Source organism: Canis aureus, chromosome 17 (genome assembly GCF_053574225.1).
Source record: "Canis aureus isolate CA01 chromosome 17, VMU_Caureus_v.1.0, whole genome shotgun sequence".
Lineage (NCBI taxonomy): Eukaryota > Metazoa > Chordata > Mammalia > Carnivora > Canidae > Canis > Canis aureus.
In genome coordinates this window covers 3,390,430-4,543,862 of record NC_135627.1, presented here as the reverse complement: position 1 = coordinate 4,543,862, position 1,153,433 = coordinate 3,390,430, and the positions used below count along the sequence as shown (strand labels likewise).

Sequence of the window (1,153,433 nt, the reverse complement as noted above, 5' to 3'; positions counted from 1 at the left end):
TTGCACTATGTCGTGACACATTATGTTGTCAGAGCCCAGTCTGCTTTATGGAGGCCATGGGTAGAAATGCATTTAAAGAGAAGCAGTCTATAGAATCCCATGTTTCAAAGATGTCAACAAAATGTTTGGGTTTTTTAATTACATTTTTATTTTGCATATAATTAGATGTATAATCTAGTCTTCTTTTTAAGATTTTATTTATTTATTCATGAAAAACACAGAGAGAGAGGCAGAGACATAGGCAGAGGGAGAAACAGGCTCCCTGCAGGGAGTCAGATGTGGGACTTCATCCCAGGACCCCAGGATCACAACCTGAGCCAAAGGCAGACACTCAACCACTAAGCCACCCAGGTGTCCCTAATCTAGTCTTTTTAAAAGAGAAAATGTACTTTGAGTTCAGTCTTGTCCTCATTGAGGCGAAGTAAGAATTGCTGGAATAACTACGGAGTAATCATGTACATCAGTTGTGACACTGTAAGTGGCAATACAGTAGCATAGTTCAGAGCATGAGATTTTGTTTCAGACAGTACTGAATTCAAACCTATTTCCACCTGTTAGTAAGTGATGAGTCTGAGCAGGTAAATTCACATCCTTCAGACTCAATGTTTTTCATGTCAAACAGGGATGATGACAATAATATACCCGTGAAAGAAATAATGTAGCTTAACTGCTTGGCATGGTGCCAGGAGTGCTAGCAAACTTCTGATAAATGATATTTATGGTGATATTGTTGCTTCTCTTTCTTTTCCCATTCTAGCAAGCTGAGCCTGATTATTTTCTTTCTTGAGAGAATTGTTCATGAGATGAAAAATCAAAGAACCTGAGGTCTGAAGCCTCGGAGGAAGGGGCAGTGGTCCTTTTGAGAGTATCCAGGGTAATCCTACTGTGAAGCCAGGGCTAAGAACTGCTTTCTGTCATTGTCATCAGAGTGAAAATCCTCCATAACCTTAACTCCTGGGCCTTTGCACCAGACTCAGTTCCTACGTAGGAGAAGCTTTCCACATTTCTGTGGGTGATGTCTCCATGTTGAAGTCAGGGCTCCACTGAGTGTGTGTGTGGGGGAAGTGGAGGTGGGAGAGACTTTTACCCCAGGATGCTGGACACACCACAACCCAGAAGGGTATGATGGTACCCAGCACAAATTAGAACACAGCATTTGGGGTCTTCTCAGGGACTTCATAGGGTGATAGAAATGTTTTACAACTTGATTTGAATGATGGTCTCTCAGGTAAAAAATCAACCATCTGAATGCTTAAGGTCTGTGCATTTTATTACATATAAATTTTAAATAGGTAAATACATAAATAAATAAACAAATAAACCACTTAATAGAAATACCTCAGTGGCTCAAATAAACTGTCTGCCATAGGAGGATGCAATTTATAATCGGTCTTCCCATAGCGATCCATATCACAGTTCAATAAAATAAAAAAGAAATTCAGAAGGAAGAGACAAATACAGTAGTTTCTTTTGATATTTTTTACTTCTGAGTTCAAGTTAATGGATAAAAGATGGAGAATTCTATACAAATGCACATTTATAAATCAAATCATGTGTCTGCAATATTAGGCAAGCACTCTTCCATTGTCCTCATTCATGATGAGTGGGCGCACTGCTGCTAGGTGCTCCATAAAAGGGGCTTTAACATTAATATGGTTAAAACATCACACAGATTCTCTTTTAAAACTCTAGTCTCCTAGACATCATTTAAAAAACTGTTTCTTAGATTAGCATTATCATACTCATTCCTAGTTAAGAAAACAAAGTAAGATTTTAAATGCCTTAATAAAAAAATAGATCTCAAAGGATTATGTTCTGCTATCATTTGAAGCATGAAACACATATATTTCTATAAGCACAATGGTCAGTACATCTATTCATGCCTTCGTTTCCTGTTTTGAACTAGAAAATAAAAAAAAGTTAATGGCAGAGTGCACTGAAAAATCTATATTTGCTTGTACATCATTCTGTGATTGGCTTTATGTAAAAGTCCTAATGGTGTATTTTGTGTAACCGTTAGGAATCCAAATGTGGGGCAACCCGGGTGGCCCAGTGGTTTAGCATTTGCCTTCAGCCCAGGGTGTGATCCTGGAGTCCCGGGATCGAGTCCCACGTCGGGCTCCCTGCATGGAGCCTGCTTCTCCCTCTGCCTGTGTCTCTGCCTCTCTCTCTCTCTCCTCTCTGTGTCTCTTATGAATAAATAAATAAAATCTTAAAAAAAAAAAAGAAATCCAAATGTTTCCAAGTGCAGCATTATTTTTACATGTGAACAGTCATTCACATGTACACCCACCTTGCTATACCTCTACCTATGTCCACATATTCTGTAGCCTGCAAATTGAAAATAACTATGTTACTAATCGATAATCTATTTTTCATCCAAAGATGCTTATTAAGCACCTGCTATGAGCTGCATCATGTTTGAATATGTATAGGAATGATAACCCCCCAGAAATCCTGGTCTAGACACCTTATTCTCTGTTTTGAGAAACAGGTGGAAGAAGTCTCTAAGAAAAGAATGTAGTAGTAACGGAAACTGTGAAAAAAAATGATGAAAGCAACGTTGGAAAGGTAGCACAGGAGTAACGAGAATGCTGAAAGGAGGGAAAGCAGACTGAATAATACAGAGAATTAGCCATGGGTGAAAAAAAAACAGTTGAATCTGTAGTTTGAAAGGCTTCCCCAAATACCAGGATCAGTTGGCCACCTCTCTGGTGTAATTCCTGAATTCCAAGAGAAAAGAAAATATAACGTGCACTTTGTGATGGGAAACATAAAATGAGAGAATAAAAATGAAATCAGATTCTTTAGGAACAAGCCTGGTAGCTGGATGGCAGTGGAGCAATATTATAAATTATGGAGAGACCAGGACCGGCACCAAGAATCCTGTGGCAAGCCAAGACAGCATCCATCTGCTCGTGCAAAATAAAGATAGTCTCGGGATTGCAAAGTTCAGGAAGTGTCTGCCTGAGCCGCTGTTGGCTTGCTGGCTGGAAGCCCACCCCACGCCCTGCCCTCCCCGGGGTCTGTGTCCCAGGCCCCCTCGCCAGCTGGCTTCTCTAGAGCTGCCAGGACGAAGAAGGAAGGAGACACCAGGATCTTTCTTCCTCCTCCTCTCTGCTTCAATTTCCATCCTTTCGCTGGCACTGAGTCTCCTACGGTTCCAGCTCCCACCACGGTTCTGGCAGTACCACCTCATTCCCTGATCCCTCCAGCCTTGCTGGCACGGCTGCTTCTTGTCACTGCTCGCCCAGGGCTGCCTCTGCCACCCGCGGCCTGCGACAGGTCCTGTCAGTGAGACAAGGTCTGTGGGAGGTGGTTCAGAGGGTGTGCAAGAATTATTTAGCATTGATATGTTCTCATAAAAGAGGAAAAAGCCTTGGAAAGCACACCAGAACCTCCAACGTCACAGGGGGAAGAAAAAGAAAAGAGAAGAATTCAAGCCACGAAAGATGAGAAAGAAAGAGCAGAAGAGAAAATAGTGTCAAATAATTATTAAGTATAAGTGCAACTTAGAGATTGAGAATAAGTTTATCAAAATGTCAGTGGGTTAAATAGCTGTGTCACATATAGTATCAGACTCTGTTAGAAATAAGAAAAGCTATATATTATTTATTATTATTTACAAAAACATGCACAAAGAGGTGGCAGGAAGGAAGAGCAGACAGCCAGGTGTACCACACAAAGGGCAATGAAAAGAAAGCCCCAGATGTTACTTTCACATCAAATAACATGCAACTCAAGGCTGAGGGCATTAAATAGGGCACCGAGAGGTAGCATGTGTGATCTAAACATTTTAGCCTTTGAAGAATAAATCTTTAGGCCCACAAAGAGGAGGCATTTTAAGCAGAGATTTTTTTATAATATGTTTGTTGTGTGCCTCACTTTGCCAAAGATGCTGATGGAAGGGACAGAAGGGCATCGTCAGACTCACGGACCCAGATGGCAGGTGAACCCATAAAGGAGATGCTTTCTGACCGGGAGATGAGTATAATAAAGCAGGTTTCTCTCCCTCTCTCGTCTCTGCAAACTTAGTAAGTGGACCTCGGCTTTGCACCAAGCTGCTCCTGAGAGCGGCTGCTTGGTGGGGACCAGCAGCACTCGTGCTCATGTCTGGGAGCGGGGCTTCCATCTTGCACACTTGCCTGCGTTGGTGGTGCTAACCAGCACCAATATAAGACAAGAGCTGCCCTCTGCTCACTGAGAGGTCATTCAAATGTTTTCTAGAGTTTGGGTACAAGGAATCGCTAATTCACAGCAATGTATCCCCCAAACACATTCACCTGCTTGGAATTTCAAAAATATCTTCTCCAAGGTCAAATAAAAGTGAGTCAAGTTTCCAGCCTAGGTCCCCAGATCAGAACCAACGCAAAATATGCAAAATATTCTCAGAGACAAGTGATCCTAAACAAAGTCGTTTCCAGTGGTAGGTGCCCAGATGCCCCTCAGCCCATCAGTGCTTTCTTAGGAGAAGGCTATAAACCTACTTCCATATCAGGATTGCCAAGGAAGAATCAGAAGTGTCTGGTGAATGATTGGACATAAGAAGTAAAAGTGTAAGATGATTTAAAATGCTTTTAAATTCTTAAACTGGAATGACCAAGAGAATGCCAGATCATCAATAGAAATGAGGAGAAGTCAGGGCTGTTTACCTTTCAGGAAACTTAACATACTGCTGCATGCATGCTGTGTGTTGCTAGTGGAAATGCTCACTAGTATCTGGACAAATGAGACTCATGCTTGGAAAATGGGTCCAAGGGGGAGGATTTGGACAGGGGTCATTCATAAAAGGCTGCTGGGGATGTGTTATTCTAAGAAGAATGGAGCACAGATTTGAGGATGACATGGGGAGAAGTCACAAGAGGAGGTCAGCTAAGCACTCAGGGTCCTGCGTGAGATTTCAATGTGCCCTAAAGAACAATGCAATGATCAGAAAGCTGCATTCTACCCAGAGACCCTGTGCTTCTGCACACAGCACACACATATTTAGAAAAGATCAGGGAAATGTTTTCAGATGGAAGACGGTGAGGGCGAAAGCTCATAAAATGCAAAGTGAGTAAAATTGGTTGGTAAATCACGCTCTGGGTTTGAGTGAAGATGCTGGGAAGGAGAGAAGGCAGCCCCCACATGGTTGGTGAGCACTGGCAGCCCAGTGATTTCCAGCACCTGGAAGGTATTCCTGAGCAAATATTCACCTAACTCCACCCAAACAAATAAAGTTTTCCTCAAATTTCTAAGACCTATATAAAAGAAATCCATAGCTTTTGTTATCTCATGTCCCATTCCACGTTCTCTCCTTTGATCTGTCTCTCTTTCTCCCTCTCACACACACCACACAAGTATGAGCAAACACTTCACCACCTAAGCCACATCACAGTCGGAGTTGGGGGCTGCTTTGTTTGCTCGTTTTCATAGAAATGATCTTCCCTGAGCAATACCTCCTTGAGGGCATGAGTTATATCTGTCTTCCTTCATCATGATATTTCCTATGTCTGGACTCGTGTCTTGGATGTACAAGGTTGTATACGCACATATGTCCATATAAAGCATATGTATATGTACAAATAGCACATGTACACATATACGTACACATTGGACAAAAGCATTTAATGGCTTGGTAATCCTATGTTCCTTATGACTGAAAACATTGGAGCACTAGTACATCAAATTTTAAACAATGAAGCTGTGAAAATACAGTGACAGGGCATTTCAGGGTCATCTGTGCAGACATGAAGGTTCTGGATGTGAGTGCACCAGAAACACCTCATTCCCTGGGGAAGACAAACGTGGGAGAACCATGAGATTGTCCCTTGTCCAAGTGAAAGCTCTCCCACCTTCTATCTATCGTGACTTAATTTCTCTGGACTTTAATTTCTTTCTTTCTTTTATAAACACAAAGTCATAATTTAAATTGTTGCCGAGTAGATGCCAGAGGAGAGCACAGGGAACCGAGTCCCATCCGATGCTGGAAACTCAAGATCATTGTTGGGAACGTTCAGAGCAAATGATGGGGGTTTTGCCTAAACATCTCACACAAGTCATTGCTTTAGGTAGTTTTTCCTAATCATGTACAAACATCTGATAATACCTGATTCTAAGACATCATGTAGCACTAATGACAGATGAAAATGCATCTAGCCTGGAATTCCCTATGGCAACATCCAAAATATGTTTGTGCTGTGCTCCCCACACTTACCATACTAGGTGCAATGATCAGAAAGCTGCATTCTAAGCTGCATACTAAGGAAGCACTCAAGATTATTCCATCATTTCTTTAAGTAAAATAAACTGAATCCTGAACGTATGGAGATTCACTGTCGATAACACTAATTAATCTTTATCATCTGGAAATCAAAGATTTTACCTTAAATATAATTTGAGAATCGAAACATCCAAACGTCTGCTCTAGTTAGTATTGGGTGCTATAGGGCCCATGTGGGGTTTGGGACTGTTCAGCATTCTTTTCTTGGGAAACAGTTCCCTTTGCTCTATAGTGCAGGTAGGAGTCCAGGAACCTAGGAGTGCACATGACCCATGCTGCAGTGATCAGATTCTCCCACAAGGTAGCTGAGAACTTGTGTGAAGACATTTATAAGGGGTAAAACCCACTGGAAACTTTCTATTTATTCTTTTGTTAACTTCTATGTCTTGTTCAATAGTAGTTTTTACTGTACCTTGTAATTACCTAAGGAGCTCTCCAAAAACGAGAGGAGAGAGAGAGAGAGAGAGAGAGAGAGAGAGATGTGTTTTTATATTATACCCTAATGATCATCTCTTACCCTATAGAAAACTGTTCTGTTTACTGCATTCTTGAAAAAAAATGTGTATTTTGCTTGGTGTGCATGCATTTTAAATTCTTTTAATGGTATTGAGTTAAATATATTCTATTGTTTCTTTCTTCATTAAGCAAATGCTTTTATTTTTTTAAAAAATATTTTATTTATTTGAGGGAGAGTGAGAGTGAGAGAAAGAGACAGATAGAGCATGAGTGAGGGGAGGGGCAGAGGGAGAGGGAGAAGCAGACCCCCTCTCTGAGCAGGAAGTCCTAGGTGGGGCATGATCCCAGGACCCTGAGATCATGACCTGAGCCAAAGGCAGATGCTTAACTGACTGAGCCACCTAGATCCGTCTATCTATCTATCTATCTATCTATCTATCTATCTATCTACACTTTTCACCTAATACTCCCAATTATACATTTATATTTATATAAAATCCATTGCCTCTAACTGCTGCTTTTAACTGCTGCATAATACCCGTTGGTGTATTATCTATCAATTGTAACTTTCTTTTCTCCTAGGGATGGATGGTCAACTTGAAACCAACTCACCATAACACAAATAATGCTGTGTGAGAATTTCTTCGAGGGTAGACAGCTAAGAGGAATACTGTGCTGTGTGCATAATTTGGCTAAATGACAGATGGCCAAATCGCTTACAAATGGCTGCCCTAGTCCACATTCCCAATAGCAGACATGAAGTTTTATATATGTTCACATCCTCACTAACTCTTGGCAACAACCAGTGTGTTAATTTTCTTCATTTCAAATTTCAAAGGGGATATTTTTGTTTTATGTTTCATTTCTATATTTGTCAATGATACTGAGTATGTCTTCACAAGTTGGTTAGCTTTAAGGGTTTTTTTTTTCCCTTTATAGAGATTATCCCTTCATAAACTTCATTCATTGTGATATCAGAGCTTAAATTTTAATTTTTTACTAAATTCTGATTAAATTTTTGCCTTTATTGTTCATTTCCAGGAATTCTTGGCACACCCTAGATATTAGTTGCTCAGTTTAGACTTGAAAATATTTCTTTGTGTTACTGTTAATTTCAGCCTCGGGGCCCTTAATTTGATGCCCCAAGTCTTTTTTCCTCATATTTTTAACATGAGTGCTTTTTACAAGTTCTGGGGATGAGTCTACCACTGGTAGCCAGGATTCATTCTGGGTTCAAAACCAACAAACAAGGTAGATGCTCAAGAGTTTTGTTGCTGGTTCCTGAACTGTTTTATTCTTGTCTTCTCCAAAGCCTACTTGACCAGCTCTTGTTTCAATTCTTTGAACTACTCACTATCCTTCCAATAGTGCCTTTCTTTCTTAAGTTAATTAGAATTGTTTCTCTAGATTTCAATCAAAAAAGACAACTGTGGAGTTTTGCATGACAGAGTGGACCCCAGGGTCAGACCCTAACGGATTACAATGAACCATCCTGCCCCATGCTTGCAAGAAGGAGATGGGGGATATTTGATGAAGGGTATTAGTCAACTGCAAAATGCCTTTCTCAGTGTATCCAGCCAGAAGTAGTAACTTCTCACCCAAATGCCGCAGTGACTCAGAGCCCCTTGGATGAAGCAAGTATTTTTGAAAAAAATCATGCCATAATATTACACACATGGACTTTGAACTTCCCATTTACCAGGTTCTCTACAAAATGTGGGAAAGGAAACACCCACCATTTTAAGGACTTTTGGACCCAAATCCTCAGGATTCAAGGCTATATAGGTCAAACATCAGTGGAAGTGGAGCTCAGAGAACTGATGACAAATGCAGTTTAATATTCTTATACAACATGTCACCTTGTAACTTTTTCCCAGAGACTGAGTGTAGGAATAACATGGACAATTCAATGATTTGCAAATTTTCCATATTAATTTGTCATTTGTCATCATAGCTAAAGACACCTATGGAGGGTGATGAAGCCTTGTCCTTTCATATCAAAATAATACAATGTTTCCTTCAATTAAGAAAGAGCCACAATTCATTTTGTCTGGCTAGTCTGAGGTCAGATTTTTTTAAAGAACTTATTCCCATGCTCCTCCTTCTTTATGATTAAAATTAAGTCTCAGCCCCCTCAACGAACTTCAAAATGAATTGTGTTGTTAACGGACCTAGAATCCAGAATGGAAGAGGTCCTTAGGATTTGTGGGATTTCTGCATAGACATTGGGCTTCATTTCAGCTGGTATGCAGGCTTAGAAAGATTTACAGAGAGATAGAAACAGATGAGAATTGGTCATAAAAGATGTAAGTTCCAGGTAGGGCTCTGCCACTAGCCATGTGTGCACATTTTATTTTCAGCAGCAAGGAAGTAAGTGCTCAGAAACATTATGTGATTGATTAACTTGCTATATGATCTGGATGTGAGTTCTAACTACTTGAGTCTACATTTTGCCTGAACGAGGGGAGTAGAATAGATGTAAACTAAACTCTCCCCAGTTCTGTGATCCAGTATATTAAAACATTTCAGGCAGCCCCAGTGGCTCAGTGGTTTAGTGCCACCTTCAGCTCAGGGCGTGATCCTGAAGACCCGGGATCGAGTCCCATGTCAGGTTCCCTGCATGGAGCCTGCTTCTCCCTCTGCCTGTGTCACTGCGTCTCTCTCTCTCTCTCTCTCTCTCATGAATACATAAATTAAAAAATCTTAAAAAAAAAACCAAACAATTCTACCAGGAAGCTACCACTTGTGAAGCATATCACAGTATATTCTCAGACTTTTATAACATACTGTCTCCTTTTGTTTATTTATTTTTTATTTTTTTCTCATACTGTCTCCTTTTAAATAAAAATTTCCTCATGTTTTCATCATACAGTGACTTAAATCTGCATGACCTGTATAAATCCTTATTCCTATAAGTCCGATGCACCTATAAAATCCAAAGAGATTATAAAATAAATGAAAGTAAAGCTAGAAGAATAAATTTGTTGCCAACCAATAATATTTATTCATCTAGATAATTTTGTTGAAATTAAACTATAGATGCTGGCTTTAACAATAAAGAATATGTATTTAATAATAAGGAAAAGTTTGCCCTATTTCTATTTTAAATTTTGTTCCACATTGACTTAAATATACAATATAGAACGTATCTATTTGCATTGGTATCTTCTATAAAATATTGATAACTTTGACTTGACTGCTTGAGCTAATCAAGCTTCTCACTTTAACGAAACTCTGTCACAAAAGCTTCTCTAATGATGATTTTAATTAGCATTCCTGTGTTATTTGAATACAAAGTTTGCAGAGCTGCATTACTGAATTCTACATTTCGTGAGCATATATGGTAATCGCTGCCAGATTCAGGAGCAGAAAAGTCTTCGCTGAAAATAAACTGTTGCAAATTGACAAATGTGTCTGCTCACAATCTGAAGGCGGTAATATCTGTGATCACAGAGGTCTTTTTGAACTCAACTATCATCTGCCAGTGAGAGATGTGTTAGGGCCCTAATTCCTCCATCAATTTTCTCAGATTACTACAAAGCCCTCATTTCTACAGCGTACCACAAACGTTTCCATGTGGTCTTTAGCCGAGTGAAGTTAAACGCAAAAGTAATTTATTATAGCAGAAATAAACAGCTGGGATTCAGCTACCGGCATAAATCAGATGATCCAAAATACGTTTGTAGTTAAGTGTTTAATTAAAGATAAAATCAAACACTTAATGCAAAAATATGGAAAAGTTGAAGGCCTCTGAGAAGGTCTCCTAGGCTAGGGGATTTGGGGTCACCGTTTGAGAAATGGGGATTCTGAGCATACTTGCTGTTAAAAATATTAAGGTTCTTTTTATAAGTGATTTCTTAGAATGCATTTTCTTTTATGTAAAAATGTAAAAGTAAGAAACTAGTGGGAGAAGCTAAATATATTATTGAGGCTCCAAACGATCCTATTATCCATTGATACTCTCTGGTTTTCTTATAGGACATAGAATCTGTAGGAGATGAAGGTAAATATTCAACTAGTGACTTGAAAAATTCATGTAGATGAGAAATAGCGTCCCTAGGTACTCTCAAAGATCCTTGTTTTACTTACCTTGTTTATCTACTCTGCTCCTTTGAAGCAGGCAAGAGGAAAACGTCTGTAAGTCCTGTCTTTCCTGTGTTCAGTGGGGATGCTAATGAGCATAACATTTTCAAAGATAATAGAACAAGTAGGAGACAGAGGAACACCAGGGCATGGAAGATGAACTCGCTGGATCATTGGCTCCCCTGCAAAGAGAGCTAGCTGACCCCCTAACATAATAAGAAGGCAGATTATTTTTTAAAGTTATACATTTCTGGTATTTTGGAAAAGATCAGTGTTTGTCAGCAGGATACTTCTACAATTTCAAAGAAAATCGTTGGTGTACCATCCTTTCAATTAAAAATAGGTAAAAATGTTAATAGACAAGTGAGCAGAGTTCAACTTGCAGGCCTTTCCCATTAGAGCAGTCCTCCGTTCTCTGTGACAACGAAAAGCATCTGACACGTAGGAGCTTCAAGATCAGTGTATTGTAGTTTGTGGTGGAAAGAGTAAGTGAAACTTTTAACACTGAATTCCTGGTAGCTTTAACGCAGGGTTAATGATCATTTTTGAGCTTGCAAACTTCCATAATTGTACCTGGAACTGAATCATTGATTATTTTCAGTAGAAAGGATCGGTAGATACGTGCTTATCTTATCTCTTCATTTCAGAGCTAAGTCTGACTGAGGGAGAATAGCTTACTTGTAGGGACATAGAGATGTCTGCTAGATGAAATTTGGGTTAGGGTGTTCGTTTCATGATTAACTGCAGTATGGCTGGGGCGGGGAGGGTTTTAACTTTCCTAAGCCTCACTGTTTTTACCTATAAAATAGGAAGGAGGGGATCCCTGGGTGGCTCAGTGGTTTAGCGCCTGCCTTCTGCCCAGGGTGTGATCCTGGAGTTCCGGGATCGAGTCCCACATCGGGCTCCCTACATGGAGCCTGCTTCTCCCTCTGCCTGTGTCTCTGCCTCTCTCTCTGTGTGTGTCTGTCATGAATAAATAAATAAAATCTTTAAAAAAAAAATAAAAAAATAAAATAGGAAGGAGAGTATCCATCGCATGAGGTTGTCATGAAGATTAGGCCAAATATGAGCATAAGGTACTTCATATACAAAAAATGCCTAATAAATGGCAGCTATAATTAGCAATACTTAAAATCACATGATTGATTACTACTCTATGAGGGTGTATGCCACAGAAAGCATATGTTCTGCAGGCTATTACCCCATATAACACTAATCATCACAAACTATTGCAGAAGCAACATTGGATTAACAAAATAAAGCTCTTGCCTTGACTTGCGTATCAGTGAAGTATGTGATTTGGGGTATTTCACTCTACCTTTCCTCTTTCTTTCTCCTTAGTAAAACAGAGGGTAAGCCTAAATATCTTTTAAGTGCCCTTTCAGAGATAAAATGATATCATCATCTGCATTTGTTGGAGTTCCTAGTCTATGAATAATATGCAGACTGCTCACACCTTTTAGAAACGTAGGTGAAGATACTACTCTTGAGTTGACAAAATGCTTCAGCCAACAATGGAAAAATGTCTAATTCTTGACCGTCCCATTCCCAATATACTTTTATTGCTCGGTGAGAAACCAATCAATATACAAGTTATTGTGTGGCACTTATGATGAGGTGAGGTGATACGTCCTGTGGAAAACTGAAGTTTGAAGAGGTAAACATACACATAAGAAGAAAGCTAACCTCATTCAACCCTAAGCATAGTCCATGGTAATATCAGGTGCTAAATTTAGGCTGAGTGTATGAATGAAAGAACAGGAGATTGAACGTTAACTGTTTTAAAATTGGGTAAGACTCAGAAAATAAAGAGACATCCAGTGACAAAGAAATACTCCCTATCCTTCTGTCCAGCACTGTCTTTCACTCACAGGTATGTTATTCTTTTATTTTATAGCACTAGTCACTGTACGGATTTATGCGTTCCATAACCCAGGCATAACCAAGAAAGGAAGAACTGAAAAACACAAGTAGTAGAAAATCACCTTTTCCTAAAACTTTTTGGAATCTCTAAACTTGCATTGGAACCTTCAATCACTTCATGCATTTAGACAATTTTTCTCTACCTGAAATTCTCATCTCCCTTGTCTCTGGCAATACATGCAAAAAGAAGTGTGTATTTCAAGGTCAGGCTTTGGGGATGATTCAGGGCTATCCCACATTCCTGCCTGACACAAACCTGTTAGAATCTTCCATCACTTTTACAATTCCTTATTTGACTTCTCACCAACTGCTTGCCAAGGATGTACTGTGGCTCAGTGAGACTTTTGCTTGCCTCTTTCATTCATGTTATAAATGTTATTGAATGCCTACTAGCTTCTAGGCCCTGTGATAGCTCTTTGTGATATAATAGTGAACACGTTCAAATCATACTTACTGACAACATGTCTTTGGTAGCATTAAAGAACCCAGGAAGATGTGCTGGGGTGATCTAGAGATGCCTTGTAAAATCAAGAAAATGTTCAGTCTAATTTCGCCCATGGTCTCAAAGCAAGTTTTTGTTTTTTTGTTTTTAAATTCCAGTTAGTTAACATAGAGTGCTATACTAGCTTTAGGCATACAGTAAAGTCATTCAGCACTTCCATACATCTCCAAATACTGCAATTTCCATTGCTGTCCATCAAACAACTACTCATTGCTGAACTTGGAATGTGGGTACTGACATGGGAGATACTCACATAAAGGTGGGGGGGGGGGTTAAGTGCCTTGATCACATTAACCATAGAGACTGCAATTCCCAGTACCATGTGAGTTTTGCTCGAGAACTGCTGCCATGAGTTTAGTGCTTTCCAAAAAGAGTCATTTCAAGTCACCTGTCCTATAAAAATAAAATATTAGAATTCCCCCAAACTAATAGTAAGATTTTTTTTTATTTTTTTTAAATTTTTATTTATTTATGATAGTCAGAGAGAGAGAGAGAGAGAGAGAGAGAGGCAGAGACACAGGCAGAGGGAGAAGCAGGCTCCATGCACCGGGAACCCGATGTGGGATTCGATCCCGGGTCTCCGGGATCGCGCCCTGGGCCAAAGGCAGGTGCCAAACCGCTGCGCCACCCAGGGATCCCTAATAGTAAGATTTTAAGAGAGTTTTTTCCCCTCAAGAACATAGAATTTATTGTTTCTTTATTGAAGATTCTTATGTGAGTGCTTCTTATTTCCTGATGAGATTTCTACTTTGGCGGGAAAATGCACGTTCTTCATAATCTCGCTCCTACTGTCCTTTCCTTGTTAATCACTCCTCTGCTATACATCATCTTCCAGCCATAGCAATAATGTCTTCTCTGTGTTCTGGACCCATATGCTCTTTCATATAATAGGGCTTTTATGTATGCTCCCCCATTTGTCAGAAATGCTCCATCATTTTGTTCTATTAGGCAAACTCCTACTCTGCAAAATCTCTGCTGAGGGCCCTCTTCCCTCTGTGCCCTTACATACTTGCTAAGACCTTCTAGTAGAGCCCTTACCAATTTATACCATAAGGCACAGTCTTATATTGCCCATCTAATCTAACTGGGCATGAGTCTTTAAAGGCACAGTATATCACTGATTTTGTATCACCAGCAATTTCGGCTGAGTCAAATAAATTAAAAGTCTAAACTTTGAAGAGCAAATGTAGGTATGTTCCAAAAGCAAGAGACTTTAAGAGGGAAAATGGCTCAAGAATGATAGAAGGCTCTCCTGATGAAATCGTGAGGATACACTAACATATGACCTAACTAAGGGAAAAAAAAATCTATTTGAAGAGGCTTATGTAGTTGTACAGGCTGTTCTCCAATGAGTAAGATATCAGCGGGAATGTACATAAAAAGGAAATGTAGCTAGGTGCAGAGAAAAGATAGGAGTAACTCAGGAGGAAGGTGATTCATTCCAGGGCACTAAGCCATCCTTAGAGCTCCATTCTACTATCGGAAAGCAGGGTCCTTTCACGGAGAAGCAGGATGGGGAAAAAAGATCACAGTGTCCACCAGACCACAAAAGATGTGCCTGGGGACAGTTTTCTATCCTATTTGGCTGATTGAAGTGTGAAAGTAAATCAATCAGATGGATAAAATGTCCTAGTTTCATGACTTCATGGTGATATTAACAAGGGTCCTGACAGCATCTGCAATATAGGTTATACTTTAGCTCACACAGAGAAAAAGATTGGCAAAGAATAGACCAGTTATTAGAGCCACAACCAAATAAGTTAGTAGGAGTCCATCTCTAGCGGGATAGAAGAGTGTGTATCAGTCTGGGGAGGTCAGTTATTGGGCAAGGAAATTATAGTGTGGGATATTAAGACTAGGTGGCTGTTGGGTTTTTAGATACAGGAGAGTGGAAAATAGTAGGAAAATTATCCACTACAGACAAAAGATTCCAAGCTTGAACTGTGAGATGTATTCTCTCCCAGAAGGAAGTGGTGATTCTGATATTTATTGGCTATTTCAGCTAGGTCCTCTAGCAGAGGGATGTTAGGAGAGATGAAAATATATAAGGGGATCCCTGGGTGGCGCAATGGTTTGGCGCCTGCCTTTGGCCCAGGGCGCGGTCCTGGAGACCCGGGATCGAATCCCACATCGGGCTCCCAGTGCATGGAGCCTGCTTCTCCCTCTGCCTGTGTCTCTGCCTCTCTCTCTTTCTCTCTCTGTGACTATCATAAATAAATTAAAAAAAAAAAAAGAAAAAAAAAAAAAGAAAATATATAGGGCCAACAGTGCAACATGGCTACTATAGGCTACTCAGCCCTATCTTCATGAATAAGAACAAACAAACAGGAATGTATTATCTAGAATAAGATATATAACCAATACTCTATTTTTGACCTGTCAAGTGCACACCAAAAATGTCATGTTATGGTCTTAGCATAAACTTTAAGATAGAAAAAGACACACAAACATATCAAATGGGGATCCCTGGGTGGTGCAGCGGTTTAGCGCCTGCCTTTGGCCCAGGGCGCGATCCTGGAGACCCGGGATCGAATCCCATATCGGGCTCCCGGTGCATGGAGCCTGCTTCTCCCTCTGCCTATGTCTCCACCTCTCTCTCTCTCTCTCTGTGTGACTATCATAAATAAATAAAAATTTAAAAAAAAGTTTAAAGTTTAACATATCAAATGGAGATCAATAGTCAGAATTCAAGATAATCTCAAACTATGCTGTATAAATGCAGGACTATATTTAACCAGAAAAAGAAAAACACGAATGATTATAGCACTACTTAAATGTAGATGAGGGGCTAAATTTGTGAATCTGAAGAATTTGTGGAGTTGGAACTAGTACTGATAATTTGAAGTTTGAGAATTTATACTCTGTATAAATAAAGACTTTTCCCTTTTTTCCAGTAGTAGAGACACCCAAACAAAATTAGAACGCTCTGCCTGTGTAACATGTACAGTTACAAAACATGCTTATTAGGGAAACATTTTGTACAATACATTAATAGGTAAGAAAGAGACTGGAATTTTCAAATCAGTGATACCTACAACTGTGTTATTACAAACAATAATGTTATGAACATTAGGATCCATGAGTGGGACTGTCTCAGGGGCCATACCTAGAAGATATCCTCACCATCAGGAGCAGATATGCTCAGCAGCAGTATATGAGTTTAGTTTGTTCTTTTCCAATTCTTATAAATGCTATGTCTTTTCCTTGTCTTATTCTATTCTTCATAGTGAATGGAAGCAGTAAGCATGGCCATTTTTGTATCCTTTCTTGTCTTAAGGGGAATGCCTCTAATATTTCTTCATTAAAAATCGTGCCAGTAAGAATTCCATTACAGGAAATGAAACCACTCCAACTATTTTAAACATAAAATTAGTTAATATAGAGTGTTTGATACTGATAAAATATTTTAAGATGCTGGGATAGTGGAGTCTTGACTATTCATGAAAGAAAATATATACATATCCTGACTTGGCTTTCTAAAACATCCAGGAAGGTACTTCCACCTTCTAGATCTCATATGTTTATCAAAGTGGAAGGACTTAATTCATTTTCAGAACCCTATCTGTGAAGGAGCAGCTTTGTGCTTTCAAGTTTCTGCATAGACTCACTAGAAGGTATGCTGAGAGCCAGTGCTGTGTCCTCTCCAACCACAATTCTCTTCCATGGACACTTGCTTGCACTCTCAAACATCCTTGTTTACACTGCCTCACTCCCTTGAAAGGGAGACTTTAGTGCACCAATCACTGTACGCATCTCTGGGTAACATCTTGTCCTCTTCCAGGTCAATCATAATCCCGCCTTACTGTCCTATAACCTAAGGACTTAATGTAGATGAGGGGCTAAATTATAATTAATTATAATTATATGAGTCTTTAAAGGCACAGTATATCACTGATTTTGTATCACCAGCAATTATATATAATTATAATATCTGTGCCTTTAGGTAGACTTTAATCCATAATATATAATTATATCTTCCAGGTCAATCATAATCCCGCCTTACTGTCCTATAACCTAAGGACTTAATGGCTAAGCCCCATCAACACTCCTTTTATTCATTCTGTGAAAAAGGGAGAAGGATATTGTTTCATTTTCATTTTTATAAATACATGCTTAAGAAAGCAAAGCTGAAAATAGGAGTAGTTGCTAGGGTCCTAGTTTCTGCAATTAATCAAGAGAGTGTGATTGAAGTTTAAAATGTGTTTTCCTCCCACCGATTTCATGGGAGCATCTTAGCTGGATGAGTTCTTTATTTGTGTGGAGGGTTGAGGTGGAGGAGGCAAATCTTTATTTCCACAGGGCCTGAGCCCCTCATGGACTTGTCTATACGAACTTGCTGAAGTCTTCCATGAATTTTTACCACTGGATGTGACATCGGAATGAGGTACCTCACAGGATTATATCAGATTCTAATGCATTCATCCTAACTCACATTGCCAGAAGCAGCACTAGCTTCCCACACTTGTCAGGATACACAAGCCCAGCTAACAGAATATTTTGGGGCTATTGGATCAATGGCATGAGGAAAACAAAATGGCAGTCTCAATGGAAACATTATTATATCCTGTGATGAAACATCTCTCTCTGAGGCCCTAGACTTCTGATAGAGTGGAGTCTAAATTCATGATGATGGATAACAAGTATTTTGCAAATGGGCCTTAGGTATAAGAGTGAAAGATGCTATTGCTTCTTTTACCACTGGCTCTCCAACCCAATCTTCCAGCTATGGAGGAGACAGCATTATTTCTCCATTGATCTTTCAGTGCATTCATTACACCCCACAGGACGATAGCCCACACTGTCAGGGTATTTTCTCCCAGTTGATGCTGTACCTGAATTGTCACAAGCCAACTGCATCTCATAACTGGGTACATAGCATGAGTGAATGCCATGGCATGAGTGTATTGGCTTGTGTATCTTGCCATTAAAAAAAAGGAAAGAGAGAAAACTTGATGAGAAAGAGTGTAGTATGGAATACTATAAAAGAGAACAAGGCATTTAATAAGTTTACAGTGGTGGTCCTGGAAGAGATATAGCAGGCATGGAAGTCGAATCCATATTGAAAGTAAGTATAGGGACCTCCACTGTAATGGAAACAGGCCCATGGAGTCAAGTAGCTGGCGGCCCTCAAGGCTATAATGCCTTATCTGGAGCTTGGCATCTGTCTCTGCTCTGGTACAGTGTTGGCTATCAGTTCAGCTTTGTGGAATATAAATCTGTATTATTGAGTATACGTATATTGAATATAAATTACATTCAAATTTATAAAATGATGAGATTCCTTTGGTTATCTTTTTTCCTTTTCTTCCCTTTACTTACTTCTAATAAAACTGCATTAGGTTCAGAGAATGTATGGTACCAGTTACTTTATTTGCTATCTGTTAATACCTGCTTTATGAGTCAGTCACAACTTTTATAGATGCTTTACAGTATACTTGAGAAGAGTCTATTTTAAGTAAACATGGATATATATTCTCTTAAATCAAGCTATATACACGTGTTGTTTTTAACTTTTAAAAAGTAAATACAGGGACGCTTGAGTGGCTCAGTGGTTGAGCGCTGCCTTTGGCTCAGGTCATGATCCCAGGGTCCTAGGATCGAGTCCCACATCGGGCTCCCCACAGGGAGCCTGCTTCTCCCTCTGCCTACGTCTCTGCCTCTCTCTGTGTGTCTCTCGTGAATAAATAAATAAAATCTTAAAAATAAACAAATAAAAAGTAAATACTCCATGAACATTTACCTATAAAAACTGTAACACATATTACTAAAAATAAACTTTTTAAACTTTATCCCAGAACCTGTCCACAGAAGTTGTCTAAGTCCCCAAATCCTCATGAAGACACACCTCTTAGGGACCCCTGGGTATCAGGTACCAAAAGGAGGCTTCTGTGGGCTCATGAATGTGTAAAAAGTCAGGAGGCCTTGTAACTGCCCACGTAAGTTGTGTTTCTTCCTCTACCTCATTCTCCAGGGAACCTGAAAGTACAACTTTCCCAGAGAAAGATCTTTCCTTCTCACCAAAAAGCATCAGGAAGAATTGGAAGGAGAGAGGTCCATGCTACCCCAGGTATGGAGGAGGCTCAACTGCAAGAGAGAACAAACATGAGGGGCTGGCTTTTGAAGGGGGGTGACAAGGCTGTGTTCCGGAGTCTGCTGGGCCGGGGGTGGGGGTGGGGAAGGAAGGAAAAAGACGGGGATACCGTTTACAGAATGAGAAGAACTAGAGGTTCTTTCCTCTCAGGCTCTGTCTTGTGTCTGCATGGAGCCTCTCCGAGGGAGAGAAATAGATTCCAGCTCTGCTGAGAAGTCTGCACAATTTAACAACTTGACTAACACCCCGGCTAGGAACCAAGTCACTGAATTTTGTGACATTTCACCTAGACTGCATAAAAAATAAGCCCTTGGGCTCCTGCTGCCCAGCCTTCTTCTGGGAAGAAGGCCACTGTCTGATGTGGAGGACCTTGGGGCACACCCTCATTGCCTCAGAGGCCCCTGGGTCTGACAGAGGCTGATCTTTCCAAGCTTTAACGCAGCATTTCACAGCGACTTTCTCACCTTCGTCTTTGCACCAGGCTTTCCTGACAGTGCTCTGGATTGGATGTTTGCTCAGAAGCCATTTTTTAATTTTAGCCTTGTTTGGCATCTGGAGAGCTGGGAGCCTTCCAAGCCAGCCAGTCACGATTTCGTTTCGTTGAAAGTCCTTCCTTGACGTATTCCCGTCCTCCTGCATTTTATAACGAGCAGCAGGAGCAGCCAGGTAACACTTGCCACACCTGCTGGGAAACCTCCTCTGCTGGATCACCCAGTATGGCAGGTGGACCTCCTGCCTTCCACGGGCCTGCAGGTGACAGCATTGCCCTCATATTTCCAAAATCACTGCCCACACCTCGTCATTTCCAATCAGAGCCCCATTCGTGGTATATGGGGGAAGGACTGAGTCTCCACATCCTCACAGTAAATCTCCCGTACTAGCTCTCAGTCAGCGTGTCCATTGTGTCCATCCTTAATTAAGTACCAGCATTTCTGGCTAATGGTAGTACAGGAAGAGGAAATGGGGGGTTGGGGCAGGAATCATGGTGGGTGATGGGGCAGCAGCGCAGGTAGACAGGTGATAAATGGAGAAAAAGAATAATTAAAACCCCTTATGCTTGGCATACTGTTTATGAGGGCCAGTGCAGAACCTAGAATAAAGACATGATTTTAATCATCAAGATCCTGTTTTCTGTCTCAGCTCCAGATCTGGCATTACCTAACTGCACGACTTCGAGAGCATCAGTTTGCTTCTTGGGGTCTCCATTTCTCTTCTGATGAATGGGGATCTACAATTTCCCCTTGGTTCTCAAATCCTGAGCTTGGGTTGCTTTTGCAAAGCATAAGCTCCTTACCCTCCACATCTGAGGATGAGCATCAGGCAGTGTGTCCTGGGCGAGCTGTGCCATCTCTGGGTCCCCTCCCAGCCCGATGCTTGCATGTCACAACTGTGCCCTCTGTGGTCCTCTTCAAGGAGACGTGACCTGCTGGAGCGGTCACTGTGTTTGCCCTGTGTTAGTTCTTCCCTCAGTAGAGGTGTTCAAACGGAGACGTAGTGACTTTGTTCTCTGTCACCAGGATCACATCTACCTCCTCACTGTCCTCTGCTAATTGATAACAGATTGCTTAGTATTAAGCCTTGCTTCTAACACTTAGACGACAAAAGGGAGTTGTGTCTCACACCTTGTGTCACACAGCCTGCTGGAGTCTAATATCATTGAATATGTTCTGAAGGAGTACAAAAAGACAATGGGTGTTTAAGGCCATATTATCAGTGCTATGTTTATCTATGCACAGTAAGAAACACTGAAGTTGTTCTGAACCAATGAATGCCATCCTGGAAAACCATAACGAAAGGAGTCCAGGCAGCAAATTGTATTATCTCAGAGATGGAAAGAAGAAAAATAGAGATTTTAAATAAGTTACTTTTAAAGAAAACAATCAAGTATTAAGTAAGCATGCAAGGGATCGTCTCTGAACTCCTAAAAGCACTTCTTAGTTCTAATTCAGTTGGCATTTATGTCAATTTATTTATATCATTGGCTTTCTCCTGAAGTATCATATTTATCCAAATACATTGTACACTTCTTAAGGACATAAATTTATTGTAGGCACTCAATCTATATGTATTCCTTCAATGATTAGTAGTAATTCTAGTTTGTGAAGCACCATATGATATGTAGTGTGCAGATCAAAAATAAATGTCAAGAAGCTTACAGCCAGTTGAGGGACGGTGTCATATTAACAGATGAGGTTAGGAGTTACATTAGTTCCTCTGCTGAACGGGGTTCCTGGATGGATTACTAGCTTCTTGCTCTGTGGTTTCATCACCTGTACTAAAAAAAGGCTTACAGTACCTGGCTCAGCTGGGAACAGGACACGTGGTGCCCTTTGCTTGGTGGTCAGCAAATACGGGATTCCATCTGGCCTCTCCTGAAAACACAAGAATTGCGTGTTAAACAGGCATTAACCTAACATATCTGTGCCTGATAATATTATGAAAACTATGAATGTCAACTCACTAAACCCTCACAATCAACCTCTGAAGAAAGCTGTATCACCACCCCATTTTGTAGATGAGGATGTTGAGGCCCAGAGACGTTACCAACAAACTGCAGAGCTGGGACTCTAATAGAGCCAGTCAACCTGGCTTCAGATACTGGGTTCTCACCACTCAGTTGATTTACAAAGCCAGGCATTTGAGAGAGGATGGTTTCTAGTGTTGTCTGTCTTTCAAAATGTAAGTAAAAATTGAAAACTAATGTTTTCACTTTTCAGTTCTGTTGAGATTGAACATAGTTTACTTTTACTTTTTCATTGCACTTCTTTTGAAAATCTCTCATTTCTTTTCCTGTTAATTTAATCATCCATTGTTGATTTGCTGTAATATTTATTCTTCGCTTATTAAAAATAATAAATTTTGGTTGTTATAATTTGCAAACATGTGCTTCCATTCAGTCAGTCAACAAATATTTATCAAGACTTTATCATGGGTGAAGTCATGTGCTAAGCACTCAAGACATCAGGAAGAAGCATCTTTTGCCCTCTGAGAGATTAAAGTCTACCTAAAGGCACAGATATTTAAACAAATGCAAATACACATATCAAAAAAAAAAAAACAACAAAACACACACAAAAAAACCAAATACACATGTCAAAGGAGATATCAGTTTGATCTTTCGAATCTTCATTTCTTCATTTACTAGCTGTGAGACATTGGCCAAATACTTAACATCTATGTCCTTCAAATTCCTTAATTATAAAATCAAGGTAACAATCCTATGTACCTTATGGGATCATATAGTGAACTCACTAAGTAATCCATGGAAAGTACCTAGCAAAAAGTAAGTTGTAATAAGTTCTGTCTTTGGTTCAGGTCATGATCTCAGGGTCCTGGGATCAAGGTCCCACTTTCGGCTCCCTGCTCAGCTAGGACTCTGCTTCTCTCTCTCTCCCTCTGCCTCTCCCCACACTCGTGCTACCTCTCTCTCTCTCAAATAAATAACTAAAATCTTAAAAAAGAAAAGCACAGACAACAAGGTCCATAAATGAGGTATAAATAAATATAAGAATAAAGAGTCTAGCAGACTCATTATGATCCCAGGAGTGTTAGGGTTAATGGGTTGAGGAAGACTTTTATCCATGAGAAAGTCATGTGAAGAAGGAAATTCTTTGTTGAGCAAGAAGGGCAAGGATGAGAAATAGTAATTTCAGTAAGTTACCTGGACCATGGCCCACTTAAAAAGGAAGGAGGATAGGGCAAACCAGCAAAATGCATTGTGATAATAGACTGAGAAATAGAAAGATATATACATTGCATAATTTTACTTATTCTGTATTTGAATTTATTCTGCAAACTGAAATACTCACCTCTGGGAAGCAGAGTTTTCTGTTGGTGATTCTGTAAATGTGGGTTCAAACCTGTCACATTCTTTAATAAGCTTTTATAATGCTGTCTATTTTAAGAGAGAGTGACAGAGGTATAGCTTCATAGAGGTCAACACCTGAAGTCATTAAGCAGATTATTAAACTGTGTCACTAGCTGTGAAAACAAGAAGACAGACAAACAGTGTCAATGTCACCACCTGGTATAAGTCACACCTGCTCTAATGAGGGCTGGAGAAGGAATAGACGAATGCTTCCCGTCAAGGCCATAAGCTCTCAAGGATTTGGTTCATTTCATTGTTACTTTGTTGGTAAAAGCAACACTATACTTTGAACCTCTCACAATATTGGGTGTTAGGATTTGTCTTTGATTCCATTAGGCCCTTTTTCAGGAAAGACTCAGAAATATAAGTGATTCGTCCAAGGCCACACAGCTAGTAAGTGATGGAACTGGGACTCTAGTTTCATCATCATTTCCACACACAGTGCTTGAGTGTGCACACCTGTGTGAACACACACACACACACACACATACACACAATAAGAATGGATAAACAAATACAAAAAGTAAAGCTTTGGAGGTCAGTAACTTCACAGGGCAATGCACTAGAAATGCTGTCAATTCTTATTCCAGAAATCGAGGCAGGGATTGTGCTAATTCCCATTCCCTACATTTCTTCCATGCCTCTCCATCTTCAACTGCTTACTCTATACACTGATTTTATTTTAACCCAATTGTCACCCTTAATATTGCCTGTAACAGAGTGACAAACAGGGAAGTTGCAATAGGAAAGTTGCAATTTTCTTATGAACGATAAGAATCACAACTTATTATGTACCCAACTTGGTCATTAGATTTTATTGGATGTATTGAAGTAGAATTGACCTACAGTAAAAAGGATTGATTTTGAATGTACAATCTGATGAAGTTTCCAAATGCATGGAGTTGTTTGACCCTCAGCACAGGACACCAAACATTTCCTCCATCTCCAGATCTCCTTCACTGCCCTTTGTGGCCCATCCCAGAAACCAGTTCCACTTCCTGTCGATAGAATTTCGCCTCTTCTAGAATAATGTATAAATGGAGCTATAGAGTCAGTAGTCTTTTGTGTCTGATCAAGCAGTAACATTTGAGTATTTATTAAGGTTAGAGTCCAGATAAATGTGAAATCCTGAGGGCTTACTTGACAGAACCCATAGCTTACTTTACCACCACCAGGAAGCAGTTCAATTCTGCTTTTGTTGGAGAAATTGTAGGAAAATTATATTACATAAATACCTACAAGACTCTCTCAATTCTCTTACATACTGATGTGTTATCAATTATTATTTAAGGGATGCCTGGGTGGCTCAGTGGTTGAGTGTCTGCCTTTGGCCCAGGGCATGATCCTGGGGTCCTGGGATCGAGTCCCACATTGGGCTCCCTGCAGGGAGCCTGCTTCTCCCTCTGCCTGTGTCTCTGCCTCTCTCTGTGTGTCTCTCGTGAATAAATAAATAAAATCTTTAAAAAAATGTATTATTTAAAATGTGCTTCTTTGTTTACCAGGTATTTGGTTTTATATGCTATTTGAGTTTCATTTGTGGTTCTTATTTTTTTTAAGATTTTATTTATTTATTTAAAAAAGGGAGAAAGAGAGAGCACAAGCAGGGGAAGAGGCAGAGACAGAGGAAGAAGCAGACTCCCTGCTGAGCAGAAAGCCCGATGCAAGGCTTGATCCCAGGACCCCGGGGTCATGAGCTGAGCTGAAGGCAGACCCTTCACTCACTGAGCCACCCAGGTCCCCCTTATTATTTATTCATAATTGAACCAACATCTATTTTGCCACATAGTGCCTTGGACTGTGATCATGACCATTAAGATACTCCTTCTGTCAGAGGATGTAGAAACCAGAGGAGGTCATCTGAAGAAAGAAATGGGGAGGGAACAGATTCAAAGAAAGGGTGGACTTTTTTGGTGCCTAAACCCATTCCTTTTACAACTGCTGCCCCCCCACCCCCGAAGTTGCTGTATTCATGAGTCCTCACCACAAGACCTGAATTTCTGATCCCAGATCTAAGGTACTCTCCCCTCAGACCTGGGGAAAGGAGGCTGAGTTTCAATGTACGATCCAAACAGCAGATCACCAAGAATCAATGAAATAAAACCATTCCACTGTGGCTCTAACTTCAAGGCCTCTTTCTGCTCAAGACCTTGACTTTCTCTCCTTATGTTTCTTAAGCCCTTACTCTATATATGAACCTCACTAACCCCTGGGAAGTCAAAATAACTACAAGACATCATTCCTATCCTAGCTGGCCTCATGGGAAAAGGAAACATAAGTTACTAACTCTAGGATCACATTACATTATAATGACTGTAATAGATACCTGTAGACACACACAACTCAAGTTCTCCTTGGACCTGGTCAGAATGGTCCAGACACAGAAGACCTTTGAACTGGGACTTAGAGACAAGGCAGGCAGAAGGCGCACCTGAAGGAAAGCAGAAATAAGACAGCTCACTGTGTGTTTAGGGAAACTCATGAGTCAGTCTCTTCACCCTCACAATATTCCTAGAACATTTAGAAGTTAAAAGTTCATTATATTCCCAAGCTAACAAATAAGAGATGATTATTAAATACAATTCAGTGCATGCATGTGAACCAAAAGAAAAGAAAAAAGGTAACCTATTTAATATCATTATTAATCTCTTAATTCTCCCTGGTTCGATGTTCTTGAAGTTTCTCTGACCTCCATTTCATGAAACTGGAAGGCTGTTGAATTAATCAGTACATGTGGGAGGCAGCGGAAATCAAGGCACTTTCTTTACTCCATTAGCCCTCGTCCTGCTGAGGGGTCTCGCCTGCTCACCTTTTCCTCAGTATTCCCTCTAGCTTTGCCTTCTGGAGCTTTCTCATCCTGCATCCCACAGTTTGCCAGTGACATCATTGCCTCTGCTTTTCTTCTCTAATGAGGTGGAGCCTGTATTCGTGGTTCTGTTCCATCTCCCTAATGTTAACCTCCTGTGGAAGGCAGGGCTCTGATTAAGGACTTTCATGATTAGATTAAAATGTTCCTTCTCACTTACCCCCTAACTATCTTTCTAACACATCATGCTATTAAAATACAGCTGCACTACGCCCCACTCCCCTGTAGCTCAGACCGGAAGCCAAGTCCACATGTGTCCCAGACAGTCTTAATTTTAAGGACACTTTTGTGTTTAAAATATTCCCAAACTAGGTCTAAGATGAACAGGAAAACAACCATTAGCACTTCAAATGATAAATAAAGCAAAACAAGACTCTTAGTGATACCTCATCACCACCATCATAAAGATGTATGGAGCATTATGAGCATCTTTACACTATGGCAAAGATATGGGCGTCACATGAGGCTCTTGGATTTGAGGAAGTTACAGCCAGGATTGGAAACTAGACATTAAAATATGAGTCCCAGTCATGAAGTATGGCAACAGTTGATGTTAATAGTATAGATATGATTAATTGCTTAATATATTTTAAGAATAAAAATTGTCACAGTCCTCTATAAAAAGAAAAAAAATCACTTCAGGTTGACATGTAATGCACTAAATTGCTACATCCTTCCCTAAAATCTAGCTTATCAAACATACAGTTGCTAGAGCCTTGAAGTTACTGTCATTCTACTTTGTCAGCTAATAAGTTTTCTTTTCTTCAGTCCTGCTTGGGGCAGGACAGGAGGGGAAACTAATCTTCATTGAGACCATCCTTCAAAACTGGCATTGTGTTGATAGTAACCCAGATGTCCTTTGAAATTCAAGTTAAAGCAACTTAAAACCCATCCCTATTCCCTAAGGAATTCTACCTGCCGTCACCCTGGGTAGGAGAGTGGGGTTGGTAAGGTCGGAGGAGAGTGATTTACGGCTTTATAAGCCTTCTCACTGCGACCACTTGTGATAGGCTCAGGAACTGGCCTCTCCCATGAGGATGGGACTCAGGAAATCTATTTTCCTTTCAAGATCCAATACTCTGGTGTCAATCCTTTGTACTGGAATGGCAGTGTGATGTTTTGCATTCTGGAACAATGCTGTGCTTTGTATTAGTATCTAGCAGACTACCTGATCCAAAAACCAACTTGTCGTTGGTTAAGTGACCAATATTCATAAGTTGTTATCACAATAAAGCCTTGTAAAATTCAATGACCACAGGTAAGGTAATCCTCAGCTTTCCAGCCTCATCTACAACCATTTTACCTGGCTCCTACATCAAACAATGAGGGTTCTGCGTCCATACACATGCTATATGTATCTTGCTCATGTGAACTGGTTCCCCAAAAGTCTTCCAATTTTTCATTGCTTACGCGGATATCGCACTGCTTGCTCAGCAATGGCTTCCTGAACCCTGGGTGAGTGCCATTCCTTATCACCTGAGGCAGCTCATCAATTAAAAAAAAAAACACACACAACTATACAATATTAGAACTATCTTTTGAGAATCTGTCTCCTCCACTAAGTTATAAGCTCTACATGTCATTTCACATTTTTGCAATATGTGGTTATAATATTTCAGGGGGTAATCTTTGGACTACACTATATCCAGACACATTGAAAAGCTCAAAGATTGTGACATTTTGTCTTTTACATGTAATTTGTGTCCCCAAAGCACCTCAGCCAGTTCCAATGGAAAGTAGGTGCTTAATATATATTAGTAGATCTGACTTGAATAATGAGCTATGTTATAAAAGGGCTGTATTATATCAATAATTAAAGTTTTAGTCAAGTCTTATGATAAAGAACAAGGCTTAATTCCCCCTAGAAAGGGCACAAAGCTCTTGATAATGCAAGATTAAAAGCCTATTAATATTTCAGGGAAAGTGTGATGATTAACTTTTGTCCATTATGCCCTCCTATTTTTAATGCTATGTCACTTTAGGACTTAACATATTAACCACATGAAATTCAATTTTTCCATTTACTTTATGTTTTTTCTTGTGTGGTTATGGGATATAAATAACAGCAAATATGAAGCTCTGAAAGCTCTAAAATAATATAGTTCTAGGGAGAGCATAAAAGATCAACTACAGAGCACCTATGACTCATTGGGCTCCACACTCAATATGGAGTCTGCTTGAGATTCTCTCTCCCTTTCCCCCTCCTGTTCTCTCTTTCTCTCAAATAAATAAGAAAATAAATAAAATCTTTTTTTTTAAAGAGCACAGTGATAATTAAATTTTTAACCAAGCATAGGATTGTCTTCACTACTAATATCTCCCACTCTATAATTTCTATTCATTTTCTTTCCCCAAAAGCTGCCAATTGGCAGACCCCACAATCTAATACACACTTCAAATTAGGTCTCGTATCAGTTTGTTGAGGAAAATACTGCTCAAAGGACAAATATATTATTAGGCATTTAATTTTATTTAAATGCCTCCTCAGTTTGATATTCTGTCAACAAAAGTATTTGTTAAATTGCAAGGCCCAAAAATTTGTGGTTTTTGGGTCAAGATTTGTTCATACCTTGGTTCTCAGAAATAATTTTACATTTTACTCTATGCTTTCAGTGGAATCTCTATATAATACAGAGCATTCTTGGACAGTAGCCTGTATAAGTTCATTATGCAATTAGAAATTGCATCATTACAAAATGCATTATTTGTAATTTCTAGTGTGAGAAAGCAAATGTTATCAGAAATTGATGACTCTTCAGCAGGGTGCATCTAGGTTTTACCCTTGCACATATTATGGTGGGTTCCTTTGAAATATTACCACCATCAGGAGAAAGGAGTAATGCCCAGCCTACTGGCTAAATGCAAATTCAGAGGAAGATTGTCCCATTATCTCTTGATATTTCTCTGTGTGTGGCCGAGAGCTAGGTGCTCTGCATCTATCTTCCCAACAAATTGCTTTATATGACTTCATTAATAAATAGCTCCATGTTCACGTCCCCATGCGGTTAAAGAGAATCAGCGTTAAAATAGTCAAGTTAGCAGGGCCAAGATAGAACCACTTGTAGAAGGTACAGAAATATATATATATATATATATATATGTCGTATACTCCTGTATATAGATAGGAGTAGGCATATATGTGAAAAAAATGCTTAACTCATTGAAACATTAATAAACCATTCATGTATGAACAGTGAGCTAAAGAAAATGAAAAAATAGTAGTATTTAAACTATATATTATTTCAGATGACTTCTTGCTAGTTATTTTTTTTTAAGATTTTATTTATTTGAAAGAGAGAGTGAGCACAAGCAGGGGGAGAGGGAGAAGCAGACTACCTGCTGAGCAGGGAGCCCAATACAGGTTCAATCCCAGGACCCTTCTAAAGGGCAATGCTAATCCGAATGGAACTTCTCTTGGTTCCCTAGTAACTGATGACATTTCTCTGTTCAAGTAGAATGCCTGCAATTGCATGGAGCTGTGGATCCACCCACCGCTGTGTGGATCATGGAGTATATATTCACATTCTCCGTGCCTCTCCTTCCTCATCTTAAATGGATGAACAATAGGATATATAGGGTCGTAGAAAAGATTACATGAGATTATATGTGTAAATACACATTATGACATGTAAATGTAAAATCTGTGCCCCTCCCTGGAGCAGGCCACTCTGTCCATCAGCCTCCACCCCCAGCCCTGCCCAGCCATTCTGTGCCCTTCCCCCTCACCCACTCAGCTAGAGCTCCCCTTCTGCTGAACCTGTAATGAACCTCCTGACACCACTAACTCAATACTTGCAGGTATGATCCTGAAACAGGAAAAACTGGATTAAGTCGAGAGAAAGAGTGAAAATGAAAGTTCAACAAGAGAGAGGAGATGAAAACAAGGCATTTAAGTAAAGGAATCAGGAATGGTTTGGGAAGCAGAAAATCATTTAAGGTTCAATACATATGTACTATGGGATGCTATGTGTGTATTCACACCAAGAGTAGACACACAATGTCTATTTCCCACATATAAACATAAAACTACCATAAAAATGAGAGGTACATGCATTTTTTAAATAGATGAATGATTTGTAATTTTTTAAATTTAATTTATTTATTTGAGAAAGACAGAGAACATGAAAGAGACAGAGAGCACAAGCCAGGGGGAAGGGGAGAGGGAGAAGCAGACTCCTGGCTGGGCAGGAAGCCTGACTTGGGGCTTGATCCAGGACCCCGGCATCATGACCTGAGCTGGAGGCAGACGCTTAACCCACTGAGCCACCCAGGTGCCCCAATTTATAAATTTCCTTTATCTCAGTAATTTATCAGTCTATTCAAAGATATCAACTGGCAGTTAGATTGGAGGTTTGCAAGCTTCTTTAAGATAGTTAGAAAGAACTAAATAGTATTCAAATTGTCATCCTGACAACCTTTACAGAGCAAAATGTATTATGAGGAAAGCATATTAGTTATTAAAAGACAATTCTGAACTAATATTTTTCAGAAGAACTGATTGATACCCAAAAAGGCTTATGGTTATTTTGGTTTTTTATTAGAATAATTTTTCCTCACTTATATTTTCTCAATGTCCTTTTATTCAGAAGACATTAATGTAATTTTATCTAAGTGTCCTTCAGCACCAGAGTTAGTAAAGAAATGAAAAGTAACTATCACAAGCATCATCTTGAATACTTAGGGAAGTTGCTGCTCAGAACTGTATTTGATTTTTTCCAGTGATACGATAATAAAAAGGTCCAAATAACAAAATTTGGTTAGCAAAATAATGTCTGGCCTATGTAGCCAAAACCTAAGTTAAAGTCGATTGGGCTTACATTAGTGAGTGCAGTAAGATCATTGAGCAGACTTGGAGAAGCCAGGGTGAGGAGGAGCAGGAGGAGGAAGGACATAAGAGGAACAGCCCCAGCATCACGTGGTGCAGGTGCAGCAGGAGGTGCCGAAGTCACTAATGAGGCACAAGCCTCCTCATGTGCAGGACCCCTAACAGGCCTCGGCAGGGGCCTGAGCAATGTGTCCACATGGTCCTCTGGTTTTGACAGTTTATAATCTTGATTATTTTGGGGGGTGGGGAAAACAGTTCTCTTGGTCAGTTTAGGCTACTATAACAAAATACCATGGACTAGTGGCCTAAAAAAACCAGACATTTATTTCTTGAAGTTCTGGAGGCTAGGAAGTCCCAGACCAAGGGGCAGGCAGATCTAATTCTTGGTGAAGGCCCTCTTCCCCCTTGCAACAGCGGCCTTCTCATTGTGTTCTCAAAGAAAGCAGAAAGAGGGATCCCTGGGTGGCGCAGTGGTTTAGCGCCTGCCTTTGGCCCAGGGTGCAATCCTGGCCCGGGATCGAATCCCATGTCGGGCTCCTGGTGCATGGAGCCTGCTTCTCCCTCTGCCTATGTCTCCACCTCTCTCTCTCTCTCTCTCTCTCTCTCTGTGTGACTATCATAAATAAATAAAAATTAAAAAAAAAAAAAGTTTAAGAAAGCAGAAAGAGAGCATGCTCAGGTGTCTCTCTTCCTCTTTTGATTAAGGGCATTAATTCCATCATGAGAGTCTCACCTTTCTATGCTAATCAAATCCCTGTTGCCTCCCACAGGTTCCACCTTCAGATACCATCCCACTGGGGATTATGGCCACAGCATGAATTTTGACTGATACAACATTCACTGCATGGTAAAGGGTGTCCAGATTATGTGAGCCTCAGGCCCCACAAACCTGTAATCCTCCCCACCCCCCAATCACTAGGATGGGCTAGGTGAGGGCTTTGTTGAAAAAGTCGGGGGAAAAATGGGTGTGAAAAGAGAGTTATCCAGGTATTTTAAAATACATTTGCTCATTCTGATACTCAGTTGTTCCTGGTTTGACCCATCAAGCAAACTCTGTTTTACCTTCTAGAGACTGCAGGTATTTTGTGCAGGAAAAAAGTACAGACAGTATTGCTTAAGGACTTAAGCAATTCTCCCAGCACAGCCTTTGATTTTTCACTCTGAGTTTATTTGTTCTCCAATCCCAAACCTCTGGAGGATTAGCTGTGGGAGTGGGGTTGCTTCTGGGCTTTGCCCATTTTTAGTTCCGGATTAATGTTTCCTGTTCATGCAATATTAGTTACTAGTTACATCTGCTTTCCAGCTTCCAAAATTTTACCCTCTCTGGCTTCTCTCTCTCTCTCTTTTGCAGATTTACGCTTTTGCAAATTCCCAACAAAAATGCCAACTGGATTTTCGAAGGGAGCTAAGCATTCAGATTCCAGAGCATGCAGAGAAAAGAGAACTGATAGAAGAGCTACAAGAAGGGCAGCCCCGGGGGCTCAGTGGTTTAGCGCTGCCTTCAGCCCAGGGCATGATCCTGGAGACGTGGGATCGAGTCCTGCGTTGGGCTCCCTGCCTGGAGCCTGCTTCTCCCTCTGCCTGTGTCTCTGCCTTGCGCTCTCTCTCTCTTTCTCTCTCTCTCTCTGTGTCTCTCATTAATAAATAAATAAAATATTAAAAAAAAGAGCTACAAGAATTCTGAAAAGCAAGCAGTAACAGAGAGCAAGATATTAAAATGGTATAATGCATCAATACTCAAGAGACTAACATAGAGAAGCTCAAGAAAATGGAAACAAATACTGGAAGGTATAAAGAAAAATACTAAAAAACTTGAACATGTAGTGGTTTACAAACTGTGAAAAGCCCCATAACCCAAGTTGAAAGGGAAGCATATATTAAGGAAACATGTATTTTTAAGGCATAGGCTGGACCAAGGGATAATACCTAAAATGTATAAGGGATTATTCAAAATTTGTAGGAAAAGACTAACATCTAATTTTTACATATATGTAAGAATAGATGCATTGAATGTCTCCAGAAGGAAATATAATGAATTATTAACTCTGTGGAATGAGATAATGGTACAGAAAGGGGCTTTTATTTTATATGTCCTTGATCGAAAAAATCACCATGTGGATACCTTGCATTTATATTTAAAACAAAAGCAAGTTAAAAGGAATTGATTAACAGTTAAAATAAACAAAATGTGAGTTATGGGAAGAGAATGGTCAATAAATAAACAGAAGAAAACAGATACTTGGGAAGATATACATTTAGGGAAATAGCACAACACACTGTGAAGAGCTTTTCAATAAAGGGTAATAAGAACTTAGAACAATTTGGCCAGAAAAAAAAAAAAAAAAAGCCTTGGAACCTCACATTATACCAAAACAAAATCCAGACAAATTCCAGGGCCAGTTAAACAAAACACTAAGGTATTAATTAAACCATAGATAATTTGAAGGAAATATAACTGAATCTTTAATAAACCTATTGGAGGAATTCCAATGAACTTCAAAGTAATTAAAAAGGAAATCTCAAAGAAAATTGATCCATTTGGTGAAATTGTGAATTTATATTCAACCACAAAGACAGTCTATGAGATATTACAGGGAATGTCCATTGTCTGCTTCTTAGCATAGTTACCCAGCCTTTGGGGATCTCTGTGGTTGGGGCAGGACTGCACTAATCTCAGCTATAGGCATGGGGGGCGGGGGAGAAGGGCCAACTGCCTCATATGAGTCAAAGAAGGCAATTTATTCTCTGCTCACAGTGGTTGGTTCAGGGAAAATCCAGTTGCCAAAGGAAAACACTAAGATATGAGGGGAAACTCACGAAGACCTTCTGGGACAGAGAAGTTTTCTTTTCTTTCTGCAGAAGGAACTAGGAGAGATGCTCTCTCTCCTTATGAACTATGTGATGTGAGAATGAAAGGCTGCAAGGGTTAAAGCCATTTTGCTGGCCCAGGTGGAGTGATTGGAAGGGAGAAGAATGGGGGTGCTGTGCAGCCCCTGCAGGGGGAGGCTGAGACCAACAGTGAGGCAGAGGGCACAATTAGGATGCAATGTAGTCCTGGGCAGGTAGCTTGACTTACTACATGAAGGCTCCCCAAAGGCCAGATTTCTAGCAGCAAACCCAGTTAATTAACTGTGTGTTTAGAGCAGCTTGAATTGGGTTTTGCATAACTTGCAATATAGAACATTGTGATATATATATTTAAATAGATATTTTCTCAAGGTAATGTTTTGGAGATCAGGGAGGGTTTTTGAGTCATCCACAGACAGCCCCCCAAAATATGAAAATCCACAATCATACCACAGGAAGTAATCCCTCACTTTATAAATAATTCACAGTGGGACTCCTCTGAATATAATCTACCCTAGTGCACTTAAGATGGAAACTGATTTATAAACAATTTATATTCTTCTAATGTGAAGTAATACCCTTCATCTCTTAGGATTTCACAATCTGTGAAGCTGTGTTATGTGTATTATCTCATTCAATCTAGGAAACTTAAGGAAGCTGATGATGGCCAAGATCCTAGGAGTATTTTCTAGGAAGAGTTGACATCCATCTCAATCCATCCGACAGTGATAGTGATTCACTTTGCAATTCTCCATAATCATGCAAGTGCCATAAATCCAGAATTACCACCATTCACACATGACCTCATATCTCCCTAAGCAAGCCCACAACATTTTCTGTTTGATGGTCATTGGTTTGGTAGCCCTACTGCCAAGTGGGAAACTCGCAAGCTCGTTGGGAGACAGATGGGTGTGAAATTACTCACATTTACTAAATACGTGACATTTGGAAAAGTTACTTAAACACTTTGAGCCTTGCATTTCTCATATGAAAGTGGAAACAATAAACACCCACATCACAGTTTTGAGCACTAAGCGAGAGAATTCCTTTCACATCCCCTGACCTGTCTTACCCTCTTTAATTCTTCTTTCATACACATATGCAAATTTTCATACTTGCTTAATTTGGAAGTTTGATCGTTTCATTCCCATGCTTGAAATAGTTCAGTGATTGGGAAATGAAGCCTGAGCTCCACCTTGGGACTACCACCATCATCCGTGTTCTGGCCCTGATCCACCTTCTCACGTCCCGTCACTTGGCATGCCTTCCGGCCACGTGTCCAGGATGCAGAGGCAGCCCTGAACAGCCCGCATGTTCCCTCAGCCAAAGGAACCTTTACTTAGGCTTTTCCCTACTCTTTACTTAGAGCACATACTTGGGAAAATTTATGAATCCCTTTCTGCCTCTTTGTGATGTCTGCTAATCTTTTAAAAGACCTCTTGCAAGTTTTAGAACCTAGACTTCTCTATCTCAATGACCCAGAGTCATCCCTTTGAAGTGAAAACATCCCAGGGGATGACACCGCCATCTCCCAGTTCCTGTTGGAGGGTAGGAACCTAAAGATGGCAGGATGCTTTGCCTTTAGTTGCAAAACTACATCCTGTCATGAGGACATGGGTTTACCTTTACTTTGGGTGCTGCCTCTTCGCAACCACAGATACTCTCCTCTCATCTACCGTTAAGGACCCCCTGCCCTTTGTGGTGTCTGAGTGAAGCTCAGGCTGTGCCCTGGCCTCTCTCCTGCCTTGCAGTGACCTTGCATAAAGTCTCCCTGCCTGGCCTACCTTTGTCTGGTGCAGTTTCTGCTTTGACAACCCCCAAAGGCACTGAGTGCAGGCTGTGTTCATGCCTGCCTGAGCTCAGTTCCTCTCAGCCTCAAACAATTTGTTCTCTTTACCCACAGCCTTCTACGTGTCTTATATCGAAGGATTTACTATGTAGTGAATTGCACTTGTTTCAACCCACAGATATCAATGCTTGGTACCTATCAAGCAGAATATACCACCTTGCGTCTCACCAAACAGACTTATAGCCACTCATTTTATTGAACCTTAGTAAGTTTGAGCCAGAAAGGAAGTTGGAAGTCAGAAGGAAAATCCCATAAGTAATTCAGGAACAAAATACTAATATCGATGCTCTGCAGAGTAATGAGGATACTAAGACCATGGGCTCTTTCCTTCCAGGAGGAGTGGTGGCAAAACCAAAGACAGCTACTTCTAAACCTTCAGAAGCATAGTTTCCTCCAAAGACAGTGAAAACATCTCATGGATATTTCTTTTTTCTTTTTTAATTTTATTTATTTATGTGACATGGAGCAGAAGAGAGCACAAGTGGGGGGAGGGGTGGAGGGAGAAATAGACTCCCCACTGAACAGGGAGCCCGAGGTGAGGCTCGATCCCAGGACCCTGAGATCCTAATCTGAGCTGAAGGCAAACACTTAACCCACTGAGCCACCCAGATGCCCCCCTCATGGACATTTCCATATAGCTGAAGATTGCAGTGCTTTTCCTAAGTGTATTTTAAACACTACTAAAGTAGATGTTGAAAAATAATATATTTTTATATTAATTTATATTTTATATTATTCTATATATTTATTTAAAATATATTAATTATATTTTATATAATATAAAATTATATTTTATATTATTTATATTTCATATTATAAAAACAATATGAAGAGGAAAAAAGAAAGAGAATAAAAAGGAATACTAAACATTTGGGGCTCTTACAGTTTTCAAGGAACTGTTCTAAGCAATGTACCATGGCCATGTGGCACACACGTGGACACTGAGGTCCTGTGTGACAAGAGGCTGGCTAACCATCCAGGTTTACTCAGCTCAAGAGCAGCACCACCCAGATTCAAGCCTGTCACCCCATCGCCCAAGGCTGGGATAATGCTCGCTGCATTATAATAAAGCAACATGTTCACTTATGGATAAATTCAGACGTTGCAATCCAAATGGTACTGTTGGTGTCAGACACCACTCAGCTATACATTTACATATTATAATGAGCTCTATATAAAGTAATCACTAACTTTGCTGACAACCCAACATCTTGGGGAGAGGATTGTATAAAACTCCTTTCCATCCTAGTTTGCCCACCATATCCTGCTTAAAGAGCAGAGATGCTCCAAGTAAAACAAAAGCAGAGTACACATAAGCTAAAGTTATCAGCACTTTGGTTTCATGTGCCCTAAGAATCTCTCAAAATGAATAAATATGGATGAACATTATTTTCCTATACAAACTACCTGTAATTCTTTTTAGCAGAAGTGTTCTCAGATCAGCCAAAACAATTTTCCCCTCCAATTGAGTATAAGTACCCAGAATATTAGCAGCAAAGAAACTCATATTTTCCCAAGAAAAAAGGGCGATTCCACTTGTAGAGACTTCATTCCAGTTTGAGAATGATGAAATCCTCAAGGAAATAATTGCATTCCTGTAGGGTGCTCTGGCACCTCAAATTGCTTTGCACCTTGGTCCCAATGGTCACTGCTTGTTAATGCACACTGAGACAGCAAGGGAATTGGCAATTGAAAGTATTTTCTGAGAATAATCAAAGATATTCGTTTGGAGTTTTAATCAGTATTTCCAGGAAAGCTCAACAAGAAAAGAGCTAAATTAATTTCAGTTTTAAGATTTTTTTTTTCTAGAGGTAGATAGCAAAGTAGCTTAGATGAGAAGTAAATTAATTTTGTATTATTTTTGAGACTTCACGTAGATATTAGTTGTGACCTTGAGGAGGCACATTGGTTTTATCTATTTTGGAATGAGGGTAGCCACAAGTTAAACTGAATTATATCCAAAAACTAAATTCATAAAGCAAAAAAATAAACTGAATATATCCAACCACTGAAAAATGTTGAGTTGACGCGTGTACTAGTGAGTCCAAGCTCACATAACCATGCTACCTGGTAATCACTCTTTCTGAGTGGAGAGAAGTCAATTTACTTTTCAGGAAATTATCCCCTAGATAATACACTTCTGGATAAATATATCGAACTTTCTTCATGGCGGTGTGTTACACTGCGTTTTAGAGTAATCACTGACCTCTACCTCTGAAACTAGTAATATATGTAAATTATCTGAATGTAAATAATAGTTTTTAAAAAGTAAAAATGAATGAATGAATGAATGAATAAATAAATAAATAAATAAATAAATAAATAAATAAATAAATAAATAAGAAAGAAATGCCTGACTGTGACAAGGGCCTTGTGGATCTCAGTGTACTACATTGCATTTGCTGGACTGAACCGTTAGTGTTTTATCCTTAGGCTTCCTGACTTTTCTCTGGAATCTGACGCTATCTACTGCCTTCCTTAAAAGTTATGTCTTCCAGGTCCAAATAGACAGATTATTTAAATATCTACTTAACAAATCCAAATATGTGTTTCTCAGAATCAGTTTAACTGCCTGTATGACTGAATTTTACTTCTCTTCCCAGATTGAGTGCATAGGGCTGCTACCACTGTCTGCCCCTCACATCTTTTCTCTCCTGTATCTACTCTTCCTCATATCTTGTGGATTTTGCCTTGTCCATCTCACAACTCTTCTGTCCCCTCCATTGAATGCTGCCTTGGTTCATGCTGTCCTTATATGTTGCACAAAGGCCTCCTTGACGCTATCCCTTATCATCCATCCACTCTAATACTGCTACTTAAATAAACCTAATCATGCTGCTCCCATCATGCTGCTCTTCTTTGGAAAGTATTCCGTAGCTTCCCATAACCTACATTAAAAAAATCAGAGTTTTATATTGCCCAGTTTTTAATCTCTTCTTTCTTTTCCATCTGCAACATATGCAGCAGTCATTCTGAACTACTTATAATTTTGCAAATTCACTGTTATGGACTGAATATTTGCACATCCTTAAGATCTATGTTGAAGCCATCATCCCCACCTTAATGATATTATAAGAAGTGCCATTATAAGAAGACAAAGAGGCTCCAGAGCTTTCTCCATCTCTGCACATGCACGGGGGAAAGGCCATGTGAGTACATGAACAGAAAGCAGCTATTTAATCCAGAAAGGAGGTCCTCACCTCTGGTGGTGTCAGGTTTTTGAGCATTAACCATTCTAATATGCATGCAGTGAGATCTCACTGTTCTTCATCAGGTATGATTTTTGCTCTGGATTTTTGTTAGATGTTCTTTGTCAAGTGGAGGAAGTTCCCTTTATTTCTGTCTGCTGAGAGTTGTTTTTATCATGAATGAGTTGGGGGATTCTACAAAAGCTTTTTTTTTTTTTCTGCTTCATTTGATAGGACCATAGGCTTTTTCTTCCCTAGCCTATTGATGTGGTGGATTATATTAACTAAACTATATTTTGTCATTGATCACATTAGTGTATAGCAAAAAAAAAAAAAAAAAAACAAGATTCTAGCACGAAACAACTAGAATTAGTAACTTGAGAAGGTGGTCATATACAACACAGCAATAAAAACCAATCACCTCTGTATATTTCATTAATAAGCACCAGAAACAGATTTAGCAGGAAAAAATATCATAGGTAATATTGACATAATTTTTTATTTATTTTTTTTTTTAATTTTTATTTATTTATGATAGTCACAGAGAGAGAAAGAGAGGCAGAGACACAGGCAGAGAGAAGCAGGCTCCATGCACCGGGAGCCCGACGTGGGATTCGATCCTGGGTCTCCAGGATCGCGCCCTGGGCCAAAGGCAGGCGCTAAACCGCTGCGCCACCCAGGGATCCCAATATTGACATAATTATAAAAAAAATTTTAGCAATATATTTAACAAGAAAAGTAAATATATAATAAATACTCTACTTTTGAAAACAAAGAATGTAATTTGCTTTAGCTTTTCTAAATCTCTTATTTTTTCATAAGAATTTTAGGATCATCCTATCAATTTCTGCAAAATAAAAAAAAAGGGGGGTTGGGGGATTTTCTTAGGAATTAGATTGAATATTTATGCCAATGTAGGGCATATTGCCATGTTCACAATACTAAGTCTTCTTCTTCTTTTTTTTTTTTTTTTTTAAAAGGACTTCATTTATTCAGAGACAGAGAGAGAGTACAAAAGCACGAGCAGCAGGAGGGGCAGAGGGAGAAGCAGGTTCCCTGCTCAGCGGGGATCCTGATGCAGGGCTGGATCCCAGGACCCAGGATCATGACCTGAGCTGAAGATAGATGTTTAACTGATTGAGCCACCCAGGCTCCCCTTTATTATGCTACTCTTAATGTTGTTTTATATATACCAGTAGGCCCAAGTGTCAGCACAAAATATTTTTAAGTGAAAAAAGGCACTGTCGAGACATTATACTGTACGATCAGTCCTGTAACTCACACTTAATCGTGGGCTCCCTTAGGTGATATCATTGGTGGCCTCTGTTCTGTTCATTTTGCTTAGTGTACCTTACTTTCACTCCTAATTGCATTTTTATTCAGTTTGAAAGCACATATAACTTCATCTTAGAATATTCATGTGCTGTTAGAAAACCAGCACCTGTTCTCAAAAACCTGTCATGAGTAGGGGAAGACAGAGACAGAGAAAGAGAGAGAGATAACTTCAGAGGGTGCAGTAAAAGAAATATCCAGAAGAAGTCAAAACACAGCATAATGCTTTTAAAGCAGTGGCTCCCAAAGGGATGGTCCTACCGTTGGTGAGAGCTATGGACTGAATATTTGTATCCCCCCAAACTGGTGTGTAGAGCTCCTGGCCTGGTGCGCTGGTGTGACCAGGTGGTACTAGTGAACAGTTGAGCTCCCCTGAGGCTGCTCAGCATCTCCCAGCCTTCCTCCCAGAGGCTTAACCCCCACCTGGACCTCCTGCTCCAGCCCAGGACAGAGGCTGCACCGCCTACAGACAGATCTCTCACTCCAGGGGTGCTTTATTTTTTCTTGCAATCTGCGAGTGAAAGTACAGTTCCTGGTTTTGACAGGGGCAGCAGAGCATTCCTGAGTGCATTCTCTCCTCTGTAAACTGTGACTTATACCACCTGGCTATTCTCTTCGTGGCCATAGTTTGTAGCTGTTTAATCTCTCCCCCCAGATTTGAGAAAGGCTCTCTGGTTGATTTCAGCTTGGCCAGCTCCCCATGAGCCCATGGCCGCTCAGATTCTTGGGGAAGTGGTGCTGGTGTCCAGCTGAGGTACACATGTGAGCTGGCCTCTGCACACCCCCTCTATGACCAGCCATTGCATTCCTACGAACTCAAAGTTCAAGAAAATGTGGCCTCGCCTCCCAGAGAGTTTACAGGGTGGCTGGGGAAGTCACTGTTGTTACACCAGAGAGCCGACAATGCCTAGAGAAGACCTTTGTCACATTGCTTTTAAAACATGGGGCAGGGATCCCTGGGTGGCGCAGCAGTTTGGCGCCTGCCTTTGGCCCAGGGCACGATCCTGGAAACCTGGGATCGAATCCCACGTCGGGCTCCCGGTGCATGGGGCCTGCTTCTCCCTCTGCCTATGTCTCTGCCTCTCTGTGTGTGTGTGTGTGTGTGTGTGTGACTATCATAAATAAATAAAAATTTAAAAAAATAAAAATAAAAATAATAAAATAATAAAATAAAACATGGGGCAGTCTGGGTGGCTCAGCGGTTTAGCGCTGCCTTCAGCCCAGGGTGTGATCCTGGAGTCGCGGGATCCTGTCCCACATCAGGCTCCCTGCATGGAGCCTGCTTCTCCCTCTGCCTGTGTCTCTGCCTCTCTCTGTGTCTCTCATGAATAAATAAATAAAATCTTAAAAAAAATAAATAAATAAAACACAGGCTGCTCTTTACACCAGCCCCTCTGACATCCTCCGGCCTTCCATTTCTCCCACCTATCACTCTGCTTCTCCTTGATCTCTCATGATCTTCTCCTTGATCTCTCATGAATAAATAAATAAATCTTAAAAAAAAAATGCTAGAGCCAGACAGCCTCGTTTAAAATCCTCCCTCCTCTACTCAGCAGCCTGGGTAAAGCCCTTCCTCCATTTGTTGTCTGTAAAATGCACACGATAATAACACCAACAAAAAGATGTTATAAGTATTTGACAAATGATACACAGTGAGTGATTAGAATAGTGAGAATCACTTACCCTTCCATACGTTTCAGCTATTTTTATTATTCTTGGCCTTCATAGGATATGTAATCTTCATACAGAGAAGCTTATTCATCATCAGCATATATACACATGCTACTTTCACATTTAAGGCTGGTTGGGAGGCCCACGAGGAGGATTCAGACACAGTAAAGAGAGAACAGCCTGTTGGTGCCTACGTGTTTTTAGAAGCTGTTCTGCGTTTTTTCGATATTATATGCTGCCACCTGCTGGAACTCTAGGAAATATTCCCGTTGCATGAACCGAGGAACCGGGCGGTGATGTTTGATAGAATTTCACGTTAATACCAAATAAACAAGTTAAATATATTACTCAAAGCATTCATTCAACCAATATTCATGTGAGCGGTTGCTCTCACTGGATGGCCCCATGAATAACTAAATGCAATCTTAAAATGCTCTGTAAGGTTGTGTAGTCTACAAAAAGGCCACACCGATATGATTATGAGCAAGCAGCCTCATACTTATGATAATGACTATAAAGGCTCTCTTAGTTATAAGATCCATGCTTCAGGGAATATTGTAATGAAAAGTAGAATGTGAGACAAATGTGACATTTAAAAGATTGTATTTTTAAATTAAAGGGAATTTAAATTATTGATATCATAAAACCGTTTTCCTCTTGTTATTTAGAAATGCTTTAGCATAAAATGAGGAAAATGGTTAAACAAATAGGAGACACTGAGATTAAAAAAATCAATAATCTCTTGAGAATGCTAAGGAAAATATAAAATATACTTTAAAAATCTTTCCATTATTTCCCACTAGTTATCAGATTCCCCCCCACACACACACACAAGGTCTAGTGTTCTGTGATGGGAGTCATATTTTTGTTATACACTATGGCTAAGCTTTGAGCCAAAGTGAGAGACAAATCCATATAGAAGCCTAAGAAATAATATAGTTAAATTTCATAAGTAAAGCTTAGAAAATGTAGCTCTTTCTGATTTAAAATTACTTAACCCCCAACAGACTCTGAGAACAATGGCATCTCTCATCACACGAGTACTCAAGACAATGAAGTACCCATCCCCCAAAGGTCACAAATCCCAAGTAGTGGAGTGTCGGGATACATTTCTAAGAGTTATAATTGTATTAGTGAATCAGCGCATATGCCTCAATAACCACGAAATCATTAAATATTGAATTCTCTGTCTAGAAGGAGCACAGAAGGTTAGCACCACGAACACCAGGTCAGAAAATGTGACAGCTGTCTTCTGAGCATCTAGACACACCTCTGCCCCACTCAGGACTCTGATCTATATCCCATGGTATCAGACCACATTGTGGTTAACATGCTGGGTGTCAAGAATCCGTCTGAGAGTTATATGAAGGCTGTGAGTCCAACTGAAGTCCTATGAGGGCTTCCCCTTGAAATTCTCATATTCACTACAACTCACACACACATACAACACAGTCAACCCCCTGAATTCTTTTCTTCGATCCGTTAAGGGTAAAGAATCCATGACCATATCAAATGGAAGCAACTTTTCAATAGTAAACTCCAAGTAATAAATACGGCCTAATGTGTCCCAGCCAGGAGTGGGGCATTGTGACAATTAATTTTAAGTGTCATCTTGACGGGATGCCCAGACATTTGGTCACACGTGATTCTGGGTGTGTCTGTGAGAGTGTATGGATAAGATTAACATTTGAATCAGTAGACTGAGTAAAGACCACCCGCCCTAATGTGAGTTGGCTTCATCCAATCCACTGAAGGTCTTAATGGAACAAAAAGGTTGGGTAGGAGGAAATTTCACTCTGTCTTCTAGCTTGAGAAGTTGGTCTTCAACTGCCTTTGGCTCAGGCTTGGACTGGAACTTCCACCATTGGCTCTCCTGGGTCTCCAGTATGCTCATGTCGAACTTAGAACTTCTCAGCGTCCATAATCATATATAGATTCTTTATAATAAAACAAAAAATATATATACATATTCTGGAAGACCCTGGCTAATCCTGGTATGTAAGAGAATTCACGTTCACGCCCTGGAATCAGAAAGCTGGAAGGATGACACACCTTAAAATGGTTGTGTATATTTCCTGTTTCTTTGTTCTCCAGTGTTCCTGATGCTGGTGTGCAATGCAGGCACCCACAGAGAAACACCTTTCCTTATACCATCAGGAAGCCCCCAAATGTCTACTTAAGGCATGGTAAGGGCATCTGTACCCATGCATAATGGTGGTGATTGCAATATTGAAGACACACATTGGTCCCTCCCACATACATGCCAATTTTGTCTGAATCATCAAGCAATGGTTTGTGCTTCTTACACTTCACAGCCTTATACTAAAAGAAGTGGCCCCGTTGTACTCCTAACTCCCTGTTAATGGTCTGCTATGAATCCACAATGATCTGTATATTTATGGCCCTTTTTGTCTATTTCTAGACTATGAAGTGAGAGCCTGACTCTCAAATCCTACCATATAAACGCATTTTGCTTTCCTTGTATTTGACCACTCAAGTAGGCACAGACCCGTGTTCATTCTCAGGTGACTTGGCTCATCATGAAGAAGCATGACGTGAGCATCATGGAATGACAGGATGGGCAGGGGCTGCACTTCTAGGTGGGGAGTTATTCTGAGCATTCAAGAGGCAGAGCGGACAAATGAGTGCAAAATGTGGCCAAACTTATGATTTTAATAGCTGGATCACCTTCACTTTGTCAGATACTTGTGTGAGATATATATGTGTTGCATATATTTCCATTTAAAATCTGACAACAACCGGACAATAGTGCAAGAGCAATACTGCAGATAGGGAACGGGGGCTTACAAGGTTTAATATCCTATTCAAAGGCCAGCCAGTGGTCTAGGTAGGTGTGGTGCCAACATCCCTATACTATGTCCATCCTCACTTCTGCATGGCTGAAACCTGTGCAGTTAAGATCAGGCTCTTTTTTCCTTTTTATACATTAATATTTTAACTTCACTGAGGATGAAATCTAATATCACTAGCCAACTAATTTCAAATTGTCAGAAGAAAAGTGTTATATATAAATGCCAAATGGGGTGATTTCGTTCAATAAATCTGACTGATTTGTTCTTTTGTCAGATACTGTATCCTTGAGCTTACTTCCACTTTTTGGTATGCATTTTCAGAAAAACATCTGCTAAAACACCAAATTACTTCATTTCTTTTTCTAACTTGTTCATGCTAATAATCAACGTTCTTAACAACAACAATATCATAACTAATTTTCAGGTTCATAATTCCTGAGTAATTAATGCTTTCAATGACTTTATTGGAATAAGCATTTGATAATAAGGAAGACTGTCATTTCCTGTGGTCTTCTCTACATCCATTAGCTTCCCATTACCCAGACAAAAGTGTCCACATAGGGGTCATGGTGGCCAGGTTTCTGTCTTTTGCTATTATGGCTACAAATCCAAACAGAAACCATAGGTTTCTTGCTTTAAAAAAATGTGATCCAAAAGATGACACAACATGAAAATTTAAGTTAATAAAGAAACTGTGAGATACCAAGTGTCATTGCACTAGCATGCCTGACGTTGTATTGTTATTTTTCTTATTTTTTTTGACTGAATATAGTATACACCATTGATGGTACATGACAAGGTAGGGCTCCCCAAGCCCCTCTCCTTCTTAAGGATGTCTGGGTTGGAAACTGGAGGTTGGGAGATTCTCAGTGTTTGGGGGGATGAGTTGGGGCAGCTGAGGGCCTCTCTCTTCATTTTGCTCCTGATAGGGCTGGTGATCCAGGGGGCTCTTACTCCTTGGAGGCCATGTGGGCCCTAACGTCCACCACCCAGTTGCTATAGCCTAATTCATTGTCATACCAGGAAATGAGCTTGACAATGTGGTCACTGAGACAGTGCTAGCCTCAGCATCGAAGGTGGAAGAGTGGGAGTTGCAAGAGATAGCCTGGTTCTCTGTAGCCCAGAGGCCCTTGAGGTGGCCTTCCAATACCTGCTTTACCACCTTCTTGATGTCATCATATTTGGCAGGTGGCAGGTCAGATCCATCACTGACACATTGAGGGTGGGGACATGGAAGACCATGCAGTGAGTTTCCCATCCAGCTCAGGGATGACCTTGCCTACACTACATCCTTAGTGCCAGTAGAGGTGGGGATGATATTCTGGGCATCCCCTAGGCTGTCATGCCACAGCTTTCCCAGAGGGGCCATACACAGTCTTCTAGGTAGCAGTGATGACATGGGCTATGGCCATGAGTCTCTCTATAATGCCAAAGTTGTTGTGGATGACCTTGGCCAGTGGGGACAAGCAGTTGGTGGTGCAGAAGGCCTTGCTAACAATCTCAAGGGAGTTGCCATACTTCTCATGGTTCATACCCAACACAAACATAGCAGCATCAGCAGAAGGGACAGAGATGATGACCCTCTTGGCCCCACTCTTCAATTTAGCCCCAGCTTTCTCCATGATGCTGAAGACCCAAGCAGACACCACAACATCCTCAGCACCAGCATCACCCCATTTGATGTTGGCAGGATCTTGCTCCTGGAAGATAGAGGTAGGCTTTCCATTAATGACAAGTTTCCTGTTCTCAATCTTGACCATGTCATGGAATTTGCTGTGGGTGGAATCAAACTGAAACATGTAGACCATGTAGTTGAGGACAATGAAAGGGTCATCGATGGTTACAATATCCACTTTGCCAGAGCTAAAAGCAGCCCTGGTGACCAGGCACCCAATACAGCCAAATCAATTCATTTCTACCTTCATCATCATGTCTCAGGGACAGGACTGGCACTGCACCAGAAGATTTGGCTGTCTGTTGAATGGAGAGGAGAAGAGAGTCAACTTTATATTGTTCTGAGGCCCTCTTGCCCTTAATGTTTTAATTACAAATAATAAGTATCTACTTGTGAACAAAATCTTGCTTTGAATTGGTTACATATGCATTAATTAATAGTGTCGCTCTTCCAAGAGAGAAGACCAGAAGCAGAGCACTTGATAGTTTTCTATATCAGTCCTAAGTTTGGGTTACTGTGGAGATGTTACCCTGATCTCTCAGAAGATTCAGCAGGCTTCATGCTCTCCTTTCATTGAGCCATCACTGAGAAATCACTCCTCCCTTTCTGGAGACTCACACTCCCAGGCAGTGATAGCTTAACAATGTTACCATATGTCCTACCAGAAATCAATCCCTTTGTGAGCAAAGTCTCTAGACAAGAAATGCTTTCTCTGTGACACAATGAGTTTTCTTATTTGTGGCAACATATATAATCATGAAACTAATAACAATATGGAAACAGGTCAATATATGGAATAACAGACTTCAAAGTCCACAGATTTTGAAAAGAGAAATATATGTCCCTTAACTTCTGTCATAAAATGACTCAAAAAAGAATAAAAAAGGTCCAACTTTAAGTTCTAGCCTTGATGAAAATTGCTATGTGGGCCTTGGCCAAATCACTTACCTTTTCTGGGTTTCACATTTTATTTGAAAATTTACTTTTCTTTTCTCTTCCCATCCCCTAGGTGTTAGCCTGTTTCCAGGGCTGATTCCTGAACTCTCACTTTCTTTGGAATCTCCTCCAAAGTTATCATTTTAAATACTGTCTTATGTGTATATGTTGCTGATTCCAAAATTGACATCTCCCCCTGCGGTGCCCCCCAGACTTCACATTCACATGATCACCTCTTCACTTGGCATCTTAAAAAGGTCCCCAGTAAGCATCTAAAAGTTTATATAGCCAAAGGAAAACTTTTGGTTCTCATGACTCACAGTGACTTTTCTGAATTTGAACATTGATAAATAGTTGATATTATTAGGAAATTACCATTTATTTCTTAGGGATGATAACAGAATTGTGGTTCTTTTTGAAAAAAGATTCCTTATGATATGCATAATAAATTTAATAATGAATTGATTGAAATAACTGATAAGAATACATGATGTGAGGTCTGGGATTTGCTTGTGTAGGCTAATGGTGGTGGGAGGTAGAAGGAGAAGAATCTAATTAAAGTACGGATGGAACAAGGATCTCGGTGAGCTGATGATTGCTTCAGTTGGGTGATGATGTGCTGAGAAGCCGGGGCTAAACTATTAAATTCAGAACATGCAGATCATGACCTGCTATGGGAGGAGGCACAGGCCAAATGGGATGGGCAGGTAGTTCTCTCAGCATCTGAGTTTCCACTTTGGGGAAGTAAAAACTCTGGGTCATCTTGACTGAAGGCATAGTTTCAGTACACCCACATTAAAGGAAGAAAAGTCACAAGATGCATTACTTGTAGGTCTCCCAAGTGGGGGTGGGGGGTGGGGGGGTGCATTGCAAGCCAGGGGAAGGGTGGTTCTCTGTCCCAGGTCATGAGTGAGTGTCCCAGGTCATGAGTGAGAGCAGAGTGGCAGCACTTGTTACTTACAAGGTGGTTGTGGCTAGAGGTCACTAACTCTTCAGGGGCTTAACTCTGAGTGGTTATTTTAAAAGGTGTCTCAGGAAAAACAAGGTGGGGACTTGGGGTGGGAATCCTACACTCAGATCTCTCTGTAAGTGTCCAGACTCAGATGTGAGCAGGACCACCATACTGTGAAATGCCTAGGCACCAACTTGGAAGAGTTGTCTTATCACAGAGGACTATGTGGGTTTTCATATTATTGTCCTTCTAATTTGGGTTATATTTAAAATTTTCCCTAATAAAAATCTTAAAAGAAACTGTATCTTCACCATCTGAATAAAAACCATCACCAAAAACTCAGCTGCTGTGAACAAAAGTCTTTGAATCATCTCCACTTTATCCTTTTTTTCTCCCCTTGTATCTCTTACATTTGCCAAGGACCTGGGTTTTGGAGTGTTTTTGGCACGTGTGTGAAATAGCAGAAAGGTTGAAGCATCAAGCATAAGGGATGTAAGAAGTGGAATCAGAGAGATGTCTTGGTGCTTTTTTAATATAGGACCTTAATGATCATGGTAAGAATTTGTATTTTATTGCTATTTTATGTTGCATGTGATGCAAAATCTTTGGATAATTTTGTTCAGAGGAGGAGAGTGATCGATTTTACTTTTGACAAATGTCATCATGGATGGTGTGTGAAGAATAGACATTAAGGGGTCAAGTGGAAGAGGGAAACCAATTAGATGCTATTTCAGTAAGTCAAGGAAATGATGGTGGCTCAAAATAGTGATCTCTACCGAGGTGTGTGTGTGGGGGGGGGGGGGGATGGTTAGGATATAATTTTAAGGTATTGCTGACGTGATTTTCTAATGGATGAATAAATGTAAGGTGACACTATTGGATTAAGAAATCTCTAAATTGTCCTTCAGCTTCACAGTCCTACAAAATGCAGATATTGTCGCATGTTCCATTAATTCTATGACTTCTGGGAGTCACCTCCTTGCAATGCATGCACACAGCAGAAACAGCAAGCACTTAAGGTCAGAGAACAGGGGTTTGAGTTGGAGTGGGTAGTTCCCATCTACCCTGCAGGGCAACAGAGTGAAATAAGACTCCTGAATACTGCGGACTCAGGACAAGTATTTCTTTCCTTTTGAAGTTACTTGCCTTCTGCAGGGGCATTCTTTACTCTGTCTTACCCAGCCATAGGATGTTCACCTTCCCTTCTTTTTTTTTTTTTTTTTTAAGAGTTTTACATTTATTTACTCAAGAGAGAGTGCGCACACGAGAAAGAGAGAGAGAGAGAGAGAGAGAGCAAAGAGGGAGAGGGAGAAGCAGACTCCCCACTGAGCAGGGAGCCTGATGCAGGGCTTGATCTCAGGACCCTGGGATCACGACCTGAGCTGAAGACAGACACCTAACTGACTGAGCCACCCAGGTGCCACTGGGATGTTCACCTTCCTTGTATGTTCTTGGGCTCCACACTCAAGATTTTCACCACCATGTACTTTCTCCTTGCTCTTTTTAGCTTGCATATTTGTATTTATTGGAGCTGGGCTGAAAAATCACTTTGCAGAGAGGTGATCCTTAACTGGGGGGTAAAATGAAAGTATTCTTAGTATCAGGTCTTTGTTACCTAATTCATCATACATAGATCAAATTCACGCATGAAGTGTCAGCCTTGCATTATCTTTTTAATAAAACTATTCTAAATTCAGAATTAATAGCATAGATAAAGTTTTCATTTCCACATATGTAACTACTCTATATCTCTTTGTATTTGCCTCCCCATCTTCCTTTCTTATAAGCATTAATTGGTAGTTTACATTCTCGTGTACATGTAGATAAGCAAAGAGGGACAGAAAAAATTGAGTTAAGGGGCACTGATGTGACTCAATTGGATAAGCATCTGACTCTTGATTTCAACTCAGGTCATGATCTCAGGGTCCTGAGATCAAGCCCCATGTCAGGCTCTGCACTCAGTGGAAAGTCTGCTTGTCCTTCTCACTCTGCTCTCCTTGCTCTCTTTCTCTCTCTAAAATAAATAAATAAAATCTTTTTAAAAATTTAAGTTAGGATTTTTACAAAATCCTAACTGTTCTATCAGTACCTTCATTTGATTAATATTGGATACATATAATTTGGTGGGGAGATATCCAGTTTTACATGATAGTAGCACCAAAGAATTTTAATTGTAAGTTCAATCTTTAAAAAAAAATTATCTAAAAAAAATTCTAACTAAATTTTAAAAAAATTTAGTTAGAATTTTCACTAGATAATAATTCCTTAATAAGTAAGTTGAATGTCAGAGAACTTTTAGAAATTATGCAAATTAGGTGGCTGACTTCCACTCATGCATGACACCTTGTTTGAATCTCAAAAGCTGGTGTGGAACAACATGACAAACAGATGTTTAGACAGTGTGCTAATAAAACCCATGACACTAAAGATAAAGAATTTCATTTCTGTGCATTGCTATGATCCATCTGTGGTATGTATAGTGGCAAGTAGAGGAGAGAAATCCCACAACATGGGAGGTCCTTCGGCATCCTGCTGAAGCTTAATCATTAATTCACACACAGTGGATTGTTGTCTGCTCCTGCTATATCCATTCTCTAGTTTCCAGTTATAGCGAAATATTCTAATTTTATCCACCTGTTGCAATTATTTTTAATTAAAAAATATTTTATGTATTTATTCATGAGAGACACACAGAGAGAGAGGCAGAGACATAGACAGAGAGAGAAGCAGCTCCCTGTGGGAAGCCCGATGTGGAACTTGATCCCTGGACCCCGGGATCACTACCTGAGCAGAAGGCAGACAGACGCTCAACCACTGAGACACCCAGGTGCCCCAAGTAATTTAATTTTTATTGCTTACCAAAAATGTCCTCATTCTAAAGCTAGCTGATTTATTCATCCTAAGCACTGAAAGTTGGACATTGGTGAACCATTCCCAGTGACTTTGATGTAGAACCATGGTCTTGCGAAGGCTTTCACAATACTCTGGACATATTTCCATGAAAGCATTTGTGATATTCTGTTATAATCATGTTGTACTCCATATCTCTTCCCTTCTTCAATCCCTTTGGCCTAAACATTGGTCATGAAGTCCTATGGCTTGGAGCTGGCACTCTGTTGGCATTTTGTCCATCCCTCAGAAACTACTGGTCCTGCATTTGGTCGGTACTCAGGAAATATTTTATTATTAAACAAATGGGTAAATAAGAAAATTCATTTATTATTACATTTGGATAGAAAGTTGGCATAACGTCAAAACTAAACACTACAGCACTTATAGAAAGTGAGGACCAGCCTTTGGTAAATGTGGATTGTGGGAGTCCATCTTTGCCATCCCCATGGTGCCTTCCTTCCAGGTGGTGCCATTGGCTGGCCATACTTCCATTCCTCCCCAGGCCATTCTCTCCATTTTAACAGAGAGACTGACTGTGATAATAAATAGTCGTCAAAGGATAATGGCTCAGCACCACAGCATCTTATTTCTCAATCAGAAAAATAGTGTAAGATGGGTAATCCCAGTCATCAGGCATCTTTCCTGCCTGTATTCATTCAGGATCTGGGCTCCTTCCTTCTGCGGCTCCTCGAGAGAGAGTGGAAGGGAAGTGGGAGTGAAGATGGAGTGTCTGCTTCTAGAAACCCCTGGTTCTGCAATACTACACATGACTTGTGCTCACATTCTACTGGAGAATTAGGCACATGGCCACACTTTATGCTGAGAGGCTGGGAAGCATAGAACCTCCCAGCTACGACACCCACCCGTGAATGAACAGCATGAACTGCTCCACTATGCACACTTGCCACCAAGGAAGAAGTAACCAGAAGCTCGCTGTTATTCCTAGCTAGTGGTGGTCTCATTTTTATCTGAAATCAGAACACACAGTTAAAATGGAATTAGATTTATTACTAAACAGAAGGGGCAGAGATAGAACTGTCAGAAAACCTTCTGAACTTACGGAGGCCAGGCAGCTGACGTCCAGTTGTGTACCAAATCATCTTGGTTGAAATATAACATTCTCAAAACTGTGTCTGAAGCATTTGAAACATATCCCTAGTGCAAGTTTGAGTATAAGAGACCAAACATACTAATAAAACCTAACATCATCCCCATCTCAGTAACTCCCTATGGTCGAATTGCTTTATTTTCCTACATGAATGACTAGTCTACCCACAATATGATATTAAAGCTTAGACTATTAACACAGACAGTTCAAATACCAAAGAAAATGCCTCTTTCATTAAAGTTGTGGCCTCAATTCTAATGAGCATGTGATTCTCTGAGATTCGAGCATTGCAAGCACCGGTGACCCCCAGGGAGCGCTGTAGCCCAGCTCCATGTGCAAACATTCCAGGGCCTCATGGTGAAATATTCAGCTTTGAAGCTAATAACAAACAGTACACATTTTATTTGCTTTTTGCATTTTTCACTTACTTTCACTTGTTGATGTGAAAAACCTCAAATGTGATGATTTAATAGAAATGGAAATTTTTAAAACACTGAGCTTCCACAATTTGAATTTAGTATCTGCATGTTATGAAACTCTGTGATTAAATGCATTAAAAAGTCAGGCACACTGTGAATTTGAATGGGCATCAGAGCTTTCCCTGATTTTTGTAGGAATGGCTACAAGTTCTGAAGACAAAGCCAATAGAAAGACAGATATTTATCACATAACAGAACCTATGCAACATGTTCCCCTGGAGAAATTTTAAAATACTCTTAAATACTTGCAAAATGTCCTGAACTTCATAACTGAATGACAGTTTAATTACATTCACAAATAAAATGGAATCTAATTATGCAATGTTTTTGCTCCAAATAGTCTGTGAGAAGAACAATTTTGTTGGTATGCAAATAATATAGAATCTCATGTGGATATTGGAGGTTTCCCTTGCCTTATATTAGGAGTTAAAACATATCTATGCACCAGAATTATATGGGGAATTTCTTTTTTTAAGATTTATTTATTTATTTTAAGATTTTATTTATTTATTTGCTTGACAGAGAGAGAGAGCACAAGCAGGGGGAGAGGCAGGCAGAGGAAGAGGTACAAACAGATTCCTCATGGAGCAGGGATCTCACTGTGGGGCTTGATCCCAGGACCCTAAGTTCATGACCTAAGCCAAAGGCAGACATTTTACTGACTGAGCCACCCAGGTGTCCCAAAGATTGATTGATTTATATTAGAGCAAGTGACTGAGTGGGAGGAAGGGCAGAAGGAGAGAATCTCACTCAGACTCCCTGCCGAGCATGGAGCCTGACACAGGGCTCGATCTCACAACCCTGAGATCACCACCTGAGCTAAAACCAAGAGCTCAATGACCAACCAACTGAGCTACCCAAGGGCCCCTAATATGGGGAATTTCTAAAACTGTAGAGCCTAGGTCCCATGTCCAGAGTTTCTCATTCAATGTGGTTTTTGTGGAGGTCAAGAATTTGCATTTTACTTAACCAACACATCGGGCAGTTGGGATGTTGCTAGGTCATGGGCTTGTGTTTCACTGATAAGGGTTTTGAAAGATTTAGAACAATGCTCCTCAAACTTTCTCATGGGTGCAAATCACCTGCTTTGAAGGACTGTTACAAACCCACATGAAAACGCACAGGACGTTGCACATTGCCAGCCTTACCCAACACTAGATGAGACTGCCTTCACTAAATGCTGATGAAGAGCTAGAATAAAAGGGAAACTGTTCAACTACTGGAATAAAATGGAAAGAAAACTGGGTGCTAATGTACAGGGAAGGAGGCACTGATTAAAAGTCTGTGGTGCTGTATGCCAAAGGCTTCATGCTTCTGGGGCATGCCCATCATAATTGTGAAAGACAAATGACAAACAGGTCATCCCACTCCCCGTCCTTACTCCTTTCCAGTGTGTTCTCCACAATCAGGTCAGAGTCTTCTAGCAAGCTAGTCTGCGTGTGTCACGCCTCTGGTCACGCCCCCCTCACCCTGAGGGTAAAAGTAAAATCCTCACCAGTGTTTGTTCATGCCACTGTCTGCCCGGGACTCTTTCTCCAACACACATCCCACAGCCACTAATCACCATCCCCTGAATTGGACACCACATCCTGTAGGAAGCCTTCCTTCAACCCATTTCCCCAAGCCACATTTTCATACTTTGTCCCAATTTCTCGTTTTTCCCCCTGTATTCTGCAAATCTGTAAAGACAATGAAAGCTAACATTTCATCGTCTTGATCACTGTTTAATCCCCAGCAGCCACACCACACCTGGTATACAGCTGCTGTGTAATAAATATTCCTTCTATCAATGACAGATTGATAAGCAAGATGTAGTATATGTATACAGTGGAATATTATTCAACCATAAAAAGAATTTAATGTTGTCTATTGGGACAACACGGCTGGTCTTTGAGGACATTATGCTAAATGAAATAAGTTAGAGAAAAACAAATTCTGTATGATCTCATTTACATGTGGAATCTAAAACAAAAAAAAAAAAAAAACAAGCTCACAGATAAAGAGAACATAGCACTGGTTGCCCTATAAACTTCTAGTAATAAGATAGTCAAGGGGATGTTATGTACAGCATGGTGACTATAATTAATAATAATGTATTGCCTATTTGGAAGTTGTTCAAAGAATAAACCTTAAAAGTTCACATCATGAAAAAAGAAACTCTGTAACTCTGTGTGGTGACTAGACTTCCTGTGGTGGTCCTTTTACAATGTATACAAATAACAAATCTTTATGTTGTACACATGAAACTAAAATCAGGTTTATGCCAATTATATTTCAATTTCTAAATAAATAAATATATATACATTTGTTGAGGGATATATACTGTTTACCTCTAATTAACTTTTGTGGAAAAAAAAAGACCTTTCTTTAAATTCTTTCTGTGATGTATACTAAAGCCACTTCCTTTGTGTATTTTCTGCAAATGATAATATGGCTTGATCGATACATTTATACCTCAACTTCTACAATTTATATAAGCCATACAGATTTCAGCTATCTTTCCTCTCTGAGTTCCTTTTCCTTGCAAATGAGAACTGTTTGGGGCACCTGGGTGGCTCAGTGGTTGAGCATCTGCCTTGGGCTCAGGTTGTGATCCTGGGGTCCTGGGATCGAGTTCCACGTCGGGCTCCCCACAGGGAGCCTGCATCTTCCTCTGCCTATGTCTCTGCCTCTCTTTCGGCGTCTCTCATGAATAAATAAACAAAATCTTAAAAAAAAAAAACAACCAAACACATGAGAACTGATTAATGCATGGAAATGTAATAAACAAGCAGCAAATCTACTCCTTACAGTTACTGTATATGTATCAGCTTGGAGAAAGCAAAGCGACAAAACATAAGGTGCACTGGATACAGGTACAGGTGTTATGAGAAACAATATTTTATCACATGACATGGTAGAAATAGAAGTTGAACTGTAACTTGGACTTCCCTGGGCTAGACCAATCCTGAGAGAACAACAGAAATGGGCAAAGCAAACACTGTTCCTTTGTGCCCAGAGGCCTTCCCTGCCCATAGAAAACAAGCTAAGACGGCAGGTGGATTGTTGGTCTGGAATTTCTGAGGGCCAGTCTCTGCTCAGCTGTGACCAGCCTGCAGCCTGCCAGCACTGGTCCTGGGGCTGCTGCTGCTCCCCTGCCAGCCTGACTCTCCCACCAGCCTGTGACCTCGCTCTGCGTTTCTGTGTCCTTATCACCTGGAGAGGCCTGTTGGTTTGTCAGTCACCAAATATTTGTTGAGACGCATGCCAGTCACCAGGCTGGCTGCTGGGACAGTCGGGTGAGGGAAGTAAGCCTGCAGCCTGTTCCCACAGAACCTGGAGGGTAGCAGAGAACATCCTCTTCTCACTGGGGGCCAGGAGCGCTCCTCAGGTGTACTACGCAAGTGGCCCTAGTTCTTCCCTCTCTAGTGCCTCTTCTCATAAAGAGGTTTTTAAAAAATATTATTTATTTATTTATTCATGAGAGACACAGAGGCAGAGACACAGGCAGAGGGAGAAGCAGGCTCCATGCAGGGAGACCGATGTGGGACTCAATCCCAGGACCCGGGGTCACAACCTGAGCTGAAGGAAGATGCACAACAACTGAGCCACCCAGGTGCCCCCCCACAAAAAGCTTTGATTGGGCTGGGGCTGGGTGACCTCTCAGTGTGCTGGCCAGAAGCATCCCCCCAGAGCTGCAGACCAAGCTAGACTCCAGGGTTCACTCAGCTCTCTCCTGCATCCCTTAGGTTGCTGTTACTGCCCCCCCAGGAATCTGTTTGAGACTCTCCTGTTCAAAAGATTTCACTCTGGGACCTTGCTGTTATTTCTCATGGGTCTCATCTTTTCTCACTGAGCACCAAAAACATCAAACACTCACAAAAAAGAAAATGCAGAAGTTCTTACATTAAAATGTAAGGTGCTACGTAGGTATGAACATGCAGCCATTCTTCTGAGTCAGTTTTAAAAGACTGGACATAGGACTTCAAAGAGAAAACTAACCTACGGCAGGGCTTCTAAGAATTCTCCACCTGGGGGCATCCAGGTGGCTCAGTGGGTGAAGCAGCTGCCTGGGCTCAGGGCATGATCTTAGGGTCCTGGGATAGACCCTGCTTCTCCCTCCCTCACTGCCCCTCCCCTTGCTCCTTCTCTCTTTCTTGCTCACCCCCTCTCTCTCTCAAATAAATAAAAGCTTTAAAAAAAAATAACTCCCCACCTGGCAATTCTGACCTCATCTCCAAGTCTGAAATTGAATAAGCAGAAACACTCAAAGTTGCAATACTCTTGTTTCCAAAGGGGGAAAAAAAACCCAAAACATCTGGCAAGCAGGAGTATTCATTCCTACTTCTTCTGGTATTTGGGGGAAAAATCAATAAAATAAAGAAAAGTTGCTCCTTTTGTCTAGTCGTCTCCCGACGAATGTACAATAACTCAATAAACCAGAAGGTGGGGCCTATGCAACAGACAAATGGCTAATTTAGGCAGGTTAACAAGTACCAGATAAATGGCATTCTGTGGCCAGAGTCGTGGGTGAAATGCAGTGTGGTGAGAGAATCTGAAATATTAAAAAGATGACAATCAGTCTAGAGAATGCACAAGTTGGGAACCGGCTGAATGATAAAGCTGTTTCTGAAGTGGAAGGTCTGTAACAGGCAATGCGTAGAGATCTAATTTTTCGGTGTCATTGACTCAGGACAGTATCCAGGCAATAAGTGATCCAGGAACCAGATAACATGTTGTGGAATCAGAGTAAGTTTGGAAGAAAAGAAACAGAAATATTTAGTCTGCACACAAAGGTGAGAAAAATATGGAAAAAGACAAAACAAAACAAAATCTTGTTCTCAAAAAACAAACAAACAAAAAAAAAACAAAACAAAACCCAAACCAAAAACACCACCCTGATCTAGAAGAGGAATCAGCTGGCCTGCCGGTGGTGACAGAGGCACACTAGCCAGGTGAGCTGAAGCCTCCAACCCCACTAACCTGCTTATCTCAGGAAACCGCACCTGCCCACGCATGCCTTCTCGGTATGGTGAAGCCAGTGGGCATATTTTTAAACTGCTGCTACTGTGTGCCCTGAGACTGGGAAGAATATGATTGAACAAGGCTAACATTTCATATTCTTGGTCACTTACTCCTGACTGGGCACATTTCTCAGCTCTTTATTTGTCCTTTCTTTCTTCTTTCCCAGCAGCTCTCTGAGGCCAATTCCAGGATAAGAAAGTTGAGACAGACAGAGGCTAAGTCTTTTCCCCAGAGTAACAAGGGGGACTTCCATCCTACATGTCCTGAATCCAGAACCACAAATTAGAACCATTTCTTTGTACTTCTTTTTCAAAATCCTTCCCTGACCTCCAAGACTGGATTTGATGTCTTTCCCATGGGCTCCCTTTCATCCTGGGTCACTCCATACTCCTTGGATGTCATGGCCTGGTCCTGACATTTGATTGAACCAAACTAAAGCAAGCACACTGTCTTATTGCTGTATCACCAGAGCCCACCCTCGAAGAGGCCTTAATTTATATCTCCTGAATTAATAAAAAACAAACATATAAACCAATTAATATTAAAACAGAAAGGCCAGGGGCACATGGGTGGCTCAGTTGGTGGAGCATCTGCCTTGGACTCAGATCATGATCTCAGGGTCCTGGGATGGAGCCTGGCATCCGGCTCCCTGCTCAGTGGGGAGTCAGCTTCTCCCTCTCCCTCTGCTCCTCCTCCTACTCATCTCTCTTTTTCTCTTTCTCTCTTTTTCTCTCTCCCCCAAATAAATAAATAAAATCAAGAAAGAAAGAAGAAAGAAAGAAAAGAAAGAAAGAAAGAAGGAAAGAAAAAGAAAGAAAGAAAGAAAGAAAGAAAGAAAGAAAGAAAGAAAGAAAGAAAGAAAGAAACCAAAACAAAAAACAAACAAGGCCAACAGAGGAAAATTCACTCCTGACCAGTAGGTGGCAGCAGTGGACCAATGTCAAGAAAGTGCCCTGGGCGACCTGACCAGGTCCTCTTGAGCTGGGTATGCAGAAGGGTTACCAGTTTTGCCAGAAGTCACCTTATCGTATTAATAAATTGAGTTACTCTTCTCTAGATGCCTTCCAGATTTGCTGCATCTTCTCCCAGAACCATAAAATCAGAACTTTTTTTTTTCAGAACCGTTTTAATTACTCCATTTGTAATACTATTTCTGTTGGATCTGTTTCTTCACTAGCCTATCCTATAAAATATTTATTTTCAAAGAACTGATAAGAGGGTTTATATGTTTTATTCATATAATTAAGGCATAGCTTAAGTATATATATGATACATGGCCCAATTTTAAAGTATACTTTCCTATTCTTGAATATTTGTGGTTTGAAGAAATTCTGCCTTTAAAAATAGCAACGAGATGTGAGAAGAAAAGAGTAACCCAGACCTAGCATCCATTGCCATTGAGGAAGAGCAGAGATGTGAACAATTTTGCCTTTAGATTTAACCATCATGCAAACATTCCAGAGAAAGGGGTGCTCTGCAATAAAATTAAGAATGTTCCTCCCACATTTATTTGCAGAAATTCCCATTCCTTCTGGGGCACCTGGGTGGCTCAATGGTTGAGCATCTGCCTTCAGCTCAGGTGATGATCCCAGGATCCTGGGATCGAGTCCCACATCGGGCTCCCCGCAGGAAGCCTGCTTCTCCCTCTGCCTATGTCTCTGCCTCTCTCTCTCTCATGAATAAATAAACAAAATCTTTAAAATATATAAAAATAAATTCCCATTCCTTCTAATAAAACTATTTAGACTAGTGCTTCTCAGTGTTTAGTTTAAGAGATTTACATGCAAATCACCCAGGTAATGGCTGTTAAAGCTCCCTGTTTAACAGCTAAAGCTGTTAAAATGCAGCTTCTGATGCTGGGGCATGTCCAGAAACCCCACATTTCCAGAAAGCTCCCAGGTGAGGCTGGTGGCTCTATACTCTGGACCACAATTTTGGCAGGATCTGGAGTACAGTTATTTCCGCAATTTTAAAAGCAAGAATGACCTGTGCCTGTACTCATTAATAGGTACACGATGGCCTCTAATCAAATTTTCCAGGCATGAGTATTTCTTAATTATGTTTCAACTTATCTTAATATACTTAGCTAAGTTATTATATTATGTATTAAAATATAATCATTTCCTGAAATTAATGTTGTAGCAGTTCCTAAATTTAAATCAAAGTGTAATATAGCTATCTCTCAGACAAACTCTCTCAGAACTTGGTGCCTTTAGATAGCAGTAATATCACTCTATTCCATGGTTTCATGGGCTGGGAGCTCAGACTAGTACTGCCTGAGGTCAGCAGGGGTCTGCACTCATGTGTCTGTAGGACTGAGCTCAGCTGGGTAGCTCTCCCATTCCTGGGTTTCAGGGTCCCTCTAGGTGGTCTCTTCAACAGGGCAACTGCACATCTTACAGGCTGGTTCAGGACTCAGGAATCAGGGTAGAAGCTGCCAGCCTGCCTAAAAGAGAGCCATGGAACTAGTGTGGCATCACTTCCACCGTATTCTCTTAGTCCAGACTATGAAGGGCCAGCCCAGGTTCCAAGGAAGGAGAAAGAGCCCCTTCTTTGCCACAGGAAGAATGTCAAGGAATATGCATCCATCTTGAGTCTCCCATAGAGAGTTAATATCGGTGAGTAGGGGCGCCTGGGTGGCTCAGTCAAGCGTCCAACTCTTGATTTCAGCTCAGATCATGATGTCAGTGTCTTGGGATCCAGCCAGCATCCAGCTTCCTGCTCATCATGAGTCTGCTTGACCCTTTCTCTCTGCTCCTCCCCCTGCTAGTGTGCTCTCTCTCTCAAATAAATAAATAAATAAATAAACAAACAAACAAACAAACAAATAAATAAATAAAATCTTTAAAAATTTTTCAGCAAGCAAAACAACATCATGGAATCAGGGCATGTCTGTGTATTTGCATGGAGGGGTAGGAAGGACTGGAATATTTACATCGACTTCTTTCCTCTGTAAAATTGGTCACATTTCAACTTGACTTTCTTTGCATCTCTCTTCATTTCACTTTGAAACCCACTATAGAGATGTAAAGGTGGGTGGAAATTGAGATGGACACGTTCATGCTTCAGCAAGGCTTCACTGTGAACACATTTTTCTCTTCCTCATTCTTGACACCTCCCTCTCTCCTTCGCTTGTTTTTCTGTACAATCATTTGTTGTACAAACCCAGTATCCATACTTAGGAGCAAGACTCGGATGCTGGCAGCAGCCATGGTCATGAGACCATCTTGAAGAGGTGGGGGACGCGGCTGGCAGCACTATTGAAACTGCCCAGGTCCTGCATTTTCCTATAAAACCTTCAGCCTCTTACCCCAGGTGGGCAGTTTGGAAGGCATCAGCCCGCCGCAGCCTCCTCTGCCTTGCAAGGTCATAAAACTGTCCTTCCTGTTCCTCTTTATCCCCAAGTTCTGGCTCTGTGTTATGTTTTGGGTTGGGATCACAAAGGTCAGTTTTCGACAACAACTGTTCTAATTCATGAGATGGAACGCCTTTAGGTTTTGTTTTTTTTTTTTTAAGATTTTGTTTATTTATTCATAGAGACACACATAGAAAGAGAGGCAGAGACACAGGCAGAGGGAGAAGCAGGCTCCATGCAGGGACCCCGATGTGGGACTCGATCCCGGGACTCCAGGATCACGCCCTGGGCTGCAGGCGGCGCTAAACCGCTGTGCCATGAGGGCTGCCTCACCTTTAGGTTTGTACATATGTTTGTTAGTATCAAGAAAAGTATACCTTCTCTCTAGGTCTCAATATTCCTATTGTTAAATTAAGAGTAAGAACTTAAATAATTGCTAAGCCTCCTTAGAACCCTATGATTATAACATATTAATATATTTAGTCACCTCATGTGTAATATATTTATAGTATTAAAAATATTTAGTATAGTCAGTGTTTCAGAAGCACATCAATCCAAAACCAAAAAACATATATACATACATATATATAAATAATTGTACGTATATATATTTACCTATTTACACCCTAACTCTGCCTCGTCTTTACTTCCCGTAAATGCTTCAAGAGCTTCTGCATAATTTACTGCTTATTTAAAGATTTACTACTTTAATTATAGACATCCTCTCTCTTTGAAAATTCTTTAGATGTTTAGGGAAATCTTACAGCTCATTCGAACCCATATAATTTATTTATATAACATAATTTAAAAGCTTAATCAAAACATTCCTGAGTCCAAATTATTATTGGCTACTTTAAGTCTTTTGACCTTTTTATACTTCCTATAAAACACTTTCAAGCAGCTATAATTTTCAAAGAGTTAGAGCAGGAAAAAAATCCACCCATTTATTACCTCTAGATAGCTTTAAAGATGAGAGATTGTGAATCTTGAGATTGGCACTCAGACCTAGAAGAAGGAGGGAAAAGGTTATCATAAAAATGTCATGGGACTTTCTAGATATTTCTTTAAAAGTGCTGGTACATGTTGGTTTTTTCAGGGAGTTAATTGTTTTTTTTTGTTTTTTGTTTTTTGTTTTTTTTTTGTAACACAAGCCTCCAAGAGAAGAGGGCTCCGTCAGGAGACAAGTACATCCTCAAGTATGTTAGGGTCGGGTGAGGAGAGATGCCAGGTGAGAATAAAATACAAAGCAAGACAAAACAGGCAGGCAGAATGAAGGGAGAAAAAATTGGGGTTTGTAGATTTGGGACAAATGCTCACAAAAAGCAGGTATTTGCAGCTCCAACCTAGATTTTCACACAGTACATCTGCCCAGAGTAAATGCCCTAAATCTAAAATGGAAACATACATAAAATAGTTCTTAAATAGACATGGTTTTATCCCCCTAAATGAATAGTACCTGTATGGGCTGAATTGTGACTCACCTTCAAAATTCCTATTTTGAAGTCCTAACCTCCAGGACCTGAGAATGTGACTATATTTGAGACAGGATCTTTAAAAAGGTGATTTAGGTAAAATGAGGCTGTCAGAGCAGGCCCGAATCCAATATGACTTATGTCCTTATAGGAAGAGGAACTTTGCACACAGAGGACGCCAGGGATGGTGTACTGAGGAAAGACCATGTGAGGACATCGCATCCGCCAGCCATGGAGAGAGGCTTCAGGAGAAACCAAACTCGTCCACACCTTGATGTTGGGCTCCTAGGCTCTAGAACTGTGATAGAATAACTTTCTGTTGCTTAAGTCATCAAGTTTGGGGGATTTTGTGATGGCAGCCCTGGAAAGCCAAATAGAGTGCCTTCGTATGATGCAAAGAGCACGAGTCTGAATCTCAGTTTCTCCATCAACTAACAATGTTCTCTAAGGCATTTTTTTAAATAAACATTTTTATTTTAGGATAGTTTTAGATTTATGAAACGGTGCAAAGATAGCTCAGAGGGTTTCTCCAAAGCCCACAACCCAGTTTCCCATACTGTTAACATCTTACGTAAGTATAGCACATTTGTCACAATTAATGAATGAGTCAATGCTGATGCATTATTATCAACTAAAGTCTACAGTTTATTTGAATTTACCAAATATGCTTTCTCTGCTCCAGGGTCCCATCCAGGGCATATGACATTTAGTTACCACATCCCTTTAGGCTCCTCTGACTCTGAGTTTCTCAGACTTCTTTGTTTTTGTTGACCTGGACAGCTTTTGGGACTACCAGCTGTTATTTTGCTGAACATTTTGGAGATGTTCCTTATGTTTTTCTTGGATTAGATTTGGGTCATGGGATTTGGGGAGCAAGAGCATAGAAGTAAAGTGCTATTCTCATCACATCGTATCCAGGGCACCTGCTATCAACACAGCTTCTCACTGATGATCGTGCTCTTCCTCACCTGACTGAGGCATTGTCTGCCAGGTTTCTCTACCATAACATTACTCTTTTCCTCTGCTCACACAGTAAGGCAAGATTTCACCCTGACCCTCCATTTCTTCCTGTGGTAGAACATAAACAAAACTACTTCAAATCTATGAAATGATGTTTTCATTCTACTTGAGGACCTGGGCTGCACCTATTCACATTAAGTCACCCATGAGCAGGACAGGGAAAGTTGCTACTCACACATATACCCCTTCCCAACTCCAAAGCTGACATGCATCCTCCAAAATTCTCTCTTCCAGCCCATTCTCCAAGAGCCTCCAGCCTTCAATTTCAGGTTCCATTGCCTTCAATATTTCTCTTCACTTTCTTAGTCAAAGAAACGTTGAGTCATGACACCAATTACTTAACACAGTCTTTAAGGGTACAAAGTCTACTTTGGCTTTGACAAGTTTTGCCAGTATTCTTGTTGCTTTATGGAAGAGAGGACTTTTGAAGCACGTTACTCTGCCTTTCCTAATGATATCATTTGATGTCATGTCTAATTCTGTATTAAGTTCTTAAGGGGGGCATGGCTGGCTTAGTTGAAAAAGCATGTGACTCTATCTTGGGGTTGTGAATTTAAGCCACACATTGGGTGTAGAGATTGCTTGGATAAATAAACTTTAAAAAAATCTTCTTATAGAAGAGATGGAAAATTCTATAAGCTTTAGGCCCCCACAAAAATGTATCTGTCCCTGGTGCCAAGCAGCTGTTTTAAGTCCTTTACAGTTATTAATCTAATCTTCACCACAATCCCTTGAGAGAAGCCTGTCATCATCACGATTGTACCTAGAAGTGGAGTTCAGCTCAAAGCTAGCCGAATTAGCAGCCCAGAGTCATCCTGCCAGCAATACTAGACTCAGAGTCCAGCATGCAACCACTGCACTGACACAACTTAAAACTGGTAGCAGGTGCTTCCTGCCATCAACAATTCTCAGGCCCTACTCCAATCATAAACCATCTATTTTCTGTGATTAGTTTTTGAATATGTTCTAAAGTTAACTTCAGTACCTCCCTATGCCAATTCCTTGTTAGCCCAGATATATCTGTATTATATAGATAGATAAATATAGATATATCTGCCTTTGAAATTAGACATCATTGCTCCACCAGGGGGTTAGTTTTTATTTTTCTACATCTGTACTAAAAAGTGTCAATTCCATAAACTACTCATCAGCAATCCTACAAAATATTGTTTATTTATTTGCCAAGTCTGCAGCACTATAATGGTCTATTTCTTGTTTTATTTATTTTTATTTTCTATTTATTTTACATGACTTGGATAAAGTATAAGTATAAAAGTAAAATAGTACAATAATATCTGATCAGCTAACCAGTAGGTATTTGCTATGGATCTCTATGAATTATAACTGAAGTGGGAAAAATCCCCTGAAAATGTTGGTAAGATTTTGCAATTCCCTGAATGACCTACTAAACACTACTATAACTATAGTAAAACAGAGAGAAGTATGAGTTTGTTTGGTTTGGGCTAAAAACACAGTAGGATTTCAGAGAGGGAGGGGTTAGAGGAGGCTGCAGGACAGGTATAGGTGGGAATGGCCCACGCAAATAAGGTGAACATTCAGAGACAGAGAGGGGGCCAGTGGTGCTCCAAGATCTCTGTGAACCCAGGTGAGGCTATAAATAACAATAAGGCATATATCTTTCCTGTCTTCTTTGTAGAAATCATTTATTAAAGACTGATGGGCCAGTGGGAAGCCTGTTGACTAGAACAAAGGTTTAAAAAAAAAAAAAAAGAACAAAGGTTTCATGTTGAGAAATGCAAGCATAATGAGTGATGAAGCAGTGGCGGTGGTGAAAGCTGATGGACATACTGATGAGCCCAGAGACATCTGTGACCAGGAAGTAACGTCCTATGGTTTCTCAGGACCAGACAGTTATGTTTTCTACTTGCTCTTTCTCTCCTTTTATTCGTGGTCCTTCTATATGCACTACTTGTGAGTTGATGTTTTATTCACATAGAAGTGCTAAACCATATCCAGTCCTTAAGCTCATCCTAAAAGTTCCCAAGACAGGCCTGAAGAAATCTAGAGTCCTGTGATTCTCTTATACTATGCTTCTTTTAAAATTTTTATTTATTTACTTAGAGAGAGGGAGAGAGAGCATATGAGTAGGGGGAGGAGCAGAGGAAGAGAGAGAGAGTGTCAAGCAGACCCCATGCTAAGCATGAAGCCCATTGTGGGGCTCGAACTCATCACCCTGAGATCATGACCTGAGCGGAAACCAAGCGTCAGTCGCCTAACCGACTGTGCCACCCAGGTGTCTAAATGGCCTATGATACACATTCCTAGCTTCCTGATTTATGGTTTCTGTCATTGACAGGAGCCTGGTGAATTTCTATTTCTTATCTTTTCTCTGGTATTATTGTACTACAAAATCAGTTCATGGGGATCCCTGGGTGGCTCAGTGGTTTAGTGCCTGCCTTCTGCTCAGGGCATGATCCTGGAGTTCCGGGATCGAGTCCCACATTGGGCTCCCTGCATGGAGCCTGCTTCTCCCTCTGCCTGTGTCTCTGCCTCTCTCTCTCTCTCTCTCTCTCTGTGTCTCTCATGAATAAATAAATAAAATCTTTTAAGAAACCCCACAAAATCAGTTATTTGTCTAAAGAAAGTGGGAAAAAATGTGTCTGCAAGGTGCATTCTCACATGGCTGCATCTGGTGACCGGGACTCAGAGCTGTGAGGCTGCCTGGAGGTAGGACCAGCACACCAGCTTGAGATCCTGTGGTCCCTGTGTGGTGTCAGCAACACAGCCAAGTCCATCAGAGCTGGATTGGCCCTACCAGTTTAGGATTCAAATCAAACATAACTCCTGTCTTCCCACTAAGTAAAAACTTGTGAACTACATGCAGGAGTAGATACCTGAAAAGCTAAATTAGCCAAGAGGAAAAAAATGAACATGTCTTATGAATTCCAGTCAGAGAGAAAAATAAGATCTCTGATTTCAATGTTCAATTTCAGTTCTCAGTGTTTCATTTTTAATTTCATACTAATTTCATTTCACTAGAATTCTCCCCTCAGTACAAAAGTAATAGAAAACTAAGAAAAATACAAAGAAAAAAAAGATAGTCACAACAACTACATTACATATATTTGAGGGTCCTATTTTGATACAAGATCTATGAGGTTATATCTTTTCTATGCATTTAAAATATACTTTAAAAATGTATACTGTATGTATATTTCAAACATTGCATGCCATTAAATTTCCTGCCTCAGTAATTTAATGGCTGCCTACCATAATCGCATATGAAACATTCTATTTATATAACCACTCAGATTGTTTCTAATTTTTTTCTGTTGCAAACAATATCATGATGACCATCCTTGCACATCCATCCAGCCATATATATGGGATTTCACTTTAAAGAGCAACACTGAGAACTGGATTACTCTCACTATGTTCAAGTAAATGAATATGATTAAAATTATGCATATCGTCTCCACCTCTCCCATCAGGTATTTGATGGTAACTGATAATTAGCAACTGCTCCTACAGTGATCTCATTTACACTAATTAACCAAATCAAATAGGTTGAAATTTATTGTCCTGCTCAGTGAATCATGAGGCTGGCAGCTGCTACTACCGAGGCAAGCATTATGTCTGGCTGTTAACAGATTGTATAAAAAGTATTTTGCTGATTATCTTCTAATGAACTTATCCTTAGGAGATGATATTGTAAGAAATACATGACCAAGTTTTTCTACTGAGAAAAGTTTAAATTGATTTTGCATTGGGATTTCCGATACAAAAGTTGAAGCTCCTTCAATTAATAAATTTACATTACAGCTTGAGATGCATGGAGAACAGCCATTCTGAGATACATTGTGAAGGAGAAAACTGCATCTTCTCCAAGCCTGTCCTCCAGTTTTGTGGGGTAGAGAAAAGTAGCACTGCTGAGTGGAGCCCAGTATACTTGGCAATGACTGTGCGGTTTAATTTTCCATTTAATCTAGAGTATCCGTTTTGGATTAGCCATATCTTATCTTTCAATCTATATTTACAATAAAAGGACCAATATCCAAATGTGGTCACTGTCATTGCAATAATAACAAGGAAATAAAATGGTGGCTTGCTGTTGTGGTTAGACAGGTTTTCCTTCTTTTAAGTTTTTATTTAAATTCCAGTTAGTTAACATACAGTGTAATATTAGTTTCAGGTGCACAATATAGTGATTCATCACTTTCAGATATCACCCAGTGCTCATAATAACAAGGGCCCTCCTTAATTCCCACCTCCCCTCTGATAACCATCGGTTTGCTCTCTACAGTTGAGAGTATCTTTCTTGTTTTTTTTTCTCTCTCTTTTTTCCTTATGTTTGTTTATTAAATTCCACATATGAGTGAAATCAACTGCCTTATTTCGCCTAGGATAATACTCTCTGGTTCCATCCATGTCATTGCAAATGGCAAGATTTCATTCTTTTTTGTGACCAATATTCCATTGTATATATACCACATCTTCTTTATCCATTCATCAGTGGATGGACGTTTGGGCTGGTTCCATTATTCGGCTTTTGTAGGTAATACTGCAACAAACACAGGAGTGCACGTATCCCTTTGACGTTTGGGCTGGTTCCATTATTCGGCTTTTGTAGGTAATACTGCAACAAACATAGGAGTGCACGTATCCCTTTGAATAGTATTTGTGTATTCTTTGGGTCAATATCCAGTAATGCAATTGCTGGATTGTAGGGTTGTTCTATTTTTAACTTTTGAGAGAACTACAAACCAATATCCCTGATGAACGTGGATGCAAAACTTCCCCATAAAATACTGGCAAACTGAATCCAACAATGTATTAAAAAAATCATTCACCATGATCAAGTGGGATTTATTCCTGGGTTGCAAAGATGGTTCAATATTTGCAAATCAATCAATGTGATATATTGCATTAATAAAAGAAAGGACAAGAACCAATAATCATTTCAATAGATGCAAAAAAAGCATTTGTCCAAGTGTAAGAGCCAATTATAATAAAAACCTCAAGAAAGCAGCTTTAGATGGAACATACTTCAACATAATCAAGACCATATATGAAAAACCCATAGCTAGGGATCCCTGGGTGGCGCAGCGGTTTAGCGCCTGCCTTTGGCCCAGGGCACGATCCTGGAGACCCGGGATCGAATCCCACGTCAGGCTCCCGGTGCATGGAGCCTGCTTCTCCCTCTGCCTGTGTCTCTGCCTCTCCTTCTGCCTGTGTCTCTGCGCCTCTCTCTCTCTCTCTCTCTGTGACTATCATAAATAAATAAAAAAAAAAAATTAAAAAAAAAAAAAAGAAAAACCCATAGCTAATAACACTCTCAAAGAGGAAAAATTGAGAGCTTTCCCTCTAAGGTCAGGAGCAAGACAGGGGTGTCCACTTTCATCACTGTTACTTAACATAGTACTAGAAGTCCTAGCTACAGTAATCAAACAATGACAAGAAATAAAAGGCATCTAAATTGGCAAGGAAGAAGTTCAACTTTCAGTATTTGCAGATAACATGGTACTCTGTAGAAAACCTGAAAAACACCACCAAAAAAACTTCTAGAACCGATACATGAATTCAGTAAAGTCACAGGATACAAAATCAATGTACACAAATCTGTTGCATTTCTATATACCAATAGTGAAGCAGCAGAATGAGAAATTGAATGATTAAACAAGGTTTTTAGAATTAGCGATTATTCTTGAAAAACAAACACAAAACATAGTTTGAATATAGCTTGGTTTTCAATGCCAAACATGAATGCCAGGTAAATTTAATCAGTGTAAACTATATCAGGAAAATAGTCAAGTCTTCTTAATCTAGCCTGTGACAATTAAATGGCATCTCTTGACTGCAACAAAATTTCTATATGATTAAATTGGCATTTATTTTCATGTTTTTTTTCAATAAACAAAACATTTTAAGATATTTTATTTCTATATATCGAATAACCAAATATGCTATAGTTTTTCAATACCAAAATAAACATAAAAAATGGTGTTAGTTTTCCTATCAGCAAGATGGTTATTGCACAGTCACATAGGTAAGGCAACAATATTATTTGGAATATTGGAAAATGCTAAGGGCTGTGGTGATAATAGTTATTGTTGTGAACAGGTAGTTCACTTGTTGGCCCTTCCTTCAATAGATCAGACATAATTTTTAATAGATAATACATCAACACAGCCAACATTTGGAAGGCACAAATGAGTATAAAGAAAAGAGAAAATCTCTATCTCACTTCTGTCTATGTAGACTCTCATTTGCCTTCTGTAGGGAAGACAGTTCCTGTGTGATCTCCAAGAGATGAGATAGCTTGTACAGTTATCTCCAACCTTCCAAAAGTTTGCATTATGCCACTTTGCTTTTATGAAAAACCTGTTTTTGCCAACCATAAGAAATTCGAAGAGGATTTTCACTCTAACAAGAAAAGGTGAAAAGCAGAAAAAGCAGTCAGCACTGGTTTTACAGGGTGCTATGGAGGCAGCATGTACCTGGAGCAGCTAGGGCAGCCCTGCCCACTCCTTGCCTTGCAAACATACTCAGCATCTCCTCATCCAGCCACCAGAGCTCTGAAATGTTATCTGTGAGCATCTGGGCCTTATCTTGATTTATTCTGTGCTTGTGTTAGCAAGATGTGTCCTAAGGTCTCAGAAAAGCCTAAGAAAGGTGAGCTTTTGGGGCCTGGGAATGCTCAAAAATGTTTCTGTATTAATTAATGGTAATTGTTTCTTCACTTCATGTGGAGCTTAAAGACGTTTTCATGGGAACACTCTATTTTTGGATATTGGGGGGAAACCTGTATGAGCACCCTAGTCTATATCTCCCTTAAAAAAATATGAATGGTGGGACACCTGGGTGGCTCAGTGGTTGAGCATCTGCCTTTGGCTCAGGTCATGACCCTAGGGCCCTGGAATCGAGTCCCACATCAGGCTTCCCACAGGGCATCTGCTTCTCCCTCTACCTGTGTCTCTGCCTGTCTCTATGTGTCTCTCATGAATACAAAAATCAAATATTTAAAAAAATATATAAATGGTAAAAGAATTCCCTCCGTGCCCTGCAACTTCCTGAGATATAGTCAGTAGAAAAACAGAGAAACTCTTAGAAAAGTAAAGGCATTTTTTTAGTAGGCGCCACACTGGTTGTGGAGCCCAACATGGGGATTGAACTCATGATCCTGAGATAAAGACCTGAGCTGAGATGAAAGTTGGATGCTTAACTGACTGAGCCACCCAGGTGACTGGAAAAGGTATTTCTATGCATATCAGAGTTTCATGTTCTCATGGGCTGATGTACCATCATTTATGAAATCAAACATATCTTAACATTTATTTCCTCTCCATCATAGTGTGACTTTACAGTAACTATCCTTGTAAATATGTCTTCTGTGTATGTGTAACAACACCTGTAAAGTAAATCCCTGGAAACTGAATAACTTGGGCAGAACATACATGAATTTTTAATTTTGACAGGTATTGCCACTTGCCCCAATAGAAGATTAATATGTACATGATATAAATATTTGAATTAAAAAACCATAAGAATATGTTTTCTCACATTCTTATTGAAACAAAATATCAACATTTTGGTTTGTAAATTTTATAGCAAAAAGAAAAATATACTTTAGTATGTCTTTGTTAGCCATGAACAATCTATCTTTTTATGGGCTTAACATCTGTTTTGTTTAAGCTATATTTTTGTGGTTTTTAACATTTCAAAATAAAGTCATATTTGTTATTTTGTTAGATGATAGTCTTTTTTATAGAAGCTCTTTATATCATAAAGAAAAAAGTCATTTTTCTACTATTTCATTACAAATATTTCCCCTTCTTGGTCACCTCCTTCTACTGACTCATAGTACTTACTGCAAATTATTTTTATAAATTTTGTAAATTAAATTTAGCAATCTTTTCTTTTCTCTCTGGCTTCTATTTTGTTTTTATTTTCAATATGTAAAATACTCTTCCCCTAAATTTGTATTATTTATATGGCTTTGTTTTCTTACTTTTAATTTTTATTTTTTAAATGCTTGAGGGAGAGAGACAGTTTAGTAAGCGGGGGGGATGGGGGAGAGGGAAAGACTCTCAAGCCGACTCCCCACTGAGGGTGGAGCCTGACTTGGGTCTCCATCATGACCTGAGCCAAATCAAGAAACACCACGTATCCCCCTTTTTTTTTTAACTTTTAAATATCTGGTTTGTATGAAATATATTTGATTTAAGCAGTGAGGGTTACAAACAATTTTTTTCTAGATGACTACATAGTATCTCCAAACTACTTATTAAATAATCCATGTTCCCAGGAACCTCAGTGGTTTAGTTAGTTGAGCCTCTGACTCTTGATTTTGGCTCAGATTATGATCTCAGATTCCTGGGATGGAGTGCTGCATCTGGCTTCACACTCAGAAGGGAGTCTATTGGAGATTCTCTCTCTTCCTTGGTCCTTCTATCTCTTCCTCTCCCCCCTCCAAAAATAAATAAATCTTAAAAAAAATGACATTGATATGCAATGTCTCCTTTACTTTACACTTAAGTTCACACATGGTATTCCATGGAATTTGACAAAGCTAAATCCCACAGCTCAGGTTTATGCATTAACAAGGCTGGCCACCCCAGATTTACCCCAGTATGTCATAGACAAATATGTGATCCAGACTGATGCTGAGTTAAATATAATACTGTTATGTAAGTCTACAGGTTAGACTGCTGTAACAGGAAAACATCATATTAGGTGAGATTAAGAGCTATTTTGAAATTTAAAGACATTCATACAGTGGAAGTATAAAAGTATTTATGTCATAATTTAAACTTCATATCTAGAGAAAAAAGCATATTGTATTATACCTGGTTTCCTGAGGTTTTTGCAAACCATTTTATTGCCTTCATTTTACTGGACAGTCTAAATTACACAGTGACTCGTGGGCCAGAGAAAAGCAGCTTATGAATAAAAATAATGTAATTTTTCCTATGCATTATTTCTGTTTCTTCATAATCATTAAAGTTATATCATGGATTCCACCCTCTCTTGCTATATACAGTTTTGCAAAGTTGGAAGAAATTTACTCCAATTTAGGAAACAGACCCCAATGCAAAACCTATAGTTTTCTTGATTTTAATGAGCTAATTTATATAGATTCATATCCCAGCCATCCAAAAATGGGCTTAGGTCCCAGATGCCTATCTTTCTCATTACAAATGTTCCAACTTATCAAAACTCATTCAGTATCACTCAGGTCTTTGAGGTTTGGCTTGGCTAGTAAACAAGTAGGGTCACAGCACAGGTCTTCCAGAATGGTAATTAATAATAAATAGCACTTATGTAGGACTTTACATCTTCAAAGATCTTTGCAAACACTAATTAACCCACATACTAACCCCTTTGAACGAAATAATCAGGAATGAGCATTTGTTTTATGAATGAAAAACTGACTCGCAATAAAGCTGTGGTTATGGCTGGTCTGAAGGCATCACTAACAAATAAAATAGTGTCTTCTCCCATTACATTTTACATGATTCTAGAACAGCTTTCTCCACTTCAACACTGTGAAGCTCCTTGTCTGGTTAATTGTGGGGGACTTTCCTGTTCATCATGGGATATTCAATGGCATCCTTGGCCCCATCTACCATATGGCAGTTGCACTTCCCCAGTCTTGACAATCAAATAGTCTCTAGGTGCTGTCCAGCTCCGGGGGGAGGGGGGGGTGGTGGTGAGAAGAGGGTTGTGTAAAAATCCTCCCCAGCTGTGAATCATTATGTAGAAGAAAGGGCAAAAAATGATTGACCTCCTGTTGGAAGGTTTTCCCTTACAAATAACAGTTCTTTTCTCCAATTCACATTCTGTTATTACCATGTGTCACAGAACCCCTGCACCTGGTATTCCCCTTCAACATTATATACTAAATAATACCTGATATGATGCAGTGTTCCAGGCATTATGCATGTACACGTATGCACACACACACACACACACACACACACAACTAGTCCTCAAAACAACGTGATAAAGTAGGTGCTGTTATTACCCTATTTTATACAAGAGGAAATCAAGACACAGAAAAGTTGCATTGCTTGCCCAGATATGCCCACTCTGAATTCAGACTCAGGCACCTTGTTTCTGGGGTCTGTGCTCTCCACTACTGAGTTATAACTGTATGTATGTTTATTCCAGCAGAGAATTTTTAAGCAGTGAATACTGGTGATGTCATTAGTGTCAGTATAAAGTCTCTTAAAAATAACAGTGACACTACGGACAAGGAAAGAACTCTCAAGAAAAAGTAGTGAAGCAATACTGTGTAGTTGTATTCTAATGTATTTATGAACTTCAATAAACACAAGACACACTGAAGCATAAGAGACTCATACAGCATTATTCGTATCCTCAAAGCGCTAACTCAAAAGATAACATCAGATCAATAGATTTTGAGGCAGAAAGTTATAAGAAGCACAAAACTGATAGGTTCCTGGGTTGTAGGGAGGAGATGCATCATGACTAAGAAACTGGGGCAGATTACATGATAAAAATGGCATATCGGCTCTTCAAAGATGAATAGGATCTAAACTTGGGGGATTGTCATAGCAGGTACTCAAAGAGGACATTTCAGAAGAAGAAACAGGATGTTCATGGAGGTATAAAGGGTGAAGTATAGTCAGTCAGTTTGGCTGGAATTGGCTAAGCAGAGAAAAGACAAAATTGAGGGCAGGTTAAACGTGTTATACTCAATTTATAAATTTATTATTATTATTATTTATAAAAACTGAAGGTTTTCAGGAAAAGGAGAGCGTTATGAGACATGAACTAGTTACCTATTCCTGCATTTCTAACTGAAGGCTCAATTTGGAAAGCATTTGCTTCCCTGCTCTTGTGGCTGTGGCAGCACCTGGTTTCTCACAGATGTAAGATATTTGACAGCTTACTTCTGTGAAAGTCAGCAGAAAGGGAAAAGTGATAGAAGGAGGGAGAGAGGGAAGCGGAAGAGGGAGGGAAGAAGGGAAACAGAGAGGCTAGGGAGAGTCAGCTAGTAAGACAGACGTATACAACATAATGTAATCATGCAGTGCCATCTTTCATTGTCATAGTCTACTGATAAGAAGTTAGTCACAGGTCACATCTATGATCAAGTGGAGAGGATTGTACAAGAATGTGAGCACCATTATGCAGGGATCATGGGGATGACCTTACACTATGCCCACCGCAGTCCATCCTCTGACAGATATTTCATACATTTCTAAAGAAGTTTCTTTGCATGACTTTTAACAGTATTGTAGTTATTAGTGAATTCTAAAGAATATCATAAGAAATAAAAGCCTCCAGGATGCAAGCCATCTGTCCTTACATGACATTCATACATGTTTTTATATCCTTTTGCCCAATTCAAAAATTTTAATATTGTTGGCATTCAGGTAATAGTCTAAAGAAATACAAGAAAGCATGTAACTTTTATAGATATGTAAAAATAGTCTTTAGTTAGGCGGCTGAGTGGCTCAGTTGGTTAAGTGTCTGTCTTCAGCTCAGGTCATGATCATCAGGCTCCCTGTTCAGAGCTTCTCCCTCTCCCTCTCCCCACCCCCACCACTCTCTCTCAAATAAAATCTTTTTAAAAAATAGTTTTTTAGTTAACATTATTGAGGTCTAGTAAATGTGATCTTTTAATATATATAATTCTAAATGTATAAAAGAGTAATATTAAGAATTAATATCTCCTTAATAGAATAAATATTTGGCTAGTTTTCATTAATTATTTAAACAATAGGTTCCAAATAAAGAGATACCCCTAACACATTTGGGATCATTAATTTAATCTAAAAAGTTAAATTTTAAGAACATTTAAAGTTATATATAATATTCTAAAACATTTCATGTTTCATGGTGTTTATTTTTGTTACTTTTTAATTCTCACATTTGCTACAATGTTTAAGACTTAGTATGTATTGAAAACCATTTATTGGGGATCCCTGGGTGGTGCAGGGGTTTGGCGCCTGCCTTTGGCCCAGGGTGGGATCCTGGAGACCCGGGATCGAGTCCCACGTCGGGCTCTGCCTGTGTCTCTGCCTCTCTCTCTCTCTCTCTCTCTCTCTCTCTCTATATATATATATATATATATATATATCATGAATAAATAAATAAAATCTTTTTTAAAAAAAGAATGAAAACTATTTATTGATTTTACATAGATCAGGTTATTATCCTACTGTCACTACAACTTCCCAAAGATATAAAATGGCTTTTAATTAATTCAACTAGTACATGATAACCCTAAACGAAAGGTTACAAATGCATAATAATTTTGGAGCTGTGAGGGACCTAAGGCCATGTTGTCCTTTACAACACTCAACAAATGCCAATACCGAGATCCAGTGAGGATAAGTGCTACATTTGGGGAATACACATCATTTACTTGAGATCACACATGACATGATACCCTAAATAACAGTAAAATGACTATTTAATGTCATTACTATAGATCAGGGGAAAAAAATCAGTTTTGACCAAGGACCAATTTGGATTGTCTCTGGAACATTTCTACCAGAGAAAAAGCAGAGATGAAGAGAAATGGGCAATTGCTTTTGTTTAGAGACTATTATAGCTCAGGTACTCTATCAAGTCTTTTAAAATATATTTGCTCTTTACAACAATATATAGGAAGAGTGTGCGGCCAGTTATAGAAGCTCAAGAATATGGAGCTTCAGGCCCCCAGATAGAAAGACAAATTTACATCTAAATAAAACTTTCTTATTCTACAAAATGATTGAATGTTTGTGTGTCCTCCAAATCTGTATGTTGAAATCCTAACCCCTAACAGTGATGGTATTTGGAGGTAGGAGCTTTGGAAGGTGTTTAAGTCATGAGGGGAGCCTTCATGAATGAGATTAGTGCCTTCCGCCAGGTATGATACAATAAGAAGTCTACAGAAGACACCCCTCAACCAACCATGCTGGGACCTTGATCTTGGACTTCCAGCCTCCAGCCTCCAGAACTGTGAGAAATAGATGTTTGCTGTTTAAGCCCTTCAGTTGACGGTATTTTTGCTACATGAGCTTGAACTAATATGGGGGGAATCAAGAAATAAGCTTTAGACAGGAACCTGAAATACCTTGCTTAAAATTCTTCAACGTATTTTTCATATTCTACAGCATGGCATTTAGAATCTTTCAAAAATCTATCCAAATTTACCTATATCTTTCCCTCCCACCTAAATTTGAATATTTTACACATACTCACCCCTGAATTTTTGTACTCCCCACGCCTGATTACCTTCCCTCTGCCAGGAAACACCCTCCATACCACTATGCCTGATGGAATTCTACTTATGGTTCCAGAATCCACTCACTTATTAACCCCCATTGGTATAATTAACCTCCTCTGGAGAGGCCCAGGTAAGAGCAGCAGATAAAAGCTGAAGGGGCCTTTCTGCATGCTGGGTGCTATAATTCTGTCCTCAAACATTCTGGGTGAGATAGATACAGTTTCCATTTGAAAGTTTAGAAACTAAGGTTCAAAGAGGCTGTGATTTGCTCAGATAACACAGACAATTGGTGCAAAAACTGGAACAGAGCCCAGGATAACTAGATCCTAAAGCTTGTATTCATTACAGCATATGGCTTTTCAGGGAATCCATCATTCCTTTATCTAGGAAAGCACTTATCTTTTGTATTTCAATTACCTATCTTTTGGTATTCTGTGAGTTCCTTGAAAGCAAAGGCTGTCATACTCATTTTTTTTTTAAACTTATATGACTATCAAAGAGAGTACAAATGTATGTTGGCTGAAACTGAATGGTAATGGTTTATAGAATAGCTCTAGTGCTCAGGGAATTCCATATTAGATGTTTTAAAGCTGTATTCAACCTATTTTCCCGAGTGAGAATTCCAAGCTTCCAAATCAGCCCTTTTCACTTCAATGTCAAAGTGCATGACTGTGACGTAGCTAGGGTAGCTACCTGATTTTCAAAGAAGATGCCATCCGCCTAAAGATAGGAACTCTTTCAGAACGGTGCTAACCATCAGGGATGCAGAAAAAGGTGTTCCTGAACAGTAAATATCTCATCCTGCTTTCTGGCAGGAACCCATGGCTTTGAAGAAGAGCAAAGTAGGCTTTCCCATCTGATTCAGAGGATACATTCCATGAATATTTATTGAATGACCAATTACAACAGTGAACAAACTATATCAAGTGCCTTTATTCATGGAATTTGTATTCTATTGGTAAGAAATAAAGGTAAAGCAAAGTGAAGGGATAGTGAGTATTGGGGATGTGAGTGGAGGAAACTATAGACCTGAAGGAAGTTGTAATCAATAGCACACAGACCAGTAAGGCTACAGTGTGGTGAGCAAGGGGGTACCTGGTAGGAAATCAAGTCAGAGAGCTAACAAAAGACAGGTAATTGGGGCCAAGTCCAACTGGTCATTTATTTACAAGACTTTGGAAGTTATGAGTGATGGGAATTCAGTAATTCTGACCAGTGGAATAAAAATGAATTGACTGCATCTTTAAAAGTAAAAATGTTGTTCTGGAGAGCAGACAACGATAAAAGTGCAAAGAAAAGCCAGTGAGAAGGTGATTGTAGTCTAGTGAAAAATAGGGGCAGAATATGGTTACTGGGAAGAGTAGTGAGAGGTCATATCCTGGATTATTTGGAAACTCTAGCCAGGAAGACTTGCTGTGTATTGGAAATATGAGAACAGATGGAGCCAATGATTGCTCCAAGGTTTTCATCTTGAGCAGCAGGGTGAACAGATACACCATTTAGTGAGGAGGGGAATGCTAGGAAGGAGTGTAAGTGTATTTGAGAAATCCAGAGAAATCCAGAACACTTGTAAATTAAATTAGGTAATCTAAATGTTAAAAAACAATCCAGGTCTATAAATATGAAAAAGACTGATCATTGACAATTGTTCACACTGAGCAATGTGCACATGTAGGTTAATTATACTACTTTTTCATTTTAAAATTTTGATATGATAGTTACACACATTAAGTATGAGAGTTTCATTAGACTTCATGTGATGATGTTACGTGGATAGATACATGAACTGGAGTTCAGCAAAGAAATCAGAGCTAAAAATACATGAGAGGTATTAGCAAAGTTAAAGCCAAGGGATGAGATGAGAATACCTACAGAGCGAATAAAGAAAGAGAATAGGTCCAATGCTAAGAAACTAAACTCTACAACATTTAGGGATGAGAAAGATGAGAAGAAACTAGAAAGGCACTTTGCATAAATGCACATCAATTTACTAAAAAGTACATTAATTTTGAATCAGCGACTCCATTCTAAGAATGTATAAGAAACAAACAAAACTAGAATACACAGACTATGATTCAGATTTATTGTTTAGTAGGAAAACAAAAAAGTGGGGGGGGCAGCAGTGGGTGCAAGGTCAAATAACCTCTTAGGTGACAATAAGGGCTAGCTGAATGCATTACACTACATTCAGTAGGACAGTGTACAACAATTTAAAGTGATGTTGGTATATTTTAGTGACCTGTTGGTATATTTCAGTGACATGTAAATCCACCCATTGAGAAAAGCTGATCATATACAGCATTATAGTTTTATATTTATCTGCTACACTGTAAATAAAGTATTTTGTGCTTTCCTTACTATCAGTAACATAAAATAGGGAATGTTAATAGCTTTGGTGGTAAAATTATGTACTTTCCTCCCTTATTATTCTTACTGGTGTCTATTTTGTAGTTTTTCTCAATAGGTATTCTAAAACTTTGAAAGTTTAAAGTTTTTAATAAAGTTCATTCTAATATGAAATAGAAAGGACCTCAAATAGGAACCTGATTTGAATCTGTAAAAATTATATTGATACCATATTTATGATTGAAAGAACTATTATGAAGTGTTCTAAAATAAATACATCATACATTTTAATAGCATATTAAATATTTTATTTAAATTAAGAAATATAACAATAACATTTGCTCCACTGTTTCGATAAAATTTCACATTACTTACAAATAAATAATAACATTTCCTCAAGTACCATATTTCAAGTATTGCAAAGGTGTCATGAAAACATATTTTTCAAAATGAATAGACTATATTCCAAAATTTGGTATATAAATCCAAATGTAATACATATTATACATACTAAATTTAAATAACCTAAAGATAAAAATCATTTTAAATAGTCAAAGCAGTTTACCCCTATGTAATGGAAGTCACGAGACATATGCCATTTTGACATGTACTCAATGGATTACATCTAGGAAAACCACTCTCTGTGAATACTGTTTATCCTGGTGTACAGTTCACCTAAAAACATTCTCTTTAAAACATAGTCTAGTTTTGAAAAAAAAATAAATGTGGGTCAAGTATTTTTAAAACTGCAAGTTTCTTTTAATTAAATTCATCTACTTTTATTTCTCCTAATTTACCTAATGATGCCATTAACAAGTTTTTTTTTATGAGGTTTTATTCCCGAGGTTGTCCTTAACTTTAAAAATTTGTTTACATTTCACATTTTATATTTTCACCTTCAGTTTAAAAGACATAATATATGTCCGATTGTAACAATTCTTTTTTCTTGCAATGCTTTTATTAGATAAAAACTTAAAATTTTACTTCAGAAAATCCACTTAGATCAATGCTTTTTAATGACTCTAAAAGCTTCTGAATGTATTTTATTAATATTTGAGTCAGAATTCTAGATTTCAGTAGGGATATTATATAAATGCCTCTTTTTTAAACTGTTTATTTCATCTTGGTTTTATTTAAAAAAACTTTTTTTTTTTTAAAGATTTTATTTATTTATTCATGAGAGACACAGAGAGAGAGGCAGAAACATAGGCAGAGAGACAAGCAGGCTCCCTGTGGGGAGCGCGATGTGGAACTCGATCCCAGGACCCTGGGATAGGATCTGAGCCAAAGGCAGATGATCAACCACTAAGCCATCCAGGTGTCCCTCATCTTGGTTTTAAAAGTCATTAAATACTACTCTGTTAAAATGAATTTTTTTTCTTGACTTTGGTCCAGTGTCTTATCTCAAAAGTTAAAATTACTGTTTTTCTATATCTAATATATTTAAGCATAAATTTTAAGGGATAAAAATATAGTTTGATATTTTATTATGACCACATGTTACAATGTGGCCACAAGATCACAGGCTTTCCTCACTAGAAAAGCTAGCTTTAAACCAAATATTGATTTTCCTCCTGCAACTCACACTTGTCTATGGACTCAGTTACCCAATCTTGTTGCAGGATTTTAAACTTTCTCTTAAGAGTTCTTCGAAAAGATTTTAAAACTGCAACACGACTATGATCCTCCCCAATGATTACATGAGACACTCCCTGAGCTAAGCAAGAAACTACTTTTGCTCCATGAAATCGAAGCTCCAAAGCTGTAATTGCTAATCTCGTTCCCTCGATTTTGGTACTCAAGTCATTAATAACAGCATACAAGTCCAGATAAACAATACAATGTCGGAACAGACAGAGTGGGGAGCGGTCCCAGGAATACCGATATTCTAAATCAGCAATCAGAGAAGCCATTTCTCTTGGAGTTTGTTTGCTAGAATTTTTAATTCCTGAGAACACTTCCTTCAGTTGGTTCAAATCTAGATCAACAAAATAACTGTCACCATAACAATCATATTCACGGGCAAAATGTTCTTTTGTCGATGGGCACATGTGAATCATAAAGCGAGGCTGCCACGGCACACAGCTTTTGGTCTTAAAACACTCTAACAGCCACTCAGGCTTGACAACATCATGTTTATTTGAAGAAATGATGTTTTTCACTCTGATGTTCTCCGATCCTGCAATCACGCAGTACGTGTCTGGGCCTGGGTTTTGTACTATATAACCACCAAATTCTGCAATTCTGTTCTCCAGGTCAGGCTTTGGATGGCTGTCTGTTCCACTCATAACACAAAACTCCACATCTTCAAATATATTAGAAACCTTATTTATATTAGAAAGGTTGGGTGCTTTCAAGTGCTCGATAATTCCAATAATTTTCTTAATCTTTGGGGCAGCTTTCCGCTTCTTTTCTTGTGGTTCATCATCACCACCTATGTCAAGGTGTTTAGATGCAAGCTTTCCAGACGCTTTCCCTCGAAGTTGCTCTAAGTCATCCACGGTAGTACATTCATGCCACTCCTTGTCTTCCCTTATCTTTTCAATCCGTGGAAAACGCAATGTGCAGCCAGTTTTATACATATCACTGGAGACAATCTCTGTTGCCTTAACTTGAACAATGACAGAATTACAAGGCTCAATGTATACCTCTGGCTTCTCTGTTCCACATAAAATGCTGCTTGGTAGAGCTTTTTTATGGAAAGGCTTCCAATGTTTGGCCAATTTTAAACCCAGATCATACAGTTCTTTCATAGTATAACCTGAACCAACACGGCACAGAGTATGAAACACTGACGGTTTTTCACCAGGAGGAGGCTTCTCTGCTACAGCACACAAAAAATGAGACATCATTCCACCTCGTGAACCTTTGCCCCAATAGCCCCCAACAATTAAGATGTCCAGTTCATCCATCAGCCCATCTACGTACTCAGGCTTAATTTTTAACCATCCTTCACCTCTTTTGTCTGGCTTGTAAATAGATAGAGGATGTTTTATCATGATTCCCTCTTCTCTTTTATCTATTGCTTCATTCAAAGCATCGATTACTTCTTTCTTAGTATGAGCTTGTGTTTTTTGCACTATTTCTATTCTACCTGGTATTGGTGTAAAAACACTAGTAAGAATTTCATACCTCTTTTTCAGCGTTTCACGTCCCAGCTTTTTATTATTAACCATCAGTACATCAAAAACACAATAACAGGTTTGCAGATCAGAATCCTCCACCATTCTTTTGATATCAAACTTATTCCCCTTTTGCATAAAAGTTTGTGTATTAGGGTTGAAGGCCATCATCTCGCCATCCAGGATACAGATCTGTACATCTGTTTTGAATGCACTGTGAATGAACGGTGTAAGAGAACCTTCCCGTGGAGAATCGCCGAACTGATCCGTATAGTTATATCCATTTCGGGAGAAATACTGATACACATCCCCGTCTTTGTGCATTTGCATACGCTCACCATCTAGCTTGGTTTCAATGTAGAAACTCTGGTGTTTCATGTCCTTCTCTATTCGCTCAATATCTGCTATAGCAGCCAGCATAGGTTTAAAGGCAGAGAATAAAGTGATAGAAATATCACTGAGTCCTATGGAAGGATCATGCAGTTGCCTACAGACTTTTTCCAGATCTGTAGTGACATTATGCAACTCGGCAGCATCATTATGGAAAGCAGAGAATACAGATTGCTCACTAAAACCAAGTTTTAAGTCTTTTACAATCATCCGTATAAGCCACTTTTGTTCCAGTGCCGAACTCTGAGTTATTAGCTGAAGAAGACTTTTCTTTATTAGGTCCTTTTTTCTGGCAGAATTATTGCTGGCAATTGAGTCTAAAATGTCATTTACTTGCTGTATGGTTAAACTTCCTTTCTGCAAACATCTTGGTTTCAACACAAAATATGCAATTGTTGCAAAGTCCCCAGCATCTCCACGAGTTCCAGTGGGTGTTCTGTAATTTAAAAGTTTAAGGGCGTCTTTTCCTTCTTTAGGTAAATTAAGCAATTCGATATAAAGTTTAGCAAGCATAGTTTCTTTGATTCCATAGGCCATTCTCTCTCTTTCTAGCTGAGGAAGAATAAGTCTCATTGCTGGATAAAAAGAGTCTCTGACGTCTTTTTGGTTCTTATGAAGGGCATCATGAAATCTTCTCCAAGAATCTAAAAATTCTCTGAAGTGTCTGATTTTTTCTTCACGTCCTTTACTTCTCTGTATTCGTTCTAAAGTTGAACACAAATCTGCAAAAGGAACGTGAGATGCAACAGTTTGTGAAGTCTGTGTGGCAGCCATAGAAGCGATGGTGAATCCTCTGGTTTAACTAATAAGGCAAAAAGAGAATAGCTTTAAATAAAATATAAAATTCAACTAAATATTTAATGTGAAGACCTTACAGAGAGTGCCTCGTTTGTAATAAATGTTTATCAATGTTTGCTACATGAAAATGAATTAATTCTATAAATTATATCTCTTCTCAATCTCTACATTTAGTGAAAAATCAACTATATTACTTCAATCTTATTTAGTATTTATTATTGAAAGTATCACCAGCCCCTTTCCCTACATTTATGATACTGAGATGGACCACTTTGTTTTTCTCCCTAAATCCAACTTTCAGTGAATTAATGATTCCATTCCTTACTTAGCACATAATGCAAAAGAATAACAATAACAGAAAAACAAGGCTCAATTCATTTCGTTTCTGGGTTTCTGAGGGAAGGCCTTTCCTTACATTTCTCCTCTTCTCCTGTCAGACTACCACACAACATCAGAAATAGATGTTTTTAACAAATCACTAAAAAAAAAAAAAAAAAAACAAAAAAAAAAAACAAATCACTGATTTGAAACTTGGCGTTGCAGGAAGAAAAAAAAAAAAAAAAGGTATCTTCTTTTAGCCAAACAAAGCCTATGTCTGTGTTTACTTTCATTTCACTACTAGCTATGCCAAATCACTCCAGTATTCAAAACACAACTCAAAAAACCTTCCCCATGAAATCCTTACTTAATGTACTTCTTTTAGCTCTATTTTATCATAGTAATTTAAATAGCTTTATAAATTTAAATTAGTACAGTTTTTTGTTCATATTCACATGCCATTTACTCTCCAACAATTCACCAGCTACATATGCACCAGGGAAACATACTATAGACAAATAGTATGCTTCTGCCTTAATACAGCATACATTCTGTTAAAGAAAAAGGGGATATAGTGGGAAGTAATTATAAAATGCTAAATGTTTTAACAAAAGTAAAATGTCACGAGACAGTTTTTCACTGAAGCATTGTCTAAAGTCAGAGAGGAAATAACAGGTACCTTGCTGGGTTAGGGTCTAGACTATTTCCTAAAGTGGTCACCACAAGTGCGAAATTTCTTTGAAATTTTAAATATTCATGCAAATTCTTTTTTTTTTTTTTTTAAGAGGTGGGGAGGGGCAGAGGGAGCGAGAGAGAGAGAGAGAGAGAGAGAGAGAGAGAATCTTAAGGTTCCATGCCCAGTGCAGAGAATGACACGGGGCTCAACCTCACACCCTGAGATCATGATCTGAGCTGAAATCAGGAGTCTGATGCTTAACTGAGCCACCCAGGCATCCCAGCAAATTCTATTAGAATCTATATGATATCAGAGCTATTATATTATTTAAACTAGGTAACATTAAAATCCATTCACTCTCCCAATAAGGACTTCAAGTAAAAATGTGCATCCTAAGAATATAAACTACATTCTGTCTTGTGGTTTCAGATACCTTCTGGCACATCCCCATGTTGCCTAGAGAGCAGGGAGTCAGAGCAGCCTTACAGGGAGGAAGGAGGTCTACTGTCATCTCTGGAGACCACTAGAGTCCCTGCAGCAGCAGACAAGACAGCACACACACTGCCGGCACACCGCTGCATTGTCTGATATCTGGCACAAGAGATCCAATGGCTGGATACGGGAACACTTTTACTACAGTCTCCAGAAACTCAGGAGGGGTGATCTGCGTCCGTAGCGCCTGGCACTTGGTAGGTCTGTTTGTGGAATGGATTACTGAGCCCCTAGAGTTGGGTCCCTGGAAGATCACATTAGGAAAGCCCAGCAGCTGGTCACACCCCCGCAAACCCCCCACATATGCCGGTTAGGATTCAGTTTGGTCAAAAACATTTAGCAGCTGTGACTGCACTGGGCAAGTTTCTCAACACCCATTTGGTGGCCTTTTGTCAGAAAGGCCACACTTCTAGGTCTAATGCCTGACAAAGGAAATTCAACTTCTATGGAGTCAGTTAGACCAAGAGGTAAACCCATGAGACACCATTTTCCTGAGACTTTTATCTTTGTTTTTTTTTTTTTTTTTTTTAGACTTTTATCTTTGAATCAGTAACTGCTCCCTCTGTCTCATCTGCATAACTGACTGAACCACCTGGTTATGTTCACTGTCTACCTCTCAAAACAGGCTCCCTCAAGCCAGTATATAATCTTGTATTTATAATTCATATATTATATATAGATAAAATATGAAGAATGTTAAGAAATACTTTTCTGAGCATTCAAGATGGGTATATAGTTTCTGAATATCTGAGTATTCTACTTGGTCTTGGTTTCTTTCAACAATCTCCAGGCAAAGACTCAAATTACTTTATAACCACATTGAAATCTAGGTTCAACATGTATCCCAAAATTGCTCTAACTATAACAAGGGTTCCAAAATTAGTATAGGATGAATTGGCTTAAATATTTTTACTCATTAAAATTGTACCAAAAAAATAAAAAAAAAAAGAAAATTGTACAAAAAAGTCAAACATTAGAATTTCCACTGCTTTTAAACATTCTCATTTTATCTTCTGGATTCTGAGGTTGCTAGCTGATGTTTTTGATTTGTGAAAAAAAAAAAAAAAAAAAGTTTGTGGTTAGGGTTCAGGCTCTAGAGACCACTAAATGTGAGTTCAACTGTGAACTCAACAACTTAACAGCTGCATGACATGGGGCAGCCACATAATGTCTTTGTCAGTTTCTGTAGTGTAAAATGGGGGTAATGACTGTAGAAGGTGAGATGAGGATGACATCCGGTATGTACACAAGGTGCTTAACACAGTACTCGGCAGTCAGCAAATCCTTAATTTTAGTTCCATAATGCTTGTTGATGCAAGTGACATTTAAAATGTAAATGTCACAAAATATTAAGGAAAAAAGGGAGGGACACGCTTACCTTTTAATAAAAATCCTTAATTTTAGTTCCATAATGCTTGTTGATGCAAGTGACGTTTAAAATGTAAATGTCACCAAATATTAAGGAAAAAAGGGACGGACACGCTTACCTTTTAATAAAAATCCTTAATTTTAGTTCCATAATGCTTGTTGATGCAAGTGACGTTTAAAATGTAAATGTCACAAAATATTAAGGAAAAAAGGGAGGGGCACGCTTACCTTTTAACAAACATAAGCAAAACATTCAAGAGAATGAGTACAATTCGTATACAATAATGACTCATCGTCTACTCAGCGGCTGCCTGTCTTGTCCTAAAGTGACACGACAAAACATACTAGCAAAGGTTGTATTCGGTGACGATGATGACTCAGAGCGATTTTACAGGAGAGAAAGCGGCTGGTGCAAGTTAAGTGTCCTTCATGCAGCCCCCGAGCAGGCGATGCTCTTCCCTGGGGGACAAAGGTCTACAGCAACCTCCCTTCCAAGCACCTGTGACATTCGGGGGGAGTCTCCGCAGAAAGGAATCTGGGGCAGGAAAAGGCCAGACGGCGGTGGCAGCCGAAAGGACGACAAAAGACGAGATGCGAGAAGAGCAGCAAGGCTCCAGCCTCTCGGTCCGGCTCTAGGCAGGGGCGCCCGCCTGCGGAACCACGGGGGGGGGGGGGCCGGGGGGACACACCCCTCCTCCGCCCCTCCCCCCCCCCCAAGGAAGCCCGCCACGGACCCCGGGCGCGCATCCAGTTACCTTTCTGAGCCCGAGGGTCCCCACCGGCTTGGGGAAGGGGGGTCCCCGGACTGCAACACCGCAGCCAGCACGGTCCCGGGAGGCGACGCGGGCGAGCTCCCGTCCCTGCCCCCGCGTCCCGGGGATGGGGGTCCAGATCAAGGACCCCGAGCGCAAGGCCCGCTTCTAACGCAGCGCGGTCGCCGCGGTGGCCCGGGCCCTGCACCTGTGACGCCCGGAGGGGCGGAGGGGCTGCCACACTTTTTGTCCCGAAACAAGAAAAGCGAACTTTCAAGCCCACACGCCTGTGCCGGGCTGAGAAGACTCGGGGCGGCCCCCCCCTCCGCTCGTCAGCCAGTCCCGGCGCCCGCCCGCCCAGACGTGCCCGGGGCACTCCGAGCCGCCCCCGCCCCCGCCCCGAGCCGCGCCGCCGCCCACACGTCCTACCGGCAGCCGAGCCGCAGGTGAGGTCACCAGACCGGAAGCCGCAACACCGGGAGCCGGTTCCGCCGGCTGCTCCCGGCGCAGACGCATTCGCCGCTGAGGCCCGGAGACGCCGCGACGTCAGGAAGCGGACACGCGTCGGCGCAGTCGCAGCGCGGGGCCGTGACGTCACGGGGATGCTGTGCGCACGCGCGCGGAGGCTCGGGCGGCTTCCCTCCCAAAACAGCTGCGGCTTCCTTCAAATGGAAAAACAGGCATTTGCAAAATTGCCTAAGGCTGTCCTTTCCTACTTGTTTCTCACGATGTTGCAACTTTGATGTGAGTTCTTGTCTCTTCATGCAGAAATAATACATAATTCATAAAAATACCTGATACCTAATTTTCAATACAGACAATAAAGAGTTGCATGCCCAGAAATCAACTATGGACTCTTTGAGCGTCCGTTCCAGGATCAAAAATAAAATTATTTGGCAAACCTTTCTTCAGCACCAATACAGTAATTGTGCTAAGTATTCAAGATTGAGATGAAAACAAACTCAGTCCTTATGTCCCCGGAGCTGTTGATTTCTACCAATGTTTTGTTATGGCCTGTCCTCTTTCATGGAGAATTGAGAAATTATCCATGACAATGGGGGAAACAACTTGCGGAATTATTTCCTCTGAGCATAAGATATTGTTGCTCTAAGATGTGGTATTATAAGAAAGTGATATTTTGCTGCAATGGATTCTGAGAACATTTTGAAGCTGTTAAGTGCCCTTAGGGGTCCTTAGTGTACAAAAATCGCATTTTACAAAACTGACACTTATTTAATTCACAGTATTAGTTTGTAGTAGAGCTAGACTTAGGGCTCCTTCGAGTCCAACAACAATTTCCTAGTATGTCTAATTCACCTAAGTTATCCAAAAATGTCTCTAAAATCAGCTATGAAGTTTCAAAGTCACAGGATACTCTCGTGATGGCAATTTCTCTACCCACTATTTAGTTTATTTTGGAGCAGCACCCAACAGTTTTGGTAGAGGACATCCCATAGTTGCCCATCTTATGAAAGGACATTTGTCTGTGCACATTTGCACCTTGTTCAGCATCTACTGAGCTCCTACAGTATCAGAGTTTGCACTTTATGTTGCTGATCTAAGAACCACGGATTATGAAACCAAACTCCAAATTGATTCAAATTTTAGTCTCCAATTTACCATGATATTTTAGCTTTTCTAACGGCTGGTTCAAAGATAATCAAGGGTTTCTCATTACGTATTTTCTAGAGTTGCTGTGATTATTACTTTATATAGGTAGTCTACCCTAGTGCCTGGCATTTATTAGGTGACACATCAAGAGCCTGGATTTGACCTGGAGCGCTCTGACTGATGGCAAGATACATGTCTATTTGTCGTTGTTTGTTTGTTTGTTTTTAATATGAAATATTCTCTCTATATATAAAATAAGGTACAGAGAATAGAGAATGGCTGAGGGAGGGGGACAAACATCTGCAGAAAAACAATTTAGTACAACTTGATGCCCAGGTGGGTTGACAGTGAAGCTAATGAGAGGCACCTGATGTCTCAGTAGGTTAAGCCTCCTCCGACTCTTGATTTCAGCTCAGGTCATGATCTCAGGGTGGTGAGATGGAGGCCCCTGTCCGGCTCCACCTTCTGCAGGGAGTCTGCCTGAGATTCTCTCTCTTTCTCTCTGCCCCTCTCCCAACTTGTGTTCTCTCTCAAAATCAATAAAATCTCTTAAAAAAAATTTTTTTTAAAAAAAGACAGTGAATCTAATGAAATATTAGCTTCAAGGGCTCATTTGTGTGGCCACTTCCCACGCCCTGGGCTCTAGCAGTGTTCCCCTGGGCCCGTGCTTTTGTAAAATTTGCAAAAATACGATTATTTTGCATTCTTTTCCTTTGAAAGCCCGTCTAAATCTCCCCAGGTTCAGGCGTCTGAGAGAGGTCGGAGAGGGCTGGGTTGGGAGAAAATAGAAACAAAATGAGTTATGCATGCATTGTAAGTAGGTAAGGGAATACACTTTAGTGCGCTCATAACTCTATTAGGCAGACACGCTTTCTTATGTAATTAATATTTATTCGTGTGCACACTTAGAACTGTGTCCCGAAGGGAAATCTGGAGCATTACAAACACTCACCCTGGGGGCCCCCCGCCCCGAGGAGTGTCGGAAGGCCTCCAGAGGCCGCCCGGCGCAGAAGCCGCGCGGGGAGCGCGCTGCGAGCTCCGCTGGGCCGGGGTCCAGGCTCCGAGGTATCTTGTCCTCGCGGGCCACCGTCGCGGGGACTCCCCGCGACCGTCGCTAGTGCGCACGCGCGGGAGGGCGGGCCCGGCTCGCGCCTAGGGGAGGAAGGCTGAGGGGAGAGCAGGTGATGCGGGTGCCGGCGGGGGTATTTGCCGGCGACACCGAGCGTCGGCCGGAAGTGGAGGAGCCGAGAGCGGCGCCGCAAGAGCTCCGGGCTAGACCGTGGCGACGACGGCGGCGGCCCCTCGGCTGGCGGAGGACGATGAGGAGCGACGGAAGCGGCGCGGGGGGACGCTGCTGCGCGGCGCCGGCTTCCGTGTCCGCGGCCGACTGCGCAGCCTGCGAGCGGGTCTAAGTAAGTGCGGTGCGCGGCGGCGGCGGCGGCGGGGGCGGCGGGGGCGGCCGGCGGGGTCTGCCGCGGGGTGGCTGCGGGGCCCGGCGGGGGCGGCTGCCGTGCGGGGGTCGGGACCTGGTGCGCCGCGTTCCCGGGAGCGCGCTCGGACCTGTACGCGGAGGCCCCCGCGCCCCCCCCCCCGCGCCCCCCCGCGCCCCGAGGGACAGCGAGCCGGGACGTCCCTGGCTCGGGCGCGGGGACCTGCCGCCGACAGCCTTCGACCTGCGGGTTCCCGGGCGGGAAGTTTGGGGTGTCCAGGGAACAGCGCGACCGCACCCCGCATGGCCGCGGCCGGTCCCGCCGGGGTGTCTGTCTGTCCGCTGAATTCATTTCCTGCAAAAATGCATCATGAGCCTTACTGCCTGGGGGGTCATGACCAAAACCCCATATTTTTTTTTTTGTTGTTGTTTGTTTATTCCAGAGCCGTTTCCCATGGGTCTGCTAGGCGGTAGCTGAGTAGGTACAGGGGCTTCGCGTGCCGATGTCTGATGTCGGGTGATCCCCTCCCGGTCTCCCCGGCACGGGTCAGTACTTCTCTGTGTGCAGGCTTAGATTAGCCACGTCTTCTGCCGAAAAGTTCAATGTTATCTCAGTAAGTAGCCGTTGGCCGTTACCCGTGTAATGTCATCTCACCGCCCCACCCCACTCCAAAGCAGACTGCTCCATTCAGCCCCTGCGCGTGGACTCACTAAGTGCCAGGCGCTGTGCACTGAACCTACAGAACCGAAGAGACGAAGTCCTCGTCGTCAAGGAAGTCCCAGTCTATGGGAAGCAGATAAACTCGTTATCCTGTGGCAGTAGGCGGCACCCCGTAAATGTGTACTGACTGCAGAATGTGGAACGGTTGCTAGTAGGGGGCAGAGGTCCCTCGAAGGCTTCCTGGGGGAGCTGGGTTTTCACAGAAACATAAGGCATTGCCCAGTTTGTTTCCTGCGTGCACATACTCAGGTATCCTCCAGCGAGTCTTGTCGTATTGAACCCAAGTCTAGCAGAAGTTCTCGTTGTACTTATTTTCCCTTACCCCGCTGTGGGTGGATAATAAACGCTTTGAATGGGGTCTTAGGGAAGCAGCTGCACCAACACACTATGTATCACGCTGGATCCCAGCAGTTTTCCAGTTATGTGTTTCACCTCCCATTTACCTCGGAGGAAACCTATAGTTAGAGAGGCTAAGTGAGTTGGCAGAAGTCACCCAGGTAATTACAGACCAAGCCGGAAAACAGGTCTCTTTCCGCTGCATCACACTGCCTCCCTTTGGTAGGTGATTTGAAATGACGCGTATAAGCCAGCTCAGGACCATCTGTGCGTCCAGACCCGGGAGCCCCACCTGCCTTCTCGGGCACACCTGGCCCTTGCCCTCTGAGTGACAGGCTACACCAGCTAAGTGAGAACTTGGTGATAGGTTCAGGAGGCTGCCAGGCCTCACGTTTTCCTGTGATCTCCCCTCTCTTGCTGCTCATTTCAGGGGAATCTATTTCTGTTTTTCACTGATTTAGAACTCAGTTATAACTCAGATTCTAAAATCTTTCTAATTCTTGCTTAATCTCATTCAGGAATGCCTGAGACCCTTAGGTAACCCTTCTTAGGTTTGGACCGAAGAAAAGGGATCCGGTTTTTCTTTTTTTTTTTTTTAATTTTTTTTTTTATTTATTTATGATAGTCACAGAGAGAGAGAGAGAGAGGCAGAGACACAGGCAGAGGGAGAAGCAGGCTCCATGCACCGGGAACCCGATGTGGGATTCGATCTCAGGTCTCCAGGATCGCGCCCTGGGCCAAAGGCAGGCGCCAAACCACTGTGCCACCCAGGGATTCCCTGGTTTTTCTAATTTTTCTAGTTGAGATGTTTTTCCCCTCAAAGGATACACTTCATAATGAGTTATCACAAATTTTGTTACTCTTTCTTATAGGTCCTGACTCCTACAGCAGTACCTTCTGAAGTTGCAAAGCTGTAGTATTTTCCCAAAGTGAACTATATACATTAATGAGTTAGCCTGAGAATTTTATTTCTGTAACGTTGGTTTTATAAGAAAAATGATTTTTAAGTTTCCTCCATCTAGTTTTGAGTAAAGTATCTAGAACAGTACCCCTCCATAAGTTGGAAACTTTGTCTGAATTTCATTATCAGTTTTAATTCTAACATCGCTTATTTGCATTTTTAGCTTTTGTGAATCTTTTTAAATAATTTTCTTTCTTACAGATATTTATAATCTCAGGACAAATTGTGATTGGCTTCCATAGTGACAGTGATCTGTCATCTTTGTTCTCTCAGAGTTGGCTGTATTTGCCAAGTTTTCCATGCTTCAAGTAAAGGGGGGCAGCAGGAAAATGCTATTTGTGTGGCTGTCTGGTGTGTTTGAGATATCTGCTCAAGCAGGTTTAAATCCCAATGTAAAAAGCTATCTCAACTATTCAGTTACTCTCCAACATTTTCATAGGCCATTGTTGTTCATTTGTCCCAAAGGACTATTAATACACCCTTTTTCATTATTGATGACATGTGGATACCCATTAGGGAAGTAGATAATTCATTCTGTGGTGTCTCCAGCACAGAGATAGCTACTTGTGTTTCCACGTCAGCTGTGCAGCTGGCATGATTTCTTAACTTCCCTGTGCAGAAAAGGAGATCTGTTGATGTAGGAAGGTTGAGTCTGAGTTCTGTATTACTGGGAATGGGATTGGAAACTGAATTCCTTCAGAGTGCTTGAGGAGCAGCATGGGATACTCATTGTTTGTCTGTGATCTGGCTGTTAGCGATGACACATGAATTTGCTTTCTAAGTTTTACAGCCTTTGCTTGAACGTGCACTGTTCTGTCACTTGTAGGTATGTTGTTTTGTTTTGTTTTGTTTGTAGGTACGTTTTTTAATAAATGATCAGTTTTTATTTTTAAACAAGCTATTCCCAAAATTATCAATTTGAGATGGACTTAAGGGCCTTGAAAAATAATAGTATATTCATGAGTGAGGACTTTTTCCATTGTGTGTATATAGTTGGGGAACCTTCACTCACATTCATAGAGGGAATTTGTCTTTCACGTGCAGGTAAACATCTGTGGTTTTTTAAAGATCTTGTACTGTTGGCAGAATCAGTAAATCACCATATACTGTGTAATACAGTGTAAACATTTGCAATGAAAAAATAGTAAGGATAATAAGCATTTACTTTTTTGTGTGAGAATTCTGACCTTTATTAAAATATAATTTTAAGTGTGATTGAAAGAATAACATATTTGTCTGATTTACTCTCCCTAGTTATTGAGGCAATAATTAAAATGTATTCATTCCCATAATTTGGGTTTTTAGTCTTGATATATTTAAGTTGTTTTTAATTTGTAGATAAAATATTGCTGGATAAAGAACTGATCTGAATAGATTACCAACTTCAAAGGGGGGTGATAATATTTTTTGGCAAGGAAGAAGTTGATGGTGGTTGTTACTCTAGACTTGAAAGTAATGTTTAGTGTTTGCCATCATGTACATTACTTTTCTACTGGAAACATTAACCTGAGTTCTGTTAAAGCAGAAACAAGACATTGCAGAGTTCACAGAAACTCATGATCATTCCTTGTATATTCCTAGTTTTCTTTTCTCCTCTCCTAGTAATTACACACTCCTAAAACATGCTATGTCTGTAGTTTTATGTAAAGGTTGTGCAGCCAGTTATTTTCTACAACTTTAACTACGTGTGCTTTAAAAATGTGTTATTTGACAGTGGTCTGGGAAGGAGACTGGAAAGCTTATGATGAATAAAATACTTCACAAACTTCAACTGAAATATGAAATCACTGGATCTGTGCACATCCGAGATTGCTGGAGAATCATTTTTAATCTTGGTGAATACTTACCTATCCCTAACTTTTCAGTTACTTGTTAAAGTCATATAACTGGGCCCGCCAACCTTCTGTGGTAGTTAGCAAAGACTGTTTATAATCTGCTGCTTATTTTCCAACTCTGCCTTTGATTTTTCTCTATCACCTATAAAATAGAATTTGTGAGACCTGAACATCCCTGGCGGCTCAGCAGTTTAGCGCTGCCTTCAGCCGGGGGCCTGATCCTGAAGACCTGGAATCGAGTCCCGTCGGGCTCCCTGCATGGAGCCTGTTTCTCCCTCTTCCTGTGTCTTTGCCCCTTTCTCTCTTTCTGTCTTTCATGAATAAATAAATAAAATCTTAAAAAAAAAAAAAAAAGGAATTTGTGAGATCTTAGGGATTCTTTCTGCAAATGTGGAAACTGAAACCCAAGCTAAAAAAATGATATGCGGGAATACCCATTCAAAATAGGTTGCCACATTTAAATATCGACTTGGCTAGTGATTTGAGAATGTGGGAAGCAACATTCACTGGGTACCAGCCTCACCCAGAGTGACACAGAACCTTTGCCTAGGCAGAAAATTTCCTCTCCACAGCTTGTCATCTGTCTTACATTTAGGATCCTTGGGAACCTGAAGAATATTAGGTCTTTTTATTAAAGATACTTCTCTTCCAAAATCTAGCAAGCTTTAGCAACCTGCATATGTTGTAATGCACAAAATACTTAATGTAGTACTTCTTTCTTTGGGAGTGGGGGTGGGGATTTTTCTTTTTTCTTTTATTTTTTATTTTAATTCCAGTATAGTTTGCATACGTTATTATACTAGTTTCAGGGACTTATTCTGGGGATCCAGTAGTGGCTCAATATTCTCAGTCAGCATGATGCCACACATTAACAAATTGAAGGATAAAAATCATAAGATCATTTTAATGTTCAGAATAAACTATTGAAAAAATCAAACATCTGATTTTATGATAAAAACTCTCAACAGAGTGGGTATGAGAGGATATACTTCAACAAATGAAGGCCATGTAAATATAAAATACTCAAAAGTAACATCATACTCAGTGGTGGAAGATTTAATGCTTTAGCCCTAACAAAGATCAGGAACAACACAAGGAAGTCCACTCGCCCTGCTTTGATTCCACCTAGTACTGCAAGTCTCAGCTGTAAGAATCTTCTTAGACGTGGCCTCTTTTCTCCTTTTAGTTGTGGAATCTGTTCTGTCAGTCTTCAGGACAATTTGTGGGGTATTTAGGATGATTTGATAGTTACCTAGTTCTCTCCATAGTATATCATTCTTAATTTGAAGGAGACAAGTTTCTGGAGGAGAAAGATGGTAAGGTTATATAGTTAGGCACTATAGAACAGTGTTTTTCAAACTTTCTGGTCTCAGAACCCTTTACATTTTAAAGAATTACCAGGGATGCCAAAGTGTTCTTGTATATGTATACTATAGAGAGAGGTATTTATTGTTAGAAACTAAAGCTGAGAGTTTATGAAATATGTAAATTATCATTTTAAAGTGGCAGCAAAATATTTATTGCACATTAATATATTTTTTATCCAGAACAGCTGTCTTTGCAAAAAAATAATAATGAGGAGTATGGCATTGTTTTACATCTCTGTAAATATCTTTAATGTCTGCTTGATAGAATACAGGCTGATCATCATGTTTCTACATTCATTCTCAGAAGGTAGGCTGTTTTAGGTGAACTTTATGAGGCAGTATCAGGCTTGCACAGACCCATACTTGATAAGGGAGTAGTATTATGGTTATTATGGATACTATTCCAATACTAGACAGATGGCATCTTAAGGGTTAGTTACGTTGTGGAATCTGAAACTTGTATCAAAGAACTTTTTTAGGGACGTCTGGGTGGCTCAGTGGTTGAGCATCAGCCTTTGGCCCAGGTCATGATCCTGGGATCGAATCCTGCAGTCAGGCTCCCTGCAGGGAGCCTGCTTCTCCCTCTGCCTATGTCTCTGCCTCTGTGTGTGGTGTCTCTCATGAATAAATAAAGAAAATCTTTTTTAAAAAAATCCATCAGTTTATCTCACAGTAAACTTTTTCATGCTTTGTTTATGTGATATCATTCATTGGTTGTTTGGAAAATATTTGTTTGCTGTGTTGGGCAGGTAGTTCCAAATGCCGATACGTTTGAAAGGTTATCAAAAATCACATTTGCTAATAATATCATTACCACAATGCTATCAGAAAAGTCTCTGAAGTCATGGGAAGCTATTGGCAACTTCACATTCATTTTCTGTGGAAGGTGCCAGACACCTAAGCCTGAGGAACCATAGTTTTGTTAATGGTCTTTTTTTTTTTTTTAAGATTTTATTTATTTATGAGAGACACACACAGAGAGAGGCAGAGACATAGAGGGAGAAGCAGGCTCCATGCAGGGAGCCTGATGTGGGACTTGATCCCGGGTCTCCAGGATCACACTGTGGGCCGAAGGTAACACTAAACTGCTGAGCCACTGGGACTGCCCAGCTAATTGTCTTTTTAAGTAAAAATATTGTCACCTAAACAAAGCACATAGTTCAGCTCACAACTCAGACTGTTAGTACACAGCACTAGTGATCTGGTGTCCTCCTCATTGTGTCACACACTTGTCACTCAGAACATGGAAGATGTGTACTCATTGGTTGAGATATAATTAATACTTTTTTTATGAGTTTTTCAGTGACATTCTTGAGTAAAACTGACGTTCCCCCCCTTTCCTGGAATTCATGGGGATAAAGAATAGGACTCCTGGTTGCTCTGTCTTGTTTGTTGCCAGGCAGCTGCAGTTGTATGCAGCACTGGTTTTGTACCATTAGTGCAAATAGTGTCTTAATATAATTATTTTTTTTATTTTTATTTATTTATGATAGTCACACAGAGAGAGAGAGAAGCAGAGACATAGGCAGAGGGAGAAGCAGGCTCCATGCACCGGGAGCCCGACGTGGGATTCGATCCCGGGTCTCCAGGATCACGCCCTGGGCCAAAGGCAGGCGCTAAACCGCTGCGCCACTCAGGGATCCCTTAATATAATTATAATGCAGATCTCAGAGACACATCAGAGGGTCTTGGTGTCCCTAGGCGTCTGCAGTGCAACCACCTTTTGAAAACCACCGGCAAAGGAAGGTCTCAGGTTTAATGGGAACGTTAAGCTCATCCAGTTCGGCTGCTCTGATTTCCTTGACACCGTGATGGCCAAGTATTTACTTAGATTATGCCTGAATACTTCCACTTCCTGTGAATAATTATGCTAAATGGATAAAAATATGTGGCATAGACAGCTATTTGATGGCAAGTAAGAGAAATCCTTAATCATGGAGTTGTGCTTTGTCCTGTTTTTTAAAAGTTTGCATAGATTTCCACATGGTTTCTCTAAGTAAACAAGCATGATAAAATGTAAAGATGACTAAATCATGTTGTAAAGGACACATCATTATGGTTTTATTTTTCTTTTGCTGTGTTTAAAGACAATTGTGATCTTTGATTTTGTCTTCTCTATAATTAAGTCAACTTATATTACACGTGCATTGTTATATATGCCCCGTGTGTTTCCTGAGTAGATCACGAGCTACATGAGGACAAGGGCTATACATTTATGAAATTTAAATAGTCTGTAGTCCCTAGGCACTATCATGCACATAATGGGATCTGTACATATTTATGGCATGACCTTTAACCTTTAAATAGTAGGGAGGGATGCATTGGAATCTGACAGGGCTGGGAAACTGAGGGACCGCTTCACTGGCCTAGGATGGGTTTGAGAACTCCCGTGGGCATTTGTGGTTGTGTTCTGAGGACTTGTCATTGAGGAGGGGCATGACTTTGCTACTGCTCTCTTTTTGTTGAGCATGAGGTTAGACAGTATTTAAATATTTTCCCTTAGGCATGGAACCATTCGCATTTCTCCAGGTACGTATATATGAGGGAGCACATGAGGTGACGGAGATCAGGTGAGCATGCCTATCACTCACTTGGTTGACTTATCACTCTACTGACACTGTAGCCAACCTGATGGTTCTGACAGTACAAGATGTTGCTAATATTTCAAAACAATTTTTTTAAAAGGAAAACTTTCATATCTACTTTGCCTATACATTATAATAAAAATTAGTCATGCTTCCAATAGATTATTTCTTTTTGGGGGGGATTTTCATTTATTTATTTGAGAGGGGGAGAGAGAACATGAGCAGTGGGAAGGGGGGGAGAGAGAGAGAGAGAGAGAGAAGCAGACTCCCCATTGAGCAGGGAGCCCCATATGGGGGCTCTATCCCAGGACTATGAGATCATGACCTGAGCCAAAGGAAGATGCTGAGCCACCTGGGTGCCCCTTCTTCTTTTTTAAAGATTCATTTATTTATCTTAGAGTGAGTGTGAGCACGGGAGCAGGAGGAGGGTCAGGGAGCCCAACTACCTGGGGCTCAATCTCAAGACCCTGAGATCATGACCTGAGTCAAAATCAAGAGTTGGTGTCTTACCCGACTGAGCCACCCAGGCACCCCTCAATAGATTATTTCTTGAGAAGTGCTTACTAGTATCAATTTGAGGCCTCTAATCACTTCATCTAAATAAAAAGCACAAAATTATTTTTAATGTTGATTTTTCATTGAATCACGACCTGTGTGTGTTATAATAATGTGCTTAAGCTTTAGTTTACTTGTTATTATATATTGAGCTCCAGAATTTCACCTGTTTTTTTTAAGTGTTTATACATCATGCTTTTTTTTTTTTTTCATAATTAACATAAAGCATTCAAAATGCATGATGAGAAGGGTATGGTTAGTTATAGATAAGTTTGAGGTGTCACTGAAAATCAGGTACTCAGGAAACAGGTAAATTGAGATTGTAGATGGAGTAGACACAGAATCAGAATAATTTATACAACAAGTATGATAATTGGAGCCATGAGAGAGAATGAGATGGCTGGGGGAAAGGAGGTAAATGGACAAGACCTTGGAAAATACCTGCATTAGGGGTTGGGTCAGAGGGAGGACTGCTGGAATTTGAGTATACTGGAAGCTGAGGAAGTCAGTGTTTGGTGCTGCTTGGGGGTTGTGATGTTGCAGTGTTTATTGAGAAAGAGCCATTGGATTTATTAGCAAATGAGGTTTACTTTTTATGAGAGATCATGATGAGAGCTCATGCATCAGATTCTCCTATATTAAGTAAAAATTAAGTGAGGTGGTTAAAGCCACAGCTGGCTGGGTTTTAGAGACTTCAGACTGTAGGATCTGGTGTGATAGAACATAGTAAGGTAGAAGCATGGAAGATGAGAAGATACTGGTTGACTGAGTTTCTGTTGTCTGTAGATCTAATGTTCTTTCCCTTTATGCAACCCTTCTAGTTAGTATAAAGTTGATTGTTTAGGATACTAAGAGGCCTCAGCAAATGCATTTGATCATACAAAAGAACCTGGCAGATAATCCATCTTATTTGGCATCACATTTCATAAATGTTTTGCCCCATAAAATGTACTCTAAGGTATAACATCTTGCCTTGTTTATTGTCCACGGCCAGCAATGGTCTTGGGTTCAGCTGGATATTCACACTCTCAAGACCCAATAGACCATACTTGGCACTGTCTCTCTCACCTTTGTTGAAATATACGGGATAGAAAAGCCAGCGTGTCAGCGTCAGGTGTGTTGTTCCCAAATAATAACTCAGGCTAGTGGAAAGATGATGTGGGTGGGAGCAGGTGCCACTCTGACTTAGCTGCTTCCTGCTTACTGGGAAATAGTATCTTTTGTAATAGCTCATGGGCATTGCATCCAGGACTTAGCAGAGGACACGCCAGTTACAAGCCATATCCCCATTGAGAAAAGGCCACCTTTATACTTCCTACTGGACATGGGTAGCCCTCCTCAGTATCTAAATCTAGATTTAGGGACACCTGGGTGGCTCAGTGGTTGAGCATCTGCCTTTGGCTCAGCTCATGATCCCTGAGTCCTGGGATCGAGTGCCACATCAGGCTCCCCATGGAAAGCCTGCTTCTCCCCCTACCTGTGTCTCTGCCTCTCTCTGTGTCTCTCTCATGAATAAATAAATAAAATCTTAAAAAATCAATCAATCAGTCAATCAATCTAGATTTTGCTCACCACTAGGGGTCAAGTTTACCACAAAAAACTGCCTAGAAACAGCTAGTATCCCACCTTTATGGGTTTCCAGGGAAACTACTAGAAGGTTAACCAGAGGTCATTTTTTTTCATGCCTGAGAAAAGGTTTTACTTTCTTTACTTACACTAAATTATTGACAAAATATATGGAAAACTTGCATACCGCTAGCTATGGGATCTATACGGTGGACTGTATTAGAGGTGGATTCATTCTTACTGACTTTCCTAACATCTGAGTCTGTACAAGTTTTACATGTGAGAAAATGCCTCCAGTAATTGTATTTTGCTGATCGTTTCAACAAATTTAGTAAATAAAAAAATCCTTCCTATATTAGGTTTGCTTGCTCCATTCCTTTAAGAGCATAGAGGTGTGACACACTAGGGATCAGAAATTATTAGCATAATTGGGTTAAGTAAAAATGACAGTCTGTGAATAGAGGTCTCTTTCTAAACCACCAATATGCCAAAGCATAGTAAATAGAAGACAGCATACACACTTCAGAGCAGTTTTTATTCACCTGTCCCCCTTAAAATTGATTTCTATTTGATATTCTTCCATATGGATTGACTTTGATTCTGTCTTCTACAGTTTAAGATTATAAGATTACATTTGTTTATCACAAAGTCATTTAGCTACATTTATCACAAAAGTCACAAAGACTGTTCAGGAATGCTCTGTTGAAAACTGCAAATTTAATTCCTCTATTTCTAACCAGAACTGGACTCAAATATGCCATTTTTCTGATGTCCAGTCATATATATATATATGCTCAGAATACAGCTATGTTTTCTAAGAAGTCTAATAATTTAGATACATTACTGGGTTGTTCATTTAAAAAGCATCTTAGTCTTGAATGTATGTCAAGTGGTGTACTACCCAGTAGGGATATGGTAGTGAAAAAGGAAGACAGTTGTTGGCCTTATAGATTTAAATTCAAAATTGTATGTTGAAATTAGAAATTAAAGAGGCTACTTTTAAAAAGATAATTTTTCAGAGCTTGAGTAATTGAAGATTATAACTATTTCCCATATATTATATGTATACACATACGTATGTATGTATGTGTATATATATTACATATATGTATGTATGTAATGTTGTAGTAGATTTTGTTTGATTTGAAAACTGAGTCAGCTCTTGATTATGCAAGATAATAGGGAGCCTTATCAAATTTTTAGATTTGCTTGGTACATTCTGATGTTGATGTTAATTTGAGCAGAACATGGTTAGAAACATGGTAGTACAGCTAGAAATACTAGTCACAAAAGCAGATGAAATTACCATATCTTCATAGTATTTGTAAATGCTTTTAGTTTCATTTGGTAATACTGACCATCCTTATATATAGACATTTTAAAGATTCTTATTGTACTAAAAAGGAAATTCAAAATGGAAATAAGTGACAAACACAAAATTATTCAGCAAATGTATGATAGAGCAGAATTTAGGGTGATGAAATTTTAGTGTTTTTTTCTACTAAATCACCAAATAAATGGTGTTTAAGTTACTCATCTCTCTGAAAACTGTCATAAATGATTGGCTTTAACTATGAAAAAGACCATGAAATTGTTCACTAAAGAAATATCTTAAATGGTATATATTTTCCAAATAGTGCAATGCTCTAGTATACTTGTATTTTATCCCAAACTCTGCTAATCCTAATCATTACATAAATTTAAAAAAAATTATGTATAAAGTTAACACTGTTGTATTTTCACATTTCTCAAGTACACCTTTTTGGTACAAATGAAAATCATTGATACCACTTATAATTAAAAAAGATAAAAATAAAATTAAACATTAGATGAAAAGTTTAAGTGGGCCGGATGTGTTGTTAAGACTTATCCACTATGTTGAAGGAATATAGAGTAGCCCTATCTGATTCTAAGCTCTGTTGATACATAGCTGTCATAGGTTGTAAAAGATATTAACTGATTATTGATCTGGAACAGTTTTCAGTATTGAATGTAATTGGCTGATTTGGCTGCTAGAGTGCAGACTCTTTCAATCCGGTCTTTAACCAGTTCTTGATACCTACTGCTCAGGTATTGCCTCTATGGTTTTTAAGCTTGAATTTTTGTTTCACCTCACACATCTGCTTTTCTCTGGCTTACCATAGTACTCATTGTAATAAAACTTGCTACAACTGGGTGGCAGTATTGATTTCAGAGAAACTTTAGAAAAATGCTATGCTGTTTATGTTCAAAGAGAGTCATTTGAACAAGAGCTCAAATTTGAAAGTCTGTGTTTAGTGAAATAGTAAGATGTGTTTGGTGAGATAATAGTGAAAGACCATATCTGTTAAGTCATCTAGCTCCTCTTTATAGCCGTCTAATTTAACTTGGTTTTATGATTTTTTTCAGTGTTTAATTCAGTGAATGAAAATTTCACATTTATTAGCTTATAGAATACAGTAAAATTTTTAAAAATTAGTCATTAACTGTTATTTATTAAATTTAAGAATAACTTCTTTATGGTAGTTTTATTAGTGAGTAAAAGAGAATTTAATATTTTTTAAATTAAGCAAATGTATAAATAGATGACTGCTACATAAGAAAACTTGTATCTCACCTTTTTTGCCTTTTTAAGATAACATACATAGACTTTTTTATTTGATAACCAGAAAGCTTTGGCTTGAATCACTTTTCTTCTGTATTTTCTTTTATCAATTATAATTTTCAGAAATCTTTAAAGAAGTTTTTCTCTAGTAAGTCATTTTCTTCATTTATCTCTGGTTCTCAAATAGAATTGCTCTATTGTTTCACACTTATTCCCCAGGTGTTTGTGGCTTTATCAATAGCAATCATAGCAACCTGTTTTGACTCAGTGATATGAAATTGCAATAAGAGCTATATGAACAATTGTGCATTATTTCATGATGCTGACAATCTGAAATTTTAATGTGTACAATGAATTATTCAACTTTTTCTAAAAAATAATACAATATTAGAAACCAGTGGTTAATTTAAATAAATTATTGTTCTAAGTTTAACGGAAAACCTCCAGGTAGAGAAGAAAATATTTTATTCTGACTTTAGTTTGTTTACTTATAATTTATAACGTGAAAAAGAAAGTTGACAATAAATTATATCAGAGTGGCCTTGGTTGGTTAGAATATGTTAACTATCTCTTTAGTAAAATTTGCCTTCAACCTACCTAGCTCAGTAAAGTTGTAGGATACAAAATCAATATACAAAAATCTGTTGTGTTTCTATGCACTAATAATTATCAGAAAGAAATTAAGAAAACGGTTTTATTTACATTTTCATAAAATACATAGGAATAAATTTAATCAAGGAGGTGGGAGACCTGTACACTGAAAACTATTAAGACATTAATGAAAGAAATTGAAAAAGACAGAAATTGATGGAAAGATACTGCCTGTTCATGGATTAGAAGAATTGTTATGTCCATACTACCCAGAATAATATACGGATACCATGCAATCACCATCAAAATTGCAGTGGCATTTTTGCAGAAAGAGAGAGAACAGTAATCCTACATTTTTGTGGAACTACAAAAGATCTCAAAGAACCAAAGCAACCTTGAAAAAGAAAAAGCCGGACGCATCACACTCCCTGATTCAAACTATATCACAAAGGTCTATCAAAACAATGTGGTATTGGCATAAAAATAGATACATAGATCAGTAGAACAGAATAGACTGACCAGAAATAAACCTACACACTAATGGTCAGTTGATTTATAGCAGAGGAGCTAAGAATATGCAGCGGGGGAAGGTCAGTTTTTTCAACAAATAGCACTGGGAAAACAGGATTTCCACATGCAGAAGAATAAAACTGGCCCAGTCTTAACACCATAAACAAAAATTTAACTCAAAATGGATTAAAAACTTTAAGACCCAAAACCCTAAAACTCCTAGAGGAACACTTGGCAGTAGACCCCTGGACATCTGTCTTGGCAGTGATTTTTGGATCTATGACACCCAAGCAGGGGCAACAAAAGCAAAATAAGTAAGTGGGACTATACCCGACTATGAAGCTTCTGCACAGCAAGGGAAACCGTCAACAAGTGAGTCAATAGCCTACTGAATGGCAGACTGTCTATGCAGATCATATATTTGATTGGGGGTTAGTATCCAAAGTATATAAAGAAGTCACACAACTGAATAGCAGCAAAACACAATGTGATTGTGAAGTGAAATAGACATTTTTCCAGAGAAGACATATAGAGGGCCAGCAGGTACATGAAAAGATGTTCAGCATCACAAATTGTCAGGGAAATGCAAGTCAAAAACCACAGTGAGATATACCCCTCCTACCTGTCAGGATGGCTCTTATCAACAAGACAAGAAGTGTTGGCAAAGATGTGGAGAAAAGGATATCCTCATGCACTGTTGGTAGGAGTGTAAACTGTGCAGCCACTGTGGAAAAGAGTATGGAGGTTCCTCAAGAAATTAAAACCACAACCAGCAGATGATCCAGCAATTCTGCTTCTGGCTCTTTATCCAAAGAAAACAAAACCACTGACTCAGAAAGATACCCCCCCCCATGTTCATTGCAACATTATTTACAACAGCCAGGATATAAAACAACTTAAGTGTCCATGGATGGATGAATGGGTAAAGAAAATGTGATATATACACACGGCAAACTATTACCACACCATAAAAAAGAATGAAACCTTGCTGTTTGCGACAAAATTTGGTGGACCTGAGAGCATTATGCTAACAAAGAAGTCAGAGAAAGACAAGAAAAATTTTTTTAAAAAAAACTCCAAAAACCAAACCCAAACCCCAAGTTTTTAGATATAGAGAACAGATTGTTGGTTGCCAGAGGCAGGGATGGATGAGATGGGTGAATGTACAAACTTGCAGTTGTAAAATAAATAGCCATGGGGATATGGTCTACTGCTTGGCAACTGTCATTAATACGTCTTGCATATTTGGAAGTTGCTAAGAGAGCGCATCTTAGAAGTTCTCATCACAGGAAAACAATTCTGCAACTATGAATGGTGACAGATGTTAACTAGACTTACTGTGGTGATTGTTTCCCAACATATATCAATATCTTTATGTCGTATACCTGAAAATAATATGTTATATGTCAATTAAACTTCAGTACAGTTTTTTTCCCCCCTCAACCTACCTAGCTCACTGGTAAGCACACCAAGAGCTTTGGGATTATCCTAGTTGGCCCCTGGGCTCTTCTGCCTGAGGAGCTTCTAGCACAGCAATTTACTTATGCCCTTGAGCCTCCATATCCCTTATATAAAAATTTGGGAACATGACATCAACTGATTGTCCTATCAAATCAAGGAGAAAGCAGTAATGAAAGTACCTGGTTGTAATTAAGCACTTAAAAAAAAAGTGAATATAATTTGATGAATATTTATGTTTCTTAAACACAGCAGTGGAAGGAGAAAGGAGACTGTTGAGAACTGAAGGAACAAGGGAAATTAGAGCAACGGTGGATGGATTGATGTAGCCTTTCAAAGATTCTTGTAGGACCATGATTTCTTATATCATGGAACTAACTTTTAAAAAAATGTATGTTGAATTACTGATTCTCTCTCTCTCTTTCTCTTTAGGATACTTTCGGAGAGCTACAATGGAAAAGTCCTGGATGCTGTGGAACTTTGTTGAAAGATGGCTAATAGCCTTGGCTTCATGGTCTTGGGCTCTTTGCCGTATTTCTCTTTTACCTTTAATAGTGACTTTTCATCTGTATGGAGGCATTATCTTACTTTTGTTAATATTCGTATCAATAGCAGGTATTCTATATAAATTCCAGGATGTATTGCTTTATTTTCCAGAACAGCCATCTTCGTCACGCCTTTATGTTCCCATGCCCACTGGTATTCCACATGAAAACATTTTCATCAGAACCAAAGATGGAGTGCGTCTAAATCTTATATTGATCAGATACACTGGAGACAATTCACCTTATTCCCCAACTATAATTTATTTTCATGGAAATGCAGGCAACATAGGTCACAGGTTACCAAATGCATTGCTTATGTTGGTTAACCTCAAAGTTAATCTTTTGCTTGTTGATTATCGAGGATATGGGAAAAGCGAAGGAGAAGCAAGTGAAGAAGGACTCTACCTAGATTCTGAAGCTGTGTTAGACTATGTGATGACTAGACCTGACCTTGACAAAACAAAAATCTTCCTTTTTGGCCGTTCCTTGGGAGGAGCAGTGGCTATTCATTTGGCTTCTGAAAATTCACATAGGATTTCAGCCATTATGGTGGAGAACACATTTTTAAGCATACCGCACATGGCCAGCACTTTATTTTCATTCTTTCCGATGCGTTACCTTCCTTTATGGTGCTACAAAAATAAATTCTTGTCCTACAGAAAAATCTCTCAGTGCAGAATGCCTTCTCTTTTCATCTCTGGACTCTCTGACCAGTTGATCCCACCAGTAATGATGAAGCAACTCTATGAACTATCCCCATCTCGGACTAAGAGATTAGCTATTTTTCCTGATGGAACTCATAATGATACATGGCAGTGCCAGGGTTACTTCACTGCCCTTGAACAGTTCATCAAAGAAGTAATAAAAAGTCATTCTCCTGAAGAAATGGCAAAAACTTCATCTAATGTAACAATTATATGATGTTTTTCTTTTTGATTAATGCACTGTATTTTAATTTGTGCAGAATGATAAAGAATGTTCCTTTCTAGAAGTGTGTTATGTCTGTACTTGTCTGAAGAGTGACATTAAACTTTGAAAGGACTTCAGTGCTCCTTTGAGATGATCCAAATAGTTTTTTACATTTGAAGAACTGTAATTCTTGGGATTATTTCATACATTTTCATCGAACCTTTCAATGTGGTTATGTATCCATACCTTTAGTTTAATATGCCAGTATAATAGCATATTGTATTCAAAAGTTTCTTGTTGCCTAAGTGGTGTGCCCTCTGTGACACATGGATTAATGGCTGGGTGTGGAAGGAGATTTGTAAACGAGAAACCTTTGAGTATTCTGCCTTTAGTAAATACCAGGACAATCATGGTAAGCAAACGTAGTCTGTAACTGCATTCTTCCCCTTAACAGTTAAAATGAAATGCATGATGGTATTTTATTCCTTGAATTATGCAATGCAATGTTTTTAATGTAAATAGTACTGGTCATATACCTATGTATATGGTAACCTGGGTCATATCTATTTTTATGTAAACTCTATTTTGTTCTTGGCAAGAAGTGAAATTGAGGCCTGTGTGCAGGTTGCCGTTGACTTTTGCTCCGGTGAATGCTGAGATCCAGCTTTTTCTTACAAATAAATGGGACCCCATTTTCCAATATACATGTACCGTGTTTTGTTAGGTACAGTCTGGATCATAGCATGTAAAAATAGAAATTTAGGATTTTACTGCAGCTTTGATGTGCATATTTGAACTTTTTAACATTTGTAATTTTGGTGGCAAAGAGACTTTTAGCTTCTGTCGGTTTTGTACGTCTACAGCTGAACCACTACTAGCAGTCATAATGATAATTAGAACTTGTTTAAGAATTAAATTAGCAAGTCTTACTACCATCATTACATGATTGTACATACGATTTTATAGAAACTCCCACATTTAATTTTTAAGTCCAGTATCTAGGTATATCTAGCCCACTAAAGTCAAGATCTCATTTATTGGACTTTCTGAAAATAAAAGTTACAAAAACAAAAGCAAAAAAGCTGTTCTTTGGTTTAATGTTTCAGTTGTTATGATAGCACTGAAAGACAGTTTCAGGAAGTCTTCTTTATTTTTCTCCAATGTAGGAATGTGGGAGTGAAGGAACTCTAGAGCTTTTTCATACAGAACCTATTTCCACATTTAACAATTAAATGGCTGTAAGTGAGAAGTAGCACTTAGGCACATAGAAGAGTAAGAAAAATCTTGCTTTAAAAAAAAGCCTCTTAAAACTTGCAGGATTTACTTTAAAAAAAATAAGCTATGAGGTATAATTGTGCTAGGTTGTTTCGAATCGTCTTCAAAAATTAGATGTAATTGAGCTCTGTACATTACATTACGTCAGCTTTAACATATTTTGAATATTTTAGCTATATTTATTGGCTTTGTGCAAGCAGCTAGAGTAGAGGAATAATGGGTCAATATTCTTGACTTTAATTTTAAAATCTTTCCAAGGAGATTGGGCTAGAAATACTTTTGCTGCATAACATTCTAAATCACTCTATGTCAGTATTTAGAAAATAAATTCTAGCAAGTATGATTTTTAAGGACACTTTTTCTAAAAATTATTGTTAGTCATGCTTTAAAAAAAGTTGGTAATGCATATCACAGAAGGTGTATTTTTTTTAGAAGGTGTATTTTTATGTATAAATTCACCATGATTAAAGGATACTTTTCATCTTGTCAATCCTTGATATGTAGAATGACTAAATAGTAATATATTAAAAAGAAAAGAGTTAATACAACAAATGCAGTGTCCTTAGGCATGAGCTTACTTGGCACACCCTAGACTTGTATCATTCTTTTAAGTTTACAGAGTACCTTTGTGTGTTTCCATGTGATTATTTGGTTTACTACTCATGGAGGGATTTATCAACTTTAGTTGTAAATATGCTGATGAAGTATAAAAGCTTTCAACCTTTTCTTCATCAGTGTTTTGTTCTTATGCTGCTTTTTTTTAAGGGTTTATAAACAGGTTTTTGTTTTGTTTTGTTTTGTTTTTTTCCCTAAGGCAGGATTTCAAAAATTGTAAAGTACTTGTTTCCATCCTCACCTTCATTCTCTTCGGATTAAGGAACTGTCTTCCTGCAGCAGAAGGGGCTGTGTTTAGGGTTGTTAATACATCTTTCTTTCCTCGCTTCTGTATTTGAAATTTCTTAGATGGGTAGAGAGTAGAAAACAAACTCTTGTTATTAGAGGTCCATGAAGCTCATGGGGTCATTTTTTCAAAACATCTAATTTGTGGCCAAAGCAGTCGGTCTTAATAAAATGTGAATGCTTCATAGGTCACACCTTCATTTGGACCCATGTCCTAGTGGGAATAGAACTATGTCTGCCTTGTGTATTAATTTCTGGCTCATTCTGCAAGAGCAGCTCTAAGAGATTATGAATGAATTTTAAGTTATTAAGTTAATGCAAATTTGGAAATCATATAACGATTTTAAATACAGGAAGATACAATTCATTTAGATCAAAACCATTATTTTGAAAGGGATTATTGGAAGGGAAATGACAAAAAGGATACTGAGAAGGATATTGCAAACTATGGGGAGAAAGAATTTGTGACAGATGAAAGGTAAAAAATATTAAATGAATAGAAGTAGCTGGAAAGGGAATATGACCTGGTTCTTGGATGTAGATCCAGGAAATGATTAACTGAGGAGATTGGCAAAAAGGATACCTAACAGAGCAAAACAATACATTTGTATGCAAGGCGTCTCTAACGGAGAAAGTGACTAGAGCACCTGAATTGCAAATACTTTGACTGTAGAATTGATACTTTTATTAAAATAGTGTTTTCCTTTTTGTTATTGGGCAGCTTTCCTGATGAGCTGTAGACACTTGGTAATCACCCAAGTTCCAGCTTTGGTAATGTGTCAATTATAGTCTCTTGTTGAGAATTCATACCACCTGATGCTTTTATATTCATTTCTTATTTTTGTAAGATTTGGTTTGAGGTCTGAATAGGTTTGTTTCGTCAAATTACAGAATGAAGGCCATGTTCAATTTTATATAAATTTTCTCTCAATGTCAGTTTAAGGGCAGTTTTTTATTATTGAGTCCCTTTCTTCCTTAAGGTTGGGGAAAAAATAAGGTACTTTTAAACAGGATGTCACAGAAATCACTTAAAATTAGGTCATGATTGAGATATACTGAACTCTTCCACTGACCTCGCCCCTCTCCATTTTTCCTATTATGTTTGACAACAATTATGAAGAGAAAAAAAAAACTGTGAAAAATATTCGTTATAATGCTTTCAGATTATCCACTTAGATTTATGTATTTTCATATCACTCAGGTAAAGTTAGAAATGACAGAGCACAGACATCTATTTTTTAAATCAGTAGGGTAGAAAATGAAAAGCACTTCTGTTTATTTATATTACCATATATGCACATCATCTTAGCTAATCAGAAATAATACATTCATTTGTATAGCAGAATAAATACATTCATCCTACTTATAGTCGACATGTTTTTGCCAAATGGCACAAATATACCTCCATTTATATTTTGTATCTTAAAAATGTAGTTTAAAAATAGGACTACATATAAGAGACACTTTTTACAAAAAGTGCCATATACTCATAATGTAACAGGGATGAGTGTGTGTTGTTTAACATAATTTATAACAGTTTCTGTCAGTACAGTGAATACTGAAAAGTCAAGTTGTTTTTGGCATATTCAAGTACATTCAGGATAAAATACGTTAACCCAGTTTCATGATGTAAATCATATTTTGTTATTTGCCATATTTTATTTGAAGTAGTAATAAAATTTTATAACTCAAATTTGAATGTTACCGTAAACGATGTGCTAGCCATGGCAAGCAAGCATTTACATTTGTTTTTTTTTTTACAATAAATTTCTTTTAGAATATACTTTCTATTTTTCTGTACTGACATATGCAATAAATTGATAACATTAAAAGTTTGATTAATGTCTTAAGATAGTTTGTATTCAGTCTTTTTTTCCCCCAATTTTCTATTGAATTTATATGGTAGGACATTAAGGTTTCCTTAAGGGTTAAATAAAATTTCTGAATTTATGGAAATTAATGAATTTTTATTGTTGTAATGGTAAGGTTGATAAGTGGAAGTTAGATTTATATTCTTTTCCTTCATATTATATCCCTCCACAGACATATAATTTAGGCTAATTGTAAGTATTTTCTGTAATATGAACCATTGGTGAATGACTAGGCCCCAAAGCATTTAATTAGCTAAATTAATCTAGGAATGAATAAATTTTAACTGTTCATCGTCCTTTTGCCTTCAGATTCATAAAATGCCTTCTCACAAAATTGGTCTTTTTTTACTCCCATTACTATGGAGTTGATGGTTTTGTATGATTAAAAATGGCCTGATATTCATTTAGTCTTTAAGAGTCTGTAGCTTGCTTTCCCTGATAAGAAACTCACATGTTTCAAGAGTGTCCGAACCAGTCTGATGATAGGAACTGGATGACAAACCTCAATGGCCCCCTTACAAGTGGAGGTGAAGAGTTCACTTATTGGAGACCACCATTCCGTTGATAGATGTGATGGGAGGTGAGATCTCCTGTGTGCTTTACTGAAAGGTTGCCAACCTGAATCTCAAGAAAAAGTTTTTTAAACTACTAGTTCTTATTTAAAAAAAAATTTTTTTTTCACATTCCTATTTCACTCTCCCAACTCTTGCTTTACATTCTTTTACATGCTAAAAGCCATCAACAGTTGGATCAGGTTAGAGAATATAAGGAAAAGGGAGGGAAAGACATTTTCTGAATACCTGCGAGTATGAGACCTGATGGTAGAATGTGTTAATGATCACTGGCCCCCCACAACAAACCTTTGAGTACTTTGCTCATGAGCAATTTACTTGTTAGGAATGTTACCCAATAAACCACATTTTCCACAAAGCATTTAAATGCTTTTCTGTGGAAGATCTAGAAGTTAACCTTATAAGACTGCTCATTCTCTTTTTTCAGCCCTTGATAGAAAAGTAAGACCCAAAAAAATATGAGTGTCCATCTTTCTCATGTTGTGAAACAGGTACTTTTGAAATAGATCTTACTGTTTGTTTTCCCAGCCTTACCATGCTGGTCCCTGAAATTATTTTATAATAGCGAGCACTTTTATTGAATGCTTGTGACATACCAAGTATTGTTCTGACTCCTTTTTGTTGTTTTTTCTTGATTACAAAGTAGTGAATTGGTCTCTGACTTTGCTGATCTCACTCCTTGATCTTTGTCCTGTTCTAACTTGCCAAAACCACTCCACACCTTTCCCTACCAAAGGGTACTAAGTGAGTGCATTTCTCATCAGATCAAAGTCAGACTTCTTGGTCCGTAGGGTCCTTCACAAAGTAAACTTAACCATATTCTCCTAAACGGTGGCTACTCCTCTTCCATGAATCAGACTCCTTTCTCATCTCTGCATTTACTTAAGCCTGGTGCTTTGACCTCTAAATCTAATGTCCTCTCACCTTGCTGAGCTCCCACACCCATAACCCAAATTCATGGTAGTTCTAGGAATAGTTGCTCCCCTTTCTGAAGATTATGGTACTCACTACCTTTTGTAGTTTGGTACTTGATTATATTCAATTTAGTTCTTCATTATACACACTGTTATTTCCCTTTTGTATGTCTTGGCTTCTATAATAAACCAAGATACTGCAGGCTGCCATTTGGTTTCTTTCTGATTGATACAGCACCTAGCACAGTGCTAAGCACCTTGTAGGTTTTCTGTGTGGAATGTGCTCACTGAAGTTAGTCCACACTTTCCTTCTCTAAGAACGAAGAAGATGCACAGAGGCAATTAATAAAATACTTTTCATATTTCTTAAAGGTTTAGATCTAGAATAGCAACACCTATAAGGGAAGGTAAACACACACACACACCCCAGCCTGTGATGAAAGTAGAAACATCGAAGGTATCCATGTGATTAAGTCACATCGCTAAGATGTGACCACTAAGCTTGGCATTAACTGGTAGAAGTACAGGGTAAGACAACAAGGGCCACAAAGTTAGCAGGCACACCAGTGGAAGGCCAAAGAACCCCTTGTCATGGGGTTTCTTATCTGGTTGATAGTGATTATGTCCCAGTTTTGTTATCTTCCATTACATTTTTAACCATGTACCTGTAATTCCCCTTTTAAAATTTTATCATAATCCCTATTATCATTTTTTAAACCAGTAAGATATGCACTTAATGAGGCATATTGGGTTTTTTTGTGTGGCCTTTATTCCCAGGGCATATACCTTGAGGTAAACACGAGTTCAAGGCTCCTCTATTGTAATCATGTAGACCTGTAAATATGGGATGGACTGGGTTAAGGGAGAGCCCAGGGGGAAGCTCAGAATCTTGGGAGATAGTTGGTAAACAATTGTAATTCTCAAATAAAAGCAGACCTGAAGATGAATGATAAGTGATGCAGTATTGCTAAAGCCTCTCCCAGTCTTTTACTATATTTCACCATTATCTGTTATTTGGACTTCTGCATTTTCATCAGTAACATTGTAAATTACAGACACACAGGCATCAGGCACACAGTGTCATCCAGTAGACTAAACTTTGTAAGGATGGACACAGTTCTCATTTCTCCTCATTGCCTTGGACACATAGCTGGGATTTAGAAAATAGTAGCTGGATGAAAAATGTTCTTTAGATATAGCAAATACTCCATTATATGATGATATCGATGGAAAATATATGTAAATACCTTTGCACTCCAGAGACATTATCTGAAGAGCAGAAAACCCTGGAACTTTGAGTAGTTTGTTCGTATCCCTGTGTCATCTCAGAAGTTCGTAAAGGCTGAAGTATTCACTGAAGTTAATCTAGGTATTGATGTTAAGATGATTATAAAGGCTATAGCCCAGCATAAGTGATGTTATTATAATTGAAACAAGAATGGTTAGTTTACATGACATACTTCTTTACTAAGAATACCAGATAGTTAGGGTATATAGCTAATAATGTTTTATACAAAATAGAAGCTTTCCTTGAGCGATTTAAACATTTTTATATAGTATTGGAGAATTGTAGGTTCTGGACACTGTTACTATAGTTCTGAATAGAACTGTCCTGTGAAGACCAGTTTTTCTCAGTTTGACATCATATTTGGTATATGTGTTTTGCACACCTTAATTATTTGTCTTACATTTTCTATGGGGGAGCTAATCTAAAATATAAACCATTTGTGTTCTAATAGTATAACTTGTTTCCCTTATTTAATAAGAATAATTGTTGCTTAGAGCCTAAAATTTAAGAAAATATATTAATGAGTAACTCATTGCCCTTTAATTCTTATTTATTATGAGTAGAACTGGAAGAAAAGCTGAGGGCAAATCTGCCTGAGGAGTAGTTCATAAGAAGGACTTTTAGCAAAGTGTTCTTATCTCCTACTGAGCTTTTGGAAAATGCAGAGGAGGAATGATCCTGGCATGTGAGAATAGTACACACCCAGATTATAACGTGGCTCAGAAAATAGCCTTATTTTTTTTTTTCCTTTCCTCAAGATTAGAGAGCCCTATGGCATCTTGTTGAATTTCCCCTTCCTACTTAAATCTCTCATGTCTTCCTCTGGAGTTATTAGTCTTTCAATTCTGCATCCCCCTTTCTTTATTTTCCATCCATCCTTTCATTATATTGTTGTTAACAATCACAGACTTACAGAAAAGATGAATTTATAGTAAAAGAATCTTTAATGAAGCATTTAAAAGTAAATTCCCAAGCTAATGGCCCATCATGTATGAATATTTTAATGGGTTTAGCTAAACACATTCTCCTGCATACATACTCATAATGCAACCATTAACACAAGTAGATTATTATACCTAATTCTCAGATCCCATTCATATTTTGCCAGTTATACCAATATCCTTTATGGAAGAAGGATCTCCCTCAGTAAAATGCTAGCAAATTGAATCCAGCAAAATATAAAAGGACTATGGGCCAAGACCAAGTGATCTTTATCACAGGAATGCAAGTTTAGTTTACAATCTGAATTAATGCAATACACTATGCATATTAATCTGCTTGGGCCACTATAACAGAACCCAGACTTGTGGTTTAAACAACAAGATTTACTTTGTCACCGTTTTGGAGGCTAGGAATTCATGATCAAGAAGCCAGCAAATTTGGTTTCTGGTAAGAGCTCTCCTCCTGGCTTACAGATGGCCTCCTTGTTGATGTATCCTCACAAGGCCTTTCTTCTGTGAGTAGATGGAGAAAGATCTCTTCCTCTTCTTGTGAGGACACCAGTTATCAAGGTCATGATTATGATCTTGGTTTACTTTATCCCATTAAGGTGTTTTTTTGTTTGTTTGTTTGTTTGTTTGTTTTTTTAAGGGAGGTGGAGGAGCAGAGGGAGAGGGAGAGCGAGAATGCTAAGCAGGCTCCATGCCCAGCACAGAGCCTGACATGGGGCTTGATCCCAGGACCCTGAGATCATGACGTGAGCTGAAATCAAGCATCAGACACTCAAATGACTGAGCTACCAGGTACCCCATTAACTTTATCCCTTAATGCAGTCTCACCTGGGGTAGGGCTCCAACATAGAAATATTTGGAGGACATAATTCAGTTTATAACACTGTGTGAAAAGAAGAAAGCATTTGACAGTATACAACACACCTTCTTGATGGAAAACACTCGATAAACTAGAAGTAGCAGGAAACTTAGGCCCATAATGAGTATTTACAAAATACTTGCAGCTAGCATCATGTTTGAAGGTGAAAGACTGGAAACCTTCCTCCGGATCAGGAACAAGACAAGGGTGTATACTCTTGCCACTTCTATTTAACATTATTCTGGAGGTTTTATGCAGACCAATTAGGCAAGAAAATAAAAAGTAGCCAGATCAGAAAAGAAGAAGTAACTATACCTATTTATAGATGAAATGATTTGTATATAGAAAATCCTAAAATCAGAACTAATCCCAATAAAATCAGAACTAATAAATGAGTTCAGCATGGTTTCAGGATTCAAGATCAAGGTACAAAAATCAATTTTATAACTATGCACTATTAATAAATAACCCAAACATGATAATATAGTGGGCTGGATTGTGTATCCCCTGCCAAAATTGATTTTTGACAAAAGTGCCAAGATAATTTGGTATTGAAAGTACAATCTCTTCAACAGATGTGTCACTGGGTCACTGGATACCCACATGCAAATGAATAATTTGGATTCCTACATGACACCATATAAAAAGTAAGTCAAAATGTAACAAACACTTAGAAGAAAACATAGCCCTAATCTTTTTGAGCTTGGATTAGGTAGGCAATGGTTTCTTAGCTATGACACTGAAACACAAGTGGCAAAAGAAAAAACTAGATAAATTGAGCTTGATAAAAAAAAAAAAAATTAAAGTCTGCCTGAACATTATAAAGAACATGAAAAAAACAACTTACACAATGATAGAAAATATGTAGATATCACATGACTGATAAGGGAATTCTTTCTAGAATATGCAAACATCTACAACTCAACAATATAAAGACAACTCCATTTAAAAATGGACAAAGGGGGATCCCTGGGTGGTGCAGTGGTTTAGCGCCTGCCTTTGGCCTGGGGCGCGATCCTGGAGACCCGGGATCGAGTCCCACGTTGGGCTCCCGGTGCATGGAGCCTGCTTCTCCCTCTGCCTCTGTCTCTGCCTCTCTCTCTCTCTCTCTCTCTCTGTGTGACTATCATAAATAAATAAATAAATAAATAAATAAATAAATAAATAAATAAAAATACCTTTAAAAATGGACAAAGGATTTGAATACATTCTCCAAAGAAGAATACAGGTGGCTAATAAGCACATAAAAAGATGCTCAATGTCATTAGTGATAAGGGAAATATGAATCACAACTACAATAAGATAGTACGTCACACCCACTAGGATGGACATAATCAAAGATGACAGCAAGCATCAGCAAGAATGTGGAGAAATTTTGAATGCTTACATTACTTGTGGGAATGTAAAATGGAGAAGACACTTTGGAAAATAGTCTAGCAGTTTCACAGAAGGTTAAGAATGGAGTTAGCATATGATCCAGGGTTTCTACTCCTGGGTATATAGCCAAGAGAACTGAAAATATATATTCACAGAAAAACTTTGTACACGATTGCTCATAGAAGCATTCATTGTTCATAATAACAAAAAAGTGGAACCAATCCAAATATGTGTTAAGTGATAATTTAATAAATAAAATGTGATGTATCCATACAGTGAATATACTGTTATTTTGCAATAAAAGGAAATGAAATACTGTTAGATGCTATAACATGAAGGAACCTTAAAAACATTATGTAAAATAAAAGAAGCTAGTCACAAAAGACTATATACAGTTGACTCCTGAATAATGCAGGTTTGAACTACAGTGACAAAGTTCCACTTTTACACAAAATTTCAAAATGTAAATACAGTATAATGCTGTATATGTATTTTCTCTTATGATTTTCTTTTTTTTTCTTATGATTTTCTTAACACCTTTCTTCTCTAGCTTTACTGTAAGAAAGAATACAGTATATAATACATATAAAGTACAAAATCTGTGTTAACTGCCATCTGTAAGGTTTTTGGTCAGCTATAGGCTATTAGTAATTAAGTTTTTGGGGAGTCCAAAGTCATACATGAATTTTTTTTTAGACTTTATTTATTTGTTCATGAAAGATACACACACAGAGAGAGAGGCAGAGACGCAGGCAGAGGGAGAAGCAGGCTCCACACAGGGAGCCTGACATGGGACTTGATCCCGGGTCTCCAGGATCACATCCTGGGCCGAAGGCAACGCTAAACCGCTGAGCCACCCCGGCTGCCCCATACATGAATTTTCAGCTGCATAGTGAGTCAGTATGCCTAACCCCCATTGTTGAAGGTTTAAGTGGACTATATGATTGCATTCATTTACAGTGTCCAAAGTAGGCAGCTCTGTTGAGACAAGAAGTAGATTAATGACCGAAGGGATATGAGGAGTGACTGCTGATGGACGGAGTTTCTTTTTGGGGTGGTGAAAATGTTCTAAAATAGATTATTATCTATCTCTACCTCAACTATGTGAAAATGCTGCAAATCATTGAATTGCCCCTCTTAATGGGTGAGTAGTGTTGCATGTAAATTATATCTCAATAAGGCTGTTATAATGGGTGAGACCATTTAGGGATATTTTAAGAAAAAAGCTTGGATTCAAATGATAATGTTGGATCTGGAGAGGAGTGGATGGATTCAAGATATACTTGGGATGTGGCTGATGGGAAGGAGTACAGAAGAATACAGAATTATTAGTTCTGTGTCTCTGCCTTTAATGCCTGGATGATGGGGAGAGCACAAGAAGGTTTTGACAGAAATGCTAGTTTAGGTTAATTTTATGATGAGTTTGAAGTGCTATAGAACAAAATAATGAACATTTCTCATTCTTTTAACTCCCCAGCACCCTTCCTTGCTTTGGCAGTTCTAGCTGAACTGGGCTCCCAATGTGGGGTACTCCTCTCACAGCAAAGATACAGGTTTCTGTGTGGGATCCAGACTTTGGGTCCAGACTTCGAGGTGGTGGGTAGTGACGTGGAAAAGAAAGGCTGTGGAAAACCCACACCAATGTAGGCAGTGGCAGAGAGCAGCAGCCAGATGTGGATTTCAGAGCCTCTGGCACCTTTGGTTCTAGAAGTAGTTTCCCAGAGATGGGAGTGTAAATGGTGGTGCAAGCTGAAAGATCTGTACTAGTGGCAATAGCAGTGGTAGTTTCATGGGCCCAATTCTGCATCATGATTAGGAGAGATATATAGATCTAGAGCCTCCAAGCATGATTCCCTGGTTCTTTACAAAGATTCTAGAAGTTACCCCAAATCTGTTCAGTGAAATCTTTTTCTATTTAATTAGCTAGAGATGATTTTTATCACTTGTACCTACGAGAAACCTGAAGGATATGATATCCAAGACACCATTAGATTTTGGGAAAGAGATCTAAAGATAGGCACTGAGGTAGCCATTAGTGATACCATAAAGATGGATAGTGTGCAACAATGGGAATGTACTTCATGCACTGAACCATATATTGAAAAAACAGATAAAGTGGTAAATTTCATGTATGTTTTACAGAAGTAACAAAAAGGGAGAAAGTTGAGGAAAAGAGTCTGAAAGGAAAGGCGGAACCTAGGACCTGGTGTGAGGAGCTTGAACATTTAAAGGCTAGGAGGAGAGAAGATATCCCTGGAAGAGAAAGAGAAAGATGTTTTCCTCACCTCTTGGCAGAGTAGCTGGCACTTGCTAGTTTTAGAACAAGGTTTGTTCAAAATGCGAATGAATGAATGAGCTTAATGCTCAGCTAGAGAGCTCTGGAGGTTGCTGAGTATTGATTGCTTATGCAAATACACATGGGTTATAAAAGTTGGTGTATCGTACCATGGTGAAAAAGATTAGCAAATTGGTGTCACAGCCCAGAACGGCCTCTTTTATTACAGTGCAGAGTTCGCAGGAACTGAAGACAGACAGGGGTACGCTCAGCCCAGCACCACTGACCCTGTATGTTGTGAGAGGCAGCACAGCACCTCTGAGACACTTTACTTAACAGTCATGACCCGTCACACATGCTTGCATTCAAAGCATTGTCAGTCTATTAAGATGTATTCATGAATTTAGGTTGTTATTAACAACCTTCATTACTGTTGGATCACCACAGCTTTATTTAATTAATAATGCCAGCTCCTTTCCGTTGACAATAAAAATGTCAGAGTTAATTTTTATGTTTCTTTTTCTCCTTTGCTGGATACTTAGGGGTGGCAGAAATGAACATATTCAGATAAAGTGTAAGAAAGAGAGACATGGTGGCATTTACATTTAGACGTTCTGTTACCTTGAAACTGTTTTATTTTGAAGTATAACCAATCCTTGAGAAAGAGCAGATCAAGGCAGTACTGGCTCTGCTGCCATCGTAGTAGGAGAGCGGGGAAGGCGGGGAGGCTGATTGGTCCAGAAAAACTATGTCCGGCCTTGTATCTGGATCCATTCACTTCTCTATGTGTATTTCAGTACTACTCTTGTTGGATCTTTGTAAGACAGTTTGGAAATCGTTTAGTGCAAATCTTTGATTTCTTTTTTAAGATTTTTTGACTGTTCTAAATCATTTGCATTTCTCTACACATTGAAATCAGCATGTTACTTTATAAAAAGAAAAAGTCTGCAAATTGACGAGCTATTTATTAATTTGGGTCAAATTAATATCCTAAAAATATGCATCTTTAGGCCTTAAGTTCTCTCAGCATCTTTTTTAAATTTATAATTTATCTTCAAGTAACACTTTGGTTTTTCCATCTCTTGCCCTTGTGCTTTTTTTGTCAAATATTTTGTCTCTATATAGCTTACATATTTATTATTATTTTGTCATAAGTTAGTTGCCTTTCTTTGTAGTAAAAATCATATAACAAAATTTACTATCTTAATAATTTTTAAGTGAACAGTACAGTAGTGATAGCTGTATGCACCTTGTGCGTCAGATCTCTAGAACATTTTTATCTTACAGAACTGGAACTCTGTACTCACTGAATAACTCTCTTTTTCCCCCTTCCCTAGCCCCTGACAAATGTCATTCTACTTTTTGTTCCTATGAACTTAACTACTTCAAATACCTCATGTAAGTGGAAGCAGGCAATATTGATCTTTTTGGGATTGACCTGTTTCACTTAGCACTATGTCCTCAAGGTTCATCCATGCTGCAACTCATGACCGGCTCTCCTTTTATTTTAAAGCTGTATTCCATTGTATGTATATATCACATTTTCTTTATCCAGTCACCAGTCAGTGGACATTTAGTTTCCACATCTTGGCTATTATGAATAATGTTTCAGTGAACATAAGTGTGCAAATATCTTTTTGAGATCCCATTTTCAATCATACTGGATATGTAGTAGGAAGTGAGATTTGCTGGATCATATAGTACCTCTATTTTTAATTTTTTGAGGAACCTTTATACTGTTTTCCAATAGCAGCTACAGTATTTTACATTCCTACCAACAGAGTACAAGGGTACCACTTTTTCCATATCCTTGCCAACACTTTATTTTCTGCTTTTTTTTTTTTGTCATTATAAGTGACCATCATATTAGTTGTGAAGTGGTATCTCATTGTGGTTTTGATTTGCATCTCCCTGATGATTAGTGATGTTGAGCATCTTTTTCTTGTGCTTGCTGACCTTGTGTATATCTTCTTTGGAGAAATGTCTATTCAAGTCTTTTGCCCATTTTTAAGTCAGTTTTTTTTTGGGGGGGGGGTTGCTGCTGTTGTTGCTAGTTGTAGTTCTTTATATATCCTGAATATTACTGCCTTATTCGATATATTATTTGCAGTATTTTTTCATTCTTTAGGTTGCTTCTACATTTTGCTGTTTCCTTGGCTATGCAAAAGTTTTTAAGGTTGGTATATTCCCAATTGTCTATTTCTGCTTTTTTATACTTATTCCTTTGGTGCCATGTCTAAGAAATCACTGTGAAATCCAACATCACGAGATTTTTTCCTGTATGCTTTTTGTTCTACAGGTTTATAGTTTCAGGTATTAAGTTTAAGTCTTTAATCTATTTCAAGCTAGTTTTTGTATATGGTATTAATGGAAAGGTCCCACTTTATTCTTTTGAAGGTGGATATCCAGTTTTCCCAGCACCATTTGTTGAAGAGAGAGTATCCTTTCCCCGTTGTGTAGCTCTGGCAACCTGGTCAAAGATCATTTAATCATCTACATGGCTATGCATTTTTTTTTCTGTCTATTCTATTCCCTTGGTCTGTGTATCTAGTTTTGTTTTGTTTTTAAGATTTTATTTATTTATTCATGAGAGACAGAGAGAGAGAAAGGCAGAGGCACAGGCAGAGGGAGAAGCAAGCTCCATGCAGGGAGCCTGACCTGGGACTCGATTCCAGGTCTCCAGGATCACGCCCTGGGCTGAAGGCAGTGCTAAACCGGTGAGCCACCCGGGCTGCCCTGTGTATCTAGTTTTGTATCAGAAACATGCTGTTTTAATTATCATAACATTATACTATGTTTTGAAATCAAGAAGTGTGAAGATGTTAGTTTTGTTTCGTTTTGTTTTTCTGTTAGGATTGTTTTGGCTATTTGGAGTCCTTTGAAATTCTATATGAATTTTACTATGATTATTTCTATTTTTGCAAAAAAAATGCCATCGACACTTTGACAGGGATTGCATTAAATCTGTAGTTCACTTAGAGCATGTTATAGACATTTTAACAATACTAAATCTTCCAATCCATGAACACAGTGTATTTTTATTTATTTCTGTCTTGTTTGATTACTTTCAGCAATGTTTTGTAGTTTTCAGCATACAAGTCTTTTGCCTACTTGGTTAAGTTTATTCCTGATTATTTTATTCTTTTTAAATGCTATCGTAGATGGGATTGTATCTAAAATTTCCTTCAAGTTGTTCATTGTTATTAGACAGAAGACCAACTGATTTTTGTGTTGATTTATATTGTACAACTTTGCTGAATTTATTAGTTCTAATAGTTTTTTTTTAATTGAATCCTGTCTTCTACATATAAGATCATGTCATCTGTAAACAGAGATGGTTTTATTACTTCCTCTCCAATTTTGGTTGCCTTTTATTTCTTGCCTAATTGCTCTGGCTGGGACTTCCTATATAGTTTTAAATAAAAGTGTCAAAAAAAAAAAAAAGTGTCAAGAATGGGCATTCTGCCCTTATTGCTAACCTTAGAAGGAAAGCTGTCAGTTTTTCACCATTGAGTATGATGTCAGATGTGGGCTTTTAATATATGGCTTTTATTATGTTGAGTTAATATTCTTCTAGTTTAGTTTGTTAAGTGTTATACCATGAAAGAGTGCGCGGTTTTGTTAAATGCCAACAAAAGCAGACCCTAGCATGACCATTTTGATCAAAGAATCAATGGATGAAGCTTCTTTCTGGCCTGCTCTGGGGTCAGATGGACTCACATCTATGCTCTCACTTAGCAGATTGACTTCTGCTGTGCTTGGATTTAGTCCATAATTGGTGCCATCAGAGATGCCTTCAGCTCCACTACTCAGTTCTCGAGCTGTCCATGGGGCAGGTTATCTGAGAGGGGAATGTAGGAAAAGGAAGGAGGACATGATGAGTATCTTTAGTACAAGTATATTTCTTTTAGAATGTATGAATTCTAGGAAGATTTGTTGGCAATTATATTTTAAAACCATAAGAATTTAATTTTCAGTAAAATTCGTGAAGAATAAGGACATTTTAGTATAGAGATAGCTAGAATAGCAGTTTTATTTGGTGTCAGTGTATGAACAATGCACTGTTTCATTTTTCAAGGTTAATAGGAATGAAATTTAAGTGGTTGTTAAGATCCTGTGCTGACAAGGGTAGGAGAAAGTGTAGCTGCAGGATTAAGAATTGTTACATTTTTGGAGACCAAATTGCATCTATGTATTGAAATTGAAGATTCATTTCATTACTTTTAACCCAGTGTTTTCACTTTGGGGAGCCTATCCCTAAAATATAAGTAGATGAAGGCATGTGTAAAAGTATAATGTAGCATTTTTGGAGTAGCCAGAATAAACAAGCAAGCAAGCAAATAAAAAACCTACAGAACAGCTTGAAACTCCATCAGTGGGAAATAATAAATTATAGAAGGAACTAACTCTTTTTTTTTGATCTGCAGAAATACTCATGATATATTACTGAAACAAATAAGTTGCAGTGTAATGTGAATAGTAATAGTCTCTTAGGAGGCCTATACATATGTAAGAAGGTTCCGATAACCTTTTTTTTTTTTTTTTTAGATTTATTTATTTATTTGAGAGAGAGAGAGAGAAAATATATGTGAACAGGGGGGTAGGGGCAGAAGGAAAGAATCTCAAGCAGATGCCCCACTGAACATGATGCCTGACTTGGGACTTGATCTCAGAACCCTGAGATCATGACCTGAGCCAGATTCAAGAGTCAACTGCTTAACTGACTGAGGCACGCAGGCACCCCCTTTTCCAACAGTTTTTATGTTTCTTATAAAACCTAAATTGTTATACAGACAAGGTCATTCTACATAATAATTAACCAACCTTAATTCATTAAATCTGATTAATTGGCATGCATCACATTTGCCATACAGAAGTATAATAAATTACCAGAAATCTAATGTATTGTTAATCTAAGTTGTGCTGATAAGATTCCGATATAAAAATTTCCATAAGTAGACAAGTGCACATTTAGATATACACTAGCCTAAATTCTTGATTATATAGATGTGGCCAAATTAAAGACATGTAGCCTACACAATGGGTACTATTTACTGCATTCTTTCCATGTATGGAGCGTCTATGATACATCTGTCATTGTACTATTTTGGTTCTATAAAGGCAAGCAAAATAGACTCACCTTCTGCCTTCATGGAGTTTGGGGAGATAAACAATTAACAGGCAAATAAAGAAATATATGCACATGCAATACAAATACACAGTAAGTGTTATAATCGGAAAGAATAGAATTCCCTGAAAAAGAATTGACTCCCTTCTACTTGGAAACAGGAAACATCATATGTTGTTTTATTTCTTTTTTGTTGTTGTTCTTTTAAGACTTTAAGTAATCTCTACACCCAATGTGGCCCTCAAACCCACCATCCCGAGGTCAAGAGTCACACACTCTGTGGACTCAGCTGCCAGGTGCAGCCTCTGTTTCTCTAAATCAAACTAACCTGCCTCAGCCTCCCTGACCTGTCTGGCTATATCATCAGTCTAGGTGATTGAATGGAGAATGGTTCTGGTGGAATCTGGGAATGGTTGCTGGTCGAAGAGCCATCAGACCGACCTGGAGCAGTGCTTCTGATTTTCAGTATATTATGACAACTGCTGAAGTGCTTGCTGTCTAAGCCTGTGTTGGGTGATTCTAATCCTGAGTTCACTGTAAAGCAGTGTCACTCTTTCCATACCAGGCTCAGTCAGGAGATCATGTTCCATGGCTTCTAAGGACACAATTTGTCTCTGGTGCCCACACCCACACAGGCACCTGTTAGAGGCCCTACATGATGGCAGACATGGGTGTCCCTCCTTGATGGAAGCTACCCCCTTGTCTTTCCAGTCTCTATTCTGAATGTGTATCTATCAGAAACTGACATAAATGCTATGTAGTTTGAAAATCCACATCAAAAGAGCATGTGGTGGGCACAGACCCTGAAGGATTAGAGTGGAAAACAGCTGATCTGCCTTTTGGAAGGAAGGATAGAAGCAAGAGACACATCATTAAAGCTGGCACAGTTGTTTAGCTGGATTGTTTTCATACCAGAAACTCCACTGCAAATTCAATGCTATATACAAGAAATAATGGCTAAATGAAAAATCTGCTTTTTATATGATGATCAGCTTTGTGTCATCATTTTACTTTTGAGAAAAAGGATAATTACGCACATAGACAAAGACTGAGGTGACATCTTCAACATTTGCTTTCCCTAGAACTTGTAAATAGAAAAAAGTGCTTGATCTTTTGTTTCATTTTGGGGAGGTTACAAAATGTTCATGCCTACTGAGATGTTGAAATAACAGTAAAATGAGTAAGCATTCACTTGTCACTTAGAGTCAGAATTTGGGCATATTTTTTTTAGAATTTTTTTTTTAAAAGATTTTATTTATGTATACATGAGAGACACAGAAAGAGAGGCAGAGACACAGGCAGAGGGAGAAGCAGGCTCCATGCAGGGAGCCTGATTTGGGATTCGATCCTGGGACTCCGGGATGACGCCCTGAGTCAAAGGCAGACGCTCAACCGCTGAGCCACCCGGCATCCCAATTTGGGCATATTTTGCTTCACCCATGTCAATCTGCTACATCCATCAAGTATCTATTCTTTTATGTTGAACTATTGTAAAGTAAGTAGTGTGATGACACTTTACCCATTAATACTTCAGTGTGCATCACCTAAGAATGAGGATGTCCCCCTGCATAAGCACATTATCAATATTACACCTATAATGATGAACAATAAAGTAGCCAATTCATATTCATCTCCCCTCATTCTCTCCCTATATGTCTTTGAAGCTTTTGTTTTTTAACTGAGATCTTCATCTGCTTGTACATTGCATTTGGGGTTTATGTTTTGTATTAGAAAAGAAACTATAATAGATTAAAAATATGCAAGTTCACCTTTTAAAAGTAGGATGGTCCACTGGACAAGAATAACAAATCCAAAGGAAAATAGTTCTTCAGAGGAGTGGTCAAGCACCAGGGCTGAGACAGTAGAGTTCAGATTGACAGTACATGTCCTGATTTGTCCTGACCAAGGACACAGTGACCTACAGAGTGTGGGTATTTAGAGCAGATGTGTCCTTATAGAGGATGTGGATTTCTTTTGCTAACATGGGTAGATAACAATTACTATGAAATAATCCAACTAATGTGTTTCTAATTTTGCTTCACTAGTGTGTTTGCAAATGAATCAGCATATTTGAGGAAGTTGCAGCTCACTGAACACCGTGTATAGTTTCATTTCACATTGTAAATAAATTAGCATTCATTTAAAAAAAATAATTTAGAAAAAAATATATATGTGTGTGTTTGACCCTGGTTCGTAAATCCCTTGAGATATCCTAGATGATAGCAGTGTCTTCTGTTCTAATTAGGTGACTCTTGGTAGGCTCCTGCATGGAGCTGATCACCAAGAAAACCAATCCATGATTAGAAGCTTGGGATTTTCAGCACCCTATCATCTCCCTTCTCCAGAGAGGAGAGAGGGTCTGGAAATGGAGTTAATGATCCATAGTACCCAAGGAAGCTTTCATAAAAATCCTAGGAGCATTGGATTTGGAGAGCTTCTGGGTTGGTGAGAGCATAGCGGTGCTGGGAGAGTGGTGTTCTTGAGGAGGGCATGGATACGCCACACCCCCTCCCACTTACCTTGCTATGTGCACCCCCCTCCATCTGGATATTTCTGTATCCTTTATCATATTCTTCTATAACAAACTGCTAAGTAGTAAGTAGACTCTTGTCCTGAATTCTGTGAGCTGCTCTAACAAATTAGTCAAACCAGAGGCGGGATGGTAAGGACCTCTGATTTAGAGTGTCTCCATCTGAAGCACATGTGACACCCTGAACTTATCATTGGCGTCCGAAGTGAGGTGGAGGCAATCTGAAGTGACTGAGCCCTTAACCTGTGGGATCTGATCCTGTCTCCAGGTAGATGGTGTCAGAACTGGGGTAAATTGTAGGACACCTGTCTGGTTTTGTGGAGAATCACTGATGGGGGAGAACACCCATACATCTGATGTTAGAAGTGTTGTGAGTATGGTAACTACGTGACAGTAAAAGAGATGCATAGGAGGATGACAGAGGTTTTCTTTACGAGCATATTTGAGAAAATTTGCCAATCAGCAAGCAAGAACTATGTGTCTATCTGTAGCTTTATTTCATAGTGCAAACAAGTTAACGTGTGCTTTTTTCTAAGGTAATTTTTTAAAGAGCTTTAACGTTGTCCATGGCTCTTCACTAATCAGGGAAATGGAAATCAAAACGACAATGACATATCAGTTCACATCCATTAGGATGGCGACTATCAAGAAATAGGAAGTAGCACTTGTTGGCAGGGATGTGGGGGAATTGGAACCACTTTGCACTGTTGGTGGGAATGAAAACTGGTGCAGCCACTGTGGAAAACAGTATGGAGGTTCTTCAAAAGATTAAAAATAGAGATACCATCTGATTCAGCAATTCTACTTCTGTGTATATATATCCAAAGGAATTGAAAATGGGACCTCCAAGAACTATTTACACAAGAACATTCTAGCAGTATTCAATAGTTCAAATGTGGAAGCAATCCAAGTTGATCATCCCTCACTGATGGATGAGTGGATAAACAAAATGTATTGCATTAGACAGAGTTCTTCCCAGAAACAACAGAGTAAGTGTATATATGCACATGTTATAATACTAATGCATATATTCTAATGCAAATCCAAAGGCCTAAGAACCCGGAGAGCTGATGCTGACAGTTCCAGTCTGAAAGTTAGCAGACTCCAGACCCCAGAAGAGCCCATTTCAGTTCAAGTCTGAAGACAGGAAAAGACCTATATCCCAGCCCTGCAGTCAAGCAGGTGCAATTCCCTCTTATTTGGAATAAGTAGCTTTGTTCGGGCCATCAACAGAGTGAACAGGGACACACACATTAATCATAGACATACATACCCACAATTAAATATTATCTGGCCTTGAAAAGGAAGGAGATTCTGATATAAGCCATAACATGGGTGAACCATGAGGATACTATGCTCAGTGAAATAAGCTAGTCACAAAAAGACAAATACTATATGGTTCCACTTATCTGAGTATCTAGAATAGTCAACATCATAGAGACCAAATGAAGAATGATGGTTATCAGGTATGGGGCAGAGTAGTTGTTAGTTTAACGAGAATAGAGGTTCAGTTTTGCAAGATGAAAAAGTTTTGGAGATGGTTGGTGGCAGTGGTTGCACAACAGTGAGAGATGGTAAGTTTTATTTTGTAGGTTTTTTAACACCATAAAAAACAATCTAGGGCCAGAGAGGCGTTATAGGCAAAGGACAGTTGTGGGAACCAAAATACCTTTCTCTATACCGAATGGGGTGTTGCACACACTTTGCCACCTTCTGGAGCCTGAGATGATGTGTAAGTTTTCTTTGTGATGCAAAACCCAAGACGTGCAGAAGTTTCCCAAAGTGAAATAGGTTTCCTTGTCTGAGTTGGGGTGAAAATGATAAATTTAAAAATCAACTATGTTAAAGAGAAATCAAAGAGTGCCTTTATAAAGGGTCAGGTGGTAAATTTTATGTTATTTGTATTTTAATGCAATTTTATAAAAAGTGAAAAACCATCTATAGTTAATGATTTAAGGTTAGTGTTCTGAAATGGTAAAGGATTTTTTAAAAACTTATTAAGTAATCTCTACCCTCAACAGGGGGCTCCAACTTACCACCCCATGATCAAGAGTCCACACTCTACCAGCTGATCCAGCCAGGCATCCTGAAATGATGGAGGATTTTAATTTTTTTTAATTTTATTTATTTATTCATGAGAGATACAGAGGGGGAGAGAGAGAGAGAGAGAGAGAGAGAGAGAGTCAGAGACACAGGCAGAGGGAGAAGCAGGCTCCACACAGGGAGCCCGATGTGGGACTCGATCCCGGGTCTCCAGGATCACACCCTGGGCTGAAGGCGGCGCTAAACCGCTGAGCCACCCAGGCCGCCTGGTGGAAGATTTTAATAGTCACTAGCAGATTTACTTGTCATTCTTGGTTAAGTATCACGAGAACTGCTGGTTGATAAGTGACAATGAGAATTTTGCAGGAATTTTAGGCTGCATCATGATTGCTTCTCCTAAGTGTGGAAATACCAACATGAGTCTGGATTGTGTTTAATTTTTGAAGCTATTAGAAGCCCATTATTCAGTTTAAAATATGTAAACAGCTGAAGCCGTGAGATAACAGATTATGCTTTTGGTTAAAATTCTGGAAATCACCCTCTTTTTTTACACTAGTGGTGGAACAAAGAAACCTGTTTTTAAGATAAATAGACAAAAGTCAGTTCATTTTAAATGCAGAAAATTCAGAAGTAATCAACAATAAGGTTGATGAATTTTTACTAACATATAAGTTTTATGACTCCACACAATTATCTAACACAACTTTTACAAATTATCATATAAATTAGTTGGACCATCATTTTGGTAATGAAACAGTTTGAGAACAAGAGGGTCTTTTATTTAGCCTTATGTTTTGAGTAGTGGGAAAACACACCAAAGAAGTTGCCTGTTGCCAATAGAGGACTAAACATAACAAGATTTAATTCTCTTTGAGATAATGTCTATATGTCCTTTTCTATTGTTTCCGCCTCCCATGGATAAGTTCTTAGTGGCAGGACCGTTGCATCCAACCAAGTTCGTTTGTGTTTTCAGTGTTACTAGGTATTGCCAGAGTCGTTTCCAAAACAACTTTTTTATTTTGCACTTTTGAAAGAGTTCTGACATTCCAACTAGAAATACACAATTAAAAACTAACCATCAATGCTGATTACCTTTATTAATTTTCTTTATAATTATTAACTTCGTGGATTGTTTTGGCTTATTTTATTCCTCTTATGATTTCTTCAGAATATTCTTGGGTTTTGACGATAGCTTTGTTTTTAGAGCTCTGATCTCGTTAGCATTGCCATTTTAATATACATTGTTCCCTTTTTTCATCATTTTCCAATTCTGACTTCAGTTTTGCAAACATCTTTGATTCAGATTTTATCTGTGATTGCAGTTTTACATTTTCAAGTAACTCTTTGGTGAGCTTTTTAAATGATTTTTATTAAACTATAATCAGCGAATGTGATATTTCAGTTTTCTATTGCTAAGTGACAAACCACCCTGATTTTGTGGATTCTAACAGTGATGATTGATCATTTTTGTGATTCTGTGGCTTTCTGGTTGATGCATCTCCTGGTCCCACCTACCTCATTATCTTAGTTGCCTGTCCCTGGCAGCCACGAGATCTGCAAAGCTCAAGATGGCCTCCCTCACATGTTGGCCACTAGATGCTGGCTCTTGGCTGGGAACACTCCCGTGTCTTCCTATCCCACAGTGGATAGACTGGCTTTCTTACCCTGGGACCCTGGGGTGCTTCTCAGTAACTTTCTTACATGGTGGTCTCAGGAAAACAGCCCAAGAGAGTATAAATTGGAACTCGGTTGCATCTCCCATACTCTGCTGGTCAGAGCAACTCACAAGCTCATTTCAGACTCAGGGGGCAAGGAAATAGAGAACTTTTTTGATAGGAAAAGGCTCAGAGTTTCATGGCACCTTTGGACTTCCCACCAAATGGTTTATTCTCACAGTCTTCCAAAACTACCCACCGTCCAGCTGCCTCTGGCCCCCCCTGCAGTTAGGCTCCCCCTGGGAGCTGGTAGGAATCACAGAAGGACAGATCCACACTGCTTCCCCAGGAACACCCCGGGATCCCCTTGGGTTGTGCGAGGTGATTCCCTTCCCATGCAGACACCCACAGTGCTGGTTTCCTGTCCTCCCTGTCGAGGGAGGTGACCGAGTGGGGTCTGGTTCCTTCCAGAGAAGACCCATCCATTATGCCCGTCTGCACATGGCAGCACTGGTCATCATGTTACCTTTTGAAGATCCCTACACAACGAAATAACTGACGTTATAAAAAAAAAAAAAAAAAAAGTAAAACTGGAAAGAAGACTCTTAGTGAATGCATCTAGCTTTCCCAGCTGTGGCTACCGACCTTTTCTCTTTATATTGTGGTTTTTAAAATGTGGACGTGTGGAAAAAATCTGAACGAACATTCAAACCCATTCAGCACAAAGAGTCTGTAATTGCAGACCTATAAATATCCTCAAGCGAACAGAATTTGTTAAGGATGCCCCAGGAGCCTCCGCATTTAATCATGTAGCAAACCGGCTGAAAGAATAAGGAAAATCTATGACTTAATATAGAAAATCCCTGAATAGGGAACAGGAAGATTGATTACTTCAGCAGCTCAGCAGTGTGGTGAGAGACCCAGGTCTCTTCCTGACTCTGTGCTCCTACCCGCAGCCTGGCAGTCAGGCCAGCTAACACACTTCCAGGTTGTCCTGTGACGACGTGTGCCAGAGCAGGAGTTCCTTCTGTTTCTCCTGAAAGATGATGAACTCTCTCTCATGAGCCCCCCGCACACCTGGTTGTGAGGAACCTCGCCACTTGGTCCATGCTGAGCAACCAAAGACAATGTGTATGGAATCACCAGGCTTGCAGTTCAGTAATTAGGATTTAAAGTGCAACTGGTCAGCATCCCACAAAGACAGACACCTAAACAAAATCAGTTTCTACCCTACAACCCAGCAATTGTACTATTAGGTGTTTTTCCAAAGGATATAAGGATGCTGATTCCACCCAAAAAATGCTGATTCAAGGGGGCACATGCACCCCAATGTTGGTAGCAGCACTGTCCACAGTAACCAGATTATGGGCGACACCCAAATGTCCATCGACTGATGAATGGATAAAGAAGATGCAGGGGGTGGAATCCCTGGGTGGCTCGGCGGTTAGCGCCTGCCTTTGGCCCAGGGCGCGATCCTGGAGTCCTGGGATTGAGTCCCACGTCGGGCTCCCGGCATGGAGCCTGCTTCTCCCTCCTTCCGTGTCTCTGCCTCTCTCTCTCTCTCTCTGTCTATCATAAATAAATTAATTAATTTAAAAAAAGCAGATGCAGGGGATACACACACACACACACACACACATATATATACACATACATATATACATACATAAATGGATTACTCAGCCATGAAAAAGAATGAACTATTGCCATTTGCAATGATGTGGAAGGAACTAGAGGGTATTATGCTGAGCAAAATAAATCAGTCAGAGAAAGACAAATACCATATGATTTCACTCATATGTGCAATTTAAGAAATAAATATGTGCAGTTTAAGAAATAAAACAGATGAACATAGGGGAAGGGGAAGAAAAATAAAATAAGATAAAAACAGAGAGGGAAGCAAACCATAAGAGAGTCTTAACAATAGGAGACAAACTGAGGGTTGCTAGAGGGGAGGTGGGCAGGGAGATGGGGTAACTGGGTGATGGGCATTAAGGAGGGCACTTGGGATGTGCACTGGGTGTTATATGTAAGTGATAAGTCACTGAAATCTACTCCTGAAACCAGTACATTATATGTGAACTAACTTGCATTAGTTTATGAGAGAGAGAGAGAGAGAAAGAGTGCACATATAGGCAGGGGCTGGGGGAGGGGCAGAGGTAGAGAGAGAGAAAGAGACTTTTAAGCAGGCTCCATGCCCAGAGAGAAGTCTGATATGTGGTTTGATCTCACAACCCTGAGATCATGACCTGAGCCGAAATCAAGAGTTGGACACGTAACCAATTGTGCCACCAAGTGCCCCTTGAATTTAAGTTAAAAAAAAATAATAAAGTGGTGCTGAAGGTAGGAAAAAAAATCAGTTTCTAGATTTTGGGCAGAAAAGAGTCTGTTTAGATGGTGAAGCAACCTTAGGCATGCAGACATACATGTCTGACCTGGGCACTCCACCTCCATCACTTTACTTCTGACTTTTATTGAACAAAATTTCAAATAAATTATTTTAAATGTTTGCAAGTTCTGCCTTAATAATTTTTAGAGGCAGAGGGTAAGACTTCTTGCATGAAATCTTACAGAGATTCATTACTCTACTTCTACTCGATTGAAACAATTACTCTATCGTTTCTCTAAGTGTTTTCGAGATGGGTTGAATATGACCAGTTTTTATTCAAGTGTCCCTAGGTGTGAGTGTGTATTCTGTGGTCTTATATGTGGCATGGACAGATTCATTCATGTATATGGAATAGGTAGATGATGGCATTGACTGACACATACCCACCTTAATACTAATTAAAATTTTATTCATGTTGGTGTTACAAGGGGAAAGAAGAGCAAACTAAACTGCACTATCATTGAAAATAGTATTGAGGTCGACAGAAATTTATTGAAAGCACACATTTAAACACTGTTGTTCAACAGCATTACGTCTGAAAGCAGCGCCCCAACAAACTAAAGACATATTTGCAAATGAAACTAAATCATTAACAAAAGTGGATGTTTTTCCCAAGAGTGACACAAATTAAGCTCCAGTAAATGCACATGCTCCTCTTTTTAGTGTAACTATTGAGAAATAGGAATCAGCATTGCCCAGATTATTTTTTTGTACACAAAATGACCAGAAAAATACATCATTACTTCACAGTTACCAGGTGATTAGCATTTAGCCTTACAAATCAGTTTCACTGACTGCATATATATTTCCAAAAGAAAACAACATGATTGTTTCTCAAATGTAATAATTATTTGTATCCAGATGTTTACCACGTTTTGAGCTCTTTAGGAAGCCAGTTTTACCGAGATCCATTGTAGCTACATCCACATATCTAGAAGAGCTCTTGTTCACGTAGTTGAGAGGTCCACATCCTCAATAAAGATAATTTATCCTCAAAGAAGAGGTCTAAGAGAGGTTTCCTAAAGGCGCTAAATGTTCATAATACTATTAAGCCAGAAGTTCCTAATTACGTTTTTTTTTTAATATTTTATTCTCTGGTTCACACCCTTGGATAAACTCATAACTTAAATTCTTTTCACCTATACTCTTACATGTTCCTATCTGCCCAGTCCTGAGTGGATGGGACAAGCAATACGGATTCATTTATTACAAGTGGTGTAGCTGTGATACACGGGAATATTTTCTATTTCAGGTGAGGAAAAAAAAGTAGGTAAGAAGTAGCTGCATCCTGGCAGAGAGCACTCTGCGGCTCAGGTATGGTAGCTTCCTTCCCTGAATAAACTTGTGGTGTGGGGTGTTATTCAATGAGTGGCAAGCTATTTGTTTAACAGAATTTCAGTTAAATTATTGTCAAGACATTTCCTCAGCAGGAAACAGATCCTTGATTTATGGAGTAGTAACTTCCTTTTGTTCCTCTAATAAGAAATTCAGGAGCACATGAATGCTGCTTGGTTTCCACTTGTCTTCAGAGAAATTTGGTCGTGTGATCACTGTGAAGGATGTGCACATGGCAGTAGCCGTGAGCCTCACATCTGGGTCAGGGGAAGCCACCGGCCTGCCGCCTTCTGTGGAAGAAGCACCAGCCCTCTCTATGCTTAGGGCTGCCCACCACTTGATCCAAGATGAGACACTTGTTTTAAACTGACCTACACATAGGCTGGTCAGTGGTACTCTCTGAAGACAGTCGGCCATGAAGGTGTCTATCCAAAAGAGCAATGAAGGCAGAACTAATTCTCTAACGCAATCGAACTATTCCCCCTCTCTGCAATTTTTACAGCAGCATATGGACAAGAGTGTCCCACCAAAAGTGGAAGAAAGTCAACTCACAGAAAGAAGCGGTGGCTACAAGTGTCCTGAGTAAAAGCACAGAGCGATGAATTTCTAGCACTGCCTCAAATTCTTTTATTCCATATGTCTTTGGGTAATATTAACACACACACATAAACCTGAGTGAGCTTCCCTTACTTTCAGTCAGAAGGGTTTAGTATAATCCCCAAACTGATTCTTTCTTTTCTTTCCTTTTCTTTCTTTCTTTCTTTCTTTCTTTCTTTCTTTCTTTCTTTCTTTCTTTCTTTCTTTCTTTCTTTCTCTTTCTTTCTTTCTTTCTTTCTTTCTTTCTTTCTTTCTTTCCTTTCTTTCTTTCTTTCTTTCTTTCTCTTTCTTTTTTTCTTTCTTTCTCTTTTCTTTTCTTTTCCTTTCCTTTTCTTTTCTTTTCTTTTCTTTTCTTTTCTTTTCTTTTCTTTTCTTTTCTTTTCTTTTCTTTTCTTTTTTTCTTTTTCTCTAGTGTATGTCCCCCTGATTGGCCTGGAAGCAAGAACTATGACAGAAGACGTGTGTTACGTGACATCTGACACAAAGGAGTCTGCTCACGCACTCACCTGAGAGATCGGAGAACAGCTGCTTTGGGCGGCCAAGGTAATCTTCAAAAGAACTTTTTAGAGGTGTTATCTTTTTTTTCAAGTTCTGTAAAAGTCATTTAACAAGGTCTTAGAACTCACAGACATAAAGGAACCTAGTAGGTAAAAATTAGTGTCTGGTGACGTCACCCCTCGTGAGCCGGGGAGGAAGCAGGAACTCCTCAGGGAGGCTGCTCTGTGACTCCTGACAGAGGTGAAGATGTGCTGACACCCTAGCAGGTGTCTCCCGGGGAAATCCCTGCAGACATTCCAAGGAGACCCGCACGAAGACGTCTGTGATGGTGCCATTTGTAATAAAGAAAAATAGTTCATGTCATGAGTGAAAATGGATGAGAAATGGAAGCATATTAAATCTAGTTTGTCCTGGTTCCTATAAGCCCTGTTACAGTTCCCAAGGACCCTTACCATCCCATTTCACAGACAGAAAACCGAATCCCAGACACACCATGTGTTTTGACCAAGGAGAGTGAGGATTCACACCCTGGCTCTGGAGCTCCTACCCTCACTTACGTTATTTCTGTGACTTTCCTTTTGAAGCTGGCATAGGGACATCATGTGAGACAGAGCTAGCGCTCCAGTCGTGGCACATGGAGGACTCAGGCCCAGCCAGGCCTTGGCAATTGCTCAGTAGCATTTGTTGAAGTGTGAGCTCCTGACACAACATGCAGGTCCTAGGAGCCGAGCAGCCAGACCCCAGGAAGTACTCAGGAGCTAGCCATCAAGACGTGTCTTGGCGGCAAGACCACATCCAGCAGCCATGATTTGGAACTACCATGACTCTGGGCTGAATCAGGTTGTTCACAGACACAGTAGATTGGGGCAGGGTCAACCTAATAAGGACCAGTAGATTAGCTGCTTTAGGGAAAGAGCACTTAGTTCATGGTGGGCTGGACTGAGGCACTTGGAGCTGGAGATAAGGCCAGTTTTCCCAGATGCTGTCGGCCTGAGCGGACACTTGGAGCTTAGTGGGAGTGCTTCCCAGCTTGGCCGTCCTGTGGGTGGCTGCCTGCCGGGCAGTGAGTCCCAGAAGGAACGCAGTACACATGTTTCCCTTCAAAATGCATCCCCTGCATATAAAGAAGCCCTCATGTGTAATCTAACTACATCCCCCAAATTTAGTCACATTCTTTTTATCTCATTGCTAAGATAATAATAAAAAGAATATTCCCCAGTGGATGTCTGTGCCTCCCCTGAGGAAATCTCGTTTTATTTCCTACTCTGAAACTGTTCATAAATCATTCTCCAGCTGAGTACAGTTCAGTGCTAGTACTTAGCTTATCTGACCTTCGCATTAATTATTTTTATTACAGCAGCAGGAACGTCAGTGTGTTTTCCCCTGCCCTCCGAAGCCATGTGGCCCCGAGCAGAGTGGCTCCCGTCCTGCCACCGGCGGCTCCTCCGGTACCTGTCCAGCTGTCCCAAGTGTACCAGCCCAAACCCCATGTCCTGTCATACCAATGGATGCACGAGGCCCGTTTGTGTGTGTGTGTGTGTGTGTGTGTCTTAGATGCGATTAAAATTCTTACAAAAACTGAAAGTGAAATGAGGAAATGATTGGGCAATCGAATAGAAGGGCCAGTGCCAGGAAGACCTATCATACCGGGGGGGCCCCGCGATGCGGCCAGGCAGACGGAGGGAAGCTCAGGAGAGCTCTCCTGAGGGCGACCACGGGGCCAGGCCATGTAGTCCGTGTAGGACATGAGCAAGCACAGCTCACAGGAAATGATCCGGTCCCTGCGCTCACTTACTCGAAAGGTCCAAACCTTCAAAGTTGCGGGAGTGCCATGGATGGCTGCACAGAAGGCCAGCAGTCACGCCTTTCTCCTTGCCTTGAGAGGGGAGAAGAAATGAAACTGAAGGAGTGTGTCTCCATCCTCCCCCTGAAGGAAAGCCCCTCTGTCCCATGCTCCAAAGATGGAACGCTGCTGGCCGTGACCCTGCTACTGGCCCTGACGGCCTGCTGCCTCTCCGTGGTGTCTTTCCACAGGGCGGCTGCCTTGCAAGCGGAGCTGGGGAGCCTCCGGGCGGAGCTGCGGGAACAGCACGCTGAGCCTGAGCGGCTGCCAGGCCCTCCGCAGGCCAGAGCCAGGGCCCCCAGGGCAGCCATGCGGGAGACCCCAGCTGTCACCTCAGCTCTGAACGTGAGTTTGCAGCAGCTGCGGCCCCAGGTTTGCCCCGCACCACTGCCCCCCACACCTCAGATATCTTTGCAATAACTTGGGGTTTTTCTCTCCTTAGGGAATCTTGGCACCATCCGCTGCAGGAGAAGGCAACTCCAGCCAAAGCAGCAGAAACAAGCGTGCCATTCAGGGGCCGGAAGAAACAGGTAAGTTTTGGGTGCAGAAGCATTTGGGAGCCAGGGAGCCTGGCATCCACAGGTGTGGAGGCTGGCCTCTGCTTTGAGGTCCCGAGAGTTGATTGATCAGTACTCAAAGACTGTGAGAGGTGCATTTACACCAGATGTGGCTTTAGGGCACAGCCTGTGCATTGGCACATTGATGAGCCTGCACGCCACGTTTTGTCCTCCAATGAGCATAGTGAGGGCCCTGCTGTCCTGGCAGCATAAAGGATGAGAAAGAGCCCAGAGTCTTCCTCCAATAGATCGTGCCTGTGTTGGAAACAGTGTCCATCACTCCAGCAGGAAAGCGCTTCAGGTCAGTATAGGTTCTGTCTACCTGAGTCATGGACAGTCAGGTAAAGGTAAACACTTCCTGAGGGCACCTTGTGTGCCATGCAGCCCAGTGAAGCTCCTGTTGGGAGCAGGTGTGTGTTTGTGATTTGTTTATTGCTGTAGTTCTAAAAAAGTTCATTTTACACACACACACATGCACACACGCACGCATGCATGCGTATACACACAGATTTTAAAGCTTTTCTTTAATGCTTTTCCAGGAACTTTTCCAGGAAGAGTTCTTTCATGATTGCTGCCTTTCTTTCTGTCCCACTTATTCCACAGTCTTAGAGATTCCAGAAACCTTGGATTGGGCAGAGCTTCCCCAAATGTTTGATTCTAGTTCCTGCATTTCAACGATGAAAAAGAGCATTACATTCATTCAATAATATCACAACTTAAACAATCCCTGGTATCATTCCTTTTCTTTTCTTTTCTTTTCTTTTCTTTTCTTTTCTTTTCTTTTCTTTTTCTTCTTTTCTTTTCTTTTCTTTTCTTTTCTTCTTTCTCTTTCCTTTTTTTGAAAGAACACGTTTTGAGCAAACAGCATGGGCCTGCTTGGCGCATGCTGGGATAGTTATTGTCACGGCTACCATTTCCTTAAGTCCTCACGTTGGCCTTGAGGTGAGCAGAACAGGTGTAGTTCTGTACATATGTATTTGTACTTGTGGAGGGAAGCACATGACTTAGAGACTAGGTGTTCTTCCGTCAGACCACACACACACACTCACACACATTAGGTGCTTTGGCTGGAAATGTATTCACTAACTGCCTTATTCATGGAAAGAAAATTCTTACCTCTTCCTTAAAACCATAATTTTCTACATATGCTTTGTGTCAAGTATCAGAAACAGTTGGGTTTAAATATATATAAACTAGGAAATGTGAGTACTTTTACTATACTTTAACACATGAATTATTTTCATACTTTGCAATTTTATCATATGTATTTCCTACCTAACTGAAAAAATACAGCATATATACTATGGATTTATTTTTGTGTTCACTTATCATTATGCAATAAGCATTTTCCCTACTACTAAGTTATTCTCACACATCCATGTTAGTTTCCTGTCACACAGTTATTTAACATGACCATTTCCAAAACTTTTGTGCAGATTTCTTTTTTCTTTTTTCTTTTTTTTTTTTTTTTAAGATTTTACTTATTTATTCATGAGAGACACACACACAGAGAGAGAGAGAGAGGCAGAGACACAGTCAGAGGGAGAAGCAGGCTCCACGTGGGACTCGATCCTGGAACTCCAGGATCACATCCTGGGCCGAAGGCGGCGCTAAACCGCTGCACCACCTGGGCCACCCTCTTATTTCTGATGAATTACATGTTCCAAAGAAAGAATATCAGAAATAAAGAGGATAAACATCTTTATCACCCTTACTCCCTTTTGCCATGTTGCTTCCAAAATGAATTATAAATGTATTGTAGTCAGAAATGCACTGTACAAGTTCTCCACATTCTTAGTGTTTTATCTTTTAAAATTTATGTTGGCTAGCTTGGTAGTTGTAAACAGTATCTCAAATGTAATTTGTTATTTGCTTACAAATAAGAATTTCTGCGTATTTACATAACTTCTAATTTTATCTTCTGCTAATTTTTATTTATAACTTCCCTCATTTGTCCTAATTCTTTGTGATTTGAATGAACTATATTAAACATTCTGTTTATCAAAATTTTGCTGTAAATATCTTCCCAATATCTTGCTTATTTAAAATGTGTACAGAGATTTTACATCTGTGTATGTAATATGATAAACTTTTCCTTCTGATCTCTGTCATACGTTAAAGCTAAAAATGTATTTCTTCATAATTTCTTACATAGCCTATTCTATTCTCTACCACTTTGACTTGTTTACAACTTTGTGTTTTAGTTTGCTGTTATTTAACTCCTTAATCCTCCTGGCATTCATTTGGTAGATCATGTCTACTAGCTTTAACTTACCCTTTCTTCTTTAATTTTTTTCCTTCTAAATTATTCCTAATATCTCAACTAAATTTATTAGATGATTCTTTTTAACTTGTTTGCATTGGAAAGCTTACTGTGTTGTATTAAGTTTCTCACATATAGTTGAATCTATTTTGAGACATTTTCATTGATTTATTATTCTTTTTATCTGTATTAAATAAAATATGTTAAGTATTTTGTAATATAATGAGCTTTAATATCTCATAGAGTCAGAATGTTTCAATCTTCTTCAACCTCCGTGCTAGTATCCTCCAGTCTCTGCACATTAGGTTTATGAATAATCCTTAACTTTACCATTGCAAAAGAGCTGCAAAGGGCTCATTATAGCAGGTTTAAGAAGAAACGACATTGAATAAGAAATTAATTAACTCCCAGAGTCCCACTTCCATAAATACCCTCTATTATATTTAAATTTTCCTCCTATGTGCAAAATTTTACAAATTTGTGATTCTATGGCATCCAAAAATCATATACTGATTAAAAATTTTCTCTAAATAAATTTGTAATTTTTAGAAAGTTTGGAAAGTAACAAAAAATTGTATCAAGTGAATAAAAATTTACCCAGTTTCCACAGCCCAGATATAACTGCTATTTTCATAATCATAATTTGCCTGAGATTTTCATAGACCTTTTATATAGTATATATATAGTATATATATAGACCTTTTATATAGTATATATGTATGTATATATACATTATATATATATATTAGTATAGGTATATATAGTATGTATATAAATATATCAAATATGTATAGATAACATATATATGCAATAAATAGTACCCCCCATATATATACACACTAACACTCATAACGTCCATAGATCTGAGAGGAGATCTCCTCTCCTTGAAGAGGAGGACCTCAGTTACAGGTCATATCTGCTATTCCTCATTGGTGAAACTGGCTTGAATGTCATTTTAGATGCCATCCTTCTGTGCAGGGAAAATGTAATTTGCTTAGTACTACAAGAGTAATGTGTATGTAACCAAGAGGGTTGTCTGGAACTCCTTGACTCCTTTCTTTCTTTCTTTCTTTCTTTCTTTCTTTCTTTCTTTCTTTCTTTCTTTCTTTCTTCTTTCTTTCTTTCTTTCTCTGTTTGGTAATGTCCTTTCTTTGGAGTTGAGAAAATTCTGTATAATTTGAATCTATGCAACTTTCTTTGTTTTTGTTTGTTTCTATTCTAGTTCTGATTTTTTTTTTAAGATATTTGTTTATTTATTTGAGAGAGAGAGAGACTATGAGCTGAAGGCAGTGGCAGAGGCAGAGGGAAAGGCAGATACCCCACTGAGCAGGAAGCCAGATGTGGAGCTCAATCCCAGGACCCCGAGGTCATGACCTGAGTCAAAACCACAAGTTGGACACTTAACCGACTGAGCCACCCAGGCACCCCTTGTCCTGATTTTATTAAGTAAGCCTCAAAAACTTTAGGTTGTCCCTGTTACTTTCAAACTGTCCATTCTTGTTCTTATTTATTCATTTTCTATATGCATTATAGAACCATTGACAGTTTCTGTTGGAATTTTATGCAAATTGTAACTCTGAAGATGAAAATGAATTTGTTCACTGTTTAATTTATATAACCAATAATGCTTAATATCTTTTTATTAAATAACAAATCTTAAATTTCCCAATTAGATAGAATTTTCTTAGGTTTTACTGTTCTTTCATAGTTAATTATTAAAAAGGTTTTGTTGTGATTTTGGAGTTCTGGGATTTTTAAATAGCTTATTAAACTGTTTTAAAATATACAGAATTTTCAACAAATATTGTAGCATTCAATCTCATGGATAGTTTTGAGCCACATCAACACCCTTACTGGACTTGTACTTAACAGAATTATAATATTGTTTCAGATTTTTTTAAAGAGTAGTCTGCTTTCTACATATACTCCTCAATATCAGTGTGCCATCATTTTATAACTATGTCAAATAGGTTCAGAACTAACTATTGCTAAATAACACCCCAGGACGTTGCCCATTTTTATTTCTCTGTAAATCCAATCTAAATTTCAGCAGCACTTCAGTTTTATTGTGTGCTTGTTCAGTTTGTAAATAAACTCCAGGGTGTTGGGGTAGAACATACCACATCCTCAGTATGTAGCACACCTGGGATTACATAGCACCCAGGGGAGGTTTGTATGTGTCCTGTCTGTACAACCTAAGAGTAGAGGCTTCTGTGGTCCAGGTCCTCTTTCTTTGGCACATTCATTGTGATACTTCCACACAGTAGGTGTTCTATGAATATTTGCTGATTGATTTGGGGCTTACTATGAGGTAAGATGCAATGACTTGGCATCATTTGAAGAGGGAGTGATTTTCCCATATTTCTTCATTTCTCAGGTTTAGATCAGAGGCCATCTTATGCAATTTTTTAACTTGACATTGAAAGCAGCTAATTTGCCAAAGGATGAGGTTGCTTGCAAGGCTAGAGTTGCAGGGAGAGTTCAGGGGCCCCTTGTCCCAGACCTTCTTGGTTCACCAGGTAGAGGCACAATCTGGGTTCGCTGAAGAGTCAGAGATAAACTCACATATTCAGCAATCTAACTCTAATTTCATGGATTTCGGGTTTTCTTTAATGTTTTGGTTTTAATTGAAGTATTATTTACGTGCGGAAAAGGGCACGTATCTTAAGGAGACAGCTTGGTGAGTATTCACAAAACGAATAGCAGTAGATGAAGGGACGACATCAGCCTCAGCCCACGTGCCCACTTGACATTCTTCCAGTCCTCTCAAGGGTAAATGCTGCCCTTGCTTAGTTATACACTTTGGGTATTTGGCTCCGGTTTTGTTTGTCTTAATTGTGTTGTGTTTCAAATGGAAGTCTTATTAAGTTTCTGTGTTTCATAAGATAATTTCTGATTGTAATCTAACAAACAGAAATGTGGGGAAATCCAGGATCAAAGAATTGCCAAATGGCATGCATTAGCCAAAAGTTCACTTTTCAGCCCATAAGTGTATTTGGAGATATTCCCAAATAAAATTAATAACTAAAGTGATCTGGCTTTGAAACATTACATGTTAAAATTTCTTCACAAATGGAATCATCATGATCCCTGTAGTTCAGTTCTCATCTAACTATTCCATCCACTTAAAAAATGTAGAGATAACCATACCAAGAGCCATCAAGAGAATGGGTTCTTTCAAATGGATTTCCACTGAGCTCAGTTTATTAATAAAATCAGGTAACCTTTATATTTTAACTCTTGTTATTCAGTAGGGAATTTAAAAGTTATTAGAAATGTATGTGTTTTAGATTATAGAAATACAAAAGTTATTTTTGTTGATAATGTGTATTATACTTGTCTCAATTATAATAGTAAAACAGTGTTGAAAGCATGAACAAAATATACAAACAAGAGGGGGGGAATTACTCATATTTCATCTTCTAAGTATTTGTTGTAAGATTTTGAACAATCTACTTTATTTTTCTCCATTTTTAAATAAACTTTCTTGGTTTGTAATTATTTTAGAATTATAGGAAAGTTGCAAAGGTAGTGCAGAGAGTTGCTATCTAGCCCCCATCCAGTGTCTCCTGTTGTCTTACATTACAATACTTTGTCACAATTAAGATACCAGCATTAGTACTTAACAAATAACTGAACTCCATTTTTGAGTATTCTTTCTTAAAATCCATAATCCATCTCCTTTGCAAGGAAAGATGGGAGGTCCGATGGGTCTGTAACATCCAGTCTTTGTTTCATTGACATTTCTGGCTTGGCGGTATCTTACAAGACTGTAAAATGAGTGTTGAAAGCATACAATGTAGAGCATATACAATGTCATCCAATTTGTACCAAAGTTAGGCTGATGGAGGCTTTTACCCAGTAAGGGCGTGTTCCTTCCTAGAACAGAAACAGCTGGCTGCTGTCATGGTGATCTTTGACCAGAAGCTTCCCCGAGTGCTATTTTTTCCCCCTTGCTTCAATAATTACTTCTTTTTTTCAGTGTTGCAAGAGCTGGCTTCTGTTCAGTTTCCAAAAAAGTAATAAAATAAATTAGTGACCTCACAACCAAATCTCTGAACCCTGTTTTTGTCAAGTTTAAAGTTTTGGGAAACAGAAGAGCCAGGAAATGAGTCAATCAAAGCAGCCAGAAGTGATGTTGCATCTCTTCCATGTATGCCACAGGCCTGCCAGGTCTTAAGGACTGTTCTAGGTGTTGGGTTCTGATCAGAAAACACAACAGATAAAAGTATCCTGCCCACAGGAGATTAAATTACTGCGAAGGGGAAAGATACAGAAAGTAATCAATAAACACAATTAATGAGTAAGTTACAATACAAAATGGCAAAGAGCATGAAAAAGTGAAATATCTTGGGCAGGGGTTCACAAGATGGGCGATGTGAAGGGTGGGAGGAGGGGAGGGGCAGCGTATGTAAGGAAGGCCAGGGTAGGTCTTTCTTTTTCTCCTCAAAGGTTCAATAATTCTTTATACTTTCAACTTTAAAAAAAATTGCAGAAATGGAGGGATATTTAAATTTTTTAAATGTATTTATTTGAGAGAGAGAGTGAGTATGAGAGAGAGTGAGCACAAGTGGGGCCGAGGGGCAGAGGGTAGAGGGAGAAACAGAATCCCCACTAAGCCTGATGTGGGACTCCATCTCAGGACCCAATCTCAGGACCTGGGATCATAACCTGAGCTGAAGGCAGATGCTTCACCAATTGAACCATCCAGGTGCCCTGGGTTGATATTTTCAAAATAAATTCATAATATTGAAGAATGTGTTGTTCTCGTTAATAATCCTGTAGGAATGGATGATATTCATTTTAATGTTTAATTATTATTTTTATAAGTCAAGTCCTATTTAAAAGAACTGTATTGGGCAACTGCACTTTTCTTGTGGTTAGATTTTCTTTTAAAGAGTATTCTAGGGCAGCCCAGGTGGTTCAGCGGTTTAGCGCCGCCTTTCAGCCCAGGGAGTGATCCTGGAGACCCGGGATCAAGTCCCATATTGGGCTTCTTGCATGGAGCCTGCTTCTCCCTCTGCCTGTGTCTCTGCCTCTCTCTCTCTCTCTCTCTCTCTCTCTCTCTCTGTCTGTCTCTCATGAATAAATAGGTAAAATCTTTAAAAAAAAAAAAGAGTATTCTAATGGCTCTTGGGTTGGGGGGGGCTCTGTGAGTTCAGTTAATTTTTGGATTTGGCTCAGGTCATAATTTCAAGGTCCTGAGATCGACCCCATGTCGGGCTCTGCGCTCCATGAGGGCTCTGCTTGAGATTCTCTCCCTGTCACCCCGCTTGCACAAATCTGCTCTTGCTCTCTCTCAAATAAATACAGTGTTTTAAAAAATAAAAGATGTTCTCATTTCTTAAGAGTTAGAGAAGAAAGAGATATTGCTCAAAAACAGAGGAAACATCCACTGTGCAGAGGTCTGAGGTGAGCACTCCAGAATATACAGAAACGAGGAGAGTGGAAAAGTTATTGGGTATGTTACATGCACAAGCTCTGGGTTGAGCTCTGTGCATCTGTGATACCATTTACCTTCTCGGTAACCCCTATTAGGTTGGTGTTATTGGCTTTTGCTCTCTGGAGCACAATACATGACCCCAATTTAGCGTTCAGGAAAGTTATCAAATGAGATGAATGACTACAAATTCTGAGGTTTTTTTTTTTTTTTTTTTTTTTTCCGTTATGCAAGCTGTACATGCTTGATGGTCAAGTAATGCACCAGATTTGACACAATCTGTTGGGTCCCCCAGAGGCCTAGATTGTTATCTACATGAGTACCAATAAGAGGACATTTAGCTGTGGTATCACAGGATATTGGCTCAGATCACAGGCTGAACGATGGTCGACACCATGATGGTTAAGAGCTGAGCTGAATTTTGAAGACTGAGCAGATTTGGGGAAGAAGTGACAATGTTCCAGGATATGGGAACAGTGATGCATCATGAAGTTACAACAGGCAAGAAGTGGCATTACTGTGACAGAATGCCTGCCACCGCCTTGGCATTCTTCCTTTGCTTGGATTTTTGCAAAGGAAAATCTCCTGAAGTGTTCTTACAAGTTCAGGCTTTCTCTTCCTCCTCCTATGGTTGGGCCGTTTGGGGTAGATGGGGAGATGACTGCAAATAACTACCCTGTGACAGCTTCTGACACTGACTGTGAGGTCACACTTCACAGTTTGTTCTGTTTCTCTCCCATCTGCTACACTAGAACTTCTTCTGGGAAATAGCACAAAATTTTAGAGAAATACTGCACAACCATTTGCTTCAAAAAATAGTATAGTGTGCTACAGGTCTACAAATGAAAACTCAAAATCCTTATTGTTGAGGATTATTTGCAATGTAAAGTCTTTTCCAAATAACCCTGGGCCCAAGGACTTATTGTTAGAGAGTCCAGATATCAGTGGTGGTGGTGGTTTTTATAGAACCTATTTGCCCTCAAGCATTTTAGTTTTAAGAACCATTTGGAAAAAGTTGGATATTGTTATGATGTCTATTTTTGTTTCTAAATGATTGCACAAATTTTCTTTCTTTTCTTTTTTTTATTCTGATGTAAACCAGACACTGCAAATTTGTAAGTGATGGTCCTTAATATCAAGTGGCTCAACCTAGGGAGTGAGACAATAATAGAAATGATTAGGATGGATCATGAAATGCTATTTCAGTAGATGTGTGCACAAAGTATAATAGGATCAAATATTTAGCTAGAAGGATGAGGGAAAGGGTTGATATTTGGTCTGAGCCCTGAGGGATGGATGGATTTCACCAGATGTCAAGGTGAGGAATATGTAGCCAGAGGGAATGGTGGATACACAGTCACGGAGGCATGAGGCTGAGCTCCCATTCTGTGTGCGGTGGGAGGATGGAGGTGTAAAGGTAGACTTGGGTTTTGTGTGCAGGGAAAACCCACTGAAGGACTTATAAATGTTACAAGGACAAGATAAAATTTGGTTTAGGAAAGGAAGTCTGGAGGGAATGCAAGCAATGGAATCGAAATTGCAGAAAAGAGAAGAGGCACAATTCAGTGGATGAGTACAATTGTCCAGAGTGTAGAAATCTGAACATGGCTGCCATGCTTGTCTTGTCCTTGTGTGTTGTCCTCTCCCTGTCTCTCTTTGTCTGTCTGTCTTTCTCCCCTTTGGCCATACTTATGTCTTTCCAACCTCAGCCTTTGTATATACTCATGATTGTTAATTTTGTCTGGAATGTTCATGCCCCCCTTCTTTCTTCTGACTTCAGTTTAAGCATCCGTTTCAGAGAAGCCTTCCTGATTGGGCCAAAGTCTGGGCACTGTGTTTCTCTTGCAACTTCAATTCTGTATTTGTGATGTTGATTCATACCTGTTCCTTCCACTAGATCAGAAGCTCCATAGGGGTAGGGATTGTGTATTCTCTGTTTCTTTTCTTTTTTTGCTATCCAGAGCACAACCCATGACCTAAATTTACTGTTCAGTGAAATTATTGAATGAGATAAGTGACTGAGCAAAACTTGAAAATTCAAACCATTAGAACTGAATTATTTGCTGGGTTTCAAGATTGCAGAGGAAGCAATCTGGCATTTTTACAAAGTTTCTAGATTGGGCAGCTCAGAGGATGGTTATAGCCACTAAGAGAAAATGAGCAGGAGGTGAGTGCATGTGAGGAAGGTAAAGAGATCGATTTGGGTCATGTTGAGTTTGAATTATCAGTGTGACATCTAGACAGAAATATCCAAGGAGGAGTTGAAGGTGTAAGAGTTCGTTGTGCAGCTCTCTGGTAGCTTTCTCCAAGCATTCAGTTGTGTATTTCTCTCTTTGTTTTTACCTTCCTTAACTTCAAGTATGTTTGCATGTTGTGCAATTTGCATGAAGCTAATTTTCTTCACTGGTAAGTTACTGATATCCAGGGCTTTATGAATATACATCATTAATAATGAGAAATATTCTAAAGTGATGCAAAGAAGTCATGGCAAAATAAAAATAAAAACATATCCTGTGGAGATGATGACTCGATTATAAAATTAGTAATTTTAAATTAAAATAGTTCATCAGTTGTAAAATGAAATAACTTATGAAGATGGCATCTTGTTTTCCAGGGTTTGTTTAATTTTTTTTGTCTGCTTTTTTACTCTTGATGTTTATGAGGCAAGGCAAAGGGCTGCCATTTTGTATATCCTGCAGTGCTTTAGGCATAGAAGATACACTCACATTATGAAGGGTATGTAACAATGCCCAGTTAGTGCTTAGGACTCAGCACACACACACACACACACACACACACACACACACACACAAATCTTACATTGAGATATCTTTCTTTACTCCTGTTGACACTTGTAATTTCTATTTTATTTTATCAACCTCTTTCCAAAACCTCCAAAGAACCAGCTCCCCTTTTGTACTGCCTCAGGATTGTAGTACAACCATCTTCTGAATTATCCAGAATTGAAATCGTGTTTTCATTATTAGTTTTTAATTCTCCTTCAGACACATACTCATTAGTTACAAACTTTTAATTTTTTTTCTCACAATGTACCTCGGATGCTCTATTTATATAATTGCTTCTGAGATCAAATCCTCATGTTATATTTACTACCAGTCAACAGTTGACCCTTTGCTTTCATACTCTCTACATTTTATTCTACACAAGGATGCATTATGATCTTTCTAAAGCACAACATGTATCAGGCAGGCCCCTCTCAAGATTAAAAATTCTGAATTTTTAAAAGCTTTTCTGGTAAGTCAAATATATACAATTTAGATCTCTAGAAAGACTTTTAAAACCCTGTTAACTCGTTTTCGCAAACTGTTTATCAATGGTCAAATAAAACTCTAAAATCCATTTTTTTACCCCTAAATTCTTGTATTCCCATTCCTTAAAGAATGTTTATCCCAAAGTCATGTTTTCTTCAATTTCTTCTTAAATCCATGTCCATCATTAGGTCAATATTTAGATCTTTATGGGATTTCTCCTAGTTAGACTTTTCCACTGATTATTTATTCAAAACTAGTTCCAGGGACAGCTGGGTGGCTTGGTGGTTGAGCATCTGCCCTTGGCTCAGATTGTGACCCCAGGGTTCTGGGATCAGTCCCATGTTGGGCTCCCCACAGGGAGCCTGCTTCTCCCTCTGCCTATGTCTCTGCCTCTCTCTCATGAATAAATAAATAAAATTTAAAAAATTAGTTCCATAAAAATCAAACTACATGACTTCCATATACTGATAGGTAAAGTATGCAGCAATAGGAGAGAGGCATCACCTTCAGAAACTATGGTGCAGTAAGTAAGAGGACGGAAGGAAGAAGAGATACAGGGAAATGCAGGAAGGGCCTCTCATCCAGACTGAGGAGCTTGGAAGCAGCTTGAATGAGCTGAGTAAGAAGGATGATCAGGAACAAGTAGGTGAGGTTCATATGAATGGGGCAGATGTAATGGGGGAAGCTCTGTGCTTTCTACTGGAATTACGCATAATCTGCAATAACTGCATTATTTATGGTAGTTTATATTAGGTTGAACTTTCTTGAAATAATGTACAGTAAACCCAATTCTAGTTTGAAAACGTCTAGTTCCAATACAGAAAATAATACAGCAGATACTAGCAATCCCATAAACTGTCAAATCCCTTCTCCTAATTAAATGGTGTTTGAATGTAGCATAGGTCTCATACTTATTTTTTTTAAGATTTTATTTATTTGAGAGAGAGAGCATGGGGGGGTGGGGAGAAGAGGGAGAGGCAGACTCCCCACTGAGCAAGGAGCCCAATGTGGGGCTGGGATCATGACCTGAGCCGAAGGCAGATGCTTAACAGACTGAGCCACACAGGCTCTGCAATAATGTCATACACATGGCTTTCAAACTCAAAATGTTTTCCATATGGAAAATATTTAAATGTATTCTCACTGTGAGGTTGGTTGGATTTTATTATATCAAATATTGAGCAATAGCAAATTATTTTTGTTCTAAAAACTCTTATTTTAGGAATTCTCTTTTGTAAACTATTTTTGCCATCAATACAATATTTTTGTTTTAGAAACATTTTACACAAAATACAATGTTATGAATCAATATTATGCTGTAAATTTGTACTTATCAATTATCCTTTTTTTCACACATTATTATAATATAAAATATATATATTTAGAAATATGTATATCCCCATCATACAGAAAGGTTTTAATGTATGCTGTCACCCTGTTTAGTTAAAAAGATAGATTATTCTCACACTCTTCAAGTTTCCTTCAGTTGTAGTAGAGAGAAGGATGTATGCAAGACTTGAAAACCAAACACATTGATGACCATTATAGTTGTTACCAGCATTGTGTTTCTTACCTTCGACTGTGCATTCTCAAAACTCTTGTGGTTGGCTATCTGTGCTACTGGGAGATGTGAAAAAGCAGTATTGCTATTTTGACCCACTTTTTGTGAGCAATAATACATACTTTAAGGCCAGATCTGTTGAATTGGAGAGTCTTAAAGGATTGTACTAGAGAGAAGATGATAATGGACATTAGATTTCCTAAAATGGAAGAGCTGAAAGCAAAGAGGTAAACAGCACTGATGAGGTTGACGACACATAAGCAGCAACTCATGAGGCCAAAGTGGGATGTCCTTGGCTTATTTCCGACAGCCCTCGTTCAAAAGTCCATTGACTTTGTCTGGAACAAGAAAAGTCAATGAATGACACTGGTCTCAGTGAGTGTAATTCAAACATATTACTGAACTTTTATTGTAATATTCCACTTTCCTTTCTGAAGAGTATTTTCTTGGAATACACTTTTCTTACCACAGTGTATTTTCTATTAAAATTATATTTCTGCTACTACGTGATGGAATAGATCATTGTTTTTTAACATGTAAGTTGTAGCCAACTCTTGTTGGGCTGCAGAGATTAAAATTCAGATGTTTTCTAGGTAGACTCTTTCTCTGAATAAAACATGTAAGTATTCTATGGGATGTTGGGTAAATGGTCAAGAAGGATTAATTGGAATCGGAATAACATATTACAATTTTTCTTGTCTCTCTGTATTGGGGTCATTTGGTTTTAATGGCCTCCTGGTGCTCTTCCTTTATGTGTCCAGTTTATTGAGTGCAATAGTGTGAAGAGCAATAATGCTAGCACTGTTCCCACTATAATAGCCAAGATTGACCTTGTAAGTATCGTGGACCAGGAATGGTACTAAATGGGCCACATACACTATCTCACTTAATAATCTCTGTATGCATATGCACATACAGCAAAGGAAAGATGGAACATTTGGAAATTTGACCTTGACCTTTGTCAGTATCCTCTTCTCCCAAGCTCTGATTGACCCTTGCATCCCTCACAGAACTTACCATGGTGCCCTATGAATGGTAGTTCCTTAAGAAGTGTTTGCTAGAAAGATAGGAACACGTTAAAGGCAGGGTTAGTAGGGCCACTCTAGCTAGATACTGTGCCCGCTCTTCAGTCTTTCACTGCTGTGGGTGTTTTGTTTCTTCTTTCTTTCATGCCATCCTTATTCACAACAGTTCTTCCTCTTGCGATGCTTTTACTTATTTGTGGTGGCAGAAGGTCTACCATAGTAACAGCACTAATGAGTCACATTTTCCCTGTGGCACAGACATGGCCACCATTGCTTTGCAGATCAACAAAAGAATCACAAGTAGTCCAGAATGTTCTGCTCCTATTGAAATGATCAGATAAACATAGAAATATGTTAGGAAAGCTTCAGGGTGATAAAGGAATTGCAACATCGTATTTCCACCCAAACACCGAGGGAGACTTCTTAACAGATTCTCTTCTGTGATCATTCCCTGCAGCGGTGATCTTTGTAGAGCCGTATGTTTGTGCAGCTTGGGAATAGCTTGTAACTATTACATCTGTTATTAGGTGTTGTGTTGCAAATATTAGAACTTAGAACATTTTAAAATCATCAAATGAAGCAGGAATTCACTGTGCCAAGCTCTTAAAATGTGGGAAGAATGTTTTTAAAGTAATACTTCAATTCTGAATAAGATACTTGCTGGGTAATAAAAAAACTCTAAATTAATGTCTTCTTGACTTAAAATAGGCAAACTTAAATTTCTGTGTCCTATTTTTCATGATATCTACACAGTGTTCTCAATATGCTTTTACCTGGAGGCATCTGTCTTTATTTAACAGAATAGTCCTCTGTTTCCTTGAATGCTGTCTGGGATATTGGACACGTGATATGCGATGCAAATTGATGCTTCCCAGAAACTTTACTGATTATGCAGTTTCAGGGAAATCTCCCATTTTATTTTGAAAGATGCTGTCTCTTCTCTCTTCTTGGTCCAAAATATTTTACCCAAAGCTTGACTTTGGCTCCAGAGTGAAACAGGCACGGGTTAAGCTCTGGCTAACTTTTCACCATGGGCCCCAAATGAGCTGTTTACACTTTTCAGGATTTAGTTTCCCGTACATAATTTTTAGGATTTTTGTGAGGTTGCCTGTATTTGTATCTACTCAATAAATATTTTTATTCTCAGTAATGGTAATTGTATTAGCAGTAACAGTGAGTTGCTATTTAACATTGGCTTTTTTTGTTTGTTTTTGTTTTTGTTTTGAAAGAGAGAGAGAGTGGGGGGGGGGGAGAGGGAGAGAGAGAATCTCAAGCAGGTCCATGCCCAGCGCAGAGCTGGATGCAGGGCTTAATCTCATGACTCTGAGATCATGACCTGAGCTAAAATCAAGAGTCGGACACTTAACTGACTGAGCCATCCAGGCACTCCTTAATGTTAGGATTTTTCTAAAACAAAAACATTACATTAGAGTATTCTGATCATTTGGCTCATATGTACGGTGGGCTTGAAAGGCACATGATAATCATCACTAAACTCACTTTCTGTCCAGGCATCATACCTCACAGCAAGTTAGGTTGGACTCTAAGGATGGTACACTTACTGTGTTTCAAACAGCCCATACAGCTTTTCTAAACCATGAATTTCATGTATGTACTATATTTTAAGTAAAATTTGTAACAAAAATCTATGTGCAGATTTCATAAAGCAGTTTTAAAACAAAGTGCAGGCTCTGTAGGAAGCATAATTGTTTCCGTGTTTCTGGAAGAACAGCTGTGTAGCCTTATGCGCTCAGACATCTTACTTCCCTTATCATTCTTATTCAAGTAGCTAAAAGGATGTATTTTTGTTTTTCAGTCACTCAGGACTGCTTGCAACTGATTGCAGACAGTGACACACCTACTATACGAAAAGGTAATAAGATCATCTCCTATAACTTTTCTTATTACGGTTCCACCCAATCTAATCACTTGTAAGACTATATTCAGACTTCATCTCACATCAGCTGTCTGCCTCCAAGCTTCTCAGAATCAGATGTAAAATAAGAAGCTGAAATATATTCAAAATGATTGGGGAGTAAATATTTAGGCTAATATAATAATCTAACAAACAGAATTAGTTTAGTAGAGGTGCTAATACTTAGAAATTTTTTAAAATTAGCATATGATAAAACAAAATCAATACTAAGCCAAATTCAGTTTTTGGTTTTTTTATTTTTTAGAAATCAATTTGGCTTCTCTAATGACTTGAGATCATCTGCACAAATATCAGTTCACCTATTTTACTAGGATTGAGAAATCATAATAGGATGAAGATGAAACTGAACATATCGCAAACATTTAATATTAATTATTAATAAATATATACTGTGTGCAAATAAATATAACACTTTTATGATAATCTAATGTGAAATGACTGCTTTATGTTTTACACATATTAGTTAAAGACATACAATGTTCCAATTTCTGTGTGAGCCATAGAGCTTAGCAATGAAGAAAATATGTATAGTTCCTCACTTTCATGAAATTTACCTTTTGATGAGGGGAAAACAGGAAAAAAATAACAAAGAAAGCAAATGAATCAGTAAAATGTAGAATGATAAAATTAAGTGCTATGGAGAAAAATAAAGCAGGCCAGGGGCTAGGGAATGTCTGGGCTGCGACCCAGAACAGGGAGGTCACAAGTATCAGAGAGTCAAGCTGGAGGCCAGGATGGAAATGAGAAGGAGCCCAGAGAATATTTTTGGATTTGCCTTTGAGTGCCAGGAGTGCTGTATTTTTTTTTTTTTTTTTGAGTGCTGTCTTGCATCTGTATCTTTCTGAGTGACTTTAGTGATCCCAAATGTAACATGTAACACAGAGGGAACTATTTGAGATTCTGTTATTATTTATCTCTCTGCATTTTCCAAAGTCCTATCCTTGCCACTTTAATAGGCATCAGACTGTTTACTAAGAATTAAAATGAAGTCAGAAGAAGAACTTAAAGACCAAAGAAAACGTTTTAAAAATATTAACTTTGTTTTACACATTTGGACAAAACGAAAATGTTATGTCACACAAGAAGATGAAGTTGCTCCTTGATCGTGAACATGAATTCCACGGAATATTATGTAGTGACTGCTCTTCACTGACCAAGGGGTACTGAACTGGGTGCCTTGCCCTTTGGAACCATTGGTTAGCCTTGTGATACCAGCACCTGTTGGTGCACATGGGCATGTTGTAGCATCACTGCTTGCCTGTGTCCCATAAAGTTTGATAGATTGTGTTTCCATTTTCATTTGTCTCGGGATATTTTTAAATTTACCTTTTGGTTTCATTTGACCTGTTAGTGTTCAGGAGTGTTTTGTTTAATTTCCACATATTTTGAATATCCCTATTTTTCTCCTACTACTGATTCTAGTTTCATATCATTGTGGCTGGAAAAGATACTTGGTGTGACTTCAGTCTTCCTAAATCTGTTCATATTTATTTTGTGCCCCAATATTTTATTTATCTTGGAGAATTTTCTTTGTGTCCTTAGGAAGAATGCATATTCTATGACTATAGGGCAGAATATTCTGTGCATATCTGCTAAGTCCATCTGGTCTATAGTATTGTTCAGGAACACTTTTTCCTTACTGATTCTCTTTTGGGTGATCTATCCATTACTGGAAGTAGGATATTGAAGTCTCCTACTGTTACTGAAATGCTGTCTATTTCTCCCTTCAAATCTTTTAGTATTTGCCTATTACATTTAGGGGCTCCAGTGTTGAGTGTATATGTGTGTGTGTGTGTGTGTGTGTGTGTGTATACACACACATACATACTTGTTATATTCTCTTGATGAATCAATCTACTTGTCATCATATAATGACCTTCTTTGTCTTTTGTGACATTTTTTTTTACTTGAAGCCTATTTTGTCTAATACAAGAATAGCCACTTCTTGTCTCTTTTATCTAACAGTTGGATGAAATATTGCTTTCCAGCCCTTCACTATATATTTCCTTAAAGCTGAAGGGAGTTTCTTATAGGCGGAATATGTTTGGATTTTGTTTTTCTTTCAATTCACTCAGCCAGTCTTTGCCTTTTGATTGGATAATATAATCCATTTTCATTTAAGGTAATTACTGATAGTGAGGACTTACTATTTTCCTTTGTTAATTGTTTTCTAGCTGTTTTGTAGTTCCTTTGTTCCTCTCTTCCTCTCTTGATGTCTTCCTTTGTGGCTTGACTATTTTGTGAATTTATATGTTTTGATTCCTTTTTCTTTGTATTTTGGATATCTGCTATAGGTTTTTAAATTTGTGTTTACCATGACACTTATATCAAACAACGTAGTTACAGTAGTCTATTTTAAGCTGATAACAACTTTGATTTACAACTTTTTATATTGTGTCTATTAACAAATTACTGTAGTTATAATTCCTTTTTTTTTTAATTTTTATTTATTTATGATAGTCACACAGAGAGAAAGAGAGAGAGGCAGAGACACAGGCAGAGGGAGAAGCAGGTTCCATGCACCAGGAGCCCGATGTGGGATTCGATCCCGGGTCTCCAGGATCGCGCCCTGGGCCAAAGGCAGGCGCCAAACCGCTGCGCCACCCAGGGATCCCTATAATTCCTTTTAATGCTTTTGTCTTTTAACTTTTATACTAGAGTTCAGAGTAATCTACAACTCTTTATAGCTATTTCTTTCAGATTTACTAGAGATTTGTTTTATCCCTTTGATTGTGTTGGATTTTCTTGATTCTTCACATTCCTTGCAGAGTTGCTTTGTTGCTTATGCAGCTACCTCTCATGGACTGATTTTGACTGGGAGACACTTTTACTGATCAGCAGTGCCTAATATTATCTACTGTAAGGCCAGGGGCAAGGTCTCCTTTGCTTCCTCCCTTCCCTACTGGAGGAAAATAATCTGTTCTTTGCTTTTCCTCAATCATGCAAAACAAAACAAAGAAAACAAACTGGAGCTATAGAAGAATGTCTTCCCTTTTTTTGTTTCTAACTGTAGCAGGGACCAAGCTCTTTTGGATATTCAGCACAAAGTATGGGTCAAGATGGAACCCAGCTCCATGGAAGGCACTCTGAGAGACCATGGGGCCTGGAGCACAGTCAGATCTCACCATCCCTCCACAGGGGAATCACAGGCTGAGGCCATCTTGTGGTGCTGACCTAGGCATGTTTGGGGGAGGGGCTAATGTAAATAAGTTGAAATTGCTCTTCTTACCTATAAAAATGTGACTTCTTCTCAGTCTGTGCTCTACTACTTAGTTTCTACTTCTTAGCTGGATTCTGAATTTCTGGTGTTTTGGCACCAATATTATTGTTTCTGTGGAGGGATGATGTGTAAGACTCCTATGCTGCCACCTTGATGATGTAATCCTTCATTTGGAACTTTAAATGTGTCATCCCACTGTTTTCGGCCTACATGGTTTCAAGAAAGAAATCAACTGTTAATATTATTGAGCATCCCCCTTGTTTGTATTGGAAAAATTGCTTCTGTCCTGCTGCTTTCAAGATTTTCTCCTGGTTCTTTCTTTCAACCTCTTAATTATAACTCACTTTGGTATGGATCTCTTTGAGTTTATCCTTTTTAGAATTCATGCAGTTTCTTGGATGTGTAGATTCATTCTTTCTTCAAAATTAAGAAGAATTTGGCCCTTATTCTTCAAATACTCTTTTTTTTTAAGATTTTTTTTTTGAGAGAAAGAGAAAGCAAGCATGAGAGAGAGAGAGAGAGCATGAGCAGGGGGGAGGGGTCTTTACCTTAGGCTTAGTGGCTGCCTGTGCAGCTGGTGGGGAGGGCCATGCTATGATTGTGGAAGCTTATCCAAAATAATGATAAAGAAGAGGTGACCTGGAGTTTTTGTGCAACACTCGCACTAGGCAATGCCATTCCAATGCATTACTAAATGACATCCATAGTTCCTAGCTCCTCTTAGGAAAACACAATTTGTGGCCTTCTGTTAAATACTTTGCAATTAAGCCTTGCTAGTGTTCTGAGCTTTCCAGTAATCATGGCTTACTGCTCTTTCAGGGATTTCTTAGTCACCACAATCATACAGTGATAATGTGTAAGCAATTATTTGGGGGCTCTGTTTTCTTTAAATACTAACAATGGTTGCAATTTGGGAAAGAGGTTAGCTGAGATTTGGTATCATCTTTGTAACATTTGCAAATTATATTCTTTCCTGTTTGTGACCTAAAGATAAGTGTTTTCTGTAAAATACAAACCAATGTGCCTAAAGAAACTTAATTATGGGAAGGTAATTCAGAATTTAAATGTCACTGAATAAATACCTAGAGTAAATGTTTAGATGTATAAGTATCCTGTTAACCTTAATAAAGTGAGGAAGTATCAAAGAAAAAAAAAAAAAAAGGAGCAGGGAGCCCCACGTGGGACATGATCCCAGGACCCTGAGATCATGGCCTGAGCCAAAGGCAAGGTGCTCAACTGATTGAGCCACCCAGACTGCCCTGTAGTTTTTATATTTTAAAGAAAGGTGGCTGGATGCAAAATCCCCATTTTATCTTTTCTTTACTTGAGTTGTAGGAATTTCTCTACTCTCTTTTGGCATTAAATGCACTTGAAGAAAACCAAGGTAAGAGAAATTTTTCTTCTCATAAGTGGCTTGACTTTCTTGCCTGATTATACAAAGAATTATTTACCTTAAAAAGTCAATGCTTGTTTTACTGTATATTTCAGAGTTGACTATTATGGTAGGTAGAATAACAGCTCCCAAAGATGTCTGCAGCCTAATCCCTGAAATTTGTGAGTATTGTAGGTCATGTGGAAAAGGGGACTTTTGCAGATGTAAGATAATAACTTTGGGGGAACTACCCTGGCTGATCCGGGAGCTCAGGGTAATCACAAGCATCCTTACTGAGGGAGTTGGTAGGATCAGAGTCAGAGAGGCGATGTGGTGATGCAAGTGGAGATAGGCATGATGTGATGGGTGCCTGGGAAGATGGAGGTGGCCATGAGCCAAGGAAAGCAGGCCAACTGCAGGAGCCAGAAAAGGGATAGGTTTTGCAGCTTCCAGAAAGAACCCAGACTTGCCAACACCTTGATTTCTGCCCAGTGAGACTTTTGATGTTTAGAACCATGAGCTAGTAAATGTGTGTTGTTTCAAGCCACTAAGTCTGTGGTGATTTGTTACAGCAGCACAAAACTAGTGAAGCTATTTGGAATCAACTTCCTGGCCTGGGGTGTGTCCTCTCTGTCTGTAGCAGCCCTCTGTGGTTGCTCTGCTTGACTTTTTGTTGCTGGTTTTGCCTACCAGGGGTCTGTTCACAGGTATGTGGGTAAGACTGTTTTATGGGTCCTATATATTCTATAGTCCTTTTTTTTTTTTTTCAAATTTTAAACTCTTTATTTCCATCTTTCTTTTGTACAAAACCTATTTTCCACTCTGAAATTTTTATTTTCATTTAAATGATTTTTTCCCCTCCTCATCTTCCAAGTTCTTTTAGGTGACACAGAAACTTCTTGGACTGTATACTCGTCAGAGACGTCTGCATGCATACGAGGGCTTCTTCACCTTTAGGGGGGGTGATTTTTGCTGGCTCTTTGTGGACTCGGCCACTTCCAGAACCTGTCACTGCTCTCCTTGCTTCGTCCCTCCCCTTCCACACCCAGTACCAGGGGGACCCCAGTGACTTTGAAGCCCTTACGACTACTCTGGAACATGAATCTGTCTGCTTCTTTCACATGAAGGAACAGGACGGACATTATTTCCACACTCATGTTGGTGGCAGAAGGCTCTTGTTTATTTCTGCCTTTGCCATGTGAGTATTTTCTACAGGAAATGATGAGATTTACTTGTAGTATCCCAATAGAATTTGACATTTGATGAAACACACACTGCCCTTGTTTGTTTCTCTACCCATTTTCTGACCCTTTAGGCCACTCCTTTGTAAATTTCCTTGCAAGTTACTCTTAAATGTACCTTCTTACTATAGATGCTCTTCAGTCCTCTGATACAGTCTCATTCTCTTTTCATTCTTCTCTCTGCTTTGGCGTTCTTAAATACTCCTATGTTGTCACTTAGCATCTATGTGCGGATGGTTTAAATGTAGCACTTTGGCCCAAACCACTCAGCTTCAATCCTGTATACACCTCTGTCTCTTTAACATTTCTTCCTTTGCAACTCAGTGGCATCTCAGCCTGGGCTGTACAATTTGCCCCCAAATTCCTTCCACCAGCATTCCCATTTCAGTGAGTGTGATGACTGTGTCCTCGGTTGCCTCCTGTAGAATTTTGGGTGTCATTCTTGACTGTTCCCTCTGACTCAGTACATTAATCTCAAAACCCTATCATTTATTCCCCATGAATATAACCTGAATTAATCTATTCCCCTTCATTCCCATCTCACCATCCTGCTAGACCGCCCTCATGTGTCCCCATGGCTGGTTTCCTTGGCCCCAATTTTGTACCTTTCCTTGACTGGTAGCCACATAGTGGTTTCTCTAAAATAGAGTAATCATCTCTGTCTGCTGCTCACAGCCCTTTGAAGAGCTCAGCCCCCATGACTGGCCTAGCTGCTCTGCCTCAACTATAAAACCAAACCTGCCATAACTGTGGGTTTCTATGCCAAACAGTACTTGTTTTATACAAGAAATTACTATTTCTTGAATTAATTGACATAATCTGCCTTTTAAAAAAGTATTATCAGTATCTTATCCCCTAAAACTATTTCCAGCAGCTGTATGATAATAGGATTACAAAATCAAGAGTTGTAACCCAATAGGATAGGTGTGATTGACAGCTGCTCTCTGCAACATTTATTTTCAGTTTCTGAGGGAGGTAACACCGGAAGTATGAATGCTTTCAAGGAAATCTCCTATTCATAAAGTAAAATAAAAAGCAGGTATTAATGAAATATATCAGATTTTTCTATGAAATGTTGTCAACCTAAAATTTATATATTTTGTATAAGTCTGATCAGGAAAGAGCTCCTTTAAGAGCGGACACTTTCAAGTATATGTATAAATTATTTTCACATATTAATACTGGCATTCTGTTAATTTAAGTTCACATATTATTGTACATATTAAGTTTTCAAAAACCTTTAAATACATCAAGTATTTACAGCTAAGTGGACCTGGGAAGTTCAGCCTTTACATGCCGCAGCACATCTGTATTTTAGCTGTGGACTAACAGAGAGAGAGAGAAGCAGTAATACTCTTGGACTTTATTTACAAATTCTCAAATATCAATTGGTAGTGATACATTCTGGCTTAGAAAAGCATCTTACAGAATAGGCACTTCATGCATATTTTCTTGTTAGCATTTATCCATAGTCTAATTTAACATGCTAAATATCTAAATTAAGTTTTAAGATGTAGAAACATGTTTATAATATTTATGCTTAGGTTTATAATTACTTTAGCTTTTTTAAAAAATATTTTATTTATTTATTCATGAGAGACACAGAGAGAGAGAAAGGCAGAGACACAGGCAGAGGGAGAAGCAGGCTCCATGCAGGGAGACTGATGTGGGACTCGATCCCGGGTCTTCAAGATCAGGCCCTGGGCTGAAGGCAGCACTAAACCGCTGAGCCACCTGGGCTGCCCTACGTTAGCTTTTAATGTATTGTTTCGTCTGTTTTCTTAAAGGATTTAAGATTCACTCAGTAACACATATTCATTGAACGCAGATGTGTGCAGAGCTGTGTCCTTGGCATTTGGCCTCATGCAGTGTAATTTGTGGGTATGCATGTGTGTGCAACATGTATGTGCTGGAAGGAGAAATATAGACAGTGCATAAAAACCAGCAACCATGTACTGTCTCTTGTAAGAATATTTCCAGCAAGATAGGATGAAATGCCAAAAGAAAATGTCAAGAAAACATAAAAATTTATACCTAATAACTACTTGTTTTTCTTTCTATTCTGACAATGCAGCAGTAAAACTGGGTAAAAACCAGCTTACTGATTTTATAGGTAGATGTATGGTGTAAAAAAGTAGGAAACCAACTTAAGGTGTTGAAAAAGAAATTTAGTAAATAAATATCTCTAGACAGAATATGAGCAAGAGGTTTTGGAAATGTGTGTCTTTCTTTCAGCTCACAAGTGCATCTTGCCTTCGTGGTGACGCTCCATCTCATACAACTAGCTAGTTCCAGCAACTAGCTCGTAAAATGCTTTTAAAAATAGATTTTTTAAAAAATGCTTTTTTTTTTTTGTTTAAAGATTTTATTTATTTATTCATGAGAGACGCAGAGAGAGAAAGAGAGGCAGAGACACAGGCAGAGGGAGAAGCAGGCTCCATGCAGGGAGCCTGACATGGGACTCTATCCCAGGACTCCAGGATCATGCCCTGAGCTGACGGCGGCGCTAAACCGCTGAGCCCCCCAGGATACCCTAAAAAAATGTTAAAAAACAACAGGATGCTGGTGGGCAACTGCATCGTACCCCACCAATTTGAATTATTTTATGTTTAAAATTGAAGTAGTTAATTCAGTGACTAGGCCCGGGGGAGGAGCCAGAAACCGGACAGCAGTGATGCCTGAACCCAGAGAGGTCAGAACCTAAGACGTGTATGGTTTTGAATGGAGGAAGGCCCTCCTTGGTCAGAGCATCGGGCAGGTGTCCTCATGACCACGAGAGCAGTCCCCTTCCATCATCAGTTATTTTATAGTAAGAACAGCCATGATCATTAGTTCCTCCTCCTCTTTTGGACACACTGCATTTAGAAGTGCCTTGGGCACATGATCTCACTTAAACAAATGTAAAACTATGCTACCATAATCCTCTCCACTGAAAGGATGCTGATGCTGTGTAAACAGCAGGGGATGGTGAGTTTGCCTCTGCGACTTGTAACTGAGGAGGCTTTCTCCAGGGACTGTCCCCTTTCAGCACAGCACCAGAGGGCTTTCACCCAAGCCAAATTTCCTCACAGACCTTCTTGGGAACAGCAGAGCCTACTTGTGGGAGACAGAGGTGCATCCTAGGAGTGCAGAAGAGGAGGCACGAGAGCACCTGCGTCCACAGGCACCTGCCAGGCTCCTTCCTTGCCCTCCAGTCTGGCATGCCCACTTACAGGGCTGCCTGAGGGAACTGAACTCAGATTCACCTTGTCATTTGCTTTGTGTGAGCACCTCAGGTTCTTTACTTCTCAGAAGTGTTCAGAGAATGTGTGGTTCTTGTTTTATACTATTCCCTCAAAGATCTATTTAGAAAAAGTTCAGATATGATGGGTTTGCCTTGGTGGAATGGCTGACCCAGGCACATTCACCTAGCAGTTGTATCTATGAACGTGAAAGCATCTCCAACACCACATCCTTGGGTGGTGCCACCTTCTTACAAAAATTCACAGGGAAACATTTTCTTTAAGCTCCTGCTAGGACAAATTGTTCTTGCTGAGCTTCTGGCTTATTGTCCAGTGGGCTCTGAGTTTTATTATTTCCCTTTATGCAATGAGCAAGGTGAAGCTCGGGGACGCTTGTGGTTCTACAGTACTAACTACATGGGAACATTTTTTAGACTATTTTATACTACCACAGTTTCATTTCACTATTCTCTCCTTATATTACCACTTCCCTAATCTTCTTTTCACTTATTTCACGCCATCTTATTTATAACCCCCCCCCCATTTATTAAGCCAGCCTCAAAGTTCACCATTTATTCCAGTATTTTTACACAGTGGTGAGAGATGTAGTGAATTTGTGGTGTGAATTCATAGGAGAGGAGTGTTTGCACCTCCCACACGGGTGTTCATCCCAGAGCAGGGTGCTCTGGCGTGGGGACCGGGTCCCCTCCTGCCTACCTGCTTCTGGAGCTGCTGGCTGCTCTGAGCTCTGGCTCCCCCATCACTCCCCAGAGAGATCTCAGGTCATGAAGGAGAATTAGTGTGCTGACCACTAACCACTTCAACTTGAGTATCACCGACAAATATCTCCGAGTTCCTTGACTGTGTCCTATTATAGGTTTTGTCTTGGTCACTTCCCTGCTGTCCGTAAGTGCTGTTCTGGTGCTGTACTGGGGAGAGGACTTCTTCCCCATACTAACTCCCTTGTCTGTGGAAACCAAAGCAAAACCAGAAAATCCCTATTATTAGTGTGTCATCCAGAGACTCTCCCATCCAGACCAGGCTGTCTGGTGAGCGCTGCTAAATACATGAGAATAAAAGCAAAGTGCTTGCCCTTGGGTTCCTGTGTCTGAGGGGTGTGGTAGTAATGTGCAGACCACTGCTGAGACAGCACGGAGCATCCTGATTTGTCTCCTTCTCCTCTTTTACCAAAAGATAAAATTCGTCTCTTAAGTTTCAGACTCGGTTTTACCGTTAAGTGGAGGTGAAAAACTGCTGCTCTCACAAGTTTTCTGTCTTCATCACAGGAGCTTACACATTTGTTCCATGGCTGCTCAGCTTTAAAAGGGGAAGAGCTCTGGAGGAGAAAGAAAATAAAATACTTGTAAAAGAAGCCGGTTACTTTTTCATATACAGTCAGGTAGGTTCCCCGCGCACCTGCTGCCAACCGCCCAGCCTCCGTCCCATGCTCACTTCTGACCAGCTTCTTTGGTTTGTTTCTCAGGTTTTATACACCGATAACACCTTTGCCATGGGACACCTAATACAGAGGAAAAAAGTCCATGTCTTTGGGGATGAACTGAGCCTGGTGACTTTGTTCCGATGTATTCAAAATATGCCTGAAACACTACCCAATAATTCCTGTTATTCAGCTGGTAAATAACGGTTCTGTATCAATAGACAGGAAGATGTTCCTTGATATACTGCATGGTTTTTATTCTCTGGAATGATAAGCTAGTTCAAATGCATTGAAATGGATAAAATTGTGACCGATAGTTTTATCACTCTTCTGTAATTGAGAAAGGGCAGGCAACATGGATAGCCATTCTAAACTGCATTTGCTTCAGTATATAATATTGCATAAGAACAGCGATGAGGATAACAGGATGAATGATTACCATGTGCCAGGCATCCTTGTCTTGCACCTTACCTGGGCTCCTTCACATGATCCTCCCTTTTTAAGGAAGGTGGAATCTGAGGCACTCTGGTAGTACACATTGTCCTAGGTGGCACAGCTTCTAATTTCCAGAACTTGGATTAAACCAAGTGGTCTGACCCCAGAGAATGAGCCTCTAGGGTTTGCTTTTTTTTTTTTTTTTTTTTTTTCCACGTGTTGCTGAAGAAATGCCCTTGACTGAACTGAGGGTCTGGTCAAGTTGCTCAGTGGCTTTCTCTCACTCTCCTACAGGTGACGTCTGGTGCACGTGGACACTAGACAGCTGATTTGGGATGGGGACATGGAGGAGCAAGGCTTCTTCAGATCAGGGGCAGTGAAAATGTAGAGAGGAAAAGAGAAAGGCAGCGCTTTGTTCAGCCAGGTCTTTGGGGCTATAATTGCCAACATACTCTTCATTTTATTTTGGGGGTAAATTTATCAAAGCTGGTATGGGGGAGGAATATTTGCCTTTTATACATTTGTTCCTTTCTGGTCATTTGATAAATCCCTTGAGAACCCGAGGAATGTCTTCAGTTCAGACAGTTACTGTCACACAGGCTGGGAGCCTGGCCGCCGATTCTGAAACCCTGAGATGTGAAGGTGCCTGCTAACAAGTACATAGTAACTCAATCAGGAAGGAAGGAAAATAGTTCAAAAAGTGGACACAGTTGGCACTATGGACCCATAGCCATAAACAGCTGTAAGGGGATGATGAGGAAGTGTGTTGAACTAAAACTCCCTAATTTTCATAAAGAGATGTTCCCCTGCAGCCAGTGATGATGACCAGTATCCTGGCGTTGCAGATCCAAACCAGTACCTCAGGGGCTCCCTGGGGCCATGCCTGGTACCGTGTTCAGATGCAGCAGCCCTCAGAGCTTCCCCAGGAGCTCTTCGGGTGGTGTCTGGCTGTTGGCCCCTCCCTGCTCACACTCTAAGCCACATTCCCTAGGTGCCTTGCCTTTTAAGAATAATTAACCAAATCTTAAAGTTGTGTCTCAGTGCCAGCAGCTTCGCGTTATGTATGAGAACTATTCTCCAGAGCATTTCAGGTGTGCAATTTTAATCTGTTCTAGGGCAACTCTGTTCAAAACCATTAAAAACTATATATTAATATATAAGAGAATGCAGTACTTCCACATATAATAACATGGAAAAATGTAAATGGTCCATTTGAGGAGCCCGGTGTAACATCAAGGCCCGCTTTTACACAAAGCTGAGTCTTAACTATTTCATTAACAAAGCGAGTATGTGGTGAAGTTACTAATCAAAGTTATACCTGATTTCTATAACCTGGAAGAATTGAAATAGCCAATAGCCCTGTGTTGCAATTTTAAACCGAACCTACTTTTTTTTTTAATAAATTAATTTTTATATTGGTGTTCAATTTACCAGCATACAGAATAACACCCAGTGCTCATCCCGTCAAGTGCCCCCTCAGAGCCCGTCACCCATTCACCCCCGCCCCCGCCCTCCTCCCCTTCCACCACCCCTAGTTCGTTTCCCAGAGTTAGCAGTCTTTACGTTCTGTCTCCCTTTCTGATATTTCCCACACATTTCTTCTCCCTTCCCTTATATTCCCTTTAACTATTATTTATATTCCCCAAATGAATGAGAACATACACTGTTTGTCCTTCTCCGATTGACTTACTTCACTCAACATAATACCCTCCAGTTCCATCCACGTTGAAGCAAATGGTGGGTATTTGTCATTTCTAATGGCTGAGGAATATTCCATCGAACCTACCTTAAAATCGTTGGTTCACTCCGACTTTGTTTTGAGAGTTAGTATTACCTAATGCTGTGTGATCAATAGCCTTTGTCAAAATATTACATTATATTCAGTCTTTATAACAACTGACTTATTCAACAAATAAATTCCAGTCTGTTTCTTTTTTACTATTTCATGTAGTCATCAAATGCTTTGCTAATCCTGAAAAGTGTACACGTCACCCTCCACAATACCTGAAACTGTTCTTTTGTTTATTGTCTCAAACCATTACAAAAAAAACCCAAGATCCTTGGAGACAGAATTTTTGTCATTCTGATCACAGCCCTGTGCGTGTCTAGAAAGGTGTTTGGTACATCATAAGTTTCGATAAGTAAACACTGACTGGCTGTTGCCTAAGGAGGCCTAGGTGCTTTCAACTTGATGATGGATGTTAATATACACAACATAATTCGCGTAAATACGTTTTCATGGCAGATTTATGAAAATGCAACTACTTTTTAAATACTTGATTGAAAGTATTAACAGCTTTGGTATTCTTAGTTTCTTTCTTTGTTAGTTTCTTTGTGTCTTCTCCTCCCTTGATTCTCCTTTCTTTTCCCTCATATTTGTCTGTTAAAGTGGGGTCCCCACTGATGTACTGAGTGTACTCCCTGTGTACACATATGCAGAACACATCATTGTAAATTAGGCACATACAGGTTTTTCAGTCAGTTTAAGTACTTTATTGCTTTTGGTTATGAGGACAAATATGGTCATTTAGGGAAACATGGAAATATAGAACATTGTAAAAAATAATCCACATGACTCCTAACCCCGGTTGTCTGGACTCCAGAAAAAAACTGTTAACAGATGGGCTTTGTGAATAGGTGGTGTTTTGTTTTTTATTTTTTATTTATTTTATTATTTTTTTAAGAATATATTTTTTAAGAATATTTTTTATTTATTCATCAGAGACACAGAGAGAGAGAGAAAGAGAGAGAGAGAGAGGCAGAGACACAGGCAGAGGGAGAAGCAGGCTCCATGCAGGGAGCCCGACGTGGGACTTGATCCCCAGTCTCCAGGATCACACCCTGGGCTGAAGGTGCCGCTAAACTGCTGAGCCACCCGGGCTGCCCTTGTTTTTTATTTTTAATTATACACACATATTATATCCACATTTAAGTGTATTTATGAGTGTCTATGCAGTATATACATACTACATGGTGTGAGTACTTTTTGTATTTCTGTTTTATATTTTTATTTAGCACCATTATTTTTTTGTATTTCTGTTTGTGTTCATATTTAACATAATTTTTTTAAATTATTATAAACAGTTTTCTTTGTCAATAAAATGAAGCAAAACCACTTTTAACCATACAATACCCCATCGAGGAATGTGCATGACATACTTAACTTTTTTTCTTCAACTAAGACATGGCTTTCTGTTCAGAGTCTCCATTTTACAGATAGCAGGTGATAAATACACTTATACCCGTTGTAATTCTTTGTGCTCATTTGCTTTAGCTCTTTTTTGTCTTTAGGCTGATAGAGTAGTAACTGGTTTAGAAGTCTGCTGGTGTCATTTGAAGTGTGAATGCCCATGTTCACATTTTTCCAAAATAACATTGTTTTACTTAATGCCCCCGCCCCTGGCCTCCCGCGTTGTACAATCACTTAAAGTCCCTGTAAATCACTGTTTTCCAGGCATCGCAAAGCTGGAAGAAGGAGATGAGCTCCAGCTTGCAATACCGCGTGAGGACGCTAAAATATCACGAGATGGGGACGGCACGTTTTTTGGTGCATTGAAGCTTCTGTGACCTACTTACACCTCGTTTGTGGCTGTATCCCTTCTTTTCTCTGTACCTCTAAGGAGAAGGCTCTTAACTGGAAACACCAAAAGGAAGAAAAACAGTAGTTACCGTAGCCTTCTCTGTGAGCTCTTTGTTTTGATTCGCTAAAACTAGACCAAAACAGGAAATTTAACAGACAACCACAGCCAAAGGGTGTCATGTGAATTATGAGAAATAGGGCCCATTTAAGGAAAGATAGAAGTAGCCTTCTCCCTATAATGCCATGTTAAACAATTTAGTCATAGTTTCTTGACCTGGAGGAAGCACAGGCTGCAAAAGAGCAAGAATCATTTCTTCCAAAACGGCATTCCATCACTGCTGCACACCAACTGCCGGCGTCCACAGGACTGTAGGACATGTGGGAACTCTCAGGTCCATCCTCTCTCTTCGTGTGCAATCTGCCAGTCTCTTTCAGTTAATATTGTAGTAAGTAAGAAAAACAAACAAATCTTGCACTTAACACATGAAAAAAGGAATTAAAAGCTTACATTTAAATATATTAAGCAGTTGGACTTCAAATTCAGGTACTATTTAAATTCGTCTGGTTTACTTCAAGTGTGCAGTTTTTACCTGTAATATTTTGTATCACCTGATGGAGCACCAGATATTTTTCACAGGAGGGAGGTAATTCTCTCGTGTATCTGCACCTGATGTATTTTTTCGTAGCTAATTTCATTCACTTCAGAAATTTTACTGTGGGGTAATTCCAGTTATTACGCATACGAGCATTAGGTGGAAAAAAAAAAAAAAGCCCAGCTCTAATTGTTCTTATGTAAAAATAAAATCTCCCAAGAGAAGTTAATGAATACATTTATAACAATGGAATATATTTGCCCTTTATTTCCTATTCTTCTGTTTTGAACTGCTGCTATTATCACAGCCTTTACAACATACTCCTGTGATTAGCTTTACAGAAGTGGAGGTTTCATTAAAGTTCTTGGCTTCCTTAAGGGTGAGCTGAGCTGTGTGCTCAGGATGCGCCAGGGACATCACCCTCATTTCAGTCTAATAGACAATCATATTTGCAAATGCTGTCATAACCGTCCTTAGAACATCAGTTTCCCTATTCTGCTTGTCTTTTTTTTGTTGTTGTTGTTAAATGTCATCGGTTTAAGGAGTTTACTCCATTAAACAATTTCCTTCTCTAGTTTAAACAGTAGATGGAAAACAATAGACCCGGGTCTACACTCATTTTCTCCAGTCTACATTAAAATGTTTTTAAGGATATGCTTTTCACAACAGAACAAAAAACGATTTGTACTTTGTGTCTAAGATTAAACTTTGTTTAAAACTCTGATTACTACAATTTTGGCTTTTTTGGTTAAAATCAAATATATTTTGCAACTTACTTTGTTTTACAATATTATAATCTGAATGCATAGGTGGAGCAGGAGTCTTGATCTGGGGGGTGAGTCATTTTCCTAGTGTTGCTGCTAAGTTGAATCGCCAAATAAAAAACTTCAATTTCTTCTGCTTGGCTTTTTGATTGGAGTTTGGTTAACACCAACTCATCTTTTGGCTTCTCTTCACGTAACTAAATGCCATTTTAAAAATTCAGGGCAGAGGCACCCAGCTGGCACAGCTGGTTGAGTGTCCGACTCTTGGTTTCTGCTCAGGTCATGATCTTGGGGGCATGAGATGGAGCCCCGGGACAGGCTTCGTGCTCAGCATGGAGCCTGCTTGAGATTCTCTATCTCTCTCCCTCTGCCCCATCTCCCCCATACTCTCTTTCTCTCCTCTTCCCTCTCTCTCTCTAAAATAAGTAAATCTTTTTTTAAAAATAATAAAAATAAAAATTCAGTGCATACCTGTAAAAGTATTAAAAAGTAATATATGTTAGGGTATGAAACAAAGCATTTGAAATTATAAATATTTTACATATTTCAGAAAGAATTTGTTCACATTGCTTTTACGGATAGATAGATAGATAGATAGATAGATAGATAGATAGATAGATAGAAAGAAAATAAGTAATTCTTGGAGCACATGGGTAAAGAAGGTAGTGCTACAGATGAACAGGCTTGCATACCAGCCACCGTAGTCTACAGCTACCCTGTGCTTCAATGGCTTAGCCCAGTTATCAGCAGATGCTGCATTCCGTTGCATGAAATATTCTTAACTCTTACTTTGTTTTCAGCTTAAACCAGCATTAAACATGTGAATCCCGTCCTCTTCGAGTGTAAGCTGTGAGTGGAGTCAGACCCGTTCAATAGGAGTTTAGCAATGAGGAAACGGGACGAAGATGAGGTAGTGCAGGGGTGGAGGGTGCAGGGTCCCCATGGCAGCACTGGTGGTCCAGCTTCCCTCTTCCCTATCTTTCCCCCAATTTAAGAAAAATGATGCTGTACTGGGATTTTCTGGAACAGAGCATTTCTAAGGTTGGGTGTATGAGCCCAGACCTGAGGCTCTGGTCTTACATGTGAACGCAGGAACGGGGCTGACAACTGACAGCTTGAGGGTGTGGGCTTGCTCGCCCGTGTGGGACAGACGAGCCAGAGAGGGGATCTTCCTGGCCTGGGTGATTATGGGTGCAGCAGTGTATTGATAGGGGAACTTAATGAATCCTGTTGTAATTTGAGTTACAAATCAGGCTTGCCTGTCCCGGGAGAGAGGTGGTGACCCGTGAAGGGGGCATCAAGGCCGACAGCTTAATGTGTTTGCTTTGGCTTCCGTGTCACTTTATGGTTTTTGACTTGGTTGCTAATATAAAAAACCTAGATTTGTGACATGAAAACAGGACATTTAAACTTTCTATGAATATTCTCCGAAAATATTTGAGGAAACCTATGGACACCTTTCTGCTGGATTTATACCTAGAAGCCGAACTATTGTGACATTGAATGTTCATACATTCAGCTTCAGTAAATACTGCCAGAAAGATATCTGAGGGGTAAAGAGTTAACAGAAAGTGGCACAGAAGCAGGCTGTAGAGGCAGCAGTGCCGTAGGCTAGTTTTATCCAGGCAGGTGCTGAGCTGCAGACCCCATGCGACTCTCTGCCCACCTGTCACCTGCTGGCCCTGCATGAGGAGGCCAGCGATTATCTTTTTTTTTTTTTAAGATTTTATTTTTTTATTCATGAGAGACATAGACAGAGAGAGAGGCAGAGACACAGGCAGAGGGAGAAGCAGGCTCCATGCAGGGAGCCCGATGTGGGACTTGATCCTGGGTCTCCAGGATCCCGCCCTGGGCCGAAGGCGGTGCTAAACCGCTAAGCCACCGGGGCTGCCCAAGACTAGTGATTATCAAATGCACTTTGCTCCCGATGATCTGTGGGCACATTCCCTTTCATACATCAGTTCTGTAACTTTGTATACATTGGATTAACTTTTACAAACAAATCACCGTTAAAAGGCAGTGGCCCAAGATCCCTGGTCATGCTGATACCAGGGCAGCTTCTCCTTTGGGGTTCCTCATCTTTTGTGAGGTAATGCATAGGAGTGAGGGGCCCATGCAGGGTCAGTGATACCATACTCTGGGGACATCCCTGTCCAGCCGTGGCCTGACCAGCTTTCAGGCTTGCTTTGAGGTCCTCACATTCACCACTGTCCTTATTTAAGTCAACTAAGTCTCGCGTTGTTTAACAATGAATGCAATGAAATTATGTTCGCCATCACTTAAAAATAAAGGTAATAAGATAAAATTATAGAAGAATATTAATGCAGCATGAGTATGGAATTCAAAAGAAGTAAAGAGACATGCAGTGTTTGGTTTTATTTTAGCAAAAGATCTGAAAGAACCTGGTTTTGTTTGGTCTTAAGAGATCTTGAATATACCAAAAATTTAAAAAGAAGAAAGAATGCAGCCCCTCAGGGTTGGGAACACCACTCTTGCCTGTCTTCAGGTCCCAAAAGGACAACTGCCTCTGCCTGATGGTGCCAATGGAAACAGAAATCCTGCCCGAGGCTAAGCATTTCCAAGATGTAGGGACAAGAGTGTCAGTGTGGGAGCCAAGGCTGCCCTAAATTTAACCTGATAAGTGTGAAAGGACCTGGATCCAGGGGATCAGGTGGGAGTGGCAAGAAAACAGGAAGGGGGTGGGTAGTGGTGATGAGAAAGAAAACGTCCACAGGGAAGAGCCTCCTGGGCCCTGGGGGCGCCCTACATGCCCAGCCTGCAGCCAGCCTCAGCAGACTCAGGAGGTAGATGAGGGGGACCTGCCCACAGCCCTCAGCATCGCCCCCCACATGGCTCCCTCCAAACCTTGGGAAACAGCTGATCTTTGTAAGGGGCCTCGCCAGGGAGTGAGCATCCTGAGGGGTGCACAGTGACCCCCTGGAGTAGGAGCCACACTCGGGGATGAGCAGGACGCTGTGGGTGAAGAGTCACGTGAGAATGAAAACAGCCACACATTGGTTTGCATTTCAGAGAAGTCCACTGCATCATACAGGGCCATCTGGCTGCCTTGGAAGTTAAGGCAAGTGATTGTTTTTTAAAGTGTAAACCTCAGAGTTGACTGGACTGCTCAGTTAGGGTCCCAAACTCACAGCAAAAATGAACAAGATGTTTCTAAACAGCATCACCTGCTGAGGACTGCTCTCCGCCACGTCGCAGGCCGTCCTCCAGCCTCGGAGCAAACTCCCCAAGAGAAGACAGCCTGCTTCGCTGGGGCCGTCCCGGCTGTGTCCGTGTGTCCCACGCTCCCTGGGGACCTGTCTCACCATGGGTCCCAGAGAGGAGGCTGGCAAGCCTGGCACACCGTCTCATGCTCCCACATGAGCTCAGGTGCAGCCGCTGGGCGAGTCTGGGAAGTTGCAGAGATTCCCTTTGTGCAACTTAACACTAACGGGAATCCTGGCTGCCGGCCTGTTTGTCCTGGGGAGTGGATCCCACAGCTTCTCAGGAAAGTAGAGCCCTCACCTCCGCATATGTGCCTTTCCCAACATGACACCTGACTGTGAAAAATATAGAAACTCCCAAGTAATGAAGCATAAAGATAGTAGAAATTTCTATACGAGAGGGAAAAATTAAAAAAGAAAGACACCGCCCCTCCTGCCAAAATCTAAATAAATAAATAAATAAATAAATAGGAGAGGAAGAGGAAGGAAGAAACATTTTCATTACTTAAAGAGCTAGAGGATAACATTGGAATCAATGGATAGAACTTACAGAATTTTCTTCTTTTCAAAAAAATGTTTTAAGGTACACATTACATACTGTAAAATTTACTCATATAAAGTGCAAAATGCAATGTTTTTGTAAAAAATGAATTTGAAGAGCTGTGCAGAAAGTTACAGAATTTAGTTGAAAACATTAGGAACTTGAGGGGCGCCTGGGTGGCTCAGTGGTTGAGCATCTGCCTTTGGTTCAGGGTGTGATCCCAGGGTCCCGAGATCGAGTCCCACATCGGGCTACCTGCAGGGAGCCTGCTTCTCCCTCTTCCTGTGTCTTTGCCTCTCTCTGTGTGTCTCATGAATAAATAGAATCTTTTAAAAAACAAAAACAAAAATAATAGGAACTCGAGATTATATTGCCAGGAAGGAAAAGAAGGGTCTCCCAGCAACAACCACCATTACCACCTTTTAAGGAAAATATGCGAAGCACGTTTTTAAAATTTTAAAGTAGATTTAGATTTACAAAAGGCTACAAATGCCTCACCCAGGCTCCCCTACATGTTTCTTGTGTTTCTTACATCGTCTACGTTTCTCACATCATCACACCTGGGAAAGGACACCCGTACATTATGATTAGCTGAACTCCATGCTTGACCAGAATCTCACTGGCATTCCCACCGCTATCTTTTTTCTTCCTTGAATCCTATCCAGGGCATGTCCAGCCCCTTTACCTCCCCTGCTCTGAGCTTCTGACTTTCCTTGGTTTCGTGGCCTCTGCAGTTTTGAGGAGTATTGGGCAGCTGTTCTGCAGGATGTCGCTCAGTCTGGGTTTGCCTGATACTCTCACGGTTGGAACGGAGTTGATGTGCCTTTTGAGGGAAGAACACCATAGAGTTGGAGAACCCTTCACATCCACCCTATCAAATCAGAGATCCACGATCACCTGGCCAGGTAGTGTTTTCCAGGTTCCCAAAGGACAAGTTTTAAATTCACAATTTCTCTAGTCATGAAACTGTCAACTATAGATGCTACAGTTATTTGGAAGCCCGCAAAATGCTGTTTTGGGGCAGTCCTGCCTTTGCCTGGCTGAGATGTTATGCCCAAGTGTCACCACTAGAGGGAAGCACGAGAACAAGGAACCGAAACCACCTGTGCTCTACTCCAGGGCATTAAAGAAATCCTAGGATTGATAGAACCGGGACTGGAAGATGGTTCACAGACAAACCAGACCCTGTTTCCTCAAATCACATGCAACTTTTAATGAAAAGTTGCGGTATCACTATTTCTACTCCGTTCCTGCGTGATGGACATTGATTCCTGTCCAACTGTATGAAATGGTTGGCAAACCTGGGAAATAGGTTTCTGCTCGTCCACAGAAAGCTGTGATACAATCCTGGAAAAGATACAATCCTGGAAAGTCAGAGCAGGGGGAAAGAATAAGGGCAGGGAGAGACAGGGGATGGAGGCTGAGGGACAGGCTCTCTTGGCTAAGTAGGCTCAGGCTTTGTAGAAATCTCTTCCCATCTCTGACCCCTTACTGGGAGATGGTTAGTGATATATTCTGATGCTTACACATAGCAGACTACTTCCGTTAAATTTTTAAACTACTTATATATTCACTGCACTAGACCAATCTGCACACATTATCTAATTTTTTTTGAGGATTTTATTTATTAATCGGAGAGCAAGTAAGAGAGAGAGAGAGAGCATGAGCTGGATGAGGGGCAGACTCCCTGCTGAGCAGGGAGCCAGATGGACAGACCTGGGGCTCGACCTCAGCTGAAGGCAGACACTTAACCAACTAAGCCATCCAGGTGCCCCACATTATCTAATTATTTTTTAAGATTTTATTTATTTATTCATGATAGTCACAGAGAGAGAGAGAGAGAGAGGCAGAGACACAGGCAGAGGGAGAAGCAGGCTCCATGCAGGGAGCCCGACGTGGGATTCGATCCCGAGTCTCCAGGATCGCGCCCTGGGCCAAAGGCAGGCGCCAAACCGCTGCGCCACCCAGGGATCCCTTATCTAATTTTAATTAAAAAATCAATATACTACTTTTAGAGCAGCTTTAGGTTTTCAGAAAATTCCACATAAAGCACAGAGTTCCCGTACACCCAATCACCACCACCCTAATTTCCCCTGTGATTAATTGATTGTATCAGTGTGATGAACTTGCTATGATTAATGAGCAGACACCGATACAGGATTATTAAAGTGCACAGTTTCCATTAGGGTTCTTTCTTGGTGTTGTACAATCCACGGGTTTCCACAAGTGCATGATGTCATGTAGCCACCACTGCAGTTTCGTAGGGAATCTTTCCCTGCCTTGTAAGTGCTCTGTGCTCCACCTATTCACCCCTTCACACCCCAAGCCACCGGCAAACCACTCATCCTTGTATTGTCTGCCTAGTTTTGCTTTTTCCAGAATTCCATAGAGTTTGGACCATATCATGTGCAGCCTCTTGAGACCAGCCTCTTTCACTTAGCAATATGCATTTAAGGTTCCCCTGGCCTTCTTGGTGTTTGATGACTTATTTCTTTTTACTGCTGAATAATATCCCCTGAGTGGAATCAAGGAGTGCTGCTGGAACATATGGGTAAGGTGTGTCTAGCTTTGTAAATAATTGCCAAACTGTCTTCCAAAGTGGTGGCACCATCTTGCATTCCCAACAGCCATGAATGAGCGGTTGTGTTGCTCCACAACCTCACCAGGATTTGCTGTCAGGTTTTCACCATTTAATGGGTGAGTAGAGTTATCTCATTTATACTCAATTTGCAGTTCCCTCATGACGCAGGATGTGGAGCATCTATCCTATGGTTATTTGCCATCTGGGTATCTTCTTTGGTGAGGTGCCTGTTGAGATCTTTTGCCCACCATCCAACTGGTAAGTTCCTTTTCTTATAGTTGAGTTCTAAAATCTCTGTGTATATTTCAGATACAAGTCCTTTATCAGATGTGTGTTTTGCTAAGATTTTCTCCTAGGTTGCAAAAATCATCAACTCTGTGATGCCAGGTATGGTAATTACCTGAGGAAATCAGGTCCTGGGGAAGTTATGTATCCCATCCAAGCTCACAAATGCTAAAGTACAGTGGATCTGGAACGTGAACCCAGATGGAGCAGAGTCTGCTGAGCTGACCGCATCTTCACCCCATATTCAGTGCCCATTAGCTTTGCACACAGGCCATCGGTACTTGACTGAGGTCGGTTATGATGTTGAGACCCTGATACTTGTCCGTTTGCCATTCACATTTCACCAGATACTAATGCTTATTTAGAAATGCAGTGAGTGGGCAGCCCCGGTGGCTCAGCGGTTTAGCGCCGCCTTCAGCCCAGGGCGTGATCCTGGAGACCCGGGATCGAGTCCCACGTCGGGCTCCCTGCATGGAGCCTGCTTCTCCCTCTGCCTGTGTCTCTGCCTCTCTCTCTCTCTCTCTATATATATATATATATATACATATATATATATATATGTATATATATATAGACACATATGTCTATATATATGTCTATCATGAATAAATAAATAAATCTTTAAAAAAAATAGAAACGCAGTGAGTTAGCAATAATAGGTGCTTTAAAAGAGACTTTTAAATACTGTAAAATCATATCCAGCCTCCAAAGAGTTGCATTCAGACCAACAGTGGGGATTTTTCAATGTCAGAGAATAGAATGGTTTCTGGAAAGATCACATAAAATTCCACTGAAACTTAAACAAGGGGAGTTTAGTGGTTTTCTTAGAGGAAATGAAAGTGGATCTGCAAGGAGTGGAGGCAGGGGGTTAACTGGCCTTATTTCAAATCACCCTGGCCTGGAAATTTCCAGGGAGAGAGCTATGAAATTCACTTAATCAAACACAGAAGAAAATGTGGACGAGCAGTACTGTGAATGCATTATCAACTCTACCAATTTTCCTAAAAACAAAACAAAGAGAGAGAGAGAGAGAGAGAGAGCAGAGGACCTGGAAAGTGAGGTGGGGGTGGAGGGGGATGGTGCCACTCTCAAATATTTGAAATGCTTTCTTGAGGAAGCAGCATTAGTTCCTCTGTCCCACATAACTCGGAAGAGCACAACTAGACTCAACATGAGCCAATTTTTTCTTTCAACACAAGGACATTTTGTTTTCTGGAAATCCGGCTGCCCGTGCGTGGCATCGGCTACCTTACGGTCAGAATGTGGCTCGATGACACTCCCTGTGGAGCAGCACTAACCATCTAATCTGTGGGCCTCAGGGCTGGGCCAGGAGCAGAGGGGAGAGGCCCGGGATGGGGGGAGGCCGGGCTGCCCCCGGGTGCCCACAGGAGGAGCTAGTGCCTGCGAGAGGGCCGGCATCTGTGAGTGCCCAGTCCCAAGTCACCAGGCAGCCAACAGAGTCGTGGGTGGGAGTCGGGGAGGACAGAGGGGAGGCATATCACTGCAAGCAGTCCCGATGGCGAAAGAGAATGTTCTCCCAGTGATCCGCTGCTGAGAGGGAACAGGGAGGGAGCATCCTGCAAGCGCCAGGCCCCAGTCCTGGATCCGGGGTCCAGAGGGCAGCAGGCTGCAGGCCAGAGGGCGGGATCCAGCGTCATAGCAAGGAGAAAGCTTCGTGTCCCTTCACCTGAGGCAGCCGAGAGTAGCCTAAGGACAGGGCAGGTGGTAGGTACACCTAGAGAGCTCGCCCGCTGGCAGGTAAGGGGCGGCAGTGCTGGCTGCACACAGCGCGGCCTCTCCTGGCGTCCCAGCAGGGAGAGCTCGGGGTCCCTCGGGGACCAGCGGCCGCCCACCTACAGGTGGCCACCTGTGGGGGTGGGGGGGGAGTGGAGGGCTCTCCCCGCCACCCCCGCCTCACCCAGCGGCACAGCCCGGAGGGTCTGGATTCCTTTGCCTTCCCTGTCCATCACATCGACCCGAACTGTCCACCTCGAGCTGTAGGAACTGGGGGGTCCCCGGCCCTGGCCCCGCCGACACCCCCTGCCTGCAGCCGCCAAGCAGCCCCTGGGATGCCCAGGCCACCTGGCCTCCTGACCCCGCCACCCCGCTCCACTCCTGCTCCTGCTCCTGCTCCTGCTCCTGGAAGACGGTGCACCTACGCGCCCACCCCCGTCACTTCTAATTAGCTTTTCAGTTTAATAATGAACTCTGGGCCTGGACGCAGCCTCAATGCGCTTCGCTCGCTTGCGTTTGACCTGGACTGGCCATGCATCACTGGGCCCGAATGGATCGAGCCCTATTGTGAACTAGACGAACAACGCACCATCCAATAAGAGAATCTCCACGGTCGTGTTATTCACATCTTGAAATATTGTGATTTTCGTGATTGTGTTATTCATATTGATCTCGGAGTCCCGGATCATCGGTTTTCTTTTAAACGAATGCACCAGACCCAAGCAATGAGACAATGCAGGGCGTAGCTGATATTTCAAGGGCCCTCCCTATTTTACTCTTTAACTACAGGAAGCCCTTCCATGAGTCTTCACCCACATGCTTTTCTTGGAACTTACCAGCTACGAATCGATAATCATGGAATGGCCTGTGTACGTATCGGAAATGGCGTTGGGGCGGAACGCTTCTATTCGGCGGCATTCCGTTCACAGTGGAGAACCAGTGTGTCCATTCGACTAGGAATTCACTTTCTTTGCCACAAAGATGCCGAGTCTGTTTCGGATTTCGGATTGCTTAGGCCTTCCTCTGAAATCACACAGAACTTCATTTCTGCATTTTTCATGGATCTCATTACATGAACTCAAAAAGCGACGTGGAACCGCGACAGGAACCTGGGACCTCCAGCCCTGAGGAACCGGTCTGATTTCCAACCCCAGAGGGCAGCCCTAAGGACGTGCCGAAGTTCTGTGAGCCTCGGTTTCTTGATCCGTGGAACAGGGAGAGCGATCTGTGCGGAGCCCGTGTGGGAATCAGACAGGCCTTTACAGGCCCCGCAGCGCCATCCTGCCCGGGTGGCCGTGGCATCACCCACGCCCATGTGTCCTCGGTCACCAGGCATCTGATGTCATCCAGGGAGGGCAGGGGAATAGCTATCTTACCTTCTACCACCATCACTTAGCTCAGCATTTTGCTTCTAAAAGCTGCCAGTTTATGTTTCTCGATTGAGGAAATTCGGTGTTAAAAGAATGAAGTGTCTTAGAAACTCTAACGTAGGAAAACCCAGAAAGCCACTTTCTTGCCCTGTGTCAGTTTCTGTATGTTATGTCAGTTTGTAAAGACATCTGGCACTTTCGTTGTGCATCACCTAAGGTCTTATTGGGACGAATACAACATTGTTTACATTTCAAGTTAATAGAATTAAGGGGTGCCTTGGTGGCTGAGTGGTTGAGCGTCTGCCTTTGGCTCACGTCGTGATCCTGGGCTCCCTGCTTCTCCCTCCACCTATATCTCTGCCTCTGTGTCTCTCATGAATGAATAAATACAATCTTAAAAAATATAGAGGGAATTGAGACGCCCACAGAGAATGTGTGCTAAGTGCATGGTTGTCTCCTGTGTCCACACATCTCCTGGGGTCAACACAGTGGTTCAACAGCACTTGGCAAGAAGCTGCTAATAAAAATGACTCCAGACGAGTCACCACTCAGATAAGAAAGATTGAATGATCCTGTTTTTGTTCCTGATGGATAAGCTTTATGAGAGATTGTGACAATTATTTCCCTGATCTCTCTATTCTTGGACTTACATGTCCTAGAAAAGGCTAACTAGTAAAGTACTTTTAACTCTATACCTGGTTGAATTAGGAAGCTTAGGGTTTAAACACTTGGCTTTCCTCTCTTTACTCTGTATACCCTGTCCTTCTGTGGTTTCTGGTAAGGATGGAAATGAAGTCAGTAGTTGTAGTCAGAGGGCCTTCTGCTACAGGATCTCTCTAATGTCTCCATTAAAGACTAAATCTCCGGGCACCTGGGTGGCTCAACGGTTGAGCATCTGCCTTTGGCTCAGGTTGTGATCCTGGGATCCTAGGATCGAGTCCCACATCAGACTCTCCACAGGGAGCCTGCTTCTCCCTTTGCCTATGTCTCTCCTCTCTCTCTGTGTCTCTCGTGAATAAATGAATAAAGTCTTAAAAAATAAAAAATAAAATAATAAAGACTAAATCTCCACTAGACAAAGCCCCAGAAAAAACAACTATGGAACCTGGATGTGCATGAAGCAGTGACCTGATGCTGTGACAGGTGAGGAGAAGCAGACAGACCCCCACAGGGGGTGCTCATTTCCTTGGAGAGGGGGAGGTGGAACTCTATCGGGAACTTTCTCTGGGTGGTGTGGGACACGTGGAAAGAGCCAGGCTTGTTCTCTAAGGGAAGTCAGAAAAGAGCTGGGAGGACATACCTGTTTGGGAGAGCCGGGGATGTTGAAAGGAAATGGTCTGAGAATGGCAGACCAAAGCCGACCTCCCCATGTCTCTGTCTGACCCCTGACACACGAGTGCAAAGGACAGACTGAAAGCACAGAGCTAAAAGGAAAATATCTGAACTGAGACCAGACCTCTGTCCAGGACATAGTTTGCGGTTCCAACTCAGCAAACATCATTTTGTGCAATTCCCGAAATTCACCAACCCATGTACCTAAAACTTTGAATGCTGTTGCATGCGAGTATTTTCTGATACAAAAGAAACGTGGGAGTAAATGAAAATCAGAGAAGCCTGATTTGACAATAACTGAGACTTTTGTCTCTTTTCTGGCTTATCTATTTTCATTCAACTAGCTTGATTTTTTTTTTTTAATAAGCTGTTTCAAAAGAAAAGTGCCCTACCAAATTTTCTTTTAAGATTTTCATTATAGGTTGTTGGTGGATTCGAAATTTGTAGAATCACTCTTATTCCCTTTACATAATTATTTTTTCATTTATTTATTTATTTATTTTTTTAGAGAGAGAGAGAGAAAGGAGAGAGAGAGGGGAAGAGGAGAGAATCTTAAGCAGACTCCACACCTAGTACAGAACCCAGAACCCCACGTGTGCTTTCATCCCACAACCCTGACATCATGACCTTAGCCAAAATCAAGAGTCAATTAACCGATGGAGCCACCTAGGCACCCCTCATTTATTTATTACTAGCATGGTTTTCTTTTTGTTTTTGTTTGCCGGAAAACACTTAAACTTTACTTGTTCTCTTAGATTTGGGTTTCATTGCAGGGTCTTGTATTGGCACATCCAGTCACTTCTCTCATTGCTTCATGAGTCAAGCTTTTCCTGAGACAGATATCCATCTGCTAAAATCTCACACAAATCTCTTTGGTGGTCGTAATCTCCATATCTTTTTTGGCAGGCATTAGTAGTTTCTAACAATTGGAGATATCCCCCCACCACACCCTCACACCCTCCAACTAACTGTCCATGAGGAAGTATGCTGTAGAGGGAAAGAGAGTATTGAATTTGGCTGTGCAGTCAGACAACTAGTTCTGTGTCCTATCAGATACTTCAGTAAGTTGTTTGCATGAAAGTTTTACTCAGTTGCGTAATCAACCATGTTCTGAAGGTAGATACACCGAAGTTTTGAAGCTGCCTGTCACAGGATCCACCAGAGGTTTAGACCTTTGGCACCATCTGGAAGGTTAAGCTATTCACTCACCAGGTTTTTATACATGATCTCGTAAGGGCTGAGATGCCTAAACTACTGTCAGTAAACATACAGTGTGACCATCACATATTTCTCCAATGGACTATTACACTAATGAATAATCCTCCAGTGCAGGTGGTATTACTCGTAGAGCTGGACATTCTAGCCTCTGGCGTCTGGAATCCCGATGAGGGTCTTCAGCTCCCACCCTAGGTTTTGTTTCATGCTTCATCCATTGTTGCCTCTCATCCCTCCAGCATGAATTAGAGGCACCTTGCCACACAGACCCATCACACGTCTATGCTGAAGTCTATAAAGGAAACTACAGATCACATAGCAGCATTATCACGTGAAATGATGTGACAACAGCTATTTTAAAGCACTTAAAAATGTTGTAGAGTGCAGGAAGCTCGGTCCCAGAGCAGCTGAGGTAGAGGCAGTGAGATGGCTGCAGGAACCACAGAAGGAGGGGTGACATTGGAAAGCAGCTTCCTGGGGGCGAAGGTGGTGGCCCAGAGCTGACCAGCTGGCAAGGCAGATGGGGGACAGCAGAGGTAGTGGTGCCGCCGTGAAAATGAGTGGGAGTGGACTGTGTAGAATAAACAAAAAGTATACCAAGAGTGTCATTGTGCCCGTTAAAGCTAAGGAAAGAGACATCTCCCCTCTTTTTCCTTCAAAAACTCGTAGGTTCTTTCTCTGTCCCTTTGAATGTATGTCAATCTTTTAAAAGCTGATCTTGGCAGTCTTCCAACTCTAGTAAATCCTTCTTGAGGACTAGGGAGGCTTCCTATGAGATGAAGCATCATGGAAGAGAGCCACCCCAAGTCCTGGTGCACCCAAAGTCTTGACTTTGTATAAAGCCATTTAACTAACACAGATGGTCACTCCAGTTACCAAGTGGGTGTAGGATGGACCATGTGAGACAAGTGGTGCTGTCAAGCCTTGTCCCTTGAGGACTAGTTACTGTGCATCCTGAGAACACGGACATGGGGGTACACCAGCTCAGCCGCACAAGGGTGACATTTCGTTCTCTCTTTGCAATCTCTTAGCAGATTACCCATTATGTGAACCACATTTGGATTTAACACGTATTCAGTGACAAAACTGTTTTCTTTCTGTACTGACTTCATGGAGGAGATTTCTGAGTTGGCAGATTTTAAGTTATATTCCCCCCTAAAGGCTAAAGCATAGGGCAATTAGAGTCTTTGATTTCTTTGTTTTTACTGCAGCAGGATGGTGACAAGTCATGCCTTTCAAACATTTTCTCTTTGTTTATAGAAATATGGCTTCTGTTCCAGGAGGTGAGGCTCTCACCAACCACTGTGACTTCGTTGCCCTTGAAGTAACTGCTGACACCTCTGATCAATCTAACTCTTCTCCCTGGCTGAGCCCTGAGGCTTTCCATCCGTTCCTATGTATCCATTACTGATGTGATCAATATTGTTTAGCCAAGTGTAAACCCGCCCCCGGGATAATCTAGTCAGAATAATAATATTAGGCATAATAACGAACACACAAATTCTTTGAAAACCGGTATCTCTAGTACAATTGCCAGAGTTTTGCCACTCTTCCTGTCTTTGGATATTTTCATCAAATTCTCAGATCTTTATCAGTATCTTCACTTTCTTTTTTCATAATTTTCCAAATGATTTCACTCAGTTTTTTCATAGTATGTGAGGAAAAAATAAAATCATTCCCCCCCCCCCCCAGAGAACACATCCCAACATTAATGATCCAGAGATAATCAGTATAAAGACGTCACAGTTCTCAGCGAATGGGTATCTGGGGTTCTCCACACTTCTGCTATTGCAAAGGGAGCAAAGGAAAGAATATAGGTTTTTAAAAAGTAAGTTAGGAAATAATAAAGTAGAAATCCCTTCCCCCCAAATTCGTCATGGCACCTAGATATTTTGAGAAGCACCATACTTAAAAGACAAACACATCACCAGAAGAATATTCCTTTTCAATTAGGCTTTTATGTTGAACATCATACTTTCCGTTCTATCACGGTAACCCAAATTGCTTTGGCTAAATTGCTCTCAGCCTCATCACATGCCATTTCTCAATGCAGTACAGTGTGTGGCTGCTACCAATTAATCGAAGTGATCTTACAGGATTCTTTTTCATTAGAGTGATTGTCTTTAGGGATAAATCGATCACTGGCTTGGAGTTTGTAGGGAAAAAATTTCAGGATTGAAAAGCAGTTTCCAAATTGCAAGTAACTCCCGTTATCTGTTGCTTGTTTAATAAAGTGTAAACCTTGGACAGCACCCACGCAAACGTGGGCCGCTCTGTAGGGACACTAACAGTGCAAGGTTGCTCAGAAATCTAACTTCCTGTATGTGTATCGAAAATTGCATCCAATATGCCTTCTTCTGAGAAGAGAGAAGAGGCACAACAAAAGTCATGGTGATTTCTTGAAGTTCATCGTGGGGGTATCGCGACCTTTGAAAGTTATCTCATTTAATCCAAGAATGTGAAGAATACTTTTTTTCATTAAGCACCGGTCTCGAGTTCGCTGGCCAATACTGTCATGGCTTTAAAAAATGAATCTGGGACACCTGAGTGGCTCAGTGGTTGAGAGTCTGCCTTCTGCTCAGGGCGTGATCCTGGAGTCCCAGGATCGAGTCCCACATCAGGCTCCCTGCATGGAGCCTGCGTCTCCCTCTGCCTGTGTCTCTGCCTCTCTCTATCTCTGTGTGTGTCTCTCACGAATAAATAAATAAAATCTTTAAAAAAATAAAAAACGAGTCTACTTTTCCAGGTGGTTTAATTTGTAACAGGGAGGGCAGCCTGGGTGGCTCAGCAGTTTAGCGCCTACCTTCAGCCCAGCATGATCCTGGAGTCCCAGGATCGAGTCCCGCGTCAGGCTCCCTGCATGGAGCCTGCTTCTCCCTCTGCCTGTGTCTCTGCCTCTCTCTCTCCCTCTCTCTCTCTCTGTCTCTCATGAATAAATAAATAAGATCTTAAAAAAAAAAATTTGTAAAAGGGAGCCCTTTGGCTTCGTCCTAGCCTGGTCCCCACCTGGGAGGACAAAAGGCCGCTTCCGTGTCTGGTGGCGGCCACTAGATGGGGCGCGATGACAGTTCTTCAGTGCCTCATCCCAGAATGCTTTCCTTCTTGGGAGCTGCAAAAATTGTAAACTCAAACATCCCTCTAATTTATGAATTGTATTTTTAAAATGAGGACTCGATCCCTTAATTGCTGTTGGGCCGACCTGGTGCCTTACCAGTTCTGTGTTTCTAGCTACGTCTTTGCTCTGTGCCTGCCTTTCTCGCTCCTTGCTGGAGCCATGCCTTCCAGCTCCTTCCCAGGAACGGCGGGAAATGCCCTCAGCACTGAGGGAACCCATGGGGACAGAGCAGCAGTGACTTGTGCGTATTGGCAATTTAGGGAATCAGGACCAGGAGGACGTGTAATAATAATATCCTAATATTTTCCCTAAAGGCCCAAGAAGGAAGAACTGAACCTTAAATCTTTAAAGCAATGATCCACTGTGATGTCTTGTCTTTGCTGTTGGAAATGCCAGCACATAAAGGAGCTTACATCGTTGGCTGCCATTGTGGAAGCGAGAAGTAGACACTTGGCTGTCACGTGTAAGAACACCCAGTGCCACACTGTCAGACCAACCAAACCCAAACAAAACTATGCACCTTGGGAAAAACAGAAAGTAACAGGTCATCCATCCTGAGGAGTTCCAGTCCCCAAAATGATGAAACCATGGCCATCTTACAAAGATCTAAACTTCTATGCCTGAGAAAGTGAGTCTGAAGGATGGTGGCTTTCATCCCCAACAGGTCACGTGTGGTGACCTCGGCTACTGGCAGGGCCTGGGTGATGTGCCAGGACATCCTCAGAGGCTGGAGCTACCCTCAGCTGCTGAAGCTCTGCTACTGGCAGAGCCCTAAATGCTCCTGCTGAGCTCCTGCCTCTAGTCCTCCGGGAACACCTCTCAGCGGTAGCATCTAAATTACAATCCTTCAGGTAAGCCTGGGAAGGTAGCTGTCAGACTTCCAGCCCCTGTAGGACGAGGGGCCATATGGATGTGGGCAGCAATATTCTTGTGATGGACACAGAATCTCCAGCACAGCCTGTATTACGAGGATACCCAAACTCAGTCCACATACTACACCCACTCAACGTTGGGTGATCTGTCCTCACCATGAGTCCCTCGAACATTATTTGTGAAGTGCAGCTATAGAGTCCATTTCAAAAGTATGCTGTAGGGATCCCTGGGTGGTGCAGCGGTTTGGCGCCTGCCTTTGGCCCAGGGCGCGATCCTGGAGACCCGGGATCGAATCCCACATCGGGCTCCCGGTGCATGGAGCCTGCTTCTCCCTCTGCCTGTGTCTCTGCCTCTCTCTCTCTCTCTCTCTCTCTCTCTGTGACTATCATAAATAAAATAATAATAATAACAAAAGTATGCTGTATATTTTCCTCCTTGGAGGCCAGGCTTTGGAAGCAAGCACATTTGAGAATGCCTCCTAGGTGCTCCATTTCCCAGCTGCACGACATGGGATCGCCACCTGGGCTTCCTAATGGGGCCAATCACATCCTGCACCTTCAACCATCTTGAAAATTCACTGAAATAAAATATGTGAAAATGCCCTTCTGCCTGACCCACTAAAGTGTTCAGTAAATGTTAGATATATATATATATATATTTTTTTTTTATTGTGCTTACATATTTCCATTGGAAATTAGTTACTCACATGCAAGCAGGACTGTTGAGACCTAATGGTCAAGGGTCTTATGTTTTCTGTCTTGTACCAACGAGCAGCATAGAATCTAACATTTAGGGCTTGTTAAATATTGTCATCATTCTTCTCAAACGACAGCTCCAATTCTAAAGGTTTTCGAGAGGTCTTGAATTAATTCAATCAACATTTCATGGATAATTTTGAGGTTAAGCCTGTAGATCTTCTAACATTCATTGGAACACCTAAATTCTGGTATTTTTATAGTCCTATAGGCAAAGAGATTGACAGTACAAAGTGGTGGGACCTCTCAAAGGGCATAAGTATTGGAGTGGAGGGGAAGTATCACGTAATAGGAGTGCTTGACTCTGCCCAGTAAGAGCGAGGACACTGTTAGAGAGTAGGTCTTCAGAGGATGTGTTAAAGAATGTAACACTCATGTTGGGTACTTACAAGTGACATTATCATTTGTAAGATGATGTTGGCAGCTCTGCAGTAGTGATTTGTCACAGTGAGAAAGGAAACAAGAAAATCAGTGAAGAGGGTCTGCACCCTGGCAGTCACGCAGAGGACATGATGGAGCAGGTGGGCAGTGGGGATACTTGGGAGGTAGAGCCATCCTGATGATGGCCCTGCAGCCTCCTGGCTCAGAAAGAAATAACCAGGGAAGGCGTGTGACCCACACAGGGAGAAGATCCTTGGTATAGTCTTGGCGGCATCCCCAGTCTCTAGTGGGAAAAGGGTGAGTCTGTAGTTCTGGGCCTCCATGGCCTGCATGGTCTGCACTGACCACGAAGTCCCACAAGTTTTGAAGAGTCCTGTGGGGTGAGAGGACCCTGTGTCCCCCATGAAGCCTTGATCCTGTTTCTATGGTTTCATGGCTTACTCACTGGTTGGGGAGGGGGGTGTTCAGCATCCATCCTGCCCTGAGCCCCAGCTAGTCTTGTGGAGGCCTCACAACAAGATGGGCCAAGATAAGACCAAACATTTCCAACGCATCTCCTAAGGAGATCTCTGCTGCCCTTGGTGAGAGCAGTTTTAATCCTGCAAGAGCATCAGGGGATAGAGAAATTTATATAGATAAGGATGTGGGGACATAGAGTGCATTTCATTTCATTCAATAGGCTTGTCTGTGAAAGGAAGGAAAGAGATAGGAGAAGCAGCCTGAAAACGTGTCTCTTCATTTGGTCAATTGAAGCGTCCTTTATATTCGGTCAGATAGATGGCACTTCATTTTAATGTTTTGCTATAAAATAAGCCTTTGATTATGTGAATAAGTATGAGAGGCCAATAAAAATGGCCTTCAATTCTGTTATTTTTCAAGTCACTGAAGTCCTCCCTGGTGGCCAATAATCATATATTCTGTACTCACCAATAACAAAACATTTATTTAAGACATGCCCTCACATGAGGCCAGCCTTTTCAAAGAAAGCACATACTTACATACTGTGCTCTGGGGGACCTGTTTCAAAATATGCCTCCTCCCTCATCTGCCATAGACCAAAAGAATGCCCCCCACCCTGGAAACACAAAACACCTGAACATTCATTGCTAGCAGCAAATCCTGAAAAAAAAAAAAAAAATACATCCTTGGAGACAGGGAAACACTACATGGGACTCTAAATCTAACTCTTTAGTAGTTCAAATTTACTGCATTTTTTTTTTCTTTCTGGTAAACTTTTTTTTTTTTTTTCTTTCTGGTAGACTTTTTGAGAATAGTTCTAGATTTATAGAAAAAAATGAAAAGTTAGTACAGAGTTCTCACATATTCTGTACCATGTGTCACAGTTAATGAACCATTACTGATACAGGATTAATGACTATGTTCCACAATTTGTTTCTACTTTCTTAGTTTTTACCTGATGACCATTTCCTGTTTCTTACCTGATGGTCCCACCCAGGGTAGCAGATCACATCCAGCTGCCGGGTCTCCTTTGGCTTCTCTTGTCAGTGACCACTTTGCACATTTCCCTTGTAGAGGAGGACTCTAATAGTCCTGGGGAGTGATCCTCGGCCACTGCTTTTCTATTAGGATTTTCCTAATGTTTTTTTCATGATGAGACTGGGGTTATGGATTCTTGGAAGGAAGATCACAGACATAAGGTGCCACTGCTGTCCTGTCTTGTTGAGTGTACATGTTTGTTTTTTAAGATTTTATTTATTTATTTGAGAGAGATAAAGTGAGAGAGCAGTGGGAGGGGCAAAGGGAAAGGGAGAAGCAGATCCCCTGCTGAGCAGGGAGCCTGACACAGCTCAATCCCAGGACCCTGAGACCATGACCTTAGCCAAAGGCAGACACTCAATCTACTCAGCCCTCAGGTGCCTCACTATTGAGTGTACATGTTATCAACATGATTTATGACTTGATGCTGGCCTTGAGCGCCCTTCCAAGGTAGTGTGTCAGATTTCTCCACTGTATACTTTGGAAGGAAATCATATTCAGCCCACACCTAAAGGAGAATTTGCCTTCGTTTGAGGGTAGACTAGTTAAATTATTTGAAATTCTTCTGCATGGCAAATCTGTGTCTTCTCCCATATCTATTAATTTATTCAATCATTTACTTATATCATATGGATTTATGGGTGTTTCTTTGATGCTTTGGGTTATAATCCAAGACTACTTTTTTGTTGTTGTTGCTTCAACTATTCCAGCTTTGGCAATTGGGGACTCTTTCAGTTGGTTCCTGTATTCCTTTGAAATCCTCCCATCACTGTGGGATTTCCTTACCTCCTGCTCATTGTGGGTGTTTGTTTTTTAATAGGTGGAAAATGCATCTAGTTATAGAAATACTTCTCTAAATTGCACTTTGGGTCTTTCATATTCTTTTTTGTTTTTTGTCCACTGGATATCTCCTGCACCAAGAATGTGTTTCTGGTTCTCCCTCACCTCCCATAGTTTTTGCCTTATGGAGGAGTAGATGTGTTATTTGGTGCATAAGTATTCATACTTTCTATATCTTAACATAAAATATTTAAAATGATGAGATGGTATTGAATTGGTTTCATGGAAGGTTTTTGATTCAAATTCTACTTTGTCTCTATCAGGATCGACATTCCAACACTCTTGTGTCTCCCCTGCTGAATCACTGCTCTGAGTGTATCTCTAGTGTGTGGCATGTAGAAATCTCTTGCTATGGATGGGACCGGGATGATTGGTCTCAGTTCTTTCCTGTTATTTTTGTTGAACAAAAATGTGTTTTCCATTACATAATTTTGCTAAGCGCTTAATATTTTGGGGGTCTATTTGTTTTCTGTGGTGATGTATAGAGTTTTGGAGGATATACAAAGTGATTCAGGTGTAAGTGACTGTTATTACCTATGTTACGAAAAGTTCCCCACCAATATTTCCTTTTAACATTTATCATTCCTTGCTTGCTTTCAAGAATGCTGTAAAAAAACAAAATACCTTTGGGATGCCCAAAGCTGTTACTTTGATTTGTCATGTCCTTTTTTTGTAAAATCATTAATAAAGCCCTTTATAAAGAAATTAAAAGGTATCTGACATTTTCAAAAAGCGAGTCATAATAAAGAACATAACTTATACCACAAAGTCAATTGTCAATATCAATATGTAAATTTAATTAAATATGCAATTAAAGTTACAAGACTTCATCCAATTTGAAATTGGATGACATGATCTGAAAATTCATATGAAAATGCAAATGTTTGAGAATAGCCAAGAAAACTTTTTTAAAAGCCTATTTGTCAGACGTCAGTAAATACCACAAAGACAGTAGAATCTTTTAAAAGCCTATTTGTCAGATGTCAGTAGATACTACAAAGACAGTCGAATCAACTCAATATGGTGTTGGCATAGGGATAGATAAATAGATTAGTTTAACCAAATAGCAAACCATATAATTTTGGCCATATAAAATCCAGGAATTCCACCCACTATACATGAGATAAAATATCAGACAGAAATGGCATCTTAGTTCAGTGGCACAAGGGTGGCTTATTTGACAAGATTGGCCTGACTGCCCATCCATATGAGAGAATGTCAGGCCACAGAACCGTGAGTCCCAGCAGTGGCGCACACATCCATATGCACCTGGCCAGAGGGAAGGGCGATGGCAAAGCTAGCAAGTGAAGTGGCTTTTAGACTGTGGAGGTCTTCACAAGTCACAGAAGGAGCGAAATTCAACCTTGTAGGAAAACAGGGACCATTTTTTCCATGAAGTAGAAGGGAGAAAATCATAGGTATGTTTTAGGACAGAGCTGGTGGACATGTGAAGGGTCTGTGGGAGGGCAGAGACTTAATGTGGTAGGTAGCTGGACAAGACGGCTTGGGGGAGGCAAGATGTGGGAATGTGGGGTTTCAGGGCTCCGGCGATGATCTCAGATGGCTGGGGAGCAAACCAGGATGCAAACTTGCCTGCATTATCATTTTGCCAAGAGAATCATTCCTTCCTCTGCTTTCAAGTATTTCAAGCACACTCCCCGGTCTCAAGATCTTTTCTCTCCTGTACAATAGCTGTAGGGACCCGAAGAGTGCAGAGTGTGTGCTTGGCCACCAACAGTTTCTCTCACACTATATACAGTTCTGTCCTTTCCCAGCTTCTGGAACCAGCTTCCATTACACTGACATGCCCCACCCTCCATCCTATTTGCTGTAACTGGATTGTAGCCATTAGCTCTCTGGTAAAGAACTCCCTCATGGGAAACCAAAGATTTTATGGTTCAAAACCTGACCTGGAATGTTCCCAATTATAAGAGAAGGTGCAAGGCCCAAATGCTGTCTTATGTCGATGAGTGGTGGCACCAACTGGCAGGGCTACATTTCTTTCTGCGACTTGTATTCGGCTGCTGGTTGTCCAAAGCAGCAGGTGGGACCCAGCTGGACACAACAGACCTACAGCTGTTCTACTAGGATGGCTGAGGTGTAAATCTTTTCCAAAACAAATCCTAGATGAGGTTTGAAGTCCATTCAGACTTCATCATGCAAAAGGTCTTCGTAAAAGCACGGAACATAAACAAAGCTGAAAAAGATCTTGAAAATAAACGTCTTCATGTCTTCATGTTATTCTGAGGATTTCTGTTTTCTGTTTTGCAAATCAAACAAAGGCAGATGCTCAACCACTGAGCCACCCAGGTGCCCCTATTCTCATTTTATTCTTCACTCTCAAATCATTTTGCTCTGAGAACCATAATCATTTATCAGCAAGATTAGTCATTTCTCTATAGTCACACAGCAAAAAGGGAAAATGTTGCCATTTAACTCAAGTGTATGCGACCCCCAGGGAACACACTCTCTCCACATTATATTTTCTCCTGGTTAGGCCAAAGCAACTGGTATGAATAGAGAAAAGCCAGAGTAATTTTGGTAATGCATTTGGCCTTTAATGCAAATTGCTTTTGTGCCTTTAATCTTAATTTAACTGGAGGAACCATTTAATCATGTTGATGTGAGCACTGGGTCTGAAGAGAGTGACACTGTTTTCAGGATTTTTCCTAGTACCCATACTTACTGGCCAGGTTTAGAATGTAGAAGTCACGACACGATTGTTTAGGACAAGCTACTTAAATTTTTTAAACTCCGTTTACTCATCTATACAATGGTTTCTCTAGACATTAAGTAAGAATAGATATAAACAAATCTAGAGAATAAGATTACCTAAAAAAAGCAACACTCTCCTTCCCCTCTGTTATACTTTCCCCCTCAGATCTGGAGTGTTCCTCAACCCCTAAGAGATTGTACTTTACATTTTAGATAATGCTTTTGTGGTGAGGATGGTATTCCACCCCCAAAATAAACATCTCATAGTGGAATTTCAGGACTATGGTAAACAGAGGGGGGAAGGGTAGGTTGGAAGATGCTCCTGTAACATTTTCAAATCTCAGTCACCGGGCATCTGTTTCTTTAAAAAGCATTGCGGGGCAGGGTCTGGGGGGCTCAGTCGGTTGAATGTCTGGCTCTTGGTTTGGCTCAGGCCATGATCTCAAGCTCATGAGTTGGGGCTCCAGATCAGGCTCTGTGCTAGGCACAGAGTCTCCCTGGGACTCTACCCCCTTTCTGTTCCCCCAGCCTCTCACGTGTGCACTCTCTCTAAAACAAGTAAGTAAGATCTTTGAAAAAATGTGTTGTAGAAATGTAAGTTTGAGCTAGTGTTCATGATACAGTCTGGCATGGTAGAGAAGGGAAGAAGTCTTTGGAAGGGAAAGAGCAGAACAAGCATACAGAGAAGTGAAGATGAAAATTTTCTAAATGAAAACATACAAAAATCGATGAGAAAATGGTGAAGAAAGAAACTATTTTGATGGACAGCTTTTCATGTTGTTAGTGTGTAATGTCATTTTATCTCTTGAGGTCATAGTGTTCATAATCATTTTTACATCCTGTTCGTTTGGATATGAATTGAAGAATCACTACGGATTGCATCAACCAGGGAGGCAGAGGCTGGAGTGAAAATAAAGGATCCCTCAATGCTGAGGTGCAGGAGCTGCCACTTCCACTGCCACAGGACACAGAGCAAGGAGGGATCCAGACAACACAGCATTCAGGTTCTATTTTTCTGGAAAGTGACAGTTGTGCATTACAATTGTCTGCAGTTGGAAATCGTAACATTGTTCCTCCAGAGATTTTGGTATGGTTCCTCCAGAAGACAAAGCACTGTCCCCTACCACAGTTTGTCCTCCTGCCCTTTGGGGATACAGCACCTTATTTCAGGAGACCAAGTTTCATTGGGCTGTGTTTCAAAGATTCTGGAATTCTATGAGGACCACAGGAGAAAGAATGTCCTTGTGCCTTGGCAATTTGTAAGTAGAACTTGAAATCTCTGTCAAGTGCACCTCTTTCTTGGGTAATCCTCTCTGAGAGCCATTATACTTAAAGTCAAAACAGAGCCAGGGATGCATTTAACCTCTTCCTGGTGACTCGAAGAGGTCTCTCTGCTGAGTAAGGCACTTATGTACAAAGTATATACACAAATATTCAGAACTACTGAATGTCAAAGAAGACAGATTGTTGGAAGCATCTGACATATTTTGAACTTTGATGTCCAGGAAATAGGCTAGTCAAAAGCATCCTGTTGTCAAGCCTAGGAAATTGGAGAATCACTGAGTTGAAGCCTGAACAGAAAAAAAGACAGGAAGATGAATTTAGCTTTCCTCTTCATCAATGTACTATTGACATGATGACTAACAATACAGCCCTTGGATGAGAAATTGTAAGTAAGGCTGCCAGATACACCGGTGAGGTCTGCTCACCTGCTTTGTCCTCATGAGCTGACCTCGGGCACATCAGCTTTTATTTAATGAATAAAGAGTTGGTATATGATCATTTATTCTGAAACCTTCCCATGTCTCCTTCCATTAACAATCATTTTTAGTACGTGCAAAATGTATGTCAGACTCACAGCATTCCATATGGAAAAGACCTGGACCCTCTTTCCAATGAGTGCTCAGTCATTGGGGCACTAGATTCCCTCCCTACAGAATGGAAATTGGTAGGCATTTGTGACATTGTAATCTAGCTCTTCCCTTGTGAGTGATCGGTAACTAGGGAGGATTCCTGGGGGTTATTTGGTGACTTCCTGACATTTCTACATTAGACTTTGTTCTTCTGCTAAAGATGAAGCCAGAGAAGAATCGTGTAGAAGGGAATATTCATCCAATGAGGGTGTCATGACCTCAAGTGCAGGCGGTCAACTACTCATTGTTCGCATTTACACATCTCCCGAGCAACAGGAGGTAAGATGCTCGTGGAGTCACCAAGCCCTGTCTTCAGCCATTTGAGGAGTGATTGTAGCTTAGAGCTCTTGGCAGTGATGAACTCTGCTGTGCCTTTTTATTTTGTAAGGATGCTGTGCGAGGCATAACGGCTGTTGTGACATGTTCATGAGCCTGGCCAGTCTCTATCTGAGGGAAGGTGCTGTTTTTGCTTCTCTGACCAACCAAATACTTTTTAAGAAACTCTCATAAGTGAGAAGGTGCTACCATAATCGCAGGAGCAAAATCCATGAAATCCTTTGCTCCAGATACATTTCATGTTTATTGTGGTAAGAACAGAGAACATGAGATTTACCCTCTTAATGAATCTCTCTGTATAATACAGTGGTGTTAACTATAAACAGTTTTTTTTTTAATTTTATTTATTTATGATAGGCACACAGTGAGAGAGAGAGAGAGAGAGAGGCAGAGACATAGGCAGAGGGAGAAGCAGGCTCCATGCACCGGGAGCCCGATGTGGGATTCGATCCCGGGTCTCCAGGATCGCGCCCTGGGCCAAAGGCGGGCGCCAAACCGCTGCGCCACCCAGGGATCCCTGGTATTAACTATAAACCCAGTGTTGTAACCCAGATTTCTGGCTCTCATTTGTCATCTTGTGTAACTGGAACTCTCTGTCCCATGAACAATTACTCCTCATTTCCCCTTCCCCTCATACTCCTCATTCCCCACCCCCTGGAAAGCACCATCCCACTCTCTACTTATTAGAGGTATCTAAAATAGTCAAACTCTGGAAACTCGGAATTTTTTGAAACACGGCCAGTCATGACTCAGACCTGAAAAGGTACATCCAGTCTATGTCTCCATAGGCTATTGAGTTAACTGATCACAAGAGTGGATTCAAATATGAGTTAACTTTGTTGCTTTGTTCATTTATTTAACTGAATAAACTCCTCCAATCTGCTGTTCTTCTGCTGCCTGTACAAAACCTCAGTCCTGTGCTTTCCTCTCTGGACACAGCTCTTGAAGGCTCATCTTTAAAGCCACTTGTGGGATAGTGAAATACATTTTAATCAGCAGCCTGTTACGGGTCACTGTGTTTTAGTTTGGGGAGATGTAGTGACAAACAAGACAAAACTCTTTGCTCAGGGAGCTTATATTCCAGTGAGGGAGACAGACAATAAGCATGTTGAACACACAGAGCACACAGCATAGGTAAAAGTACTATGTGCTTAGGAGAAAATACAAAAGAGGGAGGAGGCATACAGAATGTTTGAGTTCAAGGCAGGTATGAGTCGTGACAGTTTAGTGATACAGAAGTGGCAAGCCTCACAGATGGTGGGACTTCTGAGTGCATACTGAATGTGAATATGGGCTGGGGCCCGTCTTGTGGTGATGGGGGCATGGTGAGCAGCAATCGAGCAGGAGCTGGCCAGGTGCTGAAAGAGGGCCTGGCACATTTGGGGAACCGAGCACGGGAGTGGAGGCAATGGTGGGAGAGGCTGGGAGGAGAGGTCAGAAAGGCCAAGGGGAACCTGTTGGGAGAAGCGCTGTGGGGCTGGAAAGGAACTTAGTTTTTTCTCTGAGATGGGACTCTCTTGTAAAGTTGTGCACAGAGCAATGCCAGGAGACGCTGTGACAGGTTTACACTGATGGTTGTGTGGAGAATATACTCTAGAGAAGCCACAGCAGAAGCAGGCAGGAGGTTAGATGTCAGGGCAATAATTAAACTGGGGGTTAGTGCTGGTTTTCCTAGGGTGTTGGCTGTGAGGATGGCAGGAAGACAACAGGACTCACAGCTGGAAGGAGAGTGGGCAGGAGGGCAAGAGATTCGAGAGCCAGGACTTGCTGGACTAGTGGCCTTTGCCTGAGTCTGGGAAAACTCCTAGGGCAAGATCCTATCCGTGGGAATAGAGAAGTCTGCTTTGGGGCAGAAGTTTTTGGTATTAGTGTGATTCTAAATGGAGGGACCAATAGACAAGTGGACAAATGGTTTCAGGAATTGGGTGGAAGAACGTCTGGAGTGTAGACAGACATTTGGGACTCATCAGCAAACAGGGAGCATCTAACACTGTCCAACTGGATGATCCCAGCTAGGGCATGAGGAAAAGTTTTTAAGCTTCCTCAGAAGACACAAAGAGGCAGAGATTGCAGCAGAGGCTTGGCCCCCTTGGAATGTTCAGAACAGGCCTGGGGCGGCTACCGGAATGTGGGAGGAATTCCAGGCACCGCCTTGGGAGCATTTTCCGTGCCAGCCTCTCACGATGGATCCCCTGGCTCCGTTAAAGCTGCATCTTGGGTCTGAATATGACTTACCTGCAGAATCCGAGTCTTCACTGTGTGCTGAGAGGGGTGGTTGAGGTAGCAGAAGTGAAGTGTTCACTCATTAGTAGCTCTGCTGATGCAATTATGCTGTCACAAATGTAACGAACTGTATACTCACCTGTGAAAATACAGCCCCACAAAATTGAACACCTTATTTTGGTCTGAATTCTTTTATTCATACCACTTGGTTACAACTAGACAATAAAGTGTTGTTTTTTGGTTTTGTTTTTACAAACAAAGGATTTTTTTTTTTTGCATAATTCACAGGAATGTTAGACACCTGATAAGCAAAAATACTCCTTGTTAAGAGATAGTAATTTTATAGTCATGCTTTTTTTTTCTTTCACCAGAACTTATCAAGGTCCTGATTTGAACTAGGGTTACACCGAGAGTACTGAAGGTATCTGCACAAACTTCATTTGCACAAGTGTATCTTGGTAGTAACTTACTGAAATAAAGTACTTTTTTCAACTGTATTAGGGTTACTTATTTGCATAAAACCAAAGTAAAAAAAAAAAAGAAAAAGCCTAATTCCCTTCCTAGCACCTCCTAAATAATATTATCTTTTAACTATATTTTGACTTGTGCCTCCTGCATTTAGAGAGTGTCCTGCTAAAAATACCATCTGAGACAGCTGGGTAGTGGATTACAGAAACTACAGCTGTTCTGGGGTAAACTTTTGATCCTTGTCACCAGAGGACCAGTTGCTAATTACTACCATAGCAAAGGTTTTCTTTTTCTAAAAAAAAAAAAAAAAAAAAAAAAAAAACTGAAATAAAAGTGACAGAATTAGGCTTCTCATGCAGCGTGGAATACTTTAAAGAACCCTCATGGTACTATGCCACCATATAATGAAGTATAGAAATAGCATGTCTGAATAGAGAACTGCTAGAGGCATCAACAGTTAAAAGCTAAATATATGCAGCATAACCGCATAAACTGCTGGTGAGAGACACATAATCAGGGAGCCAGGACACATACCTTACATAGATTTATAAATTCATTTACAATAAGCTAAAATACATATGGCAAGCACAAATGCTGATCATCCTAAATCAGCCTTACTGAATTGATCTGGCCCCTAATTGAGTGCTTTCAAATAACATTTGTTGAGCACCTATGGCAGCCCAGGCATTTTGCTGGGAACTTTAATATCCATGACCTCTGTGTGATAACTTTTGGACTATATATTATTTTCCACTTTTTATAGATATGGGAACTTATGCTCACATAGAATGGAGTACTGAGCCTAAATCACTCTCTAGTTCTTATAGATTCACAATATAGAATTAAGAGTTACAACTTGAGTATACAAAATTAATATACAGAAATTTGTTGCATTTCTATGCACTATAATGAAGTAGCAGAAAGAGAAGTTAAGAAAGCAATTTCATTAAAAATTGTACCAAAAAGAATAAAATATCTAGGAATAAACTAACCAAGAAGGTGAAAGACCTGTACTCTGCAAACTATAAAACATTGATGGAGGAAATTAAAAATGAAACAAGCAAATGGAAAGACATTCCATACTCATGGATTAGAAGAATCAATATTGTTAAAATTCTCATACCACCCAAAGCAATCTACAGTTTTAGTGCTACTACTATAAAAATACCAAGAAAATTTTTCAGAGAACCAGAACAAATAATCCAAAAAATTGGAATGGAGTCAAAAAAAGACCCCAAATAGTCAAAGCAAACTTGAAACAGAACAAAGCTGGAGGTTTCAGAATCTCAGATATCAAAGCTGTAATAATTGAAACAGTACGGTACTGGCACAGAAACAGACACATAGATCAATGGAACAGAATAGAAAATTCATGCATATATGGTCCATTAATTCATGACAAAAAAGATAATAATATACAATGGGAAGTGGACAACCTCTTCAACAAATGGTGTTAGGAAAACCAGGCAGCTACATGCAAAAGAATGACTCTGGATCACTTTCTTACACCATGCACAAAAATAAACTCAAAATGGATTAAAGACCTAAAAGTGAGACCATAGGACCGTAGCAACCATAAAACTCCTGGAAGGAAACACAGGCAGTAATTTTTTTGACATTGGCTATAGAAACATTTTTCTAAACACGTTTTCTCAGACAAGAGAAACAAAAGCAAAAATAAATATTGGGACTACAACAAAATAAAAACCAGCAAAGGAAAAACCATCAACAAAAGGACAAGGCAAGCCAGTGAATGGGAAAAGATATTTGCAAATGATATATCTAATAAAGGATTAGTATCCAAAATATATTAAAAAAAACTTCTACAACTCAACACCAAAACAAAAACAAATAATCTGACTGAAAATGGGCAGAAGACTTGAATAGACATTTTTCCAAAGAAAATTCACAATATAGAATTATTGGCCATCCAGATGGCCAACAGATAAATAAAAAGATGCTCAACATCACTCATCATCAGGGAAATGCAAATCAAAATCATAATGAGATAGCACCTCACATCTGTCCGAACAGTTGAATGATAAGTGTTGATGAGGATGTAGAGAAAGGAGAACCCCCATGCACTGTTGGTGAGGTTGCAAACTGGTGCAGCCACTGTGGAAAACAGTATGGAGGCTCTTCAAGAAATTAAAAATTGGGATAACATATGATCCATTAATTATTTACCCAAAGGAAATGAAAACACTAATGCAAAAAGATATATGCATTTCTGTGTTTATTTGAGCCTTATTTACAATAGCCTAATTATGGAAGGAGCCCCAGTGTTCAATCGATAAATGAATGGAAAAAGAAGATGTGTCACACACGCACACACAATGGAGTATTAGTCATAAAAAAGAATGAGACCTTGCCATTTGTAACAACATGGATGGACTTAGAAGGTATAATGCTAAGTGAAACAAGTCATAGAAAGTCAAATACCATATGATTTCATTGATATGTAGAATTTTTAAAAATGGAGTTCCTGGGGGTTCAGTGGGTTAAACATCTGACTCTGGTTTTTGCTCAGATTATGATCTCAGGGTCATGAGATTGTGCCCCAGGTCAGGCTCTGTCCTGGGCATGGAGCCTGCTAAAGGTTCTCTCTCTTCCTAGGGCACCTGGGTGGTTCAGTCAATTAAGTGTTTGCCTTCTGCTCAGGTCATGATCTCGGGGTCTTGAGATCAGGCCCACATCAGGCTTCCCCCGGCTCAGTGGGAAGTCTGCTTCTCCCTCTCTTCCTTCCCCTATTTATGCTCACTCTATCTCTCTCCTCCCCCCTCAAATAAATAGTCTTCCAAAAAAAAGAGATTCTCTCCCTCTCCCTCTGCCCTTCCCCTCCCCCACTTGCACTCTCTGTGTCTTAAAAAAAACAAACAAACGAACAAAAAAAGAGACAAGCAAAATAGTATCTTAAATACAGAAAACCAACTAGTGGTCCCCAGAGAGGAGGCAAGTGGGGAGACGGGTGAAATAGATACAGGCGATGAGGAGTACACTCATCATGATGAACACTGAGTGATGTATAGAATTGTTGAATCACTATATTGTACACCTGAAACTAACATAATCCTGTACGCTAATTATACTTCAATTTTTAAAAAAAGTTTCAATTTGAAAACAGAATTATAAGTAGTACAAAGTAAGGACAAAAGAAGCAGAAATTCACATGGTGTGTTCAGCAAACCCATGCACCCTACAGAGGAGGCTCCCAGGACAAACCCTCCAACAACAGGTCAGAAATGTCACCTGTATACCAGAGAGAGGACATATTGAAATGAACAGGTTGTGATTTTTGAATCACAAATGGGCTGGTACTACTATTTTTACCTCTAAAAGGAGGCGACAATGACATTCTGTGTGGCACATTATCAGGTAACTGTCTTATAACAATAAAAGTATATACTTAAAAGGCATTTCAACAACAGCAAAATATCAAGAATGATGACACTCTTTGTAGAGTGCCCATATATTTGCTCTGAATTAATTTCTGCTACTGCTATTTTGCTGGAATGCTAATGTATTCGGCTAGGGCAGAGGTGTAGCAATGCATAACACCACAGCAAAGGATTTTCTCTGAGAGCTCCTCACTTCCTTTGCATTGTCCCTAACTTTAATGGACCTGGTGTTAATGATGACAAACGTGTAGAAAAATAAAAACAGAATCACAAAAATGGGCCTTACAGGGAAAAAGGAATCTCATCCTACTGTGTAGTAGATGGTAGACCTGTGCCTCTGTCTAGAGAGTGATCAGGGCTGAAGATGACACCTTCTACGTTGTCAACACTCACGTCTGTGATGACCTTGAGTCCTACTCCTTGACCTCTAACCTCCACTTTGTGCCTACCCTCTGCAAAACCCAGAGTTTCAATGGCCAAGTTTCCCCACCATGTTGCAATGAAGAAAACGTGGTTTGTCTTGACTCCTTCTCAGGGATCCTATGAGAATAGAACAAGGAGGAAGTGTTGGGGGGTAGAACCACATCTCCCAGGGTGGGGTGACAAGCAGGGACGGTCTTCCCCATGCCAGTTGCACATTTGAAACATCTATGGGGGCTTTAATATTCCTGAAGCCCAGGCCACACAGCAGACCAGTACAGTCAGAAACTTTAGGAGTGGGGCCCTGGCATTAATGCATTAATACTTAATTAAAGTAGCTCTGGGGATTCTCCTGTGTAGGGAAGGGATTGAGACCCATGGGGTTGGAGGATGTTCAGAGAACCTCTATCGCACAATGTGCTACTTCTTTTATTTTTAAATATTTTAATTTTTATTTATTCATGAGAGACACACAGAGAGAGGCAGACATAGGCAGAGGGAGAAGCAGGCTCCCTGTAGGGAGCCTGATGTGATGCGGGACTCAATCCCAGGACCCCAGGATCACGACCTGAGCCAAAGGCAGACATTCAACCACTGAGACACCCAGGCATTCCACAATGTGCTGTCTTCTGACATGCCTCCATGGTCACTGAGGGCAGGCTACTCACCCCAGAGACCTCGGCTTAAGACATATCCTTACTCGCATCCAGAGCTGTAGCTGTGGTTTGACACAGATTACAAGATAACAGGGACCAGCTGACAACTTGAGGCCTGACGAAATGACATGCAAAGGAGGGATCACATCATGTCTTGGAGACAAACACATGTTAAACATTTTTTCCCCAAGAGTCAGTTCAAAATACAGACTGTCTAAATAATGAAATATTTCTGACCCAGGGTAGGAATAGCCACCTCTTCAATATATGTGCCTATCTCAAAATTCAATTTTTAAAGATTTTTATTTCTTTATTAAGCTGTACTTGACATATGCATTATATTAATTTCAGGTGGACAATGTTATTAATGATTTGCTGTTTGTATATATTGTAAAATGGTCACCACAATAAATCCAGTTAACATCAACACACATGGAAGATGTTTATAAGAATTCATCCCAAATTTAGAGAGTGGAGACAGTTAAAGACATCAGTATAAAACTTAGAATCAAATGTGAACTTCCTGATTGTAACTGTGCTCTTACTAAAGTGAGTCAATTATTCTTTGGGATGATTATGGTAAGCTGTCTGTATGGCATTTGGAGTTTTAAATCTTTATTCCTGAAAAAAAAAAAAAGTTTACCCACTCAATCCTGGAGAGTCCACAGAATCCAAGGAGGCTTTAAAAAGCACTCGAAAGAGAGCAATTCGTTTTTGTGAAGTCAGCCAGCAGCTACCTATTCATCAATGGAGCAATTAGCGGTTAGCAGTCCCATTTACAGGACGGGAGTTTTAACGATACTATCTCAGAGTCGGTCTGAAGCACTAAGAAAAGCAATTTCAGCGTGGACTTGCCTTGTCCCTGTCATGGTTCATCACGTACAGCAATAATATTCATGGAAAGTATACATACCGCATAAATATGACCAAAGAGGGTTGTCAATTTTAGGATACCAATCTGGCAGGGGTCTATCATTAACCTTTGGATTTTATTCTTGGGAAGGGCAAACAGCACAGTATTCAGAGTAGGAAATGCTGGGTACCTAAGACTTAATGCTGTTTGCACAGGTCGAATAAGAAAGGCAATGCGGGTTTATGAGCTATAATAAATCTGTCTTATATCCTATGCCTACTTGTCTTCCAAAAACCTGAAAAATCCTCTTTGCCCTGAATGGATGAGACAAGCATATACCTGAAAATTATTTAGATAATCCAGGTTCCCACAATTGAGGAAAACTCTGTGATTCCTGAGTTTTATTACCTATCATCATCACTTTGAATCCTATCTTTCATAGCATCGATCTGATAACTGTTGAGCAAGCACAGGAAATGAATATATTGGAAGTCCCAGCTTTTAGGCATCCTCTGAGGGCCTGGAGGGAACGACAGAGGGCATTGGGATTTTCTGTTGGAGGAAGGGTACTGAGTATTCTGTGTTTCTATTCTGAAAGTACACATCAAGTTCACTCAATGTGTGTTCAATACCAATGTGGTCAGCCACCTTCTCAGGCAGAAAATAAGGCTGGGGAAATATGAGATGGGGTGAAGCGGATTCCAGGCAGGAGCAAAGCCAGTGATGATGCAGAGTAAGCGGGTGGGAAGACCAGCTGAGGACACAAGAGGGACAAGTGTTGAAGTGGCTGCATGTTGCACCTGCCAGGCTCAGCGTAGGGCGATCACACCAGTTGCTTACATTACGGGTGGGAAAGAGCGGTCAGTGAGAGAGAACACATGCAGGACTCTCATGACAGGACCATGACAAATGGGCGACCTGTCATTTCAGTTGCCATGGGACCTTTGAGTGTGAAATGCAGACCACAGTGAGGAACGATTTTACCCTGATTTACTTCTGCATCCCCTACACTAATATGTTTGCAGAGAATAGGTGGGTGTGTACCCATCAATGAATATTTTAGTCTACACAGTGAGTGATTCAAAACTTCATTCCCACAGAAATTCAGCAAACGTTTAACCGCGTGGCTGAGCATGCCTGAATTTAGCCCGTGGGTGTGAATCCTGGTGATACTGCCACTGCCCAAATGTGTGACAATTAACATAACCTTTCTGTGTCTCCATTTCTGCACGTGGGTGACTGGAATTATGATAGTAACCATCCATAGGGCTGTTGTAAAGATTAAATACATGCATCCTGAAGAAAAACACCAAACCAGAAAATAATAGCAGCTACTACTTTCTCAAAAGCCATTTAACCAAGTAGACTAATAGATACCATTATCAAGCCACTGGCTCGTTGCTGTTTTCCCATCTTGGCCACTTCATCAAGTGAATTAGCTCAGGGGCAGAGCTACGGCTCTCAGAGCATGCTTCGATTCATGGATTGCATTCGTCTCATTATCAGGACTGCAGCAAAAACATGGAAAGCTTCTTTAAAATATATAATTAAGAGAATACCCAACAAGTGATCCGTACATTTAGGAAAGCAAGTAGCACAGAAGGACTTAAAATAAAAAGAAATTGCTGATCCAGGTAAAAATATATTTCTTACTTTCAGCCCTTACTCCAAAGCAATAAATTCTTTTTTAATTTGAAGAATAACATAGACGTACAGAAAAAGCCACAAATTTTCAGCGTCCAGGTGGATTTTTGCCGAGTGGACACACCCACGTAACTAGCAGCCAGGCTGGGCTGGAGAACGGCTATGTCCCATGCAATGCCTCCAGCACACCAAGTGGCCCCTGGGCCTTTACACTGGCCCTGCTCACAAAACCTGGTAATTGCAACAACCTGAGTGTGTGAATCTACAAAATGGAAGTATAGGTCAAGAATTACTGTTGAAAAATTAGCATCTGAATTGAGGAGAGCTGTTAACATAAAAATGACTGATTGCAAAGATTTTGTAACAAAAAAATCTAAACTATCTCAATAATGGTGATGCTGTTTTCATAGTAGGTTAAATACAGTGTATAAAAATGGTTTTATCTGTTTCTTTTTACTTATTACCAAATGGCTAACAGGCATTTTCAATCAGACCTAGCTCACAGTCTTGGTTACACTGGTCAGGGCTAACTGACGATGGAGTAGTACCCTAGTCCACCTCATGCCCATGGCTGGCTAGTCTTTACTGTTCTCGAAAACCCCCTGTTTTACAACCCCACGTTTTCTTTATTTATTCATTGTACTGTGAATGGTCCTCTGCATTCCTGCCTCCTCCGTTTTTTCTATTTTCCTGATAACTGTGTTCTAGAAACTAGACTTCTATAGCCCTTGAAAGATCCAGGTTTTATGAAATTTCCCTATTACAATTTTTGTATGCCTGTGCTTCTCCTGTTCTTTCTGGAGCTCATTTATCAAATATACTCCACCTTTTACTTGGATCCACGGTATCACAGGCTGGGGCTATAGTCTTACCAAATGTTTTTCCTTGGCCCAGCATGCATTTTCTGCAATCCACCTGCAAAATCGTCTCCCGACTACCACACTCTGTTGCAATGCCCATGCCATGTATTTTATAGCCCTGACTCAAGTCAACATACCAATTTTTATTTTAGTCAGAGTGTTTGAACTGCTGAAAAAGCCCCCAAATCTCAGCTTAACATAACAACAGTTTGTTTCTCGCTGCCTCACAGAGTTGGCTCAGCAGTGGGTGGCTGCCTGAAGCCTGCCTCTGAGCTCAGTGGTATGTCCCAGGAGAAGAGGAATAACATGAGTAGTAATGACCCGGACATTCTCTGCTGCAAAGTCCTATTAAATCCCCTATGGTGTCTTCCTAGTGAATTCCTCTACCCTTCAACTTTGGAAATGATCACGTTTCACTCTTTGGTCATTTATTCCCCTCTTTTTTGGGAAATTGCTATCAATTGTAGATGGTACCTCCTGTAACAATAGCCTATGGTGCTTATCTCTTGCTTTCATTTTCTTTTTCCTCTTGCATTGCTTGAATTTGAATGCACCTCTCCATTAAAGTTTTCTTTCCTCTTCTTTGTATTTTCCGTTCCTTGAAGTGTCTTCCTGGGTGTTTTGTCTTTTGTCTTAGATTTTCCCCTTCCTAGTAGAGGGGCTCTTAAAATAACTGGTTCCTCTACTGTTTGCCTCAAAGAAGATGGTGATACAACTGCTGAATGAGAAGTGTTATTCGTTGGTGGGCTTGTTAGCTAGACAGACCTCCCTCTCTAGTGATCGGAGAAGTGCCAGGACCCTTAAGTATGGAAAATGGATGGCCTTTACCTGGGGATTCTAAAATCATCTCCATTTCCTTGTTTTCCCCTCACAATTATCTTCAAAGAATAACTGACAGTTACCTGCTTTGTCTTTATGCTTTAGGTGTTATCCCAATACATATGTTCTGTGTGTCGTTTCCAGAGATAGCCTGTTGATTGCATCCCCCTTCTCTGCCTCTCCCCACATCTGAAACCTCTTGTGGGCTTTGCCCCTTCTGGCCCTGAGACCGCTTCACGGGCCACTTCATCATTTGGATCTCCTTTGTCTACTTTCTGCCTTTGGTTACTGGATCAAAAGACTTGTCCTCTGATGGCTCATCCTGTATCTCTCCGTTTTAATGCACTCATGGACTTTTGCTCTCCCTTATTTTCACCTTTGTCAGGTTTGCGAAAAGAGAGAATACTCTTGTCACTTGAACAGAAGTTCCAGGTAGTTACACTTAAATTGATCCAACAGAGGATACATCTTTCCCTAGAGGCCAATTGAGCAGTAAGAAGGAGCGAAGAGTCAGACATTGTAGAACATTAGGCAGAATATTGATTTCACTGGGCTGTTCAACTAGTCAGATGTGCCCACGGTTCCCTACTCTATTTTGGTGTGTAGAGGGTCCATTACTGTCTATTTGAACTGAAAGCCAGGAAATGACCTTGTATTCACGGAGCTCAGGTATTAGTGTAATTTTGAAACTGTGTTTTGAACTAAATTTTATTTGGAAGCTAGTGATAAATGTGGTCTCTCTGTGTGTTCTCAAAAGATTACTAGCCATTTATTCTGGCATATTGATTATATGGGAAATTTCTCAACTTCTCCCAAAGCTCAGGACTTAAAATACGATCCACAGTTTCAACTGATGGTGATTTAGTAGGAATTGTTGCCAAATAGCTAATAGATAGGGGTGCTTGCTTAACAAGAGATCAAATCTTGTCTTGTGTACTCTACACTAGAGAGTACATTTTGTGGTTAGCTCTGCTGGCCAGCACTTATTAGATGCCAGGAATCTGACCAAGAATTTCACATAAAAGGTCTTGTTTGGTCCTCTCAACAGTCTTATAAGGTAAAAAGCATGATTAACTCCAATTTAGAGATGGCATAGTAGAGTACTGAGGATTTATTTGCCTAGGATTCCAGGATTGGTAAGTATGAAACACAGGATTTAAGAAGAGGGAATCTGGGCCAGGGTCCAGACACTGAATGATCATGTGAGCATTTCTCCGACATCAGTTGCTGTGAACGATCATTGTGATGTCTGCTATGCCCATTCCTTCAAGCACCATCTTCATGCTCTTTGGCTATATTTGCATACTATCAGAGCTGGTGTGTACTTAACACTTATTTTTTAAAGCATTCACTTTTCTATTTGACTTAAATTTGTTATTTTACAAATAAACCTTCTACCTCCAACTCAAGAGGATAGCAGTCATTGTTTGCTGTGTTGTTACTAGGGTGACTGTGGTATGATTGAAAGAAAGATACAGATGATCAAAGGACTAGAATTTTATTTGGCAATGATGGGAAATCAGAGCATGGCACAAAACAAAAGTCAATTCAACACATTTACACATGGAGATATATGGCTTTGCTGGGTCTCATGAAACTTCCTGGTGCTTATGAGAATTCTCCTAGGTGTCCAAAGATTAGCTTTTCCATCCTGAAGGTGTGGGGTTTTTTTGGTTTGTTTTTTAATGCCATCCTGGTTAGAACTACTGACAGCCCTGACTGCTCTGGAGACCCCAATGATATAAGTCTCTACAAATAACGTGCCAAAAACCCCCAGTGTGTTCTCAAGTTTCACTGCAGGGGAATGGCTCTCACAGCAAATGTCAGTTAATAGACTGAATCCAACGTCAGTCCCTGGGAGCAAACCCGAGCTTCATCTCATGGCAAACCCGAGCTTCAGGCCCGCCTGAGGTCCCTCCCTGCACACATGATAAACAAAAGTGTTATGTAAAACACTTTTAGCTAGATGTTATCATCATTCAATGCTAGAAGCCTAAATCTGCTCTCTCTTTTCTGGAAAGGAATTTTAGACTCCTCAGACACCCTAACATTCAATGTAGATTTATTCCTCTACATTATATTGTGAATTTAAAGAGAAGTGAGAGTGGTAAAAAAAAAAAATTTCCATTTTGTGATGATATTGAACGACCTTGCACATATTGTCTCAATTAGCGGGGGCACCCTCTGTCTTTCTTGTCTTGTGCTTTGGGAAACGCCACTCAGCTCTGGCTGTCCCCAAATCAACCAAACCGTTAGTGGACACAGTGAGACATGCTAGCAAGCAAACTGTCCCATGAACCAGTTGGTTACCAAACATTTTCATTTCTTAAAAAAAAGTTGCATAAAGTAAAATGACTTTTTTGGGTATGTATATCCTATGAGTCTTAACACACACACACACACACATATATATATATATATTTTTTTTAAGATTTATTTATTTATTTATTTATTTATTTATTTATTTATTTATTCATAGAGACACACAGAGAGAGAGAGAGGCAGAGACACAGGCAGAGGGAGAAGCAGGCTCCATGCAGGGAGCCCTACGTGGGACTCCATCCCGGAACTCCAGGATCACACCCCAGGCTGCAGGCGGCGCTAAACCGCTGCACCACGAGGGCTGCACAACACACATATATTTTTGTGTAACCATCACAATCAGGATCCAGGACAGTTCCATTGCCCCAAAACTCACTTCTCTGGCTTCTTTGTAGACAGACTTTCTTCCCAGCCCAATGCCAGCCAACCACCAATCTGTTCTTTGTCCCTAGAGTTTTTTCCTTTACCAAAATGTTGTATAAACAAAATCATATCATATGTAACCTTTTGAGATGGACTTCTTTCACTACATGTATGCTTTCGAAGTTCATCTACCATTTTGAATGTATTAACAGTTCTCTTCATGTTATAAAAGTGCACAGATATACCATGTTCTGTCCATTCATGCACTGACTAGAGAACATGTTTTTGTTTTTTCACCCCTACAAATAGAAATGCTATAGACACTCAAGTACAGGTTTTGTGTGAACATAATTTTATTCCTAGGAGCGGTATTGCTGGCCATAGGGTAGGTGTGTGTTTGATTTTATAAGAGATTGCCAAACTGTTTTCCAGAATGGTCGCTCTGTTCTGCATCCTCAGGGCTGTGAAAATTCTGGCACTGCACATCCTCACCAGAGTTTGTTGGTTATCACTCATTCCTTCACTTGCCCATTTGTGCATTTGTTTAAAATTGTAGCAATTCTAACGCGTAGTGCTATCTCATTATGATTTTAATTGGCATTTACCTAATAGCTTGATATGTTGAACATCTGTGCACGTGTTTACATATTCATTGGTCAAGTGTCTATTCAAATTTTTTGCCACTTCTTTTATTGGATTGTTTGTTTTCTTACCGTGGAGTTTAGAGAGTTCTTTAAATATTTGGAATACAACCTTTGTCACCTGTGTAATTTGCAAATATTTTCTCTTAATCTGTCTTTTCATTTCTTTAACTGTGTCCCTCGCTGAGCAAACATTTTAAATTTTGATAAACTCCAATGTATTTTTCTTTTATCAATTTTGCTTTTGGTTTTATACTGAAGCATCCCTTGCCTAGGACAATGTCACAAATTTTTGTTTTCTTATAAAAAATGACAGTGTTAGCTTTTGTATTAATTCTATCATCCATTTTGAATTACTTTTTACATGTGAGGTTTACTTTGTGGTTCATTTTTTTTAAAAAACAACCTTTATTTTATGTACTTATTTAGAGAGTGTGTGTGTGTGTGTGCACACGTGCAGAGGAGAGGGTGGAGGGAGGGAGAGAGAGACAGAGAGAGAGAATCTCAAGCAGACTCCATGCTCAACATAGAACCTGCTGCTAGGCTTGATCTCACATCCCTGAGATCATGACCTGAGCCAAAATCAAGAGTCCCACATTCAACTGAGCGAACCACCCAGGCACCCCATGGTTAGTTTTTGTTACTTTGTTGGCATAGATACCCAAGTGTTCCATCTCACCATTTGTTGAAGAGGTTATCCTCCATTGTTTGCTTGGTCTGTTCTGTGTCTTTTCTTCACCAGTACTATATCCTCTTGATTAAAGTAGCTTTATGATAAAAGTTAAAATTGAGTACTTTTGGGGAACCTGGGTGGCTCAGTCAGTTAGTTAAGTGTTCAACTCTTGATCTCAGCTCAGGTCTTGATCTCAGGGTCTTAAGTTCAAGTGCCATATTGGGCTCCACATTGGTAATGGAGCCTATTTAAAATTTTTTTCTTTTTAGTACTTTTGTCTATTCCAGTTCTTTTACCTTTTGGAATAAATTTTAAAATCAGTTTGTCTGTATCTACAACCAGGCCCAAGAACTCAGATCTTCATTTTCTCTTTGATCTGTGGTGACCTTTCCTCAACACCAACTACCTCATTATCCTAAGACTCTAACTGGAGAGTCTAGCTCCAGTTACTGCTCTGCTTTGAATGGGGCTATAGGTTGTATTGAAAGGTATCTAATATTTTTCTAGAAACATCTCAATGACTATTATCTAATAAGTTCTTTCTGAGAAGGGAGACACTCTCCAATAGTTACTCAGTGTTTGACACTCAGATGCATGAGTGTAGCTCTTGATCTTTAAATTGGCCTTTGTTCTAAAAGGTTTGGAAAGGTGGGGAGTTAAAATGATGCATATATATCATGTGTGAAATTTACTCTGAGTTTTAGTTATCCCAGATATGAATATTGGTTTTAGCCATTGTTAAAGAGCAAGTGCTTAATTTAACAATTTATTAAATGAGAAAGATCAGTATTGAGTGTTTTGTCTTCTTTTTGAGGTTCTGTTTTTGTCTTTGTTATTTTTTAAAAGTACCTATTAAAGGTACACATCACAATAGGCAAATGGATATTTTGACCATAAATTCTATGTTTTTGGGTGTAACAGATAGTAAGTCAATGAGCAATCCAGCTTTCTTTAAAGAAATGAAACATGTTTCTCAAACTTAGTTTCAATTTTCTGGTTTATGTTTTTATGGAGATTGGCTGGTCGTGATTCATTATCAATGAGTTAAGTCCTACTCTGTTTCAATTTTAGTACCCTCTCTACATATTCAGAACACACGCATTAAGAAAAAAAAAGTATTAATAGCAAAAATTGTTAAATACCTAATATTCACACACTCTAAAGTTGGCTTGGGAATTGTCTGACCACTAATTTCCCTAAACAGATTGATGTGATGAAAGCTCTATGATATTATGCTCCAGCCCCAGGTATTTTTGAGATGCTCTACCTTCTAGAACATCCACATTACAGTTGTTCTACTATTTAAGTTTGGGTACACTGCTGTGTTTGCTTGGGAAGAAGAAAAGCCAGCACAGGAATCATCTATGAAGCACATGGGCTGTAAGACTCATGGATTTCCTCTGAAGCCAATGGGGCTGTGGGGCGTGACACCTCCTGGGTGGAGTTGCTAAGGCTAAGAACAAAAGTGTCCTTTCATATGGCTTGCCTGGATTGTGTCCACAGTCATTAATGGGACAACAATTTCACTTTCTGTGAATGCAGTGGCTAGATAATACCAGTCAAGAAATTGGATATAAAATGCATACAATTTTATTTCCCCAATTATTGCATCCTCTTCTAAAATTTTCTCCCTTAAGAAGTTTATTGTCTAATTGGCAAAGTGTATTTAGAGCGTCTCTTATGTACATTGTAGACTTTTAACTGATTAAAGAATGAGTTAATAGTTGAAGAATTTAAAAGATTTTACATACTTCCATTCAGATTTGTTAACTACTTAAATCAGGTTTTCTCATCTGTGGCACAGTTGACATTTGGGGTTGGGCTGCTCTGTGCATCATAGGATGCTCTCTACCCACTAGATGCCAGGGCACTCCAGCTCCCTCCCCCACCAATTATGACCATTTACAAATTTCCCCAGATGTCCCTAGTTGTCCCTAAAGGGCAGGCAGTGGAACTGTCCCCAGCTGAGACCAAGGTAGAGCACAGAGCTGTAATGTATATTTTCACAGAGTTTGTGACTTCAGTTTGGAAACAAGGTTTGTTAAACAAAAGACAAAAAATCATGTTTCAGAAAAATCATGTTAAAATCGGCACATTTACGATAAACGATGTATTGAAATATCTCAATGCTATATCATTTTCCAAATGTCCCAATCTCTCTTTATAAGCATGAATTACATAAAAATCACGTGTTGCTTATAAGTGCCAACTTTATTTATTTATGTGATTTATTTTTGCTATAAAATGTTTACTTTTCTGCACAAACAAGCGTATTTTTCTGGCTGCTGGATATTTCTATTTTATGCTGAACTCAATGGGCCATTATAGAGCAGCTGTTTGTGGAATCGTATGAAAACACTTGAGTCATTTTATTTTAGAATCTCACATCTTCACATTCAGCGGTGCAATTTTAAGCAGTTCACTTATGAAATGATGCTATTCTGGTTATTTGGAACTCATTTACATCCCTCTAAGTACCCAGCAGGAAGTCTTTAATAATTGTGGTATGCTATCGTTCTGTTTTACTTTGTTCATCATCCTACAAGAGACTAGTGACTACTAATCTAATTCTATCTTGTTCCTTCTCTATCATGTACTGGGTGAAGTTATGCTGATTTTTGTTAGGCTTTAAATGGAGAACAGAATTGTTTGCTTGAGATAGTAACAGAAAAGCCTTTTATTCATATTAGAACTATTTACGTTCCAAGGGCATGATCAACAAACAAACAGCAAGGAAAAACAGAAACAGAATGAAAAATAGAGGGAACAAACTGCAGGTTGCCAAGGGTGGGGGGAGGGAGGATGGGCCAAAGGGGTGAAGGGGATTAAGAAATAAAAGCTCCCAGTTACAAAATAAATAAGTCATGGAGATGGAAAGCACAGCATAAGGAATACAGTCAATATTGTAATAACGTCGTATGGTGACAGATGGTGACTGCACGTATCATGGTGAGAACTGGGTAATGTACAGAACTGTGGAATCATGGTTGCACACCTGAAACCAATATAACATTGTATGTTAACTATACTTAAATAACAAAAAGAAATAAATACATAAAAGTGAAAAAAAAAGATTCAAGGGTAGGATTGAAATGCAATGGCATTCTTTGTCTCATGATAATTTTTTTATTAGAAAGTACTTTTTTTTTTTTTAATTTTAGAGAGAGAGCATGCTCACAAGTCAGGAAGAAAAGCAGAAGGAGAGGGGGAGAGAGAATCCCAAACAGACTCCCTGCCGACTGCGGAGTCTGAGGCAGGGCTCGATCCCACGACCCTGAGATCATGGCCTGAGCCATGTCCAATCAAGAGTTGGACACTTAACCACCAGGCACCCCTAGATAGTAGAACATTTTAAGAAATGCCCCATAAATGATATATCTTAACATGTTTACTCTTAGAAAGCCTCAGGTAATTTAGCAATAATAAGAAATGGTTTCATAATTTTAAAATGTATTCACCATTGTAGTACAATTTAATGATATTAAAAATATAAAATTTTAAATCCTTTTTAAAAATTCCTTATTAGAATGATATGGGATAACTGGTGTTAAAACAGTCCATTTCATGTACTGAAATTCTAGGTAAAGAGGGTCACTTCTTTCTTTGGAAATCAGTAAAAGAGTTGTAAATGATATGTTGACTGCACACCAGCTTATGTCATAGAAGTATGGTTCATCTTTCCCCATCTCAGTGAAGATGACTTTCACCACGGCCTTCAGACACAGTAACTTGACAGCGACTGCAAGCAATTGTACTTAAGAGCTCCAGATTTCTAAAACAAAAACAAACACAAAGCACAGGCCCAAGATAAGAATGTAATTTTAAATTCCTCATTTACTTAATAGTCTAGCACCAATTTCACTGTTTCTTTTTGAAACTCTGTAGAGCCCAGCAAAGGAATCTGTTGGTGGTTGAGAATGGGGTACACTCTGAAGAGATTGCCAGTGGCCCCAGGAAGGTATGAAACCACAGGTTGGTTATGGGGAGAAGGGTTTTGAGTAAGTGCTACAGGACAGGGGAAGCAGCTTACGCCGGAAATAGGAGGCTTGTGGGTGTGTGGGGTCCACTTCCAAATCCTACAATTTTTAGTGGAACATCCAAAAACATGAGCAGACCTGAACAAAACTGAACTAGCTCTCAGGGATGAAATCAAACACATTAACATTATACAATTTATTAGGGTATCAAGAAAAGCACCTACAGATGGATCAATCTCTTGCTGGAAGTTTGGAGAACTGTGTACTGCCCTCGCATTGCTCTCTCATACCTGCCCACAGCACAATGCACAAATATCCCAGGAAATAGGTGATCTGTCTTGGCAGTTACTTGGCCCTGAGCAGTGCTTCTTGCCCTCTGAGCTCAAAGCTAGTCGTACCAGCTCTACACTGCCTCACAGGATTTACTCAGTGAGATGCCCTGGTTGAAGTGGGTCTCCAATCAGTGGAACAAATGGTGATTACATTTTCATGGTGTTTGGCAGCATGCTTGTGCAAGAGGTATGGGATATGGGCTAGTGAACAGGGACAGGCATCCTTCCTGCGCCCCTCGCACCTGCAGATGCTACCAATCCATCACTGCACTAACCTCAGTGAGGCCTGGGTTTCTTCATACAACAGTGCCCAGGGGACCCAATTCTTTGCAAATTTATTGAGTTGGGACTAGAGTTGAAACCTCTGCATCATCTCTATTTTAATTCTCTCTAGGCCACTGACGAGCTTACCATGCCTCTTGGTCTTGACTTTTTTATCTGTAAAATAAAAGGAGGCACATTTTTCAAATCCATCATCATTAGTCTGACTGGAAGAAGGAAGGTGGAATATATAAATTCAGGCTTCGTCCAACTCATAGTTTAATCATAAAAACATATAATATTAGACTGCTTGGGAGAATTCAAGTATTTCGCTTGCTTACTATGGCTTATCTATGGGAAGATTACACTATTCCAGAGTATTATTAGAGATTTGAAAAACAAGTATAATAATTCTATTTATAAGGCAAAATTAGGTTATTACCCAGAAATTATTTCTTAGTACTGAGCAGGAATTCTGAAAGTTAAGACCAACTAACAGTAAGGCAATGTCTTTTTTAAAATAACTCATTTTTTCCAGCATTCCTTTCTAAAAATTTTCAAGTCTTAGTAATTAACTCTAGCTTCCGATTGTGCTGTTTTTAGCACTCAGTGTTCACATGAGAGCAATCTGACCAAAATTCACTTAACATATGGAGCTGCAGCTGTTCTAGAAAAATGAGCCGAAGAAGACTCTGATGTTGGCCCCCTAAGTCCCAGGTATGGTGACTAAAATGTGAAATTAAGAGTTGCAATCAGGTTCCAGTTGCGCAGCACTGAAAGAACTACCATTGTTAGCAATTTGATTACATAAGAAGCATTCCCCTTAGAAATGGCTAGACCTTTGCAGAGGGGCCAGAGATGTATTTTTGAGGGATGAGGTCATGGTGCCCAAAACTAGCCTCTGGAGACAGCTGTTTTGGCACAGGCACTTCTGTAAGCATGTGTGACCTTGGAAAGCTTTGAAATATCTTTGTGTCTTGTTTCACACGTAAAAAAGAAAGAGAGCACCTACAAGTGAGTGTTCTTGTGTGGTTCACTTGGGTAATCTATGCACAGTTCTTTGAATGCGGTCACCTGACAATGGTCCAACAAATTTTAGTTATTAATATGGGAAAACATGAAAACTATATGTTCCTTTGTGTTTCCTTTTTTTTAAAAATATTTTATTTATTTATTTATTTATTTATTTATTTATTTATTTATTTATATGTCTTAGAGATAGAGAGAAAGAGCACAACCAGGAGGAGAAGCAGAGGGAGCACAGAGCCTGATGTGGGGCTCACTCTCATGACCCTGAGATTATGACTTGAGCCAAAATCAACAGTCGGATGCTTAATCAACTGAGTCATCCAGGCACCTCTGAGTTTCCTTTTTTTTTAACTTGAAGATTGTCTTATAGAATGAGATACAAAGCAACATATTTGTAAGCTGTACAAGAATGGGTGGCAAAAATACTGCAAATTAAATACAAAAATAAATAATACCTCAAGAAAGTCTACACAAATAACTTGAAATAGTATTTAAGGCATTTGAAAGTATTGAGGTATTCAAGTATTCAAGCTGTTCACTGTGGATGAGAAAAGATATGGCTCATGAGCATGAATATCTGGTTAATGACATAGGTGTAACACCAGAGTCGATGATGAGGTCCATAGTCATAGCATGGTGGCCAAAGCCGTTCCTCATTAACCAACTGCTCTTGCTGCAATTTGGATTCCATGATATCCCATTTATGGAGCAAGAGTGGTAATTGGGGAGTATAATATCCCATCCACTTGGTAGATATTTTTTATGTAAGTTTGAGTTTCAGTGATTTCTGAATCCTGGAAGGTGATAACCTCTGGATACACTAATAATCAAATGTCAACACTTGCAGAAATGAGCACCAGATGTAATTGGGTCACTGTACTCGATTGGAAGCTCTCTAAGGATGCTCCCTATCTGGGTGGCCAGAAAAATTGTCACTAATGAAGCTTGATTTCTCCCCATAAAACTTTTCTTTCAAGCAGAAATAGTTTGGTGGGCAGATAACTATTGCAAAGTTTTTATTGGGCAATCAAAATAATGAAAGTGAACTTGAGCAACACAAATCAAAATTTCCCCATCTCCTTAATTCATTACCATATATCCACATACCAGGATATTAGATTATAGTTGTTTCCTTCTTCTTTTTTTTAACTTTGATATTAAGAATAAATTATATCCTGCATTAAATAGGTATTTTACAATGAGTACTTTGGCTTTTAGAAAAGGCAATTTGATTCAAATTAGTTTATACAACATAAGGGCCTTTTTGTAATTAATGAAATCTTTATATATGTTTTTAATATAATTTAAAACCAAATATAATAAACTTAATGTGCCAGGATATTATAATCAATCATTGAAAATGAATATACATGTAACATGTACTCTTTAAAAACATGATAAATAATTCTTTATAGAGTGTATTTCAGTGAAAAACAATTTTGATGCATTTTGTATTTATTTAAGAGTAATTTCCTATAGACTTAAAATTATTGGTGTTATTTGCAAAAATGGATCAATTTCTTTTGAGGAAAGTGACATACATTTATCACGGAAAGATGTCTGGTTGACAAGACTCCGTGATATTCTTTGTAATGGATGTATTTACTTATTAAACATACACACTATCTCTGTCTGTCTGTCTGTCTCTCTCACACACACACCCCACATTATATTCAACCAATAAAGGGTACTGAATAGATGGTGGTAAGTTTTGGAAAATTAAAATAGCCAGCGAACTGAAAAATTAGAATAGATCATTGTTAGCTGAGCTACATGTTTTCACTTGCATGCTAGAGAAAATAAAAGCTAGTCAAATTGACTCTGAAACCAGCCTGACAGTGGTTGGAAGCTTCGTATTCTGAAATAGATGAGAGACTTATTAAATAGGAAAAGTTTTAAAATTGCTATTCAGATTGTAAAAATAAAAAAGTAACACTTGACTACATGTAGGGTAAGTATAAAATATAAGATATATCCCTTCATATCTCTGTGGTCTTTGACTGATCTTTATCTCCCCAGAACCAGTTTCTTCACCCCTGAAGTGGAATCACCTAACTTTATCTCAAGACAAGTTTCTCTCTGAGGGAAGCCCCTTGGCCACTACAGACAGAGAAGACCCCTTCAGCCCATGCTCCATGTCCGCAGAGTTCTGTGATTGCACTTAAAACGATGAAAGGATCTTTACGTGATCTGATACCCATTCAACACTCATGGACACACACACACACACCACACACACATGTACACACACACACACTCATGGAATTTTAGATGTTTTGGAGGAAAGAAAATGTTCATACTGTATTTCCTGCATTAAACAAGGTGACTCCATATGTTTTTGATATTATTTGGAATTAATTGAAAAGTATTAGTTTCCTAGAGAAGTTAAATAAAATCCCTAATGTGAATGCAGTGAATAATGCTTCATACAATTTAGTGTTCAGGGAAATATGGTGTTTCTTTTTTTTTTTTAAGATTTTATTTATTTATTCATGAGAGACAGAGAGAGAGAGAGAGAGGCAGAGACATATAGGCAGTGGGAGAAGTAGGCCCCATGCAGGGAGCCCAATGTGGGACTCGATCCCGGGACTCCAGGATCACGCCTTTGACTGAAGGCAGGCGCTCAACTGCTGAGCCTCCCAGGCATCCCAAGTATGGTATTTCTATTTTAGTTTCCAAGTGGTACAAAATAACCATATCCCAACTGAACAAGATTTTATGGTAAGCAACATTCAGTGAATGAATTAAAGTAGAGGCACGAAATTGCCTTCTGTGTGTTGGACTTGGGAATTAGAGTGAGGTGCTTACATACCGATCTGCTTTTCAGCAGTAGTTTTGAGAAGATTCAACCATGAGTGGTCAAAATATCAGGGCCTCATACTCATTTTTTCTTTCAGCAAGTGTCAAACATTCCTCATTCAAGGCCACTCATAGAAATCAGTACACACAGACACAGAGATAAAATAGAATGTATAAAGAAGTACTACAAAATATGTAAGAACAGACAAAATGGAAGAGTAAATTTACAATGAACATAAAAAAGTTCTGACCTTTACTCCAGAGATTACAAACTCAGATCCATCCAGGAATATATCAGCAATGACTGAGTGACACCAGCAGATGATGGTGGCAATCTGGAGTCCACATGCCCTCTCCCAAAGGGAGACTAGAAACCAGCCCCTGCTGGTTGTTGCTGATAGGAGCTCAGGTAACCCAGTGAGGGTTTTCAAATAAAATTAAATTTCCAAATTTTTTATGGGAGGTCTCTCAATGTTTTTAATATTGTGTGTGCCAAACAAAACATGTCTGTGGGCCATATGTGGCCCAGAAAAGCCAAGATATAACCCTATTCATGTAAATAAGAGTATATTAAATATTTATATCTAAAAATGTTAGAAACACTAGTTTTAATAATCATAAAGGTAATATTTTACCTTTGGACTTCGACAGAACAGGAAAGTAAAATCAAACAATGCAAACAAACAAAAGCAGATATGCATTATGTATATATAAAATTTAGGCCACAATCAGTTAGGTTCATCTTAGAACTGTAAGTTCAGTTCCACATTAGGACATCTTAAGTGATATAAAATAAACCTCTGAGGGCAAAAGAGGAGGTAGCAAAATTCAACATCCATTCCAGTTACAAAATAGTACTGTGTGAGACTTAAGGATAAATGAGAGGATTGGTTATTGGAAAGTCTGGTTTCAGGTCAGTTAGCACTGTGCCTCCAACACTCCCCAGTACCTAGATGTCTACCACTAGACAAAACATTGCAAAGGTCTGTTTATAGAAATTTGCCCCCAAATACTCATATTATGGTCTTTAGAGTTATTCTCCTGCCTCTTTACCTAAGATGAAGCTGCTAATTGACAAGACTTGCCCATACAAAGAGAGCTCCCAATTAGCTTTTATTGTTTCCATCTCAAATAGAAGTAAAACTTTGGATTACTTAGTGAAACCCTTGTAATAAGAAAGTCTCCATAAGGATTACCTAGGTGACTCAGTTTGTTGGGCATCTGCCTTCAGCTTAGGTCATGATCCCGAGGTCCTAGGATCAAGCCCCACATTGGGTTCCCTACTCAGTGGAGAGCCTGCTTCTACCTCTCCCTCTGCCTGCAGCTCCCCCTGCTTGTGCTCTCTCTCTCTGTCAAATGAATAAATAAAATCCTTTTTTTTTTTTTAAAGAAAGCCTCCAAGATTAACTTAATATCAAGAGCAGATGATACTGCACAAAATAGATGAGACTCAAAGAGAAAAAAAATAATGTCTATAGAATGATTCAAGAAGACAAGTTTCAAAAAGAAAGTTCATCCATAAAGTAAGAAAAAGGTGCTATACAAAACTGAAAACAAAACAGCACCAGGAAATTAAACAATGATTTAAGAGATTTTTAGATTATATGATAACAGTGGTGGGAGTTTGAAATAAAGGAGCTATCCTAGAAAGTGGAGTAATAATCAAAAGCATGGAAAATATGAGTGAAAAGATAAACAATACGAAAAATCATTCCAAGAAATTGCACCCAATTCCAACAATTCCACTCAAGAAAAGAACAGAAATAAATAGATGGGGAAATGATAAAAAATCACAAAATAACTTCCGAGAACCAATGATCAGGAGTGACAGGTAAAAGAAGACCAACAAATGTCCAACCAAATGAATAAGAAAATAATCTCATTGAGTGTATCACCACAATAATTAAGAACAGCAAGTTTAAAGAGAAGTTCCTAAAATTGCTAGAATAAAAATCACCACAAAGAGATGGGAAGAAGAAAACTATCAGATTTTCCCATTACTATGAACAGAACTTCAAGTCAAAGGATTTATGCTTCAGAACTGTACATAAGAAAAACTTCTAACTTAGAATTTTGTTGCAGCATGACTTTCAGTGAAGTAAATTTTAAGAACAGATACATTTTCCAATTCTAAGGGTTCAAAGTCTATTCCTACTCATCTTCACTTTTGAATGTGCTTTTTGGGAATAAGCGATGGCTCCCCAAATGGAATCAATGACTGGATACAAGTAGCAGTACTCCCACTTAGAGTAGTGATGAAGGAAGATAAAACAATAGTATACAGATAGTAGACACAGAGAATCTAGAAAGCCAAGCAAGACTGAGGACTCCAAGACATAGTTACATTGAAAAGAGGGTGTATGAGATGTTTGGCATCCATTTTAGAATGTGTAACATCTAATAAAACAATAAAGTCAGATGATATAAAGAAGAAAACGTAATCATAAATGATGTAATATTTACAGTAATTAGAGGCAGTTCTGGAGAAACAAACAAGGGCACACACACCAACAGAAGATGAAAACTATCTCCCTAGTTAATAGATGATAGATAGATTGATGACTAGATAGATAGATGACTAGTTAGATGATGGATGGACAGATGATGGATGGATAGATAAAGACAGATAAAGTGATATACATCAGATTAAGAGAAGCTATTGGTTTATTTATTGCAGCATGATTGACAATAGCCAAGATATGGAAACTGGCCAAGTGTCCATCAACTGAAGAGTGGACAAAAAAGATTATATATATATATATGTAATATATATAATTTTATTATATATCATATTCTATTTATACATGTTATATATAATTATTATTATTCTAACTACTATTCTATAAAATATATAGTATATATAGTGTATATATATACTACTATATAGTGTGTGTATATATATATATAGAACAGAATATTACTCAGCCATAAAAAAGATTGCAATCTTTCCATTTGCAACAATATGGGTAGAGCTAGAGAGGATTAGGCTTCGGGAAATAAGTTAGTCAGAGAAAGATAAATACCAAATTATCTCACTTGTATTGGAATTTAAGAAACAAAACAAACGAGAGGAGGGAAAAAAGAGAAAGAGACAAATCAACAAAGAGATTCTTGATGACAGAGAACACACTGATGGTCACCAGAAGGGAGTAGATGGGTCATATAGGGGATGGAGATTATGGAGTGCACTTGTCATGATGAATACCGAGTGATGTATGGAATTGTTGATGAATCACTATCTTGTATGCCTGAAACTAATACAACATCGTATGTCAACTGAGATTAAAATAAAAAAAAACTTTTGAAAAAAGAGAAGCTATCAAAAAAGAATAAATGTAACAATTGTTCAACCATAGGAATAAGACTGTATACCTGTGAGAATTTTGGTTTTGCATCAGAAAAAAAAAAACTATTTATAAACTCTTGTAGAGCAATAAAGTCATAAAAGTAAGGGTAGTTTCATGGAGGGTCATAGAAAGAAATAGAAATATGTTAATTTCACCATCTTTCTACTAGAAAATCAATCAGTAGTGTCTGATATTGAAATCCATCTTTAAAAAGCCAAGAGTAGGACCCCGAACTTTTAAATATTTTTGTAATATCTTTTTGCTTATCCTCAAGAGCATATACTACAAATTCACACCTCTTGTGGTAAAGGAACATTTATCTGAATTTCAAAAATGTCTTTAGCTTCACTTTTTCCTTCTTCTGTTAAATTCAACTTATATTAAATTGTATACCATTAATTGAAAAGCTGCATGTTTGTTAGTGAATTTATTGGTAAAAATTCCTGACTTAATAGCTACTACATTTGCAATTCCACAACTGAGAGATTTTTCTGCAGGGACTTCATTTCCAACTTTCCAATGTCATCAAGACATTGAAACTTTTCATTTCACACAGGGCATTATTAAAGTAAATTCAATCTGAGACTTTAGTCAAAGATAGAGAATCAAACTGCAGACTGTCAGTGATAAAGTATTTTTGAGTGAAGAGGTTGTAGTTACAGTAAATGATTTGTCTTTAGAAGTCTTGTGCTCCTTGAGTGTTACTTTACTTATCTTTCAAGATGATGAAAGCTTTGGTCCATCACATTCTTGATAGATCTCCATGACATCACCTTATTTTTTCTATATATGCTTTCCTAAGAAGACGTATTTTTTATTTATGCAATTTTACAGTTAATGGATATAGCCATGTAAAAACCCAATGTTTGATTTTAAGGTATTCTTAAAGCTTCAGTTATATCCTGAAGGGTCTTGGTTTAAAATGTTGATTACTACCAGTTTGGTCAGTTCAATAGATCAATTGGAAGATCTGACCTTAAAAATGTTGTATAGTTAGACTCCTTGGCACTATGACCAGTAACCCACTTGTAAACCAATCAACATCATGTTTTCTCATACAGAATTTTAGATCAATTTGGCCTTACATGAAGGCTGTGCCAAAACATTTGTGTATACATCTTCTATGATGAAGAGTTATAATACATCAGAGATTTCCAGCACAAGTTTAGATAGATGAGGAATTGGGTTTTCAGTAATCAAAAATGCCCAGGATGAAATTTGTTTAATTGGTAGACATTCGTTTATACTTACCAAAAACTTGGAGATACAGATTCACATGCATCAAAGCCAGTAAAATATTATAGCCAAGCGTATATTGATGCCATTTTAATAAAGTTATTTTTACAGTTTCCCACAATTCCCTCAAACTAGAAAGTTACACACACACACACTTGGGTGTTTAGGTGTTTTCTGAGATTAAGCCAGGCACATGATTCTATAATTTTAGGTAAATGCAGAAGTCCAAAAATCCCAAAGTCATAAAGACAAAGAAGAGTTCCATATTTTCTAATTCTAGACTATAGAATTGGCCAATAGAAATGTCACCAGTTGTAACCATTACTATCAAATGGAAGATTGACAAATCTGACTGCATAAAAGTGTATAACTTGAGTACAGAGAGTGACATCAGATACAAAGTAAAAAGACAAGTCTTCCAGATACAACATGGCCAGTCATGAAAGCTAAATGACATTCCTACTACAAAATACTGAAAAAAAGCAGGCTGATACTTTCAGACTTCTTAATGCATGACTAAGTCCTGTAAATACAAAAAAGTTTTCAATTTTTGGAATTTCCAAAACCAGCACCTTGTCCCTCCCATTGCTGTGGGGCTTAAATTCACTCCACCTGTGTGCTTTTCTTTTTCTTTTGCAGTAGTATAAACTAAGCTAACTTTATGGAAGTTGATCGGGCAAAAGGAATAAAAATTAAAGTGTATATATGTTTTGAGCCAAGAATCCTACTTTTAGATTTATCTACTCATACAGATGCACACAAAAATACCTACAAGGATTTTTTTTTTAAATAAAATACACAAATAGAAAACAAATACATGCCCATCAATAAGGGTATGAAACTATAAGTTAAAGAATAGCCATTTTACACAATAATAAATACTGGGCAGCTAATAAAAGGTGGGTCTGGGGTGCTGTCATGAAACATGGCCAGTGAGCATGAAATAAAATATAGTGTGAGTTCATTAAGAAGTGTGTACATGTTCTCATGCAAATAAATTTACAATATACATATCATTGTGAAGAGTGGTTACCTCTTAGAAAGAGTAGATGTCATTTTGTAATATGATTGCAAAGATCTTTTAAACAAGTTTAAGAAAATCTAATTTTTTATTTGATTTTTTTTGGTGAGAATTTAATCAGGGTCAGTGTTGAAAAACCTGTGCCCCTTTATTTGTTGTTTTCTGCTATCTGAGATGGTGACAGACAGAAGCACTGACTATTAGGGCACCTGGGTAGCTCAGTGGTTGAGCGTCTGCCTTTGGCTCAGGCCCTGATCCCAGGGTCATTAGATCAGAGTCCCAGATCAGGCTCCTCGCAGGGAGCCTGCTTCTCCCTCTGCCTATGTCTCTGCATCTCTCTCTGGGTCTCTCATGAATAAATAAATAAAATCTTTTTTTTTTTTTTAAAAGCACTGAATATTAAACCCCATTCAAGAAAAAAAATCTGGGGGAAACATCTCTGTAGCTGAAAAAAGTGGAAGTTTGGAGTAAAATAGTATTAATATAATAAAATGTTGAACACAGATATCAACAAAATTCTAAGCTTTATATAAGTGTAGCTGGTATGCCTCTCAATCCATATACTCAGGTCAGCAAGGTATATATAGGATTCTAAGCAGAAAATAGAAAATTCGAGTTCATTTATTTTCACGCTCTGAAGCAGGGTGCCTATCCAATGTTTTATTAAGCATCAAGCCTACTCATTGGCCTGGCTGACTCATGCCAACCACACATCTCCCTGGCCCCTATGAAGCCAGCGGGCTTGACAGGGGATGCTGTGGACCTACACACCCACCTTTCAAGGTACACAGACATGATTTCCACCTGAGTCTTGCTACCTGTAGGGGCTCCTATATGCCTAGCAAGGAGGCACTGAGGCAGCAAAGCCCCTGGCCAGGATACTCTGCTCTCAGGACCCATAGACTCCCTCCCCTTCCAGGTGTTCTGGAACTCCCATGTCCTGTTCTCTGTCTTTCAGGGCTTTCCTCCTGACCAGGACCCTCTGGAAATGCCATGGTAACATCTCCAATGGGTTTAGTTTTTATACTAGTTGGAGAGAGACAGATTGCCTTTGCTTTCATCCCAGCCAAAATCCCCAGAGGAGGGACATATATAAAAGAATCACAAAGCCTGGCTACTTGCTCAAAATGAGGAGAAAGAAGAAATTATAGGAAGTACCAAAACAATGTTTTATTTCAATAACTTATTTTGGACACATAAAGAAAGCAGATTTAAGCAAGGCAAATTTGAACCACAGTGAAAATGCTAATGGCAAGAAAGCATCAGAAGAAATAAAGATTTGTTTTCTAATTTAAAATCAAATTTTAAATAAAACCATAGCATCCAGTTAAAGGAGAAAGGCAAATGAGCTTTTGAAGCCAACAAAAAGCTAAGATAGATGATCTGCTGGACCTGCCTTCCAGCAGAGCTATTTCCCTGTATGTCAATGTGCTTGGCATGCGGTTCCTGTCCTGGAGGGTCAAGGAGCAGCTGGAATGGAGCTCCAGGTCCCTCTCTCTACCTGGTCCACCATGCCTGAAGCTGCCCGGAGGCAGCTAGAAAACATCCTGACTCCCAGAGAGAGCCTCCAGCCCAAACAGATCAAGTCCCCCGAGCTGCCCCTGAGGTCTGCTACACAGCGGGCAGGTGTTCCCTGTTCCCACCTTCTGGGTCAAGGCAACGTCCAAGAAAAGGAATCGTGTTTATCTTTGCATTTCCTGCACACTAGATAATGTCGACTGGAAAACATAACTTGCACTCACATTTCACCACCCTGACGAAAAAATCTAAATAAACAAATAAAGGCAATTCACTAATATGCTGCAGGACAAGGGGAGGAGAAAGGTCTCTGTTTTTGCAGTGATGAGAAACCTACCGAAAACCAGGTGGGGCAGTGAGAGGTGCAAAGGCAAGGGGCTTGGGGCTTGGTTTTGTCTCTCTGCCCCATCAAGAGAATTAAAAGCTGAAGTGATGCTGGTGATGAAGCAGAAAGAGGCAAGAGCTACTAGCATGGAGCCCTTCAGCAGATGGAGGGAATGATGCCTGCCTGCTGGTGGGGAGCAGGCCTGGAGACAGGGGACCTGGAGCCTGAGCACCTGTGTGGGGCGCCCTGGGGAGGTGGCTCCGGGAGGGTCTCTTCCAGGTGTTCTCACTCCCTGCCAAATGGGGCATAAGAGCATCAGCTGCAGGTGAGGAAGTCGTGGAGAGAAACCCACCAGCGATTTGACAGATGCTAAGGCCTTCTGGGGATCCTCCACCTCCTGCTCTCTGCTGACCCCTTTCCTGTAGGACATGTTGGAGCAGGTCCCACTTTATTTTTTTTTTAAGATTTCATTTATTTTAGAGAGAGAGAGAGAGAGCACAGGCAGGAGGAGGGGGAGAGGGAGAAGCAGGCTCCCTGATGAGCAGGGAGCCCCATGCAAGACTCCATCCCAGGACCCTGAGATCATGACCTGAGCTGAGGGTAGACACTTCACCCACTGAGCCACCCAGGTGCCCTGCAGGCTCCACTTCAAACCACAAAAACAATTCTCCAGATTTTAACAACTCTGGCTACTGGTAACCTCCACACTAATAATTTGAAAATTGGACAAAATGGTGATTATCTAGGAAAAATGAAACATTTAAAATCGACTGCAGAAAATATGTGAAATCTATAGAAGAAATTACCAAAGACAAAATTTAAGAAGACAGGCAACTATCTTCCTCTTTTGAATAAAGTAATATATTATAAAAGCAACATATGATCAAGGCTGAACATCTAACTGATAAAATCCTACATGATCCCTGATAAAATGACTTCTGCAAGTGAAGTCAGGCTATACTGCCCTTTTCTCTGTAAATTAATCCAATGGATCTCTTTTGTCCTGTAGATAATCTACAAACTCCTTTTATAAGCATACACATAAAGACCCCTTAATGAACTAACCCTTCTCTGCCATTTTACTTCCTTCCCTGTTCATTTTATTACACTTCAAGCAGGCTGAGTAATTTGTGTTTCTCTGACCTTGACATTATCTGTCCATTACATCGTAAGCAATTTCTCCTCTAGAATGTCCTTTACTTTCTCATCTTGTTAAATGCTAACTCATTCTTCAAGACACAGGTCTAGTGTCCATATGCCCATGAGCTTAAATCCATCCTCTTACTATTTTGTATTCACCTCTATTTTAAATTTTATGCTATCCTTGGGGATAATTATCACCATTCAGTAGATTAACTTCTTTAAAACAGTGATTTTGTTTTAATCATCCCTGTAATGCCCAGAGCAAAGCGCGATCCTTGGTTCTTGAAAGCTGTGTCTGAAACAAAGTCAATTAGTCCTCATGCCTGGCTATATCCACTCTCAGAGCTCTCCTTTTATCCAGGGCTTTCATATGGCACTTAGCAAGAAAACATCCCATTTAAGTCTGTCTTGGCTAATTTATTTGCCTCTTAGAGACACAACATTAATATAATAATAATAATAAACCCCTCATGATTAAAATTACATTATAGCACGACATTGAAATGACATTTTGTGGTTGACAGAATCAAGCACATGACTCAAGCCACTAACTTACGTCTGCTAGGCCCGCCTTGCCCATGAGAGAATGTGCAGAGTTGGAGAAGGCAAAGAGAAAAGGGTGACTTGGGACAAGAAGAAGGGCTTGTTTGTTTCTGCTGCTTATTTTTATTTCTTAATATTTCTGATGGAGGCATTGACTTTGTATTCTCTCTGCTCACATCAGTAAGTCTCAAGTTGATGAGCCAGCTTTCCTGATGGGGTGAACAAAGTTTCTAATGAGGAGGCCCCTCCATAGAGGAGGTATTTTCCCCCTCCCCCCACCCTCCATGGTTAGTGAGAGTCACTGTTGTGGGGGATTGCTTTTTACCAGCCACCTATTAAAGCCTACTGCACTTACTTTGATCACATCTGTTTCGTTCTCAGGATAAGTAGAGTAACTATACCATTTTGTAGTAACTATTCTGCTATAATCATTGCCCTCCCCGTGTACTGAGGGACATGCATACTTCCCATATATAGTTTCCCCTCTGTCTCAGGCAGAAGAAATTGCTTTCTTGTAATAGTTAGTCCCAGTAAAGACAGAGTAAACATATTCTTTAATCAGAATATGTTACAACCTAATATTTATTAGTAATTTGTTTTTGCTAATTTTGATTACCTATGCAAACCCTTAAACAACCAGGCAAATGGATCAATTTGACAGGAAAAATCAGTTAACCTAATTGTTTGTCCTTGATTCACTGGCATTACCATCGGATGGCTTTGAGATATTTGGTTTTAAAAGAAGGAAATGGAATAAGGTGAATCAATATCTTTTAGTTATATGAAATTGTAAAGGATTGTCATCATTACAATGTTTGCTTCTAGATGGTAGATGCAAGGATCTCCTACTTGTGCACTAACTTATAATGCAACTTTTTAAAAAGAAAATAATATGACAGTGAACTAAGGTGAAGTGATATGTTTCTATTCAGGAGTAAGTCCATTCTCATTTGAGAGTATAAAGCTTGTGCCCCCATATTTCATTATTTCATTCATGTAAAATGTTCTGACTGCAAAGCTACAGGGGGAGAAAGGAGATTCGTGTTTGTCTGAGAGAGAAGGACATTGGGGGTTAGTGCTAACTGAGATAGTGTTTCTTTTGAGGGTGTGAGATTGTTCTCGAATTCGATGGTGGTAATGATCACACAACTCTGAATATACTAGAACCACCACATTGTATACTTTAAAAGGGTAAATACTATGACATGCAAATTATATCTCAATAAAATGTGGTATGGAGAGATTATATCTATGTTGTATTTCAATTGGCCTCCATTGTAAAAGCACAGTAATTCTTTTCTTGAACTATGTTCATTGTTTTAAGACCAGAAATATCATTTTAAGGCTGATATTATTCTTATACCATATTAATTATATAACTTATTCAAAAATTCTTTTTTTTAAGATTTTATTTATTTATTCATGAGAAACACAGAGAGGAGAGAGAGAGAGAGAGAGAGAGAGGCAGAGACACAGACAGAGGGAGAAGCAGGCTCCATGCAGGGAGCCTAATGTGGGACTTGATCCCAGGTCTCCAGGATCATGCCCTGGGCCAAAGGTGGCACTAAACCACTGAGCCACCCGGGCTGCCCTAACTTATTCAAATATTCTTATAACTTTTGACTACCTTCACCTATTTTGCCCAATGGTCACCACCACCACCCCCCCGGCAACCACCAATCTGCTGTCTGTGTCTATGAATTTGAGTGTTTTAGATTCCACAGACCAGTGAGATAATACAGGATTTATCTTTCTCTGATTTATTTCACTTAGCATAATATCCCATTGGTTTTCATGGCTGGATAATATTCCATTGTATACGTATCACAATCTCTTTATCCATTCATCTGTTGACAGACACAGGGTTGTTTCCATCACTTGGCATTATAAATAATGCTACAACGAACATGCAGTTACAAATATCTCTTTGAGAGAGTGATTTTGTTTCCTTTAGCTATGGACTCAGAAGTGGGATTGTTGGATCATATGGTAGTTTCAATATTAATATTTTTAAGGAACCTCCATACTATCTTCCAGGGTGGCAGCACAAGTTTGCACTTCCACCAATAGTGCACAAGGGCTCCTTTTCTCTCCATCTTTGCCAACACCTGTTATTTCTCATTTTTAATGACAGTCATTCTAACAGATGTGAGGTGATATCTCATTGTGATTTTTACTTGCATTTTCCTGATTGTTAGTTATGTTGAGCACCTTTCACGTATGTGCTGGCCATTTTTTAATCTTCTTTAAAACTTGTCTAATTAAGTCCTTATGTCCATTGTTTAATTGAATTGTTTGAGTTTTTGTTATTGAATTGTATAATTTCTTTATATATTTTGGATATTAACTCCTTATCAGATACATTATTTGCAATATTTTCTATCATCCTATCGGTTGCCTTTTCATTGTGTTGCTGGTTTCCTTTGCTGCGTGATTAAAGCTTTAAAGTAATTTGTCCTTTAATAAATTTGCTCAGACTCTAACCAACAGCTTATATGTTCTTCCTGCAGTTATCCTTTCAGCCCTGGCTGGGTCCCAGGCAGAGGAGCAGAAGTTTGAAAAGATAGCCTGCATAGGACCCCTTCCACCACTATACCACCTCACCTCTCAAATCCTTGCAAAGTACATCTGATTCACTGTTCAACTCCACATTTCCTGGAAGGGTTGCTCTCTGAATCTTCCCCCCAAAAATACCTACTTTGCATCTCTGGGGGGCACTCATTAGGAAACACTGCTGCACGAGCCCATGCTCTGCTGGCATCGTCTTTCTGAGGATGAGCCCCTTTACTCTATTAGGAGAAATGGACTCATGTTTAGCCTTAATAAATAAAGAGCAAGAAGTGATGATTGTGATTCTGTCGAATATTTTTCCTTTTAATTCAGAGAAAACTGTACGGAAAGCAGAGAGTAAATCCATATAAAAATGAAGAGTATTCAAATATTGACCAAGACCATCATTTGGTATTAACACACAAGCCAGTCTAATCTATCCTTGATTAAAGAGGGAAGATGTATATTGTAGGATTTTTATTAATGCAAGAAGCTATGCCTGGGCCTTTTCTTTGAGAATTTAGCTAAAATTAGTTTCTTCTCCATGCAGAATTTGAATACATTAAAAAAATAAAAGAATAATTGTCTTTCATACAATAAATTGTATTTATATTTCTTTTCTGTTCTTTTTTTTTTCACCAGAGGATAAAATAGATGCTGGATCCAGGTTTACAAAATACTAACAGCCAAAGCCAGTATAGATTATGATAAAAATCCATTTTTTTCTGCAGCTTATAGAAGGGGCTGAAGAAAAATATATTTTACACAAGACAGCAAGTACAGCCAATCTAGCAAAGCTTTATCAGCCTGTGTATAAAAAGAGGCTGATTATTTTGCAGTAGCTGGACTTTGATGTGTGAATGTTTTATATATACTTTAAAATCATGGTTTAAGTTCAAGTGAACAGGAAGCCAGAAGCATCTTATCTAGTAGTAGGAACTTACTAATGTTTAAAGCATTTCTTTTTTATCTTTTCCTTTTTATCTTTTTAAAAATCATTTTGTAATTAATATTTCAAATGCCTGGCTTGTTTAAAGTCTTAAATGTGAGAATTTAACAATTTTGAGTTCAAAACATTCTAAACAATTTATAATCAAAATACCTATCAATAAAATACACAACAAGCTTGTCGAATCTTTTATCTTGTCATCTTGGTCTCCAAAGAGAGCCAAGGTAAATATGTCATTCTTGGTCTTTTGCATGTACAAACTTGCACATCTCTGGTCAGGAGTTACATGATATCCACCACACCTTTTAACAAACTGGTTCAAAAATAGTTTATAGGTGTAGAAAAATCCCTGCTACAGAATACTTTAAAGAAAATGTCTAAGAGATAGTTCAACAGATTATTGATTTGAAAAATGCTAAAAATAAGTAAGCGGTATAATTCATTTGGATATGAAAGTCTTTTTGTTGTGTAAAAATAATCATTGTTTCCAGTATATACACAGTATAAGAAGACTTGATTTAAACTAGAGGCACCTGCTTACAAAATGTGAGCAGACATAATGCTCATATAATTTACCTGGTGATAAATAATGAAAAACCAGCTTAATAGAGAGGGTCCTGGGGAGATTTGTTGTTTGCCGAGTTTGCATAATATTTATTTATCTTTGTGAAGGCTGAGGACACGTCATTCAAGAGCTGAGGTGCAGATGGAGTGGAGTTGCTTCTCTGGGAGAAAGCTCAGCATAAGCAGTGAATGGAACAGTGGGGACACCCACCCCTCTGTTTCAGCACACAAGCCTCAGATCCTCTTTTAAGATGATGAAAGATTTTGGGGGAAAGAATTTGTCTGTCTTATTCACCACAACATCCACAGAGTCTAGAAAAGTGTCAGGAGCACATTAGATGCTCAGCAAATATTTGTGAAATTAATATATATTTTGAGCAAGTTAAATTAAAAAAAATTACTTTTGTTTTTCTGGTATATGAATACATCATAGAAGCTTTGATAGAGAATTTCTATACTCTTTCCCTCTGCTGGAAACGTTGGCCAAAGATTGACTTTCCTCTGAGCTCTCATTTCTTACTCATCTACTAGCTCTTGGTGTGGTTTAGGGATTGTTGGGTCTCATGTGAAACAACAGCTGACTGGTTTACTCCCATTTTTCTGGAGTTTGGAGCTAACATTACTAAAAATTATGTTGTTTTGAGATGTTTTCAACTTATTCTTTTAAAAGATGTTTTTCTTTTCTTTCTTTCTTTCAAGGTTTTATTCATTTGAGAGAGAGAGCATGGGTGTGCACAAGCAGAGGGAGGGGCAGACAGAGAGGGAGGAGCCTCCCCAAGCAGCCTCCCCACTGAGTGTGGAGCCCAACAAGGGACCCCATCTCACGACCCTGAGATCAGGACCTGAGCTGAAACCAAGAGTCAGATACTTAACCAACAGAGCCACCCAGGTGCCCCATCTTTCTACTTTCTTTCTTTCTTAGCACAATAGTATTTGCTCTATTTATGTCTGTGGCAAATGACTAAAGAATCAAAATTCCTTTTTTGGGGATCCCTGGGTGGCGCAGCGGTTTAGCGCCTGCCTTTGCCCCAGGGCGCGATCCTGGAGACCCGGGATCGAATCCCACATCGGGCTCCCGGTACATGGAGCCTGCTTCTCCCTCTGCCTATGTCTCTGCCTCTCTCTCTCTCTCTGTGTGTGTGACTATCATAAATAAATAATAAAAAAAAAAAATTAAAAACTCCTTTTTTGACCATTGTATCTTTTCTCCTTGCAGAAATATTAAATAAAATAGTCTTCAATTCATTTAAACATACATGGATAGTTAATCCTTATAAAGATAATTCTGGTTGCAGAAGTGTTAGAGCTGTGTATAGTTTCCTAAGATTCAGTGCCAGTTGCATTTGAGGGGCCATCTCACTTTTGGATATATGTGTTTATGGGTTTTGTTTCTAATGATGCTAACTTTTAGTATTTCCTAACTCAAAGTTGCTGCAGTCACTTAGATACATCTAGTTGGTGGCTGGAAACTTTCCCATTGGATTTAGCTGCAAGGGATTCTGTAAAACATGGTTTCAGCTTTCCTATCCTTTCTGAACAGAAGAAATCTGAAATGGCTTTGTGGGGAGCCAATCCAGGCACCAAACGCATTTACTGACTGTTGACCAAAGGATGGCTGCCTCCTCCTTCAGGTATCACCTCTGTGGTCAAGGCAAGATGAAAAGGGCAAGGCCAGGCAAGCCCTGTCTGTCCTTTAACCATAGAAACAAAATATTTCCTAATACTGGACACCCCTTCCCAGGTGTACTACTTACATCTCCTTGCTCAGAAAGGCTCCCAGGCCACATCGAGCTGCAAAGGCAAGCAGGGAGATTTCTGAAATACTTTGGTTAGTCCATGTATACTGTTTACCACATAAGTGTCGTTCAGGAATAAAAGTAATAAATGATACTTTCAAATAGTCATGCTTCTAGAGATGAGGCACTCTTCCTGAAAGGAAATCATTTGATAACAAATCAGTCCTGGTAACAAAATTCATCCAAGAGATGAATGACAGTGTTGGATTAAAGGATCAACAGTGAGCACTGAATCCATTTCAGTCCCAAAGGGAAGACACAGAACAGGAAATACAGGGTATAAATATGACACCACATCAGTCCAACCTAGAGTTGGAAGGGGAGACCCCGGAGCAGGACAGCTGAGCTCCAGTATTATTTTTCATTATGGGGAGTCAAAAGAATTACCTAAATCTCATAACTTAATTAATAGAAGCTTAAGAGCATAAATAAATAGAAGCATAAGAAACTTAGAAACACAAATTATAGTAATGTAGTCAATTCTATTAATGACTTTAATTACTTTAATTTTCTCATCTGGTAATTACAGGAAAGCAGAGGTGAATATATCATTATTTCTTATTATTGTTCACCAGGATCCAGTGCCCAAGATTCCTTTAAAAAATTGCACACACATTATTAAAATTTAAAAAGGAATTTTCAGGATAAAAGAAACTCAGACTTAAATCTTGCTAAACATGCAAAAGGGAGATACCCACATTCAAACACAGTAAATTGATGACACAGACCTTGGGGAACTTGGGTGGTTCAGTTGGTTAAGTGGCCAACTGCTCAGATCATGATTTCTGCTCAGATCATGACCTCAGCATCCTGAGGTCGAGTCCATGTTGGGTTCTGTGCACAGCAGGGAGGCTGCTTGAATTCTCTCTCCCTTTTCTTCTGCTTGGAACTGCTTTCTCTCTCTCTCTCTCTCTCTCTCTCTCTGTTTCTCTCTCTCTCTCTCTCTCTCTCTCAAATAAATAAATAAATAAATAAATAAATAAATCTTTAAAAAACAAAAACAGAAACAAACAAATAAAACCTCCACAGAGACCATGAAGCAAAAATGAAAAAAAAAGAATAGAAGAATCTTTCAAAAGGAAATGGGAAAGAAAATGTGAGAGAAATGATGAAACAGAGATCAGACTTTTCTGTCATATCAGTGAATGTAAATGAAAACTACACCAAGTCATTAAATGGAAATGTTTCTGTTTTGATAAAAAACAGAAGCCCAACCTATATGCGCAAAGCAATTCAGTCTAGAGTATCTTTACAAAAAAATTGTCAGACATAAAGAAAAAGAGAAACATTAACTGATAAATGTATACAAAAAGAACTCCAGAGTCATGAGATTGTGTTTGAAGGCAAGGCAACAATATTGGAAGACAGAAAGAGCCACTTTATGATGATCACCATTCACTGTGGAATAAAGGTCTGGATCCACCAGGAATCCAATGACACCAGTAAACTGTATTCCGAGCAGAGGCCTCTCCCAAGCATTGTGCCCTGGACTCTGATATATATGAGACTTATTGCAAAGGCTGCAGAGGGTGAAGGAGATCAAAGCCAGGAGATGGAGCATAGGGTCATCCAGGGTCAGAAGTCTACTGGGAATCCCTGCATAGAGCCAACCCTAAAGGATTGCCACACATTCTGTTAAGGAAAACAAATAAATCTGCCACACCAAAGAAGGCAGGAAGGAAACCTGACATGCATAACTTCAGCCTTGAGTGACCATATAATAGATCTCCCACAGAGGGACACTTTTGAGGGGAAAAGACACTCTAATTATGTTCTAACAGGTTGGAATGTCTACCACTTTAGGTGGAAGGGAAAGGAAACTAACAATTTGTAACCACAACCTCATTCTTCAGCCAGTTTTCAACATGTGTTCACACTACCTAAAAGTCTGTAAAAAACCTAGGCAAATAACCTAATCTCACATCATCCTAGATGGTAGTGACCCCATGAGAAGGCTGAAATAAGTCATCCCTCTTTGGAGGAACACAGTCTCAGTCTTAAAATAGGCCCCAAAGAACTTTCACAGATGAAGTGAAATATGAATTTAGGGGCAGATGTCAGAAAACACACAGGAATAAAATAAATTTTGAATGAAAATACAATGAAAAATTCAACTGTAGAAAGAGATCCTTACCCAAATAATGAAAATGCTTCTATAGAAGGAGAGACAGGGGTACCTGAGTGGCTCAGTTGGTTGAGCATCTGCCTTCAGGTCAGGTCATGATCTCAGGGTCCTGGGATTGAGCCCCACATCAGGCTCTCTGCCAAGTGAGGAGTCTGCTTCTTCCTCTCCCTCTGTCCCTCCCCCACTCATGTTCACTCTCTCTTTCTCTCTCTTTCAAATAAATAAACAAAATGTTTAAAAGAGAAAGAGAGAAAGAGATATGCATAAATGCTACAATTAATTACTAATTCAGAAGTTCTATAACCAATGCACAAATTCAAGAATTGGTCATTTACAGACCAGCCGTAAAGTAATTAGTTTAATCAAGATTTAAAACTACAAAAGAAAATAAAACAACAATAAAGAGATACGAAACAGAATCATGTGATTTCATGGCATTGGAACATAGCCACATTGGAGCACACTTTGATGGTTTCTTACAAAACTGATCATACTGTTAACATATGATGCAGCAATCATGCTCCTTGATATTTACTCAAAGGAGTTGGAAACTTCTATCCACAAAAATACCTCCGCACAGAAGTTTATAGCAGTTAGTTTGTAATTTTATTCATAATCCCCAAAACTTGGAAGCAAGCAAGATGTCCTTCAATAGGTAAATGGATGGGATGCCCGGGTGGCTCAGCGGTTGAACATCTGCCTTCCGGCTTGGGGGTGTGATCCCGGGGTCCTGGGATCAAGTCCCACATTGGGCTCCCTGCATGGAGCCTGCTTCTCCCTCTGTTTGTGTCTCTGCCTCCCTCTCTGTCTCTCATTAATAAATAAATAAAATCTTAAAAAAATAGGTAAATGGACATATAAATTGTGGTATATCGTGACAATGGAATATTATTCAGGGCCAAAGAGAAATAAAGTATCAAGCCATGAAAAAATATGGAGGAATCCTAAAGGCATATTACTAAGTGAAAGAAGTCAATCTGAAAAGACTAGATACTATATGATTGCAACCATATGACGGTTTTGGGAAGTATATGGAGACAACAAAAAGATGAGTGGTTGCCAGAAAATAGCAGGGAAGGAAGGATTAACAGAAGGAGCACAGAGGGTTTTTAGGGCAGTGAAACTACTCGGTCTGATACTATGATGGTGGATACATGCCATTAGAAGGGGAAGGTGATTCAGATCTGGGGGAGGGGGTCTGTGGAAAACCTCTGTACCCTCCACTCAGTTTTGCTGTGAATCTAAAAGTGCTCTTAATTAATTAATTAATTTTTTAAAAGTTTATGACCTTAAAGCAAGAAATTGCTCAAAACAAACAAATGCCATACAGACATGTCTGAAGAGCACAAGGAAGCAGCTGGAAGGGTTGCTGCTGGCCAAATCAAGGAGTGGACTCTGCTAAAGGACAAAGAAATCAACACAAAACAAAAAAGATTCTTCAGAGAATATTATTGGGACATTTGACAAATTTGGAATATACATGTGGAATTAAAGTATTTTAACAAGATTAAATCTTCTGAATCTGATAACTATACTGCGGTTACATAAGAGGAGAAGACAATGTTCTGTTCTTAGGAAATACACTTTGAAATAGCAAAGGATCAGGAGCACGATGTTTCCAACCTTGCTTCAAGGAGCTCTGAAAAACAACAAATTGTGGCATTTGTCAAACAATTGGTGGATCTGGTTTAAGACTACTTGTAGGTTCTTTCCATGGTCTCCAACTTTTCTGAAAGTATAAGCCTATTTCAAAATAAAACCGAAATAAAAGTAGGAGAAGATCCCCTTGTCTTCATTCCCTGTGTTATGGAAAGCACAGAGCAGAACCCTCTCAGGTGGAGCAGAGCTCACAATTTGCTGTGTCAACGTGTGAGTTTCACCGACACAACATGGCAGCTCCAGCTCCCAACGGGGTTCTGGGAAGCCAGCGGTTGCTGCAGGTGTGGGCGCCAGGCATTTTGTGCTTCCTGTGCCACAGGGATGCTCTTCTTCTGACGGACTCCACCTGTCTTTAGCCCTTGAGTGTCAAGTGGAATGGATCGGTGTTTAGATGAAGGGAAGGAAATAACATAGTATAGAGCCCAGCGTACAAAGTGCTTCTGAGCAAGTGTGTCTGTTTAAGGCTTTTCTTTTAAAGTAGGCTCCACACCCAGTATAGAGCCCGATGCAGGGCTTGAACTCACAACCCTGAGATCAAGACCTAAGCTGAGATCAAGAGTCAGATGCTTAACCAACTGAGCTGCCCGGGGGCCCCTGGATTTAATGCTTTCTCTATCTTTCTTGACTTACGTGTGCTGGTTAGACATCACCTTAACCTAGTTAACAACCTGCGATTACCTGATGGCAGCTAACCAGAGATGAAGACGGAATAATAAAAAGAATGTAGTCTTTCTGTGTCTCCCAGACAAATAACCCTTCAGCTGTCACAGACACATCACAGTGATTTTTCAGAGTCTCGCATTTTCCTGGAGTCATTAGCGGATTTGAGACAGGATTTGGCCGAGGCCCTAAACTCTGAGCATGATAAAAGAACAACAGTTACCAGGAACATGCATGTGCTAACAGGAACGCTTATAGATTGTACAGTGTTCCTGCCAGCCCACCGTCCACCTTATGGATAAAAGGGGCACAAAGTTGAAGATACCAGAAAGTGAGAAAATTATTGCCTTCCTGTGGCCTTTCTCTCTTTACCTGTGTGAGATGGGAGGGGGACTTCCCCTCACCCAACACCAAATGAGAGGGGGTTCCCAGAGCATCTTGGGGGGTTTGACCGGTGACCCTGGGATGTTGAGAGACATGGCCTCACATCTAAAGATATGACATTTTTGGGTGACATCCATCTAAAAGGCCTAATTGCTTCCTAGCCTTTTGGCTAAGACCAAGTGTGACACCTAAAAGGCCTAAAGGCAAGAGGCTAGAAGTGGAGCTGCCAACTGAATGCTTGAAAGGCAAAGCCAAGTGGCTGTGCGGACACACTAGCTAAGACCTCCACAGTGCCAGGAAATGTCTGCGCTCCCAGGGCCAGCCACGAACCCTGCAGATGGGGGCTGGCTTGCAGTTAACCCAAAAGGGATCCCACCCAAGAAAGGATGCCTCGGGGGGAGGGAAAAGACCCGCCAGAGGGATGGGCCTCAGGAAATCCAGGGTGAAGCTACATTTTAAGCCATTAGGGAAAGAGGCTTGTGCCAAGGAAATTGGGTCTGGGGTCCCCAGCTGGAGATACTCACGAAAGCCGGGAAAGCAAGCTTTGCACACATCCAGCACACCTGCAGGGCACCAGTGCCAGGGCAGAACTGGGGAATACATACAATAGTGTCATTCCCCGGATCAGCTCCACATCGTGGGCCACATCCTGGAGAAGCCAAGTACGGGAACCAGGAGATAAGGGAAGAGAGACTGAAGAAAGAGCAGATCTCTTTTCTGCTTTGCAGACTTCGTAGCCAGAAGCAGGCCAGGTCTGGGACAGGGAGAAATTCAAATGGGACGAGAGCTTGGGATTCTGATTGTATCTTGAGTAAGGACACTATGAAGCCAAAATGAAACGGCACCCGTGACCCAGAGAGTGGGGAAGGCCCCCCTGGGTTCTTTCCAGGCTGGATCTATGGGCAGAAGTCTGTCTGCGGCCTTTGGAATCCAGCATGTTCAATAAAGTGGCTAACTGCTTAATATCTTCACCTGGAGATCCCACACAAATTTCCATTTCAGGATCCGCAGGCCTGACTTCTTCATTATCCAAGTCTTATCTCCTCTTATCCATATGGCAGTGAACAGACCAGTATCAACAGACCAGTATCCCAGGCTTGAGGCTACACACCAGCACCCGTGTTTCTACCTCCAAGCTGGCAGAGCTGAAGGAAGTTATCTTGCAACCCCAGCAAGACCTTATTTTACTAAAAAATCCATTCACACTAATTCTTGTTATGAAATCACCTGTTTTAGTCTAGAACCAGGTACCTTCCTGTGAAGGTCCTATATATCTATCTTACCTACACACTTCTCCTGACCCCTCCCAGAGGCACCAATCACTCCAGGACCACTGTACTTTTTGGAGTCTCCAATTATATCGTGTTTCATGACTCTGTGCCATCATACATCTTGTTGACTCTTTCTTCGATTATATCTTCAATCTATAACTCAATCTATGATTTGAGTTTGTTTAACCTTTTCATAATGCTACATTGTGGTTTCGAGGCTCCACCTTGGTTCCCCCATTATGTCCTGCAATTTATTTCATTGTAACTCATATCACACATCTTGCCAGGAGTGAGGATTTACTTCTTTTCCCTCACCACACTTCATGCTTGTGTATGCCTTGTTTGACACGGCATTTCCTCACCCAGGAAGATGCTTGACACCAATTATACATTCGCCAATTGTTGAATAGATGAATGAAGGAAAGATGGTTGAGGGATTTTGTTAACACAGCATATTGTCATTACTGTGATGATGATGATGTATAGTAGTAACATATCAGCAATCATTGTAGTTTGCAATGTTTTCATAAGCATTATTCTATTTTTTTTCCTTGTAAAAAAGAGAAGGGAGATTAAAGAATGTACACAGTATAAAAAAGTATTTCTTTTTTTTTCTTTAAAACAATCATAGCTTTATAGAAAAGTTGGATTACTGTGCAGAAAAAAAAATTTTTTTTTCCAGAGCCACTGGAGAGTAAGGAGCCAACCCATCATTCCATCAACCCTGAATACTCTAGTGTTCCAACAAGGAAAACACAAAGTAAAAGGCAACATTAAACTCAGGAAATTAATACTGTGTTAAAAACCCTCAGGCATGTCTTACAGGTTCTCCTAACTATACCCACAATGTCTTTTGTTTCAAAGATCAGAAGAAAGCACTGCAGTTGTCACATCTTCTCCATCTTCTCCAGCCTGGAAAAGTCCTCTCTCTTCCTTCAAAGTCATGCTCTTGATGCTTTTGGAGATCACATAACAGTTATTTAGTGGGACAGTCCTCCAGGTGAACCTGATACTTAGCCATGATTTAATTTAGGGCCTGGGTCTCTGGCTGGAGAATTGCAGAAGCAACACTGTGTTCTTCACAGTCCATCCTTCAAGTGGCACAAGATGTTGATCTGTCTACACTGGTGACGTAGGAACTTTGATCATGAATTAAGGTGGTGTCTTCCAGGTTTTCCACTGATAAGCTAATCTTTTCTCCCTTATAATCAACACATACTTTGTGAGCACATCCTTTGGAAATACAAAAATAGTTTGTGCTTCATCATACTTTCAAGTTATTAACTTGCTTTTGGCTCTATGTCTCCAGGTCATATAGGGTAAGAGAACTCATTTTTATCCAATGGATTGCAATCTATTACTCTCAATATGTGTTTTCATGCTTCACTTGTCCTTGAGCTGACCAGTGCTGTCCCTTCAAACTGGCTTCTGTGTCCTTTAGATATTCCCAGCCATACTTGGAGTACTTCTTTTTCTTCTGGCAAAACAAGATTTTGTGGGGTCATTAGGTAATGCTTTTGGTCCAGCCCTGAAGCCAACCATTTCCCCAAAGAGTCTTGGTTCTTCATATTGGAAAATGGGCACTGGGTCTGCTCATTCTCATGGGGGTGACACTGCTCTCAGTTTTCCTTAGTGGACAGAGTTGGGGGAACATACACATGTGCACATTTATATTTCTTTCTGTATCTAGATACAGGTATTGAAAACAGTGAGTTCACCTCAGCACATCCAACACAATCAGCACTGAGAGTTTCATTCTAGTCACCTTCTTTACTGTTTTTTGTAACTCTTCCTTTGACAATAAAAACTCTAGTTCTAGGACGCCTGGGTGACTCAGCAGTTGAGCCTCTGCCTTTGGCTCAAGGCATGATCCTAGAGTCCCAGGGTCAAGTCCCACATTGAGCTTCCTGCATGGAGCCTGTTTCTCCCTCCTCTGCATATGTCTCTGCCTCTCTCAATGTGTCTCTCATGAATAAAAATATAAATCTTTTTTTAAAGAAACCTAATTCTAATCACCTTAAGATATTTACTTTTTGAGTCACTCATCCTATGGATGACCAGTTTCCTGTCTCCCTTGCTGCTCTCTTCTCTCCTCAACCTGCTTGGGCTTCAACCTCCTGGCCTGACCACCCTTCAGGGGAGACAACTTCTTCCCACTGCTGAGACCCTGACATTCCATGGCAGACATATCTCTTCCTGAGGAGCACCACCACTATACTCCAGTGGGAGCCCCACTCTGGGCCACCATGGCTGTCTATCTTCTGCTATCCAAGCAAGAAATGACCTTGCATTCAGTCCACACAGTGGCACCAGGCTTGACCCGTTCAGCACAGAAAGGGAAGGGAGGAGGAAGAGGAAGGTCTAGTGAGTGGTTTTAGTAGCAAAGAAATAAGGAATAAGAAGTACAGGGCTTTCAATTTTAATTTTCTTGCCCTTCAAACAACTCCCTGGCATTTCTATACTTATAGAGGCTAAAGGGCCTCAGTTGGCTCAATCTAGTGAAGCATGAAATAGCCATATGCCTTAACGGTATTAACGGCTAATTTCAGGAACAAAATACTATTTGGATTCTCCATAAAGGGCTGATCAAATTGAAGAGGCTCACTGAAAGTGTTAGTTACTGATTTACATTTTTTTTCTTGATGAGTAATGCTTCAACAAATACTCTTGCAAGAAAAATCTGATAATTTCCCTAGGATGAATTCCTGGAACTGAAATAAATTATTGGTTCAAAGAATGAATATTTTTGAAGATATACATGTATATATTCATACTTTGAGGTATATAATTATATATACACATATATATATACATATAGTATATATATATAATTGCCCTAAAATATACCAGTTTTACTATAAAATATGTACAAAAGCAAAACAAGTAAAGAACCGGCTTATAACACAGAGACAATTATGTATCTCTTTATATATCACACAAATTATTTAGAACACCTAGAACTGTTCCCCATGCAGAGTAGATGCCAAACAAATCTACTGAACAAATAATGTTTTCACAAATGCCACATGGCATATGAGTGTATGTGTAGGTACCTACATACATACACATATACACATGGAATTTTGCATATACCACTATGAAATATATGTGAATATACACAAAATATATATTTGAATATACCTAAGAAACATATATTATGTTTCACAGACTCTCAATGTTTGGCCATTTACATTTGGTTGAAACATATAGGCAAGTTCTAGACATTCTTCTGACTTTAATGACTATTGGAACTTGAACAAATTACTGATACTGTCTGAGAAGACTCCAGATACCCCAGGCAAAAGAAATATCATAAAAGCCAACAAAGGAGCTATAGAGAGTCTGAACTTCTACTCGGGAAAACAAAAGGGCATTTAATGAGATGAGATGCATGTCAAGTCTAACAATGCAATGCTGGATCAGTTGCAATGTGTTTTTCACCTCTAGATGGAGTCTTGAGAGACTTGAGGTGAAAAGAAATTTGATTACTGGGGCACCTGGGCGGCTCAGTCATTTGAGCATCTGACTCTTGATTTCGGCTCAGGTCATGATCTCAGGGTTCTGAGAAAGTTCCAAAAAAAAAGAAAATTTGATTATGATGAAATAAGCCTTAAGAACTAGATATGTTCAATAATGGAAATGGTTGCTGTCTGAACCCAAAACACCCTAAACCTTGAGCTGAGCACAGCTAAAGCCAAAGCGTCAGAGGGAATGCCACACCATGGTCACTTCCATGAAGGAAGAAATTGAATGTGCTTCAGCCAGGAGTTAGGGCCCTGCTTCTTAAAATGTTACTACATAAAGTTCAAAACATCATTTTGTTAATTTTATAAATGACAAAATGCAACCATTGTGTATATAAGAACATAAAACACTCATCTTCAACCAATGTAACTGCCACACAGGAGGGAAACTTTGGTCCAGATGTAGACCAATATGATACTCAGTGCGCCAATGAACCAACCAAAGGGCCTACAACTGAAATGTACGTTTACAATTTCACTGTTCTCTCCTCCACCACAGCATTGTGTAGCTTCTCAAAATAAGGAAACCTCCACATTCGATTTATTGGTAAAACACTTGTTTCTATTTTGTTTTCATTTTTTTTAAAGATTTTATTTATTTATTCATGAAAGACAGAGAGAGACAGAGACAAAGACAGAGATAGATATACAGGCCAAGGGAGAAGCAGGCTCCATGCAGGGAGCCTGAGGTGGGACTCTGTCCCAGGTCTCCAGAATCACACCCTGGGCTGAAGGTGGCGCTAAACTGCTGAGCCACCTGGGCTGCCCTCTATTTCATTTTAATTTAAAGTAGGACAGATCTATGAAATTCAAAATATAATAGGAGGAAGAGAGTAAATAACAGTGCCAACAGATACTAGCAAGAATTTAGAGAAACTAAGAGTGGGGGTAAAAAAAAAAAAAAAAAACCTAACCTAATAAGCATTTATCTCAACCAGGCTGTTTTGAGATTGGAAATGGGCTATCACTCAACTTGAACTTCTGCCATTGGTAGAGAAGACTGGAATCTTTTGAGATAGAATTATGTTGGCTTGGGTCTAAATTGCCACTGAATAAATTGTGAGTGACTTCAGTTCTCATCTCCATCCTGAAGCTTCAACGGACGGCATAATTTGCCATTGATGCACTGCTGGTTCTACTTGACTTTCAAGTATATAACACATTTCTTTACATAGCTCAGAATGCTAGCAACTCTGTATTTTTTGCCAAGTTTCTGCAATTTTTTTTTCTACCTAGGACATTTTATTTTGTAAACACCACAGTACTGTTGCAGATGTCATTAGTTATTAATTTTCTGTCTGTTATTTGAATCGGAGATAGAAGTAGAAGCCATGGTTCTAGAAAAAGATGTCTTTCAGCATAGACCAGCTCCTGGCTGAAATTCCCATTATTACTGAATGAAATTAAGCCTACATTGAATTTTATTTAGATAACCTTGTCACTTTCCATTACCTACTTGTAAACAGTTATGAATAAGTGAAAGCCCCGAATGTCCTTCTCAGATTATGCCAATGTCAGGGAAATAAACACAGTATCGACACTATATTACCGGCCTGCCTTCAGCAGTTAACAGATTCTATTGAAACAAGATTGACAAACTATTATTAGATATTTTGTGGGATCAAACATTATTCTCATATAGGTAGAGTCCACTTAATTTGGACTTGGTAAATTTAACATTTCCATTCTCCCAAACGGAACAATGCTTTTCTTACTGCAGAGCACAGGGGATTGTGCTTAACATTGAAGTCTCCAGGAGCCAGGGCAGTTGTGTAACAGACATGAAGGCTGAAAGAGAGAGGCTAAAGTTTATAGTGCGCTCCCAGACCTGACTACTGAACAGCAATTTCAGTAACCCATCACGGCACTGCTCAACATGCTCTGTGGGTAGGCTTTGAAACATCCCCTTTCCAGGAGCACACACTATAGATATCCTAATCACTACAATTATCTCTGGATATTGACAATGACCAGATCATATCCAAAAACCATTTTAAAGTAAGGCAGTAGGTTTTTTTTTAATTGTTGTTTGTTTGTTTCTTAACATACTAGATCAGGGGTCAGCATATTTTAGCCTACAAACCAAATCCCAGTTTCTTTTGTATAGTCCCTCAGCTATGAGTGGTTGATATATTTGTAAATGACTGGAAATTATCAAAAAAAGAGGAAGATTTCATAAAACATATTATTTATATAAAATTCAAATTTTGATGTCCATAACTAAAGTTTTGTTGGCACATAGCCACGCTCTTTGGCTTGTATAGTCTGTGGCTGCTTTCAGGCTGCAAATACCAAGGGTTCTGGCCAGTAACTTAATCAGTCTAGATACAAACAAAGTCTCTGAGATGGTCCTCATCGGAGCTTTGCCAACAGGCATGTCTGATCATCATTGTTTGTGTCTTCATGATGAGTTGAACTACAGGCTCATGCCAGCTGGGTGGCTAATTAATTACAGGGACATGACCCACATGTCCCTCCCTCAGAGCGAACTACACCAATGGCGTTACTAGTGATTGTTGTCATCAGAAATTATGTATAAGCTTCTTTTCTTATAATCAAACCACTTCTTTTTTTTTAAGATTTATTTATTTATTCATGAGTGACACACACAGAGAGAGGCAGAGACATAGGCAAAGAGAGAAGCAGGCTCCCTGTTGGGAGTCCAATGCAGAACTTGATCCCAGTACCTCAGGATCACATCCTGAGCTGAAGGCAGACACTCAACCACTGAGCCACTCAGGTGCCCCACGCCACTTCTTTATGATTGGATGGGTAGTACATAAGGTCAAAGCACATATTTGTATCTTTGCTTTAGAAAGTATTACTTCTAACTCAATGACTTTGCTTCAGAGGTGCAGATACATCAGAAGCACAGATCTCTCTGTGGTGTGCAATATGCAAGGATGATGTACATCCTGGTGATGTGTTCATCCCACCAATGCATTCAGTTAGTTTGGGGGACATTCTCCAATTCACCTAAAACCATGGGCTGGTTTAAGATTAGGCAGAGACAAGCATAGGTCTGGGCTATGACACAATATAATATTGTGAGTTATAAGAAATATATATTTGGTCTTCATCCCCATGTCTGGCACAGAGCTCCTAAAACTCTTGGAATTTCTTAGGCCAAGAAGCAATCAAGTGTCTTTTGTTATGTTAATGAGGTGACTTTTGGAAAACACCTAAGGATGAGGTCTGGTTGCCAAGAGAATGGACCATGAATAGAGAACTTTCAGGTTGAATCCATCACTAATAGCCAATGCTTTAGTCAACCATGCCTCTGTAATGAAGCTTCCATACAGGATGGGATTTGAAGAGCTTCCTTGCTGGTGAACACCTGGAGGCTTGGGAAGAATGTTGCTCTCTGAGAGAACATCAGAAGCTTTGTGCCCTTTTCCCATACCCAGCCATAAGCATCTCTTCTATCTGGCTGTTCCTGAGCTATATATTTTCATAATGAACCAATGATCTAGTCAGTAAAATGTTTGAGTCCTGTGAGCCATTCTAGTAAATGTAATGAACCCAAGGAAGGGGTCATTGGAACCTCCAATCTATAGCCAGTCTGTCAGAGCATGGATGACAGCCTGGCTAGTGATGGGCGCCTGAGGGGGAGGGCAATGTTGTGGTACTGAACCCTCAACCTGCAGAATCTGATTCTATCTCTAGGAGATGGTGTCAGGACTGCATTGAATTGTTAACACCCTGAGCTGCTATCACTGAGAATCGCTTGGTGGTTTGGTAAACACCCCCACCCCCGCCACTCTCCCACGCCCTCACCCTCCCACCCCCCACCCCCCACCTGGTGCCAGACCCACACTGGAATTTGATGATCAGAACCACCAATAGGCACTAATCCCAGAGAAAGGGGCTCTGGGGTCTCCCCACTTGAGGTGTGGATACCAAGAATGCAACTCATAGGATTCATGGGAAATTCACGGGAAAAACTCAAGATAGAGCATTCCAATCCCAACAGGAAATTCTATTGATTATCAATTTCTTATCACTGTCAGTCTTCCTATTTTGATGGATTCCATGTGTATTTATAACTTCCTAAACTTCAGATAAGAGACAAAATAATAGAGAATCATCCCAGAGATTCCCCCCCACACACACACATACACACCCATCTTACCAACCTAGTGCAAACACAAGCTGGGTAGCATCTGCACAGCCTCTGCTCATATCTCTAGTTATTAGATCTCCTCCCCACTCTTTTTGCACCTTTATGAGTGTCCTCTTATGTGCCCCAAAATAACACTGTTAAACATAATCCATTTTCCCCAGCCTGGCCTTTGAATGCATACCAGGTGATTTGCTACTACACAAAAGCACGAGGCAAAGTAGTGTTCAAGGTAAAAACAAATCTCTTCAAGCTACTTCCATATGTTGTATGGAAGTAAGAAAATAGATTGAAGAACTGAAATTAACTCACAATTACTTAGCATTGAAGAGCCAAACCCTGACAAACTCAACTGAATTACGATGCGCTGATTTCAAGACAAGTTACTATCAAAAGATTAACACTACACCAAATTTATTAGACATCTTTATTTTTGGCTGGGAAAATGAGGACAAACAGCAATTGCTTTGTTCTTTCTAAACTGGTCTCAATTTTGGAGAGTGTTGTAAACACCATCAAAGAAAGGAAACTAATATTTAACATGTAACAAGAAAAGTTCAGAATTCTCATGGGAAATAACAAGATAATGGTTAGCCTGGGTAATTTGAGTTAATAGATCCAGGGACCAGCAATCCGGATCCCCATTGATCAGCAGGGGATATACTTAGAAAGTCATGAGCAACAGTGCTGAAAAAGACATGTTTATGTAAAATAGTTTGCAATTGAAGAGTAAGCAAATCCAGTGTGACTTCAGCTCTAACCAAGAAATCATCATACCCTGAGGTGTATGTAATCCTGCCGTCTGCTATACCAATGAAGCTAGAGGTTTCTAAGACAGAATTAACCCTATGACATTTGGTGTATCTCAGTGGCATAAAGATGTGACAAAATTTGAGGTATATGAGTATTAAAGGAAGAAAACAATTGGCTTAGAAAATACTTTGAAAGAATGGAGTCTGCTTGAATACACTAGCCTATTACTTTATGTGTGGTGGGAAAAAATAATGAAGATACTTTTCAGGGGATGCTTTTCTAAGAACACAGTAGTTTGTGAATCATTTAATTTCATGCAAATGATAGATTCAAGCTCAGAGCATAAGTCATTTGCATTCCCATCACTAGATGTGAGACTTCCACTTGAAAATATTAGAAAGACAGAAACAGGAAGGAGAAAATTCTGGATACAGGGAGAATCAGTGTTTCAAACACAGAAATGGCACATACTGAGAATGCATGTGTTTCAAGATAAATGGTTTAACCATCCTGCCTTATTTCAAATATATTGTAGCTCATTCCTGTTTCCTCTAATACCACTAGGCGCACAGCGCAAGACAGATGGCCTTAATGCCCCACTATGCCAATATTCGAAATTCCCTGCCCAACTGTAACAATAACGTCCTTTCAAATTTTAATAACACCTGTCACCCAGGGGACTCATGACCCTCTCGAGTTTCATTACATGCAACATTTCCATTAGGTTGGTTGTCTGTTTTGTTATCCTCTGCCAGGGAGGAAGCACATTGGAGTATGCAAATTGGCTGATATTATGACTCGAATTAGTTAATTTAAAAAGAAGTCTATAATAATTGGGCCCACAATCCCCTACACATTGGTTCATCATATATCTAATTACTATACTAATTTTTACGGCACTGCACCTTGACGATTAATGTATTTAAAATTGAACTCTAAATGTGCTTTCCCTTCAAACATAAGCAAAATCAATATCTTCCTATGTATTCACTCTGGTTATGAGACTTTTCTTGTCAGCTCTGTGTGTATTTATGGAGGACTGTGGACAGACTTTGAACTTACTCTTTCACTATTTCACAGAAACATTGTCCTTCCCCTCCATGGAATGTAATCTCCTTGGGTTTGAAAGCCAAAAGAAATGGAGCCACTTAGATGACTCATGTGGGGACAAGTTAATGGGATAGTGGATCCGTGGGTTCACAGAACACAAATATTAGTGCTGAAGGACACAGAGGACGATCTCATGTCCATGCCCACACTCCTTTTATCAGGTGTGCCCTTCCTGTCCCCGTCGCCACCTGCTGCCTATCTCCTCCAAAAACCCCAGGACTCACTCTTTCTTATGCTCAAGACGGTCCCCACCTGGATAATGAGAATATTACTCATGGTTAGTATCTGTTTTGAGCAGAACAAACACCTATCTATATTCCACTGATGGGGCTAATTTTAAGTCCTCACAGCCTTAAATATTAATGTATGAGTCTGATTTATCTCAAAGGTATATAACCAACCAGTCACATCAATTATTTCATTGAAAATGTAAAAAGTGACCTTGAGTCTTTGATTTATGGATTTTACACATGCAACTCGGTGAGTCGAGTACTGAATGGGTAGGGTTGTTGGCAGTCTGGACTGGATTTTTTTCCTTAATAGTTTCACACTAATGGCAACAAAACAATAAAAACAATGAAAGGGGCAGGTAACATGTGCACTACCCATGCCAGGCATAGTGATGAGAACTTTCTATGGTAATCGAGGGGATCCTATGAAGTGGGTCCTATTCCATCCCCATTTTAGAGGTGAGCAGCCAGAGGCCAGAGAACTTAAGGATCTGACCCAAGGCATGTAGGCACCAGGTGGAGCCAGTGGCAACTCTTAACACCTTAAGAGTTGGCTACACCAACCATGGAAAAGACAGCAACCCAGGTGCCTGGGAGGACGGTATAGTTTGCAGAGCCAGTGGGAAATGAAATAAGGGTGGATTTGGATGTCCAAATCCATGAACAATTCCACAGCAGTGACAATCACAGCTGTCCTCCTAAGGTGTGGCCCCTGTGCAACTGCATAGGTCTCAGCCCCAAGAGCCAGCTCTGCTCAAAAGCCTCAGCTTCCTTGGCTAGCAAAGGAAGTGCTGACTACAAATCCCCTTTCTGTTCAGTTATTCCATGATGTCTGCTTTCTTCACTCAGTCTCCATTTCTGTCAGTAGGAGAAAAGAAAGGTGTCTGTGTTTCCTGAATTAACTAGTTTCATTGACTAGTTATATATTCAGGTAAAATCTGGTTTCATGGTTGTATTATATCATGTATCCATCCCTGTGCAACCCCGAAGTTGACTTGGTTGACCTCTTCACTGCACACACATGCACACAGTCATGCACACATTTTTCCTCATATATACTGCCTGTGTCCAAATGAACCTGATGCTTCTCACCTCCCCTAAGTACAGAGAGTTTTGCACCTTTCTACAGATGATGAGACTCATGAGTCACCTATGGTGGATCATCTACAGGAGCTAACAAATCATTTATTCAGGAGCTTCCAATGTTTTACCTTTTTCAGAAACACTAGTGATGGAGAACTGATAGTTTTATGTTCACATTTATTTTTTAATCTTTGCCGATCAAGGAACTTCAGATTTATTCCTTTCTCATTTTGTATATTTTAAGACATGCAATCTATAATTTTTCTCATAAAAAACATTTAGTTTATTTATATTGGATGGCAGTGTTTGTGCCTGACATCCAATTCAGAGCTCACATCCAAGAACTTAAAAGTGACAATCGCTCCAGATTCTTCACTTTCCACTTCATTTCACGGAATCATGAATTCTCCATCTGTCCCCTGAACTAACATCATAGGACGCATCCTACCAGTACAATCCAAACACTTATTATCCAGCTTGATTGCTCTATAACATAATAAACATCACTTGCATTACAAAGACTATGATTTTGTGCTTAAATTTTTTAGATATCTTAATTTGTGTGCTAAATAGTCCTTAAAAATGCTTTATATCTTATTTTGCTAAAGTAAAAAAAAAAATCATTGAATATTTTACCAACCATTTCTTCGTGAACTGGTAAGAGTAAGCTCTTCCCCATACACTTTTAATCCTCACACCTATGTGAATCTATTCCTCACATTCATTCTATACCCCAAATTTTACTTATGGAATGACAAAAGCAGTTAACTTTGGCTGATACACTTCAAGATAATCCAAACGCTCAACTTAGAATTAATTCCACAAAAGAAGGTATATGAACAGCAAACAAAACTCCTAAATGATTTGAACCTTTAGTTATTTTCATAATGAAAAGAAACAGGTGAAAGCTTATTTCATCTTGATAACATAAAGAACAAATTTTTGTGTAATATTGACAAAAGCTAATATATTTTGGAGCAACAGCACAGTTTCCAAGATGGCCTCCAATTGGTCTGCATAATGCCCTCTTCTCTTTTTCTGTCTGTCTCTCCCACTCACACACTCTCTCACACACTCTCTCACATACACTCTCACATACATACAACCTCTTCCCTCATACACTCTCACACACATTCTCATACATTCTCTTTCTCACATACTCTCGCACTCTCACTCTCACACACACTCTCTTTCATACACTCTCTCATACATACGCACATTCTCTCATACATGCACACACGCTTTTCATTTAGTATGTGTTAATTATGATTCTCTTTAATATGATGAACTTTTAAAACATGAGGATTCTACATTCAGCTAGCTCAACACAGAATATAGTTGAATCCCATAATTAAATTCTGGTGGATTAAAAAATGCATATGACCAAATGATAAACACATTCTATATAGTGCTTTACAGCTTATAGTAACTTTTGTGAACGTTATCTTATTCACCTTTGTGACAACTCATTCAACTGGGACACTGTTATGGGTTAACTTGTGTTGTGTCCCCCCCGAAAAAAATTCATATGTTGAAGCCTAGTACCTCAGAATGTGACTGCATTTGAAGAGAGGGCCTTCAAAGAGGTCATTAAGGTAAAATGAGGTCATGTGGATGGGCCCAGTGCAATCTGACTGGTCTCCTTTGAAGAAAAAATGATAGGGATCCAGGCACACAGAGGGAAAACCCTGTGAACACACAGGGAGAAGATGGCCGTCTGCATGTCAAGGAGAGAGGCCTCAAAGGGATATCCTGATTTCAGACTTCTGTCCTACAGTACACTAGAAAATTAATGTCTGTGGTTGAGGCCACCCCATCTGGGGCAGTCTGTTCCAGCAGCTTATACAAACACAGACTCCACTGAGGTGAAGTAATGAGGTCCATGTCTCCTTACCCAGCAGGCCTAGGACCTGAGCCCCAAACTTCTGACTCTGTACACAGGCCTTGGGGCACGTAAGCACCTTGATATCTAGAGATAGAAGCTTATGGAATATGTTTTATCTTTATTTTATGGTCCTGATTTTATGCTAAAAGATTCACCTTATAGGTCTTTCCAAATACAGTTTACCAAATCTGTTAGAGCCAAGCATAAAACCGTACTAACTTCTTTCTTCATAATGAAATGAATAAAGATTTAAAATAAGGAAATGCAGCTGGTGCTTCAGTTATTTTGACTGTAGAGGTAGAAAAAATAATCCACTGTATTCATGTTTGAGGTTTTTGGAAAAAATACGGGTAACATGAATGTAACATCTTCCACTCTGCTCCTTACTTCTAGTCATCACTCCAATGCTGAGTTATAAAAAACAATCTATTTGGAACATTAAGAAGGTGGCAAGGTTATCAGATTGTGTGGCATGATGTCTGATACTTGCTTTTAATGTAGTGAGGGAGATGAAACAAGATTGGGAAAATGTTAGTAATAGTTCAAATTAGGTGATAAGAACATGGAATTCATTCTACTATTGTGAATTATTTTATGTAAGTTTGACTTTTTTTTCTAATAGAAAAATAAAGGACAAACTCTCCAGAACTTGTCCATGGACTGCTGACTTTAACATTTGGCAAGTGTAATTATCGATTTCCTGATAGACACAAACACAGAGAAAGGGTTCAGGTCTTACTGTGTTGCTGAGGCAAAAGGAGAAACTTGGGACTTTTACCCAGAGCTCAGTACTACTCTGAGTACTGAGGTAGTACTATAGTACTCAGTCGGTCAGTACTCACCTACTGAGTACTAATCAGTACTCACCTATTACTCAGTCTGTTTCATAGACTTTTCCCTCAACAATATAATTTTTTTTCTTGGAAGAATTGACAGAGAATTTACCTCTTAGCTATAGCTCAGAGTCAGACTGTGAAGTGTGCTGAGTTGACTAGAAGCAAGACAGGCCAATGAGAAAACAAACTGTGTGGTGAAAGGATTTAAGAGCCAGGGTAGCTGAGCTGGCCAGAGAACAGGGCTCTGGGTAGAAGACACAGGGAAGCTGGGCAGCAGCATCTGGCCAAGGGCAGTTGTCTTTGACCTGACCCTAGGTCCAAGTATTGCTACAGGCGTGACACAGTGGAGAGAAAACCATTCAGCTGTGGTTGTACAGCCAGGTGGCATGGGAATTGATGTGAAATCCATCTCCAGATGACAAAACCCAAGGCTGGAGTTTAAGGGAACAAGTCAGCTTCTAAAATGGAGAGTAGACTGGAGACACAAAGATGACAGTGCCATGACTTATGCTGTGCTGTCCCTATGCCATGGTTTGCAAATCTGGTCACTCTCCTCTGTAAGCCCGCCCCCTTGCCTTTTGGACTCCATATTCTTCTTGTCTGTAGCCACATTCCTGCCCTGGACATATTCCAATTTTTGCTGTCCATCCCCTCTTCTATCATGTTGCCTTGGGTAATCACCTTGTCTGATGCTTCTTGCTTCCACAGAAGGTTTACTAATGTCACTAAAACAGATAGAAGTATCTTCTATATGGAGGACAGGACTAGTAAAATCAGGGTAAAAGAAGAGTGAAACTGAGGTCAGTTGGTCAGAGACAATATCCACATAGACTGCCAAAATAAAAGGGAGATATGGAGAGACACAGAGAGAGATGAACAGCAAAAACAGACATAGGGGATTCAACAGAAGCACAGGTTTTGACAGTCAAGAGTTCATTGTTAACTGGGAAAGTAGTCTTGGGACTTGAGGCAGAGACAACCTCTAACATTCATTTTGAGGTCGCTATGGAGTCTCAAGGCATAAGAAGGAAGCATCCCCTCTGCTTAGGAGGCCAGGAATGGGACAGACAGCTCCATCTTACTTGACCTACAATTGAAGGAGAATGATGCCATTATTCTTCTAGCTCGGGGAAAGACAGTTCTCTTCCTATTGCCAGCTTGCCAAGAACATCTTGTCTCTCTCTCCTTCATTCGTGAGTTTGTTTACCTATCACAAATATCTTACACAGCTAGTGTGTGCCAAGCACTACGGCTGCGACTGGGAATTGGATGCACTCTGCATCTTTGAGGAGTTTCCCATGGCGTGAGATGTACAAGAAAATACAATTTCTATGCAAAATAATTTATGGAGAAAGGACTGTATGCCGACTTGAGATAAACTGATAAGAAATCTGTGCACCAAAGTCATTCTCAGTTAAATTAGTGATCTATGCTATAATGGTGCTGAGTAATCAATGATACTGAAATGAAGTGAGTTCAATAATTAGCACACATTTACCTCACAAGTTTGCAGTTTGGTGATTTAGGCTAGTCCTGGCTGGGTGTTTCTTCTGGCCTCAAGTTGCCTTGCTCACATCAGGAGTCAAATGTCTGTGGCTGATGGAGGATGGCTTCGGCTGGATTGACTCCTTTCTGCTCTGCATGTTCCTTGTCTTCCAGTGGGCAGTGGGCTGGCCTGGGCACATGCTCATGGTGGTGGTGGAAGTTAGAGAGACTCAACACACTGGTGGCTAAATGCCATCAGCCAAAGCAAGTCACATGGCCAGTGGGAGAAGAAAGTGAAGGCACAGTACAGAGGGTGGGAAATCAAGCCACTGAGATGATGAAGCTAACACACTGCATTGGGGTGCAGCAAACTGTCATCTTGGTTCTGTCACCAGCATCCAGCATGAAGAAAAGTACCCAATCATGTTATCAATGAATATTTTAGGTATTTAAGATTTAGAATATTCTTGGGGCACCTGAGTGGCTCAGACAGTTTAGCATCTGCCTTCAGCTCAAGTAATGATCTCAAGGTCCTGCGATTGAGCCCTACATCAGGCTCCCTGCTCAGCGGGGAGTCTACTTTTCCCTCTTGCTCCCCTCCACCACCACCACTCATGTTCACGCACTTTTTCTCTCAAATAAGTAAATAATTTTTTTAAAGTTAAAAAGAAGAATTAGAATATCCTTATTCTATTCTACGTCAAAGAATTCTTATTCTTTTTCTTCCTTAATGAATATTTAAGGTATTTAAGAAACATTAATGGTATTTAAGAATATTCCTAAGTAGATACAGACTTGGGGAGCTGGGTGTTCATACTTTACTCAGAACAGCCTAGGATGTGTCATTTAAGCCACAATATCTCTGTGAGAGGTTCTGATAATCTGTTTTTTTGTTGTTGTTTCTGTATGAGAGACAGACAGAGGGCTCATGCATGCACATGCATGTGCATGATGTGAGGGGGTGGGCCCTCAGAAGAGGGAGAGAGAATCTTCAGCAGGCTTCAAGGCCGACCCAAGGCTCCATCTCATGACCCTGAGATCATTTCCTGAGCTGATATCCAGAATTGGATGCTTAACCGACTGCACCACCCAGGTGCCCCAATAATCTGTTGTTTTGTGCTGGCTTCCCCTTTGTCACACAGCCCTCCCCAACACTGGGCTCAGCCACACATTGGATCATGGGGAACAAAGGGTTTCACTGTGTAGGGGCACATGGTAGTGGGCATAAAGGGCCATGCCACAGCTTTCAAGACTCCAGCCTCTTCTTGTAGTGTCTTCAGATCACACAGGGGCAGCGCTAAGACACAGGTCCCTGCCAACCTGAGAGGGTTATACAAAACAACCACCACTTCTCTGTGATCCAGAAAAGAACACTGCCATGACAGCACCAACAAATGGGTGTTCTAGAATGCAAGGGGCCCTTTATTGTCTGTAGATCTCATAATTAGCTCAAAGGAGACAGAACAAGAAGGTCTTGCTAAGGGTTCTTCAAAGCACCAGGTGAGTCCTTGGCTACTTAGGGAGAGGCTAATCCAATTCATCATCTGTGAAGAGAGAGCAAAGGTAATGGCCTGATCACCCCTAGAATCAAAACCACATCAGTGAAGGGAACAAACATTTCAGAGAGTTACAACTACTCAGTAGGTGTAATTACGTGTCTAAGCATCCTGACATATTTTGGATCCTTGAAATAAATTTGGTTTATTTCAGACTTAATTATGCATTATAGATTTTGTGTGTGTATATGTGTATATAAACCTTAAAGTGTCTTACATAATGTATATTTATATCTTATACATAAATTTCACATACATGTACATATACACATGTATATTTACATACACACAAGATATTTCATATACACAAAAATTCAATCAAATTAACTAAGATTCTCAAAAAATATCTTCTTTGAAAATATTTTATTTATTTATTCATGAGTAACACAGAGAGAGAGGCAGAGACATAGGCAGAGGGAGAAGCAGGCTCCCCATGGGGATCCTGGTGCAGGACTTGATCCCAGGACCCTGGGATCACCACCTGAGCCGAAGACAGATGCTCAACCACTGAGCTACCTAGGTCCCCCCCAAAATATCTTTTAATATTTGGATAAAATAAACTGAATTACCTAAAGGGAAACATACTCCCCCTCCATCTTTTTAACAGAGAAAAATCCTCCCATTGCCATTATGTCACTTCCTGAGTATATAGCATAGTGGTTAGCATCATACCATTTATCAGTGATGCACACTTTGGAGAATTATTCTATCTCTGTAATTTACAAAAGGGCAATATCAATTATAATTACACACAAGTTTGTTGTGGGAATTAAGAATGTATAAAAAGCTTAGCACGGTTCCTGAAACACTGCACTGGACCACACTGGTGTAGTCCTCTATCCCTAACTTGGTGATTCTGATGTTGAAATCCCCAACATTTAATTTAAATAAAATTCATAAAGGACCTATAGTGCACAGAATCCTAGCAGACTCTGTATGGATATAACAAGGAAAGCACTATGTGGAGGTTGCCTTACTACATAGAGGAAAACAATATGTTATAATGAAATGACACACACAAAAAAACAAAAGTCAAGGGCACTAGAAAGATCTTTGAGCAGTGATGGCTGGAGAATGAGGTGGGCATCCAAGGGGGGTTGAACTTTGGGGTTCCTTGCAGGGAAAGGAGGGATTTTGAGTAGCGACAAAGGCAGAGAATGCAAACACTATTCATTTATTAAATCAATTGACATTTATGTTGTGCTACTGGGTGCCCAGCACAACAGGAGGAACTCAGAACACAATGGAAGATACACAGTTTGCTCTGGAGATGTGCTCAGTAGTAGATGGAGGGAGAGAGACATGGCAACAGGCTATTACGAGTTTGTGGGATGGTCCTAGGAAGGCAAGGTAGCTCAGATGACAGGAGGGTAGTAAGGAGGACAGAGGGGTTTCTGGAAGAGGTGACCCATGGGCTCCACCAGGCAGGATAAAGTAGAATCAGAAAGGCAGGGGAAAGGGGGCATTTGCAGCAGAGACTAGAATATGCACACGGCTGGAGGCCTGAGGATAAAAATTAGAGGTATTCCAAGCTGTTGAGGACTGCTCACATGTAGAATGAAAAAGGGAGCTGATGGGACTTAAGGCTGACAAGATAAGCAAGGGACACACAATTAAGGGCCGTCTATGCTAAGGATTTAGACTTGTATCCTGTAGGAACAGGAACTGAAGAAAGGATTTCAGATAAGAGAGAAAACATTTGCACTTAGAAAGGCCACTTTGGCTGCAGTGTGGAAGCTGATTGGTAGGGTCAATTCTGAAGGTGGCGACAGCAGGGGTTCAGACCATGGGAAATGATGGCTTGACCTGGAAGCCTGCTCTGAGGATGAATGGTAGTAGAGGACCCCGCAATAATTGAATCTCACTGTCACGGGATCCCTGGGTGGCTCAGCGGTTTAGCGCCTGCCTTCGGCCCAGGGCGTGATCCTGGAGTCCCAGGATCAAGTCCCACATCGGGCTCCCTGCATGGAGCCTGCTTCTCCCTCTGCCTGTGTCTCTGCCTCTCTCTCTCTCTGTGTGTGTCTCATAAATAAATAAATAAATAAATAAATAAATAAATAAATAAATAAATAAATAAAATCTTAAAAAAAAAAAAGAATCTCACTGTCAGGGGAGAAGTTACAGATGTCTCTTGGGTTTTTCACATGCTGTTTGTATTAGTCAGGAGAATGAACCAAAGCTTTGGTAACAACACGTCTAACACTGCAGGGGCTCAACACAACGAAGTTTTACTTTATTTGGCACTCAGTGTGCAGTCTGAGGCCAGCAGAGTGACGCTCCACCAAACCGTGTCTTTTGTCCTGCAGCATGTCCTGGGACAATTCTTCCTCTGGGCCCCAGAAGAAGTATGTGAGTGATGAGGGAAACCTCAGGACTAGGAATCTAAGGAGCCACAAAGCTGCTGTCCATGGTTCTCTGCCAGAACACGGTCACACCATCCCCTCGTAGGTGCAGGGAGGCCTGGGCAACATGGTGTTTCTTTGCATCAGGCTGGAAAAGAAACCAGTGTAGCACAGCATTGTCTGTGCCAACGTATCCTATTTTGAGATAGGAAACACTGGAAGAAAAACAAGTTTGAGGAATAAAGCAGAGTTCAGTGTAGAACCTACTGAGTTTGAGTGACCCATAGAACATTTGGGGTCTACAGATGGAGACATGGAACATTAATTCTAAGTGTCAGAGCTCAAAAGATGATTATGCATTGATGTTAGCCATTCCAGGAACAATCAGCTTTTGCTTGGTAGACAAAGCAGGTGCATGTGTGGGAGCGCACAGGGAGAGCACCCATGGGGAGGACCTCGGGGGAAATTAACTTCTAAGGGAAGCGTAGAAACACAGGAGGCCACAAAAGGGAACGAGAAAGAGGCACCCAAGACCTATCCTATCGTCCCAGAAGCAGAACCATGGATTAGATGGCTGAAGGGGTAGCAGAATGTACTGTTCTTTAGTATTGCAGAGAAGTCAAGAAGTTAAAACAGAAAAGTCCACTGGCTACAGCAAGAGTGTCCATCAACATCCCTAGAGAGAACAGTGTTGGTTGCCTGTTGAGGCAATTGCTAGATTTCAGTCAATGGGAGACAGGAAAATAGAGAGAGGGATAGAGCCGGTGAAAGTAGGTGTATCTTTCCAGTGCACCTGCTGTGTAGCTTGGGAAACGGGGAGGTTAAAGAGAACATTCTGTCATTTTTTTCTGCATTTTTTTTTAAGGGAGAGACCTTAGTAATTTTAAATATTGGTGGGCAAAGGGGACTTGTAGAGAGAAAGTGCAAAGCAGGGTGTATAGGATAACTGACGGACCTAGCACTGTGAAGGGCTCAAGAACAGATTCTGAAGGTGAAAGGATCAGTTTGGAGAAAAGCGAGGCCCTCTCCCCCTTGCACAGGGAGGTGCTCGCTGGAGGCCATGGCAGGTGCAGAGGCACACACTTCTGGGGGGGGGCATCGTGGCCGAGCCCTCTGGAGTCAGATACTTTTGCACAGATTGATAATCAGCTTCTCCAAGGGTTGATACCCGTTCTGTGTGGTTTTGCACAAGGGGAGTGCAGGATTTAAGGAGGAACAATCAGAGTCCAGACCACTCTTATCAATGACTTTCCCAAGGGCAGAAATAGGCTGTGTACCCGGCGGGAGAGGTCCACTGCTGGCTGACTCACCCAAGCAAGCTGGTTGTGAGATGTTCCTGGTGAGCACCTTGCTTATCAGGCAAGTTTGACATTGTTATAAAATATTTTATTTGTGAGTAATCTCTATACCCAACGTGGGGCTCAAAATCACAACCCCAAGATATCATGCATGTTGGGTATTTTTAAGGTGAAGATTGGGTCAAAGGTTGTAAGTATGTTGTAATGTATATACTTTCAAAATTTGGGAGAATTTTCTCTTTTCAAGTTCTCTAAATGTTTTGCCGACTTTGGTATGGGTATAACAATGCCAGGAACAGTGGCAATGTGAGTTCTTGTGTCTCCATATTGTCGATCTGGGATGTGATTTTATATTAAACTTTTGTGGATTGTGACATCTCCTGTCTCATTGTTACTTTTATTTTGATTTTTTTGTACTATTAGTAAAGGTAAGCATCTTTCCATATGTTATTCGGCACTTTAATTTCTTTTTTTATGTATTATTTGGACATGTCCTGCTTATGTATAGGGTAGTTTATAATCTTTTTGTCAATTCTTAAGTTCTTTTAAATAAAAAAAAATTGCTATTTCCTCTCCTATGAGTGGCCTACAATTTTTAAGTATACTTTTAAAATTCTCCCCAACACATACTGCATATTTCTTGCTAAATTTAACCTCCCTTCTGGGAGGACATTATTGTAAATTATATTTTCATTTCAATGAAAGATAAAAATATTAAACAGTGTTTTTGTCTGGGTATATTAATGAAGCCAACCACTTTCTGACCTGTGTTTAATAGTTTTTATTGTATTTATCATATTTGTATATAATAGCTGGTGTTTTTTCATTTAATTCCGTGGTGTTTAAGTATAGGGTTATATATAACACCTGTAAATGATCACTTCACCCCCTCCTTACTAGTTTCATATATTTTTAAAAGATTTTATTTATTTATTCAGAGAGAGAGAGGTGAGACATAGGGAAAAGCAGGCTCCCTGCAGGAAGCCCAATGTGGGACTCGATCCCAAGACCCAAGGGTCACTCCCTGGGCCAAAGGCAGATGTTCAACCACTGAGCCACCCTGGTGTCCCTAGTTTCACATTTTTTTCCACTCTTTTGTCTGTCTAGTTTGACTAGTAACTCCTGAGACGAGGAAGTGATGCCAGCAGATGCTTTCCTGCCCTGCCCTGATCGGCCAGGATTGCTCTCAGCTCTTCTCCATTAAGCAGGAGGCAGGTTTTGACTTCATGTGTGTTCTCACCCAGTAAGGAGTGTTTACTTCTTCCTATTTGATAAAAATGGTTTTCTTTAATCAGGTATGGTGTTGGAATTTTTCTTATGTCACTTTTGCATCAACAGAAATGACAAACCAGTGTTTTCATTGTGATGTATATTAATTTCTTACCAAGGACTTCACTACAATTGCATTCCTGAATAAATCTCTTTGTGTGGGGTCATTCTTTTCATGTGTGTTGGAGTCTATTTACTCTGCGAGGTATTCACACGTTGCTGTGTTTTCTTCTCTATGAGCTGAAGCTTCCTTCTGACTCACTCATCCCTTCCGATGCCAGCAACTTCCTGGAGGGAATCATAATGGCCTCTCTCTGTGTTTTTCCCTGGCCTTTCAAATCTACAATGAGACACTCTTACTGGTGGGCTCAAAACTCTGAACTCTTACGGGAAAGGGTGTACTGAGAACTGTGTCTCCCTGATTCTCCTGGACAATGGAGATAAGACGAGAATGTATGGGTGGTTTGGCTGGAGTAGTTAAGAGACATCATCACAGTTGTTGCCAAAGAATCGACTTTCAGGTCTTCTCTGTTTTACTTCTTTTTTAATTTTAAATTCCCAACTCATCGCTTTTTTTGAAAAATATATCATTAGTTCTTTTCTTCTCCTTTGCTTTGATATGCAAATCCCAGGAAATGCCTTATTTGTTTTAATCCATTCTTTTATTTTTTTACATTTCTTTTATTGTTGTGTTCATTTAATTACTTAATTAATTTTTTAGAAAGTAGACTCCACACCCAACGTGGGGCTTTAACTCAGGGCCCTGAGATCAAGAGTGTCTGTGCTCTACCAACAGGTGCCCCTTTAATCCATTCCCATTGATTTTTTTTTCATTCCTATTGATTTAATCCATTATTTAATGACATCAATGAATTTTATCTGAGTCAGTGAATTTTATCTGAGGACTGCTATATCTACATCTTAAATTTCTGTTACTTAGTGAAATACATATGTCTTCTCCTGAAAAGACCATGCGTCCTTCAAATTTCAGTGAAGTCAAGCCAGAGCCTTTAAAAGGGATGAACGTAAACATTTCCAGCCTGTGCCAGGAGTGTGTGTTGACACTTTTTTTTTTTTTTTTAATTTGGGCACACATACAAAATACAGTGTAAACTTTATGTCTTTTCATTTGATAATGACACTCCTAATTTATCCTAAGGAGACATTTAGAAATACACAGACAGCTTTATATAAGAAGTATGTTGGAGTCTCTGGGTGACTCAGTTGGTTAAACATCGACTCTTCGTTTTGACTCAGGTCATGAGCTCAAGATCAAGCCCTGTGTTAGGCTCCATGCACAGTGTGGAATCTGCTTGAGATTCTCTCTCTCTCTCTCTCTCTCTTTTTCTTTTTCTCCCTCTGCCCCTCTCTCCCTCAATAGATGAATAAGTAAAATTTATTCATTTAAAAAAATAAATATATTTTTAAAATAAGAAGACTATCAATCTCAGTTCTATTTACAAAATTTAAAAGCAGCAAAAAAATGTCAAACATTGGAACCATGCTTAGATATAAGCTGTGATACATCCATATAATGGAACATTCTGCAGATGGTTTTTTTTTTTTTAATTTAAAAAAATTCTAAGGCATTAAAAGTTATCTTCTTGAAAATAAAGATTCAGGAAAATTATTAGATTTTAAAGTGGAAAAAGAGTTTACATCTCTTAAGAATAGTATGTCTCCAATTTTGTAAGACAACTATTTCACAAATACATGTCAACATGTTTATAACAATCATTTATGGATGTCAGAGATATAAATACATTATATTTTAAATATTTTTCTCAATTTCTTCATGTTATTCATTCACTGTTTTTATAGTAGTAGAAAAAAATAAACATTTTTCAAAACAGGTAGGAAATAAGTCCAGTTTAGTAAGCAGCCTGGACATATAACTCACCAAATAAAAATGTTTGGAAAGCAGCCTGGTGCTGCTTTTTTTCTAGAACATGCTATCTGTAAATCTTCTGGGTCTCCTGCAGTGATCAAATCTTTCACTTTCAAAATTATTCCTCAGCATGTACATTTAATAGTTAGTTGAAGTGATATACCAAGTAAAGAGATTTTAACTGAAGTACTCCCAACTAAACAGGAGATATCTGGTCTTGTGTTTTATAAGATGGAAAGCAGATGTGTATGTTTGGGAGCAGGAGAGAAGAATCTCCCATTTCTTCCTTTTATTAATGGGACGAGTCTCTAAAATAGTTTTGGATATTATTCCTGGACCTGAATGACTGATAGGCAAGGTTAGAACCGTGGGCCACATTTCATAGGAAGTATTCATCAGATAGAAAACCGTGAGACAACTGCATGGTAGCATTCTTGATTTTTCCAGGCTCAGTCTTAAGTTTTTAAACATTTTATTGTGGAAATTAAAAAAAAACAACAACAACAACAATAGAAAAGGAGTTAATGTTGTATAAAACTGTTCTCATGAATACTATTCACAACTTACATGGAAGAATTCAGAGTTCCTATAGGACATGAGTCAGAGAGTGGATGAGCTTTCTTAGATCTATTGTAGCAAGTCATTCTAAGTAGAAAGAGCAAGACAAAAAAAAAAAAAAAAAAAAAAAAGGTGTGTGTGTGTTTGAATTCCCCTGGAAATTATTGACATTTGAAAACTATTTCTGTAAATTAAAACTAGACTACATGAGGCAAGATGGTGGAGGAGTAGGGTCCCCAAGTCACCTGTCCCCATCAACTTCCCTAAATAACTTTCAAATCATCCTGAAAACCTACGAATTTGGCCTGAGATTTAAAGAGAAAACAGCTGGAACGCTACAGAGAGGAGTTTGTGCTTCTAACAAGGTAAGAAGACGGAAAAATAAATAAATAAAATAAATAAATAAATAAACTAATTAATTAATTAATTAATCCAGTGCGGGAGGGGCCCCACGAGGAGCCAGGCTAAGGTCGGGGGGCAAGAGCCCCCAGGACAGGAAAGCTCAGTCCTAGAGAAGCAGGACTTTAACAATCTTCCCAATGGAAAGGCCCTCGCAGGGAACTCGGGCAAAACCGTTGGAGGGGCAGTGGAGCCTCCAGGTTCTCCGTGTCACTAACAGAGGAGGGGCCTCCAGGGGAGAGCCCACCACACACCGCAGGCCCAGTGCGTTTAAGGGCTGGAGCGCCACCGGCAGGGCCTCGGGAGCAGCTCAGGCGGAGGCTCCAGGCAGAGGGGGCTGCGCAGCCCCGGGAGTGCAATTCCAGTGGTGCAGGCCCGGGATCCCAGGGCACCGGGGGACACAGCCCAGGATCCTGTGCTCCCCCCAGGACAGGTGGAGGTGGGGAGGGCACAGGACAGTGAGGATGCTCCTGCCGCCAGGCTCCCCAGAGCTGTGCATATCAATGCCCCCAGCCCCTGGAGCATCCAGGCCAGTGCGGACTGGGAGCTGTGGTAGTTACTGCAGGAGCTGACTCCAAAACTGGGGACCTGGCCACTGCCACTGCTGCTGTTCCTCCTGATGTCACCTTGTGCCTGGGAGGATCAGGGCTGCCAGGGAACAGGGGCTTCACAGGATAAACAGCTCCCACTGAGCCGTGCACCTGGCAGGGGATGGGGCAGCTCCCCCAGGTGCACACACCTGAGAATCAGCACAGCAGGCCCCTCCCCTAGAAGACCAGCTGGAAGAACAGGGGAAGAGCAAGTTCTTGACCAAGCAGTGCTGGAAAGCTCCAGGGGAAGTCGAGGGATTTATAGTATATAGAACCAGAGGATACCCCTCCTTGTTTTTGTTGTTGTTGTTGTTCTTTGTGTTTTTGTTTGTTTTTCCTTTTTTTTCCTTCCTTTTTCCAATACAACTTGTTTTTAGCCACTCTGCACTGAGCAAAATAACTAGAAAGAAGAACTCACCACAAAAGAAAGAATCAGAACCAGTACTCTCTCCCACAGAGTTACAGAATTTCAATGTCAGAAAGCCAATTCAGAAGCACAATTATAAAGCTACTGGTGGCTCTGGGAAAAAAGCATAAAGGATTCAAGAGACTTCATGACTGCAGAATTTAGATCTAATCAGGCCAAAATTAAAAATCAATTAAATGAGATGCAATCCAAACTGGAGGTCCTAACGACGAGGGTTAATGAGGTAGAAGAACAAGTGAGTGACATAGAAGACAAGTTGACAGCAAGGAAGGAAGCTGAGGAAAAAAGAGAAAAACAATTAAAAGACCATGAGGATAGGTTAAGGGAAATAAATGACAGCCTCAGAAGGAAAAATTTACATTTAAGTGGGATTCTAGAATGCGCTGAAAGGGACAGAGGACCAGAAAGTGTATTTGAACAAATCATAGCTGAGAACTTCCCTAACTTGGGGAGGGAAACAGACATTCAGATCCAGGAGATAGAGAGATCCCCCCCTAAAATCAATAAAAACTGTTCAACACCTCAACATTTAATAGTGAAACTTGCAAATTCCAAAGATAAAGACAAAATCCTTAAAGCAGCAAGAGACAAGAGATCCCTAACTTATATGGGGAGAAGTATTAGATTAACAGCAGACCTCTCCACAGAGACCTGGCAGGCCAGAAAGGGCCGGCAGGATATATTCAGGGTCCTAAATGAGAAGAGAATGCAGCCAAGGATACTGTATCCAGCAAGGCTCTCATTCAGATTAGAAGGAGAGATAAAGAGCTTCCAAGATAGGCAGAAACTGAAAGAATATGTGGCCACCAAACCAGATCTGCAAGAAATATTAAGGGGGACTCTGTAAGTCCAAAGAAATGATCCACAAAAACAGGGACTGAATAGGTATTATGATAACACTAAATTCATATCTTTCAATAGTAACTCTGAATGTGAAGGGGCTTAATGATCCCATCATTAGATGCAGGGTTTCAGACTGGATAAAAAAGCCAGACCCAACTATTTGCTGTCTACAAGAGACTCACTTACCATCCAAATGGTCCTCAAAAGAAAGCAAGGGTAGCAGTCCTCATATCAGATAAATTAAAGTTTACCCCAAAGACTGTAGTAAGAGATGAAGATGGGCACTATATCATACTTAAAGGATCTATCCAACAAGAGGACCTGAAAATCATCAATATTTATGCCCCTAATGTGGGAGCTGCCAAGTACATCAATCAATTAATAACCAAGGTTAAGACATACTTAGATAATAATACACTTATACTGGGAGACTTCAACACGGTGCTTTCTGTAAATGACAGATCTTCTAAGCACAACATCTCCAAAGAAACAAGAGCTTTAAATGATACACTGGACCAGATGGATTTCACAGATATTTACAGAACTTTACATCCAAATGCAACTGAATACATATTCTTCTCAAGTGCACATGGAACTTTTCCCAAAATAGACCACATACTGGGTCATAAATTAGGTCTTAACCGATACCAAAAGACTGGGATTGTCGCCTGCATATTTTCAGACCATAATGCTTTGAAACTAGAACTCGATCACAGGAAGAAATTTGGAAGAAATTCAAACACGTGGAGGTTAAAGACCATCCTGCTAAAAGATGAAAGGGTCAACCAGGAAATTAGAGAAGAATTAAAAAGATTCATGGAAACAAATGAGAATGAAGATACAACCATTCAAAATCATTGGGGCACAGCAAAATCAGTCCTGAGAGGGAAATACATCACAATACAAGCATCCCTCAAAAAAACTGGAAAAAAAATAAAATACAAAAGCTAACCTTACACCTAAAGGACCTGGAGAAAGAACAGCAAATAAAACCTACACCCAGTAGAAGAAGAGAGTTAATAAAGTTTTGAGCAGAACTCAATGAAATCGAGACCAGAAGAACTGTGGAACAGATCAACAAAACCAGGAGTTGGTTCTCTGAAAGAATTAATAACATAGATAAACCATTAGCCAGCCTTATTAAAAAGAAAAGAGAAAAGACTCAAATTAATAAAATCATGAATGCAAAAGGAGAGATCACCACCAATACCAAGGAAATACAAACGATTTTAAAAACATATTATGAACAGGTATATGCCAATAAATTAGGCAATCTTAGAAGAAATGGTCGCATTTCTGGAAAACCACAAACTACCAAAACTGGAACAGGAAGAAATAGAAAACTTGAACAGGCCAATAACCAGAGAGGAAATTGAAGCAGTCCTTAAACACCTAAGACACAAAAGTCTGGGCCAGATGGCTTCCCAGGGGAATTCTATCAAACGTTTAAAGAAGAAACAATACCTATTCTACTAAAGCTATTCTGTAAGAAAGAAAGGGATGGAATACTTCCACACTCGTTCTATGAGGCCAGCATCACCTTAATTCCAAAACCAGACAAAGACCCCACCAAAAAGGATAATTATAGACCAATATCCCTGATAAACACAGATGCAAAAATTCTCAAAAAGATACTAGCCAATAAGATCCAACAGTACATTAAGAAGATTATTCACCATGACCAAGTGGGATTTATCCCCGGGATGCAAGGCTGGTTCAACATTCATAAAGCAATCAACGTGATAGGTCATATCAACAAGAGAAAAACAAGAACCATATGATCCTCTCAATAGATGCAGAGAAAGCATTTGACAAAATCCAGCATCCATTCCTGATCAAAACTCTTCAGAGTGTAGGGATAAAGGGAACATTCCTCAGCATCTTAAAAGCCATCTATGAAAAGCCCACAGCAAATATTCTCAATGGGGAAAACACTGCGAGCCTTTCTCCTAAGATCAGGAACACGACAGGGATGTCCATTCTCACCACTGCTATTCAACATAGTACTAGAAGTCCTAGCCTCAGCAATCAGGCATCAAAAAAGGGAAAAAAAGCATTCAAATTGTCAAAGAAGAAGTCAAAATCTCCCTCTTTGCAGATAACATAATACTGTACATAGAAAACCCAAAAGACTCCACCCTAAGATTGCTAGAACTCATACAGCAATTCGGCAGTGTGGCAGGATACAAAATCAATGCCCAGAAGTCAGTGGCATTTCTATACACTAACAATGAGACTGAAGAAAGAGAAATTAAGGAGTCAATCCCATTTACAATTGCACCCAAAAGCATTAGATACCTAGGAATAAACCTAACCAAAGAGGTAAAGGATCTATGCCTTAAAAACCACAGAACACTTCTGAAAGAAATTGAGGAAGACACAAAGAGATGGAAAAATAGTCCATGCTCATGGATTGGAAGAATTAACATTGTGAAAATGTCAATGTTACCCAGGACAATGTACATATTTAATGCAATCCCTATCAAAATTCCATGGACTTTCTTCAGAGAGTTGGAACAAATAATCTTAAGGTTTGTGTGGAATCAGAAAAGACCCTGAATAGCCAGGGGAATATTAAAAAAGAAAACCATATCTGGAGGCATCACAATGCCAGATTTCAGGCTGTACTACAAAGTTGTGATAATCAAGACAGTGTGGTACTGGCACAAAAACAGACACATAGATCAATGGAACAGAATAGAGAATCCAGAAATGGGCCCTCAACTCTATGTCAATATTTAACAAAGCAGGAAAGACTATCCACTGGAAAAAGGACAGTCTCTTCAATAAATGGTGCTGGGAAAATTGGACATCCACATGCAGAAGAATGAAACTAGACCACTCTCTTACACCATACACAAAGATAAACTCAACATGGATGAAAGATCTAAATGTGAGACAAGATTCCATCAAAATCCTAGAGGAGAACACAGGCAACACCCTTTTTGAACTTGGCCACAGCAACTTCTTGCAAGATACATCTATGAAGGCAGGAGAAACAAAAGCAAAAATGAATTATTGGGACTTAATCAAGATAAAAAGCTTCTGCACAGCAAAGGATACAGTCAACAAAACTAAAAGACAACCTACAGGATGGGAGAAGATATTTGCAAATGACGTATCAGATAAAGGGCTAGTTTCCAAGATCTATAAAGAACTTATTAAACTCAACAGCAAAGAAACAAACAATCCAATCATGAAATGGGCAGAAGACATGAAGAGAACTCTCACAGAGGAAGACATAGACATGGCCAACAAGCACATGAGAAAATGCTCCGCATCACTGGCCATCAGGGAAATACAAATCAAAACCACGATGAGATGCCACCTCATGCTAGTAAGTATGGTGAAAATTAACAAGACAGGAAACCACAAATGTTGGAGAGGATGCAGAGAAAAGGGAACCCTCTTGCACTGTTGGTGGGAATGTGAACTGGTGCAGCCACTCTGGAAAAGTGTGTGGAGGTTCCTCAAAGAGTTAAAAATAGACCTGCCCTACGACCCAGCAATTGCACTTCTGGGGATTTACCCCAAAGATACAGATGCAGTGAAACGCCGGGACACCTGCACCCCGATGTTTCTAGCAGTAATGTCCACAATAGCCAACCTGGAAGGAGCCTCGGTGTCCATCGAAAGATGAATGGATAAAGAAGATGTGGTCTATGTATACAATGGAATATTCCTCAGCCATCAGAAACGACGAATACCCACCATTTGCTTCAACGTGGATGGAACTGGAGGGTATTATGCTGAGTGAAGTAAGTCAATCGGAGAAGGACAAACATTATATGGTCTCATTCATTTGGGGAATATAAAAAATAGTGAAAGGGAATAAAGGGGAAAAGAGAGAAAATGAGTGGGAAATATCAGTGAGGGAGACAGGACATAAGAGACACCTAACTCTGGGAAACAAACAAGGGGTAATGGAAGGGGAGGTGGGCAGGGGGTTGAGATGACTGGGTGATGGGCACTGAGGGGGGCACTTGATGGGATGAGCACTGGATGATATGCTAGATGTTGGCAAATTGAACTCCAATAAAAAAAAAAACTAGAAAACATGAAAGAAATTTATCTTTCTCATCACTGGGAAAAGTAGGTGTGTGCCTATGAGAATGGGTGCCTTCTTTTTGTCCTGGTTATAACACAAATTTTAACATTCTTCTTTCTGTCTTTATTATTCCTTTCCTCCACTGAAATGTTCATTCCATGAAGGCAGCTGGTCTGCTTCTTATGAGAACTTGTGTACTCATTACATATCTTACATTTCTATTTGATGAAAGAAGAAATGAATGATCATGCCTCAGAGTCAGTGACATTTAAAATCTGTTCAGATGATCACATGTATAACTAGGTTATTTTAATCTTTTCAATGGAAAAGTAATTTCAATAACAAGGAAAAGAAAACTGGGTTTCAAGTATATGATCGGGACAAAATAAACTTCGTTTCTGCCACAACAAAAACAGCCAATGTAAGGCAAAAGACCTTGTATCTATCTGTAAGCGGAATTATAAAGTCCTAGGGGAGAAAGACTTCTGATCCAGAAACAGCTTATTAGACCTCTGTGAATTTTCCGAATGTGTTTTAAGAGCGATGATGATGGAGACAGAGGAAATGGGCCATTATATTTATTATTCCTATTTTGAAACATAGAGTCTAAACTTCTCTAATAGTGACTTTTGTTTCTTTTTTATGAAAGAAGCCCTAGAGCATAATAGTGAAATCATTGCTTCTAAATAAGTCTAAAGGCATTTTCAAAACTACCTGGTTAGAAGGCTAAGCCGCACATCCTCAGAAGCACCGCATCTTGAGATTTGTTTCATCAATGACTCTTGGATTTCTAATAAAATTCCTGCAGTGTCTTTCAATTTCAAGTAATTATTGGGAGTCAGTTTGGAGCGTTATTTAAGAATGCAGTCTTGGTGCTGGACAACCCAGTCAGAAGCTGTGTGACTTGGGGCAAGTTACCATCATCAGGTTCTATTTTAAAGTGCGAATTAATAACAGTGGCACCAATGTGAGGATTAAATGTTGGAAATTCGTAGGTACAAGTGGAACAGTCTACATAACAAGGTTGCTGTTTCTTCACTGCTCTTATGATATTACCATGATTATTATCTGATTCTCTAGGGAGCCGCCACTCACCTTGAGAGCTGCCTGGATGATCAAGGAGCACATGCGCTGAGTGACATCCATGGCCTTTCTTTTGCATTTATTTTCAGTTTCCCTTGTCATTTCTGGTTCCCTCTCTTTCACCCCAGGAAGTTCCCAGACGGGCACCTGCTCACTGGCCTTGCCTGTTCCACCAGGAAGGATCATGGCAGCAGGACACACAGTGAGGGAATTCAGTAAGTCCTCTCCACCCAACATGTATTTCAAAAAGGAAGAGCTAAGAAAAGCAGAGCTATTACAGTGAAAATCAGAGTTTTCAATAGTGGGTAGATAGATGGCAATGTAATCCAACCTGAGTTCATCTAGGTTAAAGATCATTTTGTAGAATCCTGCATTAATCAGAATACTAGTTTACATAGTTGCACCAGGCATGGTCTAATTATTGCATCTATTAATTTATTTGTTCTCTTCACAAACTTACAAGGCAGTTGCTATCATTGTGCCTATTTTATGGATAAGCACACTGAGGCTCAGTGTAAGCTCCTTGCATCAGAACACTCTGATTTTAAGTGGCAGAGCTGTGGAACCATAGCACATGCCTGTGGTCAATGCACTGCAGCTCAAGCCATGCATTCACACACATGTGCATTACACATGTTAACCCAGGAGACTCATCTGCTTGAGGGATCTCAGATGTATCATGACACTTACTGGACCCTTGTGCTACCTTCCTTTTCTTCTGAAAGTAGGAAATCTTGTGCAGTGGCTTTCCTATATACCCTATGGTTTATTCTGAATAGTGTCCGTTGTTTGATATATCCTGACAGCTTCATGACTAGTAGTTTAACCTATTTCCCAGTTTAAACATTAATAGTGGTCTGAAGTATTTCTCAGCGTGTCATGCTTAGGGCAGGCTGCGTCCAGACCTTTTCTCTGACAAGGAGAGCAGGCCTGAGGATGCAGTAGGAACTGAAATATGGAAGTATCTGGGTTGTAGAAATGCATCAGGGAATATCCATGGAGTGCTGCTGGGCCTTCTGTCACCTTGCCCCATAACTTCAGCTGTGGCTGTTGAAAAGGCATCAAATCTTGCAAATCTCAGGTCACCCTGGCATTTTAGGTTATAAAGAATAAGGGGACTCCCCCTATCTGTGGCCTCCAGGTGCTACCTTGCATCAGGTAAGAATTCATGAGGGGAGAAGGTGAGACAGGATGCTCACGCACAGCCCCATGTGTCCAGGTTTGCACCATGTGGTAACCAGTCTGATAATCACTAAGTGCAAGTAACCAGAGCCACGTTAGATGTTTTTACTGTTCTTGGAATCAGAGGCAGTTTGATGGTCATTTCTACTTATTTTTGCTCTGAATAGAATATAATTAAGTGTTCTGAAACCAAAAACACACATGATTATACATTATTGGTGATCTCTTTAAAATATTACTCTACATTTGTTTTCATCTTCAAGTGAAACAAATTGCAAATTCCTAGAATGCTTTTTATATATTAAGGTACAATAAGGGGCTCTATCATTGTGAAATGAATATCAGAGTGATTGGGTCACCAAAGGTTTCTACATTATTCCACATTAAACATGAAATGATCAGTAAAAGTAAGACTAAGGTGACTATGAGTGCATTTATCAGAGAGAAGAAGCCCGGCTACTCCAGCAAGTTAATTATTTCTCTGAAGAGTCGTTACATTTTGGGGAAAAAAAAATGGGTAAGTCCAAGCACGTAACTGTATGAATTATTTTTTGAAACTTATTTTTCGTTGCTGATGACTAAGGCCTATGGCCCTTCCTTGTTCCTCACAAAACTGTTTCAATTGCTTGATTCCACACTTAGCAAATTCCTAAAGAAAAAAGTCACCGAAGGTCCCCTCTCTATAGCAATCTCCATCTCCACAGGCGTCGGTCCAAGGCTGCTCAGAAACATTCATTGCTGATTTTCTGGGTCCATTTCTTTCACTAAACCATTAGGTAGTGCGTGGCAGAGAAACAAGACTCGGCAGTCTCCTGGTTTTGAATAATCACAAGTCCAGAGCAGAGGAATGATCTGTCAATAGAGTGACTCCCAGCAGATGCAGCTCTGCTGTGCAGACCTGCCCATCGGATGCCACCGGTACTTGTCACCAGGTATTATGGTCGGCATTGATGGAATTATCAACTTTCTGATCCTCTTCCTGAAGACCCAGTATGTGGCCTGCACTCTGCAAAATTTGGCTTCAACCTGCTGCATATGTCACAGAGCTGGACATTCCTACCAGAACTGGGATTTGGGAAGTTTTATGCATGGAAATGATACGAGAGCTTGTTGGCTTGTTGAATGTGCTGCTAACACCACAACACTCGACAAAGTTCTGGTGTGCACTGTCAGTATAATAACGTTGTCGAGAGAAGAAATAGATTAGTTTGGCAGACTTCAGTTTTAGAAAACTAGAGAGAATGGCAATGTGATAAAACGTTGTGCTGGAAAAGACCATTATAATTAATGACAAGAGAAGTAATTTCTAAAGGACTAGAAGGGGAAGAAACTGCTTATTTTACAGGGACAGTGGAGTCCAGTCCTAGAAGAGGATTTTCATTTTGGTGTTTGGTTTCCAAACCCTGTGAACCTGTCGAAAATATGGGTTCCAAGAAATAAAGACAGAAAAAAAAACAAAACAAAACCCCAAAAACTGGGCTCTGAAAATGAGGGCTAACACTTTTGTAAATCTGCCAAGATTCTCAATACAACTGCCAAAGTTTTGATGTTCAGAAAAACACAGAGGAACTGCTAACATGCATGCCGCATAAATGACCATTCAGCGAATGAATGCTGTAGCTTATATGTGCCTGCTTTCCCTGGCTGACTAATATATCAAGCATGGTACTTGTTTTGTGCTCTGAAAAACTTTCCCCATTACCATAGTAACCTCTACATGTTGGCGGAAGCTGATGTCATTCAAGGTATTATTCATTCTTAGTGAATTGATACTCAGCGTGCTAATAAGTCTCAGGAAGATAAAAAGCTCTGAGTATACATACTGGTTAAACATTACTTAACCCTTTTACCTCACACAGTCCTCAAATGCCCGCTGAGGGGATTACTGAGGGAAATTAAAATGCAGCCTGGACTTGGGATGATTTTATAGCAAGGGTCACTGTCAAATAACAGCTTACTCTGCTCAGTGGGTTATATTATTGTGTTAGTCTGCTCAGGTTGCCACCAGTAAATGCCACACATTGGGTGGTTTAAACACTAGAAATCTATTTTTGCACAGTCCTGGTGCTGGAAATTTTTATTTCTGGGATACCCTTAACAGTTAGCTGCCTTCTGGCTGTGTTCTTACGTGATGAGGAGAGAGGTTCTTGTGTCTCTTCTTATAAGGACACCAGTCCTATTGGATTAGATTCCCACCCTTATAACCTCATTTATCCTTAATTACCTCCCTGAAAGCCCTATTTCCAAATACCATCACATTGGGTATTAGGGTTAGAATATATGAATTGGGGGGTGGGGAGGACACAACTTAACAATCATCCTACCTCTCTTGTATTCAAGAACAAAAACCTAGTTAGTACATTTTTAGTGTTCTAATTTTATTTGAATAGGAAGCCAAGACCGAGTTAATGGATAATAAAGACCAAGATAAAAAAATAAAAATAAAAAAAAAATAAAGACCAAGATAATCTTGACCTGAACCTAAGCACCAGGCTGGTATCACTGTAAACATACCCCTGCGTCTGTATGTTGCAATTGTATGTATACATAAGCGTACATTAAAAATACTAAAAGTTCATTGGCATTTAAGAACAAAAGGAAAGAATTGTGACGTTATATTTTTTTACCATTAATATAAATTCAAACATTCTCCTGCATGTCTCAACTTAGTTTAGTTTTTTTTTTTTTTTTTTTTGGTTTTATTTACTTATTCATGAGAGGCACAGAGAGAGAGAGGCAGAGACACAGGCAGAGGGAGAAGCAGGCTCCATGCAGGGAGCCCGATGTAAGACTGGATCCCGGGTCTCCAGGATCTGGCCCTGGGCTGCAGGCGGCGCTAAACCGCTGAGCCACCCGGGCTGCCCTTAGTTTAGTTTTATACTTGGATTTGTCTTCTGTTGGAAATATTTATTGTAGTGTTGACAGGAACTCTAGGAGTCAAAAGCTGGATTAACTTTCTACTGAGAATGTGCATAGAATCAATCACCAGGGCCTCCTGGGTGGCTCAGTGGCTGAGCGTCTGCCTTGGTCTCAGGGCATGATTCCAGGGTCCTGGATCGAGTCTCACATTGGGCTCCTTGCAAGGAGCCTGCTTCTCCTTCTGCCTATATCTCTGCCCCTCTCTCTCTGTGCCTTTCATGAAAAAATAAATAAAATCTTAAAAAAAAAAAAAAGACCCATCACCAGTATATTCCAGGTAATGAAGACCCGATTTAAAGTATGCTGTGGGCAGAGCACAGAAAAACTGGTAATACACAATAGTAGTGACTTCCACTTCACTGAGTCATTCAGTAAGTGTGTATACATTTGGTAGGTAGGCAATAACCTTCTAGAAAGCCTTAATTTCAGGAACAGCAAGCAATGCCTAGGTCTGAAACAGAGAAGAAGCATTAGTAACTGCTATGGTCTGAGTGTGTGTGTGTCCCCCACCCCCCACCAAGTTCACCCGTTGAAAACCAATTGACCAACCTGATGGTATTAGGAGGTAGGGTCTTTGAGAGATGATTATGTGAGGGCAGAGCTTTCAGGGATGAGATTAATGTCCTTATAAAAGGAATCCCACAGAGCTATGTGAGGACACAGTGAGAAATATGGCCTCCTTACCCTTATCCTTGCATCCTGATCTCTGACTTCCAGCCTCAGGAAATATGAGAAATACATTTCTATTGTCTGCAAGCTCCTCAGCCTGTGGTGTTTTGTTCTAGCAGCAGGAACTAAGATTGGAACTAATGAGGCCAGAGAGGCTAAAGGAGCCATGTCTCTAGGGCCTATGCTCAAATCAGAGGTTGACTTGGACTCTACCAGAGGCCAAACAAGGAAGAGGTTTGTTTTGAGGGATGTGGCATGCCAAAATTTCATTTGGGAAAAATAACTCTGATGAGATGTTAAAGGTCCCTGGCCTTCCCTTGTCCATTCTTCATGACTGGGCCCTTCCTGCCATTTAGATCTTATCTTAGATACCATCTCCTTAGAGAGGCTTTCCCTCTCCATATAATCTAAATTCTTTGAATAGAACTTGCCTCCAACTGATATTTGACTCATGGGTTGTTAGTTTCTTTGTTTTGTTTGTTTATTTGGTTGTTTGTCTCTCCCATCTAAAACAAAAGCTTGACAAGAGATGATCCATGTCTGCATGACCATTGTTGGAAAGGAGGTGGTCACATAGGGGTGGTCAATAAGTACCTATTGAATGAAGGAATGAATAAATCTGGGCAGGGCTGGTGACAGGAAAGCCAGTAAAAACCTTATGGCAGTAATCTAAGCAAAGAGTAAGAAAACCCTAATTAAGTTAGTAGTATGGAGGATGATTCGGAATATAGATATTTGAGAAACATTTAAGATGCAGACTCGACTGTATTTATTGCCTAATTGAATATAAACAATGGCTATGAATACTGACACGGAGATCGTGCCCTAATGGGCATAAAGGACCACTTGGGGTCAATGGGACAGGAATGGCAGAAGTTGATGATCTGATTTCTGATTGGGGCAATCTGCTTTTTTAGAGGGACAGTATTTAAGTGAGAATGACTTATCAGAATTGAATATACTGATCTGACTTTAGAAGAAGTGCGATAACACAAGGAATAGATGCAACAGAAGACTAGGAGTGAAATCTGCCAACTTTGGCATGAAAGGATGAACAGGAAGAGAGGAGTCCATAAATAGGAGAGCGGGCAGGGAAATAGAAGGGAAACAAAGTGTGGGATGATTATCAAGGCCCGGAAAGAAGAGACTTCCAGAAAGGTGGAAGGGATTACCATCATAGGGGCAATAGGGAGTCACATAAAATAAATGGAAAAGTGCCTCTGGGATTTGACAATATACAGTTTATTGCTGATTATGGAAACTATGGTTTTAATGAAGTGATGGAGACAAGCACCGTATTTTGATGGCTTGAGGAGTGAAGAGAAAATGAGTCAGGAGATCCACAGAATTAAGTTATAAAGAGTGAAAATGGCAGAGAGATAACTCAGTAGTGATTGCCAGTGACTGGAGCACAATTTCCTGGGACATATTTGAGTGTATTTATAACCAATAGAGAAAAGAAGTAAAAGCTGGAGGAGACAGACTGTCATGAAGTTAGTTCCCAAAGAAGAGAGGAAGTCTTAGTGGAGAAGCAGGTACTAGTCTTGGAAGGACCCTGGAGGAAATACAGGAGCACACATGAGAGGCATCTGTGCGATCTCATCCCCTGGACTCCTGCTTCATTGCAGATGGGCCAAAATTAGTTGTAGAGGCTCAAATTCTGGTTTGGTTAAGAAAGAGTGACAAGGATGGGATCTACCTGCTTACATGAAGCAACTAAAAAATGGAACCGAATATATGAAACAATAGTTGTCAAGAAATGGAGCATCAGACAATGAAGGAGAGCAATTCCTAAGAGATGAGAAGAAGGAGAGCCCCAGGGGTGCTGTGGTGCAGGAGATGATGAGGCATGAGGTGGAACCTGGGACTCCTCGGCTTGACAAGATGGAGTAGAGAGTCAGGGTTGACAAGAAGGGCTAGGTTCCTATGGGAGACTTCTAGAGAAGCATCAGACAATGAAGGAGAGCAATTCCTAAGAGATGAGAAGAAGGAGAGCCCCAGGGGTGCTGTGGTGCAGGGGATGATGAAGGGGATGATGAAGGGCTAGGTTCCTATGGGAGACTTCTAGAGAAGACAATGCATGAAAAGATCTCCAAACATGCAGAGGGTCCCCACTAGTGTCCTGAAGAGCACTGAAGGGCCACATTGTCACTGAGAGGGAATTATCAGGTGGGAGAAAGCACCAACTACAGGAATTAGAGTGAACACTTCTCGAAGTTTATGTGTCTGTGTCTACAGGTCAGACTGGAAAGCCTCACTCTAGCCATCCTGGGTTGGGTAGAATTCTCAGAAGCATTGGGTCTCATTAGTGGAAGATAGTTAGCTCTAGACTACATGCTGCTCTGCCCTCCCCTACCAAATCTTAAAAGCAAGACCTAAGAAAATCCAATTGGTTTTAAGTAACAAAAGTGCATATCAGAACAAATATCAAAAATATTTATAGGAATGCAGCAACATCTAACATGCAGAAGGCAAAATGCACAATATCTGGCATTCAATAAAAAAAGTTATCAGGCTTGGGGTACCTGGGTGGCTCAGTTGGTTAAGCAACTGCCTTTGGCTTGGTCATGGGTCACGATCCCGGCCCCACATTGGGCTGCCTGCTCAGCAGGTAGTTTGCTTCTCCCTCTCCCTCTACTGCTCCCCCCACCAACTGCCCCACTTGTGTGCTCTCTCTCTCTACTTTCTCTCTCAAATAAATAAATAAATAAATAAATAAATAAATAAATAAATAAAATCTTTTAAAAAAATTATCAGGCTTGCAAAGAAGCAGGGCAATTCTATCCATAATGAGGAGAAAAGTCAATCACTTGAAACCAGAACTGACAGGGATGTCAAAATCAGAAAGCAGGGCCACTAAACTGGTATTCTAGCTGCATTCCATGCATTCCAGAGCTAGAGGGAAGACAGGGTGAGTGAAGTAGAGACAGGGACTATATTAAAACATTTGAATTTAACTCCCAGGAATAAAACTGACAGTGTCTGATGTGGAAAATATATTGGGTGGCTTTATTAACAAATTAAAAAACACAGAAGAAGAGATCATTGAACTTGTAGACATAACAATGGAAATAGCTCAAAACAAAATGTGGGGATAGAATCTAGAAGGCCCCAGATACTGTGGGCATCAGTGAACTGTGAGGAGTTGTAACACGGCCTGATAATATGCAAGTTACTAGGATCGTCACAAGGAGTATCCTCCTGTAACTTCTACTCAGTATCTTCTTGGAGGTTCCAGCCAGTTCAATAAGGCAAAAAAGAGAAACGTACAGTATCCAGGCTCAAAAGAAGTAAAACTGTGTAATCTGCAGATGAGATGTTCATCTACACAAAATCATATAGGAGTACCCAATAAACATTTACATATTTGCGGATCGCCATAATCAATTATACTGCAATAAGGCCGTTAAACATGTCAATTGTTGGAATATTTTCCCCTCCAATAAGGCTTAGGTTTTGATCTTTACTTCTATTCCTTCGAAAAAACTGACTAAGCAAAGAAAATAGGTCTTTCTGGTGTTTCCAGGGACCAGTGAGGCAGTCCTAGCACTGTAGTGAATGTTGCTGAAGTTTTAGGCAAGAAGGAGAGGAGTCATTCATTTTCAAGGCCAGGAGTTGCTTCAGGAAAGTGGAATAAATGGGAACGAATGTCTGTGGGTTATTAACACATTTGCTCTTTTGAAAAATAACTGACTCACAACAATGAGTACTAGACACAGAGGGTACAGAAACGAACAAGAGACCACGTTCCCACTTCTAGGGAGTTCACTTCCTGTTCTAGGGGACAGAAATCCAGCAAGCAAGTGAGGAAACACATCTTAAGAAAATAAAGCAAAGAAGAGAAGACAAGTTTGAGTATGGAGGACAGGAAGGCCTCTCTAGCGAGGTGGCATTTGGGAAGAGACCCATAGAAGTGAACAGATGCACCACTTGCCTGCACCTACAGTGGGAGATGGAAGAGCTCCAGGGACTGTGAGCCCAGAGAAGGCAGGGAAGGGGTGGGAGGTGATGACAAGCACAAAGGCCATTAAGACTTTGAAATGGATGGGAAGCCCTGAAAGGGTTTTGGTAAAGGGGAAATGAGACCCCATTTGGATTTTAGAAGGATTGCTCTAGCTACTATGTGAACATGGACTGTAATGCAGGTAAGAGTCACTCAGATTGTGATCTAGAGGCCATTCAACAACCCACATCATGGACAACAACGGCTTGGACCAGGTGATGATACAACAGGGCGTGATGAGAAGCTGGGAGACTCTGCCAGGGATCTGAAGGGGAAGCCAACAGAATTTGCCCCTGGACTACATGTGCAAGACAGAGAAGGCTCCAGGCTGACTCCCAGGGGTTTGGCCTAAGCACATAGAAAAATAGCATTGCTCTGTCCTTTGAGGGGTAAGAGTGGAGGATGCTATGGAACAGCCTTGAACAAATGGGTAATGAGGAGTAGTTCTGTGACACAACCAAACAAAATTGTTTTCATCTTTATGGGGGAAAATATTAGTCTGATTAAACCCAATATCTGATTACTAAGGCCCTTGCTCCACAGTGGTAGAAAACAGGCCACATTGAACAGACCAAAGTCTTGAAGGAACAGCACTCTACATATGAATTTGAATTACCATTCACAGAAAAAAAAAAAAAAGAAAAAAAAAACCTCCCAAAAAGGCGATTTTGAGACCAAACATGAGCATGTATTCATTCTGTAAATTAAATCCTCTAGGTTTGGGGTTTACCGGCCATGTTAAGAATTCGTTTTAAAGGGAGAATGGGATTCTGGTTGCATGCCTGAGATCCCTAAACCCTCTTGCTTAGTTTTCTCACCTTCCCTCCTAAGAGCTGTGAGTCACTTAGACAAGGATCCCTCGTTCAGGCTCTGCTTCTTGGGAGCTTGGCCTGAGACATGTAAACACACAGACAGCCTTACCAGGGATTTAGAGATCTGATCACCTGAGAAAGCAAGGACTGCTTTTCATGGTATGACACAGAGATGAACAAGGAAGATAAAAATCACTTGAGCCCCACCATCCACAGACAGGTGCTCCAAGCATGTTTTACACATCCTATGTCTTTTGCATGTGTAGTAGTTGGCATAGGATTAATCGACAACACCAGCTAGGCTATTTATTCCACACTTGCTTCTTCACTAAACAAGAAAGCTTAGACCCCCCTCATCTGCCATCAACTTTCCTCTAAGGCTTCATTTATAAGGGCTGCATAGAATTCTATGATTTGGGAGATTGAAATAGCAATTGGGGTCACCCGACTTTCTCAGCTGTAGATAAGATTGGCTCAAAATCCCCATATAATAGACAGTAGAAAGTTCACTGCCCTCAGCAGGATTTCTGTAAATTACTAGGGGTGTTATTTTCTTACCATCAATCCTGACTCTATGTTCAGGCTTCTATTCAATTATTTCTATCTTACCGTCTTCTCACTGTCTCATACAAGGTCTCCTTGTCTGCACCACATTGACCTATATATGAATTCTAGATATTTTCCTTAATAGAAATATCACAGAAGGCATTTGTTTGCACAACTGAAGATTTGGGGAGACGAGGGGCTCCTCTTGCTGCATGCAGACCTCCTAATGCTAACATTAGACATCACTGTTTCTAAGATATTTCTCGGTGGAGGAAATTTCAGCTGATCCGTTATTTCTCAGCATTGATTGCTCTTCCTTCCACTCTCTTCCATTTCTGCTCCTTTTCTCTCCAGAGCAAAATGGAGATTTTTTTTCCTTCTATTTCCAGACACATTTTCAACATTTGGCAGTGCCCTGCCCTCCTAGCTGGGCTGGGCCACTTTCCTTGAACATTCTCAGACTTAGAAGAGAATCCTTCCTATTTTCCCTCTCATTAGGTGAGGGGTTGATTTTTTCATGTACATAATTGCTATAATGTCGAATATTTAAAATGCTTCCACATTTTTGCCAATACAAGTAACTATGATAAATATGTTTGTGGCTAACTCTACATCTACATTTCATATCTTCTTATTCTAGACACCTGGTATAAGAATTTCTATATAAAATGTATGAATGCTGTCATATTTGTTGGAAACCTGCTTTGTAGAAAAGCTATACCACATTGTACCACCACTGGTATTGTAGGTAAAGACCCCTGTCTTCTCTGGATGTTCTCATCCTATTTAATTTTTACCTCTCTAGTAGAGCATAATCTCACTTTTTAATTGGTGTTTCTTTAGTTGCTACTATGCTTGAATATTTTTTCCCATATTTGGTGGAAATATGAGCTTCTTTTCTGAACTGCCATTCAATCTCCTGGGAGCTCTACTGTTGAGTTTAATTATTTTCTTATTAATTTTTAAGAGTTCTTTGCATATTTAGGCCACTAGCAAGCTCTTTGTCAACTGTTTTATTTTTCAGCCTGGTACATGTCCTGTGGTTTTCAAGCCTGCAGATGTGGAACGATTTTAGGTGGTACTGTGAGGAGTCATCTTTTCCTTCATGCTTTCTGACTGTGGTGTGATCTGCGGTCTCTGAGGTTGCCGATGATCCCTGCTCCCCACCCCCCATGTAGAGTCTTCCTTTTGAGTGTGGGCTGAACATACTGACTTGCCTCTGATAAACAGAGCACACAAGAGTGATGCAATGTCATCTCTGACATTCCATGACAAAACAACTACAACTGTGGCTTCTCTCCTGAACTCAATCTCTCTTCTTCTCCCTCTCTCAGGAGAACCCAGGAGAAAGCTCTGGGGAGAGGTCCACATGAATGAATTGGAAGTGATCCTCTCCAAAGGACCCTGGAGATGCTCAGAAGTGTGCCTGACATGCTGATGGCAGCCTCTAAAATGAACTTGAGTCAAAACCACCAGACTAAGCCGCTCCAGCCCCCCACCACAGAAACTGAGACAATCCATGTTTATTGTTTCAAGCTGCTAAATTTTGGGAGGAATTTTTTACCTATCAAAAGATAACTAAAATAATGGTTACCTTGCAAATCTGTAAGCTCGACATTTTTTGAAACCCACTTATCATTCATCCTAGTTCTTTTATACCACAGAGCACATGGGCATTATTCACACCAGCCATTCTTATTGGTGTAATAATCCACAGGCATTATTCACACCTGCCTATTCTGCTCCTTTCTGAAGAAACCACAAAACACGCTCTTGCCCGTGTTTTCCCCTCACTCCCTCTGCCTTCTAATGGACCCCAGTGCTTTCCCATGGGGTCCTATGTGCATGGCATGGCATGCTCCCTCTTCCTGGGGTCTGTGAATATAATAAGCCATCTTTTCAATGAGGCCTCTCTTGATCTATTGGCCAAACAATGCCTGAATAATAACAACACTTGTATTTCACTTTATTTTTATTTTTTTTTAAAAAGATTTTATTTATTTATTCATAAGAGACACACAGAGGGAGGCAGAGATACAGGCAGAGGAAGAAGCAGGTTCCCTGCAGAGGAGCCTGATGTGGGACCAGATCCCAGGACCCCGAGATCACAACCTGAGCTGAAGGCAGACGCACAACTGCTGAGCCACCCAGGTGCCCCAACAATACCTATATTTTAAAACATACTTATATGTGTGTAACTATGTATGTATATAGTTACTCTATTACATATATGTGCCCATACACACATGTGTATATATGTATACATGTATGCATATATATGTATATGCAGTCACATACATATAATACATATATAAAATATGTGTAGTTGCCCTTGCTTTTTTTTTTTAATTTTTATTTATTTATGATAGTCACAGAGAGAGAGAGAGGCAGAGACACAGGCAGAGGGAGAAGCAGGCTCCATGCACCGGGAGCCCGATGTGGGATTCGATCCCGGGTCTCCAGGATCGCGCCCTGGGCCAAAGGCAGGCGCCAAACCGCTGCACCACCCAGGGATCCCCTGCCCTTGCTTTTAATATAATTACTCTATTAAGGTTATTTTGGACAAGGAATTATACTATCTTTTTTTGTATCCCAATGCCTGTTATGCTAACTGGGTGAACTGAGAAAAAGAAGACAGTTTTGTAGTATGCAGTAAAACTTTCTAAATCTTCTTTGGTGATGACAGACCTCGTTTGCAAGCTGCATTTCTGTAATTACATTACTTACGGACATCACGAGACACCCACCGGATTCATCATGTGGGTGTCCGAGAAGAGCCTCGCCGCTCTGGACTGGGATGTCACCTTGCTATTCCATATATCACTGCAGGTTTTTTTCATGGGAATTTATAGTGTTTCTCTTATGGGCAGTAGCCAGTCACATCTTTTGAGCTTACCATGAAATTATACTGCAAGCATCATTACCATCATTCAACATTTATGGACCATGCAGTGTGAGGATGGGACCCTGAGGTACAGCACTCGGCTGAGATCAATCAACCCAATGCAATATATCCTTCTGACCGTGATGAAGACAATCTTCTAAGAAAATCAGATAGGCGGTAAAACTTAATAGAGATTAAAAAGCAAAAGCACTAAAAAAAAAATAAATAACCCCGACATACTGCACTTCTCTCCCAAGAAAAAATAAATACCTAAAAATGTATTTTTGACCACGTCGCTAATCATATGGGAAGCTCTCCTCTTTGTAGAGCTTTAATAGAGACAAAGGAGGCAAAACCAAAAAACTCCTTATCATTATGGAGCAGGGAGGAAGTGACAGGGTTGAGTAAAGCTAGAGGAAGGGTCAGAGAAAGCAGAGGCCTGGGTTGAAACTATCTTGGCTCAGAAGATGAAATGGATGGACTCAGAACAGGTTGAGAGGGTCTCAGAATCCTAGCGAGGAGCATCACCAGAAAGCCACACCTGCCACAGGGGGCTTAGGCAGGGCTGTCTCCAAAGAGGCTGAGCAGGAGTTTGTGCAGAGAGGCACTGGGTAGTCCCTGCCAGCCTGGCTCAGCCCCACCGCACTGCCTGCTGCACCTGCTGACCCACAGCTGACAGCCGAAGGTCCCAGCACTCTCTGTGGCAGTGGCAACAGGTTATAGAGAGCTTTGGAATCAGAAAACCGGACCTTTATAACTGCCTCGCCAGCCAGCTGAATGGTTTTGAGCTCCCCTGGACCTTCTTGAAAGATTCATTTTATTAGAAAAATAAAATCAATGATAGGAATTCAAAGCTTACACCTGAAAGAAGGTGGCTGTGAAATTCTCGAAGGAGATACTCTAACCTAAAATTTATGAATGGGAAAGAGCTCCAGAGGGCCATGGGGCATGCTGAAAACGTCACAATGTCAGCCAGGCCCCGCTGTGTCTCCCAAATAGGAATCTCTGGATTTTACCAAGACTTCCAGATGATTCACATGCACACTGGAAATTGAGAAACAGTCTTTTAAATCACCTCAGTAGACAGGAGACACTCACCTTACTTCCCAGGCTCCGCAACTCCTGGAGCTCCTGTGCTTATGAAACTCTTCTCAATGCATTGAGATACATTTACCTCTGGCCAATATTCAGAAGAAAAACTTCTTCATGTAAACAAAAAATATAAGTGGTAAAGTTAGAATAGGAGTATACCTTTGTGCCTCCAGTTCAGGAGGGGTAAATGTAAAGAGCATACACTGTGGAATCGTGGGATGGGAGTCAGAGTCCTGGATCTTTCCGTCATCCAATCAGGCCACTGGTTCAAGGGCTGCAAGTCCAGGGAACTCACACATCAAATGGGATGGATAATAATCTTAGTTTTCTAAGAAGGATGACATTAAAAGATCTGTCATATATAAAAGTGATTTGTAAGCTATCAGCCATGGGCACACATTGTTAGTTTTGTTTTTCCTATCTTGAAATGCTCAACATTTTCTATACCTGTGTATTGTTACAGGTAAAATTGGCTACTATCATTCTTGAAACACTGCCTCCTAGATGACTAAGTTATGTATGTCTCTAAATAAAATGCCCGTGGAAGATTTTTTCCTAGACCAAAATGACAAGAAAGGAAAGAGTGCCTTCTCCACAGCAAATAGTACACATTTATCTTCTGAAAAGTGCAAATGTTGAAATAGATTATATTTACATTTATTTTTATTGCTTAGATTGAATCAACTGTGAGGTCCGTTTCTAGCCACTCATGCTCACAATATTCCTAATCTCTTATTTATGATAGATGTCATTCTGTGTGACTTTATAACACACAAGATTGTGCACCAATTATTTCTCTCATTTTATGGCTTTGCCTCTGTTCTGCTTTTGCCTTTAAGTCTATTCATCTCTTTCTATTTTATAATACTTCTGCTTATAAGCTTCCTTATGCCTTTTCAGAAAGAGAAGAATAAAAAAACAACTGTATAAAGATATCAGATAAGCAAGTTATGTTCGAGATAAGTGTACATTATATATCTACATTACATCCATATATATATATATATATATATATATATATACACATACTATAGAGATTTTTAAAGGCATTTTATGATGGAAGCCAACTGAGAATCTTGAGTCACATAATAATCACATATCACAATTGTACTTGGTATTGTTAATAACACAATATGTAATTGTTAAAAGTAAAGTTTTTGAATATTGCGCTTTCAGAGATCAATAGTGTTTTTCTTTTTATTGTTAGCAATTTTCTAATAAAATGGGAATAAAGAACAACCACAGGAAATTCTAGTGGCTAAAACAAACGCCTTGGGTCTCTAGAGATTTATTTGAAACGATGCCTCATTTTCTCTGGCAAATGTAGTCTACTACAAAGAAATTTCTAAAATGCCCAGAGGTAATGGCATGTACACAATAGATCTGAAACAAAGCAAAATGATTGATTACAGGGATTTCGACATGAGAACAAATGGGGTCTCAGCTGCAAACTGGCATCCGCAGTTCAGGTTTAAGCACAGTTAAGAGAGGCCTGACCTTGGTTCAGAATCCAGCCAGCCCCCAGGCAGGACATGGTTTTCCGAGAGTCATGTGGATGTGAAATGCTTTAAGAAGAACTTCTATCTGCCCTTGCCTCCTGATGATGAGTGAACAGAACTATAGAATCAGAAAAAGTGACTTTAGGAGTTTCCAGTCTTTGCTCAGCTGCCTCCCATTCTTCAGTGGTACCTTTTTCTCCCCACTTTCCCTAAAAGTATCCCAGGACTTTGTAACCAATGGAAAAGACATCGTATCTTCATTCACACTGATTAGGAGGGAATTCTCTCTGGTATGTTAGCTCTGATTCTCTCAAACGTTTCTGTTGTTAAATGTGTTCTTTTTATTTTTGGAAGTAAAGAATTTGTTGCTAAGAAATTCAGCTAACATGAAAGTAAGAGTTTGTTTTTTTAGTAGGAGGATGATATTCTTCCTTAAGATAGTATCCTACTTACAAGCAGCCTGACACTGAACCAGCTTACTTTCTTTTTTCTTTTTTTAATGATTTTATTTATTTATTCATGAGAGACACAGAAAGAGGCAGAGACTTAGGCAGGGGGAGAAGCAGGCCCCATGCAGGGAAGCCAAGTGTGGGACTCGATCCCAGATCCCAGGACCCCAGGATTATACCCTGAGCCAAAAGCTCAATCACTGAACCATCCAAGTGCCGTGAACCTGCTTTATTACTTATTTTCATGGCTGCATAAGAAAGAGGAAGCAGAATCCAGAAGGTGAGCAGATCGCTGAGACAGCTCTGTGGTGTCCCTTTACTTTCCTTTCTGTGGCACCTTCCTAAAATGGCCCCCCCAAGCTGCTCCTCTGATCCAAGAACCACTGCTTAGGATGGCCTCTCTTCTGCCCAGCACTTTTGCTTCCTATTAGTGCTCCTGAGCAAGCATGCGGTCACTTGTGGAATTCCAATCCTACCATCTCCATTTTGGCACTTTCTTGGATTTCTGACCCAACCAGAGAGGACAGAAAGAGTAATTTTAAGTGCCTGTCTGATATGTGTTTGCAGGATCTGGAAAAAGATTTGATAGACCCTCATGGATGAGCCTAAGGTTGTCTAAGGTTCTAAGATCATGGGGGAGGCAGATTAGGGAAAGGAGAACTCAAGATATTTAAGAATAAATATTTTAAAATGCTTGCCTTTTAAATTCTAGAAAGGAAATAGTTTTTAAAATATTTTATTTATTTATTTGACAGAAAGCAAAAGCACAAGCAGGGGGAACAGCAGAGGGAGAGGCAGAAGCAGGCTCCTCGCTGAGCTGGTTGCCCCACGTGGGGCTTACTCCAAGGACTCTGGGATCATAACCTGAGCCAAAGGCAGATGCTCAACTGACTGAGCCAGCCAGGCGCCCCTAGAAGAGAAATTTTATTTTATTTTATTTTATTTTATTTTATTTTATTTTATTTTATTTTTATTTATTTATTTATTTTTAAGATTTATTTATGTATGATAGACATAGAGAGAGAGAGGCAGAGACACAGGAGGAGGGAGAAGCAGGCTCCATGCCGGGAGCCCGAGGCGGGACTCGATCCCGGGACTCCAAGATCGTGCCCTGGGCCAAAGGCAGGCGCTAAACCGCTGCGCCACCCAGGGATCCCCGAAGAGAAATTTTAAATATAAGATGGTAATGATCATAAACAGTATATCTTCTTGAGCTCAGTATAAATGTTATATATAAGCCTTTAAAAAAAAAACTTTATTTATTTATCAGAGAGAGAGAGGGGCAGAGACATGAGCAGAGGAGAAGCAGGCCCCATTCAGGGAGCCCAACGAGGGACTCCATCTCGAGTCTCCAGGATCACACCCTTGGCTGAAGGTGATGCTAAACTGCTGACCCACCCGGGCTGCCCAGGTCTTTTAAGAAACCTATAAGGAGAAACTAAAAGCTGTTTTGGCTACGAGAAAATACTGTTGATCACAACAGTTTAAATGAATATCTTACCTTGTCTAATTAGCTTCAAGTACCATAATAGTTACATAACTCTCCAGGTCTGTCAGAGTCAATTGGTTGAAAGTGTTTACTGCAATAATAAAGTCTATATAAATGTATTTACGTATTTCTGTATTTATATATATATATGTATACTTAAGGACTATATATATATATACACACATACTATTTAAGGACTGTTGGAATTGTAATAAGGTTTCATGATCACTTATCCCTGTCACTTAATCATACCTTTAAAAATATGTAGATAACACTCATAAGAAATGACAAAGAACATGGTGCCCTGTGTAGATTAGTAATATAATAACGAGTAAAATACCCACCTCAGAGCAGAAGGAGCTACTCCCGATTTCATGACTTTGGAGACAGAATCAGTTTCAGCATGATGGTGCTGATGTGGGAAGGAAGTTTTACTAGAAATGAAAACAAGGCTCAGAGTCTTGGTTCAGGAAATGCATTTCATTTTAGGTCAGCATATAAAAAGTCTATATGAAAAGAGAGGGGTAACTGAGGGAGTAATTAAACTGGCATCAGAGTCTGTGTGGCCACAGGACTAGGCCAAGGGCAGTAGACCCGTGAGACCAGTGTGTAGGGCAGAGTGAGGACCCCGGGGAGGAACAGAGCTGGCGTAACGTTATGAGTCATATCTGGATTGCAGAGCTCATGCCATAAACACGTCCATAGGGTCACAGCTCAAAGAGCGGGATACTCACACTAGGAAAGCAATCTGTCCTTTGTTTGATTAAGTGAACACATTTTAGCCTTAGACCCTTTGATGTAACTGAAATAGTTTTAATGTGAACTGCACTCTATGCAGCAGTGCTAAACATGCTTTTAGTAAGAGAATGGAGCAGAAACATGTTGTTAGCTTCTTTGCCTCTGGGTGTTTCAGCAGCACCGATCCTTGTCCTGTCCAGACAGCTCGAATCCAAAAGCAGTGAAAAGAAAACATAATGGGTAATTATGAGTTATAATGGTGAAATATATTTAAATTTTTAAAATCACGCTCTAAAGTAAGAATATTTTCAAATTAAAAATGTTTCCAGACAGATGGTAGCTATACTTGTGGTGAATTGTAGCATATCAACTTGTCAAATCACTCAGTGGTTCACCTGAACTAATGTAATATGGTGTGTCAATTACACTCGAATTAAAAAAAAAAAAAAAGAAAGTTTCCAGATCATTCTTATATTTAGAAGATTGTAAATACTTTCATGAACTCCTAGATTTATGTTTTATTATTTTTTAAAGATTTTATTTATTTTAGCGAGAGAGAGAGAGAGAGAGAGAGAGAGCAGGGGGAGGGGCAGAGGGAGAAGGAGAAGCAGACTCCTGGCTGAGCAGGGAGTCTGATGCGAGGCTCGATCCCCAGGACCCTGAGATCATGACCTGAGCCAAAGGCAGATGCTCAACCCACTGAGCCATCCAGGGTCCCAACTCATAGATTTATAAATAGATTTCACACCACATATGTGGGTCTCAATGGCCACTACATCTTGTATGAAGGTTTCTAAACCTCATCGCATTGTCAAAAGCTGTACATATACAAATGACAGTAGTGTTTCCATGGTAACCCATGTAGGTTAATATTGGCTTGCAACCTCAGGAGTTGGGGGTGGGGGACAAAACTGGCAACTGGCCTCCCATCCACAGAAGGCAACGGGGACCAAAGAAAGAAGGAGACCACTGCAGATTGGTGGGTGGTGGGTATAATAAGCAAGGGAACTTACAAAGGGGGGGCTTGTCTTGGGTTGCTGCAAGGCAAGCAGATCTCTGCATCAGCCTGCCAGAACCTTAGAAGTTTATGTAGAGGCCTTAACAATGTGGTTCAGTCACGTAGTCTCCAAGTGATCTCAGGAACACATTACTCTCTCAAGGCTTAGTCCTGGAAAACAGCTCCTGATGTGGGAATGGTGGGTGGAATGTGCATTCAAAGGACAGGAGAGGGAGTTGGAACTTCCAGCTGCCCAGCACCAGCTCACAGGGCCACTTGTGCTCACCTCCTCTGGATGACCACCCTCAGCAGAGAACAGGCACATTTAAGAGGCAAATAGCTTAAAATGAGAGTGAAACTGACATGGCAAAAAAAAAAAAAAAAAAATGTGTACTTGGCTGTAAAGCCTGAGAAGTAGTGCCCAGTATTATTTGGAGAAACCAAATTCTTGCAATCTAGAAGAAAATAGGAACTTCACAAATGATATAGCTCAGGTAACGTATAGTTCAGGGAATCCAAATGTGTTACTTACTCACGTATGGCACAGTATCATCTTTGCAAAGACTTCTGAAAGATCATCTACTCTTAAGAAGAAATATTAATTATTAGATGAATTTGAATTAAAATCTGGGAGGCTTCAACTGATTATGTTTATAAGATAATTGCTGGAAATCTTATCATTTGCTCCTGGTATTTTGCTATGCACTACACTTGAGGTAATTTATTTTTAAACTGATTCATTCAAAATGGATGATACACAGACAAGTGCGGTTTTGGGGCGTCATTCTGCAATTTAGAAATTTTGACATTTCAATTGATTTTCCTCATTTCCTTTCATCACAGCCAGTGATTATTCAAGGAAATTCTTACAAGTGGCCTGATGGCAGCCTTAAAGACACGTAAGTAAAGATTTCTACTCCTGACCAAGAAGGAGTTGTAAAAACCAAATGTACCCTCCTGCCCAAAACAACTAAAAAGTGATACAAAATGCACAGAAGAATATTTTTCAAGGTGCTGTACACTAGTAGTGAAGGGCAATGGTCCCTGAGCCTAGTGCCCGGAGCAGATGGTCAGATGCTGAGCAGGGAGAGTAACCCAGGTGGAGACACAGGCTGAGAACCTGAGGACACCACGAGGACACCAGGCTGACCAGAGTCTGCAGACAGGGTACCAGAGGTGAGAGAGCTGAACTATGAGAAAACCCCAGAAATCTGCAGGCAATCTTCCTCAATTCTTCACGTGAGTATTGATCTGTTCACACATGAAGAAAACACCCAAGGCTGGGAAGTAACTACTCAAAGAATCATAGAGAGCAATCGATGGGGTTCACACTGAGCTGTTCTACTTCCAACAGTCATGATGTAAAACCTCATAATTTGGGGAGCATTAGATAGAGAACTTCACATGGATACTTATGTAGCTCAAATGCAGGGGACAATCAGACCTAGATGGAGCATGGCTTTTGTCTACCCATCAGTTTCAAAGTAACATCCAAAAGGATCGGACAATTTCTAAGTAACTTAACTGTGTCACAGAACAAAGCTTAATAATATTTATAAGAATGCAAAATATCTAGCAACCGGAAAGGAAAATTGCAGTGTTTATGCAATCGAAAATAACCAGTCATGCAAAGAAATACAAAAATGTGTCTCATAACAAGAAAAAATAATCAGTGGAAACCAAACCAGATGACAGAAGTAGTAGATAAGGACGTTAAGATGGTGAACTAGAGGCCAGTCCTCCATGCTTGGCGTGAACACAGGGCTGTGGTACCCTGGGAGCTGATAATCATCTTTAGAATGGTGGAATGGGCGTCGTGGAAGAGCTTGGATTGTCTGCAACACTGTTATAAATCAAGGATTTCCACCAGTTATTGGAGGAAACGTCACCCAGGTTGTGCTCCATATGGATTTGTGTGTGTGTGTGTGTGTGTGTGTGTGATTTTACCAGAATATTTTTTTTTTTACCAGAATATTTGTATTTGACAGAAGAGTTAACAATGGATGATACAGCATTGAGTTATGTTAGTTACAACCAAGTTGTTGGTTATGGAAGAAAAGGGAACTCAGCCCCATCTTCTTGTTTATTGTCTTGTCCTTAGCTTGGACATAGCTTTTCTTTAAAAGATTACAAGGGCTATTTGTTTCACATCCTGGCAAGTTAAAGTGAAGATTTGAACAATATGGTTCTCAAATATTTAAATAATTTCTATGAATGGAGCCATAGGATGGTTTTGTGGTTGTGGATTACATTATTCCCATGGTCCAAGGGAGTGTGCCTTCTCTGAAAGCCATGCAGCCATCAAATATTACAAGAAAGAGGGACGCCTTGTGGCTTGGTGGTTGAGCATCTGCCTTCGGCTCAGGGTGTAATCCCGGGATTCCAGGATCGAGTCCCATATTGGGCTCCCCGAAGGGAACCTGCTTCTCCGTCTGCCTATGTCTCTGCCTCTCTCTGTGAGTCTCTCATGAATAAATAAATAAAATCTTAAAAAATATATTACAAGAAAGATTCTGGAAGTTCTGAAACATATGCTTTTGGGGAAATATATGGTGCTCTCCTGGATGACCTCTGGTGGTTTGACATTAAAACTATGTCATGGTCAAAAGCAGAAGTGAAGAAACAGCAGTCGGTGCCACTGAAGTTTTTATTTAGCCTCGTTATAAGAAGAGAATATATACATCTTTGGTTGGATGCGTTCTGCACACAGAGGACAATATTAAGACCTTGCCTCATGATTGTGGATGGCAACGTACCAGTTCATCTTCTCATCTGGATATAGAAAGGTGGACTATACTCTAGTGCCAGATTCTTGGGAAGATTGAAAAATCCCATTAAGTCTAAGAACAAAAGCTAAACACATGCTGTTTTAATCAGTGGCCAGTTGTATTTGGGGGATGGAAGAACTGGCCATGAAAAAGCACAGAGCAGTCAGGTACGCAGCAAAGATCTTTGCTGTCTTGATGCTGAGGAACCACTAGCACTATGCCGAGTTCAGCAGCTTACAGCTACCGCTATCGTGTGCCGAGCAGGTGGCATGAGTGCCTGCAGGTGAGGACGGCTTTCGCGGGGCGATGCCAGCACGCTGCAGAGACGTGCATAGCTAGATCCCCGGGCAGCACCAGACACGAGAGGATTCAGAGTGGGTGCTCACAGACAAGGCACTAGTAATGCTGTTCCCAATCGTACTCACGTTTTCCTGTCTAAATAACTGCTTACAGCCTTTGATAGAGTACACAGTGGAAAATCTGGACATATACACGGAAAGGGACTCCAGGGGAAAGAAAAGAAAGCAGATTCCCACGTACCGACTGCCGCAGTGCCACTTCATGGTTATTTTGGCAGCTAACGTTTCTGGGGTGGATATGCTAAAAGAAAAATGAAAATCCTCACACTTCAACCAAGGTGGATGGACTGAGGAGTTGCCTGGGCTTGAGAAACTTCTGCATGTGGCAAAGTTGGGAGCACACTGGCTGTAGTGCACTCTTGCGTCTGACATGGTTAGTAACCATCCTCCTTGGAGGTACTTCTTCCAGCCTTTCTTTGTAAAAGCACTGGGCTCTGTCAACTTTTATGGGTTCATCTGTGATGCCAACATTACTAAATATGTGATTTGATTCCTCTTAACTGCTTATAAGTAGCATAGGGCTTAAGGAATTACTACAGAGATGCAAATTCAGAAATTGTGCCTTTGGTGTTTTATGATTTTTCTGAAGATCATGGTTAAGATTCAAACTGAGTAAGGGATTTTCTGGATTCTTTTCAGATCGATATATTTGACTATATTTGGGGCTGATTCACTTCCCTAATTGTAGCCTTCAGTTCCTTCATCAATGAAATAATTGACCTTTAAGATCTTTTTTCAAACCATCATTCCATCTTTTCATGAAATATCAAAATTTTCTTGAGGCATAGAACTGAAACTGTCATTTTTTAAAATTCCAAATTAAAGTACTTGTCCCTCTATTGCAGAAAGGATGAAGAATCTTCAGAAGCTTCAGTTGCACCTTAAAGATGTGGGGAAGCATCAGGAAACTGCTGTGGCAGGTAACTTTTAAATCCTTTAGGAATGGCCATGGGGTGTCTGGGTGGCTCAGTTGGTGAAGCGTCTGCCTTTGGCTCAGGTCATGATCTCATGTCCTGGGATTGAGCACAAGGTCAGGCTCCCTGCTTAGTGGGGAGTCTGCTTCTCCTTCTCCCTCTGCCCGTTCCTCTTTATTAAAAGATTAATACATTTTTTTAAAGATTTATTTATTTATTCATGAGACACACACACACACACACACACACACACACACACACAGAGGCAGAGACATAGGCAGAGGGAGAAGCAAGCTCCATGCAGGGAGCCCGATGCGGGACTTGATCCTGGGCCTTCAGGATCACACCCTGGGCTGAAGGCAGGCACTAAACCACTGAGCCACCCAGGCATCCCAAAAGATAAATAAAATCTTAAAAAAAAAATCCTTTAGGAGTGTCCTGGGCCTCCTGCTTGTTCAAATCTGGACTATAATTGCAGCATAGACATTTCAAGCCACCAGCTGCAAACATTGCAGAAGCCTGTGTTTTTTTCACACCTCTGTCTATTTAGTTTGACTGAGTAGCCCTGTACCCCAAATTCACATACAAAACTGAGGCAAAGGTGGGTTCATTTTTCAGGATTGATTTGTATGGGTGCTGTTGCTATTAATTTATAATATATGGAATATTTAACATAGAGTTTTTGTAAAGAACTGGGATTTGGGGATCCCTGGGTGGCGCAGCGGTTTGGCGCCTGCCTTTGGCCCAGGGCACGATCCTGGAGACCCAGGATCGAATCCCACATCGGGCTCCTGGTGCATGGAGCCTGCTTCTCCCTCTGCCTGTGTCTCTGCCTCTCTCTCCCTCTCTCTGTGTGACTATCATAAATAAATAAAAATTTAAAAAAAAAAAAAAAAAAAAAAGAACTGGGATTTGCTGTACTTCAGTATGTACATACGTATGTATGTATTTTTAAAGGTGTATTTATTTATTTTAGATAGAAAGAGAGTGAGTTAGAGGAGGGGCAGTGGGAAAGAATCTCAAGCAGATTCCTTGCCAAGTGGGGAGCCTGACGTGGGGCTCAGTCTCATGACCCATGAGATAATGACCTGGGCAGGAAAACAGGGAGTTTGACACTTAACCAACTGAGCCACCCAGGCATCCCTCTTATACTACAGTATTTATAATTAATGTGTCTCATTCTTTTGCAAAAATTATGCAAGCTGTTAGATGCATAATGAGAGCTTTCTGAACTTTAAAGATAAAATAAATGTACTGCCCTAATTCAGTTAGACTTTCTTTTTGTGGCTGCACGAATCTTTGATCACATAACACGTGCTGACAGAAGCACCACTGGCTTCTTACGCTACGCCCTCCTCCGTGAAAGCTTTGCCTTAGATTTATTGAACTCATATGCTTTGCCTTTAGCTCATGTCTGCTTTTTTAACTAGTAAAACTACCTTGCCTCATTATTGTGTTTTTAATCATTTGGGCACATTTAATCAATTGTGTCTGAAACAGGCTAAAACAAATACTTAACCAAAGTTATATTTTAAATAAATAGCAAATAATTGTGTACACATTGAATGTTGGTAATTGTTGAATGTCTACATGTGTTTAGATAAAAAAATATATATATATATATGAGTGAGGGCAGCCCTGGTGGCCCAGCAGTTTGGTGCCACCTTCCGCCCAGGACATGATCCTGGAGACCCGGGATCAAGTCCCGGGGGGCTCCCTGCGTGGAACCTGCTTCTCCCTCTGCCTGTGTCTCTGCCTTTCTCTCTCTCTCTCATGAATAAATAAATAAGATCTTTTAAAAAATATATGAATGAAAAGTCATAGTAAGTGTATGTTTCAAGGAAAATTATTTAACAAACTATTTTCATTGTAAAGAAAAACTGGATTTTTAACCTCTTTTTTCCGAACAGTAATTAGTGATTTGTATCTTGAAGAACTTCTCTCAGTGGCAAGGCATTACTGATTTTAAGCAAAGCAAAGAATATTTGAGTAGGCGGTGGATATGAACCTGTGGCTTTAACAAATGAATTCACTTGTCCGAGAGGAAGGTGGCATTTCTATACCAACAGATTTACTAAACTAAATAAATTAACCAACTGCTGTTATTCTCTGGCATTTTTGCATTAATCACTAAATACATTCATCTCTCAAAGAAGTGACTGGTAACCTAGAGATATCACTGAGATATCTCTGTGGCTTTAATATTATTTGATAGAAGGTCGGAAGTAAAGAAGAAATTGATGTCAATTTGTCTCTTACAATTTGCATATTTTTCTAAATCAAGATCATTTTGTACAGCAATAGGCATGGTATACAGATAGACTTTTCCATAAGAGATTTACACTGAGTGAAATTACTTTCTTTACTCCTAATAATTGGATGCGCAAATTAGACGTAGTCAACTTCTAAGCCATAGCCCTATTCCTATGTTCTGTGACTTTGGTCCATATATGGAATATATGAAAGAATATTGCTTTAAAATTCTTTTCTTTTGATGTAAAATTTTTATACTTTATGTAGACTTGAGATAAATGTAAATTGTACAAATACTCCAAATAAAATGCAGAGATTGTAACATTGGATAAAAAAAAAAAGACCTGATTATATGGTTTTCATAAGAATCTGTTGGTTTGCAAACTTGGAAGCTTCCTTGGTAAAATCTGGAACCTGCTCCCTCCCATACCCAGAAGGCAAAGAGAGACAGAAGAGAAGCCTGCCAGCCACTCCAGATGGGTCGGTGGAAGTTTAATAAGTGAAGCTTTACACATGAGGCTTGTCTTGGGCTGTGGCAAAAGAGGTAGATCTCTGCATCTGTCCACCAGAATCTTCTAGTTTATAACGAGACTTACCTGCATGCAGTCATGAGGACCCTTCCGATGATCTTTTTTTTAATATTTATTTATTCATAAGAGACACAGAGAGAGGCAGAGGGAGAAGTAGGCTCCTTGCTGGGAGCCCAATGTGGGATTCGATCCCAGATCCCGGGATCAGGACCTGAGCCAAAGGCAGACGTTCAACCGCTGAGCCACCCAGGCATCCCTGCCCTTCTGATGATCTTAACAGCACCTTGCTCGCTCAGGGCTGTGCCCCTGAAAATGGCTCCCACTGTGGAAAGAGTGGGCAGAAGGTAAATTCCAAGACCAGGGGAGAGTGAGGTGAGGAGCCTCTGATCGCCCTGGGCCAGCTCACTAGTCAACTGGTGGTCATGTCCTCTTGATGCCCATCTCCAACAGAATCACACTTTAAATATAAAGATACAAAGAATTTTTAAAAGTGAAAAGATGAAAAGAGATACTACGGTAACAACAAAAAGAAGATTGCAAGTGATAAAGGAATCATTTCCTTAGGAGTACATAACAGTTGTAAGCATTATGTGCCCAAACCAGAAATTCTAAATATGTGAAATGAAAACTGAGCGAATTGTAAGAAGAAATATAAAAGGTCACGGTTAGAGTTGGGGATCTCCCCCACCCCCGAGTCTCTTCTCATAAGGGCACCAGTCCCCTTGGTGAGAGCTCTACCCTCGTGACTGAATCACCTCCCAAATGTCCTTCCTTCTGTCACCATCACACTGGGGGTTAGGATTTCAACATTCTGATTTTGGGGGTATAACAAACATTCAGTTCATAGCAAAGAGATAAACTGGACTTTTATACAAATTGTCAACCATGGGTTAAAACTGTGTGGTGATTTAGAAAACTATACTGTGTTTCTCAGTAATACACATGAAATACTCCATTTGCTGGCTCCTAAGGACACTTGTAGACACATGACCAAACTGGATGTGTTGCTTTATGGGGAATGAGTGTCTCCATTCCCCAAACTAATAAGAATTAGCAAATTACTTTATTTCTGTGTTTAAATTGCTGGTTCATCTGAGAACGATATATTAGCGGGACAGTAGATTATGAGTGTAGCAAAGCACAAAGAATTCACTGCACACACTTTTCCATAAGATCATTTATGCTCTGAAAAGTGACAAAAACTTTAATTTAGGGTGTGTACATAGCCAGGTTCAGTGGGGTTTCTATTTAAGACATTCTTTTACTAGCATGTACCTCATAGGGTTACTGAGCTGGGTAATGACTGCCTCTGTGCAAGCAAAATAATTACTATTCCAGCATCAGATGTCTCCATGTAAACAGAGCACTCGCCAACAGCAGACCAGCATTTATATCTGACTTTAAAGAGAAAAGTTATCTTCAGGAACTGAACCAATATTGACATTCTTAATAATATATTGCCTATATGCTTAGATAGCAGAATTATTTTTTAAAATCTTATCGAAGTCAGTTGTGTATTTGAAGCCGCTGTGGTGACTGATGAAGCAGACTGTAATGGGAATTGCTAGAATGCAAACATGATGCTTTTCATGATTTATGGGTTTTTCTTTACATATTTCTCTCTTACTTTCTTCTTCTAAGGTACTAATGTAGACCTTAGATATATAATAGATACATATATCAAATACATAATCTATATTTCAGAAATATAAGCACTTTAGGGACACCAAACATAAACTCTCCCTCTGAATCCATATTAGTATTTTAACTGACACCTCTTGTTTGATGTCTATCAGTTTTAAGTGCTGGTTACCACTGGCATGATCGTGGTTTGGCTCAGGTTGTGATCTCATGGTGCTGGGATTGAGCCCTGCATCTGGCTCCAGGCTCAGTGTGGAGTCTGCTTGAGATTCTCTCTCTCTCTCTCTCAAATAAATAAGTACAATCTTTTTTTTTTAAAGTGTTGTTTACTGGAGCTAACTTTTGGTAGAGTAAATTTGTGCAAGTTTCTTCTGTTATAGAAATCATATAATATAGAGAGAAATGGGATGGTTTCATGTAAATTGCAACACAGTAAATATAGAAATGGGCAACAGTCCTCACAGCACATTGCTATTTCTTGGTGCCAGTGTATAAAACGTCAAGGTAACAATTAGGTGTTGAAATATTTATTTTACTCTTAATTCAGAATCATTCTTACTAGTCACTACTTAGTACTATTGTTGAATTGCTTCGATAAAGTCAATGATCCTGTAAATTAATTTAGTAAGAATTGAATCTGACTTGGGACCACATTCTTGTCACATTATGAATGGAAACATCTCCATATCATCTCATAGTATATAAGGTAAGTTAATTCACTTAACCGATCCCATCTTAGCATTCACAAAGTGTATCTCAAGTCACAGGAAAACATGAAATCTAAATGAAAATTAATATGGTATCTCAAAATCTCAAAATCACCATTGAGTCCACTCATGAACATGCAGTGTATGAGGTTATTTAAGTATGAAATTTTGTGTTCCATCAGGGAACTCCAAATTCTATATTTTTATATGCTCATGTATTATGCTTTATTTAGATGAGAACAATCTGAATAATTAATATGATTATGAAGTCTTTTGAATAAAGTTATTGCATATGTGTTTTACATAAGGCCCTTTGCTATTATATACTATAAAGTGTGTGTGTGTGCATGCATCATACGAACCCTAGGATTAATACAGCCTATAGCTCTCATGGCAAAATGTGGACTGTGAAACATGTCTCCAGGGCCACGCACAAACACAATTTTGGGAGGTGGGTGTGGAAATCATCTCTTCTGCCGTGAAAACTGCTACCGAAAGCGGATCCCTAGAGAAAGGCTTGACCTTGCCCATGCTCCTCTTCTGGTCCCACGCGGAAATTCATGTTTTGGAGAGTCCAGGAGCGTCCCGGAGGCTCTCAAGGACCGGAGCGGGAAGGACGGTAGGGCCTCTGCGTCTCTAAAAGGGTCCCTCGTGTCGCCCGGTGACAACTGCCCCGTCCCCGCGACGGCCTTTGTTCTGGTCCTGGTCGGACAGTCCGGGAAGGAAGCGGGGTGGCAGCGCCAGGTCACGACTCCCGCGGCCCCGCGCTCCCCGCTCCCCTCCAGCTCCCGCGCTTCCTGCACGAGTCAGGAAGGGAAAGTTGGACGAGGGAGCCCCATTCCGGGACTGTCAGCAAGGCGGGGGCGGGGGCCCGCGGGGGAGGATCGGAGGCGCGGGGAGCCGAGCCAGAGGCGCGGTCTCCGGAGGCGCGTGAAAGCGTGGGAAGGAGGGAGGCCGGGCCCGGCGCGGAGCGAGCGCGAGCCGCGGGGGCGGGGGCGGGGGCGGGCGGGGGCGGGCGGCGCCCCCGACACCCGGAGCCGAGCCGGCGGCCGGCGGGGCGCGCGGGGAGGGGCGAGCGCGGCCGCGGGTCCGGGGGGGCGGGCCGAGCCAGCGCAGCCCCGCGGGCTCCGAGCGGCCCCGCAGCGCGCCCCGAGCCCCGCGCCCCGCGCCCCGCGCCCCGCGCCCCGCGCCCTTCCCGCACCCCGGGAGCCGTCGCCCCCGCGCACCTTCGCGGCGCTCCCCGAGCCGACCCCCGCGTGGGCGCCGCCGGCTGCGCGCGTCTCCCGTGGACCCTCCTGCGGCAGGTAGGGCGGCGGCGGGGCGCGGGGCGCGGGGCGCGGGGCGCGGGTCTGGGGGAGGGCGGGGTGCGGGCTGCTCCACCTGGGTCGCGGGGCTCCCCGCCCGGGTCCAGCGCGGAGGGGGCGCGTGGGGAGGACGCCCGCGGTCCTTCCCCGGGAGGGGGCGGCGAGGAGGGGCGTGCACCGGCGGGAGCAGCAAACCTCCCGAGCCCGGACCTCGCCGGGGACCGAGGCGGCACCGGCCGGAGGGGGGCCCGGGAAGCCCGAGGCGCTGCGGGAGACGGGGGGGGGGCGCGCACACCCACGGGGCCGTCCTCCTCCTCTTTTCTTTGGGCACGAAACAGAGCGACTACTTGGGAGAACAAAGATGCAGAAGGAGGCTGAAGGAGGGCTCCCGGCCGTGGCCTCCGCCGCTGACCGCGCCGACCCCGGACCGCGACCCGCCGCCCGAGGTCCCCATTGTCTCGGCGGCCGGGCCGCCCCCGTGGGCCGGGTCGGGGTCGCGGGGCGGCGAGGGACCCATCCGGGGCTCGGGGCTCGGGGCTCGGGGCTCCCGCTCCCCTCGGCCCCCGCCCACCGTCCCTGGCTGGGCGAGACCCACCGGCTGGGGATGGGGGGGTGGGGGGCGGGGGGGGCTGGGCTCGGCGGCACCTTGCACGCCCCCAGGGTAACGGGGCCGGTTTCGGTCAAGTTCTACCCGTGCATCTGCGTGCACCCGGGAGCTGCAGCTCCTCGCTCGCGCCTCGGATCTCTTGTCTTGGGGCGTGAGCCAATACGTTTAAATTGTGTGTTCATCCTTTGCCACCTGGTAATTATTTTGCCACTGGAAGAGAACGGATCGTGTTTGGCCGAGCGGGGCCCGGTAACACTTAGCTGTTCCGAATGGGCCAAGGGGGTGTGCTGAGGGGCTGTGTCCTGCCGGACGGACGCAGCAGAGCCCCGGGAGCGCGGGTCCTGCGCGGCCTTCTTGCAGGACCGCAGGAGATGTGTGCAGTGTCTGTTGGGGGGAAGGTTGCAATGCCCCGCACACGTTTGCCGTGGGTTCTTGGGGTACTTATGAAGCCCCCGCAGTCTGTCTGTGTGTCTCCCAGTGATCTTCACTTACAATGAGGAGTAAGAACAGGAGACCCCAAGATCAGCCCTGAGCTCCTGAAGTCAGAGCCACGCATGACTGAGAGAGCGGGGCAGCCACAGACCTACCTGGACCACCAAGTTTCCTCTTGATGGGATAAATTAAATTTTGCTCTCGATGCTTTAAGAGGCTTGGAAGATGATTTGTCAACCATGAGTTAAGAGTCCCTTCAAAGCACGTCAGATTGTGTGTTTGAAGTTTAGTTTATTAATATTATGCAAGCATATGTAACGTGAACTTAACATTAACCGGCTATGGTCCCTCCCAACATGTAACCAACCTGTGTGAGCCGCCGAGGTGTACATTTGAAGGACTTTCTGGAAACCAGAATATATGGCCATTGTTTTAGAGATAATGCCCCAGGGATATAGTCCTTGCTACAACAATCATCCAGAGTGTGATAGTTACTCACTAACGGAAAAAGAAGTTAAATCAGTAAAATTTCACCTAGAGGGCAAAATGTTAGGGTTCAGTTTATCCCTGTCCTTTGAGAATTGGGGGAGTGGAATTTGTTCAGCACATGCTAAAATAGCCAAAGTATTTTATTTTGCGTGTGAAATAATACTGTAAAGATTTTCCCTCCCTCTGATCTGAGAAGGCTCCTGTAACTGCTGTGGCAGGCCATGAATGTGGTCTGTGGGTAAGTCAGTACTCCTACAGATAAAGAATGTCCAGCCAATGTGAGCCCACTGCAGAACATGAATGTTCTTTAGGAATAGAAGCATTTCCTTCTCCTTAAGAAATCAGAAGATAAAACGTGGTGAATGAAAACACAATACATAAAATGCACACAGGATCCTAATATATATGCCTACGTGTAGGTGTGTGTGTAACTTGTGGATCATTTAATGTGTTAAAACATTTGCATAAATGAGAAAATATATTTCACTGGAACTGGGATATTTAAAAACGGCAGTTTTTTTTATATTTGACCTGTGGCAAGCTGAGCACCTCAAAATATGTATCTGCCTTTTTGGGATCTTCTCACCATGGCAGAGGACCCAGAAGACCTACGTCTTGTTTTCAAGGTCAGAGAGTTAGATCTTGGCAAGGTCCCTGGGCCTTGGTCTTTCTACCAAACAGGAGCGTCAGACCGGCGGGAAGGTTTGACCGTTAGCCCCTAAGAGGGAGACACGTGGGGTGGACCTTGCAGAGATGGTATGTTTTTAACAGCAGTGATCAAACTCCTCATATCTCTTCACCCCTTTCTCCTATGGTTCTCCTTCCCCCAACTCTTGTGGCCACTCCTCTGTCCTGGGTCCTTCTCTGTTCTCAGATTAAAACGTCATTTTATACAAGTTTCAGAGAGCAAAGGGTGAGCATGTCAAGAGAGCAGAAAACCTTTAATTGAAAATTACTTATTTAGTTTCAAAATGCGTATAACATACCTATATGGATGAAAGAAAAAAAGGCCAGGCAGTTTAAAAAAAAAAAAAAAAAGATGATTTTCATCCCAGGTGCATTGAGATGAGGAAGCAGTCCTAGGAAGTGAAGTGTCTTCATCCTCAGAAATTGAGAAGCTCACAAAAGCAACACTGGATCACTTGGAAGCTGTTTTCTCGAACCTGAGTTCTCTCCCCAGATCCTCTCAACTGCCCCTGGAAGGTGAGTGTAGGCAGGGCCACTCACTCCACATTCTCAATTTCCCTTCACTGCATTCTGTTCCAGCTACATGTGTAGATGGCCCCAGACAAAATTCAGCGACCTTCCAGAGCTCCCCTGCTGGGGGGTGATTATCACACTGTGTTCTGTTTTCATGTGCTCTTGCAATCTCCTGCCTGGGGTGAGACCCTCTGTGTGGACTCAGTCTATATGCCTTTTGAATATTGAACTGGTTCATTAGATGAAATCAAGCCCTTCCACTCACTGGCCTCTTAAGCAGGGACATTTTTCAGAGACGTGCTAAAGATTTTTGACCATGAAAAGTGATAAAAATGGATTAACAATTCTGTCGTGAATTTCCTGAGAAAGAGCAGTCATACAAGTGCATAGAGATTTGACTTTTGGAAAGAAGGTCACCCTCCTTCAAAGACTAGGCTTGTGCTCCCTGGTCTGATGAACTAGATGCCCCCAGAGGAGTCTGGTCAGAGTGGATTTCCTGAGCCCTCCAGAGACGGGTAGAATCAGAGCCTGGGATGGGGCAGGCACAGGCAGTCCCTCTGGCTAGCCCTGAGCGGTTTCCACGAGCACTTCATTTCAGAGCCACTGTGACAAGGCCACTCAAGAGTTCATATTTTGCCTCCTCCAGCCACCTACAAGTGCCTGTCGTCTTTCCCAACACAGAGAGAGATTTTCCAACTTGGTTATTTTCATATTTGATTACAGTAACTCAGAAGACCCACAGCACATCAGGCCACTGGTTCTAAGGAAGGGTAGGTTCCCAGTATCTAACTGTAACAACAAAGATACATAGACAGAGTGTTGATATTTTCTAATAGGTGGTAATTTTCTAATAGATGGTAAATTTCAAGTGACAGGATCCTATCAACTGGTCTATTTTATATTCCATGCTGGATTACAATACCTTCTATATAATTGTGTTAAAAAGGACACAGTTTTCAGAATTGGAGTGTGCTTGCTTCTATGGAAATGGAGAAGCTGGGCTCCAGTTGTCTGGATCACTCCCGTTCATTAGAGTTAGCCCAATGCTGTCCAGCTTCTATTCAGACGGAGCCACGGAAGCCCACCGCCACTCATATCCCCTGCCAGAGTGGTGTATGACAACAGACCCTCACCCCTTAGCGGCTCCTGATTCCTCAGTTTCCTGCTCTGTGTTTCTTCCCTCCAGTGGCCCTAGTGTGGCTCTTTGTGCAATCCCTTTGGGCCCTGCTTCTCCCCCATCCTTGTTCCACGAGGGGTCCTCTCCCCCTGCATGCAGCTTCGCACCTGCATCTCCAGCACTGCCCCTCTGGGTACTTTCAGGCCTGCATCTGCCTGTGGGACCATTTACCTGGACGACCCGGGCTGGCCTTCAGTGCCCCAGGTGGACTTTAGAATATCTGTTCCTGTCTCCAGGTCTCCTGCATGTGTCCCCTGACCCAGGGGTGGAATGCCACAGCAGCCTTCCCTCCCCACGACCGTCTCATCTGCCACTGTCCCTTTCCCTGGCTCCCCAGGTCAACCTGGTCTATCTGGGAGACACTGCTGAGAGTAGTCTTCTTCATTCTGACCCTTTATGGCTGTGCTTGGGCATGTCTTCATCTCCTGCCACGGCTGAGGGATCCGTTTGTCATTGCTGTTCCAGGCTGTCCCCTCAGATCCTGTCACAGAAGCCAGAGTGATTCGTCTTAAATGCCGGTTTGGCCATGAGGCCTTTTGCTGATAAGACTTCAGTGATTTCCTGTTAGCCACAGTATCCAGTACCTGGTCCTCTGCACAACCTGTGCTGTCCTTCTTGAGCCCCTCCTGCCGACCCTCCGGCCTCCTTGCATCAGTCCTTATATCTGCTACCTTGGGACAACACCGAGTTGAATGCAGTTCCCTACTCAGAATTTAGCCTGCCTTCCTTCCTTCCTTCCTTCCTTCCTTCCTTCCTTCCTTCCTTCCTTTTGTTCTATTTATTTAAAGATTTTATTTATTTGAGAGAGAGAGAGAGTGGATGCAAGCACAAGCAGGGGGAACAGCAGAGCAGTGGGAGAGGCAGGCCCCCTGCTTAGCAAAGAGCCCAATGTGGGGCTTAATCCCAGAACCCTAGGATCATGACCTGAGCAGAAGGCAGGCGCTTAACAGACTGAGCCACCCAGGCGCCCTTCTTTCTTTAATTTTAAAGATTGATTGATTGATTTGACAAAGAGAGAAAGAAAGAGAGAGCGCACAAGTAGGCAGAGTGGCAGGCAGCGCAAGAGGGAGAAGCAGACTCCCCAGTGAGCAGGGAGCCCGACATGGGGCTTGATCCCAGGACCCCAGGACCATGACCTGAGCTGAAGGCAGACACTTAACCCACTGAGCCACCTAGGATCCCCGTGTTTCGCATTTCTTAATGTGGAGACTTTATTCATTATCGTGTGTGCCAGGAATGTGCTTCTCACTCTGCTTAGCCGGAGTCAGATCCACATCTTTCTCCAATCGCCCACAGTCCGGGGATGTCCCTCTTCTGACATCTCCTTACTGCATGTACATCTTGTGCTTGTCCTTAGCGCTACTTGCTCTGCTTGAACATCTGACTTCCTGCTACGTGTCCTTGTGCACCTGTGTGTATGCACGTATGCATGTGTGCATAGCTTGGTAGATGTTGTATGAATGGTGTCAGCCCTGCAAAAGCAAAGCTGCTTGGTGCCCTGCGAATGCCCTTTCAGATTCCAGAACTGACTGCTCCCTGTGCTCCGACCACGTGGAGTCCTGTCTCACATTTTACTGGGGCTTGCCTCTCTGCCACCACCCCAGACCCTGCCCCACGGATCCCTCTGACTGTGTCCTTCTCCCTCCCATGGAAATCATCCGCTCATTTTACTGATAAGGAAAAGAAACCTAGAGAGACGGAGTAATTTATTCAGAGTTACACTGCTAGCTCAGGATGGATCGGGACTTGCATAAAGGTCTGGTTATTAATACTGTGCTCTTATCACTAAGCAAAAATCCAGGTTCCTTCTTTTTAAGAGAGAAACATTTTTCTTTTTGTAATGCTTCTTTAACAAGTACCATATAAAAACCATCTACGGCCAGGGGCTGCAAATTGTAGCCAAATATAACCTGTGGCTTGCATGCATTGTAGCCTGTAAAGCTACGCCTTGCCTTTCATTTGTAAAGGAGAGCAGAAACAGACAATAGGACACAGACAACAAAGAAGGTGTGACCAGGTGAGACCCTCCTAACCTAAAGCACTTGCTGTCTTGCCCTTTGCGGAAGATGACTGCTGAGCTTGATCCAGACCAACACTGGGGCCCGAAGGTCATGTTCAGTGTAGTTAATACGGAAGTTGACTTTGGTGAATCATCATCATCCCTCCAATAACTGGACTTATAAAAAATAAGTTGTAGATTTGCTGCATTTTAAGGAGACAAAAATGAAAGAAGAACCCACATTTCATTCTTTGAATGAATTGTATCCATTGCTTGTTTGGTATTCTTCTCCTTACCTCCCCCCCCCCCCCCCGCGATTGTCATGTAGATATTATCACTATTAAGTAATGTGAGTAAAATAAGTCCGTTATGTCCCGCCAAAAAATCGCTGAGAGCACTTTTTGGTTAAAAAATATGATTAAAAGTATGGATGAAGGTGAGTTTGATATTCATATTCTCAGAAACTAAATTGAATTATGCGTAAAAATAGGCATTTGAACATACTCTTTTTCTAGAACTGAAATGTTGAATGCCTTCTATTTCACTTCTATCACTAGAATTAGTGTTTTAAAAATAAACTTGGTAGGTTAACGCCTTTAGCATGTGGCACTGTATGCCTTTAATGAACACATTTGAAATATTAAATAATTCCTTTAAGAATGATAAAGTCTTATTCAGGCATGCTCATTTTCTTTCTAATTTAGATTATTGGTTATAAGCAGCTCAGTTATATGTGGTTGAGAGTCCCTGGGTAGAAATAATTCTGTGAGCTCTCAAATCTTCTTTTAAAAAGTCTATTAATATGCCTTTTATCTTTATGATTTGGGACAGCGAGTCATTAACTTTACATTTATTTCCAGTGATTTAAAACTAAATGCAAGAGCAAGACAAAGGAACTTTGGCGTAAGAAATAAAGGAATTTAGCAGAAGAGAATACCAAGGAGGGTATTTCATATGGACCGGAGCTTGCTGTTTTATTTTATAGCTTATAGAAAGAAACAAGTAACAGTTTTCTGGAGTGAAACAAAGACATTTCTCAGGAAGGGGTTCGCTGAAGCTACGCAGACATGAGAATTCAAAGGCGGATGATAAATAGAGTTTTCCTAATATAGGTGATAAAAGAGGCACTGAGGCAGGAAATTGCAGTCTGGATAAGACACAGTATGAATGTATAGTATAGTGTAAGTGGCCAAAAGGAGGTGAGCTTGAAACAGACAAGGATATGTTGGAATTCTGGCCCCATGAATACGAGGAAAAACCTTCCTAGACCTCATCTGTGAAATGGGGTGAACAGAGTGGCTGCCTTGTAGGGTAAAATGCGGGATTAAATGAGATTCGGCTTTCTGTACCTGCTTAGCTCAGGGCTTATCCTGGGCAGGAGCTCTGTAAATTCATGTCGTGGTGTCCTGCCTGGAGAAGATGGCAGTGTGCTAGGACTTTGGCTGGAGTTTCATTCTTGGAAAGTCTAGGTTACTTAAACAAGTTGGAGCGCTTTCTAAAAGCTTATTATTCAGAAGCAACGAGAGCGAGTTCTTTGATGGACTTGAATCTACTTACGAAATAACAACTTGGTGGCAGAAATGTGGTGAAACCTTGGGAGAAAAGGATCCCACTAGCTAGTTTTGTACAAAGTTGAAATGGTCTTATGCCTCGCAGATCACAGTGGATTTTGAAATGCCTAGAGGAAGGAGCCCAGGGGACAGAGGCTATACAATCAGACAGAGCAACATCATGGCTCTGCAGTCACATTTTGTCCTCATGAGGAAGCAAAGGAAGTCACATAGGAAGGCCACATCACTCCCTAGGGTCTGTGAGGTGACAAGTAGTGGGGGTGGAGCAGGAGCAGGTGTCCAAGTAAAGTGAAAAAGAGTAACATGAAACCCATAAGAAGAATGTCAGGACTGCATCTCATCATGAGGGCAGGTTTGGAAATGCAAAGACAATAAACAGGCTATTTTTGCAGTGTTTAGAATAAGAAGAGCAAGGCCATGATGAGCCTCTGCTTGGGTCTAATGATGTAAAAAGCAAAGATCACATAAAGATAGATCTCATCCCTCCTCTAAACTAGAGAATGAGCTTAAACAAGGAAAACAAATCAGAATCTTGTATTAAAGCCCAAGATAGATGAGGAAATTAAAACAACAATTCACTTATTTCTTTTAAGTGAATTCAGGTGAGACCCAGGTGAACTACAAATGTGATTGGGGGTGTCCTCAGCAATTGTGGGACATGATGTGGAATGATGAAACCTTAGAGAACTGGGCAGGTCAGATGTCCTGAGCTTCATAGGACTTCCTAGTGGCTATAGATTGGTGTGTAGATTCCTATAAAAAATAATACATTATATACATTACATATACATTATATAATATATATGTGTGTGTATGTATATATATATATACACACACACACACACACACACTCATCACAAATAATTTTTAAGCCATTACAAAAACAAGGAACCAGGATAGTTCACAAAAGTCAGTCATTACAAACTCACCTGACAACATATTTGAAAATCCAGTTACAATTAATCCTTCACTCTGCTCATCTACAAAATTAGGTGAATTAATTTCTAAGGTTCTTATTTATAAGAATTTACATTGGAGTTTAGTTTTATTTATTTATTTATTTTTGCTTTATGTGGTGTCAGTTTTTTTTTTAATTGTGGCAAAACACACAGAACAGAAAGTTTACCACCATAACCATTTTTTTAAAAAGACCTTATTTGTTTCATGAGAGACACAGAGAAAGAGAGGCAGAGACATAGGCAGAGGGAGAAGGACCCAGGGATCACGACCTGAGCTGAAGGCAGACTCCCAATCACTGAGCCACCCAGATGCCCCCATTTTTAAGTATACAGTAATGTTAATTGTGCAACAGATCTCTAGAAATTTCCCGTCACACAACTGAAGTCCTGTACGCGCTGAATAACAGCTTCTAATCTCCCTACCTGCCTGCAACCCTTGCACTCACATCCCACTTCCTGCCTGCAAGTCTGACTATTTTGGGTGCCTCGTCTAAAGAGAAATCATGCCCTATTTATCTTTTTGCGACTGGTTTATTTCACTTAGCATAGTGTCCTCAAGGTTCATCTGTTTTGTAGCATTTGACAAAGTTTCCTTTTTTTCTTAAGGCAGAATAATATTCTGTTGTTTGTATGCACCACATTTTGCTTATCCATTCATGTGTCAGTGGGCAGTTAGGTTTCTTCCGCTTTTTTGGCAACTGTGAATAAATAATGCTGCAGTGAATATGGGTGTGCAGATTTCTTTTTGAGATCTTGTTTTCGATATATATCTTGAAGTGGGATTACTGAGTCATATGCTAATGCTATTTTAAATTTTTTCCAGTTTTATTGAGATATAATTGACATATACTGTGTAAATTTAAGGTACACAGAGAAATGATTTTATATGTGTACATATTGCAAAACGATCACTGCAATATAGTTAACACATCCATCACCTTACATAGTTACGATTTTACATGTGTGTGAGCACTTTAAAAATCTACCTCTTACATACAAATTATAGTACATACTTATTACTTATGTATAATATAGTATTGTTAACTATGGTCACCATGGTGTACATTACATCCATAGAACTCATTCATTTTATAATTGGAAGTTGACCTTTGACCATCATCACTCATATCTCCCACCTTCCACTGCCTGCCCCTAACAACCACTAAATTATCATCTCTTTTTATGAGGTTTTTGATTTGTTTTAGATTTTGACCTGTAAATGAGATCATATAGTATTTATCTTTCTCTGTCTGACTCATCTCATTTGGCATAATGACCTCAAGGTTCATCCATTTGTCGCAAGTGTTAGGATTTCTTTTTATGGCCGAATAGTATTCCATTTTAGTGGCTGAATGGTATCCGTCTATCTATCTATCTATCTATCTATCTATCTATCTATCTATCATCTATCCACACATACTGGAGAACTCTGGTGCAGAACTGAGCAGGACTGGACAGAGCACATGTCTGCGGTGGCAATACCCCACTGGAGGAAGGTGCAAAAACATGGCATATATATATGCTTTTTTTTCAAAAGATTTTATTTATTTATTCATGAAGACACACAGAGAGAGGCAGAGATATAGGCAGAGGGAGAAGCAGGCTCCCTGTGGGGAGCTCAGTGCAGGACTCCATCCCAGGACCCCAGGATCACTCCATGAGCTGAAGGTAGATGCTCAACCACTGAGCCACCCAGGTGTCACTATATATGGCTTTTGAGAATCTCCACACAGTTGTCCATAGTGGCTGCACCAGTTTACATTCCCACCAACAGTTCACTAGGGCACCAATTTTTCCACATCCTTGCCAAAGCTTGTTATTTTTTGTTTTCTCGATAGTGGCCATCATAACAGATGGGAGGTGATATCTTGTGGTTTTGATTTGCATTAGTGATGTTGAGCATCTTTCCATACGCATGTTGGTCATTTGCATATCATCTTTTTGTGCGTGCGCGTGGTTTTTTTTTGTGTGTGCACGTGGTTTTTTTTTGTGTTTTTTTTTTTTTGTGTGTGTGTATCATCTTTGGAGAAATGTGCATTTAAGTCCTATGTTCATCTTAAATAGGGTTATTTTATTTCTTATTGAGTGGTAGGACTTATTTAAATATTTTGGGTATTGGGCAGCCCTGGTGGCCCAGAGATTTAGTATCGCCTTCAGCCCAGGGTGTGATCCTGGAGACCCGGGATCGAGTCCCGCGTCGGGCTCCCTGCATGGAGACCGCTTCTCCCTCTGCCTGTGTCTCTGCCTCTCTCTCTCTCTGTGTCCGTCATGAATAAGTAAATAAAATCTTAAAAAAAATATTTTGGGTATTAACACCTTCCTGTATATATGGTTTGCAAATATTTTGTCCTATTCTATAGATTGCCTTTTCACTCTGATGACTGGTTCCTTTGCTGTGCAGAAATCTTTAAGCTTACTTTAGTCTCATTTGTGTATGTTTGCTTTTTGTTGTCTGTGCTTTTTGTGTTATATCCACGATATCACTGCCGAATCTAATGTCATGAAGTTTATTTCTTGTTTTCTTCTAGGAGCTTTATAGTTCCAAAGGCTGTGTTTGATCTTTAATCTATTTTGAGTTGGTTTTTGTGTATGGTGTAAAGTAAGGATTCAACTTTATTCTTTTGCATGTAGACATTTGGTTTTTCTAGACATTTGGATTTTCCTTCCCCTGTATGTGGCCTTGGCACCCTCACTGAAGATCATTTGACCACGTACAGAAGGATTTATTCCTGAGCTCTGTATTCTGCTCTCCTGGCCTCCACATCTGCCTTAATGCCAATACTATTCTGTTTTGATTGTTATAGCTATGTAATGTGTTCTGAAATCAGAAGAATGAGATTTCCAGTTTCTTTTTTTTCAGGATTGTTTTTGCTATATAGTTCCTTTTGGGATTCTAGGAATTTTAGGATAGTCTTTTTATTTGTGCAAAAAATGCCATTGAGATTTTAATAGAGATTGCATTCAATCTATATAGATCACCTTGGGTAACATGGGTATTTTATAATATTAAGTCTTGCAATCCATCAACATGCATTGTCTTTCCATTTATTTATATCTTCTTTAATTTTTCAACAATATTTTATAGTTTTCAGAGTATAGGTCTTTCATTCCCTTAGTTAAGTTTATTCCTAAATATTTCATTCTTTTTGGTGCTATTGTAAATGGGAATGTTTCCTTACTTTTCTTTTAAAATTCTTCATTCCTAATGTATAGAAAACACAACTGATTTTTGTTGTTGATTTTGTATTCTGAAAATTTGCTGAATTTGTTTATTCTAATAGTTTTTGGTGGAATCTTTAGGGTTTTCTACATATGAGAACATGTTGTCTGTGAACAGAGATAATTTAACTTCTTCTTTTCCAATTTGGATGTTTTTGATTTTTTTATCTTGTCTAGTTGCTCTAGCTAGGACTTCCAGTACCATGTTGAATTGCAATGGTAAGAATGGGCATCCTGACCTTTTTCCTGGTCTTAGAGGAAAAGCTTTCAGCACATGATGTTAGCTGTAGGCTTTTTGTGTATGGCTTTTAAAAACATATTGTGGTAATTTCCTCTTAGTCCTAGTTTGTTGAGCATTTCTGTGGTTAAAGGGGGTGGAATGTTGTCAGATGCTTTTTCTTTGTCCTTGAGATGATCATGTAAATTGTGTCTTTTGTTCTCTTAATGGGGTGTATTATATTAATAGATTTTCAAATACTGAAATGTTCTTGCATCCCCGGAGCAAATCCCACTTGGTCATTTTGTATATTGATTTTAATGTGCTGCTGAATTTGGTTTGCTAGTATTTACTTGAGGATTTTTCATCAATATTTACCATGGATATTGGTATGTCATTTTCCTTTCATGTGGCATCTTTGGCTTGGTATCAGGGTGATACTAGCTTCATAAAATTAGATTGGAAATGTTTCTTCCTCTTCTACTTTTTGGAAGAATTTGAGAAGGATTGGCATTGATTCATCGTTAAATGCTGGATGGAATTCTCCAGTGAAGCCATCTGGTCCTGGGCTTTTCTTTGTTGGGAGGTTATGATTACTAATTTGATCTCCTAACTCGGTATAGTTCAGCTCAGATTTTTTTATTTCTTCTAGATTTAGCATTGGGGTATTTTATATTTTAGGAATTTATCCATTTCTACTAGGTTATCCACTGTTGGCTTGCAATTGTCTCTTAGAATCCTTTTTATTCGTATGGCATTAGTTGTCCTATCTCCTCTTCATTTCTGACTTATTTGAGTCTTCTCATTTTTCCCTTATTCTAGTGAAAGATATCTCCATTTTGTTGATCTTTTCAAAGCCCAACTCTTAATTTTATTCATTTTGTTTTTTCTATTCTCCATTTCATTTATTTGTTTTAATCTTTATTATTTCCTTCCTTCTGCTAATTTTTGGCTCAGTTTCTCTTCTGGTTCTTTGATGTGTAAAGTTAGGTTATTGATTCCTGATCTTTCTTCTTTTTGAGTGTAGGTGTGTACTGCTATTAACTTCTATCTTGATACTGATTTACTATATCCTGTAGGCTTGCTGCATTGTGTTTTTATTTTTATTTGTCTCAAGATATTTTCTAATTTCCTTTGTGAAGTTTTCTTAGGCTCATTATTTTTCAGGAGTGTACTGCTTAATTTACACATATTTATGAATCCTCTAGTTATTCTTTTGTTATTGATATTGTTTAAAAATTCTGTTGTGGTCAGAAAAGATACTTGGTATGATTACATATCTATCTTCTTAATTTTTTCAATATTCTTAAAATTTTAAGACTTGTTTGTGGCCTAATATGTCCTAATATATGACCTGTCCTGGAGAATGTTTCATGTATACTTGAGAATAGTGTGTATTCTCCCTTTGTTGGGTGGAATGTTCTGCATATGTTGGCTAGGATAAATTGGTCTATAGTGTTCAAGTCCTTGCTTTTCTTATTGGTATTCTGTCTGGTTGCTCTAGTCATTATTGAAAGTAGGGTGTGTTAGTCTGGGTTAAAGAAAGAAAAGGAAATTTTTTGTCAAGAATTGGATCATGTGATTATAGAGGCAGAGAAGTCCCATGATATGATCTCTGCATATTAAAGGCCTAGGAAAGCTGGTAATGTAATTCATCCTGAGTCCTATAGCCTGAGAACCAGGGGAGCAGGTTCCTACTTGAAGGGCAGAAGATGAAATGAGATGTTCCATTTAAGTGAGACAGGACAAAAAAAGGGACAGATTCCTCTTACTTTTGCCTTTTGTTTTCTTCAGGACTTTAATGGGCTGGATAATGCCCAACCTATACTGGAGAGGGCAATAATCTACTGTCTGAGTACACCAATTAAAATTTTTTTTTTTTTTTTTTTTACCAATTAAAATTTTAATCTTATCTGGAAACACTTTCATAGACATAACCAGAAACAATGTTTCATCTGAGAACCTTATGGTTCACTCACATTAACACATAAAATGAACCATCACATGAGGTATTGAAATCTGCTGCTGCTATTATGTTATACTCAATTTTTGCCACAAATTATGTCAATTTTTTCTAGTATTTGTGTACTCTGATATTAGGTGTACTTATATTTATAATTGCTATATATTCCTGGTAAATTGACCCTTTGTCATTATATCATGTCTTGTCTTTGTTTGAGAGCTTAAACCATTTACTTATAAAGTAATTATTGACAAGTGAGGACTTACTATTGACATTTTGTTGTTTCCTGTATATATTAGTTACTTTGTTCTTTTCTTCCTTTCTTGCTGGCTTTCTTTATGTTTTTTCAGTCTTTTGTAGTGACATACTTAGTTTCCTTTCTTAGTGTATCTTCTATTGTTTTTTCCTTTGTGGTTTCCATGGGGATTACATAAATTATAGTTATATAAAAAAGAACCAATCTGAGATGAAGAACACAATAAATGAAATTAAAAACACACTTGATGGGGCAGCCCCGGTGGCTTAGCAGTTTAGTGCCATCTTCAGTCCAGGGTGTGATCCTGGAGACCCAGGATCAAGTTCCACATCAGGCTCCCTGCATGGAGCCTGCTTCTCCTTCTGCCTGTGTCTCTGCATCTCTCTCTCTCTCTCTCTCTCTCTCTGTGTCTCTCATGAATAAATAAATAAAATCTTTAAAAAAAACCAGACACACTTGATGGAATAAATAAGCTGGAAGAGGCAGAGGAACAAATTAATGAACTAGAAGACAGTAATGAAAAGTGGGCAGGCTGAACAAATGAGAGAAAAAAGAATTATGCAAAGTGAGAATAGACTTAGGGAACTCAGTGAATGATCCCATCAAGTGTAATAACATTTGTTTAATAAGAGTCCCAGAAGGAGAAGAGAGAGAAAATGGGGCAGAAAATGTATTTGAAGACATAATAACTGAAAAATTCTCTAATTTAAGAAAGAAAACATACTCAGATCCAGAAGGCACAGAGATCCCCCCAAAATCAACCCAAGGAGGTTCACATCAAGTAATCAAAATAGCAAAAAAGTAGTGGTAAAAAAAAAAAAATAAAAGCAGCAAGAAAAAAGAAGTCAGTTACATACAAGGGAATCCCCATAAAGCTATCAGTGGATTTTTCAGCAGAAACTTTGTATGATAGAAGAGAGATACATTCAGGGTGCTAAAAGGGAAAAAATGTACAGCCAAGAGTAATCTATTTAGCAAAGCTGTCATTCAGAATAGAAGGAGAGATAAGGGGCACGTGTCTGGTTCAGTCAGTAGAGCACACCACTCTTGATCTCAGGGTTGTAAGTTTGAGCCCCACACTGGATGTAGCAACTATTTAAAAATAAAATCTAAAACAAATGAAGGAGAGATAAGGAGGTTCTCAGGCAAACACAAACTAAAGGAGTTCATGACCACTAAACTAGCCCCATAAGAAATATTAAAGAGGATTCTTTGAGTGGAAAGGAAAAACTGTGAGAGTATGAAAAAGTAGAAAACTCAAAAGCAGTAAAAACAAGTATTTCTATAAAACATCAGTCAAGAGATTCATAAAATAAAAAGATGTAAAGTATAACACTATACACCTAAAATGTTGGGGGAAGAGGAGTAAGAATGGTTTCAAACTTAACCAACTATCAACTTAATATAGACTGCTATATGCACAATATGTCACTTATAAACTTAATGGTAACCGCAAATCAAAAACCACTGACATTCAATGAATAAAGAGAAAGAAATCCAGGTATACCACTTAAGAAAACCAGCAAACCATGAAAGAGAACAAGAAAAGAAAGGATCAGAGAAAAACTACAAAATAACCACAGCACAAGTAACAAAATGGCAATTCCTATCTATATCTATGAATAGTTACTTTTAATGTAAATGGACTAGGCACTCCAGTCAAAAGACATGGGGTGACAGAGTGGAAAAACAAAAACAAAACAAAACAGCAACAACAACAAAAACAAGACCCATCCATATGCTGCCTACAAGAGACTAATTTCAGACCTAAACACATCTTCAGATTGAAAGTGGTGGGATGAGAAACATTTATCAACTGGATATCAAAAGAAAGCAGAATTAGCAATACTTCCCTCAGACAAAAGAGACTTTAAAACAAACACTGTAACAAGAGACAAGGAAGGACAGAATTACTCTGATACCAAAACCAGATAAAGATATCACAAAAAAAGAGAACCACAGGCCAGTATCCCTAATGAACACAGATACAGAAATCCTCTACAGAATACTAGCAACTCATATCAAACAATACATTAAAAACAACATTCACCACAATCAAGTGAGATTTATGCCTGGTTCAATATTTGCAAATCAGCTAATGTGATCTATCACATCAGTAACAGAAAGGATAAAAACAATATTATTATTGCACCAGACAGAAAAAGCACTTGACAAAGTGCAACATTAATTCATGAAAAAATCCCTCAACAAAGTAGGTTTAGAGGGAACATACCTCAAGATAACAAAGGCCATATATGGAAAACCCATAGCTAACATCACCCTCAATGGGGGAAAAACTGAAAGCTTTCTCCCTAAGGTCAGGAACAAGAAGATAAGGATGCCCACTCTCACCACTTTTATTTAATAAAAGAGTACTGGAAGTATTGGAAGTCCTACCCATAGCAATCAGACAACAAAAATAAAAGGCATTAAAATTGGTAAGGAAGAAGTAATATTTTCACTATTTTCAGATGATGTGATACTATATATAGAAAACCTGAAAGATTTCACCAAAAAACCTACTAAAGCTGATAATTCAATAAAGCTCAGGATACAAAAATCAATGTGCAGAAATCTGTTGTGTTTCTATACACTAATAATGAAGCAGCAGAAAGAAGAAATAAGAAAACAATCCCATCTAAAATTGCACCCAAAATAATAAGATATCACGGAATAAATTTAAGCAATGAGATGAAACACATGTACTCTGAAAACTGTAAAACATTGGACAAACAAGTTGAAGATGACACAAAGAAATGGAAGGACATTCCATGCTCATGGATTGGAAGAAAAGATTTGTTAAAATGTGTATACTACTTAGGGCAATCTACAGATTTAATGCCATCCTTATCAAAAATACCAGTAGCATTATTTACAGAAATAGAACAAAACATCCTAAAATTTATATGGAACAACAGAAGACCCAAATAGCCAAAGCAATCTTGAAAAAAAAAAAAAAAAAAAGCAAAGCTAGAGGTATCACAATTCCAGATTTCAAGTCATATTATAAAGCTGTACTAATCAAAGCAGTATAGTAATAGCATAGAAATAGACAGCATTATTTACAATAGCTAAATTATGAAAGCAGCCAGAGTGTCCACTGGTAGATGAATGGGATAAAGAAAAGGTTATATAAATGATAGAATAAAATATATAAAATGGAATATTGTTCAGCCATAAAACAATAAAATCTTGACCTTTGCAATGACCTGAATGGAACTAGAGAGTATAATACTAAGTGAAATATCATATGATTTCACTCATATGTGAAATTTAAGAAACAAAACAGCAGATGCCTGAGTGGTTCAGTTGGTTAAGTGTCTGCCTTTGGCTCATGTCATGATCCCAGGGTCCTGGGACTGAGCCCTGTGTAAGGGCTCCTTGCCCAGTGGGAGTCTGCTTCTCCCTCTCCCTCTGCCCCTCCCCCCTGCTTGTGTTTTCTTGCTGACTCTCCCTCTCTCTCTCTCAAATAAATAAATAAAATCTTAAAAAAAGAAAACACATGAACAAAGGAAGAGAGTTCCTGTTTTAAGATGATAATAACTTTATAAGAAAACCTCTACTCCTTTATATCTCCCCCCTCATTTTATATTTTTGATGTCACAAATTACATTTTTATGCTGTGAGTCCATTAACAAAATTTTATAGTTCTTTTTATGCTATGGTCTTTTGGGTTTTATATTATAATTAAGAGTAATTTATGCACCAATACAGTGTTTATAGGATTCTGTGTTTGAGTACATCCTTCTTATCAGAGAGTTTTATGTTTTCATATGCTTTCTTTTTTATGTCAGCATTTTTCATTTTAATTTGAAGGAGTCCCGTTATCATTTCTTGTAGTGAAGTTCTAGTTGTAGTGTATCTCTCATCTTTTGTTTATGTGGGAAAGTCTACTTCTCTGTCTATTTCTGTTTCATATTTGTAGGATAGTTTGGCTGGGTATATTCTTAATTGTCAAGTTTTTTTCCCCCTTTTACTACTTTGAATATATTATCCTATTTCTTCCAGACCTTTAAGATTTATTCTAGGAAATCTGCTGATAATGTGAGAACTCCTTAGTGCATGATGAGTCATTTTTCTCTTGCTATTTTGAGGATTCTCTTTTCATCTTTGACTTTTGACAGTTTATTGCATGTTTCAGTGTGTGTCTTTTGGGTTCATCCTAATAGGGAACTATTGAGCTTTGTGGATTTGGTGTCCCTTTTCTTCCTTAGCTGTGGGAAATTTTTAGCCAGTATTTCTTCTGATAGGCTTTCTCTCTCTTTCTTTGTCTTTCTTCTAGGAAACCCATATGGATATATTGCCTTCCTTATAATGTCCCATATATCCCTTAGGCTTTTTCATTTTTCTTCATTTTTTTTCCCTCTCAGATACCAAATTATCAGTTTCTGAGTTTTCTGGTTCTTTCTTCTGCTTACCCAAGTCATATGTTGAACCTTTTTAGTGAATTTTCAGTTATATTCTTCAGCTTCAGGATTTCTGTTTTGTTTGTTTGTTTGTTTCTGTCTTTCGATGATATTCTCATTCCTCATTTTCCGGGTTTTGTTTAGTTTTCTCTTTTTGTTCTCATCAAGCTCATTGAACTTCTTTTTTTGTTTTGTTTTGTTTTTTTTTTTCATTGAACTTCTTTAATGGGGTTATTTTGAATTTGATATCAGATATTTCATTGATTTTCATTTCTTTAAGATCAATTTCTGGAGATTTATTTTTTTTTCCTTTCTGTCATCTTTTTTTTTCTTTCTCTTTTCCTGAGGCTTGGGATTATGAAAAAACAGCCACCTCTCCCAGTCTTCTTAGTCTGGCTATGTACAGGGAGATTCCTTCACCAGTCAACCTAGTTGAAGACTCTGGGACACATCTTCTCTGTGTGATCTTCCAGTTAGATTTACCTTTTTTTTCAGGAACTTGTAACCTCTTCCTTCATCTGGTGTCTGTTTGTGGTGCTGCAGGCTCTCTGGTGCTGCACATGTTACTCAGCTCTCCACCATTCTCAGTGGCTCCCAGGCATCCAGAGTATGCTGATTCTGTTTGCACCCCACATCAGGCTAGACAGAAATCAATCCTCCAGTATCCTCCAAAAGCTGGAACACTGCATTCATGTTCCTTTCTTTTTTTTTTTTTAACTCCTGAGATAGAAGTTCGGTACTTTCTGTCAGTCATAAGAGGCTGTGCCAACTTGGGGGCAGAGCAGCTGTGGGTAGAGAGCAAAGGCTTTCCTTACTCATTTCAATGCAGCTCCTCTCAACGTTGTGCTTGCCTGGCCTACTGTAACTACTTTGAGGTATTTTGATCTCTTTATTATTTTTATAAAGTCAGTATATCTGTGGGAGAACAAGAGATGAGCTTCTTATTCAACCCTCTTGCTGATGTCACTCCATAGGCTTGAGTTCAGTTTGATTTTAACAAGGCATTATGCACATTTTTTTGGGATTTGACAGAAGGCATCATTACCTTGATCAGCTGTGACCCATATCTGTGTGAAGAAGACCCTGGGTAAGGTGAGAGAGTTTAATTGAGCCCAATTGCCTTTAGGGCAAAGTGTTTAATTGACTAGTGTCAGTCTTGAACAATCAAAGATCAACTTTAATGAGACATAATTGAAAGAACAGACAGAGAGGTGTGACTATTATAGGACGAAATATAAGTAGAAGATTGATCAAGGTCAAATCATTGGGGAACAAAATCTCATAGAAGTAGGATCCCAGGTAACCATCAAGACCAGTAAGATATGTATACAACATGAAAGCACTTTGTGAGTAGAAGTTGAACTCATGCACAAACTAGATACAGTGTATTGATTGGTATAGAAACATTACAAAATACATGCAAACTGAAAGAAAAAGTGTACCGATTCATGTTGCCCCTACTCTGTGGAAATGTACTCTTTACACCTTGGTGTATATTCCTCCGTAACAGTGTCTCTATGTATGTGTGTGTATGATTATGTATACATGTATGTGTGTGTATGAATGTATATCGATCACCATTCATTTTACTCTTTTCCCCATTGCTTAGTATTCAAGTGGTTTGGGTGAAATTGAACCAAATCAAACTTTAGATGTGGACCGTGATTTGGCTGAGGTTTATCAGCACAATAGTATTCTGCTTACTCTGGTGATTTTTCAGGGGTAAGAATGTGATCCTGGTGAATGTGGTAAGAATTTTCTTCTATTGTTGAGTCAATATCCATCCATCCATCCATCCATCCATCCATCCCATCCCTTCTCCCTCTTTACATTGTCCTACTACAGCCATATTTCTGTCATGACAGGAACTGGCCTCTGAAGACCACCAGGAGATACAGTGGACGTTGGATGAGAAGAGAAAGGGGCTAACACTGTCATCAGACAACACCTGACACACTCCCCTGGCACAAACTACCTCTGATTTAGGATTTCTGTGGGTTGTAGAAGGATAGTCAATCTAATTAATTCTTTTAATTTAATCTTAGTCTTTTTAAAATTTTTTATTTATTTATGATAGTTACACACACACACACACACACACACACAGAGAGGCAGAGACATAGGCAGAGGGAGAAGCAGGCTTCATGCACCGAGAGCCCGACATGGGATTCGATCCCGGGTCTCCAGGATCACGCCCTGGGCCAAAGGCAGGCACCAAACCGCTGCGCCACCCAGGGATCCCTAATCTTAGTCTTTTTTTATTGACAACTATAACACTCACAAGAGAAAAAATGCATGTAACATAGTCAAAGAAATTATTATAAGGTAAGCACATGTATCCAGAAATAAACTATTGTAAGCAACTCCACCACTCACTGTCTTTACTTTTACAATATATCTTTGCCTTCCTGAACACTGGTTTTGTCCAGACTGTGAATTTTGTGTGAATGTAATCATTGACTATTTGTTGCATGAGTTGTAGGTTAGTCAGTTTCACTGATGGATGTATCTCTTCTTCTGAGTATACCAGAATGTATTTATCCATTCTACCATTTCTGGGCTTGGAGGTTTGGGTTTGCAGTTTGGGTGTATTGCAAATAATGCTACTCTGTCAAGTCTTGGCATGCTTCTAGATGCATACATACACATGTGTATGTATGGTGTATACCTGGAAGAGAAGGGCTGGGATAATGAAAATGAATATTTTAGATGATTTAGATCAACATTTTAAAGACCTTGGTAGGCTGATATCTGGGTTTAAGAATAAAAGAATTTATAGGGAGAATTTTAAATCTTATTGGCTGATTCAAAATATTAATGGCACAAGTTCAGACTGTCAAAGACATACCTTGACAACAGAACATTTGGAATAAATTGGTGGGTGTTAGTTGACTGATGCTTAGCATAATGAGCCCAGTGTTACTCTCATAAATGCACATGTGCTATCAATATTGAAATCTAGTGCCTAATATCCTAAATAAGTGAGTTCACATGTAGAGTAGTGTATTCCTTTTGGGGAATCATATGTAATGAAGGATTTGACAAACTGGAGTATGTATAGAGAAAATAAACTACGATAGTTAAAGCCTGGAAAGAGCAATGTGAAAAGCTTCTCCCAAAAAGGTTTATCCTGGAAGAGGGTAGAGAGAATGTTGTACCTTTCATGTAGAAAAGTGGTTACACCAATTTTGTTATCTCTCTATGGTTGACCTTGGACCAATGGGTGGGGTGGGAGAAGATTGTATGAAAGAATGCTTTACTTGCCTCATATTTTAATATAAATGTGAGCTTTGATAATTCCAAGGAAAGGAGAGGATGATTTTAAAATGTAGAGAGCTCAATACCAAAGAAGTTTCAAATAGAAATGGGAAAAATATATTCCTGAGATGTCTAGATGTCCTGGGTCTAGGGGGTGACTTTTTCGTCTTCTCAGTATGTCTTTCTTGCAGATGAGGCAGAAAAAATTCACAGCCTCAACCAGGGAAATCCTGGATAACCTTAAATATCCTTTGTAGAGCATTTCTCTACATTTTGAACAGAGAAACATTTCTTAGTTCTAAATTATAGCTTCCACTCACCATGTATAACATGACAACTGCACCTGTTTTCCATATGAATAATTACCACTTGAGAAAGGAATGAAGTCAAAACACAGGGACAACTAACCCCTAAGGGTAGGTATGTGTCAAAATGCACAAAATCACATTCCATAGTGATTAACCTTACATGCGGTCTTCTTTAAAGTTCTGGCTTACTTATTACAGAGCAATCTTGATTTATAGAAGCGAGAATTTTGATGGAGGGATTTCTCATTGAGAAAAGAACAATGTCAGAATTGAAGATGTTTTACAAAATCAATGATTATTTTAATTTTCTAAAATGATTTAATAAAATTAAAACTATCAGGCCAAAGGATAGACATAGAGTCAGTGATGTGACCTCAAATTGATACACTTAAAAAAGAAACCATATTCCTGAGCATCTTGGAATAGATGCTGTTTTTAAAGTATTGAAAAAAATAGAAAAAAAAGAAATCCTAGTGCTTAGATGACTTTGTACTCTCAAGAGATCAGTAGCATAATAAGTTTCTTAAATCTGCATCAAGATCATCTTACCAGAGGCAAGAAGTCCAGATTTCACACAGGTGAGCACAGAATAGTTTAATCTTGCCTAGCAGATGGCTCCAGGTCAGTGGCCAATAACAATTTGTAACACACCAATGATAATATAACGCAGCCAGCTCTCTCCTTGGAGTGCAACCTGCTTTATAAAAATAAAACAGGCTGGTGACTTTCTCTTTTTCTGTAGCGTAGAAATCTATCCTCTCCCTCTTTCCCTCTTTTTCTTTCTCTCTTTCTTCCAAACTATGGATTTAACTGTACTTAGTTGTTCCTTTATTTGCATAAAAATACTACATATATAAGCCAATTAGATACTTAAATATATATCATATACGGATTCAAACTATGTAAATAAAAATAAGATTCACATGACCAAAATCAGCCATAGGAACAATATCACACACACACACATACACACACACACACGCACACACACACACTAGGAAAAATTTCCAACTTTGATCCAAAATCCAGATGTTTTCTTAAGAGTTTACAAAAGCTATCTCATAAACAGGCATCATGTAAAAATAAAGTGGGAAGACCATTTGTGGGATTCAAAGTAAATTTTCTAGGGAATGAATGGCTCTCCTGCCACATCTTGCCCTGAAAAGAAGGAACTGAAGTGACTGGCATTATATAAATAAACTGAAGATATGAGTTTTGAAAAGTTAAGCATGTGTGCATTTTGTATTGTATCTGTTTTTTAAAATCTTTTATTTATTTATTTATTTATTTCACAGAGAGAGGGAGGGAGAGGGAGAAGCAGGCTCCCCACTGAGCAGGGAGCCAAATGTGGAACTCAGTCCCAGGACCCTGAGATCATGACTGAGCTGAAGGCAGATGCTTAACCGACTGAGCCACCCAGGTTCTCCTGTATCTGTTTTAATAAGGGATTTGACTTAATACAGTCCCATTGAAAGGAAGCCTACCTTCCATCCTTGACACTGTGACTCTGGAATCATCAGTTTACAGGGTAGCAGCTTACTAAAACTTGAAGTATATTATCATTGAGGAAATTAGAATGATGATGATCTCTTCATTTTCTCTGGCTTCCCATGGCTCTCTCTTTCCCTCTCTTCTTTCTCTCCTGTCCTGCCTTAAGTCATGAAAGACCATCGTGTGACAGTGTCTGAAGTATTATAGCATGTGTCATGAGGTCTTTCAGGTCTGCTCCAGTTTTAGTGAGAATCAAACGAAGTGATGCACATGAGAGTCCTTTTCAAAACTGTAATATGCAGTCTGCACACACTATCATCTATCTATCAATCGATCAGCCAATCTGTGCTACATCTGTAGGCAAAAATAGGAAATTACAACCATAATGAAACCACAGGTCATTTTACATGGAAAACCCCCTCAGTATGTACGTGTGAATAGATATTGCCAGACTGTATCTGTTACTTGGATATTAGAAATTAGTTCTTATGTCAGCATTGTGGGTTTGAGTTTCTCATTTTTAAGAAAAACTTTGCAAATAAGTGCTTATTTGAAGGAGTTACCGATCTAAATACCTTGGGTCAGAAAAATTTGACACATTGAATAAAATTGGTGCCTGTCAAGAGGAAAATTGGCTGGTAAAGATCTATTGACAATTGGATCTATTTTTAGCATTGTACTAAATTATAATATATGTTGAAATTCCCCTTACTCTCGGATGCATGTAAGGCCAGAAGCTTTTCCCATTCTCTGTAGTGTGAATACAGACACCTTAAAAGCTTTCAAAACTCTTTCAGGGCCCTAAGCCCCCAGCCCCCCAGCAATGTCTCCAGCAGGTGCCTTGACACCCCTTTTCTGGAAGCAGAGGACCGCCATTCATGAGGGTCAAGGACCTAGGTTACTCCACATCATGGGCACATCCCATCTTGTGTGTGTCTTCTCCCTTGTACCTCCTCTTCCTCCTCTCTTCTCTCCCATCCTCTCTCCCCTCTCTCCTCTCCATTCCTTTCTTCCAGTTTCTCTCTTCCCTTCTCTTTCTCCTCCAGCATGGCACCTGTAGCTCTCTTGTGCTACATGCGAGTCAGAAACAGCACAAGACCTATCCTCTGAGCTTGCACGTTCTGCTGTCCAGGGAGAGAGAGGCAAGTGAGCACAAGAACTGGGAGGGCAGAGGAAGAGCCAGTGTCTGTCCTTGCAAGAGGGGAGCAGACCAACAGGAAGAGGGTGGGTTAGTGAAAGCTGAATGCATAGGGAGACTTCGTGGACACGTCATGGAGCTTGTGGGGTGCCTACAGGACACACACTATGATGGTCTGTGGACAATTAGTAAGGGTTATATGATAAGATTCTGTCATTTATTAATGCTATTTTGTCATTCAGTGTTAGTTGATGAGTAGGGCAAACAATAATATTTTAGAATGCAATCCAACTTAGTTTAATTATCAGCAAAGCCTGTGTTTAACACAGATGTCTGTTAGAGGAGGAGAGTCTTGCTTTTTGGCTCTTTTTTTCTCAAACATAATTGGTTGTAATGTAAATGTAGTAGGGGCGGCATGCTGCTTACCCCACTCACCTCTGTGCAGCTGCGTGGTAAATAGCACTGTTCAAACTGATAACTGTTCTCTTTATGTCTGATAATCTGCCTCTGAGCCTGGCATTTGGGACCACAAGTAGTTTTGTTTGTAAATGTAATTATATTTCATGATCTGTTTTGTAAATACAATGGTTTTTCCTTTTCTGTGGTCAGTCAAGTGAATCTGAATGTAGAAAAAAGAAAGAAATGCAAGCTTTCTACATTTCAGAAAATACAACCATTACTGTGTATATTTGATACTTTGTTCTAAATTTACATTAAGCACAATTTCATTACCATTAATCTCAACGTAAATATCACGCAGATTTATACAAATGTTGCTTTGCAATTTTCACCAGAGTTCTTCTCCATATGATATATCTGAAGGGTGCTAAATAGTTACCAGTTATTTTCCAAATGTAAAAGCAAAATCAAAGTCATGAAGAGAAGGAGAAAAGAAACCCAAGAACAGGGACTATTTTGCTTAGGTACTGATGATATGCTAGGAAAGATCATCTGTTTAACGTGCTCTGGTACAGCCCAGAACTGGGCCAGAAGTTTGGAAATACACAAATTCTTCCCTGTTTGGAACGTAAGGGCTTCTATGAATTATGTGATCTAAATAACATGCTGGAAAGCAAATCTCTGGCAAGTGTATTCCTGTTTGACTAACGAATGAATAAACAAATGAACATATACATAAATCACATTTAGTATCTGTTACTTGTCTTCCTCATGGATTTAAAATTGTATTTCAGGAGAATCTAGTTATTGAATCCCATAATTCCTATTTACATACCAGTATCTAATTTTACATGAGTGTATTGGTTTGCTAGGGCTAACATAACAGAGTACTGCAGACTAGCTGGCTGCAACAGCAGGCATTCATTGTCTCACAGTTCTGGAGCTGGGAGTTCAAGGTCAAGGTACTGAGAGGGTGGTGAGAGCCACACTTCTCCCCTACCTGCTGGTGGTTAGCCTGAGGTCTTTGGCATGCTAACTAATTATGTCTGCAATGACCTGATTCCTAAATAAGGTCAAATTCAGAGATGCTGGGAGTTAGGACTTCAACATATGTATTTGTGGGGTGGGGTGAAGTGGTACAGAATTCAGCCTATTACAGGATATCAAAGAAAGGCCCTAATCCTTTCTACATAGGAGTTATCTGGATGGAGAATAAGATTAAATACAGATTGGGGGATGGAACAGACTCTGTAAGAGGAATACCAGAGTGAGAAGAGCTCTCAGGTACAGCAGTGGGAGCGATGACACAGCCACCAAGTCTGGTTGCACTAAGTCAGGGAAGTCTTCACAGAGGAGATGGAGTTTGAGAGTTGAAGGATGTGTAGACATTTGTCTAGTGAACATGAACCCCAAATTTAGTTTGCCTTAAAACAAACTCAATTTTCTAACTAAACTTGTTCCATCTCTTGAATTGGTTGAACTGGATTAGTTCTATTAGTGGAGCCAGTGGAATCTGAGTCTTCTCTTTCCTCCATCACACCTGTTTAGATCATGGAGTCATCTCTTTTCTCCTCACAAAATCACTGTGTTCTTTCCCTCTCTTACCTTTTGACTGCCACTGCCCAGCATCAGAGCTTCCTTCCAGAATGCCAAGATGTGGCTGATAGTTTTCAGTGATATCCCTGAATTTTCATCTTTTCTTCATCATTCATCTTGGACATCACCACCCAGTTGACCTCCTTAGTACCAATTTGGTCATTACTCTGCAGGCCCCAGACCTTTAATATCTTCTGCCTGCCTGCCAATCTTAATCAGGCTATCCCAGGTCTTCTTACAGCCTACATTTTCAACCTGAATTTTTTTTTTAAAGATTTTATTGATTTATTCATGAGAGACACACAGAGAGAGTCAGAGACACAGGCGAGGGAGAAGTAGGCTCCTTGCTGGGAGCCCAATGTGGGACTCGATCCCAGGACCCTGGAGTCATGTGCTGAGCCAAAGGCAGATGCTCAAGCACTGAGCCATCCAGGTGTCCCTCAACCTGAATTTCTCAGGTCAACATTAAGTAGAGTTAAAGAATCCCATCTCGAGAATGAAATTTAAAAGTCATGTGGTTGATGTGTCTGCCATATGCATGAATCCCTCAGCACATCCTAGCTAAATGGTCACATCTTATGTCTGTCTGCCCCCAGTTCCAGGAACCTTGCCTATCACCCTGCTTACTTGTGGTCATAACCATTTTGAGCTCGTTGGTATGCTTCTCATTTCTGCATCTTTGTTTGTGCTGCTGTTATATCATCTTCTTCTTAGACATCTTTGTCCTTGCCTATTTCCTGCCCCCCATCATTCAAGACCTGGCTCTCAAGCTATCTCTGCTATGAAAAATGACTGTGGCATGCATATTATAACACCTGAACCAAGGATTGTGTTGTGATGACAGGGGATAAATGACAAATAGGATGAAGTGATGAAATAAAGATTGAAGTGGGGGATCCCTGGGTGGCTCAGCAGTTTAGTGCCTGCCTTCGGCCCAGGGCATGATCCTGGAGTCCTGGGATCAAGTCCCACATCAGTTTCCCTGCATAGAGCTTGCTTCTCCCTCTGCCTGTGTCTCTGCCTCTGTGTGTGTGTGTGTGTGTGTGTGTGTGTGTCTCATGAATAAATAAATACATTTAAAAAAAATTAAAAAAAATAAAGATCGAAGTGGTAGTAGAGCATAGGAGAGAAAGAGATGTAAGTGGAATTTGTGTGTAAAGGTTTTTGTAAAAGGTTTCGATGAAGATAGATACTTCATATAAAATTCGCTTTTGAAAATACGAAGATGACTTTTAACATCAACTTGCCTAGTTAACATTATTTCTGATTTTGAGGTAAAATGATTGCCCAGTGGTTTATATTTTTAAAACTTAAGGAAAGGGGATTCCCGGGTGGCTCAGTGGTTTAGCACCTGCCTTCGACCCAGGGTGTGATCCTGGAGTCCTGGAATCAAGTCCCACATCAGGCTCCCTGCATGGCGCCTGCTTCTCCCTCTGCCTCTCTCTCTATCTCTCATGAATAAATAAATAAGATAAAAAAAAAAACTTAAAACAAATAAGATTCCAGTGATGTGGCTAGCCCATGTCCCAGAGTATGATGACCAAGGGTCCACACGTAACAGGCATGGAGATTACCTCTGGGTCCCAGTGAGAGCAGTAGTCAAAATCACCTTAGCACATCACTAGACAAGATGTGACTGAACACAGATGGTGCAAGGGAAGCTGCCTCATTTCACCTGTTTCTCTCATGGGCATGTTTTACAGAGGAGCTCTACTGCCGCAGAAAGAACATCTTAATATATGTATTAGGAAGCAAAACGTAACTAAATTATTTGGATCTGCCAACTTTGAAAAATGGTGTTAGGCACTTTTAATTTATAATGGAAATAATTACATTAATGAAATAACAGATACTATTTACCAATACTTGTGAAAGTTATGCTCTGTTCACAGTCCTGGGACCATGGGGGGATATTGCCTCATTTTATAATTTTATTTAAATCTGTGTGTGGATGTCCTTGTATTGCAGTAGCCTTTTATGGTCCGTACTTTCCATCTAAAGAGGTTGGCACAATATGAGAAATGAGTCCTGGCTCCCCAGCCTCTGATACTGGCCATCAACTGGCTGGCTATGTAACATTTACACACATCTTGATCTAACTGGTGTGTTCTGATTCTTCAGAAGCATCACTAGGGGATTTAAAGTGGTAGCTTCATTTGCACATAGATATCTACATCAGGGAAGATACCTACTATTGACATTTTGGATCAGATCATTCTTTGTTTTGGGGACTGTCCTGCGCATCGTGGGATGTTTAGCAGCATCCCAGGACTCAATCCTCTGTGCCAGAAGCACACCCCTCCCACACACAGTTTTGACAACTAAAAACATCTCCAGACATTGCCAAAGTGTTTAGAGAGCAGAATCACCTCCAGTTGAAAACCACAGAACTAGATATTAGCACCAGTGCCATAATTTTATTTTTCATTACATTGAGGGGCCATATATTTAGTGGAGAACACCTACTCCCTGAGTCACTACTTGATTGCTTAGCATGACAGGTAGGCTTATTATCTTATTAAAGGGGCTTTAACGAAAATCCCAGAAACTGAAACCTGTACATTTATGATTCCTTCCATGGGTAGATTGCATGTAACTGAAATGATATGAAATTACTTACTTTTTACTCATTTTACACATTTTTCATGTGTATTGCTTAAGCAAATGATGCCAGTTTTTAATTTTCTTCTTTCAAGTCTGGCAACAGACGCTGCTCTTCATCTCCCTATGTCTGTTTTTTTTTTTTTTTTTAGTGGGGGGAGAGGGAGCAGGAGTGATACCAGCTGGTGAATACAGAGCTAATTACAGATTGTTTCCCTCAAAAAAGACACACGTGGGTGACTAACCTCTAATGATTTTGGCAGCTGTTTTGGTCCTATTAAGATAACTAGTAACTGGACAGATACTTCTTTTCTTGGAAGTGTGTGTTGCAATTTTGGGGGATTTGGACATTAGGAGCTTTGTTACAGATGCCACATCTGATGAGAATTTAAGACTATACAAGCCATTGCCTCAGAAATCCATTATGTAGCTTATTAATTCACAAGCTTTTTGGTAATAATTGACTTTCTGTTAAATACAAATGTACAAATAAATACATTTCAGAAAACTACAGACTCAGAATTAAAGCATATATGTCTTTTTTTATTGATTTATTTTTAATTTTTTAATTTTTTAAAAACATATATGTCTTAAAAGTGGAAAATTTTCAGATAAGTGAAGAACGATCTCTCTTCTTATACTGGATTGGAAAAAGAATTATTTCAGCATTTAAGTGGTTCTTAAAATGTGTCACATTCATGGTAGCAGTTTGTGCGGAGTCGTTTCCCTGTTCCAAACCCTGATAAGTTAATGGTTTAATTGTATTGAAATAGGCCCTTTAAAAAAATTTAGGGTCGTTACCAAACTAGTATTTCTGTATTAATAAATATTATAATTGAAATCACTTTAATTTAAATTATATAGTTGAAAGGAAGGCTCTTAGTCTCAACAATAGTCTATACACTGTTTCCAATATCTTGCTTCCCATTTACTCCTCAATCCACTAAGTTTGAATTTAGGTCAAAGTGTTTCCTTAACTGGTCTGTTGGATATTCTATCTCCTTTCTGCCTTTCTTCCCTAGACATCAGATGCACCTGATGGCAATGGTAGTATTTGTCTCCATCATTTCCTTTTGTGGAGAAGCAGTATAATGTCAAGGTTAAAAGCACAAACTTGTTTTCCACCTGCCTGGGTTCAAATCTTTGTTCTGCTATCGGCTGACTCAGACAAAGCCATTACAAGGTGCCATCTTGTTATTTCTCTGTCAATTAAGGTCAAGTTATTAAATTTGATGAAGTTAAAAAATACTGAGATCACAGATGGTGGGTTAATTATCATGAGGTTGGTGGATAAAATCAACCTTCTATGACAAAATGGCTTGTACCATCAGGTGAGTGAGCACAGTTTCCAAAGACAAATTTTTAACATTGCGGCTTCTTAAAACATGTGATCATAAATATTGCCCTTGGAACATTTAAATTATTTAAATATACCTTTGAGTATTCATAGAAATTTTTTTTCACAATACAAAGACACTGAATTTCTGTAGGAATTATGGTTTACCATAAGTTACAGATTAAGTATACAGCTCACTTGAATTTGATGGTAGCTGGTAAGTGAATTTTGACATACATTTTTTTGTTTGGAAATAAAATATGATAGGTAAATGCATGCTTTCATTCATCAAATTCCTTATATTAATAGTCTCTTAAATTGTTTCATGCTTCCTTATTAGACTGTTAATTAAAGCTTATAGCCTGTGGCTTCAGTTACAGTTTTGAGTAAAGACTGAATCAAAGAATATGGGGCATATAATTTACATTTCTATACACTCTCATTAAAGAAATCATTTAGCGCAGATTCCTGTAGGTGCTCAAAATTGTGTGGCAATGTGAATTGTATCTGAGCTGTCTTTCTGTGTAGAGTGGCTGCTCTTGCATCTCTGAGGTAACAATGTACGCCGGTAAAAGATTCTTTAATGTGAGAGGGTGGTTTCACAACTTGCTCCTTTCTTTTTCTATTCTTTTCTTTTCTTCTTTCTTTCTTTCTTTCTTTCTTTCTTTCTTTCTTTCTTTCTTTCTTTCTTTCTTTCTTTCTTTCTTCTTTCTTTCTGATTTAATTTATTTATTTCAGAGAGAGAGAGAGAGACTGTGAGGGTTGGGGGAGTGAGCAGAGAGAGAGAGGAAAAGAAGCAGATTCCTTGCTGAGCTCAGAGCCCCATAGGGGGCTCCATCCCATGACCCTGAGATCACCACCTGACCTGAAATCAGAGATGGGCTCTTAACTGACTGAGCCCCCCAGGCACCCCACAAGTCACTTATTTCTTCTGTAAGTATTATTAACATAAGACTATTAACTCAGTAATAATCCTGTTTGTTTTGCCTACTTAGTTTTTTTTTAAAGTTCTTTTTAAATTGGCCTTTCTAACATCTCTGTGTTAACAGGTATGCTAATGAGGGAATTCTTTGAAACTGAGGGTGTTAGAATCCACCCTACATGAATTTTCCTTTGATATTCCTGTAGTAGTTTCTTGCAGTAGTTATTCCTGGACTTCCCAAATATGCTCCTTGTTTTAGGCTTCCCCCATATTTCCTCTGTCGGGGGAGTAAACGCTTCATCACAGTGTCAGTTCACTGCCTGGAACCTGATTCCATTAAGTTGAACACTTGGGAAATTGGGAACTGTAGGATCCCAGAGCATCCACGGAGACTCGAGGAAGTAAGATTACAGTCAACAAGACAAGTGAAAAAAAGTGATGAGCATACAGATGTAAAGCTTTAAACATTCATGGGGAACTAATGCTGCGTAGAACCAAGCTAGTGTGTTTACCACATTGGACAGCTTTTTTCCTTACATGTTATTTTATTTTAAGTGAAAGTATTGTGAATGAGATGAAGGGTGGAATCCCATAAAGAGACAGATCGTACAAATAGTTAACCTCTTGGCCAGATGGCACAACTTGAGGCAATTTATCAAGATCTGAGGGTAGAATCTGGGACAAGAAACATTAGGTCCAATGCCAAGAAGTCAGGAAACTAACAGTGAGGAGACATGGCTTTATCCTGCTTGAATAAATACAGCAATGTTTAAAGTGCAGCTCCTTGTATTAACTAGGAAATCAACCTCGTTCCATAAATTATATTCCAGGTCAGGAGGAGGTGGGATTTAGGATGAGAATTGGGTGAGAGAGAAGATACATTTTGGAGACAGTGTGGGGTCTTTTTCATTTAGTTTCTTTTCCTCCTATTTCCTCTTCTTTCCCTCCCTTTTCTTCCCTCCCTCCCTCCCTCCCTTCCTTCCTTCTCTTCTAGACTTTTTTCTAAAAAAGATGTGCTATGGAAAGAAATGATGGTACCTTAACCAACGGGCAAGTTGGGAAGAGGACAGGTCATGGATTTAAACTAGTTTAGGGTGCCAGGTCAGGAGAGAGAGTTCAATAGCCATGTCTCAAGTCCCAGAAAACTCTGAGACCAAAGAGAAAATTAGCAAAGCAAAAGCAGAGAATTGCACTTTAGGCATTGGCTGGGCCAGCTCTTCCTCTGGAGCATGGTGGTAGAAAGGATAAAGCCTTGGTCTAGGCTTGAATTCCAGGTGTGTACAAATGAGCTATGCAAGGAATGCACTTAACTAGTCTCAGTCTGCATTTCTTTAATTTAAAACACAAAGGATTGGATTTGCTTCACAGAAATTGTTGTTTCTTTGTCCCTAAGGAAGCCACCATAGTTTTAAAAATCTCTTTATATTTTTCTCCTTACCTTTTCATATCCTTAAAAATTTAAATACATCAATCCTTCGTAACTTAAATACTGTTCCCTCAGAAAGCCTTTCTTACTAATGCACCCCAATTTAAAACGATCCCTTCACTTCCAAACCCCATTATCAACCACCAATGATACCTACAGTTTAAGTGTCAAATAATTAAGTATTGCATTATTTTTATTTCATGGTTATATTTTCTTATATATTTTGTTTTCTAGTCTTTGATTCTAAGTCACTAAGACTACTAGTATATTTTGGACAGGGAGAGTTTCGTGCACTTTTTTTTTTTTTTTTTTTAAATCAGCACTACCATGATCCTTGGAGAGAGTATGTTCTTCATTAAATACCTTACTTTTTCATGGGTTGAGCTGTCAATCTGGACATCTTACATATTTCCACATTAAACTCATTTTCATAACTTAATAAAGTGCACTCTTTTGGAAGCTCCCAGATATTCTACTGGAGAATAAAAATCATCTCTATTTTTAGTTTGGATTTGTCTTTTTCCTCTATTAAAACCCCATCAGGGTTAGCCCCTTGCCCTACTAGAGCGAGCGATGTTTCCTATGCACATGGACCCCAAATGTTGAGGAAAATACCAAATGGATCATTGAGGACAGACTATATACCACAGTAAAGTCATCTGCAAGGCACTTTTTTGTTCTTAAGTTGTGGAGTGCATTACCGAATTGGCAGGGTAAGTTAAAACTGATGTTGAAAAAAGAGGGGGATCTCTGGGTGGCTCAGGGGTTTAGCATCTGACTTCGGCCCAGGGCATGATCCTGGAGTCCTGGGATTGATTCTCACATCGGGCTCCCTGAATGGAGCCTGCTTCTCCCTCTGCCTGTGTCTCTGCCTCTCTCTCCCTCCCTTTCTCTCTCATGAATAAATAAATAGAATCCTTAAAAAAAAAAAAAAAAAAGAAAAAAAGAAAGAAAAAGGAAATTCAACTCCATCCTAAGTCATGTTTATTTAATCAGTGCTGATTTAATTAACCACCAGGGTTCTCACTTATAAGTCCGTGGGAATACCAAACACCTCTTTTGATGATCCTTAATTCACCAGAACCTGTCTTCTGATGGTTTTAGCTAGGCAGAGGTGCTCACAGCCTACCTGTGGTGCCGTGTGAGAGAGAGCAATGACTTCATACAAGACTGTTCCTTTGCTTTCTCTCTCACTAGGATTTTCTGAATCTCCAAATCTCCCTCAACACTTTTCTGCTGTCCTACAGTGAACTCCCATGTTCCCAGGAACTAGTTCCCAGTGCAAGTTTGGTGCTACACAGATCTCCTGCTGCAAACTCTGCCTCTGCTGATTCCAAGTCACTTCCAAGATTTATGGAGGGATATATATGAGAGAAAGACTAGCAGGGATGTGAGAACCCACTCTCCAGCGATAATCACATATAGGGAGTCAGTAGGAGGAGAGATGTCCCGGGGGGAAAAGAAAAATAGATGTGCTGGAAAAACAGAGAGATTAAAAGGGAAGGTGGGTAGTTTAAAAAATGCAGAGCAAAACGGGAGAATGATTATTTAATTGTACGGTGTGATGGGATTATATGGCCAGTTCTTTTGCTGTAGCATTGTTTCTGTTGGAGAAATGAGATTTACGTAGGTCAGATAGCCAGCTGTTACTTAATTTAATCGCGGGACCCTGATTTTCAAAAATAGAGTTTTAGTTTCAGTATGTCACAAGTACATTAATTATATATGATTATTGGCTTAATAAATCTTTATAAATTAAATAAATTTAATCTAAGATTAAATAAATCTTAATAAATCTTAATAGATAAACCTTAAAAGCTAACTTTGTGCCTTCAGCTAGGCACCTAGCTCATATTAAGGACATGGTGGTAGTCAAATATATTCTCTGCTGCCAGAGAGAAGGTTTATCTTCAAATTGCAATAGAAAATTGTATCACCTGCGTTCTGCTGCACTTCCAATTACTAGGAAGCTTTGACATTTTTAATGCTTCCTTTTTGGAAAATTGTCTTTACCTGGCTATCATTTGGGTCTTAAACTTTATTTATTTATTTATTTATTTATTTATTTATTTATTTATTTATGCTATTGACTTTTTCTGCAAGTGTTGTCAGTATTTTCTAGATTTTTCTTCCACTTTTGTGTATGATGTCTTTTTGAAATGGAGATATTTTAATTTGGTGACCTTCATAGGTATGGATTTTCTTTAGTGGCCTCTTCCATGGCTTTAGGCGTAGAGAGTGCTCAGCCACACAAACACCCACGTTGCTGGCAGAGGGCAGAGCATGTGTGCAGAGTCTGAGGTGGTTTCAGGGAAGTAAAAAATAAAAGCCAGTGAGCCTGTAATTCTGAGCTAGAGAGGATGTGTGACGAGGTCAGAGGATGTATGACCTTGAGGCTGGATTAAGGACTGTATCTTCGTTTTGAGGGATCTATGTAGCCATTGAAGGGCCAAAAACAGGGCAAGAATATGACCAGATGAAAGGCCAGTCTGGTGGTGATGTGGCCAGCAGTGGGAGGGGCCAGGAAGCAGGTAGCCTGTGACCAGGGGCACCCTTACTGTCCATACAGAAGTGGGGGTCTGGTGTGGCGCCATGGGAAGTGGAGGCAAGGGAGTTTGTTTTAAAGAAACACTTTAGAGCTAGAACACACAGGGTGTGGGGACAGACCCAAGGGGGGGCAGTTGGAGAAGAGGTAAGGAAACTGACCAGATACTGGTGTGATGGCTGGAGGGCAGAGGTGCATCGTTGGGATGGGTAGCAGGAAGGAAGCAGAAGCTCACTGTGGTGCATGTCTGTGCTTCACGAAGTTCACCTAAGTGTGGCCTGGGACTCATATATTCTCATATGGCTGAGAATTAGTAAGGGTTGGGACAAGCTGACAGGGTCAGAGAAGAGAAGAAAGGCTGGTTCTGTACTTGGAAGAGCTCTTACCATTAGGGAGCAGACTGAGAGGAATTTGGGGATGGAAAGGAAAGAGGAAAGTTTGAAAGAATATGCTTCTGTGAAAATCAGAAGAAGCATTTATTTCAAGAAGTGGAATAATGACCTGTGTAAAATCTCACTAAGTATACTGGTCAGGTGAGAACCAGCACCCTGGAATCTTACTGGTGATCTTAAAAGAGCTGTTGGTCAGGATGCCAGGGTGGTATAGTCCATTAAGTCTCCAACTCTTGGTTTTGGCTCAGGTTGTGATCTCAGAGTTGTGAGATCGAGCCCCTGTAGGCTCTGTACTCAGTGTAGAATCTGTTTGAGATTCTCTCACCCCTCTACTCCTCCTGCTTGTGCTTACTCTCTCTCAAATAAATAAATAAATCTAAGAAAGAAAGAAAGGAAAGAAAGAAAGAAAGAAAAGAAAGAAAGAAAAGAAGAAAGGAAGGAAGGAAGGAAGAAAGGAAGGAAGGAAGGGCACCTGGATGGCTCAGTGGCTGAGCATCTGCCTTTGGCTCAGGGCATGATCCCAGGGTCCAGAGATTGAGTCCCTCATCGGGCTCCCTGCAGGGAAGCCTTTGTCTCTGCCTCTCTCTCTGTGACTTTCATGAATAAATAAATAAAATATTTAAAAAAGAGCTGTTGACCAGAGTGGTGCTATCAGGACAAAAGCTAGCATGGATTGCAGAGGGTGCTAGCCAAGGCAGTAGGCACCTCCTCGTGTTCATGAGGAGAGCAGGGGTGTCTTCAAAGAGATGACGGAAAACATTCTAATGAGTGTTTGGATGTGAAAGGATGGGTCCAATGAGAGGGAATAGATTGAAGATGCAAGAGGAAGACAATCTGATCCAGACAGTGAGATTTTCCCTGGAAAAGTGGAAACAAGGAGGATCCAGAGCAGCACAGTGGAACAGCTGGCTTTTGCTGTGAGAAAAGATACTTGCTTCACTATAAATGGAGGGAGAAAGAAGAAAAAGAAGAAGGTATAGAGGCAGGCTGGTTTGCAGATTTGTTGGTGGAAGGATGAGGGGATTCTAGGAGATTCTATCTAATGGCTTCAGTTTTTCTTTTAAATGATGCAGCATAGTTAGCTGGTGACCTCCATTGGGAGTGATGGTGAGGGGTAATCAGGCTGTAGATGGGAGAGGGCCCTTCAAATCGGGTTAAGGGGGCTTACGTAGAATTAGCAGCTTGGATAGTAAGAAATTTGGCCTCAGCCAAAGAAAGATCTGGGCTTTTCCCTGGATACTGGGAGGTAACTATTAAAGTATTAGAATTTCCCAGGTGACATCTGGGGTACCATTGTCTTTGGTGGGCTTCTAGAAACACACCTGATAGGTTAGGCTAATGAATGAACCAGGACGGGGCTTGCCACACCAGGTGGATTTAGGGTAGGGGCTGCCCATGCCAGAAAAACCACCATATAGTTTGTGGTGGTAGCTTTGCTTACCGGTACACCTAGAAACTGACTTTGATCATATGGGCAATAAATCGTCAATCATGCCTTAAATAACAAAGCCTCTGTGAAACTCTAAATACCAAAGCGTGGGTGAAGTTCTGGGGCTGGCTCTGTGCTGTGTTTGCTCCACATTGATTCTGGGAGTATAAGGTGTTCATGAGCACAATGCAAGTTTGCATTAGAACCCTCCCAGACTCTGCTCTGTGCATCTCTTCCTGTGGTTGGTTCTGATTTGTATGTTTTCCTAAAAATAAATATAACCATGATTTTTTTTAAATTTTTATTTATTTATGATAGTCACACGGAGAGAGAGAGAGAGAGGCAGAGACACAGGCAGAGGGAGAAGCAGGCTCCATGCACCGGGAGCCCGACGTGGGACTCGATCCCGGGTCTCCAGGATCGCGCCCTGGGCCAAAGGCAGGCGCCAAACCGCTGCGCCACCCAGGGATCCCATAACCATGATTATAAAACATTTCAGTGAGTTCTGTGAGTTCTTTTAGTGAATTTTCTTTTTTTTTTCTTTTAGTGAATATTCTAAGGTGAGAGCAGTTTTGGGAAAACCCCGTGGACTTGCACTCAGCGTCACAAGTGAGGATGGTCTCGTGTGCACCCTTTGCTCAGACTTTGTAGTTGGTACTTGCCTCCTTAGAGTATGAGTCAGAAGCCTTGGGCAGACTTAGATGTCTCTAGGAAATGTGCTCCTAGCCTCAGAGTTTGGCTACTTCTGTGTACAACCCATTTAATATTTGGGGGAAATTAGTTTTGACGTGACCAGAACTATTCCTTGAGAAGTTGTGACTCAGTCATGTGTCAGGTGAGTGGTAGGATCTAGACTGTTGGAGTCAAAGGACAATGACTATTAAAGCTGTCCCCCATTGTGCCATTGGGGTGGTTCAAGTGGCAGAAAAGAAGAGGGGTCCAGATACAGAGAGATTTCAGAGACAGAGCTGACAAGAGCTGTTTTTTCTCCCGCACCACATTTGGAGGCCTTGGTTCTTTTCTCTCTTAAGCACACCTGAGGCAAAAAGCAAGCCCTATTTGTAACAGCAGCTCATCTCTGAAACGATCATAGTACATCAGTCACTGTCATGAGTGGGTTGGAAGTGGTGGTGGGGCTCGAGTCATCATAGAGTGGATCAGAATATCTGGGTGGGGAGTACCCTTAGAAAATGTCTAGCAGGTGTTTCTGTTTTATCAATCTAGGGAAATGTGCCCTTTTCTCAAGATTGAAAATAAGTGGTTTAAGAAACAATTTGAATAAACAGTTTTTAAAAAATATTTTATTTATTCATGAAAGACACAGAAAGAGGCAGAGACATAGACAGGGAAGAAGCAGGCTCCATGTGGGGAGCCCGATGTGGGACTCGATCCCAGGACTCCAGGATCATGCCCTGAGCCAAAGGCAGACGCTCAACCACTGAGCCACCCAGCTGTCCTGAATAAACGGAATTTATGTAAAAGAAAAACTTTCTGGAGCGGAGGACATGACAAGTGAAGCGGCCATATAATCAGATTCTCTTGGGCAGGCACAGAGCCCCTGGAATACGATCCCGGGCAAACCCTCTTACCCTTGGGGTTTTTGCCATGGTTGATAGCTGTGCAGATTTGCATACATAGTCTGTGTCCAGAACATTTTCTGGTGAATAACAATTAATCAGAGAAAACAAAGGTTTCCATTTGGGGTGGCATCCTGTTTCCCATAGAAATGAATCCATATTTCCTTGAATTAAAATTTGCCTCAGATAAAAAGATGCAAGAATTTTGGGGTGGTGGGCTCAACTGCATGTATTCAGTTGAATATACATATCCATTGCAAAATGATTCTCTGATTTTAGTACTGGGACTTTTATTTTACTGGAGATTTCACCTGGCTTTCTTCCATCTCCTTATTTTTGTATGGCAATAAAAGCATGTTTTATTTATGTTTCCTCAGATAGGCTGGATATTACTGAAAGTGTTGGAACACAGGCTAATTACCATAATCATTGTGCAATAACTGAAATATTGCCTCTTCTGAATTTAAGGGGTTCTTTTTTTTTTTTTTTTTTGCATTTCTGCTCTGGCTTTACATTTCATACATCTGTGCATTGTGCATGTGTTCATTCATGGTAGTTACTGCTTCAGCTGTACTACTGGGGAATTTGGGAGAGGACCCCCAAACTAGGATGCTGTTTTAGTGATATCTTGTTGAGATGTAATTGGATACCATTTCTCTCCCATGGGTCACCCTTTGTACATATTGCTGCAAGCGGGCAGTTTCATCCTGACTGTCCTATGGCTTCTGGAGAAAGAGTCTATAGCACTGGTGTAATATTCATCATTTCCAAAAGTGCAGTGCTCAGAACATCCCATACTCACTTGATTGTTCTTGGAGCTGTTTGGTGTCTGGTGATGATTTGTAATGGTGGCAGAACACAGCAAGGATGATGGGTCATGTGGCTGGCCAAGTAGCTGATATCTGGTACCTCCCTTGATTGTCCACATGTGAGGTTCTTAGCCCTTTGTGTAGAAAATGCTCAGTTTTCCAGTTTTACTCAGGGAGAGTGAGGGTGGAAAAGTGGAATCTCGACTTGCTCTGCTTCTGGGTGAGGACTTTTGGAAGGAGAAGCCTCTACTCTCCACTGGCTCATGAATGGCAGCCAACAAATCTCTGCAGTTGACATAAGCAACAATACACTTGGCTGTTCTGAACTTTTTCTTATTTCTTTAGCAAAGAGGGGAAAGGAAGGGAGTAAAAGCCACCCCCTCCCAAGTGTCAGCAGATCTCAGTTACCATCACTGGTATAGACTTAAATGAAGTAGTGACAACAGCCAAAGTCACAATGGCCTAAATAATAGAGACATTTATTTTTCTCTCTAATCTGTTACCATGTACAATGTGGGTCTGGCATGGTGGCCCCAAAGATATCAGGGATTGGGTGAAAAGCCAATGTTAAAATTGACAAGTCATCCTTGGTGAGAAGTGAGCAGGATCCTTTATTTTGGCCATAAGTGGGTTACTGGTGACTTTGATATGACAACTTTCACCAGTGGCATGTATCTGTGGGCTGGGGTGGTGGAAGCTCAGAAGCACTGGCTGGAGGAGTGAATGTCTGTGATGAAGTGGAGACAGCAGACAGAGATCATGGCTCATGGAAGCTCCACTCTGAATGGAAGAAGCTGGAGAGCTTAAGCTGGTGTTTTCCAGGGAAGCCTATCACTGTGGATCTAAGGATGGGAGAGGTCCTGCTAAGGCTGATCCTTATGGGCATATTTGGCTCTGCCCAACCCCAGTCTAAAGGTGTTAAGGGAGAGGTTCTTTCTTTTATTTATCTCTTTGTATCTAGTGGTTGGCACTATAACTAGAACGCTCAGAATCTCTTTGTGGAATGAATAAAGAAGTCTCACAGGGCACCCCACCATCAAGCTGGTTTCCATACAGGCCCCAGTACTATTCCCAAGCTTGGATCTGCTCTCTGCTTTCTGTAAGAATATCCCATCTAGATTCTAAATAGGATGGACATAAGTTTTTATGTTTTTCTCATTTTCTCAACCAAAAAGGGAATGCCATTAAGTCATATCTCCTCACCCCTGGTTGCCTTTTGTGCCGTCAGTCCTCCCCCCACCCCCCGGCCTCTTTCCAGCCTAGATGCATCATCGCCAGCTTTCTTGCTATAGTACCTGATTTAAAAACACACTACACTTAGTTGTTATTTATCAGAATGATTGTTTGCCAGTGTTTCACGTTCTGTGCTGAGTTAAGAGAAATGGATTTGATTAATGTTTGCCAAAGAATTTTTCTAAAAAAAGTCTTTTTTTAAAAATTATTTATTTATTTATTTATTTATTTATTTATTTATTTATTTATGATAGATGGAGAGACAGGCAGAGACAGAGAGGGAGAAGCAGGCTCCATGCAGAAGCCTGATGTGGGACTGGATCCCGGGTCTCCAGGATGACTGAACTCTGGGGTAAAGGTGGCGCTAAACTGCTGAGCCACCTGGGCTGCCCAGAAAACATCTTTCTTAACATCAGTAATTTATATGATGCACAAATAATGTTCAGTATCTATTTTTTAGATGCGTAAGATGTTTTATGAGTCTATGACCTTGTGAGTGTATGCGGCAAAGCAGAACAGGCCTGTGTTTCTGGGATTGGTCCGATAGCACTCTGCATGGACCCCTCCTCTTTCAGTTTTCAGTTTTAAGAGAGCTGGCATTTTATCATTTGAGCAAATGAATGATGAATGACCTAAAACATGTATTAAACTTCATGGTTTGTCCAGGAAACCAGGGCAAGGAACTATAAATTGATGATCTGCCTCCCCGTGGGTCAAATAACTTATGATCTGTCATGCAGTGAATGAAATGCTGTGGTTAGGAGGAATATTATGGTGGTTATGTGCAGATGTTTCTTACATTGAAAAATGGGTTTATTAATGGCATACTTATGAAGAAAGTTCTAATCAGGAATTCTGTTACCGTATTTAATTAACTAGTCAGCTGTTGAAGATCCATGAAACTCAGATCCAGAAGTGAATGACAATCAATTATTGGTTTTGCTTTGCCCATAGCTAAGAAGAGGATGGTGGCAGACCTCAAAAAGCTCAATCAAAAGAGTAGATAAATATTTTATTTTGTTTTTGGTCATTGGTAATCTAATGAGAGGAAACACACGTCTGCCTTGATTTCTGTTTGGCTCTACAACTTGTTTGAGTTTCAAGAGGGTGCAGACAATGTGTGAGATGGAAAAAGAGTATTAGATCATTTGCAAGATAATAGTCACATGTCAAGACAATGCAACCAGTGTTTACCGCTAAATTTCATATTAATAGCTCTGCAATGGGACATATGCATCATCAACAGAACCTTCAGAAAAAGATTTGAAGCTTTAAGGACAATGATCAACTTATTTCTGTAATTATGGGACTAACTTCATCCCTTTTCTGATACAATTTTTGAATTAGATTCTGCATACACTGGACTGTAATGAAGGATACAGATGGGAAAATATTTGAAATCATTAACATATGCATGAATATGCAGTGGTTAGCATATGCTAGGAATACCAAAGGGTATGTAGTATGAATTTTAGATGCCTTATTTTTAAGGATTTTACTTTGTGGCAAAGCCAGTATTTTTTTTTTTTTTTTGTTAGTTTGGAAAAAGCCTTTATTTTTATTAATGATGGCTTTTGAAGATGTCATCCAAAAGAAATGAGCCTGGCATGACCAGGGAACACCTTTAAGGACCCTGGATGTTATAAGGGACAGTTGCTTTCTACAGGGAATTATTTAGAACTTGTGTGATTCTAACCTGTTATGTACTCATTTCTTTTAGAAGCTGGAAAATTGAGGATTTTTTTGCTACTCACAGAAAAGAGACCTACATTAACTTTGATGCTGCAGGATAAATTCTTAGGAGTACACCATCCCTGTTTCTGCACCCATTTCCATATTCAGGGTCAGCTTCCAAAGAGCTACTCTTAGAAATCAAAGTAGAATGACTTAGTTAGATCACATGTATAAATCTTTGTATTTTTCCAGAAGCAGAACTATTGTAAGACCATGGTCTCAAAGTCAATTAGCCAAGAAAGAGAACTGTACTCACAAAGTTATAGCAGAATTTTAGTTTAACACATGTTAAAAATGAGAACATTGTATTACTCAGAACACACATAAAAAGTGGACATTTGAAGATTAGGAACAGTTTTAGGTGAGATAAGTGTTGAGATTGAATGGGTATTGTTTTCACTTGACATGGCCTGAGGTCAGACTTGCTAAGAAGATTCCAAAGGACAGTTGGCATGATTGAATGCTCTTCACTTGTGATTGGGTGATCCCTTACTCTCGGCTGTTTGCCATGGTATTATTCAAACCAAAGTAAAGGAACTAAAATAAAAATTTATATGTTTCTTACCAGTGACTTTAAAGACCTGTGCTATGTGTATCCATTCATTACACATCTTTACATATACCTGTATGAATACTAGAATGAAGATAGGTGGATGTACACTATTCCATAAAGAATGCATCTTTTGATGCACTGTAATGTTCAGTAGACAGTTGATTTAACCACAAGGCTGTTGTATTCCATACTTTTTATTTTGTGCTTTCAAGGTCAAGGGTTCAACATGTTTTTTCCTCTTCCTTTTGAACATGTCACCTGAAACATTTCCAGCATCCTTCAAAATAGAGATCATAGCATAGTAAGCCTTCAGATACTCTATGTTCAACAATTAACGTCTATTTCTTAACCAGAGTTCTTGGGGTTTTTGGTCCTGTGCCTTTCTTCAGTGTCTCGAATCCTGTTGTATTTCTTGAAATGGGTTAAATATGCACATTTAGCTGTGGATGTCTTTATTTTGATATCTTATCTACAAATTCCTAGAATGTAGCAACATACTGGAGTTGATATAAATATTACTATTGGTAGTTTGGCTAGTTATTGGCACATTTTTCCTAATAAGATTAAAGAGAATATTGATTATTCCTATATTTTAAAATAATATTCTTGAGAAACAATTTTCTATAACTGGAGCAAAGGTGTGAATCAGGGAAAATTATGATGAAGTTTATCTGCATTTTATGCCATTATTCATTTTTAAATATGCAATTAATTGTTACATTAAGATTGTATTGTCATATAACAGATGTCATGTTTATAAGTACCTCAACATCAGCCTGGGGATGGAGAACAGATAAAACATCGTTTTGTATTCTGCAGAAGCAGATGTTTGATTTCATCCTAAATGATCATGCTTGCTTGTTTTAAGACAAAGCATTCTTCAGTATCAAATATCACAAGCTGCTCTTTGTGGAAAGTATCAAATGAATATTTGGAAAGGATAAGAAAATTTATTATAGAGTGAATAAAGATGATTCCTCTCGAAGCTGACTTGAAGAAAGAAATTTTAGTGTTTAATTAAAGTTTAATTGCAATCATCTATGTTTATTGTGATTGTAAAATGCACAATAGTAATTCCACCATATTTTAAAGTTTAATTTGCATTAATGAACCAAGAGCAAAATTGAATCCCTAATTTTCTTACTTGACCAAAGTAAATGTACCAGGTAAACTGATGGCTTTTATTTAAAACTTTTGATCATACACTTTGTTAAAGAAGAGTAATACTTTCCTTAGTTGATTTTTTCCCATACTATACGCAGTGGTAGATTTTAATGGTTTTCAAGCACTATGTATTCATATGTTTAACATTCTAATTCATGATCTAACTTATTATGGGTAGAATGTGGAGATTAGTCCTCCATGTGGGGGACAAATCTCCACAGCCTTCCCAATCATGAAACCTTAAATATTAGACAAGAAATAAAAGGACACATTAAGTCACATTTTAAAGGTAAAAAGAGCAGTGGAAGAAGGCAGAATTTGGTTTACACTCTGGGGTAATGCGTGGTGATGACCAAGACCTGGACCCTGCCACCTTGTGGGTGTTTGGATTATCTTCCTAGCTTCCATGAAATGGAGATATTTACCTCCAAGTTCCTATGAGGACCAAACATAAAAACGTGGGGGTAATGTATGCATTTAATAAACTCATAATATACACTAGTAGTTGGTGGTAAAGGTTGCCATGATGCTGAGATTGTGACCCTTGGCCATGATGGTCCAACTTCTTTCTGTCCACGCTATGCTGTTGTTTTTCTACGTGAATGCAGACTCTCAGGGTTATAAACTACCAGGGTCTGAATGTGTTCTGACTATGTGTGAAAATGGGGCTACAGACAGCAGTGAGGCCAGGGGCTGCCTGCATGTGGCCTGGAGTAATGACGTTGGATGACAGTTCTGGAGGCAGCAGTGGTCATTTCTGGCCAGAAGCCCAGAAGGCTCCATCCTGAGCACGCTCAGGTTTCTTGTTATAAATAAGAAAACTGAAACTGCCCTCTTTGGGGGACTCTTCTGAAAATAGACTTTCTAGGGCAGTTAGTTTTAGGGCCTTGAAATGTATCAAGAGGACCTTGAAGGTGCTTCTTAGAACTTTCAAGTTTAGGATGTGTCTGGGGGACAGATTTATCTCGAAGAAATCTCTCTCCCTCTCTCTCTTTTCCTCTCTCTCTCTGTCACACACACACACACACACACACACACACACAGCCCCAAATGTAGCTTATTATAAAACTTGGCTGGCACTTTACCAGTGCTAAATGTTTATTTTCCTCATTTGCTTTCCGAAAGTTTAGCTGAGAAAATATTCACTGTGATAGCATTGGACTGATAACTAAGCCCCAGAAAGCATAATTGTACAAAATGTCATGGTTTCTGTTCCTCCCATTTACAACATTGATGCAGCAGAGATTCCCTAATGGAGGTGGGGCTGATGTTTCCACTTCTCACCTCATATTTGTTTCTCAGTATAATCAAAATAATGGGATTTTGTATTTGTAGAACACACTTCAGAACTGACTTTCAAATCACTCAAGGAAGAACATCACATAGGCTGGTAAGTGGTAACTGTTATCCCTCCTCCAGGATAAAGTTAGGGAAGTGAAATCAGAGCTGGCTCAGAATCACTTAGGAAGCTCATATCAGGGCTCAGAACAAAATGCAGGACTGATGAATACTGAGCCATTGTCAACTCACCTGTGTCTGCCAGTAGTAGTATGCATGATGCTTAACAGTTGGCTCTTTTCAGGGGAAAGGGAACTCTGGTAGTAGCATTTCCTGGTTTCTAAAGTGTGAATACTTCCACCATGACTAGTTTCAAGCTCTTGATGTGATGTTCCTGAACACAAAGTTGGGGAGAGGTGGGTATCACTGATTGTCGAGGCTGTTGCAAGGTGGCTGCCGCATACTACTCCTTACACCCAAGAGTAAACCTTTCTGGTTTACAGGATCCCTTACAGGATCTCTATTAGGTCAATTCTAAGAGCAACATGATGTACTGCCACGGTTATAAAGAAGTAGGATATACAATGTCTGTCATCCCAGAGCTTGATGATAAGATCAGTAAGTGGTGTGTGCGTAGGAGTGCACCATACTGTAGGTAGGCTTTGGTTGTCTAGCAGTGGCTGTACAAATGCCAGGTGGCTCAGATCTCTTAAGGCTGGACGAGTAGGGCTGGAACTAATAGATAAAATTTAAATAAGTGGAAATCTGCAGGGTGCAGAACGAGCCATGAGGGCACTTCCTATCCTCCTTTTCTAGTTTGGATAATTCTTTTGACCTTGTCACCACCTAATTCAGATACTACTGTATTTATGCTTTACAAGGGACCGTGTGGTTTTGAGGGAAGACCACTGAGTCATCAGAAGGTCTAGGTTAAACAGCTGATTTTGCTACCTTCAAATAGGAGGTGTTGGGCAAATCCCTAAATGTTATCACTTATCTGAGTCTAAGCTTTCTTCATATATGGAATATATGTAGCCCTTTAGAAAAATGGTGATCTACTTTACAAGCTTGTTTTGAGGACACACCATGTACTCCAATGATAAAAATCAGTGTGCTGGATGCCTGGGTGGCTCAGGCGTTGGGCATCTGCCTTCGGCTCAGGGTGTGCTCCCGGAATTCTGGGATTGGGTCCCACATCGGGCTCCCTGCAAGGAGCCTACTTCTCCTTCTGCCTATGTCCCTGCCTCTCTCTACGTCTGTCATGAGTAAATAAATAAGATCTTTAAAAAAAAATCAGTTTGCAAGCATACCATGCTGTAATGATGCTGATGATATAGTGATGTTTGTGGGGGTAATGGTGTGGATGATGGTGATGGTGGTGGAGATGATGATTATGTGGATGGTGATATTATGGTGGTGTTGATGATACAGACAGTGGTGTTGATGGTAGTGGTGGTGATGATGACAATCATCATTAAGTTACTCTCACTTTTCCTGCCCACTGCTATCTTTCAGGTTCAACATAAGCAAACAGAGTTTCTTGGAAGTTCATTAATTATTATAACTAGTTGCACTAATATGAGTTAATAAAACAACATGGGCAAAAGATCCTAACACGTGTGTCCCTCCTTGCACAAAGTTTCCAAGGTCCTGCTCCCACCATGAGGAGGAGGCTCTGACGGCAGTGGGCCAACTGCAGTGGCATTTCATACAGAAATCAGAGATTTACTAACACAATCTACCAGTCTGTCTTCCCCTTGGCTATCTTTTGTGTGTTATAACACTTTCACAAGGTGAAAAAAAGAGAAAGGGAACTTATCAGAGAAGAGATTCTGTTCCATACAGAAAAATGCGGCTTTGCAGGAAAGAAAAGTTACCTAATATCAACATATATCTCACTTCCACCATCTCTAATGTGGTTCCATACCTGACATAAGGAATATTAAATAAACAGAACCTGGGTGAGAGTCTAAGGTGTGGAAGGATGGAATTTAACATCTGCAGCCTGGCCTTTCTTACCACATAGAACTTTGTTTACACTTGTTGATACTATAACTGACTTTATTTTCATACCCTGTCATGGTCTCACTTAAAAATGGGAAAAATTAAGCAAACCTATCTTTTCTCATTAAACATTTTATAAATACTAAATTGTATAGTTGTTATTTCCACCAGTTACAACCGGGTTTGTTGGAGATGTGTGAATATGGTGTTTGTGTGTATGTGTGCACACGCGCTCACACACACACACTTTATCAACAATGACTCATTTCATTTAGGGAGAAAATGGTAAAGAGGGTAATCAATCAGAATAACTGTTACACCATGACAGTATGTACCAATGCTGGGTACAGACTATAATAGAAATCAGGGTGTTAAATGGTTGTTTTGTTGGCTAGGAACAGTCTGGAATATCTGTCTTTTTTCTCACAAAGATTAAATGATAAGGTATGATGATTACTTATTGGCTCCAATTTGTTTGCTGTCACTGGTTTTTGTTTGGTCAGATTTTACATTCCCCTCACATGGATTTCCAGTTTTGCTGGTGGAGTCAGAGCTCCTTTTCAGAGATTAATATTGCCTAACATATAGCTTGAAAATTTTCTTTATTTATCTTTTAAAGCATAAGATAACTCATGGTGAATTATATTTCAGAAAATATTTTAATATAATAATACTTTATCTTTTCATTTGATATAATTTATGGTATGTAAGCCTATACTTTTATGCTTTTTAAAAAAATGTTATTTTAATGCTAGAGAGTATTTATAATACTAAAATTCTTGAAACATGGCGTGTATCCCCATCTGCTCAGGGTCACTATTATGGCTCCTGGGAGTGTGTGACGATTTTCCTCATACAGGTTTTGAAAATTTGTTAGATAGATAGACAGATACACATTCACACCTTTGTGAAACACGTTTTTCTTCATAATATGGAAACAATACATTTCTTTGTTTATTATATGTTTCTCTCCATAAAAATTATATTCTGAGGAGAGAATTTGTTTTGTTCAGTGTTGGATCCTCATAGCACGTGGCACATAATAAATACTGAAAATGTACTTGTTGAGAAAATAAGATACACGTCAGCTTCTTTCTTCTCTACCCTTCCCTTCCCTTCCTTTCCAAGCACATCTCTGTGACCTTCAGGCAAGGTCTTGGGTCTCTTCATGATTGGTTTTTACTTATATTTAAGTGAAGTTTATTATAGGTAACATTGAGTAAGTAAGTTCTAGAGCAGAAATCACAAACTGGTAATTTGTGGCAAATTTTGGCAGGCATCATTGTTCCTTCCCTGAACAAAATTTATAATAAACTTCTTCTCTAGTTGGGCGGCACCTGTGAGAACTCTGTGATTTTGCTGGCTTTACTGGGTAGACTGGCAGACTGGTGGTCTCAAGCCTCTGCTGGCCTGGGTGCAGCAGGTGCTCCCTGCAGATTACCCAGGTATATCACAGCCACAAAGTCTTCTCCCATTTGACCCTTCCCCTGGATTCTTGTACTAATCATTCATCTTCCTGGCCTCAGAAACCATCTGCATTTTCTGTCTGAATCCAGTGAGTTTGGTGTTGGCACCAAACAAAGGGAAACTGCCTTAAATAGAGAGCTTACTGGGCGTCAGATGATTTTCTTAATGTTACCTCTTTTGATTCTCCCAGTGTGATCCAAGAGGGCAGGTGCCTTGTCTGTGTTTCTGATAAAACAACAACAGGACAGAACACAATACAACAAAACCTAGATGCTTCCAGGGCATATTTCCATAAAACCTCTTTATGCTTAGTAGTAACTTTAATAATGTAAGGGAGGGCAACTAATTTTATTACTTATTACATATTAGTGGGTGTTTTGGCTTCTGAAAATCTTATAAATTAATTCTCGAATATCATTCATCAACTCAAAAACATTAATTTCTCATGCCTCTTTGTTCTCATATTCCCTCTACACTGTACGTACCCAATACAATAAAGTCTTGTTGGTGCTTATTCTGTGTTAAAAGATATGTGAAGTATTTTAATTCTGAAAAGGCAATAAGTTATGATAAATATATGGGTCACATCATGGGTTATTTTGTCCATCAGATGGACGTTTCAGACAAGAGTTGTCTGGATGAATTGAAGATGCACCGCCGAGGTGAGAGGGCATGGAGAGAGCCAGGTTTGAGTTTAACCTCAAACAAACGGGCCTTGCAAGCTTTCTATGGGACTATAGACTTACCTGGGCATCGGGGGAGAGGGATCATAGTTTGTGTGCATGACCCCACATGGGACCCAGCGAAGGGGCCAGTGTGGCCTGTGTGCTTAGCCCTCCTGAACGGAAGGCAGGGAACCTCCACGAAATGTCCTGTAAATCAGTGATCAGTGTCTTTCTTAATTTTTTTTTAATTTTTATTTATTTATGATAGTCACAGAGAGAGAGAGAGGCGCAGAGACACAGGCAGAGGGAGAAGCAGGCTCCATGCACCGGGAGCCCGATGTGGGATTCAATCCCGGGTCTCCAGGATCGCGCCCTGGGCCAAAGGCAGGCGCCAAACCGCTGCGCCACCCAGGGATCCCCGATCAGTGTGTTTCATCTCTGTTGCCACCTCTGTCCTCATCGTCCTGGACTTCAGACTGACGCGGGTCATGCAGCAGTCCACAAGCAGTCCAAAGTCCTCTCAGCAGCCTCTGCCCGGGGCTATTTCTCTTCTTGGATGTGCTTGCTCAGTGCTGGCAACTCCACAGCACATGTGTGCTCACATGTGTCTCTTGACTCGGGTACCACTGCCGGCCCCTAGGTCGGGCCTCTCTCTTGTACCTAGACACAGCCATGGCTGCCACCTCATTCTTCTGTCTTGGTTTCCTAGTCACCTGCCCCTTAGCTGTTTCATTAACCTATTCTTGAAGTAGAGGAGCCTTGAGCCTGTGGTTGCCCTTTACCTTCTTCACTTCCTCCTCTCTTAATCTGCAACCCAGCAGTCAGCCATGGTCCAGTCTTCTGACTGGCTTCTCTGTCCTCACACTTTCCCTGTCATCACTCTTCCACTCATTCTTTATCCCAATTCTTTATGCAGTTGATTTTTGTTCATCCACTGACAATAAGTTTGTTTACTCCATTATCCAGAAAAATTTAACTACCCTCCATGCTTCTTTCCAACTTAAATTGTGTACTGCACTCTCATGATTCTGAAAAAAATCCTATACACACACACACACACACACACACACACACATATATATCACAGTAGTATCTTCTAACTGGACTGCCATATTCTTGAAGTTGAGTAGTGCCTTATTGATAGCTAGATTCCCATATATGGTGAGCAGAAAAATGCTGCCTTAGAGATATCCATGTCTTAACCCCAGATCCTGTGAATATGTCATATGGCCAAAGAAACTTTGCAGATGTGATTAAATTAAGGGTCTTGAGCTAGAAGATTATCTTGGATTATCTGGATGGTTCCAGTATGATCCAAAGGTCCTTATAAAAGGAAACAGAAGTGTCAGAGTGAGGGACGGCTAAGAAGATGCTGCCCTGCTGGCTTTGAAAATGGGAAAGAGGCCAGAAATCAAGAAATGCAGAGAGCCTCTAGAAGCTGGGAAAGCAGATTTTCCTCTGGGCCCTATAAAATGAACACAGTACTACTGACAGTTGGATTTTTTCCCTTAGTAAAACCCATTTTGGACTTCTCAATACCCAAACTATAAGATAAGAAATTTTTATCTGTAATAATTTGTTATAGTAGTAATAAGAAACCAACACACAAGCTCTGTCGGGAGAGAGTAAATATTTGAGGTATAAGAGTGGCTGATAGAATGGAGCATATGATGGGGCACATTAAATTTTATATCAACTCTCTGAGGGGACATCAGTCTTAAGAAGAGACAGAACATTATATTGGCACATGGCGGGTTTGGGGAGAGCAGTGACACGTGTTGGTATGTATCTGGGATCAAGAACTTTCAGAATATTGAATTAATGGATATAATGTTAAAAATGTGGGAAAAAACCTAATACAGCTCCCAGTATGCTAGCAGACATTGGAAAGTGATTAAAGGGGGCGCCTGGGTGGCTCAGCTGGTTAAACATCTGTCTTTGGCTCAGGTCATGATCCCAGGGTCTTGGGATCGAGTCTTGTGCTGGGCTCAGTGGGGAGTCTGCTTCTCTCTCTCCCTCTGCTGCTCCCCCTACCTGTGTGCACTATCTCTCTGTCAAATAAATAAATAATATCTTTTTTTAAAATAAATAATATCTTTAACAAAAAGTGATAAAAGGTTAACAAATACCTTAGCAACAGGAATTCTCAGTTACTGTGGGTGGGTGAGAATTCAAAATGGTGCAGCTTCCTCAGAAGACAGTTTAGTGGTTTGTTACAAAACCAAACATTCTCTTGCCTTATGATCCAGCTGATGTGCTCCTTGCTATTTACTGAAAGGTGTTAAAATTTTATGTCCACACAAAATCCTGCACATAGATGTGTATAGCAGCTCTATTCATAATTGCCAAAACTTGGAAACATCCAAGATGTCCTTCAGTAGGAAAGTGAAGAAAGAAACTGTGGTCCATCCAGACAATAGACAATTATTCAGCACTAAAAAGAAATGAGCTATGAATTCATGAAAAGATGTAGGGGAATCTTAAGTGCTTAGTCATAGGACCAAGTGAAAGAAGCCAATCAGAAAAGGCCACATACTGTATGGTTCCAACTATATGACATTCTGGAAAAGGTAAAACTATGGGGACAGTGAAAAGCTAGGTGGTTGCTAAGGGCTGGGGGGTGAGGTGGGGAGGGACGAATAGGTGGATCATGGAAGATTTTTAGGACAAATGACAATGTGTGATACCATAATTGTGGATATTGGTCATTATACCTTTGTCCAAACCCACAGGATGTGCAACACCGATAGTGAACCTTAATGTACACTGTGAACTCTGGGTGATGATGGTGTGTCAGCGCAGAGTCATCAGCTGCAAGGATGTACCACTCTATTGGGGAACGTCGATAATGGGGGAGCCTATGCATTGTGGGGGAAATCTCTGTGCCTTCCCCTCAATTTTACTATGAACCTAAAACTGCTGCAAAAAATGTCTTCATTTAAAAAAAAAAAAAAAAACACTTAGGGGTACCCGGGTGGCTCAGGGCTTGAGCATCTCCCTTTGGCTCAGGTCCTGATCAGGTCCGGGGTCCTGGGATCGAGTCCCGCATCGGGCTCCCTGCAGGAAGCCTGCTTCTCCCTCTGCCTACGTCTCGTGCCTCTGTCTCTCTGTGTCTCTCATGAATAAATACATGAAAAATTAAAAAAAGAAAAGTTAACAAATTTGAATAGAAGCTAATTTTGGTAATACTGCAAAGGAGAAGGAATAACCATGAGCCCAAATTCCCTGCAGTGAACTTTGGTGCAGGCTCTCCGGCCCCTCCCGGGGCAGGATACTCCGGGTCTCTGCCTTCAGTGATCTGCCTGCACTTGGAACTGAACCCAGCTCTGTTCCATGTCCATGGTGTCGATGGGCCAGTTGGCTGGCAGACCATCTCCCTGTCTTTATATCCCCACAGCCGAGATGGCTGATGGGCCAGGAGAAGTGGAGCCTGTGAGCCATGAGCAGTGACAGCAGGCCCTGGGGGCAGTTAGCCACTGGTGGCGCCAGCCCTCCCCCATCTGCTGTGTGACAGAGCTGCTGGGCTGCTCCTTCCAGTGGCGTCAGCCCTTTGGCAGCTGTGCACAGGGTTCTTGGAAAGAACAAAGTCTTTGCAGTTGCCTGGGTAGTCCGGCCCCGCTGAACTCTTGGGCTTTTAACTCAAATATCCCTTGTGGGTAAAGACACACAGCATGTATGCTCAGTGTCAGAACATTATCCTTCAGGTGATGTTGACACTTAGACTTACCACTTGGGACCCAAATATGGGCTCTTTTGTTCCTTAAAGAAAGTATAAAAATGGTCTTCCACTCACCTGCTAGAGTACAAATGGAGTTTAAAATAGAAAAAGCAAGCTGGCAATGTTAGATTTTGCTGTTTGTGTTTTGTCCTGACTTTTAACTAAGGCAAATGATATTGAATCCTTGATAGCGCTTGGAGATTATGCAAGTTAAAATGTCTGTGGATCCGTAATAGAAATGGACTAAATTGAAAGAGGAAAGCAGCGATTCTTGTTTGTCTCTATTTTATTATACTTACCAGAGCTATCCCTCTCTTCTAACTTTGGTTTTTCAATTAAAACACATTCACCGAGTCCCTGCTGATGCTTTGGAAATGAACCATTATTTTTCTCTTTTCCTCTTTGTCAGCAATGTTCACTTGCTCTTTGAGAAGGCAGCTCTGAGAGAAATACTACGTCCACAGGAACAATGCATGACTGAGAATGCACCAAATATCTTTATGCACTGGATAAAAACTAATTATGCTTCATACTACTGGGCATTGTGCCCATGTCTTTTTATGGAAGCTTCTTCCTTGCCTTTTGTAATTCCAAAATGGCAACGTCGCCATGATGAGCAGTTTTTCCCTTCGTTCCTTCACACACTCATTTTTATCCATTCTTTTCTAGAATATCAGGGTTCCAAAGAACCCATCTCTTCCACCTTTATCTGTTTTCACACTGCAGGATCCCCTGGAGTAATTTTATCTTTTCCCTGGTTTCAATGTGCAGTTATACCTGGAATCTTCCTTCCCTAGGTCTTTAGCCAGATTGGCCTCATCTTCTAGACCCTGCTCCCCAACCGTGTAGTAGATAGACCCCTTTCTGTGGCTGGCTCCCTAGGTCTGAGATTGCACTCATTGCCTGCCCCTTCTCCTCTGTCCCACACGGGTGAGCGGCTGGCCTCACCTGCCTATGACTCCGATGCCTCACTCTCAATTGTCTTATCTCGTGGCCTTGCCCAATTGGCCATCTCTTGCCTATGGTTCCCCCTCTCAGTCCTACAATTAAGACTCTCCTTGTGGTTCATTCAGTTAAGCATCTGCCTGTACAGCTCAGGTTGTGATCCCAGGGTCCTGGGCTCAAGTCCCACCTCAAGCTCTCTTCTTAGCAGGGAGTCTGCTTCTCCCTTTCCCTCTATGCTTGCTTTCTCTCAAATAAATAGCACCTTAAAAAAAAAAAAAAGAAGAAGAAGAAGAAGAATCTCCTTAATTAATGTTCCTTATTTCCCACTGCAGTTGTGCAGTACCATCTAACCTCCAGTCTGGTCCCCATCCTCCCATGCTTTCTCCACATTAGTCTAGAATTTTCCCACATGTCATCCAGTTTTTGCTCCGTAAAATCTTTCCAAGGTTCTGCATGGCCTAAGGGATGAATTCTTCACCCTTAAACTTTGTTGGGAAGGCCTTTTATGATTTCATCCCTGACAATTTTTCTCGGGTTCTCTCTCATCACTCCACAGCTGAAGTCTGTCATTCTTTAATAAGCTCACTGCATTTCCCGGGCTTTCCTTATGGTTACTGTTATGTGGGGCATAAACCTGGTGCAAGGGTTGCTTCTGAAGGTACTCCCAGCAAGCTGTCCCAGAGGTTGTGGAACGGAAAAGTTCATGCACCAAATTAAAATGCCTCAATCATTCTGTGTGCTGACTTAATTTGAAGCACACGGGAAGAGCTAGGGAGGAGATGGGAGAGTTGATGTCTCTAGGATAGAGTGCAAGCAGGTAGAGAAGCCCCTACTGAGTCCCAGGACACTGATGCTGATGGGGTTATGACGATCCACACTGAGGCTGCCTCCAGGGGCCCATGGAGAGACGGTGCCCTGGGCCAGTGCAACGTGCTTCCCGTACTGGAGAGCAGGTTCACTTGGCCACAGCTGTCATGTGTTCATGGGCCTGCTGTCACGCATGGGCTCTTTCTGCTTTCCTTAGGCCGAGCACATGTGGGGCAAGTACTGTGTGTCATCAGCGGGTGACCGACTGTCATTCCAGAAGTGACAGGTTAATGGCTTGGTCCTGCCATGGTTACCGTCTGTACACACACTCTTGTTTGTGGAAGCATATTTTACTTTTATTTATTCCATCTGCTTCGGCCTGTCTCACAGCTCCCCCACTGGCTTCCCAGTTCTTCCTGGGTTCATCTTAACCCAGGCCCTGTGCTTACATCTGGAGCATGTGGCTTCTGTGTCACCAACTGCCAGCATACGTACAGTTTACATTGAACACTCAGCTGGTGTCCAGCCAGCCTGTTTGTGAGCCTCGTCCTTCTAGCAAATGAAATGCCATGAAGCATGCCGTCACGTGTGTATCATCTACTGCACGCGCATGTGGCAGCCGTGTGCTACGTGTGCCCCACAGCCCCTCCCTCTTGCCAAGCTGCTTTCCATTCCCCCTTCAGGGACTAGCTTTGCATCTCCTCCCCAGGAGGCTTCCGTGAGCCCAGCAGGCTGGACCCGAAGCCCTGGAGGGATGCTGCCTCTGTCTACACTGCTCACAGCACTTAATCATCGTGTACCATAAGCTCCCACTTACTGTTCCATTGGCCCTCGTTACACCGGGAACCACTTGGGGCAGGAGTTGTGTGTTGTTTCTGTGGGCTCCCTGAGTTACCCCCGGCTGTGTTATTCCCACAGTGGGACTATCAGGTGATGGTGTTGACAACAAGTGGCACTGCTGTAGTTTTGCTTCCACCCCCCGTTACAGATATTCGGGTTTAATCCAAGGCCAGCCTCCCCCTCGGTGTTGAAGGGATCCCCGGTAGGGCTTGAGGGTGCTCATCACGAGGTCCTCTCAGCTGCCCCCTGGGGCATCCCTTGGCCTTTCTTTTTTTTTTTTTTTTTAAGATTTTATTTATTTATTTATTCATGAGAGTCACAGAGAGAGAGAGAGGCAGAGACACAGGCAGAGGGAGACGCAGGCTCCATGCAGGGAGCCCGATGTGGGACTCGATCCCAGGACCCCAGGATCACTCCCTGGGCTGAAGGCAGCCCTAAACCGCTGAGCCACCCGGGCTGCCCTCCCTTGGCCTTTCCATCCTCCCCTCCTTCCTCGCATCTCTGCTGCTGGCGATGCTAGTGCTGGGGGATGAGAAGGAGATGTGCATTCACAGTGTCCCTGGGCTGAAGGCCGCCTCTCCGATGCTGGTTCTGTTGCATCCCCCCCGATACCTGCTGTGTCCCAGAGCTGCTGTGTGCCACCCCAAGTCACTGCTGTTCCTCAGTGGCCCGTCTGGAGCCCCTCAGGGGTCTCTGCATTTGGGTGCCAATTATCTCCCTTGATTTTTATACTCTGTTCATGGACCCAACATGTCAGTGGTGTGTTGACTTGCCAAAAAATGACAAATTGTACATTACGGCGATATTTGTCCTTTTTGCAATTTGTCTAGTCTGACACTGTGATATTGCCTTGTCATGTAACTCTGACCATCTTTACTTTTATTGGCTTCTTTTCCTGAGTCTTTTCTTTTGCCTTCTTCAACTAAAGGCAGAAATCTGAGGGCGGCGCTCACTTCACAAACTTTTCTATAAATAGCTGTCTCAGAGTGTTCATCCTTTTGAGTTGCTACCTTCATAGTGTTGGTTCACAGTTCTCAGCTACTCTTCCTGCCATCTTAACTGAGTACTTGTTGTGTTCTTATTGTTGTCTACTTGGTGCTGGTTGTGGGCTGGGGCATTAATGTTTTCCAGATTGTACTAGCTTCTCAAATCAAATCTATATTTACCATCTTTCATTCCAAACCTAGGTGCTTCCACTCTTTGGGTGATGGTCTCTCATAAATGTAGAACAGAGCTGGATATTATCTAATAAGTGCAAACTTCTCAGATCATACAGAACTCTAACTTGTGTATTTATTTTTATCGGCTAGCATTTGAACACCTAACAGGTATTTAATAGTAGTTGTTAGTTAATTAGCTCTTCTCAAAAGAGGGTCATTAAATGTTTGGACCTGTGTGTGTTCTTTAAGCCATCATTTTACCAATTCTTCAGGTTTTCATCAAGTACTCGTGAACTATAACTCTGTAAGAAGACAAACTGAATCATGGGCACACGCATGAATTGAACTTAGATGATGTCTGCCATTGTATAAGCAGAACAGGAGAGATCCCTGAAGGGAAGTAGCTTTCAGAATTTTTATCATGATGCACATTAACTATTACATTTAATACTGTGCCAAACATATTTTTATGCCATACACACATACATAGACACTTACAACTGAAATGTAAGTATAAATTATAACTGAGGCAAAAGTTTCACAAATAATGTTTGTTACTATATGTGATAGAGTCTGATTTTCAAGTCTAGAAATAATGCTGGTTGCTACCCACCCAATTGGTTTCAAAACCACAGTTTGAACAAAAACACTATGGTTCATTTGAAGTTGGGGACAATTTCCATGGATTTCTAGCTTAAAGTGGGAAATGGTATGTGTACTCTAAAAGATTAGAAGAGAAGAAAATTTTCAATTGTATGAATAGAATGGATGAAAATAAGTAAATACATTATTGAAAGGAAAGCATTGAAATGCTTACTCAGCACTTATTTTTTAAAAAAGATTATTTATTTATTTATTCATGAAAGAGAGAGAGAGAGAGAGGCAGAGACACAGGCAGAGGGAGAAGCAGGCTCCATGCAGGGAGCCCGACGTGGGACTCGATCCCAGGTCTCCAGGATCAGACCCCAGGCCAAAGGCAGCACTAAACTTCTGAGCCACCCAGGCTACCCCTTACTTGGCACTTATAAAGGCAAAGGGGATTATGCAGAGAGAAACTGAAGGACTGCACATGGATTTCCTCTCTTGAATTTTATTGCTATGTAGTAATAAAAAGCATTTACACAATATATAGGAATTGGTACAGCAGTAGATGGATAGATGATAGATGTACATGCATATACACACATTATCGTACAGTGGGGCTACACGTTAAATTGGATTAAGGAACCAATGGTAAGCATCCTCTGAGAGTAATTCAAGTGATCTTTTATTCAAATCTCATTTTCAATTTTATTAAAGAAGGATTCCAAATATGGGAGCTTAGCAGTGGAAAAAAAATACTGTGATTTCAGTTTTCCATAAAAAGCTTGAATTGTCTCCTGCTCTTCTGGCCTCTCCCATTTGGAAGAAGCCTTAGCATGAGTGGAGGCTTCCTTTGTGATGTCTCCTTAGGCCTCACTTTGAATCAAGGGTAAAGCTGCTGTGGGCTGCCTGAGTACCCTGAGGGGATGCCCCTCCATGGGGTCTTCTCACACCAGATTTGGGGCTGTGGAGAGGAACACACAGTGGGGGCTCTTGTAAGGTGTTTGCAGATGTCTGGGTAGAATGATGAGCAGCCTGAGGTTGTGAGGAGGCTAGGGAGGCATTCATTGTTATGCAGACAAAACTACTCCACTCACCCAGTTTCCTCTAAGGCCCCCCCTTGCAGGTATGGGGGTGGGGTTTCTTAGCACCCTGGCAGAGCGGGCTCCTCCCCCTTGCTACTGCTGCCCCCCCAACAGTGATGGGGGACCTACTGGAGGCCCATGAGGTACCCTGGAGTGCAGAGAATCTCCCCTACAGCCTGACCCTTAGCACATGCCAAGCACCCCTCTTTTGAGCACACTACCACTACCTGTGGTAGTCTGTCCTCACAAATGAAGGAAGCAGTGCACTCATGAGGCCTTTCATTTTTCTTCATTTTGTATAAACGTTCCCTCAATAGCACTGGTGTGAATTGAATTGTGCCCCCCCCCAAATCTGTGTTGAAGTCCTAACCCCCATCAACCTCTGAAACTGACCTTATTTAGAAATAGGGCCTTTGCAGAGATAATTAGTTAAGATCAGTTCTTAGAGCAGCCAGACTGCGGTGGGACCAGTGTCCTCATGGGAACACAGACAAGGACACGGACACAGAGAGAAGATAACTTTGTGAAGGCAGAGATAGAGTTGGAGGAAGTGCATCTACAAAACAAACGATCACCAGTGATTGGTGGCAGCCCCCAGAAGCTGAGAGATTCTCCCCTAGAACGGGGCCCTGCCCACACCTTGATTCTGGCCTCTTGGCCTCCAGAACTGGGACAGAATAGTTTTGTATTGTTTTAGACCACTCGTTTGTGGTACTTTGTTCTGGCAACCCTAAGAACCTAATGCAGAGGCATGTAACTCTACCAGGAAGATTCTGTAAGAAAAACCAAGTGGAGTCCCACCAGACTTTTCATGATTAACAGTCAAAAATAAATGTTAGGTTTGCTTCGTGGTGTTGAATGATCATGAATTGGAATTAAAATATCAATGTTAAAATATCAGGGTAAGAATGAGTGGAAAGGCCCATCTGTAAAGGGGTGGTGTTCTATTTGCATGAGGCCGTTCAGCATATACTGAGACTTCAAGGCAGTGGTTGGCTGGCATGTTACCATGTTGCACGGTTGCTATGGCAATATCAAACCAATGAATGGACCACCTCCCAGAGATGGGGAGGTGAGTAAGTGTGAAATGGATTCAGTTGTACACAGGAATACGCTCAAGCCCAATTTGTCAGGATAAAATTTCTGGTAGGAAACTGCATTTTTAATTACATAGACACGATGAATATGATATTAAATATTTACTCTGGGTATTTCAGTAAAACGGTATTTGAAAACTAAGTGTGCTGCAACAATTTTATGCTTTTTATGTATGCTTTGCACTTAATTTCAGGATAACACTGATTTTTGCTTCCATTCATTGAAATTGGAGTATCTAAAGCATAATTTTACATTGACATGGATATTTTACTTTATGTGCTCCTGATGTGAAACTGCTTTTATTTGCTCATTTTACATGAACATATTTAGCACATGACTTTTTAGGAACTACAAATGAAATACAAATGAAAGTTGTTATGTATATGTTTTTATTTTTAGATAACATTTGTAAATTGCTTTTTGCATTGAATAGTGCAAAATATCATAAGGAGTCCAAATCAGTCAAATGTAATACGTTTTAATACTTTAATACTTAAGCAGCCTATGGTCAAGCCTTATAAAAAAAAATTTATTCACATGACATACTATTTAACTGTGTTCAGAGCTCATTCTTAGCATGCAGTTATTACACAGTGTTACCGTAGGTATGAAATCTTAATTGATGTAATGCTTTATGATAAATGGTTTATTTAGAGTAATCTGATAAAATGGATAGATTTGCTTCCTTTCTTGTCTTACTTGTAATGCGTACAGTAGGCTTTGTCTATCTCATGAGGTTGCAGAAAACACCATAGAGAGAAAGATCTTTCTGTGAGGTGGTAATTACTGCACTGTGCCTCTGTCTGATATGAAATGCAGTTACTCTTAACAAAATCTGTTAATCAGGCATCATGAGTTTGAAGTGAGACAATGTCTCATATCGGGGACCCGCACATGCTAAGAGCTGTCTACCTTCCCATTAGTTCAACTTGTAGCATAGAAGAGCATGACTTGTTTACATAACAGAAACCAATATTTGCTCTCTCTTATTCTCTTGGCATAGACTTCCAAGGGCAACGTTCGCCAAATCCTGGCAAAATGCTTGCTGACGATGCATTTCTCCTTGGGAAATGAATTGGAGCTCTCTAAACCAGAGCAATGCCTGCCTGAATGCTTTTATGACTTTGATAGTTGCATGTGGATCCATTGATGTTTCTTATGAAAAGGTACACCCATTTTGAACTGAAACTGGGCTTAGTTATTATAAAATGTGTTTCCTTTTGTTTCGTGACCTGAAACGGTGATCGTACCCTGATAGTTATTTGGAGGCACTAGCTCACCAACATGATGCTGGCCATCAGATGGTCCTTTGAACAGGTGCATCCATTCCAATGCAGGACTTGTCACTGTTATGTGTAAACCATGTAGAGCTGTGGACACTCACACTTAGGGAAAATTGTGTATTTGAAATATTAAATAAGACAAGCTACTGCAGCAAGTAAGTCAAGCTGATCTTCTGGCACAGAGTCACTTCTGGAATAATGGTACATTGTCTGGTATGAGGGAAGTAAGCCTATTCAAAATGGGATCTTGGGAGACAAGGGAAATATTTCTAAATAAAACCTGACTCCTTTTGCGTGTTCCTAGCTCTTCCGATTCTGGACTCTGTCATCATCTAGACCTTCAAGTTTTACCTACCCGAGGAAACTCTTCTACAGAAGGCACTCAGTTGTCAAAGGACATTTAAAAAAGGCAGGAAGAGGAGAAAAAGAGCTTATTCATTTTGAAATGACTGCCACAGTGCACGCTAAGGCATCCTTTGATGTTGATTTTAAGGGTGTGACAATTTATCGATGAATTCCAGTTCTAGGAAACTTACTACATAAGGTGCTAATGGTACTTGTGCTTAAAATTGGCTTCATAGACAATTGTGATGTGATTTTGACATACTTGTATGGGCCAGTGCTGGTCTATGAATTTTTGTGTGTGACTGGTCTACAATAAGCAGAGGCATTGACAACGTACTTAGACATATTTAGACCTACGTGGCATTGCTGCAGCATCCGCTTGCCTGATTAGGGGATTCGTGTAATTAGCAGAGAGCAGGTGGGGTATGATTGAACCTATGTGGTGTGTTGCTGGTAGTGTATCCTTCATACCTGAGCAGAACCACACTTTTTTTTTTTTTACCACGTTTTTAAAATGACATGTAAAAAGCTGTAGATATTTAATATATATAACTTAGTAAGTTTGGGGAGAACTGTACCCCTGTGAAATTATCACCAAATTGAAGGCCACAGATATATGCATCTCTCCCCAAAGTTTCCTCCTGCCCCCCTTATTATTATTATTGTTATTATTCGTGTGTGTGTGTGTGTAGTAAAAACACTTAATATAAGATTTCTCTGAGCAATATTTAAATACGCAATACAATATTGTCAACTATACGTGCTGTGCAGTAGATCTCCAGAACTTATTTTGTGGAACTGAAACTTTGTACCTTTTGACCTTCCGCTCCCTGCCCCTCCTTCACCCCAGCTCCTGGCAGCCACTATTCTGCTCTCTATTCTATGAGTTTGAAGATTTTAGATTCTACACATAAGTGAAATCAGTATTTCTCTTTCTGTGTCTGGCTTATTTCATTTAGCGTAATGTCCTCTAGATCCATCCTTCCATATTCTTGCAAATGGCAGGACTTCCTTCTTTTTTAACATTGAATAATAATGCATTGTGTTTTCCTTATTCATTCATCTATTGATGGACATTTAAGCTGTCTCCATACTTGGCTGCAACCCACATGGGAGTGCACCTATCTCTTCAAGATCCTGATTTCAATTGCAGTACCACATATTTGTCTATAATTAATTTTTAAAAAAAAATTTATTTACACAGAGAATGTAAGAAACATTGGTGTAGGTCAATGGTTTATTTATTTCAAAAGACCCTATGCCATAATTTGGTAAAAGTGAACTGTAAGATATTTATTCCAGAATTAATATATATATATATATATATATATATATATATATATATATATATGTAAAATCTTATATATTTCTTTTTTTAAGATTTTTTTCCTTTATTTGAGAGAGGGGGAGAGAGAGAGAGAGTGCACAAGCAGGGAGAGGAGCAGAGGGAAGGAGAGAAGCAGGCTCCCCACTGAGCAAGGAGCTTCACGTGGGGCTCGATCTCAGGACTTTAGGATTATGACTTAATCAAAGACAGACGCTGAAGCAGACTCCTAAGCCAAGCATAAAGCCTGACATGGGGCTCAATCTTACAACCCTGAGATCATGAACTGAACTGATATCAAGAGTCAGACATTCAATCAACTGAGCCACCCAGGCACCCCTAGAATATTTTTATGTAGAAGAGAAAGTAATTCTGACTCTGATCATGAACAATAAGAATAATTACAACAAAAAACTGCCAGTTTCTGAGTACTGAACATATTTTGGTCTTCATGCAGGGATTTTCTTCTCTATTATATTGCTCAATTCTTAGGCCCTAAAGTAGGTGACGTTATTTTCATTTCAGAGATGAGAAAATAAGAATACAGAGTGCTTTTGTTGCTTGTCTGAACCTTATCACCTGTGGTAGATCTGGGATTCAAGCCTTTTTCTAAATCTTGGGTTGTCCTCACCACAATGATGAGAAAGAAATTTTTTTTCTAAAGGTTTTATTTATTTATTTATTCATGAGAGACACACACACACACAGAGAGAGAGGCAGAGACATAGGTAGAGAGAGAAGCAGGCTCCATGCAGGGAGCCTGATGCAGGACTTGATCTCCGGGACTCCAGGATCACACCCTGAGCCGAAGGCAGACGTTAAACTGCTGAGCCACCCAGGCGTCCTGAGAAAGAAATATTTAACTGAATGGACATTTAACTCGATATAAAATAGGTGAGTGGGGACGGGGAAGGAGAAATGTCAAAGTAGAAACAAAATGTTATCTACAGATATGGGGATTGAATGCTGTCGGGTTTGTTTCAGGGTGGTAAATAGAGCAACTTGACTGGGGTAGAAGACTAGTTAATGCAGAATACTAGAAATAACATAGGGAAATGGGTTGTGGGCAGTATACAGAGGCATTTTAATGCTGAAAGATTGCCTTTAACCTCATAGGAAATGAGGAAATATTTGAAGCAAATAAATTCCACAGAGAAAGATATTTTAGTAATTCATTTTAATATGAGTTAGGTAAGGAGAAACAATAGTCAGGAAAAAGGGTAAGGAGAGGATATGGAATAGTCTGGCTTTGAGATTATAAGGCAGAGTCAGGATGGAGCAGCAGTAGAAGGGGAAGGACATTTAGGAGAGGGATCAGGAGAACTGACCTAATGTGATGAGTGAGTGTGAAGGGAGAGGGAAACTGTAGATACCAACTCCAGTGCTTGGAGCCAGGACCCCTGGAGAAAAGACTCCTTGACTGCTTATGGGCAGTTGATAAAGGAGAGTGGCTTAATAAGCCCAGGTAATAAAATCGATTTGCTACCTGCATTGAGATACAGCAAAACCTGCAAAATAAAAATGGCCAATAGACATTTCAAAAGGTGAAGACAGAACCTTGGCATGGAAAAGAGGTCTTATAATTACCTGAAAACTACTAAAATAACTGCAAAGGAGGATAGTTATGGTGCCTACAAGCCTTACCTAAAAACATGAAAAGCTCTGGGTGAATGAAACAAGGTTTATAAATTGATGGTTCTTTTTTTTTTTTTTTTGAAAGAAAGAGGAAGAGGGAGGGAGACGGGCAGAAAGAGAGGGAGAGGGAGAGAAAGAATCTTAAGCAGACTCCAACCCCAGCATGGAACCTGACTCAGGGCTGTGGATCTTAAGACCCTGATATCCGTGACCTGAACTGAAATAGAGTTGGTGGCATTACCAACCGAGCTACCCACATGACCCATGAATTTTGGGTGACAGTAAAGCATGAACATGACCAAATCAACTCTTAACATCTTCATTAAGATATATAATTCACAAACCATAAGACTCACCCCTTCAGGGTGTACAATTCAACACTTTTCAGTATAGTCACAGCTCTGCAATCATCATCACAATTAGTTTTAGAGAAGTTTCATCAGCTCCTCACCAAATATTCCCATACCCATTAGTAATCATTTCTCATTCCAACCCACCTAACTCAGTGAACCAGTGATACACTTTTCTGTCCTTATAAATTTCTTGTTTATGCTGGACATTTCATATAAGTAAATTGTGTATGTGTGGCCTTCTGTGACTGGCTTCATTCACTTAGCATAATGTTACAATGCAGCACTACTATAATGTAGCCTGTATCAAAACTTCATTTTCCACACTGGCTAGTATTCCTTTGTGTGGATATGCCACATTTGATTTTCCCATTTATCAGTTAATAGGCATTTCTGTTGTTTCCACTTCTTGCCTATTATGAATAATGTTGCTGTAAGCAATCACAGAAAAGTTTTTTGAGGATGCAGATTTTCATTTCCTTTGGGTGTACATCTAGGGGTGTAAATGCTATGTCATAATGGCTATCTCCTATTTTAATATTGGAGGAGCTGCCAAATGGTTTTCCAAAGTGACAGCAGCATTTTAATATGAGTGTATAATAATTCCAATATTTAATATGAGTGTATAATAATTCCAATATTTTCATACCTTGCCAACACCCACTGTCTTCTGACTTTTGGTTATAGCCATCCAAGTGGGTATGATGTTGTATCTCATGGCAGTTGTAATTTGAATTTCCCTAATGATTAATTATGTTCAGCATATTTTTCATGTGCTATTGGCTATTTGTATATCTTCTTTGGAGACATGTTTACTCACATCCTTTGCCCATTATGTACTTGGATTTTTTTTTTTTTTATTGAGTTGTAAATGTTCTTCATATTCTGAATACCAGTCCCTTAAAGCATATGTGTTTCAAATACTTCCCTCTTTATATACTATAGTCTTTTACTTTGGTGATGGTACCAATTGTATGACAAAAGTTTAAAAGTTTGCTGTAGACTAAATAATCAATCTTTTTTTTCCCCACTTGTGCTTTTGGTTTCATATCTAAAAATACATTGTCTAATCCACAGCTACAAAGTATATTCTTGCATTTACTCCTAAGACTTTTATAGTTTTGTATCTTACACTAGAATGATTTTTGTGTTTGGTATAAAGAAGGGTCCAGTTTTTTTGCTCTGTATACCAGGTTCCAGCATCCTTTGTTCAAAAGCTGTTCCCTTCCTCATTTGCACCTTTGTCAAAATCCAATTGACCATAAACATAAGGGTTTATTTATGGACTCTGGATTCTACTCCATTGATCCGTGTGTGTATCTGTGTGCCTGTACTGCATTGTCTAGATTACTGTAGCTGTTTTGTATTGAAATTGGCAAATGTGAGTCCTCCAGTATTGTTCTTGTTTTCAGAATTGTTTTGGCTACTCTGGGTCCCTTGTCTTTTCATGTAAATTTTATGGTCAGCTTCCAGTTTCTTCACAATTCCAGTTAGAATGTTGATAGAGTTTGTATTGAATTTGTATATAATTCTAGAGAATATTCCCATCTTAACAATATGATGGGTTCTTACCCATGAATGTGAAATGTCCTTCCATTTATTTCAACCTTTAATTTTTTAACAATGTTTTGTAGGTTTCAGTGTACAAGTATTGGACTTTTATTAATTTATTCCTAAATATTTTCATTAGTTTTGTTTCTATTATAAATGGAATTTTATTATTTTTAAATTTATTTATTTATTTATTTATTTATTTATTTATTTATTTATTTGAGAGAGTGTGTGCATGGGCACACTTGCCAGCAAGTGGCAGGGAGGGGCAGATGGGGAGGGAGAGGAAGAGGGAAAGAATCTCAAGTAGACTCCATGCTCAGTTGGTTGCCTGGCATGGTCCATGATCCTAGGACCCTGAGATCATGATCTGAGTTGAAATCAAGAGCTGGATGCTTAACAGACCAAGCCACCCAGGCACCCTGGTAAATAGAATTTTAAAATTTTATTTTGTTTTTTTTTTTTTTCATAACTAGTACAGAGATATAATTGATTTTTACATGTTGACCTTGGATTCTGCAAATTTGTCAAACTCATTTGCTAGTTCTAATAGACTTTTGTGTATGAATTCTGTAGGCTTTCTACATGCAAGATCATGTCTTGTCGATAGAGATAATTTTGCTTCTTCCTTTCTAATATGGATGGCTTTTGTTTCTGTTCACTGTTTCATTGTCCACGCCAGAACCTCCACTGCAGCATTGAGTCGAAGTGGTGAGAGCAAGCATCCTTTTCTTGTACGGATCTTTGAGGGAAAACTCTCTGGTGTCACCATTAAGCGTGATGCTAGCTGAGGGGTTTTGTAGATGCACTGAATCAGGTTGAGGAAGTTCCCTTGTCTTCCTATGTTGCTGAGTGTTTCTGGCAAAAATAATGCTGTTGGATTTTATCAGATGTTTTCCTGTGTCTGTTGAAGTGATCATGTGGTTTGTTGTCCCTTCTGCTATTACTATGGTGTGTTGCATGGATTGCTTCTCATATGTTAAACCAGTTTGCATTTCTGATATAACTTCTGCTTAGTCATGGCATATAATCCCTTTTGTAAGTTTCTGGATTTCATTTGCTTATATTTTGTTGGGGATTTTTTGCATCTATATTCATACAATACCTGTGTGTGTGTGTCTACCCGGTTTTGGTAATGCTAGTTTCATATAATGAGGTGGGAAGTGTTTGTGAAGAATTGATATTAATTCCATCTAAAATGTTTTCTGTAACTTCCAGTAAAGCCAAGTGGGCCTGGGAAGTTAACGTTGAAAACTGATTTTTCTACTTGTTGTCTACTCTGGGACAAAAGTCTGAAATACTTTGTAGGTTCTACCAAGTCCATGTGTCTAGCTGAGGTAATCCTAAAGGGACAGTTTATTTAATTCAAGACTTCATGAAAATTAAAAATAATATATTGAGAATGACTAAATCTGCTCATGATTAAAATGGCACAGTTGTGACTAAGAGCCTTGCCTCTTTGCTGCTCTAGATTTCTATTATTCTGTTTTCCAGTACACTCTTCAGTAATTCTCTACTGAGGTTAGGGCTTTCATTTGATATGGTCATTATTTTGGATTAAAACGTCTCTTGGGTCTGTTATCCACTTGCTTAACATTAGCTTTATGGGCAAAACACTTACCAAAAACATTCTAGGGAGGGCCAAGGTGACATCGACAAGCTATTGTAATTTTGGGTTTGGGTATAATTAAGTATGAGTAAGCCCAGATCTGATTATGCTATTTTTTTTTTTTTTTGTATTACTAAGGCAAAAGGGAAGAAAAGATCCCCAAAGGCAAATGGTTTGTGGTGCATTTCCCATTCTTTCTTTCCTCAGGCTCGAAGAAAATACTTCATTGATGACTGAATCTCTCTGAACTGTGTAAGTCTAGGAGCTGGCTCACCGATTAAGGATAAGAGAATCCAGTGAGGATGAAAGCAGGGGATCAGAGGATGGCTCGGAGCTGAGAATTAGCCCCTGGAGGAAGAAAAGACAAAACTGTCAATGTTGGGGAACTGTTGAGAGTGCTGAAGCTAGAAGGAGTGCAGATGTTTGCATCAGGACAATGAAACTGATTTGAGAAATTACTAAAATAACGAGAGGCTAATCATAGCTCTTGTAGGGAATTAGAATGTTCAGTTTGCATTAGTTGTATCATGAGAGTAAGAAATTTCAAGAAAAATTTCAAGTGTGCAAGAGATGGAAGAAGTGAGAAGGCACATGGTGGTCAGTTTGTGGTCTTGCTTCTGGGTGTGCTTGGGTGGGGTATACTTCACAACAAAGCCAAGCAGTGAATCTAGTGGTTTTACATTTCTGAAAACAAAGTTGGCTACTTGCAAATTCCTGGATATTTATTTTTAAGTATTTTCATTATGTTTGTTGCTACTATAAATATAATTTTTTTCTTAATCTTATTTTGATTTGCTCATTATGAGTGTATAAAAATACAGATGATTTTTGTATATCGATCTTGAATTCTGCAAACTTGCCAAACTTGGTTGCTAGTTCTAGTAGATTTTTGTGTGTGAATTCTTTAAGTTTTCTTTTTTTCTTTAAAGATTTTATTTATTTACTCATGAGAGACACAGAGAGAGAGGCAGAGACACAGGCAGAGGGAGAAGCAGGCTCCCTGCAGGGAGCCTGACGTGGAACTCGATCCCGGGTCTCCAGGATCATGCTGGGCTGAAGGTAGGCGCTAAACTGCTGAGCCACCCAGGCTGCCCGAATTCTTTAAGTTTTCTACATGCAAGATCATGTCTTTGTCTATAGAGATAGTTTTATTTCTTCCTTTCCAATATGGATGGCTTTTGTTTCTGTTCACTGTCTCATTGTCCAAGCCAGAACTTCCACTCCAGCATTGAGTCGAAGTGGTGAAAGCAAGCATCCTTGTCTTGTACCGATCTTTGAGGGAAAACTTTCTAGTGTCACTATTAAGTGTGATGCTAGCTGATGGGTTTTGTAGATGCTCTGAATCAGGTTGAGGAAGTTCCCTTGTCTTCCTATGTTGCTGAGTGTTTCTGGCAAAAAATGCTGTTGGATTTTATCAGATGTTTTCCTGTGTCTGTTGAAGTGATCATGTGGTTTGTTGTCCCTTCTGCTATTACTATGGTGTGTTGCATGGATTGCTTTTCACATGTAAAACCGTTTGCATTCCTGGGATAAATCCTACTTGGTCATGGTGTGTAAACCCTTTATATGTTTCTGGATGTTATCTGCTCCTGGTTCTTCCCTCCAGCAAGCTAGAGAAGGTTGTCGCTGCAAGTACCAAGTACCCCTTTGGTACCAGTATTCCACTGAACATGCACATTCCTTAATGGGGAATCATGAAATAAAGTTTAAGATAAACTTTACCTTCCATGAGCCATCAAACCTGCTCAGTGATGACTGTTTCTTCAGCTACTGGATGAAAATTCAGACAGGTCTGATGACTCCTCTACTAAACTCTTAGGTAACAAAAAGGCCCATAGCATAAAGTTTTAGTTCAAGAACTTAAAATGTCCAGTGCCAGAGATGCAGCACAATTTTCAAGCTGACCTGAAGTTAAATTTTTCTCTCTTTCTGTGGTTGGGGCCTTGATAAGTATTACTGAGAGAAAAAGAAAGACAGAAGGTGAGATTAGTTCTCTCCTGAGAAATCCTTTCTCCCCAACTTGTTCATTGCAGTCTTTAATCCCAACAGTTGCTATGTCTATGACAAGAAAAGTTTAATTCAAGAATGAAAAAACAAAAAATGCCACCTGTAACTGTCAGTTGACGAGTGAAAACTAGATCCTGAGAAACTTGTTTATATAACAGACTTTCTAATTGCAATCCATCCCATGTCCTACACTTCAAATAGGAATTATTACACAAAGTAAAGTAGCAAGGTAGCTGCCAGGACTGGACATGCACTTGACAACTTTAAAACTAGAAATGGCCACATGGAAAAGAGATGTTATCAAAGAAGCACACAGCACATGATTCCATGTCTCTCTTTCTTGGGTCAGTTCTGTGTGCTTGTAAAGCATCTTTCTTCTGAAAGAGCTGCCGGTGTTCCCACTAGGGATCATGCCCACCCATCTGTGCTCCCACCAAGATGTCTGGTTGTAATGAAACCTCTGGCATCTTGCTGCCCACTCTGTTCTTCACCTCTAGCCCCCAAATATGGATAGTGCTGGTCGAGATATACATCACCGAGAGCACCGTAACCTTTTTTATGTAGTGTTTTCATGTCCTGGCTCCTTTGCTTTCTTTCTCGGTCCTGTGTCGTGATCAGAATTACGACTGTATGGTGTGCTGAGTATACCTGTCTAAGTTACGTGTATATCTTGTTACTCCAACATCAGAATATTGGAAACATAGTTGCTGAGGAATCATCTTTAAAGTCTTATTGAGTGTTGCAGACTGGCTTCTCTTCCAGGCGCCAATCGATGGCCCTTTGGGATTATCCTTCTAGATATTAAATGTCTAATGGCTTCTAATTTTAGTTACTGAGTTTGTCCCAAAGGCAATGGTGATTTGATAAAAAGGCTCCAAGAGACCTAGGTAAAAGATACAAGCTAAAAACACATCCATAAAGATATGCAATCCTAAGTATGAATGAAAAACTTTGTGGGGTGTGGGCCATCTCTGGGATCTCAGGTCTCCACAATATGCCCAGAAGCCAGTGATGATCCCATAGCCTCTTCTCCTTTACCTCACTAATGGGTGGTGGTATATTCACCCGTGCTTTTTCCCTGGCTCTTCAACTCCCATTACTAACTATTCTGTGTATCATGAGTCTGTACTCAGTGCTTCCTAAATACAAGTTCCTGGGGGGAAGAACAACCTTCAGCAAGTTCCTGAATATTTCCTAATATTTGAGAACATCAATCCTCAATTTCCTAGCTATTGCAGCTCTTGACACATGGCAGCACAGGGCTTGCTTTCCTTTTTTTTTTTTTTTTTTTAAGATTTTATTTATTTTAGAGACAGGGAAAGTGAGAGAGAGAGAGAGAGAGAGAACATAAGCAGGAGGAGCAGCAGAGGGAGAAGGAGGAGCAGACTCCTGGGATCATGACCTGAGTTGATGGCAGACGCTTGACTGAGACACCCAGGTGCCCCAGCACAGAGTTTTCTGAGATGCATCCCAACCCTTGACATTGTTTGACTCAAGCCTTGGTTTTGATGACTTTCTTGTATGTGATTCCCTTTACTCATTAGCACATCTCTTCTGATATAATCCTGGTATTAATCTTCCCGGTTTTTATTAACTCAGCTCCTGTTGAAACATCCTGACCTTTCCCTTCTGCCCCAGCCCAGAGATAAGGGCAGGAGAATTTGTCATCAAGCACCCCTCCAACCTCATGATATAAATAGAGGAGACTGGAGGGAAGGGTGTGTCAGAGCCTGCCAGGAGACAGAGTTATACCACTTGGTATATCAAAAGATATTAAGAAGTGATAATTAGATGTTTAAGTAATGAAAAGATGCAAAGGAAATACTAAGGTATAAAAGAGAAGTAGCAAATGCAAGATGCAGCTGTGACTCCTAGATTTTGGGTAGAAACTTGGTAAAGCTTGAATTTCTACCGGTGGGAATGGAACTCTCCAGACTAACTGGAGACCAGGCTTGTGGACAGTGCATGCCCAGGGGGTCACCAACATTGATTAGGATGTAGAACATCCAGAGAAGGAAAATCAATTAAAAGCTTCTAGAGGAGCCACTTGTTTTGAACAATTTAGCAATCCAGAAAATAGCATATAAATGTATTTAATACTTAGACTGCACAGATAATCTAAGAATATTGAGGAAAATAAATGTATATGAATGGCCTTCTAAGACTTTAACACACAAGTTTCTTTCTAAAATAAAATATTAGGTTCCTTTTTTCTTATGGTAAATGTGAGTGATATTTTAATTAAATTAACTATATTGAATGAACCTACAATGCCATATGGATGCATGTAATTAATACAATAAATATAAACATTTTAGGGCATCATTTTTTCAGTATATAAGATAAGTGAAAAGAGATACAGGAACTTACTATGATTCACTAAAAACATATAGCAAAAGGGTGAAGTGTATGTGTTATACAAATTTCTAAATGTAGAATCACATCCTAGTAATGTGAATATCATTAGAGATTCTAGCTTGAAACTCTCTTTGTCAGAATCCTAAATCTTATACATATGATACATACAATATGTTAGCTAAACTGAACAAAATCTTCAAACTCTGTTACTATCAAATTCTTGTTTGGAGATGATTTCAGTAATTAAGGTGCCTTTTTTTCCTACCTATAAACCTCCACTCTTCTTCTGGCCTATTTAGATACACTACCCGTGTTTCTTGTCATCATGGTCCCATTGGGGTTTACTGCCTGCTGTTTCCCAAAGGGCAGCTCTAGGCAGTGTTATCAGGTAGGCAAAGTATGTCAACAGTGTTATAATTGAGTGAAGCTGTTTAGATTCTTCCAGCATTTCCAGTGAGTTTATTGAACTAATGCATGTTCATTGTTTGCATTTGAGAGAGTACAGATTATTTCAATTCATTCAATAATGAATTTTCTACATACCACTAAAGCCTTTATTTAAAGAATTATAAAGAAAAGATTTTGTGTACATATTCATGAGAGACCCAGAGAGAGAGGCAGAGACCATAGGTAGAGGGAGAAGCAGGCTCTCTGTAGGGAGCCCGATATGGGACTTGATCCCAGGACCCCTTGATAACGACCTGAGCCAAAGGCAGACGCTCAACCACCGAGCCACCCAGATGCCCCCATTAAAGCCATTTTAGGGTAAGGTATAAGACCTAAATGTTTTTCTGAACTTGGAAACATTTCTTATGTAAATTCGTTCAGATTCCCCAGTACTTTTCATCAGGATAAGCTGATTTTCAAGACCTTCTCTTAGTGGTGACTATTTTTGATTCCAAGAGATGATAGGATGCAGAGAAACTTTATTAAACTCAGTGATAAAGCACCACAGAGTATTTACTCCTTACCCTTGACCTCACATCTCAGTCTACACTGTCCAGTTCTACATGTCTATATTCAGTCTGTGTCATGGATACTGGAAGCACAAAATGGAATAGACATATTTCTAAACTTGTGGATCTTTGAGGAGGAGGAAGATGTTCTGGCCAGGGGAGACAGGTGACATCCTCCTACCCAGCATTCAGCACACCCTAACCCAGGCAGGGGAAACCAGGAAGATATACAGCAGAACTTTTCAATTCGTAGTTGTAAATATTAGAAAATAGTGTTATGGGAACAGATAGCAGGGACGATTGGCAAGCCGATTTGGAGATGGTTTCTATGTCATGTGAAGACTGAGCTGAATCTTGAAGGGATAAATAAATATTGGCCAAATAAAGGATGTGAATGTGTAGGGGGAGGTTGGGGCTAAGGGTTTAGAGTGGAGATGAAGACCCTTCCATACAAAAGGAAAATAAGCTTGCATTAAGCAATATTATGGTACATGGAGTCATTGCCTAAAAGTTTATGATGATTTTGGCATGTGAGGAGTGATCTCCTGGGATTATACCCACTTCAGATAGGATCATGTATGTTAAAGCATTAAAAAAATACAAATTGCAAGAAGTTTTATAATGCTAAACTTTAACATTGGTATTTTATATTCAGAACATGTTGCACAGCAAATTTATGAGTAAATATTGTAATATTGATGAAAACATTCAAAGAGCAATAATATTTGGGGATTTGTGAAATTGCATATTGTATGTTTTGGCTGTTGCATTCCAAACAAAATGATAGGAGCACCAGTGTTTTCTTGTTTTCATATCTGCTTTTTAAAAAAATATATGTAGGATTTGTCTTTTGTACACATTTATTATCTTCATATTTTCAATCAGAGAAGTTACACAGGATGTAATATAAGAACTACTTTTAGGACTGCATCTGTAAATCATCCTGGGATGTAGAAAGGACCCATACATCAAGCTGACAGGGTTGATGGCATTATTCACTTGCAACTCCTATATTCAGATTCAAAGGATCCTAGAAGAGTGTTTACTTAGAAAAGCTTTCCTGATACATGAATCTAATATTCTTTTGGGTTACCAAAATTTAAATGTTAGTGCCCTATAGATTTCAACCTCAGATTTCAGTGTGAACACCACAGGTAAACATAGTGGACTTGAAATATTACATTAGGATGACTTCCCATAGCACCTGACTCGATTTCTAAAACACCAGTTTATTATAACCATACATCCAAACAATGTTCTAAAAATAATTTGAAGCCATAACATGCCTGTAAGCAGAGATTAATATCTGGGCCATAAATCAACCTTCTCAGAGAACGACAAATATATCTGAACACAACCAGGACCTGAAGCACGCAAAATTTATTTTTTCTAAAACAACAATTTAAATAAATGCAAGGGTATTGCAGAGTATTTAGTAAACAAAAAAACCATCTAAAGAAGGAAATATTTTTTTTAATGGCCTGCAATACCATTACCAAGGAATAGCAACCTTTAAAATCCCTTTTCAGAGCTACTGTTTTATATACACATATTAGGTTTACATGGTAGCGATCATCATGTATATGGGATTTTGTGTGTATTCTCTCCTTCTCGGAGCACTAAATGCAATCTACTCAAATTTCCATGTCTTGAAAGGAACACTACCTGTGTGTTTTAATTACTGCTTTGCCTATTTGGGAAAGGAGGTTTGCCTAATTTGTGCTTTGATAAATGTGACTATTTTCCAGAATGTACCAGTCATAGAGATTGTGCAAAGACATGCATCACTGCTTGGTAAGTCTTAAGGAGAGGAGTTAGTACAGAAAGCAGCATATGTCAAATGTGGCATTGTTGTAGCAGGAGCAGCCATTACACTTTCTAGAAAGTTATCAAAACAAGACAGAAATCAGACAGAGGGATGCTGGGGTAGCTCAGCAGTTGAGCGTCTGCTGGGTCATGCTCAGGGTGTGATCCCGAGTCCGAGGATCGAGTCTCACATCTGGCTCCCTGCAGGGAGCCTGCTTCTCCCTCTGACTGTATCTCTGCCTCTCTCTTTGTGTCTCTCATGAATAAATAAATAAAATCTTAAGGAAAAAAAAAGACAAATCAGACAGAAAAGCAGACTGAAGAAACAAGAGTAACAATAGGCCACCTCCCTTCCAAAACCACAACATGCCCAAGGGAACTAGAAAGGTCCTTATGACAAGAGCAAGCAAGGGTTGAGAAGATACTGAGTTATGAAGGTATTTTTCAGGCAGTTATATTTGCAAACTGTTCTACTTCACCTCTTTCAGATACAAGGTAGGATTGCACGTTCGAGGCCTGTTGTGGTTGGATTGCACCATAGGATGAGTTTCGCCAAATGAGGTGTGAAAAGGTGCTCTGTATCCTTTCCACACACGCCACTCACTTGTCTGTGTGAGGCCTCAGACCTCTTCCTCCTGCAGAGTGACTGACAGTGTTCAAGCTTATGCTCAATAGACACCCCCTGTGCCCCTCTGATGACCATGTAACATGAAAGACAAAGAAACTTTCCTGTTTCACAGAGATTTGGGGTTGATTTCACCACTGCCTAACTTAACTCGTTCTTACTCATAAAATGGTTTGGCCTTTGTGGATTTTATGTACAATGTTTTGGAGTAGCTGTTGAGTAAACGTGCACTTTTCATATTTGATCGTGGAAAAGACATCAAAAGATATTTTATAGGCTAAAGCAGTCGCAGGTGAAGGAAGCCAAGAACGAACTGCAGTTACTGCAGGTCTGAGGCTTTGGGGATGGTCCCTAATTACACCAGTCATCCTTGTATAACTATTGATAATAATTTCTTTCCCTCCCCTAAGGTCCTTTGGATGACAAGTTATATTGTAGCTCTACAAAAACAACATGTTGACCTCTTTATTCTTACCTCTTCCCACTGAATAGGTTGTATGACTTGTATGTTATTATTAATCTGATTAATATATTTGGTCTACTTCCATATCAGTATTTTACTTCTCATGTATCATAGTATTGGAGTTCTTGATAGACTAGCTCCTGGTGTTTTCATTAGTGTACTATGTATTTTCCTCTGCTTTATAATATACCAGTATTTCTTTAGCTCTTTCCTTTTCACTGTCTTTTAATAAACACAAGAAAGGTTATTATTTCATAAACATGTAACTATTTAGCCAATAATCACTGTAACAGCAAAACAAATGCCAATATAGAATTTCTGTCAACCCAAAAGGAAAGTGACACCCAGTGTGACTCATTTAAGATTTTTCAAATTATTTTCTAGGGCTCCAGGCTGACTATATGTATTGAACACCCATTCTTTTCTTTTCTTTTTTCTTTTTGACCCAGAAATTGCATCTGTCTATTTAAAATATTTAGAAGCCATTCGAAGTGTTTTCAGAAATCTTGACTCTGAAATATTTGGCAAGAATAGTCCAAATATAGTCCTGTAGTGTGGTCCTTTGGAGCAAAATTAGATGACACAGCGAGAAAGACTAGAAAATAGTGTTGAAATCATGAACTTGTTCAAATTAACTTCCCAAGTTCAAGTTTCTTGGGTTTAATTCTCTCACATGCACTTTCTTTCTTGACCTTGACATTGTTTCTAAACATCTGTAATGGTTATATATAAGAGTAACTATTCCATGATCCATGTTATACCCACCTTGAAGAAACAATCAAACATCTATGGTCAGACTGATAAGAAACCTTTGGGTTCTTGACAAGTATTGTCAAAAAGCCTCTGTTTCTAAACAGCATATTTTTAGCATAGACTAAATTACTGGTATATTTTTCTCCAATTCATGCTAGGGAAAAAAAAAAAAGACCCTGCAAGCATTCCATTTTAAAATATTACACATTTTTTACAAAGAGCTGTAAAATCTGAGTCTTTACAGTGGTTCCCAACCCTTGCAGTACACTATAACTCTGTGTGTTAAAGAAGAGTAATGCCTAGCTTCACCTCTGTGGGGTCCCATTTAATTGGTTGGAACCTAGCATTGCTGTGATTTTTTTTTTTTTTTCATTGCTGTGATTTTGAAAGTTCTGCAAGAATTCTAGTGAATAATCAATGTGGAGAAACACAGTTTTAGTGGATCCTAAACTTTGGCGGGCAAACATTTTGGGTTGAATTGTGTCTCCAAGAAGATATGTGGAAGTCATAACCCCAGGAGCTGTGAATGTGAACCTTATTTGGAAATAGGATATTTGCATATGTGATTGGTTAAAATGAGGTCATGCTGCAGTAGGACCCTAATCCAATGATTGGAGTCCTTATGAGAAGAGGGAAATTTGGACACAGGATACAGGGAAAGGGAAATGCCCTGTGATAACTTGAAGACAGAGCAGATGCAAAAGAGAGAAGGCCATGTGGGGATGGAGGTGGAGATGAAGTAGTGCATCTACCATCCAGGACCACAAGGACTGTCGGCCATACAAAAAGCAGAAGAGGTGAGGGAACATTGTTCTCTGGAGCTTTCAGAGGCAGCATAACCCTGGCAACACCAGGGTTGGATTTCTAGCCTCCAGCACTGGGAGAATGTCTTTCTGTGGTTGTAGAACACCTACCTATGGTCCCTAATTATGGCAACCCTAGGATATTGACAGAGTGTGTTAGGGTCATTTGTTGAATTCATTAAAAATAAAGAGTTTCAGCTCTGCTATGTAACGACTTAAACCAAATCTCTTGATATGGGTCACAGGTTGCTGAATTTTTACTTCGTTCTCTAGGCCCTTGTGGTCTAGGTGGGTCAGCCCTGTAGACATCGTCTGGAGCTTGTTGGAAGAGCAGTCACAGGTCCTGAACCAGATTTCCTGAATCCAGCCTGCATTTGAAACAGACCCCGTGTGATGCATGTGCATGGTTCAGTTTGAGAAGCCTTGCCTCCAGGGGAAAATGAGGCATCCCAAGGCATGAGCTTGGTTGCTGTAGCTAAGAAATAGTTTTTCAGATGAAGAAGAGTTGCAGTCTTTAATGAAATTTGGTTAGTTGTGAAGAACAGAAGCTATTTCCTAAACACAAAGGAACAACACCCAGTATTTGAAAATGTAGCTGAAGATTGAACTCAACAGAAAATATTGATTCTTTTGTTTTTTAAAAGAAAAAAAAAACTGGCTCTCAAGTTCATAAATGGTTAATGTCTGCAACCTTTCATTTTGAGGCTGAGCTGCTTTTTTTCCTTTTTCATTTTTAGCTTACAGTTAGTGGCCTTTCATAATGATTGGAAGGAAATATTATGACAAAAGCCAATTTCCTGGCTTATTTTTCCTGACAATACTAGATGATGTGCTTTAGAAGAAAAAGTATTTGGATTTGAGTTTTAGTGTTGGTGAGCCTTCGGTTGTTTGTTAAATGCTTTCTCTTTCTTCTTCTTTGTCCTTTCCACTGTGTAATGACCTACTTTGAAGTTTCAAATAAAGAGAAGTTAAATAGGCTTTTATTTGGCTCTTGATTCTGTCTTTTTCTAGCAAATTTGGAAAAGGTCCTGACTTTGAGTATAACATGGCTGAGTGTAGAGAGAAAAGAAAGAGCTTATCCTGTCTTCTCTCTTTCTGCTGGTTCCCTTACAGGACGTTTCCAGCTCTGCGGGAGAGCAGACTCACCAATATTTGTAGTCCATGGGTAGAAACATTTGGGTTAAAAAAAAAAAAAAGTAAGATGTAAAAGATGTTCACCCACTTTTTGAGACATAACAGCTTTGTAAGGGAGCACATTGTGTGTGTGTGTGTGGGGGGGGTGTTGTAGTTAGCTACTGTAGGGATGAAAAATAATTTTCATTCTACCCTTCTGAATTGTTAGGTGAGACTTCTGTAACAGGCAAATTAACAAGAGAAAAGCAGGAAGTTTATGAACATGTATACCTTGTGCATACACAGAGGAAAATGAGTAACTCCAGGAGGTGGCTTAGAATTCAGGATTAAAGGACATCTTAATAGGGAAATGGGAGGAGGATGGGGGAGGGAGAGGAAATGATCTTTGGGAAATATGAATGGGCCTTTAGAAGAACAAATGGAAGGTATGACAACTTGTGGCAGAGTTTCTCTGGGTATAGGGTCAACTTCTAGTGTCCTGACCTGTGATGAGTCCATCTGACCTGGTTGATAAAACTCTTGGTGATGGGATTTATCACCACTGAGTTCTTTTGTCTTTGAGCAGGAAGAGATGCTCAAGGAAGGGCTCTCTCTGCAGCTGTCTACAGCTCAAAACAACATATTTTGGGCTGGCACATTCTGCTGCCCTTCATTACATTGGATTCATTCTATCTTAAACACTTTGGTACCATCATGGGGCTATTCTTAATAGGATTTGATAGCAAAACTTTTTTTTTTTTAATTTAAAAAAACCAAAGTGTGCTGCTGTTGAAATGGAAGACTTTTATAATTTTTAATTTATTTGAATTCGTAAGCCATTGTACTCTTTCTAAGGAGAATAGTAATATAGGGGCACCTGAGTGGGTCAGCCAGTAAGATGTCCAATTTTTGTTTTGGCTCAGGTCATGATCTTGGGGTTATGAGATCGAGCCCTGTGCCAGGCTCCATGCTTAGCATGGAGCCTGCTTAAAAATCCCTCCTTCTCCCTCTGCCCCTACTCACCCAGTCTCTCTCTTTCTCTTTCAAAGAAAAATAAAAGTAAAAAAAAAAAATAGTATCTATATTCTCTCAAAATAAAATAGCCCTCTGACTATAGAGTTATACTTAAACTGAGCTCTCTTCATGGCACCTCTGTTGTTAGTTCTGGTGAACATGGATGAAACGCAACATCTTCTACCTTGTAGCCTAAGGAGGTTCATATATTATCATTTCAATGTCACCTAGGAGGATAATATTTTGTCTCTTGAAATGTATGAATACATGAAGAATTGTTAAGTGGGGTGAATAAAATGCTTAAAAAATGGAATGACAGCTTTTTCAGGATGGGGGGAAATTTGCTAGCCATTCTTAGTATCAACACAACTCATAAGGGGATTGACATAAACTAAAATGTTCAAGGACATGTTCCAGAGTAGTTGAAGAGGAAAACAGAAGATTCAATGCTGGTATGATTTCAGCTGTGTAAAAGGAATGCTAGAAGTGGATTAATCCAGAAGAATGGAGAATTCCAGTAATGGATTTGGGGAATAAGTTGCCTGGGGGCAGAACCGCAGGGACAGGTGTGAGCTACCAAGAATGTGGAGCTTCCTTGATCTGGACCCACCTGAGATACCATTAGTGACAGAATGGTGCTGTCTACTTTATAATTTGCAGCCTTATGGATAAAAAGCTTCCTTGTATATTTTAACACTGAGGAATACAGACTGTGGTTTTCATATGACCTTTGGCACGGAGCAGAGATCAACTGGAAAACTGGACAAGGGCGTGCTGGACTAGCTAGTGAGGGTGCTGGCAGCTCTAGCCCTAGCCCCTGCCTTCCTCAGAGCCTGCTGTGAATCCTCGAAACCCCCTTCCCCTTAAGACAGGTGTCACCACCCCCTCAAACAGCCATGACGATGTGGCACTTAGAATTTTACCGCATGGGGATTTTGCTATGCTCCCACATGGTTACCAAGTACTGCACAGCAACCCATGCCTCCTGTCTGGTAGAAGAATCCCTTCCACTTACCCTCTGAGGAGACTACAGTGGCCCTTCCATGCAGGAGCTGCTCCATACACAGTGGGGTCATGGTGTGTTTCTGCTGAACACAGACAATTTCATCAAACACTGTGTCTGTGAAAGCTCAAGCTAATAGGAGATCCCTCAGTTACCCTGTCTGAACACAGACAAAAACATGAACCTTATTCAACCCTGCTAAGAGATAAAATTTACTGAACCCCACCCTTAGAAGTGACCTAATGTCCTAATGTCATCTGCTCCAGAGAAAAGCCCTGGGTCCTTGAACCCTCTCTCAAATCACCTCACACCACCTCAATCCTGTTAAGTTTCTCTGTGATGCCGCACAATCCCTAGGAGTGTGTGCTCCCTCACTGCAGTGAGCATTCACCCAAACTCGCCCCACTTCAAGAGTGCTCTTGGGGGTCTCTGTGGAGGGAATGGATGCACTCTCCCCACCTTCATGCATGCTTATATGTCTTCCTACTCTGACAAATTAAGCCACTTCTTGAATCCCAACTGATTTATTCTCCTCTTGCCACACTCCTCCCTAGCCAGGTGATTAGCACCCTGCCATCTTTTAACAAATCTGTTGGAATCCGTCATGGGATGATTGGCTCTAAATTTACCTGTGCTAGAATTCCCCATTGCCTGTCTCCCTACGGGATACTTGGATGCTGAAAACACCCAAGTATCTCATAGAGTCCTCTGGAACTTAACATGCAGACACATGCTTTGACACAATCTCCACTGCTGGGGTAGTTTTCTTAGGCACCCCCAGCCCAGTTGCTGAGCAAATGATAGGTTTTGTACCAACACCTCCCTGATGTATATGACACTTGTGAGCTCCCTAGAAATACTCACACACAGGCTGCACAGGATCCTTGTATGGGAGGGAGGTTGAACGAGTAATTAGTGAGCACCCTTCTAAATCAAAATTTCTGTGATGTTATGATGCTCGGAAGTTAGGGAAGAGGAAGAGTATTTTCTTGCTTCTTTATGATCATTTATGGATTGCTTTTGCTGAAAGATAAGTCACAGTGACTTCTGGTTCATATATATCAAAATGTAATTTATTCCTTTCCAGACTTTGAACTCTTTAAAACATATTCAATCTATATATTTCATGGGTATTTTGGCTGCCTGAATAATTCTGAAATATAAATGCCCAAATCTTGACTTCTCTTGAGAATTTGTCCTTCCTGCACATTTCATCTCTCCCTTTTATAATTAACTTTGTTTTATGCATAGATCTTTTATTTCTTCAAATGACCAGTTGCAGGACCTGGACTGTCATATCAGAAAACCACCATTCACATTTCCTGTATTAGTTTTCCATAGGAGTATTAGGCTTGTTTAATTCATTCCACAAAATTGAACAGAGTAATGAAATCAGGTCAAATCTACCCACCCCAATTTAACTAGAAGAAAGTCTGGATCTGATACGTGGTATAAGGGGCCTGACTCAGAGCTCATACTTGAGCTGTTCTCCCTCCCTCCCTTCCTTCCTTCCTTCCTTCCTTCCTTCCTTCCTTCCTTCCTTCCTTCCTTCCTTCCTTTTCTTCCTCTTCTTCTTCTTCTTCTTCTTCTTCTTCTTTCTTCGTCTTCTTCTTCTTCTTCTTCTTCTTCTTCTTCTTCTTCTTCTTCTTCTTTTCCTTTCCTTTCCTTTCCTTTCCTTTCCTTTCCTTTCCTTTCCTTTCCTTTCCTTTCCTTTCCTTTCCTTTCCTTTCCTTTCCTTTCCTTTCTCTTTCCTTTCTCTTTCCTTTCCTTTCCTTTCCTTTCCTTTCCTTTCCTTTCCTTTCCTTTCCTTTCCTTTCTCTTTCCTTTCCCTTTCCCTTTCCCTTTCCCTTTCCCTTTCCCTTTCCCTTTCCCTTTCCCTTTCCCTTTCCCTTTCCCTTTCCCTTTCCCTTTCCCTTTCCCTTTCCCTTTCCCTTTCCCTTTCCCTTTCCCTTTCCCTTTCCCTTTCCCTTTCCCTTTCCCTTTCCCTTTCCTTTCCTTTCCTTTCCTTTCCTTTCCTTTCCTTCTTTCCATCTTTTTTGAGTTCCCTCAAACACAGGTTTCAATATCCCACAAGATTATGTTCCCAAGTGATTCAACAAGCCTGCAGTTAAGGCGGTGACGTGCTTGTAGTGGAAGGCTAATCTGCCTCTGTTTATCCCAGCCACTGCTCACTGGACTCTCTTGCCGGGCTCTGGTCTCTCTAATCACTATGCGATCAAAGCCATGCTCCACCTGCTGGGGTGTTTTGACACAAAATGAGGACTTGGCCTTACACAGCCTCCCATCCCTCCAATAAATAAAACTGCCAATTGTCACACCTCCTCTTTCCTCCCCCGACTCCCTCCACTTCATTCTGGCTGGTACATCATACTGGTAAACCTTAACTTTATTAATTGTATTGACTTTGGTGTCATCTGGCTGGCTTCTTGGAGTGTTTCTAGAGACAAAAAGTAGTGCACAAGTCAGAGTTTGTTACAAATTCAAGTTTTTAGAGAGTTTTTTTTTTCCCCCTTACCTTGAGCAGACTTAAGACTTCCCTTCTTGTTAATTAAAGATCTGTGCTGGAGTCACCAAAGAATAGTTGCCAAATGCTGTGGGGCTGAATGTGGGGCTGCCCTTAGGTCAACCTGAGTTTTTTTGTTTTCTAGGATGACTTTAAAAAGTCAGGTTTTGACTTACTGGAATCTGCATCATTTGCCTGGAGGGTAGTGGGGGCAGAGGAGGGATGTGTGGACCAGAGCTGCAGGCAGAGACTAGAAATGCAGGGAAGGGATTTCCAAAGGTTGTATTTTTCCTTCTGGTTGGAGCCTCTCATCCACTCTGTGGTAAGTGGGTCAGCTCCAGTTCACTCTTCCTTTTGGGAGGAGGGAATACCCCATGCAGAATTAACCCTGCATTTCCCACCAGCTAATTTTAATTTTCTTATTTTAACCTTAGAATATGTATGTTTCACTACGAGACTTTTTTCTTTGTTTTTGTTTTTGTTTTTTGGTTTTTTTTTTTTTTTTGGTTCTGTTTCTGCTTTTGCTCTTTGAGAGATTCAACTCAGTTTAATGTAGTCATTCTCTTTCAATTCATAGTTCTAATTAAATCTAAAAATAAAATAAATCTAAATTCTGAAAGTCTTCCTGAGGAAATCATAAATTAAACAAAGGAAATATTGGCAAAGTTCTGAAATATAAAAAAGGAAAGAAGGTGATATTCTCAGTTCTATATGCATTAGCAAATTCTTATGTGTACCTTAAAATTGAAGCTTGTAGTAGAAGAAAGATACTTTTCTTTGAGAGCACATAAACATTTTAAATGCCTCTATAAAGTATATAATACATTTAAACTGCACACATTTTCCTTTGTTTTCACAAAACAGGATGTATTTTTTGTAGGATCATAGTATTTGATTATCTGAATTTCTCAACCTTGACAATGGCTTTTAAAAGACGTAATAGCCACCATTTATTAATACTTCTTGTATGCCAGGCACTATTAGTCCTTTGTGTGCATTATCTCATTATATACTTACAGCAACTTATCAGTTAGACATTTTGTTACTCCCTTAAAATGTATTTAGATCAAAGTGGAACCTACCATAGTTAAAATAAACTAAATGATACTGAGGGCTTATGAGAAAAACGTGTCATCTCTCACCCATAATGGGTTCACCTACTATTGCACAACAGAAGTGCATTTATTTCTGTTATTAGTTCTTTGGGGAGATACGTCCAGATTCCTAACAATATGCCAGTTTAGACATAGTCTCCTGATGTCCTTCTCTAATGGGTGAGGAGTTAGCTCATCCTGCACCTTCATTTTTGTCATCCTCCATCAATCTGCTTCCTACCCACTCAGCTAAAAATACATGTCCCATTATTTTTAGTTTCCTTCCTGGTCAGTCACCTTTGTAACCTCAAACAACGTACTTAAACCAGTGTTTATTAGTCTATCCATACATATGCTATCTCTTAACTCCCCATTTTGCAAGAGGCAGTTGTTGCTCTTGCATCTCTTCCTGCACTTCTTTCTTTCCTGTGTTTTCCAGTCTCTATCAGCTGTGCCTAGATTTCGATCAGCTTGAAGTATATAAAGTGGCCGATATGCAATTGCTTTTAATCTACAAGAATGGCAGCTCCATATGTCATGTCCAAGGCGGATAAAATTACAGAACATTGCATTTCATAACCATTGTTAAGTCCTCCATGTCTCTGGGATGGTTTTAAAATGGAAAATGGTTTAAAATGGAAAACTGTTAGAAACAGGAGTAGACAATGAGGAAGATGAACTCTTCCTTCTTAATTGGCTGTTTCTGTGCTTTGCTTTAGTGTTGATTTTCCTTTTGAACAGCCTACCATTTCCTTATTCAGAGACCCAGGTGCTCTACCTCGGAAAATACTGGACATGTATTTGTACTGGCAAGGTTACTCATTAACATTTTGAATATAGCTGCATTAGGGAGATAAATGAGAAAAGTGGGCATTGATCAGTATCAATGTTACTTTCATTTATTGATTCTGCAGATATTTTTTGAGCACCCACTGTGTGCCAGACACTGTGTGATAGGGTGAAGAGTATATGAGACACTGGGGCCTGACTTAAAGGAGATGATAGTCTAGTGTTAGTATTTTATGGCACTCTACACAATAAATTGGAGTGTCTGGAAATGTGTGTGTGTGTGTGTGTGCGCGCGCGCGCGCGCCGAGCGTTTTAAATCTAGGCTAGGATTCTTCCCAAATTCACTGAGGTTTTAGAGCATTTTAGATTTTCCTGTGAGTTATGACAGCTTTGTCTTTTTTTTTTTTTTTTTACCGAATGCTGATAAAGTGCAGTCATTTTTTTACTCCAATTTACACATAACTAGTTTTCTCATCTCTAACAGGGGTAGTAAAATTCTCATTTGTATCAATTGGTCTGAAAAGATTCTGTTTCTATAATTTTTAAAATCAAATTCCAAATTTACATAACAAGTGGATTGTCTTTCTGTGGCTGAAAAAATAATTCTTGAAGGGGTGCAATTAAAGTGATAGTTTGAGGCTTTTTACATTTTATTAGTTTTTTTCTTTAAGTGTTCTGTCTTAGAAAGCATCAACTGTCTTTTGAAAGTATCCATTTCTTGTTGCTGTTTCATTAAATGGTTTTGATGGCAAAATAGAGAGGAATGGACCAGTAAATATTGATTTCTTAGGTGATTACTCCCTGGAATCTAGAGCAGTATTGCTGGCCTGATATGGCCTCTGCCTTGAGAACAAAATCAGTGTGTATGAACAATGGGAATATTGAACGGTTACCTAAGGTTTAACTGCTCCTCATGTAGGCATTTCCTTTTTATGGATATCATGGGAAAAAAGCAAAGGTTGTGCTCACTGAGGCAGTGAATTTGTAACCCCGATGCCATCCTAGGCCACAAGGCACTTCTGTCTACAACAGAGATTCTTCACATGTACGGTCAGTACCCCATAATCATGTTTGGAATCAATGAGTGAAGTTAACTGACACCCCACTCAATGAGCTAAAGACTCAAAGGCCTTCCTTGAGATTTCTGTGAATTCCAGGGCCGGGGGCGGGGAGGGGGGTTTCCAATGTTATGGCTTCTTTTGGCTTGTGACTGCACTTTATGCCAGTTAGGAGAATGTTTGGATTGTCTCACAAAACTGTCTGTGCTCTCCCGGCTTTGTGCTGAGTGAGTTCAGAAATGAAATGAGGGGGATCCCTGGGTGGCTCAGCGGCTTAGCGCCTGCCTTTGACCTGGGGCACGGTCCTGGAGTCCCGGGATCAAGTCCCACGTTGGGCTCCTGGCATGGAGCCTGTTTCTCCCTCCTCCTGTGTCTCTGCCTCTCTCTCTCTCTCTGTGTCTATCATAAATAAATAAATAAATAAATAAATAAATAAATAAATCTTTAAAAAAAAAAAGAAATGAAATGAGGCTCTATCTTTGATTTTTCTCCCTCACAATTGATGGAAGGACGAGTCAACAGAACATCCATTTGTGATCATATCAGACTTTATTCAACATTTGGGAAATGTTCTCAGTCTTTATGTGCGGTGACTTGGCCATCCATCTGCAGAGTCTCCTCTATCTAGATGTACCCCCAAGACCTATTTCCAGAAACAAAATTATTCAGCCGAGCAAAGCCAGCACTTCTCTAATGACTGCTGTTCACCCTAAGTCTTGACTTTTTAAAGCTATGTTTTCTAGTTCTTTGATTCTAATGTAAAACATTTGGCAGCATTGCCCAGAGAGTGTGGAGAGTGTGAGGTGGGCGGGGGGGGGGTTGATGATGTCAGACAGAACTGTCTGTATTTCAGCTCTGACACCTACCGATCTCGGTTATCAGCTTATTTGCCAAACTACTTTAAGCTTCGATCTCCTCCCCTGCAGTGTGCGTGAGCGTAACATTTTACTGCTTCAGAGAGTTATAAGCATGATATGAGCAAGGTGCATAGAGCAGTACCCAGCATCTGGTAGGCAGCCAGGGGCGCTCTTGTGTCACTACTGTGTGGGTAACACGTCTACTGTGGACCCTTCCACACCCAAAGGGCTTCATGTTGGTGGAAGCTCTGCCAATCATCTTTAGAAATTTTTGCTACTATACAACTTAGTACATTTAGGGGCTCTGAGGTGGCTCAGTTAGTTAAACATCTGCATTTGGCCCAGGTCATGATCCCAGGGTCCTGGGATCAAGCCCTGTGCATTGGCTCCTTGCTCAGTAGGGTGTCTGCTTTCCCTCTCCCTCTGCCCCTAACCCATGCTCTCTCTCTCTTTCAAATAAATAAATAAAACATTAAAAAAAAAACCACCTTAGTACATTTAAAAATAGTTTGCTACAAGGGAATCAAGCAGGAAAACTGCAAAACCACAAGAGAAGGTGGGGGAAAAATGGGACATTAGACTTGCTGTCATGACGGGATCATTTGACTTTCTGTTAGAAAATTCTAGTACTTTGAAGTGAAAATACTTTGAAACTTAGCAACCACTATATCAACTGCAGCACCTTTCCTTCTTTCATTTTACTGTTGCTTTGGGGCATTTAGTACAGGCTGCCCATGACAGGTCTCTTGATGGTGAAATAAGTTCTGCTTCAGCTCGTGTCACTGTGGTTTTTATAAATAAATTAGTTTTCTCAACTTTATATTTTCCAGCAGCTCTTATTAAAAAGCAGGTATTTTTGACTACTGGGGAAATATCAGAGACACATTTTTCACCATGAGGATTTTTTTTTTTTTTTGCTTTAGATAAAGAAATATGGAGAGGGGAAAAAATGTAATTCGAGGTCCCTTTTACTTGAGCGGTTCTTAGATGACTTTGAACTCAGTGTGTAGAGTGTTTTGACCCATATAAAAACCTTACAAAAAAAAAAAAAAGGACCGCTTTTCTGAGAGGTAGGTCAGAGATGATTGTGACTGTGTGCCTCCATTCAGCACACCTGTGTCCTTGGAGATGTGCATCCCGCGGAGCACTGAAATACAGCCTTTGAAACTAGTATTTGATGGACTTTGGTCTGTGTGGTGGACAAGTGGAAAATTAGAAAGCCTCCTAAAACCCACGTTAGAGAATTTTCTACTATTTATTGTAGCTACACCCCATAATAAGAGTAAATCATTGAAACTTTCAATAGGTTCCATCCCAATAAACTGTTGTTGTTTGTTTTTTAAATGAGAAGGAACACATTTTTGGTCACATATATAGGAGACAAAAGGGGAAAAAGTAATTCTTCCCTGTTTAGAGAACTGTGTACATACAGCCACCTAAAACTCCATTTGCAAACTAGTTGTATTGGTTTGTTAATAATGATAATAGAAGTAATTATTTCAAGTTTCTTTTTTTTTAAAGATTTTATTTATTTGACAGAGAGAGAGAGCAGAGGGAGAGAGCACAAACAGGAGGTGGGGGCAGAGGCAGAGGCAGACTGCCTGCTGAGCAGGGAGCCCTACATGGGGCTCAATCCCAGTACCCTAGGATCATGACCTGAGCCGAAGACAGACACCTATCCAACTGAGCGACCCAGGTGCCCTTTTTCAAGTTTCAAGATGATTCTAAGCTCTCTTGTATAGTGTATAATTGGAGATTGTGTATGGGGGAAATTATGAGATTATCCCAAAGATCCCCCAGGCCTAGAGCACACCCTCCTGTACTGTGGACTGGGCTTCCCTGGGTTTCCAGAATTTACCCTCTGTATTTCACACAACATTTAGAATAACCCAGTAAGGGGGCACCTGGGTGGCTCAGTCCATTGAGTATCTTGACTCTTGATTTCAGCTCAGGTCATGATCTCAGGGTCAGACTCTGCACTAGGCACAAAGTCTGCTGGAGATTCTCTGTCTCCTTCTGCCTGCCCTTCTGCCTTCACACATTCTCTCTTTCTCTCAAATAAATAAATAAATCTTAAAAAAAAGAAAAAGGAAGAAAGGAAGAAAAGAAAGAAAGAAAGAAAGAAAGACAGAAAGAAAGAAGAAAGAAAGAAAGAAAGAAAGAAAGAAAGAAAGAAAGAAAAAGAAAGAAGAAAGAAAGAAAGAAAGAAAGAAAGAAAGAAAGAAAGAAAGAAAGAAAGAAAGAAAGAAAGAAACCCAAGCAGGAACTAGGTTTACAGTGCTAAGTATTTGGTTACTTGACCTATAAGTAATTTTGAGAAAGTGTGATCTTTTCATTCGCGGTCTTGACTTTTCCTAACCACACGGGCACACAACACTTTATTCGTGACTTTCTACTTGTTTGCACTTTTTGATCTTTCCAGTCTATATGTATGTGTTTAGACTCTCATCTCTTGGATATACTTTTTGGTAGTCATTTTATATATAATTGCAATCCTGAAACACCACATTTAGATTTTAAGGTATTGGTAGGAGTTTCTGTGAATATCATGAAACATATTGCCTAAAAACTAGCTGAGGCATTTAGATGTGGTGTGTGTCATGACTCTGTGGAGAATAAGGGGATCAGTGAAATAGCAAGTTTTACTAATTGCAGAAAACCTTGGACATGTTTACATCATCCAAAAATGTTGTAATCAATCTCTGAAGCTTTAAATGGGCAACTTTTCCTAATAGGGATAGTGCATGTGTTCTGAATTGCTAATCAGCACTGAGATTAGTTATATCTTGCTCCTAAACTGAGCCAAAGGTGGCAAAAATTTATGGACTTAATCTAAAAATATCATTCTTTTATTCAATATAAAACTTTGTGGTTATTTGGTGATTTGAGATGTTGGATCTTTGATATGGATTATTTGAATTATTGACAGTAACTTCTGTTTAAATTGGTCAGTGTTTTTAAATTTAAATTTAAGTTAAAATTGTTTATTCTTTGCTTTTAAATTATGCTATTAATGTCTTCAGATTAATTTGTTAATTTTCTGCTACTAAATTCATTTTAATGGCTTATTTTTCACAGCACTGAACTATATTTAGCTATATTTCTCTGTTCTGTGGCTATGATTGTACCAGATGAAAGGGACAAAAGCAATTAATCAACTAAATTCAGCATATGTTCTTATGCTATTTTCTTGATTTTTTTTAGGAGAAAGAGAGCATGAGGGTGGTGAGGGGCAGAGGAAGATGGAGAGAGAGAATTTTAAACAGGCTCCAGGGAGCCGACGCAGGGCTGGATCTCACGACCCTGAGATCATGACCTGAGCCAAAATCAAGAGTTGGGCACTCAACCAACGGAGCCATCCAGAAGCTGCTGTTAACTTCATTTTTGAAGGACTGACTCATTGGCACAGTCTAGACTCCTGTGAAAGAATTATACCTGGAGCTAAATATGGCCATGAGTGCCAAGAATGGATGTTTCTAAGGAACTTGTCTTAGCAATGTGTCTAGGAATGTTTCCTTTTGTTTATCTAAGAGGAATACCCTTCATCTGGCTTACTCTATATGAAGAAAAAAAATCCTTTCAAATGTTCTGATACCCCACAGTTTTCTAACACCTCACAATGTTCTAGTTTTCTATGATATCCTAATGCCCCACAGAATTCTAATACCCACACAGTGTTCCCATGCCCCATGGTGTTCCCATGCCCCATCTGCTCTCAGGCCCCACCATGCTCTAATGCCTCACTATGTTCGCATGCTCCACCATGTTCTCCTGTTTTACCCTGTTTCCATGCCCCACCTGCTCTCATGCCCCACCCTGTTCTCATGCTTCATCTGCTCCCATGTTCTAAATTTTTTTTTTAATTTTTATTTATTTATGATAGTCACAGAGAGAGGGAAAGAGAGGCAAAGACATAGGCAGAGGGAGAAGCAGGCTCCATGCACCGGGAGCCCGACGTGGGTTTCGATCCCAGGTCTCCAGGATCGCGCCCTGGGCCCAAGGCAGGCGCCAAACCGCTGCGCCACCCAGGGATCCCTCTTACCATGTTCTAATGCCCACCATGTTCTAATGCCCCACCATGCTCTAATGCCTCATGTTCTCATGCCCCACCATGTCCCAACATCTCTCTGATGAAAGACTTGTCCCAAACTCCCAGATGGATGGTGTTGGTATGCAAAGAAGGAATCTGCTTGTCCTTACTGTCCTTAGTGTGAGACCCTTTGGGACTGAAGCCAGCACGCTGGAGTATCTCCAGCCCTGGTCAGTAATGCCGTGCTATTGTACACCTTGCTATGAGCTTGTCCCCATAGCTTGACAAACTTGAAGTCCTGGCCCTTTGCATGTGGATTTCACCTCTTCTCTCCACCGTTTCCCACAGTTCCTGATCCTACAGTGCTCTTCACTCAGCTCAACTGCAGCTTGTCTAAAAATGGCCCATTTTAAATAGGCCATGTAAACATCATTAAGCTTTCCTAGATTTTTTGTAGTTAGTCAGGACTGCTTTCCCACAGCACTTTGTGAATCTAACGATCAATAATTACCACTTTCAGCTGTGCAGATTTCTGGAAATTCTGATGTTAGCTTCCATTCCTGTTTTGGAAAGTTCACATTAATGTTTCCATCCTACAGAGCAGCCCAAGGCAGTGTTTAACTGTGACCTGTGTTTACTGAGATGCGTTAGATGCCCCTCATCACGTATTTACTGTTCCTCTTGTAACTCTCACACCCTCTCCCACTGCAGCCACGGTGCTTTTCTGGCTCATCGATTAATAATTTGCCGTTATGTTTCTTGCACCAAGGACGTGAGCAGCCTGGGCCTCACACACTGGCCAGGAACTCCTCACAAACACCTGTTCATCATGTATGAACCACCTTAAATCCACCTGTCATCTGAACCCCCTAACGATGTCACACTTCTGTTTTTTTTTTCTTTCATGCTACCCTATTCCTGACCTTCATCATATTCTTCACAAATTTTATCTACTTACATATGTATCTGTGCATAACCTGAATAAATTTTGAACCCATTTGTCCACTCTGTGCAAGGACTGACATTTAGAAACTTACATCCTCATACCCAAAATCAATGTGAGGAATGTGATCAGTGTAAGAAAGTCTTTATCTTCCTTTACTGAAGGACAGTGAAAGGGACCCGGGGCGTGATTCACAGTGACACTCCTTACCAGCTCTTTTCTTCATTGCTTGCTTTTTTCTGATTTTTGCATAAAGCAGGTTTAGGCCTTCTCACCTGCCAGGTAGCTTGGCCCTGGCCCTGAGCTCGACCTGTCCTTTTGCACATCTGCACCATTCAGGTGGACTCTGCTTCTCAGATTCTTAACTGTTTCTTCTTTGCAGAGTGCTGTGGAGCCACTCGGAAGATTCTTCCTCCCTGCCTATGTGTCCTCCAGGTGCTCTGTCCTCCCAGGGGCTGGCCATTTTTCTGATTCTATGGCATAGACACAGAGGCCCTAGGGGTTTCACGGGTGGGGGAGTGGGGGGGTGGGCGGGTGGCAGGGGGAATGCTGGAGGTGATGCGAAGTCAGAGGGAGCTGCAGAGTTAGGAAAGAGGGTGAGAATGCTCTTGGGCCATGGGGTGACCCTCATGCCTGTCATGGTGTGAGAGCGCGTCCCCAGGGCACCGGACCCTTCTGTGTGGCTGGCATCCCGGATTGTGGCGCTGAGCCCACAGGAGGTGCTACAGTGGCAGTGCCCACTGAACACAGAAGCAAAGGAGCAATCCAGAAGAGTGTCATTGAGCTGCCCAAAATGTGCAGTAATAAGCCAGGGACACTAGAGGGAGAAGGACTGTAACACAACCGGTAGAACAGAAGTCGGTTCAGCTGTGTTTGCTAGGTTGGAAACTTCACTTCTCCCTCCTTGTCTTAAATTAAAAAAAAAAAAAAAATGGTGTGAAATCCTAAATGAATCGGATACAAATGCTTTCTCTTTTTAGTACAGGCCATGATGGCCCCTGCCATCTGTAGAAAAAAAATGTAGGGATGCTGATAGACATTCAGAGATACTCATCTGAGTAGAAGGCTCTTGAGATCACACTGTATCATTAAACAGATGGGCTAGAATTAACACCGCTAAGAGAAATCTGAAACAATACATACTGGACACAAGAAGGAGTGCTGCGGGGGCAAAATGTGCTTGAGCAGAAACTGCAGCTCCCCAGAAAGTTGTGTATGTTACGTGGAAGGATTCACTTGCATTCTCACAAACATTAGTAATGTAATTCGTCAAATATATGGATAAGCAGGAAATGACTTCTTCTGAGCATGGTCATGTGACCTTCTAAGGCAGACCTCCCTGCCCTAGAACCAAGGAACCCAAGGCTTCCTCTCTGTTTGACCTTGAACAATAACCCCTGCAAGCATCATCTCTTCATCTATAAAATGGAGGTAACGATAGTCTGGGATTCGCAGGGATTTGGTGATGTTTAAAGGAAAGAATGCACATAAGGCGACAGGGAGAATGTGATGCACATGCTAACTCTTGAGTGGTACCCCATAGAGACCTTTATGTTCATGTGCCAAATTTCCTAACATTTGCCGCTTCATTTATCCTCTCCTTGGACTCTTTTTTATTTATTTATTTTTAAGATTTTATTTATTTATTTGAGAGAGAAAGTGCACAAGCAGAGTGGAGGAGCAGAGGCAGAGGAAGAAGCGGACTCCCCATTGAGCAGGGAGCCCAATACAGGGTTCAATTCCAGGACTCTGGGATTATGACCTGAGCGGAAGGCAGACGCTTCACTGACTGAGCCACCAGATGCCACTTGTTGGACTCCCTTTTATTGATTTCGCTGTGCTAGAATTTTTTTCTTCGACCGCACCTCAAAACGTTTAGGACCGTGAGTGTTTTGTGGAGAGGAGCACTCTTCTGTGATGTTTGAGATCCCTTTGCAAGTTGGTGCATCCAGTGCGGTAGACAGATGAGGCCCTGGCAGTGGCTTAGGAGCAGTGGTGCTCTAAGCAAGATGTCTGACATGCTTGGGGAGATGCTGATGGAAGTGCTCTATGATGAAATTGTGTGAGTGTTTCCCCTTCTGCTGCATTCACACTGCAGTTCTAGTAAATCCTCCTCTTTGTATTTGCTTCCCTCTTGGCTTCTATATAGTTGGCTCTGGCTGAAGCTTTGATAAGCAAATGGCTGAGCAGGGGACAGGTGACCTTGAGGATGAGGAGGGAGGAAAGCTGATGTAGTAGGCAGACCTGGTGAAGGTTAACAAAGGAGCATTTGCCTTTTCTTTCACCTTGGGTATGTGAGAGTATTTTTTCCCTCTGGATAAATAAAAATCTGCTAGAAGTTCATTTCTAGATGCTTAGTAAAAAAAATTAAGTTTAATAAAAGTATGATAGGAAAGCCCTCAGTGGCACAAAAGCCATATGTTGGAGTGATGAATTCTTTTTTTTTTTTTTTTGGAGTGATGAATTCTTACATGAACTTTAAAAATTAAAGATACCATTAGGTAGCACATATATCATTTTGAAAATAATGTCATATCTTCTGTCTAAATGGGAAAGAAGTATCACTTCAATGATCTAAAAGTCCATATCATTTAGCCATCCATAAAAGGAAGAGAAAGTCAGCATAAAATGGAAGGAGATGCTGCCCTAGGAATATCTTAGAGTCTTTTAGTTTCAAAGACTGGCTGTTGAACCATGTCTTTTGTCTTTACCTGCGTTAAATCACAGAAAAGAGAGCAAAAAAGAAAAAAAAAAAGACCTTGAAAAAGCATCTATTCAATGAATCAAATTAATCATTTAAAAATTCCAAGTTGGAAGTCACATGGAAACAAATGAGAGAGGAATTAATTTGGAACCACCAGAAAAATGACATGGAGCCAGTATTGGATTCTGTTCAATTTAAAAGCAGAACAACTTTTATGTTTTACCATCTGCCTCACCAAAAGCCTGATAAAATTTGAATACTACAAACTTTAGAGATTCCCATATGAGGACAGCTTTTTTATGGCCTTTTAAAGAACACAAAATCAGAATAAATAATGTTGGTGTTTGTCCAGGGATCAAGTTAGTAATTAGTGATTACGAAAAAGATAAATTGCATCTGTGATTTAGGGATTCAGATATTGCATTAGAATGTCTGTCCTCTACAAAACCTCTCAGAAGCCCATCAAAAGGTCTTTTGTTCCATGTAACAAGTGAGTAAATGGAGTCCCAGGGAAGGCAAGCCCTTAGGTCATACTCACTTCACCTGCAAATGGCGCAGAGCTGGAATGGAGACCCTTGACTCTAAACTTTTGGTTTTAGGCATAACAATTACTAAACAAAATAGGCAAGAGGCATGACAGAGAAATTATGTCTGCCTGCGAAATTTTCATGTTCCAGTTGTATGTTAAAGTGAGCTAGATAGAAAGAAAGCAGGTAATACAATATGCTTTACATACACACATGCATGTGTGTGCATCTTTGTAGAGATTTTGATCAATTGTAAGCTTTAGTTTATGGATAAGATATGAACATTATAATGTTTAAATTGCCCATGTAGTTGATTCTGGTGAAGCTACCTGTAGACACGGACTGCAGCCTACTTATCTTACAGTCCCATGTCTTAGACATTGCTTGTTAATGAGTAAATGAGCCCAGGGAGAGAGGAATCTTTAATCTGATAAAAGAAAACAGAGCTAAGATGCTGATGCCAGAAGTGGTGATATGCTTGAATCAAGGTTTTACTGAGTATTATGAGAAAAGATTCTACACGAGTTGGCATATTTGGGCAGTAGACATGAATGAGAAAGATCTGGTTAATATCTGCACACTCTTGACAGATGAATACCTTCACTTTTAAGAAGTCAGATTCACTATTTACTATTTTAACATTTAACATATGCCATGTGACTGAGTTAGAATGTCAAATAAGACATGGTCCTTGCTCATAAGGAGTGCACAGAAGACATCTGAGCAAATGGATAAGTGTGATACCAAGTAATAGATGCTAAGATCACACCTACATCATATACAGGGAGCTCAGAGGAAGGAGCACTGTTGGGTGTGAGGCAGTGAGCATGAGTGAGGAGAACAGAGGTGGTGGGAACTGAGCAGAGATAGCTCTTTGTCTAATTGCACACTCACCTCCTCCTTTCAGACTCTGGGCAATATAATGCAGGTTATCAGAACTGATACCAGTTTTCTGTTCTTGCTTCTCTGTTTATAGACCATGCCTCTCCTGGCAAATGAGAATAGAAATGAAGAAAGGTTAACTCTTAAGTGAACTAGGACTTGAAATTAAACCAGGATGTAATGTGTGGAGAAGTAGCCCGGATGAGGATGGGGGATTATCCCAAGACAGATTTTGAAGCAAGAAATAGCACTGCCTATCTGAAGGTGAGAAAGAATATAGGGGGGGAGCCCCAGATGAGACACACAAGGAGTGACCTTGCCTGAAGTTCTAAAGTCATAGCTCCAGCTTGGGAAGGTGGGGTTGATTGTGGTCAGCTGTAAAGGTAAGAAAGCAATTTGGACACATTGTCTGAGGATGGCTAAATTCAATTAAATATGATGAAAATATGAAAATACTTCTTTTCAGATTTTTCTAGGTATAGCAGGACGCATTTCAATGTCTGGGAAAATCTGTGATCTTTCTGGATTTGACATTCTCTCTGTAAAAACATTGAGAATGTGTGAATGAGGGATTGAATCCAAATGTGCACTCATTTCTGATGTGCTTGAGACATTCTAAAATTCATCTTCACTCCTTCTCTCTCTTTAATTCCTGACACCCAATTAGCACCCCTATTGATTATGCTCATGTAAGTTAGCTTGACTGTGTAACTAAACATGCTCAAAACTTAGTGTCATGACAGAAGAGGAAGGAACATTTCCCAAATCATTCTATGCAGCCAGTGTTTTCCTGATAATAAAATTAGACAAAAGCATTCCAAGAAAAGATAAGCATGTGTCATTTGTGAATATGAAAAGAAAAGGATTCAATAAAATACTAACAAACCAAACCCAAGTCCTTATAAAAGGACTATATAATATGACCAAGTGTAATTTATCTCAGGAATGCAAGGTTGGTTTAACATATGAAAATCAATTGATGTAACAGATTGTATTAATAGAACAGAAGACAAAAACTGAATGATCCTCTCAATAGGTCCAGAAAAAACATCTGACAAATTCCAAAAACCTCTCAGGATAAGAGACATAATAAGCTAGGAATAGAAGGAATGTTCCTCAACCTGATAAACCTCATCTATGAAAAACTCACACCTAAAATGATGTATAATATTGAAAGAATGAAAGATTTATCCTAGGTCAGGAACAAGGCAAGGATGGCTGCTTTTATTGGTTCAATTCAGTAACATACTGGAGATTCTAGCCAGGGCAATCAGGCAAGAAAATGAAAGAAAAAGGATTGAGATTGCAAAGGAAGAAATAATATGATCAGTTTGCAGATAATGTGATCTTGCATATGGAAAGTCTTAAGGAAACCCCTCCCTCACCACACAAATGTAAATAATAAAAGAGTTCTTCAGTTTACAATATACAAGATCAGTAAAAAAAGAAAATTGTATTTCTATTAACTAGTAATGAGCAATGTAATACTTTAAGAAAGCAGTTCCATTTACAGATAGCATCAAAACCAGTAAAATACGTAGGAATAAATTTAACAAAAGAAGTAAGATTCATACATTTAAAACTACAAAGTACTGTTAAGAGAAGTGAAGGAAGTCCAAGGTAAATTGAAATACATCATGTTTTTATGGATTGAAGACTTTCTTGGAAATATGACAGTGTTCCCCAACCTGGTATACAGGTTAAATGTAATTCTTATTAAAATTACAACTGGTCTTTTTGAATAAATTGACAATCCGAGCTTAAAATCAATGTATAAGTGTAAAGAACCCATACTAGCTTACACAGTCTTGATGAAGAACCAAATTATAGGATTGGTGTTTCACAATTTCAAAATTATTACAAAACTACAGCAGTCAAGACAGTGCGATACTGGCATAAGGCTAGATATATAGACTAATGTAAGAGAATTACGAGTCTAGATAAACTCTTATATTTGTGATCAATCAGTTTTTGACAAAGTTGTCAAGACCACCCAAGTGAGAATTAGTAGTCTTTTCAGCAAATGGTGCTAGGACAACTGACTATCTGAATATTCATTCAAAAGAATCAAGTAGGGCTCATACTTCATACCATATACAAAAATGAACTTGAACTGGATTATAGACCTAAATGGAAGTGCTAAAACTGTGACATTTTTAGCAGGAAACACAGGGGTAAATTTTTTTTTAAGGTACAGGAAAAGGAAAGTTTAATTTCTTAAACTTTATGCTTTCCCCTTCAAGCTTTATTGAGGTCTAATTAACTGATAAAATTGTGTATATTTAAGGTGTACAGTGGGATGACTTGACATATGCATGTTATAGTGAAATGACTAACACAGTAAGCTCATTGTGATATCCATCACCTCACTTAGGTACCTTATTATTTATTTATTTATTTTGGTGAGAATGGTGAGGACTTACTCTTAGGAAACTTCAGGTATACAATATAGTATTATTAACTACTGTAGTTGCTACACTGTGTATTAGATTCCCAGATCTTATTCATCTTACAATTTTAAGTGTGTACCCATTGACCAATATCTCCTCATTTCCTCCTCCCGCCTGGCAACCACCAATGTACTGTTTGCTTCTGTGAGTTGTACTTTTTAGATTCACATAGGAATGAGATTGTACAGTACTTAAATTTCTGTGCCTGGCTTTTATAGGAGTAAATATTTATGACCTTGGATTAGGCAATGAGTTCTTAGATAGGACACCAACATCGCTAGTGAACACAAAGGGTAAACTACATCAAAATTAATATTTATATGGTAGAAGGGATACCATCAAGACAATGAAAATACAACCCATGGAATTCAAGACAGTATTTGGAAATTATATATCTAACGAAAGCTTTTTTTCCCCAGAGTATATAAAGTAATTAATTGACAACTCAATTAGATCTACAGATGAAAAGATATTTGGCATCATTAATAATTAAGGCAATACAAATCAAAATGATGAGCTACACCTCATATCCACTAGGATAGTTAAAATAAAAATGTCAGACAGTCAAATGATATCCTGTTGTGCGAATGTGAAGAATTAGAACTCTAATATGCTGCTGATAGGATTATAAAATGGTGCACTCACTCTGGAAAACAGTTTGGTGGCTATGCAAAATTGTAAATATAGAGTTCTTCTATGGTCCAGCAGTTCTACTTCTAGGTACATAACAAGAGAATTTAAAACATTTCCACACAAAAACCTATACATAAATATTCTTAGCAGCATAGTTTATAATAGCAAAAAAAATGACAACAACCCAAATATCCATCAATTGAAATAGGAAACAAAAGGTGTTATATCCATTCAATGTAATGTTATCCTACCATAAAAAAGAATGAAGTGTTGACCTGTGCTACAAAATGCATGAACCTTGAAAACATTATGCTAAGGGACAGAAGCCAGACACAAAAGACCACATATGGTTTGATTTAATTTATGAAATGTCTAGAATTGGAAAATCCAGAGACAGGAAGTAGATGAGTGGTTGCCAGAGGCATTCTTATTATTGTAGGTTTAGTTTTCAAACAACCTAACTTATGATGATCTATCTTCATACTGAACAGTCTATTCTTATACAATAGAGCATGCACTTGCCCTTTCCTGAGCCGACTATACCGTTCTGCAATCTGAACTTCCTTATCCATCTTCCTTGTTCAGCTCAAATGCAGTTCCTTATATCCCAAGCTAGAATGGGTCACTCTCTTTTCAGGGACCCCATAGCACTGCGTAAAGCCCCTGATTTGGCATAAAAAATTTGGCCAAATTTAGCTAATGACTTTCATGTGCATCCTCCCTTCCCCACCAAACCGATGTCCCTCGAGGGCAGGACCCATGCATTTTTGTCAGTCATCTTGTCCACATTAGCCTTTAGATAAAGGGTTTTGCACATAGTAATCTTTCAATTACTTATTAAATTGAACATTTGAAGAGGTTCAAATGAAAATTGAACATGTAATAGACATTAAGGAGAAAATCTGTTCCCTTGCTCTGTATTTTATGCCCAAGTAAATAGAACCAGTTAGCAGGCATCCAGAACAAAAGGAAATCTTTTCAACTAACTGCAATCTCAGTTTGTTCTGGGGATTCTTATATATATCTTCCCTGTTACAGTACGTGCTTCTGATATTTGAGAAAATAGTGGATAGCACCTCTGCCACTTTCTCCTGTAGTTCAGTCTTAGCCATTTGGTGATGAGTCACAGGATGGTAATGACTCGAATCTGTCCATGGGCAGCTGGTTTGTTTTGCCTTCGTGTGTAAACCAATCTCTGAGTGAGTTAAAGGAGGATCTTCTGTCTGCCCCCAAAGCCATGTTCAATCCTAGGAACTAGGAAGGTCTTTGTGCACCATCCGGATTCCTTACTTACTGCTCTATGTAGATTGCACGCCATATATTACTTTAGGAACTTTTTTTGGAGAAATGTGTCAGAATCTATCAGTAACTAGGTGCAAGAGACCAGATGCAGAGGAGAAAGTGCTATTAGAACCTGATCAGGTCTCTTCCTACAGTTGAATGTGGAAACCCAGGAAAGCATCAGAGCAAAGATAAAGAATTGCTTAAATAAACTTTTATTATTAATAAAAGCACCGCTATTATTGTATCCCAACTGTATACCATGTGGAGGCTTTTCTTATTAATGTATTGATTGAACAACTGTGTCCTGGGCATTGGGGATTCAGAGACAGATAAGGCTAGGTTTGTGTTCATTGTTTAGTGGAGGAAAAATAAGGAATATAAATCTTACAAGGCACAAAAGGTACTATCTAATAATATAAGTAAGCCAAACTAATCAAGCACAAGGGAGATATTTCTTTCTCTCTACATCTTTCTTGCTTGTATGTTATTTTCCTCCTGTTCATGTACATGTGGTATCTCCAATTCTGGGATCAATGCTAGAAGATTTTTTTTCTCAGATTTTTCTCTCCCTGGCGATCTTCCCACACCCAGGGCTTCCATTTCTGTGATTTATAAGAAATACAGTTGACCCTTGTATGACCTGGGGGTGAGGGGAACCAATCCCCTACCCCTACAGGATTGAAATTCTGCATATAACTTTTGACTCCTCCAAACTTAATTACTAAGCCTACTGTTGACTGGAAGCCTTAATGATAATATAGTCGATTAACACATATTTTGTATGTTTTATGTATTATATTCTGTATTTTTGCAATAAAGTAAGCGAGAGAAAAGAAAATGGTATTAAGAAAATAGTAAAGAAGAGAAAATATACTTTTAGAGCTGAGTTCTAAAAGTTTCACATAGACCAGCAGAGAGCAAGTCCACATTGTTCAGGGTCAACTGTATGTATTTGGTTTCTTTCCCTGTTTCTGGGACAGAGCTCCTAAAACCCTTGGAATTTCCTAAGCAGTGAGAGCTTTTAGAGGATGGGGGCAGGTTGCCAGGAGAACCAACCACAGGATTGGAAGGTTGTAACTCTGAGTCTCACCCCTGACCTTAGGGAAAGGGAGAGGGCCTGGAGGTTGAATTAGTCACCAATGGCCAGTGATTTAATTAATCATGCATAAAGAATGAAGCCTCCATAAAACCCCAAAAGGATAGATTCATAGAGTTTTTGAGTTGGTGAACATGTGAAGATTCGGGGACAGTGGTGTGCTCCATGGGAAAGGGCTTGGAAGCTCCTCTCCCCTTTCTTATGCCTTGTCCTACACATCTCTTCCATCCAGCTGCTTCTGAGTTCTATCCTTTCATGGATGAATTGGTGATCTAGTACATACAGTGTTTCTCTGAGCTCTCTGAGCCGCTCTAGCAAACTAAGGAGGGAGTCACTGGAAGCTCTGATTCTGTGTCAGTGGCTCAGAAGTACAGGCAACAGCCTGGACTTGGGACTGGCATCTGAAGTGGGGCAGGGGTGGGAGGGTGGGAGGAAGCAGTCCTGTGGGACTGAGCCTTTAACCGTGGATTCTACACTGTCTCCCAGTGGAGAATTTCAGAATTGAGCTGGCCTGAGTCAAATGGTAGGACATCAGCTGGTGTCCAGAGAGTTGCTCGGTGTTGTATGAGATGCATGCTCCCCACCATGTTGGAATGGTTCCAGGAACCTAAAGAAGAATATCTATTTAACTATGGATTTCAAATCTCATTGACAACCCAATCCCTTCCTAAGAGCTGTGTAGATCCCAATAATTCATTCTCTGTTGGAACATCTCCCTAAAGTTCAAGAAGCAACCCTGACTCACTGTGTCTGAAACTGAGCTCATCTGGATCCCTAGTGTCCCCACATTACTCCTTAGTGTGGTCGGCAGGCATGATGATCTTGTCCTCTGCGGTCTCTCAAGCCCTGTCAATGAATTTACCCCCAAATTACTTAAAATCTACCTCATCAATAGATTTGAGACTGATTTCCTCCTTTTTATTTTATTTTTTGCAAATGAATTTCAGAAATCCAGAAAAGCATGTAGTTTAGTTTTCTCTGTCTGAGAGCTAGTCACAGGCAGGGGCTTTATCTGTGCCATAGTTTTACTTCAGGATCTGGTACCCAGCCTTGTAGTATAGATCCCATAAATACGGTTACGAAGGGATAAATAAAAGGAGAGATCAAAAGAGACTAGAGCCCATGTTTACTGCACCCTGTGTTCTCTCCAGCACCAGCTCAGGGCCTGTGTGCAGCAGAAGCACTGTAAATATTTGGTGAATTGACAAATGATGGTTTTATAGGGATTGAAGGTTGAGACATTTTGAACAGGTCCTACATGTACTTTTTATCCTATTGTGGATATTACTTTGGCTTTTCATCTGCAAAAAATCTTGCCTTTCCCCAAACCACCTCTTCCTCCTCCTCCACCCCACCAAGGACCTCAGCAAACCCGCAAGCACTGAGCATTTGCTGAGGGCCCAGTCTTCTTTCCCTCCCACCTCTAGCACTGCATTTCACTTCCCATCCTGGCAGACTTAGAGTCCTTACTTCCTGAGAATTTATCCAGTCTTCTCTGTCCCCACCACCATGGCTCTGTTTCAAGGCCTCATTATGTCTGGTTTGGACCTCTAACTGACAATTCCTGCTGCCCATCTTACCTTCCTGTGATCTTTCCTTCCCAGAGTCTCACAATTTAACTCCTGTGCTTACAATCTGCCAACCACTCTCCCTCAACTTCAAGAAAGGTCTTAATTGAGTCAGGGATCCCTTTGAAAAGCTGCGGATGCTCTCACAAGAGTCTATGGAAGTCTGTGGAATCCAGATTAAATAAAGCTGGCTGAGATGATGAAGCTCTTTGTGCCACACGCAATGTTCTTAGTGATTTGGTCCTGTCTTTCTCTTTAGGTTCAACTGCAACCACCTCTTAAAAAAAATTACTAAAAAAAAAAAAATTACTTATTTATTTGAAAGAGAGAGAGCAAGAGAGCACAAGTAGGGGGAGGGTCAAGGAGAGGGAGAGGCAGACTCCCCACTGAGCAGGGAGGCCACACAGGACTCCATCCCTATGAGATCATGACCTGAGCCCAAGGCAGATGCTTAACTGACTGAGCCACCCAGGCCCCCTGCACCCACTCCTTAATCCTCTCCGTGCCTGTGTCCCTGAAATCCAGCTGGCCTATAGCAGTTGTAACACACTGTGCCTTTGCTTGGTGCCCTTTCCTGGACAGTCTTTTCTTACTTCTCATGAGCACCCTTCCTCCTGAAGGACACAGAGCGCTGTGCTTGCATGATGCCCTGTTTATAGTTGATCTCTGCATTGACCGTATTATATTATATTGCCAGTTCACCGTGCTAGGAAATCATTCTAAGGGCAGTGACTCTTCAGTGTTGATAACTCTGCATCTGCATCATCTATGTAGCCTGTCAGCTAGTGGTTGTTGAAACAATAAATGTAAAATGAACTACCTTTGTTTTATATCCCTTGGAAATCTTTCTTTTGCTAGACCTCCTGCTACTGTGTTTGGAACTGTGTTACTTTTTGTGACACTTAAAAATTGTTTTAGATATAATGTGGGTACAATAAAATGAAGGAATCTTACAGCTCAATAAAGCAGTGTATGCCTTTATATCTGTATATATTTATATTTCTGTCAAAATATGCCCCAAATATGAAACATTTCTGTCATTCTAGGATGTTTGCTATTGTTCCTTTCCCGTCGATAGTCCACTTTTAAAACTTCTGTCATCATAAATTAGTTATTCCTGCTCTTGAACTTCATGTAAATGAAGAGTTATATATTCGACACCCTCAAAATATCCCATCAGGTTCATGTGAGACTTTTATTTTGGTGAAACTTCTTCGCACCCATCACATTACATCCTACCTTAAACCACTTAATTAACACCTCCATATTGGGGTCTAGAGATGTATATCAACATCCTCTGTGCTCTGAAAATAATCCTATAATATTAACAGCCTACTTATGATTGCTAGCAGCTATAATATGTTAAATTGAAAGAAGAGTCTATTAAAGTGGTTACAGCTTAGCTACCACATAAGAATCTAAAATTCCATTCCTCTCTACCTCTTAAATCCTGTGTATATAAAAATGCATCTTCCTTCTCTCAAGTAAGTCCTACTTCTTATCTGTAGATCTTTTCTTAATACTTCCCTTCTCTTTGCATTTATGGTTGAGTGACCCTGTACATTGCAGTGCTGCCATGATGGATTTTCTAGGGTGTAAGAGTAAACATCATTGCATTAGCATCATATTAGCATTTTGAGAGAAAGCCCACATAGGACATAAATAATCCATAATAGGATGCAGAATCAGAAGGCATGGCAGCAATAAATAACTGTAGCTCACCTCATGAAAGAACAATGGGCTGGGGGACAGGGAAAAGAAGCGACTCCCCAACTTTGGATCCTCCATTGCTCATTTTCTACCTTAATTTACCCACCTTCTTACCTTTCATCTTTTCCTCTCTGTAGATCTATTCCGTGTGCCACTTCCCCTTCTCTCTCCTCTCCGTCTATATATACATAGTATGTAGGGTTGAGTTAATCAGACAGAAGTTGGGGTTAAGAAAGGCAGTAAGGAATGTTCCAGATGGAAGGAGAAGTATGTGCTTAGGGTTGAGAGTCCTTGGCATGTTCTAGAATCTAAAAGAAAGGCTTGATCCCCAGTCAAGGAAATGGTATGCAATGAATCAGGATGTGGTGAATGCTGTGGCCTGATCGTCTTGGTGAGCCAGTATGTGCTTCATTGTCATGGGATTTTCAACATCTTCCTTAGGCTTTGTGACTCAGTTTCCTCTTCTGTTAAAAATAAAGATGATAGCTCCTACTCTGGAGGTCTGTTATGAGAATTAGATGAGTCAGGACACATATAGTGATTAGAATAGTGTCTGATAAATGATAAGCACTTGTCAGTTGTTTGCTATACAAAATCAAGCCTTAAGAAGAATTTGAAGTCACTTCCTAAAACTGTTCCCTGAAAAGCTTATTCATGATTTACTTGTTCTGTACAACTGGTTTGGATATTTATTCTGGGAATGTCAAAGGGAATGATACTACATGTATTTATTTATTTTTTGATTACCTGAGTTTCAGGATGGTTCTGATATTCGAGACCTGAGCCACCCTGAAGATGAAGAAGGAGGGATCAAACACAGGGGGAGGATTAATACAAATGGCTTTTGCCAGCATCCCAGACTCTCTTCTGAAGCCAGTTCTGTGAGCGGAACTTGCAGAGTTTGGGTTTCTAGAGAGGAGATGTTTGCAGGATTGGTGACACGACATGAGTGAAAAGAGCATAGAAGATCAAATTAAGTCTGTCCTTCTGAGGTTAGGGAGAAGGGCTGGATGGCAGGTCAGGAAAGAGGCACTTATAGAGAAGAAAGCGGACACAGGGAGGAGATTTTGATGTAGGTGGCGGAGGGTCTTACAGTTTGGTTGGAGAAGGATGCACGCTCTGCTTTTTCCACTCACACGTCTACCTCCACTCTGGCTTCCAGCATTTCTGCCTCGCTTTCCCAGCATGGCTGCCTATGGAGACAACCCTCCTGTGCTCCCCTGTGCATTCCCTCCCTGTAGTCGGAGTGATGGTCATGAATCCCACCTCTACTCATGCCCTTTCAGCATTCAAATCTCCTGCCTCTTTATGTTTCACGAAAAGGAATAGAATCACCTCACCACTTGTCTCCACCTTGGCCTCTGATGATTTCTCTGGGCTCTCCTCTCACCTGGCCATTCCACAAACTTCTCCTTTAGTCATACCTAAATGTTTGTTTTTTCACATATTTTATTTATTTATTCATGAGAGACACAGAGAGAGAGGCAGAGACACAGGCAGGGGGAGAAACAGGCTTCCTGTGGGGAGCCTGAGGCAGGACTCAATCCCACTATCCGAGCCAAAGGTGGTTGCTTAACTGCTGAGCCACCTAGGTGACCCTCCCTTTTTAAATCTGAGCAGGTGTTGAACATCCCCCATGTCAACCCCTCTGCTCACTTCTTTTACCAGATATTTTTCCTCTTATACTCAGGTGTTTACTCAAGTAGACAGGTTTCTTCAAGAATATCTCCAGACCCTCAAGCTTTGGTGAGCTGCTTCATAATGCATTCAAGGTATTGTGCAGAGTCTTTCAATAATTCCTACTTCCTGGGCTATAATTTTTGTAAAGCTTCAAAGGGCAGCAGCTAGGTCTGATCTCTAACTGTCATGTGCACCATGCACACAGGTATTTCCAGGACTGACGGAATTCTATGAAGTTGTGGAGTATGTGTTTAATGCCTGGCTCATAACAAGCACGGAGTAAATGTTTACTGAGATTTGGTGTTACTAGTCGCGGATGTCTGCAAGTCTGTCCCAAAGGGTATTGATGTGTTCAGGACAAATCACATCAATAGTTTCACTAATATAAAGATAGAACTAGGTCAGTGGAACATCAGGGGTGTACAAATTATTTTGACAATAATTATTGGGAATGCACTTGCCAAGTGCCTAACTTACCCGTGAGAATTCTGTGTAGTATGTATCATTACTTCCATTTTTCATCTGAGGAACTGAAATCTCAAAAAAGTGGTCCGATCTTTAAGGAGTGGCAGAAACAGGGTCCATATGTAAGCATGATCACTGATGTGGAAGGACAGGTCACCCACCAGAGGAGCCATGGTGATGGAAAGGATGTGCCATCCTCCTGGGGCTTCATTAGCTTTATCCGGTGCCTATAGAGCTTACTTGTATTTATAGCTTCACTCTGAGGAGTTCCTCCACTTATCCCTGTGGTACCCCCTTAGGCATATTAATCCTTAAACCAAGGTTTCTGGTGCTCTTTGCCCTGACAGCCCAGACTATAGGCATGTGAAGATCATTATGGAGAGCTGCCCCAACAATGAATGCTATTTCAACTTTTCCAAAAAGCTTTAGCTTTTGAGTTTGTGAAAGAATTTGATGCCATTTATGAATTTGGGCATTTCACTGTACAATTTTTTTCCAAATCACTTTAATATGCTGTTAAATTGTGTCAAATACAGAGGCCACACTTTAGCTTTTGTAGTCCAAAGGGGAATCTGCAATCAGGGAGTTCATTTATTTTTTTAAATTTGGGGGGAATTCGTTTAGAGAAAGGAAGTCATCAGTGTTTAAACTTGACCCCTTATCTTCCTATGTTCCATTTTAAATTCACAGGGAATATTGAAAAGGCAAATAAATGAAAGGCAAAGTTGACTTGTGCTTATATGCTGACTTATAGTAGGGCGTGTCTTCCACCTCTCTGCTGTGCTCCTCTCTCAGGTCTAGTAAATTATGCTTTCCTGAGTGCTCAGTGATCCTGAATTTAATAAAATATTGCCCCAGACATTACGTGTCATGATCCAGAAGATGCTTTGTAGCAATTCTAATTCTCGGGTTCTTCGTTTGGTGACCCTCGAATGTTCATTGATGTTTTGGACTTTGTAGGAAGCAAGCAAAAGTAGAAGGTCTTAACCTCAAATAACTAATTATAAAAGTAATTAAAGAAAAATACAGAGCATTGTATTACCACGTGCCGGATTGACTGGCACATAGAAAAGTGAATAGAGGGTCAGTTAAGGCTAGGACTAACTTAGGCCAAGATACATCAAGAAGAGTTTGTAGGTTAAATGGGCTCAAAGTGAATTTCAGTGGATGCTGAGAAATTGACCAAGTAACTTAGTGTGTGTGTGGGGGGGGGGGGGGGCAGGGAGAAGATTTAATTTAAGAGTCTTTTGTTTTTTAAAAGATTTCGTTTGTTAATTTGACAGAGAGAGAGACAGAGATTGAGAGATCTCATGAATGAGTAGGGGAAAGGGCAGAGGCAGAGAGAGAATCCCAAACAGACTCCCCACTGAGTATGGAGCCCCAATGTTGGGCTCAATCTCACGACCCTGAGATCATGACCTGAGCTGAAACCAAGAGTCAGACCCTTAACCAACTGAGCCACCCAGGCACTCTGAGACTATTTTTTTTTTTCTTTTAAAAGGAATACATATCAATTGGGGAACTAGGAGGGAGAGTTCCAGTTTTAATTACCTCCAAATTCTTTCTTTTTCAGGAAAATTAAGATGATCTTTTACATCATCAAAATACTTCAACGAACTATCTCCTTAGTGACAGTTGTTTAGAGATATGCCCACCTAGTTGAGCTTTGTTAGCCAGGCCATCACTAATCTCTACAGTTACCTTTGTCATTGAAAATCCATTTGAAAATCCACCTGGGTGGCTCAGTTGGTTAGGTGTCTGCCTTCAGCTCAGGTCATGATCTCAGGGTCCTGGGATGGAGCCCCATATAGGGCTCCCTGCTCAGCAGGATGTCTGTTTCTCCTTCTCCATCTGTCCCTCCCCCTGCCTGTGCTCTCTCTTTTTCCCTCTCTCTCTCAAATAAATAAATAATCTTTAAAAAAGAAAAAAGTCCATTTGTTTGCCCCCCACTTACAGAAAGCCATGCACTCCCGCAAATGGATTGAAGAACAAGGCAGAGAATACTTACTCTTTTGTTTACACGTACCTATGTATACACACATTCACACAAACCTAGGTGCAGCCGTACAGACACTAGCACTGTCCATGTCTCATTTACAGTTAAGATATGCAAACTTGTGTTCATTGTCAAATTTTGGTGAATTGGAGCAATATCTGAAAGTGGGGAGGTCATCTTGAATAGCTGTAACACGTATGCTAGAGAGATTTCAAAGTGGTGTTAACATTCAAGTAAATACATTTGCAAAAGTTTACAGATTTCCTTTCCTAGATAGCTACTTTAATTGATACTCATTAGAATTCAAAGCATTTCATTTTGATTAGGGAGAAAAAAAATTGCAAAGGGAATATGGGTAACCAGATGCCTTTGTGGGACAGCTAGAGCCTCACATATAGCCTGTGTGTATGTGCATATATAAATAGATATATATATATATCCATATCAATGCATGTATATGTATATGTATATGTTATATTGCTCTATATTGCATTACATAAAGAGCATCTTCAGCCTTCCATGGAGCAACTTTAAAATTGTATTCTTTTTTACTTTACATTGCTATTCTATGAAAATGTTAGTGCTGATGCTAATGAGTATTTTCAAGCCCATACATCACATGTTTCTATTTAGGCACTAAATGGTGCTCAGCTGGGTCAGCCTCCTCACTGGTCTGCTGCCACAGAAAGGTTGGTCCACGTTAACTTCTCCTTTCCTTCCAGCCATACAGATCTATGGTGTAAATTTCTTCCTCTGTTTGCCCCATAATTACCTACATCTATGTTAAATGGCCATTTATTCTGGAAGGAGATCTGTGTGGCTGCTTGAGGGTGAGGAAGCCTGAATCTGATGTGACAGACTGACTGGAATTCAGATCAGTCCCAACAGGTGGCAGACTGTGGAAGGGGAGCTGGTTAGAGATGCAGGGGCTCTGATGAGTCATGCAAGGCAGACTTGATCCTGGTCCTGAGGCAGCTGTGGGATGACCAGTGAGACTGATTTTCTAGCAAGTACTGACTTCAGTGATGCCAATTTCTTTTGGACGACTGACATCTTTCCTTCTCTGCAGTCAAGAAAAGGGCCCCTGAAGTCTTATAGGGTGCCACAAACTAGAGTATTATTCCCAGGAGAGAAAATGGTAGCTCCATCTATGCAGAAGCATCCGTATTTGTGACAGGTGGTACTGTAAATTTAATTCACAGCCATTTTGTGTGGATTATGTGTGGATCGAAAACCTGTGTGTGATTTGTTTCATCAAAGTCTTCTATAAGCCTCAGTCCATTCCCAGAGCAGAGGCAAAGGTGCCTATGTCATAGAGCTTGAATTTGAATTACAAACACTTTGTGCATGTGATTTATAGCTCACTTGGAATTTTTATAGTAACCTCCTCTATATGAACCCTACCTAAACTGACAGTGTTGGTACACTTGAATTCTAATCTCATGATTTAGTAAAGTGTGAAAAAATGCAGAATTATTAGATTTAGAAATTATATCTGAAAAGGCTGGCATAATATATCAGTCCAAAACGAAGTATAAGGGAAGTAGTATCTCACCTGTGAGCTTTCACTGGAAAACCTATTTTGAAGCTATATATCACACATATCCCATTTAAAAAGATATTTAATAATAAACAAGAGCATAATTTTAAAATGTTCATCTGTCACTAGAATCATTCCAGTTTCTTTTTCTTTCTTTCTTTCTTTCTTTTTTTTTTTTTTTTGGGGGGGGCCAGGAAATCATTTGAAAAAAAATCTAGTGTATAATGATACTAACATTTGAAAGGAAGAAATTATGTGTTTTTTTTAATCAGAAATAGTGTGAATAGTGAGCAGCTGTTTGGCGTATAAAAGAGAGGAAGGAATTTCTTTATTGTTCCAAATTGCTTTTGAAATGCTATGTGTGACATTCAAAGATAGCAGTTGGTCATTGTAATAATTATGAAAGGTAATAAAATAATAAGATACTTGTGCTTTACGAGTAAGTTTTGTTATAGTGAAAAACAACTTCTTTTAAAGCATGATTGCATTTTAAAAAGATTTATTTATTGAGAGAGAGAGAGAGGAGATGAGCAGAAGGGACAGAGGGAGCGGGAGAGAGAATCCCAAGCTGACTCCACACTGAGCGCAGAGCCTGACTTGGGACTTGATCTCACAACTCTTGAGATCACGACTGGGGTCGAAACCAAGAGTCTGATGCCCAACCGACTGCGCCACCTGGGCAACCCTGAATGATTACATTTTGTACTTAATGATTACAGTCTGCAAAACAGATAGGTTACTAAGAATGTAGCTAATATAATCTAAATCTTCGCTACCTACTCCCGTAGCCAACTCTGATGTTATATTTACTATATCAGATTCACAGAATTCTGAAATGATCGATCTGATATCCTGGCACTGAGCTTAGTTTCTTAGGGGTGGGTAGAGATCAAGAAATTTTAACCATTTGTAAATTACCATTGTTTTTCTACTTTATAAAGGGAGTGGAGTTATAAAGCCAAAATTATTTTCCCTCTGTAATAATGCCTGCATAAATTTTTGGTTTGATAATGAAGAAAAATGTAAAGCTGTATTTCTTTGTAGTTAAACATAGTCCTATTAGTGTTTTGAGCACAAGTATGTGGTTTCCAGAGGGAAAAAAAGGATGAGAGAACTTTTTAATCTGGAAGAATTCTATGTATATACAGCTCATGCATAAAGGCAGACCCTGCCTTTATGCATCATAATAAAGGTAGAATACATCTCTTCAGATAGCCTCCTTCAACTCTAAAGTGGGTTGGAGATTGCTCCTTTAGGTTGCTTCAGAAATCCACAGTTCCCATCCTATAATGTCTCCCACACTCCCCTGTGTGACTATCAGTATTTCACCAAACAGTAAGCACTTTGAGGGCAGGGACGACACCAGCCTTCCTTCCCATGTGTCTTAGGGTTTGCCAAATATCTATGGAATAAGTGAACCAGAGAATAATAAATGCATTTGTAATGAGCCCCCCAAAAATGGGAGAGGTGTTACAGTTTATGGGGGACATTGTTCAGAATGCTTATATAGGGGAGTTTTGAGTTAATAACAGATTGTTTTGAGCCCAACTCAATCTTATTTTCAATAATGCATTTTGTTTGCCAAGAGGATACCATGCTTTATCTGAATATCATACTTTAATTTTTTTCCCTTCAAAGAGTAAATAGTGTCGTAGAGCTCAATTGTCTTAGATGTTTGTTGAGTATTATGTGGCAGCATGCAATTTTCAGAAAACTAAGAAATTTTCATATTTAAGGAAGGTATGGAGACGACACACCTTTGTGTTAAGAGGAGGGCAAGGGATATCCAGATGGGTAGTACTTTCTCCAAAGAGACACTGGACAACATTCTCATAAACTCATGATATTGTATGTGCCTACAAAGACTTGTCATGCAGTGAGAAAGAGCCTTGCTCTCTGTCAGATAACAGACATACAGAGTTGTGTCTCACAGTTTTATTAGGAGACATTTGACACACACATAAGGAAATCTTTAAATGGTGGATTGTATATTCCTTGTATATAAAGGCAATTTTTTATTCCTGAAAAGCTCTTAAATGGTGATTGCATACCACAGGCGCCGAATAATTAATTGAGGAATGAATGAATTAATGAAGAATATTACTGATAACAGCTAACAATCCTCATTCTGGTTCTTGGGAAAACAAGTGAAAGTGTGCATTGCAGTTATTCAGCTTATAGCTAACTATTGTTTCCACACGAAGCTGATGACAACCTTTAGTGCATCCCAACAGTATAAACTAGAATGTGGGTGGGTGTTTTTCTATCCTTCTAAACTAGTCCAAGTTGATACTCTGATAAGTGGTAGAATCTGGATTTGAACTCAGGCCATCCCGATCAAACCTTGAACTTGTTCTTCTACATCATACTACTAAAATGGTAGAATGATTTCTCATTGAAAACTTAAGCCATGAGTCTTTGATGCACAGGTTTGAATTCCATAATCTTTGTGCTTAATAAAGGGGCTGCTTTTTAAGTTTGGCTCAGTAGGAGAACCTAGATGTGGGTTTCTACTGTAGAATGATGTACCTGTTCAATGTACTGTGCGTATTTGTCTTTCCGAGGCCCCAGAATCTAAAACACAAATTCTAGACTGTGCCAACTCACTTGCAGAGATCATGATAAAAAAAAGTATCAGTTTGCAAAAGCAATTGGCTTGCATTTGTGAGAGACTTAAATGTGACCCTTTTCTTTGGCTAACATGGCTATTGCCTTATAAGCATGATATTTTTGATTGCAATAATCCTTGAAGACCATATATTTCTTTCTTTCCATTCAGACTTATTTCATTTGGTTGTACAGTGAAATCCATTTCAGTCTGCAGAGGTAGCAGAATCCTAAATTTGTAAAGCTATGCAAATCAGAAGCTTTTTGTGGATAATTTAAGTTTTTCATTTTGCATAGAAAACCAAAAAGATGTGTCGTGAAATGTAATTTCTTCATGACTAGAGGCAGATCAAACGACCTCTCGTCCTAAGAGCTGGTATTTTGAGGTCCTGCTCTGCATTTCCTCTTCACACACAGCAACTGGTGGCCGCTAAAAATAATCAGCTCCGCCACCGGCTAAGAATCTGGTCACATTTGGCTCCTGGACAACGTGAACAAATAAGATTTAGGATCCCTCCTTCAGTTTCTTCCCTCCAGCCCACTCATCAGCTAGTTTGCTGCCATTTGAAAGCTATTGAAAAGCCATTAACAGGCAGGACCGGGAGAGCCGCACTGCAGCACACCTCTATGTGGGCAGAATGTGGCTGCATGTGAGCACCAATTAGAGGACGATTCCCCGGCCTGTGGTACTAGGAGCTCTGTCAATCAACCGTGCTACGCTAGCACGTGCAGCGTGGTGACTCCAGATCCACCAAGAGGCTTAGCTGAACTCCAGCTGCTGAATGAGAATGAGTTTGAAGCTTTTTGCGTGATCATGGAACAGAGCCTCGGTTTAATAATGCGTCCTGAGGCAAACTGTTACCTGAGTCAGGGCTCTAAATAATGCATTTCCTGGGAACGACAGTTGTAGCAGAAGAGGATGCTGGAGCCCATAGCAAGATTGCTGTCTGAGATGGAAAGATGTCTCACTATCATTTCATCAAGTGCTGTAAGTAAGCTGGATATTTTGCTCATACAGTTGTCTTCTTGAAATATTATTGTATGCAGATGCCACCAGTCAGGTGGGTCTTCTGGCCACCTCCAGATGAGTGACAGAGGATGGTGACTTTGAAAGACGTTTTACATGCTGAAATGTATTTCCTCTTCATTTCAGGTTCTGAAATTATTCCAGGGCAGTCCAAATGCAGATAGTGTTAGAAATCTTTAAAATTTGACCTTTTCAAGAAAAAGATACATACACGCAGTAATTAAAAAAAAAATAGTAATGTGTAGAAAGGAATGTGAGAAGGGTATTTCTGGGTATCAGCATATATTAATTAATACAGGGCTTGCATAAAAACTTAGCTTATGATTGTATGGCTGAGACTATTTAGTTACTGTTTTACTCTCAAGTTTGCCTGCTTCTCCTTGCATCCAGTCGTCAACTTAGAAGCTTGAGCTCTCTGATTATCCTTGACTATAAACTTTTGTCCTTGCATCATTTCACCTTGAAGTGCTCAGGGACTCGAGTGACATCTGTACCAAATGCTCTGCACTGATGCTCATAAGGTGAAAAATAGTTTGTCACTGGCTTTTCTCATGAGTCCATAAAGGCTTTCTTCAATGCCTGATTTTTTAAACAATTTTCTAAGCTAGATAAAAGCTGCCTCTGAACCTTCTCTGGATGCTAATCATGAGGAAGGAGACATTTATAGCAAAAATGGCTTGCTAGATATACATGTGGCACTTCTGAAAACTTCTGTACATGTATGTCATGGTCTTAAAGTGACAGATGACATTAGTAGCAAATGCTTGTAATGCAAAGGACATTACAATGTTCCATTTAAAGGAACATTATTAAGGAACATGTTTGAATAGATTTTGAGTTTTGCACTAAAGGGGAGTGAAAAATAATGATAAACGAGAAGGAGAAAATCTTTACCTTTCTTTTGTCTTTTGTGGAGGATGTATATAGGAATGAAAAATCTATGATGAATGAAAGTAAAAATGCCTTACTTACTCTTCACCATACCCGCGAGAGGCATGCATGGGGCTTGCAGGACAATTTTAATTCCAAAGGAAATTCACTGATCAGTTTGTAAGTTGGAAAATTAACTCTTTAATTAACAAAAATTGGGAATGTGCAGTATATTTAGGAATTATGAGAATGATTTTTTTTGTTTTGTTTGTTTTAATCCTTGAAATCTTGGGATTATGATCTTGGTGAAATGTGTAGGAGAGCACTATTGGCAGGCTTTCATGCTGCCCCTCCTGTTTGACTGCACTAGCAGAATGTCATTATTTCTCCTTCTCGTGCCTCTGCAGAGGAGATTCCCAAAGTCCTCTGCACCATTTCTGCAAGGAACCTGGGTGCTCATTAGGTGGAGTGAACACACCTGCTGGAAGGAAGCCATGGAGCCTGAGTACACACACAGAGGGACAGAGTGACATGAACCAGGCGCTCAGGGGACAAGTTGGTCACCAAAGAGAACACGAGGCTGCCCTTTCCTGCCTCATATTACTTTTGTTCCAGCTGAATGATTTCAGTTTAGAATTTCAGAAAATTAGAAGAAGTAAGATGTCTGGTCAGTGGAAGCATTTGAGTTAATTCATGCAATCTGGCTGAAATATAAAATTAATGAATAGTGAAATATTTCAAATGCCTGGAAACAATGTTCCTGTTGAATTTATCCAAGTAATTGTATACTGCTTATGAAAGATCCAACTATGTTCTTGGCTTTGTGTTTGATAGTATCTATAAAATGGAAAAAAGCATGGAAAGGTCAAAAACCATCTTCCATGGCAGAATGGTACAATGTGCTAAAGGAGTTCAGAAATTATATTTTTTGTGTGCCACCAGTCAAGGAATGTTTCATAGTCCAGCTGGATCCTGGAGGATCCTTCTGTATTGTTGCAAATAGGAAACTTTGGAAGAGTGGGGGCATTTACAGAACCAGAGGGTTTGTTGAGAAGGATCATAATCCACAGCCTACTCATTCTTCATGCATCAGGTGTTTCCATATTGTGTTCCCTTGCCCCTCCTATTGGGGTGATCTATTGGCAAGGCTAGTTGGCTCATCTTCTTCACACTATTTCTTCCTCACTTGAGCTTCTACATGCCTGTCTTCTCATTCTAGCCCTGCTCTATCCCCACACCATGTCCACTTCTGAGCAAAAGCAGCAAAGCAGGAAGTGTTTGGATTCTAGGGTAGGGGCAAGAGCTCCTGAAAATCTGCAACAACAGAATCCTATAGCATCCTAAGGGAGCCTGATGACTGGATTTGGGGACACCAATAAAGAATGCTTACAAGGAACTTTAAATATCACCTAGGGAAATTCTCATTGTTGACTCTGACTCTGGTTTGTGGAATAATTTGTTTTTGTGGTTCTATGTAGCATATATAATTCTGTTAGTTATAATTGTGATTAATTATTCATATACAAATATAAAATCTAAGTATTCATGTATTAAATTTGACTAAATTCAGAATATAATGATATAATTAATTTTAACTATGGGATTATCTGTTACTTTCATAAATTAGCCTATAGTTTCAAATTTGCCTACAGTGGGCATGTTTTTCCTTTTACAGTCAGAAAAACAAAACTTTAAGACCATGTAAGAGAGAATATAAGGAGGAAGAAAATGCCTGAGACCCACATCTCCACCCACATTCCTTTCCAACTCCATGGGCTCTGGCCTAATTCTTATGTTCCATATATCTTATATAGAAAAGTTAAAAACCAGAATCTAAAAATGTATCGTGGAAGCAAGATGTATTAGGAAAGCTTAGAAACATCACAGAAAAAAATGCTGACGTTTCCTGGACCTCTGTGGCCAAGAAGTGTCTTTGGTTGGATCTGTGATGGGGTTCTGTCTAAGCTGCATGTGGCAGGTGGCAATGGGTGAAGCCGGCCAATGCCTGTGCTGAGGTGTGAGCAGGATCAGGAGGGAGGAGGGGCTCACAGAGCTTTAGGGCCATGTGAAACCATGGAACAATACATCTGGCTTCCTGCTAACAAGGGGCAGAAGCGTGAGGCCTGGCCTGCATTACATCCTCTTAGGTGCTTCAGGAATGGACCTCTGCCTGGCCCATATCTCTCTCTCCCAGTTTCCTTCTCTGAGTTGATGGGGTCGGACAGTACTGTTTGCAGTAGGAAGTGAGTTAGAGTTATTTAAAATAAATATACTCCAGGCCTGTTAGTTCATCCAGGGCAACCAGGGATGAATCATACCATAAAGACTGCTATTTTGCATGCTAAAAAAAATCTCCCAGTGCCAAGGTAACCTTATTTTTCCTCTTATCACAGGTTTTCATAAATGCTACTTGCACTAACATGCCCTCCCTGGTCTTTCACTGATTGTACATGCTGTTCACTTGTTTAGAGCCTCGTGATGCTGTGAGCTCATGGAAACGCCAGCAGGCTGGTCCCAGGATCCCCTCCCAGCCCAGCATCACCCCAGGTCAGGCCTGTGGTCTTTCACTGAGGCCATCCCACCTCCTCGTCCTGATCTCTGTCTTGAGTTCAATAAGAGGTGCCTAACCCAGCTTGAGCCTGACTTTGCAACCCGTCTGTCCTTACTACACCAGGGCAGCTAGACGGTCATTGACGGCAAAGTTGGAGCAAAAGTGGACTAGTTCCATTTCCGTTTCAGACAGCAACCCTCTCCCTCACTCCTGCCTTGCTTCCCCAGGAGGCGTGGCTGCTCATCCTTAGAGAATCCTTTTACGTTCCCTGCCCAGAGAGGATAGATGCCATCAGATGTAAATGGTGCATCTTCCTGCTTCCTACCGTTAAATGTGCGGAGGCGCTGGCATGTGATTTTCTCTTTGCCCACTCTGTTCTGTGATGATGAATTGTTCCTCCTTGTTTCCAGAGCCAGTGTGCTCTAGACTCTGTCTCCTCTTGCCTCCCTTCTTCATGACCCCTGCCTTGCAGCACCCACAAACTCTTCTCCCCTGAACCGTGTCTGCTAGCATACATACTTGGTCCAACATGGTCATCTTTAGATGATCAAACAAGGCCCCCTTGACTTTCTGTTCCTTTCTGGCCACCAACCTAATGTCTTTGTTTTCATGGCCACTCTTGGAAAAATTGCCTATAAACACGGTCCCTGACCCTCGTCCCTTGTTCTCCTCTGCAGATGATGCCACTGACCACTGCACGGAATCCACCTTAGACCACCATTATGGGGCAAAATCCAATGGGCATTCATCCTTCTGCTTTTAGTTCAGTTTTCACGTGATTTCCACCTCTTCTTTTACAATTTTTGGATTTTTCTCCTATGTTACTGGCAGCTCTTCCTTTGTGTCCTTGCTGGCTTTTCTGATTAGAGGTTGGCCATGAAACTTGGCAGCATCCCTGCTTGACCTCATCCCTTGTGGCTTTAAACCTCATCTATATTTTCCCAAATATGTACCTTTAACTCCAGTGTATCCTTTTCTCTCGTAACAATGTGGGCATCTTTTCTGGCTAATAAACATATATCTTCTGAGTATTCTTGTTTTGACTGCCAAGTAATATTTCATAGCATTTGTTAAATCATTTATTTATTAATAAACTTCCCTTTTTGGTAGGCATTAAAGCATTCTATTCTGGCATTTTGTCTTCTATTCCTAAAGTATTGATTCACAAAGTCAGTGTTGTTGAACCAAATGGCATGTGTAATTTTATGTGTGGTAGAAACTGCCAGATTTCTTTCTGCAAGGCTATATCACTTTGGTTCCCACCATCAGCAGAGCATGCCCATGCTTGCATTTCTGCCAGCCTGGGATGCTGTCCTTCAGATGTTGTCAGTGCCTTGGTTGAAATAAAGTTTCTCACAGAGGTCTAATTTTATTCTACTAATAATTAAGGAGATTCTCTCATTTCTTATTAGCCCCATCTCTTCATACCAGTTCTCATTTTTATATTGGACGGTTTATTTTTTTTATCAAATTTATGTAACCTTTTATATTAAGAAATATCCATATTTCCCTAAATATGTGCTGAAGATAGCTCTCCTGTTTTGCTCTTTTGTTTTTGTTTTGAGTATTTGTTGGCATTTAAGTTTCTAATAATTTATAAAAAAAATGTCTTATGGACTTTGGTTTTATTAATTGCTTTGGGCTGTCTATTTTAGAATTGTTAGCTTTTACCTTATGTAAGCTTTTATTATTATATTTTGTTTTATTTTATTTTTATTATTATATTTTAAATTCTGATCCTTATAAAATTAAGTGTATGTGTGTGATGTGAAATGAAGGTCACCCCCATGTCTATTTCTACATGCACTGAATTATAATTCCATGTTTTTCACATTTTAATTTCAAAATGTACTTGTATTTATTGCTGGCTTCTCTTCAGTTACATGGATTGATTTGCCTTGTTCACAGCCATATTGTTTTAGTTACTGTGGTTTTATAGTACCTTTAATAAATTATAAGGCAAGTCTCTTCTGATTTCCAAAATATTTTTATTAGATAGTCTCAAATATTCATGTTTCCATTTAATACTAAGTTTTTCAATTAGTCTTAAAAGAAAAAATTCTCAACCAGGTTTAGAATAAATTTACCTTGCAATTTAAATTTAATAATATTGGAATAAGATCTATGGATCAATAGTACCTATAATTCTACTAAAAATTAGTTTCAATACATCACAAACTATTCCAAACTGCTACTTATCTTTATAACAGCACATTGGTAATTATATTAATATTTTATCTGTTTATAAGAATTTTAAGAAAAAAAGAATGTAAGAATAACTTAATGTCTTATGAGCACTGTTTTATTGAATATTATTAAAACAAAAGAAAAAATAATAAAACTCTCATACTGGTGATGAATCTAGGACTCATAAACCTCACCCAATTATGAAAAAGAAATCATTAAATGTACTGCTGAAGAAAAATAAATCTTTAATGTCAGACTCCAAATCTAATCTGTATCTCTCCATATAAAATTGCATGTTGTGCTCGCTTCGGCAGCACATATACTAAAATTGCATGTTATGTATATTTATATACGTATATTTTTATATATATGTTTTCTGTGGCCTCAGCTCTGAAGTGAAGAAACAGTTGAAGAATATATATAAAATGATAGAATTATTATAGTATAGTCTGTTAACATTTGACTGCATTGTTCGTACATTTCACTTTTATACAGACTCTTAGGAAAGTCATGGCATGGAATGTGACCCAGTGGTCCATCCAATGATAGTATCTTTGTGTATCTCGACAGTGTCGACATTGCATTATTAAAGGTTTGTCATTATATATCCTGCATCCATGGCCTCACTTGACACCTGTTACTCTAATGTGATACGCTCTCTTTCTATAAGTTGTTTGGTGAATGAAATGGGGCTCTTTATGTTTCTAGTGATTGGCTCACACTTAGTGTCACTTTAGAGATGGATACATGCCATGGTAACTCAACTGAGCTGGCTATCCCATTCATTCATTTATTCATTCATATATTCATTAATTCAGCAAATATTATTGAGTTCCTATTCTTTCCAAGTACTGGTCTAAGGGCTAAGAGTACAAGGATAGTCAGGCCAGCTCACATCACTCCCATCTTGAAATTCTGATGACCGTGGTGAGACAAGTAAACTAGTAAACAAACAGATGTAGATTAAAGTTTTTGGTAGCAGCAACTGATGTGAAGAAAATAAAGAAATTTAAAGGTTTAATAAATGACCTGGCAGCAGAATGCAGTGAAGGTCAATGCTGAAAAGGTTGTGAAGAGATAACCTCGAAGTGATTGAATGAAGTGAGAGAACCAGGAGGTGGTTATCTGTCGGAGGGGTAGGCTTGGCAAAGTGGAGAGCAAGTGCAAAGACTGTGAGGCAGGGATGGGCATGTTTCATATGGTTAATTCAGAAAATCTAGACTGTCAGAAGTTGACTTCTTTTAAATACTTAATACTTCTTGAACTCATAAATAAATACCACTTTTTATTTCAGTGCTCTTAGCTGCTCAAGCTAATAGCCTTTACCTTTACTTCCAAACTTCTTGAAAGAGTTACTTATATATGCCCCTCAAATGCCTTGCTACCCAGTGACTACATTTTAGCCCTTGCTTCAGTATTGCCCTGAAACATCACATTCTCTTTTTGTTCCTCATTTACTTCAGTATATTTACCTGCTTTATCTTAGTGATCATCTCTAATTTCTTAACCTTTTGCTTTCCTGAAAAAGTCTATGTGTAACTCGTTGACTTACTCTGCTCTCCCAGGTCCCTTGGTCTCTCCACTTATATCCACTCTTCTCAGATGTTTCCATCATTCTCTCATGACCAACATTATACAGTGCACTCAGCTTCTATGTATGGATAGGCTTCTTTTCTGTAAGAAATTCAGTCTACAGAGGAGCCTGGGAAGTGAACAGTGTCAACACATTTCTGTAAATGGGTGTTAGGGGAGAAGCTGAGCAGGGCACCTGGTTCTGCTACGGGGAAGATGTAAGCGAGCAGGCATTGAAAGGTGAGTAGGCATTTCCTGTTGATGGATGGGTGAGGGACCTTGGTGGATGGGAAACCCTGTATGAAAGCCAGTGTTGTGAGCCATGGCATATTCAAAGAACAAACAAAAGGAGTTCCACATGGTGGAGGAAGAAGAACAAATGTGCAATGTTTGGACAAGTATGATGCATTTTCATGGTATTCATTGTGTAAGAGAGTTCGTGGGATAGTTTTGAGAGGAAGGGATATGGTAGGATTTGTCTTTAGAAATGTCATTCTGACCACAATATAGTGGATGAATTAAAGGACATGGGAAAGAGGAACAGACAAGAAAATAGGACAGATGGCAGCTTACATCAGAGTGGGGGCAACAACAGTGATGAGGCATGGTCTGATTTGAGAGGTATTTATAGTAAAGATTTAACAATTTACTGCTTGATTAGTGAAAATTTCTGTGCTTTGCTCTGCTCTTTCTTTTTCTTTATGTGTGTCCTGTTTAGGTCATAAGATCTCCAGCATTTCCATGGATAGCTTCCAGGGAAGTCTCTTTGGCTGTGCTTTTGTCAGGCTATCTAGGCCCATGTGGTCAGAACTCAAGCATACCACTCTATTCTATCAGCTCTCCAAACATGAAATGTCCAAATTGAATCCATGCTCTTCCTTCCTGAACCTGAATGTCAAGATGGCAAAGGCCCTGTGTGCTGTGTAACCATATTCAGACTTTTCATAAGAGTAATTGGAATCTATTAAAATTTCTACCCATTAGAGTGAAGGACAACATTTGTGTTAGAGGGATCAAATATGGAGATCCATTGAAGGGAGCAGCAGTGGAGTCAGGTAGGCCAGTTGGGAGGCTTTTGTGGCAATCCGCACCTGGGTGGAGGGAAGTCCATCTTTGTGGGTGACTTGAGAATGGAAAAGAGTGGATGAATTTGAAAGACACTTGAGTACTAGGGAGTCTTAGGCTATTGGACTGATTTAGGAGTTGCAGAGGTTGAAAGAAAGGGAATATTCAACACTGGCACTTGAATGTATTTGCTTGAATTACTGTGTGTGTATGGTGTTTCTATTAAGCTTCAGATGTACACCAGGGAGAGAGAGACAGGCCAGAGCACATTGGGTCCCATGATGTGCAAAGGAGAACGCCCAGTAGGCGGTGCATATACAAATCTGACATCAGGCAAGAGATGTCTACTTAGAGACACGGGGTCATTACCATACTGGTTCCATTCAAGCCATGGTACAGGGGGAAGTAGCCAATGGAGAAATAGATGGCCTGGGTCAAACACTTCTGAGAAGCAGATAGAAGAAAAGACGTTCACAAAGAAGGGAGGAAGTCTTCTGTCAAGAACACAAGCGTCACATTTCCAGGAGGCAGGGTCTGTGAAACAACCTGGAATGATGAGACAGACTTAGGGCACATGTTTGAGGAGGATCTGCTGGGACAACAGACAAGGAGCAGTGTCAGTGGAGAAGAGTGAGTGGAATTCAAACTGTAATATCTTGGAGAGAAGTTGAAGAGCACTGTGTACTTTGGCCTTCTAAAATGAAGAGATAAAGGCCAGTTGGTGGGCAGAAATGTGGTTCTCAAAACAGTTTTTCTATTTTTAAGATAGAAAATACTTGAATTAAAAAAAAAAGATTTAATTTATTTATTCATGAGAGACACAGAGAGAGAGGCAGAGACACAGGCAGAGGGAGAAGCAGGCTCCCTGCGAGGAGCCCGATGCAGGACTTGATCCCAGGACCCTGGGATCATGACCTGAGTCAAAGGCAGATGCTCAACCACTGAGCCACTAAGGTGCCCCAATACTTGAGTTTTTAATTCACTGTGTCTACTTCCTCATCTTTGAAAGCTCCAGCCCACCTATGCCTCCACACCTGCTGCCATGAAAGGCTAGGTGTTGGGACTTAAAAAAAAAATCTTTGAGCCTTGTCCAATCACTTGAGAAATTAAAATAATGATAAGACAAGGACAACAACAGTGATGCCATTGGAGATTCAGGAGAGCCTAGACATAAAGGAAACTTTGGTTTTCACCGGTTGTCACAAATAAATTCATGCTAGTGTCATGTTTTAAGAGTTATCGTTATATGGGAATGACCCTTTTGTGCCATGCGTTGAAAGCTTCTGTTCCACCCACAGCAGAATTATCTTTTCCTTTCCAAGGAGAAAGTATCCTACACCTGCAAAGTCTGTTTGGATAATTCTTTCACTGTTTGGTTTTAAATTAGAATGTAATCTTCAGAAAACTATGTAGAGGTCATTGTGGACAGTTCAGTAAACATGTCATCTCCACGGATAGTTGTCCCTAAAAAAGCTGGGAGCCCTTCTCCACTTATCGACAGAATGATGTGATGCAGGATGAAAACTGCGACATTGCACGAGTCAGTAGTGCATTCTAAATACCGCTTCCAGTTTTGTTTGGCTCAGCATAACTAGGTTTTCAGTTCATGGGAAGCAGTCAAGGGAGGAGTAACTGAAAGGCAAAACTCTTCAGGGTCCTGTGAGGAAGGAAAGAGAGAAGAGGCTTGAATTATTTATTATCTGGAGAGGAGGAGGAACAGCAGAGACACACATAGATGAATGGATGGTTTTGTGGAAATCAATTGGCCATTCTTTTTTCATTCTGGCTTTTAGCAGAGAAAGAGGAAGACACTTGTCTCTGTGGCTGAAAACATGTATGAGGTAGATGAGGGCTATGCCTCTCGCTGCCTCCTATTTAATCACAGAAAAGCCAATTCTGTGGAGTGTCATTGAGAGAAGAAAACCATTTGAAGGTTGAATTGTTTCCTCAATTTCTGGTTCATTATGCTTTTCTCAGAGCAACGTTACCTATGAGGTTCAGCTCTAAGGACTGACCCAAACCCTTTATGCTGAGCCTTCAGTGCAGGGCCACATGTTGCTTCACATTTTCTATTCTTGTGGGATCCTGGATACGTCTTTTTTTCTAATATTAAAAAAATCTCCAGTATAATGATCATAGAGTGTTATACTGATCCTAGTCAAGTGTTGATCCATAGAGTATAGCACCTATGGTGGGCCCAGTATGGTGTGTCGTGACATTTGTTCTCTGTCAGGTGAACTGTCATCACAGGTGGGGCCGACATGGGTGATGGAGGCAGCACATGTCATCCACAACCACTTGCTACATATGGGAAGGCTTGGGCTAGTCCTAGGCTGTTTCAACTACTGTCTAATTTTTTCACTTAATTTTTAGTATTTCACTTAATTTCTTTAGGGCTTGGTTCTCGATGTCATCATTTGAAAAGTGTAGCTGGTAATATCATCCTTATTCACTTCATAGGCATCTGTGAAAGTCAACCAGTTCATTACTCATCCCTTCCCTCTTTCCCTCCCTTGACCTACCAGGCATTCATCCAACTCTGCAGTCAGCCCTGGGTCTTCCATGAATCCCCTGCTTATGGTGGGGCTCACCTGTGCCAGATCTGGGCAGGTTCTGCAGGCCCTCAGGGAAAGAAAGCTCATGCAATGAAGCTGGTTTGGTGTAAAACCAAACTTAATGTTAATAATATCGGACACGTGTTAACAATATTGGATAATATTTGATAAATGAAAATGAGCCAACAACAGTAATTAGTTCACGTAATGACGGTCATTAATATTCTTTAATGAAGCCATCTTTTAATGGTGTTTCTATTTCCGTGGTCTCTACAACAATTTCTGGGTTGAAAATGACCTCTAAATCTTACAGGGCTTAGTACGACACTGTTTTTCTTTGTATCTTTATAAAGCCCCAGCATGTTTCTGTACATCCAGAGACATCACTCTTGTCTGGACCCCCTCACCTCACCATCCTCATCAGACATCCCACAGAGTAAGCAGCACTGTATCACTTGCTTACACGGACTCTGGGGTCAAAGTCCCTGGAGCAGTTCTTACCAGTGGTAAGAACTATGGCACACACACACTCAGCTGTAAAAGACAAGACAGGCCTGCATGGATGAGCTACATGGGGACCAGATCGGGAGGCTAGGGTTAAATGGCTGTGGGGGCCACCACCTCATCTCACCCTTTATCCTCCGAGCTTCCTTGCATGTTCCCACATGGACCTATGCCAAGGACATGCAGCTTGGGCCATGGGAAGAGTAGAACTAGTGACTCCAGGTCGCTTTGCTCAGACTGATCAAGAAACCCTTGACAGGGCAGGGAGGTGAGGATTCAAGAATAGGGCAGGAAGCCCTTTTCCAGAGTGTTCTCAAGGTCAAGCACTTACTTTCAGCCATGCCTCAGCTCTGCCCGAGATTCAAGCCGACTGTATGTGACATGTCTACCAGGGCTCCTGCATGAGGAGCCAGTGGTGGTTCTGTGAAAGGAAAGAACAAAGTCAGAAAGAAGAGGGACTTCTTCCATTTGTTTTTGGTAGCACATGATTCCTTAATGTATGTGCGCTATATCATCTATGCTTAGCAGAACGTTTAGTACTCTTGTCTTTCTGTGTGATGCAGTTAATTTCACACACGTGTCCAAAGCCTTCAGAGGCATGTGGACAAGTCATATAACTAACTCCATTTCACATTTACAAGAGATTTTTTTCATTATGATTCAAAACCAGCCGTGAAAGTGTTGTATTAAAGGATGACATTAGAGGCACCTGGGTAGCTCAGTGGTTGAGCATCTGCCTTTGGCTCAGGTCATGATCCCGGGGTCCTGGGATCAAGTCCCGAATCAGACTCCTCACAGGGAGCCTGCTTCTCCCTCTGCCTATGTCTCTGTCATTCTTTCTGTGTCTCTCATGAATAAATAAATTTTAAAAATCTTAAAAAAGCATTAAAAGTAATGGAAATAAAATCTACTGTACATTAGGACAAGTCCTTATTCTTCCCCTTAATTATAGCATTGATAAACTTGCATGAAGATGTGATGGGCCATTGTCTTGTTAAAAAGTTCTGAGGTTGAGGGATCCCTGGGTGGCGCAGCGGTTTGGCGCCTGCCTTTGGCCCAGGGCGTGATCCTGGAGACCCAGGATCGAATCCCATGTCGGGCTCCCGGTGCATGGGGCCTGCTTCTCCCTCTGCCTGTGTCTCTGCCTCTCTCTCTCTCTGTGACTATCATAAATAAATAAAAAAAAAAAAAAAAAAAAGTTCTGAGGTTGATATAATCTGTGAAAGAGACAATATTGGTAATTTTGATATTTAGAAATAACCAAATGTGTGCCTTTCAAAATCATTTACATTTTTACTCTTTTTTATAAAGCTTAAAAATATATAGTAATTAAAGTGTGACTAGGGCAGCCCAGGTGGCTCAGCGGTTTAGTGCCTGCCTTTGGCCCAGGATGTGATCCTGAGGACCGGGGATCGAGTCCCGCGTTGGGCTCCCAGCATATAGCCTGCTCCTCCCTCTGCCTGTGTCTCTGCCTCCCTCTCTCTCTCTCTCTCTCTCTCTCTGTCACTCAAGAATAAATAAATAAAATCTTAAAAAATAAAAAATAAAAAAACATAAAGTGTGACTTGATGCTTAATCAGCATCTCAAGTCTTGTATATTCTATGAGTCATTTGGTTGCCATTGACAGAGAATAAACTCATAAGGGTTTAAGCACAGAATGGAATTTATTGGCTTTCATGTGTGCAAAATGGCCCTTATACTGTGGAAGTCCAATTCAGTTGGCTTCAGATAATGCTGAATTTGGGATCTGGGGATTTAACTGATATTATTTTTTTCTGCCTGTTTCTCTTTTTCCTCTCTCTCTGCTCCTCTATTTCTCTCTTTCTCTGAGTCAGGAGATATAAGCCATGATAGTATATACCTACATCCTACTGGATTGATAATAAAAAAATAAGACAGGGTTTTTGTTTTTGTGGTTGTTGTTGTTTAGCTCCTCATGTCCACCTATCAAATCTCATGGAAGGGTCTTGAATTGTCCCCACTAGGATCATATCTCTACACTAGGATGAGTCATTGATCTTCAATGTGATGGGCTAACCTAAGTCATGTTTCCAGCTCTGCAAGAAGTTGAGTTGAGAAGCCTTTGTAATAACCACATTAGGACCACATGAAGGTCAGAGGAGTGGTGATTCCCAGAAGGACAGTGCTCCTAGAAGAAACAATGGAGCTCACTAAGTAGGTAATGATAGTTTCAGATTCCAAATGATGGAGTAGCAAGAAGATAGGAATGAAGATAGAATGTATGTAAAAGGCTGGATGGTTTGTATGGTGTGCTAGTTAGTAATAATCTTCAGTGGCCCAGGTGGAGCCATGGATGATGGACTTGAAGGCTTTGACTATTTTCTTTCTTATACCATTATTTTAGGTTAGTATTAAGGCAAACTTTCTCTCTTTTTGAAAAGTCTTCCCAGCAGAGCAGAGTAGTAAGAGACTGAAGCCAAAGGTGTTCAATGCAATTAATAAAACGTGAGTGGTGCCTGCATGGCACAGTCAGTTGAACATTCAACTCTTGGTTTCAGCTCGGGACATGAGACCAAGCCCCGAGTCGGGCTTTGTGCTGAGCATGGAGTCTTCTTGAGATTCTCTCTCCCTCTCCCCTTGCCCCTCCTGCTTGTACTCTCTCTTTAAAATAAATAAATAAATTTTAAAAACAGACTCGAGAGAAAGAGGGTCCTATTGTTGGATATGGGGATGTTTGTTTGTGAATCATACTCTATGTTTTGACATTGCATTTTAAATTGACCTTGAAGAATTTATTTTATCTGAATGTATTTTATAAATTGATGCAAAGGACAATGGAAATCATTTAAAAAGACAAACTGAGCTTTACGCAGTGGCAGTATTGTAGCCAATGAGGTTTATCTGAGGCGCGATTATAGCTAATTAAAAAGACAAACTGTAACCTAGAAATTATCTTAACTTAGAAGAGAAAATAGAAATTTTAGCATATGATTTTTCCCTAATTTTTTCCTCTTTCAAAGAAAGAGGGGAAAAAACAGACTGTATAAAGCCAAAATTAAATATTAAATGTGAAATTCAGTTTTGCTTCAGCTCATTACAGGACTGAAAATATTTTATATCAAAAAACTGTCAAATATCAAATATTTTATATCAAAGTAACTGTTAAATTAAAAAAAATCTTTGCAAGACTTAGGGAAATGATGGAATATAAAGCATTATTTATAGCCATGAAATTACAGTTGTATCGACACATACAAGCTTTCAAATAGAAAAAAGATATTTAGAGAGGAGCTGTTAATGTACAGCACGTGCTCATTGGTCTTGTACTTGCCATTTGCAGTGTTCATTTTATAATGTTGCTTCAGGACTCAGACTAAAGGCATGCAGGATGCTGTGATTGACTGGTGGGGTCATGGAGGGAGTCAGGGCTCTGTTTCCTAAAAAGGAACCAGTGTGTTGAAACTGGCAGGTATCCCATTCTGAGACAGCCTGGAACACCAGGGAATTTGTCTATTAAAAACACTGTCTGGCAGGAACAGAGTGAGCTGAGTCTCTCCTGCCCTGAATCGAAGATGTCGGCTACAGGTGAATTGTACAGATGTGGATTACGAACAGAAGATTGCTTAACATTTGGGAGGCCCAAACGTGTGTATTTAGGGTAGAGGTTCTAAATCTGTTTTATTCTGAATGACCCAAAAGAGAGCTTCCCTTTTGAGCTACCTGAGAATTAGAGTTTGTCTGAGACTGTTGAATTCCAGAGCATTGCCCTCTGTTGGAGTGGACTGGACAGCAATTACAGCAATCTTGGAGACAGCCCCTAGTGGGACCATGGTGTTTAGAAAGGCAGGAAATTGGGGAAAAGTCTGGATTTGATTTTAGCGAGATGGCATGCCTGAGGAAGTGTCTGAGAACAGCCATTAGTAGGCAGTTCTGATCTTAAGGGTCTGGACTTCCCCAGACAATCCCTCATTAAGTGTTTATCTTATAAGATAATAGCTAGTTGATATTTAGGGGTGCGGCTCCAAATAACCAGACTCTGTGGATCCTAAATGAAGTGGATTGTCTTCTGAAAAGGAGCCTGGTCATTCAGTACTCTACATATCACGGTAAATCTTTGTGCTGGGCATTAGCACACAGGCGTGATTCGTGTCATAACCCAGGGCAGAGCATTGATAGCGTGGTACCCTCCATCAACAATGGATTTGGTAAAAGATGTGGGTTCACTTGAATAATGAGCCGGGGACATTACCTCAGGGTGACAATCTTCAGTTTTATTGTTACCCTGAAACAAATTCCACAAAGAATTATGACTATAAATCTATATCCAGTGAAAAACAATTTATCATAATCAAAACACTTGTTTTTAAGGAAATATGAAGGAAATATTAAATGTAGAAAACTGTAGGTTGGTGTGTAAAAACATAAATATGCTCCAGAATATGCCATAATTTTTATGTCCTGTGTGTTTTGCTTTATTTGTTTTATTTTTTTTTAAAGATTTTATATATTTATTCCTGAGAGACAGAGAAAGAGAGGCAGAGACACAGGCAGAGAGAGAAGCAGGCCCCATGCAGGGAGCCCGATGTGGGACTCGATCCCAGGTCTCCAGGATAACTCCCTGAGCCAAAGGCAGACATGATTAACCACTGAGCCACCCGTTTTATTAAAACGGCATCCCCATTTTATTCCTATTTTAGCTTAGAGAGAGAACATTCTTCACATTCTCTCATTAGACAAGCATGCCATAATAATTAGATAGAAAACGAAGAAATGATCACTTGATATATACATTTACAAATTTAAAGACAGTAAGTAGTGAGATGAAAAATATTGTTGACTTTCTTGAGCAGAATTAAAATTATTCAGGTTTATCCCCCCATCATTAAGAGAAGTGTTTCAGGGCAAGATTTCATCAAACAGGCATGGTGGACCTACATCCTGAGATACTTTAGGGCATAACATCTGTATCTTCTTCCCCAGTGCAGTTTCTTTTTGCTGTTCTTGTAAAGAGGGATATGAACCTGCAGGTTGATTACAAAGATTTAAAAAATCTAGCACTTTTAAAAGACTGCAATGCTTCAGAAGAGGTTTTTTTTTTTTTTTTTTTTTTTTTTTCTTCTTTAAGGCTCTGGGGGAGTATGTTGAAATTGATTATACTCTTGTCTTTGAAAATCCTCACTGTTCTTTTGTTTCATTGTCATTGTATATGCAGTAAAAATAACCCTGGAAGCATGTTATAACAATAGATTCTGAGAATAAAGCTTCTGCTAGGGCAGTTGTTGGGTGCGTAGATACGAGCGCGTGTGCGCGTGCACACACATGGACGTGCTCAACACCTGTGTGTGAGTGAGCATGTTAATTACCTTCCTGGACAACTGCCTTCTGCCTCTCAGACTTTGTAGCAAACATTTTTATAAAGTGGGATAAGCAATAAAGTTTGAAAATGCATTTTTATGAAGTCCTTCAACTGTGTATATATTTTAAAAACTCTTGTGATCTAGCCCCTTGTGTCTTACTCTCTTTTTTTCCTCACTTTTTTTTTATGGTGGTAAAACACGTAAAATAACATTTAGCAGCTTAGCCATTTTTAAGTGTATAGTTCAGAGGTTAAATATATTCACCTTGTTGGGACACAGCGCTCTACAAGTTTTTCATCTTTAAAATCTGATACTCATTAAATAGCAACTCTTGCTTTCTCTCTCTTTCCATCCTTGGTACCCAACATTCTAATTTGTTTCTATTGAGTGGGATCATATAGTATTTGTCGTTTTGTGACTGGCTTATTTCATTCAGCCTGTCCTCAAGGTTCATCCATTGCATAGCATATGATAGGATTCCCTTCCTTTTTAAGGCTGAATAACATGCCGTTGTATGGATAGACCACATTTTGTTTATCCACTCATCATTGATGACATTAGCCTGCCTTTACCTCTTGGCCACTGTGAACTATGCTGCAGTGAATATAGGTGTGCAAATATCTTTTGAGATCCTTTTTTCAGGCTTTTGCATGTATACCCAGAAGTGGGATTGCTGAATCCTAGGACAATTCTATTTTTAATTTACTATGGAAACTCCATACTATTTTCCAGAGTGGAAGCCATTTTTCAGTCCCACCCACAATGTACAGGGATTTCAATTTCTCCACATCCTTGCCAATTCTTCTTATTTTCTGGAGTTTTTTGGGGAGTGAGTAAAAGCCACCCCCTAATGGGTATGAGATGATGGCTTATTGTGGTTTAATTTGCATTTCACTGAGAATTTTGAGCTTTTTAAAATGTGCCTATTGGGCATTTATATATCACCTTTGGAGAAATGTCAGATTCCTTTGCCTGTTTTTAAATTTGGTTATTTTTTTAATTGTTGAGTTGCAAGAATTTTTTTAATATTTAAATATTAATCATATATATATATATATTTGCAGATACTTCCTTCTGTTTCTTAGGTTGCCTTTTTACTGTGTTGATTGTGTCCTTTGATGCACAGAAGTCTGTAGGTTAGTACAAATTGTCAGTGTTTGCTTCTATTGCCTGTGCTTGTGGTGTCTGATCCAAAAAATCATTGTTAGGTCCAGTGTCCTGAAACTTTTGTGTCCTTCTATGAGTTTTATACTTTCAGGTCTTATGTTGAAGGCTTTAATAAGTTTTCATTAATTTTTGTATGTGGTAGAAGATAAGGCCCCAGCTTCCTTCTTTTGCATGTGTGCCTTATTATTTCTTGTGATGTTATTACTTTGTTTTTGAAAACCTATATCATTAGGTATGTGCGATCTGTGTAAATTTTGCATCTACAAAAAAAAAAAATCTTCCCTTTGGTGCAAATCATGAAAATTAACAGAAAATTAAGGTAAATATACATAATCTTACATGAATTTGACTGTGCTTCCTAGAAGCAGAGTCTTGAGAGAGGGCTTGCGAAGCATGTGACGATATATAGATCTATAGAGGAAATGTTCATCAGGGAAATGCTGTTGGTGAGGGAAGCAAGGCTTTGAACAGAAAGAAGTGAAACAAAGTAGTCTTGGGTAAAGTCTAAACTTTCCAATTCACTTTGCTCTGCAGTGTAAATCACGCCAGAGAGTCGTCTCTTCTTAAGGGTACATGCTTTTGTACTTCTGTGGGTAGAGTCTTCCACTCCCTGGGGTACTGAGTCTGGCAGGGAATTTTTCAGGGGAGAGAACAGCTCTGAATCCTTACCAGCCAATACTCAGAGCAGCTGGAAGGGCGTGGCAGCCAGTAGGGGGATCTGAATAGGGGATTAAGATCACCTACCCGAATACAAAGACTATTTGAGGTCTTTGACAGGAAGCATCCCCAAAATTGCAAATATAAGCTGATGAATTTTTTTTTAAGATTTTATTTATTTATTCATGAGAGACACACACACAGAGATAGAGAGAGAGAGAGAGAGAGAGAGAGACAGGCAGAGACACAGGCAGAGGGAGAAGCAGGCTCCATGCAGGGAGCCTGATGTGGGACTCAATCCCAGGACTTCAGGATCGCGCCCTGGACCGAAGGCAGGTGCTAAACTGCTGAGCCACCCAGGGATCCCCAAGCTGATGGAATTGAAATATAATTCTTAGTTGTAAATTCAGTTAAATACACATTATTGCTTATAAATGATAAAATATGCTTTCTTTTCACAGGGAAAACTATGGCACTATTTTTAAAAGATTTTATTCATTAGAGAGAGTGTGTGTGTGCACATGAGTGGGGGGAGGAGTAGAGGGAAATAGAGAAGCAGATGCCTCACTGAGCAGGGAGCCCGACACAGGCCTCGATCTCATGACCCTGAGATCATGACCTGAGTCAAAACCAAGAGTTTGGGATCCCTGGGTGGTGCAGCGGTTTGGCTCCTGCCTTTGGCCCAGGGCGCGATCCTGGAGACCCGGGATCGAATCCCATGTCGGGCTCCCGGTGCATGGAGCCTGCTTCTCCCTCTGCCTGTGTCTCTGCCTCTCTCTCTCTCTCTCTGTGACTATCATAAATAAATTAAAAAAAAAAAAAAAAAAAACAAGAGTTTGAGGCTTAACTGACTATGCCACACACCCCACTAATGTTATTTTTATTTTAGCTCTTCTGATATGTGTGTAGTGATAAGCCATAGTGCTTTTAATGAGCATTTCCCTAATGGCTGGTGCTGTTTGTCATCCATCTGTGTCAGTGAAAAAAGTCTTTCACGTCTTCTCCCATTTTCCAGTTGGAACATTTGCCTTTTTGCTGTTGGATGTTAAGTTTTTTACATGTTCTTGATGTGATTCTGTGTCAGACAGGTGGTTATCAGTACTTTCCCCCATTCTGTAACATTTTTCTTTACCCTTTCAACATGGCTTTCACATAGCAATGTTTTCAGTTTTGGTGAAATCCAGTTCATCGGTTTGTTTTTCAATTATGGACTGTGTTTTGGTGTCAAGACTAGGAAAGCAAGGTCTCAGTGATTTCCTCCTACGATCTTCCAAATGTGTTATAGTCTTATGTATTACATTCAGCTGTTTGATTCCTTTTGGATTCATTTTTGTAGAAGGTGTGAGGTTTGGATAGAGGCTCGTTTATTCCCTACTAATTCCCACCCTCGCTTGTTGGGAAGACTCCCCACTAACTTGATTTGCATTTTGTCCCAAGTGGTGGGCCTCCTGTATGTGGTAATCCTCCCAGGTTCTCTCTCTCCTTTTTAAAAGATTTTATTTATTTATTCATGAGAGACACAGAGACGGAGGCAGAGACATGGGCAGAGGGAGAAGCAGGGAGCCTGCTACAGGACTCCATCCCAGGACCCTGGGATCACATCCTGAGCCAAAGGCCAATGCTCAACCACTGAGCCACCCAGGCATCCTTCCAGGTTTTCTTTTTCAGGTTGTGTTGATCTAGCTGTCTTTTCAACCAGTATCAATAACAGAAAATATTGAAAGGTACAGGTGGCAAAATAGAGTTCTTTCCTCCAAAACTCAGGGAGGGGATTGTTTAAAAGTTGACTTTTGTTACTCCTAATCTTGTTCATTGCATACTAGATTATTTTGTGTTTATTTTTATCTGCAATGTATTTCAAAGGTTTCTAGAGTACTTATCATGGTTCTGGGAGAGATACCTGTTCAGTTAGAGACATAACATCAGCTTTCTCTTTAATAGCAAGGGGACCACCTTGTCAATCACACGAGTGTGAAATGACATGTTTTAAAATGTTTCTAGACATTAGTAAGGCTGCACATCTCTTATTAGGTTTGAAAATGTAACTTTCTTCTTGTGTGTGTATATTGACTTGTACAAAATTCTGGCTAATGGCTGAGTCATAGAATGTGTTTGGCTCCCTATGAGGATAACAGTGTTTATAACAATAATTGGTTTTTCCTCCTTTTACTCATGTTAGGGTCCTTGTTTCTTTTCCTTTTATTTTCTATGCTGATGGAAACCTTCATTTTGAGATGTAATATAAGCAATGATAGAGGGCCTTCCTTTTCTACATTTGCAACAGAATGGAAAGTTTGAATAGCACATTTATAGATATTCTAAAGTTAGCCGTCTTTTTATTCCACTGACAAACATATGCACTGAGACTGTTTACACGTGTATGTGTACATAAAATTAATCTGTAACTCCTTTTTTTGTGATGTTTTCATTTGGTTTTGGTATCAAGCTTATACTAGTCTCAGAAAATGAGTTGAGGCAATTTTCATTTTTTCCTAATCTCTAGGAAAATTTTAGGAAAACAGGTTATCCATTTCTTCAAAGCCTGTGAAGTCACTTGGGCATTGCTTTTGACTGTTTTATTTTTTTTGTAATTAGATTTTTAACAATTAATTAATGTAATGATTGTAAGTCCATTCAAGTTTTCTCTTTCTTCTTGCATCATTTTTGGTAAGATATATTTTTTCTGGATATTGTCCATTTACCATGTCTTTCTTCATCTTTACGCATCCTTTACTTCCTTTCTACCCATTCAGACCCTCACTTTGTTAATTATCTTCTTCCCTTTTTGTTGGACTTTGCTTTATTCTTTCCTATGAGGATGCTGTGGTCACTGATTCTAAGACGAGATTCTTTTCTAACATGTATATTTAAAACTGTAGATTTATTTCTATGCACTGTTTTAATTTCATCCACAAAATTTTTATGTAGACTTTCCTCAGCGATTGGCTATAAAAGAGTATGGTTTCCATTATGTTTTCTTCCCTAGACCTGCTGTATTTAGGATCAGTGTTGTGAGTTTCTGAACATACTGGGAGATAAGGCTATGCCTCTAGAGTTGATGTCCTGTTCTCAAGTGTGTTAAGAAAGTTCCTGTATAATTTCAGTTCTTCAGCATTTTTTGAAATTTGTTTTGTGGCCTAAGACATAGTCAGCTTCATAAATCATCCATGAATGTCTGTTCCCCTGAAAACTGGGTGCAGGTGTCTGTAAATGTCCTTAGGATCAAATTACCTGTACTTTTACCATTTTTTATTTCCCCTTTGATCTGGCAGTCATGGAGACATATGCAAAAAACTACCCACAGTGAGTGTGCCACGGCCTCCATGAAGAGTTTGGATCTCATTGAGGTGAAGGTATTTCTGATAGTTGTACAGCAGAATAATTTCAGGATTCATTTTCCCAGTTCCCTTTTCCTTAACTTTATTCTTTATATTTCTGCTTTGCTACTACACAACATCCTGAGATCTTGGTATGGTGTATAGGACCATAAGAGGAAAGCATGGGGCTCCTAAATTTTACCTAGATGTTCTATAATTACTTCTGAATATAGATCTTTGCTTTTTCTTTGATGTATTTTATTTCCTGGCTCTCACATTTTGTTATATGGAGATGCATATTTGTTGAGCAAGGATTTCTGGCTATGATAAATGTCTCTAATTTTTTATCTAGAATTGCAGCATAGACATATATATAGCCTCCCCCCACCAAGAAAAGTGAATGATAACGGTAGATCAAGAAATCCAATACTATCATAAACTTAGCTACACTGTGTCAGTCCAGATAATTTTGTGAGGAAGAGCGATTAGGTTCAACTATGGCACTATTACGCATTTCTATAAGAGCAGAAGTAATAAGCATGTGTTATCTACTATATGTTGAGTGCTGGGTCAAGTGGTAGTAATATATATGATATGTCTGCCAGCAATTTAATTAAATAATTTCATTAACAACAAGAAGAAAAATATTTAACATCTACTATCCCAGATACTGAGAATACTCAGTGGGTAAATTAGTCCCAAGTTCCTGCTTTTAGGAGGCTTCTAGATAGATAAGAAAATATATAGTGTAAGTATTTTAGTAAACAGCATTAGCATGAGTATAATATACATTCTAAGTATAATGCTTGATATTGTAGAAATATAATTCTGGGTGATAAATACTAAGGATAAAAATAAAGCAAGAAATAAGAATTGGAAGTATTGTCAGGAAACATTTGTAAATAGAGATAAAGAGGCCCATGAAAGCCTCATGAAGAAGGACATTTTGACAGAAGATCCTGAAGAATGGAGGATGCTAGCCGTATAGTCTCCTGCCATCAGAGAGATGAGTGTTCCAGGCAGTGGAAACAGCAGGTGCAAACACATTGTGCCTGGGGCATCTGTGGTGCATGGTAGAACCAGAAAGAACATGAAAGGGAGATCTCTGGTTCTCTTAACATATCCCATCCATACAATAGTTGGGATGCACAGATCCTCATAATATATTCCTAATAAAAAGAATTACCAAAAAAAAAAAAAAAAAAGAATTACCATTCATTGAGTACTTAGTGTCAGACATGTTTTGCAAACTCTGTCCTATTTTTTAAATATCCCAGCAAATTTGAAATATCGGCTCCTTTTGACAGATTTCAAAAATCTTAGAAGTGTTGAATATTTCACCCCAGGTCATAAATAGAAAATATGATATCTAAGATTGGAACTCAATTTTAATTTTTCTATTTTTTCTGTTAGTTAGCATTGCTTTCTGCAAGTGAATGATTTTGATGATTAAGAATTTTTTTATGATTAAGAAATTTAAAGTGAATGGTCTCTTGTCTTCCTGTGATGACTCAGACTACAAATTGGTTAAATTTGTAGTCTGAGTCCAGTTAAACCTTCTGGACAAAGACTGTGACATATACATATATATTTATATATATATTTATATATATGTATATGTATATGTATATGTATATGTATGGGGATACATATATATCATATATGGATAAATGGATATATTAGATATATATATATAGTTATGGTTATAGTTATTTTCTCTTGAGAAGTGGGTAATTCTTGATGCTATCTGCTTCACTCACACATTGGAGATCTTACTGGAATATCTTTTCCTGTATATTTGTTGTTTCTGATGCAAATAAAGCCATGATTCTCCATGGTAGACTTGATGTAGTGATCGCTTTGAAGCCATCCTGTACTGTCTTTGGGAGAGTTCCTCTTCCTATCTCTTTGTTCAGTGACGTGACATTGGTAGTTTGAAACTGACTGTGAAATTTGCACTGTGGAAGTTCGCAGGCCTGACAAATCAAAGATTCCATTCCCACTGTATCAGGGCTGAGTGTTAAATATTTGCTAGAGCCTCACGTGGTAGATAGTAATGATGTAGTCTTATCATCCAAATTTCTACAAAAATTTGAATGTTCCCTTGGTCACCGTTCAACACTGGGGAAAAAAAATTCTGAACAACAGCATACCTCTAGTTAGATGACGCTAATTATTTTTTAAGAATTAAAACCCAAAACATCAGTGCCTAAACACAATAGAAGTTCATTTCTTCCTCAGATACAAAATTAAGGGAAGGGCTGATTGGTGGGGGGTGCTCCAAACGGCAGTGGGGAGACTGAGGCTCTCTGACAAGTGGCCATCTTTGCTGTATGGCTTCATGGCCACCATGGTCAGAGGCAGCAAGCTGTAGGGGGGACAGAGTATGATAAAATGCATGTGAGCATTTTTTTTTTTTTGTGAGCCAACCCTGGGAAGCTCAAAAATGACATCTACTCAGGTGTCAAAGGAGAAAAGAAAGCTGGTCTTCCCTAGTCAGTCTCTGCCACAATAATGCAAATATGTTCATTTACTATAAATGCATCCTGTATACTAATGAACTCATATATTATCGTGAGAATGAGGTTCATATAATGTTGAAGTTGTGTTAGTTAATGTATGGCTTTTTCTAGGCAAAGACAGCCAAAGCAGCAGGAAAGAATTACAGTTGTTACCAGGGAAGAGCCCTCAGTTCAGGAGCTGGGCAGGCAGGACCCTGTCAGCTCTACTATAGGACAGTTGAAAATGAGTGCCTGCCCAGGACTCCTGTCCCAGGAGTACAAACCAGCTGTGCCCAGCCCAGACTCATGTACTTCTTCTTCAGCCTTATCCACCTGCCTGCCTGGCCCATCCATATTGTTACCTGAGGTTATTAGTACACTGGTGACAAAGTTCCATAGGTTTTGGGTAGACTGCCTCAAAACTACGTTTCCCAGAACTACATTATTTTTAGTGTGGTATCTTACAGATTGACAGCAGCACATATACATGACATAGCTGGTCGACCTCTAATTACACAAAAAGAAATTCACAATGCCCATTGCATTTTTAGAATATAAACTAAATGAAAGTTTAAAGCATTTAAAATCAAAGCACGGGGAATTATTTAACAAGGAAATATGTTAAAAATTAATATTTTATACATGTGTAGATTGAATTTCAACAGCCTTGGCATCTGATTTTCCAAATCATAAAGGAATTAATTTATGAACATCCCTCAGTGCTCCTTTTTGACAAACCGAGAGGATTGCTTGATGAATCATGAGCTGTCACTGCAGACTCCTTAAAAGTTAATTGAAAATTTCACAATAAGGGAGCGCCTGGGTGGCTCAGTGGTTGAGCGTCTGCTTTGGTTCAGGTCGTGATCTTGGGTTCTGCTATGGAGTCCTACATTAGGCTCCCTGCAGGGAGCCTGCTTCTCCCTCTGCCTATGTCTCTGCCTCTCTCTGTGTGTCTTTCATGAACAAATAAATAAAATCTTTAGAAAAATAAAGATTTCACAATAAGGCTTTGCTTACGAGCTCAACACTAGAGGACTGTTGTGTTTTTCAGGTTATCCTCCACCCTTGACCGCACGCTGCTCATCAGCATGTGACACCCTGTGATGTCATTGGTTTTACCTGCTCAGGTTTTCCAACAGTTCTGCTGATTCCCTGGGCACCTGCTGATAAGCTAGGAAACTCATGAAAGTCACAGTGTCTTGGGAATGGGAACCCAAGTGCAGTTTTCTGAACAGATTGGAAAGCAGAGGATATGGCCTGCCATTACTTTTTTTTTTTTTTTTGTTTTATGGCCTGCCATTATTAATGAGTTCTCACAGATGATCTGCTTGTGATCATGGCTTTTATCACACAGACAGACTTCAGAGTGATTTGTTTATTTCACAACTGCTGCTGTGTCTTTGTGTTTAGGCCACTGGAGAGCAAATGTGTTATTAGTAGTTATTCGATGCTTCTCACATCACTCTTAGAAAGATTTTTATGAACATATATGATTCTAAAATATTGTCAAATGCTAACAAACAATAAGAAAAAAATTTCCCAGCTCTGCTTCCCTTCCTGCCACGCCCCCCCCTTATATAGAAATATTAAATATCTGGCTGTAGAAAGTCACTGTCTCTTATTCTGAGTTTCTTTTGAGCCTCTATGGAACATTCATGATTGTCATATAATCATCTCTTTGGTCTTAGACAAGTCATAGCCTCTCTCAACTTCACTTTTTTTATTTGCAAAAGAGAAATGGTCTTGCCTGGTGATTGTGAGAATAGCACTTTGCAGAGCATCAAGTGATACAGAAATGGAAACTGCCTTGTCACAACTTGGTGTCCTTTCAAAGGAGTTGGGCAGGGCACCTCTCCAGAGATGAAGCAGTGAGCCCTTTCTGAGTGATCTTTCCAGATATGACATACGATCAACCACATTTTGGAGCTTGTATAGTTACTTTTACTTGCTTGAGACTTACATCATAAATATATGAAGAGAAGAATCTATAAACACTTCTCTGAATCTGTGAGTTAGATTCTAGAATTTTCAGTGTTTTAATGTTAATTTTCTGCTAATAGTAAAATTTTAATCCAGTGGTAAATATATGAATTTGTATAATTCCATTATGGTGTTTTGGGTAGTGTTTATAAGGAATATTATCTTGAAAGAAAGTGAAGATTTTCACCTTCAGGAGAGAGAACTCAGTTTGTTAATCACTATGTTAATAAGACAGAGACCACAAGAGCAGTACTATTATTCTATCCATGATTTTGAATTGCCAAAAGAAAAATCTGTTTCGTTGTTCAACCATTATGGTCTCTTAGAAATGGATATTACCAATCCCTAGGGAAAGTATTTAGCAATATATTGGTGGAAATAATCACTGTGTCACACAAACAGTTGATAGCCTACATAGCTTCTATTAACATTAAATAAGCAGAGTCATTGGGATACACAAAACCCATTTTATTTGGGTGTGCCAAAAGACTCGGAATGGCTTTCTGCCAAAATTTAACACACTAAGTTTAGTTGGCATTATTCAATGAAGAAACTTTAATGCATTGGTAGAACTTTTAGGCTTTTGCTACAGATCTAAAAAAAAATAAGAAAGGATGATTCGCTAATAATTAAGTTGCGTAAAACCACACATCTAGCTCTAATTTTATTAGTTTATTATCATGCGATCTTGAGTAAGACATCAGCTAACTTTGCTTCTGTGAGCTGGGCTCTGCCATTTGCATGTCAAGCAACGAAGACTAGTGAGTGAGTCTCTCACTTCTTCTGTGCTGGGCAATAGGCAATCAACTACACTCTGTAATGCTACTGTATTGATGTAATAGGTCTAGTGACATTCTCACTGTGTCTTTCGCAGGTTGCTTTCAGCTATGTAATGTTTTTCGAACCCATGAGATGGAAATTGACCAGTGTTTGCTGGAGTCCCTTCCCCTGGGCCAGAGGCAGCGGCTGGTGAAGCGCATGCGCTGTGAGCAGATCAAAGCCTACTATGAAAGAGAGAAGGCTTTTCAGAAGCAGGAAGGATTCCTGAAAAAGCTGAAGCATGGGAAGAATCAGAAAGTTCACTTTAACCTTGCTGACATGATACAGGATGCAATTATCCACCACGATGACAAAGAAGGTACATGACACAAAAGTTTTCTGATGTGGATTTTCATGGTTTTTGTTTGTTGTTTCCTGGTGGGGAGATGAAGGATAGTATTTATTTTATTTTATTTTTATTTTTTTATATATTTACTTTTTATTGGTGTTCAATTTGCCAACATATAGAATAACACCCAGTGCTCATCCCATCAAGTGCCCCCCTCAGTGCCTGTCACCCAGTCACCCCCATCCCCTGCCCACCTCCCTTTCTACCACCCCTAGTTTGTTTCCTAGAGTTAGGAGTCTCTCAAAGGCAAAAGGAGAAAAAAATGAGTGGGAAATATCAGAAAGGGAGACGGAACATGAGGATAGTATTTCTTTTAAATGTTAGGGGCTTTTTAATAAAAAGATCTGAAATTGTCAGGGAAAAATCTTCTTTCTAATGAACGTAGTTAAAACTTCCAAGTCTCCTTGTAAAGATAAACGAAATGCAAAATTTTGGTAAAGTTGTTATATATTTTTGAAAGAATCACCTACCTGGAAAGCATGTGATTTCCTTGTGAATTGCTCATTTAAATTTTTAATGAAACTTTTTCTCCTAATGAAATTGTTTCCTTTGATGATGAGATTGTGTTGAAAAATTCATTATCTCATTCATGGATAGGAATACCATAGGAATAGGAATTAGTTCTCATTTTATTATTCTTGTCCTACTTGGAGCTATTCTTTTAATGGTCATCCCCTCTGTGGAGCTGTAAGCACCTCCAGGCACTCTCAGCCAGGTTCACTGCACCCTCCTGCTCGTCCCAGGACATCCCAGTGGTGTTGAGTGAAAGAGGGAAGCAATTTGTCCAAGTTCACCAGGGAGTAGTTGTAAGAGCAAGTCTAAATTAGAATGCAGGCAGATATATGCCCTATACTGATTTAAAAGTCATGCAACAACAAAGAGATTAATTTGCAAAGTTATAAAATCTCTTAGTAAAATATCTGCAGGACAAATAAGGCCCAAGTTAGTGTTAAGAAAAATTAATAGTAGTAAAATAACAAACCCAGAGACCAAGAGGAACTATTTAAAATATGTAACGTATAATATATTTAATAATATATATTCTCTATTATAATATTTTGGGAAAACATTGAAGTCATAAAACCTGAATTAATACTGAGGTAGCCATGTCACTTGGGTGATAGACAGGAAGAGATAGGAGTCCTGTTTTCAAAAAACCTCTAAATTAAGTAAAGAAGAAAAAATCCTCATAATAAAGTAGAAAATAATTAGTAAAAATGAAGTCTGGTAGAATGGGAAGGGTTGGGCAGTAGAAGGTGATCTTTGAGGGACTCCGAAGGAAGGAAAGAAGAAACCACATGCAGGCTGTGTGGTGAATAGCCAACCAGCCTCGATGCCCAACATGGAGATCTGTCTGAAAGGAGCAGGGGTGAGGAGGGTGGCTACTAAGGTGATTTGAGGGAGATAGGATGATTGTGGATACTTCAAGGCCTGCTCTTGAAGCAGAACACAATGGGAGCCATTGCATGTTCCTAAGAAGAAACTTTTACATGCTGCAAATAGTGTTTAGCAAAGATTAATCATGGATGTAGATCTGTAGGATACAAGAACTGACCCAGCAGCTGTACTCCATTGGAAAATTGACTTAATTTATCAAATATTTAGTTAGTTTTTATTATGAGCTAGGCAGCTGTGAATGGGAAGGAGACAAAAATATCTATTTCTGTGATGCCCCATTGTCTGGTCTGTGACAATAAACAATAAGATAAAGTTAGATGCATAGTAATGATAAATAGGGAGGAAGACCTCTGGAGGGGGTGAGGAGGGAAGCATACAGGTATCTGAGGAGAAGCATTTCAGGTGAGTGCAGAGCAACCAGGGAGAGCATCCCAGCCTGTGGGAGGAGCCAGTGTGAATAAATGGGGAGCACAGAAGGCAAGACGGCAACATGGCAGGCTAAAAAGGTCATGGGAAGGATTCCGGCTTTTGTGCTCCATGAGTTCTGAAGCTCTTGCAGGGTCTTGAGCAGAAGAGAGACCTGGTATCACTTACGGGTTAACAGGACCAGCTTGGCTGATGCATTCTGAATTGAATGAAGAATTTTGAGGGCAGAAGCAGGGAAACCTTTGGGGAGGCTCTGTCAGTAAGCTGGGCATGAAATGATGGTAACTTGGACCAAAGCAGAGTGACAGCACAGTGAAAAACCATCAGTTTGGGCATATACTTCCAAGTTAGAGCTGACGGGAAATGCTGGTGAATGGGTGATGGGGAGTATTTCAGTTTATACTGCTGCTGTAATGAATTACTACTCCTTTAGTGTGTAATTGTAAAGGGCATGAATGTGTCCTCTTATAGTTCTGCTCAGAATTCCAGGGTGGGTCTCACTGGGCTGAAATCCAGGTATCATCAGGCTGTGATGCTTTTTGGAGGTTCCAGAGGAGGATTGCTTTCCTTGACTTGTCCAGTTTTGGCCATCACATTCCCTCAATCCTAGCATCTCCTCCATCTTCAGAGTCAGCAAGGGCAGATGGAGTGTCCCTCTCATGCTTCCAGTTCCTCCAGATTCTTTTTCTGTCTTTGCATCTCTCTGACCAAATTTTTTGCCTTCTTCCGTCTCAAAGGCTCACGTGGATCATGTTGGGTAATCTCTCTATTTTAAGGTCAGGTCATCAATTAGCCACCTTAATTCTTTTTCCCAGACACTGTGACATATTCACTGGCATGACACTAAGGGGAAAATTATGGAACCCAGATCCTACCTGCCACAGGGAGTAACAGACTTAAAGATAGCACCAACTTTGTTTTGGCCCAAACAACTAGGAGGATGAGATGTTATTAACAGAGTTAGGAATGCAGCTAGGAGGTCAGAATAAGAGGGGGTGTCATGCTGGCTAGAGATGCAAATTGGAGAGAGATGAGCATATGGCATATGGACATCAAAAGCCCAACTTGAAAAAAAAAAAAAGCCCAACTTGATTTTGGCTCAGGTCATGATCTCGGTGTAGTGAGATTGAGCCTCATATTGGGCTCCACACTCAGTGAGGTGTCTGCTTGAGATTCTTTCTCTCTCCACACCCCCAACTTGTGCAGTGCTCTCTCTCTTTCTCTCTCTCTCTCAAATAAATAAATAAAGTCTTAAAAAAAAAGCCCAAAGACTATATTTCACTTAGGAAATGAGTATAGATAAAAGTGTAAGCAGCTCAAGAATTCCCAAAGAATTCCCAAATGAGTTAGAACCACCAGGAGCAACAAAAAAAGGAAGGAGGAACATGAGGTGAGGGAGCTGTCCTGGGAGCTAAGCGATGAGAAATTTTCAAAGAAAGTGATTAGCTGCCAAAGATTGCTGCTCAGTGTTGGAGGGTGGGGACAGAATCGACCATTGCATTTAGAAATACAGAGTTTATCAGTTTTGGTGAATTGTTGGTAGCAAAAATTGAGTGGACAGCAATGGAGACAGAGTGGGCAAACAAAAATGGATGCAAAGAATAAGGAGACCTATTGATTGGAGTTTTATGTAGAGGGGAGAAATGATAGAAATGTAGAAGGAAAAGCAATGAAGAGAGCTTTTTAATGATGAGAGAAACAATAGCATGTGTATATGTGGAAACAAATCATGTTTTTGGGAGGGAAAAACTGGTGACATGGAAGTAAGGGAAGAACATCTCTGGAGCAAGGGCTTTGTGCATGCATGCGCTGATGAGCTCCGGTCCTCTACTAGAGGGTTTGGTCTCGCTGATTTTATTTTTAATTCTAGTATGTCAGCTCTGACCATAGAGATTCTGATTCAACCAGGGTACTATTCCAGTGTGCCTCCAGTGCTGTACAGTGCAGAGAGGGTCAAGGACTTCCCAACAAAGGCAATGGGAGAAGGGATGGAGCCAAATAGTGGATGTGGTCCACTTAGGGTTTTAGCTCGAGTAGCCTTAACAAAAACGACAGACATTGGGATGCCTGGGTGGCTTAGTGGTTGAGCATCTGCCTTCAGGTCAGGGCATGATCCTGGAGTCCCGGGTCGAGTCCCACATTGGACCCCCTGCATGGAGCCTACTTCTCCCTCTGCCTGTGTCTCTGTCTCTCTCTCTCTCTCTTTCTGTCTGTCTCTGTCTCTTATGAATAAATAAATAAAATCTTTAAAATAAATAAAATCTTAAAAAAAATAGACATTTATTTCTCAGGGTTCTGGAATTGTTATCCAAGGTCAAGATGTCACCAGATTTGGTTCTTAGTGAGAGCACTTTTCCCGGCCACCTCCTGGTAGATGACCACTTTCTCCTTGTATCCTCACATAGTAGAGAGAGGAAGTACTGGTCTCTTCCTTTTCTTTTAAAGGTACTAATCCCATAATGGAGGCTACACTTTTTGTGATTTCATCTAGCTTTCATTTCCTCCCAAAGCCCCCAACTCCTAATATCATCACCCTGAGGTTTAGAGCTTCAATATATGGATTTGGGAGGGGCACAAAAATTCAGTCCATAGTAGATGACATACTACTTCTATATTTGGAGCTGACCTAAGTATGAATAAATGAAATGTGACTTTTTGAGTTTTTCATCTTCTTTGGGAACTCCCACATGAGTACCAATAGACCTCACTATTTCCGAGGAAATGTTTTAATCTCTTGCAAATTTAAAGCATTTAATTGCGTTGAAAAGGTAAACATTATCCCCTCTTTAGCATATGTTTTACTTCTGGAAAAGTATCCAGAAAAAAGTGTTTATTTCATTATGCTAATCCTATTTTCATTTGTCTTTAAACTATTCAAATAGTGAAATGTACATGTTTGTAAAATTGAGACACTGAGGGGGGCACTTGACAGGATGAGCACTGGGTGATATGCTTTACGCTGGCAAATTGAACTCCAATAAAGAAAAATAATAAAAAAAATTTAGACAGTAAAACATATTGCCATAGAACAACCTTTTTTCCATTTAAATTATTATTTCAAACTTTGTAGATTCTATCTTTGTGTAAATAATTTCATTTTCTCTCTTATTTCCAAGTGCCTTCTTTGGCTGAGTATAAAGAATCAAATATACTTTTTCAAAGGACAGTATATTATTCATGCTAAGGTTTGGATTATATCATTGAGGAGCCATTCAGAATTTTTGTTTAATTTTATGAATGTTGTATTTTTGTAATTGCAAATTTAGTGTTTTTGGTGCTTTGTTGTTCTCTTATGGGAGTTGGTGATATTTTAGTGTTAATGTGCCTTTCGAATATACTACATCTATCAAAAATGTGCTCAACGTTTTTTTTCACCTAAAAAAAACTTGTTCTAAATTTTATTTTAGGGTTCTTCATTCACTTATTTAGCACCTCCCCAGATTTCTTCCACTCCTTTAATTAAAATAATAATAATAATAATAATAATAATAATAATAATAATAATAATAATTTTTTTTTTCATTTGTGGTAAAAGCATTTAACACATCCCCTCCCAGTTTGGCCTTTGATGGTAAATGAGCTACACAACCAACCCCACAAGCTGTTTTGCCTCCCCTGCCATTTGTAATCCTTTCTTCCTCTTGTCTGGGTGAGTTCTGCTCACCAGGGGGTGGCTAGAGGTGGGGACAGATATTCTTTATGCTCTGAAGTTTGCCCAGTCTCTCTGCTCAGTGTCTCCCTCCCCTTTTTTGGTTACAGTTTAAGAGGACTTATTTGTTAACCTATAGGCCTAATATTTTCTAGGAGTTTGTTTTATTCCAGCCACACAAAGAACATCTATCTAAGTGCAGTCACAAGACCTTGCAATGTCCAACTTCACTTATATCAGAAGTTAATGCTAAGAAAAAAAAAGAAAAAAAAATCAGGGGATAGCAGTGGGAGACTTGATTTCCTTCTCTTGCCTCTTGGACTGCTGGCCCCAGTTTCCTGGGCTAGCAGGTTGGAGGGCTAAGGTTGAGGGCCAAGGCCTAAGTCTCTGACCTTAACCCTTTCCCTTTCCACTTGTCCTCCCCAGAAGGCTTACCTTTTCCTCTTGCATTCCCTGTACCCCTGCTCTGGTGATTCCCAAATCTGTGTTCAGACAGATCTCCTGAGCTCCAGACCCTACCTTTCTCCTTTCTGATGGCCTTACATTCCTAACTTGACATTCACAGTTGAATGCCCATCCACCTTTCCTTCCAAACCAAAATTTCTCCTTCTATACTCTACTTCTGAAAGGGTCCTTCCCGTTGACTTGGCATTTGGGGGTACTTGGCCAAGCCTTTTCCTTGCCTTTACTGAACTGGCATAGAGGTTAAAATGGTGAAGTAGGTGGTTACAACATAAATACATTTATTTTTTTAATTTATTGTTTTATGTTCTAGTATCTAGAGTGTAGATGTAAAAAAGGAGCCAATTATGATATTTTCCTGCTCCAGTCTTACCTTTATGAAGATGACGTCTGTGCCATGGCACTGTTTCCTAGGGGTGGCTATGGATTTCTACTGAGTGCAGCTTCATCCTGTCTCCCTAGCCTCCCCGTAACCAGGTGCATAAGTAAGCAGTTTGAAGACTTGACAGCCAATAAACAGATTTAATTTGACCCCTAGAGAAATTGAACCAAGACTCTGACACCTTTAGAATGGTGGTCAGACCCACCAAGCAATTACCACCCAGTCCTGGTTCCCTACACACATTTATTATGAATGTAATGGAGTGTGACGTGTGTTAACTACTCTACAAGGATACATATTTCTAGGACTCAAAATTAGGCATACATACTTGACATAGAATGTAGATAGACCCTTTCCAAAAGAGTTGGATTCAACCAATATGAATGTCTTATATTGTATACTTGGGGTTGGAAAGGAAATATAAAGCATCATCCTGTCGTTAAGAAAGAAATTAGAGAAAAGAACATTCCCAGTGAAAAAACAAGCATATATGTATATTACTGTCTCCATGTTCCATGTTCTAGAATGGTACCAGACCTGGGCAGAGTGAGGGAAATGACCGCTTTATTAGAACTATTCCTATCTTGTTAGGTTTTCAATGACATGGAAACAGAAACTGAGTGAATCTGTTCTTCTTGTTTGGCAGAGGGCGGTGAGGATTTGGAAAGCAGTAGCTCAGGTGAAATGTTATCTGGGGCAGACACAGATGAAAAGATTTTTCTAGATTTTTTAGAGAAAAAGATGCACTTTTTGGTGCCAGGCACATGTTCATATCAGAAATCTGGAAGGCACAGCGCCTGGGTGGCTCAGTCTGTTGAGCGTCTGCCTTTGGCTCAGGTCATGATCACGGAGTCCTGGGATTGAGCCCCGCATAGGGTTCCCTGCTCCGTGGGGAGTCTGCTTCTCCCTCTCCCTGCCTCCCCACTTGTGCTGTCTCTCACTATCTCTTTCTCTTTCTCAAATGTATAAATAAAATCTTAAAAAAAAAAGAAATCTGGAAGGTTAAGTGAATATTGCTTATAAACATGCTGAATCCAGCAGCCCAGGGGATTTTTGAATTTCACAGAGAATTTTACAGAGCTATCTTCACTGGACTATGGTGCTTTCAATTAACAGGTAACAGTTGCTAGGTAATTAAAGGTGCCCATTTCAAAACCAGTTATAGAATCATAAAGAATTGGAAATTAAGTGCATTTAAGTTCTGAGGGATTCTGTATGAATTTAATGAGTAGCTTAGTATTTCACCAACACCAAATTCATATTTCTGACAAGTTGTAATTATTTTAACTGCCTGCTATGTAGTCATGACTTTACTAGGTACTGTGAAAATAATAATAATAAAAAAAGACAGAGAAAAGTATACTTTGTAAGGCATTAATAATCTCAAAGAAACACTGTTCTTTAACAAAAGCAAACAGAGTAGAAATTGATCCATTTAAAAGGAATCACACACACAAAAATAAGATAAAATAAGAAAAATAAAAGGAATCACAGTGGGCATTGACTGGGGTGAGGTTGGGATGAGATGAATCTGAAACTGTGCTCTGTGGGAAATTTTCCCTGCAGTAGGAGGGGAGAGAGGGACTTTTTGGCTGTGAAAAACAGTTTGAATGCAGGGAGAGAGGCAGAGACAAGCAAGTTTCTGATGGGACAGCAGTGTTGCTGGGAGTCAGCAGCAGTGGTCCTAATCCTGCAGTTGGGAGGACAGGTCAGTCCTTTCCCTGATACATCTGAGCTGTGCCAGCCTGGCCAGGATGCCTTCTGTGCCTTACCTTCCTCTCCTGCAGATAAGACTGGGAGGCAGAGAGAACCTCTCTCAGAAGTGGCTGCGAGGATTAGGTAGGTAACACATGCAGAGAACTTCAGATGACATCTGTCATGTCTTACTCAGCATCGTCAGTACTCAGAAGGGAATCAGGAGATGGTGTTGGAACAGCCAAGAGTGGCTAGTAATGACCCTGACTGGTGTGGGGTCCACAGACAATGGCAGTGGGTGAGAATGTATAGGAATGAAAGTGAAGTGTTAGGAATGTTGTGGGCAATTATATTATGAACTATGATGAAATAGAAAAAAAGACAAGATAGACAGGTAAGCTCAAAGCATGGACATGAACATGAGATCCTGAGAAATAGCAGTTGGATCATACCTTTGGAAATGGATTAAAAGGGGAAAATTTACATTATTAAGCAGAGTGAACATTTTTTCACTCATTCTTCTCTGCTAAGGCAAAGCATGTTTTATATATATTAAATATGTATACATATTAAATATGCATAATATATGTATATATTAAATATGTATAATTAAATATGTATATATGTATATATGAACACACACATTATATATATATATATACACACACACACACACACACACACACATATATGTATATGTATATAGTTTGGTATACTTACCATAATATGTGACCATCAGCTCCCTAAACACTTCATATTCACTGTTTCAATTGACCCCCAAAATACCCCTGTGAGGTACTGTGCAGAGTGAAATAGTGTCCTCTATAATTCCTAGCCACCTGGAACCTGCAAATGTGACCTCATCTGAAAATAGTCTTTACAGATGCACTCAAGTGAAGATGGTGTCCTTCTTGATGAGGGTGGGTCTTTTTTTTTTTTTTTTTTTTTTAAGATTTTGTTTATTTATTCATGAGAGACACACAGAGAGAAGCAGAGACATAGGCAGTTGGAGAAGCAGGCTCTCCTCAGGGAACCTGATGTGGGACTTGATCCCAGGACTCAGGGATCATGCCCTGAGCTGAAGGCAGATGCTGAACCAAGGAGCCACCCAGGTGTCCTAAGGGTGGGTCTTAACCAAAGACTGGAGCCCCTAGAGAAGGAGGGAGTTTGGACACAGAGCATACACAGGGAAGGTGGCCACGAGAACATGAAGACAGATCAGACTCCAGAGATTGCTTTCAGCCTTGAGAAGCTGGGAGATGAGACAAGTGTGGAGGGCTTTCCTCCCAGGGTCTCAGAGGAAGGTGGGCTTTCCTGAGCCCTGGACTTCAGACTTCAGCGTCCAGGGCTGCAAGAGAGTAAAACCCTGTTTTCTGGGACGTTGTATGGTGGTGTTTGCGAACTAATGCAGGTACATACAAATACTGCCCAATTTTATGGATTAGATATTAGGGTTTAAGGACGTTGAACAAAGTGCTCAGGAGGAGAGCTGCTCATCAGGGACAAAGTGAGTTGCAGACCCAGCTCCATGGGAGCCAAGATCCATGCTGCCCACCACTGCCTTCTGCTGCCTTTGGTGTCACCAGCCCCCAGGGGGACTCTGGGCTCATTCTGCGTCCCCGTGATAAGCCCTTCCACACTCGAGGTCCTGTGTCTCTGACCTGTTGGACCAGGTGCTCTAACCCGACTGTCAGCGGCGTGGGGAGGAGGCCATTCCTGGAGCAGCGTGAGAATCTAGGCACTCAGGCCAGCAGAGAACTTGCGGTGGGCCACAGAAAGTTCAGGGTGACCGGATAGCCTTTCCCTGCATCCATCTGACCCCCATTCTTGTGGGTGGGACTCTTGACACCCTGTTTCCTCTGGGACACACATTGCCACTCAGCAATGGTTTCTGAGGCCATTGGCATTCTGCTCATGCTGCCAGGCTGCCCAGGGCGCACCACTGAGACCCCTGGCGCCTTGCGCTGCCCGTCCCCAGGCCCCCAGACCACAGCACGCCTCCTGCCACTCCCCCCACAACTCCCTTGACCTCTTCTGCAGCCCTAGGGTCCTCTATCCAGGCCTCAGGAGAAGGAGAGGACTGGATCATGTTGTGAGAAGACATCGGGTAAGCAACTCGCCCCACATCTGGAGTTTGGAACCTCTCTTTCAGAATTTTTTAAGTGTTTTAAGAAGAATCAATTTCTTCTTTACCTATGCAGAGACTGTGTTCCTTCTCCAGTGACTGGGAGGAAAGTTGACTCATTAATTCTGCCTTCCTGCTCCCTTTCCACCTCAGGCCATCTGCTTTCCATTGATCCCAGGAGGTGCTCAGAGGAGGCAAAGAATTGATAGAAATGCATCTGGACTCTGCCTGGTTCGTGCTCTGCAATTCTAAGGATGGGAAACACTCTTACTGCTGCCTCCTTGGAGTCTTTGTTTAAGCTTTGTCCTCTGCCTAGACTGTTGTCCACCCTTTCTCTTTCAAATGAACCTCTCTTCTCCCCTGTAGAACTTCCTCTGACATCCTGAGGCAACACCAATCCCTTCCTCCTTTGTGCTGCCAGGCCTGATTCCTTGAGGTTATAGTCACTTGTTTCCATGTTGGTATCTCCCAGTGGAACAGGTATCTTGCAAGAAAAGGATCATTCCTTGTTCACCATCCATTCCGTTTTTGGTAGACATTCATTGAACCCCTGCCATCTGCCTTGCACCGCTCTAGGCGCCGGAAAGATACAGCAAGGGGAGAGGGGGTTCTGGGCAGAAGAGATGGAGCAAAGGCATGATAAGAAAGCATGTTTTCTTTTCCTGTCCTAATAAACATCATGATATTTCTATCCCTGATCCTAGCACAGACACTGTGTGTTAGTCAAGGTTCTTGAGAGAAATAGGACCAATAGGACATCACACATGCACACACACACACACACACACACACACACACACAGAGGGTTGGGGAGATTTATTTTAAAGAATTGGCCCTCCTGCATGTGGTGGCTGGCAAGTCTGAGATCTGTGGGCTGGTAGGCTGAAAATGCAAATAGGAGTCAGGGTTGCAGTCTCATGTCTGAAATCTGCAGGCTGGAGACTCATGCAGGGCTTCTGTGCTGCAGTCTGGAGTCAGAATTCCTTTTTCTCTTGGAAGCCTTGGACTTTGTTCTTAAGGTCTTCAAGTGATGGGGTGAGGCCCACCCATGTTGTGGAGAGCAATCTGCTTTCATCAGACTCAACCGAAGAATTAGTCATATCTTTAAAATACGTTCATAGAAACATACAGACTGGTGTTTGACCAAATAGCTGGGCACTGTAGCTTAGCTACATTAAGACATAAAATTAAGCAGTGCAGAGTTTCACGGGGCTAATAAAAGGTAGATAGATTATTTATGAAGGTCCAGGCACTGTGCTCAATGCTTCAAATGTCTTGGCTCTTTGACTCCTCATTTTGGCCCTGGGATCTCAGAATAGGCCTAAACCAGGCTTCGACTCATAAAGCAACTCATCACAGCCTGCACAGCTAGTTATGGGAGACTCGGAGACTCAGACTGAAGCCCAGGTGGTGTCCTCCAAAGCCTCCTGGCAAATAAAAGCAAATCTGGATTTAAATAAGGAGTCTTTATTTGAAAAGGCTGTTGTGATAGGGGGAACACAGACCTTAGGATCTGCAGACATCTCAGAGTCAAGTAGAAGGATCTGCAGACATCTCAGAGTCAAGTAGAAAGAAGCTTTGCTTTTCTAGGGAGGATTGGCAGAGCCAGCAGGAGCTTTGGAGAGAAGGGCTGGGAGGTGGGGGAGCCCACAGCATGATTGGGTGAGTTACCAGGGCATTTTTCTCTCTGCGGGTGGCTTATTTTTGGAGTGAGCTCTTAAAGGAAGATCTTCATCCCCTTAGCTTGTGCTTCAACATGAAGCTGGCCAAGTCTTGGGGCCTGCGGGCCAGAGCTTGGTCAAGCCAAGTCAGCACCCAGCAGCTACCTGCCGGGCCGCTGTGAGTTCTCAGTCACAATGGTGCTCCTAAAATCTAAACTATCTGGGAGGTCGGTACAGTGTTGGGAATTAATTAGCAGAAGAGCAAAATATTCTTCGTGATGATATTGTATGATAGTATATGTGAAAAGCCAGGATATTTTTCATATTGCTGAAACTAGTATTTGTTTACTTCAGCCTCTTCATCTTCAGTGAATGCCATTCTACTTCTCTTAGTGTTTACAAATAGCTTCTGATAGTGAGTGGCAATGTCAGCAGACCAATGTTGAAAGCATTCATTCATTCATTCATTCACTCTTTCAGAATTAAGGGCTCATGTTTTCACATGTGCCCAACAGTGGGCTAGATATTGAGAATACCAAGAGAAAGAAAGCTTGCTCTCTGGAATTTGGCAGAAGGAGAGACAACTACAACAAACAAAAGCCAGCAGTATTTAACTTCTGTAGAAGAAGGTAGATGGGCACTGGGGACAGTGAGTCAGAGCAGACTGGGAGGTGATGGTGACTACAAATGGTGTCTCTCAGCTCTTCTGAGTTAGGAAACTAAGCCAAAGCTAACACTGGTTAAAGGCCCAAGGCCCCTGAAGGATGTAATGTTCCAGAACTGCACAGGTTCTGGGATGTGATTGGGATTCGGGGGAGGTTGGCATCAGTCTCTGGAGACCTTGTGTGCTATGCCAGGAGCTTGGGGGTTGGAACATAGGAGAGAAGGATGTTGGTTTTGCCCAAATGTATTCACTTGCAGGTGAGCATTCTAGACGGTTATGAATCTTCGCTTTCTCAACGTGGATGTTCCCACCCCTGACCTACCCAGGAGAGAGAATTAAGGCTTTTCTGGTTTTCTAAAGGCGTGGTAACATGACAGCAAGAACTCAAAGGCAGAAACTCGTTCCTTACTTGCTCTCCGTTGTCTTACATGAATGTAAGAAGTGTGGGAGGGAACGATTGGGTTTAACAAGTACTTTAAAAACTTGTAACCTACTAGTTTCCATATTTTAGGGAGGAGGAGGGCAGATGGTGGATTCTGGCACGTACAATAACATATTGTCTCATGGTTTCGTAGTCACACTCTGCTGTGTCGATTTCTTGCTCCAGATGATGTTACTTCTTAGACCTGCTCTCTTCAAATATAAATGTCGAACGAGAATTCATGGCAGAACATGAAATCTATACGTTCTAACTCTCTCCACTCAGGTTTTAACTAAGTTGAAACTGAAAAAAACCCAAGCATTTTAGTTCATTGAAATAATACCACAACGAAGGTCTCTGATCAAATTTTAGACAGTGTTGCTGCGGGTGTAAACCAAGAATTTTCTGATTCATTGTGCTCAGAACAGCCTCTGAGGAAAAAAAAAAAAAAAGGACTCGTAATTTTCAAATGAAAGAGGCACAATCTGTCCGAGACCCAGACTGCTGCTTGGTCCACCAGTGCAGCCACACGTCGATCTGCAGATTGTGTTTGCCTTTGGCAATATGACTGCAGTACACTCCAACGGAACGTGTTCTACAGGTAGAGTGTAGATTTGCCACTTATAAAATCAAACAAGTCATTTGGTACATGCAAGAATGGACAGAGCGGGATATATCATCAGAGTTTTTCTGAGGTTTTTCAACACATACACACACACACACACACACACACACACAATTTCTAGGAAATGGAAATTTATAAGGGCTGTTTTGTAAAGGAGCCTACTGGTACCAAGGTCAGACTCACCCACTGGACCCCCTCCCCTCTGGCCTCCCCAAGACCACCACCCTTCCAGTTGCCCCATCATCATGCACCACGCAGGATCATTCCGAGGAAGAAAAATACCTAATGTTGTCCAACATTTGTCCAGGAAAAAATGCTAAACCAAATGAAATCACTGCCCCTTCATTTTACCGATCCCTTTATGACAAGAAACCCTCAGAAGAGGTTGTACCCACGGTCCCCCATCTTGTTGTCTCCTGCTTGGTGGCTTCTGGACCTGTCCTCTCTCCTTGGTCCCCTGTCTACCCCGTCTTCTAGCCAAGGTACTTCTCAGCCTTCCAACTTTGAACACCATAGTATATCAAAATTTTAGAGCTCTTCCCTGTCTACCCTCCATCCTTTAGGAAATCACATTCCATGCCATGTGGATGCCATGGATCCCAGTTTTTACTCCCAGCCAAGACCTTTCCCTGGATGTCAGGCTCCCCTGCAGCATCACATGCAGACCTGCCCACTGTGTACTCTGGGCTTTCTCTGAGGAGCCCTGGCTCTTCCTCCATCTTTCCCACTCGGTGAACTCCTCCCTGCTACTAGTTGTTCATGCCAAATATCTTGGAGGCCTTCTGGACTCCCCAGTCTCTCTCCCACTGCTCTGATCTAGGAGCCCATTCTGTTCACTCTGTCTCTAAAGGGCATTCATAATCTGACCACCTCCAACCACTTTTGTGACCACTGCCTTGTACGCCATCTTGCTTGTACCATGTCTTGCTTGGATTATTTCAGCAGCCTCCTATAGTACCACCCTGCTTCACTTCTCATGCCCCTCTCTGCTTACACATTTTCAGCAGCTTCTAGGCTCTCCAAGAGTGGCATCTGAGTCCTTGCCAGGGGCAAGAAGATTCCACAATGTCTGTCCTCTGTCCTGCCCATTCCAGCCAATTTACTGATCTCATGTTCTCCTTTTTTCCCTCACACACACTCTTCTTCAGCTACTCTGGCCTTATTACCTCTCCTCAAATATGCCACAGCTTCTCCTGCCTCAGGGCCTTTGCACTTTTGGATCCAGATGCCGCAGGGGTATTCATTCACCAACTTGAGCTCTCTGCTGGAATGTCACCTGATCAGAGAGGCTTTCTCTGACTCTTAGGTGAGCCAGCTTCTCCTCAGCCCTATCCCCTCTCTACGCACCTTGCTTTCTTATTTTCATTGCACTTCTCACCATGCAGCCGGTTCCTTGTTCCTGTGGGCATATGCCGCGTGATTTCCCAGGAGAATGCAGGTCTACAAGACCAAGAACTTTCTTTGTTTCATTCACTGCTCTTCCCTCAGCTTCTACAACAATGGCTTGCAGGACGTAGGTAATGTAACGTAGGTAATGTTTGCTTACTGAATACGTGAGTGAGTGGAAGCAAGTGAGTGGATGTCTTCCTAAACATCTTTGGAATGCACCGCTCTTGTCAGTCCTCACTTGCCATTGCCTGCTTGTGGCCACCTTCACCCGCAGTCTGGGTTAGCTCCCATGTCCCTGAAGTGATCACCTACCTTCTGTTTTGTCCTCCCCCAGCTCATTCTTTACATGCTAAACATTACAATCTATCCAAAGCACAAATAGAAACTTTTTCTCCTTTACTCAGAACTCCTACTCATAATGATACTAGTTTCCAAACTCCTTTTCCAGTTACTCACCATGTTGATCAGTCCAGAGTGATTCTTTGACACCCCCCACACAGCCTGTCTCCTCCTCCTGTGCCCCCAGCATCTTGTACCATCTTGTCCCTAGAACCTCATCCACATAGTCCTGCACCCCCAGCCCTTTTTGCCTGGATGGTCCCCTTCACTGTTACATCTCCATCTAGCTCAACACTGCCTGGGACACCTGTACAGAGAATCCAGTCCTGTATCCCCAGGTTGGCTCCCAGAGTGCCATGAGTTGTCCCTGTTACCATATGTGTCACCATATGGATAATGGCATGGCCCGTTTGCTTCTCTGCATCTGGAACTAACAGAGGGCTCCATGGAAGCAGGGCTTGCTCTCATTTCTTGCCACTGGATCCCAGCACCTAACACAGTGTAGGTGCTCAGACATTGCCTATTATGTTTTGCATGTTTATCTTGCAAATTAACATAAAATATCTCCACGCAGCTATAAGTTGTTTCCACAATGCAAAGAGGTCAACAGCTCTTCACTTAATTGAATATTACCTTGCCCTACGTCTAGTATTTATCCAAGTATCCAAGGTTAATGTATGGTGTCTGGGTTAATCTCTCCAATGCTCTGGAATGCAGGCTTTGCATAAACTTGCTCCTTTTTTTTTTTTTTTAAGATTTTATTTATTTATTCATGAGAGACACAGAGAGAGGCAGAGACATAGGCAGAGGGAGAAGCAGGCTCCATGCAGGGAGCCCGATGCAGGACTTGATCCTGGGACTCCAGGATCACGCTGTGGGCCGAAAGCAGGCGCCAAACCACTGAGACACCCAGGGATCCCAACTTGCTCTTTTTTTGCTGGTTTCTTCATGCAAGTAGAGAGAGCATAATTACTACTGTGAGTACAGTCAAAATATTTTTTTTTTTATGCCTAGAAGTTCTTCTTAAGCCAACTCTTAGGTTTCTAGTTATTACATACATATTTGGAATTGGACTTACTATGAGGACATGGGAGGGGAAGGCATAGTTTTGGGAAACCCTAAATCCTTTCATTATGTACACCTCCCACCATTGTGGACTGGATTTCACACTGTGCAGTGGGTTTGCCCAGCACATGGTAACCTGATTGATTGCTTGGGAGAAATTCATGTCTTCATTAAGGTCCTAGATTATGTATGAATGATGGTGTTGTTGTTTATATTATACATTTGTCAGTGATTTTTTTTAAGTTCTTCATTTGTTTTGAACTTCTGTTTGTTTTTTTTATTAAATATTTTATTTATTTATTAATGAGAGACATACAGAGAGAGGCAGAGACACAGGCAGAGGGAGAAGCAGGCTCCATGCAGGGAGCCCGATGTGGGTCTCCATCCCGGGACTCGAGGGTCATACCCTAAGCCAAGGGCAGGTGCTAAACCACTGAGCCACCCAGGGATCCCTTGTCAGTGATTTCTTATATATTCCATAATAACAGTGATTTTATTAAAATCTCCATGGTCTTATAGGAAGACTATTTGTCAATGTGAGTTTTGAGTCAAAAATGTTCAGTGTCTTTTTCATGTCCTTGGTCTCATTCATAGGGTCATTTCCAAATTTGACTTTCCAAAGTCCAAGCACTACCCTCATTTTTCCCCTTGTACTTTTAGTCAGAAATCACACAGGCATCTGGAACTATGCCCGAAGCTACTCTGTTTTTCTATACCCCTACTCACCTTTCTTCACAGGAATGTCCTTTCCCACTACATGCTCATTTGTCAATATATGGCGATTTCTTTTCCCTCAGAAACTCTAGTTTGAAACTTAAGAGTTACTTTTGGTATTTTCTGTCTAAACTGAACATGGGCCTTTATCTTCTATATCACAGATCCCACTGGTGAGTCTCGGAAACAGGTCTGACTTCCACCCTGAATTATGCTCATTTTTGTTGCTGGGAAGGCTGTTTGATCCTTCTACATGGCTTGTCCCTTGTCTGTTGCATCCTTTTCTTCTTTTTCTTCTTCTTCTTCTTCTTAAGATTTATTCATTTGAGAGAGAATGAGAGAAAGAGATGAGTGGGAGGGGCAGAGGGAGAGGGAAAAATTCAAACAAACTCTGCGCTGAGTTCAGAGCCAGTTGTGAGGCATCATCTCATGACCCTGAGATCAAGATCTGAGACAAGACCAAGAGTCGTCTCCTCTCCTGATGTTGTCCCAGCCCTCCAGGCTTTCCCTCCAGAACTCCCCAAATGTAGTTTCCAGGGCATATTTGTGTTATGTTCTAGGGAGGTAAATAGGGAGCAGAAGCAACTGCAGCCCCCGGCTGACACACCTTACTGCCCAGAATGAGGAGCCACCCCCTTGGTCGGGTTTGCTTGCTCCTCCTCAGCTCTCTCCTCTCTCGTCAGGGATGAGCTTCCTGGGGTGGCTCGGCTGGCACATGGAATGCTGCTCCAGAGGGATAAGAGATACACACATGTTTTGTTTTCTCATAAGACAGTCTCTAAAACCATCCAGCTGCTTCCTCTCTCTCTCTAGGTTCTGAATGGAATAGTAAGAATGTGATTATGCATTTGTCTTCAGAGACTCTTTCTTCCTGTAACGTAGTTGCCATTCATAGCCCTCCATACTTTTATCCCAGTATTACTTCCTGGGTCTCTGTTCTGTGCACCAGAGACTTACCACCTTAAGGAGCAGCATCACCCTCACCTGGGAACTTCTTATAAATGTAGAGAGTGGGCTCCATCTGGGACCTGCTGAGTTGGAAACCGGGAATGTAGCAGGGATCTGTGTTTCAACAAGCCCTCCAGATGATTCGGAAGCTTCAGCTCGATTTTAGAGGTTCTCAAATAACCGTGTTTACCATACTTACTCTTGGGATCTATTGAAATTCTCTGTCCAGGGGACAGAGATGCTGAATGTTGCATAACCTATGGGACAATGACAGACAAAAATAGCTGTCCTGTCTTGAATGGTCCAGTCATCTTTATGGGCAACATGACAAATCTGGTCTCGCAGAGTTGTTGCCTTGCTTTGCATGTAGGAGCTAATTTCCTGCCCTTGTGTGTTTCCTTATTCTGTTTCTTCCACTGATTTCTGTCTCAAAGTGTCTGTGTTCCCTTCATTTGTCAAGGCCTGAACTAAATAATACCTCCTTCAGGAATCTTTCCTGACTTTCTTAGCTGAAAGAATAAAACTTCTCTGTGCACCCACAGGCATTTTATCCCTGGATCTAGAATTTGCTTATTGGTATCTGCCTTCTAATAGGTTCTTGATAGAAATGTCTTCTCCTCCCTACTTTGCACAGCTCAGGACAGGACTGTAGCTTCTTTTTGATGTCAGCAGAGCTGCTGGTTTATGAGAAACTCATAGCAGGAACCACTTTTTCCTTCTGTCCTCCTGGCTCTGTAGTGGTTCCGAGGGCCGGAAACATAGAACACTACTGATAGACTTTGTGATGTGCAGAAATATGGAAAAAAAGGAACTACTCGCCCGTTACAGTCCATGACCACACACTCACAGGAAGCTCTACACGCAAGAATCTGTGTCTGATAAATGAGCTGCTTCCTGCAGAATTGGTGTATGATATAAGAAGCTATAATTCCAGCTCACTCCAGCTGTGTGATTCTAGAAGCCATTTTTTAATACCCTGGGGCAACGTAGAATTGACAGTTGCCTCCATTTCCTTCCCAATTGAAAATGATTCTGTAACAAAACAAGATTACTTTCTTGTTCTAATAAAATGAAGATCACAAACAGTTTCCTGTCTAATTTGAATTCTAGGAAGATAAGGCTTGAGATAAAACCTGACAACACAGAGCCTCAGTGTTCTTCGTCTGAATTCCCTTTCCATGGGACACATGTTAGGGAGTAGCATGCTCATGTCTGGAACTCCAGAGGAAGTCAGCTTGGACTGTGTTCTTGAGAAACACAGGTGTATGAACTGGAAGGGCTACTGGGCATGACTTGCAGGGTACCCTGCTCTTTGTCTGCCTGTGGGATTACCTCAGGTAGGAAAGGTGTTGTATTTGGCCATTTGGACTGCCATAAAATAGCACCCCAGGCTAGGTGGCTTGGACACCAGAAATTAATGTTCTCATTGTTCTCAGGGCCAGAAGGCTCCCATCAAGGTATGGCAAGGAACTCTCTTGCTGGCTTGTCGGGGTCTGACTTCTCATGGCTTCTCATGGCTTTTCCTCAGTAGGAGCAGAAAAAGTGAATTCTCTGGAGACTCTTCTTATAAGAACATCAGTCCTGTTGTATCAGGACACCCTTAGTATGGCCTCACTTAACCTTAATTACAGCCTTAGAGGCCTCATCTCCAAGTATAGGCACTGGGATGTTCAGGTTTCAACACGAATCTTACATGGACACAATTCAGTATTTAACAGGTGTGTCTTGGTTGATTTTTTGATTTCAAGAAGACTGTGTTAGTTTGATCCATTGAAAAGCAGACACCAAGATGGGATTAGATGTGCAGGAGATTTGGGGGAGAATGCTAGCAAAGGGGAGCAAAGGGAAGAGACTTCAGAACTCAATGCAGGTGTGACCCTGGTTGTGTTAGTTTGCTAGGGCTGCCGTCACAAAGCACCACAGGCTTGGTGGCCTAAACAACACACATTTACTTTCTCACAGTTGTGGCAGCTAGGAGACCAGGATCAAGGTGTTAGCAGGTTGGGTTGGGTTTCTTCTGACACCTCTCTCCTTGGCCTGCAGATGGCCACCTCACTGTGTCTTCACATGGTCATCCCTTGGCCCATGTGTGCCTGTGACCTAATCTCCTCTTCTCTTAAGGACACCAGTAAGATTGGATCAGGGCCCCCCATAAGGACCCCATTTAATCTTAATTACATCTTTCAAGACCCTTTATTCAAATACAGTGATAATCTGTGGTGCTGGGGGGTCAGGACTTCAACATATGAACTTTGGGAGACACCATACAGCCCATAATATCAGTGAATAGAGAAGGAAGCAGAGGAGTGGGGAGGAGAAGTTTCAGTAGGCAGCACAGTTCTGAGAAGTTCTCTACTAGGCTGACAAGCAGTTCTCCAGAGTTGTCTCTTTCTCTGGAGATCCCACATCTCTCAGGAATGGACCTGTCATTAGTGCCCTTGCTGTGCCATCATTTTTATTGGGAACAGCTTGTAAAAAGCAAGGCCATGGCAGGATTTGGGTACAGCATGTGGGGCCACCAGCCTGTCCTGCTTTTTGCTACAGGCAGGAGTTCTGAGTAGGCATCTTCATGGACACTGGATAGCCTTTTTGTCACATGGTTAAGAAAACAGAGATTTTACAGATAAAAGCCTGTAAAACTGGTATTGAGAATAGACATTCAGGTCGGACTATACAGATAGAAACTATAATCAATATATAATGCGAAGTAAAGTGAGATAGTATACACTGTCCCAAATATATGTCCCAACATGTAGACAGGGTCTGAATCAGAAGGTCCTAGATTCTGAATATTATAATTTAGATTCAGAAAGAAAGGATGGAAGTCATCATCAAAACTAGTGGGAGGTCTAAATCAAACAGAACCAAGGTGAAGATACTATGAGATCTCCAAATCAAAATAATTCCCTTTTTTTTCACTTATGTAAAATTCTAACTTCCTGAAATAATATGAAATCAATCTAGAAGTTATTAAGAAAACAATGGACAATTTGCCTTGGATGATTTGGATATTCATATGTCTGGCAACAGTGGTGTTAAGAGGTACAGTCATAACTGGGACCTGGAATTGCTTCCAAGACTGGAGTTGATCTGCTCAGAAGGAAATGGAGCCATATGTAGTGGGTGGTAGAATGGATGGGGCATCCAAGGCCACATGCTGTCCTGTCAAAGTGGCTCCTTCCCCCATCTGCCCATCCCACCCCAGTTTTCATGATCTTCCTTATGGATCTCATGGCTGGCCACTGCTCTAGGTTGACCCTGTGACAGTCCAATACTCAGCCATTTTTGACCAAGAATAGTCACCAAGTTTATATGGTCCAATTTTGGTTTAGTTGTTTATTCTCAAATTTTCATTGTATTTTTCTAATATTGTATTTAAATACAATATTATTGTATATTGGCATACATTATTATATTAGTTTCATGCATACATCATGGTGATTCAGCATTTGTATGCTATGCTCACCACCGTGTGACTTCCATTTGTTACCATATATCACTATTACAGTATCATTGACTATATTCCCTATGCTGTGCATTTTATTCCCTTCATTTATTAATTCCATAACTGGAAGCCCATATCTCCTACCCCACTTTACCCATCTTGTTAATCCCTCCATTGGGCTCTTCCCTCTGGCAACCATCAGTTTGTTCTCTGTATTTATAGGTTGATTCTGCTTTTTTGTCTGTTTTTTCTTTTTTTTTTTTTAAGGACTTTATTTATTTATTTTTTATTTTTATTTTTTTTAATATATTTTTTATTTATTTATGATAGTCATACAGAGAGAGAGAGAGGCAGAGACACAGGCAGAGGGAGAAGCAGGCTCCATGCACCGGGAGCCCGACGTGGGATTCGATCCCGGGTCTCCAGGATCGCGCCCTGGGCCAAAGGCAGGCGCCAAACCGCTGCGCCACCCAGGGATCCCAAGGACTTTATTTATTTATTCATGAGAGACACACAGAGAGAGGCAGAGACGTAGGCAACGGGAGAAGCAGGCTCCATATGGGGAGCCCGATGTGGGACTCGATCCCTGGGATCACGCCCTGAGCCAAAGGCACAACCACTAAGCCACCTAGGTGTCCCTTTGAATGTTTTTTTTTCATTTTTTTTTTTATTACACATATGAGCAAAATATATGGTCTTTATCTTTCTCAGTCCAACCTACTTCACTTAGCATAATACCCTCTAGGTCCATCCATGTTGTTGCAAATGGCAAGATCTCATCCTTTATTATGGCTGAGTAATCTTCCATTATATACATATCTATCACATCTTTATCTGTTCATCTGTTAATGGATATGAGTTGCTTCCACATCTTGGTTATTGTAGGTAACACTGCAATAAACACAGGGGTGCATATATCTTTTCAAATTAGTATTTTCATTTCTTTGAATATCCAGTAGTGGAATTACTGGATTATATGATATTTCTATCTTTAATTTTTTGAGGAACCTCCATCCTGTTGTCCACAGTGGCTGCACCAGTTTGCATCCCACCAACAGTGCATGAGGATTCCTTTTTCTTCACATCCTCTCCAACAGTTGTTGTTTCTTGTGTTGTTGATTTTAGCCATTCTGACAGATTTGAGGTGATAAGTCATTGTGGTTTTGATTTGCATTTCCCTGATGGTTAGTGAGATTGAGCGTCTTTGCCTGTGTCTTTTGGCTATCTGTATGTCTTCTTTGGAGAAATGTTTTTTAGATCCTCTGCCCATTTTATAATTGGATTGGTTAATTAATCAATCAATTAATTATTTTTAATGTTGAGTTGTGTAAGTTCTTTATATATTTTGGATATTAGCCTTTTATTGTCTATATCATTTGCAAGTATCTTCTCCCAATCTTGGAGTTGCCTTGTAATTTTGTTGATAGTTTCTTCACTGTGCAAAAGCTTTTTATTTTGGGGTAGTGCCAGTCGTTTATTTTTTACTTTTATTTCCCTTGTCCGAGGAGACATATCTAGGAGAATGTTTCTGTGGCCAGTGTCAAAGAAATTACTGTTTCTGTTTACTTCTAAGAGTTTTATGGTTTCAGGTCTCATCTTTAGAACTTTAATCCATTTGAGTTTATTTCTGTTGTGACATGAAAGTGGTCCAGTTTCATTCTTTTGCATGTGGCTGCCCAGTTTTCCCAAAGTTGTTTGTTGAAGAAGAAATGATCTTTTCCCCCATTGTATATTCTTGCCCTATTTGTCATAAATTGACCATGTAGGCATGGGCTTTTTTTTCTGGGTTTTCTGTTCTGTTCCATTGATCTGTGTCTCTGTTTTCATGCCAGTACCATACTGTTTTAATTACTGCAACTTGGAACTATATCTTGAAACCTAAGACTGTGGTACCTCCAAGCTTTGTTCTTTCTCAGTTCCTTTGGCCATTTAGGGTCTTCTGTGGTTCCATATGAATTTTTGGATTATTTTTCCTAGTTCTGTGAAAATTGCTGTTGGGGCTTGGATAGGAATTGCATTAAATTTGTAGATTGCTTTGGGTGATATGGGAATTTTAGCAATTTAACAATATTTGTTCTTCTAGTCCATGAGCATGGAACGTCTTTCCAATCTTTTGTGTCATTTTACATTTCTTCATAAATATTTTATATTTTTCAGACTACAGGTCCTTTACTTCCTTGGTTAAGTTTATTCCTAGGTATTTTATTCTTTTTTTGGTGCAATTGTAAATGGAATTGTAAAAGGAGATATATTTGGACTTTACCCCGTAATACAGATTCAATTTATAATGACCGATTCTACACTATGGCAGAACCCTAAGTAGTTAACTAAGGAGTTACCTTGAGTGTAGATATATATACACAGCAAAGAGGAAGTAGAACATAAACCCACCTCCTCTGTGGATTAGTAGACTATCTGCAGTGTCCTATTACTAGGAGTTTGGTAACAGTTATGGCAAAAGTAGTTATGGGCCTGGCTGCAGCACCAAGTGTTTGGTGCCCTGAATAATTATAATCACACAGATTCTTCTGCGTGTTCCATGCTAACGTTTTTTTCACATTGAACCACACTAGATTGGCCCCTTCCCCCACAGCTGATCTCCCAAATGCAGAAACCAGCAGTCCTTAGGTTCAGAATTCCTGTAGCCTTTGGGATTTTGCTTTTCATCTATTTGAAAAATCAATTATGTGTGGGTGCACGTATTTCCTTAACTTGTAGCTTGGGGTGAGTTGAAAATACATTGAATGTGGAAAGAGAATCTAAAAAGAACATTATGGATTCACATAGTGGGAGTAATCCACTGATAGAAAAATGAATAGGGGAAATGTAAGTTCCAAAATATCAGTGACTTACTTTGGGAGATGTGGTTTGTTGTGGTGTTAGTGCTCTTTCTTCCCCAGTTAATTAAATCAAAGATTGCATTAATAGAAGCACAGCTTCTAAACCAAGAAAGGCAGAAGTCCGGAGGTAATATAAATTAATTTCGGGATCCCTGGGTGGCGCAGCGGTTTAGCGCCTGCCTTTGGCCCAGGGCGCGATCCTGGAGACCCAGGATCAAATCCCACGTCGGGCTCCTGGTGCATGGAGCCTGCTTCTCCCTCTGCCTGTGTCTCTGCCTCTCTCTCTCTCTCTCTCTCTGTGACTATCATAAATAAATAAAAATTAAAAAAAATTAATTTGGGGACCTTGGTGCATTTAAATGTAGAGACTCTCATCAGGATCCTGAGAACAGTGAGAAGTCAAAAACCGTTTTATGGAGGAAGAGGCAAAGGACCAAGGGTGTTTGGCTCCGAGAAGAGAAAACTGAAATGGGGCAGAACAGCTCTGAGCATGTTGTGTAGAACTTATTCCTGTAGATTGTTAATTTTTTTTCTTGGGACTTAAACTTGTTCTCGATGAGATCTAGTGGATTAGAGAAAGCCAGGGCTTTGAAGTTGTAGGAAAACAGAAGGTAACTTTGTGTAAGGAAGCCATTTCATGTATTCAGAACAGTTGGCTTTGGGAAGTGGTGAAGAAGTTAGGCAGGTTAATAATGAAACTTTCAGTGCCCGGTTTACTCATCTAAAATAATAGTGTCTACTCCATAAATATATGAATATGAATTTGCAGTGTTGCCAGTATATGTTACGATTCCCACTATTATTATTTTCTTATTATTTTGTACAGACTTGGATTGCTTGATTTTTATAATTTCTCTCCATGTTATCATAGTTCTTGATACTAAAATAATTGCATGCTCAAAACACAACTGTAGGCTGCCATAGAATTGCTCTAGAATTCTTGAAAATCTCAGGATCAGATTTCTCATGAGATTTAACCTCTAGTATAAATTATTTTCAATGCAGAAGTAGAAATTGATGTAGGCAGAGAACAGCCTCCTAACAAATTCTTCTCCTGTCTCCCAAATGTTCTGCACGGATTGGCACTTGAAGGGCCTGGGGGCAGGGGATATAAAATTGTATAACTTTATTCCAGCACTTCATGAAAATATATTTTAGCAAAGATGGTAAGATTTGGAATCAGCGGCATGTGAGTTGGTAGTTTGATTTTTAAAATTTTATGTTATACCACAATTTTTTCACAAAGTACCTTTAAAATATATTGTGGATAATTGTAAATTTAGTTATCTTAATATATATATATATATATATATATATATATATATATATATATGTCACAATCAGACACTTAAAAAAAGTCACAGTAGCTAATTCAATTGATAATTTCAAAGAGCTAAAAATTTTATCACGAGATAGTATAGTGGTCAAAATGACTTGTTTTACTTGAATGACCCATGAAGATCTCTCCATGAGCAGCAGACATTACAATTATCCTTGTAATGATCATATTTGGTAGGAATTGACTACACTTTCATTGTCAAAACTTATCTAACTTAAATCCAGACAGATAACTTATTTTTTTGCCCATTTTGTTTATTACCTATTTCTTACAGTGAATGAATGCACAAGTATAGGGAGCCATTTTTTAAAATTTAAATTCAATTTGCCAGCATATAGTACATCATTCTTTTCCGATGTAGTTTTCAATAATTTGTCAGTTTCATACAACACCCAGGGCTCATCCCATCATGTGCCCTCCTTAATGCCCATCACCCAGTTACCCCCCCCACCTCCCCTTCTGGGACCCTCAGAGAGTCTTTCAGATGCAAAAGATAAAGCCATAATAGCAGCAAAGGAGCCAAAGCAGAATAGCTCATCCAGTACCAAACTGGACTTTGAAACCACCGCAGCCAACATACTTCTAGTTACTTCATTTCTAGTGGAAAAGAACCAATTAACTGAGGAGCAGAGAGAATAGTATAGTAAAGGAACAATCTTCAAATTGAGATTCTGTGTCTAACACCCTGCAGTGGGATCTGAGGATGGCCTCTGTTCTGGGAGAATATAGTGAATTATGTATCCCCTTCCGTCGTTTACCTGCTCTGTATATGAACCAGCTCTCAGCTTACCACCCACTTCTCTCTGCACGAATTGTTTACAACACTCACTTTTCAGCCTAGTAAGTCCAGTGCATTCAATAAGATACACTCAAATCCTTTTATTTTTTATTTTTAAAATATTTTATTTATTTATTCATGAGAGACACAGAGAGAAGGTAGAGACATAGGCAGAGGGAGAAGCAGGCTCCCTGTGGGGATCCTGATGCAGGACTCCATCCCAGGACCCTGGGATCACGCCCTGAGCCAAAGGCAGATGCTCAACCCCTGAGCCACCCAGGCATCCCCACTCAAATCCTTTTAATGTAAAGGTAAATCTTGGCACCACCTAAAGTGGAGACAAAGCAAAACAAAAGGAAAATACCCTTGGGGAGCCTCTGTGAGTACTTTGGGCTCCTGGGAAGACTTGGGAGATGGAGAGTGTCCGTTACCTCGCCCTCACTTCTTTTCTCTTCTTTCTGCTCTATTGCACAATGATTAAAATAAAAGCCCTGCTATTTCATTTTACAATGGAGTTATAAAAGAACATGAACACCAGAAAGTGAAGATTATGGGGGTCACCCTAGAGTCTGCCCACCGCCCATTCTGCTGTGCCTTTTTCATGATTAGGACCTGGTAATAAATCCTTATGCTCAGATTTCTCTCTCCATTTCTGGAATGTGCACGCACACACCCTTAGGCACACTGACCACTGTTCATCATTTGGATTCCATATCCTTAGGGAGATGAATTAATTCAGAATTTTTTTTGTTGATCTCAACTTTCTATTTAACATACAGTTTTAAAAATTTGTTGTGTAATAAATGGTCTTAACCATGAAATACTTGTCAAGGACTTTGCAGAAGTAAGTGAATGAGATAAGATTCAGAGCACTTAAACTCTTTTTATAAAATGTTTACAGTGTCAACCTTGAAGGAGAGTTCTCCTGCCTATATACCACCCCCAAAGTGCAAAATCATGCTCTTCACTGCATAATTTTTTTCTTATTTTAGTAGTGTATGTAATTTGAAAAATTAAAATTAGACAACTTAGCTCATCACAAAGGATTTACAAATATGCTTTTTTATTCATGCTTTGAGTTATATTCTTATTTCACAAATATAGTTTAGGTAAATAATTCTTTTAGTGTGGGTTCTCAATCACCTTTTTACTTTTTTAGATCTTTATTACAAAACCAGAGGAAAAAGGCCTATTGAAAGTCACAAGAAGAAGATTCTGTTTGTATAACCTAGATTAAACAAAAGCTCCTTTGGGAAAAAAAAAGAAAACTCAAAAAAAATATTTTAAAGGTTAAGCAAGTTAGACAAGACTAGAATATTACACATGTATGCCAAGTATCACCATAACATGAACAATACTGAGCCAATTAGTAGATCTCTATAATGGAAGATAGTCACCTTTTGTTGTACTGATCTTTTTCTACATATGTTCTATAAACTTTGTTCTACATAATTGCACTGATTTTTTAATTAAACTGCTTGAACTGGGATCCCTGGGTGGTGCAGCGGTTTGGCGCCTGCCTTTGGCCCAGGGGGCGATCCTGGAGACCTGGGATCGAATCCCACATCGGGCTTCCGGTGCATGGAGCCTGCTTCTCCCTCTGCCTATGTCTCTGCCTCTCTCTCTTTCTCTCTCTGTGACTATCATAAATAAATAAAAAAAATAAAAAAATAAAATAAAAAAATAAACTGCTTGAACTGATTGCTCTGATAATCAGTAGTGATTGTAATCAGTGAAATTAAGATAATCACATTAGCACAAAATACTGGATTTTTTGCACATGCACACTCACACTCACTCTATTTCCAGAGTGTTCCTTCATTTCTGCCTATGGCCACCTGTGTTTAGACTTGCTGATGGGATGTCCAAGTCTTCAACTTCCCCGCACTGTCATCAGGTGGTTCTCTGCCTGGCTCAACTACTGTAACATTTTATATCCCTTCTATCTCTGTATCTCATTGCTTCCTTGATGTTGTCTGAGTCATTTATTTCTGTAGGGATGTCACTTGTTTGTTCTCTTTCAACTGCCTCTCTCATCCCTTAATCTTCTGGCTGGCTGCCTATCTTCGCTGTCAGCCGTACCTTGGACTATGGCTTCCAGTGCATTAACGACTTCAAAGGGGCTAAGTCTTTTTGATCCAATGAAAATAAAAATCTGTCTTTTTCTTAGTTTGGGGCTTCAGTGTTTTTTATTATTATACATAGCAGAATCTTACAGAAATGTTTATTGTAAATCCTTTTTTTCATAACCTTGAGTATATGATAGTCATCTAAATTTTTTTTTTGATGATTAGAAAAATACAAGATTCTAGTCTAGTACACAAATGAAACTTGTCAAAACTTCAGCAGCTAACGTCTGAATGCAGCAGATAAACTTGGACGCCGTGATGAGCATTATGTGGGCCAGGCTGAAAGTATGAACGTTGTTTGAATAATTATTATAAAATGGTGTTTGTTACAACTGACCATATGATAACTTACAATCTGACAAAAATGAGATAGGATTATCTAACAGATGGGCTAGATAATGTGTTAATTTGGAATCAATAAATCAATCTGTAGCATTATTTTTTGGATAACTTGAGGTAGGGAAGGGGGGACAGGTTTTATCAGACTTTCTCACAGGTCTTTTTCAAAGTGTGCGTTTCCTCCAGCTGTGGGTTTTTGTGTGTGGTGTTATGCAAGGCATGGCACCAGTAGTACTAGTCCTCTGTAGTAGGAAGAGCAGGAGGCCACAGAGCTTTTCTTTTCATGCCGTGGGCTCAATCAAGTGCCTGCCAGTTTTCTAAGCTTAATGTAAAAACATGCATTTGAATATAGTTAGGTGTTCAACTGATTTCCAGAAGGCCAAAATCTTCCAAAGATAGATGAAGTACTTATGGTACGTAAGTTCCTATCTTAAAGTTGGCCGTGACCAGCCCTATGTTGGTGGACACAACAACATCACAGTGACCAGAGGTGAACTCACTGTACTTTTGTGTTAATAACGAATTAATGTTTGCAATATATAGCATTTCTGAAAAGATTGAAAATATCTCTTGGAATTCTGCTGTTGTTGTTGTTGTTGTTAAAGGAAATGCTATATAAGCAATAACCTAGCCCCCAAAGACACATTCTTAGAAAGGTGTGACGGTGGCACGGGGCGGGGGAGGGGGAGCATGGGAGGAGTTTCTGTTCCAGTATCTGCTCTTCACATTGCTAAGGATCAAAGCCCTGGTCACTGCTCATCTCTAACATAAATAAACATTTTTCCTTTTTCTTTTTTTAAAGATTTTATTTATTTATTCATAGGAGACATAGAGAGAGAGGCAGAGACATAGGCAGGGGGAGAAGCAGGCTCCCTGAAAGGAGCCTGGTGGAGGACTTGATCCCAGGACCCCAGGATCACGACCTGAGATGAGGGCAGGTACTCAACTACTGAGCCACCCAGGTGCCCCTATAATTAAACATTTTTCTCAGTCCTCAGTCCCCGTTCTTTTGTTTGTAAAATTATGATCCTTACTGTAATTGCAGGTTTTTACTAGTTTTAACGTGCCAAGGCATTTACAAATTACTATTTACATAAGCTTTTCAATGTGTTTTTTTTTTTATGTGTCCAAATCAGAGTCAAGCTCTAATGTCGACAACATCTAACTTGCAAAGTGTTGGTATAATTTTGTTTCCCACATGTTTTCAGGTAACTGATGAGCAGTGTAGGTTTTTGTCACCTAAATGACTGTGTGGCATGGGGAAGTGTTTGACTCTACTTCATTTATTCCTTTCAGAAAGGGTCCATTTTGGATGTGGTCTGCCAAATTTTTGCCTCTTGGGGTATGGTGTGAATAACAGAAGGAAAACCAGATAACAAGCATGATCTGGTTGGGTAGTGCAGAAAAGTACGGGGAGACAGAGAGAAACAGAGGGAGAGAGAGAGAGAGAGGGAGAGAGAGAGAGAGGGAGAGAGAGAAGAAGAGAGATCATTTGGATTTTGCGGTTTGTTTTTTATAAGCATCATTTTTCATCTTGAGTCCGGAGTGATGGAGGATGTCTTTTTTGGTAATCCCTGTCATTTACATCATCATCATCCCAATTTCTAGATAAACCGAAGTTTTGTTTTTATTTTGGGAAGGTTTGGATTGAAGACAGGTGACTTTTGTGGTCTACCCTAATAGTCGGTTTTATATTTGATAAATATCAACTGGCTGGAAAAAGACCCAAGCCTAGCACCCCTGTAACATATGTGAACTTTCAGGAAAGCATGGCACAAGACCTCAGTTTAGAGGCTGACCAGGTGACACCTCAGGAAGTGCCCCTTTCAGGACAGAAACAGATTTATTTTTAGTGTCCCTCAGCTGATTGAAAGGCACCGCTTCCCATGACAACATTTTGAAATATCCCTGAAGCTTAACTCATTTTATCCTTGATTCTGACTTTTTGGGGCTTCTCTTCACATTTAATAATGACTTTTTAAAATGATTGATTGATTGATTTGGGAGAGAGAGAGGTCGATATTAAGGGCGGGGAGGAGGACAGAGAGAGAGGAAGAAACAGACTCCTCGCTGAGTGTGAAACCCAACTCTGGGCTTGATTTCATGACCCTGAGCTCAGGACCTGAGCCAAAATCAAGAGTTGGATGCTCAACCGGCCTGAGCCACCTAGTCACCCTGACATGTAATCATGAATTTTTAAACAAAGAACATCATGAATCAGGTGTAAATTTTCAATGCAGGATTAAGCTGAGTCAGACATGGACACCAGGAAAAGTTTGCTCTTTAGTGCCTGCTCTTTGAGGAATGATTTCCGTCATGCATGCCTTCTATTTCCTTGCTTTTTCATGAGACAGAAATTTCCTCGGCACCTCTGAGACTAACTGAGGTACTTGCTATTCATCAATGTAACTTAGCCAGTGGGCATAATATTGGATTTCTAAAAATGTTTAAGACACAAACTGAAAATTGGTTAATCAAAAATAAAGTATTCCCCACACAGGAACATTAAATACTGATTTAGTGCGGGTAGGGCAATTCTTCCATGTGAAGACCTAGCACCAACAGATAGATTTGTCTGGCGGCTTTTGTGGTCATGAGCATTCTGGAAAGGGGTGGGCTTGCTCGATTTTGCTGAATGCTGAAGCGTCTGGCAAGTACCGAAATTGGAATTGATAATTTCCTAAGGGGCAGCATTAATCTCTCTTCCTTAATGTGTCACACGGTACATATTTTTCTACATGAGCTCCTCTGGGGACAACAGTTATAAATGCTTAATGGGGCATATGTCTGAGTATAAAAAAGAAAAAAAAATGTACTGATTAATGAGACTCAAAAGGAAAGTAAGTGGTTGAAGTAGGACCAGGAAATTGTAGGGTTGGTCTAGGCACAAAAGGCTGTGGTGTATTTGAGGCCCCTTGAAAACAATGAGAACTGGTGTCCATGGTGCTGACCGGACTTGGACTAGCTCTATGGGACCAGAAACTAAATCTATGAATTCAAAACTATTCTCCAGATTGTTATTGGTGCCAAATGTGCATAAGTTTAGTGCATTGGTGAAAAAAAAAAATCTAAATAAACATTATGCAGGTAAGAAGGCTTAACTAATCCCCTAAGGTTGTTCCCTTTCTATCTCAGAATTATTGAACAGCACAAACAGGATTTAGATAAATAAAATTCCTTGACATTAGATTCTCTGTAAATACAGTTTTATAAAACATAATTATAAGAAAATGTGTGGGGTGGTCTCCCAGGTGGCTCAATAGGTTATGTGTGAGGCTCCGGACATTGTTTCAGTTCATATTGTGATCTCAGGGTTGTGAGATCGAGCTCCGTTGGGGGCTCCATGCTCAGCACAGAGTCTGCTTGGGATTCTCTGCCTCTGCCCCTCAGCTCTGCTCATGTACACTCCCTTAGTCTTTTGCTGTTTCTTACTCAAACAAATAAATTAAATCTTTAAAAAAATGTATGTGGCTTAAGTTTATAACACTCAAGACACCACAATAGGGGGGTTATGGCTTTTTAATTATAGTAAAATACATCCAAAATAAAACTTACCATTTTAATTATTTTAAAGTATATAATTCAGTGGCAGTTAACACATTCACAACACTGTGCATCCATTACCACCATCTAGTTCAGGATATTTTCTTTCTTTTCTTTTCTTTTCTTTTTTTCTTTTTGTTTAAGGTTTCATTTATTTATGAGAGAGAGGGAGAGAGAAAGAGAGCAAGTGCACAAGCAAGGGGAAGGGCAGAGGGAGAAGGAGAAGCAGAGTCCCTGCTAAGCGGAGAGCACCATGGGGGAGCCCGACACAAGGCTCAGTCCCACAACCCTGGGATCATAACATGAGCCGGAGTCAGATGCTTAACCAACTGAACCACCCAGGCACCCCTCGTTCCAGGACGTTTTCATCCCCCAAATGGAAACCATACCCATTAACAGCCACTCACCCGTAACCCCTTCTCCACTCTGACAACCACTGTCTGCTCTCTGTCTCCGTTTCTACCCCTGATATTTCAATTAAGTGAAATCACACAATATGCAGGCTGTTATCTGGTTTCTTTCACTTAACATAATGTTTTTAATGTTCATTCATGCTGTAGCATATAGTACTTCATTCCTTTTAATGACTGAATAATATTCCACCGTATAAATATAACATGCGTGGTTTATCTGTCAGTCCATTTAGGAACACTTGAGTTGTTTTCATCTTTTGGCTGTTGTGAATAACTCTGCTATGAACCTCATGAACAAGTATTTGTTTGAGTACCTCCTTTCAATTCTTTTGGATTTATACTAGGAGCAGGATTGTTAGCGTGGTAGACTGTGTGTCACATTTTAAAGAACCATTAAACTGTTTCCAGAGTCACTGAACCATTTTACTTTTCCACTTGCAATGTAAGTGGGTTCCAATTTCTCTACCTCCTTGCCAGTACTTATTTTGATTTGTAAAATTTATTGTAGTCATATTAGTGAGCATGAAATAGTACCATTGTGGTTTTATTTGATTTGTATTTCCCTAATGATTATGATGGGATTTTTCATGTGCTTGGTGGTCATTTTTCATGTGCTTGGTGGTCATTTGTATATCTTCTTTGGAGAAATGTCTATTCCAGTCTTTTAAAGTTTGTCCTCTGTATTTATGGGTCTGTTGGATTAATTTTTTTTATGTGTTATGAAGTTCAACTGTATTCTTTCGCATGTGGATAACCAGTTGTCCCAGTGAACATATTTGCTGAAGAGACTATTCCTTCCCCCATTGAATGATCAGGAACTCTCACTGAAAATCTGTTGAGCAGGGGTGACTTGGTGGTTCAGTCAGCTAAGCATCTGCCTTTGGCTCAGGTCATGATCCTGGGGTCCTGGGATTGAGCCCCACATCAGGCTTCCTGCTCAGTAGGGTGTCTGCTTCTCTCTTCTCTGTCTCCCGAAGAAGCCCTACTTGTATGCTCTCTCTCTCAAATAAAAAAAATAAAAAAAAATAGATAAAGAAAATCTGTTGAACATAGATGTGGGGGTTACAGGTTCTGGATTCTCAATTCCATTCCACTGGTCCGTACATTTATGCCAGGACCGCACCTTTTTTTTTTTTTTTTTTTAATCTATTTATTTGAGAGAGAGAAAAAGAGCACAAGCACAGGAGCTGGGGCAGAGACAGAGAGAGAAGCATACTCCCTGCTGAGCAGGAGCCAGACACAGGCCTCTGTCCCAGGACCCTGAGATCATGACCTGAACCAAAGTCAGAGGTTTATCTGACTGAGCCACCCGGATGCCCCTGTTTTGATTACTATAGCTTTGCAATAAGAAAAACAAAAAACAAACAAACAAACAAAAAAAAACAAGAAAGAAAAACAAACAAACAACTTTGCAATAAGATTTTAAATCAGAAAGTGTGAGGCATCCAACTTTCTTTTTTTCAGTTTCAGTTTGTTTTGGCTACTCAGAATCTCCTGTAATTCCATGCAAATTTTAGGATCAGCTTTTCCATTTTTACAGAAAAGGGCATTGAGGTTCTGATAGGGATATATCACAGCTTTTTGATATACAAAATGTCCTGTCTCTTGTCTCCTTTGCTCCCTTGGACAGGCATTTTTATTCTTTCTGCCAAAGAGTCATTATTACTTAATAACCAGCATTTCAAAATGTTAGTACTCATTATTTTTTACAATAATATAGCACATTTTTTATTTTATAATATTTTAGAATGAAATAAAACACATAATAAAATTGGCAATAAATGTGCAACTATGATTTATTAAAAGTGAACTTCATATAATCACCACTTAACAAAGTAGACCATTGCCTGTACCCCAAGAAAGCATGGTTGTTTTATCATTTGAAAAGTACTGTGGGGGATCCCTGGGTGGCGCAGCGGTTTGGCGCCTGCCTTTGGCCCAGGGCGCGATCCTGGAGACCCGGGATCGAGTCCCGCATCGGGCTCCCAGTGCATGGAGCCTGCTTCTCCCTCTGCCTGTGTCTCTGCCTCTCTCTCTCTCTCCGTGTGACTATCATAAATAAATAAAAAAAATTAAAAAAAAAAAGAAAAGTACTGTGATTTTCTGCATTGACCAAACAAAGGGGCAGTAACCATATCCAATAGATATAGAACTTCTATAGACCAATAAGAACAAAATACTGAAATATACCATAAAATATTGGGTAAAAGAGTGAGATTAGGACCCACAGAAGAGAATATCCCAATGACTAATAAATTTACCTAAAAATTCTCAAAATTGTAACTCATCAGCATGCTGCAAATTAAAACCTGTTGCCCATAAGTATGGCTCCATTAAATAGCCAATATTGATGAGAATGTGGAATAATGTGAAGACTAGTTATATTGCTGGTGGGAGTATAAAATGGTACAACTGCTTTTGAAAACTCTGACAATTTCTAAGAAATTCACATTTATACATACTCTGTGTCCCAGCAATTCCATGTCTAGGTATGTGCCTTATAAAAATGAATGCATTATTTTACAAAAAGACTTGTGCAAGAATTTTGTTAATAGCTGTATTCATGATTGACAATAACTGGAAACAAATCCCATGGTAGATATTTTGTTCTTACATCTATTATCTATTCTTGGATCAATGCTCAAGAGTTTTAATTGTGATAGATTTAATGTATGTGATACCTCTCCGTGTAATAATTCACTCTATTTTTAGCTCACTGAAGAATTAAAGCATTAAAAAAAATTGTTCAACCTTTCTGGTTGTCTCCAGGGAGTCAGTTGCTCCAAAATGTCTAGTCTGGCACAGAAAACTTTACTTCTATGAAATTTCACTCCCCCGCCCCAGTTTTTTAAAATAGGGCATGGAGCCCAACATGGGGCTTGAACTTACAACCCTGAGATCCAAGACCTGAGCTCAGATCAAGAGTTTGATGCTTAACTGACTGAAGCCATCCAGGTGCCTCTGAAATTTCACTTTTAAAATGAGTTAAAAATAATGAATATCTGTGATACAGTTGGAATTCACAAAATATCCTGCACTCAGTGTTTTGTCTGTCAGTTTACCTGGCAAAGAAGGCTGGAGGGGAAATAATGAAAGAATAAAAGACTACATCTACACAACCACCAATACATCAATGGATATTCTATGATGCTCTCTACATCTGTCTTCTGAGTTTATCTTTAGGTAGTGGTCAATGACAGATATACTCAGCTAGTTGTCTCCCCTTTGCTTTACATTTTTTTTTTAAAGATGAAATTGAAAAAAACTGGCTTGTGATGATTTTTTTTATTATTATGCAAGTAAAATTAAAGTAACAATTCTATTCATTGCTCATTGCTCATCGTGGTAAGGGAATGTTGATCCCCTTCACCTGTTTCTCTCATGTCTCCATCTCCCTTTGTCTTACTTTTAAAAGAGGGTAAATATTTGTTTTACCTTTTATTTCAAGTACACTACATTTTATTAACTTTGAGGAATGTTTGTATTATTCAGTTTCTGTTTTTACCATCCTCACACATAAACAGTATTCTAGATTAGCAGTAATATCAATGCTGTACCTCATTTTATTTATTTATTTATTTATTTATTTATTTATTTATTTTTTATTTTTTATTTATTTATGATAGTCACAGAGAGAGAGAGAGAGAGAGAGGCAGAGACATAGGCAGAGGGAGAAGTAGGCTCCATGCACCAGGAGCCTGACGTGGGATTCGATCCCGGGTCTCCAGGATCGCGCCCTGGGCCAAAGGCAGGCGCTGAGCCGCTGCGCCACCCAGGGATCCCTGTACCTTATTTTATTTATCACTTTTTGAAAATGAATCAAAATTTTTTTTGAAAATGAATCAATTTTTTGAAGCTAAGGCTACATCTAAAATTTGAAATATAAGAAAAAAACATTTTAAAGTTATGTAAGATAAATTGACGGTGGATTAGAGAGAGAGAGTAACAAGTGAAGCATGTGTTTATATTGTGTGCATTCTAGATTTACTTTTCCTACATCTAGGTGTGAAGAAATACGATGCAGTTAAATATGTGTTGTTTAAAACTGTCACTTTGGGTCTGTTGTGGACTATTTAGAGAGTTAATGATTTAGGATTGGTTTAGGAACACTGGCCACACCTGATCCCTCTGGGGCATATACATCCCAATAATACATGTTAGAAATTCTGTAGAACAGGTGAGTTTGTAGAAGCACTTTTTTGAATATCTTTTCAGCTCTGGGCCAGTGAAGGCCTTGAAGTGGGGAGGGAGGGAATGAGTTACAAGCAACATTTAAAGAGAGAAACAGCAAATAATTTTCTGAGAGATTCAGGATATCCAGGCAGTGATTCAAGAAGAACTACAGATCCCTCTACTGTGTAATACCTTCTTGTCTGTGTTCTGTCTTCACCTATGGGTACCTGTGAGATTGTAAACTGTACGAAGGCAGGATTTTTTTCTATTTTTTTCTCTGCTGCAGCTCCAACTCCTAAAGCAGTGCGTAGCACAGAAAAGGCACTCACTGGATATTTGTTGCATTTGCAGCTGCTCCAGTGGACTGGGTGGGGATCCGCATCAACTTGGCCACGGGAGTCCTGGAGCTCAGTCTCACAACTTTCAGATTTTAGGTAGATCCAGTTTTAACCAAGTTGAGTAGAAAGCCGAACTCTTCAGCTAATTGCAAACTAAAAAAGGCAAAAAACAAAAAACTCATTGCAAAGTGATATAAAATTGGCCTTCGCTCCCTGAAGCCTGGTAGGTCAGCGGGACTTGGGTGGGTCTCAGCACACATGATGACATGGTACCCCTAGCTGATGGGTCTGTAGTTCTCTTACGAAGTATGGAACCCTGATGGGGCCTTGACCCTGGGGCTCTCCTGTTCTAGGAGGGTGGCTGATAGCATCCCTGAATGGCCTGTTGATGCATATGGACCTGATCCAAATCTGAAAGCATCCATTTAAAGTGTTGACTGAGCAGCCCCCCTGAATACAGATCCCAGGCAGATCCTCACTGCAAGCTCCAACGCCAACAGGGATGGAAACAAGCTAACCAGCTCTTTGGATATTGATGTCCACTGCTTCTCACCCTTCCCAGTATTATAATCATCAAGGTGCTTTGACCTTAGAAACATATGGTCAGTTGGGCGTGTTCTTGACTGACTTATTTTAAGACCAGTGACAGAACAGGGTACGTATATATTTCTAAGTTATAGTAGCTGTTCTAAGCATCCTGAACCAAAATTCACCTTGGGTGGGCTTGACTAAATATGTATTTTTTGAGAATAAGTTGTGTGCTCCGAGCGATACAGCATTAGAGGCCAAATTCTCAATGCCAAATTAATGGGAAAGGATCTGACATGAGTTCTTAACTTTGCCACTAATTCTCTTGCTCAAAGCGAGATGTTTGAAGGTAATTTTCTGAGATGGTAAAATCCTAGCAGCTTTTCTCAAAATGAATTTTGGTGGCCATCTGCACCAGAGTTTCCTTTAGTGTTTGTTTCAAATGCATGGTTTCTGATCCCATTCCAGAACACTTGCATTGGAGTATCCGGAGGTGGCTGGGGCTTGATTCTTAAGGGAGGAGAAATAGCCCTTAAGGGTGCAAAGTTTTTCTTGGGGAAGACAAACATTAGCTTTACCATGGTTTGTTGCCCTTCATAGGACCACTGCATCTGAGGAGATGGACGGAATGTCTGTGGTATTACAGGTTTATGGTGGAGGTTGATGGGGAAGGGGTGATAATGAAAAGAAGTTTGAGAATCACTGAACTAGAAAAACCGATTTTAGGGGCACCTGGGTGGCTCAGCACCCAGCGTCTGCCTTTGGCTCAGGTCATGGTCTCAGAGTCCTGGGACTGAATTCTGTGTCGGGTTCCCTGCCCAGCTGGGAGTCTGCTTTTCTCTCTGCCGCTCCCTCTGCTTGTACTCACACTCTCTCACATAAATAAATATTATCTTTAGAAAAAAAAAAAGGAAAATCCGTTTTTAAAAAATCTTCATGTTCTTCTTAGACATCCTAAAATTTGGGTGCTACTTAGGGCAGGAAATTTGTATGGTAAGTGGGACTGTAGTGCAGATAGACATTTCTGTGGTGTTAATAATATAATCTGTCTGTTCCTTCTTGCTGCTTCCCTTCTTTATTGCCATAATGATAAGATAAGCCTTTTAAAGCATCTCTTAGAAGATCATCAATTGTTATGGAAATTCTCCCATCTACATTTTTGGAAGTCTTTGCATTGAGGTTTCAGTTATCGTTTCAGGGAGAAAGGAGCCCGCCTTGGGTTTTTTGTTGTTATTTGTTGTAACTTTTTTTTTTTTTTTTTGAAATTAAATCAAATTTACAGGAAAGGTGAGCAAACAAAACAAAGTACTCCCGTACACCCTTCAACGAGGTGTACCACTTGCTGACATTTTGCCACCCATCCGTTATCCTTTCCTCTCTCTGGAAAATGCCTTTGCAGGGCTTAAAACAGGGCTTAAATCTTAGAACAGATTTAGAACCCCTGGTTATGCTGTGTTTCGCTTGTCCTTCCCTGTATTGATCTTAACTGTGAAATCTTTGTGAATATAGACCCACAATCATCATGAGAAACACATGAGCATCATCAAGGGCTGTGTAGCCAGATATCCATGTGGGTTCCTAGGGTCCCCAAAGCAGTTACTGTCACCAAGTTGCTCAGTGTGCTGTGTGATATCATCACAGACAAATCATGGTTATGTCCAGAGACTCCATATGAGGACCAATTACCTGCTGGACTCTTGGGGTTGGTTATTGTTGGTGATGGTCGGGACTTTCAGTGGGGGCAGCTGCATATTCTATGAAAGCTCCTTAGCAAGTTTTCTGGCGTATTTTCATCCATTTTCTAACCCCAATAGCTGAAGATTTAGAGACTGTTTCTTTTTAAATATCAAATCATGCCCCCTACACAGACTTCTCAGTGGAGCTCTGTGGCAGCTTGATGATGAAGCCACAAATATACAAGAAATGCTGAATCAGTTCCAAGCAGTGACACTATAAAAGGAAACCTCAGCTTCATTACTCTGGTTCCCAGATGGCTGTTTTTCTTTTCCTGCGGATTTTATTGTCACTGAAAGACTTGGAGTAGCACTGACATTTTACTCGACTGGCAATTCACATCTTGTTATTCCAAGGTTGCTACAAACCTGGAACTTTTAGGGGAAAGTATTTTAACCTACATTTGGGCAGTTTTAATCAGAAGGCATTAAAATGGATTTTCATTCCTCTTGTGATTTTTTTTTCCTTTTGTGATCTTAAAGTTTCTCTACCCCAATGCTTATCTTGAGAATCCTTGGAGTCTTGCTGACCACACTGAGTTCTACATCTACCAGCTTACCGTGGCTTGGGGGCAACACAAAATCTATCAGTCTCAGTATCTTTCTCTTGGAAACAATGATAAGATCTGCATCATGGAGTTGGGAGAATTAAAGTAATTCTTATAAATCTAATTTACAGCCCAAGCACTTAGCAAAGTGCTCAGTGTGTGTTAGTTAGCGTTGGAAAAATGTGCCTGATATAGGAAATGTTGAGATATGGAGCCAATGGCCAAGAATTTTTGAGATGTCTTAGGTGCAAAGAGCTGGTTTTATTACAGCAGGGGGACAGTAGCCGTGGGCAAAAGAGCTGCCTTGGAGTCATGAGGGGTGACTGATTGTATACTTTCAAGTTGGGAGGGGGTTAGGGGGAGCATAAGACTCTAAGGGATTTTGGAAGCAAGGTTTCCAGGACCCTGAGGGGACTAGCTGTTGTTAGGAAAAAGCCATTTATTACTGTCTAATAAAACCTTAGTCATGAGATCCTTCAGATGTTTATCAGTAGACCGTATGCTTGGGGGATCATCGCTGACATATATCTTAGAAGGGGGGTGTAGAGATAAAAGAAATTTCCAAAGGATTTTTACATGTTAGAGTAGATTTACAGAATCCTGGAGGTTGGGATAATGTTAAGCTAAGGTTGCTGTTTGCCCTGAGCAAAGTGTCAACATGAGGCAGCCGAGCTCCTAGAGGAAGGTCACTGCCTGTAGCAAGGACCTGTCAGTGGTCTGGAAGTAGTAAGGAAGTTTAATGTTTCTTTTGCCTTTGCTTCCCACATCATACTGTCTTCTTTTTTCAAAATTCTCTGTTATGAATGAATTATTATGCAAATGGCATTTTCATTATGTCTTTACATCTAGCTACTTCACAATGTCCAGTTTTAACCCTCAGTAGAGACATAGAATTTAATTTAGCTCACTCTACAGCTTGTGTGTGTGTTTATATGAAAAACATTCCTTGATTTTGTCAAGAGCTGATTTTGTCTGCTTCTTGAGTGCCCACCATGGTGTCCAGCGGCAACCCCTTTAGCATGTAGTCTGTGGTTCTGACTTAGTTCTATCTGATAATGTAAACAGCCCTTGGGGAAAACAGCCCTTTTATCTAGGGAAAAAAAAAATATGCTCAAATTGTCACCACTTCTTTCTTCCTTGGGTTGATGGGTGGCCCAATTAAGAGGAGTGGGACTTACTTACTGTGGTAAGTTCTGGAGTTCTTGGGGGTAGTGTCCTTCTCAGTCCTAAACATTCTTGGACATGTTCCTTATCGACCTCAGGCTACTCTCTGTAGAGTGTTGACCTTGCCCTTCCAGCCCCTGAGAGCCAATTGTTAAAATTTCAGGAATTTGTCAGTTGGTTGTGAAACAGTTAAATAAATTCTATGGTAAAAATTAAAGTACAATTAGGTAGATTGTAATAAAGAGTAATACTCACAGTGCACTTGGTGGCTTAGTCAGTAAAGCGTCTGCCTTGAGCTTGGGTCATGATCTCAGGGCTCTGGGACCAAGCCCCACATCAGGTTCCCTGCTCTATGGGGAGTCTGCTTCTCCCTCTCCCCTATCCCACCACTTATTCTCTGTCTTGCATGCTCTCTCTCTCTCTCTCTCTCTCTCTCTCTCAAATAAATCAAATAAAGCATTTAAAAAAAGAATAATACTCAAGATTTATCACTTCCTAATTAGTTTACTGCATTTTTCTCTCATGCCCTTGAAGGTCACATGCATGTCTTCTTTTCTCAACCCTGGGTTCAGTGACATCACATTGGTAGCTTGAGATAGGAGAATCACACCATGAAAGTTGGCTTGATTTATTGTCTTATGCCTTGTCTAGAGTTAAGTTTTGGAGGACACGTTCATTCAGGCCTAAACTTAACAAATGTGTTATATTGGAACCAAAAATGTGATACAAATGTAATATGATACATTGTTCAAAAACCATTATCTTACTTCCACAGATGTCCCTCCGGTCCTTGATAAATGGGCAATATCTGACATGCTTCATTGTTTCATTTTCATCTTACTCAGGAGCCAGCAAACTTTCTGTAAAGGGCCAGATGATAGCTATGTTAAGCTTCTTGGGCCACATAAAGTCCATGTTGCTCATTCTTCTTAGATTTTTGGTTGTTCTTTATTGCTTCTTTTTCTTACACACCCTTTATAAGTGTAAAAATCATTATTAGTTCAGACGCTGTATAAATTCCACAGCTTGATTTGGCCTGCCAGTCAGAGTTTGCTCACCTCTGGCTCTACTCATTAATGTGTGAAAATATCTACCAAAATGTCAAGGTCACATGCACTAATTGTAACCACAGATTGGCTGTGGATATAAGAGTTTAACAAAAATCATCAATAGTATTCTGTGAGAATCAGTTGGCTCTATGGCACTTACAAGACTGAGTATTATATATTTATTTGTAAATTGTGGGCTCTACAGCCTTTATATCAATAAAATGTGTAATAAACTCATCAGGGCATATCTATTTATCCATCTATCCATCCCTCTGTCCATCCATCTAAGACATCTAGATCTCCATCATCCTGGAGCATTCACCAGCATACCACTGTGGCTCCCCCTCCTCCTGTAATCACCCATCCATGTTTTGCATCTTACAAACTGGTGGTTTCCCTAGACATGGGGCTGGTGCTCCATAGACCCCTCTCTTTGCCGTGTGGCACCCACTCTGCCCCAGCCTGCTTAGTCTGTCCCGTGCCCTCAACAACAAAGCTCTGCACCTGCACTGCAGTGGTTCCTACACCCCACTGCCTGATCCTGAGTCTGTATTCAGAATTTAAACAGATGGTGGGAGCAAGAGACTCCTTCTAGGCTTTGTGTTGCCCCCTCCCTTGTCTTAGCTCAGCTGCTATAACAAAGATGCTACAGATGGGGGTTTAAGCAACAGACACCTATTTTCTCACTGTTTTGGAGGCTAGAAGTCTAAGATCAAGGTGCTGGTGGATTTGGTCTCTGAGGACGGTCTGCTTCCTGGTTTACAGATGGCCTCCTTCCCATGTCCTCATGGGACAGACAGAGTGAGCTGTGGTCTCTTCATCCCCATACAAGGCAGCCAATCCCACCAGAAGGTCTCTATTCACATTACATACCTCATTCTATCTAATTATCCCTCCAAGGGTCCCACTCCTGATACCATCTCCTTGGGGATTAGGCTTCAACACAGGAATTTGGGAAGGACACAAATATTCAGTCCATAACAGTAAGGTAATGAGTCTTTTCCTCCTTTGTTGGAAACCCTGTGATCCACTTTGTTGCCCCCAACACGGTGTCCGCGTCCTGTAGTGTGATGTACCGTCCCCTCCATGACCCAGTCCTCTGAACCATAATCAGTGTTCCCATCCTCGCACTCATCATTCTTCATTGCCTTCTGCATTGAAGGCAATGCCTTCTCCACCCCTTTTGTGTTTGATTTATTACACACTCCTCCTCCAAGTGAATTCTGCTAAATCTGTGTTGTTTATATCCTACACTTATATTCAGCTTTTAAAAATCAGAGGGTTGGAAAAAAAAAAAAATCAGAGGGTTGGGATGCCTGCCTGGCTCAGTACTTGAGCATCTGCCTTTGGTTCAGGGTGTGATCCTGGGGTCCTGGGACTGATTCCTGCATCAGGCTCCTCACAGGGAGCCTGCTTCTCCTTCTGCCTATATCTCTGCCTCTCTGTGTGTCTCTCATGAATAAATAAATAAAATCTTAAAAAATCAGGATCAGTAGTTGAGCATCTGCCTTTGGCTCACATTGTGATCCTGGGGTCCTGGGATCGAGTCCCACATTGGGATCCTTGCCGGGAGCCTGCTTTTCCCTCCAGTTATGTCTCTGTCTCCCTCTGTGTGTCTCTCATGAGTAAATGGGTAAAATCTTTAAAAAATTAAAAATCAGAGTTTTGAGAAAATTTAGAATAAACCTTAAGTTACAGATTCTAGGATATATTATTACAGGGTTTTGTGACAGAGTAATTATACTAGTAGAAATTGTTTGGAGCACCAGGAAGCATGACCAACATCTGCACTGTTGGCTCATTCACTCCTGTGAAGCCCCCATGACAGGAGTCCAACGATTGTCTGTTATTCCACTGGCAGGAAACTGAGATGCAGAGAAATCAATAGCTCTTCCAGTGTAGCCAGGCCTTGTGGCCAAATCTGTGGAAGCCCAAGACAAGTGTATCATGACTCCTATTATGTATAATTCACTACACATGTGCATGGTGTATTGTACAAAAATCTGACAGCAGGGGCACCTGGTTGGTGCATTTGGTTGAATGTCTTAACTCCTTATTTCCGTTTAGGTCATGATCTCAGGGTCGTGAGATTGTGCCCCACCTTGGGCTCTGCCCTTCCCACTGCTCTCTCTCTTTTTCAAATAAATGAATACATCTTTTTAAAAAATCTGAGCATTTTATGAATTTGTGCTAATAAAATCTGCTTCATATTCTATTTGTAGTGCAGGTGTTTTTCTATTAAAAAAAAAAAAAACTCCAAAGCCCTGTATTGATATTAGTTAATTCAAGATGAATAATTTCACTTGCTAATAAAATAAACATTTGGGTCAAAGTGCTATTTATCTTCTGAGGAAACCATCGGTAAATATATTTAATTAACTTTCTGTTGTTGACAATGGACTTTTCAAGATTAAGGGCGAAAAGTATATGAGGGAGCAGAAGTGGGTCCGTTTATTATACGTGTGCACGGAGAGAACCAGGAATGGGAGGGAGAAGGGGCATCTGCAAACCACACAGCAGGACAGCTCCTAGAAATACAGCAAGGTCAAGAAAGACAAAGAAGGACTTACCTTCCTGGAAGTTCTCCTGATGGCCAAGGGGCGAGACGCCCAAGTAAGCAAATGGAGGCACCACAACATACCAGGTTACCCTCGATTCTGTAAGATTACTGTCTTTGAGGGGATCCCTGGGTGGCTCAGTGGTTTGGCTCCTGCCTTTGGCCCAGGGTGCGATCCTGGAGTACCGGGATCGAGTCCCACGTCGGGCTCCCGGCATGGAGCCTGCTTCTCCCTCTGCCTGTGTGTCTCTGCCTTTCTCTCTCTATGTCTATCATAAATCAATCAATCAATCAATCAATCTTAAAAAAAAGATTACTGTCTTTGAGAATTTTTTTTTTAAGATTTCATTTATTTATTCATAGAGACAAATTAGACTCCTTCAGTGAGGCAGGAGTTTGAGCCATTCCATTCAGGTCTGTGTTTTAATGGAAAAAAGAGTCACTGTTGCTTTAATTATAGTTTTTGTGGAAAATGCATGAATGGCTTTTTATTGAGACTCTGATACTGCTATTAACTGCAGAAACTACGATGGTGCTCTGGGGAATTGATGAGCATTTTTTTTGAGGCCTGTCCTGGAACTAGTGGTGAGGAGCATAGAATATAACAATCTCTTCCTGCTGGTGGCATTCCTTGTTATAATGGATTCACCTTTGCTGTCCAAATGGAAACACAGGTCATCTTCCAACTGTGCATTTATTCTGATAATTGGCATGTATTTTGACCTATTGGGCCTTATTAATTTAGAGTGAAATGGCTTTGTCCCACTGTCTTTCTTGAGAATGGTGGACACATTGCCTAGAGGCCATTGTATGATGGGATGTTTAATGTCCAAAGAATAAACTTTAAGTTGGTGGGTCTTAGTGAGATTTAAAAAAATGAAAGATAAGTGAACCAATGCTTCCATGAACCTCTGAAGTATTTTTTTTTTTTTTTTACTATTTTGCCCTACAAAGGATAGACAAACTAGACACTTTGAAACAATAAACGGTAAGAATGTGCTCCCCTTTCTGAATGCTTTGTGCAGCTGTAATAGGAAATTACATGGACAGACTGAGTTACAAGTGTGGGTATGAAGACAAACGCCACTGATCACATATACAGCAAGAAAGGTCAGAGGGTGGTTAATGTGTCTGCATTGGCTTTGACGGCAGTTTGCATTTGAGATATATTAATGAAAGGCTCGGGTTTGGGTTCCCGGGGTGGGCGAAGCACATACTCTAATTGCCTTCCGTTTTGATCTTTCAGCACTCCGGCTCCTGAAGGAGGGCGCGGATCCGCACACCCCTGTCTCCTCAGGAGGGTCCCTGCTGCATCTGGTGAGAACCCTTGACTGGGGCCGGCCAGAGAGGAGAATCAGTTCTGGGCTCAAAACTCAAGAGCTAAATGATCATCAAAACATGATGCTTTCAAATGATCAGGCTTGGATAACGAGCTGCAGTATTTACTAGTTGCTATGCTGGAGTTTGTAATTAATCTTTAACAAATGGAGTTAGAACTTCTGCCCTAAAGAAGAATCTTTTGAAAATGAAGCAAGTGAATTAAAAAATAAATAATTGCATAAGCGAGAAAACACTGTATTAGGCTCATGTGCCAGAAATTTTTACTGATAAAAGCCTTCTATTAAATTTTTAACTGAACCAGTAAAAGATGATCAGGAGAGAATTAGATCACATGACAGCTGCTTTTGGTCTTTTCTTTTCACATGTAACGTCATGCACATTTACTACTTTTGTGAAGTTTGAGGAGATGCTTAAGCTCACTGGGGTTCATTTTTCCCATCTGTGAAATGGGAATATGATCCTGGCTATTGTACTCAGAGTATTTATTGTGATGTATATACCTCACAGCATGCATTGTGATGATCAGATAGATATGAAAATAACTTCTAAGCTGTAAAGTGTCTTTGGTATGTTAGATATTGATCAATATATATGTTATAGTGTATGATTTATGATGCATTTGATATAAATTAATTTTTTATTCACCATAGCTCTGTGTGGTTGGGAATATGCCTGTGTGACTTTCCTAGTTAGAAACTGAGAAACAGAAGTATTGAAACAATTTGGCCAGGTTCACATAGTAACAGACAGTATATAGAGAGCTTTAGCTCTGGCCTCCGAGGACACATGCAGTGTTCTTGCCACATATATTCCCCAGTGATACCTGCAAGGTGCTCATTGAAGTTTTCAGAGAACACACTGTCATTCTAATTTGACTAACTAGAAGACCGACCTTTTCTGTAAAAAAAAAAAAAAAAAAAAAAATCATGTGAATTTATTGTTAATATTGCCAAAAATGTGTTATTATTGAGCATGTGTGTGTTTGAGAGAGAGACACACACATCCCCACTGCTTTATATATAAAATGCGTTTGCCTGTAATGAGCACATAAAAGTGCATCTTAGCAGTCGACAAGTCAGTGCTTGCTTTCTGGACCTCTGATGTAAATGCCACTGTGTCCCTTCATCTAGACCACTGCCATCCGCTCCTAAAGCATCATCCGTTTCCCAGGATAAGCAGCATCCTCTCTCATCTCCTCGTCCCATCCTTGCCTCCCCTGCAGGCTGTTCCCACACAGAAACCAGATCAACATCTCTTCTCCATCAGAATACCCTACAAGCTTTCCTTCCACTCAAAGAAAAGCCCAAAGTCCTACATAGAGCCATGCCATGACCTGCCCCCACCATGGCCCCTGCCTCGGTTCCTTTGCTTTTGTTCTCACGCCTCCTTATGGTCCCACCATATTCCCACCATGTATACTCTCCCCATCTTTTCCACTTGGAAAATTGCTCTGCAGGTCTCTGCTCAAGTCATTCAGCAAAACAGCCTTTCCTGGCTTGCCTTATAGCATATAGCAGCCTATCACCACTACTCTACAATCAACTTGATTTTCATCTGGCTTCATTATAGTGTGCGGGTGCCACCAGATTACAGACCCATGTGATTATGTTCTGCTTATTAGACTATCTGCTCCCTGATAGCGAGAACTGGGCATATTCTCAGCAGCCTGTTGTATCTACAATGCCTGGGGAAGTGCCCAGGACTTGGTAGATGCTCAGTAGATTGATTGAGTAGGGAAGTTAATGCATCAACTTAATTAATTAATTAATGTCTGATGCTATGATTGCCCTTAGGGGTGCAGAGGTTCAGAATGCATTCTGTGACCATATGGAGTTTAGTTTTCTAAGGGAGAAAAAAAAAATAAACCACTGATTACAGCAGACCTAGAAGAGGAGTAAACTGGAGGTAGTGGCAGAGGACCATACTGAGGCCACTCCTGACTTGAGAAAACAGTTCTGACATCGTCTCCAGCCCTCTTGATCAGACATAATTACTCTTTTTTCCAAGATTTCCTAGTACATGACCCTTGCTTCTGCTACAGATTGTGTCATGATGGGTCATAATTAATGGATAATGTGCCTTTTCTTTCTGATAGATTGAATTTTCAAAAACTGTGACTGTCTTAGATACTCTTATATCTTTAGTGTGTGATGGTGTGATGTGTAGGAAATACTCGATATGTCATCCATGAATGAACGGATGAATGAATGGGATCCAAGAACATAAGGAACCCTTTGGCTAATGAGAAGTCCGTTATTTGAGGCCCAGGTCATAGAGTATAAAGACTCAGAAATGGTGGAAGCAGAAGGAAAATGAAATGAGAGGATTAAAATGATAAGGCAGAGGGAAACACTTATTAACTCTCTGTTCACTGCAGATATGTTGCATTTTCATACTGTTAGGCATGGGCTGCGAGCCTCAGATAGAGGGATGGTGGAGCTCGAGTGCACGTGAGAAAGCCCAGGGATGGCCAAGAGACCCCAGGCTCAGCGCCGAGTCTCCTCCTTCCTGGGGTGCCTGAGTAAATAAAAGCAAATGAAAAATTGTGAGTAGCCAGAGAAACAAAATTACAGGGTTTCAACATGCCTTAGGTACTGAAAAAGGCAATTTCGCCATCTGAAATGTCAAGTGTGAGCATCTCTACTATTGGCCCCACTTATGGGGCACCCAGTGTTATGAAGCCTGATGTGTTATCAGCATTGAAGCTCTAATTATAGATGCTTAGATCAACGCCTTTGGGAAAAAGGCAGCGCATGTTTGTGTGGGCCATCGAGAAAAAGCTGTGGAATTTGGTGAGCTTTCCAGACTTTTGTTTATTTAACTCAATTATCCTTCATTGGGTTCCTGATTTGAAGTGTAGATTTTGGTACATTTCTCTTAGAAGTGCCAGGAGAACTTTGATATTGGAGATTAGCAATTCCCATCCTGTGCAGGTAGATATCTGAGAAGCAGGTTTTAGTATATTTTGTCATATAAAATCTTTAATTTTATCTTCTTTTAAAATTTTCAACAAATACCCCTGGATTGGCTTGTTTACCTACCCTTCAGCAAATAATTTATGTATCAGACAGATAGCAGGTGCTAAGCCCTATGATGGATGGAAGGGAAGTAATGACAGCAGGTGACAGTATCTGCACCCCAGGAGGGCAATATAGATGAACACTCAGATTGAAATCTGTGGAAGAAGTATGATATTTGTGGATTTGGAAACAGAATCACATAGGTTTTGCTAAACCACTGCCTAGGGTTTTATATTATGATATCTAATAAATGAGCTCTCGAGAAGGAGCTCCTGAGGGTGGCCAAACCCTCTCGAATGAAACATGAAATGCAAATTCTTTTAGTCTTGTCCTGTGACAGCAGCAGACCACAATGAAGCTTTTTTTTTTTTTTTTTTTTTTTTTTTTTCACAATGAAGCTTAAGTGGAATATGTTAGAAGTAGGAACTGCTCTTTCTTTGACCTGGTAAATTCTCGTTTAACATAAAGACAGGCCTTTTCCCAGTGGAGACCCATGTAGGTGTCAGAAGTATTGAGCTACAGCAGATATGCAAATACGTTCATGACATAGTGGTAAATATCACATGCAGGTTAGAGAATGATATATAAAGTACAGACAGGTAGATGAGATGAGAGAGAAGGGGGAGCATCTTTTTCAAAAGTGGAGAAAATCTTGGAAGCCTAGACAAATTTTTAACAATGACTCAGGTTGGGGAAAGGAGACAAAGTCCTTGATTTTACATGTCTGCTTCTTTTTTTAAAGTTTTATTTATTTATTTATTCATGAGAAGACACAGAGAGAGATTGAGGTAGAGACACAGGCAGAGGGAGAAGGAGGCTCCATGCAGGAAGCCTAATGTGGGACTCGATCTTGGACCCCAGGATCACTCCCTGAGCCAAAGGCAGACACTGAGCCACCCAGGGGTCCCTACATGTATGTTTCATATAATAAAAGAAATTAATAAAAAGTAGTGATGAGTGCATTTTTATTAGAGGCTTAAATTCTGTTTTGATCACTTCCTGCTCTTACAAGAAAGTCTGGTGTCTGAATTGGCTGCTCATTGGGCTTCACTGTACACATCTTTCAAGTTTCAGGCACTGGAGGAAGCGGAGAAAATTAGCAAATTAATGCAGTTGCAGCAGTTCCACATCTTAGTATCTTTCAGAGGGAAGATTAAAATATTATATTTTGAAAAGAGTCAGAATATTAGGACTGTGGAGGAAATGTTTAAAGAAAGATTTTATTTATTTATTTATTTATTTATTTATTTATTTATTTATTTATTTATGTATTTATTAGAAAGATTTTATTTTAAAACTGGTCTAGAGGTTAAAGAGCAAAAATGGGGCAGCCCGGGTGGCTCAGCGGTTTAGCACCACTTTCAGTCCAGGTCGAGATCCTAGAGACCTGGGATCGAGTCCCATGTCGGGCTCCCTGCATGAAGCCTGCTTCTCCCTCTGCCTTGTCTCTGCCTCTCTCTCTCTCTCTGTCTCTCATGAATAAATAAATAAAATCTCTAAAAAAATAAAAATAAAAAAATAAAGAGCAAAAATGTTCAATAGATGTGTGGTGGGTGACCATGTAACTCTACCCTCCTTTGCTCTTGAAAGCAAAGGGAAAAAGCTATGAGTGTAAGTGTTGGTGAGAAAATGAATCATAACAGAAGAAAATATGCCCTTTCCAAGGGGCCTTTCCTGGAAGTTTCTTGGGTGATGAGGAATGGGGGACATCCATACAGGATGGTGCAACAGGAAGCAGAGAGATAATTGAAGGAACAAGATGGACACAAAAGGATAATGTCAATGAATAGGAGATCCCAACCATTGTTATATCTGAGCATGATGCTGGAAAGTGTTGGAAAACCAGAAGCAGAGTTTCCATGGATTGGAAATAGTGACTCCTTTAGATTTTTCCAAGGATGTTATTAAGACTCAAATTTCTGACTGGACTTTACTTTTTAAAATCCAACATCTCTTTGGTCTTTGGAAATCATGGCATCCATAACTGGAAGGCCCAAATCCAGAATTTTTGATCATGAATACAGTACCCATCTGAATCTTGAATGAAAGTGATACCCTTGTTCTACATGATGGTTATATTTTTATTTGGACTGCCAGTGCTCATGACTTGGGGGGGTGAGAAGGCAACAAAAGTGTAATTTCTGGCATTTCTCAGAATGCCACCAGGAACTGAGGGGAGTGAATTTTCAACTTTTGAGTAAATATATAACACAAGACTAGTCATTCAGCAGCAAATTCTAAAAAATTCCCTAGCAAAGGTACCAGTTTACCAGTGAGATTTGTGTTTTGTGTTGTTTTATCTCTGCGACAGTAGAACACTATTGAAATCAGAATCCTTCACGACAGGGTAAAGGCAGAAAGGTGAAAATTTTTTTACAGATGTCTTTGAACTGGGAGCCCTTCTGAGAAAAATCCTAGTCGACCAGCATTTAGAGCACTGGTACAGAGCCTTTCCTATGGGAACCTGGAAGTTGCACCCAGAAAGGTTTTCCCTGAGGTCGCAGTCTGAAATTCACCCTCTCAGAAAGGCTTTGCATGCCAAATGACAAATAATTCCCCAAAGAGCTATTTTCATTCTTCCTCCAGATTGTTCATGCTGTTTCCCACTTTGGGGTGCTCCTCAGAGATCGCCCCATAGTTCAATGGACTTCCCTATCATACCTCTTTTGACTGCGTTGCCTTCTTGAATTTGGCTATTAACTGGGGACAATATATAGACCATATTACCAACTCTCTGGCTTGGCACAGTCTTGGGTACGTGGTAGATCTTCAATGTATAGTTAATGGATTATGAATGTCTCAGCCCCTGTGTCCCCCACCAAATCCTTCAAGACTTGTGCTGAGAGTGTCCCATACTGTAGTGTCCAATTCTCTTTAGTCTATTGGGTACCCTCCACTGTGAATCTAGAATGCTCTGAACACCCCCAATTTCATTCAACTGGGTTGTCAGTTTCCCCAGAGCAGTTACTATGTCATTGAACATTACATGTACATTGCCAAGCACTGTGCCTGGAATAGACTGTTGCCTAATAAAATCTTGGTGATTCAAAGTGAGGCAAACCAATGTTGTAGCTGAAGAAGCAGAGCCTATATTCACTTAAAAGGATAAAAGATTTTTTTTTTTTAGGATAAAAGTTTTATTAGGATTTTATTTATTTATTTATTTATTTATTTATTTATTTATTTATTTATTTATATTAGGATTTTAAAATTCCTGGATGTGCATTAGTGGTACATCTGAATCACTTTAGTAATAGCCTGTTTTATAATTAGGTTTTGGTTGAATTGGCTGGAAGGTATGTATGTTTGGAATGCAGGTGGAAAACAGTAACTATGATCCAGCTCAGAGGGTTCTGGTGAGGTAATCTGGAGAGGTAATCGGTATGGCAAGGTAATCTGTAGTACAATGATTTGCCAGCGAGAAGAAACGCCATCTTCTCTGGTTTATAATGGGATTATGTCTGGATGAGCCACGTAAGTTGAATTAAAAATGCATTTGCTACTGCGCACTGTAGCATAGCCTAGCCTACCTTAAATATGCTCAGAATACTGACATTAGCCTACAGTTGGGCAAAATCATTGACCACAAACCCAATTTTCTAATCAAGTGTTGAATATCTCATGTAATTTTATTGAATTCTCTACTGAAAGTGACACCACAGAAGGGTTGCATGGATGCAGAATGATTGTCAGTGTATGAGTTGTCTTCGCTCATGACGACGTGGCTGCCTGGGAGCTGCGGCTGCTGCCCAGCATCGTGAAAGGGGCTTGAACTGCATGTCACCAGCCCCAGACATGATCCAAATTCAGAATGCTTTCACACCTTCGTAACGTCAAAAACTCATAAGTTGAGCCATTGTAAGTCTGAGACCATCTGTACATGAAAAGCGAAAATGAGAAGTATGTTCAAGATGACTTTATAATGAGTACGAGCCTTCAGTGTGAGATGATGGCAGAGAAGTAGAAGTGATTTTGTACAGATCTAGGCACTGGCTGAGAGGAGTGGCCAGTGGGATTGATGTTCAGCACAAGGGGCCATATGGAAGTTCTAGAGAGATTTCAAAAATTTTAAAAATTGAAACAAATTCAAATTCATGTTCCTACTGATACAGATCTCTCTGTGTGTGTGTCTCTGTCTCTGTCTTCTCTGTCTCTGGTTGTAAAAAAGTTTTTGAACTACTGAGAACCCATAAATACAGGTCAAGGAAAATGGACAATATTAATACAAATTGATTGTATAAGGCATATTGCTTCCCTTTTCCCCACAGCTTCCAGAGAGTTCAGAGATAATTTCTGTTTGTTTGTTTAATAGTAGAACTGTGCTTAGCATCTGATATCCACCCAATAACTGATATCTAGATCAAATTAGATGTCCTGGTAACACTTTGCTAGTCTCTTCTACCCTAGTGGTTTTGAAATCAACATAGAGGAATAAAAAGGGAAGTGTGCCCTGAAGATGTATAGACATTGGGAAATGTGAAGAGGTCTGACCCATGTTTCAAAAAGAAAACCAAAAACTTGCAAAAGATAAAGTTCATGTATGAACCAGGGAATTTACTGTGTGAATTCAGTGTTCATATAAAGCTTTTAGTTTTCTGAGTGATAAATTTCAAAATTGTTCAGGACATGCTCATTAGACAACCAGAACTAAAATACAGGAGCACCTGGGTGACTGAGTAGGTTAAAAGTGTCTGCCTTTGGCTCAGGTCATGATCCCAGGGTCCTGGAATTGAGCCCTGCATTGGGCTTCCTGCTCAGTGGGAAGTCGGCTTCTCCCTCTCCGTCTGCCCCTCCCCTTACTCCTGCTCTCTCTTGCTATCATTCTTTCTTTCTCAAATAAATAAATAAAAATCTAAGAAAAAAGGAACTAAAATACATAAAATATCCTTTATGACAAGATGTAAGGAAAAGACAGAACATTTTAAATTTAAGATTGTCTGTATTTGTTATTTGGTTTCTATGTTTTTTAGGGTCTTTTCAGCTCAATCAGTAACACATACTGTATTGGGGTTTGTGCACTGAGGCACGTTACCTTTGTTTTTGTTTTTTGTTTGTTTTTTTCAAGAATGTTTTTTTTTTAATAATAAATTTATTTTTTATTGGTGTTAAATTTGCCAACATATAGAATAACACCCAGTGCTCATCCTGTCAAGTGCCCCCCTTAGTGCCCATCACCCATTCACCTTGACCCCCCGCCCTCCTCCCCTTCCACCACCCCTAGTTCGTTTCCCAGAGTTAGGAGTCTTCATGTTCTGTCTCCCTTTCTGATATTTCCTACCCATTTCTTCTCCCTTCCCTTCTATGCCCTTTCACTATTATTGTGAAAATGTCAATGCTACCCAGGGCAATTTACACGTTTAATGCAATCCCTATCAAAATACCATGGACTTTCTTCAAAGAGTTAGAACAAATTATTTTAAGATTTGTGTGGAATGAGAAAAGACCCCGAATAGCCAGGGGAATTTTAAAAAAGAAAACCATAGCTGGGGATCCCTGGGTGGCGCAGCGGTTTGGCGCCTGCCTTTGGCCCAGGGCGCGATCCTGGAGACCCGGGATCGAATCCCACGTCGGGCTCCCGGTGCATGGAGCCTGCTTCTCCCTCTGCCTGTGTCTCTGCGCCTCTCTCTCTCTCTCTGTGACAATCATAAATAAATAAAAATAAAAAATAAAAAAAAAGAATTTGAAAACCATAGCTGGGGGCATCACAATGCCAGATTTCAGGTTGTACTACAAAGCTGTGGTCATCAAGACAGTGTGATCCTGACACAAAAACAGACACATAGATCAATGGAACAGAATAGACAATCCAGAAGTGGACCCTCAACTTTATGGTCAACTAATATTCGATAAAGGAGGAAAGACTATCCACTGGAAGAAAGACAGTCTCTTCAATAAATGGTGCTGGGAAAATTGGACATCCACATGCAGAAGAATGAAACTAGACCACTCTCTTGCACCATACACAAAGGTAAACTAAAAATGGATGAAAGATCTAAATGTGGGACAAGATTCCATCAAAATCCTAGAGGAGAACACAGGCAACACCCTTTTTGAACTCGGCCACAGTAACTTCTTGCAAGATACATCCACGAAGGCAAAAGAAACAAGAGCAAAAATGAACTATTGGGGCTTCATCAAGATAAGAAGCTTTTGCACAGCAAAGGATACAGTCAACAAAACGAAAAGACAACCTACAGGATGGGAGAAGATACTTGCAAATGACGTATCAGATAAAGGGCTAGTTTCCAAGATCTATAAAGAACTTATTAAACTCAACAGCAAAGAAACAAACAATCCAATCATGAAATGGGCAAAAGATATGAACAGAAGTCTCACAGATGAGGCACGTTACCTTTGTTTAGAAACAATTCCAGTGAAAGAATGCACTCCCTGAGAAGGTGTGGACGGCTGAGTTAGTGTGAAGAGTGTCCTTGTCACTAATCCTTGGCAACTCAATAAACAGTCTTGGAGGAAGGCGCTATCTGTGGTGTTGCTCTCTAAGCATGCTTTAGGAGGCAGAATGCAATGTTTTGATAATGGACTGGGATATTGGGATTTAGTACTTTAGCGTGGATCCAGTCTTGGTGGCAGCAAGCCCCAGGGGGGCGGTCATTAAAGTAAAATGTAGTGGAGGTTTCTGGAGTCCTGGAGGGAAGACACTTTACACTTTCAGAGATAGTGAGTAACCACTGTTGCTGATGCACTTGGACTATGGGGATGACTGTGATTGTAGTCTCTAACTTTGATAAAAGAGGAGAGTGACCCTTTTGGGGGAGAGAAGAAGGGTAGTATGCAAGGATAGAATGATTCTTAGAAAGAAGCAGAGTAAGGTGAGTGGGTAAGAATCAGTAAGAATCAGTAAGCTCAGAGGAGCCTGGCTGGCTCAGTTGATGGAGCACGGGACACTTGATCTTGCAGTCATGAGTTCAAGCCCTACATTGACTGTAAAGCTTACTTTAAAAAAATAATAATAATTTCAGAAAATGGCCAAGCTTTTTCAGGGTCCAATGGGAGAAGAATTGTGTCTAGCATGGAGAAGGCTGCAGGAGAGATAGATTAAGTTCTGTGGACATTTCTAGGTGAGGAGAATTTCTTCGAAATGGACTAGGTTCCAGAGGTTCACTAGAAGGAAATGCAGTGTGTGGACTTGAGGGCCCTGGGAGAGGGGCAGATTGATTAAGAGTCTCAACAATTCATGGTGGGCTTCACGGGCACGTGGTCCACATGGTCACTCTGGCTTTGTGCTCTGCAGAGCCCGTGCTTGGTTTCGTGCTCTGCTGTCACCATCTTAAAATTCTTAGTCATTTTTTAAAAAAATGTATTTATTTATCAGAGAGAGAGAAAGAGACCATAGAGAAAGGACAGAGGGAGAATCTTAAGCATACTGTGCACTCAGCACAGAGCCTGACATGGGGATTGATCTCATGACCCCAAGATCATGGCTTGAGCTAAAATCAGGAGTCAGATGCTTAACCAACTGAGCCAGATGTCCCAACATTCTTAGTCATTTAAAAAATTTTTTATATTTTTAAATTTTTTAAAAAAATATTTAATTTATTTATTTATGAGAGACAGAGAGAGAGGCAGAGACACAGGCAGAGGGAGAAGCAGGCTCCCTGCAGGGAGCCTAATGTGGGACTCGGTCCCAGAAGCACAAGACCATGACCCAAGCCAAAGGCTGACACTCAACCGCTGAGCCACCCAGGTGTCCCCCTAGTCATTTTTAAAAAAGATTTTATTTATTTATTCATGAGAAACAAGAGTGAGAGAGAGAGAGAGAGAGAGAGAGAGAGAGAGAGAGAGACATAGGTAGAGGGAGTAGGAGGCTTCCCCATGGCGGGAACCTGATGCAGGACTCGATCCCAAGACCCTGGGATCATGCCCTGAGCTGAAGGCAGACGCTCAACTGCTGAGTTACCCAGGGCCCCTCTTTGTCATTTTTGAATAAGAGGCTCCACTTTTTCATTTTGCACTGGGCCTCACAGATTATGTAGCTTGTCCTGACTGGACCAAAGAGGCAGAGGAAGGTGATGGGGGGAGCCAGGAGCCTTGGCTCCAGGAGGCCAGGGGAGACAACTGGTAGAGTCAGAGCTTTCTGAAGGGGACTTAGTGGTGGTTCAACCACCTTCTTGGTGCTCTGAACTGTTGCCAGAAGTCGGTTGAAATGATGAAGAACAACCTGAATCAGGAGGAAGATTTGCTAGCTGGAAGAAAATTCTTTCTAGTGAGAATGAGGTTTACTATCTAACAATAATGTTGTAAGAACATTGTAACAGGAATGTTCAACCATCATAATCTTTTCAGACAAGTGTGATTAGAAGGTATTTATTGCTGTCAAATTATTATTCATGATCCTCTGAAATGTGAATCTCAAAATTACATTACTTGAGAGAAGCTCATATCATTTTCCACACTGTATCTAATTAACTCTTTTGGTAAAAGACACCAAAAAGCCAAACTGTAGGTATCTTTGAATTGTAAATGTGGATTCCTGAGGTGCAGGTTGAGGGTATCTTGACAGGTCACATCACTGTTGATTTTGCAGTGAGTTATCAAAAAGATAAAGAGAGCAGAATAGGAATTGCCTGCACATGAATTGCCTGAAAGAAATTGGATCCAGGCCCCAATTCTAAAACCTATTTATTGATCCTTTATACTCTGATCCTCATCTTATTAGTCATTTTACCCAAACCTGCAGCTACTGTGGATGGGGCCATGGGTCATAGTGTCCTCATTACTGTTACACATGATGCAATATATCACATATGCAAAGATCTTAGTTCAAAACTGAAACTAATCCTTCAGAGTTCATGTGTGCCATTGCCCTGGTGCTTCGTGTATCCCAAACCTGATGCCTGTGTATATCTTCCTTCATGTCGAACCTGCACGGTGATTTTGCACTGCACTGACTGTACGTGCTTGAGACTGCCAGGTACTGGAGGAAGATAGGAATGTTCTTTCATGACTGTATTATGATTGTGAACCACAACTCATAGGTCTGTTTTTTTTTTTTTCTTTCTTTTTTTCGTGAAATGTCAGTTCAAATATACTTTTTAAAGATTTTATTTATTTATTCATGAGAGACACACAGAGAGAAGCAGAGATATAGGCAGAGGAAGAAGCAGGCTCCTCACAGGGAGCGCAATGTGGGACTCAATCCCAGGACCCCGGGATCACGCCCTGAGCCACAAGCAGACCCTCAACTGCTGAGCCACCCAGGCGTCCCTATCAGTTCAAATCTTGTCCCTGATTTTAAAAATTGGACTCTCTTCTAGTTACTAATTTTAGTGCAAATTGAAGAATAAGAAAAATATAAATCAATCCATGTAGTCCCCATTTCCAGTGCTATCAGTCTGTTGGGTTATTATCTGGAGATTGCCCATGGCTCATCAATGCTCTGGTCACTTAAACTCATTTTGTGCTCTGTCTCACTTTGTGTAATCCACATTACTGTCTTCAGGTTCACCAGTCTTGTCTTCTGTGACATCCAGTCCATTGTTGATCCCATCCGTTGGGTATGTTTTTTATCTCAGCCATGGTAGATCTCATCTCCAGGCATTAAATTTGAGTCTTTTGGCTGTCTTCCATGTCTCTGCTTACCATGTTCAACAGTTTCCCAGTTTTTTGAACATGTGGAATGTGGTTACCATAACAGTTTTAACACACAGATTCTAACACCTCATTCTAACAGGTGTGTCGCTTCTAGGTTGGTTCCTATTGATCACTCTTTCTCCTCCTTGTGGGTCCTAATTGTTTGGTTTCTTGTATATCTGGTCATTTTTTCTTGAATGCTAAATGTAGTGGATTTTGCCTTGTTGGGTACTGAATATTTTTAGACTTTTTTTTTGACAATTTTATTTATTTACTTGAGAGAGAGAGAGAGAGAGAGAGAGAGAGAGAGAGAACACAGAGGGAGAGGGAGAAGCAGGCTCCCCGTTGAGCAGGGAGCCTGACGAGGGGCTGGACCCTAGGACCCTGAGATCATGACCTGAGTCAAAGTCAGATGCTTAACTGACTGAACCACCCAGGTGCCCCTGAATATTTTTATATTTCTGTAAATAATCTTGAGCTCTGTTTGGGGGGCATTGAAGTTATTAGGAAGCAGTTTGATTTTGAGTTTAATGTTTCTAGGTGGGAGTAAAGCAACATTCAGCTCAGGGCTCATATCCCCCTCTGGGCCCCTGCACAGTACCGCATTGATTAGGCGAAGGGAACTTATTTTATGCATCTAAATCCTATAAAAAGCATATATGTTTCAACCCAGAAATTTTACTAATAAATATTTAGCTTATTTAGCTTAGATCCTTTAAAAAACCTAGTTTAGCGGGATCCCTGGGTGGCGCAGCGGTTTGGCGCCTGCCTTTGGCCCAGGGCGCGATCCTGGAGACCCAGAATCGAATCCCACGTCGGGCTCCCGGTGCATGGAGCCTGCTTCTCCCTCTGCCTGTGTCTCTGCCTCTCTCTCTCTCTCTCTCTCTCTCTATCTCTGTGTGACTATCATAAATAAATTAAAAAAAAAAAAACTAGTTTAGCAAATATGCATTTGACACTAATGTATGCCTATAGATATAAATATTTGAAAATTAGACTTACACTGGGACTGGATAATTAATAAGATCCAAGGCAAAATGAATATGTGGGATTCTTCAATAATTATTAAAAATTTATGATGGTGACAGTAGAGCATTCAGCCACATGCACGATCCATTTAAGCATGACTACAGAGATCATGCACCCTCGGAATCAGCTCTGAGTTATAATATTTGTATGAGTTTTACCTAGAAATAGTAAATCAAAAAATAAAAGTAAAACAATTTCCTGGAGAGTTTGATTTAGTAGACCATGAAATTTCTATAAAATATATTGATTCAAATTTATGTTAGAAGATTTTAGAATTACAGTAGGTAACTGTTAAAAGCTAGCACTGTGGAGTTTTTAGTTGTCTTATGCAACCAGGCTGAAGGTAGCATTTATAGGATGGGAGATGAGTTTGGTAGGACCATGAAGGCTCTTCTCTATCTTGGATGCAATAAAGTGATAAAAGTTTATTCTTTGACAAAATTAAATGACAAATTATGTCTGTTGTAAAGCAGAAGTATCATGTGATCAAATCTGTATTTCAGAGAGATAATTGTGGTGAATGATTGAAGATTTTCTAGTAATCCTGTCTACAAATGAGGAAGACCCAAATAGTGAAATTTTTCCCTGTTCTTAATGTCTGTCCTTAGTTTTATTTCCACTGTCTGTGGACACCACTTCCCTTGAGTCATCCATCCTCTATATGTTCCTTACTTATAGGTTAGTTGGAGAACATTTAGCCCCATTTAGCCTCACTTCTCAGCCTCTAAATTGGCATTGAAGTTTTTATCCATGGACATTTGCAGTAAACCTTATCATAGTTCAAAATATTTTCTTTTTTTTCCCCCTTTCTTTCAGTGTGCTCGGTATGATAATGCCTTCATCGCAGAGATCCTGATTGACAGAGGGGTCAATGTCAACCACCAGGATGAAGACTTTTGGACACCAATGCACATTGCCTGTGCTTGTGACAACCCTGATATTGTCCTGCTGCTTGTATTAGTAAGTAAAGCAACTCAGTTTATTACCATCTGAATGTTTGATGGTGTATAAAATGCTTTATACTTTATTAATATTTCACAGTATGTAATACTTTGGTTGATAATATATATATATATATATATATATATATATATATATATATGTCATCCTTAATTTTATTGGAGTTACAAGATAATTAGATACTAATGTTGTGGGTCAGAGTTCATCAAACAGATTGTGTGGATGTCATATGAAGCTCTACTCCTCTGACTTTTTTTCTGGGAAATTATATGCCTTAATACTTTGCAAGTGAGTCCTAACTAAAATGGTTTCATAAGTGTTATTTCTTTCAATCCATTCTCTTAATTTTGAGCCAGTTAGGCATACAGTAATGAGATATGACATCTTTTGAATCTTATTCTCTTGCTTACATCTAGTAAGTCCCTGTCTACAACATTTCTTTACAAGAAAGTGAAAACATGGGGCACCTGGGTGGCTCAGTGGTTGAGTGTGTGCCTTTGGCTCAGGTCGTGATCCTGGGGTCCTGGAATCGAGTCCTGTATTGGGCTCCCCCTCTGCCTGTGTCTCTGCCTCTCTGTGTGTCTCTCATGAATAAATAAATAAAAGCTTAAAAAAAAAAGAAAATGAAAACACTAGAGTTATTTGATGCTATTGCTTTCAATTATAGCTTAGACCTTGACATTGATCCTCACAACATATCTTAATTATTTTGGAACTGAGATTTGGGATTTTTTTTCCAGAGGGTTTAACTCTAACAAAGATTTTGAGAAATTATTTTTAAAAACATGCGCATCTCAGTGTCTGGTGATGGGGCTTTTCTTTGCCAGACAGGGTTGAGAAATAGAAACTGGTTTTATTTGAATGATCATGGAGTTAAATCTTTAGTTTTCAAATTAGCATGTTCATGATTCTGCAGTGCCTCTTTTCTCACATCATGTACAAAGTTGTATTTCTGATAGTTATGTTCTGTAATTACCTTCATTTACTAATCATTTAATTTATATTTATTGATTACTGTTTTTTTTTATTACTATTTTTGACATAATTCCTGCCCTTGAGGAAATTACAACTTATTCATTCATTCAAGTATTTGTTGAATAACCACTCTGTTCTAGGTGCTATGCAGTGCAAAAAGACATTTACATTATAGAATATGGCAAAACCAAACAGGAGCAAGCCAAGTAAGGATACCACTGAGGCATTTGATTAGTGGATTAAGCAAGTCTGACTAGTCTCCTTGCCAATGTGTAATAGCCAGTCCAGCCATCTATCCACGGAATATCTTACTTTTAAATAAATATAGATGAAACACATTGTTATAAAAATTGTAATTCCTATAGGAATGTGTTCCTGTCAACAATATCAAAAGAAATACCTGTCTTCTTTCCAGAATTAAATACCATTGTATTTGATTCAGTGCTGCATGCCCAATATTCTTTCCATTTTCCAAAGATTATTGATGAATGAGAAACTGGGTAGGTACTTGAGTGCCTTCTTTCCTCTACTAAGAGAATCTGAGTGAACAGAAATAGCAAAAATCCCTGCCTCCTGGAGCTTACATTCTACTGGGGAGAAGCAGGAGAAAACAAATATGTAAATGAGTGAAATATACAGTATGTCAACTAGAGAGAACTATTAGAAGGACAGGAAGAGAGGAGTAGAGACTATTAAGGGGTGGCCACAAGTAGAAGGGGACACGTGAATCATAAACCACATGAAAATGTGGTCAAAACTGGAACAGGGCAGAGGGAAGAGCAGGGGCAAGCTCTGTGGAGGCGGCTTGTGTTTGTGGGACAGCAAGGAGATCAGAGCAGCTGGAGGGTGACGAGAGGCAGGCAGTGGTGCTGAGCTAATCCCACCCTGGGGCAGGGTGTCGGAATCTTCTTTCACCCCAGGTGAATCAGGGATCCTTTGGAGGGTTTCAGGTGGAGAAGTGACATGATCTGACTTGTGTTTGAGAAGATCACTCTGGCTGCTCTGTTGAGACCAGACAAAAGGAGGGAGGGGCGGCATGAGGGAGCATGTAGCAGTCTGTTTTCACCCCTCAGGTTAGACGTGGTGGAGGTGTGGGAGGTGACTGGCATTTGGATACTTTGAAGGTCAAGTTGTCCGTATTTGGCGTAGAATTGGATTTAGGGCTTGGGAGAAAGGACATGAATCACAGATAACTTCCACTTTTTGGTCTGAGGACCAGAGGGTTGGAATTTGTGTTAAAAGCATTTGAATCATCTTTTTCAAGTTTCTCAGGAAATCATTTTCTATAAGAACAGTTTTCAGTGAGTTGAGAGATAATGATGTGTTTTAGCTTTCGTTAAGTAGAGATGTGTGTGCATGTGTGAGTTGCCATCATAGAATGCACAGCGTTAGAACATTGCTATTTTAATTGTATCACAAATGGTTTGTGTTTATGGAGTAGGCTTAGGCACTGTGAATGTTGTCAATACTCTTTCCAAATGATCTCCAAACTCTAGGAGATACTAATAATTGACTTTTGTACAGCTTTTTCTATGTGTCTGATATCTTTCTACATGCTTTATAGAGATAAATTTACTTAGTCTTTATGAAACCCTATTACATATATGCTGGCTTTCTCTGCCTTGTGTAGGTGAGGGACAGATGCTCAGAGATGCCCGCCTATGTGCTGAGGACCAGAGAGTATTAGCAGAGACAGATTTGGTGTCATAACCTGAACTGCCAGCCCGTCTGATCTGCTGTCATATTACTAATGATAGAATTTATATAAGCTAGAAGTCTCTAGAGCAGACTAGTAAAATCATGATTCCCATGCAATATCTTACATTCCCCTTTAAAAGCACAGCTTGCAAACTGATTATTTAGAATTTGCGAGGAAAGTCAAGAAATATTACATATGCACTTGATTCTTGCTATTCGCAGTAGGTAGGTTCTGTTAAGTCACCACAAACACTGATTTAGTGAATGTTGGACCACGGCTCCTGGGGAAGTTCAGCATTCACTTCCTGCAAGGCCTCTGGTCACAACATATTTGTCAACAGATCTGTACGAACCTTGTTTTATATGTCTTTCTCTTTAAAGAGACCTTTAGAAACATATGCTGTTGATTCATAAACATTGACCTTGTGGCCAATAACCCTGTAACTCATGCCTGCGGAAAGCCTCACCACACACGGATTTTTCTCCATAAAGTGCATCAATAGCCTTCTTGTACTTAGAAGCGGTAGGAAGCACTTCAGCATCATGCTTGGGGCTCATTTTAAACAACCAAATCGCCATCAAAAGGACAAAAATGTGAAAAATGTGACACTAAATAGACCACGATGAAGACTTTATTTTCACTATGAAGGTGAAATAAGAAGGCATGGCATTGTCTTGTGGGACCTCCCTTGCAAACGTGTGCGCTGGATGGCCAGAATTTTCACCACCCTGTGCACGTGCATGAATGATCCTGGAAGTGTAGCCCTAGTATTCATTTTGGTATTACAAAAAAATTCAGCAAACAGACAAATTTGCAAGTGTGGAATCTGTGAATAATGAGAATCCATTGTTTTTATTACTAAGGATCCATTGCATTTACTACTAAGCAAAACAATTGATACTTTTTAGAATTTTAAGTGCGAAATAGAAATCATCTAAATCCAGTATATTTTAGGAGTTGAGTGGATCAAAAAATGATGAATTTCTGTGATAAATTTTCAAAATTTATGGAAAAAAAAGTCTCATTATTTTTAGTTTCCAGCACATAGTTGGATAGGGTTTTAGTGTTTCCTAGAAGTTTTATAGATATCTCACTGGACATGTAGAGCATTTTTATGATGTGAGCAATACACTTAGTATATAATACTTATTTTTATATAAAGAAATCTGTTATCAGAGAAGTTACATAAAAGAATAATATCTCAAATCTAAATGTTTGGGTTCCCCCCAAAATAAAATTTCAAGATGATATTTTTTATATTTATATATAATTATGCATGTATTTAATTATATATAATATACAGTATAATTCTACACTTGTCCCCTGAGAATTTTCTTCTACTTACTTTATTGTTGAGCATCTCACATATATACATTTTTAGTTTTCATTCTACTTTATCTAGTCTTTAAAATAATTTCTAATTTGCTCCACATTCAAACACTGATGTTCTATAACTCAAAATTATATCTAGTTTTTAAAAAATAATTTCAAGGTAATTTGCATTTCTCAGATTTTAAGAAACTTTTCTATTAATAATAAATCAGAAAGGCTGATAAATGATTAACTCAAATCATGTCAGGTTTTATTCTCTCTAAAATCTTGATCTCATATTTATCCTGACATGTTTATGTATGTATATTTCTAGCCTGTTGTATCAGTGCATATATACCATGACTAAGTGCTTGCAAGATGTGCTCCAACTCTGCTCAATGCCTTGCTTGTGGAGGAAGGGAGTGTAGGCTTGTCTTTGCTATCTCTGCCATGGGACTGCTTAGAGAACAGTCTCTGAGTACACTTGCTCAGTTCTCCCATCTTTTCTTATTAGACTTTGGATAAAAGATTTGCATTTATTTCAGTTTTCTGATTTTCCACATCTGATTTTGCAATGTGGCCACAGTTGCTACATTACTCTGCCCTGTGAGTGATTTCAAACCCGGGGCACATCTGCATGTTTTAACAGTCCATTGCATTTGGAACCATAGGAAACACATCCCTTTAATTTGATATTAATTATTTTGAAAGGAAAATAATCTGATTGAATAAAACACTGTAGGATGCTTCTACTTGAGAAAATAATTTACCTGTCTTAGTGATAAATCAATCCTCTTAGACAGAATTTCTCTTTCTTACTGAAAAACTTTGGGAGGATATAATTTGATATTCCACATGTCCTGGAATTATTTAATAAGCCTTACTCCATAAAGAGTATCTATTCAATGTGGTTACAAGAGATGAGTAATGGACAACAGAAGGATAAAATGTCATTTTAATTAGTTTTATTTTTCAAATGGTGAATTAATTCTGTTCCATAGTACCAGGAGACCTTTCACGGTATTTTTACTCCTTGAAATCAGAAGGTGTAGGGAAAATTTTAGCAGATGGATAGTCATTTACCAAGTGAGGCTCAGCAATATCTTTATCATTGTTTCACTCCAGTAACAGTGGAATGATTACTGGAAATTGCTCTGAATGTTTTCTCAATCCTTGGCCTTTTGCGAATGAACATCTGATGTTCATAATTTTTGTGCCTATTGGATGAAGTGCGTCATGGACTGTGTCTAATGGGTAGCATGGAACCAGATCATTTTAATGGGTGCTGCAGGTAACTGCCAGAAGTGAATAATTCTGTCATAACCGAGATAGTAAATGATATTTCAAAAACATACTGCTTACTTTGCGTTAGGTGGCTTAGATTGATAGATCAAAACGAACTCCTTGCCAAACATTACTCATTAGTTGCTTAGACTATTCTTGGGTTAAACACTATATAAAAATTTCATATTGTTCAGTTATAATTTATCCTTTTTATCGCTTTGATTTGTTAAATACTAGGACATGAGATATGCCCTGCTATACACAACTGATGAATTTTTGAACCCTACATCTGAAACTAATGATGTACTATATGTTTACTAACTGAATTTAAATAAAAAAATAATAAATAAAAGTTAAATGATAAACCACAAAGAAAAGAAAAGGTGATATCCCTCCCTAGAAAATGAGCTATAAATCCAGATGGTTTAAGCCAAGTCTGATTTTCTAATAGGAGCTGTGGCAGAGGACGTGGCATCATTATCAACATTTTATGTAAATGACCCCACGTGCAGAATTTAATCTCTTTCTTAGCAGATTCTCTTGCCTTCAGCTTCACTAACAAAGTAAGTTTTCAGGCTTGAATGCCTTCAGCTTCTACCTAATAAACTAACTGTTGATTTTTTTTTCCCTATTTATTCACAGCCTTTGTTCCATTCTGAAAACTCATTTGTTTGCGTGCCTAAGCTGAATTCCCCTTCATTCCCTCCAGACTCTACTAACTTCCACCTGTTGAAGGATTTCTCCATCACTTTTCCATTTCCATTTCCATGGTTTTTCTATTGGACTTCTATAAATTCATAGTTATGTCGCAGGATCTTCCATCAATTAAAGAGCTAGGGAAAAACCCAATTAAATGTCTTTCCTGTAATTGCCAGGATATGTAAGTGCCCACCCCATCATTTTTATAGTCAAGCTTCTCTGAAGAGCAGTATGCTTTTGCAGGCCTACTTACCACCCCCCGGGCCACACTTCACTGTGGTCAGGCTGCCTGCTGCCCATGCAAGGATCCCAGTGTGGTCCTTGCCAAGAACATTTTTGACATTGCTGTGATAGATATCATTGTTTATTCTACTTAAACTGTCTCACTAGATCTAAAGGCAAATGGGTCAAAGAAGAAAATTGGGCAAATATCTGTTTTTTTACTCAAGGTTATATTTTGGGGGCTGATCAAAGTAAGAAGTTCAAAGCAGCTACTCTGGCTTCTAAGCTCTGTTCATGGCCATTAAACTTAAGAGCCTCTTTGCTTTATTGAGGTGTACTTGAAAAATTAGATTGCATATATCTTAAGTGTACAACATGATGCTTTGATAGAAGCATATTTTATGAAATGATGACAACAGTCAGGCTATTTACACATCCAGCACTTCACGTGGTGACTGGTAAATTTTTTTCTATTGTGATAAGAATGCTGAAGATCTACTGTCTTAGTGAAACTCAAGTGTACAGAACAATAGTATTGCTTACAGTCACCATGCTGTCCCTGGGCTCCTCAGAGCCTATCTATCTGTGACTGGAGGCTGGTACTCTGACCAGCAGCTCCCATCTCTGCCACCCCAGACCTGGGTAACCACCTTTCTCCTGTTTCTATGAGTTTGACTTTTGTTGTTGTTCTTATATTGTGTTTTTGTAAACCTATCATTTCCTAAACCTTCCCATCACTAAAATCTATGGTAAAAATTCATCCTCACCTATGGTGGAAATTCTCACTCAATAGTCACAGTGATTAAGACCATAAAAGTATTTCAGAAAAGAGGCAATAATGGGTGCTTCATGATAAGTCTATAACTTGGCATAAAATTTGAAGAGTGGAGAACTAAATTACATACCTTTCATAGACATCTGGCAGAAATGAACCTTGAGTTTTCTCTCAGGCTTGGTAAGTTTGAGAAACACAAATTTCCACATCCAACATCTAAGGAAAACTTCCCTAAGCCTCCCTATTCATTTGTTTAAGCTCCCATTTTTAGTAAATTATATTGGCTCTTCAAAAGTTCTTTTCATGATAAATAACATTTTTATCTATATTTAAGACAATTGAAAAGATTTAACAATTTGCATTAATATTGTAAAGCATTTAGATTTACTTACTTTCTGAATATCCTTTTAGTAAGATGTTTTATTTTTCTAGTTACAGAAGCAATTCACACTTATTTTAGAAGCATTGGAAAATACGGAAAAACCAAAAGAATGTAAAAGTCATCCACAATCCTGCTGGTTAGATAAAGTCAATGTTTCTGTTCTAGTACATGTCCTCCTATGTGGGTGAGCGTAGCACACATGTAATACTTGGATTTGTGTTATATGTATATATTGTCTCTCTCTTTTTTTTTTTTTACTTTTAAAGATATTTATTTATTTGAGAGAGAGAGTGTGAGCAGGGGCAGGGACAGAGGGAGAGAGAGTCCCTATTTAGCCAGGATCCAGCCATGGGGCTCAATCCCAGGACCCTGAGATCATGACCTTAGCAGAAATCAAGAATCAGGCACCTAACTGACTGAGCCACCCAGGCATCCCACATACTGTCTCTTTTAAATGTCACAAAATTATTCCATGCTTTTAAATATTTTGTCCAAACATATATTTAGCAGCTGCATAGTGTTCCAGAGTTCAGATGCTGTAATACTTCTGGATAACTTTAGCTGTTTCCAGTTTCTCACACTAAGAAACGATGAGTAGTTCGTAACTTAAGAGAGCTGTTATTTTCAGTGGAACGTAGTTATCAGTTTTATTTCCTCCAGGAGTAAAGTGGAATGTGTTGAACTAAGAGACCTCTGAGGATGTGTATGGATGTCTGTATGTCTGGCTCTTTCTAAACTAGGTGCACTCAGCTGAAGGATTTTTCTAGCTGCTACCAGCTGGAGTTCAGCAAATGAATTACACCGTGATGCTCTGCTCTAGGACGCTCCTCTATGAGATAATGGGCCAATGCTTCTGGAATGTTCCTAATAATGCATCAGTTGGAAGAGTGACAAAACAGTTACATCCAGAGCCCTAGCTGAGAAAGGTTGTGCCATCATGGCCCTACTGTGATCTCACATGGGGCCTGGGCTACTGCTGTCTGGTCAGAGACACCTGGTAGGGTTTACTTAGTGAGAAGCACCACATAGCATTTCTGCTATGCTCCGTTTCTCCCTCTGACCTTATGTTCACTGCCACAGCTCAAGAGAGGCTTTGCCATGATGCAGTAGTGCCCCTTTGTGTACTGTAGCATGGAGTCATTATACAACATGATTGACTTTCAATTTGAAATGCACCTGCCATGTAGATGGAAAAGGAAAAGAAAGGAAAAACCAGAAGAAGGGCCTCTGTGTTAGTGGGTGCAGATGGAGGTGAAGGACATGTAAGAGAGATACATGGGGCTGGATGAAAAAGATGTAATGATAAAATAGTAAAAGATGGACTGAGTCTCATTTTCAGGTAGGTAGAGTTAACAATTTTAATGCAAAAATAAGTCAGTCTATCAAATGTTGTGGAATTCAGAGGAAGAGGATTCTGATTGGAACCTGGCACAGTCCATTTTGGACGAGGAGGCAGGTAGAAAGTCAACTTCACGATATTGATGAGGGGACCCATATATTCTTTATTTGGTGACAACATGAATAAGGCTCAGAGTTCAGGATGGTGAGTTGTTGACAGTTTTGGGTTTTTCTTGGCTAAATGACTGTGATACATGGAGTCCCAACAAAAGAGCTATCAGTCTCTAAATCAGTAGTATCTTGAGTGGCGGGAAATACCATTAAAATTGCTATCTGTGAAATTGTCTCTTTCAAATATACGCTAAAGTGGAAGAAGAGTTACAAGCTTTAGCCAGCCCTTGGCGTGGAGAAACAAGGGCATGTGTTAGGAGGCTTAAAACGACTTCCCCCAGGAGCTGATCACCAAGGTGAGACCTGAAGGAGGAGCCAGGTGTGTTAATCAGATGGAAGGGGAGAACAGAACATCCCAGACTGTTGAATAGCCTGTGTACAGACTCCTTGATGAGATGAGAAAGGGCAGGTCTAGAGGAGGCGAGGGCTCAACTGGAGAGAGTAGAAGGAGCATGACAAGGAGGAAGAGGTAGTTGGGACCCAGTCAGACACAAGGGGAACCTGGACTGGAACCAGCGATGAGCTATACATGAGGATGGGTAGATATGTGATCAGATTGTCATGTGGAAATTATCTCCCTTAGCATAGGGATGTTAGCATTGCAGCTTTAGTGAGGGGAGATGAACGTTTGGACCAGGGTGGTAAAGGGCATGAGCAAGTATGGCAGATGGTTATAGAACAGTACAGATAATATGGTTCTGTTTTATAAGACATAACAATATATTCATATGATCATATATATATATATATGCATTTGTAGTTGTATATAAGTACAATGTAGATATTTTTGTAAAACTGATCTCATGGGACACCTGGATGGCTCAGTAGTTGAGCGTCTGCCTTTGGCTCATATTGTGATCCCAGGGTCCTGGGATCTAGTCCCATATTGGGCTCCCCACAGGGAACCTACTTCTTCTGCTTATGTCTCTGCCTCTCTGTGTGTGTGTCTCATGAATAAATAAATAAAATCTTTAAAAAAACTGATCTCATAGTATCCATTCCACTTTACAACCCATAATATTTATGTATTAACATGACATAAATATTAAAATTTATCTACTAGATGTTTGCTAATTTATCCTTTATATTACAATGAGAATATTGAATACGGTGCCATAACAATTGCCTTAGAGATTTTTGTAAAATTTCTAAAATATTGGTTCCCATGAATATAATAAATTTAACCTTTAAAAGAAACTTCAAATGTTTTTAGAAACTTGTAATTTAAAATGGAAATTCTACCTATTGGAAAAAATAGCACATTTTAGCATGGCCCAGAATATAAAAGCATTTTAATGGGCTATTTATTACACTACAAGAAAATTCTGGAGGAAATATAGTGCATTAAACCAATATCAATTAAGTATTTACCCACTTTAAGCACATTACATCTGTGATAAATTTAGTATGAGAGCAGTGTTTTGAAATTTTTATCTTTGTCTTTAGAATATTCCATTTCTAGGGGATCCCTGGGTGGCGCAGCGGTTTAGCACCTGCCTTTGGCCCAGGGCGCGATCCTGGAGACCCGGGATCGAGTCCCGCATCGGGCTCCTGGTGCATGGAGCCTGCTTCTCCTTCTGCCTCTCTGCCTCTCTCTCTCTCTCTCTCTCTCTCTCTCTGTGTGACTATCATAAATAAATAAAATTTTAAAAAAAGATTAAAAAAAGAATATTCCATTTCTAATGCTGGAAAATAGTTTATAATAGAAGTTTCCAACACTTTATTTATTTATTTATTTATTTATTTATTTATTTATTTATTTATTATTATTTTCCAACACATCTTTTATGATTGGAAGATATGGATAGATCAGAAATATCTGTCATCCAAGTTCCTACAGTCACACTTAGAGATGATTTCATGATAACGTTGGTGTTAGAGTATGATTGTTTCAATAGTAACTTAGTGCTGCTACATCTAGGCACTGCCCCATCAGACCACATACAGCCACTTACTGAAAGGGAGATACCTTGATTTTTGGTTCAAATTGTATTGTTCTCAGTTTTTATTCCCTGTAGATTGATGACTGGTGTCCGATGCAGATTTGTCCCATCTATGTGTCCTCTAGGTAGAGCTTGCTTAGGAGTTTATATTTTACTAGTGATGACTTGCGTTGAACTCCTTCTGTAAAAGATCACTGTTATGACGACCTCTTAGTTCTGAGGCGCTTAGATTTCCCTACAGTCTTTTCAGCTAAAGAGAAGAGAAAATGTTGAAGTCATTTCCATGAGCATGAGCAGATGGAGAAATGTGGTCTTTTGAATGTAGTCATTAGGGCACCCTGGAAGAACAGACCTGGCTGTCACACTAGCTACTAGATGTGGGTGACAGAGTATTTTTTTTACTTAATTCAGAACCCATCCCAGGGACTTGGGTGCAGTGTTTATTAATAAATCAAGCTCCACAAAGTCAGAAATTCCTTCACAGTCAAATATAAAGAAACATTCAATCTTTAAACCATGTTTGAAAAGCACGTTATTGTACCAGGATGGTGCAAACTACTCATTTATTTTGAGGAGGTTCATAAACATCAGACCGTGAACAGTGCATATCTCTGACCAACGCTTTTATGTAATATCTTTGCTGTCATTCATGATTCTTGACACCCCTATTTCTTTTTCAACGTTATCTCTTTTTACAGCAACCAGATCTGGGTATTTTAATATTACTAAATATATGATGTCAGGTAATTTATACTTTGGATTTTTTCATATTCAATAAAGATATTATGAGATCTACACTTTTATGTATATATGTAATTTAATTCAGAAAGCATGAGTGAGGACATGCCAAATGAAAATCACTCTGACAGATTTTGTAGGCTATGTTCTCTTCAGGATGAGTCCATTAAAAAAAAATCTAAACTTTCTGAAGATTTTTACTTTAAGAACTGTATAACTTACAGATAATATAACAGCATTTAAAGCTTCTCTGTTGAAGTGTGAATAGCCATCAGTTGTTTTTGTGCAGATGGGGCAGGAAGGACTGTTTCATAAAACGCACACATTATTCCCCTGTATCTATGATCATTCATATATTTATGACATTTTGTCTGGTGGGCACATGTTCTGTTCTGCTGTTTATTAAGTCACTGGCCTGTTGAGACTCAGGAGAATTTCAGCGACTTGTACTACTAGAGAAACTGAGGAGAGAAGATGAGGGAGTATCATACAGAAGATGTGATGTAGGAAAAGTACAGTCAAACTAAGATGCATGTGAATTTAGCTCCATCTGACCCGCGCCCCCCCTCCCCCCACCCCGGCCCCAGCGCATGTAGCATGGGAACCAGGTGGCAGACAAAAGTGGTTCTACTCTTTTCTGTAGTAATTGAAGACTTTTAGTAAAATCATTGGGTTAAAAGTTTGAAAACTAGAAATCGGGTAGGAGTGTACATAGGAGTCAAGAATATATCTAGTAAAAGATGGCATGACTTTTTTGGCTTGAAAAAGTAAATTAAAAAAAACAAAACAAAACAAAAAAAAACAAAAAACGGCCACACCAAAATGATGCCATAGGAAACCTAGTTACCATTCAGTATTTTCTATTGGCCTGGAAGTAAAAGTAGGATAAATCTGAAAGTTAATTTCTATATTAATAGAAGCAAGAGAGTCATTTGATGGTGGCATCTGCATGACTGTAAGGCTGGGGATAGAACGATAACTCTGCCAGGAAGCATAAGACTGCACAGCTGTGACAGCTGGGAGGTTGTGCAGCCGAGCCTCCTCTTAGGGGCTGTGAGAAGAGGTCCAGCTTAAAATGCTGCTTATCACACCAACTGATTTTCATATTCAGCAAGTATCGATTCTAGAATCACATTATTGGATCTAACTCTTGCTTGTCCCACTGCCCTCAGCCATGGGGACACAGTTACCTACCACCTGCCTCCATTCTCAAATAAATGAAAGTGATAAATAAAAGAAGGACCATAGAAAAGGGTCTGTGCATCCCCCATCCAGGCACATCCTGATGAGGTCTTTACAGACCATGCCTGGAATGCAGGTGTCTAGCTCAGCATTGCCCAGAGCCCTTGGACCAGGGGGGCCCCCAGCCCACTCTGGCCAATCCAGCATATGGAGGCTTTACAGTGCTCTGAGACAGGGTGGGATTCTAGGAGAGATAGTCTACAGGGACCCCAAACACCTTAGAAAAACGGTCTTACAACCATGCTTGCCTTGAAATGCAGGTAAAAGTTGAGGAAACTTTTCAGTGGAGTTGGAGAGAAGAAAGGACACCCTGCCACATGGGCATTTGGCTCTACCACAATCCAGTGTCCCCATCTCTGTTACTCCTCTGTGTAGAGGTTAGTTGGCAGTGTAAATCCTTGAGAGCAGAATGTTTGAGATTGGGGAGAGTTCATTGGAAGGTCACTGATAATGAGAAAATCTCAACAATGGAATATTTAAGGGAACTCACTTCTGTTTCATCTCCAAGAGAGATGACACCTGATCTTAATGATGATGTTGCCCAGGTTTATACAGTCAGTGACATAGCCAGGTGGGGATTCACCTGGGGTTGGTTTGTTTCTAGAGTTCACGTCCATCCCCATCTCTGCCACCCTTCTGTACCTACTGTCTTTCTTGTGCTTTAATGCCAATGGAGATTATTTTGTAAATTTAATTGGACTCTTTAAATAAACTGTAAACATCTTGAAGGTAGCTTCTTTGTCTCATGGTTTTTATACCACTTCTGTATCCTCATCTGAGAACTGCAGATACTAAAATGCAAAAGGAGACCTCAAAACCTGGAATAGAATTATGGGATTTCAGAGTTTGGCAGGGACCATGTCCCATCACCTTATTGAAAGAGGTACTTGAATGGTCCCAGGTGTAAGGATGGTCCGGGGCTGAGTTTGGAGAGGAAGCCACCTCTCCACCCTGCAGAACATCATTGATAGATCTGCTTAGCAGTCCTTGAATCCTGATGGATGTAACCTTTCCCTGTTGCAGTCAGATTTACCTGCTTCTCACAAGTACTATTCCCTGAATTAGTATAAGTTCTAATGACTATTTTAGAATAAGAAAGCCATCCTCAGTAAGCTATAAGCTGTCAATCTTCCTTTCAAACTCAGAATAAAAATAGAAATACTATTTTCAAAAATATCTCTGGTTAACTTATGATGTGAATTAATTAATTCATTCATTCATTCATCAAGTCCATTTTTTATTGAGAATCTGCTGTGTGCCTGGTGCTATACTTGTTCCCAAGAATATATGAGTAACAAGAAAAACAGGGTCTTTAGCCTTAAACAGTGATACTCTTGTGTAGTACAGAAAGTAAAAAGTGAATATAAACACTAATTTGTTTATCAGTATATGATCATTAATATATTTATATCAATGATTTTATGTATGCTGTGTATCAAATCTCAGCTTTGGGTGAGGGCTGTGATAGGGGTTAGTATGTGGACCAGGTCCTTGAGGCCCTGGGCACACATGAACTAAGATAGAAGGGGCTCCTCATAAGAGGCAGTGCCTTTGAAGAATATCACCTGAAATACTCATAAGTCACTGTGGATTTAGGGTGTAGTGGTAAGAGTGAAGGAAATATTGTTGACACATTATGAAAGTGAAGTCAATAGTAATGCAGGTTTTTCTTTTCTTTTAATGTTAAAGAAGGAGAGGGAATTTAAAAATGACTCCAAGCCTTCCATGTTTTGGAAATTGTAAGCGATGGTGCAAACAAACACCAGTGGAGGAATGCTCTTCAGTGGGAGGGCCATGTGGTCCTTGTTGAATGTGTCAAGTTCAGGATCCATGAAAAATGCACCTGGAGAAGTCCAGGAGGCAGGTGATCCGGGACAAGAGAGAGATTGAGAGAGATTGGAAATCTTTGCACACACATCAAAACAGAGACCCTGGAGTAAGTCAGGTCAACCTGTCAAATATCAAGTCCAAAAAAAGAAGCATTTAAAAGAGGGTCTGAAGCAAACCAGTTAAAGGACTGTTAGAGAAACACGAATTGCAGAGAAGACTGGAAATGAGAAGCCAGATTTGGAAGGCCAACCAGAAGCAGGGACTGTTGTGAAATCCAGGGAAAGCATGCCTTGAGAATTTCTTTGTGGATGGGGGAGCTAAAATTAACAGGAGAAGATAGCCATTCAAACATAGTAAAGCAAACGCTAAGGAAGTTGCAAACTGCATCCACAGCTGAAATGTAAGGACGTATAAACTCTGCATGGTTATGGATATTGCAGCGTGGAGCATTAAAACTGTAATAGAATATGCTAGACTAAAGGAAAAAAGAGAAAGAGAGAGAGAGAGAGAGATTTAGGGATGGAACTGTTAACTGCCCATATTCACAATTTGCTGGTAAACAGATCTGAAAAAGGCCGTATTTTCTCAGAGTAAAGAACGGAGTTTTCAGATTACCAAAATATGATTTTGTTGAAGATGTATTTATTTATTTGAGAGCAAGCGAGAGCCTGTGCACAAGTGGGGGAAGAGATGGAAGGAAAAAATTTTCAAGCCCATGCCCTGCTGACCTTGGAGCCCACCTCAGCTCAGGGCTGGGTCCCAAGACCCTGAGATTGTGACCTGACCTGAAACCAAGAGCTCGACACTTAACAGGGTGAGCCACTCGGGCGCCCTCAAAATATGCTTTTGAGAAAGTAGAGTACACTGGCTGGTATTGGAGAATAATTACATGAATAATCAATGAAGTGGGAAGACACTGGCTCATTTCATGCAAGGTCTTAGTAAATGAATATTGTGTGGTTCACACAAAACCATGATATGAAGGGAAATGAGTGGCTTAGTAGGTCACGTAATATAAGCGACTTGCACAAAACCTTAAAATTATGTTCAATTTACCCTAACCATAGAGGACTCTACTAACGTGGAACCCATGATTTCTTTCTTAGCTTTTTCTCAGAAACACTTACTCAATATACTTGCTTACAAAATTGTATCTTTTAATTGGATGGTTGGCCTTTAATTATATCGTGGCCATTCATTGATTCAAATGTTACTCAGGCTCGCTCACCAGATAATCTTCGACTTGTCTAAAAGTTTTACTCCTCACTTTGACTTTAGTAGATTTGAAACTTGCCATGGACCCAAGGGAATGGTCATATGTTTTCATCTCCTTTCATAGTTTTGTTCATTGCTTATTCTGAAGAATATGATTCTCAATATAAATATCACATTTATTGTAGAAAAAAGAAATCCATAAATGTAAAGAAGAAAATTAAGTCACTAATAATTCTATCACATAAAGATAGTCACCGAACATGTTTTGATGTGTTCTGTAACCCGTCTTTCCTCTTCCCCACATGTTAGAATTTATACATTTATCTGATACTGTGTGTACATATTGGTAGCCTGTCTTCTTATACACACTTTCTGGACATCTCCAGGTCTTAGAGTTTTCTTCGACAACGTGGTTTAGCGATATGCCATTGGATCATACAAATGTCCTTAGTTAAATATTCTGCTATGTTAGGCATCTTATACAAATTGTCATTACTTTTCTTTATTTTTATGACACTGTTATTACATAATTTCATGATTATGGCAATAAATGTTTCATGACATAAATAATTTTATGTGCGCCATTGCTTTCACTTTAGGTTTCTATTTGTCATATAAACTGATGTTTTAGAAAGCCAGAGAGTTCTACAGGAAACTTGTCAGATTAGCCAGGTCTTTCCCATCAGCTCTTCCCTTCACATTTTCCTTTCCGGATACAATCACTTTGAACTCCTTTAGATGGTTCCTCTGGTTTTTATATCTATTTCATATTAAATAACTATGTTTCTCGCTGGACTTTGACTTTCATCTTTAGTCTGGGAGATGGGGATTAAACTCTTAGGTCCCCTAATCCCAGGCCCCATCAGGTCCGTCTACTGCTATGTGCCCATCTTCTCCTTGTGTCCCAACAAACTTCTGTTATATGAAGAAATATGTACCAGCCTTGTCAGTAGGGCTGTAAATGCTATCCACAGCAATTCACCTGGAATTCATTAATTACCCTTTCTTTCTTACATATTTTGTAAACACACGTGGAATCATTCTGCAGTCGTCCTTTCTCTCCTACCACATGGCCATCAGGAAATCCCAGTGGATCTTCTTTTCATGCAGACAGAAGTTAGCCACTTCCCACCTTCCCAAAGAACTGCAGCAGTGCTACCCATAAATATTTACATGCTCCCAAAGTAATAATTATTGACATCAGGATGTTTATAGAGGGAGCTATAAAAATGTTTTCCAATATAATTTAGACTCATAAAATTTTAAATGGTTGTAATACAGATTTAAAAATTGTTATTACCATCAGAATTTACAATCATTAAAATCTCAAAGTACATTTTAATTATAATGGCTTAATACATAGTTCTTAATGAATGAACAGATTCCCCAATAGTATCGCCTACTACATTATCTGCCAACATTCTAGAATCAGGAGGAAAGTTGTGTGCTTTTAGTTTTCTGTGCTTAAACAATGGAAACCCATGGGGAAGTCTCTGCCTGAGACCAGAGATGAATGAACTTTCTGCCTCAGTTTCTTAAGTTTTCGTGATAGTGGACAGGTAGAAGGCCATCGGTCTTCTGGTTGGTCTGACTCGAGTCCGAGAGAGACAGCCTGCTGAGAAAATGGGTTCTTCCTTCTCAGCCCCATTCACTGGTGGTCATCAGGGGTAGTTCACTCTGTTTCTGTGGGCGCACACCCTACCTGACCCCCTTTCTCCCTAACTGCTTCTGGGCTTTCAACTGAGATGTTCAGCTGAGCCTTGGGGAAAGAGGTGGCGATTCAGTGTCTTGGGGTTTTGAGGTCTAACAGTTTGTTTCTTCACCTGTTCCTTTGGGTGGCATGATATTTCAGAATGAGAGGGTTGGCTTTCTGAATGTACCTTATAAAGTAGCATTTCTGCCAATTGCCTAATTCAACAGTCATAACAAGTGTAAAACGATGCAGGGAACAGAGAATACTTACTTTCTAAGAACACGAGCCCCTGTTTTTCCTGATTGCATTTGGTGGCCCTTTGGGTCTTTTGTTCAGTGATTTTAGGTTGCATTTTTGGGAGAGTCTTATGGTTTTGCTTGTCTTTTTATAAAAACGATTTGCTGTCTTTGTTCTGAATTGTTTGAAGCTTTGGCAGTTCTTTGGAGTTTGTTCTTGAAGATGAGCAGAATTGTGAGAAAGTTTTCTTTTCGTTCTCAAATAATTGGTTGTAAGCAATAGTGAAGGGTCTGTAGTGTTTTCTTTGGTCAATGGCTGGAAGACAGACTTTCAAAAAACTAAGTAATAAGTTACCTACAAATAAATGAATTGGACAATTTTTTTGAGATCTCTTTCAGAAAGACTTGTAAATTTCTACTTCATCTTTCATTAAAGTGTTTTGTTAGGGACACCTGGGTGGCTCAGTGGTTGAACATCTGCCTTTGGCTCAGGTCATGATCTCAGGGTCTTGGGATCAAATCCCGCATCAGGTTCCCCACAGGGAGCCTGTTTCTCCCTCTGCCTATGTCTCTGCATCTGTCTGTAACCTCTCATGAATAAATAAATAAAATCTTTTTTTTAAATAAATAAAATCTTAAAAAAATAAAGTATGTTATTACACTTGGATTCTTTTTAAGGAACAGATCTACAAAGAGTTCCCTTATACATCTCAGAGCACATTGCACTTTTTTCAATAACAGTTATAATAGAAGACATTCTGGTATTTTTTCTGGTTTGCATTAGATGCTGCCCTTGGAGCTTTTAACCTTGTTGGACCTGCATATTCTGGGCATGACATTTTATAAGTATTCCTTGCCATTGACTGAAATTATTTTTACTTCCTCACTGCTGGTTTTTTTAAATATATGGTATAGTAAGAGTGAGGGGACGAAGGGAAGTAATCAAACCAAATCTACCATCCTCAGCGTTTTGAGGAGCTGGGGCTGAACTTCCCTCCCTCTCTCTTCCCAGCTGTTTCATTCTGCCCATGCTATTTGGCACTTGAATTCAGGACCCAGCCAAAAACTGTGTGCAGAGAAGGATGGTTGATTTAATAGAGTATAGCTTATGGTTATCTTTACAAATAACATATTTAACAAGCTACTCTTTTTCCAATTAATTTTATTAGTAGAGCTATAATTTCTTGAAAGCCTACTTACTACATGTCAACACTGTGCTGTGTAGGCTTACACTGAGGTGAACTGGCATCTTCATCAACTGGTAATAATTGGCTCCACTTTGCAAACTGAGGGGCAGAATTGGGTGTATTGCCCTTGGTCATGAACACCCCAGCACTCAGAGCATGCTCTGATGCCAAGCCTCATTTTGTTGTACCAAGAAAAATTCTCTCCTCTTTTCAAACACTCCTTAACTATCATGTGCCTGTTTTTCAGCTCCTTGAGTTCTTTCTTTTTTTTTTTTTTTTAAGACTTTTAAAATTTCTTTGACAAAGAGAGAGAGCACATAGGCAGGGGGTAGGCAGAGGGAGAGAGAAGCAGGCTTCCCACTGAGCAAGGAGCCTGATGTGGGGCTTGATCCCAGGACCCTCGGATCATGACCTGAGCCAAAGGCAGGTGCTTAACTGACTGAGCCACCCAGGCGTCCTGCTCTTTAAGTTTTTATGTTCTGTCTTCCATTTCTGAATAGTGTCACCAAACTTACCACCTCAGTGAATGCAAGATACTGGAAATACACCATTAAACTTTTATGGACTTCAGAAACCCCATTTAGACTTCTTGTTCTTATCTCAATACGTGTTTCTTTCTTTTGAATGTGCATTTCTTGTAGGATCGCAAATTGTATTGTTTATTTAATACGAGACTCCATGAATAGTGAGTGTTGTTGCACTTCCCAAAACAGTATTTTTGGTCAAATGAATTAAAAAAAAATTGGAGACAATCTTTAACTGATGGGAGTCTGGATGACACAGGCACTTGTCAGGTGATCCCTCTAATCTCATGGTACAATTCTTGGTATCTTAAAACAAAAAGCTTGCAGAATGCTATTAGAATGGGCTCTGACCTAAAATAATTGCTCGTGCATTATACATTCGTTTGGGACAACCTTCATTTTTTTCCTGCTAGCACATAATGCAAAATTTTCTACAGAAAGAAGTGAAACCATCTGCAATTCAAAAGCACAAAACATCCGCTTCCAGAATTTTCTATTTTTCCTATCATGTTGGATGCCAACATTTTTATACTTAAATAGAATATTTTGTGGCAGGATATTTGAGGACTGTGTAAATATTCTATTCCTCATCAAAGTTTCGCTCAAACTTCCGCCTTTCCAGCAGCACCCAGGAAACAGAGCGTTAGCATCCCATGACTGTCCTCTGAATCAGTTATTATGAGAGCGAATGCCAGGTTCTAACCTTGCCATGCCTCCTGCATGCATTTGTCAGTATTCTGTTGTAAGGAAGAGCTTTTTCTTCTCCCCTGTATTCAGGTAGTTCTGTGTTGCTTAGTATCACCGTGGACTGCTGGCTTCCTAGCTATAGTTCCATCCTGCAAAAACCTGGCAAACCTCACCTCTGCCAGTGATCAAGGTTAACTTCATCAGTGATTGGGACCAAGAGACATCGTGTGCCATCTGATAGGGTACGATGTGACGCACGTGCCATCCCCTCTGTGATTTGTCTGCTGAAAACATTCCTGTAAGGACAGATGAGAGAAGATCTTGAAAAGACAGAGGGATGGTTCCACATTGGAGGGAATTAAAGAGAAAGCATGACTACACACATTGGGGTGGTGGATTGCTCCCTGAGTCAAGAAAAATAGCTATCAACAACACAAATGGAAAAATTAATGAAATTTGAGTATGCATGGTGGCTAATAGTATTTAATAATGCTGAATTTTCTGTGTGAGAATTACCCTTATTCTTATGAAATACATACTAAAATATTAGAGATAAAGGGACATGGTACCAGTACCTGGGTGGCTCAGTCAGTTAAACATCTAACTCTTGATTTCAGTTCAGGTTATGATCTCAGGGTGGTGGGATCGAGCCCCATGTTGGGCTCTATGCTCAGCACCGAGTCTACTTGGGGTTCTCTTTCTCCCTCTCTCTCTGCCCCTCCCCCTGCTCTTGCATGTGCATGTGCATGTGCATGTGCATGCTCTCTCTCAAATAAATAAATCTTTTTTAAAAAAGAGAGATTCAGGAAAAATAAAGAGAGAGTGCAAAAATAGAGGGCAAGTATAAATTGGCAAATTTGGATAAAGGGCAGAGTATAAGTTTCTTAGAGTAGCTATAATAAAGTACCACAAGCTAAGTGGCTTAAGGCAACAGAAATTTATTGTCTCATAGTTCTGGCAGCCAGGAGTCTGAACAAGAAGTCAGCAGTACTGCACCCTACTGCGACCTCTGGGAGAGGCTCTTTCTTTGTCTCATCCAGCTCCTAGCGGCACCTGGTGTTTCTGGCTGGTGGTGGCAAGGCCCCCAACTCTGCCTCTTTGTTCATGTGGCCACCTTCACTGTGTGTGTGTTTGTGTGTGTGTGCGCCCGTCCCTGGGGCCCCTCATCTGGACCCGCCTAATTGCATCTGCACCCACCCTGTTTCCCAAGATGTCCATATTCACAGCTACTAGAGATTAGGACTTCATTGTTTCCTTTTGGAAGAGGAGATGCAATTCAAGTCATAACAGGTTACACAGGAGCTCTTTGGGCTACCCTTGAGACATTAACTGAACTTGCACTTATATCAAAATAGAGTTATCAGTAAATGTTAGCATGTGGAAAGTGGTAAAATTCCAGTATTAATGTGTTAAGAGAATTATTACTAAATGACAGGATTGGCAAGGATATTCACTGACATTAAATTGTTACAGAAAGCAACCAGTAAAATGTTTATTTATAAGATTGTGAGTTCATATGTCATCTGATAGGCAGTAGATACGAATCCTATCTGGGGGCTGGGAGGTGATATTTGAGTTCCATTTCCAACACCAAGGGACATAAGTTAGGACAAGCTGGTGTTTGGGTGGTGTGCCTTAGGGAAAATGTGTGCAGGGTTCCCCATAGGAACCATCCAACCCTCAACTGAAGAAAATATTTGAGGAGTGGGATTTTGCATGGATAACAATGATTATTTTCATTTCCCTGATGAAAACCAGTCACAATGTGATTGATTGTCTTGAAGCCAACCTGAAGAATTTGCCTCACAGGCTATATGGTACAAAGATAACATTTTGGTTGAGCTGTTCTCACTAATGCAAGTTTGTCCTAATTAGAAATTTCTTCTTTCAATAAGACCAAGGATAATGAGTGTTGTCAGTGTAAGAAATTTGACATCTGGTGATTGTGTGTGGGATATAGATGTAGGAAGATGTTTTGCACAAACACATGCATGTGTGCACGTGCACACACACCTCCCAGGGCTTAGAGTACTCACAGGCACCAAATATAAATGAAAAAGTATGTGTGTCCACACTCTATTTTCACTCTCGCTATCCTTTTCACACAGCCAGTTCCTAAGCCATCTGTTTTTATAAAGTACAGCGTTCAGCTATTTTAAAATAATATATGAGCTTTAGAAAATGTATAGTGATTGCTTAGACAGTTTTTCTTGTACCATAGAGTAAGTGCAACCTTGGACATGCTTTGTCCTGTGTTTGAAAATCTCATCAAAGCCCTCACCTCATCCACCTTCTCATACTCTGAAACAGCAAAGGGGAGTGGACACCCGAGCTGGCCAGGCACAGTGAAATGTACCCACCAGCACATGGGGGAAATGAAAGTTCATGGTTACTATTGGCACCTACATTCTGCACTGAAAATAGGGAGTCCTGTATCCACAAAAACACTGTAATTAATATGTGTACCAGCTCAGGAGCACTTTTTGCCAGCTTTTATACTCCGTGCTTTAGAAAACCATTTAGTTGATTCAGCATTAGTGGAATGAAATTTGAAATGTAAAAAGAATGTTGGTTTTTTTTTTTTTTTTTTTAAGTATTTAAGAATATCATGTCTGGAAGAGAAAAAATATTTTTGAATACATATTCTTTTTCAAATTTCCATATTAAAAATGGAAAATGTCAAGGTGAGATTTTTATTGAATGATTTATTGGCTCTCACTTTGCAAAATTTAGAAAATCATTTTGTACTACTGAGTAGCTCAAAGTATTAAAAAAAAAAGTAAGTACCAGCACAATGCATTATGAATGTTACTAATTCCCAACCCCACGGGCCATTTCCTTTCCCTATGCTAGAAATTAGACTCTCCTGATGATATTAAGGCAGGTCTCTGACATTTTGAAGAGAAATCTTACTTTCCACATCCTCAGCCCCTCAGTTCCGGTGGGATCCATTAACAACCAAAATCGCACATTAATACTTGAGCTAGTCACGTGGAGAATGGTAATCAGTCGTGATTTTATCAATGGTGGTTTTCCCCATTTTTGTTTTCTTAATAGATGTACAATTTCAGAAGTGTATACAGCTTCTCAGGGGATCTTTGAGGACGAATGTTCTTACTGCACGTGGCTCCGTCTGTCTAGGGACCTTTCCCAAGACCAAATGGTCAGGCACCGGGACCACTGTAGGTGGGTACTCCTAGCCTGTCCAGTGGTGGAAGAAAGAAGAGATGGAGAAGGAGGAGAGGGTGAGAGGAGAAAGGAGAGAGAGGGAAGAAAGGAAGGAAGGAAGGAAGGAAGGAAGGAAGGAAGGAAGGAAGGAAGGAAGATGGAAGGAAGGAAAGGTGAGTCACAGATGTCTACTTGAAAAAACAAAGGCAGGAAACATAAGTATGCATATAGTGATTTTGTAATTTTATTCATGCACCTTTGAAAATAAAGGTCAGGCAATTTAGTTAAAAGTTATGAAACTTATAGTTCTCTGCCTTAATTTTTAATAATTAGCCTAAGTTTAGTTTTTGGCTCCTATTTTTTTTTTTTTTCGGTAAATCTTTTTTAGTGCCTAACATGTGCCAGGCACTATAACAGGGGGTGGGGGAGAGTGTCACAGGGAGTAGGAATAAGCTGTGTCTTTGATGAGGGAAGTTTCAACCCCCAGGGAAGGCTGGCTTCTGTACAGGGGAGAATGCCTGGTAATTGAGTAGCACAGACTGGTGAGTGATGTCATTGGAATTATAATGAATGAGCCCAGCTAAAATACTGAGCATCAAGTATCAGCTTCAGACTTACTTTGAAAGAGCCTCATTGCTTCTTATACAATAGAAAGTGTTCTCTCCAAGTATCCCATCTCCATCAGCACCAAGTTGTTCTCCTATTTATTTTTGTTGTTATTGACAAAACAGGTTTCTCGGTGATTTTCACTGTTGTCTTATCTCCAGATGTTTGGCATAGATGAGCTGAAGCATTTATGCACTGGGGAGAAGGAGAACACCTTGATTTACTTCTACCTATTGGTATTGAAATCAGTAATGACACCCTGTGGTTCTCTCTCTTAATTGGTCCTTTAACAATTGATACATAAATAGGTATGCAAAATCTTACCTTCCTGGTTGGACCCCAAAGGATAGGACTCCTTAGTCAAGTCTACTTAACAATATTGCCTGGAGTGCTTTCTTTTCAAACTTGGAATAAGTGTAAAAAAAAAAAAATTAAATGTACTAAGAAGACGGTTTAAAGTCTTAAGGACCTTAAATTTACATGCTTCCATAGCTAAGTGAAAAATCTGAAATATAAAAACCTAATTTGTTCAAATACGGGAGTATCTCGATATTATTATAGAAAATAAAATGTGGTGCACTCTGAGTGGTGAGGTGAGCAATATAGTTCTCTGCAGGGCACAGAGTAAGATATGGACTAGTTTGCCACCTTGATGTACCTTTAGTTTTGTCTTCATAGAATACTCAGAGCAGTCCTTTGGAAACCTTGTGTGGAATCGGTAAGGTATAGGAAAGCTGCTTAATACAGATATAGAATAACAGAAGCAAAACCCCATATATCAGTATGTCAGATTATGAATGTTACACACTGTTTTATGTAACGATAGGAATTCAGCAAGGATATGAACTTCAGTAACGTTGGAGCCCAGAATTGTATTCAGTAAAAGGAATGGTGTAAGACTTGCATTTCTCTGGCCTGAGATCAGTGACTTGTCATTGGGAGGTGAACCCTGAAGAATCTCGGTCAGTGGGGAGATGTTCACACCATGCCCTTGGAGAAAAGATGCAAACCATGCCTGATAAATTTTACAGAGCTCATTGAAGATTTATGTGATCAAATTTTTCTCAAAAGGAAAGGATATCTGTCATTGTATTTAAGCTGGGATGAGTGGTGGCGGGTGGGGGGGGGACATGCATCATCAAAGGTGCTTGATGAAGGGTGCTTTGAAGCTAAAAGATGTGTAATGGCCATACTTAATATACTTCATCTACTAATATCTACAGATTGTGCTTTTTTCAGAAAATCATTACTGGAAAGAGGAAAACACACACACACACACACACACACACAACTGGAAGCCGTTAGCCCAAGCCTTTATTAGAACATGGTAGTGTGAAAATAACTTTCAGATGACCTTCTGAAGAGAGCAGGATGCTTGAAGAGCTTATAAGGTAGTTTGGGGAAGATCGGTCAAAGTTCATAGAAAAGTTCTCCGCAGAGACTCTCCAAAGATGTGGAGAACTTCTGCTGCATTGGAAACAAAGCAACCAACACAGAGATGTAGTTGTCTCTGCAGCCATGGATTGGATGTTTGGGGTTTAGCAAGAGGGATGGGGAGAAAGATTTGGGGACGAGGCCTAGCAAAGGTCAGTTGAACGTTTTCTGGGACCCCTGAGTGGCTCAGTGGTTGAGCGTCTGCCTTTGCTCAGGGCGTGATCCTGGGATCCTGGGATCGAATCCCACATCGGGCTCCCTGTAGGGAACCTGCTTCTCCCTCTGCCTGGTCTCTGCCTCTGTCTCTGTGTCTCTCATAAATAGATGAATAAATAAAATTCTTTAAATAACCCATTGGAGTTTCTCAGAAATTATTGACTGCACTGTATTTGTCTTTAAAAAAAGCAATTAGTTTCCTGCATGATTCTACAGGGTTGTATCTAATACAGACTTTTCCAGACCTGTTTTCTGACCAACATAGAATGGAGAGTTTTGATCTGCTTTCTCTGTTAATAGTATCCATGTTATAACTGCTCTTTTTTTCTTACAGGCTGGAGCCAACGTCCTCCTGCAGGATGTTAATGGAAATATCCCATTGGATTATGCCTTAGAAGGGACAGAATCCAGCTCTATCCTGTTGACCTATCTCGACGAAAATGGTAGGCGGATGCTCTGAAAACGGTAGCGAGAGAGATTTAAAGACAGCACGGTAGTTACAGGATCTCAGGTTGATGTGCTTGACCAGATTACGTAACAGGAAGTATTTTTTCCTGTGTAGCCTTTCATTGTTCCCACCACGATGCATTGTTGGTTTAGCCCATGCAGTTTTGCAAGGCAGCAGAAATCTCGAGGCCAGCAGGGAAAGAACATTTCAACAAGCATGTGAAGTCCATAATTAGTGGCCCTGAGTTTGTGATTATAATCTGCTCTCCACTGGGAGGGCATGGGAAGTGAACCAGGACAACTGAATTTTGAGTTAATGAGAGCAAGGTCATCTGAAGTGTGTTCTCCTGGGAACGGGTGGTCCTTGCAAGAATGACACGCCAGTAAGTGAGGGTTTCAGCCAAGGGCAGCGTGCACGGCATCCCAGCACCCACCGTTGGTGATGCTTGGAAACCCAAATGTTGGGAGAAAGCGCCTTGGTCACGGTGCTGGCCTGAAAGGACGAGCCTGAGCTCCCAGATATATTCCCTGACAAAGAATGTTTAATTGCACAGACTAAACGTATAATTTCATGAGTAAGTTCAGCATTGGCAAAGTGGGAGGTATTTGAGATCCTGAGCCCAACAGAGTATTAAGCCGAAGAAGTCTGCCACTGTTTTTCCCTCTTTCTGTTTAGGTATAAATAACAACGAAGAAATTCTAATCCCTTCAAGCATGTTCTTTTGTCAGAGAAAAGGTTTAAAAATTTTAAGAGCCACACAGTGCTTCTGACTCTGTCTTTGCTTCTAAGAAAAGCCCTCACATCTGCCTCTTTGTTCTCTCTGCTCTTTGCCTCCTCCAGATTGCTTGTATCCAAAGGTTTATTCTGAGGATGGTGTAGAATAATAATAATAATAGTACTTAGCAGCCACAAGTTCTTTAAAAAATTACCTCATTAATTCTAAAAGCGGGGTAAGTACCATTGTCTTCGTTAGGGACCGTGGGAGCCAGGCTGTCCCGCTGAAGGTCACAGAGTCTCCCGACTGGGTGGCAGAGATGGCGCGGGGTGCGCGGTGTGGCTCCCTCCCCTCCCCGCTCATGTCTCGGGCCTGCTCCTTACATGAGGGTCACACTCAGATCTCTTAACTTCTTGTCAGCGGTGACTTGTTGGGGACAGATTTGATCACTTCTAAAGGGAGCGAAGCTTGAAGTGATGCACATCCCACTGCTGTGAAGTGAATTATTTGGACCTTTGCAAAATGTGGACATGCAGGGCCCAGTTCTGAATTCGCATGAAGAACTCAGTCGTGTATTATTAGATGAGCCAGTTCTATTTTACAGTTTGCTGCTCTTCTTATTGTGGGTTTCTGATAGCCACCATGGTGAATATTTCTTTTGGAAAATTGAAATTAAGTATCTTGGTTTGCAAAAGACCTAACTTGACTTATAAGCCTTTCCAATTCATCCAAGGATTTTGTTTGATAAGAAATTTTAGTATTTGCAAAAGCAGTACTATCTATTCTCTATAAAGAAAAATAAGTGTATTCCTTTGACATCGATCCCTGGGTGGCGCAGCGGTTTGGCGCCTGCCTTTGGCCCAGGGCGCGATCCTGGAGACCCGGGATCGAGTCCCACGTCGGGCTTCCTGCATGGAGCCTGCTTCTCCCTCTGCCTGTGTCTCTGCCTCTCTCTCTCTCTCTCTCTCTCTCTCTGTGACTATCATAAATAAATAAAAATTAAAAAAAAAAGAAATCTCTAAGATTTCATTAAAAAAATAAATAAAAAATGTATTCCTTTGAGAGGTTGTTTTTATTGTTTATTTTTCCTTTTCTTGGAGTGTGAGAGAGGGCATGAGCAGGGGTTAGGGGAGAAGAGGGAGAGGGAGAGAGAGAGTCTCAAGCAGGCTCTACACCCAGCGCAGAGCCTGATTCAAGGCTCGATCCCACAGCCCCGAGATCATGACCTGAGCTGAAACCAAGAGCCAGATGCCCAACAGACTGAGTCACTCAGGCTCCCCAAGACGTTGATTTTAACAACGATTAAGGGGAAAAAAAGAGGAGGAGGCATTGACTCTGAATGGTTAGAAGAAAATCTGTCACGATGGTGGCTGTCACAATGAGTTTGTAAAATACATGTTTGCTGAAACAAGTTCAATTTAATGTCTCCTCATTTTTTAATTCTGTTTTCGTTTGTCACTGCTGTTGCCCTGGCCTGTGCCTCCCACCCATCTGCCCCTCCCTCATGTCATTCATTCTTCTCCCCTTCCTGCCAGGGTCCCTCCTTGCCTATCTGTATCAGCTGCCGTGCTTGCAGGGAATACTGTCTCATTCAATTTATTTTCTGGCCTCTTTGTTGATGCACATTTTAGAGTTATCTGCAATGACAGCGTGGGCTGATAACCTCAGAAATTTCTAATACTCCATGACAAGATTTTCATTATTATTTGGCACTCGGTGTTTTTGAACTGCATTCTTAATAACTCGGTGGTTGCAAATCCTCGAATTTCACGGTGCGGCCCACAGGTTCCAGGCAGAGTAGTTATCATGCCCTCACATCAGGACGCATGTGGCAGGAGGCAGGGCGAGGTCGCGTGCAAGTTGATTACATGGAAAATCGCTGGTCACAGGTTCTAATTGTACTGTCACCACCGACATACACAGTACACCCAGGCACAACAATTAACCTCGGCTCAACGCCTGAGCTTCCCGGGCTGGAAAACGAGACAGCCGCAGAGGGCTGATGGAGTGCTTGATGCATATTGGATCTGCAGTACGGGGCAAACCAACTGGCTCCTGCAGAAGACAATTGATTATAAAATTATCCAGAGGGCAGCCTGGGTGGCGCAGTGGTTGAGCGCCACCTTCGGCCCCCGGGGTGTGATCCTGGAGACCCGGGATCGAGTCCCGCGTCGGGCTCTCTGCATGGAGCCTGCTTCTCTCTCTGCCTCTCTCTCTCTCTCTCTCTCTGAATAAATAAATAAATAAATAAATAATCTTAAAAAAATTATGCAGCAAGGAAAGGAAACACCGTGGGGGTAGCCCAGGGTGGTCCAAGACACATGCATGGCTTGGGGAAGGAAATTTCCTTTTCACTCCACTCCACATGGGTCATCAACCTCCCCCCTCCTGGGAAAGCCATCCTTTTAGAAAACGTAGCCCCCATTTGTTCCCTGGAGCTCCTGATCTCCCCTGGTTAGCCCACTGATGTTCAGCTTCTGCCTCTGCTGGAAATGTCCCTACAAAGAGTGCCACTGCATCATTGGCCCTCTGTTGGCTGGTCACCTGTTCTCCTGCTCTTGCATCTCACTGTGACATTCAGTGACCTCCATCACACTGTTCAGTGAGACGTTGCTCCCCTGCCATTGCTCCCATGCCATGTCCATACCCTTCTCCATTCTCTCTCTCTCTCTCTTTTTTTTTTTTTTTTGGATGTGCCCTTTGCACATGCAGACACCAAAATGTTTGTGGTTGCCAGAGCTTTGTCTTTGTCTCTTCTTCCGTCACTCCATATGCTGTTTCTGGCTTATCTCACCCCCCATTCCTTGTGTTGTGACCACCTGCCTGCTCCCAGGAATACTCCTGCAGCTCGGATATCTTTGAGGACCTTCTGCTGGGCAATGAGCAATTTTATCAAGTATCAGACAATTGGAAGTAACGTGCCCAAAATAGAAGTTACTGGTCTCCAAGCATGGCTTATCAATATTCCATTTTACCCTTATAGGCAGGAATCCAGGTATCCTAGTGTCACTTTTCTTTTCCTAAATCTCTCACATCGAATTGTAACCAAATTTTATCGATTCTACTTCCCTGACATCCCTCTAATACGTCTGCATCCCTCACCAATCGTGCTGTTGCTGCTTTAGTTAAAAAAACCCTGGGCTTTCTATTTTGGAACAGCCTCAGAAACTGGTTTAGCTCTCCCTGATTATTCTTCAGAAGACTCCCAGATTAATCAGTTCACAGTGACCTTGTATGTTTTTTCTGCCTAATAAGCTTCATTCCAAATGCTGTCCCTGCACCACCCTCTTGAGAATCACCCAGTGTTAGGGTGGCAGTGCGTTCCAGTTTGCCGGGGACAGTCTCTCATTAATGCCTCTGGTTAGAATTGAGGGGTAGGGATCTGGGTGGAGGGTTATAACACCCTTTGGGCTTGAACATGTTTATTTTTCTTTGCTAGAAGCATCTGCCTTTACCTGCCTGTTCAGAGTGTCCTTAGCTTTTGGATTTCTTAGGAAGCTTAATATGGAGACAAAACTTAGAGTGAAGAATTCTAGGAGGTGAGAGAAGGCCATGCTACCATCACAGGGTGGCGGATCGTATCTTAGCACAGTGGTACAGTTAGCGATATACCCCTGGCACAGAAGGGATAAGAGAGAAAAGGAAAGTGGAACTGTTACAAAGACAGTGTCATCTTAGGAGGGACAGTTAAGGAGAGTTAAGGTAGGGTTTGGGCTGACTTGAGGTGTTGGTATGATTTCAGCACAAGCACTCCTCAATGGTATCAAATGGAATCAGGCAATAGTAATTAGTGTCACATGTAACAACTTGCAGATTTCAGGCAGATTATTTTGTTTCTTATCTCCTAGAAGAAAATATTTCTTAATTCCTGTCAAAGTAATAAATCTAACCAGGACTTATATTAAGGTGTTTCAGAAAACAGGATGGAAATAAAGCTTAATGTTTTTTTAAAAACACACATTTGGCTGGTTGCCCATTACAAAATAGACTTACGATGTCCAAAGTAAGCGTTGGTTGTTTATTTCCTGGAGCCACTTAAGAACCTTGCTTGGCTAAGAAAAGAAGGCATTTCTGTTCTTTTGTCTAACTGAAAACAGACTTCTGCTTTTTGCCTGAACATAAAACGAACATCTGAAATCACAGTTTACTTGACATCATATTTGATTTGAAATTAAGTTTCAAAATAATAAGACAGAATATCATACTATTCCCCTTCTGATATCTTCACTATGGCTGAAGTAGATCCCTTTCTCATGACAGGTCATAAGTGAGCTGAAATGAGTGATCTCTAATCTGTTTTTAATTTGTCTTTTATCTTTGAGCCCTATTCTTCTATCAGTCGTTCAGCTTTAACGATGTGTTTAAATAATTCTCTAAAAGATACATACCACTCCAGAAAACCTGGCCACATTATAAAGTTAGAATAATGTAACCATCAGATTCTTCTGCTACTTCCAACTGTGCAAAATTGAACACTGACATTTGAGAAATAATATTTTCCAAAATTAACTCACATGTCACATTGCATCATCCTAAAAAGAACAGAGTGATAGTTTCATTAGTTGGTTCTCAGCAAACCTCAAAGCAACTCTTAAGAATAATCTGTTAGATCTTCCAAAATGACATATGGAGATTCCAGAGCAGGTCATCAGTGCCCCCTTCGTGTCTCTACTAACATACGTTTGCTTTGGACAGAGTACTTGAAACAAACTACATTAGCCAAATAGTGTATTTTGCTTTATTTTGTTTGATTCTTGCCTCCTTTTTATTTTTATTATTATTATTTTTTAGTAATGTATTCTTTATTTTTTTAAAGAATTTATTTATTTTTATTTATTTTTTCAAATTAGTGTTTTCATTTTCTTTTTTTTAATAATAAATTTATTTTTTATTGGTGTTCAATTTACCAACATACAGAATAACACCCAGTGCTCATCCCGTCAAGTGCCCCCCTCAGTGCCCGTCACCCATTCACCCCCACCCCCTACCCTCCTCCCCTTCCATCACCCCTAGTTCGTTTCCCAGAGTTAGGAGTCTTTACGTTCTGTCTCCCTTTCTGATATTTCCCACATATTTCTTCTCCCTTCTCTTATATTCCCTTTCACTATTATTTATATTCCCCAAATGAATGAGAGCATACACTGTTTGTCCTTCTCCGATTGACTTACTTCACTCAGCATAATATCCTCCAGGTCCATCCACGTTGAAGCAAATGGTGGGTATTTGTCGTTTCTAATGGCTGAGGAATATTCCATTGTATATATAAACCACATCTTCTTTATCCATTCATCTTTCGATGGACACCGAGGCTCCTTCCAGTTTGGCTATTGTGGACATTGCTGCTAGAAACATCGGGGTGCAGGTGTCCCGGGGTTTCATTGCATCTGAATCTTTGGGGTAAATCCCCAACAGTGCAATTGCTGGGCCGTAGGGCAGGTCTATTTTTAACTCTTTGAGGAACCTCCACACAGTTTTCCAGAGTGGCTGCACCAGTTCACATTCCCACCAACAGTGCAAGAGGGTTCCCCTTTCTCCACATCCTCTCCAACATTTGTGGTTTCCTGCCTTGTTAATGTTCCCCATTCTCACTGGTGTGAGGTGGGATCTCATTGTGGTTTTGATTTGTATTTCCCTGATTTGCCTCCTTTTCATTACAAAGAAAAACACTCCTAAATGAATGGCATGGAATCCAGGTAGCAGGAAGCTGAGTAAAAATGACAGCTCATGTCCATTGAGCTGGCCGCAAGCTGGATACTGTGCTCGGTGCTTTCTGTGTTGTAACTCATCCTCATAATAATTAGTGAAACAAAAATTATCAGCTCCATTTTGGAGATGGAGAAACTGAGGCAGGGGATACGTTACCTTCTCCCATTGGCCCTAGAAGTGAGTACAAGACACAGCACTAAAACCCAGGCAACCTGACCCCTGAGGCCTGTGCTCTGATGTTTATCTGGCTCTAAGAGAGAGAAATGTGCCACGAGGCAGAGGTGCTGGGCTCTGAGGGGAAGATGGCAGCAGATGTAAACAGACTGAGTGCCCTCTGGCTATTGGTCAGATCCTATAAGTAGTGCCTGTAGCTTCACTCCTTTGGGATATATATTATTATCTGAGTGACTGTGTATGCAGAAGACTAGACAGGTTAAGTTCCTTTCCTAGAGTTGCCCCAGGGAGGTCAGCCACAGACCTGCATGGCCAGGGGATCCACCCCCATGTTGGAGCTCTGGTCCCCTGCACCCTGCCCTCCTCCTCGTTTGTGGCACAGACACAGTCAGATGAGACACGGAGAGAGAGTATGTGCTCAGAAGAGCAGCTGGTTCATAGCAGCCACTGGCTGAGAGACAGATGTTGATCATCATCACCATCATCATCGTGATTACTTTAGCTGAGAATAAGGTGGATTGTTTCCCCTTAGTCAACACCTGTGATGTTTAGGAACCAATACGGGGAACGGGATGTATAAATGTGAAGATATGAGCTACCGTGGAGATTCATGATCACGAAAGCTCAGGTTAAAATAAATTCTGAACAGGGGTGAGCAGACCTGAGCTTCCCGTGGCCACACCTTCCTCGGTCAAGTCAGATGGCCAGTTCTTCACTCTGCTTTAGTTTATTTCTCTTTATTGACATGAATAGTCATGAAATGCTTGATTGGAGTATCTCTTTAAATGTATTTTGAAAGCTTTTGAGGTCTATGGGAGAGTTGTGAGAATAACATACCCTTCATCCAGTTCCCCCACATCAACAATTTACACGGCTGTGCTATGTTTGTCCAAACTACGGAGTCAGCGTGGCTACAATACTATTCACTAAACTATAGGTTTATTTGGATCTTTCCAATTTTCTCACCATAGGTAGTTTTCTGCTCCAGGATACTACATTGCTTTTAGAAGCAACTATTTTGGCCAGGAAATTAAAGAGAACAAAAACTGTATTTTATCACTCAATTCAGTTCAATTCAAATACTTCGAGCAGTGCACCTTGATGATTTCTACCGAACCAGATAAGCAGTGAGAGTCTGCCAGGTATAAGGCATCACATCACATCTTTGGGATATAATAAGAGGAAAATTATTCAAGACTATATTCTAGCTGAAAATAGAATGCATGCCGAGAAAAACAATTAAACAGACTTTGAGAATTCAAAATAGAAGAGGGACTTCAAAGAAGAACGTGTTGAAAGAACAGTAAGATAAAACTAAGGGTTGCCCCCCAGCAGCTGAGAAGCATCTCTGCCTTCTGTTTGAAAGGCTGTTTTTCCCCTAGGAGTGGATCTGACCTCACTACGCCAGATGAAGCTTCAGAGACCAATGAGCATGCTAACGGATGTCAAACACTTCTTATCAGGTGGCGGAAATGTTGATGAGAAAAATGATGAAGGAGTAACGCTGGTAAGTCTATGTAACTGACTCTGAAATATTGCTTACGTAGAGAATTTCAGTTGATTTCTACTACATAGAATTAGATACCATTAACTTGTAAAACTATCTTTTTTTCTGATTTAAAAGTACTACATATTTATTGTAAAAATCTTGAAAACACATGAGTACCCAAAGAGCAAAACAGAAATCATGTGTGTCACTGCTCAGAGAAATCCAGGGTTTCCAGGTTGGTGTATTTTCTTCAAGACTTCCTTCAATGTATGTTTAAAATTTTAGAATAATTTTTGTGCATTACTTAATGTGATTTTTGAAATAGAGCTTATAGGAGAATGTTTTCATTTTAATTTTAAAAGAAAAAATTATGGGTTACTCCAGTGAATGAATTTCTGAATCCAAGCAAAATCATGTCATTACTTTTTTTAAATATATAGCTGAAAGGCACAGTTGTGGTAATGTAAAAGAGAGTACAATTAAATTTGGATTAATTCTAATATAAGCATAATGTCTAATCATGAAAATTAAAAAAAATCATTTGGACTATAAACCCATAAAATGTACTTGAGCTGGGCATGCTGGTGTTAAAGTTAATTGTGGTGTATATAAATGTATTGTGGCTCAGGGAAAAGATTGAGAAAAATTAAGCTAGCAGATGGGAGTATGACCCTTGAAGCATGAGATGTGTAGAAGTGTCTGGAACCAGAGATACTATTTTTACCATGGAAAAAATAAGATGTGAGGTTGAACACAGTGATGAGAGAAGTGACTAGTCTAAATGGGTAAAAGTGGTGTGAGACCTAGTACAATTTTAGATTTGTTAAATGCAAATCAATCACCTTGAGACATCCAATAGAATAATCTTCCTAGATATTGATTTTGGACTTTGAAATATAAATTTCAAAAGTCTATAAAAAACATAATGCCAAGTTATAAGCAAAGAAAACAAAGCATGTTTAGAATTTATTGAAAAATCACACATTCAAATGGAAAAATATTGTAATCAACCTTTTAAAGAGACATTTATTAATCACATCCTGTGAACAAAATAATAATGAACAAAACCACAAAAGTCCTGTTGTGGGCTCACATTTCGCTGTGGAGATACATAATATACAATATAAATGAGCAAAATATATAGCAAAGGAGAAATAGTAAAGACGAAGACAATGACATGCTGGGTGTATTGTTGACATTTTAGAGACATACAGTTAAGATGTCACTGACAAAGAAATTCAAGTAATGACCTGAGAGAGGTCTGCACACATTGCAGGTGTGCATGGGAGCATCCTAGGCTGAACATTGGTAGGTGCAAAGGCCCTGAGGCAGGTGTGTTGTGACTTGGAAATAGTACAGAGCTAAGCAGAATAAAGGAAAGGAGGGAGGTAGCTGGCCCAGATTGCACAGGGTCTGTATACCTGTGTGAGGACTCTGTAGTTACTCTGTGATGGGAACACATCAGAGGGCTCTCAAGAGAGCCAGGTATGGTCCTACTTCAGTTCTAAAAGCATCACTTGCTCTGACTGCTTTGTTAAGGATGGACTATCAAGGGGCAGGGCTGAAGCCGAGAGTTCAGTTAAGAGACTTTTCCGGTAATCCAGTGGTTGGTGGTGTGGACCAGACAAAGCTGCAGGAAGCTGAGAAGGTGAAAAGTGGCTAACTTCTGTCTGCATGAAAAGAAGATCCATTGGGATTTCCTGATGGCCATGTGGTAGGAGAGAAAGGACGACTGCAGAATGATTCCACGTGTGTTTAAGCTTGAACAACTGGAGTGATAGAGTTGACATTCAATGACGAGAAGGCAGAGGACAAGGACAAAACGAGGTTAGAGCAGGAACAGCTTTGGAAACATAGAGCTACAGGTGCCCCTGAACCATCTTCTTGGAGATGTTGAGTTTGTGGTTGGATCCTGGAGTCTGGAATTCAGGAGCAGTCTGGACGGCAGAATCAATTTCGCAAACACTGACATCTATGTGACATTGAAAGCCTTGACCCTGGATGAAATCACAGATTTGATACAGAAGGAAGAAGAATTTTGGACCAAGCCATAGAGCTTAGGAAGAAGAGAAAGATCCAGAAATGAGACTGGAGGGAGGAACTCCCAAGATGGGAGGAAAAGCAGAAGAATGAGATGTTTCAGGAGCCAAGGAAAGCAAGTATGATGATGAGGAAGATGAGGATAAGGAGGAAGTGGTTGACTATCAGATACCACTGAGGGGTCAAGTGATTGGAGATGGCGAATTGGCCGTTGGATTTCATATTGTGGAGGTCACTGGTCTTCTCAGCAAGGGCAGCTTCAGTGGGGTGGGAGCCTCAAAATCTAGACTAGAGTGGGTAATGGTTCTTTTAACACTAATGTCTAACACAGAGCAGAAACCCAGTAGAACTTTGTTTCTCTGTTTGCCATCAAATATTACATCTTCATATTTCTTTTAAAAAATACACTGCCAAATAAAAATAGTATGAGTTTCAAATACCACTAAACAAAAGGATCCACCTACTTCATTTGTGAAACTGTTGAAAGAATCAATAGAGAGCAATAAATTGCTATTGTGTTCAACCATCTTCAATTTTGACATTCTTTGTGACCTTTTTTTATTGAGCAGAGAGCATAAACGTTGCAAATAATTGTTTTGTAATAACTAAATGATCATCTTTGAGCTTTTTATAAGGAAAGTAACAGTGATTGGAAGGCAAGGAAGCTGTCCCTGGAAGATCACAGCATGTAGCAAGTGGCAGTTTAGATCAATTCTTGTGTCTGAATTGGTTAGACTATCGTGTTAAGGACTGCCAACCCAGAGGTGTCCTCTGGATTGTGTGTTTCTGTCTCTTCTTGGTGGGAACAGTTGAGAAGACATTTGTCCACAAATTTCTAATCCTCAGCTGGAATATGATTGTGGTTCAAATTTAGGCATAATTTCCCACACATTTAAGTTGTACAAAAAAGATAAAGCTACAATTAAAAAAAAAAAAAAAAAAGGCCTGTTACAGAGCATATGAAAATGGGTTCCTGAGTTCCAGCCCATATATGCTCTTCGAAAATTCTGCTGTAATGACTTTCAGATACATTATTAAGGTGCTAGTTCTTTACTCTTTTGTCACAGAATTTGATAGATAACATCTGGCCTTGGGACACACTTACCTGGTTTGTTAGAAAAGAATTATTCATGATGTGCAAACATTAAGCAATTTTATTTTGTCTCCATTTGTTATTTCGGTGGTGCCAATTCATTCCTTACTTCTGGATGAAGGCTTAGCCAATGCCTTTCTAGCTTTCTAGCCATTTTTAGGGAATAGACCCTTTATGGTTACTTTATGTCACAACACATAGCCTCAATTTAGAGATCAGAGTGCCTGGTCCTATATAACCATGAAAGTCCCAGCTTGTATGAAGTCAGGGTTCACTGATCTTTTTTTATGCCTTATTACCTTCTAAACCTCTGGTGTAGCCATGGATTCCATGTCAGAATTGTGTTTTTTTGTATTTTTTTTTAATTTTTATTTATTTATGATAGTCACAGAGAGAGAGAGAGGCGCAGAGACACAGGCAGAGGGAGAAGCAGGCTCCATGCACTGGGAGCCCAATGTGGGATTCTATCCCGGGCCCCCAGGATCGCGCCCTGGGCCAAAGGCAGGCGCCAAACCGCTGCGCCACCCAGGGATCCCCAGAATTGTGTTTTTAATGTAACAAAGACGGTGCCTCGAATTACAAAGAAAGCCAGTTATATGGAAACGTCATAATCCTAATATTAAAATTAAATTTGTGATATGTAATGCATGTGCTTCTTTATTAAGGCACTAAGTAACAGATATAACATTACCATGATTTTAAGAGTAGATTTGAAGATGGGTGATATTTGGAGGTGTATGCTATGACAGCAATGTTATAGGAGCATATTTCTTTTGATGATAGCAACATAGGTATGTAGCCTAGGTTCACTATTGAAGAATTTGCTAAATTTCAGTTGGAGCTAGAAAAAAAAAACTAATCATTTTTTACTTAAAACCCAACCAAATTTGCAAATCCCCTGAATCTCTCCATAGATCCTGCAGGGGCTGGTGGGCTCAGGTGTCGAGGATCCTGATTTCAGCGAAATCTTGAACCTGCTGTGGCAGAGTGTTGCATCAGACTAGGGAATCCATGGAAGGGAGGGCGGCCATGGACATCTGTTCCCCTCCCGCCACTGCCTCTTCAGTGTCACCGAAGTTGAGAGAGAGGAGGGGAGGAGACAGACAGGCAGAGACACAATGAGAGCTGGAAGGTTTTGACTTGACCTTCCTTGGGAGAGTCTCCTGCTCTCTGGGCAAGAAGCTGACCCCTTCGCTTGTGAGGATGTGGATGTTCTTCATATGTCACCTCTCCACCCCCCATCGCTGGAAACCTCCAGATGGTCCTTGACACCTGCCTCAGCTCTGGGGAATCAGGGGCACCCCAGCCTGTCTCTGCTGAGCCAAGCTTGCTCTTCAGGCATCCACCTGAAATAGAACTGAAAATGAACATGGCTTGTCCCTGGAAAAAAACCTCCCTGTGTTTGCTTTTTGCCCCTGCAAACTCATGAGTGCAGACGGATGCCAGTGTACCAGTGGCTCCCCATCCCTGCACACTGAAGCAGAGAACCAGGCTACCTCTTGCCCTATGCTCTTTCTAATCAGGAATCAAAACCAGTAACAGTGTCTCTGCCAAACTCCCAGGGACATGTGACTTCTGTCAGTGGTCACCAAAGCCAAGATCTCTTGACTTGAATTAGGGAGGAATCCAGCCCCCGCCCCAACACACACAAATTTCTCACATGTTCAGTCAGTCAGTCTTATCTCTCATTTTGACCTATTATGCCCTCAGTTTAGAGGTAGAGCTCGCAAGAAATCTAGGCAGGGGTGCCTGGCTGGCTCAGTAGGTAGAGCATGCAACTCTTGATTCCAGGGTTGTAAGTTCCAGCCCCATGTTGGGCATGGGTGTAGACTCCTTAAAAAAATAAAACATTTTTAAAAAGTAATTAAGTCAGCTTTTGGGCAGCTGTTTTCAAATGTCCATATGTGGTCTCGCTTTTAGATATGTACTATCTTCATAGTGAAAACTGTGGTGAGAAAAATCCTCTGTTAATCTAAGACTAGAATTGGAAAAAATTTGAAGTTATTGGTTCAAAATTGGGACTAATTCCTATAGGCATTTGAAGAGCTATTCCTCAAGATTGATTCTCATTTACTCCTCACATAATTTTCATCAGTATTTGACATGAACCTCAGAGTGACCTTCCAGCGGTAGAGTGGCAGGGGTCACACATCGTAAATAAGACCACATTCAATGGAAATATATTTTAAATTTTACACATAGATTCTTTGTAGAAATTAGATTCACAAGAATAAGACTGAGTGAGTGACTTAACAATGAAGACCCAGGTTCCATGTTACACAGTCAAAAGGAGTTAAATCTGGGTGGTGAAAGCTCTTCCAACATACAAATGGGGGAAAAAACAGAAAGGGAAATACTGAGATCATTGACTACAACAAAAATTAAAATGAACATTTATGCATCAAATAATGAGCCCATTGAAGAGGCAGATAATAAACCAGGAATAATACTTGCAACAGGTCTTTCAAAGTGTTAATAGTTTTAAAATATTGCGTAGATTCATATGAACGAAAAAGATCATCTGTCAATAGAAAACTAATAGAATCAATTCACCAAAGAAAATACAACTACCCTATAAATATATCAAGGAGACCCACTGGTAGGACTTAAGCACATTGAAATTATTTGCAGTCATTTTAAAAATAAGCAGTGCTGAAGACCAGAAAGCTTAGTGTCTGTGAGGGAGAGTCCCTCCACACACTGCTGGATGGGGTGTGAATTGGCACCAACATCATGGAACTCGGTGAGGCAGGGTGTGTAAATATGTTGAAAGAATGTTCATTATTTTAGAATAACTGTTCTATTTCTGGGAATTTATTAGAAGGAAAATACCAGAGAAGCAGATATAGGGATTATCCACACAAAAATACAGCAAATACATAAAAGCCCAATAATTAGGAACTGGTCAGGTAGGATGATCCTCAGTCTGAGCTCCATCACTTCACAGGTGTGACTTCTGCTGGTTGATCATTCTCTCTGTCTTGACCCCAGCCTCTCCCACCACCTATATGAGGAAAAGGCTGTTTCCACGAGGATCGCACTACCGCAGACTTCTAACTGGGGTCTGGGACTCTTGTGTATTTTCACATCTGAAAGGTTCTGGGACCTGAGGATGGTTTTGATGAGTAGAAGGAGGCTACACGCCATGCTTAATACACACCACTGTGCCTTCACGGCTGGTGTGCCCGGGGAACGCTGAAGCAAGTGTGTAAATGGTGTCCATCTTCCAGAGTCGAATGTTCTAATACAAGATAAGGAAACTGTTGGGGAGGAGGTGGTTTACGGGAAGAAGAAAGATGCTGTATTTAAACCAATAAATTATGGGACAAACCAAGGTTTGTTAGAAGCACTAGTATTGTGCTCTTACCCTGGTGGCCTGGCCAGCTCGGGTGTCCACTGCCCTTTGCTGTTTCAGAGTATCAGTGCTGGAGAATGCAGAAGAACGTGGCTTCAGCCCATGGGGCCAGGCTCCCCTGGGCCAGTTGCCTACATTAACTCATCCCAGCTTTTGCAGCTGCAAAACCAGGACAGTGATAACTGATCACAGGCTGTACAGGCTAGGGGGAATAATGATAGCTTTTAGGGGCAGTGTTTGTGAAGCTGCTCTGAAACCTTGTCCTGTCTTGTAACTAGATAGGTGATTTCCAACTTGCCGTAATTTTCCAGAACTGTCCTTTTGCAGTTGTCCTTCCAAGAAGCTGCTAATTGTCTACAGAAACAACAGCTGCTTCTGTGTTTCTCATAAGACCCCATAAAATAGCAGGAGAGGAGTAATCTAAGACACCACAGTGATAAGCACTTTCACGCTTTGGTGCCTGACATCTTCCAGTAAATGTCAGGACAGGGCAGGGATATAACTTAATTTCAGAAAACAGACATTTTTTAAGCTCTAACTTAGTGATGAGAAATGTCCACTGGGGTGTCTGGAGGCTTGTTTATGGATTCAGAAGTTGAATGCCTGTAGAATCAAGGTAAAGGCTCTAAGCTCTTAATATTTTACTCTGATGAATTTTTAAAATTCTGTTATCTCTTGTAAAGAAGTAGAAAGACTCAAAGTCAGGGGTTTTTGCTGTCCTTTTGAGATTGCCTAGGATTGAATTTGCCTCCAGAGATGTCACTGGGAGCTCATGCTTTGGATTGCTTTTCTACCCAGTGAGCCAAGACTTTCCTTCTAGTCTTTTCCTTGAAAACAGTGCCTGAGATGGCGGGACCCGGAGTTAGGCTGAATTTGAAATGGTCGAACCCAATTTTTGCCCCGTGGAAAGCAAGTCTTCTCATTGAGGAGTTTATCCTTAATGACAAGTGAACTTGCCTTTGTGACTATCAGGTGCTAAGCAACAAATGGACAGCTCTTGGTGCAGTTTTGTATTAAAAGTGGAAACCTTCCCAGATACAGATGTTACTGCACACAGATCAGAGTAACCTTTGAATCATTATCTGATCATTCAAGTAATGTAGACTAAATTTAGGAGCAAGTGAAAGATTGGTTTTCTAGGAGAACAAATGTATAAAGTTATATTTTTCTAAGAAACTTGTGGGCATTTTATTCTTGGGACTGTTGGCTAGACTATTAACAAGGTAAATTCTTTGTTTAACTAGGCATGAGAAGATTGATATGAAACAATCTCTTAAAAAAAAAAGAAACAATCTCTTAATGTTTATGCCTTAAATTAGACAAATATATTTGTTCTTTCTGTGCAATGAAGTATCAGAAATAAGCATGGAAGTACACGCTATATATTTAAAGAGCATGATTAAGTCCAAAGGTGGAAAAGCAAATGTTTTTGCTGAATCTTATTAATATATATGTACACGTATTTAATAAGTCCTTTGACTTTATTGTAATTTTATCTTTGTAATAAAAACAGACAGAAAGCTACAAAAATCCAATGCTACAAAACCAAGAAGAAATCATTGGTTTTACTACTTTTTTATTATTTTTCTTTTTCCTTCTTTATAGCTTCATATTAAGATGTTCATGAAATCAATTAAGTAGTTACTAAATAACATAATTAAATTGGGTATGATGATCGTTTACTTACAAATCAAGGCTGCTGTGTTAGAAACAGGAATTATCTCATCTGAAAGTCTAAATCATTCTCCAAACCCAGATCTCCTCATTACAATGAGCATGCTCCTAGGGCTTCATGCTTAAACCTCAGGTTGCATTTGCAAACTAAACTGGGAGCGTGTTCAAGTGAGAGCTGCATGATCATTTTAGGTCCAGCAGGATTAGCTTATCCGGTGTGCCTGCCCCTATTACCTGTTCCAGAGCATCAAAATGTTTACATTTCCTGTTGTCATTTATGTCCTCGAATCTCCTCCAGTCACATCAAATACAGGGCTAGAATTTCAGAGCCACTCACTACTTGTTTGACTTTTGGGCAAGAAATGGTAAAGCGATCAATTATTATATTTTGTATTTAAAAGTATTCAGATTATAGTAGAAAGGATGCCACAGAGGGAAATTGAAATTATATGAAAAAGTGTTCAGAGTCAGAAGGAAAATAATAATGAAGCCATAAACTTTTGTTTAAAGAACAATGATGTCCACTTATATTAAAAAAACAAAAATGCAAAGAACAATGATGTCTACTTATATTAAAAAATAAAAATGCATGTATGTTCTTTTTTAAAAGGTATTTTTAGATTTAATATTTTATTAGCTCTCTTTAAACCACTGAATAAATTGTTTCGATGTTCCTGATTTTTTAAAGTTACATAAGAAAATATTTCTTTACTGCAGTTACATATGGCATGTGCAAGTGGCTACAAGGAGGTGGTGTCTCTTCTCCTCGAACATGGCGGAGACCTCAATATAGCAGATAATCAATACTGGACACCACTCCATTTGGCAGCAAAGTATGGCCAGGTAAAGTGATCTCCTAAATTATTTTTAAAAAATAATTATACAATTAATGCATCATTTCATATTTAATTTTTTTTATTTTAAATTTATGTACTGGTATGAAATTTAACTTTTAATGGCATTCTATTAGTCAACAAATATTTTTTATGGTTGTAAGAAAACATGTTTTAGAAGAATACATAAAACATACATTCCTTGGGAATCTGCATATTATAGTCAAAATTGTTGGAGAAATAATACAAATTCATAAATATTTTTCATATAATGGACTTATTATTTCTTAACGTTCTATAGTACTCATTATAGTTTATAATTTAATGAATTGTTAATAATTCTATTTGTTCTCTATAGTTAGTAGAAGTAAAGCAAAATTACATTTTATGTTTTAGGTTTTCACACTAAATTATATTTCATCTTAATGAATAAGGAATTAATAGCAGATTTTTTTTCCTCTGAATTGATTTTTGGCTAATACAACTTGAGTTAGTATCGTGCAAATTACTCTCTCACCAGGTACCATTATATCATAAGGAGGAAGCAAACTGACTTTTAAACAATTTTATGTGGCTGAATGTGACAGCAGTGTTTATAATAACTGATATTGAAATATTGAAATCTATTTATGCAACACACAGTATTCTGTGCTGGAGAAAGCCTGAGTAATTCTATTTTAGAAGAGAATTCATTGTTACATAAATATGGATTCTTGGGTTAAACTTGTTGATTCTCAAACCTTGACCTGGGGATAACAATCACACCCGTTAAGTTCATAGTAAGTTAAGTCTCTTAAGTACTAACTGGTATGCAAAATACCGATCATAAAATCTGAGCACTGTAGTTGAAATAATTGAAACCGTTTGCATTTCACACTACTTTTTAAGACTTTTAATATTTATTTATTTGGGAGAGAGAGAGAGAGAGAGAGAGTGTGAGCATGAGCAGGGAGGGAGGGCCAGAGGAAGAGAGAGAAGCAGGCTTTCTGCTAAGTAGGGACCCCGATTCCAGGGCTTGATCCCACAACCCTAGGATCATGACCTGAGCTTAAGGCAGCTGCTTAACAGATTGAGCCACCTAAGTGCCCTGCATTTCATGCATTTTAGAAAAAAAACATTGTTTAGGAAAAGTCTTTCAAAATAATAAAAGCATTATTTGCTTTGATAACATTTGCTGCGTGAAAAGGTTCATTCCTTCAATCAGTGTTTCTAACAAGCTCTTTATTAAGTTATTAAAACTGTGTTTTAATCAAGTGAATGTGTGAGTAAATGGATAGGGTAAGGGCATGAGGCTGCAGGTGGCTGAAGTTGTTGGTCTCAGGAGTCCAGGAGCCCCAGGTCCTCCCAGTAGATCATAGGAGTATTGGGGAATCAGTAACCTTGGTACACACATTGGTGCTGTATTTCTAGCCCCCTACTGCACTGGAGGATGCTGGGTGTGAGGTTTTGTCTTTAGTAAAAAGTAGAGAAGCACACATAGAAGCAAGTATGGTTTTCTAGAACACGACCTGTTGGTCTGTGCTGAAGAAATGGTAATCAGTGAATTATCAGAACGTGCTCATCATAGTCAGGGCTCCCTCTGGAAGGAGCTAAATCTGCAAGGGAGCAAGAGCTTGGTAAATGCAACAGAATGCTACTTATTACAACTCAATTAAGGGTTTCATTTTACCCAATTTTTCTGACTGGACTTTTAGATTTTGGATCAAGAATCCTTTCAAAGAATACAAATTGGTTCCATTAACCACTTTCATAAGATAATGTTCTCTGGGGGAATTGGGCTAAATTTTTTTTAATATATTAATATTTTTTTATTGGTGTTCAATTTACCGACATACAGAATAACCCCCAGTGCCTGTCACCCATTCAATCCCACCCCCCCGCCCTCCTCCCCTTCTACCACCCCTAGTTCATTTCCCAGAGTTAGCAGTCTTTACGTTCTGTCTCCCTTTCCGATAATTGGGCTAGATTTAACAGGTTTTATTTAAAGACATGCTTTGGACAAAATCTATCACTATTTCTGTTATTAGACATTTAAATAATTTTTATCAGAAGCTGGTGTGTGGTTTTTGTTTTATTTGATTGCACGACAAATGAAATATTTGGTATGAGGTGGTGTATTTTATTTGTTGCTGTATTTTTTGGTTCTGTGATTTCCATTTTTTTTAATTGAAACTTCTGTGTCTTTGATGGAATTTCCTATTTTTTTCATTTGTTTTGGAAGGATTTGTAGTTGTTTGTTGAAGCATTCTTATGAGAGCTGCTTTACCATCATCATCAGATGATTCTGGCATGATTCATCTTGTTGTTGTCATCATCCTTTCTCAATCAAGCTGTGACTTCCTGATCTTGGTGTGACAAGTGATTTTTTTAATTGCATTTTGGAAACTTCAGCTATTGTGTTATGAGAATCTTGGTCTTCTATAAATCTATTTTAGTCAGCCTGTGTAAGTTTGGCAAGCAGGACCTGGTCTACTCCAATGGGTTGTGGTTCCAATGAGAGGTTAATTTTCAGACCCTGTAAGGTGCCATTTTGGTCCACTTGGCTTATCTGGTGTCTCTGGGGTTCTCACTGTTTTCTTCTAGTGCCCCCAAAGGGGTGGAAGAGGTTTTCCCATGCGAGACTACTTCTTGTCTCGGGGTGAGGTGAGGGATTTCCACAGGGGCAAAAGAGTTTTATGGCTGGGGGCCTGTTGTGGTCGTATGCTCCCTCTTGCACCTGCCTCCTCCCAGCTACTTTTGCCTCTCATCGGGGAGAGGAGTCTCAGCTCCATGGAAGAAGAGTGCTTGCCATGGCACTTCATATTAGCAGATTCTGGTGCTGGACTCACCTGAAGTTGTCCGAGGGACACAGTTGGAACGTGGGAGGGATGCATCAACCAGGCCCTCTTCTGCCACTAAGTTGGGCTGGGAAATACCAGTCTGGGCCAAACTTTGATTGGGTGAGGTTCCTGTCTGTGGTTCCTCCCTTTTGCAGGTCCTGAGCCAGTTTACCTTACTCCTTCCCTCTTCAGAGTCCTTGGGTTTACTGTAATTAGCAGGGAAGATCAAGAAAGAGCCACTCTAAGTTGGAATGTTTTAAAACAGCTGCTCTGTTCCAAAAGAACTCCTTACTTCTGAAAGCATCCTGAAGCTTAATAAAGAGTGACAAAAGAAAGTTAATTTATGATTATTTTCACATGAAACCCATCTGTGGGCAGAAGAGAAATGGAGATGCATTTATGCAACTTCTATTCTAAAATGTCTACTGGGATTTTTGATTCTGTGTGTTGAACATGTCTCAATGTGACTGAATATTACTGACTCATATTTTGAAAGAATATCTAGATGTTTCTGTTCCACTTCCTGGAAGCTATATTGCTAAGGCAGCAAGAATTAGCACTGTCAGAAATTACATCCATTAGGCAATAGGATGGAGCTCCAGATCCTTTTTCCAGTAGTGTGCCTGTGACGTTGGAGGACAGGAATTCTGTGTGAAAATAAGGAATTGACTTTTCAGGGGTACACAGGAAACTCTACAGAAATGGGAAGTTTTACCCAAGAACCTACATTTTTAAAATAAGATTTTATTGATTTATTCATGAGAGACACACAGAGAGAGGCAGAGACAGAGGCAGAGGGAGAAGCTGACTCCTCGTAGGGAGCCTGATGTGGGACTCGATCCTAGGACCCCGGGATGACGTTCTGAGCCGAAGGCACATGCTCAACCACTGAGCCACCCAAGTACCCCAAGAAACTACATTTTTAAAGTGCCTACCATTGAGCTTTATTATGGGATCCTGTTAAAAAACAGGATCAGAGTCTGATAAAATTTGTATCATGGAAAGAGACATTTTATATAACCATGACACAAGACTAATGAATATATTAAACTAATAAGATGGGTTGGCTATATGGTTTAAAAATATGGCATTTGGTTTTAGTAATGAAAGTAGATTTTTTAAAAGGATTTTATTTATTTATTTGAGAGAGAGAGACAACAAGAGAGCACAAGTGGAGGGAGGGACACAGGGAGAAGGCTAAGCAGACTCCCCGCTGAGTGGGGAACCTGACGTGGAGCTTGATCCCAGGCAGACTCTTAACCAACTGAGCCACCCAGGCACCACATGAAAGTAGATTTTTAACGTGTTTCATTTACACAGTTATATTTAACAACAACAAAAAAAAATGTTTCGATATATACCAAGCATGATACCCGCCATGCCTTGATAATGTATGACTATATGGACTATAAGCCCAATATAATGGCCACTCCGTTCCTAAGGCTTCCTGGAGATTCCCATCTCACACAAGTTGTAAGATAGAGGAACGATTAACGAATAAAGCAGGGAGAATTCATGGATAGCAGTGCTCTCACCCCATTACTTGCCATTTTTGAACAATTTTTCAAACTTTGGGTTTTCTAAATCTATGTGTTCAGTCTAGAGAAAGAGTTACAAACTTATATGGGAAATGTGACCCAAAGCTATGTTTACTTTGCAAGATGCAGACTGATCAAGATTGATGTTTTTATTACCATTCTTCAGTGCACCAGTTATATTTCTAACGCTGATCATTTATTAATGATAAGTGAAGTAAGAAACACTTTCCAATTGCTCCATTTATTCTTTCAAAACCAGCTGAAAACCATTTGACCCCAACTTTTTAAAAAGTGACTTTTTAAAAAATTATTTCTTGTATTTCCCAGACACTTCCCTACACAAACACTGTATTTCATTCTGCCTATCCAAGTGATTAAGCCAGCTTTGTTCTGAGGAACATGGCCTTCTCGCTGCCTCTGAGCATGGCTCTACCACTGGCTGGCTGTGTGAACCTAACAAGCCTCACTGATTCTTCTTCCATACAGTCTGGCCCCAGGGTCTTCAATCAATGAGAACTATCAACCTCTGGTAAAGAGGGGATTTTTACACAGCTCAGGAGATTCTGGGGAATGATGAAGGCAGATGCATTAGACGTGTGTTAACATCAGTTGGTGTGTGTCCTGGTTAATTGATCCAGTTGTTACATTTGTACAGACAAATGTCTGACACAAAGGTTTCCAGAAATGGCCATTTATCATGTTCAAATGAGGCAGATTTAAAAACTAATGTCACCTTTATCCTCTGCTTCTCTAGAAAATGACTAGCCATTAGTTCCCTATTTTCTAAATCCTTATACATTTTAGTACCAAGAATAGATCTGAAGATCACATGTGTCTATTCCATTTTGCTCCATTAGGCCTGTTCAGGTGGAGTCTCCATCAAAATGTAAGCTTTGAGCAGTGAGGGCTGTTTGCTTGCCCTCTGTGCTCAGTGTCCAGCCAAGTAACCAAAGGAATTGAAAGAATCAACCAAAGTATCAGAGGCAGAGGGTTTTTTTTTTTTTTCTGTTAGAATATATGATACCAAACCCAAAATAGTATTCTTCAATTCAGACTAAAAAGACAACTAGGAGATCTATATTAATAGATTTTGAGTAAATTGTATCTCAATTATTTTGTCAGGAAAATCCCATCTGATATATAGAATTATATTTAAAAACTATTAACTGTGAAGATGCCATTTAATATTTGGTTTGGAAATAACTAAGAAATAGGTTTCATCTGAATACAAGTTATATGGATGGAAGATTTATAACTCTCTAAAGAAATTTACTGTAAATAAAGATATCTCAGTTTAGAAAAAAAGCTTTAGAAATGCTAACATTTTAAAAAATTAATGGCATTTTTAGAGACATTCATAGCAATTTCACTTTCTTACAAATACCTTACAATTATAAACACCTTTATGGAGAAGGTAGTTCGTAATTTATAGCAGTTTTTCTTACTGACATTTATACTGGGATGGCATATATATTTTAACACGTCCTTTTATAAATATGTTAACTTTCCAGTGAGAAAAAGGAGATTCTTGTTCTTGTCTAAAACTGGGACCTGAATAATTTATGTGACCAGTGTCTTTTGGTTCCACAGTTCTTTCATGAGTCGTATGTACAATAAAATTTGATTCTAGCCTTGGACATATATTTGGTGTTTCTAATAGGATTGGTCAACAGTACAACAAAAGACAAGAAAGTAACTTCACTGATGCTAAAACCAAAGTATCCTTCCCTTCAAAAGTATTTTGTATTACACAACCTGCATCTCCTGATGTTCAAAAGAATCTTTTGTATTCTCAAAAAATATTTTTACCCAAGTTCATAAGCATTGAGAGATACTCAGAGGGTTTATTAATTATTATTATTATTATTATTATTATTATTATTATTATTATTATTTCTTTGCTTTGGGCAAACATAAAGTCACTCCCTGGTTTTCCTCCCACTGCTCTGAGCACTCAGCATTGACAGCTCTGTGCTCTGTGCAGGGTCCCTCTCTCAGTGTTTACACATCTTTAGGGAATCTCCAACCCTGCAGCTTCGAGCCTTCCATGCCCATGGCTCCCAGAGCTGCCTCTGTTTCCCTCTCACTTTGCAGACCCCTGAGGACCACTGCCCAGTGGGTGATCTCTACCAGCCTTCCCAACTGGACTCCTGTACAAAGGGAATGATCAGTTCCTTTCTCGACCCCAAGTGTTGTCCTTTCTAGGTGTCATTTGCTCACCACAAAACTGGGTATCATCCTTCCTCCTACCTCTCCATCTTCCAGTATCTAATAACCGCCCCCTACCTAGGAATGGCTTGGGGCTAGGTGAGGTGTAATTACAGCTCCTACCCTATCCAGGGCAGCACCATCCCTACCTGGGGATTGACCCACCACCAGCCTGTTGCATCACAACTCCTTCTGCACATGTAAGCTTTGTCAACACAGGTGTCCTCACAGTGTCTCCCCACAACATCTTCTGCACTGCTGGGGACAGGAAACACACACTCCATAACACAGTTTGGGAGTCTGTGTGCCCGGGCTTCATTCCCTAACCTCTCCCCTACCAGGTTGGAGCATGTAGCCACACTCGACCACTTCCAATTTCTGGACTGTGCCATTGTGTGCCTCCTTTCATGTTCTTGGCTCTTCCTGAAATTGTCAAGTGGCTCAATCTTACATGGGGGACCACACGAAGATGCCACTTCAGTGACTGCCTCTCTCAGTTACCCGAATTCCAGTGAGGAGGCTCCCGCATATATCCAATGTGGCCCCTGTGTCTCTGGAACACATCAGTCATCACAGAGCCTGCAATTGCCCCTTCATTTGTCCCCACTGCCCTCCAGTCTTGTGACAACCGAGTGTGTGGACAGAGCCCTTTCTTATCAGCACAGGGACCGACCTAGGACTGGCAGTTCTGTTCACGAATGAGGGAGCCCGAATCTACCCTGGAGTGGCAGGTGCCTGTCTGTCCAGCCGACAGTGACTGCATCTACGCCGTGGGGTCTCGAGCCCATGAGCCTACATGCATGCTGGCTGGCCAATGGGAGGGATGGTCCCCAGATGCACGTGTCTGTCACCAGTGCCCCAGAAGAATGGCATGCAGGCAGAGAGAGTCCAGCCAAGGGTGGGCAGCATGGACAACATCTGTTGGGTAGCATAAGAGGTCATCAAGGAGTCTGACCGGGAGGAGATACAGGAGAAGGAGGCTGCCACGTAGGAGGGAAGAGGGATCATCCCTGGAAGGATAATCAGATACAGGCAGGATTGGAGAGCCTGTGTTCTCAGGGATGGAGGCAGAACTCGTGTGTCTAATGTGAAATCACAGTTGGATCACAAACTGGGGTAATATTAACAATTTATTAAATGGTTTTGTATTTTATGCCTGAAATCCTTCAGGGGTTTCTGAGTTGGAAGCATTTACCCACTATAATGTAGAGCTTGCACCAGTGGGGTAAGAGATGCACGCTGGGAGTTCTGGGACCTTTAACACTCCAGTTTCTTATTATTTCATTAAGTGAAATAGCGTCTCAACTGGAAACCAGCTATGTCCAAACACTCATTGCTATTGTTCAACTTTTTAAAGAGGTCATTTAAATGACCATCATGGAATTAATTTTGCTAAATTCATCCAAGCTGAAGGACAGCTCTCTGAAGAATGAAGTCCATATGCAGCGAAACTTGCATGGATTTAAATTTCAGCTTAAGTACATTTTCTATTAGCCACACAGGGTCTCCTTTTACACACTCATCACCCCCCTACACACACACACGTACACACACACACAGTCACCATATCCTCTGGAGCCTTCGGTGATTATAAACATTCTTGTCCTACTGGTGACAGATTCTTACTGGATTACACACTCGACTTAGTCACATTTGAAGCAGTTTACCTGAAGGTGTTTTGCGAGGGTAAAGCAAATGTTCCAGAGGAGAGAAATTGCAATTAGCACAGGCCTGTTTAATTTAGTTCTATGCCATGCCTCCCTGATTTCTGATGGGAGGCACATGGGAAATACTGACTCTAAAAAGAGAAAGGAATTCCCCAAATGAGAGAAGTTTCCTTCTTCCACACATGAGTGCTTTATTTTTATGGGCCTGAAATAATATGAAGTGGCTTTTATTGCTAAAGATTCTTCTGTAGGAAACATTTTGCTTTTATTCCTTCGGTGCTGTCTGTCTGCACTTCTGGTTGAGAGAAGTGGTTCGCTAAGAGATTGCACAGGTTTCTCTTTGGAGTCTGGACGCACTGAATTGAATTTGGAAACGCAAAGCAATTGTTAGACACTGATAGCTGACATTTTTTGCAGAGATATGAAAGCGTTTAGGTTTATGACTAGTCTTTCAAATCAATGAAAACTGAAGGCAATCTTAGCTAATTTGGGGCGTTTTTCCCTTTTCTTCTTCCTTTACTTCCTTTGTCCTTCTCTCTCTCCTGCTCTTCATCTCTCTTCTTCTCTTTCGTGTGGTTTCAATGCAAGCACATCACTCTCATCTTTAATATAAAATGAAACTCCTTCCTATGCCAATTTTAATGTCCTAGGAATATGCCCTCTATATTTTATCTTTCATACTTCAAGAGTATCTCTTTCTTTAGTAAACTATTTGGAAATAAACTACATATAAGCACTCTGCTGTAACATAATTTAAATGTTATTGATATAATTTGTGTTCTATGAAACCAACACTCTGGGAAAGCTAACAATGAGCAGACTATTTAAAATCTAATTAAATTTTTAATGAGAATACTAATAAGAACAGTCATTGGTGGGTGGGGAGATGCCTCTGTGTGCAGGATGCAAAGCTTCGTGTGTGGGGAGAATACCATAGCACATGTTACAAGAGCAAAACCCAAGATTGGAAAAACCAGTCTCGTTCTCATTACTATAATAAAGCAAAAAATGGAAACAAAGACAAAATTGAGAAAGGAGACAGAAGGTTAAGAATAACAAAGGAGGGCAGCCTGGGTGGCTCAGCAGTTTAGTGCCGCCTTCAGCTCAGGGTGTGATCCTAGAGACCCGGGATCAAGTCCCATGTCAGGCTCCCTGCATAGGAACAATTCCAATTAAAAGCCTAAACACTTTCTTTTAGAAATTGAAAAGTTCATTCTAAAACTTTTTTAAAGATTTTATTTATTTGTTGATGAAAGACAGAGAGGCAGAGACACAGCTGGTGTCTATCCAACTCGGTTTAAGAATTTGAATGAGAATATTTAGTTTCCTTACTCAGCAGAACATTAGTAGAGTGCTACTCAGGTTCTGTAGAAAAATAAACAGTAATTAAATAATAAGATGTTATTTTAATGTCCTTCTTGCAATAGTATTGGCTTTTTCTTTAAAAAAAAAAAGATTTTATTTATTCATCATGAGAGACACAGAGGAGAGGCAAAGACATAGGCAAAGGGAGAAGCAGGCTCCCTGTGGGAGCCCAATGCAGGCCTCAATCCTGGACCCCGAGATCATGCACTGAGCCTAAGTAAGGGAGACACTCAACCACTGAGCCACCCAGGTGCCCCCACTCTAAAATTTGTATGGAGATACAAACTACCTATATAGACAAAATTATCTTAAAAAATAAGAAAATTACAGGCTTTTTTCAAGACTTACTATAGGTGTTTTACTTAAAAGATTTCAATATTGGCTATAAAGCTACACTAATCAAGATAGTTGGGGAATGCAATAAGGATAGACAAATACATCAATGAAACATAGAATAGAGTCTAGAAACAGGCAGGGACATATAAAGTCAATTAATATTCTACAAAAGTACCAAAGCAATTCAGTAAGAGAAAAAAGTCTTCAAGAAATATTGATAAAAAATGGATGGGTACCGGACCAAAATAAATTTGAGCCTTTTTATGCCATTTGCAAAAACTCGCTTGAGAGAGACTGCAAGTATAAAAGTTAAAATTATAAAGCATTTAGGAGAAAATATAGTATAATATTGTCATGACCTTTGAGCTGACAAAGAGTTATTTGAACATAAAGAGGCTAACTGCTAGTAGAAAAAAAAATACAGATGTTGTACTTTAACAAAAGCAAAAGTTAAAGTATCCTTCTGTTCTTAGAAAAACATTTTCAAGAATATGAGTAGGCAAGCCATAGAACAGGAGGAAATATTTGTAATACACATATCTATCTGACAAATATCTCTGGAGCACATAAAGAGCACAGATCACTTATACAAAGATAAACACTCCAGTGATAAATGGGTGAAGAATTCTCGAATAGACAGTTCACCAAAGAAAATCTAGGAGGGGCCGCTAAACAGAGGGAAAGGTGTTCAGTATCCTTTGTCATCTCAGAAATAAGTTAAACTAGACTGAGCTATTACTTCATGTCCAGTTGGATAGCTAAATTTTTAAAAATGTCAATATCAAATGTTGGAGAGAATGTGAATCTAGGCATATGTAAATGCACATTAACAATTTTTTAAAAGATTTTATTTATTTATTCATGACAGACAGAGAGAGAGAGCGGCAGAGACACAGGCAGAGGGAGAGGTAGAGAAGCAGGTTCCATGCAGGGAGCCCAATGCGGGACTCGATCCTGGGTCTCCAGGATCACACCCCAGGCCGAAGTCGGCGCCACCCCCCCCGGGCCACCGGGGCTGCCCACAAAATTATTCAATAGGATGTGGAGAAACAGGAACTCTTGTTGGGAATAGGAGTGTAGATCTGAGCTTTCTGTAAAAACAATTGGAGCTATCTAAGCCATTTTGATGATATCCTAATCTTTATCCTGGCGATTTCAGTCCTATATGCATGTGTCCTGAAGAGACCCTTGCACATGTGCACCAAGAAAGCCAGATGAGAGAGAATATCTGTAGCAATGTTATTTGTAAAAATAAGTGCCTGAAAATGGCTTGAATGTCCACTGAAGAGGGCAGGTAAATTGTGATATATTTGTACGGTACAGTTATGTGCAGCCAGGAAAATGAATAAATCTTATTTATATCCATCACCTCTGATGATTCTGGAAAATGCAGTGTCAAGTCATGAAAGCAAGGCATCAACGAATATATACCCTGGGATTTCACTTCTGTAAATGTTATAAACAGATAAAACTGAGCAATATGTTGTTTGGGAAGTACTTCTGTACAGAAGGCTTAAACAGATCAGGAAATCATAGCAATAGCCCCAAATTCATGAGAGTGGTCAACTCTGGGAAATTTGGGGAAAGGAATAATGTTGGGAAGAAACATAGAAAGATACCATGAATGGCCTATTTTTTTTTTTTTTTTAAGTTGGGTGGCTGAGTCCATTGAGTGTCCGACTCTTGATTTCTGCTCAGGTCATGATCTCAGGGTCCTGGAATCGAGCCTCAGGTTGAGCTCTGCGCTCAGCAGGGAATCTGCTTGGGTCTCTCCCTCTCCTGCTCCTCCCCTCCATGCTCTCCATCTCTAAAATAAATAAATCTTTAAAAAACTAGGTTGGACACACTGGAGATTATTTCATTATTGTTCTTTCAGCGGTTCATGTACATTATATGTACTCTTTGAGTTTATATTTTATAATAAGGTTTAAGGATTATATCAACCTCTCATCGAGTGGCTTTCTTCTTATAGCTCAAGATTTAAGTTTTTCTGACTTCCACGTGACTTTAGTTCATATTGCCTGTGGGGCTGTGGAGACTGTGGACGGTACCAGTGAGACTTGAATGAGTGGCTAAATTAAAACAAAAAACATATAGCATGTAATTCCTCCCACAAGGTGCCCTAAAATAAAGCTGAAAAGTGTTAAGTGAGCCTTTTCAAATCCTCAGCAATTTATTCCTCATCTGATAAGTAATTTTTGGTTTGAATGTCTGTCTATTTTGTTAAAAGGAACTGGAAAGAGTGGAAGCAGAGAGAGTAAGAAACATTTAGGGTGGGATATACTAATGCTCACTGCAGCAGGGCTCTAAGTGCCCTGGAGACCACCCCTGTGTGCTACTCGCTGATGAATCTTCAGTCTCCAGTGCACTGGTTCTTATTTCAGCAAATGTTTGTTTCAGACAAACCTGGTGAAGCTGCTTCTGATGCATCAGGCAAATCCAAACCTTCTGAACTGCAATGAAGAGAAGCCTTCAGGTAGGTTATGAGCATCCTGGGAGGCTGTGCACTCACTGATTCCTTCCTGTCCTTCCAAACTTGTTCATCCATCATAGACATAGCTACAGAACAGTCAGCCTCCCCTGAGAAACTCTGTGCAGATGCTCCAGTTCAAGCACTGTTCTTGAGCTCACCTGGTGTACAAGAGGGTATTACACAGTGGTTCCTTCCATTCATTGGATGCCCTTGTATTTCACTGCAATTTGCTTTTGGGACTTTAAACTTCCCGGGCCGTGATTCTTCCAATGTCCATTACTTTAAAATATATTTTTGCTGTTACTTATCTAGTTTCTTCTCATATCAAATACATACTTGTTCATCAGGGTAATTTTAGATAATGATAATTTTTTTTCTGCACCAGTAGGTATACTGCAAGAAATCGAGACTGATATTCTCAAGCTAATTTAAAGCTTTCAAAATCTAAATTTAATGAGACTTTTTAATAAGTATCTTTTGAAAATTTCTAGAGTTCTTTTTCCCACTGTTCTTTCATATATTCATATTCTAACTTTAAAAAAAGAGTGCTTTATCCATTTTCTAGCTTTTAAAATTTGAAAACAAATTTATTGTAAGTTTTTATTAAAAATAAAAATTATAAATAACAAAGAGAAAGGTGTAGTCTAAGTAATAAAATGATATAAAATCCTGAAGGTAATGATTGAGCTAAATAACTTAATTCTACTTATTCTTGTTAATATACCTCTAATAACCTAAAAGCACTTTATGCCTAAGATTTCTCATAGGAGTATGATTACATGATAAACCTCTAACTTAAGACAGGATGAGTGATTTGCTCTCTTATTTTATTGGAGTTAAATGTTGTTTCATGTTTATTCATCTTATCTGTGAAAATAAACTGAATATTTATTAACAAATGAAACTCTGTGATGGCATTATAGTTTCAAACTTTAGAATCAGGCTAATGTTAATGATAGTGTAGTAATCTCGGCATTAATGACAAAAGTATGTCTAATGGTAAATATTAAAAGAGCAAATAGAAATGTGTGGGTTTTAAAATATTTTTAATGTATTTATCGTGGAATATGTCACATCCTCTGCTTGTTGTAGTTCTAACAGATCACATTTGTCAAGTTCATATCCCCAGCTTCCTTTCCAGAGAAGAGAATATATGATCAACTCTTGGCTGCATGGACTCCCATGTGTCACACTTCTACCTTTTAGGTCTAGTGTGCTAGACTTAAATGTGCCAAAATGGACACCCTAGGTGGCCCACAGTCCTAGAGCCCCGGGTATGACTAAATGTCTAGTCTAGCCTCAGCCCTGGCCACCTCAGGATAGGATGGCTGTTTTAGACAGTTTGCCCATGTTGGTCATGCCAACTCTACCATCAATGTAATCCATTTTCCATGCCTTGTTGGTCAAGAGAGACACAGTGATGGGCTGGTAGAGGACTCTCAATAATCATTTGTTGATTGATGGAAAATACTTTCACACACAAGAGACAAAGACCAATAATGTGGTGAGAGTTTTGAGTAAATGCAGGATGTAAAAACATCTAATCCAACAGCAAGAAGAATGAACCAGATAAAATAATAACACAGGGAACAGGAAAGTACACACCCATATTATGACTGAGTAAATGAAAATCATCATCAGTATTATATTATGTTCTTGCTATTTTATGTTCCTTGAATTTGGAGTGTATACATAATATTATCTTCAGGACAAGAGCAGTTTGAGGTGAGGTGAGGTTATTAGGTGGGATAGAAATAATCACCCAAGGGGAGGAAGTTGAGCTGCTCCTACTCCTTACATAGGTATGATTTAACCTAGACCAAATGCTGATAAATTCTTGGCATAAACATCTTATCGTGGTGGCTGAATTAACTCATCCAGCCCATCAAGCAACACAATTTAAATTTGTAGACACAGGAGGTCATGAGCTTTAGTCATGAAGATTGAAAAGGATCAGTTGTGTCCATTAGGTTCCTAGTTGTTATTAATGTGAATTTTTCTTCAGGGTTTTTGACTTCCAGTTTCAGTTGTTAGTAAGTGTTAATTTGATTAATACACATCTAAATTGTGCTCAAATATATTCAGATGTCAATGTTAACATATAATTCATAAGGAAATATAATTATATTTTAGATAGAAAAAACAGATCAGGGCAGCCCCCCTGGCGCAGCGGTTTGGCGCCGCCTGCAACCCTGGGTGTGATCCTGGAGACCGGGATCGAGTCCCACGTAGGGCTCCCTGCATGGAGCCTGCTTCTCCCTCTGCCTGTGTCTCTGCCTCTCTCTCGCTCTCTCTGAATGAATAAATAAATAAATCTTAAAAAAGAAAAAAAAGAAAAAACAGATCACAGAGGCTGCACTCACCATTTTCATAATGCAACTATTTATTTGTAAATCTGCCCTTTTAGTAGAATATTTGTAGAATGCCTACAACAAGTTTTACAGTAACCCAGTCTTTGGGAATGTGCAACTATTTTCATCATTTTGACTCTTATTCATCAAGATGAAGGAAGAGTTACACTGAAAATAAAATGACATCAAGTTCAAGCTTAGCTTCTCTGTGATTTTACATTTTACACATCACCACTCAATGAATTTTTTTATATTTTTTCATTTGTAATTAAATATGCATAGATAGAAAACAAGATTGTCTTTTAAAATGGCAGTACTGTGATTTTATTCCTACTATAAACTTTTAATGCTTTTGGTTTTGCTCTAGGTGTTGATCAATTTTAGCATTTTAAGCACATCAGAATTATTGAAAATGAACAGTTTTCTGTGGACTCATCACCCACTTTTGCTGATTTTTGCATTGTTTCTTATAGATATTGCTGCATCTGAGTTTATTGAAGAAATGCTGCTGAAAGCCGAAGTTGCCTGGGAAGAAAGGGTAAAAGAGCATTTATCTGTCCCTGCCTTGGCCTCCGAGGAGCCATATGAAGAGATCCTCCATGACCTTCCAACTGTCTCCAGCAAGCTGTGAGTGCTCACATCATAGATCATGCTCACTGAGCAGTTGATTATTTTATTTACCATCCCTGCTAACCACCATTTTACAGTCAGTATTAAGACAGACTTGAAACTAAATTGAAGCTGGATGTCAACATACTTACCAAAAAATACTTGTTGACAATGATGAGTTTAGCATAATTTTATGAAAATCCTCTTATTCTTTAAAACATTATTATTTTAGTTATTAGATCAGGTTTGTCACCAGGAGACCAAACATGATATTTTAAACATACTTTACGTTTTTGGCTAAACAGAATGGTAAGATTTCCAGTGATGATGATGGTGACTACATTCCTAAAGTAGAAAATACAAATATTCACTTTTTTTTCTCTGTGAAGTACAAATCTCAATGATTTCTGGTTGTCTAAAATACCTCTTAAATACTGATACATACTGCAACAAAGATGAATGTCAAAACGTCATGCTAAGTGAGTGAAGGCAGATACCAGAGGCCACATATCGTATGACCCCATTTGCATGAGATCTCCAGAATTGGCAAATCCATAGAAATAGAAAGTATATTAGTGGTTGCTAGGAGTGGAGACAGAGGGCAATGGAAATGACTCTTATTCAGTAAGAGTCTTTTGGGGATAATGGAAATGTTCTAGAAGTAAATGTGCTGCTTACACAAATTTGTGAATATGCAGAAAAAAAGCACTGAATTGTACACTTTAAAAGTGTGAATTTTGTGCTGTGTGAATCCTATCTCAACAAAAGAAGGAAACACATAAGCAAAAAATATTTCGGGTTGAAAACAAAATCTGCTCTATACAAGCAGTGGAAGCTTGGTGAAGTTACTTTCTATGAAGAGGTTTCTTTTCTGGCAATGGAGAGTCCTTCTAATACTGAAACATTTGAGGGTCCCCTGAATAAATAACAGCATCTAGGTTCAGACAATTTGAAAAATAATCAAACAGTAGTGATAGAGGTTATATTGGAGGGACATAACTCAATATGGTGGCTGGAGGGGTTTATGATGTACCCCATTAGCAGGCAACTTTAACCAACAAGGTCCAAGGCACCTGAGAACCAGATCAGGTCTCCCAGTGAGGAACCCAGACAAAGCTCACAACAGGAGGAGCAAGCAGGCTCACTCCAGGAATGAGGAGCGAGGAGCTAAGGAGATGCTCTTGGGATTCATCCATCAGAGAATCAGTTCCACTGGCCGGATTTAGTGTGACCTGATTTCCTTTCCCAGGAAGTAGAAAAGATGCTTCCAATGGACACCTCAGAAGGCGGTCGTGCGGAGTACAGGAGCTCAGAGGGAAATTTGTTTCAGTGCTGGTGCCATCACTCACATTCAAACATACTTTTATTTATTTATTTTTTTTTTAAAGATTTTATTTATTTATTTATTCATGAAAGACTGAGAGACAGAGAGAGCCAGAAACAAAGGCAGAGGGAGAAGCAGGCTCCATGCACCGGGAGCCCGATGTGGGATTCGATCCTGGGTCTCCAGGATCGCGCCCTGGGCCAAAGGCAGGCGCCAAACCGCTGCGCCACCCAGGGATCCCTCAAACATACTTTTAATTACAAATTACTCTTGATAATTCAAGAGGCTGAAGCTGTGTGTAAATGCATACATTTACTCTACTTATTACTGACACACATTCATTATTGGATTGGACTTTTCAGCTGTGTTGGAAAGAAGCTTGGTTTTTAACATGTAAGACATTCTGCTAAGAATTTCATGGATTATCATCTGCTATCCTCAAAGCCTTATTAAGCTTCTTTTATTTTCTCAAGATCACAGAGCAGGGTAATGACAGATCAAGATTCATAGCCCAGCAATCTTACCCAGATCGCCTGCTCCTGCAACACATTCGCTCTCCTGTTTTCACAGGTGGAAGAAAAATACTATCGCATTGATGTGGGAGATAAAGGAAAAAGGCCATAGAAATAAAAGTTAGAGTCCAGGGATCCCTGGGTGGCGCAGCGGTTTGGCGCCTGCCTTTGGCCCAGGGCGCGATCCTGGAGACCCGGGATCGAATCCCACGTCGGGCTCCCGGTGCATGGAGCCTGCTTCTCCCTCTGCCTATGTCTCTGCCTCTCTCTCTCTCTCTCTGTGACTATCATAAAAAAAAAAAATTAAAAAAAAAATTTAGAGTCCAGTCAGGAATGGTTAACAAAATAAATACCAAGTGACCCCAAACCAATGGTTAAAATAGGTTGATATTCTGTTTATATTATTATATTGACTGAACTGATACCCCCAGAATGAAAGGAGTAATACACACATTTGCTGTGGAAAAGTTTTATTTTTCAAGTGTTGATATTAAAGTCAATACCCAGTATTTTCCATTTTAGTTTCCAAATTACCTGTGGGCTTTCCAGGTAAAGAGTTGTTAAAATATAGACAGATTTCAAGTTTGAGTTAAAGCCAAATTCTTTCCTAATAAGTTATTTTGGATAAATACTAACTTATCCATGTATCTATAGTTTTGTCTATGTCTTCTGCTTTTAAAAATGTAAAAAAAAAAAAAAAAACTACCAATTTTCTCAAAAAAGTATTTTTATGTATATTTTTTATATTGTTGATTCAACAATATGTTTTGAACAGATTAATCAGTGGCCTATTTGTTCTACATGATTAAATATAATTGGTTTGATTACACTCTCTTTTATTGACTTTGAGCAAAGCTTAGAAACTTTGCAGTGAGTTTTTGTTGAATTTCAACCTGCTTTTTCATTGTAGTCCACTTTTATCTTTCTTCAGAGATAGAACTGCAAATTAAATCAGGGCACCTGTGGCTCAGTCAGTTAAGCATCTGCCTTTGGCTCAGGTCATGATCCCAGGGTCCTGGGATCGAGTCCCACATCAAGCTCCCTGCTCTGTGGGGAGTTGGCTTCTCCCTCTGTTCCTTCCATCCACTTGTGCTCTCTCTCTCTCTAATAAGTAAATAAAATCTTTTTTAAAAAAGGAAATTTAGGGATCCCTGGGTGGCGCAGCGGTTTGGCGCCTGCCTTTGGCCTGGGGCGCGATCCTGGAGACCCGGGATCGAATCCCACGTCGGGCTGCCTGCATGGAGCCTGCTTCTCCCTCTGCCTGTGTCTCTGCCTCTCTCTCTCTCTGTGTGACTATCATGAATAAATAAATAAAATCTTTAAAAAAAAAAAAATAAAAAAAAATAAAAATAAAAAAGGAAATTTAATCAAAGAACAACCGAATCATATTTTTAACTATTTTTTAACTCTGAAAAAAATTGCACGTAGACGGGGCTAGTTCAAAGTTAACAACTAAGTACATTTGTCAAATGTGTTTTATAATTTATAATTTTGATAGACTTTCTGTTTTTCATTGTCCTTAGAGTGTTATAAAGTAAATATGAAGGAGGACACAAGATAAAATAACAAGGAGGTACAGTGCAGAAATTATACTCTGTATAATTGCTCTTCTGAACTGTGCTTTTGTAGCAGGAGGACAAATATGGACACTCAATTTTCTTCATAAACAAACTCATAAACATTGTAACGGTCAAAATTTTTTTCTAAAGCTGGTAAATGTGTGTATTGTTAAGAAAAAAAAAAGAGCACTTCTTCCTTTAGTGTATCTGATACTACAATGGTGATTGGTTTGGACAACAAACTTATGGAAACATGTAGGAGATTTTTCACATGCTGCTCTTTAAAAAAAAAATATTTATTTATCTGTTTGAGAGAAGGTGGAGAGAGCACAAGAGAGCAGGGAGGGGGTGGGGGAGGGAGAGGGGGATCATCTCAAGCAGATTCCTTGATGAGCAGAGAGCCTGAGGCAGGACTCGATCTCAGGACCCTGAGATCAGGACTTGAACTAAAACCAAGAATCAAATGATAAATAAATAAACAGACGCTCAGCTGACTGAGACACCCCGGCACCCCTAACACGCTATTCTTTTGATAGAGAACATAGATGAAATGAATCTGAGCACTGGCTTGACTAACAGAAAACACAAATGTATTTCTTCCTCAGATCTCTTGTGCATGATTTACAAACAGGATTTCTTCACACACCAGTTGTTGCAGCTAGTGGTTCAGCCCTGGTGTTCCAGAGGGTTTGGTCCTGTCTCTCTCGTCACCTCAGTAGGGCTGAGTTTCCCCCAAACTGTTTCTATTTGTTCCCTCCATTAAAATAAATGCTATTCTGTGAAAATCCAGGTTGCCCTCATTTAAACCCAGTGCCTTCTTGAATGCTTTGATAATCTGAATTTTTCAATGTGAAGCCCGCTCTTCAGCTGTTTCTAGAAGTTCCTCAGCTTTAGGGGGGGTGAAGAAGGAATTAGAACAAAATAAAACTCCAGGGAGAAGGGGAAAGAGCAAGCAGGAGTTGCCACATTGGTTGGTTTTTCTTCAGGTGGGAGAAGCGTAACAAGAAGCGCACTGCTCCTTTCAGCTCATTACTTTGCCCAAGAAAGAATAGTGCAAACTATTATAAGAGATGTGAGATTGGAAAAAACTTAATGGCCTTCCCTTCTTCTCCATATAGTCTGATGTTTTTCTTCAGAAAGGCTCTTTGCCCACCGTCAATAGGCAGCCCTCATCCTGAGGACTTAACTCGCATTACCACATCGGAATTATCATTGCCAATTTCAGTGTTAAATCCAACTTCCTCTTTCTTGCTAGAATAACTCACTCCTTTCACATTATCCTAAGATATATTTTACTAAAATTTTAAGAAATAATTGAATAGTTTCTGATACCTCAGCATACAAGTCAAATTCCCTTTCCAATATCAACTCCTACGACTTGTCCTGTAAGGATTTGTGTGCTAGATTACACACGAGTTAGTTAGAATAAGCACGTCACTCATGCTATGGCCCACTGTGAGCAGCAACCCTTTCTTTAATCAAGAGGAAATTCCTATATTATTGAATTGTTCCATATTCCATGTTTCTTAAAAAAATATTTTATTTATGTATTTGACAGAGAGAGAGAGAGCCCAAGTGGGAAGGGGTGGGGGAGAGGAGAGAGAAAATCCAAAGCAGACCAAGGGCTGAGTGCAAAGCTGGACACGGGTCTCGATCCCAAAACCTCAATATCACAACCTCAGCTGAAACCAATAGTCAAATGCTTAATGGACTGAGCCACCCAGGCACCCCATATTCCATGTTCCTAAGATATCTTCTATTACATGAGCATTATTAAGGTGTCTGTTGCCTCACTTTCAAGTTTGTGTCTCAAAATGAGCAGATTAGATTTAACCAGAGTCCTCTCAGCTACTACCTTCCCTGTCTGTGAAGCTTTGAGGCTTCCCCTCTCTGCTTCAAATTTTCAGCAACTCTTGTCATACTTGACCGCAGTCCCCCCATCTGTTCTTTCTTGCCTTCTTGCTTCCTCTCTGTGCAGTTTTTCGTGTCCTGACGTAGACCTCAGGGTCGAGTGTACGGTGACTACCATTGATGAGACAGCTTTGACAGAATGTGCCCTGTGGTGTTTCAACATGGACATGCACTCCTAGGGTCTGTCATCACTGAAAAGTCTGATATGTCCCAACGTTTTGTTCGAATACTCTTTTTCACGGGGTCCTGGAGTTGAATCTGCAGCAATTCTGCATAGTACCTGGTGGGGAGGAGTTGCTCACTGAACAGTTGTGGGGGTTCACTGATTCATGGGTCTTGTGTCGTGACCGGACATCAGGACTTGTGCAGAGTGTTTACATGGATCATCGCATTTAATCTGCAGAACAACACAAGTACGCTCTTTCTTTCATTTTGTGGTTGTTGTTGTGAATTTTTAAAATTTGGGTATCATTGACATACAATGTTACATTAGTTCCTGGTGTACAACACAGTGATTCAACATCCTATATGCTGTGCTCACCGCAAGTGTAGTTTCCATGCGTCACCTTACAACACCATTATGGTATCATCCACCATATTCTGTGTGCTGAATCTTTTATTCTCATGACATTTTTTATCTTTATAAGTTTTTAAGTTTAAACATATTGACACATACAACACAAATGCTTTTTAAAAAATATTTATTTAAATCTAATTTAGTTAACATACAGTATGAGTTCCAGAGGTAACACAAATACTTTGGGTTCTATCCCTATGTTATACATCCTTGTCTGAGAGTCAGAACTTAAGTAACTTGACTCATGTCACACGTACCCACTCTCATATTGTTTCAGTGAGGTGGTCATTTTTATTTGCAATTTGAAAACTTCTAATTTGGCTTGAAAGAGGAGATTGCTGACTTGAGTTTCCCTGTTATAGCCAGTCAGCTTTAGGTGCAGAATAGTGTCAGTTTAGCATAAGTGTATCACAACCTAAGAAGACAGTCTGTTATTAGGAAAACATTTCCTTTCTACAGAAATGAGAACCATGAAGGCTCCTTGCAATCTAGTTGACCGCTGTTCCACTTTTAAGCTAAAAGCTCAAGTCAAATGGAACAACATGGAGCCATTATTTCCCATCTTTCCATCCTATTATTCATCAAACCCTTGGTCTTGTTCTGAATGTCTACATGACTCCCAGAAGCGACCTGTGAGGCCACATACTGTAGTCACTATGGACAGAGACCCCAGAGCCACACATCCTGGTTTGGGTGCTGGCTTTGCACCTGCTGGCTCTGTGACTTAGGCAATTTAGCAAAGTCTTTGCCACATGTCCCCTCAAGTGTAAAATGTGGGTGCTGTAAAGCATTTATTCGGTCCTTTCTCCTTGCTTCCTGGGAAGGGAGATGCTCAATCCTTGCCATAGGACTGCCTCTGTTGTGGGGGATCCCAAGATCCCTGGGATCTCACTTGAATTTATGTTAACAAGGTGCCCCAGGGTGGGGGCTGGTCATGGCAGAAAATCCAATGTTGTGATTAAATGACTGAGCTGTGAGCAGCCCGGCCTCTAGGAGGGGAGGAGGACAGGAAGCCGAGTTCAGTGATGGAGTCCATCATGCTTAGAAACCAAACCTCAAGGAAGACTGTGCCAACAGAGGTTGGTGAACACCTCTGCATACCTGGAGGGTGATGTGCCCTGATTCCCACACCTCACCTTGAGTGTCTGTGTGTATGTTTGACCCCGATTCGGACCCTCCCTAAGAAAGCTGTCATAATAAGTATAGTGCATTCCTGAGCTCTGTGAGTTGTTCTAGAGAATTATCAAATCTGAGGGAGATGTGGGAGCCCCAGAACTGATAGCTAGTTGGTCAGAAGTGTGAGTGAGCATGGAGACTCCCAAACTTGTGGCTGTGTCTGAAGTGGGTGGGGGGTGGCAACCCTGCCCTGAACTTGCGGGGTCCGTGCTATAGGTAGTCAGGGTCAGAACTGTGCTGTGGTACACCACAGGGTGACAATGATGGTGGTAAGATGTGGTTATTCTTGATGACTCAGTGACTTAATATTTCTGAAACACTTAGAGCACTATCTGGCTCACTGTGATACTACATAAGTGCTTGAGAAATGACAAAAAGAAAAGCAGATGTTTTTCATTAATCTGTGAACTGTCAGCATAATCATCTAAAGAATAAAAACCTTCTAGCTATAAGCTAAGACAATAGAATTAAGCTTTCATTTGGTGTTTTCAAACTGACCATACAGAGACAACCTTATTTTCTAAGCAACTGGAAAGAAAAATCCAATCCCAGAGAAGACCAGTTTTGAGGGGGAGCATCCTTTGATTAGGTTGCCTGGGGCTGGCTCTCCAGGGCTTGAGTCATGTGGCATTGGGGATGGAGACAAGATGTGACTGGGAAAAGTCTGGAATGAGGCAGAACTGAGCAGGGCTGGGGATACAAGGACAGGTGCTGGACGTAGGTGGGTCCCAAGGCGCATAGGCCAAGTGGCCATCAATAAGGAGAAATAACCTGTGGGGCTTTGTAAGAGGCAGAGTATGAGTATGCAATGTGTTCTTGATCTCAGTAAAACCTGAGACTCACGACAGTCTGGGAATAGACGATATGGAAAGCCTTACATTTTTTGAAACAAGCCCCATGTGCATTTATTTAGAAGCAAGGCAGCTGTGGCTACACAAGGATTTCTACTATGGCCTTTGTTGCTCAATGAGAATAAACACGATTTGCATATCAGTGAAATTTCAGTAATCATTTCCATTGATCTTCATTTAAATTCCATGACTTAGGGTGAAATGACGTAATTATCTAGCTTCGTTTTATGGAAAAACAGAAACTGGGAGGTGTGACAGACTTATGGGGATAGTGGGTTAGCAGCTGCGATTAGAACCACAGTCTTTGCATTCTTTGTTCATGCTCCCCAACCTAAGGTGGGAACAGGCTCCGGAAGATTGTCTTGAGTGTCTTCCTAGACTCATGGTGTGCACTGTCTTGGCATACAAATCTATATAAAAAAAATGGAGTTGCAAATGAGGGACATAGCCTTTGACCCATGCCTCAACATCGTACCTGGGGGCTTTCTTTATAGAAATGCCTCCTAGTAATTTCTGCCAGGACGCTTGGATAAGCAATACTGAAAAGTGCATTTTTACTCTTAGACCTGTAGGGACAATTGTGCTATAGGCATTAATTTCCTTGCTCCTGATGGTTGAACACCACATCTCTGGTTATTCCTGTGAGGCAATTGTTCTTCTACATTTACTACTGACCTTGAATGACCTGAACATTTTCAAAATCAGCACAAGCTTCAGTGACCATTTTCAGTAAAATAACATCACCCAAGATAAAGTCAGACCAGACTCCAAGCCCTTGATTCTTCAGAGTCTTTGGAAGCTTTGTATTACAAAGTCTTGATAAAGCCGTCAATCACTTCCATGTGAATTTGCAGGTAAAAATGGATTCTGTGGTCCAGAGAAGGACAGAGAGAAATGTCACACAATACAGGGACATAATGAGACCTTGAGAATTATTTAATCTGATTTCCAATTTTAAACCATTTATGCTATCCCTCAAACATGGTTGGATAACTAGTTGGTCTTCCCAAGTTGGTTGAAAATTAAACTTGGGTTAAGGTGAAGGTAGAGGGAGGGTGAAGGTAGAGGGAGATGTTTCCATTTCTATTCATTTTCTTTTCCTACAGTTGAAGCTGCTCCAGAGATGGGAACTCACTACCTTTCAAAGCAGCATATTCCACTTACCACCATTTTCTTCTCTTTTTATATTATATGCTGAGAGTGTACACATTCACTTTGCACACACTGTGTGCACACATGTGCATATGTTCTGCTGCTTGCTCCGATAAGTAAGTTTTACCAAATCCTATCAAATTGACTTACTAAAAATGTCTGAAATGCAGATTATTATTTACTCAAATGAATGATGGTAATGTTTCACATAAATTCATCAGATACCTATTCAGAAAAATAAATTATGCTAGACAGTCACTTTTCACAGTATAACATGACATATTCACAGAGTTGCTACATTCAACTCATTTTAAGTTAGATTTTTAAGATTTCTTTGCAAATACCTGTTGAGAACTACTAGATAAATATAGAATGTCTTAAAATAGTGTCATTTCCCGCTTAACCATAAGAGAGACACATTGACTTTTTTTTTTTTTTTGACTTTTTTTTTTTAAAGTAGGCTTTGTGCCTAAGATGGAGCCCAGTGTGGGGCTTGAACTCATGACCCTGAGATCAAGACCTGAGTAGAGATCAAGAGTCAGAGGCTTAACCTACTGAGCTACCCAGGCACCTGACATTTCTGTTTTTTAAACACAAGTAATATTTTACCAAAGTTTTTTTTAATGTTTTTTTTTTTTTTTTTTTTTTTTTACTTTAAAAACTAAAGTCATTTTTTGAGGGGGGGGGAAGATATTAATTAACTCAAAGCTCTCCAAGAACTATTTCTTTCAAAATTAAACTTTGGATCATTATTTTTTAGATTCAGAAAAGCCCAAATTCCCTATAGTAAATAATTTATGTAGCTGTGTTCTTAGGGTTAAAATTGAGAACTATCTATTCAGTACATTACTTTACCACCAAAATAACTGGGTCACATATGCCATTCTTCCCATTTGAATCAATGAGAGTTTTTTCTTTGTTGGCTTAATATATCCCAATATAGTCAATTTTGCTTGTTTTCTATAGTTTTCTAAAATTGCCATAGTCATACTGGGCAATAATTGTCACTTTTGATAGTTATATTTTATTACATTCCTGTTTCCATTTTCAGAAATAAAATCTCAGTTCCTACAGGAATATTTTCTCTGCATGAAATGCCTTTTATGTTTATAGAAAAAGTACATCTTGAATAAATCCAGTAGAGTTCACAAATTGATTGCCTGCTGGTATAGTCCCATGCGGTTTTATCCACGGTCAAGTTAAAGCAGTCTATCCCCAGTTTTACCTAAACTGTCCTTGGATGGTTGCTTTTCATTTTCTTTATGATTGTGGAATTTGCTTTACCAAAGCCTTTTTTTTTTTTTTTTTTTTTTTTTAGAAAATATACTTTTTCAATCCTATTTTTATTCTTTTTCATTGATGAATTTGTATTCCTAATACTTTTTTATATAATCAAAATAAAATTTTCTCATGGAGGAAAATTTGGAAAATGCAGAAAAACATATAGAAGCATGAAAAAACTCACTCATGTCCAAGAAAAGTTATACCAGAGAAATTAAAGATGAAACGAAGACTTTATTCAAGACTATTGCAATGGGGGAGAAAGAGCAAACTTAACTCTGGATACAAAAGGCCAGGGAGCTTTTAAATGCTGGGATGAGCTTGTGGAAAAGCCTGGGGAGATGTTAGCAGGAAGGCTGATCCTAGTGAGGAGGCCATCCATAGTTTGCTAGCTGGTGCTTAAGGAAATGAGGCTCCTTTCTTCCCACAGAGACCAGGAGACTGGGGCTCCTTCTGTCAATCCTGATGGTTACATTCCAACAGAATGGCTCTCAGGTCCTTGAGAAGGACATTGCAGGATTGTAGAATATTGGGCAGCCCAGATGGCTTAGCAGTTTAGCGCCGCCTTCAGCCCAGAGCCTGATCCTGGAGACCCGGGATCAAGTCCCACATCAGGCTCCCTGCTTGGAGCCTGCTTCTCCCTCTGCCTATGTCTCTGCCTCTCTCTCTCTGTCTCTGTGTGTGTGTGTGTGTGTGTGTGTGTATGTGTCTCATGAATAAATAAAATCTTTAAAAAAAAGGATTGTAGAATATTTACATCTCAGAAGGATAAAGAAAGAATTTACAATGGAAAGTTCTCTAAAATAAGCACTCTAGCGCTAACAATCTAGAGTTAGGGAGGAGCCTGTCCAAAGTTGAGCTAAGGTGAGGGGTCTGTGAAATCCATCGTCATCAGTAGTCCATGTTTTTTATGAAACTACTCTTAATTTGGTTTATTTCTTCTTATCCTTTATATGTTTCTTTTTCTTTATCGAATTCTCTCTTTTTTTATTCATGAGAGACACAAAGAGAGAGGCAGAGACATAGGCAGAGGGAGAAGCAGGCTCCCTGAGGGGAGCCCAATGTGGGAATCCATCCAAGGACTCCGGAATCACGCCCTGAGAGGAATGAAGGCAGACGCTCAACCACTGAGCCACCCAGTCATCCCTCTTTATTGAGTTCTTATTCTCTTTATATAACTGCATCTTATTTTTTAAAAAATCTCATATAATAAATATTTTGTTATGGTTGATAAACACTTAAGGAGTACTGAAAAAAAGAGCAATGGTTACTTAAAAAGTATTGCCTTTTGTAGAAAAAATAGCATTTTAATACATATTCATAGGATACAAGTGGATAATTGGTGAAAATTTACATAGAAGTTATCTTATATGAATGCTGTTAACCGCAGTGATTATGAATGCAATGTATTTCATTTCAAAAGTGGGAAAGAAATCTAAAGAACAGTTGTCCCATAGACCTTTAAAACATTTTCACATGCCATCAGCCAAGGTATCTGTTTTGTATTTTCTTATAAAAAGTATGTGTAGGACAAATATGTTGCCATTTGATTCAGTTACATTACTTAAAATCATTTTTCTTATATGAATAAGAGTATTTTTAACTAGTTACAATTATTGTTAGTAATAGATTTATGATATTATATATTATCTTACTGAGTGTGTAAGTGATTTTTAAAGATGTAGGTGAGAAAGTGTGTGAACTTCTTCTATGTAGTAGCATCATCGACCTGTAGGGCTTGGCATACGCTTAGATACTGTCTCACCTAACCCCTGCATTTCCAAAGGTGAAATGTGGCCCAGAGACGTCGAAGGCTTATAAGGTCGAGTGGTTGCCAACTTGAGGTAAAAACTGACTTAGGGGTGCCTGAGTGGCTCTGTCAGTTAAGTATCTGACTCTTGATTTTGGCTTAGGTCATGGTCTCAGAGTCTTGAGATCAAGCCCCACATTGGGCTTCCTGATGGGTGTGTAGCCTGCCTAAGATTCTCGCTCCCTCTCCCTCTGCCCCTCCTCACCCTCTCTGTCTCCCCACTCTTAAAATAAAACAAAACCTGATTTAGGATGAGGTCGCTGTTTTCCTGGATCAATCTTCTTTCCAAGTGCACCTCTGGGTTGGAAATAAAATAGAACCTGCTATTAACCCTGTGATTAGATTTGAGATAGGAAAGGAGTATTTTAGCTATTTTAGTAAACTCACTGTTTTTTTCCTTTTAGAAACCCTTTATAATTGGTGATTTTATGTAATTTCTACCTGACTAGTCACGTCACTGCTTTCTTCATTGCTTTACACTCAAAACACCTGATATAGTATATGCAGAATCTCTCTTTAATTTTTCTTTAAGACTTCCTGACAAAGCAGAAAAAAAACTGGTGATTGATATACAAGGATAGATAAGTAAAGAAATATTTCAGTAGGCGTGAGGGTGGATTCTGGAGGCAGGCAGTGTGACCCATGGTTAAGAACACAAGCTCTGCATCTCAAGGGGCACCTCCACTCCTGCCTCACTGTGTCCACAGCCAGTTCTTCTAGTCTTTGTCTCCCCAGTGTGCTCATCTATAAAACAGGCAAAAAAGTACATATTCCTTATAGTGCTGGTAATATAAGTTAATATGTATAGAATTAATATATAGAGAGTACTTAGAATGGAGATTATCATGCCTTAAATTCTATATAATAATTACAATGTTTTATAGGTGGTCCACTCAGATTATAGAAAATATAGGGCAACTGCAATGGTATTCAAATATTTGAAGGGTTCTCATGTCAGAGAAGCATAGGACACACCTTGGGAGCTCCAAGGAATGGTGAATACAAGTTGGAGCAGCAGGCATTATTTCACAGTTGCTCATAGAAGAAATAAGGCCTCTTTGAAGTTATGAATGCCTTATCACTCAATGGTGTTCAAGCCCTGGATATGAAATTTTTATAAGCATTAAGGCATTCTCATTTTATAGTGAATTTTTAAAATTAATAACTATGTTATTGGGAAAGACAGTCTGCCATGGGCCTTGGGCGCCCTCTGGATTGTTGCTCAGTGTGTTAGACCACAAGGCATATGTAGTTAGTCACACAGGCCATCAGATAGCTCAAGGAGACCACTGAACAAACTCCAGGAGAGGAGCACTGGCTTATCTGCTGCTAGCTCCCCAAAATAATTGACTCCTGACCAGGTCTCTCTCCTCCAACACAATACAACTGCATGTGTAGATGTCCATGTAGGTCTGCCCGTGTTGGCCCCTCCTACCCACCATGGAACACAGTCAAACATGAACCCTTGGATACTATGTGTGGCATGAGTAATGAGGTGCTCCATCTCAGATCCAGGAATCCCTTGTCTTCTGCACCTATCCATGAAATAGTAACAGGCTAACTTGTTAGTTTGTAAATAGAGCAAAATTCTTGATGCTTCGCAGTGTGGGGCACAAACATAACAACTACTTAAATTGCCTGCTTATTACTGTGGTCACTGTGCTATGCCTTTTATGCACATCATGGTAGAAATCCCTCCCTGTGGGCCTTTTTTACAGATTGGTTTTAGAGAGTGCTTCTCTCACTTGGCCAAGGTGGCAAAGCTGGAAGCTCTTTATCTCTCCTTCTATTCTGAATGAGAGCCTTACTGGATAAAGTATTCTTGGCTGCATGTTCTTCTCATTTAGGATCCTGAATATATCCTGCCAGCCCTTTCTGGCCTGCCAGGTCTCTGTGGAGAGGTCTGCTGTTAATCTAATATTTCTCCCCATAAAAGAGATTTTTTGTCTCTTGCTGCTTTAAGGATCTTCTCTTTATCTTTGGAATTTGCAAGTTTCACTATTAAATGTCAAGGTGTTGAGCGGTTTTTATTGATTTTAGGGGGGGATCTCTCTATTTCCTGGACCTGAATGCCTGTTTCCCTTCCCAGGTTAGGAAAGTTTTCAGCTATGATTTGTTCAAATACATATTCTGGACCTCTGTCCTTTTCGGCATCCTTGGGAACCCCAATTAAACGTAGATTTTTCCTTCTGAGGCTGTCATTTATTTCCCTTATCCTATCCTCATGATCTTTTAATTGTTTTTCTCTTTTTTCCTCAGTTTCCCTCTTTGCCATCAACTTGTCTTCTACATCATTCACTCGTTCTTCTACCTCGTTAACCCTCGTCATTAGGACCTCTAGTTTGGATTGCATCTCATTTAATTGATTTTTAATTTCGGCCTCATTAGATCTAAATTCTGCAGTCATGAAGTCTCTTGAGTCCTTTATGGTTTTTTCTAGAGCCACCAGTAGCTTTATAATTGTGCTTCTGAATTGGCTCTCTGACATCGAATTGTCATCCAAATTTTGTAACTCTGTGGGAGAAAGGACTGTTTCTGATTCTTTCTTTTGAGGTGAGCTTTTCCTTCTAGTCATTTTGCTCAGTGCAGAGTGGCCAAAAACAAGTTGTACTGGAAAAAGGAGAAAAAGAAGAGAAAAAAGAAAAAAAGAAAAAAGAAAAAAAAAGAAAAAAGGGTGGGGGAAAGCAAACAGAAAACAAAAAACAAGGGGTATATCCTCTGATTCTATATACTGTAAATACCTCGACTTCCCCTGGAACTTTCCAGTGCTGTTTAGTCAATGACTTGCTCTTCCCCCGTCCTTCCAGCTGGTCTTCTGGGGGAGGGGCCTGCTGTGCTGATTCTCAGGTGTGTGCACCTGGGGGAGCTGCCCAGCCCCCGGCCTGGTGCACTGCTCTGTGAAAGTTGTTTATCCTGAGATCCCTGGGTGGCGCAGCGGTTTAGCGCCTGCCTTTGGCCCAGGGCGTGATCCTGGAGACCCAGGATCGAATCCCACGTCGGGCTCCCGGTGCATGGAGCCTGCTTCTCCCTCTGCCTGTGTCTCTGCCTCTCTCTCTCTCTCTCTGTGACTATCATAAATAAATAAATAAATAATTTTTTAAAAAAGTTGTTTATCCTGTTTATCCAGTGAGGCCACTGTGAGGCTCAGTGGGGGTGGTTTATCCTGTGAGGCCCCAGGAGGAACAACCACAGGGGCGGCGGCCAGCTCCCCAGCCCTGGAGTCAGCTCCGCAGTAACTCCCGCAGCTCCCAGTCCGCAGGGGCCTGGATGCTCCGGGGCCGGGGCCGCGATCTGCACAGCTCGGGGCGCCGGGAGGCAGGAGCGTCCTCGCTGTCCTGTGCGCTCCCGGCCTCCGCCTGGCCCTGGCCTGGGGGGAGGCCGGATCCTGGGCTGTGTCCCCGGGCCCTGGGCTCCGGGGCCTGAGCTGCTGGAATCGCTCTCCTGGCTGCGCAGCCCCCTCCGCGGAGCCGCCGCCCGAGCCCTTCCGAGCTGCTCCCGGGCCTCGCGGGGCGCGCGCTGCAGCCCTTAGGGAGCTCGGCCGCGGGGTGTGGCTGCTCTCCCCGGGGCGCAGGTGTCTGTTAGTGTCCCAGGGAGCCCGAGGGCATCCCTGCCCTCCTGGGGTCCTGCTCTAACTCCCTGCGAGCCCCTTTCTGCCCGGGAAGATCGGTGCAGCTCCTGCTTCTCCCCACGAGGCTTCCCTGTCCTGGGGACACTCCCCCCGGCCTTAGCCCGGCTCCTCGCGGGGCCCCTCCCCCTTGGATGATGCTTTTTGTTTCTTTATTCCGACCACCCCCCCCCCCCCCCGTCTTCCTCCCTTGATAGAAGCGTGAACTCTTCCCACTGTAGCATTCCAGCTGTTCTCTCTTTAAATCTCAGGCCGAATTCATAGGTTTTCAGGATGATTTGAAAGTTATCCAGGTAAATTTGGTGGGGACAGGTGTCTTGGGGACCCTACTCCTCCGCCATCTTGCCCCCTCCCTTCCCAAGGTGGCAAAGCTGGCATCAAAGTGTGGTTTTCTGACGGACGTGTATGCTCATTGCAGTCTCCTTCACCATGCTGCCTCTTGACACCCTGTACCCCTGTACCCCTGCCTCTTCACGTACTTCAGTGTCTCCTCATTGAGTAAAACATCATCATCCAGAGCTCAAGGGAAGTAAAACTGACCTCACATTTCTATAAATATGTTCTTTAGCTATTCCTCAGGCCTTTCCTGGCACCAGTGTAGCCCATTCACTAGTTTTATTTTATCCACACTTTCCTAGACTCTGTGGTACAGTGGGAAGCATAAGACCCAGAGACAGGCTGTAAAGCAGTGAAACCTTGTGGTTACTGAAGGAAGTCCTTCAGATTACTCCCTTCCTCCCCTATCAATGTTAGTCTACCAAATCATTCTATATACAGCGGCGGGAGGTTGAAATAAAAAATTCATTTATAATGGCATACAACATCAGAATAAATCTAACACATTATTTGCAAGATCTTAATGCCAAAAGTTACAAAAATATGGACAGAAATAAATGATCAAAATAAATGGGGAGATATATTGTGCATACAGATGACAACATTCAACATTGTAAATATGTAAATTCTCCCCAAATTGATTTATCAGTTGAGCAGAAAGCTAATCAAAGTCCCAACAGGCATGTTTATAAAAATTCACAAATAGATTTTACAAACTATTTGAAAGTGCCAATGATCTCGAGTAGCTAAAGCAAAAAACAAAAAAACAAAAACAAAGCTGGATGAGTCAAAGTATTTGATTTCAATTCTTACTGTGCAGGTACATTAATCAGACAATGTAATATTGGTATAAGACTAGACTGTTGTATCAATGGAATACAAAGGAACATCCGAACGCTGACACACACATATTTGGTCAATTGAGTCTTAACAGACGTATCAGATAAAGGGCTAGTTTCCAAGATCTACAAAGAACTTATTAAACTCAACACCAAAGAAACAAACAATCCAATCATGAAATGGGCAAAAGACATGAACAGAAATCTCACAGAGGAAGACATAGACATGGCCAACAAGCACATGAGAAAATGCTCTGCATCACTTGCCATCAGGGAAATACAAATCAAAACCACAATGAGATACCACCTCACACCAGTGAGAATGGGGAAAATTAACAAGGCAGGAAACCACAAATGTTGGAGAGGATGTGGAGAAAGGGAACCCTCTTACACTGTTGGTGGGAATGTGAACTGGTGCAGCCACTCTGGAAAACCGTGTGGAGGTTCCTCAAAGAGTTAAAAATAGATCTACCCTACGACCCAGCAATTGCACTGCTGGGGATTGACCCCAAAGATACAGATGCAGTGAAACGCCGGGACACCTGCACCCCGATGTTTCTAGCAGCAATGTCCACAATAGCCAAACTGGAAGGAGCCTCGGTGTCCATCGAAAGATGAATGGATAAAGAAGCTGTGGTCTATGTATACAATGGAATATTCCTCAGCCATTAGAAACGACAAATACCCACCATTTGCTTCAAGGTGGATGGAACTGGAGGGTATTATGCTGAGTGAAGTAAGTCAATCGGGGAAGGACAAACAGTTTATGTTCTCATTCATTTGGGGAATATAAATAATAGTGAAAGGGAATATAAGAGAAGGGAGAAGAAATATGTGGGAAATATCAGAAAGGGAGACAGAACATAAAGACTGCTAACTCTGGGAAACTAACTAGGGGTGGTGGAAGGGGAGGAGGGCGGGGGGTGGGGGTGAATAGGTGACAGGCACTGAGGGGGACACTTGACGGGATGAGTACTGGGTGTTATTCTGTATGTTGGTAAATTGAACACCAATAAAAAATTAATTTATTAAAAAAAAAAGGTATCCTAGATAATTGGCTGGAGAAAGATGTTCCTTTCAAAAATGATGCTGGAACATTTGGACAGCCATATGAAAACAATATACCCCGACTTGTAGAGAGCACCATACACAAAAACCACTCACAACTCATCATAGACCCAAATATAAAATATTAAACTATAAAATTTCTGGAATGAAACCTAGGAGAAAACATTTCTGACCTTGGGTTAGGAAATGAATTCTTAGATAAGATACAAGAAGCCCAAGGCATAGGAGTAAAAAAAAAAAATATTCTTTGAAATGCACTGTAAAGAAAGTGAAAAAATAAGACACAGACTGGGACAAAATATTTGCCACATATATACCTGACGACTTGAAACCAGAATATATAAAGACAATATTCTGGCAACAAGGATGTGAACTCACATTTTACCAGAGTAGAGATTTTCATGTTGAATAAGCACATTAAAATGCAAATAGAAACCACAGTGAGAAGCCACTAACATACCTACTGAGAATGGATTTAAGAAGAGAGAGAGAGGTATTGGCAAGAACACAAAGCAAGTGAAATGCCCACACGATGCTGATGGGAACACCGCTTTGGCAACAGTTTGAAGTTTCCTCTAGGTTTTTAACCAAGATAAATGAAAGCATGTGTCTGCCCAAACACCTGCACACAAATGTGTACAGAAGCTTTATTCACACTTGACAACAACCCAAACCCAAATGTTCGGTGAATGGAGAGCCCAAGAATAGTACATTCTACAGTAAGCTACCACTCAGCAGTAAAAAAATCAAACCATTGGTGTAGATAGCAGCATGAATGAACTAAAAAACATTATACTAATTAAATGAAGTCAGACACAAACAGCTCCATGCTCTGTGATCCCTTTTTTTTTTTTTTTTTTTTTTTTTTTTTGTGATCCCTTTCATATGACGTTTAAGAACAGGCAAAACTGTACTGAAAGCAATAGTTATCAGTGGTTGCAAAGGGCAGGAGGCTAGTGGAGGGAGACAACGGGTTCCACAGAGCAGGCGCAAGGATATGGTTGGGAGTGATAAAAATCCTGTATATCACTGGTGACGTGGGTTACACACACACATATATCTATTCAACCATTTATAACTAAATATATATATTCGACGTATACAAGTACATGAACACCTCCAGAAAGTGAATCTTACAGCATGTAAATAGTACCTCAAGAAACCTGAATTTTTTTAAAACCAAGAAGTTCATTTAAGCATTAGTTAGAATCACAAGTTCTGTTGTAGAATACATGAATTGGTTATGTTTCTATGTATTGCCCTTGATTAAATATGTATTCCTGCTCATCTGGTAACATGTAGGGAAATGCATTTTTAAATCTTACTAATAAAGTGTTAAAGTGCAAATTAAACATTTAGACTGTGCTTATTTTTTATGGACATTACGCATTAATGGTTTTCTTTTGGCGATGATGTCTATGGAACAACAAAAAAATGAAGTAGCTTTTATTTTTTTGCCTAGTTTGAGCTATAATGAAGTGTAATGAGTTATTGTTTGCAATCTTGCAATCCTTGAGCACATCATTCCTCTCTAATTCACTATTATTATTTAATTAGAAACTCTATCGCCCATGATCCTATAACATTTTAAGTTGTATATGAACGATATTTTAATTAATTGTATAATTTGTGCCTTCACTTGTTTGCAATTCACTTTCACATGTAAATATCTTGCTTAATTCGGTCATGGTTCTGCCTTAGCTTGTAAATCACATATTGACTTGTCTATTATAGTCATATATACATTTCTAAATATTTTCTTCTCGGATTGGAGTATGTTTTTCTTTTAACATTGAAACTGAATGAAATGTAAAACTAATAGAAAAGTCCACAGATTCCCCATTGATTGTTTTTTTTTTTTTCCCCTACTGTGTCAAGAAATGGTTTCTTATCTGAATAAAACAGCTTTCTATAACTGAGCCGTCCTGTTGTGGTCATGTGTGATTAATACGGCGATGTTAGCAGAAGACTAATTATAGTATTGATTATTTTCTGTAGCAGTCCCCTGGTGTTGCCAATTGCCAAGCAAGACAGTATGTTGGAAAAAGACATTATGTTCAAAGATGCCACAAAAGGTCTATGCAAGCGACAGTCTCAAGACAGCATCCTTGAAAATGCTACTGTGAATGGCTCCACCAAACCTGAGCAGGTGAGGACACCTTTACTGCATGTTTACTTATTCTGTCATGCTTTAAAATCCAACATTTCAAAACCGAACACTCACAAATGTCCTTTCAAAGAAAAATTAATGAATGCAAAGGTTAATATTTTTTTTAAATTCCCATACTATAAACTGTTATGATCTTACACTGACCATTAACAAACATAGCTGCTCTGGTGTTGTACAAGGATTTGAATTCTATTTATGTCTTGACTCCTACATCAGGAATGTAAACTTACCCAGAATGCTAATTTTTGAGTATTTCCAGTCATGTCTTTAGTCATCATTTTGATTATTATGTAGAGTATGCTTTGTGTTTCCTTCAAAGATCCAAACATTCTACATAACCAGAGGAGAGGAAAATCGATCACTAGGAGTCATTTATGAAAAGTATCTGTGGTGGTGCACTGTGTGTGTGTTCCTGTATATCTGTACGTGCCCCAGTGCCTAGGTTATGGGAGATCACTTTGATGAGCTTGGGCTTATAGAATTAGTGTATTCCCCTAGAGAAATAAATGATTTTTATATGCTTCGTGTTTTATCAATGGCAGACTAATTTTATAAAAGTCAGAGTAATTCTTGAAAATGTTTGGTTTCACTGTAACTAATTTTGAATATTTTAAAGACATTTTACCTAGATTTTCTAAGACCATCTTTTCAGGATTTAATGTTAGTTTCATTGATTTTTGTTATTTCAAAATAACTATTTTGTTACTTAAAAAACTATAATTTTTTGTCATCTTGAGATACTTTTAAATTTAAGTAGATGTATTTGCCAGCTTATGCTGCCATAACAAAATACTACAAGCTGAGTGGCTTAGGCAACAGAAGTTTCTTTTTCACAGTTCTGGAGATTTGAAATATGAGATCAAGATGCCAGCTGGTCATATTTCTGATGAAGGTCCTCTTCCTGGCTGCTTTCTCCCCATGTCCTTGCATGGGGGGTGGAGTGTAGGTAAACAGGGAGAGAGACAGAGAGAAGAACGGACTTTCTGGTGTTTCCTTTTTTTTTTTTTTTCCTGGTGTTTTTTATAAGCACGTCAATCCTATGGGATCATGGCCCCACCCCTATGACCTCCTTTAACCTTTATTACCTCCTTAAGGCCCCATCTCCAGAGTCACACTGAGAGCCTCCACATAAGAATTTGGAGGAATGCAGTTCTGTTTGCAGTAGGCAAATTGAATGTTAGGTAGGATTTAAGGCAGTTCTTTCTTAATTTTCTTAAGAGTCTCATGAGTTTCCTCTAACTTTAAATGCATAGTACTGAGTGGAAGATGCCAATCTGAAAAGGATATATGCAGTATGATTCTAGTATTTGACATTCTGGTAAAGGCAAAACTACGGAGACAGTAAAAAGGTCACTGGTTGCCTGTAGCTGTTGGGGGGAGGGATGAATAGGTGAAGCACAGAGGATTTTTAGGGCATTGAACAGGCTTCGTCTGATTTTATAGTGATGCATACATGTCATTACACATGTGTCTAAACCCACAGAATGTACCAGAGTGAGCCCTCATGTAGACCATGGACTTGAGGTGACGGCAATATGTCCATGTAGGCTCAACTGTAATGAATGTCATCCTTCTGGTGGGGAGTATGAGTAGTGGGGAAGGCTGTGCATGAGTGGGGACAGGGGTGTGTGGGAAATCCCTGCACCTTCCTCTCAATTTTGCTGTGAGTCTGAAACTGCTCTAAAAAAATTAAGATCTTAGGGGCACCTGGGTGGATCAGTTGGTTAAGCATCCAACTCTTGGTTTTGGCTTAGGTCATGATCTCCGAGTCCTGAGATAAAGCTCATCATCTGGCTCTGTGCTCAGCAGGGCATCTGCTACCCTTCTTCCTTTGCTCCTCTCCCCGTTCATACATATATACTCTCTCTCTAAAATGAATAAAATCTTAAAAAAATAAAAATTGAAGAGAGGACACTCACAACATGATGTCAAGTACAGCCCTTACAGAATAGCCTTTCTGATGTTAATGTAAGCTCTTTATAATTATATAATTTATAATTATATCCTAGTCGTTCAAAGCAATTGGAATCGCGTTCTGTTTGGTCCTGAAGAGGGAGTGGCTATTTCAGGATTGTGTTCTGATATTATGGATGGAACATTCGCTCGCATCACCCACTGTGGGCACTGTTCTTGGTGGTGAGGTGGGTAGGTGATTCTCTCTAGAGGAAGATTGGCATTATCCACTGACTGGATTATACTTTCACGTTTCATAGGAGAGGTTTAGAAAAGGCTTGTCAAAGCAAGAACATTTTGATTAACATCTTAAAGAGAAATATGTCATGTAGAATTTTTTTAAAAATTGAAACAAAAACCACAGTATCGCTCCTTCCAGATTTTTATAAAATGTGGATTTTATCAAATGCTAACTGTGTGAATGAATATTCAAGACTTAAGCATTTTTGATTTTGATAATCCCTAAAATGAACACATAATATCCCCAAGAAGGTACAGTTTTTCTTCAGTTGCTTAAAAGTTTGCAAGACATTCTTCCTCTAATTTCCTTTCCATTTGGCCTTGCCCTCCCTTCTGCCTACCCTCTTCTTTCATTCTCTAACTGCCTGACTTCTTTTTCTCCTTTCCCTTCCTCCATTTCCTTCCTTTGTAAATGTATTTATTTAAATTTAGTTCACACTTGAAATTGAGGTCCAGTTTTTATTGCACTGAATGCAAGCATGTTAGTATGGGTGTGCAGAAAAAGGCTGATGCTCTGGTTCAGGTTTACTGCTGAAAGCCTGACTCAGAGGTTCCTTGACCTCAGAAGCCTCATCTATGAAATGGGTACATGATATAGGTCTCACAGGGTTGCTATGAAGCTGACAGAAATGAGGGCTATAAAGTTATAACACATTTACCAAGAATAGAGTAAAAATGCAGTAAGATGCATTTAATGTTTTTATTGTAATTATTTAAATGGACAATACATTAGGTTTTGCCGGAATGGCTGAATTTATCTGCTCTTGATGTAATTCTGGTCAACACATCCACTGTGCTTTATTTTTATCAATGGAAATGTAGATGACTTTAGACAATAATGATGCAAACTTATGCTTTATATTAACATTTCAGCACTTCAACATGCATCCGCCTGCATTGTCTTAATCCTCAACATACCACTATGGGCAAATTATTATGCCTTTTCATTACTTAAGCTCGATTTACAAATTAAGTTTTTTTTAAGGTTTATTTATTCATTTGAGAGAGAACACGTGCATGTGTGTGAGTGGGGGAGGGGCCTGGGGAAGGGGTGAACCGACTCCCCACTGAGCGTAGAGCCCAGTGCAGGTCTCCATCTCCAGACTCTGAGATCATGACCTGAGCTGAAACCAAGAGTCAGACACCCAACCGCCTGAGCCACCCAGGCAACACAGATTAAGTTTTAAAATGACTGAGCTCCAGAACTGTCAGTGCATTGCTGAGAATCACAGGTGTATCTTTTACTCTGGATCAAGCTCTGTGTCCGGGGTACTGCAAGGAGCATCCTTCCAGAGTCCTGCTGACCTGTGGTGGTCCTATAGATGGGAGGCAGGTTGGCATCTCCTGGCTGCATGTGCGGTCGTGGACTCTTGAAGACTGGCAAGAATTCTCTTTCTGTGGTCCACAGACACGCCCAGACCCATGTACCCAAAAGTGTAACTCCTCAGCCAAGCAAAGCAATAGTCAGTGAAAGGACCTGACAGGTGTTACCATCTGTTGTAGAAACTTCTAACAGAATTAAAAAAGCAGGGGAAAATAATTAAAATGCTGTATGGGCATGATGATGAGTTTAAGCTTTAGAAAATTTAGTATTTCTCAGAATATCACACTTTTCCCTGATAGGACCATCCCGGTCACCTCACTTATTTTTTCCTGACTTCCACTTTCTTCTTTATTCATGAATATTTGGTTCTTTCCTCAAGATACTGTCATTTTTCTCCCACTTGTGAGACCATCTCTTGTGTCCACTGGACTTTTTTTTTTAAAGATTTTATTTATTTATTCATGAGAGACAGAGAGAGGCAGAGACATAGGCAGAGGGAGGCGAGCCTGATGCAGGACTCGACCCCAGGACCCTGGGATCATGACCTGAGCCAAAGGCAGATGCTCAGCCACCGAGCCACCCAGTGGATGTACAGTTTCTGCACATATACTGCTAATCTTCCAGAGGAAAAAGTCACAAACAAAATGGTAAAGGTTATGGTACTCCAAGTGGTGTTGAGAAGTGGAGACCAGGAATCCAGGAAGTCAGAATATTTCCAAAACTTTAGTTCCCTTTGGGTCTCGAAATGTTTCTCCAAGTGTTTCTCTGAAGTTCTTCCTGACTTTCTATCCTAAACTATATCTAGTTTATATTCTAGATATTTCCTTTAACCTAGATATATAGGAATATATAACTTCATAGAAATCATAGTGGTCAGTCTTAGAGAGGATGTTAATCTTTTTTGTGTACTTGTCTGTCTCTGTTTTGCCTTGTGGTATAATCACTTGGTGGACTTTGGCTGTAGACATTATCGAACCTACAGCTAGAACATAAAATATTCAGAGGTGTATTTTTCTTTTTCTTTCCATTTGCTAGCAGGTGACCCAGTGCTTTTGAAATCTTTATAAAGAATGTGTCTGTTTTGGGGGTGCCTGGATGGCTCAGTCAAGTAAGCATTCACCTTTGGCTCAGGTCATGAGCTATCTCAGGGTCCTGGAATTGAGTCCCATGTCGGGCTCCCTGCTCAGTGGGGAGCCTGCTTCTCCCTCTCCTCCTTCCTCATTCTCTCTTTCACTATCTCTCTCTCTCTCTCTCTCTCTCTCATATAAATAAAACCTTAAAAAAAAAAAGTGAGAGTGTGTGCCTTAGGTAGCCTTGCTTAAGATTATGAAAGCTTCCTTCCTGATCATTTTGGGATCCTGATGTGATAAATGCCAGGAATGCCTCCCCTGACTGGCTCCCACACTGTATTTGTCACATTGCATTACTGCAGACAGGCTAGGGCGTCTTCACATTTTTACTGTCAGCCTAGTATTTTCCCTAACCCAAGAAACAGCTGTGCCACTGTAGATGGAAATCCTCAAGAATACCAATGACATGTCTGCAATAACTCTTTCGGGCTTGTCGGAACAAATGTGGGACTTCTGTTAGTACTCTTCATGCTTTTCTAAACTTACACCCAGAAATTTGCATGGCGCTTGTTAGAGCTGTGGTTATAAGAGGAAGTTTATTATCTTAGAAAAGTAAACCATTTCTTCCAAAGAAAAAAATCGTATTTTTGATTTGTCTCCTTTTTTTGATGCTTTGGGAGTTAAATATGTATGCTAACTCGATGGAGACTTTTGTCTTATTTTTGCATTGTTCAAAGTTATTGCTATCCATTATTGGCTTGTAGCATCTCATGTAAATGCATGAGTATGTAGATATGCGTGTATTAATGTGTGCGTGTATAATGTGTATAGATATAGATACACAACCATATCAGCTTTCCGGGGTGCATATCTGCATGTATGTCTCCGTGTACATTTTTGTACTTTCAGGAAGTGCTTGCAGAGACTCTGGAAAGAAAAGATATTTACATCCGTCCCTAAATTGATCATGAAAGTTTCCTTTTATGTCTGTCTCTATATAAAGACTTTTTGCCAGTAGGGTTTTATTTCTTGGAAATACATGCTTACCATTTGTACTTATTTTCTAAACTACTTTTTCGTATCTAAGGGCAAACACTTGCGTCTGTAATCCTGGGATACAGAGCAGTTGTCTGTATGTAAACCTTCTATCTCATCTCTGCTGATCGCAAGCAGTAAATCTGGTGCAGTTGCAGGCACAGTGGGCTGCAGTACTTCCTTCCTCTTGCCCCAGTGCCCTGACGGGGCATATCCCATCCCTTTTCCCCTCTGCTGCCAACCACGCCCTGCTTCTTCCTGCTGTGCTGCTCACCAGCGACTTTCTGGCTCTTTGTGACTTCAGGGCCCCCTCCCTGACCCTCTTCTCCCACACAGGGAGGCTGTGTGACCGCAGGGAAACCATGTGGCCTCTTTGGGCATTAAGCTTTGCACCTGCTAATTAAAGATGTTGGATGGTATCAGTGAATTTCAAACTTTTTATTTTTTTATTTTTTAAAGACTTTTATTTATTTATTCATGAGAGACACAGAGACAGAAAGGCAGAGATATAGGCAGAGAGAGACAGGCTCCATGCAGGGAGCCCCATGTGGGACTAGATCCCAGAACTCCAGGATCACGCCCTGGGCCAAAGGTAGGCACTTAACTGCTGAGCCACCCAGGTGTCCCAATTTCAAACGTTTTAAAATGATTATTTCACAGCAGATCCTTTCTTTAAAAAGGGATGTGTGAAAGAAAGCTCCAGTTTTTAAAGCAGAGGAGAGCTGATGGCTTCTGCTGAGAGCCACAGAGATTGGCCCAGAACCCTCCACAAATGCCTGCCTCACCCCTTCCTCCAAAGACAGTCCTCATGGAAGTTGGCAGGAAGTTTACCTTTGGTGCTTGCAATCCTCTCCAGATGTTTCCCGAGGTAACGCTGCACCCCATTACTGCACACTTGTCTGCAGAGCAAGTGCCTTGCTGGGCCTCCGTGGAAACTAAACCTCACAGCCTCTGTGCGGGACTCCCAGTTGTCTTTCATATTCTAAGAGACAATTGAAAGTGTCTTAGTAATGTGAGGAAGAAAAAGATGCAACGTCCCCCAGCCGGGAAGATACAGCACTGAGATTTAACACACTGACCCCCATGAATGTAAAAATAATCAATGCCTTACAGGTGCTTCAGTTTCCCTGCATTTTTAGGGTAGGGAAGCTCAAGTCGGCATGTAAGATTTTTACCAAATTAGTGCAACTGATGAAAAATGCAGAGGGAAACCCTGCATGGGTCATACAGACTGCTGGTCGCTTCCCTGGCAGCATTTTGGGCCTATGAGACTCTTTAATGTAGAACTAAGGGTATAATGTTAAAAAAATAAAAATAAAAAATAAAACAAAAAACAGATATCACACAATCCCAAAACTGGGTTGTCAAAACCAGTTGAAGACTATCAGGAGAGGCAGAGCATTATGACTTTTATTTTTATCCACAAGTACCGACTCTTGGATTCCACTGCTGATGATTTAAGTAAATATTTCTGACAGAGTGTTCAAGCTATGCCTCTAATTAAAATTAACTAATTAACTAATTTTAATGAGACTATGTGATATGCTCTTTACAGGTTAATTCTGGAAGATATTTTCAGGCATATTTCTTTTAAATGCTGCAAAAACAGAGAGAAATGAACTCAGGTGTTGGTTGAATATGTGCATGTGCAGTGAGGAAAGGCTTGTTCTTGACCTTTATGAGGTCTGGAGTATTTTACAAATCAATTTTTTATGCATAAACAACTTCCTTTTGGAAGATGGTGTTTGCCGCTTACACAAGTGGTGGTATGTCTAATACCAGAGAGCCCACTGCAGGACACCCTTCTGAGAGGAAGAAAGAAAACCACTCTTCTGACCATTTGAGATTCCCAGTAAAGAATTTGAGTTTCCATTGTGAATACTGAAGGATTAGAAGCTGTCTGGGCAAGCACTGACTTGAATTTGTGAACTCTTACGAAAGAGTGCATTTTGCGAACTAGTCACTCATATCAGAGAAATAATCCTACATTTAGATTTCTTTAATGTGCAATATTTGTCAATGCCATAAACATTCAGCTGATAAATAGTAATATTTAAGTTCAAATTATTTAACAGTGATACATATAATAGTAAGATGTATAATGCCAATGTAAATACAAAGGCAAATGCAAATATAGAATACAAACACGAATAAAAATAAAGCAAATAAGCTTACTGTTATTAAAAATTCACTATGTGCACCAATAAACTCACTGAGGCATTGATAAGAATATTCTTGGTCTTTGGCTCCTCTCTGTTTATCAAATGTCTGCTTTGCACAGCATATCTTGTATGTAAAATTAGACATTGCCCCTTCTGAACTTGTAAGTAAGGAATTTTTCATCCAACTAAATCACCCAAATCTATCTTTTTTACTTGAAATATTTCCCAGTTTTTTAAGTCTTGTCACTTTCTATTACATTGAATAGGGAAGCATGTTTTCCTTTATGATAGAATTATCTTAATCTCATAGCTACTTTCATTGTAAGAGTCACATAGAAAAGAATAAGAATCCCAACCCAGAATTCTAGTCTTCCTTTAAAAATCTGGCCTCCTCCTACATGTACGCGGAAACTAAATTCCAGGCTTCCTGGGTCCTTCACCATGCCAACAACAGTAATAGGAGAAGTTTTGCTTTAGCTTTGGGAACACTGTAGATACATGAGCTTTTCAGCTGCTGGTCTTCAAGGACTCAGAACACTCAGAGCTGCCTATATTTTAAGCGAGGACTGGGAAAGTCAATGTGCTGAAATGATTTTGGGCATCAAATGCCTTTGCAGAACAGCAGGTAACGCTGGGAGTGCTTGTGTCAGCGAGTGTGGGTGCATGCATGCACGCTCGTGGGCATAGAACAGAAATTCTCATCTGAATACATGTCTCTGTGGCTATTGAATTTTTTTTGTCCCTTATGAGTGAACCATTTCATCGTTTAATAACAGTTTCAAACTCACATGGTCTTTAAACTTTTGACATGTAATTGAAAATGGACCATCCAGCTGTGAAGAAAGTTGATTGGAAAGCAATTAGAATAGCTCTTATTTATTTTTTTCCCCCCCGAGGTCAAGCTGATGCCTCCTGCTCCCAGTGATGACCTGGCTACGCTCAGCGAGCTGAACGATGGCACCCTGCTTTATGAAATTCAGAAGCGCTTTGGGAACAATCAGATATACGTAAGTGCCTTTGAGATTGCCTTGTGCACTGCTTTGTCTCGCTGCCAGTTTTCACAAGGAAAGGGCTTGTTGTTTCTGGTCATCGGCATACCTTAAGGTCAATTTCTTGGAGTTTGGGTTCATTCTGATTTAGTTCTAAGGCAAGTTCAGCAAAGATCTAAATTGCAGAGTTGTTAAGTGAAAGTTAATACCCTGTGGGCAGGGGCTCCTGGGGGGCTCCGTCAGGTAAGCATTCACCTTTGGCTCCGGTTATGATCTCAGGCTCCTGGAATCTAGTCCCATGTCAGGCTCCCTGCTCAGTGGGAGTCTGCTTCTCCCTCTCTCTCTCTCTCTACCTGCTCCCCCTGCTTGTGCTTTCTTTCTATCTCCTTCTCTCTCAAATAAATGAAATCTTAAAAAAAAAAAAAAAAAGCCTGGAGAAAGACAACAGTCTTGTTGTTGAGTTTGGTATGGAAGAAGATCTTGCTAGAAACAGCAGGATCTGCAGGTCCCTTCTAAAGATGCTGTTTGCTTCTTGTACTTCGCGTGCTAGACCTGGAAATGGAAGCTAAAGGGGATAAGTTCACTGTGCTTGAAGGGTGTCCTCTCTATTTGCATGAAAACAGAAACTACTGTCTCTTTAAGTTATTAGGAAATGCTTTATCTGTAAAGTAAATAATTTATACACCAATCTCTGATAACAAGATACAAATATATGCCTCAGATGACAGCATGGAGAATTAATTTGCTGTGGTTCGGCCCTGGTTATATGTGTTATGTCTTCCAATATGCAGAACAATTCAGACACTGTGTCATCTCAGTCCCTGACTGTCTAGTCCGTCTGTCTGTCTCTGTCTCCTTGATTTTGTTATATTCCACTCAGAGCAATTCAATCAGAATGTCTATAGAGAAATCTGATTATGCCCCTAGGTGCTGTCCCTTTTTGATAACACCCTTTCCCCCCTACTCTACTAAGAAATTGATTAAGTAATTTTCATGTAAATGTGAAGTCTGCGATTTCCTTTGGAGTAACAAATCATCAGGTGCTGATTAGCCTACGAAATTCAGTGCAGCATGAATTTAATGTTTGGATGTATTGCTTGACACTGTAAATAGACTAAAAGTTACATCCTTCTATCAAAATGAATGGGATTGAGTCCTTGACATAAAGTGGTGAAAGGTGATAACTTTGCTCTCTGGGACTGCCCTGTTAACTTGCATATTAGTATTCCATTTTCTCACCTTTCCAACACTGTGCTGATTCTTCTTCCTAACTTTGTAATTATATTACCAGAAGACCACTGCTTAAATGGTTTTGGATTTCTTCATGTCCTTCATGCTTCTCAAGTGCCTCTGTCTCCCAAACATCCACTTGGTCTACCTTCCACCTTAGTGGTCACCATCCTCATCAAAGTCACTGCCATCTCTTCTCCAACAACCTTCTAACTGTCCCAAGGAAACCTTGTTCCCTTTCAATCCCATCTCACCAGGAGCTAGAGTCATTCTTTTTTTTTTATGATTTTATTTATTTATTCATGAGAGACACAGAGAGAGGCAGAGACATAGGCAGAGGGAGAAGCAGGCTCCCTGTGGGGAGCCCGATGTGAGACTTGATCCTAGGACCCCGGCATCACGACCTGAGCCAAAGCAGATGCTCAACCACTGAGCCACCCAAGTGCCCCTGGAGTCATTCTTATAATGAACAAATGTAACCTTGACACTCCCAGTCTTAAAGCTTCTCTGTGGCTTATCACTTTTCATGAGAGGATAGCCACAATCTTCATTCATGATCCGGCTCCCGGTGGGACTTGATGCCCTTAGCCACCAGTGATTGCCCTCTTGCCTGTGTCAGGATTTTCCTTAGGCTAGTTTCTTCCCTCTAAGTTTTTCTTTCTAGCCAATGAAATAAACACTTAGCTCTATAAACTCCCACTTGGAAGTTCTTCAGTCTTTCAGTAAACCTCACCGGACCTTTCTGATTAAGTCACAACGGATCTTTTTTCTCACTGCTTGGGGTTAGATATCTCAGTGGTGATTTGGTGAGTGCCTAGCTGCTGTGCTAGATTCTGGCCCTGTGACAATAGGATCCATGCTGGGTTTGCTCACTGCAAGGCCTGGTCAAGCACTTTCCAATCTCAAGTGACGAGGACATCCTATCTGTTTATCAGAGTCAGGACTCCAACTGCTCCACACATTGGACCATCTTCTTAGATACTCTCTGCCCACTGGGTTTCTCTTTCTATCTGGATTATGCAGAATTAATATTCCCTGCTTTACTAAAGCTCACATAAAATATAAATTTGCCACTGCGTGAGACATGAGTTTTCTTTTTTCCATGCCTGAAATATTGAAGGGCTAAATCATTTGGGATCAATTTTGTGATGAGCGCTCCAAGTTATGTTATTTGAACTCGCCTTTAATAGATAGACAAACCATTTAAACATTATTGATTGAATATAACAAGTGCTTCTCAGAGTTTATCCTGTGGACCATTGGATGTGCAAACTTTTTATTCCCATTCTGTAGTGAGGTAGGCATTTAGAACCTCTTATGACAATTTGATAGTTTAATTTCTGTCTGTTGAATCTAATAAGAATCCAGGCTTGTATTTTATGTCTTTGTCTGTTTTCAATGCCATGTTTACAGGAATTCATTTTTATTACATTTTAAGGAAGTATCCATCCATGATGAATTGGAAACAGAAGTGTTCCTTCCCACAAATACAAAAGCTCTGGTTTCAGATGTTGTGTTCAGAGTTGGTCATTTGACCTCCACACCCACTCTGTCTACACGTTCCTCCCTGCCCCAGTTTACTCTTCTCCCAGTTTCAGACCTAAGTGCCTAGGTAGAGTATTGATACTGGTCTTTCTTCTATGTCCCACATTTGATGTTCCTGCAAATCTCAGCATCCCTCCTTTCAAAATATGCACAGAATGGACTTCCACTACTGCCGCAGGCCCATCAGAGCCAACATAACACATGCTGGCTGAATTAATTGTCTAACCAGGATTTTCATTACTTTTTGCTGTGATCTGACTGGTTATATAAGATGATATTTCAAAACAGTCTGTAAGTTACTCTTTGTTTTTCTTTCTTTTTTTCTTTCCCTCTCTCTTTTTTCCTTTTGGTGCCAAAATTCAGGAGCAAACATAACTTGCCCTTTTAATTAAGTGTATATCATTTCAGTTGGATATCAGATTGGGAAAGTTCCAAACATCCCATAGCAGTAAGACACGTTCAAATCATCAAACAAAATGAATTGTAAGAGATGAAGTGTTGGCTTGCTAAATAATGCAAAGAATAAAGGCATTTCTTTCTCTGAATCATTACTGTCAACTGGAACAGCAAAAATTGAGTATGTAATCAAATTTATTAGTGGATGGCAGATAAATACGGAGGATGAGAGGCTCATAAAGAAAGAAACCCCCAAATAAACACAAGCTCCTGTTGCACCTGGTTAAGCCAGGTAGTCAGCCTGGCTCACTTGACCACTTACTAATTGAACATTCCCCTCCAGGTGACCCCATGGGATGTAGTGGGTCTTCTCTGTAAGAAGAGTTCAAGAGGCTAAAGTTGGCAAGCTTGTATCAGAAGTTGAAGTTTCCATCACTTCAAGGATATGTGAAATTATGTAGACAGATGCATTTCCCCCAGCTGCCACTGCCCCCCAGCCTGGAATCTAAAGCCTCACCTACCATTTTCGATACCTGGCATGTCATTCCCCTGTCATTCCACTCCACCTCATAGACCCTCGTGAGCCATCTAAAAACAAAACAAAACAAAACAAAAGATGAGGTAAAGGAAATCTGTAGGTGTCTAAATTAAAAAAAGAAAATTCTTTCTCTGCAAAACATTTACAAGTTACCTTTCTTCAAAAAGACTTCCTGAGAATGTGGCAAAAGCCTATATAAACACATCCCTTAGGAGTCTCTTGTTAACATTCAGATAGCATTTTTCTAGACTGTTTTTTCATTTATCACAAAATTCACTTGCAAAGACAGTCTCAAGCTCCTTCAATAATTAGATCGACGTGGAAGTGATATCTCAGTATGAAAGTGCAGTTTAGAAGTATTTTTATTTTATTTGAAAGTTCCTCAGTTTTCCTTCCTGAGCAGAGCTCTCCTTTCTCTCTCAGTCTACCTTTTTTCTTCATTTTTCTGAGTAATCTTTGGATGCTTTGCTACAAAAGCCTTCATTTGATTCAGTCATTTTACTTCTTTTTTCTCCTCTCCTTGGCTGTAGAGTCCTTCTTTTAAGTCAATGTTGTCTTGAATCACAACATCTAAAGAAAGTCGTACACCACTCATGGGTGTATATTTCATTTTCATTTGGGGAACATGCCCAGGTGAACAGCAGCTTCATAAAGAAGGGGAATATAAGAAACCCCTTCTCTGCTTTACCTTAAGCATTACAGAATAGTTTGGCAAACATAGCTATGGATTCATTTTGTATTTTTTTCTGTACTTTATATAAAAGAACTCACCCTGGTGTGTTCTCTTCTGCATGTGCCAACTTTCATTCATTGTAGTTTTTCTGATAACTATCTAATCTCTTGCTTTTGGCAGCAGCTATCCATTTTTACTTCTGTAAAATTAGCAAAAAAAAAAAATTAGCAGCTGTGTGAATATATCCTCTTTATTTGCTCTACAGTGGGGGAGCACTTGAGTTGTCTCCATTGTTTGGTTATTGAATTATGCTGTTACAATTATGTAAATTATATGGATAATACTGTTATAAACCATCTTGTGCCTTTTTTGGTGACGTGTACCCAAGGATTTCCTTGGGGGCAGTGTAGAGCTGTCTTCTGGGGGCATGCACCGAGCCCTGGAATGCCACAGCATCACAGGTACCTTCAGCCTGAGTGGATACAGTCGAACACTTTTTCAGAGGGGTTACACTCCTGCCAGGACTTTGGGTTTCCTCAACCTCACCAACACTCAGTATAATCAGTGTTGGCTGTGGTATTAGTGGTCTTAACAGATGCTAGCCATTCTGGTGGTTGTGGTATCCTATTGTGATTTTGGTGACTACAGTGGTAATGGTGACCAGTACATATGTGTCACTCACTTGGCCATCTCATCTCATGAGGTGCCCATTCAGTTATATTGACATTTAAAAATAACTGGATTGTTTTACTTTTCTTCTTGATATGTGGGGATTTTTATACATTCAGGATATTCTTTGTCAGATATACATATGTCCAAGCATTTTTTCCCAGTTTGTGGCTTGCATTTTCATCTTCTAGGAGGTCTGTAGATGGATAGAAGCTTGCAGTTTTTGCAAAATTCTTTATGTTTAGCTTTTTTTTGTGTCCCACGTAAGAAAATTTGGCCTAGGCCATTTTCCTATATTTTCTTCTTTCAGTTTGGTTGTTTTAACTTTAACATTTAAGGTGTATTACCAGTGTGAAAGTGATTTCACTATGGTACAAGAGGAGGATCCAGAATAATGTTTCCCCAGATATATTCCCCCGCTGAGTTGCGCTGGCACCTTTGTGGTGACCAGATGACCATGGGGAGTAAGTCTGTCTCTAGAACCCATCTTCTGTTGTATGGATCCATTTTTGCCTAAACTGGTACTGAGATATCTTAATCACTATAGCAGTATAATAAATTTTGATTTATAGAAGTTGTCAGTGTATCATGGAAGATTAATATCTTTCCTTTGTCCATGTTTAACTTCCCTGGAACATTTAAATTTTTTTAAACATAACAGATTTTTTTTATTTTATTTTTATATATTTTATTTATTAATTCATGAGAAACTCAGAGAGAGGGGCAGAGACATAGGCAGAGGGAGAAGCAGGCTCCCTGATGCGGGACTTGATCCCAGGACCCCGGGATCACACCCTGAGCCGAAGGTAGACGCTCAATCACTGAGCCACCCAGGTGCCGCACATTTTTAAATTTTTGATGTAGGAGTCTTGACCATTTGTATTATATCTGTTTCTAGGCATTTTTCAACTTTTGATGCTATAACAAAATGGTATTTTCTTATTGAAAATTACAAGCAAATTTCATTTTTGTATTGTGTATTAGAAATATAGAAATACAATTTGATTGTGAAATTCATATTTCATCTGCCAGACTTGCTAATAAATTCATTTGTAAATATTGATTTATATGGAGATTCTTTTGGATTTTCTCCATATACTACTGTATAGTATGTAATGACTTTTATTTTTATTTTCTAAATCTTGATAGTTTCCTTACTTTCTTTTCATGTTTTTTTTTTCCCCCCATGGGATGGGATTGCACTCTTAATAAAAATATGATGAGAGGTGACAATCCCTATTTCATTTTGGATCTCAGGAAAAAAATCATTAAGCAAGTTGTTTGCAGTAGCACTGTCATAGGTATGGCTAAATTTTATTAGATTAAGGAAGTTCTTTATATTAATTTTTAAAGTCATTTTAAATCAAAAGTGGGCATTGAATGCTCTTAAATGCTTTTTGGCGTTTATTGAGATCATCATATGGCTTTTAGTCTTTACTCTTTAGTTTTAAAAATTATGAGAGTTGATTTACTAATATGAAGTCAAACTTATATTACTACAATAAAGCCAACTTAGTTGAAACAGATTATCTGTTGAATGTATTACTGGATTTAATTTGTCAATACTTTGCTCAGGATTTTTGCAAATACTTAATGAAGGAGAACAATCTGTAATCTTCCTTTCTTTCTATATACTACTTAGATTTATAATACGAAGTTTATGCAGGCATCTTAAAATGAAGTGGTGTTCCAATTCCCCAGTGAAGCTTAAATTTCTTTGTGGAAATGTTTTTAGACATAGATTCAAATTTCTTTTACAGAAAAACACTGTCAGATGTTCTAAATCTTAACTATGTTCGTTTTGGTAAGATGGTGGGTTATTGTCTACATTTTCTAAATATCCAAACTTAGTAACTAAAAAATGATTCCGAATGTCTGTTTATCTGTTTTCATGTCATACTGTCTTTAGTTAATGTAATACTTAGGATACTGGTAGTTTGTGCATTTTCTCTCGTTTTCTCAGTTGTGTTAGAGTACTCACCTTTTTATTACATTGTTCAAAACACCACCTTTTGGCTTTTGTTTACTATTACATTAATTTCTGCTGTTATGCTGATTATATTTCTATATAATTTGATGTAATTTAATGAGCTCCTTGAAAAGTATACTTAGATAATAATTACCAGCCCTTCTTCTTTTTAACTTTATAAATAGCACCTCATGCAATAATTTCCATACTAAGTATATCTTTAGTTGTGTCTCACAAATATGTTATAATCAAAATATTTTCTCATTTGCATCATGGCTCCTTTTTTGACTTATAGATTATTTGCAGATGCATTATATGATTCCCAAACAGTGGGTGGTTTTCTAGATATACAGTATTAATTTGTCTTAATTCTACATGACCAGACTATATGCTCTGTGATTCAAGTCCTTTAAATGTAATGAAACTAGTCTGTGTTCAATTTCGATGAATTGTTAGGTAACAGTGTTGTATATAAGTCAATTAATCACTTGGTAATTCTCTATTTCAAAATTTTGTCTCCTTATTCCATGAGTTACTGAGAAAAAGATTGTTTAAAATATTGACTATTATTGTGAATTTATTCTTCTCCTTACAGTTGTTTTTGCTTTGTATATTTTGTGCTAGATTTTAGTTTCATAGATATCTTAAATGCTGTATCTTTCCAACTGGTTTAACATTTTATCATTATGAAATGTTCCTTTTCATCACTTTTATTTTTGTGTATGTGTGAATTGAGTGTTACTAAACCACATTTTTGTTGTTATTATTGTTTTCAGGTATATCTTTCTTTATCTTTTTACTTCTAAATTGTCTTAATCTATATATTTAGTACTTTAATCTGGTCTATAATCTTTATCTTTCGATTAGAGTATTTAGTATCTTTATATTTGATGTAATTCCTGATTTGGGGGGGTTAAATCTGTCATTTTATTATTTGACTTCTATTTATTCTTTCTCTTCTTTGTGCCTTTATATCTCATTACTTGTCCCTTTTTTATTACAAAAATATTTTTATTTGCTTTTTGTGCTTTATTCATTTTTCAGTTGTGCATTTTATTATTATTATTATTATTATTATTATTATTATTATTATTATTATTTAGCAGCATAGGACTCATTACCACATTTATTTCCTTCAGTGCATTTTGTCATGTGTTTTAATTTTATATTTTTTATCCAGTCGGATTCTCACAAAACCCCTTTAAGAAAAGAAATTTTTAGAATGCGGTCATTTCATGTGTTATGTGTTTGCTGAAACAAGCCTGTTGGTTTTATCTTATTTGAATTTGACTTTTCTATTTCTTTATTTACAAACTTATAAAACAGTTCACAAAATATTAAAGTATGGATTTTATTTATTTTCTGTATTTTGTGCAATGATTTTAAAATTATGCCATTTTTAATTTTAAATGTTCTATTTATAAAGTCCACCAACTATTTATATCTTTTTCTTTTAACAGACTTTTATTGGAGACATCCTCTTGCTTGTTAACCCATTCAAGGAGCTTCCAATATATTCCACCATGGTATGTATAACATTTCAAATTTCATTTAAAAATGTAGGGGTAGCACCAGAGACATACTTATTCACATCAAGAATGATGTGATAGATTAAGGAGATACTCCAAAACAGTAAGTAAAGTAAAACTTCTCAGAAAATTCTAAATTGAATATTTGCATAATAGCGACTTTAATTTGTTCTGAGATAAAAATGGAAAAGAATGTCATCTTATCAAAAGATTCCTTTACACTTATAATGTGTAATTTTCTTATAATTGTAGTCACTAGACAGACTTCTAAAATTAAATAGTATATTCCTCTACTTTCCATACCTTCTTGACTAATTCAAGATCATTGGTTTATAGTCCTTATTTTCAACATCATAACCTCTTTCAGAAAAGTTCTATGATGTTAAAACAATGAGAATAAGAAAGGATAATATTGAATCTTACACATTTTTCCAAATGACTTTCCATTTTTAATTATGAGACTCTCAAAATTCAAAGAGAAATTGCTTTTGGAAAATTATTCCAGGCAACTGAAAACACAGGATGATTTTCAAGTGGTAAAGAGTAAAAATATCATCATCATGCAAGTGCTCTATTTTTTTGTAAGCACAAGGCTGGTTCCAGTTGAAGCAGAATCCCTCCAAGGGAGCAGGAGCATGACAAACAGGACACGTATTCCTGAAGCAGAGATTTGCTCATAGATATTGGGTGGGGGTGGTAGTAAGAGGGAGACTGGAGGAGAAAAGGGAGGAAGAGAGAACATCTTCTTTGAGCTTCCAAGGAATCAATGAAGAATTCTTACAGAAATACTGCCTGAGATAAAGAGTGCCCCTTCACTACCCCAACCCCCACCCTTCTTACCAAAGTCCCTTCTACTCTTGCTTTAAAACTGCTGCACCTTGCCCACTGTCCTCATTGCACTCAGGCTGATCCCAGCCTTAGCTTTGGGCAACCTGAGTGTGTGGGCATGTGACAGACCAGAGCAGGAGCAATCACCTGCAGTGATCTCTGGAGTTCTATTGGAGGAGGAAGTTAACCTCATCTGTGATGATTAAACAGACATATGGACCGTTCGTATTTTTATTTCTTTTTATGTCAGTTCTTAATAATTTTGCTTTTCAAGGATTTTGTTCATTATATTTTATGTCCCAAAGTTTTGGGCATTTAATTATTCATGAGTCCTATTTATTTTTTAAATGTTTGTAGACTTTTGAATGATTTATTTTCCTTCCCAGTGTTTGTCATGCATGCCTTCTGTGGCTTTTTAAAATCAATTTGCTAGGAATTTCTTGATTGTATTAATCTTTTCTAAGAAAAACATTTCCTGACTTAAAATTTTTTCTACTGTATATTTATTCTTTATACAATTGATTTCTACTTTTTATTTTTATGGTCTCCTTCTTTCTAAGTTCTTGGAGTTTCACTTGATAGTCATTGAAATTATATAGTTATGAGGTTACTTTTCTGCCTTTCATAAATAAGTATTTAGGGCTTTTTATTTTGCTTTAAACACAACTTTCTGAATCTTTGGTACTTCACAAGTTCTTTATTATTTAATTTAAGAGAGAGAGAGAGAAACCCTGCCATTTAAAGCTGACTATTAATGTGCTATTCTGGTATTATATTGGATTATAGGATCGATAAGAAGCTTATGGTGAGAGAAAAGGTAGTTTTAAATAATTGCATAAAATATATACATACATAGATATTATGTAAATGCTTCTATAGATCTAGAGGTCAAATACTAAGTATTAGGAGAAATATAATATAATAAATTGTTTTAGTATGGCATTACTTGTCATGTTATATTGTATCTCAAATGGAACAGACTTATGATTTTGTGGCTTGTTTGTTTTTAGGGTGTTAACAGGGTGGTAGTTTTATGGCTTCAAATAACATGTTGCATTTGCAGGTCTTTCAGAAATACATGTTAATAGAGAAAAGGAGAGACATTTAGAGACATACTTCTTTATTAATGTAGGAATAAAACATGATACATTGAGATTTTTGCATGAACAGTTCATTAAAACTTAAAATGGTGAGTGCAGCATGTAACTTCTATGTATCATCCTTTATATCCATCATTTACAATGGACCCTGGTATAGAATGTAAGGGGAAAATAAATATATTTAGGTGAAATATGCACTGATAAAAAGCTTACAATAAAATTGCCCACATTTTATAGGCCATAGTGAGATTTTACTGTGTCTGGTACTTTTGAAATTCACTTCCACTATGTAGAATCAAATAGTGTGTACTTTCCTGGTCTATAAGTAATAACTCATAATATAGTTATAGATATTAGGTAGATATAAGGACTTAATTTTTAGGTTGAATTAGTGGACATCCTCTGTAGCAATATTAGTACCTTGCAATTTTAAATCAGTTACTTGTGTACTGAACCACATCAAGTTATCTCATTGTCTTATGGACATGCAAGAGAAAGTTTCATTTATTTTTATGTCTATTGATTATGTAATTATATGTATGCTTATTATCTTTATTTTTTATTTTTTAATATGCTTATTATCTTTAATAAATTTTGTTCAGATAGTTTAGTTTCTTCCCTCATTAGTTTAATAAAAGAAGAAACTAAGACACTGAATATGATTATATCTGTAAAGATTATGTAGGCCAAGAGGGTAACACTGTGTTTCATATTGAAAAGAACTCCACATGCATCATCTGCAGCTCACTTTAATTTTGTTACCATTAACTATGTTATATTAGGCTTTGTATAACATTCATTTGTTATTTCTAGGAGGCCATTAATCACGGATGTAGAGCACTCAGTGTTGAACTGCATTGTGAGACTAATATAAAACAAGGCAGCAGGCAGCCCTGTCCATGAGGTGGCTTCTGGCCATAAGCAATGTTGATGTGATGTGAACAGTCACTAGGGAGGAGTGGCGCTTAGTGGGCCAGTAGGCAGACAGTTGTAAATGAAGTATCACCAACAGAAAGGGCCTCATTATTGTGCTGCTTATTTATGCTGAAGGCAAGTGACATTTTAAACCTGTAAGAGGTAGGGGAGGAGTAAATGGAAAAGTGGCCAGATCTTTCTGAACAGACTTTGCAAAAAGAAGCATGTATTGAGTCGATTAAACACAATATGCTATACTAGATATTTGGGGATGCTAAGAGTCTCCTCATCCTTAAGAACTGCATTGACATTCTAAAGATACTTCATAAATAATGATAAAAAATAATCACAGATTTCTCTTGTGGCTGAGGACAGTAAGATAGCTGTATTGAGACTGCATACTGTTAACTGATAAGTCAGGAGGCTGGAGGGAAATAAATCTTATCAAGTTAAAAAAGGAATGTGGAAAAGCAATGTGATTGGTACAAATCTTAGGGAATTATTAAGAATAAGATTCTGGTAAGGAGAGGTATACTTGGGAGAATTATCTAGAATTACATTATGGGGACAAAAAAAAATAGGATCATTGAGAAGAAGGCACAGACCAATCTTATAAGAGCAAAAAGTTCAAAAAGCTACAGAATTGAAAAATCTGGTTTAGATCTAGAGTATAAAACTGAGTTAGAGAGTTTGGGTTTTAATTTTGAAAAATAAAGACCCATAGAAAACAAACAAGTCTGATACAAATAATGTTTACAAGTCTGTCGTCATCAGTTTGAGAAAAAAAAACAAAACAAAACATTTGAGCAAGAAGACTAATTAGTAGCTACTGAAATAATCCAAGAGCAAGCCTATTTGGGCCTGTGTGGGGGCTCTAGTGGTAATGGGCAGAAGTTGAGCGAATCTGTGAAAAGACAATAAGAATCTGCAGAGAATTTCACCTGAGGAACAAACAAGAAAAAAACATCCCTTGAAGATATAGGTTTTGAATTTGGGGGTTGAGGAGAATCTGTAATGAAAAAAAAATGGAAGAAAAGAGAAATTGATGAGGAAAACCAGGGTCAGGTGAATATATGAAGTTTTTGGTGATTACATTGGAATAATGTTGAGGTTCTACATTGGATGCAAGATTAGGAATAATTCACATAGATATTTCATTTTGTAAGATTTCTAGGATTCACACCAAGCTTAAGAATGAGGTAGAAAAATAATAGAAAGCAATGAAGGAGGAGGAGGATAGGGAAAGGGAGTAGGGAGAGAAGGGAGGAGGGTTGGGGAGACCACAATGACAGGGCAGTTGGCGGCTACTACAGAACCAGGTCTAGAGGCTCCTGGGTGGCTCAACTGGTTAAGCATCTGCTTTTGGCTCAGGTCATGATCTCAGTGTCCTGGGATAAGCTCTGTTTCAGGCTCCCTGTTCAGTAGGGAGTCTGCTTCTCTCCCTGCCTCTACCCCTTCCCTATTGTGCACTCTCCCTCCACCCTCTCAAATAAATAAATATTTATATTTTTTAAAAAGAAAAGAACCAGGTCTAATGCATTGTTGAGGTAGTAATCAGAAAGGATGAGCATCTTGGTGTTTGTATCATTGTGGAAACCAGTGAACATGTGAATGTCATGAGAGTGGACCCTTCAGCAGTAGATACTCATTGGCCCCTCAAACATTGACATCAGACTTGTCTCAGGTATTTCTCACTGTTTCTTTTACTATGAACTTCACAAACCAAAGCTATATCACCTTGAAATCTCAATGTGCAAAATGAGATACCATTCCAGATAAAATACCTGGAGATAATTTCTCAAGGTTGTATTTTCAAGTACACAAGGGTATAGAAATGATCAACACCCATATTCTTTTTGTCCGTTACTGGCAGTGAGATTAAGGTCTCCCACTGTGTAAAATAGCATCTGGTATGGGATGCCAGTCTTAGGGATTAATTAATTAATTAATTTATTTATTTATTTTAAGATTTTACTTATTTATTCATGAGAGAGGAGAGAGAGAGAGAGAGAGGCAGAGGGAGAAGCAGACTCCATGCAGGGAGCCTGATGTGGGACTCGATCCTGGGTCCCCAGGATCATGCCCTGGGCTGAAGGCCACGCTAAACTGCTGAGCCACCCGGGCTGCCCCTTAGGGCTTAATTTAATTTCAGATTCCACTTGGTGCTGGTCTAATATCTCCATTGCCATGTTTGAGTTTGGTGAGTTGCTGATTTGAACAGAGTTTATCACTTCTGGACGAGTGGGGCTGGAAAGAGGATGCAGCATTGTCTAGGGCTTGTCATGTGGCAGGTCTACTGCAAAGGGCTCTACATATATCATCATCACAGCTAATCACAAAAGGCAATGCAATAAATATAAGAATTATTATTTCCACTCTGGAATTTAAAAACCCAAGCCTATAGTAGATTTGAGAAATTTTCTAAAGTCTTCCATGAATGAGAGGAAGAGAATTTAAATCCAGGTCGTGTAACCACAGAGCAAATGCATGACAGACGGTTTTCGGTGGCACAAATGCTGAGTCCAGAGGCAATTTTGTTCGTTATTATGTGTGAATCTTTGTAAAAAAACAAGATATTTTTTTCCCAGAATATGTCATCTAGATAAGGCTATATAGATAATGGGTAGGTAATCCAATCAGGCAAGTAGAGTGACATATTCCTACCATAGTGTGAAGCCAAGAGCCTATGCACATCAAGCTGTTGACATGAGGGAGGTTCCACCAGGTTAGGGGTCCTGGACAGCTGGGGAGCCTCTGGATGGCCTTGTGGAACTGCATGATTGGTTTCAGAAATCAGAACAAGGCAGGACTCTTCAATCTCTCCCCAGTTTATTGGGAAGTGTCATGCACAGTGGAAAGTAGGAGGGGGGTGATCCATTAAAAAAAAAAAAAAGACCTTATTCATTAGAAATAGAGTCCAACAAAGGAAGTTACCCATGACTGAGGCTGATATGATGCCCTCTCACCCATGAGCTCCAATAGTGCACTAAAAATTTTCCCTACCCAGAATCCTTGTGTTCCCAGATGATGCAGATGTGGACAGAATAAGGTGGAGAGAGAAGGCATATGGGAAGGGAGTGGCTGTTGCTGGTGGTAGTGGCTGGACCTGATGAGAACATGCAATAATATTGATAATAGGGATCCATGGGTGGCGCAGTGGTTTGGTGCCTGCCTTTGGCCCAGGGCGCGATCCTGGAGACCTGGGATCGAATCCCACGTCGGGCTCCCAGTGCATGGAGCCTGCTTCTCCCTCTGCCTGTGTCTCTGCCTCTCTCTCTCTCTCTCTGTGACTATCATAAATAAATTAAAAAAATTAAAAAAAAATATTGATAATAAAAACGGTAGTGGCAATGATAACCAGCCTAAAGTTTACATGGCTTGTCAGAAAACTGAAACATAAGTGAAAATCTTCAAGCTTCAATAGAAATAATTAAGTAGAATTGATTATTATCTTAATTAAATGCACTATTCTATTAGCATTATTATTTTGTATTTACATTACTTATAAAGCATAGAATCAGCATTGAGCTAAGTATTACCAGGTGGTAGCAATGGAATATTCTACAATATAAAGTCTAACACTGTATGGAAAGGAGAGGATTTTTAAGAGAAGGGATCTGAGAAACATTATTAGTTTGGTTATCATGAAAAAACTTAGATACCCAAGATCCCTTACATGTCTAATGTCTAGTGAAACTTGGCCTTAAGAGAAGATGTGAGATTTGAAGCAATGGAGTAGGAGTCGTATATACTCCTGAATCTCTTCTGTCTTGCCATGTTTGTAATGTCTAAGGAAATTCTCAATAAGATTTTACAAATGGAGTTTAAAAACATTCTGAAAAAAAAAATAAATAAAAACATTCTGTTGAAATTTGATTAGGCCCATGTTAGACTTGGGACATGAAATGGTGTTAGTACAAGTTTGCAAAAGGAACAGAAATTTATCCTGCAAAGAAATAGAGCTGGACTAGAACAGCCCGGTTGGTTTATGAGTTATAATGTATACATCACTATCAACAATTATTTTGTTATCCATTTTATTTTTTTTTATTTTTTAATTTTTTTATGGCCATAGACTTGTTACCCATTTTAAAGGAATAATTCAAGTACAAAAATCTGAGAACTATTTCAAATAAAGAGGTGCTTGGTCACATACACTCCTGAGCTTGGGATACAGCTATAGAGATGTGCTAAGAACACACAGTGCCCTACTTCAACTGTGACATTTGTTTTCTGTCTAGAACAGAAAATAAAGCTATGTTAATTATATGATGTCTTAGATTAGATGGTTTTGTGTGCTATCAACACAGGCAAATGCCTTTTCATAAGCAATGACAACCACTCTCCCAAAACTATTATCCTTTCATGCAGTCTTTTTTAAAAGATTATTTATTTATTTATTTATTTATTTATTTATTTATTTATTTATTTATTTATTTATTTGAGAGAGAGAGCAGAGCAGGGAGCCTGATATAGGGCTCAATCCCAGGACCCCGGGATTATGGCCTGAGACAAAGGCACAGACGCTTCACTGACTGAGCCACCCAGTTGCCCCTCATCCAGTCTTGTATATGTTCACATATATGGTTGTCCCACTTACCTGTGGTTTCACTTTCCATGGTCTCAGTTACCCATGGTCAAGGTCAACTGGGGACCTCCTTCTTCTATGTAGCATCTGAAGGTCAATAGTAGCCTGACCCCAAGTCACATGCCTGTGTCACTCACTGCACTTCATCTCATCATGTAGACAGCTGATCATCTTTCATCATCACCACTGACCTGACTTCTAACAGCGTAGATTAGCTTTACCTGGTTTTATACTTTATCTTATAGAATGTTCTCTCATATGTCTGATAGATTCCACTTCAATGTTATGTTTGTGAGATTCATTCAATTATTTCTTATAAATGTAGATCATTTATTCAGTTTTATTTTTTTTAAAGGTTTTATTTATTTAGTGAGAGAGTGTGTGTGAAAGCGGGGAAATGGGCAGAAGGAGAGGGAGAGAGAGAATCTCAGGCAGACCCTGCACTGTCCACGGAGCTCAATGACTCTGAGATCATGACCTGATCCAAAATCGAGAGTCAGATGCTTAACTGACTGAGTCACCTAGGCATCCCAATCCATGTATCCTATTTTTTAAAAAAAGTATTTTCCCTATGACTTTAAATAACTTCAGACATATTATAAATTTGCAGATAAATAGCACAAACAATATTTTTCTCCAGCCATTTTCAAATGATTTACTGGTCAACCTTGAATACATGCATTGTGCGTTTCCTACAAACAAAGGTATTCATTCACCTGTGTAACCTCCATTCCACCCCTAGAATCAGGGAAGTGCTCCTGATGCGCTGTGACCATCCAGTCAAAATGCCTCATCCAGGTCTTTCCCATCAGCCCCCTAATGCCCATAGAGCCAAAGACCCAGGCCGCCATGACAGGATGGATGCACTTTGATCTTGTCTGAACACATCCCTCCATCTTCTGATGAACTTCCCAACCCTGACATCGTAAGGCTACTTGCCAGTTATTTTGTAAAAGAAAAATTAATTTTGTCTGATATTTCTTCATGACTCAGACATCTCCCCATCATCCAGTGTGTATTCTAATGTAACAGAATTTACTAGAAACTCAAAAGAACTACCGAGGCTGGCCCCATGGCAATCCTCATAAATCACTATGTCACTGTAACTAAGTTAATTTTTGTTTCTCTGAGAAGTTTGTAAATTCTTCTGTGTTTCAGCTGCAGTTGGTTTCTACTTGGATTAAAAATCCTTTCTGTCTCATGTTACTGAAATGGAATGTTTCCGAGAGTTGTTGCATGTGATGCAATTACCGCAGGTGCCCCTTACTTTGTGGCTTTCTATCAAACTGGATTTGTGTGAATTGCTCTGCTTAAGGACAGCAGAATAATTTCAAGCTTGTGAACCAAGTAATGAAGGATCAAATATCTGCCTCTGTTTTATCATTGTGAACATTTAAAACATGCTGAAAAGGGCATAATTTCCTGAACGTTTCATAATTATAAATGAGTCTCAGAAATAGAGCTTCCTTGGCAGTTTGAACATTGGAAATAAGTCAACTGTGTCCTGACGAGGAAGAGCCTGAACCTTCTCATGGTTGTCTCTTTCCTGCACTGCTTGGCAGGTGTCTCAGCTGTATCTCAGCAGCACCGGGCAGCCCTGCTCGTCCCTGCCACCGCACATCTTCTCCTGCGCTGAGAGAGCCTTTCACCAGCTTTTCCAGGAGCAGCGCCCACAGTGCTTCATCCTTAGGTGAGCCGCCCCTTGCCTCCCCCTCGCCCCTCAATGCTCAGTGCTGCACTGGGAGCTTGGACGTGAGGCAGTCCCATGTCTTTGCAATAAATACATTTGACTCATTACAAGGAGGAGCATCTCTCTTAGAAATAGCCCCAAGTGTGGCTAAATCAATATCCATGCACTTAACCTGAAGCTCAATTCATTTTGAAGATTTATTGCTTAGAACCAGTGTTTTTGCTTTCAAACCTCAGAAATCATGGGGAAAGAAAGGTACCCACTATTAGCACCCACTATGTGGTACTGTCCAAAATACAGGGTACACATTATTACCTTGCGATTGTGGGTTTTCCCACCTGCTTCTAGGTATATACCTTTGTTTGTATTTTACCAAAGTATTGCCCAAAAGTATTTTATACTGAAATATAATGGCAACATTAGCTAATAAATAGCCAGATGCTCAGGGCAATCACTGAAACAAAGCTTCACACTTACCACGCACACACACACAGACACACAGGAACTGAAGAAGTAGAGGTGAAATGTGATTATGTATTGATAAAGAATTAAAGAATTATTTAGATACTCAAATAAGATCTGCATGAGAATTATGTTTCATATTAGGAGCAACGTCTACCAGAGGGGACTTCTATAAATCCTCAAGGCTTTGCCCGAGGTATAATCAGTTAAAGTTTTGCATAACTCATCAAAGTGCAATGAAAGAGAGTAAACAGGAACACCTGGCCAGAACCCAGAAGACATTTAAGTACTTAAATAAGCATTTATTTATGCACTTTTACATTATCAATTTGATCAGAAGTCCCATAGTGGGTCAGATGGATGGCTTGCAAACTTCAGTGTTCTGATTTTCAAAATAGCATGCAAAGAGTTGCTTTTACGCTTGTTCTAAAGTGTTCCCAGGGTAAGAGAGGCGTAGGGGCAGTGGTGGCCATAGCTATTCTTCAGTCAGGTGACTGTGTTCTTACCTGCTTTACCTGGTGGATTCTCTAGTCTAACTTTGACCAAAAAGGGGAGCATTTCTAAAATAATGAGATGGTGGGGCATATACACTAGTATGGGCAGTAATAACAACTGATGTTTATTGAGAACTTAATAAGTGCCAGACCCTCCAGAAGGTGCTTTCCATGTATTCCCTTATCCATTGCTTAACAATCTTATAAGATGGGTATTATTATCAGCATCATGATTTTATGTGTCAGATAACTGTTTATTCGGAGGAGTAACCCCTTGTCTTGGGTCTCCAACTAGTAAATAGTGAATCTGGGATTGTGAGCCCAAGAGTACGAATTAGCAAATGGTGATGCATTAGTCTAGGGTCCAGTGGATGCTGTATGTGGGATATGAGCCCACAGTCTGGCTTCTGGGCCTGAATGAGGCTCCCCCACTCTCACACCCAGATACCAGTACATGGCTGGCTCCTCAGGTACATGGCTGGCTCCTGGGGTTTCCAGCAGCCCATCCCAGGCTTCCCAAAATGATGGCCATGAATCCATGGGTTTTCCTAAATTTTTATTGAATCCACTGAATTCTTTTGAAAGACATTGGTCCATAGCAAAGTTCTGAGTTGCCAATGAATTGTCCTTTGGGAATCTGCCTGTTACAGATTTCACAGTATCTAGCAAGTTCTTTTAGTAAATAAACCTGTTTATCTTTAACTCAATGCTTTTTCACATGGATTTGCTCATGGAATTGTTTTTCCAGTAGGACTTGTTAATATCCTGCAGAAGCAGTATTTCTTTGGGACATTTTTTAAAGGCTAATAATGCCATGTATATATCAATTTTTCTAAAAAAAGAAAAAAGGATTTCCCCATTCAGGTTTCAATAAATGAAGAAAAAATCTATTATTATTATTATTATAATAATATTATTATAGGACTTATTATTTCTATCATTCTCTTCTTTCATAATTTATGTTTTTATGTGGCTTCTCTGTCTCCTTGATTGTCTTGACTAAGATAAAGGCTTTCTGCACGTATTATACTAATTTATTAAAATTTGTAAATTTAGAATTTAGCTAAATACATTGTTTAAAGGTCATTTTTGAGGGTCTAGTTTGTCTTTATATTTTTATTTTTATTTATTTATGATAGTCACAGAGAGAGAGAGAGAGAGGCAGAGACACAGGCAGAGAGAGAAGCAGGCTCCATGCACCAGGAGCCCGACGTGGGATTCGATCCCGGGTCTCCAGGATCGCGCCCTGGGCCAAAGGCAGGCGCCAAACCGCTGCGCCACCCAGGGATCCCTCTAGTTTGTCTTTAAAGGATTTATTTATTTGAGAAAGAGAGAGATCAGGAGGGAAGGGCATGGGGAGAGGGAAAGAGTCTTTCCCCATGTAGGGCTCTGCTAAGACTATCTGGAGAGTGTAGAGCCCTACACGGGGCTCACCTTAAAGACCCTGACTGAGATCATGACCTGAGCCCAAACCAAGAGTTGGATGCTTAACTGACTGAGCCACCCAGACACCCCAAGAAAGTCTATAGTGTTTTATAAGCAGCATTTATGAAGGATAATTTAAAATTTGGAGATCAACATACAAATATTTCTGGAATAGATGTACTATATAACTTAGGATGAGAGCAGGAATTTTAAAATTTTATTTAAAATTTTTAATTTTATTTTTCACTTTGTTGATAATTATAGGCCCCACCAGCACACTAGGCTTCATCTTGAGGAATAGTTTTTTAATAATTTTCAGATTTTTAAAAAAAGATTTTATTTAATTATTCACGAGAGAGACAGAGAAAGACAGAGAGAGAGGCAGAGACACAGGCAGAGGGAGAAGCAGGCTCCGTGCAGGGAACCCGATGTGGGACTCGATCCCGGGTCTCCAGGATCACGCCCTGGGTTGAAGGCGGCGCTAAACCGCTGAGCCACCCAGGCTGCCCTAATTTTCAGATTTTTGTCCTGGGTTGTAACTGAGAATTTGGTGTTCACCATAATCTATCTTATCTTTAATTTTCAGAAGTCCTTGATGGATGGTTTTAATTAATTGTTAGAGCACAAGTGACAAAAATCCATTATCCTAACAGTGTGGGAAGCAAATCTAAATTAATGTTATATGCTGAACATACAAGTAACTTGTGAAATAGGCAGTATAGGGTCTGTCTCTATCATGTGCAGATTTAGCAGACAAGGCTGTTCAGATAAGCTTTACAATTCTTATGGGTCCATGTTTGGCACCACCCAAAAACTTTGGTCAATTTCTAGTTGAATCATTGATGGTTTTTCAGATCAAGGAATGTTTCTTGAATACACTGAACTAGGATTTTTAGTTTTAATATGATATCCTAAAGAGTCAACTCTTTCATAAAATATCCCATATCATTTTTTAGTTTTATTCCCTTGCCTTTTACTCAGAGTTTGCATGGAATATGGATGGCCATTCTGAGATGTTATGGGATGGTTAAAATGCATGTGATCTTAGCTAGCTAAGAGAACTGGTGATCATCTTCTCTACACCTACATGTCGTGATGGAGTGCACACAGTAGTGGGGTGGAAGGGGGTCATTCTCACAACCTCCAGTGCAGCCTCACACCTTCGCAGGTGCCTGGGTCTTCATGTGGACCTCTAGCCTCATCTACCGTGATAGACTCACCACCTGGTTCAGCTTGCACAGTACATGCTCAGGAAGTACTGATTGAGATTTTTTTGTTAAATGAATGCTGCCTCCCATGCTACCCCTTCTCCAAGAATCAGCTCACCTCTCCTCTCATGTCAGAAATGTTATTCTGTTATTCTGTTATTCTGACTCTTGGTTTCGGCTGAGCTCATGATCTCAGGATCATGAAATCAAACCCTGTGGCAGGTTCTGCACTCAGCATGGAGTCTGCTTGCAATTCTCTCCCTCTCCCTCTGCCCCCCCACAACTTGTGCTCTTTCTTTCTCTAAAATAAATAAATAAATCTTTAAATAATGAATTGGATGAGTTATGAAGTATGCCTGAGAAATAGCAAAGGTATTGTCACTATGAATAACAAGTTTGGTTAGTGCTTATTCCTAGATTGAAGGAAAACAGAACACATGGAAGGTTAGACCAACAGCTGCCTCACGAGGCAACTTGGCCGTTTTAGGACCCGCTGCATGCCAGGGACCTTACTCACGTGGTCACATCTGACCATTTTATAACTTAGTTTTAGGAGATGTTTTCTCTGTGTTCATTTTGAAGAAAAGACAAGGAAAGCTTAGAAAATTTTCATGAATCTCCCGAGGAAGATGTAATGTCTTTCCTGGAAGGCTCAGAAAGATTTAACAAGGTCATGTGGTGGGGCTCTAGGACACATGCGTCTCACTGTAGAGGCTGCCTCTTGGGGTCCACCTCACTTACCTTTATTGATGAAGCTGAGGACAAGTGGACGGTGACTTTCTTTTCAGCCTGACACCTGTCTGCTGTAATACACCTATATGTGTGGCTCTACCCTGTGAAACATTGGATGGCAGGCTTGCATCACATTGATATGATGTCCCAGCATCTAGGGACATTGCATGAAATCTGTATGTTGCCTCAGCATCTAGTACACCATACTGTGTGTGACACAATGCATATGTACTAAATATTTCAGATGAACAAATCAAAGGAAAGAGTTAGATGATACCGTGCACTCATTAGAGGTTGTGCTGTCATTCCCTCACCATCTTCATATCTAAGAATGATCTCTGCTAGTTGAATTGTTTACTACATTCTCCAAAATGGTAAACTTAGGTTTTCTCTTTCTGTTTTCTTTTAGTGGAGAAAGAGGATCAGGCAAGTCTGAAGCCAGCAAACAAATAATGAGACACCTAACCTGCAGATCTGGCTACAGCAGACCTATGTTTGAGTCCAAATTTAAGCATGTAAGTTTCTTGTTTGGGTTGGAGAATCTGTTAGGCCAAGAAACCTGTAGTTTATGAATAAAAGGAGACATCATAATAGGACCATAGTTTGACCATAAATTCGTCAAAATTTGTGGAAATAAAAAAAGATTGGTGAAAATCAATGCTGTTAGAGAGAAGGTTTATTTTCTTGTACATATTTTAAAATATTTTGAACATAGTCTCTTTTTATATTTGCTCAGAACACTTGAATTGAAAATATGTAATATACATAGAGATTGTTGTTCACATAGAAAGTTCCACTTTGGTGTGTAGATACCTTTGGGGGATGGGCCCGATAAGCACCTATAATGGTGAATCATTGAGAGCTGATAATAAAGTTTCAATGTGTATCAAAGAATTGGTAACAGGAAATATTAATGACATTGATGAGCAGGTAATACACCTTCATCCCCAATATTGAATTTTTTTTTTATGGACAACATTGTGCTTGTTAGTTTGGGGTATGCAACATAGTGATCTGATATATGTATGGATTGCAAAATGATCACCACAGTAAGTTTAATGAACATACGTCACTACACGTAGTTAATTTTTTTTTCCTGTGATGAGCACTTTTAAGTTTTACTCGCTTAGCATCTTTTAAATACACAGAGCAGTTTTGCTAAATGTGTTCACCATGCTGTGCATTGTATCTACAGGATTTACTTCTCTTATAACTGGGAATTTGTACCTTTTGACTCCCTTCACCCAATGTAGAACTGATTTTCAGTTATAGTCAGTAACACTTGCCATTATTTGAAGACACCTAATTGGGATCCTTCATCCACCTAAAATATTCAAGGAAGAGCCAGAGAGGCCTATGAGCAACTAAGATAAAGGTCAGAAATACAGGCCACACAATAAAACACAGAAATTTTACCCAAAGACACACCTTGCATGTGCTTGTTCATTGGCTGGGTCTCATTTTTACACAGTTCTGGTAAGTTTTGTTAGCAGGTTTTACTGGCCACAGTAGACTGGAAGAACCCACTCTGGAACTGCCAGAAGGATCCTGCAATGAGTACGCATGCGAGCAGGAGCTCTAGAGGGTGGGAAAAGACAACTGAACAATAACGCACCAAGAAAAGGTTCAGAACTCGAAGTGTGCTGCTCTGGGAGTCTCCACCTACAGGGCTAACCTTCCAACTTCATCATTTCGTAGGAAATAACTTTAGAATAATCCAAGTTCATGAGAATTGAGACAAAATGAAACTCTCATGTGTGTCCTCATTCTTTTTGAAGCCTCGGGTTCCTACACTCTGTGCTTGCTCCTGCTCATTGGTCCTAGGACTCAGACCCTGCCGTGTGCTGTCACACCCCATCCAAACCCTACTTGCTCCCCTTTTTACTGTGTAGATCCTGGCCCAACAGCTTTCCTGGACATTCCACAGTATGCCCCTAAGACATGGCCGGAGCTGAATGCAGGGCTCCCACATTTCCCCACCTTCTCCCCGGGTCACCCATCAAATAAACGTAACGATCACTTTCTCATTTCTTGGTGGGAAACCTGGCTTTCACTTTGATACCAGCCTCTTCCTGCTTTCCCTACGATCATAGTATCTCATCAGTCATACCTAGTGCTGTTTTCTTCTCCAGCTCATAAAGGATCCCTGTTCTCTTATCTTTGCTGAAGCCACCTTTGTTTTTTAGGGTTTTTGTTGTTGTTGTTGTTTATAAAGATTTTATTTATTCATGAGAGACACACAGAGAGAGGCAGAGACATAGGCAGAGGGAGAAGCAGGCTCCCTGTGGGGAACCTGATGCGGGGCTCGATCCCAGGACCCCAGAATCACGACCTGAGCCAAAGGCAGACACTCAACCACTGAGCCACCCTAGGCATTCCCTGAAGGCACCTTCAAACACATGTCCTCCCACACTGGGCCATGGTGCCTCTGTCATTTATTTATTTACTCAACAGTATCTTTTTATTTTAAAGATTTTATTTGAGAGAGAGAGAGCACATGAGCAGGAGAAATGGAGAGAGGGAGAAGCAGACTTCCCACTGAGCAGGGAGCCCAACATGGGGCTTGATACCAGGACCCTGAGATCAAGACCTGAGCTGAAGGCAGACACTTAACCCACTGAGCCCCCCAGGTGCCCCTGGACAGTATCTTAAGTGGCTGTCATGTTCATGTCCCTTGAATTCAGAGACACCATCTTAGAGCCTGCCACATGGTAGGAACTCAATTTCTATGTGGCAAATGAATGAACACACGAGTAAGATATCTGTAAGTATTTTTGGCACACCTAAGATACGGTTAATTATCTCAAGCTACCTAAATTAATTTCTTTTAATAATACCAAATAAATTTAATGTGAATAAACCATCTGTATGTCATGAGAACCCTGTGCATTTTGCTGCGAGTGTGTGAGGACATACATCATTGGCGTGTCACACCCGTACCCTCTCTCTCGGTGTGTGTTTCACAGTGAGGTCTGGCAGGTACACACCCTGCCCCTCTAGAATCTCTCTTTGGGATACCTGCATGTCATTCAGCAATTTGATATTTAAAAGTGTCTGAAGACATTGGAATACAAACCGCTGCTGTTATCTTAGATTATTCCCTAGAATGGTGACCTCAGAAAGCTCAAACGTTTAAGATCTAGAAACCCATTGCCCCGAGAGAATCGTGCTATTTGTGTATGGTTTTCTGTCACTGCCCTCATGATCTGTAGCTGCAAACCAGTTATTTCTGCCATGTCAGTGTTCATGTGGGAAAATTCTGGACATTTTAGTATGTGATTCTTCATTTAGAGATGAGAGGGAGTTATATTTAATCAATAGATCAATGTAATTTCCTCATATTTTCTACTTTTGAAAAAGAAGTCCTTAAAAAGTCAAATCTGTTCTTCTGGATTCCCAAACATATGCTGATTCTGGAGATTTTTCTCTTTGTGGCAAATGTACAATAAGTCAGTCCTGCGGCGTATCTGTGGTGACATATATATTCATTAATGACTCCAATTCATGACCATTTATTAAGCTCAAACTATATACTGAGAACCTACATAATTCTACCACACAACTCAAAATAATTTAACATTTTGGGTTGACTTGGGCAGAAGCCATAAATTATCTCTGTTCAGATATTATAAGATACTGACTACTGACATGAAAGAATTAGAGAATTTATAGAACAACATAGTTACAAAATAGACTTAGGATAACTAATAGAATGATGGGATCCTTTGGCTTAATCATACTGACAAGGAACAATAGCCTCCACTGTAAATTATAGACTAAAGCAGTTATTTATTAAAATGATCCCTTGTGAAAGCACGGGCTGTGTAATTTCTAAACTGCATTCTAGATTACTTTATGTAAATTGGCTTTGCATTTTAGCTTAAGTGAACACATTCATTGTAATGTAATGTAAGTTGCATTTCTTTAGATAGACGAAGCTCTTCCATATCAGCATCTGGGAATCCATACTATGATATCCATAGAAATTTCAAGTAAAACTATTTCTAATTCACGTTTGTTTCATCCATAAATCATAAAATAAATGATTTCCAGCCTCATGAAATAATATCACGCAGGGTTGAGAATGGCTTAAACTTCATGTCAATTATGCTTTTTTTCTTTCCCCCTAAATTATGATCCTCATGAAGATCATTTAGTGTCCAAAGTGTTCTTGAAAATTACCCAGCCTGTTTTTGCACAGCATCCAAGTGTACGTGGGGGAATTAAATGCAAGTATTGGGTAAACTTCTGAATTGACTGTAAGTCTTTGTAACATCATAGGGGTTCAGTGAAACTTTGTAGATTCCAGAGACAGGCGAGTACTTCCTGCGTGAAAGAAAAGGCTGATTTAAAGAGATGAGTGCATAGAGCATCCTTCATTATGGAGCCTTCAGTAGAAGGCTTGAAGTTCACTGTCAGGTAGGGCAAAAGGAAGCTTCCTTAGGTGGCTCCAAAAGGAGAGAAGTGGGTGAGCTGAATAGGAAAGCCTGTCAGCCAGACTCGATGGTGCAGTATGGCTCGGAGGCCCCAGGCCAGCAGCCATGGTGCGCAATGCTGCCATACGGGGCCACGTGCACAACAGACACACACAGGGCATCTCCACTAGGGATGCGACCTGAGTCTAGCCCACACGGTTTTGCCCTGGATCATAGGTTACTGGGCGAGAAAAGCAGTCCTTGGAGGTTATTCTGGTCAGCAGTTTCTGAAGAATAGTGAAGGAAAGGCAGGAGCATAGGAGGAAGGGCAGATGTGATGGGGTGTCCATCAGCAGAGAACCGTGTAAAGCCAAGGAGTCGAGAGCGTTTTCCTTGTGGTTTCCATCGATGGCATAATGACAGATTATTACCTGGAGTGTAAGGAGCAAAAGAACAAAGTGAAGGGGTTTGGGGGAAGCTGGCTGTTGACAGTCCCTGCTGACCCGTAAGCAGCGCTCTCCATGAGGGCACAGAGGGTGGTGCCTGGAAGGCTAGGGAGAGCCTGCACCAAGCTCCAGAGTGACTTCGGGTACCTTCCTGCAGGCTACACACTTATTTTTAAGGTTCACTCAGCTGTCACGTTTCTGAATTTTAACTTTACACTTCAGTTGTCCTGCCTTAAAAGTCCACATAGGTCTGCATTCTGCCCTTGCAATGGGCTTCGGAGTGTATTTTACACAATGGGTTTGAACTCCTTCACTGTGGAGATTGCTTTTGCTCCTCTGTACAATTTCCAGGCAGCTAAGATCAGTTAAGAAGGCTGTTGTTTTTAATCCCTGTATTTGAATTCTAGGCTATAGAAGCAGGGGATTTTCCACAACAATAGGTTTATTGGAACATAAAAATCATGTTTTTAGGGAAAAACCAACTGCCTGGGACTCCTCACTAACTCTGGCCCACATGGCTTTCAACTTTAAGAAACATTCGATTCCATTTAAATTGCTTAAATAAACATTTATTCAGTAACTGCTTTTACGGAGGGGAGTGATGGGATCCACTCGATGATCAAGCGATTGTTTTTTATTGAGGAAGCCACAGATTTTTACTCTTAGAAAATACATAGTTGACCTATGGTAGATTAACTACAACCGTAATAAGAGTGCATAACTTTTAATGGCACAGCTATTGAAATTTTAGAGGGAAAAAAAAAAAAACAAAAAAACATACAACTGAAAATAAAAAAAAAATCTTACCAATAAAATTTGAATCAGGAACTACTGAGGAAATATTTAATTACTTCCCTTTGCTATGTTTTTATTTAAAGTTTTGTTATTGTACAACATTCTCATTATTAATTTCTTCCAAAGTTAAAGTGAGTAGTGGAACAATATCCATTTTGCAATATATAGATGTATATTTCTCTTAACGTATTTGTTTAGCGCCACCTATTGGCCAAGTGGATAATTAAAGATAAAAAAAGGTTACTTTGGTGTAACTCAAATTTCAAGTTTGAATTATGGACCAACAGAGCACAATGAAAGATTGTCATATGAGCACTTTTATTTTGTTCAATGATTTTAGCTTTCTATAGTTTCATGTCTTCTATGTTATTATTGCAGTTGTAGCAGTCATGGCCGGTGACACGGTGATTAAGCACACCCAAAAAAAAAAAAAAAAAAAAAAAGCACACCCTCTTTGGCAGAGAGATCACTTGGGTTCAAATCCCAGCTCCACTATTACAAGCTCTGAACCCTGAGGAAGTTCCTTAATCTCTCAGTTTCCTTTTCTACAAAATGGAAACATAGTTGTGAGCATTAAAATAAATATATGTATAAATATACATACACATGTATACATACATGTGTAGGTCATATACATAATTTTATATATACCTTAATTTATATTATATATGTTATATATTTTTTAAAATCTTTAGAATAGTGCTTGGCACAAAAATAAATGTTTACTACTGTTATTAACAAAAATAAAATTAATCATTGATATTTGTTGGGTGCTTACCAGGTGCTCAAGCTGATAGCTTTGTACACCTGACATAATAAGCACTGAAGGAGTTATTCTTGTGTTAAAATAAATAATGTGGTTCAGGGAATTCATGAATTTGTTATTAGCAGAGCCGGAATGTGGGGCCAGCAACTTCTTACTCCAAATCACATGTATTGAACCATTACCCTATATTTCCTGTTTGGGCATATGCTATCAATTATCTTTTATGTCTCTTTTCAATAATAATAACAAGCTGGTTTATTTTTAGATATAGCACCAAAATAACTAGAAGCCAGAATACATTAAAAATTTCATTCTAATTCTTGTTATGAATTTTTAAATGACTTAAACATAATATACATGATGAAAATGTCATTTACTTATGCTATTAATTCCATGACACATTTATTTAATATTGAATTACTAGAAAAGAAGCAAAAGCAGGACCTTTAAGAGTACTATTTCAAATTATTTTTCTGAATGTATTTTTGCCATCAGTGTTATCAATTCACTGTTACTATCTTTAAAATGAGATTATTACAGAGACCTAAATCCTGGGCTTCCTATAAAGATTCAACATGTTTCCTCTAAAAGTTCAAAAGTTTGGGGCACCTGAGTGGCTCATTGGGCTCAAGTCATGATCTCAGGTTGTGGGATCGAGCCCCACATCAGGCTCACTGCTCAGCAGAGAGCCTGCTTCTCCTTCTACTTCTGCCTCTTTTCTTGCTTCTGTGTTCACTCTCTCAGTCACTCTATCTCTCAAATAAATATATAAATAAAATCTTAAAAAATAAAAGCTGAGAAATTCAAAAACAAATCTTTTGATGTATTTTACGATTACCACAACTTTTAGCACTTTGGATTTGCGATTAGAATCAAAGTATTGCTTTGTAATCTTTCAAAATATAAAATACTTCCAGGTGAACTGAATGCCTTAGTAGATCAGTATCTAGAAAGTTAAAAAGTAGCAGCAAAGTTTTGTGTTTTTTTAAATTAGAATAAAATTCTCTAAAACTATCACCAGGATTCTAAAGAGCTCTCTGTACCAATAAGGTAAAATGTATTAGTGCGCTCCTTCTGGTGGCTGATGCAGAAATTGCATTTAACATCCATGACTTGAAAGACACGGAAAAATACCTTTGAACCTTCCAGAGTTTCATACTTTCTGGAGAATTGCTTGGTCATCATCGTTATCACAAACACAATCAATTGTGAGAAGAAATGGTGATTTTTCTATGGTCAGGGTTTAAGGAAACATGCCAAGAAGTTCAGATGCTGCGGTTGATCTGAAGGTCTGTAAATACCATCTTCTAGCCCCAAATCCCCACCTCTGAAAGAAAGAGAACACTGGAAATGAGACACACCAAGTAAAACGGCTTCCTCCATAACTCTTATTCCTGTCTCTGTGGGAGAGAACGAGAGAGAACATAATGTAGGGGCTCAGGTTTGAAAAGAGTATGTGTGTCAATACCTGTTCAAAAGAAGGTTATAAGCAAATGTTTAAGTTCATTCGTTCGTTTCAAAAGAAATTCTCACTATTGCTCCTATTAAATCTAACTCCTTTCTTCCAAAACAACAAAAGCATTTCTACTGTTCTATTAAGTTTAAAAGTTCAAATAACATGTGTTGAGATGTTTATATTTGGGTGAAGAGCAAGCAAAGCCAAGTGAAACCCTCTGTGCATCATTATCTTATTAAGTTTGAGGCAGAGGATGTACATAGCTTACCGTTGAAGAAAGCGTAACTGTAAGATCCCAATACAGTATCGTAAAAGCAACAGAGAACCTCTTAGATAATGGGATAGCTCTGTATCCGGGGTATTATCCCCCAGTTTTATTTTTTAAATGAGTAATTCAACAAATGTTTCCATTTTGCTACAGGTCATGTGCATCTTGGAAGCCTTTGGACATGCCAAGACGACACTTAATGATCTGTCCAGTTGCTTCATAAAGTATTTTGAACTACAGTTCTGCGAGAGGAAAAAACACTTAACTGGAGGTAGGTGTAAAATTAACAAAGGCAGGAGCTACCACGAGAGGGCAGCAGAACATCAAGCATGGGACCAACGAAGACCCTGGGAAATCAGTGGTGTGGTGTGTGTGTGTGCGTGTGTGTCTGAAGGTGCACACCTGAGATGTCAGGTTATGACTTCTACAATTACCGTGAACTGAAAAATATTCAGAAATGTGAGGTGAACCTTTAAAAAATGATTATTGAATAAACTACATACTATGGAACCAACCAAAAATAGCTGAAATGAATGATGATGGTTGAACATAGAGATGACTCACATGCTCGGTTACGATAAATTATAACTTGAGTATATATTTCCTTCATACAACACACATCGATCTATTTTAAATAAAACAATCTATGTTTTTGAAACAATTGCATTAAAACAAATCAAAACATCAAAATAACCACCCAGCTAAAGCTAAACAGAACTATTTCTTTTCTGGTTTAAATTTTTAATGTGTATTTTATGAAAAGCCGTTATTTAAAATTCAGCTAATTTAGGGGCGTCTGGATGTTTGGTTGAGAGTCTGACTCAGGTCATGATCTCAGGGTCCTGAGATTGAGCTGTGAGGTGGGCTCTGTGTTTAGCAGGGAATCTCCTGGAGACCCTCTCGCCTTCTCCCTCTGTGCCTCCCCTCACTCATGCTCATTCCATCTTTCTCATTCTAAAATAAGTTTTTTTTAAAAAAATTAGTTTTTAAAAAAAAACTAATTTAAAATTCACCTGGGATTTTACATCTTTCTCATCAAAGCAGATTATCCATGCAAATTAATAGTCTGAATAGAATTGTAGATGGGGTGCCTAATGCACTTGGAGGAATCAAGTATCCTAGAAACTGTAATGACAGCTGTTAGGACACAATCACTAAGTGTAATGATTTTAGAAAGAGATCAATCTCATTTGATGCTTTCCAGTACCCTTCAGGAAACAAAAGTTACATTTGACCATGATTTAGGAAGAAAAAGCTTGTATTTTGCAGTAAATGTTTGTCAAAATCCATTATTACTAAATGAAATTGGGCAAGAAAAATGGATAGGAGGAGTCAGAGAAGATAATTTTAGATGTTGAAGTTAGCAGCTTAAATTCTGCAAAAGGAAAGTTATGTTTTTAAAATCCATGACTAAGAGCTTTATTTGAGGGTCCACTGTGTTAGGAAGACTTCAGAAGGAGGGACGTCTGGGTGGGTCAGGGTTTGAGTGTCTGCCTTCAGCTCAGGTCATGATCCTGGGGTCCTGGGATCGAGTCCCACATTGGGCTCCCTGCATGGAGCCTGCTTCTCCCTCTGCCTGTGTCTCTGCCTCTCTCTGTGCGTCTCTCATGAATAAATAAATAAAATCTTAAAAGAAAAAAAAAGGAAGACATCAGAGGAGAATGGTCTTGAGCCTCCAAGTCTGGTTTCCAGGTCTTGGTCAGTGAGAATGTCCCTCCAAGTGAAGGACATAGCCTGACCTCTTCAACTCAGAGCACTTGACGAGGGGTGGCTGACCATGGAGGCTGGAGGTGGAGGAGGTCCTCAGTGCGGGGTACTGTGGCCCCTGCCCCTCCAGGGTGGGGGTCCCAGACAAGCCCTCTCAGCCCATTGGGTGACCTGTTAAAAACATAGGCCTGCTGAATGGGACTCTGTGTTGACTAAGATACCCAGTGACTCATGTGATTGCCAAAGTTGGAGAAGCCCTGTTCCAGGTTGAGTAGAGCCGGCCGCTGTTTCCTGCATGCGTGGCTTAGAGGACAAACTGCTTGTCCAGACATCACTTGCATGACTGTTTCCTGGATTCGATGTTCCCGTTTCCAAGACGAAGACACAACAACGGGCTTCTGCAGGTCTTATCCAGGACTGATTTTGTTCCCTTTTCTGCTGGGTGGAATTTAGCACGTCCTCTTCAAGAATGTTCGTTTAGAAAGTCATCGTGTACGTGTCTGCGGCAGAACGGGGTCACACTGCTGTTAAGGGGACATCCCAGGTAGCGAGCGCACAGCCCCGGGAGGCCCCAGCAGCATCACATCCAGGGCCGCTGCCGGAGTACCGTCCCCCACCCCCTGCCACGGTCCGGTGTAGATCCTCAGGGGGACCCCGGGACCCTCCCCAACCCAAAGGACCCCTGGCCAGCGCAGGAGCCTTGTGTGGAAACGCCCCTGGGTGCAGTGGTGACTGGGTGTGCTCTCCCCTGGCAAAGCAGCAGGCTGGGAGTCCGGGGAGGCGGGTGCCCCGCTTCTCTCCACCCCCTCCCCACTTTGTTTTTCCACTCATCCTCTCCTCCTCATTAGCATCCTGGATTCCTTTCCTATCACTCAATCTTATTGGTTTGCTCTGTTCTTATTTATTTATTTATTTATTTATTTATTTATTTATTTATGATAGTCACAGAGAGAGAGAGAGGCAGAGACACAGGCAGAGGGAGAAGCAGGCTCCATGCACCGGGAGCCTGACGTGGGATTCGATCCCGGGTCCCCAGGATCACGCCCTGGGCCAAAGGCAGGCGCTAAACCGCTGCGCCACCCAGGGATCCCGGTTTGCTCTGTTCTTTTAAAAATCTGGCAAAGTGATTTTGTGGTGGTTCTATATTCTTTTTCTAATTTTAAGAGCAAAACACACATTACTACACACACAGGACCAGTTGAGGCTACACTCCTAGGGACTGGGAAGCCTGAAGGGTCCGCCGGGAGTTCAGCTCTCTTTCCTGTGGGGAAGGGGAGAGGTGAGCGGTGTGTGCAGAGAATGTGGATCAGGAGACAGAACATTCTAGCGCCATGCCTTTGGGAGTGCTTGTGGAAGACACGCAAGACCCAGAAAAGCAGAAATGTCAAGGGAAACATGGCAAGTGCCTTCAGATATTCGCTACCACGTGGAAAGGGGCCCGAGAACAAAGCTCTGAGTGCCAGCTCTGCAGTTGGTAGATGTTCCAGAGAGGAAGTATGTTCCTGACACAAGGCCTTCCCACTGACCTACTGGTGAGGCCCTGTGCCCCTCTCCCCAGGCCGGGTGCGCTCCTGCAGGGGGAAGGCGCAGACCCCTCGGACACTGCAGACAGCCTCCACAGGGCCTTTTGCAAGGTTGATGTAGAGAAGCTACTTAATGCTCCGCATTCTCCAGCTCCGCACATGAAGCACCTGCTGCCTGATGACCAGTATTTCGATGCCCAGTGGAGTAATGGGTGGCACGTATTGTCCCCTGGTGCCTGCCAGCCTAGAGGGAAGATTCCATATGGGAAATCTATAGAGTGTATAAGCATGCAAGACCCCCTCTAAGAAAACAGTACAAACTCGGTGGCTTGGAACAGAAGTCTGGGGTCAGCAGGACGGGGCTGTCTTGGTTGTCTCTGGGAGAGAGTCCTCCCTGGCCCCTTCCAGCCTCTAGCAGGTGCTGCCTGTCCTTGGTGGTTGTTGGCTCGCAGCTTTAGCATTTGGGTCTCTGTCTCCTTATCACAGGTGCTCTCCCTGTGACCCCCTCCTCTTCTTATAAACACCAGTCACATTGGAGTAGGACCTATCCTGCTCCAGTATGACTTCATCTTTTCTAAAAAAACAAAACAAAACTATGCTATGTTTTATCTGACACTTGCATGTTCATACTGTTGTGTTAAGAGTTAGCTCAAAAGTACATTGGACCAGGTCCTGCCCTGTAAGGCTTGCAAGATAGTCAAGGAGCTACGACTTGTCCGGTTCTCTTCCCCGACTAGAGTGTGAATCACAGTCTGGCATAACGTCTGGCAGAGTCGACATTCAGTAAACAGCAAGTGAATAAATGAACAAAGGGCCAGTTGAGCCTATGGAAGTCACTCTAACCGAGGGTAAGAAATAGTGAGAACCGTAAAGGAAGAGCGGAATCCAGAGCCCATGCAACTGGTGTCACCACACTGAGCTTAGGCTCAGCTCTGACCTTGATCAAACCACGTGGACTCTCAAAAGTGTATTTGTAGAATACAAAGCTTAGACCACAGAGAGCAGGGAGGATGGGTAAATGAATGAAGAAGGATGTGCAGGTAGTGGGGGGACTAAGCCAATCTAGAAGCATTCGCCCTATGGCATGACCACATCTTAACGTGAGGACATCTGCAGGTACCTTGCTTTCAAGCACAGTCACATCCCCAGGTCCTGGGATCAGGACTCGGGCATACCGTTCGTGGGACACAGTAGAATAAGGGGGGTCTGTTGTATTGTCTTAACTTCTCAAACTAATTTTTAGTATTAGGACCTCATCGTGACCCCCCAAACAAAACGCGCCAAGCACTTGAAGAGGCTACAAGCCGGTATGACACCTTTGAATAATCTCATCTGTTATCCAGGTTCCTTTTCTGAAAGAAAAACAGAAGAGATATATTCATTTAAACTACTTCACACAAATTTTAAAGAGAGCTGAGTTATTCAAATGGGTCCCCTGGAAAAAGGCTTCTGAATTTTAAATGTTCACTAAAATAGTAAACCAAACTTGAGAAAGATTATTGCACCTCAAACTAGGTCAAATAAATGTAGGTTACAGGTTGATTTTGTACTTCGTGGTAATCTAGTTTCCCTTAAATCATCAACATTTCTAAAATAGTGGTGATGGGTTTTCTTGGACAGGGAGTATTCTCTTACTCATTTTAAGGTTGATAGATGTTACATGTTTCCTTTTTGGATACTATTGCTCAAACTTTTATAACTTAATGGCAGCTCTCTAATCTCGGATGTGGCCACAAATTATAAGAGAAAATGTGAGGCCCAGTTTTACAAAACACCGGCTGTAAAAAAGTAGAGAGCGTTTGTTATTTTGAAGAAAATGTAATTAGTAAGTCATATTCTAGTCTAACTTTCAGCCCAATATTTCCCCCCAATTACTTATTTAATAATATAATTATTTTGGATTCCCTGGTATATATGCCAGCACTCTCAGGACACAGTGACGTCTAAGACATCTTAGCATCGCCCCATAGGTAAGTTTATAGTGTAAAAATAGGAAAACTGTGCCAGTGATGATGTTTTCACTTGTCCAGTACCTTTCCCTTGGGACTTCGGGGTAATTTGCAGGTATCAGTAGCTGAATCCCTAATGATTCATATTTTCATCTAAGAGTGTAGAGAGGTTTTCAGGGTATGAAGTTCAAGTGCACTAATGGAATTAATGGCTGGGAGTCATACTGAATGTCATATTCCCAGTTCTTTTCCCCAGATCACATCTGGTCTTTTTAAGGTTCTTTAAAGTATAAAGTTGCCCTTCATTTTAGAGTATGTGCAACGTTTTGACATACAATTGAGTGTCCTTTTGGTCTTTTCCCCAGTGGACCATTTTATTGTTTCTAAATCTTCAAAAATATGCGATACAGACCTCCGCAGTCCTTGGAACTACAGATCACCATATCACAAAGCATTCTTCAGCAAGCCTGCTTGGTGCAGCGCAAAGGGACTCCCAGGCTGGACCTCCGTGTGGCCACTGGGCCAATGTCCCTTACCTGCTTTTCCCAACTAGAAAATTAGACACCAGACCATGCTCCCTTGTATGTGCCTTTCAGCATTGTTGTTGGAGAGAAGCTACTTTTGTGGTTGAACATGTCTCCAGTTTACAGTGGAGGCTATGAATGGTTTGCTGTAGCTGCCCCTCGCCCTGGAAAGGGCAGGGCAGAGCTGAGAGGGTGGTTGGGAGCCAGTGGTATGCGCACCGCCACCCACCCCTGCCCTCAGCTCAGCCAGTGGGCTGGGCACATACTCCCACTGCAGGCGTCCCAGCGAAGCGCAGGTCGCAGTCCCAGACCTCACTGGGCAAGTAGACATTCACAACTGAGCGTTCCACCTACCCAGCGTCAACCTACCTGCCTACCAGATACTTTGTCAGGTGATGATATTGTCTCCTCTTCTGGGATGCTGACGATTGAAGAGGATGCTGATCAGTAAACAGTGATTGAAAGACTTTTAGAAGTTCACCACATCCCAGGAAACACATCCCAAGGTTTTAATGCTTTTCCTGCTTGATTGTGGGATTGTTCCACTCATAATAATAACAAAATGAGCTGTGGTTTTGGAAAGTATCAGACTGTCTAATATGAGGACTATTAATTAGCTTAATTTTAGCTTTTTTTTTAAAAAAGAGGCTGCTCTCTTGAAGTCTTCGCAAACTAAAGGCTACTTCTCTTTTCAGAAATTTTTGACATATATTCAAAGGAAGTCAAAATCTTTTTCTGTTATGATTCATTTGACATAAGCTTTAACATATTTCTAATGCTTACTTGTGCAAGGCTCACATAAATTAACATTTTCTTTACAATATATTGTTCGGTTTCACTTTGATGTACTTTAGCTCCCCTTGAAGTCTATTTCTTCCCATTTTTGCCAATCGTTCCAACCCATGTCCCCTGTCCTGTCCTTGATAATTTATATCTCAGCGTAAACCAATATGACTCTTTGCATATTGTGATGCATCCCGTCTCTCCCAGGACTCACCAGTCTGTGGGCTCACATGAGTCACTGCAAGAGAAGCCAGATATGCTGCCTCATTCCTTCCTCACCCCATTTCTGACACCTGCCTCAGTATTCCTGGACATCTCTCTGGACCTGATGCTCCCTCCCAGTGGTCTTACTTCCTAGAGTCCTTGGGTGGTTCAACAGTCAGAACTTCCTCTGGTTCAATGAGCTGTGGAAAGCCCTTGTGCTCTGGCATCCAGGGCACTGGAGGCCCCCTTTGAGGTTCTGTGTTCTCATGTTCTCTGAATTTCGCCTTGTTTGGAACACCCTTCCCTCCAAAAGACATAAACTGAGCCCACTTTGTGGTCTTCAGACTAGTTTTTCTTTTCTAAGTCATTGCCTCATTTATATGCATAAATGTTAATTAAGAAGAGAGCACACCTTGTAGCTCAGTAGAAGTGGAAATCAGCCATTGCTGTCAGGCTATGATTATACCTCAATTATTCCCCTCTCAATCCACATAGTCCTTCACCGGCCACATCAAACTGTCAAGCCCAGGACCAGCTCCCTGTTCCTTCAGACTGTAGCCCACAAAGCCACTGTACCCATATCCTCCCCAACCTCCATTTCACCCCATCCGACCTGGTCCATGTTCCCCAGCCTCATTGGACATTTTAAGTTCCTTGGTTGCCTGAGGCCACAGCTTAGTTTTTCCTCTTGGCTGCCTGAGGGAGGCTTGTCTTTTCTCCTGGAATGGACAGGCTGCTCTCACTCTACTGGTTTCATTTCAAGTCACTTCTTCAGAGAAACCCCCTTTTCTTCCCCAACCCGCTCTTTCTAATGTGATCCCTGGATCCCAGCTCTGTTCACTCCAGATCTGTCTCCTTCCTTATTTTTTTTTCCACAGCACTTATCAAAATCTGAAAGTGTCCTTTTCATGATTTGTCTGGTCAGTTGCTGTTTGTGTCTTCTATTAGGATATAAAACTGTTGGTAGTGCAGATCCGGTCTGCCCGGTGTAGAGTGGGCACTCATTAAGTATTCGTTGGACTGAGTCATCTCAGGAGTGGATGTAAAGCATTAATAAAATGAGGCAGCATTCTTCATTTCAGGGAGGAAATTATGACATGAATTCATGCATATCAACAGAGTACATATTAGTGGGAGTTTAAATAGATAAGGAAAGCTATCAACATTTAACTCTGGATATATATATATATATATATATATATTTTTTAACTAGAGCCAATTCCTCTTCATAATGACAATTTCTGTGTGGTAAGAATAGACCAGTTTGATACCTCCTTAGTGGCTACTCTGTCCCGTGGGACTTGGTAGAATGGCAATGTGTGGAAGTGTCTGGAGAGGGAGTTGGGCGCAGAACCCACATGTGGGAGGTGAAGAATACTTGGCTCCTGCATTACCTGTGCCCTGAAGACACTCACATATATTTTAAGCAGAAACTGAAATCTACTCACAATCAGAAATGTCTCCCAAGGCTTCATTATCTACTTGGGCAACTTATCCTCACAGTTAAAGCAAATGGGGTGAAAAATCTGTGAGGGCCTTTGCTTGTGACTTCTTAAAGACAAACCAGAAGACCGTCTTCATCTTCATTGTTAACATCATCAATTATCCTTGGTATTGTACTCTCAATTGGCCATTCTTTTAGAAGTTTCAGAGTGCTATAATTGATCTTATTTCCTTTAAGGAGCAGCATCTTTTATTGCCCAAAAGCCAGTTGAATTTCAACATGAAAAGGCCTACAGTAGAATTTAAATGAGGCAAACATCTGAAAAGCTCCAGCACAGAGCCTGGTACACTGCAGGTGCCTTCAAGGCAGTCCCTTCCCCTTGGAGGCCACAGGAAACCTGGGACCTTTGTATCTCTTCATCCTCACGTTAGTATGGGGACAGCGAAGTTAGGAGGAATGTGGAAATTGACAGTGTCAGATTCAGGACCAGGAGCCACACGTAGGCTCCTAGTTGAGGCACCCATCCTCATACCATCCCTTGAGTTAATTCGGAATAATGAAGTCAAAAGAAATGCATAAGGGTGAAAGAGAGAATATCTGGATATATAAATTAATTTGGCAATGTGTGCTTTTGGTGACTGCTAATTGAAGACATGATGGGGCTCTTTGGGAAGAGATCCTAACTGGTCATGATTTATAACTAGAAGGGGGGTGGGGCATGGTGATAGTGAGCGCTAGAAAGTTTCTGGAAATCAGTGGGAAGGGCAGTGAGGGCAGGTATTTGTCTATCTTGAAGATAAAGAAATTCATTTCCCCCATTTTTTATAACTGAATAAAAATTAATATAGCTCTATAAAATACTTACATGCAAATTATGTCATATATAAACTGCAAGCTTGTATGTTTTTACGGTGCCAAAACTTTCTGAGAAACATATTTGTATGTAGATTTCTGGAAAGATAGAGGATCACGGGTATATTTCTAGTCAGCAATATTGCTGAAATAAAACATCTTTTAAAACATATAGGTCTTGAGAAGTCAAAAAATCAGTTAGCAAGAAGTTTCTTTCTCCATGTGGACATTTACATGAATGAGTCAAAACTCCTTAACTCCATACCTATCATTTTCTTTCCTTTATTTCAATGTCATTTCAGATGCAACAAAATGGCTGGCATTTTCTCTATTTGGAAGAATATTAGAGTCTCACAGAAATTTGAGCTTTTGGTTGTTTTGTGTTTACTTCTAGCTAAAAGCTCCTTTAAGATTTTTTTTTTTTCAAAATCCTACTGATCAGAATCCTGCTAACCCACAGCAATTTTATTCACTGCGGGAGATGAGCTAACTGGGATGATTACTAATTACACTGTTTTTGAATTTAGATTAAAGGTATTGAAGTCACTCTATGATGTGGAATTTGATTAGTTTTGAATGCTGCTCTAAATGAAGCTAGTATATTGGCTGGGACAAATAGGTCTCGGGTCAGCCTTTACTCTGAGTACAGAAGCATGATGGTCAGGAGACAGTTGTTCAGCTCTCCGTTCCCTCTCAGTATTTCTGTAGTTGATGACTAAAAAATAATGGGAAGGAACAACTATGGCAGTTTATTTCTTATGCAATTTTAGAAACATCCTCTTGAGCATGGGTAATATTATTAATACTACATGGAAAATGTTTTCAGCAAATAATTTGCTTAAGAAAAAAATAAGAGAGGAAAGAAAGTGTAGCAATTAAGACTTCTCCTTGAAATTATCACCTGATTTAATACTCAAGGAGAGATGGGGAAAAAACTACACTACCCCATTCTAATTTTAGCATCACCTTTGGGCAACTAATTAAAGGGATATTTTGAAAGAACCTATCTTTATGCACTTAGAACAACTTTTCTAAAAAGTTTCTAATAAGACAACTTTCCTTAATAGGGAGTATTAATTTGAGGGTTTTGGTTTTTTTGTTTTTTGTTTTTCACTGATAATCATTATGACAGGCTGAATTGACCACTTAATGAATTTTGCCAGAGGGAAAGCATGTATTAGTGGTTCCATTTGTTCAAGTAGATTTGCTATATAAAACCAAAACTAGGGGACCTCACATTTTTGCTTTTGGAGGCAGGACTCTAGAATAATTATCAGCAGACTCATTACACAAGATGATGTTCCTAGTTCAGATATAGGATATAATTACATCCATTTGACTTCTTAAGAACTGCTGCCTTTTAATTAAAAAAGAAATCACTGACCATAGATCCTTACTTTAGAGTGGGAAACTACAGTAATTCACAGTTACATTTGAAATTAAATTCCTTAATTGTTGACTGGCTATTCATAATGATAAGAATAAACTCAAGGACATGTTTTGTGTCAGATTATATTTGTGCACAAAAGATCCATGTTGGGTCATGAACAAGGTAAGAATGTCCCCTCTCACCACTTATTTTCAATATTGTACTGGAAGTCCTAGCTAATGCAGTAGGCAAGAAAAAAAATATATGTATATATACAGATTGAGATGAAAGAAATAAAACTATCTTTGTTCATAGATGACATGATTATCTCTGTAGAAATTTGGAAAGAATCAAGAACAAAAATCTCCTGAACTAGTAAGCCAACAAGGTTGCAGGATATATGGTTAATATACAAAAGTCAATTGCCTTCCTATATGTCAACAATGAACTATTGGGATTTGACATTAAAAACACAATATTATTTCTACTACCACCAAAAAATTAAGTACTTAGGTATAAATCTAACAAAATATTTACAGTATCTTTATGAGGAAAACTACAAAACCCTGATTAAAAATCAAAGAAGGTCTGGGACGCCTGGGTAGCTCAGCAGTTGAACTTCTGCCTTCAGTTCAGGGCATTATCCTGGTCCAGGGATCGAGTCCCACATCAGGCTCCCTGTGAGGAGCCTGCTTCTTCCTCCTCTGTCTATGTCTCTGCCTCTCTTTGTGTATCTCATGAATAAATAAATAAACAAATCTTTTAAAAAATCAAAGAAGATATAAATAGATGGAGAGATATTCAATGTTCATGGATAGGAAGGCTTAATATCATTAAGATACCAGTTTTTCCCAATTTGATCTATAAATTCAACACAATTGTAATAGAAATCCCAGCAGGCTATTTTGCATATTGACATAAAATTTATATAGAGAGTTTAAAAAGATCCAGAATAGCCAATGCAACATTTAAAATGAAAAACAAAGTTGGAAGACTGGTGCTACCCAACTTCAAGAAGTACTCTAAAGCTTCAGTAATCAAGACAGTGTGGTATTGGTGAAAGAAGAGACAAATAGATCAAAGGAACAGAATGGAGAGCCCAGAAATAGATCCACAAAAATGTACTTAATGGGATCTTTAACAAAGGAATAAGGCAATTTAGTAGAGAAATTGATAGTCATTTCAACAAATTATGCTAAAACAGCAGGGCATCCACATACAAAAAAAAAAAAAACTAAAAATGGACTGTAAATGTAAAAACAAAACTATAAAACTCTTTAAAAGATACTATAAGATAAATTGTTACATGACCTTGTATTTGGCAATGACTTCTTGATATAACACTAAAAACACAATTCATGAAAAAAATAATTGATAAGCTGAACTTCATTAAAGTTAAAAAATGACCATTCTGTGAAAGGCACTGTTGAGAGAATGAAATGATGAGCCACAGATAAGCAAAAAATATTGGCTAAAAACACATCTAATAAAGGACTGATGCAACGAACTCTTAGTACTCAGCAATAGGAAAACAATCTAATTTTAAAAATGGTCAAAATATCCAGACACCTCACCAAGGAAGATACATGAATGGAAAATAAGCATATGAAAAGACGCTCCACATTATAGGTCATCTCGGATACATGAACTAAAACAAAAATGAAATACCCCTGCAAACTTATTAGAATGTCTAAAATTCAAAACACTGACAATACTAACTACTGGCAAGGATGTGGACCAACAGGAACTCTGATTAATTGCTTTGTGGGGATGCAAAATGGTATAGCCACTTCGGAAGACAGTTTGGTGGTATTTCACAAAGCTAAACATAGTCTTACCATACGATCCAGGAATCACAGTCCGTGATATTTACCCAACTGAGTTGAAAACTTATGTCCACACATAATGTGGATACAAATGTTTATAGCAGCTTTATTCATAATTGCAGAAACTGTAAGCAACCACAATGTCCTTGAATAGGTGAAGGGTAAATAAGCTGTAGTCCACTCATATGATGGATTATTATTCACTCATATAGGAAATGAGCTATCAAGCCATGAAAAGAAAAAGAAGTACCTTAAATATGTATTCTTGAATTAAACTGAAATATTACAATCTGAACAGTTTAAATGCTGTATGATTCTAACTATACAACATCTAGGAAAGGTAAATCTATAGAGACAGTAAAAAGAACAGTAGGTGTCAGGGGTTAGGGAAGGAGGAAGGTATGGAGTGTGGGTTTTTTAGGGCAGTGAAACAATTCTGTATGTCACTACACTGGCAGATACATGGTATTATGAATTTCTTAAAATCCAAAAAGTATACAACACAAAGAGCAAATACCAACATAAATTTGTAGACTTTGGTTAATAATGAAGTATCTATATTGGCTCATCAATTTTAGCAAATTTATGACACTAATGCAGGATGTTAATGAAGGGGAAGCCATGTGTTGGGAGGAGGGAGGGTATGGTGAAACTCTCAGGATTTTCTGCTTAGTTTTTCTGGAAAGCTAAAAACTGCTCTCAAAAAAAAAAATCTACGGATGTTTTTCAAAAGCTCTGTATTTATTTGAAAATAGCTTCATTATCATCTCTTGCAATTAATGAGTTTGTGTAAATTTATGGGAACAAAATTAGTAATGCTATTTAACAAGATCACTTTTTTTTTCTTAACCAGCCAGAATTTATACATATATGCTCGAGAAATCCAGACTTATTTCACAACCTCTTGGCCAGAGCAATTTTCTCATTTTCTACTTGCTGATGGATGGGTTATCTGCTGAAGAAAAATATGGACTTCACCTTAGTAATTTATATGCCCACCGGTAAGTGACTGCATATTTTCTATATAGTAATTCTGTCTTCGAGTTGTGATGACATTTAAGCAGTCTTAAATTTTCTTATTTTTCAGAGAAGTGGTAAGTCAAGGAGAGTAATTGGGTGCTGTTAGGTTACAGCCTTCTGTGTAACAGGATTGTAACAGTTTATTGAATGTGTATGGATCTGTGTGTCTGTATTAACATGTTTCTATTTTCCTACTTTTCAGATCAGATTTTAAAAATTAGTGTGCATATAAACTTTTATATTCCTTTGGGTGTTTTGGATATAACATTAGTTATGCATTCCTAATCTGTGGTAGTCTTTTGAAATAATGGGAGATGTTATTTGGCAATCATTATTCATTAGTAACAGATGAAATTGCATAATGGCTGAAGAAGACAAACAATACACATAAACCAAAGAGCTGGTTTTCTGCACGGGGGCCAGAAAGCATCTGTTAAAATGCAGGTGCATTGGTCATAGGATGGGATGGAGGTGAGAGAGTTATAAAGGCAACAAGCTGAGGAATGTCTTCACGTTGTGTGCATTTCCAACAACTATCTGATGTCTCCCCATCCCCATGAAGACTGGTCCAGATTTGGGTCAGGGTGAGAAGGAAACAGTGAGGAGAGGAAGCCCCATTCAGGAGAGAAGAAGATGAAAGGAGGGAGCAAGAGGTTGCTGGGCATGCTGAGCCAAGCTCACTAGTAAATCCCTGGCAGGGCAGAGGCGCTGGTCTCAGGAAGATGCGGATTTATTTCAGATACCTGTTAACACCTGATTTGTAGTTTATTGGGTGTTTGTTGTTGGATCCAAGAAGAAAGGTGTGTGTTTTCATAATTTTTGAGAAATCTTGTGAGAAGAGTTAAACAGCACTTGGAGAGGAAGGGTGCGTCCTGAAGACCAGTCTTGCTGGTTGAGGCAAGTCTATGGGTAGAGGAGTCTATGGGGCATCTCTCTTCATTGAGATGCCAATGTGAGAGATGAGGGGTTTTGGGGGAGGGGCGATGGGGTCTCAAGGACGCAGAGCTCCTGAAATGGGTTGAAAAGGCATTGGGACAACCTCCATGGTGGCCATTGCTGAGAAGTGTTACTGACAGTGGGACATGGGGCCAGATGAAGAGAATGAAATGATCAAATCCTGATTTACCTGGACATTATTAACCCCTCATTCAATTTATCTGAAGATACCCGGAAGTACAGGGGCAATGTGTCTCATTGAGTGGGAGGAAACTAGTCAAGCAGTTAAGAAAGGCCTTCTCAAAATTGTGTTTTATTTGAAGTGAAAGGCTTTGGGGTTTACTGTGCTCCCAAACAACAGGGATTCCAAAAAGAAAGAAAACACTAGTCCTGGAGCATGGGAGCTCAGGTAAAAGAGATAAAAAACTAGGGCACTAGAAAAGTTTTTTAAACCAAATTCCCTCGTTTCATAAAGGAGGAACTCAAACCCAGAACCATAAAGAGGCTGAAGTCATTTAACAGCAGTGCCAAAAACCCATTCCCAGGTTTTAGCCTTTGTTTTGCCACGTTGAACATGTCCAGTGGGAAACATTGTCCCTGGGAAGAAAAGCATCACATTGGAAAGCAGGGGTCAGGTGTTCAGGAGTAGGTGGGAGAGAGGAAAGTCTTTTTTTTTTTTTTTTTTTGGAAAGTCTTAACAGGCTTCTGTGTTTAGAATCTTGCTTACAAATAAAAACTCAACATTTATAGCAGATAATTGGTTCGGGGAGGTGGGGGTTGCCTGTGTATATTTGCATGCGTGCACTTGGCATTTCAGACATACAGCCACTGATGAGTAAAGGACCATAATCTCATCTACTGTTCAAAGAAACAATTTAACTTCTGGGTCTGAGGTTTGGACTGTCTCTCCAAATGTGTGAGCGTGGGAGCAGAAAACAAGCTTTTCTTTATTGAGGTCCAGTTCCAGCATTCATCCCTCTTTGCTAAAGAGAGTTTGGAATCACTCAGGCTATTTAGAAAGTCACAGTCAGGGGTTGCTTTGTGAGAAGCTCCAACAGGAAAGAACTCAGCAAAATCATGAATCATTCAATTCCCTTGAACAAAGAGGTTATTTTATTAAAATGTATTATAAATATCTAATGGGAACAAAACAACATTCCTCAATAAAAATACACACCACAACCCCAGATTCATAAAAATATCAGTTGGAACATTTGTACAATGAGAATTCTGCAGACATAATGTTCTTTAATAATAAAATAAGCTGTTTTGCAAGTTACAGTGCATGATATATCACACTATTTTTGTGGTTTGTTCTGTGTGGGTCTTCTCACTTTTGCAGCGCTGGCAGGACTTGAGGAGTTCATATTTGTCTGATGTATGATTTGGGGTTAGGGTGTAATCTTTATTTGTCTTAACGACCATAATTTTTGAAATTGGCTTGTTTGCAGTCGGCAGTGTAAATCTTAACTTGCTAACTTTCTGACTTTCACAACTCCGTGTCCCTTCCAAAGTTCCTCCTGAAAATCAGCACTTGATTCACGTGGGAAAAGTCACTGTAGCATGTGAAGAGTACTGTTACTACCCTCACATCTACTCATCTGATCTTCTTTAAAAAGGTGTCAAAGTACCTATTAAATAGACAATCTGAATATGCCTTTGCTTTTGCAGTCAATGCTCATTCCACAGTGCAGCTCCTATTGAAATGTTGATGAAGTATGTTGAATCTTAAGGTAAATACTATAAAGAATTGCAAGTCTGCTTCCTCCAAGTGCACCTTGTCTCCTCTTCATTAATAACAACTCATTACCTGCATGAAACAGGAAATACGCCTGTAACAGTAACTGGGAGCTGGAGACATATTCAGATTTAATATCTGTTCTTATATAATTGAACTCCAAAGAGAAGGAAACATTGTCGGAGCTGATACTTTATAATTAAAGCTACAAAAGTGGTTTTTTTTTTTAAACTTTGACTCTGTTTTTGGAACTCAAAGTTTTCAAAGCCTCACATAAAAATTTATGGAGGTTTATTTCAGTGTTAAATGCACCTAAAAATACTTTCCTGCTTACAAAATTGGAAGGATACCTAGAACAAGCAGATAGCACTCTTGCTTAACTATGGAATATAAATGGTACAGATGTGAGTTCCTATAGCTGAACTGCATGGAAACAATATTTGTAACACTTTGCATAAGGGTCTTTCTATACAGACTGTTAAAACAACAACTATGATGACAAGGAAAAGTCTAATATTTTAAGCAATGGAAATAGAGATTGCATTTATCAAGAATTCCCACTAGATGGCGAACTCTCCACAGAGTCAGGACAAAAACACCTCAAGGTTTCTTTTTTATTTATGGTTCTTCCCATGATTTATTTCTTCTTTTTCCTGGCTGTTTGTTTTTCAAGTTCTATTTCAGATTCCTTTGTACGGAATAAATATAGGTCTGTGTTCGTGAGAATTGAGCTTTAATGAAAGTTAGAAATAGTCATTAATTGCTGATCTTCAACCCCTTTTTATGGGTTTAATCCCAAAACAGATGGGCTCTGAAATGCAAAGAAGTTATTCCTAATCTTCCTCCCTACTGATGAGCCAGGGAAATGATTGTGATGCTGCATAGTAACATTTTCAGAAAAGGTCAGATTTTGAATTATAAGCTGAAAGCAAGCAATCGTTTTCTCAGAGCGCGTGACCTGCTTCTAACCTTGTGTGTTAGTGGAAGGAAACTCTGACTCATCAAGTATTTGAACTTGTGATTGCTGCCTGGGAGTACACCTGTCACAGTAGACGCTGTGGCAATTAACTCTCAGTACAAGTCCATTTTTTTTTTTTTTTTTGCTAAGGATTTATTATGCACATTTACCTTCATTTGAGAAAGTCTCTCATAATTAAAAAATAGCTGAGGGTAAATGTAAATATTATTTGAGGATGACTCTTGTTGGTTTTGTGATATAATAAAAGATTTATGTGGCCACATAGTTTAGGAAGCAAATTTTGAAAGTGCTTCCCAGACAAAGTTTCAAGATAAGAGGAACCAAAATTGATTTCTACTGGAATCTATTATTAGTTATCTAAATAATCATCACAATAAAATGTGTACACCGTAAGGAGCAGCACCCGTCATATTCTAGACCTTGTCCTACTGTCATCCCCCGTCTCTGAATCCTCAGCTATAAGTGAGCAGAGGGTACATGACCACATCTACGCTGAATGGAACAGGGCCTGAAGACAGAGAGGTTGACCAGGAGCCAGATAGTAACCCAAGTCTTACTCACTCTTGGCCTTAATTCTGTACTGTGTCCTCAGCAAAGCTACCTATAAACTGGCAACCACTGCCTTCGCAACTTTGTGTCAAGGACATTTTTAAGGAAAATGAAAGTGAAAGCACAGTGTTTGTGTACATTTTTAAAATTTGAAATTAGTTAAGCAAAACTAACTTAGGATATTGTGGAGGTTGTCACCTCTGCCATAAAAAGCAATTCTGGGTTACTTCTTTATCAAGTAGCATAATTAAAATTTTAAGCCACAAGAGATTGTATTATCCTAGCTGAAGGTTATAATATTGAAAATATAGAAAGGGTGGGGTCACTTCTGTAAATGGGCAGGTAAGTTTCACTTGTGGAAGCCAACAGCAAGGAGTCAACATCAGGGCTTTCTTACTTCTTTTTGCTCTTGAGTGATGTGTCCCCAGAAGAGGGAGAGGGAGAAAAAAACCCACTCGGACACCAGGCACTTTAGTTAGTCTGCAGAACCCTGTAGGAGAATTAAGAGTATTCTAAATTGTGTTTATAATAAGTCTGAAGCACAGATATGTAGCTTAATCAATGATATTTAGCGAGTAAGTCTAGTAAATGAAAAAGCAAATTCCAAACCCAAGTATGTGTGGCCTCAAATTTTCTGTTCATTAGAACTCTTTGATTGCAAATGTCAGATACCTAACACTAACACATTTAAGAAAGAAAAGAAAGAAGGAAGGAAAGAAAGGAAAGAAAGGAAAGAAAGAAAGAAAGAAAGAAAGAAAGAAAGAAAGAAAGAAAAAGGTAAGAATAGAGAAAAAAGAAAAATAAAGAGGTTTGTGGGGACCATATAACTAACTGGAAAAGAAAGAAGTGGTGCTGGCTACAGGCATCACTAGATCCTAGAGCTCACATCTGCCTCTGTCACTCTGCCTCTCTCATTCTCTCTCTTTCTCTCTCTCATCTGTCTAACTTCACATGTTTTTGAACATGTTGAGGAATGTGACACACACAGCCCTAATCTTCCACATTTTAGGAGCCCTGGAGTGGAAGTAGAAGTTCTCTTTCCTCTCTCCAAGAGGCCACCTTGGCAGGCCGACCCAGGTCCCTGAGTCCAGGGGAAGAGTGGAGGATAGGAGATGTTTAGCCACAGAAGCAGACAGGGGAGTTGGGCATGAATAACACATAGCCACATGGAGCCTGTTCCTTCCACTCCATCACGCTCTGGCTGCCAGGCTGATCCCCCACCACCCACAAGAGGGTCAGCCCCCGTGTCAGGACACAGCTGTCAGGAATCCTGGGCAGCAGGTGCAGCTCTGCTCCTGCTGAGTGACTGTGGTGCAGCTTACTCTGTGGACTTTCTAACTGGCTGGGCCAAATAGCTACCCATCTACAGGACCATTAATAATGTAGACATATCTCAGGAAGCCTACAAATAAAAGTTGTAAGGGCTTTCCAGATAATTTCCGTTTGATGTATGTTTACCCCCAAAATATTTTTGGGGATTAAAGGTTAAAACAACACTATGATGGGCGCCTTGATGGCTCAGGTGATTGAACATCTTACTCTTGGTTTCCACTCAGGTCATGATCTCAGGGTCTTGGGATCAAGCCTCATGTTGGGCTCTGGGCTCAGTGTGAAGTCTGCTTGAGATTCTCTCTCTCCCTCCCGCTCTGCCCCTCCCCTCTCTCATGCGTGCACACACACTCTCTCAAATAAAATAAATAATTAAAATATTTAAAAATACATTATGATCCATCCAATCTGCAATATTATTAGCTTGTATGTAAGAATTTTGACCTCTGAATATACCTCAAAAATTCAGACTTCTACTTTAAGTCATTGATGTTTGTTATATGGTGACATCTATTGTTTTTGTTGGTGGTAGTCTTTTGATACTTCCAAAACTAACCAAAGCCATCATGATTGAACACTCTTCATGGATTTTCCTATTTGTCTATTCATGGTGATAATTATGGAAAGTTGTTTTTGATTTTTCCATGTTGCAGAAAGGGTACCTGAGAGCTGTGGTTACTTGGTTAACCAGCATGGAGTAGATGTGATATTTGGACTCTAATCTCAATTCTCAATTACTCGTATAAATAGTTTTGAAATTACTCCATAGTGTGAATCGGTTTGCATCACAGATAACTTTTAGTGCCTCAACTACTACTTCAGAAAATCATTTGCTGAATTCAACTTTGTAATTCTTTTTAATTCTTCAAAAATTTTTTTAAAGATTTTACTTATTCATGAGAGACAGAGAAAGACAGGCAGAGAGACATAGACAGAGGGGGAAGCAGGCCCCTTGCAGGCAGCCTGATGTGGGACTCAATCCCTGGACCTGGGAATCACTCTCTGAGCCAAAGGTAGATGCTCAACTGCTGAACCACCCAGGCATCCCTTTATCAACTTTTTGACAATAATAGCATTGTCAAAATTTTGAGGGTGCATTAACACATACAAATAAACATGCGTACATATATGTACAGGCACATAAAGATCAACAGGAAACTACCTTTAAGACTATATTAAATGTTCCACTGACAATGAGTGCCAGGCACTGTGCTCAGTAATTACTTTTATTATTTAATTCTTTTAGCAATTCTGTGGTATAGATACTAATATTGCTCCTGTTTAATAGATGAGCACCCTGAGATCTACAGGATATGTAACCTCCCAGGGTTGTGCAGGAAGGAAATAAACGAACAGTGATTTCAAATCCGGCAGGCTGTCTCCAGAACCCAAGTGCTCAGCCACTTTCCACTGATTTTTGTCCTTTAGGGAAGAGTGATTTAGCCAACCTTAGAGCTTAGAAACTGACATGCTGTTCTGAGACATAACATTAATACCATTGTCTGTACCCTCACTATTTGAAGAAGACAGATGAAAATATTTTACACTCTTCAGAGTTTTGTTTTTGTTCCTTGAAATTCCAGTTTGATTGTGTTCACTTTCCCAGTTGCCAATGCAAAAAGAAGATATCCTGATCCCCAGATATTCTCACAGTTTTGTTCTTTATTTGATTTTATTTATTTAATTTTGAGACAGATAGAGATAGATAGATAGATAGATAGATAGATAGATAGATAGATAGAGGGAGCACCTGGGAGTGGGGAGAAGGCAGAGAGAGAGAATCTCAAGCAGGCACTATGCCCAGTGCAGAGCCTGATGCAGGACTCAATCTCATGATCCTTGAGATCATGACCTGAGCTGAAATCAAGAGTTGGGGGCTTAACTGAATGAGCCACCCAGGCGCCCAACATCCTTGTTCTTTAAATGCAACACCCAGTGCTGACCATTTTGGTGTCCTCTCTCTCTCTCTCCTCTCTCTCTCTCTCTCTCTCTCTCTTCCCTGGCCAGGTCTGGCCTACTCCCATCCTTTCTGCACAGATTCTTATTTGCCTGCCTCTTCAATCTCCCTCTTTACATTCATGTCAGATTAATACTTGGTAAATTCCAATTTAACTATGAAACCTCCTAGCTCAGAAATATTTCATAAATATTGCTTTTCTGTCATATCAAATAAAGTCTTTTTGATGATACAAGGAAACAGAGCTGGTGAGGCCGTAGGGAATTTGAAGGAAGAACATTGTTAACATGTTCTTTGAGATTCTCTCTATTCTTGTCTCAGACTGCCGCAGAGTGGAGTTGAGTATCAGTCAAGGGAAAATGTAGTTTTATGCTGAGTGAAGAAATAAGCTCAGTTGACATTAGATGATTAGTCACCATGTTTATCTTTCAGTTATGAAAAAGGAAATCCACTCTTGTATTATGAGAGTTAAACGCTCTGAGTCTTACTTTCCTAGTCAGTAAAATAGATGTAAAAATTTGTAGTATAGACCTTCAATTGATTCTTCACAGTTCTCAAATACAAACTGTTCTGAAAACCAAAAATCTATTTATGACTCATGTGCTGATGAAGAGACTAACATGACCTGAACTCATCTGAAGCAAAATCTAAATGTGAATTGATAGGAATGTATTTATGAGCCTTATATATTTCTCACTTATTGAGAAGGTTCGTATTGTTTTTCCCAGAATTAAAATAGTTGATGAAAACATATTGTCAACCTCACTGGGAATATAAACAATCTATTGACTTACAAAAGAACAAATATTCTGGATAACAGAACGTGTTTGTCTCCAAAAGTTCAGGATAGTGTTTGGGCTTGTGTCCATCGAGTTTGTGTAGGTTTGAAACCATGGCGGTAATTATGTTTCTCACCAAGGTGAAGACTCAAACTTACCTCAGGACTGCAAGGCAAGAGCTCACTGAAGATCACATCCACATCTGTCTCTGTGTCTGACAGCAGGGTCCCTTCCACTTTCAAGAGCTGCCTTCCTTCTCCATCTCTCTCATCTCTGTCTCTCCATTTACGATTATTTCCCCCTCATACATAAAAATTATTTTGTTGCATTCTAAGTTATGAAGAACTCTATCAAGATGGTAGATGGGCACGGCTTTAGAGGACCATCCCTCCACCAGTGGTGGCAATGTCATCTGTCAATGGAGGTGTGACTCTGCACACTCAAGGAGCTTGTGGAGAAAGAGCCACAGGGCATGCTCAAGGGTTGGCTTGGTGACTCCTCATTATTTTGGAGGGACTCATTCACAGTTTCATGTGAGGGAGAGTTTATCTCCTTCTTTTCAAAACCTGCTCATGTGACAGTAGCAAACAGCATCCCGTGCTCAGGTGTGACCTGAATCCCATCCACCCTATATGTCAGGCTAATGTAATAGGGGTCATTTCTTTTGCCCCCGGCCCTACTTGTCAGTCTCATCCACTGTTGACACCTGGCAGTGCCATATTGGCCTTCCTCTGGGTCAGAGAGAGGTGGAGTGACCATCTCCTGTGACAAGTGAGCCATCCCTACCATCCCAGCCCATGCTTGCTCCAGCCTGGCTTTATCCCCTTCCTGAGTCAGTGACCACACTACATGAAAATATCTCTTGTCCATGCTTTCCATGTGCTGTCTCTCCCATGGGCTTCCAATTTCCTTTGGTAGTTTGCAGGAAGCACTGGGCAGTCACAGCACGGTGGAAGACGCGATGCTGTTTCTCGTCTGGTGCGGAGAACCACGCTGCCGCAATCAGTGCACACGAACAGCTGTTGGCAGAATCACATGCCTCTGAGGTCCAGTCCTGTTCTTGCTGACATTTAGGGCGATTGTGGCCTCGGAGTGGGGTGACTGAGTTTTGTACTTTGTAATTATTCAGTGGTAAAGGCGTGTGAGCTGCTGAAAGCCGGACACTTCTCAGCTGAAAGCACCCAGTTTCTTTTTTTTTTTTTTTAATTTTTATTTATTTATGATAGTCACACAGAGAGAGAGAGAGGCAGAGACACAGGCAGAGGGAGAAGCAGGCTCCATGCACCCGGAGCCTGACATGGGATTCGATCCTGGGTCTCCAGGATCGCGCCCTGGGCCAAAGGCAGGCGCCAAACCGCTGCGCCACCCAGGGGTCCCAAGCACCCAGTTTCTATCGGACCCACTTCTCCCTGCTTAGGTGCTTTGGGAAAATCGTACAACCTGCCCGTGCTTCCCCTCGCTCTTCTGTGCAGCAAGGCCAGCATCCAGCTGTCATGCGTGTGGTCCATAGAGGCTGCCACTGGACCCATAGAGAAGGGCCAGCCCTCCCAAATGGGGTGCAAGGATCAGCTGCATTGTTACTGTTACGATTGAAGGTTCTTTTCCACTGAAGCCGGGTATGAATAACTGCTGTGATCATTGTGATGCAAGAGATTATGAGTTTGCCTTAGAGCTTTAGCTCACGTGGAAGAACTGGACTCTTGGGGAGTCTTCTCCCCGTGTGTGTGTGTGTGTGTGTGTGTGTGTGTGTGTGTGTGTTACCCGATGCAGCTTCACCCAAGGATGTTCCTGAATTTCTGTCATGTGACAAGTCTGGACTTTGATTGTCATATAGCTAAGAGTTCATTTGGGGAAATTTAGTGGGATCTTTTGATGACAATCAGCACAGTCTTTTGAAGAAGCGAAGGTGACAGAGAGCAGGTGTGGAGAGGAGGGGGGCTGGTGTTCCAGCCAGCGACAAGCGGCGTGGAGTGGGGGTTGGCTGCAGTGGCTGGCGGCTCCGCTGTCCTCCCCCCCTTAGAGCAGGGGAACAGTGTGTCATGTTACAACCTAAGGCAGAACCTGAACACTTCTGGAAAACTTCCTGTTTCACATTTTCCCTGGGGCAAAAAATCCATTTGAGTGCTTCAAATGCTTTGTCATTCTGCATCAGCTAGAGTAGAAAAAAAGATTTTCTTTAAATCTAAAAACCTGCCTTTATTTAATCACCAGAGATGGTGACCTCGGTAAGATTTTGGGACGCTTTGTTACCGAACTCCTGGGGCAGTTTGCATGAGGGTCAGAGCAGACATGCACCTTGTCTGTTATGGGGTAGGTTTGGAACTCATAGCATGATGTAGGTATTTATGTGCGCCCCTAGGATAGAGCTTGTGTTTAGGTGTGTGCACACAGACCTAAAATTACAATCCATGCAGTGACAGCTATTGCTGTTTGTTCCTGCAAATCCACAGCCCAATCAGGAGGCACATGGGCAGCATAGTTAAAGCCGTACTGACCAATGTTTGGGTGTGCGAAGTACCCAACAGATTTCATCTCACGCATCCCACGGCTTGGTCTGACCCAAGGCTGGGTGAACGGAATCACCCAATGTCCCGGGCTGTGCTGGAACCTGGGGAGCCATGGCTTTGTCCGGGCCTCTCTTAAATATATCACATTTCTGCCTTTCAAACCCTGATCTCCAAGTAACAGGTGAAAGATTTCTGGCAAGTGTTTGAAAAAGAGCCCCAGAATGATGGCAGCCCCAGAAGAATGTCCCCTGACTCATAAGGAGAGGCCGGAGCCCCCAGCGGCACGGATTATAGCTGCTCACCTCAAGTCCTGGGCCAAGGGAGGGTCGGGGAGGATGGACAGGAGACAGGAGCCTCACCTCTGGCCTCCTCGGAGGGCAAAGGCCCGTCTCCTTCCCACTCGTCCCCCTCCACTCATTGCCTCCACCCCCTCTGTAGCTCCCCCACGTGACCCCAAGCCCCCTCACTTTCACTTCCCCTTCTTGCCCGGAGCCCTGTGCTCCCACACTTTCCTTACTCACACACTTTCCTTCACCCGCTGCCCTCTTCATCCCTGCTTTCTTGCAGAGTCAGAGCTTTCGGAATTCAGGCCAAGCACCTCGGGCTTCGTGCTGTTTTGCTGGTTTGGGATTTTGCCACCTTATCAGGAAAGGACGTGCAGAGGCCTGATATTTGACAGGGTGGCCCCCGAGCCAGACCTTGCCCAGCCTGCATTCGTACCCTGATTTTGGACCCTCGGTGTGGGCATCGATGGGCGAGGTGCTACGTGGCGTTTTGTCAGCTGTGTTCCGACGGGGGAACGGGGCTGTGCTTTCTGAGTGAGCTCTCGGCCCCCAGAGGCTTCCCCGCAGACCTCCAGGAAGGCGCCGCGGCTCCCCCTGCTCCTGCCAGCAGCGCAGGCCTCGGTTCCTTACGCGGAATCAGGCTGCGGGGACACGCGCGTGCTGGCACTCGGAGCACATGCTTATAAGAAGGTACAGCCGAGTGGCGCCCTAAGCACCCCGACACCTACCAGACACCTCTAACTCCTGGGAAGCCCACCCTACCCAAACCTGCGGTCTCGCGCCCGGCAACCCCAGCCTCCCGCTCGCCCTGACCAAAGCTCCCGGAGCCTCCTGGATGCCTTAGTTCCCCACCCTCGGGTGAACCATCGGGCTGGCTCTGCTCCTCTTGCTCTGCCCTGCTGCCACCCCAGGCCATCACCCATTTGTCCTGCTGAGGTGAGGACACACACATCCTCCCAGACCTCCCTCTGTCCACATAAGTGACCAATCCTCAGTGCAATCGTCAGAGTGATCCTTTGAGGCTCTCTTCTGCCGACCCTAAAGATTTTCCTCACTTCTCTAAGGGTAGCAACCCCCTGACAGGTGCCATGGCTCTGTATGGTCTGGTCCCTGGGGGTGCTGACCTCCCCCGGTACCCCCTGTGGCTCCCAGCTCAGCTCCAAGCCGCTCCTTGAGCCTTCAGCAGACTCCCATCCTCTCTCTGCTCTAGCTGTTCCCTCTTGCCAGAACATTCTTCCTCTGATTCCTTGGCTAACTTCCTTACCTTGTCATGAGTTGGCTCACATCTGCCCTTCTAGTGGGCTCCCACTAGAACTTCCACTTGATCCCAAACCCTACGTTCCCAGTCCCCCTTTGCACACTCTGCTTGCTGCTTTCCACAGCACTTAGCACTTTGGCGTGCTCTAGAATTTGCTCGATCGTGCACCGCTGCCTTGTGTGTCGCTGCTGTGGGATGTAAGCTCCATGAGGGTGCAGATGCTCTTCTGAATCACTGGTAAATTGAAAATGACTGGAATAGCTCTTGACCCAGAATAAGTTCTGAGGAAATACATGTGCACTATGGCCTATATGTGTTCTTATCCCCAAAAACATTGCTTGTGCTTAACATAAAAAAGATTTTCAGAATGACGTCATGACTTTCCTTGTTTGGGTTATTTACCACAACCTGGGGCTTTCCAGCACTGGTCTTGGGGTGTTTATTTTCAGACTTGGCTGGATTTCTCTGTTCTGACACTGAGGTCTCTTTGTTACTGAACTCAGCTAGAAACTTCTTACAGAATCCTGGAGGAAGCCAGGTTTCTGCTGCCTGCCACTGTTGCCATCGAGTCAAAACATATGTTAGAATACATCCTGTGACCTCTGTGTTTATATACTTTAAAACTTGGTCTGGCTGGGATGTTGGCTGTATCCATCTCCCCAGCTGGATACCACAGATCAGACTGTGAAGTGTCATGGGAATTTATGGTCAGGTGCATCGGACCTGAGACATTGTGAACTCCTGGAATTGTCTCCCTTGTCATGAAGCTCTTTCCAGCAACACGGGTCTGAACAGAGCTCCAGAAGCACAGCAGACCCCTCCTGTGCATTCCTGAGTCCTGGGGAAGGTGGTTCATCGGGCTCTCACCCCCACCCCACAAATGTCTTCTTTGCAAATTCAAACCACTGAGTGAAGCTTACCACGACCTCCTTCACAGACTTGTTCATCCTCTTGTCTGAGGGCTGCTGGTGCTGAGCCTCAGAGGAGGAAATTCTCATTGTTCAAGTCGGCTGTGTCTTATCAGAATCTCTTAGAATCCCATTTTGGGGAGTGATGTTCCAAACTATCTGCACTTACTGGCTTGTAACTGCTGCATCTCTCCCATGTAGAGCTCTGCCTTGCAGAACTAGGGGGGTTTGTCACACAAAAGAAGCCAGTGGGCGCTGCCTCAGTGTGTGTCAGGAGGCTGTCTTCAGCAACGCGGCTGGGTGTGCGGGCGCACCTCTGATTTCACACCTTCTGCCGAGCCTGCAGGTTGATGGGCTTTGTTCAGCTCCTCCAGTCTATTTTAATCCATTTGTCACACCCTGACGTGTTGGGCTGAACTTTTTCCTGTTCCCTCCTATTAGCAAATAAATGATTTCTGGATTCTGTTGCTCTAAATGTGACATCTCTTTTTCCTGACTCTTGGCGTCGGAGAAAGCGTGTGTTTCCAGCAAGGGGGGTTTGGGGCCCTGGGATCTCCAGACATCACATTGTACAGAATTAAGTGCACAGTGTCCTTTGGAAGGGTTAGCTGAGCCTCAGCAAGAGGTTCCCCCATGTGCAAGGGAGTTTAACGTGTGACACATGGGGTGCAGGGCTTCATTCTGGAACGGCAGTGCTCCCACTAGTCTCAGCTTTTCTGTGTTACCTTCTAAGGGGTTTGACTCATCTTTGGAACAATGAAGTTCTGGGTGCCTGGGTGGCTGATTCGGTCACGCGTCTGCCTTCGGCTCAGGTCATGATCCCAGGGTCCTGGGATGGAGCCCCGCATTGGGATCCCTGCTCAGTGGGGAGCCTGTTTCTCCCTCTCCTCCCCTCACTCATGCTCTTTCAAATAAATAAATAAAACCTTAAGCAAACAAACAAACAAACAATGAAGTTCTTATGGGCATCTATTTTCAGGAATAACAATGCAGCAAAGGAAGAGAGGGTGGAGAGATCACGGGGAGGGGGTTGAGGGTGGGGTGGGGTAAGCCATTCACCAGCCAAGGGGGATAGGCACTCCACAGGTGGTAGGGCCTTTCTCCCAAGCCTGCTTTTTGCTCACTTGCAGAGGTGGTGTTAATCTTCTTCAGTGGTGGCTGGTGGGAACAGGCATTGGGTGTATATAAGGTGACTTACAAACCGGAAAAATAAAAATAGTAGTATAATCGTAATTGTGAGTTTCTAATAGTTTTGGGGTGATCATTTTGCTCCCCTCCCTGACACATCTAGCTCCCCTTCAAGCCTCCCCTGAGTCTGTAAGCAGCTTCCCACTCGTACCACAACCTGAGATGTTGTCCTTAACTCTCCTCCCTCCCACACCCGTCTGTGGGCAAGTCCTGGCTGTGCCTCCTACCTACACAGCATCTTCCTACCACAGTCCTGGGCTGGGAGCCCATCCTCGCCTACCTGACTTCCCCGAACCTTCCTTTTGAGCTTCCTAACACTGATTGGCCCCATGACCAGCCGCACTCTGCTCTGTAGTCAGGTGCTCTTTCTAAAGTAGGAGTCAGACCCTCATTGGCCATCCTCCTTAACCACCACTACCCCGCCCCCAACAAACAGATCAGACATCTTTCTCTTGGCTTTGCCCATGGGGCCTCTGGTCCAGTCTCTGCTGCCTTGGCTCGAAAGCCCCCACACAGCCGCCCGCTCAGAGGGTTCATCCCCAGGTGCTCCTTGTCACCTAGGCCTCCACCCTGGCCATGCATGGACTAGCTCTTGCACACCGAAATGCACTGAAGGGTCCCAAGGGCATTCTGCACAGAGGAGGGGGAGCCCAGAAGAACCATCACACAAAGACGATGGGCAGCTGGTCCCAGGAGACTCCAGTCTCCCTTTGTCTTTCTCTCCCTCATCCAAAAGGAAACATTACCTTCTGGGCCCCAGGCACAGTGCTCTTTGTGAGGATGCAGAAAGGGCATGGTCACTATTCAGAAGCTGCTCACAGTGCTAAAACCTGCACGATCAGCAGGTAGCCTTCTCAGTTATAGGTGAGAAGTATCCCGAACATCTGACAGAGGGCTCCAGAGGCAAGTGAGGAGGAGGCTTTGGGCTGGCTGCCGGGGAGGGGAAAGAGGGGCAAGAGAGGCGGGGAGCCCACAGGTGAAGGCGATGAACCCGTGAAGGAAAGGCATCGGGAGCAGAGAAGCAGAATACTGGCTGAGTGTAAAGGCCCGTGGGGACATGCAGGTACCTGTGGCACAAGTCTCTGGAGACCCAGACCATGTAGAAGAGAAATAGGAGTTGTATTCGCTAATGTACTTCCTGGAGACAGATAGACAAATAGGAGCAATTCCATATGAATGCTGATGGCAGGCTCATTCAGTCAGACTCCTTCCTTCCCTGAACATTGCATGCTGTACAGGGACCAGCGCTAACGGGCTGTGTCGGACTCGTACTCAGTACACCTTCTGCGCTGCTTGTGCTAAGCAAGATCTGCACATAGCATACTACAGAAATCACTCCTTCACACTGTCGTGCTGTTCAGATGAGAGACTCTGTGTTGGGAACAAGGAATATGAACATGTAAAACAACCCAGGGGTTATTTGAGTTTCCAGAGGCCTGGTGTGAGAAATATCCCCAATAGGTGAGAACTGAGAGGGTGGTAAGGCAGATGAGATGGACCCCCAAAACTGCAGGAGAAGGTATTCACCAAGGATAGAGAATGTCCCTGATGGAGAGTAAACACAGCAGCCGAACACTTGGTGAAAATGAGTGCCGTGTCCAAATACCAGTGGTGTTCTTAGGGGAGGATGGAGCTGTCATGAGTTATATTTGCATTTTAGGGTCTTTTCCCTCTTGTGCCTCCCTCCAGAGAGGAGCAAGAGAACTCTCTTTGAGTGATTTCTCACATCTCTTGGGGACTGCTAAGCCCATAGGTGCCTCCCACTTCCCAAATGTTCTGGGATAATGGGACCAGGGCACAACCTGGGCACTGGGACTCAGTGCCGTGGGATTCTGACATGCTCTAATGAGAACCACTGTCTCCAGCAGATCAGCTGCTGCGCCAACCTTCAGAAGTTCCCTGAGAATCCTAAAGAAAACTCCAGCTTGTTGAATTGATTCTCAGATAAGACCTTCTGACCTGAAAATGTATTTACATTTTACAAGATTTTTGGGAGTTTGCAAATTTTCCTCCAGAACAAGGTAAAGTCAGGCAGGGCACATATTTTGCTGTGTGGAAACAACCCTAGAGGATGGATGTAACATTTCTCTAGGGCCATGGTCAAAAGTGTTTGGCACATCACAGAAATTCAAACCAACCTGAGTCCTCAGAGCTACCACACAAGGTTGCCTTTCCTGTCATTTCTATCAAGAAGGAAATGAACAGAATGCAGAGACTGCTAAATTCTGGAATGTCCTAACACGAGACATCAGGGAGGCTCAGACCCAGCGAGCTCTCAATGCTATACCATCTTTCTCCATCAAGTTGCTTTCCACTGGGCACATTTTCAGTGCAGTGGCCAGGATTTGCTCAGGAGGGGCTCTGTCTGAAACATCTCTGTGAGATTTCTAGAACTTTCAATCCTCCCACATCTGTCGTTTTACAAATCCCACTGTAGTGTCCAGAAGCTCTTCCAGAGAGGCATCTTGAGCTTGCCTTCCAGGCTTTCTCCTCTCCGTAGTCTTGGAGGAAAGGAATTCCAAAGAGAAGGGGACAGAGAAGCTGGTGAAAGAGGAAATGAAGACATATTCCTGAGGCTTTTGGGAAAAGAAGTGAGGACACCATGGGACCAACTTGGAGGGGATGAAAGACTCTTGAGGGCAAAGGACCGAAGGGCCCATGCAAGTGCCAGATACTTTCTCATATGTCACATCAATAAGTGTAGTGATGTTGGGACGCCTGGGTGGCTCAGGGGTTGAGCATCTGCCTTTGGCTCAGGGCGTGATCCCGGGGTCTGGGGATTGAGTCCCACATTGGGCTCCCTGTGAGGAGTCTGCTTCACCCTTTGCCTATGTCTCTGCCTCTCTCTCTGTGTCTCTCATGAATAAATAAATAAAATCTTTAAAAAATATATTTAAAAATAAGTGTAGTTATTAATAGCAACCTAGATCATTATATGACTATATCATATACTATATTATATGTGATTTTCTATATAAATGTTATGTAAAGTGCTATATATTATTTCATATGCTATATAATTAAATTACCTAATCCTACATCTTTTATATCTGAGTGGCCATGTTGGCACTCATCTAGAAACAGGGTAAGTCTTATGTTTAGATAGGTCACCTTGAGTGTATATTAACATTTAAGTTTTTCGTATAAAAGAAAAGTTTTTATTATAAAAAACTTACAAGTTTTCCATATAAAGACCTGAACATATGAATAATTGAAAGAAAATGAAGTAGTTTGTCAGGTAAAAGGAGTATATGTGGGCAGATGCGTAGATTTAAGTTAATGTGAAGAACCACATGCCATAAAATAAAATTCATAGAAAGTGAATGGCCCTAAAGCTGTATTTGCTTTTGAGCTTAAATTGCCAAAAAGTAAAATACAGAGCAAAGATATATCAGGCAAGCAAATGATAGCTTTTCTTATCAACACTGTATTTGAGACACTTAGTAAAAAATTGATCATATCTAAAAATATACTCAAAATGGATTAAAAGACCTAAATGTGAGACCTGAAACCATAAAAATCCTAGAGGAGAGCACAGCCAGTATCTTCTCTGACATCCACTATAGTAACATTTTTCTAGACATGTCTCTTGAGGCAAGGGAGATAAAAGCAAAAATAAACGATCGGTACTTCATCAAAATAAAAAGTTTCTGCACAGCTAAGGAAACAATCAACAACACTAAAAAGGCTATCTAGTGAATGGGAGAAGATATTTGCAAATGATATATCCAGTAAAGGCCTGTATCCCAAATACATGAAGAATGATACAACTCAACACCAAAAACCAGATAGCCCATTTAAAAATGGGCAGAAGACATGAACTTACACCATTATTTATCAAAGAAGACATCCAGATGGCCAACAGATGCATGAAAAGATGCTCACCATCACTCATGATTGGGGAAATGAACATGAAAAGTACATGAGGTATCACCTCAGACCTGTCAGAATGGCTAAAATAAAAAAAACACAAGAAACAACAAGTGTTGGCGAGGATGTGGAGAAAAAGGAACCCTCTTGCATTGTTGGGAGGTATGCAAATTTGTGCAGCCACTGTGAAAGATAGTATGGAAGTTGCTTAAAAAGTTAAAAATAGAATTACCCTATAACCCAAGAAATGCACTACTGGGTATTTACCCTACAAATACAAAACACTAATTCAAAGGAATGCATGTACCTCTTTTTATTGCAGCATTATTTACGATTGCTAAACTATGGAAGCAGCCCTGCTGTTCATCGATAAATGAATGGATAAAGAAGTGAAGAAGTGAAAAAAATAAAAAATAAAAATAAAAAATAAAAAAAAAGAAGTGAAGAAGTGGTAGGTAAATAGATGATAGATAGATAGATAGATAGATAGATAGATAATTACCCAGCCATAAAAAAAAAAAGAACTAAATCTTGCCATTTGCAACAACATGGATAGAGCTAGAGAATGTAATGCTAAGTGAAATAAATCAGTCAAATACTGTATAACTTTATTCAGATGTGGAATTTAAGAAATATAACAAATGAGCGAGGGGAAAAAAAGAGAGACAAATCAAGAAATAGACTCTTAACTATAGAGAACACACTGATGGTCATCAGAAGGGAGGTGGGTGGTTCGTGTGTGTGGGGGGGGGGTGAAATAGGGGATGGGGATTAAGGAGTGCACTTATCATGATGAAATAAATAAATAACATGATAAAAAATTTGATCATATCTTAGGCCATAAGGTTGAATAAGTTTCAAAATTAAGAAAATGTACAGGGTATATCCTTTAACACAATGTAATAAAATTAGAAACTAAATCCAGAAGTGAAGGCAAACAGAAACATCACTAAAAAACTATGTATTGATCCTGGATGATAGAAACCCAGAGGTATATATAACCAGAAAGGTAGTAACACCAAATGAATAAGAATCCATCGTACAAATATGAAATTGACTGTAGAAGAAATGAAAAATCAAATGAGATGAGTAACCATAGAAGAACCAAGGCAGTTTCTAAACATGAAAGGGACCACACCCAGGAAATTCCTAAGCATGTACTTTCAAGCCTCAAAGAACAGAAAATTGTTTAAATCATTGCAAAAATTAAAGAATGAAGAAAACCCTCTGTTCCTTTTACAGAAGGCAGCAAATACAGAAAAGAAACTCCAGATTTCCAGGAAACATATGAAAAGATACATAGCCTCACAAGTAATTAAAGAAATGGAAATGAATAGATACCATTTCAAAATTAAAACATTTGCAACAATAAGAAAAATCAGATAATGCAAAGAGCTAGCTAGCCATTCACACACTCCTGATGAGAGGGGTTTTAAAAAAATTATTTATTTATTTATTTATTTATTTATTTATTTATTTATTTATGAAAGACACACAGAGAGAGGCATAGGCAGAAGGAGAAGCAGGCTCCTCACAGGGAGCCTGATGTGGGACTCGAACTCTGGACCCGAGATCACGCCCTGAGCCAAAGGCAGATGCTCAACTGCTGAGCCACCCAGGCAACCCCCAATGAATGTTTAAACTTGTAAAAACCAATTTAATGAACAATTTGGTAATAGATGGTAAAGTTTGACATGTATATAACATATCGTCACAGGTTGATGCAACTCTACAGAAGATTTTGGCAATATCTGGACACACTTCTGGTTTTCACATCTTGGGGAGCTATACAAGCATCTCCTGAGCAGTGTCACAGGGTTCAACAAAACACCCTGTGTTCCACAGGATGATCTCAAACAAAGAATTATCAGACCTGACCCAAAATGTCAGCAGTCCCAAGGTCAAGAAACTGTGGCATAGGGAAACCTACATATATGTGCATTAAAAACAAACAAACAAACAAAAAACATGTGCGTGGTCTTCACTGACACATTTTCAAAACTGTCAAGTGATTAAAAAAATTAATTACTGCATTTAAGGAAATGAATTAATAAGTCAGGTATGGTCATGGTGGAGTATTTTAAGACAATTTAGAAAAGTGAACCTAAACTACATGTAAGAATAGATCTTATAAATCTACACTTGAGGGAACAGAACAATTTGGTAAATGATACAATGTAAGTAATATTTATATAATTTTAAATACTAGCATTACCTATTTTATAGATGTATACATTTATAATTTTTTAAAATTAAAATAGACTGAAAAGATAGATACAAAATGATTGTGCTTTATTTCATCTAATAAGGAAGTAAAATAATGTATAGATGTGGGATTTTTACTTTATCTTTGAAATTTGTTAAAAACAGTGATCAGAAGTAAATATGTTGCTTTTTCACATTGTTGGAGAATGATGCATTGGCTGTCTTTATGTTCTTCTATAAAACTTTTCTCATTGTCAAAAATTTATAGAAAAATTAGTAACACATCATAAGATATGCCAACACAAGAAAAGTGTAGACAGTTACCTGATTTGTCAATATAGAGGCATAAATAAAACAGTAGCAAATAGGATCTAGCAGTCCATTAAAAGATACTCACTGATCAATATTAGGAACTTTAATTATTAGTATACATCACATCAATAAGAAAAAAGCAAAAAATCAATTGGCCATTTTAGAAAGTACCAAAATACAAGAATAATTAACTCCTAAATCTGTTTTTTGTTTGTTTTTGTTTTTATTAAAGATTTCATTTATGTATTTGAGAGAGCGAGTGCATGAGCGGGAAGGAGGGGCAGAGGGAGACGGATAAGCAGGGTCCCCACTGAGCATGGAGCCCGATGTGGGGCTCAATCCTAGGACCCCAAGATCGTGATCTGAGCATGGAAGACACTTAACCGAATGAGCCACCAGGCACCCCTTGTTTGCTTTTAAAGGAATTACTGGGATAAACACCTTGTTGGTATTAACTTGTGCAATATGAGGCTTTTGTTTTTGTTTTTGTTTTAAGATTTTACTTGTTTATTCCAGAAAGAGGGAGAAAAAGTGGGAGTTGGAGTAGAGGGAGAGGGACAAACAGACTCCAAGCTGAGCGCAAGGCCCAACTCAGGGCTCCATCTCACAACCCCAAGATCATGGCCTGAGCCAAAACTAAGAGCCAGGTGCTTAACTGACTGAGCCACCCAGGCATCCCCCAAATCTATTTTTTTTCAAGTAGGATGAAAGGAGTCTTCCACATGAACATGAATACAAACTTATCTTAAGTCTTAAGTGAACATCATGTTTAGTTGTGAGATAAATTCAGACATTTTTTAGCATTGATCCTAAAGTTGGAATCATTGTGATATAGGAAGAAAATAGAAAGGAATAAACGTTATCAAGAAGGATTAGACAAAATCACCATTATTTATAAAGCAGATGATTGTCCACCTAGAAAATCCAGTAAATCAATGGCAAAGCATTTTTTTATAATGGTATATTTCAGTAAAGTTTTGAATTACAAAACAAATTATGTGACAGTAGAAAGATGGCATGTATACGAGCCATCACCACTGAGCCTAGACAAGCGGAGACACTGCAGGTCTTTGAACAGTGCTGCTGAGGTATGAAATACCTGTGCATGCGATGGACCTAACGAAGATATTCACAAACAGAAAGCAGTCATGAGAGCGGGGATTTCTGACTCCCAGGGCTCCAGCCATAGCCGACTCACACTGACACACACATACACATCTCCTCTTTCATCTGAGCATCTCTGTTTTAGCTGTTTTATGTACTAAAATTACTGAAGATTCGAAGTTTTCATGGTGGAAGCAATTTTAAAACCATTGCTCTCAGGCATTCCAGCCTGCCTAAAAAATTATTTATCCATATGTCTGGCTTCTCCTGTCCACACTAACCTCCTACTGGTTCCCACCTAGTCCACTATCCTCCAGGGAGATCACGCATCATGAATCTGGTCCGACACGTTCAATAAGTAGAATGAATTAATACCTCTCCACACCCTTCCTTTTGCGTGGATTCCTCTCCACCTAGAAAACATTTTCATTCTAGAGGTTCATCTTGGAGTACCTCTGTCCTTTAAAGCTTTACCTGACTCCCTCCTCTGTCCTTTGTAGTCACAGGTGGCCTGTCCATCTTCCTGTGTCCAGCGTGCTCTGGGCACAGCTCTAATGTGGAACCCACCATGGTCTATATGTGGTGTTTCTATGCATTGCTGTCTTCATTCAGAAAGCCAGTATCCTAGGATTTGAGGCCATGACTTAATCAACTTAATGCCCTAGACCCTGGCACCATCATTAGCACATAGGAGTTGTGGGATAACATGGATAAATACATAAGCCTTGTTATATGTATGAGCCCACATGTGCGTGTGTAAAAATTTCTAGTTTTGCTTCGATGAGTCTACAGGTGAATTTCATTTTATTTATTCTGTTTGAGACTTTGTCAAGCATCAGATGCCTTTATTTTACCGAACTTGAAAAACTGTTCGAAATTTGAAGTTATTGGCCTTACCCCTGCAAATGTTCTCTTTTCCTCCTTTTTTCCCTCTTCTTTTTTTTTCTAGAACTCATTGAGGTACCTGCTATTCCTTCTTTGTTTCCACCCCAACTTCTTTTATATATTTTCCATCTCCATCTCTCTGTGGTTCATTCTGGATGATTTCTCTACCCCTTTCTTAGAGTTTACTAACCCGTTTTGAGCAGTGATTAATGTAATATTTAACGCATGCATTGCATTTTAATTTCAATGACCTTTTTTCCATTTCTAAGAGTTCTTTGTTCTTTTTCACATCTGCTTTTTCTTAAATATTATTTCTTGTTCTCATATTATATTTCCAGTTCTTTTAGTTGTTTTAATCATGCTCATTATACCATACATAACCAATCATTACATTATCTGCAGATCTCAAGATTCTACTAGTGCTATTTATTATGTCTGCCCAGAGAGGATTATTTCTCTGTGTCTTTGTCCTTTGGGGTGTGATTTGATGTCCTGCCGTGGCCAAGCTGGGAGAATCTTGAGTAGCCTGAATGGAGGGTGAGCCCAGTAGGGACATTTGATGTCCTTTTGCTTTGGTGAAATGCTCCAGGAGGGGTTCCAGCCTGGGACCATTTTTATGTTAATTCTTTAGTTAAAATATACTAAGGGCACATGGAATCTAAATTTAAACCTCTAAAACCAAGGGAAGGCTGGCTGTAATTATGATTTCTCTGAGGGGAGACATTTGCCCACCCAGAATCTACCCAGATAAATTTCCCTGGGGCCTATCTGTAGGCAGATATTTTATGGTGTCCTTCCCACCGAGGTAGGAGCCTTGTGATTGTCTGGCTTTATATAATTTCTAAGGCCAACAAAGTGTTCTCCTTCCCCATGTGGACCTTAGCTCCCTGGTTGATAGAATAAGTCAGAGTTGCCCCTAACCCAGAGATTAAGATCACAGTCTCCTTTGGATGGCCCAGGGATGGTTCCTTACTCAGTGGGATTCAGCTCTCCCTTCAAGAGACAAGGTCCACACGGTCCCAGAAGTTTACTAAGCAAGCTTTGCTAATGATATATTTCCTGCTTAAAGAAGTGAAGAGATTATGTTTATCTTCACTATAAATCCAGTGTAAATTGTGGTCTTAGGCTATTTTAAGGTAGATCAGCTACCTGTATTTGTAGATTAGGTCACATTGGTAAGTGTGTGTCCATGTGCGTGCATGTGTGGGTAATTAAGCATCTTTACATCCACACACAGGACATGGATGTCACTATATTTGATTACAGCTAGATATTTTGACAAGTTCTAAACACTTCTGTGCTTATTTGGGGAATATTATTTTTAAAAGAGCTAATCCAGAGCCTTAGCTTTTAGATAGGTTAGATTAATCTAACCTTTTATCTGAAATAATATGTGTGTGTGTGTGTGTGTGTGTGTGAGAGAGAGAGAGAGAGAGAGAGAGAGAGGAGAGATATCCAGGCACAAAATCGTTTGTCCTAGGCATGCTTGCAATATCTCACCTGTTTAAATATTTCATGGTAAACAGAACATCATGCAATGATGACTGATTTTATTTCTCAATTGTCTCTTACACCACATGCATTAGCTTGTTAAAATAGTCTACATGCTGTACCCATAAACCCTCACCATGAAATTGCTGCTGACTAATAACCTCTGTAAAATACATTAATAATCAAAAGACACCCTAAACACAGTGAGCAGGGGACACCTGCAAGTGATTGAGGAGTTAGGGTAACAAAGTTCTGATACCACACTGAGTAGCTCTTCACAGAGAACCCCTTAAGAATAAAACAAACCTGAGTGTTTTGGCTGGTGTTGCACAGTAGACCACTCCGACTTATATTTCAGAGGAAGGATTACTTGCAATATGTTTTGCTAAACTTGGGCCACCTTCCTGGCATGTTTCTGTAATAGGGACAGTGGGCTGGGAAGCACTGAGCTTCCCCGGAGATCAGGTCCTGGACAAGCCTGCTGATGGTGCCTGGTGAATGGTTCTGGTGGGATTTACAGGAGGGAGCCCATTTCAAGAAGCAGCCAGGAAGATAAGTCTTTGGGAGTCAGTGCAGGAAATCAGACCCAGGGAGGGATTGAAATCCTGCCCTCCACTTGAGTCCCTGCTTCCTGTCTCTCCCTGTTCAGAAAGAGTCCTGGAGAGGAGTCTTACGAGATGTCATAAAATCACCTTGAAAAGATGAGCTATGAAAATGCATAAAGGAGCCAAAAAATAGATATTCACCACCATTTGTTCTTTTGTTTTCTTAAAGAATGTTCCCCCAACATTGCTTAATGGTGAGAAATGTCCTTTTTTTTTTTTTTTTTTTTTTGTTATCAATAGGAAAAACTCACCTCAGCAATGGAAGTTGAAATTAATTCAGAATTAACATTGTCATGTTTACTGCGTTGGGTACTACAAACACGTTCTCCTCCTTGTTGCAAAGAAAATTAATTTTGTTTAATTACTTTGACTATTTGGAAATATCTATAAGCCAGTTTTATTGTGCATACTTATAACAATCTATTTTGTGGCTTAATTGGCACAAATACACCATGTTTTGAGTCTGCGGCATACCCAGTTCTGCACTTCTTCAGAATACCAGAGAGGCCAACAGGTCTGCATTTCATGGAAGATTCTTTGGTTTACTTCTTCTTTGATTAGCAATTGGGTTTCTATATTCTAATTTGTTGTTTAAATAGTAACTCTGTTATTTGATTATTGTTTCTCTGTCTTGTACCCTGTAATTATTATTGCAGGCACATTTCCTCTAAGTATCTGCATTACTTCTAAGTTCACCTCCCTTAGACAGGGATTTGTGTGATGTTTGAAGAATCCCCAAGATCATAAAGCCTTTTAGACAATATGCTGATGAGAGTGAGTGCATTTACAGAATTGTTAACATTTTATTCTGTTACTCATTGAAATGCATATCTAGAGTTTCTGATCAAGCCAGTTGATTGAAGCAGGCACCGGCATTTTAGTATTTTTAAAAAATTGACCTTTTTAAATATCAGTGTGCTTTCTCAGAATTAATGATTAGATATTCATTGCTATAAGATATATTGCTATTCTATGTAATATATAACACATTATCATATTGTCATAATTTTGTCTTAACATGTCTGTCTCCCCTGCTGACTTGTGTGATGTCTCTGGCTAAATACTGCATCTCGTTCATCTTTCAACTCTCAAGAATCACAATTCCTGGCACATGTAGAAACTCAGTATTTCATTTATTTGACTGAAGCCTTACTATCTTATATTAGCAATTTATAATAACAAAGAAATGACATGTTGCCTATCACGAGCATATAGTTTGTTGTTCAAACTGTCTATAAAGCTCCTCTGATTCACTCAAGCAGCATGGACCTCATGTGACATGATCACCTCTATTAGAATAATTTTCATAGTCTATATTTTTGTTTAAAATCTTCCCTATTAGTGAGGTATGAGAAGGTGGGAACCTTGTTTAATGAGGCCTGGGGCCAGTGTGGGGAAGCATGGTTGGCATTAAATTAAACATTTTGAGATACAGTGAATGAAATGATCAATGAAGGACACTTGGCTTATTTGCTGTGAGAATAAGAATGTCCATCCAAGAAAGAAATGAATATTCTGGCCCCAAAGAGGAAAACATGCAAACATGTTTATGAATACCCATGGTTCAGACATAAACTCCATATTCTTAGCACCCTACACCAAGGCAAATCCAATGCTGGTTGGTACAATGTTCCCTTTCAAAATCTGCTTTACCGACAAGAATATTATTTAGTAGGACCACATCATAATATGCAGTGGTCGCTGAAGTGCAAAATAACTAACCTATGAAACCCCATGGCAATTTCCTGATCTAGGTCATTATACAGATGAGGTACAGTTGTTTAAATGTAATATCATGAACCTTTTAAATGCCGTGCATAATCTGACTTTTTTTTTAATTTTTTAATTTATTTATGATAGTCACACAGAGAGAGAGAGAGAGAGGCGGAGACATAGGCAGAGAGAGAAGCAGGCTCCATGCACCAGGAGCCCGATATGGGATTCGATCCCGGGTCTCCAGGATCGCGCCCTGGGCCAAAGGCAGGCACTAAACCGCTGCGCCACCCAGGGATCCCATAATCTGACATTTTGAAGTGGATCTTATAAAAAAAATTACTAAAATGGATCCTGTGTTTTTCTTTGGCTAAAACATGTGATTGGTTTTGTTTAGTAAATATTTTCAATTTCAGAAGGAAGAGATTTCCTATTGAAAATGGAAATCAGAGGAAATTGAAAAGGATGTTTGGAATAGTTGGTGTCAGAAAATCAGCTGCGTCAAGTTCTGAGCCTGGGCAACAGACATAAAACACAACCAATGATGCAGTGTGATTCTTTGTGCTCTGCCTGCTATGGATTTCTGTTTGCTACCCTGTGACCACACAGAGAGCTCCTGCATGCACTGGTGCTCCTGGTAAAAGCACCATTGCCACAGAAGACGTGGAGAAAGAGAATACAAGGGTCAACACCCCTCTCTCTATTCTGAAACAAAACTTTCCTGAGATCATCATTTGTTTAAGCTGGAAAGGAAAAAGAAATAGGGCATGAGCAGTCATTTTTTTTTTTATAATGACAACTGTGGTTTTTAACTTTACCAGTCTATTTGTATAATTTAGTCTAAGCTTCAGATTCCCTAACAAATCAGAATATCTCCTGGTTTTAACCTTTGTAATTTGAGGAGCTATTATTTTCATCAAAATTGAGATTCAGGGTTAATTCTTTGAAGTGTTTCATACCTCATATGGGCTGAAGAAAGCTGCCAGAGGGATTTCTATAAAGTTTAAAGAATCCACGGCACTGAAGAAAAATTTTTTTTAGATTTAAATTTATTTATTATTTATTTATTTGAGCATCTGCCTTTGGCTCATGGCATGATCCCAGGGTTCTGGGATCAAGTCCTGCATCGGGCTTCCCACAGGGAGCCTGCTTCTTACTCTGCCTATGTCTCTGCCTCTCTCTCTGTATCTCTCATGAACAAATAAATAAAACCTTTTAAAAAATTAAAAAAAATAAAATCTTCTTAAAAATCTTTAGAAAAGGCCATCAAACTAATTTAGTGAACTCTGTATATTTCTTTTTTAAAGCTGTTGTATTCTTTCCTCACTCCCATCTCCCTTCCATAGTCATACTTCTTTCCTATTACTTCTATAAGGACTTAGGGCAGTTTTTTACCTCTGATACTTTACTACATTTTGTTGCTTATACTATTTCTTTACTGAAACATCTCCCAAATAAACTCTTCACTTTCATATTTATGGATCATCATTTACTTTGGCAAAAGAATGATTGATTTTTATGACATTGATTTTTCATTGACTTTTGCCGTTTTTGGCCAAAAGGAAACATGTAGAGCTATGCTCACTACTTATGTATCAGCCAGCTACATATAACACCTTCTAGTTACATTGAGAACCTACCAGGTATACATGGAACTGACCAGGTATATATGGAAACCTTGAGATACATGTGGAAGCTTTCAGGTGTTTCTAAAACCTACTGTATAATCAGGAATGACCTAGGGATGCCTGGGTGGCTCAGTGGTTGAGTGTCTGCTCAGGGCATGATCCTGGAGTTCTGGGATTGAGTCCCACATCAGGCTCCCTGCATGGAGACTGCTTCTCTCTCTGCCTGTGTTTCTTTCTCTCTTGCTTTGTGTGTCTCTCATGAATAAATAAATAAAATATTTTTTAAAAATCAGAAAAAAATTAAAATAAATTTTAAAAAATCAGGGATGACCTAGAATTTATGAGAATCCATGAAAAGCCTTAAGACATGCTCTTTATCCAGGAAGAATCACATGGGTGACATTTAATTTCTATTTATTAAATAAGAACTATTAAATATTTAAATATGTGAATAATTCTTGGGGAAGAATATGGGACTTCTTGGGGAAGTCCCAAGATTTGCAGTCCACAAGCTCGAGACCCAGGAAAGCTTGTTCTGGCCTGGTGCCTGGGTCTAGCTGGTCAGAAAGAGAATCCTGGTGAGAAACTGGCAAAAGGGCAGAGTAGGTCAATATTAAGTCACATGGTGGCCAGCTACAGAGGGGGGGGATAATGTGTGCAAACTATAACAAAATAAGAATAGTCTGATGGGGAAGAGCCACGTTGTGAGGAGTCTTGGAATACACGTGGGAGAGTTTATTATTTACATGAAGTGTTTATGAATTGAACATTGACATGATAGCAGTACAACTTGGGAAAATTAATCTGATAGAGGCTTGGGCACACACTCCTTTCCTTAATCCAGAATGACAACTACTTGTTAAGGATGGCCTTGCTTTTTCATGGGGATGCGTGTCCAAGCAATTTTCATAGAGTCTGATAAAGCACGACTGTGCGGGATATACACCATTTTGGGAAGTTCATCCAAACCTACAAGACTTCCCAGAGAAAGTGGGCCACCAAGAGTGATGGAAATTATCCAGAATGTTCTGTGGGGCTTGGGTATGTGTGGATTATGTTCCCAGCGGAGAAAGCAGGGTGAGTTGGGGGCCCAGAGGTGGACGGAGTGAGGTCTGTATGAGGGACCAAAGGACATTCCGTGTAGCACAAGCTCAGAGGACATGAAGAGGCTCAAAGAACAGAAGGTCTGGCACCTGGTCCTGTGACCTTTGGTGAGCCACATCGGGGAGTTAGGATTTAAGGGTTTGGGCTCAAGAAGTGAGTTCACTAAATTTATGTTTCAAAAAGAGAACTTTGCCTTTAGTGCAGAAACTAGATTGGAGGTGAGCAGGAATGGTGAGGGGGGGTGGATTTGAACCGCTGGAGACCAGATACCACAGTTCCCTGGGTGTCTGCTGGGGTGCTGCAGGCTGCAGGGAACATGGAGGAAGGGCCACCTCTTGGATACATAGTGCTCGAAGCATCTACCCAACCAAGGGAAGCTCTGCACAGTTGTAGGAGGAGGAAGAAGTTTGGGTGTAAGGAATGTTCAAATCGGTCAGAGGGAAAGAATGAAGTAGAATGGGTAATAGAAATAATTTGTTTGAGATGAAAGTAGGATTCTCTTTGGAGGCTACCAAGTTGAAAGGAGTTGTGGAGGGTGTTTGTGGGTTAGTCAGCATGGTGCTTTTTGCAGAATTAGCACTGCAGAAATGCTTGGTGTGAGGACCTGAGCAGGTCTCAGCAGAGAGCAGGACACCATGTGCTCACCAGCAGTGGACATTGGTAGAGGGTCATGTGTCTGCATTGCATTTTCTGTCATATTTTCATGTGGCAAGAGTTTTGGGGCAGGTGCCTACCTCGGTATGTAAAACACAGGATTGTGATGAAGTTCCTCCTTCGCAGCAGTGTTCTGAGCATGACCTTGCACAATGCTTTTCCATAACCATCTTCCCCGAGGAGGATTTCAGCACCTGTTCAACCTAGCATATTTATATATTTATATATTTATATATTTATGCATCTATATATCTATGTCCTGCCTCTCCCCATGCAGAGCACCGGGGCCAGCCTGTGGGGGACTTGGTGTGAACTACAGAGAGCTCCTTCTCCACCTCTGCAGGTGCGACCCCTCTGGCCTTGGCTCCTTAAGCAGGTTCAGGAAGGCCAGACCAAGCCACACTTTCTGAGCAAAAATTTCTCTCTCTCCCCATTTCACTCATTTAAATATTGATAGTTCTCTGTAAGTGCCTCTGTGAACCGGAAAGGAAAAGTGCCCTTTCCCCTGGGCACCAGGCTCGGGGACTGGTTCCAGACTGGGATTCGAGCCCCCCGACAACTTCCCTCGGTCTCTGTGCAAGATATGGCCACTCCATCCTTTTTTTTTTTTTTTTTGGCCACTGCATCCTTGGACTTCCACCCCCTTCTCTTCAAATTAGACATCAACAATCAAGTTAGTGGGCTGTAAGCATTCACTATTTGAAAGATGGTGAGAGTTTAGTTGTTTCACCAGATGTTTTGAAGAAGTATTTTGGCTGATTAGAAAAATATGGACAAACTATTCTGGGAATGTCACAAGACCCAAAGTCTTTCTGAATGCATAAATTATTAAATGGATTCTGTTTTGTTCTGTTTTTCCTGAAGACCACTGGCAGGGTCTCCTTTTTCCAAACAAAATAGTTTGCGGTTAATATATTAATATTTTCATTGGTGGAGATTTATGTATCCGAACCTGTGGTTAATAAAAACCTTATTCATATCCCGTTGGGGAGGGGGATTTAAAATCCGTTAATACTTTCCAGATAGTTGAAAAACAATAGAGAAAAGAATTTCCTTTTCAGGAGCAAGGTGGGGGTGGGTGGACAAGAAGGGGCAGTGTACCGCCTTCACCAGTGAACCAGTAAACAGCGCTGTCTGTGTTGATGCCAGCTGTTTGCTTTTGCCTTATCTGGTTTCTGTTTACATATTAAACATCCCCAAGTAGAAGGCAGCTCTGCCTACAATAGAGAAGACATTGTTCTTTTGTACTTATAAGGGGCAGATAAACCCCTGAGCGAATCATCGTGTTTACAGTCTGTGAGCTCTGACTTGGTGAATGGGCCATGCAAGAGGCTTTAAGTAGTAGTATCTTTTATTTGTGTTCAAATCTTCATTCCCAGTGCGTCCTGGGCATGGGCAGGGGCATGGGCAGTGAGCTGGTTTGTGTCTGGTGAATGGTGATGCCCAGCAAGCACAAGCAGGGAAGCTGTGGGGTTTTTTGTTTGTTCATTAATTAATTTTATGTTGAGATATAATTGACATAGGACATTGTGTTAAGTTTAAGGTATACAACGTGTTGGCTTTATATATATATACATATATATGTATATATATATGTATTATACACACACATACACACACATACACACACCTCTATCCTGTCGCATAATTATTATTTCTTTTTTATGGTGAGAACAATTAAAATCTAGTATCTTAGCAATTGTGAAGTTTTTAAGTTATGGAGACTGTAATCCCTGTGCTGTGCCTTGCATCTCCCAGAATGTATTCATTTACTAGTTGCACTTTTGCTATTTTAATGTCCCTGACACCCAGAAGGAGGACACAGGACCTTGAAATTCCACTGTGGAGTTTTTCCGCAAACAAGTCATTGTTTGTATTTGCTATTCAGATCCTATCACCACTACCTTGAATTCCTGGTCCTCATATCAGAGTGATGCCATTGACAGTTTTTTATATAAATCTAAAGACAAAACTGCCATATGCCTGAACTCTTGCACTCCTTGGCATTTATCCTAGAAAAACAAAGACTTAACATTTATCCAAAAACCTGCATGTGAATGCTTGTAGTAGCTTTACTCTTAATAGTCCCAAACTAGAACCAACCTAGAAGTTCCTCAGATGACTAAACGGTTTGACAAACTGGTACATACGTTTATGCTATGGCATTCTACTCAGAGATAAAATGAAGCAAATCAGCGATACACACAACACACTGGATAAATTTCTGGAGAATTATGCTCTTATTTTTTGAAATTCATTTTTTTAAAGATTTTAAAAATTCATTTATTCATGATAAACAGAGAGAGGCAGAGACATAGACAGAGGGAGAAGCAGGCCCCCCGCGGGAGCCCCAGGACCGTGGGATTATGACCTGAGCCAAAGGCAGACACTCAACCACTGAGCCACCCAGGTGCCCCAAAACTCATAATTTTATAGAGATTTTTTTTCTAGTTATACATATTGTCATTGATTCTTGGAAAATAGGAGAATATGGGACAAAAAAGAAAAAAGAAGAAATACACCTTCAGTCTGCCATCTATCCCTCCGTCTTTCTACTTTGTTTTCCTGAGACTTTTTAAACTCACTCATGGAGAGAGAAAAAAAAATAGCACAGCTTCATGATTTAAAGTTATCCAAGGGAAAGTAAAATCACACATCAATCGTGGAAGTTACAGAGCATGTGACGATGCTGGGGTCTGGACACTGAGCTTTGTGAAGACTGAAGACTGGTGGTTGGTTGATTCTCTATCCTGAGTCTGTGTCTTTGCCCCTGCTTTTAAATACCAGTTTAAAGGGAAAATGTTTAAGTAACACATTTCACATCTATTATTTTTTTTAAAAATTTTTTAATTTTTTTTTTAAATTTATTTATGATAGAGAGAGAGAGAGAGAGGCAGAGACATAGGCAGAGGGAGAAGCAGACTCCATGCACCAGGAGCCCGATGTGGGATTCGATCCTGGGTCTCCAGGATCGCACCCTGGGCCAAAGGCAGGCGCCAAACTGCTGCGCCACCCAGGGATCCCTCACATCTATTATTTTGCTCTGATTTTGCTGTGATTCATCAATTTGGGAACCTAGAAGTTACTTTTCCTAGACTTTGCCTCAAGAAGGATTGACCATGCTTAATTAATTGCTAATATTTGGGGAGAAGAAGTGAACAGGAACACTGGTAGAGACAAGGTCTGCTGAGAAGCAATTTTTAATAAGTCTCCTTGAGGTTACCAATTCAGCCAACACTTCCAATCAACAATGTTTACTCTTTAAAAATATAACTATATAGTTGATAGCAGTGTTAGTGAAATTTCTAGAGAATTGGACTCCCTAATTTCTACAATGTGTTTGTCCTTTCTTTGTTAATGAAACCTAAGAGCATTTAGTCAAGACTGACTTTTCTTAGCAGAAGAATACCACACTCTTCACTGAGTCTTCCAAAACACATGGGGTCTTAGATCTGTTCCTTGGTAGAGTATTTCCACTATTTTTAGCAATCAGGGTGGATGTAACTTGCCTGTCATAGAACTTATTTTTCTGCTTTTTTGATATAATTTACCTATTAAATCAGCTTGTCCTTACCTGTTTCACAGACAATGGAGTTATATAACAAATAATCCACCTTTAAATACATGATAAAAATAAAGGTAGACTCACTTTCCTCATTGAATATCTCATTTCACGTTTTTCCTCCACCACTGAACAGAGAAACCATCATACAGTTTTATTCAGTCGAGATTTGTGATGAAATAAATCTCTGACTTTGCATCATTTAATTTACTTCAGTGCAAATTATTTGCTTCTTGATAGAACTGTAAATAGAATTACCCGAAGTCCTATTGAGAGCTAAATGTGTTGTTATGACTACAGAGTTTTCATATGTACTAATGACGTTTCATAAGTTAAGGTTAAATATCGCTTAGGCACATGCACATGTGTGTCAAATATATGTGTGCGTCTGTATGTCATGCCTGGAGTATAAGCATAAAAGAGTTGAATCATACACTTCGAAATTTCTTGGTGTGAAGTGACACGATATTTCACTACAGTGTTGTAGCTCAGCGCCTGAATATTACCATCCAGCAGCAATAAGGGTCATCTAATACAACCTAATTTCTGACCCTTGAATCTCTTTTTCAGCAAACCTGTTTAAATGGCTATGTAGCCTCAACTTATCTACTAATGACAGGGAGCTTACTATCTTAAAAGCAGTGCATGGCTATCTAGAAAGTTCGTTTGTTAGAAAATGTTTTCTTGTGCTGCCTTGAAACCTACCCCCTTCTAGGTTTTTATAGCATATTTGGACATATGTAAAAACCGTATTATATAGCAAATTCTCAATAAAAAGTAATATTGATGATGATGATGATGATGATGGGACGATGATAATGACAGTATCTACAGATTTACCATTAATGTAGCCTAAATTTACGTATTGCCTCTGGTCAGAGTAATGTTTGCAACAGTTAATTAAATGCTTAGATTTTACTCACTTACGCTAAGCATGTCTTAGTAGTGTGGTGTGAATTTTGGGTTAAGATGTAGGTTTGTGTCTCTTTGACCTAGACTGTGGAATTCTTTACCTTGCCTCACCACCCAAGGCAGTGGCTTTCCCTTTAATCTTCACCACCACTGATTTCCATTATAATGTCAAATATGCTTCAACCCTGTGTCTGGGAGTTCCCTGGAGGCCCCCACCACAGTGGCAGAGACCCCTGCACAGAGACAGCATTCACTCTGCAGCATTTCCCAGATGCTTCGCTGAGTTGGGAACTACTGTGCTTCTAGCCCACCATGCAAGCCTAGGACTGATCTTCCTCCTGGAAGCTTGTAACTGAGCTAGAGGAGCCCCGGACGCACTGGACTGAGTGTGCACTGGTTGCCACTTATAGCTGGGAAGCATTCCAGAAGCTTCGGCTCCCTTATGCCTTAAATGGGTGCAATGATAGGTCCTCTCTTCAAGGTCAATGTGAAAATTAACTGAAGCAGTCCTTCTAAAACATCCAGTCAAGAATGATTAGCTCCCACTGCCTTTCTCTTTGAGTAGAATTAGCCAGTGTTCCCCAATATACAGTTTTTAACATTATACAACCAACGTGTTCCTCTTCTGCTCCAAGGTAGAAGCTCCGTTTGGAGCATTCCCTCAATTTGTCAAGCTTGTCAGAACAAAATAGCAAAGATTTTTGGTTCAACAAGTGACCATATCTGATGTTTCTGACACTGGACTCTGAGTATCTCAGAGTCATCTATATGTTGCCAAACATTACTGTTCCAAGTTAAGTAGGAGTTAGAAGGAGATGAGTAAAAAAAGATTATTTGAGTAGTAAGTGTATTATTTTGAGTCATAAAAGAGATGATATAAAACACATTGAGTTCTAAGATTTCAGTACTGGGAATTCCAGGACCATTAATTATTAGGTGACAAGTTGGAAATGGATTCATCTAGGGTGGTTTTCAACCACTGTGTTGAGATTATGAGAAACCAGAGGAGTATCACTTCCACAGGGGAGTCTATAACCCATAACCTGCAATCATTGTTAGCTATTTCCAAGTGTTAGAAACATCTGGAAATGCTTGTCATGCTGCAGATATGGTCGTTAACCTTGCATTCTATTTAATTTATCATGAAAACATAGTCAAGAAGTGAGAACCAAAATCTATTCCTTTCATCTATTTATTTTAGCTGGAGAAGAACGGAAAAACGTATTTTATTCTGTGTTGTTAATAGCATTTGTTACAATTTCTCAAAATGTTCCTTTATTTGAATTAGTTATTTATTTGATGAAATGTTTTATTAATGTTAGAACACACTGGCTAAAATCTGCCCAGATGAGCAAGATGTACTATTTCCAGGAAAACAATGCACTCATATTCTACATGTACATTGAAGTCTGAGTGCAGAAACCATACCACACATAATATCTTATTGGATTCTCATAAAATCATCGTGAACTGGAAATGGAGAATTTTTAAGTCAATTTTTAATCTATTTGTACTCCATTTTACAAATGAGAAAATAAAGGTTTAAGATGTTGTCAGAAAAGGTCAAATCAGACTTGATTCTAAGTCTTCAGATGTTTGGTTATAATATTTTCTGGGCATATTTTTCAAGTATTTCTCTGTCCTTGTGTGCTATTTCATTAACAAATGGCGTCAAAGGGAAAGTGAATTATTTTAACCTCCAAAAAAATAAACTTTTAATTTTTTTTTCTGATACTAACCTTTCCATTTTAAGATGCAATTTTGCAGATAGCAAAGAATTATACATCTAGTGATCATTCCAGACATTACTGAATAGTGGGAGAAATTTTAAATTTATATAGAAGACATTGAGTTCTATTTTGTGGGGCACAGAGTGTCATTTTCATGCCAACAAGTTTTCTGGCCACAGAGCAAAATACAACCAATCTTCAAGCATCATTCCTCCGTCCGGCAAACTGCCTTCTAAAATCCTCGATTTTGATTGGGTTTCTCTTGGCCCATTTCATATGTAACAGCCCAGTCTGCAACCACCAAGATTAATTTCACATGGCTTTGTCCATCCAGAATTTAACAGTAGTGTAAATGCCAGTTCTCACTGCTCCATCCAGCAGGCCATAGCTGCTGGAAATTCTCTACCACAAGGACACATAGATGGGGGATGGGGAAACTTAAATATTGGAAGTGGCCATAGATAGTGCTTCTCTATTGATGACTTCTTAAGAATTTTAAAAGAAACCATGGCATTTTGCCTATCTGACTCTCTGATGTTAACAAGAGCCACTTGTTCTTTGCAAAAGGTTCAGTGGCCTCTCTTGATGGAATACTTAACGCTATGCAACGATCAACAAATGCTTGGGGAAGAAAAGATGGCATCGAGGATATGAGAATCAGAAGAATTGAGAATGGTTGTGATTTGCTATCTTTAAGACTTTTTAGTCACTAAAATTTTGTAAATTTTAGGCAAAATGCCTCTGACCATCATAGCCCAGTTCCTCACTGAAATTGTTGCCCTAGACTTACTTCTTCCTTTTGTTCTGCTGCCCCAACCCCCAACTCAGCCATCCTAGTCAGACAGTGGAGGACATCTGGAGAAAGAGCGAGAGCCATGGGAGCTGGGCTGCAGCTCCACCCGGACCCTCCACAGTGATTACTAGTCTTCCGACACCCCCCCTTCTTGGCAGTCCTCAGATATCTCAGATTCTTACAGCCTCTGCAAGCCAACATTGCCTGGACATCTCATCCAGCTTCTGTCTCCCCTAGAAACACTGAAGCCAGAAGAGGGGCTGCTCTGAGAGGCTACAGCCTTGAGACCAGATATGTCACCTTGCCTGGCAGATGGGAGAGGCTGGGTCCCTTCTGCAGTGCGAGGCACACGCTCCACTGTACCCAGTCCCAAACTCTCTCCTCTTGTATGGACACTGCTCTTTACTTGTGTGCTTCCAACTCAGCAAGGGACTATTTCAAAGGCTCTGCCGGCCCCTACCCCGGAAGCTGGACTGTCTCAGTTCTTCACTCCAGAGCTGGGGCAGAAGCCAGAGAGGGCTCACAGCAACCCCCACCATGCACATCCCCAGTTGCCCACTGTGCTCTTCTGGCACCACCACCCATTTCCTTGTCGCTGGCCTTTCTTTATGTCACCATCAATCCATCTTAAATATGGTACCCTTTTGTTGACTCGGGCTTGTTGCAGTTTTCCTATTCCCTTCCAGAACATTCAATTCTTTTGTCATCCCTAGAACATTAGTATCTTCTTTGGGGTGAGCTCACCCGGTCACATGGTTGAACTCATATGCATGTTGATGACTTCCAGATCTTCTTTTCTCATATTTTCTGAATTTCAGGTCCTTAGAGCCAATTACTTTTTTTTGGAATCCTACTCGAACGTCAACAAGGAGTTCAAAGTCAACATGACTAATAGAAAATAGAAGACTTTCTCTCTCAAAAACATAAACCCCCTTTTGAAAACGTTCTGGTTGAATGGGCCCATTCTCCACCCTGTTTCCCCGGACATCATCTTGAAAAGCATCATTAATGCCTCTGTCTCTCTTTCCTCTCTATCTGATCTGTCCCCTCATCCAGCCAGGTCTGCCCCCAGGACACGTCTGTCCTCTTCCCTTTCCCTCACCACTGCTGGTCTCACTGGATCACCCAGCACCCTTAGTTGCCCTGTCTGTTCCAGGTAATCGTCCACTTGGGGAGAATACTCTTTTTCAAACACCAATCTGATCATGCCCTTTGTTTCAAGACCTTTGGGACTGCCCATCATTTCTAAGATGTAATGGAAACTCTTGCAAGAGAGACAAAACTCTAGCTACATATCCAGTCTCATCAGAAGGCTCCAATTTTGCCAATATACCTGAGTTTCTGTGTACATCATGCACGGTAAAGGCTGTGTGCCTTTGTATGTGTGGCTAAGTATTCCAGGGGCACCCTTACATCCTGGATGTGCTTGGAAAATTCTTATTCAAGTGTCAGCCCTTGGAAGGAAAGCCTCTTTCTCTCCCACAGACTTTTCTTATCATCCTCTCTGGGTTTGGTCGCCTTCCTGAATACTTACAAACACCTCTTGTCCATCTCTATTTTTCTGCCTCCATACTATACTATACTATACATTGTATATTATATTCTCTCCTTCCTGAGCTCAACAGTATACTTTTTTTTGTTGTTGAGCTTCCAAGGATGAGCTCTTTATCGTTATATCCTCAGCTGCTGGTAAGGTATACTTGGGAAGTGATTGCTGTGTGATTGTTGCATAAAAGGAATAAATCAACAAATTAATCAGCCACCACATAATTACAGGATATTAACAAGAAGAAATTATAAATGACTCTAAATTAAAAATCTTTAATAAAAATGTTAATTACAAAGCCTAGGCTAGGACCCACTAAATTTCTAAATGAAATTCATAAAACTCTTGTGACCTTCCTTAGCTAGGAAGGGTACAGCTCAGGTGAGAACCAAGTAAAACACTGTAAATAGGTTCTGGTACAACAAGAACTTTTTTTTTTCTTCCTGAAACATCATGTGCTATTATGTATCAAAGCCTTGTAAACACAGGGTACTCAATGTTCAGGTGACTTCTATTATTCTGGAGACCAAATATGGCGGAAGTGACTTTTAACCACTGGAGTTTGACCACAAGCCAAGCCATAAGGCTGTGTGTTTTCTATCCTAACAGGTATTTGAACCAGACCCTACCAGAAGATATATCAACAGCAGAGCATTCTCTGAACAGGGAGAAATTCGCTATTTTGAAACAAGCCCTGAATGTAGTTGGCTTCAGTAACTTGGTGAGTCATATCATAAATATTTCACTGAGAAAACCAACATTCTACTAATTTACAAAAGTTATTCATTCAAAAACATTGACTGAGTCCCTATTATATTCCGGATATTGTTGGGAGTACTCACAATTTAGCAGAGAATAAGCCTCAATCTATGCCTCCTAGAGTTCATATTCTCATGGGGGAGATAGACATCAGTGCTGTTCCCTGGGGTCATAGATCCTATGAAGACAAATAGAGAGTGACAAGAGGAAGGGCATCGACTTTCAAGAGGGTGGTCAAGGAGACCTTCTCCCACATGAACTCACAGAGCAAACAGATCAAAGGACTGTGCACGGACCAACTCCAGAGAAAACTGGCAAATCTGAAGGAACTAATTGCTGCTAAGAATCACTTTGAAAAGTGACCTTATGACTTATGACAGTGTGTTTCTGTGCCATAGAAAGTTTTTTTTTTTATTCTTAAAATACCCACAAAGCATTATGAAGTGGGGAAATACAATTTAAAATGTTCAGATCAGTACTCTATGATATAAATTTCTGTGATCATGGAAATGTTCTGGATCTGTGCTTCACGACACGGTAGGTCCATGGGTGGCTAGCAGGCACATGAAATGTGGCTAATGCGAATAAGGAAATGAATTTTTAGTTTTGCTTAGTTTTAATTAATTTAAATTTAAGCAGCCTCATGTGGTCAGTGGTTACTGAATCAGACAGCATAGGTCTAGTGGACAGGAGATCTGAAATGAGCTAAGTCTGGAAACCCTTCACACTCCCGTCAAATTCCCCTTTCCCTTACACATTAGCTGTTCCCTCCTCATTCAGTTTGATGTAATTTTCAGTTATGGCCAATTCCTCATTAGCGGTTAGCACAAGATCTCACGGGTAACTTTGGAATGCCAATAGGTTAGCAACCCAGATTTAGCCATAGATTTATATATCTTCTTCTTATAGTAAGTTGATGGTAGTAAGTTCATTTTGTTTTTACCCCTAACCCACATAGACAGGGCTCAAAGGGCAGGGAGCTGTGGGAAGGGGTGGGGAGATGGGGATTCGCCCTAAATGAAACAGCTCTGGGCACTTCACCCCCGTCCCATTCAGAACTTGGGAATCTAGGAACATACAATCATATGGTATCTGCGTTTTTCTTTTTCTCTCTCTCCAGTTATCCAATCTCTGTATTTCTGTCTTTTAGTAACTCCTACCCATTTGCACTTTTCTGCCCTGGCATTCACTACTGTTGTACTTTTTTTAAAAAAAATTTTCCCTTCTTCTGTGCCTAAAATTTCTGCTTCCTTATAGGAAACTGGGATATAGAAGTGGGTACGGAACCATTCTACCAAAGTACTCGTTGCTTGGAAACAGGGTTTTAAAAATCCATGATTGATTCTCAGAAGCAAGGGCAACCAGAATATACTTTTTCGCCTAAGGTACCCAGTAGAGAATCTGACAACCTTTTTGGTAAAAGACATATGTGCATTTTAACAAAAGACATGAAGGACACCATTTCACTGTGATCCTTTAGGGTGATCAGAATGGTGACATTTTAGTGCACTTCGGAGGGATAGATCATGTCCGGTAGGACCAGAAGGGAGATATTTCTGGGCTGGCAAGAAAATTGAACAAGACTTGTTCATAAAGATGCCTTCACCTGCGTCCTCCATCAGCACCATGTCGTGGGCCAGCAGGACGGCAGGGAAATGCCACCCACTGTCTGTGGACACAGGACGTCAGCCCTGTCCTCTGCTCACAGTGCTTCCTAGTGTGGCTAGTTGTCATGCTCTGTCTCCACTGCTAAACTCCGAGACCCTTGAGGTCAGAACAAAGCCTTCCTGACCATGTATCTCTAGAGTGCCTACTTCACAGGGAACCATGAAAATATACTGAGGAGTTACTGGATTTATTAAAAATATTAAACAGGGGGAAAGCAGTTGTCAGGTAGTGTGAGGAGTGAAATGTTATTCAAGCCAGCATGATTGAATGAAGTTTGAAACCATAGCCTGTGATTTGCAAGTCACCGAAACCACTTTTAAGTAATGCCACAGTCCTAGGGTATTATACCTGAAAATTACTTACAGACCATCCTTGTCAGTATTCTCATCTTAAAGATGATAGAGTTATATTCTGTGGTGAAAACTAGAAGTTCTGGAAGAAATTCATGGAGGTCCTAAGGGCTACATTATTCTACTTGTATACTTGTAAAGCAAATGCGAGTTGTTCTTAGTAAATTTTCACAGACGACAGCTTTTAATTTTAAAACTGCATATTAGGAAAATGAGAATTTAAAAGATATGTCCCTTGCCCAACATGGAACTTAACCAGTATACTATTGATATCATTATACTAAGTATTTGTTCCAGAGAGGTTTATTTTTCAGCCTACAGCTTTTCCTTGATTTTTCACTGTCACCACAAAATGACTGCCCATAAACCAAATTTAAGGTCTAGTTTCTTTCTTTATGCAGAGCTCCAGATTCTCAGATCTTTTCTTTCAGCAGACACTCTTACTTCCTTCTCCCTTCTGCTCAAAGATAGCTCTTGCCAACATCCATTTCTTTCTCTTTTCCTTAAAATACCTTAAAAAAACAATTAGCATTTTTTTAATTCAGGCATAGACGTTTGTATCATGCCTTTCTGAATTTCCCAGCAGAAGTGAAAAGTCCTATAATCTTAACATCAGTTTATCTCAGAGGGGACATAACGAGAAGATGGCCCACACAGAGTATGTCCTCTCAGGAAGCAGCCTCCACCTGCCGCCCTGTGTCAGCCCCACGAGCATGCACCATGGCCCACCAGTCCAACCATCAGGACACAGTGGTTCATGTTTCAGTATGAGATTTATCTAGAAACTGTCAATTTATATCAGAACATCACTTCCTTACCCTCTTTTAAGGAGCAGAGACACTGACTTAAGGGAAATGTACGTTGAAGCGATTGTGGTTTCAAGCTGGAGATGGGTGGTTTCTCTTACCAGACACTTGGGATCTGAAAAATTCCAACCCCACCAACAGGGTCCTCATCAGTTTTTGTTTTGTTTTGTTTTGTTTTTAAGCTATTAGGTTTTTAAAGGATTTGTCTTTTAATCTTTCTCCTAAGCCATTCTGTTTTCTGTCTTTGTAAAACGTGTAGGAGGTAGAGAATCTGTTTGTGATCCTGGCAGCAATATTACACATTGGAGACATTCGATTCACTGCTCTGACCGAGGCCAACTCCGCATTTGTCTCTGACCTCCAGCTTCTAGAACAAGGTCAGTGGAACAGAGCTCTCCTTAACCTCGTGGGTGCGTAGCTTTGCAGACGTGCCAGTAGAGGGAGACACAGTACGGAAAACTCTGGCAGAAGAACCACCCTCCCCCTTTTCTGCGGGAGTAGAATGCAGAGTGGGAAAATATATACATTAATAATAATTAAAAAATAATTAAAAAGCGGTATCCACTTCTTATAAATGGTTTGGGGAATGAAGAACAACATGTACATAATGTTCTCCTGCTTCCCACATTTACAGAGTTGATTCTTAGGCACATACTTGGGTTTATTTATGTTGTTCTCAATATTCTCTCCCCCCCACCCACCCACCTTTGCTGCCCAGTGTATTTTGGGGGCATGTTATTAGCTGAACATTTTAAGCAATACATTACTTCCCTTCAAAGGTCTTGCCAAAAACCTCTCTCTCCCCTTTGAAGTTGCTTTGTTAGTCACTCCCAGATTTTTTTCAAGATACCTTCAAACCACAGATTGTCAGTGAGCATCATGTCTTCACCTTGTATCAAAGTAATTGAACCAGGGACTGGGAGAAACATTCAGGGCCACCTGTGAGGGCAAGGAGGGAAGAGACCTGTAATGATTTTCTACAGGAGCCCGACCAGCTCATTAGCATTATGATTACTAGAAGATATTTCTGTAGTGTACTTTGATACTTCAAGCACTTGTTCAGTGTTTGTAATCCACAAAGTTCCTAATGGGGCTATATAATAAACTCATAAATAGTAACTGTAAAGTATCAGGTTCGCCCTCAAAAAACATATACTAACTTTATGCTTCCAATGCTGCTTTAATTTTAGTGGCTGGATTGTTACAAGTATCAACTGAGGAGCTGGTATCTGCTTTAACATCCGATATCCAGTATTTTAAAGGTAAGTTCTGCCAGACTCTGATGTTTACCTTTGTGCAATCTGTGGTCTTCTCCCAGATACAGAAAGCCAATACAACCTTCCTCTCCCCACCTCGTGTACCTCTTTCCATGCACTGAATGCCGAAAGGGAAATGCATGATGAACCCATTTGGTCACCTGATATGGCTCTGTGTTGTGAACCTTGTTAAGCTCTCGAGAGACCATTTCGGTGAATTAGTCACCTTTTCTAGCTAATCGGTCCTTTTAGACAAATTGAGTCATCAGTCCAACAGGACATATTCAGGTAAACGATTGGAACTGTTTGTGTATGCCGTGTCGCCACCCTGGTCAATGAAGACTTCTTCCTTCCTCTGCACTGTAAGCTGTAAGAAAAGCTGCGGTGTATTGGGCACTTGTGAACCGACAGGAGAGGTGCCAAGTGCTATAAATGTTGGTATTTTAACATTTCCACACGTTGCTCTGAAGGAGGCATAACTTTTTCTTTAGAACAGATGAGAAAACTAAGGTTCAAAGAGACTCAATAACTCTGCACATCAGATCACTAGTAAAGGCATGTTTGGAATTCGAATCTAATGCTGCCGGAGTGCTGCAATGACTCTCCTTACGCCACACACATCTCTCTCTATTCAGTGGTTTCCCACGTGCACTTCAGGTGTTCCCAGGAGATATTGCCTTACCAGCCTTCCTCTTACTGAGAGTTTGAGGACTCTCTTTCTTTCTCGAAATCACCCCTGTCCTTACCTGGTGCTCCTCTTGAACATACTTGCAGATATTTAGTATGTGACTTACCACTCCTGCCTCATAGCTCCATAGGGTTCCTATCCAGCTCTGGAACTTAATGCATCATCTCCCCATTATCCAGGCGGTTGTGCAAAAGTCATTTTGGTGCCTCTTCCTCCTACACCTCGACTGATGCCTGTCAGCTCTACTTCACACATCTCCCTTGGTCTCACTACCTTTCCTTCATTTCTGACACCACTACCTTAATATGTCATTCCTTTCCTAGATCACGGAACAATATCCTCTTTAATTTTTTATCTGGCCTTATCTCATACTGTCTACCTTCCCCAATGGCTCAGGAATGGTCTTTCTGAATCCTATTCTGCAAGTATGATTTTCCTTTTTTTTTTTTTTTTTTTGCAAGTATGATTTTCATCCATGGACAAGAGCCCTTCAGAGATGCTCTCAGATCATCCATTTGGGATAGCCCAGCACGCCCTTTATAATTCAGGTTTACCTCACATTGATGCTTTATTCTGACCCATCTTCCCACCAGCCCTGGCATCTAATTGTATCATTTCTTGAACTTCTCCAAAATCATCATGTCTCATGATGTTTTGAGAAAATTTGAACTCACCATTAATACCTAGAATTTACTGTTTGTGAGTTTTTCTGCTTACACCATCCTCGCTTCCTTACTCAGCTACCATGTTGGTGACCCATCAACACCCTCAATCATGTTTAGTCTAGAGACCATAATTCTATAATGTCATAAATGCCACACCTGCTTTCACAGCCACCTTATTTGTTGATCTCGATGGCCTTGATCTGACAGGTCTCTGAATCTTCCTCACCTGCTGGGTTTTTTTTTTTTTTCTTTTATCTCTGCCTATCTGGTTCTCCTGCATCTCTACCTCCATTGACCAACAGCTCTTTCAGCCATTATTTCACACAGTAATCATCTTATTACTTAACCCCCTGCTCAGCCAAGTAGCACCGGTTAGCCAGGCTAGCCACAGCCACACAGTATGAGTGCTAGATGCTTCTCTGCTCTCTAGCATCAAAACTATCACAGGCTCAGCTCCAAATCATCCTCACCTGTTCCCTGCCCCCCTTGGTTTCTTCTGAAAACCTTATCACTCAAGATTTCAATTACCGTCTCTTAGAGAATGACTTGAACAGTTCTATCTGAAAGCTCTAACTTCTTCCCAAACTCCACACACACATTTTAGTTAGCTGGATTGTGTCTCCGAAAATATTTAAAATATGACAAATTTTCCAGATGGCCAGGTTTCCAAAGGCCTTGAGGATGATTCATATTCAAACCAGAGAGCTGTTTTCAGAAATCCTGTTAAGGGGGGCCCACCAACAGTTGGTTCCCTAATAGAAAGGAAATTACAGAGCCTGCATCGAGATCCAAAGCTATGCTCAGGGTCAGTAGCAAATAATACTGCAGTGTACATGGGCCTCACTTTGGGAAACATTTTCAGTGGCGGACACCTCATTTGTTTAGAGCTGTCACATGTTTTTAACATCTTTTGGCATATGAGATTGTGTAAGGAATAAAATAGGTGTGCATGGCCTTGTTTGCCTTGAAATGAGTGAAGCCTCGTTCTACCTCTTAGCCTTTCTGCCCTTCCAGGAGATACCATCATACGGCGACACACTGTGGAGATGGCGGAATTTTACCGGGATCTCTTGGCCAAGTCCATGTTCAGTCGTTTGTTTAGCTTTTTGGTGAATACCATGAATTGTTGCCTCCACAGTCAAGATGAGCACAGCAGGTAGGATTGGCAGACACGGGTCTGCTCTGTTATTCTTGTTGTAGCCGACTTAAAAGCACCTCTTACAGGTGCTCTATAATCCAACGCGACACTATAATGAAAACATTTCATTTTAACAAGTGATTTTACCTAAAGGGTTTCATTGACTCTTTCTTAGAGATTTAAACCCCCTCCTCCCACCCACACACATTGACGAATTAATCAAATCATATCTCATGCATGGGGATGCACATGCATTCTCTCTGGTACCAAGAAATTTTAAGAATTAATAGATCTGGGAAGAAGACTAAGAATATCTAAAGCACTTACCTTTTTTGAGGAGCCCATTTCTCTCTTAGGACCAATTGAATGTTATGTTTCCGATTAGTAAGTCTTCCTATTTTGTTCACTTATTTGCAGATTATTTGACAGGAGGTCTCTATGGTAATCATTTTGAGTCATAGCCTTAACCACCTTTAAAACAGGAGCTTTTCAGGACTATTTGATGATCTAAAAATCATAGACCTACAAGTCATCTCGTTAACGGAAAACTTTGTTAGTATTCTTGTCAGTAACACTGACTTTGAGCAGGCCGTTGAGAGCAGAATTGCATCCAGAAGTCTTCACACGTATGCCTATCTTTGAATGAAGCCTTTTGAGAATTTCATTGTTGTCCACATAGAGTTCTTAACCAGATTCCTAAAAGTTGCTGCCTTTGGAGGTTTCAAGGAAAACACAAGAAGTAACATGTAGTAATGGGACAGTTCTTAAGGAAAAGTAGACATCTCAGAAGACTTTAAGGACAAAGGGATATGGAAGTCCTCATTAACATGTGTATATATAAATCCCACAGCTTGCGGATCAGCATATTGCAATACAGTCTGGGATTTGCGATACTCGGTATAGTATTATCAGTATTTTAGCAGTTGTACCTTAGAGTTTGGTATGGTGAGGATTCTTGGATTTATAATTACTTATTGTCAGTTAATTTATAATTTTCCTTTAAATATGAAGATGATTCACAGAATGATACTAATATGCTGTCTTGCAAATTAATCTGGTGTAAAATTATTGGCTGTTCTACTGAAATTGACATTGAAAAAATTAATATCATAAATCCAGCTACACATGGAAACTTTTAGAAAATTTCCATTTGACATTCACTTTCTTAAAAGATTTATTTATTTATTCTAGAGACAGTGAGAAAGAGAGCATGCAAGAGGGGTAGAGGACTGAGTGAGAGAGCAAATCGTAAGAAGACTCCATGCTAAGCATGGAGGAGCCCAATGCAGGGTTTGATCTCACAACCCTGAGATCATGACTGGAGCCAAAATCAAGAGTCAGATGCTCAACTGGCTGAGTCACCAGGTGCCTCTCCATTTGGTATTTAAATCTTACAGAGCCATAAATTTATGTAATTGGGAAAATTTAGACATAGTCTCAATATTTGACTACATACACAGGAAAATATACAAACATAAACCTTGGAAAGCATATTATTTCTCTTTCAGTGGGAATATTGCCACTGTGTCAATATGCAAATTTATGGTGTTAGTGCTGTCTTTTAAAATTCTTGACTAAGCAAATGAATGAGGACAGGGATTAGTAGGAAATTAGTAATGATTTAATGTTTTAGAAGTTTAACTTAAGAAGACACACTATTCTCAGATGAGTCATAATTCCCATGTTTTTCTCTCATTTCTCCCTGGGGTCACCCAAACCTAAATTTAAATCTCAAAATACTCCAAAGAAAGGTTATGTTTGCAGTATTTCTAACTCATTGAAATTCATGGAAAGCTGAAGGATTTGTAGATTTACAGACTTATTTCCTAAGTCTCCGAGAGGTCTCAAAATTTGGATAAACTTAGGCTTTGACTGTTTATGAATCTCTCAATTTTTTGAAATGTGTAATCATGTCAAAAACATTATATAAAATATGTGTATCCCCATGGTTCAAGTTGGCGAGGACTCTTGATGTTGATGGGGAGTATTTTTCACACTACATTTTTTTGGTAAATTTTGCAAGAAAAGAACAACTATAAATAAGATGTACTGTAACAAGTTATTAAAAGAAAACAAGTGAAATTGAATCCGATGAAATGTTCTTGGAATGCTGGACTCATTTCCTGGATTACAGCAAAATAGGTACAATATTAATAGTATTATACACTTCAAAAGATTTTACTCTCTCTACCTAGATTCTTTTTTTTCTTTTTAAGATTTTATTTATTTATTTATGAGAGACACACACAGAGAGGCAGAGACACAGGCAGAGGGAGAAGCAGGCTCCCTGTGGGGAGCCTGATGCGGGATTCCATAAATGACCCCTGGATCATGACCTAAGTCAAAGGCAGATGCTCAATCACTGACCCACCCAAGGGCCCCTCTCTACCTAGATTCTAAATACGGTTGCTTCTAATAAAATCCTGAGGTATAAGGTGGGAGATGCTGATGATTAGTTAATTATGATGAACCAAAGCATTGGCCGTATTTACTTGGCCAGAATCAAGCCAGTAAGATTGCAGTGTGGATATCTGTCAGTCTGTGGCATGTCATGGTCTTGATGTCTGTGCAGGCCGCTGGCACTGGCCACAACAGGCTGGGGACTGACCAGGCTGGAATAGCTCTCATTCAGGCAGGCACACTTTGTGGTCAGGACACCCCAGAAATTGAAACACACTAAACTTTATTTATTAGGCTCAGTTGACAATAATTTGGTCTAAGTAGGCAAAAAGGAATAATGATAAAAGAGCAATAAAACCAATATATATATTGTGTTGTATTATGCACATTATTATATGTAATGTATGTTTAATGTATATTATTATATCACATATCATATACATTATATATGCACTATACAATATAATAACATACTATTATATATTACACATTATATAATATACTGCATATAGTGTACTATGTATTATATATGTTATAATAATATACTACATTTATTTGTTTAAAACTTTAGTTTTAAATGCATGCATATAAACCACCCTCAGAAGAAATCCCATTAGACAGCCAAGAACAGCACAGTTACTGTGTGAGCAGTGGCAGCTCAAGGAAATTGTGAAGTGTGGATGTCCTGCTTCTTCATTACCCCTCCCAATGCACCTCTCTTCAAGAATTCCTACATGAATCAGAGTTGTGGCATTTTAACCATTTTCTGAGGTGTTTCTTTCTCCAAACTGTAACTTTGACCTCTAAAGTAAAGGGTACATAGGGTTAATACAGCCTTACATGAAGCCAGCATGCTCCTGCTCCATGGTCTTGGCCCTGTGGCTGCTCCTCCTTGTGTCTGCCCAGCCCCCACTGGGCTTGCTGTTGCGTCCCATCCTGTGTCCAAGGGCACGCAGTGCTTTTGTGGTCTTTGGGGGGCATTAAACTACTGGTGCTCACCTTCCTGTCTGATTCTTTTTTTTTTTTTTTAAGACGTCACTTATTTATTCATAAGAGACACAGAGAGAGGCAGAGACATAGGCAGAGGGAGAAGCAGGCTCCCTGCAGGGATCCCGATGCAGGACTTAATTCAATGACTCCGGGATCAGGACCTGAGCCAAAGGCAGATGCTCAACCACTGAGCCACCCAGGCATCCTCCCCCTTCCCCTTTTTAAAGCTTCCTGTCTGATTCTTAATCAATTGATAAATAAGACAATGGAGTCCCGTATTAGGAGCCAAGACACAGATTCTGTGGATTCTGTGAGGGAGGCAGCGGACCCCAGAGCTGCTGCCTGAGTGCAAGCAAGCTGTTTCTGACCTCTGCTGTCAGGCAGGCTGGCTTGCCAGTGGGCCCGTCAGCTCCAAGCCTCCCACCAGGGCCTCCTCCTGCACGCTCCAGTGGAGGAAGGCCCTCCGTGAAGAGGCCAGGAGAGTTAATACAGCCAGTGGAGCTTCTCTCCATGAAAGAAAATCCCAGGACCAGGGACAGCATCTCCACTTAACGAGATGTGAGTGTTAAGAGTTGATTGGCTCGAAAGACCAAAGGCCCATCTGATGCAAGAAAGTGTGTAGGCTCTGAGACTCCTGTGTGGAGTGGTTTGGGTCTTTTTTTCTTTTTTTTTCAAAAGGATAAATTGAACCCATCTGCCTTATGTGTGACAGTCCTCCCCTCCCTGCAGCCAAGATGTGGCCACTAGATAGGTAGGAGGCCCTTGTAACTTACATGTTACTTGTTCACATTTGGTAGATACTATTCAACAATGAAAACATAATTTTAAATGGTATGGAATAATTTCTTTAAAAAACCCTGATAAGAAGGTAGTTACATTTTATCAGACTTTTCTAGTAGTATTTGGTTTCAGCACCCAATGACCCGTGTAGGCATAAACAAAGTCCATGTTTAAACAACATGGAGGCCTATATGTAGAGTTTTATAACCTCATATGGAGAAAATTGGCAACCACTGAGAACTCTGGAAACGCCACCTTCTATTCCACTCTTCACTGGCCAGTTTTCTTCCCTGTGAATCCAAAGCCGTGTTATTAGGTCCCTTCCTGGGGATGCAGCTCTTCTCCCCGAGGAGAAGTCTTTCCTTGGATTCTTCATTAATTGCAGTCAGACCAACATGGTGGTCTGCTTCTCAGGAGTCCTTAAGATGATTCCCAGGGTCCCTTTTTCCCAGGGAGTCAACTTTCCTGATCAGGAAACCACAGTGTCCTTCAGCTTTACACTTCTCCTACCTCCTGAGTGGGCACAGTCACCGGTCTGCTCCGTGATTGCAGACATGATGTGCAAACACTGGAGGACTGTCACCCCTATACTTCTGACAGTGAGTCTTCCTGCAGCGCTAAGCAGGTTCTTTTCCAGGGTCTACTGGCTGTGTTCCAGAACATCATCTCAAGCACAAACTTTGTGGCATAGAGAGGATTCTGGATAAATTTCCTTACTACTTCCCTACTCCCGTGAATTATTCTTGCCTCATCATTGTAGAAATCTTTCTCCATTTTGTGATATTGGTTGGACATTTTTAGCAGAGCATTCAAAATGGAAAGGCTTACCTGTAAATACCTGTTGTTCCTTTACTTAATAACATTACAAGCCTTTTGAAAAAGATAGTAGGGAGACACATTAAATGTACCTTTCATCTGAAAAAGCAACATTGTGGACAATATTACATTTGCCCACAAGAAAGCATTTCTTTTATTGTGTCAACATAAGTAAAATTGTCCAACTTTTCAGATCTGTGGTGTTATTACTTATATTGGTGTAACCACCATATTAAAAAGTGATTTGTGATGTACTGAAAACACATGTTTTTCTCATGCCTCACCTTTCCTTAGAGAGTGTCATATGAGGAGAATATGTTTATGGCCCTGGGAAAAAACAGGTAGGTCCCAAGCCTGTTCTGCTCACAAATTACAGTGCTGTGAATCCTTTAAGTCACCAAATATCCTGTTGGAACAGAAATTAGAAATGTCTCAAGGGGCAGCTGGGTGGCTCAGTGGTTGGGTGTCTGCCTTCGGCTCAGGTTGTAATCCCGGGGTCCTGAGATTGAGTCCCATGTCGGGCTCCCCGCAGGAAGCCTGCTTCTCCCTCTGCCTATGCCTCTGTCTCTCTCTCCCTGTGTCTCTCATGAATAAATAAGTAAAATCTTTAGAAAAAAATCTTAAAAAAAAAAAAGTGTCTCGGGATCCCTGGGTGGCACAGCGGTTTGGCGCCTGCCTTTGGCCCAGGGCGCGATCCTGGAGACCCGGGATCGAATCCCACGTCGGGCTCCCGGTGCATGGAGCCTGCTTCTCCCTCTGCCTGTGTCTCTGCCTCTCTCTCTCTCTCTCTCTGTATCACAAATAAATAAAAATTAAAAAATAAATAAATAAAGTAAAAAAAAAAAAGTGTCTCAAAATCAGAGTCCTCTCTCCTGCTACTGGGCTCATGGTGGTGGCTCAGTACCTTCCAGGAAGGGAGCAAAGTGGGCTTCGGTGCCTATAGCTACTGTGGGAGATGAGGGGAGGGACAAGGAAGTGAGGGATGTCTTGATAGCCGGAGGATGGTCATCCCTGACCCTTTCGGGCTCCTCACAGATTCCCACACTATACCTCTCCTTCTGCAGTCCTCAAGGTGTGAGAAGGACGATCATTCATCCGTTACCCATGTGTCGCCTCTGCCTGGGGCAGTCCATTCAGCAGAGGCTCATACCACAGCGGGCTGGTCCCCACACCTTCCCAGGATTCTAAAACAAGATGATACTGGTGATTCTAACTAAAGCAGAATGAGTAATAAATACCTTGATTTAAAAAAATGATAAAATAATTTTGGCAGCTCAGAAACTTGGACCTGTTTCATACTAACGTCCCCACGATTGAAATGGCAATGTTAGATTTAAAATCACTACTTTCTTCTAAAGTGAAACCTCCATCAGAGTTTTGGTGCAGACTTGGCTGCTCACAGAGGTGACTACAAGCTAGGAGGTTCTCGAGCAGCAGAGGGGTTGTAGGGACCTTGGGACAGTTGCGCAAGTGTCTCAGACACCAACACCTATAGTTTATTTCACTCGTTTTTAGCACATGTTCTGAATACAGTGGTTTACGTTCATGTGGCCAGCTGAGAAGCAAAGCCTGTGAAGCGTATTCCTTTTTAGCAATGGACACACCCTAAGAATAAATAGATGGAGTGTTATAGATGGTTAGCGGATGGAGATGAGGAGGCCAGACAGTGGAGTGGTATTGATGGTACATTTTACTTACTTACCTACTTGTGTGTTTGGTCATTCCCTCATTTATGTCTGTTTGTTCTGAAATCCACATTTTTGGGCAGCACAACTTAGCATGCAAATATATGCGATAAATTGAGTTTCAAGCATGCATATGGAGATTTGGGGGTTTGCACTGAGCCTTCAGTTTCTTAAATATGCTTATACTGTATTACGCTCTTACAATATTTTAGTTGAGCTAAACATAAATATTTAGAAACTTTATGATTAATTACACTCCGCTTCAGTGACTTATAGAAACTTCGGAAGAGTTCCCCAGAAATGTCTTCAGACACCAAAACCGATGGTTCATTTTATTCATCTTCATCCTGAGTCCTCATGTAAGTAAGCTGGTGCCTCCTGGCTCCTCCGAGAACTTTGGTTGGTGTCCAGGGTTATCTGAGGATGAGAAGAGGAAACCAAGTTGTCAGCACTGCACCTGACACAGTGGGAATGGCTGCTTCGGTAAAATCCTCGTGGGTATGGCTGCAAAGGCTTCTGGTTTATGGAGATTTGTCTGTGGAGATGGAGGATTCTGAAGAGATGCCAGTGGACATTGTGTTGGAAAGCCGGGCTATGGTCTAGTGTCTTTCATTGACTTTTGGTTCAGTGACCTTCTTTTGGAGAGTGGCAACTAGAGGAAATCTGTCGTTCTTTAGAAATAGCAATGTCGCCGTTCACATACACTCTGAACTCTGAGAGATGTTTTACGTTTGCTTAGTCTCTTTACAAAAAGCAGAGACAGTGGATTTGCATCGATCAGTTTCTATCCTCTATGCCTTTCCGTGCTGACACATCCATGACTTGCTTGCCGAGAGCCTGGCTAATGCAAAGAGCGGTGTGTGCTCCTCTATTATTACAGAAACGAGGTCCATGTGGATTAGAAATCATATTTCCTAGACAGTAGGAGTTCCTTGAGGAAAAACTCACATGACAGGACACCAGCTCCTACTTGTGGATAGGTGAGTGTGTAGTGCCTGGACTAGGTTCCAGCTGTGGGGCAGAGGAAGCATTGTGGAACAGAGAGCTGATGCTCTGGGCACCTGGGGACAGGTGGGGGAATAAGGTCCAATTGGGAGGAAGGCTCCAAGTATGAAGATAATCCTGTCTTTTCCTGGGAGGTAGGGGGTCACCACCCCAGGAAATGTCCAGAGTCTTTGTCCTTCCATCCTTAGATTGATTATGGAGAGAGAGAGAAAAAAAAGGAGGCTATTGAAAAGAAATCACTTGTGAGATTTCTCACACTATTAAATACCCCCACTGCTGCCCAGGATAAGTGTAGTGTGGGTTTGAATAACAACCAAAGTGTTGCACAGATATACCAGTGAGAAAGAAAGCCAGACTGTTTTAGAGAGAAGTTGAAGTTTTCTTCAGTTCTTTTCTTTTTTTCTTTGAATTCACATATCAATTCAACGATTTGATTCCTGAAATCATCAGTAGGATGTTTTCTGCATCTTATCCTGCTTCTCAATTCTCATATTTTAATAGTAAGGAAAAATCATTTTGTAAGTTAGCATGGAACCACCAGCCCAAGCGCCAAATGGCCCATGTGCTCCTCAGCAGTCGGGTTGGGGTCATTGCAGAGGACGGTGGTGACAGCAGTGGGGGCAGCTCCCCTGAGGGTCACAGATGATGACACACTCTCTGAAATAAGAAAAGAAGAGCACATCCAGTGGGACGTAAATTTTAAGTGCTGTCGTGATGCCAGGTGAGTCCATTCCTCTCCAGTATTGACAACACTGGAGAGGATGTGAGCATCTAAATGAACATAGAGAAACTGCACTAAGATTGTAACGAGCAAGTTAATGTTCATCTTCAGAAAAATTGCACTCCTTCAAGAGATGAAACGTGCTATTCTTTCTTAATTAGAGAGAACAAATATTTCATGTAGGGAAAATGTAATTATAGCTTTGGAGAGTTCTGCGGGCTGGTTTAAAAAAGAAACCCATGTCAGCATTTTGGATAATCTGTATTTGGTCTGAAGACTGTCTAACTGAGTGGCAGAGAGCCAGTCTCTACCTTGGTGCTCTGAAATGAAAATACAGTGGATTTAAAAAAAAGGAAAAAAATACAGTGGATTAACTGGGTCAACTAGATATATGGCTTAAGTTTATTTGGGAATTATCTTTTGTTTTGTTCTGCTAAGAATTTGGTTAATAGTATAAACTATTAATTTTGAATATTTATTGGTGCATATGCACACGTTTGTTGGATTTCCAAGGATTTTAAGTGGAAAGTAATATTTTTCCTGTTTATTAGAATTTGTAGGCAAATTTGTTGTGATTACCCATTTATCTCTCTTCGATGTAATCAGGTAGCACTTAATGTACTTATGAAATGTTACAGTGTCTTTCCTTGAGTCAGAATCTAATTCGAGAATCTGGTGAATGGCATAAACACACACACAGGCACCGAGTCCCTCACATAATTTCTGGGGATTAATAGACCTCACCCACCAAAACAAAATCCATGTGCCCAGACTGTAATAATTTCTTAATTTGTTGATCAAAGAAATTTAAAAATTCTGAATTAATACCTTAAGTGCAGTTCCTAGTCTCCTGTTAGCTCTTGAGGATGTTTAATTCAAATTCCTTTGGTAATGATTTTGTTGTTGAGATTTATTTTAATTAAAAATTATCTCTTAAAATCTTAGATAAAATCTGTGTTTAAAAAAAATACCTTGAAATACTTTCTAATAGAGTGACAATTTTTAAAACACTAATATAACAGTAAGCAGGTTCATGTATTCTGTAAGATTATATTGCATAGATTAGACTTTTAGTTGTAATCAAGTCTTTATCAAGGATTTCGTCCATCAGTGACAGAAAGTCAGTTTGCAATGTGGTAGGAGGCCTGAATGCAGCTAAGGCAGAGCATCTTTCTGCTGTGCTGCAGGCAAGCCATTAAAAATATCTTTTGGATTACGATTCATACCTGCCCTGTTTGCACAGATCATCTATACTTTACCTACTGTCTTATGAAAGTTTCAAATCCTGTCTCTAGGTTGTTTATTTGCTTGCCATGAGGGGGATTTGTCATTACTTCTGCACCTGCTCCTTGTGTTTCACTGGATGCATAAACATAGATTCCAATCAAGGGTGTGTGTGTGTGTGTGTGTGTGTGTGTGTGTGTGTGTGAGTTTATATTATTCTGTATCGTTCTTAAATTATTTAGCCAGAAGACTTTTTTTTTCTTTTAAATGTCAGGTGCAACCTATGGCTTCTTAAAAGGACTTTTAAAAGGCTATGTAGAATGTAGCCATAATGTTTACAAATGGTTCTTAGGAAGGTATAATTTGTTTTATCTTTTGCAAGGAAACAAGGTCATACTGGGCAGGGTAACTCTTTGTGCTACAAGTTTGGAGATAAATCTTCTCCAGAGTGGCAGCCATTGTGAGCATCCTGGGTGATGAGAATTGTCCATCACTCGAACTCAAGATTCTCAAAAGGGCACAACAGTGTCATTACCCTGCCATGCTACCCACAGATAGGTCGCCTCTGCTTTAGCTGAGGGCTTGCCATCATTCCCTCCAACTGGAGGCTTTATTTTATTTTATTTTTTATCTGTTGTTTTATTTTTTATTTTTTTTAATTTTTTAAAAAAAGATTTTATTTATTTATTCATAGAGACACAGAGAGAGAGAGAGAGGCAGAGACACAGGCAGAGGGAGAAGCAGGCTCCATGCAGAGAGCCTGATGTGGGACTCGATACAGGGTCTCCAGGATCACGCCCTGGGCTGCAGGCGGCGCTAAACCGCAGCACCACCGGGGCTGCCCTTTAATTTATTTTTTATTGGTGTTCAATTTGCCAACATATAGAATAACACCCAGTGCTCATCCCATCAAGTGCCCCCCTCAGTGCCCGTCAGCAGTCACCCCCACCCCCTGCCCACCTCCCTTTCCACCACCCCTAGTTCGCTTCCCAGAGTTAGGAGTCTCTCATGTTCTGTCTCCCTTTCTGATATTTCCCACTCATTTTTTTCTCCTTTCCCCTTTATTCCCTGTCACTATTTTTTATATTCTCCAAATGAATGAGACCATATAATGGTCTTCTCTGATTGACTTACTTCACTCAGCATAATACCCTCCAGTTCCATCCACGTCGAAGCAAATGGTGGGTATTTGTTGTTTCTAATGGCTGAGGAATATTCCATTGTATACATAGACCACAGCTTCTTTATCCATTCATCTTTCGAAGGACACCGAGGCTCCTACCACAGTTTGGCTATTGTGGACATTGCTGCTAGAAACATCGGGGTGCAGGTGTCCCGGCGTTTCACTGCATCTGTATCTTTGGGGTAAATCCCCAGCAGTGCAATTGCTGGGTCGTAGGGCAGGTCTATTTTTAACTCTTTGAGGAACCTCCACACAGTTTCCCAGAGTGGCTGCACCAGTTCACATTCCCACCAACAGTGCAGGAGGGTTCCCTTTTCTCCGCATCCTCTCCAACATTTGTGGCTTCCTGCCTTGTCAATTTTCCCCATTCTCACTGGTGGGAGTTGGGATCTCATTGTGGTTTTGGTTTGTATTTCCCTGATGGCCAGTGATGCGGAGCATTTTCTCATGTGCTTGTTGGCCATGTCTATGTCTTCCTCTGTGAGATTTCTGTTCATGTCTTTTGCCCATTTCATGATGGGATTGTTTGTTTCTTTGGTGTTGAGTTGAAGTTCTTTATAGGTCTTGGAAACTAGCCCTTTCTCTGATACGTCATTTGCAAATATCTTCTCCCATTCTGTAGGTTGTCTTTTAGTTTTGTTGACTGTTTCTTTTGCTGTGCAGAAGCTTTTTATCTTGATGAAGTCCCAATAATTCATTTTTGCTTTTGTTTCTTTTGCCTTCGTGGATGTATCTTGCAAGAAGTTACTGTGGCCAAGTTCAAAAAGGGTGTTGCCTATGTTCCCCTCTAGGATTTTGATGGAATCTTGTCTCACATTTAGATCTTTCATCCATTTTGAGTTTATCTCTGTGTATGGTGCAAGAGAGTGGTCTAGTTTCATTCTTCTGCATGTGGATGTCCAATTTTCCCAGCACCATTTATTGAAGAGACTGTCTTTCTTCCAGTGGATAGTCTTTCCTCCTTTATCAAATATTAGTTGACCATAAAGTTCAGGGTCCACTTCTGGATTCTCTATTCCGTTCCATTGATCTGTGTGTTTGTTTTTGTGCCAGTACCACACTGTCTTGATGACCACAGCTTTGTAGTACAACCTGAAATCTGGCACTATGACGCCCCCAGCTCTGGTTTTCTTTTTTAAAATTCCCCTGGCTATTCGGGGTCTTTTCTGATTCCACACAAATCTTAAAATAATTTGTTCCAACTCTCTGAAGAAAGTCCATGGTATTTTGATAGGGATTGCATTGAACATGTAAATTGCCCTGGGTAACATTGACATTTTCACAATATTAATTCTTCCAATCCATGAGCATGGAATATTTTTCCATCTCTTTGTGTCTTCCTCAATTTCTTTCAGAAGTGTTCTGTAGTTTTTAGGGTATAGATCCTTTACCTCTTTGGTTAGGTTTATTCCTAGGTATCTTATGCTTTTGGGTGCAATTGTAAATGGGATTGACTCCTTAATTTCTCTTTCTTCAGTCTCATTGTTAGTGTATAGAAATGCCACTGATTTCTGGGCATTGATTTTGTATCCTGCCACGCTACCAAATTGCTGTATGAGTTCTAGCAATCTTGGGGTGGAGGCTTTTGGGTTTTCTATGTAGAGTATCATGTCATCGGCGAAGAGGGAGAATTTGACTTCTTCTTTGCCAATTTGAATGCCTTTTATTTCTATTTGTTGTCTGATCAACTGGAGACTTTAAATAGGATGTGCTTTCCTCCTTCCTGAGTTAGATGAAAGGGAAGGATTTTACTGAAAACAAGGGACATGATTTTTCAGAATATCCACACTCCTCCATCACTTCAAGTATGGAAGAGAACTTGTACAGTTAACACCTGACTATGGATTTAAGTGTTTTCTGCTCTTTGGGACTACCACATCACCAAACAGGTAATCTGTAGTGACTCTCAATGGTGTGGGGTGGTGCAGGGCTCAGTGACCATTGCAAAGTAAAGGAATATTAAAAATAATTTAAATCTCTTTGCCAAACCACACACATCTTCCCTGTAACACTCAAGGAAGCGTAGGGAGAATTTGAAATGCCCCTCCATTTTTTTTTTTTGAGTATTAAATAAGTGAAGAAACAATCTACATGGTGATAGAAAAATAGGCTAAGAAGAAATTATCTAGAAAGTAAATTTTTTCACTGTTATTTTGATAAATTGGTAATTAATTTTTCCAAGAAAACATCTGACCAGATAATATATTGAAACTCACTTAATAATCCTAAGTAAAATCTCATTCTTTCTCTCACTCTCATTTGTTAGGTATTTTATAAAATCCTCTTAAAAGTTCAGAAAAGGGGGTCGCCTGGGTGGTTCAGTTGGTTAAGTGTCTGCCTTCTGCTCAGGTCACAATCTCAGGATCCTAGGATTGAGTTCCACATCTGGCTTTCTGCTCAGCGGGCAGTCTGCTTCTCCCACTCCTTCTGCCTCTGTGCTCTCTCTCTCAAATAAATAAATAAAGTCTTTAAAAAACAAAAAGTTCAGAAAAGATCATAGAGATTATCTGTCCTCCTTTATAGATACAAACCTGGGACAAAATGAAACTTGCTTCTGAAGTTAGGATTGAAGGTGTAAATGAATCTGATTAAAAGCCAGATGTTTATTTATTAGTTTCACTTTACTCCCTTAAAAATTTAGTTAAATGACCATGAAGATTTAGGCTCTTTGATGGATATTACAAGTCAACAAGATTTGCAAGAAAGATAATCTAAACGTCTAGACTATCAGTTCACAAGTAATTAGAAGTTGGTCCTTGATATTTTGTACGTTATCTTATCAATTATAATGTAAAGTACTTCTGTCTTAAAAATTATTGTTTTGAACTTGTGTTATTAATTCCCAAACGTCTCAGAGAAATACTCAAACACCTGCTGTGCATTTGTGGGAAAAAGAAAATAGACTTATCCAGGGTTCCCCCCACTATTTAACATATGATATCTTTCTTCATTAACAGTCTCTTTTTGGAGGCGGGGGGAGATGTACTGATCAAGAAGAGTACAGAGAAGTATAGCCAAGTCTCTCATTTACCTACTTCTAGAATTAACACTGCTAGCATCTGCCCCTTCTGCTTTAGATTTTTATTAACATAGAAGAAAGAGGAAATTGCAGCTAAAACCTCAATGTCCTTTTGTTTACCAACACAGATTCATTCCTCCCCTTCCACCCCAGAGACAACAATGTTATCAATTCCGTGTAAATTTCCAACATTTTTTTTTAATTTGTTTAGATGCTGGTTTTTTTTTATTACAAATCTATAATATTGTGAGCCATTAAGTATTGCAGAAATGCTATCCACAGTACATTTATGCTGCACTTCCCTTTTTAAATCCACACGGCTTTTGTGAGTTATCTGTATTGATACATAAAAAGCTAATTCAGTCTTTTTAACTGCTGCATTAATTCACTCTGATGAAAATAACACAATATTTTCATCTATCTCCCTTTCAAGGGACACTTAAGTATCTTTTCTTTTTTTATCAATTATAAACAGCGTTGCATCCTTGCACATGTCTCCTGAAATATATGTTTAGAATTTTCCCTGGGGTATATATTTAGTGGCAGGATTGTAGGGAGAGCATTAGTTTGCATTTCCCTAATTATGAGTGAGGCTGAACCTGGCACTGTGGGTTCTCCGCCGTCCCATGGTGATGGTGCTGGTAGAGATGCACAGCGAGATTTGCTAAATGATGCTCAGTAGTCTGACGTTAGAGGCCTGTCATAAATGTCCTTCTCCTATGCTCAAGGTCATCTTACATTTTTTCCTAAAACCCTTATAGACTTTCAATACATCAGGAACTTCTGTTCATATGAAGCATTGATATAATTTTATATTTTTGTAGTCACATAGTCCATTATCCCTACCCCAGCTATCCCCAATTATTAGAAATGTTTTTTTCACTCCTCCTCATTCTTAATCTATTTTACTAAAACTGTATCAATAATATATTGTTTTAATAAGTAAGTTCTCATAATAACTTTTTATTTTCATGTTGGATTCGGTTATCTCTGGGTCTCTATTTTTGCACATGGATTTTATAATCACTTTGACTCAGTTCATAAAAAAGTTCTTTGGGGATTTTGACTAAAAATGTACTTATAGATTAATATGAGAATTGGCGTCTTTAGATTATTGATTCTTCCATAAATATGATCTATAGTTCTATTTATTCAAATACTTTTTCCTTAAATAACGTTTGTACTTTTTATCAGTTTCTTGAACATTTTTATTTGATTTTTTTCTATGTACTTCATACTTTTTGTTATTTTTCAATTACATTTAAATTTGTTTATTGGAACTCTCAATCTTGCATTTCATATGTTGCTCTTCTATCTAGAAACCCTGCTGACTTTTCTTATTAGTTCTAATAATTTTCCCATGGAATATCTATTTTCTAGTGTAAATGATCATAATTACTTTTTTTCCCTTGTCTCTTATTTCTTCTTGTATTGCATTGGCTACCACTGTCAGTACAATGTTGATAAATTGTGGTGAAGTGAATATTCTTTTCTTTCCAAATTAATGTAGTATCCTTAAATATTTGCCATTGGGTAAGCTGTTTACTTAGGGTTCCAGTAGGTAGTTTTTCCTGAGTGTTTTCAATCAAGGATGATCAGTTTTGTATAATGTTTTTCCTCTTTGTATTAAGATTACTATAACTCTCTCCTTTTTTTTTTTTTTTTGCTCATATGGCAAATTATATTGATGTGTATTTTTTATGTTGAATAATTCAGTTATAATGTGAACTCTATTTGGGCATGGTGTCCTAGATTCAGTTTTCTAGTCTTTATTAAGGATGTTTACATTTATTTTCATTGGTGGTAGGAGATTCCATTTTTTTTTCCTTCTTATACAACCCTTTGCTATCAGGTTTATGTGAAAGAGTAAATTGGGTAGCTTTCTCAGTTTCTCTCCTCTCTAAAATAGTTTGTGCTAAATGAGGATGATATGTGCCTTGAATGTCTGGTGCAAGTCTTTCTAAAATCTTTTAGGGGGACTCCTGGGTGGCTCAGGAGTTGAGCATCTGCCTTTGGCTCAGGGCGTGATCTCGGGATTCTGGGATCAAATTCCATATGAGGCTCCTGCCTATGTCTTTGCCTCTCTCTGTGTGTCTCTCATGAACAAATAAATAAAATATTTTTGAAAAAAATATTTTAGGGAGGAGGAGGGTGGATTGCCTTTTGAATACTAATTATTTTAAAGTCTATAGGTCTAATCAGATTGTTTTGTTTCTTTTGTTGGGTCATTTAAATTTTCTAGAAAATTTTCCACTTTAATATTTTAAATGTATTCATCAACTAAATCACAGCTTTGTTTTATAATCCTTCAACCTCTCCTGTAGCTGTAGTTTGACAACTTTGACATTCCTGGTATTTATATCTTTGCCCCAATATCACTGATGAATCCTGCTTGGAACTTGCCTATAAGAATTATTTATCTTTAAAAAATCACTTTTTTCACTTCTTACATTAATGTTATTTGTTTTACTAGGTCCTGAAGTTTCATTATATCTCTGTTTCAACTTTCTTTGAATTTTGCTCCCTTTTTTTCCGACTCCCTGAGTGAAATGTTTATCTCCTATTTTTCAATGATTTTGCTGAGCCTAAGTCTATAAAGCACCTCCCAAGGACCTAACACCTTCCAGACGCTTCTCATGTAATGCTCCCTTTGTTGTTTAGTTCTAAATATTTTGTCTTTATGCTGTTTCATGGATAAAATAACAAAACAGTTTGTCAGAAAAATAAATTTGACACACCATGTTGTTCCCTCCTTTATCCAAACTGGGAAGTTTTTTTCCCATTAAATAATGAGATTTCTTTGATTCTTATGAATATAGTATGAGTGACTTCTATTTCTGTATAGACTTATTTAAATCATGGTGCTATTGCCATGACAACGAAAACTACACAATTTAGCAAAATATCTGAGACAAACCTGCTTTCTAAATAATTCTCCTTCTGCTCCATTTCCTTACCAAAACACCCATATGTATAATGATTTCCTGAAGAGCTAAGAACCTTTTCTCTGTAATTGTACATTTGTTTTTCATTATTTTGTGAGATCCATTTTTTTCAAATAGAAGGATCAAGAGGCATGAAAGATATTAGAGTTTTGCCAAAGCATCATGTATGTTAAAATGCTCAGAAATAATTTTAAATTACCATATAATAAATACAAAATAATCGTTAAAATTTTACCACCCTTGTTATAAAAATTACCATATACTGTGGATGCAATAATGGTTAAATTTAAATATTAATCATGATAATGTGATAAATTGTTTCAAGAACAGCACAGCTTATTGAACCAATAAATAATTATGTACTTTCTCCTTAAGTACATGTTTTCAAGAGATGGAAGAAAAAGATTTGTCATAACTATGAGAATATGACATTTTTAGTATCAAACAGGCGTTGTTTTTCCTTTTTGATAATGACTATCATATGATTTGCAAATATTATTGGAGACCCAAATAGATTCAACAAAATGTGAAGAAATCCAGTGATTTATAAGGCTAATAAAAAACCTTCTAGCGTTCTACTTCTCTAGCTCTTTCTCGAGCCAAGATTGCAGAGGCTAAGGCTTGTATATTTTATACAAAGGATAAAATTCATTGCATCGCTAGCCATGCCCGCTCTCTTGCTTCATTTCTAACTGGGGAAATGCATTTGGCCTCTTTTCAACCCTCTGATAACCTGTCCTGCTCAATAGAGTTCACCAAATCTGTATTTATTATGCTCCCCTGTGCCTGTCATTTGAGCACAGTGGCAGTTCTGCCAGAATAAATAATGCTGCAGTGCCACACAGAAACGAGAGCAGAATGTCCCATTCTGGCGCTTGGTGACCCTGCCTCTCCCCACGGAAAACATCGGGGAGGAAGTGGCAGGACCACTATTTAAATATCATTTGCCTTTTTCCATTGCAATTTTCTAAATGAGGAAGATGTGCTTTTCGACATTTTTAGTTTTTGTCGGCTCCGTGCTTTTAACTTTCCTCACTTCACATATATACCATCTTATTAAAAATACATTTCCAAGCCTGACTTCCGTGTGGATGTGATATGTTATAAAGTGGTGCTTATAGGGGATCCCTGGGTGGCTCAGCGGTTTAGCACCTGCCTTTGGCCCAGGGCGTGATCCTGGAGTCCCAGGATTGAGTCCCACATCGGGCTCCCTGCATGGAGCCTGCTTCTCCCTCTGCCTGTGTCTCTGCCTCTCTCTCTCCCTGTGTCTCTCATGAATAAATAAATAAAATTTTAAAAAGGCGGGGTGCTTATAAAAAAATGGGCACAATTATGGTTACCATGTATTGGATATTGCCTATAAATGAGCTGAGCTTTGAACTGAGGATTATTGCAGTTAATATTGACATTAGCCATAAGGTAAGTATTGCGGTCTCCCTGTTTTGGGTACAGAAATTGGAATTCAGAGAGGTTTAGTAAGTGACTTTAGTCACACAGCCTGGAAATGATGGACTTGATGTATAAACTCCAAAATGTTGGGATCAAACCCTGAGTATTCCCCAAAATGCTTTCCACATTCATGACAGAAGAGTGGTAAGGAAGCATAATTTTAAAACTAAAGTTTTAAATTCCCTTTTGAAATATAGGTGATTTATTTTTTTCCAGTAAAATTATTTAAAGTTTAAAATATTTGTGTATGGACATGTACCCAAGAGTAAGGTTGTTCTCTGCTTTTTTTGTATCTGGGCTTTCAGCAGCCTGCACGGTGCTTTGCAAAAGCAAGTGTTCTGCATATATTCATTGAAAAGGTGAATGAACTAATAAATTTGTTAGTCAGAAGCCACTCTCAGGAGAAGCGGCTTTGGTAGATTGCAAAAACGGTCCCAGTTGTTTATTCTCTGGCCATGACTTTCAGCACTTTTCTTATCAAGACTTAAGTCTACTTCCCCTCGCTTTGAATTTGAGCTACCTTTGTGACTTGCTGTAGCCAAGAGAATACAGAAAAATGTTGATATACCAATTCTGAGCCCTTATGTGAGTCTATGTTTTTAGATCCCCGTTCACTCCCATGTGCTTAAGTCTGGGCTCGCTTTCAGTGAGAGACACTCTGTAAACCAGCCAGTAGCCAGCCAACCCCAGGCACTTGGGTGAGGTCATCCCACACCTGCCAGAGGACTCAGGGATCATAATAAATATGTATTGTTTATAGTCACTGAGTTTTGGGATGGTCAGTTATCCAGCAGCATCCGCTTGCCACAAATCACAGTCTAATTAATTTAATTTTTATAGCTCCTACTTTGAACCACAAACTGTGAGTATGCAAATTGGAGAAAAGCCAGCTCTCCAGCTCTGGGGTCATTTGAGAGATGCTGAGATTCCCCCCGCACACACACTTCCCAAATTCTCGGTTGCCTCATCTTCTTGGCCCGCAAATCCCTAACCTTTGGGTAAGGAAGACTTAGGTTTCTCAAAACTTCCTATTAAATTGCAAACACATCCTGAAGTACTCTTCAAAACCCTACATAGCTAGAACCTCATAAGAGGGAGGGTATGGGTACAAAGAGAATCACTAGAATGGAGAAAAGGAACTCTATTAGAGAAGCAGGATCCTTTTGCACACATGTATCAACTCAGCATGTGGGACACATGGTACACACAGTACTGTGTGTCTGTTACATCTCGTGAGACCCAGGAAAACAGAAGAGCATGTAAGAAGATGGAGCAGCACTGTATCCTGTGGTCTCTAGCTAGTGGGTTGAAATGCTATGTTGATTATAATCATTTTATCATTTATCTGAGTTTTACCTTTTTAAAAGTGTAATAGGAAGCGAGAGATCTGGATTCCTATTTTGAGCCTGACACTTAACACTGAAGAAATCTTCAGCAAAACTGTGATGTCTTGTGAAACTTAATTGTACCAATCCCTAATATTGTAATGACCTCATTTCATGTGCCTGCAAATGGAAGCTTGACCTTCATGGGTCTCCGGCTTGTTTTTGGTTTCAAGACCTAGGAGTCTGTGATTCCCAGTCGGGGTAAGTTGGAAAATAACAGTTATACTTAAATATTTGGTAGCTCTTAAAATATATTTTGCTGGATAAATTGGGCCTATTCATAAGTTGCAGGACCCCAGGATACAGTTTTCTGATTGGGGTGGCTAACATTGGATTGGCTTTATGTCACATGGTATTTGATTTTTGTTTTGACAATTTAAAAAAAGACACCTTTTTTACTGATACTCCCAGTAGAGAGTTGCATTTTAAAATAAAAAGTAGTTGCATTTTTAAATCAAATAGTTGCAAATAGTTGCATTTTTAAATCAAAACTGCGTGTATCTCAGGGCCAAAGACTAAATCAGAACAATTATAATTACCTAAATTATCATGACCTAAACTGGTTTGAAGTAGAGAAGCAAACACCAAATATACAACTGACTTTTTTTTCTCCATTCTTCCCTTTCTCCTCCTCCTTTTCACTTCATCTTCTGTCCCCACCTGAGCCTTAGATCAGAACCACAAAAAGAATTGGGAAATTCACACTAGGATGGTATTTTCTAGAGAATGAGTTCTATGGAATATTAGTCCAAGAAGCTCATCAAACAAAACGTTTTCAAGAAAGGGTTTATATACGGCCAAGAAAGAGTTGTGCATTCTCTTGGAGACACATAGAGCACAATGTGCTGAGGAGCTTTGAACCGGAGCGAAGAGCATCAGGTTTAGTTGACCAGAGGACAGAAGACATATTTGAGAAACTCGTTGATAGCCAATTTAAAAAAACTGAAGGATCCCTGGAACCCAAAGCTACTTGCCTTCCAAGACTCAGGTCTTCTACAAGTGTTAGTAGTATGCAAAGAACTCACTGTTAGGAGAGTAGCGGCTGACCTCTCCCAGCTCACCACTCCCCAGATCCACTGCAAGCTGCTTGGGAATAGGCACCAAGTCCTAGGTTCCTAACTGTTGGCAGGCTGAAGCACATGGTGAGGCTTCACCACACTATTCAGTTATAAGATGAAATAGAGAGGAGCTAGCCACAAACTTCTCCTTCGACTCACCAAGCGATTGTTGTGAGTCCTTCATCACCTCTCATTGCCAAGAGTTAACACAACTTTCTAGAGCATTCTTATTGCACTGATCTAACATCAAGGGAAAGGAAAATAGTATTAGTTAGCCAGAAGGTCTAGTTGTTCTAGGAATTTTCCTAAATACGTATGGAGTTGAATGGCCTGCTCTTGAGGCTTCATTGGCAGCTCCATAGTGTCTCCTGTGACATGTTATCGAAGAAACCATCCCTCTGCATTTGTGCTCTAACTACTTTGCACCATGATGGGCCACCTCTGAATTGGCCCTCCCCTTCACAAATTAGGCTGACATGCATCAAACTCAGTGGATCCCTGAGTCTTACTAGAACTGGTAGTACCATCATTGACAGATAAATTTTAAAAGCTGCAGATCAGCTGGCACCTATAAATACTCATACTCGTGACCTTCGTTGACTCACCTCTTCTGGTGGCTCTACCCCAACAAATCCAAGCTCCACAGAAGGGTTAGTTCCCCACTGAGAGTCTAGACTCTGCCTGTGTTGGGATCACCACCACAAGCATTGCTTCTGTTCACATACAGGGGGCCCCTTTCCCAAAGTTAGTCATCATCCCTCTTCTTTGAAGATCACAGAACATCGCAGATGAAGGCGTTTGATGGTGTCCAGGGAATGACTCCCACCCAAAGTGCCTGGATTACCCACCCCTGCTGGGAATCCTGGCTTTACTCTGCTTTCCAGACCAGTCTCACCTGGTGGGGTCTGACATCTTTTGAGTTTCCCTACATTTTGTCCTGAGCACTCTCTGACTGACCTTGGGCATGTATCTGACCCACCATCGCCCCTGTGAACTCAGGCTCGGCAAGAGCCAAAACATATGTTGCAAATGTGCATTCAGAGCTCGCTCTCCTTTTAAGCCTGCCCTCTCTTTGCTGTGCAGGGATCTGTTTGTGATGTGCATTTCCTGGGTCTCACAGCCTCCTACCAACCAACACAGACTATAAGCAAAGGAGAGGAATCTGTCTTCTTGATGTAAGGTTGGAAGAAACATTTCCTTGGAAAGACAAATGAGCTACAGAATTTCTGTATCACCAAGGAAGTTTTTATTTTGACAGATGCCAATTTACAAAAGATAGTCCAAATGCAAAGATACAGGAGCCCAGTTTAGAGGCCTATAGCTACAACACTTCTCACTGCATGCCATATATAATGATCCAGTTGCTCGCTGACTTTGAGAGAGCAGGGATACACCCAAGTAACCTACAGCTGTGTTGATTTCATTTCAGTGTTTTGTTTTGCTTTTTCAAAAAGCTTTCAGGCATGGTGGGCTCCCTTGGCTGATGTGTGCTCTGAAGGAAATCCATCACCCCTCCTTATACCAACATAAGTCAACCATGAGGAGCTTTCCTGGAGATGCTCTCTGACTTAGTTATTCAGATAATCGGTATTTTTGTTGGAGGGGCTAAAGTCCCTGGTCTGAGAGCATCCCCCAGAAGTGCAATTCTACTTTCAAAGAGCAGTAGATAGTGGCCAAGAGTCAGCAGACATGGGAAGAGGGTAGATATAAATCTCAAAAGTAAATGAGAATAATCATGGGATAAATGCCATTAATTACATTCACCTGCTTGAGGAATATATTTCCGTCTCTTCCTTAACCTCTGGGCCACTCAAGCCTCTTGTTTGTAATTGTCTTCCCTACAGATGTCTTTATACGAATGTTTAAACTTGGGGCTTGAGCCTCCCGTAGCGGCCGGAGTCTACCAGGAGAAGGGGCGCTGTACTAACGTCTAACATTAGACTTGGCAGCATCAAAGAAAACCTACATTTGTACGCAGCTCATTTGACAAACATTCACCTGGCAGTCTCTCCATCCTCACCATAACTATGATCCTAGTGTACACATTTTTTCCCCTGTTCTACTGAGATGTAACATGGCCAAAGTGTGTTTAGTTCAGTAGATTTTACACAAGCAACGTGCCTGTGTGACCTTCACAAAGACTGGAAGGTAGAATGTCTGCAGTGCTTTGGTAGGCATCCTTCATGCACTTTTTCTGTCCATTTTCCCCCCCTCAATGTTAGGTAGGGGAGGGGCATCCACAATGTTGAATATAGCAGTAGTTCCTTCTTATTCTGTCCCTAGGGAATATTCCGTTGTAAACTCATGTCTGGACACACACCCCTAGTGAGTTATTTATTCTCCTGTTTGTGGGCACTTGGAGTGACCCCAGTTTTTGACTAGATGAATAAAGCATTCATGAATACTCTTGTGCGTATCTTTAAGTGGACGCATGCCTTCATTGCCCCTGATACGTGCCCATGAGGTGAACTTCTGGGTCATTCCATGGGCTTGTGTTTAGCTTTAATAGAGGAAGCCAAACCACATTCCAGATTTCAAATCTAAGTCACCCACAGCAATGTCTGAGGGTTCTAGGTGCTCCACATCCAGTAAATATAGCTTTTATTTGGCTCTTCATTATGATGACTATTTATCTGTATTTCTATTTTCCTAACCATCTCTTTTAATACGTGTTGAGTACTTGGAAAAGCGATGCCATAATTTGCTTAAATTGCTGTTGTTCTGATGCGAGGGTTGTTTGAGACCAGAAGTATAAAAGTTCATATAAGCTGAATATTATTTAAGATTTAAAAGAAGTAAATTATAGGTAGGTTGATTTTTTTTCCTAATGATGCTTCTGGTAACAAAACATAGGTCTATGTCACTGTTACAAAGGTAGCTTATAAGGAAGAGGGACATATGTTCATTAACAGTAGTTGAGTGTTGATGGTTTTCAGCTGTGAGTGGCAGCTTTCGTTGATAAAGGGGATTTAAGTAATCTTTTATTATTTCCACTCTTATTGCACTTGAGGAGGGTTCCTTTCCTGGATCCCATAGGCTGGAATTAGATTTGGTTCCGCAGCTGGCAGTGGATTTAGGCTGTGATTCATAGGGTTTGCAGATGCAGGGCTAGTGTTTGACCACGGGCGTTTGAGTCCTGGGTCCATCTAATGTTGGTGAGCGCTCGTGAGTGACTTAACCTTCACTGTCCTGGCTCAGTATTCTCCTCTCTAAGATGCGGTGATCATTGTACTTACCTCATCAGGTATTTGTTAAGGCTAAATGAAATAAAGCCTTGTATTTATTTAAGTTCTTTTTTTTTTTTTAAGTTCTAATGGTGCTTGGCACACACTACTCCCTAAGACGGTAGATCTGAGTTCGACCCTCACCCCAAGAGTTTCTTGTATATCCAGGCTAATTAAATGCAACGTTCACTTCAAGAGGTTTCAGCTTTTTACTTCCTATATTCTCTTTCCAGTGGGAAGGAGCACAAAGGACTGCGTTTCAGAGGCACGTTGACGTGTGTGGGGTTTCACTAGGGCTAGAAGGAGGCAGACAGCTGCTTTGGTGACACCGTCCCCACCTGTCCCCCAGCTTCTAGTTCTGCTTGTTGGCAGCTGCAAACTCTTTCCCTAATTTCAGACGCGTTTGCAGAAAATGATAAGCCTCATGTACTTCCCTTCAGTCAGACATGAAAAGGGAGGAACTTCCCAAAGTCTGCCCCCAGCAGCCCCACCTCTGCATCGTCTCACAGACTCAAGAAGGCCCCACAGGATTCAGATAAGCTGTGGCATTGGCAGGATTCGCCTCTGCGATGAGGCACCTTGCCAGTTATTCTTCAGCGTGATGGTGGCAGACTCGGTGAAGGCCATCGCATGGCCAACATCCCCAGGAACTTTGTGCCAAAAACCTCCACGAAAGTGCATCTGACCTGGGCAGGGTGTCTGGATAGCCAGATTGTTCCAATCTGATGTGCTTTTGTATTTCAGTCTTATCCCGTCCGGGGTCCTCCAGGTCAGGATCAACCAGAGAAGCTGATTCACCTCTGGCTCACTTGAAGCGTTTTATACCGGGCAGGGTTCAGTTACTTCCCAAACTGACTAAATCTTTGGGTAACTCTCTAGTTCATCTCCTTGCCGAGGGATGAGCGAGGATAAAAGCTGACCTGCGCATTCCCACCAGACCTCTTGGCCCCAATACAATTAGCACATCCATGTTTCAACCTACACGTTCTCTTTAAATTGGACTTTCCTCCCTTCCCTTTCTAATCTTTTTTTTTTTAATTTTTTTTTATGATAGTCACAGAGAGAGAGAGGCAGAGACACAGGCAGAGGGAGAAGCAGGCCTCCCTTCCCTTTCTAACATACATCAAAACAAAACCAATTCCGATGGCATTTCATATTTTGTCTGATATAAAAGGTGTTGCATTTTACTAATAAGTAAATGCAAGTGACACAGTTGTGTTGTTAACCATCAGGAAAGCCTTCAGTAGAATTTTAAGGCAGAACCATCTCATTAATATGTTAATTTTGCCTGTGGGATTGACTCTCAGTGGATCCGATGACCTCGGTCTGCTGCCCCTCCTTGCTAGAAATTGGATGTTGGGTTAAATGCCTGTGTAATGCAAGTCAAGATATCAATAAGAGAAATGACAGCAATGCTGATTGCCGCACAGCATGGGCATTCTGCTGGCTACAAGTCCTTGTGACCTTTCTGCCAAGATTGCTGTCGTAATAACAGACACATACTTCTTCAATCGTAGATGATGAAAGAGATTTTGTAAAGAGATGAACACATTAGGTCTGTCAGTAGTTGCAAAATTAATCCTAAAAATGCATTCGTTTTCCCTCTGACATTGGTTTTTCCTTCCTCCTTCGCTTTTTCTTTCATAGTATTTTTATTTTGTGACCGAATATAGTTTGGTACCAGTATCTATGAAATATGGGGAAAAGTCAGTTAAACGGAGTGCTCATTCAACCACATTTATGCTCCTCTAAATTGCCAGCTAATAATCTACCTGGCCTGATCTGAGCTGGAATCTTTAACATGTGCTGCTCACCCAAACACACCCGGGTGGCTTCAGCATCTTTCTCCACTTGTCTATGTGATGTCACCATCCTCGTGAGAAGGGGAAGGACACAGGTAGTGTGATATCTTGCCCTTTCTCTTCCTAACTTCCTTCAACATTATGGGCAGTAAGTACGAGGCTGCTGTTGCCAAGGCCACCTGGGAATTGAACAAGGAGTCAAGGTCTGAGTGGGAGGTTCTGGTGTAAGTGGGCAGAAAGCATCCATACTTGCAACCGACCCCAGGGCCCACGTTGTTCCTCCTGTTCCTGGAAAACCAGACATCCTTCTCTGCCCTCCCTCTGCTGGGCTTCACTTCCTTTCTCTGCCCTGAGGTTATTGCTATCTCTTTCCGCACCAACTCAGAAAAATCCCCAAAAGTGGTGTATATATATATTATATATTGGTATATAATTATATATTATATATATATTATATATAATTATATATTATATTATAATTTATTAATATTATATAAGTGGTATATATATAAATATATATATATTAAATTAAGGTTAAGGATAAAGAGTATTATAAGATCCATACAGAACATTAGAAAATTAAGAGATCGCCTCTAGGATGACCATTCAAGACATCTCCTGCTAACATGTGCTTTACTTTCTCTGTGCCATGGATTTACTTTTTAACATGGGTGAAATTACATGATGCTCCTATAAGTGTACAAATGGTATACATTTTTGTTTCCAGCTTAGCGTTTTAGCTTTTGTTGTTCAAGAACATTTCCCGTGCTTTCATAGTGTCATTATAAGCATCAATTAAATACTTACTGGTTATAAAAATATAGATACCTTGGAAAATGCAGAATAGAAAAAGTAAACAAAATCGATTTCTATTTCTTCTTCTTGGGCTGACTATACTTCTTTCAAGGTCTTCTGAATACATAATTCGGGCTATTCTTTATATGGAACTTATATATTGGTTTCTATTAACTTGATAGATTCACTAAGTTAATCCATCATAGGATGCATGCTGTTTAATTAATCGTGTCTTTAGTGTGGGTTATTTGCTATTTCTTTTGTTGTTGTTACTATAATTAAGGTAATGATGAACATCTTTGTTTGTAAGTGTTTGATTGCATTTCTGATCATCGTTTTAGTATAGGTTCCCGTATATGGAAATATCATTCAAATGATATGAACATTTCAAAGCTTTATGCCTCATAACCAAATTGTTTTTTAAGAAGACTCTACCAATTTTATTTATTTATTATTTTTTTAATTAAGTACACTCTACCTCCCAACATGGAGCTCAAACTCATGACCTGAGATTAAAAGTCATGTGATCTATTGGGCAACCCGGGTGGCTCAGTGGTTTAGCGCCACCTTCAGCCCAGGGCATGATCCTGGGACCAGTCCCATGTCAGGCTCCCCGCGTGGAGCCTACTTCTCCCTCTGCCTGTGTCTCTGCTTCTCTCTCTCTGTGTCTCTCATGAATACATAAATAAATAAAATCTTTTAAAAAAAAAGTCATATGATCTACTGACAGAGCCAGCCAGGCACCCCAAGACTCTACCAATCTCAACTCCCAACAAAAGTGTATAGAGTGTTTCTCATCTTAATTTTTTAAATTTTATTTCTTTAGTAATTATAATTAGATTGACATTTGTAATCTGCCCATAGCCATTTATATTTCTTCTAGTAGCTTCATTTCTATAGCAAGTTGAAACAACAATTTTTTTTTATAGCAACTTGCAGGGTCACCTGAGTGGCTCAGTCTGTTGAGCTTCTGACTCTTCATTTCAACTCAGGTCATGATCTCAGGGTGGTGGGATCGAGCCCCATGTCAGGCTCTGCTCTGTGAGGAGTCAGCTGGAGATTATCTCTCTCCCTCCCTCTGCTTCTCTCCCCTGAAAATAAATAAATACAATCTTAAGAAAAAAAAAAAAAAACTGGCAGTGAGTAGAGACACACTGTCTACCAGCAATTGGTCTAGCACTGTATTTACATTGCTTCTGATTGTAATAGCCATTCATGTGCATAAATATTACTTGCTGTCTCGGTTTTATAGATGAGGAACCTGCAACACAGTAAACAGAAGCAACTTGCCAAAAGTTGTCCAACTAAAAAGTGTCTGAACCAGGATACCTGCCCAAGACTGAACAAGTCTAAAACCTGACTAGCTTTGTCACCAAGCTCCTACAAGGGAAACAAAGCAGCTTATTACATGGAAAACGCACACACACGCACACACCCTAAACAAAACAATGACTCACCTTACACCCTCAATGCTGTTACCACTGAGTGAGCATCATCCCGGCATCTCCTGGTGTGCATAAGTCACCAGGGAGGATGGAGGCACACATGGGTCAACAGATTGGAAAAAAATCTATGAAAATGAATAAGCAAACATGTTTTAAAATAATACCCACATCTAATGGTTTTTAATTTTATTTATGCAATTTATCCTGAAGAGAATTTGGTGTTTGTGTAATCATATTTTTAAAATTTGCCTTTGATTTTTCTCAGAACTGAAAGCAGAACAAATGATCACATTTGTTTTCTTGTGCATTTTTATAGCTTCTTGCTCTAACAGTCTCTCTCTCTAATCCATGTAGAGTTTATTTGGGTACACAGGGTGAGGTACAAAGCTGTTTTTTCCTTCTAAAAAATTAAATTAATTACCTAGGGGCATCCATTCGATGACTCTGCTTTTCCCTCACTGCTTTGTATTCCCTGCCATGTGAAATTTATATTAAGGGCTTCTAAAATGCTCTCCTTTCTGTTTAGGAAGCTCATATTCGTACCATCTACAAGAACTAATCTTAGAGACAGAATATCATAGAATCATTATGCTATCTTTTTTAAAAAGAAACTGGTCATTTAAATGACTTATTACATATCACCCTAAAGTATTATGATTCTGCACTGATAGTGAACACAACATGCAGGCACAGAGAGTTGGTTGTCATTTGTGCCGTTTGGACCAATCGAGCAGAGAACAAAAGTGTCTGCAATCACCAGGACAGTGAAATAGAAAACAATCCATGATGACGATGGACCATCACACCCATGAGCAGAAAATTCGGACAGCAGTCGTCCTGCTGAGGCTCTAGAGCTGCCATGTAGGAGCACTGGGTGTGTGCCCTCCAGGTGACCAGTGTTCCAGAATCATCCAGGTCTTTCTTTGTGAGAAGCTTCCTCGTGCCCTCTCCCCGTGCTGCCCCCATTCCCAGCAAAATCCAGGCTGTCGGGGCTCCTGCCACCCTCTCCTCTGCCCCATGTCCTCACTCCCCATGAGGTCCCACGTCTATGCTTGCCCTCCCAGTGGACCACAGGAGAGAGAGTTTGCATCCAAAGCAAAAGGGTCACGAGGTACTCCCATTACTACATCCAAGTATTATGTTCTTCATTCTTCTCTATAAGAATTTCTTTAGGAAGGTCATAATATAGTTTTTGTGAGGGCATGATTGGGTCTATCAAAACACATATCTGCAGCTTCATTGTGACTTGCCTCATACTATTCTTACGTATGATGAAGTTGATGAAGAAGTCGTGTGAGACCACGTCAGCTTGTGTATTAACTGGCAAGAGCCACTTGACAGGTAGGCACAGACCTCCTCTCCTTTGGTGGAAGGAGAGACAGAGGACTGTTTCAGAGAAACAAATATTCAATCACCCATGTACTGTGACACTGTAAACTTCAAAATCAGTGTGTTTTAATAATGTATCTGTGTTTGAATGAAGCATTAAATAACATTTCTTTTCCCCTGATTTTCAGAGCCTTTGTATTAGACTTTAAGATAACTATTTGCCTCTTTTCAGTCCAAATTGGCAGTGACATGCTGAGTGGCCAGATTTCTGTGACCTGAAGTAGCAATGGGGGGTTTCATGTAAGAGACCTAAGTATGCTTGCTCACTGATCGTTTCCTTTCAGCACACAGACTTTGGATATTGGAATACTGGACATCTTCGGTTTTGAAGAATTTCAAAAGAATGAATTTGAACAAGTAAGTGGGTTTCTTTTGAAACTTTATAAGCTTTGATGTGTTTTTTTTATTAATAAGTTAACTCTTTAATTCAATAGGGACTGCAAAATTACTTGCAAATACAAAATTAAAATAAGTATTTTACTATCCTATTTTAAAATTTATATCCTGGGTTTATGGATATATTCATCCTTTTTGTGTGATCTGTAAACAACTGGCGTAATCTTTTTTTTTTTTTTAAAAAAAAAACAGAAGCACTCATTTTAAAAGATAGGATGACCTGCTATTTCAACCAGGTCACAGAGACAGAGGGCATTGCTATGTGAAATTAGGGCAAAGGTCTTCAGAAACTGTGGCCAAAAATCAGAATGGAAACAGTCCATTATGCCAAGTACTGTTATTCGTAGGATCATCTCTATGTGACACTCATTCATATGACTATCGGAAACTCATAAAAATAGATTCAAGAGGCACTGATTATTTTTAATCCATTTACAGTTTAGGGTACTTTGAAAAGCACTCGTTCTTTTTTTAAGGATCTCCATAGTAATGTATGAATCATTTAATCAAAGTAAGTGTATCTAAAGATTAAGTGTTAAAGAAGAGAGTAGAAATAGAACCGGCCCCAGCCAGCAGAGAAAGGGAGGTGAACCTATGAAGAGGTGTAGGTGGGAAGAGAGAAAACCAGGCTGTACCACAGCATGGGAAGAGTTACATCAGTGCCGTGGTTTGGGAACGCTTTGAATAGTTACATCACTTGTTCAGCTTTATTTATTTTATTTTTTAAGGTAGATCATGTAGCGGTGAATGACACTAGATGGGACTTTGAAACCCAATTCTATGACTTTTACAAGAAGTGTCCTGATCAAGAGGAAAAACCTGTAAAGAACCTGGATTTCCTTATCTGTAAAATCAGGACAGTAAGAGACTTCCAGAGCTGTGGGGTTGAACAAGATGACTGTTCTAGAGGTTCTGGTGTCATTTTCTAGCTCATGTCCCTGTGTAAGAAATAATGGAGAGCCACCGCTACTGTTATAAATGAGGACACTTGAAAAATCTTTTAAAATTCAGCCTTTTTTTTTTTTGTCATAAAAAGTGGTGCAGCATCTTGTGAGTAGATCCTAAATCATGTTGACTCACCTAATCCAGGGTGAGTCATCATGAATCATATTCTTTACAAAACTTTTAGAAAGTCTGGTATGAAATACGACTAGGAAGACCACAGATTTCTTCTCCTTTCAGACTTCTGTATCCGGGGGTGAGTGGGAGGAGGAGGAGGACTGTGGTTTTGTTTATTCATCCCTTACTATAAGAAACTAGCAGTGCACAGAGGAAGAAGGTAGTTAAAAGACTGATCAGTAAAATGGCACAACAGATGTGAGTCTGCCAGCCTTGACCTTGATGCAGCTCTCAACACAGGTATTTGAAGGTCATCTGGCCAGCAGTATTGATTCCGGACATTTTTTCCTTAGGAAACATACAGGCTCTCAAGTCTCTAATGAGACTCCCTGGTTTCTCCATCTCCTGGTATGCAACATGCAGAAGCCACAGGTGGAGTCCATGCGTGCCCAACACCCTGCCTCACAAGCCACACAGTGATCTGTCCAGCCTGTGCTGATGACTGGGATGTACAAAACATGAGTGTTGTTTTCTTATGAAAACTTACTACTTTTACTACAATTTTACATACATCCCTTGTTCTTTCTTTCTGCTAAATATTGTAATTATATACTTTAGAATATATTCACAAGCTGCGATTTTCATATAACAAGGAATGGCATGTTTTCAAATCTAAAGAGTGGGTCTCTATTAAATACCAAAAGGTATGGGGCACCTGAGTGGTTCAGTCGGTTAAGTGACTGCCTTTGGTTCAGGTCACAATCCCCTGCATTGGGCTCCTTGCTCAGCTGGGAGCCTGCTTCACCTCCCTGCCATTCCCCCCTGCTTGTGCTCTCTCTCTCCTCTTGTCAAATAAATAAAATCTTTAAAATAAATAAAAAGATAGGCAGATAAATAAATAAAAAATACATACATACATACATACCATAAGGTAGTTTTAGACACTTCTGGGTAAATCTCAAGATAAATTCTTTGGTTTAAATTATGAAAAAATATCAAAAAAAAAAAAAAAGAACTGTACCCTTTTCCTAGATTTGCTTGGCTCTTGTATACAATAGTAACTAGGAGCCATTTAGAAGAATAAAATTATTTTCTTTGTGATGAATCCAAATCTCAACTTACAGTGGATTTAGCACATTTCTAAATTTGCATGTGAACTTATCACAAAGGCTTTGGTTTGAATGCTCCATTCTAGATTCTTGAGTTGCTGATAGTATGTGAACTTCTTCATTTTATAGTCTGCTTTTTTTTTTTTCATTTTATATTCTATTGCAAACTTTCAACAAAATGTTTAACAAATCAATACTGTGTTCTGAATCAAACCCAGAATAATATTAGTACCTTTCTAAGTATTTATTTTATTCTTTTTTGAGCTTTTGTGACCCATCTATTGGCTCTTTGCTAGAACGTCAATTCCTATGGTGTTGAATTGTGTATTCAGGTACAGCATTTTGTATATAATAGAAGCTTAACAAATACAGTTGCAATTGAAATCTTAAGAATGAATTCATAAGAAAATATCTTCATAATGGATCTCCTAGTGGTTTCCTTGCTCAGGAATAAATGTATATATTTCAACTGTTCTTCCATAAGAAGGCTGACAAAGGTTTAGAACAGGGACAGTTTGAGGAGATAGCTAAGAAGCACTTCAAAACCTCAGCATCCCCAAGTACCTCTAAAAGATTTGACAGGCCTTTGCAGTTCTTTAGATGAGAATTTATTTCAGCTAATAGGAAATGCTAATCCTGTTTTCTTTGACTTTTAATGATTTGTTTCTATTTAGAGCTATTTTACATATTATAAGATCATATTTAGAATAAAATATATAACATTATATATATATATTGAATCTACCGTCCTCATTATTTAAATAATTACCTAATTACCAGCTCACTCTCTGTTATGTAATACTTGATTTTTTGAACCCTACTTCCTTTATCACATAAAGTTTATCTCTAGCTCTGGAAAAGTATCTCCTAAGGCATTGAGGGAGAAGCCCCTCCAGCTGACCCTCTGGCATCACCCAGTCAATGATTTCCAAGATTGTAATGCCCAAGAGACAGAAAGATAGTGAACGAGACAAGAGTATCCCTTACACAGTGATGCTAGAAAGGAGAAAGCACTTCTCACTTTCTTCTTCCTTTCGAGGCATTAGAAAGTGAGAGAGAGAAGTAAAAACATTTCTACTTCCAGATGTGACTATGTATTTGGAAAAGGGAGAAGACTGAAGGAGACATCACTGTAAACAACACAAGGACTTGATACTTGATAGAGAAGCTAGTTTCGGCATGAGCATGCAAAACCAGAAATTCTTTTTTTTTTTTTTTAGATTTTGTTTATTTATTCATGAGAGACACACAGAGAGAGGCAGAGACACAGGCAGAGGGAGAAGCAGGGTCCCTGCAGGGAACCTAATGCAGGACTCCATCCCAGGACCCCGGGGTCATGACCTGAGCCGAAGGCAGACACTCAACCACTGAGCCACCCAGGCACCCCTAAAAAAATAGCAATTCTTATGTAGCTTAAAAATAGCATGTTAGAGGCACAATGGAAAGTGAAGACAGACTGACCTTGTCAACATGAAGTAAGTAGCCTAAGTGAGGGGCTGTGTAGAAGGCTCCTGAAAGTCTCCACTTGCACACAAACAAGTGGAGAGATGAACTGATTTCTCAGATGGAAGGACCTGCTGTCTAGAGATGCCAGTCCTCCCCAACCCATGGCACATGTAGCCCAGGGCAGTCCCACAACAGATAACTGAAGAATGGATGGCATAATCAGACCAGCTCAGTCCTGCCACTCCCAATAAATATGGAATCAGGTAGTGAGTATCAGTGACTGCTACCCTTGGAACAACAGACGCACCCAAAATGCCTATCAGGTGTTCTTGCTGAGAAAGAAGGCAGAGAAAACCTGAATATAATGAAGTTTCCTGAGCTAATTGCTAGTCACCAGGAACTGGGAACAGAGGAACATAATAAAATAAACCATGAGGATACACTCACAAATCCAGCATATGGGAAGCCATACAGGACAAATGATTAATTCAACAACATATAAATTGCAAGGGTAAAAATATAGAAGAAGGTGGGTAGCCTATAGATTCAAAGAGATTTAAGAGATATAGAGGTCAGTTAAATTTATGGACATTATGTCGATCCTTGTTTACATATAAAACTAATGTAATGTAAAATCTGGATATTTGATGAAATGAAAGAATTATAGTTGATAGAAAGTATGTGTGTTAAAGGTACTGTGGATGTGTTCTCTAAGTCCTAGTGTCTTAGAGAATTATACTAAGATACTTAACAATTAAAGAGAATTCCTTGAGATGAGTCTAGTATTGAGGGTAATAGAAAAATAGGTAAAGCAGAATTGGCCACGAGTTGATAATTCTTTAGGTTTGCTGCTGGCAGATGGGGGTTCATTACGTTGTTCACCATTGAATATGCTTAAAACTGTCCATAATATACAATTTTAAGTAAATGATAATATTTTGAGATTACATGAATATTATTTTAATAAATGATAGAATAGTTATGCACCCAATAAGTGGGATTGCAAAGCCCTACATGCTACAAATCTTTACCAAAGACACAAAGAACAAAGTCATGAAAAGTAACGATTTAACATTCAATAATTTTCCTAAATTTCTCACTACATACTTAAAATGCAGCTATGTATAATGAAATACTTAGAGCTACAGAGTTTAGTAAAATTGCATATCAGCAACCTACTGTAAGAATATAGAGAATTTGGGCAGCCCGGGTGGCTCAGTGGTTTAGTGCTGCCTTCAGCCCAGGGCCTGATCCTGGAGACCCGGGATTGAGTCCCATGTCGGGCTCCCTGCATGGAGCCTGCTTCTCCCTCTGCCTGTGTCTCTGCCTCTCTCTCTCTCTCTCTCTCTCAATCTCTTTCTCTCTCTCTGTATCTCTGTCTCTCATGAATAAATAAATAAAATCTTTAAAAAAAGAATATAGAGAATTTAAAGAGAGAATACATTTGTTCAAACTTAAAGGTTCCATTGCAGAAGATAAAATTGTGATATATGAACTATCTTTATGCCAGGCTTCATCTAAGCTGATTTCAGAAGAGTTGTCAAGGATTTGAAACATTTCCTTGCTTACAAACCCGTTTCTAAAAAGTAAGATTTACTGGAAAGTCCAGATGAACAGTAATTCAATCAGGCTTATGATAAGTGTTCAAACACTAATAAAGCCAGATACCTTGACTTCTAAAATTTTATGAAATGATATTATATATTTTGGCAACCTCAACCTCAAAAAAAAAACCATAAAATTTTCAGTTGTGAAATTACTATCCTAGAAATGATGCGAAGGTAAATCACACCTTTAACAGGGAGTATCCCATTTTACAGATGGTAAAACTGTAAGTGCTGCAGTCTCTACTGTGTGATAGAGTATTAGCAGCAGCAGAAAGGATCTGTTTTCCTGGCTGATTGGCATCAGGACAGTGTACGGTTAATTCATTCAACAAACATTTGTATAAGTAAGAAATTCCAGACCCTGTTCCAGGTACTAAGAAATGTGCAGGCCGGGGCACCTGGGTGGCTCAGTGATTGAGTGTCTGCCCTTGGCTTAGGGTGTGATCCGGGGGTCCTGGGATTGAGTCCCACATCAGGGTCCCTGCAGGGAGCCTGCTTCTCTCTCTGCCTCTGTTTCTGCCCCTCTCTCTGAGTCTCATGAATAATAAGAATGAGAAGAAGAAGAAGAAGAAAGAAGAAGAAGAAAGAAGAAGAAGAAGGAAGAAGAAGAAGAAGAAGAAGAAATGCACAGGCATTGCGGTGTGGTCTGTAAGATGCAAATGGAAGAAGGACCAGTTCTAATCTAATACCATGGGAGAAGGACTAAGAAGCCTTCATGAGGAAAATGTTGATATTTTAGCACCAAATATGGCAGAAATCCAGTACAGTTGTCATCATAATTAATGTCCTGACAACTATTAGGTTTCAGTATAGATCCGGGGCACCTGGATGGCTCAGTTGGTGAATCGTCCAACTTTTGATCTCAGGGTTATAAGTTTAAGCCTGCATTGGGCTCCACACCAGGTGTAGAGCCTACTTAAAAAGAAAAAAAAAATAGCTTTCAATATTGATCCACTTACCACTCGATTGATCTATGAAAACAAAAAAATATTTTATTGTTAAGTCTCATCACATTTAGATCTCAAAATTATACATACATTAAATATCCAACTCAGTTTAAGAAGAATTTGAATGAGAATATTTAGTTTCTTTACTTAGCAGAACTAGTAGAGTACTATTCAGGTTCTATAGAAAAACAGTAGTTAAATAATGAGATGCTATTTTAATGTACTTCTTACAATAATATTGGTTTTTTACAGATTTTATTTATTCATGAGACACACACAGAGGCAGAGACATAGGCAGAGGGACATAGGCAGAGGGAGAAGCAGGCTCCCTGGGGGAACCCTGATGTAGGGACTCAATCCGAGGATCTGGGCATCACTACCCAAGCCAAAGGCAGACACTCAACCACTGAGCCACCCAGGAACCCCTAATATTAGATTCTATTTCTTAAAGACAGAATGGCTAGAAGTCTTGAGTGAGGGTGCCTGGTATGACCAGTAGAGCGTACAACTTGGTTTCAAGACCATGAGTTCAAGCCTCATGTTGGGTGTGGAGCCTACTGAAAAAATACATACATACCTACATATATACATAAATATAAGATAAAACTAAGAAAAGGAAACAAAATAAATGAGACAGGGAATAACAATTTTAAGTATGTAAACTACATTTAATGACATTTTCCCCTCCAGACACTACAACATTAAAAAATATCACCATTTTGGTGTTAAGGAAAGCAAAGCTCAGATAATTTAAGTAACTCACAGAAGGACACAGCATGAAGCTCTGAATTCAGAACTGTCCCCAGAGCCACAGGTTCTCTGAAGCTAGACTTGATTGTGTATTTTCATCCTACATCTTCTAAACTGCTGCCCATCCATGAGTATATTTGCTTGCATTTCTCTTAGGGCGCAACATTATTTATTCTGTTAAATATAGAAATAAAAAACTTAATAAATTTATTTGGCATCATTTTTTCCTATAGTGGAATATTTCACCAAGTCCTTTTACTATGTATAAATAAATTAGAGAATGCAAGTGTATCTTCTGTATTGCAGAGCGATTAAGAGGAAATGTTTCAGGATGTCGGAAGAAGAATGAATGGGTTTGAAAATATCCATCAGGTCACCTTAGACAAGAGTGAACTGAGTTCTTTCAGGGATGACCAACCAAGGAAAAGCTTACATTTACAGTGACAGCTGTTTGGATAGAAAGCCCAAATGTGCTGATCAGGAGTATAGATTCATTTAGTTTTCTGCTAATAAATAATCAATAATGGCTACAAGTTCTCTAGCCCCCACTATGAGTTGGGTCCTCTTTCTGGATGATCTCTGACTCTCACAGCAACCACCTGGGGAAGGCTTTGCTGGCCAAGTGGGCAGTGTGGATGTGCATCCATCTGGCCCCAAGGCCAGTGCTCCTTGTACTAGCTTATCCCTCTGCCACCTTGTGACCACTATCCTGAAGAGCTCGTTATTTATGGAGTACCTCTTAGCTTTGCATTTAATCCTGAGTAATGACAACTACTTTAAAAAGAATGAATATTTTAGTAGAAATTATGTATTGATTATTGTTTTCAGGCCTACATTAACAAGTTAATATGAAACGAGAAGGCATATTGATTAAGATGAGATTTGTTGCTAAATACACACACACACACACACACACACACACTTATCTTTTGTTGAAAAGTGATGAAGAGTATAGTGCCCGACACTTTAAAATATGAGAATTTTGACCAGAAGTTACATTCCCAACAACTGGGTATGGCTTTTATGTAAATAGAGGGATATATTTTATGGATAAGGTAGCATACAAAATATATAAAAATCTAGTTTTTCTTTTCATTTGTAGTTTCCAATTCTGACGTTAGTAGATTATGATGTAGAATATAGCAGTCCATTTAGCCAATGGGTTTATTGTTGGCCACCCCTCCTGTCAACCCCTCAAATCCCAGAGTAGTAATTACTCCTATTAAAGGAGAATACAAGTATGAATTAAGCCCATTAGAATTTGAATTTATTTTGTGAGCCTGTGTGGCTCTAAGTAAGAGAATCACTAAAAGAAACGTTGAGACAGAGTTTGCCTGGATAAAAACAATACATTTTTTAAAGATTATTTATTTATTGAGAGCGTGAGCATGGGGAGGGGCAGAGGGAGACAGAGTGTCTCAAACAGACTCTGTGCTAAGTGTGGAGCCCCACGTGGGACTCGATCCCACGACCGTGGGATCATGAGCTGAGCTGAAACCAGGAGTTGACCGCTTGGCTGATGGAGCCACCCAGGCACGCCTGAATAGAAACGATGTTTTTACGCCTGTGACGTAACTTCCACCTAGCTTTGCTTAAAACCTGTTCTGCAGTTTGATTTTGAAGTTTCAAAGGGCAACCAAAAGGGCCAAGGACATTTGGTTTGTTTAGAAAAGAGTAATCCACCAAAAAGAAGTGGAGGGGCAGGGAGACTGGAAAGGATGAAACCCAAGCCCATCCAGGGAAGACACCACAGCAGCAGTAGGGCCTGGCATGGGTGGGCACTCAGCTCCTTCCTGCTGACTAGGCTCCTGGAGGGAAGGGGCCCAGCATGCGGCGTCTACACAGCTCCCTGGGCCTCTGGTACATGACATCAGTAGAGGCACTGTTGTCTATCAGTTTGAGACAGATGGTGCTAAGGGAAAGTAAACAGGCCCTCCCAAACAAGGACAGAGAGAAGAAAGGCCTCTACCATCATAGGATATTCAAAGAAGGCAAAATAAATTACAGATTTTAAAAGCTGAAACAAATCAGAGAGGTACCATTCCCTCACCAGCCTCTGCACCTGCTGTTTTATAGACAATGTGTCAAAATCAGGAATGATTGGTTTGTTGGGTAAAGAACATAGAGCAATCTAACAAACCCTGAGGCATGCTTTGAAAAAGTAAGATAGAGATTCACAGTATAGGTGGCATAAGGAAAGGCCCTGAGAAGTCCTGCAGAGAAGACCATTACCTTAGGTTGGCTCAGTGTTTCTCCAGTGGGGTTCTGATATAGTGTTTTTTAGACAGTGTCAATTGACATTTCATTCAATTAGTGTTCTGCTGAACACGTGCTGAAAACACAGAATATCTAAAATCTGACATCATTCCTGCACAATCTGACATCCCATTACTGTAGTCTACAGACATATCTGTATTAATTGAGAAACAAATCAGTGAATGGGTTGTGTGTGTTCTGTGCTATAATCTCTTCCAGTATGTTCACCATATCTACATATTAAAATCCCCTGGAAAGCTTTTGAAATATATCAATGTCTAGGCCTCACTCTGACTAGATTGGTTTGGGGTCAGGCTGAGACATCAGCTTTTTCGAAGAGCTCCAGGGCATTTCCAGTGTGCAGTAAGAATGTGAATTGCTGTCTAATGTCTAGGGCTCTGCCTTCAACTGGAGTCAGCTTTAATTAACCTCCTGCTTTAATTTTGTGATGTAAATGTCATGCTCTATTATATTTTTGCTTCAGAGATATTTCACTGAGTAATAAAAGTAAAGGGAGAACAGTTGGCGAAAATTTACTCAAGAAATTAAGTTTGTCATTAATACAAATGATAGGCCATCTGGATAAGCAATAATGTTCTGTTACTAAAGAGTGTTTCCAAGGGGTGCATAATTTTTATTATTAAACCAGTTAGCAACGGCACTTAATGTACAAAGCATGTATTTTAATCAGAGAAGGGTGCACGCTAATTAAACAGTCCTTAACAATTGCTCATTTTCATCTATGAATACTTACCTTCGCTCACATTCAGGCTGCTCGGAGGAATACCCAGAAATTTAGTGGAACCCAATTATGATTCTGATGGATGACGTCAAAAAGTAAAAATGATTGCTTTGCACTGAAGTCGATCATATTCTCAGTTATCAATGCATTGATGCTTCTAGATATGAAAACTAATTTTCCTGTAAACATATTTCACTGTATCTTTCTCTGGTTGTGTCTAATACACACCCACATAGGCACACACCACACAGCAGTTCAGTGAAGCTGAAGGAGGGGTAGGCAGGCTCTGGCCATGAGTGGGGCCACCTATTTTGTGGATGGGATACATTTTTTTTCCATTTTCAACTAGATATCTGACATAGGCTGTTATATTCATATTAGCACCCTTAGCTACATTTCCTGGCAGTGTTGACATTCATGCTACACTGCTTCTTTTACATTTTTTTTCTGGTTTTTTTTTTTCCTTCTTTCTCTTCTTTTTCTTTCTCTCTTTTTTTTTTTTTTTCTTTTACATTTTAACTTGGGTTCAAGCAGTGGGTGCTTTGAACAGTATAGGATTAGGGAAAGGCAAACTGTTTTGGTAGAAAAGTGTAATGTACGCATTACTGCAAAATGTTTGAAAACTATTCCACTTTGAACTGTGCATACTCCTCGTGATTTCCTTTACTGCTCAGCATTGCTCTTCTCTTAGAAACACGAAAACATTTCCGTTGCAGAGAGCATCATTGTAATGAAAGCTGCAAGTCAAAAATCCCTCCACAGCCTACTCAGCTTTATACATCCAGCTGGCATTTTCCCTATGGGATTTTAATAAATTACTTCTTCTTTTCCCCTCCAAATACAAAGAACATGATGTACAATAGAAGATTCAGGTGTATTTTTTGATTGCTCCATGTCACAAAATACTGTCTGATGCCTCAGCTTAAAAAATTGAGGCTCGGTAGAGAAGCTGGATGTTTTATGAGTCATCATGACCAGGAGAGTAAGAAATTGAGTTATTGTATCCAAAACCACAGGCCAAATCCTTTTTATGTTAGCCAAAGTTTGGCAGATTACTTTAGGCCTTCCTGGGGGAGGGGGGGGGGGAAGAAGGGAAGAAAAAAGATGTACTCTGACCCCCTCCAGCTCCTTCTAATTTTTCTGTGACTTTCACTACGCTCCCACTTGGTATCACCATTTTCACTGAAACAGCGGATCAATTCGGCAAAGCCAAGACTCAACTCAACTAATATTAGTATTAATATTTTATTAATATTAGTTAAATAATAGCAATTGAAAGCTCTGTTTGTATAATTTTACAAAAAGCCTGAGTCAGTCAGAACAGCCAGGTATATCGGGAGATGCGCAGCTATGAAGCAGTCAAGGGTGAGAGGATTCAGGCAAGTTGTCATGGAAAGTAGTTTCTGCAACTACAGGCCTGCCGTCTATTGTGAATGCAGAGTGATAAGAGAATCCTGTTCAACGTGTTTGAGACATCCACATCTAAGTATTTTCAGTTACTGAAAATAGAGATACATGTCCTGTAATTTGGGTGTTTCTTATACAATAGAGAATCATCCAGGGATGTTCTTGTTTTGGAATACTTCATCAGACAGTAATCTATCAGACAACACACAGTAACAGGCATCTCCTTATTTTTCATGGCTTCGACCTTTATCTCCTGAGCAATTCATTTCTTAAAATATATCACATGTGGGCATATTCTCCAGAACCACTTATAAACCACTTCTTTGGTAGAAGATCGGACTGCTGAGATACAGAATCGACTTATGTCTTCTTAAATGATTTCATATATTTTTTAATATCAAAAAGTTGGAAAAATGACAATTGTATTTATCATATAATTAAGGAGAGTATTTTCCGGCGGTTTCATTCCATAATGGAGTCATTTATTTTCTGTTCATTTACTGAAAATATTTCATCCCTAGTTTTTAACAGCCTTTGATAGCTTTCCTTCATCTTTAGTAACAACATTTCTTCATTATTAGAGGAGTATAACATCTGATTAGATTGGGGAAACATCTCAAAGTATTATTTTTTAAACAAAGTGAAATAAGCTCTTAAAGTCTCCATTTTTCTTGTCTACCAACAGTTTTCAGAAATTTCTGTTTTTCATTTATGACAAAATGAGAGTAATGAGTAAATGTATTACTTTCCTGGTGGGGCTGCTACAGTGAACAGATGCTACACAAGTTTTATGGAAGGGGCTTGTCTTTCCAGAATCACTGCTGGAGATTTATACTCTGGCGAGTAAGCACAGATCTGGGTCGGCTGGTCTCACTCTAGTTTCAGTGGAACAAAGCAAGGGGATGAATGTGCGAGGCTGTATCAGTTACAAGGAAGGAAGGATTTTCCATATGATATTTAAATAATGAGTTCCGTCTCTCTCTTTGCCAGCTGTAATGTGCAGACTTATTGGTCTGTGTCCATATTCAAACTGTTTTTGCCTTAACAACCACACATGTCAAGTTCAATGTCTTATGTGACATGTTGTCACCAGAGGTGGTTGTAATATTTTTATATCCCGAGAATTGATGGGTGAAAGTGAGGGTTTGTCAAAGAAAGCTTTAACATAAATATGAAGCACTTCCAATTTTACCAGTATCTCAGGGACTCTAGTTGTCAAGGGACAGAGAGCAGTTCTAACAACCACTGGCCAAATCAGACAGAAGGAAGAAACCCAACTTTTATCCTCAATTGTTGACGAGAGCCCAGATATAATTTCCTTTTGGAAAATTTTAAAATACTCAGCTGTATTTTAAACCCCAACTTTGTAAGTTAGTGTTAAAATTATATTTCTTGTCTTTAAATTGAATAATGAGACCGTAAGAAGTCAACAATATCAGGTGAAACTCTTTTCTTTGACTTCTCAAGCGGCACTGTAACAATTAATCTGAATAGACTAATGAATGGGTGTGGAACATTCTTGAGTCAATATGTCACTGACCTGAAATCGTCCCAGAACGAGTGGATTTGCATGGCCATAATTGTTTTCTTTCTCCCCTCCAATAGCTTTGTGTCAACATGACCAATGAGAAGATGCACCACTACATCAATGAAGTACTTTTTCTACACGAGCAAACAGAATGTGTACAAGAGGGAGTTGCCATGGAAACAGCTTATTCTCCTGGTAACCAGGCTGGAGTTTTGGATTTTTTTTTCCAGGTATTCATATAATATAATTAGATACTTTGCAGGATTTAAATATATTGGAGACAAAGAATTTTCTTTCAAGGGGCCTTTATTTGGAGATATCTTTATATATGAGACTTTGCTTTTTTTTTTTTTTCAGAAATTTATTTTTTTCAGAGCTGATTTAGGAGGACAAGTTACCCTTTTCTGAAGGGACATTTGAGGGATTATCAGTTCATTGAAAGGACTAGAAATACCAGATAATTTTGTTATAAAAATATTCAGCATTGTTTTTGTCAATAAAACTCTCCTTTGGCACAGTTCCAAATCCCCAGTGTACAAAATTAATATTTTATAAGACAATAGTAAGACTAACAAGATCATAGAACAGATTCAGTGAATCTTTTAAATTTTTCTTCAATTTATAATTTGAAATATGGAAAACCATTGATAGATCTGTATATGGACATACAATCTTAGGACATCTGCCAGTGTTGACTCTTAACCTTTATTATCTCTACCGTATAATGCAAGAATCTTTGCCTCGATATCTTTATCATAAAAACAAAAATCTCCTACACAAACAGCAATCCCTCTGTACTAATGTAGAAAGACATGATATACACCTATCAATAATATCTCTGCAATGCTTGAACATTGCTTAAGCCTGCTACCTTTCAGCCACTGGAGAGCATAGGATGCAATTTCCTACCCTTTATTTCTATAAATGTAGATTTATATGTTTATTTTACACATTTGCCTAATATGTAAAATATTCTTCTCCTGTTGTCTGCTCGTCAACATTCTTTATTTTAATGACAGAAGAAGCCCTCTTCCTCCAGGAAGCCCTCCTTCATCACGACACACATGGTATATAACTTCTCTATGTAGGGTTTAAAAATGTCTTCACAGTGACGGCAGTATATAGTGAGCTGTGTATGGAAAGTCTCAGACACCTGCCGCCCTCATTCTCGCTTGTGGCTGTATCCTTGAATGCTAACCAGTGGCCAGCAGCATGACCTTCTTTCTATCTCTTCAATGGCTATCCTTGAGATCTTGCCATGGAGTGATTATTTCCATAGGAGGACACTCGTCAGTTGGAAATGAGAGTGGGCATTTTTGTGACTACACTTTGATACCCATAAGAATGAAGAGCTATACCAAGTATAGGGTGAAGCTTGGATGTACCTGCAAATATGCATACCAGGCAGGTGTACCCCACAATATAAAGGAAGCTTCTTGTTTCCTTCTTGATTACAGTACCTGCAATCCTCTCCTGCTCACAGACATCTGGATTTTTGCTTAAGCCACATTCATGTTTCAACAAACATGCATTTGTCTTATGTCCATGGAGGAAGGGATCAGATTCTCACCTGACTCTCCACATGTATAGTGCATTTTGGAACTGTTGATCTTCATTGATTTCTGTTGTTGAGGTGAAATGGCATATACTTTGCACAACAACTCCATCTCGCTTAAGCCTTTACTTCTGAAGGAATTGAGAGCCATTTTTTATGACTTCTTTTCCATGTTCTGTTTTCTTCTTCAGACACATCAGCAAGTTTCCAAGTCATAGTTTGACTATCACCATTCTTTCATGGCTTGGTATCAGACATCCAGAAAACATAATACATATGAATTGTAACACTTTTGGAGACAATACAAATTGTAATCCTTTAAAAAATATCTCATTGGTATCCGACTACTCTATCCTTGGAAAATATCCTCTTGCTTTTGGAGTAGAGCAGTTTGGCTATATTGGAAGCAATCACTTCCCTTGTACTATGTGGGGCCTTGACTTTGAGTTACTGAAACACGCACTAAATCTCTAAATTCTAGCCTCCAAAGAGAAGGTCTGTCACTGCCCCTGAAACATGAATGCCCATGCAACACCTTTAACTAGTCCATTTACCCCTCCATGCACAGAGCGTGTCTGTGCATACTCGAGTGTGTGTGAGAGGAGTGTAAGCGTAATAGCACATGAAGGAGCATTGTGGCACGATACTCAAATGCACAGGTGAAGAAGCAACTTATGCTCTTAAGTATCACCATCTTACTCTTCAGCAAATAGGTTTTACAAATTGAAATGAAGAACCTGATCTTTCGAAACATCCCAAGCATGACCGGTCCTTGCCAACTCCTCATTGACTTTTCTTTTCGGGCTTCTCTCCATCCATTTTGTGTACCTATACTTTTATTTTTGCACCTCTGGGCTCTTTATAGGGTCCCAGGTTATCTGAGTATGTGCCATACAGTGGACTTCCTTCTCCACACCCCCTGACCAATCCACCTCTGTGTTGGTACCACAAGTCTCTGGAGGTGTTAGTGACCTAGGTCTTTTGCTGAGGTGTGTCAGCTTGCTTTTTGTAGCCCTATCCAATTCCTTCCTGGTGCTCCTTTCACCCTTTGCCAGTCCTTCTTCTCCTTCCTTCCCAGGGAGGCTGTCTGTCTGCTCACTCCAGAGATAACCTTCAGTTGCCAAATGTCCTGCAAAGGGCACCCCTTGGTAGGTGAGTGCCCACCGGGTATAGAGCCTTCCCATAGCTGCCACTTTCAACCTTTCTTCTCTATGGGTGGCACTAGAAGTATTCCAACTTTTGCATACCTGAGACAACTGTCTCTGCATTTTCCTTACCATGAGGAAACTCTAAAGGGCTTGAAACAACTAAAATAGTTCAGCCACAAGGAAACAACTTTCTATTGGCCAAATAAATAACATCATGAAAGGCCTGTGATGTCATGGTTTGGTGACCTCGGGTCAGTATAGATCCCTTCACTTCCTGAGAAGAATTATTTTATAGATTCACATCTCCATAAGCATGCTGACTTGATGTGAAGAATTAAGCTATATGACAGAATAAGGTAAAAATAAATAATATAAATTACCTTATTTTCAAAGGTCGATTTGACATGTCAACAGAAGAACTTTCCTAGGGAAGGAAAGATAAACAGCACGACAGTGGGTAAAAGTTATTCATCCGATGTGTAAACCGCGTGGGCACAATGGTGTCCTCTGTGTGCGGGAAGCGAACTGTCAGTGGTTGAGAAGTTCTTTCAAGCAGCGTTTTCCTTCACGTGAGATTAATTTTAAGTGGTTGCTTATGTATGACTTTAGCTTCCGTGTTTGACAGCTATAAACTGTCAGACTTCTAATTTGAATTTTTACAAGTTATGGCTTCCAACTTTATATGTTCCCGGTCTTAATACTGAAATATTATAGTCACTTCTACTTCCTGCTGAATAGGATTTTTCTAGAATTTTTATGACTCAACAGGATTGTAGCTTTGGTTTTTGGATAAGTGACTTGCCCACTGTTAACTATGAAGAAGTCGATACAGGCTAGAGGTCAAGAAAAATTATACTTCTCCTTTTTTTGGCAATTTTATTTTTCTTACTGAAATAAGAATATACTTTTTAATATCTCCAGTGTTTTAATGACCTTAAAACACACTCGTTAATCCGTGTATTCATTATCAACCAATTATTAATCAACCAATACTGTTACAGCCTACATTATCTCAGAGTTTGGCCAGGTATTAGGGATATGATAGTGAGCAAACATAGATGTGTATTAAAAGTAGATGAATTCATTTTTTTCAGTGCTTATAGGAACATAATGAAAATACAAATGAGCATACCTGCATGATAACAGAACCATCCATTTGAGTGATGGAAGAAACATATTCTCTCTTCTTGATTTTCAGAAGCCATCTGGATTTCTCTCTTTATTGGATGAAGAAAGTCAGATGATTTGGTCAATGGAACCGAATCTTCCCAAAAAGCTACAAAGTCTCCTAGAATCTTCAAACACAAATGCCGTGTATTCCCCCATGAAGGATGGGAACGGGAATGTTGCACTCAGAGATCAGGGTGCGGCGTTCACCACCATGCACTATGCAGGAAGGGTGAGTTGAAAGAGTGGCATGATGTCGCATGCGTCACGATGTTGTCAGGATGAACTTGCAAGTTTTAGATATTTTAGAGTTTCTTATTTTCATGAGTTAAAGTTGACTGAACAACCAGCACAGTTTTACTTTCCTCAGCTCTTTTATTTTAACCTGAGAAGGACTTCGCATCTTCAGAATGTGGGTGATGAAGCAGGTGGTCAGGGCCTTCCATCATGTTCCCCAGATTCTAATATAACATGAGCAGGAGGGCCGTGGCTTTAATACACACAGCTCTGCTCTGAACTCTGGGATCCCTTCATTATCTAAACAAATATTGGTCTTTTGAGTTTGCTTGCCCTCAATGCAGTTTTTAGTATTAAATTATTTTTCTTAAAGCATATCAACCTGAGTAAAGAAAGCTACTCTCAATCTTCTCTCAGCTCCTTAACCAGTTTAGTAAAATATGTTTTCTTTCTTAGGTACCTTCAAGTAGCTCCTCTTACCTGCTTAAAAAATCCTCACACTCTGTAGGCCAGGCTGATATCCCAGGCTCTGAGGTGATGCTGGTCTTTTTAGCCATGGCTTACATGTCACAATCCCCCTACCCCCGCTCCCCCCCACCACCACCACCACCATCAGGTGACACCTCTGTTCAGGGGACTTTTTCTAATCCACTCACTGTTTCTGCATTCCATGCTTCTCTGGGCATCCACTCCTCCTGGTCAAGCTTGAAATACCCTCCTTGCCTTCTTCCCAAGGTCACACTGTATACATCTTTAGATACTCCAATCCAAGTCCCACTTACCCTCAATCCAGGCCCATCTACGTTAACTGTCTTCCACTTTTGAATTCGTGGCCCCTGGTTTTCTCCCATTTGGCACTTAGCGGAAGTCACATACCGGAAGGTGAAACCTCCAATCAGCGTGTTTCAGATCATTCCAGCCAGTGTCCACTGAGACTCTACTAGGTGCCAAACCCAGAGTATTAGAGAAACAGATGAATAAACTGCATTGTTTGCCCTCACATATCTCACTGTCAGCAAATCAGGAAAAGGCAAATTAACATAGTTATGATAGAATTTGCTTATAATAACATTGGTAATATTAACGAAGCTCTATATTACCCTGAAGAAGGAAGCAATCATTTGGCTCCCAACCTAAGTGTGGAAATATATTCTAGTGGAGGTCAAATGTGGGGATGAGATAGAGTTCAGTGAGGATAAAAGGAAGGAGCATTCTGGGGTAGATGTGGAATTTTGAATAGCATGTGCATCCCCCAGGATGCAGTTGCATCGAGCAGAATCCACTATAGCTATTCAAGTGGAAAATAATTTGGTATGGGAAAATAATCCTCACGAGACTCCAAGCTGAACATTCAGAAATAACTCAAAACCACACCACAGGATGGAGTTTCCAACCTAACCATGGCCTCATCTTTGATCCGGAAGCTTCCAGACAAATCGAGAAGCTGCTGCTCTAGGTTCTGACTCTCCGTGGCCACCACCCACTGCTGATATCTTTAAAGGGCCTATACTCTGACACTCAGCATGGAGGAGTCAGGGACACAGTGACTGGGCCTGGGGTTCTCCACTGTGAGAGAAGACGAAGCATCTTCATGATGTGCTTATGAGCCAAAACAGGAGAAGCAGCAGAAGCATGGCCTCCATCACGCCTACCTTTGAATCGTGTGCAATAGTCCCAGATTGGTGGAAGCTAAAGAACAATCAGATGCTAGCTGCAAAGAAGTCTGAGAATCCTCCTGCCTTCGGACGTGTGCAGTGCAGGAAGGCGGCTCTTCCTGAGAGTGCTGTAGTGTCCACCCACTCTAGATATGGGAAATGGTACAAGAAGTACAGTTAAGTCTACAGAGATTGGCTGGAAATAAATCTCAAGAAAGGCTCTTTGGGGCCAAATCATGAATAAATATATATGGACTACTGAGGACCTACTCCTCTTGATTGTGTTAACTCCTTAAATATTTTCAGACAGTGAGGCACAGAGGACACGACATGAAGTGAGACACAGAGGACACAACATAGGGTGGACTCGGGGAGAGGCACAAAGGACACGACATAGGATAGACTCGGGGAGAGAGGAAGGAGGTTCTGGAAACACTCAAGCAAGCACTGAGTTTGGACCGAAGGAGAAGATCGCAGAGCTGGTGTCCTCAAGAGGAGGCTGCAATGCCAATGACGCAATGCCAATGACACAATCTCCAAAGCCAGTGGGAACAGTAGCCTGAAATGACAGGCATATCTCTCCGATGGTCAGATGGTTCTAGTGCCAACCACAAGAGGAAATCCTGGAAAAGAGGCAGTCTGGGAAGAAAGATATTCAGTATAGATATTTTGAATTTGAGGTTTTTAATAGAAACTTCAATAGGATGTGACAAATAAAAGAGGTTGGTTGTTTTTAGAAACATAGGCATATTTGTGGAAATGTGTATCTTGATGATTTCACTTAGGAAGAGCATGGAGAAGATGAAGAAAAGGAATAGGAAAGAGAATCATGAAAACCAAGGGAAAAGAAGGAGGAATGTGGTCAGCAGGAGATACACCTGAGTGGAACAGGTAGGCGAGGAGAAGTTATGGTAGCATGGAGCAGTAGGATGAACCGAGCAGTGAATGGCCATGGAGAGGGACTCGGTGCAAGATTTAACACAAATACACACACACACACACACACACACACACTCCTAGAGTGTTGTTAACCCATTAACTGCCTTTACGTATGAGAGATTTAGCCTTTAAAATTTTTTCTAACAGTACCTAATCTTCTAGTCCTGTATTCGAATTTTTAATATTTTCTTCATACTGAGCATTTATTAATTCGTAGGATTTAGTTGAAGTATTGCAATGAGACATAAGTAGTGATTCTAAGTTTTAAGCAAGTTATCTTAAGTCCGTCTCTACCTGACCCGCCTCCTAAGTCTGTTTGTATTGAATCTTGGAGATTTGTTAGATTGTTCAATAAATGCTAATTGCATGAAACTGAATGGGACCAAGCTTTGGGATAATACTTTGTTAATTATTTTATGTTTGCTTCTAAAAATTGTTCTGTAACCACTTAATAGAATTTCAGTTTTTTTTTTAAAGAAAAAACTTGGGGAAACAAAAACAATCAGTTTGAATAAATACAGTTATTTTATTGAGCTCTGATAGCGATAAAGCAAAGCAGAGCCAGTCAATTGATTAGCTGCCTCAGAGCCAAACCCCATGGAATTATGAATTTTTCTGTAAAAGTGCCTTTATGTTTTAAGCAGGATTTTCCATAATTGGAGTCAATTTTGTGGTTTTATAAAAATCTTTCATTTAACTGAGATCTACTAATGAGTCTTACCCCAACGACTCCCTAAGGACTCATTCACATGTTACAGTATAGATTATATGTAATTTGTGGCAATATGTCAAGCCATATGCCTTTCTAATCATCAGATGTAGCTACATATATTTAATTTTGAGCTTTTACATTTTCAAGAAAAGCAGCATATTCTGCATTTTATAAATCCAGAGACAGAGCAACGAGCTAATTGGTTTAGAAACAGCATGCACGATCTATTTTGGACAGTAGTGTGAGCATTCCTGAAGGGCCCTTTGGTGATAAAGCTGATCCCAGGGAAGAGCTCAGTGGCTCTAGGGTTCTTGGGTTTCTTTGTGACCTCTTTTTTGGCCAGATGGATGGGCTAGAGTGTCGCTCGGATCACCATTTGCTCTTCTGTGACTGGTTTACCTGGTTTGGCGAGTGAAAACTTACCTCACACGGGCAGGATGATCATTGTGGCTGGTAACAATATTGACATCCAGCCTACCAGGAAAGACTTGCCCCTCTAACAGTTCTACTCTGGCTATGAGACCCCGCTATGCTTCTGAATCTTGTTTGGAGCAGAGGCTCCTAGGTCCTTTTAGAGATGTTTAAGTAACACTATTTGAATTATAGCTGAAGATCTTTCCTAAACACATTTGAATTTTTCATTACTCATAGGAGCCTGGGTGTATTTTCCAATCTCCATTACAGAAATATTCTAAAGTAAATGGGAAGAGGCTGTGCATGAAATATTAACAGAGTCTCATTAATGAGCATGGATCTGAATTAAAGAAGGCTGAGGGTTTTTTGTTGTTGTTGTTATTTGTTTTAGCAAATTTTAAATCATATATGGATTAGCTGTTTTAGGAATTGCTCTTGAACCTCTAGTGGTGATTTAAATGATGGATAAGCATTAAATCCAGAAGAGTGTCTAGTTTTATTGGCTTTTAAAATTAAGAATCTTGAAAGAAAGAAGAATTATTATTTGGAAAAAGACATTGGCTCTGAGGAAATTTGAATTTCCATTAAGGTGATTCTGAACTAACTCTAATAGGAAATAGTATTTTGAAGGTCCTAAATTTTAATGTGAGAAAAGTGAATGGATTAGGAGATACTAAAGCAATCTGAAGTAATAAAAATTAAATCAATGAAAATACAGGTCAAAGTAATAGTTATAAAATATATGATACTTGCCTATCTGACCTTTGTAGTCTGCTCATAAGGTCATTGAAAGTTGTTTAGTGCAATAATTTGCTTAAACACAAAGTGATTCTCTTTAGAGCCCAGATGAGTGTCCTGTATGAGTGGCCTGGTTTATACAAATCAAGTTGGTGACATTGTTCTTGCCTGAGATGATGTGTCTGTGTTTCTCTCTCCAAACCCTTAAATATTGCAGTGGGCTGAATGGTAGCCCCCCAGAAAGATATGGCCATGTGCTCACCCCTAGGTCCTGGGAATGGAATCTTATTTGGAAAAAGTGTCTTTGCTTATATAGTTAAATTCAGGATCTCGAGGTTAGGAGATTACCCTGGATTATCTGGGGGACTCTAAATCCAAGGTTATGGGAAGGAAGCAGAGAGAGATTTGGGAGAGAAAAGGAGGCCATGCAAGCATGGAGGCAGGGACGGGAGAGATGCAGCCATGGGCAAGGAGCTTTAGGGCCCCCAGAGGCTAGAAAAGGCAGGAATGCATGTCCCTTCAAGCCTCCAGGAGGGTAAAGATGCTTGATGTCAGAGTTCTGGCCTCCAGAAGAGAATGGAGTGGTTTTAACTCATAAGATTATGTAATTTCTTTACATTTGATTCATTTGAAAGAGCCCCCTACATTTCTCCACCTCTGTTTTTGCTCATGTGGTTCTCTTCACCTGGAATACCCCTTTCCTGTCCTTCCAAACTTTACCCATTTAGGAGCAAGGTCTTGGCCTGATCCAAATTTCATTGATCTCTTCCTTCCCTAATCAATAGCGATGTCTGATGCTGGCATGGCATTTTTTTGATTTACAAAGTTCTTCTGAGACCTTTTGTATGAATGTTGCTATGTCAGTTTTTCAGTTAAGTAAGCCTTGGTGAAGTTCAATGACTCGCCAAAGATTGAACAGCTATGCGTGAGTCTCCTGGGGGTGCCTTAACAAAGTTCTACAAGCTGTGTAATTGAAACAGAAGAAATTTACCCCCACATTTCCAGAGACTAGAATCCAAAATCCAGTGTCAGTAGGTTTGGTCCCTTCAGCAGAGTCTGAGGGAACTCTGTTCCAAGCTTCTCTCTGGCTTCTGGTGGGTGCCAGTGTCAACATTGCTTGACTTGTAGATACAGCTCCCAGTCTCTGCCTCTGTCTTCCCGTGGCCTCCCCTCGTCTTCTTTAAAGGCATCAGGCATTGGATTTAGAGCCCACCCTATCCACTGTGACCTTGTCTTATATAATTACATCTTTGAAAGATCTTATTTCCAAATAAGGTCACATTCTGTGGTTCTGGGTGGACATGAATTTTGAGGGTACACTATTCAACCCACCACAGGGTGGTAGGTCACACTACCCTATTTCGCTTCTCATTTCCAGTACCATGTAGGCCCCCATCTCCATTACAGTGTGTGTGAAATTCTTAAAGTGTTTTTTTGTCTATAGTCCTCAAATCCGTGTGATACTGTAGAGGAGGTCTGCAGGACACATGGGGATTTCATCACCGGGGCTTTGAGCAGGACACTGACCCACAGTTGCTACATCCATAGAGTTTGTAATTCAGGAGAATATAATTGTCAACCTCATAAACTTGTTCTGAGGTCACATATTAGGCAAGAAATCAATGCCCCGAAGATTATTTTGAGGTGTTACATCAAATATGAGTCATAGTTCCCCAATAATAGCTGAAGGTCTTTCCATGTAGGTGCACCACTCTATTTAGCAATATTTTGAACTCATCAATAACAAGTATTGAAGACTAGAAAATATTTCAGGGATCGTCTAATCCACTGGCTATATTTTCAGATGAGAATATTAGGGCCCAGTTGACTTGTGTAAATTAAGTTAGTAATAAAATGTCCTTCATTAGTCAAAAAATACACTTGTTAATTTTTGTATCTTATTAGTTGCTTGGTGCCTGAAGCAGTACTTTGTAAGTCACATTAGAATATTTATTTTTGTTTATCCTAGTGTAATTAATATCATCACTTCAACAGGTGATAGGGAAAAATGTAACCACCAAAGTTATAGTACGGTATTTTTTCTCTCTTCCTATCATGCTTGAAAAACTTCAGGGGAAAGTCTAGAAATGGAGATATTTTTCTGTGAAAATTATAATACTAGAAGAGAAAATATTTAGATAATGTTTTAACTGATGATAACGTGACATCCTGTTTTCCACTGAATAAACAGGTTGTTTTCATGTTAAGTAGCTCTTCCTAGATCTTAGAGAATTTGTGTAAAAAATTATGTTCTTTATCATTTAGCTTCATGACTAATATTTTAATGGGGCAAAGAGGCATGTGAAATTTTATTGCAGATTTTAGAAGATCCTTTCCATTGTTGTTTGCCTGAAGGAAATGAAAGCATTCTCTGCGATTTATATATTACATTTTCTGAGATGTAATTTTACAACAGATTAAGAATGTATAGCCCTTTTATATAATGTGCTTGTAGATGTGTCTTTCCGTGGGTGGACTTTGATTATTTTCATCAGGATTCCTTTTTCTGTCCCCTAAACTGCATCCCCGCAGATCACGTGGTAATCCCAAACACATAGGCCTTGATCATTAGTGTTCACGTCACTGATTTCCACAGGCCTTTATGAGAACCATATGACTAAAACATCACTGATCAAAGTCATGTGGAGGAAGAATGATATTACTGATTTGTGGCCAGTCTGGAACACATCTGATTTTTTTTTTCTTCTCCTTGAATAAGATCTACCCCTATCATGGGATAAACTAAGTCTGAAATTTTTTGGTTGAGATTGATGCTGTAACTCAGACCTGAGAGGTAAAGCTACTGCAGGAGATTCTAGGTCAGTACCGATGACAGCACACCTCTTGCCTCTTGTCCCTTCAGACATATTTACACGTATGCAGAGGAAATAGTGGCCTGTTCAATTTCCCAATTCTTTCTGTCACTTGTCAACCGATCTTCACCCCAGAGATCTGTGAGGGACACGATGAGCCCAAGAAGACTTGGAGAGTGAACCTTTAAATCAAAAGAAAAAAGGAGATGAACTAATCAATAGGGAGCCTTCCATTTATTTGTCTCTCTTTTCTCCAGGCAGGATCCCAGACTTAACAATGAAAGCTGTCTGGTCTAAGCCAAACAGATACTATTAAAGGGTATTTGACCAAGATAACTTTTTTCTTTTTTTTTTTTTTCTTTTTTTTTTTTTTTTTTTTTCTGACCAAGATATCTTGACCCACACAGAATGAGCTTCATTTACATCTGTATGTGCTCACCTCTTGGGCAGACTTCTGGAAAAATAAAAATGAACTCAGCAAGGCCCCTGGTCCTCTGTTGCTCATATCAGTTTTGCCTCTGGCGTAAATTTCTGTAGGAGACCTGATAAATGTTTCCTTATCCAGGGGTTTGTCTGGAATAGAAAATGCAGGCTCTCATTCAGGGCATCTCACTGTTTCTTCGGGGATTTAATAGGTTCTGTTATCTTCATGGATCCACAGAAAATTGTAAATAAGGAACTGTAGGTTTCTTGAAATATTGATATCTTATTGTTAGTTGATTGGGTTGTTGGTTTTTTTTTTCCCCCCTTAAAAGGAACCAATGAGGCATATTCATAAGTTTCAGGTATGGCAATTTCAAGGCAATGTCTATATTCAGATGCTAGATAAGAATCCTTAACAATAATGCTGTGTGCTCCTAACTTTCTTTGTTTATTAGTATTTATTACATAAAGCGAATCAGAATGAAAGCAAGCAGTACTGTTAGACAGAATCACTTAATGGAAAAGTAAAAAAGTAGAAGTCTCTACTTATAAATATGGATGGCTATAGAGAGATCAATTCACCACTACACACAAAATTGAGACTCTTGTCAGCAAACCTCAGATAGAAAGTTGAAACCACTTGTGAAAAGTTATCAGACCCATTTATATTTGCTTGAAGATGATCTTTCATTTCTTTTCCTATAATCCATTCTTTATGTACATTCTGATGTGATGTATTATATTCAAGAATATATTCCAAAGTTTGGAGTTTTTATCACCCGGTAATCCCAACCATCTCTTTTCGAGAAATTATATTTTGCATCACATGAATAACATGGTAGAGAAAGGGATTATAAATTTGGCTGATAAGTGAATTTACTTCCATTCCATAAATATCGATGCTTCCCAGGAGAGTATTTTATATCTCCTGCGAGGACTTTATATACCCTCAAAATTCAGTTTCCAACATGACATGACTCCTGAAACTCCAGTCTATTTGTTCTGTGGGCTTCACGCCTGCATATATGCTTGTTAAGATCTCTCCTTGGCTGGCATCTTCAGCTCAGCAGATCCAGAAGCCAACTGCACTCAATTCCCAAACCACCTCCCACGCTCTCCTCTCCCTCTCAACCCACTTCAAAAAAGTAAAGCAGTAAAACTGATTTCCCGTATTTGTCCCACTTTTCAATTCATGGTAAAATCAGAAACCCAGTTAATTGCCAAAATCAGAACCCTAGTTAATAGCCAAATACCAGTCGATTGCCAGATACCAAACAGCCATCCAAACTTCTTAATCCAAGTGCTTCCTTCTTGTTCACGGCCCGTCGCTCACGCAGGAGCCGCTGGATGGCACCTGGCAGGAGAGGCTCTGGTTACCAATAAAGGGATGAATGGATGGTTTTACTTAAAAGTGTATGAACTTCCTCTGCTCCATTTATCTTTTTGTTTCTCCAGCAACACAGTTCAAAGGTAGAGGTAGTTATTCTTATTCTACTTGGTAATAACAGACGCGCTCGTGGCCGTGACGGCTGCTTTCCTCATCGGCTGTTCACAAACCCACTCTTTGAAGCAGGGTTGCCACTAACTCTAGGTCTCCCTGGTGGAAGAATGCACTTCCCTTTCCCTTTTAAAGACCGGATCTTCCAGACCATTTTAACACGCTTGTTCTTCGTGGACCTGGTAGTTGAACAAGCACAACTCGGGGGATGTAATCAGATTCAGTTTTATTTTTGGCTCACACCGCTTTTTCAAATATGTTCAGCAGAGACAGTCCTTTCCTTGGAACCAAATAAAAACCCAGGCAACTCCAGTGATATTTCTGGTCTCCGTCCAGTAATAGGACGTCCTTCACTTGCTTTCATTGGCACGCAGGGACTCGGTTCAGTGGTGAAGAACTAGTCCTTTTAAATAATCATAATTACAAATGTACCTGGAAGGTGAGCTCCCTCCTGCCTCCACTGCAGAGGAGGCCCTCTTCAGTGACCTTAGGAGTCCTGTTTTCTCTCTTTTCTTGAGCTGTGTGGTCTTATGCCCTCGCAGCGGTTGCCCAAGAAGGATGCCTTTTGGCGTTCAGGGCTCACCCTGCCTGGGTGCTTCCGTGCATCCCTGTGATGCCCCACCCGCTCCTGCCGGGGGGGTGGTGCTGATGCTTTGGGCTGGCTGCTCCCCCACAGCCCTGGTCTCTGGACTTCATCCACACAGAGTCTCCACACTGGGCTCTGTGACCACCAGCCCCAGCTCACATCCTCTTGGCCAGGATGTAGCATCACTCGGGTTTGTGGAGCACATCAGGGAAACTTTGCCATGTCCTTTGTAGTTCATCACAAACATTGTGTTCTGTGCTCTCCACTTTGAAGAGCAGACAAGGAGAGTTCATCCCACTACAGCAGGGACTGTTCCTCCCCACTTCCCCCCATCACCTGCCCACTTATGTTTTTGTGCTGCTTGGTGGAGTCAAACACCAGCTTGCAATGTATTCCTAAGTGATGGAGCAATGTCAATGTTGGATCCTAAGAGGGGTCCCATGAAACCCCCCCCCCACTTGACCTAGGGGACGAGAGGGAGAAGCTGTGTAAAAGCATTTATGGCCATATTTTCATGCTCTATAAAGCAACTGCTATTGTGTACTCACACTAGGTATGAGAGCAATAGATCCATAGAGGTAGACATTGAAATATAAATCAATTACAATAGATAGATGGATAGACAGATGATAGGTAGATAACAGATAGATGATAGATAGATGATAGATAGATAGATAGATAGATAGATAGATAGATAGATAGATAGAGATAATAGATAAGTAGATAGATAGATAGATGATAAATAGAGTAAACACACAGAGAGATAAACACACAGAGACAAATCAAATACCCACGCTGCCAGAAACCCATGAAAGCTATCTCCACCGTGATCTGGGGTATCCTAAAATGCCTGAACTGTCATTGAACATGGCTCCTTTACAGAAACGTTAGCTTGGAGCACTTCAACTGTGTGGAAATATGGATTCCCATATCAGAAACACATTGTTTATGTGATAATATAACCAACAGTTTGGTTTGTCCTTAACTTACTGATGGGTGAGGTAGCATGAGGGCGTTGCTGAAACCCCCCTCATCCTACTGGGGTATTTTATATGTAGACATGGATAGTCTCTAGATAAGCTGGATGAGCATGAGAGCAAAGGGTGATTAAGGTATTTGCAGTGTGAGCCATGAATCTCTGAGTGAGGCCATAAAAGGCGCCCCGGGGAATATTGCACTGGGGTTTGGCACTTGGGTGTTTCTCTGTTCCCTTCCTGATTCAGCCCCAAATAAGGATGGAGGGTCGTCAATCATATTCATGTTTCCAGCCTTCAGTGCAGTGCTCTGCTGGCTGTCATCTCTTCCCCTTCTAGCTTGTGAGGCTGCGCATCCAGGCCCGAGTGATGAGACCCATTCTGCTCGCTCCACAGGAATCATTTTCTGGGCACAGATGAGATCTCCGATCACACTCACTCTTTCTAGAATGACTGGTTCCTGTTGCTTTGTCTGCCGTCCCCATTAGCTCCTTCTGGCCCTGCATCGTTGTGTTTGTTTTCCTCTTTACCTTCAAGAGCTTCCTTTTCTGGCTTCAGGTGTATTGAACAGTGGTGAGTGTGGTCTCTCTCCCTGCCCTTTACTGAGACTGGAATAGATAAAGCAAGCAACTGGGAATGGTTGAGGTCAGGCAGGGTGCAGTCTGCAAAGGAGGCTGTGCCAAATTTTCGGGAGGAGGAAAGGAGTACAGAGAATAGGTTCCACAGGGAAAGTTGAGACAGACAAGAGACATTGAGGTGACCCAGAGATGTGGCCCCGTGGAACACCCACCTCTTCTGAGGCTGGAGAAAGGAAGGGAAGTGGAGGTGGCCCTGGACCCTGTGGCCAAGGGCAGTGCCCCACCCCACCAGGGCTCTGGGGTGAGGATGGAACCCATGTGTGGGGAGAGAAGAGTCTCCAAGGGTCCTACCCTATGGTCTTCTGCCTGTGGCCCCCGCTGCAGCCCCGCTGGACAGCTGGGACTGAGCACCGCCAGGCAGACAAGGGCAGGGACCCTCCACGAGTAGATGGTGCATGTAAACAGGACAAGGCATCGCTAAGCACGATGTGTGGCCAGCCCTTTTTTTTTTTCTTAAGATGTGCATAGACAAGGATAGATTTGATAGATGATACATAGATGAATATTGGCTGTCTCTGAGAAAAGGAATTACAAGTAATTTTTACTTCATTATTTTTATGGTTTTCCCAATTTTATGAATATACATGTATTATATTTTATAAGGTGACTATAAAAAGACTTACCCTAGCTATTTTACCTGATTATTTTTTTCTAGATGTAGTCTTTGAACCCTGTCAATGTCCTCAATCTGATGAAGATTCTATGTAGTAACCTTGGCTATTAGCCACATCAGAGGCAATTTGAAAGTCTAAGTAGGTGATACCCACTTGTGCCCGTTTACTGTGTTCATATGTATCCTGTTCCTGTTACCTTAAAATAATTGTCTGTGTTGTGGGCTATGCTGGCAAAATCACCAAACTTGAGTATGAACTGGCCCTGGTGAACTTGACATGAAATGAATAAGAAACCGACTTTCAGAGAAACCAATGACGTCATGCCTGTAGCTGATGATCACAGTCTACATCCCATAACTGTGTTTTCAGTTGATGGGTGGAAATGAGAATAAGAACTCTTCCTTATAACCCTGAGTCCATTTCCCCTTCTACTGCAGCACATTTTTACTTGTTTTTTATTTCCCCAAACTGCCAGCACTGTTTATGGCTTACCTAGGGTACCATGGCAATCAGGGTTGCTTGAAAAATACTGGGTTCTATTGCTACTGTCTCAGACAAAAATATTTGAAAATCCTTTCTGAACAGCTTTTTAGAAATACTATCCTAAGGAAAAAAGGCTGGCCATAAGTATGATTATAGTGTTGTCTCATTTTTAACTTCTCAGCCACTTTTAGATATGCCAATATCTACTCTAGTCACTGTGCTATATCTAAAATGCCCGGGACACAGTTCTCTGCAAACTTATTCCCTGGGTTTCCTTATGCTCGCTGCCTGCGCCCCATGGGAGGACAGAGTTCGAAGAGCAGCTTACGCCACTGGTCCCTGGAGCCAGGATTCTCATCCTTGCATAAACACCAGGATCAACTGGGGAGAAGGTTAAAAATGCAGATTCTTTGGTTCTGCTCCCATCAGTGATGATTCAAGAGGGCTGGGGGAGTCTAAAGTGTGTGCATGTTTATTAAGCCCCAGAGAATGCTCTCCTGTGGGTAACTTATGACACCTGTTTCTAGAAACACTGGAGGTATTAGTACACAATAGGTGCTCAGTTGAGCACAACCATGCATTGCCTCCTGCAATGTGCCAGGCTCCCGCGGGGAGAACACAAAACAGGTGCTAGAGCACACAGAGCCCAGCTCCAGCCGATCTTCCTTGCCAAGGGGCAGTGAGCCAACTGCTCTTGCCTTCCACTCAGAGACTGGAAAGCCAGTGACGACCAGGGAGTGCTCCCACCTCTGGCTTCCGTTTCCTTAGTGATCAGCCAAGCCTGAGCTCAAGGAGGAGAATACCTGAGGTTGGCATTTCGTAGCTTTTCTTTGTGGACCCCAGAAACGAGGCAGCTTGATAAAGTATGATTCATAGTCCCGGTGAGAGCTTAACTCTCCCTTTTACATATAGAGCCAACATAATTTATCTTTTGATCATGTGTATGACGGTCCCAGAGTGTTCCAGCAAGGACTTTCCGGAAAGCAGCACACGGCACCTGCTCCCTGGTTCACACCACACTCCTCCACGGGCCCCCAATGCCTGAGCATTGCTAACTGCTCAAACACAAGCTAAATGCTAAGTTTCCTTTGGAGTCCTTTCATGGAACAGTCTCATTCCGAAGGAATCTTTGAATGTGGAGACAGCTTCCTTAAACATTGGTATTGGGCTGGATGCATATAAATGTCTCCATTACATGCATGAGGGACGCTGCCACTTAACACATGAATCCTGTCTTCTAGGCCTTAAGAGGAAAAGAAAATAAAGTCTGAGGTCCAGTTATGTAAAGACAGAGGGGAGAAAGTAAAGAAGTATTTAAAAGCCCAGACTGGCCTCTATCTTTTGCTGCTTTCATGTTTTTCTCCTTTCATCCCTGAATAATAAACCAGCAAGGACAGGCAAGGCAGGGCAGCAAGAGAGCCGACCCAAGTGACCTAGAAAGGCCTCTGCCTCCCACCTTCTCTTTGCAGCTTTCACAATGCCTATCCACCGGTCTGTGGGTTGGTCCCTCCTACTCAGGGGCACAGCTGAGAGGACAGACCTTGCTCTGTCGTGACAGCACAGACTCTCAAAGTCATGTGGAGATCCTTAGAGATGTCCTATCAAGAGGGCGCTCTAGTAGAAATCATGCGTGATTTCTAGGGTAGATGGAGTCTGTCCTTGGGTGTTTGCCTTGCATAGAAATTTCTCTGTCCATTCCACCATGATTTGAGGCTCACCTCCCTTCGGATGCATGGGAACCAGGGCCATTTGTCACACGGTTTTGTGACTTCTTTGGTTTCTTTTCTCTGCTGTTGTTGCCTCTTTGGCCTCCTAGAGGCAGTTGCTATCGGCAAGGTCCCGAGCCACGGTGGAGATGGTGGCGACCTTCATGTGCTGACTCCCCCCAGAAGACTTGCTTTGTTTGGAAGCAATTCCTTTGTAGAGTGACACATAACTTCTGACTGGTGATACTACAGGATGGGCAGCCCTATTGGCAGCCTCAAAACAGAGGACATAGAAGACTCCATGAATCCTTCTCAGGTCAGTGGTGTAAACAAGTTCTGGAGCAGGTCAGAGAAGAGGGTAGAGGTGAGCCTGAGAAGTAGGTATAGGGGCGTTAACTAGAAAACCAGGTGCTGGGCAGAGCTAAGTGTTAACCATCTTGTTTTTGACCTTCAAAATCACCTTGAGAGAAGCAGACAGACAGAGGTAGAGAGAGAAAGCAAGGTTGGCGCTGCCTTCTATGTTCTGTAGACAAGACGGCACAGCATGTTGACCTGGTTGACCAGCCGGTGCCATGCCTAGTGGGAGCTGGAACTCAGAAGGCATGCTGCCCTGCCAGGCTGGTGCTTTCTCCACCAGCAGCTGGAGACCTTCCCCCACCCCCTACACTACCCCATGCTGGGTCTGAAAACCAGATTGGGCCTTGGCAGCTGGAGCCATGAGATTTGCCAAAAGGAAAGGCAGGATGGATGTCAAGGGAGGGATTTGTCTGCCGAGTGGACAAATAAAGTGAGGAGGAAGGTTGAGTGGAAAGGTGCCCCATGTGTGACAATCCTGTTGGGCGAAGTGGATGTCTTTGTATAGGTGGTGAAGGTTTATGGGGGGATCTGATGGGGTTGCTCATTGACTTTAGTGCTTTTCTCTTCCATCTTTTTCTCGTAATTAACTTTGTGCTCTTGCATTCTTTTAGGATAAAAAAGCACACGTGTGCTACTGTAGTCTCCATTATGTTTTGTTTTGTTTTGTTTTGTTTTGTTTTTTGCTGTAGCCACCTCATTTTCTGTAATTTTTTTAAAGCAAAAACAAAACAACCCTTTAGTTACATGTATTAAAATATAGTTTTTCTTTTAGGGCATGCAATTTTGAAATAGATAGGCATACTTCATATTTTTGTGCTGAGTTTCTGAATTTGTATTACACCCCTAGCTCTCTGCTGTAGCAGGAGGTGTCAGAGGAAGCTGAGTAGGGGGCCAGGACTTTCACCATCACCCAGAGGTAACCAGGCCACAGCTTCCTTCTCCCCAAACTCCCTCAGTGGGGGCCACGTAGGAAGCAGTGAAGAAGCATGCCAGCCCCTTCCACCTGTTCACCCCACAGCCAGGGAGATAGGACGAGGGATGCAGGAGACCAGAACACTTCTCTGCCCAGCAGTGACTAGAGCACCTTCCTGATAGGACATCTCTAAGGATCTCCGCAAGGATATAGAAAAACTCCACAGCACTGCTGACCAACAGGACCCACTCATTTACAGAACACTTAAACCAATGAAAGCAGAGTATGTATGCTTCTTAAGTACCAACAGAACATGTATTAAAAAAGGCCATGTGCTGTGCTGTAAATCAAAACAAAAGAAGTGAAGGAGCACCTGGGTGGCTCAGTGGTTGAGCATCTACCTTTGGCTCAAGGCATGATCCTGGGGTCCTGGGATGGAGTGCTACATCAAGATCCCCACGGGGAGCCTATTCTCCCTCTGCCTATGTCTCTGCCTCTCTCTGTGTGTCTCTCATGAATGAATAATTAAATCTTAAAAAAAAAAACTGAGAAAGTTCAGAAAGTTTAGAATTCTATAGAGTGGGCTTACCGCCCCCCAATGCAACCAAACTTAAAAATCAATACTAGAAAAATAGCAGGAGGATTTCCACAAATATTTTGGAACTAAATAATGCCCTTCTATATAATTCATGGATCAAAAAGGAAGTCTCAAGGTAATTAAAAAGATAGGTTGAACTGAATGAAAATGAAAATGCAACATACTGAATTTGTCAGACATAGCTAAAACAGTGCAGAGAGGAAAATTTATATCACTAAATGCATGTGATAGAAAAGAGAAAAGTCTCAGCTGATGATCTGAGCTCCTATCTGAAGAACCTAGAAAAATGAGAGCAAAATAAAGCCAAAGCAAGCAAACAGAAGGCAGTAACAAAACAGGAATCAGTGAAGTTGAAAGAAGTAGAGAAAATCAATGAAACAAGGAACTAGTTGTTTGAAGATAACAAAGAAATGACAAACACGTAGAAAAAATGACGAAGAAAAAAGAGAAAAGACACAAACTGCAATATATTTGGAATAAAACAGTATCATCACAACCCCTGGGGACATTGGAGGCAATACTATACTCAACTATAACAGACAACAGCTTCAATGAAATGGACCAATTCCTCAAAAAACACAAACAGCCTCAATTCACCCAGTGAAATATATCACTGAATATCTCTATAACCATCAAGGAAATGAATTTAGAGTTTAAATGTCCCCAACAAGAATGTCCTAGTCCCCAATGGTTTCACTGGAGAATTCTATCAAATGTCTAAAGGAAAATTAACATTAAATTTACAAAGTCTTATCTAGAAAATAGAAAAGAGAACACTTCTCAATTCATTTCATGAAGCTAGTATTACCCGGTACGAAAACCACAGTGCACACATAACACACACACACACACACACACACACACACACACACAGCTGAACATCACTATCCTTCCTGAATGAAGATGCAAAAAGACTTTTACAATAAGCAACTATAATTTCACAATATGTAAAAGGAATTATTCACCATGAATAATTTTTCTGGAGATGCAAAGCTGGTACGAAGTTTTAAAATCAGTCAAGATAATCAACCATGTTAACAGACTAAACAGAAAAGTCACATGATGCAGAAAAAGCATTTGATAATTCAACATTCATTCATGATAAAAACACTGAGAGAAATAAGGTTAGAGGTACATTCTCAATTTGATAAAGAACATCTACAAGAATCCTACCATTAATATAAAATTTAATAGTGAGGGGAGCCCGGGTGGCTCAGCGGTTTAGCGCTGCCTTCAGCCCGGGGCGTGATCCTGGAGACCCAGGATCAAGTCCCACATCGGGCTCCCCGCGAGGAGCCTTCTTTTCCCTCTGCCTGTGTCTCTGCCTCTCCCTCTCTCCTTGTGTCTCTCATGAATAAATAAATAAAATCTATTTAAAAAATTTAATAGTGAAACACTGAGTTTTTCCTCATAAGATCAGAAAGAAGGCGAGGATGTCTTTCCTCACCATTGTTATTAAACATAATTCTAGAAGTTCTAGGAAATGCAATAAGGTAAGAAATGAAATTAAAGGCAGAAATATTGGAAAGGAAGGAATAAATCGATCCTTTTGTAGATGATGTGATTGTCTATGTGTAAAATCCTGAGGAATCTACTAAAAAAATGTAAAGGGAAAAAGCCTCATAGGACTAATAAGTGAGTTCAGCAAGGTCACAGGATACAACAAATGTAAAATAATCAACTGTATTTCTATATACTAGTAAGGGGCACCAAAATTAAAAATACGATAACATTTACAATCACTCATAAGAAATGCAAGTAGGTATAAATCTAAGAAAACATGTTAAGGATCTATATGCTGAAACCCGCAAAACCATGATGAAAGAAACCAGAGAGCTGCATAGGAGACATGTGATGTTCATGGGTTAGAACACAGCATGGTCAATAGTCTTACTGGCAATCAGCGTAGTAATACTTCTCTGCAATTGCTACCCAGGTTTAATCCAATTCCTATCAAAATCATAGCAAAAAAATTTGTTTAGATAGAGATCTATAGATAGATAACATTGCTCTAAAATTTAGATGCGTTGTGAATAAATTGGAATAGTTAAAACAATGTTTTAAAGATTTAGTGAGAGAGAGCAGGGGAAGGGCAGAAGGAGAGAGAGAATCTTAAGCAGACCTCCAGCTGAGTGCGGGGCCCAAAGTAAGGCTCAGTCTCACGACTCCGAGAGCATGACCTGAGCCAAAACCAAGAGTCAGATGCTGACCTGACTGAGCCTCCCAGGCACCCCAAAATAATTTTTATAAAGAAGAATAATGTGGGAAGAATTCACCAATTTAATTTAATGCCTTATTATAAAGCTTCAGTAATCAAGACATAGGGAAGGGGTAGACATCTAGATCCATGGAACAGAGTAAAGAGCCCAGAAGCAGACTCATGCCAATATGTTCAGCTGATCTCGGGGAGGTGAGTGTGTCCAGAAACTAGCAGCATGTGGGATCTGTGCACTCAGGTGAATGTCCTGCATCTCCACTGCATTGATGTTAATTCTCTGGTTGTGGTTGTTCTGCAGGATGTTACCATTGGAGGGACCTGGGTAAAGGGTCCACAGGATCTATTGGTATTATTTCTTACAACTGCAACTGAATCCGCAATGATCTCAAAATCAAAAGCTTAATTCGGAAATAGTTTAAGGTGATGGTGGCAGGTTATATGTAGACATAATAAATGGGCATGAGTGGATATCATTTACGTAGATTTTGAAATTGCCTTTGACAAGGCCAATATTAAACTTCATTGGCTTGAAGAAATTGTCATGGTTAAAAGACAAAATTTGGAATCAGATTTATTTTATCTAAAAAATGAAAGAAAATTAAAAATCCACACCTATGTGTTTGGCATATGTGTGTATTTCTTGGCTCCATCTACTGAAAACTATAAACATTGATAAGCCCATCTATAATGTGCCATTGTGCACCTTTTAGGGTCCAGGAGGGGAGTGTCACTCATTTTGATTTTCCCCTCAAGTATGCAAGGACGTCTTGAGGAAATACTTCATTCCAGATTTGGGACCAGGAAAAAATATTCTTTAGAACCGTGTGTTAATGGGATCCCTGGGTGGCGCAGCAGTTTGGCGCCTGCCTTTGGCCCAGGGCGCAATCCTGGAGACCCGGGATCGAATCCCACATTGGGCTCCCAGTGCATGGAGCCTGCTTCTCCCTCTGCCTGTGTCTCTGCCTCTCTCTCTGTTTCTCTCTCTCTCTCTCTGTGACTATCATAAATTAAAAAAAAAAAAAGAACCGTGTTAAGACTCCACTTATGCCAATTTTCTATAACATGTTCTCAGTCATTTGCATTATTATACCATGATGATACAATACCTAACTATTATGAGCAGTGTCTGAAACTTGGGTTAAGCTGTGAACTCAAATCCTGTCTTATCTTACGAGTAGGGCCAGAGGCTCTCAGACCTGGAGCACCATTCAGAATATTATTTAACATATGACATAGAGCTCTAGCAGTTTTCCCATTTTGACAAAAATAATTAAGCTCGCATGCTTCAAGATTTGTTAATTTTATACAAAATAGAAACTTGTGCTAAACTCTATGCTTCCTACAAGCATCAAACTGCCCGAGTTGAGCACTTGCACTTGTATGTGTGTGCTAGATATTGTTTTCTAGGTCACCTGACCAACTAGAGGCTCCCACTGGGAAGTTCTGGACTTCTGTTGTAATGGGAAACTTTTAGCTCTTTCTCCGTATAGCCTGATGCAGGTGCCATTCATGAGACCTTTCCAAAGCAGGATATAAAAAGCACAATATCCAAAGCATGATTTTGTGATAATGAAAGACTCATCAGCTCAGTCTTCAATGACATGATAGCACAACATTTTGCTGTATTTGGTCATAATGTAACAAAACGTTTTTGTTCATTTCATCAAATTTATTAAATGGGCCTAATGGACAGGCTTTCTGCTAGTTGCTGAGGGGAGATGGAGCTGAATGGTTTGTAGTTGCTGCACTCAAGGTGTGGCAGGAATTTTACTGCAGGATTTAGCAATGACCGGTACAAAATGAGGCTGTAACAGGAGCAAAGACGGACATGGAATGTTTTTAGAGAAAATCAGAGTCCAATTTGAGTGTGTGTGTTTAATTCAGAACCATGTTTTCATGTTTTCTTCATTGTTTTTAAAGATATATTTTTAAGTAGTCTCTGCACACAATAAGGGGCTCGAATTCAACAGCCGCAACATCGAGTGTCATGCCCTGCCGACTGAGCAAACCCTGTGTTTTCATTTTAAAGACTTCAGGTTACTGTTTAAATGATCCAGAAGGACTCTTTTAATAGAAAGACCACTGAATTTCTCAAATTGAAATCATGCCTTCCTCCCCAGACCTGGCGGAGTCCTCCTGCCTGGTTTAGTGAGTCTTCTGTGTGGGCTAGGGTCCTTGAGAATAAAAGGAAGCTGCATGAGTGTGAGTCACCACCATTTTCTCTTAAACTCACAGTCAGAGGTGGACTTGGAAAATTAGAACAAGAGAGGTGTCCCTGTTTGATGTGCAGAAAGGGAGCACCCAGATGGGAGCTTCGAACTCTTGGGTGACGTGAACTCTGAAACGCCTCCCTAGTGAATCATTGAAAATGTCCTCTGAGTCAAATTATTATTTAAAGGAAATTATTTTTGTGGCCATGTTTAAACATTGGTAACCGTGCTGTTTTCCCTCATTATAGGTAATGTACGAAATTGTTGGAGCAATTGAGAAAAATAAAGACTCCCTCTCACAAAATCTTCTATTTGTCATGAAAAGTAAGTTTTTCCCCCTATCCTTAAAATGCCACGCATTCCTTTTTTTCTCCATCTCTGAACATTGTCCTCTGTAATAATGCCACTAGCTACAGGGTAATTGAAATATCTTTTACATTCTAAAGCCCAGAATAATAAAGAATGGATCTTTCCACACTGTACATTGGCTACAATTTAATTTGAAGTCTAGTAGAAACCATAATTTAACTAAGCTTTTAGCAGATAGAAATATAAAATACCTTTACCACTCTAGTGGTATGAATATAAAAGAGCTCTTTTGTGAAAACTAATGAAGATTAATACAGCTTCCAAAATTATTTAGGCCAGAGCAGAGTGAATTTCATTACTGAAGATCAAGTCTGGAGCACACCTAAGGGTGGTATTTTATTCTTATGTACTTTCAGTTATAAAGAATTAATGCCCACGAAGTAGAGGGAGTACACAAATTTAATATGTACAGGCACACATGCATATATGTATCAATACAAATTTATAGGCTCCATCTACTTAGTGAATCTTAGCCCTTTATATACCTGCATCTGTTTCTATGCAAGGCTTATATATGGTGCATTTATATGTATCAATATGTATACTTTTTATCTACTCTAGTCATTATTTTCTTGATAGCTTTCCGCAGCCCTTGGTTCTAATTTTCCTGACAACCTTTTTAATGAATTAAAATGTATCTTTTGTGCTTTAAGTTGCTCTACTTGAGCTGAGTCATCTCTCTTTCCTGGAGGAAAAAAAGCCTATGCTAGTCTTTCATGAGATAGTTGGACTCCTCTGAGCTAGGAATAAGACATACATATCACTGCTGGCTTGAGGACTGTACTTTTTACCTTTAATCAAGCAGCACAGATGAAATAGATTGTTTTTCACAGGGAATTACTCAGCTTGTTTCCCAGAACTTCCAGTGATTGAGTTCTGTTAAAACTGAGACAAAAAAAAAAAAAAAAACTGAGACTAGTGGGAGGAGCATGGGATGGGGAATAATATCGTGTAGAAGAAAAGAACTGAAATAATTGACACTGTTCATTATCATTGGAAATATATTCCTTCTCCTTTTCAATTATTTGACCTTCCAATTATAATGTACTGCCATCTAAGTCATATCTTTTTTGAAGATCTAATATATAGCATATTTTTGAAGTTGGTGCAATGCCTTTTTCTTTATTTTTGTATTTCAGGTGATAGAATATATATTCAGAAAGAGAATGTGATGGCGAGTGATATTGTGATTCTCCATTATCTTAACTGAGTCCTTATATTTTAAAGTCATTCTTTTGTGTACACTTGTTATTAAGTTCCAAGAGAACACAAATTAGTTCCCTGTTTTATTCTAAATAGTTTTGGCATCTGGGATGCCTGGGTGACTCAGCGATTGAGCATCTGCCTTTGGCTCAGGGGATGATCCCGGGGTTCCAGAATCCTGCCCCACATCAGGCTCCCTGCAGGGATCCTGCTTCTCCCTCTGCCTGTGTCTCCGCCTCTCTGTCTCTTGTGAATAAATAAATAAAAATCTTTAAAAAATAAATAAATACTTTTGGCATCTGAACAAGTGGACAAAATTTACAATGCATTTGTATATGTTTATACAGGAAGTGGCAGGTGTTTTCCATAAAGGACCAGGGAATAAACACTTCAGGCTTTGCAAGCCATAAGGTCTCTGTTGCAACTTCCCTAGTCTGCTGTTATAATGAGAGAGCAGCTGTAGACAGTACAAATGGACATGGCTGTATTCCAATAAAATTTTATTTACAGAAACAAGCAGTAGGCTGGATTTGATCCACGGGCCATAGTCGCTCACCCATTCTATCGTATTGGAAAAAGATGAGTGGTTGCGGTAGTATTTTATGAATCTGTGAAATGTTTTGATGCTGTAAACAGTTGTTAAAAATGAGTATGATTTATAGATAATAATAAATTTTTATTTTTGAGTACCTTGCTAGGTACTTTGTTTATAGTATCCAATTCAATCTTCACATTATCAAAAAGCTCCCAGTTGAGGAAGGTGGTAGGGTCTATTGTGGGATCTGAACAGATATCCCTTTGTCTGTGGGACACCAGGCCAAGTGGAGGCAGGTAGCATGGAGACACAGCTCATGCAGAAATGCAGTGAGTGCTCTCATCTATGCCTGAAACGGGAAATAAAGTCTACTTGACTCAGAAAGGCAAAAGAGTAAAATCCAGAGTATTAAGTCTTTTTATAAAAATAAGCATATTTAAGATTTACTGTCAAAAAAAAAAAAAAAAAGATTTACTGTCAATAATGTTAACAGCTCTTGAGTCTTGTCTCCGAGTACCTCTACATATCTGCTCGTAAACTGTGCACCTAAGTTACTCTCCCAATTTACTGGCAGGGAGATACTTGATGCAATGTTTATAGAACCCCCCGCAGGGGATGCTTTCCATTTCCACATAAACATAACTGTTTATGTTGAAATGATTTCAGGTTTAAAGTTATGAAATTAGTAGCAAGAACTCCCATATGCCCTTTCCCAGATTGATTCCTTCCTTTTTCTTACTCAGTCTTCTCCCTCCCATCCTGTCTTCCACTCCCCACCATCCTTCCCTCTGTGTGCATGTGTGCACATGCATGAGTTCGTGCATATATGCATGTGCACCGTGCATATATGCATGAGTGTGCATGTGCACATACATGCACGTGTGTATATATGTGCGCATCTTCATGTGTGCAGGCATGTGCATATATGAGTATATGCATGCATGCACATGTGTGTTCATGCGCATATATGCACGTGCACTCTTGTGCATGCATGTGTGTTCATGAACATATATTTTCTGAACACTTTGAGAACAAGTTACAGGCATCATTGTGCCAAAACACTTTGGTATACATCCTGAGGTGAAGGACATTATCTTACAAAACATGAGTCAACTGTTAGAGCATTGAACATTGACTCGGCACGCACATCTAGACCTGCGTTCTGTCCCTTTGTCACTCACCCCAGCCATGTCTTTCATCATGATTTCCCCCCAATTCAGGGCCAGTCAGTGCATTTAGTTGTCATTTCTCTTCAGTCTTCTTTAATCTGGGACATTTTCTCTGCTTATCTTTTCCTTTCATGACTGACATTTTAAAGCCTAAAGGCCAGTTATTTTCAAGGCTGTCCCTCAATCTGGGTTTATTTGTTCTTTTCTCACAATGGCATCAGCATGCCGCTTCTTGGCGGGAATCTCGAAGAGGAACTGCAGGGTCCTCACCCATTATTATGTTCGGGGGCACAGTGACCATTGGAAACACCATTGGTGACAGCCTCATTAAGGTGACAGCCTTCAGGTTTCTGTAATCGAGAGCTGCTATTTTACTCTGCAGTTGACAAGTAGTCTGTAAGGAAGTTTCTTCCACATCAGATTTCACCCACTGGCCCGTGTCCATGAATGGTTCTTGCCTGAATCAATGATTTCTCTGGTGGTGCCCAAATCATGATTTTCTACCCTGTCTTTCCATCAACTGTGATGTGCAATTGTAAAAACTCCCCTTCCTTATTAATCAACTAATTAAATTGTTATCAGTAAGGACTCCTAGATTCTTACTTTATCCGATGAATCACAATCTATTACTATCATTATTTAGGTGCTAACGTTGCTCATGGCCAGTGAGAACCCCTTCAAGCCAGCTCCTACATTCTTTTTCATGTTCTCCTGATCTTGTTTAGCACTTCCTTATATTTCATCCTTCCAAAATGTTCTGGGATATTATCTGCTATGCTTCCAAATTGGCCATGTGCCCAAGAAGCCTAGTTTTATTTTAGAGAAGAAGGGTATTTAGAAACAGTGAGGTCTGAAAGCTTGGCGAGCCCATTTCCACTAGGTTGTCCTTGCTTTGAAGCCCCTTCAGAACTAGACAGTTAAAATCATATAGATAATATAGAGGTATGTAGCATATATTAAAAATCATGAATTTATTCTGATAGCTCTACATTGAATCCAACACCACAGGGTTCCTTCTTGCCTTCCTGAATTCTGTAAGTGTTCTTCCCTTCTCTGACACTTATTCTCAGTTTGTTTATTATGTAGTGACTTTCTTCTGCATTCATTGCTCCTAAATATATTAGTCTAAGCAAGCAAAATAATCTGGGTGTGCAAAAGGTAGAAAAACTGCTTTGCTGCTCAGCAGTGCTAACTAGCTGATGGGTCAGCATGATCCTAAATGATAGGTACATTGCTTCACATTTTAATCCTATATAATCACAGTAGAGAGGTCACGGTCATTTTGCAAAAAAGGAAACTGAAGTGTGACAATGGTATACATACGAATGTAGGTAACATGAGAAAGTTGCCTTAGAGATCTCTAAGAGCCGTATACAGTTTTCACTACACTAATCCAATTTGTAACCAAATTTAATAGAATTTGTATAGCCTAACATCTAAAATATATTGGCTTTTTACCTTTGTAGCTTAAGTGTTTCCCCTAACAACTGGTACAAACAAGTGAGATAGAGTCTCCCATAGGTTTATATAATTTATATACCTCCCAGAGATGGGTTAGATCCTGGGAAATGTTTCTAGGGTGATCCTGGGAAATGTTTCTAGGGTTGCTGGCAGAAACCACAAGTCTTCATGACTTGGCCAAAGCATTGGAGACTCATAGATCCAAGCAGGTGAGACTCGGTTCCCACCCTAGAAGAGTGGAGGTGCCACTCAGAGAGCCAAGGGCCAGTTCTCAGGTGGTAGATAGGGGACATGGGATTAGGACCCCTGGCCAAGGTCAGGGAAGGTCAGAATTCATCAAGTGGTGTGATTAATGGTGGGGAAAACAAAATAGGGGTAAAGGGAAGGATCAACCTCTCCCTTACATCTTACACTAGAAATGTTGTAGTGTAGTGGCCCTGGAAGGAAGAGTGTGTTTAATGTTCATGTACATAACATTTTGAACACCACTCACAATATTGCTTTTATTTCTTTCCTAGCTAGTGAAAATGTCGTGATCCATCATTTGTTCCAGTCGAAACTGTCCCAGACAGGATCCCTCGTGTCTTCCTATCCTTCTTTTAAGTTCAGAGGACACAAATCTGCCCTGCTCAGTAAGAAAACGGGAGCTTCTTCAATTATTGGAGAAAACAGGAATTATCTAGAACTCAGTAAGGTAGGAGTTTCTATGATCCTTGTTTGGTTATTCTTAAGTCCGCATAGTACATTTACTTCTTTTTTAAAAAGTGCAATTCTGAAACTGTTGGAAATAAATTGATATTTTAATTTAAGAAGTTAAGGGAAAGGGCACTGCCTGGAGTATAACCATCAGAGAGAGGAAACAGTATAGGAGAATCCCGTAGTATGAAATTTGATAGCAGGTAGGGCATTAGTAATTTCATTAGTTGTCTCTGCAGCATCCTATCTGTGACTCGTCTCTGTGACTGTCCTTTTGATGAATGGGAAGTAACTGCAGAGACAGTAGCCTTCCAGGGAATACACTTAGCTACCTTATTCTGTTGACATTAATCACTTCAGAGGTTTTTGGTCTCTAAACAATAAATTGTAGTTTCTCTTACACATTATGTATTTTGTTTCTGGTGCTGGAATTGTTTTTTACTGTATAGTTTGTATATTTTAAACTTACTTTTGTATAATACTAGTGTTCAATGTGTACTTGTCCTACAGAAGTGAGGTTATACTTATAAAAGTTCTATTTGTAAAAATAGAATTGAAAATTCAGAGCGGTTGTCTCAAACTGATAGGAAATAGGTATGAAATGTGTTAACTTGGAGGATTCAGTGCCTGACTGTAGCCTGGTTTGCTGTGCTTGCCTCTACTGAAACTATAGAGATGAGAAATATGTTTGGGAAGGTGTCCAGAACAATCAATTTTAGAAATTCAGTTGTTGTAGCTTGTTGGAATGCATTTTAGCTTACCAATTAAAATAAAAGCATAATTAAAATCAGCTCTATTTTGGAAGAATGGCAAGACGTATATAACATATTAGAAATGAGTGAGCACACGTGTGTGTGTGTGTGTGTGTGTGTGTGTGTGTGTTTAGCCAGTGGACTGTACAGCTAGGGATCCTTCGATACAGTCATTCCTGTACCATATGAGCACAGGTATTCAATCTCACTGCCTACAAAATGCTATTTTTTACATTAAAAAGACAAAAGGTCACCCTTTGTAAAGAAGATCTCTACTCCTGAGGGTTTCACTGAACCCTGTGGCCCTTCCTTTCTCAATCATCCTGGAAATCAAGAGCAAGAAATCACCACACACCTCTAACTGTAATTTTTAGCCTTAATTATTAAACATTACCAGGCATAGATGCCATTAGTCTTTTCCCTAAAGGACTGCAAAAGGAAGATAATTCATAGTGGTTCCTCCTCCCAGAAAGGGAAATTGAGTGTTCAATTTCAAGGGTTGGAGATTTATTTATTACGATTATTCCTTAAGTGTTTCATTCCTCACTTTCCTTTGAACTGCCCACATCCCTGCGTGTGACCAGCAGGATGGGACTCTACCCACTCTAACTGAGCATCACACTTGACTTTGTGTTTGTAGAAAACCAGTTGATCTTGGACCAAGTGCTTCATTTTACATTCCCTTGTCAGTTACAATTGATCATTCAGCTTGACAGTTCATGTTAATGGAAGGAAATGAGCTACTGCCACAGTAGCAATAGCACCACATTGACAAGAATGTTTCATCAGGTTTTTTTTTTTCCTATCAAGACCTCTTTATTGTAACATAAATGATTTGGGATCAATAGATTTGTTGGTCTAAGTCTGGGTGATTTTGTGAAATGCAATCGTACATTAGTGGCTGGGGTTCCTTTTAACCCCTGGTAGAATTTAATTAATTACCTTCTGCCCTTTATTTCTTTCCCCATTGGCTTCATTTCCACTGACTTCCTTTACCTCCATTATCATTTAATCTTTGCTACATATGATTTTTTAAAGAGCTGTATATCATTACTTATCGAAGAAAACACGGACTGTTGCCATTTTTCAGACAGATAATTTACTAACTCCTTTTAGTAGTCAAAAAAAGAAGAAGAAGAAGAAGAGGAAGGGAAAGAAAAAAAATGGTAAGAAATTGATTGAGGTTAAAACTTAAGGGAATAAACCAGTGAATGTTAGAGCATCAGCTTTTTTTTTTTTTTTTAAACATAAGATAGTATCCTTTTCCCTGGCAGTAAGCTACAACTTCCTGACAAACATGCACTGTGGCTATGCAGCCGGGGCACCTGCGTCAGCTTCTTGTTCCGCAAGCAAGTCAGGTCTGTGTTTATTCTCAAAATTATAATAGATACAGGATGGCAACTTCTGTGTACTTGAAAGGTTGGCAAGTAATGGTGTTAATTTACATGTAGTTGTCCATTTCCCTAAGTTATAGTACCAGCGCAGAAAAATCATTTGGTACGGATTTTTTATAGTCTGCTCTGAATCTGTGTCATCCTCTGAGTGAATTTACATGGATGGGAGGGTAATTTTTTTTTCTTCTAAATGGAATTTAGTCAAATACTGCTAAAATCACTATGCTGCACACCTAAAACTAATATCAATGATACTTCAATTAAAAATAAATGAATGCATACGGACAGAAGTAAATCTGCTCACCCTTTATTTTCATTTTTATTACAGCTATTAAAAAAGAAAGGAACTTCTACATTTCTTCAGAGACTAGAACGGGGAGGTCCAGTCACCATTGCATCGCAACTCAGGGTTAGTAGATTTTTTTGGTTTTCTAAAACTTAGATTTTGATTTTTTCAACTGTAGAGGGCTTATGTGTCATTTTTTCCCCATTTTGACCACTCGAGTATCTTCAGAAAAAGTAAGCACTCGCATGCACACAAACACACACAGAGACACGGCACAGAGAATTCATAATAAATAAAAGAGTTACAGATTAAAGATAAACATTTCTATTGAAAAACTCTTTATATTTTTGATCGGTGTCTTCTTAGGAGAATAAACTGTGTTTTGCTTTTCTCCTTAGAAATCTCTAACGGATATTATTGGCAAACTCCAGAAGCGCACTCCGCACTTCGTCCACTGCATCAAGCCCAATAACTCAAGGCTGCCAGATACTTTCGATAATTTTTATGTGTCTGCTCAGCTACAATATATTGGGGTCCTGGACATGGTGAAGATCATCCGATACGGATACCCTGTTCGCCTTTCCTTCTCAGATTTCCTGTTAAGGTAAATTCTGCTCTTGAAACATCACGTGCGCTGCTTAGTGTGGCATTCTGACGATGCGGTAGCAAGGATCTTCTGTTTTGTTCTTTTCTTCAGGTTTTATTCTGTATACGCTTGACTCTTTGAACAATGCGGGGAGGGGAGAGGCCATGGAAATCCACATTTAACTTTTGATTCCTTCACAACTTAACTACTACTAGCCTACTGTGGACCAGAAGCCTTACTGATAACAAAAAAGGTGGATTAAGACGTATCTTGTATGTTATACATATCATATACCGTATCCTTACAATAAAGTAAACCAGAGAAAATAAAATGTTTTTGAGAAAATCATAAGGGAGAGAAAATACATTCACATTACTCTACTGTATTTATCTAAAATAATCAGCATGTAAGTGGACCTGCACAGTTCAAACCTGTCTTGTTGAGTAAACAAAATACTCTCAGAAGCAGTGAAATGCACTGACCAAGCTTTTTGTAAAAGTTACTAAACTTTGATACCTTGGACACCATTTTCATGTTACTTTATATGGGTAGGTTTCCTTGGATTTAATTGCTAAAATTGTTGCATATAACATTTACATGAATTTTTTTATTTAAAAGAACATGGGGGTGCCTGGCTGACTCTGGTGGTAGAGCATCCGACTTTTGATTTCATCTCTGGTCATGATCTCAGGGTTGTGAGATCAAGCACCACACTGGGCTCCAGCTAGGCATGGAGCCTGCTTAAGATTCTGCCTCACTCCCACTCCCCAAAAACAAGATTCTCTCTCCCTCTCCCTCTGCCCCTTCCCCCTCAAAAAAAATAAATCAAAAAAGAACATATATATGTGATTATTTTCTCCCTTATGTCTATGAACAAAATATTTTTTTTAGATCAGGGTAAAACTACACTCATTTTCCAAATCCAGCCTACTACTTATTTTTGTAAATAAAGTTTTATTGCAGTATAAGACCTGGTGAAAATAATGACAATATTTGTTCTTAGGCAATTAAAAAATAATAGGGAAATAAGCAAAAAAATGAAAGGAAGAATTTAGTATTCCTGTATAAAAGAAGATAAAGTTCTGAAATAATATTAATATAAAATATTATCAATATTACAAGAATAAAGCCTAGCATTTATGGTTAAAATTAATTGTACAAATAGTATAGAAAATCTGTTTGACAAACCATTCATTTAAGAAAAGAGATTTAACACTTTGTTGACCAGATGTTCAACACTCGTGGCTCAACTAGTGCTGCTGAAGGCTGAGCACTAAACCACTGAGCCACCGGGGCTGCCCGAGATGAATGTCTTTTAAAATTAAGTACAACATTTCATCTATAAAAAAGGTGGGGGGTCGCCCAGGTGGCTCAGCAGTTTAGCGTTGCCTTTAGCTAGGGCCTGGTCCTGGAGTATAAAATTAAAATAAATAAATAAATAAAATTAAGTACAAGATTTCATCTATAAAAAAGATAGGGGGGTCGCCTGGGTGGCTCAGTCGGTTAAGTGTCTGCCATCAGCTCAGGTCATGATCTCTGGGTCCTGGGATGGAGCCCCACATTAGGCTTTCTGCTCAGTCTGCTTTTCTCTCTCTCTCTCTCCTTCTGCCCTTCCCCACTGCTTGTTCTCTCTCTCTCTCTAATAAATAAATAAAATATTTTTAAAACTAAAATTTAGTATAGCATTTCACATATATGTATCCCTTGCTCTACCATGACCTTTAGGCAGGGACCATGTCTTCCTCACTAATGGTGTTTAATCAGTGCTTTCAGGATGAACTTGGTATTGCAGATTAATCGTTCAATTTAAAGCAATATTTCTAAATAACAGAGACCATAGCCATGGTTTGTTTAAAAGAGTAGCAGGAAAAAAAATAAAAAAATAAAAAAATAAAAATAAAAGAGTAGCAGGGATGGGAAATGATACTTTTTGGTAAATCTTTGTATTTCTTTCACCAGCCCCTTACTTAAAAAAATTGAGTTGTGATTTCTACTTATCCTTACTTGCACTGGCATATCAATAGAAATTGAATTATTAATTTATTTCAGTGGAAATTTGCCACTATCTTTTTTTTTTTAAGTAGGATCCATGCCCAGCGTGGAATCCCATGTGGGGCTTGAACTCACCACCCTGAGGTGAAGACCTGAGCTGAAATCAAGAGCTGAACGCTTCACCGACTAAGCCACTCAGGCATCTTGCCACCGTCTTTTTTAAATGAAAGACACTGCCACTCTGGGTTCTTGTCACAAAAAGACCATTGACCCATAGGGAAATGATCAGTTTCTGTAGAACTTGAATAAAATATAGTTCGCCTACTGTCACATCAGGAAATAACATAATTTTTGTATTTAAGTATAGTTAACACACAGTATTACCTTAGCTTCAGGTGTGTAACATAGTGATGCCACTATAATTTAATATTTATTTAGAAAGCTCGTTGGAACTTTGGCATTCCCTCAGGCAATCAAGCATCATTATATAAATAAAGATCAGAGGTGCAATTTAATAGAAAGTTTTGTTTGCTAGAATCAGATAACAGAATGTATTGTTCCTCTGTAAAATATTGATTTTTCTCTTCACATCACCTTGTCTTAATTGCTAGAAATAAAACAAATTACTTTGTTTAGTATACAAAAAGGCATATGATTGCCACAAGAATATTGGACAGAGAAGAAAAGGATGCCCTGTTTTGAAGCAAGCACCTACTTAATTAGAACAGTGTTTATTGTTCTTAAAATCCAACATGACATTAAATGTGGATAATGGACATTTCCTGTGGAATCTGTTGGTGGATGCGATGATATTGCAAATTGGCTTTGGGGTATTTTGGCTTTAATAACTGTCAGTCATTCTGAATTTTCCTAACTGAAACTGGAGAATTGCATGAGTCTAGAGGATCCAATTTTGATTAAATTTAGAGGTGTGCTTGCTGAGTGTTTGCCGAATAACATCCATAGCATTCAAGTGGGATGACAAAGATGTAAGGTCCTGTTTCTCATGATGAGAGACTCCCCAAGTTTGGAGAGAGGAGGAAAAGAAAAGGAGCATTGTGATATGTAACTGGAATTCCTATTGCTATGAACTAAATGTGTGTGTGTGTCCCCCAAAACTCATAAATGCCCACAGTGACTGTACTTGGTGATGGAGTCTACAGGAGGTATTCAGCGTGGAATGAGCTCATTAGGATGGAGCCTGATCTGATAGGATTAGTGTCCTTCTAAGAAGAATCAACAGAGAGCATCCTCTCTCTGTGTGTGCTCTACGAGGATACAGTAAGAAGGCGACTGTCCGCAAGGCAGGAGGAAACCTGCGTAGAAATTAAATTGGCGGGTGCTTTGATCTTGAAACCCCCAGACTCCAGAACTGTGAGAAAAAAAGAAACTTCTGTTGTTAAGCTGCCCAGTGTGTGGTATTTTGTGATGGCAGTCGAGGCTGTCTAGGATACCTGTGTCTGCAGGGTGTGTTTCTGTGGTGTCAGTGGGTAGCAAAGCAGCACAAGTTATGTTGGGAAGTTTTGGGTGCTTGTTCTTGTCCGAAATGCTCTTGTAATGGAAGGAAATAGAGTTTAGGTGCACATATCCCGTGCTTTCCAAACCTCTCTAATCCTATCTTTTTATCCATTTACTTGGTAGTATTTACTTGACGTTGTAAGTTCACAGTAAAATATTGATTTCTCTCTACATCACTCAGGCATCTTGCCACCATCTTTTTTAAATGAAAGACATTTAAATTCTTCAGAATTTAAATTCACTCAGGCATTCTTCCCTTCAGAAACTTTTTCATAAAATCCCAAATTGATCTGTGTCTTTTCTCTAAACTTCAGAAGGGCTTGTGTAAGACACTTGTTATTTGTTCCCTGGAAACAGCCCTTTAAGCTGTGCCAATCTCCACCACTGGACCAGAGGTTAGGAGACTATAGCCCATGGGCCAGATCTGGCTGTCACATGCTTTCATATGGCCAGAGAGCTAAAAATGTCTTTTGCATTTTTAGATTGTTATATTTTAAATGGTTACGTACATACCAGCATCATGGTCTCAATCTTATCCCTTGGCATACAAAAGCCTAGAGCATTTACTCTCTGACCCCTTCTGAGGGTCAGGCATTACCACAGGCATGCCTGGACTGTAGCAGAATGCCAATCACTCTTCATGCTTTTCAAGCCAACTCAGTGAAACTGAACGGAAAAGATCTCATATGCTCTTCTGTCTCAATAACTTTCCCTAATGTTGGTCTGGTTCTTCAGTTTGTGAGGCTTTTCAGATGCCATTGCAAATGACAACTCTCAGCAATAGATTCTCTGGAAGATAAAACCCCACATCAGTGGCTTGCAACAGCAAAGCTTTATTTCTCTCTTGCTGACCATGATTTAGAAGTAGTACACCTAGGCTCAAGCCACCTCTGACCTGAGCCTCCTTTTCATGACGAGCCCCAGAAAGAGCCAACATGCCCTTTCTGCGTCAAAGGGAGAAGAAATGACCGAAATGCCTGTGACGACTTCTGCCCAGCTGTGGCCTTTGTCACTTGCTTATATTACATTGGTTAAAGACAGTCCCTTGGCCAAGGCCAACAGGAATAGGGTAGAGAAGTCTCCTACTCATAGGAGATACTATACAACACATAACAACCAATGGGAATGTGTGCACCTCTGGCTCCATTTACCTGTCGCTGTGTATCAGACCACCCCAAAATTTCATGGCATAAAACAACAGGGTATTATTTCTCCTAGTTCTGTGGGTTAACTGGGCTCAGCTGGGCAATTCTTGCTTGGAGTCTTTCCAAAACTTACAGCCACGGAGAGAAGATGTTGGTGTTAGCTTGGCTGGATGTACCAGATTGCTTCTTCGCTGATGCATCCAATGTCACAGTGTTCATCCAGCGGAACAGTCTGGACCTCTTACCTGGCAGCTCCCAGCTCTGAGGGCAAGAAAGGAAACTTGCAGTCCTCCTAGAAGCTGGGCCTGGAACTAGTGCAGCATCACTGCTCTTGTATTTTTTTTGTCAAACAGTTGGAGACCAAATCAGATCTTTCCTCTGGAAGAAGCAGTGGGTAGTAGCCAATGCCACAACCAGCTACCATATCCTCTTAAAGAAAGAACATCCAAGTAATTGGGAACAATAAGAAAAATCTTCCATAGTCATGCCTGTGCAGAAGAATTGCTATTAATTCATTGCCCCACAGTAGGTACATGTGAATTCAATGTGTTGAATAATGTAATACCATCATGTTTTTTTTTTCCAATTCTAGAATTAAAGGAAGAATAATATGAGGAAATGCTAGGGAAATTGTTCATTGTTTTTTTTTTTTTTTTAAGATTTTATTTGAGAGAGAGAGAGAATGAGCAAGGGGGAGGGGCAGAGGGAGAGAGAGAAGCAGATCTCTGCTGAGCAGGAAGCCTGATATGGGGCTGGATCCGAGGACTTGGTCCCAAGACCTGAGGATCATGATCTCCTGAGCTGAAGGCAGACTCTTAACCAACTGAGCCACCCGGGCGCTCCCTAGGGAAATTGTTTTGAGGAGTCCTTCGTGGTATGTACCATGCCTTTTACCTTGTAAGGTGCAGTACCGTCATTCTCCAGAGCCCTGTGTGCTTGTGACATTGTGACGAACACCACTACTCAGTGATAAGCCAGAGGTTGCTGGCTCTCACTCCTTCTGCTCTCCTCAGAGCACGAGCCTCTGAACTTTTATCTTCTTCCAGATATGGCATGGAAATCTTTTGGAAACTACCTCTGGATGCTGGGTGGCAAGCTTTTGGGTGTCATGCCCACCGTGCATCTATGGATTTATTGATGGTTGGTGGGGGAGAATAGGACAGCATCACTCCAGGATTGGCCCTTTGGGGAGGTGACCTTATTTGGAAAAGACAGACGGACTTGTCTGAGAAAAGCACCCCTGGCACTGGTATTATGCTTGGCGTGGTGAGGGAGCATGATCTGTCCTCCAAGATTGTCACTGGATGAGATCCCTCTTAGAAATAGTCTGAATCGTTTAGCTTGTTTAAATGACACAGTTGTTGCTGAAAGGTCAGGCTGTGAAAGAACACAGCCGAGATATTAAATCGGGTGCGGGGAGACAGATGAAAAAAGCCACACTTTGGTTTCTTGGACTCAGTTCACGGATAGCGGCTGCCCGGTGAAGCAGCATCGCCAGAGCCACAGGTCTGAGCTGGAATCTTCTAAAAGTTTTCCTTATTACATGGACAGGCTCCCAGTAGCTGTCAATGTGTCTTTAATAGAAACACGAATTAATAAGTTCAGGAGCTATTAAATGCTCTAAAGCTTCAATTGGCGAAAAAGTATATTTTCTTCAGGGTGAGTTTGCCAAGGTTGACTGTGTTCTTCCTGCTAAAACTGATCTGCAGGTTGGCTTAATGAAGTTTGAGAGGAGAGGACCTGTTAGTTTCCAGTGAAATGTGACATAGGAGAGACAAGCATAAGGCATAGGTTCTAGGAGTCATCTCAATCTAAACATAATTCTGTATTTCTTTATCGGGGATCTGATGTGTTCAGTGGATCGTGAGTCGTAATTTCCCCCATAATGTACTTGGGGCATGTGCAAACTTTTTCTATAAAGGGCTAAATAACCACTGTCGCAGGTTTGCATGTTTAGAGGTCACTGCTGCAGGTGCTCAGCTCTAAGTGGGGTCCAGCACAGCCAGAGACTGTAGGTGGAGGAACAGGTGAGCGACTGGACCAGAGAACCATACCGGGGGGAACAGAGGGCCAGAGGCCAGGTGCTTTGGGCCCCAGAGCCCCTAACCCTTTATCCAGTCCCATCCCCTTGTTTCTGGTGGAATTGGGGGAAAGTGTCTACAGAAAGGGGGCAGAGGGACACCTGGGTGGCTCAGTGGTTGAGCATCTGCCTTCAGCTCAGGTCGTGATCTGGGGTCCTGGGATCAAGTCCTGCATCAGGTTCCCCACAGGGAGCCTGCTTCTCCCTCTGCCTGTGTCTCTGTCTCTCTTGAATAAATAAATAAAATATTTTTTTTTTAAAGAAAGGGGGTAGATAAGGAAAGGTCCCTGATGTAGCTTTTGTGCTTTCATAATCTGGCTCAGATCCTAAATTGTGCCCCAACCGGTGGTATGTGCTCCGAGGACAGCATTCGTCGTCCATTTCTGCCTGTGTTCTCACCAACTCTTATTTAGTCAAGCATTTTACCAAATCAGATGTCATTATGATGGAAAGGCACCTATAGCCGCAGCTGATGAGTATCCCCCACTGTGTCACAGATGCCCATGGTGGGTCATGCTCCAGAACTGCGCTTTAGGCTCATTATTCTGTTCCTCATCATAACCTTTGCAGACAGCTACTCTCATCGTACAGATATGAGTTATTATATTGTGATGATTGCCAGCTTTGATTTAAATGTGCCTTGAGGGACACCTGGGTGACTCGTGGTTGAACGTCTGCTTTTGGCCCAGGGCATGATCCCCAGGTCCTGGGATTGAGTCTCCCATCAGGCTCCTTGCATGAAGTATGCTTCTTTCTCTGCCTGTGTCTCTGCCTCTCTCTCTGTGTCTCTCATGAATAAATATATATATAAAATAAAATAAAAAATAAATGTGCTTTGAGTGCACTCATCAGCACCGAGTGGGCCCGGGCGCTGTGCTGAACGTTCCACGACTCATTCATTCATTCGATCCTCAGCACACCTCCGGGACTTGAGTTCTTAGTAACATTCCTGTTTGGTAGCTGAGGAAACTCCAGTCCCGAGGACTTAGGTATGGGTGCACACTTCTGGTCTCTGAGGGTGTCTTTAACCACCCCACGATAGTGATGGTGTACTGACATTGGCCATGTTTCCACCGCCGTGCACTTTGCACTTCCTCTTTCGGCCTGATTGTTGCTAGCAGCCACGGGCAGACAAGCACGAACGCCAGAACAGCACCATGACCTCACCATAAATCCCTGGGGATTTCTCAAATTCTGGACTTCCTTTGCTCTGTTTCCTGAAAAACAATCCAGTTAGTTCCATTCACTTTCAGGCCAGCAGTGTCACCATCCTCACCAGCAACCTTGCATGGTCATGCAGTGGCAACAGGGCAGCTGGCTGATGGAGTATGGACGGATCAATCATGACTTCTGAAAAATGACCTTCAAGAGACTAAGGAAAGGGATCCTTGCAGACGGAGAACCATGCAATTTCATTTAAAATAGCAAAAAAGTAAAAACAAAAGTGTTACAGCTTTCTAACGATACCATGGAAACAATACACCAAACTGACCAGTCTAAAATAATGTACTAAATAATTCTACTTGAGTAAGCATCCATATGAAACAAATAAAAGCAGGGTGATTATTGAAATTCTGGGAAAATAGACAAGAAGCTACATGTGTTAAATATTTTGAAAATTCTATTGTATTTCCAATACAATTTGGGAAGCACATTAAAAAATGCAGTCCCAGAATGCTGAATCTTATTATTTATTACTTGAGTTATCTGGGCTTCCCCACTTCTCTCCGCTGATATATCTTAATGTTTTTAATTATACGTTATATCTGGCAAACCATAATCACAAAACGATCTTGCTTTCCGGGGCAAAACCAGCTTTAAATAATCACCCATAAGTTTCTTCTTTCATTACTTAAGAACTATTTAATTTTGTTTATAGAACAATAGTGGTTTTTAATGTGACCATCAGTATGTGATAGTTTTCATTGATTATATCTGAATGATCTCAGTAACTCAGGAGTCTATAAAGACCTGGGTCATCGTTGGGATCTTTGAAGGGACCTAATCAATAGCATTGTTTTTCCTTATTCAATTTTTGACCAAAGTGAGGAGACAAATGATCACAATGTCACCTTTCAAAGATATTGCTTGGCGTAAGAGCCTCAGTGCCTGCCAATAGAGCCAAACCTAGGGTAGTCAGACTGACTCCTCAGTTACAGATAGCAAGGACCCAGGTAGACTTACTTGGGTCTATGGGAATGAGGGAGGCTGTTCAGGGAAGGCTTGGAGCCCGGGCTAGCTGAGGAAAACAGCTGTGAACACCTAGCAGGTTCATTAGAAGCTGAGAATGTTCTGTTTTTCCTACCAAAATTGCCAGTTAGATTAGTCTACCACTGCCCTTCCCTTTGGAAGTGTGCAGGACTAGAGTGGCCAGAATGTCGTCCCACCTTTATCTGTAAGGAAACAGCTGCAAACAAGAAGCTGCCTCGGTGAATCGCTGTGGTGTTGTGTGTTCTGGGACATTGGACTCCTCCAATAAGCCTGTCAACAACCTTGGGGGATGGCTGGTCCCCTGAGGGGACGCCCTGTCCTTCAGCATGTCCTCTCTCCCATCCTCATGAGCACCTCACTGCTTCCTTTTGTGCCCTTCTGGGACCACTCACGAGGAATATAGATTTTACACCCAAAGATTCTGAAGTGGGCCAACAGAGCATTTCTGTAATTGATTTCAAGGCCACTCTGTATTCATGGCTGAAAGTGCATTTTATTTCCAATTGCAAACGCTGTCTAGACATAGTGTCCAACTGAGCCTATCATAGATTCTGCAATGAGAATAAATGAAAATATTAAAACAAAAGAGAAGCTCCAATAATAAAATACCAGTAGCCTAGATATTCCCCAAATCTGACTATAAATTTTCTTCCATTATTAAGTTCCCTGTGAGAAATGAAAGTTCAAAAATTAATATGTCTTGTAAATGGAAGTCCAGAGATACTCAATTCCAATGGAATTGAAATCCCAAATCTGATTAACTTGCCTTGCTGAGTTAAATGTCTAGAATTCCATATGCATAAGTTAAATTTCTATTTCTGAATCATTCTTTCCAGTTTCTTACTCGGCTCGGATGAGCTAAAGAGGTTCCAGATATCCTGGCCGAGCTGGGCCCCTTCAACAGGATGGGGTGAGAGATCAGCCACGGTATTGATTGGTTTGAGCTGCCATCTCAAAACACCAGACTGTGGCTTACACAACAAATACTTATTTTCTCACAGTTCTGGAGATTGGAAGCCCGAGAGCAAGATGCCAACAGGGTTGGTGTCTGGTGAGGGCTCTGCCCTTAGACTGCAGACAGCTGCCTTCTTGCTGTGAGCTCCTGTCGCCTTTCCAGGAAGAGTGCACACAAAGGGAATGAGAGGGTGAGAATCAGAGACAGAGAAACAGGCAGAGAGAAAGAGGAAGAATGCTTGCTGGTGATGAGGACACGAATCTTATTGAATTGGGACTCCACCCTTATGACCTCTTGTAACCTTAATTATCTCCCAAAGGAAGACCCTATTGACAAATACAGTCACCAAATCCTGGGCAACAGGGCTTCAGAATAGGAATTTTGGGGGATGGAACAATAAAATTCAGTCCATAGGAGTCCTCCTTCTGGGCATGACTAATTCACTCTTGCTTGTTGTGTTGTTGACTCACAGCTGCACCTCTGATCACCTTCACATTGAGAGTGAGTAAAGAGTAGATGTGAGGTTATTCAGGCACTAATTTCATCCTACATACTAAAGGTAGAAATCTGTCCCTTGTCTCTAGAGCAGGATACCACAGGGAAAATTATTCTAGAATATAATATTTTTTGTTGCCCATGACAAAGGTGACTGTATAGTATATTGACCAAACCAGGAATGTTTTATAGGGAAATGGGGAACCAATAGTATTTTTTATAGGAATCCAGGTTAAACTGGGACTGTCCCTGGCAAACCAGGACAGTGGCCACCCTAACTACCCCGCACCCACCTTCTCATGAGTTTTGGTGCATTGTTAGGAGTCTTTTATCTCTGCCATCCCCAGTAGATACAAGCTCTCTTAAGGAAAACCTTCTGCTGTGTGCACATAATAGGTGGCCAGCCAGTATTTGTTGAATGAACTAAAACATGAATTAGTAATATTTTCTCTTTTGTATAGTTGACCTCTAAATTTGGTGTCCAAGATGTCGTGTTCATTGATATCCTGAATAAGATTCATTAGTAAACCAAAAGAGTTTTAAGTATCTAACTAGCCTAAAAGGTTTGCCTTAATTATGCCAAGATATTTCCATTTTAGGGCAGCCCTTTAGACTTTAGTATGAGTCAATGATCCCAGGCTTGCCTTTGCCATGGTTTAATAATATTCTCACTCTCCCCCAAACTACTGTGAGTCATTCTCTGAAATTTCTAGTCATATGATAACTGTACAACAATGCCTAGATGCATACTCCCATATTGGTTTAAGAAATAGCTTCATTTTATGTTTTTTTTTTTTCCTGTTCTTTGAAATGCTTTGTTAACTAAAGGCAGTTTCTATGATACCACAGGGATGGGGAACTAATTTTTGCAGTAGAAATGTATTTAGGAATAAAAACATCGAATCACAGTAGACTCTACTGATGATCTATGTTTAGAGGAGACGCTATTTTTAACTAAGTAATTTACAGTTAGAGCTGACCCACTTTGTGGTCTTCCTACAATATACTCACTTGAACCCTCTAGTATAACTATATTAAGACCCTATTACAAAACTTGAAAACTTACTTTTTGTGGCAGTTCAATAAGTTAAAACTTATATTGCATGAAATAAATACTTCTACATTTAGCAGAATATATTCATTTCAGAATAAAAAATTTGTCCTATTGTTAGGAAACTCATATTTGTAAAAAAATCATAGCTTTAAAAACATGGTGATGATAAAATATTTTTAAACTTCAATAGTCTTACAAATCTCTTCATTTATGACAAAAAAAATCCCAACATATTTCTGTATAGGACCTCAGCTACTTTCTCCACAGCTGGAGAAATGGGATAACTGATATTAAGAAGGAACTTATAATATGTTCAAAACAATGAAATCTGCAGAACAAATGAGTCCTGCAGAATAACCTGAAAATTATCAATGTATATAGTGAGGGACTCCAGAGTAAAATACTTTAAAAGGAATAATTTGAACTATCTCAATTGACAGATGACTAGAGATAGGGGCAATGTGACCTTTTTTGAGTTCTGATCATCATGACACAAAAAACCAGAGTCCCATTCAGGAAGTAGAATACCAAGTGTGGCATTCATCATATTGGTGCCCTCCCTTTTGTAAAGAAACTTCTTTTAGGGCTCTACAAAGCTAAGAAATGGAAGTCATCGTTTATGCATTAGATTCAGTAAAGCAGTAATTATTTAACAACACAGGAAAACAAAAAATTGTATCTATACATTCTTCATTAGATGTCCTACACATCATTTCAAGATTGACCTTTAGAGAATTATCACATAAAAAAAAACTTTTTACTTGTTTTTTTAGAGAGAGAGCAGGCATGAACAGTGGGGGACAGGCACACAGGGTGGGAGATAGAGAGAGATTCTCAAGCAGATTTCATGCTGAGCAGGGATCCCCACACAGGACTTGATCTGAAGACCCTGTGGTCATGACCTGAGCTGAAACCAAGAGTCAGACGCTTAACAGCCTGAGCAACCCAGGCTCCCGGGGGGGAGGGGGGGACTTTTAAAAAGGAGTCATTACAGGGACTATTACAAATCTACTGGTCATGTCCCAGTGAAAGGTATATTTGGAGCCAGTATCCATGAGGATAATCTGTTTTCTGTGCCCAGCACACCCCAACGTGAAAACCAACGTTGACACCATAATCATCTTCCCACACCAGAATTAAGCAGTTTGGCACTCCTTAATTAGATACTTTTATATGTTGACTTCCAATTCATTATTATGCTTTGATCATTACTTCAAATGCACATTCTGATACAAAACATGCATCCTCCCCCAGCCCCAATCCAGTGCCCTTATATGGCAGTTGATTGAAGGTCTATGTTCCATTCAGGTTGCCTGCTTCACAGGCACCCTAGCTTCATAGTACAGGTTGGATCCTCTTAGTGAATACTCTCTTGCTGCACATCCACTGACAATGATTAATTTCAGCATGCTATGATGTACCTTAGAAATACAAAAAAATAAAAATAAATAAAAAAAAAGAAATACAATGTTAAAGGCATTTTTTTTTTCCCATTCTAGCTCTTTATTATTAGAATAGAAAGATTTGGAATAAAGTTTTCTCTTCCCATTATACCATAATATCTTCTTAAAGTCTTATCTAGATACAACCTTAGTGATACATACAAGTCTCCTATTTTATTTTTTTTAAGATTTTATTTATTTATTCATGAGAGATAGAGAGAGAGAGAAAGGGACACAGGCAGAGGGAGAAGCAGGCTTCATGCAGGGAGCCCGATGTGGGGACTCAATCCTGGGTCTCCAGGATCACGCCCTGAGCTGAAGGCAGCGCTAAACCGCTGAGCCACCCGGGCTGCCCCTGGTCTCCTATTTTAGTTGGTGTTCCTGGCACCTAACACAGGGCCTGTTACAAGGTTGTTGCCTAAAAATTGTGTTGCTATTCTTAAAATGATTAACAAAATATTCAGGCTAACCCTGGCAATTTTCTAGGAAATGCTTAGTCCTTCCACCTCTGCTAATGTTTTTAAAACCTGTTATTAAATACTCAGCGCATGCATGTGCACATGTGCACGCACATACACACACACACAAGAGCACACACACACATAAGCACACACCCCAAGCATTCTTTAGAGCAAATTCTTTAAATCAATGACTCTCAACCATGCTGGCTCAGTAGACTCACTAAGTTTTTTCTGAAAATCATGGATAGCTGGGTTGGGGCCAGGGCAGCAGGGAAGGTTGCCAGGTAGGGTACAGGATACCGAGTAAAATTAAAGTTTCAGATAAACAACAAATATTGAAAATGGACAAAAATGATGACCTCTGAAGGGCACTATGACATTGCTGGGATCACAGGTTTAAACACTGCCCTCTCTCTCCCCTCCCCTCTCCTTCTCTCTCTCTGCTCTGACACGCTTTCCTTCCAGATAGTTCCAGATCATCTCCTATGTGTCAAGGATTCTGTAGCTCTAGCTAATTGAGGGTTTTTGCCATTCTTATAGAGTAGGATATTCAAACCCATTATTTGTATAAGATAGCTTTCCACTTTCTATTTGTTTTACGTTAATGATTGCTAAATATTGAGTAAGAATATTGGGTAAAAGAATGGAGCATCTTTATATCATACTATGGTGTCTAAATTTGGTGATCTCTACTGAAATTATTCAAAAATACTAAGAAAAAATTAAATTATTTCATTCAGTGTATCTTTTGACCTATGTCCTAGCTTGCCAAGATAAGGACTATCTACTTTAGCCTAAAGAAAAATACAGAGATAAGTATTTTCTTAAACAGATGTATATTTCCATATACTGTTAACAAAACTACAGGCATATATAGAAATGTGGCCATGTAGGATGTGAATAGGTCTTGAAGACTCTCACTAGCTGCCTAAACTGTTATGACCAAATTACACTGGAAAAGCTACACACACATGAAAAAATAACACGTTTTTTCTACCCTTCAGTATATCCTATTGAAAATAATCTTTGTCTGTTTATACACTTATGACATCAAAAATGCAAAACACCAGTGACTAACATTTGATAGTTTTGCTGTTGACCATACACTGTCAGAACATGTGTTATGTGAGCTACATATACTTTTCATCAACATTTCAGATTCCTTACTGTGAATCCATTTTCCTTGCTGTTCTCCTTTGGTGTTTACTGAGCATACAAGCTGGACATCAGAAGGAACGAGTACTTTGGTTTCCAAAACAGATTTTTTTTTAAGTTTCTCTGAATTCTTTTCATGAATGTTCGTTTGATTTACTTCTAAAATTTTTACCAGTTTTAATAAAACATAATTGACATGCAATAAACTGCATCTGTTTTTTTGGTTTTAAAAAATGACAAGTTTTGATGGAAACCTACATCCTAGGAACCATTCCACAAATCATGATGGTGAACATACCTGTCATCCCACTAAAGATTCCTCGTACTCCCTTGGTATTCCCACCTTCTCACCCACCCCTGTTTCTCCATCCCCAAACAAGCATTGGTTTGCTTTTGTTCATGATAAATTAGTTTCATTTTTTGAAATATCAGACAAATTAAATCATTAAATATGTACTTTTTTGGTCTGTTTTTTTTTTTTTTTTTTTTCACTCAGCACGGTAATGTTGACATTCAGACATGTAGTTGTGTGTATCAGGAATTCACTAAGAAGTGTCTTTTTGTATGTCACTCATGTGTTGACAGATCATTAGGTTGTCCCCAGGTTTGGTGAGTACAAGTAGGACCACCATGACCACTCATAGACAAGTCTTCATATGAACATGGTTCCATTTTGGGGATGGAGTTAAGCATAAAAATATGGGAGTGAAATGGCTGAGACTGATGGTTAGTATAAATTTAACTTTTCAAAACTACTGCTAAACTGCCTTCCAAAATGGGCATACTACTCTGTATTCCCACCAGTAGGGCATGAGAAGTCAGTTATTCACAAAATCTTCAACATTTGGTTTGATCAGTCATCTTGTTCTAATGGATGTGTGCTAGTATTTCATTGTGATTTTACTTTGCTTTTTCTAATGGCTGATGATGTTAAGCATCTTTCCATGGACTCATCCATGTCTTCGTTGGTGAATTTCCTGTTCACATACCTTGGCTAACTTTTCATTGGGTTATTATTTTTTAGAGTTCTTTGCAGATTCTGAAGACACGTATGAATTAAACATTTAACTGGCAAACATTTTTCCCCAAGAGTGTGGCCTATCCTCTAGGTTTTTAAAAGATTTTGTAGAATTAGTGTTAATTTTTCTTTCAATATTTGGTAGAATTTACTTAGTGACACCATTTAGGTGTGGAGATTTCTTATTTGGAGGGATTTTAAGTATGAATCCAATTTCTTTAATAGTTCTAGGGATATTCATGTTATCTATTTTATCTCAGTTGGGTTTTAGTAATTTTTAGTTTTTGAAAATTGGTCTATTTCATCCAAACTGACAAATTTGTCTATGTGAGGTTGTTTATATCATTCCTTTATTATACTTTTAATATCTACAGGGTCGGTGACAACATCCTTTCTTTGCTTCTGATACCAATAGTTGTGTCTTCTGGGTTTTTTGTTTTGTTTTCTTTACCAGTCTAGGGTTTTATCAATTTTATGAGAGTTTTTTAAATTTTGTTTATTTATTCAAAGAACCAGCTTCTGATTTTGATTATCTCTCTTGTTTTATGTTCAAATAATTTCGTTGATTTCAGTTCTTATATTTATTATGTCTGTCCTTCCACTTGCTTTAGATTTACTTCATTCTTCTTTTTCAAGTCCTAATGTGGAAGTTTAGGTTAATAATAGGAAGCCTTTCTTTCCTTTTTTTAGATTATTTATTTATTTATTTATTTATTTATTCATTTATTCATTTATTTATTTGACAGAGGGAAAGCAGGAGAGCATTAGCAGGGGGAGCAGCAGGGGGAGAGTGACAAGCTGACTCCTCACTGAGCAGGCAGCTTGACATGGGACTCAATCCCAGGACCCTGAGATTGTGACCTGAGCCGAAGGCAGACACTTAACTGAATGAGCCATTCAGGCACCCCAGGAAACCTTTAGTTCTTTTCTAATATGGGCAATTAATATAAAATCACCTTTATTTATTTAAACAGCACCTTTGGGCTGATGGTGAGTTTACCTTTTTTTCCCCAGGACCTCCTGGTCTGGAATCCAGGCATCTGTAAATCCAGAAGTCAGTACTGGTGCAAACAAAAACAGCTCCCAAAGAAGTCCTTCTTCAGGCTCAAGGGACAGGATAGGAAACTCCTAAAACTCCAAGTGTGTGCAAATACACTGTTTTTCATTTCTTCCCTCCTCTCACGGCCCACTCAGAGCAGTCCTGTGGCAGATGGCACTGACTCCTCTGAGGAAGGGGAACCATCCAACCCAGTCAGAGGAATAGTGGTCGCAAGAGGGTAGCTTGAACCTCTAGTGATCTCTTTCTTGGCAGCCTACCGCTCAGCCCCAGATGGATAGGCACTCCCAGGAGTGCACAGAGAAGAGGGGTAAAAAGGCCCCAGACTTCAGGCCAGAGGACAGGAAAGAGAGATCCAGGCAACATGAAAGTTCACACATTGTCCATAGTTTACAGTACAGTTCATTGCTGCTGTTATTTGTTCAGACTTTCATTTCTGAAAGATATTTATATGAGGTAAAATACGGTAGGTTGGCATTGTTTTTTCTGCTAGTATTTTAAAGGTACTACTTCTCTGGGTTGTACTCTTTCCAAGAAGAAGTTGGCTATCATTCTTTGCTCTTCCGTGCAAGATTTGTCTTTTTTCTTCTTGTGTGCTTTTACAATTTTCTCTTTTTCACTGCTTTTGAGTAATTTGAGTATACACTTTGATGTGGTTTTCTTCTTGTTTCTCGTGCTTAGGGCTCATTGAGGTGCTTTGCTCTATGGGTTTCTTGGATCTGTGAGTTTATAGTTTTCATAAAATCTGGAAATTTTTGCCCATAATTTCATTGTTTTTTTCTACCTCCCCGATTAGCTACTCTAATTTAGATGCTACAATTCCATGGGTATTCAGTATATGAGGTTGTCCCACAGACTCTCATCACTGATTAGTGCAAATCACAGATGCTCATCATTTTTTGGTGGTGTTTCTCTGTTTCATTTTGGATAGTTTCTATTGCTATGTCTTTGGATGCACTAATCTTTTCCTCTGTGATGTCTTTTTTTTTTTTCCCCTCTGTGATGTCTAATCCACACTTAATCCAATCCAGTGAATCTTTTGCTTCAGATATTGTAGTTTTTATCTCTAGTTCAGTTTGGATTATTCAAAAATCTTTCACGTCTTTCACATTTTATCTTTCTTCAGTATCTGTTTGTCTCCTAATTCCATTATTTGCCATTTCTGGGTTATTAATTTTTCTCTTTCTCATAGGTCAGATTGTTCTGCTTCTTCACATGCTTAGTAATTTTTCATTGACTACCAGACATTACAAATTTTACTTTTTCAGGTGGTACATGTTTTTTATATTTCTGTAAATAGTTTTGAATTTTGTCTAGAAAACAAGCCACTTGGAAACACTTTGTTGTTTTGAGATTTTGTTCTCATGTTTTTCTAGATGAAATCAGACTAGCATGTAGTCTAGGGCTCATTATGTCATACTAATTCTGCAAAATAATTGACTTCTTTATCCAGTGCCCCATAAATTGTGGGATTTTTCACTCTGGCTGGTGGGAACAGCCTTACTTGTTTCTTAACTTTGCCTGGGATCTTATTCTCTCCTCCACTTGGGCAATTCTTTTCCAGGCTTATTAAATAATGCAGGTTTATTCACATGCATGTGCTGACAGTATTCTGCTAGAGACTTGAGTGGGCTCTGGAGGTCTCTGGAATCTTCTCTTGGTGTAGCTTTCTCTTCTCAGACTGTCTGCTCTGTGAACTGAAGCTGCCTTGGCATCCTTCATCTTCCAGAGCCACCTCCTCAATTTAGGGAAATCTTTGGGCTTTATTTGGGAAGTCTGGAATCTCCCCTCATGAAGGAGCTGGGAGGTCTTAGGGCTTATCTCATTGTGTCCTATCTCTCAGGGATCATTACCTTCCCTGTCTGATGTTCAGTGAATGCCCTGAGAATCATTGCCTTACATATGTTGATTGGTTTTAAGTTGTTTGAGGATGGAGGGTAAGACCCGACCGGTCACTCTTCCCCCATCTTGACTTGAAAGCAGGAATTTATGAATTTATTTTTTTATGTTGGTTTCCTACTAGATGGGTACTTTATCTAATAGATTGTTTCTGGGCTATCTTGTGAACACTTATAATCTGTTCTTAAAACAGAGAACTTTCTAAAATGATGATGTTATTTGAAAATGTGTATTTTTTTTGAAGATTTTATTTATGAGAGACAGAGAGAGAGAGAGGCAGAGACACCGGCAGAGGGAGAAGCAGGCTCAATGCAGAGAGCCTGACGTGCAACTCAATCCCAGGTCTCCAGGATCATGCCCTGGGCCTAAGGCGGCGCTAAACCGCTAAGCCCCCGGGCTGCCCGCAAATGTGTATATTTTAAAGATAACTCTGATAGTTCAGATAATGGTACACTTTTCTCCTTTGATTATTCAGATTATGTATACTAATTTTTCCTAAACAGACTTGTATCTCTGTATAAAAATTAACAGAGAGCAGCTGGTATTTTATAAAATGATGATGCTAGACAAGAGTTTTGGATAGGAAGTGGAGGCGAATACTATATTTGTTTGAATGTGCATGGGATTTTAATTAAGCTAAAATTAAGCACGTTAGAAATTGTCCAGGAAGCTGATGACTTTCATTCTTATTCTTAGGGAATACATGGGTTGGATGTCTCTATGACCAAAATGGTCAGAAATGCATATTTATGTACAGAATTCTGAACAGGCTTATGAACATTCTGCCCCCTATCCCATGCCAAAAAATACTTTGGCTCAAGAAAAAAGTGCCACCTGCTTTGCCCACAGTAGAATTTCAAGACTTAGCAGGAAATCTCCTAATCTCTTATTGATTATCAACCAGTACTTTAACACAAGTAAACCCTGAAACATCAACAAATTCTTAAGACATTCCAAAAATTAATAAATAATGAGAATAGGAGGATATGCTTTTTAAAAAGTACCTTTATCCCAGAAATCTTTATAGCAGCCATTTCTTGCAAATACTGCTATAACTATTTATCAGACATGTATAGGAATAAGGCTCAAAAAAATTAAGATTTAAGCACATACTTCTGGCCTTTACTATATTTTATTGCCATTCCATTTCAGTGGTCAGGGAAATTATAGATATGGCTATAGATGTAGCTATATAGGTATGTTTCAATAATTTGTCTGTTTCAAAAAGCAAAAGTTCTGATGAAGACAGGCCTTGAAAGATATGAACTTTATATATGATTCTTATACATTCTCTCCTCAGAATTCTCACACATTATTTATTTATTGGAGTATTTAAAATTAAGAAAAGTAGCAATCATAAATAAGATCTAACAAAGTAAAATGTTATATTATGTGTGTACTTTATTTCCCTCAAAATGTTATTTTACTTCTTGCCCTAAATCTTACCAAAGTGTTTTCTAAAGACCTAGAAGCTTGAAAGCTCAAAGACATGGCTATAAAAGTTATTCATTAGATTTAATCCTAAAATCCTGCAGACTACCTGCGGCCATTCTGAGTGTTGGAGATACAAAGATGAGAAAGCCTTGCCCAAGTCCAGGGCATCTCCCAGTGGAGTTGGGGGCATAGACTCATTGGAGTACTGCAAGTCATCGAATCCTGGAAACAAAGCCTGTTTTCTCACCAGATGGAAGTGATCAGAAGGAATTCCTAGAGGAGTCTTGAATAATGCTAAGAAATAAACTTATTGAAAGACATGATAGGAGAAGCCTCAGTCTTAGAAAGAGACCTAATGATGAGGTTGGGTAAGATTAATATCAAGAAAGGGAAGAGATGAGAAGCATCATAAGGTATACAGGGAAAGACATTCATACTACAGTAACATGAGGACAAGCAAAGAAGGAAAAAAGAAGCAAAAAAGTGGTAGCAGAGAGAAAGGCAAGGCCTATGTATTTTAGGATACAAAACACAGAATTTATCATGTAGCTAATAAGCATTAAGTGTTTAAAAGCAGGAAAATAATGTAGTTTTATTTTCCTTTAAGCAAGATCAGGGGACAGCAAGCTATGACTCATGGACCAAACCCAGTTAGCAGCCTGTTTATTAAATATAGTTCCTCTGGCACCGAGCACATCTATTTGTTTGCACATTGTCCTTGGCCACTTTCATGTTACAAAGGCAGGGCTGAGTAGTTGTAATGCAGAATTGATGGCTCACAAAGCCTAAACATTTGCAGTCTGACTCTTTATAGAGAAAAGCTGCTAACCTCTGGGCTGGATCTCCCTAGCATAGACTTTCTTAACCTTGACACTTGACATTTTGGGCCAGATCATTTCTTGTTGTGGAGGGCTGACCTGTGCATTATAGAATATGTGGCAGCATACGTGGGCTCTACCCACTAGAGCCCAGGAGCACTCTCCTCGACCCCACCCCGATCATGACATCCAAAAATGTCTCCAGGTCCTGACAAATGTTCCCCAGGAGGGAAAACTCACTTCTGGTTGAGAACTACTTCTAGCAGCTAAGTAGAGTTTGGTTTTAAGTGAACATGACCACAGCTAAAGTTAAAACACTGGAAAATCAAGTGGAGCGAAAACACCGATGTGAAAACCAAGGTGTTTTGAACATGAAGGTAATATCACTTGGTGACTGTGAACACAGGACTTCAGACAGATGAGGATTGAGGATGGCTTCCCGAGGGCATGCCCGCATTATAGCCTGGGTAATGGTGCCCCTAACTGAGATAAGTAATAGCAGAGAGGAAGCAGGTGTCGAGGGAAGAGAATGAAGTGGGTTTGGATGCGGGTATCAATGGCTAATGGCTATTGAATATGTATATTTGAAGTCAGTAGATTATAGCTAGGGTTGTTGATGAAAACCAAAGAGCATCGTGTCAGAAAAGCCACAGGAATATGAAGCCTATGGGAACTGTGACCAGAAGAGTTTGTGCAGTAGAGAGAACCAGACATAAGGCGTACAGATTGTCCATTGCATCTCTAAATTAGGGAATGATTCACCAAGGGTGCTGGGAAGAAGAAAAACTGTGTACATCGAGGCATGCGTGATAGTGAAGAAGTTTCAAAAGATATAATGAGACGAGGGAAAAGGGAAGAGAAGAGATTGCGGTCAAGCACTCCGTGCCCTCTAAGAAATGCTGTAAGGAGAGTCACCATTTCATACTGACCACAACCATTTCCAAGAAGAGCATAGGTGAGAAAGACCCTCAGCTTAAATGTTTCACAAGGGTGGGTTTCTTATAAACCTTGCACGCGTATGTACGCCGCACTTGGTAGGTGGTGATTATGGCAGCAGGAGAATGGGTTTCCAAGACCACCAGCATCACAGCAAATAGTTGCATGGATCTGTGGGCGAAGTGGAGGGTCTGGGATTGAGTCCATGGAGCTGTAGCCCGCATTTTTTCCTCCCCTAATAGAGATCTGTGCTCACACGCAGGATATACCGTTCTGAGCAGCACACATTTTGTGCATCACATATCAACGTAGGCTTGAAGTTGGTCTGTTCTGTCAGTTTCACTGAAGTTCATCTACTCAGCAGTCCTGTTTTTAGACAGTTTAAAATGGTTTTAAATAAATTGGCCACAGACTTCTTTTAATATCATTCAATCTGAACGTGTAGAAGAAGCATCTGAGGAAAAAGGAGTACTTGAAAAACTTTTAAGCAGTGAGAACGAGGAAAAGGAGGACTGTTAGGGAAAAGCTGGCAGGGCAAAGCAGCCCCAGGAAGGACAGTCTGCAGAGCAGATTCCTCCTCCTGACCACATCTGCTGCTCCCCCGAACTGCTGGTACCAACCCAGCCACACCTCCTCACCACCTCCAGGAGGGAAGGTGAGAAACCCAACAGTCACCCCCAGCTGAAGAGGGGGTGACCAGGTACCAGGTAGACAAAATGGTCTAATCCCTTAATCTGTTAGAAATAAAAATAGAGAAATGATTGGCTCTGGAACTGTGTACTTCAACTTGGTCAGTAATAAAATATGCTCTGTTATAGTATAGTCGCTAGTTTTTATATATTGGCATAAGGGGATGGTCACCAGGAAAACAATATCCTTTAGTTATTATCAAAATAATATTAAATACTTTTAACATTATTCTATATTTGCCTTATAAGTAAATATACTTATTTATATATGGATATTATAGATTTAATTATACTTCTATGTAAAATAATATTTAAAAAATCATTAAAATTTTATCTTCTCCCACTTCCTCATTTTTCTTTTCTTCTCCTCCTTCCTTTGCCTACTCACTCAACAATAGCTTGTTGGGTGTTTTCAACATGCCAGCTATTGCGGGGTACTTTAGGGATGAAAATATGGAATGCATAGAACATTCTGTCTCAGAAGCCAGGGAAATAAAAAAGGACAATGTGGAGTGATGTGGTCAAAAGGATGGCAGTCAGCATATAGACCAGGCAGTGTAGCTGTCCAGGGAAGGGATTCCTAAGATTTCCTGGAGTAGATGACATTGAGGTGAGATTTGAAGACCACTTAGAATTATCCATAAGAAATAAAAGAATGGTTGTCTGTACAAGCATGTAGGGGATGAATGGTAAGTTCACAATGAGGAAGAATGGTGAGTTTAGTACATTTTAGTGTGGGAGGAGTGTGGGGCCCTAATGGCTGGGAGGTGTTTAACCAGGAAAAGACAAAGTAAGGACTGCATCCTGAAGGACCCATAGTGCATATGCTGATGATGGGGAGTCCTGAAGGATGTTGAGCAAAAACAGTGTGAAAAATTGAGTAGACAGGGCAAGGCAGGTGTATCCTGGGCACTGTTGATTACAGTCATTGAAAAAGAAGTAGTTGAGGCTTTCTGGAGATAATTGAAGTGAGATGAAAGAGAGGTCACACATATCAGATCCAGACGTTGATGAACAGGTGTCAGCAGACTCCAAGTTGCAGATGGGGAGGTGGACACATGGTGGATCCAGTGAAGCAGGACCAATGGGGAGTATTAAAGTGGGGTGTGGAACTTCCGGTGTGCTTGGGAGAGCCACATTGTGCCATCTGGTAGGCAACTCAATATACTGAGGTGCGCTTCAGGAAGATGATGATTATGTTCAACAGACACACACAGTTAAAATCATTAGCTCATAAAGGCTAGCTACAGCCTTGGGTGTGTCTGAGGTTACTCAGGGAAGATTGTCTGTTCTCAGGAGAGCGGGAAGCAAGTGCAGAAAAGCACACACACTTATTAGCAGGAATGAAGGGGTTGGCTGTGAAGGGAGACTGGGGTGTAGTGGGTTCAGGATGGCAGGGCTACTGGGGAAGCCATTTCAAGGAGGGAGATGTGGGTGGCAACAAATGCTACAGAGCAATCAGGTTGTATGGAAACAGAAAAGTGTACTGGGAGGGAAAAGCCCTGAAATACAGTTACTAGATTTGACGCATAAAATGTTAACTATCTTGACACATGATGTCCCCATAAAATGATGTGTATGGAAGCAGAGTCATAGTTGCAAAGGTCAGAGATTATCCTGGGAGGAAGACTTAAGTCTGACTGTTCTTGGAACGCAAACCCATCCCTGCCCTTTCTTAAGCTCCACACCATATGGTGCATAAGTATCATTTTATAAAAAGGTAAAATCAGGGGATCCCTGGGTGGCGCAGCGGTTTGGCGCCTGCCTTTGGCCCAGGGTGTGATCCTGGAGACCCGGGATCGAATCCCACGTCGGGCTCCCGGTGCATGGAGCCTGCTTCTCCCTCTGCCTGTGTCTCTGTCTCTGTCTCTCTCTCTCTCTGTGACTATCATAAATAAATTAAAAAAAAAAAAAAAAAGGTAAAATCATGACTCTCATACAAGGTAAAGCATCTCAAAGATTTTATTCAGCTCCTTATGAAAAGAGGAAACTAATAAGATGTTAAAACCAGTTCAAATGAAATTCTGACTCACAGAAATTTACCTTCTCTACTGACAAAATTTATTTGCACTGCCGAGGCAAACTTCATTTGCATCACTTTGGACAGGAATTATCTACATTGTTATCAGTTTCCCATAGCTTATGTTCTAGTCCTGCAGAGCTATAAAATTGCTTAGTCAAAAGCAATGAATTATCACACCTCCATAAAATTAAGTAATTTCCAGAGGTCCGGTTGACAATGTTCTGCATTCTATAGAGGGGGTACCCAAAGGCAAGACAATCTTGTTCACCACTGCTGCCACTACCAAACAAAATGCCATACAATGTGTTAATTTATAATGCTCATAGGAAGTAATATGTGGTAAAAACTGTATAAAACAGCACTTTTAAGTGTGTGCTATGTCAAAGGTGTATGATATTTTAAGGGACATGAAGAGACAGCCCATTAGTTAATGCCAATGATTTTAAGCATGTCTTTTTCTGAAGATTTTATGTATTTAATTTGAGAGAGGAGAGAGCGAGTGTGCGTGTGCATGTGTGCAAGCAGGGGAGAGGCAGATGGAGAGAGAGAACCCTAAGCAGGCTCCACACCCAGCGCAGAGCCAGGTGTGGGGCTCACAACTCTGAGATCATGACCTGAGCCAAAATCAAGAGTCTAACGCTCAACTGACTGAGCCACCCAAGCACCCCAACCATGTCTTTTTTTAAATTAAAACTTTAATTAGAGATATTATTACTTATCGGTGATAGATAAATTAAGATTTCCAAGCAGTATTTACACACAATGGAATATTATTCAGCCTTAAAAGCGAAGGAAATTCTGCCATTTGCAACAACACGGATGAAGCTGGAGGTTCACATAAAACACAAAAAGACAAGCACAGAAAGATAAATACCATATGAGCTCACTTACATGTGGAATCCAAAATAGTCCAACTCATAGAAGCAGGCAGTGGCCTGGTAGCTGCTGGGGAAGGGGTACTGGGGGAGAGGCCACGGGGGAGGCCACGAGGAGGGGAAGTTCAAAGGGCACAAAGTTCAGTTCTGCAAAATGAATAGTTCCTGGAGATCTACTGCACATCATCGTGCCTACACTGACGAAACTATGTCATATCATTAAATAACTTTCTAAGAGGGTAGATCTTATATTACATACTCCATTCACAGATAAATAAGCAAACAGATAGGGCACTTGGGTGGCCCAGTGGTTGAGCATCTGCCTTTGGCTCAGGTCATGATCCCAGGACCCTGGGATCCAGTCCTGCACTGGATCTGAAGGGAGCCTACTTCTCCCTCTGCATAAGTCTCTGCCTCTCTCTCATAAATAAGTAACTAAAACCTTTAAAAAAAAATAAGCAAACAAATAAAACTAATGAGAGTCGGAGGAACTTTCAGAGGGGACGGGTATGTTTATGGCATAGATTGTGGTGATGAGTTCACAGATTTATCATAATTTCCAAACTCATCCAGTTAAACACAGTAAATATGTACAGCTTTTGTCAACCATACCTCAGCAAAGTGGCTCTAAAAAATATAAGTAGAGTTGACCCTAGAACGTGTTCAATGTGGGGGTTAGGGTTGCTGAACCTCCATGCAGTTAAAAACCGGAGTATGATTTTTTTTTTACTCCCCCAAACTTAACTACTAATATCCTACTGTTGACTGGAAGCCTTATCTGTACCATGAACAGTCAATTAACACATATTTTGTGTATGTATTATATACTGTATTCGAATGAAGCAAACTAGAGAAAAAAATGTTAAGAAAATCAGAAAGGAGAGAGAACATGGTTATAGTGGCGTTCTATAAAAAACCCACTTGTCAGTGGACCCACTCAATTCAAACTCGTGTTGTTCAGAGGTCACTGTGATACTTTCCCAAATTAACAAACATAATTAGGTTCAGATACTGATCTCCAAGTCATCGTTGAAGCCTGTCTCACACTCTCAAAGTAAATGTCCAGAAGACAGTTTCATTGCTATTGAAATAGTGCGATCTAGGTGTGGGCCAGACTATCCCTGTGAAGATCATAGTCCTTCTTCTTTGTGATCCGCTAACCAGTCATAATGACAATGGCATTCTGAAGAATAGGTTCATATGGTAGTAAGCAACTCAGTTCAATGTGTGAGATAAATTTACTGAAATAATAAAACTGCCATTAGCTACCAATCTCCATAAGATGTTTTAGCCATTCCCAAGGAAAAGAGTTGCCCTCTGATCGGGAGAGAAAGCACTGGAATAAAAAATATTCCCAATAAATAAATTGACCTGCCTTGGCTTCCCATTCCTACTCGAAAGATAGGTGGTCAAACCGACCCTGGTGGCTCTTTGCTTCGGGAGCAAATTGCTTTAGAAATGGGATAATTTTACTTAAACTGCTTAGCTGAAAGAGGTCTCTTGTTTAAAGGCTTGAACAACCAATGAACATCTGTTCCTTTCAGTTGAACTAAACAAGCTGTTCTTGTACCTGATAAATACAAGCTATGGCTCAGCCAGTAAATTCTGCAAAGCACAGAGGAGGAAGGACGCAGGCCCATCAGTTTCAATGTAGGCACTGGCGGTGCTCAGCATCCTCCTGGGCTGTGTCATCAGGCCAAGAGCAGCAGGACTGCAGTTGCAGGAGCAGCCTGCAACCATTATTTCAGCCCGATTACAACTTCCGTACACCAGAAGGGCACGGTCTCCAATGTCCCCTCTGGTAGATGGCTCTGGGGTGTCGCACAGGCACGGGTGGGGTTTCTGTGGAGGGAAATACTCCAGGGCTGATCAGAAGCCAGTCCAAACCTGGCTGAGATAAATGGTAGGGCTGCCACGGCTGCTCCGGTATGGGACTCAGTGTACATTTCACACACCCGGACATTTCTCATTCAGTGTTTCTCTTTCATCCATTTATTGACCACATAGAACGTTGTTACATTGCGCAATTAAAATGAAATGGAGGGACTGGCTTAAAGGGAGAGAACTTGGGGGCATTGTCATGTAAATCCTTAGCAGATGTTCGGAATTCATTTGTTATCTGCAGAGCTGTCCTGGCTAATCCCAGGAGCTGAGGTCTAGTCTAGCATTCTTTTTTATTATTCACCCCCCCTATTGTCTGGGGGCAGGAACCCCCTGGCTTGACTGCGTGGAGTGCGTGATTGAGTGTTCTGGGGAAGGCTGCATCCCAGGCGGGGGGTCCACTTCACCACAGGCTGAGGCTCCAGATGCTTTGGGGAAGAGGCTGCAGTGGAAGCAGACGAATCTCGAATCTTGGCCCTAGTTGTTCACACCCACCACCCCCACCCTGTGCGTCCCACTAGCTGGCCCAGCAGCAGCTGAAGCGAAAGCAAACAGCGCACCTTCCCGGAGAGCTTGCAGCCCGAGAGCCATAGTCAGCCTGGGGACTTTGGGCGACTGGGGAGCCTCCCCGCCTCCCCAGGAAACACTCGGGAACTCCAGGATTCCCTTGCCCCTCCGTGCCACCTCCTGCCTCTTCCCGGGTCCCTCCCAGCAGTGGTGTACAAGCCTGACTTGGAGTGTGAACTTTGGATGCTGTGTTTTAGTGTCTTGACAGATAAATGCCTAACCATTATGGCTGTGATGACATTAAAGTCAAACCATGATAGTGTTCTTACAATAATAGTAACAGAAGCAACACCCACCACCACAGTGAGATTGAGCAAGAAAGAGGGTTAGAGAGAGGGAGAAGGATGGACGGACGGAGGCAGGGAGAGGGAGAGGGACAGAGGCGACAGAGGGAGAAGATCTGGAATATAAGGGACTACCAAAGAGTCTGGCTTTTCCATGTTTTATCTTCGTAATATTCCTCATTTATATATTATTCTGCATCATGGTCACCTTTATCCTTTCAAACCCAGTAACAAAAGGGGCAAGTGTCTGGTTTTATCTCATCTCCCCCATGACTTAGAGAAGCCAGATTAACCCCTAGCTCAGCTATAAACACTCTGAAGGTGTCACACAGCTTCGGCAAATGTTGTCCTGGGGTTGTGAGAATTCCATGTTGGTGTGCGATAACCTATCGTCGCACCTGGAATTTATAGGCACTTTGTGAGTTTCCCTCGCTCCCTCCATCTCTCCCACTCCCCTGCTCCATTTCCAACCCCGGAGACCCGCACACAGGCCGGTGACACTAACCCTGCCAGGAGACGGCCTGGCTGCACCAGGGGCAGCTCCTCCCAGCCCCTCCCGGCTCTTCTGAAGGACTGTCCTCCTTGGGGCTCTTGAACCAGGAGGCACATGGAGACGTGAAATACCACCGTGCCTTTGAATTGTGTGTCCATGCTTCTAAAGATGACAGTAGCCGCTTTGCCATAATTTGGAAAGAGATGGGACTCAGTCTTGATCAGTGGCATAGGCAGGAGGCATGGGACTGTCACGGTGTCTTTTTCCCTTAATCAAGTCATATGCAAATCCTATGAGCAATGATAAGCTTAATGTTGATCTCAATAGATGCGAAAATAAACTCAAGTCCAAATTCGAGGAGACCCAAAAGCTGTGGCAACATACAGCTAATGTCCCTTCCCATCCTTCCAGTAACTATACAGGAGGAGTCGTGGGTGTGTGGACACAGGTGAGGTGCCGGAGCATGGATCACACTGACAAGCCCCAGGCAGAGGGCACAGCAGTTGCAAAGAAACCTGGGAAGGCCAGAAGTGGTTTGATTAGCCTTGAGGCGAAGGAGCCATGTGAAGCTGGGAGCAGACCAAGCAGAGCGATGGGCAGGTGCACATGATAAGGGCTCCGGACGGGAGGCTGAGCCGTGTACCTGTACAGCTGTGGGGGGACAGAGCCGGCCCCCTACAGGTTGGAGAGTTCAGGCGACGAGCCCTGGACACACCTGCGGGGTCTTTGAACCCTAAGTCATGAGGAGAAGAGAAAGAATGTGCCCACTTTGGGAACACGATACGTGTGTGTGAATGACGATTTTTAACAACTTTATCTCTTTGCTTTCAGGTCTTTTTCTTTAAAAGAAAAAAAAAGTGCTCCTCTTTAGTTGAAAAGCACTTCTGCAAATCCTGTCTGTCTCTGCCTCATCTCTCTTTCTTCTCCACTCCCCCCTAAGGTTGAAATAGATTTTATTTCTCCCCCAAGCCCTCTATGCTCCTTTTTCTTCCTACTTCTCCCTATTTTCATGATGTATGTCAGTCCCGTTGCTAGGCAGCTGTTACACTCAACCCACCACTCAGCATTCTGAATGCTGGAAATTAGCCCCAAATAGCTAGAAAATCACCCCTCCGCACCTGCACTGTGTTTGCTGTGAGAGCATGCATATGAGGAGCAAAATGAGCAGTCCCGGCAAGTTCGTAGAGCAAGTGAAATGCGTCCCTATTTAACTACAGATAGAGAGCTACGTTTCTGGCGAACATGCGAGGTAGAGAAGCCCTGTAGTGAGTCCCCTGCGGGAAAGTAGCAAGGAAATGGTTATAGAACAAACCACATCCTTGTCCTATCAGAGCTAGAAATGAAAGAACAAAATAATCTGGAGCAAAATAGCAGTACCCCCAAAATAAGCATGAATAGGACGTAGGCTGTGTATATTTCTATAAATGCTGCCGACAAGCTCTGTTTTTCTTCCTTGACCCTGAAAAACAAAACGCTTTGCTTGGTTCTATTTCCCCTTCGGGCTGTGGACCTTTTCATTTATTTATGCAGAGAGCCAGCAGCGCCCAGTGCTTGTGCCCCACCCCCCCACCTGCTGCTGTCTTGCTGGCATCCCGGTCCGGCTCTTCTGTTCCCTGGCAGGGCTCGGCATCCCCCCGTCACCCCCGCCATCCTCCCTTTCTCAGTGTTGGTGTTGACGTGCTCTCACATGTAGACTCTGGCCACATTCAAATCTGCCTTCCTTCAGCTGCTCTGCCGTTGCTCAGCCCGGTCCTGCCGTCCAGCCTTCCCCTCTCTCCTCTGCACACCCCCCCGCTGCCCCTCCCTCCGGCCTCCACTCTAGAGCTCCAAGGACATCCCCATCCCCACATCCTGTTTCTCTTCCTGTGGATGCTCCAGTCCAATTCCTGATGGATGAGCTCCATGGTGCTTCGCCAACATTGTTTTGTTGTTCCTGACAAGTCAAGTATGTCCGTGATAAGAAAATTTCATGAGGTCTTGAAAGGTGAAAACCACATCTTTTCTGAGATATCGTTCTGGTCAGAAACATCACACGTGAGCATATGCAGTCAAATGAGAGTGTAGCTTGGCCTGTTTTGGTGACCTATGCATTTCCTGGCAGGGTATCTTGCTCGCGATAGGTACTCAATAAACATTTGCTGAAGAGAATTAAATTTTAAGGGGTCTGGAGACCAGAATTTTCACAACAGAATTGTGCTTGAGCATGAAGAGATGAAATCCATATTCAGCAAACAAACCATTCCAGAAAAATTGCATCTGAAGTTGTTGTTGTTGTTTTGTGAGCATTAACTTGTATTTTTCTAGGGAAGTGACTCTACAGTTTCATGGTAGGCTTCTCAAAGGAGTTAATGAAGAGACACTACTTTGTTTCACCTGACTCTGTGGCCACTCCATAAGCACTATCTTATCTCCAGATTCACAAGAAATAGGACCTCAGTGTTCTTAAGATTAGAAGGAACGATCACTTTGGAAAAGACAAATATGCATCTCATCACATTCCTTAGATTCTCCTGGACACTTCTCAGTTGTTTGTCCTTCTCTGTCTCTTCACCTTCATTCTGTCCCTCTTCAAATATAGAGATTCCCGAACGAACACAGCCTACGATCTACGATATGGTCCTTCTCTCTACTGTGATACCTGTTAGGAGCTCAGTCATCCTGTGCCTGGTGGTGTGTGTTGTACTCCAACCTTTGATGTAGAGAAAGAACTTAATGACTAGCATGCAAGTTAGAGAACTTTTTGGTAACTGTGCTAGAACTTGCCATGAAACCCCACGCTTCAATATTGGCCGTTTGGGCTGTGGGCTAGCTAGAAGAAGGGAAGTTGAAAGTCGGCAGACACAGTCCCGAGAGAAGCAAGACAGAGCTTTTGGTTTCAGTCTCAGGGACCCATGAGGACCCTGGACAAGGATGTCTCCTGGGTGGTCCGCCTCATCCCACCCATCAGGCAGAGGGTCGGTGACAGGTGAAATTGACCACAGCTGGGCAGCTGGCAGCCAGCGGGCAGTGACTCTGTTTCGGGGTGCTGGCCAACGCCTGGTCCGCACATCCTTCTGGGGCTCCATCGGAGTCTTCCTGTGGTCCTTCCTGATCCTTCTGTCTGTGCAGCATTAGTCCAGGAAGCAGTTCCTCCCCCCAGTGCACTCCATCTCCAGGGATGGATGTCAGCTTTGTCCTCCAGTCTCTTGGGTGGTGCTGGACTCCCTCAGCATCCACATCTGTCCATCTGGAAGCCCTTCTGTGTTGTCTGCCAACATTGCACGGGACTCCTCCAGCCCCTCCCACTTCAGTGCCTCCATCCTGGGCTGTAGGAAGGGCCTCTGGATACTCTCTCCCTGGCTCTCCACCTCACGATGCCCACTCCCAGGAGACAGCTTCAGTGAGACTCTCCCAGGGTCAGATAGTAAGACCCATCTGTACACACTGGGGCTCCCCAGGGCTCCTGGAGTCAAAGCCCGAGTGCTTAGAGTCTCCTGCCTAGTCACATCCTTACCTGTGACTCTGGGTCCCTCACCTTTCCTCTGCATGCTCTGTTCCAGCCACATTCACTGCCTGGCCCTGCTCAGGGCTTCTGGATTTGCTGCTCCCTCAGCTTGGACTCCTGTTCCCTGGAAGGCACCGCAACATCCTTCCCCACCGTCACATACTTGCTCCCAGTAAAACCTTGCCTGCCCCATTTTTTCCCACCTCTTTCCTTGTATCCGACATCCTTCCTCATGTGTGTTGCTATCCTTTCTGTCTCTATCATATTTAATGTAAGAATTTTCATTTGATTTGCCCCTGCTGCATTCCATGCACCTGTTTTGTGCTCAGTCAATAATGCTATTGGTATTGGCCAATTGACTGAATGAGCCCAAATGAATGAGCCCTGGCACTCGGATTCTGGACGTAGAATTAGATCCCAATCATGTCCTTCAACCCAGACCAGGACAAGACAAGAACGGGTTGTTGAGGGGACTTGACATTGACATAGTCAGTTGACGTGTCTCAGACACAGCCAGGTGCCAGTCTAAATACAGGGATCTTCCTCATCTCGGACTAGAGAAGCTGAGCAAGTGTAGGGAATGGAAGCTGTGAAGTCCTATGTCCGATGACACCTGTGCTCACCCCCATGTGCTGCTCCAGGCTCATTATTACCCCTCGCACCTGGGTTGGAGTTTCTGTGAGATCATGTTTTAGCTCCGTGATCGACCTGGGACGCCACCCATAGATGACACTCGCATTCCAAAAGGCAAGATGTTTTTAATGACACTAAAATAGCATACCTCATGCTGTCTGAGATGATGTGTTTGTCTTTTCAGCTGAAATGTCAGAATTATACCACTTTTAGGTGTCACAAGTACAATACGAAATGAGAAAAAAAGCACCAAGTGTAAGATCTTTGTTCTGACTTGTTAATACTGTATTCAGATACTTGAATTATGTCAATTCTGTTCTCAGTGATAATTAGCAAAGCTCCAGAATGAGACAATTGTAAGAGAATAGAAAGATAATTTGAGTGATTTCATTTCATTGTGTAGCTCTGGCTAAATTGTGGGAATGTGCTGGCTTTCCTGAGTGCTTGAATGAGTCTGGGTTTCATTCTGAGCTCTGGCTTATTGTTGGGGTCCCAGTCACCCCAAGGTCAAAGGACCTAGAATTCTTACCTGTGCACATCCCGTGTGCTGCTGAGGATGCTGAGTGTTAGCCTTTTCTGTCTCTCATGCTCTGGCCCTCCCATTTCTGCTCTCAAGCTATCTGGGGCTGGGAGCCTGTTTCTTCCTGCCTAAACTGTGTCAACGATGGCCGAGAGACTGTCTCTGCCATCGCACTGCCCTGGTTTCAAATCCCCGCTCAGCCACTATCTCTTTCAACGTCCTAACAGAGTGCCACAAACCGAGTGGCTTAAAAAAACAGAAATTTACTCTCTGGCAGTTCTTGAGATCCCTCCAACCCGTGCCTTCCTCATCACATGGCTTCCCTTGTGCATCCTTGTCTGGTCGAGGCATTCTTCTCTTCCTAGAGGGACACCACCCTATTGGACCAGGGCCCACCTTAATGCGCTCATCTTAACTGCATGACATCTGCAAAGACTCTATTTCCAAAGAAAGTCACATCCACTTATCTTTTGGAGGGGCGCAGTGCAACCCATAAAATCATCTGTGTGAACTTGGGCAAGTGCCTTGATGTCTGTAACCGTCAGCTTTTTCACTGTCAAAGGAAGATTACCATGCAGGCCTCCTGCAACTCTGAGGAGTATGAAATGCACCCCCTCCATCCCCCAGCCCGGTTTCTTGGCCTCTCATCCCTTATTCATTCTTACTGCGTGCAAAGGCAATCCAGCAGACCACAGAATGCACAAAGACGGCCCATCCCCTGGGAAGCTCACACACTTTGAGGATGACTAGTGCTTTTAATACCATACAGAATTCGTGTCTCATCCTGAAAAACGCACGCAGACAGACTTGTGAGGTGGCCGGCCACGGGCCCCGAACCAATGCTCTGCAATGTTAGAACCTGAGGCTGTCTTTACTTCCCTACCCAGTTTCTTCCCTGTTCAGACACACTGGGCAAGTACATCATCTGTCTCCTTTGAACCATTCAGATGTCATAAAACCTAATCTGTGTTTGCTCACTGGTGTGTGTATGTCATACACCAGCATTTCTGTAGATGCCCATACGTTTTAGAGGTCAGCCCCACTGCCCTCTGCACACGTTATTCCCAGTCCCGGCCCTGCACACACACATTCCTATTCTAGCCACTTTCTCTGTTCTGCTCTACTCTGGAGACACCCTTGTCTCTTCTGCAGCAACAACACACTACGACCAGTAAAAAAGATAAATACCAACTCCAGGGTTTCCTGGGTAGGAGATCTCATTCTTGCCTCTTATAAAAAACACATCACTGAATACTTCCGTGTGCCACAGATCCTTGCAGTCCATTGGGTGAAATCAAACTGATGAGCGAGATTTTTCATACCCTTGCCTCTGGCGCTTCAGTTTTCATGTGCAGGCTCTGCTACCTGCTATTTTTACATCCTCCTGTACCCTGAGTTTGATTCATGAGCAAAAATCTGTGTATGAGAAGGAAGGGTTGTGGCTGACATTGATGGAATGAGTTTGTCTGACACATGGCTACCAAGATTAGGATCACTCTCAACCCAGGACAACTCATATACCATATACTGAGTGCTCAGGGGTAATGCTAAGGATATAAAGAAGGAAATAAATGCCTGCTCCTGAAAAGTTCAAAATGTGTTTTTCTCAGCATGCATCCTACAGCCCCACAGTTCCCACAGCATTACCCCACGGTGCCATACCTCACTTCCCTGTGACACTCACAGAAACAAAGAGGGGTGGCTTGGTCTGCTGTGGCTGGCGGGGGTGGGGGGGCATGCCCATCCTCTCCCAGCTGCTCAGAGGGACCCCAGAAGATAAATACCTATGGGCAATGCACTTCCTTCCTCCCTGCTATACGAAAACAAAGAACTCTTTAGAAGTTGCCAGATTTGCTGCAACAAACTTGAGATGGAAAGCTATTTTACAGAAAGTCACAGAGCACTTAGGTGATTGACCTTTTTAGCATTAAATCCCCTGAGCAGCCCTGCAACCCCCTGCAACATAGGAATCATAAAGTCAGTGCTGCCCAATGCAGTTACTAAATCCTTGCCTGTTTCTTCTGTCTCTGTGCTGCCTCTTGCTCTTGCTCTTCCCCTTCCTCCTCCTGCTCCTCCTCTTCTTCCTTCTCCTTCTTCTAATGCAGTTTTACTTATATGTCACGTTAAATACCATGCATGCAAGAGAAATTTTATATAGATCTTTTAAGTGGCTGATAGAATTTTGAAAGACATTTTTTTAAACCCATAGAAAACCATTATACTGCCATGGATTTCAGCTAGGGAATGACAGTCAATTATTCCGAAAAACTTTCAAAAAATAAATTAATTAAATGTCCTTCTAGAAGATTTAAAATACTCAATATGTAACATAATGGGAAGAAGCTACTCTACCTCTCACTTAAATAAAACTTCTGGATATTTTGATACTCATTTATTATAGATTCTAACTATATATAGGTCCACTTTCACATGTCAATAAAGAATTGTAAGATTTCTTAAATATATATATATATATATATATATATATATATATATATTTTAAAAGATTTTATTTATTTATTCATGAGAGACACAGAGACAGAGAGAGGCAGAGAGAGAAGCAAGCTCTATGCAGGGAGCCCCATGTGGGTCTTGATCCCAGGTCTCCGGGATCACGCCCTGGGCCGAAGGTGGTGCTAAACCACTGAGCTACCCAGGCTGCCCAAAAGATATATTTTTAAGAGCATTCTAAATATTTACATTAAAGCTATGAGTTTTCTTTCTCTTCAGTTTTCTTTCATTAAATGGTTTCCATTATTCCGTGGTAATAGTGTCAAACATACATGAAAGGATTGAAATGTATATTGGGCTCATTTTAAAACTCATTTTCCACCTAACAGAAGAGGGTATTTCCTGGGTGGACAATGTGAAGTGTACAACTGATGGAGATGTGGAGGTTTGTAGGATCATGTAGGGATTGGGGAGGATTTATTTATTTATTTTAATTAATTTTTTTTTTTACTGGCAATACTATTCTTTATTTTTTTTTTTGAAGGAGAAGCATGCTTTTTTACAGCACCTGTAAACAAGTCAGTGAAGTATACTATTTTGAGTTTCCCCACATATATATTATTATTTTTTTGGAATGTTAGAATACCAAAACACCAACTGCATTACATAATAGTTACTGAAGGCAAGTCAGGCTAAAACAAGGGTAAAGTTTTATGGCTAAAAATATTCATAGCAGCAACTTTTAAAAGATGATTTTATTAAATCAAGTCATTGCACTTGGTCATTTTATTGCTACAGCAAAACAAGGCCATTACATTTTTAATGTTTTCATTTCTGATTTTAACTGATTGTCTTATTCTCTTCATACATTTCAAGTTTAAATGCAAGCATAAAATGTTTACCAACAAATCAAGAGAGCACTTGTTTGTTTGTTTGTTTTTTTCCTGTGATCACAGTAAGAAGCATAAAAAAGAGAACCCCCATTCTCTTCCTATCTTCAGGCTTAAATTTTGTAAAGAGGTAACAGCTTTATAGTAAGACCAAACCACTAAATCTCAGTGGTCACACACAAGCACACACACAAATACTCCCAATATTGAAATACAAGTAGGAAAACTAGTAATATTATGTGTTTCAAAAAATAGCAAACCTGAAAAATACATTCACTAATAATTTTGCAATGACAGATTCCATGCTGTTCATCTCTAGTCTGTCATTTATACTCACTTATAGAAAAAAAGAAAAAAAACAATGATTTATCTCCCAGTAAAGGCTATTATCATTATGTACCATTTTGTGATATGAACTTTATGAATAAAAACAAAATTTCCATATCAAGAGCAAATACCAGTAAATTGCTAGATTGAAGTAATCATTTTTTCCCTTTGAGTTTGGCTTTAAGAACTTTACTTTTTGGTCAAGGACAGAAAATAGAGCCACAAAACTTTACTTTTCCATTCTGACTGAGGAACATACAACGCAGATACTTTAAATGTATGTCGGCATTCATGACCACCTTCGTTTTATGCACTGGTGAGAAAAATGACCAAGAAAAACTTTAAGAACACCCTGAAATCTGCTGGAAACTTCCCTCACCCCATTAACAGGGTGAGGAGGGGTCACTCCAGCCAGAAAGCTAGAGAATGATTTCTAGGATACAATGTTTTTATTTCTAAGGACTTTCATTAAAAGAAAGTAAAACCTAACTTTTTTAGCAAGAAGGAAATCATTCAACAAGTCATTTAAAAATATTAAAACAGGAATTAACAATTTTGTTGAGTAGTGACCTCATCAGAAAAGCCCAGACTTTAAAGAGTTAAAATGTACACGCTCAATGCACAATCAGGTTTCGGGATTGGGGAGGATTTAAAAAGCAGGGTGACAAAGACAGCTCTGCTGAACTGAAGCATTTGCTGGACAAACTCAGTCATGGCTTTCATGTTCCTGCTGCTTTTCACAGGTACAAGCCATTGGCCGATACACTCCTGGGCGAGAAGAAGCAGCTGTCTGCCGAGGAGAAGTGTCGCCTTGTTCTCCAACAGTGCAAACTGCAAGGCTGGCAGGTTAGTGACCAGCAAGTTGCTCACATAGTGGCTCAGGGTTGAAATAAGTGAGCTGAGTCACTGGGGGAGCCACCAGGCTCCCCGGCAAGAACTTTGATGTTTGGCAAGAGGAGACAGTCAGCGTATTCCCTGGAAACGCGTGTCTCTCTGACTTACCGGTTGTGGCAGCGTGGTGGCAAACACGTGAGGGAAACCAGCAAGCTCCCTTTGGGGCGTGGATGAGGACTTCGTGAAGCCGCCTTGTTTGCCCAGCTGTCAGAGTCACCTGTCACTCAGGCTTTCCGAGGGATCCGAAAGAGAGCAGAGATCAGAGAAGGCTGCATGAACACCTTGGTTTCTTGGCTCCTAGCTGGTAGGTGGTCAGCGTGCTTCAGACCCACTTCCCCATTCCTCAAGGGCCATATCTCCCCTGTTTGTGGTTTCTCTTTGCTGCCTCTCAGCCGCCCCACACTGACAATGTCCCTGTCCCTTCAACCTCACTCTGTGGCATAATTTTCCTAACTGGAAACATTTCGTTCTCTTCTGCGACGCCCCCCTTGGTTGGCAGCGTCCAGGGGCCCACTGGAGAGATAGATCCTCCTTCCAGAAGGAAGAACTAATGTGACGCAGAATAGCATGGGGGGCCCCAGAAACAGTGGGGTTCGGTTCTGATTTTATTCAGTACCTGAAACAACATCGGAATGCCATCAGTGACTAGTGTGCAGAACAGAAGGTTTGAAACCTCAGAGAACTGAGGTCATAGTGATGTGAGAATGGGAAACAGAATAAAGCCCCAGACACCCCTGGACGTTTCTCCCTATAAAACAACAGAACGTGCTTAGGTGATGGCAAAGAGCGTGGCAGCTAATGACCTTGGCAAAATATAACCATTACCAAAAAGCTGACATAAATGTCACATTAAAGAGCAGTAGGCATCTCCAAGGGACAGTGTAAGATAACGGATGAGGCTAAAGATGAGGGCTTTCCTTCAGATGGTTCAGAAGTGCCGGACGTGCGTGGCGGCGCCCACTCCAGGCGACACAGGCAGAGACTGCTGGCTGACATTGCCACACTCATCTGCCTGCAACGAAGGACAAGGAACCTAGAATGTCAGCACTGATGACTGATGGCTTAATTGTCTGTGCCACCCAATCTCTCTTTCTATTATCTTCTTTACCTCGCCTTTGTTTTAAACTAATAATGGAGCTGAGCTTTAAATAGTCTGAGGGAGGAAGCGCACACATCTGTAGTCGTCATGGATGCACATCCTTGCCGGGAGGTTGCAGTGGGAAGAGAGCACGGGGGAGTCACTAACACACAATGGTGTCCGCTCACCACTCTGGAGCCGGGGACAGGAGATGTGGGTGGGTTCACATAGGAACTGTTCCTCAGACTCGTAGGTAGCTGAAGTCATTTTGACTGAATCTTTGCCAGAGTTTTTAAGTATTTGAGTAGTAGTGGTTCATGAATACGTAAGTCTCAGATTCTTGTGTTGTATTTTTTCCCTTTAAAGAATACTCTCCGAGGGTCACCTGGGTGGCTCAGTTGGTTAAGTGTCTGCCTCTTGGTTTTGGCTCAGGTTGTGATCTCAGGGTCCTGAGATCGATCCCCATGTCAGGCTCCACTCAGTTCAGAGTCTGCTTGAGATTCTTTCTCCTTCTCCCTCTGCCCCTCCCACTCATACTCTTGGTCTCGCTCTATCTCTCCAATTAAAAAACAAATAATACAAAACAAAAAACAAAAACAAAAAAATAAAAAACAAATAATACAGATAAGGATAATATGTTTTACTAATACTGAAAAGAAACTCAAGTTGTAGGAAAAGGTGAGGGAACTTGGAACAGTTTTTCCAAAAGCAGGGAGTAACCAGGGTGCGTGAGGAGCGTCAATCCTCTGATACCTGTGTGTAGAGCATGCGTCACACATGGTGACTACTGATAGGCAGTTGGTACACCCTGCAGTACTTGAAATTGCAGCTGGGGATGGTATTAAATTGGAACATGCATTGGGACTTTGAACAAGGTCATCAAAATAAAAAACAGAAATGGGTCCCCGTTTCATTACACTAGTCTACTTTCCTCACTCCTTAGTGCCCCACGGGAGACTAAAAATATGGGACAAAAAAACAATAAATAAATCCATCTATTCACTGCACGTTTGCTTGTGTGTTCCATATTCAATAGTTAAGAAAGACTGATTTCTTCTCCAAAATGTAATTTTTCATATACTTTATAAAGAAAAATCATTGACTTCATAGAAATAAAGCCTATCTCTATTATACTTTTACACTTTTATGCTAGAATTTTTAATTGATTAATTAATTAATTTAGAAAGAGGGAAGGGCAGAGAAGAAAATCTTTTTTTTTTTTAATTTTTTTTTTTATTTATTTATGATAGTCACAGAGAGAGAGAGAGAGAGGCAGAGACACAGGCAGAGGGAGAAGCAGGCTCCATGCACTGGGAGCCTGATGTGGGATTCGATCCCGGGTCTCCAGGATCACGCCCTGGGTCAAAGGCAGGCGCCAAACCGCTGCGCCACCCAGGGATCCCAGAAGAAAATCTTAAGGAGACTCCGTGGCCAACCCAGACCCCCCAGCTGGGCTCAATCTCACAACCCTGAGATCATGACCTGAGCCCAAATCCAGAGTCAGGTGTTCAACCTACTGAAGCCAGCCAGGTGCCCCAGCAAAAGAGCTTTTAACACATCATTTATTCCTGACCTGGAAAGTCAGACTCCTCAGTTTCAAAAGCAAAGCATTTGTTTGAAATGTGTTGGTCATTGTGGGAAGAATTGTTATTATTTTCCTCTGGGTGGTCAATCAGGGCAAATTGAATGAGGAGCTGTTGAAGCAATGTAAGGTCCTAAGGGGTGGCTGTTGTTTCTGTAGCATGATTCCCAAATTGCTAAGAGTCACACTGTATGTTTCCATTAAGCAGTCTGTGTTCATCCTTTGGCTCTGAATGGTTACCAGGAATTGATAGTCATTCTTTTCCATATTTTTAAAAGCAGCACCAGAAGACAGCAGGCATCAGAGCCATCCTTTGCTGTGTGAAACTGCATAGAGTGTTAGCTAGAAATTCTATTCTCTTAACTAAAAATATGATGATCCGCTCACTGTCGCTCTGATAGATCTTGGAGGTGTTGTGAGATTGCTTCCGCTCCCCTTTTCATTAATCAGGCTCTGTGCAGGGAAGCCTTTGAGGCGTCAGTAGGGGGTTCTAGCTCCATGTTCTCCCACTTCGGTGCATTGCAGTGACTCCATGGCATCTCCTGTTTCAGCTGCGAATAGAGACATCTTCCCCTCAGTGCCATGGGGTTTGTTTACCAATCCATGCGTGCTGTTTATTCTCTGTGTGGTTGTGGGTCTGGCGTCTCCGTGTGTGAGACTCTGGAAATTTTAATATTTTATACATGATGATTCCTCTCATCTACAGAATGTGTTACAACCATTCAGAGCTTTGGTTTTATTTGATTTAAACCTAATAACAACTGTACGCTGAAAAAGGAAAGTCTGCAGGGTGAGTGGTAATGACCTCATTTGAGATATGAGGAAATGGAGTCTTGCAGATCAGCATACTGATCAAGGTATTAGGTGCGGTTAATGTTTAGTTTCAGTGGAAAGGCCCCTTTGCTGAGACCGCATCTATGTCTTGCTATGCTGTGTTCTTTCCACCGCATTTAACTCGATCTATATCTTTTAATGTAACCATCCGAAGCCCTTTTATTCAGATTACAGAACTTGAAAGGCATAGATTATGTATCATAGTGTGAGCTTTGATCAAAGGCATTTATAGATTCCTTTATTATTCTGAGCAGATTGCTTCTTGAAGTTAGTATCTTTTTATGTTGATAATTCACCTGGTAGACAAGGAGAGTCACGCTGACTCCATCCCGTTGCAGGCCGATTCTGATCCCAATCTTTCTTACCCAAACCATCAGCCAGTGACCCTTACGTGGCTCAGTGCTTTTGGACTCTCCTTCCTTACTGCATCTTGGAACAAAAAGGAGGAGAAGGAGAAAGCGGAGAGAAAGAATAGAAAGATAAGATGGACACCAAGACCTGGAATCAAACGAGGATTCTCAGGAAGGGTTTGATCTCAGTTTTAGACCAAGCTGCTACTCTGGTCGTCCCCAGGCAGCCCCAGGAATGGGAGACAATGACGCTCCTGGAAATGGAGTCAGGGTCCCACTCGCTTCCAGCTCACAACTTGAGTGAAGTTGGTCTGAGAATGGTTGTAGTGAGCCGTTTGAGTAAATCCCCAGTTTGCAGTGTGTCAGGCTTCACTCCCTGCCATATTCTAACTTTCCAGCATTCTGCACCTCTCCGACATTTGTTCTCTCCTCTCTGCTTTCTTCTTACCCCTCACATTGTCCATCTTCTGTAAGATTACGGGCAGTCTCTCCATCACCGGGGATTTGTGTGTGTCGAGTTTGCTCTGTGTCCCCAGCACAGGGGGCAGAGGAGGAGGCATGGGATACAGTAGCAGATGAGTCTTGGTCTCTAAGAAGCTGCCAAACCATACTCTATATTTTATGTGGATACGTGGACCTTTAAGAATGCACATTAGGATCTGGAATAATTCACAACCCAAACCTGAGAGTTGTAATATCTAGGGAGTTGTTTTGAGATGATAGTCAAGTAGAAGTTTAGCCCGTATCTATGATTAGAAGGTAAATGGGTTAATAAATTACCTATGGAATTAAGAATTGTTTTTAAAATTTGTTACCGCCCCATAAATACAATTTAAAGAGAATATTGTATAGGGCCAAATTAATTCTTTTAAACATTTATGAAAAACCTGTTAATCACACTGCTTGGGTTTTGCTCTAAAGCATTTTCGCCTTCAGATAATAAGTAACCTGTTGTGTATTTTACACCAGGAGCCTTCACTTCTAGAAGGAGCCTTCAGCCTTCTGTCCCATGATTCCAAATGGTCACCACAAGTTTTAGTGAACTTGCTCATGATGCTGTTCTCTTAACATTCTCAACATCGCAGATTTCACATCAGATGCTTTTATTTTGAACAAAAGTGAAAAATGATCAGGAGGTAGTGGTGGCTGCCAAGGAGCCCTACTTGCCGGTGGTTTCTTGTTCATGTTTACAAGTAAATGATAGGTCTTTAAAAATATGGTGGCCTAGTCGGAGCCTCATCCTTATTTCATGTGGAATTTAAGCTAGTTGTTGCAGGAGGGATGGAAGGTTCTGGAGGTAATCTGAGTAGACTGACTCAATATGATTGACTTGCAGAACTTTGGTGAGAGCCCCTTGTGATTTCTTCCAGGATCTCAGTTTTCTGTATCTCACTGGATATAGTTTTCTTTATGAAACAGATTCTTCAGATTACTTCATATGTGGAAAAGATACAAAGAGTTTGAATTAAGTCACAGTCTGAAAACAAGTTGCATGGAGCCGCTTGTTATTCACCTTCTGTTGTTGGTTTTTAAAAGTTGTTCAGGTATTTGCTCCATCTAAACAGACATTTTCAGTTCAGTCCTCCTTTAAGGGTGTTTTGAAAATAATCCCTCCAAATCCAGGCACATTTAATCAACCACTTTCTGCCCTGATTTCCCCATGCCACAGAAAAGTGACTGGCAGGCATTTAGGCCCATGTGGAACATGCTTGTTTTGCTATGTTATGTCATTTATGTAAAGTGAAAACTTTTGAAACTACTAATTCTAAGTGGAAAAATAAATGGTATAATCTGATTTTCACACATTTTATATGAATCAACTGGTTATAGGATGATTTTTTTCTGTGTAGTTATTTGAATGCTATATTCATTTGAAAGCCATCTGGTGGGATGACGAAGGGAGAAACAAATCTGTCAGAGTCAGCCCCTGCGCTGCCAGGGGCGCTGCTTCCCAACACAGGCACTCGGAGCACAGGGAAAGTCAGTGCAGGGAACGGTGGCCCTCGCTTGGGGAAGCTTTCACTGGTGAAATGTCACTGTCCTTTCAAACAGATTGTGACAGCTTTGGGGCGGAGGAGGCTTTGTGGAAAGGCAGAGGAGAGAGTCCTGTGAGGTGAGGCTCCTTTGAAGCAGGGAAGATTACTGGAAGCTGGAAGAAGAAATGGAGAGCCTGTGACATGGTCTCAGGGTGAGAAGGCAGATCCAGCAAGACTTCCGGTGACTTTCCTCAAGATTATACAAGCAGAAAGTGAGAGACAGAGCTAGAACTTCAGCTTTGTCCCAACAACCCATGTGACATGATAGCTACTCACTCACATGTGAGCACATGCTTGTGTGTGTGTGTGTGACACAGAGCAGGATCGCGATCATGTCAGACCTAATAACAAGGGGCTCTCACAAAAGACAAACCCTGAATCTGAATGAAATACACTTTTCCTATTTTGTTCACTAACAAAAAAATTACAAGACTTATTTTCTTTACCACCAACTTCTAGTGTGAGTATCAGGGGATGGCCTAGATTTCATGGTGTGTCTCCATAAAATATATGATCTTTGAAGGAGCCACTCTTACAGTGCTGAGAATCATGAGATTAACATTTTACCATAACATTAAATAAAATCCGTTGGATGAAGGATTTATTATTTCATTAATCTAAAATAGTACAGTAGAGAAAAGATAATAAAAGTAAGAGCAAGAAACTGTTAAAGTTTTAAGCACCTTCCACTCTTTTTACATCTTCTAAGACAAGACAATGGTATTAGAGCCCTTGGCTCTTATTAGCACAATAAATTAATGGTTTATAACCTTTGTTTTATTACTCAAGGAGCACTTCATAAATCAGCTGTAAGTACAAGCTAGAAAATAGCCTATAAAATTATTCTTTCTCTCACATTCCTTCCCTTTCTCTAGAATTATTAATGTTGAAAGTAATAAACGTTAGTGATCTTAGCATATCTCTTGCTACTGTGTGCATTATAAACTGAGAATTACTATATAGATGCGTGTATAAGGGCTTTCCTTTTTTCTCTTACATTAGACAGACATGTGCATATATATGAGCACATTTTTGTATGAAAGTATTTATTCTTGATAAGAAATTTGAAAAATAGAGAAAATTAAAGAAGAAAATATAAATCACCCATAAATGAACTACCCAGAGATAGGTACTCCAAATGTTGGGTGTGTATCCACTGACCAAGCTTTTAAAAATGATGTTTACAATGTCTGATTCCTGGTCTGTGTGTCTCTCTCCTCTTTCACTCTGAACTTCATTGAGTAAAAACAGTATGTTTTCATATACATATATATATATATATATATATATATATATATATATATGTGTGTGTATGTGTGTGTGTGTCTCATCATTACATTCCCTTACATCCCTGTAGAGTCTGGCACATAATAGATACTGAACCAGTATTTGTTGAATGAATGAATGAACCTACTTATTACCAGATTTTCTCCTTGGAAGTGAAGGTATCCACCATCAAGCCTTACGGACATTTATGATACCTTCTCCTTTAAAGTAATTTCACATCGTTCCTCTCAGCTTCCTTGCACAAAAGGCTTAGTATAATATCTGTCACATAATAGTAAGTGAAATCTAGCTGTGCCTGGTCCTAATCCAGCTCTTATCTCTTAGAATGCTACTTCATTTCCCCCTGCTCCAGGCTTATGTTTGATTAAGGCAACAAGCATTTATTGAGCACCATTGATGTTCCTGAAGTCACACAGGAGCGATATGGTACAATGAGAAGGCATAATGCTATGTCCCTCGTACATGGCATATAGGCTCACAGGGTTGGGACCGGGAGGGAGATCAACAATAATAAAGAAGCACAGAGTGGTTGGGATCCACTTCAGGAGGGAGCCCACAAGGACCCTGGTTTAGAGAGGGCAGGTGTCAGGAAGGACATCTCTCCAATGAACACGTGTGGGCTGAGATCTGAAGATTGAAGAGCAGGAGGTGCGGTCTGGGGCAGGAGCAGAGTGTGCCAGCCCTGAGATGAAGTCAGCTGAGGGCTGGTGGTGGCCGGAGCGCTGGGAGAGAATGGTCCATAGGGCAATGTTTCTCAACGTGGTGTTTTCTTTATTGCCATACTAGGGAGGAAAATTAGCGAGAGAATTACTCCTGAATTCATTCCTGGGAAGGGTGAAACAGTCTTTGCTATGGCACTGGCTTGCGGCGCTCCAAAGCTCAGTTCTCCTGGACAGTAGCTAACAACAGCTCAACAGCTCCTAAAAAGTGGTGGAGCTGTCCATGTGTCATCCAGTGTTCCATCTTGTATACATCCATCTCATTGTCCCCAGTTCCAGGTTTATTTAGTCCTAAAGCAAGCCTTTATTAAGTACCTATTGTATACTACAAACTTGTAATAGCAAAGGAGTTTTTTGCGGATCAGGAACCAGTTTCACTCCTTGGGGACATCAAGTCACCACCTTTAGTACTGGGCTTAGTGGTAAGCAGGGGTCAAGTCTGTGGGATCTTGGTTGCATCAGAACACCATGTTATGCTTTAAGTTCATTTTGAAGCCATCGATAAGCTTCAGAGAGGATGGTGACATGACCTGATTTATGCTTTAAACGTGAAAAAATGCACTGCTGGACAGCAAGAACAGAGCTGGGAGGCCGGTTAACAGGTGAATGTAGATGGAACAAAGGACAGCCAAGGCAGTAAAGGGACAGAATACAACTCACAGTGACCTTCTATAGATAGGCCTATTCCATCACTTGAAGAGCTAAGCCTCTTTTCAAACCGACATTATTAACAAGGGCAAATTTGCTGCACAAAATATGTATGGATCTCCAAATGATGGAAGCACCTGGCCCTCTAGGAGTTCAAAGCAGAAGATGGTTCACAAAAATAAATATAGATGAATCTTAGGGAAAATGTGAACACACCACAGAACAAATATTTGGGAAATTACAATAGCTCTGTAAGTATTTTTTTAATACCTAAAAATGCTCTTCAGGATGAACAATATAAGAGCCGGTGCCCAAGATGAAGCGCCAGTAGTATTCCTTGTTTTAGAAGTAGAGCGAACCTCAGAAGGCACAGATGGCAATGACTTGGCAGATGATGGTGCTGGAGAGCCCTCTGTGTTTCTCTGTGTGCAGGCCGCGGGCAGGATGACGGGCTGTGATCGTGTGGCCACTGCTGTTAATCATTTATAGCATACACATTCCATGAGACAGGTAAATCTTTTTTTTTTTTTTTTTTTTTTGAGACAGGTAATTCTTATTCATATTCTCAAGGCCATTTTGTTGAAAACAGTGACCAGACGGTGTCCCTTCGATGACTACATCAACTTCTCCAAGGCACTGTCTCCTCTCCAATTCTGAAGCTGATCAGCATTGTTTGGGTTTGGCTTTGGTTCACTTTGCCCACTGTGTGACTGAGCTGAAGAGGTTTACTTTCCCAAGTGCTCTTGACCACAGCAATGTGATTTCTGTAATGACGTACTATGTAGGCTCAAACAGGGAGTTATTCACACTAGTCAGCTCAAAGTAGGAGTTTTTGTTCATCTCTGCTTGCTGTACAGGTCATACTGTTCTAGGTGAGAGTAATTAATTTTCTTAACCTGTAATTATATGTAATTTGAGCCGAACCACCTTCCTCAAATACCGGAAGATGTGGTACTCCATTCGATGTGTGTGGCTGTAATTATCTTCTCTGTGTTGAACTGAAACTTCAAGAATAGTCTATTTATAACAAAGAGAACTTGTATTTTAGCATAAATGTATCCTCTGAGGATGTTTAAAAATATATCTAGAGCCAGGCTGAACATTAGAATATTTCCAGTTGGTAGTTTCTCAAAGCTACCATGAAAATGTACAGTATTGAAATATCAATAATCAAACATACACACATAGAATAATGCCCATCCTTAGAAATGTAATGAATCAAAGAAGCAAATAGGGGAAATATGAGAATTCAGCCTGAAGAAGATGAATTTTGGTTAAAGGGTTGTCTAACTGAGCTTCTTGGAAGGATAGACCATGTTCTATTCTTCCTTGTGGTTCTAGAGCCTAGCAAGATGCCTGGTATCAGGAAAGCCCCTGGTCATTGTTGGGATGGATGGATAGATAGATAGATAGATAGATGAGTGGATGAATAGAGGGATGGGTGGGCAGGTGGGTGATTGGATACAGGGAAGGATGGATGTGTGCATGGACGGATAGAGGGATGGATAGACGAGTGGATGAGTGGATGAAACGCTGGATGAATGATTAAAGAGATGGAGAGGACAGACACTTGGTAGGATAGATGGGTGAATAAATATGAGAAAAGAAAATCAGGAAAGCTATAATGATACAATGTGCCCATAGTATGTGAAAATGACACACAATAAGGCATAAGTGTAGGGCTTTTCTTGGGTGCATGTGGAAGTGTTGGGGTTTGGAGCTGTTTCTGTCTGGAAGAGATTACCTTGTAGGTACAGAAAGTGCTTTGCATGGTGAAAGTAGAAAGAAGAGTGCTTTAAAGGAACACAATGATATCCTCAGATCAGCAGGAAGGAAAACAAGGCTGATGGGAGACTGATGCAGACATCAAAACACGTAAAAGAAAGACTGGTGCTCAGAATGTTGTCAAGAAAGCTGTTTTAAAACTGGGAAAAGACCTTCTTTGGTAGGGAATTTTTGGGAGTGCTAGTATGATGGTGAATAATGACCACTTTTGATGCAACTATAACATGATATATCTTGTCTTTTAAATGAGAAGTGCTTATAAGAATAATGCTACTGTTTTTAAAGTAAGGAATATTAAAATTTTCAAGGATTAATTCTTTGTCAGTAATAATGAAAAGAAAGCATTTTTGCAGCAAAAAATAAGCATTCACCATAAACTATTATTAAATGTATGGTAATTATTAATAAAGATATGTCAATAATTATAGACATAGTATCTAACATAACACTTAGAGCAGTAGTGACATTATTATTATTTTTTTCAGTAGTGACATTATTCAATACAAACTCCATGCATGAGAATGCTGCAGGCCCTTGATGGTATCTTAAGTCTCTAAGAGAGAGTTTTCTGCTCTCACAGAGTGTGTGGGAAGCTAAAGTAACAGTAAATAACACTCATTTTAAAAGAGTAAGAAGTGTGAGCTCTTCAGAGATTAACAAAAAAGATATTATGGAGGGATCCCTGGGTGGCTCAGCGGTTTAGAGCGGTTTAGAGCCTGCCTTCGGCCCAGGGCGTGATCCTGGAGTCCCGGAGTCAAGTCCCACATCGGGCTCCCTGCACAGAGCCTGCTTCTCTCTCTGCTTGTGTCTCTGCCTCTCTCTCTCTCTGTGCCTCTTGTGAATAAATAAATAAAATCTCTTTTTTTTAAAAAAAGAAAAAAAAGGATATTATGGAGGGCTTTGAATGCTGAACCCAAAGGTTTACATTTTAGCTTCTAGGCAATATGGAATCATTGAATATTTCTGGATTATTAGTAATTTGGAGGCAATGTGCAAGATGAGTCAAAAGCAGGTAAAGAATTAGAGGGCCAGATAAATTCTAGATTTCAGTTTGCGATAATCTTATAGGAGAAATTTGTTGGCACCAGAAATATGCAAGGTTAACATTTTTGTTTCTCACTCTTTTCATTGGATGCATTTTTACAAAATGAATGAGTTCAAATAGTTTAAGCAATTTTTTAAAAATGTATTTAAAATGAACTGCCTTTTAAGATCTGAGTTCTTGTTATCGCTAGTGTCCATTATAATCACCCTTGAAATTCTGCTGTCTTCCTTTTAGCATTCCATTTACTTTTATATCCTTCACCTTAACAGATGTAACTTTCGATCTTTATTTTCCAACATCAGCCTAGCCCACATGATCTCACAGTCAAGTTAACTATTTGGACAGGTACACAAATAATGACAAAAACAGGAACTCAGTGGTATTACAGAGGTACAGACTAGGTGCATTAGGGATGTGGATGTGCTATTATAATGAAATCATTATTTTAAGGTACACGCTAAACTCAGAGTTCACCAAGCTGTCTATGTTGTAAAGGGTAAATAGGAGCTTATCCAGTAGAGGATTGAAAGAAAGGCATATAGTGTATGTTAGCCAGAAGAGAAAACTAAGCTCCCATTTTGGAATAGTGAGCAATAGATATGGCTTGAGAATAGATAAACCTCAATGCATTGAATAAAGCCATACTATAAAAAGACAAACAAACATTTCAGAAGAGTTTGAATATTTTCCTGAAAATCGTGACCTGCTATTAGATCACTTCAGGCATGAAAGTAACATGAGCTCGATGTTTAGAAAGACCGCTCTGAACATAGTTTTGCCCCAGTCTCCCAGTCTGTGAATGGGGGACATTCCTAAAAGGGCGAGGCCAGTATTAGGCTCCTCCTGCTGGAATCCCAGGATTGCCATGGAAACCGTGAGTGTCAGTACCCCTCACAGGAGGGCCACCTTTACCAGCAAGCTTGCTCCACCTTCTGTTTGTCTGCACCTCTGTGATTGGAGGCAGCCTTCAGTGATGATGGGGAGAAAAGGGAGAACATATTCATAGGTCCCTTTGATCTCTCTCCAGTGTGTCATCCAGGCCACCTACATGCCATCCAGCAGCTGTCTATGATCCCCCAGCCTCCACCTCTAAAAAATCCCTGAGAACTGTAGCAGTAATTGAAGCTTTCGAAGTCATCAATGACAATTTTGTTTAATCTCTTAAAATCTGCCACTTCAAAAAAAAAAAAAAAAAAAACCTAATGGTTTTCTAATAAAAATAGCGATGACTATAATTCACAGATGGTTTACTTTTACAGGAGTGAAAATGACATTAACATTTTAATCTCAGATCAGAACACTCTGCATCTAGGGAGTACACAAGGAGAGGCTCAGTAGGAGAATGTTTTAACCTCTCCTTCTCTTTGATTATGAGAAACATCTTCTTCTAAGAGAATGCAACCAAAATAAAAACTGTAGGTGATCGGAACATTTGGTTGCATTTGAATGAATCCTAATGCATCAGATTTGGTATAGCACACTAAGGCACAGATTACAGAGTAACTTTACAGGAATTCATTCCCATAGAAAAAATTAAAGTGGCCAAGATTTTTCTCCTGATCAACATCATTAGTAGACAATGGAAATACAGAATCTGGGTTTTTTTGGCTAAAAAAGATTCCTAGATTTATGTCCCAGTAATACTTAGCCCGAGTGATAGCAGAGGACTTAAGACTACAATGTGTTACTCAAAACAGTTTCTGACAAAGAAATCCAAAATACTACTAAATGATGAATTTCATTCTTTAAGGGAAGAAGAAGCATTTATTATAAACATGACATCTCTAAAAGACCAGCAAAGTCAAACAAATCTTAAAATTTCCAGTGAGTCTCTCCAAATATTGCCAAACCACAAATAAATTATGTGGTAAAAACATAAGTAGAAAGAAAGAAAGAAAGAAAGAAAGAAAGAAAGAAAGAAAGAAAGAAAGAAAGAAAGAAAGAAAGTGTCTGCCCATTGGATAAGTATGAAGTATACTCAAATAGCTGAATAGAATTTTTTAACCCATCTGAATGTGATGGTAGAACAAAACCCCCGCCACGCAAGCAAAGTCTCTGGCTACCTTAGGGGGACACTTGTAATGTAAATTCAGGCTTCTGTCCCTTCCCCCTCCCAATGAACCAAAAGCCCAGAAGCCTCCTTCATTTGCAAAGTCTTTGGATTTACCTCTGGAGAATTTTCAAGGGCACAACTATACCAAACCTCGCCAGGAGCTTTGGAAGCTGCCCTATCCTCTGGCTCCCAGAGGAGCGTCTGCCTGTCTAGCGCCACACCTTCTCACATGCCCTGTGCCTCACATTCCTGCCCAACTCCTCCCTTGCCAGGGATCCCAATCCATGGATCTCAGGAAGGAGTCCTTTTTTTTCCTGCCTGCAAGACATTCAGGTCTGCCTTGTGAAGCACTCAGACCACTCACTCCTTAACTACCCACCTTCCACCTTCAGGTCCTGTGATGTCTCTAATACACTGTGAGAAAAACCTACTGCTTCCATATTTACCCCTCTTCTAATTTAGCTCCCATATGTGAACTGAAAACTGGACATTCCTGAAAATACTGTTATGAGGTTTCACTTTTTCTCACTTCCTGTGTCTCAGTGGAGGAGCAAGGCCAGCTGACTCATTGCTCCCCAGCCTTCTGTGTTACATCTATACCATATGTAGAACACTTTCACCCCACTTTTCTTTTATCGCCCCCGTCATTTGTTCTATCACCTACTGGCTTCCATGACTTATCTTCAGTTTGCTGAATGACTTAGGGTCTGGCTTATGTTTTCATTGTCCATCATATCTTATTTTCATCCTTGAAGACATTATCATCCACCGCTATGACTCATCTTATACCAGGATTTCACAATTCCTTATGCTCTGTTTCTAATCTGAATCCACCCTCCCCACATCCCTACCACTTGTGAAGTTCAAGAATATATCTTCATATTCTTAAGGAGATGTAAATATATGTGCATAATGGCAAATATACAATGCAATATAATAAGAGAAATAAAGAATCATTCATAGGGTGTTCTGGGAACACAAATGAAAGTCATCAAAGCCCTACTAGGTGTAGATAAATGAGTACCAGAAATCTAGTAATGGAGGTAGGGTTTGATTTCAGTCATGAAGGATAAATAAGAGTTGGCCAACAGACAAGCAACAGTGGGTTTTCCAAATCTGAAATGTCAATGACATTATATTGTCCCACTTCACCAAGTGCCTCCCAGAGCCAAGCCCAACAACCCATTCTTCCAGACGGTTTTAAGAAGGAACTTTATAAATTTCATATAAAACTTCAAAAAGTATTTTTATGAAGTTTAGCCAAGATCCTCTTTAAATCTTTCAGTGCATCTACATTGTTCATAGAAAAATGTCTAGGTTTTCCTGGAATACTTTTCAAAACGTGGCCACCAATTATGTGTGTCGCTTCTTCCCTCATCACTGTTCATGCAGCTATGCCTGAGGATAGATTCCCTGCCCCTTGGTGTTCACAGGCTGGTTTTTCTATCCCATATTCATCTTCTCCCTCTATCCCTAGACACCGTGGAGAATTCCTACCCATCCTTCAAGACTACATGGCTTAGATAACTTGCTTCTCAGTGAATCCTGCCTGACCCGTCTTAATCACCTCTTCTCTTTGGTGTCCCTTAGACATGACTCTCATTTTTGCTCACTGTTGGTCATCCCCAGAAGCTTCTCTTTGAGGACAGTATCCTCCTTTGTATCCCCAGGATCTAGCACAGTTCTCAAGATAAACCTTCTTCGGTGTTTTAAATGGCTGTTAGATATATCACTGTAAAAGATCTTTGTCATCCAATCCAACACCCTTCAGCGTCTCCATTTAATTAAGAGAGTGGAACTAGAATCCAGTTGTCTTAATTCCATCACGTAGGTCTTTTCCCATGTCGAGCTCCTGCCATAAATTAGTTCCCCTAGGTATCATTACTGACTCCCACCCATTGTGTAGAATTGCTAGCTCTCACTCTTCTAGACTTGCAGGTTGGGACACAGGTTTGCATGAATTTTGCCTCTGGGATTAAGCTTCCCACCATGAGTTGCATGCACACCACAGTCAACGATGAATAGAAAGATGCCATGCTCCCTCCTTCCCAGTGCCTGTCTCACAGATTTGTTCCGCAGTGCTCACAGACAGTACCAACTGTTCTTCCTGTTGACTGCCAAAATAAGTCAGCAGTTGGGAAGGGGGAAAAAAAGAGACTATGAATTATGGAAAATAACTAGGGAGAGGGAGTGGCAATACAATGGGAAAAAGTAGCAACTCTCTGTACTTTCCCACCCAGGTGACTGTCTCAAATTTCAACAAACTAAAAGAAAACTAAATGAAGACCAGGATCCAAGCCACTGAAACAGGACAGTATTTGAGAACTTTCCCCATTAATCGGACTCACCAGCCTGGCCACCATAATGCAAGACTCAGGCCCCAATCGCTTGCACAACCGTGTGTTTCATTAAGACAGCAGATCATGGCGAAGGGGGCAGTTAGGTGGAAGGATGAGGAGTGAAGTGACAACATATGTTTGGAATAAACCCAGTTTCCATATGAAAAGGTTCGTAAACCACCACTGGCCAAGCCTTCTGGAGACAAGTCTGACCTATAAACCCTTCCAGTGCCTAATGGTGTGTGCTACGTGCAAGCTTTGGGTGTCATTGTGATGTATGCCAGGGCTGTGGGGTGTTAGCATCTTAACATCCCCAGCTCATGCTTGGGATCACACGTGTTAGTCTTCTCATTTTGGTGGCGTTTATCTCAAGTGCTAAGAATATTATCACAAGGTTTGCCTGAGCAGTTTTTTTCTTAATCTCACAGAGTATCACCTCGGAGCTCCCACAGCACCTCATGTTAGTATTTACCAGGCCCTTCTGTAATTATTTATGTTTGCTTCTCCTCAGAGCCTGCATGAGTTTACATCGTGAGGGGCATTCCTCACACCTACCACACTTCTGTGAATTCTTAGAAGATATGCACAACACACAAGGAAATTATTTTGAAGATGCATGGATGTGGTTTATTGTTTTGTGGCTTTAAGACTTTCCTTTGGCAGCTGTCATCCTCAGTAGCAGCACGTCTGGACTAGCTCGCATACCACTATAGCTTTTGTAGAAGCTGATTTGGTGACTCGCTTTTTAAAAATTCCGGAGAGAAATGCTCATTGTATTACTGTTTACACAATCATCTAGAAGATTATTGCTCATAGATGACTTTGTTAAGACCTTTTACTTTTGTGCTGTAGCTCTATAATTGTGGTTGTATAAACATTCAATTTATCATAATACACAGTGTAGGGGGGAAAAATAATTGAAACAATTTTGTGTGTCAGCTTTATGGGTTTTTTTTTTTTTTATGTTTCTGTTTTATTGCTTTCCTTTTCAGAGACTCAACCCCCCTGCTTTGAGTTGAGGAAAGAAAAGAATCACAAAGGGTGGATGAGGGTCTAGAATGTGAGCGTTGTTGATGGGGATGGTCTTACCTTCTGATGGAGTCATGGCCACTGTTCCTCATTGGCCCTACAGGGTGCAACCACCACAAGTCTAGTATGAGGGCATTTGCAAATATTAATGACCATATGTGCACACAGCAAGCACACTTATTCGAATAGAACCTTTGGGATTGTGAGTAAATGTAATAGTGTTGTTAAGAATTAAAGAAGATGTACCGGAATTAATTTTGTTAGCTTTGTTTCTTCTAATCCTCTTCTGGAAAAACCTCTTGCCTGACTGTTTTCCCATCATCATTTTTGGCATCTTCATGCTGTTTAATGTCTCCCTGCTGTTTGTGTTTTAGATGGGAGTCCGAAAAGTGTTTCTAAAATACTGGCACGCCAACCAGCTCAATGATATGTGCCTGCAGCTGCAGAGAAAAATTATAACCTGCCAAAAAGGTAACAATTACACCCTAATCTTTCTGAACCTCTTTGAGCTGAAATACAAAATCATTTAATGCACCCCTGAGTTGAAACATTAGTGGGATCTATGCTGTAGGGGGTCCCCTCTGTCCTTATGATGACACTGTATGTGGGCAGCTTTCAGGCACTGAGCCAGCACGGTGGCTCTGTTTGCTCTTTACCTGTCTCTCAACCAGCCTATGCACATGCTGCTCTCATAGTTTATCTGGTACACATTCCATCTGAAATTTTATATCAAATTTTCACCTAAATCACAATTTGGAAGAGGGAATATTCATATCTTATGTACTCAGCCATCACCTCGCAAATATTCATGCTTGTTGATTTGCTCAGAAGCACAGGCCAAAGATGTACCTTTGAATCCTCAGTGGGAACCCCTCCACATGGCATGTAGGTACAGATATGAGCCAGATAGAGGCCACTTCAGTCAGCGCCACTGGTGTGCTGGGATTTGGAGGACTGGCATAGGCAGGTTAGCCAGGATATGTTTTATGTAATTCGACATGTGCCTTGGGAAAACCCTTGACTTTTGTTTTTCTTTTATGAAGTGACAGTAATATTGGAGTATAATCTTCAATAGCAGACAGCTTCACTTTAGTGTTGGGGGAGATTTCCATGTAGAATTTTTTTCCCTATTAAAAACCCAAATGACCACTGAAAATGGGTACATTCAAAAAATTCTTAACTCACATAAAATATGCATATAATGAATAGACACTAATTTTCTAATTTTCTTAAAGATTTAATTATATTATATATCATAAATAAAATATTTAAAGCTTTCCTAAAGAAGGAGAAGTTATAGGCTAGTTTTGGGGAACCTGCTGTAATGGGCTTAGCTCTCTGATATCTCTAACAAGGTTAAGCGCAAGCATGACTCGCAGGATGCAGAAATCAGTTTTATTCTGTTCAAGCCTCTGTCCATGGAGCCCCTGCTCCTCCAAGGGAGTCCCATCGTTTTCTAGGGATAAAAAGCCCTGCTACATGCTGGTGACTCAGCCTATCTCCAACAGAATTTTACATTTCCGGTCCAAGTAATGCTCAAATTTCAGAATTACCTTGCAAGTTAAACCATCTTTCTTGGCCACCTCAGGCCCCGCAGGTGGGGCATGGGCGCGGCTCTCACCCTGTCTGTGCAGGTGCGTGTAGACCCTTGGGGCTGACAACACAGGGAATGGTAGGGGCCCGGGCAGTGCTTCTGTGTAATCTGGCATTGGGTTTCTCTGATGGGGCTGCAGGTGTTCAGAGGCTCTTGGCATCCTCGGGAGCACAGAAGCAGCCCTCTGCACTGCCCACCGCAGAAGTGGCACAACCCCTCCTCAGGACAGTCGCTTTTAATTCTCCCTCGGCCTCTAGGCATCCACAGACAGTCTGGGCCTGAGTGCTCTCATAAAGCCTCTTTATTTTTTTTTATTTTGTTTTTAAAGATTTTATTTATTTATTCATGAGAGACACGGGGCGGAGTGGGGAGAGAGATAGGCAGAGAGAAGCAGGCTCCATGCAGAAGCCCAACGCGGGACTCGATCCTGGGACTCCAGGATCACGCCCTGGACCGAAGGCAGGGGCTAAACCGCTGAGCCATCCAGGGATCTCCCCCATAAAGCCTCTTTAAAGGACTCCAAGCAGGCAGCTCTTGACAAGTACATCTAGTGTCCGAGAAACACAGCGTGGGACCCTGACAGGTATAGTGCCTTCCAGCAGAGCTGCCAGGCAGTCAGCACTTGCCAGCACCTGCTTCAGGTCCCATGGCCCACCTTGTCCTCTGAACTCCATGGTCCCGTGGCTGTTTTTCTGCATGGTCTCCTGAAGCCGGTGTCACCAGGCTGGAGGTCAGCGTGGTATGGGGAGCCCCGGCGATGGAGGTAGTCCACCGTGGCTCTGGGCAACTCTTGCTTCCCTCTGGGTTATGACAATCTGGCCTCCTTCACTTCATCCTTCCTCTCTGTAGGAAGAGGGTCCCAGGTCAGTCCGCACCACCGCCTTTGCAGTTTCTTCTGTGGGATCGGCCGCATCAACGGCTGTGCCATGTGGGCACCTGTGGCAGCAGCATTACCTGGGAGCTGGCTGGAAATGCAGAATCTCCGGCCCCCACCACCTCCAAAATCAGAATCTGCACTTGCAGCCTCAGCTGATGCATATGGGGAACCCCCTCGCCAAGACCAGCGCCTAACCCCTGAGCTAGGGAGCCAACGGAGAATCCCATTTACTGTCATGTTATCTGTACATAGAACAGGATCTCAAATTCTCCTGGAAGTCTTCCTTCAATACAATTAGAAGAATCTGCACCCCTTCTTCCATCGGGGATGCTCCACTAGAGACGTCTCCTCTCTTTAACGACAAAGATTAAGCTGGCCCTACTGACCTGAAATGGAAGGAACAACCAGAATTCTAGTTATTCCTTCACCTTCAAAGATAAAAATTGAGATAGGCCTTAAAACAAATGGCATCACGATAAAAACCCAAATTTCAGATTGCATGAATGAAATAATGGATATAAAAGCATCTTTAAAATTACAGGCTCTTCAATGCAAAGCACTAATTATTGATCTTTATTTTTACATGTCTTGGAATGGTCCCTTCCGTACTTTTTGCTACTGGGAAATTTACTCAAAATTTATACAAGCTGGAGTGACTTCCAATTTTAAAAGGGTTCTCATTTTTCCTTCGTATGTGTTGGGGGGAAACAAGCTATAACTTTAAGCATTTCAATATTAAATGGAATTACTCCTAACAGAAGTCTCTTCCTGATCCTAGCTGTTCGTTTTGTCCTGGTGGAAAACTGTCTTTAAAATCTCAGTGCTGCCAGTGTCACAAAAGCCATCTTTAACTTGTCTGAAAAGAGAGCATGTTATCGATTATGGCAGATTTGTTTTTACTGCTTGCCTCTTATTTAAAGATACTGACTTTTAAGAGCTGGGATATCATTTTTAAAGAATTTTTAAAGGCTGCCACAGGAAGTGTGAGAAAATGGGAGTCCCCCGGATGCAGGACAATAGGTGCCCGGTGAATAGGCTTGTGGTGAATAGCTCTGCTGTGGCGGGGTCAAAAGAAGTCTGGCAGAGCCACATTAATCTTCCCTTAATTCCAAAAGATTAAACATCTTGAATATACCCTCACCTTCACCCTTCCAAAAGTCAATGTCTCAATTTTTTTAATGTAACAGGAATGAGCAAGCAAACAGATCTGTTGGAGGTTTTCTGTTTCTCTCTCTCTTTCTCCCCCCCCCCGCCCCGCCCTGTCCATCTCATGGCTAACACGTCTGCATTTTAATGCCACATTTTATATTCTGGGTAGTCTGATTGTACCTTTCACTATTTAATTGTTTTCCCCTTTAGATTAGTTCAGCATGACTGTTTTACAGTTAACTTGATACAACCGCATTCCAAAGTAATCAAACATTTAGTATTGCCATTTGAAGAAAGAAAAAAAAAAAAGCCTTAATCATTTTAGATGTCTGTATATTATTTGCCTCTGGAGCCGTGATGGTGGAAAGTTTGTGTTCAGCTTTCTATCTTCTAATCAAGTAAAATCATCAAAATAAATATCCTAGATAACCGGCACATTTATTCTTCTAGAGCCAGGGAATATTTGAAAGCACTTAATGTTTTACAGGCCTTCCCCCTCCCACCACCACTACAAAGTATCTTTGAGACGTACATTGGTTTTTCCCTGAAATTCTAGATCTTCTTATAATTCCAGCAACTCCTTCTGACCTTAGACACTTAGACTTGGAAAGAGCAGCGTCCTAAGGTTGAAAGGTCCACATAGGAACTCCTTCACCTACACCTGTTCGCAGCATCCAGCAGAAGGGGCCCTTTACTGACTCCCTCTCTCAGGAGACGGTCTGAGCTGTTCACATCTTGGCTCATTGCTAGAAAGCTCTTCCCCACATTGATCGAAAATATGCTTCCCTCTGACTTCTCTGCCGGTGCCTTGCTCTCTGGAAAGCTTCTCTGGTGGTCCGAGGTGAGGAAATGAGCTTGGCACATTCACGCACAGAGATTTGAAACTTGGCTCTACCACTCATCGCTCATCGCTTGTGCTTACCTGGAGAAGTTTTCTCAGCCTCACTCAGCTGCTCCACCGTTGGGTACAAAGTGGAGATAATGGTTTATTAATTATCCCTGGGTTTCGGTATGAAATGATAGAGTGCCTAACACATGGAAGAGACTCTCAATGATGGGCATTGTTATTTCTATTTTCAGGTCTTACCATTTGCTACTGACATGTTAGCGATTTCAGAGTTTGTTCACTCCCTTATTTCTCCCTATTCTTACACATCTTTCTAGCTAGTGCCACTTCGCTGGAGAGCAGAAGGCATGTCCTAAATTCACACACACATTCTCTTTGCAGAGTCTTAAATGCAGTGTTCATTTTTCTAGGAGTTAACTCATAGGCTTATTAACAATATGTGCATGATTTTTTTGAAGACTACTTCCCCAAACCTCAGACATTTCTGTTGTACTCTGTTATAATGAGAGATGAGCCGTGTATCCCAAAATGGTCCAGTTGGAGCCACCCTGCAGAATTCCCTGGGGTTTGGACCTGAGTCCTTCGCCCTGATTTTCATCCAGTCCATCACGTCCAGCCTGTGTTATGAAAAGAAGTGGGGATATCTCATTCCTTAGTTTAAGGATTTTGCCTCTCAGTGTTATCATTGCTGAATTTAGATACCTTTTCAGATATGGGATGAGAAGATTTTGTAAATTCTTATTCTGGGTTAAATGTGTCTTATGTTATAGCTGCTAAGATATAAATGTGTTGTGACCTGTTTGTGGGTGTCTGGGGTTTTGCTTTTACTCCTCTAACTGACCCATGATTGTGTTCTTTTATGGAAGTTGTAAGAGGATTCCTGGCACGCCAGCACTTGCTTCAGAAAAGGAGCATCAGACAGCAAGAGGTCACGTCCATCAACAGCTTCCTGCAGATTACAGAGGACATGGGGTTGAAGACCTATGATGCCCTGGTCATTCAGAACGCTTCAGACATTGCACGTGAAAATGATCGGCTGCGCAACGAAATGAATGCTATTTACCATAAAGAGAAAGTGGAGACCAGAAACAAGCCAGAGGAAGGAATCAAAAGGTAAAGGCAGATAGTATGCAACTTTAATTACCTTTGTCATTGATCCAGTGGAGTCAGGAAAATACTGATAGCCCTTAATGCAGAGTTCAGTCAAATATGACAGTGGTTACGGGAACAGGCATGGATGCGTGCATGGCTTGCTATTTGAAACCTCTGAGCAATCTAAAAGGGTCCCTATTCGTGCTTTCTTTTCATGCAATAGGTACAATGTGATCGTTTCGCCATATGAAACAGTTATCGGTTCCCCTACGATGCCGCATCACTTACCATCTCAAGGCCAAAGTTTTAAGGCAGCTCATATTTCTGTCTTAGCAAAAATACATAGCCGGGTTCTTGACATCTGTATACAAGTATTATATATGTAAAGGTGACTCAGAGAAACTTCTGGAAATTTGACCCAAACAATGGAGAAGCCACTCTGAAACAGAGAAGTAGTGAAATCAATGCTTTGCATGAATTATATTTCCCTTAGTAATTTGTCACAGTTCTTCACCAATTGGGAAAGTTTTAGGGGAAAGCTTTTTATTTTAAAGTCCGCTTAGGATGCTGAGCTTGAGATAGAAATGTGGGGGCGACCTGGTGCATCTCCTTCTTCACTCCTACCTCTCCATGAGGGATGGGGATACCCTTGATCCTCAGCACTCCTCCTGGGAGGACGGGGACCTGGGCCAGGCAGGTGTTTGGTTTGCCATAGGAACTTGGCATTCGCTGGTGGTTTCTCACTGAAAATGACTCCCCTTCGCCTCAACTGCCTGTGTCAAATGATTTTTTATTAAAGATGAAATGGTGATGTGTCTCTCACTAATTAGCTTCAAATATCTCCATGATTAAATACTGAAAAAATTCCCTTTGTACGGAAAACTGTAATTAAACATTACAGGGAAAACAAATTATTCACTGAATGCCATACTTTCATCTCCGGCTAGTTCATTTTCTACATGGGTGTCTGGCTGTGCCTCGTGGTAGATCCCAGCCCGGCTGGTACTCTGCCACACAAAGATATAATTACAAAAACAAATGCTCAGAGACTCCTTGTAAAACGAACGCATTGGCATCTCACTAGTACATGATTACATTGACATGTGAAGCCAGAAGGGATTTTTTTTTAAACCAGATAACTATTAATTTTATCTGACTTCCAGAATAATATTTATTATTTTCGCTGCTGGAACTAAACAGCCACCCCAATTTCCCAATTTGATTATGTATTCATTTGCCTGATAGGAAATTAAGTGAAGAAGTATCTTTCTATTTATTTATTGAATACCAGCAGTTCGCTTGGCATTGCACGACCAGATGGAATAACAGAACAAAAATAATAATTCTGCACATCACTAAATAATTGCTTGTGGAGTTTAAATGGTAAGGAAAAAAGGAAAGAGAAAAAGAGAGAGAGAGAAATGTAAACCTTTGATAGTTTTAAGTCAAGTACATACTCTTTGGCAATGGGAGACGGTGATGAACTCCCAGCATTTGATGCATCAATAACTCTCTATTAAGATGGATTTTCAGAAATTATCATTCAGATTGAAATTCTGGTTTTTTGATTTGCTTAATAATCAGACTGTGAAAAATTCATTCAATGAATGCCTGATAGAAAACGTGGTACTCCTTAAGAAATGTTGCGTTTGTGTGAGATTCTTCAAAGGTCACCGTGATGAATCCCCACCGTGCTCGTTTATCAGAATGCAGGGGTCGGAAGGATGGGCAGCTCGCTCTGGGTGCCTGGGTTTCCAGAGCGCTCCGCATGCATCCTCCAGCAGCGGCGGGGAAGGCTGTTTACCCCAAAGCCGCGATTATGTCTGCTTGAGCGGGTTCATTGTTGCCATCTGAATAATGCATCTGGGCCCCTCTCTCGTGGGGTGCTGTTTGTGTTTTGTTCCCCCAAGAGCCGAAGATAAGGGCGGACCCAAGCATTTCCACTACGGCTCCATCCCGGTTCCCATGGCGGTGGATGGCCTGATCCAGTCCCTGGCTGGCCCATCCACCCGGTCTCCTTCTCTACACTCGGTGTCCAGCCTGGATGACAGCAGCGGCCTCCCGTCACCACGGAAACAGCCTCCACCCAAGCCAAAGAGGGACCCCACCACGCGGCTGAGCGCCTCCTACGAGGCTGTGAGCGCCTGCCTGTGGGCGGCGGCCAGGGAGTCTGCAGGTGAAGGTCAGCGGAGGGAAGGTGGGGAGCACCTGGTCGAGGCCCTGATGCTCTGCCTTCCGGTCTCAGTTCCCACAGCAGTATTGTTGCCCTAATCTATTTTTAATAGAAATAAGTCCACTTGTTGGCTTGCCAGCAGCTCTTTAATCATTAAATATAAATAATATGTATTCAGTTCTCCAAGCATCTTAGGGAAAAGCTACTTATATATCATCTCCTTACTGCCCATCCTGACATCAGCATTGTCAGTGCTGGTGAGGGGCTGCAGACCAGAGCCCTTCAGAGTGTCTGTCCTCGACCCGGTAAATGTTCACTGATGAAAAAGCAAAAAAATTCATCAGGCTTCCCAATGATCACAATCTAATTAAAAATCAACACTGCTTTATCACGTGGGAAGTGAAACGTTCAGGCAGAGAGGAATCACGCCACAGCAAAACTCTGTCCGTGGAACTTTGGGGTCTAGCTAAGGGAAGTTTTCTGCGTTGGTGGCCTAGAAATATATATGCAAAAAAAGAGGGAAACTACAGTCTTCTCTCCATGAAATCTCTCACTGATTAGTTCATGTGACTGTTATTGCTTAATTATTAATTTTTCAAAGAGTGAGCAACAAAGGCAGGACATCTTGGTGGAACAGGTACTGATTCCACAGAGGTTAGGTGTCCCCTACCAACAGTTAGGCCACATTGTAGGCCCATGGGGATACATAATAAATAAAACCAACAGGATCATCTTTCCTGGTGATGTATCAGTTCTAGTGTGGGAAGTCAGACGCTCCACACAGTGAACAGGTAAATACATAAAGTATTTTAGCAGATCACAGCTGCAGAGAAAAGTGAACAGGGTAAGAGGTGGTAGTGGGGGAGGGGGGACGAAACATGGTGGAATGGTGTGTAGATTTCACCAGAAAGTACCAGCTGAACATGGATCACAATTCCTTCTGTAAGCAGATGAGCCAAGAATACAAACGTGAGGCAAAGCCATGCACTTGCTTATCTGCGGGAGAAGATGGGTGACCCCATGGGGACACTGCAAAGACCGTGGCTCAGAGACCACGAGCAATGAGAAGGACCCAGCTGCCTTCAAAGATGCTTTTGATTGGTCACTTTAAGAAAGTGGATCTTTAAGAGAGTATTTAGTAGGAAAAAAGAAAAGCCTATTACTATTATAATGTAGGAGTCATGTCATGACAATATGGAGATGTGGGAGAAATTCCTAAGTTTGGGGAGAGGAATGCAGTGTGTTTCTCATGTCATGGCAATAAGAACAGCCATGAAATGTGAAAATGGAGTTAGGGCAAGTTCAGAAAGACAGGCTTCAGTGGACATAGATGTAAGCACAGATATGGTGTTAGGGCAGGATCTCCAGAGACAAGGGGCCTCCTCTGATGCACCCCCACAAACTATAAGAGGCTGTCATCTAAATAAATCATAAATGGAAGCGCATCCCATTTCCAGCCCTACTTTTGGACCTCTGCCCATGATATACGGTGTGGAGCTCAGAAAGGTGTGTTGAAATCAGAAGGAAGACCCCTTTTGCTTATTGGAAGAGGATAAATGACATCCAACAGGCTAACCCTGATGAGACAAGGAGAATGTGGACTAGACCCAGGGTAGCACGAGGAGGTGAAAAACCAGGAAACAAGATTGAACATTACAGTGTGTGTAAGATGGCTCGTGTCTGGATTCGAACACTGCACACATGCCCTATAGATGAGAGTCAGTTGGCCCCAGAATATCTAAACATCTAAAAACTCCTTCTGTCTGTGCCCTTTCCAAAATCATCTGCCCTGGACTTGAGATTCTGGAGTAGTCAGGTGGTACCAACTAGTCATGTCATTGGGAAGGGAGTGAAAGTATTGGGGATCACGTCAAAACATGTCAGTGAAGACAAAGTGACTTAAGAACAATAGGAGTAGAAGGATGGTGGCCCTGGAAATTGGAATCTGCTAAGGAGTGTGCAACAACTCACCTGCCAAATCAACTAGCCCTAAAAATGGATGGCGCTAGAGCGTCAGGCCCATATCTGTCCATTGCAGGCAGTTGGTGACCTGCACGAGAGGGACAGGAGCGGGATGGGGTGGGGGGGGTGGTTTCCCTTCCTGGGGGGCCGCCGGGGATCCCCCCCAAATGCCACCCCACAGATGCTGTGCTGCGTGCAGTAGGAGGGCCGCTGCGGTGAGCCTTGAAGCCTAGGGCGCGGGCCGGGTGGAGCCGCGGCAGGTGCAGATCTTGGCGGTAGCAGCAAATATTCAAGAAAGAACTTTGAAGGCCGAAGTGGAGAAGGGTTCCATGTGAACAGCAGTTGAACATGGGTCAGTCGGTCCTGAGAGGTGGGCGAGCGCTGTTCTGAAGGGACGGGCGATGGCCTCCGTTGCCCTCAGCTGATGGAAAGGGAGTCGGGTTCAGATCTCTGAATCCGGAGTGGCGGAGATGGGCCCCGCGAGGTGTCCAGTGCGGTAGCGCAACTGATCCCCGAGAAGCCGGCGGGAGCCCCGGGGAGAGTTCTCTTTTTTTTGTGAAGAGCAGGGCACCCTGGAATGGGTTCACCCCGAGAGAGGGGCCCGTGAAGAAAAAAAAAAAACCCATAGGAGATAAAACATGTATATAGAAGTAGATGTCAGGAAACGGCCACTCCTGCAGGGAATCACCAGGCTCTTAAGTCTCACTGTTTAAAATACACGATGTGATACCATTAGAGTTGCAAGACTTTTATGAAAAACCTAAGTTCTTAGAACCTAATTTCAGCCAGCATGTGACTGAGGTGCTTGTCGGGGTCTCCCACTGACCGCACCCCCATGAACTCAGATTTGGAGGCTAGCCCTGAAGGCAGAGTTTTGATTGCTGTCTACATTATCTGTTCCTTCCTACAAGATCCCTCATGTGGACTTTAGGACTGCCACTGAACTTCCTGCCGTTAGAGATGAACTCTTCCATTGAACCTGCTGATCCGATGGAGCAGGTGTGCTAAGCCAGTTTTTTTTTTAAACATTTATTTCTTTATTCATGAGAGATAGAGAGAGAGGCAGAGACACAGGCAGAGGGAGAAGCAGGCTCCATGCAGGGAGCCCGATGTGGGACTCGATCCTGGGTCTCCAGAATCACACCCTGGGCCAAAGGCAGGTTGCTACACGGCTGAGCCACCGGGACTGCCCTAAGCCAGTTTTTGTAGCATCACGAGTCAAGGGCCAGCGTGGCGCCTGGTCACCTGTATTTCCAATCCATAACTGCAAGGTGGCTATGCCCTCCTGAGATAAACCCGCCATGCACAGGTGTGCTGGCCTCGTTTATGCTTTTGTGGCAGGGGCTGAGGTGTCCAGTACAGAGGCCACCAGCCCTGTGTGACTATTTACATTTAAATTCAAATTAAGTAAAATTTACGATTCAGTTCCTGAGTCATTAGTCACAAGGCAAGGGTATGGAATCTCCCAACATTGCAGAAAATTCTGTCAGACAGCCTTTATTCTACATGCCTCATGTTTGTACCCCGAGGACAACGCTAGATATTTTGCACCTCTCATTATTTCACAAAACTCTCTTCCTTCTATGGAAAGTAGGAAGAAACTTGGATTGCTATTTAAAATGCTCTGAAAAAAAAATAAATAAAAAAAAAATAAAATGCTCTGGTTTCATAAGAACCAGGACCATAACCCAGTCCACTTCTTACCTGAGCCATTCCTCTTGGCATCTTAAAAAATCAAGTTCAAACTCTCTTTTACAGGGAAAGCTGCTGAGTCAACTCCAAAGGTTATGTAGTGGAAGAAGGTCGGATTAGAGAATGAGAGCCAAGGATCTTAGAGAAACCAGTGATTAGGTCACATTGAACCTTGTGCCCAGGTCTGTTCATATCAACACATGCCTTTCCTATAGGTTTTTATCCAGTAAACACGATCATAATAAAGACAGGCAACGGAGAGAGCTCATTTTTTTCCATTGCCTTCATGCCTGAAAAGCATGAAGCAATTTTATGAGCCAGTAAATTTTGATACTTGTGTGCAAACTATTAGCAAGCTGGGGCCAACTATTTGAAAGTACTGTTGACCCTTGAACAACACAGGCTGGAAATGAGTGGGTCCATTTATATGTGGATTGTTTTCTGATGCATACGATACAAGACTGTAAAAATATCTTCTCTTTCCTCCTGATTTTCTTTATCTTTTTTTAAATTTATTTATGATAGTCACACAGAGAGAGAGAGAGAGAGAGAGAGAGAGAGGCAGAGACACAGGCAGAGGGAGAAGCAGGCTCCATGACTGGAAGCCCGATGTGGGATTCGATCCCGGGTCTCCAGGATCGCGCCCTGGGCCAAAGGCAGGCGCTAAACTGCTGCGCCACCCAGGGATCCCTCCTCCTGATTTTCTTAATATTTTCTTTTCCCTAGCTTCCTTTATTGTAAAAATACAGTATATAATACATGTGCAAAATATGTGTTAATGGACTGTTTTTGCTATCTGTTGAGTTAAGGCTTCTACAGCAGTAAGCTGTAGGAAGCAACGTTTGTGGAGAGGCAAAAGTTATGGGCAGATTTTCAACTGCAAGAGGAGCTGGCACCCTTCACCCCTGCACTATTTAAGGGTCAACTGTGCTCTTTGCAAACAGTGACCAGAACAGAAAGAACAAGGCTTCCCCTTTTCTTCGTTGGGGGGTTTCCAGCTCATGCACACTCTGGAGACTTGATTCTCTCAGCCCACGGTGCAGACTTGCTCCCAAACATGGTGTAACTAGATGGGGAGATTGCAAGAGACAGGTTTTCCTCCAGGAGCTCTAGCCTCCACCATTTACCTTCTGTCATGTGACCTCCACACCCACCACCCCTTCAGACTCCAGCATCCCATTCCTTAGAAATAATACCGTGAGGAATCCATAGTTTTTAAGAGTGAGTTGCTAGATAACTCCATTCTCAACAAGACCATTTATATGCATGGATAAAAGAACAGTTCATCTCTGTGGCTCAATTTGGAAATAACATTCCATTTCATTTCTTTTTTCACTGTCTGGTTTATATCTTTACTCTAGAATTGCCCTTGGCACACAGTAGGCACTCAATAAATATTTATTGAACAAATGCATGTTATAGAGATATATTTCTTTATACTACTTCCATTAAAGCAGAATTCAATTCTTATCAATAAATCAAAATGAGCACAATTTGGCTGGGTTCAAAATGTACCTTTAAGATTTGCTGGATTTGGCCTGTCAGTGTATTTGTAACAGAAGCCCCTGATTATATTTTTATACTAGCTGAAATTTGATAGAAATTAGGTGTTCTGTGAACACCATCCCGAGAATATGTTACTGGATATAGGAGAACAGGATTGCATGTTTCACAACTTATGACACGTGACTCCATTCAACATATAGTAATGAAGTGTATTCCATGAGGCTGGCTCCCCTCAGAGGGCCCTGGAGACCAGTGGGGGAGATAAATGGGCAAACAAATTATGAGATAAGCAGAGTACCAGCAAAGAGAACAGATGGTGTGGAACACAGAGCAAGGGGGATGACCCTTTTTGGAAACTGGGGATAGGTCAGGAAGGACATTTCAGTGACATTATGCATGTTGGGTGAAGTCCTATGGGTAAAGATGGGATAACAGCAAGCGTTATGGACTCTTCTCACCAAAAAAAAAAAAAAAAAAAAAAAGTTTTAAGGACACAAAATATCGCTGCCCAGCAGTGGAAGCTCTTTTTTTTTTTTTTTCCAATTTGTAGCTGGTTGTAAGTCGATTCTACATTCACTCATGTATGCAGCTAGCCCACTGGCCAGCTACTCAACATTTATTTCGGCATCCTTTATGTCCATGCCCCCATGCTAAGCATTAAGTTTGCTCTGAAACTAAGCAAAACCACACTGTAAGGATTGGAATACAGTGGATACATATACACACACAGATACAAATATTTTCTTGATAAACAAGCTTCTCCTTCATTTTTTCTCATAAACATGTAGGTACCTGGTTTTCAGTGATAATTAGGCCAAATAACTGTGTCTTGCTCAAAATGGTGACTTAAAAGCCACCTGGCATGCCTTAGCAAACCTTCACAGGGCAAGTATTCTGTACAAGAACATTTTTATTTCCTAACACAACCTCAAAATGACTTAAGTCCCTAGATCATTGCTTGGTAGCTCAGAGAAGAGTCAAGTTTGAGAATGTGAGGTTTAACACTTAAGCTACTGTTATAACACAGGCCTTGCCCATGAAATGTCTACATGACTCCATCTGGATGGAGTCACAGATGTTTTACCCATAAATCTTAGAACTCAAAAAATTGTTAAGAAAATTCTTTTTTTAGAGAAAATTCTTAATAAAAGTTCATTTTTTCATAGCCTTTACATCCATATTTGCAAATGAACTATTGGTATTTGTGTGAACACACACACACAGAAACAGCCATAAAACCAAATGAGACTTTAATACTCTGTGGTTTTCTAGTTGTATTTTATGAAGACTGGAGCTTTCTAGTTCTCACCCTCAAAGATTCAAATTCAGTAGTTATGGGGTAGGGCAGGAAACTGTACCGTCTGCAGCCTCAGTAAAGCACTCTCGATGATCTGATATTGCCACACTCCACACCGCACTCACTCCACAGAAGCCACCCCATCACTCATGATTAATTTCTGGTTGTGTAATAATAACAAGACACTGATGATGGCAGCGGGCACTAACTCCATGTTTATCAGGTGCCAGGCATTATTCTAAGTATCTTTAATCTTCAGAACCACCCACTGGAGTGGCACCATCGTCATGACCCTTCTGTGGATGAGGACACTGAGTCAGGGAGCAGTGGCATAATCTGTCTTATGTCACACATCCAAACTTCCGACCCAGGCAGTAGGATGTTAGAGGCCAGTCTCTTGTCTGCCTCCAAAGAAGCCATGCTACTTCTATATATAATAGTTTAACACAAAATTTTTTTTATCTGCATCAAAAGCAAACTTTGAGGGAATATATCCATTATCTCTTGTTGCTTAACAGCCCATCCAAAACTTAGTCATGTAACTACAACAGTCATTTTATTATCAGTGATCAGGTTCTGGGTATCGGCTGCACTTCTCTGGGTGGTTCTCAGTCAAGGTCCTTCATGAAGCTGCAAGTGGTGGCTGGAATCATCTAAAGGCTGGGCACTTGCACTTCTGCTGCCTTGGCCATGTAGGGAATGGAACTACATGGGCGTCTCTATCTCGAGATGTTTTCTCCTCGTGGTTTGTGCAGTGGGACAGCTTCAGGGGAGCTGGACTTCCTACATAGAGAATCAGTGTGGCAAAGGCACATGCTCCAGGAAAGAGGATGCTGGGCAGCCTTGGAAGTCACGCAGCCTCATATTCATGACCTCCCATCTGTCAGGCAGTCCCAAGGGCACATCCAGGGTTAAGGAGAAACACTCTACCTCTTAATAGGACTAGAAACACTATTGTGGCCAATTTTTGGAGAATACAATTCCAATCCACCCACTAGAAAAAAACAATTCCCACCCTTCCCACATATGAAATACAGTCACTCCTCTTCCAAACTGCCCACAGCCTTCTCTTCTCACCCCACCAGGCCCAGACCAAAAGTCCCCATCTCTCATGGTCTTGGTCAGACCCAGGCTTCCTGGACAGCTCTTCCAAGATGCCCCACTCTGTCTGAGGACAGGCTCTCTACTCCTTGCAGTGAGCGTACCCAGGAGGGATGGGTGTGGATGCTCTTGACCGGAGAGCAGGAGTTTAGGAGGCACACAGAGTTCTGAACGACACCTGGGCATGGTGTGTGGCCTGGTGCCTGGAAATGATTTTCCATGACTCTTAGGGCCATGCCCTGCAATCTTGGCTCTCCTTTGAATTATAATTCCTAATCCACCAGAGCACCTTGTTTGGGGCAGATAGTTCTCTTGGCCTCCTTTCTGCTCATGAAATCTTGAGGTGCCAGATCCCTCTCCATTTCGTAATGACTCTGCCCCTTTCTGTGCATGCTGATACAATTCCTTTATAAGCTTTGTGGGTTTCTTGTGAGTCAATCTGTAATCCACTCCAGTGGTGAAAAGCCACAGACACTAGCTTTTTTGAGACAACCTCTTCTCTACTCCAGGGTCTCTACAGGAGCTCTGTGGAGCAATACTCTTGATATTCCTAGAAGTCCTGTGGTTTTGCTGCTTTGGAAGTGTGCACGAGACACTACTTCAGATCTTTTTGAGGTCTTAATAAAGGCTTTCAAAGTCATGATCTTGGCTTCATCTTTAGATATGTTTTCCTGGAAATGACCCAGATTTTATCTCTGCCTGGAAGTCACATCTTCACTTCAAAATTATTTGCCATCTGGACAGCCTGGCAGTGAGGAGCCATGTTATTTTCAAACCCAGAAAGTCCTGGCTCTTTATAGTTACTAGCTCTTTCTTTAGCTTATGTCTTTACTCTCACATTTTACTAGAGGCAGCTAGAATGATCCAGAAGGCAGCTTTCACACTCTGCCTGTAGCCCTCCTTCGCTAGATCCTCCAGCTCCTTGAACATGGGATTCTATTTTCCACATCACTGCAGGTGACAGTACTCCTAACCCTTCTGTGGCGGCAGAAAAAGGTCCGTGTTTCCTCCAGCTTCCAGCATCTTCCTCACTTTCCTTGAAGCCTCCCCAATAGCATTTCTTGAGTATCACCATACCTTCACTAACATTGTCTTCAAGGCTCCTCCAATTTTCCAAAACCACTGCCATCTTTTTCAGGTTATTTCATAGTAGCACTCCACAGGTACCAATATCTGCATTAGTCCTCTTTTTCTGTGTAACAAACCTTTCCAAAATTTAGTGGCTTAAAAGAACAGGGATGATAATCCCCTCTCTCTCTCACAGTTCCAGCAGCTGGCCAGGGTCAGCTAAACCATTCTACTGGCTCTGCCACAGCTGTGGTCAGACTGTGGCTGGTGCTGGAATCATTGAAGACTCAGTTGACTATATATTTCTGGCATCTGGTCTGGGGAAGCCCAGACAGCTGAGAGCTGGAGCAGATGGAGTCCCCTGGCATCTTTTACTTCTGTGGCCTTTCTACATGTTCTCCACAGCAGGGCTGCTTCAGGATAGAGAGACTTCATGCGTAGAGATCAGGGCCCCCAAGACGTGTCCCAGAAGAGCAAGAGCCAGACAGAAGCTTTACTGCGTATGGTCCAGCCTGAGAAGGCAGGTGGCTTCCCCTTTGTCCTAGTTTATTCATCAGGGGCAGCCACATAGGCCCTGCCAGTTTTAAGGTTCTGGGAGAGCATGTGGGATTGAAAATATTGTTGAAGCCAGTTTTGGAAAATACAATCTGCCACAAATCCTTTAAGTTATTCAAATCTTCAGAACAATTCTGTAATACTAATGTTAAAAATTTGTTTGGTTCATTAAGTTTCGAGAAGCTTATGAGCTGCTTGTGTTTTTAGCACATTGAAAGCCTTTGGAATAATGCTTATGAACTGCAGAATTGTGCATTTTTTTTTTGGTATTTTCTGCTTTTAAAAGTTGGCTGCTTTGGGGAACCCTGTATAATACTGGCTTACAAAGATGTCCAGTGGGTTAGAAAATTAGCTTTGTTCTTTTCTTTTCTCTTTTGGATATCTCCCATTTGATTCCTGTTCACAGTGTGCCAGAGTAGGAGCAGAGCACTTTACATACTGTATCTCCTCCTCCTTTTATTCCTCTGAGATGATTACTGATATCACTATACTGGAGCTTAGGGAGATTTCCCCAAGACCTCTTGTAAGTTATAGGTTGGACTCTGCCACCCCCACCAAACACACAAACGCAGCTCTATGACCCCTTATTGTGGCCTGTTGTTCCTGGTCCTCACAGCAGGTGTTCCATTCCAACCTGTGAGAGAATTGACTTGTCTGTTTTATTTACTTGTTTTTATCATCTGACACCTCCCATGAGGGCAGAAGAAGGTAGGGAACATTCTGTCTGTGTTCACGAATGCGTCTCAGTTAAATGCTGCTTGAATGCACAACTAAGTGAATAACTGCATGAGTGAATGGCCACTTTGAGATTTGAATCCAGATCTATCTGACTCCAAAGACTTACTTTTAGCCATGACACCTCACTGATGCCCCACAACTGGAGACAGAGACAGCTCCCATACATGCATAGTGACTGGCTGTCTCAAAACGACTCAGGACCTCAGCAAAATTAGCTGCACTTCTATTACAAATTCCTACAGATTAATAAAATACTAAATTAATAAAATAGTTCAGGATTCTTTGAGAAGTTTTGCTACTTCAGCGGAGCTTTATGCAGTTTTCTGAAATGAACAGCTCAGTTTCTGGAGAAATTATAGTTAATAAGAACACGATTACAATTTATAGTAAGAATATTTTAGGAAAAGGAGTCTTTTGGAATTTGTTTTTTTTTTTTGGAATTTTTTGACCTAACCTTTAGAGTCAGATTTAACTAATTCTCCCTTTTTCATTATTTTTTAAATATCTCCCCTGTTTCCACTTAATACGTTTCCACCTTAGAAGATTTTTTTTTTTTTTTTGATGAGCACTGGGTGTTATTCTGTATGTTGGCAAATTGAACACCAATAAGAAATAAATTTATTATTTAAAAAAAAAAGATTTTTTTAAAGTAATCTCTATGCCCAAGGTGGGGCCCAAATTCTCCACCCTGAGATCCAGAGTCACATGCCCTGTGCATCGCGCCAGCAGGGCACCCCTCCACCTCTGAAATTCTTAGTGAAAAATGTGGCACTCTTGATTTACCTATGTTTCTGTGTGATGTGTTTCTGATAAGGAGTCGCATATATTGTAAAACTCACCCCGGGCTCGTTTTTCATGAAGTTCTTTTCTAAGACAATAATCTCTCCCTGCACATTGGAGTTTTTGTTTTGTACAGTCTACCGTTTACAATGAGCTGAGGCATTTCCTACCAGAGGTATCCATAGGCCACTAACTGGCGACCGTGCGTGTGGGCCCTAGGCTTTGTCTTCTGGTCCCTGAAATCGGGAGGATCCGCTCAGCCAACACTTACTCGCGGCTGGGTCAGGCCCGCAGCCTGCAGGTGTAGTAGGTTCCAGCAGCAGATCTGGCGGGCCCTTCCTTCCCAGGCCTTCGCCAGGCACTTCCCTTGGCAGGTGCTGGCAATCCTGGGCCCCCTTGCTGCTCCTCCACGGTAGCTTGGGCCTCCAACTCCAGGAGCTCGGTCGGTTTTCTCGTAGGCGGGCGGTCTGGGGCCTCGAAAGTGGAGGGAGGCAGGCGGGTGCTGGCGGTGGGGCCCGGGGGGGGGGTGTGGGGGGGGCTGGGGGGTCGGGCTAAGACCTGCTATGCCTCTCCTGTTCCCTCCGCAGTTCTCACCAGGCCCCGACCGCACAGCGACGACTACAGCACCATGAAGAAGATCCCTCCCCGCAAGCCCAAGCGCAGCCCCCACACGAAGCTCAGCGGCTCCTCCGAGGAGATCGCGGGCGCCCGGCGCAGAGGCGGCCCGCAGCGCGCAGCCGGGGTGGGGGTCCCCGCGCCCCCCGCGCCCCCCGCGCCCCGCGCGCCCCGCGCGCCCCCCGCGCGCGCCCTGCAGGAGCCCGAGCCCCAGCCCCAGCCCCAGCCCCAGCCCCAGCCCCAGCCCCAGCCCGAGCCCGAGCCCGTCTACATCGAGATGCTGGGCCGGGCCGGCAGCCCCGAGCAGGCGGAGGCGGTGTACGAGGAGATGAAGTACTCGGCGCCCCCCGAGGCGGCCGCGTCGCCCCCTCCGCTGGGTGGCTGCCGGACCCCGGGCGCCTGGGCGGACGCGTGCGACATCCCGGCCCCCTTCCCCAACCTGCTCCCTCACCGGCCCCCGCTCCTGGTGTTCCCCCCGACGCCCGTCACCTGCTCCCCGGCGTCCGACGAGTCGCCCCTGACGCCCCTGGAGGTGAAGAAGCTGCCGGTGCTGGAGACCAACCTCAAGTACCCCGTGCCCGCCGAAGGCCCCAGCCCGCCGTCGCCGCAGCACCCCAGAAACCACAACGGCGACGGGGACCCGCCCGCGGCCCCCGGCTCGCCCCCCACGCCGCCCCCCGCGCCCCCCGCGCCCCCCGCGCCCCTCGCCGCGCGGCCGCCCGCGCCCTTCGCCGCCCCCCCGGAGCCCGCGGGGGGCGCGGCCGGCAGAGCAACGGGGGTGGCCGGCCCCGACGTGCCCAAGGCGCCGCAGCCGGGCTCCGCGCCCGCGGGAGGCCCGGGCGGCCCCCTCCCCAAGGCCCCCTACTCCCCCGGGAGGGTGGCCAGGGCCGAGCCCTGGAAGGCCAGCGCCGGGCCCCCCTCCCCGGTGCCCTACAGCCCCCCGAACTGCAGGGCGCTCGGCAGCCCCCTGGACGAGCTCACCAGCCTGTTCAGCTCGGGAAGGAGCGTGCTCCGCAAGTCGGCGGCGGGGAGGAGGATCCGGGACCCCGAAGGTAGGGGACGGCGGACCCCCCACCCCCACCCCCGCACCCTGCGCTGGATGCACATCACCGCCTCGGGGTGCATGCGTGCGCGGGCCTACACCTGTCTACTCCCCCCCCCCCCCCATACTGTTGGACCCGCGGGGGCCCCTCAGGCAGGTGATAGCCTAAGGCGTCCCATGCAGTCGCTGTGGACAAGTAGGGAAGCGTTGCCATTTCCGTCCTGCAGGGAAAGGCTCGAGATAGAAGTACACGTGGTACTAAAACCGGGCTCAGTCAAGGTTTATGACTTGTGAGTATTAGGGCGAGATTAGATTGGAGCCGTTGCCCTCTTCAATAATGCTTCCTTCCAGCACCGAAGTGGTGTTTCGGTCGCATTGTGCTGCCGATTCCCATGTGTTCCAGGGTCCACTCATTCATGCCCGAGAGAGAGTCCTTCTGTTGGGCTGTCTGTCCATCTCACTTCCACGCCCGGTGTCTGGGGTGAAGACCTGTCCATCACTACCTTCACTTAATACTGCTCACCTTTTTATTGCTTTGAATGAATGTTTTTCTTCTGTTCATGTACCACCCAAAAAGCATTTTAACTTGGTTCTGTGAATTCTTGTATCTTCTCATTGAGCAGCTCAGCCTCAGGTGTGGTTTACACTGGCATTCCACTCACATGAGTGAACATGACACCCAGCTGCTGTGGCCAGAGGCTGTTGCCTGTGTAAAAAAAAAAAAAAAAAAAAAGTCTGTATTTTGTGTCCCTATAGAGGCAGGATGCAACTAGCAAAAAGATCCTCATAAAGAATTCTTGTTAGCCACACACTACTACATCCAGATAAGGTGTTGTTCGGCAAAGCTTCTTTTAATCATCACAATAATGTAAATTATCTTCCAAAAAAGCATTCTAAGGTTTTTATACAAACCCAAATATTCCCTGGTCTGTGTTTTGAGGAAGAATCACATTAACATAAAGCATCCTCTCTTTAAGGAAGTTGGAACAGGTCCCCATCGTCATGATGCCATTAGTATCCACCCCTCCAGGTAAATGGCAACGATTAACAGCCTCGCTTTACAGAGATGGGGAACTTCAAGGGGAATAGGTTAAATGCCTTCCTAAGGTCAAGTGGTAGGTTGGAAATAAAAGGTTGGCTGATGATGTAACTTTTTCTGTGCATGTTAACCTGCTGTCTCCCCTGCAAAGAAAATATAGAAACACGTTCACCTTCGTCATTTGATTAGGAACATTACTCTTCTAATAGTTAGGAAAATTATAAAAACTCTAGGAAATCCAGACAGCAATCTGAATAAGTGAAAAGTAGATCAAGGCAAGAACGCTTCACAAATGAATGAATAACCTACTCCCTATTTATTCAGACAAATACGCTGTCTGTTTTGCTGACAATTTCTTAAGTACAGGTCCATTAATAAATGAGATTGTCCTTACAAGTAGAAGAATGAATTTCACAAGTCATATATTATATTTGAAGGAGCAAAATGGAATCTACGAGAAAAGCGTTAAATGAACAAATTAATATTTGCTTTTATAAATAAGAGTAAATTAAAACCTCATAAAGCTCATTTTACTGTGGCTAGGAATCAGGTGAATTCTTCTTGACTCTGTTCAAGGAAAGTGAAGTGAATGGATTTCTAGACACACCTTGTCATCTGGAAATCTCTGAGCTGAGGACTCGGTGTAGTGGGAAGTATCACGGGGCCTCCAGATATAGTGTAGTGCATGAATTTGCTAATTATATTTCCCTGAGGTGGTATTAACCAGTATTTGAGAATATGCCTCAAAACCTCAAGATGACACTGTGAGTTCAAATCTAAAATGATAAAATATTTGGTATTTTTTACCATGGGCTTTTAACAAAACAGTCCTCGTTTGAAAAAAAAAAAATTGGCTTGAGCCACTTATGACGTTCTCATAAATACATGAATTGGCAACTTCTGCCCCAGCAGAGTCATTGTAATAAATGAAAATTTAACAATATGAGACCAGGTCAACCCACACACCAGACTGCAGGAGTTCCAACTCTACCTTTGAGAAGTAGGTAATTCTTGATAGTCTGTGGTGTGGGAATTAAGTTTGCACGTTTGCATGGTACGTTCTCATGGAATCTTGCAGGTTATTCTTTTAAAATAAAGGGGCTATAGATAAGATGTGAAATAAAAAAAAAATAATTTCACACTGGAGCTAATCATGGGAGTTGCTATGTGATGATTAAGGTTTACCTAGTTTGATCCTGCAGTCAGTAATCCATTTTATTCTGAATGAATTGAATGACTCCTATTAATGATTTACTATAGTCTTGGGACTTCTTCACTCTAAGGATTTATATCTTCTACTTTACCCTCTTTATATTTAAAGATATTCTTATTGTCACCTGAAATGGCTTTCTCACCAAATAATCCAGTGGGTGGCTAATTCACCCTCAAGGCACCTAAATTAATTACAGCTCATTTCTCGCATTTGTGGTCTGGGGAAATTGTACGGCAAATTTTGCAGAAGCGTTCAAGATATTCCCATCGCTTCTCTGGAAAGTGACCTTGAGGAGGAGATTACACTGCTTACTATTACCCTGCCATGGGCATTAAAATATGAAGTTAACATCTGAAGGACAATGAGTTGTGTGTAGTGATGTAGTAGTGAAGTCCTTTGGTATGTAATTCTGCTCCATCACTACTCTGCAGACTTCAATATAGGATTTCACAAATATTATCTTCCCTCAAACAGTTCATTTTCTTTTGACTTGTGGGCATGCGATCTGAGGCATACGGAGTCACTCAGATTCAAAGAGTCCAGGATGCATGTCATACAGATGGAAGGTTGCGGGTGGCGATGTGCCTGCAGCCCGAGAGGAATCGTGTTGGTGGCCAGTGGCCATAGTGCTTATTGGGCAGTTACTGTTTTAATGACCTTTTTAATTCTCTCAAGACAAAAAGTTACCTGTTACTACTAACCCCATTTCACAGATGGGAAAAATAAGGCACAGAAAGAACCCACCCCCCTTCTCTTAGCACCCTCCAGCTGTGAGAGACAGCCCGTGACTTGAGTGCAGTGATTCTGCCACCAGAGGCAGTTTTTCTGACCTGAGTGATGGTGCCTAGGACAGCAGGAAACAGAAGATAAGGGTTTAAAGTTTGCATTTGTTTACATGATGTGCAACAGGTCAGAGTGCAACAGTTGGGGTGGAGGAAACTGTTTCATAAATTTGAAAATGCCAAACATGTGCTTGACAGCTTGGAAGTATATATATATATATATAGTTTAGGGCTACCCTTTGTGCGCCCCCAGCCCTTTCCATTAAGAATGACTAAATGTTTAATTATCTATGCCTTTCTAGATGCAATGATTCATTAATTCGCAGAATGTTTTTCTTCTGATACTATAATATGACTCATATTATTATGCCAATTATTTCTAGTTGCTTAGCTTCAAAAATTATAAGACCTAATTCGAATGCAAGGAGAGAATCATTGGCTTGTGTAGGCCACTAGGGTGCTCCATTGCTCCAAATGGCATCCCAGAGTCCGGTTGAGTTTGTCTAGAACATGCAATAAAATGAGCATGTTATTTCTCCACTCATTGAAAAGACCAGGATGAAAGGACTTAGAAATGCAGCACACCTCAGAAATCTGAATAGAGAAGGCAGGAGGAGAGCCAGGCTGGATTAAGAGTAAGTCTGATTTGCAGAGTATTTTCACAAAAATTGTCTTATTACTTTTGATGTTATGCATCCATAGTTTGTAAGATATAAATAGGTAGTTAAAAATGATGTAAAGAACAACAAAAAATGTACAGCATTTCTTTACATATAGTAGGTGTTTTTAAAGTTGACCTTATGGAAGATTTCAAACATACACAAAAGTAGAGGGAATAGATTAATGAACTCTCTCCATGGCCAATCCTGCTTCATCACCAGTCTTGCTCAGTCACCTCCTTCCCCACTGGATTATTTTGAAGTACATTCCAATATCAAATCAACCTGTTAATAAGTATTTATAGAAACATTTTTATACGAGTCCTTTAGAAAAAAATAAAAGATTTATTCCTAAATCACTTTAATTAGTGTAGACCAGTGAATCCATTTCAGCCTTCACTGACATGAGCCTGATGCTTCTAAGAGAACCTGCTTCTGGAAACCAGGGCATCATTTTTCATGATGGAAACAAAACGATTCTCAGGGGGTTAGCTTTCCAGTGAAGGAACACTGGCCTGGGAGATCTTCCACATGGGCTTCCAGGGCAGCCCCTGAGGTGGGCAGCTAGTTCAGGCGGCCCCTTCTACTACCATGAAAGATAAAATACAATTTAGAAAGCTGGATCTCTAAATATTCCACCCAAACAGAACCAAGAGTAAAAGACCAGCATTCCAAAAGGCATACGTTTGCTTCTGAAATCAATATTTTATGAGGTTTAGATGCTTCTATGCCAAATTAAGCAGTTACTTATTCATTGTTTAGCAACAAGAAGAATGCTCTAAAATCACTGAAATGTCATGAAATTACTGGCAGAAGTCTGACTTGCTCAAGGGCTATGCCTGTAAACTGCCATTCTCTTCCTGTGCTTGAAGCACAAGTTTGGACACCATCTTCATTCAATCCCTGACGCATTCTAATGAGATCACAGCATAAGAAACAGCCCTGCCTCGTGCAAATCTCAGCCTCCCAGAATGGGATGCCATGCTCTGCATCCCATAGGCTTCAAGCCTCTACGCTGGCTCTCCTAGCACTTTGTCCTGTGCAGGGCTGCTCGTCTTCCTCCCTCCAAGCACGGTTTCTCTCCGTGGTAATTTATTTGGAGAGGGGTGGGGGGTGGCCTGAGGCATTTTGAAAATCATGAAGGGTGTGGATGGACAAGCACATAGTTTACTGATGTGTTACTGTCTGCGTTTCTGTCTCACATAAGAGTCTGCCTCCCATGAAAGCAAGGCATTCCTCTGCATTCTGGAGTGATTTTGAGTCAACACTAAATGTTCCTGATTTTCCAAATGAGTAAGTCCTTTGGAAAGATGAGCTTGACATCCCAGAGAAGCAAGTTCTCCATTTCTCACTAAGTGGCTAGGAGGTGAGGGTGAGCTGCAGAGGACTTCCCCATGCCAGTGAGCCCAACCTTTGACAGGAGGAGACAATACCTCTTGGTGAGAATAGGATTTTTTTCACCACGTTCTTGGCCACACTGCAGTAACAGGGAGCCTCTCTGCTTGGGACATGTTTACCATGTTTCTAATTTCCCAAATCATACTTGGCTCATCTCCCTTTACAAATAAGCTTTCAGAGGCGCCTGAGTGGCTCAGTCAGTTGGGAATCTGCCTTCAGCTCAGGTCATGATCCTGGGGTCCTGGGATCAAGCTCCATGTCGGTCTTTCATCGAAGAGCCTGCTTCTCCCTCTCCCACTGCCCCTCTTCCTGCTTATGCAGTCTCTCTCTCTCTCTCTCTCTCTCTCAAATAAATAAATAATCTTTAAAAAATAAGCTTTCAATTTTAATAAATTCATCAGTAGCCAGACTTTCCTCTGTTAGAGCACAAAGCTCTTTGTCTTCTATAGGAATTGGACACTTTTTAAAAATGTCTTAATATTTGTTGTGAATGTTTGTGACATTCTTCTCCCAATTTAAAGCGCCTTACCTTTATAAATGCCCAAGAATTTGCATGGGGCAGTTGTGCAACTGCCCATAATGGACTTGCATTAACTTGTAGAGCTCATTCCCTAACCCATTTACTTAGTGTGAGCACAGGGCTTGCTACTGGGAATCAAGAAATGTAGAAATCCCAGGTTGCTCCTGCCCTCTCATAGACTGTAGGAAGCAGATGGGTCCATCAGATTCCAATGAGTGAAATTCTAGTGGAGGAGAGAGGCTTTAGCCTGAGGGTCATAAACCATTGATGGACCCGTGATTGAGCTCCAAGTGGCCCATGCTCCGGGTATTATGCTTGTTTCCTGTTTGGTGGGGGAGACATCATGGACTTCACTAGCTGTCGCAAAGTGTCAGTGGCCAGGGAGAAGCAAAGGTCCACTGCGGTGGCTGTGCCCATCACACCACTTGGTGAGTACCTGCCAGGGAGAGTTGGGAGAGCCTCATGCCAGGGCTGTCCGGTGAGCAGGGAGAGTGGTAGCCAATGAGGCGAGGATGGCATTCTCCAAGTGTGGAAGCAGGACAGTAGGCTTGGCTGCCAGAGGAATCAGGGCGCATGGAGACATGTGAGCTCAGGGTACCTGGTCCCGTTAGAGCACAGCTGTAAAGACTGTAGAACAGGCAGAGAGGGAACAGAGGGTACTACCTGTCTTGCTTGGAATCAGGGCAGGATGAACTTTCTACCTGGAAGTTCCATGACTCGGCTCTGAATGCTCACCATTGTTTCTCTTCATCACGTGGGAATGCAGCAGGAACTCTTAGGATCTTCCCTACAAAGAGTGAAAAGAGCCGGAGGAGGGACATGAACCAGAGGGATAATAGCAGTTCTAGGTATGCACATGTGATCTCCTGTAATGGTAAATACTCAGAAATGCTATGGAACGTTTGTTAATGCTATTCTGCTAATAATATTAATAGCCGATGTTTGTGAATGGTTCTTTCCTGTTGGCCAAGAACACAGATGTCTCCTTGGCCCTGCATGAGGTGAGTGAAGCAGGTGTTAGCATCCCTATTTGCTAACAAGCAATCTGAGAATTGAGGGGTTAAGTGATTCTCCCATAATCACAGGAATTAACCAGTCCCAGAGTCAGGAATCAAACACGGCTCCTTTCTCCAAAACTTAGGAGAAATTTCTATTTCTATTATACTAGGCCATTCTCAAAAACATTTAAAAATCTCCAAAAACATTTAAAAATCTTAAGTGATATAGAGTCCCTATCTGAGAGAATAATCCCTTTCTGAAGTTAAATGTAAACTCATGACAAGGAAAAGATAAGGGAAGAGGGCATACTTTTTCTTCATTAACTTTCAATGGCCCCCAAAATTGGGATAGGAGAAAGACATTGGAAAAAGCCTCCATCTTCACCACTGGGTGACGTTCTAGACAAAACAAAATAAAAACAAAAACAAACCATAGCAGTTCATTAGTTTCTGAATTATGTCAATCTGGAAGCAGAGATGCAGGTAATGGTGAAGTTAGAAACATGTCTGGACAATAAAAAAAAAAAAAAACGAGTGTCGGGCGTCCAGTCAATCAGTATTTGTTGGGAAAATATTAAGTGCACGGGTCTGATGACCATGGATGTCTACTAGACCTTGCAGCTCCCTTATCCTTTGAAACCTAGGCAAAAACCAAGCAGAGGGTGGTGACAATTGATGACGTAGATCAACCTGATCAAACATATTGACTGTATATCTATAGCCACTAGCATGCCAGTCTTACTAGAGATATATATCTTGCATAAATAGCTCATCATTTCCGAAATGAGCCAAATGTAGCCCAGAAGCCATCATGACTGGGATGTTCTGTGATGCACTGTCAACCGGAGAAGAATCTATTGTACCTGGAATTCCGAAGGAAAAAAAAAAAAGAGTCTGTCTTTTCAGAAGTGGATTATCTTTCATAACCCGTAAATATTTTTCATGCTATCAACCCGATAAAGCAAGCAGCTATTGTGTATTGTGGGTCTCTATACGGGATTGTGAATTAAACTCCCACGGGGGGCTCCAAAGAGAAGCCCGGTGCTTTATCTTGTGAGGCACTCAGCAGCTCTTCTTAAGCAAGTTAATAAAGACCTTCCTGACAATCTGCATCTCATTATTGCCACATAATACAACATCCTGGGGTTTTCTTCCTTTTGTGAAGAAATGCTTAAAAGCGACATGGTGCGTGGAATGTTTTCCTAAAGACGGGCTGGATTGGTGCCATGTTCTCTTTCTCCTTAAGAGTATTGGCAGAGGAAAACCTATTTCTTAATTACCTACCAGTGTTCAGGTCCTTTATGCTGACTTGAATCATTTTTATGATTAATCCTCAGATTAGCCTAGAAAATCTCACATTACCTGTGAGTTAGCTCTATCCAGTATCACTTTTTATCCAGAGCTCCATTCCGTGAGTCCACAGCAGTCACGTAGCATCCACTGTGTGCAATGCTTCACATACTTTTTTTCTACTCTGGCTTTTACTTCCATCTTTTTCTAGTTTCTCCTTGAAATCTGCAATGTTCATATCCACGTACTGTATGTTTGCAATGACTGGCCTGTTGCAATCATACTTGCTACTTGTAGTAAGACAGTAAACAACAACCTCGTTCCTTTTGCTCCTCACTTGGGTGACCAGGTCCTAAAATGTGCAGGGTCCAGACAATGGCAGGCATGAGCTAGATCTGACATTACACAGGTTTACATTGGAACACTCACTGTACCGCGATGCCCGAGAATTTGTGCATTACCTAAATTGCTGGAAAACCTACAGAAGAGCTTTTCCACACCCAAAGCTCTGGCCCATAATCAAATCTAATTTTTCAAAGGAAAATTTCCTTTTAAAGAATGAAAGAACTGATATATGCACACTGAGTTGTACATATATCAGTTTATCAGTACGTGGGGATATTTCCCAGGCAGACGTGCATGTTTGGGATTTGGGTTTAATTATTCTTTGATGTGGAAAGATGGACAATTCATGAAAAAGTAAGTTTGAGAAAGAAGACTCGGCCAAAGCAGTGGGGAAAGCTGTGATCCCTACAGAGGCATTTCCGTGTTACTGAAAAGTGAACCAATCTCCCAGCTATTAAATTATCTTCTGACATCACCTCCGTTTGCTGGAACTACATTTGCTTAACCTGTTCTCAGCTCATGGGGCCAGGCTGGTTTTCACAGCAGGGTGGAGGGGATTTATCAAAGTACAAACAACTAATTTAAAGTGGGAGCCCCCAGGTACTTCTAACAGCTCATATGTCCTTTCCTTGGTATATGGCCAGTGCCCAGATCCTATAGAGTGAAGAGTATTTATTTATGTATTTTCATGAGAATTGTGTTGACTCTATTTCACTTCCCAGTATTTAACTACCTTTATATGTAGCTAGTAATAGAGTCCTTCTCGGAGTCTTAATAGATAAATTGCTTTAAAAATAACTCCTGAAAAACACAATCTACATTGCTCCAGTTCGAGGACGTTAGCTTTCATTCCACTCTTACCATGTTGTTCTAATGCCTCCTGGCCACCCCTGATCTCCACACAGACCTTAGCACAACTAGAGGTTTCACTTATGTGTCATACAAGACAGGCAAACTCTAATTGTGTACATTAATTTCACTGGTGGAGTTGCTGTGTGTAGGATGTCTCCTTCGTCCACTTATGGAGTCTTGAAATCGTGTCTAATTTACAGAGGCTGAGGAGCAACAGAGGACAGAGCCACTGAACTCATGTATGGTGACGAGGGATCATAAAAACGTCTTTCTAATCTGATGATTATTAGAAAACCCAGCAATATGGTTCAGCTGCTAATCAGAGAGCATACTTATTGCTGTGAGGATTGAATCCATCCTAGGAACACTTTGTGATGATTTTAGGAGGAATGTTCCATTTTTTTTTCAGATAATAAAATCATTCTATGACATGGTCCCAAAACATGCAGTTCTTCTCAGGACTTAAGAATAATTAGGGGGGGGGGGCAGCCCCCGTGGCGCAGCGGTTTAGCGCCGCCTGCAGCCTGGGGTGTGATCCTGGAGACCCAGGATTGAGTCCCACATCAGGCTTCCTGCATGGAGCCTGCTTCTCCCTCTGCCTGTGTCTCTGCCTCTCTCTCTCTCTGTGTGTGTCTCTATGAATAAATAAGCAAAATCTTAAAAAAAAAAAAAAAGAATAATCAGAAGGTTAACTCCAGGCAAGATAGTTCAGCTAGTAACTGTATTTTCTATTGCTGTTTGCCTGAAGTTTTCAAAGAGGTTTGGAAAAGTCATCAAGTAAGAAGGACACACTTCACTCATTTTTTGTTTATTCGAAAAACCCACCAAGGATCTATTTTGTACCAGGCATTGTACTGGATTTTCAAAATAAAATGTGGGGTCTGTTCAGAAGCAGCTCATAGCAGGGAAACATAAAAAATCCAATGTATCCATGCGGTAAGAGATGATTTGCGTGAAGACACTCTTTGGGCATCACAAAACACTACTTACCCTCAAAGCTTGTGAAATGCTGCTTTTTCAAAAATTCAATTGGTTCTATTCTCCTTCATCTTTAAATGCTTGTCATGACCCACTAAACTGATTTCTCAGACTGTAAATATGTCTTTTACAACACTGATCTAGAAGGTAGGATTTTTATGGAGGCACAGGACAGATTTGAGACCAAACACAAGGACAGAAGGTGCCAGGACAGGAGGCCCCCGACCCTCATGCTACAGACCAGTTTGTGCTTTGTGCTCTATCCTGCACTGATTATAGGCTTTTTATTTTAAGATTTTATTTATTCACAAGAGACACAGAGAGTGGCAGAGAGAGAAGCAGGCTCTCTCCATGGGGAGCTCAATTCAGATTCGACCCCAGGACCCCAGGACCACAACCTGGGCCAAAGGCAGATGCTCAACCACTGAGCCACCAAGGCGTCCCAGATTATAGGATTTTGTACAAGGACAAGGTGACATAATCAAGTTGTACTTTGGAGTAACTATATTAGGGTATGTGGAAAGGATAGGTGTCTCTCTTTGATTTTTCTATATTAATTTAAATGTAAACATATACACTTTAATAATGATTAATGAGAGATGCTTAGTGGTGGGACATATGGGAAAGAGAATCCCACCTTCTAATTGGCCATTTGGTAGTTTCTTCCTTCCAACCAGGAAGGGGAACCCCACCTTCCTTCCTGGATGAAATGAGAGTCCATTGGAGACACAGGTTCAGCCTTGCCCTACAGGGTCCCAATTGCTCCTCCCTTCTGAGTATCTGACATCAACACTATGATATGTCACTGCAGCGGCTGAAGGGAAATTTGCTCACATGCACATGTGATTTGGAGACAAGGAATTAGTAACGCCAACCAGCCTATCTTTGGTAAAAGATGCTATTGCAGAAGCTACCAAAAACACAGTGCCCGTGGCTCATCAAGAATTTCAACAAAAATTTAAATCTATCTAGATATTTTTTATTTTATGTTTTAAAGATTTTATTTATTTATTTTTGAAAGGAGAGAGAGAGTTTGAGTTGGGGGAGGAGCAGAGGGAGAGGGAGAAGCAGACTCCACCCTGAGCAGGGAGCCCGACGAGGGGCTCAATCCCAGAACCCCGGGATCGTGACCTGAGCCAAACCAAGAGTTAGATGCTCAACCAACTGAACCACCCAGGCATCCCATACAGATATTTTTAGTTCATAACTGAAGGCCTCAGAGCTACTGGCTTATTGTCAGCCAATGTGGGCAGATGGGGTTGCTCCCTAAGAGATGAGCAGGGTACCATTCTATTGTTGTTAAAATATTGAAGCAGTTGGATATGACTGCCGTCCAAGGGCCTGCAGGGCTCCCAAGTGCACCCCCACACCCTGGGTGTCCTGGCCCCAGGCTTGTCCAGTTCCTTCTTGGTTAGATGTTGACACGACAGGCTTAAGGTATGTATATGGTTTGTGCCTATTCTGTGGGCCCCGGCCTGTGCCCTTTTGGTTATTAAATATCTGAAGTGGGTAAATTTTGTGATTACTCCTGAACAAGGATTTTGAAAAGACTCAGCATACACCACTGCTATTTTTTTTTTTACGTTTGCTGATTTTACTGATTCTTCCTCACCTGCCACACCATACCAGTGAAATTAGTGTTCGCAGCTAGAGTTTTCCTATCCTGTGTGACACGTGTGTGAATCAGCCAACTCTAGTTGTGCTAAGGTGTATGTATACAGAGAGGATCAGGGGTGGCCATCAGGCACTAGAACATCGTGGTTAAGGCTGAATGCAAGCTAATATCCCTGAAATGGAGCAACATAGAGTATATTTTTTTAAGGACCAAAGTAGTTCTTCTTAAAGCAAATTGTCTATTAAAACAAAATCCAAGAGGTACTCAATTACTAGCTATATATAAAAGTGAACAAATACCAATAAACAAAATAGACTCAACATAGTTCTCGTGAGAAATAAATAAATAAATGCTCTTTTGGGCTCTCTAAGATCTGAGGGAGAGGGCACTGGTCATTTACAGAAGAAAGGACGCACAAGCTGGTGGAGGTGCATGGGGACTCCTCTGTGTTGCTTTTTAATGATGCTGAGCATCATTAGCTCACCATCTGTGACGCCATGCAGGTGTCACAGATACTGCATGTTTCCAATAAAAGAGCAGAAGATTATCCTCCTCACCTTTGCTTTCTGGAGAAAGCGAGGAGGACCCATTCACCTAACTAAAGCTGCCCAGGCTGACAGAGCTGCTTTGCAGGCACTGCGTTCCACGACTCCTGGATTTACATTACCACCTGGCACTTAGGAAATGTAAAAATAACAGCAATATAAATAACCACATGACCTATGAAATTATACGTGAGGAATGGGTCTCCGGGCCAGGCCAGCGTGGTGTTTAGATGTTGCATGTTCAGCTAATTATAGGAGAGGCGAGCTACCCTACCCAAGTACACGGAGAGGGAAGGAATTGGCGTGATTTGTTTCCCATTATGGCAGGGACAGAATAGATGGGCACAAAGGGATCCAGTTAGTTAAATTTAAAAGAAAATTGGCACAACATAATTTTCTGTGCATTTTTGGGTTCTAAAAACCTTATTTATACTGACAGTCATTTTTTAGCTTTACTATCAATACATTCTTCCCCTGCTCAGCACATATGTTGTTGAAGATATCACTCTATTTCCTGATTCAGTTGGCGTTTCTAGCACAAACCCTCTCCTTGCACTTGGCAGGGGAGTGGGTGGCAGGAGTGAGGAGTAGGGGACACAGAAGCATTTCCATTCTACCCCACTTAACCCAGAAGATAGCGTTTGTGGCACTTTCTGCCACAGGAGAATGCCTAAAACACAAGTCCAAGAGGAATTTTGATCTACTTGAGGGTGGCGATTTCTTAAGGATTGTTAAAAAGTAGGAAGGAGTGCTGGGGGGACTGGTGCTAGCCTTTTAAGGTTGGTAACCCTGGGCAATTACTTTTTCTCACCCCATCCATCCTTTGTGATTGCTATGGTGCTCTATTTTTTCTGTTTCTTAAGTAATCATTTCTATAGAAATACAACCGAATTGTGGGACGTGGGACGTGGCTGTGTCATAAGGATAATCATATAGAAGTCCCAGGGTACTGTCTCCAGGTCCCCCTTCCTGTTAGATTCTAAAGGCCACTCTTGATACCTTTCTGCAACTATTAGCAGATGGAAGATAAAGTCAGATTCACATGGCTTAGGGTCGGTCAGTTGGATGTGCACTGTACAAAACATACGCAGACTCAGCCTGCACCCCTCTTTGTCAGCAGCCACACTTCACATAGTAAGACCCACCCTGTCACACCTCCTGCCTTGTGACACAAACCCATGTGGGAAGTCTGTCTGCTTATTTGAGGTTGGGATCAGACATGGTCTGCGTGTGGCCTTATAGTTGACATTTGTCTTTCTCTGAGGCAATATGCCATATGTTTGGGCTATGCACTCATGTATTTTTTTAAAAGTTTAATTCCCTTCCTAGAGACCCTTGTTATAGCAGAATGCAGGGGAGTTTGGGATGCTGAATCCTAATTTGTATTTCTTCCTTACATGCAATAATATCAGATTTTTAGAAAAATCAGAGATGTAAAAGACAGTGTTCCTTGTAACACACACTGGATGCCGATTCGGGATCTAAGCGATCCCATCCAAATTTCATTACGCACCATCTATGTGTATCTGTAAGCACAGTCTAGCTGTAACTCCTAAATTTTAGGAACAAGAACTTGAGAAGTAGCAGGACTATGCCAGCCACGTCTCTCAGTGTTTGTACCTTTCCTTAATGCCAAAGAGGAAAAAACAAGCACATTCCCTCCACGCGGTAGCCTTTCCGAAGAGAAATTTTCCTATAGAGTTGCAGAAGGAATTAGAGCCAGCATGAGTAATGAGTTTAAAATGTATTTTCACATTTTTTCTGCCTTGCATAGCACTCTCAGTATTTAATCAGTCAAAGAGCAATAGTTTGTTTTTCTCCTGCGTTACTGAAACCTGGATCCTGTCTCCTGTGTTTCCAAAATACACTCTAAAATTATCTCAAGTTAAGGTAACCAAGAAAGAAGTGATGTGTTTAAGTGTTATTAAAGAAACATTCCGTTGCTCATTCCTTACTCATTCTCTGCGACCTTTCTGCAGCATGCCTCGAGGTCGGCCTCCCTCTGCCCTGCGCTCCCCTCCGCCCCGCCTCCCAGCCCACACCTGCCTGTCGGTGTCTGTTCCTGTCCACTATCCCTGTGCCTCGCCTGCCTTCTGTGGCCGGGCTCCCGGGAACACTGCTTCCTTGCCGAGAGATCCTCCCTACTAAGAGACGCTTGAGTCTCCCCTACACACATTCTTTTCAGTCCTAATGAATGCTCTGGTTCATTCAAATAATTGCCACTCCATTTAACCCTTGGGCATAGGGCTGTCACTTGAAGAGCAGCACGCACAGCCCCAGACTTGTCCTATGTCCTGGCACCTCGCTGGCGCTGACTTGGTCCAGTCCCCCAGCTCCAAGGGACCTGTAACTTGGACCCCCCGACCCCTAGTTCTCCCCTCTGCCCGAGTCTAAATGCTCCCTGCTCTTGTCTCTGATCTCTCCTCCAGCCTCATCTAGCTGGACCCCTTTTTTGTTAGACTAATCCCATTTTAAAAATGCAGTCTTTATGTTATGCCCTTACCTGAGCACTTCCTGGACCCACTCTGGTGATGTTGCATAAGCTGCAAACCTGCCCGCTTCCAAGGCAGAGTGTTAAGAACCAGATCCCCTCTCCCGTCTTCTCCCCTCCTATCCTATCACCTCCTCTCCTCCTTTCTCCAAGCAAAAAGGCTTTCCAGACCATCCTTTTTTGCAAACATTGGAGCTTATACCATGAGGAGCAGGTGTGGGGTGTCTTTAAGAAAAAGAATAAAAATGACAAAAATTTAGGGAGTGAATGGAGCATTTATTGAAAATGAAGAAATAAAGCAAAGCACACATTTATCAAAGCTGTCTTATGCAAGTGTTAATAGTGCATGCACTGATTGGCTCTTGGACCTTGGATGTGAGCTTTGCAAGTGAGGGTGGGGTCTGCAGCCATCACTCCTAGTCAACCCACCTCTGCCCATCTCTAGGCACCAAGATTCCAGAGCCAATACCTGCCAAACTGATTGCAATTTTCTGACATTAGAGATCGCAAAGCAAGGTAAAGTAAGATTTTTTTTTAAACTGAGCAATATGCATGAACTTGGCATATTGGTGAGACAAGGATGGAATATTTATCAGTGATAATTGGTAGCACAACAGCAAAAACCTAAATACACACTGTGGGTCAGGAAGATATTTCAAATATCCCAAAGTCCTTTCTTCCCCTCACATTAATACGGCAGGTGGAAAGCAAACAGCTCTGGCCCTTTGAATACATAGAAAATTTTCACCTCGCACAATGTGAAATCTTCCTTAGGTTGTAACTTTAAATAAATAGAGATTAGAACTCGAAGGTGTGTTAACAGTGGAAGTCCTTTCATGTTTCCAGGAATCTTGTGTGAACAAGGAGAAATGGTGATTGAGATTTGTCCATAATCATTTACATGGAGTCTTCAGTAAATTTGTCAACTATTTTAATTGCGAAACATGTACTTTCCTTCTAGAAAATTTTCTACAGCAATTTTGTTGTGACAATTGGCTTATTATTTATTCTGTTGTTTCTTTCTTTCAACAAATGTTTTATTGAGCACCTACTCTGTGCAGGCACTGTTCCAGGCTCCCATGGGGCACTTGTGTTCATGCTGCCAGCACTCTGGAAGGGGTCAAGCAGAAAACAAATGCTTGGGACGTATATGTCCTCGGTGAGAAGGATGACATAGGAAATTAGAGCAAGGAGTAGGGACAGAAAATGACCTGCACCAGAGAGAGGAGTTATCCTCTGGAAGGTGGTCTGGAAAGCCTGTCTGCTCAGGACAGATTTGAGCAGAGCCTGAGCAACATGCAGGGCTCCCAGCTCTCTCTGGGGAGTGATTCTTCTACTAGAAGAATATCAGGCACACCTGGCAAGGGGGTAGCTGGAAATGAGGTCCAGGGTGCGCAGAGTATCAGGTGGTGGACGGTCTCTGCCACGGGAAGCCTTTGGGTCTCAATCTCAATGAAATAAGAAACCAGAGGAGAGACTTGAGTGAGCTAATGGCATGAACTGACCTAGGTTTTAAGGCAAAGTTTCTCAGCCTCAGCCCTACGGGCATCCTGGGTAGAAATTCCTCATCCTGGGGGCTGGCTGTGCATTGCTGGTGCTTCATAGCACCTCTGACCTCCACCCACGAGATACCAGTAGCAGCCCCCTCCTCCTGGGTGAGGACTAGGAACATTTCCAGACATGGCCAAATGTCCCCTGGTGGGCAATATCACCTTTTATTGAAAACCAGTTTTCAAAGGATCACGCCCCTCTCCCCAGTGTGATATTTTAGTTATATAAAAAGCGAACACAGCAAAGCTGAATTTTTCCCGTATTCACATTTAGAGATTTGCTAGAACTCTCCCATGAGATTGAGATTCAACTTAACTGTGTCCACATTGTATCTAGTGTCAAGGCCAAGGCTTTCTCTTTGAGTCAGATCCCAGGGTGATTCATTTCTCCCGGACCTGTACAAACAGCACCAGGCAGGGGTCACAGAGAAATCCTGTTTACAGGCTGGGAAAAACAGCACAGGTATTCAGATCACCTCGTGTTGTGGAGCACCCAACCAAAGGATGCCACTGAGCTACACAAACCACTGATCAGACGAGATGCTGAGATACCAAAGTGACTCAGACATACCTTCTTTATACGGGATTTTACAGCACACACTCCTGTGCTTGTTTGCTTAGATTTACTGAGAGTCTCAAATATTTTCTTTTGCTGTGACTGTGACCGATTTTTCTTCACCCTCAAAATCCCAATGGCCCCTGCTTGGAGGCATGAACAGGCTTTGCCACTTTGTGTGCTCTGGATCATTCCTTTTAGGACTCTCCATAAAGTGTGCATTTTGTATATGTGCTATTATAGCTAGACTTCCTCAGACTCGGTGTCCTCTTGCTTTTTCACTGCTGTTAATTCCTTTACTGTGTGAGTCTGAGTCAGGGTCACGCACACACACACACACACACACACACACAAGGAATGTGGCAAATGCTCCTATGCTAAACTGACCCTTTATGGCAAGATCAAACTGGAGGGTTTCTGCATTTGCCCCTTTGAATCCAGGCATTAACATGTTGGGGCACAGATGCTTTTGCATGTTTGGATTTAGTTTGGAGCAAGGGTGTTTATGAGCAGAGGCTGACACAGAATTTAGTAAGCCGAGAACCATCCCCACAATTAATATTGATGAATAAGGATAACCCAAAAGTGGAGACTTCTATATTGATGTTGCAACTCCAGGTCAGTGGCCAGAGTACAACGCTCAATCTATGGTTCCCAGTTCATTACCGCTGAGGCATGGCGATCCAGGAGAGCCACAGAAAAGCAGCTGCCTTATCCTTTAGATCAGCAAATGAAATGAAGGAAGACTTTAAACAGAGGGCCAAGCGTAGGAATGAGTGTGAGTGGGTGGTGGAGGCTGCGTGCCTCAGTCTGAACCCAGCTGCAACCAACGGCTGGTTATGAAATGTTTGCATGTAGCTTAACCTCCTCAAGCCTCAGTGACCTCATCTCGAAAATGGGTGTGAAAGTGACAGCTCTTCAGAAGTAGGAAAAGCAGAACAAACTTTGATGCTGCATCTAGCGGAGGGTTGGTGCATCATAGACGCTCAGGAGATACTATAATTATCATCAGAACAAGGTGAACTATTGTCATCAGATTGGCCATCAATTCTTACGTTTTACTTGAAGAAGGACTTCTTTTCTTATGCCAACCCACAGCCATCCTGAGTAGACCTATGCTTTTAAGATAAAAGTATAAAGAGACCACATTAAATGCATTTTGATCTCAAAAAAATATATATGTAAAGACATTTTTAGTAGATAATGTAAGAATCACAGCCTAACTTGTATGACAGGTTTAAAAACAGTCCTTGGCTACGGTATACCCTGCTGATTGGAAATATTTTTAAGGCTTTAATAGCAACATTGGAGGTTTTGACTGTAAATATGTGAATGAATTGTTTATGGGCTGGCCATTGGTTAGGAGGGAAGCTAGCATCTTGTTTGTACTGGGAGCCTGCACAGTGTCTCAGAGGGTAGAGTTTTGTACCACTAGAGGTGAGGGGACTGTCCCCATTGACCCAGTGAGGGACTCCCTGGCTCATAGCCTTCAGTACGCCCCCTTTGCTCTGAGAACAGAACCTCTGTTCATTCCTGCCATGGCCTCCCATGGCCCTGGGCCATGTGCCTGGGCCCCCGCCCCACCTGCCCTCTGCTTCTGCATGCTTAACTCATTAGGATCCTACTTCCAAGTTCCCTCAAAAAGATGAGCTTTCCTGCTTCTTCAAGGCTTCACACATGTGGGTGATTATCTTTCTAGGCAGCCAGTCTTCTCCCTCCTTCTCTGAGCCTCAAGGCAGCCCTTAGAGGGATGCTTCCCTAGCCACACTGCCAGGCGGGGCGACCACTCACCCCTGCTGCCCGCTGCCCGCGGTTAGGTTTTCTGCCCCGCCTGCAGGTCTCTGCCTGTTTGTTTACTGGCTTGGCTGTGGTCAAACCGAGAGGTGAGCTCCAAGCCCCGTCTGTGTCGTGGTCATTACTGCATGACCATGTGGAGCCCCTGAAGGGTGTCGAACACATAGTAGGCATTCAAGAAACAACTCACTTAGCTTGAAGAGAGGCGGATGAGTCTGTGTCCTGGGACAGCTTTACTGCCAAACCTGTTTTACTAACTCTCAGGATTTCGTGAAAGGGCAAACTAGAGTGGACCCAATGAAAGAGGGAGTCTCCCAGCGCCAGCCTACGCAGTGACTGCTCGTTGGCGAGAACTCAGATGGCTCCTTCCATCACCTGCTCTTACGCGCACTGGCTGGGCCAGGCCTTTCCACTTCTGTTTAAATGCAGGGAGCCAGGGGCTACAGTGGATCCCTGGTCACTGAAATCTCCACGCCCCCAGCTGGTTTTCAAAGACCCTGTTGCCTTCATCCTATCTATCCAGCATTTCCTGCTCTAGACAGCAACAGCCCTTCCCCCGGAGCAGACCTGGCTCCTCTCTAGGCTGCACGCTCCGCTTGTAAATGACAGGCCCGGTGGCTCATCCGACCAAGGGCCCCACTGGTGAGGACAGGGGCACCCTGGGTTGGGGGAGTATGTCTAGAGAAGCAGGGAAACACGGGTCAGTATGGAGCCTCTAAATAAATGCTTGTCACCTGCTTGTAGCGCTGTTGGAATGTAAAGCTCGGGGCACCGGGAAATCATGTCTAGAGGCAAGAGTTAGGATCATGTTAAGACAAGCCTACAGAGATAAGCTCTGGGGGGCTGGCCTTTTCCCTATTTTCCTTCCCTTCCTCCCTTCCTCCGTCCTCCTCCTCCCTCCTCCCTCCCTCCATCCTCCCTCCATTCATCCTGCCTTCCTCCCTCCCTCTATCCATCCATCTTTCTTTCCTCCCTCCTCTTCCATCCATCCATCCATCCATCCATCCCTCCCCCTACTTCCTCCCCCTCCCTCCTCCCTCCTCCTTCCATCTATCCTTCCTTCCTTTCCTCCCTCCATCCTTCCTCTCTTCCTCCTTCTTTCTATCCCTCCCTCCATCCATCCATCCTCCCTCCTTCCATCCATCCATCCTTCCCCCTCCTTCCTCCCTCCCTTTCTCATTTCAGATCATTGAAGATAAACAGTTTTGCTACACATAAAGTATAATAAAACAAATTATACTTTTTATCCCTTTCAAATAATCTGGTAGCCTAAAACTTTAGAAAAGCCTAACCTAAAGGCAGTCAGTATCTACTGTGTACCAACAAAGAGCAGAAGCAGTGTGCACATCCTCAATACTGAGCAAAACCCTCCAGAATGTTGGAGATTTTTGAGGTCCCTGGGGAAGCAAGAGCCAATCCCAGGCACACCTGGTCAGCCTGAGAGAGAGACCATGACACCAAAAGAGGAGAGGGGAGGGGTGGCGAGGGCCACACCTGATGCCATGGTGCACAATTGTGCTTGATTTGCACACTCTGTTCATGCGTAGGCCCTGCCTGAGGATAGTGCAGTAGATTTTGCTCCATTGCTCCAACTCCTGGCATTTATTATATTTTACTTTACTATTACTACATAGTATTTTTACAAAAAAGTCTTCATTGGCTCTTCAGCATAATTTGGACAAAGGCTTCTGTGTTTATTGATCTCTGAACACTCAACATGGGACATTCAGTGAACAATTGGGTGATGTTAGTGTATAGAATGCAGAAGTAGGATTTTGAAGTTAATACTCTTAAATGGATACTAACAAATTTTGTAATGATACTGAAAGTCTATTTCTTATTTTTTAAGTCTATAGGATTGTCTCAGCTCTACTTAGTTTAATAATTGAGAAAACTACTGAAACATGAATTTATTGCCATGCTTGTTTTAGGTAATAGTGTTTTCAAGACAGACAGTGCTCTAGTGACAAGTTGTTAGACTCTGACATCAAAACCTCTGTATAGATATGCTTGAAAATAATACATGATGAAACACATTATCACCACTTAATAATTCCCATTATGTTTAATAGTGTTGTGGCAAAATTTGGTGAGTATTTTGTAGACCGTAAATTTAATTAAGGATGATTATTAATTTACTATTTCAAATGTAATTAATATTTCTTTTGATGAGTTCTATTAGTTTCATCTACTATTTTATTAAACTAATCGGTACATTTTACTCAAAAAGAATAATCCTTTCTAAAATTTATTTTAGGTTTTGAAACTAACATGAACTTAAGTGGCCGAGATGATCCTGGTAGATCAGAAATTGCATCTGAAACTCAAGATAGAAATGCAAATAACCATGGAATTCAATTACCTAATTCACTATCGAGTGCTATCACTGCTGAAAATGGGAATTCCATCTCAAATGGTAAGTGCTTTTTAAACTCAGAATTAAATAGATGAAAGTATTAAGTTCTGTCAACTTTCTAGGGAGAATGGATTTGAAAGATAAAAATGAAGTAAGCTTAAAAACTGTAACATAGATCATAAATGTCACTGTGGGGTATATTGTAGCATTATATTGGTTAGGTTAAAGAATTACAGTTGTATTCCTTGTTAGTTGACTTTTCAGAGATTGCTGTGGAGTATATGATATCTGGGAACCAATATAAAATGAGATTATACAGAATGGAAGGAGGAGATGGAGTTGCTCTAATGATATTTTTAATTTGAAAAATACCTTTTTCTTCTCATACCTGAGTAGTATGAGGGAAAATAATATTGAAGGCATGATAACCACCAGCTTGGCCATAAGCATTTAATTGGAATGTATCAATGAATGTGTCATCTAGAAATTGGTTAGACTACATGTCTACTAGTGTCTAAACAACTTATTTCTCTCAAATGTAAAAGTAACCCATGGCTTCTAGAAACAGCTATTGGGAAGAGTCAGACCAATGTTTTCTTGAGAACATCCAGAGAAGCTGGTCAAAACTATTGTTTTTTAATCTGATTTTTCTTCTGATTAAGAATCTTTAATTCTTAAACTATTATGACAATGAGATCCAGGGAGGAGGCTGAGGAGGAGGTATGGAATGCCATGGGGACCAAGCAAGTAAGCCCACTTTCTAGGCTTTTCTCCAAGGACCATTCAGAGCACTGTCCTAATCCCCAGAAGGCAGCTCAGGATTCCAACTTGATTCCTGATGGCCTCCTGGATTGTGGGGACAGACTAAGTCCAGGATCTGCCAAGGCCATGGGTCGGAGTCTTGACACATCCCTCCTAAGGGCTGTGTGTACTTGACCTAGAAACCACAACTCAGTTATGAATCATCTCAACCCCTGAGGTTAATGGTGGGCCTTCAGGATTGACAGGGACCACAGGTGTCTGGGAGGAAATGTGTGTGTGTGTGTGTGTGTGTGTGTGTGTGTGTCCCAAAGGACAGTTACAACATCAGAGGCTTCAAAATGATCGAAACCATGTTTCAAATACAATATTCAACATGCAGTCAAAAAACCAGGCACATGACAACACAAAACAAGATAAAAAATTAACAAGCAGGAGCAGCAATCCCAATGCATCCGTGGGAGCCTAAGATATTGGAATTCAGAAGCATGTCCTTTAAGATGAGTATGTTTACTATACCCAAGGAGATAAAAGAATGAGAATCAGCAAAAATGGGGAACTATAAAAACATGCCAAATGGAAATTCTGAAATTGAGAAATAGTCATAAAATTAAATACAATAGAAGATGAGTTTAAAGTTAATTAGACACAGTCATTTGAAAAGGGAAAGAAAAAAAAAGAAACCTGAGGAAGTGGAAGATAAATGAGAAACTGTGAGAAATGAAACACAGAAGAAGCAAGAGAAGATTGGGGATTCCAGAACACGGTTTAGAGACATGAACGGTGTGGTGAGAGAGGCACTGGAATTCTGGAGAAAGGAGAGAGATGACACAGGCAGTGGGGAAGACTGTGCCAATGCCAATACTTGTGTGCAAATGCTAATTGTGTCCTCATTCATAATCATCCAAAATGGACACCCATCGACAGGTGATTGGATCCTGTGGCTCTGTAAATTTACCACCACCTGCCCTCTGCCTCCAGAACTTAGAGGCTTAATTCAGCAGAATGCTATTATTTCATACATTCTGTGGGTCAGGAATCTGGCCGTGGCTGAGTTAAGTGCCTTTGTTTCAAGGTCCTTCGTGAAGCAACTATCAACTAACAGTTGGCCAAAATTCTAGTCATCTTGAAGCTTGATAGAGAGATGGTCCATCTCCAAGATCATTTACATGGCTACAGGCAGGTTTCATCTGCTTTAGCTCACTCATACAGGCTTCTCCATAAGGGTGGCCTCACACCAGGGCAGCTGGCTCCTGCCAGGGCACGCAGTCCATGAGAGAGTGAGAAAGAGCATCTGAATGGAAGCCATGGTCCTTACATAGCCCATCCTGGAGGGAACATCCAGCACCTCTGCCACATTCCGTTCACTGCAAGCAGGTCACACATCCAGATCCCTTGGTGGGAGGGGGTTATATGAGGTGTGAGTGCCTAATCGTGGGCTCACTGGGGGCCATTTTACAGGCTGACTAGCACATGGATAAACTATGCAAAAAAAAGCAGAGGGGGATGGTACACTACTCTCACATGCAACAAAATGGGTGACTCTCAAGCACATTGCACTAAATGAGAAAAGAATCAAAGACTATGAGTATGATTCCATTCACATGGTGTTTTGCAAAATGCAAAACTATAGGCAAAAAAAAAAAAAAAAAAAAAAAAAAAAACAGATGGTTGGTTGCCTGAGGCTGGGTGTGTGGCAGGAGATGGACTGCTGTCTTGCTCCATTCGTGCTGCTGTAACAAAATACCTAGACTGGTGGCTTATAAATGGCCGAAACATAGCTCCAAGTCCGGCTCTCCTCCAGCTGGCAGATTGCCAGTCTCCCACTGTGTCCTTACTTGGTTGGAAGAAAGGAGCCAGTTCTCTGGGGTCTCTCTCATAAGGACACTAATGCCAATCATGAGGGTGCCACTCTTGTGCCCTAATGTCCTTCCTGAGGCACCACTTCCTACAACCATCACCTTAGGGGTTAGGATTCCAACATATGAACAGGAGTGGGAGGCTACAAACATTCAGACTATAGCATACTGTGGAAGGGTATGAATTGCTATCCACAAACAGGAACGCATGTGTTCCTAGAAATTTATACGTGTGGACATCTGTCTGTCTGTAAATGTGACTTTTGTTAAAATGAAACAAGCCTAATTAGAATAAATAAAAAGAAAACTGCCCCTAGGCATCTCATAGTGAAACACTGGTAACTGAGAGTGAATATTAAAAGCAGCCAGAAGTAAAAAAAAAAAAAAGAAAAGACAAACTCTAAGGAGCAGCAATTCAAAAGACAATTCAAAAACAATAAAGTAACATATTTAACGTGCTCAAATAACTGCCAATCTAGGTTTTCATAAATAGTAAAAAACTTCTGTATGAATGCACAGGACTTAGGGCAGTTTTAGAAAAAAAATAAAAACTAGAAGAACTAAATACCAGCAAACCCAGAAGGCTCAGAGATACAAGCAGGAAAAACAAATAGTAAATAAAACCGGTGTAATCAGGAGAGTGTAAAGCAGAGTTTACTATCACACTTGGATAACTCAAACTCGCAGGCTATAATTTCGAAGGCAACCACTGAAGGAATAATAGTGGAGTATATAATTTCCAAACTAATAAACAGTAAAATAGAATAATAAAAGTCAGTCCACCCAAAAGATGGCAAAAAAGGGTAAACAGGAGCTCTCTGACAAACAAGACAAATAGAAAGGTCATAGATGGTAGGCATAAAAACACCTCTGAAAATAACTAAGCTTGAATGCCATGAAACCATACTCATTTGGTGTGAATTTGCATTAAAGATAAATTCATTAATAAAATATTTTAAAGCCTAAGATCTCTGAAAAGCGTATAAAATATGAGAATGCTACAAATTTAAATGTGAAGGAACAGGACAGGGAATGGTATGCTATGCACATATTAACAACAACCATTCTCATTTGTTTGGGAGTTCTAAATTACAACTCTAAGGAATCAGTAGATTTCGGAAGAAATCACAAAAATCCAGAACTTTGTAACTAGTGTCAATGAAAACATAACAGAACTTGTGGGACACTGCTAATGTCTTCATCAGTGGAAATGTATGTCTTTATTTTTTTTTTAATGTATGTCTTTAAACATATGTATTACAAAAGAAGAAAGGGCAAAAATCGATTTTTCAAATACAAGTTAGAAACAGAGCAACCATTAAACACCAAGGAAGTAGAAGGAAAGATATAATAAAGGTAAGAGCTAAGTTATTGAAATTTGTAACAAATAACAAAACCAGAAGTCAGTTTTTTGAAAAAAAAAAATCCTTTTGAAACATGAATAAAACGGACAACTCTCTTGTAAGGAAAGTAGACAAATAAAGAAGGTGGCACAGATGGCTACTCTAGAGATGAAGAGGAGACCTGCCACTGACCTTCCAGAGCTTGAGTATGTTATGAACACTTTATGCCAAAATAAATTTGTGAATTTAGATGAACACATTTCTAAAAATAAATAAATAAATAAACTACAACAATCAAAATGGACCAAAAAAATAGGAAAGCTAAATAACAATGCAAATATTAAATCAATTGAAGTTGTAATTGAATACTTTTCTGTGGGGAAAACCCAAATGACTTTCCTGGTAAATTGTCTCCAAATCTTAAGGATGAAAGAATGCCAGTGTTACATAAACTCTTCCAGAGACTAGGAATACAGAAAAAGAGGAAAGACAGAAAACCTTCCCAGCTTGCATAAATAACGACCTAATTTATAACAAACTTGGCATTGCAGGGCACTGGGGGAAGGATATTCATTTGCTATCTATGTGAGGGAAAAAATGAACTTCATCCCTACTTTGTGCTATACACACAAAAGATTTCTAGCAGATTATAGACCTAAGTGTCAAATGGAAAATAATAAAATTTGTAGAAGAAAATATAGGCTTATTTTTTAACCTCAGAAGAAAAAAAATGACTTCTTAAACAGGCCACAAAAGAGTGGTAACCACAAAGGAAAAATAAAATTATATATATAGAGAGAGTGGGGGCGAGGAAGTATTTTCTTTTTTTAAAAGATTTTATTTATTTATTCATGAGAGACACAGAAAGAGACAGAGACGTAGGCAGAGGGAGAAGTAGGCTCCCTATGCGGGACTTGATCCCGGGATCCTGGGATCACAACATGAGCCAAAGGCAGGTGCTCAACCATTCAGCCACCCAGGTGCCCCAAGAGGAAGTATTTTCAAAAACTTAACCAACCAAGGGTCATATTCAGTGTTTACTTAGAAACAAAAGACTATCAAATAGGAAATTGGATGGAGGACATGTATAGGCACTTAAGCATTCTTTAGAATCCACCTTCACTGGTAATTAGAGAAATGCCCATGAAAAGCACAGGAGATACTACTGCACACCTTGCAGAACGGCAGCACTGACCAACAAAGAGGGGAGGGGCTCTGGCAAAAAAAAAAAAAAAAAAAAAAAATTCTTGCTGCCCAAGGGAGGACAGGGATTTTGCTGGAGAAGAAGCAGCCCATGATGATTGGGTGAGAGTGTGATGGGGGCTTCTGAGTCCCTGACACAGTCCTGTTTCTTGACTCATGTGCCAATTACAGTTCCACAATTTAAAAAGGTAAAACAGAAGAGAGAGGAGGGAGACAGGGTGAGAAGGGAACAGAGAGGGAAACAGAGAGTCCATGTTATGCATCCAGGACAGTGGGTGGTCCCCATCCCATTTCAGGTTTCTTCTAGGCCCCAGGGAACATAGGGAAGCTGAGGATCATTGCTTCTCAGCTGAGCATATTGCTCATCCACAGACGCTCACTGCTGAGATCAGAAGCAGGAGGAGGGGAGAGGGAATAGGATGAAAACCAAGCCGGGCCATTCCTATCAGAAGTCACACATTATTTCGGGGCTGGTGGATGGGAGTAGTCTGGGGATAGGTAATTGGTCGAGGCAGGGTTTATTCGAGTTTAGCATGAAGGTCTCCAGGGCAACGTGGAAATTCCCTGTTGGCACTCAGAAAATAAGATTGTTTGAATCACACACACACAGAAAAATTCAAATGGTTTTACAAACCGTACCCCACCATATTAAGCAAGGATGATGAATATTGATCAGAAATATGCAGGTCATAGGGAGCCTGGGTAGTTCAGTCAGTCAAGCATCAGACTCTCGATTTTGGTTCAGGTCATGATCTCAGGGTCCTAAGATTGAGCCCTGAGAGAGTCTCCATGCTCAGCGGGGAGTCTGCTTAGGATTCTCTCTCTCTCTGCCTCTACCCCTCCACAACATGTGTGTGCACACACGCACCTTCTCTCTCTCGCAAATAAATAAATCTTAAAGAAAAAAATAAGTACAGGGGTCATGAGACAGAGGCTTTTTGGTGCAATGGGGGTGGGAGAGTGACATCAGTTAGATACAGGAGGATTTTTCTACCAGCAGCAAAGACTTGTAGAAAAAAAAAAGTGCCCTTACCAAATTGTATTACCACCAAAAACGGACAAAAGTTCAGGCAAGAATGATACAGGCTCCCAGAACCCCCAAGTATCAGCTTTCCTTAACATTTTTCTCTTGGCCGAATTTCGCAGCTTTTAAAATTAAGATATTATTATTCATATGGCATTTATCATTTCATGCATGTTATACAAATTATACATGTTTTGGAAAATAGAGGGAAGAGTAAAGAAAGAATAAAAACTATCAATTTTTTACCTAGAAATACTCTAAACGTGTCTAATATTCCACTGTGTCGAGCTTTGTTTTCATACGATTATTTTGTGTATAGTTACATCATATATTTGGCTTTATTTTCATAAAGTTTGAATTATACATACGTGTAGTTTTACTATTCTGCTCTACTCCCTTAGAAGTATCATGTGGTTTATCTCCATGTCAGCAAGTACAGCTCTGCTTAGCTTACAGCTAGCCCTTAAGTGTGCTCAGTGATGGCACCTCATCGTATGAGACTGCCATGGTTTACAATAACCAAACCCTATCGGTTGGAAAGCAAAATTATCTCCTGATTTCCCACCCTTAAAATAACACTGTAATGTATTATTCCAACTTGATTAAAATAGGCATTTTGTAAAGCTTTTCAGGTTAATGTTTGATATTCAGATTTATGCATATCTGTTTAGCTAGAAATATAGAGATCTTTTAAGATGGTTTCTTTTAATATGGTTACTTTCTGAAATCTCTGATGCTAACTCTTAGGGAGTAGGTAAAGATAACAAAAAAATTATGTGCCCTTATATTGAAATTAAGTATTTCTAGAATAATAAAAAATGGAATTTGAGTGACAGCAATAGCAAACAAGTATGTGATAGAAGTATATTTCACAAGGGCTACATATATCTAGTAAGAAAATAATTAATTCCTGTTTTACTTGCAATTTTGGAGTATTTAAAGATCAACACCATGAAAAAAAAAGGAATTTAAAATATGTTCGAATGATGATAACTGAATACACAAATAAATATTTAAGAAAGATGGCCATAGATTCATTCACTTGTGCTAAAGTTTCAGCCCATGCTTCTCCCTAGCTCACCATGGATGGCTTTTATCCTATCATAAAGAAAAAGAAAAGAGAAACTTCTTGTCACCAAATTATTAAATTTTTCTTTGTCTTGAGTCAAAAGCCAAAAGCTTTGGCTTGAGCGACAGTCCTGAAAAACCTAACAACAAAAAACTCGGAGTTTTACTCTAAAAGTCAAAGTAAAACCAAAAACCAATGGAGCAAACAAACAAAAAAATCCTCCATACCAAAATGGAAATATTTGTGGAATACATTGCCTGAAATTAACAATATCAAATTAAATATTTAGGACTCTCAGGCTTCTAAACTTCAGCATGTAATAAATTTTCGAGCCCTAGAACACAGGTATATACATTGCCCCTTAAATCTTCTAGGGACCAGGTTTTACAATAAAGCTAGTTCTGCGTTGTCATTAATTGATGATCACTTGGAAACCTCAGGAGGTAACATGCACAGAAGACAAATTATTGCAATTGGGGTTTCAGTCTTTAAAAGCTACCTGCGACTTCCCCATAATGACGACAGTACTGAGCACAATGCCCTGGATACTTAGCACTGGGTAGGCAGACACTGATTGGAACGATGTTGCAGGTTACGTGGGAGCCACTGAGTTCTGGGCAGGGTGCAGAGTCAGAAAATTTCTTCTTGTCCGTATGATACAAACTGAACAAATATTACACATGTGCAGTACATGATATATATGTGATCATTATAATTCTGAAAGCGGTTACTGCTCATGATTCCTAATTCACAACGTAGAGTCAGTGTGCTTTCTAAATAAAGGCACGAGATGGAAATAAATGTTTAAAATAACTTGAAATTCTAATTGAATCAGAAATAGTGTTATTTTCTAGGAAATTATTTCTCTTGAATGCCAGTATCTGCATGCTACCTCTGCTTCCCAGAAATAATTATCTGTTTGTTCATTTGCTGAAATATAGTTATGTGTGGGTAATTATAGCTATCACTTACTTTAATTGCCATCCTTTTACTAATGTGAACACAGACTTAGATCTTTTTTGGTATACTTAATTATTCCCCGGACTTGTGGTTATTTATCATTAGATTAAAGAACAGTTTTTAGCGTTAGGACATTTTAGTTGTATCACACAAAATATTGTGAGCATAAAGATGTTTATTTTGCGGAGAAATAAAGATATAAAAAATCCCAGCTAGGCCGTTTTATGTTCAGTATGACTTTCTTCCTTGCTGCTCAATGAATATACATTTTATTGCTGGGCATCAGGAAACAAATGGCAATTAAAGAATACAGTCATTACATTTGGTTTTCCATTTATCATTCTGTGAAGATTGTTTCTTTTTTTTTTTTTACTCGAATTATGTTTATCCTCGCTGCACAGTAAGGATTATCTGTGGTGTAAAGGGCTTTCCACAGGGAAGGACTTGGGGCGGGGGAACCATCTGCAGGACCAGGAGCTCTGCATTCTTTGCATCGGCTCCAGCACCATATTGAAACTAGCACCACCAGAGCACCAAACCACAGTGATTCTGGAAACATCTAAAAATGCCTTTTGTCAGCCCTGCTCGAGATAGATCCAGAATGCTGGCAAAGGATCCTTTCTTTGAGCCCATGAAAAACATTCAAATATACATTTTTCAACATCACTTTGTTTATGGGAATTGTATAGATTCTTTGGAACTCATATTGTTGTCTGATTCAAAGGCCAACTGCCAGGGGAAGCAAGCCTTCACATGACAATCTGGAATATTGTGCAAATATCTATTTTCAGCAGCAGAAGGTAGCTTTGCAAAGAAAGCTAGCTCCTCGGGCATTGAGAAGGCCCTGCCCCACTGCATCTGGCTAAAAATATTTTGAAGTCATATAAAATGATGGCTAATTTGGATTTCATTTAATTAACTTTTCCCCACTGTAGTTGAAAAGTCAGGATTCAAAATGGCTGGGTTGAAATACCCACTCAACTCTTTCCTGGCACTGTTGCATGGTCCCTGTGTGCCTCCGTTCAGACCCCAGCTCTCATGCTTACGAACTCCATGCCTGGGAGCAAATTACTTAATCTGTCTGGGTCTCAGTTTTCTCATCTTAAAAATGGGGATAATTAAAGGGCCTGCCTTATGAGATTGTTATGAGGGTTTAGTACAATGATGTTAGGACAAATTGGTGTTCAATAAACGTTACCTATAGATAGGTATCATAAAAGCTTAGATACTATAGAGCTAGAAAATCACTGAAAATGTGTCTAATAAAAACAAAAATGCATGATGTAGTTGAAGTATAAGGCAGTGAGTTAATTTGCCCAAGACCATACAGATTATAATGCTAGAATCGATGACTAATGACTTACTTACACATAGACCCCAGTGCCCCGTGTGTGTAGTCAAACATGCTTATCATTTTGGTGGCCTACACTGGTATTCAGTGTGATGACAGACATTACAAATTTGGAGCCTCAGAAATGAATGGAAATTGAGATATATGTATGGCTGGAGTTCCAAGGAAGGCTCTGTTTTTTCCCTTAGAGGGTTAGAAGATTCAAAATATTATAAAGGACAGGTTGGCATGAAGAAGCCTAGTGAAAGGCAAATGCACATCAGTCAACCAAAGCATTTATGAGGCACCAGTTGCATGCAGCCCTTATGCAAAGCATGCAGAACCATAGGAAATCTAACCAACTCAGGAGGTGCTCTGTTTGGAAAGGGGATCATATGTAGTGTTAACAATACATTTCAAGAGAAATCACAAAACAGAACAGCCAGTAACAAGTGTCAGATCAATGACATAAATAATGAGTGCTCTGTTGCCACCAGATGAAAGAGATTCCTGTGGGCTGAGATTTTTTTTTTTGAAATATTTTATTTATTTATTCGTGAGAGACACAGAAAGAGAGAGAGAGGAAGAGACACAGGCAGAGAGAGAAGCAGGCTCCTTGCGGGGATCCCGATGCAGGACCCGATCCTAGGACCCTGGGATCATGGCCTGAGCCCAAGGCAGATACTCAACCACTGAGCCATCCAGGTGTCCCGAGGATTGGGATTTTCAGAATGGATCAGATTCAGAGTAGAAGGGCACACTTTCCAGTGAAGAAATGATGTTGAGCTTCTGGACAAGAGAACAGGGCACTCTAACAGAAGTTAGAAACAGTTTGAAGAGGAGGTTTATTCTGTGGGTTGGATTTGAAGTTAAAGAGTTAACAGGGACTCATGGCTGTCCACGGTGATTGCATAAATGATGCTTATAGCTTGGGAGTTTCAGAGGAGTTCCAGGATGGAAAGATAGAAAAGGCAGAGTTTTCAAGGAAGCTGGAGAAATGGGATCATTTTTAGCCTCAGAGGAAAACATTTAAGGAGAAATGAGGGAAAATCTGACCACAGAACCATGTAGAGTGCCAAGATTTTAGAAATCTCCCTTGAGAAGGGCAGACCTGGAGATACAGAATAAATGATCAGAGATAGAGGAGCACAGATGTCCAATTTCACAAAAACTGAGAGAGGCATGACTTAAAGATAAGGGGGTACTGGATAGGCTGGGAGGACACGAAAGGAGGCTCAAACCTCATTGCTATTAACTCAACAAACTTAATTTCAGGGATTGTGACTAGCAGGTACTAACTGGTTCATTACACAAGATTCAGAGACACACCACCTCCTACAGCCCGCCCCATGCTTCTGTTCTTAGAAGACTTTCCATAAACCCGTGGGGTTTTACATGGAAGCTTTACCACCACAGAGGCTATTCCTTTTCAACATCCCCCTTACAAATCTCAAGGGAGTCCTGGATCAGGATCCACACCACACATGATGGGGAGAATGTCCTGAACCCCACTGCCCCTGAGCATCCTGGGGAAAGATTCCTTGCAAAGCTCTGAGCAGGACCCCACTCACAAGGAGAGGATGTACGGAGTCTCCTCCCTCTACCTGGACCCTTGATCAAAACTCAAGGCCGATGACTTCCTGACTCCCCATCTGCCAACCCCCAGTGCAGACCGGCATGTTCTATAGTGTTACTATTACATGGCCCCCATCAGCGGGTGGGGAATGCCTCCCCCAAGCCTCTGCCTGCTTTCTTTGAACAGAAGAGTGGGGAATCTGGGGGGCAGGATGCGGATGGCTGCAGAAGACCTGAAGACCTGAGCCCTTGCTATAATTTGGAAAAACATGGCTCCTGAAAATGATGGCTTCATATCAAGTGGGCTTGTTTAGCATTTTGAGGCCCACCGTTGGGGCCGTGGAAAGGACATGTTGAGGGCAGAGAACTGTATCCATCGGGAATGTCACTTCAGAATGTGGTCTGAGGAGAAGGCTGTGGCCACAAATAACGTAGAACATGTTTGTGAATGTGCAGACAATCTTCTGGGATGCAAGCCTTCAATGGGACTCAACAAATAAATGTTCAGATCAACCTGAACAGGATGGGACATCCCCTCCACACACATCACAAAACTTCAGCTCTGTAGGAACACAGTAGAATTCTCTACCCCAAGACTTGGGGGCTTTTCTGGGGCCTTTGCATAGCACACGGTAGCTGCAGAGGAAACCCCTGGCCTGCAGGAGAGATACATGTTCAAGAACTGACAGGTGAGATGACATGATTTCTAGGTCTTTTTTTTTTTTTTTAAAGATCTCGAGAAGTAAGTGAAACAAGATTAAAATAATGACTATCCCAAATCTTGGTGATGCGCAACTAGAGTTTCACTACATCTTCTCTTTACTTTTATATGTGTGTGAGGTTTCTGTAATAGAATGTTTTCAACACTTGTTATCTTAATAAGTAAAGTGGGTATGTTAATGTACTTCTACGTGCATTTTTTGAACATTTATTGCTTATTTTTATTATTTAGTGCTTACTTACTTTCTTTCCTCTCACTACATATTCTTTGCCATGTTTTAAAATCTGACAGCAGGTTCTTTATTTTGATCTGTAGGGTGCTTTAAGAATAGGAAAGCCTTTTATTTAGTATATTTAAATGTTCTGTATTGTTCTTTTTTAGTTGGCGTTTTATTTTTATGATATTTTAGCATATATTTATTTTTAAATGTTCAAATAGAGATACTAATCCATTTTTTCCTTCATGGGTTTTCTTTTTTTTTTTTTTCTTTTGGTGTCATTTTTAGATTATTTGCCTTTAAAATGTGCTGCTTCTCATATGGCAACAAGATAAAATATCGTATTGTTCAAAAACAAAACAAAATTAAACTCTGCCTTCTAACGTCCTCAGTGCTTCCCAGTTATAACTCTATCTTCTGGCTCCCACTCCCTTTGGCACATTGGCCTGAGTGAGCTTCTCCCACCTGTTTGCTTCAACCATCAAAGGTTTTCTGCACCCCAGGCTAGTTGGTCTCCTTTACTCCCTCCACCTGCACTTTCATGATGGGGAGGAGACACCACACACACCAAGGCTCACAGCACCCCTCCTCCCTCAACCGCCCCTCTGCACCCGGCTCTCCATCCCCATGCCTTCACCTGCCCTACCCTGACACCATCTGTCCCTCCCTTGTTGACCCTGCCACAGGCTCTAGGATCCGTGATTCCTTTATTCAACAGGTAAGAAAGGCCTCTTAACTCACCACTCAGGTAAAATGGCATCATATCCCTTCCCCATCTCAGAAACCCATGGTGCTGTCCATTGCCTACAAAATATTATCAAATGTCCGTGGAATGGCATGTCAAGTGCTTCCCCTTGACCTTCCCTACCTTCCAGTACATCTTGCAGGGTCCTGCCCCCTCCCCCAGCCACACCCTCTCAGGGGCCCTTCCACTGGGTGTGGAGCCATCTGGAAATTTGATGTCTTTACCTAGAGTTCTCCCAAGCACATGCACCTTGACTTCTTCACCTTTCAGCGCATTCTCCTCCCAGAAGACTCAGATCCTTTGATGTCTCCACCACCACGTGCCTCCAGTCCCTTCATCAGAATCCATCCCTGCTCTCTCTAGGACCCTGCTCAATGTCATCTGTCCCCACTGCCTGACCCGTATCTCACTCCACTGTATGTTCTGGCTAAGGGTCACTCCTTTCTGTTTCATTGCATTTCCCAGTGCCTTATTCAGAGGGTGACCATAAATCTTAACTTTATTTAATTGACACTATATAAAGCACCTCACACTACTGATTTGGCTCTGAGTGTGTATCCTCCACGAGCTGACTTTGTTTTTATTCAGGGAGTAAACTTCTAATTTATAATTCAGTTTTGAAAAATGGACCCCAACGTTCTTCCCCTTCCTCAGATTCCTGGTCTTAGTAAGATGTCCCTGAAGTAGATTTTCTAGATGTGGATGTTTGTCTTGCTTGTTGGTCATCACTCTGTTCCCCCCACGGATAACCACACTTTTGGCACTCCTCTTTCACGTGAAGCCCAGACTCTTTGCTGTGCTGGGCTGTGTGGACACACATTTTATTGCTGACTATCTGCTTATCTGGTTACCTGGAATTCCACCTTGTAACTGATCTCAGATTTCCATCGTCCCATAGGTTTACCTGAAGAAGATGGATTCTCCAGGTTGTCTGTGAGCAGCTCTACACCCTCATCATTTCAGAGACAGAGAGAGAGCCACACCACCACCTGGTTTACACACCAGACCACTCTACCCGTGTTTGATTGGCCCCTTCCCCACATCTGTTACACCAGTCTTGAATACAGTATTCCCCCAGCCAACCTCAGACATTACTGTTGCTTCTGGCCAGGACCCATCTTTCCCCATGACCCCCATTTGCAGGCCTGTCGTTTTCCAAGTGCCGGCCCCAGTCTGCCCAGTCTGGACAAAGCTAACCTTTCCATGCCAAGGCATTTGTATATATAACAGGAAGATGGACTGGGGGCCTTGTTATGCGTTGGTGGGGTCTTGTGGACTTCCCTGAGAAACTCGCTGACTCCTGTAATTGCAGAAGTGCGCCATCATTTGCTAATGATCTTTAATTTAGGAAGTCTGTATATGTATAATCAATTACACCATCCTGGTTAATGATGATTTTAGGTAAGAGTAGCAATCACTTCATAATTTTTTTTTTTTTACTTCATAATTTTAAGTCTCTGGATTGAGCTCATTCCATCAAGTGGCTTTTCTTTTTTTTTTTTTTATGTATTTATTTTTCTTAGCGAGTCACCTGTGATGATATTCGATCCCTCTCTCCCAGGGATGATCTTGCCTCCCAGCGGGCATCTTTGGCTATCACACTGGTGAGGTGCTACTCCCACCTGGGGTAGAGACCAGGAATGCTGCCAAACCTCATACAGTGCACGGGGCAGCCCCACGGCAGAGATACGTAGCCCAAAGTGTCAACTGTGCTGAGGTTGAGAAACCCTGCTTCTATCCTAAGGAATCGTTATTTAACCCTCTGGTGCTCCAGAGGTCCTTTTGTATTATTTTGGTGGAGGACATACATTTTCTCACAGCTGCTCTTTATCCTACATGGTTGGTTAGGAATTGATCGCCGTGAAAGGACAGCTACCCTGACCTCTTCTGCCTAAAACTCTACCCAGTCTCTTCCTTGCCTTTGCATATGAAGGACCACGAGTCAACAGAGTTCATGTGACGTGTAGATTTGATAATGTCTTGTCTGTCTTGAATCCCCGCTTTGCCTCCCTGCAACTCCGCAGATGAAACACCAACTCCCCTCTGTAGCCAGTCAAGGAAACCACTCACTCTGTGTTCTACACGTGCTCTTCCTTCTGCCATCGCTACCTCACCAGGCAGCCCTCAGTCTCCAGGAGAGTTTCCCTCCTCCCTTCCAGTACCTCTTTACTCAACTTGTGCCTCTATGGAACATTTCTTGATTCCCACCGCACTGCTTTTTTCCAGCATATTTCCTCTTCTCTTAAATGGATCTGCAGCAGTACTTGTGTCCCCATGTTCCCTTGGGAAATTTATTATTCAGGGAGTATTTACTGACCATTTCAATCCATGAACTTGAACAATTTGAGTTTATTGCAGTAAGTACACGGCTTGTCTTATTTGGGGGAAGGATACACAACTTAACGACTTCTTGGCATTAACCTCCATAGGTTTACCTGAAGAAGATGGATTCTCCAGGTTGTCTGTGAGCAGCTCCACGCCCTCATCATTTCAGAGACAGAGAGAGAGCCATACCACTCAGGTAATGACCCCGACATAGTCACGGTTGTCGTAATAGCTGGAATTAAGTGACGAGCAGACTCCCATGAAAGTGTGACCAAGAATGTATGTCCTTCCCACACTAGAGAACACAGTTGTCCTCACTTAGGCCCTAAGTGTCTTCAGCGCAATGTCCTTCTTTCTCCTCTTCTATCTCAGAGGCTCCAGCTTCTGTCTCTAGCTCCAGCTAGAAAGAGAAGAAGAAGAATGTCCAAAACAAACAAAAATTAACAAATGCTTTTAAGTTGAATATTGTAGACATAATTTATGTTGTGGTATTTAAAAATCACTGTCAGGTGAAGATGACATTACATCCCTGCAGTGATGCTAATACGTTCTCTGCATTTGACCTCAGCCAAAGTAGGAGGACTTCAGGTGCCAGCGGTGTGGAAATAAAATGCTTGAGGCACCTGTGGGTTTATGCCATTATTTCTCAGTTTCCTGAGAATAAATTCCACATAACACAGATTCATTTATAATGTGGTAGTATATGGGGCACCTGGTAGAAGATATAACACTTGATCTTGGGGGGCTGAGTTCAAGCCCCACTGTTGGGTGAAGAGCTTACTTTAAAACAATAAGTAAATAAAGGAAAAGAAAATAGAGCATATGGTCAGAACACTATAAAATCAACATGAGATTACAGTCCACAAAGCTCTTTGATGCGTTTCAGGGATTTTGTGTGTATGCTTGATGTGTTCAGCCTTAAAAAGTTCACCAAAATAAATATTATCACTTCAAGAAAAAAACATCACAAGGGTTTTTAGAAAGAAAAAGGATTTATATCATATGATCTAGTGTTCTTTTTATGCTGAATTTTAAAATATAGTTTTAGTCATTATCTTCAGGAAGATGAGTTTGCATTCAAGATGACACAACCAACAATGTATAAAGAGCCTGTTACCAATATTGTCAACATTATTGCTTTAATAACAGGATTATTTCACATGAACTACAGTACAACTTTTATGATGTCAAATATCTACATAAAAATCTTTAAAAGGGGCCCCTGGGTGGTTCAGTTGGTTAAGCATCTGCCTTCTGCTCAGATCATGATCTCAGGGTCCTGGGGTTGAGCCCTGTGTTGGGCTCCCAGCTCAGTGGGGAGCCTGCTTCTCCCTCTGCATCTGCCACTCCCCCTGCTTGTGCTCTCTCACTCTCTGTCAAATAAACAAATAAATTCCTTAAGGAAAAATCTGTAAAAATAAGTCAGTCAAGTATCCCGATGTTACCATAAAATCAACAAGCCAGCCCATGATGCACTTTCATCTGAATATTTGGCGTTATATAGACAGGTCCATCGTCATCAGCTGAGATTTTTCTAAATAACACTGATGAGGGAGTGAGAAAAATCAATAACTGTAATCTTAAAAATAAATCTTACAGTAGGCAGTCTGCTGAAATCACTTACACCTTTATATAGGTACTGAAATAGAAAGAAAATATGGAATGGTTACAGTAACAGATCGTCCTAATCTCCCCCTCCGTTCCTTGGAGATGCATTCACTTTACTTTGTAAGCCTTACAGATGCTTTATCTAAGGTAATTCCCGGGGGGGATCCTACTTACAATGAACTTGTAAGACTGATTCCGGTACCTTAGAGCCCAGAGGCAGGCCAGGTGACACCCTTTCCAGGGCACCCACTACAATATAGTTCATAGAAAAAGGGCAGCCCGGGTGGCTCAGTGGTTTAGCGCTGCCTTCAGCCCAGGGCCTGATCCTGGAGACCCGGGATCGAGTCCCACGTCGGGCTCCCTGCATGGAGCCTGCTTCTTCCTCTTCCTGTGTCTCTGCCCCTCTCTCTGTGTCTCTCATGAATAAATAAATAAAATCTTAAAAAGAGAGAGAGAGAGAGAGAGAAAGGGTTGATTTTGAAAGAAGGCACATAAGGTAGGCAGCTTTGTAGCTCTTCCCCTGATTTTTCTTAGATTTGGCTAAGAAGCAAAGAGAGATGGGAAATATCACCAGGAATAAGTTTCTATCCCTAGTTTTCAATACAGGTGTTCTGTTCAGGTGCAAAGGCTCTACCTCACGGTGTCTCTTTTCCAGGAAGCAGGAAACTGGGCTCATTTTCTTCCTGTCATGGTAGGACACATTTCTCACTGTTGACAAGCTTTAAGACTTACGTGAAATTGCACATGAAATGGCCACATGCCTTTCAGCATAAATGTCTCTTGTGTGACATTTATACATGAAATGTGGACACCTACAGACATACTGCCTTTTAGATTTTCTACTGATGCAATTAGATAAGAATTCTATAAAATCAGTCCTGGGCTGATTAGATATATAGCAGTAAAATTAAATGTTGACTACAGATTGAATTTCTTGTTACAGAGATCTATAGTCTAATTAGCATCATCCGTGATTTTAGTGAAATCTCTAAGATAAAATGTCTGTGCATTACTGTATATAGAGAAAACAGGAAATAGATTCAGTAATTTCCCAAAGATCATAGGGAAAATTCAGGGTGCCTGGTTTGAATGGATGCCAAGATCATAAGTCCTGTTTCTGAGAATGAACTTACCAAAAACCCTTTAAAAAGAATGGGGGAGGGCACCTGGGTGGCCGAGCCAGTGAAGCATCTGCCTTTGGCTCTCGTCATGATCTCAGGGTCCTGGGATTGAGCCCCACATCGGGCTCCCTGCTCAGTGGGGAATCTCTTTCTCCCTCTCTCTCTGCCTTTCTGCCCTCCCATGCCCGCTCATGCTTGCTTGCTCACTCTCTGCCTCAAATTAATTAATTCTTAAAAAAAAAAAAAAAAGAATGGAGGAGTCATCCAACTTTTCATAAAATTTGAAGAATTGTTAGTTAAGACAAAATTCACAGTGGCCATGGTGGACATTTGTAATTTGGCTTCTTAGTTGCCAGTCACATGTTAAGGTTTCTCATGATGAAACTGTAAGGGGAGAGACCCCCCCTTTCCCTCCGTCCTTTGAGAGCTAGACAAACACACAGTCAGTCTATCAACCGTGGATAATGGAGTGAGAGACATATAATGGAAGGATGAGAAAAGCAGATGTCACCAAGGGGGTGACAGGTGACTTGATGGCTCCTTTCCATGGCAACTGTTAGGCAGCATGTGACCACTGCCAGCCACTGAACCCACCTTGATTTCTGTCCCCTTGCCACATGCCTTTGTCTCACCTTCCAGTAAGGGCTCCACCTGCTCAGATGTGTAGAGTTTTTGTTGCTTGCAAATAAGAACTTGGATACCGATAGAGATGTAGAACATTTTCTTATGAAGGTGGCGCCACAATGAGTAGTCGTGGTTTCTTTCCTCCAGGTGCAAGCATAGAGACAATGCAGCTTACGTCCTCTTCCATCTCACATTGTTTACAAATTTGCAGCACATAGTGACTTTTCATAAAAGTAGTAAAAATAAATTTCACTTGAAACATTTGTAAATTGTGAAAGCCGGGACATTCGCGCATCTAGACTGTGGCTGGGTTCGTGTGTGCTCCTCCTAGGGAAGGCTCGGTAGGTCCTTGCCGTGGGGCACGCCTTGCACGGCCCTCAGCACAGGTACAACTGGCAGTGAGTGTGATACCATGAAGTCTCACACGCTGGCCCCGATGGGGTGGGCGGCTCTGTGGCACTTCGCACTGCTGAGCCCTGGAATCTCAGAGGTCGTAGAAGCCACTTTAGGTTGGTTTTGAAATTAGATAGCACTTATAAAAATCATATGCCATTTATCTACTTTAAAAAGTAGCTTTTTAAAAGAAAAGTGCGTGCTATTCAGCATGATGAGATCCCTTCAAAGTAACCCCATGCATGGTAGGAGACTCAGCGGGGAGTGAAATTCTGAGAACACCTTCCAACTCAGAGTGACTTAGCGTTTTTTGGCTGTGCTTGCCATCCTCTGCTGACTCAGAAGGCCGGGTAACCTGACACAGGATCCCCACGGATTATAAATAGAGCAAAATTGTGAACCGTGTGGCAGGTGGGGGCCCAAAGGCAGGAAGGTACAAGGACAGGGTGAATAAAATAAAATGTTTAGTTCTTGCCCTTGGCCTGAAATTGCTAGTTACATATCTGCTCAGGGCTCTCTGCTTGATATTACAGAATGAGCTGTTTCCTTTTTTCGCTTGAGCATACCTTGTTTGTATTTACATCTTCCTTTTTATTTTTCCAACTTCCACTTCACGCTCTCTTATTCCTCTCAGATGTCTGTTCTCCACAGCGATATTGTGTGGCCTACGAGCTTTGATTTTCACTGTGGCCATTTATCGTTATTACTTACCTTTTTGTTATGACTTTTTAAAAGAAGTTAAGAAGTTATTATTAATATCTGTCATTTTCAAATATTCATTGTCAGAAATCATCGATGGTCACTGATAAAATAGTGTCAATCCAGCACCCAAGAGCTTAATAAATATCCAACCTACTCCCGACACAGCCACCAAAGATTAGGTGCCCTAATCAATGTATGATTGATCCACAATCAAGAGACAAATTGTTATGTGGTTTGTTTTACTGAACCATCAAAGAAACCTTTCTGTAATGTCACATATCAACAAAATGAAGTATTGCTGGGCTCTAAATAAAGCCAGTGCCTTCCTAGAGTATTCATTGTTTTGTCACGTGGACTGCCTGAAATATATCCTGGCAGGAAAAAGAAACAGTGTGCTAGATAAAATAACAAAACGTAGACACATTTAGTTCAACCATTAAGGGATCATTCTAAAGCACATGGGAGGAAATAGAAATTAGATAACCACTTCAAAAGGACACATATGTGTGACTCATTGATAAGGTACAAACAGAAGCAGATCTAGCATAGAAAGATCTTTCACGCAGCTGAGGTTTCAGGGAATCAGTATGCACCCCTCGTGATTTCCATATTATGTGCAAGAAATGAAGGCAGTAAATTAATTTGATGGTATGAGTTGAATGGCAGCGTTTTCAACAGAAAAGAGACCAATCCCGTATACATATATTTCCAGAAACTTGGAAAATAAGAAAACAAAATAAAATCTTATATTTTGTAATTTTCCTTCATAAAATTGTACCATATGTATATCCAAAATATATTGAAATGCATGGTGTTTTTCTGGTGAGCACATTGACTATTATCAATGAAGAGATAATGCAATGTTAAGAACTATTAGAAGAATAAGAAGTAAAAAGGTTTTGTGCTGTCTCTACATGCTTACCTTCTGCAGTGAGCCAATACCATTGCACAGGGGAGTGAGTGACATCGCAGCAGAGATAATGTGGCTGACTACAAATTCTAGCTAACTTCAGAATTTCAATATTCATTTAATTAACTAAATTTAATTTTTAAAATTAAAGAAAGGAAAAAACCAGAAGAACTGGCTATGAATACAGTAATTGTTATTTAACATGGGGGTAGAGAAAGTAGCAATTAGTTTTCAGATAGAATAAAGAAAATATATATAACATGACAAGTCTGCCCCACAATATAATAAGTGTTTACAAACAGTGCTTGCTGTATTATCTTGTTTTGTTTTGTTTTGTTTTGTTTCAGGGTCAGTATTCTGACCATCAATTTGGATTCTAACATAGTAGATGCTATCTAAAATATGCAGGTTAGACAGATTCGGGAGGACCCAGCACTTACCAGGGATTTGGATAAAATGTGGCATATATATAATTTTGAAACATATTTTGTTGTGCTATATAAATGTAGGGGAAAGAAGCACAGTGAGCAGTAAAACACTCGACTCAATCTTCACACTTTTGCATATTTGCTCTGACACCATATATATATATATTTTAGAGAAATCTATACTCCAGGTCCTGATCCCATCCCTGCCTGCCACGCTGGGGTGTGTCCTATTCTGAAATGACTGCAGAACCCTTGTGCATATTTACACTTTCACTGGTACGGATGTAGACATAAACTAAATCACATCCACAGGTCATAATGGATGCTTGGCATGCTTTTAAAATCATGTATCAAAATAAATAAAATATAAAATAAAAAAATAGTAAAATAAAATAAAATAATCAAGTATCACTCTGAGCAGATTATTCTGCAGATTGTTTTGCTGTTATACTTGTTGAGGTGATGTTCCCCCATTTTGATACATGTTGCTCTCATTTGCTGTTTTATTCTGCGTATTAGCTCAAGGTTAAAGGTAAAGGCCTGCAGGTGGAGCTGTCCAGGGGAGGCAGCAGGAAGGGAGATTACAGTGGACACACTCAGAGGCATGGAGCACAATGCTGCATTCAAGTTCCCTCAAAAAACGCAGCAGGGAACAAGTCCATGGGAAGAGAAAAGCTGAGGGAACACCAGCCCATCTGGAAGGGTTGGTCTCACCCTGCTGCCATCTTGGGCCCCAGTGGATACCAGTGACTCTGGCAGCCACATTGTCTTCCTCCAGATTTTCACAAAGTGGTTGGAGGTGCCTCTTGGGTCCTGAGAACCCTAATCCAGTGAGCTCCTTGAAAGATGCAGAGAAATGATGCTGAACACCCAGTGACAATATGGTAGCATGGACTTTTATGCCCAAACATTTATCAGAGGGCTATAAGCAGGGACAGCATTAGCACAGATTCTTACTGGTGCCTCTAGAAGCTCTCTTTCAACACCTTAAAAAAAAAAAAATATATATATATATATATATATGTATGTATGTATAAATATTTTATATTTTATATATATTATGTTTTAGGTGTAAACATGCCTCTTCCACTTTGAACTTTTCTCAGAAACAAGTTTTACATAAATATATTCATGACATTTCTTAAGAACAAAGGTTTACAATTGGACAAAGTGGAGTGGAAAACGTTATCAAAAACAAGTTTCCAAATTATTACTGCTACAAATAATGCCACAGTGAAAATGATAGAATATGCCCCTAACTCATAATTAGAGAAAAAAAATATCCAAAGGTTTCCCCTAGAAATGAAAGTGCTGCATTTCTGGGTATGCACATTTTCAACATAGGAGTTATTGCTAATTATTCCCCAACATAGTGGAACCAATTTTATACACCTCTAAAAGGGAATGCTTTGCATTTCTGTTCTGGTAATCACTTGGTTTCATGAGTAATTTTTTTAAACCATTGTGATTAAGTGCAAAACAGATCTTATTATGGATTCATTTTACATTTCCCTGGTTGCTATAATGTGTTTTTTCATATGTTCTCAGACCTAGTATTCCAAAGGCATCCTTTTCCTATTTCTGAACAAGTTTGCATGAGTTTCTTGATGATTTTCAGGAATTCTTTACATATTCTGGGTCATATTCCTTGCTAGTTGCATGCATGACAAACATGTGGCTTATAGTATTTTCTTAGTCTAACTAGAAGCTTGTCAACTTTGGGGCATCTGGGTGGCTCAGTAGGTTAAGAATCTGCCTTCAACTCAGGTCATGATCCCAGGACCCATGTCGGGTTCCCTCTTAGCAGGGAAGCTGCTTCTCCTTCTCCCTCTGCCCCATCTCCTGCTCTTCTCTCTCATGTTCTCTCCCTCAAATAAAATCTAAAAAAAAAAAAAAAAAAAAAAAGTGTATCAAATTTATTGATCTTTTAAAAATAGCTTTTGATTACATTGATATACTCTATTTTTTTTCATTGATTTCTGTGCTCTTTATTCCTTCCTTCTGGTTGCTTTGAGTTTAATTTGTTCTATTTCTAGTTACTTAAATAGCAAGCATAGACAATTGATTTGATGCCTTTTTTCCTAATAGTATTTAATGCAATAAATTTCCAACTCTAGTTATGTTAGCTGCATTCTGAATATTCTGATACATTTTGCTTTTATTTTCATTCAATTAAAAATGTTTTCTATTTTCCCATAGGATTTCCTCTTTGACTAATGTTTACCTTCCAAATATTTAGGGACATTTCAGATATATTTCTCTTTTTTATCTCTAGTTTAATTGCTTTATGATCTGGGAACATGCTTTGTATAATTTTATTTCTCTTCAATTTATCAGGAATTCTTTATGGCCCAAGATATGGTCTATCTTGTGAAATTTCCATGCGCATTTGAAAAGAAGGAGTATTCTGCTATTGTCAGGTAGTGATCTGGAAATGTCTATTGGGTCAGTTGGCTGACAGCGTTGTTGAGTGCTTCTGTATCTTGGCTGGTTTTCTGTCCACTTATTTTATTTAATACTGGGAGAAGAGCATCCAAGTCTCCAACTATAATTGAGATTTTTGCCTACTCTTTCTTTCAGTTTAATTAGTTTTTGCCTCATATATTTGGAAGTTCTGTTATTAGATGCATAGACCTTTAAGATTATTACATCTTCTTGATGAATAGATTTACTTATCCTTATGCATCTTTTCTTTTTTATTTCTAATCATACTCCTTCTTCTATGGTCTGCTTTGTCTGAAATTAATATACCCACTTCATCATTCTTTAGATCATGGTCAGCAAGGTGTTTTTTTTTTCCATCCACTTAATTATTTTTAATCAGCTGTATTAAGATATAATTCACATACCATACAATTATACCTTTAAACTATACAATTCAGGGTTCTTTAGTAATTCCTTAGGGCTGTGCAACTATTACCACAATCTAATTTTAGAGCATTTTCATCCCCTCCCCATCCCACCAAAGAAAATCCATCTCTTTACTTTGAACCTAATTATGTCTCTGTAGTTAACTCGAGATTTTTATAGACAATACATAGATGAGTCATGTTTATTTTTATCCAATCTGATAACCTTTGTATTTTAACTAGTGTGTTCAGACCATTTACATTTAATGTAAATATTGATGTGATTGACTATAGGTCTGTCCATTTTATTTTATTCTGTTTCTCACTACCATTTTTTGTTCATCTATTTCCCAATGATGCTTTATTTGGATCATTTGAACATTTCTCAGTATTCTATTTTAATTTATCTGTTGGTATTTCACTCTATGTCTTTGTATTTTTTTTCATAGCTGATTTAGCAATTGGAATATATACACACCCAACTTTCAGTCTGTTTGCATCAACCGTATTGTTCCTTTTAGCCTTTACTTTCTAGTCACCACATACATCTACATACATCTACAGTGACAAATATATTACATCTACATTCTTTACAGTTGTCCCATATTTTACATCTATTTTATAGTTGTTACATACTTTACATCTACATACATTGAATGTATTCTCCTAGGCAATGTTATAACTTTTGCCTTCAAATGTCATGCATGCTTTAAACAACTTCTGTGGAGAAAACTCTTTATATTGTCCCAGTACTTATCACTTCTGCAACTTTCCTTCACTCCTAAGTTCTGAGTTTTCTTCTACTACCATTCCCTTTAGCAGGCCATTCAGAGCAGATCGAAGAATGGTCCTAATTGCCTAAATCTGGGTGTGTCTTTCTTCTCTTATTCTCCAAGTTTTGAATTCCTCCCACAATTCACTTGTTTTGGTTTATTTTTCTGGTCCTCATATAGATGTGTATTTTGTTCAAGATATAGTTATAATTACTGAGATAAATAGGCTTCAGTGGACTTACTTCATGGTGGCCCAGCTAGTGTATTTATCACACATAAAGTGAAGAAAGTTAATATAGTGAAATTGATTAACCCTCATCTTTATAAGTTATGCTTTTGTTGTACTGTTCAAAAAATCTTTTTTATCAAAAAATCCAAAAACAAATCTCTTAACTTGCTGCCATGAATATCTCTCTCTCTCTCCTCTCTCATATATATAAGTTTAGGGTTTGGGGGTTTTTGGTTGGTTGTTGTTGTTTTGTTTTGTTTTGTTTTACATTTAGGAGTTTAAGCTACCTGGACTTTATTTTTGAGAATAGTGTACATTGACAATGTAGTTTGACATTTTCTTGTACCAATAACAATTGTCCTGTGCCTTTTGCAATATAGGACCAAGCTTCTGACTTCCTCTCAATGCTGTGCATTGCCTGAAATGGACTGTTTTCTGCATTTATCTCTGACCTTTTAGACCCTTGAATATGACTTTCCTCTTGATGGCCTTCCTTGAGCATTGCTTCTAAGCAAAGTAGTTAGTTGCCTCCGTAAGTTTGTTCCTGTAATTCTATAATGTACATCTCCTTTATATAATCTATTTTCTGTATTTTAATTATATATGTGTGTGTAGACCCTACATATTTTTGAGCATATAGATAATGCATTGGATGCATCTTAAACATTTTTGTACTCCAAACACCAAGCACTCAAAAAATTGCCGACTCAGTGTAATTGTCATCTGGTAGCAGCTTCAGATGCATTAAGAGAAGCAAACTGCTAGGATATTTCCTAATTTTCTTCAAATATTTAAAATCAAACTCATGTTAAAAATGTACCAATAAACTCAGTAATGGAATCACAGGCAGTTACATTACTGGTTAGAGGATATAAAAGTCACATTTTATATAGTGATTAGTTTCTAAAGTTGGCATGTTATGTGAAACTCACCTACAACAAAAAAGACTCTGGAATATCCCTTATTTTGCCTATAAAAAAACCAATATGTTTTATATAAGTAAACAGTATGTTTTCAATGTATACCACTTTGTACAATTATATGCATATATTTTTACACAATGTGTAAAACAACTTAAAGCATTAAGAACATAATATTTTTAATCTAAGGAAGTGAATTGCACAGAATTGAATTTTCAGAGGTTTGTTCGTTCATTCATTCATTCATTCATTCAACAAATATTTCCCGAGGACCAAGTTGTGCAAGACACAGATCTAGGCACCTTTGGTCTACAAAACAAATATCCTTCCCTTCATGGGAGTTAAAATCTTGCATTGGGAAGCAACCAATAAGTAATATATACATACGTGTATAATATACTAAAAGGAAATAAAACATATTAAGAAAAGTAATCAGGATAAGCAAACCTGAGAGTGACAAGAGTGGGTATGGAGGGAGGTTGGGTTGAGTAGTGAGTTTAAGAAAGTAGATCAACAAAAGCTTCATTGAGCAAAGGCAGAGGAAGAAGTCAGAGAACCAGTGATGCTGATGTCAGGAGAGTGCATTCCAGTTGGGGGAACAGCAAAATCCCTCAGACAGGAGCACACCTGAGTTGCAGGGTGGCCAAGGGGGCCATTGTGGCCAGTGGGACATTAACTCCATGTGTTAGTAGATGTTTAAATGAGAGAAGTTGGAATTAGCATTAGCTGTGTTAATTCTAGAAATGGGAGACTTTTACATTATCAACTATAGCAAGAGGCTAACTGTGAAATACCAATTATGCCTGTATGATTTTGTTTTCCTTCAAAACCCTTGGCCAGGTTTGGAAACTCTGGTTTGCTCAGAATATAAGTGAAGGACAATTGTTTGCCTTTTCTGTAAATGGAAAATATAGACAAATATGGCTTTATTCTTGCTCAAGATACAAAGAACGGGAGAAGAGGTGCCAGGGAGCCAGGCTGCATATTCCCTGACTTGTTAGGTGTGGTGCTCTGGGCATGGATGCGGCCTGACATTTTTGAATACAAAATTCTAGCTGAAGAAAAACGTAATTTTCTTTTGCACTGAAATTGTAATCATTTAGTTATGGTGAGAAGATTTATTTTATGAAAAATAAAAGAAGAATTTATTTTACAACCTTAGTACACTTGGAAGACAGGATTCTTCTCTAATTTCTCTGATTACATTATTATTTGAAACTGTCACTTTGTATTTCTGACTCTGTCAGAAATAGGTTCCAGAACAGCTGAACTGTGATATTGGGAAGAAATGTCATGAAGTCAATGATATAAAAAGCCTAGATTTTGAAGCCCAAGTGGATTTAAATTAATTTTATATGCTTCCAGGTGATTTTTATTATCTATTTCTGGAGAGAAGTCTTGATTAAAAAAGATTTGCTCCCCTCTCTTGCCTCCTTTGGCAAAATCTTATCTCTTCTCCTTCTAATCCTTCCTGGTATCTGTTTTCCCTTTCTCTATTTGTTCTAGCATCTGTACCTGCATGATTTTCCATGACTATGTCTTAAAGACACTGTAATGGGCCTCAGTGTCACAGTGACTGCCACCGTGCCCATCAAGTCCATTTCTTCTTAGACACACAACTGACTAGGTCTTCCCAGCTTCCCTCACCATGCAGAGTGATCCTGTAATTGACATCCACTCAGTGGAATCAGAGCCATAGTGAGAGGAGCCACTTCCAAGTTTGATCTGTGCAAACCTTTGCCTGGTGTGCCATGTCCCTTCCCACTTAAAAGTTGGATATAAGGGGCACCTGGATGACTCAGTCAGGCATCTGCCTTTGGCTCAGGTCACAATCCCAGGGTCCTGGGATAGAGCCCTGCATAAGGCTCCTTGCTCAGCGGGGTGTCTGCTTCTCCCTCTCCCTCTGCCTGCTGCTCCCCCTGCTTGTGTGTTTGCGCTCTCTCTCTCTCTCTAATAAATAAAATCTTTTAAAGAATAAAATAAAATAAACAAATAAATAAATAAAAGCTGGATAAAGATGCCAGAAGGTGCAGAGAACACTCATGACAACACAAACGGCCATTCACTGATCAGAAACACCCATTTGGGTGTCAATAAGAACAATGTACTTCTTTTGTACTGAACCGGTGGTGTTTGTGTCTTGTCTGTTATCTAACATCTAACTAATACCACTTCATCATTTATTTAATGTTGTATGTGTAATGCTAAGCATTATTATTTATGGTACTTAGTTATCTAAGTTTAGCTTCCATTTTGTAGGAAAAAAATTTTAAGATATCAAAAATCGTATCTTCTAATGACAGGATCATTAGAATGTTGCTTATTAGACATTTGAATACCAAATAATGATCAGTGGTACTCCTACCAAACCATTTATAAAAATCCAAAGCTTAGAACTCTTAACAAATGGTTTCTCAGAAATTCCTCAAAACCAACAGACTTAATTTTTCTCAGGGACAAAGTTGATCCTCTCTAACAAGCTGAAAATCCTGAGAAAATTTCATACTTTTAGGACCTTTTTGATGCATTTAATGATTGTGAAGGAGTGCCTTGTTTCCTTCCAGTTTTGAAGTGGATGTCTCTAACTGGTAACTACATTTTGGAGGGAAAAAATCAAGGTTGATAACAGTGAATATGTTGTCCCCAGCACAGTAAATTCCACGGCCAATGGAGTTGTTAAACTATGTCCCTCTCCTAATTATAGCTGATTGTTTAAAAAATATACTCGGATTACATTATTTTATTAACATCTACTTTCCTAAAGTATTTTTTCTCACTCTAATTATATTTAATGCCACAATACATACATTATGGTTGTTTCCAGGAAAAAGTATTATGAGATATTAATAAATTAACAGATAAACTGTGCCTTACATAGCAATGCAAATCCTGGCTAATTGAACGAGTGAAGGAAAGGATCCTTCTACATGGCTCCTCCATCCTCCAAAGGCTGCTTACTACCATGGTTTGACTCTTGCTTCCCTCACTTCACACCCACGACTTACCTTCTTTCTGAGTTATGCATAATACTATTGCTCCTTCAAAGCCAACTCTCATGCCCGGTACCACATCACGTGGTGCTTTTCTCTCTCATGGTTGTTTTTTTGTTTTTGTTTTTGCTTGTTTTTGTTTTTGTTTTGTCATTGTGAGTGTGAAAGTGAAAAAATATGAATACAATCCCACTCAACCCAAATGTCCTTCTTTCCTTTTTGTATCCTCTGCATCCTTTTACTCCAAAACCACAGCCCAATATGAATTTCTTGGCCAATATATCACCTTGAAATTAGTTTTGTCTCTGTCTCTGCTGTATTCCAACAACAATAATTATGCATACTATGCTTTAGTCAGTTAATGCTGTGTTCCCTCATGATATGTTTGTGGTTGTGTGATGTTTAAGCATCTTTCTTCACCTAACTCTTGATGCTTTTATGTCTTGTTGCTCAATTTGCACGGAAACCCTTTGAGGGAGTAGGTCATACGGTGTGGTTCTGAGTCCTGTAGAAGGCATCACACTACCTTCTACTTCACTGAAAGAACACGTATTCACGACCTGCACCCAAGGAAGACTTCCGGAAGGTCAAGTGATTTATTAGCACTCTGAAGGTCAGCTGAACTCAGCAAACTTGAATTTGTGTTCTGACTCTACCGCTTACTAGCCAAATGAATTTGGGCTTTAAAGATGAATTTCAGCACCTTTGAAATGAGACTAAGACAGAGCCTGCTTATTTCACATATTATGAGAAACTACTGTGATAGAAACATGCCAAAAGCTTTAAGAATATAAGACGCCTGGGTGGCTCAGTGGTTGAGTGTCTGCCTTGAGATTAGGTCATGATCCTGGGGTTCTAGGATGGAGACCAGCATTGGGCTCCCCACAGGGAGTCTGCTTCTCCCTCTGCCTATGCCTCTGACTCTCATGAATAAATAAATATTTTTTTAAAAAAGAGAATATAAGACAATATCATGAAGATGATATTAAAATATGCCTTCAGAAACCTCAGAGGATTCTATATTTGGGCATACAAACTGGGGCTGCTATAGAAAGAAATAAAATTCTATGTGTGGTTACATCTGATTGGACTGACAGAGTCTGTGTGAGAACGGATGGTAACAAAGCAGGAATAATAAATGTGGCTGAAAAATACAGGACTTTCTGTAACCTGCTAAAGTGTGTAGACTTGATTATTCGGACCAAGGCAAATTGGTAGCATTGAAGATTTTTGAACACACAAATTATATGAATAGATCTTTTCTTTGGAGTGATAAAATCTAGTAGATTAATTGTCCTCAAAAGAACCTCCTGGTGTTTGCAGTAAGTATCCTATAAAATCCCAAGAAACATGTTTTAAAAGAAATTGTAAAGCTATTACTTTCTGTATTTCCAATATAAGAGATTTATGTTTTTCTATATATTCCATGGATTTGAACCCCATTACTATAATATCTCATTACTATAAACATACCCTAAATATATGTTATCAATTTTTGTTACAGTCTAGTCACTTATACTGATACTGCCATGTTTTCTTAAATGAATTAAGGTAAAAGAACAGAGCTCATACAAAATCCATATCCCGAAGTGTCACAAATTAATTACATTGAGTGATGTATAGTACAAGCATAAATTTCTATTTTATAACTTTCCATTAATAGGAAGAAATATACATTCACTCATCAGAGTCCATTTTTATTCATAGCTATTACCTAAAAGCAAATCCAAATAAATGTCCACTTAAATGATATTAAATGTGTTGTAATATAATATTACTTATGAAAGTTAAGAACAATACTAAATTTTTTTAAGAAATCAAAATGTACAGATAAGGTACAACCCTAAAAAAGCTAAACCTTCCCTGCCCTCTTCATTGCCTCTGTCTAGATATAGCTACTCTTGTTTACAATAGAATTTGTAAAGTGCCTTTAAAGAGATATTTTTCCTTTTATTTAACCTTTTGTCAATAAAGGAAACAGAACAGCAACAAGAGAAACAAAATAGTAAGAATGAACTTAATTGAGTCACTACATAAATAACTATTTCCAAATTAGAAAGAATCAACTCTTTTTTTTTGCATAAGCCAGAAATGCTGTTAGCACATTCGGATCATTTTCTTAAAAATTTTAGAAGTATAAAGATATATAACCCTTTAATCAAATTTTTTTTTCTTTTGAATCACATATTACTTTATGCCACATCTTTACGACCTATTTAGGTAGACTTTGGCTTTACCAACTGTGCTTTTTTAATTTTACTTTTTAATGTTTTTTTTCCTCCAATGTCTTGTTAGCATCAAGTAGAAATGGGATTTGCATTTGAAACACTAATGTTCACTCTTCAGTCAGCCAAGATGCTTCTTTCTTTTAATTTCCAAATGTCAGTAAATACGTCTTTTCACCTTTGGGTGAATAGTCAATAGAAAAATCAACTCTGACAAATGAACAGCAACATGATTTTACATATGAATTATTTAACAAAGTCTATTTTTATCCTGAAAGGGAAATACTTAAGGTAAAAATCAGCAGCAAATTATTAATTTACATTTATTAATATTATTCACAGAAATGCATATCCACAGGAAGTAAAAAAATTTATATCTCATTTTTTAATTAGTTCATCTCATAGAACTCTATTAATGACACCATAGAAAACTACTGAAAATTAATAAAAAGATAGCTAAGTAATAAACCTCATGAAGCCTTACATCGCATTTTGTTTCCCTTTGGATTGTGAGAGATTCAGTGGATTTTGACCCTGGAAAGTGAGCAAACTAATGATAAGTGTCCCACTGAGATGAAGAACTTTCATGAACTTTACAACCCTTTATCAAATTCTGTCTTCAAGTCTGCCTGATACCTCTAGACATTAGAAGGCACAAAATACTTTACAATTCTGGGTGGGGAAATGGAAACTAGAGTCATGTCTCAAACATGACTAAATATCTAAATATCAAAGCAGCAAGATCTCTCAAATACAGAATAACCCCCCTTTTTAAAGATTTTATTTATTTGTTTATTTATTTATTTATTTATTTATTTATTTATTTATTTAAGAGAGATAGCACAGAGGGAGAGGGAGAAGCAGCCCCCACCCCCACCCCCTCAGAGCAGGGAGTGCAATTCGGTACTTGATCCAAGGACCCGGTATTATGACCTGAGCTGAAGGCAGACGCTTCACTCAGTGAGCCCCCTGGGTGCCCCTAAAACCCATTTTTTAAAAATCCCCAAAGTGATTTGCTGAAGTATTAATAGCCAGTGTTATAAGTGGCACTATTTTCCCAGAATTACTGTATCGATGAAGTAATTGAAAGGAGAGGATTTTAACTGCGGATGAGCATTCCAGCCCAGAGGGAAATGCCTGGACCATGGTCATTCAAGTATCTGCTCACGCCTGCTGGGAGCTTGAAACAGGGCATTCAGAGGCACCTGCTTATTGAGTGTGGATAGCATTGCTTCCCCTTCCATCATCTTTCTTTGAGAGCAGAAAGGAGTTGAGGCCATAGATTTGGGGTGTAGCTTACACACACCCCCTGCCCCCATCCCATGCAGCTCACGTGCAGGTGACTCCCATGATGCTGCCTGGGCTCCGGGGGCTGAGCAGTGGCTCCATCTGTCAGTGCCTTTGAGGGGCCGATTGTTCCAGCTCCCAGTGAAACTGTGACTTTCTGCTATCTCAAACCAAATCACCAGTGGCTCCTAAGCTTTGAAGCTTTCATATTTCTTTCAAATGTCAAATTTAAAAATAAAAATCACAATAATTTCCAGCTATATTACTAGATTTCCACTGATTTTGCTTTCAAAGGCATTTAAGCTGACAGATGGTCTGCATCCTTTCCTAGAAGCTTGAGGTTTGTACCTGTTATACAATAGTATCATTTCCCCCCCATGACACCCAAAAGTAGTAATTCTGGGCATGGGATGCCTTAGTCTGTTTGGGCTGCTATAATAAAGTGCTGTGGACTGGGTGGCTTGTCAACAAGAGAAATGTATTTCTCATGGTTCTAGAAGCTAGAAGTCCAAGATCCAGGTGCCAGTGTGGTCAGCATAGGGGTTTCTTCCAGGTTGTAGGCTTCTCTCTGGGTCCTCACAGGCAGAAGAGGTGAGAGAGCTCTAATCCCATTCTTGGGGACTCCACCCTCATGACCTCATCACTTCCCAAAGGCCCCAACCACAAATACCACCACATTGCGGTGTAGGATTCCAACATGTGAATTTTGGGGGTACACAAACATTCAGACCACTGTATAGGATAAGCTTGTTGGATCATCTGAGGTGTTGCAGTCTTTGGCCACCCCAAAGACTGGGGTGACTGTCCCACTGTCTTTCAATGGCTCCACTCACGAGCCATTCAAAGCCATCTAGGTATGTCTGAATTCAGAGTAACTAATGGGTCTGGGACCACCCATACCTGATGTGATTTCAGGGCAACAGAGCATTTTTAATAAGTTCCCAGGGTTTTATGGTGTTTGAAGGAGCCGTATCTGAATCCGTGACATGTGAACTACCTCTCAAGTGCAAGAATTTGCTAGGGATCAGTCTGGCATTACTTGAAGGCAGTCTCTTATTTCCTTTTCCTGTCTTTGACAGGAGTGAGGTGCCCAATGCCCCCAAGTTGATGCAAAAAAATGAAAACATAAATCTAATATACTGTGTAAGAAAAGATTTCAATACAGAGCAAGCAAAACCAATGAAAAGAGTCTCCTTTAAAATAGAGTCAGGAGACCCTCTGGGAGGACAAATTTATGCACGTCCTCCTGAGAGGCAAAGTGCACTTTCTGCCCCTGTAAGACCTCTGCCTGGACTTGAGTCCTTCCTCGCCAGGACACCTGAGTCCTTGGCCTTCTTCACTTGGAAAGGAACCAACTTTCAAACGTTTTGATCCCTGATCTACATGTTAACCTTATCAACCCCAGTTCAGCTAGCCTCAATCCTGCCCTGTCTTCCTCTGAATGCGAGTCAGGTTTCTACCTGAATCCATCTCCCAAGTGGCAATTCGGATTGCCCAAATCAATGTCTGTTTGCTTAAATTTTCAGCCAATTCTTTCTAGGTTGATGATTGTGATCAACTTTCTCCCTTCTCTCAAGCATCATCCCCGCCCTCTCCCCCCCACACACATTAGGGTTCCATAATAGGAACTCTATTTAAGCTCTCCACATACACTGGGTGCGTTGTGCTGAGTAGAGATTAATTTACTCACTTTGGACTTGAAAGGACACCCCTGGTCTGAGCAAGCAACACATTCTACTTCCAAGGATTTCTACCCACTTAGATCAACATTTTCCCACTTACACATCTTATGTGACCCTTTTTAAATGGAAACAAAATTCCTCTTAACCTTTAACATTTCTTAAGTTAATTTATTATAATGGTAATTAAATGTAGACACACATTGTTACATAAGGTCTCTTGTATCCTTTTGCCTCTCCTTACAGCTATAAAACCAAAGCAAATTTAGAAATGCAGTGTGACAAAAGCCAGAAGAGCAAAAAATTAAAGTTTATAACATTTGTGCTAGGTGTGATTTTGTTTAGCTGGAAGGAAATTACTGATGACAAAGTGAATTTGGTCCTGACTCAGATTCCATGAACTTGGTCCATTTCTACCATCCTTGGCTGTTGATGAACCTAAGCCCCTACCACTTCTCTCAGCTTGAACTGCTAGGCAATTCTTCATCTCATCCATGCTGTCATATCGCTTAGCTCTTTCTCAGGGGAGAGGCCTGATTTGCATATTAAACCCATTTACTCTTTTCTCATCGGTCTGCGATGATATCAGTAATATTATGTGTGTCATCTTGCTTGTAAATTACATACGAAGTGACAGAATAAAGCCTTGCTGAGCACTAACTTAAAAAGTTAGCATCCAAAGCATGCTTGTAGTACTTTTGAAAAAATATCATGAGAAGAAAAATGCAAAAAACATTAGATTCTCCAAAGAACTTGAGGACCCCTGAAAATACATATACAAATCCCTATTTCAGAAACATTACATTTAACAGTTGTTTAAATTATTCGCTAAAATCTGTTTATCTTATTCCTGAAATTCAAAGATTCTCTGGACCTTTCATTTCTTCCTGTGTAACTTTCTTTAGTATACACACATATAAATATATACATATTTAAACACATATATACATACATATATAAATATGTATAAATGTATATAATAGGTATGTTATAAATCCAGTGTGTTGCCAAGTATTTTGAGAGCTTCTTGTTGATAAGGAAGAGACTATGTTATATTTCTGTAGGGCCCTAAATTGTGAGCAGTGCTTTCATTTTATGTTATCTGTTTGACTCATCAGGATAATCATAAGTCAGCAGTGTTTAGGGATTTTCTCAAATCCAAGAGTTCACAATGACAAAAGCGTAGTACCCCACATTTGCAGGGCACCAGCTAGTGTTTTAAGGCCATCTTTTAAGAGCCCACATATGTAACTCAACTAACTCCTCATCTGTTTTGTTGAGCTAGATTGTAACTGTGATCCCACTTTACAGATGAGGAAGCTGGTGGGCTTGGTCACCGGACTGTCATTAAGTGACAGATGTAGGATTCCAGCCCAGAATTCCACTTCTAAGGTCTGGGCTGTCAGCCATGCTGCCTCTGCTCAAATGAGGACCAAAGTGTTCATAGACTGGTGACTTTCTGTGAAAGAATTAAGTCCAATGTCACTGCTGGCATTTGTCTACATCAAAGCCTATGAAAACACCTCTTCTAACTTATTCTTTCCCCCCTTTCCAAGTGGTGGCAACTTCATTTTTTTTTTTTTTTGCAAACTCATTTTTAATCATTCAGACCAAATGATATCTTCTCTGTGAAGTTTCTCCAGACCTTCCTCCATAAGCAACATGTCCCAGGTAAATGGGGAAAATGTTTTAAAAATCTCTTTCTTTTTGAGCTACTCCATCTCTATGCCATGTGCAACAAAGTTAAGATGGCTGTGTGTTTTGCATCCTTCAAAGTTCCTCTAAAGGCAGGGTATTTGTGATATTTGTGGAGCACAGGGATGGGACAGTGTGGACACCCAAGGGTTCATGGATATGGGACCATCTTTATGTTCCCAGTCATAACACTTGCTTTTTTGTTCTGAAAGATAATGATTTTGTGTCCAACAACTATAACATAAAACATGCCCCAAAAGAAAATAAATAAGTGAGTAGCTGTCTGAAGTGACGTGGGGTGAAGATAAATCTTTGAAGCAGTGGTAAACGAGCTTCAAGGTAGGAGACACCAATATGGCACCCTCTAGTCAACAAAGAAATCAGGATAAATGAGACGGGGTAGGGGGTGAAGTCAGCAGACTCTAGGCACTCATTTCCAGCTGCATCCCTGATCCCCAGTGTCAGTTCCTCTCTTTCTGAAAAGAAATGGTTCCCTTTCACCACTACAACTAAATTTTTAAAAATTATTTTTTCATCACAAGTACCCTCCTTAGCCTCTATCTCCTATATCATCCCTCTGGTGACTGACAGTGTGTTCTCTGTAGTTACAAGTTTCCAAAACCAAAATTTTTGTTTAAAAAGCATTATTGCCTTTTTAGTAATAATGTATCATGAAACAGGAAATAATGGTAGAGGGAGCTGTGAGAGTTTTTGTTATTACCAATAGGACACGAAATTTAAAGAATGGCAAAACACTGATTCAGACGTTTTTTACAGCACTAACACTGTGAATACTTTGTAGTGTTTATGTATTACTTGATCGTCATCTAAATAATATCCATACTTGCATCCATTTGCTATTTTAAACTATTAAAGCTCTTTTAGTATCTGTGATAAGTGTTATTTTTGTGCCTCAGAATCTAATAAGTTCAATAAATCTAAATAATGCAGATTAAGCATCATTAGTCGGGGCACACTGTTCTTATCTCCCGATTTTCTGTTTATCATCTCACAAATCATAGTTTTTAAAAGCCCTCTGAACTTCATTCATTATGTTGCAAGTAGTGAGCTACCATGTATCCTTACACAGAATTTTAACTTTCATTTAAGGAATAACCTGTGAAAATTCTTTGTTTTTCTTTTTTAAAGGAAGATCAATAATGCTAGTATGTTACCATCTTATATATACCATTCTGGCAACTATCTTTGTTCCTATTAGATTTTACTCAATACCTATTAATCTCCATAACAGACAATAAAGTTCCATGGGATCTCTCAATGAAGGGGTTTATTCTGAGCATTAGTTGATTATTGCAAACATCAGTCAAATTTTTGCTTATCAAGGAAGCATAGAAAGTTCCTGGATGTTGATGCAAAAATGGTGTTCTTCTTTACTTACTTACTACATTATTCAAGACATCAATATCCTCATTATGAAAATGCTTTCTAATGGTTTGGGTATATAAGTTTCACCTTTCATAATGTACTTGGGAATTAAGATATTTTTAGTAAACACTGAGAAGCTTGGAAAGGGTAGAGGGCCCCCCCTTTTTACCCACACAGCAAAGCAATAACTCAGGGAATTTGGGACATTTTGTGTCAAAATCCCTCCCCACCAGCCTCCATCAGATTAGGAGCCATAGGAAGTCACTTGTCAGCAGACAGATGCTGCCATGTGCAGTGGCCCCAACTGAAAATATGGTCCTATTATGAAGGCCTCCATTTTTATATCATTTTTGTGCCTTTCTTGCTTTCTTTTATATTAATGGAGTATTTATGATTTCACATTTTCTTTATATAACTTCCAATTACACATTCTCTCCCTGTGTTTTCTGTAGTTGTACTAGAGAAGAAAGCATGCATTTTTTGATTTACTGAATCTTAGGGAATTTTGTTACTTTGGTCATTTTACCAATACTTTTAGAACCTTGGAACATCTAAACTCCACATAACCACTCCTGGCTTTTGCAGATTGTCACTACCATGCATTCTTGTTCTACAGCTAATGTATAGTCTGTAAGACATCCCAAGCATATAACTTTGGTTGACCCATGGATTTAATTCTGGTGTCCTTAATTCTCTCTTAAATTTCCATTTTTCTATCTGGGATCATTTTCCTTCACCCTCACAAGTACCTTCACCTGAAAAAAAAATGGGAGACTTCTGATGGAAAATTTCCTCTTTTTTGTTGTCTAAAAATATCTTTAGGGCAGCCCGGGTGGCTCAGCGGTTTAGCACCTGCCTTTAGCCTAGGGCCTGATCCTGGAGACCCGGAATTGAGCCCCACATCGGGCTCCCTGCATGGAGCCTGCTTCTCCCTCTGCCTGTGTCTCTGCCTCTTCCTCTCTCTGTCTCTCATGAATAAATAAATAAAATATTTTAAAAATAATTAATTAATTAATTAAATATCTTTATTTCACTTTTGGGGGAATACTTTTACTGAGAATAGTTTTAGGTTGAATTGCTTCCAGTACTTGAATCTTCTATTCACTGTGTCCTGGCTTCTGCTTAGAAGTCCACTTTCAAAAGATGAATGGATAAAGAAGATGTGGTCTATGTATACAATGGAATATTACTCAGCCCTTAGAAATGACAAATACCCACCATTTGCTTCAACATGGATGGACCTGGAGGGTATTATGCTGAGTAAAGTAAGTCAATTGGAGAAGGACAAACATTATATGGTCTCATTCATTTGGGGAATATAAAAAATAGTGAAAGGGAATAAAGGGGAAAGGAGAGAAAATGAGTGGGAAATATCAATGAGGGTGACAGAGCATGAAAGACTCCTAACTCTGGGAAATGAACAAAGGGTAGTGGAAGGGAGGTGGGTGAGGGAATGGGGTGAGTGGGTGACGGGCACTGAGGGGGGCACTTGCCGGGATGAGCACTGGGTGATATGCTATATGTTGGCAAATTGAACTCCAATAAAAAAATTATTAAATAAATAAATAAATAAATAAATAAATAAATAAATAAATAAACCAAAAGCAGAGGGTTCATAGAGCTTCCAGGTTGGAAGACACAGGGAGATTTGGGGAGAGTGGTGCTTTCAGAAAGGATGTGGAAGTTCCTTGTCCTTTCTCCATCCCTATGCATTTCTTCCATCTGGCTGTTCCTGAGTTACATCCTTTAATAATAAACCAGTGATCTAGTAAAAAAAAAAAAAAAAAAAAAAAAAAAAAAGTCAACTTTCCCTCTCATTGTTGTTCCACTGAATGGAATGTGTCTTTTCTGTTTGGATTTTAAAGTTTTTTCCTCTGTCTTTGTTTTACTATGATCCGCCTTATATCTTCTTGCTGTTGGCAGTGGCCTGTGTGTGTGTGTGTGTGTGTGTGTGTGTGTGTCTTTTGTGCTGTTTGCTGAGCTTCTTAACTGTGTGTGTACTGATGCCCTTTGCGGGCTCTGGAGACTTATCTCCTTGAGTATTGCCTTGTCACATTCTTTGTCTATCTTTTCTTTCTGGAATTCCTTTCATGTGTGTCTGTTGGGCTATCTCTTCTGTTTGTCCATCATTTCCTCTCTCCCAAGCATTTCATCATAGGTATTTTAAAGTCTTTATCAACTCACCCTAAATCTGGATCATCTGCAAATCTGTTCTGTCCTTCGATTTTTGGAATTTCGAATTTTGGAATTTCCTGGTCTCTCCGCGTGTAATTTCTGATCACACAGTCAGCGTTGTGGGTAAACAAACTGTAGATGCTGCAGACAATGTACTCTATCTGAGACATTCTACCAATCCCGTTAGGGGTCAGAGGCAAGAGAGGACGTCCTCAGTCCAGTCAGGGGCTGAGCTGTGGTGCAGAACCAGCCTGCCTCTCCTCTGCCTCTGATTCCCAGGCAGCACCTGCTGTGCTCTGGCCCAGAGAACTTGTCAGGTCTCTTTGTTCTTCAGCTCTGGGAGAGCAGAGACCAGATGCACAGATGCGCTCCAGCTGTGCATTTCAGAGTCCCCGGGCTGCTCTCCAATGTGTGTCCCACTCCGGGCAAAATCTGCAAGTCTTGAAGATGAGACTAGTCAGGTGCTTGAGGGTTTTACCTCCCCCCCGCCTCGCTCCCCTCAACCCCAGATTCTTGCCTCTGTAGCACCTTGGACATTGTAGCAGATTTCACTCTGCTTTTTATAAGCTTTTGGCCTAAGGCAGCACTCCTGCATACATCTGAACAACTTAACAAATGTCTCTTGGGGAAAATGCTCATCATTTGAGGGTCCTCCAATTCCTGATTTGTGTCTCTAATCTCCTACAACTGCAAGATATTGTATGGTCTCTCTTTCTTCTAGAAAGGGCTCTCTAGACCCACAGAAGAACTCAGGATTGGCAAAGTCCCAGGAAGGGGTGGGGGGTGGGGGGAGCAGCTGGTAATTATCTGTTGAGAAAGATTCTCCCTGTCCATAATTTTAGTTTCGCTGGTTCTCCATTTGCCAGAGCTATCTGATGCTCTAAATATACGATTTTGGTAATTTATCTCTTTCTTTGTGCATCTTTACAATGGGAACAATAACCTGCCATGACCTGCAAAATCCTATGCAGATGCGAAGGTTTCTTGTTTTGTTTCTAATTAGATCAATGTGAAGTTATGTTACTTAACACAAATGATACCTCAAGGAAGTTGGGAGGAAAAAATCAGCTGAGATGGTAGAAATATTCTTCCATCAACTACATACTTTCTCATAAGAACGAATCCCATGGCAGTATCTTTTGCAGATCACTACTATGGGCTGACCATGTGCCAAGGAACATATATACAGGTGCTCAGTATCCATACAGTGACTGAGATTGCAGCTAAATGTAATCGCCAAGCGTACACAAGTGGAGAGTAGAGGAGCTAACATACAGAAGTGAAGGAAGCGTACAGATTCCACTGGATCCGAAGTCAGGAAGGGAGAAAGAGAGCATGGCCTTTAGCGTAGATAGGGTCCTGGAAAACAGTTGTTCAATCAGTGATAAGCAGTGCAGAGTAAGACTTCAGAAGACGCTCTGGAGCTGACCGGCTGGTTCCACCATTTTCCATGTGACTTTGGGCAAATTCCCTCACCTCTTTGTGTCCCAATATCCTCATCTATGAAAGGCTGGGTGCTGTACAGGAGCAATCCTCTCAGGAGGATTGCTGAGTTAATGCTTCTAAGGTGCTTAGAAAAGTACTTGATACATATTTAGCACTCTAAAGTGTTTATTAAAAAAATATTTTTACACTCTCCCTTTCTTGGCTCACTTCTCTGAGCATACAGTCAGTCTGGCTTCCTCGGGAGCCTTCCCAGCAGGAGGATCTCATTTCCAGGTCCTTCTGGTGCAGTCCTGGACACTGGAGAAAAAGACCCTTTCCAGAGGGCATGCTGCTTCAGCATGGAATCCTGGAGGTCCCTTCAGGGTCAGGACAGTCACAGTCGTATCTTTCACACTTACACGATTTTTCTCTGGTTTTCTGCACAATTTGGGGGACCTCCTTTTGCTAGTAACCGGCTCTAGAAATCTCGTTATGCACTGCAGATTTGGGTTTGACTGCCCAGCTTCTGTGGTTTATCACCTTGTCTTGACCTTCTGCCCATCTCCTTGATTCTAGCTTTAAATTCTTCTTCCGTGACAGGTAGACAGTAGGCTCGGGAGTCCAGGTGTAGGTGTTGGTTCTAGAATAGAGCACCGATTGCCCTTATTGCCAAGTGATTGCTTTCACATAGGAGCCAACCGCTAGGTCCTGCTTTCATTTACTCTTTGGTTTTGATGGAGAGGCTGAGAAGGGCACCAGCACAAAATGAGTTACTTTGGCAGTGGGTTGAGATGTCCTGTTTCTCCAGAATTCTCCCCAGTATTCCCATAGTGATGTGTAGCACACAGAAGCGAGAGGAAGAAGCCCATACAACTGCAGTCATGATGCTCTCCTGCAACGGCTCCTAAAGATCTGTCTCTGTGGACACAGAGGGCTCACAGCTGCTAGTTGAGATCACTGCTTTGATTTGTGGTCACAAACTGGAGCACTCTGACCACAGTGAGGTTGCAGTGTTTTCAAGTGCAGATAACCCTGCCTGCCCTGAGCTCCTCTGATATGGCAGTGGGCTGTCCTTGGCCACACCCACCCCCTTGGAAACCATTTCTGTATTCGTGTGATTCTCTGTAGACGCTGACGGTGAATGGGCCCTCCTGAGTAGCCCCATCCCTGGGTTAAGCCATCGTAGCCAGCAGTAGGGTCATGCTCGCTTCAAGGCCGTTGAGCGGTACTGCACAGATGGGAGGACCCTGGAATCCTGGCGAACCTTCAGAGACCCAGAAACTTCTATTACAAGTAGCCTCGCAGCTGTGATGAATGAGGAAAAAGCATGAGATGGCCTAAGAATGTATATGCTAATAGAGGGCAAAGGGCAAACAGACCAGACTGCCTCTGGAATCACCTGGAGGGTTATGTCCTTAGCCAGTGTCCCTGTCCCTACAGGTTTTGTTGTTTGCCATCATGGGGGGTGGGGGGTGGGGAGGGCTTCCCGATGCAGCAGGGCCGGGAGGGAGGCTTCGTGGCCAGTGCCCTGGAGAGTGCTCTGCCCCCGCCGGCCCGAGGCACCCCGCGTGGCTCACCTCCCCTGTTGCTCACAGCTGCTCCCTGTCCCCTTACCTCCCGCAGGTAATCCACCAGCTGAGGCTCTCCGAGAATGAAAGCGTGGCCCTGCAGGAGCTCCTGGACTGGAGGCGGAAGCTGTGCGAGGGGAGAGAAGACTGGCAGCATCTCCTGCACCCCTCGGAGCCCAGGGCGCCTCCCCCGCCGCCCTGCAAGAAGCCGAGCCTGGTGAAGAAGCCCGAGGGGGCCTCGTGCGGCCGGCTGCCCTCGGAGCTGTGGGACTCCAGCCTGTGAGTGCCGCGCTGCAGGCGCCAGAGCAGAGCCGCGCCGGGCTCCAGGCCGCCGGCCGGGGCTGCGCCACCCGGACCGGTGCTTCCTGCGCGCAGTGATCCCGGGCGGAGGCCCGCAGAGTCCGCGTGCGTGCACCTGCGCGTGTGCTTGCTCGCCGGCTGGGGGGCGTGCACTCTGGTTCTTAGGCTCCGTGGCCCTCGGGCGCTTGCTACCCCCACGGAGCAAGAGAAGGGCCTGGAGAACCTGGGGGGCAGCGCCAGGGGGAGGAGGCAGAGAGGAGGGGCGCGCACGCGGAGCCGGAGCCGGGGCCGGGGCCCTGTTGAGCCCAACAGCGCGCCTCTTGTTCGCCCGCCGCTCTCCTGGAATACACTCTACAGGACATACGTTTGATTTCTTTGCAGTTGTGTTTTATTGGAATTACAAACCTGATCATTATTTACATGTTTAGGACCCTGTTTTATAACCTGATACAATTGGTGGTGCTCCCTTCAACACACACATTTTTTTAAAAAAATTCATTTCTAGAATTTTCTTTCCTCCACACGCCTTTTTTTTTTATTATTATTATTTTTTAATTAAGCCTGAAGGACCTGAAATCCTCGAGACTATGTCACTGCTTTAGCTTGGCCAGAGTGGATCCCGCGCGCGCGCGCGCGCGCGCACAGACCGAGCCCCGGGTTCTCTGCTCTCCTGGCCTCAGGGCACAGCCTTTCTGTGCAATGTCTCTGCTCAAGTGCACTGCGAGCTCTTTACCCACGTGTCACCTCCTGGCGTCACCCTAGGTTCCGGGAGCTCAGTTGCACACGTGTGGCTTCACATTCATAGCCAGTGGTGTGACCGGGTCGGTTCCACTTGCAGTCTGCACATACAGAGGAGCCCGCGGAGATGTGCTGCTGGTGCCCCACATCCCAAGGTTTCTGTCCCCTCCGAGCTGCGCTGCATGGCTCACCTGCTGTATCTCCTCCACCCTCCCAGTAACACAACCGCCCTGTTTACCCGTGTGCTTCTGTGGCTGTCCGGAAGTCCTCGGCAGTGCCATCAGGCAGTGCTACTTGGAACTTTGTATTCATACCAGCCTTTGGAAAGTCACCGTACCAATAAAAGGTGCAGCTGTGTTCTTGGATGGTTTTATTTATTTGTGGTTGCTACTGTCTCCCTGGAGGGATGAGCAGGGGTTGTGAAGCCATCCTGTCCCTGCGGCCTTCCTTCTGTTCTTACAGCATTCTGCAAGCTTCAGGCGCTCGGGGTTTATTGTAAAAGAAAGGTTTTATGATCGTTCAGGTGTAACTGCTATGCAGGCAGATGTCAGTTTTAAGAGTAATATGGGGATCCCTGGGTGGCGCAGCGGTTTGGCGCCTGCCTTTGGCCCAGGGCGCGATCCTGGAGACCCAGGATCGAATCCCACATCGGGCTCCCGGAGCATGGGGCCTGCTTCTCCCTCTGCCTATGTCTCTGCCTCTCTCTCTCTGTGACTATCATAAATTAAAAAAAAAAAAAAAAAAAGAGTAATATGTTTGTCATTTAGGAATAGTAATAGGCCCGCCAGATCCAGAGATGATTTCCATGAAAAAGACAGTTTCTTCCCATGCCAGGGGAGAAGGCCTGGGTCAGTCAGGGGGCAGAGAGGCCAGGGAACCTGAAGACCAAAGCCTACATTGTGAAGCCCCCTCGGAAGGACTAGGTGAGGCAGGGTTATCGGTGTAGAATCGGCAAGTTTGAAGGATTTCAGATGCTCCAGGTCAGAGGCTGTCCCTGGTTGTCTGGTACCTGGCCCTGGGCAGGGGGCAGGGGACAGTGGCTGGAGAGGGAGCCACCAACAAAGGAGATGGCTGGGTGTGAGCTCCAGAGTGGTTGGAGTGGTTTACTATCTGTAGGACTTGACTAGCTCAGGAGGGACAACTCCTCCAGGATCATCAGGGACCCGGGGGTTAAAGCATCAGAATACGGAAATTGAAAAGGCACCATTAATACATGGTTAACTTCCTGATGCTAATAGGGAGGCATCTTGCTTAACAACCTCAGAGCCCCACACGCTGCCTCACTCCACCTTCTCCCTGACTCCCTAACCTCAGCCACCAAGCAATGGAAGAAACCCAACACACACAGTATATTTATTTGGACCAGGGTGTAAGGTAAACCATTCAGGCGTTGCACCTTTTGAGAACTTGTTTCAAATGTGCACTGAGCACTTGCTATGACAATTCTGGGTGCTTTGCACACGTTATTTCTAACATAGTCGTAGACCTCCATGGTAATTACCATCTACATACTCATCCTGGAATTAAAACTTTAAGTAGGCTATCAGAACGTAAAACCTCATCCTAACAGTTCCAAAGTCCGTGCCATTTTCAACTTGATATGCAGAAATTTTCTGCGTATCAGAAAATTTATATATATCAGATATATATCAAAATATATCTTTAAAAATTTCAAACTAAATGACTTGTTAGAGATACGGTGGTATGTGAAACTGTGAGATAAGACTTACAGGGAAAGGATCCCTGGGTGGCGCAGCGGTTTGGCTCCTGCCTTTGGCCCAGGGCGCGATCCTGGAGACCCGGGATCGAATCCCACATCGGGCTCCCGGTGCATGGAGCCTGCTTCTCCCTCTGCCTGTGTCTCTGCCTCTCTCTCTCTCTCTCTGTAACTATCATAAATAAATAAAAAAAAAAAAATTAAAAAAAAAAAAAAAAAAGACTTACAGGGAAAGCTTACATGAAGTAGGCTGTCCCCAGCACGTGTGGGTCCAACCGACACCACCCTCTGTTCTATTAACCTAGTCACAGTTTAGGGCTCATGTAGGTGTAAGCTGACCTGTTGCCTGCTAGAGGTACCTAGGGCATCCGGGGTAGTTTATGTGTACTGGGTCTCGGAATTCCTTTGTCTCATTTAAGGTTTGTTGTCCTTCTAGAGACAGAGACCAAGCCCTTTGAAGACTTTCTAGAACACCTTCAGGTGCATATTAACCTTACTTCAGAACATGTCCGTGTACCTGTTCTGACATGATGGGATAGTCAGCAGACTCAAAAGATAACCGTGATAGTAGAAACGGTATGAAGAGTTATAATAATAGGAGATAAAGTCCGAGTCTGTGTGTGTACTTAAAGTACTCTCGGAATGGTTCTTTGATGATCACAACATTATCAACAAAATAAACAGAGGTACTATTCTGGTTGATAAAGCGCTGAATGTTATTCCACATAAGGAGGATTTAAAAAATATGTATGCTTGCAGTATACTTAATGATGGCATTTTAATTGCTATCAGACCATAAGGTATGAATTATGATATATTATTGGGCCTGAGACCTTATGTTTAGCAATATAATTGGTATGAATTATTACCCTGTGTTCAAACACTGCCCAGTCTTACTGCTTTTTTAAAAAATGCTTTATGAGTGGTCTCTAAAAACTAGTATCAAAATGTTTATAGTGGGTTAAAATGATTTAAAAAGTATTTTCTAAAGTGGAAAAATATATCATTACTATTCTTAAATTGTGGTTCCTAATTTAGCAGAATTATGCTTACATAAATCAACCCAATAAAAGCAACAACCAATTAAAATCGTAGATTTGTAAATGAACATCACATATGAACATTACATAAGTTGAACAAAAAGTGTGTTATGAATTCCACAGTCCAGGAGGACAGACAAGTTTCTGCCAAAATTCTATTGCTATCAATTTCCAGCAAGATGTCTAACTCAGCTCCTATCACAATTAAGGGCATGAGGTTATTATATAATAACAACCTGGGGATGCCTGGGTGGCTCAGCAGTTGAGCGTCTGCCTTCGACTCAGGGCGTGATCCTAGTCCAGGGATCGAGTCCCACATCAGGCTCCCTGGGAAGAACCTGCTTCTCCCTCTGTCTATATCTCTGCCTCTCTCTGTGTCTCTCATGAATAAATAAATAAAATCTTTTAAAAATAATAATAATAACATTCTGCAGTGGGACACATTTCACCCCTGGCTATGACTCTGCACTGCTAATTTTTTTCCAACTTTTAAATGTATATCTTTAGCTAAAAGTTAATAGGACTTATTTTTATGTTTATTCTCATCAGGAAATTTTCAACAAAAAACCATTAAATTAGCTGAAAGAAAAACAACTGTGTTCTGAGTAAAAGTTCAGCATAATTTCATTACATTTTTCAAATTGTTTTTAGCTGCACATAAAAATCCATGTAATGCAGATGAAAGCAATTATATTTCTATTTATGGTGCAATGGTAAATTCTCTGCAATGCTCATGGTTTCCCAAAACAGTAGCACTGCTTTCAAAAAACTAAAAATACATTCTCTCTCCCCATTCTACTTCCTTTACATCTTATTCATAAGCAATGACTTTATCAAACAGATTCTACTACAATGTTCTACCCATGCGAGTTACAAAGATACCCATATAGCACAGCGTTGTAGCATGCTGAGTGACAGACTGGAAAGAAGTACCTTTGTAGTCTGTTCACTTTCTCTGAGTACTGCAGACCCCCGGGCAGCCCCATTATTGTGGTTCCAGTAAGTTTCTCTAAAATCCGGCATGCTTTGTAAAACTTTAAAGATGACTTTTTCAAAGGCAAAGTCTTATTAGGTGCCTAGAATGCATCTCTATTACCTGTTCTAATTTCTCAGATCGGTTTCAGATTTTGAAAAAAAAAAAAAAAAAAAAAGCTATTTATGCCTAAAATTTTTTTTGTGTGCTTTGACATTGGCACAATGCAATCCGTGTTTTATGTAGTTTACCTGATTGCTACAATGGCAGAAGACGACCTTGGTGTCTTCTCATAGGAAATATTAAAGGTGAATAAATCTATGCATTCATTTCCATTGTTGCTGCACAAAAGGAATGCATCGAGTGTGTCTTTGCTTTGCTTTGAATTAGTCATGGGCAGACAGCCGGGGGATCTGCTAGCTCGCCTTTCCCGATAGCCCCGGGGAACGCGTGCGGCTTCAAAGAATGGTGCGTGAGCTTGCCCACATGACATTTTCCTGATGTCACCACTTAGTTTCTAAAGTCTAAAGAGAATGAAAGAGGATGAAACTATTGATAAATCCCAAGAGGGGGATCAAAGCTCTATAGAAAAATGAAATAAAACCAAATTCAATTTGAGGTTTTGATCTTTTAAGATTTCAGCAAACAAAAGGGCCAGAGATCCATGATCTCAAACAATTGGTTGAAAAGTGTATGAATTCTGTTACATTCCGAAGAAAGATTTTCTTTACTGAACCTGTTTTTGGGAATCTGTTGAACTGAATTTAATCAAATTGGGTCTTGAGTGATAACAAGAGGAGCAGATTTGCCCAACTGAGTCCCTATTAGGGTCCATCAGCATTACTATTGAATAAAATAACCAACCTTAATATTACAAAAGTCACTTTTTGGATCCCTTTCTATATAAGTCACCTGTACATACACGTGGTTGTGGGAGAAATAGGTCTCCAGAAAACTTTGCAATTGGTGAACTGTTGTTATTCCCTTGGGCATAGAGGCTGTTATAAAAAGATAACATTCTCTATTTTAAAAAGCAAGAAAAGTTCCCCGGCAGAAGAGAAGAGAAGCCACAGGAAATCCACATAGTAATGGCCTCAGCTCCTGAAGACCGTGAAGGGTCAGGGTAGGGGGAATTTGAGGCGACATTCTCTTGTTACTGATCACCAGGAACTTACCTCTCAGCCCCGTATGGAAAAACAAACCCTACAAAGACAGAGAGTTGGTGCCAGGAGCATTCACAACCCAAAAGTTTGCCCACAGTGACTAAGAAAAAATTCATTAAAGATACAAGTTACTATGTCTCCCAGTTTTACTCCTAGTAGTTGGTGTTAGACCCTAGTGAGTATCCAACCCTGTGTTTCTTCTCAGGTAGGCTAACTAGTTGAACCAACAACCACAGAAGCTAGTGCCTCTACACAATAAAACTGTGTCCCTATTCTAGTTTACTCCCTGAAGTCACTGTCCTACACGTTGACCCCAAGCAGCCATCCAGACACCAAGGGTCCTTCTTGCCTCCCATGTCTACAACCTCCTAGAGGCCTGTGGAGGACTCCTTGTTCAGCCAGCAGGTGGATTGGAGCACAGAAGGCTGGACATGGAGGAGTCAGCCTGTTTTCTGCTCATATTCCATTGGCAAGAAGTCATCTGCATGGTGACTCAACTGGAAAGCAAGATGGGAAATGGCCCTGACCTATGACCCAGAGGAAGGGGAAATCATTTGGTGAACAATTAGCCAACATCTGTCACACCACGTGAGGTAGGACACTCCTACCACAAATATCTAAAATCTATTTTCTATTTCCTTTTGTGTTCAGAAGTTGCCTAGGGCAATTTCCCTTCCACCAATCCCGAGTGCAGGAACTCCCTACATCCAGCCACCCACCTTTCCCAATGTCCCACGATAAACTGTCCTTGGCCACCCTGGAAATTCATGTGATGAGGATGGGTAGGAGATGAGAGGAGAGATGCGAGCATTCTCCTTTGCCTACTGGCTCCCACTCTGGGTCTGGCAGTAGAACAAAACTGCCTTTCTCTTGTGGGAGATTCCCTACATGTCTTCTCTCTCACCAAGCCCTGGGCATATCAATGTAGTTCTGTATCCAGGGGTGCCAGCAACATCTGAGCCCATGGTCATGGGGAGAAATGCCTCTCTTCCCTGAGGTCTTCCTACTCTCCATAGGAGACTTCATCAGATGGTGCTCTTGGCCTCTCAAAGTGTTTGTCTAAGGACCAGCAGCAATGACATCATCGGGAGCCCTGCCCCCAGACCTGCTGAATCAGAGTCTGCATTTTAACAAGACCCGCAGGTGATTTGTGTGCTCCAGAAAGACTGAGCAACATGCCCCGGACTCGTTCGTGCTGGCTCCCTCTGTGGGACCATCTCCATCTTTATCATTCTGAAGCTAAGGAAATCATGACTCACGCATGTCAAACCATCTTCTATACTCATTGGCAGAGTGATGTCACCAAAGGTTTCCTCCAGGTAAAACCAAGTGCTGAGAATTATAATTTTCCCAGATGAGGAACCCCATCACTCCCTCCCTCTGCTGTCCTGGGAAGCCTGCCATTTTTAACTCGATGCCTTCGGAAGTAAAAGTCCCCACCAAAACTCTCTATGAATGTGCTCGCTCAGTCTGGCTTCAGAGAGTGTCAATGATGAGAAGACAGGTTCTAAATTGCTTGTTTGTTGCGTTTCTAACAGTCCTTGTCTTCTGTCTCTTGTGCTTGTACTTTCACTCTGCTCTGAACTGCTGTGACACCCTCACAAGTGATTCTTAATATGTCACTAGTCTTTGGTTTTCAGCACAACTTCAATATTTAAAGAGTACAGCTGATGCTTGAACAATGAGAGGTGCTCACCCCCTGTACATAGATAGCTGAAAACCCATGTATAATTTTGACTCCCCCAAAAACCTACTGATAGCCTACTAATGACAAGAAACCTTACTGATAAGAGTCAAGTAACATATTTTGTATGTTACATGTATTGTATACTGTATTCTGACAATAAAGTAAGTAGAGAAGATGTTATTAAGAACATGGTAAGAGAAAATGCATTTATAATACTGCACTTTGTTTATCAGAAAACACCTGGGGGCACCTGGGTGGCTCAGGCAATTAAACGTCTGACTCTTGATCTCAGGTCAGGTCTTGATCTCAAGGTCTTGAGTTCAAGCACCGAGTTGGGCTCCATGTTGGGTGTGGATTCTGCTTATAACAAGCAAAGAAAAAACATCTGCAGGCAAGGGGACCTGCACCATTCAAACCTGTGTTGTTCAAGGGTCACCTAGAGTTTGCTTTATACTTTAAGTCACAGTGATATTTTCATTTATAGCTATTCCTGGTTCAAAGTTTCCATCTTCAATTTGTTTACAGGCTTTACATTATACTTAACACTGAATTGGTTTGGATTTCCGTCTCTTAAATCAAGAATAAGCCTTCCCATTGCTCATGCCAACCCATTAATGCCGGGTGAAATGAAGCGAAAACCAATTTGCTCTCAATGAATTCAATTGACATGTGGTCTGTGCTTTCAGTATCATCTCCAAATAAGAAAACATAATGGGATCTTTTATCCTGAGAAGCACACCACTGGAAAATAAGTCAATGTGAGAAATGCTCCAAAATTTAAAACTGCCTTTCCAAAAAGCAGACTCTTCCAAATTTTACTTCTTGCTTGCTTTCTCATAGCCTATGTTTCCTAGTTTACCTCCATCTATGACCCCTTTTGCAGCCTCTTCACTTTGCTGTCTTTATGAGAGTACAGGTCACATGTTCAAACTGTGGAGTGGGTAATTCATCTGACAGCAGTGGTGGTGGCATGTGGCAGCAGCGCCCCCATCCCCTACCACTGGGCTGTGCCTAACCTGACTAGGACCTGCTTGGGTGGTGGGGATGAGCAAGAGCCAGGGTTCCTTGTTCCCCTCTTCAGCAGGTGAGGTGAGGGAGAGGGAGCCATGAAAAGGAGTGTCATTACACTCTTGTCTTGGATTAGTCTTGAGCATGAGAAAGACACAGGATATATAATGTGCCCTACCAACATTTTCGACTGAGAAGCAGGACTTATATTTTGAGGGACACCAGGGAGGCTCAGTGGTTGAGCATCTGCCTTTGGCTCGGGGCATGGTCCCGGGATCTTGGGATCGAGTCCCACATTGGGCTCCCTGCGGGGAGCCTCCTTCTCCCTCTGCCTGTGTCTCTGCCTCTCTCTGTGTGTCTCTCATGAATAAATAAATAAAATCTTCAAAAAAAAAAAGGAACTTATATTTTGGTACCAAATTCATAGAGAAGCCCACTGAAATTTTCTCCATAAACATGCTTTATTTTGATGTATGGTACACCTGAAGCAAGTACATTTATTGAAAATTAAACATTTTTCTAAAGCTTCTCCACTCCATATTTGGCCTTGAATGTGTGATCCTGTTCAAACAGACACAATTCCTGCTCCTAGGAGGTTAGAGTTTGGGGGAGAAAAGCAGTTAGACAAATAACTCCATGTTTGACTATTTAAAATCATGTCATCAAGTGCTGTGAAGGCAAACTACAGAGTATTACAAAAATCTGAAGGAAAATCTAATTTACTAGAGGAGTGATGGAAGCATTTTCTAAAATAGTATTTAGATTGGAACATACATCTATGTTTCTATAGGATGAGAAGAAGAATCTATCACTCAGAGGCCCTGTGGAGAGTAGAAAGCCTTAGGAGTGGGAGAGAAAGCAGATGCAGGCATTCTTTTAAATGACTCCTCCTGTCCTCCACATACACCTCCACTACAGCACTTGTCAGTTGGTATCATAATTTCCAACCTTCCCACTAAATCATGAGGACTTAAAAGACCTTGGTATTCCTCAGACTCCAGCCTTTGGCACAGCAGATGAAGCAACCCACAACTCATGGATGAATAAATGCAATGATGCATAAATGAATGGACGCCGGTGAAACTGTTTTCACGCTATCAGACTGTACCTCCTAACATCCTTCTGCTCCTTTTCAAATCCCGAAAAATAATATAAAAACATTTTAATACTTAAATCATGATATAAGACTTTTGGTGGGCCAGGAAATGGGAGAAAGTCTTGAGTGACAGCAGAATTTGGAAATGGCTGAAATAGGATTTGGTGTCAGAATATATTGCCTTCCTATGTATAAGTGTTTAAACATGAAAAATTCTTTCGCCTGTCATGAGCCTAATATGCTTAACAGTAAACGATGTGTAATGTTTATATCCACCACATACAGTCAGTATTAAATGAAATGGTACATATGGAGGAAGTTTGAAAACTGCAAGCGTTGGTTATCTGGAGTTACTGCCTTGTTACGTAACTTGCCGTGGATCTTTAAATAGCAAAGGAATACTTAGATGATCTCAGACAGCCCTGAGGTAAGAAAGAAAAAGAAGAAATATGTCTCCTATTTGTTATTCTATTTTATCTCAGGAAAGCTAGAACTAATGGCCAGTCCCTCTGATGTGCAGAGCATAGGAATCCAGTATCCACTCATTCACAATGAGCCCTGGACAGGGCTATAGAAATCTAGGTTCTGTCCTGGCTGCCTTTTTTTTTTTTTTTTTTTTTGTAATGTGGGGTGTGTGTGTGTGTGTGTGTGTGTGTGTGTGTGTTGGGGACAGAGAAGGGAGAGGATGTCTAGGTGATTATTCTAAAATGCTGTGATTCTTAACCATAAGATAATTGACATTTTTTTGGAAAAAAGAGAAGAGCTTCGAGATTGTTTTCCCAAGCAGGAAGTATAAAAGTAATGGTAGACCCCAAAGGAGGAGAAGGCATGTCTCTAGTCAAACAGAAGAATAAAGCTCATTCAAGGCAACAAAGTTAATTTTAAGAATATATATATATATAAGTTAAAAAAAAAACAAAACAGGAAAATGTCTTCAAGGATTAACTGTGCTAGAAGCAGGAGCCCACCGTCTTCAAAGTGGCCGCCAACACTTATCCCCCAGGCGTGGAGTTTCTTTCTGAGTGATGAAAATAAAAATGATTTAGAATTGGAAATCAAGCCCCTCCCTGCTGGTGTGCCAGTGTTAGACCTTGCTTCAGGCAAGCCCAAGGAAAAAGACAAAGAAACACAAGGAATTCATGGTGCCAAAGCTTATCAAAGTCAAAATGATATCTTTTTAAAATGGCAAGTAAGGTTGAAAAGATGATTTAATGGGAAGGAACACCTAACCTGACCAAATGGGGGACTTAGGAGAAAGGGGGAGACTCCAAAGCGCACACTTCTTTCACATTTCTGATGGTGGGTACTTGGAAACCTAAAATTGTGGCAAGAACTGAAAGTGGAAATTTAAAGAATTCCTCTGTGAGTGAGTGTACATAAAATGTAGGAGGATCCCAAACCTGAAGCAGTTGAGGAGGCCCAAGGCCACTGTCCCATTGCATGTGTTATATAATGGAATATTATTAAAACTGACACTGAACCAGACAGCCCTTAAAAAAAACGTTTTTTTCATTTATTATGTGTTTGTTTTGTCCATAGTAATCTTTCCACCCTGATTATCCTGAGGAGGTAAAAAACCAGAATGAATGAGTTCCTAAGTGAGATTTCCAAAGGGAATAGATGAGCTCATTGATACAACCAATCAATATTGTTAAGCACTTATGGTCCCAGGGCTTACAGAAAAAATACAAGAAGTTGGAGATCCAGGTCTTGAGTGTATAAAGATCAGGACCATTGAGTAGAATAAGAGTAGCAGTAATTCTTAAAACAAAATCCAGCTGTATGAGAACAGGTTGATTGGAGAGGATAGTTAATTATCAAACATGGAGGAGGGTGCCTCCCCAATTCACCAAATGCCACCACCAAAACTGGGAAAGAGCAAGGAATAAATGAAGACTGATGAGATTGGTCCCTGTAAAGAGCCTTGTAGAATACCCACAAAAATTCTTCAATCTTGTACAACAGACGTAAAATGTCCCTGTGCATAAACAACCGAAGACATGCATCAACAAGAACAGAGGAGCATATGATTTGATGTCATCTCAGGGTTTTTGTGTTTTGCTGTGACCTTTGGTAATTCCCATTCACTCCTTCATTCTGCCCCACCATGGCACCAACCATGTCTCTCTTTGCTCCCTCATAGCAATGAAACTACTCCTTCTGACCAGATGGGAGTCTGAGGCCAAGGTAAGACAGGACAAGCATCTCAACCCATTGGCCCCGAATACAGAGGTGCAGCTTTGTTCTCCACAGTGGATCAGACCACATGAGGGAAACCCAGTTGCCCCTTGTCCTGCTGTGTACATCGGAGGGTGGGCCCAGTGCATGCACCTTACTTTGAATCACTTGTGGGTCACCGCCAGACTGTTTCCATGATGTCATTTCTTGTTCATCATCCACGAAGATGTTTGCCCACAAGCAGTGGTAAAAGCACAAAGGACAGAAAGGCCTCAAAAGGAGAAAATAAAACACAACAGAGCCAGCCCACATACTTTCCATGTCACAATCCCCACAGCCTGACATTCCGTTCTCGTCGATGAGGAAACAATATAATGTACAATCCTGTCACCATAGCTATGAATAACTTGGATGACTTCCAGAACCACACGGGTACAAGGGAATATTCTGTCCTTAGTAATCACATCAGTGTTTGGATGTTTTCTTTCTGAGACCATGCCTCTCTGTCTCCTGCCTGCCACGTGTGAAAGTTCTAATTTTCCAGTCACACGTAAGCCCTGATTAGTGGTGATAAGGCAGTAAGTGGGACCAAATTTTTTTTAAGCGACTTAGAAAACCACAAATAACTCTGAGTTCCAAAACACTCTATTAGCACTTTCCAGTCCTAGTTTAGAAAACCAATGGGAAAAAATGTAAAATGAGGTGGGTTGGGAAGGTTTTTCATCAAAATGTAGCTGTAATTTTGAGTAGGAGTTTTGTATTTAAACCTCCTAATGGCAAGCATGATTAAGAGAAGCTTGGCTTTACTGTTTACAGCAAACCTTGATTAAATACAAACAAGCTAATGGAACAAAGGAGAGAGAAAGAGAAATCTCTTCTAGAAAGTCCTGGGGTCCTTCCCCAGAAGAGTGATCCTGGAGGAAAAGCAGACAGGAAGTGCAGAGTTGACCATCTGGTGTCTGTCCCTTTCCCTCCTATTTTCTTCCATCCTTTGTCCATCTGTAGAATTTGCCTACTCTAACCTATCTTTTGAGTTTCAGCTTTTCAAAAAGCAGATATTACACCAACCTGTTTTATATTCAGCATCCATCACTGTAGGCTTTATTAATGTTAAGGAATAAGACCTATTATTGTGCTGTGACTTCCTGAGATGCTTTTCTGAGGTGAGAAAAGCTGAGACATCTGTGTGTGCATTTTCCTTTGGACCTTAGATACCAGAAGCTGGGAGCATGAAGATGGGGCAGCGTGGAGCAGGGACAGGTGATCATATGCTCTTGGGGGCCTCTTTCCTCCCACTGTGTCCCCATTCCCTTCTGTTCCTGCTTCTATAAAAGGAGTGAACACATAGCAAGCATCACATAAACCAGTATCAGGAAAACAAAAAGAATTCATCTGTCGAGGGGAAAGAAAAAATCCGTTATGGTGACAGAACAGTTACAGCCAAGCGCGTAAGGAGTAGAATGTTGGCAGTAAATGGAAACTTGTTTCAGAGGGTCCGATTTTGAGCTCAGGGAAGATGTGCAGAGTCTTTGAGAGGCAGAGCAAGATGAGGAGAATAAATAACGCTCCTGACGGCAACCCAGGTGGAATGTGAGGATAAGCCAGCAGGTAGTTGAGGCTAAGGGAAACAAACTGTGTCTTTTCACAACTCGGAGAAGACTTGTGGAAAAGCTAGTTCTTACAGAAAACAACTCCTATATTTAAGAAGGAGGTTCATAAGTGTGCTCTAGATTAGGCAGCAGTTTTATCTCCTCTCTTCCTTGTCCTTCTGCATCATTTTCCTCCTACTCCCCTCCTTTTCCTTCTTCTTCATACTGCATGAGATAAGAGTTAAGTGTCATCACCTGCTACATAACATTAATTCAAAATGAACCTTCTGAGGCATCTGTATAGCTCAGTTGGTTCAACATCCACCTCCTGGTTTCAGCTCAAGTCATGATCTCAGGGTCGTAGAACCAAGCTCCACATTGAGCCCCACACTGGGCTCCACACTCAGCACAGAGTCTGCTTGGGATTCTTTCCCTCTCCATCTGCCCCTGCTCCCATTCTCTCTCTCTCTCCCCCCAATAAATACATAAAATATTTTTAAAAAGAACTTTCTAATTTCAAGAATTTGAATTAAATGAATGAATTACATACATAATAAGTAATAACATATACTACAGTGAGATACTAATAGTTTGACTAGTATAATTAACATGCTGTGTATAATATATAATAATAAAATAATTATTAATTACTTGAATTAATTCATATCAATTTAAAGTTAACAGTCTCCTCTATCCTTCCTTTTTACCTGACAAAGATGCCGACCCATACGTGACTGTTTATTTGGAAGTGCAACATTGTGAGATCCTGTAGTATTGTGAGGTGACATAACACCATGGACATTTTGCTCTAAGTTTCAAATGTATGCTGTACACCCTAAAGAAACCACTGAAATAACAAATTAGATATAAATGTTATATCCTGTAAGCCAATATAAGAGATGAAGTAGAATTATAAAAAATACTCAATTCACAAGAAGGCAGGGGAAAAGGAGTAATGGGGGAAAAAAAGAATAGATGAGATAAACAAAACAAATCAAGGGATGGTTAGCTTAAACCTTACCATGCCAATAATCATACTACATGTAAATGCTCTAAACACCTCAATTAAAAGATAGAGGTTGTCACAGTAGACAAGAAAACCTGAGAACCAACCCTATACTGCATTTTAAAAATGTACTTTAAAAATAGACACACAGGGGTGTCTGGTTGGGCAAATCAATTGAGCACCCAACTCTTGATTTCAGTTCAGGTATTGATCTCAGGGTTGTGAGTTCAGGCCTCATGTTGGTCTCTGTGCTGGGTATGGAGCCTACTTAAAAAAAAAAAAAAAAGATACACAAAGAAGTTAAAAGTAAAACTATGGAAGTACATTATGCTAAAACTGATAGACATAAAACTAGAGTAACTGCATTAATATCACACAAAATAGATTTCAGAGCAAAGATTACCAAAGATAAAGTCATTTCATGAAAGACTCAATTCATTAAGAATATAAGTAATTCTTGGAGTGCCCAGTTGTCTCAGTCAGTAGGACATTTGACTCTTGATCTTGGGATTGTAAATTCAAGCCCCATGTTGGGTATAGAAATTATTAAAAATAAAATCTTTAAAAAATAATATATGATATTTCTAAACATTTATGCACATTACAATAGAGATTATAAATATGTAAGAGTTACAAATCACATATTGATAAAGGATAAGTGTCCCAAATATCTAAGAAATTTTATGCTCAGTAATCAGAAACAAAAAAACTCAATACAAAAAAAAAAAAAAAAAAACATGCAAAACTATTTAAACAGACACCATACCAAAGAAAGCATATGAATGACCAATAAACACATGAAAAGATGCTCACATCATTAGCCATTTGGAAAAGTAAAACCACATTATGATGCCACTACATACCAATTTCAATAGCTAAAATGATGAAGATTGATACTATGAAGTGTTGGTGAGGATGTGAAGGGACTTGAACTTTCATACACTGCTGTTGGTGATATAAAACAATATAACCAGTTTGGAAAACAATTTGGAAGTTTCTGAAAAATGTAGATTTCTTATGGGATCCAACCATTCCACTTCTCTATATTTACCGAAGAGAAATGAAAATGGATGTCCATACAGAGACTTACAGATGAATATTCATGGAAGCTTTATTTGTAATAGACCAAAACTGGAAACCATCCAAATGTCCATCGGCAGGAGAAGAGATAAACAGCAGTGCATCAGTACAAAGACATACTGCCCAGCAACCAGAAAGGGTGAACCAGGCACACACTACCACATGGGTGACTCTCAAAGTAATTATGCTGGGAAGGAAGATGGACAAAAATAGTACAAAATGTATGATCCTTTTTATATACGTTTTCAGAAAGTCCAGACTAATATATAGTGACAAAGTCATACAATGGAACATGAAGAAACATTGAGCGTTGATGGATGTGCTCATTATTATGATGGTTTTAATCATTTCACAGGCATCTACACACATCAGAACTTATCAGATTATATAATGAATAGATGCAGTTTAGTACGTGTCAGTTATACCCAAGGAAAACTGTTTCAAAAAGAAATTTTTAAATTTTTAAAGAAATGTTAATTATGGGGCTTTGGAAGAGATTCTTTTAAATGAAGACTCACACGCTCCATCTTTAGTGGTTTCACAGCAAATATTCCTCTTCATATCTGTCTCTCTCACTGTAGCTCCTTAAAGATTCAAGCTTGTGTCTCTACCTAGCAGAGCGACTGTCACATGACAGTTGCTCAGTTAATTCTTTTAACTAACTGGGCAAACAAATCAAAGCTTAGTCTCCAAGGTCATGAGACAATGCCAGGTGGAGGACAAATGCAAGGTTGTGAACAGACTGATGAATTCAATGAGTCTACCTTTGGTCAAGGAAGCAGTCACTAGGATGTGATCAACCATCATATGTAACAAAGGATTTGTTTTAGATATTTAACTTCAGGCAACTCTAGGAGCTGGGGAACCACTCGATGGGAAGCTGTTTCCCTGAGTTCTGGTGCTATAGCTTGAAGTCAGCAGAGCAAACAGGAAAGGAAATGAAGTGAGGATGACAGGACCTACTGAACCAGCCGGGGGGGACCCCATAAGGATAGACAGAAATCTTTCCTTTTCTCAAGACCTCCAATCCTCCACCTTTAATGATGGAGATGTCCTTCAGGAGAAACTCACCCCTTTGTCATAGAAGAAAAAAGAAAATGGGGCACGAGAGTGGCTCAGTCGGTTAAGTGTCCAACTTGGTTTCAGTTCAGGTCATCATCTCAGGGTTGTAAGATCAAACCTCACATTGGGCTCCATGCTCAATGCAGAGTCTGAGATTCTCTTCCTCTCTCCCTCTGCTCATGCTTTCTTTCTCTATAAATAAATAAATAAATAAATAAATAAATAAATAAATAAATAAATCCTTTTAAAAAAAGGTGATAAAGATAATCTTAATCACACATTCACCTTGGTTTAACTTGCAAAGTCGTAAAAAAATGCTCTCATCAATCAAAATGTCTATCTCATTACTGCCCACCATGTGTCTTATACCCCACTCCTTTTCTCCTCATGGATTCTTCTCAAGTCTTCCAAAGGAAAATCCTAATGCTCCCTGAGCATGCAAGGAGCCAAGCACAGTGCAACGATTTTGCAACTTTTTATGTGCTACATAGTGATGTTTATAGTCCTGTGGGGCCAGAACTCCTTGTTTTTATTTCCAGTCTTTATTTAGAAGATGAAAGCTCAGTAGATAATTTCTGTCTGACTGATTGGCTAAAGGTTCTGAAGTCTAGTTTGGTTTATAGAGCAACCTTCTTTCCTATTGTCATTTGAGCAAATGCCAAATTTAGTTTGACTTCCCTATCTACAGAGCCAATGGGATTTATTTAAAGTAATGTAGGGAGTTTTCTAGATCAATATTGCTAAGCGTTCATTATCAAGAATCCCCTGAACACCACCTGCAAGTCTGAATTGTTGATTTGAGGAAGCTAATTGGTTTCTTCTAAGTTCCTTGAATTAATGCTGACATTTTCCAAGTGATACTCCAACCTTAATAGTTCACAAAGGCATTTTATGAGCTCATTATACAACATCAAATAGGTGTACCACATAGAGGTCATTTAAATGTAAGGGTGTGACAAGGAAAGCCAGGATGTTCAGAATGACAGGATCATGGGGGCTTTTCTTTCTCTAACAAGTTTGTTTTCTTTTTTTAAATTACATGGAAGATATCATGGAAAACGAATTGGAGAGGAATGAAGAATACTGAAAGACATATTCTCTATACAGAAGTGTCATCAAAACAGTTTTCATCATATTAAAAGTATAATTTGCAGTTCAGTTAAAGGGCCTGAAATATGATACAATGGTTAGGTGCTCTCTCTCAGGAGCCTGATTTAAGAGGAATCCACTTCCTCAGCTTGGAAAGGAAGATCGTGGCATTTGGTCTGATTTAAACTATGAACTGTAGCTTTATAAATATTTTTCCTCATTCACTCCAAGTACTACAAATAAAGCTTTATCCCTTTGATAAAGCATGCTGATGACAAAAGAGGAAAGAAAGAAAGAAAAAGAAGGAAGGAAAAAGGAAAAGAAAAGAAAGAAAGAAAGAAGGAAGGAAGGAAGGAAGGAAGGAAGGAAGGAAGGAAGGAAGGAAGGAAGGAAGAAAGAAGAAAGAAAGAAAGAAGAAAGAAAGAAAGAAAGAAAGAAAGAAAGAAAGAAAGAAAGAAAGAAAGAAAGAAAAGCAGGAAGAGAAACCAAGCAAGCGATGTCGTTTCTGTAGAAAGTCGATAGTTGGCTTTAACTGTAACCACAGAGCTTACTCTAGAGATCCCTGGATTCTGCACTGAGAATGTTCCAAGTAATAGTAGCTAAATCTCAAGAGCTTTGGGACTAGAAGCAAGACCCAAAATACCTGGAGAAGAATATTTCTCATGATGACTGAACTAGCACAATTTGTTAGGTTAGGAATAAAAGGGGTTTTTTTTCATTTGTTTATTTTTTGATGCAGAGGTTCTGTCAAATTTGCTAAGGTAAAAAATTTAGTCCTCTTTCCAGAAAATGATCCTTTCTTCTTAAGGGACTTCATCTTTTTCAAGAAATCGTGAAAATTCAAGGGAGATGCTCAGGAAGTGATGAAAGATAATCTCACCAGCCACTTGTATGAATATATCATATCAGAGCCATCGATGCACACACCACTTTCATGCCCCAAGGCACCCAGGACAGCATCCACTCCATCCCGGGGACATTCTGCTGCATGCACCTGCATCTTCATTCTCTACCCAGATTATTCAAGATGACTCTCATAGAACCATAATCAATGTGAAATGAGTGAACTTTTTTTTCCCCAAAAAGTAAACAGGAAGAGAAATCCAAATATTTAAAAAAAAAAAAAAAGAGGCGAATCAAGAGTAAAAAAATTAATCCCTTAAATAAAATATTCTGTAATGGGGGGTTGTTTTAAAATTTTTATTGTGGGAAATAATATACATGAACAAAATAGAATGATAAAACAAATCTTCATAATGTACCCAGACCTTAGCTTCAAAAATCACCAACCCAAGGTTAGTTTGCTTTTATTCCTAACCCACTCACCCCCTTCCCTTATTATTTGAAAAAAGCCCTAGATATCACCTTATTTAAGTTTTAAATATTTTAGTATGTATCACTACAATATATGAAAGCTTATTTTAATGACACAATTGCGATTTTATTCTTATACCTAAAAATTAATAATTTCTAATGTGATCAAATATCTAGTTAGTATACAAACTTCTAATTTTCTCATAAATGTCCCATTTTTTAATGGTTTTTTTGAATCAGAATCCAGATAAGGTTCACAGCTGCAATTGATATGTGTCATAAGTATTTTATGACATTTCAGTTCCATTCCTTCTGTTAGGTTTTCCTTATAAACTCTATTTTGAAGAAACTAAGTCATGTACCTTATAAAGTCTTCCCTAGTCTGAAGCACAACCTTTTTTTAAAAAGTGGTAACCCGAAGAAGGATCAATGTCAGTGTCCTCTGTGGAACTCTAGGAGCTGGATCTGCTTATTCGAGTTCACAAACAGTATATATTTAAGAACAATGTTCATTGTGATTGAGCAAATATTTTTTGGAGCATTCTTGCCATCCTCTTAGTTTCTTCTGTTTTGCTTTAGTTTTGAGGTGTGTGGTGAAGAAGATGTATTTGCCTCTTTCCTCAAGAGAAGAAAGTATCATGCTAAATTCAGATGAGGAATTGTGGCGGACATAATGCTGTGTTTTCACCAAAGCCCATTTCTGACCACAGAAACCTCTGTACGTGCTACTTGTGCTCTCTTTTACCACATGTTTAAAATGGCAGGATGCTGGGTCCCTCATACAGACTTGGAAGACAACTGCTGGACCCACGTGAGGCTTAGACATAAGTGAGACAAAGAACTTTGTGTCACACCAACTGAGCTTTGGGGGGTCTGTCACCACAGAATAGTCTAGCTCCGTCTATCTTAACCAAAGTTTGGGGACCCAAATTTAATGCAGGCATACCTTGTTTTATTGCACTTTGCTTTTGCTTTATCGTACTTCACAGATACTGTGTTTTTTTTTGTTGTTGTTGTTTGTTTTGTTTTGTTTTGTTTTTACAAATGGAAGGTTTGTGGCAACCTTGAGTCAAACAAGTTTACCGATCCTATTTTTCCTAAAATTTTTGCTCATTTTGTGTCTCTGTCACACTTAAGTAATTCCCACAATATTTCAAAATTTTTCATCCTTGTATTTGTTGTAGTGATCTTTGATCTGTGATTATGACTCTCTGAAAGCTCGAGTGATGGTTAGTATTTTTTAGCAATAAAGTATTTTTCAGTTAAGGTAGGTACATTGCCTTTGTTGACATAATGCTATTGCACACTTAATAAACTACAGTATAGTGTAAATGTAACTTTTATATGCCCTGGGAACCCAAAAAAATAATTTGACTTGCTTTATTGTGATATTCACTTTACTGCAGTGGTCTGGAAGGAAACCCACAATGTCTCTAAGGTGTGCCTGTACAGCGTTTGCAGTCTAGGTGAGAAGATTACAAAACCCCTATTGAAGTAAGATTCCTGCTTTCATAATAAATTTACTTATTTATCAATATATATATATATATCAAATAAATTACACAAAACAGATTTTGAAATTGAACAATAAACTCTAGGATTACATAGTTTTTAAAGAGAAGAGTAAAATGCTTAAACATTTTGAATCATATTTACTTTAAATTCTACATATTTCTTAGACATCACTATATTGAAAGCAAATAAAATGGGTACTGGAAAGAGGGGCCAGCACTCCTTTCATTGATAGCAAATCAGCATAGAAGAAAACAGCTTAGGTAAATGCCTGATTTGAATGCAATTATTTTTCAGCATTGAGAATTTTCAGCCAAATAATCTATTCTAATCTGACACGCTAAAACTAACTTTCCATTATACAAGTTCTTCCTCAAATCAGAGAGAACTTATATAATCCATGTTGGTGAAGCTTTAGAGGTGACAGGGCGACACCCATGTGACCCGGGGCCATCTGAAGGGGTGCTCCTAGACACGTGGCAGTCTCTCTGGGGACTCTGTTGAAGGCCAGTCCTCATGTTTGCCAGGGGCCAATCCCCACAGGCCATACTATATCATTTAATCAAAACCTGTTTCTATTTAATCTTGCTGATTATGAAGTAGACAAGCCATAGAGATTGAAGGACAGAAACTGAGCAATAAGAGAGCATAAAGATTATTAAAGAGTATAAAGATTATTAGCTAAGTCCTTTATTGCACAGATGAAGGAAATTATGTCACAAAAAAATCCAAGAGGCTTATAGAAACCTAGCACATAGGCAGCGATGGACACTACAGCTCTATACCCAATTTTCTGACTCCTGGTTCTGCTCCCTTTTTATCTGCCTTTGAACGGAACATCATCTTAACATAACTTGCGAATTCTAAAGAAACTGACTTAGTACAAATCTGATTTAAATATTTATGGGACTGAGAATAAGCATTCTTGTCACTAACGAACATGGGAAACCGTCTTTTTTTTTTTAAATATAGAATAACCTAATAAAAGGCAGATTATCAAAATATAGAATGGGTTTTAAAGGTTTTGTTCAAATCTCATCTCTCCGGCTATCTATCTTTCTGACTTTGGATAAATTACTGACATGATATGAACCTCAGTTTCCTTGCTTATCAGGTGGGATAATAAGAAACCCTTGCAGAGTTCCTAGGGCAGCTCTACTCACTGGTACCAACGGTATGGCCCTTAATGTGTGACAGAATCAAGTTTCCATGCATGCTGGTGCTGCTGAAGGTCTTGCAAAATCCCAATTTTAGATTTTAGATTTGGGGGCTCGCATAGTGTATTTTGATCACCAGTTTCAATTTCAGATTTTGTGTATCCTGGCAAACAGTCTCACAGTACTCTTTTATTAAACCACTGATGTAAATATTTTCCAGTGAAATCAACACTGTATATTTTCTAGAAACACAAGTCAACAAAACCCTATCTTGCTTTCATGCCAATTTAATCGCCACAGCCAGCAATATGATTCCATTTTAAAACTAATTACTTCAAGGTGGCAAGAAACATATAGAACTGTATTTGTTTAGGTTATTTGCAAGAGGAAATATAGCCTGTCACCAAGCACATTCTACTGATGTGGTATGTGGTTACACATTAGGAAAATAGAAACACTAAAAATTGTGTAGCAGTAAGCATTGCCCTGGTATGATGAAGTGTGAGACAAATATAACACAGAACTCGAAAACCAGTAGAGACCCACACTTCCGCTGCAGTGAGGTGTTTGTGCAACACAGGCACACTGGGCCGAAGGGATTCAGAGATGACACTCTCAACTCTGTCTCCCACCCTTACTCACTTCATCCTCACTTTCACTTTCCAGCAGCAAGCATGCATCTTTCATCTTGAAAGAAAAACAGAGAGTTACAAAATACTATTTCATCCCCCATAAAAATAAACACTATATGCACAGGGCACTAGTGTGTAAACTGTATAGCATTTAAAAATGCTAATTCCTATAAATATGAAATTTGTTTCTCCTTTGAAAACAACACAAGTTTAACTGTTTAACAGAGTTTAGCTGTACAATCAGGTGTGCAGCACAGAGGGACATAAAAGATATGTGTTGGAGTCAGACCTGTGACAGAGGCACTAATTTACAATACTGCTCTTAGGTTACTTTAGAATAAGTGTTGCTTTAATACTTTTACATTTTGAATTGTACAATTGAAAAGGATTTCAGTGAAAATTTAGTTTTGTCAGAGTTTTTTTTGTTTATTTGTGTGCTTGTGTTTCAGTGTTTGTTGTTCTTGGTGGTGGTGTGTTCGTGTGTGCACATGCATGTGTGTGTGTGTGTGTGTGTGTGTGTGTGTGTAACATGAGGAAAGGGACAGTTCTTTTCTGAAGACCTCTGAGTCTGACCCAGACATGAATGTGCTAAAGCAAACAGAAAAGTCAAAATGAGTCCAACCACTTGACTTCCCAGGTCAGCTATCAAACCAGACACTATGGGATTACATCAAAGAGCATATTAGAGATGCCTGGGTTAAGGGAGGAAAATGCGTGTAGCATTCCTGACTGCCATGATAGGGCATGAACTGCATAAGGAAGCTGTCATCACCATAGACAGATGCTTGTTATGTAAGTCACTGGACTCCCTATAAAGAAAGTGAATACTGATTTAAATAAAAATGTAAGCAACTCAAGCAAGGCCTGATATTGGAGTTACCCTGGACTTTCCTGCCTGTTTCCACACAGATAAGAATCCTAGTCTCTAATGAAACCGACAACTGCATTGGCACATAATTCCATGACAGGACATGTGAGCACAAATAGTTGAAATTGCTCAGAGGGAGAAAGTCAAAAGTGCATTGTGCAATCCGACTCTTTGGAATGTCAATGTGATTCATGAATCACCTGAGAGGCTTTGCCTCAGTCCATTTAAAGACATTATTCAAAGGAACTCTGTACACATCGCTGCCCAAAAAGGAGACTTTTCTTTTTCAAAATGAAATGAAATCTTCAGCTAATTTCTCAGCAGCAGGTGTCATGACTACTGAATATGAGATAATCTACTATGTATTTAGCCTTTGTGGGATCCGAAACTTATACTCTAGGAAACTCGGATTTGTAAAGAGCATGGTACAAAGAGCAGAAATCCTAGATTCTAGATTGCGCCAAACCACTTCCCAGACAGGTGACCTTGAGCAAGTACCTTAATCTCACTGAGCTTTCGTTTCCTTCTATATTAAGGAGTGCCCAAACCTTTCATCACGCTGGAGTTATGTGACCACACAGGACAAGAGTGTAACATTCGATGAAGTCTAATGCAGACGGACATTATAATAATTACTATAACATTTTATTGTAATATAAACAGAAGCTTCTGAAATTTATTCTGAATAAATTTTTAGTTGAAGATAAAGGAGTAAATGAAACTATCCAAGAAAACTCATTGTGACAGTCAGAAAGAGGCAAAAGAAATAAAGCCATGAGGAAGACTAATACTTAGGAAGAAGGCCTGCCCAAGAACAGGTGAAGAGCCAAGTAGGGATGCTGGAAGTGGTGCTAACCGGCATATCTCATGAATAGAAGATACTGATCTGGTGGGAGAAATGGTCACAGGCATCATGCAACACAAGGGCAAGTAGGAAGATCACAACTAAACTGAAATCTTTAGGTTTGAGGGGCACCTGGGTCACTCAGTGGTTGAGCATCTGCCTTTGACTCAGGTTGTGATCTCGGGGTCCTGGGATCCTGTCTTGCATCTGGTTCCCCGCAGGGAACCTGTTTCTCCCTCTGCCTGTGTCTCTGTGTCTCTGTGTCTCTCATGAACAAAGAAAGAAAATCTTTAAAAAAAATTAGGTTTGATAATTAGGAAGACACAGCTAGCTCTGTTTCTATTAACTGACTTTTCTTCTGGTTATGGGCCACATGTCCTGCTTTGACATCATGCATATTGTTCAGTGTCTGAATACCTGCCTTCCCTCCAGAGCAGTGGGCTTTGTTTTGGAAGCCCGTTAATATCTTTGAGCATCAGCTTGACCCTTATGAGTCTTTGATGGGTTGTTTTTATGCTTTGTTAGAATGGATTTATGGGAAGGCTAGTTTAGCCTTACTCCTGTGGTATGACCTTTCTAGAGGCTCTGCTGCATGTCCTGGTGTTCAACGAGGTCTTTCCACTCAAGTTAGATGGAAGGCAAATATCTCCCAGCAATATGTGAACCTCAGTAGTTTTTTTTAGCTCAGAGTCCCCTGATAGTTATCTTTCCATATTAGTTGTTCTGTACTCTACCATTAGTTCAGAAGAATGTTCTAACAGAGACCCAAGGGAAACTCACAGTAGACTGGAGTTCATTCTCTGAGTGGTCCCTGGTTGTCAGGGAATTTGTGTTTGCCCCACAAATTCCAGGTATGCATTCTCTGTGAAGTTACCTTTGAACCAGCAGTCTCAGCGTCCCTGATTTCTGATCTCTATCACCTCACCTCCGTGAGGCCCTGTGCTCTGCTTGGGCTCCCCCTTCCCGGGCCATAATGTAGAAGAATCATTCAGGCAGAAAGCCAAGACATCAAGGGACCACCTCATTCGTGTCTTTCCTGTCATGGATTATGTTCCCATACTTTCTTTTGTCTGATATCTGCAAAACACATATTTTATACCACTTTTCTAGCTGTTTGTGGCTTGAGGGCTAGTCTAGTACCAACCACTACATTTTGGCCTGAGTCAGAAGTCCCATGAGGGCTCTTAGAAGAAGTATGTTCAGTAATATTAGAGGAAGCAGAAATGAGTTTTCAGAGGATTGGGGCATAAATGGAAGAAAGAAATGAGTTGGTACATCTAAGAGACTAACAAAGAAGAGGGAAATGGGAGCATGACTTGAAAAGATGTATTAATCTTCCTTACTGCTTGTTTGGTTATCTATAATTTAATTCAGACAATACTGCTTACAGTTAATGCTTGTAAGTACTTAGAGTAGTGCTGGACTCATCTGCTAATATAGGTTTCTGAGTACAGAGCACTAGAAGATTCAAGGTCAGCAATACTTATCACAATTGTAAAAAAATTATTGTGTATTTTCTCTTTAATGACTCTCTCCCCACACAGATCATAAGCTCTCTGTGGGCTACATGGGTAGGACCTGTGTCCACTTTGTTAACTCCTGTCTCTCTACCAATTACCACAATGCCCAGAACTCTGGTCGGTAACAGGGACTCAAAACTCACTGGTTGGATAAATGAATGAGTTAATGAACCTTGTAGGATTGAGTCCCTTACCTGTGGGATCTGAGTCTGTCTCCTGGTAGCATCAGAATTGAGCTGATAGAGCTGATAGAATGCCCTGTCAATGCCTGCTGTGGAGCTGGAAAACTGATGGGGAAAAGCTGATTCACATATGCTCACAGAAGTGGTCGGTATGAGCACTCGAGAAGAAAACACAGGAGTGTTTTCCACACAATGACCTTCAAAAATAGTGTGTGTCGAGGGGTGGAGGGAATATGAAGGAGAGATGACCTCAATGAAAGCCAGTCTTCCCTGTCTGAAGCTAGTGTTTCCATTTGTACATTTGACAAAAAGCCCACGGAAATACCTGATGTAATCTTAAATAAAATTAATATAAGTTGGCAATTTTTTAAAAAGCAAAAGCCAAATCAAAACAATGAACCTAACTTTTAACAGGTTAGTGGCATATCCATATAGAGGGGAAAACTTGCAAGTAACTTTAGGGAATATTAATGAACTGAACTTCCATAGTGGTTTGGATGCTAAAACGGAACTGGAGAACAATATTATCCTCTTTTCAATAATCGTACTGTTGGTGATAATATTGAGGTAGTCATCCTGAGACACTATCACACCATGTGTAAAATGAGTAATTGGTGTGAGATAAATCAAATGAGCAATCATGTTGTCATTGAAAATGGGAATTTACAACATGGAAAAGGATACACATGTAAAGTGGTTGAAGTGAATAAGACTCTGTAGCCCTGAATTTAATTTGCAATTATCAATCAATATGAACTCACATTGTATCTCATCTTTGTGGATATGTGTGTGCATGTGTGTGTGTGTGTGTGTGTAGCTCTGTCCTCTGAAAATGTCTAGAAACAGTGACTAATCCAGGAACGATTAGCACTCCTACCACCAAAACAGTGGTCTCTAATACTGTTTCCCACTAAAAGGAATCATGACTCCTTGGTGAAGTGACTGCTTCCAGCTTGAGGAAGAAAACGTTCAAGATAAGTCTGTAATATCTAGTCATTTCAGAAAGCAAGAAGCTACCAAAGATTCCTGGACTTATGACCAAAGAATTCAGGAGCCACTTTCAAGAGACTTTCACTAGCCAACAATGGATAAATTTAAGATAAATAAGTGGAAGTACCTCAAAGATGTTAATTTATGTGTTTATAATAATACTCTAATTTCATACGTCGTATTTATAGTGTACTAGGAAACAACGCATTGTTTTGAAAACTAGTAAATAAGAAGACATAACCAAGCATATATAATGGTTTCTGTAGATTTTCTAGTAGAATTTACCTCAGGGTAATTGGATAGTATGTGAGGGAAAGATATTCTTTATAGACGCATTTTAGACAGTAAATTAAAAAGGAATGATCACATTAATATATCACCATTTTACAACTCCTAAATTATTTTTAATCTACTCTAGGCAGATTATTAATGAAAGCTATCTTTACAAAAGGAGGGATGGCCAGACATCACACACTTCCTGATCGAAACCCTTATACTGCCTATAAGGAATTCTTGCATAAAAAGTAAAATAAAATAAAATCATAACTCAAATCTCATTGAATCTCTAGGTCTAAGTACCAATTTGCAGAAAATACAGGACACAAAGGAATTACACAGAGACATGGCAAAATGTGGACAAACAACCAGGTTCCTTCAACTAATAAACTGCAATGGGATATACAGTGGGTTTAGTCAGAAGCGCGTGTGACCTTTGATCTCGGAGTTACAAGTTCGAGCCCCACATCGGGGGTAGAGATTCCTTAAAAAATAAGATCTTAAAAAAATAATAAACTACAAGGAAGACAGCAGAAGCCACATTGTTATTTATTAAAAGCGATTTGAGAGACAAGTCAAGCAATTGCTGTGTTTGGACCTTTACCAAATTCCTGAATCAAGCAAACCATAAGAAAGGAAGAGAAGATCAGGAAAATGTGACACTGAGTGGATATTTAGAAATAGTAAGGAATTATTGATAATTTTTTAGTGTGATAATGGTGTTGAGATCACATTTCCAAAGAATCCTTACCTTGCAGAAATGCATTAAAATATTCATGGAAGAAATGATGTTGTTGTGGAAAACTGACCTACCTCCATGCTTCAGACCCAAAATGTACCAGGAGGACAGAGTTGAGATAAAGAGGAACAATTGGCTTTATTGCTTTACAGGGCAGGCTGTGGCCTTCCAACACCTGCAGGCCCACCCACAGGAAGGGGCTGCGGGGATTTACAGGGAAATACAGGATCTAGCTGGTTTGGACAGGAATTGTGTCTGTGCTGCCAGCCTGCTTCCTCAGGTTTCCTAGGTGGTATCTGGGTCCTGAGAAGGGAGGAGGGCAGGTTACTTTCAAATTGAACTTCACTGAAGCCATTTTGATCCTTTTTTAAAAAGATTTTATTTATTTATTTATTTACAAGAGACACAGAGAGCTAACTTTTGAAGCTAGGTGGTCAGCACATGAACTTACTATGTTATCCTCTCTAAATACTTCCTATAGGTTTGAAATTTCCACAGTAAGAAATTTAAAATAATGTCTTTTAAAGTGCCATGCCATGGATAGTAGTTTAAAAGGAGTTTTGACATCTGTAGAAATATAATAGATCTTGTGATAGTAAAAAGATAGTCAAAGTTAACATTCTCCAAATTCCAGAGGGAAGGATGGAAGGAAGGATGGAAAGAAGGAAGGAAGGAAGGAAGGAAGGAAGGAAGGAAGGAAGGAAGGAAGGAAGGAAGGAAAAACCATGGCCAATACGCAAACTTTTTCAATATTTATATAAAGTTTTAAAAAGTGATGTAATAAGTCTCTGTCACCGCCCAATTACTACAAGGTAAGGTCAATTTTAAGGCATTTTTACTTTTAAGCTCTGGTAGCATACCTTGAGAGGCATAACCAAGAACTCCTATGTGGAAGAGCATATAACCCACTGAGCAACCTGTAGCAAGCTCTAGCACTGCGCAGCCGCAGCCGCAGCTAGCAAGGGCAGGCCGGGGTCCTAGGGACGTGTGTGGCCTCAGGGGTGGGCCGCTCCTGCCCTGACAGCTTTCCTTTGGGAGCAAGCTCAGGGCTGAGGTCCGCAGGGGTGAGTGCTGATACCCACCCCCGCCCCGGGGGGCCACATCCCTCCAGACAATACTCCAATCTCTATCTTCCCAGGATAGGGGAGTAGTCTTATTTTCTATCAAAATCCTTCAGCATGGTCCTATTCTAACAAAATCGAGCCCCCCTGCGATGATGCAGTGGGGCTGGGGGTGACCACCTCTCCCAGCAGAGCATCCCCAGCACCACCCAGCAGCACCAGAACTCTCTTAGATGCCTTTTTCACTCTTTAAACTTGTCAAATTGTGGCACCTCTGGGCTTGGCTTTGCTAGTATGTAAAACGGTGGGTTGTCTGGAATCTCTCAAAATTCTCCACCTTTGAGTCTCTTCACTGAAAATATCTGACTTTTTCTCCCTCTCTTCTTACTTTTCCTGTTTTCCTTTTAAATGTCAAAAAGCACCCTCCCCTGTAACATTTAAACCTTGAGGCTCAGTCTTGGGTTTGACACACTAAACAAATTAACTGTTTTCAACCGATTAATCATCTTTCAGTTCCCGTGAAAATACAGGTTAGTTGTGCATGAGGAAGTCTGCCCATTTTGACTCGAGGACGTCTTTCAGGTAGGTGAGCCAGCGGTGATGAAAGGATCCACTGCAAGAAGCCTCTTCTCATTGCAGAAATACAGGCCTGAAGCCTCTGTGCGAGCTGTCACATGCAGACCCTCTGAAGGCAACTCGGAAGAAGTGACATGCTGCCATCACTCATGTTAATGCCTATTTGTGCAACGATATTATTTGAAATAATCGACCAATTCATCAAAGGGAACGGCAGACTTGGGTTGTGGGGGGGAGGAGAACGTGCTTTTTCAGTACTAATGACAAAATGACATTTCTGTTTACCATTTGTCAGCTCTAAATAGTCAATAAATGTTTGCAATGATTTCCAAAGTTTGGGATGTGGTTCACTTATAAGGATATGCAATTTTTCAAGATTTATGGAGAGGGTGTTTCTTCCATAAACAGTCAGCTTTGATAATTATCAGAAGAACGATTCATTATGTCTCAGAAGCTAAATGCATGATAAATGGGATGCCTCTTATGGGTTGCAATTTTCTAAATGTAAGGAATGCCTATTTCTTTGATAATCGCCGCAAATACATTAATAATAATTGTAAAGCTTTTCAGTGCAGCAGGTGGGTAATAACATGTGAGTATAGAATAGTACGGTCTTTATATTAATTTTTTCTTTTCATTCTTGAAGAAGACGTAACAAAGCCCAGAATAATCTTAATGTTTGCAGCGAGCCTACCCAGAGAGTCCTGAGTGGTTAACAGCTCACAGGGTCAGCTCCTCCGTCCCTCTCCAAAGCCAGCTCCTCCCTCCGCCACCCAGAAACCCAGCTGGAACTTGGAATCCGAAGAATGTGTTTGCATTATCAAAGAACTCTGGCTTTTCCAAAAGGTCCACGCTGGGATTCCATTCTAGTGACTTTACTGAAGGCATCTAATTACTCATTAGTTAGTTCCCACAATCTGTTTGAGAACTTGTTTATGTTAACTGAGAGGGTCGGGAGCCTAGTTAGGAGTCTGGGACAATCGCACATCAGAAATAAGATAAACACGTCCGGAGTGATCACAGCGTCCGGAACCCTAGAGCTGGAGGGAATCAAGAGATCACCAAGGCCTCTCTGATTTTCCAAAGGAGCACATGGGAAAGGTCACTCCAAAGTCACTCCGGGAAATGTGCCTGCCTGGGATCCCATTCACAGCTCCTGGCGCAGGCTCTTCCTCAGACAGTACTTAATGAATGCTTGTGGAATTGAAAGAATACGACTCGGATGTGCATCCTTCCCTGTCAGACGTCTCATTCTAGAAACACAGAGGCCCATACTGCAGCCAGGCAATGCTATTAGGATGGCTCCTCCCTGGCGCGGAGGGAGGTGGCTCTGGCCACAGCACAAACCATTACCCACAAGGAGAGAGAGAGAGCAAAGCACCCCCACCCCACCTGTCCCGGGGCCAGGAGACACCCGGGAGCACCTGTTCTCTGGGAGCCGCTGGCTCCAGGGAGTGGCTCTGCTTTCGCAAAGACAGAATCGTGCCTCTTCGGTAAGATATCTCCCCGCAAACAACCATGTTCTGGTACCTGTTCCCACTGTGTGTTGGCCACCAGGCCACATGGATGGGACAGTCATTCGTTCTGATGCAGAGAGGCCTGGCTGTGGTTACTAATTTTATATAGCAAGAGGATGAAACCGTGTTGTCTAGGGAACCGGATAAGAGTAGAGGGGTTTGGGAACTGGGAATTTTATTCTGGCTCAGATGCTAATTCTCCTGTGACCCCAGCCAAGCCCTATAAATTGTTACTATCTGCAAAGTGAAGATAATGGACAGGCCCTTTTCCTCCCCCAGGAGAGTCCTGGGGATTAATTAGGCAGCTCATTTGAGATTCAAAGTGCTGTGAGCCTACAGGAAAAGTGACTGGAGAACAAAGAGGCTCACACTTCATCCTAGCAGGCCGGAGACCACACCAAAGACAGTCGCAGGAATCCATTGGGTGGCACACCAGTATTTGTTAATTAACTGGTATTAGGAAGTCATTATGGCTACCAGGGGTTAATGGAAAGATTGAACTTACTCAAATCGGCCTATAGAGGTATAAATCGAGGGCTCCTTTGTTCTGAAGGAGAGGTGGGCCCTTCCTTCAGCTGCCAACCTAACTAGAGTGTGCTTCCTGGCCTTTCCAGCACCTTTTTGAAACCCCAAGTGGGTAGTTTGGACCTTGAACAGTTTTTTTTTTTTTTCAATGAAAGATGCAATCTTCTAACTCTTAGTCTGTCAGAAACAAAAATTCTTCTCAAAAAAAATAAAGAGAAGAAGTTAATTAATACTCCTTCTATAACCCTTTCACAGAAAGGTTCCATCTGGTGCTCAAGCAGCGGGACCATGTGAGCCCTGGCTGGCTGCACAAGCTCACACTCACGCACAGTCGCTCACACACACCCAAATACGGAGGCGAGCAAGAAAGCAGAAGAACACACCAGGAGGATCCCAGAGGAGTCCTCTGCCTGGCACAGGGGGGACGAATGTGAAGGTGCAGGACAGAACAAGACAGAGCTAGGATTTTCGAAGCCTGGTCAGCTTTGCAAGAGAAGCCCAGAGGAATACAGACCAGCAGGGAAAGTTACGGCTGGAAATGAGACATCGGTACCTTTGCAGGGCCAAGGGCAAGGGAGAGGCATCCATACAGATCCCCAGGCCAGCATTCCTGGGCTGCTTCCCACCTCCCTCCCCATGGAGCCCAAACACTAGGTTGGTCAGATGCATGGAAATGCAGACTCCTTTGACCAGTTGCCACCAAGCAGCTGCTCAGATGGCACTCAGTATAGACAGCCAGGGTGCAACTCCTATTCCTGGGACCGTTCACCCTGACAGCCCTCATTCTAGCTGTCCCCTTCCTCCAAAGGCAGGAAAGCAAGGACAAGCCAACCCTGAAGCAGGACGAGAAGAATTGGGAAGAATCACCTTTTCTATCTGTTCCCCTGGCTTCTCTGGTCCCAGAAGGCAGCACCTGTGTACACTGAGCCTTATCCCAACATCCTCACAAGGAAGAGGCACCACGGTCTGATGATGGAGAGATCTCTGGGAACACAGACCATGGTCCTGACACGGCTCTCACCCAGGGGACATCGTCCGTCTACATCGCAGAGCTCTCCTGAAACTCCGTTTTCACCACTACTACCACTGGCAGCAAGAACACAGAGCCGGGGGTGGTTTGGCCCTCTCTCTGATCTTGGAATTCTTGAGCCCTGGGCAGCCAGAGCTTGTCAGCTGTTGGGGGGCACCTTCCTGTTTAGGATAAAGGAGGCATCGCCAGACCAGCTTTCCTGTCTCCACCAGGGAAGCCCCCTGGGCAGAGATTCCGGAGGGAGGGCTGACTTCCTAAGAGAGGATCTGAAACCACAGTGGAGTGTTCCCTCCTGCCTTCCAGCTCAGCAAGACCGGAGAATACAGATTTAAAGACTTAAAAAACACATCTCTAGAGAACAGAGTACCCAGGGACACAGCACCCAGGGTGCAAACGTAAACACAGAAGTCATCTAAGTTCAGAAGATGGCCAGGCCCTTCCCCGGGGCTCTGGATCCTGAGCCCGCAGCCTCCCCCTCCCGCTTACTCACCTTGCACCTCTCCTCCTTTGTTCTTGGCCCCGCTGGGGATCGGCAGGCACTGGGAAGGCAAGCAGGGTCCTCCCACATCCAGGTAACAAGGCCACCCCGGTTAGGGCCCGGTTAGGGCCCGAGGTGCAGGGAAGGGCTTGTGGCAAGGGCAGCAGGTGGCCGCCGCTCTGACCTGCCCCCGCTGGAGACAGGTGTGCGCCCTTCCGACAGGGGGGCCCTCACTGTTCTCGGAGGAGAGGAGAGGCGCGTCCTTACCTCCCAAGCGGGGGCTCCAGAAGAATCAGAGCAAGTGGGCTGCGCTGTTTGCTCGTGCCCCTCCTGTTCTGGACCTGTCCTGATCCTCCGTGATCACCCAGGTCCCCCTTACCTCTGCTTTCTCGCCTCATCCCTTCCTGGTAAGGCCCGTTTACTTAATACAGAACTCCTTAAAAAAAAAAAAAAAGCGTATATATATACATATATATATATATGCTGTTTGATTCGCCAACATATAGTATAACACCCAGTGCTCATCCCATCAGGTGCCTCCCTCAGTGCCCATCACCCAGTCACCTCATTTCCCCGCCCACCTCCCCTTCCACTACCCCTTGTTCATTTCCCAGAGTTAGGAGTCTCTCATATTTTGTCTCCCTCTAACTTTTCCCCCACTTAGTTTCCCTCCTTTCTTCTATAATCCCTTTCATTATTTTTTATATTCCCCATATAAGTGAAACCATATAATGATTGTCTTTTAAATAAAGGTGTGTGCTTCCCCCTGGGGGTCTGTCTTTGTCAGCCAGGGCCTCAGGACAGTGTGGGCAGCTCCCTCTCTGATCTCCTAGGCTCCAGATTTCCCACACCAGGCCCTGGCCTTCCCCACCCCGGCAGGGCCGTTACAGAGCAGCACCAGGCACCCTGGAGAGTCCTGGGGGGCTTGCTATGTCTGCCTTGGCCCCACTGGGACCCTGGAGCATGCAAGGTGCCTTGGCTACCCAATTATGCAGACGCTATGCTGGATGGTGCTCTCCTCCACCTGCATGCATGCACCCAGTGGAACTCCTCACCAGCTCTCCATGCTCCCTTCTGGAAACCAAGGAAGGCATGAGAGCCACTTTCTCAGGAAGAACTTTAAAAACAAAAATGTTGTCCATTAATAAAGATTTCTTACAACCGAAAGTGTTCAGGTAATTTGGAGCCCAAATGGCCTGGGCCTGGTGCCCAAAACTTGCTAAGTGGACCCCAAAACGCTCTGAATGTTCCATGCAGGCCAGTTGGTTCATCTGTAAGCCTGCAGTGGCATCAGTATCTCCTTATTAACATTGCTGCACCTCAAACACAGTAAGTACCAACGGCCTTAACCACCATCATTGATGATCCCTGGCTCACGACAACCCAGAAAACGGGACAATGAAAGGGCAAACATTAGACAAGCAGTTAGAAACAATGTTCTAGGACTTTTATCTCTAAGATTTTTAGGATTATTTTTACCAATGGTATTAAGTATACCATCAGTTATTCAGTCTGCAAACATTTACTGAGTGCTGAGGAGGAGAGTGGGTGACAAAGTTCTGGATCTTAGTCCTATTTCCTCTTGTATTACTATTTTGGTACCAAGAAAACCCCACAGACGTTGCTGGAGGCAGAAAGGGCCCCGTGAGGCAGGAATGAGGCAGATAGTCAGATAGAGAGGGCACAGTGACACAGCAGAGGGCTGTGTCCCCTGAAGGTAGGAATACAGGGGCAGCCTGTCTGCAACCATGTCAAAAGGAATGTTGTCCTGATCTTGCAAAAGATGGAATTTGTGAACTGCCAGAGGAAAGCCTTTTAGGGCTTTGTTCCCTTGTAGTGGCTAGAGCAGACAGGATGGGCATTGAGGGGTGACAAGGAACGGGTGGCTTCGCAAGCCAGGGATGAAGTTGTGAGCAAGGGCCCAGGGAGTGGAGGAGAGAGCAGGGCTTAGATAACCTGAGGAAGGAACAAACCGGCTCCTCCACTGAAGGCTGCCAGAAGAAATACAGGGTGGCCGCTCCAGTGTGTCAGATACACAACCAGGAAGTGTGTAGTGTAAGTGTGTCCCAGGTATCACATGTGGTGTACTTACACCATCCTGCAGGTTCTATTTCTCCAGAGAATCAGCAACCCTGAGAGCCTGTGAGATGGGGGGCCGGCACGCCCAACACCTGCAGGTGGGCCAGTCGGCTGGAGACCCATGGAGCTGCTCATGTTGCCATCTGAGTCCAAATGCTGTCTGCTGCCAGAATTCCCTCCTCCTCTGGAGAGGTTAAGGTTTTTTCTATTAGAGCCTTCAACTGATTAGACGAGGCCCACCCACCTGATGGAGGACCCACAAGCTGTTTTATTCAAAGTCACTTGATTAAAATTCTAATCTCATCTTAAAAATACCTTCACAGAGACATCTAGTAAAAAGTTTGACCGGAGATCTGGGCACTATAGCACAGCTAAGTTGACACATGAAACTAATGATCACGTTAGGCAAGATAGCTGGCTGAGCACAGTTTTGAAAAACTAGTGAATCTGAAGCAATTCACAACACATGCACGGGAATCTAATCCCAGAGGTGTTGAGTCATACAGCAAAACGGCAAACATACAGTCCAACTATCAGAAGGGCTCCGGGCATATGTCTCGCTAATGAGGAAATCCTTTTTTTGAGAATCAGTCACCTAGAGATGCCTTGTTTTGCTTTGCTTTTTCCTTCTTTCTTTGAAAGGGCAGAGCTTTCTGGAGCCAATTGAAATGTGAAGTGTCTCCGGATGGCTACAGACAAAACAAGTCTTTATAGCCAGCTCTTACTCATTGGGCCTCAGAGGCACTTGGTGGGCCTCTCATTCCAAGGCCAAGTTTAGCTCAGCCCTCTCTCCTCTGTGCGGGTGAGAACGTTGGTCCAGGTGGACCTTTAACGACTGTTTCGCTACAAGAGATGCCCTGGGGAAGGCATCTAGTGTTATTTTGTAGATTTGGAACCTGAAGAAGCTCTCTGTGTGCTGACAGGAAGCTTTCTGCAGTCAAATGTCCCCCCAGGCCGGAGCTTGCCGAGGGCGGGGTTGGGCCTCAGAGCCCCTGCCCTCCTCTCGGCAGCCTCCCCTCCAGCCTTCGGCCTGTGCCTGCGTGGCTCGCAGCCCCTGTCTGGTGTCCTTGGGATCCCTCTATCGTACAGGAAACCCATCCTGGAGAATAGAGGCCAAACCCCAAAGCAAGGCCCTTCCCCTAAATTTAGTCCTCGAAGAGAGACGAGGAGTTTGAATACTTAGCATGGAGAACACCTGCCACACCCCAGGCTTTATTTTGTTTTCCTTCTTTGGAGACTCAGAAAAAGTTTGTCCTTGGCTCCCAGAGGGCCAGATGATGGGGCCTTATGTCCCTGAGCCGCGAGGGGGTCATGGGGGCGTTTGAACTCCAACTAGAGCCAGTTCTAACAGAACTTGCCTTGGACGAGGTCTACTCCTTCCCAGAGAACTTATTTGAGGAAATCTCCCCGGACCCATCTCAATTCTTGTCTTATGTTCCCAGAAAGGCTGTGTTCAAATGACCCCCCGCTGGGTTCTCACCCTATTCCCATTGCACATACAATTCACCGTGAACCTGAGAGCAAGCGCTTTATTCCCACTTCTCAAGTGTTCACCCTGGGCCGGAGACTGCTTGAGAAATTTCACATCCTAACTTCTTTAACCAACAACCCCCTGGGGTAGGTACTCCAGATAGTACCTGGCCTCAGAGCTTGCTCTTCTTCCCCTGCAAAACCATTGTTTGGAGACATTTCATAAAGACCACAACTGACACACCAAACAAACCGTCCTAGGACCCTCTAAAAAGTGTTTTCACAGAACTCCTCTCATTTCCCTTCCATCACTGCCTGTGAAATAAGGCATTCTTTTCCCTCCCACCCACACTGTCTGCAGTGGGACCATGAGGGAGAGCAGCCTGGGAGAGGTGGAGGCTCAGCCTGGCCTCCCCAGGGCTTGCAGGGAAGTGTCCAGCTGCTTGCGGGTGGGTGCTCAGCCTGCCCGGACACAGGGCAGCTGACTGCGTCATCCCACACGGCGTCAGAGATCCGGTCCCCTGCTTAGCGTCAAGGTCTTCCCAAACTCAAGCAAGTCAAAAAAGAGATTCATTATCCTTCCTCCACAAACCATCCCTCCCAACTCTCTCCCCAACTTCGCAGTGATGACCGTCTGTCTTCTGGTCTCCCAGTCTCAAAACCTAACAGTCAGCCTTGGGAAGTGCTGTCCTTCTCCCTCTCACATCCAAACCAGGCTCTCTGCATGTCCTTGGGAAGGCCCGTGTACAGCACAGACACCGTGCCCACCTGGCAGGATCACGCCTGGGGGCACAGTGATGGGAAAATCAAGATGGTCCAAAGGTAATGGTTTTATCAGCTCCTGGAGGAGAGGAAACTGGGACACAGATCATGATGATGCAGGGTAAGAAATGACAGGGACACAAGAGAGGGATGAGATCCTCATTGATGTGCTGAGGGATCTCGGAGCAGGACACGCTCACCTCCACGCTGCTGAGACAGAGAAGCAGCCTGGGAGCTGAAACTGCCACCATAACCCTTCCAGGTGCTCCCAGGGTTGGCCGGCATTAGGGAAGGAGGGTGAGTGGCTGTCAGTGTGCCCTCTGCAGTTTCAGGGCCTGCCTGGCGCAGGGGAAGGCCTGAGGTGCCACCTGTGCTCAGATGATGGGGTTTCTCTCAGATGATGGCTCTGTGCACCTGCTCACTCTTGCAGTTCATGAGCAAAAGATGCATATTTTTCCCCCTGGTCGTGTGTCTAAAATCAGTCTTTCAATCCATTTTACACTGGCATTTTATTCAATGGCATCTTATATTGTTACTAGACCAAACTTTGTTTACGGTACAGAAAATCATGGTCTACCTTGCGTGCGATGCTGTCTCCGATGTGATGCACTGTGTCGTGGGAGCTTGGGCAAAGCGCCTAACCCCGCACTGCCCGAACTCTGTCATCTGTCTGGCCTGCCGATAGCCCGAGCTTTGGTGGTTGTGAAAAGCCCAGAAAGAAGACCGCACAGGAGCACATGAACAGTGGTTTGGGGCATAGTCCATTTAATAATGTCAGCCATCCAGCAAGAATGAGCTCTATTCGCTCCCTTTGTCCCTGTTGGTAGCATGACAGCTGGGCCACCCTGGTGCCTGTCCTGTGCTTGTTCCATGTGGGCGTGGAATAGACCGGAGGAGAAACAAGCACAGCAGGCTCATCCCGACCCGGCTGATTTTAACTTCACTCCTGATCTTTTCAACAAGGGATTTTTCTGGTCTGTGGTCCTGTTCTTCCCAACACAATGTTTCCCTGTGGTGGATCTAGAGAACCCCCAGCATCTGAAATGCTACCTATTGAAGCAGCAAATACTTAATGTGTAAAACTCATAAAATTTGAAGTAAATGTTAAGATACTTGTAATAATACTTCTAAAAGTATAAAATATGAAAAATTTTACCCTTGCCCCTCCAATGCCACCCTCCAGAAGGAAATCGTTACGTTCAGTTGTCGATCTTTCCAGACTCTTCCAATGCAAATAATATAAAATAGTGATTGCTTGAGAAATGATGGTGATTGTTGCTTGAAGTGAAATGAGCAACTTCACGCACAAAAATAGGACTGAATCCCCTCTGGCCGGTGGTAACGTTGCTTGGATTCTCACCCCTGAGTCCCCATCCTGACTTCTCCCCTCCTGGCTTCCCTCCTGTGACTCTCTCCCTGCTCACACGTGCACACTGGGAAGCCCCGTCTACCTCTCCTACACCTCTGTATCTCTCGGTATTCTCTTCCCAATAATTATGAAATGTGGGACATTTGGGGGGATTAGAGTGGATTTCTTTCAATGGTGAGAAGCTGGTCTTGAAGGGAAATTTGTTCTAGATGTTTTTCAGAGCCAGAAGAAGGGCCACTGAGTCAGAAGAGCACTCCCTTGGGGCGGTTTAGTTGATTAAGCATCTGCCTTCAGCTTTGGTCATGATCTCAGGGTCCTGAGATCGAGCCCCATGGTGGGCTTCCTTCCCTGCCCCTGTTCATTCTCTCTTTCTTTCTCTCCCTCAAATAAATAAAAAAATTTAAAAAAAGAAGAGCACTCCCTGCTCTTACTTTTCTTTCTTTCTTTCCTTCTTTCTTTCTTTCCTTCTTTCTTTCTTTCTTTCTTTCTTTCTTTCTTTCTTTCTTTCTTCTTTCTTTCTTTCTTTTTTCTTTCTTTCTTTCTTTCTTTCTTTCTTTCTTTCTTTCTTCTTTCTTTCTTTCTTCTTTCTTTCTTTCTTTCTTTCTTTCTTTCTTTCTTTCTTTCTTTCTTTCTTTCTTTCTTTCTTTCTTTCTTTCTTTCTTTCTTTCTTTCTTTCTTTTTTAAAGATTTTATTTATTCATGAGAGACACAGAGAGAGAGGCAGAAGCACGGAGGGAGAAGCAGGGAGCCTGATGCAGGACTCAATCCCAGGACCCCAGTATCACAACTGGAACCAAAGGCAGGTGCTCAACCACCGAGTCACCTGCCTCCCGGTGCTGATAGATGAGCCCCTCCTGCTCATCTTTCAACTGAAGTCTATGCCCACTCCTCCCAACTGCCTGAGGGCACCACAGAGGGGACTCTCCTTGTGAGGCTGGATGTTGTCAACCTCTCTGATGGCCTTAAGGGCGTAGGAATCAACATTCAAATGCCAGCAGGTTTTGACCCAGCACCCTTATTGGCAGAAATTCATCTAAGGGAATAAAGAGACAGATGCACAGATAATATGTGAGAGCTGACATAATATGTCACAGCATTGCTCCCAATAAGATATATAAGAAATCTAACGACCACTAATAGGTGCATTGTTAAATACATTACTGCACACACAGACAGATGTGTCCGTTAAGAAGGGTGAAGCCTTATAATGTGGCCTTTAAAAAATCATATGTACAAATATGCAAACACGGAGACAATTCTGGGAATAATATAAAAACATTAGCAGGAAAAAAAAAAAAAAAACATTAGCAGGAGTTTTCCCTAAAGAATTACTAGCGATTTTTCCTTCCTTGTCATTTATAGTATTACATGTTTCTTTCCCCACCATTGTCATGTTATCATTTATATAATGAAATCAGCTCTCTTCATCTTGGAAAACTCATGGTCTATCTTTCACTGTGCCTTCCCTGTCCTGAAGTTATCACCCAGTTTTGTGAGGTCCAGAGAGATCATGTTAGACCTGGGTCCCAGAGCCGATGTCCTACTATTGATTTATCCCAAAGGGAGGCAACAGTGTCATCACTCAAAAAAGAAGGAGGGGGGGACACCTGGGTGGCTCAGTGGCTGAGCATCCGCCTTCAGCTCAGGGCATGATCCTGGGGTCCTGGGATCCAGTCCTACATCGGGCTCCCTGCATGGAGCCTGCTTCTCCCTCTGCCTGTGTCTCTGCCTCCCTCTGTGTCTCTGATGAGTAAATACATAAAATCTTATTAAAAAAAAAAAAAGGAAAGAAAAGAAAAAATAAAAAAGAAGGAGGGGAGACTAGAGGAAGAGAAAGTAGGTGAGCAAAGGAGGGACCTCATGTGCCGGTGAGGTTCAGCATGGTTTATCTCTTAAATCGAATTCGAATTGTTACCATATATATCACCAGTAGCACCGATGGTCTAAACTCACATTGAAGCATATGATGAAACAACCTATTCCCAAACTCTGTGAAGCAAGTGCCACAGATGGCTGTGGTTTTCCTGTGAGTCGGGGTGATAGATGAATGGCTCCCTGGACCCCTGCCCCTAATACTGGGCTCATTCCGAATACAACTTTGGCTCACATTTGACATTGTCATTTCAATAAGCACAATCGTGTGTGTCACTCTTTCCTATGTAAGTGGAAGTGGGAGATTGATTTCGGGTTAGCTTTTTCATATTATTGCAAAATCTACTCTGGATGGGTTTTGGGATGTGCGTGCTTTCTGAGGTTATTGCTCAGAGAAAAAAACAAATAAAAAAGCCTCACAGGGCCTAATGCACAGGAGCCTTTCTCAGGTTCTGCCTCCCGCTGCTGATAGGACCCGGAGCCCTCCCACTGCCCCCGCTGCATCCCAGAGAAAAGTTGTTCACCCCAGAGCTCTGACGGCCAAAAGAACCCACTCCCTCACTGTACTCCAGCTGTAGCAATGCTGGCCCCACTCTGAGGGGGGAGGCTGTGTTTCTAATAAAAGCCAGAAAGCCTAATATCTTGAGCTATTTTCAACCCTGCCTCTCGGACACATTTGGCTGTCTGTTTATTTTTGTTAGAAAGACAGACTTGTTTTTCTGCCAGGGGACTCTCTAACACCCTCTGCCTCCAACATCTGCACAGAATAGAATGCTTTGGAGGGTCACATGAGAAAAACACTCCCTCTGAAGGGGGCGAGGAAGATAGTAGTGTTTCTGTGTGAAGCAACAGAGTGTGTAAGAGAAAATGCCAACCAGGCCACACCAAGGAGCCATTGTGATGGCCGTGCTTCAGCAGAAGAGGGATCTGAGGCCAGCGAACAAAGGTGAAGGGGACACTGCAGGACTCTCAGCTCCTGCGCAGTCAACATCTGCCGTACAGAACACAGCACCATTCTGCGGCGTTCAATATTCTCCTTGTGTGCCAGAGCCTAAAAGGGTACTTTACAATGCTGTTTGCTTATTTATCATTTGTCTCTTTTCTCATTTTGCAAACTCTATGAAACAGAGCGTATGTCTAATATACCCACCAATATATACTGGGTTTGCTGCCCACAGCAGATACTAAACCAATAGCTGAAGGAAGGAGGAGAGAGAGAAGGAGGAGGGAAGGAGGGAGGGAGGGAGCACGGATCTGCGCCCTCATCCAAAGACACTTCCTGCACCACCCACACCAGGTCACCTGCTGCATGAAGGATTGGGACACTCTCTGCAGCACCTTGCTGCTTGCTTGGCAGAAAGCAGAGTCATCAATAAACATCCACTGAATTGGGTATGTTCCTCCGTGCTTGTTGGACTAACAATAGATTTGCAGGGCTGGTTCCTGGGGCTTAGCAGAAATGATCCTACTACTCAGATGCTTTGCAAGGTGAAGATGGGTGTGTGGCCAGAAATGCAGTGGTGGTTCCCATAACACCCTCCCAGGGTGACAAGCATGGGTTATAATACTTGGAAAAAAGGAAGATAGGAAATCAATATACGATCCTACCTTTTCCCCAATGCTGCATTCGACTATTCAGTTCTACTCTAGGCTGTTTACCATCAAATACACTATGGGTTTGAACTCAGTTTTGGCCAATGGGTGATCTGGATGTGCCAAGAGGCGTTTCTCAGTTTTCTAATCTGTAGAATGGGAATTATTTTTTCTGTCTTGGCAGTAGTTATCCCCATGATTGAATAAAGGCAGTCTTCAACATGATTTTGTAAAGCATAAATTACTACACAACGTATTGCTCCTGTTAAAAATATCTGGCAGATATTTAGCCCTCATGGTGTGTAAGTATCTTGCTGAGCACTTCAGTGCTAACAACATTTATAACTCAAAGCACCCCCATAAGGAAGTTATAGCAGTGATGGTCCAATGATCATTTATCAACATGGAAACGGACACAGATAATGAAGGAGGCAAGTCCATTCCCGCTATTGTGATAAGGAGGACCTTCACCAATCAGTAACACCTCAGAGCAAAGAGACAGGCTTGGGGTTCCATGGAGGCAGGTGGACAAGGACAAGTGGGGCACAGGGTTGCCCGTGGGTCAGTGAGAGGCAGACGAAGGTTTTATCTGGTCATTGAGGAAGTGTGAAGGTGAGTCTTATCCTGGAAGAGTAAGAGGGGGTGGTCTCTCCCGGTTAGCGGTTTTCTGGAAGGAACAAAAGAGGATGGTGGAGGGAAAGGGTGGCTCACCATCGCTCTTTAGCAGGAACACAGGGCTGAAGCAAAATTCCACACTATCACAGGTTTAAAACCATGCCCAAGAATACACAGTGAGTAGTTCCGGTAGTGGTAGTACTAGCAGCCCTAGTGGCAGGACTGGTAAACATTTAGTGATGGTTTACTAAGTGTCTCATCACACACACACACACACACACACACACACACACTCAGATCTTTATATGCATTCCAGTCCAATAATTTTATAAGGAAATTCTCTTCTTCTTTTCTACTTTACAGATCAGAATGCCTACAATGCTCATCCCTCAGAGATGTAAGCACCCATCCAGGGTCAGAATGGTGCTGGTGGAAGGAAACATGACTTTACACCTGAGCTCCGGCTCCCCAGTCATGGTCCCCCCACCGTGGCATGGAAGACTTTGTGACACCAAACACCCTAGTCTGGCGATGATGATAGAAAATTAGTCTGTGGTTGAAAGCCCGTCTTCCTTTCCTATATGGCTTTTAAATTCAAATATCACATTAGATTCCTAACTCTTACAAGATTTCTGGTAAGGGATAACATATCAGATGCTGGTGGTTTTTAAGTTTAAGATCATTGTGATATTAATTTTAAAAGGAGGCTAGAAAACAAGAGGTGGGAAATGCAGCACGAAGGACATCTTTACATTAAGTTACCGATGCTAGCCTACCATTGTGTGCTCTGACTAGTGCCCACAGGATGCACAAACGCTTGCTTTCAGGCATCATCCCCCAGAAGTGAACCAAATGAACGAGGGTAAGATCGTCTATGGAGAGTGAAATTATAAACCAACTGAATGGTTCAGGACAGAATGAATGTAGGTTACTCTAAGAAAATGGAAGGGCTTACTAGTTACCTTTATACTCAACTGACTTCATGGAAAGAATTAGATTTTCTGGGGCACATGGGTGGCTCAGTCCATTGAGTGCCTGACTCTTGATTTCAGCTCAGGTTATGATCTCAGGGTTGTGAGATCAAGTTCCACAGTGGGCTCTGCACTGGGCGTGGAGCCTACTTAAAATTCTGTCTTTCCTTCTCCCTCTAGAGCTCTCCACTCGAAAAAGAAGAAGAAAAGAAGAAGAAGAAGAAGAAGAAGAAGAAGAAGAAGAAGAAGAAGAAGAATTATTAGATTAGCTGAAGAAATGATGCCTCTTAAAAAAAAAAAAAGAACTAAGAAGTGGTTGAAAAAAACTAAGAAGGTAGAGCTGACCTGTGCACCTGGCCCGGCCCCATCTGGGGAATGCAGGCGGTCCCTGTGAGGGAAGCCGATACCCTTCAACATCTGAATTGTTCTTGAAGGCTTCTTTTTCTAATTACGTGCTCACTAGGCAAGTTTAAGACTACTCAACAGAAATCCTACTAACTTCTTCGATTGGGGCTATGGTTGGTTAATAGAAAAAAGAAAAGATTAATGCACAGAATTATACACACAAATCCTACATACCTTAAATATTTTGGTTGAATGTCATAAAACCATATAAATACTGATTCACTCATGTGGATGCTTTTGCTAATGGTCCCACCAATTGGACTTGTCATGGTATTTCTTTTTTTTTTTTAAGATTTTATTTATTTATTCATGAGAGAGAGAGAGAGAGAGAGGCAGAGACACAGGCCCAGGGAGAAGCAGGTTCCACGCAGGGAACCCGATGTGGGATTTGATCCTGGGACTCCAGGATCATGCCCTGGGCTAAAGGCAGGTGCCAAACCACTGAGCCAGGGATCAGGGATCCCCCTGTCATGGTATTTCTTGCATTAACAGATAATAAATAATAGAGTGTCTATGAATTCCTGTTTCTATTTATTGATGGCAGAGCAAGAACTTATTAACTCCCATGAAAAAATTTAATTCAGATGACTTAGCTCTAGAGTTTTCTCCTTGGCATCTATAGCTGCCTATCTACACTAATTTGAAAAAGTTATCTAAATATAAACCAAAACAAAATTAAGGTTGCTTTCATCAAATTCTTCCAGATAAGTTCACTTCAATTTTCATAGAAACTGTCTCGGTATAATCCTATTTCACTGTATTCAATCTTACAGTAGCCTGTTAAAGTACATGGTTATCATGAAAGCACACTGTCTCTAGGTACAAACCTGATTCCTGGCAGGGGACACCCAGAAGCACTCACGTGTGCATTGGCGAGCCGACCACCAGTGCACAATGGATTGGAGAGTGGCGCTGCATAGAGTGTCTAAGAGGGAGGAGAATCCATGAGTGGCAGGTGCTATAGAGGTGTCCCCCTGTCACTTGGTCTTCCATGTAGCTGCCACTCCAGGGAGGCGGGCAGGGTGCCAGCAGTGCCTACCACTGCTTTTCCTGCTAAGACATCAACTAGGCTTTTCGCTGTACCTTGGTCTCTGCTGGGTCTGCTTTCATTTATTCACTTAGTTGTCCCATTAGTCATCTATAATTTGGTAATTAACTCACAAGGTGAGCGATTTTCATCCCTCCCCCACCCACTTTTCCAGCCAACAAGTGCCCCCTCCCCCGACAAAGCAAGGCTACCAGCTTTCTGAGTTTTTGTGCACTGCCAGATTCCCTTTTCAGGGGCCTCTGGAAAATAGCAGCTGTCCCCAAACCAGAATGAATCCACTGAGGTAAATGTTTCATGTGACCCCACGGTGGGGGGGCCATGGCACCCACTTAAGGACACCCCAAAATTGTACCACTCCCTCTGTGTCTCCCACTCATACTTATTTTATCCTTGGCAGGTGTAGTAAGTAGGAAGTATTGCATGACACATCACATTAAACTATTTTGTGTGAGACTCATTAATGACAGTATTTAGAATTCTGTTGTAAAACCAACATCAACTGGTCGGTTTTAATGATTTGAAGGAGTTTGTTAGGATAGCATTCCACCCCTGAAACAACCTGGGTTGATGTTGCCCATGAAGGTACCAGAATAGGCCACTTGAAATGTGCCTCTTTGGCTTATGGATTACTTTCAGCTAAAGGCAGACACAGGACAAGCTCTTTACCTCCCGCTAACTGCCTGAAACATAGAATAAATTTCTCCTTTTGTAAAGGAAATTTCATTGGTAAAAGTGTCTCTGTAGGAGGAAGAAAGTTACTCTAAGAAAGGAGTCTTATGACCTGAGAGGCTCTTGGCTCCAGAACAAGATGATGTTTATTTGCCATCCCTCTCCTCCTAGAAGCTCGAAACTCCCTTTGTGGGGCCTCCTGCATATACAGGCCGCCGTCACCCGGCTGCTGTGCTGAATCTTGTCTTTGTAAAAACTCTCATGTGTGTAGTCCATTGAATTGTTTTTTTTTTCTACAGTTAATCTTTTTACCAGTTTGATTCATGGACTCCAGCCACTGCACAAAGGTGGCTCCTCCCTTCCTGGTCAGGTCACATGTATAGGAAAATAACTATCCTCTGTTTCCTAGGGTTCACGTAGGATAAGCTTACTACTATAAGCCAAGAAAAGAGGCAGGATGATGGGTTCAGGTTTCTTAACACTCCTAGGACAAACGAGCTCTGAGTCAGGAAAAGCTCTAAGAATCCCGGGCAGCAGTTCCCCTGTTGGATTCAAGCAAGCAGAGTTCTGCTTTGGGGCCTACACTTCAGAGCATCTCACGCATCTTTCTCCCACATACATGCATGCACACAAACACACAGGAAATTATTTAAGAGCACATGGGTCCCTTGGTCACTCACGACCCAACACCCTGTGCTGGGGTATATTTTCTATTACTTTAAGCTTTGCTCTCAGGATTAAGGCCCACAGACCCAAAGCAACACCTTACCACATCTCTTTCCCAAACATCTCTAAAACAAGAAGCTACCATGTCCAAATGCAAAGATTTGGGGTGGAGCCATTGTGATGTAAGTGAAAGGCTCTGCCAAATGGCAGAACAATTTAAATGGCCCCCAGGTAAGAGAAAAGGCAAGTTAGCACTCCATCTGGCCATCTTCTGGAGCTAGGATGGCTTGAATGTATCCAAGGACCCTTTCTCAGGAGTGCAGGCCCTCTGTTCTCTGGCTCCCTTCCCGGGCCTTTTGTGAGTCTACAACATTTCTACTCAATTGTTGTTATGTGTCATATGTCACTACTCACCTAAATATTGCCCTCCATGAAAAGAACACTCCATTCACAATATTAATGAAATCACCTCCTCTTTCATAACTTGCTGACATTCTATCCTTAAACCAAAAAATTTGCATAGGTTGGTCATTTTGCCATTATGTACGGTTATGAGAGAAGCAAGGATAGAACGTTTTTTATTTGATGCAATTGGTGGCATAACTTGATGATATAGAGACATGGGACATGTGGGTCAGCAAGGCCCACCTGTGAGGACGGTGATGTGCATGAATGGGCCTTTCCCACCTCTGCCTCCACTGCTTGCTGCTGGAAGCTCTCAACTTGCTCTCACCATGAAGACAGCGGTTGATAATGACCTTATCACACCTCCAAATTATTTTCTTTGTTACCGAGGGAAGATCCTTTCCTCAAAGGAAGAACCAGTCCTCAAAGTGCTAAAACAGAGGTTAAAAGTAGATGACCATCTGACCAAATGCAGTTGACCCTTTCCTCATGGAGAGAAAACCAAGAAGTTGCTGATATTTACAAATTTGGAATTTGCACACCAGCTCCCCCAAATTAGATCTAAAACCGCAGGGCCTGCATTTCTTCAAGGCACTATTGGTAGGGGCTGCATTCTAGCAGTTTCCATCAGACACTGGGTCTGCCATTCCTCAAGGACCCCGCTGTTCCTTCTCCCAGAGACCAATGTGGCCTTGGTCTTCATGGCCTTTCTTCCTCCATTGTTCTTCCAAGGCCAGGTTATTCACACCTGCTTGAGCAGGGCATGCACGGTTGCACACGTAGGCTGTAGACACGGAACAAACTCTCTGGAGAGTGACCTCTGGGCAGCCTGGCCTTGGAGCCTGGGGTCCTTCAGCTGGGGTTCTGTGATTGCTGGGTGGTGACAATCCGCCTGTGTAGATAACATGTGCACAGGTACTCAGGCGTGTGGACAGATCTCGGCAGAGTTCGTCAGGCTGAAACAGAAGCAAGCTAACCACTGAATTTATTTTCCAAACCTGAACTTCATTCCCATTGGCACAGGGTCCACTCCAAACACACAAATAAAATAATGCAGGAACGGATTGCCTGCTCTGGAGTGTTATTATAAGAACTGGTTGATATGATCTCAACATTGAACCAAACCACCCTTAGAAATGGGCCCCTTGTTGTCTCCTGTATCCAGCGTAGACTTTGAGGTTTTATTCATTCTCCAATTAACCTTCAAGTCATCCTTGGATTCTGTACTTCTAAAGACCGGATATCATGTATTCCTCTCACTGGCAAAATACATTCCCACTATGGAGAGTGCATGCATCTGAGATCTGGAGCAGGCAGGAATTCTGTTTGTGTGCCTGCATCTGGAAAATGAATCAGAGCTTCTATTAGGCATGATTACCCTTATTAGTGGATATGACTTTCAGCCCGGCCTCTGGGATATTTATCACCAACGGGACTGCAAAGGGATTATGAAGAATAAAAGATCCTTATTCTAGCATTCAAAATAAAGAAGAAATAATACAGGGTACTTTACTGACATTTTGATGACAAATGGGGAAGAAGTTCGAGCTGAAGCTGCCATGCAAGGTTATTGGATGTGATTTTGCAACGCATGCGATCAGCTTTGTGTTAATTAAACAGTAAAAACTTACCACTTGCTGGTGGCCCACAGGAGTCCACGAACTTTAGTTTGTGGGTCAAATCCAGCCACTGTCTGCTTTTGCCAGTAAAGTCTTGTGGCAGCCAGCTCTCCCCACTCACTGACCTACTGGGCATGCCTGCTCGGGCACACAGCAGCAGAGCTGCAAGGCTGACGCAGAGACCTTGCCCACTGCAAAGGTGACAGTGTCTGGCCCTTTACAGAAAAGTTTTGCTGACCCTGCCCTTTGAGACTTAAAATCCCAATGATTTGAAATAAATAATTGATGGGCTGTATAGCTGTGCTCCCGAACACATGTGTACATCAGAGGTAGACAGGCCCAAATTAAAAACCTGACTCATATATTCATTCAACAAACATCCTTGGAGTGTCACTCTGTCAGGTTCTACCCTAGGGATAAGGATGACAGAGCAGACAAGGCAGCCCCTCCTCTCTCTAGGACCTTACATTCCAATGGGCCCATCAATTAAAGGTAGAAAATAGAGGAATGTTTTCTGAGGAAGGTCAGTTTCCTTAGCAGTAAGAGAGTTCAGGAGTACAAAATTTGTAGTTAGTATGAGGATTACAACAGAAAATAGAGCGAAATACTTACCACAGTGCCCGGCACAAAGAGATAGATAGCTCCATAAATGTTCATTATTGCAATATTAGTCTCAATAAATAGATTAATGAAACATTATTTTTACTATCTCAGTGTCAATTCACTCCAAAAATAATTTACTTTGGGGTCCTGTTGTGCTTTAGCCAATGGTGTTGTGTAGATGAATCTTGTGAAGGGGGTGGGCTAGACACAGGACAACTGCCCTATCACAGGAGGTTCTACTGAACAGTGATGATTGTATTTTGGAAAACATACAATTTAATAATACCCTATATTTGGGGTCAAAGTGTATTGCTCACTGGTTCTAAATGTTTGACAATTTCTAAGGAGGAAATAAGGGAAGCTGTTGGATGGAACAGATGGATAGAAATCCATCATCTCCATGAGACCTAAGCCTTTGGGCCAGACTACCACATGGCACAACTGGGAGTGGATCCAGCCACGGGATCTTTTCACTGACCTGTGCACTCAGATAGGACAGGGATCAGGGGTGGGGGAGGGGGGAGGGGAATGAGTGCTAACTCTAGCTCCATGCCGGGGCTGCAAGCACTAGCTGGTACCTCTCAAGGCAGCTATGTGAACTGGGCATCATCAAGAATGTTGGGATCCAGGACAAGGGTGGAGACTCCCTCCTGGCCTTGGTGGAGCCCATCTGAGTTATGAATGAATTCATGCAAGCAACATGGCAATGCACATTTGTCCCCTGCAGTGGTGGGAGACACTGGTTGAGGTCCTGAGACCAGTTCCTGGCCTTGAAGGCAGGCCTAGCAGAGCAGCAGTCCCAGAGTCATCAATCCTTGAGGCAGCCACAGGAGAAGCTGGAGACAAAAGGAGAAGCTGGAGGGGAAGACCATGGGGAGTATTTCTGGCCGGTGAGCTCTCAAAACCTTGTAAAGATAGCCGGGAAATGCTTTGAAGAGAGCTAATGTCTACCAAGTGGACGGGTGACATTGCATGGCCCAAAAGCTGGAATATAAACATCTATGCACACTCTATAGCCGAAGGCTGGTGAAGTCTGGCCTATGTAAGTTGTCATTTATTGTTTTCCAACAAAAATAGTCCATTTGAAGGCCTTTTTACATTATTAAAGTCAAGAATTCATAATTCTCTTTAGAATATAATAGAAGTCGCTCAGTTGGAATGGATGACTCTTGGCAGAGCAACCTTAAATGACCCAATAGTCATTTGTAGCTCTGTCTCTGTCTCTCTGCCTGTCTCTCTGTCTCTGTCTCTATGTGTCCATCTCTCCCTCTTTCTTTTTCCTTCTCTTTCTTCCTTTCTGTTCCTTTCTTACTTACTTACTTATTTATTTATTTATTTTGATTTCTTGAATCAGGAAAAGAAACTTGGTTATTCTGCTCACTTCTTTCTCATCATTTCTCTGATGGACAATTACAGGTTTTAAAAAGTTTTTTTGATTAGCGAGTGGGACTTCCTGAGTACATCATGGGGCTTCATGTTGGACAGAATAAGTCTGTCCTGCTCAAAGCCTGGTTTCTAGGGTCCTGTCACCACCTTGTTTGGCTTTTGTGGAGCTTTTCTCTTTAGGGTGGACACATCTACTTCCTTCTACTAAGACAAGGCCCAGCCGCCAGAAATTGTGTTCTGCGGAGGAACTTCTTCCCACTTAAAGGCAGAGCACATATGCTATTTTCAGAAAATGGGATCCCTCAGAGCTGTGTGCTCTGCAACCCCCAGCACCTCCCCAGCACACCCCTCCAGCCAGCCCTCATCCAGACAAGGAAGGATGCCAACACTCACTAAGACCCACTCCATTCCCACCTGGGCTGAGCCCAGCAAGTTCCAGCTTCTGGGACAACCTGCAGCGCCTGTCTTCCACCACTGATGGTGTGCCCTGCCCCAGGATTTATGTAGTCTCCAGTGATTCTGGCTCAGGCTAGAGGAATCTGTCTGCTTCTGCTCTTTCCTCCACACTCCCCAGAGGATAAACCTCCAAAAGTTCATCTGAGAAGCAACCTGAGCACTTCAACCCATCCCCATGCTACTCACGGCGATTCCCAGCCCCGGCTGCACCCACGTCATCTGGCAAACCTCTACCAACCGCAATGACAGGGAGTCATGAAAGGCATGTTTGTGATCTGAGCCTCATATCAGGAGATGACAGTACCATCAGGTGCTAGAGTGGGAAATGATCACCTGTGCCACTGTCTTGCAGCCATCTGGGGCTGAAAGCAATAATTGTGACCACACGTGAGATCCAGACTTCTAGCTGGCTATTTGGTTTTGACCAAGTGAATCCTCCTACAACCAACAGGAGGTCAGCTGACCATGTGTGTTCCACACGTGACCACTTCGAACCATAGATGGCACAGGTGTGCTCTGGGACTTTAGCCAAATGCCTGTGTCCCCAGGCCCCAAGAAGAGATGTGCCCGAAACCCTCCAGAGAGCCCCAGGCCTCCACGCCTGCATGGGTGTATTTTCTGTGCACATTTGCTTTGGCTTGGATCTGACAACACTCACGTCCGGCTGTGCCATGGGGAGTGTAAAGTGAGTTGGAGTTCCTGGGAGGGAGATACGGTGGTACAGAAATTCCCCTATAGAAAGACATCCCCACATTTGACAACTTACATTTATTTCTACATTAACACTTCTCTGTTCACAAAAAAATGGAGACCCATACGTTCTCTTTATGAACAACCTCCTTGGTCTAATAAAGACCCGCAGAAATCCAAATTATCTTCTGCACTGTGCCCTCTTTCTTTCTATTGCCATTCTTCCCAAAACTATACACACACCCAAATATGCATTTTATTATCTTGATACAGACCATTAGACTTTCATGATATATTGAACTGTCACTGAATCATAAGATTTTTTATATGGAATTTTTTCAGCTAAGATAAAAGCAAGGTTAGATGCACCAGTGGGATTAATATTTATGCAATATAGTTTTTATAATAAAGTTTTAAAAATATCTCGTATATATCTTCCCTTTCCTTTTGGTCTAGTTAGATGGGAAAAATTACTGTCCTTAGCATCTTAATTAAAATAACATTATAATGTTAGCAAAAAGAAAAAATGATTTGACATATTCATGTGGTAATTACATTAAAAAAAGATTACTCTCCATTAGTCTTCCTGATTGTACTAAGCCATCTGTGCTTGTAAAAATAATAATAAACAATGAATTTCATATGCCATATGTACTTTGCTGCTTAATAGTAATTAAGCAGTAATCCCAAAGCAATCACTTGTTAACTGTGATAATTGCTCAAAGGTAATTATTTTGTAATAAATGATAATCAATTATTTATAATATTAACAATAGTTTTCTAATTTTTTTACCTTTAGAAATTGCTGGTGGCCATATCCTATCTTGGAAGCTGAGCTGGAAAATCACTAATTCTGTTGTGTTAAGAACAGATTTTCCACAAGTCAAAATTCTAGTTATGGTCTATTAGATTTGTAATATGTGTTTATAGTATTTTAAAAAATGAAATAGCTATAAATATCTCATTTACCTTTTTATTACAAATAAATGGCTTTAATAAAACTTCTAATACAATATAAAATACGGAGTGATCAATATTACAAAGAATAGCATGAACACGAAAGTAACAGAACATATGACCTAGGTAAGAATAGGTGGATAGAAAACAAACTTTGATTTGAGGGGGAGGGGAAAAACATAAAGTATAACCATTTATTCACAATTGCATACTTTTCTCAATGTATCACTCTTGATTTTAGCTTTAAGCAACCTACTGTCACTTCGAGAAATGATGTATAATACTTAAGTATGGCATTTCTTATAACAGAGAGGGAACTAAATCATACATATTTAAGCAATAAACCAGTTTAGAATATTTATGATTCACAGGAGGTGTTTAGTCTTATTTTTAATATAGCGATGAAGAATGCATTGGGCTGGAACCATTCTTTCTGAATTTCACATCCAAGGAACAACACCCGTGGTTCGGTCTGTCCTCTGGATTCCTAATAGGACAAGGAAAGAATATGTCCAGCTGCCTCTGGATCAGTGGTTCTCTTGCCCCAGGGGGATATTGGACATGCCGGGGGCATTCTGCTCTCTTAGATGGGGTTGGGGTGCTGCTGGCCACCCGTGGGTAGAAAACAGGGATGCTGCAGGTAGGCTGCCCAGCACCAGACAGCGCCCAGCAGAGAATGACCCAGCCCGACATGTCCATGGTGCCAAGGATAAGAAACCCTGGCCCAGATGACTTTTTGCAGTTAGATCATTTACGAAGGACATCAAGCATTTCAGCTTTAAATGTTTCAAATCGGAATTGAAAGACCAAACTACCGGGAACTTTACTCCCTGCCTCCTTCCAGCAGAGCAAACAGGGAGTATCACAGAAACAAAAATTTCTCCCTCCAGATCTGGTTCTAACCTGCAAAAACCAAATCCCACTCTGGCTATTTTAAGCCCCCCAAGAAAAGAATATTAAAAAAAATTAGGCAGCTCAAGAAATCGTTAGGAGGACAGCACTGAGCTTTCTATACTCGCTGCAGCCCACGTCACAGGAGCCCCTGGTACAGAAAGCCCACCTGTGTATGCTGCAGGCCATGGTGTCCAGGGCTAGGGACATGGCCTCTGTCATCCCCCAGGGAAAGGAGGCCCCCTCAGGCCCTTTGCTCCTTTTGCAGGCTTCATGAGCAGGTTCTGACAGGTATATCTCAGGGGCGACATGGCACCCACAGGCACTCTGCGTCAAGGGTGCCTGCAGAAGGGACAGGTGTCCTTTTTGGGGATATGGGATTCCACTAAGTCTGGGGACTGGGAATATGGGGTTCCTCCAAGACCCAGAGGGTTGTGTAGACATGACTTGTGGTCATAGATGGCACTTGTGCTTCATGCCTGATCTTGGGATTAAAACTGCTCCTTGTTCTTGGAAATAATAGGGCTTGAATCATAGAAGCCCCATGTTTGAGGGCTGGAGGAGACATGAGGACTCGTGTACTATGACTACTCCCCTTTTGCCCCAACCCCACCTCCATCTGTGTTCAGTTGGTCTCTTACTTTGTGTCTTCCTTTCTTCTTTCCCTCCATGAGCCAACAAGTACCTATCTCATGTCTGTTCTGTGTCAGACACTGTGCTAGAAGACGCTGCATTGAGCAGAACAGGCAAATTCCATGCATTTATGTTCAGATTGGGGAGAGAAATCAACAAAATAAATAAGTAACCTTAATAAGTATCTCTGGCTACACAAACTCAGAGCTACACATACAGAGGTAAATATTTGGACAAATCTCTTGTTATCCAAATTCTCGTTACTTGCTATCTGAAATTCAGGCGTCAAATAAATTCAGATAATGCATTATCTCTTGCTATTAAAACTCAGCACCAACTCGGGAATCAAATAGCACCAAGGAGTGAAGGCAAATTTACACAATTGCCAGACTGTGATAAAGGCTAGGGAGAAAAACAAGGCAAGGAGAGTGACAGTGGCAGCCCCGAGGGGGGAGGGATTGCAACAGACTGGTGTAGAGAGCCTCCCTGGGAAGGTGCTAATTGGGAGAAGTTCCAAGCAGTGAGAGACCAGTGCAGAAGCTTCGGGAGGGAGCCTCCTGCTAGGTTTGAGAAGCTACAAGAACCCTGGAGAGGTTTGACACACTCCAGGGAGACACAGAAGATCAGAGACCTTCCAGAGGCCAGACCAGGCAAGACTGGGACAACTGTTGTAGGGACTTTGGTGGCAGGGAGTAATAGAGAGCACCGGAGCGCTGTGAGCAGAGGAGTGGCCTGTGCACTGAGCACTGGGTAGGGATGAATGGCTGGGGGTAAAGAAGGGCCACAGAAGCCGGATCACTAATCCTGCATGATGGGCAGGTGGCTCTGGCCAGGGCACTCCCCGGGGAGACCAGGAGGTCAGATACTGGATATATATATATATTTTGAAGGTAGAGTCAAATCAATTTCTTGATGGATTAGATGAAAAAAAGGAAAGGTCAAAGGTGACCAAGTAGAAGGAAGGTGGCCTGAGATGGGAGAGGCCACAGGAAGGTGTATGTGTGCAGTGGGGCGTGTGAGGGAGGCAGAGGCTCTATGTGGGGTGTTAGGGCTCAAGGGCTCCTGGGCATCTGAGTGGAATGTGACCCGGGCTTTGGGAGAGTGTGGACTGCACAGACATCTAGAAATCCTAGGGGTGTGGGCGGTGTTCAGCAGGATGCACCTGGTTGAAGTCACTGAGGATGCACCTGGTTGAAGTCACTGAAGTCACTGATGCACTGGTTGAAGGGGACCATGCACGAGATCCTGGAACACTCGCATGGGAGGAAGGTGGCGTGATGCAGGATACCCAGCAAAGGAGACTGAGAAGTAGGAGAAAGACCAGAATGTCCTCCTCCAGCATGGAGTAAAGGAGTGTGGTGGGCACTGCTGGAAGCTGAAGCACAGTGTCAGTGGTTGAGCAGCAGCAGAGCACCCTGCAAGAGCGGCGGGTTCAGTGGGGTGGTGGACCAGGGCCCACTGGGGAGACTCAATGGGGAGCAGAGGTCCCATGAGACACAGCAGCGTGGAGTGTGCAGGAAGCAGAGGGAGTGGGGAAGCTGGAGGGAAGACTTGCGGGTCTGGATGGTGGTGAGGCTGATCCCACGCAGGACATGAAATTATGACATAGGAACACAAGCTTCTTTTTTTTTTTTTTTCATTTATTTATGATAGTCACACACACAGAGAGAGAGAGAGGCAGAGACATAGGCAGAGGGAGAAGCAGGCTCCATGCTCCGGGAGCCCCACGTGGGATTCGATCCCGGGTCTCCAGGATCGCGCCCTGGGCCAAAGGCAAGCGCTAAACCACTGCGCCAACCAGGGATCTTCTAATGAGTTAGGGAAAGGTCTGAGGGAGCAGGCCCACATCTGCTCCTAATGGGTAACTTCACACCTTTGACTAAGGCCTGGGGCATCTTGGAAAGTCCCAAAGTCCCTGCCCTGCAATACGAGCATCTTTCCAGCTCTGGCCCTGACCTTCTGTGCTGAGCTTACAAGCTCTGACGTGGAAGCTCTGGTTTATTCTCTGGAGTCTCGAGCTGCAATTCTGCTCTACATCTACTGCCAAAAACATGACCGAACCACTTATTACACTGATTCAGGATTGTCTTAAAATTAATTCATAAAATTTCTTCACCCAACATCTGCTCTCACAGCTTCTACTCACATTATTTCTCCAAATCCTTCCCTCTCTCTGTGCCATTGACAGTCCATCATCATAAAGAGCTTTCTGGAAGCTCTGTAGAAAAAGGTGCAGGGGAGTGGGAAGGTGTTGGGAAGTTTTATCAGAAGACATGTATATCATCGCTCCTGTTCCATCTTGCAGATGGCTGAGGTTGTTAACCCTTTGATTTTCTGAATACACCTGACTTCCAGACAAAGTCAGACAGTTTCCTCCACTTTCTGTTACATTCAGCCCACTGTGACCTTATACTCGGTAGGAGCACAAGAACCTTTCGTGGGGCTCCAGTACTTAGATACATAGCCAGTCTAAGAAGGAGCTGACTCTCCCCAGGGCATGGGTCGGGGTAGTGCTGGTTGAAATCGTGTGGTAGGAGGGAGGCAAGCAGTGCCCTACATGAGACTTCTTTCTCCTTATCCAGCTCTACAGGATCCTATGGCAAGGTCTGAAACATGGCTCAAGGTGCCAGGGACTACCTGCCTTCCTCTGCGTGTTCTCAGAAGGTAACTGAGTTCTAGATGTACTGGATGCTAAATTAGTATTATTTGATATTCCTGAGGACCAATGTAGATGACTAAAGGTTAGAAGTTGGAGCCCAGGGAAGCTAAGGGATATGCAGAAGATGGAGGGACTCCAGTGAATAGAATCTGTGAAGGAAAAGAGATAAGCTTGGAAGGCAGGAATGGTTTAGGAATTTGCTGTCAACCAAGATACTTATGGAAAAGAGAAAAAGGTATGTTAGAAAAGTTTGGGGAATCTCAATTCAAATGTGCTTTACTTACTCACTTATTCATGGCTAAGAAAGCCATAGTAATAACCAGGGTTGTACTAATACATGTTTAACAAATGGTTCTCCAGAAAGAGCAGAAGCCCTGATTTTGTAGGAGCTGCTCATTTCTTTGGTGTAACTATTCCCATCACGGCTGGTGTCAAGCTACCGACATGACCTCCTTAAATGAAGAATTGAGGTAACATGTCCATGATTAGCTCTTGTAAATTGGTAGATACCAGCTCCACACGCCCCTGGACCAAGTAATACTTATTATGAATGTATGTGTTAAGTCTAGTTCTTGCAGAATCAACCCTGAGTCCAGGATTTGGACATATGTGATTTATTAAGGGTGTGTTCCCATGAGAGCAGGACAAGGTAGGGAAGGAGCAAGCAGGGCTGCGATTGTAGACAGTCCCATAGTGGATTGTTCAGCCTGGTCCCAGGAGGGACTCTGGAGTTGAAAACATGGGTCCATGTTGCCCCGGCTCTCAGACACCCAGCGCTCTGTGGGTGTCTGCTATTTTGCTTTAGTGGTGGTGGTCTATGCACCTGTTCCCCCCTTGAGGTCAAGATACAGAGGAAAGAAGGACTCTTTTCACTAGCAGTTTGGAAGATGGAAAAAGCAAGGACTTCATTGTGAAGATTAATCTTGTGAAGGGCTTTGAAGGGTCAACAGGGGTTTGCCTGCAAGACAAACTTTGACAGAGGGAATCTGACATAGAGCACAGCTTGTCTGAAACAGTGTGTTCCAACCCTGGCTGAATATTGGAATCATCCCTGAAAAGGGATTCAGAAGCCCTTAGAAAATGCAGGTCCTGGACCCCACCAGCAAAATCTGGGATTCGATTATTTTAGACAATGGTATTGTTAAAAACGGTGATTTATCCATGGGGTCAAGGTTAAGGATTAGAATAATATAATTTTGGGGCAATCTGCCAGGGTCATTTTTTTGAGTACACACATAGTTTAGTGTTGTTGGAGCGTATAGTGCTGGTATGCATGTATGTAACAAAGCACCTTGCACGGCACTGTCATACTTCCTGTTGCGTTTTGTTCTCAAGTAACTTTTGGTAAAGCTACACACACATACATGTTAAATATTAAAAATGTATGTAGCTTTGCCAAAAATTAATATATATGGAATCAAAGTATTTCAAATCCAACTCCACTTTTGCCTTCTCTGAGAAAGTCTCTTCTCTTATTCAGCACTTGTACAACACCTCTTCTCATAAATCTAGTTGTATTTAGAGCCAGTTAAGTGCTTGACTATCTACTAAATTGTATTATTCTCTAATTACTTCTTCCCCATAAATCTTTTCATCAGGGATTAGATTCTTCCAGAGAAGTACAATGCTGCCATACTTTCTTGTATCCTCCACAGCTGGACCCCACTGAAAAAGGGAGACTTGTTCTTCCAGAGGGTCAGAGTAGGGGCTGACAGGTTACAGATCTACATGAGATTTCATGGTCTCTTTCATTCAAGTCTCTAGCTCAGTGTATCACAGCCAAATAAAGTATCTCAACATTCCAGAAAAAGAAGACAGCAATTTGGGACACCTGGGTGGCTGAGTGGTTGAGCATCTGCCTTTGGCTCAGGTCATGATCCCGGGGTCCTGGGATGGAGTCCCGCATCGGGCTCCCCATGGGGAGTCTGCTTCTCCCTCTGCTTGTGTCTCTATCTCTCTCTGAGTGTCTCTCATGAATAAATAAAGTCTTTAAAAACAAAACAAGAGGACAGTAGTTTGATGGTTGGCCTCCTCCACCTTAAGATAACTCAGAAGTTAGGTGAAAAGTTGTAGGTCTTGTTGGTTTTTCTGTAACAGATATAAAACCCAGCTGTAGAGTCAGTATTAAAGACGGAGCTGTCCCCATGGTTGTCAACCGCCCTATCTGGGAGCTTCACCCTGACCCGGGTTATGATCTGCTGTGTGTCCCATGTCCTGGGACTGTGTTTACATTGCACTAAGTTAAGTGAAGGTTGGGCAAATACTTGGATAATATAATCAATAAAAAAACACTCAATACAGTCACGTCTTGGTAATGTTTTCAGAAAATGTCACTTGTTTTTAGCAGAAGAAAATGATCAAGCCTTTAGCACAGTGCCTGGCACAATCTGGGAGAAAAACGTGTGGGTGTAGAAGCGGCATTCTGGAAACGATCAATCAGACACATATTGTAGTGAGACAAGGTCCCTGTGAATATCCAAATATCACATGAGACAACGTTGATCCCCATCATTTCCTCGCTCTGTAGAGCGGCTCTCCGAAGAGCTAACATTTATCTTGCCTGTTTTGAGTTTGGCTCAGTAGGAACAGGCAAACAGCACAACTCCCCCTGATAAGGTAAATATTGTCTTGAGATAATTGTTAACTTTGGAATGAGCCCCACTGTAGGGCGTGTTTAACCACTAGCCAAAATTGCACACTTCTCTCTAATTAAGCAGACCTCCTTTCCCCCAAAACACGGGCCTGTTGAGAACAAAACAAGCAGAAATGAGCCCAGATTCTAGATTAGAGAAAAGGTCTGGATCATCTTTGGGATGAAGTATGGGAAATTTTCCTATGTTAGCACTATATATATTCCCAGTGTTTTAAAGAATATTTCATTAGTGACTGTAACCATTAATTGAGGACTTAGGCTGTACCAAGGCTGTGCTTTACAAATGTCTTACATTTTATATCTGTCTCACAACAATAACAAAATGGAGTGGCTGCTCCTCCAAGAAGCATCCCCTGATGTTGCGGAACTGAAGTAGATTGTCCCTCCTGGCACCGTCTCTGGCCCTTTGCACCTCCTTGCCCTGAGAACGTGTCTGTCACCACACTTTCAACCCTGCACTGCAATGAGCTGTAATTGAAACTCCAGACAACAAGTGACTGTGCATTTCAGGGTGGGATGCTACTTCTTAATCTGCCTGGGGATGTTTAAGAATTGCCTTGTATACACCTAATAGATCTATACATCACACAGCTCATTATTGTGAAAATAAGACCACAGGCAAAAATTTGGAATCATGGCTTTTGATGTTTACTAATGTGAGAAGAGGAAAGGACCTGACCCCCAGCCGCAGCTCGAGGACTCTCACACCTCAGCTCCTCAATTCTTAGCACACTGGGTTTTCAAGGTCTTTTTATCCTTCGGTACAGCCCATGACCTCACCCCACCCTTATCTTTCCAGGAATTATCACAGGATTATAGGGGAGGAAGACCCTTCCCCTCAAAAGTAAACAAAGGTGGATAATATTTATTTAATATGTGATTAGACAAAAAAAATGTGATTAGACTATACATTTTGAAACAGAAAAAACAAAAAAAATTAAAATACATACTTGAAAAGAAGTTCATATGAAAGTTATACATTATGAAAATAAGCTTAGTACGACAAACTAAAAACTGAAGGGGAAATAGAAATGCATTCTCAAAGAAAACATATTTGTTCAGAAAAACAAACAGGAATATGAGACTGAGGGAGCAAAATAATGAGGATTTCTCGTTGCTACTTGCTCGCATGTTGAAAAGTTCTACTTCTTATGGGACAGCTGTTCTCCTCCTCAGCCCTTCCTCTAAGCAGGACAACTGAGTATTCCACATCCCTGAACACAGAGATTACTAGAGGTGAGGGAGTATTTATCTTTCTGAGCAATAAAGCCATGTTAATTCTGGAATTCTCAGGACATTTTCCTTGATGTGCCGAGATAGTAAAACATGCAAAAGTAAAGCCAACACGGAAAAAGGAGACTCAATGACTTTGAGCTTCTGGATTCAGCTATTCCTGAAGGTTTTACAACGATGTAAATGTAATATTTATTTATTTATTTATTGCTTGAATCCATTTGAGTTGTATTTATTGGTTAAAGTACCCAAGAAATAATGAGTGTCTGAAAAGTATGCCTATAAATCAACTAAATTGACTTCAACTTACCCTCCAGAGTCAGCTACCTATATAACTCACTTTAGTTGGTTCAGTATTTCCTTGATTCAAAATAAATGAAAACTGGATAGGAAATGACACCTGGGGTTCCATTTTCCCCAGTTCTTCTCCAAATAATAATATATGAAGTATGCATTTATATTGATCTCTGCTCCAAAACAACAACAAAATCCTTACAGATCAGAAATAGACAGTGATGAGGTGCCTGGGAGCTCAGTTAGTTAAGTGTTTGCTTCTTGATTTCAGCTCAGGTCATTATCTCAGGGTCCTGGGATAGAGCCCCACTTTGGGCTCCTAAAGCACTCAGTGGGGAGTCTGCTTGAAAATTCTCTCCCTCTGCCCCTCCCCCACTTGCACGAACTCCCTCTCTCTCAAATAAATAATTAAATCTTAAAAAAAAATAGGTAGACAATGCTAGGGAGGAAAACAAAGCTGCGCTACCCATGGAAATAAGGTCTGGAAGTGAACACGGGGGCTGGAGTTTCACTGCTGTGCAAGAATCAGTGACAAGTATTGCTGAAGAGCAGAAATAAGCTGCTTGTGTGAAGCCAAGGGATGAGAAATAAGCTCAATGAGAGTGAACTTGGGCTGACATAGCTCTACCTGTCTGTCTGATATTGCAGATAGAAACTTGATATTGTCTATGTCTCATGAAAAAATAAGAAACAACTGCGTAAGAAAGGGAACTAGGTAGCATTGTACATAGATGTGGGAATGTGTAATTGGCTCAGAATTCCTAAAAGAAGAAATGACTAAGAATGTACAGTAAGAAAGAGGTACATGCAGAGGGGAAAAAGGTGTAAACAGGAAAACTGTGCTGTACAGGAAAAGATCTCAATCAACATTTACAAAGAACACAAAGAAACCCATTGTCATGAAGTCATCATCAGACTTAATGATGGGAGAGTTCACACCAAAGAAAACAGAATAACGAATCAACCTAAGAAATTCTAGATCAGTATATAAAATGCTATAAGAGAGATGAGAGGGAATAATATTGTTAAGACAGGAAAAGGAAGTTGTTAAATAAAAACGGATACATTAAAAAAAACTGAATGGAAATCTTGGAAATGAAATACAGTCACCATACGTAAAGTTCAATAGAGTAGAGAAATAGTAGAGTAGAAACTGTGAAAAGAGAATGGGTAAAATGGTAGAATTAGGAAAAAAAAATCACCTAGAACACAGAACAACAACAAAAAGTGCTGAAATTGTGGAGGGTAGATTTCAAAGTCCAGCTTAAACTACAAATGGAGACAACAGTAAAACAGTTTTCAAGCCTTGAAGAAAAATAAATCTTCACATTAAAAACCTAAAAAGTGCCAAGAAAGGTACATTTTATAAGGAAAAATTTCTAAAACTGCACATATCCAAATAGTCATAATTTAAGCCCTGGAAAATTTATTTCAATATGATGATTAGGGTCTCTTTCTCTACTACTTAAAATAGGAAAACAATGTTATATTGCATTTCTGGCACAAGTTGCAGAGATGAGTACCATGATCAAGGATTTGAAGGATGGTAATTTCTTCCAGATCTTTATTCAGCTCACCTCTTGGGCCTGTGCATATTTTTGATAATGACAACAGAATATCATAATCTTAGTCAAAGGTGACCCCATCATACCTGCCGCTCCAGATGTGGTTTCATTGTTGGGTGAAACTAGCACATGCAGGGCACCTAGTATGTAGCTCTTGATAAGACAGATGCATTTTTTCTTCTCTAAACATGTAGATAAAGATCACCAAAGGTTTGCTTTCAGGTGGTAGGGGTAGCAATCTACGTTCTCTTTCATACTTCAAACTACATTCATATTCTGGTCAGCAGAGCTCTTGCCCACCTCTGCACCCCACAGGACATCATGCCAGGTATTGATGGTTCTGTGCTTATTGGATCTGGTCAGCAGGAATATCAACTCCCACCAAACACTTCAGTAAGACACTATTCGTAAAATTCGGAAGGCTGACATGATGGAATTTCTTAGGTCCCAGGGGTCTGGGGCATGTTGGGGCAATTTCTCAAGTTCTGTTTACATTGTCTATGGGGCTTAAGGGCATTGAGCTCTGTTCTCATTCTAATATGGGACTTTCTACCACGGGCGTGGGCTCTGTTGTCTTTCTGATATGGGATTCATTCTGCAGTTTTTCCTATAAAGTTCAGCTCTTATTCACAGGGGCCTAAGAAGGCTGTACTTGTGCTAATGCTAAACTTGAGGTGGAATGGCCTTGATTTTTCTCATGAACAAAGTGACCATGACACCAAGGATGGAGGTTATGCATGGGCTCAGCTATATGGACTTTCATTCACTGGGATTAATCTGACTTTAGGCACCGCTAAGTGCCCACTCTGCCCACAGACCAATCCTGAGTCCCTAGTACCTGAGGAAACCATTTCCTGAGGAATAAGACATGCATTTTCTGGAAAGTTGATTAAAATAAGACTCTGTCTTCAAAGAAGGGAAGTCACTTTGTTCTCATTGCCTGTAATGCTTTACCAAAAACACTGTCTAGGATCTTACTTAAAATGCATTTTCCATTATCATGGTATGTCACTCAGCACTGCTTCTGATTAGGAAGCTCATTTTATCACAAAGTGCAGGGATTTTCTCTTGTTTATGGAATTCACTTGTCTTATCATGTACCTCGTCACCTTGAAGCAGCTGACCTGATAAGACAGGTCAATAGCTTGTGGAAGAGTTTGTTTTGGTGCGACTATGTGGCCAGTCACAATGTGCTGGGCTCGTGTCCTATAGAATGTGGCATATGCTCTCCAAGTCAGCAAGGAAGATGTGGTAATACCAGGACTCAGGGACTCAAGGAAGAGTTGGTGCCCTATTGTTCTTTCTCTTACTAATACTTAACTTATAATATTTTACCTTTTGTCTTTGCAATTTTGGACTGTGATGATTTATAGGTCTTAGTTCCCAGAGGAATGCCTCCACTGGGCATTTTTGGACCAGTGGTTCATAAACAGATGGCAAGACTACCTCTGGCCACTTTCACTTCTCATGCCAGTGAATCAGTAGTCAAAGGAGGGGGTTACTGTACTGGCTCCAGTGATCGATCCTGATGATTAAGGGGAATTGAATTATTTCTACAAAGGGGGCCAAGGAAGAGTGTTTTTGGGATATTTCTTACTTCTCTCATTTCCTGTGACAGAAGTTAATGAAATTTTTAATGTCTAATACAGATCAGATTGCTAGTGTCCTGAACCCTGCAGGAATGTTGTTCAGTGCATCCCAACAGGAGATGATGAGCTGAGGATCTTACTGAGAACTGGATACTGGAACTCAGGCTTAGGATTCCAGCACAGTTGGGTCCTGGGCCTCAAGAGCTCCTCTTATGCAGCCCCTCCCTGCAAGGTGATGGGACACGTGGTGTGTGCCCCTCAGGGGGAAACTCAGCATCTGTTCAGGATCTGCCTGAGGAGTTATGAAAGATGTGTTTGGGATGATCCTCCTATCAGGAGATGACAAGACTGATGTTTCTAGGATCAGAAATAACCACATATGCATCTCGTCCCTGGATCTCAGCTTGCCTGCCAATCCTGTGGATTCTGGACTCGAACCTCCAGAATTGTAAGAGCCAATCCCTTAAATTAATTCCTTCCCCTCATTCTTCCTCACTACATCAAGTGGCTATTTTGTTATTCTTTGAGTTTATAATGAATAATAATGGTTGGGATGCTTCTTGAGTAGCAAGAGAGCATACTGATAAATAGTAATTGCTTGGTAGTTATGGTGAACAGGTGGTCTCTATAGGATGTGAAAACTTTTGGCTAATTCAGGACAAAATTAAGTAAATTTGAGAAAATAATGAATCAAATCAGCTATTTAGAGTCATGTAGAATCAAGAGGTTATCCTAATAAAGAATTTTTTCATTTAGTGCTTTCTCTTTTTTCTACCTAAACACAGCCAGCGTCCTTACGTGTTCTTCACATCTATCACTGAGAATGTCATTTCACAGGATGACACAGAGCCAATCAGGATGGTCAAAATAAGCTATCCTGGTACTTTTCCACTAGTGGCTAATAAAAGTGAATAAAAAACCAAAAATCTTTTCTCTTTGGTAGAAGCCAGTGTTCTGAAAACAGTATGGAAAATAAAAGGCATGAGCATATTTCATGTCAGAACACCATGGTTTGTCTGAAAAGAAGTGCTGAAAACCTGTTTGCTGTCATGTAGGCTTAGTCCAGTGGACTGGCATGTTCCTAGAAGCACTTTATTCCTCACCAGAAAGGAGGGTGGAGTGGAGAGAAGCGTTCATCCATTCATCAGGTTCTATTTCCATGGACGAGGGGGCTATTCACAAAATGAGATGTCAGCTATGGCTGAAGAGGGAGGGATGTCAGAATAGATCTTAATAGATCTCAAACTACCCCTGACACCCCTGCAAGACTCTGGTTATTACCCCTGGAAATAGTTGCATGTGAGTTCTAGGGCAATGCAAGACAATGAGTTTCTTAGTGATGTCTCATCCTTTGGTGGTGTTGAAATAGAAAAAAATTATTATAGAGAACGAACTGAGGGTGGCTGGAGGAGGGGTGGGTGGGGAATGGGTTAGGTGATGGGTGGGCATGAAGGAGGGCACTTGGGATGAGCCCTGGGTGTTACATGGAAGTGATGAATCACTCAATTTTACTCCCGAAACCACTATTAACCTATATGTTAACTCACCAGAATTTAAATAAAAACCTGGGGAGGGGATGCCTGGGTGGCTCAATGGTTGAGCATCTGCCTTTGGCTCAGGTCATGATCCCGGGGTCCTCGAATCGAGTCCCACATCAGGCTCCCAGTGGGGAGCCTACTTTTCCCTCTGCTTATGTCTCTGCCTCCCTCTGTGTGTCTCTCATGAATAAATAAATAAAATATTTAAAAAAAAACAGGGAAGAAAAGAAAAAACTAAATTGGAAATATTTACAAATGAAAGGAAATTGTGTGTACCTAGCCATCTGTAATTTGTTGATTTATGTGTGTGTGTGTGTGTGAGAGGGGGGAGGAGAGAGAAGGAAGGAGAGAGAGGTTAAAATTGGGGTACGTCTGTGCTGCATATTGTTAGTAAAAGGTAGAGAAGTCAAGTTTCTATATATTTTGAAACCATTATCTCTTTAAATAATAGAGCAAAAAGTGGTTGCCGGGTGGAAGCTGGTTCCAGTCTATACAGATAGCTGCAGTGACCTAAATTATCAGCCCACAAACGACCAAACCCCCACTGAGCATGTTGCAAGGGAAGCTTAGTTTCTGCCACTCTGCTTGCATGAGCGAGTCAGTCCAGGGGAACACAGCATTTAGCAGTCGGCCACCTGCAGAACAGCCTCTGGAAAAGCGCACAGCCCTGTGTTCTCCCATCAGCCGCCTGGTGCCTGCTTCTTTGGGCTGTGCTTCTGCATCAATAAATGTAATTTTATTTTATTTTTTTAAAAGATTTTATTCGTTTATTCATGAGAGACACAGGGAGAGAGAGAGAGGCAGAGACACAGGCAGAGGGAGAAGCAGGCTCCATGCAGGGAGCCCAATGTGGGACTTGATCCCAGGTCTTCAGGACCAGGCCCTGGGTTGAAGGCAGCGCTAAACCGTTGAACCACCTGGGCTGCCCTAAACGTAATTTTAAATAGTAACATATTCAAGTGAGGAAGGGTGGCATAGTCTCAACCTCACCTCCAGTTAACCCGCTGGAAATCTCTCAGTAAAGAGATCATTTCTCTTCCTATCAGAGAATTGATGGCCGGTTGTGGTGCTGCACACAAATGAAAGTCACCCTCTCCCTAAAGGTTGTATCCTTATTTCCAAACTGTAGCAGAAGCTTGAACAGTGACTCCCTTCCCCAAATAACCCAAAACTGTTCCATACGGTTCAACTATTCAGAGACAAAAACTCAAAACAATTTTTATTGTCCACTTTGGTCGAGGACAAAAGAATGTATTTCTTCTCCCTTCTCCAAACCCCAACACCAATCATCGTTTGGCGGTATTTTTTTGAAGGTCTTCAGTTCAGCTGTATTTATTTCTGTTTTCTAGGAATTTGGTTTTGACGAGCAAGTCCTCTTAGAGAATCACAAAGCTGCCTCTTGAATTTCATAAGCATTAATTTTGTTTCTCTAATGAATTGGTCAAATGGAAGCTGATAATTAGCTGGATGTCTCCACCTTGAGTGGGAAACAATGAAGAGTGTTTGGGCTTCTTTGTCTCATATGTGGGATCTGGGGGCTCAGAATAGCACAGCCTCACGGAGCCTGCCCCCCATACGTGAATCCACAGTACACAGCAGGGCCCTTCATCCTTCATAGTAGAATCTTCCTCCAGTGTAAAAGCTTTGTCTTATGGGATTATCTCAGGATAAAATGAAAATAGACATATGCCCCTGCAAATTAGACTGGGATCAGGAGTGTATTAAGATAATTGTACTTTCACCAACCTGCTCTGAGTGGTTCCCGCTATGGCATGGCTGAGTAGATCATCATTTCCATTTGGGCTACAGTCTGAAAGTGCCCATTACAGATACCTAAAGTGAGTTAGACACAATGACTTCAGAGAAAATAATATGCCGCTGATGGTCACGAACAAGACTAGTCTTATGGGCTATTATTTTTGAGAACTGCTTGGGGTGAGTCTCCACCATTCCAGCCTTCAGGGAGAACATTAACTTCCCGCACCCAGGACTGTATTTTGCACTTCAGAACCCTGGCAGAAATCGGCTTGTATCATTCATTAAGAATTCTCCATTTATTTGTAAATTGATGAGAAATACTCAACACCCTTGCGGAAAGAAACCACCGAAAGAATGTGGCTGGAACATTAGCTATCTATGTGCTCCTGCAAATTCAGAAATAGAGTAGGATGGTGTGGGTTCTACATGTTTAAAATGAAGCAATTTGGGATGTCTGGGTGGCTCAGTAGTTGAGCATCTGCCTTGGCCCAGGGCGTCCCAGGGTCCTGGGATCAAGTGCCCCATCGGACTCCCCACAGGAAGATTGCTTCTCCCTCTGCCTGTGTCTCTGCCTCTTTCTCTGCATCTCTCATGAATAAATACATTTTTTAAAACTCTTAAAAAAATAAAAGGAAGCAATTCTGTCTGCTTCACAGCAGAGGGTCACTTTGGTCCATCCTTCTCCCCATTGTCTATAATAAGCCGTTTTGAATGCAAAAGGGAAAAGATAAGCATTTCATCTCCCACCATCATTATCTCAGAAGGAAACATGCCTGTCCTGACAAGCAGAGGTACTAGTGTCAGGGATAGTAACTACAAAACCCTCCCAAAGGTGAGGCCTGCAGGTGGGAACACCTTTCTCAATGCTATGGAGCATCAGGTCACCGTACAGGTCCTAGGAAAAGCCCCTGGTTGTGCTCCCGTGGACCTGGATTCCAAACCTACCCCTGCTGTGCAACCTAAGGCAGCACACTTGCCCTTCTGAGGCTCGGTTCTTGCCTAATCTGTAAAATGAAGACTAACATTCCTGTCTTAATGTGTTTTGAAGGTTCAATGACCATGTAAAGCTCTTAATTTGATGCCACGCCCTAGGAGCCACTCAGGGAGCGATTCCACCCACCTGTACATTCGGAGGAAGCCCCACATAAAATATACAGGTTTTATCCTTGATGCATTGCCATAAAAACAGCGAATTCTCCCTTCCAAACAAGTTCATCAGAGAACCAGCTGCAGTAAGTGAAGCAGCCTCACACAAAGAAGCTACAGAAGAATATTCCCCAGCACAAGAAGGGTTTTCAGCACGTATCAGAAAACATGAAAGGCACCAGGTCGAGGCAGAGGCTAATCTGGAATCTGACAATTCACTGGAACTCTTACAGACCTTTGAAATCAAGGTCATGTGTCTCCTTAAGGCCTCTCTGTGTGTCTCTCATGTGACATGCTCTTGAAGAAAAATTTGCTGTGGAAACGAAGAAACCAGAGCTCAAGCTGTATGCTCCCTTGTGGACGTTAAATAGTTTTAAAACTGAAGAGCTCCAGGTTGTGATCAACTTTTCAGAGTAGCAGATATCAAAGGCTTTGTCAAAAAGGCAGAAATCCATACCAAAAGGAGAGATGAGAGCAGAGGTGTGGACAGTGCAGGAGACCTTTCTAGGACACAGCGTTGTTGGGACATGCTTGGCTCTGCGGCAGCAGCGGCCCGGACTCTGAGCTGGCCTCTGCCTCTGCTTGTCCATCGCGGCCGGGCGGTGGGGGGAGGGGGCTCTCTGCTCCTGCCAGCCCTGTCCTCACTCTGCAGCTGAGGCTAAGAGCAGGAACACACTGGCACTTGTGACCAGGGGAAAGGTGCGTCCTTCTGGGTGTTTCATAACAGCGCTGGATGCTTGGCCCTTCAAGGACGAGGACACGGTGCTCATAACTCGCTGGCCAAGGATGCCATGTGGCCCTGACTCCATGACGGGGACCCTTCCAGGCGCCCAGAAGTGTGGGGCAGGGGAGATAAGGCAAACAGCTCAAGTGAGGCTGCAGCCCCTTACCTGAGCATATTTATGCTGACTTCAAAGCCAGGGCCATAAGCAAGTGCACGGACAGGTTCTGGGCGTCATGGGAAAGAAAGACCCACAGGTACTAAGATTGCGGACTCGTGACTTCTCCTTTCTGAAGATGGTGCCAGCTGAGCAGCATCGAGAGAGCCAAAATGACCCTGGTGCCTTGGACCCATCACAGACACATTGGTTTTGGACAGACGTCATAACAGCAAAACAGAGCTGATGATGGTTTAATTAGAGCAATCACTGGGTGTGGCTCAAACCGCTCCGAGCACTGTCACTGGGCATGTTCCAGAGTTATTCAGATACCGAAGGCAGAGCAGTGAAGCTAAGGACTGCCTGCCAGAAACTTCCAGAAAGTATCCCCTCAAGAGACTGTAACACCAGCCTGTTCCTACCAGCCAGGCTATTTCACCATTGACCAGAGATGGAAATGCAGTCATTTCAGTGAGGAGGTCTGCGATGTCCTAGGTTGCAATGCTGTGACACCGAACTGTCATGCATATCAGTGAAAACTGTTTCTGTGTAATATGTTAAGATGTACATTTTTGAGTAAATATGCCCTAATGCAGAAATTCTCAGGGTGTGGTCCCCAGGCAGCAGCATCAGAGCTACTTAGACACTTGACGGAAAGGCAAATTGCCAGGCCCAACCCAAGCCTACTGAACCAGAAACGAGAGGGCAACCTGAGCAACCCGTGTTTGCCCTATAGATGATTCTGGCACTCACACAGTGTGAGAACCACTGCCCTAGAACACATTATTTCAGGATTAACAGAGATTTTAAGAGTTTATCTCATATAGTAGTTCTAAATCCTGGATGAAATTAGAAATATCTGGAGAGCTTATTAAAAAAATACACACGTCCTGGGCTCACTCCTGGAGACTCCAATTCAATTTGCTTGGGACAGGACTCTGGCATCGTGTCCTGAAAAAACCTCCCCAGGTGTCTGCATGGTGCGGCCAAGGCCAAAAATCACTGAAGCCCACCCCTCCTTCTACTGATGCTCTGGAGGAGGAGGCAAGAGAGGCTGAGAGGCCCACGCCACAGCCCGTCAGCCCCCACGCAAGCACAGCGAGCCCCACTCAGCATTGAGGAAAACGTGTGCCGTCTTATTGTATAAAATCAAATTGTCAGTGCATAGTTTCAAGACTCATCATCTGTTTTGGCCTGGATGAGTCATAAGCACACATCTCTGTTATTCTTCCAACTGTTCATTAACAATCCTCGGTTTGGTTTCACAACCATCCTCGATTTTCGTTCATATCCAAAATTGTTTGTCTCGTACGATGACAAATTGTTGACGTTGTCATGATGTAAGCAACGGACAAGGAGGTCACCATTTCCACATTTGGTTTAATCAGGAGTCTTTCCTGTTGGTGTCACACGCGTCAATAATCATGGCATCAATATTATGTTTCAAGGACAGTGTTTGTGGTCTTTGAAAAGCAAAGAGTGGATCTAGTTCAGAACCAGATGATTCAACCAGAAGTGTGATGTTCTTACATTTTCTGAGTCAATTTAATTTTACAAGAAGACTGCATCACGTTTTTCTTTGATCCAAATCTCGGTGGCAGCAGGGAAAGGCTGTGGGGACCTCGGCACCCGCAGCACCTGCACCTGCACCTCCTTGTCCTGCCCCCCTCCCTGGGGTTCCCAGCCAGGTGGTCCTAGTGCCGGCAGCTAGAATGACTGGTGCCAGTTTAGCTGCTCCCCCCCCCACCCCCGCACATGCTGGACAAGGCTCTGCAGAAGGCAGATGGGAAATGAAGGCAATATTTTTCATCCACTATGCTGATTTTTCCACCTCCAGACAAAGCCAGAATTTTCCAGACTCTCCCTCATCCGCTGCAGCCCCTTCCCCGCTGCGGACACGAAAGCATAACACGGACAGGATTGTTTGATGACGTTTGCAACCAATATTTGCAAACTGGGGCTGCACTGTGGGCTGTGCTGTGGTGCACGCTTCTCCCCACAGTCCAGTCTGTGCTGGGGAATCGGGGTTCCTCACAGAGGACATTGGTTAGTGGTGGCTGGCCTTGCAACCTGATCCCTTCCCCATTGTCACCTTGGGAAACAGGCTGGAGGTTACTATAGCAACGCGACCCAAAGCCCCACCACTGCCACCGCCACTGACTTGTAGGCTGGCTGGGAACCACCGTCGTTTCCACGCTGGCTTTCAGGGTTTGGAACAGGACTCTAAACGACAGATCAAAATATAAGAATCAGTGTTTCAGAAGGGCCTGGAACTCGATGTTCTGTTTCCAGACACGACTCTGAGGCTTCCAGTGTAAATTGGCTCTGTACAAGGGGTGCACAGGCCTCTTTCCACAGCAGTTAAAATCTGAAGAACAGGTGCTTGACGTCAGCCTCCGAAACCTCTTGGAAACACAGGCTAGAGGAACTTGGGGGGCACAGCGGAGGGCTGGTCAGGCCGAGGGGTGCCCGTGCTGTGCCAGGATCCTGTTGAGGACAGCTGGTGGGGTGACAGGCCGGTCTGTGGGTCAAAACGGGGCCTGGATATCCCTCCCACTCTGGCCACGGAGCCTCACTATTCTAAGGAAATGCCTGCAGCGGATCTTCTGTTCTTCTGTCTTCATGAACAACCCTGCTCCTCCTTCTCTTGTTCTCCACTCACTAATACTTTATTTATTTTCTTCAAGACTGTTACCAGAATCTTCAGCTGCAGGCTTTCACTTCTGCACCTCCCATCTCTAGGCCATCCTCACAGGGTCCCTGGTCCATGGGGTGGGGAGGAGAGCAGGGAGGAGGGCAGGCCCCACTCGGGCATGGCCGGGCCAAGGCCTTGCTCTGCACCTGCCAGCATCTGAGCTAATTCCTCCAGAGTCCCTTTCCTTGGTGGGAACAACACCCGCTTTGCAGAGCTTGTCAGGAATAAGTCAGATAATGAGTATCAGGTGTGTGGCCTGAGTAGGGACTAAGGGCAGAGCTGTTCCCACAGTCAAGCCTGTAAGAGGCCAACAAAGATGACTGGCCACTAGAGTGTCACTCTTAGGCTTGGGCAAGGGATGTCCCGGTCACGGGCCTAATGCATAACATGCTCTCTCCTGGTTCTTCCCCACCCCTTTTCCTTCTAAAGGGATGAGATGCCTAATGGGCCAAGGGGACATGGCCCCCTGGAGCCACACTTCCTTGGGTATTCCGCACACTGTAGTCCAGGGGATGCGACGCTCTGAGGAAATGGCCTTGAGTTCATTTCCAAGGACTGTGAGCACACCCACGTCCATCTTCCCGAAGGGTTCCTCAGCCCTGGGTGACCGACAGGGGGCTGTTTGTGGGTGGAAACTGGATGGATGCAAACCCCAGGGTGGTGAGGAGGTTGTGGGCTGTTCCCTCCTTCCCCGGTTCTGGCTCTGAAACAGGGGTCTGAGAATTCTGAATGCCGACCTGGCCATTCCGGATGTTATCTCAATGTGTGTGTCAAAGTAGGCACACAGAATCTATCTTATTTAAATGTTTGCTGGCTTGATCTATGACGTATATTTATACAAATGGTGTGAAGGCATCGTTTGCATGTTGAGTTGGCTCCCACTGACATCTGTGGCCACTTCAGACACACAGAGTATGCATCATATGTGTGTGCACACCATGTCCATTAACACCGAGACCATCCTAGGCAGCAATCACTTTGTGTCTTTTTTCTAAAGGGTTTTTAAAAACCTGTACAGCGATTGGTCAGGTCCAACACCTTGCAATGCATGCGTTAAAAATCCAGTAAGAACATTGGTAAAGGGGCCAGGAAGGAGGGGGAAAGAGCTAAAATTCATTGCTGGGAAAAACTTTATTCCAGTTTCCTTCTTTCCTTCTTTCTAATCAGCTTTCTAGAATTTGTAATCCCAGAGGAAATATGACAGCTAGACACAGAACTAAATATCTATGGTTTAACGAGAACATCAAGGCAGTCTCATCTGGGGGTAGATGTTCCCTTTCATATTAGAACACATTTGAATTGTTTTTCTGCCCTGACCTTAGATTGTAGATTGTCTACGTGCGATACGGATCCACCGGGCAGAGATGAATCAAATCATTCCAGGGACGGATTTTACAGGAAGAGCAGGTGGTTGCCTAGGGCAGTGCAATATTTCCTTGAGTCTATAATGGGAGGGTCTGTAAGCTGTGAGGGGGTGGGTGCCTTTGTGGCTCTTTTTCCCCATCTTGCCTAGGGCAGCAAAGTCCCAGCACCACCCTAGGGCGTATGAGGCAGAGTATTTGAATATATTTACATACCTAATTGAAATGGGGGAGGCAGGGGAGAGAGGAGAGCATTTGTTTACTATTTCCTGTGCTTCCGATGAGTATTTAACTTTCTGTCTCTGTCCCCACTATGGCCCCGTGACTTCTCACGGCCAGGAGAGATGGTGCCAGAGCCAGGCTTTTATATAGGTGACATGAAGGTCACATCAGGAGTGTGCCAAGCCAGGGAGACCAGAGGGACAGCTGGTACTCCTGCCTCCTCCCTTTTTCTTCTGTGCCCCTCTCTGGAGAATGTGTACATGGTCCTAACAATACGGTCGACTTCCTGAAGCAGGTCCAAATCCGCACCTGGTTCCCACAGCTGCCAACACCATCTGTGCAGGCTGTCACACTACTTCAGGTTGTCTGATCCTGAGGGAGCCAGACCTGACTCCTTTGTAGTGCACATTCACTATGTGATGAAAATTATTCATGTGCTCGTGTTGAACCAAAGAGCCCAGGAAATGCAACCAAATTGCAATGCAATGTGATGTGCCATACAAAGGACGGAATGATCCAGAATGGACTCTGCTCAGAAGCTGATTCTGTGATATATTGACGGTGCTACGTGAGAATGGTCACTTGCAAGTCAAGTTCACCATAATCACCGCAAGCCTACGAGGGACAGACAAACAAACTGTTCAGAGGAAGTCTGGAGGCTTGTCCATTGGCTGAGAAGTAACAAATTTTAGGAAATACTAAGGAATAGTCTCTTAAATTAGCCAAGATCCTTGGAATGGTTGCTAGAGTCAGTTGAAGGCCGAATGGAGACTCCGTGGGGGTACGTTCACAGCTCATGCACTTCATGTCAGCAAAGGGATGCTCTGTGGCCAGTGAAGCACCTCTTCTTTTTCCACCACAGGCAGTGCAGCTATAAAAAAGAGTGGATTTTATCCCCAGAAGACTATGGCAAGAAGGAACAGGGGAGAAAAAGGAGGCTGGAATGATCAAAGGTGCAATCCTTTCTGGATGCCTTGTATAGGGAAAAGCATTCTGTAACCCTTGGGAATTACAGCTTGCAGTTGAACCCTTCCCACATCAGCAGACTTTTCCTCTTTCTTTCTAAAGTAATTTTAATTTTTTCCTGATGTGTGTGATATTTGTTTGTTTAGAGTACTTCCCAATTAACAAATATGCTCTATATATAGAACCCGGGGGACCTGCTCTTATGCCAATATGTCCACATAACTCACTATTATTGGGAACAGAATATGTATTTCAGTGGAAGAAAAGAAACCAGCATAACCCAAACGAATAAGCTTTAGTAATGCAACATTACAGGTGACTTATCCTGAGAAAACGCATTTAAGCCTAAAGGTTAAGGATAAAGAGGGATCTGAAAGATCATCAGGCCAGGACTGACTGGAAGACTCAGACTGAAGCCTGAGGTCTGAGGCTTCGGGGGACCCTTTGGAGTCAATTGCAAAAAGTTCTAAGACGGCAGGGGAGTCTCCACGCAGAGAAGGAGTGATGAGCAAACCATGGAGACCACCAGTTGATGCTTTAAAAACTCTGAATTTTACTGCAATAAAAAAGGTACAAAGCCCACAATAGAAAATGGCAATTTATGTGCCATAACAAGATCAATACAGTGTCTTTATATCTCTGTAAAATATGCCCTTTGTGCATGGTGGTTCATAGTCATTGGTCAAGTCCAGGAGTTCTTGCAAATAGATGAAGCTCAAAGTTAGGTTTCACTTATTTCTGTGTGCATGAAAATGCAGGTTCAGTAACAGGGCAAAGAGCAAACTGTCCTATTTTGAGTGGCTTTGCCTTCATCTGAGGTTGGTCATTACTATACCCGTCTGGCACTTTTTAGTGGCATTCCCTAAGACAACTGATAAAAGGTGGGAGATGTTATCAAGTGATAAGGAAACCTGGGTTTTTAGTTTTGACAGTAAAAATATCTATACGGATTTGGAGAGTAAAGGACAATATAATCAAATCCTGCCAAGAACAAACAAATCATGGTACTTGTAGCTTTGACACACCTGTTGAACTTAAGGCTATGCAAAATTGGACTTGAAGGTGAGCCAGCTCATGGGCTAGAAGCCCAGACATATTGATGCAGCCACAGGTTTCACATGCACGTCTTCTCTGTCTGTCTCTCCTTCTTTCCAATTCCAGTTGCAGTGAGTCTGTTCTTAGAATTCAAATTCATAAAAAAACACACTCTTGACCATAGGATTTTTATCCTTTTTATTGTTTCCTTACCACTGGCAAGAGGAAAAATAAAGAAGCCAAACAATTCATGCTCTCCTATTTCTTATTTTTATGAGCCTTGGTAATTCACAAGAAATAAAGAAAACATATGCAAAATAATTTGCCAAGGTGTCAGAAGATTTTATTGCCAAAAGTCTTTCCTTCATGTGAGCCCTTACTCACAGTCAGCATCTCCATAATGACAAGCTGGCATTTGATTTTGAAGATAGGCATACCAATTGGCTGGGCTTGCTATGTGAGCTTTGTGGAGAAGATCCCATAATAACGTCCCTGAAAACGGCTGTGAGAGGTAGCCTGCCAGGAACAGAAGGGTCTGAGGTGTCAGCTGCTATTCTAACACTATCTACTCTCTGTGTTCATCTCTGTAGGACCACATTTATCCTTATACAGAATAAAGGAGGGAAGATAGAGATCAACCAAATCACTGGTCTCCAAAGAGTGCTCACTGGTACACAAGTTCTGGAAGTTCACTTTTGATAAAAGGATAGACATTTCTTAAATTAGGAAATGCTATTTATTGTATTAGTGATTTTCAGTGATTCTTTCCCAGTGAAAGGATTGGAAATGTTTTTAGTTAAAAATTAATTTAACTCATATTTCTTCTCAATCTCTACAGATGTGGAAAAGTCTTTGACAAAATTCAACATCCGCTCATGATAAAAAATACTCAAGAAAATAAAATGTTTTCTTAATAAGAATATGCATGCCATATGCACACACCATACATCTATACAGATCGATACATAGATAGATATGGTCTCCAATTCACCTTATTTTATTATTTTATTTTATTTTATTTCTAGTATAGTTAACACGCATGAGTACAATGTAGTGATCCAACGCTTCCATACATCACCTGGTGCTCATAATAAAAAGTGCACTCCTTCATCCCCCCACCATGTTATTTAATAGGAGAAATTCTATAAGTACTAGAGATATTTCCCTTAGGATTAGGAGCAAAGCAAGGATGCCAACTATGTCTGCTACTGCTCAACATTTAGTAGATGTACTAGCCAATTCAATCATACAAGATAAATAAATTAGGCATGACAATGAGTAAAAAAATAAGACTTTCTCTATTTACAGATGGCAACACAGTCTATTGTAAAACCTCAACAAAAGAATTCTGTGGTGTAATAGAATATAAACTTAACACAAACATCAATAGCTTTCACGTGCACTAAGCAGAGAAAATTCCACTTGCAATAGCAGTGGGAAATTTAATACTTAGAAATACACCTGAGAAGAACTGACCGAAACCCATAGGGGGAAAATTGGACAATATTTGAGAAAGTTTCAAAAGTCAACTTGACCAAATGGAAAATCAGTTCTGCTTTTTGGACATGATGACTCAACATCACTTGTGTTCTCTCTAGGTTGCTTTCCAAAATCAATGTCGTCTCAACAAAAATACCAACAAGCCATGTGGTAATGTTAGCTTGATAAAATTCAAACGAAAAACTAACATGCAAATATACTCATGAGAAGTCTGCAAAACTTTTTTTTTTTTAATATCTCAACACCTTTATTTAGGTCTAATCTCATATTCAGAGCACTCCTTCAAATTCCCTTTGACATAAATGGCCTAAATGCCTGTATGCATCAAACAGACTCTTCTACCCAACTATGGATCTCTTTCTTTCTCTTAGGCGCACGTCATCTAATTTTTTTAACACTGGCCTGGACTTTTTGGAGAAGGTGGTGTAGCTCTTCAGAAAGGCTTCAAACACAGTCTCAGTATTGGGGTGGGTACCGAGGAAGGCTTTCTCTAGCACATAGAGGTCAACTCCCTTATCTTCTGGAAGTGCTGAAATGAAACTCGGTCCAAAGTCTATGAGCACAATGTTCAGCTGTTCCATGGGGGGTTTCAGGAGCATGTTCGAGGTGGTGAGATCACCATGAATGAGGTCTTCATCATGCATTTGAGCCAAAACCTGCTCAACTCTCTTGGCTAGGCCAAGGAGACTTTGAGGAGTTTTTTCAGTCTCCATGGTAGACTGAATATAATCTCGAACAGTCACTGAGCCTTCAATTTCTTCCGTGTATAAGCAGTTGGAAGTATAGAATTAGGCCCAGGTACATATGGAAACTTACACATTTACAATGACAGTCTCTTGAACCACCGGAGGAAAAAAATAGCGTTCTTAATAAATAGTGCTAGAACAGATGAGGAGCCACTTGGGAAAAGATAAAATTAGATCCATATTTCATTTTATACTTCAGAATATATTCCACTTTCTTTTTTTTTTTTTAAATTTTTATTTATTTATGATAGTTACAGAGAGAGAGAGAGGCAGAGGCACAGGCAGAGGGAGAAGCAGGCTCCATGTACCGGGAGCCCGATGTGGGATTCGATCCCGGGTCTCCAGGATCGCGCCCTGGGCCAAAGGCAGGCACCAAACCGCTGCGCCACCCAGGGATCCCTATATTCCACTTTCATTAAGAAACTAAATGTAATGAAATCTTATAACTACTAGAGGAAAAATGGTCAAATTCTCTCTGAACTTGGTGTAGAGGAAAGCTTTCTAACTATGGCTCAAAATTCAGATGCAATAAAAGAAAAGATTGACAAATTGGACAACATAAAATATATAAAAAAACTATATGCCAAAGACTCAGAAGCAAAAGGCAACTGAAGCTGGGAGAAATTATACAAAACAAATAACTCAAAGAGCTGATATCCTTCACATATAAACGTCTCTTAAAAATTGAGACAAAGGGTAAAATATTACAGAAAATGTAAAAAAGATATGAACAGATCTCTCTCTCTCTCTCTCTCTCTCTCTCCATTTAGCTGGAAGTCTGCCAATTGTATTTATCCTCATAAAAAGCTAGCTTTTTTTTCAGTGATCATTTTTAAAATCAAGTGTTCTTTTGGTATTTTATTCACTTCCATTCTTTCTTTTCCCTTATTTCTGTTTTGGTGTTGATTTGACCTTCTTTCTGTGTTCTTAGGGTGAAAGTTTAGATCACTGATTTTTGAAACTTTCTTCCCCTCTTTTGTATCTTTTTAAGGCTAAAAAGTCTTTCCAAGCATTGCTTTAGCTACATCTCATAGGTTCTATATGTCACGATTTCCATTTTTCCCCATCCTCTTAATTTAACAAATATTATATATTTAACAGCTTGAGAAATACATAAAAATTAAGAAGATGCTAGAGAGAGCTCCCATACAGTGGCACACCGAGCTTCCCTTGTTAACAATACTATGGCAGTAGGGTGCACTCGTTACAGTTAATGAACCATATCGATGCTTTATTATTAAACTATGTCCATAGCTTATTCAGATCCCCTTAGTTTCACTTAATGCCTTTTTCCATTCGGGGATCCCATTGAGGATCTCACATCACATTTTCCTGCCATGTCTTCTTAGGCTCCTCTTGGCGTTGTTGGTTTCTAAGTCTATCCTTGCATTTGACAATTACGAGGGCTGGTTAGGTATTCTGCAGAAAGCTTCTTCATGAAATTTCACTGATCTTCTTCTTCTGATTAGACTGGGGTTATGGGTTTTTAGGAGGACTACCCCACAGATAAAGTGCCATTTGCATCAGACTGTATCAGGGGTACTTATCAATAAAACTTAATACTGTCCATGTTGACCTTGGTCACCTGGTTCAGACTGTGTTAGGTCTCTCCACTGTAAAGGGGGGAGTAATGTCCTCTGGGATGAAGAATCTACAAAACTTATTTGGAATTATTCTACATGGAAGATTTGTCTATTCTCCCTTATTTATTTAGTCATTTATTTATATCAATATGGACTAATGGATATTTATATAATGGTTATTTATATAATAAGACTTACATATTACAGTTCTCACATCATCTTGCCAACATGTAAATATATTAGTAGAATAAATGTCTAAAAGTGGAATTGCTGAATCAAAGAGTATGTACATTCCAATTTTGATAAATGACTGAATTGCCTTTCTTAAACGTTCTCATTTTTACTCCCCCCAGTAAGGTACGAAAGCAACTATTTCAGGACACCCTTGCTAACACAGTGCACTGCCAAATGTATTGAACTTTGCCTAAAACAGAATTGCGGGATGGTTTTCATGTGTTTGCTATTTATTCATTGGCTCTAACTCACCAAAATGTGTTTTCTGTGATCCCTTTCTCAACCTCCTTTCCTCAGAGCCAGACACACTCTCTCAGGCTCCTTTACTCAGAGCCGGACACACTCTGGGGAAACACTTAATTCCCATCTTGTGAATGTGAGGTTAGATCTGGCCCTCTGGGTTGCCACTGACTCAAAAATTGGACTCTGTTGACATTTTCCGGCATCTGAGATCACAGGTGTCCACCTTCCATGTCTTCCATGTTCAATACCCAATGCTTTTAATGACAGACTATCCTCTTATCCTTTCTCCTTTCTCCCTCCCACCATTCCTACCTTCCTTCCTTCTTCTTTTTTGTTTCTTTCATCAAAGGAGAGATTTATCTGTTTGCATCTTGCTTGGAGTAATCTCTAGAGGAGGAAGGCCAGCCTCATTTCATCATGGTAAAAGCACGAATCCTTACCAACTTTGAATTGTTGGGTATCTACTTGGTTTTGAAGGATTTCTTTGGAAGAACTTGGTGATATTTTCTTTTTAGTCTCCCATGGGCATGTCTGGATTATTTGAATCTCAATGCAGTCGCCTGCTGGGGTAGATGCGCCCCACCCCCCATTGTTAGATGGTTCACTAATTTGAGAAGCATGTTTTCTATGGCTTCAAGTAAGTGAACGATAAAAGCATTTGACTGGACTTAATCGTATCAGAGCCTTTTGGCTTGCTGTTCATAACTTCCTTTCAGGTTCATATCAGCACATTAATCACCACTTTTTTTTTTTTACAGTTATTTGCTACTTTACATTGCATTCAGTTTTAATCAGTCAGCTCATGTCATCCTGTTGTTTCCATGAACATTTTTAAAAAGGTTCTGTCACAAGCTTTGATGAGACCCAGATATACAATATCCTTGACATCCCGTGAGCTGCCAGTCTTGTAAAAGCATCAGAGAGCAAATGAGGTCTGACTTGTTGGCAGTGAACCCCGCTGACTCCTCGAAACTATTACTCCTTCTTCTAAAGGGCTTATAAATCCATTGCCTAATCACTTCACAATCGGCTTCCCCACTCGTGCGAGGAACTGCCATGTCATCCAGTGAGTGCATCTGAAGTTTCTGGCACTTGTGACTTTGTACTCTCACTTTCTTTGTGATTCTCCAAGGATAGCTGAAATTGGTTTTGCCATCACACATTTATGTTCTGCACACCTTGGGATGAAATGCAGGGGTACCTGAGGACTCAATCTGTCAGGGAGCTGGCGCTCTCTTATCTGTTCAGCGATCCGGGACTCCACTTGCCACAGCTCCAGGTGTACACCCCGGGTTTCCCTTGAAAGATTGATCTTGCAAGCAGAGAAAGTTGGTGGAAAAGCAGCAGAGGAGCGGTTTTACCTTCTGTCTTCTACTAACATTGAACTCAAACTGTAGGCTCACATAGTTCTTGATAGCACTGCTTATTCTGAGCCTTCCCACAAAGTTCCCCTCGTTGTTAGTCCTGTGGCAAATAATCTTTCCTTTTAAAATGGGGATACTCACAGCACTACCTGATAGTCTTCTTCAAGGACAGAGATTCTACGTTTCTCATGCTTAGAACAGTGTCTGTCACCCTGCAGCACAGCATCAATATTAGCTGACTCATTGCCATCATCATTATCCGTGGCGTTCTAATGGGCAAAGTCACTCTGACATTAGCTTTCCTCTCTTTATAGCAAGAGCTGGTGGTTGCATTTCTATAAGTTCTTGATTATGTGTTCTTTTTATGCCTGACTTTCAAAATCTGAACTCTTCAGAAACATGATTTTAGGATCAGCCTTCCCAGTTTTCTTTCTCACCAAGCTCACCAGTGATATAATGAGGATTTTTTATATTATTTATTTGTATCACATGGTTGCTTCTTTTAGAGTCTCTGACAATGAGTTTCCTTTTCTCTGTGTACCCAGTAGAACTACCAATTCTTGCTGATTTTACCTTCACAAATCTGCTGGCTTCACCTCCTTCTCTTCATCTCTCTTCTGCTAGCTTTCACTATTATCTAGCATTTCTCCTTTTTATTACTTCAACAAGTTTTGTGCCAGTTTCCCTGATGCTAGCTAGATCTGTCTTTGGTTGCCCGATGGATATTTCAAAGACATTAATTTAATAATGATACCAGCTTGCTAAAGATTTTTTAGCATATTGAAACCTCTTCTAAATCAATTATCAAGAAATGCAAACACCAAAAAAAAAAAAAAATCAGCAAAGATTGTGCTCATACATATCACTTTCACACTTGTTTCATGTATCAGCATTAAATACACTAAAAGGAAAATCTGACCAGGCCCCACTTCTAAAAGCTTTAACTATGTGTTCTCCACTAACTTGAGAGCTTTGGAGGATAATGAACCTGATCAATAATTATTATAAACCTGCACAAAGGGAACAGATTTGTTACCTCTTAACGTTGCTTGGAGTTGCCTTAATCTCTGAGTATTGATCTACGTGAACATCTGCAAATGGGATTTCTTCATGATACCACAGCTTGAAAATCTCTAATAGAGCTATGTTGGTTCACCCTTAGGAGCAGCAAAGATGATACTTTATGTGAGCAATGGAATATTTAAAAGAAGAAAAATGTTAAAAAGAACTCTTGGGCATTGGCATTTACTAATTCTACCATCAAAGTTTTTAAAGTGTTTACTTTCATTGGAATCAAATCTGCTATATATATATATAAAATAATAATAATTAGATGCATGCTTGTCCAAAGAAGTGCAAGTTAAAATTGAGAAAAATGACCACTCGTGACATAGAGAAAGCTCAGAATAATTCAAAGAATCACAATTGATCTTTTGCTCCAAACAAATGGGTAGGTAGTTCCATACAGATATAGATATTGGTAAATACTAGATATACAGGTAAAATGCCTTACCTTCAAATTAAAATAGAAATGAATGACAAATCTACTGTATCATCTTCTAACTCCCAAAATTTTGTTTACAGCACGTTTGAGATACAATCATTGTTCTCAATGCTTTCACCTTTTCGTTACTGTTGTATTTTCATTCACTTAAAAAAAATACTTTACAGGGATCCCTGGGTGGCGCAGCGGTTTGGAGCCTGCCTTTGGCCCAGGGCACAGTCCTGGAGACCCGGGATCGAATCCCACATCGGGCTCCCGGTGCATGGAGCCTGCTTCTCCCTCTGCCTGTGTCTCTGCCTCTCTCTCTCACTGTGTGACTATTATAAATAAATAAATAAAAATTAAAAAAATAAAAATAAAAAAAAATACTTTACAATCATTACTAACAGATTCTCATTCTCTACTAGTGTAGAGACACTGACTAGTGCACAATAGATCCTTAGATAAATTCTTGCTAAAGTAATAATTTATGTGAATGGAAAAAAGCCAACTACCTCCTAGAATTGATGTTTTCCAAGAGAACTATCTACAAACTGATCTCATGCCATCCCTGTCAGCATACCCGTAGTATAAATTGGTTTTAGAACTCTTAAAAATTATACTTCTAATGTGAAAAATGAACCAGGAAAAAAAACAAAGAAGAAAAGAGAAATACCCAGATACTATACAAAAATGTCCAACTATAGAAGTACATGTCACAAAAGTGATTCTGGAATTTACCCAGGAAACTGGTTAAGTGTGTACCTCTGGCTCACTGCTGAATGTGTTTAGCAGTTCCTCCTTTGCCAGGTCTGCTTGTGTGTATCTTGATGACATTTTCTTTTTCTTTTTCTTTTTTTTTTTTAAGATTTTATTTATTCATAAGATACATAGAGAGAGAGAGGCAGAGGGAGAAGCAGGCTCCCTGCAAGGGGCCCGATGCGGGGCTCGATCCCAGGACCCCAGGAACACGCCCCGAGCCAAAGGCAGATGCTCAACTGCTGAGCCACCCAGGCATCCCTCTTGATGACTTTTTCAAACAAAGGTCCCTCCTCAGTCAGAATGGCTAAGAAACAGACACAGATATCAAGAGATATTCTATAATGGGGGGAAAAAAACAACAGAAAGATCCAATATGTTGGTTTAGCACAAAAGAAGGTAGATAACATTCCTTGCAGGAGGGTTGGGGCTTCCAGAGAAGAGGAGATAGGGAGAGTGCTGAGCTCTGTCTGGAGGGATGAGCAGAATATTCCACATGCACTAAGGGTCTGGAAAGGGTCTCAGACAATGAGAACAGCAGGTGCAAAGACCAGAAGCAGCAACAGTACAGGCTGTTCAGCAAATTACAACCATTTGGGAGTGATGGATCATAGATAAGGATTAAAGCTAAAAGTCCCTCCGGAAAAATAAGAATGCATCATATTTGGTAAGGAAGGTTATTTCAGTGAATAACTTTCTCCTGAAGTGTGATCTGAATTCTACCTCTGCCACTGATTCTTGCACACAACCAGACAAAAGCCATTGTTCCCATATTCTCTGTAGGTTGTGGAGCTCTCTGCAGAAACAAATATTAATAATGATAAAATTGGTAAAATTGGTTAAGTGCTAAGCCCATAATTACCATTTCTCTAAAGACCTTTTTTGCAAGCAAAACCACCCAAATATTGGCAAATCTTGATGGTTCTGCCATTTCTAGTGATGAGGCATGCTCAACATCACACTTGGGGTATTGAAAGACCAGCAAAGGAATAGTCAAAACGAAGTTTAAAATATACCGCACGTGATTAGCAGTCAATCCTGGTTTATTCATTCAGTTACTATCGGATCATGGCTGGAGGATATACTGGTGTAGAAAGGCTTGTGATCAAAAGTTATAAGATGTAGGCTCAAATGTTGTCTTCTAGAGAATAACCATAAAATGACTGGTGCTGGTTCTCTATGTTCTCAAGTCGAGGTGGCTAAATGAAATCTACCATCCAGTTACAACCGGGGACTTTGGATCATGTCCAACATGCCTGAAAAATCCTTCAAGAGATCCCTGATACCCCCTGGTACCTCCATAATCAAAACCTATAAGAGCTGACAAGAGAAATTTTAATACATTTCTACAAAATACTTGATTTGGAACAACAGTAGGAACGAATGTAGTAGGCTCAGTCCTAGCAGATCGAGAGTAGGTACTATGCTTGGACTATAGGACACCAGACATCTGTATCTAATTGAGGAAGAGTGGCCCAGGATCCAGAGGTGGGGTGTCTGTGTGGGTCTGTGTGGAGTGGTAGGTGGCAGGTGATGCATGATGCAAATCTGAAGTTTTGCTTCTATGATCTGAGCTAACATTTTTTTCTCAGCTGATGTTCTCATGAGTGAACCCACTGATGTCAATCAGCACAGTGAAGCTATTAACTATTTAGAGTCTTTAGTACAACAAATATTGGTGCATGTCCATGGAAGTCAACTGTGTCTCTTCAAGACCTCTTCTAGTCATGGAATATACCCTCCCATGTGAAGCTATGACTGCCCAGAGGCAAATCACACCTTTCCTGTGACTGAAGGGACGTACAAATCCTTGATCCCAAAATATAATCCCTCTGCACCCATAGTCAACCAGAATATTAGAAACTTCAGACCTCAGAGTCATACCTTAGGGTACTATTTGCCAGAGCACATGCTCCAAAACCAGTGACGTTGGGTGCCATATGTGAAAATAAGCTGTGATAGAATGTGATATATTAAACTATATCATATAGATTACATATCACATAAATAAACATTACACATCACATCATATATATATATATTACAGATATATCACTGTAACATAAAGAAAAAATGTACCTCAAAAGATGATTTAAAAATATACTACTATAATTAATAATATCAACAATAAATGGAAAACATTTTGAGTTGTTAGTCTATGCCATGTGGTGTCTAAGCTTGTTGCATATTTTCCTTTCATCTTCAAAATAAACCTATGCACACTTTCCAAACCTATAGAATGTACAGTTCCAAGAGAAATGATGTAAACTATGGGCTCTGGCGTGTAAAGATGTATCGGTGTATTTTCACTGATTTTTTTTTAAGATTTTATTTATTTATTCATGAGAGACACACAGAGAGAAGCAGAGACACAGGCAGAGGGAGAAGCAGGCTCCATGCAGGGAGCCTGACGTGGGACTCGATCCTGGGTCTCCAAGATCACGCCCTGGGCTGAAGGCAGCACTAAACTGCTGAACCACCCGGGCTGCCTTATTTTCACTGATTGTAATGAATGTCTATTCTTTTGTAGCAGGGGAGGCCATATCATTGGGTGGCCAGGGGCATATGGGAACCCTCTGCTTAATATTGTTGTGAACCTGACACTTCTCTTAAAAAAATAGTCTATTTGAAAAAGCCCTGAGGTAGGTACTGTGATAATCCCTATTTTACAGATGAGAGAAAGAGTCACAAGAATGACTGGCATCTCTCCTGTGTTCACAAACCAACTAAGTGGTAGAAATGAGATTCAGGGGCACCTGGGTGGCCCAGTAGTTTAAACATCGGCCCTCAGCTCAGGTCATGATCTCAGGGTCCTGGGATGGAGCCCAATATCAGGCTCTCTGTTCGGCAAGGAGTCTGCTTCTCCCTTTCTCTCTACCACTCCCCCTGCTCATTCTCTCTCTCTCTCTCTCAAATAAATAAATAAAATCTTAAAAAATAATAAAAGAGATTCAAACTCACATAGCCAGGTCCGGAGCCCACACTGATCTATATAAAGTGAAAATACACATTTTTTTTTTCAAATTTAGAAAAATGACATCACTAAATTTTCCTTTCTGTGCTTGCTTCAGAATAATCAAGATGTTGGAGATAAAAAATAAGTTACTGAATATTTGTCTTAAACATCTGAAGTTCACAAATAAATGCCAAGGAAAAGACCTTTGTTTTAAAGACATAAGATAAAGAAAGATTTTTTGGGGTCTTGCAATTCTTTATTCCCCCATCTTTGATTATTCTTTCAGTATCTGGTCATCCTAGTGAGGATTACCACACCCTGAATTCAGTGTAATTACTGTAGTAGGGCTAAAATAACTGGATGAAGATTTCCCCTGAATCTAGTTCCTCGTGAGGCGACCACAGCTTTGACTTTTCTTTTATTTAAATTGCGTGCCAACCACTGTTCATCTGCTTTTCCTCAAATATTCCTCTTGCCTGGAATGTTCTGTTCCTTTCCAAGTTGCCAAGTCCCATTCATCATTTAATCACATTTGCTCCCCCAAAGTCTTCTTTAATGAAGACTGCTCCCCCTTGGGATTCCCCCGGCACTGATTCTGTGCCCTGCTCAGACCTCATTGGAGATTCACTCTTCTCTGCCTTGTAGTAAAAAGGCATACTTCTTACTACATACTCCTTACATCTTCAGGTAGATCATACTCCTTACAACTCCAGGTAGATCACATTTTTCTTTACACACTATATATTCTCGATTCCCACAGAGCTAGGAACAAGACGTAGCATAGACAACAAGGTAGCCGACAATTTTACGCTGATTAAAAATGCTTCACTTGCCTGCATAAATGGTTGGTAGACATCAACGAGAATAAGATTCAGTTAATTGTCAGGTAAACTGGCCTAAGCAATGTTTCCGATAGTCGATTGAAGTAATGCTGAAAAATTATGTTAGATTTAGATGGAAATAAAGATTGGTCAAAAAACTTTTATATTTTTTTCTGGACATATTTCAAGATATGCTTGATGAATTAAAGGTACTATAAAAACTTCATTTTCCTGTTTTAAATTGTTTGATTTCCATATGCAATTTAAATAAATAATGAGAAATCCTTTGTCTCTGCATGTGGAAATTTTGAATTGTTTTCAAAACCCTTCGGCCTTCGGCTGATGCAGGTATTTCTAACAAACCGATGCCATTTTGACTAGTTAAATTCATCCCTTGTGTGTTCAGTTAAAAAACAAAAGTTTGTGTTTTAGCAATGAAACACATTCACATTTTAAGAAAGTAATTCTAACAGTTATAAGGTATTTAACCTAAAGAAGTTAAATTGCAAACATTTTTTAAAATTGTTTTTTAAATCATCATCTTCAGTTTCTCAAGTGAGAATCAGAGAAAACTATTTTCTCAAGAGCAGTAATATTGCCCAGAGTGGATGACACCAGCTACATCAGTCTGTTGGGCTCTTCAAACACGGATCCTGATGCACTGTGGGTACAGAATATAAAAAGAGAAAGTAAAACAGGTTATTTACTATTTTATATTGATTACGTGTTGACAATAATATTTTGGATCTATTGTCTTAAAGCATTAAGACTAATTTCACATATTCCTTTTTATTTTTTAGTAGGCAGCTACTAGACTGTTATAAACTTTTTATGTAGCTCACATTTTGTTTATATTGGGCATCGTTTTCAAGATAGTAACTTTTTAAAAATATATTATTATTATTTTAAATAATAAATTTATTTTTTATTGGTGTTCAATTTGCCAACATACAGAATAACACCCAGTGCTCATCCCGTCAAAGACCCCCTCAGTGCCCGTCACCCATTCACCCCCACCCCCCACCCCCTCCCCTCCACCACCCCTAGTTCGTTTCCTAGAGTTAGGAGTCTTCCATGTTCTGTCTCCCTTTCTGATATTTCCTACCCATTTCTTCTCCCTTCCCCTCTATTCAAGAGAGTAACTTTGAGGAAGACTTTAACCTCCAATAGAGTTGGGTTCATGCTTTTACAAAAAGACTTATTTTTTTTCTGAAATATGCCTGCATAGGAATTCCCTCCATCTGATAACAAGAAACAACATGAGTAATTTGTATTAATCCAAACAGGAGAAAAAAACAAACAAACAAACAAACAGAAAAAAGGAAGAAAAAGGCAATTAGAGTTTAATTCTTCTCAATTATTTTTAATATGTGATTTTAAAAACATGCCACACAAACACCTCAGCTTTTCACTTTTGGTGGAAAAATTGATTTGAGGGAAGGTCTGATCCCTCTTCCACCAATATGACAAGTCTAAAAATAAATAGATTATCTGTATCAGCTAATAAGAATGCAGCAACACGGCACTCTGGAGCAGATGATTTCTTCTGTGCTAAGTTGATAGAAAAACTGACAGAGAACATTTAAAATTCATTGCTGGGAGACTCCATATTATAATGAATCTCATTAGTAATAATTAGGGTTTTTTTCCTCCCAAGCTTACACGGCTGATACCCTGGTTTTTATAGGTCAAATAGCTTAAACACCGGACAGCCACCTTAACAATTGACAACATCATTTGGTTCTTTAAGAATTTGTCCTACGCTTCAATCAACTTTGAAGCAGACAATTTTCGTGCTCTTGGCTGAGTGTCCACACTGGCCTGACGCAGCTACATGGCAGATTTTTAAAAATCATGACTGGAAATGGAAACATGCTTGTCGCAAAATCACCAATGACTTAATCACGATTATAGGCAGGCAAGAGGTCAAAGCAGCCACTTTTGTTCCCCTGTCTAAAGAGTTCTTTTGGAATTCATTATGGAAAATCATGACCCTCGCCCCGTGGACCTCGTCTGGGAATAGTGGGGTGTATCCTGATGTAAATGGGCAGAGGAACTGTTTTCTTGCACTGGGATCAGCCTGAAAGAGTGTAATCTAATTACTCTGTGTTTCACTTACATGTGCACACAGGGAGAGCTGTTTCTTTCTCTTGGCAGGGGCTGCAAAGTGCAGTCGTGCTGTCTGCGAGGGGTGGTAACAGGACTCCTGTCCTGCGCTGTGATGGGGACAGCGGAGGCCACGCAATTAGGTAAGTGTTTCTGCCACATTACCCGCACAGCCTGCCCTTCACACGTGCCCCAGCCATTGTGCCACTGAGACAGCACAGCTATCGAATGTTAATGCCAACCTAATTATATATTTTGGCTTCCGTTTTTGCAATAGGCTGTACTTAAGCAAAATTTAGTGCCGTCTTCTGTGTTCCTACAGCTGGATAATTACAAGGTCCTTCAGTTTTCGGAGCAGGAAATTAATGATACAAAGATCAGCAGCTATTTAAAGACAGTGCGCTCTGCACTTCCAGGGACGCGCTCCTGGAAAGCGTGTCGAGCTCTGCGAAGGCAGTCCTGAGGCGGGACTGAGGAGATGCGGGTTTCATTCAACTTCAGAGTCAAAGGGTTTTTATGCTTTGGGTCAGTGTATTGTCAAAGGCAATCTCTATAAAAACACGTCTTTCTTGTAATACTTCCACCTACATCCCGCTTAATAAATGCTCCTTAGATGGGGTTTGGCTGGGGAAGGTATTGGCAAAGCTGAAGGCTAGAAAAACAGAACTTCAGTTCTTCAAAGTCCTCTGATTAGCAGAACAGAAATATAAAGCATTAAGGACTGGAAGAAGCCCTCGAAACCATCCAGTCAAGGGGTATTGAAAAGTGTACTTTTGAACTACAAATGCATCTAGGCAGAGGTGAACCTGTAAACCTGATAAAGCTGGGGCTGCCCAGGGTCCCTGGACGCGCCCACTTGTCCTGAGGTGGGAAAGCTTTTGAGCACTACTCTCAGCTCTGTCTCAGGGGAGAGAATTGGCATTGCTGATAGAGTTATATTTCCAATATTACATAGTATTGAAGGCTAATATATTATTAGCTAAAGACTGTTAGCTACTGCTCATGACAGAAGAAAAAAGAGCTATTTAGAGTCAGAACCTACCCATCCTCCCTACAATTCTATTCCCCAGGACGGCCACTGCTTTGCTTTGGTGCTGTAGTCTTTAGAAAATGGGACCTGTTTGGGACATCTGGGTGGTTCAATGGTTAAACATCTGCGTTAGGCCCAGGGCATGATCCTAGGGTCCTGGGATCAAGTCCCACTCCCCTGCAGGGAGCCTGCTTCTCCCTTTGCCTGTGTCTCTGCCTCTCTATCTGTGTCTCATGGATAAATAAATAAAATCTTTAAAAAAAATGCAACCTATTTGTCTTGTGAATGTTTTAAACATCACAGGCTGGAGTCAGGATCATGAAATATTTCACATGGAGTAGGTGAAAATATTCTGGAAGAAAGCATGTATTAGGCAAAGTCAAGTCAGTATGTTAATTAAAAAAAAAAAAGTTCCTTGAAGATACCAAAGCAGGAAAAGGAATTATTTTACATGAATTCATTCTTTCTTCTTCTAGGTAAAGAGGTTGTATGGCCTTTTGTCATTTGGCCTTTGGGCTGACACATGTAGGAGCAGAAACCGTGGTCATCTTTGCAAACTCTTGAGGCAATAAAAGAATGCCTGACCCCTGGCAGATAACAGAAACCAGTGGAGGTCTGCTTGGTCTTCCTGCTGTTGGATGAGAACAATGACAATCTTCCAAAGCTGTCCCTTCTTCTGTTTCCAAGGACTTCCTTTCTTCTCTCTCCCTCTTTTTAGAAAATTGTGTATTCAGATGTGTTTATGTGCGTGTGGTTGTATATATTTATGGGTGACCATGTGGTTGTGTGTGAGTGTTTGGCTATGTGAGTGGCTATGTATGCACCGGATTTGTCAAGTGAGCCCAAGGGATTTGAATCCAAATCCACCCCCCACTATCCCTCCCAGGATGGTTAGATGGTCAGTGCTCACACCTGATCATGTATCAGCATCAGCTGGAGATCCTGCTCAGCTCAGAGCACTGGGCCCACCTCCAGACCTTCTGATTCCCTAGCTCTCTGGGATGGGCCGGGATGCTGAATTTCTGGCAACTTCCCCAGTGTGGCTAACTCCATGCTCCAAGACAACCAAACATTCTGTTATCTCCACAGTAGGAGATAAGAGACCTACTGCCAGGGCGGTTAGAAGGACTCAAGTATATAAATGGCTTAGTATCAGGCCTAAAATAGTAAAAAGAACCTAACCACTAGCTATCTTAGTTTCTGGGGTCCATCATAACAAATACTGGGAACTGAGTGGTTTAACATGACAGAAATTGATTCTCTCACAGCTCTGGAGGTCAGAAATCTGAGATTGAGGTGTCTGCAGGGCCCTGCTTTCCCCACTACCTATGTTCTTGCCAGAACGCTTTGTTGTTGCTTGGCTTGCAGATGCCTTGCCTCTGCTGCCATGCTATGTGGTGTTCTCTCCGTGTCTCTACCTCACACAGTATTCCCACGTCTATAAGGACAACAGTTACTGGATTAAGGTCACCCCTAGGGACCTCATCCTAACTTGGTGGTATCTGAAAAGACTGATTTTCAACAAAGGCCACCTACACATGTTCCAATGGTTAGGACATGCACATGTCTGTAGTCGGGGACACACTACTACTATTCATGACATCAAGGAACATGAAGTCTGAGTGTTTTATACCTTCTCTCCCACTTCCTTCCTTCCTCACTCCCCATCAGTGTCAGGAACTTTCTGATCTAACATGCAGCACGAGGACTAACATGCTTGCTCCTGGTGATCACTGGGGGCCCCAGTCAGGTAGTGGGAAGACAAACCTGTCACCATGCATTCTTACGTCCTGACACTAAATGCATCGTTTTATCATCAGAGGTAAAATCAGAGCAGGGAAAATTAATGCAATTTTGAAGAGTACCAAATCATGCACCATGGGAATGTCGTGCCTAGAAATTTGGAATTTTATTACAAACTCAAGGGGGGTTGTTTTAAAAGCAATTTTAGGGGAGCCTGGCTGGCTCAATCAGCAGAACATGTGGCTCTTCATCTCAGGGTTGTGAGTTTGAGCCCCAAGTTGGGTGTAGAGATTGTTTATATAAACTTTAAAAATAAATAACTAAATAAAACATAGGCAAATTTAGGTCTTCTCTATGACTATGGTGATGACATTATTTCAATAAGCACACATAGTTGTACTTCAGAAGATAACAGAGGTACCATTTTCTGAAAATTCATAGGCTATTTTGTTTCTTTTTACAATACAGTTCAATAACCTGTGTACCACTTCATATTTCAGAGTAAAAAGATTCATATAGATGCCTTTGGCCCTTCATGTGATGATTTGGCTGCCGAATTAGAGTGATTCCATCTTTAATATCTCCTTGCTATAGGAATTAGTAGTCTTTAACCGGCAAGTACGTTCAGTTGACTTTCCGAAAGGCAACAAAGACACAGGATATAGTGTTTCCCCAAGTCACTTGATCACACATTCTCTCTCACAATGATCAGGCCCTAAACTGGAAAAATGCTACACCGTGAACACGACACAGGGTGTTGGCAGTTTTGTCATGCTTCAGGGCCTTCCACTAATCTAGTATCACACTGATATTTTAGCTTTGAAACAATCCAGGAAAAAAATGATGACATGAAGGTAATAATTACAACCAAAATCTTTCTCTCTTTTGACTCGGCACAACATCCACACCACCCACTAGGCATCAGTTTGAAAGACGAACAAGAAAGAAGTAGGAAAAAGTAAGCAATGGACAACTTTGTCCTTCATCCACCATTTGGAAAATGTTTCACGTTTAAGATTAAGATTTCCAATCATGTGAGCTCAATATTACAAGTTTCATCTAAGTTCTTTTAAATATTTCAATAGTATTGGTTTAAAATCCAGTGTAAGTACTGGTCTTTTCTTATACTTAAAAAAAAAAAATATTTCAAAGTAATGGCCTCACAAGCATGAAATATTGCACCCTTTGATTAAATTTTGTAGCCCCTGATTACATGAGAGCAGTGAAATATGACTGGCTCACTAGCTGGCAACAGATAGGTTGTTAATATATCTATATCGCTACTGTATTTAGGTATATCCAGATCCCTCTGTCTACTCAGAGGTAGATTAATGAGGAATACTGCTATGATCATATAACATAGAGGTGTCAAGAAAACTAAAAAGAGAAATTCAATTACTTCTATAATCCTTCTTACATTTCTACTTTACATAATTCTTCATCACTACAAGAGGCCACTGGTTCTTTAATTCACTTTTCATTATAGACCATCTTGTCATATACTCCAACCCAAACTACTTAGCTGGTCACAAAATTCTAATATACTTGCAGTTAGGAGCTTTAGATCTTGTTCTCTCCGTAATTAACATGCCCCAGATTTGTCCGAATTCTCCCCTTTATTTGTATATCTAATCTGTTCTACTGTAAGAAATAACTATAGTCATGCCCTGTAGGCAAAATATTACTTAAGGTACAAACGTCATGGCATTCATACCTGTATATACCCAGGTGAAATGAATTATTGATGGACACATGAAGAGTAAATGTGAGAGGCGATCCTCAGGTTTCACAATCATACTGACGTATAGACATACTCCCTGCAGGCTGCATGACATATAGTTGCAGTTACAACAGAAAGAGCAGCTTTGACCCTGTAATGACCGATGAAATTGAAGTTTAGCATTAGTTACAAAATATCCTCCATCGTGTCAGATACTTATTAAAGTGTGATTCTCGTGTGGCCTTGTCCTTGATCCCTGTTTCAGTTCTTAGCATGCTTGGCCCCAGTCTCCTATTTCTGCCTGTACCCATGAAGTCAGTATTTCACACAAAGTGGTGTAAGGACAAGGTCGATGTTACAAGGATAGCCTGGCATCCACATTCCCCTGAGCACACTAGACCCAAGGCCTGTGGTAGCAAGATTATTAATCAATCCACCCCCAGCCTAAAGAGGGAGAACATGTCTGGTACTTCCATCAAGAGCCTAAAGAAAGATGTATGGGAGACAATCCAGTAAGGTGAATGCTGGGAGGGAAAGAGCTTCAGGACAGAAAAGCTGAAATCAAAGAGAACTCAGCATGAAGGTGGAACCCAGTCTCCCCATATCTTTTTAAATTTTGATTTGTGTATTCCACTGAGAAGACCCAACTGAGAACCAACATGCTATAAAATCTGTTGACTCTGTAGAAAAAGGAGGGAAGAATCTTATCACAACTTTGCAGCCTTCATCCAAGGGAAAAGTGTTGGCCACTTCCTGCACTGTCTTGGTCCTCCTGTCCTTTGAGGAGGGTTTCCACAGCCCCTCTGCCACCCACATGCAAGTCCATTTTTCCCATAACAGACAAATGCATGGCTTTCTGGGGTCCTTTGTGCCGGCTCCTTTGATATGTTTCTCTAAATCCTATTGACAAAAAGATGGTCCATTGAGGTGAATTTTCAATAGGGACACTCGACAGGGTTGCTATCTGAAGGCAAGGAGCAGATAAAAGATCCCTGCTTTGTACATTTGCCCCCAGACCAATCCCAACCCTGATCAGCAGAGCAAACGTGTGTGAGGTGTCTGCTTGTGTTGCACATTACTTTACATCCTAAGGACAATCCAGAGACATCTACCTGCAGGCCCTGGTGTCATGAAGTAGATGAAGTCAGGGATGGACCATCCAGTTCAGCCTCTTCAGTTCTTGAAATAGACACCTGGGTCAGGTGATCTTCTCATTGTTGAAATGACCAACCATACATATAAAAGAAAGAAAGAAAGAAAGAAAGAAAGAAAGAAAGAAAGAAAGAAAGAAAGAAAAGAAAGAAAGAAAGAAAGAAAAAAGAAAGAGAAAGAAAGAAAGAAAGAAAGAAAGAAAGAAAGAAAGAAAGAGAAAAAGAAGAAAGATAAGAAGGAAGGATGGGAGGAAGAGAGGAGGGAAAGAAGGAAGGAAGGAAGGAAAAGAAGAAAGAAAAAATAGAGAAAAGATAATTACTTTAAAATGAAGGTATTTTATAAACTATATGGTATTATGCCAATATAAACTAACATCTGGTTAAGTAGTTGAACACTGAAGTGAAAAACATGTGAAATGGTAAGTACCAATTGATTTGAACTTGACCTTGAAGGGCTTAGTAGAAAAAGCGAGGGATGCCCTCTCTCCTGTGCCAGAACTCTCAATTATCAGTTTTCCCTGGTCTAGCTTAACAGAGCGGTGCTGGAGAGCCGACCCACAGACGCAGAACTGTGCACGCCGCCGGCGTTACCAAACAGAAATTGATGTGTGACCTGCAACCAATCGATCACACGGAATACTGCCTGAAGACAGAGAAAACCTAGAGCGTCTTCAAAACGCACCCACCCCCACCGTTCATTACCCTGTAAGTCACACACAGGGGACTACAAGATTCACAGTTTGTATTAAACCATGATCAGTTTGTCATTCCCAGAAATCGCTAGGAAAACAAAAGAACAAAATTGATGAAATAAATAAATGAAAATAACCCGAGTCACACAGTATTAGAAAGATACATCTTCATACACGAGTCACAAAAATTTATCACCCTTTCAGCATGTAGTACACCACATCACCATATATTATCATGTATTTTACTGTCTTGTCTTGGCAGGGTTGCCATGCTAGGAATGCATAAAACTTGTGTCCGTGTTCTGACGGTGAGCTGCCTCCGATCCATGTCGGAAGGAGATGGGATATCAATCAGAAATCAATGAAATATGGAAGAGCCATTGCATTTGTGTGTGGTTAAAAGATCACCCTGTCCCTGTTCTAAGAGGCTAAGTGCCCAAAGTTTAATGATGAAACAGCGCATAGTCTACGCATTAACTTAGTGAAGGTCTTTTTACAATTTTCATTAATTGTCCTCCTTAGGTCTCACAGCCATCATTCCCATTTTGGACATGAGGAGCTCGAGCCTTAGAGAAGTCACAAGACTTGCTTTGTGAGTGCCCCGGGGCTGCAATAAGGAAGCTCACTAATGGGCGGCTTCATAGCAGAAAGTTCCTCTCTCTCCAGTCTGGAGACCCGAAGTCCCAAATCAAGGTGTCAGCAGGGTCATGTTTTCACTGCGACCAGGGGTGAGAGGTGGGGATCCCTTGCCTGTCGCAGCTCTAGAAGCCCCAGGCACTCCCTGGTCTGTAGCTCCCTCCTTCCTGTGTCTGGCTATGTCTCCACGTGGCTTCTGTATCTTCTTAGGTAACTTCTTACCAGTCACGTTGGATTAGGGGTCACCCTACTCCAGAGTGACCTCATTTTACCTTGACTAATTATATCTACACCAACCTCGTGTCCAGCTACAGTCACATTCCGAAGCACAGAGGGTTAGAATGTCAACTATCTTTTTGGGGGAAACAGAATTCAATCCATAACACATACCCTGCAATCACCAAGCAAATTAATGGCCTATTGGGATCAGAAGTTTGATCTCTCACCTTTTCCTACACTCTTTCCACAGGATCGCAGGGTAAGGATGGTGGGCACGTCCACGCATTTTATAGTACTGAGCAAAGACAGATCCATGCAAGCCACTCAGGCAGAGTTTGGGCAAGGGAGAGACAATATGGGCCAACGAGAAGGACACTGGCTCCAATATCACATAGATGACATTTTCCTGGCCATGGGGACCAACAACAAAAAATTCATCAGACAACAAAAAGAAATACAAATTAATAGAGACATGTCGGTCCATGATAAGTACTCTGCAGAGAAGTAATAGCCTCCATGAATGGGCACATCTACTGGGCAGTCTGGGCGCAGCTAACTCAAATGGTCCCTCCATCAGGTGGCTTGTACAACCTCCTCGGGGCAATTTACCGGTCTTACAGGATAAGTTTACAAGCAGATCTCAGGACTGCTCAGATAGTTCCAGATGCACCACCACCACCTCAGGATCACATTATGGTGGGCTCCATGTTGATCCCCTTCTTCACATCAGTGACTCCCACCCATGCTTGTGCCGTGTTTGGGCTGTGGTCTAGTCCCCCCGGTGCTACATTCTACTGCAGAAGCTGTGGAATCTGCCTCAGGACCCTTGCTGGATTCTATGTCTAGAAAATTAACTGAACTCAATGTCACCTAAATCTGTGTGTCTTTGTGGAATGGAGATGAAGCAGGACCCCAACTATGACTTGCTCTGCGTCCATCGTCTCTCCCTTCCCAATGTCTCTGGTCTCCTGCTTCCTACATCTGAGGCTAATCATGCCTCGTGCTCTATTCCTTAGTCTACTTCATCTCTTCTAAGATCTTGCCTCAGTGGTGGCTCCACACACAAATCTAATTTCTCGCTGTCTAGCAAGCTGATTTTGTGTTTGCGCATGCATATTCAACTTTCCAAAAATCATTGCCCCTGATAAGCATGACCCCCTGGGTTAGCAAGGTAAGGCAAGTTAAAAACAGAGATAATGTCAGTTTGAAGAATCTAGGAAACATTACTGCCTTCATGATCCATGATATGGGAATTAAGTAATATCCTGGGCCCAGACTGGCTCAGAGAGAGGCTTCCCAGGATTTTACAAAAAAATCAAAATTTCAAGAAATTATAAAATCTGTCTTTTCTGATTCAACCTTCTCTCTGGCACAAGAGTTCAGTGGCCTCACACTCACAGGCCTGGTGGGGCTGAGGGACCTTGCTGAAGAGAGCTTTTCCTCTGAGGTCTCTTCTCTACATGTGAATAGACTAGTTTGACCCCTTCCCTCTTCCCTCTTGGAACCTCAGTGCTTTCCCCATCGTGGGCGAGTTAGCAGGCCATATCTGATCGCATCCTTAGCAGAGATACTCCAGATCAATTAACAAAGAAGGCAATTCAAAGACAGCAGTATGCAGATGTCTGGACATTCAAAAACCAACTGACTTGAAGAAATTTCTAGCAATGGGAAAGGAGTCAAGTAAGAAAGGATGTGCACACCAGAATTAACCAGGGGATGAGCTAACCATTGACCTATTTTTCCCCTTTACTTCACAATCAAACTCCTTGAAGGAGAGGTCATGGCCTCTGCTTCCTCATCTCCCCCACGGTAGATGAGTATCTTGTTTCTGTACTTATTAAACCATAGACACTTGTCACTTCCCAAAAACCCATAATTTGCATGATAGTTCTACTGCCTCTGGCAGGGAATATTTTTCGAACCTATAAAAACTCTGTCTTTGATTCAGGGCAGTATGAATTTTCCTCTTGTCATTCATACTGCTCTTTCTCAATTTCTCTCCTAGATTTTTTTCCTTTGTCTGACCTCTTAGAAGTTGATGTGCTCCAAAGACACCTTTCTCACCTTGCAGACCCGAGTGTGAGACTTGTCAACTGTGGGAGGAGCTGTACAGCCTCAGGCAACTTACCTAACCTCTTTCAGCCACCACATATTCCATTCCAAAGTGGAGATAATGTCAGAACCAACTTCACTGGGGTGGGCTACCACTAGGATCAAAAAGGCAAAACCCGCCTTACACTGAGTGAGTGGGGAAGACGTGTGATATTCCCTTTTATGTCCGCACCTTCCTTCTTCAAAAACTGCCCCTCCCATCCTGTCTCTTCATACTTCATGTGTCTCCTCAGCCGCTGTTCCTCAGAGAGGTGGGTTAGGATCCCCCTCTTCCTTCTGTGTGGCAGAGTGGAGCGCCCCCCACTCAAATTTCCAATTACATTTTGCCCATCTTCCTGGTAATGTGATCATTCATTGTTGCTGAGCTCTTTTACTGGATTCTCCTGTTGGTCTCCCTTCATAGACTATGAGATTTTTAAGGGCCAGAGATTGTATTTTGTCCTATCTTGTTCCCAGCCCAGAGCGATGGGAACCCCACATGTGTTGACTGTTGTGTTAGTTATCTACTGCTGCAGAACAAATTATGCCAGTTTATCAGCATGTATTAGCCTGCTCAGGTTTCCATAACAAAGTGCCATAGACCAGGCAACTTAAACTACAGGCATTCATTGTCTCCCAGCTTCTGGAGGCCAGAAGTCCAAGATCAAGAAGTGGGCAGGTGCACTCTCACCTGCGGCCTCTCTCCTTGGCTTGAAGGCAGCTGCCTTCTTCCTGTGTCCATGCGCGGCCTTCCTCTGTGCACACACAGCTCTGGTGTCCCTATTCTTACAAGGACACCAGTCTTCCTGGACTAGGGCCTCTCCCTTATGGCCTCATGTAACCTTGATCACCTCCTTAAGGGCTCCATCTCTAAATACAGTCACGTTGGGGTTAGAGCTTCAAATTGTGAATTTGGGGTGGAGGACAGAGCTCAGGCTCAAACACACTGAACAGCATTTATTACTCAGGGTCCCTGTGCATCAGGAACCTGGGGCTGGTGGGCTGGTCGTCTGGCTCTGGCTCTCTCAGGCTATGACCAAGATATCATTCAGGGAGGCAGTCATTCCGAACTCCACTGAGAAGCTCCCTTCTGTGTTCACTCTCAGGGAGTGGGAGAGAGGGCCTCAGTTCCCTGCAGGCATGGCCCAGGGCCCCGCTCTGCCCCTGTCCTCTGGATCCCTCTGGCTTCATCAGAACGAGCACTTGAGGAGAGAGAGAGAAGAAAGATGGGCAGTGTGCAGTGTCACAGCCCTGCCACCTGACCTCAGGGGTGGCCTGTCACACCTCTGCTCCAAGTGCTCTGCTCGTTAGGAGTGACCTACAGTCAGGGGTACAGGGTGGGAGCTACAGAAAGCCTGAATCCAGAGGTGGGACTGTGGGGGTCCAGGTGGGAGAGCTGCACGCAGCTGTCCACCCTCCAGCCAGGGTGGGGACGGGCTTTCCTGGAACACGAGTGATAAGGCTTATAGTGCGGGAGGAGGTAATTACGGTGATGACCATAATGAGAATAGCATCATAGGTTCCCCCCATGGCTCTGTTTAAAGTGCACAGAGTACTCTCCAAAAGATCATTTCTAGGAAACTGGACTTTTGGCAGAACGTATCACTTCAATCACAACAGCTCTGAATAAAATGAAAAGTCATGATAAGGTTTGTACGCGCAGTACTCACACCTGCCATCTGGCTGAAGAGGCGACAGTCCCGTCCCTCCCTCGGTCCAGCAGGCGGACAGGCCATGAGTAGCAGGCTCAAAGGCAGCTTTCAGGAAGGAGCTGCTCAGAGGGGCCAGGAGCTCTGGGTGCTGAGCTGCAAAGGGCCAGAGGTCAGCTTCTCCAGGTGAGATTAAAATGACAGGCACGTGAGCTCGACGAGGCCTTTATACCACTGGTACACTACGAACCCAGAATTGTACATTCTACGGTCAGCTATGATATGTAGTTATTTTGAGTTATTAAATATCCGTTACTGAATATTTAATATTTGCCAGGGTTGTTTTTTCATGCAAACTAATTATGTGCAAGGCCTTTTATTGCCAAGAACTAAATGCTGGTAAAACTAATTAGCATGAAAATAACTGCCCCTCATCTAAGGAGGGTTATGAAAGATCAGGATAAATATTTAATTTTAATGATGTTGTTAAGCTCTTCCTGATTATACAGGAGACTCTATCCAGGGGCCTTCGAAGCTCCTTCACAATAAACAAGTGACACAGAACATGTCACTAAGGCAAAGTGTGCCTTTGCTGAGGTTTTTACCGGCACCTGTTATGGGTTGAATTGTGTCTCCCTCCAAAAAGACGTGACGACGTCCTCTAACTTCTCAAACTTACGAAATGATGTTATTGGACTTTTGGCAGAACATATCACTTCAATCACAAGAGCCCTGAATAAAATGAAAAGTCATGATAAGGTTTGTACGTGCCGTACTCACACCTGCCATCTGGCTGAATGGGGTTAAGGAGAGGTCATTAGGGTGTACCCTAACCCAATAGGGCTGATATTTGAAAGGGGGACATTGGGACCCAAGTGCGCACACAGGAGGGCACCATGGAGACCAGCAGCCAGTCCCCACCTTCGAGGAGCCTCAGGAAGATCCACGCCTGCCCAGCCCATACTTGGTCCTCAGACTTCTCTCTTCCAGAACTGAGAAAGAGTAAACTTCTGTTGTTCTGTGGTCCTCAGGACACGGATGTGGCACCTCCACTTACTGGTCAATAGCTGAGGCTCTGGGATCAAGAGCCAAACTCATTTTGGGTTCATCCCTGTACCCTCTGCTTGCCTCTGCCTCTCAGACCCCGTCTGCCAAACCCGGGCGTGAACTGCCCTCTTGTTGTGCTGTTCCCATCCTAGAATTAAGGAGAGGACCTCACTTGAGATTTGGCCTCCAGATGGGCCCTTTTTAGCCCCTGCTGGCTGCATAATTTTACCTTTAGCCTCTTACTTAGACTCTGAATATATTAAATGAAATTAGAAGGGCTCTATTAAAGAGGTTTACAGCAACAGTTAAGCCTTCCTGGCCATGGCCGAGGTGACGTAAGGATCCAGGGAACACAGGAAGCCTCTAGAGATGTTGCATCAATGCCACGAGAGACAAGCTAGACTAAAAAAAGGAGGAAAGACAAGGAAACGCAATGAAATGTACTCTCTTCTTTACCCACTCCCTGGAGAGGCGAGTTCTCGGCACATGGTTTTGGCCAGATATCATGCTGGGAATGGAGGGCAGGAAAAAAAAAAAAAAAGACAAATTCTCAGTTGAGAACTTCCGATCTGTTTTGCCTCCTGGATCATGATTTCCCAGTGGAAATCTTGGAGGCTCCCCTGGGATGAGGAAGATTCTGGGATTCCCTTCCCCCGGCTCCGGCCACTCGGACCAGGGAGGCGACCTGGCCCTGGCTGCTCAGACCCGGGAGGTGACCTTCCTCAGCTGAAGGAAGTGCCTTCTCGGTGTCACACTGGGGCTAAGCCCTCCGAAACCAGCGCCCGTCCTCCTGACCAATCACCTCCACTCCTTACCCACCTCGGTGAAATCCACCTGATAACATCTCACTTCTCCATCCCCTTGGTCTGTTCTAAGCTTTGCTGTAAAGTGTTAATGTTTCACCTTTACAGCAACTCCAGTGCACAGTAGAAGTCACCATTACGAAAGAAAGAAAAGCCCCTCCCTGTGTGTGTGTGTCCTTGTACATTTTTCTTGTATATTCGTCCTGTACGCAAAAACTCTACCACCAATGTGTCATGGCAAGAGGCAGGCTAATTTTTTAGAGATCACTCAAATAGCCATAAGTCTCCAGAATGCTAACTTATAGTAAATACCCCCCCTCCATCCCCCCAACACCACCAGGGACGTCACAGAGTGCCACGGGCAGGCGGAGAAAACATAGCAGGCTGCAAACAGATGTCGCTTCTTTCTTTGTTCTGATTCCACTGCTGCCTGGTTTTGAATAGCCTTGGCCCCGTGTGTTATGCTCTCCTCTCCAACCAGGCAGCGGGAGATGTACAAAAGCACAGAAAACGTTGGAATCTGCCAGCGGCAGCAGAGGCAGTGGCAAAAATAGAAAAATCCATTCAAAGCATGTGGGTCACTGGTCTCAGAATCCCCACATTGGCGTCGGCGGAAGGGAGGGACGCAGGCAGATCCCCGTGGTCTTCTCCTCAAGGGGCTTCCTGTCCATCCTCTGGGCCCAGGGAACCGGGGTGGCGCTGGCCATGCTGCCTTACCTGAGAGGAAGGCCCCATCTCTTCCAGGCACCCGAAACCAGGCTGGGAGCCCCTTAGCACCTGGCATGCCAGCCCGGGAAACGTCTTCTCCTTGCTCCTCCTGCCCCACCTGCCATCCTGGGCATGAACAGCCCTGGTCCTGACAGCTCAGCCTGCAAGTCAGAGGTCACCTCCAGGCTCAGGACCCCTTTGTCCACTCCTTATGGAGGAACCTCCCACACTAGATGGAGAAGCAGCCGCCAGAGCAGTGCACGGAGGCAGACCAATGCCGCGGTCCCTTGTGAGGCCCTTGAGGGAAGGATGGCATCCCCACGTCCATCCTTCCTGTCTCCCTTCCCTTGAGCCTGAGCAGCAGCCTTTCCCAGTTCCTGGGGCCGCTGTTGGGAGCCTCCACCTTCTCCCCAATGTCCTCACTCCGCTGCTTTCTTTAAAAAGTATCCCCAGCATAATGCGAGGCCAAGAGTGAAAGCAGCTTCCCCCTCTACCCACATTCAGTCTCCCGGCTCATGACAGCCACCCTCCCCGTGTCCCATGTCCTCTCCATCTCATTGAAAGAGAATGGAGGAGGAAGTGCACCTGTGTGGAGCACTTGCCAGGTGCCAGGCACCTATCACGTGCCATATGCAGTATTTCCCGGTCCTCACCGATACTGTGTCACCGGCTGTGTCTCCCGCAGGTGGCTGGAGGCTGGAGAATTCTCAGTGCTAGGCCAGTAGCTGCTTTTCCTTCTTTCTCCAAGGCAACAGGTTGTCGAGTCTCCACACCGCTGTTTCCTGTTCTCCCCCATTTCATCTTTCTGCTCCTGCTGTCAGGAGTCACCGCCGGCAGGGTCCCAGCATCTGTCCTCAGCATCCATGCACAAAAGCCCAAGGACCGGTCCAGGAAAGCAAGCACCTTTGCTGGAAAGGTGAGGGTAGAGGAGACAGAGCCACTTGGAAAGGCTATTTTCTGCACTGTGTTCAGTAGTTTACACATCCCCATTTTACAGAAAGTTAGTTACTCAAGCCTCATATCCAGAAGAGGGTGAGCCATGTGACTTGAAAGTCCTCTAAGGGTAGGGGTCAAATCACTTTATCTTTATCTTTACTTGCAGAGCAAGTAAATGCAGGGCTGTCTGTCCCCTTGGTGGGCAGCAGCCTGAACCCCCTCGCTGTTCTTTCCCAAGGCCCCTGCACACATCTAGTCTCTAGAAAAATCCCCTCTACCTCCACTGGGGAGGAGGAACTAGAATCAGGCATCCCCCAACCCCTGGGCTGGACATCAGTGGAAGGCAGAGCATATGACTATAAATTATATACGTGGCTAGGGGTAGTGTACATATTAATTTACACTCCTACTTTATTAAGAAAAATATTTTAGAACAGCTTTTTATTGGATCAGCTGTGTGGGGGGCAATACTGAACTGCTGTGCCCATATAACCATCCCAATGTTCCAGCATAACAGAAAAAGTGTCCACCTTGATACAAGTTTTCCATTTTTTTTGAAGATTTTATTTATTTATTCATGAAAGACACACACACACACACACAGAGAGAGAGAGAGAGAGAGGCAGAGACATAGGCAGAGGGAGAAGCAGGCTTCTCATGGGGACCCTGATGTAGGACACGATCCCTAAACCTCGGATCACACCCTGAGCCAAAGGCAGATGCCCAACCACTGAGCCACCCAGGTGTCCCACAAATTTCCTATTTTTAAGCAAATATTTTATATATATCTAAGCATTGTTTCTGGGAGGTATTACCTTTTACACTTGGTATTGCATTTCAAGCACTGACCGTATTAGTTCAATATTATCCGACCTACAGTAACGTATTATTGTGAAGTTTTCATAATCCTTATATATACAGGATAGTATTGCTGAATAAATAATTGTGTTTTTAACTGTTCCTCTACTTTTTTCCCCCCTTTTCATCTTATATATCATTCCATCAAATATACTTCTTTATCAAGCTTCTTTTTCCTAGTTAGATGTAGAACCTTAGGATGCATTCCCAGAAAAGTAATTACTGGACCAAAAGACGTCTTGACTTAATTGCTATCTAGAAGGGTGTGCCCATCTTACTCCCATGAGTGGCTGACAGGTCATTTCACAGGATTATCATCTGTATTATCACCATTCAAAAATATTTTGCCATTTGATAAGTGGAAAAAAAAAGTTGTTGGATGTTTGTTTTTATTTATTCCACACATGAACCTGAATGTCTTCTGAGATGTTTGCTCACCTATCGTATTTTCACTTTACACACTATGTGCGCCTACATCTCCAGGAAGGAACTGAAACTCTTTTTAAAAAATTGATTAAAAGCTTTCATTTTGTAATGACTGGATGACTTCGCCTCTGCATCGCCATCCAGTCTATGGCCAGCCACTCCGGAACTGCAGAGCCCTCAGGCAGATGTGTGCCCACCCACCCCCACCTCTGGGCTCCTGCACACGGATGTCTCCTCCATGGCCCCCATAAGTGAACATCAGGGCCATTGTCCCTGCCAGCACAGTGATCCCTTTGCCTTGGTGTCTTGGCACGACGAGATGCTGAACAGATGAAAACTGAATGGAACTATCTTTGAGCAGAAACATTCTTTCTGAGATCAAGGGTGTCTAGACTCATGGAGCTGAGTCACAAGCACAGAACACTCAAACCCTCAGGGGGTCAGTGGGGACCCTGGTAAGCCGCTGGTCACTCCTACTTCTAGTCCTCAGACAGTATAGCCACTTCTTTGAATGTTCTTCCCATCTGCCATGGATTGGCACTTTGAGCTCACTCAGTGCAAGCACCGACTTTTTCCAAGCATCCAAGAGTGCTCATGGCCTTCCCACCATTTCCCACAGTCCTAGCTAAGGCATTACATCTTCTGCTATGGAGTCTCCTATCAGTATGTCTGTTCCCTTCTCCCATTCAGCATCCTGCACTCCCCCCGCCACCCCATGACTAACATCCTTGGAATCCATCCCCACACAGTCTCCTAGTTTCTGCTGAAAATGTCGGTGAGATCCCTTGTGAAGTGCATTTCCTCCCTTGGCAGGTGCTGCCCTCCACCAGCTGGGCGATGCTCTGATATGGAGGACAGGTGGGAACTGGTCCTGAGTGCCTGTGGGGGGCTTGTCTGTGAGGCAGAGAACACCAGACAGTCTTCAAGCAAGGCAAGAGTGCTCCCCATTAGCGGGACACACGGGCCACTTCTGCAGGTTCAGGGGGTGACAGGTGTCTGGGGATTCAAGATTTGCAAATCCATTGGTCCAGTCTTTGGAAGGGCCCCGCTGTTCTAAAGTCAGAGTCCTGAGGACAGTATAGCAAATTTACTGGAGTTGGGAATAGTCCCATCTGGGGCCCCCAACCCACCTTACAAACAATGGAGTGCTATCTGATTCTTGCTTCTCAGCTTCTTCTGCCCTCCGGTCTCTATATTTTGCCAAAGAAGCTGTCTTAGTCAGTGCAGGCTTGATATAACAATACGCCATAGATGGGGGAGGGCTTAAACAACGGACATTGATTTCTCATGGTTCTGGAGGCTGGGAAGTCCAACATCAAGGTGCTGGTGGATTCAGTTCCTGGTGAGAACCCGCTGCCTGGCTTGCAAATGGCCACCTTCTCCCTGTGTCCCCACATGGTATCTCTTCCTGCTGTTACAAGGGCATGAATCCCATCAAGGTTCCACAGTCAGGGCTTATCCTAAACCTAAACACATCCCAAAGGCCCCACCTTTTAATGCCATAACATTGGGAGTCAGGGCTTCTACATGTGAACCTGGGGAACACAGATATCCAGCCCATAACAGAGGCCCTCTGACTTCTACTCTTGTCTTCAATTAATCACTCTTGCCTTTCATTATTTTTCTCAAAAACAGCATGCCTCAATTTGGGCACTGTTGACATTTGAGACCTGACCACTCTTTGTTTGGGGGGACAGCCTTGTGTACCATAGGGTGTTTAGGAGCCCACCCAACTCTACCCACCAAAGGTCAGTCAGATCAACAGTTGCCTTGCAGTCATGACAACCTGAACATCTCACATCACCACATATCCCCTAGGGAGCAGAATATACCCTTGATGAGATCCATTGTTCCAAGCCACAGTAAAGAAACACTGGATTCCATAGTCCTTATCATTGCTTCTCCCTGGAACCTCTGAAACACCTAATGCATCTTCCTGTGAGCTCCCTTCTACCTCCGCCCCAACCTGGATTACCTGCAGTAGATCTTTTAGCACTTACAGCACCCCTGCACCCCAGAGGCTATCTGGGCTCAGTGTAGTACAGGTGAGGGCTTTCACGGTGGGTCAGCCTCCACATCAGGATGATCTTCATGGTGGGATGGCCTTCATGATGGGTTGAGTTTCATGGCAGGATGGCCTTCATGGTAGGGTGGCCTTCATGGCAGGCTGGGTTTCATGGTAGGATGGTGGCAGGCTGCACTTGCCCTCAGCTCTTATAGGTCAAGTTCCCAGGAAGCCGACTTAGACACACATACGTGCATACAGAAAGTGTGCTGGGGATGGCAGTTGGGAAGGGCAGCCCTAGGGAGTCAGGAAGCAGGAGCTGAATGGCAGCATGCTACGAGACATGTCATGGAGTCCACAGGGAGCTGTGGGTCAGGACCCTCCCTGACTGGTGCTGAGAAGGAAGGCAAGGAGGCTGCATTTTTCTATGTCACTGGACAGAGGAGTTATGGGCTGAATGTCTGAGTCCCCCCCCCCCCCACTCCTAACCCTCAGTGGGATCATATGAGGAGGTGGGAAGGGTATTAGTTCACAAGAGTGGAGCTCTCAGGGATGGGATCAGCGATCTTATAAAAGCGGACCTGAGAAAGCTATGTCATCCTCTTTCCTCCATGTGAGGACACAGGGAAAAGTTAGATGGTCCTTAACAGAAGTCCACCACGCTGGCACTGAACTTGGACTCACTTCCAGACTCTAGAAGTATGAGAAATAAACTTTCTTTCTTTAAGCCCCCAGTCCATGGTATTTTTGTGATAGCAGCCAAAACGGACTGAGGCAGAGGCTGCCACAGAAAGGGTTAGCATGGGTCAGAGCAGCCCCCTCCAGGGGAGGTGATTCCCAGAGGGAGACTCAGGCAAGGGGCAGCTCCCTGCAGCTGCCAGGATGCAGACATCTCATTATGTCAGGTCTGTTACCATAAAAGGGCCTCTATCCAGATAACCCCCGCCCCGGGGCTGCTTTCTCGCTAGCCTCTGGCCATGCAGGCAGGCCGCGCTTTCTCACCTCCGGCTCTCAGCCACCAGCGGACCTCCGGCCCTTGTCCAACTCCATTTATGTTTGTGAATGAACCAATTAACAGCAGCGTTTTTTTTTCAAGCAAAACAAAACAACTCCTTACATATTTACCAAGGCTAATTATGAAAGATGAAAAACATGTTTTCTCCTTTTGTAAAGTCTCTCCCGAGCTTAGAGTCACGCTTGGCATCTTTCCTTTCTGGACAGCGCTCCCTCTGCACTTCTGCTGATTCCTGCAGGGAGTGTGGCCACATGGGAAGGTCTCCTCTGCGCTGCTCGGTGCGTTTCAGTACTGTCTTGGGACAGATTCCTTTGGCACCATATGCCAGACGCAAATGTGAATTGGACTTAGAGGTACAGCATGAACACATTATCTAATTAATTAACATTTAAAGGCTCTCTGAAGAAGAGATCACTGGGCAGACGATGTGACATGAGAATATGTAAATGATTAAACTCCAGATTTGGGGAATTTAAGATATTTTAATGGGCACCCAAATTTATGTCCCGGCTCTATCTGCTCACTGGAGCCTTAGGCTTTTGGGACATTATTAGCGGGTGCTGGATGCAAGCCCATTTTCCAGTTCAGGTCGGAAAACTTAAACTATTCAAAGTCAGTCCTGAAGAATATATTTTTACTACTTATTAAATAAACTGTTGGTCTGTTTTCTGTTACCAAAAATTCGTCTTGTAGGAAAATGGAAACATGATAATGAGCGCTCTGCGCTTAGTTGATGATACCAGGAGAAAGGCATTAAAAGCCATTAACACAGCACCCAGAGTATTGATGGAGTTCACAATGCTTCCTGCATGGGTTTGCCCTTCTCACCAAAACAAGCCAGCAGTGTCTGTAGGTAATGAAAAGGTACCTATTAGGAACATAACATGAGTGAGTGAAGACGTTCCAGTTGGGTCAGAAAAGCATGTGTATTTTTGGTTCTGGGGTCAGGCCACTCCAAGAGCCAGCTGTCCTCTATCTGAATCTAGCTGCACTGTGACCATGGCTTTTCGGTTCACAATGTGTGCAGGAGAGCCAGCAGCGCCCGGGGACTGTCCCTGCCCTGGGATGCACTCAGTGATATCACATAATCTCCAGCTTGTAAAACGCATATATGTATACAAGTGCTTGCTACTTCCCACTTTCCAAGCGTGTAGCAATAAGACCTGTTTAACCAGTAGAATGTGACATCAAAAAAAAAAAAAAAAAAAGAATGTGACATCAGAGGGATCAGGAAAGGCTCTTATGTTGTCCTGTTCCTGCTGCATGCGCCTACTGAATTCCTCATGGTCTGCTGGTAATGCACCAGGTGAAAACACAAAAGCCACAGAAGTGCTTCCTGTCGGACCATCTAACAGTGTTCACCCACTGGGTGCCAAGTGGAAAACTGGGCCAACTGTCCTAGGAAGGCAAAGCGAAAAGCAAAACCAATCTCTCATGTTCTTTCCGAGTAGAGCACCTGGACCACCAGGAAACTTCCCCGAGCAGGAGCCCCGTCCTCTCTCCCTTCTCCCTGACATCACAGTACTCACATTCACTCTGCCACCTGCTGAAACGGTTCGCGAGTGTCGTCAGTGTGTGGCACACAGATGGTCTAGGGGTGCCGACAAACTCACCAGCACCGGTAACACTTGGACGATCCGTCTTCTCTAAAGTCGGGACAGGTCAGGGGTTGGGGAAGGATTTCTGCCATCAGCTCATCTACAGACAACACTCATATTAACCCACAATATAATCAGGCCAAAATGATCTCAATGTTGCTTAGCTGAAGGGGATTGCCAGCCCTAAGGATCCGAATCACTAGCTAAACAACCCTTATGCACTCTGCTAACCCAGAAGAGGGAAAGAGACCCCAGAGGCTCCAGCAGGTTCCAACGCAGTGAAAGAGCTGTGTTGTTCTCCTTGGTTGAAAATGCCTGGTCAGATAACAATACGTCTTTGATATGGGACAGTGATACTGATCTGGGTGCATCTGTTCCTCTCTGCAGCTGAAAACGACACCACATGTGGCTTCCTGTCACTACGGTCCCGCAGACTTGGCTGGGCCCTGGGTCCATGGGTCCAGCTCTGTTCCCCTCTAGATGTCGGGAACCATGCCTCCTCTTGCCCTTCAGTGAGTGTGGCCGCGGCTCTGCTGCACAGCACCCTAAACACCCTGTGCAGGTCCCTCCAATGGTAATTTGCTTTCATTTCCATTGGCTGCTGGAACACAACCAGAACATTAAAAAAGAAAAAAAAAAAGTAAAATTCTTACAAAATAAGCAATCAGAAATAAAACAGCCTTCAAGAAGAAGTGGTCCTTTTAAAGCTCTGCTCCTCAGGGTAAATGATTTATACCCGTTGTTTTCATTTGTAGTCAACAGTCCTGGAGTTGTATAGAATATATTATGGCTTGAAGAAACATAAAATACTGTTGGCTCTGTTAATGTCCATGCCCTGGTAGGAAAAACTAGAGCATGTGGAAGACACCCTGATTTTCACAAACCCACATCTAGTACCGGGCAGATAAAAATCTGATGTTGATTTTTTATTTGATTACACCTGAAGAGCCTAACTTCAGAAACAGTGGTCCTTGAGAACACCATGCCACTATTAATTGTTACTTTCACCCATGCTTTCAAAATATTTTGTAAGTGTTAAATGAATATCTTAGGTTGAATTAGAATGTTAAATGCTTAAAGTTGAGAATATGATTATTTTAAGAGATATCAATTTGATTTCTGCTTTATTTTTCATATATTTTAATATGCATGGGTGTGTGTATTTCTTTTTAGATGAACCATGGCTGGATTTCTACTATGGTGATAATTGGAAGTTAAGAGAATAAAGAGCAAAAGAACAATAGCAAGTAGACTCATTCTCTCTGTTGTGGGTTGAGTTGTGTCTCCAAAATGATATGTTCAAGTCCCAACCCCCTGTGTATGTAGCCTTATTTGGATAAGGTCTTTGCAGATATAACGCAGTTAAGATGAGATCATAGGGTGTGCCCTAACCCAATGATTGGTGTCCTTATAAGAAGAGAGAAAAAGACATACACACACACACACACACACACACACACACGTAGTGATGGAGACAGAGACCATTGTGATGCATCTACTAGCCAGGGAATGCTGGCAGCACTGGGGACTGATTCTCCCTTAGAGCCTTCAGGAACCTGGCTCTGCTGATACCTGCATTTCAGACTTCTGGCCTCCAGAACGATGGAAGAATACAATTCTATTGTTTTAAGTGCCCCAGTTTGCAGTGATTTGTTACAACTGCCCTAGGAAACTTAACACAAGCATGGAGGAAGTAGAGTGGTGGAACGGGGGCCACATCCGCAGGACCCCTGTTGTATCTTTAACCCGGGAACTCCAAGTTCTGCAGAAATGCAAATTGTTGTACCAAGGTTCCCAGAGAAAATTATTTGTACCCTCATGTGAGTTACCATAAAAACAACCTGAATTAAGAATGTGTGTAAGAGTAGTTAATAGGAGAGGCAATCCATGGGTGGGGCACTGAGACAGAAAAGGTAGGATGGTCAGCAGTGCAGGTGAATGTTGTGAGCAACAGGGCACAGTACTGCTGGGAAGCCGCCTGGAATCATCCCACTGTGGGGGATCCGGCTGCTCTGCCTCACTTGTAGTCTGCCCTCTGTCAGATCTTGCATATTCCTTCAGACATAGAATGTCATTGGACAGAAAGACCAGGAAGCCTGGTGCATGGCACCAGGTGGTGCTTGGAGCGGCTGAGGGCATGAAAGGCTGGAGGTGCTTACAGCATCTGCTACAGCTTCCCTTCCCAGCAGCAAATTGGCAAGATAACAACAAACATGCAAGCACAAACATAATCCTTAGTATGGAGGGTAATAACCAGGGGCATGGGGGTGGAGGGTGAGAAGTTTTAATTCCAAAAGAATATATTAGTACAGAATATAGATGCCTTCAACGTTTCTTTCAGAAGTGTGACCAATCCACCTCATTTATAGATCTTGTATTTGCAGACTCATCTATGCATCAAAATGTATTTGTGGTATTTTGTGCAGTGGCTTCCACATTTTGTGTTTTCTGTTGGTAAGTTCACTGTTCACCACCTCCCCCCCACTGTTCACCCCCCACCCCACCCCACTGCAGACCTGTGTACCAGTTCCTAAGTGCAAGAAGGTGTGATGAGCCTCTTGAAGAAAGTGTGTGTCAGATTAGCTTCACTCCTGCCGGATGTCTTCCTACAACAAAAGTACGAATTGACTGTTTGGTGAAAATGTTGTAACCAGAGCTTGGAGGAACCTGACCCTGTATCTACCCTAGGAACAAGGGCCCAGCATTTGTGCATTCTGCGTTCACAGTGACTTTATGGAGTATAATCCCTACTAGTGGTGAGAATCCACTGCACTGTGACAAGTTTTCAGTGCGATACTTTCAGTGAACTGCCTTTGTCCAAAACACAGCTACAATCAACCTGTCAGTAAAGACAACACTACCCCAAAAATCATTACCCTGTGTTTATTTTTGTAGCACCATTGACTTTAGGTTTAGCAAAGGGTGAGAATAATTTTTTCCCATTTTGCTTAACCTCCACATTAATGAACTGAGATTTAGAAAATAAACAAAGGCACACATGTGTAAATAATGGTATCCCTTTTGTTTTAAATATGAGGAAAAATAGGTCAAAGTCAAGTCATGTGTTAATGTATTCCAATTAAGAAAACTGGAAAAACAATCCAAAAGCACTTGATCAAGCAGTTGTTTCTGGAGATTCTTAAGAAGGCTAACCTGGTAAACAGAGGCAGAGGGATTCAGAAAGACATTCCTGCAAAAGTTTTTTTTTTTTTTTAAGATTTTATTTATTTATTCATGAGAGACAGAGAGGGAGAAAGACAGACAGACAGAGGAGAAGCAGGCTCCATGCAGGAAGCCTGATGTGGGACTTGATCCAGGACTCCAGGATCACGCCCTGGGCTGAAGGCAGGCTGAGGTACCCAGGGATCCCCCTCCTGCAAAAAGTTAATGACAAAAGGAGGATTATGGACTTTTAAGACCAAGGCTGTACTTAATTACAGATTTAAAATGTCTTATTTTAGCTTGAACCCCCAACTCCCCTCAAGGCAAAGCATTGGTGTTTACCATTCTTTTTTTTTTAATGTTTTATTTATTTATTTATTCACTATAGACACAGAGAGAGAGACAGACAGACAGAGGCAGAGACATAGGCAGAGGGAGAAGCAGGCTCCATGCAGGGAGCCAGACATGGGACTTGATCCCGAGTCTCCAGGGTCACACCACGGGCCAAAGGCGGCGCTAAACCGCTGAGCTACCGGCGCGGCCCGGTGTTTACTATTCTTAATTCCTGGCTTTAGCAGTTCTTCAGAGAATGAAGGAAAACGTGTCAGCACCCAGCTCTGTGGAGGCTCCTGTGTGTTCCACCGTCCTGGTTACATTCACCCAACACTAGCTCTGGCCACATGCTTTTTAGATTTTTTTCTACTTACAGAGGTTAAAAGCAGAGAGTTTCTCTATTATTTCAGTTCCCCAAGTTAAGAGGAACAGAGTATTATTGTTTCAAAGTGTGAGTCAGGGGAATATTTGTATTGTTTAGAAGGTCTTAAAACTCATGAGTTTTGAGATGTTTGAGATCCAGGCTCTGCCAGCCGGTTTTGTTTTTGTTCTTGTTTCTGATGTTGTTGTTGTTGTTGTTTCTAGAATATTCATAAAGACTTCCTCTCCAGAAGGCACTGCACATTTGTGTGGGATCCCAGATTGCTTGGGTGGCTGTGGGTTTTCAAGGATGTCCGTACAGCAGAAGAAAGCGGCCTTTGTTACAGGCTCCCGTCTGTACATTGAAATCTGTCCCATCTCCGGAAGAGGAGCTGGACATTAGCCACCTAATGTCCCATCTTCTGCATCCAAATGCTCCCAGCACTTGACTGAACTCTTGGCTCCTTGCATGCCCTTTCCTCACTTTGAGCCAAAGTCACCCCAACATAGGCTTGTGGTCTCCTGTTGGGACGATGCTGAGGCAGACGGCCTGGATTGAGGTGAACGCCTTTGGGATGGTGGGCAACGTGTCACTGTGGCCTACGGGGCAGAGCTGTGACAATGCAAATCCCCTAGTATTTCTGTGGAAAGGTAAAAAGAGACAATAATTATTCAGCAAAAGCTACCATGAGTGGAGATCTGATTAAGATGTCCATGAGAAAAGAGAAAGCCAAGAAAGGATGGCAAGGAACAGAAGAGTTGGAAGAGATTTTAATGTGTGGCTCAGTCTCTGCTTCTCATGGCTGCTGTTAAATGAGGTACAGTGTCTCCCTCATAGGAACTCTAGGACTTCCTGGAATTGCGCTGTGAAGTATGAACACATGACCTCTTCCCTCCTTCCATCCTTCCCTCCCGTTTTTCTTCTTCTTCTTCTTCTCTCTCTCTGATTTCATGGAAATATTGTAATGAGCAACTATGGGGACTCAGCTATAACAGTATTTTTTAAGATCCTTACAGACTAGATGAAATTTTAAAACATTTTTTAAAGATTTATGTATTTATTGGTAGGGGGAGACAGATGGAAAGGAAGAGAGAGAGTCCCAAGGAGACTCTTCACTGAGAACAGAGCCCAACAAGGGGCTCATTCCCAGGACCCTAAGATCATGACTAGAGCAGAAATTGAGTCAGACACTCAACCAACTGAGCCACCCAGGAACCCCTAAAATAAAATATTTTGACAAGCATCTTATCCAACCAATATTATTTGTAGATAAACAAAGGTGCTTGATATTCCACTTAGTGGGAGGGGTATAAGGATGGGAAGACATGGCTCTCCCCAATGATGATGAGGCTTGGCTCACAGAAGAGAATCAGGGATGCGTTCGACAGCCACACCTGGAGGTCACTGATGAATGAACTGGTGTCAGTATGAAAGGAAATGTGCAGCCTTCCATGTGTGCTCTTTCTGGCATTTTTATTAATGATTCGGTGCAAAGATGGAAGACATTCTATCCAATCTGCAAATCCCAAAAGCACGAGGGATGGCAACTACAATGGATGGCCAAGTAGGAATCCAAAAAAAAGCTTCTAAATACCCCCATAGACAAAATCTACAGTTTAATGAGAGTGGGTGTGATGCTCAGTTCCAAGCAGGAAGGCCTAGGAAGGTGCTTGGCACCTACCAGATGGGGTCGGGCACCTTTGGTTCTCTTGGTGCTTCAGCATCTCCTGGACAGGACCCATCACTCCCTGCCACTGTGTCCCCACCCCTGGGGGGCAGGACTTGGCCTTCTGAAAAAGAGAGGATATGGAGGGGGGAGTGATGAGCACAGGGATGGGAAGCAAAACTTGGGCAAGTGACAGGTGACAATTAGAAGATTAAGGGGAAGATGGGAAGTTAGCCTAGGGATACATGACTCGGTTCTGAGGTCTAACATGGAGACTGATGTGTGGAGGCTTTAGGCACAGAGATAAAAGGAAATAAAACAAACAAGACAACAGGGAGAGCCTCAGGGCCTGCTCAACCCTCCAAACACAGAAATGTCTGTTCTCATGGTTGGTGAGTTTGTGACTCAGGACTTAAGGTAAGAAGTTTGAATCATTAGCAGGAAGAGCTGGAGGGGATCTGAGCCTCAGATACTGCTTGCAGCATCACTCCCTTGGAGCCAGTGCTCTCACAGGGCAGTCCTGGGAGTTTTGGGGCGTGCTCCCTGACCCAGGCCATTGCTGCCGTCCATCCACCCTCTTCCTGGAGGTCATGCAATTGTCCGTGATCATTGCAAGAGCACCGAGCATGTTCCCAAAGGCAGAACAAAAGGTCACTTTTTGTCCCTGTGCTCACAAAATTGACTCTGCAAAAGACTCTTTTGTGGCCTCCTAGTAAGTCTTAAAACCTCCCACATTGGAGAGATCACCCAAATTTCTGGCCTTTGTCAGTGGCTGGAAGTGTTTGGTGACCTAATGGACGAGGATCTGATTGCTTTTGTGGCCTTTTCTCCTCTCCTGAGCTTATGGCCTCTGGGCCAAATTTCTCCAACACTGTTCCTCTGGTTTCACTTTAATTGGACCCATTGGTGTGTTACAGGGGATTTCGTAAAACTGAACATTCTATTAGTTCATTGTTTTCCAGCTCCTAGCCCTAAATGCTGTCTCTACAATACAGTTTCCTGGGGGTTTCCCCGAGAGTCTGTCCACGATGCAGCAGATAGTGCCATGATGAGGGAAAGAATCTCAATGTGACAGTGAAGGATGCACAGGAGAGCCTATAGGGGAATCCAGGGAAACCACCACACCACTGCGCATCACCTGTGAGCGTAGGAGCCGACCAGAGTGCTTGGTCAAGGTGAGCTGTGACTGTCCTGCCCCTGCTGCCAGTGGCACCACTGCATCCTCGAAGTTGCTGCTGCTGTGGCCAGAGGAAGGCATGATGTCACGCTGTGTGAGCATCTCACCTGCACTGGGTCCCACGTTCCCCCCGGGCCCAGCAAGATGGGGAGGACGGCCAGGAGGATGAAGATGAGGAAGAGTGAGCCTCCCCTTGCACAGAGACCACAGCTTCTCTGGCATCACTGTTAAATATTACAGAGACCAGCTCTGCTTAGGGCAGGACTTAACTCTGAAAGCAACGCGTGAATGGTTGCCTTTCCCATAGCCTTCCAGCAAACAAAGAGACGCGGAGAGCTGAGCTATATTTTGCCTGTAAAGCAGTTTGGGGGGCAGCCCATGGGGGCATCACAGAGGAGCACAGGACGCTTTGGGGACGATGGGTGCATGCATCACCTTTGTACTGGTGGGTTCTGGGTGTGCACAAATGTCAAACGTGGAAGTTGAACACTCTGAATATGAGCACTTCTTTATTGTTAATCATCTTAAAGAAAGCTGTCAAAATAAAATCTATATATTTTCTTCTCATAAAATAAGCTGAGTTTTGAATCGCACTGTGTATTTCACCAAATATGCAAAATATTTTACCAGATCCAAAATCTTGCCAGTATTCTCCGAGCACTTAATTATCAGATTAAATCTCCCAATACTTGCTCTGATACCCTGTCAGGCTTTATAAATCACTGATCCCTTTCCTTCTGCCTTGTCATTACAGAAGCTTGATTCATGGTTCAGTGATGCATTCTCAATTTTGCTTCACTAACTTAGGTGCTATTTATAAGCATGAAGTGGGATAAAATGATCCAAGTGTTTTTTGTTTGTTTGTTTTTTCCTTAGGAAGACCTATCTAATTTTTTCCTGTTTGGTTTCCCACATGAGGCCTTATTTAGTTACGCTGTGTCTACACAACGTTTACTTGTTCCTATATTAAGTCCAGCAGTCCTTACTTTCAAGGAGGAGAGGGAAGACAATGTTGTCAGCAATTTACTAAGCCAGAGGCTCCACGTGTGCCCCAAATGGGCTCTCTGCTTGAAAGGTACTCATAAGATTTTTTTTTTAAGATTTTATTTATTTATTTGTGAGAGACATATTGAGAGACATAAGCAGAGGGAGAAGCAGGCTCCCTGCAGGGAGCCCGATGTGAGACTCGATCCCAGGATACTGGGATCACGATCTGAGCCAAAGGCTCAACCATGGAGCCACCCAGGCATCCCACCAGTGAAATTTCAAAGCCTAAGTAGGTCAGAGGGGGACAGCAGACACTGACCAGAAGCTCCTGGTATTCATTTGCCGTGCTGGGGATGGACCTGGACACATTGTCCTTTGCATGGTGAGCACAGACAAACATTATCAGGCACTGGACACCGGCTCTGGCCTCCTGGGGCCCTTGGAGCAGGGAACTCCTGACAAACCTCCTGCTGCCACCCACACCACCCACATCAGCCTTGCACGGAAGACCTGGCTTGCCACTTCCCACTCAGCTCCTGAGTACACAGCATACATGTGCTTGGATCACTGCTGGGAGTCAGGACAGGGATTTTTCCCACTTTCCACAGGAGATCTGAATAAAACCAAAATAGGATTAGAAGCCAATATCTGATCAGTTAAGGGCTCCAGTCACTCAGCTTGCCCATTTAGGGAGATGTCCAAATAATCAACTGATTTTCAGTCCTTAACTTACACCTGAACAGGGCAAATCTGGTCAAAGTAGAATATCTTTTGCTATAAAAATTCCCATTTAAAAAATATTAGGTCTAGAAAATGTTTCAAGTCTTTGACTCAGCATTTCCCCACTGGAAGTCTGTCTTAATGCTGCAATCAGAAACACATCTGAGGATTTATTTTTTATTTTTATTTATTTATTTTTTTAAAAGATTTAATTTCTTAAATTTTTTTTTTATTTATTTATGATAGTCACACAGAGAGAGAGAGAGAGAGAGAGAGAGAGAGGCAGAGACACAGGCAGAGGGAGAAGCAGGCTCCATGCACTGGGAGCCCGACGTGGGATTCGATCCTGGGTCTCCAGGATCGTGCCCTGGGCCAAAGGCAGGCACCAAACTGCTGCACCACCAAGGGATCCCCACATCTGAGGATTTAGATCAAAGGTGTAACTGCTATAATTTTATTATCATTAATATTTGTCATAAATCACAATATGTGAAAGTACTGACATTATTTACATTAATGAAAATTGGAAAGACCCCATTTTTGAGTTATGTAAATCTGCTATTAATACATCCATCTTATAAAATGTACGATGTTAAATAAAAACATATTTACTAAGAGTTTTAAGTGCTATGAAAAAGAATCTACAGTAGAATGTTTACAAAGCCACAATAGAAATTAGGGCAATTCATGCAAAATGAGATGAATGAATCAGCTGATGCCAGTACCGTGCACACTACATTGCCTGACACGTGGTGTGCAATCAACATTCACCACCACCTCACCAAATACACACCCGGACATCAGATACAAAGTCATGATACAGAGCACAGCCTCCAAAATCATTTTTTACATCCTTACGCATTTTCTAAATTGTGTGCAGTGATTTTCTGATATTATTAGAACAGAATTACTTACAGAAATAGGGAACCTGCATCTCCATGGTCACACTTTTTGTAAAAACCAGCAGAGATTTAATTCTAATATTCACAATATGAGATGGAGGACCTATAATTTAACCTCCAAATCGACCTTTCCTTTCAAAAGTAGTTGTTACTGCTGATATTGAATGATTTCATCATTTTGATAATTTTTGAGTTATTTCAATCTGCTGATCAATAACTGGGAGCTTAATGGTTAAGAGCGCTTTGCCTTTCCAAAATGTATTTACTGGAAGTATGTGTGTGCGTTTTCTTTTCAGATCGTGTATTTTGTCGCGTCCAGGTTTTTACGATTTGCAATGGGCTGTCCACAATCCCTTGTAAGTGGCCACCAAAGTGACCTGCCTGGAAAACACTGTCCCTCTGCACCTCTCAGGAGAACTGCTCCTGTGACTTTCAGCTTGAAGTTGGACAACTCGTGTGCATCCTCGTGGCTGCTGTGCACCTGCCGCGGTCTCCCGGGCTCTTCCCACTCCTTGATGAAGGAGGCAGTGAGAACAGCACCAATCAGAATGACCCGTGAGCTCTTGCAATCAGGAATAAATTGAATTCTTTTAAGGAGCATAGTTTTCAGCGGCCCCTGGGCCGTGGGCTGCGTGCATCACTTGTCACACAGGCCCTGCTGCAGTGGGCGCCCTGTGCGGCTCTGACTGCGGTCCTGTCTCGCCCTGGGCTTCTGAGCGGCCCTGGAATGCTTCCCGCTGAAATGAGGGCACGGCTGGGGAAGGGCGTTGCTAAGCACAGAACATTTGCTTCTCCGCTCATCACCAATTCCCAGAATGTGTGTGTGGAGTTGCCCGTTTCTGTACTCACTTCCTGATGCTTATAAAAAGCATCGGAACAATTGATAAACCACCCATAATAAGTAACCAGACATAGTGAAATCATTTGTTACTCAAGCCTTCATAATTACAAAGGAGGAAAAGCCGCGGCCTCCTACGGCTATTGCTACATGATTGCAAAACAGCAGTGGGTTAAAGTTGTATTTTATTTTTCTTCAGAAACTCTATTCGCCAGAGAACATAAGTTACACCATTCCTGTTGCTCATACTGATAACTCCGTAACATGGGCTGTTTTTATAGGCCAATGAATTTGCAAAATCAGACCTAGTCTTCCAGATGATGCTGCCTTCGTTACAAATATCAACAAAGTCAGCAAATAAACAAGTCTCAAAGGAGCTTTCTAGCAAGTTCTGCTAGCATCACTGGACTCCTTTGGGAAGGATTATATAGCCATTGTTTATTCACTCATCTGTTAACTAAATCACTAAATACATATTGCAAACCTACTGTGAGCAAGGCTTTTTAAAGGAAACTATGCTGGGTGGGAGAGAAGACACCCTGAGCCATAAATACAGCTGGGAGTGTAGTAGAGGAGGTAAGTTATCTCAGGGAAACCCAGGTAAAGCCAGAAACCCCACCCTCTCCTTGACCCTCCATGTTCTGTCCGGTGCCACACATTTCCTCCTCCCCTTGCCCCTCTATGGAGCACATGGCACCGTGCCAGCCTCCTAGGTGAGCACCCAGCCTTGTTCCCCTCTGCAAAGTAGTCCTTACTCCAACAAGTGTGATATTTCAAAAACCCAGATCTCATGATTGAAATCCTGGCATAAAACCTTAAATAGCTTCCCGTTTCAGTTTACAATAAAGACTGAAATTTTCACCAGGGCCAGTGCTGTCATGGATGTTGACATGGGTAGTTGGCCCGTCCACCGCTCCGGGCTTCTCCTGTGTCACGGCTCCTCTTGTAGTCTGCTGAAGGCTCAGTCTTTGGATTTTTTTAATGTGCTGCCTCATCTCCTGTATGAGAGTCCTCATAGTACTGTGCCCTGGAATATTCTGGAATCCTCTCCTTCCATGGTGTATTAAACTCCAAATCTTCCTGCTGACCTCAACTCCAAGTAACCATATCTTCCTCTAGATCACTAGGCTGGATTATAGTATATGTTCGTGGAGCAGCCTACATTTTTGGGTAATTAGCCTCATTTTAATTAGACACAATTGTATGTGACAGAAGAGTGGAAATACCAATGGCTTAAAACTAGTCTATGCTTCCTTATATAAAAATTATGGCCCTGAATAGAGCCAAATGAAGCCCTGAAGGTGCCAGGGACCCAAGGTCCATCTAGGACTTTATCCTAACCAAGCTCAAAAACCATGGGCAAAAGGAGGAAATAGGGAAAAAAAGAGCCATGCTCCCTTACTTTAATAATACATCTCACAAACTTCTTTAATTTACAAGTCGTGGGCCAGAACTTATTCAGATACCACACTTAGCTGCAAAGAAGTCTAAAAATCTGGTGAATAATGGATGGTCATAGCACAGCTAATAATAAGGGTATAAAAGGGAATAAAGCTGCTGATGGCATCTTCTCTGTCATGGCATATTTTCTAGGTTGTAAACTGCAAGAAGATAAGACCAGATCAGTTTATTCACTACTGTGCTCCTGGAACCTACCTGGCATACCAGCAGCACATAAGGATGATCCATAAATATTGTTGAGTCAGGGGATGGTTGGATGGATGATCGGACGGAAGTTCTAAGGTTGTCCAGAGATAGAACTCATGCCTTTCAGATTGGGGGGGGTGGGAAGAGAGGTGATGAGGAAGTGTCATCTTGAAGGTATGATTTGAACCAGGATAAAATATTTGACCCATTTCCTTTGCAGACATAGGTTATGAAACCTCCAGCCAGAAAAGTGATGGGAATTAGGGCCCAGAAAGCATCAAGCTCAACAGATGAGGAGAGAGCAGTAAGAAAGACGCAGTGGGGAAATGTGAGGAAATATTGCTAAGGTAGACTGGGCCCTGATTGCAAAGCATTGTTTAGAGCGTGTGTGAAGGTGTGGGCACAGGTCCAGTGAGCTCAGGGGCTGTTAGGGGCACCAGTGGTGTCTGAGTCACATGCAGGGCACCTGATCCAGCCAGGACTAGAGTACAGGCATTAAGTCATCTTACAGCATGCAGGTCATAGATCACAATTGTCCCTCTTGGACCTTCACCCTGTGGCATCCTCTTACACTCCGCATTGCTAGTCTTGCCTCTCATTTCATCAAGAAGACAGAAGGGACGTCAGGAGAGGAACTCCGTCCCTACCACCAGCTTCGCCAGCCACGCAGCACTGTGCTCCCACCTCCCTACTTCCTCCTCCATTTCAAGGGATGAGGCATTCTTTTCCCCCTGGCAGTCCCGCTGGGACCTCCTGCACCATCTCCTCCCTTTCTCACACAGTTGGCTCCCACCTCCGCCTGCCACTAGGTCACTTTCTCTGCATGGGCTCATTGCTATCTGCATACAAATGTGTTCTGGTTTCTTTTACTGAGAAACAGAGGGCTCTTTTGACTGATTTCCATCCACGAAAATCCCCATGTCTTTGCTCCCTTAGATGACAAAGCTTCCTGAAAAGATACAGGAAGCTCTTGTCTTCACTTCTTGTTCTCTCACCCTGCCCGAATTGTCCTCTCCCTCCAAGGCTTCTGGCCTTTTCCCAGAGGTGGTTCTTTCTGGAGGGGGGACTGCTGGTGGCCATGCTGCCAGCCCAAGGTCTCAGCCCTCCTGACTCTCCAGGCTCCTGAGCACACAGAAATACCCTTCACCTCCTGAAACATGTCTTCTCCCCGCTCCCTGGACCCAGCTCATGTTTGCCCCATGTCACAGTCCCCTTTACTGGGGCCATAAGCACCGAGTCCAGATGGGACTCTATCATCGTCCTTTCCAGATTATCCCATTCTGTCTGACTTTAAACGATCTGCACACCAATGGCTCTCTGGCACTGCTTTGGGATTTTACTAGTGACAAGAAACTGGGGATCTAAATTAAATGCCTACTAAATCAGTCTTTCCCTGGGGTAAAGATACCTAGAAGGTGGCTATAAAATCCAAGAGAAGTTAGTGACTTTATGGGTAAAGAGACTACTAATTTTCATTTTGATGCCTTTGCTATTCTGCATGAAAGAAGAGACTGGCAATAACCATAGCACAACAGGTGGAGAACCAGGAGGGTCCTGGGTACCGTGGAAAGTTCCAGCAGAGAGATTGAAGACAGTGTAAACAGATAAAAGAAAGAGGAGGATATGGTGAAACATCTTAAATAGTGTTACAGTGGACAAACATTAGTATGTAGCCCAGTAAAATACATTGAGAAAAGATGCTCTAAAGACATAAATGAAACCAAGGAAAAAGCCAGCCCTGGGCACCGTAAACATCGCTGCAATTAAGAACCACTGTAGGCACAGGAGAGAAGAACAAACGATTGCATGGGTTCTCGTTGTAGAAAGAATAGCAGGTTCCGAGTCATTTATTGAGACAACCCTGAGCATCAGTCTCAGGGTGAAGGCCTCATGCATCCAAAAAAAAAGGGGTGGTGTGGGAGACAGCTCAGCCATACCATGGAATATTCTTTCCATGACATTAATCATCAGTTCATCTTGAGACAATATTAAGCAGCAATTTGTTTTCTGATTATTCACTTAAGTCAACTCAGATATAAAACAACAGACAACTTACAAAGATGGATCATAGCCAATGGGAAGGGAAGTCGCATAAACGAGGAATCGATGATTAATGATAGGAAATTGCAGAGCAGAGAGAGAGGCCATACTGCCTCTTGCATATAGCTAAGGAGGGTGGCTGAGTTATAATTCCATCCTGCTGCCCTCAGCTCTATTGATTTTCCGACTCCTTAAACATGAAAACTGACGAAAGGCCAAGGGAAAGACTCCAACAGATTTGTTTCTAATCTTTGGTTTGAGTGAAACCCATTAGGGCCCATTCTGCTTGATGTCCAGGTGAGCGTGTGGCCCTTTCATGCGATCAAAAAGCGAAGTTATGCCCATGTCGCTTCCTTTGTGCTTTGGAAAACTGCAGTCATTTGAACTCCTCTGAAATGGGATTTCTGGAGAAAGCACCAGGAGTGTGTGACAGGGAGGGTGCCCCGGGCCGTGCACTGAGTGGGAGCCCAGCAAACCTCCCAGTGCCTTCCGCTGGCTCAGGTCAGCAAGGGACAGAGCCCTTCCCAAGTGTTCCATAGAAAAACGGCAATTTTCTCCCACAAATAACATGACATTCAATTTCACCCAGTACCCACACCTGACCTTTGAAGGTCAAAGAAGTGGCTGTGTGTTTTATTTTATTATTTGGTGGCAAAAGAATACCAGGAATGTGGGAGAGTGCTATTATTATGCCTGTTCTATGATGTGCACTGTGATTTAGAGAAGCATAAGGAAAAATGTCAAATGTAAGGTATTTAATGCAAAACAAAGCAAAGATAATCTCCATTTGGTAGAACTATCTTAATCATATTATATCTCCTGGCCAACCAGCAATATTTAGGTTACTATTTTACTTCCCAAATTTAATCCTGAATGAAAATTCTTGGAAATATTTTTCTGAAATGATAGGAACATGAGAATATTGGGATACTTTATGTTTCTAAATGTATTTGGTTATTTTCATCCTTATTATGTTATCTCCTAAAGGCTTTCAAATTAAGAAACATAATTCTGAGAAAATAAATGTCATCAAAACATAGGCAAGTCAGAGCTCAACACGATGCATTAAAGATAACAGACCATTTCCATGTGTGTTTTTTTTCCTACCGTTTCCTAAATTTCTGCATAGCACTGTTGCTTTGGTGCCTTCTGGTGATTGCCTGGGAAGTACTTTTTCCTAGAAAAGATTCATAAATGGACAATGCATGAGTCTGGTATCTTCATATACTGAGACAAGATCAAGCCCAAGGCCATGACTAAGTTCACCAAATATGTAGTCATATTTTTGAGACCTATAGAAAATGGATCTATACAACTTGCTTTTTCGCCTGTCATGTTGGCCTTTCTCTAAATTGTTTCCAATTTCTTGATTCAATTCTCTAAATGGATTCCAGATTCTGATTGCTGTCAGAGAACCCACAATTATACATAACAAGCGAGGAAAAGTCTCCCCAGTATTAAACAAATAAGACAAACCTTGATAGGAATAGTAAATAAAATAAGAGATCTGTAATTAATTTTTTAAAACATAACTTTGCTGGCTTGAGCAAACCTTCTTTTCCAATATCCACATCATTTTTCTTCCATAAGAATAGCAGATAATGAGCTATTTTGAATTTGTTCTCTTTACTTTTCTTCTCTAAATGAATTACCCTCAGAAACATTATTAAGTATCTTTGAAAGTATAATTTCAGTGTCAGCAATATAATTCATTAAAATTAAAAAATTCAAGTACTCGTTATTTCTGTATTTTTACTAAAAAACCTAACACTGTGACAAATATCCTTATAATAACTCTTTGCTTTAAGAATGTTGTAAGATAAGTTACTACTATTTTTTAATTCATGTTTTTAGACCCTAATCAGATGGCAAGTTCTTCAGATTAGGAATGATGTCATATATCACAACCGTATCATATAATATTTGTATTATCAAATCAGTGATAAGCTGAAGTCTATAATGAGTGCCTCTCAGGAAGGTGCCTGTCAAAACTTGGACAATACAAATTAAGATTTATTTTAGTAAATCCAGCTATGATATAAACATAAAGCAGGGATAGAAAATCAACTTAGAGAAACAGATGGGCACTCGTGTCTATGAAACTTAACTTCAGCATAGTACAAGAAATTTTCATGGCTGAAGAAAACCATCATCAAAGGTTTGCCGGGGAAGGGATGGGGCCATGAACACACTGATAAAATTATAGCAACTGACAGGAAGGAAGATAGACATTGCTTATCCAGTGTTTATGGAGGCAGAGTTTTATTCAAATACTTCAAAGTGTTCTTTTCCCCATGAGTAAAACCATCTCATTTAAAGAATTAATGCCAATCCTTCTCAAACTCTTCCAAAAAATTGAAGAGGAAGGAACCCATCCAAACTCATTTTATGAAGCCTGAATCACCCTGATACCAAAGACAGATGAGGACGCTACATAAAAGGGAAACTATAGACTCATATCCCTGAGGAATATAGATGCAAAAATTCTCATCAAAATATTAGGAAACCAAATTCCAAAAAAACACGTTAAAAGAATCATACACCATGACCAAGTGGGATTCATCCCTAGGATGCAAAGATGGCTCAACATACATAATCTACAATTGTGATACATCACATTAATAGAATGAAAAATAGAAAGCACATGATCCTCTCAATAGATGCAGAGAAGACATTTGACAAAGTACAACATCCTTTCATAATAAAATCCCTCAACAAACTAGGTATAGAATGAACACGTCTCAACATAACAAAGGCCATACGTGACAAGGCCACATGACTGGGAACAAGACAAGGGTGCTCACTGTCACCTCTCCTACTCAACGTAGTGTGGGAAGTCCCAGCCAGAGCAATCAGGCAAAACAAAGGAATAGAAGGCAATCAGATCAGAAAGGAAGAAGCAAAATGGTCATTATTTGCAGATGATATGACCTTACTTATAGAAAATCCTAAAGACTCAACCAAAAGCTCGTTGGCACTGATCAACAAACTCATAAAAGAACAGGATACAAAATCAGCATACAGCAAGCAATTGCATTTCTGTATACCGACAATGAAATATCAGAAAAAGGAATGAAACAATCCCATCTCTGTAGTCAGACGAGAATGCAAGAAGGCTCAGTCTGGGCCTCTAAATCCTAAGTTTTTCTAAGTTTTCTATGTCTTCCAGCCTTCTGAGATAATTTAATTTTTCATGTTGGTGCCTTGAGGAGGGAAAACTTGGTTGCTCTGACTTTCTGCCTCCTGGAACTTCTGAAGTTATTTCTCATTGAAATGAAGATGCAGGGTTTAGTTACCCAATTAGCAAACACTTCGTGCACAGCAGCTATTTGCTAGATTCTGTGCTAGGCATTGAGGATATAGGGACAAGCAAACCACACGTTACTCTCAGGGAGCTTGCCATCTGAGAGAGACCCAGCAGGGTAAGTGGCCACTTCAGTCTGGTGATAATTCCTATGATGTGGTTAATCCGAGGGGTCTGTAGTCAAGTCAGGGGGCAAGTGAGCATTAGAGAATATTTCTATGATGAGATAGCAAATCTGTATGAAAAGACACGGGGGAATAGAAGTTAGTAGGGTAATGGGCGAGGATTGGTAGCAGAGGGTGGGAAATGAGGCAAAGTGGCTTCCAAGTAGAGAAAAATGTGCAAGGCATTTTGCAGTCAGGGAGTTGCAAGTCACCCTGAGCGGGTGGCACACAGGTGCAAAGTAACAGCCACTGAGGGGAGGCTGAAAACACAGCATGAAGATATCACTGCCGAAGTTTTGTAAGCAAGGAAGTGACTTGATCACTGCTTTTGTATTTTTATTTATTTATTTATTTTTGATCACTGCTTTTTTAAATGTCTCCATCATTTATTACATGCCTGCCCTGCTTGGTATTATTACAAGCGCACACATTGTGCTACAAGGTAGGAGTTACTACCCTCATTTTCCTGCTACTCTCGCATCCTTTGTCTAGAGTTGCACAGCTGGTAGCTGCAGAGCTGGCACCCTGACCGAGGTCTCCCCGAGCCCCAAGTCTTCCTATTGCACAAGCTTGCCGGCTGGACCTGGGTGTGGGCAGAAGCCACCTGCAGGGGGTGCCACTCCTTGCTGAGGAGGATGCTCCCCGGGCTTCCTAACCCAAGTGAACAATGACAATATTAAGTAACATTGGGTTCAAGGCCACCCACTGCCAAAGACTGTTGGTAAGATCCTGTTAGGTCTAAATTGATCTGTTTTTAATGATCTGGCTTTAGCTCCAGGCTCCAGCAGATGTGTAGTTTAAGCAACGCTGAGATGAAAGTGCATATGGTCAAGGCCATAGGCGAACCACAGCAGCGGGCTTTGTCTGGAGAAGGGAGGCTTTTGAAGTATCCTGAAGAGCATTTAATGGCAGAAGAGAGGGCTCTGGATACACTGTGAAATGAAAAAAGCAGGCTGAAAAACTGACATACTCTATATTGGATATTATGTTTTGTAGACAACTCACATGCGTGTGTGTGCACACACACACACACTGTATGACTAGAAGGGAAAATGCTGGAAGAGACTATGTCAAAACACAAACAGTGTAGGCAAACAGAGTAGCAGATCGATAAAAAACTTTGATTTCTATTTTCCAAATTCTCAATAATGAACATGCATTGCTTTTTACACTTAGGAATTATTTTTGAGGTGTCCGGCTGGCTCAGTCTAGAGAGCCAATGACTCTTGATCCCAGGGTCATGAGTTCAAGCCCCACATTAGGGATGACTTTGCTTTAAAAAAAAAAAAAAAGGAATTATTTTCTTCAATAAGTTGTCACAAGAAACATATGAAAGTGCCTTTTTTAATGAAGTATATGCCAATAAAAATGCACAAATCATAAAGGGTAAGCTCGTTAAGTTCCCTGAGTGGACTCCTCTTTGTAACCAGCACCCAGATCGAGAAAGAGAACATTACCAACATCTCCAGAAGTCTCTCTCAGGCTCCTCCGATCATTATCTCCTTTCAAACATAAACTCTAACACCACAGAAGAGTTGTTTCTTTTTTAATTTTATGCAAACGGAGTGGAGTACATTTGGCTTATTTAGATCAACACTCTGTTTATGAGACTCCATCGATGCTCTTGTACATAGCAATGGTTTTCCACCCTCTTTGCTGCATCATATTCAGTGTGTAAATATGCTGTCTTGAGAGTGTTTCCACATTGGAGCTGTGAGGGACGGTGCTACTTTGACCCTTATATAGACTTTTTGGTAAATGTATGTGTGCGTTTCTTTGGGTCCATCTTTGGGAATGGAATTGCTGGGCCATATTTGATGCATATGCTGTACTTCATTGGGTGTTCCAGAGTCCATCCAAGTGACTATGCCTTTTACCCTCTCACCAACTGTAGGTTAGGTGTGTTATGGTTGATCCACATCTTCGCGGACACTTGGTCTTCCATTAGGTGCGTAATGCAATTGTACCGTGGCTTCCATGCACATTTCCTTCATGAATATTGAACGTGTGCACCTTTTCAGATCTTTAACAGCCAGCTGGAGATGTGCTTTTGTTGGGTGACTCTTCTAGCTTTTTAAACCATCTTCCTCTCACATTATTTGTCTGTGTCTTACTGATTTATGAGAGTTGTTTGCATCTTCCAGATACAAGTCTTTTGTGTAATAGATGTACCTGCAAATATCTTTCTTTACTCTGCAGCTTACATTTTCACTCCTTTAATGGTCCTTTTTGTGCACTGAATTTATTAATTTTAATGTGGTACAATTCATCATTTTTTAACGATTAGTGCTTTGGGTGTTCTATTTAAGATATGTTTTTGTATTCAAAGTCATCAAGATATTCTCTTATGTTTTATTCTAAAACGTGTGTTATTTTACCTTTCACATTTAGATGGGTTATCCAACAGCAACAGGAAGTGATTTTTATGTATAATGTGAGGTCTGGGTCAAGATTTGTTTGGCTACTTTTTTTTAAAAGATTTTATTTATTTATTCATGAGACACACAGAGAGAGAGAGAGAGAGAGAGAGAGAGAGGCAGAGACGTAGGCAGAGGGAGAAGCAGGCTCCATGCAGGGAGCCCGATGTGGGACTCAATCCCAGGACTTCAGGATCATGACCTGGGCCGAAAGCAGGTGCTCAACCACTGAGCCACCCAGGGATTCCAGTTTGGCCACTTTTTAAGATCCCCAAACAAATCACTGAAAAGTAATTTTAAAAACTATATTCCCACCCCTCTTCCCAAAGACAATAATTCTTTCTGACAAAGCAACAGTAAGCCAAGAAGTGCCCCCACCTAGGGAGGAGGGGCAGGGACCATCATGGGTTGCACAGAGATCGAATACACTTTGCACACTTGTTACTCATAGCAACTCTATGAGCTTGGTCTATTTATTCCTAGTTTATTGATTATGACAATAAGAGAAGGAAACAATTCGCCTACAGTCGCATGTTTAATAAATTCAAGAGGCAGGACTCAAACTCACATTTTATCTGACAAAACTCCTAGCTTTTTCACTGTTCCCTATTTACAATGTAAGTGAAACAGGTAGAGATTATTCACCGAAATTTAAGTTTGCAGCCTACTTCCATCAAGACTATGAGATCCAGTCCTATGGATTGTGTCCCATCAGTTCTGTGTTTCTGACCCCCCAGATCAATAGGAGGGCAACCGATTGGATTGACTATATTCAATTTGATTTATTTTCTAAGATGACTGCAGTCGCTGGATTGATTCTGCCGTGGTCCAGTTATTTTAGACATAAAGACAGTCCCTAGGATGGAATTAGGTGGCTCACTCTGATAAATTAACACTGCATTTGTCACTAATACCATTTGCATTTGAATGAACTTTTCAGACCTCTCTCAGGAAGAAAAGAGGATCCCATACATTACTCAGCTTCTGGGACCCTTCAGTGACTCACTTCCAAGAATCATTTATTTGAAAGTGACCCTGGTGAAAAAGCTTGCCTAATTGTTGTGAAAATCAGAGCTTTATCTTGTGTTTTCCTAAGCCCTCTTTCCACAAACACATTAAGAGGCAATTGCTGCTTTATGGTCTCAATCATTTAAGAGGAAGGAAGGCTAAAGCTATTCAGCATTTGCATGAGGACATCCTGTTACCTGGACACACAGAGCAGTATTGAGATTAGTGGTTCTCTGAGCCACGTGGTAAATCAGGCTGACCCTGGGGTTTTTGATGCCTCTCTCTCCTCTTCCCTCTTCCTCCCCCCTCCTCCCCTTTCCCTCCTCCCCTCACTCCCTCCTTGCCCTCTTTCTCCTCCCCCTCTTCCCCTCTCCTCTTCCCCTTCCTTTTCCTTCTCTCTCTTCAATGCAACATGTCACATCCATCTGCTGGCACGCATTTTCTCTTCTCATGACGTTAATATTCTAAACAAACAGACGTATTACATCAGTCTAATCAATACAGTACAGGACTCATGACCATCAAACTTATGGAAATGTATTTTGTACATCTTCAATGTTCAGCTAAAAATCAATAAAAATCCATTATCTAATATTTCAACTGCTACACACTTGAGACACATTTAAAAATAAATCTCTCCAAAGAAAAAATTAAACTGTCTTATGCCATTACTAATTATTGATATTTACATCTTATAATATTATACTTGGTGGGCAATTATTGATAATTAAGTGTATAGCAGATCAGTCTCAGAGGAAAAGAAATGTTAAATTGTTATACTGAGATATTTCAGATACTTTTGTGCCTGTTTCAGTGAATATTAACATTTTAAGAGCTACGGCCTCCTTCAATATTATTGGTCACTGTTTCTGAACATTGATATCTATTTAAAATGTGTATCTAGGAATCACAGATACTTAATGTCAAGTTTAGGCTGTTATTGTAACAGCCTGAAACTATGCCGGATTTAAAGAAAAAGCAAGAGAGACACAAGGATGCTTAGCTATTTGAACAGTAACACCCAACATCCTTAATGAAACAGAATCTGCAGAGACAGTTGAGATCTGATGAATTGTTTGTCGGGAATGAGAAAGTCTTAAGCTGAGAGTGGCTCCCATTGGATGTTAATTTCCTTATAGCATTCCCCACCCCGACCCCAAAGAGATACGTGAACTGTACAGATATGTCGTGTAGACGAGGACATGAAGCCTAGAGAGCTGGGACCAGGAGACCAGAGTCCCCTGCTCAGGCTGGTGAGTCCTTGAGTCCAGACTGAGTTACTTTCAGGATCTGCATCTTTCAGCGTCACTGGGCGGCCTCTGTGTCCAGCAACTCTGAGATTTGAGGGCATTTCCACATCACTTACCTCACACCTGAGATGTTTACGTACAGGACAAGTGCTTGGAAGACAAAACCTCAGTAAAGATACGGCAAATCTTGTACTTCACAATGATGAATCGTATTTGGCACCTTAATGGCTCCAAAAAAATCTATTGACATGTAGTCGTAAACATTTGCTGAGAGGGCCTCTATGCATGCGTTCACTCCACAATCATTTATTGAGATCCACCCAGTGTTGGGCACTGTGCCAAATACAGGCAACATCGCTCTGAAAAATGCCATGCCAGCTCAAGATGTAGGGCAGGAAACGAGTTGAGCAGGTAGGTACAGAGTGATAAACTCTGGGCAGATAGGGTCCTGGCTTAGCTTTGTAGTGTCCAGAGGGGTCTTTCTGGAGGAGGTGACCATAGATCCAAGTTTGAAATAAGAGGTGGGACTTCCATCAAACAGGTGATGAGAGCAAGCCCTACTGGGAAACAAAGGCCCATGTTCACTGTCAGACTGGGCCATCGGGTCTGAATTCATCTGAGGGCAATCTGGAGTCATTGAAGGATCCAAAGCAGCAAAAGAAGGTGATCACACTTGCTTGAAAAAATCAAAGTCGGGGATCCCTGGGTGACTCAGCAGTTTAGCACCTGATCCTGGAGACTTGGAATTGAGTCCCATGATGGGCTCCCCACATGGAGCCTGCTTCTCCCTCTGCCTGTGTCTCTGCCCCCTCTCTCTCTTTATTTCTCTCTCTCTCTCTGTGTCTCTCATGAATAAATAAATAAATAAAATCTTAAAAAAAAAAAAAAGAAAAGAAAAAAACAAAGTCACTCTGAAAGCCATGAGAGAAGATGAATTGGTGGAGGATGAGGAGGCTCTTGGCGGCGGCGCCTGTGAGGAGGGCGAGCACTGGACACACACTCAGCAGATTGGAACTGATGGCATGACATCGGGCAGAGGCCGAGGGAAGACCAAAGGAAAGTCTTAGGCCTCCCGCAGAGGCCCCCACCGGCTAGTGGCCTCATTGCATTTATTATTTTAATATCAAATAAAGAGAACCGATCAAGTTTTCCATAGAACTATGTAGAGATGGGTTGTTTCCCATCTATGGAAAATTATTCTTATGGTGGGTATTTTTCTATTAAACTATTTTTAAATCGTCTTCTTAAATACAGAAACCCCAAAAATGTAGTTTTAGATTTTGTAGACCGAAATTCAAAGAAACCAAGTTTCAGGTTTTCTGCACCAAGAAAAAGCCTTTCTATACCTCCCAGGCCGGGATGGGGAGGACGGACTTCAGGGCAGTACGTTCCTCCTATGACATGTGTAACGCTGCTCTTACTGGGGCTTCCATTGCTCTCGTCATTTGTTTGTGTATGTGTTTCTTTCCCGACTCTGGTAACCTATCGCTAGGCATCTTCTCAAAAACAATTTTAGAGTATACATCAGGCATAAAATTGTCAGCCTGCGTGTCCAGAGTCTACAAAATTGACTTAAACCAAGCTCTGGGCTGTCTGTAGCCACCTGCAGCTCGAGAACTTTCTGTGTGTCTGCGTGCAAGTGGGTTCTCAGCCTCTCCTTGGCTAGATGCTGAAGAGAGGACACCACAGACCTGACTGGCAGGCTTGCAGCCACAGGGCACAGGAAAGCACGATGATCCACGTGGACAGGTGTGGAAGAACACCAAGGAAGGAGCGGGGTGGGGGGGAGATAACTTTCTTCAGGACTAGGGTACAGCTGAAACATCTTTGCAGGAGCTTGGTGTGGACTCTACTCACCTGTTCCAGAACATACAGAAGTCATCTTGCCACTGGGCTCAAGGTGGGGGCCCACCTGGCTCTCAAACTTCAGTGCCCTGTTTCCACAGGTGTCACCGCGCGTGACCCAGGCTCACCTGGGGATGACTCTGGGACTGCTGGCAGGGACGCAACCTTCCCAGCTCCCATCCATGCCCAAGAAATCCAGAGCAGCCCCGTGTGCGGCACAATCCTGGTTGCTTTGTCTTTTGCCAACAGAATAACTCTTCTCAGCAAGGATGAGTTCTGAGAGATGTTCTCTGAGGTCTCTTTTATAAGATTCACCTACACAGGGAGTTTAAAAATTGCACCTCGACATAAGAGTGGCAGAAACGTGTGGGTTGTTGCATTTTGAAATTCTACGATGTTTCCAGTGGTGCAGTGAACATCTTTGGAACTCACACGGTGTGTCTCAGATTGGAGTCATCTCTACACAAAGGTAATGAATTGCACTAGTATGAGAGCAGAGGAAGTGATTTTCATCATTTAATAGGTACAGAATGGAATCCAGCCTGAGATTCACTGTGACTTCTTTCCTCCATGTCCAGATCAACACAGAGTACAATTTGCTCAAAGCCAAGTACATTTTGCTGTGTTCCTTGGAGCAGAAAATATTAGAAGAGGGAGTACATTGCCATTCTCGATGGTATTCAATAAGGGATGTGTCTAAGGGCAAAGTAAGACCCTTAAAAATGAAATGTACTCCAAATTCACCCAGACTTTTGTCCTGGATCTCCTAACACCCAAGAGCCACTCGGAATGACAAATGGGTGCCTGTGTCCCACGTGAGAGACAGGGCACCCCCGCGGGGGAGCCAGGTGATCACCATCTCTCACAGCTATCAACTTAGGTGTAAAACGGAGAAGTGGTTGCCTAAAGTGTGAAATTCAGCAAGACTTAAAAATATATACTTTCCCGATAACATTTCCCTGAGTCATTTTTCTTTTCAACACAGAATCCAAGGAAACCTAGCTGTCGCCTACATAATGGTTTGAATTCTGAGATTTTTAATTCTGGGTTTGAAAACTGATTTTAAAATAAAATACCGAGACAAAATTCTGTTTTCCTTTATAAGCAATCTCAGACTCAAAATAATTTACTCTCTGCAGTTATATTATTAAAAAATCCATGTGGATTGCTTTTGCATCCGGCTTCTGTCTAAATTTGTGTATAATAACATGAGCCTCTTGCAGAGATCTGCACACACTTGCGCACGCGCATGCACACACACACATGCGTGCACACACACACAGCACAAGCCGCGGCCGAGCCGGGTCCTGCTAATTATCCAGCAGATCCTGTGGTTGTTTTCCTGTTTTGCCCGCTCACACTGGGGCATCGTGGTGCGCTCAGCGCTGCGGTGGTGCATGGACTGTCTGGCCTGTGGAGACCTTTCTGTCTGGGACAGTACCATTCTGTCTAGACAGGGAGAGACGGTACGTTTTGGTCGTTATTCTCAACACCAAAAGCCCCCCAAGCAGCTCTGCGCAGAGGCTGCCTTTAAAAAGGTTTGAATTCTAAAAGCGCTTTTCTGCAAAATGCTGGAAGGTTGCACTCTGATTCAGTGGCATCATGTCTGGCCCTGAGTGTGCAAAGTGGTGTACCCTCTGCAATAGTGAGCAGCTGGCTGCGAGCAGGGCTCTTCCAGCCACAGCAGTTATCTTGAAAGAGAGCAGTTTGCTTGCAAATGATGAGCCCGGTTTCCCTTGTCGCAAAGGAGAGACCGACTGGCCAGAAAGACACAGCCGGCTTAAAACACTGTGGCCCTAGAACAGCTTGGGGCTTCCCGGCCCCCAATTAGGCCTCGCTGTAAATGCACCAGCTTTAACCTCAAAAGTCAAACTCTTAGCTGTGCGAGGGGATTCCAAGAAACATTAAACATCAAATAGAAATATTATAATCCACGCGAAGCTTATTACTCTGCAGGTGTTAACCTGGCAGTTCAAAGTGGCTTCTCCTGTTTAATGAAGGGAATTAGCTCAATAAAAGTTTATGTGCTGCATGTTCTTCATATTGTATGTGCATTCTTTCTATTATGTGTTATTTCACTTTGCTATAATGAAATCTTCAAAGAACTCAAATGCCCTGTGGCTAACAGATTTTCCAGATCACACACCATGGGACAAATAACTTGCATTTTTTTTTTTTATTGTACCTAGTGAAAGAAGTTTTATTTTGTTTTTCATTGTACTTGGACAAAAATCCAGAATTCCGTTTCTCAGGCTTTTTAAAGCATCTCTCAGGAAAAAAGAAACTATAGCCTGTTCACTTTGAACTAATCATAAATTCCCATTTCAAAGAACTGACTAATATTCCCAGAAAGGTACTTTCTGAAGACATGTTTTGCATAAGAGATCTTATGGTAGCTCACTCATAGCGAATTAAAAATAAAAGCCTGGTACAGTACATAGAACTCATTTACTTTCTCAGAAGATAAATTTTAAAAAGATATCTCTCTTTTTTTTTTTTTTTTTTTGAGAAAAGAGCTATATTCCTCTATGGGAGCAGGGTATAAAAAGCAAGGCCCAATGTGACCCTAGTATATCTAATTCCTTATCTATTGCTGCAAAATGAATCTGAAAAAAATCAGACCAGTTTTGCTAGGGGTTCCTGGGGATACATTTTCACCTCCTTACCCATCCCCCAATCATGGGTCACGCATTCACTGCCGATCCTCCAATGTCATCTGTCAGCTTTCCCCTCAACTTGGGCACATCTGTCACCCTAGGTTTGACCAAGTATTCCACATTATTAAATATTGGATCCTTGCAGACACTAAAGCGAAGTTATATGATGTTTTGGCTTCCATCTGGCTGATGACTAATAATAATAATGCAGAGACATACATGACTAGTACTCAGGATCATGCATGTTAGGAATAATGAGAGAATATTTAAGGGTTTTGTTCTGACCCCGAACTTACACATCCCAGTTTTTATCAAATCTGAACGATAAGCATATTAAGTAGTATGATTCCTACCCTGAATAATACCTTGCACTTTACTAGCAGTAAATTCTCTCTCTGTGTGTGTGTGAGAGAGAGAGAGAGAGAGAATGAGAGAGAGAGAGCTGGAAAGAAGAAAGGGAGGAGGGAGGGAAGGAGGGAGGGAAAAAGGGAGAATATTTAATGACAGTTGCTGGCCAGGACACTCAGTTCTTCTGAGTAGTAAATTCTTGGGTGGTTGCTATAATTCGTGTCTGATAAAATGAAAACTCAAGGATCTACAGAGTAGTTCTTACAGAAACCGCCTTTTCATTTGGCACCTGTTATGGTATCTCAAAGAAAATATCAATTTATCTGACAGTTTTTGAAAGAAAGTGGATCTCATAATATGTTAAAATTTCCAAATATTGGCTGCTGCTTGGCTGTCTGGAGCAGGTGTTCAACCTAATCTTACATCCTGAGAAACTGAGGCAAAAGATGAGCTCATATTCTTTGGATAAAAGCAAGAAAACGCTAAAAAAAATCACCTTATCACAATTCCCTTGTTGAAGGGCATCTGATCTCTTAATCATGTCTTACCATTATAATTTTCATAGTTTATCCTTAGATTTCTTTTCTTTCTCCTGTTTTAATAATAAATTTCCCAGGAAATTGCCCTATAACTGCCACATAAGGAAGACAGATGTTCCAGAGAAAGGAGCAATTTTATTTTACAAGGTATCTTTTAACATATGCATGTGAAGTCCCATAAATTGTTAAAGAATAGCAACTTTGGGTAAAAGGTAAGGTTAAACAAAATTTGGAAAATATGATTCTGCAAAAAGCTAATGTGATATAATCATGTGTGCCTCTAAAGATCAAAATTTATCAAAGAGGAGAATCTTGAGTACCTACAGAAATGGAGGTTAGTGTGCCTCTGGCTTAGACTTTAACCTCTCCCAAACATGACTCCATTAACTCAGTGTTCTATCACCCATACGACTCTGATCACTTTGAAAGAGGGTGATTTTCTTTCCCTGATTATAAAGGTAAATAATATTTCTTGTGAAATTTTTTGAAAAAAACAAAAGTAGAAAAAAAAGAAAATTTCTCACCATGGTATTACCTAGGCAGAACCAATACTAATTTGTCATGTTTTCTTCTAGTTTTTTTTTTCCTATGCAAAAGAGAGAGAAGGAATAACTTGAAAAACATATAAATATAAATGTGTTGGGGATCTTTCCTTTTTTATTTAGGAGATGGTGCCTGCAGTAGTCTGAATACACAATCGCTTTGAAAAAAAAATAGGATTTTGAGAAATGCTCAGAGAAGATTCAGCTTCTTACATTCAAGATGGAAATATTCCCCTGTAAGACACCACTGGGAAAGACCAGGATTTTGTCTGTTTCCATCTCTGGCTGGGAGGGGTCAATGGTTCACATTTCCAGGTTCATGGGACATTTTCGTCTTGTTCTGCCCTGAGAAAGGGTCTTCTAAATTCTACCATTTCCTCCTTTAACATGCCAGGGGCCAGTCTTAGTGGCCCAGAGTATGGCTTTACACCGGATGGAGCTCCAGACCATCAGGAAAGAATAGGAGGAGAGTTGTCTTTTCTGGTGGGTTGGGGAGCATAAAAAATCCAAAGGTTAAGAAGTAAGTGAAGGCTTGAACTGGACACTTCCTCTCCACCTGTCCCCATCCTACCCAGTGCCAGGGCAGCAGGAAAGAAGAGGGGCAAGAGACATCACCCTTGCTCTGGGCACCCTACGTCTCAATCTCTGAGAGTTGGGGCATTCCCTCCACTGCACACCACCGCTTCTATCAGCTTTTTGGTTACCTTTTCAGATGCTGGGCACCTCCCCAACTTCTGAGCCCATCCATCTACTGACCATAAAGGCTTTCTGCAGTTGCTAGCCCGAGAATGGTTTTTCCACCCTTGGGCTATTTCTCCAAACCAACATGTTTCATGCCTCATGTTTGAAATACTTCATGAAACTCTGCTCAACTTGGTGACATTTGAGCAAGCCATTTGTCTCTTGAGGGAGATGTTGACTTACACAGAATAGACACTTGGATCCAATTTCCCTTATAAAATGTGAATTCTTCAGAGGAGGCAATGAAATAGCAAAATGGGGTACATTAAAGGTAGACAGACCCTACCTACCTTCTTGAATGAACTTCTTAGAAGAGACCTGTGTGCAGGAAACCCAATCATGGTCAACACGATCTAGATGAGAAGTCAAAGAATTAGACTTATGCCACCATAAGAATTAGTATTTACTCCTTTGCTGAATTTTCCATCCCTGCAATACAGTGTGGTGTGGCTGCCTCTATTTATCAATCAATCAATCAATCAATCAATCTTTATCATCTTTCTACCCTTCTGTTTATACATTCATGAAAAATTTGTAAGTACATTGCATATTTTAAGATGTACTAGTATCATGTGACTTTACTATGTATAGTGGCTGTGAAGTGGTTCAATTGCTTGGACAGCATAGTCATGGACAGCAATGTATTTTGCTTAGAGGCTATTTGTACAGGTTTTTGGTGTGTGTGTGTGTGTGTGTGTGTGTGTGCGTGTGTGTGTGTGTGTGTTTTACATCTGTCTTTAGTCTTTAGAACATTTGGAGAAGTTCTAGAAGCTCTGAAAGCTGGAGATAGTCACCACAAGGTCTACATAGCTTCCTCTCTTCTCTTTCAGCTCTGTTTTATTTTTTAAAGTAACTCATCTGAATGTATCAACTGAATAGCAGAACTATTTAATAATGAAATATATCTGAATGCTTTCAACTAATTCTTATCTTTGGATGAGTGTTCTTTTGGGGCTCTTGGTGGGGTTTGGAATTTCCCTGTCTATAAAACCTCCACCAAGCTTCCAAATACCATGCCATCAGATGATATTTAAACAAGTGTTTTGTTGCTTCTACAGCAGTCTTTATATAAATATATTGCATATGTATGAAAACTAAAATGTCATGAAATTTTTGTATTATATTTCTCTTTTTTTTTTTTTTTTGCCTGTAATTCTGATTATTTCTTTAGACTTTTTATCCTGATGTACAGAGGGGGGAACGGTGACATGTTGTCTTGAAGTATACCAATAAATGGCTTTCAAAAAGGGCCCAGGATCATACCCAAAATATTCATCCTTCTCCACTTTAATTTTTTGTTTGTTTGTAACTCCCCATTTAGAAGAAAATTGATGACTTTAAAAGTTGCAAAAATACTACTAAGAATACCTGCATATCCTTCACCCCAATTCTGCCCATGATCACATCTTGAGTAGCCATAGCAAGATATAAAAATTAGGAAAAAAATAGCACTGGCACAGTACTGTTATCTAACTTGTACATTTCATTCAAATTTCACCAATTATCCCACTGACTTCCATTTTCCGGTCCAGGATATCCTCTCAAGATTACACATTGGTTGCACTTGCTGCCATGTTTTGTGAATTTCTTTTAATCTGAATCTACCCTCAGCCTGTGTTTTAAGACCCTGACTTTGGAGGATTACTAGCCAGTTACTTTATATAATGTCTTTCCGTTTTGAGTTGTCTGGTATTTCCTCACAACTAAATTCCACTTTTGTGTTCTTGACAGAAGAGATATTATGTTCTTGGTGTGTCACACCTAGAAACACAAGGCGATTTGCCCTATTACTGATGACGTTAACTTGGATCATTTGGTTAACGTGACTTCTCCCTGGTTTCTCCACTGATGGAAAAATCTGTCTTCACAGTAGATTCCCAATTAATATGTGTTGAAGAAAAGACAAAAATAGAAAATCACCATTTGGTAGACACCATAGGTGGTGGTGTCTGCCAGGTTTCTCCATTGGTGGAGAATTCAGTAGCATTCCAATTAATAAATATAGAAAGAATGATGAACATAGAAAAATCCCATTTGGCAAACACCTCTGTAAACATTGTTTCAGGCAAAAAATCGTCACTGGATGCTAAAAGTAGTACCCAAAATATGATGAGAAACAAGGTCTTTACATAATCTCAAATTATCTATGTGATACTCATTAATTACAAAGAAAGAAAAAGGTAACCTTATGATGGAAAAACATAGCTAACCACAACATAATTTCATAAGCATTCCCAAGGGAAAAATGTCATTAATACAATATTAAAAAGTTGTTTAATTTGAAAGGAAATATAATATGTTGTACCATATGCTGGTTATAGTAAACTGGCCATTCATGTTCTCTGAAAACTTCTCTCCTCATTGTGTTACTGTCTCATCTGTTGATTTATGCCCGTTTTCCTGGACGAAGGACATTAATCTATTGTTTGCTGTATTTGTTGAGATTCTTCCTAGGTTGTCGTTTGCTTTTTAATATTATTTATGCTGATTTATGAAACAGTGAAGTTTTTTTATGTAGTTGGCTGTATTGATTACTTCCATCACTTTGACGATTATAAAATTCGTCACCATCTTGAGAACAGAAAAATATTCCTCTGCATTTTCTACCATATGTGATCATAGGCCCTCATGTGTTTTTGTTGTTTTTTTTTTCAAAGAATAATACATTGCTTCATAAAAATGTAATATGGAATCCTTCTGTTTTTCATAACTTCATGATGCTCTTATTATTATTTACTGTTCTTGCAATATGTCAGTGTGTTTCTAATTTATCTATTTAACTCATCGATCCACTCACCAGGACCAGAGTGATTTGTCTATCAAGACTTTATGTCCATAAAAAAGGCCTCTCATTACTTTTCTTTCTCAAAATTTCTACTCTTCAATTTCTTATGGATAATATTCCTGATAATTCTGAAAGACTGTGCCTATAACCTCTACCTCTAAAAATTTACCACAGGGATTTTGATTGGAATTACACTAAATCCACAACATAAGCTAATTTAGAGAGGAGGAAAAAGATTTTTATTCAATTTCCTGAATAAAATTTATTTTTATGTACCTTTGGGGAAAATGATAGTTTTATGATTTTAAAAAGTTTAACAACAGCTATGAAAATATAAGTACCTATGAATCAGTATGTGGGCTAAACAACAAAAATATGTCCTTCTTTGGGCATTAACCAATTGAATTAAACTACCTATATTTTCAAATGTTTACCATGTGATAATGTTTAGCATAGCTTTCTCTAAAATCATCAGAGGACCTTCCAAATTATTTGCAGATCACTTAGAAATTGTTTCTGTGATATTTTTAACATTGCCTTCACCATGTAAATGAAGACCCAGCCGATGTCAGCACTGAGATAGGCAGCTGCCTCAAAGTCTTCCAGAGTCTTCCAAAGTCTTTACTCCCTACTGGAATGAGTGTCACTAGATAACTTGCAGTCCGATCAAGTAGACAATTTATATCCTCCGCCACGTTTTCAGCCTGCTCTTGCATTCAAGTTTTTTTTTTTTTTTTTTTTTATTTATTTATGATAGTCACACAGAGAGAGGGAGAGAGAGGCAGAGACACAGGCAGAGGGAGAAGCAGGCTCCACGCAGGGAGCCCGACGTGGGATTCGATCCTGAGTCTCCAGGATCGTGCCCTGGGCCAAAGGCAGGCGCCAAACCACTGCGCCACCCAGGGATCCCTCAGCCTGCTCTTGAATGAACTTTTTTGCACACACAGCAAATTCCAAATCGTTTTTAACTCCTTGGTTTCTCTGTTGTCAAAGTCACAAACATCATTTATTGGCATGTCCTATTTATTTGTTGACATAATTAATCAGCTCATTTTCAATACAAGGAGATTTTCAGGAACAGGTCAGCAGCCTCACTAACTGAAGATAGTTCGAATTGTCAAGCCAAAGAGAGAAAGAGCTTTTTTAGAATGAGTTTCATTAAAGTCAGGTGCGAAGGGACTTATTTTTCTAATGTTTACCTGTTTCTGCATTCAATTGCTATTAAAGTCCATGGACAAATTTTGACGTAATTTTCAAACTGCTTTTGCCACTCCAGCACTCCCAGGCTACAAGTGACACCCAAACAGTCTTCCAATTATCCTTAATTGAATCCCTATCTTCTCAGATACATTATATAATTTCCCTGGTGTTTATTTGGTGCACAGTACCGACATGAGATTATCTGAGCTAGCAGTGAAATGCTTACTTAATTTGTATCTTTTATAACACTCCCGGAAGTAGTTATCTTATCATGGCTTTGATGTTGCAAATTTAAATGTGTATAAATGTTTCTAAATTTTGGCTGCAACTTCAGATTTTCTCCATAGATTAATCTTGATAGCATCTGTACAAAATCCACTAAGATTTTATTGTAAATCTTTCTATTTAAAATTTTCCCATGTACCAGGAATGAGGTTTGATTTGTTTTTTTTCAGATGACATTCCTCGCAGCTGCCTAACATCACCAGTAAACATCACTAAGATCAAAAATATTGAATTTCACATGAAATTATTAAAACAGTTTTGCATGAAACCTTTTTCATCAATAATAATTGAAATGTTACTGCCTTGATATTTATATTTTTCCAAAAATGGTGCTATCTTATTTGAATAGCAAAAAGTGTTGTGGGTGACAGGCCTCTTAATAAGAGACTCTCATTGAAATTATTTTTTTAAGTTCTATTTAACATTAAGCATCTAAAATACTCAATAATGTCTAACTGTTAAATATTGCTTAAAATTCTGGTGGCTCATTCTAAATATTTTCATGTTTTATCAACATTTTTTCTTTTTTTAAGATTTTATTTATTTATCCATGAGAGACACAGAGAGAGAGAGAGGCAGAGTCATAGGCAGAGTCACAGGCAGAGGGAGAAGCAGGCTCCATGCAGGGAGCCCGATGTGGGACTTGATCCCGGGACTCCAGGATCATCCCCTGGGCTGAAGGCAGGTGCTAAACCACGGAGTCACCCAGGGATCCCCTATCGACACATTTTTGATATGAATGTTCAGCAGTTTTTATTTTCCTAATACTTGATGGTATCAAAATGATTCATGATGCTATCTTAAGATTTTTTTTAATTTTTATTTATTTATGATCGTCACACACACAGAGAGAGAGAGAGAGAGGCAGAGACACAGGCAGAGGGAGAAGCAGGCTCCATGCACCGGGAGCCCGACGTGGGATTCGATCCCGGGTCTCCAGGATCACACCCTGGGCCAAAGGCAGGCTCCAAGCCGCTGCGCCACCCAGGGATCCCAATCTCAGTATTCTTTATTTAGATGTCTTGCTTTACTTGGAGCTTTTTGGTGGCAAATAAGGGTGAAGGGCCACTTCTGAGAGGAGTGGGGGCAGTAAGCATCTCCAATCGCAGATTTCACTCACATTTCCACAGCAGAAACAGATTAGCTTTAGATTAGCAGACACTTTCCACAATTTTAGAAATACTGTAGCCTCACATCTCGCGTGTGCACACACTGGGTGCTATTTGGATTTATTTCTGTTGAACAAATCCCACACCCACAAGGAAACCACTAATTCATTAATTATCAAACCCTGAAAGGATGCCTAGTAAAGAACCTCAGAATTCTGAACTTGGCCCTGCTCTATCTGATACCTGTTTTCTGCAAAATGTTTATTGAGATATAATTCTCATTCTCTAAACTCCACTCCCCTGAACTATACCATTTGTGGGTTTCAGTAAAGTCACAGGGTTGTGCAACCCTAACAGCTAGTCTTCCTCATCACTACAGAGGAAACCTTGTGTCTACTCCCACCTACTCCTCGCCCCATCTCTTCAGCTCCTGAACATGGGTGCTGTGAACACTCAGTTTCTTGCATGACAGGGACAGGCAGTTCTTCAGCCACTTTACAGACAAATACCTCTTCTAGAACAAGGATGATTGTTTCTTTTTTTTTTTTTTTTTTTTTTTTTTTGCTAATCTCTTCACAAGCCCTGACATGACACTTCTCAGTGCAGGTAAATACATGATGTTGACAAATACCCCAGGTAAACAGCTCCGAGTAGACATGTGTCGTCTCCAGGGTGTTACATTAGAAATGAGTGCCACGCCAGGAGGAAATGCTCAGGCATTTAAAACAATATTCTGGAATTTATGGGTTGGTGCTTAAAAATAATAGCTCCAAAATGCCTCAAAATATGCGTGCACCAAACAGAATCTCCCTCTGTATTTATTGCAGAGTAATAAAAATGTGCAGAAAAAGGGTTTGATGGCGAATAGTCTTATTAAAATCTAGGAGCCTTGCAAACAGCTACAACATAGCATTGGGCCACATAATGTGCACCCAGCTATAATTCTGTCCAGGAGGGCGCATAAACACCCCTGACGGAATTAGAGGCTTATATGGAATGGTAAATGGGCCTTATTGTTTATAAATATAATGTCAGATTACACTGTGGAGGTGGCCATTGTGCTATTACTTCTCAGAAGCACAACAGTATATGGAATTCTGTAGCTTTTCTTAAGAGAAGTAAAAGACACATGAAACCCGGGTAAGGTATGGGATCCAGGCTGCTGGGTGGAAAGAACAAGGCAGGGAAATTCTCTTTGAGGGAAATATGCAAACAATACAAAATTGTGAGCATTAAAAAAGATTAGCTCTGACATGGGGTAGGGGATTTTTTCTTTGTCATTGTTCAAAGCTGAATAGCAATAAGATTGTAAACTGCAGTGGTTCATAATAGAACGAGGCCCCCTTGTATAATGAGGTTCATTATAAATGACATGCATAATTCCAATCCTGTTCTGTGTTGATTCCATCTTTTGTTGAGGAGATAGACTGCTTTAATAGGCCCAAGGAGTCACGCCACACTTAAAACACACTTAAAACTATTTTGCGGGAGTGTTTTGTTTTCTTTCCTTTTTTCAGTAGGGTCAGGGTACACTTTAGACAGAAATACCCATCTGGATGTAGCATCGTTGTGTAACAAAATGTATCTCATTCAGTGCACTATTTAAAAATTCTCCAGTGATGAAAGTGCGCATGTAAACATCGCCTGGTGAGTTAATTTCATCTGTTACTAACCAAAATATGCAAACGACATCGGGAAATTGTTTGATTAGCGTGCGTCTTCAAGGCTGAATATTTATGTCTGCCAGCCCACTACCACCGCCACTCCCATCTTTTGAGGAAATTAAACAGGGTGAGAGCTGGTGTGAAAACAAAGACAATGCAGGTAAAGGACACACGTGGTCACTGTGGCAATGGGTCTCAAAACTCCACTACGTGAAAGCAGGACAAGGACAGGGCAGCCCTGGTGCAGAGAGACGCCCTGGCACCCTGTGCGGCCACCCCTCCGCCGGGGGCTCCGCAGGATGGGGAGAAGCACTTTCCTAGGGATCCAGCAACTGCCCGAAGATGTCTAGGAGCTCTGCCTCCTGCCCCAAGCTGTTTTATCTGTCTGCCAGGTGATCTCCTTTGCTGTTTGGTTGGAAAGAAGCAAAGAAAACACTCCCCAGGCTCCAGAAGTTCTCCCAGAGTGTGCCGTCGGGGGCTGGGCATATCCGCCCAGAGCACCCTGAATTTGCAGGTGTGTTCCCCACGTGCCCGCCTAAAGCTAACAAGCCAGAGGATTCTGTGGTTTGCGGGGCTTTTTCTCGATTGTTGTGAAATCTGGTGAATTTCAGTAGGGGCAAAGGCTACCAACAGTCTTAGGTAATACACTCCCCCCCCCCCCCCCATCCTCTCTACAATAGTCCTAAGTGTTGGCACAGATGTTTCACGTGACTGCGATACGTCATAGCCAGGCACGACCAAAGAGCAGGGTCAGAGATTCCGTGGAGAGGTCACACGTTGAGGTTCTGTATCATTGCCCTCTAGTTACCCACACGAAGCTTCCTTTAGGCTAGTCACACGCAAAGAGTTCTCCCTCGGATTTCTTCCTTCTGTGTTAAATGTACAGTGTTGCTGTGGAGAAGTTTGCAAATCACAACACGTCTCCTAAAAGGATGGCTATTGAAGTTTGAGAGAAGACGCAGGCGACAGTGAGAGTGGAGGCAGGGTGGCACGATGGCAGGGGTGCAGGCTCGGCGCGGCGACGTGGGCAGATGAGGATAACCGCTGGAATGGAGCAGCTCTATAATTAGACTCCTATCAATTAGACATGAAAGAGGCTTATTAGTCCATCTCAATCATCTCTAAAGGGACCAGCCTGAGACTGTTCCCTGCAGAGCATTTTCTATACTTCGTTTATATCATTTTTAACAGGCTGGTAGGATGACGTGCTTCCATTAACCACGTGGGCAGGGGCTTTACTGGGATTATTAAGTAACAAGGAGTCTTTGATCTCAGCAGTTTGAGCACTGAAATTTTCACATGGAGTTGATGCTTGTGAGGCATATATGAAAAACAGACCACTGTGCATGAGTGTAGTTTCAAGTGTACTTGAAGTGTACTCTCCTACATACACACTCCCACACGCGGGGACACTCACTCTGTTCTCAAGAATCTCAAAATCAATAGACCCAGGAAATAATCTCTTATCTGTGAGAAGGCGAAAACCGGTGCTGCATGGGAGATGGCTTCCTTCAATTATCGATCCCGGGATTCTTGAGAAAGAACAAAAGAGGCAGCCTGGGCAAGGGGTGGGTCCGGTTTCTCCTCCTGAAGACCCAGCACCTGACCCATCAGGTTTCAGAGGGACCTCCCCGGCTCTTGTTCAGTTGCTTGCATGTCACCTACAGAGAGAATATGGATCTCCTATAAGAACCAGAGCGGGAGGCTGGGGAGGAGAGTCTGGGTGAAATCCTAAAACACGGTCCGAACCAGGCAGCCGGCGAGTCCCTCTGCAGACAGCAGTAGTGCCTGGACCACCCGCAACCGGCAGGGGTCAGGAAATCAGAGCCGTATCTCGCATCTCAGAGCTGGAGCTGGAGCTGGAGCTGGAGCTGCGGCACAGCTGCTCTTTTCCTGAGTGGCTGGGAGACCTCGGGCAAGTTCCTGAATCTCTCTAAAGCCAGGCTCTTCATTTGCAAAAGTCATTCGTTTTTCCTTTTGACAAATGCTCCATAAGCCTCTAATGCGGGCTGCGCTTCCACAGGGGCTCATGGCCTGGCTCGTGGCAAGTGCCCAGCCAGTGTGTGCTTCACCCCTGGTTATAATAGTATCTGGGTTGTGTAGGCACTTTTATAGGATTTCTCGATGCTTCTGTCTGAGGACAAGATGGAGGAATGTGGACGGCAGGAGAACATATTTGGTAGAATCAGTATCTTCACACTTATGCTTTCTGAAAGAATCACACTCCCAGGAAGAATGGTTTACAGGTCTCTAATTCCTTCCTGCCTTCGCTTCCTCAGCCACCCTGATCTGGGGTTCTCTTCTGGGCAGTCACAGAGTTGGCCGGTACTCAAGTCCCTCCCGTGCCAGTGCCACGGGGACCGGCCAGGAATCCCTGGGAAGAAATGGCTACAGGAGCCCCAGGGACTGACAGGCAAAGGGGGGACCTCAGCCAGAGGAAGGACCCTGTGTGGATGTGCCGGGTGGGGGCTGGGGGTGCAGGAGGCCAAGATCCAGTGGGAAGAGCCGGTAGGGGCTCCTGGCTGGGGTTGCAGGCAGGCGGGGTCTTGTAGGGTTGGGGTTTCAGGTGACATTCGTGATGGACTAGAGGGTGGAAGGCTTAGAATAACCTTTCTGCCTGTGGCCGATGATCTCCACCAGGCAGGTTGAACAGGTGCCTCCCCTTCCGGGCGCTGTAATGCGGCGGCTCCCTAAGGATGCGCTCACTCCTCTGCCCTGCTCTCCTTCCCGGCTGGCCACCCTCACTCTCTACCTGGCTTTTGTTTGTTTTGGGTTTCTATCCCTATCTCTCACTGCTCCTTCTTTAACTCCTTTATAGACTTTCCCTTTCTCTGACTTGGAATGCTGAATCTTGGCTATTTCTCAAGTTTGGTTTGGTTTCCAAGATCGGTTCTCCTCTTAGGAGCTAATATTTTTCCGAGATGATCATGCCCAGTGCAGGTGAGACACCTACTCAAGGATTTATTTTCTTTTCCTGGAACTTGACCAAGTTCTGTACAGTTTCTTCTGTGAGTTGCACGCATGCCTACGTGTCCAGATGCGTGCACATGTTCATCCTAGTTACACGGGGGGCACCTGCTCAGTGATAAGCATGGTTCCAGGATTTGGGGAGAGGGCAACCAGGAAGGTAGACAAGATCCCCACTGCTATGGAACTTACATTCTAGAGGGGAGAGATCAATGATAGACGAGTAAACTAATGTATAAATAGAAATTTTCCTTTATTCATGGACAGGAAGAAAAGGGACGTGATAGATGTCGAGAGCACTGCAACTCCATCTCTCTCCCTGGGACTTTCAAACACCTCTAAAATCCATTTTGAGTCATTCAGCAGATATTGAGCTCCTGCCAGGCACAGGGAATCCAGGAGGACCAGCTTCATTCGGACCCAGTCCCAGGCTGTCGCTGAGCTCTCCCTGCTATGATGAATGGCACCACAGTTCACTCTGCAGCTCTTCTCAGAGACCTGAGCCTGATCCTAAAGGCAGCCTTCTCCCCAGAGCTCATCAAAAATCCTAACTTTGTGGATTCTACCCCTTAAACAGTGTTGCAAATACAGCCATTGCTTTTTAATCTCTACCAATGTATTATCAACTCAGATACATCCTCTTTGGACTATCGTCACGATTCAGGAGTCACACTAGTCTCTCCCATGTCCAGGGCTCTTAGCCTCAGCACTAGTTACAATTTGGGCCTGGTAGTTCCTTGTTGCCAGGGGTGTTCTGTGCATGTCAGGTTGTTTCAGAGTCTACCTGCTAGTTTTCAGCAGCCACCCCCTTTTATGATGAGCTAAAATGTCTGCAGACACAGTCAAAAGTCCTCTTGGGAACAAACTCATGCCAGTTAAGAACCACTGTGATGGGGCAGCCCTGGTGGCCCAGTGGTTTAGCGCCGCCTTCAGCCCAGGGTGTGATCCTAGAGACCCGGGATCAAGTCCCACGTCGGGCTCCCTGCATGGAGCCTGCTTCTTCTCTGCCTGTGCCGCTGCCTCTCCATCCCTGACTCAAGTGAGATCCCAGAACACATCACTCCCTTTTCCTGCATCTTTTCCTCCCCATCCCGAATGCTCTCCTTCCATCTTTCCAACTGACACATGTTCTGCTCATTCTTTACATCTCTTTCCAAGTGTTGTCTTTTTGATAAATCCCTTCTTGATTCTCATGCAGAGTTTGGTTCTTTTTTTTTTTTTTCCTGTGTTCCCAATGCATTTTTTACATACCTCCATAAAAATAAAGACTCGACTGTATTTCAGATTCGGCAGATGGCTATTTTCTCAGTGATCTCTAAGGTTCTTGAATGCAGAACTATGTATCTGTACATCCCGGGCTGCTAGGACATAGGGCAGCACTCTGCACATGCCTGATGAATACATGAGGAATCCTACTTTGTACATTATCTTGTATCATGTATTTCGATGATACCTTATGTTATCCTAGAGCTATGGTTCTTAAACTGTGTGTTGAGAGGCCTCTGGTGAGCCTCAGGAAACACAGGGAGACACAGGATATTTTGCACATTTGAGGGAAGCTATGTTCCACATCTGTTGTCCATCTCATGAACTATCAGCTCAGTAATTCAATCTCAACCTTAGCTCATGTTACTCTTCATTTGATGACATCATATCTCAGTAGGGCCAGACTTTTGGCTTTTGTGTAAGAAAGCAAGTTGTACGAGAACGTCAATATGTGCAGGAAAAAAGGGCGCTGTGTTCAATCCAGTCCAAGATTAAACAAGTTGTGCGGTGGCCAACAGGTGTGCACTTCCCTCGGCAAGGGATTATGCTTATTTAAGAGTGAAGTCCATAGTTTTGCTTTCAATATTTCTCTATTATTTTCTTTTCAGCAACAACTAAATTGCCAGGATATAAATACTCATTAAGATGTTTGAGACTGTTTAATAAATTTTAAGTACACATATGTATTTAATAAATATATACTGTTAGATATTTCTCTTGGCCTCAGCATGTTATGAAAAACAGTAAGGCATTTAGGGTGCCATGAACAGAGAAAGTCTGGGGAGCTCTTCCGTAGAGAGAATTAGTGGTCGGAATCCCTAATTGTAAATAGTAGAGAGTGGTTCCTGCCAATATCCATAAAAATAAATGAATTTATTGGCAGCGAATTGTTGAGTTTCGCAGAACCAGTGAAATAGCTTTAAGTCCAGGCTTGGAGCTAAGCTTTACGGACAACTTCTAAAACAACCCTTTCCACAACAGGCCAGGAGGCCAGTTCTAACAGAGCTTCTCTTTGCTGGAAACTTGGTACAGCCTCTACAGAGAGAGACAGAAGAAGAGAGACATTGAGGAAGGGGCAGGGACAAAGACAGAGCACCTACCATCTCTGCTCCCAGGTCAGACCCCAGGCAGCCACATCAGGCTGGCAGAGACAAAATCACACCCACGCACACCTTTGCCTGCCTACAGTGGAAGTCGAGAGGGAGGTTTCCTGCGTGGAAGCCTCTAAGGATGCATGTTCCAATTAAAAATGAATGTGTAACGGGAAAATTTTGAATCTTTCTATTTACAGAAAGGGAGGAACTGGGAAAGAATAAATTCAAAATGTTTTGAGAGTTGTCTCAGACACGTGAACCACTCTGCAGTGGAAGTCAGTTGGGCTTATTTTCTAAGATCACATGGACACAAGGGCACACAGAAGGAGACTAAAGCTCAGGACAGGAAGAAACCCCCAGGGCCAGACTGTCTGAGGCTCCTGTCCCTGCCTGGGTTGGGGTATGGCTGAGGTACTTGGGGGGTGCCAGAGAGCTGACCCAACCTGGGGTCCCTGATTCCTGGACAGCTGGTGCTAGGACTAACACACAAATGTGTGGACGCAGAACGTAAAATATAAAGTGGTCTGGATAATTATAACCACGCTAGTTAAGGCATATTCCAAACACTATTGTCAGTTTACACTGTCCTGCAACTACTGACACGCTCTCATTGGTAACAAGTCAAGCATAATCTTTTTAGAAGATTTTATTTATTTATTAATTTATCTATCTATCTATTTATTTATTTATTTATTTATTTTATTTGGAGAGGAGGCACAAGAGGCAGAAGGAAAGACTCTCAAGCAGACTCTCTGCTGAATGCAGAGCCTGATGCAGGGCTCCATCCCATGACCCTGAGATCACGACGGGAGCCGAAATCAAGAGGTGCCCACCTAACCAACTGAGCCACCCAGGAGCCCCATGAAGCATAATTCTTAATGAGGCTTATCTCTCACTGTAGAATAGCCTCTCACTAAAAAATTAGAAGCAAAAAAAGAAAACAAGTCAGGTATGCCTCACACCATATGACACAACAGAGGTTATGTTTGGGGTTATTTCCAGCTGGGTTTTTTCCTCTGATTTTATTTTCAGAGTTGTGACCCCCATTTTAGTGCTTTTTTCATGTGTCCTGGTGTAATGGACCATTCTATCACCCTGGAGCATCCTGGGTAAATTGGTATAAATATTTTTTATCCATAGAATGTCTTATTTTCCTTAGAAAACAAACACCAGATTTTCATAAAGCTATTAGCATTTGAAATGATGTTAACATATTGAATCAAATTCTTGCTACATTAAAATAGACATTTTAAAGGGCTTCGATACATGCTACAAAAATAAATTTAAAGTATTTGTAAAACAAAAGAGGAAGAGAATTTGATTTTCAATGCTATCAGTGACATGGAGAGAAACACACAATGAATGAGTCGATGAATTTCTGTAGATGATAAAAATGATAGAATTCTTAAAAGATGAAAAGAGGGAGCTTTAAAGCCATAGGCACTCCTTTCTGAGGGGATGGCACTGGCTGCTGAAGCTCTTCACAGAAGCTACCTGTTGAAGAAGAGGCTCCATGTCCAGGGCAGATTGGTTTCGTGCATGCAATGACTCCTTCTTATCCTTGTTGAGCAAAATAACAAATCAAATAAGAATCCACTTCCAGTGAGCTGGGAATAAAAATGTGTTTTCAGAGAAAGAATGACCCTACTATGCATCCATTTAAGTCTACTGCTCCAGGAGGAGTTGAGTTGGAGTTATGGAAAAGGAGGATATGGAAAAGCCTGGAAAGATGGCTCAGTTAGGGCTGATAGCTAGCAGGAGGGCTGACCTGCCTGGTATGGGCTTGGGGAAGCATGTTTGACAAAGGGAGAACCTGTGCGTCAATTATTCCTGATGGACACCTGTCACCTGACACAGCTGAGAACATGTGGTTTATGGAGTGCTCAGAGCTCAGAGGAGCCAGAAGCCTGCCTTTGTGATGTAAATTCTTCCCAGTCTGGAAGCGGTCAGCCTTTGGGCAAGTGCGTTAAGTTTTCGGTGTCTGGCTATGTCCAAAGTAGCATTCTGCTCGCAGACACACCACAGCTTCTTTTTTTTTTTTTTTTAAATTTATTATGATAGTCACACACACACACACACACACACACACACACACACAGAGGGAGGTAGAGACACAGGCAGAGGGAGAAGCAAGCTCCATGCACCGGGAGCCCGACGTGGGATTCGATCTCGGGTCTCCAGGATTGCGCCCTGGGCCAAAGGCAGGCGCCAAACCGCTGTGCCACCCAGGGATCCCCACACCACAGCTTCTGACCACCCATACCAGTCTGCACACAATGACATGCTCCAATGGGGACATTTCCCAGGCATGTGTGGGACAGCACATTCATCCTACCTAAGGCCATGTTTCACAATGCTTTAGGCAGACAAATAAATCCTCTGTCTGTCCAGCAGGTGTCTGCAGTTTGTGTGCTTCCTGCTTGTGAATGCTTCCATGCCTAAGACATCAGCGAAGCCCAGAGAAGATAAACATTTCTTGCCATTGGGAAATTTACATTTTCCTCAGTGTATTCTCTACTTATCTGCCTGAATTAGAATGTGGCTGTCCCAACTCCATCATTTTGGCCATTGTCGCAAGCAGTACCCATTATCTGGACCAACCCAATTGTATGTAACTCAGTCATATAGATTTTCTTCGAGCTAGAAGACAGTCTACATTACTGCAATGACGCACTAGGTTATCAAGACTCAAGTGGCTGCTCTTTTTAAGGAGTAGGTTCGCCTACATCAGCAGCTAGTAAGTTTAGCATTGAGCCTCACTGCAGGGTCTGTTGGAAAGAGCACGAATGTCCCAACAGAGACCCAGGTGTGAACTGAGAGTCAGATGCCTTCTGGTCATGTGACCTTAAAATAGCTCTAGGTCCTCCTGTGTCTCAGTTTGCTGTCTGGAAAACAAAAGCCAATGTTTCCTATGTTTTCCTCTCATTAAGCAGTGAGATTTTTAAAACCTTCAGATTCCTAGATAGTACATTTTCTATTCAAACCTTTGCACATTCTCAATCTTATTTATCTGATACAATTTTTCATTTTCCTTTCATTCTGTGTTTCTTCTTTCCAGCCTGGTTCCTACTTACTTTTTAATGCCTTGTAATAGGCTCCGAGGGCTGTTGGACTTCCTAGTTGGTAAATTATAAATAACAAAGAAATTGGTACCTGCCTAATATTCCAAGTCAAGCATTTGCAAAAATATAAAATAAGCAATGTATGTGAAAATATTTTGGAATCATAAAACATATTTTATATACAGCTATATGTAATGCATATAATTATGTATTTGTAGCACATGGACATATGTATGTATGTGTGGGCACATATTGAGAGAGAGAGAGAGACAGACAGACAGACAGACAGAGATTAGCAATGAAAGTCCAGAAGAGACAACAAAAGAAACACTGCCATCCTTTATCTTTGTTCTGGGCTGGAGTCCCCGTCCCCCCGTGTAGTGGATCCATCCCAGCAAGCAGAGGTGGCACAGTGCGGGAGGCCAGAGCGGCCGAGTGGAGTTGGTGGGCTCCGGGCTTCCCGTCCAAGGGCGCATGGGAAGATCTCCGTAGTTGGCTGACCACCAGCATCACCAGCATATCAGTTACCTGTGTGTCCTGCCACTTCTTCAGTTTCGTTAGATAAGCTGATTAAATAAAGCAGCCAGGCACCTCTGAACAGCAGCACGACATCTGCCTTAATTTCTCAAGTAGTTTTATTATTATAAGTTAAATCTGTGAATACAAGCAGAAGTTAGGGTTTATTTGTCTTGCCTGTTGGATTAATTTTCTGCTGCCTGATATTTTGTGTTCAGATGGTTTTTTTTTTTTTTTTTTTTTTTTGGTCTTCATGAAGGAATGCTTTAAAAAGCGGACATCTAAAATGTCCTCTCATCTGGTTCTATAACTGTGGGGAGGTCTCAACCATAGCACAGCATTCACAGGCACACACGCACAAGTGCGTGCACACATACATGCACAGTCGCGTGTGCACACCCACACCTGGACTTGCACACTCACACGTGCACATGCCCACAAAGATGGGGAGGTCAGTCATCTTTCTTTCCATCCATTTTAACCAAATACAATTAACACAATTAAGCCTAAGAGAGATGGCAATCTTGACCTTATCATAGGCTTCATGCCACTAGAATTTGTGTGGACATAGAATTTCTAACCTAAATTTAATACATAACAAAGCCAAAGAAGTATAGGTTCTAACATCTGTTTTTCTACCTTCAACACACCTATTCTTTCTAGCTTGGATTTGTATCATTGTAAGGACTTCACTCTTGAAGCTGTTCCACACCGTGTCCCAGGCGTTGAAGTAATATAATCCAATGAGGCCTCATGTCGGTCAGTCAGACAGAGGCTGGGCTCTCCCAAGAGTGCTCCCAGGAAACCAAGTTCCTATGTACTGCCAGGTGATATTGAAAGAGTCCATTCGGCCTGAGGAGACTGCTGTGAGGTCAGATAAGCCTAGAGCCAAGAGCTACCCAACAGACCTTCACGCACTGCACTGTGGATCCCCAAGGACTCTGTAGGACCAGCAAGGGTCATGATGACTCATTGTCTGGACCCAGAGCTGTGAGAGGATAAAGCAAGAGTGGGCCAGCCCCAGGCTTCATTGAGATTCCATCATGTGTGTGTGGGGGGGGAGGGGGGGGACAAGGGAAATTGCTGCAGAAGCCAAAGGGCTGTACAGGAGACAGTGTGAAGACAAGCACCCCAGCATCACCTGGGAACTCAGCAAGGGGAAGATGAGGGAAATCTTGAAAGACTCAGTAATTACTCAAAACAGCCTAATTCCAGTGTTTCAAAGAATGATTAGCGAATGCCAAAAATGTGCCAGACACTATTCTAGGGGTACTCGGTGCCCAACAGAGGCTGGTCAAATCCCCTACTGAGTACAACGAATTTGATTACATTCAGACCCATAGCCCAGATGGTAAGAGCTTGTGAGGAAGGCAGAGTCACTGGAGATACAGAGGTGGTTTCATTTCCTGCACCTGTGGGTTCAGTGCAGGTAACTTTGTGACCAGCCCTGGCCTGCCCCCCACACCTGCCCTGTACCTAGCTTTGCTCTCTCTTCTCTTCCTTCCCTCACGTGGCAGGTGCATGCTGTGTGCTTATCATGTACCAGGTATGCAGCTGCACACTGGGTGTCCCAGCGGTCGAGACAGACACCCAGCCTCAGACTGAAGAGGGTGGGGAAGGGATCCAAACTGGCTGCATCACCGCAGATTAGCAACGGAGATAAATGGCATGTGAGTAAGGTGCTCGGAGCCGCGGCTGAGAACAGTGCTGAGGGCAGGCAGGGCTGGGGGCCCATCCAAAAGAGGCCTGGCTGCAGCTAACCAAGGCTGAGGCTTTGAAGGTTGGAGAGAAGCCAGTCCTGTGAGCACACATCGTCAGGCCACAGCTTTCTAAGAACTAAGACAGAAAAGAAGCCTTTTAGAGAATTTAGACTTGTTCTCCTAGAAAATGAGGGCAAATTCCTTATTAGCAGTTCACAGCACACCCTTCCAGACGCCACACACAAATACCCCTCTTGTGTCTCATACCACATGTGTGTATTCTGAGTGTTCTGCTGAGTGTTCTTCACCATTACCTGAGTGGTGGCTTGGCGGCACTTGTAATGACACACTGTCATTACAGCTTTTGGATATTTAAACCACCTCTAAAGGACATTCTTGTTATCCCTCAGATACATTTCTAAACACAAATTTGTTGATTCAAAGAGAATCCAAAGTTGGCTTGCAAACATACTGTGATACTGAAGATTTTCCTCATTTAAGCCCTGGCATGTTCCATCATGTTGTGGGCAACTTATATTTAGTCAAACATTTCCAAGTTAGATATGTGCACATGGTAAATAATTTTAATAGTGCAAAGCCAGGTAATGACAAACCCTGGAGCTCCCAGCCCTCCAGGTCCCCGAGTCTCCCTCCCTGGACACTGATGTGATTCCAGATGTTGATACGTATTTGCACCGTTTCTAAGTTGGATGATTATGGATACATCTTTAACAAATATTTTTGTATAAATCTTATTGTGGTCATCGGTTTCCTTTCTTTGGGGAATAGAATGGTTGGTTTATACAGTAGATGTTATGTTCGACTTTGAAGAAGTTGCCAAGTCATTTTCCAGTGTGGTCCTACCTTTTATGGTCCCACCAGCAATGCATGAGTTTCTGGGAATCAACATCCTCATGACTATCTGTTGACACACTTTTTAATGAGCCCTTCTATTGGTTGTGAGGTGGTATCTCACTGTGGTTTTAATATGCATTTTCTAATGACTAACAAAGACCTAGTACTCCAGGCATAAGAAATAATATTTACGAAGACCCCAAAGGGGAAAAAATGCGTTTTGGAAAATTCTTATACACGATCTTATAGAACATACAAACATAAACATTATTAACATTTCAAGTTATACATTTCCAGATCTTTCTCTCTCTCTCTCTCTCTCTCTCTCTCTTCCTCCCACAGACACGCACATGTTATTTAATCAATATAGTGGATATCTGTTATGGACCAAATATGTCCTCTCAAAATTAATGTTGAAGCCCAACCTCCCAGTGTGATGGTGTTGGGAATTGAGGCCCCTGGAAGGAAATTAGGTTTAGATGAGGTCATGAGGATGGAGCCCAGTGATGAGGTTCATGTCCTTGTAAAAGGAAGATGAGACAGGAGACTTCTATCTCTGCTAGCACGCACCAAGGAAAGGCCACGTGAGGACAGAACTCCAAAGGGCTCCCTCTCCAGAACCTGAATGTGCTGGCACCGTGATCTCCGACTTCCAGCTTCCAGAACCATGAGAACTAAATGTTTGTTGTTTAAGGCATCTAATCCATGGGACTTTGTTACAGAGGCTGGATCCTTTACTAAATATTCTTCTTCGGCACCATTTCCACACATGGCGTGGAGAGCCACTACCGGGACGGCCCACTCTGATTCTGCCTGGCACCTTGGTCCTTTCAAGGTTTTCTTTACAATTTGCTGGGACGGGACAAGAGCAGCCCTCTTCTAAGACATGGCCTTTCCTGGGTGGTGGCCGGATGCCTGGTCTCTTGCAGGGCCCCCTCTTTCCATGTGCAGTTTGCCATAGGCCAGCATCGCCCCTGACTCACAGCTTCCCAGCTGCCTTCTCCTGGGCCAGGGGTCCCTCCTTACTTAGCACTGCTTCGTATTTGCCCACAGACATGCAAGGACCCTGGGCACCTTCTAGGGCTCTTAATGGCACACATTCCTTCTCTCTTTGGGTCCTGTCCACAAATTCAGGCCACCTGGCAGCTTCCAATCCTGCTTCCCTGGGGCTCCATTTCCCTGCCTTGAGTGCGTGGAAAGCTGTATTGACCCAGAACTGCTGTGTGTCTCTTCTCTCAGGGAACCCAGTCTTGCACTTCCTGTCATCTGACAGCTTAACATAGTTGCTTCTTCAATTTCGTGCAGTTCTGGAGTCACTTATGCTGGTAGGGCTATGCTAGTCCCAATTACTTTATCATGGCCAAAAGTAATTGTCTTGTTTTATTTATAAAATTATTGTGCTGTTACAAATAAATCTTCAGTGGGTATATGTATAGTTCTCTCTATATAGATACCCTGAATAATTTTATTTGGCTACTTATTAAAAGTAATAACACCAAGTAATATATAGTCTTGAAATCTGTCTCCTAACTTTTCTGTTTCTTTATGCCCTTGCATGTGTAATCAGTCAATGGGCTACTTTAACTAATTAGTTTTGCAATTAAAAGAAACACATGTATATTGTATACTTTTCCCCTGAGTCAAGTAGAACTATAATGAAAAAAACAATCTTTGCTCATTCATTATCTTCGGAGGGAGCCAGCACTGGCAGTTTCTTGTGTATCTTTCAGAAGTTTCTAGGTTTGTGAACATCTATAAATATATTTTCTTTTCTTGTGTTAGGTACAGATGAGAATGTATTCCTTATGTTGTTGTGCATCTTTTAAAAAATAAAAGCATATCTGGAATAAATTTCTGTATTTGCATAGATTTATCTATCTTCTTTTTTTAAAATAGCTCTACTTTCTAAAGGTACCATAATTTAACTAATCAATTCCCTACTGATGGACATTTATAGGGTTTGCAGTTTTAGTATTTCAAACAATGCTACAAAGTAAATCTTGCATACAGATGTGAGAAGATACAAGGTCCCAAAGTGAAACTGGCAGGTCAAAGTAAATACCTCTTTCATTTTGTGGGGTATTCCCCAAATACTCTCAAGAGGTTCTGCCGATTTTCACTCCTACCAATAGCAGAGAAGACATCTGCTGTCCCATTGTGAAATACTGAATTTTCAGTGTCTTTGCCAATCTGAAAGCCTAAAAAAAATAGCATAGCATCTCATTTCTATATGTTGTTACTTAATTATGAGTAAGGTGTTGCTTACTTCCCTTTCTTTGTATTGGTAATTATTTAAATTGCTTTTTGATGTCCTTTGGATCATAAACTTTAGTGGGACCAAGCTGGATCAGGTAGGTATCGCCAATTTTATGGCATTGTATGAATGAATCTCATGAACCATGTGCTTTACCCCCAAGAAGACGTTTCTGAAGTTGTATGACTTTCTGGCATTTACGAGAGCTTTATTTCAGTGAATTTTATACTCTAAATTCTTCATCCATATCACTTTTCTTTTTTTTTTTTTTCACTTTTCTTTGTAGTGTTTGATGACACCTGTTTTCCCTTACTGTTATGTACAAAATGGGGGTTAAGTCCTCCTTAACAAATCTGGTTGTAAGAAAAACAAAACTGTCCCATCATGTTTAGACCCCTGGATCTTCGCTGACTGCTGTTCTCACCATACTGTCCCGGTGGCATCTCCTGCCCATGCCTGGGAGGGGTCAGGTAGACGTTGGCACTGCAAGGGTTGTCAGTTTCCTGATGGGAGGTTGGGTGCCCCATTAGGACAAATCAACTATGAAGATCTCTTGGAGCAAGTGTTATTAGTGTGGCTCCTCAAGGGCCCAGTTCCATCTCTTGTGGGATTGGAGCAAAAGCTGACCATGGGGACTTATTTCTTGAGGCCTTACCCCAGGTTTTCTTGAGAGCTATTTAGCAAGGCTCTGGGACATGGGGAGGACCATACTTGAACTTGTGTAGTCTGAGCCTCAGACAGAGGCTGCTTCCTACTTCTCTCCTAAATCCTGGGCTTTGGCAGCCCCATTATGTACCAATACAATTAATGTCACAAGCAGGAGAAAATGCTATAAATGGCACACAGAATCTCCAAGGTTGTAAAATGAGAGTTGGTACTGCTGGCAAGATTTCTTGGCCAAAAGAAGGTCCATGGTAGAGAAGACCAAGCTGAATGGCAGGTGTGACCACTCACTTAAATATGTAAGCCCTCACCTCATTCATCTGGTGATCATCAGACATTACCATCTCCTGTGAATAGGCTTTTTTTTTTTTTTTTTGGTGAATTCTTAAATAGCCTCTTAGCCTCCAGTGTGGCTTCATAATTGTGACCTTATAACAGTTACCATGGAAAGAATTCCTAGATTATAAATAATGACAATGTGAGTTTCCTAGTTACCAAGTATATTTATAAAATGAATTCCAAAGGTACATGACATTTAATTCCAAGCTATTTTTAGAAACCAAAAGATAATGAAGGAACATACCTTTTTTTTTTCCTCCAGAAAGAAAGCATTGTACTATTTCTCCAAATCTAGTTAGAGAGCAGTATATCTATATGGCTATTAGAAAAAATGAAGGGTGTTTAGTAATATATTATTCTTGGCAGTTTAAGAAAAGCATTTGCAATAACATGGATTTCAGTGTTAATTTCAGTTACTATGACCACATATCAGAAGTAGGTTGATAAAAGTTATCTTGGTTAAAAAAAGATGCAGTGTTCCTCCATTTTCTCACCAGATATATAAACTGGGAGAAAAGATATGCTTTCCATTTTTCAAAATACTTTCATTACTAAAAACCACTATTTCTTATGTAGAGCTCTTGAAGGCAGAGGCTCACCAGGTCAGAGGAGCTGTGGACCAGAGAAGTCAATGAGGGTTCCTGAGGAACACAGCACAGAAGAAACACCACTCAATGGGCTTCAAGCTACTTTTTCATGTGCTACCAAAACACAAGTTCAAAGAAGATACTGAAGTGATGGAAATGCAGTAATTTTTTATGCAGTAATTTTTAATTTTGTCTTTTCCGAATGCTATTCCAGGAGATGCTACAAGGAAATTGGTTCTTTAGGTTGGCTGCAATTTCTCCCTTCTGAATCTTAATTTGAGTCCTATCTTTCATCTTCTATGCTGAAACATTACATTCAGGAACTTAACAACTGGAACCTCTGGCATTAAAATTCTTCTCTCTCCATGTATGTTTAGTGTATCATACATTACATATTTGTAAGCTTTTTTAGTTCAGTTTCAATAAATATTTACTGAACACTGTATTCATTTTCTGTGGCTGCTATAGCAAATTATTACAGACTTAGTGGCTTACATGAACATCAACTTAAGATCTAATGGTTCTGGAAGTCAGAAGTCTGACATGGACACCCTGGGCTAAAATTGGGGTGTCAGCAGGGCTGTACTTCTTGGGAGGTTCTGGGAGAGAATCAGTCTCCTTATCTCTGTGGCTTCCAGAGGCTTCCACAGTCCATGGTTTGTGGTTCTCTTCCTCCATTTTTAAAGCCACAATGATGAATTGGGTCCTTCTTACATCACACTCTGACCTCTTACGTTTTCAATTCTCCCTTTTATGAGGATTTTTGTGATTGCACTGGGCAACCCACCCTAGATAGTCCGGGATAATTTCCCCATCTCAGGGCCCTTAATTTAATCACATCTGCAAAGCCTTTTTTGCCACTAAGGTAACAGCCCACAGGCCTTGGAGATTGGGATGCAGATATCTTTGGAGGGGTTGGCAATTATTCTGCCTACCATTAGCATTGGTTTATTCTTTCAAAAGAAGTTTCTCAAATACCTAATGTGTATTCAATACAGCTGAGCAGATGAACAGAATGATAATGGATCCCAATGCTGAAATAGCTAATCATGGTTTACATATTCATAGTCAAAGCAAATACTATCTAGCTCAGATAACAGACAGAGAGATACTCTGTGCTTCCCCAATATTCACTCGGTCCCATCAGGTCTAGCCCTTCTTCCCATGCCGGTCGCACTTCTTACTTCTTGTATCTGTTGTATTCTCAAATCTTCTCTACCAACGTCCATTTCTCCAGTCATACACAGCAAAGGTGGAGATGTGCTAAGTATGCAGTGAGGAATGCAAACTGGTAGGTAGACATAGTATCTCTGCATATGGCTGGGAGTGGAATCATCACCAGTGTGTGGGGCCTAGCCTTTTCCCTTCTTCTTTATTTCTATGTGTTCATCATTTTGTTCCTTCTTTTTCCCCTAAATCTATAGGAAGTCACAGTGTTGTAAAATTAAAAAGTATTTTTAACTGAGTCTCATAATCACAGTAATTAGTTTAATTAATAGCAGGTAACTTATCCAAATTACAGCTCAATATTAACTTCATAGCTAGGAATAAATGAATATGAATTTTATAATGATGCCAGTTACAGGTCAAGTCTAGCTCGAGAAGGCAGCTGTTGGTAATGGCATGCTTTCCTTTCTTCCAAGAGCTGTCATCTTTGAGGTAGCCTCAAATGTTTGAGATGGCATTCAGACCAATCTGGAGGCTAAACTTTAGTAAAAAAAGAAAAAAAAAATCATCATCATATTCCGAACATTCAAGTGACTTCAAGTCAATTATCAAAACTCCTGCAGGTTTTGGATGCCTGGGTGGCTCAGTCCATTAAGCATTCCGACTCTTGGCTTTAGCTCAGGTCATGACCCTCAGGATTCTGGGATTGAAAACCTGCAACCGACTCCATGCTCAACATGGTGTCTGAGATTCTCTCCCTTGCACTCTTTCTCTCTCAAATAAATAAATAAATAAATAAATAAATAAATAAATAAATAAATCTTAAAAAAAATTACTCCCATAAATCTTGGAGTTCTAAAACACAGAAGTTGGAACAATGACACACCAGGTTCTACAAATGACCAGGAAATAAGATGAAATTCAACCAACATCCCCAAACTGCAGGAAGCTCTAACACCAACATCTTTACCACCAATAACAGTGTACTTAGGGGAGTACAAACTTGGAAGTTGGATCAGCACACTTTGGGTCCTGAGATAGTGGGAAAACTTGGACAAATGCCTTAAATTTGCTATCAGTGTTTTTTTGTAAATGACCTCTAAGATTTCTTTTTTCATTTAAAAAGTATATTTCTGGTCTGCAGTACCCAAATATTTTGGTCTCAAGTCACTTTAAAAATTATTGAGAATTCCAAGAAGCTCTCGTTCATGTCTACCATATCTACTGGTATTTATTGCGTTAGAAATCAGAGCTCAGAAAAAAATTTTAAATATTTATGAACTTCTTTACAATTAAGAAGAAATCTATTACATGGTAGCATAAATAACATATACCTATGAAAAATAACTCAAAAAACACATTTCTTCATACGATGGCCCCCATTTGACATTTTTGAAAATGCTTTAGTGAATAAAAAGCAATCGGATTCTCATATCTGCTCCTACATTTATTATGCTGTGATATCAAAGGTCATAGAAACTTTGGAAAACACTTACTACATATACCCTTATGAGACGGAGAGTAAAAGGCAAATGATGTGTTAGTGCTGTGAAGGTTGGTCTCGTACTCTCACCCACCCTTGGTGGGATCTTGGGCCCCCCCAGGATGTTTTGTCATCAGGATTCAGCAAAGCATCTCCACTGTAGTGGGACTCAGCGAAGTCTGGTTCATTGATCTGCAGTGCTGACTCTCACTTTTGATATGAAAACCATAGCTTAACACTCTAGTAAATTCTTCAAGGTCAAAAGGACACCGTTGTTTTTCCTATTCTTGCATAGCCTTCTCAGGCTTTTCCCATCCTTTGTTTTGCTCCTCTTTCTAATATCCCGTGGTTGCAAAGTAGCTGGCATGAGTCTGAGCTTCATACCATGACTGCAATTGTCCTTCACTTCCTTGAGGGGTTTTGTAAAAGCAAAGAAATCATTGCCAAATACCCAGCAAATCTGCTGTTTGACATCATTGGCTGTGTTTGCACCACGTGCTCTTGCCTAAACTCAGTTCTATGGAGAGAAACCAGCCCCTCGGGTTGGCTTAAGTAAAGCAAGAGCCACCCCAAGAACTGCAGGTGGATCTATGCTGCTCTAATTTGTGGCCACGTTATAGAGAGTCTGTGCATTCTTGAGAAGGAGAACTGGACCCAGCGAGGAGGCAGGCCACCCACAGCTTTGACCACAAGGAACTCAAGAGGTATTAGGTAGGATGGAACCAAGGAACTATGATGGAAGAAAGTTCTGAGTCCCTCAGGGATAGGGTGAACTGACTCTTCATCAAGCCACCATTTCTTTTTGCATGATTTAAAAACCATCTCCTTCATATTTGCATTGCACAACATCCACCAGAATTTAGTATTATTTCAAGTGTAAGTTACAATTCATAGAAAGTGTTAGAAAAGTGCCAGGACCTTCTTCCCACAGCTAATTTCTTCAGCATCCACCAAATGTCCTAGTTCAACTAGAAGCTGGAACTTCAAGTAAAGAAACTTCAGTTTGGGGCTAGTTTATTTATTTTTCTGTTCCACTTATTTTTGGCTTTATGTTTGAATTTATGCTGACTTTCCTAAATATGTTTATAAAACTCTGTAGTCCTTTATTATTTTTATTTCAAGCTTAAGCTGTGTACTCCTGCCATTAGCTATTTAATGCAAAAAGGCAATTGCAACATGAAAAAGCAATGGCAAATAGTTCCTGAGGCTTATTAGTGTTTTATTGTAGGCATAATTCTTCTTTCCGATCTACACTGTGATTACCTATTCAGAGGAAGCACTTAGTTTCCACTTAAAACATAGGAAGACTTTCCATTACCATCAACTGGAAGATTGTGAGCCAAGCAATAGGAGACTATAAGCACAATACAAATGCTCTAAAGCACAGTATGAGAAGCAGACTGTCCCCTTCCAAAAAAAAAAAAAAATGCATGTGAAAACCTCCTTTTTTTTTCCTGAATAATCAATCACAAAAGCCATTTTTCCATGCTTAAAATGTGTGTAGCTGAGTGAAAAGTTAAAACACACACACATAGACACACACACACACACACACACACACACAAAAACAGATATTCCAACCTCAGTTTAGGCTAAAAATAGCAACTTACATGCCCAGGTACATTCACAAGTATTTACTTATAATGAATCTTTAATAGTGATTAGCACCCAACCTCACCCTTTTGAAGTCAACAAAACCCAGGGCATCAACTTTCTCCAGTCACAGGATGCTTTGATCAGCTCTCAGGAAGAGAATCTAGGGTAGGACATAGTAAAGTTCTTATAGTCATGCAGAGCAGATATGGGTTTAGGCAAAAAATCCATGGAAACTAACACCACTGGGAAAGTTTAATACTAGGTAGTACATGACATGATTCTGAGAAAGTCTTCCCTGAAAGCTTACACTCATTGAAATGAAATCTTATAGCCCTGTTTGATTTTTTGGTAAGAATAAGAAAGCATGACTGTAATCTGCAAAGCTTTGATATGTCTGCTTTTGCTATCTGACTCGAGCACGGCTGTTCCTTCCAGTGTCCATGTGCAGACCAAGGAAGAGGTCCTACCTCACCGCGGTGATGCGGTTGCCATGAAAATGCACCACTCAGACCTCCTGCTGCAGGACCATGAAAGGCTGGGGCTCCCGCTGCTGTCTCCTGTGTCCATGACCACAATCCCCTCCCACAGGTCATTCACAGACAGCCACCAAGCCTGGCAGGCTCTTCCCATGATGTGCAACACGCAGCCACCGGCAACTCTAGTTCAAGACTTCCCATTCTCCTGGCCAACCCTCCCTTAGAAGGATCTGCTCTGTGGTCCGAGACTCCTTCTACCCAGGCTGTCTTCCCTTCCTCCTTCCTTTCATCAGTGTCAGACTCGCACGAGGCCCACATGCCCTCCCACTGTACCAGCACCCAGGACAATCTATCCCCTGCACGTGTAGTCCTGTCCTGGTGTCTGCATCTAGGCATATCTGGGTGAACTCACTTTGCTTCTCCTAAGTTCACTAGAAGGCACCATCCTTAAACAGAATGTGAAGCCTCTATTGAATAACAGACACTAAAGTATGTTCAAAATACAAATTGTAGAATTTTCAAGAAGTGAAATTTTATCACAGCCCAATAAATGCATAAGAATGAAGTTAATAAAGAACTGGCCAACAAAGTACATTTAATAACTAAATGTTAAATACTTCTAAATGTTATAATACTTGTTTTGGCTGAAAATGGGTCAGCTTAGCACATGGGTACAGGCTGACAATGAACCGCTACTGAACCGCAGCCCCATCAGGTTGGCACTGGAAGTCTGTGAGGAAGGGAAATCCTCCCCACGGACAGTTTCGGGTATTTTATCCAGTTACCCATATTGTATAGAAAGAGAAGTGAGCGAGGCAAAAATTTACCAGGACTCACTGGCAGTGGCAAATGGCTTGGCTGCTTGGTCAGGGGTCTGGAAGAAAAATACTGGAATATTGTGTACAAGGGGGTTCAGGGACCATGCAAGAAGAGACAGCTATGGGGATGGTCACAAAGTGAGCAAATCTTCATATCACGCATTAATGTCCACCAGAGACTATGGGCCATGGATTAATGTCTGCCAGAGGCCATCTACCATGGAGGAAATACTAAGCAGCCATTTAAACAGAAAGGCTAGGCCAGATGATGTCAGCTGGCATCAATCTCTGGTTACCTTGGCTCTGGTATCATGACTGCCTGAGTGGAGTACCAGGGTGTCAGGGATTAAGGCTAGTTGGGCCCAACAGCAAAATTCCTCTTTCTCCATGGATAATTTACTACTGCTGCTGCAGAGTACCCAGCCTGAAAGCAATGAAGATGAATGCTGAGCCTCGCTGGTGTGGCACCAGCACTGGAGGAGGCCAACTAGCCTCTTGGTAGCAAGTTGATTCCTCTAGAATTGATGGCAACTTAACTTGCCTGGCATTGACATGTATTTCCACCATGGGTTTGCCTTTCCTACCCTGCAGGACCTCAGCCAACACCACTCCCCAAGGACTCTCAAGAGTTTAGTCATCTGAACCACATCATGTTGGACCAAGAGCCCCATGTTACAGCAAAGCTGCTGAAGAATGAGCAACAACCATGGGATCCAGCTATCCTGTCGCAACACACACCCTCCACAAGACTACTGACCAGTAGGGCAATGGGGTGGCCTCGTGAAGGCAGAGGTAAGGTGCAATCTTGGAGGTGATACCATATGATAATGGGACACCGTTCTCTATCACATATCATATATCCCAAATCAAACACCATTATACAATGTTGTGTCTCTAATATGTAGAATATGTACATCCAAGAACCAAGATGTGGAAATTAGAATGGCCCCATTTTCTCTTACCCCTACAGTGACTTGCTTAGGGAATTTATTCCTCTTGACCCCAAAATTCTAGGCTCTGTGGGTTTAGAGGCGAAACACTCTCATCATGATACACACAAAGAATCCCATTAAACTACAGCTACACCTCCTGCCCAGGAGCTTCAAGCTCCTTGTGCCAAGAGACCAGCAGATAAGGGAAAAGAGTCACTGTCTTCAAAATGTAATGGATCACAATCATCAGGAGGAACTAGGACTCCTATTACCAATGAAATTGGATAATAAATATATTAGGTACCCAGGTGATGCACTGGGGTATCTCTTCATAGGCCCCTGTCCAATTTTGATGGTAACTGAACAAATGCAGCAGGCATAGCCTGAAAAAAGAATGGGGACCGGGAACTGGGGTCCTTTAGGGAAGATGAATGGATCCACAGGTAAGCTGCATGGACCAGCAGAGATGTTAGCGAGGATTGAATGAGATCTAAAGTGAGTAGTGTAAGGAGTGGAGTGGTTTGAATCCCTCAAAGCCCTATGACCAGCTATAGTGTGTGATCTGGATTTGGTAGCACTAGCCTGACTTGATAGGCTCCCAAGGAGAGGCCCACCCAGAACTTAGAGGAGTCATTCCCACTGGGGTGATGGAGTGAGGCGAGGAGCACAGATTGGGCAAGCAGGGGTGCACTCAGCGGGGGATGAAGCACGTGCTTCTTATCCCGCTCCCCTGCCCCCCACTCCCCCACCACAGGGCAGGGCACTGGTTTCCCCGGCTGCCAGCAGTATTCCCAGCCAAGCTCCCCTCTGAGAAATAGTCTTGGCTGAGGCAGTGAGAGAGGAGAACTAGGTCCCTACAAACTGTGGGCCTTTTTCCAGGCTGGGCAGCTTTGGAACGGATTACATAAGGAATTCAAGGATCTTAAAAGTGAGTCTTTTACAGCTTCCCCTTTGCCCCCAAAACACATGTAGAAACTTCGTGTACCTCCCAGCGTGTTTATACCTCAGTGTGAAGACAACCTGTCACCACCAGGTCTCACCTGAGCTATCATAACACGATTCTTCCTGGAGTCCTGGTGGACATGTTCTTCCCTACACCCTCGCCCCCAGTATTATGCTTACTGCAGCCAGAGGGGCATTTTATAAATTGAAGTCATGCCTCTGCTCCACTAATCCTCTCCAGCTGGCTCCCCATTGTTCTTGGGATCAAGAAGCAAATTCTCAGCATCACTTACTGGCCTCACAGGACCCACACCCTCTTGGACTCTGCAATCTCCCCTGCATTCACCATGGAGGAGCCCCCGGGACCTGTGGCTCCCTCCCTAACATCTCACTGCTTTCTTTCTAGAATGTTCTTTCCTCCTTCCCTTTTTATCTGCTGTGTTTTATTCAGATTTTCTGCTAAAATTTTGCTTTCTTGGGAAAATTGTCCAGATGCCAGAGAGGTTAAATGCTCTATAACAAAGGCAACTCTGTGTTCTAACTTATCTGGGCAATCCAGGTTACTGCATCCTCTCATTTACTCATTTAATCTGGTCTCCAACCTATAATCCAATCAATTACATAGTTACTTGTGCTTCATCAAAAGTATTCCAGCTATTGAAAATATGTATTATTTTTATTTTTTTTAAGATTTTATTTATTCATCTGAGGGAGAGCATGAGAGAGTGAGAGAATATGAGCAAGAGGGGGCACAGAGAGAGAGGGAAAAGTAGACTCCCCACTGAGCAGGGAAACCTGCCAACATTTCCATCTGGGGCTTCCAGTCTCCAGAATTCTGGGGGCGAGGATGGAAATTTCTGTTGGTTAAGATGTCCAGCCTGTAATATTTTTTTACAGCAATCCTACCACACTAATGCAGAATACCCACCTTATTTTTTTAAGATTTTATTTATTTATTTATTTATTTATTTATTTATTTATTTATTTATTTATCAGAAAAAGAGAGAGCACAAGCAGGGGGAGCAGCAAGCAAAGGGAGAGAGAGAGAAGCAGGCACTGCTGAGTAGGGAGCCCAACGTGGGGCTCGATCCCAGGACTCTGGGATCATGACCTGAGCTGACGGCAGATGCTTAACTGACTGAGCCACCCAAGGGCCCCTATTTTATTTTTTAATACCTGTTTCCTTAGAATAGCTATAAGACTATGAAGGCAATAATATGTCTATCATGTCCATGATTGAATTCCCAACATATGGTAGAATCATTGGCACATAGTAGATGCTTAGCAAATATTTCTTTTTTTTTTTTTTTTTAGCAAATATTTCTTGAATGAATGAGAGTGACTGAGAAAATCATGGCATTGGGACATTATCAAACTGCTTTCCCCAAGAAAGAACCCTGTCGGTTTATACTGCCACCTATTATTTATGACAATATTCCAACAGGCCGAAGAGTGTGGAATGCTAGCCTTTAAAAAAATATCAGTAAGAATATAAAGGTTGCAAGTCTTGCTTTAATTTGCATTTCTTTGATAACTAGGAAGATAGACATTTTATCCCCACCATTTATGTTCCATTGTACATTTTCCATTCATTTCCTGGGCTCTTTCATTTATTATAGTCCTTGTAGTGTTATTGTATCTGTGAACAATTTTATTTATTATAGGTATTGATTCTCTCATGTGGTTTATTTGATGCAAATATCTTCTCTACTATTGATTCATATTTCTTTCATTTTGGCTGCTTTTCATATTTTATATGATTTACATTTTTATGGTAAAAACCTGTCAACCACTTCTTTCATAGTTTCCTTTCTTATCTGGCATACTTTTTCCAAAATTGTAATTAGTAAAGTTTTGTTTTGTTTTGTTTTGTTTTCATTTTTTCCTGGTTTTTCATAGTTTCTTGTTTGATTTTTAGCTCTTGGCCAAATTTTCTTTTAACATACATGATATATAGTATGGATTTAAATAATTTTCTCTCTGTAATCATTGCCTACATAACAACTTTAAAAATAGCTGATTACAGATAAACCTTAGTCCAGCACCTTCTAATTCATGACTATTATAGCACACATGAACTACTGAGGTGCTGTTTTTGTGCAAACAATATCAAGAGATCAGCTCCTAGGGAGGAATGTCTGGCAGTCTCAGAAGGTGGGCGCATGCTCATCTTATGAATTATGGTGTGTGCATGTACATTTATGGGCCTTAATGGTCCCTTTTCATGTGAGCTGCGTGAAGTCCTCTAAATCAAAGTCTTCCTTAGGATATCAAGAAAATATAGCATGGGACTTATGTGAATGATACATGGAGTTGGACAGCTTTTCCTTGTATACACAATAGTCATCCCACTAAATAGTGCATATGAGGAGTGTGATCCTTGGGAACACGATTTGCCTGTAGTTCTTGGTAGGGAAAGCCTTGATCTGGTGAAGGCGTGGAAGAGGAAATGGTGTACGCCAAAACGAAGGTTTCCTTTCCAATGAGACTTTAGAGGCGAGTCAAAGACCATAGTGGTCTGACATTCTTTTAAGTCAAATCTTTTCATTTGTGATTTTCTTGATATTTGCTGATTGATACCTTCCTGGACTTGCACACACAGCCTTGTGAGGACATGCATGCATTTAGAAGAAGAAGGCTGTGTGTATACCACAGGAGTATACAGGGACTCTGTACTTAGAGTCCCGAGGAATATCAACCCTTCTTCACAGCAGCTAGTCCAACTGAACCAAAATGGTGGCTCAGAGATGTCTACAAAAAACAGATGGAGTGGGGATGGATAAAGCCACACGTAGCTGAGACCACACACACTCTCACTGGGTGTGCAGCAAAATCAGATCTTTGCAGCAAAAGTGCATCCTTTTCAATCCAGTCAAAACATTGCACAAGATTGAGATTTCTGCTACTCACTGATAAACTATATGCTGTCAGGGTATTCATACAGCTAACTCTTGACCATTCATTTCCGAAAGCCTCATAATAAACCTCATTTGCATTTTTTTTCTCAGAGAACTAAGTAGATTTCAGCCCATTTCTTTCCATTTATTTGAAATAAAGATTAGGACTCTCATTTGTTTTATTGCTTTCATTTTTGAGAGGAAAAAATGAATGCATCCATGCATTTTTTTTCAGCAAAGAATGAAGATAGGAATTCTCCATTAGCCACAATATAGTCATTTTATTTCTAACTCTCTTTTTAGTTAATTGGATTAAACTTTGCTTTTATGGATATGATTATTGCTATTTCCTTTTATGATGATTGCCGTGTTGTTTTTCCCCTTCATTTGACCTTGTCTTTTAAATGTGACGATGACTTCATTCAGGTGGTAATCCAAACGCCAAACTTGAACATGAAAATAGAAATCGTAAAAAGAAAAAAAAAATGTATCAGTTTTTGTTTGCTTTAAAAAAAAAAAAAAGATTTGAGGAGAATATCTTCAGTAATTAATGCATTGTTAACCTGAAGGTCAGACTCAGGCAATATTGAGTGCTGCTTTTAAAAATATACCCCCCAAGTCTTGCTTGCCCTCTTGTAAAATGCATATCATCCATTCAACAAATCTTTATTGATTATGCCAGTCACCATAATAGGTTTTGGCATTACAGCACTAAACAAAACAGACAGAAATCCCTGACCCTTTGTCTGGGTTTTGGATACTCAGCAGATGGCATCTGCCACATACACCCATTCAGTGTTCTGTTTCCGTAGGCTAGAGTAGTTTGGTACGTTCTTTTCCTTCCTCCCAGCCTTGTTGGGGAGAACTTTAATGGTGCATAAAATTGAAGCAGGGTAAAAAGAGATCTTGAGACCAAGGCTGTTCTCAAAAAATGTTGCAATGTTTAAACTCCAACTAAACTGGTACAACTGGTACCATGGCCGAGGTTCATGGCCATGGTATGGCCCATGGTGTCCTCCATATTTCTATGAAAGCAGAAAACATATGTTGTTTTCGGACCTCTAAATCACATTTTGGGCTCAAACACTTTTTTAAATTTTATTTTTATTTTTTTAAGATTTTTATTTATTTATTAATGAGAGACACACAGAGAGAGGCAGAGGGAGAAGTAGGCTCCCAGCAGGGAGCCTGAAAAGGGACTTGATCCCAGGACCCCGGGATCACACCCTGAGCCTAAGGCAGATGCTCAACCACTGAACCACCCAGGTGCCCCATCTTTTTTTTTTTTTTTAACTATCTTTGATAATCTGATATCTACAACAAGTAAAATCTTGCCATGTCAGCATTTAAATTTTTTAGAGATTAACCAATTTGTACTCAGAAAAATCAATCAATCAATCAAACAATGAGGCAAGGGCAGTCTCTCAGAGCTCCAGAGAACCAGAGACAAAAGCCTCGGATACTCTGTTCCTGCATAAGTGAAAGACTTTCTCATGGATTTCTGCATGGCACTTCTGCCTCCAGACCTGACGCAGCTGAAGACTATTTCCAAACCCCATTTTTGGTGGAGTAAAAACTAATAGCCAGCTGCTAGTCCTGGTCCTGAAGAGAGAAGCCTTCAGTGTAATGAATGATTGCTGGTGATTGATGAAGTTGGCTGGAGCCAGGAAAGAATAGCCAAAATGCAAGCCCAGATCTGTAGAAACATGAGTGCCTCCATGAGACAGAGCTACCACATGCAGCGCCCATCTAACCAAAAGAGAGCGAGGACTGCGGTTGGCGGGGTCCTCATGCACCCGCCAAGGCTGGGCTGGAATTGGCCCGTTCACTAAATGAGCTTGCAGGATAGGAGCACATTCTGGGGTGTAGAATCACAGGGAGAATGAACAAAACAGTACAAAGGGATGCTGGAGCTTCAGACAGGTTTTCTTAAGCAGTTCTTATCACAGAGGATAGTGTATTTCTGAGGTCAGGGAGGATGAAGGGAAAGTTCTGGGGGAAAGTTCAGGGGGAGATCCAGGACTGTGATCCACAAGCCCTTGGGGCTGCATTATCTCCTCACTGTGCTTGCAACACCCTCTCCCCTGCAGAACCTCTTCTGCCATGGTCGAATGGATTTTTAAAATGTTAAAGTGCATGAAGATATATTTTGGTTATCATAGATTGAGATGTTTACAATAAATATCATTAGACGTGTACTGTGTTACTGCAAAGCAAGAATGGAAATCACTAATGTACCAGTTTAATGCTGCTGTAAATAAATAGAACAATTTGAGCTGAAGGGCTGGCAGTTTCCTACCCATACCTGGCAAACGTTTTAAATAAAATGAAACCCCTTCAGTAATATGTGTTTTCAGCCCAGAAAAGTGCTGTCTTCCTCAAGTGCTTCTCTTTTTGCCAGTTTCCAGAAGCCAAACCAACCTGGAACCAAAGGACTTCTTCATCTTCATAGCTAACAAAACTCTCACACTTGATAAAGGAAGTGAGAGACAGTGGGAGGATTCCCACTTTTGTGGGGTTTGTAGTGGTGCTCCTCACTCCACATGTATTTTCCTACCTAGTAATCTACCATCGGGATCTTCCTATTCCAAGTATTTTCTGCAAAGATGTTGAGGAAGGATGCCCTTTGGGTATTCCCTTGGTCTCACCCTCTGAAGTGTAAGTGCGAAGGCAGCACCTGTTGGTCTGCATCCCTCGGATGCTCTTCACTTCCAGTCCAGTAGCTGGTCCTCTCCCAAAAGCGGATGCAGATGACCAGGTCAACACAATGTTTGGAGACAGAGACATCGGGGCATGGGTGCTGTGTGTTGCAAATTCATCACTCTGGTGACAGAATGACGTTCTACGAAATGCAGGACATACTTGGCTCAAGCAGAAGACAGGAAGTTCAGGCAAAAGGAGTGAGGGAACAGTGTATTTAATGACTAAACCTTTGCTATTTATGTGAACTTTCCATGTCACAACCTCAACCACAAAACTCATAGATACAAGTGAAGAAAAGTATTGAGCTCTTGGCTGCCAGTGTCCTTTCAAGAGGCAGAAAAAAAAAATAAGCAAACGAGAAATGTCTGCTATTGAACAAGTAGAGCTGCTCCATGCCCAAATGCAAAGTGAAATGATTTTTAAGGAGTAGGGAAGACTGAGAAGCCCAGTTCAGGGCTGTGTTCACTGGCATCCCATCTTCCTGGTTTTGTATCAGAGGGATCATTATAGCGGGGACCATGGGACTCACCTTCTGGTGCTTCTGATTACACCTGTGCTTGAACATTGGGTGACCGAGTTTACACAACACACACGTGGGCTGTCTCAAAAGCCTGTTTGTTGATCTCTTCATCCACTGACTTAGCAGATGCCTGTTGTGCCAAGTACCGAGGACGCGGAAGGCAGGATGGGTCCTCTGGCTGCAAATGTGCCCGTCAGTGGAGCCCCCACCCCAGGGGACAGCAGTGGATTTCTTCCAGTTTGCCTTCTGTAAACTGGAGAAGCTGTCTCTGTCTGTGGTCTCGGCCCAGAGCTGTTTATTACAAGTTTTACCCTTTTATTTGCTCATTTCATGGCCTTCAGCCACAGAATCCCTCAATTTCCTCATCTGTGTAACTTGGAAAAATAGCCCTGAACTCCCAGGGATTAACCAATTAGGGATGTCAGAGGCTCTGGAATTCTCTTTCATGGTTTTTCTGTATTATTTTACTAGGAGTCATGACTGTGCTGCATCTGTTGCAGTTTTGTAAATTATAAGTAATAAGTCATTTTTCCTGTTACGTTCACCACTATTGATCTTATTTCTGATTAAATATGCAGTTAAATGGACCCGTTTACACTTGGGGTTTTCCTTTCTACTCCAAGGAATTCCTCACCACAGGGAGGGCTGTGCCTTCACACGCCTGCTTCCAAAATAGATTGCTTTAGTGTTTTTGAAGTTATCTGAATGTTTTACATCATTTTGCTACAGAGGAGGGCAAATTTGGTTGGGTTGGGGGAGGAAGACTGCCTGAATATATCAAGATAGTTCAATGTATTTCTATATGTTGAAGATAACAGAACAATTGATGGATTAAATATTCTAATAAAATGTATGAAGCCAAAGACGTATCTACTGTATCCAGAAGCATCTAAGTACCATGAAAATACTTCCTATAGTTAAGTAATGAGTTATACGACTGAGTTATGTTTGAAGTAGTACTTTGTTTATCATAATGTCTTTTTATAATCCCTAACTTCTAATTAATGAAAAATAAATCACCCACCTAGCACATTCTGCCATTACCAAATTACCTGCACCTTGTAAGAGAATCATTCCTTATCGTACTTTGAAAATTTCTTTCATTGATGGCATTTTCTTAAGTTTACTAACAATACATGTTTTTCTGTATGTCCTAACAACTAAAATCTATTTTTATACAAAAATTATGGCACCCTAAAAAAAAAAAAATTATGGCACCCTGAAAAGGGTATTTTGCCCTTTTTTTTAGACCAACACATGCTCCATTTTTATCCAAGAATTTCATGGCTCTTCCATCTAACTCATAAACACATTCATTCTGTTACATAGTGTGGCCTGGGAATAATTCCAGGAACAACGAGTCCCATCCCTAACTTTTCCTTTCTTTTTAAAGATTTATTTATTTATGATAGAGAGAGAGAGAGGCAGAGACACAGGCAGAGGGAGAAGCAGGCTCCATGCAGGGAGCCCGACGCGGGACTCGATCCCGGGTCTCCAGGATCGCGCCCTGGGCCAAAGGCAGGCGCCAAACCGCTGCGCCACCCAGGGATCCCCCCCGACTTTTCATTTTTAAAGCAACTTTCTTTACTTGTAAACCCTCCAAGACACAGTGGGCACCGCGGCTCCCAGGGCAGCCTGGTCCCCCGAGCTGAGAGGCCCCCCGCGGTACCTCCCGTGGGCGACTCAGGGCGCCGAGCGGCTGGTGGTGCCACCGCGACCCGAGCCGTCTCCAGTGTGCTCTGGGGCGCGGGGGCGCGAGGACAGCCGTCCGGGCTCACCCCCAGGCTGCAGGCATTGTGCTCACGGGCTGCGGGCAGCCCCAGGACACCAGTCCCGGCCTGCCCCGCCGAGCACAGGGAAGCCGAGCGCCCCTTCCTCCGAGCAGCCCCGCAGGGGGAGGTGCGCTGTGCAGGGGGCCGCGGTGCTGGACGTGCACAGCCGCGCCGCGGCCGTCGGGGAGGGCGGGTCCACCAGGCCAGGAGCGCGGACGCCCGGGGCCCGGCCCGGCCACCGCCACCGCTTCCAGGGCCGGGAGCAGCAGGTGTCCAGCCTCCGTGTCCGAGGGGGAAAGCAGGTCCCGAAGGGCCCCCCTAGTGAAGGGGGTCGTGAACTCTCCACGTCCATCAGCAGCCGGGAGAAAGGAGGGGTCCCCAGGAGCACCAGGGGCAGGGCCGCGCCGAGGGGGACCCTGGAAGGAAGGAAGGAGGAGCCGGGCCTCGGCGGCCGCCAGGGACCCACGCAGACGGCGGATCAGAGGAGGGGAGCCCGGGCAGCGCGGCCGAGGCCCTGGGCAGCCCCAGCACCTCCAACCAGGCGCCCGGAGCCGCGGGAGACCCAGGGCGCGCCCGGGGCACTTTGCGTTCAGCCCCCGAGCGCTGAAGCCGCAGTCGTGGGACCTGCCGCAGGCCCCTCACGGGCACCCCGATATGCGGAGGGAACCAGCTGCCCTCGGGGAGCAAAGTTAAAACATGTATTTGCCATCACGCGCCGCCTTTGAAAGACCGGCCGAGGACGAAAGCTTTGTGTGCAATTTCATTACCATGCGTCTTGATGTCATTTTCTTCCTGCTCTTTCGTGCTAGGGTTGGCCGAGCGGCCCCGAGCAGTGAATTGATCGTTTTCACCAAATTTGGGAAATTTTCACACTTTGTTTTTTCAAAAAGGGTTTCTGCGCCTTTGGATGAGGCGGCTCGAAGTTGCCACACAGATCGGTGGCGCTTCTCTCACCCAGGTCAGCCTTTCCCCGCCGCCCCGCCCCGCTGTGTGTCACTGAGATGGTCTCTCTTGCGGTGTCTTCAGGCTCATTCTTCTTTCCCTCTGCGACATCTGCCCTGCTACTGATCCGTCACAGGTTCCTCCTCAGGCAAATGTAGCTTCTATCACTAGGAGTGTGGTTTGGCTCATTTCTCCATCTCCCGGGTCTGCCTCTGACGCACTCAGCTTGTCCTGCTGTCTCTTGAATACAGACACAGCGGTCGTAGTGTCCTTAGCTCCTGCTTCTGTAGCCTGTGTCATTTTCGGATCTGTTTTGGGTCTGTGTCTATGTGTCTGCTTCTTTTCATAGTGGTACCCTTTTTAACTGAATGGCAGACATGATGTATTTTCTGTGTGATGGATGTTTTTACATCCCTGTAAATATCCCTGGGCTTTGTTCGAGGAGATGGCTAAGTTACTTGGGGACAGCTTGATCCTGTGAGGTCTTCATTCAGTGGGACCAATGCCTCCTTCGGTGCAGGACTAAGTGTACCTCCCGCTTAGACAGACCCTTCTCATTACCCTGCTGATACCCCATAAATTACAAGTTCTTTCCTCTCTGACTGGTGGGAACACACTCTACTCCTGGCTTTGTGTGAACTTCAGGGACTGTCCCCTTGAGCCTTATAGGGTGTTCTTGCCCCAGCCAGGGGATGTTTCCTAGTGAGCATGCAGTGACAGTCAGCCACAGACACTAGGGGACCCCTCTGCTGATCTTGGGAGCTTTCTCTCTCTCTCTCTCTCTCTCTGCAGTTGCCCTTTCCTTGTTTCCTTATGGGGGGGAACTCTCTCCTTCGGCCTGTATGGGTTCTCAGGGCCGTCTCCCCCACTCAGGGAAAGAGCCAGTCTCCTGGGGAGTCATCTTCCTGCTGCATCCGGGGGCTGTCACCAGGCACGAGTGCTGACAATCATAGGCTTACTTGTTTGCTTCCTGTGAGCCTCGCTGTGCCGTTCTGGCTGATATCCAATGTCAGAAAATCCTTGTTTCATACTTTTCACTCTTTCTTCTGTTGTTGCAGGTAGGAGAGAAATCTGGTCCCTGTAACTTCATCTTGGTTGGAAGAAGAATCAAAATAATCAAGATGTATTTTTCTAAAGTTACAAAAGGTAAATGCATGGAGGAGGTAGAGCAGAGGATCATCCAAGACTGCATCAAATAATGACAAAATTAAACAACCCAGAGAGAATTTCTATGATTGTTTACAATAATCTCTTATTTATCTATTGTTAATCCATTGGTTATTTTATCCAATAAAATAATGTGTTATTAATTCACTAACGGCTTTCAAGGTGCCACGCTACATTCTAAGAACTTAGATGAATAATCTCATTTATCACTCTAAATAATCTTTTGAGATAGGCACTTTCAAAACTCTCATTGTAGGGACGTGAACACTAACATGGAGATATGAAGTAAATCGCCCAAGCAGGTGTAACTGACTAGAGCTGGGACTGAACTGATGTTCTCACTTCAGAGCCTGGACTCTGACCATGCAGAAAAACTTCAAAACTACGCAGAACAGATCCTTGGTGTTCCTTGGCTTGTGGTAGCATACCTTCAATCTCTGCCTCCATCTCCATCCACATGAAGACTTTCTTCCCTGTGTCTCAGGGTCTCTAAATATTTCTCTCATAAGGACTCCAATCATTAGGTTAGGGCTTACCCCAATCTGACCTCATCTTAAATTGATTTTGTTTGCCAAGACCTATGTCCAAATAAGGTCACATTTACAGATACTGATGTTAGGACTTTAACATATCTTTTCTTGGGACACAGTTCAACTCACAAAAGGAATCAAGAGTGGAAGCAAGGGACACCTGGGGGTGGCTCAGCGGTTGAGCATTTACCTTTGGCTCAGTCCTGGGATCGAATGCTGCATCGGGCTCCCTGCGGGGAGCCTGCTTCTACTTCTACCTGTGTCTCTGCCTCTCTCTCTCTCTGTCTCTCTCTCTGTGTGTCTTTCATGAATGAATAAATAAAATCTTAAAAAAAAAAAAAAAAAACGAGTGGAAGCAAGAAACTCAACTAAGAAGCAGTGATAACAACCCAGGTAAGAGAGATGTTATTATTATTAGCTTGGATCTAAGTTGTGGTAGAAGAGTAGTGAGAAGTGGTCTCACTCTGGATATATTCCCTATCTTTTCAGCTTCTTTTTTTTAAAAAGATTTATTTATTTTACAGAGAGAAAGAAAGAATGGTGGGTGAGGGGCCTAGGGAAAGAGAGAGAATCTGAAGCAGACTCTGTGCTGAGCATTGAGCCCGACACAGGGCTCAAGCTCACGGCCCCAAGATCACCACCTGAGCCAAAACTTAAGAGTCAGAGGCTTAACCAGCTGAGCCACACAGGTGCCCCTCTGTCTTTCCAGCTTTGATGTGAATTCATACAGGCCACAATGGTGGATGGAACATAAACCTGGGTGGATTACAGAGTGGCAAACTATTTGTGGCTTTTGTGTTTGAGAGGCCCACACACCTACAGTAGAGCTCAGGTCCCCTGGCACTGAGCTGCAGCTGCTCAGCCCCAGGAGGGGCCCCTTCTTGGCCATGCGCCTCTGCACTGGGTGCACACCCCCTTCCCCTGACCATCTCAGCCACTCTCCTCAGACATGTGTCTTCCACCAGCAGGCTTACCGCTCTACTGGAGACCTTTCTTTAAAAGTCATTGAACAACTTTGTAACACAAACGTATGTATCACAATACTTATCCAGGACAGATGGTTTGTAGCAGCTCCAGGTTCAGTGGTGGGCTGAACACTGTAAAGCACTCGCACAGACTAGGAAGTGTATCAGTCAGGAGAGCCTAGGCGCAATGCTGGCTAAAAAGCAGCCCTGGGCTCTCAGGGGCTGGGCAGCACAGGCTGATTTCCTGCTCCTGTTCTGTGTCCATCTGGGGTCTGCTTTGGCTCTGTTCAGTGTTATCTTCAGTTTGGGACCTAGTCTGATGGAGTTGCTCTCTGGGTCACTGTCAATCTTGACGTGGAAGGGGAAGGGAGATAAGAGGGACCAAGAGGAAGCTTCTAAAGCTTCTGCTCAAGGACAGTGCATGTCTCTTCCTCTTACTTTCTATCATCTGCACGAGTGACATGCACTTAGCAAGGTGGGAGCTGGGCTTACACACCCCTCCCAAATCTTCTATCTGAAAGAACACTTACAGTTCCATGGCCAAGCCTGATATCTATGGGCAGAGAAATATCATGTCTCTAGGGAAGGAAAATGAATATCCTGAATAATAAAATCTACCCCAAAGAGGACAGGCTTTCCCTGTTGACCTCACTGACTTGACTCAGCCTTACCTTTTCCCAGTGATAGCAGAGCTACCAATTGCAAGGTCCTGAACAGAGCAGCAGAACACTCTGGTACATATGGAAATGCAAGAACTGGCACTGAGAAACAAAGTCGTTGCTCCCAACTGGGTGCAGGCTAGTGAGAAACACTACTAACTCAAAGAATGTGGGAACCTCCACTTCTGCACTGGCAATTATCACGTGGGTCTCAACTATTCAGACAGGCACCTGTAGGGCAGGGTTCAACTCCTACCCTGTCTGGTCCATGTAACACAGGCATGAAAAATTCAGAACATAGATGTCAGTCAATAAAGAGAATAAAAGTCTATCAGGGAGTTGAACAAAGATATTCTCTTAGAGTAAGGACTTCACAGCCCTGGGGAAACAAGGTAAAATGGAGTTTAATTGTCTCATTTAAGAAACTGAGATTATTTTATTCACATAAAAATGCCTTAGATAAAAAATATAATTGCTGAGACCATAGACAACACCCAGGAGAGGAGCTCTCTGAATCCATAGCAAGCTCTAAAAGCTTCATTTCCCTCTTCTGAATGTGGTGCAGAAGATCAATTTAGCTATAGAATTAGGAGCAACAAGCAGCATAGAGAAACACACAGTGAAGCCTTCAGGAAAAGGCTGACTTGGAGCTTTCTGGATGGTGTGCGTGATTTCAAAACCAGGACACACTGCATGGAAATACGTTTTAATGGTCATTGCAGACAACCATGCTGGTGCACGAGAAACCTTCCAGCAAAGAGGGTCTGGTTGTCAGGCAGAGCCTCAGGCTGGCTGACCATCAGCTTCAGAAACTGTCATTTTCTGCAAAGTCTTCCCTGACTGGAAATGGGGCTCTATGAAGAAGGGTTCTATATTGTCCTCATACCTGCGTTCTTGTGCATCATCACAAATAGTGCACAGGCACAAAACATATGCTGCGCAAAGTGTTTTTACCATACTTTTGTGTGTTGTATCAACAAGAAAGTATCATCCATTCTCTCTCCTTCTAAGTTTATATGTAAATATGTGTACATACTGTATATGGAACTTATGAAGTCCATAACTATGAAAACTCATAGCCACATGCATGCACTGTGTCCGCCCATGGTATGATGTTCATGAGCAGAAAACCATGCCAAGTAAGAGAAGACTAACAACATAACCAAAATGGAGCATTTTCAACACCCAAGTCCAAGGATGCTCATTTGACCCTATCGATCACATACGTGGCTGTCGTGATACGAGGAAGGCACCAAGGGCTTTGCCCTAATATCATGGGATGGACGGAGGAAAAGAGCCAAGGAAATGAGAAGACAAACAGTAGAGAAACTAGAGTCCAGGAGGGCAGGAGGAGTTCATCAAGCACCAAATGAAAGAATGAGGATTGAAAACATGCCTGAAGCTCCCAGTGAGTGCTCCAGAAGAGATCTGAGGGCTGTAACCCAAGTTCATTTGCAGCACCTGGATGGGCCAGCCCCCGTGTGTCCACACCAGTGTGCACAGGTGCCAGGCTGGACGTGACCTTTCATCACTGCACCTTGATTCCTGCACCGTGGGAATGCGTCTCCTACTGCAGAACCACGTGCATGTGTACATCCCCCCACCCCAGCACACACACCCCTGGGAGGGAAGTGAAGCCCATCTTCACTAGAGGTGATGGACGCTGGCTCTTTCTCCATTTTATTCAGTTGGAACCATAAAGATCATGACCAACTAAAATGACTCCACAGCCTGGCAGACTTGTGTTTGAGCAGCAGCAGACACGGGTGCCCACGTGAGGGAGGCCAGCAGCCTATGGACACCGCCCTCGGGTGGCTTTTACCCAGAGCTGGGCGAGGGGGCTCGTCCTGGAGGAGCAGGAGGCTTGGCGGCACCGAGGGCCCCAGCAGTGGGCTCTCTGTTCCAGGAACTGTAGGTCTTAGATGGGGGCGAGGAGGGGAGGTCAGGCGATGAGTTGTTCTAGGTCAGGGAAGGAGCCGGCTCCCCGTGGACCCAGCCCCAGCGCTTCAGCTGAGGAAAGGGAGATCCAGGGACCTCCACCTCAAGATTCTCTCCCGTACGGGGCCTCCATTTTATTCCCTAGGCATTAACTGGAGCTGTGGAATTGGGCCTTCTCTCCGGGCATCATTGATTACCCCAGGATGGAGTGATTGTAGCCGAGGGGACAGCTGAGGAAGGCAGGGCCCAGGGTACCTGGGAGGTTGTGGAAACAGAGGAACAGTCAGAACATGCTTCCTGCCCCTTCCCAACCCCCTCCCAATTCCACTCTGCCTTAAGAGCACACCACTGATTTGTGACTGTGTACCTCTCCCCATGCCACAGGCAAAAGTCGGAAAAGCCCATAGTCCTCCCCGGACCTGACCCAGAGACAGAGGAAACGTGTGTGGTGTTGACCATGAGGAGCTTCTCTGTCTGCTCTTCTGGGTCTGGAGGGTGTCTGCTTCCTGCTCACTCCCGCCCTCTTGCCCATGCCCTGCTGTTCCCTAGAAGGCAGGCCATGTCCACACTGCACTTAGAGGTACAGGCTAGGAACTCAAGGAGGGGGGGCATTTCCTACCTTACTGAGGGTCCACCCAAGTTAAAGAAATGAATGTACTCAGAGGTAAACAAAGCATCCTGGGAAATCCGTTGCAGCCCAAGTGCTCTGCAGGGGACACTGCATGGTGAGATTTCTTTCCTCCTCCTCCTTAGGGGCACATGCATGCACAGTGCACACTCAGACACTCCCTGGCACGCATCCACTCAAGGCTGCGCATGTTCCAAGTTCCACACTTTCCAGCTTCGTTATTCTCTTGGCTTCTTTTTTCCCTCCCCTGCTTCCAGCTGACCTGGCAGTGAACCCAGGTTGGACACTCTGGCCATTCTCTAGTTAGTATTCCATCCTGCTTCTCTCCCTGGCTATTCTGCTCTTGGTGGGGAAGGTCCCAGTGAAAGAGAAGCTGGGAGAGACAGGGACACCGTGGAAAGGATGCTGACAAGCAGAGATACTTCCCTGTATGATCTTGCCAGAACCAAACCGCTCTCCCTCAAAATGTGCAAATGCAAGTAGAGATTTTTTTTTTTGTTCACACCAAATACAAAAATCGTATTAAGCCAGCCACACCCTCTCTAAGCCAGAAGTAGGGTCCAGGATTTTTCACTTCCCAAATTTTTCTCAAAGTAGGTGGTTCAAAGAACATGTTAATAAGATCAAAGACTGATTCTCAAGTAGAAGTTAGACAGACTCAAATGGGCCATCCCTTCCATAAATATAAGTACATTCTAGAAAACAAAACCCTCAACACACTTGATTCTACGTAAGTATCCATTTTGTGGAGAAATTGTGATGCTGAACATAGAATGTCTCATAACAGGTAAACTTCACTGAGCATTTATGTCCCAACCTGAGAGAGATGCAATTAGCTCTGTTGTGTAAAGAAGAAATGAGAGGCCAACTAACCTTCCTGGAAGCACACATAGTGAGCGGAAGATCTAAGATACAAACCCAGTTCATCCTGCCAGTCTGCATGCTTACCGACAAAAATATAGCCTCTCAGCATTTAACACTCCACTCTAGGGAGCTAAGAAAAGAGCCCCTGTTTATTATTGGTCCATAATTATTGTCCTATAATGGTGCTTTATAAGCATGATATAATGAGCTGAACGTTATTATGTCAGAAATAACCAGATACTATCTATCAGGAAGAAAGTGTATGAAAAGGCAAAGACAATCATCTAAATAAACTCCCCCAGCTAAGGGATAAACCCAGCTTCACTGGAAGGCTTAGGTTAAAAAAATGCTTTGTTCATTAACAAATGTAGACAGAAATTGGCCATATTTCTTTGCTTTGAGTAAACCTCTCTCCTGGCGGAACGCAGGTTGCAAAGTTCAAAACCATTATTCCCTCTGGATGGCATGCACGCCATCAGTTTACCACCAGTGGGTTTGCTGGGTAGAAAAGAAAACTCATTTGATTTTTCTATTTATTGGCAAAGATAAGGGATTAAATGGAAATAAGCTGTAGGTATCTTATTTGTGGGCAGAGGAAAACAATCTAGGCTCTGTCTGTTATCCCTTTGGCTTTATCTTTATCTTTTCTCTCACCTGGAAACTTTGATGTCAAAAATATTATCAATTTCCAAACAGTTCTGATAACCAAGCAGCATAGACTTGAAGGATTCAGTTTATATGAAATAGATACATAGCCTTTCTCTAGAAAAAAAAAAACTCGTTTTTTACTGGGATTAGACAGTCAGCATACAATACGGTTGCTTAGAAACTTTCCTTTTTCGCACACAAATGCAACAGGAAATAGCTTCCAACAAAGAAATCAAGTGTTGCTAAATAAAGATATCTTCCCAATGACCAAATCCTTTGCCAAAGGTGACATATCGTTTAATATCTGTTTGCAAAGACAGTCTTTTGTCTTATGTCATGGATACAAGCTGGAATGGGGCAGATTTTACTTTTGTGATTTGTCTCCAAAGCATTCTACTTTCTAATTCATAATAGAAGTTTAAGGAATCTAGATTTGATTCGAGGCTCTTCTATAAAGTTTTCTTTTTGCCAATGCTCTTAGGAAACGTTCTGGCTGGACTTGTGACCATTTTACATCTTCTGCTACTTTTTAATTTGAGATTTGACCAGTTAGAGACCAGTGGGAGATGGGATTGGAACGGCACCCCCTTCATGTGCGGGGCCTCCGCAGAGGATGGGTTTGGAGTTAGTTTCATTAGCCTGCTAATGACGATCCTTTCTTTCAGGTCTTCACTTCAGAGATACACATCTTCAAGGGTTTTACCTCTTACTTTCACATGGGTTGGAATTCTGAGCAAGATTCAGAAAACCATGTCACTGGATGTGATCGTGGATTTCTGAAACTTCCCAGGCTTGCACATTTCCATCCCCCTCTGGCTTCCTTTGGACAAAATTCAGAGTAGAGCCAGTGGCCAGCACATTCGAAGTGTTCTTCATGTGTTCACCGAATAAACACAGGGATGAATGTAGTTTATGATTCCTAGTAAATTTCCCTTTAGTTTTGCAGTGTAGATTTAAAAAAAAAAATTACTGTAAATTAAAGCCTATATACAGAAGAACACCCAGAACAAAGATACAATTTAGTGAACTATTTATAAGGCACATACTACCATTCATGAACAGAACAGACCTTTGTCAGACCCTGCAGAAGCCCTTCCATGGGCCTGTCCCCCTGAAAGACTCGCTCTTCTCAACTTTTGTCATAACTACTTCCTTGCATTTCCTTACGGTTTGCTCATCCAACTGGCATCCCCACATGCTGTTATTGAGGTTTACCCACCAAAAAAACAAACTTCTCTTTTTTCACAAGTCTCTTTCTAGTCACATTACCTTGCCCATCCTTCAGTTCCCTTAAATTAAACTGTTCCAAAGATCTGGGATACATTATTCAGCCCCAAGAGAGCCCCACCGTCTGGATTCGGACAATTGCATTCTCTTTGTGCAGCTCAACAGGCTCCTCTGTCCTTTGTTTTTCCAGATTGACGGTGGAATCTCATTTGATGCCTTTGGCAGGAACATGGGTGATGTCAAACTGTTTCATCAGAAGGCACAGAATATTTGAAATGTCTTTCATTTCTGCTGGTAGCTATCATTTTTTTGTATATTTTTTTATTGGAGTTCAATTTGCCAACATATAGTATAACACCCAGCGCTCATCCCGTCAGGTACCCCCCTCAGTGCCTGTCACCCAGTCACCCCATCCCCCCATCCACCTTACCTTCCACTACCCTTTGTTCATTTCCCAGAGTTAAGAGTCTCTCATGTTCTGTCACCGTCTCTGGAAAAATCAGAGAGCGTAGCTTTCATTTATACTCAGAGCCCAAGTCCATTCCTTCAATGGAGTAGCAAAATGTTGATATTTCACTTCTATCATTTAAAAAATATTTTGGGGCAGTCCCGGTGGCTCAGTGGTTTAGCACCACCTTCAGTCCAGAGCATTATCCTGGAGTCCCGGGATCGAGTCCCACATTGGGCTCCCTGCACGGAACCTGCTTCTCCCTCTGCCTGTGTCTCTGCCTCTCTCTCTCTCTCTGTCTCTCATAAATAAATAAAATCTTAAAAAAAATTTTTTTGGAATAATTTTAAAGCAAGAAATATTCTTTCCTCTCTGGTTCTCCTCTTACACTCCTCCAGTTTCAAAGACATCTCCAAAATTCAATTGATTATTATTTTTTAACATCATTACAAACTTAAGAATTTATATCTATTTGATAGTTTCATATCATTGAAATTGAATTTTGATCCTTTTTGAAACTCAGATTTTTCTCTTTCACTCAGCAGAAGCCTTTTGAAATTGGCTCTTGAGTCTTTTGACCTGATCCTACTGATGTTCATAGCTTCCTTGCTGTCTGGTACTGCAAGGTGCTCCAAGCCGACGCTGAAGTCTCCTACTGCAGATCTGGGATCAGCCACTTCTCCAGGAAGCTTGTTTTGTTTTGTTTTGTTTTGTTTTGTTTTGTTTTGTTGTTGTTGTTGTTGTTGTTGTTTAGCTTGGTTTTCTTTGGTGAGAAATGGCAACACAAGACCACAGTCTTGGCATTAGGAGTGTTCATTGCTACCTGACAAGTCATTGCTTTTAGGCCTTTTCAGCAGAAGGAGTTTAAAGCTAAACACTTGATAGATGATTTAATGATCTACTTAATCATAAAATATTTCTTGAGTATGTTATCAACGTTTACAATTTAAATTCAGGCTAAAAGAGCTTATATTTTACCTATTCTATGTTAAATATCTGTTTACCTCTTTCAGGCCAAGGATCCTGGCTCTAAAAGATGCAGATGATGAAAAACTTATATCGTCCTATAACTATTCATGGCTTTCCCATGTCACAGAAATAAGAGTCTCAGAATAGCAATAAGATCAGTCCCAATTTTTTAAAGGACTTTTTAAAAAGACTTATTTATTCATTTAAGGGAGAGAGAGAGAAAGAGAGAGCATGAGCAAGAGCATGAGCAGTGAAGGGAGGGGCAGAGAAAAAGGGAGAAGCAGGCTCCCCATCGAGTAGGGACCCCAACATGGGACTCGATCCCAGGACCCTGAGATCATGACCTGAGCTGAAGGCAGATGTTTCACTAACTGAGCCACCCAGGTGCCCCTACCAGTCCCAATTTTGATGATTAAACATAATTAAAATTTATATATATATCCAGATTCTCCCTCCAATTTTTGCCCTGTCCTTTCGTCCTTTGCTCTGTCTTATCATGACCTTAAGCATTCCAAGCCAGGCTCTCTGAATGCTCACTTAGTCTGATACCCCTCAGTGATTTCATGCTCAATTGTCTCTACTGGGTCTTACATCAATTTTTCTGGAGTCACTTTGGTTGCCTGAAGCTTGTTCTTTAGTAGATTCTGTAGGAAGGGATCAGGGAAGGAAATTCTCTAGATTTATCAATGTTCTATTCATAACACTTATATATTGATAAGTCTGTCAACTTATAAAGAGCCCCTTCTTGTGCTAATCTATATAGTTTTATAGAATATGGCAGCTTGCATTCTGGCCTCCCATGTCCTCTGTCCTCTCCCCCACCTCCGTTTGGACCTCCTCCTTCTTTCTTCTCTATTGTTATTATGGCCCTCAATTCTGTTTTTTTCTCTAGTTGCTCCTCAATATGGAGCTTGCCCTGAAAGTCAGTCCAAAAATTCATTTCCAAGGCTTCTTAGAATCTAGATCTTGTCTCTAGGTCTGACCACAGATGCTTCATACTAAGGACAAACAGCCCTTACTTCCTCTATTGGCAGGTTGGGTACTTCTTCTGGCCACAGTCCTTATTGCTGCTGACACCACTTCCCACATGGATGTAGAGAGCATCCGGGCCTTGATGGTGTTGACTGCTTGTTTCAGCAACTTGTGTTCAGGTTGGTGGTCACACCTTGTTATTTCATTTTATTATAAAAATTGTCAATGGATGCTTTTTCTTTGATCACTTAATGGCTATTTGTAGCCTAGGCACTTGGGGAAATTCAAAGCTATGTTGGCACCATCAACACCATGGCTGTTAGTCATTCTTTCAAAGTCTTTTAATTATATTGTGTACTTATCTTGCTACTTCAATGGCATTCTTGATATTTTTAGGGGTAAGGACCTCAACACAAGTCTTTGGTTTTATGTGCTGGGATAAGCCCATAATACCTGTGAATTATTTTAAATGCAATAAGTTTAGTAGAAATTGAAAGCTGGACAGAATTGAGAGGTCAGCTAGATGTTTTCAATTTATAGCCCTGGAATTTGTGTTATTTTTTTCTAAAGGTGTCATTACTCTATTTTTAAATTTTTTTTAAATTAATGAAGGGTTCAAAAAGTATAATGTAATAAGTATATCAGCCCATTCTTCGAGTTTTCTGAGTTTTTATTCTTTTTTTTTTTTTAAGATTTTATTTATTTATTTATTTATTCATGAGAGACACACACAGAGAGAGAGAGGCAGAGACACAGGCAGAGGGAGAAGCAGGCTCCATGCAGGGAGCCCGATGTGGGATTCGATCCCGGGTCTCCAGGATCACGCCCTGGACTGAAGGCAGCGCTAAACCACTGAGCCACCCGCGTTGCCCTAAGTTTTTATTCTTCAAAAAGCTTTCTCCTTCCCAAATAATTGTGACAGAAGTCTTCATGGGAACCTGTTTTATTTGTATGTTTATATGGGTTACGTTTGTTATTGATTTTAGCAAACGTTGAATGGAACTGAAAGTTATATTGGTGTTGCCAATGAGGAAGGGAATCTCACTTCATTATCTTTTCCTGCAGATGGAGATCCGATTGTTCCAACACCATTTGTTAAATAATCAAATCGGTTTTTTTTCCCAAAGGAGTATAAATACCATCTTTATTATTTATTAAATTCATGTATATATTGAATCTGTTTATGAATTTATTTTCTTTCATCTATTCTTTCCTAAATTTGCACTTCTCATTTCTTCCTCTTATCTAATGACACAACAAGTTTTTCCAAACCAGGGCTACACAGGTTGGTGACAGTGAACATCAGGCTGGTGTTAATGGGAGTGCTTCTAGGTTTTCCTTTTAAGCATGATACTGTGCTGCCTTTTGGATTGATATACAGAAATATTCATACCTAGTTATTACCTGTTTATTACTATTTTGATAAGATATTCTGTTCAATTAAGAATAGATGCTAAATTTTAATAAACACTTTTTCATCTTCAGTGGAGATGTTTGTGGTTGTTTTCTTTCACTACTTTCATATAAAACTTGCATTGATAGGTTTTCTAATATTGAATCATATCTCTTAAAATAGACACCCTTACTTCTTCATGGGGTGTTTTTTAATATAAATTTGTATTTTGTAAGCTAATATTTGGTTTAGTATTTCCACTTCATTATTCCTCAGTGAGACTGATCTGTGGCTTCTCTTTCTTTTTCTTTTTGCTCTCCATGCTCATCTTAAAAGAAGAATGCAAAGCTATTGTCTATGCTCTGAAGCAGTTCAAAGGGTATGGAGGTCATCGGAGTATTGAAAGATTGCCAGAAATCCCCAATGAATCTCTCTGCTACATCTTAAGAGATATGATTTGTCAACTGTGGTTATTTCTTTTTTGATAGTCTGTTCTGTTTATTCTCATCATCTGGGATCAGTTCTGCTAGTGTTTCCAAATCATCAATTTATCCTGATTCTCAAGGTTGTGTGCATAGATTGGATCAAAGTAGTCTCTTATAATTGACATGACCCTTGAAAAATGTGTGTCTTTGTGTTTTAGCCCTTTTTTCCTCATGTATAAATTAGTTATGGGTGAATCCAGTATTAAATCTTTTTGAAATTCTTGTTTTTGAACAATTGCTTCAACTAGTTTTTTTTTTTCTGACTCATGCATTTCTATTTGTATATTTATTCTTGTTCTCCGTATGCTGCATTAGGTGAGCTGTAGTGTTCTAATTTGTTGAATTTTGTGTTTATCTATGTGATTTGCACACCTTGTTTATCAATACAAATAAATAGTGAGGCCTATCAATTATCCTTTGAGTATTGTTTCAGCTGTGTGGCACAGATTTTCATAGATTGCATTTTATTATCATTATTTCCTATGGATTATGCAGTTTGAGTTTTGATTTTTATCCTAGAGTTTAAATTGTTTTTTTGAGGGGGCATAAATATTGGTAATTATAGACAGCAGTGTTTTATTGTTTCCTACCTCTAAAAGTAATTTGTGATTTCATTCTTTGCGGCTAGGACAGTAATACAAACCTGCCCCCGCCAGCTCTGGAAACAGTTCATGACAAACAGGAGTCCCTGTCCTAAGCCCGCATGCCCCTTTTTCTGACTTATCTCTTCACCTCTCCTAAGTAAACATGTAAATAATTCTTCATTCCAGCCCTTGGTACTTTAAAACAGAGTAACCTCTAGTTTGAAATGTCTGTACAAAATGCAAAAAATGATAATTTTACTAGATTTCGAATCTGATGGATTTACTGATTTTGGTTGTGAAATTTTAAATCAGCAGCAATAACGAGCCCTAACCTCACAGTTGTTTCCCTGTGTATAAGGGCACCAAACAAATGATCTCTGTGAAGACAGAATCTTTTTCTCATTTGATGACTGTGAATCCAGCTAAATCATCTTTCTACTTTTTGATAATGCATAGCACGTGTGAATTGAAAGCAGTGGCGAACGAATTAATTCCAATGACAGTTTTTTTTTTTTTTTTTTTTTGTGAAGGTCAACTATTTGACATGGAAACGATATCACAGTATAATTTCTTTTGACCTGCCCACAGGAGACCCAACATGCTCTTAAGATACGACACACTTTTTGTTGATACGAAATGGATACTTATGCAACCCGGCCACCTAGATTTGGTCAGGTGGCAGTATAGGGGGAACAGATCTCGGGGCCTTAGGAAGGCTCAGGAGCCCCACAAGGTAGACTCTGCTGAATATTTATTTTCGAGCTAGATATATCTCTCTTCTAGAAATCTATTAGTTAAGGCTTCTTACAAAAGCCATGATCTGGATCAACAGAAGCCTAGGTAGGGAGGATGAGGATGATAGGTGCACGTCTATGATATTGGTGTGGACTCCATCATCTTTTCAAATCACTAAAATGGAGGCCCATTAACATCACTATTTTAGCTAATGGTTATTGAGCCTATTCCAGCACTTACCTTAAACACTTCCTGTAGTTCTCACAGCGTCCCCTCCGAGGTGGGCATTTTTGTTGTCCTCATTCTACAGATGCGGAAATGAAGCAAGTATTTTTTGAGTGAAGCACTTTATATGCACTAACTCCTTTAATTCTTATAACAACCCTGAGAGGCAGGTCATTCTATCTTCCACATTTTACTGATGAGGTTGAAACGTGGAGACTGTCACTAGCCCAACAGACTTGTAACAGCCAGGCTTCCAACTCAGATCTCAGGCTCCCAGAGAACAGACTTGCAAGCTTCAAGCTCCTGAATTCAACTCTGATGCAGCCTTTGAAAATCCTTGCACCGGGGATCTCCCTTGTTGTTAACAATACAATTCAACAAGTGGTGCTCCTGAAGGATTAAGAAACACAGGAAGTTTTAGTTATGCTATTCGTTTACTTCTGGTCAAACAGCCCCGACTGAAATGAAGTGGAGTATGAACGTACATTTCATCAAGCCATTTTTAACCATCAGGCCCATGTTGTTCTAGAGAATGTCTCAACTTCAGAATAACATACTGTTCTCAAATGTTTTCTCCCATCAGGGTTGCAAATTTCTGATGACTTATCACGTTTCCTGATTCCTGATCATCCTAGTGAACATCACACAACCTGAGTGTGCTAACACTTCAAGGGAAGATGTAACTCAGAATGTAATGTTAATACCAAAGGTTCAGCAAGAGCCATATTGTTATTATGGGCTTATCTGTCAGGTTGAAGCATCGGGAATATCTGGATGAAGATGTCAGTTCTCACTGAGAACAACAGGCCCAGAAAATGTGACTTATTTACTTAAAAGCAGGAGAAAATATCACAGCCAAGCCAACTGAGAGAACAGAACACTTGTGGAAACCCTAGTAAGCAAACTGGCAGTACTCTCATCAGATCTCTCCTTTGTGCTTCTCGAAATGTGGAACATGTGTTTGCTGGATCTTCAAGGGTAACTTTCATTAGAATTAAAGAGATAATAAAGTAAAGTCCTGTGATTCTCAAAGATCAGCATCTGTATTTTATCCTGCAGTTCCATGTATTGAGGGATGCCCCGCCAAGGTTTTATTTGCAGAGAGCTCTCCATTTACCATCTCCACACCTTGGTCTCTGGATGTAGAATAGGGGCTTGAATCAGCTGATCTCTGATCCTTTTCCAGTCCAACTGGATAGAACTTGTATTTAAAATCACCAGGCCCCTGGGATTTTACCCGATGTCTTCACATAGTACATGTAGTAGTATTAAATTTCTTCCCTTCTCTTTTGCACTCAAGAAGCCCTATAAATCAGTGCTCACCTGGGCATATGGCTATGACTAACACCCCTTCTGACACAGTGATAAATGGAAACACAGCAGAATCATCACTCCCTCCCTTTCAAAGGTGAAGCAAGGGTAGATACAGGCAGAAAATACTTAGACTCTAAATATTCAATAGAACTTAATTTTATTTCCCAATCGAGATGGCTTGGGGTCCTGGGCAGCAGGACAGACCCCCACCCTTGGCTCCTGTGGCATTTGCCCATCTCCAGGAAATGATGCGTTCCCATCAGGTTGGACTCTCTCCTCTCCTGAAGATGTCATCAAATGCCATAATGTACACGTATCACATTTGCCAGGGATCGCTTAGCAACAGAACTCTGTGTTCTGCCAACTTTCTCTTCATGCTGACAACCTAGATTTCACAGAAATTGTGTTTTCTAGAAGGTTTTAGGGATCAGGAAGGTGACGAAGGGATGCCTCATCGCAAACACAGACAGATACTGGCACCAGCTGACCCTGTTTATGATTTCTGGAGATATTTTAGATGTTATTTTAATGGCATGCCATTTGACAACAATTTATTTTTAATCACTGGCTATTAATCAGCTACAGATTGACGTCAGTTACCGTATAAAGCTGATGACATAAAGTGCTGTATTTGTGCAGAAATATAAACTTGATTTTAGCCACAAACATTAAAAGCCAGCATAAAGCTAACGTGCTGCCAAGAGGATGTTAGTGCATTAGTGATGTTTACCTATCTTGTGAAAAACAAGGCCACATTATCTTACACTTTTTCATTGTAGGATCTGGGACTTGTCCTATGGGGTGAAGGATAAAGTACAGGATCTGATATGTTATTTTATTTTAGCTCTTCCATTTCTCTGGACTCATGCTGTAGAGAAAGGAGGCAATGTCCCAGATACATTCATTACAAAGGAGAATAGTATTACCTATGTTTGAATGTAATAAATACTCCTCATTTTAATGACAGATCCTTACGTAATGATTTAATATATGATTTATTTTAAAAGAGCATCTCCTCATGGCAATGACAAAGTCACAATGGGCAGAATAATGTTATTCTTTTCTAAGGAAGTCACTGCTTCTCATTCATTATGCTACTTGCTTATTCTACAGATGCAATATATAGATAATTGATTTTTCCTCATATTTCTGCACGAGATTATTATCTGATGATAAGAGAGAAGATGATATTGTTCTTTTTTCATGAAAGTCATACCTACATGTGGGTCTGAATTTATCATAGGAAAATTGGTATGACATTATCCACCAATATTCTGGAATTCCTTACGTCTGCCACTAACTACCACAAATGAACTGAGGTTTCTATAGGTAAGATACCAGAGCAATGAAACATTTTTTCACACTTTTAAGATATTTAGGACTGAATTATTAAATGGGTTAGTCTACAGCCAGACCATCTGAGGCTGAAATTGATCAAGTGATGGCAGCTCAACAGCAAGTTGATGGGCAAGTTTGACTCCATTTTCTCTTTCAAGGTACGCACTAAAGCAGGCAATCTCCTCAATGTGTTTGTTCTACCAGACACATATTTGTTTATGATAATCATTCATTCCAAATATACTGCATCTAGAGTTCTGTTCCACTCAGAGCAAGCACACACATATACACGTGTGCGTACATTCACACACACACATACATATGACTTCACAGACTTCAGGCCATTAAGCAAGCTGAAATGTTCAAATAATTACTATATGAAAATATTTTTAGGCTTTCAAACTGGAGGCTAGTCACATGCTGGTATTAGCCTATGGGAGGGGTTGTCCCCAGGAAGAAAATTGCTGTACATTCTTCAGACGTTGCAGAGGATGTGGGTGCTTTAGTGCATGTATTTTGGAATTAGACAATCTGGAGTTTAAAATCTTATTGTGATGTCCCCTCTCTGTCACCCTGGAATTCTATCTAACCCGTCAAAGTGTTGACATTGTCAAACTGAAGATGGTGATTCCCACCTGATAGGGTGGTTTATGTGATCATGTAAGGAGATAATGCACCTGTGTGCTCTCTGCAGGGCCTGTCACACAGCACCCACTCAATCAATTGCAGATTATTTTGTGTTTCCACTTCTCTGGTGTAAGGCACAGCTTCCTACCCTTCTAGGTTGGATATTGGCAGCTGTGAATTTATCTCTGTTGTCCCATTGAAGGTTATTTTAATCTAGGAACATAATTACATCCCCAAAAAGGCCATGCGAGGAATGGAAGAATCAGAGGGAGACAAATACTGGTGTGTGGCTGGAGTAGAGTCGATTATTTGTGGCAGTTCTGGCCTAGCTTGAGTTGTACTGCTCCTAAGGGAAATACAGTGTTAGGTTCCTATAAGCCCCTGGTCACCATATTTTCATCAACTGATCAATACATAGACTTGACTTATGTGTTTTTCTCTTTAAAGATGCTTTATTTAGTATATATTATTGATTCATTAACACTGAACTCAGAGCCAACAGCACTCTAGCTCATGCCTGAAGAAGCTCATCTATCACCTGCATTTTTTTTCCCTCATAGACAGCACTTCGGCAGTATGCCGGGGCCATTGTAAAACACCGCAATCACACACAGAAAAGCACAAAAATGTGAAAAGCATGGCACTAAATAGACAGCAAAAAATATGCTTGTTCACTCCATGAGAGCTGAAACAGGAAGGCAGAGCACCATCTGCTCAGCCTCAGCTGGGAACATGCAACATGAGCAAATCAAACATTTGGCCACTCAGTGCATGTCTGCAAATGACCACACGAGATCCATTGCATTTGAATTGGGGGGGGGGGTGTCACACAAAAACTCTAATACATAAGCTAATTTGCAAATACAGAATCTGTGAATGAGGAGCATTTCCTGTACATGAGTCATGTACCTAATAGACAAAGCTCATCAATGCCTGGGAATGGCCATACTGCAGTTGAGAGAGCTTGTTTTCATTTATAAAAATGGACAATCAGGAAGTCTTGTGGTTGGATGGAATCACACTCAATATTCCTTGGTGTCAAATAACCTCAGTTCATTGGTGAAGGAAGCAAATTGGAATAATGAAGAAAAATAATTTCAGCAAGATTCACCTAATTTTAGTAGAACATCTCCTTGCAAAAGTCAAAGAACGTGAAAATTTTGGATCACTTGTTCATTATTCTTGAAAACTAAATGCCTACAGTGCTCCTACTCATTTAGGAGGTGCTACAGGAGCTAACAGAAGATAAACAGAATATCTACACTTACTGAGTTTACAACCTAACATTCCACTTTAAGTAGTATATAGTCCATATATTCTACCTTAATATCAGGAAGGTTGGGGTTCATGAATGTCCCAGAATAGTGGCCCATGACCTGGTGAGTTAGAGCTGGTACTTCTCAGAGGTAGGCACAGTGACACCCTGCCCTGTCCATACTGTGTGGGCAGGCAGTATACCATAGGGGGATGCTGGAGAGTGAGATGTGAAACTTCCCAGGCCCCAGACTTTGGAGCATCTTATCTGTGCTTAATATATGATACTTGGAAAGGCTTAAACTGCCCAATCAGGCTGGACACTACTAGTTCTTAGAGATGCTTCAATGGATGTCAGAACCAAGATGTAAAGAAGATTTGACAGGGCTGCAGCAGTGGTCAACTCTAACAAAATGAAATTTAAGTCTTCACTTGGGTCTTTAAAAACCTTATGTACCCAAGAAAGAATGGCCCAGCTTAGCAGCAGTTGGCATGAAAACAGCCCAGGGGTTTCATGGACAGTCAACTAAGGCCAGTTTACAGGGGCTGTGTCCTAGGCTATAGGAACTGATGTGAGTTTGATATAGATCAAAAGACAAGGAGAATATAGCCCCAATTGTCAGCATGGAGAAAGAACTTGAAACTACACAGTGTAAGTCACAATTGGAAGACTGGGGGTATTTTCTCCTAAAGACCGAAAAAAGTTAATTAATTTGAAATATTTTCATGAGAGAATGATTGTCTCGTGAGAAAAAAAATTAACAGACATTTTTTGTGTGTGTTTTCTGGGTGGAAAGTAAGGTGGAATAGTTGTGCTAGACTTTAGATAGAACCACTTGTTGCTCACCAGGGCAGCCTGCTTGAGAGGTGACAACTCCCCATCATTGCAAGGATCAGATGAGAACCATGCCAATATTCTTAGCTCAGTCTTCTAAGATAATGCATTGGTGTTTTCTTACTCAAAGTGAGGTCAAACCAACACCAAAATAAGAGAAATGAGAGGGTATCTTCTTAAGGCCAGGCAAGCACACTTCATTTCTGTAGGATTCCTACGGACGTACCAAAGAAGGCAGCTGTTTCATGTGGGGTGTGTGGCAGGCCACAGGTGTGACAAGATGCTCCTGAACATGAGCCAGGTGTTGAGTAGTACATGACAGATAGGTCCTTTCCTGCGGGCCAGTGGTCACCAGGGGAGGGGCTGCTGAGAAAAGACAAGGTGTGCCCAATTTTCCTGGGCTTTCTTAGCTGCCTGGAGGAGGCTGACTTGGATTTGTCACGTGGAGGAAAATCAAAGCCTTTGCTTCTAGAAAAAGAATTATGAATAGCTCCCTCATTGGAATCCACATATATCACAGGACAGGAGCATGATTTTCAAGTATCAGTATACAGAGGAGTCAACAAGAAAAAAATCAACGAATTATGTTTCTTTTTCATATGTTTATAGTTTAGCTTTTTTACCTTTTTCAAAATTTCATAAATTAAGTCAATTGTCTAATTTGAATACAGGCCGCTCTTGAGGAAATGATATTGAAAGAAATACGGTCTTATAGATGTGAAAGTGACATGACTCCTTATGCCATGAGATTTTAGTGGTGATCAATATCAAACATAGACCTTTTCTTTTAAAATATGCATTCAATCCTAATTTGCCTAGAAAGATTCTAACTGTATTATAGTCTTGAGCCTTTTCCCTCCATGCCTTTGACCATAAGCCATGAGAGATGCAACAAAACATGAGGTACTGATTTTTGTCTATCAAAATGACAAAAAGAAAAAAAAAATTATGTAATCTATTGACTAAAGTGCACCTTGAACCAGCTATTAACAATATTGAGACTTTGTGGGAGGGCAGGCCGCAACCAGTAGCAAAAACACTAAAAATGAGTATATATCATATCCAGCAAGTGGACTTCAGAAAATGGAAGAATGTGGGCAGCCGGGGGGGCTCAGTGGTTTAGCGCCGCCTTCAGCCCAGGGCTTGATCCTGGAGACCCTGGATCCTGTCAGGCTCCCTGCAGGGAGCCTGCTTCTCTCTCTGCCTGTGTCTCTGCCTCTCTCTCTCTCCTCTCTGTGTTTCTCATGAATAAAAATAAATAAAATCTTAAAAAGAAAAGAAAGAAAACGGAAGAATGTGCACAAAGATTTAACTACGATGGTAAGCAGGGCAGAACATGAAAAAAATGGATATAAATATCCAAGAATGGTGGTGTATCCATTTGCTACCATTAAAAGTCCTGTTGCATTTAGTAACAGGAAAAAAAATGAGACTATTTTTAGGAGAATAAATAATAAAACAATATAATTCCTATTATATAAAGAACACATATCTATATGTATGTGTGGATAGAAAAAGAAAAGAAACATGTGTAATATATTCAAAATTTTTTATTTCGGGAAATCCATACTATACACCAAGTGGAGAGAATAACATAATACATTCCATTGTGCCCATTCACTGTGCTTCGTGATGTTAGCTCAGCCGGTTTTGCTCCATTTAGATCACCATTACACTCCCCACCCCTACGGACACCAGCTGATCACATCAGTCATCAGATCACATAATTTGTAAATACTTTATTATAAATGGCTCAAAACTAACGACTTTAAAAATCAAATAATAAAAATATGATTAATATAATATAAAAATAGAAATACTAATTTCTTAATTTTATTAAATGTCAATATTTTAATTTTCCCAATTATCTGTTTTCTTAAATCAGAATTCAAACAAAACACACACGGCAATGATTGACTATGTCTTTTAAGACTTAACTTTTAGATTATTTCCCCCTTTTTTGTTTGTTTGTTGCAATTAGTTTCCTGAAGAATCTTGCTGATTGAATTCTTTAATTTTGTGTAATGTGTTTTCCTGTCACTCATATTTGCTAGAAACTGATGGTACCTGTGATGTCAACTAATAATGTTAACTCGTTATTCCATTCAGGGTGGTGAAATGGTGATGTTCTGAATCCATCAATGGTGGAGTTTTTCTCCTCTATTTGCCAATTTTCCAAATAGCTAGCTGTTTCTCTAGCATCTTCTAAACAAGCAGGAAGGTTAATGAGGTTATTTTTTTTTTTTTTAGATCATTATGAACTAAGAGATTGGAACATATGTGATACATTTCAATGCCATTACTATCACTGATGCTCATATTGTCCATTGGCCAGTGGGGGTGACTTTGGGTGGACCCCTGCAACTTCCTCCATGACCCTAGTGATCTTTGATAACTGCTCCAGTACCCCCAGTGACCTCCCCCCACCCCCTGCTGTGGTGCCAAGTGGCCCCTGCCCATAACCACCAGTGACTCTCGGTCCAGTTGTCCAGCAACACCCTCCAGCTGGTCCACAAAATTTCTGAACCACAGAAAGTGAGGCTCTCAAATGATTGACGTTACTTTCAACTCACTCAGTCTTCTGACAGGAATAACCAATAATTCTGGATTATTAACCAAATAAATATCATTAACCAAATATTATTAACCAAATACAATTAATCAAACCAAATTTAACCAATAAATAACCAAACAGAACATGTTAGATTTATGTGTGCATGTGAGACACCTATGTGTGTGTATACAGAGAGAAAATAGAATAAGGTCAAGAGGACTAGAGCTGAACTTCTCTCTACACTGTATTTTGTAGATTTAATTTGGAACTATGTAAATGTTTTTTACTAATTATACATAATTTTACAAAGCAGTGCCTGAAAACTAAAGTACAGTGGGTAGAGGATGAGCCTGTGTATTGAGGTGGTGGCATGCGTAATCACACATGGAAGAGTTATTTCAAGGATTTTTTAAAGCAGTAATTTCACTGTGCCTTCTCAGTGTCAGAAATGTAAGGACAAAAGAACCAACAACTGAAAACAAAACATGAAAACATAAATTTCCTTTCAAAATCATATTATTAATAATAATATTGCTATTATTTTGCTGACAAGAATTATGATATAATGTACAGTAAAGCAAATACATAATTCTGTTATTTTTTTTTTTTTTTTAGAAATCAGAATTGAGGGACGCCTGGGCGGCTCAGTGGTTGAGCATCTACCATCAGCTCAGGTTGTGATCCCAGGGTCCCAGGATGGAGTCCCACATCAGGCTCCCTTCAGAGAACTTGCTTCTCCCTCTGCCTATGTCTCTGCCTCGCTATCTCTCATGAATAAATAAATAAAATCTTAAAAAAAAAAAGAAATCAGAATTGATAACACAGAAGAGAAAAACAAATATAAAAATCGAAGAAGTCTGTTTTGCTGCCTGGAATCCTAGAAACTCATCTTCCAAGTAGAATTCGCCCATCCTGTCTCCTGAGTCATCATTTTGGGGAGGACGTCCATTCCCCCGCCGCACTCCAAAAATGAGAAGCAGAGGAGTGGAGAAGCCAGGATGCACTTTCAGCCTCACTCTGGAACACACGGCAAGACGACAGTTCTGTCCTCCTACTGCAGTATTCCAGGGTGACAGCAGCGGCAATGAATGGGAGTGTGTGTGTGTGGTGGGGGTGGGGGGCACAGGGAGCGTGGGGAAGCGGAAAGCAAGGAGGGAGGGAAGGAATAGTTTTTCCTATTAGGTAAGAAAGAAAAATAAAATAACATATAAATAGGCTACTTTTTTAAAAAAGGATTTTATTTATTTATTCATGAGAGAGAGGCAGAGACACAGGCAGAGGGAGGTGCAGGCTCCATGTGGGGAATCTGATGCGGGCTCGATCCAGGAATCTGGGATCACGCCCTGAGTGGAAGGCAGATGCTCAACCACCTGGGCGTCCCATAAATAGGCTACTTTGTGATCCAGTATCAACCTGCGCCACTTCAATAGCACCCAGGCTGGCTCAGTGGTTTAGCTCCTGCCTTAGGCCCAGGGCGTGATCCTGGAGTCCCAGGATCGAGTCCCACATCGGGCTCCCAGCATGGAGCCTGCTTCTCCCTCTGCCTGGGTCTCTGCTTCTCTCTGTGTCTCTCATGAATAAATAAATTAAATCTTAAAAAATAATAATGGCACCCAGGGGTGCACATCCCCTCACAATGTGCAGTTCTGTCCACATCTCAGAGCTTCATACAATGAGAACCGTAGCACCTTCCAGGGAGCTTGAGCCACTTTCCACTTTTATCCTCATGCCAGAGACCGGGCTCAGGCTGAGCCTACACCTGCTCATTCCCCCAGTAGTACCCCTGGGAGGCTACAAAGGTGTCTGAGAAGCTGACACAGAGGCTGGGGACACTTCCAGCTGTACCTGACGCGGTGGCTCTTCAGCTTGCCTGTGGCAGTCGGGTCAGGTGCCTAAATAATGTCTTGGGATTGCAATTCCCATTTGTAACAAAGCTCGACATCGTCTCCCGCCTCGAAAGGGAAAACAAGACTTCTCAGATGGGAGCAATGATCGGTTTGTGTTTACATGTTTGCTCCCAGGGTTGAACTTGGGACAAGCTCGGCCTCGCAGCCAGAATCTCAGCAGGCTTCCCGGTGGGAAGGCTTCGGCCGTGAGCTCCCGGGAGCCAGGCGTTGGCCAGGCACAGCACTTTCCAGTAACCCCAGTGGAGAAGCGGGTGCTTTCCACCATCTACCTGCACAGGGTTTGAGGGGCAGAGAGCAGGGCTGCCCAACGGCCACATTACGTCCACGTTCTGGGTTTTTCGTGGCTCCTATTCGAGTTAGAACTCACCCGGCACCGCCCTGTGTTCCGCGTTGTGAAAATCGAAGTCCAGCATCCAAGAGTCACAGTGACGAGCAGGCTCAGATCTGGGATAAGCTTTTTGATCAAGGAGCAGCACCCAGCACTGCTCACCAGGTTGTTCCTTACCACCTTTCCCGAACCATCGTTGGCTGTCCTCTGTCTCTGAACTCAGGACTGTGGAAGTGGCTGAAATCTGCCCCTCTCTGGAGAAGGTAACTGGAGGAGAGCTGCAGGAGGTACAGAGTGTGCCAGGGGTGGGAAAAATGTGAGCTTGCTCACAAGTCTGGATTCCTGGGTGACCTCCACATTCCACAGACCCGACCTGCGACCCGTGCGTGCCGAATTTCAGCTGAGAACTTTATTGGTCTGTTAGTGCAAATACTTTAGAGGTAACTGAGTACGCTTGTTCTTCTCTTATGATGCCCCCTTCTCTAATGAAACAGTATTTGAAGCAATCTTGGTCAAAACCAGGCCTCTACGTATTCTATTTTTGAAACGATATGTGGACATACTGCAACCTGTTTCCCAGATTGGGGCTGTGATGATCTTTGTTATCCTTGAGTAAATATGACTTCCTTCCATTACTACACAAACGCCACTTAATATTTACAGTATTCTGGAACACCCTTTCTGAACCACACGCTTTGACTTTCCTGAACCTTCCATTTTTCTCATGAAATAGACGTGAAAGATTACTTTCTGTCCAAATGAATACCTGTAACATATGTCCTAGCATCTTGTGAGATCTGGAAAGAGAAAGTAGTGTAATAATTAGCATTGCAAAAATTCCTATCCTCGTTCCTATTTATTAAGCAAATGTTCTTGGAAAGGCCTTTAAATTATAATTTATATGTTGCATATACATACATATTCTTGGAATTTCACTCAGATTTTTCTGCATAATTTTTAATGCCTTAAAATGCTTACATTTGCATTTAGCTACTCTTCTGAAGATTAATAGAACTAGCAGAAATAATCAAATTATGAACAATTTAAAAATAGGAGTTTGAACATACATGCCCATTTTTTTTTTCCTTTTCATTTCTCTCAGCTATCATTTGGCCTGAAGCCTCAAAGATTTGAGAAAAGTAAAAAAAAAAAATCTAAATTACAAAACAGTTTATATCTTAGATTTTATCTCTTCTTTGTCTCTTTATAGTATAGACTCTGTTCTGGCCCACCCTGGCTTAGGGGTGGTGCCCAATGGCAAGGGGCAGCCTTTGCCGGCCCTCTGCAGAAGGGAGGAACAGGGACACCCTGCTCCCCAAGGGATGCCACTTATCCCTTTGTGACTGCCACTGGTGGGACAAGGAGCTCTCCAGGACACAGAGGAGAGAAATGTGTTTGCTGGTCCATTCAAATGCAGCGAGATCTTGCTCCACCTTCAATCCTTGATGGTAAACCTCTCTAGAATAGATCTTAGTAAGCAAAGACTTATGGCATCCTTTAGCCTCTGTTTAATGATGAATCATCATACAAAGAGTGTAGTTATTTTGAACCTCACATATGACAGTATAACATGCAGGGCGGGCTCTCTCTAAGTGTAATCCCTAGGTCAACGACATCAACACTGGAGAGAGATTTCAGAGTTCCCTAAAAAGCACTACATCAGAATTTGTGGGGATAAGGACTCCATTTTAATAAATCCCTGGTAACTCTGATGCACTGGACAAGTGGCTACATGTCATACAGCAGCGTGAGCATATGCTCCTATAGCATAAGGAAAGAACAGTACGAGGGAACCACAGTATAAGGAGTAGGCGTCTACACCAAAGCCACAGCAATTGTGGTGTAGGACATGAGTTCTGTGACTTAGAACCCACTCCTGATCATGGTGGCGAGTAGTAAAGTGATGGTGTAATGCTTTTTTTGTTGTTGTAAAATCCAGGTGCAAAGCACCCCAGTGTATTGACTGGCACATTGGTGGTGCTCTGTAGCATGGTGTCACTCTGATCACATATTGATCACATATTTTCTCTTTGATGTTCAATTCTCTTCTCAACTGGTTACCAAAAAGGCTATGTGGGAAAGAAGCAGAAAATGAATGGCACAGGGAGTAGGCAACGGCCTCATGGCATCCAAAGCACCAATTTGGAATGAGAATGGCTGGATTGGCATCAGGCTTCTCCAATTTCTCATCTTCCACCTTTACCTACACCACTTGAGCTGGGCTGAGAACAGCCCCACAATGTCCACGGCATGTGTGCCTGGTCCAGCACGAATCCTTCAGCTCTTTAGTGACTATCCAGTGCAGCTTTAACCCCACTGATGATAACTTCCTTCCTGGAGCGTGCTTCTCTGTGCTCTCCATGATGCTGCATCTTCACGCTTTTCCCTCTATTTCTTTGGGGCTCCTTCTTCATCTTCGGTCCAAATCCCACGTGTGGGCATTCCTCGATCCTGAACTCTGTCCTCTTCTCTGTGTAGTCTCTCACTGCTTGTCATCGACAGCCCATGGGTCCAAACTCCCATCTGCCCATGGATGCCTAGTAACTTCCAATCTCCACCCAGAGCTCATCTCTGGGTTGCAGACTTGGGCTTCCCACTTGAAGTCCCCACCTGGCTGTCTCAAAAGCATGTCAACTGAACAAAGTCTTACCCTCTCCATGCCTCACGCCTACTTGGTCCTTCTCTGCTGTTTCCTACCAGTGAATGGCCCCTCCACCCTCCATCTGCTGACTCCTTAGGCCTTTGTTTTCCTCACTCCCCATACCTACCCATCAAATTGGGTGCTTATCTTCCAAATCCCAGCGCTGTCCCCCTTGCTCCGCCTGTCTCCAACCCCATGGACCTTGGCCAGGCTGCAGCCACCTCTCCTCTGGATTAATGCAATGGTCTCCTAATTGCTTCTCCATGCTTCTTGTCTTTATGCCACAGTCAGAAATGGAGTTAGAAAAAGACTAACTCGGTTGTGTCCTCCTTCCCTTAGGGTGATTAACAGGATTAAGTCCTGAGCTCAAGCCCACTCTTGTTTCGGGGTTGCTAGCCTTGGTTGACTGAGCCTGGCTGCTCCCTTCTCCTTCACTAGACTCTGAATCTTCAGATCACCTGTTCCCACCCACGTGAGGGCACAGGGTCAGATGTTCCCTCTGCCTATATACGTCCTCTCTTCCTTACTTTGATGGCTAACTCTTCACACTTCTTTACATTTCCAATCAAATATCAACCTTGGTGTGGCCCTCACTAGCCACCAGGCAGAGCCAGGCTCCCTGTTATGTAGTCTTCTAGCACCCTGCCACTGCATTTTTTCCCTTCTTCCCACACATTTCACGCTTGTATTTGTATTTATTTGTGTGGTTACTTGATTTTTGTCTGTCTTTTTGAGGAGACCAGAAGCTCCATGAAGACAAGAACCAACACTGTTTTGCTCCTTGTTAGGATTGAGGCAAAACAATCCTCCTTCAGCTGGTTCTCAGCAAAACTTCAGGGAATCCAGGACAAAGACAGGAAAGCAGAGCGTGAGTAAATCCTCATTATCCACAGGATCTGGCACTGCCTGCCTTCCTTCTTCAAGCTTCCCACTGTCAATCATTAGGATGCTCCATATCTTCCAGGATCTCATCCCTTCACTGTGAAAAGTGAGGAGAAAGGTGATGGTGGAGAAGCCTGGAGGCGCAGATGTGAAGCAGACTGGCCAGGACAAGGAGGAAGAGTGGGGTCTAACTACCAGTGCCACCATTACTACCACCGTCATGTCCAGGAACTTCACCTCGGTTCCCAGAAGAGATTTATCCTTATGTTTCATTTTCATATCAAGAATGAGTAGAGGACATTATTCTCTCTCTCTCTCTTTTTTTTAATTCTCAAGAAGGGTTTGTAAATGTCTGTAATTGCATTTTCCCTGAAAATCTGGAAGAGTTCATCAGTAAAATTGCATGAGGCTGATGATTTTCTTTGAGGAAAGACTTTTAAATACTTACTCAATTTGTCTAATGCTTATGAGATTGTTTAAACCTTCTAATTCAAATAGAGATCATCTCAGATTTTTCAAAAGCCAATTTTAGTATATTTCTAGGAACGTATCCCTGTTTAGATTTTTATAATTTTGAAAAACATTTCCAATCTCTACTTATGCTCCTCTTTGCAGCCCTATTGTTGACTATTTGAGCCTCTCTCCACCCCCATTTGATCTCGATCAATCTTGCGGGAAGTTTATTTGCCATTGTTTCTGACAACCAGTTTTTGACATCGTTGACTCTGCCTATTTCATTTCTTTCTTCTTAATTTGTCTTGTCTTCCCTTCTACTTTCTATTGTTTTGCTTTTCTTAAATTCTTGAAAGGAGCTTGGCTTATTAATAATTCATTAATTTTCTCTTCTACTATAATGTCCTGAAGTTATCCGTGAGCTCTTCTGCTGCTACTCCGTGTGCCCAGACACCTGCTATTCTAGTTAGTGTTTTCTTGCATTCTTTCCCTTTGCATTTTGGCTTCTCTTGAACTGATGTTTGACCTATAAATTAGAAGTTTTCAAAGCCTCTCAATATATTCTGTTTCTTCACATTCCTGTCCTCTTTCTGATTTACAAGTGGGTTGCACTGGAGTCCAAGAATGTGGCCTGCTTTATTTTGACTCCTTGGAATTCATTTAGACTTACCTTGTGGCACACGCAGTGCACGAGATAGATGTGAATGTTCCTTGAGTAATGAAAATAATAGCATCCTCAAATTGTTGAGCAGAGTTTTCATTATATGGCCATTATATCCAGCTTGTTAATTGTGCTGTTGAAATCCCCCTGTCTGAGCTACACATTTTCTGCCTGACCTGTCAGTAGCTAACCAAGTTATGCAAGTGCATCCCAGGCTGCCAACGACTTTGCTCACATCTCCTTGGAACTCTATCAATTGTTTGTTTTTATATTTGCAGCTATTTTATTACATCCATAAATATTTCAAATTTTTATACCCTCCTGGGCAATTTAAACCTAAGTTAAGATATAATGACCCTCTTCATCTGTAATAATAGTTTTTACCATTTAACCTTTTGTTTTCTGATATTAGTATGACTGTGTCAGATTTCTTTTGGTTGTTATTTGCCTGGTACATGGTTTTCGGTTAATTACCTAAGCAATTTCTATGTTCTTGTGCTTTAGGATTATCTCTTGTAAAAGGCATATAATTTGATTTTCAAAGTCCCATCTGGAAAGCTCTATCTCTTACTTCCCAAATGTATTCCTTGAGATTACTAATATACTTGAAATTATTTCCACCACTGCACTGTGTGCTTTCTATTTGGTCTTCTGTTTTCTGTATCACTTTTTTTTTATTATTCTCCTTTCACTTATTTCATATACATGACAAATATTTTATTTTATATATATTATTTATATATATTTTATACATTTCCATTTAAAATAGCAAGTCTAATGTTAATTCAGTATATCTACTCTTCTCATGAACAAGGCAAGGACCCAGGATCTCTCCTATCACCCCTCACAAGGCTCACTTGCTATTGCTTGCCATATGATCTCAGTATTAATTTTATCCCAGTAAATTAAACATTTCAGTTACTGTCCTATAAGCCAATATTGGCTAAACTTGCCCACCTGCTCCCAGGCCACTTGCTCAGCACACTATTTTAGAGGTGCTTTTGATTCTCTCTGAAGCTGTCCCAGAAAATCTCTTTATTTCACTCTTGATCTTGAGAGATAATTTTGTCATTTATAGGACTGTAGACTGACGGGTTTTTTTTTTTCATTCCTTTATTCTTTTCAAAGATTTTATTCATTTATTCATGACACACAGAGAGAGGCAAAGACATAGGCAGAGGGAGAAGCAGGCTCCCTGCAAAGATCCCGTTGTGGGACTTGATCCTGGGACTCCAGGATCACACCCTGGGCCAAAGGGAGGCGTTAAACCACTGAGCCACCCAGGCATCCCTTTCTCATTCCTTTAAAGATATCATTCTACTTTCTTCTGATTTCATTGATTTTAATCAGTTCAGAAAAATTTTCAGTTATCAGACTTTCTTTATTCTCTCCCTCATATTCTATTTCCTTGGTCATTTTACATCTTGAGTCTGATTCTTACAGTATGTGAAGTCTTTGAGAATTGCAATAAGTCACTTGTACCTTCTGCTTCTTCTCCCTTGTAGAGACTTGTTTCCTTACGGTGTAGTAATTTCTTTTTTATTGTGAACTAATACTTGACCAAATGTATAGAAATCCCTACCGAACAAGATTGAAGGTTATTTGCTTCAGAGGGGGCTTCCCCTGAAATATATTGACGTCATCTGCCTGGAGAATGTTCATATGATGCCTTAGCCTGGAGGTTCCTTGAACACAGAGTTGTGTCCCGTTAAACTCCGGATCCACATGAGATGGAGCTCATGACCCCATATTCTCAGAGAAGACTGTTTCCTCTTGGAGAAGAATAGAGTTAGAGATGTTCCTTCGGATTTCCTTGCAGGTGGGTAGGCAGGTTTTTCTCCTCCACCATTTCTCTGAAGCTGCAGTTCCTTCAATTGCCCTAGCTCTGTGTAGTGGCTTGAATTCAATAAGGCCACTTTGCAAGCATACTCAAAGCCCAATCTCTTCCCACCAAGTGACTCCATTAATCCCCAGAACTAGGATGTCACCATTGGCTTTTGTCACCAGACTTTGTCACATTGACTCCTATGCTTACCTCACTCAGCTCTTGCTTCCTTTTATTCAGAGGTTTTTTCCCTAGCCCTTAAAGAGTTCTGGAGTATGTGTGTGTGTTTTTATGTGTGCGGTGACCAATGGGTATTTTTTTGTAACTTATTCAGGGTGAGGACATTTGAGAAAACCTGCTTTTTTGTAAAAGAGGTGTTTTGACAACTGGATTCCCTTAAGTGTCTAGTTTCTATAGAATGTCTGAAGCCCAGTTAGCATCAGGTATGAATACACATGTGTACTTAAAGCAGAGACTGGGTTAAGATAATTGAGAAGACTTTTTGCTAATTTCCTCTCTCTTCCACCAGGGAAGAGATACAGGTGACAGCACTCTAAAATCACTGATCCATCCAAGGACCCTCCTATTCATTTTGTTTCATTGTTCATCACAGACACAATCATTTCCATACCAAGGCACTAACTCCATTGTGTTTATTAAATGTCCTTGGATACAAATGTATCTATGAAAGACATACAGTATAAATGTGATCTTAAACCATACAAATAATTGTGTGGTACAGAGCCTGTTTTGCTTTCCTGCTCAATCCTTTGTTTTCAAGATCTCTCCGTGTTGCTAAATTTTGCTTCACACTGTGACATAAAATGCAACCGTAGGTTTTCATAGTGCTTACTTGTTCACCTAGTAATGGGCATCCGTATTTCTTCCAAACCCTCCTCCCACAAACTCTGCACACATCTCCACATGGACCTGCATGAGCTTCTCTAATTCGTGATTCGTGCATGCTTGCCTTTAATGAATGCCGCAGAAAGCTCTCTAGGATGAGTGAAACTGAGTCCTCTCCTTCTAAGGAAGCAGGGTGCCCACTTGATGTTTTGTAACTAGTTGAAGGACTAGGGATCAGGTTTGGACCACACACTAGCCTTAAAGTGGTAAGAAACAAGATTACGGATATATTTTGAAAGTGGACCTCAAAAGATTTTCTGGTGGACCCAATTTGGGGTGTGAGAGAGGAGAGTAGGGAAACTCCAAGGAACTGAAACTGAGTCCCTGGAATTGTTGGAGATGCGACCGGTGCATGAGGACTAGAAGTGGGGAGGAAGATGAGGCTGGGAATGCAGAAGGAATTAGCAAAGGATCTGAGTAGGAACTGCAATGAGACTGAAGGAGAGCCAATGGAGTACACCGCCCTGGAAGACAAAAGAATAACATCTATCAAGGAGGGTGGAGGAATGTGCTTTGCTGAATACATTTGGAAGACAAAGTAAGAGAATGAAGACCCCTGATGACCGAAATAGCAGGAAGGAGGCCAGCGGCTGTCAGTGACTGGGGGGAGGGGAGTTGGAAGGGGTACTAAGCATCTATATTGTAGGATTGGGCTCCAGTGAAAATGGGAATGAATTTAGACCCTGTTTTCAAGGAGTTTTACTTTTTTTTTTAAGATTTATTTATTTATTTATGATAGACATAGAGAGAGAGAGAGGCAGAGACACGGGCAGAGGGAGAAGCAGGCTCCATGCACCGGGAGCCCGATGTGGGACTCGATCCTGGGACTCCAGGATCATGCCCTGGGCCAAAGGCAGGCGCCAAACCGCTGAGCCACCCAGTAGTCCCCGAGAAGTTTTACTTTTAAAGCCATGTCTACAAGGACTGAGAGATCCCGGTGTTTTGTATGTTATTTTTTAAGTAGTGAAACTTATGACATCAATGTGGTGATGGAACTGGCTCAGGGAAGGAAAGCTCAAGAGCATGAAAAGGAGGAGGGTCCTCTGGGACGGTATCTGGGAGATCTAGACTAGCACCTGCACGGAGTGTGGGCCTAGGTGGGGCATGAACGAGTCACCTCTGGGAGCAGGTAAGAAGACAGAGGACTTCATACAGACCTTGGCATATGGGTAGAAGCAATTCGTGGAAGTATATGAACATACTCGTTTAATCACTTCAAGCCTGAGAGGAGAAGTGGACACCTGCTGCCTTTCAGGAGTAAGGACAGAGTGAGACATAGTCATTCATGTGGGTGAACAAGCAAATGAACCACAGAAATATAGTATGAACCCCAGAAGCACTAAGGGTGCCCTTGAAGTCCATGCCTTTGACATAGGACCAGAGTGGCGGTTGGCTTTTCTTCATCCAAATTTAGGCTGAATTGATGCCAGCAAGGAATAGGCCGAAAGTTCCGGTTCATCTGTGATTTTGATGAGTATCTTTTTTTTTTTAATTTTTTAATTTTTTTAAATTTTTTATTTATGATAGTCCCACAGAGAGAGAGAGAGAGAGACACAGGCAGAGGGAGAAGCAGGCTCCATGCACCAGGAGCCCGACGTGGGACTCGATCCCGGGTCTCCAGTATTGCGCCCTGGGCAAAACCAGGCGCTAAACCGCTGCACCACCCAGGGATCCCTTGATGAGTATCTTGAAGCAAGAAAGGGGCAAGGGGCTGAAATGTACTCAAAGGCATGGTGGTTAATGGTCGGCCGTGGAACTTAGGTGGGATAACAAGGAGACAGGGGGCCCCAGTGGATGGAGGGATGGTGAAAATGAGACCAGTGGAGTGTGGCGGCAGGTGGAACCCAAGAACCACTTGGGGCTTAGGGAATCAGTGGGGAGGGTCTGGAAAGAGGGAAGGTGGTGGTCAGAGGGTAGCAGGCGCAGGCTTGAGAAGAAGGTGGAATGGCATTTCTTGACAATGACGAAGGTAGATTTTGACCTTAAGGATCAAGGTCCGCGGCAAGACGGGGTCGAGATCAGTGCCAGGGGTGTAAGACACCTCCTAGTCTCCTTTCCCGTGGGTGCCCTTGCTCTCAGCTCTCCTGACCTTCTGAACATTGGGGGTCCCCTTGGGAGGACAGGAGCTGTTCTGGAGACTTGAATGAAACTCACTTTATTCGTGGCCCTATTTTTGCTGGGAGAGGCTTTGATTATCATTTTAATGTCTTCAAGGGTTATCTGTCTACTCAACTTCTCTATTGCTTCCGACCACTTGACCTTTTATGATTTTTTCCCAGAAATTTCCCTTTCAATTAGATTTAAAATGTATTATCCCTAATACTCTGTTTATTTTAAAATCAATTATATCTGCTATCATTTCCTCTTTTTCTTTGAACAGTATTTTTAAATTTTCTTTTGCCAGAGCAAATTTTTTTACTAATATTTCAGAGGACCAAATTTTGTTCATATTTATGTTACCAACTGTTTCTGAGTTTTATTGATTTTGCACACTTTTATGCTCTTCTTGTTTCTTTGTGCTTGTTCTTATTATTTTTTCTAGCTTCTTGATTTGCATGCTGATCGCTCTTTTTTTTTGTCTAATAAATGTGATCGCAGCTATAAACTTCCTCGAGCACATTAGCAGTTTCCCACAAAACCTGACATACTGTGCTCTCACTGTTACTCACTTGTAAGCATTTCCCAGATTCATTCCATATTTGTTTTAACACAAGACTTATGTAATATATTTTTGTTTCTTTCTTCATATATGGAATTTTTAAAGCTATTCTCTTTTTTTTTTTAATTTGGCTACAATTTTCATGAATTATGGGCAGATGCTCATGTCCAGAAGAGGTTCAGAATGCACCGAGGGTGTATTTGTCGCAGAAGTCAGGGTGGGTCCCCACGATCCATCTCCTCCAGCCGTGCCCTTGACACCACGTATTCTTTCTGCCTGGCCATGTGCTCGCCCACTGTTACTGCTACCTACTTTGTCAAATGAAGTGTCCCCCTTGGGTCCTTTATAACTATTTTGCCTTAAATTCTGTTTTGCCTACTCACAAAATCACTATCTTAAGTTTTTTACTGGTTTCTTTTTGATAGCTTATCTTTCTTCAAGTCCTTTGTTTTCAGAAATGTGGTGTTTGTTTGTTTTCAGTGTCTCTTCCTAACAACTAATTTCTGGATCTGTGCATTTGTTTGCTTTTTCCTCATCCAGCAAATCTGAGAAGGCCTGACCCATGGTGAGCTTAACTTATTTACCCTCACAGGCATTCCTGGTACTTTCTATTTTGTTTTCTTTGCTAAATTTTATTTTTATTTCTTTTTTTCTCCTTGTTATTTCTAATTTGGTAGATTTTTCTCTGGTGACTTGTAACAAATTATTCTACCTTAAACTTTTTGTATTTCTCCTTATTTTATTAAGACCTATAATTTTTCTTATTTTACTAATTTCTTAAGTAAATCAATTTCTACACCTCTCCTCAGAGCAAGATATTTACATACTGAGCAAGGTCTCTTCTCTCAGGACCCCTTAGCTGTCTCTCCACCTGTCTCGGCGCCTGACTGTGCCCCAAGCCCTGCTGCTGTCACCCAGAGTTGGGTTTTGGATTTCTACAAGTGTTCTTCTCCTTTTGGTTGTTGTTGGTGGTGTTGTTTTGGTTTTAGTCACAGCATACTGAGAAAACAATAAAATGTACTAATTTGTTTATGTACCTTGCTGCCCATATATCATAGTGTACTCCAGAGTTTATCTCTCTCCTCAGAAGTTCACAGCACCCAAGTAAGTTTTCAAAGAGGAATTTGCATGCCAAGCATCCTGTGGCCCTTTATGCAAGAGAATACATTTATTTCATGCCCATGTTAAGTAGTATTTATGTGGACCCAGACAGACACCAAGTGCCCCCAGCTCCAACACTCGGAAATCTGACTGTTGTTTTCCCATATTTCATTTGCCAGGTTAGACCAGAAGCTTCATTCTGGTCTTCAACCTTCAGAATGAAGGTTCTGGGCTAGCCTGGTGAACCATCCATGATGTAGCATTGGGGTCTTGCTCTGTCACCTTCCTTCCTCCATTGCTTTTAACTTCATTGTTTTAATTATTTTATTTTCCATGCAAAATATTTCCATTTGCCTTATGTGGTGATGTCTTGTTCCTTACTCAGACTTCCATTATGTTCCTTTATCTTTGAATTAGCCTTTGGGCTCTGGACCTGAGCTTGTTGGTCTGAATTGAGCTCTGCCCCCTATGCTGTGTCATTTTCATGCAAGATGCTAAACTACTCTTTGCTTTAGAATGGAGGTAAGTACTGACATCATGGACCTACTGGAAAAAGTAAATGAGATGAAAGCTACTAAGAACAGTTCTTGAAATATGTTAACTTCTCAATAAATGTGAGCAATTATTATTTTAAGTTTTTATTTAAATTCCAGTATAGTTACCATATACATTAGTGTCAGGTGTACAATATAGTGATTCAGCACTTTCATACATCACCCGGTGCTCATCACAACAGGTGCACTCCTTCACCCCATCACCTATTTAACCCATCCCCCCATCCACCCTCCCCTCAGGTCACCATCAGTATGTTCTCTTGGTATCTTTCTTTTTTTAAACTCTCTGTTTCTTTGCTTAGTTTCTTAAATTCCACATATGTGTGAGATCATATGGTATTCGTCTTTCTCTGACTGACTTATTTTGCTCAGCATAATACCCTCTAGCTCCATCCACGTCATTGCAAATGGCAAGATTTCATTCTTTTTTATGGATGAGTAATATTCTTTTGTATATTTATACCACCACTTCTTTATCCATTTATCAATCCCTGGACACTGGGCTGCTTCCATAATTTGGCTATTGTGAATAATGCTGCAACGAACATAGGAGTGCATATATGCCTTTGAATTTTTAAAAAATATTTTATTTATCTATTTGAGAGACAGAGAGAGAGAGAGCATGAGCACACAAGTGGGGTTGGGCAGAAGGAAAGGGAGACACAGACTCCCTGCTGAGTAGGGATCCTAACTCAGGACTCGATCCCAGGACCCCGAGATCATGACCTGACCCAAAGGCAGGCACTTAGTTGACTGAGCCACCCAGGTGCCCCTGAATTAATGTTCTTCTAATCTTTGTATAAATTCCCGATAGTGCAATTGCTGTATAGTGGGGTAGTTCTATTTTTAAATGTTTGAGGACCCTCCATACTGGTTCCCAGGGTGACTGCACCAGTCTGCATTCTTACCAACAGTGCAAAATGGCTCCCCTTTCTCTACATCCTTGCAATTATTCTTTTTTTTAAAGATTTTATTTATTTATTCATGAGAAACACAGAGAGAGAGAGAGAGAGAGGCAGAGACACAGGCAGAGGAAGAAATAGGCTCCATACAAGGAGCCCAACGTAGGACTCGATCCCAAGTCTCCAGGTTCACACCCTGGGCTGAAGGGGGCTCTAAACCACTGAGCCACCCGGGCTGCCCCCCTATGTTAAGCTAACCTCTGTATCATCTATTAATTCTATTCTCCCTGCAAGAAGTCATTTAATCTCTGTTCTTTCTCCCACTGGCTGCCAGTGGTCAGACATCTTGTTACTTTCTTCTGTGAAGACATATTCAATGGAAAAACAACCAGCTTCTGAATCACCTGGGGTCTCTCACACCAGTTCAGTACCCATATCCGTCAAGTCTCCTACTTTTCTTCTATGGCCCAGGGTGGATTCAGAGACAGCAGCCCCAGTTAAATATCCTTTTCTTCTAAGGTATCTACTTTTGCTTGATTTTCTAGCTTAAATTATTGATCTGAATAAAAAGAGGAAAGAGGGAATGTGGAATTCTAGAACCATGGCCTGGGAGGTGATGAAGGATGAAATAATGCAGACCTGGAACTGTGAGAAATGTCGCCTCCTTAATTTTTCCTGCCAATCCTCAATACACCTTCTCAGCTTCCCGTGCCCACCTCTGCCCCAAAGTATATGTCATCTTATTGAGCACTTGTGGAAAGTTCTCAGAAAGAGGGTACCGGGATGAGGAGAAGGCAGGAGGGGAAGATGATGTTTGGTTATCCCTAGTCCTTGTGTGGAGAGGTGGCTTTGCAGGAAGGAAAGGCCACCTGCCCACATTGGCCGCTTCTCCGCTCGTGGCATCTTTCAGCTCACAGGGCTGCACAGAACTGATAACCAAACCGGCAGAGCCGAGCCAGACCACGTGACAGTGGGAAATGTTTGTCTCACGTACTCAAAGGGCAACAGCACATCGCAATTTGAGCCGTACATTCTCAGTCATGCCAACTGTTTCCCTATAATTATTAATGCCACCGTCTTTCACTCCCAAGAGAGAGTCCTGGTTTGCATGATAAATTGCATCACTACACCGAATGTACACCTCATAAGCTGTGAGGAAGAGCCGACCAAAAATGTCACATTTCAAGATGAGGAAGTGACGCATTTATGTCCTATTGCCGCTGTCACAAGCTGCCACAAACTGAAACTTAGAGAACAACAAAAATTCATCAGATTACACTTGCAGATGTTGGAAGTCCAAAATGGATCTCACCAGGTTACAATCAAGTGGTGCGCAGGGCTGGTTCCTTCTGGAGGCTCTAGGGAGAATCCCTTCCCTTGTCTTCCCCAGCTTCTAGAGGCTGCCCTGTTCCTTGTCTCACAGGCCGCTCCTCTTCCTTGAAAGGCAGCGGGGGCTAGCTGGGGGTTTTCGACATCGCATCACTGAAATAGTGGACCTCTTGCCTCCTCCTTTTGTTCATAAGGCCCCCTGTGAATATATGGGGCCCATTCAGCTAATCCAAGGTCATTGCCCCATTCACACAGCATAGTCCCCTTTGCAACATGAGGTCACTCATCCACAGGTTCTGGGGATTAGGACATGGATTTTCTGGGGTGGAGAGAGGGCATTCTTCTGCGCACCGCAAGCTGCTGTAAGAACTAGGCCCACCTGCTTCTCCTTGGAGATGAGGTTAGCAAGTCTGACAAGCAGGGTAGAGGAGGGCGCAGAAGGCTCCGGTGAGCGCGTCCAGGAGTAGGGGTGTGGAGCGCGGGGTCTGGGGGTGGGGGGATGCGTGTCTTTTCAAAGTCCTAGAGAAATAACATAGCAACAACAGCAGCCACACCAACAAACAAAGCCTTCCGTGGGGAACTGACTGCAAGCAGAGCGTGGGGTGAGGGCTTGGAGAGGATCATCGCAGCCCGGAACAGGCTCCGTGAGTCACCGGCACCCACTCCCGGTACATGAATAAGCACCGAGCGCCGCGCTAGGAAAGGTTACATATGAATATTCAGGGGGTTATTATCCTTGAGAAGGAACTGAAAAAAAAAAAAAAAAAACCAACAGTGTTTTACGTTGCCAAGTGCTTTACGCCCCAGTCCAGCTCGAAACTGCATGCTTCTCCCTCTGCTGTTTCAGCCTGCGCTTGACTTGTGGGAAACCGGTCCCCAGAGGGAGGCCCGTGCAGGGGCGGGCCCAGGGTTGCCGGATTCCCAGGGCGCAGGGGTGCAAAGCCTGGCAGGGATGCTCGTGTAGGGCCCAGGGAATGCACAGTCTTCCAAGGCTTGTGCTGGCCGATGCCCCTTTGTGCTGGCCGATGCCACTTTGGGGTGGGGTGTGCGGGGGCAGCGTCCTCTGAGCTTCACTGCTCGGCAGGTAATCTCAGGTACCCTGTCCCAGTGGTACCACTGCCACCTTCTTACTGTTCTCCCTCCTGGTCTGGAAAGAACCAGGACCAATTTTTTTTTTCCAGTTATAAGTTTTATATATTTGTATAAATTGCAGTTCTTCAGAGGAAACATAAGGGAGCTGGAAGTTACTGATTGAAAGTGCAAAGGGGGGGATCCCTGGGTGGCGCAGCGGTTTGGCGCCTGCCTTTGGCTCAGGGCATGATCCTGGAGACCCGGGATCGAATCCCACATCGGGCTCCCGGTGCATGGAGCCTGCTTCTCCCTCTGCCTGTGTCTCTGCCTCTCTCTCTCTCTCTCTCTCTGTGACTATCATAAATAAATAAAAATTAAAAAAAAAAAAATGAAAGTGCAAAGGGGGCACCGGCCAATAGCACAGGTGCGTGGTCACTCCAGGACTTCCGCAGAGACTCTTGTAAGAACCAAATTAGATGGTGAAAACACCAAAACACAAAACAGGGTGGGGAAAGAGACATTTCAAACTAGAATCTGGAGGAAAGCCCTTAGGAATATAATTAATGATAAAATGAGAGTGTATTTAATATATGTTGGACACTCTTCTAAGAATTGTTCCTATATTATCGCATTTAATGCTAATACACTATAAATAGGCTTGATTATTTCCGCTTCCAGGAGATAAAATGGTAGCACAGCCATGTTAAATAACTTCTCCAAGGGCATTCTTGTTAATAAGTGACCAATTTAGAAACATACATTATCACTTAAATGTCCCCTTTCTTTGTACGACTGAAAAAGAGTGGATGGCATTTAGAAGCAGAAACTTTCTAGAAATTCTACAGCTGTGTTAATGTCTTTTTTCTCCTCACCAACAGGAACACTTTGAAGGAATCGAAAAATCTCCACCACTGACATCTTGGTCTGCTTTACTGATTCAGTCAGTCTCTGTAAGCATTTTCAAACATGAGAATATTAGTGTCATTTTGCATTTGTTGTTCAAGTGGCTTTGTTTGATGGAATGCCTGGGTGGCTCAGGAATTGAGCTTCTGCCTTTGGCTCAGGTTGTGATCCTGGGGTCCTGGGATCGAGTCCTACATCAGGCTCCCCGTAGGGAGCCTGCTTTTCTCTCTCTGCCTCTCTCTCTGTCGCTCATGAATAAATAACTAAAATCTTAAAAAAAAAAAAAAAAAGTGACTTTGTTTGATTCGGATAAACCTTTCCCAAGACTCTAGGTCTACACACTGGGAGATTTACCAGTTCCCTGGGGCTGCTGTAACAATGTACCACAAACCAAGTGGCTGAAGCCAGCAGAAATTCCCTGGATTATATCCACATCTCTGTTTCCTCTGCCTCTGCCTCCTAGTGGTCTCCTCCCCATGGGTCTGTCTTCATTCATGTGGCACTTTCTCCTCCTATAATGACACCAGTAATATGGGATCAGGGCCCCTGAATGACTTCTTAGCTCAATTATATCTGCAACAACCCTACATCAAGTGAGAACATATCCACAGGTGCTGGGGGTTGGAATTTCGACATGTCTTTCCGGGGAACATCATTCAACCCATAACAGGAGGCTAGAAAGTCCTCAAAGTGCAGTGATGCCTGTATTGCATTTGTAAATTTATTTAGCACATATTTGCATACCTAGTACATACAGTCCTAGGCTAGATATTTGGGGAATTCAGCTGGGAGTAAAGTCAGTACCTGCCTCACGGTGATTCCAGCCTAGCCAGAAAGACAAATATATAATCGCACGTGCTTGTATGTAACTAGGTTGTAACAACAGATGGAGTGCATATTAGCTTGTTAACACCCAGTCCAGGGGAGACGGTGAAGGAAGGCCCCCCAAGGTGGAGACAGTTGGGCAGTCTTAAAAGGTGAATACAGTTCACAACAACTGGGGGTGCAGGAGATGCTGAGATGGACCCAGTGGGAGGGAATAGAGTTTGCCAAGTCCCTGAGGTGAGAAGGACCATTAAAGCCAGTGACCAAGACTGCAAGCAGGAGGAGGGATTGAGAGGACAGTGGGTTTGGAGAGACAAGAGGGCCAACCATGGTCTCCAGGCCTGGCTCCGCCTTCAAGCCACCTCAACACTCAGCGGAGTGCAGAGACACAGGGTTGCCTCAATTCATCGAGCTGGTCCTTGAGTTGATTCTGTGAAGCCTTTCTTATTCACCTCATTGATTTTGAGGTAGTTGGGAAGCCATGGAAGAGCTTCCATCAGGGCGTAGAAAGAGACAGCCTTCCGATCCTTTTGGGGCCAGCACCCGGTGGGGATGCTGACCCATGTCTTTGTACGTGGCTGGGGGACCCTTGTTTGTCTCTGTCCCACGCCGTCTGGAGGTACAGTCCTGTCTGGCAGTGTTCTCCTCTGAGGTGCTGTTCTCCTCAACGGCCTTCCCCACCTCTCCTGCAACAGCAACTGTGGGTCCTTGCTCTGCATCTCTGATGGCAGGAGCGCAGGAGGCTGGAGCCAGACCGTCATTCCACTCCAGCCACACCAAGGCCGTCGTTCCAGTTGTCCTGGCTGCTGTTTCTTCTGCCACCATGCTGCTACCCGGGTGCCTGACCCAGAGCAGTGATGCTCATTTGCCTTCTTGGTGTTGCCTGGCCTCCTAAGTACTCTCTGTCCCATGGGGCAACCTTTCCACGTGGAGAAAACCAACACAGTCCCTGGACCATCCCACACTCTGCTGCCTTCAGAGCTGTGTGTGTCAGTGTGCCCAACTGGAACACTGTGAGCCCCAGTGTGGGTCACAAGTTGATCTCACCCACACTGTGCCTACATTGTCACCTTTTACGACTGAGTCACTGTCATGCTCCCCCTCACTGGAGTCGCCTCTGTTCTCCCAGTGTGAATCATCTCAACCTGATTCACCCTCCATCTTCCTGATAGAAACTCTCTCCCTGTGCCCGTGTGAGTCCCACTTAATCACAGCGGCTACCAGTCAGTGGAATCTAGGTGTCCCCAAAAGACCCTATAGGAAAGGGTGTGTCACCTCTCAAAACAATCAGCACTCCTCCCCACTGGAGTCTCCAGAACACTTCTTTTTTTTATTTTCTTTTAAAGATTTTATTTGTTAATTTAGAGAGACAGTGCACAGGGGGAGGGGCAAAGGGAGGGGGGAGACTTTCAAGCAGACTCAGCATTGAGCTCTGAGTCCAACTCAGGGCTCAATTCCACAACCTGGAGATCATGACCTGAGTCAAAACCAAGTATTGGATGTTCAATAGACTGAACCACCCAGGCGCCCTTCCAGAGCATTCCTAAGTCTTGTGGCTTAATAAGCATAATAAAGACTTTTGTCTCCATTATAGTTCCTGATAGAAACATCTTCATTGGTCTTGGCCTTCAGTTATGCTCCCTGTGAACATGAGTGAGCTCTGCATGGAGACCTCCCAAGCTGGATGACCACGATCAGAGGCAGTCCCACCAGCAACACAACCAAAGCCGAAAGCATCGCATGTGATGTCTGAACGGCATTAGGGTTCATTGCTGTGAATGTGCACTAGGTTATGTCACCGGGCAGGACTGGAGGCCAACAAGCTAGTGTTTCTGACATTTGGGATGTCTGTGACACTTGATCTTCCCGTTAGAGTCCCCATTTTTCAAATCTGCTTTCTTTTCATGTGCACCTTAAATTCTACCTTGGCTGAATACTATTCATACCACTTCTTTTTTTTCTCCTCCTTTCCTCCCTCATGCCTTCCTCTGTCCATTTTCCCAAGTAGGTGGTTTCCATTTATCTATTTTTAGACTTTATGACATAGGTTGGAGTTTACTTTTCTGTATATGTAAAATCTGAGATAGTTTATCTTTTTTTTTTTAAGATTTATTTATTTATTCATGAGAGACACAGAGAGAGAGAGAGACAGAGACATAGGCAGAGGGAGAAGCAGGTTCCATGCAGGGAGCCTGAAGCAGGAGTCGACCTCAGGACCCTGGAATCACACCCTGAGCCAAAGGCAGACCTTCAACCACTGAGCCACCCAGGCGTCTCTAGTTTATCTTTTAATAAGGTATTTTAAACCACTCTTGTTAATTTTCATAAAAGGAATAGCACCGCCATAATGGTTACTTTGTTTTCTGTGTCCCTTCTTATGTTCTTTGTCTTCTTTTTCCGTGCCTGAATCCTGCCCCGCATCTTCTAGCCAGTAAAATTCTGTTCCCTCCACAGAGGCAACACTGTCCCTCCAGTCTTCTGGTACCCTCCCCTTCCACATCTCTCATCACTGCATCATGGGAGCTCATACTCATCTTTGCGGCTCCCTTTAAATGGTTTTACCCTGGGAGATCTTCCTTAGCCCTCCACCCCCTGCATCCTGTACATTCTGACCTGATAGGATTGCATGCCATGTCGAGTTTCTTTGTGATCAAACAAGCTCCGTGAGGTTATGGACAATTTCATAACCAAGCACTTAGCATGGTCCCTGGGACAAAGTGGGGTCAGGACATCGCTGTGGAAGAGTTGAATAAGTTAGCTAAGATGCCCAACTAGCCAGTGGACTATGGAAGATTGTAGAAAGGAGTGGTAGTCTTTTGGCTGTAGGAACTTTATATTTGTTTATTTAGCCTGGCTTCGTTCTGTGCCTGATCAGAATCAGCCTGTGGTCAGCCTCCATGCCCACTGCCGAGTGACCCCTGGGGAATGTGACCCTGTACAGCAGAACCACTGCAGTGGCAGGTCATTTTTGTAGCTGGGGGTTGGGCTCTGAGCTACGTCAGGGCCTCTGAGCCTTGTGTGTTTCTAGTCCAAGTTTGGCAGTTAGGGTTCACCTCTGCTCCCAACTTCTCAACACCAGGTGAAGAGGAACAGAGAAGGACCCCCTTGACTCCCTTCCCTGATATGTTGGGATATCTGTAGCTTTCGCTGTCCGCTTGGATCAAGTCACACCACCGGAGGGCTCTATACCTGGACTACGTTGCTTTGGTTTTTTACGTAACTGAATTGACAGACATTTTAAGAACCACTCTCCCAAAACTTGGACTACTTATTGTGTAAATTTCCGTAATTTTGCATATACCATTTTTGAGGACCCATTGGAAAATCCCGCGAGTATGTAAGTTGCAGAAGATGTGTTCCACCTGCTTAGCTGTTTACCTGTTGTGTGTTCCATCTCATCACACTATGGATCTTTTCTTTTTTTTTTAAAGATTTTATTTATCCATTCATGAGAATACACAGAGAGGAGAGAGAGAGAGGCAGAGACACAGGCAGAGGGAGAAACAGGCTCCATGCAGGGAGCCCAACGTGGGACTTGATCCCAGGTCTCCAGGATCACATCCTGGCTGAAGGCGGCGCTAAACTGCTGAGCCACCAGGGCTGCCCCTCACACTATGGATCTTTTATGCATTTTTGATTTGGCTGCTTGGAGGCTCAGAGTGCAACATGCTGCTACCTCCCCCCTATGGGCCATAACATGTGTATTTCTGCGGGCTCATTTTCCTTTGTTTATTTTCTTTGTCCTGATCACTGTGAGTATTGATTTTACCCATTTTCTGTTATAAACATTTCTGTAAGCACTAAAAAAAAAAAAGATGGGGGCACCTGGGTGGCTCAGTCAGTTAAACGTCTGCCTTCAGCTCAGGTCATGATCTCGGGGCCCTGGGATCAAGCCCCGCGTTGGGCTCCTGGTTCAGTGGGGAATCTGCTTCTCCCTCTGCCTCGGCTTCTGCCTTCTGCTCACGCTATGTCTTGCTCTCCCTCTCAAATAAATAAATAAAATCTTTTTAAAAATAAATCTTAAAAATAGATGAACTTCTGATTCCTAAATTCTTATTCTATATGCCTTTCCCATCAGCATTACCAATAAGGAACCGATACAACTTTTCTTTAAATTCTTCATATTCACACAATTACCAATATGATTTCAATCTGTTACTTAGTGGAACTAAATCCCTCTTCCTTGCCTCCTTTTTTTCCCTCTTTTTTCTGGTTTATGTGGTCATCTGTGTGTAACACAAATTTCTCTGTTCTAATACCAGTTTTATTTATTTCAGAGCTGAGCTCCTGTCACTGTTGCTCTGCCAGACAGCCGTGTATGCACGTGGCCCAGAGATGGCGAGAAAACGTGGGCTCCTGCTGCCACTAACAAGTCAGGAGCAGGGACGCTATCAGGACAGGCACCGTGAAGTCTTTGCTTCATTATTTCTCACCAATTCTTGCTTGCAAACTGTGCTCTCCTTTCTCCTTTATAACAATAGCACCTGACCATTTTGCTTACCAGAGCTTTCATATCACTTTTGCAAACACAGTGATGTCACCTACTCACTGTTTTTCACCTGAGAAAACTCAGGTGGGAAAATCCAAGATGCTTTATTTGTTCAAGAGCAGGCAGTGAGCTTGAGAGTGTCATCTCCAAAGCTGATGAGAGCAGAATTCAAGTCTACCTCTCTTCCCCATCTCCCTGTAGCCGTAGAGATGGATGGTGAGTGCATCTGCACTAGGGGTATTGTGAAGTCAAATGAGTTTATGAATGCATAAGACTGAAGTGCTTAAAACAAAGTAAGATCTCAGTGGCTGTTTGTTGAAAAGATAAAACACTGGATTTGAATCGGGGACTTCTGCTTCCATACCCAGTATTCCTTTCCATGAAAGCACATTATCAGTCTGGAGATAGTTGAGAGAGCTTTGTGAGACGAGTGGAGAAGACTCATAGGTGAGTGCCGAGGTGTGAAACCAGGAGGCAAGTCAGCTGACCCCCACACAGGCAATCTACACCCGCAGACAGAGCCTCTGGTCTGCAGACTTCTCGTGTGAACAAATGCAAGAATAGCATATTCCCACCAAGAAAGGACCTTTTTTCCTGGGTAGTAACACCCAAAGGTTGGTATTTTAGGCCCAAAGTGGACAGCTAGTGCATAGGGAAGGACATTGGGTTGTGACCCTCAGAGTCTTGCCATCTGCCTAGCAAGGCAGGTCTAGAAAAAGTTTTCAAAACACTATGTGAGCCTTCCTGGAAGAATAGCATCGAATAGACCTGAGGAAGCCCTTCAAATCCATAGTGACCCAGAAAAGAGACTTACTCTGTGAAGCTATAACTGAGGTACAAGGCCAGCCTCTGTCATGGATGGCTGGTGGCTAACCAAGGTCCTGTGCCAGAAGAAATCCTTACATTGCATTTGGGCTGAGTAGAAAACTTCCACCCATCAGTGATGTCTGTCACCAGCCCGGAATAGGGGACACCAGAATGTTCGCAGCCCTCGGCCCTCCCACCACCTGCCTATGGACTGAGTGAGTCATCGCCGGTAATGGGAGAGAGAACCAGTTTTCCCGTCCTCTGCACCCTCCCACTAAATAACGCCGCACAACGGAAGCCAGGTATCAATAAGACAATTTTATGTTTTCGGATGCCATAACATTACTGCAGCTTTCCTAATAATCCAAGGACCTGAGCTGTGTAGTACGATTCTCACTGGGAATAAAACATTTGCTTCAGGAGGTTCTAAAAGTGAGAGCAAAACAATTTGTATTTGTTTAAAACATAATGCCATCTATAATTAATGGGATAACTCTGGCTCAGTAGAGCTTGAAAACACTCTGTAGGTTTGAAGCTGGGTTTCTAGTTCTTGAGATGAGGAATACATTTACCCTTAAGCTTTTATTTCGTTTTTTTCATGGAAAAGGTGATTTCCAGTGATGGAACACTTGGTTTCCTTTTAGTATCTTTTTGACTAGTGTTATTTGCTACTGAGTGGGCAAAGCAAGGCTAATTCCTGAAATCTGCTTTTAAGTAGTGGCTGTGAAACAAGGGAGTGTTAAATTGTGTTATCATGATCTCTTTTCAGCCTTTTCTCCAGGCCGTAATTTAAACTCTTATTCTGGTTTTAAAAAGAAAGGGTTTTGTTGTTGTTATTATTTAAGTAAGCTCCACCCAATGCAGGACCTGAACACAAGACCCCAAGGTGGAGACTGAGCTGAAATCAAGAGTGAGATGCCCAATCCATGGAGCCACCCAGGCACCCCCCAAAAAGAAGTTTTTAAAAAATCAGTTGAAAAGTCTTTTTTCCTACCTTGAAATGCATTTTTTAAAAAAATGGGAGCTTCCCTTTTATAAATCAGTATCCAGAAGAAAAAAACTTCTGAGCCATTGCATTATTACGGAAGCTTCCGCGTCAACACACATACACCCAAGGGTACAACAATGTAATACAAAAGGACCCGAATTTCCCTCCCTGACCCTTCCCACCAGAGTCTCCTTCACCCACCGGCAGGGGTGCAGGAGGGGCCACCTTTTCTTGTTCACTTAAGCAGTCTTCCCAAAACTTCATTTTTGGCCTGCGTTCTGTTGCACACTTTGGCCTGACGCCTCAGAAGAACTCACCTGGAGAAGCCCAGGGAATAGTTCCAGCTTGGGAGGATCAAATTATGGGTGCCAGGATCATCCATCACAAGGCAGCAGGAGGACGGTGATAAGGGGAGGTGCGTGGAGGAGGCGGGCTCCTATGTTGTGGTAGAAAGGGGCCTAGAACTTTGATACTAATGGATGAGAAGAGAAAAAAATAATCTAGGTAGGCAAATGGTTGGAGAAAAAACAAAACAAAACAAAACAAAAAAACCACACCCCCTTCTGACCAGCCAGGGGAATGATGCCTGGCCCACCTACCCATTTGGCCTCCTGCTCCCTGACTCGGGCCCTTTGCTGACATGACCCCAGTTTCTAGTATCATTAAAATAATAAAAGTGCACTGAAAATGTTCGACAGGTCTACCCTGACTCTATTTACTTCATTTTGGTTAAATCTCTTAACTTCTCTGTTTCTATGTCTTCATATCTGGTGCCTTTCAGATGCATGATTCTGTGACAATCTCCCTTCCTCCAGGAAGCCTTCTTTGATATGTCCTATGTTCTCTGCTGTGTTCTTCAGGCAATTTCTTTACAACCCCCCAGGGCAGACACAATGCGCCCAGGCCACTGAGAAAACATCTTGTACACAAAAGGTTTTCCAAAACAGCAAATTGCTGAATTAATGAAAGAAACAAATACTAAGGGAACTTCCATGTCTCTCTAGTAAGACGCAAACCCTGGTGCAGAAAAGAACTTTCTGCTGCCATTTTCATCTCCAATGGGAGGGCAAAGAGTAAAAATTCGGCTGATGTCTATTGACAATCGGATGGTAACAAAACTTGTTCAAAAATGGAAAAGGAATGGTATTTAAATATTTGCAAATATGCAAATCCTCTTAATAGGGTAGCACTTTACATAACTTAAAATAATTCATGAGGCATGAATACTAGGATGCTGGGAAAAGTTCTGCCCTCTTTTTCCTTGTAGGAAGAAAAATACTTTCTTCAGTTTTACACTCAGGATTCTTCTGGAAGATAAAGTCCTCATGAACTTCCTAAACTAAAGCCAGGCCTTGGGCACATTAGGGATTTTTCCATATTAATGTTTCAAATCACTGGGCAGTATGACATAAGAGAGGCAGGGCATTTTATAGATGCAAATCAGCAGACACAGGGCAATAGAGAAGCTTTTGCTGATGGTCAGGCTTTGTGAGGGGTCCAAAGGAAAGCAGGCCTGCGGGCAGGTACAGGCAGGTGCGGGCAGGTGAGGGCAGGTGTGGGCAGGTGTGGGCAGGGCTCCTCCCCGGGGACAGAGTGCAGGCCACTCACAGTCACTGTCTTTCAAACTCAAACTTAACTGTCCTCTGGAAGCAGTAAGAAACTGAGAGCCTTCCCACTTCACCAACTGGGAAAATGGGATCAAGAAGGACCAGGTCACTCCTCCTGGAAAGTGACAATAGAGCTATGCTTCTTTCCAACTCTAGGTTTCCAGAATGGGCTGTGGTCTTTAGAGAGCCTGCCTGTGCCTGTAACTCTCTCTCAGTTCCTCACTTAACTCTCTGAGAGTGACGGGCCTTCTTCCTGACCCAGGCTACATGGCACATCCCTAACTCCCTGCTTGTGCCTGGACTTCACTGATACCCTGGAGCCCCCAGAATCTCCTTCCAAGTGGAGAACATCTTTTTTAATAGTTTATCACCGTATCCCCATCTCCATCTAACACTGGTGCATGTAGAGGTCCTGTTTTGACAGCTAAGCATTCACCATTTCCTCTTGTATTCCCTACTGTGCTGCTCATTCTAAGCTGATGACTGCTTTCTTTTACCTGCTATGAGCCAGGCACTATCCTAGGTGCTTGGTAAATACTACTGAACTCCATGCCCTCATAGAGCTGACCTTCTATCCAAAGGCAGACAATAAAGACCAAACATAATCGGTAATTAAATGACAGAGCATGTTATGAAGTACTAAGAAATACTGTAGAAAAAAGTATAGAGCGGGATGAAAGGGACCAGAAGTAACAGCAAGTCATAATTTTACACAGCTTTTCTGAACAGGTATCCTTGAGAAGGTAAGATTTGGACAAAGTTTTGAAGGAAATCTGGGGGAAGAGTATTTGGGTGGAAGAGCCAGGCAGTGCAAAGGCCCTGGGGCAGGTAATTCTGAGTATGTTTAAAGAACAGGGAGGAAGTCAGTGCAGATGGAGCAGTGTGAGCAGGAAGGAGAATATTATTGAAAATGAGTTCAGATGTAGGGTCTTGTAGGCATTATTAGAATTCTGGTTTTGTTCTGATTGAAAGGGCTAGGCTCTGCAGGGTCGGAGCAATGGAAGGGCTTAACGTGCCTGACATTTTCAAAAGGTCATTGTAGATATCAGGTTGAGAATAAGGAGAATAAGAGGAAACTAAGAGCAGTTAGGCGGCCACCACTGTAACCCAGCCAAGAGTTTATGAGGGTCCAGTGCAGGGCACAGCAGTGGAGGGGGAGGTGTGGTTGGCCGCCAGATAGAAAGTACTTGGAGACCAGAACCCGAAGCGTTTTCTGACAGATGATTTTGTGGCCTGAACCGTAGGAAACATGTGGCTGCCACCAACTTAAGCTAGGCCCGGCTGTAGGGACAGATCAGATGGCAGTGCTGGACGCGTTGAATCGAGGCGCTACCGGAGATGCTGGAAAGTCAGGTGGTGGAGCCAGGATGGAGCCTGGGGATGGGGTCTGAGCCAGTTACGCACGTGTGTGCCTCGAGCATGCTGATGGTAGGAATTTATTTATTTAATTATATATTTATTTAAAAATAATTTTTAGAATTTATTTTAGAGAAAGAGAGTGAGCAAGTGAAAGAAATAGAGCACGAGCAGGCAGAGAGGGAGAAGCAGACTCCCTGCTGAGCTGGGAGCCCGACATGGGGTTCAACCCCAGGGCCCCGGGATCATGACCTGAGCTGAAGGCGACACTTCACTGATGGAGCCCCCAGGCCCCCTGACGGTAGGTATTAAAAGCCTCGAGACAGGAGACAGGGGTGGGGGGACAAGGTGACTGAGGGATGGACATTAGGGAAGACAAGGGACATAATGAGCACCAGGTATTGTATGCGACTGACAAATCACTGACCTCCACCCCTGAGACCAGTAATACACTATGTGTTAATTAATTGTATTTAAGTAAATAAATAGATACAATAAATAAATAAAAGCCTTGAGACTGGAGGAGAATCAGCAGGAGAACCCGTGATGCCCTGGAAGAGAGGACAGTGGAGACACCTGTCCTTGGACCCTCAAACCCTAGAAGGCCAAGGAGAAGACAAACGGCCACAAGGGAGCCAGGAAGGGACCACCAGGGGCACAGGAGGAGAGGCAGGTGCAGCATCCTGGGGTCATCGAGGAGGAGGGAACCACCACCTATGGGGACCCACCGTTGCCGGGTCAGGTGAGCTGACTGCCGAGAATGGGGGTGCCAGGGGCCTGGGTAGGAGCAGCTCTGTGCAGAAGCAACTCGGAAGGATGATCTGGTGTGTTTGGGAGAGGACAAGAGGAGGAAATTCAGACTGAGCAGAGGCGGCTTTTCCGAAGAGTCTGGCTGCCGAGAAAAGCTGGAGGGGAGATGGAGTCAGGAGAAGGTGGGTCGGAGACAGAGACGGTGCGTTTCCATGGTGATGGGATGCATGCAGAGGAGAGGAGGAAGGGGGTGATGGAGACACCGGGGAGCTGCCGGAGACATGTCCCCGAGGAGAGGGAGGATGGACCAGAGGCCCAAAGGATGGGAGCAGGAGCCACCACAGAGGCCGTAGGAAAGGGGGACCAGGCGGGCAGAGGCCAACCCCAACATCCAGGGGATTCGGAGCCTCTTGCACCCCCATTCAAAAGTCACACAACCAAATCATCAAAATATCAGGGGATCATGTCCTATTTTTCTAGACCCCACCCCTTCCCAGGGCATGTGTTATATCTGATCATTCATGAGGACGACTTGCCATGGTCTCCAGGGGAGCGGTGGCTGGCGGCCGTCTCAGCCAGGAGGGCAGGTGCCCCAGGTGCAGGAGACTTTCCAGCGGCCTGTGGGGGCGAAGGTCCACAAGGGAGGCATCCTGCAAATCCTTACGCTTCGTGGCTTTCTCTCCTGTGGCTCAAAACGGCAGCCCCGGTCTCCCTTACCATAATCACCCTGTCACTGCACCAGAGGGTCACACACACACATACGACCACCGCCCCCCGACGGGACTGGGGCCAGGCTGCGAGAGAAACACCTCCCCGGCACGTGGCAGCCAGGGCCCCCTGAAAACAAGCCAAGGAAGCCGGGGCAGGACGCACACGGGCAGCCCCTGAAGCCATGTGGCCACAAACACAGCAGCTCCAGTGCTGCCCCCTCCCTGCCAACCTGGCTGGGGCTGGGGCAGGGGGAGCTCGAGCAGCACGGTGGTCACGGGAGCACGGTTCGTTGGCGTGCAAGATCTGCTCAGGCTTCTCCTGCCAACGACAAGCCCACCCAAGAAAATGGGCTCGAGCCTGGACCGGCACATCCTGTTAGAGGGTGTGATGATCACTTCACGTGAACACGATGGGGAAAAACCTGCAACTGCACTGCATGGCTTCGACAAAACTACGTTCACAGCAAATATACCGCGATCCACATGATAGTGGGAAGTTCCCCCATACGGCTGTAAAGCACGATAAAAGGCTCGTTTTCAGCTAACGTGTGAGGAAGCACGCTCTGCCAGGACTCCTCGGGAAGCCCGGGAGCAGAGTGGGGGCGTCCGCCAGGCCAGCGGTCTCGGCCTCCGATGCTGTGTGCTTTTCCCTTCACACGGAGCGGCGGCCGGATTCCCTGGAGAAAACCAGACGCCCCCATAAATGCGCAGAAAAGGCGGAAGCACTGCTTTCCACGCCCTCCTGGTGATAAAAGTCGACAGTCGGCCAGCGAGTTGCCGTCCTGCTGTTGCATTCCTGCTGTAACGTCACTGGGCAGAGAACCCCGCCTGGTCCCTCCGAGTCCGGTCACTGCCAGAGCCTGACAAGCGAGAACAGTCACAGTGGCTTAAAATTGTCCACGTGGGCCCCAGGGTCCACGCACAGAGGCGGGCCCTCCATCAGGACGCCTCCCTGCGGTGGCCTCGGCGCCACCCTGTCCGCTCCTCCGGGGTGAGCCACACCCGCGTGTCTGTCCCCGACACAGAAGGCCCCGCGCACCGACAGAATTCCTAGCACCCTAAGAAGCTCGTTCGCTCTTCTTCAGTATCGCCCTCCTGTTCCCCTTACTCCCCAGACCCCCTCCTCCCCAAATGACCACCCTAAAAATATTCTCACAATAAGGCCCTTCTCACATGGAGGAAAAGCCAAACCAAAAACCCCTCGCGTTTTTTACTCGAGATAGAGAGGAACAGACTCAGAGAGACTACTCGGAGAGGATTTTGTGTCAGACCCATTTTTATGCCTCATTGTTATAATAACGAGCGTACAGGGGTGCCTGGGGGGCTCGGTCCGTTAAGCCCCCGACTCTTGATTTCCGGTCATGACCTCAGGGTTATGAGATCGAGCCTGCGTGGGGCTCCACGCGGAGTGTGGAGTCTGCTTGGGATTCTCTCTCTCCCTTTGCCTCTCCCACCATCTCTCTCAGTCCCTCTCTAAAATAATAATAATAATAATAATAATAATAATAATAATAATAGAATTTACAAAAGGGTGTATTCATCAAGAAATATTTTGTGGGATCACATATAAAACACGATGAGATTTGAGCTTCTCATCATGTTTAAAGACCCTACTATGGGAGATACCACGTGACCCTTCTCGGGTGGAAAATGCCAAATGCAAAGGAGAGAGAAGTGAGCGCTTAGGGACCACTTTCTGGGGACTCCCCTCTATTCCCACCTGCGTGATGGGAGGAGATAGGCACCTGCTCCACGAGGCTGCTGGTCCGTGACCCCAACATCAGGCCCCGTGCCCTGGGGTATTTCTATGCATTTCTTTCTGTGAAGTGACCACCAAGCACGATGTGAAACATTCACCAGCTCCATGTAATATCTTGAAAACCCCAGAGGGAACAAGAAGAAACAAATCGGAAGTCCTTCAAAAGGAGGGAAACAGAACATGTTGTTCATCGTTCCTCAGATACACACACACACTGTATTGGGTGAGCTTTTGCCTCTAGTTTTAAAACCTACTGGCTCGGGATCCCTGGGTGGCGCAGCGGTTTGGCACCTGCCTTTGGCCCAGGGTGTGATCCTGGAGACCCGGGATCGAGTCCCACGTCGGGCTCCCGGTGCATGAAGCCTGCTTCTCTCTCTGCCTGTGTCTCTGCCTCTCTCTCTCTCTCTCTGTGACTATCATAAAAAAAAAAAAAAAAAAAAAAAAAAACCTGGCTCGATGGAACAAAGTTAACATTCTATTCTTCTCGCAGCTCAAGGACCTTCTGAGTTGCAGCAAAGCTTGAGTGAAAGACCTCAGAAAGCACCCTTGCTATCTCTAACTTAGGACATTCTAGTTAGCAAATATTTAGTTAGCAAATCACAGTATCCGCTGCTGTGGGAGGGGCAACACCATGTTCATGTGGGTTTCTGGCCTTGCGGGGTTCACGGTCTAGTAGGAGAGACAAGTTATGCCATCACAGGATCATTCAGCAGCTTCCCTCTGCTTTTACAATAAAAGCCACGTTCTCTCTGTGGCCGTGCAGGACACATGCCACACTCACGTCCTCCCCTGCTCTGCTTCCACCACATGGGTTCCCACCTCTCTGGAATGTGCCACCCCCCTCCCTTTGCTTGGATGCATCCCAACGGCCCTTTGGATCTTAGCTTAAACATAACTTTCTCAAAAACAAGTATCCCGATGAAGAAAATCAAATGAGACACTCGTGCTCATCTTCCCCCACGCTCGCCCATTCACAACATGCGTGTTTCTTTGTGCAAATGTACGACCTGCGCCTCCTCTGCTTAACTGTGCTGCATGGGAGAGAAAGAAAAGCCATTATGTCATGTTCACTCTCGCACCTCGGCTAACATTATTCCAGGCCCCTACTAGGCTCATGTAAATATGTTTGATCCATAAACAAATGCATCTTAAAATGTGTGTTTAAACAATCCACTTGCATGTCCTCAAAATGCTACACGGGATAAATGTGATCATTCCCCACATGTCCAGATGGAGAGAAGAATGAAGTAACCGCATCCTGGGAAAGCTTTTTTTCCATCGCTCCATAAACATGTAAATACCCCCACCTGACATATCGGAGCTTGAGTCAGGGAGAAGAGGTTTGGAAGGTGTGGAGGGACAGACAATGTTGCTTCCAGGCACCACATCGCAGTCCTTCGTCCCCAGGGTGGGACGTGGAGGTGGCAAGACAAAAAGTTCAGTAAGCACCGCAGCTACTAGCCAGGGGAACTTCCAAGAAGCCCGGGGTTACTTCTTGTCTCCAAGATGAAAATGCTGGCAGTAACCACAGTGGTGGAACGGCGATGGGCAGTGAGCAAGGCCGGTCCCCTTCACGCCATGCATGCTGCCACGAGGCCAGGACAGTCCCAGAGCTGTGCCTGTGATCTTAGCAGTGGACGAGAACCTCGGCAGCGGGGTGGCTCTGCACGGTTGTATGACGGGGTTGGATCTGCCCAGGCTCTAGGGTCGTCGGCAGCCGCCTTGTCTGGAGTAGGACAAGGAGACCGGCCTCCAAAGGGCACACCTGTCCCCTGGCAAGTGTGAGTCTTCCGGGTCTTGGGACATTTTTCATTTTGGCTTTTCCGATTCTAGCTTTACCTTCAGGAGGTAAAGTGATTGAAGACGAGGAAAGTGTCCATTACTCGTGCCGCAGCTGATCTGATGGCCATGACCTCTCACGTGCAGAGCCTCAGAGGGGGCTCCTACACAGAGGAGTGGCACTGTTCCCTGCTTGCTTCTGTAAAAGCTGCATTCTTGCCTGTAAGACAGGAAGAAGTGTTTTATGTGAAATCATTAGGATACTTGGTCATTGTCCCAACTTTATAATGCCAAATTCAAAGGATTTGTTGAATAACTAGTTGAGAAATTGAACTTTTAGCATTGCTTTTGGCTCAGCCATCTGAAGTGCCACTTTCACTTTGTTTATTGCAGAATCCATCGTTCAAGTTCTAGTTAAAATCTGGCCTCCAAAACCAAACCTTCCCCAGAGACACCAGTTCAGTGCTCTCGCCTGCTCCATCCCGTCTATAAGGCTAATGTGTATTATCAGCCATCAGTTTTGTTTGAGAAATATTGCTCCTGTTGAGATGACAGGCTCCCTGACAGCGAGATAATGTGTTTAGAGAAATCCGGTTCTTGTGTTTATCTTCATCCCCTCCATCCTTGGTCACAGTGTGACTGGACACAGGGGCTCTTGCTCTGGGTCTGCCCAAAGGAGGATGAAACCTTAACTCAAAACTGTCTCTCCCTATGGCACTCGTGCTTGCACACACACGCATACACACGCACACACCCCTCCAAGCCACCCTACCATGTGCCAGAGTTGGAGGAAACTCGATCCCACAGGGTAGATGCTGGGGCCTGGGTCTGCTACGGGGCAGGGTTGCAGCACTTTATTAGAAGCACACAGACAACTGTCGGCCATTCCTCTGCTTCCTCTCTCCTGCACAGTCACTTCAGCAGGTGGCCTACTGGCGTGGCACCGATGGATAAGAAGACCCACACCAAGCAGACAGAGTGTGTCCTCTCAGCACCAGCTTGCCGCGGTGCCCTAGGTGGTGGTGCACAGAGTCTGCTCTCATGGAGGAAGGAGTGGGGAGCAAAAGGCCTTGCTTGGGCCCCGTAACTCTGCTTAATCATTAGCCCAAACTGTAGAATTTCGCGTGCACCAGATACCAGAGAGAATCGTGGGCGAGTCCGCTGTTTGTTTCGCTTTCAGGTGTAGACATCCATGAGTGTGGCGACCCTGGCAGGGATCCTCCAAGTGAAGAGGAGCAAGAAAGACACCCGCCTCCGAGGCCCACCCAAGATTCCTGGAATCTTCTGCTTAATAAGCATGGTTGAAATGAAGATCTGTTTTAAAATTACAAAGATCAGAAAATAGCACGTTCTCCACTGATATGCTCGGAGGTGTGGGTATCTGAAGATTTGCCACCTGTCGAGTCTCCGTAGAAAGGTGGGTTCTGGGGTTTTCTGGTGTCAGGCCTGTGCTCCCCCAGCTCGAGGAAGGCAGAGTGTTTGATAAGCACTAATGCATTCTTCCGGGTCCGAGGTCACTACACAATCTTCTCCGTGGTATAGGCAAAGGCTGGTGCTCTCCCCTTCCAGGACCAGGACATCTCTGCATTTGTCTGTTACCATCCGTGTCACATTGCACTATGACCTCTGTAACACGTGTCACGCTGGGTTTTAGTTGTGGGTCTCTCTTGCTCTCAGCTCTGGGCTCTCAGATAGAGGAATCATGACTGATGCATCCCAGAAAACCAGCGTCTGTCCCAGTGGCAGAAACACGGTTCAGCGAGTGGACGAACCAGCGACAGCCACCATAGCTGTCCTTCCTCGCACATGCACCAACCACATGAAATAATTTAATTTAAAATGATCCATTCATCATATAATAGAAGATACTGTAATAGTTTTTTTTTTAAATACTTTCTATTCTTTTTTTCTCCCACATCACAAATGATGCGTATAATACAGATTTCTAAACTGGGACTTACAAACCCTTTTCATAGGCTTTTTTTTCCTCTCGGTCCTGTGTCAAAGCCCTTGATATAAGGCACTGTCATCAAGAATGTATAGTTAAAAAAAAAAAAGAATGTATAGTTTTGGGGCACCTGGGCAGCTCAGTCGGCAAAGCATCTGACTCCTGGTTTCGGCTCAGGTCATGATCTCAGGGTTGTGAGATCCAGCCTCATGTCTGGCTCACACTCGGCACAGAATCTGCTTGAGATCTTCTGTCTCTGTCTCCCTCTACCCCTCCTCATCCCACTTGCATGCACGTGCTCTCTCTTCCTCTCTCTCTCTCTCTTTTTTTTTTAAACATGTTTTTTTTTTAAATTTTTATTTATTTATGATAGTCACAGAGAGAGAGAGAGAGGCAGAGACACAGGCAGAGGGAGAAGCAGGTTCCATGCACCGGGAGCCCGACGTGGGATTCGATCCCGGGTCTCCAGGATCGCGCCCTGGGCCAAAGGCAGGCGCCAAACCGCTGCGCCACCCAGGGATCCCCCTCTCTCTCTCTCAAATGAATGAATGAATAAATAAATACATACATAAGAGAATGTTTGGATTTGTTTTCCTAGGTGTGAGGTTCACAGTAGCAGATGAGCTCTGACAAGTTTCTGCATCTGCAGCCTCGTCAATCTGCAGCCTCGTCAGCCCTGGAACAGACAGGGCTCAGGTGGTGTTGGGGCAGTGAAGGGAAGCCACCAGCTACAGAAGCTCACACCTGCGGACAGCCATCGTTCATGAAGGTGGCATCCCCTCATGCCACTTGCTTTTTCTGCTGCTACCCTGTGTGCAAGTTTGGGAGCATACAAAGCAAATCACAAACCATCACAGGATGGCTAAGGGCTGATGACGATAACACTCTCTTCTAGAGGCGGAAGAGATGGAGAAGAAAGGGGCCTTTGTTTCTAGAAGGATCTCAGAAGTTTAGAGAAGTTCTGCTCTGAACAATGAAAGCATCTGGGGTTTTCCATTCGAAGATACAGCTGTGCACACAGTCACTCAGCCGTATGATGGAGATACATTCAATTATTTATATCTGCATCAAGAATTTTGTGGAAAAGCTCTGTTTTCAGATTCTCACTGAGCAGATCGCAATTTCTTTTTTTGACAGGTTTCTTTACTTATATTTACCACCTCATGCAGCCACCCAGAAACCCAGGCAAGGTGCTTTTAACTGGAAAAGAATATATGGCAGCTGTACTGTGCTTTAGATTTCCTCCCATTGTTTCCTTTGCTGATGGAAGAACTCGTCTTGTAGGGTCTCGTCCTGTGGCAGAGGGCCCTGAGGCTGCTCCCGGGCCCAGGTGTCACAAGGCAGGCTGTCCCGGCAGGAATCTCTGCATCGGCTCATCCCGCTGCTGCAGATGTGCTCATTTAGACAACCTTATTTCTGGCTACTTTACCGCCAAGTTTTCAAATCTCCTCCTAACTGGTCAGCCTCCTTTCTTTTCTCACTGGACCATTCCTGCCTGTTCCTACACAGCTGCGGGAGTCAGCTTCTAAAATGCAAACAAGATTATTTTACTCTTTTGCTTAAGAACCTCCCAGGGACACAGGCTAAGGTACCAGCTTCCAGAAATTTGTAAGGTGCACCCCTCCGGCACCTCCTTACCCCATCTGTGCACCCCTGCTCCTGCCTCGCACAAGCCACCCTATGCTCTTGCTCCAACCACGCAGAGCTGCCTACAGACCCCAAAGGACATGCTCCTCCCTCTCATCTCATCCCTTCTTCCTCTACCGCGCCTGCTTTGGGTTCAGGAGTGCTCTGTCCCTCTCACTGCAGCCCTGCTCTCTCTCCCCCTGCAGCAAGTGACCGCCTTGACTGGGTCAGCGACAGGCCAAGGGCAGGCACTCCACGGTCAGCGGCTCCCCACTGATGGCTGGCAGAGAGGCCGCAGCTTGAGGATCGAGGTGCAAAAACCCGGAGCACTCACGGTGGTGGTCCAGGGAGGACCAGCAGGCTGAACAAGCCGGGTGGACCCGACCCTCTGGGGACAGCTGCGGGCAGGCATGAGGGTCTGCTGGGTGCCACGGTGGGTCCCGCTTCCCGCCCGTTCCCGGGCCTGGGCCCCTGGCTGGGGATGGGAGCCAGGGCCAGAGGAAGGACAGAGGGAGGCCGTCTCCGCACAGGAGGATTCCAGGCGCACCCGCTATCACGAGCTGGGCTGGCGGTCGCTTTGCCCTCAGCTGAGGACGAGAGTCGGTGGTGAAACTGAGGCACGCAGGCCTGCAGGCAAAAGTCAGGGACACATGGACAGAGGCACAGAGATGCCACCGGGGAGGCACGCTCCCAGGGCACCGGGAAGAGGCGCCAACAAGGAGGACGAAAACCGACGGGGGAGAAGCGCGTATGGTGAAGAGCGAACCGCAAGTAACCAGGTGTGTGCATGTCATAAATTCGGAGGGCAGGCCATCTGCTGAGAGTCCTCGGGGTGCAGGTGGAGCCTGTGGTCTCTACGTCGCTCAGAAGCCGCTCGGGCCTCTGCCTGATGAAATCCGGCTCCTGAGTGCACGCATTCCCCTGGGCACATCCAGGGAAGACACTTTAAGGCTTCCCAAAGATTTTAAAAAATAAACTGTTTTATAAAAACAACGATGTGTGCATGTGTGTGTGTGTGTGTGTGTGCGCGCCCTGTAACAAGGGCTTTGTGTGAATAAAATCGCCACAATCTTTCCACCCTTCTCCCCCCTCCCCCCCAAAATGAGAAAAGTTTGTATTTTATTGAAAAGGTTGAGCATCTCCAAGTACAACAGCGCAGCTTGGAGACCTTTATGCAAACCCAAGTCTAGTCAGTCACAAATATTTGCAATGAATGATTTCTCATAACTGTAATCCCTATCCTGGGAGGTTTTTCTTTCTCTGAAATACATGCATTGTATCTCAGGAAAAATAAAACATACGACCTACCAAAAATCATCAGACAAACCTCTAACAATGTATCTCAAGTCAACATGCAGTTTGGGTCAGATCGGATCGTAAAAGTTGCCGTAAAAACTGCTTTCTGGAATTATTTTAAGTACTCACTCTGTGTGTTCCAAACCAAATCAAGATGGTAGACTCAGATGTACATTTCTGGACCTTTGACCTGATGTTTTTAAAGATCTTTGTAAGTTTATTTTGCATGTGTGGAATTTGAAAGCATTGGCTCTCATTGCTGTTGACTTCAAACCATTTTTACAAGCTCTATAAATAGAAAATATTGATGTTTTTAAAAAGGAGTGTTCACTGTCTTGCATTTTCTCCAGCGAAAAGGGAAGTACGGGAGTGTGTTTTTCTATCTACAGACACAGCTGCCCTTCACCTCAGAAGCCAGTTTCGATTCCTTCAAAAGAATCAAACACAAAAGGAATGCATCCAGCTTGTTGAAACAGAAATCTCTTGAAGGTGGCTTCCCATTTATTTCAGAGCCACCCTCTCTTCTTTTCTCTCTCCCCCACCGATGTGGCGATCAACGCCCGTACCCGTGCTTTGGAATAATACACGTGGCTCTTAGAGCTTCTGAAAGATCCTGAAGAGCAATGCAGGCTTGGCCTCCCCCAGGAGATCAGAGGGGCCCTCTTCTCTGATAATTGGAGCCTCCCTCAGCCCAGGGGTGCAGGATTCAGTCACTTCCTGAGCAGAGGAGCCTCGCTGTCATACTGCTTTGCTTCGGAGCCTCGGGAGGACTTATAAATATGCATTTACAAATGCATCCCTGCAGTGGGGCAGGCATAAATCCCCATAAACTGTCGCTATGCAGAAAGTAAATTTTACAGTGCTTGCCACCAAGGCCGACGCTCTTCTTCTTTTCCAATTAAAACAGTTTAACCTTCTTTCTGAGTCTGAGATTCTCTTTCCCCCTTTTCCATGTGATTTTATGACCTCGGAAATTTCTCCCAGTGACAATTCTTTTTTAACCTACATCTCGTCAATGTTCCCCAATGTTCACTGTCTGTTTACCTACGTCACGTTTCTGCCTTTACCTGTAATATTCATTTTAAGACACTGTGCAATGCAGGGTTCTCTGCATTATTACTTCCACGTACCGCTGAAAGGACCCACTCCCTGCAAAGCATTACTAAGGAGTTTCTGTGAGTTGTAGTGATCGATGTGAGGATCATGCCTTTTCTCAACTACGGAGATGAAAGAGATATACAAGATGACATTGCAAATCACATCCACGGCCAAAACAACAAAAAAAGGTAGGGGGAGAAATTAGCCACCGTCCTTCCTCTGTCCCCTCCCAGATGCCCGCCCCTCCCCCACACCGCCATCTGTGCTGGCTCCTACACTAGATTTCTCTATTAACAAAGACCCACCTATTGATTCTGCTTGAATTCACCACCCTGGCTCTCCTCCCTCTCCTTGTGCCCCCAGAAAACACAATTCCTAACGGCGATCCCTTTGTCTGCAGTTATGGTCTGAAAAGCCATGTCCACCCCCTCTTGGGCTAGGTTTCCAATGTCACAGGGTTTCAAATGTTAACTCAGGTTACAAATCAGGAGGAAAATTCAGAGTCTGTCCTTTCCGATTTTTTCTCCCAACAGTTTCTAGGACCTACGTAAGAAAGAATTCAACTCAGATTGCACGCCGCCTGGGGAAAATAAGGATGCCCTTCCCAGTGAGTAACCGGGCTAGTTAGAAACACGACTTCATCACACAATCAGCATTTTATTAAAAAATTAATGCCTGTGAAATGAGTTTTCGATACAAAGCTGCCTAGCTGTGACTTTTTTTGGTTTTAAAGACATTAATCTCTTCAATAATTCATCTTTTATTTCTTTAGCCTTACTAAATATTAAACAGGTTAAAGTTAAATATTTGAAAACTCAGTACAGCTCGAGTACCTCAAAGAAGGTCCATGGCAAGGAGCTCCGGTGACACTGTCTCCTACGAGTGGTTCATAAGGTGTAGTGATGGTGCTATTGGTGGCTGTGAGTCAGGGGTTCTCCTTGCTTGGATCTTACCTGTTGGGCAGGAGAGTCATCCACACATGCATCCTTGCCTCTGAGCTGCCGCCAATGTCCCAAAGGGTCACCTGTGATTGACAGCAGAAACAAGGATTCCAAAACAGGGGGAAGACTTGCACCTGTTAGAAGCAGTGGGGCCCACCCAGCTCCGGCAGAGAGAGGGCCAGTAAAGTCTCCCTGACCATGGTCAGTTCTGGCAGCCTGGCCAGGTTATCAGCCCCCCAGCTTTTGTTCACTCACCCCTACCACTTGATGGTCACCACATTCCCTCCCCAATCTGGTTAATTGAGGCAACAGCGGGGTCCCTTTTCTGCTGAATAATCTACATGATTTCACCTGAGTTGATCTGCGTGAAGAGATATAAATTCCTTTCCTATCTGGCCCCCTGATAACACACACCTTTTAATTATTAGCAGTGTTAGTTTCCAGTAGGCTGAGAAATTAATTTTAGAATGCGTGCTTGGGACATAACTTCCAGAATAATATTCCTCGGGTGATTTCTACGCAGGCTATCAGCATTGCTGCATCTCTGCGATGTCTTGTTTGGACTGATGACAATTACTACACTACCAATGTTTAGAAAAGTTTTTTGCGTTGCAAATAGCTCCTGCCTGTTGACGGTGAGATGGGGGTTGCTTTAAAGTAAGTGTGTTTGGTCTGAATGTCCACAATAGCAGAAACCAAAGCTTCTTCTAGAAGATGGCCAACCAGAAGCCTCACCCCGAACCCAGAAAACCCCATCTCCTGTTCAAAACAAACACTGGAGAGCAAATCCCCGAAGGTCAAACCGTGCTGTGCTGGCAGTTCTGAATCCAGCCCCAGACGATATTTCCACCAACTAGAAGAGAGTAAACTTGACCATATCTAAATTCGACCTTCTGATTAGTGAGCATCCGTAAACAAGCTGGTAGCATCAGCCCCGGGGAAACAGGTGGAAAGGGAGTATGACTCTGTGAAGAGTGTAGGTACTCAGACAGCAGGGGTGGTGCTGACTCTTCCCGGGCTTCCCTCCCGCTATCCCCTTCCTCGTCCCCAGAGCTCCATCAGCTCTGCAGCACAAAGACTTTTGATGCTCTATCAAATAGAGGCTTCTGATGATGGCAACAGAGCTTTTCAGGAGGTGGAGAAAGCTGTAGGCGCATACTGGACTGGAAACACAATGAAAATGCTAATAGGGGACTCAGATCCCACTTTCATGTTTTATTAATGACATCTGCACCATATTTGTAAAATAATTTGCATAATATGTTAATTCTCCAAAAGAGGGGGGAATGGGAGCTCATAATAGCATAGGAAATCGGCACTTTCCCCCACGATGCCAGAGCTCCATAATGCTTCAGACTGTTTTTTTTTTTTTTTTTTTTTTTTAATAGAGATCCTTATTGGGCTTAGGTTACATTTAAAAGCCAGTCAAGATTAAAATTTTAAATCTACTTTTGGGGATACAGACTCATTAGTAAATGTTCATCATGGCTTCAGACCCTGTATAATAGTTTTGTTTTAAAGATGTAAGGAAAGATTGAGCAGCAGCTGAGCCACACAGGGAAATGAGATGCAGGAGTGCTAGTTGCTGACAAAGGCACTGGGAGTCTGGTCTCGGTACTGACAGGAGGCTTCCCGGAGTGCCACTCATGGTATCCGTCAATGTCCTACTCTGGCACTTCTTTTCATAGCACATGGAAATGCCACACCACGACTCCTTTCGCAAGTGGAGGGATTTGTCAGAATTGTTCTAGAACTTTCTAAGGAGACAATGAAAATACCTGGCAGAGGAACCAGTTTAAGGAAAAAGACTTGAGGGCAGCAAAGTGCCCTCTGGCACAATGATAAAGCCATAGAGATGCTGAGGGACGCTTGAGTAACACCAGTGCGGCTTTTAGTTTAAAGATGCTGGGTTGCGACTCCTCTGACAGTCCCCTGTGCACAATTGAGCTTTGCCTTTTCAAAGTATAACAAGTTAGTCTTTATTAATGCTAAGGAGTGCTGGTCCCATAAGTACACCCGCTTCAAGGTTTTTAAAAAATAAAATTTGAATTTCCCTTGTTCCCAGTCCACCGAAGCTTTGTAAGTTAGCAAAGTTCACTTGCAGATCATGGTGCAACTTGCAAGCCAGAGTCCTAGGTGGAATCGTGGTGATCTGAAACCTTTTTATAGAGGAGGCTTTCACAAACACATTCCTCAGACCCAGAAACGCTTAGTCACTGGAAAAATCTCGGCATAGTTCCCTCTGCATCCACTGCTGTAAACTGATGAGGATCAAACAGACCACTGGAGATCCCTCTCTTTTTGCCATTGGATTCTGGAAAATGCTACTTACAGAATCAAAGCAGTATTTAAAAGTGGCCACACATGTAGTCGAGACAACCAAATACTCTAAGAAGGTACAGAAAAAAGAAAGAAAAAGAATTTTAATGCATTGCCTACTTCCTCCTCTATTTCAGGAGGAAATAGATGGCCATCTAGCTCTTGGGAGGAAAGGTTGGATTTTTCAGTGTTGGTCTAAACAAAACACTTGCCACATAGTAACTTGGAGAGATTTGCCAAATTGCCCCAAGTACAGAACTTCTCACTTCCCCTTCAACGTCAAGTGGATTTCAAGCTCTTTTCGGGCCTTGGGTATTCTAGTCATTGAATGAGGTTATACACACGGGTTAGTAAACGTCACTCATTCCTTTCTTCGGTCATGTAATGGCTCCTCTGGGCACAGGTACCATGCTCTGGGGCAGGACTGGTGTCTGAGAGGGCTCCTCCCTGAAGGTTGGGGGAGTGCATTTCTCTCTACGCCCTATTTCTCAGAGGCTTAATTGCTAAGTGAGCCTTGCCTTTGACAACCTGATTTCTTCCTATAAAAATGGGGAAATGAAATGGGATTCTCGGTATTTTGGCACCGTTTCTGTGAGGGATAAGTGTCTAGATGAACGTTGTCTGGGTTTATCTGCGTACTGAAACACCTGTAAACTTACCAAGAGAGCAACTGACCGTGGAACCGAGAAGCTACGGTAAAAACTGTGGGACCCCTAGCAGTTCTTTCAACAACAGAACAAAATCCTCCCCTGGAAATTTCAACAGACTTATGGGTTCTTCTCTCTCCCTGATAATTCCCCCAAAACAGACCGAAGACTGACACTAACATCAGTTCTGGTGGAAGGCTGTGCATTCATGCAAGCTCAGCCTTGGCATTGGAGACCCCAATGATTGTGTGTCTCCCCAAATTCACACGCTGGAATCTTAACCCTCGAGATGATGGTATTAAGAGGTGAGGCCTTTGGGAGATGATCAAGTCATTAGGGCAGAGACCTCCTAGTTGGGATTAGTGTCCTTATAAAAGAGACCCCACAGGCCTCCCTTACCCCTTCCACCACGTGAGGACATGGCAAGACGTCTGTGGCCAGAAGAGACCCAGCACCCGCCCATCCTGGCACCCCGATCTCAAATTTCCAGCACCCAGGACTGCAAGCAGTAAATTTCTGCTGTTTATAAGCCACCCTGCCTGTGGCATTTAGTTACAGCAGCCCAAACAGACTCAGACACTAACAAACTGCTAAATAAAATGCAATCTGTCTTCTACCTTGACAAATAAATCTGATTACAAAATAAATTAAAAGTGAGTAGGTCTAGCTGTTCTGACGATGGGGTAGACATGTTTGGGTTGGTAGTCACATGCAAAATTAATAAATTCTTATGTATTTATTTCATACAATTTTCTTTGCCTTTATTTGGAAAAAAAAACCCCACTAATTATGGTACTATAATGAAGAATTTCCCTCATGATAGTCGTGCAAAATACAAACCATAAATTAATGAGTGGCAAGAGAGTAGTACCAGAATATTCAAGCAAGCCGAGAAATATTTTTAGAAATGTCATTAAACACTTATTAACTGCTTTTATTAAAATAATGTCAATATCCACTGAGTTCCATGTAAAAAAATGAGAATCATGTTCCAATCGTTTAACATCTAGGCCTGCATAGATACAGATTTAAGAGTAATTTGACTTATTTTATGCTGCATAATGTTCCTCTATACATCTTATCCAACCATTGTGACATCTGTTACTAATTCACAAATACCTTTGAAACAAAAATTGGTACATGAAGAGAAACAAGGTATGGAACCTCCACATTACTGGGGAATGATACTTCATTATCCAAGAGTCTGTTGCATTTGCGCTCTCCGAGAAGAAGGATTTGACAAGCTAATTAATTCGTCTTTTCTTTTACCTCAGTCTTTCTGCCTCAAATCCCCTCTGTGCCGAGAAGCAGCCTCTACCGTCTGTGCTGGCGGCACCAACACAAACCTTTGTGCCTTTAGCTGCCTTATATGTCAAGGATGTAGCGGTGGATGGAAAGATGGAATTTCTGGGAATTGCACCATGCCATGTGATGAGCCATGGAGGGTTCTGGGTCACACTGAGACCACGCTGACGGCCACGGTAGCTGAACTAGAGCTCGGCACCCAGCAAACCAAGGTAGGGGCTCTTTGGACGACTGGCCGGTCATACCATTATGTGCCAGCTGATCCCATGTTGCCTGGCACCTGGAAGGCCCTCCAAATATTTATTAAGAGGGTGGATGAAAGAATGATGAAGGCAGAGTAAATGAAGAGAGAGCTGTGTTTGCCATAAACAAACACAATTTTGTGACACACAAGGGGAGGCGCATTGGAAGTTGGGTATAACTGGAGAGAAAGAGGCATCCCACCTTCCAAAGAAGGCACGCTTTCCTCTCTGGACCTGACCACCCGGCCTTTTTTCCATATGAAGCGGCAGTGTCCTAAGGGGGCCCCCCTGGGCTCCTGGCCTGGGCCCCTGCTGCAGCAGGAGTACTGACCTATTACCACAATAGCCAACTTTTAAAGATCTGCTTAACAATGTGAGGCTTTGCTTCTGAAATCTCCATGCTTCCTTTGCAAACCCAAAGAGAAATACCAGAATCAGGCCAGAAAGTGAGGCTGTCCTTTTGGTATTTCCACACCCCGCTGATAACAGGAAGCCAGCACAGTAGTCAGTCTGCCTGCACGAACCAGTCGCCTCCCACTGGAGCTGTCCTGGGCAGCACAGGTAGCTAGGGCCTCTGCACATCACTGCTACCCTGGGGGGACTGGGAGGCGACAGGTGGGTGCAGCAGACAGAAGGCGAAGAAGCTCAGGAAACCAGAATTGATCTGTAAATAGAAGAGAAACCCTAATATTCGGGCATGACCAGCAGGGATTTCAGAGGACCCGTGTATAGATCTGTGTGGTGTGAGCTTCCCTGCCTCCACTGCTTGGGCTGAAGCTCCATAAGGAAAGAAACCCAAGGTTATTCATCCTTGAATTCTCAGGGGTTTGTACGGTGCCTGGAAAACAGGGAGCACCCCGGAAGTGCTGGCTGTTCACAGAATCTCTGCAGCCTACGAATCGCTCCTGCTACAAATTCCACATTCAGCTCTCAGGACACCCACCATGGCCCAGGGCTCCAGTTTCATACCACCGCCCCCTCCTCTTTTTATACCAAACAGAATTTAGGGAAGACTCATTTAGTGAGGCTCATCTCTCCCAGACACTGGTGCTATAACATAGGCTGGGCTCGGGCACCTGGATTTTGATTATTTTTGGCGGAGGGGCGGGAGATACAGGCTTACATTAAAGCCTTTAAACCGGAATTTGAAACAGAACCAGCCCAGAGTTTTATTATCGTGGACCAGGGATGGTTAGAAAAGACAAATGTTCTATTTTTTATTTTCAGAAGGATGGGCTGACCATTCACCACATCAAAGCAATGCTAGCTGCGAGGGGTTCTCCCACATTCACTGATAAAAGTCCCCAAACCCCACAGACCGAGCTATTTCCTGGGGCCTTGTGTGCTGTTAGATCTTCCATCCATCTCTGAGCCCAAGCACTTTATGCGGAGTTCAAATACAGCAGTTGCTCAATAAATGCACAGAGAAAAAAGCAATGAAACAAAGGAGGAAAGCGGATGAATGGGAATCAGGGATGAATGGAGAGGGTCTGCTCCCTCCCCGGCCTGAGCCATCTCTGAGCACCAGCTCGGAGACTTTCTTCAAGCTCTGAGCTTTAGGGGCTTAGTTATCAAATTTCAGAGCATCTGTGACTAGCGGAGAGCATGTTAAACCACATACCCCCGAGTCCAGGTCCGGCAGGTTTGGCGTGAGGTCCAGGAGTCTGCCCTCCTCACAGGACTCCGGTCCCAGTGAGGGAAGTGGCCCAGGGACTGACAGGGACAGAATCGCTGCTCTGTGGCAGGGAACCCTGAGCTCCCAACTGCACAGAGGTTCACACTCTGGGGCAGAGCCCACACTGCTTTCTGAGAAGGACAATGGCTTTGCCTTCAGCTGCCCCTACAGCCCGCCTCTGTGCCAAGTGGGGTAGCCTTCCCATCAGGTTTCCTAATTTTTTAAGGGAAGAATTAACTCTATCCCTGCTTATCTGGCCACCAGGGTTTAGGCGTTGGTCCCCAACCATCAATTAAGGCCATCTGCTTCCACGCTAACCATTGTCATTGTTATCTCCTGCGGCCCAGCTGCCTGCCAAAGCCTGCTTTCCATGAAATAATATTGAGGAAGATAATCTAAGGGATGCTCTAATGCAGGTATTCCAACTTCTGTCTCTGGGCCCAATGAATGACTAGATACAATAAACATTTTAGTGAAATTATACTTCACATTAGGTCTGATTTTTATTAAATTGTACCTCAATATTATGTCAAGCTCTATGTAAATGAAACCTATTTATGCATTTGTGGTGAAAGCGGGTGTGGTAAGGCCGTCCAGTGTTGTGTCTGAATCTTGCAGACCAGGAGCAGGGCATGAGGAGAGTGGTCCTCCCTTCTCAGAATTGTTGGGTGCTCCCACCTCTCTCGGGATAGGTTGAGCAGCGCTCAAAATTTGGGTTTAATTTATGCACTTCGAGAGGCACCTGGGTGACTCGGTGGTTGAGTGTCTGCCTTTGGCTCTGGTCGTGATCCTGGGGTCCTGGGATCGAGTCCCACATCGGGCTCCCTGCTTCTCCCTCTGCCTGCGTCTCTGCCTCTCTCTGTGGGTCTCTCATGAATAAATAAATAAAATCTAAACAACAACAACAAAAAATTATGCACTTCACTGCTTAGCCTACTTGGTTTCCTAGGTGCTGAATTTTTCATATGGTGTTTGTTTGCTTGTTTTCTTCTGTTTTGTTTGCAAGACGCCTTAACTCCTTTTTGGAGAAAGATACACATTCCTGAAAAGTCAAAGTGTTAGTGTGATCAATGACAAAATCATTCAGTGTCACCTTATTATCAATTATTAATATGACACATCAGACAAGGAACTAATCATCCTTGATAACCAGGAACAAGCCTTGGGCATGGGCCCCGAGGCACACCAGGGTGGCCCAGAAGATGAGGCCACTGCCATGCTTGTCCTGTTTCCATCCACCTACCCCTCCCATTCCTCTTGTCAGAAGGGGCCTGGCAGGCTCCTTCTGCAGGAATCTCATGTTTTTATCCTCAGGAGAGTTCTGAGCTGCCCTCTTGCAACCTCTTCCCACCTCACCCATATTAGGTTTCAGCTGCCTTTGGGCTCATGGCTCCCAATGCAGACTCCCAGACGCAGAATTCTGCTAGTTCTGGAACCTGTCAGAACCAAATAACACTATGCTGCTGCAGTGAAAGTCTTGGGTGAACATTAGACAAGTCGAGAGCATGAGACTGCATCTGGAGGGTTGCCTGTTCTCAAGGAGGATGAACCAGCAGTTCTCAGGGAAGACGAACAAGCAGAAGTTGCAGTCATACCTGTGTGCCTTACATTGAAAGCTCTATTCTGTAATCTGGATGGTCTAGATGCTCTTTGTTTTGTAGATCCTGGGTTATGGCTCTAGCCCACAGTTTCGACCTGTGACTCAAAAAAATCCCTTTCATGGACAAGTAAGTTGCAAAGCCCCTTGTCTTCTAAGGCACCGGACAGAAACGATCTCTGAGGGACGTATGTTTACCTGTAACATACAGAGTCTGGAGTCTTGTGTGTTCCTCATCATAGGTTGCACTGTTGTTTCATGTCCCACTAGGACGGGAAGAAGAGCATGAGACAAGGCTTTCATCTCATTTCAAGTTTTGGATTTCTATTCATTGAGGTTTTCAGTATCTTATAATGGACATGCAATAAACTGCATATCTTACAAGTATACAGTTCCACTTGTCACATGCATGTTTATCTGTGAAGCCATCACCACTATTGAGAAAATGAACTCATCCATCTTGAGGCGCCTCCTCATGTCCCTTTTTGATTCCTCCCTGACATCCTTCCCCTCCACCTCCACCTTCACCTTCTCTCCAGGGAGTTGCCGATCTGATTTCTATCTCTGGGGGTCCATTTCCTAGAACTTTATTTAGGTGGAATTGTACAGGTTCCACTTTCTACCTGACTTCTTCCTTGTAGCTTAGTTACATTAAGATTCATCTATTTGTAGTGTATATCACCTGTTCATTTACTTATTGCTGAGTGATGGCCCATTGTGTGAATAGACCATTTTGTTTATCCCTTCATCTTTGATGGGGTTTTGGGTTATTTCTACATTTTGGCTATTACAAAGTCACCTGCTATAGAGAGTCATCTATAGGGATGACTGGGTGCCTCAGCAGTTGAGCATCTGCTTTGGCTCAGGGCGTGGTCCCAGGGTCCTGGGATCGAGTCCCTCATCGGGCTCCTTGCATGGAGCCTGCTTCTCCCTCTGCCGGTATCTCTGCCTCTCTCTGTGTCTCTCATGAATGAATGAATGAATGAATGAATGAATAAATAAATAAATAAATAAATAAATAAATAAATAAATAAATAAATAAAATCTTAAAAAAAAGAGTCATGTACATTCCTAGGTGTAAATGTGCTTTTATTTCTTTTATTTTATGGCCAAAAATACAGTCTATCTTGGTAGATATTCTACATGTGTTTGAAAACACCCTGTACTCTGCTTGGTCCATAATTGCCAGTTACATCAAGTTGGTTGGCAGTATTGTTCAAATCTTCTACGTTCTTGCCAATTTTCTCTTTTTGTTGATTATTGAGAGACAGATATTGAAATCTCAGGCTATGGACTTTTCTGTTTCTTCTTGCAGAACGATCAGCTCTTGTTTTGTGTATTCATAAGTTCTCTTTGGTACATAAACCATTAGGATTGTTGTATTCTCTCGGTGGATCGATTCCTTTATCATTATCAAATGAGCTTTCTTCTCTTTTAAGGTTTTGGTTGACTGAAATATTGAGGGTTTTCACTGCCCGATCATGCCATAGGAATAATAGCTAAGTTAAACGTGATTAGGGTGATGGCAGCCTGGCCATCAGTGCCCAGCAGGTGCATAGGAATTTCAGGGATGTTACAATGTAGAACATCACCGTGATCAATGTGTTCTTAGAACTGATGATCTATAGACATTATAGCAGGTTGTGAAATTGATTACTTTTAATGGAAACCTTCCAGGAATATTCTCTGGCAAGTCTTTCAGTCACCTTGGGTTACCGTCTATTTCAACAGTGTAAATTCTTTTGAGCTGCCCTACAGAGTGACACGGGAAATGCAAAATGTCGGTGTGGGCACGCTGTGTTAAGGATGGAGAGTGCTGTTTGTGCTTCTCCCTGAAGGGACAGTGACTAAGTGCCGGGCTCTGGCTGCCCTCCCCACGTGGAGGCTCTCCTGCCCATGCCAACCTAGATAGCTCTGCGTTTATTTTGTTAAAGGTTCCCTTCCTCTCATAATTCTGTCTACCTCCTGGCCAACTCTGCATGGAGACCCCACAGCACTGCACATGGAAGATGTCCCAAATTGAAATCGTTATCTTTCCCTTGGTCTGCTCCCCTGCGTTGAGATACTCATTCTCAGGTGATCAGGAAAGCGTGGATATGATCACATACATGTGTGTGCACACGTATACACACACACACACACACACACACACACGCACGCACATGCCACTCATTCCCCATTCATTTGGTCCTGGATGCTCTTCCCCAAGCTCCCCCATGAGGCTCCTCTTCCAAGTCTCTCATCCCCCTCCCCTCTCCTTTCTCACATGACACCTTCACTCTGGGCCTCCCTAAGATTCTCGTTATGCCTCAGGCATGCATTGCCTTTCCATTGAGTTGTGCCACGAATACACTTAACTTTTAAATTCACATCTAGAGAATGACTTCTCAGCTGCTATGACAGGACTCAATCTGTTGCCCTCAGCAGAGATTCTCCCACAGTCCCAGGGCAGAGTTAGCCATGCCCTCTGAGCTGGCCCTGCTCTCCGCTTGCACCTGCAGTGAGGTGCACGCTGCGCATCTGGCGCTTTCTGCGGGCTCTATTCTAAGGAAACAGATCCTGTTCTATTAACGACCCTCCTCTCCCCTCCACCATCCACCTCCACATGTCAACTGGAAAATGCAAGTGAGAGGGCTTTCTCCCCTAGCTGCCACTCCTTATGGATCCTGTACAGTCCTCAATCTCTTCAATCCTTGTCCATCCTGCCGGGTGCATCCCCCCTGCCCCCTCCGCTCCTGCAGCTCTGAGGCAGCCTGCTGGTGGCTGGTGCCCAGGTCTACACGGCTCTGGCTGCTCACCTTTGTGGTGTCATGCATGCCCTCACTCTTCCTCATGACAGGTACGTGCTTCAGCTATGCACACTCAATGCTGCCTTGGGTGTGTGCCTGTAGTTCTCAGGTTATCTTATTAACTCTCCATATAATGGGAGGGAATATTTATCTACCCTTTGGAAGAGCATTATTTCTGGGAAATAAGCCTGGATTCCTGGCAGAGTGTAACCAGGAGGACCATTGCCCTGTAAACAAAATCACATCCGTGCCACGCCTAAACGGTGCGTTCGAAAAGGACCGTGTGCCAGCCCAGGGCCAGGGTAGGGCACGAGCATTCCACAAATGCTTTCTGGGACCCTGGCCCCTGCTCTGTCTCTAGAACATTCTAGCTTCTCAACAGTATGAAGCGAAAGCAATCATTTCCCTCCCTGTGCCTACGCGGGTAGAGCAAGACAAAATGAGAAACTAGTAAAAGTAACTTTGAAAACTCAGCATGTATAGGACTAAGATTGCATTTCCATGACCTTGACCTTTCATTACAGCCATGCATGAGCATGAGAAGCAACATCAATCAACTATTTTGTAAATCAGTAAAAAAGAAAAGAAAAAAAATACAGGCAGTCAAAAGAGAGATTTCATTCTTTTATATACTTCTCTTCATTCAGTCCTGGGCAGAAACCAGTCCATTTCTCCACAAGAGGAAAGGAATATAGAGCTTGACTCAGGGATTTCCAAAACAATTGAAGTGCTATGGTGTCTTTCTTAAGTATTATCCAAAAGTGGGAAACTTTTATTAATCTGCTCATTTTAAAACTCAGGAAAATCTTCCTGGTTTTGCTTGCAGAATAATTTGCCTAATGCTTAAGCTGATATTTTAGTTTTTCTTCAACAGGTCCCCTCGGACGTTTTCAAAGTCAGCAGCTCTTACAAACGGACAGGTATCTCCCAAGCACGGTGTGTGTATAGATAGATAGTGCAGTCTTTAAGCTTACTCCCCAGATCATAATATTAAAGATAAAATTTAAGTAGTAGACTTATAAGTAAGTAGACTTTAAAGAAAAGTAGACTTTAAAGAAGTCTAAACAAGTATGTCTACATTCTAAGTAGTCATATACATTTTATGCAGATGCCCAAAGCTTTCCCAATACATATGTTAACGCCCTGAAAAGAAAGAAAGAATTGGAATGTATTGTCTCAAAGTAAAGTATTTGGATTTTTAAATTTAATATAGTTTGCTTTCCCATTCAAAAGAGAATTACCATCTTCCAGTAAAGAAAGTAATACAATTCAGAGGATTTCTTTCAACTACATAATTTTCAATAATTCATAGTGCCTTAGGATTTATTTTAAAAGAAGCAAAGTCATCACCAGATTGCTTACATTAATTCCTGTAAAGCCACATTCAAAATTCGTTTTGGGCCTCTGACAAAGGCTTTTATATTAAGCTTTTATATTAAGGATGCTTTTTTTTTTTCATTTATTAAATTCACTTATGTGAGAGTTAACAAAAGCTGTTTACTTGAAGATTTAAACAGGCTATATAATGTTTTCAGTGTGTGGAAAAATGCATGTTATCTTTGCCTTGCACTTATTAAAAGAAAAAAAAAAGGACAGACTTTGCAGCTAGTCTGCTCCCCCTTAGACATTTCTAGTTTATTTCTGGCCCCCATTGCCCATCTGTGCCCCCAAAACCAATGTAGATGTTTTAAAAAACAGGTTCTACTCTAACAAAACAAGAGTTTATGATTCACTTTCAGACTTTGTTCTTTCAACCCACTTGTTTGTCCAGGAAAACAGATTTTCAAGACTTTGCACACACAGCAGGATCTTCGTGCTCCTGTTTCTACTCCTCCCGTTGCTCGGATGACACGACTTTTTGGCTCATAAAGCATGCATGAGAGATAAGTGGAGAAAAACACGATAATCTTGTGAGGGTTTTTCCCCAGTGATGCACCATCCCTAGCCCAGGGAAAGGGCAGGGCTGCAAAATGACCCAGCAACAAGGAACCCGAATGCTTCAAATCCCCCAGTCCATGGGCTGCTGAATGTCTGACACACCCAGACCTGCCGCTGTGTTACACTGTGGTACATGTATCTAAGCTGTGTTGTGTCCTTTTGCTCTTTTCTCCTATTTTGCTATTTTGCCTCTGTTCCATCCCCTGGTGCTGGCTTCCTGCTTGGCATCTTCACCTTCTGCTACATTTGGTTAAAATGATGGTCCTCCCATCAACCAGCCTGCCACCTACTCTGAGGTCTCAAGGCAGGTGGTTACGCCTTCAAGATCAATTACAAAAAAACCTTCCTGCATTTCTACTTGGAGGAAAACAGCCAGCATGGAGGGCGGAGGGCTTGCCATTCAAATCAGCTGGAGGTAGAAGGTGCTGTCTTGCATTTCTAAGCAGGAGGGTAGAGATAAGAGCCAGTAAAGTTTAAACACCTCTCCTTTTAAAGACAAGGCAGCTATTGCCGATGAGTGATAAGTACAGGACACCAAGGTCCTACTGTGTCATTGGGCTCGGCGAGGCCTCGAGGTGCGCCAACATGGTGGGGAGCTGTGGCTGTCACTCTGCCACCATGCAGACCTATCTGCTGTCACGTGATGGGGGCACAGCACTCACAGGCTCTGGTCTCCTGGGGTCAGCCAACCACCCAGGAAGGAAATATTAAGCCCAACATCTGTCTGGAAAGGCAGCTTTGACCCTTGTTAGATGAGAGAAGGAAACAAAAAAACTCACAAATGCATCTGACTCATGCTTTGCGTTGGGAGGTCCCTCCCAGGACAATGAGGGTGCAGACCAGGGAGTGTGTGCTGAGGGTGCGGGCCTGGCCTGGCCTGCTCTGAGCTCACAGCCTCCTCCGTGGCCTTCAGGACTCATCTGCAGGGGGATGAGGGTCCCTGCAGGCAAAGCCGGAACAGCTGTCAGATGATGGGGTCTGGCTTCCTGCCACCTCCCCCTGAGATATAACTACAGGCAAGGCCCTGACCACTTGGAACCTCAGAGTCCTCTTTGGGCAGGCTGGCTTGGCTTCCCTTATGGGATTGTTCAAGGGGTGGACACAAAAGCACTTGATGAAACTCCAAAAAGACTGCATGTGGCTTTTCCACTCTTTGCAGTTCTATTTCTTCTAGATCTTTCTGTAGCCGCCGCTGACCCCCTCCAGCTCCTTTTCCCTGACTGTCTGCTCTATCCTTACCAGTAATTCCTTTGTTGACTTCAGTGACTCCCTTTATCAGCTTTCCCTCCTCTGTCCCCATTTCTGTGCTCTCTATACCAGTGGGTTCAGAAAAGGTCAACAAAAGCCTACCGGCCTGTCATCCTCTCATTGCCAAGAGAAGGACAGCTAGAGCCATGTTCCTATAAATTAGAAATGGTTCCAACAGAGGCCCGATTCTGTGTGCTGGAAAAATGAAGGACAAGGCTGTACGTCTTTGATACCTTGGCTCATGGATGAGAGAATCATGTACAATTTTCTGCAAAAGCCTAAAATAAGTTTATCCTAAGAAGGTAGATTCATTTTTTAACACACAGACCAACTACAGAAGATGTGTATGTGTGCCCATGTATGTGAAAATTATTTTCTATATACTACTATTGACCAAGAAAATACTTGCAGGCTGAAGTGGTATCATAAAACATGATTCAGAAATTATTTTTCATCTGATTAGAATAAGAGTGGAAAAAAGAGGTGATGGGGAAGAGAAATGTGAGAGATGGAGAGACGGGGATGGGGAAGAGAAAGGGGAGAGAAAAAGAAATCTACCTAAATGTAAACACTTGGTGCATACTGTAGGACACTAGTTCCCAAAATTCCGTTTGTAAAAAAAAATGTTCCCAGGAAAGTTTTATGACGTCAGTTTTAAATCCAGGTCCTCGGCCCCACCCCATAGATTCTGATCTGGGCAGTGGGCTGGTGTGGGCTAGTGTTCTGCTCCCATGCACCCCAGGGCACCTGTCCACATTCAGGCTTCCAGGTTAGTGAAATTGTCCCCAAATCCATGATTCATGTTACATGCCTTCAGGGGGCTTGAAAAATAAGGATATTGGGTGTTGGATGGGGTCCAGGCATCGGTCCTTGTAAAATCCTCCTGGATGATCCCCAGACTCGGCCGATGTCTAGAGTGATGGTCTGAAGGGTACTCACTTTAGGCTAAGAAAATCGGGTTATAATCCCAGCTCCCATACCCAGTTGCGTGACTTTGAGCACATGATTAACAGACCACCCCCAGGGCCTCTGCATTCACCTCTGGAAATTAGGGGATGCTCATTTCCACCCCAGTGATCAGGGCAGTGGCTCCCAACCTCGACTAAATAACTCAGTCATGTGGGAGGTTTGAACCAGGTCAGCGCCTCCCCGCCCCGGACCAAATCCGAATGTGCGGCAGCAAATGCAAGCTTGGGTGTCTGGGGAAGCTTCCCAGAGGACCTCGTGCCTGAGGACCCGGGGCCTGGAGATTCGGGGAGATAATAGTGCCTGTATTGATGTTCTACTACTAATAAGGGAACTCATAGCTGACACACACAGTGTCCTGTGGGGACAGGACACTGTGTGGGGGGCACCGCTACAGCAGCTGGCACGTGATGATTTTGTCCATCCTTAGCACCTCCACCAGGTAGATTCTGCACTTTTGCAGGCATCTCCCCCAGCTACTGGCTGCTGGGTAAGTGTTCCCTTCCCTGGTGCAGACAGAAAAAGGGGCCAAGTGGGTCCAAGAAAGACATGCCCTCTGGTTCCCTGGCAGCCATGCCCAGTGATTTGCAGGCGGCTGGGACCGGCTGGCATTTGCTGGCAGTTGCAGAACTGGTGCCTGCAGGTGAGGGATCATCTATTGGAAGCAGGCAAGCATCCAAGTGGAACAGAATATTCAGGAGAGAGACAAACAAAGGGTTTTCTTGGTTCTCTGACAAGACAGGAGAAACTCTAAAGATTGCATTTGACATCTGTTAGCAAAAACTTTGGTTACAACTTGTTGCCACTTTTTGTATCTTGGATTGAGGAGTTGGTGCTGGAGCATCTCGATTCTCCTCTTGGTCTTTGTTTGTTTGTTTGTTTGTTTTAAGATTCTATTTATTTATTTATGAGAGATACAGGGAGAGGCAGAGTCATAGGCAGAAGGAGAAGCAGGCTCCACGCAGGGAGTCGGATGCAGGACTCGATCCCGGGACCCCAGGATCACACCCTGGACAGAAAGCAGGCACCAAACCCCCCAGCCACTCAGGCGTCCTTCCTCTTGGTCTTTGAACTCCCACCTGTTCTCTTCCCGAGGAAGTTCCTGACACCCATGCTCTCAATCTTTCCATCTATGAAATGGAAATTTCTTTGGTATCCATCTGACCCGAGAGTCCATGTGATATGAGCAATCATATAACGTATGCTGAGTGAAAAATCTCTAAAATGGCATGTGAGGTCCTAAGGATTTCTCCCACTAGGTTAACTAATTTTTTAAAAAGGAAAAAGACAAAAGGTGTGTTTTCTCCACACCTCTCACGGGAAGACCATGCTTTCTGTGTCTATTTCTACAAAAACAGTTTCATGTGAGTTTTATGGTTGTTACCCACTATAATAGTTAAGTAACAAAAACCAATGTGGAAGATTATTTTCCCTGAGAATCAGAACAGTGATAATGAAACAAGGCCAGTAATCTTGCTTTAATGAAATGGGGAATCCAACCTACTACATCAGAGAAGGCAATAAAATCTCTTCCCATATCAATAAAACTCAGTTCTTTATGTTTATATTATGTAAAGCAGTATGTCCTGCTCCCTGAAGAAGATAGCGCCTGCCCGATGGTGATTTTTTCAGGAGCATCTTATAGCCGACTGCAAATCTGATTGGTGAATGAACAGGTCTGTTTATGAAAAGTCTCTTCATCACACCACTAGGTTGCCTCGGTGGCATTTTCAATGGTAAGACAATTTGCACAGCCAGTGCATGCTTACAGGAAATTAGGGAAATGAAATGGTAGAGCTTAATGCATAAAGGCAAGAAATTGGTGTAAAATTTGTGGGTGCTCTAGCCACACTTTCTAGTAATCCTTCCAACTGTGGATTTCAACTAGAAAGCCTTTATTTTGAAACCAATTTAAAAAGTCAATAATCATTAATTATGCAGAGACACTTGTGTACTTCCTGCTTTGTACTTTATTTCAACGTAGGCTTTCCTTGTTTTGTCTGTTTGCCGCTTCTATAGGGAATAGGATGATGTAGAAACCAATTATACCATATTCCCAAACACTGATGGTTTCCCCTGCCTTCCCCATAGAGGTGACATGACACCAAAGCAAAAACTGCTACTTCTCCTTTGGGCCCTTGAGGAAGTGATGAAGAGCCAGCTCGCTGGCTGCAGAGTTCTGCTCAGCTGCCCCGCCTGCCGTGTCCAGGACGGCCTCTCTGCTGCTGGTTACCCCACACATCAGCCCCCGGAGGGCAAGCCCTGCCACCAGCTGCCGGCTCCTCCGTCTTGAACCCATTTGACATTGGGCCTCTTCCCCCCTTGACATTCTGACACACAGACAATGGCCTGTAATTTTTCCTGTGCTTCTTTCACTGAGCTTCTCCCTGCCCCTCTGGGTTTGGACTGGTTTTTTGCTGGACAAGGTGACCCTTTATGAAGGGCATGTCCCGAGGGAGCACATAATGACCTCATCCTGGCCAGGACACACCAGGTACAGAATATAACTTCTTGGTACTTGGCCTCTGGAGTCACTCATTCATTACGCAAAGTCTTTATCTTTGTGCACATCCTGGAACAATACTCTTAAATAAATACTCTCCGAGGCATTTTACTCCATGGCTATTTACTTTGCATTTCCATGATCTCAATGGAACACAGAAAGGGAGGAGATAGAAGGCTTGGCAAACAATAATTTGCCACCATCTACGCACAAGGGGACAACTGTGAGAGACATTGTTTTGTTTTAAAAGAAAGACACGTCATTGACTTGACATCATGCATCTGTGTGTGGACCAGAGTCGCTTAGGAAATTCCACTTGCCACAGCCTGCTGGATAACCTCTGTCCCGGGAGAATGGGGCCACGTGACTTCGGAGTGAGATGGGCCTTGCAGCCCCACGCCTCAGCCCCGAGATCTTGGGCAAGCCCTTGAGATTTTGAGTCTCAGTTGCATTCTTCCATTGAGCACGCCATTAGGTCTCCCACCTTCTCCTGGGGACACGTTCTAGGTTTAAAATCAAATACTGCCCCCTGACTGTACAGAAGTCTGAATATTCAAGGGAAGCGATACAAAGGCATGGGTTAGCAGCCCACCCACTTTTAAAGTGATCACCCTGACACTATGGGCCATGATGATTAGCATCATCGTCACTGTATTATTTTTATCATCAGATTTTTTAAAGCCTCGTGAGATTAAAAATTATTTTTGAAAGGTCTTCAAGTCCACAAAGGAAAAAGAGAATCAAACTTTGCTTTAGACGCTCCCACATTTGTCAATGAAACCTTGGCTGCTCTGTTTACTTACCTCTTCCTCCTTCTCATCCTTTTCAATTAACTACGAACACAAAGATCTGCCCTCAACAAATAAACACAGATTCCCATGAAGACCTGCCAAAAGGAAAAACAAAAGAGGAAGAGGATATAGCATTTCTCAAGGTTCACTGCATTTGTTCCTACTTAAGCCAAACTGGTTTCATTCATACCCTTACGAAAGTGTGTGCTAGATTTTATGGTAACAGCCACAGGTAGGCTATGGCAGCAGTGGGCTACCAATTTGTTTTCTTTCACTTAGGACACTGGAGAGGATCTTGGCATTCAGATGCTGACTCTGAATCTTTCTGAGATGGCTCACAATAGGGCAGGTTGGAGAAAGTCATGTGTCCAGTTGCGACGGGTTCTTCAAGCTCCACAGGAAAGCAGCGGACATATTCATAGATAATCTCTAGGTGCTGGTGACCAATCTGTTTCTCCTCACATACCTCGGACCCAGTTGTACAGAGTAGAATATCTTTTTTTAAAATACACACGTAGGAGCTCAGACACTTTCAACCTCATTGGTCAATGACCTTAGGATTAGATTACATGGTAGACCGTGCTTGTAATTCATGCAGGTCCTTCTTTTGCTCAAAACAGTCTAGGCTCTCATCATTTAAAAATTCTCCTTAGAGGGTGAGTGCTCTTGATTAGCCTGACTGAGAGAAATCACCAAACTTTGAGGGAAGCTTGATTTGGGGCAACAATCAATATTTTGATGCCACTTCAGTAAATGTGATCAGTTCTGAAACTAGATACTATTGCTCATAATATTAAAGGAAGTATAATTACACATAAAGGGGTTTCCTTTGGAAACGACTAGAAGATGTCTCCGAATAAAGACATGCCTTCATCATAGCAGGATTCCCCGGGAGGATTGTGTGGCTTTCCAAAGTAACTCTCCTGACAGGCCAACAATTCAGCTCCATTACTCCGTGGCCGTCATGCATTTTATTTAATGACAACGGTGATCTTTTTTTTTATAATCGCTTGCAATGAAATAGCATCTCCCTCTGTTCCCCCGCCACAAAGTTCACAGTACACAGAGGATCTATATGGGGTTGTGGAGGAAAGACAGGAACATAATCATAACCAAGTGGAGCAATTGCTTATACCAACCCAGTGAGAAATCCCAAGGATGCTTAATGAAGAAGAGATACAGCCCGAAGCAGCCCTCCTCTTCCTGAAGAATACTTCAGTTCCACACCTTTAAGCCCCCATTGGGAAGTATCACGTGGAAAGCTATGGCCAGAGTGAGCCTGCCCTGGTGAACAAGGAGCAGTACGTGTGCTGTGATGTCACTGGCTGCATGGCGTGATGTTAAGGGGAATCACACCAACACATCATAACAATTAATTCAAGTAATGAATGATTTCGTGCTTGAATATGATACTAAGATATTTGCTTGTGAGTCTGCCTGATGTCTGTAAAAGTGAAGCTTTCTTTCATTATTCCATTTTATCATCATTGACAGCATTCACTCAAAATATTAGAGGGGACCCTGAGAGCCATTTTTCAAAATGAATAGTCAAGATTGACTCGTGGCACTAATACAGAAATCTCGGGAATAAGTAACAAAGGTACACTTGGAAACAGACCCTCGGAAGAGTGTGGAGACAATCCCCGGTCATAAAACAACAAGCAAACTTCCATTGCATGTGAACAGTCTGGCGGGAGCGTCCTGAGAGCCGCAGGTGAGCAAGGGCCCGAGGTGGCCGTTCACGCAGCTCAGAAACGTTGCTGCCTCCAAGCTGGTCGGTGGCCAGGAGAGGCTCGGGGAGAAGTAAAATGTAGAAACCACTGAAATGATGAGAAGGAAGAACCTAGCCAGTATCATCTCTGCATGAAAGAATTAATTTAAATTTGTACCATCCCGAGGGATCCTTCCAATCAGCTACAGTGATGAGAAAAGAAATTGTCAAAATGGGACTGAGGACTTATTTTATCTAAAGAAACAGGTCTGAGATTTTGGTAGCAGTTCTAACTTTTAAAATAGTAAAGCTATAGATTTCTATAACTTTCAAGATATGGGAGTGGGGAAGGTAGAATCTATTATGTATGTGACAGCCAGCCAGCCCCCACCCAAAGGAAAGGTGAGCTCAGAGTCTTACTTAAAAAGCCTCCCCAAATTGACAGCTCTCACAGAGTACGCTGGAATTTGGGGGTAAAGATAGAATCTTCCCTCAGGTTTGAAAAACAGGCTCTTATTCACATTTTCTATTTTCCCATTGACATGAAAATTGCCTAAGAAAAGTAGAAGTCCCGAGGGTACACTGCTGTTCAACTCATTCCTTTCCTTTCGCTTCTCATTGTTTAGTTGCTCTATATGCATGAATGTGTGTGTGTCTGTGTATGTGTGTGTGTGTGTGTGTGCACAGGTGCACGTGTGTGGATGTGTGCATGCATAAATGTGTGTGCACGTGTGTGTCTGTGTGCACATGTGCATGGGTATGTACATCCGTGCGCGCTTGTATGCCTGTGTATGTGTGCGCATGTGTATGTGTGCGCACATGCATGTGTGTGCCTATGTATGTCTGTGCATGTGCGTGGGTGTGTGCTAGTGTGTGTGTTTCTTCATGAAAAATCTTTCTTAAATGGAGGCTATGACCTCATCAGCAGGAGAACTGAAGCATGCATCCTCCCAATACTAGGCCCATCCTTCTTTTGGGACACCTAGGGTTTATCTTGTGAAGCTGGACAGACATTTAAGCAGCATGTCAATTGTCTTCCCCAAGCATAGTCACTCCCAGAGAGGCAAAATGGTATGAAGAATAATTTCAACACCACTTGGCTCACTGAGATTTTAGAATATGCCTCAGGCTGTTTCGGAGAAATCTGTGCATTCAGGTTACATGGAGACCTGTGTGTCAGCTTATTTGGAAAGGCAAATTATATCTGATGTGCTTGCAGTTAGTTAGTGTGGAAAACACTGTAAAAGCCCATTGTCAACTTGTTTGTTGATGTTACATATTTCATTAATCTCACACACACACACACACAGTACTGCCCACAGCTCACACTCTAAGACTGCTGGCGGCTGTCCATCGGTTCCCTCACACACTGAAGGGTGGTAACTGTGGTGGTGAGGGTAACCCTCTTTTTCAACTATCTTCACGGGAGCTAGGAATTGGGGTTGAGGTATGATGGTTAATTTTATGTGTCAACGTGACTGGCCCACTGAGTGCCCAGACATTAGCCAAACATGATTTTGGGGTGTCTATGAGGGTGTAGCAGGACACTGTCCTTTCAGAGGAGATATCGTAAGGAATTTAGATGCCAGAGAAAAGTGATTTTTCTCTGACTCATTTTGTTCCAATCTCAATGATAGATCAGTGTTATCTACACGGAGACCACATGTGCATTCGTGTCTAGCACACCAGCCCAGTGTACAATCTCCTCTCTCAGGTATTTTAGAGCGCTGCTGAGATACTTTCTCCAGCTCCCAGCCCATGTGCAGTGCAGACCATCAGTACCTCCCAGGGCCTGCGGGTCCCCCCTCCTTTGACTAGAACATCCTTTCTGAGGGTCCCTGTCCAATGGAACCCTGGCAAGGAACCTGATGAGCACCCAAGGGGTTTCACCAACTTCTGAGTAAAGCTTTTCTCCAATAGAACAAACTGCCTCTTATTTATGAAAGCTTGCTCTTATGTAAGAATGGAGTGAGGCTATAAGGAAAGTGCATAGCAAAAAACAAAACAAAACAAAACACAACAGAGCAACTTGACAGGCAACACATGGGAGTTGGAGATAATGATTGGGAGTGGAATAAAAGTGTAGGTAGGGGTAGAGGTGGAGGTAAAGGTAGGGAGGGGTGGGGCAGGGGAGGGATGGAGGTAGGGGTGGGGTGGGGTGGGGTAGGGTGAGGTGGGGTGGGAGTGATCGGTAGATCATAAATCAGATACTCTGTTACTGCAGAAGAGAGAGT

The 1,153,433-nt window shown here is 41.1% G+C and overlaps 4 protein-coding genes, 10 long non-coding RNA genes and 2 pseudogenes across 38 annotated transcripts; 8 read left to right on the top strand and 8 right to left on the bottom strand.

The window, feature by feature from the left end:
- Window positions 1-21,612: 21,612 nt before the first annotated feature.
- LOC144287724 (glyceraldehyde-3-phosphate dehydrogenase pseudogene) lies at window positions 21,613-46,477 on the bottom strand (annotated as a pseudogene). Its single transcript, XR_013355474.1, has 3 exons — window positions 41,773-46,477; window positions 25,509-25,613; window positions 21,613-21,689 (listed from the first exon to the last, which is right to left on the bottom strand). The product of XR_013355474.1 is annotated as a glyceraldehyde-3-phosphate dehydrogenase pseudogene (transcript).
- A 32,827-nt stretch (window positions 46,478-79,304) lies between these two features.
- Window positions 79,305-89,595, bottom strand: LIG4 (DNA ligase 4). Of its 5 annotated transcripts, XM_077854976.1 has the most exons (3): window positions 89,499-89,595; window positions 87,365-87,597; window positions 79,305-83,253 (listed from the first exon to the last, which is right to left on the bottom strand). In XM_077854976.1, the coding sequence occupies exon 3, from the start codon at window positions 83,102-83,104 to the stop codon at window positions 80,570-80,572; it is 2,535 nt and encodes an 844-aa protein (XP_077711102.1). In that variant the 5' UTR covers window positions 83,105-83,253; window positions 87,365-87,597; window positions 89,499-89,595; the 3' UTR covers window positions 79,305-80,569. The 5 variants fall into 5 exon arrangements, with proteins under 5 accessions (XP_077711102.1, XP_077711099.1, XP_077711103.1 ...); XM_077854973.1 differs by lacking the exon at window positions 89,499-89,595 and having other exon boundaries at window positions 79,305-83,333; window positions 87,365-87,499; XM_077854977.1 differs by lacking the exons at window positions 87,365-87,597; window positions 89,499-89,595 and adding an exon at window positions 86,939-87,265.
- Window positions 89,596-89,820: 225 nt separating this feature from the next.
- TNFSF13B (TNF superfamily member 13b) lies at window positions 89,821-168,851 on the top strand. Of its 3 annotated transcripts, none has more exons than XM_077854978.1 (8): window positions 89,821-89,958; window positions 134,869-134,999; window positions 136,312-137,142; window positions 137,240-137,327; window positions 152,732-152,788; window positions 163,192-163,304; window positions 163,389-163,539; window positions 167,233-168,851. In XM_077854978.1, the coding sequence occupies exons 3-8, from the start codon at window positions 136,552-136,554 to the stop codon at window positions 167,343-167,345; spliced, it is 1,113 nt and encodes a 370-aa protein (XP_077711104.1). In that variant the 5' UTR covers window positions 89,821-89,958; window positions 134,869-134,999; window positions 136,312-136,551; the 3' UTR covers window positions 167,346-168,851. The 3 variants fall into 3 exon arrangements, with proteins under 3 accessions (XP_077711104.1, XP_077711105.1, XP_077711106.1); XM_077854979.1 differs by lacking the exon at window positions 89,821-89,958 and adding an exon at window positions 120,934-120,955; XM_077854980.1 differs by lacking the exons at window positions 89,821-89,958; window positions 134,869-134,999; window positions 152,732-152,788 and having other exon boundaries at window positions 136,548-137,142.
- On the top strand, window positions 89,824-110,523 carry ABHD13 (abhydrolase domain containing 13). Of its 3 annotated transcripts, XM_077854984.1 has the most exons (3): window positions 89,838-89,958; window positions 90,419-90,521; window positions 105,477-110,523. In XM_077854984.1, the coding sequence occupies exon 3, from the start codon at window positions 105,497-105,499 to the stop codon at window positions 106,508-106,510; it is 1,014 nt and encodes a 337-aa protein (XP_077711110.1). In that variant the 5' UTR covers window positions 89,838-89,958; window positions 90,419-90,521; window positions 105,477-105,496; the 3' UTR covers window positions 106,511-110,523. The 3 variants fall into 3 exon arrangements, with proteins under 3 accessions (XP_077711108.1, XP_077711110.1, XP_077711109.1); XM_077854982.1 differs by lacking the exon at window positions 90,419-90,521 and having other exon boundaries at window positions 89,824-89,958; XM_077854983.1 differs by lacking the exons at window positions 89,838-89,958; window positions 90,419-90,521 and adding an exon at window positions 90,568-90,589.
- On the bottom strand, window positions 90,389-91,156 carry LOC144287725 (uncharacterized). The gene is made up of 2 exons (XR_013355475.1): window positions 90,687-91,156; window positions 90,389-90,563 (listed from the first exon to the last, which is right to left on the bottom strand). It is a non-coding gene; the product is annotated as an uncharacterized LOC144287725 (long non-coding RNA).
- Window positions 168,852-254,711: 85,860 nt separating the features above from the next.
- LOC144287418 (uncharacterized) lies at window positions 254,712-259,761 on the top strand. Of its 3 annotated transcripts, XR_013355225.1 has the most exons (3): window positions 254,752-254,837; window positions 257,137-257,274; window positions 258,430-258,804. It is a non-coding gene; the product is annotated as an uncharacterized LOC144287418 (long non-coding RNA). The 3 variants fall into 3 exon arrangements; XR_013355224.1 differs by lacking the exons at window positions 257,137-257,274; window positions 258,430-258,804 and adding an exon at window positions 259,578-259,761 and having other exon boundaries at window positions 254,712-254,774; XR_013355223.1 differs by lacking the exons at window positions 257,137-257,274; window positions 258,430-258,804 and adding an exon at window positions 259,578-259,761.
- Window positions 259,762-299,234: 39,473 nt separating this feature from the next.
- MYO16 (myosin XVI) lies at window positions 299,235-893,347 on the top strand. 2 transcript variants are annotated; one of them, XM_077854971.1, is made up of 35 exons: window positions 299,235-299,330; window positions 440,946-441,209; window positions 487,365-487,435; window positions 501,916-502,059; window positions 527,969-528,077; window positions 536,060-536,184; window positions 545,046-545,171; window positions 557,495-557,570; window positions 560,392-560,545; window positions 580,547-580,697; window positions 589,399-589,509; window positions 597,972-598,037; window positions 607,034-607,161; window positions 611,892-611,997; window positions 619,782-619,899; window positions 632,663-632,810; window positions 671,965-672,076; window positions 675,198-675,315; window positions 676,129-676,200; window positions 678,562-678,703; window positions 708,285-708,357; window positions 721,325-721,477; window positions 725,149-725,349; window positions 746,092-746,167; window positions 751,099-751,274; window positions 753,751-753,831; window positions 754,107-754,312; window positions 791,825-791,927; window positions 809,135-809,231; window positions 814,094-814,340; window positions 816,230-816,501; window positions 827,779-828,858; window positions 849,731-849,889; window positions 865,064-865,155; window positions 892,002-893,347. In XM_077854971.1, exons 2-35 carry the CDS (start codon window positions 440,984-440,986, stop codon window positions 892,227-892,229), a joined length of 5,547 nt encoding a protein of 1,848 aa, XP_077711097.1. In that variant the 5' UTR covers window positions 299,235-299,330; window positions 440,946-440,983; the 3' UTR covers window positions 892,230-893,347. The 2 variants fall into 2 exon arrangements, with proteins under 2 accessions (XP_077711097.1, XP_077711096.1); XM_077854970.1 differs by lacking the exon at window positions 299,235-299,330 and adding an exon at window positions 413,390-413,787.
- On the top strand, window positions 427,954-428,115 carry LOC144288178 (U4 spliceosomal RNA; annotated as a pseudogene).
- LOC144287417 (uncharacterized) lies at window positions 478,128-483,061 on the bottom strand. The gene is made up of 3 exons (XR_013355222.1): window positions 482,768-483,061; window positions 482,531-482,649; window positions 478,128-478,692 (listed from the first exon to the last, which is right to left on the bottom strand). It is a non-coding gene; the product is annotated as an uncharacterized LOC144287417 (long non-coding RNA).
- LOC144287719 (uncharacterized) lies at window positions 661,486-721,454 on the bottom strand. Of its 5 annotated transcripts, XR_013355469.1 has the most exons (9): window positions 721,260-721,427; window positions 715,328-715,488; window positions 706,624-706,736; window positions 679,013-679,395; window positions 678,538-678,794; window positions 675,789-675,877; window positions 672,198-672,292; window positions 662,893-663,015; window positions 661,486-661,640 (listed from the first exon to the last, which is right to left on the bottom strand). It is a non-coding gene; the product is annotated as an uncharacterized LOC144287719 (long non-coding RNA). The 5 variants fall into 5 exon arrangements; XR_013355471.1 differs by lacking the exons at window positions 661,486-661,640; window positions 662,893-663,015; window positions 672,198-672,292 and adding an exon at window positions 672,311-674,644 and having other exon boundaries at window positions 721,260-721,425; XR_013355472.1 differs by lacking the exons at window positions 661,486-661,640; window positions 662,893-663,015; window positions 672,198-672,292; ... (1 more) ...; window positions 678,538-678,794; window positions 679,013-679,395 and adding an exon at window positions 685,340-685,773 and having other exon boundaries at window positions 721,260-721,415.
- Window positions 864,964-868,981, bottom strand: LOC144287720 (uncharacterized). The gene is made up of 2 exons (XR_013355473.1): window positions 868,321-868,981; window positions 864,964-865,359 (listed from the first exon to the last, which is right to left on the bottom strand). It is a non-coding gene; the product is annotated as an uncharacterized LOC144287720 (long non-coding RNA).
- A 7,662-nt stretch (window positions 893,348-901,009) lies between the features above and the next one.
- LOC144287716 (uncharacterized) lies at window positions 901,010-904,812 on the bottom strand. The gene is made up of 2 exons (XR_013355462.1): window positions 904,005-904,812; window positions 901,010-901,160 (listed from the first exon to the last, which is right to left on the bottom strand). It is a non-coding gene; the product is annotated as an uncharacterized LOC144287716 (long non-coding RNA).
- Window positions 904,134-921,670, top strand: LOC144287717 (uncharacterized). 5 transcript variants are annotated; one of them, XR_013355465.1, is made up of 5 exons: window positions 904,134-904,396; window positions 905,058-905,106; window positions 912,393-912,480; window positions 920,341-920,518; window positions 921,407-921,670. It is a non-coding gene; the product is annotated as an uncharacterized LOC144287717 (long non-coding RNA). The 5 variants fall into 5 exon arrangements; XR_013355467.1 differs by lacking the exon at window positions 905,058-905,106 and having other exon boundaries at window positions 904,138-904,396; XR_013355464.1 differs by lacking the exon at window positions 920,341-920,518 and having other exon boundaries at window positions 904,144-904,396.
- Window positions 921,671-933,201: 11,531 nt separating this feature from the next.
- On the top strand, window positions 933,202-936,547 carry LOC144287416 (uncharacterized). Of its 5 annotated transcripts, none has more exons than XR_013355221.1 (4): window positions 933,202-933,504; window positions 933,624-933,837; window positions 935,017-935,050; window positions 935,805-936,547. It is a non-coding gene; the product is annotated as an uncharacterized LOC144287416 (long non-coding RNA). The 5 variants fall into 5 exon arrangements; XR_013355220.1 differs by having other exon boundaries at window positions 933,203-933,504; window positions 933,743-933,837; XR_013355218.1 differs by lacking the exon at window positions 935,017-935,050.
- Window positions 936,548-1,045,999: 109,452 nt separating this feature from the next.
- On the bottom strand, window positions 1,046,000-1,084,014 carry LOC144287415 (uncharacterized). Its single transcript, XR_013355216.1, has 3 exons — window positions 1,083,461-1,084,014; window positions 1,052,418-1,052,492; window positions 1,046,000-1,048,198 (listed from the first exon to the last, which is right to left on the bottom strand). It is a non-coding gene; the product is annotated as an uncharacterized LOC144287415 (long non-coding RNA).
- A 41,576-nt stretch (window positions 1,084,015-1,125,590) lies between these two features.
- Window positions 1,125,591-1,129,126, top strand: LOC144287715 (uncharacterized). The gene is made up of 2 exons (XR_013355461.1): window positions 1,125,591-1,125,976; window positions 1,127,106-1,129,126. It is a non-coding gene; the product is annotated as an uncharacterized LOC144287715 (long non-coding RNA).
- Window positions 1,129,127-1,153,433: the final 24,307 nt, after the last annotated feature.

What these genes read in the sequence shown, in the direction of transcription:
- LIG4 (XM_077854973.1), bottom strand. Translation starts at nt 83,305, where the DNA reads ATGGCTGCCACACAGACTTCACAAACTGTTGCATCTCACGTTCCTTTT.
- ABHD13 (XM_077854982.1), top strand. Translation starts at nt 105,497, where the DNA reads ATGGAAAAGTCCTGGATGCTGTGGAACTTTGTTGAAAGATGGCTAATA.
- TNFSF13B (XM_077854978.1), top strand. Translation starts at nt 136,552, where the DNA reads ATGATTGGGCAATCGAATAGAAGGGCCAGTGCCAGGAAGACCTATCAT. An exon ending in CACACCTACTATACGAAAAG is followed by an intron (nt 152,789 to 163,191) that starts GTAATAAGATCA and finishes TCTTCATCACAG; the next exon opens with GAGCTTACACATTTGTTCCA. An exon ending in ACTTTTTCATATACAGTCAG is followed by an intron (nt 163,305 to 163,388) that starts GTAGGTTCCCCG and finishes TTTGTTTCTCAG; the next exon opens with GTTTTATACACCGATAACAC.
- MYO16 (XM_077854970.1), top strand. Translation starts at nt 413,760, where the DNA reads ATGTCTCACTATCATTTCATCAAGTGCT. An exon ending in CTATCATTTCATCAAGTGCT is followed by an intron (nt 413,788 to 440,945) that starts GTAAGTAAGCTG and finishes TGTCTTTCGCAG; the next exon opens with GTTGCTTTCAGCTATGTAAT. An exon ending in CCATGCACTATGCAGGAAGG is followed by an intron (nt 725,350 to 746,091) that starts GTGAGTTGAAAG and finishes CCCTCATTATAG; the next exon opens with GTAATGTACGAAATTGTTGG.